Consider the following 859,056-nt stretch of genomic DNA (forward strand, 5'->3'; position numbering starts at 1 on the left):
TTTGCTCAATTGACCCTTCCTATGCTCTTCCTCAATTGCCTTGTTCTCGATATAGTCGAACGTGGGTGCCGCTTTCGTGATGTTTCCGTCTGGATCCCTTTCATTCACAAGATCCATTTGCCGAAAAATATGATCACGAAAGCTCTCATATTCAGGACCTAATGCATGCACGAAAAAGAAAGTTCGCTCAATCTCGGAAGTCACGCAGTCAGGGTCAAGCAGGAGTTTCTCAGCGTGAATCTTCCTTATCTCGGCTCCGAGGGCCTGGGCACTTCCACATTTTCTCTTGTAAGTGAAATATACCGTCTCTGGAGATTCACGTATGTCCCAGTGCCTTCTGGTTTGAAGTTGTCCTTTACTGCTTTGAGGAGTGGCTGAACTTGGGAGATCTCAAAAGCGTTGATTCTCTGTGCCGCATTGTGCGTCAGCTTCGCTGTGATCATCGCAGAGTAGAATTTTTGGCGACGAGTCCACTGCCGTGCGTCTTCTTCTTCTATCGGTGGCGTTGCTCCATCGTCGGCAACGGCAGATATCCGAATGAACTCATTAACCTTCTGGTTCCACTTAAACCAGTCGCTGGCATTATCCAGTGTCGGGATGCCATTGTAGAATGTATTCAATCCAAACTGCTCAAACTTCGCGATGTCAGTCATGTTGTAGACGGATGCTCCTCCGAGCTGAAGAATTCTGGGCTGGATATGTCGTCCTGTAGAGTGGAAGCAACCGAGTCACGATCTGATGAGTGGAGAGAACGCGCCTCTAAGCCAAAGAGTTCAAGGCTTGATGCGACACTGGGAAGGCTCGAGACGATGGAAAGGCTACGGTCTGATGAGTTTGGCGTAGGTGTTCGAGACGGTGGAGTATAGTCTCTGTCTGGAAACCGGCGCAGGTTCAGGGATCGTCTATACGATTTGGAGAAGTGAGGGAAACGACGCCAGTCAACTAGATATCGCGGCTCCTTTTGCGAGAAAGTTGATGGTCTGTTAGGCCGAAGCGTGTAGCGATTCGTATTATTGTTACTGGATATTAATGATTCGTCTCCAGCCGCAGGATTTGGCGAGGTCAAAATCGAGGCCCCAACGCCGTTTCTTGTCTGGGAGAAAGTGCCAGGAGTAGGAGTATTATAGTGACTTGGTCCTTTCTCAAGGCCGGGACGTGTGGATTGAGCTTTGGGGGTGCTTCGAGAGTCTTGTATAGTGCTGTGAGGGGTCGTAATTGGGACAGTGACCCTTGATGCTCGGCGTATGCGGTCTTCAGTGGATAAGCGCCAGTAGGCTCCCAAGAGTGCATTCGGTGAAAGTGTTGGAAAATATGACTTCTGGATTTGTTTGAAGGGCCAGCGATGAATGCATCGAAAATGCGAAAGAAGATTTAGCTCTTCATCTGTCCAAGAGTGTCTATTTTGCTGTTTTGCATTCTTCTTCGGAAGTTGAGCTGGCCTTCTCTGAGATCGAGATGGTGGCCCTGAGAAGGTAATTTCTGAGTTCGCTGTCGAAGGGGACATCTCTCAGCTATGGATTCAATTTTGTGTTATCCTGTGCCAATGTGATATCTGCAATGGCGACAAGGTGGTAGTGTGACAGTGTGACAGTGTGATAGTGATAGTGGGACAGTGACAGTGTGACAGTGATAGTGTGATAGTGTGACAGTGAAAGTCGCGGTGATAAAGTCCATCCGCTTCATTCCATCCAGATGGTTTGTACACTGGAGCTCGATATTTTCACCAAGTTACTGATGCAATGTGGTCAGATCCTTGGATTGATAAAGTTATCACTTGATAGGGAGGCTTAGCTGTAAATGGCAGGTAATAAATTGTCTGTTTAAATTTCTGCAAGCCTAAGGTTAGGCCACCCGGGCTCATAACCTGTTGAGATAGGTATGTTGTATTGGTTAAGTTGTCTATCTTGTTGGAAGTGGGGCTCCTCATCTATTTATCTGTCTCTTGATGATCCCCACTACATGCTTTGACCACCGTGATACTCAACAATTCGCGCGAATAAAAAATTCATATATTCATATTCGCGGAATGCGAATATGAATATGTCGTTTATTCGCATTCCTTTATTCCTTTCGGAGCCCTACCGCCTTCCGACCCCCCGGGTTTTGATGCCAACTAGTTACCAATCGCATTTCTACTTCCCAAATCTGCCTGCTGATTACTAGTCAAAGATAATATGCGACGAATAATAATCATAATAATGGTAATAATATATCTTCGGTTGCATATTGGGTTGAGATTAAGTGGTGACAGAAAGCCTGTTACTGGTAGCATGTGTTGGCCACGATGGAGGGTGATGTCAATCGTACGGGGCCTTCGGTCCAGGTAGAAAAGCGGGACAACTACGGCGCTACAGGGCTCCATAGTGGCAACCTTCAAACCGGCTCCAGTAGGCCTGCCAAGGTAATTTCGGCCGAAAAGGGGGCCGCCTATATCACGAGTGTCCCAAAATTACTAGGATTCCCCACACCCTAAGTCTCCCCTGCTGTATTCTATACACTGCCTACGCCGCCGCCGCCTCCTCTCTGCTCACCTTTGTTCTCAATGTTTGCTCTCTCTGATTACCCTCTTTAAATATACTGTTGCTTAGCTACTATTTACCATTGCCCCCCTTTTTCTTTGGATCCTATACTAAGCAAGTTCAGCCAGGACTGGGGAATGAATACTTAATCAGGACCCATGTGTCGGTGTAGATGGCCAATAATGGTAGGAGTAGATGGCAGTGTAGGATTCACAAATACTAGTAGCTACGAGCTCGACATACTGAATTGTTGAGATTGAGCAATTTATATGGGCAAAATAGTTTTAACAAGGGCAGTGTAACCGCCATCCAGATTTGTATGGGGAACGCTGTTAAATTTGGACACTGGTGATACGAGTGGCTGCTAGGGCGGTTGCCGTTTGGAGCGCCGTACATCCGGTTGCTGAGAGGCGCGAAGTTATCCCGATTTTAAGCTATCCCTCTTTCATCCCCACCCTAGGAATGCCACTGATGGGCGCCGGCAGCTCCCCGTACAAGCCGATCTCACTGTCCACGCTGTAATTGCTAATTGCCCCGTCTTGGTCTGTCCGTGCACTTGCTAGTTAGGCCGAAATCGTTCCGTTTCTTGGCAAAGGCAGGTTTAAAGTGCGGCGTCTTCTTCTCTCATGCAGTATGGCTTCCCCCGCCAAAGAGCAAGAATTCGAATATGGTAGCACCTAAATTCTTTGTCGTGGCGCGCGTTGTTGGACGAGACGGAGCGCTCCCACTGGTATGTGCGAACTTGGATTCCACCCAAAGTCATGCCATCCACTGCGCGTAAGCTAAAGGAACAATTGCATGGATATTAGTGGAAAGAGCGCCTTGTTCATCTGTGCAACGTCTCTGCCACTGAAACTTTGGGCGATTCCTACTATTGGGGACAAGATCTTGATGGCGAGCCCGACACCCTGTGGGGCCTAGAAGGGTACACTCACCCAGTCGGCTTTTTCCTTGGACATGTCTCAACAGGTATTTTCAAGCGGGAAATGGCTCTGGTAGATTCCGATAAGCTGCTACGAAATGAGCAGGGCTTGGCCAGTCGAGACTACGATCTACACCACTACGATTGGGCAGGTGGTTGGTTGAAGCGAACGGACGACCCCGAACGTGATGGAAAAACAAGCCACATTGCGATATATCATTTTTGGGCCACGGATAAGACTCGTCGAGCAGACCTTATAATGACATTTTTGGATGCTTCCAAGAACCTTGATGGAGCATTGCAGAGCTTTGGGATACTCAAAGAAGTAAGAGATGAGAAAATGCTCACCCTGTGGGTGCGGTAAGTGAACCATAATAATTTTTTTCGCTCACAACACGCATGCTGAAGATTAGGACCTGCAGCTGCAGAACCCCGGAAGAGTTTGACAGCTTGAAGTCGTCTCGGAAATTTCAAGATTTACTGTGTGATGCTAAAGCAAGGTCGGAGAAGACCGAGATTCACCTGTCTAGAGCATTTAATGGTCACCTCGACTTGAAGTCGAGTACGATCAGATAATGATATAGTGGAATCTACCACAATTAGTTATTGCAACTAGTTGGCTTGTAAGAAAGTCTTCTTCATAAATAATAGTCAATTACGTACAAAGACAACAAAACTTCCCTAAGAGTCTGTCCACACTTACTTTCCTCCGCGAATCTCAAGCAAATATGGAACTTTGCAAATCTAAAGTACCATTCTAATACATCTATAACTAAATGTACACACACACACACACACACACACACACAATTTATTAACGCCCGGCGGCTGAACCTAAAGGGCAACTATCACAGATCTAAATATACACGTCTTTGCTAATGCTATGTTTCCTTGCAGCCTATACAAGATTCCTTTCAGTGTATGTTATCTCAGATGTCAATATCTTAGCGGGTCCTTGTGGGTTAGTGTTTAGTAAGTAGACTTGCTTGAAGGCGATTCTCTAAGTGTTTAACATCCTATCCTTGGCAATTAAAGTGCGTCTACCGTCTCTGGTATAAGGTAGTTAGTAGGGGTTGGGTTGGGGTAGGGTTAATCTGTGTTAGTCGATACGGCTAAGCAGCGTCGAGTCGGCCTATAGTGATTGCAAACTGTATTGTGGTTTATACTGCTTCTAAATTCGGCTTCTAGTTCTGGTTATCTAAAGGCGATTTCCCGCCTAGGAAAAATAATATATTGCCTCGGTAAGTATAAGTATATTGTAGTATTTCTGTCCGGTGTATAGTCTACCTCTGACATTGAAAGAGAAAGTACTTTACGGTCTCTCTTGATTACCTATATATATACTAATCTAACTCTGTAACGTTGATTCGATAGAGGTATCTATTAAGTCTTGCTATACTAGTCCGGAGCTAGGCTAGTATACTTACTTATTTCTACGATAATTAATTATATATTACCGGGTATATTTTCCTAGGAGTGCTATATCTACTTATTTAGAATATTTCCCTATATTCTCTGGTAGGTAATCTTTAGGGACTGTTTAGGATCTTAAGATATTTAGTATAGTTAACTTTACCCGGGGGACCTATACTTATAGGGTAGAATTCTCTTAGGTTGTAGTCTGAGTCTGCTCTTTTGCTAGGCCTAGTAGTTGATTATCTTTGCTAGTCGGGACCTAATAGTTGTTAATATAGTTCTTATACTTCTGTAGTCTCTTAATTAGCTTATATACTTAGTAGATGTATTTCTGTCCTAAATACTGTTGAGGGTTCTTTAGCGTAAGAGCCGCTACTTTATTACTTGTAAGCAGTATAACCCTGTACTGTTTTAGTCCCTATAGCATACCTAGTGTATATACTATTGCTGCTAATTTACTAGAGTATAGGTTCTGCTTGGTTCTTATACCTAGCGTAACGGAGAAGGTTTTCAGCCTTAGTTTTCGATATTGAGGTAGTTGTTTCTTAATTACTACGCTAAATCCTACTATCTTATTCTGTACCGAACTGCTAACCGTAATTCATATTATTCTGTCTGTTTCGGTCTGTATCTCTAGTATATTCTGACTATTATCCTGTATATATTTCTCCTATAGTACTAATATAAATAGATTAATAGTTTCAAGTATTTCTATATTAATACTCTTCAGTACGTCTATAATCTGATATAATGGTAAGCGATAGTATCTTCTGAATTTCTTAATCTGAGTAGTACTCCTACAGAGGGAATTAGTTGCTGGTAGGGTATAGATATCTGTCTATATCTTTATAGCTTATCTCTAGAGCTGGTATTGTACTGTAGAGATATAAGCCTCTGCTTCTGCTATACTGGTTGTAACTGTAAGGAATATCCCGATTGTAACGAACTGGGGTTGTTACCATTCGCGGATGCCTGACGTAGATGGCATCCACTTAGGCATCCACGCCTACATGTACTTAGTTCTATCTCAGCTTCCTCCTTCTTCTCCTCAAGCTATTACTTTCGTCGAACAGCTACTGTTTCCTTTGCTTCGTATGCTACGCCGTACGTTGATCTCTGTGAGCATCTGAGCATCCTCACACCGATAATCGCTTATACTTCTACTCTCTGTACTTAGTTAATCAGCCCGATATTCTTATTCTTAAATATATATATCTAGATATTAGAGGTATAGTCTACTACCGGGGCTATAGTCAATGTAAATAACTGCTGTACTGTTGCTAGGATAGACCCTAAAGCTGCTGAAGCTCTATCGCTGCCTTAAGTCCCTTAGATGCTGTCCTTACGATATATTCCTTATATTTAAGTCTTATATCTATAATAACGCTAAGAACCTTAATATAGTCTTTAGATTCAACGGTCTCTTTCTTAATAGTAAATAGCTCTAAGTCTAACTTACTGACCTTAGGGGCGAAGTATATAAAAGTAGTTTTCTCTGCTTTAAAAGTTGCTCTGCTTCTTTTTTTCCTAGTTAAGTACTTTATTAACGATTATTTTAATACCTTATCGGTTGCTTTGTACAGTCGGTCTGGTTACCTATACTGTAAAGTTATCTATAAAAGTAATTATACCTCTCTAGCCGTTGATCTGTTACTGTATAAGGTCTGCGTTAAAAAAAGAGAAATAGGATAAGGGATAGTAGAGAACCCTAAGGTAGACTAGTCTATGGAAGGCTTTAGGCCTCAGATACTTATCTATTGATTTAGATAGTTGCTGTTCGGGGTTTTCTTCCTCTGTTGAGAGCGTGTCTTTCTCTGCACATTAGTGATCTCTTGCTCCCGAGCGTAACTATTTAGTGGTCTGGTAGTGCGTCGCGGTCTCGATAATCGTGGCGGTGAATCTTTGTGTTCGCGGTCGGGCGGTTCAGGGGTCCGCATCGCGGTCCGTCCCGCCATTATTGAAAATCAATTCCGTCGCCACGTGGCACGCTCAAGGATCGTAAACTGTACCTCACAGTGTACAGAACCTCCGTATAGTTCAATAAGCTTCCTGGTCGGATCTTTTCGCTCGAAGTCGGTTTTCTCCTACCTGTTCAGAGTACCATTTGATCCGCTTTGGATACAGGGCCGCTCCTTTTCGAGTTTGATATACCGGTTCACTGTACAGACGCACTAAATGTACAGTGCCGCTCGAAATCAGCTCCCTCACTCTCTTCTGTTTGAGATTCTTTCAGGTCTTGGCCCGCCGACCCACCTATCCCTGAAGAGGGTCTAGCTCAGTCAATCTTGTCTATTGTGATCTATTCAAATTTGGTCTCACTTATTGTTGAAATATTCGGAAACCCTCTGTTGCTTTTGCAGATGTAAATATATTAAATGAGAAAGAATCAAAATAGACGTATGGGGAAAATGTACTAATTCATATAATCTACATCATGAAGGTAGGAGGAAGGTCAGGCCCTAAATTTAAATAAGTTTCCCGAGCCTAGTTTATCAAGCAAGAATACCACTTACCCCAAACATGCAAGTTGCTAGGTGAGGCAAGCTCTCGGCCCGTAAGGTTGGTATCATTGACCAGGTCACCGTCGACGTAGTGTTCAACAATGAAACGAGAAGTGTCAAACCTGTGATAAGAGATCAGTCTAGTACTTATCAAGGAGAGGATTATGGTCACACACCAATAATCAAAGATTTGACTGCCCATAATGTGTCTTCCTACCCCCCAGCAGTTCTCATACCCTTTGTGGCGGAGCCAGTCGTGACCCAAAAGCTGCGTGTCAAAGTCATGGGTCTCGAATGACGAGTGATGTACATGGGGCTTCGGCCCCTCAAAAAAGAAGAAACAGTGGTGGTCCACGAACTCAGATCCTCGGTCCAGATGAAGAAAAGTAGTTATGTCCCTTCCGCTATCGTCGTAAACCAGCTATCAGGCATCAGCAAATGTTCAGTAAATGGAAAGCAAATCACGTATTTCCGAAACTGAAAGCGATGAGCCTATACTTACATTGCTTGCCTTGAAATTGAAGTGTACTGTATAGAAGTCGTATGCTTTCGTGAAATCGGTAACGCACATCCCGAAATGCCCCAGCTTGTGCACTGGTGCAGGACCTGCGGTATTATTAGAAACAATGGTTTCCTGCGTGGAGATTATTTCTGCGGACCTTTCTGAAATTGCTGGGTCTTATTGCCCGGGCGATGCTTTACCTCGGGCTATGGAATGGTTAAAGCGCGGCTGTTGAATAAACGCTGGTATAACTCACAAAATTGAAATCTAACAGAGGTAGTGTCTTCACATCCGCCAGCGTGGTCTGACCGTGAACAAGGTGGAAGGGGAATTTATCGACGGGGTCGGAAAATGTAACGCATTTTCCTCCCCCCGGCGCATCAGTTAAGTCATATATCTTGGTCGCACCGGGTAAAGCCTGAGCGGTTTCAAGATCTGTCTCAGATTCCACAACAAATGCGGCCCCGCCAAAAGCATCTTCTTGACCCTTTCTCGCACAGTAAACAAATGGTTCAGAGCCGGTGCCGCGATAATAGAAATCGTCCCCCACGCGCTTTGTTTCGTGCATTCCAAAATCCTCCAGAAACATGCGCGCCTTATCGATGTCTTTGTGGGTGTAAAAGACATGTGCGATGCGCACCAGTTGAATTTTCCGAGACATTCTGGTCGTTACAAATGTGAAGGTCGGTCTGAAAATCTTTGATCTGAGGGCGTCTAAGCTTAAAGGTTGTTGAGATAACGGATCCAGCCGAAAGGCCGACGAGTCTAACGGATAGTTTTTTAATCCATATTTCCGAAAACCCATGATTTTCTTGACTTATCGGACTGTTTTCCAAAGCACGGCCTAATTAATCGGTTCAAGAGCTCGGCAAGTCCGGTGTAACTGGTAGCAAGTTGGGGCTGGCATGCTCGGGTTGTCTTCGGACGATCTCTTTTGGAGCTTTCACAGCACCAGGGGATCAAGCTCATCGAAAATTTACATGATGACTTCGTCATTTTATTGCTACTCAATTTTGAATATTTTGGAAAACGAAAATTCGGCATTAGGTTTACGTGGCAGAGTGAACCCTCGGCTGCAAAGACAAGTATATGTTCCATCCTGCCTGTCTTCCGCTCCTCACCACACTCAGTTTAAATCTTTCTCGGTTCTTTCAGCCAAAAAGTCTGTCATGTCTCCTTCAATTGATATTGGCATGCTTCCAAACGTCACCAGTGAGACTAACGACAGCAAAATTCCAATTCCTGGGATTTGTGAAGCGAGGGCTATGAACGTGCACCGCTCGGACTCACCCCAACAGAAACACGGCGAGGTAGAGACTGAGTTTTTGATCGTTGGTGCTGGGCCCGCCGGAGCCTCTCTGGCTTGCTTCCTGACGAGCTATGGTGAGCAGCATGACATAGCAAGGCTCTCTCGCATATTGACTCGTTGAAGGTCTCGAGGGTGTCATGATCAGTGCCGCACCCGCAACGGCAAATACGCCGCGAGCGCATATCACCAACATGGCAGCCTTAGGTTAGATATACTCACCCCGTACGAGAATATGGTAGCTAATACCAGTAAAGAATGCCTTCGTGACATTGGCCTCGATGAACAACTTCGTGAACTGTCCTCCAAAGGACACTGTATGATCCATACTAGATGGTGTCATAGTATGGCTGGTGAAGAATATGCTAGAATCCACTCATGGGGTCATGCGCCACGGCGCAAGGTAAGATAATATGCCGCAAGCAAACAGTACTTCCGTTGACTTGGTGTCAGGGTGATTACGAAATGGCCAGTCCCTGTTCTCCGGTTGATTTGCCTCAAACTCTCTTGGAGCCAGTTCTCGTTCGATACGCTGCACAGAATGGATTTAACACGCGATTCAACACGGCATTATTATCATTTGAAGACAACAAGGATGGACTGATAACCGCCACTGTCCACGATGAGGTTTCGAATATCCAGTACAAGATACGTACCAAGTATCTTTTCGGTGCTGATGGTGCACGCAGCCAAGTAGTCAAACAGTTGGACCTCCCCCCCTCTCCATTAAACCTGGTCAAGGCCTCGCAATCAATGTTCTTGTTAAAACCGATCTCTCTCATCTCGTTGACCACCGGAAAGGAAATCTTCATTGGGTCATGCAGCCTGATAAGGAGCACCCTGAGTTTGGCTGGCAGGGCATCGTTCGTATGGTGAAACCGTGGAACGAATGGATGTTTATCTTGTTCCCTAACCGCGATTGTGATCTCAGTACTGAACCTTCGAAAGAGGCGTATCTTCAGCGGGTGAGGGATTTTATTGGCGATGATACCCCTGCAGAGATTGTTGATGTCTCCAAGTGGTATATAAATGAAACTGTGGCAGAAAAATACTCAAAGGGGAATATGTGAGATTTAATCACTACCATTCCCTCATGCGTGACGCACTTGAATGCCTAATCAGTGTTGACTTTTCCTTTTCACCAACAGCTTTTGCATGGGAGACGCCGTTCACAGACATCCACCCATGAACGGCCTTGGCTCAAACACATGTATCCAGGATGCTTTCAATCTGGCCTGGAAGGTCGCATATGTCCACAAGGGCCACGCTCCGCCCTCGCTTCTAGATACATATAGTATCGAGCGCCAGCCGGTCGGGCGTTCAATCATCACCCGCGCCAACCAAGCATTCCGCGATCATTCCACGGTTTGGGATGCGCTAGGAACTCTGCCAAAGGAAGTCGAAGTTCGTCGAAAGGCGCTGTCAGAGCTACAAGAGGCAACCCCGGAAGGGCGCAAGCGTCGCCTTGCGTTGCAGAAAGCAATTACGCAAACCTCGCATGAATTTCATGGCCTTGGTGTTGAAATGGGTCAAGTATATCATGGTCCGGGGATCTACGATGCCGACGAGCCCCTGCCATATGAACGGCATGGTCTTGCAGCAGAAGATGATGTGTTATACTATGAGCCAAGTACGCACCCCGGATGTCGTCTCCCCCACGTGTGGCTCAATAAGGCGGTTCCCACAGAACCCGTCTCGACAATCGACCTCGCTGGACATGGAGCCTTTACACTTTTCACTGGTATTGGAGGAGATGCTTGGAAGGTCGCGGGTGACAAAGTTTCCGAGGAGCTGGGTGTCCCCATCAATGTGCATTCCATTGGCTTTCGACAGGATTGGGAAGACGTCTACTTTGACTGGGAGAGACTAAGGGGTGTAGATGAGGATGGCGCGATTCTTGTCAGGCCCGACCGAGTAGTTGGCTGGAGGGCACAGGCAGTTCTCACAGCCAAAGAAAGCTCTTGCGAGAGTAGATTGTCGCAAGCAATGCGTGCCATTCTTGGGCGAAATTCGGATGTCAGTCCTGCGACTTTTTGATGGCATATTCATTATTTATTCGCTCGCCTGATATTTCATATTTTTGTAGCTAGTCTAGATAAGAAAACATTAAATCGTTTTCATGTGGATCTAATGAAGGGCATGCACATTCGTACGACTAGTGTTGTAGGCCGCTCGTCGGTATGGGCCAGCCGCCCAGCGTTCCCTCAGCGGCCATCCGTATAGGCTCTCATCATGGGCCAGAGGAAAATGAGGGGATTGTTGATATTTCAAATTAGGGTATAGGTGAGGATCCAGAACTGTACGACGACATGATCAAGTTAATTAGAACTTGAAATCGGCTTGGTTCTTTCTATCAACACCTCGATGAGTATTTTCGATGCTGCGGCTTCCTTCCCGATCCGCACCAGGCTCGTATCACTCCACATAGCTTCAATAACATCACAATCCGAATCCGAAGTCCAGCAACATAAATTCTGTGCAAATTTCTCCTGGAATTCTTCCCTTGTCTCGCAAATTCGAGTTTCGCCGAAATCAATCCGTCCGTAATTGCTTTCCGTTGCCGCTCGAGCGGGGAAACGGGAATCGAAGAAGCTGACCTCACGAGAAGAGTAACTTTACTCCGAATAAAAAATCGGATTACACCGCATACTCACAGAGAATCATTTCTGAAGACTAGCAATATTTACCGTTGCGATATCACACCCAACATGAAAGGTCGGTTCTATGCTGTGACCGGAGCGGCCTCCGGAATTGGTCAGGCTGTAGTGGTTCGGCTGGCGGAGCTCGGCGCAGCTGGAATTGCCATCAGCGATGTCAACACTGTGGGACTAGAGGCTACGAAGGCACTATGTGAGTCTCAATCTAGAGCCAAGAAATTTAAACACTGAACAGCCCACAGGTACCGGTTTCAAGACCCGCACCATCGCTCAGAAGGTGGATGTAAGCAAATACGACCAAGTTCAACAATGGATCCAGTATACAATTGATGAATTTGGTCGCTTGGATGGTGCAGCGAATGTGGCCGGTATTGCCGGTGGCACTGGCAACACGACCTGTGCAACGATGGTACTCGAACTCTTCAGTTCCCAACAATTCGAATTTCTCGGCTAACAATAATATACAGAAAGATAGTGACTGGGACGCAATGATAAGCATCAACCTAACTGGTGTCATGCATTGTATGCGGGCTCAAATACCTCATCTGCCTACCCCGGGCGGTGCAATCGTCAATGTTTCCAGTACATCCGGACTGCGAGGTCTTCCTCACAACGCGGCATATTCCTCCAGCAAGTTTGGTGTCATTGGATTGACAGAATCGGCGGCTGGAGAGTTTGGAAGCAAGGGTATTCGAATAAACGCTATTCTTCCGTAAGACTCCCTGTGCTAGGCATAAAACAAGGTTTAATTTTCATTCTGACGAAACTAACTCTAAATAGGGGGCCGATTGATACTGCCATTTTCAGGGACGGCGAGAAAAAAGGCCTCTTTGATTCCGGGGCTATCAGCGCTACTACGCTGTTAGGGCGCATGGGGAAAGCAGATGAAGTGGCAAAGGTACTTTGCTTTCTACTGAGTGACGATGCTTCATACGTAACAGGAGGTATGCTTGTCTATCATATTTTGATCTATCCAAAAACACTGCGAATCAATCACTAAATCTGAGTAGCACAGTGGGTCGTGGATGGTGGTTACAGTGCTTGTTAATAGCGTATCTGGTAGTGTCGTTTAATCGTAGTACTGTAGCTAAATATTAAGAATGGATAAAATTTCCGACAGAAAAGAATAATCTGCGTCGCAAAGAACAAAAGGCGATGATTCCTGCTTTGAATAACCACAAATCCGGCATCTCAGGCCATTCAACGCTGAGTCCCATTCTCTATTGTAGCTGCAAAATACAAAGGTTCGGGGAAGCCAGATAATCTATTCGTACGCATCATACCCCATATCTTGGGTTGTATAATTCTGGCTAAATCTAAGTTACCAGCCCCCTGTGATGCAAGAGAGCCCAGCCCGGCTATACCGGACCAACTCGGCCGATATTAAACTGACCGAAATTGCTCCGCGTCTACATCCCTCTGTCTGTGCGTTATAATAACGTTCGTCTAATGTCTCGGTCGGATAACAGCCAGCATGTAAACGATATCAATTACATGACTTCTGCCTCTTTCTTTCCTGGCTCTAAATTCCTTGCAGCGCCTAGCCGTTGTTTAACCAAGACTGCAACACCCGCAAGATGTCATCCTCTTGGACCCATCTGATCCGCTTCATTGCCGAAGAGGATGGCCTGATTCATATTGGTCAAGTCGATTCCGAAAAGTTTCCCGACGTTGGCTTATCAACATTTCGAGGCGACAAAATCTCCGCCAAGCTTATCAACGGAACCATTTTTGATGGTATTGTCACGGATAAAACCTTCCATGTTGCAAAGGTATTTTTTGATCAGCAAATTTAATCGAAATCTAAGTAATTGGTATTTGAATAGCTCTTGTCACCGCTCAGTATGGATGAAATTCCTATCATCCGCTGCATGGGACTCAACTACCGCGACCATGCACGAGAGGCCAATATGCCCATTCCGGATGTACCAGTTCTCTTTATAAAGCCTCGAACAGCCCTGAACGGACCTTTCCCAGCCAAAATTCCCATCCCGGCTATTGCTCAAGATGGAACCAGTGACTATGAGGCTGAGCTTTCGTTCGTCATCTCGAAGACAGGGAGGGACATTCCGGAGGAGGAGGCCTTGAACTATGTCTTGGGATACACCGCTAGCAATGATGTGAGCGCTAGAGGACAGCAATTCAAAAACAGCCAGTGGTGTTTTTCAAAAGGTTTACCTTCTCAATTTTTCGTACCTTTTCATTATGTTCTTCTAACAGCCTGTTCGCAGGTCTTGATGCATCTTGTCCTCTAGGGCCGGTCCTGGTCTCCCCCGCAGCTATCAGTGACCCGCATATCCTCCGAATTAAGGCTATGTACAACGGAAAAACAGTGCAAGACTCGAATACGAGGTTCGTTTCTGCTTCATAACACCTGAGGTCCTAATAACATGCTAATATGCAAATTTGCAATCAGAGAAATGATATTTACTATCCCTCAGATCGTCTCGTTCCTCTCACGTGGTACCACCCTTGAGCGGGGAACCATCGTGATGACTGGCACAGGGCCGGGTATTGGGGCTATGTGCAATCCCAAGGTGGTGTTGAACCATGGCGATGATATTCGAGTTGGGGTCGAGAAGATTGGAACCTTGATCAACGAAGTCTTCTATGAATGAATGCCTCTCGGATTGGTGCAGTATTTCCAATGCAGCCACCAATTCGCCTTTTAAAATTAATATTTGAAATCGGATCCTGTCAGTCAGATTTCCGTATTTCAATGACGCAATAGTTTCTGAACTAGACGGTCTAACAGAATAACGTACCATGTAGCTATCTCAAGCATTCTCCGGGCCTCGAATGTATCTTAAGTAGAAGATTTGTCACTCGCAGCCTCTGGTGTCAGATTGACTCTTTGAGATTATTTTCAAGCTGACATGAAACCAAAGCTTCCGTAAGCAACTGACAGCATGGGGCTTTAAACGGAGAGGGAGAGGGTAGTGAGAGGAGCCCCAAGAGTCGCTCCGAAGATGATCCGAGCTGACCGATCAGTCTAGGCCCTGCAGAGCTCCGTTCAATGCGAGTGGACTATCCATACAAGGAGATGGCATTTTGAAAGGGAAGCAGAGCGGCCCCAAAGTGCTAAATCGTGCGCACGTATACTCCCGCACAAAAGCATACTTCAAACCCTCTTCGCCTCTCTTTCCGTCTCGGTGAACTTTAATTAAACAATTGGATCCGAGTGCACAAGAATTCTTTGCAACAATCATGTCCTCAAAGAAAGTGCTCTGCGCATTACACCCTTCACGCGCTCTCTTGGCCAATTCTGGTACCACACGAAAACAGTGCCTGTATGTTTGATACGACCCTGGTGGTAACAGGCGTTCCTTTTTCTTGACCAGACCCCCTAGACCAAAAGCAACGAAAAACAATTCAATGTGATCGTTGTGGTTGCTCGAGCCTTACCACGGTATTCGTTGCGGCAAACCCCAGACTCGAGGTGTGGTGTTGGAAAAGACGAGATACTTTGGCGGCACAATATCTTTCTCTGGAGGCGGAGCTTGGATTCCCCATAACAAACATCAACCATCCATCGGAATCAAGGACGACATGGCTAAAGCCGATGAATACCTTCACAATGTTCTAGGTCCCCTCCATGAGTAGAAAGGATTACAGTTTTCCTGAAATTGGGGCCCGAAATGGTAGAATGGGTATAAGCCAACTCAAAGTCCATTTCAAGCCGGTGTCTCTGGAGCTTCAATCAGACCAACACTGCTCACAAAGGAGTTCAATGGTCGCGAACTTGGTTATCTTATAAAAGATATTTCATATCCCATTCATGGATACTCGGCCTTTGGGACAATTCAAGTCGACCCTGCAACCCGATCGCCGCCCACCAATCCCTTTGGCAGCCAGAAACATCTTACGTATGCTGTACGAGTCATGTCAAGATATATACTTTTTCTTAAAATATGGGGGAAATGAACGGCTATTGCAAATGGAAATGCTCTTGTGGGCCGACGTCTTGCTTCATTACAAATTGAAGGGGCTAAGTTGATTATGATTAAGATGGTTAAACAAAGATAAGAAGAAACGGAGCCACAATTTCTTCGCTTACTGAGCTTTGGCCCTGGCCTCAATGGCCCTTCAGGGTAACTGCAATCCTGGGATGTATCCATACAGACTAAACATTGGGGCCATTGACGATCGCTGGAATATTGAATCAGACTGCGGGCATATTCATCAACCAAAAGAAACCCTTACCATTTCACTTTGCATCTACTTCTCACCACATGTCAATTCCACATCGCCTTCAACATCATACAGTTTTTAGATATGTGAGCTTTCAACGTACCGGCGGCACACTTCAAGCAATATCTGATTTTCACCAGTTATCTCTGTCGGTATTCTCGTTGGACCACATACTCGAGGCAGTAAATTTGATTCTGTAAAAGCGATTACCGGCTAAACTTGCAAATAACTTCGCGAATATGACTTAGTGTTACTGGGAGCTGTTTGAATTTAATAATACACAGCAACCAATCCCACCAAGGGACACTCTTTCCTCGTAATTCGCTTCCCCCTCCCCGACTGACAACCCCGCTTGCGGGACCCTGGTGATATGTATGAGCAGTGAAAGTTTAGAATTGCTTCCAAATTGGTCCGGCTGTTCCAATATTGTAGTGTTGTAGTATTACTGTAGCCGCAGTAATCCGTACAGCGAGCCTTGTTTGCCAAAGCCAAATTAGAACAGAATAGTAGCCAGAATTTCCAAACTTCTATTCAGTTCTACTGTGCCAACGGTTATCATAACCGAGGAAGAGCACAAATATCTTCTTTCCCTGTTGGAAAATTTTTAATGGTGCCACACTTGAATTGTAAATTGAAGCTCTGGTAGTACAAGTAAACTTGAATAGACAGGAAGATAAATGAGCATGTCCGTGGTAAAACTACCTTCGGCGAGACTTCCCCAACGATGTATATCTTTTGAGCAACGAGGCCCAGAGCGCATATCTCCGAGGCTTCTAGTCAAAACAGGCAAGACCATATCATTTATTCCCATTTCTTCAGGAAGTCCAATGCCCCAACCAACTCTTTCTTTATCGTCGCGGCATGATTCTCACTTCGGACCTTGATTCTAACATTGAATTGCAGCGGTGCCTGCAAAATCCCCGGATTGTATGCATTCACATCCAGGGGAATGGCCTTCCCGGTAACACTGTCAATGGGTTCGGAGAATTCATACGCCCATAGCAGCTTGGCTGCGATGCGCCACATGTTGCGCTCAGCAAAGTGCACCCCTGGGCAGAGACGACGGCCTGCACCATAGCCATAATGATGTAAATAATCAGAGCCTAATTAGTCAGATCCAGAAACAAGGGGGCGACAGAACCTATCTCGATTGCTCCATTCTGGGCTTCCAGCGTAGTCATTTGCAAGCTTTGGATGATTCGCGTAACGCTCGGGGTCAAACGTGTCGTGGTCAGGGAACAGCTCTTCTGTATGATGAATAGCCCAAGTGGCTACAAAAAGCGTAGAGTCTTTTGGAATCAACATGCCTTCATACCAGTCGTCTATACATGGTGATTAGCAACAATAGAAGCAAAACGTAATGCCAATCTCACCCTCGCGGACACGATGGGGCAATCCAGTAACGGCGCTGAATTGAACGTCAGATTATAGCCATCCTTGGGAATCATGTCATGATACTTACACTGGCCGCCACCTCATCCCTTCTTTCACAATTTGGTTGATGTACGTAATGCTCTTAAAGTCACTGAATGTCGGTGGTCGATCAGCAGGGCAGACTTTGTCGATTTCGTGTCGTGCTTTTTCCTGGACCTGGGGATATTTGGCAAATGCCAGAATCAATGTGAGAATCTGAGCAGCAGTGGTATCAGCTGCGCCTTCAACGACCTCACCCACCAAGTTGTTGAATGCATGTTGGGACATCGGCCAGCCTTTCTGATCATACTCATCAAGCAAGTTGTCGATGATGCATTCCCGTTTGATACCCTTGGCTCGACGCTCATCAACAATGCCACGCGCTTTCCCCCACATTGAGTCAAACACCTCACCTGCCGCGATCGCGCGTCGTTTCCAATAGGCGAATCGCTTTGGAATAAGCTTGAGTATGGGATATTCGTCCACGGGTGGATTGGCGCCAGCTTCCATCACTTCGGTCCATCGGTCCATGACGTCGTAAACGACCTGTGACTTTGTTAACATCTACAGTCGACGTATTCCGATTTACGCTTCACATGACAGAATACATACATGGCCCCAAAATGAATCAAAGGTAGGACCACGGTGACCGAAAGCAAGCACTGAAGCGGATGAAGCAGTGTATCTCCGTACATGATTGAAGAAGCCGTCCGGAGTATTCATCAGGTCATTTAGTAGAACAGTCGCTCTATCGCGGGGTTTGGATTCCAAGTTAGAACATGTTTGTGATCCAAGGGAGATCCAACCGGTATTATATGACACATACTCTGCTTCTTGAACCAAAAAGTGTTTCTCGTCCAAGTTTTTTGGAGAGAAGTTATGAGAAATGACCTTCCGCTTCTCGCGCCAAACCGGGTCCATTTGTTCCAAAGCAATGTGGTCGCCTTGCGTCAAAAGACGGCCTACATAGCTAGGAGGACGATCGGAGTAAATAGCTCCTTTCTTATCCAGCAGTGCATGGATGGCCTTTCGATCACATAGGACAATGATATTGGTTGGTCCGAATTTTAGCGAAAACACCGGGCCGTACTCCTTTGACCAGTCGCGGAATCTGAAGGGAAGACATGGTTTAGTCATATAAGATGATATCTTTGGTTCTCATCACGCACTTCGCATATAGGCCACTTGACGGAATCTGGTGGAAGTTCCCGAGGATAGGCACTGTCGGGGGTCCCTTGGGCATACGGGGATCACGTCGGCCAATTTGAAGAAGACGGTAAATGGCAAAGGCGATTAAAAGTGCCACTACTCCCCAAGCAGGAGTTGTTTGTCCTGCCATTTTCAAGAGGGTGTCGGGACTTTTCATTTCCCTGATTCTATAATGTGAGCCAAAAGTGTCTGAGGACAAACGGTGCTGACAAGCGTTCACTTCTCTAGTCTACGTTTTTTCTTTGAAATTTAGTGAGGACTCATATGTCTTGGTATTATTGATCATTACGATAGCGAAATGTTCCACACTGACTTGAATACCGGACGGACTATCATCGGGCTATCTCCACGCTTCTACCTCGTACCCCGCACGGGTAAGCTGCCCGGGACTGTAGTTAGTTCGGCACACCAGTTCGTTAAACAAAGCCCACCAATGACTATTAACGCTGCCAGGGCCTGGTCTGAAAAATGGCGCCGGTCGGACTAACCTGCCAGAGATCTATCGAATCCCCCCCGAAGCAGGAAAGGACAAGTTTGCCACCTTCATGTGGATGTATCGTCATATGGTTTGCGCTTGGCAGCAGTCAAAAAGTGAAATTTACTCCCTTTTGTTTTTCAACCTCACCCGTTGCTGCCATCTGAAATACTTTACCATGTCTCAGAATCGCCTTGAAGGAAAGGTCGCACTTGTGACCGGTGCCTCCTCTGGCATGGGGCGAGCGACAGCGCTCTCCCTGGCAAGAGAGGGGGCAATATTGGTCTGCTGTGATCTCAAAGCCGAAGCCAATCCCAATGGATACGAAAAGGATCTTGCAGAGACCACCGTGGATGTAATCACAAAGAATGGGGGCAACGCGATATTTCAGAAGGTTGACATCTCCAATTTCGAACAAGTGGAAGCAGCATTTGAAAAAACAGCACAGGTACAGCTTCCTGTTATCTAATGATTCATGTTTGCCCCAATGTTCTATAACCTTTTTTGTCATTGACAGAGACATATATAGTTGTAGCTAATCTCCTGAAATGTTTGACAGATGTTTGGACGCCTCGATATCCTTGTGAACTGCGCTGGCTTCTGGGCACCGTTCAGGAAGTTCGCCGACGAAGACGATGATCTTTGGGCGAAGATGCTGCAGATTAACACAGCTGGTACCTCTAAAATGTCACGACTTGCCATCCGTCAGTTTCTAACGCAAGATGTGGACGAGTCCTGGGGAAGCCGTGGCCGAATTGTAAATGTTTCCTCTTGTGCAGCGAACATTGCATATGCAGGGGAAGTGGCCTATTCCGCTACAAAAGCCTCTATCAACCACATGACACGATCGGGTGCAATTGATCATGCTAGGGATTCAATCAACATCAACTGCATTGCTCCCGGTGTCGTTGCCACTGGGATGGCGCGAGTCAACCTGGAAAACAAGGATGTTTTGCAGACCATGAAAGGTGCTACGCCGTGGTCAAGACTGGGGGTTCCTGATGACATTGCTCAAGCTATTCTGTTTTTCTGTCTGCCGGAGTCACAATGGATTACAGGACAGGTTCTTGCGGTTGACGGCGGAATGACTCTCGGTGTCCCTGCCGAATAACTGTATTCAGCCATCGGTATATCTATAATGACACTAGTAAGCTTGTATCAGTCAAAGAGTTAAATCAACATCACAAAAGTTTCGACTACCTGAGGGTTATGTTCATTCCTGGGGCATGGGGTGCCGTGCGATTGTTGAATCGAAATTGAGAATATTCATGAGATCCTATTCCCTTAATAAAATTTTAGATTTAGGATTTTTTTCAGGGGTAATACATGATGTTCTCAATTAAATTACTGAGAGCAAAAATTTGGGAATAGACAAAACGCCAATCCCGAAAGGCCAAATCGGAAATTAGGGTTTTAGGGTTTTAGTTGTTCTATGTTCCGCAAAAATTGAAAAAATTGAAAATTGAAAAATAAAAAATAAAAAATAAAATAAAATAAAATAAATCATGTGAATTCTCGAAGCCTAGGTGGTGATGCTGCATCCTTTAGGGAAGGATGTACAATTTATCCAACAAATCTGCTGGGTAGGGCTGTTGACGATATTGCCGATACGATATGGGCGAACTTCAAATTTGACGATATTGTCAGTAACGGTATCGTTATACGGCGTCGACATCGGCAAACTTGTCTTTAGAAATCTCCTAGAGAACAAGCAGGTTATAAAGTAATTTTGTCTGACAGTTATTCAATACATAGACCGGACTATCACGAAGACGTATTTAGGCCAACCTCGGCCCTTTGTCACTACCACTTGAACCCATCACGAATCAAATCAGCATCCTTATGGTATTCTCCTTCAAAGAACATCTCCTTATGCCTAAGACATCCCTCGCTGTGCTTAAAACTCTCTTAACAGCAACTTCAGAAGCAGGAATCGCTAGATAGCCTCTGCCTGCTGCTGCCATCTGCGGATACTTACCCTTGTGCATCGTCCACCAATTCCAGAGTCAATTTTCGCCAGTGGATCTGTAAGGCTGGCTGGAGGGGTGTCGAAGTACTTGTCAATATCCGAGACCGGTGAATCTCGGACCTGCAATTTGTTCAGAATTTTAGATTCCATCAGCATGCTTCGTGGAAGACTGTTGTGATACACTGACATAATGTTCCAGATTGCTAATTGCATATATTTGATGGAGGTTCATGCGGGTAGTTTCCAGAACCATAGAGCCTGCATTGCCATCTTGTAATTCCCGGAAGATCAGTTTACCTTTGACTTTGGGATCCAAGACGAGGGCAGTGTAGTAGGTGTCGTAGTCGTCGATAATGTAATAGTACTTTTCATATTTCTTTATCCCTTCTTTCACTGCAGTTATAATATCTCGATCCAGTTTCGCAAAGCCACCATTGCCCTCACTCATATCATCAAGCAATTTGTGCAGCTCGTAGTAAGTCGGGACCACAAGACTGATTTGTGGATTCCGTTTCAAAACGAATAACATCAACTCATTGAACTTATTAAGCACCACGCGATTCTGCTCGAGCCACGATCAATCCTCTGTAAAATTAGTATATATAATATAAAGTAAAGATTTAGAGTTTACACACTATATAATTAGAATCTTGGTTAACACATCTTGTGAATATCCTCGACGAATGAGGTTTGGCTTATAGGCTCTGTAGAATGCTTTCAATCTCTAGCCAGTGAAGTGCCAACTATAGCTAGAATCGAAAAATCATCAACTCATCATTTCCACACTTTAGTTTGCATTGGCATCCGCAGACAACACATCAATAGAAGTCTGATCCGGCGACGATTTAATATAAGTGAATTTCGACCCAATAATAGGAGCATTGTCCTCATTTCGAACATACCGGGCCAAATCCGCATCAGGCGTCATCTCAATCTTCGTCATTCCATTCCCGAAATAATCAAAGCGATTGCCGAAATACCGGACTTTGAAATCCTCATATCGCACATTCTCCAAGGCTTTGACATAGTGAATTGTACCACCTGGCCACAATGCCACGATCTTACCATCGGCTGTATTACCTTTATACCAGGATCGCCAGTCTTGTTGCCAGACTGTTTGTTTCATGTACTGGTCTTTGAAATCGATAAAGTCGTCCACTACCTCTTCGGTCACTTCCATTGATTTGATGCCTTGTTGTTGAATTCTGGTGATGTGTTTGCAGATGTAGTCGGCTTGTGCTGCATATTGTTTAATATTAGTCTGATCATCTCGTCAATTGTAGCATTTCTTTACCTTCAATTCCAATTAAAACTGGCCCATTTCCAATAGGACTATTTGGTCCAAGGAACATGTAGTAATTTGGATAACCGGGAGCGGCGACTCCTAGGTAGCTACGCGGCTCATCTTTCCAATCGTCTGCAAGCTGTCGGCCATGGGGACCAACCAAGGGGAATCGCGGTTTGAAGGTAGTATCAAATCCAGTCTGTAATCGGTTAGAAATATGTGCCTGTCTGACTTTCCAAGGATATAGGTGCCTTACCGCGCACACTAGAATGTCCACTGAATAATCTTCCCCATTTTCCATGATACAACCATCGGGCGAGACCTTTGAAATTTCACCATGAACAACTTTGGTTTTTTCATGCTTTAGAGATTCTAGATATCCCACTCCAGGCGTAAGCCGTCGACACCCCACAGCCCACTTCGGAATAAGTTTATCCTCAAGCACAGGGTCCTTCAAAATTCCCTGCATGGAAGTTTCAAAGTGTTCACGCGACTGCTCCTGAGTCGTGGAGTTGGCCAGGAAGAGCGGGTATATTTTATTCATATTCTGCTCGATCCATCGACGCAACTTGAGCAATGTGCCGGGGTATCTGGTAAATTCCTCCTTTTCTGTATCTTTGAATTCGCGGGGCTCGAATCCTGCAATGCCAGTTACAGCAACCCATGCAGGCTCCCGAATGGATGTGGTGCATTTAGAGACCTGTGGAAGAATGGCAGGTAAAATCTGGATACGTGTAAGAAAAGAGAACCCTGAATAGTCCCTCCCTAATAATTCGCGATATGTACTGCTACAGTAGTTCCTCGAGCAAAAATTTGTCGTTGAGAGCGGAAATGACGCGGCAGGCTGAAGCGAGGTCGACGATCGAAAAAGCACACTACTTGCCAGACGTCACGTAAATTACAGCTTGATGACAAATTTACTTTAGCCACAATAAATTACCACCAGCCACAACCCTTCGAGAATTGCCGTAATAATATTAAATACAGGATAAGTAAGATACAGTAATTAAAAGTTTTGCTTGACAGGATATAATATTAGAAATTGCAGAGTACATGCTAATGAATCCCTGAGAAGAAAAAGTCCCTTTTTTGATTATGTAAATCAACAGTAGAGTAATGTTCAAGTAGTACGCGGGAAAAGGCCTATAGGAGTTTGAGTTTTGCTCTGACGAAATTCTCACGAATTAAGTATCTGTTTAGGATGATTATTGCGGTACTGTAGTAAACACTTTTCAATGGCCCTTGTTGAGCTAAATTTAGAGCTTAATTAGCATGGCTTAGTGTATAAGCTAAAAGAACATAACGAGTTCTTTATGCCTGAAGTTAACTGTATAAATCAGAGTTACTATAGAAGTAATAGAGTAATAGATAAAAGAAGCAACTTATAAGCTACAGGGTTTATCCCTTCAAGATACACGACTCGCTGAGCCATAAGGAAGGGGCTGGATTAGGTTGGATTGATGCTCCACCTGAACTGAGGTCTCTTGAAATGCAGTAGTATAATATGAGAACAAATTCCAGCGAAACAAGGAAAACTAAATTGTTCAAGCTTCCGAAGACAGTCGAGTCAACGATGATGGCAATATTCGCTCAGTGGCTTCTCTTAAAACAGCCAGCTACCGATCATTAGTGCGTTCAAAGTTCGTGTAAAACCCTTGTTATATTACGAACGATCAATCTCCCAGGATCAATGTATCACGTATCTGTTGGTGAGGAGCGTGTCTTTCCGATGAATAATCAATATCAACGAAAGCTATAGTCGACTCTAGACACAAGACGTAGTGCGAGGAAGCAAAAGAAAGATAGCTCCCTCGCGTTCAGGGGAACCCAGATGCACCATGTGGGTCCGTTCCTCCACCTAGCGTGTATGCCTCATGTATATCTTCCCAGGAGGGCGAGGAATGATTCTTACACAGGATCATAATCTAAGCTCCCAGGAGCCCCTGAAGAACATGTATTACACGCTGGGACCGTAGAAAATTTCTCCCATTTAAACCTGTTCTGTGCGCTTTTCTCCCTCACACCGCTCTAATACTTCCTGGGAACATTTTTCATGTATCGTTTCTTCCGGGGAAATCCTGCGCATCTCTATCCTCATTTAAGGAGACCTCATTCCTACTCAATTTATCGTGGCTTTTCTTTCCACATGGCCGAGCCTTACTATACATGAGTATTTCGCAATTAAACTTGGTACATTGGCGCTAGATGAGATTAGGGATGGCGTTCCACAAATTACCTGTTGAAATACATAATCTAGTAGGGGCCAATATCAATGATTCAAAAGATATTCTTTCAGTGGCATGTATAAGTCATCAGCTCTGTCCAATTTATCTACGTTTGCTTGATAACTTGAACGTGGATGTTCAACATAGTTCAGCCCTTTTATGGGCCATCGAGCATAGCATTTCAAATCTCATCCAGCGACCGTTGCTGCATCCTCGGATGAAGGTCAACTTACCTGATGAGAGTAATCAAACACCGGTATTCTATGCCATCAGACATGGCCATATTCGATCTCTCCGCGCACTTTTAACGGATTACAGAGTGGATGTCAATTGGCGTGATAGGACAGATATAAGCCTAATCAGCCTAGCAGCAGCCCTCGGTTTTGCGAACAAGGTCGGGGTTCTTTGCATATCCGGGCCAGATATCGGTATCCAAGATCAAGAGGAGCGAACCCCTTTACACTATGCAGCACGATTTGGGCACCACCTAGTCCTCAGAGTTTTACTATCATACGGTATTGATATCATAAACTCTAAGGACTATTTCGGGGATACACCACTGCATTATGCTGCTCGAAACGGACGTATTTTAGTCACTCGGGAGCTGCTTAAGAGGCCAACGCTATATTTATATAGTGTGAATAAGAAAGGCGAAACTCCTTTACATCTTGCCGCTCGATTTGGCCAACATCTAATTATATCGGTGCTGCTATTACACGACAGAATATTGATTAATGTAAAGGATCATAATGAAGATACTGCACTGCACGAAGCTGTAAGTTTAGGTTACACTTCAGCGGTCTGTGAACTACTCCGGTATGATACTACCTCTATCAATGAAGAAAATAGCGCTGGAGCTAAACCTCTACACCTTGCAATTCTTCATCACTATTTAGGTATTGTACAGCTACTTCTGAACAAAAGATCTGGATACAATCTGCATCGAGTTCCATCTCGAGGATGGAAACTTCTCGGGCATCTTTTCCTGGTGAGTAAAGTTCAATCGAGGTATATAACTGATACTAATCAATAATATAGATTACTTATGTGATTTGGGAGTTCTTGGCTTCGCCATTAATATGTGTCACTTTCATCATAATAGTATTGTGGTTTCACCTGGTATTAATAAGCGTCGCTTTGATCATACTAGTGTTGCGGTTTCTATATTTTCACGTACTATCTAGCCTTGTACAGTGAATTTCACAAACTTAATTCCATTAGAAGCTGTATTTTATATGAAACTCTTCGTGTAAGTTACTTGAAACTGCAATACACAGGTACATATTGAACTAACTAGACTAGACTAGACTACCTCCAGTTAACCCAAATTTGTCTGTTTGATAGGCCGGAGGATAAGTAGATAAGATGGATGTCCTTTCGATGATTGGATAAAACTCCAGTGTACCCATGTAGGAGATAGAAGGGGTCCGTGATCCGAGTCTGAGGATAAACTACTACTAGTACAGAGAGCTGGTGAACTACATAGCTCTCCTCCGCTTGCAAGAGATAGGAAATAAATGAAAACCCTCGTAAATGGCATTGCATTGCTTGAGCGTGGATATATAGACCTGGGTTGACACAGTCGAACAGAGAGGGTAGGGTACCCAAGGCGCCCGAAGAAATCATATCATGATAAGAGATCAGTTCACTCGAGTCGCAGGGAGTCGAGTCGACTTGATCATAACTGAAACCACCGTGGGGTGGTCCATACCCTGGATCTAATCCCAACCGCTGCATATAATATACACGTGACGTGATCGAATAAAGTAACACGAGACCCTCCGCACCAAAAGCGCCAAACAAGTAATGAAATGGACAAGAGACCGAAAGCCAAATATATGATCCGAAACGCTGGACAGATGAGCACAGACTGGCGTGCAGTGCAAATGTGCGGATTGATGGAGAAAATTGAATGGATCGTGATGAGTGGGTGTGGGTGTGGGTGTGGGTGTGAATGAGGTGAGGCGAGGCGAGGCGGAGCCAGCGAGTGAACGAACGAGCGAGCGAGCGAGCTAAGCTGGGAAACTTTTGTTCCTGCACCGCACAGCAGAACAGGATTTAGCGACCGGGCGACCGGGCGACCGAGCAAGTAAAGAAGCACTAGCTGCCCTCAATTCAGCTCGGAGTCCCGAATTCGCAGAATAAAGTTGACGACGACGGCGGCGAGAAGCGCAATGGCGAGGATGGTCGGACCAAAGCGGTCGTCAAAGCCGCTCTGTCCTCGGCGCCGGATACTCTGTGCTCGCCAGTGGAATGTGACGACTGCGTAGATCATGGCGCCCATGGCGATGATGGTGAAGAGAGCTGCGGAGATACGACCGATACGGTCGCCGAAGTTCAGCAGGCCGACGGCGAGACCGCCGAGGATGACGGTGAAGTTCAGCCACGAGAGAAAGGTGCGCTCGTTGGCGAAGAAGACCTTTGGCTCGACGCGGGTGGGGAGGGCGATACGCTTGCCTGGGGGTTTGTTGTTAGTTTATGTCGGGGGTTGGGTGCGTATAGATGCGTAAGGGAATTGTTTGCAGGGTCTATTTTCCGTGGTATTGGAGAGATCGCTATTGGGTCACTTACCCGGGGCAGTCTGGAGGAGAGGCTGGCTAGACATGACGGAGGCGAGACGGGGGGGGTGATGCGGGGTGATGGAGGGGTGGGAGAAGGGGTGAATTGGAAGAGGCTCGATTGAGTGGAATGTGCGATCTTGAGAATGAAGACAGAAGAAGGGGAAGAGGGAAAAAAAGGATGAAGCCGAAGTGAAGGAGAAGCGATGCAACGCAGCTCTGCCAATCCCCGCTGATGACGAGAGATACCAAGCTAGCCGGAATGGGACTAGTGCAGTGTAGCTCTGCCGTTCAGCGGCCGCACGTGCGTCGCCCATTGGCTTTGCTTGGGCCAGTCTGTTCAATTTAGCCTAGTTGAGATTAGACAAGCATGACTGAGTTTATTACGGAGTGCCTAGTACCCAGGGTATCGCCTAGTCGCTTCTCTTTTTCTTCTGTCTCATCGAGGTTTCAATTGACCGTTGATTGTCATTCCAGCAGTATTGCTATATTCCTATGAATGCCAAGGACTACCCCCTCTACCACCGCAACCAGGCTCACCCATTATGTCTATCCATTGCTGTAAAAGTGCCTCGAACAAACCTTCTTATCGCCTCTGCTGCGCCACGGATGGATCAACTAAGAATTAGACTCGTCCCTAGTTCGCCAATGGGAGAAACCACGGTTAAACGTCGTACCTCGATACGATCACTAGCCAGTAGCCTCGTTTCAACCATGCACCCGACTCGCTCTCGCATGCGATCTCCTAGCCCTATTCTGGCCCTATCCTAACCCCATTGACCTAAATCCTCGTAACCATTGGAATCACCATCGTGCCATACTTTTTTAAAGTTACTCTTGGACCTCCTTCCCTGCATTAACTTGGCATTGCTTATTGTCCATGCTGGGCCAAGCTGGGCCAAACTGGGGAGAATGGCCAGACCCTCACCGGAACCGACCTGACTCACCCCCGAACTGTAGACCCGCTGGGCCCCGATTAAATTAGTCGGCCCCATCCATGTGGGCTCGGCTGGATTTCCTTTGTGTTCAAGTTAGGCAGTTGACTTGGCTGAATAAGCTTGCTAGCGAAGGATTTCTGAGACAAGTTGGAATTTATTCCGTAGATTGCCAATGCCTTGGGGTTGATTACCTATACCACCGTGACCGATTAGTATGCTTTTCTTATATTCAGCCAACCCTATACTAGTATAACCCGGGATAACCCCCAACTGCCGATGTCAGTCTCAAACCGCTGTGGAGAGCCCCGGAATCCACCTACTTATCATCCTAGCCCACTAATCCACCTGGTCACCACCATGTGAAACTTGCGATTGGTATTTTCAATTGCCGCGGGAAACTCACCTAAGGACCTTGGGCGATGGGGTATGTGATATTATCATTAGTAGTCCATAGTCTTACTATTATATAAAAAAGGAATAGGGCATACCGGGCATTCAATCAACCAATAACTTGAACTATAGAATAAACTAACTTGTATCCACAAGTATACAATTTCATACTAAGAAACACTCATAACCACATACACCCGCGCAAATCATGCACTACACTCCCAATTACGCCACAGCCTACTTCAACGGCGCAAAGTCCCAATCCTCCTTAATCAAATCCGCACACTTCTCCGCAATACTATAAACAGAACTAACAATATTTCCACTAACATTATTCGGAAACACCGACGCATCCGCAACCCTCAACCCTTCCACCCCCTTCACCCGCAATCGCGAGTCCAGCGCATCACCCAGCGCAACAGAACCGCAGACATGATACTCGCCCAGGACCGCTTCGTGTACTTGTTCCTTGCACTGCGATAGATCGGTCAGGTCGACATCCGGTGCGGGGAATGTACGTGCTGCGAGCGAGTTTGCTACGTGCGATGATTGGCGGACTTTGTTGACCCAGCGGAAGGCGGCGCCTAGGATGGTGATGTCGGCTTCGTGGCCGCCGTAGTTGGGGTTGATTTTGGGGGGTTTGGTTGGATCTGGGGTGGGTGAGTTAGCGGGATTGGATTGGGATGCGTAGGTGAGAGAAGAAATATCCAAAACAAAACAAGTAACAAAAGAACAAGAAAAGGAACAAGAAAAAGAGCAAGAGAAAAGAACATACCGGCACTTTCAATATGCACATAGCCACGCGCTACGGGATATTGAAGACAAAGCGCGAAAGTCACCCCAGCTGGTCTATTCGGATTAGCAGGCGGGAAAAGGTTACGTTGGTGCTCGATTCCGTCAATTTGCGCCGTAACAGGAACGAGAACCATTTGCAAATTCGCAGAAATATCACTCTGGAGATGAGCGATGACCTGCTCCAATTGTTTCTGATGAAACGCACTGGTAGGCTTCACGTCGCGAATACTCTGCACCACTTCTTCAAGCTCAGCCTCGGACAAGATACTCTTCGCCGAGAAAAAGCCCTGCATAGTCGAAGCACAACTGAGGACTCCGCTCTGAGTTTCCGCATACTGCTTCTGCGCGGCGGCCATCAGTTCGGGATTCTGGTACAGCGAGTCCAGCGTCATGATGTCGGGCTGGGTTTCGTATCCCGCGAATGTGATCGGGTGGTCTTGGAGGTTATTTCCGATGGCCGGGTTAGCGACCTTGCACTCGACGCCTGCCGCTTTGAGGACGTCTGGATCGCCGATTCCTGAGAGTTCGAGGATTTGTGGTGATTTGAGAGTGCCACCGGAGACGATGATTTCGCGGTTCGTGGTGATGGTGTGTTCTTGGTCGTTGTGGGTGAAGTTGACACCGACTGCTTTGTTGCCTTCGAGAACGACCTTGTTTACGAGTGCTGAGCAGAGGACTTTTAGGTTGGGACGGGTGGCTCGGTTGTTTTCGTAGTATCCTCGTGCTGCGTAGCTGCGTTTGCCCTTATTTGGGCCAGTGCGTGCAATCAAGCCGAGCGTGTTGTAGAATCCGATGTGATCGCCGCTCCAGGGGTCGAGGGGCTTTTTGCTGTAGCCGGTTACCTCGTCGCAGGCTTTGATGATGTCGGTTTCCACTGGGATGAGACTGTCGTTGAAACTTGTTCGAACGGGCCCGCTAGTGCCGTGGAATTCGCCGACAAAAGGCATCGTGGATGTGTCTTTGATTGAGGGGTCAATGGGCTCAAGGGTCTATAAATAGGGTTTAGACGAGTTTCTTTATGCTTGGGGGATTGTTGCTCAGTATCAGAAACAAACCTGGTGCTTGCGCATGTATCTCTGCATGATCTCCGCCGACCAGCCCTCATCTTCGGCGAGCTCAGCCCAGTCATTGTAATCTTGTGTCGAGCCACGTACGTACATCATATAATTGATGCCGGAGGAGCCTCCAAGGAGCTTTCCTCGTGGGATATGATGGCGTCGACCCTTGTTACCTTCCTGCTCTCGAGAGATGAGTTGAAAGCTGACCAAACGGGAAAGGATTTGCGAATCCGAATCTACTGACCTGCGGCTCCGAGTACAAACACCAATCGTACTCTGGGTCCTCAAACATTCCAAGGAAAGCAGCCGGACAATCAACCAGGGGATCGCCGATGCGATACTTTCCTGCCTCAATTACGCCAACTGTGACATCGGGATTCTCACTTAGTCGCGCCGCAACAGCGAGACCAGCAGTTCCACCACCACAGATAATATAGTCGAACTTCGTCTGAACAAATTCCTCAATAGAGGTCGTCGGCGCACTATTGTCAGCCATGATGAAGTTCAAGATCCCAGCAATGCGGGGTAGTAGAGCGTGGTTGCGAGAAAGAAAAAGAGAGAAGACAATCTCAGTATGCAGCGGCGACGCTGCGGGGGAAATCACATTCTTTTTCTACCTTCGTTATAGCCGCTGTGGCTTAGAATGAAATTTGAGAACGGGTGAAATATACCGAAGGGAACTAAGGCGTGCAGTAGCTTGCTGTGAGGTTAGTTCCATTTTGTCTGAGCTGTTACTTTTGCCACTGCTTGACCTTTCCCCGCACCGCGGGCCTCGGCGTCCAGCCTCTTTCTACTGGAAAAGAAGCTAAAACGGCGATAATCTGCGTAGCACAGTCAGATTGGGGGCCTGATTGTAAGTCTAGCGTTTACGTGGTCGTATGCGGGGCTTGCACTGATGAGGCTTGGCTGTTCGATAAGTTCGGAGTAGTACTAGGCTCTGTTTTCAACTGCGAGTCTCACAGTGGGGCTTAGTAGCATGCAGGCTGCAAGTAATAATTCCGCTATGTTGTGCTACCGCAACAGACTCGGTTAAATCGTTTGCTCGTGGTGGATATACACGGTTGTCTCTTCCATGGGTTCTCGATTGACTTGTCCTCACGGATGGGCGCATGACTCGTAACTCTGCGGCAGTATATGTACATGGCAATCAAATTTAATCGAATTTATAGATAGCACATACCTTGGTAGCACCAAGACCAAGTCTCATTAGCGCCTCAAGATATGCAGCCCACGGGGGGGTGACAGCATTACAGCTCTCATTCCTGATAGGCTTATCTAGGTTGATCTTCCGAACGGGGGCTAACATGATGGATCTCCTCCAATACCAAGATAGTATTCGTCTCTATACAGTGGCGCTGCAAAAGTCTGAAATCCCTTGTTTACTGTTCTCGTCCTCGCCTACTAACTGCAGACTAGTAGCTACCTAGGACCCCAAGATGATAGGCCAGTCTATTCCATCTTAGGTAGCTACTAGTTTCCCATTGGTGAATAAAGGTCACATATTGTATTTGCCGATAGCCAGATGCTAGTAAGGTACGTAAAGCATACTTGTCCTCAAGCATCAAAAAATAATCGACTCATTAAAGCTATGAACACCACTAGAAAATTAGACAAGAACTTTAACGGGCCCTCTCCGCTCATTATCCCATAATCCTCCAACAATCAATGGATTCACCAGCAAACATTTTGCTTCAACAGCACCTTGAAAACCTAGATATCCTTTAAAAAACTCCCATACTGTGTATAGAAGATTTTTCCAGCCCCCTCCAGAGATAATTGTACGCTCATAGGCAGCTTGTAGGCGACTGAAAGAAATCCACTCAAGTCCTGCGCCCTCATGTATATGTCCAAATACATGTGGCCTTGGCTTAACCCTCCATAGTGTTTGGAATAGATGGGGACATCCTAATTTTTGTAGGTCAAGATGAGCAAGAGGTGGTCCGTGGGTAATTAGAATATCAGTTCCTTCTGGGACTAAGTTTGCCCATATATCTTGACTCTGGGGGTATTGAAAGGCCCAATTTTCATGACATGGAGTATAAGGGCTTTCGTAAACCCTGAGTTGTTGACCATTTGGGCAGCGGATTATAACTTCATTATTTTCCAGGTAGATTATATTACCCCAATCTAGATTCAATCGATCTAATGATGTTTGGGTAGATTGGTTACTCAACTTAGCATCGAGTAATAACTCATGATTACCAGCGATAACAATTCTGGTCGGATGAGGTAGGGTATGGATCCAGTGAAGTGCTTCTTAAAGCTCCTTAAGCGGTCCAGATTGTGTCAAGTCACCAGCATGTATTAAAATATCACCGTCTGGATCGATAATCTGGGCGTTATGGGTGTCGGAGATACAGACAATTGTAATTGGGTTCGTGGGTATAGCCGAGATAGACTCCCGTCAACGGTAAAGCTTATGGGCCAGGAAGACGCAAGGCTGTGCCCAGAACTTTTGCCATGGCCCAGGTCTCTGTCGGTTGAGGAGCGCATTGAGGCTTGACATGATTGAAATGGTAGCTTGAGAAGTGGCTCGTGAGGAGGATAGAGTAGGAAGCAAGGTTCAAATGTTTGTGTTGATCTGACTTGGAGAGATGGGGCGGTCCGTAACCATAGTGCGGCCCGGAACCTTTACCGATCGGGCAACCTCTTGTCATCACCATGTGATTATAAATTACCAATAACTATCAACTTAGATTGCTTTAATTGGCACGCCTGGCGCCAGAGTTCGTCCCTATACGAATATATACACATATTTCCCGATAGCCATGTACATTGTACAATTCTCCCTTTGCTTAAGTGGGTCGCCTGGTTGGCAAGTGGATTTGCGGGGTCACAAATTGCGAAAAGTCTTGGAGAAATTTATTTTAGGCTCGCCCAGAGCATATGCTGTGGCCTCGATTTATTGCCGGAGAATTGGGTATTCGTAATGCTTGTTTAAAAGTTTGACTTCTTCGCCGCGCATCACAAGTTAAGCGTCAGACCGAGACTCTGCTTGTTCTGAGTTTCATTTTCATAAGGAGATTTAGGTTATAATCTACCGAGTATTATGAGTAGAGAACCTAAGGAGCTAGATCTACCTGGGCATACATATAATATTGATTATTTGTGTCTCAGGGGCGTTCTTTACATGAATCGAACTTAACGCCGAATATGATAAACACGAACCAAGCATCTAGGGATAATCCCTTGCCCGGTCGATCGGCAACCAGACAAATAGGATTAATTGATTGGACAATGAAGACATGCCGAAGCAAAGGAGAAACCGCGATACATAATTATTAACAATCAGCCGATCATCAGTCACTAGCTCCAATAATTCAATCAAAGAAGGTGAAGATCTCCGATGTCGGGTTCACCAAGCTGAAAAATTAAGAGATCTCGGAGAATCGCCCCTGACTCCGAAAGTGGGTACGCCCCAGAAAAACAAGCTCAGTGAGGTCAGTGAGTCAGGAACGGATCTGTGAACCTAGCACGTATCACTTTTTGTTGATTTTTAATTTTTCACACTGACAAAACCCTGCATTCTACCCCAGATCAACCATCCCCGGATTTATACTCTGTTGGATCGTGGTTGGGCACGTTGATGCATACTTCGGCCACGAGTCAATTATAATTGTTGCTTAAATCTCCCCACGGGGCATAGGGACTCAGTCATGGGCCTTCGCAATGCACAAGGCGAAAGCCTTCAACGCATGATTGCCGTTTTGGGAGCGGTGGCTTTCCTTGTTCAAGGTTATAACCAAGCTATGATGAACGGCTTCATGACCTTGCCAAGCTTCTTGGAAACGGTTCCTGAAGTTGATACTACCCATACCACGGGCTCACAGAAGTCACATAACTCTACCATTCAAGGTTGGTCTAACTAGTGACTGGTTGCGATCCAAGCGTTGAAATTGATCGACTGACTTATTCCCAGGCCTTGTGATTGCTATTTTCGAGATTGGATCTGCGGCCGGTGCTCTTTCATGTCTGTTTATTGGTGACAAGCTTGGTCGACGTAAGACAATGATTCTGGCTGGCACTATTGCTACTGCCGGGATCATTATTCAAGCGACTACATACTCGCTTGCTCAGATTTTGGTCGGACGAACGGTAACCGGTGAGTATGGGGCTTTTTCAAACTTCTCTTGTATATACTCGATCTAATTGCGCCTAGGTGTTGGAATTGGTATGTACACCGGCACTGTTCCCATGTACGTGAGTGAGACAGCCAGCGCCGAGAAGCGCGGTCGTCTAGTCCTGATCGAAGGCGTCTTCGCTTTGAGTGGATTTTTCATCGCATCATGGGTCAATTTCGGCATGTACCATACAACCGGATCAGTGAGCTGGAGATTTACCATTGCTCTACCACTACTCTTCATCATCATCCTTCTATCTCTGACCCCATTTCTGCCCGAATCTCCACGCTGGCTGGTCAAGCAAGATAAGCTAGACGAAGCAACCCATATCATGTCTCGACTTCTCGCAGCCCCCGCAGATGATCCCGAAGTCATCAGAGAAGTAACCATCATCCACGCCGCGATCCAAAGAAGTACCAGCAACGGCGCCAAAAAGTCAGGCAGTATTTTCTCCATGAATAAGAATCGCCATCTTCACAGATTGCTTATCGCCATGAGCGTTACCATGTTCACCCAGTTGAGCGGTATCAACGCAATCACATTCTACTCGACCTCCATCTTCGAAGAAACCCTCGGCTACTCGGGAACCGACGCGAGAATCCTCGCCGCATGTCTTCAAATGGCTCTAGCTTTGGGCGGTCTGACTGCCGTTTTCGTGGTCGATCGATTCGGCCGTCGTCCGCTGATGATGTTTTCCCCTAGGCGCGATGGTCATTGAACAAGCCGCCGTCGCGGGTCTCACGTCCAATCTCGGCAATACAGCTGCCAGTCGTGCGGCGGTTTTCTTCTATTTCATGGCAGACTATACGCTTACGATTGGCATGTTTATTATCCCATTCATGTATGGTGCTGAGATTGCGCCGCTGGATATTCGTCACCAGGTTACCGCGATGGGAGCGATGTCTTCTTGGCTGTTCAATTTTATGGTTGCGGAGGTTAGCCCGATTGCTTTTTCGAGTATTAAGTGGAAGTATAATATTGTTTATGCGGTTACTAGTGCCGTGGGCGTTGTTGTTATTTTCCTGTTTTACCCTGAGACTCGGGGTAGGTCACTTGAGGAGATCGATCAGATTTTTATTCAGTCGAAGTCAATCTTTGATCCTGTTAGGGTGGCGAAGAAGTTGCCTATGGGGATGGATTTGATGGAGGAGATGGATCGCAAGGATGAGTCTGAGGGTGCGGATGCGGCTTGAATTGGACTTGATGATGGATGGACGAGTCCATCTTGGATATTTCCAGATAATTAGAATTATACTAATCTATTACGAACATTGATTTATGCTCTTCATTTCATTGTATGCCTCGGTAATTATGCCAAATTGTAGATTCTCGTTGCAAATGTAGTCAACACAAAGCACAGGCAACGTTATAGATAATCAACATCGTCTTATAGAGGCAGAGCACCACCTGGCATGGAAGTCCAGTGGATCCGGCCCTTGAACTTTCAAGATAGTAATTTGCGAGAAAGATAATGGGTATTGATTGAATAAAGAGTGGCTGGCAATGTGGCATGAACATGAAAGCAGAAGGAGATAGCCAAAAACAAAAAGAGATGGGACGTCCGCTCGCCAGTTTGAGAAAGTCAAGAGAATTCCGCTAGTTGGTGTAGCCGCGGGAATTTTCCCCTAGTTCCAAGGGTTTTGCAGTTTGCATTTATAGCTTAACGATTCCCACCCCATCCCATCCGCAGACGATAATCCTGAGACATCTCCGAAACACCACGAGCCAAACCAATAATCCCATCAACAAACCCACCCTCACCACGATCAACACGAGCCCGCCGCTCACACTCGGACTCAGAAGGACTATCTCTTAAGCCAAGAAGCTGATCGGTAGTCATACCCTGCAAACGTTCCGCATCGATCCTCGTAAGGAGACCATTATCACCCTTCCGTCTAGTCCACGCTGCATGTTTGACAGCAGGGGCCCAGAACTGCGCTAGCTGGGACTCATCTCGGCCCTGGGCGTAGCATTTTGCCAGGCCGGTCGTGGCGTCTGCTTCCAGGGAGGCATTCCAGTGAGTTTGGGCGACTTCGTATCGTTTTTCCATTAGCCAGATTATTGGCCAGGTGATTATCCATAATTGGAGAATGACGATTGTCCACCAGATGTAGCGGTTGAGGCGGAATCTGTTGATCCAGTGTGGGGAGTAGATTGTTACGGTTCCGTGTGCTGAGTGTTGCTTGAAGGAGATTGAGCCTTGGTAGTTTAGGTCTCGGATGTGGGTGTCGAGGGCGTTGCGGATGGTTTTGGTGCTGAAGGCTTGAAGATGGCGATGCAGGGAAAATCTATACGTTTACAGGAATTAGCAAAGGATCCGGTAATTGCAAGATTGTCAACGTACGATTTGACCGGGGCTGGATCAGCACAGTATCGTTCACACCACATTTTCAAATCGTTATCAATGTGTTTTAGAATATAATGATCTCGGTCGCGGGGGTCGAGTTCCTCGATCGTGTCGGTCTCGGCGTCAGGTCCAATAAGACGAGCATCACTTTCATCATCCAATGCAATTGCACCATGTTTCTTGGGCTGCGGAGCCTTGTAGACCTTCGAGCGAAGTCTACCACCCCGATGGGCAAGGATGTCGTCGTCGTCCTTATTCACGTAGGCGCTGAACCAATTTACATAACCATCTGCTGAAATTCCCTCCCATCCGGTGAGCATTGTCTCAGCCAAGTCTAGTTGAAATTCAAAGTCCGTCACGCTGTTGGTGGTCTTCTTGTTATTGCTGTCTTTGCTCGACTCGGTGTGGCTGCCGGTGATGGAGAGGATCGGTCGCGGGGGCAGTTTCATCTGGCGTCGAATAGCACGATAGAGGACGCCGGCATCTTGCGAGAGGATTGCCGAGGTGGTTGCAGCGCGCTTGTCTTCTGCTTTGCTCTCGGTCGCGCCGGGGAGGACATAGGCGCTGTCGACCAGGACGAGTGGACGACTGAAGCGGCCATTCTGGGATGGGGCTTGGAAGGAGGTGCTCTGTGACGGGGCAAGATCGGGGTCGTCGGTATAAGGAGGGGGTTGCTCGTCGTCGTTGATGTCGTTGATCTCGTCAGGGTCGAGAGTGTGTAAAGAATGCGAAGATGAGGCGGGCAGATCGGGGCGGTCGTTAAAGCGGCCCATTCTTAACCAGGCAAACAAGGGCAATCAAGGAATTCAATATGAGAGAGTGTGTTTGTATACTGAGATATATTGAGAGATGAGAAAAAGAAAGGAGAAACGAAAAAGAAAAAGGCGATTCAGTTTCAGTTTTGCACGCCACTGGAATAAAAAGGGCGATTGGGGCCGAACAGTCTAAGAGCAGTCTAGTCATTACTCCGGACAGTCGAATGAGGCTCGCAACTACCGAGTGGACCCTAGTCGGAGTCCTCGTATCGCCCCAATCTGAGACATTCTGCCTAGTCGAGGTGTACTGCCTAGGGAGGGGTAAAGTGTACGGAGTACGGAGTACTTGGAATATATTGATTCAAGTTTAATGTTTATCTAGGGTTTCATATACTGCACTGACTACCAAGATCCCACACTTGGAGTGGAATAAGAACCAGTGGCCGAGCTGCCCTGGCACTGCGTCGGCACTTGATTGGCACCAGATGCCCCCCCAACTCGCAGGAACAGTTCCACTACGACGGTCAGAAGCTGTCAAGAATGCCGCATAAGACCAAGTCAGATCGCGCGCAGAGATTGCAGTGCCATCATCCCGGGTGAATTGCTCTGCCAGTGATCCATTGCTGGGAGTATATTGCTGAACAACAGAGAAAAATCCATCCGCATATGTCTGAACGGCTCCGGTGAGGGAGGAATAGGTTGACGAGGAGCTGGAGTAGTTGCCCACGCGAGCAGTGGAGTCCAGATCCTGGAAGAAGGGCAGACTGGTCTGTGTGATGGCTAGCGATCCCTGTTTCTTCCACTGGTAGAGAGCGTCGTAGAGTTGTTCGGCGGCGGCTAATGTTGCAAGGTACCTAGAATTGATATACTCGTAAGCAAGCTGCAGAAGCGTAGATCAAATCGGAGAATTAATAAGCTTACCAGGGGTTGCCTCCTTGGTAAGTATCTTCAGGATAGCGACCAATAGCCACGGCCTTGCCGGCCTCTTTACCACTGTTGATCTTATAGATGGATCGGAAAGAATCGACTACCGCCTTGTGAGCGAGGAGCGCCCGAGCAGAGCATGGCTGGAAAGTACTATCATCACAAGTAGCACTGGGATCGAAGGTCTGAATCGAGCTGAGGATGGAGTTGACATCCAACCCGGAGCGACCATTATTGGCGAGGTTAGAGATAACAGCCGTTCCGTTCCAGAAATCCTGGAGGAAGCAAAAGGACCTGCGGGGCTTGAGAGTCACAACCATCGCAAGACTCTCCGAGAGATTTAGCGAATGCACTTCCCTCAACCAAAGCACGGTGTTGTGCGGCGATGGTGAAGAAGGATGATCCCTGAACTTCCTCCCACAGATCGAATCCAGTCTGATTCCAGTATTGGGCCACGTAGTTGAGGTCGTTTTGCACGATGGGCCAGATGTTCGACTTGACGACTGATTGTTTTCCGGAAGAGAGGAGGTGGTTTCCGTATGCGATGAGTGCTGTTGCGCGGAGGGCTGGTCCGTCGCGTTGTGGTCGGCCCCAGTCTCCTGTGAAGGCTGTCACATTGGTCTCAAACTTGGGTTCTCCAAGGCCTGCTCCGTTGGACAGATCTCCCGATGGGTTCGAAACGGCTTGCAGTTTGGCTTGGGCGGAAATGTACTGCTGGATGACCGTTTCGAGGGAACTATCTCCTGCTATGAATTGGTCAATCAATACCTTGAGTGTCAAGGCGGCATCACGACTCCATGTATAAAAGTCTGTAATAGCTGTTAGCTGGGTCTTTTCTCCTTCGTGGCCTTGGAAATACAAGATCACTGACAATTAGGGTTGGTTTTCGAGGGTGAAGCGACAACAACCCCAGCAGATGCCCCGGAAACAGCAGAGCCACTGGGACCGATATTGTTCAGAATGCCTTGAAGTGAAATTGAAGACTCGGATTTGACAAATCCATCAAGTCCTGACTGACGGCGATGTGCCCCGGGATGAATAGCAGACGAGACTGCTGCGGGAACCAGCAGGGCGAGAGTCAGGAGATTGGCGCCGACCATTTTGGATCGTCTCGAGTCACAGTGAGAGAAGGCTTTCTTTCTGTCCTATTCAACCCAACCGCGAGAAATTCTCCCAGTTTATATCCTCCTGTAGTACACCATTTCATCATCGCCGTCTCCATCAGCCCCACGGGGAATGGAGACTGGAAACTTTATCCAAGAAGGATGTCTTAAACCACAGCTTCCAGTGGATCAACGAGTTGAGATCGTCAGGGCACAGAGTCGATCAGTCGGAAATGAAATCACATCTTGCAGGAGTTCAACACGGTCTCCGGCGTCGACCGTATACCGATTTAAATTGCAGACATGTGATGAGATCGTGGAAGAATCATCTTGAGAAAGCTATTGGTTGCTTGAACGTGTTTCATAACAAAGCAGTGTTACATTCGTTAAACTTTTGGCTGGGGTGTCAGCGCCCAATGAGGGTTGTTTGTCGGGGTTTTAGCTGCACATTCCGGGGGCGCAAATGTAGATGATCGGCATGCCCGATCCCGGACCGAGTAACGCAAATCCGATAAATGGCCGCCCGAGGGCAGGTCGGTCGGTCTGTGGGAGTATTTGTCCGACGCTTGCTAGAAATTATAGACAAAATGATGCAATTGTACGAATGATTCGCCGAAGAATCAAGTTTAGAATGGAACATAGCTCTCTTTGACGCATCCGACGGGAATCCCGAATTTCGGGACACTGCCCAGGTGCGCCATCACCAGAATAAAAGCCCGAAAACAAGGTCACAATGTTCCGCGTGTCTTGCTAGTTGATCTTTGATCTCTGGTAATTCAATTTTAATCCTATGGAAAATGTCTCCAGGGCTCTAAGCCAGCCCTGGAAGTCGGAATTAGAACAGATGATGGAAACATAACATCCAATTCCACAGTATCAGTTCTAAAAAATAAAATCAATACGGAAAGTTGGCCTCTACGCTTTTGATTTTCCCCCGTTCCTTCTGCAGGTTGTCTTGTTCGTCGAGATATGGCAGTAAAATCTTGTCCCAATGTGATTTTCCCTTATAAAAGGAGACAGTGTCGTCCCAGCTTCGAATTGCCTCCGCCAAACGGCCAGGGACATGTGGTTCTTGGGCAATTTTAGTCACCGGCTCAAAATATGTGCGAATCGTAAAAACAATGGCGTTTGAACGAGGTAGCCGACGTAATGTTTGTCGCTCACTGCGAAAGTGGATTTCATCCACGGCAAGCCCTCTGCTGTTGGCTGTAGCCCATGCTGGAAGATCTGTTAGAGATGACCGAGACATTTGAATGTATCGAGGAGAACGAACAAGCGACTTTGGTGCCCTGCTGGTCTCCCATGCGATGAGACCAATGCAATCCATCGTCAAGCTGAATGAAAAACTAAGTGAAAAGGTCAGTGAGTTCGTAACCATAATATAACAGCGATATATATTTAATTACATTATTTCTTTCCACTGGTTTGTCTGGAGTCAACTTGTGGAAAAATTTGTTCATGGCCTTTTGCAATTTCGCTTCGTAGTGAGGGACGCCGGCCTCAAAGTGAAGTGTATCAAGCGACATGCGGAACTTTTCTTTCAACCGCCAGAATCCAGGAAGGCAAACTGCTGCAGCGTCGAGGTGATACTGTCCATCTATCAAAGGTCAGCATTATATTCCGCACTTGAGATGTAGGTCCTTACCATCATTTTTCATCATGATCACTAAGTCATCTTGCACAAGCAAAGCCGAGGTGGCCAAAGCTTCATCGGGGGTTGCTAAATAGAAATAAGTGGGTGCAATTGAACGGGGTACAGATGTCGATCATACCCGCGGGAAACGCAAAACTCTCGCTAGTCAGGCTATTGTGCACTTTTCCCCCCTCCAGTCGATACACTTTTGGGTAGCGATGTGTCAAATACCGCACCAACTCTTCGTTCAATTCAAAACAAGCATCTCGTGTCGCCTCGTTGTCGACGTATTTGACATGTTCGTTGAACTCCTTCTTCAGCTCCGCGGCCTTCATATCGTGATATCGAAGAAAGTATGAGTCCATTTCGATCCAGTTATCCCAGCCCAACTTCCTGATCCCCATCGTGATGAAATTCGGGCCATGTCGAAATGGCCTGTACAGCTTTGGCGAGGTAGAAATTGGATCATCGAGATTTGCTGTTGGAAGTGGCGTGACAAATGCTTCCTTCTCTTCTAATTTCTGATGTTGTAGATCGATCTTGGAGGTTTTCACCGCGAAAGTCTTGACAAAAAGCCAGGCTAGTAGGGAAGCGAGTATTCCTAAAAGTGGAAATGGACTGGCTGGTAATGATATGGTTGTCGGTGAAATCATATCGAAGAGTTCCGTATTTCGATTAAATGGAATGTATAGCAATGGGAGTGGTATTAGAAAAGCAGGCTGAGAAAGCAACTGTTTTATAGATCCGAGTCATGCAGAAGGCTGCATATCAGATCGGTAGGTTCGCTACCCCAGATACTTATCTCACGCCTAGACCATTCAAGGTAAGTATTTTGGCCATGACAAGCCGCTAACCGAAGGTGGAAAGTCTAATGGCCTGAAATCCCAAAAGTTCGGCAGTTTTGTTATCTCAGATGCCTCGGGTATACCCATATCAGTTGTAGGATCCGAGCCTCGCACCAACCCCCGCTTTTGATTCCGCGCCAAGAAACTTACTTGTCCTCGTCATTAGAAATGCTTATCAGTCCTTTATGATGCTCTGCAGCTCAGGTCCTACTTTATCAAAAGACCATGTGACCTTCTTAATTCGGGGAATCGGCAGAGAAGTGCCACTTCACTCACAGAGACGATCACCCAACGCCGACAATTTATCCTCCTTCAACGGTCTCAAATCCCGTACCACACTATTCACTCTAGACCCATTGCGACCGTACACAGTATGACGCCCAAGCGCCAGCGGACAGTTCAAGGCTCATGCTGGCCATGTAAGCAGCGGCGGGTCAAATGCGACCTGGTACAGCCCCGTTGTCGTCGATGTATCCTCTCGGGCGCGAAGTGCAGCTTCGACAAACTTCTGGTACGCTGGAATTCTCGCCCTACGAAGTCCGCCCCCTTGGCTTACCAGGCTGCCTGCACATCACCCAAGGCAACTTTATTTGGCCAATTACATGATGCTCAACTGGCCTCGGGCGAGCTCAAATCACTCGACTACTTCCAAGCTGCCCTTTGGCCCTTGCTCACTACCGCCACCCACCCTTGTCCTCCCCCTATATCACTTGCACTGGAGTTCGAGCCTGTCCTGCTTGCAATGTGCGAATTGGCAGAGGCGCATCGTGTGCTTCAGCATGATAACAGTCCCAAGCAGTTGAAGTCCATAAGCGAAAAAAGACTGAGCTGCTTAACGTCCGTCCGACAACAATTACATCAAAATATTTCCAACAATGAGTCTTTATCTAGACTACTAGTTGCTGTATTATTGCTATATTTTCTCGACGGTTTCATAGACTGTGGAGAACAGTCTGCATCAACGGCTAGCCACCAGGCTGGTGTACAGGCGATCGTGGAACAACTTGGAGGGCTTGATGCACTTATGGGTGAGGGCAAAAAGGAGACCCCTCTTATGTTACTATCCGAGTTCGCCTCAACGGATCTCACTCGAGCTCTACTTGACGACCGAGCACCATGCTTCCCGGGTAAAATCTGGCAACAAATCGAGCGTGGACCCGTTTGGTGGGAGAAGCAGCCCTATGGCGTCAATCTATCAGTCATATTTCAAACAATGGCAGAGATGGCATTTTATCGACAATCTATCCAAGCTAACGAGGAAAAACTACACATTGATCAAGTTCGAGACTTCGAACGACGTCTCCAACCCAGCTTTTCCGTCCTGAGCCTAGATCACTTCGGCTGCCCAGAAGAAGAAACGCTTTCAAAATCCGAACTGGAGAAAGCCAACCAAACTTCTGCATTTACTAGGGCATTCCAACACAGCGCTTTGATTTATCTCTATCGCGCGGTCTGCGGGTTACCTCCTCGCCATCGCCTCGTACAACAACATGTCAGCTTCTGCATGGGTGTATTCAAGCTATTAGCCCCGACTCGAAAGCACATAACTGTATCGTCTTTCCACTTTATGTGGTTGGGGCACACTCATTTACCAGCGACCACCAAAGTCATATTCTGGGCAAGTTGGACTCGATCTTTCGCACGATAAGGTTCAACTCATTACTAAGTATCCGGGCTGCTCTGGAAGAGCTTTGGTCTTCTGATCGGCAGGAGGGCGATTGGAAGGTTTTATTCTCTTCGTTGGGAAGGGATGTATTGGTTCTTTGATGTAATCTACTCTAAAGTAAATGCGAGTGAATAGTATTATCCCGAATTTGACGAATTGTCAGAGATATGCTTCAATTTCCTTTATTGGAGTGTTGTACCATCGATCTCTTCCACGGGCCCTTTGAAATCTAAGGAGAATCGAGTTAGTAAATCTTCGAGAGAGAAAAAGTAGTAAATAGAAGATTTTCTCACATTTTCTTCCATACAAAAGATACCATAACATACTTAAACCAACACAGCCGACAAAAACGATCGAAGCGTAAGTCATGGTTTCACTGTTCACGGGCAAAGTCACCGGCATACAGAATAGAACGACCTGAAATGCGATCCAAAGCAGCGCAACACCATTCGCAATTTTCCCGATCGTTGGCTTCAACTTCCAACAAGATTGGCTGACTTCGACGCGCTTGTCAACAAAAAGACTGATTGCAATAGGAATAGCATAGGCCACTGCAAGGGCAATAACCCCCACTGACGCAAAAGCAGTAAATGCACTCGTGCTGCCAAGATAAATGAGACCAAGGAGCATTTCAATTGCAGTCACGAGGCATAAAGCCGATAGCGGACTATCTTTCACGGTCGCAGACCATAAATGCGACAATGGCAGGGCGTTATCCCGGGAAAATGCCCAAGTACATCTCCCGGCTGTGGTAGTGATGCTGATTGAACAAAATATTGCGACCAATAGGACAAGTACCATGAGCACAATTGATGCCGCCGGTGATCCCGTTACAACGTGGATGATGTATGGCAATGCCTGGCCATACGGCGCATTGATAATATCGGCGAGTGGCGGCAGAGTGAAGCATATCGGCAAGGTGAAAATCACTGCGGCGATCCCAGCGACAACAGGTACCAAACTGATCGCAGTAGGTATTTGCGTAGAAGGATCTGTGCATTCCTCTGCCATGGATACTGTCATCCCAAGAGCAGAGAGAATGCATAAGCCGGGGAAGGAGTCCAATAAAAAACGTGAAATGCTCCTCCCATCCAGAATAACTTGGATCATACCCAACAAGACCTGTTTGAGCATCATGTCGACCTGCTTTTGCCAGAACAGCCATGGTTATGGCAAATGCGATACAAGTCACCACAGAACACGCGGCGGAGAGGGTATCAATTAGCGGCAGTAGGTGGTCACCGAAGAAACAGATGACAAATGTGACGAGACATATGGCGTAAAATATGAGTAGAAGTTGCCATGATGAGGCTGTCCAGTCAGGGTAAAAGATCGATACAGTGGCGACAATAAGGGATGCGATGCCGAAATTGACGGAAAGAGATATAGTCCAGTTCCCAATAAGCCATATCCAGCCGGTAACGAACGAAACGAAAGCGCGATTTTTGTTCGACTTTAGTAGGCGGAATGACCAGTGGTAAACACCAGACGAAGTTGGATATCGGGATGCTAATTCCGAGAGCGAGACGACAACACAGGAGTCCAATACCAAAACGACAAGCAATCCAATGAACAATGATAGTTGACCCCCGCCATAGACAGCGTTCATCAACGAACTACCGACTCCATACGGGATTGACGCAATTGATAGAGACATGAATACCATAGTGGATAGCTTTCGTGTGCGCTTCAACTGGGGTGTATACCCCAATTGGTAAAGCTGTTCATCTTGGTAATCTCCAATTTCTGGGTTAACTCTCTTTTCGAGCGATTTGAGGCTGGGGCTCGAATTCTCCATTCTTTACCCTTAAATGGAATCAATGATGTTCTCTAGTATTCTGGATATTGCTTCTGAGAATAGTAGATTCCTTTTATACAGCCGTTATGTCTCTCTCTTGCCCAAGATAAGCTTCACCCTATGCTGAAGAAGGCAATATTTCGGACCAACCGCGGCCGAGTACTGAAAGTCAAACCTAAACTACAAACAGGATCCTTTTACGTCGGCATCTTTTACTGTCATCATATTCAAGTTTTCCGGTAGCGATATACCATTTCGCTATCAGAGGGGTAATTGCGGGGTTGGGCGATTTCATTAGTGATTTTAAGAGACCTGGCTCGGTTATCTTTTCGCCTACGGTCAGTGTACCAGGGGCAAATACAAAAATGCCCAAAAACCTTCCAGAAACAGTTAGTCGGGAATTGCGTGCGGCTAACCCCCGCATTTACTTTTTGCTGGCATATCCTACGGGCCATTTTGCCGGTTCAGCCGGGTCTATACGCGGAACACTTCTTTTTCTACATTTCTTTATTCTAACAAATATCATGGGAAGTGATCCCGAGGATTTTAGGAAAACTTCGCAAGCTCAAATCCATAAAAATAGTTCACACATATAGTTCATTTTCAGCAACGATAAATCCACTGATGAGTAGGATAATAGAGAAGCTTTCCTAAGTTCAATAGGGAAAATGCGCTTCAACTTCGATCTCAATAGCCATTCCTTCGATTCCAAGTTTGCCAATTTCCACACAGGTCCAAACGGGTCTATGCCCGGGGATTATCTTTTTGAAGTTTTTTGTGACTATATCAAATGTTTCCTCCACATTGATATGATAGCTGCGCACTGCGTAGACATTTTCCCAAGACAAACGCTTGTCCACGCTTTTCAAAGCCTTTTCGATATTTGAGAACGCGATGGCGACTTGTTGATTCACGTCGGTGGTAATATTTCCCTTCTCGTCCCAGCCACCTTGACCAGATGTCTTGATAATATTCCCGATTCGAACGGCTTGCGAGTAATGAAATGCCTCCGAGTTACTCTCGGTTCCGGGATAGTTGAAGAATTGCATTTTGAGGTGGCTTCGTCGTCAAGTAGGCAGAGTTCGTTTTGGAGGAAGGTTTGAAAAGGGAATTGGCAAGAACTTTCACAGCTAATTAAGAAATGTGTCTCGCCTTGCTTATATAGAGTCCTGGTATGAATTGTAACGATCCCTGCCGTACTCCGCACTTGGGCTACCCGAGGTGGGGTGGTATGAAAACCGCTTGGATAAAGCGATAATGCTTGGAAATGCAGGATTGATTGGAAATGGAGCATTGATTGGCTTTCTTCTTAGGAAGTCGATCATTCGTGATCCCCACATCAACTAGAAGATAGTATTCCCTTGCTTTCTCTCTTATCCGAAGATCGCAGGAATCTTCGGATGTGGCAAATATTTTGACACAGGGTCAGTAAACTACCGCAATAGGAAAGAATTCTGACCATTGAATGATAAGACGCCAAGAAATTCCACCACTTTCATGGTCAAATAGCTAATGAGACGGGGAAAATAGGTTATCAAATTAAATGAGACATTCATCAAGAAGTGGATACGCGTGAATATTCGCTCGTCGTCAAGCTTATGTTGCAATTTCAAATAATAGCCAAATTCCATAACACTAAATGTAGAGCAGACACAAGAGAGCCTCCGTCACAATTTGTGAGAGCATTTCAACCCGCCAAGCGTTTTGGGTGCATCATTATCCACAGCATGGCACTTGGTATAAATACCAGAATCATACCCCCCAAGCTTGCCGTTGCTTTGGCAGTCCTCCGTATCATAAATGTTGCATGAACCAGATGTGATATAAATTGAGCCTATTTCCAATTTGTCTCCGGAATCACAGTCTGTGGAGTTGAATCCTCCATCAAAGTACCACTTGCACCAAGTGTTTTCTCCAGTGCTAATGCTGGATAGCCCACTATGTATTCCAAGGCATTTATCGTTAGTGCCAAGGATGGGACCTTCCACTACATACTAATCGCCTGAGCATTCCCGTGAACTATATATTGCAATGGAAAATAAGCCACCAGTCTTCTCAGGTCCTTTGCTGGTTGTGGTTTTCGATTTAGTCGTTGTCGTTTTGGCCTTTGTCGTAGTTGTAGTTGTAGATTCCTTGCTTGTATCCGCAGTGATGCGTATGGTTGTGTATGAAGTAGATACTGACTTTGTTGTGGTGGCAGCAGCCGTGGTCGATGTGGTAGAACTGACTGCAGGGCCGACTGCAGCACCGCAGGAATTTGCTCCAGGTTGACACTGTCCTTGGTCACACTAAAAATCGTTAAAATCATCCGCGAAGCTCATAATGTAGGGAAACATAGACATTGCCCAGCAGGACATGGGTTTAGAGAACCGAGATTCGCCCACCCTTGGGGTCTGTTGGACGTGCAGTTCCTGGGACTTGTGGTCCGCAGACAGCATTTGGTAATGCTGCTGGCATCGGGGGTGCCCCAGAGCTAATACATATGAAGTCACCTTGCCTCAATTTATCACAGCCATTTCATGCGTATGTCTTGCTGTTATACTTTTCGATATCTGTCTCCATAAGACTATGAGCTTTAGCAACGCTAGCACATGAATCTTGTCCTTGGATGAGATATACGTCGCAGGGCGGGTTTTGGCGAGGCCTAAATAATTATTAAAGATGTATGCACGTGATCCCAGTCCCGTGATAATCTCAGTGACCGGATCTTCAACAGGTTCACCAAAGTCAAAACCCAACCCAAGCTTGCTAGTGTAAGAAATTATGCACAGGCATTGTTTCCGGTGTCATCGGACTAATTCACCATATTGGTGTTGGCCCATGCCGGTACGGTGGTAACCAATCTTGTATTTGGCCACATTTTCCCATGGTTTTATTCCCCCGCTGCGTCATACATTTTACTTGTTTGTCATCCTACAATTAGTGCCTAGCTACGAGGATCCCCCCCCAAGATACTGTCTTTCAGAATTAATGCTATATAATAGCATAATCAACATCAATATGGACAATATCATGGCAGCAACTTGTCGGCTTTCCGAAGACGATCGCAACAATTCTATACTGAATCCAGAGCTGACATCTCGACCAAGCAACAATCAAGATGAGAGCCGCAACAGTGGAGCTAATGCTGAATCAAAAAATGGCGAAAAGAAGGAATTGACGGAAGCAGCAGCTTATGATAATCTGGGCTATAGTTTTCCCACGTGGAGAAAATGGCAGATTTTATGCGTGATGTTTTGCATTCAGATCTCGATGAATCTGAATGCGAGTCTCTATGCCAACGGTGTTCAAGCGATCTCCCAGAAGCATAATGTCAGTGAGCAGGTTGCAAGGATCCCACAGTTGACTTTCCTCTGCGCTTATGCCTTCGGCTGTGAGCTTTGGGCTCCATGGAGTGAAGAGCTTGGACGATGGCCAACCCAACAGCTTAGTCTCCTCCTTGTGAACATATGGCAATTTCCCTGTGCTTTCGCCCCCAATTTCGGTACCTACATAGTGGTGCGCTTTCTTGGGGGACTGAGTACAGCTGGAGGCTCAGTGACATTGGGAGTTATTGCAGATATGTGGGAGCCCGATGATCAAGAATATGCCGTTGCATTTCTTGTGCTGTCTTCTGTTGGTGGATCTGTTGTTGGTGCGGTGGTAGGCGGCTTCGTGGAAGTGCGACAGCCCTTGATCTGGATCTTTTGGGTTCAACTCATTGCTGGAGGTGCTGTTCAAATAATGCACTTCTTTCTCGTTCCGGAAACCCGAGCTACCATCATACTTGACAGAGTTGCAAAGAAGAGACGAAAGGCTGGCCCGGGAGCAATCAACATTTGGGGACCCCATGAGATTTACGGCTATGCCCTATCGCCGCGCGACATTTGGGCTGTGTGGAAACGACCATTCAAAATGCTACTCACCGAGCCGATCGTGATGTGGCTTTCTTTGCTAAGCGGCTTTAGTGACTCCTTGATTTTCACATTTCTTCAAGGATTCCAGCCAATCTATAAGCAATGGGGGTTCGGGACAATTCAAATTAGCCTTGCTTTCATTCCGTGAGTTCTTCTATTGCATTTGGCACAAAGCGACCCTGAAATGGAGATTTCTATTCTGACAGAATTTTATGACCTAGTCTTCTTATAGGATACTTTATTGCTTATCTTTCCTTCCTACCATCTATTCACATGTTTAGGCAAAGGCGGCGAAAGTATGGCTCTGAATCCGTCTCTCCAGAAGCTCGCCTGTGGTGGCTTCTCTATGGTCAGTTAAATTCTTTCTAATTGATATTCGTCGCACTGAGCAGAAGCTAAATCACATGGATGGGAGCGATAGTTATTCCGTGTCTGCCTATCGGTCTGTTTGGATTCGCATGGACAAGTCTTGGTCCGCCGCAGGTCCACTGGATTGCCCCAATGATTTTCACAGTGGTCATCGGCATTGCCAACGTGAGTCCGTGTGCCTTTTTGAAGACATAACTGACCTTTCAAAGTATTCCATCTATCAATCTTCTATTGATTATACCGTTGCTGCTTATGGTGCATACGCAGCGTCTGCCACAGCCGGAAATGACTTTGCTCGTGACTTCTTGGCTGGAATTGCGGCTATGTACTCTACACCAATGTTTGAGAATATCGGCGATACGCACTCATATGAATACGCTTCGACGATTCTCGCTTGCGTCTCTATACTCGTCACGGTACCCATATACTACTTTTATCGCCATGGCCCAGCAATTCGTGAACGATCCCCATTTGCAAAAGAAATGATGGAATTGACAAAGAAACGACAATCATCTCATATCGCTGGCGACGAGAAACAAATAGGTCAAGACCATCAAGTAGAGAATGTATGCGAATCGAGCGTGTAAGGGATTTCTTAAGGATATGTGCCCACCCAGGCTCTGTCTGCGTTGAACCAGTTACACACACACAAACACACACGCACAATTCATTAATGCCCGGCGGCGAAACCGAAAGGGTAACTATCCCTGATCTAAATATACACGCCTTGGCTAATGCTGTGCCTCCTTGGAGCCCATACAAGATTCGTTTCAGTATGTCGTCTCGGATGTCAATATCTTAGCGGGTCCTTGTGGGTTAGTGTTTAGTTAGTAGACTTGCTTGAAGGCGCTTCTTCAAGTGTTCAACATCCTATCCTCGGCAATTGAAGCTCGTCTATCGTCTCTGGCACGAGGTGGTTGGTGGGGTTTAGATTGGGGTTGGGGCGGGGTAGGTTTAATTTGTGTTGGTCGACACGTTTAAGCGGCGTCGAGTCGGCCCGTGGCGATTACAAACCGTATTGAGGCTCGCACTGCTTCCAAATTCGGGTTCCAGTTCCGGCCATTCGGAGGCGTTTTTCCGCCCAGGAAAAAATATGTTGCCTCGGTGGGTTTGGGGATCATGCAGCATTTCCGTCCGGTGAGTCGTCCACTTCCGACATCGAAAGAGGAAGTGCTCCACAGTCCCTCCTGCTTGTCCACATGTATATTGATCCGTCTCTGCGACGTTGATACGATGGTGTTGTGATATAAGGCTTGCGCAGGCCAGGAACAAAGTTGCAACATCGGAAATCATCCCGGGATGCATATACGAAGAATCAAGTTGATTGCAAATCAACTTGACCTTCTCGTTGTATATATAGCCTCCTGTATCACCTCAGGAATAAATAACTCAATCAATTCCTCTGAACTACAACAGGAAGCAGACAGGATAAAAAATGGTTCTCTAGGGAGAAGAAAACGTGCAAAGATCACAAGGGGTTCATTGCGACCAATTTCCTTTCAGCATGTACGATTTTTATTGGGTCGTTGCAACACCTTCTCAGTACAGCGCAAGTGCATTCACCGTCGAGCCAGAGAACCTGCCGCTTTAGCTGGAATGTAACTTTGGCGAGAGTGTCATTTCGACTTCTTTTAAAAGGAGTTGTATTTGACTCGGAGGCAGTGACCATATAAGTATGAATCGAAATTCCGCCTAAAGCAAGAAGCAATTTTGCAAAGCTTCCCATTCTGGCTATGTCTCAGCGCTGCTATGGAAAAAAGAAAACTCGATGCGATCGGTTCTTTGGTGTCGCGCAGTCTTCGAAGAAATTTTAAATATCAAACTTGAACCACCGCACGTTGTCAAGTATGAACGGATCTGCTGGCTTCGGGGAGCACCATGATTGAATGAAAACAGCGGGTCACGTCAGATAGTACTACAGGAGTTGAACTTCAATGAATATTCATTGATCTTCTGGTTGTTTCAGAATACCCGCATGAAAGAACCGAAACGTGAACATTAAGCGACTTTCCTTTCTCATTGAAGGACTTGAATAGCATTGGGAGTGGCGAATGTTTCTCTTTGATTCTTAGTATGTTCTGGTCGAGATATTAATGCGATGTATTTTATTAAAAAAATGGATTTTATTCACGTTCGAAATGCCAGGCCGAGACCATAGCTTCAAAGGGTCCATTTGCGGCGAAGGTGCGTTGTGGAGATCCGGTCGCATCGAAGCAGGATCTTAGACTCAAAGCAGATAGATGAAACGAATTATTTATAAAGAACCTATAAATACAACTTGCTTTATTACCATGGCACGGTACCCGCAGATGCCGGCGCGCCAATCATAGTGACACATGGGTGGCTTATGAGATCCAGTAGCTATAGTTGATTTCAAATTTCCCAAGCAAAGCCTGCAAAATATCAAGCTTCATTCCCACGCCTTGCTATGGCTTAATTTTTGTCGGATTTTTAGTGCTCCTAGCAGACGACTAGGGAATCTCGGAAGAGCGGAGTGGAGGATTGATATCTTTAGTTAGCGCATGGCACGTTCAAGTTCTGATATGGCGTGCTATGTGACAATCGAACGGTTGGTTTGCGACCACCGTAACAAATAAAACCATCCGAGACCATGTCATCTTCTTCATAAACTCGTAGAAGCCCTCCGTTTCCTTTGAACACGTTACCACACAGAGGCAAGATGGTCGGGCAAACTCTCACCTCTGTGGCTATTATTGGCGGTGGCCCTGGGGGGGCTAGGAACCGCTATCGCACTTTCTGAGTTACCGTTTCTTGATGTGACCCTTTACGAGAAGCATTCTGAGTCTCGAGAGGCCGGTGCTGGCTTAAGTCTAAGCTCCAACGCTTGGAGGATCTTGGACTTGCTTGGGGCAAGTAGTGGTGTCAAGGGCGGCTCCAAATCCAACACTCATCAAAGGTCAGTAACCTTTCTAGCAGGTTTAATCAACAAGAAGTAGTCTTACACCTCTCACTTCTTGGGAATTCAGAAATGCATATACCGGTAAGGTCTTGAGTGTAGTCGAACACCCGGAAAATTCTGCGGTTGATCAGCGTGGAGCTATTCGCGCTCGTAGGACCCGACTGCAGCAAGCGCTTTTAGCCCAGGTTCCTAAGGGCATCATTAAGTACAGCAAAAAGCTTGTCCATCTTGATGACCTGCCAAATGAAGGTGTACGGTTGACCTTCGCGGATGGAACCGAGGTTCGCGCTGATATAGTGGTGGGAGCTGATGGAATTCACTCGGTTAGTTGGAGATCGAGGTTCTCAAATGTGCTTCTTCGGGCTGAATCTTTTTTTTAAAAAAAAACCAGGCTGTTAGAAAATGCCTGTTTCCCGACCACAAGCTTCGGTTCACAGGTAACACGGCATTTCGGGTTCTTGTTCCCAAATCACGTCTAGTTAGCCTCCCTGAGATCACATCCACAACCGCCTGGTGGTGGGGCAAGGCTGGCCATGTTTACTTCTCCGATGTGGATGATGAGACTGAAAATGCCGATCCATTATTTGAAATAACCGTACGGTCTTACCATGAGCCCGAGATTCCCGGGAAGACCGTGGGTTGGGCATTCCGGCAGCCAACGAAAAAAGTCGCGTCCCGCGTCAAGGTATGGTTCTTGGGTATTCATACGTCAAAGATGGGCATTATTCCTAATTGGGGTTCAGGAATTCGATCAAAGAGTCCGAGATGCAGTTGATGCAGTTGAAGAGGGTGAATGGTGGGAATTCGCTGGATTTGCTGGCCCGCGTCTCGATCACATCACTGGATGGGGCAAAGTTGCACTCATTGGAGATGCGAGTCATCCGCTCTCGGGTGAGTATTCCCTGTTGTTACCGAGAATTATTATTCATCTATGTTTTAGGGGCCTTTGGTTCCGGGGCAACTTTCGCAATGGAAGATGGATGGATTCTAGCAAGAGCACTCGAGCTCACACAATTCACCGGTCGCCCTCTGTCGGGTTCTCTGGAGATATTTTCTCAGATCCGGTCACCGTATTACAATAGGATGTGAGTGCTATAAATATTGGTTCCAGGGTCATTTGGTTCTTTTCCCGTTTCTAATTATTCTTCTTTTTCTGGTTGGCAGGTATAGACATTTAGACGAGGTCCAAGAAAAGCTGCAGCAAGTGCAAGCTGAAAGCACTGATTTCGATGGATTTTTGAAGAGTAAGATCGATAGTTTTCTCTACGGTGACAAGGATTTTATCTACAAGAACGACATATCCAAAGTGTGGGATGCCTACCTTGAGGGTAACGAGGCTCAGGAATAGACTCTTTACAATACTCCGACTGAATTTTTCAATCAAATCTGTCGGTTATTTTTTAGATCTGACGTGTTAGAATCACTCTTGATCGAAATCCTCAATTACAGTGTTGCCGATGGTTTCTAAATCTCAAATTCACGGTAAACAAAAGCTTAAATTTTCCCAGATGCTATAGATAGTAGTTTCCTCTACCCATGAAATTTGCTGAATCGGTTCAACTATGAATTGACGAAATCTTTCTCCCGATCTGCTTTGGTGATTGCGCAGGTTCCAAGCCATACCAGTCGCATCACAAATTTGCTTTTCTCTTTCACGAGGATAATCTCATCCTGCGCGAGATTTTGCGACGGAATGGACTTGATAGTATTCGCAGCCGACATGAGAAGCTCTAAATCGAGTTGTGCTTGGGGCCCAAGTGGATGAATGACTATGTCAAGAAATATCGCCAGTGCGGCGGTAGTGAAATAGGACGTGAAAAATCTTTATGCCGAGATTTAGTATCATACGTCTCTTATTGAAACGGCCAAAAGGCAAATTGAAAAATCGTGCTTACGGAAAGGATTGCTCTGCAATTATGCTGAGGAGGAATCTCAGGCACAAAATGGTTGACCGACTCGCCTCGAGTGATAAATCGAAGCTTGAATGGACAACGGCATGAAGGCCTTCGGACTCATTCGCATCACCGGGGGTGCATTTTCTGACTGTCGTGTGAACAACGGTCATAAGATGGTGATATTCCAGTTGTAGAGACATTCGTCGAGCAATTAATTGTATATCACCTTCAGCTGAATGCGGTAAAGAATTATGTGAGACAGAAAGTGCAGGGCGGACATCACTTGGAAGCGATATTCGCCAGCGTTCAATCTCATCGTCCAGTTGCCTTATGTTAAGAAGAAGTTGATCATCATTGTATCTCATGGCCTGGGCAGAAAATAATTGACGGCACACCTTCTCCTTCATGTGACTGAGACAAGTATCGCCCGAAAGATTAGAAGCGAGGGGAGCGAGAGGTCTAGAGGCTGGACTGGTGAGCTCAGGAGATAGATCTGTTGTCGGAAAGTAGGCACAATCTTCTGTACCAACTGGTGCAGTAAGATCGCAATAAGTCTCGGTGAGGAGTGGTGGATTTCCAGTGCGAAGTGAAACGTCCTTGTCGAGCATATAACATAGCCAGAACAATGTTCGAGTATGATTTCTTTCGCGTTCAGAAAAAGTACTTTCACGATCTGATTTTGGCGAGGTGTAGATATGGCCCCTTAAAGAGCAGATCATGCGACACGAAATAGAATTGAAGAAAGCAGCTCCTTTCCAGCGGCCCTTGAAACTTTTTTGCAGTTGCTTGAGCAAGGCGTGAGAGGAGATCTTATCAAGGTCGAGAAAAAGGCGCAGTAGATTCGACTTACTAGCAGAATTATTGCTTGGAGGGTGTCTAAACTGATATTCTCTGCCAGATTTACCAGGATGATTTGGGCCTTTGCAGCACACATTTCTCTGTCTAGAATTTGGGTACTCTGATGTGACGCAGTTGACCAAGTTGTGATAGAAAGAACAGCCAAAACGCACGCCCTGGCAGCGAGCTGTGTGGCAGATGCCATATTTTTATCCACAGGGTCGTAAGCAATTTGCATAGTTCTTTCAAATAAAGATTCGTCTATGACTGGGAATGTCAGTCTAAATGGAGACTCGAAAAGGGCATTCAATATTCGTCGGGTTTCATCTTGGTCTGGCAAATGGCATATTTCTCCAGGTGACTCAATAAGAGAAAGCGCGCTTGGGTCAGTTATGGGAATCAAAAATTCTTCCGATTTGACATTTTGGTCTGTTCTTGCCGAAAGCCACTTAATTCCTTCTTCAGAGAAGATCGGTATACCATTGAAAAACCAGTTTGGTCCCAATTGATAAGCTGAAACATCGACTCCGGCGCTATCATCCGCAGTGACCGGACTGCAGGTATTGGTCACTGTACTTGATGATAGAAATGAGCATGGGGACCTTGTGGAAAGGACTACTCCATTCCGACCACGTGTTAAGGAGCTAGCTGCCAATGAAGCGGCTGTTCCTGGCTCTTTGGGGCTGGCAATATGGCAACGTGACTCCCCCGGTCTCGGATCGGCTTGGTTGATAGCCAGAGCATTCTCAAGCTGTCTGACTCGTTGAGCTAATGCCTGCGACTCGCTTGATGCATTGCTAGAGGAATTCCTAGAGTCGAGTGTTAAACGTAAGAATATGTACGCTTTCAACCCGGAAAAGGTTGGGTGGCATCACACACCTAATCCGCCGCTTCTTCGAGGGCTTCTCTCGATCGAATGTGCACTCAAGGTTACGGTAAACACATCTCTCGCAGGGGCCTTCTGGTGTAGGTAACAGACACACAGTCTGGATGGGGATAGCAATAGTCAGTAAAGAGGTCAATGTCGCGGATATACTGGAGACGGCAACGTACCTTCTTGGCGTAACAGATATCACAGGCCCTCTTTGGATTAAAAGCCTTTTTCGGAGGCATGATGATCGGCCTTGGTCGATGAGGAGAGTGCGGAGGGAGGTTTTCGGGGACTTCGGAGGTTCCGGCGGTTTCGGAGGCCACGCCTCAGATTGCCTCGCGGATCATTTTTATGACTGCCCCACAAATATACAGTCTGGAGGTCTTCCGGAGCCTTCAGAATCTCCAGAAGCTCCGGTAGATCTGTCAATCCAACGAAGCCAATGCTTTATTTATAGAAGAGGGATTCCCTGACGCTGGTGTATTTTGTCATTCGCTTTCATCACGGAAATCTACTTAGCGCCCATCTTTACAATGTCGAGAATCGTTGCTAACTGCCACAAGCTTCTGGAAGAGGAAATCCTTCGTCGCTCCTCACAAATTGTCTCCGTTGTTGGCGATAAAGCTTATATTTTCGGTGGAGAGCTGCGACCGCGTGAGCCTCGCGACAATGATGTCCACGTCGTTTCATTGAACAGTGGTAAGTTGAAAGGTGTTGCTAAAAGGTAAATGCCAGAAATTCGACCATGGTACTAAACCCCACTTTCGAAGATCCAGAAAATGCCACCATTGCCTCTAAACCGGCGACATCCCAATCTCCATCTCCTCGTGTCGGTACTGCCTCGTGTACTCTCAATGAGAAGATCTACGTTTTCTCTGGTCGAGGAGGTGTCGGGATGGCTCCTATCGAAGAGGAGGGTGCGATTTGGGAATTCGATCCGTCCGCAGCAATCTGGTCGCGCATTTCCCCATCGAACCTAATCTCACGTACGCCTCCCACAGCTCGGAGCTATCACTGCATGGCTAGCGACGGGAAGGATACACTTTATCTCCATGCAGGTTGCCCAGAAACAGGGAGATTAGCCGACCTTTGGGCATTTAGTCTTTCCCAAAGAGTTTGGACTGAGCTTGCTCCAGCATTCGATCCTCCCCGTGGAGGTACTTCGATCGCATTTTCCGATGCCAAGTTGTATCGAATGAACGGATTCGACGGTAATTCGGAACAGGGGGGCAGTGTCGATATTTACTCACCTGAAACAAATACCTGGACTTCGCACTCGTATCAGCCCGATGGTAATTCGGGTCCGACCCCGCGAAGTGTGGCTTCTTTGCTTCCGATTCGTCTGGGAGGGAGGTCTTTCTTGGTCACATTATTTGGCGAACGTGACCCCAGCTCATTGGGTCATCAAGGAGCGGGGAAGATGCTGCGGGACATGTGGGCGTTTGACATTAAAAGCCAGAAATGGGAAGAGATTATTGTTCACGGTTCCGAGATTCCTTTCGCACGGGGCTGGTTTGATGCCGATGTTGCCGGTGAAAACACTATTGTGGTTCATGGTGGGCTAGGAGAGTCGAATGAACGATTGGGAGACGTGTGGACTATCAATCTCCGCTAATGCGAGAATGAATGGTGTCACTCAACGGTGATCTTTTTTTTGCTTATTTGCCCGGTTGCTTTTTTAGACGTGCTACTTATTGATTCGCTCGACATACTTGAGCAATTATTGAATTATGGAAACTAGCTATCAAACTCCTCCCTTCGATGCAGTGTTCATATCAACGTAAAATCACAATTTGGTATGAGAAACAGGTCTTAAGTCCCACCCTCTGGGGTCGGAGAAAAACGCCAAATAAATCCCAGAAGATATGCACCCAGGCCGAGCCTATGAAAGTGACACTTTCCAAGTCACTTGGCGAAGACTGTTGAACGATTAATAATTGCTCCAAGGGAAGGGAGGGCTATCTAGATAGATAATATAGATACTCACAGAGCCTTCTCTCTAGAAGTAGATTCCTTGACATTTGCAGATCTCTTGGACGGTGGCTTCCAATTCGGTGGCTTCAGCATAACGAAATTGCAAAGAAGCTCTTTTGAAACGGACATGATGGCCCCGCAGTTGTCGAATTCACCACAGTACTTTTGAAAAAGACGATGTCAGCCTATACGTCATCATAACAATCTCCACGGAAGAGAACACTCACATTCGGTGCGGAAAAAATCGTAACAAGGCCTTTATTGCCAAAAAATTCATATCCCTCTTCCACAACAGCATGCGATCGGCAGACTAGGTCCAAATTGTTGCGCTTGAGGAATTTCGCAACAACCGGTTTCCCAAAGCACCAGCTAACGCCACGGTCGGGATTGGGTCCCCAGTCTTTGATATTTGCGGGGTCACTCCATAAAAGATCGGTTAGAAGACCGTGTTCGGGCACTTCGATGGGACGTGTGAGTTTGCGAATTTCGTTCATGTCGAAAAGATTAGGTGAAAGACCGCCATGGACACAGAAAATTTTCTCTGCGACTATCGCAGCGATCGGGAGGCAGTTGAAGACATCGGTGAATGTCTTCCAGATCTTGATGTTGCATCTTCGCTTGCATTCGTCATGGAATCCATAGACACGGGAGACGCTGGCGCATTCATGATTACCTCGTAACAGGAAGAAATTGCCCGGGTATTTAAGCTTGTAGCATAGAAGCAGAAGCATAGTCTCAAGACTCTGTTTGCCGCGGTCGACATAGTCTCCTAGGAAAAGGTAGTTGGATAGAGGAGGGCGTCCACATTGCTCGAATAGTCGAATGAGATCCGGGTATTGACCATGGATATCACCGACGATTTTGATGGGGGCGTCCAGTTCTAGCAGGATCGGCTGTGACAGAAGAAGGTTGCGTGCAGCCGCGCAAACTGCAATAATCTCGGCGTTTTCGATGCAGACCCTCTTTGTAGGCTTAGAGTGTCCGACCTGCAAGAGCCTGGCGATAATGTTGTCAAGGTCGACGGGGGTTTGATAGTTCTTGCGATTTCCAGAGGATTCGTCCCAGATAATGGAGTCTAGGTCGAACGCATTGCTCTTTTTCAAAATCGGCACGCTCGAAATCTCTGGATTTAAATCCGACGGATCTCTCTCAGGCTGCACCTCTGGTTTAGGCGAGGGCGCTTCGACTGGAGTGGGCGATGAGGCTGGCTTGGGTGATTGAGGTTGAGTGTTTTCTGGCCTACTCAAGCGGCGCATGTGATGCCCCCCTCTCTTCCACAGACTGGTGAGAGAAAACGCATTTTGCTTTGGGGAGCCAACATTGGGCTCATTTCCTTGCGATGCGAAATTTTTATTGCTATGCTCGGCATGAACATCCTCAAGCACTTTTGGGTGCTTGGTGGGAGGCTTGGTTGCGAGAAAGGGTTCATTCCGCCCCGTCATTGCTGCAGCTTTCCGCTCCCGCTGGCCGTCAACTTGCATGGGCGGGATATCTGCAGGGGTCTCAGAGGAGGCTCTGAGATATAAGGAATACTAGTAGTGTTGCAACAGAGCTCGTCAAGATTGGTGAGGGAATAGTCGTACTGGGAAGGTCGCGTCAGTTGCTGATCCGCGGGATTGTTTTGTAAAGTTCCCTGGTTGAGATGGGATTTCAGTTCAGGAGAGAGCTCAGCCTTCGTAGGCAACGCCATTTTCCGCCCTCTTTCTGACATCAGGCTTTCAGAGCGGGGGCGGCGAGAGCTAACAATCAGGCAGGGTTCATTGGTGGTTTCCGCCACTCTTTCGCGGGGATTACGAGGGGGATCCTTGGCAGACCCTTGGCGGAGTGGACAAGGATCTACAAATGGACAGGTTAATTCCCTCTTATTCTGCATGTGACGCTTATATAAAGTTTTTTTGAACATAGCCTCGCAGTCTAGCCCCAAAAAGTGGTTGTACAGATTGAGAATAGTGCCTTGGCATGCTTGATTAGAATCACTTGGCTTGACTCATTATCACGCAGGCTGGAAATGAGATGGCTTTGATTTTTTGGCCGAGGCTGCCTAGGGTCGTTGTGGATAGCTTATCTATATCTTATCGATTGCTATGATTTTCTAAGGTAGGGTTTGGTTTTCCCATATCTTGAGATTTTTTTTGTTGACTCGATGACGCATATCGGGGGCAATGTAACCCTACCTTAGAAGCATAATCATGATTCATTAAACATTTACGTACACAGCGTATACTAGTAATCAAGCACTGTTATAGTGCTGCCCCAAGCCGACACTATAAAGATGTCTCAGCAAGCGATTATGGAGCTTCTTCGCGTGTCCATCACTTGCTCGCGGATATGTTTGCGGATAGCATGTCTGTTCGACGTCTGACGGATCCACATGCTTTGCAGATCTTTCTTTGATCGGCGAAGTCAATTCAATTCGGCTAGCAAAACATATTAGCAATAATTCCTAGCTATATTTTGGAAATATTTTCTTCTTCATACCACACTGGACAGTTCGAACCCCGGGACAACCAATCTTGAATGCATTTCATATGGTATTGATGTTCACATGGCAAAATGCGCAGCATTTGATTTTCAATAAAGTCATCCGTACAGATCGGACAGGCTGTATTCCTTTGCTTTTCGATTTTCTCATCCATGGAATCATCGGAGCCGATGCTTGATGCCCGCATGCTTGGACAGTGCCCATTGCCATTGTTGTATTGGACTATGGGGAGGGTTTTCAGAAGAGATTGTGTCATCTTCTGGGATTGATTTCGACATTCATTCAGATGGCGTGTACGCAAGATGTAAATCACACCCCCCATAATAGCAAATAGTCCACCAACTGCCGCGACAACGTATAGAGTTATTTTCTCTGGTTGCGAAAGACCACCGTCAGAGGCCGTGGTGTCTGATCTCGCGGTCAAGGTCGGCAATGCAGCGACCATCTGAATCTGTTGCGACACTATCAATAAGACAGCATAAAATGTCACTGGGACGCGCGGCTGGAAAGCTGCCATTTTGAATGGTGACACGGCGAGGCCACTTCTGGATGAATGCGTGTGTCGTGTTGGGCAAGGATCCGATGTCGATTCGATATCACTTCGTCTCAGCTAGCATATCCAAATAAAATATCGATTTTTTAATTGCTCTTCACGTTCTGAAGACGAGTCAACAATGATCATGAAATTTTCAAGCTCCTTTTTATTGCATATGCGGGTGAGTCTAGCACTCGCCCGCACGGCAGCATGAAAAACTCACCCGCTCCAAAACTCCAAAACCCCGCAGTATTTTGGTCAATTAATACTAAGAGAGAGCTTATTATTCGAGGCCTAAGCTGGCAATAGGTATTTCATTTACTTTATATGTTTAAAATGGCATGCCTATCCGAATGTAGCATACTCGGATTTTCGGACGGTGCGAGCAACCGGAAACCGAGCGGCCGAGTCAGGAGACCCACCCTTGCTTGGAGCTTTTTTAGGCTTAATTTGACTAACTGGAGATTCCATCGGTCTTCGGACTCGGTTGTCGTGATATTGAACTGGCTGACGTACACCACTAGCCTATTCCAGCCATCGTGGAGTCTTTCGAGGAGGCAATGTCGCTTCCCATGCACTCATCACTTTCACCAACAGAGCATCTTGACCTCTCCGTGCCACAGCTGACATTCCAAAGGCTCGTCCATTGTAATCCAAGTACCCAAGAGGCATTCCGCAGACGGGGTACCCTAATCATTCAGGTTAGTAGTGTAGCTATGGAGTGATTGATATAAATTCTTACCTCCAGCTGCGGCCAAGGATCTCAAGCCACTGTCGGTCGGACCGATTACAACATCGACTCCGTGTGTTTTGAAGACTTTCTCGAATCCGCGATCTCTTGCCACTTCCCTGAGATGCGCCAGGTGTCGCTCGTACTCGGCTGGGGAGGTTCTTTGGTCTTCTGACTCGATGAAAAAGTCCTGTCTTGGGTGGGCTAAATAAATTCAGTTTAGCAACTTCGCATTTGATCAATTAAAAATAGACGTCTCGCTCTTACTTGGGGGTAGCTCGACATCCGCATGCTTGTTGTTGTACTCGATCACTTCGGCAAGAGATCGGACTTCACTCTCTTCGAGGTCTTCCAGATACTCATTGAGACTTCGTTTCATATCCGCCACTGTCTCTCTAAATCAGAAAAGCTTGCTCAATAGGTTGATTATCTTCGGACTATACTCACACCAGATCAAAAGCTCGCTATTTTCTCCTTCGAATTCAAACTCTTCAGGCGAGATCAAATCGACATTCTCCACAAATTTCTTTGCTCTTGGTCGGATGAGTTCATACGCTCTGTGAATCTCTCGAATCTATTGTCTTATTAGACATGGCCTTCCGAGTCAATGAATACACTCACGATTTGGGCTTCTGCAGCATCAGCAGGCTTCGTGAGGGTATTCGGATACTTCCATATCGAAGGGTCCAAAACTGCAACCGAAATATCAGACCACGACCCCGTCAAGCTGGCGGTAAAAGAGTCCGTTGAGCCTTTCGAAGCTAAGACATCAAAAAGAGTCGCTAGGTCATGCGTCGTCTTGGTCATCGGTCCGGCTGAATCGAAATGGTTTGATATGGGGATTATTCCCTCTTGGGAAACGAGACCGATAGTTGGCTTTATCGTGTAGAGAGCTGCTCGGCCAGAGGGGCATACAAGCGATCCATCTGTCTCTGTACCGATGGAAAGAGGAGCATACCCAGCGGCCACGGAAACTGCTGAGCCACCGGACGACCCTGAGGGATTCTAAATTGATTAGTTGTCAGCGCTGAGGTTTGCGTACGCCTAGAATGTGAGTTCTCACGGAGTGTCCTTCGGTAGAATCTTGTGGATTGACGCCAGTAGGGACGTAGGCAGGCTGGCACTGGCCACCAACGGCAGACCATCCACTCGGCATGTTGGTACCTCTGATATTTTGTTCAGCAAAGGATGTCGGGAAGATAATATTTCGGTAGTTGATCCTTCTTACCGGGCATTCGCAAATTCCTAGTACACTATTAGAACCACCATCTTGTATGCATCGATTGTCCCAAGAGGTTACTCACGCTTAGATTCGCCTTTCCCATTATGATAAGCCCCGCCTCAACCAGCTAAACAATCATCAGCGTCTCCGCCCGTTCATCAGTCCGATATTTCTCGTACTTGGTCGATAATTTTGGCATTTCTGCGAGGCTTCGAACTCAAGAGCGCAAAGCTCCCAGCACTAGTCGGAAGTCCAAAGCTTGGATGAGTGGCAATGTTGTCCTAGAAAAAGGGGAATCAACAACGTGGCCTAGGCCCCGGTCGCAAGTGGATCCTCACTCACCTTGATCGTGATGGGTATACCATGAAGTGGCCCCCGGATCTTGCCATCTGCTCGCTCCTGGTCGAGTGATCTAGCTGTCTGTTCGAGTAAGTCGATAGATGTTGTTTGGATCATGGCGTGAAGCTTGCTGTCGTGACGCTGGATCTGGGTGACATATTGTCTGACGAGGTCGAGACTTGTCACCCTGCCACTTTCCAAAAGACCTTGGAGGTGCCTGGCATCAATTTTCAGGACGTCAATTCCGTGCTGGATCGCCATTGTTTGGTTTTCTGACGCGCCTGTTGGGGGTGATAGACGAGCTCCGGTTATGGCTGAGTCTCGGTTGAGCTGGAGTACAGATTTGCGGGAGAAATCAGGGCAGGGTCCGACCGGCCAAAACGGGCCGCTACCGGGACTTTAGACAAAGCGAGCAGTTTTCTTTTTGAGATCGGGGTCTTCTCGTCGTTAGTAACTAGTAACTAGTAACTAGTAGCAACTTCCGATGGCGGGGTACGTGGAGCAAAGCACGGAAACCTCGCGATGGACCGAAGTTGCCTGATTTGGGCAAAATGTACGGCCAGTAAGTTGGACCGAGGTTGGATGTATCAACTACACATACATATACAACTTTGAGGTTGGAGCTACTAGGCACATCTACGGCCCTCCATAAGCACAGGGTGGTCAGTAGTTGTATAGAGGGTTATTTTACAGTGGCGTAGCAAAAGTTTCTAAGCCCTTGTTGACCGGCCTGGTCTCCGCCTACCTAAGTGGACTATAGTAGCTACCTGAGATGGAGTAGATCAGCCAATCTATTCCGTCTTTGTAGCTACTGGTCTAACGTGAGAATGCGGTCGATAATGGTAGGCAACAGGAGCTTTCAAACTTTTGCAACGTCGCTGTAAAATATCCCTCTATACAACTACTGTCTACCCTATGGAGCGCCGTCGTACATCCCCAGATATTACTGCCCGGGAATTGACCGGGATATAAGAAAAGACGCATGAGCTGTAGCGACTTTTGAAAGAATGAAGTCGGAGGCAAAGGTTGCATCTTTACCTCGATAAGGAAACAAGATCGATATCAAAATAACTGACAGATTCATGAATAGTAGCCGCCAGGATTTCAGTTGCGAAAGGGATACTAGCAGTTAGCATTATACAGCTACTGACCACCTTGCGCTTATCAATTGCCGTGAGAAGAGGGCTTATATGGCTTCTCGCCGCATTTACACGCATTCCCACACCCTACAGAGTGGGCACTGGTGTTTGCACTAGCTGAAACTTCAGGCGGCCCCAGGTGTTGTCCGTACGAACAGATTTTACCGCTCAGGTGTTAATCCACACTATGGCATTTGGACATCAAGAAGCAGGCATCAATGCAATCTTCGAATGTATCTTGTGTGTCCTGTAGAGATATTTGAGTTCTATGGCGCTTGCCACAATTCATTAGAAAGAGCTAGAACGATTGTGAGATTTCCGTATTTTTTTTTCTTTTCTGCAGAGGTAGAAATGGCACTTACTCGGGAATTTGATCTATGCACACCTCCATCAGCACCTGGACACTTAGTGGAACACATAGCAGTCAGTTGGTTAGGCGAGTTGACGGGTAGTGGGTTGCTGATATAGGCATAGTCCAAAGAGCCATCTGATGGCTCTCCGGTAGCGAATCCTCCAGTGCCGTAAAGTCTGCATGTTCCTGTGGGATCTGTTCTCGTGATTTTTCCTACAGTGCGCACAACGCTATGAAGGTCGTGGTTATGAAAATTTCATACATCGATATTGTAAACATCATAAAAGGTTCAATGACATACCTCTGGCAAACCAGATGTCACAGAGCATCTTTCAGCGCATTCCTTGAAAGACGATGCTATAAAACGTGCGGATGTGGTCTCAGCTTGGCTTCCATCTTTGTTCTTGGAACAACAGATGAAAGTAAACTGAGTACCGTCTGCAAACTTTATCACCTTTCCATTGTCTACTCAATTGATGGTCGTGTAAGCAGATATAAGATAAGAAGAGGAATTCCTATCGGGAAAATGTACCATCGGGACATTGGGGCTTGCCGATCTCATCAGGGTTGGAGAGCTCGCTTGTGAGGCGTTGGGATGGGCAGGAGTGATCTGGCCGCGCTGCAATTGGCTTCCACTGGTACCATATCATACCTCCCTGGCCGGGAAAGTGGGTATCTTTCTAATGGCAGACCTTTGTGTTTGGATTCCAGTCTGCACCTTGACAAACAGGAGATTCCTGGGCCGCACAAGCATCGGCACATTCCTTTAGAGTAGCCGTCGTGGGAGGGTTGGGAAGGTCTTGAACTCCAGCGCCATAAAAGCAACTAAGCTGGAATGTGATGCCCCCTGCTGTTAAAACAATAAGTGAACAAGGTAATTTCAAATTTGGAGGACATGATGCAGTACGCACGTTGTATAATATGCACCATGGTTTCCAGAACAGTCATAACATGGGAGGTTGGGAGGTATGATAGCAGGCTGATGTCCATGGGTAGACTTTGCAAAGAGCAAAGCCAACCATAGGAGCGAAGAAGCCCCACGCGTTGGCAAATTCGGAGAGGACGAATACATTTTCATGTATGGGCCATGGGAAGGATAAGGTGTTGTCAAGAAAGAATAGTTAACGGGGGGGGCAGTGATGGGAGGCTCGACGTACGGTCCCAATACGGAGTGTAAGGCGGCTTTCAGGCCCCTCTGGTAGATACACCTACCTTTTAACTTCTCACTGGCCCACCACAATTAATAAAATATTCTATGCGCCCTTTTTTTTCCAGATTAAGGATTTCATATCAAAGTTCGGTTAAGCAATTGTTTTTTTCCCTCTATCACACGCAATTTTTATCCCTTTCTTTTTTCACTTTCCATTACACTTAGCCTGTTATCTGGTTCAATTAAACGGTATCCATGTATCCGATAGTTGAATTGCATCTTATAAAACCCAACCAACTGCGCGGAGAAGAAAAAAAAAGAACGAAAAGAAACGAGAGCTCGATCTGCGGGTTGAAAAATTGACCACCCCATTCCTGGACGGGCGATAATGATAACGTGGACAGGTATTTGCTTGCTTTCAAAAAATGCAGCTTCGATACGGGACCCGGGGAAGCCATGGCAGTAGACTATTGTGGGTATTTCGGGGATAGTTGGGGCCAGTAGGTTGGAAAAGCTTCCTAGATGATTCTACTATGTTACTACGAAACGGAACACATTGCCTAGAATGGACCAACCACTAACTATATAAACCTAATGACTAATAACAAAAAGCCGGGGTTGAACCACTTACTCGATCCCAATTAAGCTTCCTAGTGACACCCTCAACCCCGTATTTGGCTCTACCCAAGTGACTTCAGTGTTGATGTCATCGCCAGGCCCGAACGTTTAAAATCACCACGATTCGCCTATTCGGCAATAATTTCGTTATGAATGCTAGCAAAGCCCTCCAAGGCTTACTCGGACATTCTTAATGATCGGTCGGCATTCCCTCTCGCGATTTTTGCAAGGGGTATGAGCTTGTTTCCCCACCTCCATGGCGTCCGATCAGCAACAAGATACTTATTCCATCGTTAGCATCGCGGCCCATTCACACAGCAGTTGCGGAGGCTGAGCCTTCTCGAATATCAATCCCACCGACTACTCAAGGATGTATAGTTTCCCCACAGCTCGGATGTTGACGAGAGAGTCTTACCCTTCGTCGACAGTTTCAAATTCCCGTGCCTCAGGGATCCGTCGTCACCACTTCGCAAGAAGCCAAGGATGTTGTTTCTAGCATCAGTCAGTCTATGCTTACTGCCGGCGTATTTGAGGCATTTTACCGGCTAACACTCCCCAATAGACGCACCCTCGGTGGTGAAAGCGCAAGTCCTCGCCGGAGGCCGCGGCAAAGGCAAATTCAACAGCGATGGCAAAGGCGGGGTGCGCATCGTATCCTCGTTAGTTCACCTCTATGCAGAAACTTGAATACACCAAGATCTAACATCTTTCAGACCAAAGGAAGCGTTCGAAAGTGCCTCCAATATGCTCGGCTATAACCTAACCACAAAGCAAACACCTCCCGAAGGCCTCCTAGTGAACAAGCTCTACATCTACAAGTCCGTCGACATCGCAGACGAATTCTACGTAGCCATCACATTCGACCGCGACCGATACATGCCCGTACTCCTAATATCCGACGACGGAGGCGTCAATATCGAATCCAACGCAAGCAGACTCCAACGATTCTGGTTCAATTTGTACCACGGCATAACTCCCGAAATAACCTCCTACATCCAAGCCCAATTCGGGTTCTCGGATAAGGAAATGGCGCCAATCACGCACATCTTGCACCAGATGGTGAAATTATTCCGAGAAAAAGATGCTACTTTGCTAGAACTGAATCCACTCGTGCGCACCCCAGATCACGAATTCTTCTGCCTCGATGCAAAGTTCAACTTTGACAATTCGGCCAAGTTTCGACAGCGGGAGCTTTTTGCTTTGGAGGAGCTGGAGCCCGGTGAGGAGGATGAGTACCAGGCGGCTCAGCTGGGTCTTTCTTATGTGAGACTCGAGGGGAATATTGGGAATGTTGTTAATGGGGCTGGTCTTGCGATGGCGACTAATGATCTCGTTACCCTTTGTGGTGGGAAGTGTGCTAATTTTTTGGATGTTGGTGGTGGAGCGACGAAGGAGACTTTGTCCAAGGCTTTTGATATACTTCAACGGGATACGCGGATAAAGGGAATACTTGTCAATATTTATGGTGGTAAGTCTATGCACATGTGTGAGGCGGTGGATCTTCTGCTGATCTGCTTCAGGAATCGTTCGCTGCGATATGATTGCCGAATCTATAGTTTCTGCGGCCAGTGCTATTGGAGGCTTCAAGGTGCCGGTGGTTGTCCGGCTTCAGGGAACAAATAGCGAGAAGGGATTGAAATTGGTATGGTTCCCGGAAATACGGAATGATCCTAAGGCGACCCGTGGCTAACTTTTCTAGATTCAAGACTCCGGCTTGGATAATCTTGTTGTGGAGGCGGACTTTGATCAAGCAGCTGAAAAGATTGTCAAACTCACCGAAACTTCATGATCTAAGAAATGCATGCTCTACTATTCTTGCCTTCCTTTCAAAATTGGCGGTAGTTGAAAGGCTCGACATACCATGGACACCGCTTTGCGCTCTCTTGTTTTTTTTTCTATGATTGGATATCCTATCTTTCCCTCTATGTACATTTGAGTAATAAATCTCTCAAGGTAAGTTGGGCACACGTTTCAAATTGCCAGACACGAAGAGGTCAGTATTGATGATGCCGAGACCCGTTCTCCCTCCTAGGGCTGAGAGGCTTCCTGGATAACTCTCGACCCAAGGTCAGCGTGATTGGTCCATTGGTGGTGGACTTGACAGTACATCCAGCTGAAACAGGCCCAAGCAAACGGGGATACCCGTTTTACCTATAAATCTCACCAGTTTCAACCAACCGGGAGAAGGGGTGGGTCACACAATAAGCATAGTAGATCTTCCGCGCACGCACCACGTCCCAGGGGAATAGAGAGTCCCAGCCTTCCTCTCCCCTTCGGATTTGACTTTTTCCAATCTCTCTTTCTTCCTCTCTCTCGTTCATAATTTACATTTTTTATCTTCGTATCAAAATGCCCAGAAACGAAAGCAGTATTGAGATTGCCGCCCCGCCATCCAGGGTGCGGGAAGTGGTTCGTGATCCCTGGGACATATCTCGAATGGAAAACAAGGGGTGACGACGCTGACCAAATGACCATCATTCCAGCTTCTCAACTTCTCCGGCCTTTCAGAGTGGCACAAGGGGTTTATCCGAAGCTTAGCAGTGCACGATGACTCGTCCAAGGCCCCGGATTCTCTTGTGCCCGGCGACAAGGTTGATGCCAACATCGAGGGGCAGAAGTTCACCGCAGAGGTTAAGGTAGGAATACTGATCAACGGTTCTCGGAATACAGTGCAAGGCAATTGATTGCTAACTTCGATCGATAGGAAAACTCTGAGAATCTTTTCGCCTGGCAGGGCCCGCCGGTATTTACAGTTGCCGGGCGCCATGAGTTTAAGATGGAGCCCGCAAAGGACGGGGCGGCCACGATTTTCACGCAGTCGGAGGATCTACGCGGGCCCTTGTCTTTTCTTATGGCCCCGTCGCTGTTGGGGCGATTCATGAAGGCGGATTTTGTGAAGTTTAATGAGGACCTCAAGAGTCGGGCCGAGTCGCGAGAGGCTAGTGGCATTAGTTTGTAGTAGTGTGTGTGATCTGAGCGAGCAGGGGGTCGATGCTTGCCCGTTGGTGGCGCATGGTATGGATCGGCCGGTCGCATTTATTCTTATGTTTTTTGTTTTGTATTTTGAGAGATTACCCATTGTGTTATATTTTGAGAGAGTTGGACTGCATTGAAAGTGTACCATTTTTGAGATTGGACAGAGTTTAACTACAAAGCTTAATGATGCCAACAAAAAGGGCGTGGCACGTGGAAGGAGGTGGGCGAGATAAGAATAGATAAAGGGGGTGCCAGGGTACCCTGCCCCGGGGAAAAAAAAGAAGATGAAGTGGTTGTCACACCAAACAGCCAGCGTCCTGGTAACAGGACGGTGTGTTCTGGCGACGCCATCCCAGGGTGGAGATGTCTCTGCAGAATTTCTTCCCTCAAGGGTCATTTCCAAGCTTAAAGCCATCTAGCGTCGGGGATTACTCGCCCGAGTAGAAAGACTTCCCCAGGATTCGTACCAGGCACCTTTGACCTGCTGACATTGCTGCCGCAGCTAGGTTGCCGACTTAGCGGTGCGCCTTCCACTAGGTTATCCATGACAGATTATCATTATCCTCTTTTTTGGCCCTCATGACCTCTGGAATTTTAACACTATTTGGGAACATCGTCTTTTTACACTCATCGTAAACTGTTTTGATCTTTGGTTTCTTAGTACTGATACCTGGTGCTAGATAATGCTCTTTCAGCCCGATCGCTAACTCTAAGGCATTGATTAACTAAGCAATCCTTGATCACCTAAGGTTGGTAGCGTGTCTTTGAATCATGAAATGGTTTGGATATATATTGCTATCTCACAACTACTTGAAGGGAGGTTACCTAGGTACTAGTAGTCTCTGCCAACCCCTGTCCAAGATTTTTGATATTGCACCTGAGTGCCTACCTAGGTAGGTAATTCCAACAGCTAATAACAACGCACCTCCTCCACCTAGTACCATAATATATTCCTACTAGTACTAGAGCAGTAGCACAAACATGATAAGCTACTAGTAGCGAATCCAGAAGGCCCTGACCTCAGAGCCCTGGAGTGGCGTGGCCAGGATGACCAGCTCCAGACGACAATCCTTTCAAGGCCCCTTCCCTTCTCACAATCCCGATTGTTCACTGAGGTCCTCGGTCACCCGCGATCTCCGAGCTCACAAGTGTACGCAGCACTACCCCCGAAAATAACACCGTGATCTTTCTCCCTCACTGGAGCAAGGCCTAGCACTAATACCACTAGTGACACTAGTAGAAGACATAGTATCCGGCAAAATACACAATGTTGTCTGGGCCATTTGGTCCCAAGAACAGAAATTTGGCCATTCACAGTCTTTATCCGTGTTGCAATCCTTCGGCGATGGGTATTCCAAAGGGCTATTGCTTCTTGCAGAGATGTGCGAGGATGTATCGCTATCCCACGTAGCGATCAGATCTTCCAGAAGCTCGGAACTGACCGCTGGAATACTTATCGGCAGTGGCACTGTGACAAAAGGTTGGGCTCTTCTGATTAGTAGATCACCTCTTTCGACCAGGTCTCGCTTTCTTTTCCAGGTCAGGACCGAGAACAAAATATCCCAAAAACTTGAGCCTTCAGTAGAGCCCGTGCCGGGGTAGTTCTTTTGTGTATGGCCGCTGGCGATGTGTTCGTAGAACCTGGCTTGTTAGTTTTTGATTTCACTTTACTGGGACGATTGTGGGAGAAGTTGAGACACACCATTTTCGTTTTACAGGGCCCCATAATGCTCTCCAACCGTCCGGAACAGCGGGCGGTACCCAGTCAGGGTGCGCATATTGCACGTACCCGGTGGCAAGGTTTTTGTAGTACCTTGTTTTGTGAGCTTTTGCTTTTGCTTTTTTTTTCGTAGGATAGGGGAGAAAAACTGAGATATACCAGAGTTTGTTTTCAAAGTCCCACAGTGCTTCCCAGCCATCTGGCACAGCGGGGGGGTATCCATTCCGGGTGCGCATATTGCTCTTTCCCGGTAGCGAGGTTTTTGTAGTACCTGGTTTGTTAGCTTTCACATTCACCTCTCTCGGAGCGCCAGGGGGGAAGCTAAGTCATACCAGACTTTGTTTTTAACGTCCCATTGTATTTCCCAACCATCTGGCACAGCGGGTGTTTTCTTTTTTGGGTTGTACCATTGATCTTTTCCGGCGGCGGGATTGACATAGTTCCTGGTTTGTTGGTTTTTGCTTTTCATTTTCTGGGAGGATTGGCCGGGGAGGAGTTAAGACATACCAGGCCTTGAATCCCATGTCATAATGTGCTTCCCAACCGTCTGGGACGGAGGGGGGGCCTATTATGTTTAGTTTTGACAACGATAATAGGGACCCCAATCACCACGAAAAGTAGTACAATAATAGTGAGAAGAGTAAGATATGGCTTGGAGCAGATACAGGAACAGATGGCTCCCAGGCAATCCATAACTCCACAGAAGCATGACCCGAGAAATTTCCAGAATCCCAACCATGCTCGCAAGATGAATCTTCCTGCTGCTTGCAGGAAAGTTCCAGTCCCATGAACTGATTTGTGGACACCACTACTGAATTTCTTCCAGCAACCTCTTGTCTCGGAAGGGGGAATTTCTGTAACATTAGGATTTTCCGTCGAAGAGAGAATGGAACTTGCGTGATCATCTACAAGCCCGGAAGACTTATATGAGGGGGGGTCTGGAGTAGCAGGGGAGCATTGCACCTCCATGACCAGCTGTTTCACTTGAGAAGGCCTTATATGGGGGCAATTCAATCCAGGCGTCGCCTAGAAATATTACTTGTCAACGAAAAAACTGCTTTGTAGCGATAGCCGGAGTCTATTTGTACCTTCTTGACTCATGGTTGCTTTGTATCGTAGTATCAGAGAAAAGGGTGTAGATAGAAACAGATAAAATATTCGAGGAAAGGCAAGGGAATATCTTCGTGGAGAAACAGGAATAAAAAAAAAGTTACATGCGAATGAAATTTTACCCTTTGTAGAGCCGACAATGATGACATCCATGGATCGGCTCCGTCACCTAATGTAGAAAGTATATTGCTCTAGAAGTCTGGCTTGTACATGACACTGTGGACCCTTGAAAGTAAAATTTCTCAAAATTGCCCAAGTATGACAGCAATGATAGTTGCTTGGTCATACACACTCTTTTACTGGACATTCATGGCACATGTCTAGATTTGTTTCGGGCTAGCGCTGGAACCTGGCAAGAGCGTTTCTGTTCCGATCTAAACAGCTGATTAATTAACTAGCTCCAAATTAATTAAGTGTCTTGTATCTTGAATCAAATTTGTTAAATACCATATATTGCTATCTCACATGGTGGGGGGTTATCTGTTATCCACTCTTCAAGGTTCCTGATGCTAAGTATGCAATAAGTTCCCCAAGATAATCAAGCCAAGAGCCATTTTACAACAACTTGAGTAGATCTCCACAACCTAATATAACAAATTCCCATACTCGTCGCAAAAAAATGATAGCCCAGTAAATCCAGCAAGCCTCAGTAAGCCCCGGCGAGGTCTCATCTCATTTTTTCGCCCTTGAGCAAGAGCCAAAACACTATATCATCAGAACCCAGTCCGAAGTCATCTGAGCAATTTGAATTGTTCACGCAAACAATAAGAGGGACGCCGATGCACAGGAAAACCAGTACAAGAATAACAGCGATAGTAATAAATACCCTAGAATAGATACAGGCACGGAAGGTTCCAAGGCAATTTTTTGCTTTAGAGGGAGGAATTTCTGTGACACTGCGAGTTACGGTCGAAGGTGAGATGCTTGCGCGATCAATTGTAGACCCGTCAGTCTCGTGTGACCAAGGTTTCGAATAGCAAGGGAGGATCGAGTCCCCATGATTAGCCGTTTTGCTTGGATAAGCCACATATGGGGGTAGTTCAATAGGCCTGCCTGTAAAGGGGTTTTCTAGGAATATTAGTCCTTGTTAAAAGAAAATAGAGAATGGTTTTTAGCGAAGACTGGGAAGTTGTACCTCCCCGGCTCATGGCTATTCTGCACCCAGGTATCAACTATGAAAAGAGGGTGTTGATAGAAACATAGATTTCTTTTGAGAAAAAACAAGGAGATGTTTTGCTGTGGAAAAAAGTTGCATGCAAAAGAATTTTAACGTTATGATGCCCTCTTCCCTTTCAGAGCCACAAAGAATAAATCCACGGATCGGTGTACGAGCACATTATGGGGACCCCTCAAAGTATAATTTCGAGAAATGAATCAAGTTTGGCTATATTGATCTCGTTATTTTCTTGGTCAGCATGTATTGTATATGGTCTCCTTAAAGTATGAGTGCTGCATACTCTACTCTACCCGGGACTCAACCTTGGAAGTATCACGACTAGCATTCACAGGGAAGCATAAGTATGTGATGGCTAGGATTTATGAGCACATATATTCTAGACTGGGGTCTTGATTTAATTCAAAATTTGCCTTGTTCTCAATCTAGAGGCACTTGGAGAAGGTGAATAGATTGTATTTCTAACGCTCTGGGCTATCGAGGTGATTGTAGAGGAACCCTGGGGATGTGGTAGACCGATAGCCCTATAAATTCGACACCTGCGCTGTCTAGTATATGGTATACGACTGGTAGTATAGTGCTTGTAAAATGAGGCATGCATCGCGCCTGCCTAGGCAGTCGCCATTCACTCAACTGTGCCTTCCATATTCACTAAAAACCCTGCTTTCAGCTAGCTATGCAATCCGCTGCTTCTCTCCCTACCTCTACATCTACATCCTACATATCTGCATTCGATTCCGTCCATCTCCTCGTCTTTCCATCCTCCAAATCTCCGACTCTCCATTTCCACCCTCAACAAACATTTCATTCCATCCTCATCTACTCCTCGACACACGAGGCACTTCCACCAGGATGTCTCACGTTAGTTGATGCCCCAAAAATGTCACGTACATAAACTGACTTTCCGCAGTACCTCTCCATGCAGGCGTACAAGTCACAGTACGACGCCCTCCTCAAGCGTGAGGACAGAAGCAAAGTCCAGACTCTCTGGCTTAACCTGCTCGCTCTCTACTTCCCCACGAAAAGGGATTCGGCCTCCTGTTCCAGGACTGGCCCTGCGAAGGAACCCTCGACCTCTCCATTGCGTACCTCGCACCCTGCAAGTCCGACACCCGGGACCTGCGACAGCAGCCGAAGAATATGTTCTTCCTCATCTCCGAGAACCGCGAGCATGAAGATAGCCCCGAGAGCATTGGCCGCATCCTCAAGAAGTTCGCCAAGAAGATGAAGAAGCTGACCACCAAGGAACAGGAGGAGAAAGTCTTGTGCGCGGCTGTTGCCGCTGGTACCCATGTTCGTTTCTTCTGGCTCGAGGTCGGAGATGAGGAGCTGACGGAGGGCGACTTTGGCGCATACCTAGAACTTGCCGAACATGAGAAGGAGATCAACATTATGCTGGAATTGTTCAACAATCAGCTGGTTGGAGAATGGGGGCTGGTTTAAGTTACCTAACATGCCCAGTGTGTCTCATATTCGTTTGAGAGCACCTGGTTCAGTGCCATGGGCCGGAAGGAGGATGTGATGTGAGAAGAGGGTCCAGCAGTACCCCATGGTGGTCTGCAAGCCAGCGGCTCCTCCGTGGGCTCTTAAGTTACTGCTACCATTTACATTTTCAATTAAATGAACAGATTTCAACAATTATCCTGAGTGTTCCTCGTTCGTCGAACCTCAGATATAGCCCTTTTTGCCTCTCTTCGGCTATATCTGGTATTTTTACTATTCCCAAACCCAATAAGCCACTAAAACGTTAAGCCTCCTGCAAAGGAAAAGCCCCAGTCCAGCATATCAGTACACTTCCAGCAGGGCAACGTGGCAGTGTAATTTGATTGGTTGATTGCCCGGTACATTTCTTAGTTCGAGTATACTAGTACTCGTACACTCGTGCACTTGTGCCCTTGTACATGCAAGGCCATCTCGCACTGTCGCACAGTCCCCTTCACGACTACACAGCCCCAAAGATACCGGTATATACAGTAACTTTGGTGGCCCAGGAACCAGGCCAATAACCAAACAGCGATCAAAGACCAGCCATGGATATAGGGCGTTACAATACCATACAACATACAATGACCTGAACCATGTGTGACGTAGTCCTGGGACGAGGTGGAGCAACCCCATTTTCCATTTCCATTTCCATCTCTCCAATTAATGTGATCTCCCGATCTCCCCATTCCTTCAACTTCAACTTCAACTTCCCACTCCTCCTCCACCGCGCTATCACCATGCCTCCCTTTCGCAATTTACTCGGTCGCAAGCCCCAACCCAATGGGACTCCCGTCGACGGATTCGACGAGAACCACCTTTCACCCCATCCACGTCCCGGCCCTCTCCCCATACGCCGGAGTTGCGACGACGAGCCCAATGAATACCAATTAAGCGGTGAGTCCACCGTGGAACTCGACAGTCAGACAATGAACTATGAGACCGAATACTAATTTCTTCCAGTGGTCAACGATAGCGGCGTCTACCTTCCTGTAAGACTGCCACTCACCCCTCCACATTACTTGCGTCTGATCGACCCTCGACTAACCAACGCCTTCCACAGCCCTCGCCACCAGAGAAACAAAGCTTCTGGCACCGATACCCAGGCTCTTCGCGATCTGCCAATAATCACCGAGATCTCGTTGACGAGAACGAGCCCTTCTCCATATCCCGCGAATCATTCGACTCCTACCGCCGCTCATTTGTACGTGCCCGCCTCCGCGCTTCCCCGCCAAACCCAAACCCCATTCAATAGGGCATCCCTCACTAACGCATCGCAGGATATCTCCGCCCGCTCCCCAATCCACCACCCAGACGCAACCCCATCACGCACATCCCTCGATTCCCGCTTCTCCCGCATAAACTCCTGCTCCATGCGCTCGGCCAGCTTCGACAAACCCCCTCCAACAGAAGAGGAGAAATTCGAAGACGTAGGTCTAGCGGACGAAACGGAAGCGAAACCCAAGAAGAAAGGCATTTTCTCCCGATTCGGCGATTCTGATAATAATTCCCAACATTCTCCTTCTGCCAAATCTTCCACGCCCTTTGGTTTCCACATGCCCGGCCGGAAGCGCGGGCAGAGTGGGGTTGGGTCGGAACTCGGGGCTATGAAGGGTGGTCCTGGGCCGAAGTTGATGGTTGAGAGTGCTGAATGAAGTGCTGAATGATCACGAGTTTTGCATTGATGTCTCTCTTATGATGGTTGGCGTTTGGTTTATACCTAGTGGTTGATCCACTTCTTTGTGTGATATGTTGTGGTGGCGGGCTGCTGCTGCCTTTGGCGATGTGTATCGCTGTTTGATGAAAGGCTGGAGAAGGCCTTGCTGTATTTCTTTCGTGGTGTACATTTTTTTTTGGTTTCATTATTTTTCGACTCTTATGCTCATTGTGCATGGATTGATCATAATCACGAGGGATCGTCCATTTGTTATAGATCATGATGTCCTACTAGTATATCTTCATTTTAATCTGCACGACTTATTTTATGACCTGATGCATTGGATTTGGACCATTGTTACTTGAGTAGATGGTACCCATTGCAATTTTGTTACAATTCTAAATAATAACCTTGGATCCTTTATGAGTCCACCTCTTGTTGGGGCTGCTGCGCTCCGCTGCTTATCAGTGCAAACAGTGCAAACCCGAACTTTGGACGGCAAAAAAACTTCCTCCGCCCGCAACCAAAAAAATTATCGTTCGGCACGAGCATCACCAGCTCGCACCTCTACCACTACCCCATTTATTTTCAGTGAAAAGACACCGGTCTAGTCGCTGAACCATACATTCACAATGGCTGGAGTAAAACGCTCCGTCGATGCCGCAGAGGACCGCAATGGAAAGCGGAGCAAGACCAAGGGCTCCGCCGAGAAAAAGTCCAAGTCCGCCGGAGTCAAGAAGTCCAGCTCTTCCAAGAAGGATGTGAAGTCCTCCAAGAGTGACAAGAAGAAGGCTCCCAAGAAGAAGGTTGAGGAGTCCGAGTCCGAGGACGAGGATGACTTCGACATTGACAACGTTTCGGATGATGGTGACGACCTCGATGCGCTGGATGAGTCTCCGGCTGAGGATGTTGAGATGAATGATGCGGAGGATGTTGACAGTGAGGAGGAGGAGAAGGAGGAGGAGAAGCCCAAGTCCGAGAAGAAGTCCGAGGCTGAATTGGCGGCGAAGAGTACGTTGACGCCCATCCACTGACTGATTCTTATTTTCTCCAAAAACTAATCTAACCACCTTTTCCCTATAGGCAATGCCTCTCGCGAGTCTCACGCTAAGCAAAAAGCCCTCCAACTGGAGCGCAAGGCCGCCAAACCCAACGCCGACACGATCGCCCGCTCAAAGAAGCTGTGGGAGCAGCTGCGCCGCAAGTCTCACGTCCCCCTCGAGCAGCGCAAGAAACTCATCAAGGAACTGTTCGACATCATCACCGGCCGAGTTAAGGACTTTGTCTTCAAGCACGACTCCGTCCGTGTTGTCCAGACTGCCCTTAAGTACGGCAATCTCGAGCAGCGCAAGATGATTGCGCAGGAGTTGAAGGGTAGCTACAAGGAGCTGGCGCAGAGCCGCTACGCTAAGTTCCTGGTTGGAAAGTTGATTGTGCACGGTGATTCGGAGACCCGCGATCTGATCATCCCCGAATTCTACGGCAATGTCAAGCGTCTGATCCGTCACCCTGAGGGATCGTGGATTCTCGATGATATCTACCGCAGTGTTGCGACCAAGGAGCAGAAGGCTCGTCTCCTGCGTGAGTGGTATGGTCCCGAGTTTGTCCTTTTCCAAGATGACGAGGATCTCGGCGCCGACCTTCCTAAGATTCTGGCCGCTCACCCCGAGAAACGGTCGCCCATCATGAACTTCCTGCGCGAGTTGATCAACGGGTTGGTTCAGAAGAAGACGACTGGATTCACGATGCTCCACGATGCCATGTTGCAATATTTCCTTAGCACAAAGCCCGGCAGTAGCGAGGCGAACGAGTTCCTTGAGTTGTTGAAGGGCGATGAGGAGGGCGATCTGGTCAAGAACCTGGCCTTCACCCACTCTGGTTCCCGTCTGATGTCTCTGGCCTTTGCCTACGCCAATGCCAAGGACCGCAAGTTGCTGCTCCGATTCTACAGGGATACCGTTAAGACGATGGCCGGTGATCTGCACGGCCACATCGTGCTGCTCGCCGCCTACGAGGTCATCGATGACACCAAGCTGAGCGGCAAGTCTATTTTCTCCGAACTGCTGAACCAGAACGATTCCGAGGACGCCCGCAATGACGAGCTCGTCTTCCAAGTGAACGACCTCACTGCCCGTATCCCCGTGCTGTACCCCTTCGCCGGCGACCGCACAAAGTGGCTCCTTCCCGAACTCGACCAACAGATCCTGCAAGAGGTGCGCGAGGTGCGTAAAGAGACGTCGAAGAAGGAACCGGCCGTGCGTCAACAGGAACTGGCCAAGGCCGCCTCCCCCACCCTCCTTGCATTCATTGCGGCTCGCGCCGAGGCCCTCCTCAACAGCACTTTCGGCTGCCAGTTGATCTCGGAGGTCCTCTTCCAAGCCGAGGGCGATAAGACCGAGGCCCTGAAGGCCGTGGCCGCGGCCGCGAAGAGCAAGTCTGAGACCCGTGACTCGGCGTCGGTGGGTCGCACGCTCAAGTCGCTTGTGCAGGGTGGGCGGTTCAACCCGGCCACCAAGTCTGTGGAGAAGGTCGAGCCCGCGCTGAACTTCCACGATTTGCTGTATGAGCAGATCTGTGATGAGGTGATGGAGTGGGCGACTGGGTCAAACACATTTGTGATTGTTGCGCTGGCGGAGTCGGATGACTTTGAGAAGAAGAGCGAGCTGCTCAAGACGCTGAAGAAGAACAAGAAGGCGCTGGAGCAGGCCTCTGCGTCGGGCAAGGATGGGAAGGGACCTACCGCCAGTGGAGCGAAGCTGTTGTTGCAGAAGCTGTGAAGAAGGTGAAGGTGAAGGTGAAGCCGAGGCTGTTACTGTTACTGGTCATGTATCTTTCTGGTGTTAATATGTAAAGGGTAAAAGCATTCATATAGTCATTCATCATTCAATCATCGTTACTCTATTGTCCTCCGTACTCCGTACACTCCCAATGAATGCATTGTCCTGAAATTGGGCTCTGATGAGGACTCCACCAGGTGGAGTCCAACACTGCGCGGATCTCAGGGGTTCGTTCCATTCAACCATTCAGCCTGAGTCCTCCACCGGGCCCTTGCTTGATCCTGCTCCTTGCGATCGAGTCTGCAGTGCTAGTTACTGCCCAGGTGCCCAGTTGCCCCTCCTGCCTGACCGTGTACCCTGCACCTGCACACCCGTGCTCCGTAGGGAGATAGATCTGTACTATGCCCTAAGTCTCTGCTGTAAGCACCTGCAAGTACCGAAGTGGAGCCAGGCAGACCGTCATTTAACCTGGCGAGCTAAAAAACTCTAAGAGCTTCTCGGAAGAGTCCTAGTACTTGTATCACGTCTATGTACGGAGTACTTGTAGACTACTACTAGTCCTGGCCATATCCCTACTGTATAAGGTTGTGGGTATACCTGGACTGCCAATAGACTCATCACAAACACAACACCAACGACCACTGCTTTTTCACTCATCTCAATTCATCTCAATTCATTTCCATTCAATCCCGATCAATTTAATTCGCCAGAACCAACCGAATCAAAACAATTGGCCCAGCTTCATACCGATCGGGCAATGATCACACGCTAAACCGCATCGCCATTAGGGGCAGCTTTTTCAGGGACGTTTGATTCCAACGGCTCCTTTCTCTTCTGCCCAGCTGTTCTGTCTCTGTCTCTATTTCTGGCTTTTCTCTCCTCTGTACGACCTCTCTTAATCACCCACTCCCCTCCCGCTCCCCCACCCCCAGGGCAAACCGTCCGCATGCCCTCTCTCACCTTAACCGACCCGGATATGATCCTGCCTTACGACGGCAGCGAACGACAGTCCCAAACGCCCTCCCCACCCTCCCAACTCGTCTACCTGTCCAACCTGAACGCCCGCTATAACTCCGCTTCCGACCCCCATGCCGTCACTTCGGGCAGCAGCAGCGGTGGTCGGCCGAAGAAGAATTTTTCGCGCTCCGCGTGGAATCATGAGGATTTGAGCACGAGCGCAAGTCGCAGGCTCTCGGATATTGGGGAGGAGTTGTCGCCGGCGCGGTCGGTGGGATTTGATGAGCAGGAGGATGAAGTGCAGGGCCAGTACCAGAGCCAGTACCAGGGACAGTACCAGGGACAGTACCAGGGACAGTTCCAGGGCCAATATGCAGGTGCACCACAACATGGTCTGACGAGTTGGCCTGGTTTGCCGGACTCGGACTCGAATGAGAATGAGACAAACGATAATGCGAGTAGCTCCAGTTCGACGGTTAGTGCGGGGAGCACGCGCGCGAGGGATGTGTCCAAGTCGCACGAGTCAATTTCGAGTCAAGGCCAAGGTCAGAGTCAAGATCAAGCCCAGGTTCCGGTCCAGGATCAGGAACAGGAACAGGAACCAGATCTGGTTCAGGGCGCATCGAATGAACTTAAAGGTCTTCCCGACAAAAATACCATCGCGTCGGCCGTAAAGGGCAAGGGTCCTGGCGACGAGTTCTCATCGGCCATCTTGAGCAGCGAAGCCGAGAGGATTTTGGATAATGCAAAGAAACGATTAACGGTACGTGGAACTCAAAATAAACCTATATCTATTGATTCCAGGAATGCTGACTTGTACACAAATAGCTAATGGAAGGTAACCTGAACCGTGCACGTTCAACGGTGCGCGCCACACCTTCACCCTCACCCTCGGCGCAAGGAAATACCTCGCCAATGGGAATGCCAGCGGGAGGATTATATCGGTCCATCTCCAAGACGGACCGGCGAAGCTCGACGCTCCGCCGACAATCATACGTCCCTCCACAAGATGGCTCGACGAATCGCCATTCGCGCGTGCACAGCGAGACGAATTTCCCGCCAGAATCGAGTCTGTCAACAGATACCAAAAAAGTATCTCGCTCGGTCAGCGCAATGGGATCCAGCAGCTCGAGTCTTCACAATGATGACCGGTCATTCCAATATGCGCCGACGAGAGCGTATCTCACGCATCGCGCGTCTATATCTTCCATTCGACCCCCACACCTCGAAGCACTCTCCCAGTCTCAATCAACCTCGTACGAAAATTCACCACAGTCTCCGCAGTCGGCGAGATCACGACAATCAGGATACTCGCCCGTGGCCAGCCAGTCACCCGTCTCAATTTCACACGAGGGTAGTTCCCAAGAGTCACCGCAGGGACTGGGAATATCCGCCGAAGATGAATCCAGATCGACGAATGGGGGTGATTTCAGTCCCGTATATAGCTCTTATGGACCGCCCAGCCGCGCACAGTCTCAACTTCAGGTTCGCGATCTTCAGTACCAGATGAAGGGCCTCCATATCAAGATCTCCTCTCTGAAGGTCCGGACCCAGGAGGATAATCTGCGCCGGCGCAGTCTGCAAAGTCTGCGTACGCCGAGTCCGCTTACCGCTGCGGATCCTTGGTACCAGAATGGTCTCGAGATTCGAGATGGTACGAGTAGTCGTGGCTCCAATGCGCACGAGTCTCGTCCTCACAGCCAGAATCTGAAGGAGAATGATGCCCCTCGAGAAACTGACGAGAGTCATGCGCATCAGTCACAGTCCCAGGCACACTCCCAGCCCCAATCGCAGTCACTGTCTAAACGTGCCAGCTCTACATGGCAAGACCAACCATCCTACCACGACAGCAGAAACCAATCCACAGCCCAAAGCATGTACGAAGACGCCGAAGAAGGCTACTACGACGACGAAATCGACCGCGAAGCACTAGATGAGATCCTCCGCGAACCTCTCGACGAAGACCTGGAGAGTCAACTCGACTACCCGCAGAATGGGGAGGGCGTACCGCACGAAGAGCGCGAGGACGCATTCGACTATGAACATTTCATTTTGCATAGTGCGCTGGGCAACTATTCTCGCCAACTTCGTCGGGCGAGTGGTGCTTCTCGGGAATCTGCTGAGACTACACGACCGGCTCATACTCATCGGCCGGTCCAGCATTCTCGTACTAATAGTAATATGTCTGATTCTACTGTGGCAACTTTTGCTACTGCTACCGAGGGGGATATTCCCGAGGAAGAGGATGAGGTCAATAGTGTTATGTACTGGGATCGTCGATTTAATCATGGTATGTACTTGATTTCACCCCATCTAATAAATGTAAATTATTCTAACAAAAATGACAGAACTACGCCATCGCCACGTCGACGAACCCGTCCCCGAAACAGATCGATCCGAAACCCCCCCGCGGTCCACGAAGCGGAGAGAGCGACGGCGATACCACCCCCGTCGAGACCCAATTCCACGACGCAAATGGCCGATCATCATCAGCGACAGCCGGCTCTGCTACGCCCACTTCTCTCGTCTCTTCGCTTGTATCTACTGTTCGTGCGGCGTCGGCTTCGAGCCCGCACCCTGGCTCTGCGACTCCGACTCAGTCGGGTGGTGGTGGTATCAATGATGATGATACACAGATGCTGGAGCAATTATTTTCTAGTTTGGGGAATGTCTGTATGGATCTTCAGGCTATTACGACTTCTCCGGAGCCGGATCTTAAGTCTGCGAAGATTCTTCGGAGACGGCTGGATGCGGCGAGGAGGGTTTTGGATGGTGAGCTTGATACTTGAGATGGCCCGGCCCATTCGTGTATATTTTTGGATATTGTCTGCTTCTTTTCTTTCCCTTTTCTTCCTTCCCTTCTTTCCTTCTTCTACTATGATACCCACTTTTTCTTTTTCATTCCTTTTGAGATGTACTTTTTCATTGACAACCTGAGGTGCCATGGTTGAGCCGTGGGATATCTAATTCTCTTCGTATTTACATCCATACCTATATCTATACCTCCAGATCCAGCTACATTTATTATTCTATAATTTAAACTTTATATTTACCTCCCCCTTTCTCCCCCAAATAAGTCTAACCTACATGTACCCCAGATGTTCAGCATCGAATCAGCAGTCTTCGAAAATTCCACGCCGATCTCCTCTGTCCCCTCCGAATCCCCCCACATCCAATCGACATCCACAACGCCAATGCCAATGCCAATTCCAACGCCAACGCCTCCTCCACTCTGCAATATTTCAAAGCCGGAAGGCTAAATTTTAAATCTCAATCTCGAGTCGCATCCGACTGTGTTCGCTTCATATCGCGACTCCCTCTGTCGCGGGCCCTCTAGCAAAAACCACCGACCTTGTGTTCCCTCCCCCTTTCTGCCCCGCGCTTGACGCGATAAGCCGAACGTGTCGCGTCGCGAAAATCTTCACATCACCACAGTGCGCAAATCACTCCAAGCCACGAGGAACCTATACTCACACAGAATGCGAAACAGAAAAACTCCCCGTCAGCTATTGCCGTACAATCAGATCCAAATCAACCACCCCGCGCCCGCGCCTGCGCCTAGCTAGGCAGTGACCGAATCCACCGTCAACAAAACACCCAGGCCTAGCTATACTCTACAATACACCACACCACACCACTACCGCAAAGGAACCAGAAATGGACACATCACTAGACTCAACCCGCACCCAACACCCCCAACACCCCCACAAATCCAGCCTAGCAATGAGCACAGGCACAAGCAACATGACCCGACCAACCCAACCCTCACGCCGATTATTAATCTTCCAAGAAGCGCGCAATCCAGCAAACACGGCGGAAATCGCCTATTTACCCGTCAACAAGCTCGGTCTCCCAATTTGTGGGGAGGGCCCGGTTTTGCCGGATATTTTGGAATTGCCTTTGCGTATTGTTAAGGCTTTTACGGAGATTTTTAATCAGCCTAAGTATAAGGGGTGGTATGTAACGTGAAAATGTGTCTTGTGTTTTTCTTTTTTCCACTCTTGGAGCTATGGTTTTGAAGACCCTGGATAGATGGCTGATTTGATTCGTACTTGCAGGTCTGTTCGCTCGGCGGGTCCATATCATGATACTTCTGAAGAAGGGAAATTTTATGCGGTTGTTTTGGAGCAGATTCAGGGTCATCAGGAGATGAGTGCGGGGAGTGCGGGATCGCCGTAGTCGTTTATGACCGGCTTGATATCTTTTATTTTCTGTTCTTTCAATTTTCTATCTCTCTTGTTTTTATTTGGGTCCGTCTCGGACTTGTACAGTGTGACTCGAGTGATATCTACCCTATGTACGGAGTAGATTGTGCGAAATAGATGGATGGGTCTGTGGTAGATGGTTAATAATGGCTTTCCTTTTCAGCAATACGCGGTTGTATTTCGCTTGTTTAGTTTCTAGCTAGCTCATCGTTGTATGATCCTAGTCGTGATGATCCTTTATGGAATCGGCAAGGCGTTCGGGAATTTGAATGGGAGTCTAGCTGCTTGAAATCGCCTTGGATTATTTGATAGTACCGAAGGTGATGAATTATTGGGGAAATAGGGTGAAATGATACTCCCCATGAGATATTAATAATAGGACCCGGGGAAATCCCGTGATTATCATCATCCACGGATTGGGGTCTCGGTCCGACCCGTTGATCCAAGCACATGGGACCGACATGAAGCTTTCATGTTTTGCGATAGTTGACGATGATAATCATTAACTCATAGCCCTGATGACCGCGATGTTAATCTATTGGCTGGGGCAGCACGATCGAGTCACCTGATGATGCTAGACTTACCCCTCATGCAGCATTGCGGCTGAGTGACCAGCCCCCATTTTAGCAACACAACTGCGACCCCCCTTGACTGTGTCTGTGTCTGTGTCACCTTGATCATGGCAAGAAATACTAATTTCGGTGAGAATCACCAAGGACTTCAAGTCGAAAATAACCAAGGGTCAATTACATTCAACCAGTGTAAGACTAAGCTCCCAAAATCAACAGCGCTGTGCGCAACTGACCGACGCTTAGCCCAAAGTTGCGAAGAAATCGATCGATTGTGTCTTCGAAACCTCCGCTGCCCAGACCCACGGCTTGCGAAGAACAGACTGAAGGAGAGCAAGGACAAATTGCTTGCTGAATCCTTTGAATGGATTCTCCAGGACCAGAAGTACCAAAGTTGGCGGGACGGCGATGAAGTCTGCCTACTTTGGATTAAGGGCGGTGCTGGCAAGGGAAAGACGATGATATCCATTGGTCTTATCGAGGAGCTTTTGCGATTCTGCAGCGACAAGTCGAGTGCGATAACATACTTCTTCTGCCAAAATTCGGATAACGAATTCAATACTCTCGAAGGCATGATGAAAGGTTTGATTTTGCAGTTACTTCGCCAGCAACCAGCCCTTATGGAGTGTCTGCGATCCCGATGGGATGCTGCAAAAAGTTCTTTCGATCAGGATCTCACCTCGTGGAGAACTTTGTGGCACATCCTTCTTGAGATGATAGACCAGTGTGACTGCGCAAAACTCTACTTAGTTTTGGATGCTCTTGATGAGTGCCAGGATGGTGATATGGATGAATTCCTGAAGGCCCTAGTGCGAAATGGGCTCCACTCTACTATGAGAATCAAATGGCTTCTTACAAGCAGACCCCTGGACAGTGCAGAAAGAGCATTGCTAGCAGGGCATGAACAGATTCAATTGAGTCTCGAGCTAGAGTCAGATCGTCTCTCTAGTGCGGTAAAAGCCTACGTAACTCACAAAGTGAATGAACTTGGTCGTCAACATGGGTACGAAAGAGCTTTGAAGAAGACGCTAGAATTTCAGCTCCTCGAAAGATCCGGCGGAACCTTTTTATGGGTGAGTTTGGTGTGCAAGAGGCTTGAAGGTATCTGTCCAGAAGAGGCCCTGGCTGCGATTCAAAACACACCACACGGCCTAGAACCTCTATATAGGCAAGTATTCAAACAATTGAGCTGCGGTAGGACGAGAGAAGTACAAATGTGCATGCGACTACTCAAAGCGATGATGGTAGCATACCGGCCACTGAAAATGGGAGAATTTGCGGCCATTTCTGGCTTAGAAGATGACGATGACGTGAGTCTTATGTCACTAATTATTCGGTGTGCTTCGTTTCTCAAGCTCCGAGGGGAGAGTCTTGAGTTCGTTCACCAGTCGGCCAGAGATTATCTAGCCGGAAAAGACACACAGCTTGCTTTTAACTCCCACGGAACATTCGGACACTATGAATTTGTTCTGAACTGCCTATCCTGCCTATCTCAGTCTCTGAAGGTCAACCTTCTTGACCTACAACCCGACTCGAATATCGATACGGTAAGAGCACTGAGGGAAAATAATGAAAGCACCGCATTGGATACTGTGGAGTACGCGGCTACCTTCTGGGGACAGCATTTCCGGGATAGTTATCATGTCAATCCACGGAGCGACGCGATTTGCAGGGACACAATCATTGACTTCCTCCACACAAAGCTGTTAGAGTGGCTAGAATGCTTAAGCCTATTAGATATACTCCCAGTTGCCATGACAACTCTCCAACATTTGGAAAACATATTCAAGGTCGGTTTTGAAGCTACTGCTGGATTTAACATGTTCCCCACTGACAATATTGGCAAAGGACGAACCTCCATCACTTGCCTTTGTTAGCGATTCCATTCGCTTTGTCTCCTCGCACTATGCTACCCTGGAAAAATGGCCAATACAGGTTTATGCCTCTGCTTTAATTTGGAGTCCTGAATCAAGTGTCGTGAGAAAACGAAATTTGGACCGACTCCCATGGCTAAGGAGTGTTGCTGGTCTAGAAGCTACATGGGGATCTCGGGTACGGACATTCAAAATCAATTGTTGGATACAATGGGCTGTTTCTTCAGACGGTAAGCAGCTCGCTACTTCCTCCATGTCAATCGCAAACTATTCGAGGGGTACTCCTACTACCCAACACATCTGTATATGGAATATCGCAACGGGAATTCTGCAGCAAGATTTTTCTTTGAAATCCAACAACGTCATCAGCCAAATGTGCTTTTCAGAGGACAACAAAAAAATATTTTGGTTTTCATGTTGTAGAAGAAATTATCTTCACTCATGGGAAATCACGAGTGGAGACGTTCAAAGCATACCAGTCGAACATCCAGGATTCGGTAAAACCGTGGTCCTCTCACCGATGAGCATGCAGGTCGCATCTATAGTCTCTGGACATGGAATCCTTATTTGGGACATCGCAACTGGTAAACTTCGGACCCATGTTTTGTTGAGACACTCAATTTATGACCAGAGACTTTTCTTCTCACTCGATGGCAATCGGGTAGTATGCGATGTTTCTGATCGAGAATTTCGCATTTGGGATACCGCAACCGGTCGACTCCAGAAGAAATTGGTAAAGCCCCCAGGCTTTCTCCATTGCTCAGCTCATTCACCAGATGGATCTCAGATGGCTTATCATTTCGAAAAGGGTGACACCAGAGAGTATGATATTCTGATTTGGAATACTATATCAGGCCGTACTAGCCTGATAGAAGCTGTAAATCGTGGCGCTCGTAATGAAGAATGTCTGGCATTCTCACCAGACGGCAAAAAGATCGCATACGGATCCAAATGCCATGACTTTATCTATGTTTGGGATCTTTCGACAAATAGGCCCCACGTGATATTCTCGGAGAAGGCCCTCTCGGTTGTTCAAGCGTTGGCCTTTTGTTCAAGTGACAAGATTATATCTTTCACAGCAGAGTGTCAAATTGATCTGTGGAATATGGAAACACTGTTGGAAAAACGGAGAGAATCATCACTTACAGACCCCAAAGAGGTGTCTTTTTCACACGATGGCAAAAGTATTGTGTGCTGTCATTGGGATAACTTCATGGTTGTGGATACCGGGACTGGTGTTACTCAGAAGACAATACCGGTGCCGTTTAACAAAGGAGGCATCCAAACAGCAAGATTCTTACCCGGCGACGAGAAAATTGTTGTTGGGCTCCTAGACGGTGTATTTATTTGGGAGGCCGCAACCAGTACTTTTCAATGGCAAAGAGACGGTTTTGTCTACGGAATAGCCGCATCCCCAAATGGCAAGTATCCCGCGGGTATCTTCGACGCGGACACGATTCAAATATGGAAAATCCGGACGGGAGCTCTTAAAATGACACTCAAATCCAACCAGGGCAATTTTAGTTGTCTTGCCTTTTCTCCAGACAGCAAGAAAATCGCATCTTATACATCCATTACTTGGGGCACAGGTGTTTATAGAAATCCGTTTGATTTGAGAATTTGGGACGTTTCTCGATCTTTGAGGGCTTCCAAATTCCTGGGAGACACTATCAGCAGTCACATCCCGTGTCATAAACCCAAAAAGATGAAATTCCAATTACAGACGCCCCGAAAAGTCCTGAAATTTTCATCGGAAGGCCAACACGTTTTGTCGAGCAATGGTGCTTTTATTGTGAACGACATCCATGAAAAAAGCGAAGAAAAGGAGGCTACTGATGATTTGCTACCCTATCTCTATCTCAGTATATATGGGTGGATATGCTACGGAAGGCAAGCCTTTATCAAGCTTCCACAGTCGACAAAATCATCTTGCCAAGATCTGGGAGACGAAAAGAATAGTCGTCGGGTTTGAAAATCGAGGATTGTTGGCCTTGGATATTGATACAACAATTCTATCTGAGAAGTTGGGCTCAGCAATCTCGACATATAGGAGTACTAGTACTATTGCTTCTTCTTACTACATGTACAATGATGAGGATTGGCGTTTCGAGTCTTGAAATCCATGGCGAGAGTACAATAGTGATCCTAGACAATGGGCAGAATTTGATTACTCACACTTTCCCTTTCGATGATTGAAGGGAGACATACGTTATGCCTGAAAGTATGCTACGAATGAACCATTTCAAATATTCTTCAACGGCGACAATCGTAACCGTCGTGAAATTGGATCCCTACCTAAAATTCTGCACCAGACATGAAAGTAAATCCGGAATCAAGAGGTTTAAAACTTTTGCAGATGACAGCATCCTCTGACGCATGTTTTACTATCTCTTTTCCATTCCCTCATAGCCTTCTCCATTTGCAAACATAGTCCCCCTTGGCATAGTTGGCACACTGTACCTGGGCTTACCAGAACATAGATGAATGTCCATGGTTCGATGGAGGGTAAGGCCAGTAAAGACTGTCTTCGGTAGACGTATGAGACCATCTGCGAGGCATGACGGAAGCAGCCCAGTCGCGGAGGGAAGCGTTATTTCCGGCCAAAAGAGCACGAGCTTGTGTATCCTCAGATGCTTGATTGCGGAGAGCGGCAGACCGCGAGCGAATCTGAGACATTTCATCCATTGCCTGGTGCATCAGTTCCCCTTGGGGAGATAGGTGCCCATAAAGGTCGGTGATATCGTCGAAGAGGTGTGTGACCTTGTTATTGGTGCGATTCAGTTGCACAGCCATGCGGTTCAGCTGTTCGGTTGTGTGGCCCAGCTGCTCCGTTATGCGATTCACTTTCTCGGTCGTGCAATGGACCTGGAAGGTAGTGTGATTTAGCTTCTCGGACATCAGGTCAATAGCCCGGCCTTGGCGAGATAGTTCAGCTCTGAGCTGGCATAGCTCCGACTCTTGCTTAAGGATCATGTTCTGTAGGTGTCGGGTCTGCTGGTCCATCGAGGAGCTTGCCTCCACGGGCGTGGACCAGGCATGGTTAGGAGAAGGTCGGATGGTGCGTTTGCGAAGGAGCTCACACCTGGTAGAGAGTTGGTTGCGCTGGTTGGAGGAGAGCATGCCCCGACGCTGGTTTCGGCAGTACTCGACTGGAGAGTGATCGTGCCCAACTCGCTTTCGTCGGAGCTTCCGTTGTCGTTCGTGAGGGCGGATTGCATTGACAGCGTGCTTCTTGGTAGCACGCTGCCTTGGAATGCTCTTGTTCTGTGGTAGATCTAAGCTCAAGTGTCTGACCTTTCGCGAATGTAGCCGGACTGGGTGTAGACTGGTCGAGAGTCAACAAGGGTAGGGAAGGCTGGAGGACGGAGGATGCTGTAGATGGATGAAGAGATGGGTTTTTGGAAGCCAATGGCATGTTTGAAGTTATTCCAAGGTTTGTAAGGTTTGTTTCCATTTGCAGTGAATGTCTGGTCAAAGTGGAAGTGGGAGTTGCAGTCAATGTCTGTGAATTTCTGCGCCTTCCCGGGACCTCCCAATATTTTCTATGCTTCAAGTTTCTTCCTCCTCTACAAATCTATATTATTTTGACAAAGCCCTCATAGGCCTACCTCTAGTGCGGGGGCTTAATCACTTCAACCTTATGCCCTAGTTTATCTATTAGTGGCACAATTAAATCTTGGAATATTCAAGCGAGCTTCTCAACCCGTACCCAATAAATGCTACTATTTCTCTTGCCAATGAAGGTACCTTCTCTCACTAGTTTGTCGTTCATGTCTTTCTTCTTATGATCGATGCTGCGGCTAACATGGACTATCAAGCTTTCAAGTTGTCATCGCGGGCGTTATCTAAGAATTGTTACCCTCAATGAACCACAGGAGGAACGAGTCCAAAGGCGCGACATTCCCACCAGAAGAGTTTGAAACACAGGTCAAAGAGCCAGAAGAGCAAAAGCATTCATATTGAAGAATGCAAAAATATCTTAAAATCGTAAACAAGCAAACAGAATCGGGAAGTGGAGAGAAAGTAGAAAAATCTTGAATCGGCCGCTTCGGGCCATCTGGGTATCGTCCCTCATTTGGAATCCAGGCGAAGGCCTATGGCCTGGCTCAAGGGTTGAGCTTTTTATTCTCGGAACCCTAATTGCCATACTTCGGCAATAAGGGCCCAGTGCACTTCCATAGAACGGTCTGTCCCCTCAATTGGGATGAAACCTATCCCGTTGCCAATGATGGCACTGGATAGCGCATGTTAGCCATAATCATGGTGAAGGAAGGTAATCAAGACGAACAAAGGAGTTATAATAAATCTGCTGCCCTTGACGGCGCGGATTGAGGCATCGGACAGCGAAACGCTAACAAGGCTTCCGACGCACTGGATGAAAACGTCGTATTCGAATGTGCCTGGGTAAAGAACCACGCCGAGTCTCTCGAGCAGCACGAGCAGGGAGCCCTGGCGGACGACTTCGAACGCCATAAGGCGTGGGAACTCCATTTTCTAGGCGACGCCGTTGATTTGTGAGTAATAATGGAAAATGGAAGACCGAGATGAGAGATGATGGATAGTAATATCCTTACGTTGGAGGTAGATGAGGTTGAGCGATGACTCGCAGAATTCAAGCTGCAAAGGAGGAGAGCGATGCGTGGAGGTGTGGAGGTGTGAAGGTGGAAAGGTGAGATGGAAGGAACTTGGAGAAGCCTGCTACTTTTAGGAATGGCCGGCCATTGCTCTCGCCGAAGGTTTGCTAATGATTTTTTTGACGGTTTCAGGGTTTCTCTTCAGAGCTTCATAATAAATATAGCACGACCCCTAACATAACAGCGCATGTTAGCCAGATACAAAGATAAAATGCGAAGATAAAAAGCAAAGAAAGAAAGAAAGAAGACAAAAAGCAAAACAGCAATAAAGATAGGAATAAAGATAATAAGCAGGACAGCAACAAGGAAAGCAACAATGACAGCAAGCAAGACACCAGCAAGGACAGTAGAGCTAGTCAACAGAAGACCCGAGGAAAGTAAGTTTCCTCTATGGGCATAGAAAGGTACCGAGTACTATCTGCCTCGAACAATTTTCGTCCATTAAGGCTTCGACTTGTCCTTCGGCTTTTCCTTCAGATTTTCCTCCGAGTTGTCCTCAGATTTATCGTTCGAGTCGTCAATAATGAACCAGTACACTGGAATGTTCTATCCGTCGGTGATGATGCCGCTTAAGAGTAGACGTTAGCTAGATAATTCCCCAAGTAACAAGAACAAGAGCAGCGAACCAGGATGGTGATTTTGGGTCCCTGCTAGTCGTCTGCAGAGCTACCTCGATAAATTTGCAGGTTAACTTGCTGGTCTGGTTCTGGACGAGAGCCTTGAATCTCGGATCGTCCAGGTAGATTCGTAGGTACGTCCTTGTTTGGAGTGGTATCGGTAGTTCACCGTCATACGCCATGAACGTATACCAGGCCAGGCTTTTGGGCATCGTGAAGAGTATGGGTAAAGATTGTGTGTCGGAATTCAAGTTGCTGAAGGTGTAAAAGAGGAGGTGAAGGTGGGAAGGAAGGAACTTGGCGAGACCTCTCTGCCTGGTACTACTAGTAGGAGTAGTTTTAGAAGGTGAAAGGTGGGAATGGCCGGCCATTGCTCCTTCCGCTTTCTACTAGTAGTGAATGTTTCAACGGTTTCAGGGTCTGTCTTCAGGGCTTCATAATAAATACAGCACTACCCCTAATTTGACAGTACATGTTAGCTGGATTCTTGATCGCGAAAGACAAAACAACGAACTATAGAGAAACTTGATTTTCGTGGTTTGAAGTAGGAAAAAAGATTCTAGGACCTCTGGTCTAGTCATATTAGCAGGCCCTTCTATCCGAAATATCAAAGAAACATGTTGCGGTTGGTACATATGGATTATCCCGGAACAATCTCTGTAGCGAAACAAAACCAATTTGACAAAAGCAAACTTCCGCCTCATGAGTGCAAATGTACGTCGCCAACCGACCTTGTACGCGCGAGTGCAAATTTTCCAATTACTGAGTCCCATCACCATATTTCATCTCATCCTTCCGTCTCGCCACTAGCGGGTGATGACAATAGAAGTCGGAGGTGATGTAAGGTGTAGATTAATATGACAATGGAGGGATAATATAGACGGACCTGGGCAGGCTGAGGTATCACAGTCTCAACACCCCCCTGCAGGTCGCCTACTAGCCAAAAGATCTTCAACAGGACACTAACATACAGAAAACAGAGGGAAAATATCTGTGACAAGTCTTAAAAAATCCTGATTTGACAATTGAAAGATAAGCGGACAAATAAACCAAAAAAATAAAACATCAAATCAAACAACAAGTCAGACAAGTAAAAAGACAAGTAGAACGACAGTCCTCATCCCCCCAATCAACATTCTAGTCCGCCTTATGCAGGTTTATTGCCTTTTCAGAACCCCAGTAAGCCTCGACAGCAGGCACCTCCTTCTCCAAGATAGCCCAGTAGAGTTGCACCGTCCCCCACATGGGTACTTTACGCATACTCAAGCATTATCCAGTAGATATTACCCATTCGAGGGCTCTGCCATCCATCGGCGACAATGCCGCTTAAGAGTAGAGGTTTGCTAATATAATTCCTCAAATGGCAAGAACAGGAACAACAAACCAGGATGGGCGTCTTGAGCATTTGACGAGTGCAATCAGGGCGGCCGAGATCCACTTAAATTTTGGCGAGGGGCTTTGAGGCTCTGGTAGAGCTTGTTACCTAGGTGAGCCTTGATGAATCTCAGAATGAGGTCAATTAATTAAGAGCTGAGTCGCTTGCTTCAGCTCATTTCCACGAATATGCCGTACCTGATCAGTAGCGAGGGGTCTCTCAAGCATCTGGTACAGTAATACTGCCAGTTCCTCATATATGACTTCAGAAAATAGGAGGTTTTATTGAAGATCCTGTAACGCGTTTTGATTTTAAATCAAAATGGCAACAATAATATATAAAGTGAAAGATAGTGAAGTATAGACACTAAGCTTTATAGGATTTCTCAGCTGCACAAAGATCAAGATGCAAATTAGACAACGTTTAGTAGCTGCTTGACAAAACTGATAAGCCTAGAAGAAGAAGGAGAAGGAGAAAAATAAGAGGAGGAAGATATTAATAAAAATGAGCATAGTAATAAGGATAATGTCAAAATATTTTCTCAAAGTACAAGGATAAAGAACAAAGAAAGTAAAAAAGAACAAAAAAAAGCAAAAACAGAAGCAGTAACTTCCTCCCTTATTCCTCCAAGGAAGGTTCTATCAGAGAGTTGCAATTTGAAACAGGCTGGATTGCTTCAGCTCTAATCGTAGGTCTTCCTTCTTGAAGGAGAAGATCCACTCTGCCTGTGTCCGAAGTAATCACCCATCATCTGTAGATCGGTACACATCATGAGGCACCTCTTAATCCAGGATAATCCAGTACATTGAACCGTCCAAGCCATCCGCGACCACACCGCTTAAGTGTAGACGTTAGCTAATATAATTCCTCAAATGACAAGAACAGGAACAACAAACCAGGATGGGCGTTGTGGGTTTTTGCCCATTGCAATGAGGGCGGCCTCAATCATTTTGCAATTTGGTTTCTCGCTCTTGTTCGCGATGAGAACCTTGTACTTCGCATCACCCCGGTTGATATTCAGGCGAGTATTTAGGAGGAGTCGGTCGTAAATTCCGCTTTCAAGGACCTGGAAAGTGAGCCACTCAAGCTGCTTCATGATGATGGTCAGGTTGGGTTGAGATTTTAGTAAACGCAGATCAGTAAGTGGTGGTGGATAAAATCGAAATCGTCTAGGTTGTAGAAGAGGTGAAGATGAGAATAGGAGAACAGGAGAAGAAGATTAGATGGAAGGAAACAAGACAAACTTCCCAGTGAATGTAATTCCATAATGGCAGGCGCGAGGGTCCGGCCATTGCTCCTGCCGTTTTGTGATCGAGATCTAAGGTTCTTTCTTTATAATTCATATAGCACACTGCCAGCAGTATTTCGCAAGGTAATTTGAAACCCCGGATAACTGCTCCCGGCGCGTGAGCGAGGTCCTCTCCTGCTATTTAGGTGGTACCACAGACAGAGTCCATGGAATCACACATGAGGGAATGTGCGTACAAGCAACCTGATGTGAAAAGGAACTGAAGACCTGGCATTAAACGAAAAGTAATAGAGCAAGAGAGGAGAGAAGAGAAAGGAAACTATTCCTCGCATGGGTACAAGAGTACGCAGACGGATTTCAAAGTCACTCAATATCAGAATTTCCCTCAATGCTTTATATATAAAATCCCATAAGAGTTGAGGGCTCTTTGATCTCCAGAATAAGCCGGTAGGTACCGTATTAAGGTCCAGTAGTCCGTAACAACGTAGTTTGAAAGTAGGCATTAGCTGAAACTTTTCTGAGAAGACAAGAGGGCAAGCCAAAGGGGGGGGGTTGATGTGAGCTAGTCCGGTGGATATAAGGTATAAGGGTAGCCTCCATCAATCTGACATTGAGGAAATGTCTCTTCTCCATAATGAGAGGGTATATGGCCGACTCAGGTGCGATGCCGATATTGACCTCGGGAGTCTGAGGCGTAGTCGATCTATTTGGCCCGTATTGCGGACCTCGAAGGCGAGTAGCCTGGGGCACCGCCACGGGTAATATAACAGAAGATCAGGGTAGATCCCCGGTGTGGAGATGAATACCCGCCAAGATAATTAATTACTGGATATGGCATATCGTGAAGTAGGGCTGGCAGGGATGAGAAGCCACACCAGAACCCCTATGATCATAGAAAGGGCTGACCATTGATCTCCAGGTACCGGCAGTATAAGAGGATCTACGTCAATACTATATTTAGAATAGATATCAACCGCACTTGGGTACTAGTAGAAATAGTAAATAATTCAAGTTGGTTGCAGCGCTGTCAGTGTGACTTGGAGAAAAGGGAAATAGCATGGCCGAGCTTTCCAGATTGCTTAAATATTAGTTTTAATGAAAGAAGGATTCCCTTTTGCTCAATTAACATCACTGCCTGAATTGAAATAAGTACGTTTGGCCTTTCTTTCCGCAAAGAACGATGCAAACACACATGAAAACCTTCAAATCTAGATAGAAAAAGGCATCCATTAGTATAGTGCACTTAAGTCTCAATCACAGGAATGCTCTTCAAGGACGCGGAGAATCAAACAATCCACAAAGGTTTTTAGTAATATGTGCCTATCAATCATCCAAATCTTGTCCCTGTCGAGAAGTGGCAACTGGTGTCCAGATATGGGATGATTTGCGATGGGTCAATACACCTACACTTTTATCTCTACAGCGTGAGAGGAAAGGCAATATCTGAGTAGATCAATGGGCTTATCTGTCTTATCTGAATTGTTTAGTATTGCCCCTGTGCTAGCAACAAATAAAAGGCAAACTGGAAATCCACTACGGTAAGTCCAAAGACAAGACGTGTCATGGGAAATCCTCGGCTGATTGCCCGAAAGGCGAAACATAAAATGGAAGTAGAACTCTGTGTGAGAACTCTGTGTGGTTTTTTGGAGGTATAAAACTCAATGTTGAAAGCCGGAAATAAAGCAGAAAGCCACAGATGAACATGTCCTCTTTCACATTATGCTTGCCCCCGCTGGCAATCCCACGTCTCCACAATAAGCATCAGCAGATCCCCTTGATAAGATCCCTTCCCTCGATCATGACGAAATCCAATCCGTTGCCAATGGTGGCACTGGAAACCGCATATTAGCCAGAGTGTTGATCATGAAAGACAACTCTGGATCCATCAAACTCGTTAGGCATGTATTTGGTATCCTCATTTCCATACACCCGAACACCCTCACTCTCCATCGGCAGACCTTCCATAACCATCACTCCAAGGTTCTATTAGAAACCCTTGTCCGAGCCCAGTATTGAAGACAGAAAGGGTTCTGTCGGCCACTGAAGTTGTATTGACCCATAAATTCTCACTTGGGGGCCTGCTCGTTCTCGGAACTTGCATCGGAAGGCTTAAAGTCGTGGCAAACCCAGGGATCTTTGTCGTTGGGGGCCAGCTGGTTCTCGGAAGTTACGCTAGAAGGCTTGGTTGTAGGGAGATATTCGTCAAATTCCAGGATAATCAGTAGATTTTGGAAAAGAGATCCCAGCTATTTGAATGAATAGTGCTTGAGAGTTGACGTTAGCTATAATTCCTGCCAATGGGGGGAAGAACGAACCAGGGGGGATCAATGGGATTTAGTCCGATAGAGATCAGAGCAGCCCTGACCAGTTTGCAGCCGTGGAAATTGGCTTGTTTCATTCTGCGGTTGTAGGATTTGGCGAACTCAGGTGTGATCTTGATATGGGTGTTCTGTCGTAGCTGAAATTTCGCGTTCTCGCCATGGATCGGGTGGACCTCCTGAAGGACCTCCTGGTGGACCTCAAATTCGATCAGCCTGAGTACAGCCACGGAGAATGTGACAGTTTCAGCTCCGAACTTGGCTTATATCATGTAGGAATTTATATTTTCCGTATACGACGGTGTCAGCGGACTCGTTTCTCAGCCTCACCGGGGTATGAAACATTCCGGGGGACAAGGCTTGCGTTACGGAATTAGGAAAGGCATTGCAGGTGCTATTTCTAAACAGAAAGCAGGTTCGTACATTGTTTCATATTCTCTCGAACATCACCGGCAGCAGAAGCTAATAAGAAGTATGCTAAGACTATGACAGGGGTGTTTGGGTTGGCGGCAACCCATTGACTGGTCTGCACAAGTACCTCCAACAGTCTTTATCCGAGCGTAACCAATCATATATCAAGAGCGCAAGAATTTCCCAGGGAATCAGCGAGTTCTAGTGCTCCTCGCCTGAAGAGCGGGGGAATGTTATCAGGAAATGGCAAGCTCTTAATCGGGCCGATTTTGGCTGCAAACGCTCAGAAACGCGTTTCTCGTGATTTGTGGCCGATGCGCGATATTAAAACAACTGAAAGAAGCCTAATATGCCCAGTCTCAGTCTTTTCCTGAAGAATCTGTTTATTAAGTTATCGAATCACTGCTAGAGTATCAGATTCACAAGCAGTAGCATAGAAAATGAAACTCGTAGTCGTCGGCTTCGCATTATATTGTCGGATATTGATACGGGGGTAAAGGAATGCTTAAGTGGGTCTGCTGATCACGGTGGTTTTTCAATTTTTATTTATGGTTTCCGCGAGCTGGTTCCAGACCTTTCACCAAGCCAGCTTTAGTGAATGTCTCTGTATGCGATTAAAAGAGCGGAGGAAAGAATATATTTCAATTCAATGGCAAAGTCTCTCTCAGACTTTTTGCGGCTTCAACCAATTCAGCCCTCGTACCGCACGCGGCATAGACACAGCGATCATGCCTAACAATCACAAATCGCTTTCCCCGCATAACATTCCAGATTTGAGTGTCGTTGTAGCCTTGGGGTTTTGGCCGTCCAACGCACAAGTCGGACTCCTCAAATTCCTTTGCAGTCGCAGTTCGGAACAGGGAGAGACTATCAAAACTAATGCTATCATCATTAGGATGATAGGTCTTAGCCTGGACCAGCAGGGTGGCCTCTTTGGCAGATAAGTGGCCATCGCTAAAGGCATCAATACCACCCATCTCTTGAATTGTCGCTATCGCCTGGCATGGCTTATCAAGCAAAACAACAATCTGGAAGAGCTTGGTTTTCTTTTTGGAAAATATCACATCATCGGTAAAGCGAACCAGATTATCGGGATCGACTAGTTCTGTGCAATATGTTTGTGGAAAGGCGATTCCCCCGTGGAGGTGGGACAAAAACGGCATACCTTTTGAGTGGGTGTACCTGACTGGGCCCTCACTTCGGGGTCCGAGTTCCAGTTGATGCTTGATTGGGGGAATCAGTTGCATGATCCAGAGCGACCAGTCCCGGATGAAGTTCTGCACTGTATTGGTGCTGCTGACCAATTGTCCATTTCGCAAAGTTGTGTTAAGTGACTTTTGGAATTGTTGACCGCGTTCAGAGTACCACCCCGCGAGTACTTGCTCGTAGTCTAGTCGAGTAGAACGGGACCGAGTGAGAATGGCAAGTCGCCAGGCAAGGGCGATAGCATCCCGAAAGCCGGAAGCAATTCCCTGACCGCCAACTATAGAAAGGAAATCCAGAGTTAGCCGTGGATCCCATACAGGCGAGAAAGGTTCAAATTACATGGAGGAAAGACGTGAGCGGCATCGCCGCACAAGATGACCCGTCCCATGGCCCATTTATTGCACTTTCTTGCGGCAAAGTGAAATGGACGAGATCGAAGGACCTTGATGCAATCGGTTGGAAATTCGACGGCTGTGTCTAGGCTGCGACGTGTTGTCAAATGAGAACTCTCATTGATCCTAGTCATTCCCTTCATGGGTCATAGACTTACTCATAGCGGGACCCTTCATGACGAAGGTAGGGGAATACAATTTCCCGAATCTTGTGTGGCTCAGACATTTCTTGCGGATCTTCACCAGCCTGAACCACAAATTCAAACCTCCAGAGGCGGTCCTTGGTCTGGCCGAAACGGCCGCAAACTGCTGGTCGACGAGGATTACAGAGGAATCGAAAATCCTTCGGGAAGAACTGGTTGTACACATCTTCAGGCGAATACCCCAGCCTCCATAGCGGGAAGTCTGGGTGCGTTTCTGCTGTTGGCATGCTGATTTCCCAATTCAAAGCTACCCAGGTTTCTTCGTAGCGACACCTATATCCGCGCATTAGTCCAAAGAGCTCTGGAGGGGTTTCCTATGCAGGGCGCGATGAGTATTAGAGCACGCACTGTTCAGCCCACTCCAATTTAATCCCCCGTGGTTCGAGATATTGCTTGCGCACGTAGCCTGTCTTGCCGTCCGCACCAACCAGGAAACGGGCGCGAATGCGTCGTTTATTACCTTCAGGTTCCACATAGCTCGCATGTACCCAATCCTTATCTTCCTCGATTGACTCAAGGGTGCATCCGGCTCTCAACTGCGAGTGCTGAGACCCCTTAATGCGGGAACGAAGATGCTTTTCAAGCGCAGGTTGTTTGTGACTTATGACGCCGACATGTCCCGTAAATCCTTCGGACTGAATCGCATCTAGTTAGAGTTGGGAAATTTTCATATCACGAGATTTGTAGGGGGAGAAGAAGGCTTACAGAAGCAGTATTAAAACTGAATATGGGTTTTGTGCCCAAGCTTTGCTGCTCTCCTGGCAAAAATAATACCTTCTCGATACCTATCAATCATTAGTAAATGCTGTCACTCTAATATATTGCACTACGCACAAGAACCGATGTCCGTATAGACATGCTCATACAAACCTAGACCCTGCAAATAACGGATGCCTTCGTCGTCAAGAACGATTCCCCTTGGGTCTGTCGTGATATCGGCCTCTCTCTCCAGGACGATATTCCGGACCGCCATACCATCAAGATAGCCAGACAGCATGGCTCCTGTTGGCCCACAACCACAGATGAGTACATCTGTAGTCTCCAAAACGTGCTCAGACGACATATTGGTTGCGTATGACCACAAATTTCTTTGAAACTTCTGATCTCACGTCCCAATGCCCGCTCAACCGCAGCTTATGTATAACTTCGGTTTTGTCTATTGCAGACGCCTCCCGGGTCTTATTTAAAGAAGGGTGGGGCAGCTGTGGCACCATTATAGACCATGGAAAATTGTTGCCACAGAGGTCGTCTCAACAGATAGGTCCCATATAGGTTCCACAAATAGGGGCCACCATAGTAAGGAAGGAAGTTGGAAGAACAAAGGACGCCTAGAAGTACCAAGGGGGTATGAGGCCACTGGTGGGAACGGAACACTGACGAGAATGAGTTTCCTTCTCTGGTCCTTAGGTCGAATCAAATCTTGTAGGGAACACAGTAATCAAAGAACGGGGCCCATGAATCTGCAGCGAGTGGGCTTAGTCTCTCCATCTGATCTGGAACCATGCAACGTGACAACCTCTCCCATACACGTGCTCCTAAAGCCAAACACAGAGCGTATAGATAGATCAAAAAAACATCGACAAGGGCCTTCCATCAATATATTTCCCACTACGCTACAAGATATACCTACTGTTCCTGAAGAGCACATGGTAAAGCTTGGCGAGAGTTTTCGTGGATGAGGATTTATACACAAATATATAGTTGATCAATGTCCGCATAGATACCACCAAGTTGTTTATTGACCATATTCGACAATAGTCCGACTCAACTAAATAAAGCATCTAGACAACCCTTCCTAAAAGTACCAATTACCATAGAACTCCACACGAGAACACTACTGCAAGAACGCTAGCGGGACCTCGGGTCCCCAAATGGCCAACGACTCATGGCCTGCCGGCAAAATTCCGATTGGAGTGTCTTCATTGACCAGATCACCATCAGTGTAGTGTTCAACCATATTTCCTGCTGGGTCCCACCAATAGTCAAAAATTTGGGATCCAAGGATATGCCGGCCAACGCCCCAGACAGATCGATAACCCTTACTGGCTAGCCATTGATGTCCTAGATGCTGAGTATCATAGTCGAAAACCTCAAACGAGCAATGGTGAACGTGAGACCCAATTGGGCTGGCGCCGAGGAAGAAAGAGTGATGGTCCGTATGGTTTTGACCTAGGTCCAGGTGCATAAATGTCGTCACATCCATTCTGTGGCCGTCATGTTCCATATAAAGCAGATCTGTTGGAACTATGTTGAAATGGGAGGTGTAAAATGAGAGGAGCTCTTCGAAGCGTTCCGTGGAGTAGCCAAAGTGGCCCACCTAATAGTTACGCGAGGATTCGTTAGTATGGATAGAAGAGCACGTCAAACAGAGCACTGAAAGTCCACTAACTTTGTGCACGGCTGCTGGACCACGTTCGAAGCGGTTGAACTCACGAAGCCTCTGCTTCTCGTGTGGATAGTTGGCCCTCAGCTTCGTGGTAGCAGGTGTAGAGGCATCTTCACCTGTTTCTTGGCCAAAGATCACGTTAAAGGGAAACCCATCTGGATCCACGATAGTTACCATCTGACCTCCTCCTGGATCTTCAGATAATTTTTGGACTGGCAATGCTCCTGGCACCTTCAAGGCCCTATAAGTGGATTAGTCACATATGATCAGCATGGCAAGAATCCCTCTTACTTCTCGAACTCCTCCTTCGAGTCAATTGCGAATACTCCTCCTAAGAACTTCTTCGGTCCCTTAGTCGCATAGTAAACATACTGATCGACTCCATAGCCTCGAAACCAGACTTCACTCTCGGTTCTTTTTGCCACCGTCATTCCGAAATCTAAAAGGTTAAGTCTGCATTCAACATAAAAGAAAACCAGGTGACACAAACTTAGCATGAAATCTGACAATACGTCCAAATCCGGATGCTGATATCGCATATGAGAGAGCCTGGTCAACTGAACACGCTCTTCGGCTTTGATGCCCCTGGACTGAAGCCAATGCGCTTGAGAGATTTGCTCTCGAGAGGCGCTCGTGTCGGGCACAGAGGCTCCGTGGTTTGCCTTGACCGAAGATTCAGTGACTTCCATTGTGAGGATAGCTATGACGGTGAGATGCCAAATTGAAAAATTCGAGAGAGCCTAAAAGTGATGTGCACCCTTGCATGAAACTAATAGGGGCCGATTTGTAGATGTGGTTGAACACTAATATACTATACCCAGCCAAAGGCCCCACATCCCCTTCACCATGCCGAAGTGGTGGGACCTATGTTGCGGAGGCTTGAATTTCCTCGGCCTGGATATAAATTCATACTCGCGTAATGACATCCGTTTTGCTTTTTTTTTCAGAAGAAGTCCTCCCACGCATTTTCATTCTCTAACATCAAACTGTGTTTCTTACACTCCGTGTATCCATACTAAAAATGGCCTTCAAGCGACTAGTCCGTTTCGCCATAGGAGAGCGTATCTTATTCGGCGATCTGCTCAGCTTTGATGGCGGCACATACAAAGTCAGACGATTGAATGGTGACCCTTTCACTGAGCTGCTGACAACTGACGAGATCGTGCAAGTCGATGAGGTGGGTCTTGCATTGGAAAGGTTCCATTTTTTCCCCTTTAACAACTTGCCAGCTACTTTGTCCCATTGATCGTACTCCGCTCATCATCCTTGTTGGCTTGAATTACCAAAGCCACGTAAACGAAGCCAAGGTGCGTACTCCATAAATCGCTGATCATTCGTACATGGCTTGCTGACAGATATTATCAGCTGAATGTCCCGAAATACCCCCCCATCTTTGTTAAGCCCGCCGATGCGCTAGCTGGCCCTTTTGATACCATTGAAATCCACCCCGACGCCCGTGAAATGCTCGACTACGAAGGCGAGTTGACCGTCGTTGTGGGCCGAGATGCTAAAAATATTTCCGAAGATGAGGCATTGGACTATGTCTTGGGCTATACGGCCGGAAATGACCTCTCTGCGCGGAATTTCCAGCTCCCCGAGGCTTCTGGGATGCAATTTGGCTATTCTAAATCTTTTGACCACTTTGGACCTATTGGACATACCATTGTTGCGGCCAGCGAGGTTCCCGATCCCCAGGATCTCCGTCTGGTGACCCGGGTCAACGGCCAGGTCAAGCAGCAGAGTAGTACAAATGACATGATCTGGAGTGTCCGGCAGATTGTCAGCCACCTCTCGCGGGGAATGACTCTCCGTAAGGGAACCGTAATCATGACCGGCACACCAGCCGGCGTGGGATTTTTCAAGCGGGAATTTCTGAAGGCTGGGGACGTGGTGGAGGTGGAAATAGAAGGCGTGGCGTCCGTCAAAAATGACATCCGGTATCCTTGATATCGCTGAGGGGTTAATGTTACATACTATCTAGTTTCTAATATTGAGAGAAGAACATTATCCTCCAAGTGAATAGAAAAGGAGATAAGCAAGAAATCAATTGCACTTGCATTAATGTATCAATCTCGGCGGGCGGATAGGTGCCACAACCCGTAGTCCGCATCTTACCGCCACCATGACGCATCCATCATCTTCTGCCTAACATCACGATTAGCATCACCATAATCTTTCAGCCATCAAACAAGAGGCTCAGACTGACGTACTTTTGTGGTAATAATGCAATCTGGCGTGCTCTCTCGACCAGTGGGCCGTCGGCGACCCAAGACGTCCAAGCAGGAACGCGTGTGTCCGGTATGTTCCAAGGAGTTCACCAAGGCAGAACATTTGGCCAGGCATTATAGATCCCACACGAAGGAAAAGCCATTTCTTTGCCCGGACTGCGGAAGAGGCTATAGCAGACAGTGAGTGAACACATAGCACTCCACCGAGTGGACCAACTGAAAGAAAAAGAAATTGATTATCATATTCATCTTTTCATTTAGAGACACATTGCTTCGCCATACACGGTCCCACTACCGCAGGGATAGATCGGGAGACTTTCTGGATTTGCAGGATGGAATGAGCGTCCCTCATATCACTCCTCCCACGACTGAGTCTGGTTTGGAAGTGCTCCCGCGGCAACATGCCATCCTTTGTCACCGTCTCATTCGTCACCATCGACGAATAATATCACAACGATAAGGACGCCTTCAAATGGCACAGTAGAACGTCTGGAAACGGCAAGTGTGTCTGGGCACGCTGATGCAAACGACTTGTTGGCCTCAGATTTCCCCATCTCATTTTCGCAAGATCCAGGTGGAAATCTCCAGCTGAACGAAACACTGAATTTATCGGATATACTCAGTGTCGAGCTAGATTCAGGGTGGAATTCCTGGCTGATGGACGACAACTTCGACTTGGATGCCCTGAACTCGTCCTTATTGCATGCCACTACTGCAGACTTCTTGACTGTTGATCGGATGGCGGGTGAGAACCCGACTGCCACTGGATCATTTGGCGTTGATCAACAGGCAACGGACGCGGCATTGGTGCCGAGTGGAGATGCAATAACAGAGAAATGGCATACCCACTGTGGGCAGGCCACGTCGGGCGTCATATCCCCAGACCCTACGAATGACTCGACTCAAATAGACGAGACCTATCGCCACGAGCTCGCTAATCGTCTTCAGCAACGTGTGCAAACCGGTATTGTTCCTTCAACCAATTTTCTAGTAAGCTCTACTGCCTTTATTTTTGTGTGCCACCACCCACTCTTCGAAAGAGGCACAAAGAGCGCAAGGAGGGAAAATCAAGGAATGAAGTGCTGACTGATACATAGCATCTCTGTTTGCGAGCGTACTTCTCCCATTTCCATCCCGTATTTCCTGTCATCCATGAGTCATCCTTCTTGCCCTCTAGGCAGAATGCCGTTCTTCTTCTGTCCGTTTGCTCTGTAGGGAGTCTATTTCTCAGCTCCCAGCGAGTAATCGAGCACGGGATTAGCATATTTGAAAGACTCCAAAAAGCAGTTTTATCTTCCGTAAGTCAGCCGTCCGATTCGCAGAGTCAATCGGTCTTGAGCCGTAACTTTAATGGATTGCCTGACAATGTAGTGGGATACTATGATCACTCAACGTCCAGATTCAAAAATCGTGGCCATCCAGTCAGCCTTGCTAGGGCAGACATTTGGTCTTCTTATGGGAGTACGTCCTTTGCCAGCCACAGGATTCTTACACTGCCCTCTGTGTGCAAAGACTAACAGATTACCTCTGCTTTTTTTCTACAGAGGCCCAAAGATCTGGTTGGAATTGAGGCCTTTCATGGAAGCATAATTGCTGTGAGTTTTGGCAAACCGTCTTGTCTCAACAAGAGACGCTTGGAAATGCTGACTATAGCCAAGTTGGCGCGCAGGGTCCGACTATTTAGGCATACGGTATCACCAGAACTACCCACAAATCTTCCAGGTCTTCCGAATGACAAATTGCAATCCTCATGGAAACATTGGATCTCCCTAGAGGAGAGAAAACGGTGAGCCTACCATTTTTTCGGGTGGATATAACCTCACTAATATCCCACAGCGCTGTGCTCGGAATATTTATACTTGATGCTGAGTTAGCGAAGATCCATCATCATGAGCCATGCCTACGTCCTGCGATCGAGCGTCTACCGATCATCTCCTCAGATGAGATGTTTGCTGCAAGCAACGCAAATGCGTGGCGAGAGCTGGCTCTACAACAGGACCAGCAGTCTGGGAACAGGTCGATGAAGGAGCGAAGTCTTCGAAGGATGAGCAACTTCCAACTCTGTGCCACTCTTGATTCCATCAGTGCTATGGCCTGTGAATGCCAAGAACCTTTCTCAACTACACCCCATACAGCCCAGAAATGCCAGGAAATCCTCCTCTCTTGGTACGAGACGCATCTATCTGCTGCTTCTCCTGTGGAGTCCTGGGCATATCCGTTAAAGATTCTCTGGCATTCCACTTTCATCCTCTTATACTCGAATATCGACGCTCTTGAGCGAGCCTGCGGCAGAGACGGCCCTGAGGCAGCTCGAGAAGCCATTGGATACGCTCGGCAGTGGGCAAACTCCGAGGAGGCGACCAGATCTCTAATACACGCTGTTTGCATCAGAAAACACTTCGAGTCAATGTCCATTGGGTCTGAGTGTCCGCTACATATTCCCACCTGCCTTTACCACTGTGGGATCATCTGGTTTTCTTTTGGAAATTTCGGGAATAGCTGCAACGGAACTATCATCGAACGAAGCTTTCCAGAATTAGAACTGGCTGGAGTGCATCTTGGCGAAATCGATGCGGCAGAATTGAGGAACATTCAACTCGAGCAGAAGGCTGCGAACCAGGTCTTCGGGATCATCGGCCTCCTGAAGAGCATACGCCATTGGAAGCTATCTTTGAGCCTTGCTTCAACCTTGCTTGCGCTTATCGAGGGGCAGGATAATGTTTTCTAGATTTAGGACTCTTATGTATCAAGTCACTACAGTGTGAATCCTCGTCTCGGGTTTCAAGCATCTCACTGTAAGGTATTTTACACTATTCGACCTGCAAAAATCCGGTATTACGAGGAAGTGAACCCCGATACGAAAGATGATCCAATGGGGTTTCGTAAATTTAGGCATTGTAACTAATAAAGAGCAAGATAGGCAGCAATCTTATAAGTCAGTACGTCTTATGTCGACTGACGGGATATTACTAGAAAACAGAGGAATATTCACCCAGAACTTATTATTGGAAAATCAGAGTTATCCAAGATGGTGAGATTTCGATGCGTCCCGTTCGTTGGATTAAACTTCATCCACACCTTCCAATTCTCCTGTGAAGTCTACTGTCCAGTTCCTCATGATCCATGTCCAAGGGCCCACGAACCCTTAACCCCAGCATGAATGTAAGACTCAAAGAGATGTAGGCAGAGGCACGCTGAGTTGCTCCTCAGCTTCTGGCTTGTGGGGCAGCTAATCGTCGCCACGACCAGGCTCCGCCGGGGTAGAGGCAGACAGCATGCGGGACTCCAGGAGAATCCACCAGACATCGGGAACATCACTCCAGCCATGGTCCCATCCCTCGGCGACAACGTAGCTGACAGAAGAAGTGAGCAGAGATTTCGACCAAAAGGGCGGGGCGGACGAACTAATACGGAGAATTGATTGTTTGACCCAGGAAGGCAAAAGCCAGCTGGATCATTGTGAGGCTTGGAAAATGGCATCGGGTGACCATAAGTTCACGATACTTAGGCGAGTCTTGTCTGATCTCTGAATCGAGTCTCAGGGCCAGTCGCGGAGTGCGGTCACGACCTTCGTAGTGGACATCGAATGAGAGGAATCTTAGGGTGAACATGTTGATAGTATGCTGCCTTAGCCAGAGTCACCGCAAAATTGAAAGGGTGCCTATCGTGATCGTCGTCTGTGGAATGGTGGTAAAGGAGCTCTTTTGCTGTACGGAACCTCTCGTTTGTCAGGACTCTTGAATGAAGTATCGTGTTGTATTGAACGAAAGTGAAAATCCTTGCGGGAAACTTAGTCTTCGTGGATGAGGGAAATGTTAGCTCCAGGCGAATGACAATGGGATTTCGGTTGATCGCCTTCAGAGCTGCCTCAATAAATTGACAGTTTGGCAGTCCAGTGTAATGTTTTCGTTTGCACAGCCCAGGAAATATGAAAGAATTCAAACCCCGAATGTGCAGCGTTCAAGATACTAAAAAGGTATGGAGAATAACCTTGCCTTGTTGTATTCGGAGTCTGAAACAACGACAGGTCCTTTTGCACCGAGAGGGGGTGGTTCTTGGTATTCCACAGATTCCTCGCAAGGCACAGAAACTGAGAAAGTGAAAAAGTAGCGAAAGCCGGGGACTGGCCCTTGCCTTTTTGTCTCCGCAGTCTGCAGGAATGACAGGAATTCGCGTACCCTGTAAATGGTTTGAGGTGGATAATCCCCAAGGTAAGCGTATTCAGACAATCGGCGAAAGGTATGTGGTCAACGGTACGTTCTCTTCTGACTAGATTGTAGCGAGCGAAATAGAATTGACCGTCGAGATGATTGATGAATGTATCAACCCATCCCTCGAATCCCACTCTCAGTCGACCAGTGTATCAGTACTCAAGGATTATCCAGTACAGAGGACCTTCCAAAATCCCAGTCGCGGAGCTCGGGATATGTCGCAGAGAGAGGCGAACTTCGACAATAAGGACCCAGTAGAGTTCTCTGTGGAAATCCAGGTCACCGATTCGGTTAACCACCTTGCCCGAATGAAGTTCAATTGTATTGAACCCTTGCAGCTTCAGCTGACAGCTGAACGATTGAATCGGATTCGTGATGGAGCTGCTTGAACGGAGGTGACACAGCTTCTCCAGAGACCCTATGCTTTTGGATAGATCTACCCCGAGATGAAAACAGAATAATAGATGAAATTGAGAACTTGAACTGGAGCAGCTTGCTAGTATGGGCAGGTCGTCGGTCGATTCTGAAAGGCTTGAAAGTGGCGATGGTGAAGTTGTAAAGGTGACGAGGTTTGAAACTCAAGTCGATCCTGTGTGGTTCGACGTCGAAGTTGACAATCATGGAAGCACCAACAGAACGGTATCTGGAAGTCTAACCAGAAGGTTATCTGGTCGAAATGCAGAGCGAGGTGAGTGGAAAGGTAAAGTGAATGGAAGACGCTTAATAGTACTACCAGGATATCTGGTCGAAGATCGATATCTGACGGCACGAATCAGCATACACCGAGCGAGAGCAAGAATAGTTCGTGGTAAGAATCAGCTTGGAGATGGGCAAAAGGAAAAGATGGGAATGGTGTGTGGATGTGTTGAGGTGAAAGAGTAGAAAGGAACTCGAAGGACCTTAAATAAGTAAACAAAGTAAGGAAACGTTCACTCCCCATCGGGAGGGAACAAACAGAAACAATTTGATACCCAATTGAGACTCCAGAATAACCCTGAATCACCGGATACTCTACTTCCCGTTCCTATTCTGGCCTGGCAGGCAACGACTATTATTGTTCTGAATAGTAATTGAGGGTGAATTGTTCATTGCTACAATTTCAACGAGGCTAGTCTCCAGGACAATAGTGATATTAGGCGGATTGATACTTCTTCCTCCGGTCCTGGACTATATCAAGCCCTGTGCTGGGGCCTATCTATTCGGTGATGGCAACTGAATGTAACATGTACTAGGTACCCCAATAAATTCATTCACTGTATAATATTGAGACAGATACTCCATGGCCCGATGATTTGAAGTTCTACGGTCTTGGAAGTCTCAAAGATTTTATACTCGGTGTAGGTCTAAGTCATCATATGTCTAGCCCGAAGTCCGAGTAAACATATCAGACATATTAGACAGAGACCATTAAGGTACTCGGGAAATTAGCACTTTTTCGAAACCGTCTATCATAGAAATGTATACTAGTACTAAGGATTTGCAGTGAATGCAACACTCGAACTCGAAGTATACCCAGCACCTTCCCTTCTATTCACCCTCTCCTCTCCTCCACCTCTCTCATTCCATCAAAATCAAAACCAACACCACCACCAACCTTATCCTCACTTCACAACTGACACCTCAAACAAAAATGGCCCGCGGCTCCCGAAACCACAGCACAGAAGTACATCCTCACCTCTCCCACAACCCAAACCAACCAAGATCTAACCTCTAACACCTCCCACCCCACAGCCCCGAAGCAGCGACCCAACTCTATCCCTTTACCTCCTAATCTACGAAACCACCCCCAACGACGAATTCACCCTAACCCTAACAAACCCAGGCCTCCCCATCGTCCCAAGTTCCCCCTTCTACCGAACCCTCCAAGACCTCTGGTCTCAGCATGGAAATCGTGACGCTACGCCTAGTGTGGGATTGATTCGGGCTGTTGCGGGGGATATTCAGCGACAGCCGAGATTGTGGAATTTGTATGTTGACACCACAGGACAAAATGAAATGAAATAAAAGTACCGTGGAGAATATTTACTGACATGTGCTTTGGCTCTGGCGTGACTAGTGCCATCTACCGCAGCTGGATAGATTACGATTCGAGTCTTCACTATGTTCTTTTACAGTCTGCGCTGAATTCGAATGGGAGTAGGGGCGATGGATCCGTGGTGGGATATTTGGGGTTGACTCCTACGTCTACGTCTACGAGACGTGGGTCGCCGAGACGGAGGAATCGATTTGTTAGGGCTCTTGAGCAGGGGTATTTGGCTGAGGGGAGTAGTGAGGAGAATTGATTGAGTTGACTGGGAGTTGGGGGGGGGCTTTGGATTGCTGTGGTGTGGTTGGTTTGACTTCGTTCCTTCTTTCAAGATTCTTATGGTGTGTGCTTCGGTTGATGTTGGCGTTCTTTCGTTCAAGTTGGGATAAAGTACTCTACTCAAATGGATGGGATCGGATGAGAGGAGAGGAGAGAGGATGTCATCCTTTTGAAGAGGTGGAATTGAATTGAATCGAGCGAAGTGAATTGACCTAGATTGACATCATCCATCAAGGACAGACATTCCTAGTACGCATACGCAGCGAGCGGATATTTCAAGGCATTATTATGATTTGACACGAGGGCCTATAGAGATATCAAGAGTAAACGATATCAAGCAAGCAAAGAATTGGAAGTCGAAAACGAAGTCCAAGGCCCGAGCGAAGAAGTAGAGAATCCAACCCCCACCCCACAGCACTAACACTCTTTCCTTTGCAGCGAAGAGAAGAGAAGAGACGAGAAGAGGACAGAAGAGGAAGAAAAAACGACAGATACAACATAGGGAGAGGGTGGTGGTGAAAGGGAAGAAGTATCCTCGCGAAAAGCATGAGGAACTGCTTTTCATCTCTCGCTGCCTCTCTCTCACACACACCGTGCATGCAATTCACAGATCTGCTTTTTTTCTCTTTTTTTTCATCTCCCTATTTTGTTGAATCATCAAGCACCATTGATGCACCCGGGAAAGGTTTTTTCTTCTTCCTTGATTCTGAATTTTTCAGCAACGTTTCAATTTCTTCCTAACATACAATAAACGCTGGCTTTGAAAAAGAAGAAAGAATCATTTGAGCTAGGCGTTACTCGGCTGAAGGAGACCAGAGACATGGTGGAGGTCCAACGAGCGAGAGTCAGTGGGGTCAAACATCGCGTGGGCACGTTCTTCGACGTAGAAGGCTACAGAGAGACAAAGTTAGCATGTTATTTGATTCCATTAACGAAAGGCAGGCAGGGGCTTGCATACGGGAAATTTGAATCATGTCGAACCAGCGCATGGCGTTCTCGTCGCTTCCGTCGACGGCCTTGAGCGTGCCGTCTGGACGGACGGTAGTCTTGGGTGGGAGACTCCGCATACGGAGGAGCATGTGCAGGATATCGGCGAAACGCTCGGACTGGTTATAGTAGTAAGGGGGCGCTTGTCAAGGGGCCACTGGAGTGGGCTGAGTTAGCGACTTCATCAATTTTGATGGAACCACGGGTGGGTGGCAGGGCACTACTTACGCGCTGGGCAAAGTTTTCGTTATCCCATGAGCGGAAGAGCCAGCAGGTACGCTCGACGCAGTTCAGAAGGACGACGGAGACCAGGAATGTCTCGAACCAGCCGGTCTTTTGGCGCTGGAGCAGTCGACGCTCGAGGTCTGTGATGACGGATTTGCTCAATTGCATGGCACGCTTCTCCATGCCAGCTCGCAGCTGACTGCATAGTAGGGCGTAGGACTCGTGGTCTGAGACTTCTTCTATAGGGAGACGGCCCTCGTCGGAAGGCTGGGAGAGGGAGTGCATAGAGGTGGGAGGGAGGGTAGGGTTGCAGAAGGTCTTCCAGCTGAGTTCGGTGTCTACCAAGACATGGGTGGCGACCCACAACTCCACTGCGCGCTCCAGTAGAGTATCCTGGACACTGTTAGTAAATGGTTTTTCTTTTGCTCACTCAAGTCCATGTATGCATACCTTCTTGGATTGGCTCAACTCAGAAGCCAGCAGGAGAGTGGACTTCATGAAGACAGAAGCTTCGCGCTCGATGAAGAATGGAGCGGTCTTCTTGATGTACATCTCGAGTTTGCTCGGAATATCATCAGAATCACTGTCCAGAAGATAGATCTCTTGTGGGGGTCCGGAAAATTGATCTTCGCCCAGACCCTGAAGCTGAGGGTCAAGTGCGGAAACAGATGCACGGTGGCCTTGAACTCCGCTGAAGGTCACATAGACCATGCTTTCCTCAAGGTGAGTCACTTCAAGGCGGCCAGCGTAGTGCTCAAACTTGACCTGGTTCCTGATGGCACTGGTGTCGTGATATGCGAGAGTGGCATGCAAGTCTAGATGGGTCAGTCTCAACCTGTGGTAACACTAAAGACACGGGGTAAGCGCAACTTACTCGCATTATAAAGTTCGAACTCCTCGGAGAGACGAGTTCGAATGCAAGGGTGCTTCCAGAGACGGGCGCTTTCCACGCTAGCGCAAGTTGTGCAGGGAGTATCACCGGAGCACTAAGAAGTCATATTAGTCGCTTGATGGGCATCGAGTAACAGATCGATCGCTCTTACAGGTTTCTTCAGCATACGGCAACGAATGCATGCGCCTCGCTTTCGCACTTCTTGAACTTCCTTCCGTCGTTCGGTACTGAAGCGGCCGCGCACCTTGGGTTTGGCTGGTTTTGTGGAATTGCCAAACTCGTTAACAAATCCCTTTGCCTGAGTGTTGGGGTTCATCGCAATCGGACGCGGGTAGGAGGCAGCACGCTGAGTAGCCGCGGTCAATGAGGGATCGTGTTCCTGAAGACTGTCGAACAAGAGTTGTTCCTGCGTCGATAATTGCTGGTTCCACTGGCCTAGCTTCAGACCATCTGAGCCCAGACCATCCGTATCCATTGTCAAGCCTTGCGGCACCATCTCGTTGGCTGAAGCCGCGATCATGGACAGCTGTGATTGACGCGCATTGGATGCGGACTCTGGGCTGAGTGAATGATCAAGCGGTGGGGACATGGAAGTTGGATGGTCCGAGGTATGACTAGGCAGGGCAGGAATGGTGGGAGTTCCAGATGGTTGAGAAGTTCCTGTGAGGTGGTTTGTTAGCTTAGATGACCTTTGCGCAGTCGACTTCTGGGGTATTTCCCACTTACCAGTCATGGTACTATCCTCTTGCTTAACGTCCCCTTGCTGAGAAGCAGATGCCTGAAAGTCGGCCTCCAGCGCTGGGTCAACTACTACTGTCTTGCCCCCCACGGTGACGGACTGGGTGTATTGAGGGCCACGCTTTGTCGGTTCCGACGCACCCACCTGACGAGAAGCTTCCGCCAGCACGTTCAAGCCGTCGAAGTTGGGACGAGTGAAAGAACCGTCGGCGGATTTCCCTTTACCTCCTGGGGTACTCGGGTCCTTATTGGCGTCGCCTTCGGTGAGGTCGGGAAGTTCGTGGAGTCGAAGAAGAACGCGTTGGCGGTCCCGGAGAGGAATGGCCTGGCATTTCTTGACCAAGTGGTTGGTCAAGCTATCGATGCGCCCTTTGGGAAATTTCTCGCCACAGGCCTTGCAGGTATGTTGGTAGCGATTACTAGAATCCTCGAGCTTGGGACCTCGAATAAAGAACTCGAGGATCAGTTGGTTGGGTTTGCGTCCCATTGTGGTTGGCGGATGGGTTTAGGGGGAAGGAAGAGAGGGAAGAGGGAAAGGGGAAGATGTCAACGTGTCAATGCCCAAGGTCAACAGTGATCCCGATGTTAATTGCCAGAATGTCACGTCCGGACAGCACCAAGTTGAGTTTCGGGGACAAAACACGGGTTTTGGCCACAACACGCGCGGTCCAAAGCGCGAAGGGAAAATTCGGATGGAGGAAGGGAGGGGGAGGGAGAGGCGGATGGAGGTGGGAGGAAGGTGAGGTCGGCCTTAGACCAGCGTGGCAGTCAGCACCACGACTGGAAAAGTATCGCAAGAAAAAGAGGCCGAAGCTCTTATGATGCGACAAAGCGATCGCGATATGCGGCAAAACTGGGGGGGCAGTAGGAGGCGGTCTAGGCGGTTTGGGGGAGAGTCACGAAGACGGGAGCTTCACCGCACACAAGGCGGTGATGAGAGGGGGGGAAAGGCGGTGATGAATGACAAAGGCGGTGTTGGCGGTGATGGTGGGAGTATCTGAGATGAAGAGATGGGATATGGAGTGGAATAGCAGTGGGAAGGTAGAAAGGAAGAGGAGAACTTGAAGAGGGGATGACGATGACAAGGGGAGGTTGCAAAGTCTGCCGAAATATGCAGCTTTTGTTCTCATTTGACTTTGGGCCCTTTCAGCGTCACCCTGCGCATTCCATCATCGCATCGATACATCCAAATATCAGAATTGTCAGAATTGTCATAATTTGGGAATTTTGATACCACCACTTTTTTAAATATAGCCATAATAATAATCATCATCGTAATATCATTTAATTCCCCATTTCCCTCTACTCCCCCCTAGCAAATCCGTTCCTCGGGTTTTCGCCACGGCACCCCCAGCAACGCGAATATCCGCCGTTCATCCAGTGCCTCCAACAACCGACCCGGATTGGTTTTCACCTGCACAGTCCGAAGAACATCCCCAAATAATCCATGCTGATTTAAACACATTTGCTTCTTCCGTGCTAGTAACCGCATGCTCCGATTGAAGATATCATTCCCCGTAAAATATAGCAAAGCCGCTCCCAATTCAGGCCCGGGCACAAAGAGTAGATCGATTCGTCGCCAGACCTTACTCCCCGGTAGGCAGGATGCCCCATGCCACTTCGATCCATCGTTATGACGGTGAGAAGTGGCCAGTCCGACCTGAAGAAACCCCTCTTCAAATAACTTCGGTACGATCACGGTCATGACGAGGGTCCGGACCTGGTCCAACAGAGCGCCCGGTTTGGTGATGAGACAGTCGATGTCCCCCGAATCCCGTGCCCCGCGGCGGTAAGAGCCCGAGACAATCACCTGCATATCCTTGTCCGCCGTCTGGACCACACGGCGTACGATCGCCCCGTGGGCCTCAACCTCCTTGCGTGGGATGCGCTGCGAAAAGTCGTGGTAGTGCTCCACTCCAATGCGCTGGTTCGGGGTAAGAGTGGCTTTGTTGCGAAGATCCTCCAGTGACCGATAACCCTGGGCCGCCCATTTGGTAGCTTGGGCGAGTCCAGCGCCATAAACTCCAAGAAATTCTTGAATAACAAGGTCTTCAGGGGAAGAATTAGCATGGTCAAGTCGGCGGAGGTGATTGGTGCACACGATCTCCTCGATCTTGTCTGCCAATCGTGTTCCAATACCAGGAAGAGCCAACGCTTGCTTTCGCGTCGCAATCTTATCCTTTTGATTGCGTAAGGTACTGACGGCCCTGCGATAAGCCATCGTCCGCCATTGATCCGCATTCCGTGTATAGTAATCCAACATCTCTTTCAAAACTTCGATTGTCCTCGCATTCGGATTATCTCGTGATGCGTTTGGGTCGAATTTTCGCATGCAAGAGAATCCTCTCGTCCAGGAGGGACCCGCTTGGCCTTCACCGTATGCTGCAGTTCGTGATTTCTTCTTGGCTGGTCCGGATTCTGACGAGTCAGATTCCGCGTCAGATATCTCGGCTAGAGACTCCTCGTCCGAGTCAAGTGGCTAGCGTAGAAGTTAGTAACAACCTCAGTCTTAAATGCTTATTAGAAGAAATGGTCCTTACCAGATGGCTCGTGGCCTTGCTTTCATTGATTATATCGTCCAGTGCATCCCTTTCACGAGGTTCTGTTTCGATCTCCGCATCTTGTGGGGGTTCGCTACCAACAGTTTCCGAGATTGGAGGTCCAGCAGAAGTGTACTCTTTTGGGGGACTTTGTGGTCGCTCCGGTGACATCTCTTTTTCCCGCCTCAGCCGTTTCAATGGCAATGTGTCGGCTGTCTTCTGCTCAACCGCCAGAACCGGCTCTACCTTTGCAGCAGGCACCGGTGTGCCAACAACCTGGAATCGAGGGTATGATGGGTCCAGGAGCGACCGGTATGTGATGCATTCAGGAGGATAATTTTCGTTGACAAGAGCTATATTTTTCTGTGGCGCGATTATTAGCAGCACGTCGGCAAATCTTGGGAAATATCCAACGAACAGGGAAACACCCAAGCTTGAGGTAATCGATCAGATTTTGGTAGGTCAGCCTTTTCTCAGCAACGACATGCGTAATATGGGTTCCCCATTGTCGAGTCCACTGTGCACCGTATTCGCGGGCCCGTTGGATACGAAGTCGTCTGGCGGGGGCAATGTCGTCGTTCGGTATGAAGACTGGGGTGGATGTTAGCCTCGGGTTAGACGAAACAAAGGCATAGTTTTCATACAGAAGACAAGGCCTTTGAAAACTTGTTGCTCGTCTGGGACAGACTTGAGCGCATCTGCTTTCCTCTTCTTCGTAGAAGGGCCCTTGCCAGTGATTCCTGGCATTGTACCTGTCGTATTTGAGCGCTTGACTGCTCTCACTTTTGGCTCGGATGATTTGGTGGATATAGGAAGCTTATTCCGCTTGGTTTCAGTGAGATGTTGAGACCTTTGTTCGGAAGAAGACTGAGGTTCCGTATTTGCTCGGATCAAAGAAGGCGGATTGGGAGAAGCAACCTCGACCGCGGCAGCCTGGTTTGAAATATCGTGGAAGGGACGAGAGGCAGCAAGTATATTTTGAAAGGAAAGGCCTGCATCAGGCTGCTCATTATCTGAATCATCCAAATCCTCGAGAGCGGCAAAGAAGCTGGCCTTGCTCATCGCCCGTGAGCGTCCCATGGCACCGGCCATTTTTCACGAATGATCCCATCCACGGATACCAAACCGTGGGACATGGCTGAGAAACAATATATTATAGAAAGAACAGTATACCATGGTTATAGGTGCTTGTATAAGGTAGGCAGTCATGACGAGAATTAGCCAGCAGAGTCCAGAACGCGGAAGGCAGCCGCGTGGACCGTCGCGAAGTCACGGGATTCCATTTAACCCTTCAAGTTTTGGTCCGAAGAGCATTGACGACAGTCAGTAGACTCACTAGTACAATAGGGTATGGACTTTGCAATTCACGTTCGGAATTCAAGCAGATCGAATGAAATGATTTTGAATTGAGGCTAGCCTCCCCCGGTGTCCTTGGAAAAGTCACTAAGTAGTAAAGCGATCAATAAGTGTCACATATATTTCCTGCTACTAGGTGTGTTTGAGTTGGCGTAGAAGCCCATCCTTTGAGGAGGAGAAGAAGGAAGAAAAAAGAGAATGTAAGCTTCAGGGCTTGAATTCGAGCTCACGCGGTTTTCCACTGTATAGTATACCTCGAGTATAGAGCGCTCAAAACTCGGCGACATCTAGAACGCAGATCACTTCCTTACTAGTAGATACAAGTCCCTGAGCATGCACGACATCCAGGAGCGACCAGTCCACCGGTGAATATGTTACATCCGCCGTGTATTACAGATTACTTTATTTTATTTTATCTATTGTGAATGAAAAGGGAAAATAAAAGAACTCTTGTCTAAATTACGCTCCTAATCACTCTAGTCTACCGGGAACTTTCAACCGGCCGATGTCATGTGACCTCTATCAGAAACGACTCCGGAACGCGTTGGACGAATCTCCCACCGACCAAACACCCCAACCCTAGCCCAATATGTGGAGGAATTCATTGACCAACACCTTGAGATCGGATCTCCCCCTTCTCCCGACAATTCGTTGTCTGAGGTGCCAATTCCACGGCACCGCGGCCCTCGCACATCTCCGCGCGAATGCCTCTCTCCGCAACTATGCAACGAAGAACAGCACCCCGAAACCAAAGGACGCCGAGGCAAGCCAATTATCCAAATCAACGACAAAGACATCCGCTCTCGGAAACCCCGCGCGCTCCTCCGTCCAATTCCAACAAAACCAACCCATAAGACAAACCCCCCATCCAAGCGATGAGAACTTCATACCTCCAACCCTGGACCGCCCAATCGGTACCGCCGCACCACCAGAGGCAGGCGAGAATACCGGCGTCGATAGCCGCAGCTACCGCCAGCGTCGAGACGACTTCGTCGACTATGATACGCACATCAAGCGCCGAAAGGAACTGTACGTACCCTGTCCGGTGACGAATTTCCTGAATTCCGTTCTACCTCGAATCCAGAAAAGACTAGCTGGTAAACTAACAATATAACCATTTTCCAGAACCCGACAAGTCGCCAAACCCTACTTCCGCGAATGGTCCAATCTCCGCTTCGCAGAAGGAAAAACCTTCAAGTCGAACCCACGCCTCTTCCGCTCCGACAAAGCCCTCTACTTCCCCAACATGCGCGGCACAACCCTCTCCTCACCAAAGGATCCGCAAGACACCACCCCGGTTCTCGAAGGCAAAATCACCATCGTGAACCTATTCTCCAGCGTCTGGGCCGAGGGCCAAGTCGCAACCTTCACCGGCGCACCGCTGAACCCTAAGCTCTCTGAAATTATTGCGGCCGGTGGTCCGCTCGTGCAGAGGGTGGATATTAATCTTGAAGAAAATCGCATGAAGGCTTGGCTTGTGAAATCGTTTATGTGGCGTATGCGACAGAAGTTGCCGGAGGCGCAGCATTCGAGGTATTTCCTTGTGCAGAAGGGGTTTACGGAGCTTTTGAAGGAGGCGGTTGGGATGATGAATTCCAAGGTGGGTTATGTTTATCTTGTTGATGATGCTTGTCGGATTCGTTGGGCTGGAAGTGGTCCTGCTGAGCCGGTTGAGTTGGAGACTCTCAATAATGGGTTGCAGAAGTTGATTGCGGAGAAGAAGGCTGCTCTGCAGGCGGAGAGGAGGTGATCTCGCCAGATGACCGGGGATGTTTGGTACGTTTGGGAAGAAAGGAACTACTTAGGTCTACCGTCTGGTAGGGTGAGATTTCCTGGGTACGATATTTGCTGCGATGCGGCTCCCCCCCTCTCCATTGCCTTTGTACATAAAATAGAGAATGTATAATAGAACATAGACGGACGCCTTTTACAGGTCAGACCAGGTGTGCAAAAACAACGACAAAATAACAAAAGAACGGACTTATCGCCATTACTATCAAGCAGCGACAAAGGTTCCATAGGCAATATAATATCCCGACCCCGAAACGCCAAGTGTATGAGACAAACCAAACCAAGAAGTAAAGAAACAAGAAGATGAACCTCGAGAAACGCTAGCTGCAGCAGAGAGCAAGTAGAGGCAAGATGGAAAACGCATTGCAAACCATTTAAAACGACAGGAGGAAAGAGAAAGAAAAGGAACCCCCCAAAATGAATAGGAAAAGAGGCCCAGCCCATTCCCATCCTATTCCATCTAGTGGAAGTATAACAGCATCAAGAAACAAAGACCGATAAAAACACCAAGGATGATAGAATCGCGTCTTTTCTTCGTCCCAATCTTGCCGATCAGATAGTTTATACCAGGCACCTGGCCCGCTGCGCCGACAATTCGCCGATTAACGCTGGCCAGAGTTTCACGCTGTATGCCGAAACTCTCGTTGATGGAGTATGCCTGGCTGAGCACGCCGTCGATCATGTTGTGGCTGTTTTCCACATGGCCCCGCTCCTCCAGCATGTAATCTGCCTCTTCGGCATTGGGGTTTGAGGCGCGGTATGCGTCGATGTCGGAGCGGACGTTTGATAGGAGGTTGGCGCGGGTGCGGGAGTCGGCGATGGCGTTTTGGAGACGGCGGAGTTCGCGGCGGTGGTCTTGGAGGATTTCACGGTGGCGGGAGAGGTAGTTTTGTTTTAGGGCTGATGATGTGAGGGTTGCTTCAGAGTCGAGGAGACGGGTGAGTTGGGCGACCAGGGAATCTCGCTGGAGAGGGTGTTAGCTTGCTGCGGTGCTGTTCGTGGGTGATAGGGAGTGGGAGGTTGGCGGCGTACCTGTTCGAGGAAGTCTTTTAATTGAGACTCTAAGCGGAGTTCTTCTTCTGTTGGGTTTGGTGGGGGTTTATTGAGTGCGGCAAATTGTGCGTATGTGTGAAAGAGGTTCTCGGTCTGTTTGAAGCTGTTAGTCCTGTTGTCGGATAGGATATAGGATGGGATCAGGTAGAGTTGAGTTGAGTGTGATAGGGAATGATCGTACCTGGGTCTCGAGCGACCGAGTCTGTTGGCGCAGCTGCGTCCATCCGGAACCGGTGGACGTCATGGTGTAGGGGGGACAAACGGGAAATCGAAGATTAAATCACAGAGTAAACGACGAGTCGGCGCTGGATGACCCCGGACAGCCAACGTCAAGGTGAGTGCGGAGCTAACCGTGTTGGGAGGGTGAGTGCCTTGGTGCCTAGGTGCCTGAATTGTTGACTGCCTGAGTGCCTGAGTGCCTTACCCCACCGCCCTGAGTTCTGCCATTTCCCACACTTCCGCACTTCCCACATCACGTGCACGCTTAGTGTTGCAACTCGCTTAGCCCTAGTCCCACAACCACAATTTGATCCGGCCCGTATTGAAGACCGATTTCTCAACGCCAAACAACCGCACATACAACAACGCCACGATGGTATGTCCGCCTACCACGATCAAATAAGTGCTCTCGAACTGATTCATGTCGTTTTTATAGTCGTCCAAGGTCAAGGCTGGTCAGCTCTGGGGCAAGAACAAGGAGGAGCTCTCCCAGCAGCTCGAGGAGTTGAAGACCGAGCTTAACCAGCTCCGCGTCCAGAAGATCGCCAACGGTGCTTCGGCCAAGACTCTGCGCATGTGCGTATTCGATTCCGATCCATTCCCATTCCCACATACTCGATTTTGAAGAAAAAGGGGATCATTCTGCGAAGACCGGGGATTGTGCAAGTGCAAGTGCGATTGGGCGGCAACCACGAAAATTTCATCAGAACGCAAAAACACCACGAAAGCGACAACGGAGAATATACAACAGATATCACATCCATCACCACTACGCTCTGCACATGCACAATCCCATCGAATCGCAAATTCCCCATAAATCTCAATCTCGAAAACCCATATCCCATCCACCCACACTCACCCACACATATACACCCCAATACAATCACTCCAGGTCCAGTCATACTAACATCTCGCCCACAGCCACGATGTCCGCAAGTCCATCGCCCGCGTCCTGACCGTCATCAACGCCAACCAGCGCGCCCAGCTGCGTCTGTTCTACAAGAACAAGAAGTACCTGCCCCTCGACCTCCGCGTCAAGCAGACCCGCGAGATCCGCCGCCGTCTTACCAAGCACGAGGCTACCCGCACCACCGACCGCCAGCGCAAGCGCGCCATCCACTTCCCCCAGCGGAAGTACGCCGTCAAGGCCTAAATGTCGTCTTGTTCGTGTGTGGCTTGCATTATGTGTGTGTGTGTGAAGGATGATGGGAGTTTGCCCTTGGACTACATAAAATTTTTCTAAAAAGAAATCCGAGTGGCCGGGGTCGTTTTTATCTCTTTTTTTGTGACACTCCAAAAAATGGAAATTTGATTGTGTATCTTAGAAGGATGCAAATCGACTCTTATGACATGAATTATTAGAAATTTCCCCCTTTACTCTGCCAATGCCTTGCCTTCGATGTGACTGCAGCTGTTGGTCTGGTTTAGTTGGTTGAGCTATGGAGTAATACTAGTAGTAGATTCACTATGGTCATGCAGAATATTGCCCCTGCGCCCCTCTCTTGCTCATGGCCCGGTCTGGGCGTTGTCGTTCAAGTACTAGTAGTCGCACCGTCAACATTGAACCTTCAACCTTCAAAAGGCACTTGGGCATGTCTCCGAGGTCCATGTACTAGTATTCTTGACTCGTTTTCGGAACCGTGATTGGGAAGAACACTTAAATCTTGCCTTTCAGAAAGAACCATATTCTAGTACTATACACCCTAGCAAATACTAGTGCAGAAGGCATCGAAAGAACGAACATACATGAAACTATAGACGCTAAGACACCCAAAGCCCACACCAACGCTCAACCTCGAACCTCAACTAGCCCGATCCCATGACAGCAGGTGTCCTCGCCCCCTGCAACGACGAACCACCCCCAACAGAAGCCCCTGGAACCGCAGCACCAGCCTCAGTTTCCAACATCCACATCCCCCCACAAGGACAAGCCCGAAGAAGATTCAACTTAACAAGCATCTTAAAATAAGGCAACGACCTCGGCAACGACGTATCCCCCGAAACCTCACAACACCTCACACACCTCCTCCTCTTCTGCGCCTGAAGAATCTTCCCATCCCTCCCCACCGCGAGCGGCGGTCTGAGAGGAACTTTCTTAAGAATATCCACATCACGCTGGCGTCGATACAGCGCTGTCCGCGCATCGGTCCCAAATCCAATCCAGCTGTAATCGTTCAGCAGGATGTCTTTGCGATTGATTTCTGCTTTGAGCGTTGGAACGGTTTGGCGGAGGAGTGTTGCTACGGCACTGATTAGGACTGGTGGGATTCGCGCGCTGACGAGAAGTTCTTTTTCTGGGCCTGGGCGTTCGGCGTCGCCGAAGCCGGCGCCTTGGTAGGCGTGTTTCACGGCGGAGTCTACGCCTGCGAGGAACTTTTCGTAAACGTCTATCCTCACGGGTGAGTTTTCGAGGACTTGGCAGATCTCTGTGTAGTAGATTCTTGAATCGTTGGATAGGGTTGCTGGGTTTGTGTTTGCGAAGCCGGCGTGTACACCTCGGAGGCCGCGGCATATGAAGCGTAGGAAGGCACGGGACATGCTAGAGAGGAGGGTGAGGAGGGGGATAGAGGTTGTTGATTTAACTGGAGCTGTGTTAGTATATAGCTGGGCGTGGTAGATGTAGGATGGGTGGGACTTACGCTTCTGAGTAAATGCTTCCTGGTCATTGAAGACATCCTCGAAGTCAGCGGCTAAATCCAAGATCTCGCTCAGGACGAAGTGGGAGAAATCGAGTGTCCACTTTGCGTTGCCTAGAATCATGCGGAGAATTTCTGAGAGAATGGCGTTAGTTGGCAAGTGATGTTGACGGGAAATTTGCAGGCCAACGTACCTGGATCGTAGGCTTCATTTGGTGATCCTTTGGTGTGTTGGAAGAAGAATGCGAAGAGAACCGAGGCGTGGCGGAGTTGAATGACTGCCCAGGGCACAGAGGATGCGAGTGTGCGTCGTTTTAATCTCCCATTGTATCCCAGAGCAGCCTGTAGGCTCAAGCACTTGGGTATATAAGGATGGGTCATGAGTTTTTCTTGATCAACGGTGAAGTTGCAGTTGACCGGCAATGCGCGAAACGTTTCGGTGATCAGTGTCGCTTGGCCGTCTGTGGTTTATGTCAGTCATGGTTTAGGCTGTTAAAATATACTGTGACAGGGAAACTGACCTGCTGAGAGCTGCCTCAGGGCGACCATGAGAATATCATCCGTATTGACGTCTGCTCCACAGCCGCGGCTGAAGGCGAGTGTAAGGGCCGCAATGGCAGAGGAGAATTTACCTGTGGTAATCAGTTAGTCCTGTAGATAACAAATATCACGAGTGGCGCCATTTAAAACATACTCTCATCGTATAAACCCCCAGCAGACCCAAAGGAGTGCTCCATTAATCGTAGTTGTGGTTGTCCCTCGGAGTTCAGAGAAACTGCTGCGCAGGAATTCGGCGAAAAGCTGATAGCAATTCCTATCAAGAAGCGAATGGCATGTCAGTGAAATTGTTAAGTGGACAGCTTTTACTGAGGAAATTTACCTGGCGTCTCCATGGGATACTGATACCCAGCCTGGGCCAGACAGGTCACGGTACTCCCGTCATCCAACCCATTAAATATCGTCATACCCCTTGTGTCGTAGAAAGAGATTGAACTGTCATCGTGTGTGACGGCAAGAGCGGTACCGTGTTCTACCATATCCACAGAGATGATATATCGATCACAATGGATGTCTTCCAATCGACGGAGCTCCATTTTGGACTAGATAGCATGTCAGCCAGAATCAAACTTTCCGCATAAAATGTATGCCTACCTTAGGTTGAAAATTGCTTTTCTTCGACGGAACTTCGTCAAATTTGGGATGGAAGGCTTGCGGTGCTGATTCGAGGTGCCACCGGACAATCACACTTGGCGGCCCTTGTTGATCCGGGTAATCAGGTGTGGCATGAAGAGGTTTAGAGAAGACAGCCAGGATCCACGGGCTGGAAGTGGATCCTTGTTGACCGTCGACTTGACCCGACATGATCTCCAATCTTGTTAATGAGTATACAGTGTTTGGAAATGGCAGTGACTGGGCCATTTGCTCATCGACTCCTCTGTCGATGTTCAGGAAGGGACTAGGCATGTCCACTTTGCACTGAAGGATACGAAAGGAAGGTAGAGGGAATTGATTTGGATGTTTGGCCTGCGTTGGGTCCCATTGTGGTGGGTTCCAGTTAACTTGTACTCGGTATAAGCAAAGCTTTTGGCAGACTGAGTATGTAGCGACCAGAATTCCAGCTAGAGAAGAAGTTGTTAGCTGTGTGCTACAGCCCGATGAGCTTGGGGATTAATATACCCTGAGTTGCGACCATGGACGCGTGCGTTAGCAGTCTATCTGAGTAGCCGGTGTTCTTCAACTCGGCCGGCAGTTCTGCCCATTTGCTGTCTGGGTTCTGATAGATGAGCCGCATCTGGCCCGCTCGGGTCACACAGATCAATGCGCCTTTGTTGGCGGGGTGAAAGGGACCAATTGGACGCCGGCGGAACGGCGAATATGTCCATCGACCACTGACTTTGGTAGCCTGATGGAAGGCATGGACCTGGATGAAGTGTTAGGTGGTGGCGGGGCTAATTGTGGTAGGTGGTATAAGTTGGCAACATTGAGGTTTGACTTACAGAGCGGGTTGTATTGAGCCACATCATACCAACAACCTGGTTGCTGTCGTCACTGGAGTCAAGCATTGCTTGCCGCAGTCCAGTGATACTGTTCAGAGCCATCGAGATGGAGTAGATGGAGACCCGGCCGAGACAGTCGACGACAGCGAGCTCGGAGCCGGTCTCGTTGCAAGAGAGATGGACAAGCCGGTTACCATTATGGGCTTCTGTGACGGTAGCCAAAAATGACTCCCCGCCAAGCACCCACTTGCCATCCGAAGGACGGCACTGAAGATGGCGGACACTGACCCGAGTGCCATCTGGGGAGATGTAAGCGACACAACCAAGGCGAGACCAGGTAATCTTCCTAGGGTGGGTCAGTCTGAGGACCAGAAAGAGCAAGGACGGGCAAAGGCAATATGTATCTGTTGAATATCTGCCAGAATAAAGAGTATCACTTACTGGCGAGATCCTAGGAGACGCATCTCATCGAGGCACTGGGCGAGGCCTTTGGCGGGCATCGGCATGGACATGGGCACGGACACGGGGGGTGGCAGCCCCAAGCCCAGGGAGCTGGATTCGCCAAAGAGATCATCAACATCGATGCCCCCCTCCATGATCAATGGCATAGTGTGGAGGTGGGACTGGAGGGAAAGTTATGACATGCGCAGGAGAGGAGTCAGCCCCGCATGGCTCTTGAATGCTTCGCCGATCGACGGAGTACCGGCGGTTGTTGATACGGGGAGGGATCCGCCGAGTATCAACCGGGGTTCAACTTCAATGGAGAGAAAAAAAAACCAAAAAAATGTCGTAGTGATGATAACAGTCTGGGGATTATTGGGGCAGAGAATATGTGCAATGTAATGCAGTCCAAGGGTCTAGAATAAGAATAAGAATACGAGGAAGAATGGGCCTGGAACTATCGATATTCGAGGGCGTACCTTCATCGCTGGATGTCTTGTGTCACATGATGCTGCAAAGAGAGTGTGCACGTGATGCGTAGTCCTGCCAACGACTCCCAGCCAATCACAGCAGAATATTTTCCCCACATCAGAACCCACCAATCAGCATCGAGTACTCAGCATCGAACTGTCAGGGCCCCAAAGAGAAACTCGAAACACAACAATATTGATTCACACGCGAGAAAATAACAAAATCGAAAGTGTTCAAAGGATCGTTTTTGAAAATGAATGAAAATGCTATATATAGATATCGATTGATATACAACACATATCCTTGTAGATATAACATCAATATTCTTCTCGTCCCCCCTTCCCGTAGGCATTTCCCCCTAAGATTCCATTTCCCCCAATGCTACTTCGCATCGACGCGCATCATCGAGTGAGCCGACCTGGCTGTCCCGGGGGCATACCACCGTTTCCCTTCCCGTTTCTCTCTCTCTTTTTTCCCGCAACAACCACATTCCACTCTCCCCGTTTAATTCCCGTGGGTCACAACACCGAGCCTCTTTCTGCAATATCAAAGGCCCTTTTCTTCGGCTGACCTCATCGCATCTCCTCCCACACTTCCCATCTCTTTCCACTTCCCACACCTTTTCAATCCCCAATCTCCTTCCTCCCTCCCCCTCCTTCTCCCTATTTCCTCCATTATTCAACCTGGGGTAATTCGGTTCCTACATGATTTAATTATTCGTCTGGTCATTTGTCTGTGTGATTTTCCAGGGAGAATAATCCCCTGCTTCCCGCAGTTCTCCGACCTGTTCAACCCCTGGGCCCTTGGTCAACCTCTATCATCCCTCCCCTCTGGCCAGGTGTTACTCCTCCACCATCCATTTTCGCCATGTCTGCAGATATTTCCGATGTCTCGAGCGTCTCCGATTTGAGCTCCTTAGCATCATCTCGACTGTCAACGCCCGAGCCAGAGTTGCGGTACCCGACCCCGTCCTCCTCGCAAGATGCGGAGGATTTGCCCTCGACGCGCCAAGACTGCCCGCCCGCGAAGAAGAAACGCCGCCGCAACCCTCTCCCCAAGGAGCGCACCACCCAACACCTTTCTTTCTCCAGGTCCTCAGAAGATCAGTCAGATCAGGTCCGATTGCTCTTTGACACTCTTCGCTACCAAAAAGACATCGTCGTCATTGCTGGCGCCGGTATCTCCACCTCTGCGGGTAGTAAGTTTTTCATGTGCCGCCTTCCCACTTTGGGATCCCCTCTCCAATCATACTCAACATACTGTAAATCTTGGACCAACTAACCACCACATGTATAGTTCCGGACTTTCGTTCCGAAGGTGGTCTTTTCAAGTCTCTACAGCAAAAGCACAAATTGAAAGCTTCCGGCAAGCTCCTCTTTGATGCTGCCGTCTACCAAGATGACGCTTTGACCGCCCCCTTCCATGAACTGGTTCGGTCGCTGTCAGAGGAAATCAAACATTGCAAGCCCACCAAATTCCACGAAATGCTGGCAAGTCTCGGTTCAGGAAATCGGCTCAAGCGTCTGTATACTCAAAATATCGATGGCCTCGAAACCTCGATGCAGCCCTTGAAATCCGAAATCCCCCTTGGTGGCACCAAGGGTCGATGGCCCGTCACCATTCAACTACACGGCAGCATCGAGAAGATGGTCTGCCAAAAGTGTCGCCATCTGCAAGATTTGGAGCCGAGTCAGTTCTGTGAGGCCGATCCGCCCGATTGTGAAGCCTGCTGTGACAACGATACAGCCCGTCAGGCCACCGGTCAACGAAGCCACGGCATCGGGCGCATGCGACCGCGCATGGTTCTGTATAACGAACATAACCCCGACGAAGAGGCCATCACCTCTGTCATGAATGCGGACGTCAAATCTCGCCCCCGTGTCCTGATCGTCGCTGGTACGAGTCTGAAAATTCCTGGCGTCCGTCGCCTTGTCAAGAGTCTGTGTACTGTCATCCGGAGCCGTAAAGACGGCGTCACCATGTTTATTAACAATGAACCACCTCCCGGCAAGGAATTCGATGATTGCTTTGACCTGATCGTCCAAGGAAACACAGACCAGATCGCCGATCTTGCTCACCTTCCACCGCACACAGAGGTTCAAGACGAGAATTGGGAATTCCCAGAGCCGGCCTGGCCTTCCACATCCGAAGAGGAATCATCAGCATCCGATTCTGAGCGAGAGAATAAGACAGCCAATATCTCTGTTGTCATCAGTACTCCGAAGAAGCGCCCTCGCAGTGATACCGGCTTAATGACCCCTTCATCCAGCCAGGACGAACAACCAAATCTACCCGCCGCCAAGGCTGTCAAGACAGCCAAGGGATCAACTGCCAACCCGGCGAGTCGTGGCCTCAGCCTCAACGAAGTTCTCAAGGCAGGGGGTACAAATACTGCTCCAGCCAAGGGTCGCAAGAAGCCCGCCGCTTCAACAGCACCCAAGAAACGTGGCCCCAAGCCCACCCCGGCCAAGAATGCTCCCATTACGAACTTCAGCAAGGTCTCCAAGCCGAAGGCTGCTCCAGCTGCTACTGCTGGCAAAAAGAATCCTCTCGGCACCGCACGCGGCAATGGTCTCCCCAAACAAGGTGCCATGTTCCCAGGCCTCGTCAAGAAAGCTGGTGTGCAGGACGCCGCTACCATTCCCGAGGTTGTCTCATAATACCCTTTTTGCATGACACCGGTCTGATTACACTTCATGTTCCGTGTGACCCTTTTCATGAGCTTCTCTGTTCTTTTCACTTCTCTCTCCGTATGATGGTGCATGATTTCAAGATGGCGCCGGGTTCTCTTCTTTTTTATCTTCTTGTTCTATGATTCCCCATGCTGATTTCATGGATGTTCTTCTTCATGGCCATTTTCTACTGGATTTGCCAGTCTTCCTCTTTTTCTGTCCCTGCTTCTTTTCGACCTCTTGCACTGTTTCTTTCGAGACTCTTCGAGCTCGATCGTTCAGCCTTTTTCGATGCATCTGTCCTTGAGAAAGATACCAACGATAGATTATGGTTTCGTTGCATGGGTGGCGTTGGCTTCGGCTTCGGCGTTTGTGGGCCCTGGGTGGCCTGTTCGAATAACCATTATCTGGTTTTATGTTTTTTGTTTCTCCTTCTATCTCCTGCTGGAGTTACTGTGCCGACATGCGATGGGTGGATGATGTCCGGTTACAGATGAGTTTACTACATGTGGCGGTTAGTCCTGTCGGAAACAGTGATAATAATCCTACTTATTTACGACCATCAACTTTTCATCCGTTCAAGACCAATGCCTATATGCCTGCGTACTAATACTAGTAGCCCCTACTATTGCCCTTTAACCACGAAGCCATTTATTGCAACCCCATCAGGAATCCCGCCTAAACCGGGTACGCAATGGAAGCATCAAACCTGAAGCAACTAGATGAAAAACCTCAAGACCCATTTCATGATTATATATAGTACAGCAAAGAAAAAACTCTCACTCTAGCGGCCAGTGCCCGGTCGCTACTGTTTAGCCCAATCCCAAATCATTATGCAACTGACTCCCAGGACCATCATCATCCTCCGACTCCTCATCATCAGGATCAACATGACGACGCTCCCCATCCAAATCCTCAACCCGATCAATATCCTCCTCATGCCCCTTCTCCTCCTCCCCATCCTCCTCATCCTCATCCTCCTCTTCCTCTTCCTCCTCCTCATCTTCATGCTCATGCTCCTCCTCATCCTGTGTCTCATCCCCATCAACATCTCCCCCATTCTTCCCCTCAGAATCCCTCTTCACCCTCTTCGCAGGGTTATCAGTCATCTCAACATCATCATCCTCGTCCCGCGCCGCCGCCGAAGAACCAGTACCGGCAGCAGCTCCAGCTCCGGCACCGGCAGAGGCAGTGTCCCCTTCTTCGGGTTTCTTCGCCTTGCGCTTTCCGGCCTTGATATCCGTGTACGCTTCGAGCTCGGCTTCTAGGCGGGTGCGGAAGGAGTCGAATTCGAGTTCTGAGAGGGCGGCGAAGACGTCTGCGGGTGCGACGGTGCGTTTTAGGGTTGATTCGTTGGCGCTGGGTGGTTGTTAGTTTAATTTTTTTTTCTTTTCGTTTTCGTTGGAATGGTCCGGGGTGGGGTTTTGAGGAGAGAGTAGCATAGAATGCAATGAAACGTACTGTGAGGAGAGATATGACACGAATACAGTGGCGGCTTTTTGGATCGCGAGAACAGCGTCTTTTTGGATGGTTGTGTTGGGTGGGAGGACGGATTTCGCCAGTCGAATTGTTAGGGAGCGGGGGAGGAGATAGTCCTGTATAGTTGGAAACGCGGTCATTAGTTTCGACTCTTCTTGTTGCCTCTTGCAGGATAGATTGGTCCTGGTCCAGTTCCAGTTTCCATCTACCTGTTCGCGGAGCGGAGTGCTTACTTCAACGCTAACGCCAGCCTCTGCCCGCGCCTTCAACTGCTGCTCTGTTGCGGTGATGGGCTTGTCAGAGCTTGTCTGCGCTTGCGGCGAGAGCTGGATTGATTCATCTGGGTCTGCGGGCGTCACGGAGGACGTAGATTTGCGCGGAGGCATTTTTGATTCGGTTGAGCCTTATCCCCTTGGGACTGGCTGGCCTTGTCGCTTTAGTTTAGTTGGGTTTTGGCGGGCAATTCGTCGGTAGTGGGCTTTATGTCGATGCTGAGTCTGCTTTTGAGATGACCTCCTGTGTTGGAGTCGATGTTGTGGGGGGATTTTTTGGTCTTGGTGGTTGGTTGGGAGGGGAGGGTGAGAACGCGAAATTCGCGACGCGGTGGGCGTGGCGGATGTGGGGACGATGGAAAAGGTGTCGCTATACACCGCATATCTGGGTCTCTGTCGGTTTGATGGCATTTACAGGTTGCCTAGTAGTGGTATTATGATATAAGTTTTATGATTCGTCTTTTTACGTCTCTAGTTCCATACAGTACGCAACTACTAGTACTCATCCGAGTCCACGCCCGCGGATATAGAATGCTGAATTGCAAGGATATATACTACCACTAGTATGGAGTCAATATGCACAATCGTTTCTATAAAAAAGGATCTTGAAATTCAGCCTGAAGTTTAAAACAGCCTTCGAAGGTTGATTTTGTACTCAAAAATCAGCAGATAATCAAAATACCTACATTGAAAACAATCCTCGTCAAGAGAAAGACCTGGATATAGCTAGGAGTGAGCGAATTTGCAAGAGATGGCCGAAATAAGGGACAGATAGATAGTACAAGGTGCCTCAAGACGATTCGCGTTGTTTCGTGTAAACAGAAGCCAGGTTACGTAGCACTTTGTCATTATTTGGACCATACCTTCTTTCTGATTCTTCCAAATATTCCATTTGCAGGGCCTCCGCTTCCTTCGAAAGATTTTGCTTGTGACAAACCCAAATCAAATCCGTCAAAGTTTCCAGGTCAAGAAACTGACCATTTTTCATTCTATCATAAGCTTCCATGGTATGGAATGCAAGGGCTTTGGCTTCTGATCCGCGAGCTTGTAGTGTATAGACCACAGCTAGCTCTTTCATCATCACCACCGCCGCCTCAGGATGATTTCTTCCGTGATCCTCCTGAAATATCTCGAGCCATTTCTTTTGGAATATTTCGGCTTCTTGAAGATGGCCCGATTGCCAATAAACTTGCGCGAGGCTGGTTATGTTGTAAGTAGTCACAGAGTCATTCAGCCCAAAGACTTCCAAGCAAATTTTCAAAGCCTGCTGAAAGAGACTCTCCGCTTCTGACCATCTTTTTTGAAATTTGTATATCTCTCCGAGGTTTTTCATGATAAGCAATCTTAAAGATTTTGCTTGCCCCATCACCTTCTTGGTGTCCTCTAAAGCTTCAAGATTCATTTCTTCTGCTTCCGCCCATCGAGACTGACACTGGTACATCGAAGCAAGCGAGAACTTGGCCTTCAAATTGTAAGGGTGAACTTCCGGGAGGACCTTCTTGTCGATTTCTAGTGACATTATCTGTAGTTTTTCCGCCTCTTGATATTTGCCCTGTTGGAGAAGCGCCCATGAAAGAATGGCGAGAATTATACTCGTGCGAAGGCTTCCAACCCCCATAGATAGCTTATTATCAATCTCTAATGAGCTTCGAAGAAGTGCTTCCGCCTCGAAAAATCGATTGTTCTCCACCAATATCCTGCCCAAAATTACCATGTCGGCGAGCGTTTCGGCGTGCCCCGGCCCATGGAGCTTAGCAAAAGCGCAGTAAACTTCCTTGGAAATAGTTTGAAACTCATTCTTCAAGCCAAATATTCCATATATCAAACCCATATAGCCTTTACTCATGAGTGTATGATCGTGGTTCGAGCCGAGTATGGCTTCCCTCGCGGTGATAACGGCTTGCAAAATTTCCAATGAGTCACGATATCTTTCTTTTTCGGCCGCATAATTTGCCGCGTTGTCAAGTAAAGTAGCCCAGGTAGATAATGTACCCTCCGTTACAGGCCGGTGCCTCAAAGCCGATTTTGTGTGCGGGAATAGCACTTGACATCGTTCCCAGTCTTCATAAATCTCAGTTGGGAACTCGACCGCGAGAATCTTGATAAAGTGTTCTTTCCACCTTTCCAGATCCCCGTGTTTTTCCAGCCAACTTCTTGTGGCCAGCTGTACTAGACTGTGCATTTGGAAGGTTCTCCCATCTGCATTTGGAGAAATGAATAAAAAATCCGTCAGTATCTGGAGATCATCTTCAAATTCATCACCCGCAACTGAATCAGTATCGTTTTCGGACTCTGGGTCGATTCGAAGCAAGATGTCCGGAATTTCCTGTCGGTCACAAAAGCTCGCCAGAGATAAGATGTCTGCTGCTGAGGATCTAATCCGCTGGACATGGTTGAAAGAAATTTGCCAGGTATCCATGATCAGGTTGGCTGCTTCGTGATCTCGAAGTGGATTATTTGGCTCTGTTTTCAGGAGTCTAACTCTCTTTCGGTCGTTTCGTTCAAACTCCTCCAAGTACTGCGTCACGGAACAGCGCGCTCCCCTTTTGTTGAGGTACGCCACTGCCTGTGCAATAGCCAAAGGCATATAATCTAGCTTATCAATCAATTGACATATATCGCCGGGCTCTGCGGGGACCAAGAGTTTCTTCTCAACGAGTGCCAAAGCGTGAGATTGCTCCATCGGCTCGACGAGGATGATATCTCTCTCATAACCCAACTTCAAAGCAACCTCCTTGCTCCTTGTAGTAATTATGATGGAACCACTTTGAGATCGAGGCAAAAACGACAAGAAAGAATCAAGTCTGGTTCTCTCATCACCCCGAGAGCCGTCTGTGTGTGAAGGAACTTGAACGGGTTGGTCAAGGAAATAGTCATCCAGATTGTCAATCACCAGAATCCATTTCCCTTTCCTTTCATCCTGAAGCCAGTTGCAAACTAATTGAAATATGTTCGATTTTGGATTATGGCGACCGGGAATCTTCAGTGTCTCTGCCAGTGATAGATAGTCTGCCTCAAATCGAGAAGGATTGCTCGCGTGTATCCAAAAGACCCATGTTCCTGGGTCTATTTCTCGGACTTGATAGGAGTATTCGACGAGTAATTGACTTTTTCCGACACCACCTAGCCCGACAAGAGCTATTCGGGCCGATTGTGAGCTTTTCTCGCGTATTTGGGATAGGAGGGTACCCCTATTGACGAATTCTGGGTCGCGGTTGAACGGGACGGTGGAGCAGGGACCTGGAGGAGTTTCTGGCCGTTCTGGGGGTTACACGAATGCATTCTTAGCTGCTGCTACAAACGCCTTGTATCAGCTAGGGCATGTTATAACTTACGTGGAGCTAGATATATTTCGGCGTTGACTGAACCGTTGTTAATTCCAAACTGAAATCCCTCGTTTAGGCCACCAAATGAGGTTTCAACCAGTCGGTCCATAGCTAGGATAATATTTCGTCTAGGATTCAAGTCTCCAGTCCTCGATGGACAAGCTCTTTCGGGTATATCTGAGCTCAAAGAGCAAGGCAGAAATGCAAAGATTCAATCTGTCGAGCTGATCAATATCAGGTGACTGCATCGCCCCGCGCTAACAGCGAGTCAGAAGAAGCTTGCAGGGGCCATAAACCCTTCACTGCTTACCATTCTACGGATGGCAAACTATAAGAAAGAAAATGTAGAACAGAAGAAAAATGTAGTAGGTATGCTTATTTAAACTCGCTGCCTCTTCGAACTAGAAACATGTAAACGCCCACTTTTTGGTATCCAAATCCAAAACAAGAACCGATGACTTCGTAACTGGAGCTTAGAGAGACGGATGGAGGAGGAATTCCTTTTTTTACTCAGCCATCGCATCATCGTCACCCTCGCCATTACCCCAAAGACCCTCGATCTGGAACTCCTTAGCCCACTCCGTAACAACCTGGGCCGTAACGACTCCCTCGCCCGGAGCGGTCTCGGCTGCAGCTGCAGCAGGAACAACGGACAGAGCAGGGGCATTGGCCCAGCCTTGGATCCGACCATCTCTCCAGTCGTTGACGACGGTCATAGCAGCACTCTCGATGTTGGGGATACCGCCCTTTCCGAGACGTCCACGCTTGCGAGCAACCTGGACCAGGAAGTCGGTGGTCTTGTCACCGTTGGTGGGGAAGAGGGAAGTGATGCCGTAGACTTCGAGCATCTTGGCGATCATGCTCTCAGAGGATGATAGACGCTTGATAAGAAGGTTCACTGCCGGAATGGGGTCCTCGATTTGCTTGGGCGGGATGGCGTTGAGCAGGATCAGGCGGGCTTGCTCGTTCTCCTTGGACTTCTTGCCGGTCTTGCCGTTTGAGCTGGGGAAGACGATTCCGGGGGAGTCGATCAGCTTCAGCTTGTTGTCCAACTTGACGGAGCGCATGTTGGTAGTGACACCAGCCTCGGCGCCGGTAGGGCAGGCATTGCTGGAGCCCTTGCTCAGGCGGGCTGTCAGGGCGTTGATAACGGATGACTTGCCGACGTTGGGGTATCCGATGACACCGACGGAAATGGAGCGCTTCAACTGCTTGCTGTGGGCGTAGGCCTTGAGAGCACGGAAGAGGGTCTCGGAAGTACCCTTGACGGTCAATTGCTTGTGGTCGAAGGAGTGGGCGTTGCCACTGCCGTTGGAGGCCTTCAGAGGCAGAGTAGGGAAGGATCGGCGCAGGTGGAGGAGCCAAGCCTTGAGAACGGGGGGAGGGACAAGATCGATCTTGTTGAGGATAAGAATGAGACGCTTGTTTCCAGAGTCTGCGGCCATGATCTCGCGTTCAATCTCCTTCGAGCGGGTGCCTTCGGGGTCACGGGCGTCGAGTACGTACAGCACCACGTCGGCGGCCTCAGTCACAGACTTGAAGACCTTGTCGAATTGGCGCCGTGAGCTCTCCTTGGAGGGGTTCTGTGCGTCAACGAGGTCGGGGGCAGAGTCGAAAGTGATTCCACCCTCCTCATCATCCTCATCCATCTCATCCTCCTCGTCGTCCTCCTCCATCTCGTCATCATCGTCGTCGTATTCGGTAGCGCGGGCACGTGCAGAGGCAAGGAGGGCTGCCATTGGGTTTGAGTCGTCTCCGTCTGCGTCCATGGTATCATCCAACATGTCATCACCGTCTAGGTCTACCTCGATCTCCGCCTGATCGACATCGACACCCTGGGCCTTCTTGGCCTCGATCTTGCGGGCCCGAGCCTCCTCACGAATGCGCTGTTGCTCCTCGGCCTTCAAACGCTTCTTCTCTTCGATCTCATGGAGAAGCTTGTCCTTGAAGGGGAAAAGGCTAGGAATGCCGGGGTCCTTCTTCATCTTAGACCGCCATTCGGGGTTCTATAGAAGAAAAAAAATGTGTAAGCATTGGGGACCGGACAAATGCGAGAAAATGCCCAATTAAATGAGCATATGAATATCAGGATCACACACCTGCTTCGCAAGCTTTCTGTTCTTCTTTTGTTTGGCAACAGCGGCCTTTTCAATTTTGTGCCGCAGGCGAACTGGGACCCGCTTGGAGCTTTTGCCTGTTGCATGTTAGAGGTACTGTGGAAAAAGACAAAAAAAACATGAAGGTATTCTTGGGGCCATGGGTGACATACCGAACTTTGACTTAGTGACCATCTTGCCGGTATATGTGGTGACTGGCAGAGATGAAAGACAAAGTGCCGTATCGCAATTGCGGTACAGTCTTTCCTCGAAAAAGTTGAGCGCGGTCGGCGATCGGCGTTTCTAGTTTTTCCGCTTATCGAAATTCAATCCCGGAAAATAAGATTGGCCGATCGCCGAGTGCGTGATGGCGGATACCTTCCAAATCAGGCAAGCCAGCCGCCGGACATTGCGACTTCCTTTTGGCAGACTGTTTCTCTGCTCTTTTCTGTTCTGTTCTTTATAGACTCTTGCATATCTCTACTTTCCCACGTCCTGACGACTTTCTTTCCTTTCTAGACTCTATTAGACTCTTGTCTTTTTTCTTCTTCACTTCAACAACCTTCCGACCAACACCAAATACTTCCCCCACATCACCCCTCCCCCACTATGTCTCCCTCTCTCTCCGCAATCGAATCTTTCTCTGCGCCTGCGCAAAACTTCACATTCGATGGCATTCTTTCAGACTTTGATGGAACGATTGTGGACTCTACAGCTGGTATGTCGGTCTTGGACTACTATGGGCAACTATGGGGGCATGCAGTGCGATCAGCAACTGACTATATATCTTCAAACCAGCCATTGTCAAGCACTGGTACAAGTAGGTGCAATCGCAAATACAACGACACGTCTAGAACTATATCGACTAACCCGGTCTTCTCGCAGAATTGCAGCCGAGCTAGGCGTTGACCCCGAGGTTATCCTGGCCACCTCCCATGGCCGGAGAAGCATCGATACAATGGCACTCTACGACGAGTCAAAGGCCAATTGGGAATGTACGCCAGACCCTGACACTCCCCTCCTTCTACAGTCTATACTAACCACCACTACCTCCACAGACGTGAACTACATCGAAGGCCGCATCCCCAAAGAATACGGCTCCGACGCCAAAGAGATCCCTGGAGGCCGTGACCTCCTCCGCGCCCTCGAAACCTCCGGCGCAAAATGGGGCGTCGTGACTTCCGGCACACGCGCCCTTATCGACGGCTGGCTCGAAGTCCTCGGCCTCACACACCCAGAGAAACTCGTTGTCGCCGAGGACGTGCCCCTCGGCAAGCCGGATCCGCGTTGCTACCTCCTTGGTCGCAAGCAGATTGAGCTGGAAGATCCAGAGTCGACCTCCGTTTTGGTGCTCGAGGATGCGCCGTCAGGTATTAAGGCTGGAAAGGCTGCTGGGTTCAAGGTTCTTGCTCTGGCGACGACACATTCGTTGGAGCAATTGCGTGCGGCGGGTGCGGATTGGATTGTTGAGGATTTGAGGAGTTTGATTGTGACGGGTGTTGTTGATGGGAAGGTAAATGTTGAGATTCGGAATGCCTTGCAATAAGTTTTGCATTTGGTTTGAGTCTAATAATGTTGCCATTCTTTTTCTTCTCTGGACGACTTGTTTCGTTTCATCTCTTTTCGCTTCGCTTTGCCTGGAATTGCCTGGCCTGGCCAATGCCGGGTAGTATCTACTGCCAGTACTCTGTACAGACCTGCTAAATGTACATACGTATGTACCTGGTCTCCTTTTTTTGCTAGTATGTCTGTGCATACAGTATGGTTGGGACGTCTTGGCTGCAGGGGCCAGAGGCGGAGACTACGCTTTTGATGATCTGGTTACACAGCATAGACAGGGTTGCAAGAAACTGAGATAAACGTGCGCACAGGTTGTACAATCTGCGGCTTTTTTGTTTTGCTCCCTTTCGCTTGGGCTTTCGGGACTCGGGAGTTCGGCCTATTGGTGCGGTGTGCTTCATTTTGAATTCTGTACTTTTGCCCGGCCTTACTTCATCCGTGGCACCTTGGTACCTTTTTGTACTATCTTATGCTACGTAATAACATGCATGACTCCTGAAGGGAGAAAAGATATTCCACAATGATGTGGGCGTGGGTGTGCCAGTGGGAGATCGTCTCTGATTGCTGAAGACACTTGGGCATATAGCGGCGGTAGCTATGGGCGGAGGGCATGAAAAGCACCTAATTCATTTATCCACCTGGCCACTAATAGTGCCGGAAATTCAAGTTCGGATTTTAGTTCCACCTGCGCATCCGATTACGTTGGGGTTGCAGGTTGCACAATGTTGCCTCCGGGGATCGTGACTGGACTAAACTACTAGTAGAAATGCCGAGATCCCAACACCATTTATGAAACACGATCGACACATCATCAGCCTGTTGATCAGTGCGTGATATACTTAGAGCCAGTCACGAGCTTGTATCCAAGTTTACATTGCTAGGATTGCGGCGTGAATGGTGCGAATAGGAGACTCGGAGGTTTACGTTACATACGATTGTACTATCTCCTTTCCAGGAAAGAAACTTGAAGCCTCGATGTAACTTTATGCGTGTGATGGATGTATGTATGTCTGTATATACAAACAGAACAGGAACAGGGCGTGATGAAGCAGGCTTGTGGCCGTTTCATAAACAAGGATAGAATGCCAAAGGATGTGGAGTGCGTATAAAGTAGGGCCGGCCGGGCCAATCCAAAGCCCGTGAGGCTCGGAATTCCTAAACTCTTTTCTTTTTCTGGAGGGTCACATCTCGCAAACCGGCCTGCATTTCATTCCCGACCCAGAAACCACCGTCGTGGGGCATTGTGGCGGTTTCGTTTCGTTTCGTTTCGCTCTTTGACACCAGCAGGATTTCGGAGAAGTCCTTCGAGCTGATCCTAGAAAACATCCTTGCACATCCGAGTCCTTGCAGAGAGGGCCGGGCCAGACCTACATACATATACCATGCACATAACGACAAAGCTGACCTTGACAAGGCCAGTCAACGAGCTTATGGGAATGTTCGAAGTTTGGCTTGAGCCTTGGCTTGGACCTAGGTGGCTTACTACTGCAAGCAACTGCAGCGGTCTCCGTGATGCAGAGATCAGGGACACCCCGGTAACTAGCTGCGAACGACAGTTCATGCAGGGTTGGTTTTGTTTGATTTGGCCACCCCGATGAACGGGGCGAATATTAGGACGAGATCGTCCCGAATTCGACGTCACTCTGCTCCCTTTCCCTCCGAGTTCGAGTTGAGATCGAGATTGCCCAGCAACCAGTAACCACCAACTAGGGCCGTGTCTGTATGTGTGTGCGTGCGTGTTCACCTGAGTAGCTGCGGTTAGTGCACATGTGCTAGTGGCGAGAGAGCACTGGTAGCTACGAGTACATACATACAAACATACATACAGCAGTAGGTTATGTACTGTAGTACAGAGTACTTACGTAGTGAGTACTCGGTGTATGTAAGTAGAGGAAATAAAATACATCGGGTCCGACTGGAGCTGCAGACATCTGCAAGCCGATCCAAGAGCCGTTCACGAGGGTATTTTATGCCCCGGCAACGAAGGCCTTAACTGTACGAGTAGCTGTGATTTGTGCAGCTACAATACGTACGGTACTTATGTACGGTATACAGAAGTTACAGTCTGTACTCACAACAAGACAGGACAGACAGGACAGACAGGACAGGACAAGTCCAGCCGACAGGGCGTGCGAAGTGAAGCGAAGCAGTGCCGTGCGGAGCATTGGGACGAGACGGGAAACACGAAGGAAGACTTCCTATAGGATAAAACTGCCTGCAACGGGCGGAGAGCTGGAGCTGGAGCTTCCCCAATCGTCCAGTTGCAGAGCTTCTCGGTGAGAAGGACATGCAAGGGGGACGGGCGGGGAGATTATGATGAAGAAGAAAGGAAGGAAGGAAGGGTTGCATCTGCGCACAGCGCGGTGCGGTGCGGCGCACGGGTCGGAAAATGCTTCTCTCTCTACATACGGAGTAGGTAAAACGCAGACTGCTGAATGTCAGAATCGATCGGGTTGTCAAGGAAGTACGGATACTGTGCAGACTGTAAAAAGCGGGAGAGATCTCCACCACCTGCTGTCCAGATCTACCTACGGTAGCCAAAAGAAGGCGTCTTTGGTGATCACTTGGTGATCATTTTAGCGTACATGTCAACGCCTGCCAGCCGACTCGTTCGTTCATTACCTTTACCTCTCATGGCATGCGTGATGGCGGTGGTGGCGGATGCACCTTCATCACATACATGAACAGAGTTTCTGTTTCTGTTTCTGTTAATCCTTTTGCTACAGTACCTTGTTTGTTTGTTTTTTCTTCTTCTTTCCTTTTGCTCGGATTCCGATCTGGACCACAGCATCGGGTCAGCTCTGATTTGAACGGCAGTGGCAGTGGCAGCAGTGGCTCGAAAGGAATCCCTGCAGGTAGAGTAGCGTATGAAACTCCCGGAATTAGGTAGGATTGTGGCGCTGAGACCTCGATCTCCTTCCCAGATCATCGTGTTGCATGTGTAGCGTTTACCCGGTACTTAGCAAAGAAGAACCCTCGCGCAGATCTAGTCTACCCAGGTTGAGTCTTGACAAATAGTTGGTCGCGGGACAATGGCCTGGGACCCTGACAAGCCCCTAGCAGTGCATTAGTTTGATACGTATGGAGCACAGTAGCTGCATGATGATATCTGCGCGGGACATTGCGCACCGCCACAGGCAGATTCCGAATCCGATTCAGCTGAGCCACAGCCACAGCCAAGGGAAGGGAAGGGGTTGTGTTCTGTTCTGTTGTGGGCTGTGGGTTTAATTTAGGAAGAGGGGTGGTGGATGGTGGTGGATGGTGGATCGATCACATTTCAAGTTTGCGCTCGAGATCTCAGCCACCGCGCGCACTATTGTCACCGAAATACTCCGAACCCGCTGCAGAAAGGGAGGGAAAATGACGAGTCAAGTGGGTGGGCTATGTATGTACTGTAGACGGGCCAGATGGGTCTGACCAGACAAGAGTCCGAGTCCTATTCTTCCTTTTTTTCGCTCGTTCTCGCTGGCTCGTTCTGATCCAGGGGTGACCAGGCACCAAGGTACGGATATACAAAACTGTATGTATTTATGGAGTATGGACGGGGTATCTTCTTTACGGAGTACCGCCACGGCCCATCGCGGGCGGCGCTTGAGTACTTGGCGCAAATCGGTGTCGATTGCTGCGGACGGGGAAGAGGAGTCGGGTTGAGTCGATCTGAGTCGATCTGAGGATCCCCCAGGCTATGCTCTGCCATGCCAAGCCGTGACGTGATATTTCTTTAGGCATCGACAGGACAGGCCAGAGCAGTACAGTACAAGACCCGCGAGAGAGGGGGCAAAGCAACGACGGGCGCAAATAAGTTTCTTGTCGTCACACTTGTTCATCGATCATGCTGGTGCGGAAAAGTCGGGGAATTTTCTGGCGATCATTTTGGGGCCTTGGGCCTTAGTCTTGGTTCTATTTCCCTTTTCTCCCCTTCCTCTGGGTGTTCCGTATCTGCACCGTGCGTTTTTGGGAGGACAGGGAGGAGGGAGGGGACTTGCTTTAGCCGACGAAAGCATGAATACACACTCAGAGTCTCCGATATTTGAGATACTAGGATCCGCCGCAACGGTTCACGCCAGATCCAATCAATAGTCGGATGGGGGCGAAGGGATCCGAGCGGGCGCGTTGCAGATCAATCCAGGGGGACGTCAAGTGCAGATCCTCCCTGGGTGACGGAGTTGGCGGAGATCACATAACGAACGGAATACGGTATAGTGGGGGGATGGAGGGATGGAGTGACCATGCACGCCATGGGATCCGCAGGGATTTCCATAGCACCGACCAGGTGGGGGTTTCCATGAAAATGTATGGAGGTGATGGAGTGATGAAGGTGGTGGAGGGGGGTCATTCTCGATTTGGCGGGGACTATCTGTCTACATCGAGAGAACTACTGGTCTTTGAGGCTTGGCTATACTCGAGCTAAGGAGTTGAAATTCTGGCACCTCGGGTGACCATGTGCGCAGTGGATCCGGCTGCTCGCTGAGCCATGGTCCCAAACTCGTGTGGAATGGTGATGAGTGGTGGGTGATAAGTGAAGGTTGACAATTGTCCACTAGCACTCGAGTGACCGAATGAGTTAGATGTGATTTGCAACATGATAGCCGCCCTACTGCACGTGAAGAAGGAATAGGACTGACGGCGATCATCAGTCAAGTCGATCACGGCATCGTCACTCACTCCACGGCTTCCGGCCGTGACTGCCATGGAGTTTGGATGGTGCGATGTGGTACGGTGCATCCAGGACGTGCGCTGTTTAGAGTTCGCAGCTCTGGAATTCGAGGGCACGGAGCCCCGTAGCCACGTTGTCTGCTCCATCGGATTGACGTGGATCTACTCTTACCTAAATAGGATCCTTCTCGAGATGGCTTCCTCCATTTTCTCCGGGGAGAGAGAGAACTCCCCCCACTCCAGGTCCCCGGACGGACTATGAGTGGTGCATCGACTCGATCAAACGGAGCCTAATGGTGCATCGGATGTGCTTCGGGTAGCAAAACAGCAGATCGCCCTGAGGATCACCAAGAGGGGGGTAGTAGAGAGAAGGTAGGTGTGTGCTTTTTGCCTTGAACAAAGGTTCTCTTGGACCGGGACTTCTCCCCCAATCCCAATTTTATCCGTACAATGCCGGACTATATGGAGCTCGAAGCACCAAAACTTGGGACAGGGTACGAAGTATCGGGTGGCACGGCACATACATACTAGTACATACTTACCATTTTATCCGGATTGTGAATGATCAGAGCGGAACATGGCCGACTCCGTTCTTTAAGGTTTCTAAACAGGGGGTGCTGTGCAACGTTTTCCTGTCACGAAGTAGATCACGAAGCCGGTGAAGGTAGGTAAGTTCGTGGAATCGACGTCAAGGATACGTATGCCTGCCCGGAGAGCGGCATGAAAGGAAGATCCAAGCGACCGTTGAGAGAAAGCTGGGATGATGCAGCGAGGCTAAGGCTCGAGCGTTTTTGACGTTCGATCGAGAATACACCGCAGGGTCAGGAAGGCCAGTCTTGAGGTCATTTCCTGCAGGCCCGTAGGTCTAAAGGACGACCTCGAGTGGGTTGCATGTGCGTCTTGCTGCATGAGGGGCAAGGAAGACAGGGCAAGACAGGGCAAGGCGAGCCAGATATTGTGGCGTAACCCCTCGTGACTTGAAGTGCAGGGAGCCTCTTGATCCAGGGCGTTTAGCGCCGAGTTGACCAGGGCCAACCAGACTGCTGGGCCGGCAGAGTCACGATTTGTGTTACGCTGCGGGTCAAACAATGGAGCCTAGGAAAATCGGGAGAGTGTCACTGAGGGGAAGGGAACCGGCCGGAGGGGAGGAGGATCAGGGGGGAAAAAGCACGAAAAGGTAAAAAGGGCCAAGGGCAAAGAAGAAAAGGGAAAAAACGCCAAACAAAGCTCGTAGATCCTCTGGAGAGATCAGCAACTATTGATGTTTAGCTCGGCTTGGCGGGCTGCCAATCCACTCCCAAGGCTGGAATTTTGCAGGGTGATGGTGTCGGGTGGGCACGCTGACAGATAGCTGACAGACAGGTTGCTTCAGGTCTCAATAGTGCGTTCGGGTCGACATCATCGATGCTCCGCATGGTGATCGGCCCTCATCGTCGAGCCGGGGAGCGCATCCGATCTCGTCAGACCCAGTCGGTCGGAATTGTGGCAGGGTGTTTGGATGTTTCGAAAGGGGGAGCTCGTACTCGACGGGAGAAGGGCGCCTTTGCACCCAATGGGCGTGAATCATGCAGGCCCAATCACCGTGACGACGTACCGCAGTGCATGGTTGCAGGCTGTGGCTCGAGGCTCTGGTTCGAGGTTTGGCATAACGCTGGACTGACTCGTGGAAGGTCAGAGCCAAGGACATACTGGGGCATACTAAAAAGGAAAAGGCAAAAAATAGAAGAAAAAGAAAAAGAAGAAGAAACAAAATGATCCACGACCATGACCCACTAAGCCTGGAGAGCCGAAAGTCTTCAAGTGAGATGGAGAATGGACTCGAGAGGACGTGAACTGACGCTAATGCAGGAACTGGAAAGGGAAAGGGAAGGGAGACAAACCGCGTGACGGTAAGATTACCACGGTACCATACGCGGGAACTGTACCCGGGCGCCATATCCTGGGTACCTGAACCATGGATCACTTGTTGACTTACTATAGTATACCCCGAGTACGAGTATATAATACTTGTACTCTTTAGTTTCACCGTAAGCATAGAGTAGTACTCTTATACTGATCTGCGGATTATATCCTGCTGATGAGTATGTATGTACTAGACTTTGTGCGTATCTCCGTGACTGGAGCAGGAGCAGGTGGACCGGCATTCTCAAACAGCGGTTGGATCTAGCGTTGATTAGCATCCCCCATGTGCTCCGGCGAGATCGGAATGTGTGCAGGCAGGCCAGATCCCAATCGCTCAGCTATCTCAGCTGAAAGCTAGGATACTACGGAGTACATACTGACATGGCTCTGTCAACCGTACACTATACACTACACTTACACTGTAGGCATACTCCGTACTCGGCACTCACCTCAGCCATGTATGCACGTCTGCACTTTCTCTACGCCACCCCCTAGAACCGCGCGGGCGGTAGCGCACTCCACGGGCCCCGAGTGGGGATGAAGTCTGTGTAGACTAACCAGAAATGGAGACGATCAGATCTCACACATCTCCGAACTGTCCATCGTGTCCATCTTGTCCATCGTGTACAGTACCAGTACCAATTACCATTACCGTACCCCTGGACCTGGACCGCAGCAACCACCAGCACACCCCATTCTCTTTCCCCCCCCCCCCCGACTTTCTCTCTTCCTCTTTCATCACTTCGCGATATTTCCTTTCTTTTTTCTTTTCTTTTTTTACGCCATACACTCCTTTTTGATTCGATCTGATCTACCCCCGTCTTTCCTTAACTACCGGGTTTCTTATACTGCTGTTCCTGTTTGATTTTCCAACTGCTCCGACTTATTCCACCATTCATCGCCTCATATAATCACAATACACCACAACAACCACCCTCGTCAAACACCCACCGCATGTCTCTATCCCTCTGATATAGCCTCCTGCCTTCCTCGCTGCCCTCTCCTTCTACAGCGATCTCCCTTCCTCCCACTTATACACTCCTTTGTATCTATTCAACACTCCTTCCCGCCGCCATGAGTTATATCCACCCCTCATGGAACTATCCCGCCCACTCGGGGATCCCAATGGACCACAACATGGCCTACGACCCTTCTATGATGCCCCCGCCGATGATGCATCCCATCGATGGCTACCTCTACCCTCATCCGCCTATGGAGATGATCGATTACTATCACCAGCCCATCATGGACTATGACGAATACACAGAGAATCTCTCACGCCCGCGTTTGACCAAGGAGCAGGTCGAGACCCTTGAGGCTCAATTCCAGGCTCACCCCAAACCGAGCAGCAATGTGAAGCGTCAATTGGCTGCTCAAACTAATCTGAGCCTGCCACGCGTGGCTGTACGTCACCACCCCTGCCGCCCACCACATTCCCCGTCAAGAATCCGTGCTAATCATCCCATCATAGAATTGGTTCCAAAATCGACGCGCCAAGGCCAAGCAGCAGAAGCGCCAGGAGGAATTCGAGAAGATGCAAAAGGCCAAGGCCGAGGCCGAGGAGGCCGCCCGCCGAAAGTCCGAGACCTTGGATCAACATCTGTCTGAGTCGCGACAGTCGTCCTCCGCCCCGAAGGAAGAGTCCGAGCAGCCTCCCACCCCAAAACAATCCTCTGCTACCCCCACCCCTACCCCCGAGAACGTCACACACTCCGATTCCCCGTCCAAGGGGAAGCACCACAAGACGAAGAGCGAGTCAGCTCGCGAGGCGACGTTCGCATCCCTGCAGCGGGCCCTCAATGCAGCCTGTGCGGCGCGCACCCGTTTCTCCCGTAAAGGCTCCCGCAAGCCGGATTCCGTGCCAGAGGAAGAGCCCATCTCACCCACCACCATGGCCCCGCCTGCCGCGGCCCCTCAGTCACACGAAAGCAAGAGGCAACCGATCTACAACTCGGGGTACGCCGACTGGGCTGGCGTCAAGGATGAACCTTCCTGGGAACAGTCCCAGCCTCAGCCCGAGACATCCTCATTCCACCCCGCCAACCAATCCATTCCTGAGGTGCCCACCTCTTCTCACTCTATACAGCAAAATGCAAACGCCTACTCGGGAGCCCAATACCAGACCGAGGAGTGGACGGAAGCCCATAAGGAGCACATGTCCCCTCAAAACATGGGAGCGGATGCCGGCATGGGCTACAACATGCAATACCCCATGCAGGCACCCGATATCTCCGTTTCTCGACGGGAGTCGTCCGATGCTTTGTCCACCACCCTGAACGGCATTGGAATCTGTACGTCTGAGTCGGGTATGCCAGCGTTGAACAGAGCCGGTGGATCGTCTTGGGAGAAGTCCGGTAAAGAACTCGATCTCGCCGCGAGACGTAAACGCCCCCGCCCTGCTGCAATTGGCACTTCCAACACCCGTTCGTTGGCCGCGTCGACTTCCATGTCTTCCCTGTCGCCTACCAACCGGGTTCCAAGCTCCGGTGCCGGAAACTCGATGAGACACTCCAAGTCGGCCCAGAGCCTCAACAACCGGTATGCCGGTGTGCGGAAGGCCTCTGCTGCTCAGCGCTCCCCGTTGAATTTCACTTTCGCCGAGTCCGGCTCCATGAAGTCCAGCAAGGCCGAGATGCTGCGGCCATCCGTCTCATCCACAAATCTGGCTCCGCCAACCCCCTTGACACCTCAGGACTTCCAACACTTCATGCCCGCCTCGCCGACTGAGAGTAACTACTGCCTTTCGGCTCACTCCACAACTCAATTCTTCCCGACCTCTCAGCCCATGCAAGTCAACATCGCCTCTCCTCCTACTACCCCGCTGGACATCTATTCTCCTTTCACATATCAGAACGTTGCCCCGCCGATGTCTGCCCCGGCCCAGGTCTCGACCTTCCCGGAGTACGTCAGCTGCGATCCGGTCCCCATGTCGGCTCGAAGCTGGGCAGACACGGGCTCGCTCTCTTCGCCGGAATTCCAGAGCGGTCTGCAAGTACCACACTCCGCCACCGTGTCCCCCATTGGTTACGATGCGGCTGTTGAACACACTGGCCAGGCCTTTGGGATGGAGCCTGTGTCCGGGTCACCGTCACTCATCTATTCGGTTGAAGACGTTAACCAGGCAGGGTCGATGGATGAGAGGAAACAAGCTGAGTTCAGGATGCATGACTTTGCCGAGCAGCAGCATGATGGCTACTCTGCGCATCTGGCTTCGGTCCACAGGCCGAAGGCATACACGTTTGCCAACAACACGACTCCGATCAACTATCCCTCCTAATGGTCTTCCTCGTCTAGATGGATATGAATGAGAAATGTGCCGCGATAAATACGCTTTTTGTCTGGGACGAACCGCCACGCATCGTCTCGCCCCTGCGATTGTTTATTTTTTGATTTATTTCTGTGATATTTTGCCCTTGGTATTTTTTTGTGGATTCCAACCCTCCGTACGCGGAGAAAACACTGTCACTTTTACCCATTTTTCCTTCACTCTTTCCTACATATGCTTTCTCTTCTTCTGTCTGTTTATTGGGTGTGGTTCCACCGGGGTTCTTACATATTCGGAGCAATCTTTGCATTTGTGCTTATTGGCCTGGGAATTTATATTTGGTGTCCGATACGACCTTTTAATTCTGTTGAGTTCGCACTTGTCGACTCAAGATTACATTTTTTTTTCACAAAACTATTCACTTCTCACACAAACACCTCTTATTCTTCATTGCTCTTGGTTATCTCCCACTTTTTTGGAACGGACTTTGTATTGGGATTTGGATCTTGCATATCAGCACTTGGCTCTTTGATACATACTGTCACGTCTATAACTTTCTTCTCTTTCTCTTGTTTCTTTTTGATCTCTTGTTTTCCCTGTGTCATAATCCAAGAAAGGGGGGGGGTGATGTCTGTCAAATAAAGTCGTTTCAGCAAAATATGTCCTGTTTCCACCAATGCCCTCTCCTCTGCTCTACTACTAGTAAACCAATCCTAGATAGTATCTTAATCTCCGAAATTCATCCAGCCGACCTGGGGGTGGTGAGCACGTGTTCTACTCGACTGGACTGCCGGTCTCCCTCAACTTCAACTTCCCGACTCCACTGCGGGGCTCTTCGTCATCACCTGTCATCCTCGTTTATTTACTATACCCGTGGACTACCTAAAGAACAGAACCTGCAAGCTAAGAGCCGTTTCTTTTTCTCTTGCTATAAAGAGCCGATGCCGATCTCTAAACTCAAAACTACTTTTCCTGCTCGAAGGCATCCTCCACCTTCATCCCTTCGGCAACCACTTTCACTATCACTATCGCTACCGTTTAACGGAAGCTCAAGTGTATACTTCTTAGCCAAATGAAGTTCACAACACTTACCCCGGCCCTATTGGGTCTCACTGCCTCGGTGGCTGCCTACACTGTGGAGTACTCGACAGAGACGGGATACTTTTTGCAGGATGAGAGCTCAACTGATGCATCGACCTTTGATTATGTATGACCTTCCCAAATAACTACTACTTACTACATCCAACTTTCGACTATGTCGGGCTTGTTTCAAGCTATTTGGACATTGGCCTCATCTGATCATATCTAATCTCTTTTCTCTCTCTTCTCTGTCTAGGCGGCTGTTAATTTCGGTCTGATCAATCGCACATACCCCGCAGACAGCCATTTAAAGAAACACCGCGACTACTCCCAGTGGGAACGCTTCTACCACCAGGTCCAGAAGCTCAACCAAGACTCACACAAGGATATCGAGTACAAGGTCCTCTTCCTTGGTCGGCACGGCGAGGGCTATCACAATGCCGCGGAGACTTTCTACGGCACACCGGCATGGAATGTAAGTACCGCCTCCATTTCCCCCTTTATTTGCCCGCGATCTCCCCGCGTATGTGGGGATTGAGAGGAGGGGAACGTAGTATCGATCTACAACAAACCTCCTCCATCTCCGCGAAAATAAACCCACCTATCAAATTCCACACAGAGCCAATAATTGAATTGAATTGACCTAACACATTTTCTCAGTGCTACTGGGCCGAACTAGACGGAAACAGCACAACCACCTGGAAAGACGCCTCCCTAACAGAAAACGGCATAACCCAAGCCCTAAAAGCACACAATCTATGGCAAAAGCTCATAAACGAACAAAACATCCACACACCAGATAACTACTTCGTCAGCCCACTCACCCGAACCCTCCAAACAGCAAACTACACCTTCACAGATCTATCCCTGCCCCGCTCCGCAGCCCCCTTCAACCCCCTCGTCAAAGAACTTTTCCGCGAAGGTATCAGCATTCATACCTGCGATCACCGCTCTAGTCGAAGCTATATTCACAACTTGTTTCCCAAGTGGGCAATTGAGGCCGGTTTCACCGAGGACGATGAACTTTGGAACGGGGTAACGGGTGAAACGAGTGCTGCGCAGGATGTGCGAAGCACGACAGCGCTGAATGAGGTGTTTTTTACATCTGCATCGGAGAAGGATGAGGCGGTTGTTTCGGTGACGGCGCATTCGGGGGGAAATTTCTTCGATCCTCAGGGTTTTGGGGCATAGGACTTTCTCGCTTAGTACTGGTGCTGTCATTCCTGTTCTTGTTAAGGCGGAGAAGAAGGGGGGTGGTCGGGGTCCTGTGACGAGTTCGAGTGTTGCTTGGACGGATAGTCCTCATTGTACGGTGCCGCCGGTTACGTCTGTTACTGCTTGTGTTTGTCCTTCGAGTGCGGTGCCGGTTACGACGCCTTTGGTTACGGATCTTTAGGGGAGGTTGGAAAAAGGGTTTGGGTTTGTTTTTTTTGCTGTTGTAGATATGAGATATGCTGGTTTTCTTTTGCTAGGGAGATCTTTTTATCTTCTTTTCTTTTCGTTTCTTCTGGGAAGTCCCGTCTTTGGATAGATCGTTTTATAGACGCAGCCTCTATGGTTCTATTGGGAGTTAGCTAGTTCAAGCTTCGCAATGCGGAGACGGCCGGGAGGCTCAATTATTGTATAGTCTACTGATCAACACTACTAGCATGCAGATAGCATGAGAATTTTCATGCAGCTATATACCCAGGTGGTGCTATATACCCAGGTGGTGTTGTCTGGGTAATTCATGGGGCCTCTGCTTGACCTTCCACATTATAACCAAGGTACAGATTACATTGGTGCTACTACCAGTAGATAAGAATCCACATTGCGCAGACAGTTAAGTCAGAGAGTTATGTCCCCCGCGGCTAATTCAACCATATCAAAAAAGTTCATCTCCATCACCCCACCCACCAACAAACAACCCGACCGCCGCACCCTTTTGGTCGGGATAATGGCAAAACAAAAGCAAAAAGTAAGCGTCCCCGGGAAGGCTCGAACTTCCAACCTCTCGATTAACAGTCGAACGCGCTAGCCAATTGCGCCACGGAGACTTGCTTGTTGAAGAGTGGCGGTATCTTTAGATTAATGAGGGGAAGGCCTTAAATTGATCAATTGCGGATAAATCATGGGCCAGTTCCTACAAAATCTTCTTATGGTTTCTGTATGCTAGGAATGATAATTATCGCGCATTCTACGGATAGTGGTGACCCACATCGGAAATTCTAAAGATCAATCTATAGAAGGCGGTCTGTGGTGATGAATTGATATTGGGTAAATTTTTTTTTTTAAAAAGGGCCTTTTTCATTATGGGGCAGAATCGCGGGTTTAGCCTTGAAGTACAAATCCATGCTTAACTCGTTGGTAAATTCGCAATGGGGTATAAGAACTAGATCATCTGAAATGCATGTATATTGGATTTATCTACAAGTACCAGCCGTCAACTTGGATGTGATCGCGTGATAGATTTAGTCAAAAGTGTCCCCCTAGGTGGGCCGAATATATATTCAGAAGTTCTACTAGTATACTAACTAGTCCTGGTACTGCTATTAAGTACCTAGGTAGTGTCCCTTCCAAGTTCAAGTTCTAATCCCTGGAACTTGCCAACTTGAATCACGATAATCCTTTCAAGGTCACTTCTAAGGTTCCTTCTTGCATCAGAGATTCAATGGGTAGACTGTCGACTCGATGTTCTCCGGATATACTAGCCCCCCTTGTTTCCGAACTTCATCCATTACCTTCATAATCGCGATACTCTCATCCCAAGGAAGGGTGTCACTCTCAAGCTTCCCGTCACGTAAACAACGAGCGACCTCATCAGCCTCCCAAAACATGCCGCGCGCACCACCGGGAATAGGCATATGGACATCCTGGATTGTTGCCGGGTCTCCTGACCCACTACTCGGCACCACGCGGTATCGCTCTGGACCGTAAGCAGGGCCGAAGATCAGGATATGGCCCTTAGTTCCCTGAATCTGAATGGAGGGACCCGCAGAGCCACGGTTGTCTGGATCTGTGGCCACGCGGAAGGCCGTCATTGCCACAGCCTCGGAGGTTCGGTTGGAAAGAGCCGATGGCGTTGTTGTAGGAAATGTTATGAGCATGGTTGTCGATTCGTCCGCTCCAGTCTGAGGATACTTGGACATATGCGACACGATTTGGGATGGCTCTTTCCGCTGAGAGCGAGGTAAAGTGTGGTAAAGAATTTGGAATACCCAGGTAAGAGCATAAACACCCACTGTAAGAAGGTTAGCTAACTATACATGAAGCCCCACGAACTGGGAAATACATCAAACTTACAGTCAAGCAAGGCACCACCAGCCAGGTCCTTGTTAACCATGCGATGCGAAGAGTCCCAAGAAGTCTCAGGTTCTTCCCCGATACTCAAGTCCGAGACCACACGCAAAACCTCGCCAATTGCTCCGGACTGCACCAGGTGTCGCACTTGGATGCTAAGCGGAAAGTATCGGGTCCACACAGCTTCCATGAGAAAAAGACCTTTCTCCTTGGCAGTTTCGCAGAGAATCTTGGCCTGGGCTGCGTTCACGGTGAAGGCCTTCTCACAAAGAACATGTTTTCCGGCTTCGAGTGCTAGCATTGCATGCTGAAAGTGGTGTGAGTGTGGGCTAGCCACATAAATTGCTTGCACATTACTATCATTAACAGCTTCTTTGTAAGATCCGTAGGTTGCACATGGTGCGGGAACTTGGAGCCTTTCGACGAATGAATCCGCCGACGATTTGGAGGAAGATGAGGCCACGGCGACTACTGTATGGGTGACGTCTGTAACTCCTCTTTTTGTCGGATCCAGCAACAAATCTTTCACAAAGGCTAAAATTCAACGAAGTTAGCTTTTCCTTATTCGCGAGGAGTTTTGATCGAGTTTATTTATCTCACTTTCTGCAATTCCGCCCGTGGCTAAGGCACGTCAAACTGGAAGTCAGCACTAGTAAGAGCAATTCAATGCCGGTAATTCGAACAAGATTATCGGACATACCAAGAATGCCCCATCGAAGATTAAAAGGCATGGTTGAACTAGAAGATTGATCTGAGGTTGAGTGAATCTGTGCTAATTTGATACACCACGACTGAAAGATTATTGATGGCAATAGAGAGGGGGCAAGCTAATGTATTTATAGTGGACTGCAAACCTTGGAGCTTTGACTTCAACTATGGTTCGAACGCTCATCTCCAATCGGCCTGTCTGGTATCTGTTCCGCTTTCTCCAGAAACATTTGAAGCCTAGTTTACTACGGAGTACTCACTCCGTAGAGGAATCGATGCATTCATGGATTACAACCAATTATAACCCGGTGGTTTGCCCCGCTTTGAACTTTGCCATCGCCTCGACCTGCCACACTCCAGATTGCTGACATCAGTCTTGACAGGCGGGTTCTACCGACCAGCCCGAGTCAGGTCAATTCAACCATCCACTTTGAATGTTTCTTCTCCATAAAATGCGTGTACCAACTCCATGAATGATATGGAAAAATTGCCCCTCCTTCTCTCTCGTCCAATCGGAGAGCCTGAGGCAGAGCACTTCTTCCAACAATCGGATGATCCGGCTAAATTCCTCGACTGAGTAATCAAGCGCAAAGCACTAAATTGACCAGGGGAAGGCCTGGGCATGAAATTCATGAACTATCAACCAAGACTCCCGTTGGCCGTATACGCGGAATAGGCAAAGATGGAACAACAACAAAGAAAAAGCGACCGCAAGACATCTCCCCGTTCTCAACATGGGTGCACAAATTGCCGCCGAAGCAAGGTCAAATGCGATGAGCACAAGCCAATTTGCACCCGGTGCTGGCAGAAAGATCTGCAGTGCTCGAGCAACTTTCAACTGAAATGGGAATCGAGCTACCGTGATCGTGGGGTCGCCTTTGGCAGGTCTGGGCTCTGGGGCAAAAATGCACCCAAGAATCGACAGTCTCCAACGCGCTCGACAGAATCAGACCCAGCCGTCCAGGAAGAGACTACATGGCTTGCGACTCCGACTATTCAATCCTGGACATTCCTTAACAACGATGTGTCCTTAATCCGACGACTTTATGATGAAGAGCAAGGCCACACCAAACGACAGCTTTTGCCAGCGTTCGATGTCAAATTGGCAATTGGTGAGCAAGGGCCTCGTGAGCCAAGTCTATCAACCTCGAGGTCAAGTTCTCCTTCCGGTCTGTTAAAGGGTGTAGACAGGGCGTCAGTGCAGACCCTTCCATCATCTCTATCGATTTTCCCATCACTGGATGAGATAGGAAACCGCTCGTTGTTCGACTACTATATCAATCATATGTGCCCTAGGACAGTGCATAGCCCTCTTTCACAATCGCCATTTGCATCAGTTATACTTCCCTATTGCGCATCAGCTACGCCCACAGTTCTACGCGCAATCCAGGCCCTGGCCGCCTGCCATTGGGCCCAGTACGACCCTCAATATACCAACATCAGTCTACAATTAAAGTCGCGAGTTCTTAGAGAATTCCGAAAACAAATCAGTGTTGACCGAGGCGCTTTGTTAGCATCAGACCCTGAAATCTTGGTAATCGTGATGTTTTTATGTATGTTCGATATTGTGGATTACTGTAACCCTCAATGGATTGTTCATCTCCAAGGAGCGAAAGATATTATTCGACTTCGAAGACGACAACTGCAGATTTCAACCCGCGGAAATGGAGACCTGCAGCAAGATGAAGTGTCTTCATTTGTGGAGCTTTTCTTTGCCTTTCAAGACGTGATGGGGCGAACAGCTTGTGCGAAAGCAGACCTTTTCGGCCCAAGATACTGGGATGAAACAGATACAACGATCAATCCATGGATGGGGTGCAGTCCTGCGCTTGTCTCAATATTATTCTCGGTGATGGATCTCAGTCGGTCACGACAGTCCATGCTCTTGAGTGATGACCTGATGACATTTGAGACTAGAGCTGCCACGTTGAAAAACAGGCTCGAAAGGCTCGAGCAACAACCCCGTACCAATGAAAAAGACCAGTCAATCACTAGAATTGCCGAAGTAAAGAAACTCTCTTGTATCGTTTTTCTGAAATGCGCGCTATATGGCGGGCGACCATCGGACCCGGAGATCAAGATTTTGGTAAGAAAGATAATGACGGAGATTCAAGAGTTACTAGCATTGGAAGCAGTATGCCAACTTATCTGGCCTCTTTTCGTTGCTGCTGTGGAGTCGGATCCGCTTGACGTTGAGCCTTTGTCTAATCCAGAATCTGCTTCATTTACCAATGGGAGAAGGCTTGTGTTGGAATTACTCGAATCAATGGCCATGAGTAGTGTCTCGAGTGTTCATCGGACACGTGTGGTTATTGAGCAGGTTTGGAATTCCCGAGACTTCAGCATATCAAAGTCCTCGGAGCCTGTACGAACGTCTACCTCGGATTTAAATGACTGGGAGCAGTATGTTGTACCAGTGAGTGATGCTTTGAGTCTGGTCTAGATTCGGATATCGGAGCTTTCCAAGGCGGCTTCTGAGGTTCCAATCAACAATATTTAACGCGAAATGAAAGTTAAACCTTGGAAATGACCAAATATTTCCAAGTACCATCCTCTACCCGGATTCTTGACCACAATATTCGTTATATCATCCACCCCGAAAAGAGCTTAGTCCCGGTCGCGCGAGATCGGGACGTAACGTATATCGCATTCTGCTATCAGTTCATACCGTGCCCAGAAACTGGCTTCAGTGAAGATAGGAGACTGCTCTTGGGTAAGCCCAACTCCAGAAAGTCATCGACCTCCTGGTCAAGCCTGTTTAGAAACGACTCCCCCGTCCAAACGGGCTTCCATCCAATAACTTTCCCTTTCTCACATAGTACTTTCGGGCTTGAATCCCATTAGTAAAACCATTTAGCTAAAGCAATGATTGAGCTAGTTAACTCGCCTTGAGTTCCACATGCTGTGGGCAAATCTAGTCGGTACTCCAACTGACTCGGCCGCCATTTCGTCAGACGGCCATACCTTAGTGGATGCCGTTGTGACCAAGCCCCGTGCGTGGAGGTTTGCAGCAAGTCGATCCATAATGTCCCACCAAGAGACGACGTGCGAAACAAGGAAATAATGGCCATTTTCACCGACTGGAAGCTCCTTACCCAAGAAAATAGCCTCAATAAGCTGACCATAAAATTTCGCAACATCTGAAACATGTGCCAGAGTAGCGTCCTTCTCACCGGTTAGGCTATTCATCTTATGTAGGGAAGATTACTTTGTAGGAAGTACTCACTCGGCTTTTACCAAATTTGTATACTTGCTTGTACTTGATACTAGCCTGGATAAGAGCTGGTATCTGAGGCGAGAGCTGGTTCCATGTGCCAGAGCCACGGCCATCTCGTATTCGGTCAGCGTACTCTCATAATGTGAAGTTGACGATATAGGAGAAAGTGTAGCTTACGAAGCGTTGGGGGGGTAGATTAGGAAGCCGGTGACGCCGGCCTTTTTCGTCTGTTCGATGACAAACGTATCAACCTCCCGCACGACATAGGTATCCCTGGACTGCCTCTCAAGGTCGAAGACGTTGTCAGTGTCTTTCACCTCTCCGAATGGCCAGTTTGTATTTTCATCGAAGGCCGAAAGACCTGTCGTCTGTATGAAAAAGACCTCCTTCCCTGTTGCTTCACGTTGATTCTTTAGCCCTGAAATAAGACTCGACGCAATCTGCGAGTCAATGGAAGTTGCGTTGTTGATGACCAGATCAACTGCGTAGGCAATAAAACAGATATGGTCAGAACAAAGAAAGTGTTTTAGAATTTACATAAAGCAGTGCTTACTATCATTGGAGAGCAAGTAATCTGTTACAGCAGTTTCATCGCTGAGATTCAACTGGACAACACTGACATCCAGCTTTGTCAAGCTGTGGGCCTGTTCCAGCGAACGCACGGCTGCATGGATGCTCAAGGTCTCAAGAGAGCCGCCTCTTTTGAGACTCAAAATTTCAGCGACAATAGAGCCCCCGCTATGTTGAAGTCAATGCATTTCAAAAGTAAGGATAGGATAAAAAGATGCTGGAAACTTACATGTAACCAGATGCGCCTGTAACCAGAACGTTAAGAGGCATTATGATATCCTGTGAGCTAGGACCTGGCGAATGAAAGACAGAGAAAAGTACTAGGAGTTTTACGAGGCTCTGCTGTGTAGCCCCTTTAAATAAAGGCAAGATTCAAAAATTTGACGGGTCTTTTCCAAGTCGTCGAGTCCCAAGTTAAACTTATAGCTACTCCCCAGAAGATTGCGGGGATGACGTATTGTCGTTGCATGACTCGCGGGGATCAGCGGACTCAATGAATCGATGTTACTCACTCTTCCAAGTACTCAGTCAGTGTCGAACTGGCTCCCTTGTGTGCTGGCTTGGATAACGGAGATAAGATATTTGGCGATTCATTGTCACTCTTCAATTGGTATTCACGGCGGAGATAGGCGGACTTTACTGGGAAGGACCCATCGAGTGCGAGCCTTGTTTTTATGGGTCCTCGCCACCTTGGGGGGGCCTTACAGGCATGCCCATAGGTGTCACATAAGTGAAATCTATAGTAGAATTGGGAATATTTTCATATTAAATATGGCCCTTGAGACTTTCAAAAATTTCTGATTCATGGAGACACGATAAAAGTCAATTGAGGCAATTATAAAAAGAGATACAGTAGATAGCAAAGGAACATGGTCTCTAAAACACATCCAGGCTCAAAAATTGTTAGCTCTCCGAAGGAGGCTTCGGCTGATGTTTATTTCTCACGAGTTTTCTGGATCCACTCAATTGCATCCAGTAAATAAGGAACCTACAAGGTGGGTCAGCCATTGGTTATAAATTAAGGAAATTTCAAACTCAGGGTAAACTCACAAACCTAGAGGGGCTTTCAGTCGCTGGGAAATGGCCCAGGCCTTCCATGGCTTTGAAATTTGCGCCGTTGATCTTCTTGGCCGTCGCCTGGCTCATTTCAGGAGTAGTGCTCCAGTCGAATTCACCAGTCAGAAAATAGATAGGGCATTTCTTGACATTAATGCTCGCAACCCGGTCTCGAGCATCAAAGCCACCAAAATAGAAGTCAAGATCACCATGGAAAATCCCATATGCCTGAGCACTATAGAGGTGCCAGATGAGCTGCTTGTTTACCAGGGGCGCATTTGGAGCCATCATGCCGTAAATCCAATCAGGGTTGAAGAGGGACTGATTGACTAGCGGGGACTTATCATCGAATTGTCGCTTCATGGTCAAAAAGTCACATCCTTGCAAGGGAATAGTGCCACCTGCACCTACTTCCTCTGCTCTAATTGCTACCGCAATACATACCTGCCCGGCCATTGAGGCACCGCAGACGATGGGCTTGTTGAGCTTAAGAACCTTGATCATTTCACGAATACAACCGACATATGCTTCTTCAGTATTGGTATGATTCCCAGGTATGTGATTCTTACCTGGGAAGCTGCGACCATGGGCAGGTAGGTCAAAGGCGATCATCTTGCATTTTGCTCTCATGGACGGATCATTCATAACGTCGTGATATTGTCGGCTATCGCTTCCTGCAGTATGGAGAAACACGATCTCCTGAGGACCGGTACCACTGCTTTCATAAAAGACCTTAGTCTTACCCCAAACCGGGGGTTCAATGAAAACATATTTGCCAATAATGTGGTCTTCATAAACTTCGTGTTGCTGGTCAGCGGCAATTGGGCCATGTAAGCCCTTACGTATCAATTCCAGTAAACGTGTCGTTAGGTGGGCGAACTGGCTGTATTTGAGGCGGTCCCCATGGATGCCGGCACCGTCCTGCACGATGTTCATTCCCTGAGAATAGCATTAGCAAAGAAGTCTACCTCCAAAATAACACCCATTTTATCACTTGCCTGGATGCCAACAAAACTAGTATATGGCGCTTGTGGGCTTGCAGAAAAGTACTTCTCCCAGTGACTCGGCTGCGCCAGTAATACAAAGTCGGCAGAGGCTGAGGAGCCACGAGAGACAATGGTTCGGAGGCCCGGCTCAACAACGACGAGGATGGCCTGGTCCGAGCCAGTGGATTGGATGCCCATAGTCACCGGATCGTGGATTGCCTCAGTATCGATAAAAGCTTGCCATTGTTTGTCATGATTTAAAGTGTTGTTCAGAGTGGTGAAAGATGCGCCGAGTGCATCTGGTAGGGAGGCCCATGCATGGAGCTGATTGTTGGATGAGAAAGACATGTCGATGACCTTGATTAATCAGGTGAGATGAAGCTAATTGCTAAAGCGCCTTAATATTTCAGCATGGATGAAATATGTGTAATGCACGATTTAAGAGCAGTTGGGGAAAGGCTGATTTATAGCCATGCGGTCGGTCGGTTAGCAGTATACCTGGGTATACTTCAAGTTGTTGTACTCTTGTGCGGGTTCTCCAAAAGCCTCCCCAGCCCGGCCGAATACTATCAAGGGGAGAGGCCCAATATTTCCTTAGTTGCCGACTTGGTACCCTTAGCATTCTAGATTGTTACGCAGTTGCTTACAAAACTTGATCGAGCGAGTCCATGTAACCGAGTTTCCCGAATCAGAGAGAAAGTTGAAAGTATATCCCCAAGTTTCCCCAAAACCCCACATTCGGATGTCATGGAGCAAACCCCGAGTCACCAACCAGAGCTGCCAGCTGCAAGAAGCGGTGCTCGGATCGGAGCATACACGGTCATTGGGTCGTTCTTCCCCTCACAAATTCCCCTCCAGACATTATCGAACTGGAGTGGAAAACGAGCTGAGATTAATATCATTAGGTTGCAAGATCCTCCTGTGCTTGAAGTGTAAGGCATGAGCAGGTCTGCCCTCCTTCCAGTAAGCTGTCTGAGAGTTACCGACTACGCCATGTCAAACAGGATGCGGCATTCGGGTGTCGGCGACAGAATTTGTCGGTAATAGACGACAGATGCAACATTTAGGATAGAGGAGGCCTCGAAGGGGCTTTCGTTGAAGACCGGTACCAAATCTGCTGTATTCCAAAAAGAATAATTTCGACCTCCGAACCCCCTTACAGCCTAGATAGTTTCTCATTGACGACCATACCTCGTATATCTCAGAATAAACCAGTTTATAGGCACTATTGACTTCTACAATCCGTATTCTACTTCAAGACGGGATTTGAAGTCATACACCGTCAGCCATTCGCCACCAACGTACAGCATAGACCGATGCTCTAGGCTGCGAACATGTCTCTGGGTGAGACTCAAGTTCCCCAGGTAGGCTCGTCGATCCACTATCTAAAAGATCTTTGCTAAACGCTGTTCCTGAGCGAGTGGATTCTTCGTTGGTAAATTTTGGAAGATCTGCTGTAGTCATTCCATCTTGGCGATTGACGGAAAATATAGAAGCAAATTGGATGCGCAAGGATCTCTCAAGCCAGATCCAACCTTTTCCATCTAAGCTTCTCCATTTGAGGATGCTTTCTAGTTCTTTCAGGGTGAGTGGTCTTTGGGTAGATAGAACCCACGCCAGTAACTCATTCAATTCGTCCGCATGCTGAGGGTCATATTGGAAGGCTTCGGAAAAACCCCTCAGAATACGATTTACCATGTTTGAAAGGCCCCTCGGCGCTGTATGCAGGACCTTTTGTATACCCGAAACACTTCTCAGGCGAGTCAGCTCTTGGATTACCAACTCAACCCAAAGGAACTACAATTCATTAGCTCTCGGGACAAGACTGGAAAGAAGGGCGTCATTTCACAAACCATTCCCTGTGAATTAGCGGAGAGCTTCTCTGCAATCTCACTCTTGAAAGAAGTTGGAAGCTTCTTTAGATACATCGACCTTGAAACTCGCGTGTTGATGTATTGCACGATATCTTGCAGATTGTTTGCTTCAGAGACGTGGAGGGTAAGTACTTGAAGAAGCTCGATGAGGTCATTCATCTCCTCTGCGATTTGTGGTCGACCAAGCATCAGCAATTGAATGTGCCCAGTGGAAAGTAAATCCCTTGCCAGCTCGAAAAACTTTAATCGGTCCTCCACAAAGGACTCATCGAGCGCATCCAATAAGATATAGAAGATTTGATTCCTATTTTGCAATAAGCCAAAGAAATCAATGAAAAGTCTCTGCCACAAGGTGGATAGCGAAAGAGACGATGAGTTATCAGATTCATCGATGCAAGACTCGAGATATTCGGCGTACACGGGGTTGTTTTGTCCGATCTGAAATGCGATATCGCACAGTGCCTGGTGTACTTATCGTGTCTTTGGATTGTCATCTTTGAAGAAAAGAAGCCAATGGAGACCGCGTATAACGGGTCAATGTTTTCAAATGAATCTTTCAAATGATTCACTATGCTGCAAGCAATGTAGGATTTACCTGCTCCAGGGTTTCCGGATATCCACAAGACTGGGAGGGTGCGGTTGATCCAAGAAACGAATTCCTTTTGGTGTTTAACCCATTCACCGGTGTCGGGAATGCGACTTCGATCCATCGAGTTCAACCGGTCTTCTGCACTGGAGCTGGGTTGTAAGATCCGTTTAATCCCACTCGCTGCGCATGCTGTTGTTTTCCCTCTCACTTCCAGGTTCTCCAGTTGCTGGCTGATCTTGATCACGTTTTGATCCATTCGGGCAAGGGTTGAGCTCGTTTCCTTTGCTTGTGTAAGAGTTTCTGCTCCGACTAGGGCTGTCTCACTCTGTACAAGCTTGACAAACTTCGCCATTGCGACACTGGCGGCATCATTCCCTGACAGTATGTTTTTTCCGAACGAAACGAGCCATCCATGTTTGATTTCCTGCCGTGCAAATGCGACCACCTCGATCAAAGAGGCCAGGATCTCGGCAAGCTTTTGTCTCAAGTGCTGTGAAATCTCGTACTTGGCATAAATCTCCAGGCGATTCGTGAAATCCTGTATGTAATCCATAAGTCACCAGGTAAAATGTAAAATGAAGGAATAATGAGGTGAGTAAATACTTTCAAGGAAGACATGAGCTCAATGATGGCATCGTATTTGGATGAGACGCCCTTTGCCGCCTCAAGAAGAAGCTTGACGCCACCGAAGACAAGTGCACAAGGCCAGAAAACCGGTCCAGCTCCACTGGCCACCACTTTCCCAACCAACTCAACGGGTATCATGGCATAAGATTCCGGCACAACGTTCCGACAATCAGAATGGAGTTCTGCGGTATTTGGTTAGTTGTCAGTGCGCGCTCCCCACCTAGCCGATATGTTCCAGGGAGACCGCCAATCAACTCTTGAGATTTCGTGTTTTTATTCCAATATGATCTTGCCTGATGTCTCGCGTGTCAATTTCAGCCTTCGTATCTAGTACCCTGTGCTATACAATAAGGCAGCATATACAGAAATAAGGAAAATGGTGGCGAAGTATAGTGCCATCTTGATGATAGAGCATTAGCGCGTACTATGTATGCTCGTGAGTAGTGAATGAATAGATAATAAAGACAAGCAGTAGAGAATTAGTGGCGCAGGCTGGAAGTATCACAGTGCAAATACTATTATTGGGATGCAAAGTAAGTTCACATCACTGACACATAGGAAAGGTTGGAAATAATTCCAGCATTCCAGAGCCTAGACGCATGCCAACCCCTATATGAATACATTCCATGATGGCCGTCCGTGTAGAAAAAGTTTGAAGCTATTAACATACCGGAAAACATTTTCAAGCGTTTTTTCAGGAACAACAAACCTAGATATTGAATTAATGACTATGATCACACAATATATGTGTAATGCCCTCCCCGCGAGCCAGGACAGATTTTTCCAGCACACCGAGCAGCATAACAACACCGGTCAGCATAACAACACCGGTCAGCATAACAACACCGGTCAGCACAACAACACCGGCCAGCACAACAACACCGGCCAGCACAACAACACCGGCCAGCACAACAACACCGGTCAGCACAACAGGATTAAATCAACATCCTTCTGAAAATATATTTATTTCTATCTTGAGCAATCATCACTGCAAAAATGCGCTTCGCTCTTACCCTTTTGTGCTGCGCTCTTGTCACTGCGCTCTCCAGTGAAGATGCTCTGAAAATGTGGGGTAAACCAAGAGGTGGCAGCGAGGTTTCCCATGGCGGTAACAATATTGGGAATGGCGACGGTGGTGGGCTTACCATTAACACTGAGGGTGGTGATATTGGGCAAATTGGGATCGGGATTGGTTGCCTCCTCGGGTCTTGTCAGGTAGGATACGTTGATTTCAAACAGGTCGTATTAATACCAACATACTAACTAATTACTGCTCGATAGTGTGCGTCGGGCCTGACGTTTTGCAATGGAGCCTGCACCAACACCCAGAACTCTGCTAGTAACTGTGGTACTTGTGGGAATGCTGTGAGTTAGGCCATATTTTTATACCATATTTCAAGATTGACTTTTGGGTCGATGTGCTCATTGCTAACGTCTCTATAGTGCCCAGCTGGATCGACTTGTTCATCAGGCTCCTGCCAATGTACTGGATCAGGGAGCTTTAAGGCCCAGGCCACCTATGCTGTGGGGGCCTTACCTGAAGCTATTGCAGTGGGTGATTTTAACAGAGATGGCTATCTCGATATAGTGACTGCGAGTGGTTCTGACAATACAGTGAGCGTCTTGCTTGGGACTGGATCAGGGAGCTTCAAACCGCAGGTCACCTATGCTGTGGGGGGGAAGTACACTAGGCGTTGCAGTAGGCGACTTTAACGGAGATGGCCATCTCGACATCGTGGCTGCAAATTCGGGCGATGATACAGTGAGTCTGTTACTCGGCACTGGATCAGGAACTTTCCTAGCGCAGACTATCATTCCTGTAGGGTCCATCCCATTTGGTATTGCAGTGGGCGACTTCGATAGAGATGGCAATCTCGATTTTGTGACTGCAAATGCCGGTGACCATACAGTGAGTGTGTTACTCGGCACTGGATCAGGAACTTTCTCAGCGCAGACTACCTATGCTGTAGGAGCTTTTCCGGCTAGTGTTGCAGTAGGCGACTTCAACGGAGACAATCATCTCGATATTGTGACTGCAAATATTGCCGAAAATAACGTGGGCGTGTTATTTGGGACTGGATCAGGAACCTTTCAAGCACAGACTACCTTTGGGGTCGGGCAGTCTCCATTTGGTGTCGCAGTAGGCGACTTTAATGGAGATACCTTGATCGATATTGTGACCTCAAATGAGGATGGTACAGTGAGCATCTTGCTTGCGACTGGATCAGAGAGTTTCAAACCGCAGACCAGCTTTCCTGTGGGGCCGGCGCCATTAGCTGTTGCAGTAGGCGACTTTAACGGAGATGGCCATCTTGATATTGTGGCTGCAAATACGGGCGGCAATACAGTGAGTGTGTTACTTGGAACTGGATCAGGAAGTTTCTCAGCGCAGACTCCCTTCACTGTGGGGTTGGCCCCGCGTAGTGTTGCAGTGGGCGACTTCAACAGAGATGGCGCTCTCGACATCGCGACTGGGAATCTGGACGACGACACTGTGAGCGTTTTGCTTGGGATCTGCGCCAGTTAATTAGAGCCGAGGGGTCTTGAGGGTAGTTTGGATGAGGGCTTAAATGAGAGGAGATGTATGCAAATACAGCGATAGCAGGGGGTGGGCAATGAAGGGAGAGGTCACATCCATGACCGTGTATTGGAGAGCTATGCAAGGGCAAAATCAACCACATGTAGTAAATCTCGGGTCCCTATATTACGTGATAAAAATATTGGTTGGGGACGAATGGAATGTTTCTTAAAATATCTTAACTGGGTGAGTCGACCGAATGACACTATATGAGCTGCTAGATCATTGAAAGTAGAGATTCGAGCTGGCTCTCAGCTTCTGAAAAGGCCCTTGAGACTTGACTAATGGCAATAGATTATAGTAAAGAAGAAAAGCTTTTCAGTACCGCTTATATCTTCTGTTGGTCTCTTTATTGATCTCTATTTCCGAGCTCAACTCTTTCAACTGCCTCTTTAGGCTGGAAATGATTTCTTTCAAATTTTGTATTTCATTATAGCTTTCGGCCAATTGTTGCATACCATCCTGGATATTTTCATTCCGAATGTTTTGCTAGAGGAACTGATCTTCGACGGCCCTGGATTATATCATTAGCATGGCCCACCGGATACTGAAATAGTGCACAAGTCACCAACTTGACTCTTAAATGTAATCTAGATCAGATGGTGTAAGAACTTTTTGTACAATATGTCACCGATTGTTATCATAGACTTACCTTATGAGATCACTTTCGAGATGATCACCTATAATTTCCTCAGCCGGGATATTTCGGTCACGGTCAAAAACTTGTTGGCAAGACTCAAATCTGAATTGCGCTTCGTCTGCCATATGATTGATGTCATTGTAATCTATGTCATACTCTTCGTCGATGCTTAGCTTGCCACTCGCATACTGCGAGATATTGTCTTTGGTCGCTTCCGTGATGGAGGATTCCGCTGGTGTACAAGAATCAGGGTCGATAGAGAAAGGTTGTGAGAAGTACCCAGGCTACTCTTCGTATATTTCTTCCGGCATTGAATTTTTATATCTTCAGTACCGTCAGGTATCTTAGCTTAAGTTCTGGAGAAAATAGGTTGCTTCCCTAAATTTCGCTCTTTCAGCAACTAGACAACGGGAATCCATGTGCTATAAGGATTTATAACAATGAAACCGTTCGCCATGAAATTGGTTGCATTTTTCAAGACTCCGATCTTAATTTAGCATCAACAACATATTTATTACAGAAATTTCGATGATTATCTATTTGATAGTTCTCTCTAGATCTACCTAGAAAATAATTGACCATGATCATGCTGAAACACTTCAATAAGGTACAATGAGATGATCTACATTGAAATTTTCAGCCCTTCGAAATAATAGCCGAATCAACCCATAGATATTTCAAAAAGCCATTAGCGTAATCCGGACTTTATGCTCAGGTACTGATTAATTTCAAGGTTAACCCTTGACACGAATTCTTCCACTTACTAAAGAAGTTCAAAGCATTCTAAATCAAACCCAGTCGTATCAATTTTACAGCTCAAGTAGCATTACAATGATTTCTAGGATCGATATCGGGTCTTTAAAACACAGAAAGCATCTAATTTAGGTTTTCCGTCAACTACGACCCGAAAGTCCCCAATTCAACACCCACCAGGTCCACGTCCAGATCATAGAACACTGAACATAGTCTCGACCGGCTTTCCAGAGACTCTTCCAGGCAATTTCTCATAATAGTGTACCAAATATTCCTGACGAAATGAATATCGAATTTAGTCTCTTTTCACGCGCATCAGGTTTTCTCAAGTTCCTCATCTCGTAAAAATAGAACGATGGACATAATCAACTTAGATGTGGCAACTCTACCGCAAGTTTATATCTTCAAGGATATCACTACAGACCTGTATGTTACAGGCGAGGAAAGTCCATCACGCTGAAGAGTGTATAACTATGCGACCGATGATAGATCAGCCACGGTGCTCATTTAACGGCTGGAGTTGACTCAATGCAACATCAGACTAGTGAAGATGAAAGAAAGGATTGATGTTATGTCGGCCAGGCTCCCGGCTTTCCATGCGGCAGGGCAAGGAAAACCTTTTTCTATACTGGCTCTTTCACTCCTTTACAGTAATGTTCGAAATCAGATTTACCTTCAATCTCTCTTTCTTTATCTCCGGGCCCCCACCTCCCGCACACTAGTCCATATTAGGATATAGATCCGTCGGCTTTGCATTGTCTAGGTGCCTGCGGTAAATCATCGTAAATTACAGTATTCTCAAGATTTTGCCAAGGAGCCATTAGTCGTTCTAAATTATGTATTTCTCTCTAGTACTAACTCAAGACTACATAATGTTCTGGAGAGCAACGACGGCCTCAGAGTCTTTGGATAAAGATCCCCGAGCCACAGAGCTACAATAGTTTTCGAAATTAATTATACCTTTACGGAGCCTGAGGCCCAACTCACGAAGCTGATACCAGTATAAATTCATCTCTTTGAATACTAGGAACCCCGAAGATAGATTCATTTATAAAACTAGAGCATTTCAATAGCTGTAATGCTGTCACCCTTCGAAAAGTATACCCTATTGCATAACAATTTTCACCTCCTGTTGTTCATCTAAGCATACTCCGTCAATCTCCTAAACATCAAAATAGGCAAAACAATTTCGCGAATGATCACACATACCTCTCATCAGATCCGCAAGCAAAAGTCCATCAGGAGCAATCAACGGTGCACCTTAAGAATAATTAGTATACAGTTTGGTCAACTATAAGATATTTTCACCTCTTACCAGCAAACTCCAACACATACGACTCCCCATCAGGAACAGCTCGAGTCTTCTGGATCAAGCCCAGATCCGAATGCTGCTCATCGAACCAAAAAACCTTTTTCGGGAGCAGACTTCGATCCTCAACCAAGGCTCTCCCCAAGATCCAACCACTGGATTTCAAATAACCCTCTACCAGTGTGAAGACCGCAGGGGAAGTTGGGCCGAGCGACGCGTGGACGCGAGGTTCATCGTTGTTTTCGGGCAAAGCAACGGATTGGTTATTAATCTTAATGATGAATTCCCTTTCAATGCTTTCCATGTTGGCGATGGCTCTTTTTCGATGTGAGAGTAGTGGTAGATGGGAAAGGATACTTCATGATTTTGGATTGAGAATATGTGACGTGGGTCAGGCACTCGAAGCCTCAGGCATCATTTTGTAATCCATAGAATAAAAAGGAACAAGTAGCCATGCCATAGCGAAATCTCCCATTTTCGTGGAAAGACTAGTCAACTGCCATATGGTTCCTTCAACCCACGAGTTGACGGGACCGAATCAATAGATACTCGTGGCCTGTCGATTGTTATTTTCGTCTGGGAAGCTCTACTTGTGAAACAATTTTACACGGTGTATTCTTCTATCTATTCTCATACATAGTCCCCAGAGTCTACCGAGAGATACCAATAACTCTCTGAACAGCCTCATCATTCTCCATAGTAGTATCAATAACACCAGCAACCTTGAGAATATCAACAACATTCTCAATAACCTTGCGGTCCACACCACGCGTAGCATCCGTGAACTTGACATCCTTAAGCCACTCAGTAGCATCTTCCTCAATATAATTGCAACCAAGCTCGCCGGTACCAAGCAGCCTAATAACCTTATTGGTATCAGCCTCAAAGTCCTTAATTCCCTGATCAAAGGCCTGGAAAAGCGCCGCAAGACGCTCATCCTGCTCCGGGTTTGGGAACAGTGCTGTAGACGCAACAATCATCCACGATGGCCAGGGGGTGAAGATCTCGCCGATGTTCTTCAAAGGCGGGGTGGGAGTTTCGATCGTTGGGTGGAAGTATGGCTTCGTGGTGAAGTGCTCCCACATGAAGAACTCGGCTGATGGGTTCGGTGCTTGATCGGGGTTTTCCTTGTCGATACCGGTGACTCCGGCTCGTAGGGGTCCGAAGGGACCAAGGGGGACGGTTTCCAGTGAGTCTGATTTCCACTTTTGCTGTTGTGCGAGGACGAAGGACATGATGTGGGAACCGCTGTGAATACAAGGTTAGTTAGCTTCTGTCTGATTCGGGGAATCGAGTGTGTGAGTCCTTCCCTACCTTCCCAGTCGACTAACGCCGACTCTCTTGTTCTGCAAATCTGCTACTCCGTTGATTTCATCACGGTTGCGGCCCGTGACAATTGCCCAGCGCAGCGGGTTGTCGACCCAGTGGCCGATGACCTTGTATCCGCCCTCTGCTGGGTTCTGAGGCTGGGTCTTGCCAGTTAGACCAGCAACCCAGCCTTCGGTGAGGCCGATACAGAGATCTATTTCATTGCTGCGCAGCGATGTGATCATATGTCCCGTGCCGGCAGGAAATGGGGTCAAGACGAGCTTGAATGGGAGAGAGGCGACAGCAGGAGAGCGGAGCGCCAGGTGAAGGGGTGTGAGATAGTGCTCTGTATTATAATAACTCCAATGTTAGCTTATTGGTCTGCATGAAATCTTTTGACAGGCGAAGCTGCTGGTATCCATTCTCAGCAGGCTTCTCTTGGGGTTCTCTCCCATGATGTCGCAATCACGGTCGAACGGTTCACGGAGGGGTAGTTACCGGGCACATAGCCGATCCGAATAGTTGGCACAGTAGCCATTGTGAGTGCTTAGACTGTACAATTTGGTCAATGGGTAACCGCGGAAGAAATCACGGAGGGAAAAGAAGGAAAGTTTCTAGGATGGGACTGGGACTGGGCGTGGGGAAGGGACCGGCGATAAGCCGAAAGATCGGAGTGCATCGCGGGGCAGTTCCAGCTCTTCCCGAAACGGCGACCATTTTATTCCAGGGAGTATTTATCCACGTTATTAGTGGTACGTCTTGGGTTTTGATTGCTGGGTCATGTCTAGAATATATTATTAATGTCATTTCATTCAGTATTACAAGTCTATAAGTCGCTATGTTTCCATGAAATCCCGTCTATCTACAAGTCATGCAGAACGTGCTCACAACCGTGAGCTTTGAAAATTTAGCCGATGCGGTTGAGTCGGATCTCCTTCTCCTCTTCGTCATCATCTTGGGGGTTGCCCGAAGCCTTGACATAGCCCCGGGTGAACATGAAGTACTGGACGCCCAAGTAGCCATCACAGATGCACTGGAAGATACCACACAGCTTGAAAGCCCAGGGAATAGGGTCCGAGCTCATGAAGAAGTAGCCCATCTTGCAGCTATCACCGATAATCCAGGCGGCCAAGACGGAGAGTCGGAAGCCCTTGCAAGAGCCCGATCGGTGGTTGGCGAGGATCTGGGGCACGGGGAGGGTGGCCTCGACGGCAAGACCAATGCAGCCCAGCAGGCTGATATAGGCGCTGAAGTCGGAGATCGGGGTAAGGTGGATGACAAAGAGGGCGGCAATGAAGTAGCCTAAGAAGACCCAATACCTGCAGAAATGGGAGGTCAGCACAAAATTGATATCGGGCAGGAATTGATCTCCAGGCGCCGGGGGTAGGGTAAGGCTTACGGCTTGGTGCTCCGCCACTGCCAAAAGTTATATGGTCGTGAAAATCCGCCCTTGGCACCGCTGAAAGGGGTGTGCTCCACCGTCTCTCTTGGTCGGTTGTCCAAAGCGACCTTCAAGAGGATCCCCTGCGTAAAGATCATCACCACCGCCTGCGCTAGCAGCGCGGCGGAGTAGTACTCTCCAAACCAATAGAAGACCCTGAGGCAATGTTATTATGCTGTTCAACTCTAGCGACTTGCTCCGAGGGGTCTTACTTCAAGATCGACGCGACTAGCATGATCAGAGGAATGTCCAGGGAGAAGCCGGCCGAACTCCTATTCCGATGAATGCTGAGAATCTGGTCTAGGTAGGAGGTGAGGGGCGAAGTGACAAGACTATTCAGCGAGAATGCAATTAGCTCCGATATCCAGGCAAACATATCGATAGTGGAATCCCGGACGTACAAAATGGGCGCGCCATAGTCAATGACCGCCTGGACGATATCCCCGAAGGTCATGGTGATGAGGATGTTCCGCGACTTCCGGAGGGGAGTGTGATGGAAGTCAAAGGGACAGTTCGTCGATCGCGTGAACAAGGAGGAGGGGACAATTGTCGACGAGGCAGTGCACGGGGAAATGGATCACCAGGAACAACGGAACAAGGGACCAAGACAAAAATCGGAGATCAACCAGGGGAGAAAGTAACGCGCAATTCGACGCTCGCGGCTTTTTTCGCAGCTGAGTCAGCCAGCCCCACTCAAACAAACCAGGGAAGCTTGTTTCTCACCAGTTGGCACTTTGCCATTGGTTAGGTGGGAGTATTGACTATTGACTGTTTACTTGAAACTATATAGGTACATAGGAATCGTTTGTTCTATTTATGTGACATGTCATGGTATCGTGACTTCCTGCCTAAAGTAGACAATATATTACAGTACGAGATCTCCATGTATTGCTATTACTTCCATCTTCCTGCATTCCATACAATCGAACTAGAATTATAGAAAGTACTAATTTCTTCAAGTTAACAAATTGGCATGACAAATTTAGTTCAGTATGAGGTGGACAAAAAATTATATTTGCAAAATGGTAACTCATTTATGGAGCTATAACCGGGGTATAGGTCTCAATACGGAGTAGTACTAGTCGATTGTTTCTACACGGTGGCTTCGGTTGCAGTGGGGCTCCAACGCCTTTGCCGCTCTTTAGCCTCAGGTAAGTCAATTAGCCGATGCCATCAATCTTCTTTGTCTTTATAACTGCTATTCCGGTTCAATTTCTTTGCGTAGTATATCACAGGCATGGAAGATCTTCTATATCCACTTTTAGTCCTCGACTATTCTTGCTGTATTTCTGCAACTCAAAGTCTATCAGGCCTATAATGTTTGGAATTAGATTATACTACGAATGTTACTAGAGTCCATTCACTTCGACTGCTTTAAAAGTATGGACAACCTATGATAATATTGCCCTATAGGTAAATTCATACCACGACGTCACTTCCCTGATTTATTCACTGTTCCCCGGTCCTGTATTAGGCTAACCTCCAACATATTCGCATCTAAAAGTTGATCTCTACCTTTCAACTCAACTCCAAAATTTTACAAGCAGTTTTTGATTCTATCACTCAAAAAACTTGTGAGTTCCCGCTTACTTGATGAGTCCCAAAGCCTCAAACAATATTTAACAAGTTCAAAAAACAGCCATACAAACCTGCATTCCAACCCTCACAATGAGATACCTAAGAAACGACTATCCACGCCCCCTCCTCGAACAACTCAACGATGTCTACGATGACATGCCCCCAGTACCGCCAGCACACGTCTACATCGTCACGACAAAAAACTTCGAAGACCAAGAAAACCCAGATTTCAGCATAATTGCGACCCATCACTCACTCATAGTCGCCCACCGACAAGCCACAAACCTTTTCAAGAGCAAGTACCTAATGTGGTTCATGCAATCACTCAATTTCGAAAACTGGGCTCGCGCGGGCGAGAACCGTGATATTGAAGTCTGGGCTCGGGGGCAGGGCGATCTCAAAGCCTTCGATCATATTGTGAAATGGGAGGTTCATGATCAAGGTGGTCTTGATCTTGAGGCTTGGAGGAGATCTAAGGATGATCCTAATAATATCGAGTTTGTGGGCTCTGTTGAGGTGGAGTATCATCTTATTAATGGGATTTGATGGGTAACTGCGAGTGTTTGTGAGATTCAGAGGTCGGTTTGATCTGCGCGGGTCTATCTATGGTAGTTAGCTTGTCGGAGACTGACTGTCCAGTCTCGGGATTTCTTGACTAGACACTCTGTGGAAGGAGTGGAATTTGAACTTCGGCAATTTACTATCGCGTTCAACATTGCGCTGTACGGAGCACTCGGAATCAAGATCAAATGACTGAATTGTATACTTTAACGTATGCTGGATCTAAATTCTCACATATATGCCATGTTCCACGATGGGAAACACATCGTTTAGAACTCTATCCGCCATGTCTTCCCGATGCCAACGTTCGGACTCTTCACAACGGCATACGATGCCTTACCACTCTCCTGCTCATAGTATTCAAGGACAGCAGTTGAGCCTGTCTTGGCTCCGTCTTCAACGATAACAACAGTGCTCTTGTCCTTCCACTCCTTAGGTGGGTCGATGATGACAACGCGCTCAACGGTGACGCCAGCCATTGTCTTGAGGTACTCGGCAGTCTTAGCGCCCTTGGTACCGAGATTCTCGGAGGACAGAACTGAGTCACTGTACTGGAATTGGCGGTGGATGTAGGCACCACGCTCGTAGTCGAAGGTCTCTCCATCATCCACGTAAAGAGAACCCTCGGCTTCACCCTTCTTGTTTAGGGTAAGGATGAGAGTGTAGGGATCCCAACGCATGAGAGCGCTGCTGCGACGAGGGCGGTCCCGACGAGGTACAATGTGACCACCTTGGATCAGGAGAGGAATCTTGTCCTCGGGGGCTGGGACGGTGTGTCGCTTGCCTGCGCCCTGGTAAACTGTAAAGTCAAAGTAATCGTAGTATTTCTCGTCATCGGCGATGTAGATGGTAGTCGTGAATGTGTCCTCCGTCACGACAGGCTTGGCAAGGAGGCCGGTGGCACCCAGGTACAACTGGTCATCGATGGCGAATCCTGCTTCATTATCGGGGAAGACGTAGTACTGGGGACGCACAATAGGGGTACCATTGACAGATGCCTCGTGGAAAGCGGTGTACCAAGCAGGCAAAAGCTGGTATCTCAGGCGGATTGCCTGGGAAATGATAGTGCGGTGCGGTTCGCTGATCAGATAAGGCTCACGACGGCGGGTATCGATGTGAGCATGGGCGCGGAAGAAAGGATACCAAATACCAGCTTGGTACCATCTAGTGAGAAGATCTTTGTCCGGGTTGTGGAAGAAACCACCAACATCAGCACCGGCAAAGGGGAAACCTGCGATGCCGTTGGTCAGGACCATTGGCAAAGAAGCACCGAGATGCTCCCAAGTAGCCTGGTTATCACCGGTCCACATGGCCGACATGCGCTGGGCACCGGCATAATAAGAACGGGTCAGGATGAACGGCCGGCGCACTTCGCCCTTCTTGCGCTCCAACATGGCTTGGTAGGTAGCATTGACAAGAGTGATACCGTTCACATTGTGAACGTCACGGTGCTCCCAGTTACCAAAGTGGAGGTTATCCTTGGGCATAGTTGTCTCTGGACCATTGAAGACCGAGGGCTCATTCATGTCGTTCCAAATGAAAAGATTGGAAAGCGATCCCTTGAATTTATCGAATTTGTGGAGACTACTCCACCATGGGAATGAAGCCGGGTTAAAGCAGTCAACCCAGTTCGAGGAACCAGGCCAGCACCACCCATCGTATATCTCGCCGTCTTTGTTGAGAACAGCAAGATTTTTGCTCTTCAGCTCCTGCGAGACGAAATAATCATCCTTATTTTTGATGTGGGGATCGATGAGAACCACAAGCTTACGCTCGGATTCGTCCAGCTTTTCCTGCATCCCCTTAGGGTTGGGGAACGTGAGAGGATCCCAAGTGAAGTATTTCCGGTCGTCAGTATACTCCAGATCCAGCCAGATAACATCGTAGGGGATCTGGTATTTATCGAATTTGGCATCGACCTCCTTCACGTCCTCATCAGTGACATAGTTCCAGCGGCACTGGTGATAAGCGATGGCGAAGTGCTGAGGCAGCTGGGTGTAACCGGTCAGCTGACCGTAAGTCTTGCTGATATCTTGTGGCGTGGGTCCCAAAAAGACAAAAAGATCGATTCTACCCGCCTCGGAGAACCAGTGGGTCTTTGTGTTGGTTTTAGAGTGAGCGCTCATCGAAAGCGGGTTCGAGTTCGCTGCCTCCTTGACAATATCGATCCAAGTCTCCGCTGCGTTGAGCCAAAACACACCGACGGTAGAATCCTTACGGTGCGCCTGCATGAATGGAATAGCTCCATACAGGGTCATGGGGCTGTTGAGCTCATACTCGAAAACATCAGAGTTATACAAGCGGTATGGCTGTTCGTGGTTGCCCGGTCCTCCTCTTTTGTCATGGTTAGCCACGATATAAGCATATTGGGGGGTGGGGTGGATCTATACCTAGTCTCACGCAGTGACAGAGAGTCGGCGTGCTCGGGGATACCAAACACATGATTGTACCCGGGGAAAGTGACATCAAGACCGACACTCTCGGGGCCGCGGGGCTTCGAGTCGGTGTTGCCGCCGAAGGATTCCTCCCACCAGGTGCCCTCCTCCTCGGGAGACTCGCCCTCCTGGTGCTCGACCTTGGGCCGCCAGTGCTCCATGTTCAGCAAACCCTGGTGGTTGATCTGCACATGAGTCTCGCCGTCTCTCTGGAACTCAACCTCGAAAGGTGCATGGCGAATAATCGCCTGGAATTTGTCCTCAGGTCCGTACAAAATATTGGTGAAACCAGTCTCGGTCTGGGCATTCAATGTGGCGGACTTGCTCACTTCCAAGCCACCCACGATAACCCATTTCTCGGTCTCGTCGTACCTCTTCTTGTTTGCTTTGCTATCATGTCGGATTTCGATATCGCCCTTGAGGCGCTTCTCCTCGTCAACAATGATACGCGCCGCACCGGATTCGAGGAAGGAGACCGTGACAGGCAGGCGAAGTTTTTCATGTGTAGATGTAGTCTTGATGAGGATACCATTCAATTGGCCATCCTTGAAGTGAATTGTAGCGGGGTCAAGCTCGTAGGGTGAGCTCCATGAGGCACCTTGGGCGGAGGCGTTGTCGGCGAGAGCTCGGTTGCGCTTACAGAAACCGGACTGCTGGCATGTCTTGAAGTTTTCATGTTTGACCGTTACTATACACCAAAACACCAAAGTCATTAGCGATTGAAGCGATGTCACGCGGCGGAGTAGGGATCTCACCTCCGGGTACAACAATGCATGCGATAAGAACCACGAAGGACAGAAAGAGTGTCCAACGGGACATGGGCCGGCTCCGGGCCATGGTGAAGAATGTAGAGCAATCAGAGACCCTCCCCTCTCTGACTAGTAGGTGGGTTGGCGTGTAAGATGTTGACCTGCAACGGAGGGCGGATAACCTGTCAAGATCAACAGGGAAGCTCCAGGCTGGCCTGACGGTGGAGATTGGAGCTGGGGTAAGACACCTGAGGGATGAGGCAGTAAGGCAGCAAGATCATGTGGTGTCAGGCAGTAAGGCAGTCAGGCACAAAGGCACCAAGGCATCCATGCATAACTACCAATCACCAATCAAGCCCCACCAACGGAGCAGCAGCGGGCAAAAAAGGCTCAGGTATTTATTAATAAATCTCCTCCCCTCCTCCTTCTACTCCTCCTCATCCCTTGCTGATTATCATATCTTCAATCATCAATCCTTCACCATGTCCGACGAGCAGACGTAAGCTATCCTCCTCTCTTTCAATTGCCTTCTTCCTTTCCCTTACCCCACTCCTACTCTCTTTCCCCTCCCTACCTTACGGTCTACCCCTCCTTCTCTAGCGGTCAAGCTAATCAATTGCCTTAGCTTCATTGCCATCAAGCCCGATGGTGTCCAGGTATGAGCATAGAATCCTGCAGGCCGACGCAGTCCCGGACCAACGGCCCAATCATCAATTGAGAACCCTGAAATCTAATGCGAACTACAGCGTGGACTCATTGGCCCCATCATCTCTCGCTTCGAGAACCGTGGCTTCAAGCTCGTTGCCATGAAGCTGGCCTCCCCCAGCCAGGAGCACCTCGAGAAGCACTACGCTGACCTCGCTGGCAAGCCCTTCTTCAAGGGTCTCGTCGCCTGTGAGTTTCCTCTCCGAAGCTTCCGCTAGCTGCGCTTCTAGCTCCCAAGTGCGATGCGACCTTAGCTAACCCCACCCCCCCTTCAGACATGCTGAGCGGCCCCATCTGCGCCATGGTCTGGGAGGGCAAGGACGCCGTCAAGACCGGCCGCACCATCCTGGGCGCCACCAACCCCCTGGCCTCCGCTCCCGGCACCATCCGTGGCGACTACGCCCTGGACGTCGGCCGCAACGTCTGCCACGGTTCCGACTCCGTCGAGAACGCCAAGAAGGAGATTGCCCTCTGGTTCACTCCCACCGAGCTGATCAAGTGGAAGCACTCCCAGGCCAACTGGGTCTTCGAGTAAGAAGTTTCTCGTTTCCCATAGAGCCTTTAGCCTGATGGGTTGTTCGCCCTCGGCTGCTTGCAGTATAAAGTTGCGATAGCTGAAGATAAAACGCCTGGACGGCTGCCAAAATCAAATACACAAGCTTCATATGATTTATGAACATACAAATGTTTCCCTTTCTTTTGCTTTATGCTTTATGCTTTATAGTACAGTGGTATTCGCAACTATGCAAACGAACTTCAGTTCCGACTGAACAACCGCTTTGCCATGCGAGTTGTCGGGCTGAGGATCGACCTTGCAAACCACGGCGTAGCCCAGACACTCGCAACTATTCGTAAAGGCAAGAGAGCTTTGGTGATTGCGTAGGCTGTTGCGAATTCCAGAACTAAGCGTACACCAGCTTGTTGTTGTCCACTCCGGTGTTCTGCTACTGTAGTCTCATGTTCCTTCACGGCACTCACGTCCGATTCCTCTACCCAGCCCTTCTTCTTTAACCATCGCCCGAATCGGGCCGCTCCCTCGTCGAACGCATTGCCCTCACCCTCCCCTGAGCTAGAGCCAAGGTCGGGCATCCAACTCCCGTAGTGAAATGCGCCCACCAGACCAAACAGTGGTAATACAGCAGAGATTTCGTGCAGGATGAGGAAGGATGTAACATGGGTCATCGGAGCTCCCAGTAATGGGGTCGTAACGGTTCGAAGGAAGCGAGGGAGACGATCATTGAACTGGCGCAAGCGTGAGCGAACATCTTTTGGGGAAGAAGCTGGTGGTCGCCCGGGCTGTGGTGATGGAGGAGGAGGAGAAGGCGTGGAGAGACCTCGTCGTGGCTGTGGTCGAGACCATTGGGCAGCCCGAAGGCGCATTGAACGACTGAAGCTTGCCAGGCTACTCGTATGGTTTGCCATGGTCAAGGGAGAAAGGACTCAGGGGAAGATATCGGGGAGGAACGGCTCAGCAGAAAGCGGATAGCATGACTCGCTTTGGCAATGGAAACCCGAGACCCCCGTTGAAGGAAGGAAATGAAATGTCGTGCTTCCAAGTCTCCGTTTAATCGCGCGTCTTGTATCGCGCTGAGGTAATCCTTTCCCGGTCGATCTTTTTTTCTTCCTTTTCTTAATTCTTAATTCTACGAATTGTTATTTTTCAGTCAGAATGCCACGAAGCTAGGGAAAAATCAAATAGAATATAAAGTCAAATAATACCAAATACATCCCACATATCCCACATTTGTCCCCGGAAAACCCCCCCCTCAATGTCCGATCTAAAATCGTGCGGGCGGCCGGCAGACGTCGACATCATCTTTCCCGATGCGATCAGGTGTGACTTTTAGAAAGTCCACGACGGTCCACTTCAAACCCACTTCTTCTTCTCTCTTCTTTCTTCCACCCCCTCCTATTGCCCTCCAACACCCTTCGCAATGGAGAAGAAAATCACAGAGAAGATTGCGGCCCTGCCGCCAGATGCAAATTACTTCTCCCTGGAGTTCTTCCCTCCAAAGACCCGGATGGTGGGGTAACCCCGCGGCGACTCTTTTGCCCCCAGGTACAAGGATTACATTGCTAACGATTGATCTTGTTGTATAGGGTTTCGCGAACCTGTCTGCGCGTCTGGAGCGGATGGCACAGGCCCTACGTCCGTTATTCGTTACAGTCACTTGGGGTGCAGGCGGAAGCACGGCGGCCCGTTCCCTTGAGCTGGCCGAAGTTTGCCAGCGCCAACTGCAGTTGACCACTGTACTACACTTGACATGTACCAACATGAGTCGCGCCTTGGTGGACATGGCCCTGGAGGAGGCCAAGGTCCTTGGTATTCGCAATATCCTCGCCCTCCGCGGAGACCCACCTCGCAGTGAAGAATACAATATGCATGGGGAGGACGATAGCAACAAGGATTTCACCTTTGCGGTTGATCTGGTCAAATACATTCGCAAGCAGCATGGTGATTACTTCTGTCTTGGTGTTGCTGGATACCCCGAAGGTCACCCGGCCGATTCGTTCCAGGATGTCCAGGACCCTGCCCGTGATATTCCTTATTTGGTTGAGAAGACCAAGGCTGGCGCGGACTTCATCATGACCCAGCTTACATACGATCTGGAGGCGTACCAGAAGTATGAGACCATGCTTCGCAACCACGAGTCTGGCGTTTTCAAGACCATTCCCATTATCCCGGGCTTGATGCCCGTCCACAGTTACAAGATTCTTACCCGAGTAACAAAGCTCAGTCACGTCAAGATTCCCCCACCTATCGCGAAGCGCATGGAGGATCTGAAGCATGACGATGATGCCGTCAAGCGGGCCGGTGTTGACATCGTGAGCAATATTGTCGGAGGCATTCAAGAGCTTCCATCCCCAGGCCCACGCGGTTTCCACTTCTACACCCTGAACTTGGAGAAGACGGTCTCTTTCATCCTGGAGCGATGTGATCTAATCCCACCATTTTCCAAAATCGACGACGACCTAGCCATTGAGGAATTCGATGGCCCTCCTCTCGACTCCCAGGTTCGCTCATTATCTCAGACGTTGGGCGTCATCCACCAACTCTCAGCCTTACAACCGAGTTATCGTCGACAAGATGTCTGCGCATGAATCTTCCAAGGACTCCGTGCATGAGGCTCTGGCAACTGGCGCTGGTTTACCAGCCATGCCTCCGGGTCGTGGAACGACTCTTCAAATTTCCGAGGGTCTGGGTGCGCTTGGTAGAGAAGCTACCTGGGATGATTTCCCCAACGGTCGATGGGGTGATGCCCGCTCTCCTGCTTTCGGTGAAATCGATGGCTACGGTCCTTCTCTCCACGTTACCTCTGCAGTTGCCCGTCGACTGTGGGGTCACCCTGTTGATCAAAAGGATATCAACACACTCTTCCGTCGGCACGTGTCCGGAGAACTGCACATGGTACCCTGGTCAGAGGGTGGTGCCGAAGAGGATGGCCCTGGTCTAAATGCCGAGACTGAGCTGATTCGACCAGAGCTCCTCAAGCTCATTGATGGCCGCGGCTGGTGGACCCTGGCCTCGCAGCCCGCCGTGAACGGCGTCCGCAGCGACCACCATATCTTCGGCTGGGGCCCCCAGCGCGAGGGCTTTGTCTTCCAAAAGCCCTTCGTCGAATTCTTCTGCTCTAACAACGACTACATGAATATCCTCAAGCCACTATTTGAAAAGCACGGCCACGACAAGCTATGCTGGTTCGCTACAAATACCACCGGAGCCTTCGAGTCCTCACTCCCCAGCCAACCCGCTGACGTCGAACTCGACGACCTCGGTTCAAACCCCGAAAGCGTGAACGCTGTTACCTGGGGTGTCTTCCGCGGCAAGGAAATCGTGACACCCACCATCATCGAAGAAGTCAGTTTCCGCGCTTGGGGCGAGGAGGCTTTCCGTATCTGGGACGAGTGGCGTCGCATCTACCCCCGTGGTTCGCCTACCGAGCGCTTCCTCGACACCACCAAGAACGACGCCTGGCTCGTCTGTGTGGTCGGTCAGCAGTTTGGCGCCGGTGTCCCGACCGGCTCGAAGGAGGAAGAGGATGAGGTGAAATGGATGTGGCGAGTTCTGGCGGGCGAGACTCAGGATTGAAGAGTTATACATCCCGCATATACTCGATATACCCCCCCACTAGAGATATGACAGCGTGACGCACCTAGTTTGATTATGAGAAAGGATGATGCCATCACGAGATCTTGGGCTCCTGTACAGTACTCTTGAGCTTGGAAACCGATGGGATGAATTTTATGAAATTTTTAGTAGTAACGTGGTTTCGGATCTTCTTATGCAATGCATTTCTCGACGAACTTTGAAAGTTCCCATATATACACACGCTTTCAAGATGACTCGCAATGACGCCAATTCATAAAATGCAACAAAGAAAAGCATAGACCAAGCAAGGAAATTGGAATAAAATATGCTAATTGCTTGAAGAAAGAAAGGTCATTCATTACCTACACCTTCTTAGCAAATCCGTGGTGCTCAAGTCCACTGGCATCGGTATCCGGCGTCGCAACAGAAGACTGTGACTCGGCGAATTTCTGTGAAACATCATCCAACCGGCCGTAAACACGCGGTCCGCGCTTGTGAGGACCGGCCTGAAGTTGATAGCCGCGCAACCTATTTATTTCCGAATTAGTCAAGAAGGAACAATATAATATCAAGAGGAAATCAACATACCTAGGACCTTCACCAGTGCGCTGAGGCAACTCAGACACATACACATGGTTGAAAGACAGCACATCCTCCTCAAACGTCCCACGCTGAATACTCTCCCGCACACCCGCGAAGAAAACATCCATAACATGATAATTGTGCATTTGAAGAAGAGCCCACGCAGCCATTTCCTTCGCATTAAGGAGATGATTGAAGTAAGCACGGTGATGTTTCCGACAAGCGTAGCATTGACACCCCTCACTCAGAGCAGATACATCCTTCGCCGTATCTGCAGACCACAAGTCAATGCCCAGGGCCTTGGGCTGCGAAGCTGACCCATTCGCTTTAGCATTCACATCCGATGCAACGGGGAATGTGAAATCTAACGCAATTCCCGCATCCGAGCACTCGCCAACAAAAGGAAGAGTCAACAAATCTCCACCAAGAGAAACATCTCTAAGTAAATCGTGCGGACCACCCGGTTGGCTAAGTAATAGACGAGGCAAAGCACCCAGCGATTCAGGAATCTGTGCCAAAGAAGAAGATTCGTATAACGCGAGACCGGAAACGTGACTCTTCAATTCATCCTGTAAATCATCCAGGTAAAGCGACTGCTGCGCATTATCCAACGGTAGCACAGGGGCGAAGTACGCAGTCGTTGTTGACTTTTGCCCGTCCGCCACGGATCGGCCATATAATCTTTCCAACGCATCTTGCGTAAATGCGTGTGTGCGATCGACCATTTTCGCCCGTCGCTTGACGCCTGGTTCGCGGCCGTAGACGATATCCGCAAGTCCAATGGCGATATCTGGTTTCAGGCTCCGGATTGAGTCTAGGTATTGATGTGCGGGGAGTTGGCGGAATCCTACTGAGGTTAGGATTGCGATTGAGGTGTCGGTGTTATTGGGTGGGCAGGGGATTGCGGGGAAGCGGCGTGGGGCGAGGATTATGGGTATGTCGTCGGTTGCGCAGATGAATTTTCGCAAGGGGGGATTCGTCTTCGGTTACGGGGATGTTGTAGACTGGTGAGGGGTTTCTTTTGGTTATGACTGGATTTGGGGTTAGTCGCGTGCTCGGTTTAGATGAGGGTTGGGGGATGTGGATTGGGATAGGGGTGGGAGTGGTGGTATATTTTAATACGTACAGTCTTCTAATCCGATGTAGAGACTGTTCAAGGCCGTTTCTTTGCGCAGCATGTCGTGCGCAATGTGTGGCACTGTGCCCCGCGATGTGAGAGGGATATAATGCGGCGTTGAGAGTGTTTTGCGGCCGGTGAGTGCCAATTTACCCAGCCGGGGTGCCATAATGGGCGCAGAAGATGTCAAGACACTGAAGGTCATCTTTTCTGACTGGGACTGCGAGGGATCCATGGTGGTTTTGGTCATTGTAACGGAGACATGCCGGGGTTGAAGTTGGCGACCTTATCGGGCGGCAGAAAAAAAGATGGGAAATCCCCAGGAACCGACAGGAACCCGTTCTGGCCGGGCCCGCGTTCCAAGGTTGCAACTTGAGACATTCCTTCTTCACCTCTGTCGATTGCCACCTTTATCAAGTCATTCTTTTCTTGGGCGCTTTTTCTTGTGATACTTGAAATCACATAATCCCTTGAGTCACACCCAAATATCGATAATCAACATCTAGAATGGCCGGCCGGGCTGGACACGACTCGACGCGTCGTGGGGCACTCATCGTCGTCGAAGGACTCGACCGCGCGGGCAAATCGAGCCAATGTGAAAAGCTACAAGACTATTTGTCCGAACAAGGACATACCGTGAAATACATTCGATTCCCAGGTACTTTGATGAATGTGCTCAATCGCAATGTGAATGCTCTCTAATTCGTGCGCAGACAGGACAACACCTATCGGGAAGCTCATAGATAGTTATCTGCGTGGCTCAACCGATCAAGAAGATCACTCCATCCACCTGCTTTTCTCCGCCAATCGCTGGGAGGTCGCCAAGTCGATTCAAGAAGATATCGCCAACGGTATCACGATCATTGTGGACCGCTATTCATACTCCGGCGCCGTGTATTCAGCCGCCAAAGCCAACCCCACATTGTCTCTCGAGTGGGCATGGCAACCGGAGATCGGTCTTCCTCGCCCGGATATTTGCCTTTTCCTTAGCATATCCGCCGAGGAAGCTGCGAAACGGGGAGGTTTCGGTGCTGAGCGTTACGAGAATGAGGCGATGCAAACCCGCGTTCGTGAACTCTTCCGTACTCTGTTTGAACGCCAGGAAGATGTTTCCATTATCGATGCGGGGGAAGTCTCTGGAAGATGTTTCCAAGGATATTCAAGTTGTTGTTTCGGAGTGTGTCGGGCGTCTGGGCGTGATTGGACCGTTGAGGACATTGGGACCCCTGGTCAATTAGTTCCAGCAGCTAATTACAATATCATAATAATATAAATACATCAACACATCATTCCACGATTTCAGCATCGTCCCATTCACTGTCTTCGATGACAATTTCCAGTCTGGAAGGTGGGGAGGAGTCGGTATTCGTTGTCGGCCATCGTAATCCGAGTCTGAATCCACGTCTCCTCCATCAAACCAGTCGTCATCCAGTTGTGGATCATCTTGGGTCAATATCAACTCACTCGCCAAACCACCTGCTTGCTGTGATGAGGGTTCAACGAAAGTTTGCCGAGTACTGACATCTTTAGTTTTATTCTTGCGGTCACGTTTATCCTTTTTCCGCAGGATTGCTTGAGCTTCCTTTTCGGCCCGATTGCGAAGGCTCAATTCTTGCATCATCAATGGCCACGGCACAGTTTCCTTGCATGCAGGACATGTGCCTTTTGTCGGTATGAGACTATCCGGATCACCTTCTGCTTCGAGGAATTTCGTAGATAGGCATAAAAGATGGGTTGTACCGCGGCATGGTTCCCGTGGACAAACCACGATCTGCTTGGCGAGCGGAAGAACAGCGGCTTTGCAAATGTGACACTTCAGTCCCTCCGCATCATCTAAAAGAAACATGGACTTTTCCAAATATGTCTCTAGTTTCGAATAGTCCACCGTAAGCTTATCGATGCTACCCACGGCTTCGCCTTCGGTCGCGGTCGCTTTTCCAGAGCAATCTCCGTCCAGAATCAATTTCTGTTCGGGCAGAGGTACATTGACGCGGTCATTCCAGACGCGCCATACCCGGTGGACATCTGCACAGAAAAAGCGAACACGCAAGGGCCAGCTGGAAAAGTAGGTGGAGCAAAGAAGGGTATGAAGATCTTCCAAGTGAGCGGTCAATGATCTACGCGAGCGCGAATTACGCGGCTTTGTCTTGCCGGTTTTGGAATTGATGATGACCTTTGAGCGGGAGACTTCATCGTCGGATTCGATGTGCCGGGTTCTTTCGGGGTGTTGCCAGGCCCATCTAGGTCATGATACATTAGGTATGTGTAGTACGGCATAAGCGAGGATGTACTAGCGCGTTCCAAGTGCATGATGAAAACCGGGAAACCCGAGTCGAATCGAAACTTGAATTTGAACTTGAACTTACTCGAATTGTAGGGCCCCGACGCGACTCATAAAGCCTTCCACGACAAGAACCATTTCCCATGGTCGTAGATTATCGCGAGATGTTCGTTTTGCTCCACCTTTGGCGGTTCCATTATGTTGGGCTAGGCGTCTGATTGGATTTGGCGTTGAGCCGATATATAATGAGGGGTGTCGAACAGTGGACCGGAGAAGATAGCAGCCGTAGTAAGCTGGGATGGGTCGAAGCTCCTCTTGAATATCCATGACAGTGGAATTTTGGTATAAATTATGGTTTCAACTTGAAATTTTCACTTTCTTCAAGTGTATGTGGCGCGTGGCAGCCTCGGTCATTGCCAATGGCCCCCAATTGTTGTGTCTAAGCAGGTTAGTCTATTTTGGTGCTGCATGGGCCGACCGCGGTAAACAAGGGATCACATGACTTGATATACACCGTATGATCGATGAAGCCCTAATAGTGCCAGTGCCTTTGGGTCTATTCAATTCTCTCTAATCATATTGGAGGGGATGGCTAGAGTTATTTGGCATGAATAGGGGTGGTAGTTGTTATGTTTTCTTCATAGAAACCTTGGAAGGTTGATTAGAGGCGTTCTCAATTCTACTCAGTCAAAGCGGCGAGAGTCAATCTAATCTTGATATCCGGTATATACGCAGGAGTATAGAAAATGAGGAACATAATACTACTACTAATAGTTATGAAATATGATGGATCAAATGTATTTTGACGAGAGGAAAATTAATTGATGTATAAGATTTGTGGACCACCTTTTTATTCCCCAGGGTGCTTACTGACGGGGCTCAGCGGTCGGCAGATCTCGCCGATCTACCTTGTCGGGACGTCGACACATCGGAAACTGCACTTTGCCAGGTCCACCCGGGGTCAATGTGTTCGACCCTGGTCCAATTTTCGAGATTTTCATTCTACTGTTTCCTTGTTCTTTCGTTTTGAAATCTTACCTGCCCAGATATTAGTAGCTACCAGTTACTACACTACAGAGAGCAATACATACTACCAGGTAGTCACTATTCATACTGGACAACGCTTGAACATACTACTATTATGAGAGATGAATATCCATGGATATTCAATGGTTTAATCCCCATAACTTCAGACAATAGCCATTGAATGATATTGTGTGGGCCGATGTATCACAAACCGTATGATGTGTCCCGTTTGCGGTCAACTTATAGTACTGGGCATTACTAGATAAACCTGCAGATGTGTGATATGGACACCACTCTGCCTTTCTATCGCCCATGTTACATGAGATCAAAGTATCCACATTGTAAAAACGGTGTCCACATAGTAGCCCTCGAGCGCTGACGGTATTATTACCGCATTTTTGTAGGCTGTACCTCGGGAGCAGCCCAAGGTGGCCCAAAATGACCCCAAATACCCGCAAAATATTTTCAAATACGATACCATCCGGTAACAATCGGTAACAACCATCAAAATTACCACAGCCGCGCCTTGGCCGAGTCACCCGCTGGTCTCTCGCTCACTGGCTGCGCCGCCCAGAGTGACTTCTGTTGTACCTGCAATCTTCCTCTATCAACCTTCTTCTAATTTTCCCTCTTCCTTGATTATTGCCTTTTCGTCGGATCTATTCGAACTATCCCGATCTCTTCTAATTTCGACCCCCTCCTTCGAATTCGCTTCTCCCTCACCTCGCTTTCTCCCACTCTCTCCCACCCCCCAAACTCGCTACCCACACGCCCTTGCTCTCTCCCGCTTCATCTTTCCGATGAACCCCGTCGCGCACCAGTAACACTTGGCTCGGTTTTCGATAACGCGCGCGCAACCCGCATGACAACCTATCAACTCCCTTGAATACCCTCGATATCCACGAGAATGGTGGCTCCGGCCTCAACAGGAGCAAACGCCATGGCTGGACAAACTTCTATGGGTCGCCTGCCCACCCGGTCTGCCAGCACGCACCCGTCGCATTCGCATAATGTTCCTTTGAGCGCTCGTAGGTCCGCGCCTCTGGATCTCTCAACAGTGGAGCGCCGCGGTCAGCCCAACAATCCCCGCGAACCGTCGAAGCGAGTGCGTCCCCATGGCATCCCCGAAGCCCCGACCTTTCGCCCAACAGAGGAGGAATTCAAAGACCCCGTGGCATACATCCAGAAGATTGCGCCAGAAGGCAAGAAGTACGGAATATGCAGAGTTATCCCGCCGGATAACTGGCAGCCGACATTCGCGATCGATACAGAGGTATACTACCCACATTCTCTTATCCGTCTTCTGTGCTCCGCTCCCTGGCTAGGCACATGAATTGGCTCGTCCTAAATGGCCTCGCCAATTTTTGACATCCTCTACTTGACTACGGTTCTGGCTTTTGTCGAACAAAATATAGATCCTTGCTAACCGGAATCGATTTGTCATAGCGTTTTCATTTCAAGACCCGTCGACAAGAATTGAACTCGGTCGAAGGAGGTATGGCCCCGCGCTCAGCTGAGGATGCTGCCGGTGGAACCACTCCCCAGGACGGTTCTAACCAGAACTTTCAATCAGGAAACCGCGCCAACATGAACTACGTTGACGGACTCGCCATGTTTCACAAACAGCACGGAACAAACTACAGTCGTCTACCCAGTGTAGACAAACGCCCGTTGGACTTATACAAGCTGAAGAAGGCCGTGGAGGTTCGCGGTGGATTTGAGTCCGTTTGCAAAACAAAGAAATGGGCTGAGATCGGCCGAGACCTCGGCTACAGCGGCAAGATCATGTCCTCACTCTCCACGTCGCTCAAAAATTCATACCAGCGCTACTTGCAGCCCTACGAGGAATATCTTCTTCGGGCGAAGCCTGGTGTTCAGCAACAGCTTGAACTGGAACATGGTGGTCCTTTCACCCCATCCCCACGCAATTCCCCAATGACGAAGAAACCATTCATAGAGGAGAATGGCACCCCATCTAGGACCCGAGAACCAACCCCTACCATGCGTATGCCGACTGGCTCGAATACCCCAATGGAGAAACCAGCTGATCAACCAACCCCATCTGTCGAACCCACCCCCCCCTCCGCTTCGTCCCACTCCGTCTGGATTTACCTCTGTCAACTCAGGCGCCGGTGGCTTTACTGCCGTCAACCACTCCCCTTTCACTCCTGTCAACAGTGCCCCTCCCATCAAACATGAGGGAGAGAATGGAGCGTCGACGCCTCAAAGTGTTGCGGAACATCCATCCCACTCGACTCCGGTGCCGAATGGCCAATCCGACCAACACATGAAGCGGGCTATCAGTTATGAAAGCGGTTCCCAGGCTGAGAATGGCGATGACGGTGGAAGTGGGCGACGTAGCAAGCGTCTCAAGAAAGGTATCGCATTTGAGCTGATTGATAGATTTTTGTTTTCTGACTCCAGTTTTCTCTTTCAGATGTGCCCAATGTGGCTGGATCACACATGTCTCTCCTACGCCCTGCGCCACCTAAAGTTCGAAAGGAAGGTCTACAAAGGATCGGCGATGTAAGTCAACTTTTACTCTTTGAGTGCTGAATGTAGTCCACAGATATTAAATTGTGTTATCTTTTTTTAGAAGTGCGAGTCTTGTGGCAGGTCAGACAACCCCTCTACGATTCTCGTCTGCGATGCCTGCGACCTCGGATATCACACGGCTTGCCTTGACCCCTCTACTACGGCTTCCTCGGATCATGACTGGCATTGTCCCAAGTGTCTAGTTGGAACCGGCGAATTTGGATTTGAAGATGGCGGCGTTTACTCTTTGAAGCAATTCCAAGAAAAAGCCAACGAGTTCAAGAAAGGTTACTTCGCTTCTAAGATGCCATTCGATCCTGTTTTGAATACTCACCGCCGAGAGACCGAGGATGATGTGGAAGCTGAATTCTGGAAACTGGTTGTCGACTTGCATGAGACTGTTGAGGTCGAGTATGGTGCAGACATTCACTCGACTACTCACGGCAGTGGCTTCCCGACCATCGAGCGCAACCCGCTCGATCAGTATTCTTCTGACCCTTGGAACCTCAATGTGCTCCCCTTCTATGGCGATTCTCTCTTCCGTCACATCAAGTCCGATATCTCAGGGATGACCGTTCCCTGGGTCTATGTCGGCATGTGCTTCTCTACTTTCTGCTGGCATAATGAAGACCACTACGCTTATTCCGCCAACTACCAACATTTTGGTGCGACAAAAACTTGGTACGGTATTCCTGGAGCTGATGCAGAGGCTTTCGAGTCTGCCATGCGGGCAGCAGTTCCGGAGCTTTTCGAAGGGCAACCAGATCTTCTGTTCCAGCTTGTTACTTTGATGCCGCCCGACAAACTTCGAAAGGCGGGCGTGAATGTTTACGCTGTAGACCAACGCGCAGGTCAATTTGTTCTCACTTTCCCTCAGGCGTATCATGCAGGGTTCAACCATGGCTTCAATTTCAATGAGGCAGTCAACTTTGCACCTGCTGACTGGGAGCCTTGGGGCGCTGCTGGCGTCGATCGTCTTCAATCCTTCCGCAGGCACCCATGCTTTTCGCATGATGAATTGCTTTTCACCGCAGCTGCACGAGACACATCCATAAAGACTGCCAAATGGCTCGCACCCGCATTGGAGAGAACTGTTAACCGTGAACTTAGCGAAAGAGCCAACTTTTTGGCTAACCACAGGAAGTTAGCTAGCCCCAAGACCACTACAGCTCACGCCTGTGCGGTGGGGACCGCTGACTCATCAACTAGTCAATGTCCGCTCAAGCTTGTTGTCGAGGAGGAGGACATCCCGGAAGATGATTATCAGTGCCAGCACTGCAAGGCTTTCACTTACCTCACCCAGTTCCGCTGTCAAAAGTCAGGCAAGACTGTCTGTCTTTCACATGTCTATGATTACGACTGCTGTGGTGATCTTTATCACCAAAAATTGTTTGGACAAGATCACTTCCTACGCTACCGCGTGAGTGATGAGGAGCTTAAGTCAACGGTACAAAGAGTCCAAGAGCGAGCGAATATCCCGAAGGCATGGGGGAGAAGCTCGACAAGACCTTGGAGGATGAGCCAAAGCCTCAGCTGAAAGCTCTCCACAATTTGCTCAGTGAAGGTGAGAAAATCCCATACCACCTACCTGGCCTCCAAGATCTTGCGGCCTTCGTCCAGCGTTGCGATAAATGGGTTGAAGAAGCGAACAACTACATTACCCGGAAGCAACAAAACCGGAGAAAAAACGAGAAAGCGTGGCGCCGCGCCAGTACCAAGGCCGCGCAGCTGGACGATCGCGCCCCTGAAGTTCGCAGAGTGGAGAACATCTACGCCCTTCTGGCAGAGGCTGATAAACTTTCCTTCGACTGTCCACAGATGGCGGCCCTGGAAGAGAAGACTCGCGAAATCGAGAGATTCCGCCAAGACGTTAACGTTGCCCTGATGAACCCGCGTGCCCGATCGACCCAGGAAATCGAGGAACTTGTTGAAGCTGGCCGAACCTTCAACGTGGAAATCCCGGAAGTGGAACACCTGGAACAAAATCTCCGCCAACTGAAATGGACCGAGGAATCTTTACGCAAACGGGACCAACGCCTTACCCTCCAGGATTGCCAGGATATCGTCGCCGAAGGCGTAAAACTTGGCATTCGAGATTCTAATGAGCACTTGATCCACTTCAAAGAACTCAGTCGACATGGCGAAGCTTGGGAGGCCAAGGCCAAAGAGCTCATGTCGGTAGAAGCTGTACATTTCCCGCAGTTGGAAGCACTCTCCGCCCAGGCAACCCGTGTTCCTGTTAACCCAGAAACTCTGGCATCCATCGATGCCATTCTGACAAAGCAGCGAGATCTCCAGAAACGGATCCAAACTCTATGCGATAAGAGCAAAGATCCCAATCTGAGAGAGCGCCCTAAGTACAAGGAAGTTCGCGAGCTCAGCGAATCTCTGGAGCAGGATCTCAGTCGACCAATTGGTGCAATCGATCTTGAACGCGAGCAGAGACGCCATGAAGATTGGATGAGAAGAGGCAAGAAGCTGTTTGGCAAAGCCAATGCTCCTCTGCATATCTTGAAATCCCATATGGAGTATGTGGACAAGCGCAACTCCTACTGCTTTGACCTGGAAGACAGCTACCGGCCGCCGGTGGAGCCCTCTTCGCGGGACAACACCCCGGAAGGTTTGCTTGAGAATCCTAACCCCAACCCATGGGGTCCGAAGTCACAAAAACGCGATGTCTTTTGTATCTGTCGGCATCCCGAAGCGGGAATGATGATTGAATGTGAAGTCTGTCACGAATGGTAAGCTAAGACCGAAGTTCCTTTTTGACCCCATTTGAAACTTGTTCCACTAACAATATCTTCAGGTATCATGGTAAATGTCTCAAAATTGCCAGGGGCAAAGTCAAGGAGTTCGACAAGTACACATGTCCTATCTGCGACTGGCGACAAAAGATTCCTCGTGATGCTGCCCGTCCGAAGCTGGAGGATCTGCAAGATTGGCAGGCTGAGATCGCCAATCTGCCTTTCCAACCAGATGAAGAGGAGGTATTGGATAGTATCGTCGGCAAGGCGACTGCATTCCGAGATTTCCTACATGGTTTCTCAAATGCTGCCTGCACTACCACCGAGGAGGTCCCGACGTTGATTTTCTATTTGCGAAAGATTGAAGGTGCGGAAGTTCTCCTGGCCTATGAAACGAACTTCTTCCGCCAGGAGATCCACAAATGGGCACCCGTTGCTCCAGAGGCGCCGCCAATCCTAGAACAATCGCTGTCGACGCGGAAACCTCGCCCAACCAAGCAACAGAAGATTCTGGCCCAGTTTGGCGTTGACCGCCCCGAAGATCTTCCCGAACACCTTCGTGCCAAGCACATGGCTGCAGCCAAACGGAAGTCGGTCGATATTCAGGGAAGTCGTCCTGCTTCTCTACAGCCCGCGCCGCCCACGCCAAATAACAACCCCCCCTACTACCACTGGGCCAACCTTGACACCCATGTCCGACTCCGCCTCTGCGACGTACCCATTCTCCGCCAACTACTCCTTGCCTGCTAGTGACTCGACCCCGGCTTTTGCACCTACCTCATCCGCATTCCTCCCCCATGCCGCAGCCGCTTCTCAATCACCCTCCTTCCTCCCTCGATCACCAAGTCCGCAACAAAATATCGAACCTTCGCTCTTTAGCCCGCCCCGGTTCGGGCCCGAGCCCCAGTTCGCTAGTAGCAGTCCTCGTCAAAATATGGATGATGTTTTCGCCGATCTCACGAACGAAGACCCCGAAGCGGAGCCAATTGAAAATCTTCATGCCAGCGAGGCGCTAGAAGCTCTTGATGCCAGCAACGGAAGCAGCCGAGAACCATCCCCGGATGATGAAACTCTTTCTGCTCCTGCTGCCGCCCCCGATGCTGCTCCCGATGCTGCTCCTGCTGCTGCTTCTGATACTGCTCCTGATGCTGCTCCCGCTGCCGCCTCAGCTGAAGAGAATGCAGCAGATGCGCCAGAAGCCAAATCCCAGGCGGCAGAAACGACCGAGAATTCCGAGTCGGAGCTTTAATTCCTCAACCCCTCGATAAAAAAAAACTCTTCTGTTCCTTCTGTTCCTTTTGTTCGTTTCGCTCAATATCCTTACTGGCTATTTTTTATACGGGATGTCCCTTATTGTTAAACCCCCTATCCTCTCTCCCCTCTCGACTACTCCGGGTTTGACTTGATTTGATTTGAATCAATTTTCCTTCACAAAGAGAATACTACATGACCATGGCACGGCGAATTGTCCGTTGGGTTTATTTTCCAGCGTTGCCCCCCTTTTGTTTTTTTTGCACCCTTTTCGTGCTTTTTGTTCTCTAATGCTGTTCTATTTCCAAGCCTCCAAGGGAGGCTATGTTTTGATGACCGAGGCAGTCTGCTTTTTCTTTCGACTTTGCTTTTATCAGTCGCCTTGTAATACTAGTTGAATGCAGCCATATTTTAAAGGCCAGTTTTTTCTTATTTTTTCATCTGTAATTCTGGACGGTAAATCTGTGGCCGTTTCCTGCGTCCTGCTTCCAAGGTTGAAGATCTCCGCTCGCTCACGCCTCGTCTTCAGTATGGTCCATAGCATATTTCCTGGTCCATTCCTCTGCCTTCTCATCAAAACCCACACAGTCGGTCATATAGAGATCTGTAGCCTCTTGAAAATAAGAATCCCCTGGGTCTGCGTCGGCCAGCAGTTTGTGAATTTCCATAAGAGCTGAAATATCTGTCAGTCTGATCAAACTTTTACTATAAAAAGTGGCTTTATAAATACCGAATGCTATAGTCTTATCCGGTGACCAATTTCTTGACCGGTCGCACGAGGCAATGCCGCCTTTTTTAATGAAGCCCCCTTGCGGTTCAACGTTAGGATGGAATATAGGCGTTTTAAAAAGCACATGCGGCATCCTTGATGGATAGTTCGGGGGGAACCTAATATCAAGATTGAATCTCCCACCAGCATAAGGGCCATTGACCTGTATCTGGTGTTAGTACAACAACTGGGGCGTTTAGGATCAATACGTACGGGTCCAAACAGCACTGCTTTCCAATGGTACTAGATTTAAGCATTAGAGATCAAGTTTGTTCCTGATAGAGGCTGTCGATTTACTCACTATATCGCCATCTATGAAGGGTTCTACTTCGAAATGTTTGTTATCGACTTCCCTTTTCGTCAAAAGAGAATATTCATTCTTAATCCTAGTTTCGGTGGCAGAGTCTGACATTTTCCGGCAAGTTGAGTCAAGCAATTTCTGACAGAATGGGAGCCTGAGTGTAAGTGAAACCTTGGAATTGAAAATTCGATCGATGTTGGGGAGCGATATCTTTCTAAGATCCGACTTGTCTCAAGGTGCTTCCAAGCGCCGTATACGTGTTTCCTGGTGATTGGATTATGTGACAGAGATCAGGGTATCTACGGCCCAGTTCGTAATATTTGTTGATGTCAACCTTGGAATCCGGTGTTCTTCAATTTTCTAGAGGAGAAGCACTTTCTTTGATAAACCCTTAATAAAAATGAGTACTAGTAGTTAACAAATTCTCTCAAAACCACCAACGGTGATACTATAATTCGATACAGCTGGCTACTTAATCCCTAGTTTTCTATCGTTTGTTCACGAGTAAATCAACTTCAATGACCTACTCCCTATATACAAACCCATCTCCAAGTCACATAATCGACTTGATTCTCTCATATCCACAGACATCTTCATCTTCGGCATCATCATTCAACTCAAATTTCCTCTAAGGCACCCAGATAACACCTCCAGTCACCACGAGACTCCCATCCTAGTTTTAAATTTGAATGTATTGATGACACGTCATATTTCATTTCATGTTTGCTTCAATTCACATCTGCGTATGCACCTAGTGCAGCCTGACCCCCGGTATGAATGAACAGTACATTGACCTTGTCCAAAGAATGCAACCGGGCAAACTGTCGAATCTCTTCCTCTTGAATCCACTGTAGCATCCCCCGAGCAACTTTAGCAGTGTAGACAGGATCAAGCACAACAGCCTCCATCGTCGCCATCCGTTCCGCCGCCTCTTTCGTCTCGACATCCAAAACCCCGTACGCAGACCCAACAAACCGATCTTCCAACTTAACATCATCAGCACTGATAAACCGCTGCGAATCAAGTCCGATAAGCGCACTAGCCCGCTGCGCAAACCGCAGAACCCGCTCTTCATGGTAAGACCGCGGCTTCGTCGGCGAATTAAGCACGCCAATAACACTTCTCCGCGGTCGAATTCGACGATCGGCCTCTTGGCGCCTTGCCTCCAACAATCGGAATCCGGCAATCAGTCCACCAACCGTACTCCCACTCCCACACGCGACGAAAATAAAATCAAATCGGCCCGTTCCACCGAGTCGCATTTCGGTCTCTTGTTCTGCGATCTCAAATGCTGCACGCGCGTAGCCTAGTCCACCATACGGATGGATACTTGCCCCACCGGGAATCCAGTATGGACGCTCACCTTGCGCGCGTAGGTCTTCCAGGATAGGAAATGCGTCTGAGGCGAGGGGGTCATTTTCATCCAAAATGCGCACTTCTGCGCCTAGAAGTCGGTTGATTTGCACATTGCCTGTTCGAAGGAATGTCTCTGGATCTTGACTGGCGCGTAGACCCCCGCCTGTACCGCGGGAGAGGAGGACAAGGGCTTTTAGCCGAGTTTGCGGGCCAAGGCGGCGACTTGGACGGTGTGGTTGCTTTGAATTGCGCCTTCGGTTACTAGGATTGTGGCGGGGCCAGTGGGAGTGGTTGTGTTTGTGTTGGGGTGCTTTTCATGACTGTGATGTAGTGGAGTTGCGGAGAGGATGTCTGGCACGATGTATTCGAGTTTGCGGTATTTGTTGCCTGCGCAGGCGAGGGGTGCGCTTTGGTCTTCGCGTTTCGCGAAGATGGAGATTTGGGGATGTGGGGGGACTCCGCGGGGTGAGTGTTGGGAGTGAGTGGATTGGTGATGGGTTTGGGTAGAGAATTTGGTGTCGTGGGATTTGGCTGAAGATTTCTGGAAGGACGATGGGTTTGGACATGATGATGTTCTTGTGGATTTGTTCACAGAGGTGAGATGAGGTGAGGTGAGGTTGGAGTTGATGGTAGTTGGGAGGTGCGGGTGACGTCTTTAGATGAAGTCGATCATCAACTTAGAGTGACCTCCACTTCAAGCTGAAATGTATCGAATAACATGAGTGAGGTCAGGATTCTGTCTTACCACTTCTATTTTATTTTATTGAAAGATGAGAGTGTCCAGCGTACTCTTGAGTTGGAGCAACAGCTTCAATTTATACTGGTGCCTGCTTTTTAAGGCGTCAATCACGCAACCAGCGCAGAATTCACTAGGGGCATTTCACAGCGAGGAGCTTCATTGTCAATAGAATTCAATTAGACCCCGACATGGCTCCATTATTAATAGGGTCAAATTTTGGTAGTATATTCAATTTGAGCAGTTGGAATAAAGTTAGCTACCCAGGAACCGATTCAATGGATTCAACTTTAGTTCGCACCCAGTCACAACATCATACTACTGACTCTGATAAAGTATCCGCTTTGGAACGCGTAAGTAATTCATCGATGCTCTTTCCTGACTCCTTTGCCTCCCTCCGAAGCTTTCTGAATCGGTAGCGCCATACTGTGTGGCTGATGTAGATGCCCATCTCGAGGACAACACTGTTTCGGCTTGTTAGCAGACTATTTGCAGATATAAAAGGGACTTAGGGTGGAGCTTGAAGGCAATAGATCTTACACGATGATATACATTATTCCACCTAGGATGTCAAATGACCCCTCTGCCGCTGATATAAGTAAGCCTCATGTCGAGTGAAATATTGTAGATTGGATGTCATACCGAGCGCAAACAGCGAGAATAGCCCTCCAAGAGTGTCTATGCATAGAAAGACCCAATCTATAACTCATAAGTATTTTGATATACTTAATCGGAGTCGATATATACCTACTGAACCCGATGACTCTTCCATCTCGTTTCCAAAGCTCGAAATAAACCGGGACTAAGCCGGCTCCAAGCATGATGGCTGCAACAACGCCAACAACTAGGTCGGGCCAAGTTATTCCTTTCTCATAGGGAATCTGTGCAGTTTATTTTAGTAAAAAAATATGGGAAATTGTCTCTGCTCCTCCTACCCTTAATGTGAGAATCAATAGGGCCTCTGAGTCCCCCTAACAGGGCGAGCATGCCACAGCAGACCAATGTTGCTTTGATTACACTGTAGTTACTATTTTGAGAGTCAATTAAATTGTATGAGCACCTCCAGGGAAAGAACTCACTGATCGTAATATAATATCTGCGCCCAGATGATTGTCGAAAAAAATCCAAAGATTTGTGGCTGGATTTGTAATGACAGATTGACTTTCTGTTTGGCCTAGTCAGTTTTTCCCACATACGAAGTCTTCTTGTTAAATACTATACCTGTAGAATGAGATAAACTCCCATTGGAACTGCACCTATTACAAATATTTCCGTCAGCCTAAAGCCCTTGCGTAGTTTAAGTGTATCGCGACATACATCCTGCCCACAAAAATCCCATCATCACAGGCAATCCTTCGGTTCGTTTGCGTTTCCAGTTGTACCATATCTGAGGAACTAGCTGAACACACCAGAAGACGGTTCCAATTGTACCTAGAATCGTTGCCGTTCGATTATCCTCTCCGGACTCCATGGCTAAGTGTCGACACGAAATTGAAATCTACACTGGCAAGGTACTTGAGGAAAATCAATCAGTGCTAGGCGATGACTTGAGATACTGTGGGAAATCTCGTCTAATGCATTAGGACCCTTGAAATAAACCGTATTCGCTAAAAATTCATCTGGGCATATTCCGTACAAAGTTCTGTAAAGCGGGTCTACCTTGGTTATCTTGGAGGAGTGGGGCCGGGCATAATGAGCTTAGCCCAAAGATGGCAGGTCGGGTGAGAGGGGTCTGTGAGCCGCCTGAAAAATATCAAATTTCGCCATACTACAGACTAAATGTAGGACTGTCACTGTAACAAAGTTGGAGTCCGCCCCAAATTTGTACCGGCTTGGGTATCGCTCCTACGCCTTCGTCAACTACTAAGACATTCAACTTGCGAGTCTGAGCCCGCATTGTGATCAATTAGACTGGGAGACCGTGTTCCAAAATGTATTTACTTGTAATATTTATTTTCATAGAATTAACATGCTATTTTCGGGTATAAAATCTCTCATGAACTGTATCCATGTGACGCCACTTGCCAAATCAGCCGACCAGTAGTGTTGTAAAAATGACAACACCTTTTTTCGATCAAGAGCGCCACTGATCTTCATAACGGCGTCCATTTCCATAGAGACCACATTCTGTATCCTTTCATCCCCTCGACTTTCCGTACCCAGGATGAACAAAGGCCAGACAAGATCATGTGCAAAATTTCTCTTGTCTGACAGGTGATCCAGATGTACTAAAATTGAATCCCTGGAGACTTGAATATGACGATCGGCCAATAAATCATCAGAAATGGCACGGTATGTATAGACCTGAATGGCATAGTAAAACACGAATACCAGATGCTGGAAGTCTTGCTGAGCCCGGTCACTCCAAAAATAGAATTGCTGGCCAAACGAGATCATAGAATCCTTTGCCATTTCTACTGCCTGGAGTATATCTTGAAATTGGCAGTGACTGATGGCAATGTTTTGATCATATTTCGATCTTTCAAGTTTGGTCACCAGTTGAATGACGCGAACGAAGTCGCCGAAGACAGCAACATCGCCCATACTTTGTAGGCTGTCTTTGGGTGGCTCGTTCGTCGTGTCAAATGTTGTGAGATCTGCGAAAACGCTAGAATAGTAGTGCTCATAGAGTAAGAACTTGTCAATTTCGCCGATTGAGGCAACTTGAGAGAAAGACTGCTCGAGCCACTGATTTATGACGCGAGCACCCTTCAAATGCATTCTCCATTTCGCACCCTCCGCGCCAAGAAGCTCAACATTGTAGAGAATGAGTGTTGATGCTAAAGCAGAACGTGCTTCAGATATGCATTCATTCCCAGTGGCCAAAGCAGATTTCTCCCTTATGGAGCCTATATGCCTCGCAAGCATGGACAAAGCTTGGTTTCAAAAACGAAGTGAGGTGCATTGTAGGTCAAGCCGTCGTTGGTGATCATCTCCATATCTGAGGGCGAGATCTTCTGATGACAAAGATAGTACAGCATGGAAGACAGTTGGACATGTCCATGCTAAAGGGATGATGACTTGACGCCAAGGATTCCCGGGGCCATCCACCCAGGCAAGCTTCCCTGCAACATTTTGCTGATAATGGTAGATCAATTCCAAAGCCACGGGGTCGATGTGTGGATCAAATTGGCTGATTTGAGTGGGAATGATCGTGTGATTTAATCCATCGTGTGGTAGATCTCCCCGACTATCAAGACTGGGATCCCCAGATGTCCGGAGAGGTAGTTGTTGCCCGGTTAGTCTGCCTCGGCTAGCAACACCCTGATCCCATCGAAGAATCAGCCCGTAACCCGGACATTGAAACCCACGAGAAGTACATTTCCTGCATTCTGGCAAAGTTCTATCACATTTTATGCGTCTGGATCTGCATTTTGGGCAGTCTTGGCTTGGTAAGCAACGATCACCAGTGCAAACATTCAAGGGTCTGCGTACATACCTTTTTCAGCACTCACACCGCTGGGGTGGTTTGTGGGCATATGAACAACTTTGACACTAGAGACCTGAAGGTTTTAACCAGGAACCCTCGACATTGATACAGTGAGGGGTAGTTCGGCGGACGGGCATGCGAGTCGGCCCTAGGATGCGGGGGTTACTGAAATTGGAACCGCAGCGCGAGACAAATCATGAGTATGCAATATGTGAGTGCACTAAGACCGTGCGGAGACTCAAAATGTGGGTTTCGGCTCTGTATTCGGGTTGATCTGAGAAAAAGAGTCCTTCGTTCTCGCAAATCTTGGAGACGTCCGATCACGTGACTGGAACCGATGAGGTCTAATACGATTGGCTCAGCATTTTACACTTAATCGTTCTATAAAAAAAATTGAAAATTGAATTTAAATTCCGTTGTAGCTATTCGAATGTGATTGGATATTTGCGACATTGAAGCAAGATCTGTCGGGGTCAAAGGAGAGTACATATGGACATGCCCCGCCACCAACTGGGTGCAAGGCCATAGAGACACGAGATATGATGATTTGGCTTCTGATTTTGCCACAATCCCTTTTAATTTTAACTTAGCCAATGGGGCAGCCTTGCTCTTCCCAAGCTTGTAGCATCACAGTGTATAATCCTTTTTGGTAATCAGGCGTCGGCCTTGAGTCATACTTACCCCGTCGTTGACGGGATTCCATAGTTTCTTGGATTGAAGCATTATCGTTATTTTCCGGATCTTCTTTCTGCGGCACGAATTCATAGGTTCGGAGCTCAGTATTTGCCCACCCAGTTCCTTAAAATATCAGGTCAGCCTGAAAATCGCGAACTTCTGCAGATGATGAGTTTGAAGGATACCTTCAAATTTATTTCCGTCTTCCCAATCGTCTGTCAGGAAATGTAGGAAGCCACCATGACTGACGACAACAATTTCCGACTCCGGTCGTTCTTTCAACCAGCATCTTGCTTCGCGAGCACGATCCCGGATTCTTTCAGAGGTTGGTTCATATTTCCCGGACTATTTTTCTTACTATCAGCACATGTTTCTCTCAATAATGCCGCGTGACTCTACTTTTCCCGACCAATTCTCTTCCACAAAGCCTAAGTCCACCGGGAGGTCTTTTTGTTCGATTTCGACAAGCAGATCCTTCAATTCACTCCCTGTGTCGCAGGGGAGATCACTCACTTCCTGCAGGATCGGAAGCGCGATGATGTTCTTCTTCGGGTTGCCTTCTAAAATCGAACCAAATGCCTCTATGCCAGTGTATATAGCACGTCGCATGGGTGAAGTAACAATCAAATCAATCGTTGCTTTAGTAGGAAATTTATGGCTTAATTCCGAACATTGCTTTTTCCCTTCGTCGGTGAGCAGAGGATCGATGAGATTCCAATACTCCGGACCGAGGTTATGGTAGCCCTATGTATTGTTAACCCCCATTTAGAACCTGACTCGGAGGGAAAATACCTGGGCATGTCGGATAAGGTGAAGCTTAGGTGCCATTGCTCGGGTACTTCCGATTCTCTGTTCAAAGGCAAGGAGCGGATGAGGCCGATGGAGCCCGAGAAAATTGGGCACAGACTTAAAAGGAAAATATTTAGTCGAAAGAACAGGTTAGAATGCTTACGACACTTAGTGCGCGCAATTTGAACTGTTGAATAATGTAGCAAGTACAGTGACTATTTTTACACTAGAAAACGCAATTTACAGCCGAGAACCGGCGAATTCTCTCTCGACCCTTTGACTATAAGGAGAACTCGGTAAGTATCTACTCGGTAGATACTGCGTGTCAGACCAGTACTCCTCGGAGTATTATTGATGATATCGTCTTGCCGAGCCGGCCCCACCTCAAACTCTAATTAAGCACCTTGGCTTCCAATTTCGGACTAGCGAAAGGAGTGGACCTTATATCCCCTCATGATGTATGGATCTTTGACCATCTCGAGTATTTTTGACTGGAATATACGCAACATACGAACAATCATCAATCACGTCCATCCGCCATGAGCTTGATTCCTGCTAATATATCACACCTTCCGACTCTAAAGAGCCATCACAGCTATGGAAACTGTGCACCTGGGATTGGAATTTCCCTCAAGCCATGATCTCTACACAAATTTCAAAGGAGACAGTCTTTCTCAGCCCATCCTCGCCTCCGCCATCATTTCAAGACCGAAAAAAACAGCTCTGAGTCGGCCGTGCCACATCAGAGTTTGTCTTATCCAAAGATTGTCGAGTAGGGTCAGCGATAGCGCTGATGGTAGCGATGATATCTTGAGCCGCGTTTACAGCCATCTCTTGTCAAAACACCAGTCAAACAAATCCTATATCACTCGATCCTGCTCCATCATTGAGGAGCTGTCTCTGCGGCTACCTGCTCTACCAGAGGGCTGCCATGTCGAAAATATCCAGAAAATCCCTTTCTATATGCCAATTCTCGCCAACATTCCAGGGACGACAATCACAGGGATTGGAAGAATATCATATTTTCTTATTGCTACGATGGTAACAGAAAAAAAATGATCTCATCGGAACAAGCAAGGAAATTTTTCTCCGACGCCGGACGTTGCTTGAGCAAGACTCCATCCAACATACTCGAATCTATCCGAACTCAAGCTGGATCACCAAGATTCTTCTCTCGCAAAATGGCACTGGAATGACAGACTCTACATTCTCTATCACTGCAAAGATATTTCTCCGTTGGACTGCCACGCCGGCCGGGCGTTCTACGGAATTCAAATGTGTGGCTATACGCGGTCTCAGATGGCGTATAGAGGAAGTGGCAACGCTAGAAAGCCGACCAGGGGGCGAGAATTATCCAGAGAACGAATCAGTCGAAGAAACATCATCCGTCCGCGAGTTATCAAACGGTATCCAAAAAGGGTATTGGGGGACACTACACAATCCGATCCTGGCCAACAACCCAACGCACCAGCAGAAGGATTCCGCAGTCGACATTGCATTTGAAGTGAATATCCCCAGTGTGGTCAATCCTGCACCGGGGATTGAGCCATCAACTTCCGAATTTCAATCTTTGTCACCGGATTCTCTACCGCAATCACTGCAAGAAAAGTTCACCTTTCCGAGAAAAGATAGAACAGTCCTTACCACGGAGCATCGATTGAAGCTTGATGTTTTGATAAGCGAGGACACATTTGACGCGTCTAGTCGAAAATTGGTGGATCGGAAACCTATGCGCACCGCACTCAACGCGTCGTTTCCTTTGAGGATTGTTGATAAAGCCGAGGCTCATATTGATGAGATGATCTTCACGGGAAATCTGCCACGCTACCAGGAAGTTTCTGATTCTCCTCCAAATTACGAAATCTTCTGACAATCCCTATGGAAGACCAAAATCATAAAGACATAGAGAGCAAAAGGACCTTTTCCAGACTTTGATAGGCAAAAACTTCCCATCCACTCAGATTAGTCAGATCGGATTCCCAAATAGATGAATGTTAGATGTTTGCATGACGAAACTCAAAGCCATATCAGAATATTAGCGATTTTAATCAGTTAGTAACTGGCCCGGACCTAGCTTCCTAAGTAGTAACCACTCATTTCGTGAGACAAATCCTACCGAAATCTTGATTTTACAATACATATACGCCCCTCACAATAGGTGGGTCTCTGCGGAGTTAATCAATCCTCTTGTTCATGCTGCCCCAGAACAGTATTTTATTACCAAAATTCGCGCAAAGATTCGGAGAAAATTTCGTGTACCAAAGGCAAGTTAATACCGAGGCGTATGCTCCAAAACTTAGCGAGTTAATCATTATCCGGCCATCCCTATTTTCAACAAAACTTAACAGAAGCAACAATCTTCGCTAGCTTACTTTTCCTTTTCGATCAGGAACCATGTCGACAGCAGAAAAGATACGAAAAGGCTCATTGTCAGACAAGCCAACTGCTGATTCAAACTTGGAAGCGCTCGGATACACTGCAGAACTATCACGGAATCGATCAACATGGCAGGTGGTATTCATGTGCTTTATTCTTGCTTCAGTACCATACGGACTCTCGACAACCATGTCATACTCAATAATTGGGGGTGGCTCAGCGAACATGGTTTGGGGTTGGGTTCTTGTCTCCCTCATCATGCTGTGTGTAGCTAGCTCTCTAGCAGAGATAACATCTGTTTACCCTACTGCTGGTGGAGTCTACTATCAGACTTTCGCACTCTCCCCTAAATGGTGTCGCCGGGTCACAGCTTGGATTTGCGGTTGGTCTTACGTTGCTGGTAATATCACGATTACACTTGCGGTCAACTTTGCGACCGCGCTCTTCTTCGTGGAGAGTCTTAATGTTTTCAAAACTTCATCCGGCGCTGGCATTGCAGAAGACTTCCAGGCTTACCAGTCGTTCCTCATCTTCGTTGCTATTACCCTTATCTGCCATGCGTTCCCGGCTTTTGGTAATAAGTGGCTCACCCAACTTGAGGTGTGCTTCACTCTCCGGAATTTTTAATAGCTTTCTTTCTTTTGTGACTAACTTCTGTATTGCCCTTCTTGATTAGACCTTCGCTATCTTCTGGACCCTCGTTGGAGTCAGCGCTATCCTCATCACGATCCTCGTTGTCGCGCATAACGGTAGAAGGTCCGCAAAATGGGTTTTCACTTCCTTCGAGCCTCAGTCGCAATGGCCAGATGGCTGGTCCTTCTGTATTGGTCTTCTTCAAGCCGCCTATGGTCTTTCAGCTTCAGGAATGGTGACATCGTAAGTATTCCCTCTCGCCGTTAGTGTTTGATTCAATGTCCGAATCGTTGAGCTAATGCAATTCCCCAGCATGTGTGAGGAGGTCCGCCAGCCGGCAATTCAGGTCCCTCGAGCAATCGTCGGAGGAGTATTGCTTAACATGTTCGCTGGTCTTGCCTTTCTTTTACCGATTGCATTCGTCCTTCCTGATATCCCCATGCTGGCCAACATTCCATCCGGACAACCGGTTCCAACTATCATGCTGTCCGCCACCGGAAACTCGGTCGGCGCCTTTTGTCTTCTCATTCCACTCCTGGTTCTGGGTTTGATTTGTGGGATTGGTTGTGTAACGGCGACATCGCGGTGCACCTGGGCCTTCGCACGAGACGGCGCGATTCCTGGCTCTGGATGGTGGAAAAAGGTCGATGAACGTCTCGGCATTCCTCTCAATGCCATGATTCTGGGAATGGTGATTGAAATTCTTCTTGGACTGATATACTTTGGCTCGAGTGCGGCATTCAACGCCTTCTCTGGTGTCGGGGTGATCTTTCTGACGCTGAGTTATGCTTGTCCGGTCACTGTATCTTTGCTTCTTCGGAAGCGCCGCGATGTCATGCAAGGCCGTTTCAATCTTGGTCCTCTCGGGGTCTTCTGCAACATCGTTTGTATATGTAAGAAAATGCATATCCCTCCGTCCAAAGTACCATCTTTCTAATCATTTTCTCCCTAGGCTGGTCCCTTCTCGCTCTCCCGCTTTTTTCAATGCCAACATCAGCCGTGGTGACAAAAGATACCATGAATTATGCCTCAGTGGTTTTCGTGGGATTTGTTTCTGTTTCAGCCATTTGGTATCTAGTATGGGGTCAAAAGAACTATATCGGACCTGTTCTCGACAGGTCTGAGGATCCGGCTGATTCTATTTACAACACCCAGGGGACTGATGAAGCTCAACCAGATGTACTAAATTCCTCCCAAGGTGAACATAAGCCCATTGGCGCATGATTATTAGTTGCAGCTAGACTATATTTACTCCGTATAAGATGTCCTTTCAAGCCTTTAGTGCCAATTCCATGTTCTCTTTCAAAACGTTCCGGTACTTCGATATGAATAGTTAGCAACTTAGAAGGAAATTATTCAAAGGGGATAATAATAGATAAATAAAAGCAAGGGTTGGAAATGTATGAGTGGTATACTAATAGTAACTATCGATCGGGTTGGAAACTGGCCAGTTGACGCAATGACGTAGAACAGCTCAGCCGAGGCAATCAACTCAACTTCAACTGCACCTCCACCATCCTAACTTGCTCTTCTCCTCTTCTCTCCTCACCTCCTTCTCCAATTCCCCCTCGCCATGACTCTTCTCCAATTCCTCCGCAATGCCCGTCAATTACATCTCGCATTTCTCGCAGGCAGCCTGCCCGAACCCCCAATTTACGTACTAGGCAACCCCTCCGCCGACCTCGACTCGATAATCTCCAGCATCATCTATTCCTACTGCGCCAACAACCGCTGCCCAACCACAACCTCACGACCCCACATCCCTCTCATTAACCTCCCAAATGTCCCCGCCGGCTCAGAGCTTTACCGATTACGCCCAGAATTCGTCACCGCATTATGGCTATCGACGAATTTCCCCGCGCTGAACAGCGACGAGCGATTTGAAAACGCGTCCGAATCTGCTGGGAAGATCTTGCGCGAACACCTTGTGACGGTGGCGGATTTTGCGCAAGGCATAAACGGGCGATCGGGCGTGGATAAAATTATCGCGGACGCGACTATGGTCGATTGGAATGCTATGCCGATTCGCGGTGGGGAGAAGAAGGGCACAGGGTCGGTGGCGGGGTTGGAAGAGGTTTCTTTCCGCACGGTGGGGTGTATTGATCACCACGTTGATGAAGATTTTGTTCCGCCGCGTGATGCCTTGCCGCAAGGCCAGCCGATGATCATTAAGCCGGGTCCGGGATCATGCTCTTCCTTGATCACGGATGAGTTGAAGTCGAGTGGATTCTGGACTGCATGCTTGGAGACCTCGTCTGCGGAGGAAATGGTGCAGATTTCAAAGCTTTCTTTGGCTGCCATACTTATTGATACCTCAAACTTGACTGCTGAGGGCAAGGTTACGGATGTCGATGTTCGATCTGTAGAATTCCTGCGAACGTTTGTGGATTCTGTCCATGGCAATTGGGAGATGGAGAGCTTCTATGAACAGATCCTGGCCGCGAAGAAAAATAGTCTTGAACTTTTGACATTTGAGGAGATCTTGGACCGTGATTACAAGGATTGGACTGAGACAACACGGTCATCGAAGACGAGTCTCAAACTGGGCTTTTGCTCTTCGGTGAAACCAATCTCCTGGCTTATCCAAAAAGCCGGCGGCTCTCAAGAATTCTTGGAAAGAACAAAGAAATTTGCCACTGCAGATAACAAGCAACTCGATATTGTGGTTGTGATGTCCTCTTTTACATCCGCAAATGACCAATTTTCCCGTGAACTGTTCATTGGCGCCGCCGGACATGAAAGCATCGCCATTGATAGCATCAATGCTTTTATTGAACAGGCCTCATCGGAACTAGGCCTTGAAAATTGGAAATCAGTGAATGAGGAGATAACCGAGCTCCATGACGAGGAGATTACATCCAGTCTAGACGGAGAGGCTGATCTCTGGAGTCGACTCTGGCTACAGACAAATTCCACCGCCAGCAGGAAACAGGTGGCTCCTATGCTTCGTTCGACAGTGGCAAAGCTTTGAAAAATGAGCTTTTACGAAAATACGAATATAGAATATGAGATTGTAAGAGATTACGAATACGGACGATAGGCACTCTGAGACATTGAGGAAATTCGATATGTTTTCAGTGTAATGTAGTTTGATTTTTTCATGAAATTTCCGATTAATCCGAACACCAAACACCAACAGGCGAGGCAAATATGTTTGCAAATAGAACACAAAATGGAAATGCAATATATGCAACGCTCCAAGCCGACCTGATGCGAATGCCAGTATGGAAGGAGAAAAGGAAAAGAGATAGGAAACGCAAATGATCGCCTAAGAATATAACGCAGAAGATGCAAAACTTTCAAAAGGAAAAAAAAAGATCAAACAACCGCTCCACTTGTTATATCATAGTTGATGCTTGAATTTCATCTCCAAGCTATGATATCAAACGCATTCCCACTCGCAGAACACGCACCAACGAGCAACCCGGTCAGCAAGGACCAGGCCACGCCAGGTACCGCGCTCGCCAATCTTAATTACTGTCTCCCAAACACTGCCTTCGGCCACAGCGTCGGTAACCGAGTTGCCGGTATTTTCAGTACTGATCATGTGGTCGGCCTTCCGGGTGAGACGAAGAATCTTGCCGGATGGGGACTGGATGGCCAACTTCGCTGGTTTTTCACGCCCAGAAGCAGATCTTGAAGATGAGATGGCCGATGTGGAGGCGGAGAACTCGTTGGAGTTACTCGAAATGGTGGACGGGGCCGTGCTAGATACCATGCTGAGGGCACTAGAGGGACGGTTGAACAACGACGGGGAAGCACGGCCTTGGGCATAATAATCTTCCTTTGGTGGCGTCGACGGCGAGGCCGAGTGTTGGCGGACAGCGAAGACAAAGGTGTTATTCACAGCGAGACGTGAGCACTGCGGCTGCATGATGTAAAGATCATGGCGCTGCGCATGGGGCGTGGGATGGCGGAGGACGAAGTCATATGGTGGGTTTTCTCCTGTGTGCATGATCGGAATGGCCAATGCCAAGGGATGGGGAATATCTTTGCTCGAGTGCATAAGGCCCTTCTTGCCGGCATATAGCTTCAAGACACCTTGGCCCTCGTCACCGGGGAGAACGGCCTTGACGGTAATTCGCTTTTGTCCACCAAACCAGTCAGGCTGGACAAGTGCTCGCTTGCGCAAAATGTCTCCACTTTCAAAGAAGTCACCATCGGCATCGCAAGCGAAAGCAGGTGCCTCAACTTCAGCTGCGCATTCGACATCAGGGGGGGACAATCAGGCATATATGCATGCACTCCAGTCCTTCAATTCGCATCAAGCTTGTATCATAGTCCGGGAATTGGGTCCCCAGCTTGAAATATTGCGGACAGACAGCAGGAAGTGCTAGCAAAACATCAGGCGAAACCGGAGGAACAATGTGCTGCTCTTCGGGGTAGAGTGGGACGTGGGTATAACAGAATTGCAGCGGCCGGGCCAAGAAATACCAGCTTTCCGCAATGGAAGAGTTGGTGGTGACGAAGCGGCTCCTTTGGGGGTTCGTTGGGTTTGCTAGCGCACAGTCCATCATACGCCACTCCTCATCGACCAGGACCGCGTTCCACCAGTGATTTGGACGAGATAGACTTTCCAAGTCGAGCACGTCACCTGGGTTCTTGAGATAGCCGTGAATTATTTCAGAATGCAGACCAACAGCACCACACATTTCGTGTACCAACAGCGCGATTTCTTCAGGGGTTCCTCGTTTGGCTTGCAAGACCCGTTTGATATCAACCTCCAGGCCATCCAAAGGCTCTTCCCAGGCAATCTTCTCGCTTACCCAAGTAAATATAGCGCGAAGTCGTTGAACATCGCTTTTATAGGGACGACAGATATAACCCTGCGCAAGGCTCATGGAGTTTGTCATAGGGGGAAGACTGCTGATAAAACGAGCACTTTTGTCGACAAGATTCATGTTAGCCGCATGGAAATTCGTCGGTTCGTGGACAGGTAAGCCATCAATGTTCTCGTCGCCCTCGGCCGTATCTTGCAACTCCTCGACTGAATAGATCACCGGATGATCCATCATTTGGCATCGCTCTGCGCGTTCAACTCTCTCATTTCGACTGGGGGATGATGCTCGGTTGACATCACGTCGAACCTGAACCCAATCGATAGGACTAGCCCCAGGCCCCATATCACGAGCGGTCTCACGAGTAGAATGAGGGGTGAGGGGCGACACTACATCTGCCGCCCTGTTGCCTTTGGTTGGGGATGGGGTCCCCCCGCCATGACCAACTGAGATGCTACTTCTTGCACTCGCGGCACCCGTCTTGGCAGATTCGAAAATCTTTTTGAAGAACCCCTGTTTTTTGGTTTTTGGGGTTGAAAGGCCACCGAATACACCGCCGGAATCCCCTGTATCATGATCAACGGAGGACCACGGAATAGCAGAGGATGCTCCTTGGCGGGACGTGTTGTGACTCGAATGATAAGACACACCGGTCATGGGGGTTTCTGGCCTTTCTGGGTTGCCAGCATCACTAAATCCTCGAGAGCGAAAGCTGTCCATGGCAGTGTTCGGTCGGTCATATCCACCATTTCGTCGTGCGTAGCTACCGGCACTGGTCGCACTAAAGCCCCCGGCAGATGCACCACTCATCAGACTTTGGCTTGTTTTGTCTGTGCTGGTAGTCACATTGGTTCCAATACTTTGAATACCACTGGAGCTTGTAGCACTAGACTTAGTAGTGAAAGTACGATTGAGGGCATCGCTCCTCATATCTTGTCCAGAACAGCGGCCACGCAGGTGGGGATATTGCGCCGGGATTGAGTTGTTGCGTGGATGATAAGTCGCGTGCTTGGGGGGAGGCGGAGGAGGCACATCATCATCCACAGTATGGCCATCTTCATCTTCAGGCGACCGGTTCTGGTCTTCCAACTGGCGCAAGCGGCTTTCCATTCGTTGAACGTAATTGTTGAGTTGCGGAGGCCCATCCATGTAATGATCGTGAGAATATACACTATTGCGATGTACTGGCACACTTTGTACAGGCTCTCCATCAAATCCAAGGGAAGTTAGTGGTCGGCGTCTGGTTGCTGGGGGCGTTCGATCATTCATTTCATTATAAGGATCTCCTGACCAAGGGTTGTTAAAAGCCGGCGGTGGTGATGGCGAGGGTGCCTGGCGTGGGGAAGGCGAAGGAGCTTGGCGAGGCAGTCCCATATCTTGCAGGGAAGTCATTACATCCTCCATGGCATCTCTCAACGGAGAGGGCGTATTTCCATTTGCATCTGATTGTGCCGAAACAGCAGAATGGGCCGAGTGCGTTGAGCGTGCCCCGGGGGAGGGTGTACGTGCAAATATCACATATCGATCGTTCATGTTCAAAGGCGTGGGCGAGCGAGAGGGCTGCCGAGGTCTGGACGGAGGAGGTTGTGGGGAATGCATTCGTCGGTGTGGTTGATGCATAGGTGGTTGTGGAGATCGGGGTGCATGATAATGTGCAGGCGGTTGCGGGGAGCGGGGCGGCTGATAGTGCACAGGTGGTTGTGGAGAATGAGGTGGTTGATAATTCATATATGGCTGTGGAGAATGGGGCTGTTGGTAATATACAGCTGGCTGAGGAGAGTGATTTGGCTGAGGAGAGTGCGACGGGCCACGCTGCAGTGCGATTCGATGCGGAGGAGGGGGCGGCGGCGGGGGGGGAGTCTTCACGTTCGGGCTCAGGCTCGGGCTCTGGTTCTTGCAATACCATTGGGGAAACTTCTCGAGAAACGGGCCGCGATGATGGCCGTGACGACGATATACTTCCACGGGCTATCAGAGCGGAAGGCGACCTCTCTGGCTCTACTGATGCACGGGGGGAGACAATGGGAGAGACCCCACGAGATGAGGGTCGCGAAGATACAGAGGACGGCCGGGACACTGAACCTTGATTCTTGACGGCAGATGCATGTGTGCGCAAAGGCTTGACACTCCGAGGGGTACTTCCATCTCGAGGTGGTGTCTGAGGAATTGAGCTCTTAACGGGTGTGTTCGATCCACTTCGCGCCAAGTTCGAGGCTGGCGATAATGCTTCCCTATGAGCCTGAAAGGGCTTGCGAAACACGGTTTTCGTCTTCTTCGGGGCCGATGTGGGATTGTTGATGGGAGAAGATCCGGAGAGCACCATGGGACTGGTATCTCGACTGATAGGCACAAAATCTTCACTCATGAGCTCGACAAAGTTGGAGGGGAACAGCCCAACAGCTCGTCTGTCACGACGTAGTCGACCCATCCACCATTGCCCATCCCCGGCGTTCAGACATTCGATCAGATCGCCTTCCACAAACCCCAGATCTTTTGTTGTCTCTCCTCCCCATGAGTATACTGCTCGACACCAACACGGAAACCGCGGCGGCAACTGACCGCTGTTGGATGCCATCCCGATAGGTTCGATGCTGACTTAACAGGGAATAATGGACGGCGCAAGTCGATTACAGAGAATTGGCGGTCAGGATAGGGCTCCGCGAGGGAATTGTTCGTGGCAGGCCGGTCAATTGTTGGCAGGTTGGGGTAAGGCTGTCGCAGGTGTAGCTGGAGCTGGAGAGTGGGAGTCAGATGGGGTAAGGTAACGCACGGCCGCTGAAGGAAGTTCGACTCAGGCAACCATGATTGACGGTGTAGCGCACAGAAGAAAGAAAGACGAGGCTCCGACCCACCAACCGAGCCGAAAAAGACGAAGAGGGCGAATGCGACTGGGGAGGAGGGGAGGAAGAAGGGAACTCCAGAGGTTCGGTGAGGCCCGAGGGTCTTCTTGTTTACGTGGTGGCCCGATCGGGTCTAGCGGTGGAGGGCTTCTTATCGCGATAAGCTTAAGTTTCCAGCGCAACCGGGGCAGCTTACCAGTATACATAGGACCAATATATTATAATAGACTGATTTTGAGCAGTGACTCGAACAATTCTATATTATTTGAGAACTGTAGGTCGCTGGAATGAATTATCACGCCTCTCACTACTTTGACACTATTCTGTAAGAGCAATGTGGAAGCCCAAACCCAATGCCTCCCAATCCCCCCTGCGCGGCTCAACGTCGGATCCATGGTTCACGTTCGTCGCAAACCAAGCCCCCCCAGCCCGCTTCCACTAGTTCACCCCGCTAGTATCAAACATCATAGTATTGGTGCCCAATGATTGTTATGATTTTGATGCAAAAAACCGACCACATCCACCCAGAATTCATTGGTAACATTCTGCTTGTCGATCTCACTGGAACATCACCACTCATTGTGAACCTTAAAACTAACAAAACACCTGCATAGGGCTATCCAGAAAGGATCTGCTAACGACACTTTTCAGTCCTACCTTGGTCGAACATAGCGCGGCAGGCCATACTGCCTCTCTCGCCAACTTCTCTTTCAAAATCCTCCGCTTCTAGAAGCTACTTTTCTCCTAGCACAGCTAACTCAATCGCTTTCCAAGCCGCTTTCATGACCGCTGCCACGCTTGACTATGTGTGTTGCGCCAATTTGATTGAATTTTTTCCAGTCCAGACCTCACGGCCCATGAAATGCTTGCACGTATAGCAGATCCTTTCCCAAGCCGGGATTTGTTTTGCTGCACGGCCCTACAATGCCGGATCAGGCATGGCGAACATTCCAGGACGGTGGCCGAGGAATCCCCAGCCACTTCCGAACAATACACGATCGGATAGGGCAGCCTGTGGCCTTGCAAAGAAAAAGCCATGCCATGGAGTTGATCGGCGGGTATCGCTCAGAAAAGCCTAGTCAGGGACAGCTTCTCTGGATCTCCCGGAGGATCTCCAAGTTGGCCTTTGGGCTAGTTTCTTCTGGCAATTCTCAATCGGCCACCTCTACATTCCACCCTGGGGCAGGGGACCATTATCGGCTCTTATCTCTCTGCTTTGCAATTTAACCAAACAGTACAGGCCGGAGTCGGTTTTCTGTCAATTTTTCCAAAAAATGCAAACTCGATTCTAGGGGCTCAGGAATTAATGTCGTGGCGGATAAATATCCTCCGTTCTTTCTCCAACATGCCTCAAAGCGATCATCATAATCCCCACAACTTCGAAAACTTTCTGGGTGCCCCAGTTACCAAGTGGTACTAATAATTCAACGGCTAAACGCTAGCTGATCAAACTCAGCCTTGTCGCCTACCTCCTCAAAGTATCCAGCTCTCTGTTCACTCACTCAGTGGGCATTGATACTACCTGCAATTGCAGACTGTTTCTTTGCCATGGCACCAATGAGGACTTTGTTGGCTCTAGCCAGCACTGGCCTGGCCCCTCTGGCGTTGGCCAAGCAAGTCCACTTTGATCTTGACTTGACTTGGCAAAAGGGTGCCCCAGATGGCAATGTTCGAGAGATGGTGTTTATGAATGACCAATTCCCTGGTCCAGAGCTACGATTAGAACAAGGTGACGATGTTGAAGTGGTTGTTCACAACAATCTTCCTTACAATACCTCACTTCACTTCCATGGAATTGAGCAGCGAGGTACACCGTGGTCTGATGGTGTCCTTGGACTTACCCAGAAGCCAATTCAGCCGGGTCATAGCTGGACATATAGGTGGAAGGCAACTCAATATGGAACCTACTGGTATCATGCTCACGCTCAGGCCGAGCTCATGGACGGGCTATACGGACCCATCTGGATCAGGTCAGAAGCTCCATTATGCAAACAGTGCGCCTATCGAATGTCAAGCTAATTTTATTTTTTTAGTCCGGCTGCCGGAACACCCGATCCTTTCCATTTTATCTCAAGCAACCCTGCCGATATCAATGCAATGAAAGCCGCAGAGAAGAACCCACAACTTGTTATGCTGTCTGATTGGGATCACCTTACCGCAGCTGAGTATCAGAAGGCTCAAGAAGATACTAGTGTCAACATAATGTGAGTTTAGCGCATCATATCAGTGTCTAGATTCATCCACAACTAACGATTCCCAGATGCTCTGACAGTATCCTTGTCAACGGTCGCGGGTCTGTGTATTGTCCTGGCACTGCAAATATTTCCAGCGTTGAGCTACCGTACCTAAGCACTGCAATCAACAACCAGCCTTTGACAGATAAAGGGTAAGTTTCACGGACTAAAATACTGTCGCCGATTCATTTGCTAATTAGTGCCTTCCAATCACAGCTGCCTCCCTCCCATATATGAAACTCAAGGCAACTTTCCTACTCACCCAGAGTTAATTCCAGGGGGGTTTGAACTCTGCCTGTACCCCTACTGTTGGCCTCCATGAAATCATTGAAGTTGATCCTCAAGCTGGATGGGTTAGTCTCAAGCTTATTAGTGCGGCTGCACTGAAGGCATTGATGTTCTCCATCGATGAGCACCCAATGTACATCTATGAGGTTGATGGCGCATACATTGAGCCGCAACTTGCAGAGACGTTTTCTATTTTCAGTGGAGAGCGCTACGCTGCAATGATCAAGCTGGACAAGCCCCCAAAAGACTACACCATCCGCATTCCCGACACACAGGGTGACCAAGTCATCTCCGGTTTTGCCACTATGCGATACAAAGGCTCCGATAATACCAGCCCCTCCGCTCCCTATGTGGACTATGGTGGCAGAAACACATCTGCCTCGGTTGTGCCTCTGAATAACAGAGCTATTCAACCGTATCCTCCTGTGTCGGTCCCTCGCCACGCTGATCAACTGGTCAACTTAACCCTTGGTCGTTGGGGCTCATCTTACACTTGGACCGCCTCTGGAGGTCCTCTCTACGACATGATGGCTAATTGGGATGACCCTATTCTCTATGATCTGAATGCCAAGAAAAACCTTGCCAGCCAAGTCACCATCCAGACTAAGAATGGCACCTGGGTGGATTTACTTCTTCAGCTAGGTAACATGCCAAATACGCCAGCCACTCAAGCGCCGCATGTCATGCATAAGCACTCCAACAAAGCTTTCATTCTCGGCGTTGGTCCTGGTACCTTCAACTGGGCAACCACTGACGAGGCGATCGCTCAACACCCCGAATTCTTCCAGCTGGATAATCCTCAAATGAGGGATACTTTTGTCACTCAGGGTGCCAACGGTCCGACTTGGATGATCATCCGATACCAGGTTGTGAACCCTGGTCCTTTCCTCTTTCACTGTCACATTGAGACGCACATGTCCAATGGCATGGCGGTCGCGTTGCTCGATGGTGTTGATGCGTGGCCACGGGTTCCAGCCGGCGAAGATCAAAGTCCAGATGCTGGCCAAGGTTCTGGTCAGGGTGCCAGTCAAAGTCAAGGCGGGGGTCAAGGTCAGGCTTCCGGTCAAGACCAGACTTCCGGTCAGGGCCAGGCCTCTGGTCAAGACCAGGCAGGGGATCAAGAAGAGAGTGCGAGTATGAGTTCGTTCTGGTCGAGCCACGCCCAGACACCCACACCGGGCAGTGGAACAGCAGCTTCAACTCCCCTCGCGACCCCAAGTGCCCCGCAGACGCCTCAGCAGTCGTTTACAACCTCTCCCAAACCTCCTCCTCAGAACCCTCAGTCAACTAAAAGCCCCCTGCCATCTCCGGCTCAAGCCACCCCTCCCACACCACCGGAAGCCACATCCGAGATTGAGGACTATGGCGAGTGGCACCAGGTTCGCCACGGACTCATGAAGCTTATTGGTCAAAAGATTTCTGAGCGAGTTGAAGAGTCTGATCGCGACATCTAAATCATTTGAGATATGACAAGATCTCAAACTTCTGACAAAACCATTCAAAAACATAATACCTATACTAATATTTTTTTCTCCTCAAGCCCAGCTACATTGCCAAATCTGCACTAGAACAATATCATAAATAAATTATCGTCAGTATTTTAGTCCGCGTGTGGTATCTCTCTGGTTACATTTCGTAGCATCTACTATTTTAGTTGAAATCTCGGTCCGCAGCCCCGGACCCACCCAACCCCCACCCACGTCGATCGATGTCGATCCGCTGTAGCGTCTAACGGAAGATTCCTTGACGTGCTTGATTCCTGTTCTTTATCGCACCTAGCGCTAGAACTTTGACTTTCAGTCTAAAGATCACTTTAGCTTCTACAACCCAAAGAGCTAGCGCTCCTAAGCACCTGGATTTCGCTTTAAATCGGCGATTTCCTTGGAATAAGCCTCTTGTCCCCGCTTATATCCCTTCTTACAACTTTCTCTCTCTGTATTTTCCCATGTTCTAAGTATTCAGAAAATATCTGCATTGTTTTTGCTCTTTTTGGTGGAAAAGAAAACGTGCCGAATCTAAATTAGATGAAATCCGGGCTTCGCCCAACCACTCAAGTCTCAAGCCACGATAAAATTTTAAATGATGACGTATTCAATATTATAATAGAGCTATCTCCATAGCTTATGGTTTAGAAGATCTACATCTGATATACTACATCAGTTCATCGTTGCATTCATTCCAGTCTAGACCCTGTATTAGCCATATGTATATTTTTATCCGTAGACTATCCTTGATGAACTTGAACGCCTGAAAATAAAAATTGTGATTTTCTCCCAAGTGTAGAAGAGTTATTAATTCAATTAAAGTGAAATTATTTATTATCCTGGCTTCTATCCAGTAATTTCATTTTCTGCGAGGTACACAGGGGAAAAGTTGTAGGTACAAGTGAAGGGCTTGTCGATCACGTGACATACAAGGAAGCCTGCGGGTGCAACCTTCTGAAACCAGCGACGCCGACGAGAAGTTGTAACTGACTCCTGTCTAAGGTACCCATACCCATTTTAATTAGCTCATACACTATGGGTACTGTATCCCGGATTCCCCTTTCCAATCATCCTTCCTTGGGCCGGTGGTAGCTATATCCGCAAACAGCAGTTTGACAGCGGGAGCACTCGTACCTCTGTCGACCTGAAGAGATAGATCAAGGTTTCGACACGATTCCAAGGAAATGAGATGCCTCGGCTCATATTTCCGCCGTTCGGGCCCAGTTTAACAGGAAAAACATCGCAGCTTCCCATCTGACATACCCTTGACCATGGTAACCGTTCCATTGGTCAAGTTCTAGCAGACATGGCAGAGTCAAATCCCGCTTGAACGGAGTACTACCCGAGCCGAAGCTAACCCACCAGGCCGTAGAGAAGCTCCACCTCTGAAGAGCATCTGTTCCACGTTACCCTCATTCTCGAGTACAAGCAAGTTATTGAAAATTTTCAGTACTTTGATTCCATGTGCCACTGGAGAGGACCCATAGGCCGTCTAGATTCATTCTGATCGAACCAAGCTCCTGGGAAAACATAACCAGACGATCATGTATAAAGTATGAGGCCCATCCATTCGCGCGGGCTCTGAAACTTTTTTTTGATACTCATTCTTTGTGAAGTTTTACACCCCTGGCTAGCATCGGGTTTGAAGATGGCGGGTCCCAGTCGCGTGTATCTCTTTGGAGATCAGACTGCTAATTTCGACTCGGGCCTTCGCCGGTTGTTGCAAGCCAAGAATGACTCGCTGTTGAGTTCATTTTTTCAAAAGTGCTATTATGCATTGCGGAAAGAGATCAGTCAACTGCCGCCATCGCAGCGGCAGATGTTCCCTCGGTTTACAAGTGTCGTCGATCTCTTGGCCAGGTATCGTGAGTCTGGACCAAGCGCTGCTTTAGAGAGCGCTTTGACGACCATTTACCAGTTGGGATGCTTCATCCAGTAAGATTATCTGAAGCTCATGATTCAATGAAATTTAGACTAACTTCAATAGCTACTACGGAGACCTTGGCCATGCCTATCCATCAGGATCTGAGAGCTTCATCGTTGGTCTCTGCACTGGACAACTTGCCGCGGCGGCTGTCAGTTCCTCTAGCACCGTTGGAGAACTGATTACTGCCGGTATTGAAACTGTCGTTCTGGCCCTCCGATTGGGAATGTGCGTGACCAAGGTACGAGGACTTGTCGAAGCAGCCAAATCCCCATCGCCAAGTTGGTCGGTGCTGGTCTCTGGAATCCGAGAGCAAGAAGGCCAAAAGTTGATTGAAGTATTTGGCCAAGCCAAGGTGAGTTGACTCCAGCACGTTGATGAGAACGATCTGATACTAACAATCCGAAGGCTCTTCCCCGGGTTTCCCAGCCCTATATCAGTGCTGTCAGCCCCAATGGATTGACAATTAGTGGTCCACCAAGCACTTTGCAGGTTTTCGTCGACACTTGTCTCTCTAAGGACCAAAAGCCTGTTCGGGTACCGATTCATGGCCCCTATCACGCAGCTCACCTTTATGATTCGAGGGATGTCAACCGTATCCTGGAATCATGGCCCAGAGAGAAGTTTGAAAGCTATGTGCCGCAAATTCCAATTTTCTCTAGTGAGACTGGCAAGAAAATTGAGGCAGAAAATCTCGAGGAGGTCTTGAAGATTGCTCTTAGAGAGATTTTGCTACGTCAACTATGCTGGGACAAGATCATCGATGCCTGTTCTTCGGCACTGAAGATAACTCCTGCCAAATGCACTCTCCTTCCGATCTCCAGCACCGCAACCCAAAGCTTATACACTGCTTTGAAAAAAGAGTGGAATCTCGGATCTTGAGATTGACACTGAAATCGGCAATGTGCAGAATGATTCGACTGGAGACAATCGCAGCGGTCGTACAGAGCAGTCAAAGATTGCCATTATCGGTCTCTCTGGTCGCTTTCCAGAGGCACAGGATACCGAAGCTTTTTGGGATCTCCTCTACAAAGGATTGGATGTTCACCGTGAAGTGCCTGCCTCGCGTTGGGATGTGAAGGCTCACGTCGACATGGAAGGAAAGACTCGAAACACCAGCCAGGTTCAATACGGATGCTGGATCAATGAGCCTGGTCATTTCGACCCTCGTTTCTTCAACATGTCTCCTCGCGAGGCACTGCAGGCTGATCCTGCCCAGCGACTTGCCCTTCTCACTGCATACGAAGCATTTGAGATGGCAGGCTTCATCCCTGATAGCACACCATCTACGCAGAAAAACAGAGTTGGTGTGTTCTACGGAATGACTAGTGATGACTATCGTGAGATCAACAGTGGCCAGGATATTGATACTTATTTCATTCCTGGTGGCAACCGTGCATTCACACCTGGACGCATCAACTATTATTTCAAGTTCAGCGGCCCAAGTGTCAGTGTCGATACAGCCTGTTCTTCGAGTCTCGCAGCTATTCACGTTGCATGCAATTCTATTTGGAGAAATGACTGCGACTCTGCCGTTGCAGGTGGAGTCAATGTTCTGACAAACCCGGACAATCATGCTGGCTTGGACCGTGGCCACTTCTTGTCAAGAACTGGAAACTGCAATACTTTCGACGATGGTGCCGATGGCTACTGTCGTGCCGATGGCATTGGCTCAGTTGTTCTGAAGCGTCTCGAAGATGCTTATGCAGACAATGATCCCATCTATGGTATCATCTCCGGCGCCTATACAAACCACTCAGCCGAGGCCGTGTCTATTACCCGCCCTCATGTCGGCGCACAGTCTTTCATCTTTGACAAACTCCTCAACGAGGCCAACATTGAGCCTAAGGATGTTAGCTATATCGAGATGCACGGCACTGGAACCCAAGCAGGTGATGCTGTCGAAATGCAGTCAGTTTTGGATGTCTTCGCGCCCGATTATCGCCGTGGACCAGCTCAATCACTCCACCTTGGCTCTGCCAAGGCAAACATTGGCCACGGTGAATCTGCTTCTGGTGTCTGTGCATTGCTCAAAGTGCTTATGATGATGAGAAAGAACATGATCCCTCCTCATTGCGGCATTAAGACCAAGATCAACCACAACTTCCCAACGGACCTGGCTCAACGAAACGTCCACATTGCTTTGGAACCGACCCCTTGGAATCGGCCAGTTGGTGGATCTCGAAAGACATTCGTCAACAACTTCTCAGCGGCAGGTGGAAACACTGCGTTGTTGGTTGAGGATGCCCCCATCCGGGAGCGCGAGGGTAAAGACCCGCGCGGCATTCACTCCGTGCTCGTTTCCGCGCGTTCCCAATCCGCCCTGAAGAACAACGTTGCGGCCATGGCTCAATACATTGAAACTAACAAGAACTCTTTCAATGTAAATGAAGTTGATCTCCTCGCCAGCCTGTCTTACACTACTACGGCGCGACGCATCCATCACCCTTTCCGAGCCTTTGCTGTCGGTTCTACTCTGGATGAGATCAAGAACGGCCTCAACACAAGCGTCGGGCGTGAGAGTGTCACTCCCGTGCCTGCGACCGCGCCTGGAGTTGGATTCATCTTTACTGGCCAGGGAGCTCAGTACACAGGCATGGGCAGCCAGCTGTTCGAGAACAACTCCGAATTCCGGGCTCACATCGAGCACCTTGATCGCATCGCCAAGAGCCAGGGCCTTCCTTCAATTGTCCCTCTTGTTGATGGCAGTGTTCCTGTTGAGGAACTCGGTCCTGTCGTTACTCAGCTGGGTACCACCTGTATACAGATGGCACTCACAAGGTACTGGATTTCCCTCGGAGTCAACCCGACGTTCGTCATCGGCCACAGCCTTGGAGAATATGCAGCATTGAATGCCGCTGGCGTGTTGACCACCAGTGATACAATTTTCTTGGCTGGTCGTCGTGCTCAGCTACTCACTAAGAAATGCCAGATGGGAACCCATGCAATGCTTGCCGTGAAGTCCTCGTTCGCACAAGTAAAACAATATCTTGAGGACGATTCTGCCGAGATTGCTTGCATTAATGCGCCCAGCGAGACTGTCATCAGCGGACCTAATGGCAAAATCGACCAGCTTGCAGACAAGCTTGCCAACGAGGGATTCAAGGCCACGAAGCTCAAGGTGCCTTTTGCGTTCCATTCTGCCCAGGTTGACCCAATTCTGGAAGATCTGGCAGATATTTCCAAGGGTATTGTTTTCCAAGAGCCATCGATTCCATTTGTGTCGGCTCTGCTTGGAGATGTCATCAAGGAAGCCAACCCTGATGTGCTCTCCCCTAGCTACCTGACCAGACACTGTCGCGAGACAGTGAACTTCCTTGCTGCCTTGGAGGCCACTCGTCATGCCAATCTGATGAATGATAAGACTGTCTGGGTTGAGATTGGATCGCACCCCATCTGCTCGGGAATGGTCAAGTCAACCTTCGGTCCTCAAACCACAACAGTTTCATCTCTTCGCCGCCAGGAGGATACTTGGAAGGTGTTGTCTAACAGTCTTTCTTCTCTCTATATGGCTGGTATTGATCTCCGCTGGAAGGAGTATCACCAAGAGTTCAGCTCTGTTCACGAAGTGATTCCTCTGCCTGCTTACAAGTGGGATTTGAAGAATTATTGGATCCCGTACACCAACAACTTCTGTCTGCTGAAGGGCGCTCCTGCGAAACCTGTGACTGAGTCTGAGTCTGCACCTGTTACGACTTACTTGACGACTTCAGCCCAAAAGGTCCTGGAGACTAGCGGTGATGATAAGACTGCCACCGTGGTTATTGAGAACGATATTGCGGACCCCGAGCTAAACCGCGTCATTCAAGGCCACAAGGTCAACGGAGCGGCTCTTTGCCCATCGGTAAGTTTATAACACCTGTCACCCCATATCTTCACCCATTACTAACAAGTAGCAGTCTCTCTACGCGGATATTGCACAGACTCTTGGCGAGTTCCTGGTCGAAAAGTACAAGCCCGACTGGAAAGAACGAGGCTTCGATGTTTGCAATGTCGTTGTCCCCAAGCCCATGATTGCGAAGGGCGGCAAGCAGCTCTTCCGTGTTTCAGCCACAGCCAATTGGGCTGACGAGAGTGCCCATTGTCAGGTCTGGTCTGTCACTCCCGAAGGAAAGAAGATAATCGACCATGCCACTTGTACTGTCAAGTTCTTCAACACAAGCGTCGCAGAGATGGAGTGGAAACGCAGCAGTTACCTTATCAAGAGAAGCATTGAGCATCTCAAGGAGAGCACCGAGACCGGTGACGCCCACCGTATGAAGCGAGGCATGGTGTACAAGCTTTTTGCCAGCCTTGTTGATTACGATGAGAACTACAAGTCGATTCAAGAAGTCATTCTGGACAGTGATCAACACGAAGCCACTGCTCTGGTTAAGTTCCAAGCTCCTCCTGGAAACTTCCACCGCAATCCATTCTGGATTGACAGCATTGGCCATCTGTCTGGTTTCATCATGAATGCTAGCGACGCGACTGATTCAAAAAACCAGGTCTTTGTCAACCACGGTTGGGACTCGATGCGTTGCTTGAAGAAGTTTGATCCTAGTGTCACCTATCGCACCTACGTGCGTATGCAGCCATGGAAAGACTCTATCTGGGCTGGTGATGTCTATCTCTTCGAGGGCGACGATATTGTTGCTGTTTACGGTGGAGTTAAGTTCCAGGCACTGGCCCGGAAGATTCTCGACACCGTCTTGCCTCCCGCTGGTGCTTCTGCTGCTAAGCCTGCCGCTAAGGCCAAGCCTGCACCAATTGATGTCCAGAAGGCAAAGCCAACGCCAACCAAGAAAGCTCCTCGCGCGGCGTCTACTCCTAAGTCTGCAGGCCCGAGTATTGTCACTCGTGCCCTTGCAATTCTGGCTGAAGAGGTTGGAATGTCTACCGGTGAGATGACAGACGACTTGAACTTTGCAGACTACGGCGTTGATTCTCTTCTCTCATTGACTGTCACCGGTCGTTACCGGGAGGAGATGAGCATTGACCTGGAGTCTTCCGTCTTTGTGGACCAGCCTACCATCAAGGACTTCAAGCAGCTTCTGTTCACTATGTGCCCCAGTGAAAGCAGCAGCGATAGCTCTAGCAGTGAGCATGATATCTCGTCCGCGGCATCCTCCACCGACATCTCATCGCCCAACTCGAGTGGTCTTCCCTCTCCCGCTAATGAGAAGACAATGACCCTCGAGCAAAACGATAGCATGAAGCAAATAGGCGCGATTCTGGCCGAGGAGATTGGCGTTGAGCCCCATGAGCTTGAGGGCGATGCCAACCTTGCCGAGATGGGCCTCGACTCTTTGATGTCGCTGACAGTTCTGGGTAAGATTCGCGAGGATCTCGATTTCGACCTACCAGGAGAATTCTTCATCGAGAACCAAACCCTCGATGAAATCGAAACTGCTCTGGATCTGAAGCCGAAGGCCATTCCTTCTGCGCCAATCCAACTTCCCGAGCAGATTCCGGCCGAAGCTCCCAAGGTCATATCCAAGACTGCCATCCAGCACCCCCCTGCGAGTTCCATCCTGCTACAAGGAAACCCCAAGACAGCCACCCAGAAGCTCTTCCTGTTCCCTGATGGCTCCGGATCTGCCACCTCGTACGCCACGATTCCCGGAATCTCTCCCGATGTCTGCGTGTATGGACTCAACTGCCCATACATGCGAACTCCCGAGAAGTTGAATTTCAGTCTGGACGAGCTCACCTACCCCTATGTTGCTGAAATTCGTCGCCGCCAACCACAGGGCCCGTACAACTTCGGCGGCTGGTCTGCGGGTGGTATCTGTGCCTACGATGCAGCCCGCCACCTCATCTTCGACGAGGGCGAGCGTGTCGAGCGGCTACTCCTCCTCGACTCGCCGTTCCCGGTTGGTCTTGAGAAACTTCCTCGTCGTCTGTACGGGTTCTTTGATACCATCGGTCTCTTCGGAGAGGGCAAGGCTCCCCCGCCAAGCTGGCTACTACCGCATTTCCTAGCCTTCATCAATTCCCTTGATGCTTACAAGGCCTCTCCGTTCCCCTTCAACGACAGAGAACACGCCGATAAGATCCCCAAGACTTTCATGGTGTGGGCTAAGGACGGCGTTTGCAACAAACCCGATGACCCCCGTCCTGCTCCTGCGGAGGATGGAAGTCCCGATCCTCGCGAGATGCTGTGGCTGCTAAACAACCGCGAGAATCTCGGTCCTAATGGATGGGATACCCTTGTTGGAGAGAAGAATGTGGGCGGCATCACCGTCATGGAGGGAGCTAATCATTTCACCATGACGCGCGGCGAGAAGGCGCAGGAGCTTGCGGCTTTCATTGCTGGTGCTATGAAAACTGTCTAAACACGAGGCATATTTTTCATTTACCTGAGTTTACTGGCGTTTATAATACTTTGGGAATGTGTTTGGTTTATTTTCTTTTTCTTGTCTTTTCTATATTGTCTTCTACTATCATGTACACATAATTTTGTAATTTAGCCCATCTAGGACTTAATGTCAGAACACGATCGTTGAACTTGAACCTCACATTGCGAAATCTGTAAACGCGTTGAAAGTAAAAGTACCATATTGTAGGGTTTCATTCAAATGTATACGTCATCGATAAGACTGAAATGTTACAGTGGGTAGGCAGGGTTACTTATGGTGGGAAAGTACTTTTGAAAGACTTTGAATAGCAATGTAGACAAGTCATGCACTTGCGCCTCCCATAGGAATTGGGGGGGGGGGGGATTAGAAAAAGAACATAGGAGAAAAAAAACTGGAAATCAGTTGAGAAAGTATTGGATGGTTGAAAATGGCTAGCACCTTCTAGGAAGCTGTTCGGGAAATAGACGCTAAAATGCAAACCATGAGAAGATGGTGGCGACCGCTAACTAGATTTGGGCTTCCAACTCAAAATATCAAAATTGCATCTCCGAAAATCTGAGAGCACTTGTACCACGACCTGCTAAGCCATTACCATTGCCATTACCATTTCCATTGTAACCGACACCGGGGCTAGTAGGACGGCTGCTGGCTGTGATCTTAGGGCTTCGAGGTTGGGTGCTGGTCGAGCGAGTGGATGGCCGATTCTTCCGAATATCTCGCAGTTCCTCCTCTTTTCTGTGCAGAAATTCATCCCTAGCAGCTAGAGTCAACTCCAACTCGCTGATTCTAGCAAGATGAATCGCAGAGTCGTTTTTCAAATTAAGCTCACGGAGCTGTGCAGCATTTGCGTTAACTTTGCGCGTCAAGTTCTCGTTTTCGGTTTGCAGTTGTCGTAACTCGTTTCCAGACTGGGCTGCTGCTGTAGATGCGTTTTGATACTGCTCTCGGGTGTACTCAGCTTGATTGCGTTCGTAATCAGCCTTGCGCTCGAGATTGACTGCTTCTTTGGTTAAACGACGAATCTCTTCCCGCGCTGTTTCGAGCTCGGCTAAGGTGCCACCACCCGATTTGAGTTCCTGGCGAGACTCCTCCAATTCGCGCCTCAGATTCGTACGATCTTCTTTGAGCTTTGAAATGTCTTCCTTTTGTCTCTCGATGCGCTGTTCAAGAGAGGCCTTGCCCTCGGCCCCATTATCCCGCTCCTGGCGAACCTTATGCAGCTCATTGGTTCGATTCTCGTAGCGATGTTGCAAACGGCTCAGGGCCTTCTCAAGCATCTGGGCTTGTTCGGACACCCGTGAGAGGTCGGACAGTATTTGCTCTTTCTCTGAGGTATGCGCACTTTGCATTTGAATGATATGTTTCTCCAAGGACTGGAGGTCTCGACCCAAAGTTTGCGTTGGGGGTTTGGTCGATTCGGTCAGTTGGCTCACTTCATCGAATCGCGTTCGTTTTGAGGAATAATCCTCGCTTTCTTCGTCCTATAGCAATAAGTCAATATCAAGCAGGACTGGAAACAGTTAAAGGGAAGATAAAAGATCCTACCAGTGAACGCTTTTGGGCAGTTGGCGCTTGGTCGTCGGTTGATGGGGTTGAAGACTCCAGGTCCTCGGGAGATATAACCGGTAAAGGGTCGATGATAGGTAAAGGCCAGCTAGTCAAAGTATCTCGCAGATAAACGAGAACTTCATCCACATCTTCGTACACGCCCAATGCATTGTCTTGAAGATCGCCGACATCATCATGGAGATGGGCTGTGTATTGTAAAAGCCACCGTAGACGATCAGGCTCAGACAAATCCGGAAGACAACGTTCAATGTGCTCGCAAGTGTTTGATACAAGGAGCCAGATGACTGGTAGGAGGTCATTGTTGCGTGTGTATGTTGTCCGTAGATGTTGCACGTTAGGACTCTTTGGTTCAAATGCCGTGTCTAGAACGATAATAGCGGACGGTGACTTGATGAGGTCTCGCACACCATCGTGGGAATGGATTCCGAAACTCAGCGAATCCTTCATCAGAAAAACTTCGACGTTACCACCCATTTCCTCGCGGGGCCGAGTGTAGGTGAATCCTTTGCCGAGCAAGTATCGCTCGACTAGCTTTTGCTTCATCTCGCTGCGAACTTCTAGGATTATATGAAGATCATCTTGGCTTGCCACCTCCACCAAGTGACCGAGGAAATAAAACTTTGAGCTCGAATACTCAGCCCAAGAGGCCTCGTTTTCAATCTTCGAGTCATTGAAGGTCAAGTGATGGGATATGTTGAGATCTGGGTGAATAGTGACGTTGTTTAATCGAGTAGTAACTTCATGCATCCGCGTAATCAAGTATTCCCGCTATGGGCGACGTTAGCCAGGGCATAAGTTGCCTTGAGAAATATTATTTCTTACATCAGTATCAGAGATCTGCGAAGCCGGGTTGGACATCACAAGAAACTGGCGCATTTCTTCGGACGCGCCTCCCAATACTCTGTCATACTCATCTTTCAAACGCGAATCCAGGGGAAGCGTAATGGCAAACTCGGATGGCCCAAGGCGGACCGATCCGGGTGGATCTTCCTCGGCGTTCCCAACGCTCAGAGCGCTAGGGTGAATAGTCTGCATGGGGCCCTGGAGGTCGTAGTGAGATGCATGCAGTAATGAGTCGGAATGGGTGTGATGAATAGAGGTGTGAGCATGCGCGATTGACTCCGTGTCGGGCCTAACACTGAGTGGTATTGTTCGCTCGGGTACTTGGGACACTGAAGGTTCAATGTCGCTCACAGAGGATGGAGTGTCGACGAAAGGTTTGTTTTGTTTGTCATCCATGGCGTCGACTGGATGAGAAAGAACTAAGCCCTGGCCGTATGATGGATACTTTGCTTGGTGTCAAATATTTTCGAACTAACTGGGCTGGAGTAGGTATTCCAGTCGAATCCAGGAGGCGCTTCCCAGCCTGGATGCTCGAGAAATCGACAGGAAATGCCAGTTTGTGGAATACCACTGAATAATTGTCAAATGCTCGATCCAGCAGGGCGGCCCGGTCAGCTATAGATCAAGCGGCTGGATGAAAGAAAACAGCGCAGTCACTGCCAGGTGTAGAGTTCCTGTGGACTCGGCTTGGATTTGTTCAAGTTACCAAGGCACCAATCCCAAGCCTTGGTCAATGAAGAGCCAGCTGAAAATAAATGGAGCTGAATTTAGAGGCCTGTTATTTTATGTTATTATCTAAACTCTTGAAACGGAACATAAAATATAGGGGAAAGCGGAGCGGCCATGGTTATCGGGAGTATGCATCAGGACAACGGGATGGCATGACAGGAGCATTTGCACGATGCTCGATCAAGGGATGATCATACCTTTGGATAGTGAATCCAAAACTTCAGTGGATTCTTCTTTCGTTTCACTGGCGAAAGAGTCGAAGCATGGACGAGTGTGGGTGGTGGAGGAAAGAGAGGATTATCGCCGCGGCGACGTGCGGCCAAGCGCATCATGTACGCCCCTTCACGTGATCTGGATCTGCAGTCAATGGGCGATCGCGCGCTCGGAATTAACTCGGCTTCTTCAATGAAGATGCTTAATGCCTGAAATTGGGGGAAAAGAAAACTATATGTTCTATTTTTCCTTATATCTATTCAATCCATATCCACAAATCTATCAAATCAGTTGCGCCTCCTGCTCCTCTTGCTCGCGTTTCCATTGGTCAAAGTCGAATCCAACCTCTGCCAAAGTCTTAATTTCACTTCGCTGAGCACCTTTTTGAACAAAAGCTCTTCTAATGTCAGGGAAATGCGCTCGCATCCACCTCTCCCGCTCACCCCAATATGTTCCAACTTTTCCTCGCCCATCACGATCTAGTCGTGGACGTTGTTCTGCCTCGGCCGCCCAGTTGTAGAGGAAGTTGAGGTAATCCGCATCCATCGGAAACGGCAGCAAGTGGAATGTTTTCCCATCTCCTTTGGTCTTCACCTCCAAATCCTCCGCTGTATGCATATCGGCTTTCGACGGAAGCTGCAGCCTTGCTGACCAGACACGAGCAAAAACAGCCGCCTGGTTTTCGGCTATCGGGAAGGGGATCACTCTTTGTGCGAGAACAGGGAAGGCCAATGTGGGGTGATCTATATAAAATAGTTGCTGATAAACGTTTCTGGTTCGCCAGCCATGGGTAACGACCGGGGGGGTTGAGGGACGAAAGAAATGGGTATGAGTAGAAATAGCCTGTACAAAACACCACGGCATCGACTTCATCTTCCACTCGGCCATCGGCGAATCTGATGGCTCGGTTGTGAGTACCTGGAGATAGAAACTCGACAATCTCCGGGCATATAATCTTGTCCCCTGGGGCAGAAGCTGCCATGTATGATTCCGAGCGCTGAGAGACAAATATGCTGCCTTTACTAACTTCGTTGATTTGAGCACCGATGTCAAGTCCCGAGGCAGAATTTCCAACCACGACCACCTTTTTGCCCCGGAAAGTCTCGGGCGTGTCATAAAACTTGGAGTGGGAAATAATTCCTGGGTATGCTTTATCCCAAGGGTCAATCCCTTGGATATCCGGGAGGTATGGGACTGTGAAATGTCCACTGGCCACCACAATTGCGTCATATGTGCGAGTGGTTTCAATATTGGTGTGAAGATTCGCTGTTGTTAAATCCCACGTACTCAATTTTGGATCTCTCAACTTCACATCGACGACCTGGGTTTCGAACTGAATAAGGCTCTTGACTTCCTCGGCATACTCCTCCAAGTATTGTTTGACCGACTTGTGCTTGGGGAAAAGCTGAGCTTCAGCTGGGAATGGTTTGTCCGCAAAGCGCATGAGTTCCTTCGGGATATTGGTCTCGAGTCTATCATATAGTGGAGACACGAACACAGCCTCTGGGTTGCGTCCCGGTTGTTGAGTCCATGTTGGCTTCTCGACCGGCTCATGAGGATTGAGATGTGGAACGGTTGTTGTCAATCCAACTTTGGTTGAACTGGGACTATAGTTCCAGGCACCACCCACAGAGCTTCTCTGTTCGAAAACATCGATTTGTTCAAAATGTTTTTCCTCGAGGAGATACCTATTACAGATGTTAGCGCAGCGCCATGTACCCGAGGTATCAATCATCTCATGCAAAACGGGGATCTAGCATGTGAGCATACTTTACAGCCGCAAGACCTGAAGGTCCAGCTCCAATGACCGCCACTCGACGCACAGAATTCGCAAGAGCCATGGCTAATTTCTCAGACTCAGGCTCAAGCTCAGACACGAGGGGTTGTTGGAGAGAAGAGGGGGAGCCAAGCGCATTCGCCATAGTGGACCGGTGCCTGAACTTATCGGAGCATGAAATGAGACAACACCTTGACTGAGCTTCACAAAACTGCTGTAAATCTAGGCCAGGAAATGCGCTGAGCTATCTGTCTAAATATAATTCTTTAACTTTGCTCGAAGAGTCAGTTCTAGTTCTGTCAAACCCAGTAGATCGACCTGCGCAAGTTATGTAACTGCAGTACCTATGTTACACCGCTATATCCGTTCTTTACCAGTATTAATACCTCTTAAATACCACACAAAGCTCCAAAACCGCGGCGTTTGCTCAGCCTGCTGCTCGCAACCTTTCTCGCCCTCAGCTGTCAACTCGCGTCTCCTCTGATATTATTTCTATCCCTCAACCGTACTATCACCATTTCGCGCACATACCACTACGGCATGATTATGTTTATCACAGTCACCAAAACGCGGGCGCAATGATGGACGCGACCGACGAATCTCCGGCGCCGAATACGCGGCCGCCTTGCACGAAAGTTCCGATCGCACAGCTGTCACCGACTCTCGAACAACCGGAGGAGAAATGCATACATGCGACCGTTACCCTAGTATGGCCATACTCGTCTTCAACCAAATCCCTTGCCTTGCTTCTCGCCGAACCGGACTTCCGTCTACGCCGGCTAAATGGACAAGTGAAAGCGGTCTTCCATGGGCGCATCGCAGAGAAAGTCGCCGGGTCGCTAGTTGGGATCGGTGATACTGTTCGCCTTGCGCTGAAAGGCTGTAACTATGCGGAAAATGGCCCCGCGGGCCAGACGCCTGGGAGATCTATTGCGTGGGATATACATTTCGATAATAACGTGTCACTTGAGGTATGTCCGGCCGGTTGTGCAAGTTGTCAATTGGCCATGCGCTAAGCTGATGGATGTAATTACAGATCGAATCCTCGAAGGGCCAGTCGAAAGTTCACATAGACGAAACCCCCCTTGCGACGCATGAGGCCGAATTGCTGCCACCCTCGACTCCGCGTATGGTCTCGATAGACCCGGACAATGCTTTCGTCGCAAATGGAACAGGTGCTTGGGGATCGCCCGCTTTCTTACGCTCATCGCGATCCTCGTATGGCGAGACACTCGATTCTGCTTACGACCCTTTTACCGAGGAAGATGGTTTTGTTCGTGGGAAAGGGAGGAAGCGCCCGAGGTACAGCTTGCGCCGAGAGGAATGGCGGGTTTTAGATGAACCTGAAAGTCCGCGTGAACGTGAAGACACTGTTGATTGGGATCAGGCTCTTGATGACGACATGGATTTGGAACAAGATACAACCTCAGTCGCCGATGTTGAACCGAGCGAGAAACCCTCGGATCATGTGGTTTCAATGCCCGAGAAAATGGTCACTGATGAGGACCCATTTATTGAAAGTTCGGATGGTTTTGTCAAGCCTCCTCTCGAGCTTGCCGGCGGACTATTTGGCAGAAGAGCACCACCTTCAAATAATGTATTCGAAAATACCTCTACCTCTCCTACGCCAGCCGCCCACTTGCCTACTGATACACCCCAACTACGACCCATCCCATCTCCCGGATTGCCGATTCCGTCTCCTATCGTTTCCGATCAAAATAGCAGCCAGGGGTATTTCTCTCCTATTCACGCCGTCCCGCAAGCCGAAGACGCTCAATCCTTATCTGTCGATGTCAACATTGACGCTACCAACCAGGGTGTGCCCCACGACTTGGCAATTCCCATGGTAATGGAGAATGCAGAGAATAATGAATTGCCTTTCAGTCAAGGCGAATTCACAATTAATCAAACTGTCACCAGTCTGCAAGAGCAAGACCAACACTTGCAGAACAACACCGATATATCGATATCGACCAACCCGGTGGAGTTACTTGACTCTCTCGCTCCACAGTTTGCCGATATCTCGGAGAGGGCCATTTTCGATGTCGATGCGGGGAATATTGAGGAATTCGATGAAACGGCTGTTACGGGAGAACTGCAGGGCCATGCCATGCGCCACCCGAAGGTGGAAGAGGACATTGGGGCAGCTCCCACATATGAAAAAGAAGACAACGGTCCCAGATCGGTGCCAATGGCTGATGCAGTGTTCAAAGGCATTGGCTCACGAGATGAGGTCGGTATTGAATTGACGCGTGAACGAGGGGTGCATACCCTTCTCGGTTTTGAAACCCCAGATCAAATCTCCAGTGTAACATCCCCCGAGCGTTCGGAGCGGTATGAGCCACAGCTCGACGTCGATGGGGAAAGCAGCGAGATGCAATCAGATGCAGAATCAGATGCAGAGGATGGAAGTCTTGCCGAGGATGCGGACGACGACGATGATGATAATGACGGGTCACGCGACGCTTATTATGAAGACGAATACGAAGATTTCTCTGAGGGGGAGCACTATGACGAGGAGGAGGATGAAGAAGAAGAAGAAGAAGAAGAGGAAGATTTCGAGACGGACAACCTTCCGCCTCGACCGCAGCCCCCTCATGAAGTAATAGTGTTAGATAGTGACAGCGATGACGAACTTGCTTCTGATCAAGTCCATGCACCGCCACCGCCGTCACGTCCAGTGGATCAAGGACGAAGACCTGACATGTCATCACCAGCAGAACGAACCCTCTCATCGTTGGCCGGGCTGGATAACGAAGAAGAATGGTCTGGGATTGAAGAGGAGGCAGGCTATGATGAGATGGAAAGCGCAGAATTGGAAGGCGACGAAGACCAAAATTTTGATGAGGATGATCGAGTTCATGACAGCGATCTGAATGACGAGTCGTCGGTGGACGTATTGGCCAGAAAAGACTCCGTGTTTCACTCTACAGCCGAACCTTCTGTTGAGTCAGAACATGATTACCAGGAAGTCGATGAGGAAGACTCGGAGGTAGAGGCGGCAGAAGAAATGGAGGATTACTCGGAAGCTGAGGCGGAAAATGAACCCGAAAACGGTTTTGAAAGGGTCGAACGACCACAGCAGATCATCGATCTTGATTTGAGTTCGGACGAGGATGAAGAGGCCGAGGAGCAAGTCGAGGAGCAAGTCGAGGAGCAAGTCGAGGAGCAAGTCGAGGAGCAAGTCAAAAAGCAAGTCGAAGAGCAAGTCGAAGAGCAAGTCGAAGAGATTGAAGAGGAGGCCGAGGAGGAGGCCGAGCGATTCTCCATCGACCCTGAAGCTCTCTCTCAACCCAACCATGGAGAACCCCGTTACGGCATTGATGGGACAGATGATAAACACGCGCCGCCATCCTTGGAAATTCAGGCTGGGGAGTTTCAGCGAGAATTGGAGAATAAGGATTCAATTGATGGAAATCTTGAATCAGTCTTAAATACAACAAGCCAACAGCTCCCAACCCCAGAACCTACCCAGGAATCACTGTCAGCGCCGCCGGGAACCCACGATACAGGCATTCCACCCAATGCTATACTAGATTCCTCCGAGCACCAGATCACATTACCACCGTCTACTCCACGTCGCTCTTTGCGGTCTAGGCAGCTTAGAGAGGATGAACAAGTCGCACCCGATACCCACGAGGCTGATACGGAAAGGGATGGCTTAGAAATTAAGCCACAGACACCCGAACCCCCAAAGGTCCTCGTTACAACACCTCGGGCACCTGACCGCCACCGCCTTGGATTGCGCAGCAAACTCTCCTACTTCGCTCCCCTGGCTACACTCATCGATCATTACAATTCTCTCGTGGATACAATCTCAATTGTCCACGAGACGACTCCAATCGCCAAAGCCGCCTCCGCCTCAAAAGACTTCTTCATAACCATCCAGCTCACCGACCCATCCATGGCCGGAACAACTCTCCAAGCTCAAATATTCCGTCGCCGAAAGTCCGTCATGCCCTCAATCGTCCCAGGGAACGCGATCCTATTACGCGATTTCAAAGTTCGTACTTACGATCACTCCATCATGCTTGTCAGCGTCGAGTCTAGTTCCTGGGCTGTATTCGATGGCACTGGCCCTCATGCACAGATGAATGGGCCACCCGTTGAATACGGCGCTGAGGAAAGAGCTTGCGCATCTGACTTGCGGACATGGTATAGTGATATCGGCATAGACATGCTAGCAGACAGTGAGCTGCAGGCGGCAATCGAGAGGGACAGCATGGGGCGGGAGCTAAGTCCTGGCAGCGCGGTGCCCAGTGAAACAGGGAGCTTTGAATCGGGCTCTCGTGGCCTGCGTCGGTCACGGAATAGTCACCGGCGAGTAACTATCCATGAACTTCGAGACGGTACTCGCTACACCGAAGTGGGTTCTCCCAGCACTAGGGATAGTATTCATGAACTGCGTGACGGGACCGTTTATGCTACTCGGTGAGGTAAACTGATTCAATCAGGCTTACCTTGTGATGTACAAGAATCATAAACATAAGAAAAATGAACATTTCTCTTTGATATGTACCTCTAGGTCCCTATACTCTGTATTCCGGCCTCGGCAAATCTCCCCTCTATTCTATCTCCACCTATGTCCAACATTGATGATATGTACTTGAAGCAAATGGAACGAACCAACCCTCCCACCCACCCATCCATCCATCAAGATCTAGTCTAATCTAAAGCGAACACTTCTCACCACGGAAATACTCCGCATCAACCGCAGACCGAATCAACTGATTAGCAATAGCAGTAGGAGGCGGCAACTTCAAGCCACCCTTATACTCCGCCCCAGCCTCAGCACTCAAATCACTAGTCCCAATCCTGAGCGCCTCCTCAACCTCCTCAACATCAAACCACCTCGCATCTTCCAACTCGGGATCATGCTCCAGATTAATCGTCTCATGAGCAGGCTCACTAACCTGCGCAATAGCCCCAATCATCAAATTCGCCGGATAAGGCCAAGGCTGCGAAGAATGAATAACGACTCGAGAAAGCGTCACGCCTGCTTCCTCCCACACCTCGCGACGAACAGCGTCCTCGATTGACTCGGCCGGCTCAATGAAGCCCGCTAGCGTGGAGTACCATTTTGGCGGGAATCGCTTCGATCGGCCGAGGAGGATGCGTTTGCCGTCGTGAGAGACTACGGCTACGATTATCGTTGGGTCGGTGCGCGGGAAGGAGAGGTTCGAGATTGTTGTGCGGGTGCTGCAAGGTGGTCGCGAGGTTGGGTTTCCTTCTTCTGTGGTGATGGCTGCGTCGGTGGGTGGACAGGCGCGCTTTGTTCCGGCGTTCACGGATAAGGTGGGATTGCCGCAGGTGCCGCAGAAGGTGTTTCTGTTGTTCCAGTCCATTAGGGCGCGGGATTGGGCGTATATGGCAGCTGATATGGAGAATAGTGTTAGCCTTGGTTGATCTCTACGTTCTTGAGGAGTCACCAAAAGCAATTGTTGGGGTTACATACCTTCCTCCGGGGTGAAGGTTGAGATAACCCTAGTCTGGAAGAAAGACAAACCCTGCTCTTCCAAAGCACTGACGACATCCTTTGCGGCGGATTGTTGCGCCTCGGAGCCGCGGGGCGTAACATCTAATGCGAAGAATGGTGTACCGGTGTAGGTCTTCCATGCCATGCCATTTTCCTTGTTACTTTCGTCCAGACCGAGGAAGATTAGATTGGGGTTTGTCTTGCGCGAGTCAAAGTTCTTGATCATGTCTTCCTCGGAGCGGTCGAAGAAATCGGGGGCGACGAGTCGGCGCACTTCATCGTATCTGGCAGTGTACAGTTCGGCAGGGGAGCGGGTTAGCGGGGCGAGGTTGTTCAGTAGCACGAATTTGGTGGAGGGGTGCTTGAGGGCCGAGGAAAGGAATGAGTGCTCGGTTCGTAGGAAGGATAGTCGATTGATGGGCGAGCCTGGAATGGATGATTAGTTATTCTGTTTTCCGGTGCTTCTTTTCCTTCTGTCTTTATTTGCCGGGTCAATCATACTGGAGAAATAGTTCACAGTCTCTTTGCCGAAGCGCCGCGACAACATGGAATCGGCGAGCGTGTGGGCCGGAGTAGGTAGTTGGGAGGAAGTGCTCATGCTGGTCGAGTCAATCTGTACCGTCCACGACTTGGGCGAATCTACTATGCAGGAAGAATGCAGGAGTGATGCAGGAGGGATGCAAGGGAGATAAAGGCGATTTCGGATTGCCGGTTCTCCGTAACCCTCAATGCTTGCGACATCGCGGGGATTAATCAGCTCGGCATTTGCGATTTCCTGTATGTGAATAACCAATCTTTCGTCGGACTTAAGCCGATAATGCGTGTGGAACGGTAAGATAGTGGTTGAATTACGGTATTACAATAACCAGGGCGGGGAAACCTTGGGAACCCCCACACATGTGACCCAGGGCATCGATGTAGGATTATTCTATCAAAAGACCGTGACCGTGACTAGAACTTGAAGTATACTATTATTTAGAAACTTCAGGTTGAATAATGAGTATCTCACCATGGATTTCAACTGCGGCCCGGATCGAAGCACAATTTTGGAATCTCTCCAACTAGAAGGAAGTAACTTGAACTTGAAGTTCATGTCAGCGGAAAATTGACTGCACCCCGGGGCCCGGGCCAGATATATAGTATGCCTAACTACCTACCTAGGTAGATATCATCTACTCCCACCACTCAAGTTCAGGTTCAAGTTACTACTCTCAACCATGACCTGAAGTCGGATAATTCATCTGAAGCTATAATATCCCATAGTCCTTCTTTATAGTTACTGCAGTGGTTTGATGTCCAACAATTGAAAGGTTCTACAGCGGCACCTCTCAAACTTGAACCATCCAGAGTGGTAACCTTCCTTACCCAACAAGTTTTTGATAACAATAAAACAGAAGCCGGCCCGAAAACCTTTCCCTTCAACCACCCATTAAAAAATGCAAAAAGAGAGGTCCTGCCCGGAATCGAACCGGGATCGGCGGAATCAGAATCCGCAGTGATAACCAATTACACTACAGAACCAATTGATGGAGAAGGGGTGAGATATTTGGCTTCATGAATCTAATTACCTCAATACCGCCACAGATAGGTACGTCGATTAGTTGCACCAATGTTCTGAGTTTCTGAGTTGAACGGGAAGCTTCTGAAATTGGATTTCTGAGAGCAGAGGTCATCCCGTTCCCAAAAGTTTTCTAATTGGTAACCATTAGAGCAATCCAATGCAGTGTGGCATTGCATGCAAGACTTTGGTTCTCCGGAGTAGTTATATTGTCAAGAAAAAGAGTAGATTTGTTGAAATAGAGATCGAATCACGAATCGAAGAAGAGAAAGTAATATATGAGGTGATATGTAAAGGCAGTGTGTGAAGTTGGAAGGATCGTACTTGTAGTTTCGAAATTCTTGCAGGCTCAAGAGCCTTGCAATATGTCTCGCTTAGTGATGACGAGTCTCGCGAGGATTGAAATTTGTCCATCGAATGTTCGCTCTAGTTGGCATTACCGCCGAGCCGAGAGACAACGTGCTCAAAAGCTGAGCTTTGTACCGTTTCAGTGAGTCCGTAAGAGAGATGGCCAGCGGGCAGCTGACAGGGACACGCGGGATTGTATGAGCACACCCCATCACCCTACACAAGGGACAAAGCCCAATATTAGCTTTAGTTTCAATAAAGGTCGAAGATAGATATCTGACAAAACTCACAGCGAGACAATAGTCCAGTACTTTTCCACTTTTATCCAACTGATCAGAAAGCTGTGGAATGATGTTGCTCGCGCTGCTATTCTGACGACTGGCGGCAGCAGTGAACATACCAACCGATTGGCTGTGATCTTTAAGGCCTTTTTCATTCACATTTGACATTTTTCCAGGGAGACGATAAGGATTTCCGACAAGAATCACGGATTTCACCATCTTGATAGCGTCCCTATCAAGACGATTGAGTACCTTGAGCATGAGGGTAGCTCCTTGAGAGTAGCCGAAAAGAGCATACTTTTGACCAGGGCAACGATGAAGTCCTTCATGGATGACTTTCGACACAAAATTCTCACCATTTGTCGTGTTTTGATCTGGACCTGCTGGGTATTGAACAGGCAGGCTGACTCCACCGGTTGTATTTGCAAGGATGTTGCTAATCATGATGTGGAACATGGTTGAGATACCCTGCGGCTCTGCGGTGCCGCGTGCATCGATCAATTCTATCATGTGTTTTATGTTTTAGGACAACGTCATATCCAAAAGAAAAAAAAATTGAGAGGAAAGGAATCGATGCAGGCGCATAGGGTAGTACTAACTGTACTCAGAGCACTTCAACGCCTCTTCCGAGGTGGTGATATTGGCATGGGGTAGAGTTAGAAACTCCGAAGCGCCGCACCGACATTCAAAAACATCGAGTTGCTTCTCTAAAATAGTTTCATTGGCCTGATGGCTCGCGGTATATGTCGCAGTTCCAAGAGACAAAATCCCGAGCAGTAAAGGGACGTGGGGACTGAGACGCATGTTGAGCTTTTGTGAAAAATGAAAAAGAAAAGTTGAAAGGAATGTAACTGTTAGTACACACATATCCTAAAAGAACCTTGGCTTTTATAGTCATTGATTCTGCTAGATTTAGAGGGTTTCGTGATACCTTGAATGCGAGCCTTCGTAAACGTCTCCCAATGTGTACGATGCGTAGGCAGACGGGCCCCACCAATGCCGATCTTCATATTTCTCGTATCCAATGCCAAAAGAGAGAAACGTTACGAGGTCTGAGTAAAAGCGGGTAGGGGCTGCGCACTGGAACGGAAAGAGAAGGCCAAGTTGCCAAACATTATCCGGTATGTACCCTGGGTATATGAAAACTTGTCTACTCACTATTTTTACTTTCAGGGAAGAAAAACTCTAATTGGATGGCAAGTGCAGTCATAAATGAACTTGAAAGTAGTTGAATTGCAATAGATACAACAAGTAGATGCATAGTAGATAGAGGTCATGACAGCAAGAGCCCAAACGGCAACGCCAAATAATACCAAAAAGAAATAAAAAGGAGAAAAATTTCGCTGATGAGCTGCTAAAAGTCGTGGTTCAAATCATTTGCCAGGTCGGCTCAATTTAGATGTTTCGTGCATCATAAAACTATAGGGGAAACGAAGACAAAGACGAAGACTTCTTAGTCCTTCCAGAACCAGCCACCTTTTGACTGATTGCCGGGCCCGCCAGAACCCTCAACATTCGAGCGTGGATGAGTAACCTCAACCGATTCGTCTGTTTCTTCACGGCCATCGGCATAGCGCTTGGTCTTCACAATCTTAGTTTCAACAGAGCCATCGGCCAGGCGCGTTCGTTCGGTCCGAGACATGGTCGATATAACACGAGACGGAGTAGGTTCTTGCGAAAGATCCGCCTGCTTCCTCTCAGTCAAGTCGGGCGGACTTTCGGGGACGGATTTTCGATTTCCGCCAGATACAAGATCCAGCCAGCTTTCAGTGTCCTCAGTGCCCTGGTCGTCATCGTATAGTTGTCGGCGCTCCTGTTCCTGCTCTCGACGGCGCTCTTCGAGTAGGAAGCGAACAAGGGGACTTCCAACTTCTCCCGTAAGAGTTGTTGCTCCCGTTCCTCGATGTCGTGTAAGAAACGTTCGTACATATCCAATTCCGTGTCGGCCTGTTGATTTTCCGACTCGAGCTGCTTTTTGTTTTCGGTCTCGGTCTTGGTCTCGGAGCGTGATTCAGGCAAGACACGGTTATCATCACTGTGGCTCGTACCCGTGAAAGTGATACCAGACCAAGGAGAGCTAACCGAGCCTCCGGATGAGTATTTCCAACGATCACCCAGACTACCGCGTTTCACGAGGCCATGCAGCCATTCTGATCCATTTTCGGTCTTGCCGGCTTGCAGCGTATCGTTGTCAAGCATCGGCTTGCCGTTTTCTAAGCGGAGCAGATCCTCGAATGCCTCACGCCATTGCGGCTCATTTGGATCGCGATCCGATTCTGGTTGGAAAGAAGACATTATAGACGAGAAGACGCCCTGGTCCCGTTGTGCGCGATAATGGGCTTGGTGTTCGAGGTGGAGAGGCGAGTAGGGGCTAAACGCGATGTATGTGAGGGGCCAGGTCGGGGAGCTGCTGTCTTCAAACATGTCGGGAAAGAAGTATCGATTGCTGGGGTGGAGGAATGATGGAGAGAAGGGGAAGAATCGATCCTCGAATCGGTCGACGACGGACTCGATGCCGAAGAAGTCGGAGTGCGCGTTGCGGGGACTGTGGTTTCTTTCTTGATGAGGGTTTCGGGGGTGTCTATCGTTCGTATTTCCAGGTTGCGATGGCCCGGATGTGTTGCCTCCGTTGTTGTTGTTGTTGTCCTGGCCACTTGAGGAAGATCCTTCTGCGCCTTGGTCACGCGCGTAATTGCCATGTCCAGCATTGTCGCCACCGGTGCGTTCCCGGTATTTTCTTTCCTCGTAGCCATTGTCCTCGTTAAATATAGTCCATCTGTCTGATTGAGGGCGCGATATATTCGATGGGAGTCCAGTGACGGACTGGAGTAGTGAAGAGACCTGCTCATCGGCGAAGCGCCGGAACACGACGAATGGGTTGCTCTCGTCGTGCCAGTCCTGATCACGAGGCATGTTTGAATTATTATCTCGGTTGTTGGTGTTATTATTGTCTTTGGAGTTGTCTTGTTTCTCTGTGTCTTGATCGTTCGGCATAATGATGATGAAATGGAGAAGAAGGTAAGAAAGTTCAAGTTGGGTTGACGAGAGAAGCTGTTGGGGAGGCCCCACTCACGTGGCGAGGTGAGCCCCACTGCGTTTTGCTTTTCTTAGAAGGTTCCTATTCTTTTTCGCTGCTTTTTCGTCCTGCAGTGGAAGAATATCTTATGATCCTTTTGCCTGTTATTTACTTACTTTAATGCTAATAGTACTTTTGTATCCTCCTCCTTTTAATGATTTATTCTCACCAAATCCTCCTTTTTAAGTGCCCCTTGTTTGGTTGAGATCGCCTGCGTCATAGTTCGACCCACTGCAGCTCTTAGGGCGAAATCCCATACTTCCAAGCGGGCCCGATCCAACAGTTGCGGGCCTCGGCCGAAACGAGATATTGAATGGCCGACGAGTGTCTTTGAATTGACAATTTGAATCTACTGACGAAAATGAAGATATTTGGACTCATTACTTCAGGTCACTCGCTTTCGACCAACTAATCAATCGATTGGTTACACTCAAATGATAGAATGGCATTCTCTGAGGTATTCAGTACACAACTTGAAGATGAACTAAATAATTACAACCCCCAAAAAGTAATGTTCAATTTACCAAAAGGCATATTTTACTTCTCACAGACGAGATCTTCCAGACAGATTCGTCCACGCCTCATCGAACCCAGTTGACCGGATCCACATCGCCCCCTGATCAAGTCCATCAACAGTGGAGTCAATAGCTGCAACAAGTAAAGTTAGCAACAGGGGACATGACATTTCACACGTCAAGAAAATAAAGTTACTAGAAAACTTGAACTCACCCATATTACCAATTCTCAGCCACATATCCCCAGAGACAGGCATTTGCGAGTCTTTATCCGCTACCCGACAAACCTCCTCCCCATGCGCCAGCGCTCTGACAAGTTTGACCAGATGTCCATCATCACCGGGATGTTTGACAGCCCGTGAAAATAAAGTCGGCCAATCGTTCGTCACGGGGTACTGTGTGACCTCGTTTCGGCGTAGCTCAGGCGAGCCGCGTGAAACATACATCACGAGATCCATACGACCCTTCCATTCCAGTAGACGGAGCTTGGCCTGTGTGTCTAGGAAGGGAAGCTGGGCAATTTTGGAGAAGAATATCGACGAGTTGACGCAGTGGATGAAGAAGAAGTCTATCTTGACTTTCTTGTCGGGTCTTTGGGCGGCACTCGTGTAGTACACTATGTAGTCACGTCGGATTTCTTGTCAGTCACGGCTTCAAAGATGCGAAATTGCAATTGCACGTGCAAAAAGGCAACAGCAAAAGTACTCAAAACAAAGCAAAGCACAGCAAGGGAAACTCACCAACGGTATTAATCATATCAGCAATCCGCTCCTGAATCTGATCCTCAGAAACGGTATACTGAGCCGCATATTTCAACATCTCATCACCAGCCCGACTCAACGGCCCCTCACGAATCTTATTCCCATCAGTGAATTTGGTGCTGTGCGCCAATTTCTCGTCGGCCCGAATCTCGTTCAGAAGCTGTAGTAGTGACTTTTCTCCCCGCTTCCCGATCCCACCTGCTAGTTTCTCCGCCGGCAGGAAATACTCACGACCTATCCAGTCATCATGAACGGCAGCTTGCGCGAGTGCCTGGGCCACGATGGCTGGTTGGTTGAATTCCAGTCCGAATCCGAGATGGATTAGAGGGTGGACGAGGCCTAGGGTGGTTCTTGGTGAGTTTCAATTTCAATGGGCGGCAAAAGTGGGGGTTGGACTCCTCGTATGTCTATACAAGTCCCCCCTCACTAGATTGCATCAGACTCGGGTAAACGCACCTCCAAATAATCTCGACAGCATACTCTCCGCTCGCTGGTCACCAGCAAAAACGTATTCGTTCAGCACAGCACCCACACCCTTCGCATCAATCTCCTCCTGGAAGAAGACTAAGTAATTAGAATAATTCTCCTCCTTATGAAAGGCCTCTTGGAATTTGATCGGGTCATGGAAACCCTCAACGACATTCCTATCAACAGGCCGAGCCGGTCTCTGATAGCTTCTATTCCGAACATAATTCTTTCGAATATCATCCGGTGATGCTCCGAGAGAAAAAATGCTCAGAACCCCGTGTGGTATGTGGTCTTTATTTCACCATTAGCATTATACGCGTGAGCCCAATCCAAAAAAAGAGAGACAAGATGAATAGAAATTTGAATTCAAATTCACGTACTATGAAATCCTTCATCGTTGAAGAAGACATGGTGATTTTCCATATCCTCTTGCAAGACTTCGCTCGCTGCGCGCGCGGCTTCTTCCGTGGTCCCGGCCGTGAAAACCCCCGAGTCCGTAGCGGGCGATAAATGGATCTCAGTCGCAGTCGCCATATTTGAAAAGTAGCCGCGATGGTCCCAAGAGGTGTATGAAACGGGCCGAAATCGAGGTGTTGAATAGCCGGCTAGAAGCGGCAAAGATGGTGGGATCGAGAAACTTGAAAGACTAGTAGTCTGGGAGCTAGCACGCCTTCGGAGTAATATTGAGAGAGAAGATCGCGAACAGATCATTCCTCCACGTCTGATTTTCAGATCCCCAGGATGGGACTTCGGGAGGAGGATAAGGGGGGACTTTATAGCGAAATGATGGCAGCATGACACATTACGAGAGTCGGGGGTAAAATGCCTAAAGCCCGTTCTGGACAGAGATTCTGGGGTAAGCTCTTCAGACCCCCATTCTCGCAGACCTATCAGCAGGCGGGGATTAGTGGGAATATACTGGACCCTTTCGGACCTCGTACCCTTCCGGGGAGCGCGTCGGTGTTTGGGCGCTCCGACATGACGAACTACACGTCATCGGAACAACAAAAGCTAAAGCTAGACCGGCCTTGCTGACTGATGGGGTTGCAGAGCTCGTATTCAAAACATACTTATTAGCAAACTCCAGGATTGGTTCTGGGCTAGGTTTGGCTTGATTGGAAATAGCCATACGGTAGGAATTTGAAATTAGGAATATTGAATTTTGGGTATATTCTCATTCTGGGGAACTAAAAAGGACAAAGCGTGCATGATATGATCCACGTAGCAGAATGGCAAAATAAGCATCGCTCAGCTCAGCTCAGCTCAGCGCAGCCCAGTCCAGTCCAGTCCAGCCCTCTTCCCTGACTAGTATTAACAATTTGAGTCAAAATCTAGACCAATATCTCAGTAATCAACTTCTAGAATGCCTGCATCTCTAACTATCTTATGCCTGCTCTCGTGCTTTCCGCGCCCGCTCGCGGTCTCGTTGCATCTTCTTGAACAATGGATGATGAGTACCCTTGTCCTTGAGCTGCTTATTTCTGCTCTTGTTGTATTCGATATACGCCATATCATCACCGCCGGCCAGACCACTAAGGGTAGCTGCGCTGCGCTTGGCCGTCGACTTCTTGCCCGGGCGACCCTTAGCAGAGCGCATTGAGAATAGATCATCCGTGACCTGTTCCACGTCTGCTGATGATTCGTTCTGCAGCATGACTTCCTGGAGTAATTCTCGACGCTCGGCGGGAGTGGCGTACGATAACCCTTCGTAGTTGTCAATACCCTGTAGATGGGTGATGACTTTGAATGCGTAACCCTGGTCAATCAGGAATGCCTGTCTCTTGGCCGAGTAAACCATCTCATGAGTATCTTTGGACACGAGTGAGTAGAAGAAGGCATTGAAGCCCTCGTCATTACGACGCTTGGCTCGGAGAATACGACCCAGACGCTGTGCCTCTTGACGGCGAGAACCGTAGTGAGAGGAGATCTGGATCAAGCAGGTGGCCTCTGGCAAATCGAGAGATGTGTCTCCAATCTTTGACAAGAAGATGGTATTCACCTGCTCGTTGTGCTGGAAGTTCTCCAGAATACGCATTCGCTCGTTCTGCGGGGTTCCACCGTAAATGTATGCCTTGTTCAACTTCAGTGCATATCGCTCCAAGGCGTAGACGTTATCCGAGAACACGATAATTTTGTCGCCTCGCTTCTCGTGGAAGTCGATCAAGAATTGACACGCTTGGAACTTGCGAGGGTTCATGATGTAGAGCAAAGCCTGCTTTCTAGAACTCTCGCGTAGGTATTCGGAGTAAAACTCCGTTGTCATTGGGCACCACACTTCGGCACACTGGACCTTTGCAATGTGACCCTGTGCGGCTAGTTCCATCCAGTTCGCCTCGTAAAGCTTTGGACCGATGAGGAAATTCAGATCCTTAATCTTGTCATCCTCACGCAGAAGAGTGGCTGTGAGACCAAGCTTGCTCTGAGCAGCGATCGCAGATGTGACCTTTCGGAACATGGAGGCTGGCACAACGTGCACCTCGTCAAGAATCATCATACCCCATTCCCGAGACTGAAGCCAGTCCATCATTTTCTGGGCATCGTAGGAACGCGCTCGCGTTTGCGACACCATGGAGTAGGTGGAAACGATGATACCGGTTGACCGCTTGAATTTCTCTTTGTGGTCCGAAGTGAAAATGGCGATGTCACTTGGGTCGATCGTTGTCCAGCGTAAGAACTCATTTCGCCACTGAACGACCGACATGGAACTGGTGCAGAGCACGATCGTGCCTTTTTTGATTGTCGCTGCCGCAGTAATGCCGACTAGGGTCTTGCCAGCACCACATGGAAGAACAATGATACCACTCTTTGCTCGTCCATTACCAAACATCTTACTCAGACTCTTCTCCTGGTATGAACGAATTCGAGCAGCGGGCTTCAGGTCCATATCAAGATTAGGATTGACCGTATCTCCTTGGAAATCGTATTCTTCCAAGGCAGGACATCCAATTGCTTGACAACGAGCCTTGACCACTTCGACACCAGTTGCAGGAATCTCAAAGCTGTATGTGGTGGCTTCTTCATTGTCATCCTCACCAACGTCATCAATTCCATAGTCCATTGCAACCTCTGCATTCTCCTCCCTAGGGGCGGCAGCGGCTTCTTGTTGAGTGCCAGTTTCTCTCACACCAGCTGCATCCTTTGTTCCGGGAATGACAAGGCCTCCCATTTTCGGAGCGGCTCGCTCGATAATTCCTTCCGTGCTTTCAATTCGCTGGGGTCCAATCACTTCATCCTTGAGCAACCGCTGCAGCATTTCCGGATCCGTTGTTTCCACGTAATAATGATTGTGTCGAAGAACCATCTTAATCTTCCCGTACGATTTGGTGAATTCGATAATGAAAGTCCGGATAGTTTCCGGCAACGGCGTTTTCGAGAGACGGTCCAAGAAAGCAACAATATCCTGCGGTTTCAATCCAACGGACACCGCCGCATACAAACTATGACCCGTCAAGCGGTATTCGTGCAGGTGGGTCGGACGCGATAAGGGTTCCGCGATGGTTGTGAGGAAATCCTGGGCCTGGGGTGCCAGCGGGGAGAAACTTTCGAGAGTGATCGTGCCTTTTACCGGCTCGATCCATAACGGGCGGTTGTAGTGGTCGCGCTTGAGAGGGAGGGCAGACAGGTCCTTGTAGCCAAATCTAGGATCGGTCCTGTTGTTGACTTGCGATCGCTTGCTGAATGACTCCAAGGAAAACTTGCTGACGACCTCTTTATCATCCTTTTAGCATTCCGGGTTCACTCGGCGTGGGCGGATTGCCACACTGTACCTTTCAAGTTATCCTTCCCTTCTGACACGTCTTCCGGATCCGAGTATTCATCGCTGCTGGATATTTCTTCAAGGTCTGGAACTGGCGTGGGGCGTTTCGAGGTGCTGCTAGACCGACCGCCTATTCAAAGTGAGTCATTGGTTGTTTGCCGTGGGTGTTGGAGACACCTACTGTCAGTCGCCTTGCGCTTGGGAGGCATCGTGCGGGATGTTTTGCGGAGTCGAAGGGCCGGGTTTGAGTTCCAGGGTAAGAATATCGGTGGGAGGTGCTATAGGATGAGGCAGGAGCTGCCTCTTAGCAAAAGGTTCAAGCCTGCATGCCACGAGAGTGCTGGGTCGCGGAAGACAGGCGGCGTCTGCCGACTGAAGATGCGACCAAACAGGGACTTGTAGGTGGGCCTAATAGCGGGCTTGATGAGATTTGGAAGGAGCTAGAGATCGGAGAGATGGTGGTAGAGAATGAGGGTGTCGGTAGTGGGATGTGAAAGAAGTTCAAACCAAAAGGTGATGATGACCAGTCTTCAATCTTGACGGGTTGATAGCCGCCTTAGGCAGAAACTGCCGATTAGAGCCGCCTGGAGACATCCCATACCTGGTAGATTTCCTGAGCAAATCGTGACTTACGCCGTTGGATAACATAACTGTTCGAATTTATTTTGATATATCTTGGGTGCATTCTAAAGATATACACCTTCAAATAAGCAAATTAGTCAAGACTTTTGCTATAAGATGCTGTTATTGCCCAAATCCCCATAGACAGCGATCTCCACACCGCCTTGCGCAGCCGAGTTTCGGCCGCGGAGCCTTGACTGACGTAGAAGAACAGCACTTCTATTCTCCTCCCCGTCTAACTCGACCACTTTGCAACAATGAATACAGTATGTCTGACACCCTTCGGAAGAAAACAGCCTAATCTAATCGCAATTCATCCTTAGATCCGTTCTACTTGGTGAGAACCCCACCGTCCAGCCATGAATTGAAGCTGTCGGAACCCCGGCTGGATATTGCCATACTGATAGAGGATGTTTCTGGAACAGGGTTGGCTGGGGCACCCTTTGTGTCGGTAGGTACTTGGAGCTTGGAGAAGCTCGCCTCGAATTCAAAGACCCCGCCAATTCTAACTTTCCCCCCTTCACAGCTGGCGGCGGTGCCTACTACTTTGCCAAACAGTCCGTCAATGCCGATCGACAAGCTCGGTTTGAAGCCGATATGAAGCGCAAGGCGCAACTGAAAGCGATGGAAAACGATCACAAGCGGCAAGCCGCCATGACTGCACCCGCACCGGATCCGACCGACGACGCCAGCTTGAAACGAGCCAATATGACACGATTCCAAAATGCGGCGGACGATGTCGCCTCGCCGAGTGCCGAAGCTTCGCACGACCCGGCCCCGACACGTCATGAACCTATGACGGAGAACGATCGAGTGCTGGAGAAGGGAAAATATGAAGCGGCCCAGCCGTACCGTCCTCCTAGCGGGAACCGGTTTAGTTGAGGATATGGCTTTGGCTCTCCTTGTACATTTCTTGGTTGTGTAAATTATTTATCCCTGCGGGCACATTAGAGATGATTTCTATTTTATTGGATGGCCCGAGATGGCCCGTGTTCTTGTCATATGAAGCTTTGTTCTGGGATCGAGGGTACTGCCGTGTCGATCAATCTCGATCTACTAGTAGATGGCGGATGGTTGCTCCTTATATGCCCCTGTCATTTACTCGTACCCAGCTGGATGAATATGCGTGTGGATTGAGAGAACTGTCTAGCTAGACACAATATCTAAGTCTCGACAAGCTTTGCCCGGATCTGCTATCTGACAACGACGCCACAACTCATCTCATCACTGATGATTAAAGATGATACCCAGTGGACGCGATCTGTCTCGTCCAGAAGAGAACGACAAAAAGTAGTTAAAAAAAAATAAGACATAGAATAATAATATATAAAAAAACGCCGTTCCCAAACACCCCCGACCTCATGCATCATATCAAAAGTCCCATGTTGGCGCCCGCACCGAACAGCGGAACCCGTTTAGGCGGAAATAAAAGCAAAAAAAAAAGAACATCGTGGCTGCACTCGATGACGATCGGTCTAGCGTGCATGGAAGCAGAGCGGGGGGTGGGGCCTATCGAGCCCGTCAGTCAGTACAGTCTTACTCCACGCATGCATACATCGTGTGGCATGCAGGACTCTTGCTGGTGGATAATTTAACTCACTTATTGCCTTCCGGGAACCCGGAGCTTTTCTGACGCGAGCTTTCCAGAGCTGGTGGAATAAAAGGCAGCGCCACAGCGGCGGCCAGACAGGAAGTAGTCACGGCGCGAGCTGCGCGGCTATCGGGACGTGGACGGTGGGCAGAAAAGTGTCGGATAGTAGGGCGAGCGAGTTGTGCGGCGACGACAGCGGCCATTGTGGGCAGGAAGAAAATGGTTGATGAGGGAGAGAGAGAAGAAGAAGAAGAAGAAGAAGAAGAAGGGTGTGGAGTGGTTGTGGAGTGTTATTGTTGGGTGGGTGGCGTGATGTCGAGTATTTATACTACTAGCAAGTAGTACTGTAGTATGTAGGAGTATGTAGCCGGGAACCTCAGGCTCAGTTGGATCACGCGAGTACCAGTAACTTGAATGTAATAGGGCTTGTAAGGTTTTGGGGGAAGAACGACAGGGGGCCAAGGCTTTTTATAGATTGCGCGATCTCCGAGAAGCATCCCATCACACAACACACAGAGGCAGTCAGGCCATGCGAGTGCGCAAGTGACCCGTATGTGGGGGGAGCTGCGGGGACTGCAGCTGCAAAACAAATGGGCTGATTCTTCCAGGGGAGCCTGAGGGGACCCAGCTGGAAGCCTTCATCCGGGGTGATCAGACAGATCTGCGACAACTGCGTCGGGCGGTCGGCAAGCAATGCGCGCAAATCGCGGCCAACTCACGCCATCGCGGGGTCCCAAATAGAAATCACATTAAAGACGCAGTGGGCTGTGAGAGTGGGCAGTGAGCAGTGGGGCCGGAATTTGCCCCTCTCAAGGGCTAATGGCACAAGGCAGAAGAGACAAAAGAGGGGCGTCAGGCGTCACCGCGTGGAGGATCGTCAAGGCAGAAAGGAGCTCCCCCCTCGATGAGTATTGTGTATGATGTACGAGTACGAGTAGACTGAGGGCGGAGCACGAATAGCCGGTCTGCTTTACCGGTGGGTAAATCTTATCATCTGGGTCCAGCAACAGTAGATCGTCGGATAGACGCCAGACAGATTTGCCGGGGAGGGGGAGAGGGCAAAGTAATAGTATGGATGAATCATGGATGTAACATGATTTCTCAATATGAACGCCCTTAACCTTGGAACCATCTGACCATTTACAGGGTGACGACCAGAACTAGTCAGCCACTAGGTACTAACTAACTATACGAAGGTCCTCGGGACCCTTCAACTGGAAAAGCACTCATGGTTCGGGTTTCAATTTCCGTTTACCTGATATTCCCGAGGTCTGGTGGCACTTCAAGTTCAAAGGCTAGACTCGTCATAGTCTGAGGATGTCTTTCACATTTCTCAGTGTTCAAAGTTTACTACTTGGTATTAGTTCGCTAAGTTTTTGTAGTACTACTAGTTATCATGCTATCGACTATGGTAGCAGTGTGGGGAATGTGTACTACTACCACTATGTAACTGGATGTATACGTACCATATTCGAGAGACATCAGGGACTTCAGTCCACTTTGCATTAAACTACTAGTAGCGAGTCTGCTTGACTTAAATAGATCCACAGATATGATCCATTAATCCAGAGACTCCGTTTTCTATACTTTTCATATTTAAAAAAAGCTAATCGTAGGTATGGACTGATACTCTCACGTGACCAACAAGGAGGAGCTCCGCCCAAACTTGAACGCGAAGGTCACGTGTGATAACCGTATTGTCTTTGGGTCCAGCGCAGGGCAATTCGAGCTCTCCCCCAAGCTTGGAGCTTAATTCGCCTTGACGTACCTCTCTGGCGATGGCGTCCCATCAGCTCGCCATCGCAAAGGCATCCTTCTCAGCTGGCCTTTTGCGCCCCGATCCCACCAGTGTGCCGCGTGACGACATCGCCGCCTTTCACTCTGCCCTCGACCGGGCGCTGTCGCGTTGTTCCTCAGCAAACATCCAGGTCTGATCCGTTGCAACTTCTTGCTATCCCTCCGTTACTAAACCCATCCGACAAATTCAGACCTGCAAAGAATGGCTCCTCCAATATGTAGCCTCGTCGGCCAACCGGCTGGCAGGCCTGGCCAAATATCTGGTGACACTGGCTGGCTCCTTCGCTGAAGACCCAACAGGCCCTCTGCCAAAACCTTCGCCGAAGCGCCGGAGACTCCACATCCTATACCTCCTCAACGATCTGTTCCACCACAGCAAGTACCACCTGGATACCACGGCTATCTTCTCCACGGTGAGCGGGTCCCTGCAGCCACATGTCGTGGACCTGCTTGGGCATGCGGCAGCCTATGATCGACAGAAATATCCCCGACACCATCGGCGGCTAGATGATCTACTAGATATCTGGTCCGAGCACGGATACTTCAGTCCCGACCTGATCCACAAGTTACGAGAGGTGGTGAAGAACTCGGCCTTGACAGGGGCCGCCCCACCCTCATCGACTGATGTCTTGGCTGTCGAGGGAGATACCACGAAAAAGTTGCCCGGGAAAGACACACCTTTTGTCATGCCATTGACACATGGTGACCCCTCGACTCCGTACTATGACCTTCCGGCAGGTAACATGATTCCGCATATCATTCCCAATTCGACCATTCCCCTGCGCGCCGAGAGCATCAAGCCACTACAATTCATGGCAGGTCCTGCCGACGAAACACTGGTTCAGGCACTCAAAGGCTTTTTGAAGGATGTCGATCAGATATATGGCATAGAGGAGCTTGTCAAAGACGATGGAAACACAGATGTAGATGAAATGGGTCAAAGGGTCGTTCGAGACGAGATAACGGGCGATATCATCGACGGTGAAACATACTACGGCTGGTCCCGTGCGTTTTGCCAGCAGATGAAGAAAAGGCCAGATGACTCCCGCAGCCGCAGCCGAAGCCGAAGTGGGACTCGGCATGATACCAAGCGACGACGTTACAGCGACAGCTCTATGAGTGATGACAGCCGACGGTCTCGGAGTCGATCTCGGTCTCGTGGAGATAGGCGTGAGCCTAATTGCTACGGGTCTAAGTCACGATCTCAAAGCCCATACTCGCCAAGAGGACCATCGCCGCCCAGATTCCCGCCTCCTCATCAACCCTCTCACCCTCTTCCTCATCCTCCAGCACAACATGCCAACCACCCTCCCCAGCCGTCACATCAAAACCACCCTTACAATGCACAATATGGTCATTACAATGCCAACTTCCCTCCCCCACCTCCACCTTCCTACCCTGGCGCCTGGCCACCTGCCCCACCCCCACATATGCCGGGAATGCCCTTCCCCCCACCGGGGCCGGGTATCAACCATAACCCCCCAGCATTCCCTCCAGCTTTCTCTGGCTACCCTTCTCATATGCCTGTACCGCCTGAACAACCTCTTCCTCCTGGGCAGTATCACTTCCCTCCTCCACACTCTGGTGGTCAGCATGGGGGATCCTGGGGTCCTCCAGGTGGAAAAAACTGGCGATGAGAGCTCTATGTACCAGTACAACGATGATATGATTTCCAAAATGCTAAAAAATATTGCAAAATTTACCTCATGCTTATTACTAGAAGTGCTACTGACAAATTTCTCCACTGTCTCATTTACATACTAGGCGCTATAACTGGTAACACTGGAGAGCAGTGCAACACCACGCATACATGCTTGTCTAGCCCCGAAGTCATGGGGTTTCAAGATTATTCTCTCTGTAGCCACACTTGGTGACCTTACAGATATCTACTAATAGTCTTGGAACGCATGTATAGCGACATCAAACCAACCAGACTGGAACACTGCCAGGAGCCCCCATGGAAGTTTTATCATCGTGAGATATACTAGGGTACCCTCCTGGGGTATCCGATAAGCTAAAAGCCGATCAGATGACGAAGATTTCCGTAATCGGCAGGAGCGACTGTCATGGCTGCTCTCCCAGGGAAAGGGCGGATATAGCCGCCCACCGCGCGCTTCACGAGTTCATTCTTTCCTTCAGTGCTCTCGATCTTCTTCCTCCTTTCCATCTCCAGATCCATCCGTCTCTCATCTCTCATCTCTCACCTATCACCAGTTCATTGTTGTGATAGTCAGTTCAACATTTGTATCTCTTTGTTGGCTGCACCAACACCCAGGCCCATCCTGTGATGGGATTCATCTTATCCGCACCAGATTCGTGAGTAAAGGGTGATTGTTGTTGTTGTGAAGACCCTCTGAGTTGACATGCAGTGATCCAGCAATGACCCCCGTTCTCTCAAAGATGGACTCACCCAGCTCGTTCAGGCTGAGTCCCGTGCAAAAGGCGGAGATGATGACCTGCATACATACGGCTATTGAAGAACTGCGAATGGAAGTGATTCCTTCAAAGGCCAGCCAAAAGAAGAATGCGAGATTGATTCCGCAGATCAATGTTATTCCTCCCTCTGAGACTGCTACTCCTTCCGTTCCATCGACCGCCCCAATCTTCGACATTGCGAAGGCAAACAATTGGGTCACATCTGAGGTTGGATATTTCCTTCCTGACCCCACTCGTGACGAGCAGGTACGAATGAAGGAAGACACCATTTACTTCAGCAATGCCCATGCGTTTGTCGGCCATATCCGGGCCCTGTCCGCCTTCAAGAACGAGAACACTATCCGTCTGAACATCCACTCTTGCCTGCGAGGTGAGGCCCTGGAATGGTTTATCTCCGAGCTCTCGCACTACGAGAGAGAGAAGCTCCGAAGCTTTTCTCTGGAGGAAGGATGGATCGAAACTCTAACCAGGCGCTTCAAGAACCCCCCTTCTCACGCCTTGAAGACTCTGAAACGGTCTAAGTACAATTGGGCAGACGTTCGATCCCAGCGCTCTCTGGTCATGTGGGCTCATAACATGTTGCGGTTGGCCCAGGAATCGAACGAATACCCAGTTGTCTGGCACCAGATACACGCAGTATGGGACCAGATTGAGATCCCGATCCGAGGAAACGTCAGCGAACCATCGTCGGGGACTACTGTTGCAAGCTTCATGGAAGAATTAGACAGATGGTACAATCTGTGGCGCTAGGCAGCACCCAGTCTTGTCGCCATCGAGACGGATAATCTTGATGGCGATTTAGAAAACGGTGACCCGGGAAATGTGTTTCAGCGTTGGAGTCAAGGGAAATTCTCATGAGAATCAGTGTGTCTGATTTTCTGCCTTTGCAATCCTATTTTTTTTTTATCATTTTTTTTCGTGTCTTTATTATTCAGTGACACCGCAACCTCCCATTATCTGAACCGGTGGTTTCTCCGAGACCAAGTACAGTTACATATCGTTGTCCTGACATCTTTACTCATTGATATGCACTTGGAAGGCAGCCAAGGTCGGAAATTCACGGATGTAGTGGTTGTTTTACTTTTCCTTGTTCTTTCATTTCAACATCTGATTCAGTTACGATACTCTACTCAGTCATCCATACTCTAGCTTTCAAATGTACATGGAAGCATCAAACTTCTGCATCTATCCGGCATTATTCATTCACATCTCTGGCTTCATGCCGGTACAATGATTCTAGGACGGCCAAAGGTAGCACCCTTAAACTACATAAGCAGATGTTACTGTCGAAATGCCCAAGGCAAGATATAAGGGGAACTAAAGTTGGACCGGAAAGGCTAACAGAAGGAAATTGTTGCTTGAAGTGATAGTGACGTTACCGTCATGAATACTAGTATTCGACAGAAAAAAAAATACAACGATATCTAAGGCCATATACCAATGTCGTGACAAGTGAAGTAGAAAAAAAATAGAAACCCAGAGATGCATCCACGCTTTCCCCCACAGATTCATCCTCAACATAAGACTTCCAAATTCGATCTGATAGGTTCATGGCCGCCAGTGCCGCATATACGGCCCCTTTATGTGAGAACGTCATTGATCAACTCGACCTGGTCCTCTTCCCCAAATCCGAAGGAGCGGTAGTAGTCTTCCTTTGCTTTCTCGAACAGTTTGCACGAATTGACGGCTCCCTTTCAGATAAATATAGTGTTAGCTTTCACTCCTCTTCTGACATTGAAAGTAGTTATTCGTTGGCATACCGTGTTCTCAGCAGAGCAGCACATGGGCCTGTATTCGGGTTCATCGCACTCTTCCGGCGGCTCGTTTGGTCGCATATTCCGGCCTATACAGTAAAAATGATATGATTAATGATCCATCTCAATCTGGACACTCCGCTTGCATCAAAGTGCCGAGAACGTTGACATACATTGGAATGACACTGCCGAACTTATCTGGATGCCTCCAAGAATAGGCACAAGTTCACCCAATGGTTTGATGATATCGTGCGAGGTCTGCGCCAGGGACTGGCAGCACTGTTTGTACTGTTTCTGTGGGCAGGAGTAAGGGCCGACGGGAACCACTGGCGCAGAAATCGATGCTGAAGGGGATGAATAGGCTGCCGAAGAGGATGCGATAACAGGCTTAGTGGGCGTAGGCATTGGGACTGCAGGATATTCCTGCAAGACAGGCACGGCGGAGGCGACAGCTAGGCTTGCGAAGGTAAGGAAGATGGCCTCGAGACGCATTTTGAGGTATTGAACGTTCGTTATTCTTGTTTTATTCCTTGTATGCGTCTTCAGGTGCGTTGGCGTTGGCGCGAGGTGAAAGAGTAGGTGGTTCGAAAGGTTCAACTTGGCGTGTATAGTTCTGTGGCTCTCTATCCGAAAGGCCGCTGGGCACGTTCTATCAATGTAAAAGAGTGAAAAATAGTCGGTTTATCGAGGAAAAGAAAGGAAAGACAGGAGCTGGGCGATATTAGGCCGTCATGAGTGTTGACGGTGTTGCGTAGTGTCGGCGGGATTGAAGTGTGAGAGAAGAAGGGAAGAGAGCCCTTTGTTGACACGACACGATGCGTTAGCTGAAGGGAGATTGCGTTGTAGCAAATCCGACAGCGTTCGCCTAAGGCTTCCAGGTGGTCTCGCGTTCCTGCGTCCTTTTCTCCTCCCTTGTCTTGCCATTGGGCCTTGTTTACATCGTTTGGCTGGCCTAGGATTCCAGGGGTTTCACCTCAGTCGAGAGGGGCAACAGTACCTGTATTGACCAGTCGTTGGACTTTCTGAGCCACTTGGAATGCGGAAGGCTGGGAGACCGGGCTATTTTTCCGTTCATCTCGTTTGCTCGACATACCGATATGGTCCTTTTCTCTTCGGCGAAGTTTGTGGGTACATGCCCAGATGTTTCATGAAATCTGATTCTCTCAGCCAAATTGGTTCACGTATTCATATAGCAGCTTTGCTGTTCATAATATATTGAATAGTTATCTATGCTATTCTATTTCTCAAGCCATTCCTATGAGGTAAAAGCCTGCGAGATAGGAAACACCACGATTCTGGCTATGCAAGGGGGCAAGTTAAATGTTCGAGGAATGCTCAGCCCTTCGATCGATTGGCCTACGTAATAAAGGGATAAAATCTCGTACCCATGATTCATGTAGAACACAGGTACCCTCTCCACCTCGGGCTTTGTTGAGCTTCCAACACCGATTGACTTCCGTGGTAGTTAGGTTGGTAGTTAAGATTTCGGGACCGACATCGAAGACAAAGATTTTAGACAACTAAATTAATTAATTACGACTAGAATATAAGGACCTATTCAATTGACGCCGAAAATGGCCGCTTTTCTATTCTGCACCCACCCAGCGCCCCAAGTCAACCCTCTGGCAACGAAATTGGTGCTCGTTCGACTGTTATCCAGTCCCTCCTATTTCCTGTGTTAAGCCACGGCTTTCGTACCCAGCAAGAATCAAAAGTCTAGATGGTCACTCAAACTCCGTTTCCTAGAGTGAGTCATGGTCCTCAAACTTAGCGACGATCCCTACGATGTAGACCGTCGCCTGAGGACATTTTTTCTCGATGAAGAAAACGACCTTATTACGTCTAGCCATCACCCTACATCAACCAGTATACTTGACAATAGTTTCTCTCCTCGAATAATCAGGTTTATCCTAGAACGCATCATTTGTTTTATCTCATCAGGCTGCCCTGAGCAATAATAGAAAGTTCAAGTTGTAAAGGAGGTCTTCCTCAGTATTTCCTGTATCTGATCACTGTATTCCAACTAACTCAAAATCTTCGAACCAGCTGTCTCAGGTTGTTCATATGTCACGATGACAAACACGCACCACTGTAGAGTCACAATTTTTCGTGGAAGGCTCTCCTGTATATTCATCATCACTGCTGCAGGGCAGACTGAAATTGTCGCACTCAATGGTGTCACTGTCACTGTCATACTTGCAGTCCTCGAAATCCCCACCATCAATGTCAAGATCCGGTGGACTGTTTCCAAAACTGTTATCCGACCCAATAGTTTCAAGATCACAAATATAGGGGTCGTAATATTCACTGCTGGTAACAGCATAACCAGGCGGTCCACTTGACGCAGCGTCAAAACCGATGTTTGATATCTCGGAAATGAAAACAAAGCTACTCGGGGTAGCTGCAGCGGCTGATGCCGCCGACGCTGATGCTGCCGACGCCGCTGAAGCACTCGACGCACTCGCTTTCGAAGCACTGACACTGGATCTCGATTCGGATGCTTCCGATTCCAGGGAGGCAGTGTATGCCGTATATATGGAGGTAATCTGAGTAATAGATTCCATCGAGGTCACACAGGACTTGGCGTTTCCGGCATTATTGTCAAGGTAGCCAGAGTCGCCACAGGAGTAGACGATGCCATCTTCGGCTGTCGTAGTAAAGGAGCCCTTATTTTCTGGATTCCATGACAGACTCGGGTCAGGAGGTCGAGAGTAGGGACACAATTGATAGTCCTCCTGACCGGATGTGGAACTGGCAGTCATCCAGGTACCGCTATAGTCTGAGCAGTCGAAAACACAATACTCCTCGTCGGCCTTCCGATTAACAATATGATTCATTCTGCATTCAGGTCCTGTGGTGGTAGTGGAGCTGTCAGAAGTTGTTGTTTTGGTTGATGATCCTGGAGGAGATGTCATAGGCGCCGTTGAAGTTGAAGCTGTAGATCCACCAGCGCCAGGTGTCGCGGTATCACTGTCATCAGTGGCTGCGGTTGAGAGTTTAGATGAACTTCTAGCACGACGAGTACATGCTTTCAACGTGGATGTTGTTTCAAATGTGGTCGGGGTAGCTTCACAGGCGGTTCTTGTGGTACATGACTCAGTACTGGTAATTATACTAATTGTAGTAGTGTCTGAGTGAGGCACTTGACTGACAACTGTATCCCAGGTACAATCAGAGTATGTAGTACTTGACGTACAAGTAGCTGTTGTTGATTCAGATGTTGAGGAATCAGATTGAGATTCAGAAGTTGAGGAATCAGATTGAGATTCTGATGTATGTCGGTCGTTTTTCTTTTCCTCCATATTCTCCACGATATTACTGATTTCATCAAGATACTCGGTTCCTTTCTTGATCTGATCCTCGATCTCAGGTTCTATACCGTCGGCATCGTCAGGAATCACATCTTTTATGTCTTTAATAATCGGTGCCACACAGCTGAGCGCAGAATTAGCGATGTCCGCAGCAGTATCCACAGTAGCGCCGACAGCTTCTTTCGCGATACTGGTAACAGCATCAAAAAGACCTCTCTTTGTCAACGATCTTTTCTTGGAGCCTGAGCAGGGGGTTTTGCTTGTGTCGAAATTTGTTTTGGAGAGATATTCAGAAGTTTTATCGTCAATCTCTTCAATGTGGTCTTTATATTTTTTCGGGTCCTTCTTGAGATCCTCGATATTGTTATAAGGATTGCTCAGAATAATGGCAATAGGAGTATCAGAGCTAGTGGTAGCTGCGCTTCCAGTCTCGGTGGTAGTCGGAATGGTTGCCCATTCTTCCTGAGACGGCGATGCTGTCGGTGCAAAAACGGCAATAGCAGTATCGCTACCCGTGGCCTCTGTTATAGCGGATTCGGATGCCAAATTCACCGAGGAAACCTGATCAGATGGTTTCACAGACGGTATTGAACTGGGACGGCCCGTCGTGGTGGAATATAGGTCTCCACTTGAAGGAGTCTGCCCAGAGGTGGTTGTCTGCTGACTAGAGGATGTTCCATCGGTTGTTGACGTGTCATCTGAAAGAGGTGTTGAAGTTGTTGATGCTGAGTTACTTGCAGAGTTTTCCGGGGTAGAGCTTGAGGTTCCAGCTGCAGAACCTGATGGCGTAGATCCACTAGGGATGAGTGGCTTGGTACTTGACGCATTAGAGCCAGTTGAATCCGGGCCATTAGGTCGAGAACTGGATGACTCGTCTGAGGAGTCTGAAGTTGAGCTTTCGCCAGAAGGTCCAGGATGAGTGGAGCTTGAGGCAGTTGAACCTGAAGCAGTCGAGCCTACACCATCTGGCTTTGTACTTGTAGGCCTATTTGGGGAGTCTGATGTCGTAGAGCCATGTGGTATCAATGGCTTGGAGCTTGTGTGTCCATTAGGAGGGGAGTTTGCTGTATTTGATCCGGTTGAGCCTGGGATTATTGGTCCGGAGATTGACTTTTCACCTGTAGGGCCTCGTGTCGTAGATTCACTAGGGATGAGTGGCTTAGAGCTTGTGTGTCCATTAGGAGAGGAGTTTGCTGTATTTGATCCGGCTGAGGCTGGGATTATTGGTCCAGAGCTTGACGTTCCACCTGCAGAGCCTAGTGTTGTAGATCCACCAGGGATGAGTGGCTCGGAGCTTGTGTAACTAGCAGGGGAGGTGCCTGGGGCATTTGGTCCAGTTGGATTTGTAGGGGCAGGTGTTGGGGCTGAAGATGTGGCCCCGGAAGATTCCTCGGTCTCTGAGCCCCCGCCTGCCTCGGCGGGTGGAGTCGATGAAGTGACGGATGGATCAACGGCCCCAGACGAGGTGATGAGACTGAAATGAACAGTGGGGATTTGGCCGTCCGGCACAGTGACGACAGAGGTAAGCTTCAGCTTATGGCTCTTTTCATGGTCAAACGTAAATGACAATGGAGTTCGAGTTGACGATGAGGGCGTTGATATTGCCAGCGGAGGTGTCACAAAGTCAACGACAGGAGTAACGGTGTTGGGGACAACAAGCGTGGTAGTTACTGTCGTGGTCCAATCCGCACTAGCTCCATACAAGAAGGGAAGCACCAACAAGAGACTGTTCTTGATAGCCATGTTCGGGAAAATTGGGTCGCTGATGGAGCTTCATTGATTGAGGAGCCCGGAGGACCAAGTGCAACTAATTTATACAAAATGTCTCGGTTGGGGCCAATTCATGACATATGATGAATAATTCTATGAAACAGTGCCTCAAGACAGATTGGGGCCACTGGATAAGAATAACTACATCTAAAAAGTACGAAGGATTGTTTCCGCAGCGCAGTTCTCTTCGCCAAGTGCCGAGTGATACTGCCAAGGGATGACAAGATTGAAGGGCCTTCGCTAGTTATTATATTGAAGAGAGGCAAAGTTATTGTGAAGGATTAAGCTATACTCCGTAAAACAAGTCCAGCTCCCTGTCATGGCCCCAAAATCTGCAATAGTGGCGGCCCCAGCCTGGCCCCAAGCCCCAAGCCCCAAGCCCCAGGCCCCTAAGGGGTCAATTCCCAGGGGTTTCTTTAGAATAGGTGACGAATCAATGCAGGATCCATCCTGAATCGTCTCGTGGTGTAGATATTAAGTCGTATCATGAGCTAGAATACCAACTGTCCTGAGTGATAAGTGCCCACAGCGTACCCACAGCACCGGAGCGGTTGGTTAATATGGCTACGGATATCACAGGGTCTCAAATCTTCCGAGAAGTGACTGTCTAAGGTGTCTCTGTTGACCTTATTCTCAAGGAGGAATCTATAGTCCATAAGCATGTAACAGTTGATTGGTATACATAGCTACTCCGTAGTGCGGATGTTATTCCTGGGGCCAAGACTTGGGGCTTGGGGCCAAATAGTAAATGTGTCGATCCTTCACTTGAAGGTAGGATTGATGCAAATGGCCCCCATCGAATCGTCCCGAAGATGAAACTGGCTAAGGAAAAATCTGGAGGATTTATCATACGAGTAGTCTCAATGCGCAATTATAAGAGAATCAGCTATTTTTGGCCAGGGTAATAGAACAGATGAAGTATTTTACTTCTCTCTTCGAGAGAGATTTGTCGTCCCTCCCAAGCTTATATCACAAAATAAAGCTTTCCATGCTAGACCTGCTTCTAGTAAGCACGAGCTGCCAGGCGTTCATTATCCACGAATCTTACAAGACAGACTCAGAAAGCCTCGAACTACATTAAAAAAATTCCGCAAGAGAAGTGAAGTTGGATTTTACAAACACAGCTAAAGTCAATTCGATTATAAGCAGGAAGAGGTTCACAAACAGCTTTCATCAGCTACGAAGCAATAGTATAGTAATAATAGTGATATTAAACGACAGAAAGGAAGTAACAGCCTAGTTGTAAAATTTCTCGGGGAAGAATCAACGCATTTATATAACCTTGGAACAAAATCTATTCTAATCTTCTTCAGACCCACTTCACTCATTTCTGACTAGCCAGCTAACAGTTCCTCGCGGCCACAAGCAAAACAAAAGATATTACTGCTAGCTCTACCAATCAGTCCAACAATAAAAAAATCTATTATGGCGACTCGTCTTTCATTAGAGGGGCCGGTCAATAGCAGGACAAAAACGATAAATACAGAAATTCAGATACATAGGTACCAAATATTGTATTTACTAGAAAGAAAGCTCACTTAATTTTTCCTAATTATTGCTTTGGCGATTTAGGCTGGATGAGCGTTCATATCCAATAGACGTATGGAGAGATCCAAATTTGAACCAAATAATGAAAGCCTTCCCCCAATAGCCCTGTACCCGACTTGTTTCAAATGGATGAGAACAATACGATCGAGATCACCTTGAGAAGGGACATCGATAAAAATGTAAAAGACAAAAATAAAAATAAAAAACAAGGATACATACGTAGCTGTTGGATTTGGGTCTGACTCGCTCTTCTGGGTCATAAAAAGACGATTAACCCTCAATTTTGCAGTCAAGCTGGGTATCCTACCTGTTAGATGGCTTCTATTATCAATCTGAATATACCCCAATGAGTGGCTACAAAAGTGAGAGAATCATACTCCCAACTGTAAGTTTCATTTCCCTCTTGCTAGCATACTCCACCACCACCAACTTGAACATGCTCTAATATGCATCGGTCATAGAATATCGGGGTTGCCGAATTCAATATCTGGGATCTTTCTGGGTCAAATAGTACAACTCAAGATAGGGCTAAATGGATGGAAAATTGCGATGCTGCTATTATCATGATTGATCTAGCAGACCAGGCGAGTATAAAAAATGCAGTCTCTTGGTATAGTAAGTTTTTTCAGTTCTTTTTATCATCAGACCTTTTCAGTCAACTAATGTCTGATTATATAGAAGAGATTATGTCTTCCCGGCAGCATTTCCAGCACTCAGCTTCGCTACCGGTCGTAATATATTCCTGGAAGGCCTACGAAAAGACTGATAAGCGGGCAATGGACCCGACAAAGATCTCTTGGTCTGATTGACTGGGCGACACGCCGTTTTTCCACACTACGCATCTAGATCTCAGTGAAAAATCAAATAGAATAATTGCGGGTCAATCTAACAGAAAGCCTTTTGCATGGATCTTGGAACAAATGACGGGTCAGGTCGATGTGGTATGTTTTTTGAATCTCTTTACTCCCCACTACTGCCCCTTCGTCGCAACATGCATTTACCTTTTTTTTTCAGGAATTTTCCATCGTTTACTCCCCAAATTGCACCTGAAACATTCTCGATGATTCTCGACGACGACGACGGCACGGACTTGTGATTAAAATGTCACACCTAGAGGTACAGCGAGCCAATGATGCCGTTACTGACTCTGGATTGGGGTTTCAGATACTTGAATGCACCTGCAAGCACATGCATCACATAGCTACTGTATGGTCTCGCCCTGTTGGTGTTCTAAGTCTCACGGCTTCTTTTTTTTGGTCCCATGTCTCCCAAAATAATATCGCAACGAACGGTTGGTTATACACTTATGTACCATATCGTGCAAGAAAATGCAAACTTGCGGAAATACTTGAAGCGGTAGGTGGTGTTTGAAGACCGCTCTGGTAAGCTTGTTTGTTTTGTATTTTGCTTTCTCTATGCCTTCCTAATATCCTCCTTCGTAATAACCTCTATTTTCTTATCTAATATTGCGCTATAGTTTACTTTGATCCCAAGCGTTGCATCATTGCTCGGCATAATAGTCCCCGCTGGGCTGGCAGCGCGGGTATATGGCCTTAGTTCTGGAATTATTTTTCGGTCCTGGAACTCTTGAGCTGAAGCCCCAGAAGTAGATAACCGGCGTTCGAGAACTAATTCTGTTCCAGAACTTGTATTAAATACCGCAAGAAACTCTAACGACAGTTTTCTTGGGATGAAAATTGTCACATGAACGAACCCAGCAAAAGCAAAGTTTCTTGGGAAGGACTTAACGCTAGGAGATTCTCAAGAGTATTTTGTTCCCAAGAAGAAACTCCTGTAAATTGACACCCAATAGGCCCTTTATGGTAAGCCCTTCTTGATAATTTTTTCCAGGCCCAACATCGTGTGGGGCTGGTAACTAGTAACTATCGTAGTAGATAACCCGTATCGGTGTAGAATCGACGTGAAGCTGAAGCCACAGCGTCATCACAATGATGGCTAGAGAACGTTGCCTTGTTTGCAACTCAACTCCAATTACACTATTCGACAGATACGAGGATGCAGTCATCATAATTTCCCTAGAATGGGTGGAATACTAGTATTAAACAAACTTGAATCAAAGGGAGGAGAGCACCGTGACGGCTGAGTTCTTGGGGACTTGGAACATCCCCGCCCGGCGATATATACTATCCAAGAAGAAGCTTGAACTTAAGAATCTGCTACCTAGTAGGTACTTTCCAGAGTCGATCATGATGTACTAGCACTCGTGCCAGTGGACTCGTAGTATAAATCGAATCGAACCTTGGAAGCCTTAGAATATCATCCCAAAGTTGCATCCCAAGACTTTGAATGTAGTACTATCTACCGCTTCCAAGGTTCAAGTTCCTCCAGAAGTCACATATCATCACTTCAAGTTTTCTTATCACCTCCCAGCGCAACTCACTAGTACTAATCACTACTAGTACTACCGGTTGTATTAGGAGAACTTGAGAATGGCATAGGGAAGATCGAGAAAAACCACGTCTTAGTCTAGAAAACAACAAAGTTCTAACACAATTCTACAATATTCTCAAAGATCAAACAGAAGCGGAAATGAAATTTCCTACGAGGCTATGTAATCTATCAAAACTACAGCAGTTCTACGCGCAAGATTCTAACCGGAAAAATAGAAAAACTTTGTATACTCCCATATCATCATATTCGTAATTGTACAATTCGTGAGCTCGTACCAACCAGGGCCCGATTTGTTGTTTGAGGTGGGTGACATCGTATCGTAAAGGATTTCGCGGAAGTGGTCAAGGTAATTCCCACGTTGGTAAGGAAGGGCTGGTAGAGTCACAGGGAGCAGGCATGATGCCGAGAAAAAGCAGAAAGAAAATCCAATCGCGCTCGCTTCGCTTGAACAAATAAAAAGGATGCAAAAAATCACAAAGATTGCACAGGTCGTCAGACCTCGCGGAGTGTATGGCAAAAAAGGGCATAGTAGTTAATACAAGGGGCGACTGGGCCCCGAAGAAAGCGTAGACCGTGTGAAAGTGAATGGAACATCGTTTGTAGACTGCATATGCCTTGACGAACAACACTGGACCAGCCAGAACAGCAGAACTAATGTGCAGGGTGACGATAGCAATTCTTAAGAAGCGAAGGGGAATGTAGGGTATGAAGTGGGGCAGGGGTCAAGATCCAATCTGGACCTCACTTTTTTTTGGTGATGTTTTTGGGTAATGCGTCGGTGAGGGGGAGAGGTGCATTGAAACGATAGTTCCCTGTCAACACGTCCGAATACCGGTGAAGCCCGACAGTTTTGTAATCAGGCCGGCTGGTAATATAGATTGGACGACGAATCTTTGGGAGAACCTAACTGTTTCCTGCGAAAGGGGTCAAGTATAAGATGTTCACAAACAGGGTGGGCAGTAGGGGGTATGTGGATGGATGTCGAGTCAGTGTGTAAAAAAGGAGTGACCAGTTTCACAGTGAATCGACTCTCGTCTGGAACACAGAAAAACTCATCGCTTGGAAATGCTGCGCGGGCTGGGAAAGCAAAAATGAACAAGCACCGCGGAAACAAATCTCGTTGAACTCCATGAAAACTCCGCCTCCGGGCGACATCATCGATATTGAATTTAGTAGCTGCCAATATCGACGACGCACCATCGAACTCCGATAAAAGAGGATCGAATCGAGGCCAGATGCGATCGATAAGAATTTAGGACCGCTACAGCGAGAGGAGTATTAGCATAACGATTTAGCAGAGATCTGGAGAGCCGAGAGACAGTTACCTGAAAGCTACTAGACCCTAGTAGCGGGACGGCTTGGCCTCGTTCGGACTGGCAGGAATCTGTCCAGTGCGATGCATAGCAGAGCGCTGCGCACTTGCGGATGTAGGAGGAGGGCCGTTGGCTTGACGTGCGAGTACGCCATTGCCGGAACGGCTGTTACCACTGTTGCCACTACTTTGGCTACTGCGGCTGCTGGTGCCGCTGCTGTTACCGTCGTCGAGGTCAACAAAAGACGTCATCTGCTTCTGTGTATACTCGAGCATGGTACGGTTGTAGTCCTCGAGAGAGGTATGCGGATCGATCGCTCGTTGGGATTCAACGTGGCTCTCAGCGGGAGGACCAGATCCGTGGTCAGCAGTGAACATGCCCTCGATGCTCGATGCGGGCTGCTCCATGTTTGAGTGTGCATTCATGGTTGCAAGTGTCTAGGAAGATGGGAGGTGAATGTTAGCAGGGTTGGAGGCGTTGGTGCTACTCAAAAGCGCTTCGTGGGGTCTTTTGGGTGTACATGATCCCACACACAAGAGGTCAGACAGGCGCAGCCCCTTGGGCTAGGGAGCAACTGAAATAACGGCGGCAGTTCACAAGTGGGGAAGGAGAGCGCGCTTACCTTTGTAATAGTGAACTAGGTATATCAAGGTAGGGGCCCGAGGGATGATAGAACCAGGGAAGGAATATTATCAAGCGATCTCTGGGGATAATAAATTTTTGTTTCTGGCTTGTGGGAGGTCCCGCAAGATGGCTAAGAATGGGATGGGGCGTCTGGGCTGAAAAGGGTACTGGGTATGGGGCAGGGGAAAGACAGGGTTAGGGCAATTACGGGACTTAAATGAATCAGAGGAGCGTTTCCGATTTGATTTATATTGTCGTAGAGCATCGAACATGGCTGGTTCTCCACTTCTCAGCGTATGAAATCATTGTGTTCGCGGAAGGGAAAGGCACTGCGGGGCGCGGCTGACGGTTGATAGGCTCACGCACAGAGGCTGTTCTTTTCCTGAGAGGGGCCGAATGGGTCATCGATGGAACCCATAGACGACAGAAAAGTGCAGTGACATCATTGGCTGAGAGAGGGGCTGGGGGCGCGCAGCTGGGCGACATCATAAAAACGAGGGGAATCCACCGGCTGGCTGCTCGAGGGGGTGTACATAATCGCAGTCGCTGCTGCTCATGGATGGTGGGAAGGTTAAATCATCATGAAATAACTAATCTCCACATCTTCGACGAGACTGGTGCAACTGGGGAGCCGGTAGCATCAATTGGTCCACTCCCTATCACGGCGGATTGGGCTGGGGGGAGTCCCGATGAGGTCACTGGGGAATGCGTGAGTGGACCACACTCGCTGGCGCGGTGAGATCGGCAGTGCCTTTGACCGGTCCCCTGCAGATCTTTGACTGACGTCTGGCGAACGAATCATCCTGTCGATGAAGGGTCTGCGAACGTCGAGGCCCATTTAGCCCTCTGTATCGAGCCGGGATAGGGTGACCATAAAGACAGCGGAATGCGAAAAGTGGATATCCCCGGTGGAGAAATTGCAGTTTTCGGTGGAGCCTGGGTGATTGTGATGGAGCCTGGGGTAGACCAGTCGACTCGATGAGAGACAGAACTAACCTCGGACGATCCTGAAGGGGGACGATCGTGGCTTTTTTTCAATTTTTTTTTCTTTCCCCCCCTATCCCCATGCATTTTAAAGTAGTGGAATTGGCATTCATGTGAACTGGGATCTCTTGTAGAAGAGTGGTTGTTGATGGAGGTGATATGTGGTGGAGTCGAAGAGAAAAGGCGCTGAGGCTCTCGGGAGTGGAGTCAGCCATGTCGTCATCGTTTTGGGAATCGGGGCGATCCGAGCTTCCTTTTGGATTGATTCGGCATCAAACCACTACGAGTGTCCCCACCGGACTTTTAGGGACTTTTGTGGCTGAAGCTATTGTGGGTGAAGGATCGGCTGGCGTACGGAGTACAGGCGCTATGTGCATTCTTTTTTGTATCTCTGTATACAATATGTCAACTAGTGTCTCCGTACAAAGAGTCGACTAAAACAAACCCATAACCCTACAGTAGCATCAGGTCCGACCCCTCTCACGAGACGAAGGCCTGTCCCAACGCCATGGGAATTAAACCAATGGCCGTAGTGGATCTGTTTGAGAAGTGTGAGCCAGCCAGCGTTGTGCAAACGGAGAAGACCCAAAAGACAGTTTATAGTTATGGGCCTCAGGCAGCAAGGGCACCTGACGTCAGGGAGCCCTCAACGGGAAGAAAGGCCATTACGAATGGATCTCTCGAGTACATATCACTCGCAAATCTATATGTTATTGCAGACTAATAATTTGAGGTTGATTGCTTTAGATTACTCCTAGACAGTGCATATCCCCGAAATGGAATGGGGGGCAAAGTTTAGACGCAGAAGGATCCAAGCACGTATATCGGATATGAAATGAAAGGCACAACATGTGGCGAAAGTACCATCACTGACACCCCCTGGGAAATGGGGGCGACGAAACAATGGGGTCCCAAGGCTTCGCTGAAGAACACCCCCGTCACGGTCCAGCACAGACAACGTCCGGGGTGGAGATAGATATTAGATGGAAATCTCGGAACCACTGACAAGCACGATCACGGGTCAAGCGGAGCATAGCACCAAGGGTCGGGAGATCGTTCATTTGCCATCGCAGCGGGGGAGGCGAATGAATCTCGTGTCCACACGGAGTACAGTAGGCCACCCGCCTTAACAATGTACTGTACTGTAGATACGTCGTTAATGATAGGACCATTAAAGGATCTTGACCGAGTTCTCCACTGAAAATGGCTCGAAGGACGATGGTTATTCCCAAGTGGCCCCAACTGCTGTGTACGAGATGTACACTACTAACACTAGCGTACTTAGTCCCCGTCGAATGTAGACCAAACAGATATCTCATGACATTGGGGCCCCATATGTACAGACGTCAGAGATGATCAGTGATTACACAGATTGGCCATCAGCGCAGCAATTCACACGATGTGGAACTTCTACGGAACCACGAAAACAAACCCGAGAGTCAAAGCCCAGGATCCGCAAAATTCATGCATTAACCACTCGTGATCGAGGGATACTATCAATTTCCCACATTATATTGGGGGAAATGGATCAAAAAGAAGCAACCATTATCGTGTCGGGTGAGTCAGGAAAAAGAAAAGAGGGCCAGCCAGCTGTCCTCCAACCGATCAACCGATGATGTATGATATCAATGCAGACACATGCCCTGCGCGATGTCATCAATTCAAAGAAACCTTGCGGAGACAATCCTCCCGAGCCTTTGATCTAGTCCAGCCCATCGCGGAACCCAGCAGCATGGACATACGCACGTATCGTACATACTCCGGAGGGTCTGATCGCTGCACAGCGCATACTCCCCAAACTGCGTCATGCAGGGAGGAAAAAACCGAGTAGCGCTAGAAGATCCTTTCGAGGACAGCAATGCTGCCGCGAACCTTAGATCCACACCTGGAGATATGATATCTCGGAAAAATTGATCATCTCAATTTGACAATCTCAACCTCGTGTTACGATGGCAACACAATCTAAGGTTCAAAGAATTAGTTTCCTATGTACGCCAGTATGTTCTCGGATGAAGCCCAAAAATGAGCGAATTCAAGAATTGAAAGTACCTAGCACAGAATTATTCATGAGAAAGTCTTGTCGATCTGCCAAAATCCATCCCCATCTGGTACTGTACTCGTAGACCACGGCAGTCCGTCACTGCCGTATTGCGATGATATCACTTTCCTCTTCCCAGCCTCAACGGCGACATTCCGACTGGGTTTTCAAGAAGTACGCACCACCGAGGCAACCAACTAGCCGATGAAGGCGCTGAATGCATTAATCGGCCACTCACTTCAGAGTAGCCACTCTCCCGATTCTGAAAAATGAATTACCTGCCCGCTACGCTGGAAATGGCCATTGCCGTCATCATCCAACGTCATGCGATGGGCTTGCCTGGTCTGACTCTTACCGAGGCCCCCTGTTGCATCATAGGCCTGGTAACGCGTCTCTGCGGCAATCTCTTGGAAACACACCCTATGGATTCCTCAAGTGCTGTTTCTTGCCCTGAGATTTCCTGTGGTCTGATGGAACGTATATTGGACCCTGAACCATTGAATCTCAGACTGTCGTTGGTCAACCGCTACAGTACCTCAGGTGAGTGAACCTAAATGAAGAGAAGTTCTAGAACGCAGAAAGTGCAGCAAACCTGTTTTGATCCATCGAGCCGGATCTAATCGCAGAGCTTCGGAGTCTTACTCCGTACGAGACTCACCGGACCTGATGTCCGAGACAATACTAGTGATGTACATATTCGATGTCTCGACCTACCTTTCCTTCGAAACGCCGTATTCCCATCGCGAAGCCGGTTTCTCTAGACAACTAGCGGGGGAACTGCATACTGTAGTGTATGCATCTCTGGTTGAGAATTCTTATGACGAAGAAGAGAAGTAATGTGTTCTAAGAGGGAATAACAGGGTAGCGGTGGCGCGAAGACTTGATCTCGACTCGATATTGTGCACAGTATCCCGACAACGGACCTGTTTTCGAAGCCGTCGGCGTTAGGGATGGACATGTTTTTGCACACTTGATCGGCCTGGCTTTGACTTCGTTATGACGACGAAGAGTAAAGACAGCGCGTCACAGGATGGGTGTGATGTACCCGGTGCAGACGGCACTATTTCTCGACCTCGAAGCAGGTTTCAATGTCTCTAGCAAATGTCTCCGGAATCCCTGATCGGTCTCGACTCTTGTCATGTCGGTGAAGAGCAAAGACAGGATGTGATGTGATGTACCGTGCTGGTCGGTGCAGACGCGCCATTTCTCATCCTCGAAGCCGGTTTCGATGTCGCTAGCAAATGTCTCCGGAATCCCTGATCGGTCTCGCTCGACTTTGTCCTGTCGACAAGAAGGTAATAGGATGGAACGATCCCCCGGCCTCAGCTGAAGCCGGACTGAAGCCACCGGCGCTAGCGATGGACTCTCGTACGAGATCCCTGCTTTGTATTGACTTCATCTCGGCCTTGAAGCCGGTTTCGATGTCGCAGTAAATGTCTCCAGAACCCCTGATCGGTCTCGACTTTGTCCCGTCTCGACTTTGTTCTATCGATAAGGTGATAGGATGGGACAACCCCCCGACCCGGGCTGAAGTTACCAGCTCTAGCAATGGACTTTCGTGTGGGTTCCCTGCTTTGTCTTGACTTCGCCATGACGAGGCAATGTGTGACCTGAGACCAAGGACCAGCAGACGCCAATTAGAAAGGGCCTGGGTCTCTCTCGCTCGGACATCTCGATAGTACTATACTCGCGCATCAGGGTGTGCAATTCATTTCTACGAAGGCGTTAGTACCATCGCCATCGCCATCTAGACCGCATCCACAACTTCGTCCCCGCGCAGAAAAAAACCTGCTACAGCACTAGTACAGTACGCACCTTCGTTGCCCGTGCCAATTGACGCAAAGAAAGCGCTGGTTGTGGGGTGTATGCCTGAAAGTATAAAATGGAGTAGTGACTTCCCTAAATTAAGGTAGTAGTAGTGAAAAGAGAGAGATGTCATCAAGAGACATGAAACCTGTTTTCGAACCAATGGGCATGCGATTTCTAGCCTATGGCAAACAAAGCTGATACTGATTGAACTGATACAGTACATTGGAACGGAACGACGCCAAAGATTTTGGGATTTGGGAAAAATTAAAAATGAAATATGCATCGTATAGACTTCATACTCGTGCTCGTGCTTATGCTCATCACACGTAACCTATTGGAAGGGATTTGTTAGCGAGGTCGTTCACTGGAAAGGAGAAGGGGAAAGAAGAAGAAGAGAAAATGAGGAGGAGAAGGAGAAGGAGGAAAAAGCCAATGCTACCCATTGCCAAAATCCCCCCCTTCCACCCCCCTCCCTCCCTCATTTCCTCCTCCTATCCATTTCTGAAGGTAGAGTAGACAAGGTAACATACCCTTCCTCGCGCCCTGGAAAAAGAACCGCACAACAAAGACCTGCAACGCGGCCATAGACACCATCATCAGACCCTCGATGACACTAAAGTTGAAGATCCGGCGCTCGGTACTGCGCACGGTGCTGAAGTTTCGATTCTCGCGCGTGCGAAAGTACTTTTGGTTTCGGGAGATGGTGGATACTTGTGCGGAGAGTTTGTAGATGGATTCTTCTAGGTTGGAGGTTTGTTCTGGGGTTGCGCCTTGGCGGGAGGGGAGTTGGGCGCGGGATTCGTTTTCGACCTAGAGAGAGAGTACAATATGTGAGTAGATTGTTGGAAAGTTGGAGAAGGGGGAGATAATTGATGTGGAGGCGTGTTTGTTTTGGGGTGTTGCGTTTCGCGGGGAAAAGGGCCAGGAGCTGGAGCAGGACCACATACAGCGATTTCAAAATCAACCATCTTCTCAGCAAAAGTCGACATCTCATTGTTAAAGCAGAAGGAGTATTCGCCGTGACTCTGGGCAGTGAAGACATGATCACCCTGTCTCTCCTTCGTTCCATCCAGAACGATCTTGCCGCCCGGCGCAGTCACGGAGTAATCGACATCGAAGGAGCCGCCAGATTGAACCTAATGAGGAGCGAGAATTAGATCGAATCAATTAATCAATCAATTGCAGTGTCGAATTGACTAGCAATAAACAATAGGCCACGAGGAGAAGCTAAGACGAACCGCAAAGTAGAATGCCACCTTGGCATTGGCCTGCTCAATGTTGGTGTAGAAGCATGCCTTCTCGTTCGCCTCAAGCCGGTATGTCAAAGCAGTTGCGGAAACGGAGGAGGCCAGGGAGGCCAGACCGGCTAGGAGAGCGAACCGCATATTGGCAGTGGGGATGTGATGTGATGTTGGGGGTGGTCGAGGCTACGGAGATGGAGACAATCGCGTGTTGTCAGGAGTTGTTCCCATCGGGCCAGTTGGTGTTTGTATTGTTTGCACTCAAACAACTTAACTCAGCTGTGTTTGCATTTGCATTTTGCATTTGTATCCACTCTACTCCAACTATGGAAAATAACTAAAATACCAATTCGTTCTTAAAACGGGTTTGGGATAAAAGGTGGAAAGGAAGAGAGACAGAGGAAAAAAGGACACAAAATGGGACGATTGAAGAAGTGAAGGGAAAAGGAAAGGAAAAAAGGAAAGGAAAGAAAAGGAAAACATAAACATCGCATCGGGCTGTCACTGCTCATGTACCGAATTTGCAGCATCAAGCCCTCCCACAGAAACCCCACTGCGCCGCTAATCACTTTATCGAATGGAGAAACTCTCGCTCTTGGACCAGAAGCTTCGAGATTTGTTGCTGACATGGTCGAGCCCAAGGTAGTCATCAGAACCCGCCATGTCGGAGAGGATGTCGTCTGGTAATGTTGGTTAGTTTTCTTTCCTCCGTGGCACTAGTAGTCCGTAAAAGGGGGGACAAGTTCTTACCAGCTTCAAGATATTTAGGGGTCGAGAAGGAAGCGCGCGGCACAACTGCAAACTTGATCTTCTCGAAAGGCTTGCCCTTGATGCCGGTCCGCTTAGACAAGCGTTCCTTGGTCTCCTTGAAAATTTCACCCTGTTTCATCATGTTAGCAACAAGTTAAATCGAAGCATAAGTAAGGGGATGGGATTACGAACCTGCTTGATAACAAATTTGAAAGGGACGCCGTGAGTACGAGTAGGCTCCTTGTCAAAGTTGAAGGCTCCAATAACCCGGTCATCGGCCTCCAGGTTGAGTTCTTCGGCAGGGATCCTTTCGGCGTAAAGTGTGGAGTACTCATTGATAGCTGCGACATTGGCGTCGTCACGCAGCACCTTATAGATTTTCCCGCTGTGCACTTCGAGAATTCTCAGTTCGCGAGTGGTTTCATCGTCGATATTGGCCTTCTTCTGGAGCGATTCCAGAAGCTCGGCGACGGTTCCATTGCGAGAAACCAAGACCTCGACAATTTCCTCCTTCGTGATTCCCTCGGGAAGTAATGTCACCTTTAAGCTCTTCTTACTCTCGTAGTCGCTGAGGCTCATGTCCAAAACCTCGTAGTAGAGAGCATCGTTCCGATGCATGGAGTAGCCGTAGGCCCCATATTGGCCGCTGAGGATTTGGTTGAGGGTTGAGGTGCTGGATCGCTTCAAGAACGCCTTGGGTTTACCACTAGTAGCCATCACAGGCGCGAACCGCAGATGAGTCGGTTCCACTTGCAGATACTCGCCAACCTTCTTTGACACCTGATCGTAATTCATCTTCCGGTTCAGCGTCAGAGAGAATTCACCGCCTTCGCCATTCCTAATGGGGGCGAATGAAACATCCATGCGGTTGAGAAGATGGTCGTAGAATTGTCGGGCATCCGTGTAAAGCGCCGTGGCGGGAATCTCGGACTCCTTCAATGCGCGCTGGAAGGTGATAATGTCACCGTCTTGAATCTCGGACTGTAGGAAGGTCTGCTTGGGCTTCATCAGGTCGATCATGTTGTGCTTGATCTCCTCATACAATGTGAAGTCTGTACCCGCCGGCCACTTCATTCTCTCGAGAATAGGGGATGCCAGCTCTGACACCTTTTGGTTCTTGCGGACGTAGACAGCGCCGACGCCAGACAAAGTCTGGGTGACAACATCGAAATTCTTCAGGAAAACTAGGACTGTGTCTTCTTCCCAAGGGGCCAGTTGGCCATCGGGTCCAGGCGCTGCAACCTCCATCCAGAGTCTGAAAAAGTGTCCCTTTGTACCGTATTTGGTGTAGGCTTCCTCCACGGTAAGATCCGAATCGCGAATGACTTGATCGGGGCGAGCTGTCTTGTTTTGGCGATTGACCATTGCCCAGAATCGGATCGATTCTTCCTTGAGACCGCGCTCCTCGGCGATATCCTTTGCGAATTCGCCAATCTTCTTGGTCCGCAGGACACGGTATTGCGCAGGCAAGGCTGGGTCGTCATCTTGCGAGTCTGGACTGAACAAGTCGAATCCGTGGTGTGACTGGAAAGTCTGCTCATTTATGACGCCAACATTCATATAGAGGTGAGCCTCGTCTCTCTCCTTTTCTTGCGAAGCATCTCCGCTTTGTCCTCGGCCATGCGGGAAGCTATGAAATGTTAGTGAGCTCGTGGGAAAAAGGAAAGGGAAGGATTTGGAGTTCATTATAGACCATACCAATGTGAGAAGGTACGTCGTCCTTTTCAATGGGAAGAAGGACGTCGTCTGATCTCGTCTTTCGGACGTAAACCAACATGTAGGCGTTCATTGAACGCTTGGTCGAATACGTGCGTGTGTAAGGTTGACGCACTCCGCCATTCGCATTCTCGTATTCGCCACCGTAGTTTTCTTCCAACACTTCCTTCTCCGTAACGCGGTTCACACGGTCATCGTCGAATCGATACCAGTCACCATCCTTGGTGGGTTTCAAGAAAGCGTAGTAGTGACCAGCGTCCAAACCACCGCTGTGAACAAGTACACCGTGCAACTCATAAGTCCAGGGCTCGGACTTGTCGGCATTTTCAGACAGGTAAGGGGCAGCATCAAATTCCATAGGGAAAACATGTCGGTCGTTGACTTTCATCATGGTCAGGAGGTTGAGGTCGTATTCGAATCGTTTGAGGTGAAGGTGCAGAACAGGGGGGGAAGCTTTCAAAAATGACACCCTTCTTGGCGTCTTGCAGGCCATAGGGGGAACCAGCATCGTACTTGTTCTCGCCCTCGAGTGTTTCCACCTGAATGTAATCTCGGAAACTGTCATCCAGGGTCTTGTTACCGCGGACATTCAGTTGGATATCCCAAAAGTCTTCCACGCGGGAGGATTCGTAGTCAACGTTGATGCAAGAGATATAGGTCTTTGTTTTTCCAACAAACAGTTGAGGTAGGGCCTTTTCGGAAACAGTGCCTTTCATCCTCTCTTCCAAACGTTCCATGAGCTTTCGGGACAGCTCCTGGACATCCTGTTGCTCGAAAGCTTGACGCGAGTCCCAGCCAAACGACGTGGTCAGTTCTGTCGTGGAGACGGCGTAATCACTAGTCTGCAGGTTATAAAAGAGTCTCTGAAGAGTCCAGGCGCTGTTCTCCCGCGAGGCCTCCTCGTCAGTGGGGATTTGGTATACAGCTTTGCGGAAAGCGTTGGTGAAATAGAGCGACTGGATGAGTGAGTTCAGGTAGCAAGTAGCACCCTGGTTCTTCAGTCCAACCATGCCAGTCTCTTTCTTGGAATCGTAACTGCGAGTAAAATTAGAATCAAGCTATTGCCTATGTGTTTGAAATAATAAGTTAAGATCATTAGCTTACTTCTGGAAGTTATGCCAGAGGACACCGGTCGGGTCCTTGACAACGCGAACGTAGGCGGTGATATTCGCCTCATCGTCCTGGACCAGCGGGACGCCCTTGTTTTCCCACGCCTCATTGAAGAGACTTCGAAGATCATAGAAGCGGGTAAACCCCCAGTCTCCCTCCTCGGCGGTGAATCGGTGAGTCGCAACTAAAGGTAGAAGAAAGAGGAAGATTAGCAACGGGTCTAAATCCGCTGGTGCAAGTAGTTTCTCAGAGCATATTTACCATGGGACACGTAGATTGACGGGTCTTTCACGTTCGACAGGACCAGAGCGAACTGCGCACAGGCATACCAATTCTCGGGGGGGCTCGCCATCCCAGGCGTGCTCCAGATAGAAGGAAGCGTGTTCGGCGTTGTTACCGTAGGGGTAAAAGAGAATGCGCCTGGTCTCTCGGTCAGCACATGCATGGCATGGTTCAGTGGCGTACCGCACAGGCAAAGACAAAGATATCAATATTACTCACCAAGGGGTCTCGCCGCACTTGAAGACGGGGCCATGGATCTTTTTCTCTAGCTTCCTCCAATCCTGGATATGCCATGTGTTGTGAATTTCCTCTACCGTCTCATGATCGGGGTTCTTGGGGAGCACTCGAGCCATCATGGCTTCATCTGAAGGTCCGGACGAAGATGGGTCAGCTACATTCTCTGGGATCTGCGCGGGGTCATAACCAGCAGGTTGGTCATGAAGGGGAGAAGAGGGACGGCTGGAAAGACCAGCGATCGCATCCAGGCATGATTCCACTGGCCGGGGTAGGGGTAGGGATTGGGATTGGGATTCTCGCTCGCTCGTGGTCTACACGGAGGGGGAGGGGGAGTTGAATAGGAACGTACGGTCGGCGGCGGAGGGAGGAGTAGGCTCGTCGGAGCCGGGACTCGAGACAACGACATCGGTAGTCTTCTCATTGGGGTATTGGTCGTACTCATCGACGAGCATATCGTTCTCCGCGAGCTGGACGACGGTTAGATCTGCAATGACGACACACAGAGGGGCACGGTCGGCAACGCACGTTTTCCATAGCGAAAAGGGCCCTCCCGTCCAGCCGGAAGGCACCTGTTCGAAATGGGGAGGAGAGAGGTGAAGAAATGGGTGGGGAGGAGGAGGAGGCTCAAGGAAGGCCCGGGGGGTTGTCGGAACTTGAAATTCTTCTGAACCCGCAGAACGACGAGGACCGGAGCTAGCGGTGGCGGAGCCCTCGAGTGCTCGGCACAAAGAGGTACAGAGGTACAGTAAACAGGGAACAGGGTAAACAGGGTTGGCGAAATAAAAATAAAAATAAAATAGTGCCCAGGTGGACTCGATCTAATCGTCTGAAAATAGTCCCAAATGAATATGTTCAAGTTCTTTGATGAGGGTGACTTCCTTGATTCGTGGGTTGGTTCATTGATGGGCATGTGCTTGGTCAGTGGCAGAGTGGCAGTGGTCAGCCTGGAGGGAGTAGTCGGTTATGGTGGGAGGTTATACTATGGATTTGATATCTGCCTTAAGCTTAAACTAATTTACTTTATTTATTTATTTTACTTTTACATTTTTACACCTCTTAATTGTAATCTTAGTCCCCTTACAAGTCATTAATACTTCCTAAGATACTTCCTAAGGCGAAGTCAACATCAGATCAGATTCTTCAAGTCTCCCGAAGTATACGACCACCATAGTAGTCCAGTAAGTACTACTCAAGTGCTTGCTTATAGAACTAGCCATGCCATATTTTATTGACTTACTTCTATACACTTATATTCATGAGAATACACTTACCCTCATATTCAAAACTAAAATTAAACTAAAACTAAATACTCTTCACTACATAGCCATCACTGCTGCTCCCCCCTCACCGCCCACATGCTTGAAAACGGTCACCGGCACCACCACCACCACCACCACCACCACACCACCAACAGCCAACCTTATCTCATGATTCTCACCTCCTCTCATTCTCACTACATGGAGCACAATGCTGCTAAGTCGCTCAGCTGAAAGGCTTTCACGATGTGCTCCTAAGCCGCGCTTCTATTCCGGCGGTCCCCCACCCTGGCGACCCGTCTCCGCCTTGGACCAGTATGATGACTCGGAGAGCTCTGATCTGATCGTGTGCCCAAAGCTGACCTTGCCGCGTCTGAACCAGATGGGTTGAACGCCAGATCCGCCCCATAAGTCTTCGCCAGTTGACTTTTTTTGGCCGTACCTTGACCGAACCGCGTCTCATCAGCTCCGCAAATTATGTGCGGACCGAGCTGCCCACCCGGTATGTTACGATCCAGCAGCAGCGGGAGCAGCAGCAGCAGCAGCGGGAGCAGCAGCAGCAGCAGCAGCATCAGCACAGCACGCAGCTTGCCCCACCCCGTCCTGCACGCTGTACCAGAATTTCGGCGAGGAGGCCAGTAGCTAATGTAAACCCCTTTCCGAAAATTATAGCCTTGCGCATCGGCTGCGTGATATTCAGCAGCTCCCCTACGTGATCGTTTCCAACCCGCACCTGTCCCCAGTCTACGAATTGTACTATAAAGCCTTTGAGCGATTCCGAGTCGTGCCCGAAATATGCAGCCTCGACGACAATGACCGTTTCTGTGATATTCTCCGCCAAACGCTCAAAGAGCACCTGGTCATCATCCCCAATCTCGCCATGGGGGTGTTGGAATGCCAAGAACTGATGCCACCGGACGATATGGACCGTTTTATGAACACTTTGCTACGAGCGGTAGGCCTCCCTTCCCCTCTTCGGAACGAAAAATAAGGACCTCTCTTTCTAACTAACACCGACCTCCAACAGAGAATCTCTCGCCGAGTCATTGCCGAGCAACACCTCGCCCTTACCGATACCTTCAACTCACCATGGCACTTCCCAGACTCGCACGAGCGAACCGACATGAACGCAGATTTCGTCGGTGAAGTATTCCTCAAATGCAAAGCAAAGGAAGTAGTAGAGCGATGCGGCAAAGTCGCGCAAGAACTGATGCGACAAACCTCCCAATCGGCCCAGATTCCCGCCATAAACGTCAGGGGCCATGTGGACGCCACCTTCCCATATATACTGAGCCACCTGGAATATATCATCGGCGAGCTCCTGCGAAACTCGGTACAAGCGGTCGTCGAGAAATACCACGACTCGTCATCACCGCCGCCGCCCATCGAGGTTCTTGTCTGCGAAACCCCACAACACGTGATCATGCGCATATCGGACCAGGGCGGCGGCATCCCGCGGGAAATTCTTCCATATTTGTGGTCTTTCAGTAAGGGGCCGCGTACGCAGACAAGACTGGAGAATCCAGGTAAGGTGCCCGCCATGGCTGCGACTATGCAGGAGCTCAAGGTATCGGAACGAGAGCGAAAGCATGATCGTGAGACCTGGCATGAGGGGTCGCTGGATACTTTGACATCGCGACATCCTAATCTTCGGTTGGGGATGGGGTTGCCTATGAGTAGGGTCTATGCTGAGTATTGGGCGGGCAGTCTTGAGCTTCATAGCTTGGAGGGTTATGGGGTGGATGCATTTCTGCAGATCTCCAAGCTAGGCAACAAGAACGAGCAGGTGACCACTCGGGCGGCGATTGATGCTGTGTGAGGGTGGTCTTTTTTTGTGAAAACCTGCACATTCCAGCCAAGCCACGAGGTATACGTGAGTGTACTTGGTACTCCCTGTCCATTTTTGTGGTGTAAAGTGGGAGTTTACTTGGTGGCTCCCCCCACTGATCCGAATGACGTCAGGCCCAGCCCTACCGGCGGGTTCTCCCTCGTTGAGATTGGATACTTCCTCAAGGTTGCGGATACTCTGCCAATCAACCCAATCAACCTACTCCAGAGTTCATGATTCGGTGCTGACGTCTATTGCCGATCATGAAACGACTTAATTCTGCCAAGGACGACTACATCCCTATTTATATCTTTCTTCTCCTCTTCACCATCCTCTTCCTCAGCTTCCTGGCCACCACCGACTTCAGTTCCAACAACAAACGGACTCGCAAACCCGACCTCTCTCACTAGCTACTGCTACCGCTAGTACCAGCATATCAGTATATCAACAACCATCCCACCCCACCCCACTATTTCCACCTTCCACCATGGCTGGTGCCTGTTCGATGCTGTGTTTGATTATCATCACTATCTTCAGTACGTCTCTCTTCCACTCTCCAGAACTTCATGAGACACCGTCCCCATTTCTCAGCGCGGGCAAGAGCAACCCGGGGACAATCCGCCAAGATCTGATCTCATACTCTCATCAGAGGTCCCTCCGGGGCTACCTCGGTCGAGACCCATATCTTAATCTTCCAGCGCTAACACACCATCCAGTCCCTCCTCTTGGCGTTTTCCTCATCTCCGGCTGTGGCGCTGACTTCTGGATCAACGTCCTCCTCACCATTCTTGGGTAAGTTCCAAACAAAGCACCATCCTAACCCGGCGATCCGCGACCGTGAATCTAACCATCTTTACTTTCTCTCTCTCTAGGTACTTCCCAGGCCACATCCATGCATTCTACCTCGAATACGTCTACTACCAGCGTCGCGACCGGGATCCCTTGACCCGCGCCTCGCAGCGTCCGGCTCCCGGCGTCTACTCGGATCGCATCCAGAATGGAGGCCACGGTCACAATCACGCTCAGCCGTACCATCACGGTCCCCCTCAGCCGTACGCTCAGCAGAACTATGGAACCATTTAAAGCTACCTCAGTCCAGCCCCGAGCTCGTCGGCGAATGAATTCCTGATATACCCCCCGGCCGTGGCGCGTCTGTTCTGTTCTGTTCTATTCTCAGCGACCGTGTTTATGTGAATGTCTTTGATTAGTCTTTTTGGTTCCGCTCATATGCTAGTGTCATACGGTGTTCTACGGTACGGCGCGGCGCAGCGCCCCGATGGAATGAGAGGACATGGGCTGACTTTGGCCAAGCGATCGCATCATCACTACTGAAATTAAATGAACCCGAACCTTAATATCATTGTCCCAAGAATAAACTTGAACTTGAGCTTGAACGGGAGAGTTTTCGTACACCGAGTCTTGATCGACTTCCAAAAGATCAAAACAAAAGGCATTGAATACACAAGTACAGCCAATGCCGTCCCAACCAAGTAAAAAACAAAGAGATAACTTCAATTCAGGTAAATGTACCACATATCACCACCCCATCACGCCGCACCCGCACCCGCACCCGCCTTAGCACTACCCTCCTTCCCAGCCTCACTCTTCTTAACCTTCAGCGCAGGAAACTCAAAAGCCTCACTCCTCCCAACATTCCCCTCCGTCCTCGGCACCGCCCCAGTAGCAGGAGCCCACCAAAGCGCCCCAACCCAAGGCTGAACATTCCACCCAACAGCAAGCGTAACATTCTGACGCCCCGCAAGACGACCCGTAATATCACTAATCTGATACTTAGCCTTTTGACCACGTAGTCGTAGAACGCCTGCCTGCTCCTCTTCAGCCTTCTTGTTCTTGTTCTTGTTCTGATTCTTCTTCGCCGCGCTGGCGCTGCGCTTAGCTTTCTTCCCAGCGGCACCGGTAATCGAAGCCGGTAAATTCAGTAGAGCCTTTTCCTTCAATGCGTCGAAGGAGTATGGGGATTGTGGTGCGGAGATGATAGTGTCCCAGATTACGGCTTCGGATTGGCGGAGGTTGCTGTTCTCGGTGCTGGGGTTGTCGGAGGAGGAGTAGCTTGCGTACACGTAGACGAAGAGTTGTTTTGTGTTCCAGTTGTAGAGGGGGGAGAGGTCTGCGTCTAGGTCGAAGCGAATTTGGGCGTATTCTTCGCGTTTGGTGGAGTAGTAGTGTGGTCGGCCTTTGACTCTGTTGTTTTGGGATGTGTTAGCTTCAGCGTTTTGTCTGACGGAGTATAATAACTCCGATCTCTCTTTCTCTTTCTTCCTGCTTCGTTTCTCGACCCTTTGTTTTGATCTTCGACTCGGGTTTGCTGGCTGGGGCTGCACTTACACTTGGACGTTCTTCAGCTGTACGGAAGCTGTTGTGGCGTCTGTGGGGAAAAGGAGGGTTGATAGTGCGGCCAGTCCGGCGACCACCAGGGCTACGGTGGTGAAGAAGCCGAAGACGGCCTGCGCGCGGTTGAGGGAGGAATGCATTGCGCGTGGAGACTCGGAGGTGTTGAGTCCAAGTTGTCGGGGTGGTGGCAGGGCGATGAAGCCAGCTGGGCGTGTTTGGCTTATCGATAAGCGATCTATGGAGCCGCGCCGGCCTCGGGCCCCGAACTGCAGTTGGGGCTGGATCTGAGCATGGGACTTCGCGATTACGTAGAAAATGAATTTGGTTTATTATTCATACAATAGCAAGATTCTTTGATGGCCTGGGCTTCGTTCAATTGAGCAGCTAGGTTATGATTTGCACCCGTTCTAAGGCATATATCATCCGGAATTTGGGCTTCCATCTGGCAGGTCCGGGATATATACTTCTAGTAACATCTACACTCTTAGGGAAACTTCAAATTTTTTTGGTTAGATAGTGATCAAAAAGTCTTGCAAGGTTGACTCAAGAATTACTGTAACGAAGTATTACAATAGAGCCAGTACCGCTGGAGTTTATACAGGTAACTAGTACCCCGTGTCACTATAGATACCCTAGTGTGCCTAGGTGGCTATACAAACCTTGGAACCAACACATTGGAAGGCACGAAGGACTAGGCAGAAGCACAACAACAAACAAAACGAAAGGGAAGGAACCAAGATGAATTGAAAGAATGTCTTGTCCTGGTTTTGACCCTTCGACCTGGAAGCACCAAAAAAGCAAAAAGACAAGGTAGGCACGCACCGGTCCCATTGCGTCTCTTCAAAGCCTCCTCACTCTTCCCCCCCGAATGACCAAGGCCAATAACATTAGACCATTCGGAGGCTTATTAACACACTGATACTTGTTTAACATTCTTAATAATGCCTGTGCCCACCACTAGTATGGGGGTTTATCCACAGTCTACTCACATGGGTTACCAGCAGATCAAAGTATAAATTCGCTGTAACAGATATTCAGATGAGACGTAACGCCGAAGATCTAGAGCTCCACTTTCTATCAATACCAATTCATAATGCCAAAAGTCTCGCTTATAATATAATGTTTCATAATATCCATGGATATCCCGCCGTTTACTAGCACCCTTTTGGTGTGATCTTAACCATGACCATAAGGCACGCTGTTCATCTCATAACCAGAAGAAGCAATCGAGACTTTAGTTGAAGCCGCTTCCACAGGCGCAGACTTAGCCCTGAGACTACCCCATCGCCGACCCATGACGAGCGCCGGGTGCGCAGCCGTCATACAAAAGCACGCAATAGTAATCATAGCACTCTCCAAAACCATCAAAGTAATCTCATCATTCGCCAAATGACTATCAAATCCACCTTGCAACTCAGCAACACGGAAGCAGGACCGGATGAAAATCGTGAGAACGGCAGCGGCAATACCTGCATCGTGTTAGCAGGAATGAATGGGATAACTATTTCCCAGAACATGACATAAACTCACTAAAAAGGAATGCCTTCCACTTCCAACCACGCCGGATAGAGGCAGTAAATGCGTTCCTCATTTCTTCCGGAGTTTTGCGTACGCGCAGAGCAAATTCCGAGGCCATAGCGATAAACAGCGTCAAAGATGCAACCTGGAATGCCAATCCTGCAATCATGATATTGACGCCCATATCTCTTTAGGTCTTTTTGGTCGGAGTCGGCTATGGACGTGATGGCACCGCCGGCGGCTTGGAGGATTAATGCGATTACGTCACAGGTTATGAAGATGATTGTGTATGTGCGCGGGCGAATTCTGGAAATGTTCTCGCCGTAGATAATGACGATTCTTCCTAGGCAGATGTAGATGGCTGCGGTGAAGAAGGCTGGGGCAATCGTTAGACAGATGAGGTATCTAGGAAGGTGATGATTTGGTTAGCTGACTTTTGATTTTTTTTTGAAAGGTAGACAAGAACCCCAAGGGCTGGAGTCGAGGCCACTGGTACTGGCACTGGAACGTACAGAAGGAATGCATTGAATTCGAATGGGTTGCTATGCATCATGACTCGTCCGATGTAGCCTATTACTTCCAGGATAAGTCCTGCTGACATGGCGACCATGTAAGTCCATGTTCGATACCATGATCCGATGGCAAGTTGTCCGATGAGAAATAAACCGAAAATAGCGAGGAATAGGATATTTGCCGCTAAGTTAGGTTGGTAATTGATATAGGCCAGATCAATTGGGCAAGTGGCCAGCGTGCAGTCGTCGGGGTTGATTTCTGACATTTTGAGCGCAGATTCGTCTTTTTTTTTAGTCAGGACAATGAGATAAAAAAGAAAAGAAAATGTGAATAGAAATGTAGATCTAGATCAGTCTATATCTTAATATCCTACACCTTTACGGCAACCCTCAATCTCTTTATACAATCTGACTACAGCCTGACTCTAAAGAAAAACAAAAATCGTGCCTAAATTCAATCAATGAGGCTATGTCATCTCCGACCTACCTAGATGAAAAGCTCGAGTTGTCATTTTAAGGCTGAGCTATCTCCGAGCCTACAAGTTTCAGGAATCCAATTGAATACAGAACTACGATTGGCTTGTTTATACTTCTGGCTTACGATTACGGCTTGGCGGGAGCCTTGCCAAGATACGGAGATACGGACTTTGCGACCAATTCCGACTCCGCGGACCGACGAGTCATTTAATCTTACTCCGACTCCGACGGACACTTAAAGTCCACGCCGTATCCGCTGCCCTCCGACTCTTGCATTTCCAATTACTCACGATGTCAGTATCGGAATCGGATAGTTTAGGGCGGGTCAGGACCTGCGAGAACTGTGTTCGAGCTAAAATTAGGTGCTCGCGAGCGCCTCCTGCCCAAAGTTGCGATCGGTAAGAAGATTCCGACGTCCGCTTCTACTTCTACTTCTACTACTACTACTGTACAAGACGAATCTAATTATTTCATATTTGAAAGGTGTCTACGTTTGCATAAAGATTGTTATTTCCGTCCAACAAAGGCTCGTAATCCCAGGAAGCGGGCAACGTAAGCACACACTCCTGTTCAGGCAGATATGATGAATGATTAGCCAAGCTGACCAGACCGCGCATCTAAATCCAGTCGAATAGGCGTGCTTGAAGACAAGGTGGATCAAATTCTGGGTCAAATAAATCATGGACCTCTTCCGAGCCCGCAAAAGACGTCGCCGTCTCCACAAAGCCAGAGCTCCGACCCGAATAGTAGTCTACATCCGTGCGATGTGATCGGGAAGGGATTAATCACCCACGATGAAGCAAATCGCCTGCTAGACAGATTTCACGATACAACGCCCTATTTTCCTTATGTGCAGTTTCCAAGAGAAACCACAAGCCAGGATCTCAGATCGGAGAAACCGTTCCTTCTGCTTTCTATCCTATTAGTATCCTCGTTTCAGGATGTCCCACTCCATCTGGCCCTCGAGGAAGTTTCCGCCGCTTACCTTGGGGGTCCGGTTTTACGGGGAGAGCACCCACTGCCTCTCGATTTATTACAAGGGCTGCTGGTAACGATAGCCGGGTATGTTGATGTTCCACACAAGGTGTCTGTATTTAGAATACGATTTGCAAAAGCTGACCAACAGACAGAACCAAGAAAAAGCTTCATCTAATGCGATTTTCTGTGTACCTGCACCTGGCGAATAGTATAATTAAGGATTTTCGAATGGATCAACCGACTAAATTGCGAGCGCTAAGAGAAAGAATCGATGTCATGGAATGTGCAGAACCACCAGCGAAATCGATTTCTACGCAAAACCAAGAAATGAGAGCGTTAATTGGATATTATTTCCTCGATTCCACGTGAGCTTTTTCCTTTCCCTATTGCGCACTCGATTTCAAGACTTGGAAAGCCGTGTCTTACTCATTTCCATACGATTCCAGTCACACCGTCATAAGCCAGCGAACCGGTACAATGCCTTGGTCGCAGTTCATAGAGTCCTGTGCCGAAAAATTGTCGCAAGCATGCGAATTCCCCGCCGATCGATATTTGTTAGGCCAGGTTCGGCTTCAACATATGCTTGAGCGAATTGATTCACTCGTCAGGCGAGGGTTCAGTGAAAGCCAAGCCAGGCCTGCAGATATAGAAGCCATAGTCCGTTCTCTTCAAAGCGATGCGCAAGAGTGCAAAGCTCGTCTTCCTGTTGACCGTGACTGTAAGTTGACCCTTCAATGTATCATTATCATTTCCACGGGAAATCTGAATCCTAACACTCGAGCAGTGACCACCGGCATACAGTCACACACATTCGAGATCCATCTCCACCAAACCGTCGTTTTCGACGTATTCCCAGCATCAACCATATCCATTGATCAATCCGCAGCCCTACTACGAGTTGATGCACTTTGCCACGGTCTCGCAGCCGCAAAGCAATGTATAGACGACTATTACGAACTACCAGTCGGCATTGAGAAGAAATTCAGTTACTCCCAATGGACAAGTATTGGATTCTGCGTCGCAGCTTCATGCAAACTAGTCCTAGCATCATTGGAGCCATCCGTTCGACATCACGATCAAGTCAAAGGATTGCGAGAAGCATTGGACATGCCTGGCGAAGTTCAAAGGCTTTCTCAACGCATGAACACAATTGATCAAGAATGTAAAGGGGAAAAATGGGATCAGCATGAAATTTTCTTTTATCGTGATTGGTTGCAGCATCTTAGTGAGTGGTTTGAGGCGCAGTATCGACTGGCGCACTCGGATAGTGCTGGGGAGAACAATGGGGTTGCGTTTGCAGGTGGGATTTCTGATAATACTGGTAATATTTATGATTCGGAAGAGACTGATGCTAGTGCTGGATTTCCTTGGTTGAATCTTCAAGATGTTACCATTGAGGAGATGTTGAATGCTTGGCTTGGGCCGGCGGCGATGTACTAAAAAATAGTAATTAGATGATGTGGATCATTAAAGGAATTGATCTTTTCTTTTTTACTAAGAGCCCTGAGGATCTTTTGAGAATCGATCTTTGAAAGATTGTTAGAATTGAAGTTTCAAAAAAAGGAAATCTAGTAGATCTAATATGTTCTCCTATACAAAAAGATGTCCTGAGCAAGCCGTTCAGAAAAAATGACAAAGAGAGCCATTCTCCTGCTGCGCGAAAGGCTCACTTCCGACACAGTGGTGACACCACAGCAGACTATCTGGGTCATACTTCTGCTTGATCGACAGGATCCGGGGGTAGTTGGGGCCCCAAAATGCCCATTGCCAATTGGGCTCATAGGTATTGGCCTGGGCCGGAGTTAGCGTTTTATTATACAGATACAAGACGTAGAAAGATCAGGCATACCTCATTATAGTATGCTCCGGAGTCTGGAGCGAGTTGTCGCAGAGCATAGCCAGTCTCATTGGTCACGGTAGAAATTGCCTTCTCGGCATCAGAGTCAGAAAGCTGGTCATCCCATGATACACTGCTGATCAAATGAACAGCAGCTTCTCGCCAGGCCGGATTCAGGGAGCTGTCGACCTTCTTGTGACTGATCGTCATAGTCCCCGAGAGAGAAGGGTTAGTGACCCCATGCTTTGAGCCAATGTTAGTGGTGTCATCGTATATTGGGCACAGTAAAGGGAAAGCCTTACCGGCAAGCTTTCGCTTCGGTCTCCAATAAGCCTAAGTAGTTTCGCCAACATGTCTGTATCTTCGACGACCTTGCGCGGCAGAAGACGAGTCGCCCTGACTCCACGACTTGTACCAGCATCATTTCCTGTCGGATACAGCTTCTCGATAGAAACCCATTCAGGTATCCAATTAGTAAACGAGGAGGACTTCACGCTTTCATTATGCGCCTCAAGATGCTTCTTGAGGGGAGCAATCAGGCGATCGATCGAGCTCGTGTTGGTCGTATTGGGCTGGAACATGGTATACTGGAAACTGTAAGGTGATCCACTTGCAGTATAATAGCCCATAACACCAGCATCCTGGAGCTTGACCATTTCTTGATGGATGCTGGCAATAATCTTCCACCATGTAATGGAAGACGTCCCATTTCGAGCGTTCATCTGTACGTTAGCTACCGATAGAGAAGGCATAGGGTAGGTCTTGAGAGTGAGAGTCAGGACAACGCCAAAGCTGCCACCTCCACCTCCGCGAATGGCCCAAAATAGGTCACTGTGTTGACATTCGTTGGCAATGACGAGATCGCCCTGAGGGGTGACAATGCTGGCCTCGATGATATTATCAGCGCCCATGCCGTAGAATCCGCTCATAACGCCATGGCCACCTCCCATAGACCACCCAGCAACACCGACATCCTAGACCTGGTTAGTGAAACTGGGACATAGTGATATTTTGTGATAAAATCTGTACCTGGCTTGATCCAACGACAGTTGTCAGGTTATGCTTTGCTAGAAAATCAAGGATCTCACCACCCTGGGCCCCAGCACCAACAGTCGCAGCCTGGTGACTTTCAGCAAGACCGCATTTCGAGGGCTTAAAAGAATGGTGGAGACTAATGCTCTTCATGTGATGTGTCCATATCCTAGATTTCTCGGTCAAACATCGTATCTTTCGTGCGTGGTGGTGGTACATACGACAAACTTCCATAAGCCGAACTAGACGATGGACATTTAGTACTTATTATTCCGGAATATGGCCGCGGCAGCATACCTCTTTTCTGGGTTATGGCCGGTGTTTTTGACATTTAGCCTCAAATTGTGTTTCTTTGCGAAGCGCAAAGCCCCCTGCACATGCTCTGTGGCAGTCGCATTCACAACGTATGGGGACAGATACCCCAAAGAGCACCCTTTTTCTCCGGCAAGAGGATCACCAGATAGACTAGTGCCATTGGGGTATATCGGGGTGCAGCTACTGTTAGACCAAAATGGATCCGAAACTGTAACCGGGTTGGAGGAGTGATATTTCGAGTTAACCCATTCCTTGCGCAGAGTCTCGCAGGCAAATTCATTGTAGTTGGGCTCATTTGAATAGCAGACAGAGCCAGGCGGTGTGGTCTTCATCAAATTACCGGAAACTGTGTCGTTGAGGGAGGTCCACTCGGCATCAGACGGCCAGCAGGGCTCAGAGGGTACCTATTCTTTAGTGAGTATTCAGGCATTGTTGTCAAGAGTGAGGTAAAAGTCCTACGCATTTGCATTGTGGGCTAGAGGCAATCACTCCATGTGACAGCAGCCACAAGAGTGAGAAAGAAAGACCGCGCATTCTGAAAAAGATCGAGTCGTTCGTGGGTTGTCAATTGAATGGGTTGAGCCCTGGAGGATGAAGATTCAACGACCCTTTATATGACTGCGCCTACATGTGGATCCCAATGGGCGTATTCGTTTTTACTTTTGAAATGTATTTATTTTCTTTTGCTTGGCATGACCCCGGGAGCACAGTGCATAGATGGTCTCTGGAACTGAGAACTGGCTGGAACGATGCTGGGGCTCAAGGGTCCACATTCGTCAGAAGACCCCGCCACACTAAATCAAGTGAAACTTTCTAAGTTATCCTAGAATTTAGATCCTAGGCTGCCGGATATATTTGATATATACGGAGCCCCTTGAACTTTGTACTGAGGTGCCTGTCGGCACATTTCTTAGAGCGAAGAACCAAGAGACAGCGTAATAAATGATAATTTCTAATATGAAACTAAGATGAAGTGCCCAGAGCTATCATGTTTTATATATGCAAATTTTTTAAATGGGAAGCTTTTACGAGTTTTTCGTAAGTAATAGTTCAATTCAGTATCGTATTTCAGTTAAAAGTAGATCCTGATGGAAAGAATCCGAACCTAAACCTGCGAAAGGGATTTCATTCAATCTTAGAGATGCCCCTTTTTCATGGTAATTCCATGGTTTCAATCGGATCTAAAGCAGGATTTTTCTAAATATACTACCAATGAATGTATTATCTTCGATTAAAAGTGAAATGTTCAACTTTTACTCCTTCCGCTTACCAAGTCGACTTAATTCGCAGATCAATCCCTGAATGCAAACAAGACTAACCCACCTGGGAAATTCTGGCGTATTCGTGTATGTTCAGCCAATAGCTACGCATCAACCGAGAAACAGGCAAACCGATTCTTTACCTATTGTTTGCCGATATTGGCGTGCTATAACGCATTGGGTTCAAAGGTTGCCAACAGTCCAAGTTGCCAATTAATTCACAAATCTATGTTGCTCGACTTGAGCCCCGAGTAACCGAATGTACCCCACAACTTAACGTCATAATCGATGTGTCCAATCCAGAAAATAAAAGCCAAAAAACAGAACGCGTCCGATAAGATAACGACGCGTCAGTAATGGGATCCCATACCTTACGAGTGCCCGATCGCATTATATCATTCAGAGTTTGGAAGTCTCAGGGGCTATAACTACTTCTCGTACCATTGATTTGCGCGCAGTATTTTACCACCACCACTACCATCACCATGCCACCCAAAAGAAAGTCCACAGACGCAGTGCAGTCTGCGGAAGCCCAGAAACGAGCCAGATCTGGCCAGGACACCGCTCCCTCTAAGCTTGAACTTCCCCGTAACCTACGCCTGACTCCGGGGTCTACGACTTCAGATGCGGATATCGCATGGACCAAACTTTGGAAAGACCCTGCCAAGGCCTTCGAATACGTATCTATAGCTCCATTGCACTACGGAAACAAAAGCACCCCCGGGGATGACGGTGAGGACTTCGAAGACGAGGATGAAGAAGACGAAGACGAAGGCGAAGATGAGGTGTGTTTTTTTTAGCCCCCTCTCCCACTAAACAATGACAACGAAAAGATACAGCCCATCTAATTGAGAATCCAAGGAGGGTACTTTCCTTGGCGCGAAGCCCCTGGACAAAAGTTCAGATAATTCCTGGATTATCACCCACGCTGGATTTGAAAAGTGTGCGTCGGCTCAACGTCTTTGTATAACCCGCGACCCGGACGGGCTCGCAATGTACACATTTAACGATCACTACGGGTACGGTACCCTCGAGCTTGTTGAGAATTTCATGCTGGACTTCGACCTGGCGAAGAGCAATTGGAAAGAGCAGTGGACACTCTGCGAAGCACTGGGTCTATTTATCCGTCATGGTTCGGCCGATGCAATGATGCAGTAAGTTTATAAAACTTTGCCACTATACCTTCCTACACATTGTCTAATGCAAAGGACCTCCATCAATAGAATCGACGACAGTGAAGGCGCGGAAACAATTTCTCGACTTATCAAGACTATGTTCCTGACCATGCTCGCTACACTGGAGCGTAACTCAGTTCTGAAACCGGATTCAGAGATCAAGAATCTCGGCCATATGATGGCGCTCTGGCTACGACTCTCCGAAGACCCCAGCTCCATATTTGGTGTCTTGCAGGAATCTGCTGGAACTCGCCGATTGGGGAGTATTATCCTGGCTTATGCCACGAAATACGATATTCCCTCCCGAATCCAGGAGACCTGGACCCCCTCAAGAAAGTTGTGTTAGTGAAGGCTAATAAGGTTAAGCTCCCTGCACCTGACGCTAAGAAGAATGACCCTTGGAACTGGGCCAAGGCCTTGAGGGATTATGAACGCAACTACACCATATCGATTCTTGGATTCGCGTCACGTCAGGTTGGTGGTGATCAGCTAGATGTGTCAGCATGGACCTCTAAGAGGCGTGCAATGTGCGCTTTCGATGAGAAGGATCCTATTACTGAGGAAGTTAGGAACTCTCTAAAGCCTCCTGGTGGGGGCCCACAATAAACAGGCACAGTGTTTATAAACTTGCTTTCGGTGGGACTATGGTTTTAAATTTACCAGTAAATAGAAATGCATATATTTCGAAAATGAGATTGAATGATTTAACAACTAGTACTAATAGTAGGCTTCTCACCGCTATCATTCTAGAATTAGTAGTACTAGTAGCACGAACAGACTCGGACATATTAAAGTACCCGGCGATCCTTGGAAACAACCCCGCAATCCAACGACAACTGATAAACTTCAAGTGGAACAACAATCAATGCCAACATCTACACCTCGCCCCAAGTCAACTTAAACTTGTCCATCTCCTTGAAAACTCAGACATCCAATACCCCTCTCACATCCCAAGATGGGCGACCACGTATGTTTCTTCTACGGTAAGTCCACCCCAACCCACCACACCCCAGCACCCTCCACAAAACCTCACTGAAACTTGAACCCTCACTGAAAAAAACCAGGAACCCTAATGGCCCCCCAAATCCTATACCGCGTCATCCACGGCCGTCCCGACCCAGAACCCTGGCAAAAAGGGCTCCTGAAATTCCAACCCGCAATCTTACACGGGTTCAAGCGTCATCGCGTTCGGAATCATAGTTATCCCGCGATCGTGGCTGTGAACTCTGAACCTGTAATCCAAGATGGCGATGCCAATGCCAATGCCGACGCTGGCGCTTCTGTGCTAGGCACCCTAGTCTCCGGCCTCACAGACGGAGATATCTATCGCCTAGATCTTTTCGAGGGCGATCCGTATATCAAGAAGGAAGTTACTGTTCGGGCGTTACGGAGTGATGGGGATGAGGATGGTCAGGGGAGTTTGCAGGATGTATTGAAGGGTGTGGTTGGGACTGCGGAGAGTGGTGGTGGTGCTCAATCTGACCTTGAAGCGGGGAAGGAAGTTGCTGCTGTTACTTATGTCTGGATTGCTGGTGTGGATAAACTTGATGAGGTGGAGTGGGATCTTGAGACGTTTAAGAAGGAGAAGATGGCGAAGTGGATTGCGGATGAGAGTATGTGGTAGAATGGATAGAATAGCCTGAGAATAATTGGTAGAATAATGTGAAGGGTTGAGCTTGGAAGGAATAAGTTAAACTTGAACCGGCCCCTGAAGTGATGGATAAAGGTCTAGATAGGTGCATAGAAATAAACAAATGGTATTGTGCTGAAGATGCTGGTATCTTATCTCATGCATCCCAAAAAACAGCGGGAACAAAAAAAAAGAAAACACGTTAGGTCGTCGCTCGCCAACGCCTCTATCCAGAAAGAACCGAATTGATATTCGGCGATGCATGTGAAATAAATGAAGAGGAAATAAAAGAATGCAAAAAAAGACATCGAACGTGGACCGAGGAACCGGACAAGAAAGAAGAGAGAAGAGAGAAGAGGGGGGGGGGGGGGGATCAATCGGACGAAATCAATGTTTCTCTTTTTCCCCACGAGGACTCTTTCTCACTTTTCCCGGACTTGAGGGCATAGGAGGGGGTGTTGCCCGGATCTGGATTTCTACAGTGGGGGTCTGGTTCTTTCTCATGGAATCAGATTTCTTGCTTTTCGAAGGCTGGTCCGTTTTCCCTTTCTTCTTCTCGGGTTTGGAAGGTTGGACTTCGGAGGAGTTGGGAGAAGGGTCCAGTTCCCGATTCGCTTCTTGACTATCCGGTACCTCGACGACATCTTCATCTTTCTTTTGACGGGAGTCGTTTTTCGAACGATCTTTGCCAGAAGAGAGCGCTGACGATGTAGTCTTCGACACAGTCGGGGCCATACCTGTAGGTACCAATTGAAGCTGGTCGACCGTTGAACTGTCCTCCGAGTCACTCTCCGAATCACTGCGACGAGACTTCTCGGGAAGATTTTCGCTCGGTTCCTTTTTCTCAGAACCATCATCACCAGTCTTAGTTTTCTCTGGCGTATGATCAACCATTTTCTCAACGTCCGCTTCACTGGAATCCGACGGGCCAAGTAGATGCGAAATCGGTTGTTGATCTGCGAGAAATTCCTGCTTCGGACCAGCACCCGCACCACCCTCACCCGCCTTAACCCGTTCTTGCTCACGATACAACTGATCAAGGAAATCGCGAAGACGTTGTCGAAGCAAACCCGAGCCCAAAGGAGGCCAGTCATCCTTTTCATCCATTTCGCGCTGCAGAAGCTTCCTGATAAATTGATCCGGGTCTTGCACGAATTTCTCCAAGTAGGCCAGGAGGTAGAGGCCGCAGTCGGAGAAGTTGGGTTGGAGTGGGATTTGACGGGCTCGCATGCCTTTGACGTCTTTTGGATCTACGCCTTTGCCTCGTTTGGAGGAGGATTCTTCGCAGATGTAATCGCGCAGTATTCGGACTGTGGGTGAGCGGGCTAGGTCGAGGGAGTCGAATGTGATGATTGTCGTTTGGTCCGGGTCGTATTTTTGGCCGCCTTTTCCTTTCTTTTTGGTTGTTGGGCTTTGGGATGCGGGGATAGGATCTGGTTTCGGGCCGGTGGGTTTCGAACTGAGAGATGTTGTGGAAGGCTTGGGGGGTGGGGGGTGGTGGTCGTCTTCTACAGGCCATTCGTCGGCAGAACTGGGTTCCTTTAGATCTGTAGACTTGTCGGTCTCGTTGGCTTGCTTCTCTTCTTGTGGAAGTTCTTTAGCCGGTTCTCCCGACGAGTCTTCGGTTGTTCCAGGCCCACTCTCGTTTTCAAGTGAGAGAGAGGCAAGGCGAGTACGTGCGCTTTGCGAAGGTGGAGACTCCGTTGATCTTCCTGCCTGGTTCATGCCATGTCCAGCCTCGGGCTCCGGCGACTCGAGGATTTCGTGAACTTCGCTCTCTGTCTGGTTGGGGGGGACTCTTGCCGTTGGAAGATGCAGACTCTTCCACGTCGGGCTTGGATTTAATTGCCTCGGTTTCACCCAGTAGCTTCGGCAGGTTACAAATGATAGCAACATACCAATGAGCATTCTGGTTAATCGGAACCACGACGAAATTATACTCAAACAGATTGACGTTTCGTGTCCACTTCGCGACGCCGCTATAGTTGATTCCACGTTGACCCCGGGGTGTCTTCGTGAGCGTATCATAGAAATAGGAATTGAAGAAGTAGACCTGCTTCGCGGCCTCGGGATTCGTTCGTTCCATATGATCTTGCAAGAAGCGCATGTAGAATGCGATCAGGTTGTCGTTAAGGAATTCGTCATCACGGAGTCGATCACGGTCTTCGACCGTGACTTCGGCTTTCTTCTTTCCATTTGGAGGATATACCAAGGATTGCTTCCATTCCTTTCGAAAAGGGTCTTCTTTGAGAGGATATTTGCTGAACAAGTCGGTGCTGTCGTCATCGTCGTCGTGGTTTTTGAACAAGTCGGAAAGTCGAGTCGAGCGTCGGCCCGTCGAACGTGTCTGTCTCTCTGTTTCAGGCTTTGGCTGGAACTTTTTAACCGGAATTTCCACTCCTGTTTCGTTTTCGTCTAGCTGGGTTTTCGAAGCATCGTCCTCAACGTCACGCTTTGCGAGAGGTTCAGCCGGTTTGTACCTAGTTATTTTGTCAGCTTATTCCAACAATTTCAGATTGAACCGAATGTACCTGTTGTCGTGATCCGTCTTCTCTGGGAGATCTTCGCTATCACCCTGCAGGGCAGATGAAATCTTTTGACGGGTAGACGGTTGTCGGATGCGTTCGCGTTCAGAGGGAACATCTTCAATAAAAGACATTTTGGGTTCTCTGCTGAGTTCCGCCATTCTGATCCCATAAATATCAAAAGCTCGATCCATAAACACCGAGGGTTTAGTTTGTACCCTGTTGGTTTTTTCTCGAACCAAAGCTGAGAATTTATCTTTCTCTGGCATTGTCTTGAATTCGATATCCACCGTGTCATGCGGGAGCTCAGACCTCACAGCGAGCTTCAATCGGATTTTATGACTGTCACTATCCCCCAGCAATACCGCAATGATGCGGCGCAGTTCGATACTGGCATTTTCATGCTCATCAGTGTCGCAAACTAATTTACCCAGCTGAATCTTCTCCCGATTCTGGTCAACATGAATGACCAGCGGTCCCTCTGCATGGGGCTGCTTTTTGAAAGGGCCGAATCGAAGGTACTTAACCTCAAACCCAGTGGAAGATGTGTGACTGCGCTTGGCCCTCTTAGAGCCTTGAATGGGGGAACTGGTGAAATCGGTAGGTTGGATATCACTCGGCGAGCGTTTTCGAGAAGGGGACGGAGACGGCTCATTATTTGGATTCTGGCGACCCGATGTTTGTTTGGTGGTCGTAGGTTTCGGTAATGTTGGAATCGTGACATCGCCTTGTAAAATATCGGGACTTTCTCGTGAATGTGCAAGTGCGCGTCTTTGGGGTGACTTTGATCTGACATTCGGATTCGGCCCGTGCTCCCAGTTAGAAAAGTCCGCTGCAAGTTCCACCGCGGCACGTCTCTCTTTCGCAGCCTGTGAGGTGAAGATTTCGTCTGGACTTTCAGGCTGGATGGGTCTGCGTCGATTTTGCCGACTCCGAGGATGGGGTCTGGGCATTTTCATGCATTCCTCCACTTGACGGTACTCTTCCTGTTGGCGTGGTATAACGTTTCGTTCTATTTTGCTTGAAGTCTCACTTGATACAGGCGAGACTCGACGTTGGGGAGAAGTTTGAAGAGGCAGCTGAGTGGCCCTCTTCCCAATCGCAACAGGAGGTCTGGCGTGTTCATTATTGCGTGGCCGTTTGTTCGGACGGGTTGCCTGTTCAAAATCGAAAGGCTCATCTAGACGAGGGCGATTCTTTTCGTGTAATGTATTTGTCTGGGCCTTCCCTTGGGCCCGAACTGGGCCGCTTTCCCGTGCATTTCGGATGTCAAAGTTGTTTTTCGGTTTGAATGCGGCCGAACTCTGTTGTTGTTCACGAATCAGAAACATGCTCATGCTTGTTCCAGCGTAGAGGAGATATAAAACATACCCGGGAATAACCCTCTTCCTCCCTTCACCAGGACGAATTCGTACAGCATTGCTATCGCTATATCGAAAAAGAGACACATTTGTTAGTAAAATAATTTTCATTCAAAGCTGACACCTCCCCCAATACCGAACCGAACTGATTGTCCAACATACCGATATTTTCCACCTCCAAGTAATCGATCCTCCTCTCGCTGCTCTTCACGAGGCTTCCGGCTCTGATCTTTACCTAACATCTGCGAGGCGTCACCCGAGCTAGCGCGGCGCGAAATCGAAATCAGCTTTGGCTCGCTGGCGGGGCCGTGGTGAGAGGGCATATCTACCGGTCACCGGAATCAACGACAGACTGCGAATCCCGTGGCAATTGTAATTGTCCACGGGTGAGTGTAGATGTAGATCCAGGATGGGAGGAAAAAATATTCGCATAACTCTGAGGGCTCTGAGTGAGGACGGGAAATCAGATCAGCCCGGATCCAGCTAGAAGGGAAGCTGCGAAAAAAAAGCAAAAAAAGCGGCCCTGTCGGCGATAAGAACAGTAATCGACACAGGGATATTAGAGTACCCTAGGGTATCGTTTGGGTCTCCAAGGTAGGATGGGGCGAAGAGGGTTCCAGAAATGCCAAGGGTTGTACAGCTTGCAAAGCAAAGCAAAGCAAAGCAAAGCAAAGCAAGGCAAAGTCGAAGCTGGGGGAGCTTGCTAGGCTAACACACCTGCGGGAGCGCAGCAGTATCGCGCGGAGATTCGTCAAGGTCGTCCTCGTCCTCCTCGTCTTCGGATAGTAAAGAGAACTGATTCTGTCGATTTGGTATTCCCTTGGACGGGGATGGGGAAGTAGAAAGCTCGCGACTCTGGGCGAGAGAGCGATCGTGTCGTGAGGGTAGATTGCGGCGCTGGGTCTGAGTTCGTTGGCGATCGTCGGCCTGAAGGTCTGGGTCACGGTGACGCGGGCGATGCGGAGACAGACTGGCGAAGATTTTGGAAAAACTGTCAAAGAGAGGCATTCAGATGGTGACCTCCGCTATGACAGGACCAAGACCATGCGCAGCATTGGTCCCATCCTGAATAGGGATTTTATAGAAATTTCTTTGTTTGCGGGGATTGTCCAGGTGGATTTGGCGGATTTGGAGAGTCGCCGTGTTGGTTTATCGTGGGCGGTCAGTGATAAGCTCTTTTTGCCGCATTGAGAGTGGGAGTACCCTAGGTTATGATATTCATGATATTCATGATATTCATGATATTCTATTTATTGTTTTAGTCACTTAAGACTAGCAGAATAGAGATCATCAAGTACATTCACATGCGACTCGGGGGATGGTTAATTAGGAGCCATCCCCTACATGTACTAGCAACTGGGCTAACTTGCTAGCAACTAACTATCATGGACACTAACACTAACATCTGCGCCATCTGCAGATGCGGGCATTTTTCGAATAGATAGAACAAAAAAAAGAAGAAAGAGAAGAGGAAATAAACATCACGCGTGAGCTTGAAGGCACATAAAAAAAGAAAACTGGAAGAAAAAAACGGAACCAGACATGAATAAGTTCAAGACATAAAAATCCCAAATCAAATCAAACCGCTGAGTTCAAGTTCAAGTTCGCCTCGATGCCCACCCACCAGTCCAGTAGTCCCCCAGACCCAAACGCGTCCCAATGAGTAATTGTGAATGGTTTCTTTTTTCTTTTTTCCTTTCCCTTTCTTTTTTTGGAATGGCTTTACTGTACAGGGCCCAAGGGCCAAGGTCGGGGATATGTAAGAAAGAGAGAGTTCATGACAGAGTGACGCCCTTGACTTTGTCCGAGTCGTCGTGGCCGGTGTTGCGTCGTCGTTCGGTTCCTAGGTGCCCGGTAGGGGTGGATCCGGTTGCAGTTGACTTTTCATGGCGTGCCTGGTCAATGGCGGAGCGTTGGGCGATACTATCGTCGTGGCTCTTCCAGAATATGTTGGTGTCCAGAGGGAATGCAAGCAGTCGCTTGATGGTTTCTCTGGAGACAAAAAAGAAAAGAATTAGCTCTGCGAAAAAAAAAAGAAAAAAGCGATTAAGAATGAAAGGAAATAACCCTGCATACCTAATCTTGATGTTCCGCCCACCGTCATTTCGTGTCCAGACACTCAAGACGTCCTCGCCACCGCGAACACTCAGCACAGCACCGCAGACTTCATCTCCGGCTTCTGCAAACTGATCACCAACCATCGCCATTAGCAAATCCTCCCAATACCGATCAGCGACACCCTTCTTCAATCGAACAATCCACTTGCCACCCCGCTTGTTAGCCTCATCTTCCCACACCGGACGAATGCCCTTCTTGAAGATGTGGTAATCCGACACCGTCGGAAGAAGAGAAGGCCGCTTAAGATGCGAATAAGTGCCCCAAAAACTCTCCACCGACGATATCGACGCGAGTGGTACCGTAGATTTCTCGTAGTCGGAGTACTTGGGTGTAGGAGGTCGATACCAGACGATCCAGGTCGACTTGAGCGGGTGTTCGCCAGGACCACCACCACCGGACACGGCCCCGGATACTGCGGCAGCAACCAGTTCCCTAGCCCGAAAAACCTCTTCATGATCGCCGGAAAACTCTCGTTTCTCTCCTCCGGGGTCTTCACATCTGCAGTACTCCCGCCGGGGGTCTTGGGAGCGCCGAAGGAGGCAAAGGCGCCAGATCCCAGACCAAAGGCGTTGGTGGCGTTTGTGGACGGGGAGGAAACACCCGCGGACATGGGAGATATGGCGTTGAAGGGATTCGAGCGGCCGTGGGAGCTGTCAGGGCCGAAACGTTTGGATGAGCGGGGCAGGTCGACACGGGCACCGTCCTTGCCGTCTGTCCCGGACATGGAGAGGGACAATTTGGAAGAGCTGAAGGGGAAGATGTTAGCTTCTTTTGTTGTTTTTGGGGTAGATTCTGGTTAGGCGATCGGTTCAATGAGAACTTACTTTGCTCGACGAGTCCACAGGTTGGCATTATCCATGGCGGCGGGTTAGACGGCCCGGGACACGAGCGGTCATCCGGGAGAAAGGAAAGAGGGGGAAAGACGAAATGAACGACAGGGCACAAGTTGATATGCGCAGAACAAATAACCTTGGGTGATCAACGAGGTATGAGAGTAGTGTCGTGCGACAGGTGGGCGCAGAAAAAGAGGCAGATCGGGATGGAGAGGGCGGAGGTGGTGGAATGAGGTGGCGGGAGGGGTATCTTTTGAAGGAGGGATGAAAGAGTAAGGCGTAAGAATATGTTGAATAGAGAGAGGAGGAAATTCGTGTAGTAGAGACGTAGAGGGGAAGAGTGGGAGTCGGAGTGGAAGTGGGAGTAGTGAATAGAGGGGAGTGCAGTGCAAGTGAAGATGGAGTGGAATTGGAGACTCGAGAAAGAAGCTCCATCTTTGCTTGCTCAGCCAATCACATCAACTCTCGCCTGACTGCCCGCACCGTCTTTTTTCCCGACGACCGCTGAAAAGCCCCCGTTTTCTTTTTTTCTTCTTCTTTTTCTTTTCTTCTTTACGCAAGACCACCAACTCAAATCAACACCGGTGTTTCGCCTACTCTCCTGCTCCGGTGTTTCCGATGTGTGTGTCGAGATTAACAATCGCATCTAAAACCATCATCACGAGGGCTCTACAGCTTCCCATGATACGTTGATGACCTGATTGACGAGACACAAAGCTTACTCTAAGCTTGCCACGCTTAATCGCTGTTTTTATTATCCTTTAGTCGTAGGGTACGTCCTGAATAGCTTCAATCCAATATCCATATCCATTTCACTTCAGCTCCCACTTCTTCCACTCCCACTCCCTATAAATGATGATACCCTTTGAGCTCTCTGGTAATCCGAGGCCCCAACCGCCTTCATTTCTACTGGCTGGTCGGGCGTGAGGTCGATTGGCAAAGTCTGATATGAACATCTCCCGAGCGCATTGCATTGCAGAAAACATGGGCATTTTGCGATAAGAGACCCTGCTAACCTGTGTTCACAGTTACTACCTAGTTGTACCTAGCTCTAGCTCTGATACCCCTGCAGCGGTAACTATCTCCACGTCCCTATCCCCGATTTCCTTGACACTTGACACCCTCTGCTCCTTCATACGAACTTGAAAACTCTTCCTACCCACAAATACACTGCCATATCCGAGTCCCGTACACGACTTCTTTTCATTGAATTATTACAAAGATATTTTCTTCCATAAATTGGTGGGCAATATGTCACAATAAATAGGCCCTGATATCTCCCGTACGATAGTAAGCCATACCCGCCCTCCCCCCTTCCCAGGAACCCTGAGGTGAATGCAATCCTCCCCCCTACCCAATGCCCCATGCTATAAGCGAAGAATAATCAAAATGCACATCATGCCCACTGCTCTGCTGGTCCGCACTAAGTCTCCCGGACGCGTTTGGAATCTCGATCACTCGACGTCACCGATGCATCGGCCTTGCGTTTTTCACGATCCTTTTGACTTTGATACTCGGCTGCGCGCCGGGCTTCTTTTCGTAGAGCCTTGGATTCGAATTCGTGCCAATCCCCTTCAATGTGCTCCAGCCTAAGTAGCTCGTTAGTATTGATCCGTGACTTGTTTTGAGGTGTGGGTGTGTAATAGACTTACTCGAAAGCTTGTTGCGGAGCGGGTTCTTCAGACGTGAAGTAGGGATGCTGAAGGACTTCTTCCGCACTCGGTCGCTTTGTTGGATCATATCGGAAGATCTGAGAGATGAGGTCCAGGGCAGCGGGAGATAAAATTTCCCGATACACATCCTCGAAGACTCGCTTCTTCCGTTCGGTGGGACGCATCAGCTGGAACCATGGCATTTCGACAAGGTCCGGCCAGTCGGCGCGGGTCGGAGTACCCAAGCAATTGTAAAGTTTCTCGAGCTGGCTGAGCTCGCCTCCTTCGCCGGGGAACACGGCCTTCTTCGTGAACATTTCAATAAAGACACACGCGGCACTCCATACATCGACTGCGGGGCCATAGCGAGTTTCACCGAGTAGAAGCTCAGGTGGACGGTACCAGATAGTGATCACCCGGTTAGTGTAATCCAGTGGCCGACTCTTTGAAAAGAATCGAGCTAGACCGAAGTCTGCATATTTTAGGAGACCTTGGTTGCTGATGAGGATATTGGCGGCTTTAATGTCACGGTGAAGGACACCTCGGTGGTGGAGATAGTCCAGGCCTCCGAACAATTGTTTCGCCAGGTCCTTCTTATGGGCAACAGTGAGTGCGAAGGTGGGATGATTGATAAGGCCAGTGAGGTCGTGTGAGAGATATTCGAATACCATAAAGCATTCGTTTTTCTCAACCATAACTTCTAAAAGATTCACGACGTTGTGGTTGCGGAGATGTTGGAGGAGCTTGATTTCGCGCACAGCTGTCACGGGGAATCCATCCTTTTCACCTTCCATTCGGATCTTTTTCAATGCAACCTTGCGTTGGGTATACACGTGTATTCCCTTGAAGACCTTTCCGTACGTGCCTGCGCCAATAACGGATTCGTTGCCCGGCTTGCGATAATAGACGGAATCGGCTTTAGCAAACTCTTCGGATAGCTTGGGACGTGGCTTAGGGCGTAGAACAATCTTCGTTTGTTTCGGTGGTAGTTCCTTTGGTGGGAGTTCCCTCGGTGGCTCTGGAGTAAAGTCTCTACGACGCTCTTGTCGGAAGTCTGGGCGTCGGTCTCCCCTTCCGCGATCACGACGCTGGTCAAATCGACGATCATCTCTTCGGCCGTGCGGGTCTTGGGGGTCTCTGTGATCTCTGGGATCTCGGTGATCTCTGTGATCTCGTCGGTCAAAATCTCGTTCTCTGTCTCGTCCACGATCTCGTCCGCGGTCTCGACCACGATCCCGTCCCCGATCCCGCCCGCGATCTCGATCAAAGCGATCAAAACGTGGTTCGGGTTTGAATTTGGGCAATGGACCATTCGTCAAACGGTTGCGAGGGGAAGGGACTTCAGATAGAGGAGGAGCACGGGGTGGCGGTTCGCGAACTTGCATACGCTGTGCGAGGTCAGGCACTGGCTTGGGGGCAGGCGCCGGGGTGCTCTTGGCTTTGAAGGTGAAGCTGATTTTTCCACGGTTTTCTGCTGGGGTTGTGGGCGGCGCATCACGGGTAGGCGGGGGCATGTTTCGTGCGCCATCGCCTTCGGGCCCTTGCGGGGCATAATCCTCTTCTCTTGAGAATGCCTTGGGAGCAGGTCGGTGATGAATACCACTATCCACTGCCCTTGGAGATTGTGGATCGCTGGCAGACGGGGGCCGTGTGGAAGGGGTTTGGGATCGGTAGTTGTGTCCCGTTCTTGGGCTGTCTTGCCCAGCACGGCCACGGGGCCCCGGGGCTGTCCATTGTGAATTGTTGAAATGGCTATTGTCGTCCATATGTGAAGTTCGATTGTTGTTGTGGCTCGAAGAGGGACCCGAGCCCGAGAAACGACGGTCGGGGCCCTGATGGGCGTGGTTCCCGCGAGAGCTAGAGTAGTTTCCACGGAAGGATGGTGTGCCCTGGGCATGTTGAGAGGAGGGCTTCGGTGGGTTATCAAAGGCACCATGGCTGTGATCATATGGTTCCCCTTGGTCACCATTTTTCGAATAGTAATTGTCTTGTCGGTAAGGAGACGTGTGACTAAACATGCATATGAGGTTAGTTGAGTTCAGTTCTAAGAGAATGTGATAGGCTGGGTAAGATCTAACTGACCCATGACCTGAATATCCAGACTGTTCACCACTCCGACCCCCTCGTCCACTGCGATATGGGGAACCGGGTGGAGGTGAGCCCCGATGAGAGGTTGTTGGTGTTGCGTATTGTGGTGACTTTGAGTATTGCCGTGTATCCAGATGCTGTCGAGATGACCGTGGATACTGTTTGTGGACATCTGACCCTCGCACTCCATGCAGAGGAAGTGCATCGCGCACGTTAGATGGTCCATCGCCAGGGCCACTTAAATTGCCAGAGGAAATAGGGCGTGAGGGCGAGGGAGAACGGGCCGTATCATTATGGCCGGGTTTGATGAATCGGGTTGAATTCATTGGTTCTTCAGGACGTGGATTAAAAGGAGATACAGAGCCCCGCGACCCAGAAGAGCGAACGGAGTTCCTTGATAAAGATCGAGAACGATATCGAGAGTCTCGATCACTGTAATCATCACTGTGTGAGCGAGAACGTCTGTTGGGTGATGGGTGAGAGCCTCTATCGCGCACGGGGGACTTTGATTGGCCGTGTCTTGGGATGTCCGAACGACGACGGTCAGCTCCTCGGCGATCGCGACCTCGACGTGGAGACCGTCCTCTAGGGGCACCGCGACCTGAGAAGCCCCGACCTCGTCCTCGAAACGGAGGGCTTCGATCGCGTCTGTCACTATGCTTGCTGTATGAAGATCGGCGGTTGGCAAATGGCGCACGCGGACCACGGGGCGATGGACTGCGTGTTCTTTGGCGTTTTGATGGTGGTCCGAACGGGGAGTCTGCTCGTCGAGGCCCCTGGTTGTCTCGATCTAGAGATCCGGATGAATGGGCGTTCCGGTCGGTAGAGGATGGCGGTCGTGTATTACTTGAACGTTGAGGTCCATGGAATCCAGGGGAAGCGCCAGGTGAGCCACGCGGTGGAGAGCGTTGGGAGGCAAACCCGGTCGAATCGTGAGACGAATCGGGCCCAAAGCGGGAGGCGCGTGGAGGAGGCGACCTTCCGTGATAGTCATAGCGACGGTCATTGCCACGCGAGTGACGCCCTCTGTCGCGAAAGCGAGCGCGACCTCGGTTTTGGTTTGGTCCTCGACCTCTACGCCTGTCCCGATCACGATCACGATGATCGCGGTCTGGGTCGGCGTTCCACTGGTCTTTCAGTGACGGACTCCTACGGGACCCAGCCATAGGAAAGTCGCCAGCAGCATCTGGCTTTCGCTCGTAGAAAGACAGAGTGTTGAGAGCGCAAGTTGATAAAGGACGTAGGTAGTAGTCGCAAAGTGAGTGGAGCCGATTCTCGTGTCCGCGCTTCTTCTGGGAAGTTCTTTTGGGGAGGGAGAGGGGAGGTCGGAGGAGCTTTTTTCCGGGTTCTGTTCAATGTGAGTAAGGGACTTGGGATGGACGCACCATTTCTTGCTTTCTTGCATTCTTGCAGTAGGAAAGGCTCAAGTCCAAATTATACCTGACTACAGGTTCTCCAGCTCAAGTGAATAGGGATTTCAATGAGCTGGCTTTGTTCACCGTAAGAAAATGGCGTGTGGACTGGTGGCGGGTGCGCGGATGCGGCTCTACAACGGAGTTCTGAACGACAGTCCCAACTGCTCTATTTGGACCTGGTTCAGTTCAGTTCAGTTCAGTTCAGCTCAGTTCAGCTCAGTTCAGCTCAGCTTTTGCTTGCGCTGAATCTCCGAGTAGGTCTTTCGAGCCACGAGCTCGAGCACAAGGACAGCCATGTTAGTCGCCCTGGCGAAGCCTCATTCCTATGGCCAAGTTGGGCCAAGGTTTTGGTATCGGACATGCCGGTTCTCCGACTGAAAGTCCGAATGGGGTCACTGGATAGCCCATAGACTCATCTATCTACGTATTGAATAAGACCCAAGCAGTGCCTTTTCTTCCAAGCAACGGCCTTGGCTTGGAAAACACAAGCTCCATCCAATCATTTGCCGCCTCTGGTCACAAGCAGGATATTCCTTGCATCACCGTGTGGGGAGCGTGTGCAGTAGTCGATGAAATGGCACCATGGTCCAGGGGCTATCCCCCCATTTTCATTGCCTTGTGAGTGATGTTTTGCTCTTTGTGACAGGTGTCTGGGCCACTTTGATCGCCGAGGATTGCGATTTTCACAGCTCCGGTTTCCATAACCGTGTTTTTGCTGGATCGGAATCCGAAGTCAGATGCACTGCTTCGCCAGATTGGCTGATGATTTTACAGTATATGGACATTGCTTCGTGCAAATCCATCAAAACAAGAGAGGACAAGTACCGCACCACGGCTAAATAAGGCGAGGAAGATGGGCAGTAATCTTGTCTCAATCTTTCAGAACCAAGCCATGCTTGTAGCTGATCTCTCCGAATCCAAACTTAACCAATATGTTCCTTTCGGACTCTAGGCCAGTGAGTACCGGCTATCAGTCCAGGCTTTCCGCAGTGCAGCGATGGCCAACGGTGTCAGGGAAGTGTTAGGGGCAAATCAGTGTTCTTTCAGTAAGCAAAGGTCAGAATCCGAGCTCTAGAATTGCCTTCGTTATGGTTTTGAGTTTCATGTTTTGGCGATTCGATGTCGATGGGCCTCTATCCACCCCGCTTTGGGCCAGTCAGTAGCGACCAGGGACCTCCGGGTGAGAATCACATGGATAGATTTTCCCAGTCTCGGAGAGGAATATACAATAGGGGATGCAGCTTCCAATATTCTGTGTAGTCAAATCGAAATCCCGGCGTCAACTTGCGACCGAGCACAACGAACAGTCACGATGGTCCCACCATCGGGCGCGTCAACATGGGATGCCAGAGGAGATCGTGACGGGTAAGGAAGAAAAAGTAGAGAATATTCTGTTGCCGGCTTCAAAGTTTCTGGATATCAAGTTAGGCAGTACGAAATAGTATATACCCAGCCCGGGGGGCGGATGAAGGAGTTGAGTTGCTGCTGGATGTCACGTCAGGCTGAGGTTCGGGAGGAAGGGGTTTCCACGTGATGAGACGCCCATCTGCAAGCTTACCCTTGGAGATAGTTTATCCGATCCGAGGAACTATAGACCAGCACCTTGTGCATCAATTACTAGTAGCATCGCATGAAAGCTCGAATCATTACTTGTGTGTGATGCCAGTGATGGAATAAATTCTGCAGTACGAAGAGTATATAGCTATTTGAGATTTGAGATCCCATTTCACATAAGAAGGCCTCATCCTAGCCAAAGAACTTCCCGCCAACATCTTCCGTCACCCATTTAGTTCTTGACATTACTATAAACGCCCTGGCTAAAATTATTAGGCGCGACATGATTGCATGGGATACCCGAGCTACCCTCCCCGATGATATTCGTGCACTGGAAAACTTCATGTTGCAAAGTTGTTCCATACGCCGGTAGTCCCTTTGTCTGGTTGACACTTCGAAGGTCCACATTTTCAAAAGAAATATTCGGACAAGGGTGTGCGTCGGAACAATAAATCGAAGCAGCAATGTTATATCTCGAGGTACCATGAATATTAGCCCAGGTGACATCCTCGATCTGCATCTTCGACGTATTGCAGTACTTGTTACTTTCCTCGGTGTAAATGCATTGAGAAATTTGAATCGGAAGACCGACATTCTCCATCTCAAAGTTTCGGAAGGTGATATTCTTGATCAATCCTCGGCCTCCGCCTCCGACATCGCCATTTGAATCATGGTCGGCGGAGACACCTTGCCACGTCTTGATATAGGCGCCGTCCATGCAGTTGACGCACTTGACATCTTCGAAGGTGATATTGACGTCGTAATCGGGCATATCCGGATATTGGCCCACAGAGCCAATAGTTATACCATTACCACCGTGACAAGTAACATTTCTGACAAGCAGATTAGTAGTGTTCCCCTTGGCAGCGATACAGTCGTCTCCATTAGTGATAAATGCGTTCTCAACGAGCAGAGTATCACTATTCCAGGAGTCATAGCCATCGGTATTGGTGGTATCCCACTGATTATCACTCGTAGCATTGACAAAAAAGTTTGTTATCGAGACATTCTTGCTTTGCCAGACAAATGTCGCCCAGAACTGTGGCTGGATGATCGTCAAATGGTCTGCCAAGAGATTCGTCGAATTGAAGAAAGTGATACTGATTGGACGTCCCGGCTGATTGGCACCATTCCGGTTTTCTGTGTACCACGCCTGTCCGTTTCCGTTGTACCAGCCTCCCTCACCGCGCAGAGTGACGTTGGTACCGCCGAAAAGCCACGCTGTCGATTGATTTTGCAGAACAACCGAGTAGGAGTGGGAGCGCCAGTAGGATATATCGTCAGAGAAGCGAAGCTCGCCGCGGAGCAGGACTTCGCAGTTGACGAGGTTGGTGGTGTTTAGGATGGAATTGATGTTGAATGTGTGGTTGGAAAAGATTACTGTCCCGTCGTTACCGCAAATGTCGAATGCCTGGTGAATGGATGGTGCATCATCGACATCCTCTCCATTGTGGGTGAGGGATTCGGGATATAGTGTACAAGTATTGTTGTTGTTGACAACGTAGGAGGCCACGGCCGTGGCCCAGGTAAGGAGGTACCAGGGCTTCATGGTACAATGATAACTTTGTTTGAACTGCAAGCTTTGATTATCTCGAAGGACAAAACTTTTCTTGCCCCGGCAGATTTCAGTATTACTCCAGACTAAGAGCGAGGTAAGGTTATAGTTGTGCTCTAAATACTTAGCGGTCTCCCCACGGGGTAGTATTCAGAGTAAGGTTCGACCTCAATAGCAGCATGTCTGTGCTCTGAAAGCTGTGTTACATCGCTCTTGATAAGTTTCAAATTGCAATTGCCGACATGGGGTCTTCATATATCAATAAAGAGCGGTTATTGAGCCAACCCTTCGTCAGAAGCCGATATCTCGCTCAGACTCAAGTATCAGCTTTTATCTGGGGGAATGGCTTGGGATCGACATGTTTTCCCCGCGGGAAGGCGCATCAAGAGTAAGATCAACCTCTGCATTTCCTCCCGCGGAACGGGTATTTGGAGGACTTTATTCCGAATGGAGAGCTTGGCGAGAAAGCTTGGTGGCTATCGCTATTTTTTTTGAGGTCCAAGCGGCTCTCGAGGTATCTAACCACATACCCCGCTTTCGAATCACTCATCAGAGCAGCTTTCGTCATGAAATAAAGTCATATTGGTTTCGTGTCAATATTTGAGGTGGAGTGGACACTACTGGACACTTGATCCAAGGAGCCTACAACACTATGAATATCTTCTCTGTATGAGACTTTGAGTGAATGCCATTTTTTGTAACTTGTTATTGGCTAAATCCGACCACGATCATCGGTTAACTGACATGGTACCATTAGGAGGCCTGGGCTATCGGACATAGCTCATGACTATCCGTCATGCCTAATGTACCAGCATCCGTAAAATCAAGTAATCATCCACAATCCATTCCGTCGTCCTCAAAAAGTGAACCCAGGTCATCGGATGTGTCGATATCCCCCATCTCAATATCATTGTCTTTCTCGGCCCCGTTGAGATCATTAGTGATGGTGAGATTGTCGATGTCGTGGAGGTTCGCGATGCTGTTGAGATCCTCGATGTCGTTGAGATCCCCAGGCCCGTTGAGTTTCTCAACCCCGTTAAGCCCATCAGCCTCGCCAAGATCCTCAATACTATGAAAATCCTCAGTCCTATCGCAATCCTCCGTCTCGAAGTCTTCATTGACATCGACTCCCTTCAGACCACTTAACCCATCTCCCTCCTCTAGCGGCTTAATCCCAGAAAGATTCCGAAAACTCTCATAATAAAACCTGACCAACCTCATCCGCTCCAAATACATCCGCCGAGGCCCCGTCAAAATGCTCGCAAGAACACGATCAGAAAGATGCGGCGGAGCTCCTTCATATCTCGGACGACCAGGATAACGGGGACTAGCGATAGTGATATCAGGTTTACCTTCCTCAACTATCATTTCCCTGCACCGGTAGTGATTCGCATTCGCATTCGACGACGTTTCTGAAAACATAGGCTCGACTTTATCGGGGGGGAATTCCTGCAACGAGTTGTTGTTGAATCATGAATGTTTGTAGTGGAAAGGCTGTATCTTCCATGTTGCGGACGGTGGTCTCGAGGGAATCGAGGAATCGAGGGACTGCGTCCATGTATTCGGTGTGGGGTTCTGATTCTAGGAGCCTTCTGTCCAAGAAGATGAAGTCGAATTGGTTTGGGATTAGACATCCGGTTGAGTTCGTTGGGTCTGGAGATTCGGGTGTGGGGATAGTTTTCATGATATTGCATTTTTCTCGCGGAACTCGGGTTTGGGTCTTGGGAGCAGGGTCGAGAGTGGAAGCTGAAGTTTCCGGTGTATGGATAGCAGAGTCAGGGAATTCTGCGGGCATGGGAGATGTCAGTTTGACCATTGGGACCCTAGACGAATTCCCGAAAAGCTGTTTGGCATTTTGAGGGGATGTTCTGGTATTCCAGTTACCCGGTGTATGATGAGTGGACTTGGGACTGATGGATGTAATGTCAGCTCTGGGGGTCTGCAGCTCATCATTGAGGATTTGCATCATTTTCAGATCAACCCTTGCAGCGTTAAAGGTCCACTTCATATGAGCTGGGTGATTCGAACTCCCGGAAGCTATTCCAGCGCTCGAGAGGCTCGAGAAATGGTCATTCAGGGCGCCATGCCCGATGGTCTCGAGGGAGCTGCTCATTTTGTAAAAGTTTTTGGCGTCAAATGAGTTTCATCGACGTCTCTAAGGCGGGTGAAATCCAGGAATCTGGGGCCTCGAAGACAGTTTCAAGTGAATTTGAACTAAAGGAAGCAGTTAGTACATTTTCTCTTCCGCGTTGATCAATCTTGAAGTAGTACTTGGGAGTGCGCTTCATGGAAATCCTGACTTCACGGCGTAGCTCTTGGATCTGCTTGCGCTCTGTAAATGCCAGTGGGATCTGTCAATGCTTTGGATATCCCCGGTATCGTTCTTCGACGTTGTTATTTCGGTCGAGGGGATACTGGAGATTCTCTTCAGTCACTGATCGCTGCAAGCACCGAATTGCAGCAGAAATCACTCACATAAGGAACATCCCAAGGGCAAAACGTGTGCAGGACTTGACGAGATTCGGCAGGCTCCGTTTCAGTAAGCCTGGACTAGACTTGCGATATATGGAGGTCACGGATGAGATCAGAAACAAGGATGGGTCTTTTGAAGCGATGCAATTTGGAGGGAGACTTTCTACTGACTACGGTGCAAGAATAATTCAACAGTTAGCGTCCCTGGTCGATTGCGCCATGGCAGGCCCCAGGGACTGCCTGACCTATTGATACCCATGATAGGCAGGACTTGGAGTGAATGGTCGATCCTTCAGTCACTTTGTTTTGGTTCAAGGTAGGGTTAGGGTAAGTACCACTCCGCTGGGATCAATGATAGTCGGGGTACTTCTTATATCTAATGCCTAGAGTTGATCCTTATTGGGTTTATTTTATTGCATGAAGATAATTGGACACATTTTGTTTAGAAAAGATTTGATCTTTACATGTGTTCGGTATATTGGGTTGAGACATATACATAGCAGGCAAGATTAGCCTATCGTCAGGGTGTTGAGAGTACAAAGAATGTGAAACATCATGTGTTGAAATAGCCTCGCCGGCGCGCCAAGAGGTTTTGAGTCTCCAAAAATCAAACTCCAACAAATTCCACGGGTTGAAAAAGGGTCCCGCGTAGGGGTGTTAGTCTAAAGGTCATGAAATGAAAGAGGGTTCAAACTCCGGAACAAGGGAGGAACACGGAGGACTTTTGTCCTAGCCCTCCAGATAGAGCGATCGGAAAAGGTGCAAGAGGTCAGTTCAAGTTGACACCAGGGCCAGAGAATGGGTCTTGAACAGAAACAGCCAAGGTATATGCAAGAGAATCTGAAAGGTTAAAAGCGCATGAAGGTCCATAAATGCTAGATCACGGATATCTTCAAGAAAGAACCAAGATTAGAAAAGAAGAAAAAGAAAAACCTGTTGAAAGGTCACCGCCAAAACTCCGAATGCGTAACTTTAAATCGAGCTTTGGGCTCGGTACTGAATGGTATGACAGAAGGTGAAGAAGATAGCCTATCTCCTGTTGAGGAGAGTTAGGAATTCTTCTCTGGTCTTGGCGCTCGAGCGCATGCATCCCAGCATGCAGCTAGTGGTCGTAGTGCTGCTGGTCTTCTGCACGCCGCGCATAACCATGCACAGATGGGATGATTCCATAACGACACCGACACCGCGGGGCTTCAGAACCTCGGAAATGGCAAGGGCTACCTGCTTCGTCAAGCGCTCTTGAACTTGCAGTCGGCGAGAGAACATCTCAGCCAAACGAGCCAGCTTGGAGAGGCCGAGGACGCGGCGATCCGGGATGTATCCGATATGCATCTGTTCAAGCGATCAGCACCATGCGGGCGAGGGAAGGGGAGAGAAGCAGAGGAGATACTGCGCAACTTACCTTTCCAGTAAAGGGAACCATGTGGTGTTCACACAGAGAGAAAACTTCGATATCCTTCACAATGACCAACTCGTCATGGTCCTCGTGGAAAACGGCACCATTGACCAGATCCCGGACATTCTCTTCGTAGCCCTTGGTGAAGTAGAGCATAGCCTTGGCATAACGCTCCGGGGTTTCACGAAGACCCTCACGCTCTGGGTCTTCACCAACACACTCCAGAATTGTTCGCACGGCACCGGCAAGCTTCTTAACTCGGGCTTCGTTCTCCTCCGGGGTCGACTCCAATCGCTGCCGTGTTCCGGGGCCTGGTTCGGAAAATGATTAGTAGGATGTTCACTTCTAATCAATTGATTGAGGTCACTCACAAGGCCAGCTCAGTCCGTCAAAGTCAATTGGAGGAGCCAGTGTATAGGGGCTAGCTGGGCGACTCGCTGTCGCAGGAGGGGTCAATGGACCACCTTCATCCCGAGGGTCACGGGGAGGGTCATTTAGACTGGGTCGGCCGCTGATATTTTGTGAGCAGAGGGTACAGAAGAAACAACATCAATGTGGAGCCGCTTTCCATACCGAACCGACAAGGCACCGTGATGAGCAGGAGTAGGAGTATTTTGGCTGGTACTGGCGGGAGCATCAACCGCGGGGGCGGGGCCCGCCTGGGTTGACTCAGGGTCCTGCTTCTCCTCTTCAGCCTCAAAACCAACCGGTACGCGAGGAGCAAATGAAGATTGAATGGAAGTATTCAGACTCTCTCGTTCACGAGCATCGCGAGCACGAGTTCCGCCACCTGGGGACGAGGACGATTGTAATGGGGAGCTGCCGTTGATCATGTGGGACGGGATTGCCGAAGGCTTCGATGGGGGGGAACCGGAACCCATGATGGTTGGGCAGAGGATTCAGACACAAAGATGATATGAATTGGTCAAGCAGGATGATTGAGGGGATAAGACTCCTTGTAGAATCAAATCAGTCACCATCTGACGACTTGCTACTTTTTTTTTGGCGCAATTGCAATCCGATCACGGGACGCTAAGCCTCTTTCGCCCGGTCACCCCTCATTTTTATTGCCACCGCCTGCCCAGAACGGTTGTCGCCCGCGGAGGGCCGGTGCCACCGCCGGCGATCGACAACGTTCAACGTTCTTCCTGCAGGATGATTCGGAAATTTCAGGAGAAGTGAGAATGAGTTGATTCGATTTCAGATTGGCGGTTTTTTGGTTTAGGAGAATTGTAGGCACCGTTTTAGGTGAAATTAACCACGATAACCCCGACCCAGGGATAAACCTGCCGTTTTTGTTGAACATTCCCATCAGCCCGACTACCACGGCATATATATAGCTCCAATCTAGTAATTACTACCTAGGTAGCTGCAACCTGAACTCCAGGGCTCTCCAACCTTTAAGCTGAAACCGAGCTCGATGAGCGATGAGGATGATGGGAAAGCCCAAATGCTTAGAGTGAATGTTGTCCTAGCGCTTCTACCGCGTTTCGCCCGCAGAGCCTGAGCTTTGCCAAGGGCCTTCAAGTTGCCTATATATCGATCATTGGAACTTCCAAGATAAAATCTTGAACGGGCTAGTTCACTACCGGCCGAACCTTTACGTCCTCTATATTGGTTGACAGGTCGCACTTTGGATGTTCTCCGATCCACAGGCGACAACCTCTACTTTGAGAATGCCCACGAGGACTTCGTGAGCGTTTTTGTGGCAAAGGAGAAGTAGTTTCCGCGTATCGACCACACTCATTCTTATAAGACAGATGATATGAAGAGAGGTTGGCAAACTGGCAACTTGTATTTCCATGCCCTGGATATTCCTAAAGGGCTGTTCAATATTTCTCATCAACATTTCCACCCATCTTTTGTATCAACTCATGGGGTAATTCGGAATTATCGGGAGTTTTGTGCCACCAACAAGCTGTTGATAACGAGAAAGTGAGAGCTGCCAACTCCGAGATAAAGAAGAAGATGAAAATGCACTACGCAACTCTTCTGAGAACGTGAGTTATGGTGACCAAACTAAATACTAAACCCCGAAAGAGCAAAAAAAAGGAAAAACATGCAACAGCAAGGATTCGCATATTGTTACCCACTATACTACTAACCTGCCGGCATGTGGCTTATGGCGGGTGCGGCTAATATTTCAGTGGCTGGTACTCGGGTGAGAATACCGCCCTATGGAGTGTGCAGTAGACAGAATGAGAGACAGGGTGAGACTCATCAGAGTCGTACAAACACCCCACGGACCCTCTCAGCTGAAAAATGGCGTAGAATCATTGGTTCGCATCATTACACTTGAAGTGCACGTTCTCGGCAACTTGGACCCTTGCTGTGACGAAAGCTGTATTAGATCCCTGGCCATCTATGCAGGTACCTCCATCGAGCCCATCCCAGCCTTACTACGTAACTATACAGTAGATATGGCCTGTGAAATGGATACGCTTCTGAATCACTGACTTGCATGGGCTATACAAATTCCAACCCTTGAGCTACCAACCGAAAAGGGGGTAAAATAGAAACATAAAAATACAACATATTCAACTACCGCGTTCTGAATGGGAATGGGCGTCTCCATGTCAGCTCGTTTTCTGTTGAGGTGATAGCCAGAAACTCACCATCCGAGCACTTCAGACCCGCTCTCCTGCATTTCTCAAGCCACCAGACATTGGGGCTCGTATTTGTGCATGCCTTTTGAGTTTGGCTCTGACATGGTTATTTAGCCGACCGATAATCTTAAATAGACATAAGAAGTACATCATTCTGCCTTATATATAGTCTTTTCACCAATCACTGCAATTCTTTCCTGTATTTCAAGTACCGATGGGGGCATGAATTAGAGCCCTCAAACCCTCCGTATATCCAGGAAGATATGCCAGTTTCAATTCAGCCAATAGGCCCAGTGGACCTGGGGTGGATGTAAGCGTTATAGGTACAATCACTGACATAGATCTGGCAACCCGTTACTCTTTACGCCACTCTCTGTAGAACGGGATCTAGGTGTGGATTTAGGTGCCCAGACTCGTATTGGGCTTCTATTGTGTGATTGATCCCACGAACTCTCTGCAGACAACAAAATTGAAAACTTTCGGTGATAGGCAAGCTGAAACCCCGCATTGAAAACAATGTAGTAACCCTTGCCAGCCTATGAGGAAACAGATACGGATGCACCGTCTCCCCATATCACAAGCGATCTGTTCTGTAAGAATATTGGGGTTTATGCGACAGAAGAAGCACATATAAGACGATTCATACTCCCATTTTATCTGACTTCTACCCTGAGCTTACTCTACTCACTTGCAGCTTATAACGAGGACACAAGTGTGCCAATTTCAGCGATGGATGGCATGGACGAAGTTACCTGGCACGACGATCCGGAAGAGCACGACAATGACGATGACGAGGCTGAGAATCTTCATTCAATCATAGAAGATGTTAACAACAGAGAAGTTGATCCTGAAGAGATCAAGACCGAGATTTCGTAATTCTCACCTTTCCGTTTTCCGTGTGTTGATTCTCTGACATTTTGAGCAGAGTCATGCGGCAGCGGCTCGAGCGAGATGTCAGTGCTTCTGAGGCCTTCGAGGTCGAAGTGGTAGTTGACCGCCAACAACAAGACAATTCAAACGAGGTCATACATGGAAATATACAGGAACTCACTGATGCCGTCAATCGTCTGCTCGAAGTGATCCAGGCGCAGCCCGAGGGTCCGCTGGGTATCTCAGCTCGTAATTGGCAAAGAGTCAAGTATCTGGCTGCTGGGGGATTGGCAGTCTATGCATTCACGTCGGACACTTTCCAAATAATAAGCTTCCTACAAGCTGCTGCGACAGGCTCGGTGTTTCTGCAAACCATCGAAGCTCTCTATGACACAGACGATCCGGCGACGAAGAATCGGCAGGCGATAATTAAATGGGTGAACCAAGACGAAGATTCGTTTTGGAAATCGTGGGTGTCCTTGATTTTATAAATTATGTGCTTGCTGCTGATGAATTTTGACCGCTTTAGACAAGCCGCTTACTACGTGCCGAAGACCAAGTATTCGTTAATTGCGCAGATCAACAATGCCCAAATGATGATGTACGTCGCTGGTGGCAGCTCCAAGTTGAATCCTGTAATTCGATGGGACGCGGCTGAGAAGCTGGCCGTCGTGCAAGGTCTGTCGAAGACGTATCTCAACAAGGTTTGTACGCTCGTTATTCGTTCGTTATGGAGAGCGTATCGGCTGAAGCTGGGACGACTCTAGGGATCGCGAGCGATGTATCTTTCAGTGACCTCATACAAGATTGAGGGTAAACCACTGCCTCGAGTTGTTGCTCTTGGGTGTGTTTCACTTGCACTTGCGCTGGTTATCGAACACCTGCAGGTTAAAAGCGGAACTGCACTTCTTCTGCGTTCTGATGTAGACGGGACCATTCGCGAGGCTACTGATCGCCCAGCCAAGCACTTCGAGCCTATTTTTGTGTTCCAGAAAATTCGTGATCCTTATTTAGACTTGCGGGATTACGCACGACTCATCACCAAGGCTTGGAACGCTACGATGCACATCTCGCAGAAGGATGACCCTACGCGCGATCTGTTCCTCCACAATCCACCAAAACAGCTGATCAATGACGAGCTCAAAATGGAGAAGTCCAGTAAGGTCTTGGCAACAATCCCTGACACCACTGTCAGAAAAAAACTGCAGCAGATCATTGATCGATTCTTGGCGATGTGTTCAACCACGTATCCTCTACTTCCTGGAGAAACTATCACTGAACATCACCTTGCAATGCTTACGGCATCATACCGTTACGCCGTCCCAGGAGCTATTGCGTACGTACGCACAACGAATTATGCGGACACAGTTTTTATTGCCCACCAAGTGCGGTTTGACGTGTCTACTGGCCATCCTGCCCTTGTGTATCGACAGACCACGCAGGTGAGCGTTGCTTCTTGATGTACTTGGGTAATATCTTCGAATACTGATAGGAATTTCTAGGTCTCTCAACCGCTAATCACCAAAACGGTGCGGTTTGATAAGCTTTACATGAACGAAGCCGATTTCTTCAAGACATATATAGGCCCTGTTGCGCAGACGCTAGCGTTCGGTATGCCTCCGCCTTGGGGTGTCATCGGTGCTGCAGGGTTTCAGATCCTCGATGAGATCTTTGGTGCTTTCGGAAGCGGTCCTAATCTTGCCTTGGTTATTAAAAATCTTCTCGAGGAAACCGTCCAAGCTATGAAGAATCTCTTATTAGATGACGCCGTTCGCCAGGCCACAAATTCTATCAACGCATTCATTGAGTGGGTGTCCATTGCCACAACTGGGCTTGACAACCTGACCTCCGACAACGAAATCTGGATTGTAAGTCGATGCATATTACGAGACCACGCCGAGCCACAGCGCAGAAGCTAATTTGTACCATTTTCGCCATAGAACCAAACACTCGACACCCTTGGTGACGTGAATAACCCTAGTTTCACCGGTAACATACTAAACGATCTAATCGCCCTCACGAGCCCGGAGCTATGCACTATTCAGAGAGACGAGGTCATAAGCTTAGCCTTCATGGCGGCAAGCTCGCTTTTCTTCTCTTACCGTCTTCGTTGTCAGCTTTATTCATTGTTAGCATCATTTGCGCAAAGCAAGAATAAGATCGATGAATATGACCTCAACGCCGGCGAGTTTTACATACTCACGACCGAATTTCAGGTAACCCTTGAAACATGGATCGGCACACTGAATCAAAAGCTCGATGAGCTGGTCAAATCTCGCAAAGATTGTGTGACACAAGTTCATTATTATGACAACAGGAGCACCCAATGCAACAGTCAAGGTGGGCCCGCTGGTGGAACTAGCTGCCATGTAACGGGCCAGGACGGTTATGAATGTGAAGATACTTTCCTTGGCACAATCGCTGCTATGATGTTAGCCACTTGAAGTTCCTGCGTGGGCATAAAATCGATAGGCTAATCTTGAATCTACTTTTACAGACCAAACAACCGTTGGTCAAGCGGATGTTGCCACCAAAATGACCATTGTGGTAAGTCCGGACTTTGGTAATATTATTATATACAACTACTGTAATACTTACCGCAACTTCTACACACAGAAACATTCGTCGACCAGGTCAATGCAACTCGCAACAATTATCTGTCGGACCTCGATAAGGCTCTCCTAGTCAAATACGCAGATCACAGGAAGACAATTGACGAGTGGAACGCAAGCTTAGGCAAAGTGAAAGCGATGATGCCTCCAAAGCAGCCAGCCGCCCCCACCATCTCTGTATGCTTTATCCTTGCCCTCCACCACAACCATCTCTCTCTCTCGCTTGGAAGCTATATTGGACTAATGTATCACTGCATCTAGACATGGCTCAAGCAGACCCCGGATCCAGACCTTCAGGGCAAACAGGTGCAATATCTCGTCGAGTTCGTCAACATCAACGGCCCATCGACTATTAGCCCCGGGAGTGGGTTCGCGGCCATTCTGGCGGGGAAGGCGCCGCAAGTCTTCATCCCCACAGATCCTGATGGAGCGGCGACTAAGCGCAATATCTATCGCCAGCTGATTGACTCTTCTGGAACAACACAAAACAGGGAGAAAGTCGACATCTTGAACAATAATACCACGCAAGTGTGGGTAGATGGCGCAAATTTGCTCAAGCGTGGGTTCCTCAAGCATCCGCAGCCTCGTGTGCCAAGGTCGCCGCACCGTCACTCCCGTCTCTGAATAGCCTCGCTCTCTTTGTTTCCTCTCTCGCCTGATGACCACTTTCTTTCCTCTATTACTTCGTGTACCCTTTGACAGAAACATATGTGCTTTTTATGACTACGCGCCAGACCCTCGTCCGGCCATTGACTTCACTGTACTTCAGCTCCGTGAACTCTCCCCTTTACATCTTCGTTTTAGCTTCTCAGTTCGTACGCTGTACTTAGGTTCTAACTATGAAGAAATCAAGCCCCCTCTCATCAGGCTAATTTTCGTGAATGTATTGGTGTTAACCTGCTCTGCCTAATCTTAAAAGTTTCACGCAGTAGGAGTTGATAAAAGTTTTCTTCCTGGCACAAAAGTCCTTTTGATTTCACTTCATGACCGACGAGGTGTCAAAAACTTCTACACTCATTGCTGATACTGCTCTATAATGTCTATTCCTTTCAGTTCAGCTAGTTGCCAGTATCTAATAGACTATGCAGAGCTTAGAAACAGAAACTGTAGTTTCATCTACTACTTCCAAGTAAGTGACAAGGCTAGTAGACAAAAGTACTGATTCAGTAATTGTTCCCTAATCTTTAATCTGGGGATGAAGATTTCGAGGGAGTCTGTTGGGTACCTAGGGGAGAGTTCGTGATTGGAAGACATCTATTCTGCTCCAAAGCACCTGGTCGCCTTGTATCCCAGCATGCACATGGGCACGAGCTGTGGCATATAAAGCCGATAGGCAGACTGGAAAGGCACTGGTTGTTTGAGCATGTGGTTAGGGTGCAAGAAATATTATGGCTTAAGAACACCCCTCTCAGCTCGTATCACAGAATGCACATAGTTGTGGCATATGGAGCCGAGCTGGGGAACGCCACGTTCTCCTAAAATTCGCCCTATTATCAGTATCGTAACAAAAATTTAAACTTTATTAGACCGAGCGCCAGTTATTCACTCGCGCTGAGGTCCTCAATAATGAAATGGCTTTTTTGTTCCATTGCTTGTTGATCGGCTTTTATTCCCTTCGGTGACTCCGTAGTGCTCTGATGCCTATAAGGTGTATAGCGCGGGTCATGTTAGCTAGATCTCAGCTAGCACATTGGTCGAAATGACTTGCGAACAGGCCCCTGATGTCGCTGGCTCAGCTGAGAGAGTGTCAAGCCTAGGATTGGGTTGATGGCTTGCGTTTTTGCATCAAATAACTTACCCATTTTCCAGGTCAAGTCCGTAGATTCCTGGGCCAGGTGTCTCAATGCTGGGAACGCAGAGGGCTCGGTTACAAGCTTCTATCATCCTACATTAACTCCTTTTCAAGAGGAAAGATATACTACAGATTATTCTCGCCTACTCCGTTTATGTTTATTGAATATCATGGTTAGCCGCAATTGGTGAATGCAGTCTACCTTAAGCCGCTCACCCAGTCGCAATTTGCGTCTGTCACCACAAGGCTGGATATAAAATTCATAAGGCTGACTGGCTTATGTTGGCCAAAGTCTAGAACTAGGCTCTTACTCTCGACGCCGGGCTTTGTAAGGTGCATCGCCTAAAATATACCAAAAGACGGAAAGCGAGCTGTATACGGGTGAAAAGTTAGATAAAGCTTGATAATAATACTCTTCAGCTCAGTGCTTACACTTCACAATTGAAGAGAGCTGCACGTATTTCAGCTCTCAGCGACAAATTTACTTTCGCCGTGTGTAACCTGACTTGCCTCAAGGCTTTGGACTGAAACTTGCAGAATCCAAGCTACTTTCCCCGCATCCTACCACAGAAGATAGCTATAAATACCTCACGTAGGCCAGTCGATTCTTTTATCAGGCTCAAGCATCAGACAAAAAACCAACGGACCTGCCCACTATCTAGAATTCTAGGATAATTTGCTTGAGTAATTGAAATACCCCCAAGATCCAATCATAATGGGCTTCCTTGGCCTCATCCCAGCATCCAAGCTCGCCGCTTTCTACGACCCAAAGACCCAACAACTGACTTTGTCAGCTGAGGGCCCCGTGGATCAATACACAGGCAACTTCCGGTTCAGACAAGCCCCCTGGATGGGAGGTTTCAAATTCTATCTCGAAGCTTGGACTGGCCCATTGACTGGCCACATTCAGCCTTACACCTTTGATCAGAGCTTCAAGGTCTCTATGGTTCCATTCCCTAAGGATGTCATCATTGTTGATGCAAATCATCCCAATGGAGTTCCAGTTGAGATCCATTTCGGAGGCCTTAAAGATGCTTCAAGCAAGCCTGCTTCTGCCGCACCGTCAAGCAGTGATGGGAAGGCCTTCCAAGAACTTCCGGCGCCATCGCAGAACACCCTTAATGTCTTGTACAAGGAACCTTTCGAGGTTCAGCACGCATCTGAGGTCCCCAAAATGGGTTTGATAAATATCGATTTCGACAAGCGCTTCCTCGAACTCGAAGCTGCTGGAATTGACAATGGGCAAATCGTCTGGAAATTCAACTCCCTCGAAACCGGCAACACTCAAATCATCATCAGTGTCAATGGCGGAATTGCTCAATACACTTATCGGATCGTCAAAGATGTCCGCATCTTTGTGCTCCCCGAGATTCTCGAACCCGGCCCGGTGATCACACAGGGCAAGTGTGAAGCTGAGGCTGAATCAGCTATCCTCGGTTTCCTCGGTCGCGTCAATATTGCCCGGCGCGATGTGCTGCAACATTATCCGGACGCTGTTCTGTACAATGTTGAGGCTAGTACGACAGAGCGCGAGGGCGTAACTTCCCCTGGCGGCCTAGGACATATGCGCGTTATGTTCCGTGTGCAGAAGGGTACAGTCACTGTCAAGTCTACTGGATTTGGCACCTTTGGCGCAGCGCAGTTCAAACCAGGCGTTATTGTGGGTAATGCAAACGTTGACTGGCCTGTCAGTATGGACGCAGATGAGGCGGATAAGATCCTGAAACAGGAGGGATTCAAAGGTCCTTATACGGCTTTGACGCTGCTAAAGCCTTTGTACCCAGGTTTTACCGACAATAACTATGTCTTCAGAATGGTGGATGGTATTGACAAGTGGGTGAATACTAAGACTAAGAAGCTGGTCACCGAGTGAGGTAGTTCTAGCAGGGTGTTGGGTTCCAGACACCCACTCACATTGTGATTATGATTATTATTTATTCCTCATCTTTTTCACGGCGCTTGATCGTATATATTCTTCTAAATCTGCTACCCTCCTGGTGGCTGCTCTGCCTTTGTCCGGCCCCACTGCCAAGGCCTTGGCACAGATCATCTTTAGTGCTAAGTTGGGGGCCAGTGCGCCATGTCTGTGTGCGCTCCATAATATTACACCTCCTGCTCCGAGTTCTAGATTGGTAAACACTGATCGTTATGGTACTAGGGAAGGAGTATTTTAAGGTGGCTCTTGAGTTATTGCGGTCTGGCCACGACGACAATAATTGCGCTAAGGCCTTGGCAGTGTGGGCCGGTTGACTCTCGGAATAAAATGATGATCATATCATATCACGGCCAAGTTTGCCTCGGCTTCCCGAGTGCCACGACTTTTAGAAACGGTTTGCTGATTTTTCAGCTCTTCCTATTTTCTCACAATTCCTATGCAAACAACGATAGATTTTCTTTGACATCGGCTTTCTGGCCAAACGAATTGCCATTGCCCGCAAATCCCGCATACATTTCACTCCATCCGCTTCACGACCAATTGATGCCTGAATCTCTCAATTTCACTCACTGTGTTCAGAACGATGATATTCGCCAAGCTAGTTGACTGGCTTTGGAATTGGATTCTGCCTATCAATCCTTGGAAATTCCTGCTCACTATCTTCCTTGCGGTCAACCTCAAGAGTTTACCATTAGTATTCCATGTAAGTGTTGGCTCAACCGCGACCGAAATACATATGATTCCAACGCCCTCACCTCAAAACTGCCACAAGTGCGAAATTTGACTTTTCAAAGTATCGAATATTCCAACCAATCGTCCGTAGCTTCTTCAGGACGGAGTCAAGCTACCGTGTCATATCAGCTCGTGATAAAGAGAACGACTTGCCACTGGTTTTCCTCCCGTGTATAACAACAACATACACACCACTTCTTGAAGCCGACTACAACCTTCACAAGTCGAATAGTACATATTTTACGGATCTTGATGCAAGCCGTTCTCATCTTCTGTCATATCTTTTTGGCCATGGAATTTTTATTGTGGATAAAGAGCTTGTCGCTCATGGAAAACGGGGGATGATGGCTGCTATAATCGGATCGGTTACTACAAGCTTCAAGAAAGAGATCCGAATATTCCAACAGTATGAAGTGTGGTCACGGATTCTTACATGGGATCAGAAATGGCTCTATATTGTGACACATTTTGTTCAGAAAGGAAGTGTAAAGCATGGTGATTTGGACCATCATACCTCACCGCCGAAAAAGACTTCGAAAAAGTTCTCAGGAGCTGGGGGCGATATTGGCAAGGAAAAATCAGCTCGACCCGTGATATTTGCAACTTCGGTCTCAAAATATGTGTTTAAAAAGGGAAGATTGACTGTGGCGCCGGAACGACTACTGAGAGCTTCGGGTTTGTTAGAAGAAAGGGTCGTGACTGGAGGCGTTCACGAGAAATCCCAAGGCGTTGGGCCCAAAACCACAAAGGATACTTTGAGCGAGGAATGCGACAACTTGGTGAGCTCAAGAAACAGCCAAGTCATCGAAAAACAAAGGCTCAGAGGGATGAAATATGCCAATGCTTGGGCAGAATTGGATTCCCTACACGAACAGCTGGTCAGCGAAAGCGAGCGGAGTGACTGTGTTCCTGTTATTGGACACTTTAGTGATATCACAGGTTATGGCATATCTTACCGCTAGAATTATCCCCTCTACCTCCTCGGGTTGGACTTCATGATGGGGGTTGCAAATACAATACCAAGTAATTTACTGTTGGTTTCAACTTCGAGCTACCTTTAACTACGCATTACGACTAAACCCAAAGAGACGGGTTGGAAATTTGCGGAAATATTCCTCAAATCGTAAGTCACCACATTTCAGTTAAAACTTCAAGCCGCCTTGGTGTCAATGAAGAAAGACTCCAGGGGGAAAAAAAACATACAACAGCAGGGATTCGCATGTGGTCACCCACCATACTACTAACCTGCCGGCGTGTGGCTAAAATACAGTTAGTAGTCGGGTGGGTACCGCCCGGGCGAGAATGGGGTGAGACTGGATAAGAATCATACCCTGTAGAGCGACCACTGCATTAACCCCTTCAAGCTGAGCTAGCTCTGAATATTGTTGGGCCAAAGCTTCCCCTTAAAACGGTCGGTCTCTTAACATCTGCATATAGCCTCAGTATATTTATAGATATAGTAAAGCGAATACAGATCTAGCACATACAGCGAGTCTTTTCCTAAGAGACAGAAACTCAAAGGACATATTTCTGGTTATCGCTCTAAAGCTATTTCAATATTGCAACTTTCTTCATCGCCTTATATAGAGAAGGTAGGCTAAATAAGGTGATAGTTGCTCTCTATGGAATTTAGCCTACCGAAAAAGACTTTAATGTAAGTTAGGAGCTCTGTTTTTACTGTAGTTAACTTATTAGGCGCCAAAGTTTACCTAATCTCTCGCTGTATAAAGGAGATTTAATAAACTATCTCTACTTCTTTAAACTATTCAGCAGACTTTTCTTATTAATACCGAGTAGCCCCTAGTAAGGTCTGTCATACCTCAGACAGTTATACCCCTCTAACTTATAGTAATCACTGAATTTATCTAATAGCAGCTTTATTATACGTTCACTATACAGAGTAAACTCTATATTAATTAATCTAAACTCGCTATAGTATACCTAGTAAGTTTTAAACTAAAATTAATTTAGATATACCTTAGTAAATCTAATTTTAAATTTACCAGGTAGGTTATAAGGTTATATAATATAGAGCTACCTAGGCTATTTCTCTTTATTCTAAACACTAAGTAATAAGCTAGGTAACTTCTTTTTCTTCTAAAAGCCTAATTAACAATATTATTTAAGTAGAGAGGTTTAAAATAATAGAAACCCCTCATAAGGAGTATAAAAGTTATTAATAAGTATATCGATAGGTTGTAGCTTAGGACAAATATTTATAGTCCTAGAATACTTAGTTAACGTTATATTAAATACGTCCCCCTTAAGCTATATTCTTCAAGAGACAGAACTCACCGGTTTATACGTAATGCAGGGAGGTAATTAGGTCTAAAATATCTATATAAACAACTATGTACTGTAGTAGGGATTCCTGCTCTCAACATCGGTATCTCGGAGTCATGTGATTAGGGCCTTAGCAACAAGGCTGCTGTTTAGTTCAAGGAGGATAAATAGTTTCCTTCTAGATTATCAATTCAACAGGCATGTTCCCCCTTATGAAATGTTCTACTGAGGTTACTGAGGTTGCGGTATCGGTATACTGCTTATGAAAGGTTCTGTTATTCGCTCTGGTGTTCGTTCTGTTGATTCTCTATAGCGTCACGCTTGCCTATCGTCTCCTTGCACTCTGCGAGTGTGGTGGTGTTGTCTCTTCGCGATCGACCCGTCTGCCAACGCAGACTGTCTACGAGCATTCCCATCTTACAGTACGTATTTAGAAAAGAGGTAGGTAGGTTATAAAGTCAGGGTTCGCAAGAACGCTAAGTTGCCGGTTAGTTAATCAAAGACTTACTAAGACAGCCCTTGTACGTTAGATTAAGTAATAAGGGAGGCGCATATATTAGTTTAGTATCTAGATATAGGTTCTCAGCCGCTATAGTAAAGGTACGTTTTAATTATTTTAGGGGCTAAGCTATACTTAGGAGTTAAGTTCTATTTGCCCGACATTATTTTAGAAGACGGAATAAAGTAATTCAAAAGCTATTCTAGTCCTAGCAAAAGTTATCCTATTTCAGGGTTAGACGGCCTTATAGGAACTATAGGAATTACTAAACAGATTCGGAATTAGGCTTCTTTAGCTGTATATTATTCTGCTAAGTCTTCAAAGTACTAGACTATATCTATAACTTATTGTTTATTACAGTTATCTAGGATATCAATAAGCAGGTAAAAAAGCACTGTCCGAGGGCAGAAACTGCATTATAAAAGAGATCCTTAAGAATACTTAAGTAAGGGCAGCTATTTTAACTCTGCGAAACTAGGTCAGAATCATCCAAAACTATTTAGAGATTATAATATCCTTTAAGTAGCTAAAGTAGCAATAATCAGTTAAGGGTTCTGTATATAAGTACGTACAGTCCCTAGCCTCTAACCCAAGTATATATAGGAGTCTATAACTGTAGTCTGGCCCTAACCTTATCACGGCTACATTATAAGACCCTCGATCCTTAGGATAAATACTCAAAATTCTGGTATGTTTAATTACCTATATAGCCTATACTACTCTTTACAGTAATAACCCGTAAGAACAAATATTTTTGCTTCTAAAAAACTTAGAAATCTAGGTAGAACCTATTATAACCTGGTCCTAATAGTGGTTTCCTAACCTTTCTAAATACTGAAGGAAGAAAACTAAATATAATAGGCGATTATATTAAGTAACTTACTCAACAGATACCTTGATCTACTTATAAACAACTTTATGAGATCTAATGCCCGGAACACCATACCCTTATAATTAATTTAAAAACGTCGTGAACAGAGGCTATCTCTAGAGTAATAGAAGCTTTAGATCGGGCAGCTTAGCAGAGGTATTACAGGCTAATCACTCTTTATTTTGCCGTCCGGCTGAAGTAGCCCGAACAGCAGTCGTACGACCGAGGGTGATAATTCCTACCCAGGTTCTCATTTTCTTGTCAAGCACTCAGCCTATTCACCACAGGTCGCGCGACAGAAAAGCGGCGATCAGCTGTTTCCCCACTAGGCTAGGCCGATAGATTGGCGAGCCTGGCCATTTGCTCCACATAGCTTTTATTAAGATTAACAGTCGGTAAATAAACGTTAAAGACCATGGAATTACATTTTTGTTCCGACGATCGCTCGCCCATTTCTCTTTGAAAAAATTCCACTAATGCATTCTATAAAATGAACTCTATAATTGAAATCCGTCCCGATTCATGTCCGAGAACAAGCGTTTTGTCTTGAACCGCCGAACAGGTGGGCCGAAAATCAGGAGGAAGCCAAAGTGCCTTTATGCCGTGGAGCGTTATCCACTGATGTCCCTTTATGAATATCTGGGCATTTGAGGGAAGCGGCTTGGATATTTCATCCACGCATCTGGATTCGACTCCAATATATCCGAGATTGCTTGTTAGGTGTGTTCCATCATCTGAAAATTGCAGCTCAACCACTGTTTCCTGCGCACTAATGGTCTGCTGAAGGACGCCTGTGACGATATCCCAGAGCCTGACTGTCTTATCTTCCGAGCCGGACGCAAGGGTATGATTGTTGGCGGAGAATGCAACAGATCGAACCCAGCCTGAATGACCCTTAAGTGTCTGTCGTATGGCTCCAGTTGCAGCATCCCATAGCCGAACTGTGTTATCATCTGAGCCGGAGGCTATTATATGACCGTTGGCAGAGAAGGCAATAGCCCAAACCCAACCAGAATGGCCTTCGAGAGTCTGTCTCAGAGTGCCCGCTACAACATCCCAGACTCGAACCATCTTATCACAAGAACCAGAAGCCAGGGCTTGACTGTCTGCAGAGAACGCTATACTCCGAAATTCGCCTGGTTGGCTCTTGAGAGTTTGGAACAGATTGCCCGTTACTACATCCCAGACCCTAATTATTTCTTTAGAGCAGGATGCAAGAAGACAGCCATCAGCTGAGAATACCACCGACCAAATCCAATTTGAATGGCCCCGAAGAGTTTGTAGGGGGGTGTTTGTGGACATATCCCAAAGTCTGACTGTTGTATCGTCTGAACCGAGTGCCAGAAGACGGCTATTAGGGGAGAGTGACATAGATCGAATCCGATCTGACGGGTTTTGAAGTGCCTCGTGTGGAGTCTCCGTGACTATATCCCAAAGTTTAACAGTCCCATCTTGGGAACCGGATGCTAAGAGATGGCTATTGGGTGAGAATGCCACAGACCGAACGCCGACTGTATGGCCCTTTAGAACCCGTTGCAAGGTGCCTGTGGCGGTATCCCAAAGTTGAAGACTTTTATCCAGGGAACCAGATACCAATGTACGGTTGTCAGATAAAAAAACCACAGATTGAAATCCATCTTGACCCTTCAAAGTTTGCTGTCGAATCCCTGTGGTGGTTTCCCAGAGCATAATTGTTCTATCGTTGGAGCCAGATGCCAGGCATCGACCATCGGCGGAGAATGCTAGAGAGAAAACCCAACCTGAATGGCCTTCTAGAGTCTGCTGCAGAGCGCCTGTAGTAGGATCCCATATTTTTATTGTCTCATCCTCGGACCCAGACGCCAGAAATTGGCCGTCGGGGGAGAATTTCACCGAGAAGACCGCACTACGATGCCCGTGAAGGCACATCTGTAAGGCTGCTGTGGTTGAATCCCAGATCCTAACCGTTTTATCCTCGGATCCTGATACTAAAACCCGGCCATCAGGCGAGAATGCGACAGACTTACATGAATCTGAGTGTCCCTCAAAAGTCTTCCTTAGAGCACTAGTGGCGGTATCCCAGAGTCTGATTGTCTTATCGCAGGAGCCAGATGCCAGCTGACGGCCGTCAGGTGAAAAAACGACCGACCTGCATGAATCTAAGTGGCCCTCAAGTGTCTGCTGTAAAGCTCCAGTGGTGGCATCCCACAATTTGATGGTCTTATCCCAGGAGGCGGAGGCTATAAAACGGCCGTCGAGTGAAAATGCCACGCAGTAAACTGCGCCCATATGACTTTCAAGAGTCTGCAATTCCGCACTCCAAGTATTTTCGACATCTGGGAACTTACAGAGCCAATCAGGAAGCTCTCTGTCAAAATTCTTCCGAATTATTGCATTTTTAGGTGCAAACACAAGCCCAGTGCAATATAATTGGAGAGGTATCTCATCAGCTATCTGCCAATTTTTCAGAAAAAAACGTTTTGCGTCGTATAAAAAGTCCGAAATCTCATGAGACTTCATCTCCTATATAAATCAGTATAGGCGATGTTTCATAAGGTTCGTCCTAGCTCACATGTAGGGTTGATTGCAGCAAATTGATTGCTACCAAAACTTCGGAGATAAGACCTAATATGCTCATTGCTTCCACCCAGTGCAGAAAATGGACTTGGAGAAAGGCATAGGCTTCGTCTAAGCTGGCACCTAGGTCTTTGCTTTTCACTAGGTGATGTGCCCAATAACGACAGGAGTATTGTAACTCTAGAGGCAGGTAACGGTCAACTGCCTGAAGATCGATCTCTGTACGCGGGATTCCGTCATTTTGCAATCCACATATATTCCTTCTCAGACTGTAACATAGAAAGAGGCATCGTGTGGTCAATAATTGTTGTGTCTCTTTTGTATTTATCCAGAAAGATGTTTTGCTGCTAGTTTCGGGATCCAGAAGAAAATCTCGAAATGATAGATGAAATAGCCGCACTGGTAATGCCTTATTTTCTGGCACACTCAAAACTGAGTGTAATGGGCTCAGCCGTAAATAGATCAGCCGCTCAGGGAAGCCGATAAGTCTTGAAAGGACGTTGACTGAGAGTGGGCTCTCGAGCATCATGATTGTACCAACCACTGTTCTGAACTCTTGAACTAGCCGTTTCCCCTGCTTTTTACTTTGCTTGTAAAGGATTCGGTTAAGTATAGGAACGTACATTCCTTCGAGCTTAGTTCCCTCATTTCGATATGCAAGAATATCAGCCAGACTATCCACTGGATCCCAATGAGGGTCCTGAAACAAACGGCATGCAGTAGCAGCAAAAATAAACAATGGGACTGATAATGTCACAAGATTATTTAAATCCGTGCTTGTTGGCCAGTCGACAGGTAAAGAGCGCTCCGCCTTAATCTCTGAAATCCGGTGCTGTACAAATAATGATATGTCGTTCTGGATCTCACCGGTAGGTATCTCATGGAGAACAAAAAATTCATAATCATTGTTCGCAATGCTTGAAAACCCCCGTCGTATTGGTAGATCTGGTCTACTGGTCACAAGAAGCCGCAGATGTATCATGCTTGATTTCTGTAGAAGCGGAAGCAGTTGCAGAATGAGCGGCACATCATTTTCTACTTCACACTCGTCCAATGCGTCAATCACGATCACCGCAGTTGGAATTGGGACGGTGGATACCTTCAAACTGAGCAATGGTTTGAGGAGCAATTTATCAAATTGCTCTTTCAACCCCTTTTTTGAGATTTCAGAGTCGTCCTGAATTGCCTTTTGGATACCAGGTATCAGTTGAGGAATGTTCCTCGCCAACTGTCTTGCAATTGTTGGGAAAAGCTTCGCCGCATGGCCGCGGTCCGCTTCGCCCCGCTTGAAAAAGAAGCTTGCACCGAGTAAATTTGCTTTGCTGAAAGACTTTGCCACCGTTCGTGCGATAGTGGACTTCCCGGTCCCAGCTCTACCGTTCAACCAAAAAATGCATTTCCCTTGCGGCAGCGTAGCCCATTCCTCAACTTGGCGAAGCACGTGTCCTCTTGTGCCTGGAAGACAATCATCTTCATACTGGTTCACATTTGAGTCGAATAAAGCATCGTGTGCAACTGACAACTGTCTTAGGTTCATGTTGCAATGTAAGCGTTCGGTGGTGTCACTTATATTGGCGAGGAGAACCCTGACTAGACATAAGCTAACCGTCAATATATAAGCAATCATTGGAAGACGAACGTTTGATCTATGTTCAAGGCCAAAATGAAAGACAACTTGTATCTTTCGAGATCCTCGATAATCTTTTTCGCCTCTATGCGATCAAGTGGCCACTTCCACGCCCGAAATCCCAATTTCCTCATCGCTCTCTTCCCTTTACCCGGATCAACCGTCATTTCCAAGGATTTGAGGGTTGAATGACATTTATTAATAGGATCATTCAGGGTGTTAGAGCTGGAGAGCTTCGCGCCATTGGGACCTTGAAGGAGTACTTTCATTTCCTGAAGAACTCCTGCAAGACCTGCAACTGTTTGCTGTAGCTCGACTATCTCGTCTCGAGCATCCTTAACTTCCTGAATGTAGCCCCCACAAAATTTCACAATACTGCCCGCGAGTTGAATGATCGCGATCACGCTAGCTGCAGACGACAGTCCATCCATTTAGCGAGAAGATTAGGAGATCCCGTGGAGAAATATTTTGTCTTGTGATGATTTTGTTGCACTAGTCAATAATTTTGCAGGGCCGAAGTCTCTTTAAAGGCCAACTCGAGAGGGGAAGGCGAAGAGTGTGATAAAGATGCAGCTTTAGTGGCGCTAATAGGACCAATCATTCCTCGCCCTCTTATTGCGCAACGAAGATCTGAAGACAGGCTCGTCCCAAAATTCAAGAGGCGATCATGGAACCAAATCCTCCAACAATTCTTGGCTCGGCGACCCTTGTGTCAGGCTGCAGCAAGCAGGCGAGGGTTAAGGTCTAGGAGGAGGTGGAACAATGAGGTGGCGCGTCTCTAGTACATTCTTTGAGATTACTGGGCTCCCTATCAAACAGCATTGTGATATAATAGTCGACAGCCAAGAAAGGACAAAAGTTTTTTAAGAACTCCCCCCAAAGAATGTACTTGGGCCGTCCCACGAAGATGCATGCCCTTGTCATCAGACTTAATTTAAGAAAGTGGGAATGTGAGCTGCAAAAGTGGCCCGAAAACTAACTGGCCCTTCATCCCAGACTGTTTGGTTTATAAGGCATTAGTTTCTAGAACAAATGGTAATACCATGCAAGATAATAAGAACGCTATTCTTATACGGTTTTTTTGCAGCAGTGTAGGAAATGATGGTGGGGTCAAGCACTGTCCAGCTCTCGCAAATATTCAAGAAAGACCGGTGTAAAAAGTCATTCTTTAGCCGCTCTAAGCTTCGAGGCTCTGGAGCGGGCAAGAAGCCTCTCCCTCTGCCAAGTGTCCTCTGCCTCTTGATCCTTGAACCCCCACCATTCCATTCGTTCACTGTCAGAGCGCTGTAATTGCATGGACAAGTGTTGATTGGCTTTACCCCACTTGAAATGGGCCGAAATGACGTGTACTACCAACAACACCGAAGTTGCAATGGCCTGGCTTCCTGTTTTGCCTGTCAACCTAGAAAATTTCCAGCGCGCACCTCCCAAGAGATACAGCAACTACACAAGGAAGATTTCTTATGGAAGGTCATCTACAGTGAGGTAAACAATACCTCGAACTTGCTGATACATTCGTAACATTCCCCCTCTCAACCCACGGACCCCCGCCGCCTGGGGCCTGTCAATTAACTCCAAACCACCATCTTCCTTCGGGATGCAAACCACTCGAAAAACCAAGCACCGACTCCAGCACATAGAAGGAAGGGTGCCACGAATCCTTGGTGTCCAAATAAGGATCCCTGGACGCGTAACGGTTGGACACCAATCCCCAATGTGAGGGCGGTGTACCAGCGTTTCAATCAAGCACGTGAAATTTTGGCCCCCATCGGCCCCAGATCTTGCTCAAGAAGGGCCTTGTCCTATGTTTACCTGGTTTGCACCCATGAACAGTCTCGCGCATATGGTTCAGGATGTTTATGAATCATGAATCAGTTTCCTGGTCGAATTTGACGCAAAATATAGGCAAATCTGCTAATACCAACGGCAGGTTGGCGTATTTTCACTACGGCTTATCGCTCTTGGAGCCATTTCCCATTTTCCAGGTGCATTGTATCTGCGGTAGATTGTCATATTGAAATTCTCAACGAAGTAAGGTACCATCGAACTTCAGTATCACCGTACCCAGCGGCCACCATGATTCAAGGGTGAACAGTCTTGATTACATATTATCTTCTAATATCGATACTCGCTAGTAACGTCTCCTGTGATGGCTTTATCATTAAAGCAGTCGTTCCCTCGACTTGCGTGTATTCCCAGTGTTCCTCAGGAAGCCTATCTTTAGTTCCTGAGACTTTGATAATTATTCGAGTTGGAGAGGTGAGGCCACATACTACCTGACTTTTGTCATAGATCTCGTGCGATCCAGCTCGAATGCGACTATTTTGCGTCTTACGGTCTCCGTAGCGCACAAATTCTGAGATTTGTGTACTTTATTGATTGCTTGTCTCCTTGCTATTAAGTAGTCTATTTGGGTCAGATTTTGTGTGTTTCTGATAACCGAGAAGAATAAGGTTATGCTTATATTTACTGGCTCAGTGTATTATACCAATAGCTTTCGTTAATCCCGTAAATCGGGTTTCAGCGGGACAGGGGGGCTTCGGTATATTTGATAACACTAACGCTGCACCGGAAAACATCCACTTGGTACCAAGATCAGCATGAATTTCAAAATCCCACCATTCGCTAGCCTATTCGAACTTTCCACATATATGACTGCCAGTCTCAGTGGGACTACTTGGTTTGTTTATGCACGTGATTCAATCCAATCAGGACTAGTGCATCGCGGGTTTATATCATACGTTTTCGACGTTTTCCTTCTCATTGTTCCTTTCCTCTCTTGTTTGGGGCTTTTGGAAATGCAAGAAAAATTGATCCCCTTCCATATAATTTGGTGACACTCGCCATGGTATTCACTTGTCCCACGCTGCACCCAAGACGAAAAAAATCCATTGACTGGTGTCGGACTTCTCATGAGACCTTCGTCACATTTGATGTGTTCGGTACCGAATATGGACCTTGCGCGCAACTTGGATGCGATGAACTCGCTGTCAAGCGGGGCGAACCATGCAAGAAGTGTGGCTTAGTTCGGTCCGTTGGTGACTTTTTTCCCCTCGAGCGTGATTACTTCTTTGTCTGTTCAAGGACAGCTTGTTCAGTGCAATCGCGACAAGAAGGACCACCCGAGTGAGGTTGCGAAGTCCGAAATTGACAAGAGCACACTTGGCGACAACTCGATCAAGCTCAGGCTGAGAAGCAAAAACTTAACTTCAACTGACTCAATATCGCATCCCATCGAATATTACTCCCTCTTCAGCTTATGAGGTCTTCGAAGTCTTACAACCCGAATGGGAAAGAAGGTGGAACCTGAAATATACTTTCTGGTGCTCTGGCACGACCACTTTCAGAACAGACAGCACAGACTGTATGAACAAACAATCTCACCTTATTTGACCGTCAGGAAGACACATATGCAAATCCATGAGATCTAATCCCTATTCGTTAGCTTGGTAGAGGTGTTACGAGCCAATAACTTTTCATTCTGTCGTACAGCAGGAGTGAGACGCACAGCAGTCGCGCGACCGAGGGCGATTCTCATCAAGCTTCTCACTTTTTTCTCACCCGGGTCGCGCGATGGAAAAGCGGCGATCAGCTACTTCCCCACTAGGCTAGTCCTGGCGATTGGCTAGCCCGGCCATTAGGCGTATGGCTAAAACACAGTCAGTAGTGCGGTGGGTGCCGCCTGGTGAGAATGGGGTGACCGCCGCTTTAGCGTCGCGCGACTCGGGTGTGTTGGAATATCCCGGTTGCTGAGATAATAATGAGGCTGGGATCACGTGCATTCATGTATACCAATCTCTCGGCTCACTTGTATCTTAGACAAGACATACAACACAACATACAATCAACTCCCCTCAATAACATGAAAATTGAAGCATCACTTAATAAAACATCAGGGTGATTAGGGTGAGTGCGCAATAGACAGGGTGAGAATGGGGTGAGCCGGGTGAGAACCACACTCTGTCGAGCGACCGCTGCACTGACCCTTCCAACTGAGCTGGCTTTAACTATCATTGGGCAGAAGCCTCCTCTTGAAACGATCGGTCTCTTGGCATCTGCACATAGCCCCCATTTGTTTATGGATACAGTAAAGCGATTGCAGATCTAGCACACGCAGCGAGCCTTTCTCCTAGAGACAGAAATTCGAAGTCCCATTAACTACTAGTTCTCGCTCGAAAGCTCTTTCAAGATTGCAAGTTTTCTACATCGCCGAGGTTGAACTGAGCAAGGTAATTGTAAGTTAGTAGTATGGTGGGTGACCACATGCGAATCCTAGCTGTTATATGTCCGTCTTCACCCGGTTTTTTTTTGATTCGTTATCCACCCTATTCAGCCGCTTCCCTTCATCTCTCTTCATCTTAGTCTAGCGCCGCAGTCATCCCTGCCAAGCATTACCGTATACAAAAAAGAAAAATATCGGGCGTACAGCTCACAAATTTGTGCAGCTACTAAAAGTGCAGCTTGCAAGACTGCCTCAACCTTTTTGCCCCCACCACGCTAATTGTTCACGTGGTTGGCCCCTACAGGACGATATCTTTGGTTATCCCGCCAAAGGCAACGGCTTTTTTTTACTCGAATTTTCAGCCTACTTCAGGAAGAGCTAGAACAATCTTGGATACCATCGTTCGTACTCCTCTCTAAGCTAGTTTTCGGATTTTTGATCAATTTCAAGGTTTGTTTACTCAACCCACCTGAGAGAGCTTGAATTCCTTTCAGTACAAAGCTGACGTACATGAGAGCTCTCCATTCAATCTACGAACTAGTTCCACTACGAGTGGAGTATCACCTAGGCCGTGCTCTCATGACGACTATACCGTGGGATGGGTATGCGCACTCCCCAAGGAATTAACTGCAGCCACATCGATGCTTGATGAGATCCATCCAGACCTTCCAAAATAGCCTAACGATCACAATGCCTATACTGTCGGAAAGGTTGGTGTGCACAATGTGGTTATCGCCTGCCTGCCGAAAGGAGAGATCGGCAATAATTCTGCAGCAACAGTTGTAACTCGAATGATTTCTTCCTTTCCAAACATGAAATTCGTTTTAATGGTGGGGATAGGTGGTGGTGTTCCAAAGTATGCCCGGCTAGGTAACGTTGTTATCAGCACTCCAATAGATGAGTATGGTGGAGTCGTACAGTGGGATTTTGGGAAGGCCGAACATGGCGGATCCTTTAAAAGAACGGGTTCACTGAACCGCCCACCTACAGAGCTTCTGACTGCATTAACCAAAGTCGAGAAGGAGCACGAAATCAAAGGTTCTAAGATATCAATCTACCTGGAAGAAGTGGAGAAGAAGTGGCCCAAGTTAGCGCCGCGATATACGAGATCAGAACATCTAAAGGATGTACTCTAAAACCGATTTCAATCACGTGGAAAAGGCTCTTCATGCGGCTTGCGACGATAAGACCGGTAGGCTTTGGAAATCTGCAACGGGCGTTCTTTCTTCTGCAATCGAAAGACACTCAGAGGGTCATTCGAAGGTAATTATGTCAGTAGTATTCTCACCAGATAGGCTATTACTGGCCTTAGCGTCCCTAGATAAGACTATTAAGATCTAGAAGATAGGTAAAGGTGCGCTACTTCAGACCCTCTAAGAACATTCTGGCCAAATCTATTCTGTGAAATTTTCTTATAATAGTCGATTGCTAGCTTCCGCTTTAAATAATAAGACCGTTAAAGTATAGGACGTTGTGACTGGCACTCTACAGCAGACGCTAAGAGCCTACTCTTCCTCGGTTAATTCGGTGGTATTCTACCCCGATAGGCATATACTAGCCTCGGCTTCCCGCGATCTTACTATTAAGCTTTGGGAGACGGATATACCTGCTCAGCAGACAGCGATAGTGGCGACTCAACAGAAGATAGTAGACTATTCCCTACCTGTCAGTTTATTGGTCCTATCTCCAGATAGACGACTACTAGCCTCGGCTTCCTGGGATAAGACAGTAAATATATGAGAGACTGCAACTGGCGGGCTGCAGGGAACACTTCAAGAGGATTTTGAGTAGGTATGTACAATAAGACTCTCTCGCAGGTTTAACACATCTCTGAGGGAAGAAAACCAAGAAAGCTCGGGACCCCAAGAACTCAAAATGCATTATAGCATGCTTTTTATAGTGGCCTTTTCTCCTAGTGGTCAGACATTGGCTTCAGCCTTAGAAAAGACAGTCAAACTGTGGGATACAACGACGGCAGCTTTGAAGAAAACACTAGACTGTCATTCCTGTGGAATTAATTCTGTGGCCTTCTCATTCAATGGAGTCTTTCTAGCCTCTGGTTCCACTGACCACACTATCCGCATCTCGAAAACAGAGACAGGTGAAATGTTACACAAAATCGAAGGGTATTCTGGCCAGATCTATTTTGTCACCTTCTCGCTTTACGGACCTAGCGAACAACTACTAGCCTCAGTCTCTGCTGATCAGACCGTCAAGCTATGGAATATTACCACAGGGGCCCTATGCCAGACCTTAGAAGGTCATTCCTTTAACATTTGTTCTGCAATATTTTCTCCCGATAGTCAAATCCTAGACTCTGTTTCTTACAAGACTATTAAGCTATGGGGAATGCCGACAGGTGTTTTGATGAGAACACTTCAGGGACATTCAGACTGGATTGATTTCACGGCCTTCTCCCCGATGGGCAATTGATAGCCTCGGCTTCCACCGACCAGACAATCAAGCTCTGGGATACCGAAACCGGTGCCATACTTCAATCATTGGATGTTTCAGCTACAGTTGATTCTTTGCAGTTCTCTAGTAACAGCTCGTATCTCGAGACAAATGTGGGGCAATTCAATATCTCACGCTTCTATCGTTGCAGAAGTTCTGTGGAGATGGCCAATACTCTTGAGGTGCGGATCTTGCAAGACAAATGGATCGCCCTTTCTAAGAAAGGCATTCTGTGGCTCCCTCCTGATTATCGTCCAACCTGCTCAGCAGTGAGAGATGGTGTAGTTATCGTTGGTCATTTGTCAGGGAGGGTATCATTCCTCGGTTTTCACTTGTAGCGGAAAATGAAGTCTTCTCTAAAAGGACTTTCTTCTGTTACTTTTGTCGTATAATATACGTTAGTTCAAAATATAATCCAACATCCCGAGGGACAGGCCAAGTTAACTATTTCATAGGGAAAATATTTACAGAAACTTTGAAAAGGGTATCAAGATAACAATAGCCAAAAAGTTGCTTCCTCCTGTAATTGTATACTAGCCTTTCACTCCAATACTTCCAAAGGCTGATGCTAACTCGTGAGACCACGGTTTGGAGTGGTCGTGCATGGTACTCTGACTAATTATCTTGGCTTAGAAAGAACGAACTCCGACGCTATTAAGGAAACTAAGGGAGATAATTATTTCATATTGGGGTAGTACTTTACTACCCGTACACGTATCTCGCGGTTTGAAGAGGGTATAGGAATAACAATGCAAACATGCCAAGATTCAATAGCTATTTCTAAAGCAAAAAGGGCGGATAGGCCAACGCCAGCTGCCAAATTAGTGATAATTATGGAGATCAGGCCTTGAGGTATGCCTCTCTCAAGTAATTACAGGACTTGATTGTGTAGTTCTAGTATTGACTAATAGTTCTAGACGACGAAACCAATGTGGTCGCCCTGGAGGCGGCCCTTCACGGTATTCAAAATGACGGTTTTGTTTTGCGAGCGTCGAAAGTCATGCCTATTGCTTTCAGTATTAAAAAAAGTTCAGATGAACCTCGTAGTGGAAAATGACAAGACATAAACCATCGACCTGCAAGAAGAGATTGAAGACTTCGATGATTATGTCCAATTTTCGGATATGATAGGTCGTTCTGCACCTCGGAACTTTAATTTTCTCGAATTTGGAAGAGAGAAGCTAATTGCTATCTTAGATTGTTATGAAAATTGTGATTTTGGGATAAGTTTGCAATTTCCCCACGAGCCGGAGGATCAAATAACTAAAGCGGGGAAGCGGGGTGGCGGCGATTCATCGGGCTCGCCAAGACCTCGTTTATGAATAACTCCTTGTTATTTCTTCACCTCCCACCGGCAATTATTTTGAGGCGTTTTTTTACAAGAATCGGAACGATATTATAGCCTAGCAAGGCCCAAAATGTGACCTTCCATGTGAATGTAGAGCGTGATCAGGAGTGCCCTGACGGAAATTTGTCGGCAAACAATCTCCTTAAAACGAATCACTTGATGTCTACCCCGGAACCAAGAAATGCCAAGGTCTTGGAAGGAAACTTGGATACTCTTCCGTTTTTCTTCAGGAATAGTGTACTCAATTGCCATACTGATCGGCTTCGATATTTAATGAGATGGCATCCTTTCATGATATGTTCCCGCAAGGATTCAGGTTATCAAATTGTTCAATACTACTGATTACTGCCTAGAGCCAGTATTGATATCTATTAGAGGTCATGAAGCTACAAGCTCTCATTTCTTTTGCTAGTCTCGTGACCTGGGTGGATGCCCATGGATATCTCACGATCCCATCTAGCCGGACCCGTCTTGGCTTCGAGGTACATAATCCACCACTTCCCGCCGAGAAAATATCTCAACTTTATGCGCTCCAATTAACACACCCTAGGCTGGGATCGACACCTGCCCTGAATGTTCCATTCTCGAGCCCGTAACCGCCTGGCCAGACCTGGAAGAAGCCCAAGTGGGACGAAGTGGACCATGCGGGTACAACGCCCGAGTCAGTGTCGACTACAACCAGCCCAGTGATTACTGGGGTAACGAAGTCGTCGCAACGTATACCGCAGGTGACACTGTCGAAGTCCAGTGGTGTGTCGATAACAATGGTGACCACGGCGGAATGTTCACTTACGGAATTTGTCAAAATCAAACTCTCGTTGATCTGTTCCTGACACCCGGATATCTTCCCACGACAGAAGAGAAACAAGCCGCAGAAGATTGCTTTTTGGACGGGGAGCTCAAATGTACGGACGTGACCGGTCAAACTTGCGGATATAACCCTGATTGTTCATCTGGCGAAGCATGTTATCGCAATGACTGGTTTACTTGTAATGCATTCTCGGCATCGAGTAATCGCGCGTGCCAAGGCGTTGATGGGGCTGCGCTTGGGTCTTGCAAGACGACGATTGCAGGCGGTTATACAGTTACCAAGAAGATCAAGATCCCAAACTATAGATCCGATCATACCTTGCTCCGCTTCCGATGGAATTCGTTCCAAACGGCGCAGGTGTATCTTCATTGTGCGGATATTGCGATCGGAGGATCCGGTTCGGGGTCTTCTTCGTCGTCTTCTTCATCGTCAACAAGCAGCACTACTAGCAAGACCGTTACAACCAGTGCCACCACTACGACCACGTGCACAGCAGCTACAAGTATCGCAGTGGTTTTCAATGAACTTGTGACAACAACTTATGGACAAAACATCTACCTTGCTGGGTCGATCAGTCAGCTGGGCTCCTGGGATACGTCATCGGCCATTGCCTTGTCAGCCAGCTCATATACAACATCCAATCCACTGTGGACAGCAACGATCAATCTTCCTGTTGGCACAAGTTTCGAGTACAAGTTTATCAAGAAGGGCACAGATGGCAGTTTCACTTGGGAGAGCGATCCCAACAGAAGCTATACTGTGCCCACTGGGTGTTCCGGGGCAACAGCAACTGTTACAGCCACCTGGCGATGAAGGTTTTCCTTCTGTTCTGCTTCTGTCTCTTTCTTGTCAGATTAGCAATTTGAGACGTTCAATTGGCACCTGCGCAGTATTGTAACTTCCAAGATTTACTCAGCCTATGCAGCAGATTTTAGGTGTTGCTAGGGTAGTACGGATGGAAGGGGATGGAAGAACCCTTCAAAGTTTAGATCCTAGATATATAAACAACCTGGAAGGTAGTATTAAATACTAACTACTAGTACTTGGCATCCTACCCGATATCCTACCCAGTCTCATACTAGTCTCATACTTCCTGCCCTGGAGTATTAGGATCAAAGAATTTATGAAGGGATGATAGCTTCACTGAGGGATGGTAGAACCTTATTAATTTTGCGGCGTTGCCATTCTCACAGGAAGACTTGGTCGATTCCCGCTATGGCGCGCCGGAGACAACGAATCAAATTCCATTGGGCGGGGGCCATACCTTGGGGCTCCCACGGAGCAGGTAGGCGGAGTGTACGAAATACCGTACGAAAAAAGTAGTCGATTAGTAATTTGTTTGTTAGTGCCCTTATAAATTGCGTGTTATGGGCAAAACATCAATTCAGACTTGTTCTAGATCTTCTGTTGGTTGGTACATTACGGCCCACTGAGCTCTCCGACAGTAACTTATTCAATCACCGAGCGACGCAACCGAAAATATATAGTAAATGCGATAAAATACAATACAAGTGATCAATAACCACAACTTATTGTTGCTCTATGCTTGATTCGCTAGTTTTTTCTAGTATTACAGATATCATTAATCGATACGAAGTTTATTGGATTATCATTTTAATGATGTTCTTAAAAATTACGCTACGTGAGAGAGCTCAGTGGGCCGTAATGTACCAACCAATAGTTAGGAGATCTAGAACAAGTCTGAATTGATGTTTTAGGAGAAAACATTAGGTAAGGAATTTCTTGCATCCTGGTCTAGAAGCGGATAGTTGTTGCATTCATCATATATCATAGCTATCAATATTACCTTTTACTAAAATTGGGATAGTATATTTGGTAATTATTGTTCCTCATGGATCTTCTCACTACCTCCAAACTTTTCCCGGTCATCTGAGATCATACTTACATCCGAAAATCCAGATCCATGGCGAGCTCGTTTGTTGTTCCCGGTTTCAGAAGAAAACGACTCTCTGAAATAAGACTGTCGACCGCTGACAACATTGTCAATGGATATGGAGGGTACCGTTGAAACAGTGGATGGGCTTCGATGAGGGCCTGGAGTGGAGCTAGAGCCCGACTGCGGTGAAACTGGGAAAGGAAAACGACTCGCACTCAGCTCTGGAGATGTGTCGGGCGTATTGGTCCAGTTGTATGAGGTAGGTAGTTCAGCGGGTGATGAATCTAGATTAACACCAAGTATCAGCAATTAAGAAGTCACAGAATGAAGTTGAAACTGGGCTGGGAATGATATACCATGCATCTCATACACCTCGTCTCCCCGGACTCTACCGTGCGAGGGGATATAGACGTGCTGAGTGAATCAGGAATTGTGGAAGGGTCGGTCTCTGTTGTCGCCTCCGCCGTGGATTTGGACATTGGTCCTGGCACCGGGGCAGTCGGTCCGCTCCCATACATAAATTGAGCTGACTGGGAGGTATCAGCGTCCCTTTCAGCCTTGGCTGCCGATGCAGTCTCGGCCTCTCTTTTTTGACGCTGACGCCGACGTCGGAGATAAAACCAGACCCCAGCAAGAATGAGAGCCACGCCGAACAGTCCGACCAGTACACCTATAACTGCTGAAGCCCAATGAGGCAATCCACCGCCGGAGGTACCACCTCCGTCTTCAGCGCTGCTTGAGGCATAAGGATAGTAGGTTGTCATAGACTTCGTGTATTTTTGGTCGAAGATACTAGACAAGGAGTCGTTCGTCCATGATGATGGAGCAGTTTTGGTTGCACCACCAGATGATCTAGAAAAAGATCTGTCAGTCAAGCTCGAGATCTTCCAGGCAAGTAATTACTTACGTCCCGCCGATTTGTGCTGTTACTAGATCTGGAACCTTATATTCGCCCCACTGGCTAGGATCATAACCGTTCTGGAAGATAAGATCGTTCAGGTCGAAATTGACAACAATGCCTCCTTCCACACAGCTAGTTGAGGAGCCATTTATTCCTCCAACAGCAAGCATCTGGTTTGGATATGGTTTGAAGCATTTATGCGAGCTGCGGCCATGACTGCTGGTGCCGTGATATGCTTTGATCCATTTGAAGGAAGGCAGTGAAAGGATGTAAACGTCGTCCGATGGAGTTTGTGAATAGTCAAGACCATCAACGCCACCATAAATGTATATGTTATGGGACGAATTATCCGGCGCACTGGCGAGCACAGAGCAAAACTGGGTTAACTGTCCTGGTATATCACCCGTTGTGTTCTGAAGATACCATTTCTGGCTATCCACGTCGTAGACCGAGACAGTCTCCATGAAAGTTGGACTAATTCTCTTGCTCTCCGCTGTCTGAGAATCGTTCAGCTTTGACGTTCGCCATAGCTCCACTGGATTAATCACCCCCCCCAACCGCCACTAGGACACCAGACTTAGACACCGGTACCCAGACTAATTCGGCATTCGCACGACCGGGGATATAATCCGGGAGTGTGGCGTTGGACCAAGTTTCATCTCGCATCGAGGACATATCCACCGTGATGAGCGTATCTGCAGTCTCTCTGGCTTCCTTTCCGTTCCATGTAAAGGAGCCCCAGCCTGGCGCATGCATTCCGCTGAAATAAAACGCCAATTCCTCGCTCGGTGCCGATGTGCCCGCGCCATTCGTGATATATGATGTAACATTATCCGTAAGATCCTCCTGCCGCCAGTTGGGTGACCAGGTTGATCGATAGGCCCCATACTGATAGGCTTCGTACTTCAGGACGGTATTATCAGCCGGGGTACTGGAGCTGTCGGAGTTATCTGCATTCTTGGTGGATCCTCTGGAGTGGAAAAAACAGTTCAAAAGCGTCAGCCACTACCGCATCTAGGGAGGCTAAGGGATGGAGGAATGCATCACGAACCCATAGAGAAAGAATTCATCGTCATTAGCAAGCATGGCACCGTCCAAGTAATTCGGAGCAAAGTTACTGGAGCTTCCTCCGATCACGGACGTATTTCGGAGGACCGTCATGAAATCCGAGCGTGTGGTGAACGAGGTTGATAAGTTCAGGGTATAGGAACGCGCATCCGCAGAAGCTGGTTTTGGTTAGATCTTAACTTGATTGAATGTTGACTCGACATTTTCCTCATTACCATCAGTATAGTTTTTACAGCCGTCATCAAACATTCTGAGATGAATAGTCAGCTCGGCTACTACATCCATCGTCGGTAATCCAAGATCTATCGTCGATCTTCGTTTATTACATACTGTTGAAGCCATATCTGCCCGCCATCCATATAGATCGTATCGCGAACGATATTTGCTATCCCAGTCAGCCGTGTGAATGATATCGGAGACACTGCAAACCTACCCCGTACTCCTTGCCAAGTACATATTGTCTCGTTCACTTGGGTCATCGACGACGAACATTGTTGTCCCACTACAGAGCCGACCCCAGCGACCAGCGTCCAGGCTGCTGCTAAACGAAACCTCATAATTTATTCGATCGATTCGATGGTATGCATTCTGGAAATGGGCTCTCTTGAGTGTTCGCAAACAAACAACTTCTTGGAAGCGGAATCATCGCGCTCGGATGACTATTAGGTGAGCACAGAGCAGCCTCGCAGTGAGGGGAGGGGTTCAATGGGCGGGGCGGAGCTACTCGAATTGACAATTAACATGCTGTCTTTGTTGAACCAGCAAATGGTCAAAAAACATGCCACAAGGCTAGAAGGTCCGAGCGTACAGTTTTAGCCCTATGCGCTCTGTGCTTCCACATCTGGACCACAGCCCGGCCCTGCCTCGCACTACGGAGTACGTAGTATTGCATTGGTGACCTTGTCCATACTGCCCCATCTCCACTTTAGCGTGGCCGCGTGGCGGTCAGAGCCACCAACGACAAGCCATCCTCGCACTAGTTTCTTTGATTCTTTCCTAAAGGAGATAGTGCCGCAGGGCAAACTGCCGATCGCTTTGAGGGGTTGGGCAGTTCGTCCCGCGTGCGGCTGAATGCACTTTGGTCGGCCCACTGGCAACGCCGGAATATCGGGCAGATAGTTCGAAGTTGCTGCAACATGGGGTGCAAGGCTCCAGGATAACTGCTCGATTCGACAGATTTCTCGTGTTCATGGTGGAATACATGCATCCCAGCCGGCTGGAGGCCCAAGTTGCCATGGAACCAGGCTGTGGTGCTGACGGGGTAAGACTTAGAGCCTCGCAGCCTGAGCTGCATTCAGTGCATCATAAGCTCTGGCCAGATCAAAGCTATCGACTCTTTTCTCTAACTTTGTCCTATGTTTACTTTCACCCACTGCCTTTCACCAAGCTGCGCATTGGTTTATCCAGTGAGGTAGACAATGAAAGTCCCCGTCGCTTGGTTGTCCTTGTTCGCGACCTCTGTTGTGAGCCTGTCAGCAACACAGAGCATCAATGAGCTCGGGGTCCTCACGCTCGTTCCAACGGCCGCGCCAGTGCCTCGAAACCTCGATGTTGATCTCGGGGTCGGGATTGACCTTTGCGCCATAGTGACGGCCTGGGTCACAGTGAGAATCTCGATTGGACTCGGGGACGAGCCGGTCACTGAGACCATCACTGATGAGACGACGGACACTATTACTATATCCGCATCGACAGTCACGGATACCATTACGCAAGTCATCACTGATGCCGGCCCAGGCGCGACATCAACAGTGACAGTTACTGATAGTGCAGCCCCGGGCGCGACATCAACAGTGACAGTTACTGATGCCGGCCCAGGCGCGACGTCAACAGTGACAGTTACTGGTAGTGCTGCCCCAGGCGCGACGTCAACAGTGACAGTTACTGATAGTGCAGCCCCGGGCGCGACATCGACAGTGACAGTTACTGATAGTGCAGCCCCGGGCGCGACATCAACAGTGACAGTTACTGATGCCGGCCCAGGCGCGACGTCAACAGTGACAGTTACTGATAGTGCAGCCCCGGGCGCGACATCAACAGTGACAGTTACTGATAGTGCAGCCCCGGGCGCGACATCAACAGTGACAGTTACTGATGCCGGCCCAGGCGCGACGTCAACAGTGACAGTTACTGATAGTGCAGCCCCGGGCGCGACATCAACAGTGACAGTTACTGATAGTGCAGCCCCGGGCGCGACATCGACAGTGACAGTTACCGGTAGTGCTGCCCCAGGCGCGACATTAACAGTGACAGTTACTGATAGTGCTGCCCCAGGCGCGACATCAACAGTTACGACGACCATCAGTGGTACAACTGTGACCGAGCCTGGGTCCACAGTGACAACCACAGTTGGGCGATCGACGATCACAGATACTTCGACCTTGACGACGACTGTCGGTGAATCGACGAAGACCGACTTTTTAACCATCACAATCTCCATCGGTGGATCAGATGTCACGCATACATCTACTATCACGGAAACGTCTACTATCGCGCATACATCTATTTCCACGCAAACTGTTGGCGACAGCACCGTGACCAGAACATCAACTGTCACAGAAACATCGACATTTACTAATACCGTCAGTGGATCCACGGTGACTTTATCAGCCTCCACTGTTATTAGTACAGTTCCAGCATCGACCATCACAAGCGTCATCACCGAACCTGCAAGTACGATCACTTCTGCTGGAAGTACAACTACAGTCGCAGGTTCAACAACCACTGTGACCATCACAAGCCCGACCAGTACTGTTACTGTTGTGGACACCGTTTCTGCGCCTGGGGAGACAAAGACACAGAGCAGCACTCTTACTGCCACTGTCACTGTGTCAACCTGTGCCAGCTTAATCGCAAATCCCACATATACGTCTCCCTCTCAGCTTCCATCGGATTATACGTGGGGTTGCCCCCCCTGGATTTCTCTGTCGGCCTCCCCGCACAGGCGACCGCTCTGGCTGTAATGTTGAAGCCGGCCTTCCAGCCAATGGCTATATCTGCGCCCCCGAGGATTGCATCCCAGCTCCTGCTTTGACCTACAACCAATCCAGCGAGACTGATAAGTTTGGCAAGCATTTCAATGTCTCCGAGGATTATTTCAACCTTGATCCGGAAATATTTGGTCTCAACTATTCCATCTTCCAGCTTGAAGACGGTGGGGTTGCAGCGTACAACAAGCGCAGCACTTTCTCACCACAGGTCAAAGCTAGATCACTCTGGGATCGATTTGTAGATCGAAGGGCCGAAAAAAGGGATATCGGCTCAGACGTTCCAGGAGTGTGCTATAATGATTGTAATGATGCAGCACAAGTTCCCCAAAGCGTCGGGAAAAAGCCATCTATTTGCACAAGTGGTTCGCCATTCCGGGTGAACCTGGGCAACTGCGAGGAGTGCGTCAGCAACTACGCAACTGGAAACTTGGATAAATATTCATCGACCCTTCTGCCTTCATTTGAACAGTGGTTGACTTACTGTGATGGCCAAACCACGGCTTCAGAAAGTACGACCTCCGATACGAGCGCCACGACTACTAAGAGACCCAGCACCAGCACAAGCACCAGCACGAAGGCCTCTGTGGATACGACAGCTACCACCACTCAGAGTGGTGGAACAGGCACTGCTACTAGGACTGAACCTCCAACTGCAACCGATTCAACGGGTGCACAGACTAGTACACAGACTGGAACGGGTACTTCAACTGCTAGGCCACATGGCACGACACTACTATATGGCTCGACACGAATTGTTTCTGGTTCAACTGTAATTGAATCAGGCTCAGCCGTTATAGAGTCCGGATCAACAATCGCCGAAACTAGCTCAGAGGTGACAGTGTCGCGAACCACGAATGGGACAACCCCCAAACACACAGCTTCAACGCCTGAGAGCTCCAGTATCACCTCAAGTGTAAGTTCTGAGAACCATACGGTGACAGCAACCGTAACTGCCACCGTCGCCGGTGCGGCGCCACCAAAGAATCTTCCTCCTCGATTATTCCTCCTAACACTCCTCTTCGCCATTACGGTGCCATTCCTTTAAGATGATTAATGTTTAAACGATCTGCCTGGTTTATCAATACGGTAATACCTTTTGCGACAAAATTTACGGTCTTTACGGTCTTTACGGTCTCCACGGTTTTGATGGTTATTATGGTTTATTCTGCATCTCATTACCATACGAGTTTCCCATGGTTTCAATATATTGCAAATTCATCCCTGGCACTTAGTAGACAAAACCATTGTCTCGTCACTTTTATTATCAAAGGTTTCGAGCGTGGATAATTATTTTTGCACTTTCACAATCACATCTGTCACACAACATTTAAAGACCGCATACTATCTCGCTTACCTCGAGATTTACACATTGATCGCCCAGCCTGCCTTTTGTGCTTTGACCAGCCCATCCCTCTGTGACTCGTACTTGATTGGTGAACCACCAAAGTGATCCACTCCCCAGCGGCAGACGTGGTCTCTGCGACCTTTCCAAGCATACTTAATAGCCCGAGTTGCCAATGAGTTTTTCTTTCACTCTGCGATTCCTTAGCCCCAAAATCCCCCCCTGGCGCGGAACTAGTACAATCTGTGAACGCAGTATAAATTTGTTCTGTTGATGTAAGATTTTGTTCCCTGAAGCCCCACAGACTCGATAGGCGAACGTGATCCGGTAGCTCCGCCACAATGACTAGCTCACTGCGAGAGAATAAGGCGTCCAAGATTAAACTCCCGATAATGCGGCTCGTATAGCCAAGAATGCGGCATTTTGCTGGTTGGTCCATTTCCAGTTCTTCATGGGATCGCTGTCTAAGGTTGTCGAAGGGGACAGTTCGCCATCAGCTCACCACCGCCTTATACCGCCTTCAAAAAGCAATTTTCTATAATCAATAGAATACAGCTTTGTTTGGGAGGCGGGTTACCTGACACCCTTATTGGATATCTGGACAGCGTCCTAGCCTATTTAGTGATAGCGTCGAATAGAGAATATGTAGTTTTAAGGTATTGCGGGTATATTAATGTTCTGATTGGCTGTCCTTTAGTTATCGACCGCCGTGAGTGCCTTAGGAATCTGGGTTCAGTCAGTTCATTTGTAATAGACGAATTGCCTCGGGTATTACAAACACTTAAATGGAAAATTCCTGTTCTGAACAGATATTTCAATCTGTTTGAGCAGTGCAAATGGCCCAGGCTGTCTACTAGTTAGTATATAAGCTATCTCTCAATTTCTTTCATGTTCCTTCTTTCGTTTCTCCTACAAGGCTTCTTGGTACTCTTTTCTTTACATCATGCGACTTTACAGCCGTGACAACTTTTGAGTATATGAAAAGTCGAACCAAAGTCAAATAGGTACCGTTATATTATTGATAATTATTGACTTTTGCTTAATTATATTTTTCCGATTTGAATCCAACTTGGAACTTCCAAGATTCCTAGTCGAATTCGAACAGCATGTGCTGCTTGAAGTATCCCAACACCTCCTCTCAATCCTCCAGAACTGCCTTGTCGACGCGTTCCTGCATCGAAGAGGTGCGTCGATGACCGCGAGAAACAGCATCATCATCGGCGACGGGCTCTCGGTAGAAATCGTATCTCTTGTCCTCCCCTCCCCAGTGGCAATTGCCACAAGCAGATGGCTGACCTCCGAACAGTGGGAAGGTCAGAAATTTTGCCCAGGGCCCATTGCCCTTTCTGCAAGATGAGCATGGGGCCAACGGGGGACGCCCGACAATCTGCATCAATGCAGATTCCACATTGGCCGACTTTCGGTTTCACTGGTGGTCCAGTTTAGCGCCTGTCCACTGGTTCTTGATGTGAAGCTTGGGGCCCTGGACTTGGGGGATGTGGTGCAAGAGCTCGATAAGTGGTGTCTTGTAGTTTTCGTTCTCCAATGCGGTCTTGTATTGGAGCTTAAGGATATGAAACGCAACGGGCCCGGGGGCATCATCAGCGCTACCGAACACGCTGGCTGGGATCATCATTTCCGCGCCGTATGTTTGATGCGCGGGCTAGGCAGGGTTACCGTTGACAGTGTAAGTATGCATCCTTGACTTCAGAGGAAATATCACTTACAAAGCATCAGTATGGATATTGGGAGGTACGTATTGCTGAGCAGGCTGGCACGCCTGCTCATCTCCAGCTCCAGCGGCGAAGCCATAACCCACTCCAGGACCAGCCTCATGACCACCGCCATGACCAGCTGCTGCTTCTGCACCAGCTCCTGCTCCTGCTCCGGCTCCAGGACCGACTCCAACTGCTGCTTTATTGTCGTCTCGATCCCCGAGGGGAAAGGTACGTGGCGGCGTATCCTCCATTTCGGGAAAGAGTTGGGAAAAGTAAAGGCATGAGTCGGCAACAAATGATTTAGAGCGGCCCACGATGGGCACACTCTTGGCCTTTGGTAATGTTGGAATGTAGTAGGATAGAGGATGAAAAAGTGATAGCTGGGGGGTGGTGGAAGAGAAAAGAAAAGGAATGGAAGAGGGAATAGGAAAAGGGAAAGTAAGTAGAAGGGCAGACTCACTCTCAAGTATGTGGTGACTGTGCTGTAGGCAGCATTTGTTATTCATCATTGGGCTATTGTGTATGATGCGTCTTTGGCAGGCACGCACATATCTAGTATACGGTGAATGTCGTCCTTGCCTAAATTGTTATTTGTGTCAACTACAATGGAAGCTACCTCCGTGAAGTTATGCCTTGGATATAGTATGCTGTTAATTTGTTATTCATAGTAGTCTCAATCTGCGGTAGCCTTTGTTATTCTTGCTGTTTAGACCAAATTGGACAAGTATGGGCATGGCAAGGAAATACACAACTTGTTCCTGATCATGACTATTTGTGTGAGCTATGATCTGCCCGTAAGGAGTTCGGAGAAAGGATGACATAATCATACTCATTCAGCCCTAATTCAGGCACACCTTCCTTTGCCCCAAACTACGAGTACTTTTTTCAATTTACAAATCATCACAATTTGCTGTAGTGTCGTGAGAAGAGATCAGCCAAACATATTTGAATTGAGGAGGCGCCTATCGAACTTTCGAAAAACTAGATTAAATCAACACTTCGAAACAGCAGGATGCATGGAGCAAAGATTCTATATTCACTATCGTAGCTGCCCTCCCGCTCAAGAAGGTCAACGTTGCTCCTGCCATGTGGAAACACTTTCCCGTTATATCACGCAGTACTAGTTAGCAGTACACCCTGGGCAGTGAAACCTACCAATCTCTTCCAACCCCTCATCTCAGCGAACGACTATCCACGTCTGTTCCTTGGCTTACCTCCTCGACCTCGCCTTGTTGACAGCATGGAAATCGATGATCACAACATCCTTTGTGAATTCAACGATTCTGTCTGAAAGGAAATAATCAGACGGCTGATTGAGCAGGATCGCAGCCGAGAGAATCTACCTCGAGCGTCGTTCTTCCCGTTGTGGTTTTCCGACATGTCTAGACTCGAGTCCATCTCCAACGCCAGGAGCCCTGATTCTGGTAGCGTTATTTTTCGATCGGTCCTGCTCTCGTCATTCCAAGTCCTGGACCACCCAGGCATTTTCGCCGGGGTCAAGTTCCCGCCCAAACATCCTAAAGTTAACAACCGAAAGAGAGCCCGAGACTCCTGCGAGTCTCGCCCAGCTGACGATGAACATCCGAGTGAGGAACGTCGGAGCGAGTTAGCGAACGAGGGTGCTCTAAACCGTGACAATGGAAGATGTGTGCTTACGAAGCATGGCCGCCCAACACTTCATGTCGCCCATATTGTCCCGTTCAAGCTGCATTCGAAGCCCAGGGAATCGAGTTGGAACTGGTTGAAATACTTTTGGGGCGAGACCAAGGTTGACGAGTGGCGGTCTGAAATTCTAGGGGAAAACAATGTCATAGACACCGAGAGGATCCACAACTTGCTGTGTCTTGCCCCATCCGTCGATCAGGCGATCTGTGGATTCCGCCCAATTTCCGTGAACGAAGGGAAAACATGCATGGAAGTTGCATTGCACTGGCTCCCGTTGCGCCACAAAGCAATCCTGCAACGTGATATGCTGGCAATTGAGGAACACCCGTACCCTGAACATACCATGGGCTTCACTGACAGCCCGGGAGAGAATCTCTTTCTTTTTGACTTGAATACGAAGCAGGTTCTCCCTTCGGGGCACATCTTCCAGATCCAAACTGATGATCCGGAAAAGAGACCGTTGCCGTCATTCAGCCTCTTAGAGATGCAATGGCACCTCACTCGAATCGTTGCTATGCAAGGAGCCAGCGAGAGTGATGATAGCGACACACAGTCTGACAATGATATTCTCACGGTTTCGTCTCGGTCCGGCTCCCGGTCCCGCTCCCCGGGCAAGGACGGCAGCAAGATGCAAGAGAATCTACGCCCTCCCCGCTCCCGTACTCAGTCGGTATCTCCATCCCCTTCTCTGAAGCCCAAGGCACTGCCGATTATCATTGAAAATGATGATTTTCTTCCTCAAGCTTCCTAGTCCTCCTCCTTGCTCCTGTCGCTTGATTGCCTGAATTCCTTATTTTTAGCCTCTCACCAGCGTTAGCTGATAATGTATCTTCTTTAAACTGTGAATTAGATCCTACCTCCCAGTGTAGCACGCAAGGTTTTCAATCATCCCGGAAATATCCTATTAAAAACATTAGAATTGCTCGTATCTAAAAATTCGCTCACGTCATTCAAAATTGAGATTAAAGGCCGTTCAGTTTGATTTTTAACTACGAATAGAAACGCACAGGTCGGAATGAACAGAGACGAGACAGTAATTCAATCACCTAGCCCCGAAGGGCACCAATATAGATATCAAAGTCACGAAGAAGGTTCGTTGACGAACATAAAACGAAGCAAATAAGGAAGGAGGACAGTAATTGGGGGATGGAACAGGTCTTATTGAAGAAAGAAGCAGATTCTAAAGCTAAGGTAGAGTGTCATCCTGATGGCAACAGCCAAATAACTCCATAAACGAATAAATGAATAAAAAACATGAATCATGCCAGTCTTTTCTCATCCCGATCAGAAATTCCTAATACGAAAATACTCCACCTCATCCACGAGGGTTGGAAGACCCGTCGTTCGCACTAAGCAAGGAGGCCGCAGATGCTAAACCATGGGGCCTTTGTCACACTGGCAGGTATAGGCTAAACCCGGTCCCACTTGCAACGTCCACCGAAACCGTTCGCATGACGCATGGCGCAGTGGAGGACGTCCGGAAAACCCTCGATGACGCCACAATCGACGAATTGCTCGTGGCCTCGAAGGCAATGATGGGACGGGGTCGGCGCAATCGTTCTTGAAATCTGCATTCGAGCAGATTCGATAGAGGGAAAAGATACGCCGATGCGTTGGTGAAGGGGAACGCCATATTGGACGAGGACACGGGCATACGGGGACGGAAGGCTGGCTCCCGAATAAGCGGCAAAGCGTCCAAAAACGTGAGGAATTCACTTCGGAGGTATGTCCCTTCGCGGGCGTTTTCCCAGTCGAGCTGAGCGATGCGGTGTGCCCATCCGTCTGGGTGGACTTGAGGATGATCGCAGGGGTTCATGGTGGCCTCGCTCTTGGAACGTGCTATGGTTTCCGATACCATCCACGCCAGTTCTGTGTGCAATACGTGTCAGCATCAAGAGCGAACAAGTACTAAATCAAGTCCACAGGAGAGGTCACTGGGCCATATTTGTTAGGATTTGGGGGCTTGTCTTTGTGGGAATTGATAATCACCACCCGCAGGGGTGGTGTCAGGCCTGTGATCGTCCGAAGCCATCAAGGCTGTAACCCGTGTATGTGTGGGTGGAGAGAAATTGACTGAAATAAATGGCGATTTCGAGGAAGGTCCAGCTTCGTCCAAGAGGGTGTCTGATCAAGAAATGTCGTATTTACTGGGCTGTGGCATAGGCAAAAGGGGCCACCTAATACCTGTCCCATCCCATCAGTATTGTGGAAATATATTAGTAAATATGGTGAATACAGTAAATACGGTGAATGTCATCCTTGTCCTAAATTGTTGTTTGTCTCCATGGAAGGCACCCGCGTATCTGCCTGAAAACAGGCATTGGGAGTATCGCACCTTCCCTTTGTGGTATACATGGGGGAAATGGGTGCGGTTCCTCTCCCGCCTTTTCCTATTCGAAAGGGTGCTTTTGTTGGCACTTGGTGATATCCGCTTGAGAGTTTAGTAGATATCATTCTAGATAGTATACTTTAGCCCCTAATGGCTATTCATTATTCCTACTTGAAACAAAGCCTTCAAACACACCTTTTTCGTAGAAAATCAGATTCACGCGAAATATGGAATCAAAATCACTAACTAATACTCTCTACGGCCTGTCATCAGGTCCATTGTCGATCCACGCACGCGCTTTGTCCTTTTCCAGAATTTCCACCCAAAAATATTAAGGATAAACAAAAGTATCCCGAGGTAGCTCAAAATAAAAATGTCTATCTTGAAGTGAGGGATGAATGCATTATACCCTTGGTCTTCGTTAGCAGAAAGATTCCTTGTCTGGAATTAGAGCACTAACCGTTGAAAAAAAGGACAGTTACCGTAACAGTCAGCGCATAGTAGCTTGCATATGGCTGCAAAAATCCGACATATGGAAGCTCGGACACTGCGATATTTTGTCGAGCAAGTCCTCGGCGAAAGCCTATATGGGATACCAAGATCGCCAGCCAGTTCAAGGCAGCAAAAACTGTGACTAAAGATACAAGGTCATCGAAGACTGAAGAGGATGACTTGCTTGCATTCATGAAGCCAAGTGCAATGAAGGCAGCTGAAATGGAGGTTGCAAATATCGGGATTCCCTTTCCAACTGTTTTTGAAAGAATCGCGGGGGCTTGTCGGTCGCGAGCAAGTCCGTAAAGTGATCGGGATGCGCAGTAAATGTCTTACCCTCCATCAGTATTATTATATGGGCTTTGACGAGCCAATGTGGACACACCTGAACTTGCTGCGCTCAATGTGAAAACCAAAAGAGACGCGTTGGTAAAATCGGGCAAAACCTTGATACCTGCATTTCGGATAGCAACGACGAAGGGACTTGCGTCTGCTGAGATATTAGAAAAAGGACAAGTTTTTTTTTGGATCGAGAAAGCCTCCTTACCAGCATTGGTTGAACTGTTGGTTGCACTGAGGAGATCACTGCTGTCGTAAGGAAGCGCCATTCCAAGCACGAGAATCCCAAGAATGTAGAAGGAAAATATTCTCCAAAAGGTCTGCTTGACAGCTCGAGGGACGTTTTTGCGAGGATCCGGCATCTCTCCAAATGTCATACCGACGACTTCAGTCCCTGTGAATGCAAAGCACGCTTGACGCATACACGCCCACCACCCCAAAAGTCGACCTTTGGGGCCGGTCAGAAGATATTCAGCGAATGCACCTGGACTGTTCCAATATCCAAATCCGGATGCATGGTGATTTGGCCCTCCACCAACAGCAACAATAAAGCAGGTCAAGATAAGGATAATCATGATACAGACCTTGATGCCACCAGCCCAGAACTCAACCTCTCCGAAAACCCGGACGTTGAAGAGCTAAATTTCCGACGTTAATGAAATACATTTCTCATCTCAAAAGCCGCTGTGCTCACTTACATTGACGGTGACTACAATAACACCAAACACTGCAATCCAGATCGCCACGTTCAAGTCGGGTCTCCAGTACTCAATGACAAGCCCAGCAGCGGTGAGATTCGTGGGGGCTGCGATGATGTATTTGAAAAAATAGTTCCAGCCGGTCGCAAAACTGTATTTGGAATTAGCTCTCTTGTATCGACGAGCGGAAATAACTTGAAATTTCAAGTTCCAGTTCAACTTACCCTAGAGCTGGATCAACCATTCGAGTGGCATATCCACCAAATCCCTTGTTCATCGGAAGAAAAGCCGCCATTTCGCCAAGGGCCGTCATCACTGAAAAGACCACAGAGCCAATGGTAACATATCCGAGCAGAGCACTTCCAGGGCCGCCCCTGGCTAATGCTTGTCCGGACCCGATGACAAGGCCTGTTCCGATGGAGCATGCGATGGAGAACATAAAAACGTGACTAGGTCGCAAATCGCGGCGAAGCTCGTTGACCTCCTGAGCATCGCCCATCTCATAAGTTTCGGCATTCTCAGAGCCCGGTTCCAGTTGCAGTTCGATCTTGTCCTCGGTCATGTCGCTTCAAGTGAATAGAGAATGTGAAACTGACAGAAGACACTGTCGTGGGGGCATGGACCGACATTTTTAATTGTGGTTATCTCCCTTAATCTACAGTACCCGCTAGCAGGCCTTGAAGCTTCGGCGTGAAGGCCCCGAAACCTTCTGCCAACCCCAGAGCTTACCCCGCATTCTGGCTGATAGGGCCGGAGAAGATAGGGGCGAGATAGCCGCAAGATAGCTTCGGGGAGTACCCTCCGATGGCAGCTTGAGATAACCGAAACGTCACCGAGAGGTCTTGGCAGGCCTAGAGTTTTGAAAGTCTCCCTCATTCTGGCGCATTGATTTTCGCGCATAGTTAACACTTTGTCCCATGCTCAATATTTGACCAGTTCAAAAAGGAAATGCCAACATGGGAAAAGTTCCCGGTATATACTAGTCAAATCAACAGAGCGAGGATACTCCAAGGTTCATGATTATTTGTAAACTTGAAAGTATAAGTCCTCCAGGCCCTTTCATTGATCTATGGTAATTTGTGCCATTAATAGAGAACTAGTCTTGGATATCTTAATACCAATTAGGATATATTCCAAAGCAATAAAATTTTGATATTTTACTCAGGATTACGATGAGTCTACTTGCCCTGGATATTTCGGGTTTCCACCACGTTAAGCTTGAGATTATATTGCTCTATTCATTTCATGGGTTGTCATGAACAACTTCGCTGATAGACCGCGCTACATACTCTATGTTGCTATTGCAAAGACCGGACAACGTAATCCGTCCATTGGGCACGATATAGATGTGGTGCCTTTCCTGCAAAACTTTGCATTGTCCAGGGGACAACGGCAAAAGGCTAGTTTTATATTATTATGGCATTCTGGAATCGACAGAGTGATACTTCACTCACCAAAATAGACCGTTCCCTTGCATAATAATCCCCCAATTACCCGGAACCTGCAATCAATTGTCAGAGATTCCCTTCCTAATTAAATATCGATGCGTCCCTTACCTTAAGGACATCGTTCAAAAGATGGAAAAATGATTTTCGAATAGAAACAAGACGGTTCCTAATAGTGTGTAGTTCGGAATTCCTGATTGCTTCAATTTAGATGTCTTCGAGTCAAAGAATATGAAGATATTCAGAGATAGATAGGAGACCACATACCACTCTGCTTGTTTTGAAGAATCGGAAAGCACTAGATCGACTAAACGCGAGCCGTATGCTGGCGAGGAAGAGAATTCCCATCGTATCAAACAGCGGAGCTGATCATGAACCGGCTGCACATGTGTTTCCGAAGCGCAAATAACATGACACGCGCCAGCACGCTCACCATAAAGGCCGAAGTTTTTGGAAAAGGACTGACAAACAATCATTTCAAAACCCATTTGCGCAAAATGACGAACTCCATAGGAATCTTCTTCGATTCCGTGTCCCAGACCTTGGTATGCAATGTCAAGGAGTGGTAGCAAATGTCGGTTCTTCATTTCCGCGGCAAGAGCTTGCCACTGCTCCTTGCTAAAGTCCGCTGCGGTCGGATTGTGGCAGCAGCCTTGCAGGATGAAAATGCTCCCCTCGTCGGCTGTGCGCACGGCGTCGATAACGGATTCAAAGTCCACGCCCCCTGTCAATGGATTATAATGGGTATATGTCTTGGTGTCAAGTCCGGCCAATCTGCACATCGGTACGTAGTTTCCCCATGTTGGAGTTCCAATATATACCTGCCGACTATTCTCCTTAGAGGAACGAGCCAAGAGCATAAGTGCAACATGAACTGCCCCAGTGCCGGAAATGGTTTGAACTGATGCAATCTTTTCCATCTAGTAAGTATGGGCTTTGGGCTTACAGATCACGGATTTCATACCTTTTCTCTATCAAAGACACTAGAGTCGCCGCCGAATGCGACCTTGGCAGCGTTGGCCAAATACCGAGAGTTTCCAGTAGTGACTTCGTACTGCATTTCTGTGGTGTCAGAAAATGTAATTTCCATTCCTTGCGCCATGCTGGTGTTCTCACATCATGGCCTGGGTTAAGTGCGTGTAGCTCGTCCTTTGCCTGAAACATTGAACAGTTAGAACGATATCTTGTTTCTTTTCCGTTTCAAAATAATATTATTCCCCCAGGTTTACCTTTCTAAGAACACTCATTTCATTGTAGTTTCCAAGCTCATTTCGATAGACACCAACCCCCAGGTCTACTTTCAATGGGCTCTTGTCTTCATCGGCTGCAATTTTGAGCCCATACATGACGTCCACTGGGCCGGGTTCCACGGTGTCGAAAAACATTTTTGGTGAAGTCGATTTCAACAAGTGAAAACGGAATTCAAGATTCTCCCATCCAAAGGAACCGCTGCTAATTTATGTCCTGGGCCTCTGCAATTGGATTGGTGAGCGGCTGATTACTTCGCAAATGAACCCACTCGCCTACTTCAAAGGTACCCGAATTCGGCGAGGGCCTCCGTAACGCTAAACTTTCCAAGGGCAGGGCGTTTCTTATGTGGATACATCAGAGCTCCTACCTAGACGAATATTCAATGCCAATTGGGAAGAATGTAAGGCATGATAACGAAATATCTCGCCCTTCTTTTACCGAAAGTACTACTAGTTGAATGACAATCGGTCTCAGTCGATCATGCCGAAGCTGGTCCCACTTCGGCGGATGGGCCCCGAGACCCCTCGGCATTGCGATTATCTCGGACACAAACAACCGAAATCGCCCCCACTCTGCCGCGACTAAAGTACATAACCCTATTTAACTATTTTGAAAGATAAGCCAGGCCTCAATTTGGAATTATTGCAGGTTTCCTCTCTTTTTTCTTTCTTCTCAACGATAGCCATGGATCACGCGAGCCCAAATACGCTTCATATTCAGACCGGCGGAAACCAAGTCTGTAAAGCATTCGGGATCAAAATCTCGGCAAATGGACAAGTGGTGACAACGGCCAAGAATGCCGGTTTTGATTCGCTGTTCATTGATATGGAGCACGGCTGGCTCTCTCTTGAACAAGTGAGTAACCTTTGCCACATTGGACTTTTGTCTGGAATAACGCCCTTTGTTCGGGTGCCTCATCAATGTGGCAATGGGTTTGTTCAGCGTGCTCTTGATGGTGGCGCGATGGGGATTATTTTCCCTCATATCCATTCGGAAGGTACGTGCCAAATGCCAGATCGGTGTTCTCAAAGCCGATTCCTTCTTTCTTTCTCGCTATTCCTGTCATAATGTGATATTTACTGATTCTCGATGAACTCAGATGATGCCAAGAATGCAGTGCGCATATGCAAATATCCACCCAAAGGTTGTCGGTCAATGACAGGCCAGCTTCCCCAGTTCGGTCTTCGGGGAATGCCCATAGACACCATTATTCAGGTCGCAAATCAATCCATGTCAACCGTATTTGTTATGATCGAAAGTGCAGATGCCGTCGAGAACGTCCTGGAAATTGCAGCCGTGGACGGAGTTGATGTTGTTTTGGTTGGGTCCACAGATCTGTCTATTGATCTCGGAGTGGGAGGCCAATTCGACCATCCAAAATACAGAAATGCAATCATAAACGTTAGTGAGGCCTGTCAGGCGAAAGGAAAGGTCATGGGCTTGGCTGGAGTATACGACTCTCCGGAAATTCATTCATGGGCAATAAATGATCTGGGTGTAAGGTTTATGCTGGTCCAGCAGGATACATCACTGTTATCCCAGGGCGCTGCCCGAGCTGTGAATGCAGTACCTACAGTGACTAGCCAGTGTGTGTAAATATCTCAGATGCAGATTCAATTGAGTAGTATGTTACTTGCGCGGGAAAGCTTTTCTTGCTGGCGCTTGATCGAACGTCTAGATTGTACGCTAAGCAAAACCCAAAAGACAAGCAGTGGCCCGATTAATAAGATGAATAGAACCCCTCATTCTCCAAAGCCCGGAAGGTAAGTCGCTAATTCAGCAAAGTCAATGGAATCCTGTCCAGTTAGTGCCCACTCTTGACTTCCCAAAATCGTATTGTACTGTTCATTGGTATCCTGAACGAGCCAATCTCCAATAGGGAACTCATGAAAGCCATCATTATGCGGCGGTCCTTGGTGGTGTGAAGCTTTGAAACCACCACCGGTCGAGTGGTGGCCTGAATTGCGACGGCTTGCGAGATATGCCTGGTTATAACCCACAGCCGACTCTTGATCGGGTCTCATGTCCGAGGACTGCAGTTGCGGTCCATTCGATCTTTCAAGAGTTCTCTGTGATGGCACAGAGCTAGATTCCTGGGGGTTCGACTCGTGGGTGTTCGGGAAGTCACCGGCCCAACTGGATCCTGCCAATGGCCCATTGTTTAGATTGTTGTCGACATGTAATTGTGCCCAAATGTGCTCAACCTCTCGCAGCTTTTCACCCGCAAATGGATTTCCACGATCTGAAAGATGGCGCAAGACCTGAATGGCTTCATCAAGCCCCGGAGATGGAATAATAGCCTGGTCGTCCTTGCATATAATGTTGAATATTGCTGTTAGAATCATGATGAAGGCGCTCGAAAAGGTCGCATCTAGGTCGAAGAATCCGAATATGGCTGGGAAGGAAGTTTAGCAATCTTGATCCTCTTATCTCCGGGCCGATATCGAGTTAATCTACCAATGATATTTTCCTTCTTCAGCATTAGGACCATCGAAAGCATCCTGCGTGCTGCTTCTGCACATGTTCGAGATAGGCGACCCAGGGAAGAGCTGTAAATAGTGGAGCGACTTGTTTCATCTCCTGTCAGGATTATGCGTGCGACGTAGAGCATTATTGGCCGGATGGTGAGTAGGATAGCCTGTTTACAGCGACAAGTCAATTGATTGAACGGGGAGCATTGACGTCAACCATTTAGAAGTGTCATACCTGATAAAGCATCATATGAATAGAAGCAAAGACTCTGATGTTTTGCTTAGGGGTCTGATTGTGATTTCCATCTGAAAAGTCCAATGGGAGCTCCGCGGAGATCTCATGCAGTTCTTGAATAATAGACTGAACACTATGTATCAAATTTCCATCCTTTTCGGGTTTCTGTACATACAGTGCTATTTCAGTCAGAGGAGAGCGAAGAAAGGAGAGTGATAGGCATATTTACTCTGGAGAACGCGCCCTGTAATATGTGCAATTCTAATATTGAGACAGATTGGAAACGGCGACGGAAAGCCAAGTGCATTTGCAGGCATCTCCAGCTCGATTGTATCGCGGTCGACGCTGGATGGATTGCCAGTTGCTGCGGCCAAACGCCTAGTGGAAAATATCTCAGTTTATTGGCTTTGGTGGGGAAAATGTGAACCTACTTTTCTTGCATGTATATTGTCCACAAGAGGCGGTTGAGGTGGGTTTTCTCCGATTTTAAATATTGATTCAACCGACTATGAGCGTGGAATCCGTGAGCAATGGCGATCCGCAGCGCTGAATTGACCTGTAAACGGGATGTTAGAACTTAGTAATTATGCACCTAGGAAGAGGAAGGGAACTGACATATAAGTAGGCTTCTTCACTTCTGTTGACATTCTGGAGATACAGTGCTACCAGACCGAGGACCTCTACGCCGTGTCTTTTTGACACATGGAGTTCACTCAGATTCGGAAGGAGAGCCTGGGCATACTTGAAGTAACAATCTCCCGGTAGTGGATCGTCATCGAATCTGCCCTCGACAACCTTCCCAACAGCAAAGATCAAGACCAACTTAATGTACCAAAGTTTTGGGATGGGGGAAGATGACAGACGACCGTCGAAGAAAAGCGCTAGATGATCAGAGACCTCCCGGACATCGAAGTGGTGCTGAGTCTGGCCGATGTAAAAGTTAACACAATTCAAAAGGTGATCAGCATCGCCTTTGCCAGGAAGGCTTGGGACTTCCAGAAAAGTGTCTTGTAGGTTGGACCAGCTTTCGATAATATCCCGTGTCGTAGACGGTAGAAAGCTGTTATCCGACCCGGTAATTGAATCACTGGGATTGACCGGTGTCCTCTTCCACAGAAAATCCCGGACCCGTGATGTAGGGATATGGCTAGAGTTTATGTATGTGTCCGCCCTCATGGCTAAAGCGACAATTCAGCTCACAGTAAATTTTGGAATTTAGTAGACTGGTGATACGTACTGGAAGGGCTCGATGATTGCGGGTTGCAATTGGACATTGCCACGCTTGGATTTGACATCGGACTGAGACACGCTGGGTGACTGGTAACCCCGTTGCGGTTAGGTGATGAATCCCCTGAACGTGCGCGTGATGACGAGTCGTCATGGTTAATGTTATCGGATGCCGCTGTTCCTATTCTTAATCAGTGTCTGTCGAGCCTGCGCGATAGACGAAACTTTGAACCGCATTACCTGAGCGAATAGAAGCCGGAAGCTGTCCGGCATTTTCGCATATTGCAAGGCGACGTTCGAGCTTCTCGACATATCTGTAAGAAGCATGTGTGAGAATTGGCGAGTAAATGATGGTAAATCCAGATCGAGAACGCCAGCTTACTCAACCGAATATAGTCTCTTCTGGGTTTTCCTAGCGGAGCGGCATTCCAATCGCCGATCCTCGCAGTAGTCGCAGGGAATTGTACCCGAGCATTTCACTTTCTTTGAACGGCATGTCACACATCTGTGGATTGTTAGTCAATACCTTTTTGTGCGATTAGAAAAATATCATTATGTCGACATACGCGGTAGGCGTTTTGTCCTGTGTGGCCATTGCCCGCTTTAGCCCGGCGAGCTGCTGCATCGGACCCGTGTATGCTCCTGATCTGGGAACCAGTCACAAAGGGTAAGAGGAGATGAAAGCCGCGGCACTCAATATTAGTCCATATATATGAGTTGCTGAAATCGGGTCGGGGCAAGTTGGGAGCTGCAATTTGTGGGGGTTGAAGGTTTAACCTCGGGGAATCGCGCCGAGATTACCTAACCTGCTATGAATAACCGCATCCATTCTGGGGTACCCACGCCGCTGCAAAGTTTCAAACTTACATTAGACACGAGGGTATCTAATCAAAAGCCCATTGATTAAACGTAGATATTGAAGATAGATAAAACGACGACAGAGGCAAAATCATGAGTGCTTGTGTTTAGTGACCGCATGAAGTGACGAAGACCGAGAAGCCTGAACAGGCTGGTAGCGGGCCAGATTGCACGGGTCGTTTGATCTCTTTCCGTATGTCCTGTTCCAGTGGCAGTTACCACAGCCATAAACCGTTCCTGTCATGTCGTAGAACATGACACACTTCGCCCATGGGCCACGGCCTTGGGGACAGCCACTACATCCTGGGATTCGACGATCCCAACAATTTGCATCAAGGCCGATTCCGAGTTGCAGCGCTTTCCCCGGATCAGTTCATCCAGTTGGGCACCTGACAGCGATTTGCTATTCCTTAGCAGAGGCTCTCGTAATGGTGGGGCGGCAATCAGGGCACCGACAGCGGATTTGGCGTAGCTGGTCTGCATTTTCACGGATATATGGGAGGGGATGTCTTTGATGTGGGCTGCCCATTCGGCTGGTGCGATATTTTGCCAGCCCACCTTCACAAAAGGGATGATTCTTGGGCTTGTGGCATTGGGCAGACCGGGTAGTACCTTTTGGCGTTTGATCGTGATGGATCCATACTCCTCATACGGAGGACCGACTGGGTTTCTTTCGGACTTATTAGCATGAGCGTGAACGAACCGACAAGGGGAGCTTACATGATCTCTGGGTCGGGGTCGAGAGCAAAGAGGGAAGTCATCGGGTGTTGTTGCTGATGATTTTGGCTAGACCTCTGTCCTGCGGTTTACGATCCGTATTATGGAGAAATTCCATGTCGGAATAGTGGGGTGAGCAAATCAAAGGATGAAAAGCAGTATCCAAATGTGAAGTGAGGAGTAACGAGGTGTAAGGTCTAGAAGGGATTGAAGAAGAGGATTAGAATATTATGCAAGGGAATGGGGAAATTCCAAGCCTAAACATGAGGAACCAAGGGCAGTGAATGTCATAAATTTCCTTGAGCCGGAGGCGAGAGTTCTCCGTGGTCTCTGTCGGATTTTCTTCTAACCCCCCCCTCGCGGCTCCATATGAGAACTCATTTTGACTTCTGCTTCCATTCATGTAGATTCCTGGTATTCAATTACATAGGAAATATAGTGGACTTCGTAGTAGGGGGGACACTGATGTGAGTGAAGATATGTGTGAGTGTAAAATCCGAAGCGATCTGAAAAGACATGTAAGCCTGAAGAAAGCGAAGAGATATGATTCAAATAACGTCAATATTCTCTTTCTATTCAAGGTGTCACATATCAAGTTCTAGCAGGACATGAGAGAAATAATGACAGTGTGTGATAGTTTTCTGTGGACAAAGGAGACAATGACTGTGATATGGATCGATATTTGTGCCTGAGCCACCCGCCGCTTCAACATCAACCCCATATCCGAGCTCCACGTCAATGTCAAGTGGCAACGATGCGAGTGAAATGGTGCTCAACAGAGACCGCGTTGTTTACTCCTCCAGGATCATCCCGGCGCTCATCTCGCGGAGCCATCCAAACTTTCCAGCACTTCCATTTTCAATAATGAAATCGTTCCTCAGGCCCTAGCCGGTATACATCACAGATATCCTTGATATCTTTCTTCTGCCCGCTGTGAAATATCACGGAGCTGAGGCCAATAGCACGTGTTCGGCCGTCGACATACGGAGCAAAAGTCTCCGCATCAGCCTCGACGACGTTACCTGTTTTCTCGGATTCGGGAATCGTCGGAACTTGTCGCACTTCGAGTCCTGCCTCCCGAAGGGCCATCCAGCCATGTGCATGATTGGGGTGTTCGGAGTCCAAAATCGCCACGTTATCTCCCGGTGTGAATTCGATGCCACGGATAAAACTGTTCAGGCCTTCAGTCGTGTCGCGCATAGATGCAACGGACGTAGGATCGGCATTGATATACCGGGCGATCAGTTGCCGGACCTTTTCGGTGTTCTGCTGCCACTGGGGCTTTGGATGGGGGGAAAGCAAAGCTTGGGAGTAGAACTCGTTGATGGTGGCATGAATGATAACATTAGAGGGTGGCTGGAAAGAGGCATTGCGTTAGGTAAGGTTTTCGCGAGCGGCGAGAGGAACCAGTTGGCGAAAAACGTCGAAATTCCACACGTTTGACTTATGACGGGAAAGTAAATCCTTGGTCGTCAGGCTAGTTTCGTTGATCAACGAATTAACTGCGGAGGGTGCCATTTTGGGGGGAGAGTATGGTCAATCTAGCAAGTTGTCATTTAATTCTTCGCCCATAATTCACATCTCCTTCCACCATTTCTCTACTTTATATCCCCACAAAAGCCGTAGAATACAACATCTAACTCACTCTCCAACTCACTCAGTTCCCTATCGCTCATGTTCTTGCTCATCAACGCGGAGGCCGAAGTCCGTCGCTAGTGACCAATGAGAATTTGTTGTGGCAACGGACTTCCACCTCCTTTCCCCACATCGTGCCGCATCCGCTGACGAGCGTGGCGCGTCGAGCTCGAGGGGTCGCCTGATGATTTTCATGCCCCTATTGTTGCAATGAATCGATGGCCACCAAGAAATCAGAGAATTTGAAAGAACGCCATCGAACCCACAATTCAAAGAAGGGAATGGCGCAAAACAACAGGGGTGAGGTCGATTCTGACAGCGCGCCGATCATCTGTTTACATCACGTGAAATGCAGGGACCAAGAGCGACTAGGACGAAAATGGATACAGTACTTATCCGACATCTGAGAGGCGTACACTGATCTCCGGGATTTTAAGTTGTGCCAAGGTTTGATGGGAGAAATGACAGGAAGATTGCATTGGTACCAGTAAATCTTCCGTGATTGCCTGGAGTAGTATTTATACTATTTTATTAACGAGTTCTCGGTTCTCTAATCTACTACTGGTACTAATGCCCAGGTGCTTAAACCTTCAAGTTGGAAGTGATAGTAATTACACCTCCGCATATATACTCTTACAAATCGAATGGAAATTTTCAACATCATCAAAGTTGGAAAGCCTTGGCATTCCAAGGTGCTAACTTGAAGGTGGCTAGAAGCCCAGGATGATTTTCATAATCGGAGTTATGCCATCAATAGATCGGAAGAACGGAAGTACGCTTTAAAAATAGACAGAGGAGCAACTCGGCGAACGGCTCAAGGTACGCATTTCATCCGATCGGAATTCCGCTGATCATGAGAAATTCCTCTCGAAGTCGTGGAGACGGGATGCAACGCAGTGGGCCGACTCACGCCCGGGGCACCGTTCCGCCACACCGCTCGTGTTGATCGGGCCCAGCCCTGGGAGTTTGCCATTTACATAGTACGAGTATGGTTACTTCAAGCACATGGCGTATAGTGATTTTTGTCATGGAACAGGCTTTGGGTGAGAAATATTTGCCAGAGTTTCGCAACTAAACAATCCGGTCTCAATTGAAGGTAATATGTCTTTATTTTGGCGAAAACCAAACTGAAGAAAATATGGCGGACAAAGATCACTGCACGATGCAGATCTCGAGGGGCATTTACCGGAGGCACCGGGGTTGTTATGAGCCCCCGCTCGGTTGTCAATGGACAGGAAAAAGGGCTAAGAAAGCTAGTGGGGACTAGTATCAAGGTTCAACATCCCGGGCCGTCTCGCTACACCCACATCTGGAGCTTCAATCCATTGGGGCAAGATATGGGTCTAACGGTCGAACCAAAAAACTATCTCGGTCACTTCAGCTGATTCGGCCAAGGGGAATTTGGAATACCAAGTCTCCCTTGTGGAAGATCGTATATCATGAGAACCATGGAGCCTACGCCGCGCATGACACGATTAGATTGACAACCCATTCAAGTAAAAAGCGTTTGTTAAAACTAGGCACAGGCTGCAAGCTTAATGATCCTCTACATACTCGCAGATGCTCGTACGAGGAGAAGATGAAGAAAGAACCATCATGCTAGCCCCTGAAACAACTTAGCTCACACTGCCTTGGCAGACGGATACGAACGGACCTTGTTAGTCTCGATTATTCTGGAAAGGATAAACCGCCGATGCATTGTGTGGAACATTTTGATGATCAGCAGGGATGGCAGGTGAAATAAGTGGAGTCGGCATTAAACTATCGCCGATCGTTCGGGCAGTGTTGCTGTAAACGTGTTCGGCTAAACTATGAATGGGTGGATAACCCACGAGCTAGTTACCCCACTGCCGCGGCATGACAGCCTTCAACGGCGTTGGGCCAGAAGGTACGGAGTAGAGGGTACATGGAAATTATGCGAACTGGGTTGTTTCAGGGGAAAACCTTCGACCCCGGTATAAAAGCAAGGATTGGTACCTTTTTCAACAAACCAGTCGCTCTTTCAGTCAGTCCTTACCAACATTATGTTTCTTTCCCGTTTCGTCGGCCTGCTGGCGGCCACAGCCAGTGTGGCTAAAGCGGTCAACATCACAAATTATGAATATGTCGTCGTCGGTTCTGGTGCTGGTGGGGGTCCCCTAGCTGCGCGTCTTGCGCTGGCTGGTCACAAGACTCTTCTTCTCGAGGCTGGTGATGACCAGGGTGAAAACTACAACTACACCATCCCGGCCTACTCTGCCCGATCCTCCGAGGATGAGAAGCTTGCGTGGAATTTCTTCGTCAACCACTATTCCGATGAAGAGCGTCAAGCTCGTGACTGGAAGACCAGTTATGATACCCCCGATGGCGGACTTTACACTGGCCTCAGCCCTCCTGACGGCTCGAAGATGAAGGGAACTCTCTACCCTCGTACCGGTACCCTGGGAGGATGCACTGCTCACAACGCCCTGATCGCCGTCTACCCTCACCAATCCGACTTCGAATACATCTCTACCCTCACTGGTGACAGCTCTTGGACCCCGGATAATATGCGCAAATACTTCACCAAGCTCGAGAACAACAACTACTTGCTCCCAGGACAGGAGGGTCACGGTTATGACGGCTGGCTGTCTACCGAGACTGCCCCCCCTCAGCATTGTTTTGGAGGACCCCCAACTTCTGAGCATGCTTACCGGTGGTGCTTTTGCCCTCGGAAACCTCACTGACAACGTTATGAACATTGGTACTCTCCTGGCTGGCGATGCTAATGCCGACTCTAAGTCTCGCGACACCGACCCGGGCTACTACCAAATCCCCATTTCGACCGACGATGCCCACCGCAACGGTGCTCGTGAATTTATTATTGCTGTTCGTGATGCCAAGTTTGACAATGGCACTCAAAAGTACCCTCTCGATGTTCGCATGAACACCCACGTTACCAAGGTTGTCTTCGATGAGACCGTCACCCCTCCTCGCGCCACTGGTGTTGAGTTCCTGGATGGCCGTCACCTGTACCGCGCCAGCCCACTGTCCAAGTACGCCCTTGATGGTATCCCTGGCTCTGCCAGCGCCTCTCGCGAGGTTATTGTCTCCGGTGGTGTCTACAACTCTCCCCAGCTCTTGAAGCTGAGCGGAATCGGACCTGAGAAGGAACTCAAGAAGTTCGGCATCAAGGTGATCAGTGATCTTCCTGGTGTCGGTACCAACCTCCAGGATCACTACGAGATCTCTGTACAGGGAAAGATTGAGAAGGACTTTTCTTGCCTGGACAAGTGCACTTTCAGCATCCGCGACCAGGAAGACCCTTGTATCAACGAGTGGGAGTCTCCTATTCTGGGTGACCGTGGTATCTACTCATCCCCCGGTCTTGCCGCTACTATGCTCTACAAGAGCTCTACCACCGATGACAACTTCGACATCTTCTGCTTCGGAGGTCCTGTCAACTTCCGTGGATACTTCCCCGATTACAGCATCAACGCCACCGACGAGCACAACTGGTTCACCTGGGCAATTCTCAAGGCCCACCCCCGCAACACCGCCGGTACCGTTACTCTGCAATCCGCCGATCCCCTTGATATGCCTGAGATTACCTTCAACTACTTCGACACTGGTGTCGGCGACTACGACGCTGATCTCACCGCGCTGTACGAAGCCATTGAGCTTGCCCGTGACGCTTTCGATCGCCAACTTGTCAACATCACTGAGGTTCTCCCTGGTGCCGCCGTCCAGTCCAAGAAGGATGTCGAGCAATATGTCAAGGACGGAGCCTGGGGCCACCACGCCTCCTGCACCTGCCCCATTGGTGCCGACGACGACCCAATGGCTGTCCTGGATTCCAAGTTCCGCGTCCGTGGTGTCTCTGGACTTCGTGTCGTGGACGCTTCCGTCTACCCCAAGATTCCCGGTACCTTCACTGCTGTTTCCACCTACATGGTTGCAGAGAAGGCCGCCGATGAGATTCTGAGTGAGCTCAAGGCCGACTCCTAAGGGATATCAACCATTTTTTCTCTCATATGAAACAGAGTCAAGGTGTTATGTTACGGTTTCCGATGTGAACATTCATACTGTGATTTAATTGATTTCTACCCGAACATGTATATTTTAAAGATAATTCAAACCAACCCTTCAACATATTTTAACTTTCCTCGATTGCATACCATTTGTTTTAAATTTTAAGTAATTGAATCTAGCCTAGTCGAACCTCAAAGATACCAGTTAGTAAAAAGTAGGAGCGAAGGGTCGAAGTCAGTTCAATTTTTCTCAATTCCTCTCAACAACCTCGTCTTTCAGGCGCCCAAATCGCGTAGTGAAAGTTTATATCTATCATGAAAAGATAAAGGTCACGGAATTTTTCATCCATGAAAGCTACACCTGCATTGCGAATTTTAGTGACTTGATTAGCACCGTCAATTCTACTCGGTGGATGTTTCACGCGTTTCATGCGCCAAGGCGCGGTTGGAGAAGATGGAGCCATTTTCAGAAGCGAGGATATCTGGTCCATTTTTGAGATCTCAAATAGGAAACAAGGGGTTATCGATGGGAGAGGGGGAAGGGGCGAAATTGAGTCTTGGAGGACGGATACTTCCCCACGTGGGGGTTCTAGAGCCCCGATTATTTTCTCGGGCGTTTTGACCCCTCTATTCAAAAGCTTCAGCCTTCAATCGGGGAATCTCCGAATGCCGTTCGATTCAATTGTCATTTCCCGATCGAAGATACGGGCACCTGGGCAGGCGAACTTGAATGGGTTATGTCGTCACTCAAAATTAGATATGCACTGGCAATGTATTTTGCATTGTTGCCCAGGTGATGGCATTCAAGCTGCTATCATCATGATGATATATGGATGTTTAATATGGATCTGAAAATTCACCTACTACTGACACCTGTTCTTCCCTCCAATATATACTAGTACTATCCGCTCACGACTGATTTATGTGCCCAGGTGGAAGCTCCGTTCAGGGTCGAACAGAGAACAAGCACGGATAGGAGCCAAATTCAAAAAGAATTGATTTAAAATGGCATTAAAAGGGTAGGAGATGTTAAGGCGAGCTCCCAAACTAGTAAACATACTCAAAGTTCGGGTTCTCCTTATCGGTCAAATCAGCAAAAGCTGTGGCGTTCAAAGTCAACTCCGCCTCCCTTCCTTGCTCTCGCAATGTCTGTCGCCATTGTTCCTTCCGCTTGTTTTCCCAGATGAAGGCGTAGCGGATTACAAAAAACAAAATAAGCTCAAGACAATTTGAGACCAACAGAGATCCAATACCCAGGCGATATGTTGGTGCTTGCTCCGACTTGTAAAAGAAAGGACCAGCAATATTACCAACACAAACACCGAACCATATCATGCCGGAAACAATCATTTTCTTTGACTGACCACCAATGTTTGATGTGATGATTGAAAGGGATATCACGAAAGAGGCCTGGTATGAGCCGGTGAGGTAGCTATAGAATGAAAGAGAAATGGTCAGTAATCTGAGAAGGGAAATATTCTCGCAAAATGTATCGAAACTTACAAGCAAATTAACCGGGCAACGTAGGCATCGTCCGGGGCAAGAAGAAATCCAAGGCCACCTGCAATAGTTGGGAGCATGAACAGAGCCGAAACCCAAGTGCGACTGTTCTTCGGAAGGTATTGATTGATCACCGCCCCCAGAACGATCCAGATCACGACTATGACACCCTGGGGTATTCCGAGCAAGGCAGTATTAAGTGTATCAAACCCCAGACCTTTGATAACCAGTGTCGAAAAATTGGATATGCCGCCGTTCGGGATGTTGGCAACAAATCCAAGTAGAAAGAATAGCCACATTTTATAATCCAGATATGCCTCTTTTATTTGAGACCACTTAATCCTTCGCTGTTCTGCACCAGTCTGGTTTTTCCGCAGACGAGCAATCATTATGAGTTTCTCTTCATGTGTGAAGCCCTTGTAGGTGGTTGGCGAGTTGGGGAGTAGGAAAGCGAGAACAATGCCCCAAGCTGAGCACACTGCCCCAACAATGATAAATTCATAGCGCCAGGAGTCAAAGGCACCTTTGATGTTACCGATTCCGTAGCCTAGTTTAGAAATTATGTCAGAAAATCCACCTCGGAAGTAAATTGAACGGAAAGTCAGGCTACAAGTAGAATGTTGAATCCATACCGATCAGACCACCCCCAGCCACACCAATACCATTCCAAAGATAGTAGCCCGCTATTCTCCATGGTTGTTCCTCTCTGGTATAATATGTCGAGATATAAAGCATAAAAGCTGGGTCTGCGATGGCCTCAAAGGCACCCGAGAGTACTCGAAGAGCGGCAAGGGCCTCGAAGTTCTTGGAAGCGGCTTGGCACATCAATAATGCACCCCACATGAAGATATTGAAACTCAGATAATATGCGGGAGGTGACCTTTGCATGAGCAAGTTGGAGGGGATAGCCCAGGCAAGCCAACCAAAGTAGAAGATGCTTGACAGCCAAGAGTATTCTGCACCTTGAAGATGCAGAGAGTCCTTGATTCCGAAAATCGCTGCATATGAAAGGGTTGTTTTATCAACATACTTCAGAACTTATGGATCAGCATTGCAAAGGCCAATAATAGTATATAGCCAAGGGGGTACTCACGTAGAAGAAGTAGCATATGCCTAGGACAGGGATAATGCGCATGTCTAGCTTCCGGACAAGACGCCTTTCCGCATCCGGGTCAATAGAATCATTTTCAGGATATCTTTCGAGCGCTTCCAGGTAAATCTCGTCGTTTTCCTGGTCAATCACGGCTTTGACTTTCAAGTCGCCTTGTGCTGCATTGAGGTCTCGTACGTCTTCAATTGCCACGGAATCTGTGAAGTCATCTCGTTTAGAATCCATAGTTTGAGGGGTGGGACATTCATGTGTCAGAAATGATGATCGTTGAGAATCAGTCCACGCGAGGACTTGGGGTTTCCCGTTCATATACCGCGCTAGGAATCCTGGGCACGGGATGGCTTGATCAGCTATCACCCCCACGGCAGCCCGGGAGGTTGAAGGAAAGAAATTAGATGTTCATTTGTGGAAAATTTATGACTGAGGAAACTCAAAGCATACCCCAGACCGCTTCGGAGGACTTCCGCGATAATGATTGCGGGGAGAGTGTGCGGGGAAGTCATCCATTACCCGATCGGTAACCCCTTGCCCGGTGCCCCCACGCCCTCCGTCCAATCCCATTCCGCCAGACTGAAATAATGTATGATGGAATGGCTGGTATTTAGTTCCCTAGAGATCGTGGGGGTGGATTAAAGCAGACAGCAGAATTTGATACGCTTACTCTGTACAGCTCTGATATGAATAATTATGGAATTTTCTGTCTGTGGAAGATTCGACACCTGCCTCCATAGCGATGTTTGGTCCATGGCTGTTGTTGGATCTGGAATTGGGCCAGTGCTAGACATATATCATCTAATGTGGTAATGAATGGAATTTGAAAGAATGTATGGGGCGTTCCATCTAAGATAGACAAGGAAGTATCTACTGCAAGCATTTTTTTCAAGATTGCCATTTCTCATGAAGTCTAACATCATTTGGAGAAGACACGAATTTTCCAAGCCACTGGACCTCACTAGCCAAGCTCTCACTTTCTCATATCAGAGAAATTTGTGGAGAGCATCTCGAGTCGTTTGGCCTCGCTATCTGCAAGATCCTCATGGGCTTGCATGGACCCTATCGGATGGTATGGAAATGGCCTAACCGAATGTTAGAATTCTAGCGCTCATAGGTACGATCTTTTGATCTTACCCGTATTCAGGAACCCATGTAATGCAGGATCCAGAGCTTTTATACTGCTTGTATTCAATGACATCAAGCCAAAATCTCTCGAAAAATTCCCTTTCGGCGGCGAAAGCTGGATTCGCAGGCTCTGGGCACTGCGAGGACTGTGTGGTTCCGATACGAGCATGTATATGATTGACCTTATTCGATGTTAATGCCTGGAAATGGATGAAAACTGGGCGGCGTACATGGGGAATAATAGAGGCCAAGAGCCTGATGTCATTGTTCCCTTGATTTAGAAGGCGCTCGCCAACAACCACCCAATGGGAAATATCTGCAGTGATTTTTAATCTGCCTTTCGTTAGTGATAGCCAAAGTCATTTCACAAACAGTGGTATTGACTCTGGCACCTGCTGTAGTATGTCGGCCGCAACCCGGATATTGAATAGAGATCGCCTCCGATGGGTCTCATGACATATCTTCCCTTGAAGTCCAAACTCTTTATCAATCTGCAGTGTTCTTTTATAGAACTGAACAGACTCTTCAAGCGTCCAACAATCCCTATGAAATCAAGTCAGTTTAAAATCATCAATTTTGATAGCGCGGGTGCTCCCACGATCCAGATTGCGCGGTGATCACAACTGGTCTCAAATTAGAAGCAATTTCAAGCTGCGCCTTGTAGAAATCTATATGTGCTTCGACTGATAGCCCCGGTGTAGACCCTGCATCCTTTGGCCAAGATGAAAACATGCTACCAATGATTAGTCCCGCGGGAGAGAAGACCTGACCAGCACATCGAATGACTTGTTACTTACACCACAGCAATTTCAAGGCCTTCAAAGTCACAAAACTGGCGGGTATTTTCCAGATTCACGATTGGGTTGCCATCGAAGCTGAGATTCAGTTCAATCCCAGCTGTATTACATCAAGCAGAATGTCAGAACGGCCCGTCCGTCCAATAAGGGAGCGATTAGCTTACAGTATCCATGGAGTTTCCACTCTCTCAAACGACACTTCCAGTTATTTTGTTCTGGTCCTGGTGGGATACCCCAAGTTGACCTATATCGTGAGAGAAGCACCATTATGACTTGACTCCAGTGCGAATTGAAGGTATTTGGTGAGACTATGAAGTAGTTGGATAGGAAGGAACAGGGGGATGGAGGATGAAATAACAAAAAAGGCGCGGGTGCGGTTATAGATGGCTATAGCTGTAAGATGATGTGGCCACTTACTAGGAAGACTGACCCTTTGCCGTTAGTTGACATTTCACGATCCACATGCACCCAGGCAAGAAATACATCACCGCCCCCAGACCCATCTGCAAAGTTTCCCTGGTTTCCCTAGGCAAATGCCAGTCCCAAACGTCAGAGATGATCCTCTTTCTTCTTCTTTTTTTTGCGATAGTGAGAGTTGGCTCTTACGAACCGGATCATGAAAGATAAACGGTTCTCAGCTCAACCAAGTTTAAAATTATTATTATTTTATCATTTTCTTTTTTTTTCGAAACTGCTGCCCGGAGGCGGGAGTATCCAGGGGCTTGGCACGTCTTACTGGTTCGGAAAAGATACGAGGCTCCCTGCGAGCAGAGAAAAAATCCCCGCATTACATTTAACAAGTTCTCCAAGGAGACTCAGAATCATGAAAGTGGTGATGTATGTTCTGACTATCACTGCCTGGGAGTGAGAGGCCAGAATGCGCAAGAATTCGATATGAATTGCTGCCTGAGGAACCAACACCTCAACAGGAAGCAGCGGTCAAATGCGGAGTAGACTGGTGTTGCCAGTGGGTCTTCCTGGGGAAATCGAGTGGCGTTCAAATCTCGGGAGGTTTGCCCGACAAGTTGGAGAGTCACGATTCAAGGGGCCCGATCGGAGGGGTTGGTACGAGGAAATCACGTGAAGTGACGGTACTGAGAATGTGGAGAGAGCCTCCCTACCTACAGAAAGTCCACTCGTATATATGCTCAGTCTCACTGATCCTGTCCAGTGCTGTCCCGAGATATCTCCGGTATGGACCCAGGCGAACCTGGCCAAGACCTTGGCATCACATTCCAGCCGTCACAGCCACCGGTGCCATTGCAACCTCGACCAAATCCAAGTCGCCAAAGAGATAAGCCACAGCTCTCCTGCAATCCCTGTCGGCGCCGCAAGTAAGAGTCTTGGCAATCTCAACTAGTTAGGGCTGAAGAGTTGATACGATTTTAGATCACGATGTGACCGTCAGCAGCCATGTTCCTGCTGCTCTTCGCGTGGCCAAATATGCACCTATGTGGACGGCCAGGGCCTGCCGGTTTCTTCAAACCTTTCGGAACCACGTGCAGTTCATGACCGTTTGGTACAACTGGAGCGATTAGTAGTCTCACTGATGGCCGACTCTGGAAGCAAAGCTCCTGCTAACTCGGTTCCTGAAGTAGCTACCCAGTCCCAGACAAAGTATGCTCCCTCTGATGGTACGATCATAGAAGCGGGGATGGGAGTACCGAGTGTGGCAGTATGCGTATCAGTGAGTCGGAGGTTAGCTACGTGGGACGTGATCACTGGGCGATTCTCCGTGATGGGATTGCAGATCTCAAGATTCACCTTGACCGTGAGGAGCAGCTTCGACTCGCGAATACACCACCAAATCATGCCACTGATGAGCATGGGAGCACCTTTGCACAGCCTAAATCTGGATATGCGATGCTTCTGTATGGAGGTCGTCGATTACTTTCTCGAGAAGAGATTCTTTCAAAGTTACCCCCAAAAGCGGTGGTCGATCGCTATGTATCTCGATATTTTAACTACCTGGACCTTGTTTCGTCATGTGAGTTTGCTATCCTACTTCAATTGGAGATGTCCTAACTTCGATTCCGATATAGCCGCTGTCCATGGTCCAAGCTTTCTACGCGAGGTAAGGTCATATGGCCAGTTCTTCGAGAATATGCACTAACTGCAGCAGTATGAGATATTTTGGAACGATCCGTCAACAGTACCGATCATGTGGATTGGGCTCCTGTTCAGCATTATCTGCCTTGGGTGCCTAGTATCCGGCAAAACGTCCGAGCAGAATACGGAAGATTTCTCACTTCAGGTCGACCTTTACCGGGAAAGAATTGTCCAGTGTCTGATTCTGGGGGAATATACAAGATCCGGTCCATGCGTTTTGGAAACAGTAATTAACTACACATACGCCGAGTTCTACATTCGAACCGATGCCGACAAGGATATCTGGTTTCTGTTGGCCTTGGAGGTTAACTTAGCCATGCGAATGGGCTATCACCGTGACCCTAATCACTTCCCCGGTATTTCACCATATCAAGGGGAGATGCGTCGTCGATTATGGGTCATAATATTGATGTCCGACATAACTATCTCGAGCCAAATGGGCATGCCACGGATGATTTCGGACTCCAAATGGGATACTATGGAGCCACGAAATCTGAACGACACGGATTTCGATGAGCGAACGACCGATTTGCCTCCATCCCGCCCACTCACCGAGTACACCAGTTCACTTGGAATAATTGCGATGAGGCGTGTTATGACCGCACTGGGGGCTGTGGTCGAGCTGGCAGACGGAGTAAAACCTTGCAGCTATCCAGATGTGATGCGCATCGACGCCGCCCTCCAACAGGCAGCAGCAAGTATCCCCCCGCCGCTGAGGCCAAAGCCCATGGCGGCGAGCCTGACCGACCCTCCGCAGATAATCATGTCTCGGTTGTTCCTATCCCATCAGATCTATCAGGGACAGATTGCGCTGCATCGCCGCTTTATCTGCTCAAAGTATCGTGATGCGGAAGGCAACCCAGCTTCACACTCGCACAAAGTTTGTTTTGAAGCTTGTCTCGGTACCTTGGATATTCAACACTTGGTTGATGAAGAGACCGGGCCAGGGGGGCAACTTTCTACAATGGGATTGCGAGCAGACGCACTAATGCATCATCAATTTCTCACCGCAACGATGATTCTCTGCACAATGCTCCATGTCGCACATCCAGTGCAACGGGGCTCAGATATCCGCGGGGCACTCCAAAGATGCCGAAACGTTTGGATGAAAAGGAGCGATACCTCGACAGATGCACGAAAGGCGGCCGATACCGTCACCTTCGTCCTGGACAGGTCAACTGATAGTCAAAATTATGGGACTCCATCGAGTCAAGCTGTTAAAAAGCATGGTGGTAGTGATCCCCAGACCAACGATGGTCACTTGGATGATGAAGACAACATCAGATCGGTGCTGTCTGAAGAAGTGATGTGGCCAGTCGATATTGGTTCTTTTAATCGTGGGTCTCGGTCTCCCCATCCCTGCTAATTGCTACTAAATTTCGATCTAATCATACTCTAGCTGAGAATTTTGTTATGCCTAATTCTTTTGGCAATTTTCCCCTACCGGGACAGCAAACACAGGACTTCCAGCAATTTCAAAATTTTGATGCCGACGCCGATCTTATGGAAAGGCGAAATTATGAATGGATGTCAATGAATTGGTCTCATAGATAGCGGGCCTTATGCGTCGAGATATTGGATCCTCAAACCAAAAAAGCAAAACAAAATCATGGCCTATTCACATTCAAGGGAATGTATATCGCTGTTGCCTGTTATATTTTCCAAAGGGTATTCTGATGTTACTTGAGAACTGAATGGCCGACATACGCCGTATAATATGGAACTTAATTATTTAAAGCACTCTGGGCTCTTTTTGATCAGGAAAAATAACTCAGGATTCATCGTATCCATGGATTTAGATCCCGCCAGATTCCGGGCACCTTTGCTGCTGTCGTCCTTTGGTGTAGACCCTGACAAAGAGCCTTTTCGCTTTGACATAAGAGACGCCCGGTCGAGAAGGCAAAAAGGCGACCGCATGATGGATGTCCTGGCTAACATCCGAACACATAAATTCCGATAATTCCGATAATTCTGATGAAAAGGATGTAAAAGGTTGTTTTTGAAATCTAGGTTTGATTTGTAGTCATTCTGATTCTAAAGGGATTCGCAAAACATTCTCTCAACTCAAAACCCGTCACTGAAAAAAGGAACCAGAGTAAATCTAAACTCCCTCTCTTCACAAGCGACGAGATACTTGTCCAGAGTAGTCGGCCCACAAGCACCAGTACCCACTCCGCTACATTCAGCGTCAAGTCGCACATGAACCGTTTTTCCAGGAGCAAGATCGCACGGGTGCCTTGCTGATTCAATCTGCTTTGCACTGTAACGAGACGCGGCCCAGTGAAAATGGACTGTAGGGTCCTTGTCTGTATGCACAGAGTCTCTGAAAATCTTGATACCCCAGCCGCGATTATCGCTCAGCTGCAACCAACGGGTCTCGGATCGGTTTCCACCCTCCTGGGGAACTTCATATGGCGTGTGAAGCTGTTCAGTGCTCGCCTTGTATATTCCAAGCTTTTGAGATCGTTTCTTGTCTGGATAAGACTCCCCGGGTCCTAAACCAAACCATTTGGCGTTGTCCAATTTGTCGGTGAGACGCAAGTCCAAACCCAGTCGTGGCAGATCCAAAGGAATGGATCCTTGAGGCTTCACATGCGAGGCCACAGAAAGTTTGCCATCTCCAGTAACAGTATAGGTGGTTGTCACTTGGAAACCCCATGCAAGAACAGGTGGACCAACCCAGGCTTCCGTCAATATTTTCACAGAGTCGCCCTCAACTTGAGAAGCCTTGGTGCTTCGGAGCTGGACTCTCATGTCGTTCAGTCCATATCTTTTCCTTTCTTCGAGATCTGATGACATGGTATCATTGTCGGTTGGAGGTCGCCAAAATCCCGGGGTTAATGCAGTGGCTGTTTTGAGATCAGGATCCAGAAGCTGGTGCCCCTTAGAGGTCCAGCTTGTCAAGCCACCAGTGGAGCGTGAAAGGCAGATCTCAAAATCTGGCCCTGTCACACTGTAGCTTGAACGGTTGGAGCTAAGCTGAATAGGGAACCGAGGAGAAAGAGAAGGGCCGATCGAAGATATTTTGAAAGGGTGTTGAAACCAAGCAACCTCGTGGCCACTCGGGGCCCAGGTAGTAGATTGGATGTTCTGAAAGCTGACAGTGAGCCAAATTTCACCCTCGGGAAGACTCGGTAGATCCTGAGCAAACTCGATATTTGCACTCTGTCCAGCCTTCACGGAAGGAACCTTGAGACTACCGGTGGATATAATGGTTGTCCTGCGTTTTCTGTTAGCTTGGTTTCAAAAACCTCAATGTGGATTCTTACTCTTCCCCGAGCGATTCAATGCGATATAAGGCCTGAAGATGCTCTAGCTCCGTGAAGTCGTATCTATTCTCAATGGAGATCGACCCGTTGGCGTAAGAGGCGTGCACCGGCGAGTAGGCCTTCTGTAGCTCAATGAGGCCAGGGGTCGGAGTATGGTTGCTAAAACATAGCCCATCCATAACAAAAATACCATCATTGGGGAAATCGTCAAAGTCACCACCATAGCCGTAGAAACCTCGCTCTTCATCCCAGAGACCGTGGTTTGCCCATTCCCAGATCCATCCGCCTTGCAGTCGTCGATGGGTTCGGAAAGCTTCCATATACTCTTCCAATGCACCTGGTGCATTTCCCATTGCGTGGCCATACTCGCAGAGTACGATTGGTTTTTTGAATTCATCACCCTCTGCGACAGCCAATTTTTCAATCCGTTTGACAGAGGGGTACATGTAAGAGAACATGTCGGCGGACTGTGCCTCCGGGTCGCCCTCGTAGTGAATCGGTCTGCTCGGATCGGTAGACTTGATATAGTCATGCATCGCTTGATGATTCTGGCCGTAGAATGCCTCGTTTCCGAGAGACCAAATCACGATACAAGGATGGTTTTTGTCGCGCTGGACCATTTGAATAGCACGATCCAAGTACGCATCCTTCCACTCGGGGTTGTTGCTAGTGTATTGAGCGGCCTTCTCAAAAGTCAGCTTCTTGCGTTCCTCGTAGTCCATTGATTCTGGAATATCGAGAGGCCGTGCGACCGCATCATAAAATCCGTGACATTCCAAATCCGCTTCATCCATTACCCATAACCCAAGCTCGTCACAAAGCTCGTATAACCGAGGGTGCGATGGATAATGACAGCATCGCAGAGAATTGAGGTTATGACGTTTCATGATAAGGAGATCCTCACGCAGGAATGACAGGGGCACAGCACGACCGAACTGAGGGTGGTGGTCATGGCGGTTGGCACCGCGGAAGAGGATTGCCTTGCCGTTGACGGTGATATTTCCTTTCTTTATTTCAACCTGGCGGAATCCAACACGATGATGTATCTTCTGGACAGTTGTCCTATCCGACGAAGTGTGTAGACTGATAGTGAGATCGTAAAGATACGGTGTCTCTGCGGTCCATTTCTCGGGGCGCTTCACCGGAATTTCCAATATCGCATCCCCATCGTCGACCTGTGACACACTTGCAGAACCGATGACACCATGTGACCCTTTTCGATCGCTAAGTGTCGCTTCCAAGACCACGGGCTCGGTAGTTGTAAGGCGGACTGTGATTTTAAGAACAGCGTCCTCGTAGGATTCATCGAATTCGGTTTTCGCGAAGAAGTCTTCAATCCGCGCAGCGGAAGGAAATGCAAGTAGGTTTACATCGCGAAAGATTCCTGGGATATAGTTAGCTTCCAGCAAGTGTGTCTGAATTCTGTGAAGAAAACATACCCGAAAGCCACCACTGATCTTGATCCTCGATGTACGATCCATCTGACCACTGGTAAACACGCACGACAAGATCGTTTTTCCCCTTCCGATCAACGAACTGTGAGATGTCAAACTCGGCTGGATTGCGGCTACCCTGTGCATATCCGACTTCATGTCCGTTCACCCAGAGATGGTAGGCGCAGTCTACCCCATCGAATCGGAGCCGCAGTTGCGCAGATGGGTCCCAATCAGGCGGCACGTCGAAAGACCTCCGATATGTACCTGTCGGGTTTTGGCTAGGGACACGAGGTGGGTCACAAGGAAATGGAAAGATGGTGTTTGTATAGTTCGGTCTTCCATGGCCTTGTAGCTGCCAGTGACCAGGAACCGAAATAGTTGTCCATTGCACCGATTCAGACGGCGTGTCGCTCTTCTTGTCATTAGAAACTTCAGGGGCCAATAATGGCGACAACGCGTAATTAAAGTCCCATCGGCCGTTCAGCGACAGTGATGTTTGTGGAAGAAAGTATGCGCGAGGGGGGAGTTTGTTTCGCTGGAAGATGCGCGGGTTCTCCCAGTCGCAGGTGCTGCTATCAGCCTCGGACATGGTGTGATCGACAATTCAAGAAAGAAAAGGCTGAAATCACAACTCTCCCTTTGTGAGATAAATTCCCGCAAATAATTTCTCTCTGCTCTTTTGTGTCAGCGGCAGTCGGGTTCTTAAATGGTATCCGTCCAACTACCAAGACAAGGACCCGCAAATTGAAGGGGAAGAAAAAAAAAAAAAAACACAGATCATCAGTCGTGCGGGGATCGTGGAACACGTTGTGATTACCCCTCCCTGCTACTAGTACGATGCATCGTGGACTGTCACGGCATATTGGGCTCATCTGGACACGATGCTTGCATTTGGTGCTCATGCGATCCGTGATTCGCGGACAATCGTCTTGTGCACATGTTGAGATGCTAGCTGCTTTGCCGAGAGCCTGTGACCATAACAGCCCCCAAACTATTTCTTCCGGTAAGTGAAGCGATTCCAAGTGTTGCTGCACCTCCTCTGTATGTACGAGTACAGGATACTCGCAATCCATCCCTTGACCCGATCTGCGTGTTCGGTTCCGATATCCCCGGCGGACCTACTGATGGACCCACTTCAAATCATGCTCCGCCAATTCGATGATATTCACCTGTCCAGCTGCGCGTTTCTCTAAAAAATAGCAAAAATCTTGATTGTGCAAGCTCAGCTTTGAATTCCTTGGATAGGGCCTTCTCCGTGGTTTGATTAGAGATGGGAAAAATCTAGTAATATGACCAGCTTAGCATGTTATTACTACTAGGTAGTCGCGATCTTTCATCCTAAAAAGCTGGTGACTCCTCGGACACCCAGGATATATCTTTGCGTGTCAAAATTGAAAACTTGCCGGGCATGAAAATCAGGTGGTGGTTCTACAAGGTAATTCATATATGGTGTTTCGAATCCCATAAGATATATTCCAACTTGAAGGTTGCTGGTATCAAATTAGATCTGACGAACACTTGATGCTTCGCACTTGCTCGTCCGGTAAATTCTCGGCTAGAGCCGAGGCGACCGGTTAAATCAAAACAGGCTAAACCCGACCTAGACTCGGGGGCGTCTCGGCCCTCCAAGTCAGCCCCTGCATTACTCGCTCGGGGGTAGCGGAGCCGATGATGCGGGGTGATCACTTGAAAGAATTTCGCTAAACCACGTTAGACCATCCACACACACTGTTCGGGATAGCTAGTGCATAGCTTTGAATCCAGGAATGGGGATAGGTCCTTCGGTTCATGCCCCAAAACTGCAGCATCCGCATTGTCGAGCCAGTCACAAGCCAGTCGGGGAAACGCGACCCGAAAGCGCGTGCCACCGCGAAAGCCCTCAATTTGGCGTCGTTCCTAGAGTTTAACTTTGGTTAACCCCGGATTTTCAATCTACCAACATGCTGGCCATCATGCAACCCAAATGTTTTAAATACCCACATATACCGCTGATCCTTGGGCTCTATGCAGCTCTCCAATTCATCGCGCCATTTACGACCACAACTTTCGATTGAAGTTCGCAACAAGTCTTGCGTCCTCCAGCATACAAACCTGCGATGACGGCCATGGACCCCTCTAAGCCATCCCTTGAACATGTCGAGGTTGGCAAGGATGGCGTGGAATCCAAAGAAATGGCCCTGCAAGAGACCAGCGAGGCGATTCAACTGGCTGAAGCGGTGGAGTCTATGAAATGTAGCCCATGGACTGCCAATATGTTTCGCCTTTACGGCTGCTTGATGGTCGCATATCTTTGTGGTTGTCTCAATGGGTATGATGGGTCGCTGATGGGAGGAGTGAACGCGATGACTTCGTATCAGCAATATTTCCATATGTGAGTGCCTTTCTTCCTACCCTAACCTTGGAAGTCCCTAAATCTAACTCTACTTGACAGGAAAACCGCGTCCTCGGGAACTGGTCTGGTTTTTGCCATCTACAATATCGGATCTATACCCGCTGTCCTTCTCTCCGGCCCCGCAAATGATATATTGGGACGTCGGATGGGCATGTTTATCGGAGCTGCGATTATCATTGTCGGAACTTGCGTCCAAGCACCAGCTATAAATCACGGAATGTTCCTTGCTGGACGATTTATTCTTGGGTTCGGGGTCAGCTTTTGCTGCGTGAGCGCGCCATGCTATGTCTCTGAGATGGCACACCCAGTCTGGCGTGGTACGCTGACGGGTCTCTATAATTGCACCTGGTATATCGGATCGATCGTTGCTAGTTGGGTCGTATACGGATGCCAGAGTATCGCCTCTGCAAATGGATTTCGCATCCCAATCTGGTGTCAGTTGGTTTCATCCGTCATCGTGGCCTGCACCACGTGGTTCCTACCAGAGTCCCCGCGTTGGCTTATGGCACAAGATCGCGTTGATGAGGCCATCCAGGTTCTCGCGACGTACCACGGCGAAGGTGATTCTAGTCACCCCATTGTGACACTCCAAGTCAAGGAGATGCAACATCAGATTTCTGTCACGGTGGATGATTCCAGTAAGAAGTGGTGGGAGTACCGTGAGCTCTTCAACACACACTCAGCTCGCCGTCGCTTCATCTGCGTGGCCGGCATGGCTTGCTTTGGCCAATTGTCTGGAAACAGTCTCACTGGGTACTATCTTCCAGTGATGGTGGAGAATGCGGGTATAGGTTCGGTCAAAACGCAGTTGATGCTGAATGGAATTTATCCCGTCATTTGTTTCTTTGCCGCCATCTCTGGTGCAGGTCTCACAGATCGTATCGGACGACGACCGCTGATGATCTACTCGCTTCTTTTCTGTTCCGCCGCCTTTGCAGTGATTCTCGGGACTTCGAAAATGTCAGTCGACAACCCGGACAACTCCAGTGCAGCGAATACTTCCGTTGCATTCATTTACCTCTTCGGTATCGTGTTTTCCTTTGGCTGGACACCGCTGCAGAGCATGTATATTGCCGAGACGCTGTCGACCAACACACGAGCAAAGGGCACGGCAGTTGGAAATTTGCTATCCAACATCAGCAGCGCCATTATCTCCTACAGCTCGGGACCTGCATTCGCGAAGCTGAAGTATTACTTCTATGCGGTATTCATCGTTTGGGATCTCATTGAAATGGTCGTGATTTACTTCTGGTTCCCGGAGACCAAAGAGCGCACCCTGGAGGAGCTCGAAGAAGTTTTCTCCGCGCCAAATCCCGTGAAGAAGAGTTTGGAAAAACGCGATATCACCACTGTTTTGCGGACTTTGGAGGTCACAGATGACCATAATACACGGAATGGCGTCTGAGTGTCTTTGCGCAGTAATAATGTTATCTTTGATCAAGCGGCCCAGAAGTGAAGCGACCGGTGAACTCGAATCGATAGGGGTTAGCTAGCAGCACATTTACTATCTGGGAGCAATCGGAATAATTGATTATGAATTTTGAAATATTTTAAAATATATGCCTCAAAGCACTTTTTCTTACATATTCGATGTTTGATTCTTGTTCATTGTTGGTCTGGAACTCAAATTTCAGAAAATCAACCGATGCCGCGTATTCAAAATGACTTTTCGTCGGCTAAACTAAGCCACCTTAATGCGGGGCCCCAGACCTCTTCCGATCTCTCAGATTTGCTGCTCTGTCTTTCTCCTTTGACAAACTTCATGATTCAACAATATGATGTCCCCAGACAGAGAAACGGAGAGTCATAAGCGAAAACGAACGTGTCTGGCGGTACGTCCTTTGCCTCCTCTCTCATTTTACATGCGCGTGGCGTTAACTGTCAGGTCTCAGTGCGACCCCTGTCGCTATCGGAAAGTGAGGTCAATATGCATGGTCCCGCCCTGTTGAGATCGAAATATGCGCTAACATATTCCTCCTAGATGCGATGGACGTCGGCCCTCTTGTACAACTTGTACCCAAGGGGGAACGGACTGTGTGTATGGAGCTGAAGCTATCAAGTATGCTGGTCTAGTTTACCACCAACCTGTCTCTTTCGAACGACTTCTGATATGCAAGACAGCAGGAGCAAAAGTGACATGATTCTGGACGTCGCTATCCGGTCGGAAAGTCTCCTGCAGCAGTTATCCGCACAGCTCGTTCGTCCTATCCTACCCGAGGCCTCTTTGCTTGACTAACATTCTTTTCTAGGCCCAAGCATCCCACCGAAGTCCAGCTAATATCTCGTCTGTGGCATCTCCTGGTAATGCAATCTCCCCCAGCACGGTTAGTAATTTTGGTCGCGGGGAGGGGCCTTCTGATCATATTTCCAACGCCATTCTATCACCATTCCATGCGTCAACGACGGAATCTATTTTATCGTGGCCGCATTTCGGTGAATTCAGAAGTTTGATCAAGGAGAGTAAATTTTCAGTTTTCCAACTCGAAAATGCGCGCAGGCCACTGTCTCACAGGCCGTCACCCCCCTCAGCCATATATGACGAAGGGCGACATAGAAAAAACGATTCGAAGCTTCGAGCGGGGAATCAACTTCTGGTATCCCACCATGGCGAGATCTACTGCAAAAAGTTTGAAGGAATATTTATCGTCAGGCGCGATAGAAAAGAGTACACGCTCATGCCTAGCTTTGTTAGTGATGGCTCTGGGGTGTTCCTCCGAGCTGGTGGGATTATTCACGACCAAGGAAACACCAGATACTCATTCGGTTGAAATGGAAAGTCAACAGCGCTTCCTGGGCTCGATGTATTTCGAGTGTGCATTTAAGAAGATTCCCTTGGCACAAGCGGAATTCACAGCGGATGCCGTCCAGTGCTTATTCTTCACGGGGTACGTTATTTTCTCGCGACGAGCCTCCACATCATAAGCGTCTAACAACAGTCTCTAGCCTGTATTTCTCTTTTCTACAAAGGCCGCTGCAGGCCTGGTCGTTCATAAGCGCAGCTGCAACCAAGTGTAGGCTGCTTTTATCCTATACCCCCTCCGACCAACCTCCGGAGCGATTAGAGTGCCTTCGCAGGATATTCTGGTCTTGTTATATACTCGAGAGGTGGGCACTTATCCCTGCCTGTATAGTACAACAACGCTGATTTAATTTTCCAGTGACTTTCTGGCTGAATTATCCGCCCTTCCACAAACAGGCATTGCGGAGATCGAATCCCTTATTCCTCTGCCGGGCGAATACTCCACCCAGGAGTCACAGAGCGACCAGGAACAATCTTCTCTTTACTTTCTCGCTTGCATCTCAATGCGTCGACTGCTCAACCGTGTACATGATCTTCTATATGCTCGCAATGATGGAGTGGGTTTTGACAATAATCAATTCCCCTCCGTCGTTTCGGAGCTCGGTCACCAACTAGAAGAGTGGAAAGACCTTCTACCATTTCACTTTCAGTTTTCCGTTGACCTCGACTCGACAAAATCTCCGGAAGGTGCCTTTCTTCGTCAGCGGTATTTGACCTGCAAGAGTGTCATTTATCGGCCTTATCTTACCTGGGCGCTGTCAAATAGGGAAGAGGTAGTCGAATGCCCCCCCCATTGTATTTGAGGGATCGCGCCTTTGTCTGGAGGCATGCTGGATGCATGCGCAGAATCTACGGAATATTCATCATACGGTCATGGTGGATACTTGGATATGTTTCCCTCTCGTAAGTATTCTATCCTCCCAAACGTTGTTGATTTTTCCCCCCCAGATTACTAACCCTTGTAAGTATGGCATCCGTTGTACTCATAACACTAGCTGCATCTCGCGTTCATTTCCTGAGACAGCTCATAACACAGAAAGTTATCGAGATAGGTCCACACATCAACGGACTGATTACGCGTTGGATGTACATACCCGGCGATGAGGTCTCGCCCAGTGTTCTGGAAAGCACAAAGCTAATTGCGAACGTGTCGGCTTTATTGAAACTCAGTTGGAATAAAGATTGATCAAGGAGTCATTAATTCTTAAACTCAGAGGATTGAGGAAATCTGACAAATGAACAAGTACACAAGTGCTAAGTGAGGTATTGCAAGATCTTCCATGAAGCCCTCGCTTACAATTTCATAACCGGCCTTGACACATCAGACAAGGTTATTTCCCCTAGTCTTCCTTTTAACTCGATTCCGGAGTGCGATAACAGCATTTTCTACTCGCATTTTCCGATTTTAGAGAATGCTGCCGATGCCAATGCCTTCTCCAGAGCTAACACCGACGGGCTCGGCAGGAGTTGACACTTGTTTCTCAAATTCGACTCCGGCGGTATCAAGACCAAGATTATCGTCTGGCATGGGTTGTGCGACTGCCATAGCCACGAACATCGTGGTCAAAATGGTGATAAGAGTGGATCACATTTTGGGAATGTCTGGACTTCTTAGCCTCCATCAATCACATATTTTTACAATCTTTGGATGATCAACATACTGTCGCTCGGCTTTTGAATCGGTAGAGACCGGAAATGAGGATTCAATTATCGAAAAAAGGGGTTTCATGAATTTCACTTATAAAGTAGCAGCGGTGCTTTGGAATAGAAGCGGAGCGATAAGAAGCGGGCTCCGATGTCATAGACTCGGCGCAACAGCAGGCGTTCCAAATACTTTCGGCATTCTGACCCACAATTATCATATTCGACTACTACGCTGGATGACACGACGCAGTGAGAACTTTCATGGCTATTCTGTAGAGTCCAAGAATTGATTAGTCAGGCAAAGAAATAGGAAACATATACGCCCCAACAAAAATTTTGTTCGTTGCTAGAGGTTTACTGGGATTTTTCGACAGGGTCATTTTCTCCGTTCCCTTCCCCTCGTAGGAATATCTAAGGTATCAAGGTAGGAACAGAGTTTCTCAAAACAAGCAATAGGTCGGTTTTGTTGTTGAGACAAACTGGTTTTTTCTTCATGACTGGAACTTTCCCCTTGAATCGGGAGTCGTGGATTTTTGAGCTAGGTAAAATCACATATTTACGATGTTCTAGCAAGATGCGCGGCTTCTAACTATTCTACACCATCTTGGTTCCGGAAATGCAACAACTTAGATTATATCGAAGCAATGAGGATAATTGGAAAAGGTAACATGATAAACATGGCCTTCCGAGGCTCCAATCATGCTTTTTTCTTGAGTACCCCCCAGATTCTTGGCAAGCAACTATACGGCTCCTCAGCCATCTCAATATCACCCGGGTTCTCCCACTCCCCCGCACCAAGGATTTCCGCCTTGATATCCCGATTCAAAGAACACCCAAGGAATGTGCTCCAAGCAGGATTCAAGCATGCTATTATCGATTAGTATGCTCATCCATATAATCAAAATCACGAGCATGATGTCCAATACTTACCCTGCGCTATTGCCGTTCCAGCATCCTTATTCCTCTCATGCTCCCAAAAGATAAAACAGCCTCCTGGTTTCAACAGTTTCCACACCGCCCTCATTACACTCTTCACATCTCCGACCGCACACAATACTTGAATGCTTAGCACAGTGTCCATACTCCCCTCAGTGATACCCTCATTTAAAAGGATATCACTATCTTCAACGCCACAAGCTAGAAGCTTGTATTTATTCTGTAGCTCAAGCTTCTTGACTCTTGCCGCTATTTCATCTTTATAGCACGGATTGGGGTCAATGGCATATATAAAATCTACCTGAGATGGATCGAAGCGGTGAATTTGATTTCCTGGCCCGGGCCGAGCTCGAGAATTTTACCACGGGCGGAGTGGACAAGGGAGGGGACAACAGTCGTGTTTTCATATGCGATAAAACCGTGCGCTAGGGGGGGAGATTTAGTGTGTGTTTACTTGAGTTATGGGCTGAAAAACTCACAATGGGTGATAAAAAGCTTTGACGTAGCATCATCTCGGATCCGTTGCAGATTCGTAAGCGAGCGAAGGCCATCTTTGTGAAAGGCTTCTTTGAAGGCGTTGTAGTGTACTTTTTTTTACGATGTTGGTTTATTGGTCTGGGTCGCCGTGAGGAGAAAGAGGGGGGCATACACTGTATGGATAACCAAATCATCTGGATTGGCCTGATGATAGCATTTAGGCGGTCTTTGAATACCATGATGCTGCTTCGTCGCATTACTTGTTAGCATTGAATACTAGTGCGTCATATAGAGCGAGAGTTGATATATAGGCTTACCCGATTTCACCGAGAATTTCAAACTTTGGGGAAAAAATTTGGTGTTTGCAAAAGTCACACTACATCAGGTGGTGGGCAGAGGAGTAAATAAGAGAAACAGCCTAAGCGACGTATTTATATGGGGGCGAATGTTCAGTGTAGTATGGATGAGTAAGCCAAAGCTAGATATCTCTCATCTGAGGCATATCTACACTATAGAGTGATGTTACGCTGAAAACATCCTCGAAAAGAGCGCTAGTACCAATTTGTAGTAGAGCTGCCTGCAGCTTACACGCCATGAGTAGGACAGGGAGCGCCATTTTCACAGCCTATCACTGGCCAGTAACCCCGTCGAATGTGTCCAATCAGCAACAGCTATGGATATTGTTACTGTTCATTTTCAACGCAGCGCGAAAATTGAAAAGTTCAGCCTGGCTCGAGACTAGGTTTTGTTGAAAATAGGGACTCGATATGTTTGTCTTCTGGTAAATGTTTGAATTGGGGACGAGACTAACGTGAGCCACCCGGCCGGGAATTACGTTAGCGATTTTGGACAAAGAAGCTAAAATACAACGAAGCAAAAGAGCCTGGAAGAGCGGAATGGCAAGAGATGAAAGCTTTTTGGAGCGGGCTATGTATGCTGCCAAGCGACTCAAGCAATTTGGACACTGTCGGGTTGATTATAGCGTTTTCTTTGCGAGACTTTGTGATAAATTTATCGCGTCCAAGAAGGAGATGCCCGAGGCAGTGCTAAAGGAGAGACATGAGAGAGAGAAAGAACAATACCAATAGGCTCCCTGGTGGTCAGCGGATAGCTACTGGTAGAAGAAGGCAAGAGCGAAGTTATCTGCTTTAGAAAGGGAAGGAATGACTACATGCCTGAGTGTTTAGGGCAGGCACCGTAATGAGGCAGGTGCACTGGATCTTACCGGTACCTACTAGGAAGGAGTAATCATAGTATCCAGGGAAGTTTGTTATATCTGGGCAGGTGGCTTTAGGGTTGCTACCTAATGCGCGAACTTACTAATAGCCCGGATTGAGGCAGTTCGATAAAAGCTTGAATATTTTGGAAACATAAATGGTATACGGGCCTACATACAGGTTTAAGTATCATTTGTTTAAATTGTAACGAGTACAGCAATCAATGGCAAAAGGAAAGGAAATGATTATATGCCCACCGTACGACCAAAATGATATGAAACTGCATGATGATGGTGATGATGGAGGGAAAATTCCCCAGAGAAATAGCTAGCAGTAAATACTACTACTATCAAAGGACAAACGCAATATGAAAGGCACAAAGCAGTGTGGCCTCAGTAGCAAGCACTGCGTACCCGGCGGGAATCTTGCGGGGCAGTGCATATGCCAAGAATTGACCCCTTTCGATTCACTCTCAAGCCAAACAAGCCACGTGAGTAAAATGCCCCAAAATTACTGAGTCAATGATCAGATCTTGCATATCTTATCATATGATATTATAGTCCGGATGTTGGCCAGGTCCGATGCGGGACATTCCGCTATCGGACAACTGAACAGCCCCCCCGACGCGAGACCATCAACCTTGGCCAGCCAAGAATTTATCCCTTGGCAAACGCCTACCAAGACTCTTAAGCCTCCCAAACATCACTCGGCGGCACCGCACGTGCAGAGGAAGCGTTGCTTCGATTTGCTGTGCAGAATGAGCTCGTTAACAATCGATGCAACGCCCACGATACCGACCTGGGCTGTTCTGGAGCTCCTCTTCCAGTCGGAACCCAGGAACTTCCACAGCCAAGATATACCGGAGATTTGACCTCCCAAATCCCTAAGAGAACTCCTTGGCATGCAATGGATTACTGGGAGCTCACCACGGAGATGCTCGTGTCGTACCTCGATCGCTTGGCTTCTTGAATCTACTTAAGAAAGCTGTTTTCTTTTCGTTTTGGACTTCGAGCTTGCATTATCCATCTCAATCGACCTGCCGATCATTATGCGGGGCCTGTCAATCTTAGCAGCCGCATGCACCTTGTCGTGTGCAGCTGCCCAGACCTTCCAACGGCTGGGTGGTTGTCCTGATCTGGGCTGCGTGTTTCCACCGGATCAGTATGTCTTTCAATAACTCCGAGAAATAGACTCAACCGACTCACAAATCACACTCTACCAGGGCGGACTTTCTTCCAGGCCAATTCTTTGATATCCGCCTCGAAGTCCACTCTCCTGTCAATGGCTCCGAGGCACGTGTTGGCGTCCCAGACTCGGACTTCAAATTCACCATCACCAAGAAGGGCAGCCACTCCATCTCTGCTGCCAAATACTTCAAGATCAAGGAGCCAGAGCTAGAAAGGTGGAACTTCACCTGGTATGAGGGTATGTATCCGCTCCACTCTTGGCTCAACTACCAGAAAACTAATGTTCACCCCGTATAGACCTTTTCGCCCAGGATGCAAACCAACCTTCCCTTGTCAATGTCACTGCCAAGGCCTACCGAAGAGTCGCTCTTTACGAGCCAGGAGAGTACGAGGCAACGCTGACATACTACGGTCACGAAAAGACCGTGGCTAACTGGCACGTCCGCGATCTTCCCACGAAGCGACGCGCCAAGAATGTCGTTCTATTCGTCGGTGACGGAATGACAACCAACATGATCACCGCAGCTCGCCTCATGGCCCACCGCAGTATCAACGGCAAATACATGACCAAGATGGCCTTGGACAAGTTCCCGATTCTGGGCCACCAGATGACACACTCTATGGACTCATTTATCACTGATTCCGCCAACTCTGCAACGGCTCTTTACTCGGGCCACAAGACAACCGTCAATGCATTGAACGTGTATGTCGACTCTTCCGAAGATCCCTTCGACGATCCCAAGTTCGAAAATATTGCAGAGGTCTTCCGCCGCCGGTATCCTGATGGTGGTGTTGGCATTGTATCCACTGCTTTCCTGGCCGATGCGACTCCCGCAGGCCTGGCGGCGCATACCAGCGACCGTGGCGAATATGATCATGTTATCAGCGCTTATTATGAGGGTCTAAAGGACTACAAGTGGACGAAGTGGAATGGACCGGATGTTCTGCTCGGTGCCGGTGCTGAGAATTTCCTCACTAGTGAAGACAGCCCTCGCGATTACTACAACCTCTTCTCCGAGAAGGGATACAATGTCGCATGGAACAACACCGCTTTGCACAATGCCCCGAATGACGAGAAACTTCTCGGTGTCTTCCAGACGTCAAATCTGGAAACCTGGCTGGACCGCAACGTTTACCAGGGTAACCTGGTCAATCAGAGCAACTACCCCGACGGTTCGGGTCGGGATGCCGATGACCTGCCCGGACTCAAGGACATGACTCTGAAGGCTATTGATGTGCTGCACGAGCGTCACGGTGATGATGGATTCTTCCTTATGTCCGAAGCTGCCAGCATCGATAAGCAAATGCACACCCTTGACTACGACCGATCGCTTGGTGAGCTTCTGGAGCTTGACGATACTGTCCGTGCCACAATTGAGAAGCTCAAGAGTCTCGGTGAACTCGAGGATACACTGATCATCGTCACCGCCGACCACGGACACGGTTTCGACGTCACCGGCTCTGTTGATACCGACTACATGGATGCGCAGGAGGATGATCGCAGCAAGCGTAACGCCGTGGGTTACTACCACAATTCAGGCCTGTCGCAGTATACCGTTGGCGGTCCTAAGTCTCTGCGATACTCCGAGGGCGTCCACTTCCCTGCTCGATGGGATCCTCGGTATACACTACACGCTGGTGTTGTTGCTTTCCCTGATCACCGGGAGAACTACCAGGTGCACAGCGAGGGCCCACGCACTCCTGCCATCGCAGCCAAGGACAAGAAGAACGGCTACTACGTCAACTACAAGGATGCTGTCACCGGGTTCTTGATTAACGGCACTCTTCCTGTGAGTGCGGACCAGGGTGTCCACTCCTTGACAGACGTACCGGTCTTTGCACAGGGTCCTTGTCAGGAACTCTTCGGAGGCGTGTATAACTCGATTGATATTTTCTTCAATATGGCCGAATGCTTGGGTCTGGCAGAGACTAAGGGCAAGGGGCACAGTGGACACTAGTGTGGAGCAGGAGGTCCCGGGTATTTCCACGCTTCTAGAATGAATAATTTTGTGTTATAGAACAAGTAAATTCTGAATAAATGTGGCGCGAGGCCATGGCTAAAATTTTAATAAACACGGATATAACAATGGAAAAAAAAATCGAATTCATTCTATTAAAATTCACGAACTCAGACCACCATCAAGGTAATAATAAGCCTCCACCAGAACGAAGACCTTTCTTTGTTCTATCGTCAGTTAAATAATACTGAAGAAACCCCACATCGCACTTTTTGGCAGTCTCTAAGCATTTCCGAAAAGCCACATTATAGAAAATGATAGACGGGGCACCCTCAAGAAGAACCTGACACTTCTCTCCAGCGCATTCACGAGCAATCCTCCAAAGAATCCGACGCTGCCCGTCAGTAAGCATACCATTTCGAAATCGCGTCTCAATCTTGCGTTTTTGCGCGTCTGAGCTGGTTATCAATCGGTTTATATTTTCTATAATGGCGTTTGTATCATTCGATAAATGCTCGTAGGTATTGTGTGTATAGACACATCTTAGAATAGCAACACAATGCACATTCAAAGCCTCGATTGCGTTATCTAGTGGCGAGGGTATAAGTTGTCCTGGAGAATCCCCCTTCAAGACGATCTCATGCGGGCGCAATTCTTGAAGAAACCATTCCACAGCTTGCAGTTTCCCACGTCGGATCGCGTACACTAGAGGTGTTCTACCCTGATCATCGAGATCACTGATCCCCGAGCGATAAACCTGATTCAACCATGTCAAGAATACAGTATTCTGATGAACTGCCGCAGCATGCCATATTCCCTCTCCCTGCGGTCCCGAAGCAGTCTGAGACAAATCGACCGCGAAAGTCTTCAATAGATTCGCAACTCGAACTGAGCCTAATTGACTAATTTTGTATTGGTCCAATGGGTCTAGCTCGGCCTTAACTCGGGAGTCGTCTTCTTCCATAAAAGAATCACACCACTCCAGCAGTGCCCAGAAACAATTATCATGACCAAGATTAGGATAGTGCGCCGACACGGCATATTTCAATATTGAGGATGCTTCCCTCCCATCGGACCATATTCTATACGGTTGAATAGGCCCAGGCTCATCGCCGGAATGATTTATCAATACTTCAATCACCTTCCTCGCATCGGCTTTAACAGCCACGCCCAGAAGCGACCATCCATGCTCATTATAACCCACGTGTCCAGACTTGATAATACTTAATTCATAAAGCCAAGTCACGCAGTACTCACAATCGGCAATAATAGCGCCGGTAACTAGATCTGGCTCGGTTACCGTGGCCTCGGGGTCATTGTCTTTGTTCGACTTGGAGTTTTTGTCATTGTTGTACTCGACATCACTGTTCAGGGTACTAGCTCTTTGAAGCACGGTCGCGTGGTCTGGGAAAGATCCTGCGGCGCGACATAGGTAGTCTTTGGAAAGCGGATTCTTCAGGTAATATTGGACTTTTTGGAAAAGTCCCGGATAATCTTCGTCTAGATCTGCGGCTGCTGCCAAGATCGGATTCCGTATTAGAGCTCCGCGGAATGCGCAGAATTCGCCATGTGTGAGTCGGTGGGTTTCTGGTTTGAGGCGCTGGTGTAATTCTGTCCAGAGTGCTGCTAAATCTAGTGAATTTAGATTTGTGAGGTCTTCGTCGGTGTATATCTCCGTTTCTGCCATTATGTGACTACCAGCCTTAGTTGGATCACTGTGGTGAGAGAATTCAGATAGAACTTGGACTGACTCAGATTCCTGCTAAATGAATTCACATTTAAAGGTGGCTCTTTTATCGAGGAAGAACAGTTTAATTAAATATCTCAATCCGCTAGCCTCGACAAAGAAAGTACTAAACAAAAATAGAAAAAAGAAATAGAAAAACAAAGACTCTATATCGTGGCCAAGTGCTCGACACTCGACGCACCATCCTTTGGTGCTTTGTTCGTCGAGTGGCGCACTGCAAAGGCCACCTCCGCGTACCGATTTTGCCAACTCCGTTCTCAGCGTAGAAAATTCATTGTCATCCATGAGTTATCGCATAAAATCCATCGTACTGTATTTTACAACTTCTCATCTTCCGTCTCCAGGTTCTACACAACTTGAAGCCGAGAATGGGATAGATGGGAAAGTTTTCACATCAGGGGTCGAGATAACCAGATCCCAAGTGCCGCTAAAGCAGCCTACTGGGGCAGCTTCGACTTGCCGGCCTTGCGGCTGGCGGCAAGGGCACCCTCCAGGCTGTACTGGGAAGCAATGCCGTTGACACGGTGGGTCGAGTTCAGGTTCTTCACAACGACCATCTGGTAGCAGGTGGCCATACCCTCGCGAGAGGCGATGACGGACCAGGCAAGGAAAAGCTCCCAGATCTATTCATTGTTAGAATGTGGGATGTAAATCAAGGGGTTCGGGAATAGACTCACTCTGTACCATCTGGCTCCGTACTTGGCATTGATGGCCTCGACGTTGCCGACCCAGTTACGGTACCATCTCCAGAGAGTACCGGAGTAGTGAACACCGACAGTGTCAATTCTATGGCTATGTTAGCGACCGGGTAATTTCTTGATTTCATTGAATCGGGACTCGACTCACCCCTTCAGTTCGAATCCAGCTTGCTCGAGGCACTTGACGTAATACCAGAGAGGAGTGGAGGCATCAGCACCGCGGAAAATGTACTTGTTCAGGTACAGACCCCAGATGAAATCCTCGTACTGCCAGGCCTGACGCAGACCAGAGAGCTGGACGTACATGGCACCGTCATCGTTGAGCATATCATAGCATTGGCGGAAGAAAGTAGTGAGTTTACGGATACCGACGTGCTCACCCATCTCGAGCTGGGTGATCTTGTCGTACTTGGTGCGGGGAATATCACGGTAATCCATACAGACGATGCGGCTCTGCTCCTCAGTGACACCGGCCTGACGAAGAGCATCGTTACCCCAAGCAGTTTGGTTCTCAGCGATGGTCAGTCCAGTAACCTTGGCGCCGTAGTTCAGACTGGCGAAGCGGGCCAGGGTACCCCAGCCACAGCCGATGTCCAGCATAGTCTCGCCTTCCTTAAGCTCGATCTTCTCACAGACGATGGCCATCTTGTTATCCTGCAGCTCCTCGAGGGTCTCCTCCTTCTCGGTGTCGGAGATGATTCCGGAAGTGTAGATCATGCGAGGGCCGAGGAACCAGGCGTAGTGGTCGTTACCGCTGTCGTAGTTGGGACGGATCTGCGCATCGTCCTGGGCCTTGGTGTGGAAGAGGACGTCAATGAAGAAAGTGAAGACGATGAACTTGAACAGCTCCGGGGTGAAGGAGAAGTTTGCCCAATCGTGGCGGTATTCCAGGATCTCGAGGATGTCACCGTTGAAGGTGACGTGACCGTCGAGATACATCTCGGCAAAGGTGACCAGGGGAACCTTGTTCTTTCCACTCCATTTGGCCTTGTCCTCCTCACGCTTGAAGGTAATGTAGTGCTCAACGGGACGGCCGGGGAGCTTGACTTTGCTGTTGGTGCGGGGGCTGTAGGTAGAGTGGTAGGTCCAGAAGGCGACCAGGAGAGGGAGAACCAGAACGATAGCGAAGAAGGTCCAGGTCTTCCACCCTTGGCCGATCAGGTAGGTCAGGAAGGCAGGGACACCGATCAAGACGGCAGCGAGGAGGTAGTTGGAGAAGCCCTCATTTCCAGGGCCATCGGCCGGGAGAGGTGCATTGTGAATAGCTGCGGACTTTATGGAAGGGTTAGCAAGCTTGAAATTAGAGAGCTTGAAGGTCAATGGCAAGAAGAAGTGAACTGACGTTGGTCAAGGGAATTCCGCAGTCCTCGCCGGTTGCGAACTCGGCAGGTTTAGCAGCAGGAGTCTTGATGAAATCAATGTCGCTGGTGAGCTCAGCACCTTTAGCACCCATTTTCAATTGATCCCTCGTCCGGAGGAGGGTTCTTGGTACTTGAGGGTTGAGGGTGGTGAGGGAAAGGACGGTGAAGCGAGGGAGCTCCTTTTAAGACGGGAATGTTTGTGGAGGGGTCTGAAACATACTGCCAATGTTCACGCACTTGAGGTTATAGCCACGCATTTGATATCCACTCTCACCACTCTCACCACCCAATTCCTCTGATCTACATTGTTCCGGCCGTGTGTATATTATACCCCCTAGTGGCACCAAGCTAATTCTGTAAATTCTGGTAATTCACCGGCCATCTGTCGATCATAGCTTCACGTGTCTGCTCGGGCCTGTGAGTGGCCCGCGAGTCCCGACTTAACACTGTGGCCAGACCAGAACTTAAGTGGAGTCTCTCAGCTGCCACTTGAATCCAGTTGATAAAGTTCCAGTGTCACTGATGCCTAGCACTGATGCCACTGGGCTTATATGTCCAGCTGCTTTGTCAACAAACAAACAAATCAGAACTCCAAAAATAATAAAAAATACTGACATTGATTCATAAATGAGACTAGGGAAATTACTATATTCAAGAATTATTCAAGTTCTAACCTCGAAAGATATATCACCGCTCTGCACAGTCAAAGACACAAACCGTGCCCTGATCCGTGGATCGTTTCATTTTTAATCTTACGAGCTCATCACCGGCACCCAAATTTGTGGCCACGCGTCCATTTAACTGGATTCTTCAGTCTTGAATTTCGACCAAAAATATTTATATTCACACACTTCAACTTCAAACATCATAGTGTAAATAGAGCTTGACATCCAAGGCTCATTTATAGCAATAGGCCACCTACTAGGCACCTAGGCAGTTGGCAGGTCTTTCAGGTCAACACTCAACATACACAAACCATCATTATAGTGCACCTGGGCAATAAACAACAGTAGAATGCCCATGAAAAATCGCGAACAAAAAAAAAACTAGTATCCCCTCAGGCGGTGCAAAGAAAAAGATTAACCCCAGAAATAGAATAAATCAGTGAACCCAACATTCTCTGCCTCGTTCATTCCCACCTAAATTTACTCCTTAACCTCATCCTCAGGCCAATAATCTCCTTTCCAACCCTTAGGACGATGCTCAAATTTTCCCGGTGGAACACACACATTCAACTCCCCCCTTCGTTGACAAGACCCAGTACAACAGTCACCACTCTCCTCGCAGGATTTATAGTTCTCGGTGCAGGGTAGCTGATACTCCGGTTCGCGGCTGCAAATCCGCCAGTTACTCGTATCGTTGAGCAGGCAAGTATGTCCGGTATAGCAAGTATCCCATTTGGTCTTGCACCAAGGAACACATTTGCGTCTATAACAAAGATGACCTGTGTAGCACTGGGGCTTCTTGGACCGCATACTGCACTCAGGCTTTTCGCCCGGTAACAAGCCGCCTGGTACATCTTCTGCTGTGATTTCATCATCATAATCGCCCCATAATGGCAAAATGACTTTGGGAATATCGCGCCTTGTCACAATCAGATTGGTGTCGTTGGTCCCGTTCCCCTGAGTAGTGTTCTGACCAGGCTCGTGCTTATTGGGCTTCTCTTGATGGAACTCGTCCCATGTGAAATAGCCGGTCGCTGCAACTCCCCCGAAGACAATGAGCATCATAATCCAGTTCCACGCTGATTGTTTGGTGCATACTCGTCCCGGGTCTTTCTTTTTTTTGTCGTTGCTTTTGCCGTTGGGAGGCGGGATCGAGGTATCAGCCAAATCAACATTCACGAAAGCATCCCCGGGCGCGTTTGTGCTACTGGATTCCTGGTGGCTCGGTGATGTATCCTGACCACTAGGGCCTGCCTCAGTAGAGGGACCAGGAATCACGTAACTATCTAGAGTTTTGGTTAGAATGCTATTTTGAATGCGGACTCTGAAAGAAAGAGGAACATACTAGCTGGTGACTTCCAGTGAGGATGCAGTTTCGATGTATCGATAATTTCCATTTTGTCGGCCTGGGAGTTATAGTATAGCTTCAAGTACCTGATCGTTTGAAAGAACGGAGAGATTGTTGGGAAAAAGTAGGAAGGATTTTGGAGAGGATTCGGAGAAGATCTAGACATTTGTAAATTCGAATCTCCGATACAAAACAGGCCCCGATAGAGCTATTATTCTCATTCTGATTTTGTCCAGTACGACCCGTGGAACGGTGATAGTATTCGCGGTAGAAATATTGCCTATTCTGTAAACCACGTCTCTATTAGGAACGGAGCCGATCACACTACTGACACAAGGCCGTCAACTACATAGTTATTTCTTGGCCCTAAATATGGATAATCTTAAGTCATTTAAACCATAAAATACTCTGTATCCAAATTTGTTTAGGGAAGGCTAGTAAGTTCGGGACGCTGTCGCCCTCGGTAGGAACACTGGGTCGATTGCGGCTATGGAGGACCGTTGCCAGGGTAAAAATCTAGATACAAGTTGGAGACGCTGGCCCCTACTGCTTCCAATAAAAGCGCCCGCAAAGATCGCGACCGGATAAATAAAAATCATTTGCTCATAAGTGAAATGAACGTGCTTATTCTTTGACCGCTTGCTTCCTCCATGTCAAAAAGACGACGTAGAACTCCTCCGTTTCCGGGTCCGAGGGCAAATTGCCGCCAGTGGTAGTTCCACTTTGAGCCGTGGAGTGTGATTGCGGATCAAATGGTTTCAGAGTTGGTGCAATATGGACTTGCTCTGGCTCTGGCTCTGGCTCTGGTTGAGGCACTGGGGGAGGGTAAAGCTCTGCCCCGGGAAACAACGGCGGGATGCGCATAGCAGGTCTTTGTCTCTTCAGATCTCCCTCTTTCGCACCTATCCAGGTATATGCGCTCAGTGATGTTGGTTCTGCGACCAAATACATCGACTTTTCTGCGTCGAGGGGAAACTTCCACTGCAGCGCTTGGTGAATGATGGCATCGAGCTGATCTCTCTTTCGCATGATGGTCTCGAATTCAATCACGAGCTCTTCCAGACTAGGGATCGAGTTGAACTGGGTACCCCAGGGTCGTCTGGAGGGATTATTCTGCCAGTGGTGGACGGGCTTGCCCATCTCGTTCGCGCGGGTTCTGCCGGGTCGAAACGGGTCGATGCCGAGGGGGTCGTTATTCTCCCAGTACCACCAGTCCGTGTGGCGAAGAGTGATGGTCAGCTTCTTAGGCGCAATTCTACATGCGCCTCGCAAGCTGCGACCCTCATTACCCATCTGTAGTCCATTCCACATGTCCGACCACCGATCATCTTCCAAGAAAAACTGCTGCGTGAAGAGGTGGATGTGATTCGCCTGCGCTCGTTGTTTCGGCGTCATCTTGCGGAAGTAATCCAGCGGAGATGAGGCATCTCTAACATGTGGTGGAGGTCGATAGAACCAGAAAGTATGCTCATTGATTCCTGGTGGGAGCAGCGATGCCTCGGCGTATATTTGCTGGCATGTCTGGAGGAGACCACTCTCGATACGCTTTGGCTGCTTGTACCCGGGTCGATAGTAGAATGCATTTCGCTGGTAGAGTGACCGCGGGCTGTTATCCAAGGCAATATCCTCGGATTCGAGCGAGAGGGCGTAAATGCGATTGCGGATTTCAGCGGGGATGACGTTAAAGAGAGGGCATGATAGCTGTGGGGCTGCAGGGAGACGCGGGACAAGGTCCGGAATATTCACCGAGCTTCCCCGACGGTGCTTTCTTGAATGTCGACTTGGAGGCATATTGATGGAACTCTCTGACTATTTGATGAATTTAACGCGAGACACGGGAGTTTATGTACCCATGGAAGGTTGAGGGGAACATAGCTGGAGACGATTGATTTGGCCCCCTGGAGCCTAGTTGCCCCACTGTAGCAGCCTGAACTAGAAGGGGTATCCAGTGAGATGGATGAAAGGACGGATACTTGCTTAAGAGCCGCAAGTCCTTGCGAGACGCTTATTGGATATGATTCTGGCCCCGGGAAATAAAATAATTCATATGGTGCATGAAAGACCCGAGAAGAAGAATCAAATTTGCTTTACTGCTCACGAGTAGATTCTATGATTGGTAAATTCGTAAAAGTCCGAAGGTTCGCGCAACACCCTTTTAGCCCTTAGATAAACGCTCAGTTGTCAAAAGCCTCGAGAGTCCTCTTGAACTCTGCATCCACATCGTCAATCGACGGCTCCAGCATCTGGGTGTGGTTCCTAGACAATTGCCCGCGCATCACTTGCTCAAATTGACCCTTCTCCAAATACAAGCTATGCATCATACCGCGAGAAATATAACCAAATCCAGATTTCTTGATCTGAGGAGCCTGTTGAAACATCAAGAATCAGCTTCATGATCATTCCACGGGGCAATATAGTACTCGTATCTTCACGTACCTTATCCTGTCCAGCTTGTAGAGTAGCCATTAGTACCGGGTACATTTCATTGTATGCGCCCATTGTTTGCTCGCCATCGGGGCCCGAGAATGGGTCTGAGGACCCTATGTGATTTCGTGCAGTTTCCGAGGCTTTATGGGCTTGAAAGACGGCATTGGCGATTCTTAACGCGCTCGGGACGCCGCCGTTGAAATGCTGGATAGCACGCTTGGCGACCCTTAGCTTATGGGTAATTTCGTGGATGTTGGAAACGGTCTGGTCGATGTTCGCGATAGCAGCGACATTGGTAACTGTGATAGCTACAATGGCGATGATTTTGGTGATGAGCATGATGAGGGAATCGTAAAGGAAGGAGGGAAAGAGCTAGAGCGATGAAGCTAGAGCGATGAAGCTAGAGCGATGAAGCTAGAGCGATGAGGCTGGAAGGGTCGATGCAGAGGATTAGCCTTGATCGCGATAAACCAGCCGGTCTTAACTCGTTGAATAGGTCAGGACTTCAAGCATTCCTACCGGAATGCAGGGGTGAATAAACACCAGGGCAGCGAGAGGCATGTTAGGTTGATCTGCTTAGGCGCGGGCCGATCCATCCGGGCTCACAGTAATCGATATTCGATCTGTTAATTGGTGTATTTACTTGATCTATTTTTAATATGGGTATCCGAAGCTCGATCTTGATAAATACTGAGGTTTCCCTGCGACCAGTTCGTTATCATATTTATTTACTCATTAACAGTCGTCCTGCCCATAGCAAGCGGAGAATTATTCCGGGTTTATTCACTTCGTATAGCGCATTGAATATACTATACTGGGGATCCCGCTATTATTAGAGTGTATTGAACAAAATTAATTATTGTTTTTTTGTGTATCTCAAGCCAAAGCAGAAAAGGAAAGAAAAAAAGACAGAAACTATCGAGATCGTCAGTGGAGCAATCATCAAGCCCTTGCTTCGTCGCATCACCTTGCATATGAGCCAGCAACATATTCGTTCTCCCAAAACCCCCTTCCGTGGTTCTGGGATTATTTTTCTTGCATCCCCTTTTCTTCGAACTTTTGAACTTGTGCTCGATGGTCGGCGACTCCCATCCCTTTCCAAAGAAAAGTTGCTAGAACAAATTTCGATGATGTCGTCACTGCTTTTGAATCAACTAGAAGACAGTGTTACGCTTGATGAAGCCATGGAAATGTCCAGAACCGCCACGACAGAGCCACGAAATGGACAGGAATTTGTTGAGGTGGTAAAGGAAACCTCGCTTTGCAAGGAGGCAGATGCTAGTAATCTCGGTTTAAACGTGGCGGAGGCGGGCACAGACAACCAATCCCAGATGGTTTCACCTATAGCGATCTGTGGGATGGCTCTTCGACTACCTGGTGGTGTCAGTTTCCCCGAGGAATTCTGGAAGTTTTTAATTGAAAAACGAGACGGCCTATGCGAAGTACCCGAGACCCGTTATGATATAGACTCCTTCTACAATGAATCGAAGCCCCATTCGATCAAGACAAGAAAGGGATATTTCCTGCAGGAAGACCCAGCATGCTTCGATGCGGATTTCTTCTCTATATCTTCACGTGAAGCTGGGCGCATGGACCCTCAACAGCGACAGCTGCTCGAAGTGGTATGGGAGTGTCTTGAGAGCGCTGGGGAGGTAAAATGGCGAGGGAAAGAAGTCGGTTGTTTTGTTGGGGTCTATGGGGAAGATTGGCTAGAACTTGCTAGCAAAGATCCCCAAGGTATCGATCGCTATCATGTCTTGGGAACTGGGCAGTTTGCGCTGTCTAACCGTATATCTTACGAGTTTGATTTTCAAGGACCAAGGTATGTCTTGGGAATCCCTCTTCATATCATCAGGAACTGATTCTTATTCGTTGCTCAAAGCATGACACTTCAAACTGGCTGTTCTTCCTCTATGGTCGGTCTCCATGAAGCTTGTCAAGCTATCTATTCAGGCGAATGTTCTTCAGCTATCGTTGCTGGAACGAATCTAATTTTTGCTCCCACGATGACAACAACTATGTCAGAGAATATGGTCTTATCTCCGAGTGGAATGTGCAGAACCTTTGACGAGAAGGCTGATGGGTACGGCAGAGGAGAGGCAATCAATGCAATTCTGATAAAGCCCCTGGACGAGGCTATTCGAAACAATGATCCAATCAGAGCCGTGATTCGAGCTACGTCTACAAATTGTGATGGGAAAACATCCAGCATTACCACGCCGGGATCACTGTCCCAGGAACGTCTCATTAGGAAAGCATACAAAAAGGCACATATCGATAACATCTCCCAAACCGCATTTTTCGAGTGTCATGGAACCGGAACAACGATAGGCGATACAGCAGAGGCATCCGTAGTTGCTAAGCTATTTGGAACGGACGGGACACTTCTGGGTTCTGTATGTGGCCATGTGTGACTTCCCTTTTGCAGAACCGCTAACACGCCTAGGTGAAACCCAACGTCGGTCATTCAGAGGGAGCTTCTGGAATAACAAGCGTCATAAAAGCTGTTCTTTCTTTGGAAAACAGAACGATACCACCCAACATCTTTTTCGACTCTCCAAACCCGAACATCCCATTCAAGGAGGCTAATCTTCATGTTCCAACTTCTGCTCTCTCCTGGCCAAAGGAGCGCAAGGAGCGCGCGAGTGTTAACTGCTTTGGGATTGGTGGAGCAAATGCACATGCTGTCCTGGATTCTCGAAGGTCTTTTTTTTCAGGACCAAGTTTAATTGGTGAGCCGATAAGACGGCACCCCGACGGATCGCGTTTGTTAGTGATCTCGGCCAAGAGCGCCGATTCTCTCCAGCAACGTATACGAGGAATCACCAACTACGCGAGTGAGAACCCGGAATCTCTTCATGACCTGGCATTCACGCTGTCTTCACGTCGGGAACATTTGAAGCATCGCGCCTTCGCCGTGGCAGTACCGAATAAGCCACTCGACGAGTCGAAATTCCAAACAGGTCGGACGAGAAGCTCCAAGCTCATCTTTGTATTCACCGGCCAAGGTGCCCAATGGGCTGGGATGGGAAGGGATCTAATCCAGCAATTTGATACCTTCAGAGACGACATTGTGGAGTTCGAACGGGAACTACAATGCCTTCAAAACCCCCCTTCGTGGAGTCTCCAAGGTGAGTGTTCCGTCCAGACCGAAACCGAAGTGAAATAATTCTGACGACTATTTAGACGAGCTATCGAATTCAAATAGCCTTGTCAACAGATCGGAACTTTCGCAGCCTCTTTGCACTGTCATTCAGATTGGTTTGGTAAATCTCCTTCGCCGCATGGGGGTTCGACCGTCATCCGTGGTCGGACATTCTAGCGGAGAAATCGCAGCAGCCTATGCATCGGGAGCGATAACTGCCAAGTCTGCGCTGATGATTGCTTATTACCGTGGAAAGGCGACCACGTTGTGTGAGGGAAAAGGTGCCATGATCGCAGTTGGTGTTGGACGACGGGATGTTTCAGCGTATCTTGAAGAGAATATCGTTCTAGCGTGCGACAACAGCCCTCAAAGTGTGACACTATCTGGGGACATCGATTCTATTCGTCAAATGAGCGAAAAGATCAAGAACAAATTACCAGATGTTCTGTGCCGGCAATTGAAGGTCAATACTGCATATCACTCTCGTGAGTCCTCATTCCATTAACCTCTAGCTGTTGAATTACTGACATCGAGCTAGATCATATGGTGCAACCAGGCAGGATCTATGAAGAGCAGATCCTTCCACACATTGAGTCAAACACTACCATGCTCCCTCTTTTTTTCAACGGTTACGTCGCAAGCAGTGCAAGATCCGAAGGAGCTAGATGCCGCGTATTGGCGACGCAATTTGCAGTCACCGGTCCTGTTTAACGATGCAGTCAAATCGATTCTGGCCGATCCGGAAAATGGACAATCATTCATTGAAGTCGGTCCGCACTCTGCTCTCTCCGGTCCTCTGCGTCAAATATTCAACGCATCGTCACTCAAGACAGACCCCGTTTATATTCCGACATTAACGCGCCATGCCGACGATGCACGATCGCAATTGCTTTATACGGTCGGATCTGCCTATCTGTTGGGAGAAACCGTCAATTTCCAAGAGACGAATGGCGATGGTGACACGTTGACGAACCTACCTTCATATCCCTGGCAGCATACCGGACGCCATTGGCATCAAAGTCGATTGGCCACTCAGTGGAGAAAGAGGGAATTTCCTCATCATGAGATCCTTGGTGCACGTGTTGTGGAGTCTTCAAATTTGGAGCCCTCTTGGAGAAATTTGCTGCACCTGGAAGATGTTCCTTGGATTTGGGACCATGTTTTGCAAGGAAATGTGGTGTTTCCAGCCGCAGGTTATGTCGCCATGGCAGGCGAGGCGGTTCTACAGCTTCACCCGGATGTGGAAGATTATTCGATCAAAGATTTGGTGCTGAAGTCACCTCTTCTGTTGAAAGATGAACAGGTCACTGAAATAATCACAACACTCAGACCTGTCAAAATCAACGACCTTGTGGACTCGGAGTGGTTTACCTTCACCATAGTAGCCCGTGATGGCGTCGATTGGACAAAGCATTGCCAAGGACAAGTGCGACCGCATTTTGACTTCCCACCAGCCACAAAAGACCTCAAACGTCGTCTCCGACCCGTGGACTCTGATCAGTGGTATCGAGCTCTGGATAGGCATGGTTTGAGCTACGGTAAAACATTTCAAGGGCTGGAGGATATCGCAGCGGATCCAGTTGAACTTGAAGCAGATGCGACCGTGAACAATCGAGTTGAATCTTGCCCAAGCAGATATACCCTTCATCCCACTCTCATTGATCAATGTTTGCAACTTATGAGTGTGGCGCTCACGAATGGACTTTCCCGCCGGATTGATCGACTTGCTATTCCTGCTGCTATTGGCGATGTCTATATTGGTGGCAATTCCTCAGTAATGCGCGCTGAGTCTCAACTAGGCAAAAGTCAAATCGGCTCCATGACTGGAAACTCAATCTTGTTGTCAGATGATGGCAAAATTCTCCTCGCATTAAATAGGGCTGCTTTCTTTACTGTACCGGATAATGACCTGAATGATGCAAAAATCCCCTTGACGGCGGATCTTAGATGGACACCCAATATTGGCTTGACACCGCCTGATATGTGGCTCCCAACCCCGGTCGCATCTGGGCCACAGGTTGAAGCTTTCAAGGACTTTGCGAACATCAGCTTTTTGTATATCCTGGAAACAGCGGACATTATAAGCGAGTTGTCCCCTTGGGATTCGCACATGAGCCGTTACAAAGACTGGATACTGTCCGAAGCTTCGAAGATACGACATGGACATTATGCCTTTTTCGATCAAAGCAAGATATGGGCTCGAGCAGAATCCAAGGAAAGACGAAAGATCATTAAAGATCTTTCCTCACGATGGGACATTGATGGGGAATACACTGGCTGGCCTTCATGTGCCAGTGCGATCTTTGAAAATTGCGTTGAGCTGATGAATGGAACCCAAAGCCCGTTGGATCTACTGATGGATGAAAAAAGGCTCGAAAGGCTTTATAAATCAGCCAGTACCCCGGGTTGCTGGAGCGAACCAATTAGGCTCATGGGTCTTGAAAATCCCAAAATGCGCATTTTGGAGATTGGCGGTGGAACTGGGTCTTACACTCGAAAGGTTCTTGAAGACCTTGAATCTTCGGATGGCGTGCATCTCTATTCAAAATACGTCTTTACGGATATATCACCAGGTTTCACAATCGCAGGACAAGAAGAGTTCGGGTGCAAGAAGAACATGGAATTCAAGGTTCTAGATATTTCGCAAAAAGTCGAAAAGCAAGGGTTCGAACCTCACTCTTTTGACCTTGTGATTGCTTCAAATGTTGGTATTTTCCAGTTATGCTTTCTTATATCTCTCGCTTACATGGATTATAGGTTCTCCATGCCACGCCATCACTCAGAGAGTCGTTACAGAACGTGCATCAGCTTTTGGCAGCAACTGGAAAATTGATTTTACATGAGTTGTCTCCCGAAACCCGGGCTATTAACTATGCCATGGTGAGCATTGCGGCTTGAATTGCAAGATATATTTTCATTGGTACTAATGAATATTAAGGGTATTCTACCGGGTTGGTGGATTGGTGCCAATGACAATCGGATTGATATGCCATATGTTTCCCCCGATCGGTGGGACTTTGAGCTTCGTGCTGCTGGGCTTACGGGCAACGAAACATACGGCTACGACATGGAACCGCCCTTTCATCTCAACCACACAATCATATCTGGGATTGCCAGTGAGCAGCAGAACAAAGTGGTAACCCTGGTGACAAGCAGCCTTCCTTCTCCGTGGATCGCAGAAGTTACCTCTCGCTTTCGTGAGAATGGATACCTCGTCAACATGAGCACATTGAATGAAATACCACCGGATGGCGAGGACCTTGTCTTCATGCTGGATCTCGATGAGTCTTTCGTGTATAACCTGGATGAGCCTACATTTCTTCTACTCCAGGAGTTCATGCTCAACATGACCGGGCGGGGCCTCTGGGTAACACGTTCGACACAACTGAGCTGTCAAGATCCACGTTATGGTCTCGTACATGGATTTGCCCGTACTCTCAGAATTGAACGCGAGCTGGATCTCTCTACATTCGAGACTGATGTTTGTGATGATGAGTCTGCTCACGCACTATATCGTGTCTTTGACAAGATCAAATGCTCACGTGGTGTCGAGGAGCTAGATCCGGACTATGAGTTTTCCTATCAGGATCGAGTAACTCATGTCGGTCGATGCCACTGGTCTCCTCCGCGCGAAAATGAAGGTTCTGTATCCAGCACAGACAGTGAAACATTTATCAAGCTGGATGTAGGCACGCATGGCCTGCTTGACACACTACACTGGTCCCGCGTAGAGGAGACAGAGCTCGCAGACGATGAAGTCGAGATTGAAGTCCGATATGTCGGCTTAAACTTTCGGGTATTAAATCACATATCCTTTGGTCATTCTATAAGTACTAACTATCCCACAGGATATTTTGGTGGCTTTAGGCCTCGTCGGCGACAAAAAAGAGCTCGGTTTAGAGGGGAGCGGCATCATTCGGCGAATTGGATCCAAAGTGCACGAATTTACGCCTGGAGACAGAATCGTTACATTTTACCCAGGGATGTTTCAATCACGGATCGTCACAGCTCCTGCGTGGTGTTTTAAAATACCAGACAGCATTTCCCTTGACCAGGCGGCGACCATGCCTAGTGTATATGCTACTGCAATTCATTCATTGATAGAGCTCTGTGCCTTGAAGAAGGGAAATGTGAGGTTTCCTTCTGACAATTGACTTAGCCCTGACTGACGTTTCTATGAAGACCGTTTTGATTCATTCCGCTTGTGGAGGTGTTGGCCTTGCATCCATACAGATTTGCCAACTCATTGGTGCAGAGGTACTTGATTGTTTTGCATGCTTGAAGACATAGAGCTAATCGCGCTGTAGGTTTTTGCAACAGTGGGAAATGATGAAAAGGTGGATTATCTGGTAAATCGCTTCGCCATACCACGCAATCGAATTTTCTCTTCTAGGTCGAAAGAATTCCAGCCACAGATCCTGTGTGAGACGGATGGGCGTGGTGTTGACATCGTCCTCAACTCCCTGGCGGGAGAACTTCTTCACGCATCGTGGGGATGTGTTGCCAAGCGTGGGAAAATGATTGAGCTGGGGAAGAGGGATTTCCTTACGAATGGCAGGCTGAGCATGGGAGCATTCAGTGACAACCGGACTTTCTTCGGCGTTGATATTCTTTCACTTTGTAAAGAAGACCCAGAATACATCAAGGACCTCTGCTCAAAAACTATGGACTGGATTAATGACGGTAAAGTTGAGCCCATCCAACCTGTGAAGACTTTTGTCGCAACCGAGATAAAGGAGGCATTCCGATATATGCAGCAGGGCGTTCACATGGGCAAGATTCTGGTCGAGCTTCCGTCCAGCTCCGACAATATAGATTTTGCGAGAAATCTGCAGCATTCTAGTTTTTCGCGACAGAACTCATACCTCTTGGTCGGTGGTTTGGGAGGCCTAGGCCGTTCTATTTCATCATGGATGGTTGAAAATGGTGCACGCTATCTGGTTTACTTATCGCGTACCGCAGGGGAATCAAAGGAAGACCAATACTTCCTCGAGGAGCTCAGAATTCAGGGCGTCAAGCCTATCTGTGTTGCAGGGATGTGTCACGTCGCGCCGACGTTGAGTATGCCGTGTCGAAGTGCCTGAAGCCACTTGCAGGGGTACTTCAAATGTCAATGGCCCTTAGTGTAAGCGATGTTACCCCTAGCACTCGCAAGCTGAAATCTAATCATATCGTCTCTCTTATAGGATCGGACTTTCAGCAAAATGACTTTTGATGAATGGAGAATTTCCCTCGCCCCAAAGGTTGAAGGGTCATTTAACCTGCACAATGCGACATTAAACCAACACCTAGACTTCTTTGTCGTCTTCAGTTCTACTGGCGGAATATGCGGGAACAAGGGTCAAGCCAATTATGCCGCTGCAAACACCTTTTTGGACAGCTTTGCCCTGTATCGCCGGAATTTGGGCTTGCCATGCTCATCGCTTGTACTGGGCCCTGTAGAGGATATCGGGTTTGTCAGTCGCAATACGAATATTTTAAGTCTGGCACGCTCGTATGGGATGCATCTTTTGAATGAATCAGAAGTGATAAGAGGGCTCGAAATTGCTATTGATCGTTCTCGATCGAACTTGACGAGCCCTACCATCCTCGGGCTGAAGAAAGCCAAGCCGACTTCCGATCCTCATGTTCGCCCTCTCGGGAATCGAGATATACGTTTTTCCCTCTATTACAACATGGAAAAAGTAGCATCGGCGCAGGTGGAAGGATCTAGTGACCGACTGCGAGGACTGTTGGTCAAGCTTGAACAAGATCCAGGTCTTCTTGACGAGCACGAAACCCAGACTATTATCTGTGGAGAGCTAGCGAACTTGGTCACACAGCACATGCCAAATACGCAAAATCTCGACGACGATGAGGTTTCCAAGATTGCCATTGACTCGCTCATGTCCATCGAGATCCGGGGTTGGGTACGTCGCAATCTAAGCCTGGAGATTAGCTTGGCTGAAATAACAAAAGTGGGCACTATCGGACATCTCGGAAGTGTAGTTATAGAACATCTTCGAGTGAAGTACTGTCCTCAGGCTGACTAAGAACTTCATGTTTCATCTGAGCAATTTTGATGTTGAATTTCACTGTTGAAAATGAGCGTGAATTATATTACTGCCCACCATCTGCACCGGTTCCAAAGATTGTAAACTCTGTACTAGAAGCAAAAAAACGGCACCCGAACAGACAACTTCCAGGGCTCAAAGGATTGCCAATGTGTGATTACCTAGGTACTAGTAATATATAGTAGCGGGCTGCTAGGCAGCAAGTACCTTTGCAGCAGGCCAATACTACCTAGGTACAGGGAGCTCCAAGGATATTCATGGAGGAAGCCCCTGAACTTGTGAAGAGATCAATTTAGATGGCAGGGAACCGTTGTCCATCGCAAAGGAGCAACTTGAAGGAGTTAGCAGAGCCATGAATATGTTTGGGTATAGGAATAGCGCGGTACGGCGTAGTAGATGCAATGGCCAGATTTCTTGGGACAACATATTCAATAGTTCAATACAGTTAAACTCATGTTAATCCTTATCGAAATTATCTATCCACGATTCGAGGCTTCGCGCCTGTCTTGTAATTCGTCTCCGAACAAACGACTCGAAGTCATGGCCAGCCAAAGACAGCCCAATGGGGCCATCCGTATGCTTGAGGTCATTTGTTCGCGTGCAATCAATCTCCCAACCCCGAGAAACATGGTGAATGATATCATTTGCATGATTCGCAAAATGAACGTTCCTCTTCACCCTAACATGAGCCGCTTTCTCGACCAACTTCCGAGGCGCGTATTTCCGCAGCTGCGCGATGAATTGCCCAAAAGTGGTCGGTACATACAGCTGGGCACCCGCTTGTACAATTCCTGTCGACCCGATGGCCAGATGAAACAGGCAGGCATTAGCAGCAATATCCACTGGGATCTCGTCGACGATTAGATCTTGTGGCAGTGAATCCAGATCACCAAGTTTCCGACGCTCGCCTCCTTCGAAGAGAAGCTGGAAGAATGTGTGGACTGGAATAGCCCCTTCTGGTCCGTAACATGAATAGGGATGTTGAATAGCTGGCCCTATATTTGTCGGTCGGACGATGAGAATAGGGAACTTGAAGGTAGTCTCCATGCCGAGAAGGATCTGCTCGGCCAGATATTTCGACTGCGAGTACGGCGCAAGAAAATTCTCGGCATGTGGAGAATGGCCAGTAGACAGTATATCTTCAAGTTGTTTCTCAGCTGGCTCTTCATCGGGTGAAGATTTATTTGCATTTTCAAGTACAACTCCTCCGGGTAAAAAGCTTTGGGTCGAAACAGTAGAAATATGCAGAAAGGCTTTAATCCTGTTGAAGGAACTCAGGAGACGTGCAAGCTCCACAACGGGCACACAATTGACTCGAACTGACTCGGCGAGGTTTTGGAAGAAAGAAAGCTTCGCGGCCGAATGCATCACCACTGTAACCTCTTTCTGTAAAATCTCCAGCTCGTCCGAGGTAAGCCCCAGTTTAGGCTGAGTGATATCTCCAGTTAAACATTGGACTTTGCCCGTATCGAGAATATCTTCGATTTGTTCTGGCATGGACGCTTCCCATTTTGTCATTGCATCGCGCATCGAGCCTCGACATAGCACATATATTTTACTCGTCGGTAGTTGAACGGCAAGCTTGTATAGCAAGCAGCCGCCCAGGTTACCAGTGGCTCCTGTAAGAAAGACCACCTGGTCTCGATACCAGTCGGAGGGCTCCGGTAGAACAGTCATGGTTGTGTTTGATCATACGAAATTTGTCCGCGAGAAAATTTTGATTCTGAGGGTGCCGCGGGTGGAAGGAATGGATGTGTCGGAAGATCGTCCACCCCTTGCGTCAGATGCATCCATCTAATGAAAGATTTCCAAGGTCACTGCATGGAACTGCAGCGATATTTTGGTTCCCACCGGGATAAAGCAGATGATAACATGCAACTGGCGCAGGCTACAAAAATAATTCAGCCCTTCAACGTGCTAATTTGGATTTCATTTCACGTTAACGTTATATCAGAAAAGGAAAGACACCAACATCGTAACCAAAAACAATAAACTAAGCAGCCCGCCTCTCCCTCCCACTAATCAAATAAAGCGCAGCACGCACATCAATAAGCGGATCATCCGAAGACTCAACACCCTGCACTCGAGGCACAGGATCAAAAATGACCCTCTTTTGCTCCGCAGCATTATCATCCTTCACCGATTCAAGACTAATCGTACCCAGGGTAACAATCTTCCTACTCTCCGGCCAACGAACAGTACAATTATCCGTAACATCCCCCTCCTCCGCAATCTGCGCCACAAGATCAAAAGCTGGTGCTAGAGGAAGTGCATCCCGAATCTGCTCATAAAGATAACCCGCTCCTAAACCCTCCACCTGTCCGCTCTCGAGATGTGCCGCACCACCCGGGGCACGATTCGATACCGAATGAACGTAACCGTCCCATCGGCAGCGATGAGTTTGAAGGCATTCACGCCGTAGTAATTCTCCGTCGCAAAACTGACTGGAAATGGTTTGGGCGCTTCGACGAATGCTTTCGCTGAGGGGAAGGCCGCTAAATGCTCTACTATCGAGCCATTTGCCAAGGCCTTGAAAAAGGCCAGGGCATCGGGTCCGTCTTTTGCGGGAAAAAAGGGTGTCGAGTGGGTGATTATATCGGTGTGGACACGTCGAGGTGATTCGGCGAGAACAAATCTTATTGCCAGGCCTCGCGGGTTCCCGTTCGGATCGGTGTCTGGTAATTCTGGGAGACCTGTTGAGCTTGAGAAGCGGGCTAAGATGGGCGTCTTGCGTTGGAAGTGTGGGGCTGATGATAGGGCTGATGCTCTGGGGTTGGGGTGAATGATCCTTCTAGGAGGATGCCCTTTGCATGCGCTAATTTCTTGTTAGATTGAATTGTGTACAGGTGTATTTGGGCTATATCCCATACCTGGTCTGAAACCTGGGTGAGGACCAAAGAATTTATGAAGTGTGTCGACGAGTTGGGCGCCGACGTCAACGGTTACGGGATCAGATGGAAGGGGCATGTTTATTTTGATAGACCTCAATAGAGAATTATTCACAGCTAATGCAATTCAGGTATTGAATACGAGATGGGAGTTGACTTTATATTTACAGCGATGGTTCATAGACATCGAATTGCGACATTCAAACGACATACATGCTAGCTTGACCGACAAAGAGTCTGACCATGCAGGTAAGCAGCCATACACTGTAGACTCGATTGAGGCTTACTATAAGAGGACATTGATTGGCCAAAGAAATTATATGGCATTAATTATCCTGAGAACTCGGAGCTCGCAAAAATGAGGGGCAGCGAAAGGTTAAACGCTACAGCATTTACGAGTTAATTGCATTTCAAGAGGCTCGTTCTCCAACTCCACTGGAGGAAACACAAGAGCACAGAGAGATAAAACTTCTCTAAATGCGCTCATAAGTAAGGAAAATGTCAGTTTTCCGGTGTGTCAAAATAGATTGCATCACCGGATCCAAACTGGTCGAATGTGCATCCCCGCGATATCGACGAATGGAGCTCATTGGCGATAAAATGGAAGCCAAGGCGCGAAGCTGGAATTACTGCAGAGACAAATGCTATTTTTGAACGAGAACAAGGCCTTGGTCAGTCGGGTGAAACTAAGCGAGCAAATGAACGAACAAAGAACGGCTATTCTGCTAGTGAAAATGACGACTTGACTAAATCGCCATGTCTTATATCACTTGCCCAGAAATAGCTCGGAGTAAAGTCCTAGTTTCCTATATGTAAAAGTTGTCAAACTAAGGCTTCTCTATGAACTATCTCTAAGCGATGCCTCGGTGTTGAGATAATGTATACTTCGATTAGGAAGTCGAAGAGACTTCAAATGAATGACACGAAGATATTTGTAACAAAACTCATAGCCATCACTTTTGAAAGGTTCACAAAATTACCATAAGGGAGCCGATCAGAATTGCAGCAGCCAAAGAGCCCAGACCAAGCCAGCCACCAACAATGACAGCAGCCGGGTTCACCATATGGGCAGCGGCACCTTTGGAGGTAGATGTTGCGCCAGTCCCTCCAGCACTGACAGTTGCAGTGCCCCCCACCTGTCCGATGAGGGAGTTGCAGTCCTTCGGAGTGCCAAACGGTTCGTGGATCTGTGCCTGACCATCGAAGTTGCAAGCGTTCTCTGTCTTGTTCTGGCTCAGATAATAGTTGTTTATGACCAAGGAAAGCTGTTCCTTGGGGCTGCAAGCGCTAGAGGCGCCATAATGACCGGTCGTAGCGTTATGAGCTATGTCATCGCAAATACCATTCCCGAAGCCACAGACCAGGCCGAAAAGCGTGTGATAATCCTTAAGGTCCACGGCATCTTTGACGACACATTCGAAGGTTCCCATCAAGCAGTCACAAAAGTCACCGTTGGGAGACGGAGGTAGCGGACTCGATTGCGCCAGCCAATTGACGTTGGCGGTCGGGCATTCCTGCGCGGAATTGGAGGGACTGTAGCTAGCCTTGTTGACGCCAGTTGCGGTCGCGCTTTGGATTTGCTTTGAAAGTGACGCGAAGTCGATTCCGGGGGTTGCGGAGCTGCCCGATGCAGAGACGAGGCCATAACCTTCACCTCCACTAACATCAAAGTACATGTAGACAATTCCGCCGCTCCAAACATCGTTCATTTTGTCACTGTACAAGACAGGGATATCTTGGAAGCTTCGGGGACCGCTGGTGACACATCCGTACTCAGAGAAAAATATCGGGATGGAGTAGTTCCTGTACTGATCGGTTCGCTCTTCGTAACCAGACGAGGAGAAAGTCTTGTCACCGCACCATTCGTAGATGTTGTAACCGTAGAAGTCAATGGCACTGTCCTGGTCTCCACAATTCAGGTAGGCCGACATGTCCTGGCGGATATCCTGCCGATCTGTTGCCGCGTAGCCGATTCCCAGAGATTTGCGGTAATTCTTCTTCTTGATGTATGCCTTCATGTCTCGCGCTGCGGCTTTGACAAAGGCAACCGAGGCTGTCTGGTTAGGCTGGTTGACAACCTCGTTTCCAGCAAAGAACCCTATAACATTGTCGTAATTGTGCAGAGAATCTATGACAGATGTGTACCGGATGTATTGATCGAAATTCCACGAGGGTTCATCCGCTTTAATCGACTCGTCCGGAGAGGAGAGGTCACTGATGACATAGATTCCAGCATCGGCAAGCTTCTGCATGCAATCATCATGGTTCTTGGATGGGTCGATGGCATAGGTACGGATGAGGTTAGTGCGCAATTGCTGGAGGTAGACGATATCGCGCTGACATTGATCGCCGTTCGCCAAGGGGTCGATGTAGATTTCTTTGCTGGTCTCGCCGGTTCCCTTGGCGCCCCCACCGCTGTAGTTCTCTATCCACTCGGGATTAGAATTGACTCCAAAAGGTGAGAGGGTGATACGACTCTCACTCACCCTGATAGGCAATGCCTCGAATGAAGCTGGTGAAAAGTGCTTGAGCAAAGAGTCAGGAATTCGAGGGACGCGGAGCTCACAATTGAGTGTCGTTGTTGGAATAAAAGAACTTCGAGCCCTATGAGGGATCAGATGCCAATGTCAGAATCTAACATATCCAACGATCCAATGTAATATAAAGCAAAGGAATAACATGCCTTGATTTCGACGTTGGGGACAGAGGCAGCCGCGCATCCTGCCAAAAGGGAAAGTCCCACGATACGGGAAATCGAGATTCGCATGTTGAGAGGAAACAGAATGAAATTGAGATGTAAGATAAACAGATGCAGAGATGTGTAGAAGGGAACTTGGAATGGAGGAGAGGAGTTGTCGAAGAGAAGTCGAAGAGAAGACTCCGCGAGGTCGAGGGGAAGAAGCCTGAAGGGCAGGCACAACCGCGAAGGTACTTCCTCCAGTATGCACCTTCCCATACTAAACAAAGTACCGCAGTACTACTAACTAGTATATACTAGTATAACCATACCATACAACCCATCACATAACTACTACTAGCATGGAAATGTTTTGAATCATTGATCGAACTTCGAATTCTTAATTGATACTGAAGCTGGGCTCTACCGTGACTAGAGTAGGTTGATCTATAGATAATCCGCTGGCATGGGATGAACAAACTATACCATCTCTCCTTGTAGAAGCGTAAACCTGATTCACTGCTAGTAGTAGTTAGCGATTTTGTCGACAGTGCCATGGTTCCAAGGTTCAAGTTTCTCCCGCAAATTTTCTGTTAGAGCTGGATGTAATTCCAATCATTGTGGTTATCTGAATTGAACTTGAATAAGCATTCCGTTAGTGAGAATCCCCACGAAGGGTATATTATTCCTTTAACCAGGCATTGTGACGGATCACAATTCTCTCGGGATTTACTTCTGAGTACGAGGCCTGCATCCAGGGTCAGCAACTCAAGGGCGCGCGAAAGCCAGGCAATATTATACTGCCAATAGTAGGGCCAATATCGAATTTGACGCCTTGGCTGTAAGTACGAGAGCGACATGTTTTGTTTGTTTCCTGACAAAGCTTGCCGGATGTGTAAATTCATTGTTACCCACCAGCCGATGGGTATTCCCTCTTGGCTATTCCAAGCCCAAGCCCTCGAAACGAAGGATATGAAGTTTCCCCGACCTTCCCATAAACCTGTGCCAAACTCGCATGTAAGAGGAGATTTATCTTGGCACTGGTAGTCCAATTTCCCAATCTTCGAGCAGTCGCAATACTTCCTTAAACGGAACAGGTTTGGTAAGGAATATGTTCACCCCTGAGTCCAATGCTTGAGACTCGTCGCGCGAGCTACTGAGTCCAGTAAAAGCGATAATCTTGGCTGGAATGCAGCCATCCCGCTCTTTTTCAATCGCACGTATGGCGCGAGTTGCTTCGAACCCGTTCATCACGGGCATAGACATGTCCATGAAAACGAGATCATACCCCAGCAACATCTGTTCAAATAGGATGACGGCTTCTCTGCCATTCTGTGCTGTATCTACAGCCGTGATATCACATTTTTTCATGAAAGCCCTTATAAGCCGAAGGTTAATGTCATTGTCATCAACCAGCAGTACCCGAGGATTGCTTTGGGCTCTAGATGAGGCGTCCATATGACCCGAGTCCCTGGGCAAGGAGGTGGAGGAGGTGGAGGAAATGGAAGAAGGTGCTTCAGGGCTGGAAGAGTCGCTTCCAGATGCGAGGTGAAGGGAACCTTCTGTATCTGGAGATTGGCCAGAAGTATTACGATTCGCAGGATCCAGGCCGTAGTTGGAACATGGCATGGGATCAGATGATCGAGTACCCTGTGTGTCAAGCCTTTCAGACGACGTCGTCGCGGAGCTCCCAGTTGAGGGAGTCGTATCTGAGGGTCGTTTTCGTTCAAGGTGCACAAGCTTTTGTTCAGAAGGATTCGAACACGGGGCAGGTGATGTCGAGTGTGCTGGCTTTGGATAAAGGCAATTTAAGATTCCCTGGCAAGATTCTGTGGGCCACATGGTCGCCGAATGACCACCATAGAATCAGCAATGTGCGGCCATTGTGTTCTAATATCGCTCGAGCTGCCTATGCAGTTTCGAAATATAAGCATTCGTGGAAATGCGGAGTGCAAATGCGGAAATCCTTCTGCAGACAGATCACTTTCGTTTGCAAGTAAAAGATCGATAGGCTCATTGGCGGACCAGGGCACTAGCCTCAAGCCATACCAGTCTGTAATATAGTGGGCAATTGAAGACCAGAAAGAATACTCGCGAAGATGGGAAAGATCTATCCCCCATATGGCCGCACTCTTCTCGGTCAAGTCCAGCTGACGCAGTTGAGAGGGCGCTGTAATTGGCTCCTGTTCCGGCTTCTCCACACCAGGCGTCGATGACCGGCTTTTTTCCCCTACTGGACGCTCGAGGGGGAATTGTCACCTTGACAGTGGTGCCTTCGCCGACTCGACTTCTTATTCTGATGTTTCCATTGAGCGTTCTCACAATTTCGCGAACAATGGATAGACCGAGGCCAGTGCCTACTGAAAGTGTGTCTTCCTGCGCGAATGGGGTGTATAGACGTGTCTGAAGAAACTCATTTGAGATGCCCTTACCTGTATCTGAAACGGTCAACGTCACTACGTCCTCAAGGCCTTGGCGCCGAGAGCGGCCCTTTGAGTTATCGGTCGCCTGGATTGAAACAGATATCTGGCCCCTTTTGGTATATTTCAGTGAGTTTCCGAGGAGATTCATGATTAAACGCCTCATTGAGCCGGGCTGGACATTGTAAAACCAGTCATTATCACTAATATTGACAATGACCTCCACACCTGAATTGGTGCAAGCTTGGATGTTCTTTGTGGGTGATGTAGATGAGGTGAATGATGCAGTATGTGACTCGCCAATGGGATGGTTTGTTGTCGTTGTTGATTTTTGGATGTTGGAATGCCCCAAGCACACACTATCCACAACTTCCTCTGTCAAAATCGCAACGTTGGTTGAAATAAATGGATCCATCCGCGCTGGCAGCCGATCTGGGGCTTTTAGCCTCCAGGGATCCTTTCTGCGTTTGTGCCTCTTCTTCTGCCTTTCCAAGGACAATATTTTGCTGAAATCCAAAACCTGGTTCATCGTATCCAAGAGAGTCCGACCACATGCATTCACTGTCTCGAGAAGAGAGTCTTGAAATTCGTCCAATTGAGTAGACCCCAAGAATTCGACGGCTGCTAAAACGCCATGTAATGGGCTGCGCAGTTCATGGGATATGCTGCTTATAAAATCACCCTTTTGGCGGTCTGCGACCGCTGATTCCATACGGCTGTATTCGGTCATCACGGAAGAAGCGAAGCCAAACATTGAGCTCAGATCAACGGCCCGACTGAAAACTCGTGTCGACTGGGGGGGTCCAGGAGAAACAGCCTGCAAGCCACCGCAGATTGGTAGCATTCCACAATGGAACAAACATGACTTGACTGGCGTCGGGGAAGTAACCCTTCAGTTTGTTGGCTTCTAAGGTCCTAGATGCTTCATTATATTTCCGAGTGGCCCCGACTGATTGCTCTTCATCTGAAGTAGACAGAGTCCCGTCACGATGAAATGACCAGAGTCGACCTTTGGGATAGCGGCGAGATAATTGATTTAGAAAAGCATTGTCGAGTTTGACAGCTGGATGCGATATCTCAGAGTCCGTCCGATATGAGAACGGATCCTCTCTAGTCGACAGAGCAAGAACCGGCCCAGGGGTATTCTTATCAGCGAAAGAGGAATGGCTATGGGGGCTGCCGTCGGGCGAGCCATCGTCAGTCTCCAAGAGCATCACACCGCCGGCACCGTCAAGGTCCAAACCTTGTCGTAAGAGGTTCGCAGCCCGCTGAAAAAGCCAATCGGCGTTGCTCGACACCATCGATCCGTTGTCGCCTTGTCTCGAGCTTTGCGATGATGGAGCTGGGCTAGCCGATATGCCAGTGTCCGACTCCTCAGCCGAAAGTCGACTCGAAGATCGTAGGTCGCCATCTTTAAGAGGCGCATTATCGCTGTCAAACTCTGTTGCGTGGGGATTAGATCCCCTGGTTAGAGAGCTCGTAGATCGACTGGTGGTACGATACGGCGATGCATCCGAGCTGTAGCTTGAGCTGTTCGAGCGCGAGACGGGAACATTCTGGGCGAAACTGGAATTTCCGTCCACAAAAAGACGGAGGCCCTGCGATAATCGCAAGGCGCGCCGTCCTTCGACGGCCTGGCGACTCATCTGCAAATATTCCATGACAGTCGCTGCCACGGTCCCAAGAATATCCTTTTCGGCATCATCCAGCCCTTCACGGGGTTCAGGATCCAGTATAAACAAGCATCCCAGATTGATGTTGCTATCGCTCGTCAGAGGCGTGCCGGCATAAAAACGGGAGTGTGGCTGGTCTTGTACGAAGGGCAGTTTCCGGAAGCGCTCCTCACGTTCAAGGTCATTGACGATCAGAAAAGAATATGTTCCATCATGTTGTTCATCCGACCGCAGATTGACTGTTTCCTATTTGAAATAGATCGGGATCAGGAGAGTGTTTGGTAAATGACAACGTCCATAGGTCTAGTCTAACCTGACAAATATTCCAAGTACTTGATAGTGTGGATGTTCCAGCAAAGAGGTTGTCTCCCGTGTCACCAAATAATGTCGAGCTTCCCACGTTGGTCGTTCTCGTGGCTTCAGCTAATACGAACTGAGAGTCGCGGTTCAAGATTCTGAGAGACATAAGTCAGACCAAGGTTCTATTTGGATAAGGAATAAAATTACGTGATTATAGCACGTTGCGCATTCAGGCGCAGAGCTGCTAGCTGTGCAAGAGATGTCAAAGTCGTATTTGGGCTGTACAGAGGGCTGTCATCAATCGAGGTCGTCCCAGGAACCTCCTCTTCATCCACAACTGAATCAACAAAATTTGTAGAATTTGCTATTGAAGATATGTCGATTGAAGTTGCCGAATGTTCCACAGGGGGCCAAGTTGCATTTAGCGCTGCTGGATTTGCTGGCTGGAAGTAACGATAAACCTCGCGAGTTTGACGGTCTGCTTCATGGTCGCAGAGGGTCTGTTCTGTGAAATCATCCATTAGAAGCCCACGCGATCGTAAATCATAAAAAACGTGTTGTGGGCCGCCTTTTTAAATTTCACAAAAAAAAGACGAAGCGTGAATAATTTGGGCGGGAATGAGGGGGGGGGGATGCATTTCAACACAGCCTGGAGGTCACTGGACCTGGAGTTCCCACTGACGTAGACGGCTTTTGTTGAGACCTGAGGGCTCAGGCTCCGGTGCTGAGTCATCCCGTCACCATAACGTTACATGTATTTAGTAGATAGCCATCTAGTTCCTCTTCCAGAGCACACATCACATTCATCATTCTATCCAGTCCCTCTGTATCCAGCAGCTTTAGTCCAGACCGAATGGCCATCATGGAGAAGGGTTCTTCAAACGCAGGGGAAATCGGAGGGTACAAAGCAGAAAGTATGCGAAAGTTGTCGAAGTACTAAGCATAGAGTAAGATAACCATTGAAAGTACTAGTATCCTTCGAGTAAGATTAGACTACGGCAAAACCGTGGGCTTCCAATCTGTTATTTTGATATTTCTAGGCTTGACAAGGGCGCTTTGAATTCGTGGGAGGAAAGTCGTAGCTCTGCCGGCTAGAGCTCATCGAAAAATGAGACGGGAAGACTCCCCAAAGCCTGATATGCTGCAAATGGCGTCCGTCTTTCATGACAGTCTCGATTCGATTCGTCCTTCCACTTTGCACCATAATGACCGATCGGTCGAATTCATCTACGCCAGTCTCGAGCTCGATTTACCTTGTTGATGCATCTGGTCTTGGTTTGAAACAAGGTTGGAACCTGAAATCATTCGCTCAAGAGATAAGCTGGCTTCTCTCGACATGTTACCCGGAAACAATTTTGAAAGTTTTTGTAAGTCTTGAGAAAGAGTATTTACTTCGGAATGGAGCATATTCTGACCAGTAATAGGTTTGCAATGCGCCTTCATATTTCGCGACGGTCTGGAAGTACCTCAAGAAATGGATCGATCCCAACACCGCTGAGAAAATCGAGGTATTGGGTAGTCATGAGGTTTTTGACGCTCTGAAGGAGAATATTGATGCTGCCGATATTCCCACTTCTTTTGGAGGAGACTTTGATTTTGATCACGGATCGCTTCCAGTGCTGGACGAAAATATTCGCGATCGTCTGTCATGGAACTCACCACAAGAGTCTTTGCCTTCTGGTCCTCTTAAGTTTTCTGAATATGCGGATGGAAAACTTACGGCAATGGCCGTTGGAGGCTTGCGAGGATTGAAACGTAATGAGGTCATAGCAACGATAGACCTAGACGGAGGTGAATAATCCTAGAGAGAAAAAGAGTGCAGAAAATGTTACTGCGACCTTAAATGCAACTCCATCTCCCTAAAATGGACACCTCACCGTCCCTGGCATCTCAATAACCGTGATATGTACAATTAGTGTATATAAGATTCGACATCTTGGGTGGTGGTGATATTTTACGTCCGGCGGGCGCGCGGTGGCCCTAAACCTCGTCAGGGGCCTCCCCGGGGGTAGGCTAAACTAAGGTCTTACTTGTCTCAATACATTCAAAGCATTTTAAAGCGCAATTCGTTCGGTATGTTGGGGGAAATGTGTACAGAAGTAGCATACTACCTGTATCATGCGTGTTCAATAGTACCCATCACCCGCTCGATTCGTGAATTGAAGATCACCAATCAGAGCAACCAGTACGACGTGGAGATATTTCCATTGCTCCCGAGTTCGACTACTACAAGTAAAGTGACAACTTGAACCTTGGAATAGATATCTCGTTCACTCTTGCTCTAGCGAAATATTGCAGTGTTATATGTATCTCAGACGTCGCTTCCAAGGTTGAAGAATGAAAAAGGAGTATTTTTTGCTGGATTTTCTAGAAATAAATCGAGCGACAGTGCCTGCTTGGACCTCTGTAATTAAGAAGCTCAAATTCATCCTGCTGTTAAGGCCACCCGCCGCAGTCTCCGAGTGGTCTGAACGCTGGCACGTAGCGAGTGCCATGACCTGTCAACAAGCGGCGATCACCCCTGGGCCCTTACGCCTTATGCAGTCTGCCAATTTTCAAGCGGTCAATGCTAAGGTCTCGGGGCGCCGATAACCCTAGCGATGCCTCGTCTGGTAGGACAGACTGAATCGTGAATCACATCACGAAAAATGATCACCGTCCGAACTTGAGTTATCAAGTCTTCTAATTTCCGCCAGCGATTCGAACATGGCCACCAATTTGCTAGTATATTTGACTGTTGAGAGGATGACCACATGTAAGGCCACTTATTCGAGGATTCAAACCGCCCCCAATCGCCCCCCACGGAGTGTAATAGACGCAGAACGAAACTTCGCGGCTGAAAGTTAAATGACCTCGCTATTTCCCCGAAAAGGCCACATCCAATCTCTACACATGGCGCGCCCAACCAGCACAGCAAAGAAAAGCCCCCAATCATTTCTCCCACTCTTCCCCAAAGACACCGCGACGCTTTTCAGCCGCCCGATTATTTTCCCTTTCCGTTATAGCGCACACCCGCACACATGGTAAGCTTATGCGCAAAGCGTTAAAGGCTCCACTCGGCGCTTCTCATTGGATTTGCCGTTGGGTAAAATGGATTACTAAGAGACTTACAGTCCGCGCGTTTTACAGCGCTGGTGGAGACTTTTGCGGTTTCGGGAAAGTGCACATGGAAGTTAAATGAGGCTGAGTACAGAGTTTCAAAGGATGGAGCGTATGCTGATCGAAAGACCATGGCCACGTTGTTTTGCTTTCAAATCAGCCTTACGCGGGTCGGAATACAAAAGGGGAGCTTAAGCGCTCAACTCATCGGACCCTGGGAGCACGTCAGAGCTATCCGCAGATCATTCCATACTATTTTTCGTACCTAGTTGCAGGGTAGCATAAAGTCTACTACTTTATTATATTATACGATACGAAACAATACGACTCTCCGAGCTCCAATCTATCGAAATAAACATGTCCCGTAACGTGGATAAATTGCCCATGCCGGCAGAGGTGAAGAAAATGAAAGTTGTCGTCGCAAGTGCAAGCCGGTAAGTATCTCTTCTCTTGGGCGAATTGAGAATGCAATGCAATTTTGGGGGAAACCCAAGATGCTAATTGGGAACTTTCGAAATCAGAACCGGTACCCTCGGCCTCTACCGCGCAATGAAAATTCTCGGATACAACCCGTACCACATGTACGAATGCTGTGTCGTACAAGGAACACCGCACATGAAGACTCTACAAGATGCCGTCACTGCGCAGCACAACCGCTTCTCGGGGAAGCGGAAATTCGAGAAACCAGATTTCGATCGGTGGTTGGGAGACTATGATGTAAGTGGACACAGGTGCCTTTTCAATTTTATTCCCTCTTTCTTTCTTTCCACAAAGCACATTCAAAGGATCCAACCATAATAAAATCACTTCACTAACAAAACCGGGTCTATGAAAAGTGTATCGTCGAGGTAGCAAGCTTCATCGGCAAAGATGCCATCAAGGCGTACGCGGCCGACCCAGACGTCAAATTTATTCTGACAGAACGAAGCCCAGCGAAATGGGCGAAGTCCGTAAACAATACCGCGGGGGTAATGGTCCAAATGGCGCACTCGCTCCCCATGGGTGTTCTGAAGCACTTCAATGAATTTCTGAGCATCTTTTTCTCGCTCAATGTTACAGTTTATGGTGCTTGGTCGGGTAGTACGCTTCCCGGAGAAGCGGATAACGAGCGACTGCTGAGAGAATATTATGTGGACTAGTAAGTTGACGCGGATATTCATGACGTGAGATTGAGAAGACTTAGTGCTAACTCTAAGATTAATCAGTATCAATATGGTCAAGGAGACTGTTCCAGCCGACCAACTCTGCGTGATTCGACTCGAAGACGGACTAGATTGGTCCAAGATATGCCCCTTCCTGGGAGTTCCTGTTCCCAAAGAGGAGTATCCGGATCGCAATGAGCCGGAGAAATTCCAGGCTATGGTTCAGGAAAAGCTGCAGCCGCATGTTACTGCCGCCTTTTTGAAGCTGGGTGCCTTTGTGGTGCCAGTGCTTGGCGTTGTGGGTTGGATGGGGATGAAGTATGGACCTTTTGTTTTTAAAGCTATTTCTTCGGCATTTGCTTGATTTGTTTGTCACTGGTAAACTGAATAATTTATGTAATTCCGGTGGGGCGAAAAGTGTATCCTGGGTCTTTTTATTTCATAAAAATGTATTCTAGAGTTGTTTGCCAGAATGGTACAGTCTCAAACGTGATTAATTCCAAATTGATTGTCAGCTAATATTAATATACGAATCCTATATAATGCGTTAAATACTCCTGACGCACTGATCCTTGGCGCACTAAATCTCTCAATTTTCTTTGCGTTTTCTAACAATTTCGGTAGTAGTAAAGGTTCAAGTTACACAACGTGGTATTGGTATTATTTAACGTCCGGCGGGCGGGGGCCCTAGGGTATGTGGACGCTATCTTCAACTAAATATAGTTAAAGTGCTTATTAGTAGGAAGCAACTCAAGCAAAATTCACGGCCCCATTGGCCAGTTGGCAGAAGCGTCACCGACCTGTGAGTGATTTTCGCTGTACAAAGTGTATAAGTGCATAGGGATCGCCAGTTGGTGGCATGGTACAACGTTCTTTCCTCGAAAGAACAAATCGCACTTGCCTTCTTTTTAGTCTCTCCGAGTCACCTGCCTCAGACAACAAGAACAACTTTGACTTAAAAATGCCTCATATTTTCACTTCCATTCGATTTCGAGAGAAACTACAATCCTCCTTGTTTGCTTGACTCGCAGTCACATGCAGTGCCGCTTAAAATCTCACCTCTGGAACACCAAGACGACAGTTCCAGTGAAGCTGGTCCTGGATGGCTGGCCTGGCGACATGTGCAACACGCTCTGGTGGTGTTGCGCGACGACAGCTGGATTCTGGAAAGACTATGCGACGTCGAGAAATGCCATCCTACATCATTTTCCGGGGCCAAAGCCACACCTGCTCCGAGAAAGACACCCCCGAACCTGACTCTCAAGATTGTCGACTGGAGGACGGCACCATGTCAGCCTTACCGGGTCGAAGCACACGACCACGTGAGACTCTGTGATTTTCCCTTACTCGACAAATTTTTGATCAGGAAAGTACCCAACCTTCATATGCGAAGTATTGCCGAATAGCTAGAGTGAGAGCACGCAGGAATCTGACTTTAAAGGCCTTTAAAACCTGTGACCTGCTTCAAAATAGGCCACTGCGGAGAGTTTCCCCAAGTACGAGCAGCCCCGTTGACTATGGGGTACTAGTCATTGCGGAAGGGACTCGCTACCTAGGCCGCAAGAGAAAACCTCGGCAATACTTATAGGTTCGCTGGGCAACTCTGGGCCAGAACATGATAAATGTGTTCCTCAAAGCATACTCGGCGCGGAAGGGAAGATAGCGGAGGTCTCGCATAGATGCCAGTATTCAAGTCTACGGCCGACCATTCGTGGCACAACACCCTCATATACCCTTTCCCTGTCCAAGAAATCTTCCTCGCGGAAGGGAGGCTTATATTGACCCTCGCTCCCAAAGACGATCAAACATAAACATTCCTGTGCTAATTGGCGGTTCTCCGATCAAATTCATCAGCTTGGGCTATAAAAGTCTGTTTGTAACACAGCGGTTACTAGATTTGTTGCGCTTTGGATGCGTTCGGTTTCCATGTCTGAAAGGCTTTCGGATCGTACGATAAAGGGGAAAGACGACAATTTGTCCTCAACGTCAGCACCTGTCCACAAGGCACCGTCAAAGGGTTACCGGAGATCTCGAGCAGGGTACCGCGATAACAGATGGATCACGCTGAGAACGCTTGTCTGTTTGTCTGCCCGATGATCTTTTGGCAGCAGTGTTGTACGACTAAGCAGAGGTTGGAGGAAATGGTTCAAATCCCCGAAGACTAATTGCTTCAATTTTTTTCAATGGAGTTGAAAAAGAAGATCACACAATATCAGAAAGTTGCCGCCAATCCGAAAGGATTCGGTTCATCACTCAATATCATAAAACAACAACCGAGATGGTTTCAAAACTCGAGATCCAAGCCAACAAATTTCGACAGGAGTTCAAGTCAAGTCAGGATGCAATGAAATTCCTTTTTTTCAAAACGCTCATCCGGTTATTCAGCACAGGCCGGCCAACCAGGTTCAGGACCAAAAGGCTGCATTAGGGCAAAGTATGCCCTCAGCGATCTTCTGAAAACTAACCGCAGAACTCACCTTCGAGATCCGTTGTCGGAATATTCTCAAATTTGTGTGCAGGGCAAGATGAAAGTTTAACCCGAATTCCCGCAATCAAGGTACTGTCGAGCGACATTGATTGCTAGTACATAATACACACACCCAGTGCTTCAATTCAGGTAAATTCACTTCAAAATTCTGTATACCTTGGAACGATGGTAGATAGTGATTTTCGAATGCTGGGACAGGAACCCCCCCCCCCCTCTCTCCCGTCTCTCCTTCTTCTCAGTATGTTTCTGTGCTTCTAGTTCTCCAAATCCAGCCCGTTGATGATTATTAGTACCACATAGGGCTCCATAAGAGTTCTCACCCACCGGGACATGGTACTATTAAGCAACTGGAAATTCAATCAATCAGGAACAGCCCTCTGGTTTCAAAGCGGAGCTTCCAGCGTTTTCTCAGATTGTTTATTAATTTGAGTATTACTGGGAATGAGTGGCGTTTGCTGGCGCTTTATGTTCCTTTGCAATGCATGCAAAACGTGAATTTGAAGATGTTTGCCAAAATTATGTAGTGACGTGATTCTTTGAACTCGGTTTCTTGGTAGTAAAATGTTTCATGGGTCGGAGGGCCACCCGTGCTAGAGGGCCACCCATCCCCACCACCACTATATTTTATACAAATAAATCAACCAACGCCAATTGAATTACAAAAGCTAGGTGATATTATTAAGCAGGCACCTATTGTACTTATGCTCTTCTATATGATAATTACCACAACACTGTAGCGCCCTCTCATTAGCCAGTCTTGCTATACGTGAAGGTACCAATAGTTAGACCTGTGCAATGGGCCGCCCATGGGCCGAAATTTTGCAACCCGCCCATGGGCTGGGTACCCATGGGTATTTGGGGCATGCCTATGGGCATGCCCAAAGGTGCTTATTTAGCTAAGACATTACATAATTTTTATAATTTTTTTATATATTACTAGCTTATTACGATGATTATTTTAAAATAACTACCTTAATTATAGCTAAATACTAAATGGCTTATATATTGATTAATAATCTCTAAATATATTTTATATATATTTATATAATACTACTATTTGCCCTACTTATAGGCGGGTTATGGGCAGTTAGGGCATGTCTATAAAAATGTGGGTTTGCCAATGGGCATGCCTATGGGTTTGTACAGATCTAGCCTTCCTTGTCGGGGAACAGAGCGATATTGAACTCTAGTCATACGATGGGCTAAACTTAGGTTGAGATTGCACAAATTACGACTTTTGAATACATATAATAATGGTACCTGGTTTTGTAACCCACTTTTATCGATGCAAGTCTCTGGGGGCATGGACTAGAAGTAGGGATGATGTAATTTCGAAATTGGCCAACCCTTTTCGAAATGGTTTCAAGATATCGATTTCAATTTCAGTTTTGATCTGCAAATCCTATTCCATATTAAGTTAGATTTGCCTAATCAGACTAGTGTGAATTTCAATTTCAAAAATCTCATTTCAATTTCAGCCAATATTTGTGAGATTTCAAGTGTATGAAATTTCATTTTGCCATCCCTAACTAGAAGACTCCATGCAACCCATGCAAACCAGCGACTGTTGGCAGCTCACTCAAAGGAGCCCAGAGCAACGGTCCTACCTTGGGAATATTAGCAAATCGCCTAAAGAAATTCTTGAGTTCCTCGAGAGAACTCACAGCGAACCCTAAAACAAAAAGTGAGACACCCAACGTGGTAACTTCGCTGCCGATGCCAAACTGCTCTTCAATTTCCTCGATGCCCCCAGTATAGCCCGAGGAAACGAACGCAACAACCAGCGTGGCAATAGCAACCAAATTGTGAGTAATATTCGAAACCAAATTTACCTCCACACTCTTGTGTTTCCTTTCCTGGACTCTAGTAATACATACGACCATAGGGTGTGGAGAACAGGGCTTCCCGTCCGCTCAGCCGTACTTAAGCCACACGCCGGCAGGTTAGTAGTATGGTGGGTGACCACATGCGAATCCCTGCTGTTGTATGTTTTTGCTCACCCATTATTTTTGATTCGTTGGGTTTAGTCAGTCCTTGCCGCTTTACCCCTTCAGCCCTTCGCCTGAATGAAACTCATGAACACCCTGAACAGATGACGTGGCCCCTCGGCTAAGCCTGTTGTGCTTCATAATGTCATTGCAAACCACCACCCCCTCTTCACTCGTTTGCCATCTTTTGGGGTCCTAACCTGGTTATTGCTGACGCTGTAACGTTGTCGCAATCACCACTGTTTGGTCTGGTCTTGGACCTTCTTTCGAGGGACGCAGTGAAAACTTTATCGGCGAAGGAGGCGCAGAAGCGAATACGACAAACTAAGGGAAGTGGCATTCCTTGAACCAATGCCCTGCTAAACAATGTCGGGGCCATAGGCTAAATACAGTACATACTACGGGTGGGACATACCGTGGTGATCTTCTATCGTGGTCCTATCACGGTGGATCTACCGCTTATCACGTTTTCCTTCACCAATCATCAGGGCTTAGTAACCGCTCACCTTCGGCGCGAAAAGGACAAAGTAAAATCTTGACTGGATACCTTGCTGGCGGTACGAGAAGAAGTTGGCTGGACGGAGCTGTGGGAAATGCCTTATCATGCATTAAAGGCTTTTCGTGATTGAAAAATTTCATTCGCCTAGATTATATTTAGAAAGCTCCTGTAATCCCCTTTGCTTTGAAAAGCTTCATGTTACAGCATTCGAACTACGTCGGAAAGGACTCGGACGAAAAGTGGTGTCTTTACTTTTGGAAAAGGCCTAAAAGTTTCTCCAACATGAAAAACCAGATAGCAAAGACGCAGATCTTATATATGGTTCCGAGGCGGCTTTCGAGCGAGCATGGACTCTACATGCTCTAGTCAGTCCTGGATATCTAACAGCTGATACCGAGCCGCAGTTAGTGGACGAATCCGCAGAAGAACGCTTAATGACAAAAGGTCGAAATGGATCCGGTGCTATTGACTTTTGGCGATTGTGCGGGTTTCGTCGGATTGGAGCATCTCGCTGTTTTGCGTTATCGTTCGATCTCCAACATCAGTCTCGCGCATTCGCGGTGGCGTGTGATTTTAACCCACGAAGAAGTAATGCAGAAGATCTCGAAAATGAGGAGCTTGAAGTTTTCTATGAAGCAGATTGTTGGACTAATGTAAAGGAACTGAAAATGGAACGACTTCGTGATGTGTTGCCACTGTATCATGCATGTCTACACTGACAGATGAAGAACTCAGGGCTTTTTTCGTCACTCATGCCGATGATAAGATTAGCTGGGATCGAGTTACGAACTCTGAAGCCACGCTTCTATATCTAACAGCTTGCGAGATCAAACCCCTAAGTAAGAAATGGCTACTTGAGAATGTCCTCCACGCCAACTCCTGGAAGGCTGCTCGTGAAATCGACGGGTACACCCCGCTCGAAGCATTAAAAGAGAAGTTAGAGAAAGGGATAACACAAAAGCAATGTAGTCTTTTCAAGATACTGAATATATCGGATCGCTTTGAAGGAAACCCCGAAGCCGTAGTGTCCTATCTTTCATTACTGTTTGGACGGGATACTTTGGGGCTTAATAAAGCATGCCTTTGATACGGGTGAACATACGGCGATTACGTGGGAGGCTTTATATCCGCCCGAATGAAGAGCTCTTTAACCTTTCAGGGCGAGATTATGTATGACCTTCTGCAGGAAGGAATTGATGATGGCAGCTTTTCGATAGAAGACAACGACTACATCATTGTGCACCTTGATTCCAATGTGCGACAGAACCTCAAAAGTAATTAGTTACTACGAAGAGGCTTTGTGAATAATTTTCGAATTGCCGTGGAGTGTCTTGAGGAAAGAAGGGTTCCAAGTGCAGGTAATTTTGAATGGTGTTGTACCCATCGGAGCGAGTGGCCACCAGAGTCCAAGAACTATCAGCGGTGTGCTGGGATGCCGGGCAGTGTTTCGGTATATTTTCGACACTGCTAAGGAATGGGACGAGAAAGCAGGTAATGGAGAGTGTCAACTCACTTTGGAAGAAAGGTGGTCGGAACTTCCAACGTGTAGAAACGATCATGAGTTTGAATTCGTTGCCGGGTTTTTTTTAGTAATAGTGGGTGATTGCCTTTCGTTGCCATGCTGATAAATGTAGATCAAATAAACCATTATCCCCTTTGAAGAATTGGTGAAAAACGACCATCAAGTCTGCGTAGCTTGAGGCACTAGTGATGGTATAGCTACCTGTTCCCAGTCGTTGCCCGGCTTTGCCCGGCTGAGCCATGAGTATCAGGAATGCATAAGATAGCTAGAAAAGAGGTAAACCCGTGGTCTATCGTACGAAGGAGGAAACGTGGACTATCTCAGGAAACAGGACATCGGAGGATCGTCTACATCGTGGGTATTTTCGGGTATTTTCGCTAGTGCGAGAACCGTGGCACATCCTAGGACGTAGGAGTTCGGGAGACCATGTGTAACGTGGGGTATCCACGTACGAAAACCGTGGCATCCTGTGTACCCTTGTTTTGCGCCTCTTGCCTCGGCGAAACGCTGACGATCAACCGAGACGCCAACGAGCGCCCCACCTAGTGAATATTCTACCAACAGAATATTCAGTCGCGCGAAGGTTCTGATAGTTATAATTTTTTCACTTCTGAATATTATAGAATCATATTTTTGTGTGCTACAGAAAAATAGAACCGATGAAAATTTTGTTCTGGTAAAATTAAACTAGGGTTAAAAATACATGTTCTAAAATTCTCAGTCAAAAATATTCTTTCGTGAGAAAATTATTATCTCAAAATATTAACCCTGGTAAAACTGTTCCTTTTTCTGTGCAAGAGATCACATGGTATATGACACACCCAGGACCTATCCGAAACAGTATGAAATCTGTCAAGGAAAGCAAGCAGACACCCAGGTTAATAATAGGATCGTTTATTACTCTGTACTGCGTACTGGAAAAAGATACTAAGGTACAATGCGAATCAGAAGAGCCTGATCATTGCGGATTCGAGTTCTCCGGTTTAGCCCGATCGCTCGGGATGTAGCGGAGGTGGTCAGGGGTGAAATGATTTCTCACAGAGACCCGGGGCATACGAGGGTATTACTATCTTATTTGGTCATCTTTGAAGATTGTTTTAACTACATCTTCCTGTCAGATTTACTGATACAGTATCTGGAACATATCCTCCTACGCTTTTTCGGATATAGAGGGATACATATGCTCCTATAATGACCGAGATGAGATCCAATCAAGTCTCTCCAACCAGCGAGCTCCGTGGGCAACACGTTGGAAAATGGCAACGCAATTTCGACATTTCGAGTCCGGTCGGAGAGTTTTGAAAGATATATCCAGTAGAGATGGTCCTCTCTTAAGTAGGTGAAGTTGATGAGTATATTTATAAACAGAAATGGATCTGATGCTACCTAGGTGTCTACGAAAAAGCCGATCAAACAATTGCTTCGTACCGAACGAAGTTGACTATGAATATGACAACGGCTGCATGGGATTCCAACACAGCACGAAATGTTCGGCACCGTACGCTAGTGACAGCGAGTGCATCTTAGATAAGGCTGATGAAGCTCTTTAAATAAAAGGGAGGCTTGGTATGCTTTTCCTCCTAAGAGATTGCGTAAGGGACCCGCGAAAGGCTAACGGGTTGAATATCTTGGAGAAAGTGGCTCAAGAGGGCTGTATATATGATTTGACGTACGATATTGATCCTATTATAGATCGACACGCTAACATGGACTTAAAAAATCAATTTACCTCGGCGTCAACAACTACATACGCATGCAGACAAGATAAGTGATGACTCAGGTAATGTAGCGAGATGGAACGATAGGTGAGGTGATAACTGTGTGTCTTCTGGTGTAGGTGCTAATGGGGGAAGTAACTATTACTATCTAGCAAACGGTGGTGCGGCACCCCGGATGCTGAGGCCCGGAGAGCCTCAACAATATGGGGACTTGAGATTACGATGGGTTGGCAGTCTGAGCTCATAGCCTCCACATTGCCTCGCTTTATTACGTGGACATAGTTCTGTCTAGCTATGATCTGGTCTGTTGTGATAATATGGGGAGGCGAAACAAAGGATTGGAGAGGTGCCATGGCATTTGGACAACTTCTAGCGGCATGTTTATCAATAATTGCACTTCACGCAAATAAATGAGATCGTCAATTTTCAATCGAACAACTTTTTCAATTCATTACCCAAAATATAACCAATTATAGACTTTCTATAACATGCCTAAACGGGCAAGATTTAGTTCTTTCTCAGTGGCCTGGATGACTGTCACTTAGCTAGGACAGTAAGCTTAAACTCGTTTTCGATTTGCGTCGCTATTGTAACGGGCTCATGCCCGAAGGGATGTCACGTGATGAAACGTAACCTTAACTGGGGTAAACAAGACGAACGACACACAGATAGCTTCCTTCCCTCGCGATTGTTGTAAACAGCATGCAGGCCTAGTAACAATTGAGCGGTTGTCGCTACAGCCTTTCACAGCTATTACTTCTTTCGCCTCGGCTAGCTTAAGAGGTCTCTTATACAAGGAACTGTAAGAGGCGTATTGCGTCATTCTTTAGCTCTGTCGGTATGCTATCAAGTATACGCCTGTATGTCCCATTGAGACTCAGCGGTAATGATGTGGCAGAAATGCATATACTTCGTACTAACAGAAAGTGAAGAAAGACCCGTCGCAAAGAGCGTTCGCGGAGTGGGGTTGAAATGGTAACATATCTTCCAAGCTACGACAAGGTCTTGGACCAATAATACCTTCAGATTGGAGACTGTGGACTGTAGTCGCTTGCATACGATAGCTGGCTGGACGAAATGATTAGGAGCCGTCAACGCTAAGTGCTTTTATTTCACGACCACGATAGGCCGCTAGTTGTCATTTCATAATGGGATTGCAGCTTGCATGTAAGTCTGGTCTATTCCATAATAGGGGCAAAAAGCTATTTAACAAAGGCTACTGCTTTGGTAAGCAGGCTAATTACTAACATTGCCAAGTAATGGGCAATGTATCCGACTAGTAACAGTGACTTTGTCGCGACATGTTAGGACCAGGTGCTTGTCCTAGAAAAGGAGCCTTGGGACGAAAACCAGCCAGACTGGCAAGAAGAATCATCTTCACGACCTTCACTGTCTACCAGCTCCTTGGCATTCCTGGATTGCACTTTATCACATGAAGTAAATGCACGGACCTCTGCTTACGGTGGAGAAGGTTTTTCAGATGTCCAATCTCTTCCTACCATACATACACTGATTTTGCGCAATCTTCCTACAAACGAACAACCGTTGAATGTTCTGTGAAAGTGTCACCACGGTCATCTTTTTTGCCCGCGTTGAGTATTAGCTGAACTCCCCGGACTTGTCTTCTGTTATAATTTGGCAACAGTGCTACACTCAAGTAATTCGTGCATTGAATTATTAGTGCATTGAGTGATTCGTGCATTGATCGATGGTCGCTTAATCAAGGCACAGGAGATATGATGAAGATGCACGTCGAACACGAAAGGCATTAAATGCGCACTCTATAGATACATATTCAGTGGGGTGTGATGGGCTGAGGGCGGTTAGTGCTTCAGATACGATTGATTATTTTAGCTTTTGCCCATCCTACTTGATCTCCAAGTAGTCAACTACAACTCCCTAAATATGCTAATTACCACAGAGAGTACTCTCGAGACCTGTTAGATTTTTTGCTTTGTTTTCCTCTTTTATGCATATAGAATTGAGTCTCATATCTTAGTCCTTGTCTTGTTTTCCTGAAGGAACCCGTAGCATTTCTGTTGACTTATGCAATTACGACTTTTATATGAAAAGTACAGTATGAGTGAGGACAGTCTAGAAAGCTTAATCAAATTTCTGCGAGTCACTGCTCGGCTCTCCCTCGATCGCAATCATAAACCAGAAGCCAAGGTGGCGGTATAATCTAAATGTGGTGATCACCTGCGGAATGTTTGGTTACATCACTTAGAGGTGACGGCTAGTCCTTTATTGACCCTATCCAAATCTTAGACAGTTATACAAGTTGGTTTGGGGTAGTAGGCGTACATAAAAAAATTAGCTGCCGCTCTTCTGTGGATAGCGGAGCTCGTGGCATACCAATTGAGGCAAGGAAAGCCCAAAATCCCGAATCATCTACTTTCAAAATATGTATCTGACCTATCTCTCACAAACAAATGCCTACGCATACACCTGCGTCGCACATCTTGCTGTATTCGGGCGCCTTTTTCATCAGAGTTGTTTTGCGACGGCATTTGTTGTCTCTTCGATCTCCTGGGGCTCATAGAGGAGACGGGCTTAACAGCGGCCATTGCGAACTGGAGCCTTGCTCTTTGGGTGGCTAGGGGTCAGAATTCATATTGATTAAACTGAGATCGGTATTGTTCTTATAAATATTGATATCTCAATTATAAAATGCTTGAAAAAATGGTATTGCTGAAAATATTAGGTGGAAAATTGGCATTTGTACATGGTCTGTTTATCATTGAAAGAAAGACGATAGTGATCATTTGCAGGCAAAGGTGAAACTTACAGCAGATTTGCAAATCCTGCTCAAATGCGCTATAAGATTAGGTCGGGAATCAACGTAAAGATTATATATTTGCGGGTTGTAAAATTTAAACGTTGACTCTCAATACAAGAGGCTGTTAATTGCCGATATTAGATAAGGTAAGCACTATTATGACTCCTTCACCTAGCTAGAGATACGTGTTTCCCAATAGCTCCTTACTCTAGGAGCAGCTAATTACCCCTGAAAGCAAGCACGTTCATATTATTACCTGCTGTGTTCAGAAACGAGATGTTATATAAATTGTTGAGGTACGTGCAAAGCCACCTCAATAAAGAGACCGCGATGAATCTGCGACCGCTATAAGTCAATCCTTTTTTGCACCCGTTCAAGACCTGTCCTGAATGTTCAAACACAGGCCTGAAATCTACAAAAGAAAATATTGCTACGGGTCTTAGCGAACTGGTGTTGAATAATATATTATTTTCGTACTCATTTTTAGCCAGATTACACGCCTATCTCTTCTTGAGTTGATGGCCTGTCGTTCCAACGTGGAGGCGGTAGATTATGTAGTTTCTTCGGAATAAAGTTCACCTGGTCTCGACAGGGACTTGCCAACACCGGTGAAAGTAAACACCTCATTAAATCTCATACTTCGCCGCAGCACTTTTCTGTGTATTTTTTCTTTTGCTACATACTAACTAATTACTGCTGTATATACTGATGCTCTGATCGATGTGGTGGATCTGCATACTATCACCTGTAAAATGGACCTATTATTTCTCCGGCTTAGCTTTACCCTATCACCAAGTTGAAGCGATGTTCATTCTTCTGAATACAATGAGTATGGAAAATGTGGTGAATCAAACTGATTCCTTAGAAACGTGTGCCTGGTGAAAGACGAGTTCAACGTGCTCGAGGGGTGGAGATCGTCTCCACGAGCCTTCCTCACGTGCGCTTCCTATCAGTCCGGAGCCACCAGGCTGTAGCCTTGATTTTTTTTCGACCTAGAATGGTGCCTTGGCTTCTATGCAAGACTAATCGGATCCTTGTCCTTGTTGGGCCAAAATAATCGCAACATTCCGCTGTCTCCACTATTTTCGTGGTCTATAATAGGCCACTAACCGTTATTTGGTACTGGTATGGAAATCGCAATAAGTCTGCATTTCTAAAATACTGGATGAAAACTATTTAGTTAACGTGCAATTACCGCTTTGTAAGCAGTTTACCTAATAATGCCAAGCAATTTGGAAGTGTATCCGACTAGTAATGGTATACATTTCGCGACAGTATTGGGGGCCGTTCAAGCCGTCCTGCCTGAATAAATGTGCATTAAAGGGGCGCGGCCCGCGCCTGAAGGGTAAAGCTTCTTACCCCAAATATTTAAATAGGGTGTGTTCGTAGATAAAACTTTCTCTCCGAACTGTTCTTCCCCAAACATCACTTTACGCTATTTAGCGACACCTAGCCATGAGACCATGGCTCTCCGCAGTTCTCGGGGCACTGGCCTTGTCCCGTCAAGCATCATGCTCAGCAGGTGATATTTGCTACATCTCTGGGCCTAGAAGTATGACAGCTTACTCGCTCGAATTCGGTTTTGGAGTTGTTGATGCTTATTCGCTACAGTTAGCCTCATGGACGATCGATTGTATTTCATGGGCGGGAATTACAGCACAGTTTCCTATGATGGACAAGTGATCGAACCTAGTAGGCTCTCCCCATAGGAGCGATGAATCATGATACTAAGAAGGCAGGCTCGACGCTATATTATATAGACCTCGACAGTCAATTCCCCGTTGAAAGCACGATTCCCAAGTCCGCACTTCATACCGATACTATAAACTCCGACATAAGTGTCGCACATCAAATGGCCGAATACCCAGGATCTAACGGCGCAATGTGGAGAACGAATGACAGTATGTACTTTTTTGGCGGTGGATTTGATACCGCCATTGACACAGTTTCATTCTATAATGTTTCGTCTGGCGTATGGAAAGAGGTCGAGGTGAGCGGTGGAAAATTCAACTTCGGGAATCGGTCGACTGCGCAAACTGCCAGTGTTCCAGAATTGGGTCTTGGGTTCATCTTTGGTGGAAGTGGTCCTTACATGGAAGGCATGATACGATTCAATTCATCCGATCCGAACAACCTGACATGGACGAATGAGACTCTCAACCAGGGATCTCATGGCGTCAATGTGCCAAATCTAAACGCTGGAACTCTCCTCTATATTCCAGCCAGTACGGATGGCATGCTCATTAGCTTTGGAGGTGGAAATGTTAGCTATCCCTCTACCGCGCACCAAACCATGCTTCTGAATAACCCTTCGCTCTTATCTTGCTAACTTACGGATCAGGTCACTGAGGGAATGAGCCCTGATTCAGGTTGGCCCTATCCTGCTGATTGGAATACCGTCTATGTATACGACATCGCTTCTCATACATGGTGGATGCAAGAGACGTCTGGTAGCAACCTACGCCTTGACCTAGATTCATTCTGTGCTGTGGCTGCGGTGTCACCCGACCGCAGCGCATTCCATATATCAGTCTACGGTGGATGGAGCTTGACAGATCAGCGCGCGTACGAAGATGTTCGTATTCTTTCGATTCCATCTTTCCAATGGATAAATGCAACCGAACTATCGAACAAGACCAATACAGAACAGCAAGTTAATAAGACTATTGGTCGCACTTCCATCGGCGAATGCCAATTGTTTCATGGTACACAGATGATCGTCCTTGGAGGCGATGTACACGCTGGGGCATATTCACTCACAGACGGAGCATGCAGTAACGCGTTTGAGCCAGTGCGTGTTTTGGATCTCTCGACATATGAGTGGCAAAAAAGCCTCAATACCACTGCTAGCTATGAGGTCCCATCAATCATCTACAACAAGATCGGCGGAGGGTATGTTTTGAAAACAACCACTTATGCATCCCAAATTAATGATTATATAGACCTACTGGAGGAGCCACAGTTACAGTGCCCGCTGCGGGTTTTGCAGATGCTACGCTGGCCTCCTTGATACAGAAACGTGTTCCCGGATTTGAAATAAAAACATCGTCTCAGTCAACTACGTCGCAAACAACCGCGTCTCAAGCATCAGCCGAGAAGTCGCATGGCAATAATCCCGGTGCAATTGCCGGTGGAGTGGTGGGTGGAGTGGCTGGACTAGCGGTGGTTATTGCTTTAGTTTGGTACGCAATGCTTCGGCGTAAGAAGCGGCTCCAACCCGAAGAGAGTCAAAAATCGACGTACTCCGAGCACGCTGCGGGTCCTTCTGAACTATCAGCAGAGGCACGTGCTGAACTGGCCTCGAAATCGGATATGCATGCTGAAATGCCGGGTTCTAACAAACCAGTTGCTGAGCTGGCTTAATCGGGGCCTTCTTCATGAATACTTGAATGCCCAGAAACCTTGAAATTAACTACTAAGATAATCTTAATTATAGTATATTCAAGGATCCTAATAGAACTTGAAGTCAAATAAGGTCCTCCGACTCGGAGTCGCGGTTTTCGTAATGTTTTAGTATTGTTTTAATTAAACCTTTTATCTTGTTGTCGATCTTAACAAGATCGATCAAGAGATAACCACTTTTTTTGTTCCTCATAGTGGAGATCAGAGAGAAGGCGACCGAGTGAGAGATCTATAGCAGCAGCTGTGAAGATGGCCCGGTGAACAAGAGCAAAAACCATTCATTTTATCCCTCATCTGCGTTCTAGCACCTCGTTAAATCTTTCCCTGTCGGAATTTACAAAGGCGACTTTTGTATGTCAATTCCGGCCCTTCAGGTGAAGGGCTGGAGCGGCGCCCCGCTAGGGCGGCGAGCCGGCTAGGACAAACTCGTGGGCGCTAGGTGACTACCGACATACAATATCTGTTGTATGTTTTTTTGTATTTTTACCAATTGCTAGTTTTTCCTGGAATTGGTGTCTTGCCGCTGTACTCTCAGTCCTGCACAGATGACGTGGCCAATCGGCTAAACCTGCCTTGCTTTTTGCCATCACACATTCCCCCTGTCAAGTTGCCTTGCTCCGGTTTACCGCTCACGGTGGACCAGGTACATAATTACTAAAGCCCTGCAAGCGCTAGAGTCGACCTGCTGCCCTGCGGCGTTGTATCCCTCCCAGCTCCACTCATAGATAGACATAGTAGTGTTTCTGGGATTTCATGAATCAAATAAGCTACACTTAAGAGTCTGTGAAGTGATAAGAGTCATGGCGCTTTCAGCACACTCTTGGCATGCGCAGGCGATCGACATTGTGTCCAGCTTTCGTAGTACCCATCTGGAAATATCCGGGGGCATAAGTAACATCTCGTGATTTAGCCTGCCAGCAGCTTCACAGCTGGTGCATGCCCAGTCACGCCCACACCGATAATTGCACTAGGTTTTGCATGTCAAACAACCGTTCTTTTATTTCCAGTCGAATTAAAGAATAGCTTAGCAGTGGCGCTAATGCTTCGTGAAAGTCTCAGATATCTTGATCACTGTCGCTCAGGGATTCCCCGTCGATCGAACATGCTCATCAACGCCAGGAGATCGGTCGCCGCGGGTCACTCCTGGCGGATCCGCTCGAACGATATCTGCCACATTGTGATAACCGCATACCGAATTCTGGGATCGCGCCAGAGATCCGTGGAATCTTCCTTCTGAAGGAACTATGTCCGCTTCGACTCACTTTCATGAAAAATTTGAAGGTAAGCCTAGGCAGTGAGAAAGGGCAAACGGTTGGTACTGTAGGACCCCGCTTGAGTGATCGCCAGGGCAATGTATTCAGGTCCATGGATCAGCGCCCTCTCGCCCTCTGTAGAGTCGCCAAATTGGGGGACCGGAATTCTTCACCGTAAGGGTGATGGACTCTTCGTTATTCATTCGCTGAACCGCGCTCACATGGCTATCGCTCCCAACCAGCCTTGCTGCCAGACCATAGGATAGACCCATGCGCGGCTGGGGATGGGAACCTCACCAGTAGCCCTCGTTAATTGGTTTCATTGCCACTGAAAGACACCGTCTTCATCCGCATCATCTAACACCATCAGTCAGCGCCCATTGCCTGCATAACACAACCACTGGGACACAAGCTGGAGGAGGTTTATCTTCGGATCGGCCCGTCCCGGAATCGTAACTGCAGCAATATTCTCGTTGCCCTGTTGCAACCGCGCCGCATTGCTAGCGTGGATCCAGAAAACCCATGTGTCTGGTGTTGATTCTCGCATGCGATAACAATAACTTACGCCGCGGCTTTGACTTCCATTGGATAGTATCGCTTATTGGTCAACGTCTTTACAAATCTCCTTTCAGTAGGCCACACTCATCGGAAGATTGCATTGCGTTAGAGTGCATACGCAGGTCACATGGTTCACAAGTAGGGTAGTTGGTGTCCGACAGCTGGTGTGGCGAAGTTCACCAGCACTGCCTGCTCGTGCTTGCGCTTACCTTCAGCTTGCTCATCCTCCGCCCCACTCCAGCAAAGAGGAGACAGCATGATCAACACAACCGTCTTCTAACTTTTCGCACCGTACGCCAAATCGTGTTTCCTCGCAGACTAAAGTTCAGTCTGTAGGGATGTATACTAGCTAGAGAAATGAGCCAAAGGCCGCGACCTCCAGTCGACCCCCCTTTGGCGGGCGTGTTGGCCAGCCGTGGGAGACTCCACGCACATCGATATCTCCAAACCAGGGACGGTCACGATCTTGAAGATGCGATCTCAACCATGCGCACAGCGGTCGTCTTGGCCAAACAAACCCATTTAGCCATACTAGGACCAGCGTTGAGCAATTTGGCTGCGCTATTGCTGGAACAATTCAAGTCAACGGGGAGAGATACCAGGTTGAATGAGGCTCTGCAATTGGCAACATGGGCTCGGGATTGTTTGTCAGATTGCGACACAGCCCGTGCCCCTGTTCTAGCTACCCTCGGTAATATTCTGGCTAGTCAGTATGAACGTTCGAGGAAACCTCAGGATCTGGAAGAGGCCATCTTCAGTCTGCAGGTTGCGACTCAGGCTCCGAGTCTCCCAGACGATGGTGCATTTCCAGTCGTTGTGTCGAACAACCTCGCCTGTGTCCTAGGAAAGCGTTATGAAAACACGGGGAGAAGGACAGATCTTAACGATGCCATTAATGTTGCTCTGGAAGCGACTGAGACTGGATTGTCAAAGTACCCGCCCCTGATGGCCAGGGTGGGCTCGAACCTTGCAAGTTTATTGGCGAGGCAGTATGAATCCACGGGGGATTTGGAAAGTCTGGCCAGTGCATTATTTGAGCTCCGCATAGTCACCGAGGTCGCACCGAAATTTCCGGAGCTCAACGCTCGCCTTGGTCAGTTACGTGATTTGGCAAAGGGACAACATGCGCTGAGGGCCCAGCCAACGGCTGAGAGGATAAAGGTGTCGCAGTCAAGAAAATCAAAGTTGTTGACGCTCTTTACTATCCTATCCCTGTCACCTGTGCTCTCTGTCTTTTATGCCGGAGCATTTTTCCCGCTTATTGTGTTCTTGGCCGGCATTGTGTCCAGCTGGACCCTTCAGAAATACAACGACCCAATGACCAGTGGTGATAGGCCCAGTTATCTGTTTCAACTCGTTCCAACTTGGATCCAGACGATATTCTCCTCACCCTATAATCCGTTACGTTTCGCGCCAACGCTTTTTCCTACCCCGTGGATTGATACCCCTTCGGTCCCTACCTTGACAGAGTCGGAAGGGGAACCGTACAATGGGGAAAGATTGCGCAGACAAAAGCCAATCCATATTACGCGCGTTGAGTCTGGATATGACCAAGGATGGAAAACTGGGGCCAGAAATCGATCTCTGCATGCCTTGCAATGTGGAGTCAATCAATTACCTTGCGCTCCGCTGTTCCACCCCAACCTAGATTTTCCAGTATCTTCAAAAACTCAATGCTACGAGGACGGATTCGAGAGCCAGAAGCAAGTCCCCTACGATCATGTTGCGAATTCAATTTCTCGGGATGATTTTGTTGACTCTACAAGCGACAGTGAACGCTTAGTAACTGCACTCGACTCTGGGGAAGAGGAAGGCGTCGATCAGAATGAAAAAACAAAAGAATGTGTACCGAATGTTCCTAAAATTCTAATATCTGCGACTGGGAACGTTGAGAAGACCGTCAGGGTACCTTTTCTAAATATTTCAAGTCTTGGCTAACAGATAACAGGACATCACTTACCCCACTGAGACCACGGAAGCTTGGGAGAAACGAGACAAGATTTCAGATAAATTGCCCGTTTCTGTTGAGTGTTTATCCAAGCAAACAGTGGCAGAGGCTTCAATCTTAGCTAGTGATAGAGAAGTTAACATACCAAATTCCACAAAACAAGGTAAGTAATTCATGAACTCTCCATATGAAAGGTTGAGCTTGTTCATAACCAGAATTTTACATTGCTCAGTCCTAAATGACGCATCAGAACAACAGGATAGCCCACACTCCACTGCACTCAGCCAGCTCAAGGCCAAAAGAGGAGCCCACACAACACCAAACCAGACCCAGTCATCTCACCAAGATGTACAATCCACCAAGGATGCACATAGTACCTCCGGAAAAGATTTCATTGGCCGGAAGGTTCACAGTCGTATGATCCCTACAAATATTGACAAAGACCCCTCCGCGTTTGACCCCATGGCCCATGGCAATACTTCAAACGACATAAACAGAAACGAGGGTAATGCCATGGGGAACATCTACAGTGAGGAAGCACACGTTGTCGGTGAGTCTTATAGCTCCAGTGAAAAATGACGTAAGTACATAGCTAACGTGCTCCTATAGGCCATTTAAGTCGTCACTATGGTGATAGATATGGTGCACATATCTCTAGTTACTGTCTCCGGGTATATTACTGACACTCAGTTGTAGAAACGAAGAATATTTCTGCGGTTCTCCGCGGGTACCAAAAACCCGATGCCGATCAGAATCCGCCTGGCACCACACTTGAAGAATTGCATACGAACTCGGATATGCCGCAAGAGGCTATAGATAAATATATACGCGGTCTGGAAAAGCGACCAGCTGAAGAAAGATCAGAAGATCACCGATCAGTGCCCCCAGGGAAACTGACGAATGCCAACTATGCCACTGCCTATGGGCGTTTCCCCGGGCCAGAAACCAAGCGAGAAAGCAAGCGACCTGTCGGATTCAATGCTATCTCGGACGTTAAAGCAGTAGATGGGTCTCAGACGAGAAAGTCTACGAGAGGACGAGCATATTTCCCTGACTGGGGGGACGACTGGCCCGATGAGACATCGTCAGAACGTGAGGTGGAAGAATCTTACGGACATCGTAATTGGCTGATGGAACCACCACCACCAAGAGATAAGGGGAGTCTATCATCGACAAGGGCGGTAAAGGCAGTAAGAGACGTGGATAGTACTTCCATGCCCCCTTCAGCGCCTGATCTCAATTTTGCCGCTTCCTACGCAAAAGTTCGAGCGCTCTCGTCATACTTCGAGAGTACCCTATTGCCGCTTTGTAACAACTATATTGCCAATGTCCCAGCCAACCACAAGGATCGCAAATTGGAGCATAAGAAATTAAGCGAGACTATGCTGACTCAAGTGCTTCTGCGCGCCGATGGCATTGAAGTGAATGATGAGGCTACTCGTGTTGCGCGCCGCAAACTGGTAAAAGATGCCCAATCGGCGCTAAATAAACTTGATGATGCATTGAGGGACTATGAATAATTTATTTTTTACGATGTGTACTGCGTTCCTTGAAGTTGGCTTGACCAATACACACTGAGCAACTCTTCACGGGATCCGCCGCCAGAGCTTTAGCGCAGATTATCCATTGAGCAGCCAGCTTGGAATTGAGGCCCGCCGAAAAATGCATATTCTTGGTAGATTTTCCATTACACATCAAATTACATCATGAAACTCTGCCTCTTGAATGGAGAATTTTGTTGTTAACCACATGGCTCTTGATAGTAACGAAATATCCTTGTGGAAACACGACAGCTTACCTAGGGTAATGGAAGCCAAACCGTTCTGATTTCAATAGGTACCCATCTAGTCAGGTGCCAATGAATGGTCTACGCTAGTGTATGGGCAGTGTGTATTGGTCTACTTGACTCGAGTAGTAAGTGCTTGTATTCGCGTCAAGGCTGGTATATCATGCACGGGCTCATGGGCGATGCCTTAGATTCTACAAAACCAAGTCAGCCGGGCTGATCGTAGAAAGAACTCATACATACCATCATTGACGATCCCACAATGTTCACTCCATCCCCCTCAGTAGAAATCACGTTCCCCATAATCACCCCATTATTACTACCGACCGATCCAATGCTCACATCTCCCTGATGCACTGTGTAGCGCTACGTCATCAACCACTCCATTAGCAGCCAATTCACGACATGTAGACGAGAAGAGTAAGGAAGAAAATATCAATCATACCTGCTTCAACCGCCCCTGCCCCTCCATTGCAACAGCACTCCCTTGTTCCTTCTGCTGCAACGGAATAACGCTTAACAACTCCTTTGCATACGCGGCAGCAGTAGCAGCGGCATACGCCTGCCAACGTTTACTCTTATGCGAATCCGCATAATCACAAATTCCCCTCACAACCAAGCAAGGAAACTGATCCATCAGGCCCGCAGCCTCCATTTCAAAACATAGCACACCCTTCAGCTGACGCGCAATACTATCCCTCGCCACCGCATCACGCATAACCTGGTTTCCCGACGCAATCAGTCCATAATGCACCCGTGGAGCGGGAGAACGCCGTCGTGAGCGGAGAACAAGATGACTACTCTCGCACGTGGGATGATGATGACATTCATTCAAGCTGCCCTCGACATGCGGATACGAGGAGTCAAAGAGGAAATCATACTGCGGACCGGGAGATATAAAAGCCGGGAGCCGCGCTTGTATTTGAGCTAAATGCACAGGGACAGTCGACTGGTCGAGGAGATGATCGCATTCTAGCGTCGCCAGTGCGGCTAATAGTTCCGCTGGGGGGTTTATTAAGAGATCCTGTGCGATGAAAACGACCGCTCGTCAGGGTTTTGCCGTAGTCGTACTGAATGACGCCGCCGGTTGTGCCGGTGGGTTTACTGACCACTATATCTCCGAGACGGATATCGGTGGTTCTGGGGGGGGGGACGCCGCCGGCGATGCCGACCATTAGGCTGTAGCGGAGATCTGGGAAGGTGAAGGTGAGATGGGTGATGACAATAGCGGCAGAGGTGGTGCCGTAGTTGCCATAGGGGAGGCAGGCGATGGCGATGTTGTGGCCGTGAATGGCGCCGAGGGTGTAGATGTTGTGGTCGCCGGCACTTGCGGGGAGTTGGGGGTGCAGCTTGTCGAGGGCTGCTTTGGCGGCGGCCATCTCCAGAGGGAGGGCGCAGATCCAGCCGATGGTGTAGTCAGAGTAGGTGAAGGTCATGTGGTTGACTTGAATAGAGGTGATGGTAGTGGTAAACGGGCAGGATGTGAGATAATGGGGAGGGGGGAGGCATATGTAGTACTGGTGGGGTCCGAGTAATTAGTTAATTAGTGCTTCGTATTTATGTCTCAATAGTTACAGGGTGGAACTCTCCAGATACTCCCTCGCCAACCGGTCCACCAGGTCTATGTCGGAATCCTCTTGCTCAACAAACACAGGACTCTCATCTTCTACTTCTACAACCCGTGGAACCTGACTATGCACCAGGTCCTCAACAATAGATGTTAGGGGTGCTTGTACATGTACTTCAACATCATAAACGGAGCCACCCGCAGAAACAGAATCCTCCAAGTTGGTTACTTCTGGCACAGCAACAATCTGAGCCTCTTCCTCTTGTAAGACGGTCTCACTCTGGACATTGTCGGGTCCAGCTGTCAATGGCATCTCTTTGTGATAGGAATGATGACGCCGAGGCTGACTTTCCCAGGAATTTACATATCCTGGACAACCCTGATTAGCATATCAACCTGACCCTCAGTCACGAAAGTACTGACCAACAACTTTCGGTTGCGCGCTAGTAACATTGCCCATGGCGAGTCCACTGTTTGTACTCAATCTGAGTTTTGTGTGTCCTTGAGAAATGACACAGACCTGCTCCTTTTCCGCTTCATCCAGGGAATACTCCTGTTTTTCCCATATCTTTTGTTCGGAGTATTCACTCTCTGGCTGGACCCAGAGCTTCTGTGACGGAACGAGAGGAAATGGAATGTGTTCAACAGGTCTGGTGTCTTGGGGATCCGCGGGTCGAGAGTAGCTATTAGGCGAGGTATTTGATTGAGTATGTTCCTCATCAGTCGAAATGGCACTCTGATGTTCTGTTCTAGTATAAGCCTTGTGTTACGTCTCTCGTCCATATCACCTACTGTTGTTACACTCTATATCCATACCTTCGTCACGACTAGGTTGAAATGAACCAGGCCGAGAATGACCTCCAACGGATCGCTGCATGCTGCTATCATTTGGCAATACAGGAGTCTTATCGGTTAATGTTGACACCTTCTACCACTAGGGATAGGAACCTACCACATGAGTTTCTCGCTGTCTGCGGCTGGAGCCCATCTCATTCCGCGAAAGATCCTCCTCAACCTGCGGTATTGCGTTCTGCATGACTGGGTGGAAACACTTCGGGTAGTCGCTTTTCACACAAACATATGGTGTCGTGGCAGCAATCGTCGGTATTCCATGACCCGCACGAGGAGGAGACATTAGGCGGTGGCCACGATACCTGCCCTTATGTACCTTGACATCGCCGTCTCTGCGATGACCGGTAGAAGGCCGGTTTTCAACTAAATGCTCGGACTTCACTGAGTGTATTGATTGACGTCGCCCATTGTATGATAAAGACGAGTATGTGGAGAAATCTGAAGTCTGAATTCCCCGGAGTGACGAAGCAAATGGTACCTTTATTAACGGCACTGCCAATAGCTTGGGGTTGTATTCATTCGACTTGCCAAGCGAGGCGAGATGTTCTCTCATCGACGATATCGACGCAAAATTATCTTTCAAAGAGATCCTCTGTTTTGCAGTCGGTCTCCGACTGATCATCCAATGGCAGATAATCCCACACGGGAAAGCGACCATGGAGAACAAAATTTCCGTCCTGAGTTGATAGGCATACATTGCGACGATGAATATAAAAACAGCCAACAATATCAGGGGGTTCCCCGACTCGATGTTCGCATTCCAGTGTGTTTTAGGCCAGTGCACTGGGGATTTAGGCTCGTGACGGCGGTCGAGGAAACGGTCTAGACGTTTCAGCAAAGTGGTTAAATCTCCATTCTGCGGATCCAGATGCATAGCCTCCTGAGCAGTCTGCAAGGCGCAGCTCAAATCCTCCAGTTGCCTGGTGTGGTGGTATCGCTGGGCGAGGACGTGGCCGGAATTGATCAGACAAGTCACCCGATCGACGGTGTTGTCTGTCAGACACTCGAGAGCCTTGACGAACGTGACAACGGACTCGTCCAAATCTTCTCTCCGACCGGTGAGACAATATTGCGTCCACAGGTATGCGCCAAGGTTGTTGAACAGGATCACGGAAGCGGTATCTGCCCATCGTGTCGCGGTATCGATCGACCTGCGCGTAATGGATATGGCCTCTTGCAAGTCTTGAAAATCGCCCCGACAATCGTATAGACTACCGCGTATGGCTCCCAAAGCGCCCGACACAGCCGCTCGGTCTGAATCTTCTACCCGGAAAAGTGTTTCCGAAGCCTGGAGACCATAAAACAGTGCCTGGTGCAAGTCATCCTCATGGCCGGTGGATCGGTAGCGTCGCCAGAGCCCGTTGGCGAGATTGTTCAGGAGGGTGGTGGTGATGGGATGATCGGCGGAGGAGATCCTGAGGGCAAGTCGTGTTGCCCAAACCGCCTCGTCGAGGTCGGCCTTTCGCTTCGTTTTCTGATGTCGCTCGGCGTGGATGTCACCGAGACAGGCGAATATCATCATCAGGCTGGGCTTGTAACCCGGTCGGAGCGACTCCATTCTCGCGAGTAGCTTTCCCCACGGTGATGAATGTGTGGGAAGAACCGATGGCGCCTCATCTTTGAGAAGTTCTTATGGAAGACTCAGCCCCCAGTAGTACTTTCGCGCGACGCTGCCTGAGATAAGCGCCCTCTACACCCCTCGCATATCGCCCCTCTCCCCGCACATAATACGATGGCCTGCGCGCGAATACTTAGACCATGCAGGGCCACGTTTACCATGCATCTTTCATCCTCACCAGCCTCTCCTTGTGTCTACCTTCCTCAGACTGTAGGAATCATGGCCCGACTGCGGGTGATTGAAGATGACCAGCGTGCGCTGAGTGCCAACCCCTGGGAAGAAGAACTGCGGGAGCGAGAAGCGGAAGACGAAGAAAACGAAAAAGTCGACGAAGAAGTCGACGACTACAGAGAAAAAGAAGAAGAAGAAGAAGAAGAAGAAGGAGAAGAACAAAAACAACAACAAGCGAACCAACCGATCTTACCGCCGAAACGCAACATTCCCGGCACTCCTACCATGCCTAAGACTCAGTCCCAGAAAGGCTTGGAGCCAATATTCGTCAAAGTCGACCACCAGATTGCACTTCTGGACAATCAGATCAGTCATATACGAATCGAACTGTTGCAGACACGACGCCTAGTAACGGCCGTCAAATCTACCGTAAGCAAGGTCAACCAGCCCGAGGTCAGTAAGCGCCTCGAAGAGGATGCCTTCTCGAATTATCTACGTATCGGTGACAAACTCAAACGTTTGGCCAAAGATATTGTCATGATTGTTCCTGATCAGCCCCGCCAGGCGAACGTGGCCGATAAGGTCTATAAAGAACCTGTACACACCGATTTGAGTGAGAAGAGTGCGTCTGGGGCTACTGTTTTGGACTCCAGAGTTTGCGAGCCCTCTATTTCTATACATCGTCGTGATGAGTCCGTCTCGGCTATTGATGTCTCTGCCCTTTACACCGGAAGCCATGATTATCGGAATCCCTACGATGAATGGGCGAGATTACCATTCCCGGACGAACTAAAACCGTCCGGCTCGGTCTCCTGGCCTAGAACCTCTCCCCAGCCCCGAAGCAGCAAGCCAACTAATGGCTCATCTCCAGGCCGTCGCCATTCAACGAAGATCCATAATATCATTCCAAACAGAGAAAGATTCCCTTCACCAAGGCGTTGGAGTGTCTACAACACAAATGAGTTTTATCCACGGCTCCCTCGCCAACGACGGTTTTCTAAAAGGTCGAAATATAGATCTCCACCGACTGGCCGAGGAAGTGAAGAACCAATTGCTCGAAGCATTCACCGCACACATTATGACCCGATATCCGACGGTGGTAGCAGCACATATCCCGGCAGCATTATCTGTAACAGTCTGACTGACTCATCTGACTTCGAGGACTTCCCTTATGGACCATACCGGATTAAGAAAAAGAATGTCACCTCGCGACGAAATTCAGTTGGCTACACGCAGAGGAATAGAGACCTCCGGGCATCGACGACATTGGCATCAAGAAGGACAGGAAAAAGGGAGTCATATAGTGGCCAGAGATTCATTGTCCCAGAACAACGGAGCAGTCCGGTAACAGAGCAAAGGGAGATGCCACCTGATGGGCCGCGAATTGTGGAGAGACTGCCGAATTCTGTGCAAGGACTAGAAATTAGGAATTTTCTTCTGGAAGAACCCCACGACTTACAAGAGCGGATACAAGCTTTACAAAGTGGGCAGACGGGCAAGAATCTAGAAGAGAATGGAAACAGGACTGAGAGCAGCATCAGCAGCATCAAGGGGAATTTCTGGAGCCGATTGAAATCCAAGTTCATACACCAAAATGGACATACGGAGAAGAAGCGACATTGGCGGGATACAGCAAAATAGTAACGTAATATGTTGGCCAAAGAACATACCAGTCTTCAATGTGTCACACTTTGGTACGCAATTGAGGCAGCTCCTTCGTTAAAAGGCAAATTGTCTGCTGGTTACCGCAATTGGAGGACGACAGGGTGACCTGGAGAGAATATGATTGTGTCGAATAGTCGAGCCCACATGCGTAAGGACTTGCTTGCTTCGGATATTGCTAGCAGCTCGGCTTCAGCTGTACTAGTGGTCACTGTCTCCTGTTTATTGACTCTCCGGTCTACTGGTTTACCAAATATCATACAGATGTATCTCGAAGAGCCTCTCCAACCAGAGTTATCTCCAAATGATGCGTCGCCGAGTAACTGAACAGCTTGTGGATTCGAGTTGAAGGGGCCGGTGGCAGATTGCTCTCGTTCTGGTATAGCATAGGTAAATAACCACTTTTTTGATTGCATTAATGTGCTCTGGCGAAGGATCTGATAGTGATTGCGCCAAGTGAGGCGTTGCTTTCGCTGCGCCCGGCCGGGTAATCATCGTTGTATATTGAGGTGGTCCGACTTTCGCAGTGAGTTCATGCTTCTGCTCATCAGCCGCCGTTCCATTGTACGGCTTCATATAAATCTTTCCCTGCCGCAATTCAATAAGGCGACTTTTGTATGTCAATTCCAGCCCTTCACCGGAAGGGCCGAAGGGCGGCCTAGGACAGACTCGTGGGCGCTAGGTGACCACCACCATACAATATCTGTTGTATGTTTTTGCTTTGTATTTTTTGATTTTGTTTGTCTGTATCGTGAATTGTTTTGAATTCTTTTTGCTAATATACTTATTGATACAGCTGGAGCTTGGGCGTTAATTCCAAGCACGCTAATCTTAATTCTATTTCTCTTCTGGTATTTTCTGCTGACTTTTATCTTATTGTATTTGGGACCAGTGAGTCATTATTACAATACCGCATTAGTCAATATAAATCTATCGAGTCAAACTAACTAATAGTGCTTTCCATGCGAATGGCCTAAGCAGACTCTTAGTCATAGTATTGTCACACCACGCACATTATGCATTTTGATCCGAGCGTGAGACGGCAATCATCGGTACGCACAACAGTGAAAAAGTTAGTAGCAGGTCTTGATGTGGCATAGATCTGCCCAAGGACGCAGGACATGGATTTCTCAGTCTACTTGGTTATGGCGCTTGACGTTCTTGCCAGCTGCAGCAGACTGCTAAAGATTTCATTTGTTGGTTTGTCGCCGCGAGTACCTATTGCCATCCTACCCTCCGTAGGTATATAGGAGGCTATGGAGACCTCGGATATTGCAAGTCATATTGCGTCCATAGTTTTATGTAAATCTTAAGAGAATTAAACCTCAAGACCACTTTGAATTCTCCATCGTGGGTGTTAACTCCACATTACTCCGTTTTCAGGGAGTTGCGCTTTGTGTACCACCGACTTCTGCATTCTCGTTGCGCCTAGGGTCCCCTGGAAGTTCCCTATTGGGAATGAAGTAGCAACTGAGAAGACATAAACCTACCGATGGGACCAGCAGGATGAATACGGCTCGAATACCTTTCATTTTGGCATCCAATATATGGTGGTCCCATTTCCCCGTGCCTGGTTGTCCTCGTTCCCAGCTACCACTGTTAACTTGCTCACGAATCGATGAAGGCAGATCAGCAGGCAAGGCTGATTTAATTACTGTATTTTGAACCGCGGTCGACAAGGCCATGCCCACAACGGACCCGAGCATTCGCATCAAGTTTCGCGTGGAGGTGGCTACGGCACGGTCTTCGGGTTTGGACAAGGCTTGTAATGCAACAAGGGCTTTCTATCACTTATTATCGAGCATATTATTTGCAGCATGAATGGCACACTTACCAGGTTGAAGAACGAAACCGATGCCAGCCCCTTCGATTATTAGTACAATCACGTATACCGCTGTGGATGTGGTCCGAGAAAACAGAAGCTTTAGACCAGCACCCAACGTCCACAGCATCATTCCACCGTACAGTACTGGAGCGTATCTTTGTGCAATCTTAAGCAAACTAGCTTCACATGTCCGAAAAGGAGACTTACCGGTCCAGCTTCGTCATCACGGGTCCAGATATTACACCGGCGATGCTCTGCAGAAGCAATAATGGGAGAATGAGGACTGCACTCTGAAGTGGACTGTAGCCTCGCACATCTTGGAAGTAAATGGGGAGAAAAATACATGTCAACTTGCCACACGGAGTTATACAGGGCACTTTGGAAGTATATGACAGCCGTAGGTGCCTGGCCAAAGAGACGGAGCGGAATTATTGGGATCTTCGCAAAGCGCTTCTCGACAATGGCGAACAGAATAAAGAAGAAGCCCCCTACGACAAGCATGGAGACTACTAGTGCGCTACGCCACGGCCAGATACTCCCTCCAGAATTCAATGGGATCTGTGAGTTCAAATGAGATACCAAAGTCCTTTATCAGAAAAAGCGGTTTACGTACCAGTAGGAAAACCACACATGCAATGGCCACGGCTAGTCCAAGCCAATCGATCTTTTGCAGTTTTTCTCGCCAGCTACCCGACACCGGTTTCAGTGGAAGACATAACCACATAGTGGCCATACATCCTGCTGCAAGAATCGGGGGAATCCAAAAGATCCACCGCCAACGCTCGCGATTGCTGGTATTCAACATGGCCGCCGCGATGAAAGGACCAGTACCAGCCCCGAGTCCTATAGCGGCGCTCAACATGCCCTGATATTTGCCACGGTCCTTCAGACTCACCAAATCACTCACGGTGATTTGCACGAGGGAGCTGATGCCGCCTCCGCCGATGCCACTGAGCGCGCGGCATGCATACAGCCAGGTGACGGTCTGCGCAAATCCGCATAGTACGTCGCCCAGCACAAGAAAACCCACGCTCAGTAAAAGCACGGGCTTCCGACCGAAGATATCGGAAAGCCGACCATACAAGGGTTGAAATGCAGTTTGACCCATTAAATAGGCTGTGCCAGTCCAAGTGATGCTGTTCCCGGCGTCAAGCGATCGAGAAATGGCGGGCAGAGCAGTCGCCACAGAATTAATGTCTCAGGGTAGAGATGAAATAGATCGCTGCCAGACACATATAGGCGGATATCAGACGCCGGAACGGCAAGCATGAGGTTTGGTCCTCAATCATGCAAGTTGTCCACTCATGGCTCTGTCCCAATGGTTGTAGCTCATGTGACCGGTCCTCTTGATTTCTGGGGATCTTTTGCTTATGAAATATGTTTCGCTGTGGTGGTCGCGGTAATTGCCTTGGGCAGCCGTCCATTGTATAGATATAAGTCTGCAAAGGAGGAAAGGAGAGCGGCGGGTAAGACACCTCTTGGTGATAAGTAACGTGAAGCTATGGCCGGCTGGCCGAGCACGGTACGATATAAAAATGTACTCGGACTGGATGCGCCTTTCGAAGAATAGGGTTAGTCATATTTATTACCAGTCAAAATGTGAGGCTGCGTGGACGATTTGAGGGTAGGTCTAGGGAGATTGAGAGACAGGGTAACGCACTTGACCGAGGCTAGGATATGCTCCCGAGGACCCTTCTTAGCGCTCAGTGAGTGATCTGTATCTAAGCAGTCTCTGAATATAGTCCACCGTTTGCAGTGTTGATAGCAATATACGTGAAATTGGGTGCTGTCGAGGACCTGGAATACACGATCGGGAAGGAGGTGGGAAGGGATGGCACAGAGATAGCCCCTTGTAGGAGTTTCTTGTAAAATATAGCGCTTTCTTCGCGTAATGTAAAATGCAAGATCTATTCTGGGAAAGTGGGGAATATGCAGTCTGTCCATACTGAGAGTGGAGGTAAATCTGATTTCGAATATTACTGTAACCATTTCTTAATCTTACTGAATTACATAGGGTTTCGTGGGTCGCCAGGAACCCATGTCATGGCGTATAGGACTTCTTCGGTGCTGGAGCCGGTGTATGTATTATTGATAACTTCCTCAGTCGCGAAGCCCTGATCAAAAACCATACGGAAGTAGACCTGTGCAATGGGCCGCCCATGGGCTGGGTACCCATGGGTATTTGGGGCATGCCTCTAATCTGCGCCGGGCCTGGACATACCAATCATGCCCAGGGGGTCTTTACAAAACATAAAATCCTCGAGTGTGAGCTTCCAGCGTGTTGTGGAGGACAAGTTGCAGTTTGGAAACAGCAGTCTTGTCGCTATCATGGCACTAAGACTTCGACAGTTCTGTTCGGATTGTATATTAGCATTATCCCACTTCTCTACCTATCGTTATATTTATCGCAATTCGAGAAAGTCAAATCATTTATTTCCGATCTATCGAATTGTATTTGTTTTAATTTATTTTCCTACGAGTACCCAATCACCGCATAACGCTTGAATTTTAAGCGCTAATTAGACCGAAATAGCCGACGACTACGAGCTACATAAGGTACAATTACTAACTAAAAGCTACCGGATCGCTCGATCGAGTCCATATGTACTCGCATAGCGAACCCAATCTCAATCTCGAAAGAAAGCAGGCAAAAGCCATACCCGCGCGAACCACGGCGTGAATGGCCTCCCCTTCTGCCCTAGTCCAATCCAGTCCAGTCAGTCCAGTCCAATGCTATACAATCCCTGCAAGTGGTGACGTGTAACCCTGCTGATCCCGCCAAGGTGCATGCACCGATGTACCTATACATAGCCCACTGATTAAGTCAGCCAGTCGAGTAGCGGAGCACACTAGTTAGTGCGAAATGGTTGGTGGCTGTAGCTGTAGCTGTATGTACTGTACTAGCTGCACGGGTAAGCAGACCCAACCCGCCTGAGCAATCAGGCCACACGAGACAAGACCTAAACGAGTCTAAGCCCGATTTTGGTGCGATCGGAGGTCGGGAGTCGAAACCGGGGCGGGGACAGCTGCTGCACTGCACTGCGCCCGGATGATCTTTCCCCCTCCCCTCTTTTGTCTCGTCTGCCCGGGTGAGTTTGAGTTTGAGTTTCTCGCACCTTCGATGAGCACTTCTCGAGTGCGAGACCGCGGACCGAGATTACTCGTCGACAAGGCTGTAGGATAACTCGTACTGTACTCTGTAGATAAGTTGAGGTGATTGATTCGAGTGGACTCCAACTCGATGTAACGTCCCCCGGACAATGCGGGAGGTCGGAGCTGTGGGGAAGTGACCCACTTGGTTCGTCATGGCGATCATCGACCCCATTCTTGAGTCGAGGTGGGTTGGGATGGATGGAGGGCACTGGGAGATCGATGGGATTGTAGTGGTTGAATAGCTACAGCTGTCAGGTGGAAGGGGTCTGGGAATGTGTCAAGAAGGAGTCGGTGTAGACATGAAAGTGAAACGAGTGGAATGATACGAGAGTTGGGGGATGTGGAATGATGGTGGTCTGATGGATCAGGTGACCCGGGCCGGGATGACGGGGAGACGGGATGGCCGGGGTGGATGGGAGGAATTGCTGATAATTGAGAGGAATTGAAATCAATTTGATGTTGTTGCATTATCGTAGCAGTGCAGAGTGTTCCGGATGTGTGTGTCCATGTTGTTGGGAATGACAGTGTTGATGTTGATGTTGGCTAATGGCCGATCTCAAATAAAGCCGGGTGGAGCAAATGCGGGGGTGCGTCCAAAGTGGCCGCTGATGTCAATGTCGCGTGATGGAGTGGTAGCATAGGGATAGTAATGGTGATGGTGATGTGAATTGATGAGGATGATAATAGTAATGGGTGTATAAAGGGAGGGACTGAAATAGAGAGATGAAGCAGATAGATGTAGAAGTGAAGTAGGTAGAAGTAGGGAAGGTGCTGGGTACAGTGTGTATCGAGTACCAAGTATACTGCCAGTGGTTGACTGGTCTGGCATGACTCCATGACTTACTTTGGTGTGGTCACCTGCTCTCTCCTTCCCCTCTTCTACTCCTTCTTCCTCTCATCTTCCCTTTTCCTTCTCCTTCTTCTCTTCTCCAGATTCCCCTGATCTTCTATCTTCCATCTTTTCCCACACTCCACACTCAATCCACCACTCCAACCATGTCAGTCCCTTTAACCAAAGTTGATTCCGCCATCGCCGGCCTGTCCTTAGATGACAAACCTCCCGTTCCCTCAGAAAAGGAGGTCAAGAAAGGCCACAAGCGTCTTTCCTCTCAAGGCGCCAATGTCTGGAACATCAAGGACCTAGGTATGTATCTATCTCACTCTGACCACCCCATCACTGGCAACCACTCACCATTCCTTCAGAGGCACAAAAGATTGAACTCGAGCTACCTATCGAAACACAAAAGACCGGATGGTATGTTCACTCTATCCCCCTCCCCCTCTCATCCAATCACCCCACTAACCCCCTCCAGGAGGTTAAATACCTCACCAAACACTGTTGAAGACAAGGACATCCTGGGGATGTACCTCGTGACACCCCCCGTCAAGAAAATCGAACTCCACTTCCCACTGGGCCTAGAAGTCTCCGCCCGGAATCTCAAGGGCGTAACAATAAAGGACGCCATGGATGCCATCTACAAGCAATACAAGAAGAAGGCAAGTCTGAACTCATCTCCGCAGAATTCACCTCCGCTGCCCCATAGTATAGTGCTAACTCACCACCGCAGAAGGACGACGAACTCGAGGAGCCCTTCCTGAAAGGCTTCGAGTGGGACAAAGAGGAGTGCTGGACACGACTCATTGTTCACCAGTCAAGCACTGGCCCACCCAAAGAGTCTGGCAGCAAGAAGTCCAAGAAGAAGAACAAGGATGCATAGATGGGATCTGATCTGATCTGAGCTCACTATCGTCGGGTCCATCTCACCCAGACCACTCCCTCTGTTTCCGCTCTACTTCTGCGTCTGATTCTCCTTCTATGAAACGATCGAAACGACAAGGGTTGACCCCCTCTCCAGTACTGCAAGTATGCTGCTACCTACGCACCCCTGTATCCATTCTCTTCTCTTCTCGCCAGCAGGCAAGCAATACCAACCATCACCGGATTGATGCGTTCGGTCCCTGCGCTGCTGCTCTACTCTACTCTGTGCTCCTTTCATGTTCTCTTCTGCTCTACTGCGCTAGAAAGATCAATGGGCTAGCGAAGAGGTTCTGTTCTGTTTCTGCGTCTCCGTCTGTTCTGTTCTGTATTTCGCTTCTTATCTTTCTGCTGGATCTCCGTTACTTTACCCTGTATCCCGGACTATCTTCTTTTCTCTTCTTCTCTTTTCCCCCTTACATCCGAGTGAACCATTTTCCTTCCCACCCGCCCGCTTAATGGCAGGGTGAGGATGCGGGTGCGGGTGTTCCGTATGGTACCCCGACATTCCGTCTCGTTCTTTAGTTACTCGGTTTTATCAATCAGATCCACCTAATTCGAGGACTTTCCTCTGAACACTATCCTTCCTTACATTATCCTGGTTCAATGTTCATTGTGCATGGCTGCACTGTGGCAGTTCTGTAGTACATACAAGCTCCACTCTGCTCCGGATGGAGGCGGGTCGACACTAACGGCGGATCTCCACAGGCCCACTTAGGGTCCGCTAGCTCTCCCTAGCACTGCGAGTGGCATGCGCATGTGCATGGCAATTCCAATTCCAATTGCAATTGCAATTGCAATTCCAGTAGATATCTAGAAAAATTGTAAATCCACTGACCATGGAGGAATAGTTATTTCGCAATAAATTCATACACAGCATTATGATTATATACAAAATATTCGCTGCTCGTAAGAAAAGAGGTGCGCAAATAATAACTAAACACCCCAAAATGTAAAGGGCGTATCTGTCATCCGTAACAAGCATCGGATCATCCCAAGCATCAAAATAAGAAAAAGTCAGAAAGAAAAAGGAAAAATGGGACACGGGGACCGAGGCAAGGGGGTGGTGGTGGTAGATCTCCATCCCACCACAACCCACCACCTCACCTCCCCCTACCCCCACCTCCACCAAAAAGCACCAAAACAACCTCATCCAACACCTCAAAAGCCAAATGAGCATTAAGATGCCTATTATTAAGCGTCGCAAAAATCCTTCTGGCCGCAGCCTGCGCATTAGCCCTACCAACCACATTCCCCGCCAAATCCGGCACAAGCGTAGCAAGCACAACAGTAGCCTCAGCACGACTTTTCAACTTTTCCGCAGCCATTCGAGGCTGGAATTTGCGTAAGACTCCATCTGGCCAAAGCGCGTCCCTTGCTATCGAGATATATCTGAGCAGATTTTCATTTTGGCCTAGCGAGCGGGCGCCGTCGCGGACTTTGCGCTCTATTGTTCCGCCGAGGAGTTGGTGGAGAACGACGACTACGGCACGCCCGCGCAGCCAGTTGTTGCCGCGATTTAGTTCGAAGGTTTCTAGGAATAGGTCGCAGATTGGTTTTATGAAGGGTTCTAGATCTCTGTCTTCGAAGGCGTTTAGTTCGGCTTCGGCTTCGGCGCTTGTTACGGCGTCTTCGGTTAAAGGGTCGATTGAGCCGCTTGAGCCTAGTGGGCCTGCCGCTGACGCTGACGCTGACGCTGATGCTAGTCCTTGTGTTGCTGTAGCGGCGGAAATGAGATTCTGGCCTGCTGTTGATAATTGGTCCAGGACGCCGAAGTTGCCGAGGAAATCGTCCATTCCGTCTGCGACGGAGCTATATATGCGCGAGACGAGGTCTTTAGTTTCCGCTTCGGCGTGGGCGGTGTTGTCTGTGCGGGGGAGAATGGCGCTTTGTGAGAGGAATGCGCGCAGGTCTCGGCTGCGGCAGACTTCTGGGAGGAGGAGGAGTTGTTGGAGGTAGGATTCTAGGGCTTGGCGGCGTTTGCGGAGGAATTCTTTCTGGAGTTTCATGACCATGCGGCGGCGAGGAAATTCGAGGTGTCGCACGGATGCGTAGCTATTGCGGAGTTTTTGATGGAGTTCGTGGAATTCGCTGTAGCGGCGCGGAACGGCCCATGAGGCGGCGGGCATTTGTTCACCTGCGTTGCGTTGGACTTCGACGACATCTTCAGAGTGTTAGTTGGAATGGATGTATATGCCGCTTAGCCAAGAATGAACTCACACATAACGAACTCCCGGCCATCAGTCGGCTCGTTGCCTACCATGATTGATTTGATTCGCACAGTCGATCGACCATATAAGCTGTTGTCGCCTTCTTGGATGATATACTGCTGCCGTTGCATCTCCTTGCGGTGGACTTCTCGCTGGATGCTCGCCTTGGATTTGCGTAGGATGCGCAATTCGGCAGTGTTGTTTGTTAGCTCGGCCTTGCGGGTCAATGCTTCCACGACCGAGTCTTGAGATGTAAGTTTATCAATGTCGACTGTCAACGCTTCGATTGCCTCGGTCAAGCCCAAATCACCGGGTGCCGCTTCATGGACTTCGTCTGCAGAATCTTTATCCGCGTCGCCAACTGGCTCATCGTACTCGTCCTCGATGAACTTCTCCTGGTCTGGGAAAAGGTCGTCGTCAAAAACACCGAAGCGCCCATTGCCGACAAGACCGAGTGATGCGATGCTCTTCTTGCCTTTCTCGGTCTTCTCAAAGAGAGCATTGTCACTTAGGGGAGCCTCCGATGAATTACGAGGTGAAATTTCAGGACGATCTGGTCCAAATAGAGAGGATGAAGAAGCAACATCGGTGCTTCCTTTCAAATCGTCCACACGGGCATTCTTTGGCTCATTCGTGATGATGTCGTTTAGAGCTGCTTCCATCGTTTCAAGGACATGGCTCTGGGATGCTTCAGCCTCCCCGTTCTGCGAGTCTTTACTCAAGCTATTCGTAGACATGGCCATGTTGTCGGTGTCGTAGTCATCGTCAAACAATGGTACTGATCGGTCGGAATCAATTGACCGTCGCGGTGAATCGTCGTCGTCGAAAAGCTTGCCCATACCACGCACGTCGCTCGACGAGACGGCCGCCCGTCGAAGGTCCCTTGACGGTCGACTGCCTGGCTGCGAGCTTGTTCGTACAATGAGAGGTGGTAAAGGTCGACGCTCGGGAGGTTCGAATGTAACGGTCGGTGTTGGAGGTTTAGCCGCGGCGTTTGAGCCAGAGGCCTCATCCGACGCAAGGAATTTCCAATAAAGATCCGATTCTTTGAATTTCGGGTAGAAATTCACCTCCAGCTCTTCCAGTACGGCGGATTGCGTTGATAACACGACTCTGCGGGCCTTGCGGTACTGCTCCGCGGTCGCACGTTTCCCAGCGCTGAGAAAGGTCTTGACTGCTTTGCGAGACTCGTCGGTCACTTTCAGCTCCGGCTTGTTGAGATAAGTTTCGCTAAGAAGGGCGATGTCATTTCGATCGGAAGTACTCCATGATGTAGATGAGGGCGATGCTTCGTCCCCAAAGTCGTCCTCCAGCGGGTTGCGAAACCCGTCAACAACGATCCAGTATTGGACCAGAGACATCAATTTCTGGCGATCCATGAACTCCATAAAGTAGGAGAGGCCTGATGCCTGATGGAGCACATCCGCAAGGGCTGTCTCCTTTGCTTTGGGGGGATTGGTATGATGCGCATTCACTGCGACCTGTGGGATGGGTGGGACGGAGGGGATGCCCCCAGGGACAGCGAGATTTGCAACCTTCTGATCGAGGACTCGTTTGCCTGTTTCTAGACGTTTGAGATAGACCGGATCTTGTCCCGCGACCATACTTTCCCGCTTCAATTGACTGACAACTGCCGCGCGGAAGCGACGAGCATCTGACAGATTGTTACATCTTCTGATAGCTCGGACGAATCGTTCAAAGACACGCTCCGAATCATTGGCAGCTAGTCGCGGAAATGGCTGACCGCGCTTGGATTTCGGAGCTGGAGATGCGTGCTCATCCAGCGCAGCGCGCAGCTTGCGAACGGTCTTTCGGTCCTGCAAAGCGGTCCGTCCATATGCCTCCACCAGCTGATTCCACGTATCTGGATCAGATAACGCTGTCATGATGGGTATGAGCACCGCGCAGGATATGATTTCATGGATCAATACCGAAACGATCCTACTATTGAGGACGCTTTCTGGAAACAGCTGCGGGGAGAGGGACACGGCTATCTTTCGAAGATACTCCTGCTGCACAAGCTTGGGATCAGAGGCCGAAAGAGCCGCTGCAGGATGGAGACGACCTTCGCGGAACTTGTTGGCGATGGCCCGATCGAGCTCTTCGGATTCCGTCACATTTCGATCCAGATTGCGCCCACGGACTAAGCGCTCCGCCACGTCGAACTCCTTGAGGTGAGTGGTCAATATCGGAACGATACGCGATATGATCAAAGAGATCAAATCTTCTGCCAGCAGTCGATCTCGCAGGTTTTCGAGGGCCACGCGGATCACTCGATCGATTTCATTTGGGAAGGTCGGGTTGGGACTAATATTATGATACCACGAGGATACAAAGTCTCGCGTTATGAATGAAAACAGTTCGTCGAGTCCTTCTGACACGACAAAGGATTCGGGGTATAATGGTTTTCTTTGGTATCGGGCCGTCTTCCGCGCATTGAAGACTTCTTTGCGCCAGTTCTTGGGTGTGATGAACGCCACTGAGACATTTTTCGAACTGCGGGCATTCCCGGTAGTATTTCGGACGGTCAAGACGACGAGAGCGAGGAAACCAGCGGAGGAGAGGGCGGCGCCCAGCGCCACGGCCCATCCTAGATATCGAAGGAATGGCAGCCAACGAACCACCAGGCCCCATGCGATAAACCCACCGACGCCTGCTAGAATCAGATCGCGACGGTAAAGGGCCATTCTCCCCGGACACCTATGAAAGCTCCACGTCTCATGACGGACTCGGCGCAAGTTAGGAGTGGGAAGCTCGACTCGGCATTGGCGCGATCGACAGAGCTTGGGAAGGGAACGGCGGTGAGGAAATGTGGAGCGACTTGGAGAGATGGGGGATTCTGTAAGAAATCCAAAATCACCAGTACCGACAGGAAAAAAAGAAAACAAAGCTTCGGAATAAATACTGCAGCACGTCTAGAGTGCAAGATAAGTTTGGGGTTGGGCGTGAATCGCAGGAGTTGTTTACTTGTGGCAGGCGGTGTATAGCAGCAGATCAACGTCATTTGTTTACTTAAGCCACGATCGTCCTCAACTTGCCAGTTCCCCTCCTCTTCTGCACCTTTCTTTACTCCTCTCTTCGCTCTCCCTCTCGCTGTTGTCACTCGCCATCGCCATCCATCATGGCCAATCTTTCTGATATTGTCGATCTCTCTGCCCCGTCTCTGGCCGGTAAAACCCCCCTCGCTACCCCGGTCCATCTCCGCATTTCACATGTGACTGACCTAAACAGTATCTGCCGCGACAATTGCCTTCAATCCGATCTTCTGGAAGTAAGTCTATGCTCTATGCTTTTAATGATATTCAGTGCAGCTCATAACTAACAAATTTTCTCAGCATTGTTGCTCGCGCTGGTTAGTCGACTCCTCCCTGCCTCGACGACCTCTACTCCACTTCGTACTTTTGCGACTCGGCTAACAACGGCACCCCATATAGAGTACAACAGCCACATCCTCACTCGCATCTTCGGAGGTCCCTACAGAGGATGCTACTTCCTGGCTTTCACCATCTTCACCCTCGGAATTTTCCGTGACCATGTCTACCAAGTCGCCCTGGCAGATCAGCCCTTTTATGCTCCCGTGCACCAGCCCATCATCGGCGGTGTTCTTTTCGCTTTTGGCTCCGTCCTCGTCTTGTCGAGCATGTGGGCCCTTGGTGTGACCGGTACCTACCTCGGTGACTACTTCGGTATCCTCATGGACGCCCCCGTCACCGGTTTCCCGTTCAACGTGACCGGATCGCCCATGTACTGGGGAAGCACTCTGAACTTCCTCGGCGTTGCTCTATACCACGGCAAGGTTGCGGGTATCCTCCTGACCGCTTTTGTCTTTGTGCTGTACTGGTTTGCCCTTAAGTGGGAGGAGTGAGTTTTCCCATGCTTCACCACACACACCCTCGAGAATCCACGCTAATTGTCATGTCCCGCTTAGCCCATTCACTGCCGAGATCTACGCCAAGCGCGAGCGCGAACGCGCGAAGAAGCAGGGCGGCAAGAAGCTGTAAATTGGACATGTATCCCGGGTTGACCAGGACCTTCAACATCCACAATCCGCAGATGGCAATCTTTTTCGGTTAGACCGAGTCCGAATCCCATGACAAGCAAACACCACCCAGACCCGAACTTTCAAGTGAATTTCTCGGGGCGGGACACGGTGTTTCCCAGCACACGGATACGCTGCGCTGCGCATCCGAATCTTCAACGATGCTGGAAAAGTAGAACGATAGACCTTCCTTGTCTTGCTTTCGGTCCCCACGGTGGGCACCGAGTAAAGCTGCAGGATGGACATGCGAGCTCGCATACCCCATCCTTTTGTTATTTCCCTTACGCGACCAAAAAGAATTCTTCCTCCCAGAGCGACAAGACAACACCAGACTCTCCATTGCAACCATGACAGGCCAGGTCAGGCCAAGCCCATCGATAGTGTAACCACTCTTGCTAGTTTTGATATCCACGACACTCCTGTTCAACTGAATTTGATTGTACATATTGCTCTCGAGTATGCAAGGACTGAAGTCCTTATTTAATAATAGACCAAAATCTTGTTCAAAGGATAGTTGGCACTATAGCGTAATAGTGTATTCGAGTCATTCCTCTATGAGAACGTTGAGTACATCCAATACGTCAAGTTGAATACTGCTAGGGCAGGAGCGAGGCTAAGAGGGTAAACAGTTCCCTGTCTACTAACGCCTCGCTAGTGGTGCAGTTGGGTAGCTCCCAACTGCCGGCCTAATCCGGAGGGCGCTCTGGATGGGTACTGGTGAGTGCATGGCTATCCTTGGGCTATGCAAAAGAGGTCACAGGGGAGCGGCAGGATTCGAGCGAGGCTCCCCGACCAAGCGAGCCGGACCCGGGTTGATGTCTTTTTTTCTTTGTTTTTGTGATTTTTGGTTTAACAGATTTCTTCAATCAATGAGTCTCTTCCTTTTCATCTTTCAAAATGAAATAATTCAATACTAAGTTGCTGGTAATTGGAATATCAAGTTGTGATACTGGTGTGAAGTCTGTACTTTTCTGTGATGTTGAACCCGGGCGAGCATAGCCCCACTTATTCCCTGTTACGTCGAGGTCAACCGTTCGAAACCGGGTGCTGTAACTGACAATTACTCCCAAAAACTGATCCAATCCATATGCTTTCTGACCAACCCTCAAACACGATTCCTAAACTGCAAAAAGTGAGCCCTAGCAGTGAATACGGAAGATCGGCGCAGATATTTCCCCGTGGCGCTCTTCACGGCGCTATTTTTAGGCCTGGGGCCAGGAACACGAGGTGCCAAGCATTTGTATAGATCCAGTGCAACACCACCACTTCGGAATATTCCTCGTGCTAGTAGTAGACTTTAGCCAAATTGCGTGCATACGAGACTGAGGCTATTTTTGAAGATCATACCTTGGGGCCAAAAGGGACCAAAAGGGACTTCGTTTCATTCCGACAGTGACGCCAAACCGATCGAATCGAGCGAATTTAGATCCTCATTTCCCGGATACGATGGCAAAAAATAGCATCACTTACTTTCAAGTTCCCTCTTGCGATGATTCTATACGGGATTCACGAGGATCGGCGGTCGTTTGACTGGATTTGAATAGAGTCAAGGTAGAAAATTTGAGAACATGGTCGTAGACCTCATGGTCCTCGACTCTATAAATTGATCCTCAATTCCTCTGGTCCTGGATATCTTCATCAGCAACAGCCACTCAATCAAACCAGTAAAAGCCTCCTCGACTCCGAGTCCAAGTCTCTTTTTTCCAATTCTTTATATACATATTTACAGCCAAAACAACTTGCACTCCACATCAACCATGCCTTCTGCCAAGTTGATCCCCGTCCTCGCCCTCTCCCTCCTCACCGCACCTCTCGCCAGCGCCTACCCCATCACCGGCGATGTCGTGAACTGTCGCTCCGGCCCGGGCACCAGCTACGACGTAGTCAAGTCCTACAAATTAGACGCCGACGTCTCAATTACATGCCAAGCACCCGGCACCGACGTCAAGGGTGACTCGGTCTGGGACAAGACCTCTGACGGCTGCTATGTTGCGGATTACTACGTGAAGACTGGTAGCAGCACCTACGTTACCACCAAGTGTGACGGTGACGACAACGGGGATGGCGGTGATGGCGGTAGCTCTGGCGGAAACCTTCCCGGCCTTACCTCGACTCAGTCTAAGCATGCGAAGGATATTATTGCCGAGGCGAAGAGTGAGGATCTCGGACGTCAGGGATGTACGGCTGGTATTGCCACTGCTATTGTTGAGGTATGATGGACCCTTCTTTAACTTGTCCTTACTAGATATTTCAAGGACCAGTTTCTAACACATTCTAGTCAAACATCCTCATCTACGCTAACAGCGGCGTCCCCGAGTCTCTGAAGTACCCCCACGATGCAGTGGGCTCTGATCACGACAGTGTCGGTATCTTCCAGCAGCGCGCTATGTTCTATAAGGATATTGCGGCTGATATGGATGCGGGTAAGTCTGCTGGGCAATTCTTTAAGAAGATGAAGGGTATTAGTGGGTGGAAGAGTATGGATGTTGGGACTTTGTGTCAGAAGGTGCAGGGTTCTGCTTATCCTGATCGGTATGCTAAGCAGGTTTCGAAGGCTGAGAAGATTTGTAAGGCTGGTGGACTTTGAGTGAGGCTTTGAGTCTCAAGTTTGTTTTTATTCTTTGCTTTTTTTGGGATTTTTGGGATTTTCTGTTCCTCTGGGGGCTGCAGATTGGGAGTACAAGCTATGTAGTAACTAGACAGCGAGCAAATGCAGTTCAAGTTATTGTGAATATCACATCCTTCTACAGTATGTGGAGGCTCAGGAGAGAACTGCGTACACGAAATCACATTCGTCAGATAGTAGACTACGATGAGTGGGATAGACGTGCCCCTAGTAGGGGCTTTAGGTCGTACTAACATTGTGCCCTGAAGTGACTCTCCTATATAACTAGCAGGTCTGATTCAGTCTAATATTTACCAGGGTGTAGTATATTGCCACAGTGCATTCAGCACTGAATTTCAATTGGAAATCTCAAGACTAATTGCTGAGAGGGTCGCTCCCAGTCCTTCCAGTCTTCCTCGCCATTGAGGATTTTGGCAACGACATCTGGCAATTTGAGGTTGAGATCTGGTAGTTGGGGTATATTGAGGTCACGGTGGGGGGCTCGCCTGTTACGCTGACGTAGGTATAGTATTACCTGACCTTGGGAAAAAGTGGTGTCGCTAAGAAATGGTGTCCTTAGGGCCACTCTGTTATGCTCCTGGTATTATATAATATTAGCTCCGCTCGACATAGTTGTCGTTTTGCCGCTCCCGGTTGACGTGAAGTAGAGTAGTGAAAGTTATTTATCAAGTACTTCTAGGCTCATCAATCCAAGGACATTTTAATTAACGCATTAAGATCCCTTTATACTAAGAACTTTCTCTACCAGTTTCCAAAAGTGGAGTCGAAATTGAAGTTGAAAATAAATGGTGAATTGAGTGCGCGGGACTGCTTTGAAAAGTCAGCGTCTCGTTCGTGGGAGGATATGCGCTCTTGCAATATTCCCTATTGCGAAGATGGGGTATAAAGAGGTTATGCAGCAATATCATCGTCTGAAAAAGATTTAGTATCTGCCAGTAAGCAACTTGAAGCAGAACTAAACTCGAAAACTCGCTAGGCAAAAGTTCGCGGTCAAAATATTGGGTATTGCAATGGTTGAAATTAGAAAATCCTATAGAAGACATCGAGAATCCCAATTTAAATGTCGTTCATATGCCTAAAAACTCTCTACCGGAAACACCTGGGCAGAAATGGCCTTGGGTAGCTTGGATCTACTTTCTCTCACTGCTCTGTACATTACTATCTATTAGCAATAATCCCTACAATTAAGAAAGAGAAGTACAGAGCGAGCAGTCCAGTACATAATATAAAAACGATGAGATTGGTACATTCACTATTTCATCTCCAAAAAAGGGTATATCGACACCGCGGGTTTCCTGGGTACCTGAGATGCACCGCCATAGATCGATCAAACACCAACACCACCAACACCACGCTATGAGACACGAAGAGAAGCTAAACAAGGGAGTAGAGACGGGACACGGGACAGGGACAGGTAGAGACAGAGACAGAGAACCAAAGAAAATAAGAACCAGGAACGGGTCCCTAGGGTAGAAACAAGGGGCCGAGATAGGACCAGGCTGACAAAAAAGGCGCGAAGAGAGAGAAAGAGAGAGTTGACAGAGCCTATAGCTACTGCCTTCTCCCCCTCCCCCTCTTCACAGTCGTCCTTGCCTCATCAACAGTCTCAGCCTCATCCTCATCAGTCCCCTTCTTAAGATCCTCATTCTCCGCCAACCCCCATTTCTCCCGATCATACCAGTCCTCGCCATCACTCATTTCCCCCACATGACCCTCAGCCTTACACCACTCCAACACATCAGACTTCATGCGGAAAGCGCGCAACAGCAAGTCGAGCATATGCTCGAAGCCACGCACCGTCTCTTCTTGTTTCTGGATATAAGACCACAGCAGACGGCGCGTTTCTTCGGCTTCGGCGGGGGGCAGGCCGAAATTCGCGTCCGGTCGAACGTCTTCGGGCATTAGGAAGAGTGGGTGTGGATTGGGTAGTCCGCCGAGTGTGTCTGTGGATGACATAGGTGATCCTCCCGGGTTGTCTGCATTGTTGGCTTGGGCGCGTGTCGTCATGCGGCGGGGTGGTTCTGGGGAAGAACCATCATGCATTTCCTCATCTTGCTCCTCGGTCTCATTATCTTGTACGTTGTTTGCATCAGTTCTCTTGCTTCCGTTGGTTTCCACTTCCCGCTTCCCGCTGGCTTCTAGACCCGATTCCTCGGCGCCTGTTGGGTGTTGTAGGAGGTCTGAAACTGTGGCATCGGCCTCTTCGGATTTCAGGACCTTCAGAGGCTCATTCGTATCAGCGTTGAGGGACGTTTCCGCCGATGCTAGAGGGATTTCCGCCATCTCGACATCTTCATTGTTCGCGCTGGCTTCGTGGTTCGTCTCGTTTTGTGCTTGTTGGGCGTTGAGATCACCGTTCGCATACGGCTCGGTTCCATTTTGTCTTTTTTGCTTGGCGGACGCGCTTTGCCTGTCATCACGCGGCTCAAAGATGAAGCGATCTTCCCCGGTTTCAACAATACCGCAGGGAATCCATCCGCCATCACCTAAGAATTGGCGATGCAGATTTCGTGCCCGCCACAGTAGAGCCCTTTCCTGTCGCAGCTTCTCTTCGACGGCTAGGGTCATTTGCTCGAGGGCTTCGGATGTATAGGGCTGAGACATGGAGGGATGAGACGGGAGTTCGGAGGGGTGTTTCAAAGGGCAGAGGAGTGCTGCGCAAGAGAATGGTCAGTCTTTTTTTCTCTCTTTCTTTTTAAGTGAAGTTATCCCTCTGGGTATTTCAAGATATAACGAACTTTCCAACGTGATCCCCGAAAACGGATTCTCTTCAGCGGCCGCAGCGTCGGCCTCAGAATCTTCATCCTCCTCTTCAAGTTCATCGCCTTCGGAGTCATACCGAATTGGATTGCGGTGCAGGATGTAACGTGTATATCCGGCGTGATCGATTTTCTATTCATATCCAGTATTGTCAGCGTCTTTTCTTTTGCAAGACAGCTCGGCAAGACGTTCTTCTCTCCCGCTCGCGCTGTCAAGAAGTCTTCAAAGAAACCACCACGCACCTCTTTATAAAACTCTTCCGCATTGATATATCCCATCGCGCCTTCACTGACGAATTTCGCATTCGCATGCATTTTGTTGCCGCGGTTGGTCGGTTGCGTGATAGGGTCATCTGGACCCGAATCTAGCCGGGGAGAGAAGATCTTAGCGATGCCAATACAATGTGGTTTTGCGGTGAGTATGAGAGAAAGTCTTACCATCGCGCTCGCGGCGCAGGGCTCGCTTCATGCCGATAATTGTATCGGCGATCAAGGCTGCTTGTGTCGCCATGGTTGCGAGATTGTTGCCCACGAGGTGGATCAGATCAGATCAGACACGGTCAGCGCGTGGAGGGGGGAGGGGGGAGGCGGTGAATGCAGGAATTCTTTGGAGATGCCACTGATGTGGTTCCAAAGAGGTGGGTCACTTCCAAGTAAAGAGTGGGGGAATGAGAGGCAGGTAGAGTAGGAAAAGAAGGAAGTTGATGAGAAGGTCGTACTGGGAGAGAAGCGGCAGAACAATCCTCCACGGGGAAGTGACGAAGCTCCGGAGCTGCGATAAGGGGCACGTGACTGGGCCTTCAGTATGGATAGTTCGTTAGTACACTAGCAGTTACATTATTACATTATTGTAGAAAAAGGGATTAATTGCCAATAAGTAAATTTCTCATGATATTCAACAAGAAGGTGGGCACTGGGGAAAAGAAAAATCTATCTAGTCATCTGCATCGACCCAAACCAAAACCCCCTTCTTATCAGCCCGCATCTCACCAGTGGGCAGTACCCGCAGTGTCTTATTGAAGTATGTATCAACAACCACCAATTGTGGTTGAATCCAAAGTCCACGTTTCGCTGCCAGTATATTATACCGCACAGTGTGTCTGCTTAGCGGGACCAGTTGGATGACAGTTGTCTTCGGACCACTAAAGGCGAAGTATTCACTCGCTTCCATCATCAAGTTAAAAGTCAGGAAGTGGGTGGATGGATTCTCGAGTGTATATTCCAGATGAATCAAGCCGGGCAGCTTAGTCGAAGGCGACGATGAGGCCAGGACTCTTGGTTCGCCCATCGGAACGACGAATCGAGGTATCTCAAGCACACTAGTTGTGGTGGTGGTGTTGGCAGACTCCTCTACGCCTTCGGGAGAGATACGGCGCCAGGTGACCTCCAAGGCAAAGCTGAGAGCTGTGGGTCGGCGGTCACCGAGGAGTTGTTTCTGAATATCGAGGAAGAAATTGGACTCGCGGAGCTCTTCAGGTGAAAGATGGGGCGCCTCTGCACTGACGAGAACTTCCGACTCGATGTCGCAAACGGCTCCAATGCTTAGGTCCAGGAGTTTCAGGGCCATGTTTTCAATCACGAGAGGTTCCAGGGCGAAAGATACCACTTTAGAGTTGAGGCACCATTTCTGTATCAAGCCACCTGGCTTTGAGCCAGTCTCGCCAACCAATTCGTCACTGACGGAGAAGAAGTCCGGCCAGGGGAGAGTGTGAATGTGTGGGAGGAAGTCGTAATTAGCTTCGAAGGGTCGGACGAACGATAGCTCCACCGTGATTGTCTTTATGATGGGTGTTTGCACATCAGAAACAAGGTGATAGATGGTGGAAACTTCTAGAGAAAACTTTGCGGCGTCCTGGGTATCGGCCAGCACAACGGAAAGCTCTTTGTCCATTCCACGATCTAGTAAACCAACGGTTCGACTGATAAAGTGAGAAACACCTTCGGTAGGGGTACTTGTGCCTGACTCTATTGGTTCTGAGTTGCTGTCCGCATCGGACCATTCAAGCTTCGCTGTAGATTCGGGGGCACCGAAGAGTCTGATCTCGGTCGATACCTCGGCACCCTCATCTTCCTCATTGTGAATGCCGATATTCAATAGCACCCGCTCGTTGGTATAATATGTGGTTCGGAGGTTCGGGGTCGAGATACGAATCTTGGGTGGCTTAGGCATGATTTTACAGCGTCCTGTGTCTCGGTCTTTGCCTATCCTTCTGCGAGATGCTCCCTTCTTGGTTTCTTGCCACCAATAGGATTGACGCTCAGTATTATCCGTGATCACGTATGCGAGATCAAACTTCTCCTCCTCAATGTGTATCGCTATGGAAGCCACTTGGGCATCTCCAGCCTCGCGTGGGATGCAAGTCAGATTGAAGACCTTGGTCTGTGACGGCCCAATAGTCAGATCTGCTATTCCAATGAGAGTAGCCAGGCCGCCTGTTGGAGATTGAAGAGATGAGCTGCCCGGATTGCTGGGCTCTCGGAGGGATAACGATGAGATACAGCACTGGGTCGCTGTGTCGGAGTCTTCATTATTGTCGGACTGAATCTTCACCGGTCGGAGACATCCTTCAAAGACAAGTTTGACCTCGGAAAGCTTGATTGGTGCTGAGTTTGGCTGGGCGCAGGATGAAATAATTAGCTGGGCTTGTAAAGGCTCGCCAACATTGCCTTCTGATTTCTCGAAGACGAGAGACGAGGTAACTGGATGAAGTCAGCAGGTGCATTTTCCATGTGCAAAATTTGCTTGTACTCACGGCTAGTCATGACATCTTCGGCCCGAAGAACGACGGAGGGCTTGGGTTTCTCCAAGGGAAAGCTCTCAAGGCTCTTATGGATATCATAATGCCATGCAGGTCTCGATGGGAATGCTTGAAATTCTCAAGTTAGTATGTGTGTGTCAAGGTAAATCCCTACTCGTCACTCACCCTTGTTTAGAAGTTCCCAGTCCACCTTCAAGACAGTCTCTTGGTCTTGAGTTTTCAAAGCGCTTTCTCTCAGAGCCCAACCAAAGGCTTCCATCAACTGCCACCAGCCAGATCGACGCCAAGTGAGCGTCGCCCAGTGCGGATATAGAGCCTTGTAGGCCTCGGCCCATGAGCCGATTCGAATGTATTCCTGTGCAATCTCGAGGCTCAAACTCTCCACTTTGCGATTTTGGTGCCGTTTGGCGAATTCCTCAAGCGCCGCTTTCAACGTACTTAGTATTAAACTTGAGTGGTCGAATCCAATCTCTCCAGGTTGAGGGTATTCTTGGTTCGGAGCCGGCGCGAGGTATGTATCGTACATATAAGATTTGCTCCCAATTTGAGAGGCGGGGGATTGACCCGGGGGCAGTCGATCGTCGTCAGGAATCTGACCAGCAAGCGTTCGCCGAATCATGGTATGCTTTGCTGAGCGGTACAGCCAATAGCCCTCGTGGTGTAGTTGTTCCCAGGGGTTGACCCGTTCAGGATTGGGAATGGACTTTTCGGGTACACTGAATATCGATGGCGCCTGCGCCGGGTCGATGACAGATTCTGGGATGTGGAGAGATGAACCCGCTCGGCGGATAAGCTGGGCCATCACCATTGACCATCGTGCTTCCCAAGCCTCCCATCCATAATTCTTGCTACCCTTCCCCCTTCGGTTGACGATGCCTTTGGTCTGTATTCTGTGGTCGGCCCAAAAGCGAGTTGCAGCAGTAGTCTGACCCGTCCAGAGTAGACAGCGGATGATGCGGATGGCAAGCGCATCCCCCAACAGGCGCGCATCGTTGAAACGAGCATCCCAGCCCGCAATGTTCTCAAACACCTCTTGGCCGAATAATGTTTCATATGCACTTTCGTAATTTCGACAGGCTGCATCCATCTCTTGCCGAAACTCGGCCAATATACCAAGCTTGAATTCATAACGAACATTCCATCCTTGTAGCGAGAGAGTCTGAGAAGTGCCGGTGGTTGGAGGTGCAGTCGGGGGTGGAATCGTACTCCTATTACGCTTCCGCCGAGCATGCTTTGACAGGTCCCGGTAGTACTCCACAACGGTTGGTTGTAGCAGAGAGAATAATGAGCTCACAAAGTCCGTCAACTCCGACGTCGTGGCATCCGGTGGGATAACAAAAATGGACTTTTGGTCCAAATTTGTTGCTCGCCGAATCCCGGCCACTCGGTCATCGATTTCGCCGTCATAGCCTCCGTCACCCTCTTCGGATATCAGAACAGCCACAAATCGCGTCTTGTATTCAGAAGCTGCCCATTCCTTCTTCAAGCTATTAATTTCGATCTTCAGTTGGTTATCGCGCAGCGAGTTCATATTCGGGTCCAACGAGAAAGGGAAGAAGTTAAGCACCGCTGCAGGGACAAGATCCTGGTGCTTCGTCACCCACAACGGGGTGAGCAGGCCATCGGGAAAGGTAGGCGATCCGGGGGACAGCGGTGAGATGGGTGAGTGAAGCACATAAGGTGTTCCTGATCCGTGGGCATTGGTCTCCGAGTCGACCGTGGGGCTAGCGGGGGAGGAAGTTTGCGGGGGGTCGGCTTTGCGCGGTGGAAGTTTATAGGACTACAGGAGTGACATGATGTTAGCAGAGTCCGCGTCTCCAAGGGCTCCCCGAGACAAAACCTACCCGACCAGTGCTTTTAATTTTATATCCAATGCGTGGGGCAGATTGATTTCCATTGGGACTCGGACTCTGACCCGCCTTCCAGGGCATCTGTGAGCCATCCTCGGCCAGCAGAACTCGCCGCAGCTCCTCCGCAACAGCCCCGCTCAGCGGAGGGAAGTCGGAGAAGATATGGTGACCCCGCTCGGCGAGCAAGGGGTATTCGAGGAGGGATTCATTGGCCTCCTCTGGTCCTGCTTCGAGTCCTGAAAGCAGGACCAAAGGGAGGTTGTGATTGACGTAGTCGTCTGGGTAGGCGTCCATTGCGGACGATGGGATTGGGTTGGAGAGCTGAATCACCGCATTTCTTTTGGAATGACCAGTGGAGTGTGGTATATGGCTGATGGCTGGTCTGGTCTGGTCTCAGCTGGATTGAGCTGCCTGTGATCTGAAGGAGCTTGAACTTGCAACCAAGGAGTGTAGTAAATAGAGAGGGGAAGGTGGTTGAGTGTACGAGTACGGAGCAATGCGGTGCCAAGCTGCCACGAGCATCGAGGACATTCTGCCGGGCGGTCACGGGCGGGCGCGGTCGCGTGGTGTAAACAGTGGGATTATATGGGAGATATGGAATATAGAATAGATGGAATGGGGGGAGAATAATGAGAATTAGACATACTGGTATAATTAGACTGTCTAGATTATGTATATAGATGAGTTCTGGGATAATGTGGCTTGTAAGTAGATATATTACGAGAATTCAAGTCTGATACACTTGGTGGTGGGAAGTATGGACCACCTTAGCAGTAGAAATATATAGTTCAAGTATGTTCTGGGAGTACTCTGCCCAACTGCCGAGGTGCATACCTAGGTAGGTATTACTTTTTATTTTGACTGTAGACATTCCCGGCAGATCAATTTGAATGCCATGAATATTTAGTAGTATTCAATCTGTATATACTATTCTGTAGTACTCAATATCAAGGCTATCTGCTCATCTCCGAGATCGCCGATCGCCAGCCTCAGGCTTTCCAACTGGAGGTTGTCATTCTGCATTCTGCAGTCCACGTGGATTGCTGACACCACAGTACTATGTACTAGTATAGCATACTAGTATTACTGTACTAACTATAGCAGGTATAGTAAATCCCTTTATTCCGTGACCCAACTAAACACGAGTAGTACCCATACCCATATCTCACGAACGCGATCGCTATCCGGCCTTCCCTTTTCGGAGAATCACAAACGAGTGGGAATTAGGAAATGGGAAATTGGGATCCATTCGAGTGGAGCTGAAGGCGCAAACGCTAAAATGCCCCCCCAGATCGTATGAAAAACTTGGGATGAGATCTCCTGAATAACTCCGAGTCCCAGGGCCCTACTAGCATTACACTCTTTACTGTTCACTCTTTACTCCTTCACTCCTTTACTCCTCCTGTTCCAAATATACCTTATACCCTTACCCTCCAGGGGCCCTCCTTATCACCACCACCACCATCACCCCACCGCAAGGGGCCTCAATCCTCATCTCATCTTACAGATCATGCGCCTGACCTACCCACCATCCTGCATATCTGGTTGATCCCGATTCTGGAAACAAACCCTACGTGCTATCATATTCCGAGTCATATCCCTAGACCCTAAACTATTGAACGCCATGCATCTAAACGAAGGCGCGCCCGCGCCTAAACCCGCCGAATCCGCCCTCCTCAACCGTCGTCGCCGTCGCAAATCTCTCCCTGGCCGCGCAAAGGGCTCCAGTGCCGATCCAACCTCGCCAGAAGTCATCTCGTCGCTCATCTCCTCCCTGTCAACCATCTCCGTACCGCTCAACTCGCATTTCGACAACGTGCCGCGCATTGACTCCAAGGACTCCAAAGATTCCGATCCTGGCTTGCCCGAAGTGCCTCATACTGCGCCGTGTTTCTCCGTTCCTCCTTCCAAACAGTATGGCCATGGTTATGGCCTCGGCATGAACTTGGGCTCCTTTGCTCCGCTGGAGGAATCCCCCCACGACAACAACAACAACAACCCGTTCTTGCACCCGGATGATGCTGCTTCAGCCCCTGTCATCCGTATGGCCAGAGCGCCGCCCTCGCCCAAATCTCCCAAATCCCCGCGCTCGCCGAGATTTAAACCTTTCAAACGGGACGAATCTGCCAATCGTCCGGCCTCACGAGACTCCTACACCTCCGTCCGAACAACAAACGAAGACACTGCCTTTGGCACCATCAGCACCGAACCAGGTCCCCGCCTGTCCACGGCCGTTAGCATTGCATCGAACAGCTCCGCGGGGCGTAAAAGTTTAAAGGGGTCGTTTGGTCAGTTTGGACTGTTGAAGAAGGCCTCGCGGGAGTTCGGGAGTGATAAGGACTCATCGAGCGACCGCTTGCGCAAGACGAATAGTCTGAACGATACCGTGCGCCACAACATTCCTCGGAGCAGAGCTAGTTTGAGATCCATGCATTCCATGGCGGATGTGGCCGAGGAGGCGGGTCTGAACGGACTCAAGGAAGAGCCGAGTGATGGCATGGCAGCAAGCACTCCTCCTCGGGACCTACAGTCGATTCCAAGCACCCCTGATAATCACAACCCCGGTGGTATTGGCAGTGGTCGGATTATCCCCACACGCGATTCTTCTCTGCGACATCGACACAGTCAATCCTCAGGCTCGAAGCAACGGAGGTCCGCCCGCCACAGTCGATATCCATCCAATGCCAGCAAAGAATCATCCAGTGCGGAAAATGGGCTACCGGGTTCAAGCAATGATGCGGAGCAGGTGACCAGGAGGATACAGCAGCTGAAGGATCAGCAACAGAGGATCAAGACGGAGTTGGAGTCCGACGACACTCCTGGCAAATCTGTACGGGCAGCGACGGCAACACCCACACCCACAAAGCCAGTCGAGGTCTCTCGCAGCACTAGCCACCTCGATCAGGGACGTACAGTTCAAAATGGAGTCAAAGCCGACCGACCAGTGAATGACAGCGCGCCATCTCCCTCGATTATGACAGGGAAGAACCGCACAAGTAGAACTGGGGCCCCACTGGCATCGAAACCCACCAATTTCTCTCCACAAATGTCCAAGATTCCATCCGAAAAGTCCGAGCACGAGAATCGATATAGGCGATCAGCGGAGCCTGTTAACCCCACCAAAGGTCATCGCCGCACGCCATCGGGTCCGACGTCCACCCATCGCCCTTCATTCAATAACGAACGGCCTTCCAGTGCCGACTCCATCGATCTGGCCGTTGACGATTATATCTTTTCTCCGAAGTTGACGCAGCGAGTGCCTCACCCGACTACTGGCCGTTCTATCGCATTCTCTGAGGTTGGCAATCCCAAAGGTCACGTTGTGCTATGTTGTCTTGGAATGGGTCTCACCCGGTACCTGATGGCCTTTTACGACGAGTTGGCCCGGACTTTGAACCTGCGTCTAGTTACTCTCGATCGCCCGGGCGTTGGTGAAAGTGAACCACATCGAGTTGATGAGCCAAGTACTCCCCTCAGCTGGCCTGGTGAGTTGTTTTCCCGAGAGGGGAGAAATCCGTGATGTTCAATTGCTAACCTAGTACTAGATGATGTTGCCATTGTGTGTAATTATCTCCGAGTAACCAAGTTCTCCATCCTCGCCCACTCAGCCGGTGCAATCTATGCCCTTGCCACAGCACTTCGAATCCCTCAACATATCCGCGGCCGCATCCACCTTCTAGCGCCATGGATTCCTCCATCCCAATTATCTACCATCGGATCTCAGAAGGAACCCGCACCCACCAATGCAGTTCCTTACTCCCAACGAATCCTCCGAGCCCTCCCAACCTCCCTCCTAAAGGTCGCCAACACAAGCTTCATGAGTGCGACTAGTGCCAGCATCACGACAAGTCTACCCAAATCGCCCAAGCGATCAAAGCGCAAGGCAGCGAAAGAAGCCAAAGAAGCCAAAGAGGCAGCGGCCAATGCAGAAATCCCACCCGTACCCATGATACCCAATATCGAAACCGTCTCTCGGAATAACTCAGAGAATCCCGCACCACTCGGGGGAGCTGGAGCTGGAGCAGGAGCTATGAGGTCATACTCAACACCCACCCACCACGCCTCGTCCAGGAAGAGCGACGCCACGCTTGGCTCGCGTGCCAAATCCCCGGAAGAGGAACTTGAACGCCAACAAGACTACGATACACGTCTTACACACCGGATCTGGGAACTCGCTACTACCAATGCGAACCCGGCTGTTGATTTGTTGATTTGTCTGGAACGTCGTCAGACGATTGGGTTCCGATACGTGGATATTACTCGGTCTGTCGTGATTCAACACGGTAGTAAAGATACCCGCGTACCTGTGGATAATGTCCAATGGCTGGGTAAGACTATGCGTCGGTGTGAGGTGCGCATTCTTGAAGGCGAGGGACATGGTTTGATGGCTTCTGCTTCGGTTATGGGTAGTGTCTTGACTGAGATTGCTAAGGAGTGGGAAGATTGGACGACTATTGTTCAAGGTCGGCGCAGAGCGACTGCCAGTCATGCTGCGCGACCAGGTCTTTCTATCCAGACCTGATTCTTGCAATAATGGCCATTAATTGGCTATGGTTATCCATCGACCGTTGACATTTACCCGGTATTGCGAACAACGCAATACAAAACAAAAGCAACTCTTATAGAGTAGCGCGAGTGATGCACCCACTCGACCCTGCTTGACCCTGGCGGTCCCGTCCCCTAATCATCTTACCTTCCTTTTGACATCCTATCCCATCCCATCCCATCCCATCAGCCATGACTGGATTATGGCTGAAAACTTGACCCTGTTTTTCTTTCCCATTCGCTTTATTTACCCTGACCCTGACCCTGAACTACCCTACCCTACCCACATACAAACAAACAACCAGACACACACCCCTGCATAAACCTAATATTGACCGATGTACGCCCCGTCTATGGATGTTCTGATTCATTCAAGTTATCATGTGGAGAGAGACTCGGACAAGTATACTTGTACTGTTATTTAGCATAATACCCAATGTCAGCATCTAATTTAATGATATTTAATAATTTTTGCGGATTTCATTAGTAGATGGTTGGTCTGTAGTAGGTGGAACTACTAATACTTACTCCCTACTCTTACTAGTAGTAGTTTGGACCTCCACTGGCAGTATATATTTCTGAGACATCGAGGGTCAACTTGCTACTACCACCTCCACCCTTTCAGACTGACAGGTTCCCACTGGCACTCTGAGCAGATTCGAGAAATACGTAGTAAATACTAGCTGATTCATACCACCACTAGGTAGTACTATATAGTAACTTGAAAATCATTCATAACTTTATAATAACTGCCAGTGGGCAACCCAATGCCAAGCCACCAGGGATACCACCAGAGCCGAATGGATAAAACCCCTGGAGGGGGCCGGGACTGCCCCCACTTCTCCTGAGAACTGCCAGTGGCACTAGGACGGATTTAAAACAGAACAGGGTCACGGTCTCACTTATGCACCCTCGTATGAATACCTATTCTTGGATTGGACAGAACTTGAACATTATTCATTATTCTCTCGCTTAATTACTGCTAGTATACGATACTAGCCAAGCCGCATTAAGCTTGAGCGGATTTCTTGGCGTCACGTTTCGCCTTTCGCATTGGCGCGTCGCTACGGACCTCGGGAGTTTCCATTTATCATCCTGCCAGTGCCAGTCTTGGAAGGCTGGACAGTCCAAGCAACACCATCACCACAGCTACAATTACCACCTGCCAGTGCCGCTGGCCACCGTTTTAGCCGGCAAACTTCCAAGAACTCACAGCCAACCCCTCCGCGATGCCATCCCAACGGCGCGTCCGCGTAGCGCTGATCGCCGTCGTGGCGATCGTCTTTTTATTCTTTTACTACTCAGTACAGTCGCCCTTCCCTGCCTAGCCCAGCCCAGCCCAGCCCTGTTCTCTCGTCCAGATACCGGTACTACTGTACCCGGGCGGACAGGAGACTCAATCCCCTCGCCTCGCATCACATCACACCGCATAGTACTAACATTATCTCTCTCACCAGGGCGAAGCAAGCAAGATCCAAAACCAAGATTTCTACAAGACAACCCTAAACGCCATGCGCGCGAAGGAAGATGCCAAGAATGCGAAACCCCAACAACCCATAATTCGGCCCGGTGATGCAGACGCGGATACAGAGCGGCCCGCTGTGCCGGTGGCGAAGGGTGGGAAGGGCACTGGTAGTGAGCAGGTGAAGGCGAAGGTGCAGGAGGACGAGATGGAGGAGATTCCTATTGCTGGACGGACGAAGATGACTGTGCCTAAGATGAAGGATCAGGGTGCTGTGCAGGGTGCTGTGCAGGGATCTGAGAAGAACGATGAAGAGGTTGTGGTTGATCATACGGAGGCGAAGAGTGAACTTAATGATATTTTGAAGAGGTCTCCCAGTATGTTCTTTCCCACTGTCTACTGCTGTGTGAGTGACTGACTAACCCGGCTCTACTTTCTAGTAATCATCTTCTCCAAATCATACTGTCCCTACAGCAAAAAGGCCAAGCACATTCTGCTAGAGCGATACGCTATTTCGCCGAAGCCGTTTGTCGTCGAATTGGATCAGCACCCGATCGGTCAGAAACTGCAGGATCTTTTGGCGCAGAATACTGGGAGAAGGACGGTGCCGAATGTTTTGGTTAATGGGAAGAGTATTGGGGGTGGTGATGATATTGCTGCTTTGGATCATAATGACGAGCTGGTCTCGGCGCTCAGATCGATGGGTGGGAAGTGGGTTACTGATGTGAGGCATTTGCCACCTCCGGCGGCAGCGGAGGATCAGCTGTGAGCAACGAGCAGCGAAGTGAGCATCATCTTCATCTAGCGTTCTGTGTACATACCGTCCAGTATAGTTAATAGCGTATGTATGCAAACAAACCACGTGACAGAATACCCGAACAAATATGCCAAGCCAACTTATGTCATCTCGTGGATGCCCCATGTCACCTGATGATAACGATAAGAACCCTATACGCGCTAACCAGATCTGGCCGTAAGCGACCCGGCGCACAATCCCGTGACTTTGGTGCAAATTCGCAGATGGTCCACTAACTCCTCCAGCCCGATTTTATCCTCCCGACATCGACAATTCAACCCCCTCGGCCAACAACACCCACGCAGTCAAGATGCGGTACATTCACTCCGAGGAACGGCTGCCCATTCCGGACAATGGTGAGCTACGACTTTTTTCCCTTTCGATCGCCGACGAGAGACGGTATATGCGTGGTCGCACTGGATAGAGACAATTGTGAATTTGTGGATTTCGATATTGGACATGGAAGAGGAGGCACCAGGTCGACTACACAAATACCGTTTCTGCAAGAGGGGGAATCAGACGAGAACAGCGAAGAGCAGAGTGCTATTCAACTTCTCGTCTGGAGGCATTGGGGCAATTTTTCTTTTTATCTTACTATGCTCTTCTGAGAGATGATCTAATTTTTGTTTCTCCCCACAGTCAAGGTGAACATTCGTTCGCGTGTTGTCACTGTCGAGGGCCCCCGCGGCAAGCTCGTCAAGGACCTCTCCCACATCGCCGTCACCTTCGGCCGCCCCGAGGAGAAGGTCATCTCCATCGAGCTGCACCACGGTGCCCGCAAGGGTGTCGCTACCCTCCGTACCGTCCGCACCATCATCAACAACCTGATCATCGGTGTCACCCGCGGCTTCCTGTACAAGATGCGTTACGTCTACGCCCATTTCCCCATCAACGTCAACGTCGAGAAGAACCCCGAGACCGACCGCGCTGAGGTTGAGATCCGTAACTTCCTCGGTGAGAAGTACGTCCGCCGCATCACTGCCCAGCCCGGTGTTGAGATCTTCCCCTCTCCCAACGTTAAGGATGAGCTCCAGCTCTCCGGTAACTCCCTGGAGGGTGTCTCCCAGAGTGCTGCCGACATCCAGCAGATCTGCCGTGTTCGCAACAAGGATATCCGTAAGGTGAGTAACAGATTTGTTTCGCTTGGTTTCAGTGGTTGTCATTGCGCTTGCGCTTGCGATTGCAAATACAAATACAAATGCAAATGCAATCGCAATCAGCAATTCGCTGAATGCCCACCTCACCCCAGTCATTTCCCATCCGTGCAATATACTAACTCTCCCTCTCCAGTTCCTTGACGGTCTGTACGTGTCGGAGCGGGGCAACATCATTGAGGAGTAAAGAATGACGCTTGGGTTCGGGTGTCCGGGAGAGTTCCTTTTTAATTTCGCCTACTTGCATATAGGGAAGCAAAGCGGAATGACAAAAAACAAACGACTTGCAAATTCAAAATTTCCCTTTGATACGTGTACGAAGCAATGTAGCGATGCAAGTACGAATCCATTTCTAGTATTGTGCCTGAGTAGTGTGTTCTCTGTAATACTTGTAATTCCTACTAGTATCTGCATGATGCTCTGATGTGGTGAGAGCGGCCAGTGCGACCCGTTCGGTTCTGCCAGCCTTGGTAGCTCAGCTCAGCTCGCCCAACATTTACTACTTCACTTCAACATTTCCCCTCACCTGCAGCTCCAACTTCCAGCACTAGCGTTGTGTTATCTTTGGGTGATGCCCATACTGACACATCCGATTAGAGCGCCCCTCTCTTGACCTTTCCAGAAGTGCGCGTGACGCCATAGCATGTGAAAGCGCCGGGCTTCTCCCGGCCGCTATTTTCGACCTGGAATCGCATTTCTATTTCTCAATCGTGCACTATGGCTTGGTGGCTCGGTCTGTATAGCATGCTGGCCTCAATGTTCAGCATGTTACTGGACGTCGCGCAGTTTTGGCGAGAGGTGAGTGAGATTTGGACCTCGGGCCAGAAGTGGGCTGCCTAGCTGGCTGCCGGGCTGCGACTGCTCAATCTAAGATGAATCGCATGCTGACAATCTATAGAAATTGTTTTCATGGTGGAAGTCCAAGTCGCCGCGCAGTCGATTGTTCCATACTCTTGCGACAGCACAGACGTACGAGGAGTGGGAGGAGGCCGCCTTTGAACTGGACGAGCTTCTAAGTAAGGACCTGTGGTATGTGTTGACAGACGTTATTGTTGGGAATCGCAATAAGAGGCCGAAAGAACCAATGAACCGCTGGCTGATACTCTCACACACAGGCGTCAGAATCCTGTCAGTCGACACTATGACTATCGACTTATCCTCGGCCGCTTAGAGGCCTTGATGGGCGCACGCGAGAGCGAGGATATCTTAACTCTGGTCAACCTGCTTCGCTCTGGACTCGTTCGCAATCTAGGCAACATCACCTCAACAAAGCTTTTCACTCATGCCTATGCCGGTACCAAGCTTCTCATTGATGACTATATCACGCAGGTTGCGCTTTCCATTCAGTATGTGACCTCGCTGCAACCTGCGCCCGTGCACGCGAGCAGCTTCACCTCGCAGGCCAAGCTCGAGCTCCTCCACGATACACGCCAGGCTTTTGGACGAACGACCCTGCTTTTGCAGGGCGGGTCAGCTTTTGGTCTCTGCCATCTTGGAGTTGTGAAAGCGTTGCATCTCCAAGGACTTCTACCTCGGATTATCACTGGCACGGCAACTGGGGCCATGATTGCCGCTCTCGTTGGGATTCATCCGGAAAATGAACTGTTGCCCCTCTTGAACGGAGATACCATTGACCTTTCGGCCTTTGATCACTGGCAAAAGGACCATCCTGCCTCCGAGGGTTGGATACGAGTTTTCTTCCGACGCATGATGCGATTTGTTCGAACTGGTCATCTCTTCGACATGGGACTACTGGAGGAATGCGTTCGCGCTAATGTGGGCGACCTGACCTTCGAAGAAGCCTACACCCGATCAAAGCGCATTCTAAACATCACCGTTGCCACGGCAGGAAAGACAGGCTCGCCCAATCTCCTGAACTACCTCACAGCACCGAACGTGCTGATCTGGTCTGCAGCCGCAGCCTCCAATGCCTCCGCCTCTTCACTCATCACCTCCCCAGTAACCATCTACTGTAAAGACGAAACAGGTTCAATCGTCCCCTGGCCTCACACCGAAGACATCGTCTTCCGGCCCTGGAGACATGTGAACTACAACGACGGCGAATCACCACTCTCACGAATATCAGAACTCTTCAACGTAAACCACTTCATCGTCTCCCAAGCCCGTCCATACCTAATCCCTTTCCTCCGATCCGAACTCAACCTCCTCGACCGCCACCAAACAGGTTGGAACAATCTTTCCCGCTCCCTAATGCGTCTCGTTCTCGCTGAACTCCGCCACCGCGTCCGCCAACTGGACTACATCGGCCTCCTCCCCGGCTCAATCAGCCGCCTCCTAATCGACGAGACAATCCCCGCCCCAAATCTAACTCTGGTGCCTGACCTCGCTGTCCAAGATCTATACAATCTCTTCCAGCGCCCGTCGAAAGAACGCGTTGCGGACTGGACCTTGAAAGGTGAACGGGGCGTTTGGCCTGCTATCAGCGCACTGAAGGTTCGCGAGGCGGTTGAAATCGAACTTGATAGGGGGTATCAGCTTGTTCGGAGGCGTCGACCTAGTGATGCTTCTATCCCTCCGGCACGTCATTCTCCGAATGAGGGATTGCCTCGTCGGAGGAAGAAGGGGATGCGAGTGGCGAGGAGAGTGCGCAGCTGGCTGTTACGGATGGTAATGAATGAATTGAAGTGAAGTGAATCGAATAGATTGAGGATGTCATTCACGTCCCTGTTTCTCTACATTTTAGGGCCCTGGTTCCCCCTTTTTATACATTGTTATGGTGTTGAGTGATGGTATTTATAGATTCTTTGCTTACTTGATTCAATCGAGAATATTTAGGTTGCTTTATCTCGTTGATACGAGCTCTACTAGAGTATGGAACGTGATATTATTTTACAAGTTTCGTCTGCTAGATTGTAAATAAGAAAGGAAAAACCATAGATTGATGTCGTAGAAGGAATATTAAAGCCCTCACTCTACATCCAACGCATCCGACTCAGGAGGACCCTTGTAGTCTGTAAAACAATTAGCAAATGCATATACGAACGGAACAGTAAGGAAAGCACTGAAATACTCACGTTTCCTCGCATAAACGAGATACCAAACGGCAGAAATAGCCATAAACCCAACAAAAACGACAGAGGCATAATTCATCGACACCCTAGTAACCGGCAACGCAGTCGGCATACTAAAAAGCACCAATTCAAACGCAATCCAAGCCAACGCAAGTACATTAACGATTGTCCCCACGATATGTCCACAATTCCATTTAGCATGCTTAACCTCCGCACGACCGTGGAAAAGACTCAACGAGATCGGAATCGCATAAGCCACCGCCAACGCAATAACGCCCACAGAAACAAATGCCGTAAACGCACTCGTGCTACCGAGATTGATTAGACCCAGCAACATCTGGATAATTGTCAATAGGACTAGAGACCAGACTGGAACGTTGAGAGTTGGGTGGACGGTTGCCCAGATTTTCGCTAGGGGTAGTGCGTCGTCACGGGCGACGGCCCAGGTTGAGCGCGACGCTGCGACGGTTATACTTATCGAGCAGAAGAGGGTTATTATTAAGACTAGGAAGACGAGACCCAGTCCGCCGCCCGGTGATCCCATTACTCTGTGCAGAATGTAAGGGAGGGCTTGGCCACCGGGTGCGTTTATGATATCTTCCAGTGGTGGGAGGGTTACGCAGATGGGTATGATGAAGAATAGGCCTGCGATGAAACCGACTGGTACGGCGAGTGCGATTGCTCGGGGTACTTTCACGGCTGGTTGGGGACATTCTTCTGCCATTGATGAGACCATTCCGATTGCGGAGAATGTATATGCTGCTGGTAGGAGGCCGATGAATAGGGTGAACCCTCCCCAGCCTGCGAAGGACTTGTCATAATGGGCCAGTGCGTATGAAGCGGAGTGGCGGCCAGCGCCTGCTTTTATAGATGCTGCGATGAGAATCACGACGATTGTTACGGCTGTCCATGCCGCGCAGGCTGTATCAACTTGTGGCAGGTAGCGATTTGCAAAAGTGCAAATGACTAGCGAACCGAGACAGACGGCGTAGAAGATTAGCAGGAGTTGCCAGCTATTCGCGCTCCAGTCCGGGTGATACATTGATATGGCGGCGGAAAGCATGGAGGCGAAGCCAAAGTTGACGGATAATGTGATGGTCCAGTTTCCAATGACCCATATCCAGGCGTTGATGAATGAGACGGTTGTCTTGTTGGACTTTGCTAGTTGGAAGGACCAGTAGTAGGGTCCGGCGGAGGTGGGATATCGGGATGCGAGCTCGGCGAGTGACATTGCGATGCATTGGTCTAGGAAGCAGACTATTATCCAACCGACGAAGATTGATAGAGGGCCACCGCCGTAGACTGCGCTGAGAAGGGCGCTGCCTTCGCCGTAGGGAATTGCGGCTATGGCGAGGGATTGGAAGAGGAGGGTTGCGACGGAGCGGTTGCGACGGAGTTCTTGTTTGTAACCTAGTCCCTCAAGTTCGCCTTCTTCGTGCAGGCTTTTTAGTGAGCCTGCTTCGTGGTCATGGTCGATGGGGGCATCGCCAGGTGCATCGCCAGGTGCGATGGGCTTATCGGTTTCTGTTTCGAGGGCCATGGTAGGCTTGACTCCAGTGAAGGAGGTAGGTCTTCTAGATTATAGTAGTGAGAGAGGCAAATCTCGCCGTTTCCCATGATATGGAATCCCAGACCTGGAGGTTAGGATTACAGACAGCTTATTTATCAAAAACCAGGGACTTTCAGCCACTGTAGTACGACAGGGTCATGTATACCTTACTGAACCCAGCCCCCCTCCCCCTTGTTCATTTTCTCCAACTATAAACAGACCTATGGTATGCTATCTCGGTATCTATACCTAGGATAAGACCTCTCATCATTGGAGAACCGAAACCGAAAACTTCTACTGGTGGGCACAGGGCAGCTGGAAACTGCGGGGTTGCAAGCTCTCTTTATCTATGGATCGCATTCCCATCTGCAGAGTTGTGGCGCAGATCGCGTATATTCTTTCCTAATCAGGACAGGTCTATTTTCCTGCCTAATCAAGCCAAGGCTTGTTTGGGTTTGGTTTAGATGATATCTTGTGAGGTGTTGGATTGGTTGGTTGTTTTAGTCGCGCGGGATAGGGAAAAGGGGGAATGAGAGCTAGTGGCGGGGGCTTGCTTGTGAATATTTATTAGATTTTGTTCAGCGTTGATTCGAGCTATCGTTTCGGATTTTGCGTGATAAGCTACTTACTCCTTGCAGGCGAGAGGTCATGTGTCGCGCTGGATAACCTTGTAAACGGGATCTGACAAAAGTCCACTGGCAAAAAGTCTCATTTAAAGTTTACCGAATTAAGTATGATTTCAGTCAATACCACTTGAATTGCGGTTTCGAGCTCTTACTACACTGATGCACAAATTCCTTTGGATATTCATGTAAGCACCTGGGCGGGAATAAAGCGAGATGTACATACCACGGCCATTTTCTTACAGCATAGATTGGATATAGCTCGGCTTGGCAGGCGGAACAGTCCTTGCATATTACGCCGCGGTTAATATACGCAAAGAAAGTACAAGGAGATGATTATGGAGGCGCAGAGAGAGTAATTGGTAAAATAGAATAGATTCAGATAAAACATTAAACTATAAGGTACGTTTTTCTCGCGAAAAGATTAGAATATACTCAAGCCAATTCAATACTCACTTAACTATAAGGTACGTTTTTCTCGCGAAAATATTAGAATATACTCAAGCCAATTCAATACTCACTTAAAAAGATCCAAAGACATAATCTCTTCTCTCCTCGCCTGAATCTTATGACCAGCCTCTCCCAGCCCGGGCAAGACGCCTTCAAGCCAAGTCTCCGCCTTACCAAAAACGAGTTCCCAAACACTCTTCTCCTCAGCATGTTGATGCTTCAGATAACCCATCGCCATGAGCGTAGCGAGGACCTCAAGACTGGACTCGGTGGTAGCGGAAGGAGAAGAGGAAGATCCTAACAGGTCAACGAAGCGTTGGCGAACTGTATCCTCCTCACAACCTAGAAGATTGCAGAGTTCTTGACTGAGAAGCCAGTTGCCTTGGAAGTTTTGAAGGGCGATTAGTGAGTGGACTTTTGACTTGTTAGTCTTTTCCGAGCTTGTGGGTGCCGGGTTTGTTGGATTGGATGGTCTTCCGAAGAAAGGTCCTGGATTTGGCGCTGTGTTGGTTTGAGATATTCCAGCTCCGAATGCAGAAGATGATTGCGCGTTTGATGGCGCAGAGCCAAATAAGGACGCTTGACCCTGTGAAGGAGCATTTCCAAACGGTCCTCCAGTTGCAGGAGTACTCTGGCGATAGGGGGCTCTGCCGAATAAAGACGAGGAACTGGTGCTAGGGGCAGCACCAAACAGTCCTCCAGTCGCAGGAGTACTCTGGCTATTGGGGGCTCTGCCGAATAAGGCTGGTTGATTGGGGGTAGGGGCAGCGCCGCCGAATAGTGCCCCAGCCGCAGGTTGGGTTTGTTGATGATTACTCGCACCAAAGCCAGAAGCGAAAGTTCCACGTTCTTGAGGAATCGATGGATGTCCAAAGGCGGGAGAAGAGGATTGAGCCTGTTGGCCTCCGAAAAGTGATCCGGCTGATGGGTGTTGTTGACCACCACCGAATAAAGCTGATGCAGATTGAGTACTTCCGAATCCGGATGGAGGTTGTTGGCCTGGAGAAGAGGCTGCGCCAAATATTTGCGGAGGGCCAAAACTACCCATAGAACTAGGAGTAGACCGAGAGGAGCTACCGAACAGTACCGAGCCCGTCGCTCTCTTGGGTCCCATTGCCGCACATTGTGGCGGACCACCAAACAAACTTCTAGACCCACGCACGATTGGGCGTGTTTGTACGATGTTGAAGGTTGATGCTTTGACTGGGGACTTTTTGTCGCTAATTTTGGAGACCCTTTCTTGCTCCTGGTCCTGACCCTGGTCCTTTTTCTGTTCCTTCTCCTTATCGGTTGATTCTTCCTCCAACGCAACAAATGAGCAGTGTTTCCCCGTGACTTGATACTTGAGTCCTAGAAGCTGGCATTCGAGTTTCGCGAGCTGACTCTTCGTATCCGCATGAAAGCGGGAAAAGGGGTTTCCGTCGACATCTTTGCTATGTTCGAGCCAGCTGTGCTGTTCCTCTAACTCGATCATTGCTTTGCGTGAAGCGAGTTGGTGGATTGTTTCGCCTTGAACGGTGTCTTTGATTGGGATAAAAAGTTGAAGTGGTCTCCCGTTGGATGTGGCGCTGAGTGTGAGTGACTTTGGGACCCTGTCCGATGACTTCGGGTCTAGGAGCAGGTATGCATAGCTCCGGACAAGGGGATGGAAGGGAGGGATCTGGTAGGGAGCTTGGAGGACATCTGGGGGTGATAGCTCTGGCAAGGTATTGCTATTGCTCTCGTTGTCTTTGTCTCGGGGTGTTCCAAGCTCGGCATCGGATTCTTGGAATGATTCGTCGAAGAGGGAGATCGAAATTCGAGCCATTTTCTTCTCGAGGGATTCAACAAGTTCTTCATTTCGATCTCCATCTCCACTTTCGGTGATTGTATCCGTGGACGAATCGACTGCGTCGACGACTTCAAACTCTTGCTCAGGTTGATGGTAGTCAACTTGGAGTTTAAAGTCGCCGATATGAGGAGTAAGCGCACCCTTCAACATGCGAACAACCTTCCTGTCTAGCTCCTCGTACTCTAAAACCGATTGTGAGATGCCATTTCCTGACCTGGCAATACCTTCGATCAGAGAATGCGACACCTGGTTTCCAATACCAAGCGAGAAGAAGCGAGCCGACTGGCTCTGGTCCGACTTGGTTGATGTGACAGTCTCCCGAATAAAATCAAACAAATCCTGCTGATTGTGGATTTGGCCATCAGTCAGGATAAGAACTTCGAGTTCTTTATCATTAAGACGACTTGCAACGGTGGCTTTAACCGCTGACGTCAAATTCGTGCCTCCCATATCTGCGTTTATCGTTTCGACGTACGCCAAAGCCTCGTCTAGACTCGACTTATCATATACTTTACTCTGTGGCCACAAAAATTGATGGTTGTTCCCGAAGGAACAGATATTAAAGCAAATACCCACAGGCAGTGATTTCAAGAAGATTTGCAAGGCTGATCGCAATGTTGGGATCTTTTCCCTCATACTACCACTTCGATCGATGACGAAGATCACCTCCGGTTTGATGGGTGGCAGATTGAACTTTGGCACAAGCGTCACCATCAATGCGCGCTGGTCGGGAATGCTTGAATGTGTTTCGAGTAAAGCTGTGGGGTTATCAAGGCCGTCGGCTTTGACAACGAGCACGAAATCGCGCTCGAGCAGGAGTTCATTTTCTTTGGCTAGGCGGATTGAGGCAGAGGCCTGGGATGGGTCGTATGTTGATCCTGAACTACTGCCACTACGAGTAGTCGATGTACATCCTAGGGAAACCTTCACTGAATGGCTCGGTGACTGAAGTTCTCGAATAATGGAAGTTTTCTCCATCTGAACGTCGACGGTGATATCGATACCAGACGTCTTTACCAGGCCCCACTGGGGCATTTGGATTATCTCCTGTTCTAGGGTCTCCAAATGGCTTGCCAGAGCGAGGAAGGTCTCTCGGGTCAGGATATCTCGGTGCGATGGAATTGGGGAGAGTATATCGGATCCCATTGGACTGGGCGTCCTGCTTCAATTCTCCGATGAATGTGATTTCTGTCGTGATGGTTTCGTTTGCAGGAACATTGCCTAATGTAGTTACGAAGACGTCGTTTTCACTGGAGCTATGCACCATAAGCGCTGCCGTTTGATTATTCGTGACCGCATCGTTGAAGTCTATAATCGCCTGCTCTTTCGTATCCACTTTACTGTGCAGGTATCGCGTTCCAACGCGACACTTGAACCCGACAACGCTGACGCCATCATAGAGGGGAAATTTGTAGGAGACCTTCTCAAGAGGGAGATCTGTGGAATTTGTGAATGTTTGTGTGAGAGTTGTGCGAGATGTGGATGAGAGGATTGTTGCGTGGGCCTTCAGGGAGATTTGTGGTAGATAATGCCAGCCGTTGCCCTGGTGGAAACAACATCCGCTAAAATTTGTCAGGTCCTTAGTCCGGGAGGTCATTGTTGTTACTGATGATGATAATGGATATTGTAAACAAAATTTTGCTTAGAGAAATGGTGGATGTGGGCGCGATAATTTATAGCGCCGATTCGCTAGGCAGCACACAGCGGGGCAAACAGCTCCGAGTACTAGCACTAGCCTAAGAGCCTCAGCCCCATCGGCTAAATATTTAAGCTCTACCTGTGGACTCGGATTCTGTAAGCGACGGTGGCTCACTACTAGTCAGGTAAATATCCGTGTGTATGACAAAGGAAACCAGGTATGAAAGTGTGAGAAATACCACACACCGTGACCTGGGAAAGCCGTCTCTAGTTACGGAAAGCATCCAAATTTAGTCTTTAGATCATCTGAAACTCACAAGATGAGTTGTGGAGGATGCCAGAAGAATCAAAGCGATGCGGCGATTCAATATTCAATATTCAAAATGTTGATGTTTTGGCTCAAGTGCTGTCTTATTGGTCCATTGGTTATTGGTGTAAACGGAATATCAAAGATCCGGCAATTCGCCGGACACAAGTAACTCACCTCTCCTTAGAATCTTCTCCCACAGAGCCCCAAGTCTCATTTTCGTGTCACTATTATGGAACGAAGAATATCACCCTCGGAGCTAACCGACTCCAAGCGTCTGGTCCCGGACAGTATGATCAATGTTTTCTGGGTGGACGAGAAAACGGTAGTCAAGATATGCGACCCAACCCGCCTTGCGGAGGCAGAAGCTTTGAGGTTTATCCGCTCCAAAACCTCACTTCCAGTTCCAGCAACGAAAAACCGATAAAGAAGCAAAAAAGAAGGAATAAAGAATAATAACACTCGAAGAGAGCAGACTTTGAGTATCGTTAATTGGAAGTGAAGCTTGGATAATGGATGCCATTGATGCGGCATAACACCGTCTACTTATAATATCGCCTCTAGGAGGGTAGTGTCTTTTGAGTCAAGGAGGGGCGCTTACTGTTGCTTTTTACTGGCTGAAGATGGCGCAAACTAGTTGAGCAGCGATTCGCTTTTGATCCAAAAAATAAGAGATAGAATCAACAAGCCCAAGCAGCCACATAGTGGTGAAGGAAACGGGGATAATGTTTCACTTGTCGCCTCCAGAAGCCGTTAGAAACTCGGATACGGCCAAAAATAGGTAGTCTTGCTGCTATTAGTAGACCGTAGTAGTCGAAACAGCAGATCGCGCGCGCCTAATGAAGTCAATTTCAGGTTTCAAGTAACTATGGGGAAGGTTCCTGACAAGCCCCATTTCAATGGCTTTCCGGGAAAATGGTATTCTGAAATCTATTTTTATTATTTTTTTTATTAGTAATTTTTTTTCCTAAAAAAAGAAGAAAACTACTGGCGGATAGCTAAATTAGGGATCTCCAGCAGAACTTGAATGAGAGCGGGGAAGCCCCGTGGGGCGTTCAATAACGAGATTGAGAAGGCAAGCAGTAACTAACGTAATTCACCACCGAGTAGGCCACACCACTGAGTGGGCCACCCAACTAATTTTTCGCGTTTAACCGCGTTCATCTATCTTCTATCCACTAATATGCCTCTAATTCGCGTCGGATCAAGCCAAGACTCTATCCAATAAGAAGGCTGTCTCTTACTTACTATTCAGGCTATAAAATCCAAAGAAATTAGCTCTATTCGGCAAGCTGCAGATCAGTTTTAAGTTCTCCGGAATACACTTACACATCGACTACGTAGGACTACAAATCACGCTAACACTTACGCAAATATCCATAATTTATCCTAAATTAAGGAGGACCTACTTATTCAGTAGATAATATCTATAGATACTCATAGTAGAGCACCTAGACACGCAATAGTACGAGAAATAGCTAATCTGTTAATCTAAAAGCGTAGCATAAAGGATTTTAAGCTAACAGGCTTAAATTAGGTTACAAAATTTATTAAATACTATCCAGAGATTAAATCTCGCTTTTTACAACAATATAACTACTAAAGAATACTTTAAGAGAATCTAAAGATTATTAAAGAATGGTTTAACCTCGTTCAAACTATAATTTAGCAATACGGTATCCTTACAGACGATATCTATAACTTTAATAAGACTAGCTTTGTAATAGGCCTTTGTACAACTTATAGAGTAATTACCTAATCAGAATACTATAGACAGAGATCAGTTTTACAGCTAGGAAACTGTAAGTAGGTAACTATAATTAAGTTAATTAGTACTTTAGGATAGGCTCTTCTACTAACACTGATCTTTAAGGGTAAGCAATATAACTAAGTATAGTTTTAAGAGCTCCCTTACGACTAGCGTTTTAAGGTTAGCATAAATAGGTAGATAACCGATAAGATAGGTCTTTATTAGCTTTAAAAGTAGTTTATTCTATTAATAAATAGCCGTATATGTAGACAATATTGATTATTAGTCCTTAATAGATATAGAAGCTATCTTATACTAGAATTTAACTAAACTTATACAGATTATAATATTATACTAATCTGTATACCCGTATATTCTTTGTATCTTTTATAATCTCTTGATATTAGGTATTTTGCTGTTCTAAAGTATATATATAGTAGCTTAGTTAACTAAAAAATACGGCTTAGAGTTAGTTATATTGATAAATTTGATTTTCTTATAGCTTATCTATAAGCTTATATCGATATATTTAAATTAGATACTATTTAAAATAGGTTCTGAGTAGCTAGATTAGTATCTTTTAATCCTAAACTAGTACTATTACAGCTTAATATTTAACTCTGTACGTCTACATCTTCTAGAAGCAGTAGTAGTTAAGTAAGTATATTTTGCCTATATACACCTATAAACGTCGATAAGCTTTATAAGCAAGTATCCTTAATTAAAGCTTTCTTAAGACAACGCTTAAGAAGCCCTCTATTACCTTTACAGGCTGCGCTAAACTAGCTTATTAAAGGCTGTTAAATCACAATACAAAAGGGTATCTTTCTCGAGGCAGAAAATACAAGACTATATGCAGAAAACCTAAAACAGAGAAAAAGCGTGCTTATACGAATAGATAGATATCTTACGATAATGGTCTATCCGTATAAGAAGTACTAGAGCTTGAGGAAGCTTATGATACGTTCTTTTAGGCAATACTAGGTCTAAGAGTGCTACCAGCGCAGGGAACGTAAATACTAAAGACGCAGGCCCTACCTAAATGTGGTAAATGCAGTAAAATAGGGCATAAAAAGAATGCTTGTCTAAATAGAGAATAGGGAATATAAAGGCGTTGTGGTTGATATATAAATATAAATGTGCAGAAATAGCGGTTGGGTGGCCCACTCGGTGGTGTGGCCCACTCGGTGGTGAATTACGTTAATTAATCTTTGCCCGAGTACCTAGGCGCCCACCTTGTGCCTATTAATTGTGATCGAAAATAGAGCACAGAGATACCCAGGTCGCGGAAGAGAAAAGGGAGGAATAACCCTGGCTGCAAGCTCTTTCTCCCCTATTTCTTTTTCTTTTATTCAACCTACCTTGGCCTGTTCGTCCCCATCTCTCAAATTCCGACACGGTTAAAATGCCACGAAAGCCATACCCCACACCGCTGGTCATTCAACCACTGAGCAAAGACCATACTCATACGATCATCTCACTTCATGGACGAGGAAGTAATTCAGAGCGATATGGCCGTGAATTACTTGAATCTGCCAGCCTCCAGTCGCGACTGCCCACCGTCAAATTCGTTTTTCCGACCGCGTCTAAGCTGCGCTCAACAGTACTTAAGAAGATTCCCATAAACCAGTGGTACGATAACTACTCCCTCGAGGATCCTGGCCAAAGAACAGACCTTCAAATCGAGGGGTTATGTGAAACAGCCGAGTTTATTCGCGGCTTAATCGACCAAGAGGCCTGGGCTTTGGGAGAAGGGGGATACAAAAAAGACATTTTGTGGGGGCTCAGCCAGGGTTGCGCTGCGGGTATTTTCACTCTTTTGGGTGGCTGGCCGGATATGAACGAAGAGAAGTCTCTTGGTGCATTTATCGGATTGAGTGGGTGGCTGCCATTCGAACAGCAGTTATACGAAATCCTCGGAAATGATGATAAAACGACACCGGTGGGGGATAGCCATCATGAAGAATACTTAAATGATGGCTACATGGAAGACGAAGATTCAACCAACGACGATTCAAGTAGTGACGAGGAGTCTGATTTTAGTGAAGCTCATGAGTCAGACTTGGGAGAAGATTCATTCCAGCAGCCCATACCGCCCCAGGACGACTTTGATCCTTTTTTAAATGAAGATGAAGATGGAGTACCCTACCCATTCAAGCCATTGAGCATGTCCGCGATATTCTTGATCTACCAGTGGCCTCAACAGACAAACGATTCTCAGAGGGTGGTCAACTCATTTCAAATCCATGTCAGCTACAAACGCCCGTGTTTCTTGGCCATGGGGCAGAAGATCCCAAGGTTTCCGTTCACTTGGGCGAGAAAAATATATCGATTTCTTTCGAATGGCTTTGGGATGAATGTGACCTGGAAGGCGTATGAGGGACTTGGTCATTGGTATCGTGTGAATGATGAAATTGAGGACATTTTGATATTTCTTGAAAGCCATGTCAAGGTACCGTTGGAAGAAGCTCCGCTTGTGCGTGGCATCTGATACAAATTACAAGTCCTATGTTTTAAGATTTATTATTCAGACGAGATTTCGAAGAATATCTAAACTCTGTACGAGACTATGGAGGTCCATAAGGTGCCCATAAACTCTTACCCAAATGATTACTTAGTATATATTCCTTTTTTCTGCAATAGCTAATACATACGACCATAGGGTGTGGAGAACAGGGCTTCCCGTCCGCTCAGCCGTACTTAAGCCACACGCCGGCAGGTTAGTAGTATGGTGGGTGACCACATGCGAATCCCTGCTGTTGTATGTCCGTGTTCACGCATTTGTTTTTGATTCGTCGGGCAAGTGCCCTTGCCGCTTTACTCTTCAGTCCCTTCAGCCCCGCACCTAAACCCCCTAAATGGCCCAACCTGCCGTACTTCCTAAGGCTATTGCAAACCACCCTACCCTTTCTGTTTGCCATCGTTTAGGGGCCTAAAACCTAGCTCTTACTGACGTTATATAAACCAGATATATTATCGCAACTACTACTGTTTAGTCTGGTCTTAGCTACCTTCTTTCGAGGGATACAGTAAAAGTTTTGTCGGCGAAGGAGATGCAGAAGAGAATATAATAAATAAACTAAGAAAAATAGTAATCCTCGAATCAATACCCTCTAAATAAGATCTAGGTCAAAAGCTAACTCTAGTATATACTACGGGCAGGACATACCGTAATGATCTTTTATTGTAGTCCTATTGTATAGATCTACTACTTATTGTGTTTTCCTTTACTAATCATCAGGGCTTAGTAAACGCTCAGCTTTAGTATAAAGAGCTTTCTAAAGTACAGAAATATAAAAAGGACAAAGTAAGGTCTTAACTGTATACCTCACTGGCGGTACGAGAAGAAGTTAGCTGTATAGAATAGTAGAAAGTTATCTAGATTTATATATTTAAATAAGCCTATAATCTCTAGCGCTAGTCCTATATTAATTCTTATTTAGTTATAATTCGAATATTATTTTAAGTATATCTTCCGGTTATATTTACTAGTCTAGTATTTTAAATATATTCTCTAACACTTATTCGGACATAGAGAGAAACAAATACCTTAATATCAACTAAGATAAGAGTCAGTTAAGTCTCTCCTAGCGAGTACCTTAGGCAATAAGTTAGAAAATAGCATTGTATTTTCTATAATTTAAGTCCGGTCCGAGAATTTTAAAAGATATCTCTAAAAGAGATAGTCCTCTTTTAGGTATATACAGCTTATAACTATCTTTATAAACAGAAATATAGCTAATACTACTTAGGTATTTATAAAAGAACAGTATAATATATTTTTCTTTGTCTGAGAAGTAACAAAGACTTCTATACCATTTAAAATTCTATATATATAACCGGAGAAACGTTAGATTATACGCAGTAAATTAGAAGAAAATATTAGAGTTTATCAATTTAAATACAGTAGAGAATTATATTCACTACTAATTATTAAAAAATACAGATTTAAAGACAACTGTACTATCTAGACTAGAATAAAGTATACGTATTTTAACAAGGCTAGTTTATAGAATTAATAGCTCCTATTCTATAGACTATGTAATGGTTACTAAGTTGTCAGGCTAGAGACCTGTGACTAGGCAAGGATATCGGATAGTAGAGATCAGATTGGACAGTTGATACACAGACTGATTCTTAAAGAGATCAAGAATCCTGAATACTTGTGGGATCTTTAAATACATTAGGGTTCGGGTGGGCCTCGATATGCAGGCGACTCGAAAGGGATTCGACCCTGAATCGACCTCGAAAGTCCGGGTATCGTATACTCAGATCCCGTGACAGTTCGTCATGCTATAGTCCCCAATAAACCTTTGCTCGCAAAACAGTCGACACCACAAGCCCAAAAGCTTTCTGCCAGAGTCCTCGGTCCGAGTCAGCGAATTGGATGAGGCGATCGAACACATAGCAGCCGGACTGGGTGTCATCGAGAATATGCGAATACGACTCCCGAATATTATCTCCGTATTGGTGAAAAAAGGTCTCTGCTTCCGCATGCCCACCAAACCGAAATTCCTCGTAACCTCCGGAGGCAACTACTCGGCTGGGATCGAATTGCGTCCCAGCGAAAATTGTACCGATTCGAGAGCGTTCTATGGGAACAACACGGTTTCTTGTGTACTTCGGGCAAATAGAGAGGCAGTATGATGCATGTGTTGCCCATCGTTCTTCGAAGTCTGAGCATTCGGACTTTGCCTGAACCACAACCACAACGCAGATCTCATCGGCATTTTTGCTCTCTATGTTATGGATCTGACCAAGCTGTTCGGTCAAGAAGATCATTTGGGGATTTGCAAAGCGATGTTTGCCGGCAGAGTTGCGATAGCCCTCAGTTAGAAAGGAGCCTTGCATCACCACTAAGGCTGGCCATGTCAACTGAGCGAAGGACTGGCAGTCCTTTCCTTCCTTGAGGGGTAGATTGGACAGCGATTTCTGGCCGACTAGTGGCAGAGCCAGCCCTTGAACATATTTTAGGATGATGCCGAGGTTGGTCGCAACATCTTTCGTTTGGTTGGCATGCACTTCGCGGAATTCATGTTTGAATTGTTCGCTAGTGAGTTCGGGCAATTTTTCCGACAGAATTGTTAATTTGATCATCCTTGATAAAGGATATAAAATTATTAGGGGAAAAACGTAGCGTGTGAAGGGAAGCCAACTTCTACAAATCTTCATAGAAATGGGTAGGTGGCTGGCTTTTCGGGATGTGGTCACTTTCCAAGCGTTCATCCCGATCAAGGTACTGTGAAGGGAAGTCAACTTCTACAAATCTTCATAGAAATGGGTAGGTGGCTGGCTTTTCGGGATGTGGTCACTTTCCAAGCATTCATCCAGATCAAGGTACTGTGAAGTCCCTTCGAGAGCTTTAACAATATTAGTCATACATCCAAATCCTAGAGAAAATCGAAGATAGAAAGAATAGTATAGATATACCCGTACACAGAAGTCGGACCCCCAACGGCTTTCATGTTGAAGAATCTGGCATTTCATAAATCAAAAATTCTGATAGGAAATTATAGAAAGCAGTGCATAATGAAGAGTATATTTGGTTCTATGACTCGCAAAGTCCAGGTTGGATATTTCTAATCGTTCCACCACGTCTTTATTACATATCATGACATCTATATATTTAGGAAACCTCCAACGGAAACTCTCAGTCTACCTAAAAATGCTCTGTGTTGAAAATATTGAAATAAACTCGTTTTCGTCGTATGTCAGTGTCAGTATGTCAGTCCGTGCCCGAAACGGAAAAGAGGGTCCGCGGTATCATATGGCACGTCTGATCTCGACTGCTGTACGGCCTCCATGGACGACGGGATATCGAATGGCAGCCTGCCTTCTGGCTGATAAACATTGAAAATGATGTCCAGAAAAGCATCGGGCGAACTTCCGTAGCTGACTAAGACTGCGGTGGCCTGGTCGACAATTTCCGGTATGATCGCCGGTCGGTCCATGTAGATATCGACGATGGTCACCGGTACCGTCTGGTAAATCTTGGCTTGGCGCGATTTTTCCTCCTGGCTAAATTCTAACGAACCGGCGTGGAACAAGGCCTCGAAAGTACCGGCTCGTTGGTCGTACGGCGCCTTCAGTCGCAGAAGAGCAACATCTGCTTCACCCGGGTCTATAACAACGTTCATGCCGCGCTCTGCAGCAGCTTCCCGAGATATTCCTTCGATATAGAATTTCAAATCCTGAGGAGTTGCCAGAGGAAGGCATTGCTCCCTATTTGTGAGCAGCGTGTAGCAGCGTCTCTGTGTGATGTTTCCAAGTTTACAAAACTCCGAGTTTCCCACATTGTGCTCTGCCTGGTCTTCATCAATGAATGGCTGGTCAAACAACCCCAGGATGAATTTTTCTCGTAACAGGCGCCGAACAGACTGATCTAGACGCAGCTCGGACACGTCACCTTGAGCAACAAGATCTTGAAGTAGCTCAGGACAAGACTCTCCACCTAGCTGATCACAGCCAGCCTCTAGAAGTCGTTGAATTCGTTGCGGCCGAGTGAGGTGCTCTACTCCCCACGCTCGAGCTGGCATGAATTGACCTAGGATCTTCTTATCCGTGACGAGGCCCCAGTCTGTGCAGATAATGCCCTCAAACCCGAGCTCTTCGCGTAGCAATTGAGTCATTATGGCTTTGTTATATGCAAAGCCAACTTCTTCGTACTGAGTACCGACAGGCATGCCGTAATAGGGCATTATCTGTGCTGTCCCGGCTGCAATGGCTGCTTTGAACGGCTCTAGGTGGTACTCGAAGTGATCTCCAGGGTATACCTGCTCCCGCCCATATTCAAAATGTGGGTCTTCGCCATCTTTCTGGGGACCTCCTCCAGGGAAATGTTTGGTCATGGTGGAAACAGAATTCGGTCCCAGTTCTACTCCCTGGAAGCCCCGAATATACGCCGCGACCAACTCGGACGTCAAATGGGCGTCTTCGCCAAACGCAGCATTGATCCGAGCCCAGCGTGGCTCGGTGGCTAGATCTACCTGCGGGTGGAGTGACACGCGTAGACCAACGGCTAGGTACTCTTGGCGAGCGATGTCAGCAAACCTCTCGACCAATGAGGTCTCACGGAGAGCTGCAAACCCCAGGGACTCTGGCCACTGCGAGAAGATGCCGGCGCTGAAACTGGTACCGACATTGTCCGTGAAATGGTTGCGGGGATCACTAGACAGAGTGATGGGTATTCCCAACCGTGTGTTAAGTGCTTCACGCTGGATATTGTTGTACCATTGAGCTGCGCGGCGCGCATCTTCAATGGGACCCAAAACATTGAAGTGCGAGATCATCTTTTTGGTCACCAAGTCCATGTTGCTGAGCATGTCGAATGAAGGCACGGCATCGGCGAGCTCGCCGTCCTTTCCCATAAAGATTATGTCGTGAAACAATAAGGCGGCTTTCTCTTCCACAGTCATGCGCCCGAGAAGGTCATCCACCCGCGCATCAACTGGAAGTTCACGATTCCAGTAAGGAAACTTCGCCCTTTCTTGATCCATTGTTGCTATTTGAAGAAATTTTTCGCAGAAGAGTCCGTTCTTCACGATAGAATTCATGCAGTAACTGATGGCAGTCTCTTCTTAAATTGCCCGTCTCGCCGAGATAATCGGGATGTGGACGCCAATCGAAATTCTGTTGTGGGTCTATCATTGCAATAATCTACACACTTTATTTAATGTCAGGCTGCGATGAAAGGGAAAAAAAGGCAAAAAGAATAAGGATGTCTGAATCCAAAGTCAGAAACAAAACTCACATGTCTAATACGCCCTAGAACAGATGGTTGAAGATATGTATAGCTGTCAGGCGCAGGTTCAATATGTGCCTTTGATTGGCGGACTGGGTATGCCAGCTCTGCTCCATGGATTTCCAAGGGCCCGGTCGATTGGTTGCAAGCTCGTGCAAAAACTCCTCTTTCAAGACCCCTTCCAAGACTATCAGACGATCACTTTCCTTAGTCCCTGCTTCGTACTAGGTCTAGTATTCTTCATGGCGCCGATGACAATCCCAATTAATGTAAATGGATATCTTCCAGGCAATATTTCAACAAGCCAAATAAATAAGTAGAAGTTGTTCTATCTGGCGATATAGAAAATTTGTTGAAGGAAAATAATATGAGTAACAATTAGCTGTGTGGTAACGAAATGGATCAGCTGCTATATCGAACCCAAGAATAGTACATCTATACCTATCTATACCTAGGTGAAGTGAGACATATTGAATCGCAGTGTGCTGAAATACATGCACGCTGAGTTGATATGTAGTCTGGCGCGGCTTTAGCAAGCGTGTACATCCTGACGTTCAAGGTTCTGGTAAAAATATTTCCTGGTCTTGTGGCCGACAGAATTTGTCCAAGCTCCCCCAGGTTCCAAGCGATGCACCTTTGGGGGGAAGGAATCAAGGAGTGGCCGGAAACTCTAAAGAGTGGATTTACTTCCGAAATGTAAGGCCACAGTCGGGATGTGGACATCTTTTTCCCTCCCACATTTTATACAGTAACATCGGCTGCAGGTGATGGGTAATATTTAGGGACATAAGAAAACATAGCATTCTTTCAAGGGTTTCAAATCTGCCCCAGCTGCGAAGCCACAGCACAGATGTCTTCAGAAAAGCCCACGAACGAGCATATATCCAGAATCGACCAGAATCAGGATCAAAGTCCAGATTCGGTACGGTCTCATGGCTTGACTGTGAGCGGCTTTGCAGTCTACTCGGTATCCATTCGGCGCCAACCATGTTCTTCAGGGCTTATGCTGATTTATGGATACATAGGCTGTCGTTCTGATCGCATTTTCAGGTCTCATGAACGTTATTGGTGCTGGAGCGGTGCGAGATTACTTCCCCTGAAATTTGCTCTGATAATACTGATAGTAAGCTACGCAGTTTGGTAAATATATTGCGATTAGTGTTGGTGGTTCATCGGAGAGCACTTGGCTGTCCCAGGTGACAGCAATTGTCGTCACGCTTCTGGGACCGCCGATTGCTCAAGCGGCAGACTACTGGGGGAGAAAATGGTTTGTCGTTTTAACGACTATACTGGGCTTTGTTGGATGCATTGTTGTTTCCAGGTCTACGTCCATGGGAATGGCCATTACTGGAGAAGTCTTGGCCGCTCTAGGTTACAGCTCCCAGGCCTTGCTGAATGCGATTGCGTCAGAGATCGTCCCCCGAAGATGGCGTCCCGCCGCACAGGGGATAATGTCATTGACATCTGGTCTTGGGGCTGCGTTTTCCCTTTTATTCGGATTTGCTATGGTCTCTGACTCATCAGAGGGCTGGCGTGTGTTCTGGTATGTGGATTCCGGACTGATTCTGAGTGGCGCAATCTTGTTCGCATTCTTTTACAATCCCCCTCCGAGAGAATCCCAGCAAGCCTTAACTACGAAGGCAAAACTGAGAAAACTTGACTGGATGGCGTTTGTCTTACTTGCTTCTGGAATTATTCTCTTGAACCTGAGCTTGACATGGTACGACAACCCCTATCCATGGAGTAACGCCAGAGTTGCTTCAACGTTCGCGCTAGGGGCCGCATTTCTTATTGCGCTTGCCGGCCATCAAGTTTTTTTGAAGAAAGATGGACTGTTCAACCACAACATTTTCAAAAACAATCGCAACTGTGCTCTGGCGCTCTTCTGTATCTTCGTGGAGGGCCTTTTCTTCTTTTCTTTCAACAATTTTTTCCCTATCGAAATGGCCATCCTGTATGAGAGTGGAGACTTCAAGTTGGGACTTCGAATGAGCATCACATACTTCGCAGCAATCTTTTCCGCCATTGCAGTATCGATATACTCTTCTTGGACGAAGGACATTCGAAACCCAACCATCCTAGCATATGTTTTGCTCGTTATCTACAGTGGTGAGTTAGGCCTTCCCACTCTTTTTTTCTCGGACTTATTTAACATGATATTTGCTAGTATTAATGGCAACTGCGACACTTGGCAGCTCAAAGGCAGTTTTTGCTTACCCTGCGTTTGCTGGACTGGGGCTGGGGATCGCCGTCGCCAACATCACAACTGCTGCACAGCTTTGTGCGCCACCCTCGCTAATTGCCATAACTAGTGGACTAGTTGCCGGAATCCGTTCATTTGGTGGCTCTATTGCTCTTCCAATCTTTAACAGTATCTTTAACAGCACTATAACCAAACAAATCCCCGCTGAAATTGCGGCTGCGGTTCTCCCTCTAGGGCTTTCACCCGATGACCTCGGGCGATTCATTGTTGCGCTCACATCTCAAGACCAGCAAGCACTAGAAATAATTCCTGGTGTGACAACTAGTATGATTGATGCTGGTCATCAGGGGCTCGCTACAGCGTACCTTCTGGGCTTCCGCTATGTCTGGATCGCCGCAGGGGCATTCGCGTTTGTGGCCGCCGTGGGCTCATGTTTCTTCGTCAACACTCGAGACGATCTTAACATGCAGATTGACGCTCCACTTCAACCTCAGCATGGAGATGATGAGAGCATGAAGGCTATTGAGACGTGATTGGCTGAGCGCGTAAGGTCGAACCTGAACGCAATTGATGGAGAGAGCCGTGTTACTAATCTCTCCTGGAAATCTCAGAATCAACTGACATATCCATGAAGGCATCAGGCCGGGGCCCGCGGGTATACATGAATGCATGGTCTCTGCACCTTTCCTTTCTTCCCATTTTGTACGCTCATTGACCCATGAGTCAATATAGTCTAATATGACATACTCCTGTATTCCTAGTTGAGCTGGTGCGTAGCACTTTTGAAACAAGGAAGATATTCTAGAGGCTATCAGTCTTGAATTACAATCAAAGACACTTGTGTTAGGATACCCGCCCCCTTTTGAGGGCTGGTACGTGGGTGACACTGTTTGGGGCTGAGCTTGTAAATTGCCAACAGCATGATTGATGAGCTACTACTTTGCTAAGAGATTTTCATTGTTATATAAATCTAGCCATGCAAACAAAAGTATTACATAGTGTATCCTGAAGAACATGTATGATAAGTAAGTCGTTTTCGCCGTGGGTAGACATCTAGATATATGCAGAATTAGACGGCGACGGGCTATATATCAAATGGACCTTATGAGAATGCAGAAATAGAAGCAAATACCGTGGTACAATATCCTCAACTCAATCAATTTAGTTATAACGAGGACCACTTTTGACGTTCCGACATCTTTCATTGTCTATGTAATCCAAACATGCCCAGGACTGATATATATGGTACAACACACAACTAGCCTCTACTGTATAGAGCAAAGGAAGGTTGTTGTGGTCTCTCATTCGAAACGACAAAATGCTCTATCAAACAGACCAACAAAATATGCATTTTAGACGATTCGCGAATGGAAGAAGTCAACAAAGTCAAACATCGATCGCTTGTATGCTCTCTCCAAGACTGGACTTGAGCGATCGATATGCTGCATTCCATATTGTTGTTCGTAGCTGCCGAACTCATTGTCGTCCATAATGGACCATGCAAATGCAGCGATAACGTTGACACCATCCAAATGTATTGCTTTGAGCATTTCTTCAAGAAAGCTCTCGATATAGAGGGTCCTCTCTATATCATACCGCTGATTATTGACATCACGTGCGGATTCCATGAAAGGATTGAATCCGAACTCAGTTATTGCAATGGAAGAGGGCCGGAACGTTTTCCAAAGGTATCCCAGGGCTTGGCGAAAATATTGTGGATTGAGATAGGTGTAATCACCGCTTGCATCGCCGCTTAACCAATTATTGGCCTGCAACTCTGTCGTGACAACGCACATAGGAAAGTTTGGATCTGATGAGTTTCTCGCACACTGCTCAATGCCGTTTGGAGGAGGCAAGGCGAATTGGGCCGTGTAAGGGTCGATTGCCAAGAAATCACTTGTGTCCTTGAAAAATGCCAAGTCTTCTTCCGATAATATTGTTAAGTTTGTCCCGGCTGTATTAAAGACAGATTTCGGGTAGGTTTTCCCAAGGAATATCGGGTTGGCTAGGGTGCCAAGGCTGAACTCTTGATAGCGTAACGCAGCTTGAACATGTGTTTCGTTCGTGGGATCTTGTGGAATGGCAATGTTGTTGGCAAATTTCACAGTAACTTTTCCATCTCCTCGAAGACTATCTTTGTACCAGTGATAAACCTTTGCGTGAGCCTTAAGAAGATTGTAGTTTGCGCCATATCCAGCTCTCTCCACCAGCAAATTGGGCTCATTCAAAGTAACCCATATCGGGACCCGATGGGCGAAGCGGGTCATGACCTGTTTTGCATAATACAAAAATGCATCCGGAAAATCCGGATCGTCGAAAGAAAGGTTCAAAGGAGCATCACCATGAAATAATGTGACCATCGGAGTGACACCGTACGAAAGGCACGTTTCGATCACATCTTCGTAGTGTCGGAGTCCAAGCTCGTTGATTGGCGAATTTTCTTCACCAAAGGGCACAATGCGAGTCCACGAGATTGAAAAAGAGAAATGTGGAACTCCAAGAGCAGCCAGCCGAGCAATATCTTGTTTGTACAGAAGATAGTGCATTGCGGAAATGACAGAGTCATTTGCATAACCAGTTTCTGGCTGCGGCAGAGCCCCAATAATGTCAAGGCTTGATGGACCTCGCCCTTCTAGCATCAATCCCCCCCTCAATCTGCCATGCACTGCTAGCAACTCCCCAGATAAAGTTTTTAGGGAGCTTACGTGTCGTGAGAGAAGAGCCAGACGTGGGACGGGCTTGATAGAGTGAAGGGGAAATACGAGATCACTCTTAGGGACAGGAGTTGGTGATACTGTCGTGCTAAAAGGTAGGGTTGAGTTCCGATACTTGATAGGTGCCCATAATTCAGCAAAGGCCGATTGACCATAACGACCAGGCTGCGTAGCGGAAGGGTCTAAGTTGTATGTTGTATAAGTAACATCCCGTGGGAGCAATGACTCCAAAGTGGCAAATTTTGGTGCAAAACTCAACGACAACCCCGTGGGTAGGGCAGTCGCATAGAAATTGCTAGTCTCCTGTGTGTATGAGAAAGGTGCTCCGTATTTGTAGGCTAGATCTTCGTAGCTCTCGATGGTAGAGGTCACGGGGCCTCTATCTAAGACAGCAGTTGAGAGACCAAGCGTCATGCAAAGCGTAAGGACGGAGGTGACTAAGTATATCATGGTTTCGGCGGACTAGGAACAATCTTGAAACCAACAGAATCAATGCTCATAATACTCAGCTATCTCTATAGATACGTGTTGATATTTGTACATATTCTCCTAGCGAAGTTTTCGATGAAATCATGGCCACATACCGAATGGCATGAACCCCGCAGTTTCTACAAAGGACTGAAACCAAAGCGGCAGACTACCCTTTCCCTTTCCAATTTGCAAGACCGAAGGCTGCATATATCGGGACCACATCGTATCTCAGATCGAGAATTCTAGGGGTAATGGTGTAGAAATGTGCCATTTAGCGGTCCAAATCCAAAGGATAGTACTTCGGGGACAACTGATCTAGATGTATTGAAAGCTACGTCGCTGGTTTTCAGAAAAAAGTAACCTTAGCTACCAGCTACGAACCGTTCCTACGATAGAGGTCAAAAACAAAAAGGTCAAGTTTTGCCCACAAGCCGAGCACCCGGCGTGGCTATCCCCACACTCCGACCAGGGGACATGCCCCCCCACACGCCTCAAACTGCTCTCCTTGAGCGAAACTTTACCTGCATTGTGCCTCTTTTAGACCCTTTGTATATTATGCCTATTTAATAAAAATGTCCCGGGTCAGATCCTCTTGTTCAATTCAGTTTTCCACCAAGGATGTTTTTGCTATATGCTTCATAAAGAGTACGAGTATTCAACTTGAACCTCTCAGTAGGTTTCATCTTCGATCCGCTTAGTACACCCTCTAATCCTCATATAGAAATGATTTGGCCATCGCATGCTATCATTACTGCTGTGTGGCTGCTAAGCTACGGCTTTGCTTCCCCAGCCCGCGCCCATGATGTCTGTGAAGTAAAAGAACACAAGGAATCAACAGACGTAATTGCGATCGAGAACCTGCAAGGCCGATATCTCTTTGCTATGAACTCAAACAGACTCGATTTCGTCCCCGGACTTTTCGCTCAAAATGATCCAGACATCACCGTGGACCTTCCTGACAACCAGGGTGGCCTGCCTTTAAAAGGTCTGGCTAATGTCACTGCGGCATATAGCAAGCTGCAACAGATGGTAACAGCTGAGGGTGGCTTTATGGGAACCCATCTGGCCACTACGCCCGTCGTGAAAGTTTCCGAAGGAGTTACGGCCCAAGGAACTTGGATGTCGTTTGGCTTCACCGTCGAAGGACCTGCGTTCAACCACACTGACCCGCCTTACCCGACGCTACCAGTCGTTGGAAGATACGCGCATGATTTTGTCAAAGAGGACGGTGTTTGGAAGTTCAAGCATTTCAAATGGAGCATCTTTGTCAGCTTGCCGCCTTTTGATTTTAATCCCGCTACAGCTGGCCCAGGTTGGGCGAACACGCCTATGGTGCCTGGAAGCAAGTCTACTTCATGGCCCTTGGATCCATTTGATGTGTAACTTAGAAGATGGTAATTTCGAATATAACGCACCATGCCACGAGGAGTGACTAAAATTCAAGTGGGGGTTGATTATAAGGCCGCCTCCTAACCGTCACAATGGTTTATCAAGTAATCCAATCGAATAGCGCGCCGGGACCCTATACACTAGGAAACTTTCACGTATCCTATCAATTGTATCAGTGGGGTATGTATTATAGAAATCCTCACCAAGTAAAATCTGCAAGATCCTAACTCAGCCCGAGCGCAGAAATACTGTACCACTAGACCAAAAGCACTATAGGCTCTTGACTAGCTAATACAGTCATTTGCATGTTCGACAGATAACTCTAAGACGCCGGCTATGGTAGGTTTAATTTTAGGGGTGCTAAGTGTAGCCATAAACGATAACCCCTGTAAGAGGACTCCCGAAAAGCTTACCTTGGAGCTGGTGGTCGAGGAGCGCTATAGAAAGTTTGAGATGGGCGTAGTCGAGGTCGTAACTATAGTTACGCATGGTCGTCTTGGTGTGCTCAGACATTATTAGAACCACTAGCTTAACCATACGAAAATCCTATCCTAAGGGATCTGGTGCAGTCTACCTGACTACACGGTAGTAAGAGACCCTTAACTATGGGCAGAATTTACCCTACAGGGTAGACTGCAACCACTTTTTCTAGGGTAGACTGCAAGGACTTTATATGCTACGATTATCTTCAAACTCTCAGAAGTTCAAAGTTTATATATATTCTATCTCTACTTCAAATTATAGGCTCTACAGTCTTCTACAGTATTCGTAAGATCTAACCCTAAATTACCTAAAACCGTAGATAATTTTTGATAGGGTGCGAGCGGGAGGGCCTACTTTTTGATTTTAGACCTACTTTTCTTGACTTTATTGAAGACAGCAATATATATAAATATATTTTTTATGGCTCTAGGCTTTAAACTTTTTTATCTTTTTTTGGGTTTGCGCCTTTTATCAGCGAGACGCCAACGATTAAGCCAAACGCTGACGATCAAGTTGTTATGCGTAGCTAACTGGTCACGGTAAGTAGTTAGATCGTAGGTTAACAACTTACTAGTTATTCTTTGTATCGTTGGTCGTGCGTGCTATCTATCACTCGTACTCCCTAAGTATCGACTTATAATCGTACTGTTGCTATACTAAGCCTTATACAGACTCAGATTCTGTAGAGTAACTTCAAAGGAGGCACTAGGTAGTACGCTAAGTAGGTCAGTCTAAAGAGCTCCCCTACTTATAGTATAGTTATTATAAGAGATAAAACTAAATAAAGTATAATCTAAAGGTATACTATAGTAACTTAGATTAATTAATTACAAAGAACTAAATATATATATATAAAGGAGTATCCTTATATATCTAATCCTCTGTAGTATAGTATATTAGAAGGTATATCTAGTAGTATACTAGATTATACCCTTCTATCTACCTGCTAGTATACCCTCTAGTATACTCTATAGTTATATACAGTTTTAGAGGTTCCTATATTCTAGATATAATTCTAGAACGTATAAAAGTATAGCTATTTTCTATACTAGGTTAGTTACGTAGGTCTTTTACTAAATACTTATACTTATAGTATAGTATTAGTAACAGTAGAAAGAATACCTATTCTTATATTATACTAGCTATCTTATAGTTTAGTATAGTATTATTTAATACAGCGAATCAGAGGCTAATTCTAGCTGTTATTTATATAATCTGGTTCTATATTCCTTTCCTAGGAATAGTTAGCTCTTAGTAGCCTATCTGTAGGTTATAGCCCCTATAGCCCCTTATATTATATAGTCTATAATATTATCTCTTCCTCTCTTTAGTTCTTATCCTTAAGAATCCCTTATAACCGCTTACCTTCCTTAGGTAAGTATTAGTCTCTCTAATTTTTAATTTTTCTCTATTATAGTTTAATATACCTAAGCCTACTATCTAAAAACCGAAATATAATAAGTACGCTAATAATAATCGTCTTACCCTTAGAATTAAATAGTCTGGTTGCCCTATATTATTTCCTTATAATTATTACCGTATTTATAGTAAGTATTATATTATAAGCCCTTATATAAATAGTAAGAAGTATTCTACCTATATCTAATAAGGCTAAGTATACAAACAGAGCTTCTATACTGATAAGGAGTAGAATAATTTATAGCAGAAGAAATAAAAGGTTTTAGCTAATCTTATAGAGGTCTAAAAATAATTTCTTTAATATTCTTAAAAGATAAACAAGGTAATAGTAAAAATTCTTTACCTCTAAAAATATTAATAATTTCTTAAGGATTATAGTAGTCAGATATTAGATTATAACTCAGTAGTAACAGATTATCTTAATACAGATAATTCTCCTTCTCTTACTAAGCTTTCTAAGTTTAATTATTTAGCTAAGCAGTAAGAGATTTATTAATTAGCTACTATATCAGACTTAAGTCTGATAAGGATAGTAGTATTAATAGACTAGATACCGGATACTTTCTAGGCTATTCTGGATATTTCTTTCCTTAATAGTACCTTTAGTTAGTTCTCTAGTAGAACTGTTAAACTAGCTAACAGTAGTCTGTTAGATTCTTAGTAGGTTCCTATATATTCTCTAAGGTACTGTACCCCTTCTATTTTACTAAGTAGTAGGGTTTTCTGTTAATATATTTTATATCTAGGATATTTTTAACTTTATATTTATTTTTAGTCTTTTTCTCTATTTCTATATTTATAGTAAGTTTAGTATTTTCTAGTATAGTTTTAAGTAATAAGATATAAAATATTATATATACATATTGTATACTATCTAGTAGTTTTAAGCAATAATTAATTAGTCTGGTTTTTTCTTTAATTTTAAATAGTCCTAGTTTTAGGTAGTTAAGCTTTAAGCTTAGTTACTTAGTTTTAATATTCTAATATAGAAGATATACTTTCTCTCTCTTTTTAAAGTCTGGTCTCTTCTAGTAATCCTAATTATAGTAGTATTTTATCTGTAGATTAAAAAACTTAATATCTCTGGCTAACTAGAGGTATAGTTACTTAAGTTCTGAAGCTAGAAGCTATAATACTTCTACCTCTGTTTATCTTCTGATAGTTTCTCTAATAATTAAGGGATTATATCTATAATTTATAAAGAATAGAGTCTCTTTTATTATTATATATATAGTATTATTATATATAAATTATACTAATAGTAATAGTTCTGCCTAGTTATCTTGCTAGTAGTTTATATAGTATCTTAGGTACTGTTCTAAGGTCTAGTTTATTTATTCTATCTAACTATTTATTTATAGATAATAGGTAGTAGAGAGTCTATACTTAATACCTACTAGATCTGTAAATAATTACTATATCTTACTTATAAAGAGCTTATCTCTGTCTAATATTATTTTCTAAGGTATCCTATAGTTAGTAAATATATATTTAAACAATAAGAATACTATAGTATTAGTGTTAATTATTTCTATTATTAGTATTATATAAGAGTACTTTATTAATCAGTCTATAACTACTATAATTATATTATATCTGTCTAACTTAGGTAGTTTAGTAATAAAGTTAATTATAATCTATTTCTATAGTTATAATAGTACTTCTAAGTTTTATAATTTACTATATAGGGTATATTATAATAGTTTATTTTATTAATAGGTATTATATTACTTAATATATTTTCTAACCTTCTAATATATACTTAGGATATAGTAGTTCCTTACTAGGTATTCTACTGTTTTCTTAACTCCTATATACCTATATACTAGGTTATTATAGTTTTATTATATTACTTTATTCTAAAGTTATTATAGAATATAGATTAACCTATAGATATAGATTAATCTATTATTATTCTTAATATAGTCCCTATCTATTTTTTTTCTTATAATTAGGTTATTAATAAGGCTTTTTTTTAGCCTATTAATCTAATTATTATCTTAGATTTTGCTAGTAGCAGCTAGGATCTAATAATTATATACTAGATAGCTGTTTTTGTTTATCTTAAGTATAGCTAGGATAGCTTCCTTAACCCTTATTATATAGTTAGGTTTCCTACTAAGTATATCTGTCTGGCTATTAGCTATACCTAGATAATATTTAATCCTATAATTATATCTTACTAAGGTCTCTGCCTATTATACTTATTATCTTATTAATTCTTTAGTACTAATAAAGAATATAAGGTTCTTATAATCTGATTTTATAAGAACTTAGTAGCTTACTTCTTCTAGATATACCCTCTAGATTTTAAGTACTAATACTATAGCTAGTAATTCCTTATTATAGATATTATAGTTAATTTCTATAGGTATTATTTTTCTAGACTAAAAGGTAACTAGTTAGGGTTTTCTGTTATCCCTAGGTTAGGTAAGTTATACTCTTAATATATAATCTAATATATTAGTTTCTACTGTATATAGTTTTGTTAGATCTACTAGTATAAGTATTATTTATTTAATAAATAACTTCTTAAGGGTATTAAACAAATTCTCTAATTACTTATCCTAGACCTACTTTTAGTCTTTCTTTATTAGTTTATTAAGGTTAACCGTAACTTTTCTAAACCTATTAATTAGACATTAGTAGTAGTTATATAACCCTAAGAACTATTAAACTTTCTTTACGTTTTTAGATATTAGCTAATCTAGAATACTTCTAATTTTGTCTTCTTATATACTAAATCCTTTATTGCTAATTATATATCCTAGAAAATCTGTTTCCTTAACGTAGAATTTATACTTTTTAAGTTTAAGTATAACTTTTGCTTCTCTAAGTTTCTATAGTACTTTCTTATTATATTGTATATAGTCTTCTATAGTTTTAGAAAATACTAGACTATTGTTAAGATATACTATTATAAAGATATTAAGATATTCTTCTAGTATACTAAAAATAAAATATTAAAATACTATAGATACGTTTATAAGTCTGAACGGTATAACTATATACTTATAGTATCCGTACTTTATTCTAAATACTATTTTCTATTTATTACCTAGCTTAATTCTAAGGTAGTTATATACATTAGTAATATTATATTTAGTAAAGTAAATACTTCCCTAAATATAATCCTATATCTCCTAGATAAGAGACAATAGATATTAATCTTTAATATTAATCCTATTTAAGTACTAATAGTCTATATAAAGTTAAAGACTTCTATTCTTCTTATCTATAAAGATAATTAGATACCCAGCTAATAATAATAATTTCTAAATATATCCTTTCTTAAGGTTTTCTTTAATATATTCCTTTAAGGTTTCTAATTCTAACAGTAAGAGTATATAGATTAGTCTAAAGGTTAGTTCTTTACTTTTCTTAATCCTAATCTTATAGTTAAACAGACTATACTCTAGGAGTATACTATCTACTAGTACCTTAAATATATCCTAATACTCTTAGTACTCTATAGATATCTATATTTCTTCTTCTATTATACAGAGAACTTATTATAATTTATAGTATATTATAATATATTCTCTAAGTTTATTGTCCGATATATCCGGTCCTTATTCTATTATTATAAGAATATTAATATCTATAATTCTTCCTGATACCCTACCTTTAGGCTGCTAACTCTATTTAAGTTTACCTTTATACAGATTATAATAGATACCTACTGTCCTAGAGCTAGGTTCTTTAATATTCAGTAGTTCTTTTTCTGTCTATATATCCGCTGTTTTTAGATATTTATAGTAGTTAAAGTAGATTTTATCCCTTTACTAGTTAATTCTTAGACTATACTTTTATAGCTATAGTATACTAATAATTATATTATATTATTCTAACTTAGTAATATTAAAATATATAGATTCTAAGTAGTTACCGATAACTATATTAATCTATTAGATATAGTATATAATTCCTATACTTAGTAGCTTATTATTAAGTTCTACTAACAGTATAACTTTATCTTTCTTAATAGTTAGTACTTTATAGGCTAAGCTAAATTATAGGTTTATAAAGTTCTCTATAGCTCCGGAGTCTATTATAACTTATACTTTAATAAAAGTACCGTTAGATAGTTTTATTAAAGCTTCTACCTTTATATATTTACTCTATACTGATACTATAAGTTATTATCTTTACTCTAAGTATTATAGTCGCTATAATAATTTAGGTTTAATTTCTCTATAGTCTAGTTTACCTTATATATATATTCTATAGTTATAGTTATAGTATCTAATTATAGCTCTAAGGTTATAATTTAGGTATTATATATATCTGATACAGGTATAATCTTCTCTGTAGTACAGGTATATTTCTTCTGTATTAGTAGCGTACAGTACTAACTTATTGTTGTCTAATTTATTAAAGAGGATCCTTTAAGAGTCTCTAGAGGCTATACTACCTATTTTATAAACCTATTATAATTCTTATTCCTCTTAGTAACTCATTTAGTAGCCTTCTAGTAGGGTTTCTAGGATTTTCTATATTTTCTGCTTAGTAAGAGTTATCTATTCTTAGAGAAACTCTTAGACTATCTAAGAAAGTTTATTATATCTTAGGGACTCTTAAGATATTCCTAGGAACTTATAAGGCGTTCTAGAGAGCTAGGATAGAGTTTCTAGGATCTCTAGTGTTCTTAGAAGTTTATTTATAGCTTCTAGGATCTGTATACCCTGCTTCTAGGGTCGGCCTATTAGTTCTTAGGAGTTAATAGGTTCCTAGGTGTATCAGATCTATCCTTAACTTTCTACTGTATCTAGGTTAATCTATAGATACTATTCCTATTTATTATACTCTTTAAGCTTAGAGTTAACTAAGATATTAAGCCTCTATATCTTAGATTCTAGCTCTATCTTTTATTTATTAGTATATAGTAGTAGCTATCCTACTGCCTACTAGTCTTAGAGAATTATACTCTTCCTAACCTACTTTTCTTAGGTTAGTATATTCCTTATTATATTGTTCTTAGGTATCTCTCTTTAGGTAGCCTCTTCTGTTATCCTAGACCCTATAGGTCTGACTCTTTACTCTTATTATTATTAATAAAGTCTATTGAGGATATTAATAATCTTATTAATCCTTTTCTCTTAATTTTTCTAGATCTAACTAACCCCTCTAAGGACTTTCTATATCTTATTAATATTATATTAGGATAATTCTTCCTTAGTTTATCTTTCTACTAGTATCTAGTTAACTATCTAGTTATCTTAGGCTAAGGTTTCTTCTAAGAGATTATTCTTAGGTTAGCTGTTCTCTTATATTATATAAAGCTGTTATACTTATTCTCTGGTAGTGTATAGTTACTATAGCTTTTTATTATCTTATTTACTGCAGTATTCTTATACTATATAGCCTAGTTTACTATAATTAAAACAGAGTTAGTTATCCTTATAATATTTCTGTTCTTCTACTAGTAGTCTTACTATGTTAAGCTCTATAGACTAAGGTCTATAGGGGTCGTTATATAATTCTCTAGATCTTATAGGATTTCCTTATTATTATCTCTGGTAGCAGAATCCTTAGCTCTATAGTCCTTAACCTAGCCCTTATTATACTTTTTGTTATTAAAGCTTTTATTTATAGAGTTAGTTATTAAACTTAACTATAATTTTAATTATTCTGGCTAACTTAGTAGGCTGATTAATTTATATAAGTTTATCCTAAACGTCTTTCTTAAGACTATACTTAAATAACCAGATATAAGTATTATTATTATAGTTAAGGTATAAGATAATTTACTAAAATTCTGCTATATAGATACTAGCTGAACTAGTTTATTTAATTTATTCGAGGTATCTCTTAGTAGTATATTGTATATCGATATCTCTAAAGGTCTGTTTAAGTTTCTTTTTAAAGATTATATATAAAGTAAAGATAGCTATAGTAGTATCTCTCTAGTCTTCTGTTGCTTTCTTATTAAATTTACAGATATAGGGTTTAAACTAGTTAAAGACTTATCTACATAAGTAAGTAGATATATAGATAACCTTATTAGCTTCTCTGTTATAGTTAATAATACAGAGTTATATATCTATCTATATAAGGAAACTACAAAGTTTAGTTTGTGCTTCTTTAAAGAACTTTAGTTTAGGAGATTTAACCCCTATATTATACCTTTCTGCTACCTATAGTTGTTCCTAGAGTTAACTAATTATCTCTATTAGCTAAGTATTAGTAGGTAGTACAGAGATATAATTACCTTCTGTCTGTAAAGTACTAGAACTATTATTTAGTACTATAATAATTATACTTTATAGTTTTGTAGTTAACAGGGTAATTAATATATTATATATAGCTAACTAGTTACAGTAAGTAGTTAGATTATAGATTAATAACTTACTAGTTGTTCTTTATATCGTTAGTTATACGTACTATCTATTACTTATACTCCCTAAGTATTAACTTATAATTATACTGTTACTATACTAAGCCTTATATAGACTTAGATTCTGTAGAGTAACTTTGAAGAAGGTACTAGGTAGTATACTAAGTATATTAGTCTAAAGAGCTTCCCTACTTATAGTATAGTTATTATAAGAGATAAAACTAAATAAAGTATAATCTAAAGATATACTGTAGTAACTTAGATTAATTAATTATAAAGAACTAAATATATATATATAAAGGAGTATCCTTATATATCTAATCCTCTGTAGTATAGTATATTAGAAGGTATATCTGGTAGTATACTAGATTATACCCTTCTATCTACCTGCTAGTATACCCTCTAGTATACCCTATAGTTACGTATAGTTTTATAGGTTCCTATATTCTAGGTATAATTCTAGAATATATAAAAGTATAGCCGTTTCCTATACTAGATTAGTTATATAGGTCTTTTACTGAATACTTATACTTATAGTATAGTGTTAGTAACGGTAGAAAGAATACCTATTCTTACGTTGTACTAGCCGTCTTATAGTTTAGTACAGTATTGTTTGATACAGTAAATCAGAGGCTGATTCCGGCCGTTGTTTACGTAATCTGGTTCTGCATTCCTTTCCTAGGAACGGTTAGCTCTTAGTGGCCCATCTGTAGGTTGCGGCCCCTGCGGCCCCTTATGTCGCATAGTCCGTAACACTTAGGAGCCCTTGCTTTAGCTATATCTGCCTGTTCTAAGGTAATCTGTTTAGGGCTTCTTAGGAGAGTAGTAGTTATAGAGTAACTATCCGAAATATGTATAGTTTCCTATTCTGTATACTAATATATATCAGATTTTTCTTTGTTATAATCTTCTGAAGTAAGACTTAAGAAAGGATCTTCTTTTAAGGTCTTAGCTGCAGAGGAAATTAATCAAAAAGAGGGCGAGGTTTCTGTAGAGTATCTACAGACAGAATTAGATATATTAGATAAGACGTACTTATTAATTATACTTAGTAAGCTAAAAAGAAACGTCTCTTCTCTCTATTATATAACTTCCCCTTTAGTTAATTAGTTTATATTGCTAATTAAATTTTCAGAGTCTGGCCGGACTATAGGATAAGTCTCGATAAGGGGCAGATTATTAGCACTAGTATAAACAGGTAATAAAATTTTAGAGAGGTATATATAACCTAGCTTACAGATACGATCTGCTATCGTTAAAAATAGTACTATATAACAAACTATTAGTAAGTAGGAAAGCTCTGGTTATAGTTAATACTTACGATTAAGGGATAAGTCTCTTTTAAGATTCCCTTAGTAAGTTAAATTAAACGTCAGCAATAAGTCGCAAGAGGCGCCTTCGAGAGCATCGTCATTAGCCAAAGGCGGAACGTCTTCCTCTAAACTCTTTCTTAATTCTATATCAAACTCATTTAGTAAAGCGACAGTCTGCTGATACTTCTGATAATTTGCGTGAGAAGCAGGTAAGCGACTTGTCATTGAGCGATACGTTGTTTGGCAGGAAATAGGTCTCTCAGACGACGAAAATACGCCACAATGTCTGATCTTGAAGGATTTTACGGTTTTGGGTTAAGATACCTGCTCTTCTGCCACTGCGGTTGCCCGCAGCTCCTCTTCTCCGTCTACTGTTGTATAAATCGGCCGCTATACAGTAAAAGTGGCTTTCCGAGACCCGCGATAATCAATATCGAGAGCAATCACAACGTTAACACTTCTATCTGTGTTCAAGATATACTCATCGGCCAAGTGGGAGACACGTTGGCTCTTTTGTGAGTAACAGACCTCGATGATAACACCTGGATAACGGGCCCGTCTATGTTTGAAAGATGCGTCAGGTTCTCGTTGGGAATATGTCGGCTTTCCATCCCTTATGATGTCGGGTATGAGAATTCGCGAAGTGGTAAGATGCGTAACCTCGTTTACAAATTCAGAGGAAGCTCCGTCGCGCTGCTGGAAGTGTTGTAATTGCCGTAAGATCTCCTCGACTATCTTTGCGCAGAAAACGTCATGGACGGGGCTTGGCATTCGGATAGATAAACTGGAAGAATATGGATCATAGTCGTATCTGCAATGGCTGAGCAACTACCTCTTTAATATAGCGGAACTTGTTTGTACTTACCTCACTTTGTCTCTAACGTATTCTCGTAGAGACTGGTCACTATCAAGCACACGTAAAGTCTCTGTATAATCTGCCAATTTGAGGCGATGTTGCCACCAGTATTGTGGCCTGTAACCTGCACGATGGAGTTTAAAATAGTTCAGCGCGCGTTGAGTACTTCGCGACGACGTTTTCTCTTCCGTGGGCGGAGGAGTAAGAGGAGCTTCAAGAAAACTCCCGGGCGGAGTAATCTCAGTTGCCATGAAGGTATGCGAGCAATCCGAATGGCCTTTGCGGGATTGTTATTCTCAAGACAGGGGGGGCTCGAAGGTCGGAGATAAGTCATGTGTCGATAAGCTAGCACGACGTTATGTGATGTCTCAAAGGCACCAATTCTCAGTCATCTGCACGTGCACGGCACCACTACTACCAGTAGACGATAGCCAATAATTGAAAACGCTACCTTTCCACCGTCTTTGGGAGAAGTATTTCTAATATAGCTTTGTTGGCATTGGAAAGATCCGGTCTTTTCCAAAGAACTATGTAACCCAGAATATTCTCTCATGCTTAGCTGAAAAGACCGGTGCGCAGGTATCGCTGGATGGAGGCTGATCATCATCTTACGTATTGCGCTCCCACATTTGTTCTATGACATGAGGACTAACGCCTCTCTTCTCCTTTTTTAGTTGTCCCACTGCCATCGTCATATATATGGCAGACCTTCCTGCCATTCTCGCCAGAGATTTCTGCGCTGATAACCCATTCCTTGTCATCTCGGTTGAAATGGGATTGGTGCACAGCATTGTCATCTCGATACCTGATTTCGAGTTAGCGCAATGTAACAAGCAAAGCTATTTCCAAGCTAAGCGTACTTGATTTCCACTCTCTTTAACTTGCCAAGTCTCTGTAATGTCAGCTGTATAGCAGGACGGGAAATCCAATAATTTCACCCAGTCAGGACTGCATCTAAGTCAAACGTAGCAGGGATACGTATGAATGGAACTTGCGATACGCGAAGAGGACTGGCTTGAAGCACGAAAGGCAACAGACATAGAAGAGCTGATCGGAATGACCAAGGGTATTAGACTCAGCCAAAAAATGATAATGAACGGTCTTCCAGTTTCTCGCATGGCAAGGTACAATTCTTACCCGGTGTCACCCCGTTCTCACTCTGTCTATTGCGCACTCACCCTAATCACCCGGGTCGCGCGACGCTAAAGCGGCGCGCACCCCTTCCTGCTCGGGCGGCACCCACCCGACTATTAACTGTTTTTTTAGCCCAGTATTCTGCACAGTCAATAGTCAATGCGTCCTTAGCACCTAAGCGGCACTCTAGGGTGAGTGCAGGTGATATAGGTGAGAAGTCTCGATACTGGGGTGAGAGAGATGAGAACGGGGTGATAATCCTCACCTTTGGGGTGATAGGGGCCAACTCACTCTGATCCTATGCCCGTCCCAATAAAAAAGACATAAATATAAGCCCCGAGGCCCTTCTCTTGCTTTGCTACGATTCTTATGGAATTTCTTTGTCATCCAAAAATATGTTCTCCGAAAAGAATCTCCAGAAAGCATAAAGTTAGAAGTGTACTAGTATCGCACGTGCCTCACGGACTAGATTTATGTTGCGATGAGACTGACATATATCTCGACCCCTTTCCGGTGATATTAAGCAGGACATTCTTAACTTGAACGTAAGAGGTAGTAATTATCCTTCTCTAAAGCTTGCTGCTAATAGGGGAAAAAAAAGCATATTATAACTACCGTATTAGTGAAATATAAGCTCCCTGTAAAGCCTAGAGAGCGGTTCCTACAGCGGAAAGGACATAGACAGTCGAGACCCGCTATTGTATCGTCGACCTCGCTCCGCACACCACTGCCCCACATTCAATTTATTCGACTCAATCCGATGCCGCAATAGCTCCACATGAGCCCGACGTTGAGCATGTGTTGGGATAGTGATAAACCTCTGCGAGTCAATATTCCTAATAAAAGTCGCCCGATCGCCGCACTGACCCAGAAGCCTCTAATCCATGATTTCTCAAATCCGCGGCGCGTCTCCCGCTAATTTGCCCTAGCTCGCCCCATGCCATACCACACGCTAAGGCCCAGCAAGCAGATTCCAACTCTCGCCGCCCCGAAGCGGTCCAACTTGCCGATGATGGCATGCGCGACGCACCCTCCTTACACGGTCAAGTATCCTTCCATTCTCATGAGAATCGACATACCCAGACCAGCATACTAGAACAAAATTTACGTTATCTCACCTCGATCCCTCTTTTCGTTCCTCGACTTGCTGTGTTCCTATCTACCAGCATGTGAGATTGTGGATACGTGTATAAACTAAGACAACGCGTTGTTTCTAAACAGATAGAGGGCATCCAATCAAATAATATTATAATAATTAGTGGTATACAGCGACAACTAGTAGGCGCCCTTAATACAAAATTCCCCTACAGCCCCACAGGCTCACAGCTTTGGTTCAAAGGCTCAGAGCGTGAACTACCCATAGATGCTACTAGAGCCGGCTCGAAACATTATGGTGAGATCGAGATCCAATTACTCGAACCTTGCACAAATTTATTTTATGCTTGAGCAGGGGGCGTCTTTCTCATGGCAGGCATACATCACCATTAAGTTTCTTGCTGCTTGGGCAGCACCAAATTACTAGTATGTGCCTAGTGGTAAAGAAGCCACTATATTATGTACTATTTTGGGGGCTAGGTTTCCTGTCGATCTTTCACTCTATCAGCGTCTACCTAGGTAGCTCTGCGCATTGACAGTGCCATTGTATTCCGCCAACCCGTAGATAGATCGGCCCCCAGGAACCGGGCCCGACCCGTACCAACCAAAGTGGAGAATTGTAGAAGCCTATCCAGCTGCATAGTTCATTTCGCAGTTGCTGCGTGAGTGCCGTGTCTGTTTTGGAAATGGGACTGGAGAAGGCTGGCAATTAAAAGAGAGAAAATCGGCCAAACCTACAGGGATTCCCAAAATGTACTTTTGTCACGCGCCAATCAAATTGATGTATAATCGAAAAAGGTGCGAAGAGGTGGGGCGCCAAACATTGCATTATGGGAATGTGTGCGCGCACATGATCGCGGAATTTTTCGCGAAAGCTATTTGGTATTTTGTCCGTCCTTCGTTGGAATTTTTCAAGGCACTATTTTCACTGTGATCCTGGATCAAGGCTCTATTTCAACATGGTATGAATATTAGACTGCGTTTAGCAGGCTTCTCCTGGTTCTCATTTAGCTGACAAATGTAGTCCCTCCGTGAGTTGGCGCCAGGCACAGGGCGAAATGGTACACTGAAGCCAGAACTTGAGTACAATTACCAATCTGAATTCTTTCAAGTTGCCTGTTTTGACCAAGATTTAGCATCATCGCTGTCCATGGTCTGAACCCCTTGGGATCTGCTAATCATGCCTTCAACACTTGGCGGAAACCGGAAGATGATAGCGGTAACCTCTGGTTGAAACACGATTTTCCGAAAGCTCAACCTAACGCGAGGATTTTCATCTATGAATACAACTCAAGCCCCGTATTTGGATCAGGAAAAGATAGCTTCGTACGCGAGGCAAATCAATTCTTAGATGAGATTCATGGAGCAAGATGGGAACTTGTGAGTTGCACGTTGACAATTTTCCTGAATGAATTCACTGAACGCAAATCTAGGGTGAAAATATCCCCTTAATTCTTATCGGACACAGTCTGGGTGGGATTCTCATCAAGCAGGTAAGATCAATGACATTCTCATAGACGGTGTGTTCTAACCAAGATGGTAGGCACTGGTGAACGCGTGGGCAAATCCAAAGTACAGGGGCATCAAAGAGTCAACGTAAGTTTAATTCTATACTCACCTTTCACCGTAAGTTATCGGCTAAAACATGCCTGATAAGTCACTCGCTTGTATTCTTTGGAACCCCTCATAGTGGGCCGTCAAAGAATCTCCAAGTCGGCCTCGGCATGGCATGTGCTAAGATTGCTCGATCTATGCCATTCGGGGCTCATTCATCCTTGATAGAGGTTCTAGAACAAGGAACACTCTTTTCCGACATTTTGAGTGAGAGCTTTCGCCATCAGCTCGAAACGTACAACATACTATCCTGCTACGAGGGGATAGGCGATGTATCTTCCCAGCATCCCGATTTTCTCTGACAGATGCTAATTTTCGTATTCTAGATTGTTCCGTTCAATTCAGCTGTTTTGAACCTTCCAGGAAATCGTGAAACACAATTGCGCATAGATGCCGACCATAGCAATATGTGTCGTTTCAACCTGGATGTCCAATCTGATGTGGATAATTATAGAAAAGTGCAGCGAAATTTGCAAATGATGTGTGCAGATGCGCTTGTGGGTTCACTGAAGCTTAAGCAAGGTCAGGGTAAGCATAGATCCGCTGGACAACGAGGATTGGTGGGCTCTGATTTACATTCAACCACCCTCCCAGATGAGAATTTCTGTTACCTTCAGAACCATAACTAGTTTTCTAATCTATTTGGGCTTTTCTGATCATCTTTCTAGTTTAGCTGGCCAGAATATCGCGAATGGTGGTATCGACATATCAAGTATTCTTCTAAAACCAATACGCTATACACAAGACAGGTCCAGGCCGCCTGTAAAGATGTGTATGACAATCAACTTTATGAAACCAAGAGCTCAAGGACTAACATATCCATTGCCCGCAGACCTTGCTCAGCTTCCCGATCTGGCTTGGACAATCTATCGCTCATGTCAGCGCACCTCTTTACCAGCCTTTCTTCAAGTCGCGCAAGATGTTCTTCAGTTGCATGTCGAACTTCGTATATTCAATGAAAAACTAAAGAGCGACACTTACTCGACAGATCGTCGACCAGAAATTGAAGATCAACTTTTTGATTGCTGCCAGAGTTTAGAAGGGTTGGTGAAAATGATTGAAGCCCATGGAAGGGTTTCTCAGATAGGAAGGAAACATTTCATGCAACAAATGCCGGAATCTTCCGGGTTTGAGAGTTGCAAGTCACAAATTAGATGCACCACCTCAAAAATCAATGGGTTAAATCAGCACTTGGCAAGGTATGTGACTGACTAGCAAGGAATTGTCAACTATGAACGGCTTACTGACTCTGATCAAAGTCGGTCCATGAACGACTTGGTTGAGAGATTGGACGGACTTATAGAGTTCATCAATGAGGGAGAAGGGGATGATCGGTCTTTGTCAAGTCGACTTTCTAGGTCCACGATCTCAAGCTTGAAGAAAGATGGTGCCGAATGGCACGATTTGGAAAGAGAGCTGGTCAACTCCGGAATATCGCCTCAAATCCTCGGCGAGCAGCATCACTTCATTGCTCACTGGCTTGAAAATGCATCCTTATCGGGAAGATTGATCCTTCCAGATGAAGTGCAAGACATGCGTCTTTGCCCAGACAATGTCTCTCTTTACACGTATAGCACAGACTTGCAGCAAGTCAACGAAGGCTCTCCTAACTGCATACCCCCAGCAACCTTCGTTCCTAGCGTGGGCCAGGTTCACGATAGCCCAAATACGAATGGCTCTACCCGATCAAGCACAAAACAAAAGAATTGGCGGTATTCTTTAGTGCAAAAACTCCGATATGGCTCTGCTGATCCATTCATTGCTCTATATAAAGCCGTATCTCGAGATGACTATTCGGCTGTCGCTAAATTGGTACAAGAGGCCACGGTATCAGATCAAATTCAGAGTAAAGGCTCTATTCTCATCAGCTGTGCTGTTGAAAAAGGCAATTCAGAAATGCTAAGGATATTAGTAGAGCAGACTTCCTCTGTTGACTGGTCCAAAATGCTTGGGGAACAACTACGCCTCACGCTTCATACTGGGTCTGGACGAGAGCTGCTAGATATCTTTATCAACAATGGTGCATCTTTCGGGTCCCTTGAGCTTGCAACAACTATGAGTTGGGCTTCGGAGTCCATCTCTTCTCGGATGATGCAACTGGGAAATGACTCTATCGAATATGAAGGGTGGGCTCAAACATTTCTCTATATTGCTGCGAAGCTGGGGTACATTGATCTTTTTGGAGCTTTCGTGAACCAATACGGTGGAATAAACTCTCTTGTGGAAGGCACAACTCCATTTCATATCGCTTGCGGCTCGGGAAATATCGATGTTGTTCAGAGTGCCTTTGAGATGGGTGGAAACTTCATGACATGGGATGCTCAGGGTGAAACACCATTGCATGCTGTTGTATGGGGGGAGGTTCATGACAGTTGGAACATCCGTGCAGCTCTGAGTTATCTCATTGGAAAAGGAGCGTCTCACCTAACAAAGACAATATCCGGAAAGTCACTGCTCCACCTAGCAGCGGAAGTGTCGAATCTCCATGCAATAGAGTCGCTTGTTGGTATTGAGATGCACTGCAATATTCTTGACACTTTTGGAAACACCCCATTACATGCTGCTTCATACACCAAAGAGCTGAAGGGCCCATTGGGACACGAACATCGTCTCGACCCTATGCCATTTTATCACCCGACACTTCGGCATCGAGTAACCCAAGTTAACTTCAGTGATTTGTTGAAGAGGTCGAGAGTTAATCTGAAAGGTTATTGTACAGAAATTGATGGTTTCAAATTCTTTAATCGTCAACCTAAACCGGATGAACGGGGCAGCCATGAAGCAGTGCGATTGTTATTGCAATATGGAGCTGCAGTGAATGCGAAGAATAACGATGGTGTGACACCATTACACCTAGCGTCTAGGGGTGGAAATTTGCCTCGAATGGCGGCGCTTTTAAGCAAAGGAGCAGATCCTAATATCAAAGACAATGCAGGGTGGACCGCTATCCGATATGCCATCAGCGCTAATTCGGGTCCTGCGGTGAAGCTCTGTCTAGAACATGGTGCGGACACAAGCGGAAGTGTACCGGTTTCCTTGGGCCAAAACATTGAGGAAGAATTGACAATTCTGGAACACATCAAGTTCATGCGTGCTACTGAACTGTTGTACATTTTGCGAAAACATGAAAACCCTGATTGTCCGGATGAAACCATTGAAGGGCTTGAAATTTTGAAACATTCAAGCGAATATAAGTGGTTACCTGGAAGAGGCAGGGAAAGGGAGAAAGAGGAGAGAAGAGATCGTCAAGGAGAATGAGAAACGCAACAGATAGCAAATAATATACGAGAGCGGTCAAGTCCAGTGGGCAATATAGCAATAACAGAGACAGGTAGCCGCCTTGAGGCGGGCAACCTGCTTACTTTTATTTCTCTATATTATTTTGCTAGGTATCAAACTTTACCCCGATCGGTCGTCGATCGAAAGGGCGAAAACAAAATGTTCTTGCGGCAGATTCCTTGAGAGAATGAACCGTCTCTTCAGATATGGTGACTGGCAGGGCTCATCGAATGACACTAGTATTTCAGCTAGTTTGCAGCAAGTGAATGTTCAGAAAAGTGATATTGTTAACTGACAACTGATTTCGCAGCAGAGCGTATGCTGAAGAGTGTTTTCCAATTTTCTCAATCTACGCAAAGTAATAAGCTAAAAGAGATCGCCGATCTAGATTCCGATGTTGATAAGCTAGTCTATCTACTCTCCTTCGGTTACTAGTATTCCATACATAGGTAGTATTAATCGAGCAAAGAAAGGATGACAGGACGTTAAGGGTATCTAAAGTGTTTAGCAGTGTAGTTTCAGTGTCGTCTCGGCCTACACCATTCTCAATTAGATATATCATAACGAACTTATTGTCGATGGTACTTGGGTTATACATATGATGATTTTTTAGACAGACAGCTGCCTTGTGCCAGTTGTGTGTTCGGCGCGTCCCACGCGTACAGCAAGAGATGAAGCAGAACTGCGGTCGGCGCACTGCGCCTTGGTGAGAATCGTCTGTCGACCTACTAGTACGACGGCATCATCATACCGGTTCAGTCTATTTGTTATTGCCAAACATTTCGTTAGGTTACCGGATTCAAACTATCATCGGGTAGACTACTTTCCTTCATATTCACCGTTGATCATGCGGACTTTGATTCCGTTTCACTACTCTAGTGTTGTCATGCTGTCAACGTCTAATCTTATAGGGTTCACGGCGTGGGGCAGAGATACCTACGCTTCGGTCACCGAAGAATCGAGGACTCTTGCGCTATGTAATGGGTATCTTTGGTTTTGTTTCTTGTGCGTGAATAGTAATATTTATTTGTTTATTTTCTTTTACGCTTCTCAGTCCGCAGCTAAGGTTGGCCGGTAGACCGGTGTCTTAGCTTAGTAGAATAGTGCACCTGTAATAATAAAGATATACGGCCAGGAAAATATACTGTAATTTCGTCCTATACCAGCTTCTCTCGCTCCTTTAATTTTACAAGCAAGTAGTCCTTATTAGGTAAGTAAGGTCGACGTTTATACTTTGCCTGGCTGCAGCAAGATTTAGTCACTGACTGTTTCTGTTTCCTGCTTAGCGCTATAGCTTTATAGGTATAATTAGTAGAGGAATAAGTAGGCGAAGGAATATCTTTGTGTCACGGGATTCTGAGTATACAACACCTCAGACACTCGACGCCGATCCGAAGCCGAATCCCCTTCGAGTCACCCGTATATCGAGGCCCACCCGAACCCTAATATATTTAAGATCCTATAAGTATTCAGAATTCTTGCTCTCTTTAAGAATCAGTCTGTATATTAACTGTCTAATCTAATCTCTACTATCCGATATCCTTACCTAGTTACAGATCTCTAGCCTAATAACTTAGTAACTATTATAATTCTGATTCTTCTTTATTGACTACCTAAGGATTAAAGATAGTACCCTCTACGCATCAAAACCCTGTATCCTCTTACGATAGTGCTTATTCTAAATCTGCTATACCTCCTCTAGCTATTCAACAGCCTAAAGTTAAATTAATCCTAGATTAACCTAGAACCCCTATTGAACCTAAACCAGACCAGATATCTATCTATAAGACTGCTAAACGTATTATTAATATATTATTATCCCCTCTCCTATACAGAATATAGATCTAAGGAATTATAAGCGAACCTATAACTAGAAGTATTACAGAACTTAATTAAGAGGGCCTAAAGGAAAAGAAGCATAAAATTAAGTATCTTAAGGAGTTTCTAGTAGTTTATATATATTTTAAGGAACTTACTGCTTAAGTCTCTGAAATTTATACAGGAGACTTCTTAAATAGCCTGCCTATAAATTATAGGTAAATTAAAGCTAAGAAATATAAGAAAGTAGAGGGTTTTAAGGTTAATAAGTTTAAGAGATTATTTAGTATTTAAGAGTAAGGAAATTAGCTCTTCTAACTTAGTTATATCTTCTGAGGTAATTCTAGGGTTTATAAAGATAAAGAGATAAAGATCCTTATAGGAGTTAAATACCTTAATTCTAATTATAAAAATAATTAGACTATAGAAGAGAGATACTTTAAGGATAATAATAATAAATATCTTAGTAACTAGGAGTACTTTAAAGAATAGACTCTTACTCTAATATATAATAAAAATATCTTTACTAGAGAAGTTAGTAATAAGATAGAGTACTGTTACTAATAAATTAATAAAGAACTAAAGACTTTTTATTATTATCTTATAGATCTAGAGCGTTATCTATTCTAGGTATTCTAAGATAAATAAGCTTACTGTTATATATTAAAGCTATGATAGTAGTTAACCCTATATATCTAATAATATATAAAGAATATACCTACTACTTATATAGAATAGGTAGAAGAAGTACAGAGTATATAGGAATTTAATAAAGTAAAGGTATAAAAGTATAATCTATTTAATAATAATTTAAATTTAAGCTTAAAATACCTATAACTTAATAACTTATTTCTAAACTAGTCTAATAGTAAAGAATAAGATTAAAAGGATCCTAAGTATTTATATCTAAGAAGCTTTTATAATCCTAGATTAAACCTAAATTAAAATAACTTTAATTTAAATCTAAATCTCTTTTGTTTTAGAAATAAACCTTATCTATTTCCTTCTTAAAATAAAGATAATTCTAATTATACTTCTGTTACTAGAACTAGTCTATTTAGTTCCTTTAATAAAATATTCTCTAGCTCTTATTTTAACTATAGTAAGCTAGGTTACTAGATAAGTAAATATTATTTACTACCGAAAGCTTTAGAAGCTAGGATCTAGAAAATCTGCTTAAGGCTCTAGTACTATTATAATAATACTTAGTTAAGAAGCTTAGGAAAAGTATTAGAGTTAAACTAACTTCTAAAAGTTCTAACTTCTAGCCTTACGTACGAATAGTTATCTATCTCTATATTCTAATTTATATCTAAAATAATATTAAAAAATATATAGATATTAATATCTATATAGAGGTAGATCTTATTAGCTATAAATTTATCTAGAAATATTACTTTAATTAAGTAAAGTATAATACTTCTCTTTTAGAAGTAGTAGGCTAATAAGATATCCCTACCTATAGTATATAGACTATTCTAATTATTATATATAACTCTTAAGGAACTAAATAAGAGTTCTTATATCTTTATATTATAGTTAATAAAGATCCCTATCTATCTAGGTTCTCTGTACTATTATTAAATATAACTATTTAGAAAATATAAATTATATTAGTCCTATAGTAAAAATAGTAGTAGTTTAAATATAAGAAGAAGATAATAGAGTAGTTAGAACCTTATTAGTTTATAAAAGTATATAGAAACTAAGCTTATATATTTATAGTTATTAAAATACCTAAAGAAGTCTAGCTTTCTCTAGAAGAAGAAAAAGAATTAACTATAAATTAGGATTAAATTTCCCCTAAGTTATTAGTGTTTTAGGATATATTTAAGGTATAAAACTCTAAGATTATACTACTATAGAAAGAAACTAATTATTTAATTAACTTTAAAGAAGATATATTACCTCTGTACGGCCTAATCTATCTTCTTTTATAAGTAGAACTTATAGAGTTATAGAAGTATCTTAATAAAAATCTAGAGAATAGTTAAATCTGACTCTCTAAGAGCCTTATAGGTATACCTATCATATTTATACCTAAGAAGAATAGAGAACTATACCTCTATATTAATTATTAAGGGTTAAATAAAATTTCTGTTAAAAATTAGTACTCTCTACTCCTTATCTTAGAGATTCTTAACTATCTTTCTAGGGTTAGATTTCTTAGTAAAATAGATATATAGAATATATACTATTAGATTTATATTTAAGAAGAAGAAGAATAGAAGATAGCTTTCTGTATAAAATATAGCTATTTTAAATATATAGTTATATCCTTTAGCCTTACTAATATACCTATAATATTTTAAAGTTATATCTATACTATACTCTATAGTCTCCTTAATACTATTTATATTATATATCTTAATAATATTCTTATCTTCTTAAAGATATATAAAGAGTATATAAAATACCTAAGTCTTATACTTAAAAGACTATAGAAGATATAACTATTTATTAAAGTATTAAAATATAGCTTCTATAAGCTATAAGTTAAATTCCTTAGCTTTATTATTAGTTAAAATAGTATCTTAATAGACCTAGAATAAGTTTAAGCTATTTAAGAATAAGAATAGCTAACGTCCTATAGGAATATTTAGGTCTTTCTTAGATTCTATAACTTCTATTAAAGATTTATTAAAAAATACTTATTAATTATATTACTGCTTATAGAACTTCTTAAAGAAAGTAAAGATAAAAAAAAAACTAGAAAGTATTAAACTAAATAACAGAGAATTAAAGGTATTTTAAGATCTTCTCTATATCTTCTTAACTATACTTCTTTTTTATTACTTTAATCTAGAAAAGCCTATTTAACTTAAAACTAATATATTAGGTTTTAGAATAACTAGAATTCTCTTATAACTAAATAACTAAGGAATATAGTACCCTATTATATTCTGGTCTAAGAAGTTCTTATCTATAGAATAAAATTATATAATACTACTAATATGAATGAGACGGTGAATGAGAGGCCAGAAACGGCCGCTTCGGGCGCCGTTTTAGGCCTCTCGCTCACCGATGGTCACGTGAAATAAAGCCCACGGCCGAAGCCCTACTGCCACCCGCTCTGCATGTCCGCTGTGTCTGGTGCCTGGATCCACCGTTCCAGACCTTCTTCATTCGCACCGTGGCGGCCGCAGGGCCCTATCCTCGCTCCTCCGCCGTCCCTCCTGGCGGACTGGATTGCCAACCATGGCTCCTTTGATGGGAATTGTCCATTTCCTGCATTATCTCGCCTATAAATATCGACTGCCATGGCCCTCAATCGATCTTTTCTCCCCAGCAGTCTCACAACTCTTGGGGCGGTCTCGGGACTCGGGAGACTTCAATGAGATAAGTGACAGCTTTGTCCCTTCAACTCTGTAATTTTACCTCTATCTTCATTCCCTGGCCCAGTCCACTGGATCGCCATGCCTCACCCCAGTCGCACTCTGTCCGACAATGAGAGCGATGTTAGCTCCGACGACATTCCCGCGATCTTCTCGACCAACGCTTCCGACGTCGACACCGACACCGACAGCGCGCTAAGTGATCCCGATTCCGACAGCGAAGCAGAATATGGATCTGAGGATGGGTCTGAAGTCGAAGTGGAACTCTCACCAGAATATTTTCTCAAGGAGGCGGAGTCCCTGGACGTTTCTCAGCTTCGGCAGAAACGATATAGTCCGAAAACTGAAGAGAGATTGAGTGAAACTCGAGATTACTGGGAAAAGTAAGAAATTGTCTACCTGCTTACAGCTCTCAAATTCTAATCGATCTAGATTCTGCAAGGGCGCGAAACTTGACCCGGTGGAATGTTTGTTTCGACTCTCTGATACAGAAGAGACGGTGCGCTTCCTGAAGGCGCTCTTCTCCTGGCGTTGCAGACAGCGACGAGGGAAAAAAGGACGCTATGTCTCAGGGCTGAAAACCAAAAGCTCCTTAGACGCATTCTGGAAGTGGTGGCATCTCATTTACAAGGCCAAGGTTGGACATGGCCTTAGCGGAGATATCCAGGTCAAAATCCGCGATGTGAGATTTCGAATTGACTATTGACGTCCATGCGAATTGTGCCCGGCTAACTTTCTGTAGGTTCTGGCAATAGTCGCGAAGGAGGAGAAACTTTCTCTAAAGCCTCGCCCGAAAGCGACAATGTATATCGAAGACGTGGCTGAGTTCGCCCGAGTGATCCTATGCACGACAGAGATGACTTTCCCTTGTGGGTGGTATCGGATACAACTGCTTCTTTTCTGTCAGCTGGCAGCTATCACTGGTAGTCGTCCCGGGGCGCTACTGAGACTACGCTTTAGAGACCTGATGTTAACACTGATTCGAGATCCAAATGGAAACCGCCCTCGACTTTTCATTTATCTTACACCTGAGTTCACAAAATCATTCCTGGGAGAGAAAGAGTCGTAAGTGATTCCTATCCTAGTCTACCTTTATGCTTCTCTGCCCTGTTTCCCCTCCTTCTTTCTCCTCAGCGGCCTCCTGCCTCCGTCGCATCATCAGTTCCAATTTGCATACGAGGCCAGCTCCTATGAGTTATCCTCACGCCAATCTGCTTATGATCATTAATAGAAACACGTTCCCACTCCCGGAGATTATATTCGATCCTACTTTGGTCCTGAGTCCACATATCTTTTTGTTGGGTATGCTCCTGAAGATCAAGGCATTCAAAACTCTTTCTACAAATGGGCCCACGTTGGACTCCGCCGAGAAATTGTACAGTCTTGGTGTTTTGGATGGACTTGGCCAGCAGGAGTTAAAGCTGAAAGACGAAATTCTTGATAGCTATGTGTTCTGCCAAGCATTGCGGGAACCCGATGGGATTAGAATCGCACTTGACCAGCAGCTAACGCGGGGCTGGCTGAGCTACCGCATGAAACGGGGTGGTGAGATAACGGGATTCGCTGAAGTCGCAAAGCCGTACTGCCTCCGATACGGTGCAGCAAAAGCGTTTAACGATAGTCGTGAGTGATACACCAAATATTATGATTCTTTTTGCTAATCCGACATTCAGCGGATGTAACGAATGAGCTGCAAAACGTGATGCTGCAACACGCTAGCATCGATACTTTTGTTCGGCATTACAGCGTGGGTATTCACGTAGACACCCAGGCAATTGTGCGAGGCATGCCCGCTCAGAAGCAACTGATGCGGTTTGCCTCGTCTATGAGTCGGTCTATTGATCCCCGCAGACCCTGGCGACTGGACGACTCGAGCTGTATCAATGATATTCCTTGTGTACGTGTCCTGGAAAGCAAGAAAGAAGAGAAAATGCGGAATCGTGATGAGAAAAAGTGCACCTACGAAGAAGCTCAAGTTGCACTGGAGCGGGAGTTTGGCGATGGACCACCACAGAAGGGCCCTTACCTTCGAGCGATCTGTAAGCGGTGGAAAGCTCAAAAGAAGAATGCGGAGACGCTTCAAAAGAAATATCTTCACGCCGAGAAGCTGTATGACCGCTCAGTGAAGCAAGTACGCAATGAGAAAAGTCGACAACGTCATCGCTTGATTCGTGAGAACCTGGAGCGTTACAAAAATGAACAGCCGGTGATTGATAGCGAACGGCAGCTGTCAGGGAAAATGGTTGACACAGAGGTCAAGGTTGCGCTAGAAAGTACTGGCTATATGACACCACAACATATGACGCTTATCGACACAGTCCTGACCATGCCCGGTGCAACTACTGAGGAAGAGTATGAGCGAAGAATAGCTGCGATCAACGCAGTGATTGCCGTTTGTGATGTAGAAGAGGGCGCACCTTCCCGGGTCCATACGATACAAAAACGCTCTTCCGATGCTGTCGCCATTTCAGATCATGTGCCAAAAAAGCAGAGGTCGGCTGTTTCAAATGCAGAGCACGACGCCTTTTCTCAAGCCATCACTCTGGTCTGCGTCAAATCCCCAGAAAAGAGATCGACAATTTGCTTTATCTGCCTTGGGAATCCACTGCTGCCGGATATTGAACGACTGCGCATGTTCAAGAACGCAGGTTCTCTCAGCCGACACTTCGTGAACAAACATATCAAACCGTACTCAAACGATACGCAACACGAGTGCACGATTTGTGAAGAGCAGCTGGAGTCTAAATCAGCGCTACTGAATCATGCGCAAGGTGCACATGGAATTGTTTCTCGCTTACCTTTACCAGCTCTTGGACTGCCCTTGCCCTAAGTAGCAAGCTTGTATTACTTTGAAGTAAAGGCAGGCCTTTGAAAGCCTATGGCCGATTTTTCTTTTGTGATTCGAGATTGATTCTGCTTCTCATTGTGAAATTTTCAACAAGCTTTGATATAAAATTCGAGTGATTTTCTTTCTTTTTGTCTATTTTCTATGCATATTCAATATTTTCGTATCAAGCAAGGGTTTATGACCCATTAGAAATTCCATGCTGAATCGAGTGCTCCTCAAGTCACGTTGAAATTTGAAGAAGCATACAACGAGGTTGCAGAATATCAAACTCGATGGCGGCAAGTAAGCAGCCGGCTGAAAAAGGTGGCAGGGCGTTTCTGAGTCGCCCATTGCCAAATTTCCCGCCACTCACTCTGACTATACACCACATTCACTCGCCGTCATGTTGTGGAGTACGCGAAGCGCAGCGGCGCCGTAGTAGCCTCTCATTCGCTCCGTCGGATCCACTCTGGCGCCCCCATCCTTCTATATTCGGAATACCTTCAGGCCCCTGGCTTCGGTACCATTCGTTTTCTTGAAAATTTCTGCAAGAATATCAGGTAGGATTTTCTCGTCTGTTCTTAACATGGGCTAATTTCCTGTCCCAAAACTCTCGCTCGTCCAAGGTCTACTACTGCTCTACGCTTCAAACGTTCACCTCGGTCGCATCTGCAAACTTACGTTCTTGCGTACTGAGGAGCAAGATTATCAAATGATGAGCCATCCCAGTCGTAAATGAGCGTCGCCAAGTGTGTTTGACTACTCTGGAACGGAAAGTGACGTTGATAGAGTATCTGAAATAGATCTTGCCTAGCTCGAGGGAAATGCGTCACAAAACATATCCGGTGTAAGCATCTCAAGAAAATAGTGCCAAGCACCTCGACGAGGAGTTTGCAGGGATCACACATCTCCAGCGACATGCTGATGATTTTCACTCCACTGTCAGTTCATGTACATATGGTTTCCAATTTTATTGAACCAAGTCCAAGCTGAGGTGTATTTTCCTGGGTGGATATCTTCTGGGATCGTGAAAGGAAGTATCAGATCATTGTCTGTGTTCGACAAACCATTGAAGTTCTATGATACATCCGAAGGACAGCCACCTGCAAACAACTTAATCAAGTTCCACTCCGAGCTTTCACTTGGCTCGAGATCGGATGTGAGACAGATTGGACAAGATCTACCGCCGTGTGTTGCACTCCCTGAAAGGCGGATTGTCTGGCTTTTCCTATATGATTGACATTTTCATACGGAGGAGTTTGAAAACTGCCTTGGCGAAGCTTGCAGGGAAGTCACTATCATCAGCAGCTATTGGCAGATTATTCAGGGTACTATTGTCATATAGTTCAGTTTAGATGACGTCATGGTGAGGTGGGAACGAACCAAGTCGCCTTCTGTATGCCGCCTAAGGTGATTTTAGCCAACTTTGGGTCCCAAATAGCAGAAATATTCCACGGAGAAAGCTTCAAAGCAGCAACCAGAAGAAGATTGCATTCAAGGAGAGATTTTCTGTTTTGAAATTATGTATGGGAACTAAACGAAACATTTCAATATGCAGAAAGCATCGCCAGCTGAACGAGACCCATCACTGAATCTCGAATATACAATTGCGAGTGTTTTGCTTGGTGCATTTGCTCCTAGGTGCGATTGATTTTCTTATATCACACAGGCCGCCTTGCCGCCTTGGTCGAATATGAGATCGTCAACTGGTTATGGCGTGCTTGGGGTAGTCTGGAATACGGCTCAGTCTCTTCAGACTGGCACTTGGGTACATCATGCAAGAATTGATGCTATGTCGAAGAAGTAATAATCAGAAAAGCAAGACGTGAGTACTGCATTATGATTGTAATTTAATCACACACGAGCTCTGCCGGATGTTTTCAATGAATGAAAATAAAATCGTTGATGCCGAAAATAAAATCGTTGATGCCGGTTTGTTGCTAAAACGTTGAAGTTTCACAGAAGCTGATGCCGCCCGTTAAACCGTGAAAACCGGTCGCTCCATTGATAGAACATTCTTTTTTGATTGAGATTAATGTTCTTTAGGGACAGCACCGCAGTTATATAGTAGGACGTGCCTGATCTCAGATTTTATTTGACTACTTCGACTGATTCAAGTCCAAAATCTGCGCCACAATGGATAATTCTCCGCGCCCATTAGCCAAATCCAGACGTCCATCCAATCAAAAAGCTCGAAGAAGAAGGGAAACACTTTTCAAGAAGCTGTCTGAATACAGTTCTGAATGTGCTGCTGATATTTATCTGAGCATTCGGATGAAAGGTTCTGGCCAAATTTACACACTGGTGACGACTTTGGAAGGTTGGCCACTTTCACAAGATCAACTGGTAAGTCTTATGCTCCACTGTTTGCCAGAAATTGAATCTATTGCTATGTGCTCACTGTCTATCTTCAAGAAATTACAATACCCCAAGCCAATCCATAAGATTTTGCCAGACTCCGTGAGGTGAAACGATCAAGGGTGGCATAAAATTGGCAGAGAGGATGAATCCCAGGGCGTATAAATGAATCTCGTCGGCTGGGCTGTATAACAGGAATATATGCTCAAACATGATGCCCAGGGCTGGAGTGGGCGGTATTTATTCATAGGAGCAGAATCATTTCTCATTAGAATGCTATCGGGACTGCTTGTTCGTATGAGAGCGACAGAGTCATGACCTAAATTCCACCAGGGATGCTGTCTATATTTCTTCTCAGAAGCACTGTTGGATGTAGAGTAAAATAGCACAAAAGAAATATTGATTATGCTGCCTCTACATCAATCATTGAATCTAGCAAAAATTATGTCTGGGAAGAAGGAACATTTAGCTTGAGAGTATTCTCTGATCTCCTAGCAATGACAATGAGGTTTTTGTCTTATGGTGGTGCTCTATAGTGAAGGTTCTTTTTATTTGAATTACCGAAAAAAGGGTTTTATACTGTAAAAAGCTTCGTTTCCTGTATTTTGCTGGAAGGTTAAATAGTAACAAATAGATAACCTGCTCAACCATACTTCTTGAAACTTCTCGTTTCACTTGTATCAAGGCCGCACAGCATCAAAAGATAAGAGACAAATTCAAAGGAATGATTCCAACACCGTCTCTTGCCCATGTTTTATGATAGTAATTTGTTTCGAGATTTTATGCGTCGGCAGGACTGTCATTCCATTCAAACTCTGTCATCTAGTCTGATCTTTGGGCTCGGGGCGTTGCTCATCTGTGGTACTCGTATGATGGCATGCGGCGTCTTCATGATTTTTGAATTCATTCATCACACCGACAGATACAGTTTGTTGCGCGCAATCATCTTTCTTGGACCGAGAAATGATATCTTCAAGGGCCAAAAGACCCTGTTCTGCGAGGTTGGAGAGTTTCTTATCGCCCGTAACCGCTGATTGAGCTTTTATGATGCCGTTCTTTGGGCCTTTATAATGACGAGGTGACATTTTGAGTGGCTGATGCTGAGAAATGAAATCTTATGATAAATGCATGCGGGATACAACCAGGACTCTTTATATTCTTCCTAAAAGCAATTGATCTATGCTTTGAATCATGATTATACATAAACCATACATCAGAAAACTTTTCAGCTATGCATGGGTGCTCATCAAAATAGAGATTCCAACATTCCTTGGGCTTTATGCAAGCACTTGCCTCCGAAATAAAATAGATCGAATCTCAACTGTGAATTTTATATCATCAAGTACATTTTCTGCGCACCTTGATCTTAAGATGAGGCCCTCCCCACGGAGGGTGGCTGATACCAATTTAAGATTAGTAGTATAATAGAGTTTAAAGTCCGAGAAAAAAACATTCAACCTTCAGAAACTGACTGAAAGCATAGTTTGGGTTAGAGTCTCAATTCAGTGAAATAGTAGCAAGGGGGGACAGGCTTATATATCGGCGCTCTATACGTGTTTCACTCAGCAACTATCTATCAGCAGCTTCACAGATTGAAAAACAGAGCACAGATTGGAAAACAGAGATGAAATTGTGATTCAGCCAGTTGTTATATCTATAGCAGCGGCCTAGGTAGTACAGTCAGTTTGGGCCGAACTCCGAATGTTTGTAGCGAGAGACTGTGTCGTCATCAAATAGGCGTACAACATACAGTATAAAGGGCGGGGAGGGAGGCGATGAGTTTTTGTGAAATTCGTTGATATTTGGATCCGAAGAGATTGATATACAAGTAGCATGCCCTCTTCGTAGTACATAAATAATGACAGCCATGTCATATCTTTCCTTCGCGAGCAAGCGTATGAGTACAATCTGATGTGAGATCGTAGATAATCAGTTAAGAAATGGCCTTAAGCTACCCTGCCAGACAATTACAATAGACAAGCCTGGTTTCTACAATGCTGCTATGCTTATATGGTCCAAAAACTCTGCAATATTAATTCAAATTTCTTTACTGCCGAGAGGATAAGTCAAATCCATATCTGATTCGGGACAAAACGCATGACGAGGGCCCGGAAAAATCCACAAATTCTCGTTTGTTTTGGTTTCCAACATACATCCTCATAGCTCCCTGGCCGTATGAATCTCAAAAAGCACCCGCAGTAAGAGAACAGTTCACTCTTCAGGTTTTGTTATTACCCGCTGCAGATGTTTCGAAATCTCCCATGCGTGGGTGTGCGGGATTTTGGAGACCAATTCTTTGTCCGTTGAATGGTGGTAGTTTATAGAGCTTGTAAACTAGCAAAACAGCCAAAAAGATGATAAATATTGCCCCAGTGACAACAGCTGTCACTATAGCCATCACCGACCAAATTCCTCCATTTGATGCGAAGACATTGATCAAGGTGGTAAGCAGTCCCGCACCGGCATTCAAAGTCACTGGCCTGGCATATTAGTTAGTTGCGGTTTCAACTTTCTGGCCATTACAGTACCCAAGTCCCACTTACATGAAAATCTTGTTCGTCAGCCACACGTAGTTGCCCCTTAGGTGTGGGAAGTGGAGTAGCCACAGCATTGCTGCTATGCCGCTCACGAGGAACAAACAGGCAATTCCGAGCAATGGTGGATTCTGAATGGTGTGGAATATAACGCGGCCCGTTTTGTTGGACGTCAAAACATGTTCGATTTCTTTTGATGTCTGGAGTGATGCGAAGGTACCAGGAATGACGAGGTATCCGGCTAGAAGCGACCAGTTGGCCGCACTTGCTGTGATATTGAAGGTTACGTCCATTTGGTCCTCTTCCTTGAGCATTCTTAAATATTGGTCTTCTTTGGTGTCGCTGGGACTGTGAAGGGTCTCTCTAGCCAAGGTAACATTCTCCCTTGGATAAATTCGTGCTGGAGACGAAATCAGCGTTTCTTGGGAATTAGTAGGCATGCTTCCTGGATCTTGTAAAGAAAAAGATCTCTATCTGTCGAAATCCAATACTATGTGGCATATTTATATGAATTTCAGCTAACATTAAGAGGTGTTATCGGGTTCGAAGCTTAGTAGTTGGGAATCAAGCAATACGAAATCGACGGAGGTAGTATTTGTAATGGCTTCATCACAATTATGATCATGAGCCTATAATATGTGTTCCTGGGCGTAAATATTAGGGAGCTTTTGAGAGACGCACAACTGAAACCACTTTTATGCTGCTGATTTCTGGATCAAGAAATGAATATGAGGCCACACAATCGGCGTTTAGAACGAACTTTCAGATATAAGAGCCTACCAGCCTTATAACTTGCCTTCCTAACCCAGAGGCTGCTAGCACTCGTGATGGCGGCTTGGCTAGATATTATCAGAGAAGGAGAGGATTGGACTGTCGTTGATACGGACCGTCTAGGAGAGCTTGTGAAGGGGATGCCGTTTCCTGAACGCCAATATCCGGATTTAATTTACTTTGCGGGTCATAAAAGCCGAATCAGAGCCCTGCGATCTTTCCTTCCACAAAATAATGTCACCCGCAAGGGTGCTAATGGGCTGATCCGCCTACATATTGACCATAAGGCTATCAATACGGATACCCCTCTCATGATTGCTGAGAGCAGTCTATGCTTACAGCACAATACTGGCGATACCAAATGGCTCAGACACGCGACCACCAAGCATCGAAAATACGCACTCTCGAAGGCGGGAGGCTTGTCTTTCGCTGAATCAATACAGGAAGAAACAAAAAGACAGCTCGTCCTACCATGGACTCGGGTCTTGTGCTTGTTTGTCGAATCCGAATCCGATCTCAAAGCCACGCAAAGTTTGCTCCAGCAACCACATAGGCAGCTGCAAGTCGGGAGTCAAGTTATTCGAACTTCACCCGAGGTGATCATTATATTCAATAAGAACATTCACGGGCCAGCGATTGCCTCACCAAGATATGAAAAACTGCGTCAGATAGTCGAGGGAGGAAGGATCACATTCCTAGATCTGAGTTCAAGATCCAGTCTTTCTGACACGATCGCTTTTGAGCCGTTGTGGGCCCTTATATCCGAGAAACTGCAGTCAGTCCACGCCGAAGATGAAATAGTCTGTGGTCGGTTTTCTGCATTTCATCTGAGCGCACTCTGGAATGCAAGTGTTCCAGTCAATGGTCAGCTCTGGAAAGCATCGCCATTAGATCTGCTGGCTCAAGCTCGCATAGGGTTCCCCCAAACCGAGAAGAAAGATGAATTCCTGCACGAGTTTTTGCAGAGCGCGATGTCCTCTATCAAAAACAGCACTGTATCAGAAGTATTGGTCGAAGTTGTCGCTTCGGCTTTTCTGATGAATGCTTATCCACCGGGCATGCACGGTAGGGCTGACAGTCCCCAACTAAATATCAACGTTAACGATTTTAGGATTCCCTCCCTCAGTAGTTTTTACCGTCCTATACGAGGCTCATTGTAAAGGTATCTCGAACTGTTATCCTTCTGGGAGACTCACCGAACGTATTCGATCGCGCTTTGTGGAACGGTTCGCGGAATTGAGCGTCAACCGAACTTCCTCATCCATTCGCAAAGATGCACTTGGTCAATTTCATCGTCAGGGAGGAAACCTATATTCCACTACCACCTGCTTTGTTTGCTTGTTTCGGCCTCCAGAGCATATGTTACCATGTACGCACGCATTGTGTGACACCTGTGTGGCGATATTTGGGAAATTTGAACCCTCCAGGGCGTATCAAGTCGAAATTGTCCAATGTCCGATATGTGAACGCAAGTGCAAGATGACCATCCGTCAACTTCCTCCGACAAAGCGCCCTATTATCCTCAGCCTAGACGGAGGAGGCGTCCGGGGCCTCATCCAGTTGGGACTTCTCTGCGCCTTGGAAAAACGCATTGGTCTACCAATAGCATTGCTGCCAGACTTGTGCGCTGGAACGAGTGTAGGCAAGTATAACCCCGGTGGGAGAATCAGTTTCTATGCTTAAACACTGACAATAACTCACCCCTAGGTGCATTATCGGAAATTGATATCTTCATCAATGGTACTTCGACTACCAATTGTTTCCTCAAGTTTCCCAGTCTAGCACGAAAGATATTCCGTCGTGATTGCAGGAACCCGATTCTTCGCTACACCCATTGGCTAGCCTCCGCATTCAATCTAACCACCCACGGGCTCTACGATTCGAGAAAATTATCAAAAACTTTACAAGAAGCCATCAATCCCGCACGTCGAATTTTTGACGTTCCCACAGTGAACCCGTCAGGTTGTCGAGTGGCTGTTGTGGCAAGTCGTACCTCCGATGGAAAGGCATGTGCGATGGCAAACTATCGAGGAGTGGGTCGGAATGCAGCTCCTGCTGCCTATGACTTTGTGGCTCCCAACGACAACCAAGAGGAATTGCATCTGTTAGAAGCGTAAGTCCACTCCCGTGTGGGATGTGCGCACCTCAAACTTGTGATGATATGCGTTGCTAATACTGTTTATAACATGGCAGAGCAATCTCTAGTGTTGCAGCACCGTTGTAAGTTACTTTCCCCGTGCTCCCTTGAATAGATGAAGCTGACATTCTGAAGTTACTTTTCCACAAGAGTGTTGCCTGGTCTAGGTCCCTTTCAGGACGGAGGAGTGCGTGCAAACAACCCATTGTCCATTGCTCTGCGTGAGTCAAGTGTAGTTTGGCCTGCGGCAGAAAGACATGATCTTCTTCTCTCGGTCGGAACCGGGTGGTCGTCTGTTATTCACGAGTCCTCCTCAGCCTGGCGCAGCAGAATCCGGGAGGGCGCTTTACCACGTCTTCTCCGGGCCTTGATGTTTTCTCCCTCGATGGACGGCAAACAAAGCTATTTCGAGGCACTAAATTATCTTCCACGCCTTTCGAAGCCGGATATCTTCCGACTTGACCATGAGATCCACGGTCCAATACCCGAATTAGACGATATCAACTCATTGGAAAAGATCTTAAAGATGAATTTCGCCGTTTCAGATTCGCTCGTCCGGGCAGTTCTCGCGACGGCGATGTTTTTCTTTGAGCTGGATGAAAACCCCGTCAGAAGTCATGACAGCTTTCAATGCCGAGGCTCGATTCTTTGTGCGAGACCCGGTGCTTTTTCCATTCTCCAGCGAGTATTAGTCGAATTTCCCGCTGCTCGATTTCAGACTAGCCACGGATGTGATCTAGGAAATGTAAGCGCGCTCAATTGTTGCACTCATTGCGGGTACTTTCGAAAACCCGTCGCCTTCCCGGTAGCCAGCCTCGGGGAGAGGGTGTCCATAGAAATAATAAGTGGCAGCCACTGCGACAGGATTGGAGGCTTTCCAACATCTATACAGAAGCTACTTGATAGTCAACAGGCTTTTGCTCCTTTTGGGCGCGCGGACCATTTGGTCTTAGAGTGGCCTCGACACAGGCAATGCTCCTGTCATAATGGAAAAAGGCGTCAGGTTCAATTCTCCGACCGAACAAGCCTGTCCAAAAAAAGACGACTATAGAGATTTTTCTTTGGTGACGCATCTTATCGGAAGGCAGAATTTCATTTCGGTGATCCCCATGGTCTTTTCTGATCGTCACATTCTTACTTTGCTACAACGTCCTCGGGGACGAATGCGTGATCAATTCAATTTCGAGCGCAAATTATATCGTCTTGAAAAGGATTTATCTTTGAAGTACTGGCCATCTATCGTTTAATATCTAGTGTTGAAGCCAGAGATCGCTGGTCATAATATTTTACCGCTGTGAAAAATTAAAAACTGTTAATTAATCAACGTTTTCAACCATGAATTTAGCCATTAGTACATACTCCGCCCCCTTCAGTTATTAGGTCGTGTTTATTTCAATTCTACTCCTATCGAATTGGCTACAAGCTTTTATTTCCGCGTGGATCAAGATCCCGCAATATGCCGATCGATTTTTCCGACAATAGCTCGAGCATCTACAGCAGGCCTCTTGATGCGGCAAAACATGAGACTTCAGCAAACACTCTTCCTAATATTCCCTCGATTGGCTTATCGGTCCCTGAAATCAACATTCTAGATCACCAAATTTCCATGGCAAGAGGGTCTACAATGGCCTTGGAAATGACACGGTCGCGTCTACAGCTTTGCAAGGGGCAGATCAACATACCACATGCCGATTTGAGGAGACAAAAGCTGCGACAAAAAGCTCAACAGGAGCGCGAGAACGAATTCTATCGAGATTGTTTTCGAATGTTTCGCCAGCTTATCATCACAATCATGGAATCCACACAGAATTTGGTATTGCAGTATCATTTCCATCCCGGGAAAGGGCCGGTGAAAGATCCACGCTTGATCCGAACAATCATACTCTTGAGGGTAGCACTGGACAAATCACGAGCCGAAGAAACTGAAGCCGAGAAACAATTGAAACAACAATGGGGCGTTCCCTCCCCCCTTTCATCGGCCTCTGGGTGGCTATGACAGTGAGTATATAGCCCTGCTTTGTATAGCTGAAGGGGCCAAAGTCTTTCTTGCAATCATGGCCTCATCAGTATTTTTGAATACAGGAAGCGACGAACTGTTTAGAGGCTTCAGTCCAGGAAATACATTGTTAAGTGCCCTTGAGTTAGCTCTTCGGCATGCTTAATCAATTTCAACTTCACTCTCCGCGATTTCGAACCTCTACGTAGGTTTCACACAGCTTAGGAGTTTTAAGTCAATCTATGAGGATTCAAACTCGGTGCCTATGTAATTACTGACTTCAGCGATGAATATGTCTTCATGAGATTGCTGGAGCCTGTTTGCAGCCTCGGGTAGCAGTTTCAAGCGTTTTTCGTGGTCCTTTGGACAGGTATCGCATAGCAATAATTGCTGGTCGAGATTTCTCCGCAGCCGAGTGTTCAACTGGTCCAAAATTGAGATTTTCTTGTGTAGAACTTTCTGAAGACCACGGAGGCTGTGCGACATTTCAAATCCAGCAATGCATCTGACTAGCTTGATCGCAATATGATTCATTCGCAGCAGAGTATCGTCCCTTCTCAATTGAACTGCGGCATGACGAATGTTTGTAATAACGCAGCGCCACCGCTGGATTGCTTTCCATGCCAAGTGGAAGCGACGATCTTGAATGTTGCCCTGGTATTTTGCTAGGAAGTTGAAAACCCTATGCAACTCCACTGACTCGGCACATTTCCATCCAACTTTAACTGACTCCGATGGTAGCCATCGGACGATGAAATGGAAGAATTGAGTTTCCAGGTGCCGCTGTATACATCGTAGAATGATATGCTGGGCTCGAAATGGTAGATAGTTTGAAGAGAATCCTGGCATGGAAGCTATTTTGTCTCGAATCTCTGTTTGGAACGGTGGGCAAAATCTCTGTCTCTCTGTGTAATTGAAGATCCCCATCCTGTCTTCCAGTAATCTTGCTGTAACATTCATGGGTTGCATAAAGTGAGACAACAAGACGAGCTCGAGAACAAGATAAAACTTGGCTAGTTCCTCTCAAAGCCCCCTCAAACCAGGATTATATTTATACTATTGTACTTTACATCGATTTTGTGAGTCATTCAAAATAGCAATTAAAAGAAGATGTATGATTGTCATCATATTCTTGGTGCCTTCGATCTGTGTATATTGTGCGATGATAAATACACCACCATTCTTCTTCCAAACACGAAGTCTACAGTATCGATAAATTTTACCTTTGACAGGAGTTATGATCATTTGGGGTTTTTTCTTGATAGTAACTCTGGCTTTTGCAATCCCCATGGTAATTGTTTCCAATTCTCCCGTCTGGTCTTCTAGCTATTTATCATTGACTAGGTTATTCGTCCAATGCCCCCAGAACTTTCCGCGGCGCTGAAGGTAGGTCATGTCATCTATAGCTTCCTAGTTTCATCATAATCATGCATCTCACTAATTCGTTCTTCTGCAGCTAGAGCCGCTACATCGCTCTCCGAGTAACAAAGATCAATCCATATGACAGTACGCCTAGCTGATGACATTTTATTCCAGGTAATCATCAGCAGTCCTCAAATCATGTCCTTGTCCACTGGCATGGAAAGCATCACTCGAAGCACAAGCATAAACGTTTGGCGGGATACATGGAAGGAAACCAAAGTCGATCAAGGGGCTTTATGTAAACAACGATTCTCTTCCTGAGGTCTGTGTCGGCCATAATAAGGAGCATACATGGCTTGATAATTTGATATTCTGCGCGAAATGAGAAATTGGAGTACTATAGCTAGTTTGAATATTTTTCGATGATTCGCTGTCTTAGAAGTACAGCACAGCAGATAGCTATAATGGAAAACATCACATTCAAATGTCTCATACATCTGGCTTGTCTGCAGTGTCTTGAAAAAGGGTTGAATGAGGCCGATTTTGTTCGATCATACTATTGCACGACGATATTCGTCCAGGTAGTGTGCCAGATCCTCCCATATGCCTCTTTCTCGGATTGGAGTATCGACACAGTGGGGCATGCTATGCGTTGGCTGACCAAGGTTTGTTGTCTCATAGTCGCGAGATGTTTTGACAATTGGGGGCTTGTCGCGGTTTCTCTTCTATGCATTAGCACTTCATGGGAAAATCACTATAGCATGTTGAACCTTCTTCTTGCCCTTACCATGTCTTCCGCTGATGGTGGAGTGATGTTTGGGTGAGAATGGTACGTAACGACTTGACCGTCTGGGAGCTCCATTACAAGCCAGCTTTTGATCCCATACAGAAGCCAAAATTCATTGTGACGGCGAAGCAGGTTGTTACGGCGTTTTCGAAGTTGTTCTTTTTTGACTCGAGTCAAAACGGGAGCCATTTTTAGAATGTATGTATGGAGAAATCATCAAAAGTCTAAATAACAATTATATATGTTTTCTGCACTAGGTCAATTTTGTCGAGATTTGTCCCGGCACAGAAAAAATTTTCAGAAGCAATCAACGGTTATAAACTCCAAATTAGGCGTAGGCAGTTTTCCAAAGCGAGCCAAATAATGAGGATCAACTTTGATAGCACAGAATGTTTCTGCGGCCGCAGATTATAAAGCAATTGTCATCTTAACAAAGTAGCCTCTGGAGATGGAAGTTTGGAAATTTGGTTGCATCCTAACTTATAGAATGAACTATAGCTCGCGAGGCTTGGAAGGGCATTTGACGCTTTTTCCTTTAGACTTCAGGAATTCATATCATAACTGTCCTTCAGGTCAGTATGTCTCTAAATGGGCCATCCAAAACTTCTCTGGAGTAGGTGAGCAATGGAAAATAGAACATGGCAGAACGCTCACTGATTTTTACGTAGGAAACTCAAGTCTCCAGCTTGGATTCCCTGCAAGTCTCAGTTCGCTCCCCATGATGTCGCTACGACTCGCGCAATCTTGCTTCCAAACATACCCAGCAAGGAGAGAACGACTCTGTCGGAACATTATCTCGTGATAACTGCTCCTATTCCAGCTATTTCCGAGGTTTCTTCATCTGACTCTGAGCACACTTCTAAAGTTGACTTGGTGTCCAATTTGACGCAACCGAGATACTCTACGACCGCCACTTCATCATATGAGAGCCAAGCACCCACCACTGCAGATGTACACGGTTTCACGCATTCAGCTCATGGCCTCAAGCACTATATCCCTGAGAACGATGGGAGACACGTATCCTCATTGACTTCCCACAACAACCAGGAGCAACAAGCTTTGGATACTCTTGTAAAATCTACTTTGGAATTTTGGTCGGAACCTGAGCCGGACTCGCTTTCTTTTCCAACGCCCATACTGTACAGTAAGATGACTGGGGATCCTGGAGACGTAGTGTTTTGGGATAAAGAAAGCTTGAAAGGCAGCTTATCAGATACGGGGCTACCTCATACAGCTGGGTTGAATGATGGAGTCTGGGGAAGCGTATCTATATCCAAACAGCATGGAGGCCACTCCGCTCAGTCTTCAACATCGATAGAAACAGCCACGCTAGGACAAACGAGCACGAAAGCCAGCACCTCTACATCTGCCATCATGACTTCAGCCCGATGGATGTACGATCCAACATTCAGTCGTATCAATTGGTTAATGCGAGTCTCCAAACAGGGTGTGGAACTGATTGTCATGAGCGTAGTTGGAGGAAGCCTGGTATTTGTAGGTCTAGTGCTTCTACACCGTCTCGTCTCTCGCTTTGTCCAAAGGAAACATGAGCGATCCAGATACCTTTCTCCCATGTCGCTGGCGAATAGCTTTTCTAGAGAGGAGTCTAGCACACGTATTTCAGATTTAGCGGAAGTTTCGCATTTCTCAATTGAATCTTAAACGCATATTGATTGATTTTATGTAAAAGGTCATGTAAAATCTATGTATGGGCAAGATGAGTATCTCGCAACAAGGGCCCTATAGAATATGTCGATACAGTTTTTTGGAAACACGAGTTGATGGCTTCGGGAAAACGGATATACAGTATGGCAATTAAAAACAGCGCCACCGGGAAATAAATCGTGATGCAATTGAAATACCGGTAATGTATGTACCGTTACTGGGAAAGATACCGACAACGTCGGGAAGTTGCCTATTCCGGCGAATTGAAGTGGTGAGATATGAACCGGTGAGATGTGAACGGTGAAAAGTTGGTCATTTAAATCTGGATTATTAGGAAGCACTAGTGAAATTCGGACTGGTAAAGAGTGGCTGGTAAGAGCTGGCAGGTGAGAAGCAAACGGGTGGAGAAAAAACGGGTGAAGAGTAACTGGTGAAGAATGACTGGTGAAGAGTGACTGGTGAAGAGTGACTGGTGAAGAGTGACTGGTGAAGAATGACTGGTGAAGAGTGACTGGTGAAGAGTGACTGGTGAAGAGTGACTGGTGATGAGTGACTGGTGGAGAGTGACCGGTGAACTATAGGCTGGTGACAAGTAAACTGGTGAACCGTTGAAACTTGAATTGTTGAGACCGAGGATCAACTGGTGAGGTTTAAACTGGTGAAAAGTCAAACGGTGAGAAGTAACAGGTGAACAGTAATTGGTGAGGAGTAAACGGGGAAAATAAAACGGTGAATTGGAACTGATGAAGCTAAGATGTTCAAATGTAGGCGAGTGAAGTCGACTGTTGAAAAGTAAACCGGTGAGATGTGAACCGCGAAAGATTAAACCGATGGAGGATAGATGGTGAGAGAGGTGATCAAATAGATCAAAAGTTGAATTGAGAATGCGTTGATACAGAAAACAAGAGAATTTTAGAGTAATCCCTGTAGCTGTTTTACCGAAGGTGATCAACGACCTGAAAATCCGATGGTGAAGGCGGGAATGGCATCGAAAGTGGTGAGAGTGGTGACTCAACACCCTCATTTTGCCAGCCCGCCCCTCAATTCCAAAAATCTACCATCCTAGTCATGTGACTGATGACTCATCTCGATTCTCACCTCAATTAAAACTATCATGGTCGTTTCAAACGTGAGTCCCTCCCTAGAAGACACAAGCCAATATTATTTATAATGTCTAGGCCCGATCCGTGAGAGAAAGTACATCAAATTGAAATTCGGGCTACCAAATCTCATGGCATACTCATCAGCTACAACCAGCGCAGTTTCCAAGGAAAATAATGTGATTCAAAAGCCTTCCAGTGATAATTCATTCGATGCTACTCAAAGCCTCAACCTCGATTTGAGTGAATCATATGTCAGGTTTATTGTTATGTTTTTGTGGATGCTGTCGCACGTATCTACGCCACAACTCCAACCCCTGGAGCGAAGAGAACAGCCCGTAATCTTACACCGCCTGCCTTCGCCTCGCCAGGAATCTTCACGAGTGGCCGACCCGGCGGTCTCGCATCATACTATATTGAAGAGTACTTCAAGACCTACAGATCCGCCTGGGCCAAATGTTCCGCTTTATGTAGATATCCACTCAGTCCTGATCGCGTGCCGCGGCCTTGGAATAAGGGGTGGGCCCAAAATGCAGCGACTGGGCCAGGCGATTACCCGTCGCTCACAACGCATCTCCCGGTCACTTCGCCTTTCATACCCCCGGAGATCACGGCCCGGGTCAGACAGCTGGTACCGTGCCCTAAAAGTCTTAGCCAGCGCAGTAAATTGTCAGCAAGACGTTTTATTATCGCAACCGCTACCAAGCCAGGTCTACCTCTTTGGATCTTTCATACTGAGATACCTAGCCGGGGGTCCTGCGAAGGACACGGTGGACGGAGAGACAAATTTCTTAGATTTACTTACTCTAGCTGTCAACAAATACGCTCCAAAATAACATTTCGTATATTTTGTCATCTCAGATTTATCTGGTGTCTCCTTGTGATACTCTACCTGCCAGGTTTTCAAAGCGAGAATAGACCAATAGCTATATTTCAAACTTAGACTCGGATATGGCAACTAGAAGATAGTGTAATCAACTGAATTTGATGCAGTCATTCCTAGAACAGATACTGTTGCCAGGCTGCTCGAAGCACTAGGAATTGATTTCTCTGCTCAAAAATTTTGTCATTCCAATATGCTTCACATTCAATTTCACTTCGTTTGTGCACACGGACTGTTACAGTGGACATGCCATGATCATTTAGCGAAATGACCCAGGATTAAAGTTCCAGCCGCTCAGAAAGCAATCTGCACATACTCATAACACAATGCTGTATACCATCAAATGGAGGGATCCGGATATGGGAATGAAGCCGTGCTCATCGAAATTGAAGGAGGAGGAAACGGGGCAGACTCGAAGCTGCTTTCAGAATCATCCGGTAAATCCATGTAGGGTATGCTATGATACACATGAGATTCCGATCTATGGACTCCAGAACTGGCATTGGTCCAGTTCGAACTATCCAATCCCGGGGTATAGAGAGTCGGCGTGTCCTCATCGTTATTCTCGCTAGTATGCGGAGTGCTGTCTTCCAGAAGCTCGGGCCATAGCAGCTGGCCACTCATGGCATCATGGTCCATTAAATAACCGAAGAATTTCTTGAACACCGATATACGGAGAAATCTCGACGTGACACGGGTTTCTATCCTTCTTTCCTTCAGCGACATCACTGATAGAGCGTATCGGTCGGCTTCCACAGTATCTATTGAGGGTTTACCACTCCTTTTCTTGACATCCACTTCGTCTGATGCATCTTCAGGGTAGTCGCAAGGTATCTCGGTTGGTAATACGACTGGCGAGGCAGAAAGGTCGACAGCGTTGGGTGTTCGAAGACCCATGGTCATCATTTTCATGTGAAAATGGTTCCAGATATCTGTACGGTTGGGCAGATTCAAGTGCTGCTGGCTAGACGCTGTTCTGAATGCCAAACTACTTGATGATTTGAGCCGCCTCCAATCGGTCATTTCGAATCCGTACTGGAAGCTGAAGCGCCAGAGCTCCAGAATGTAAATTCGAAACCTGGCCTTTCGGGCTGCCGGGTCGAGCGTTGATCCGATTTCCCATAATCCATGAACGCCATTGTCGATTGTCACTTTATCATCGGTACTATTTGGTTGGAGAAATAGCTGCTTCATGACACTCTGTGGTACTTCCAGATAGAGACGGTCTCTGAAAAATGTCTTTAACGACGGAATTGGAGAGTCAATCTCTTTCAATCGGTTCCAGATCTCCCGTCGATCATTTTCCGAAAAACTGGGGAAAAGCACGCCTTCGTCAAACTTCTTCTGCAAGAATTCTTTGTCCTTTTTGGAGACTTTCGGGACTGGGACTCGATGAGGTTGACAGTAACACCGTCAATTAATTGTAAGCTCTGGATGTGGCCTCCAACAATGGCTAGGAATGTGGTCAAAATACTTCTCCAATAGCACGAAATTGCCTGGTATGCCAGTTGTATCAGCCTCTGATCCACCGAAATCTGGCACCGGAAGTCTAACGTACCTCGTCACAGTGCATAGCGGTAACTTTGTGCAGGTTTCCAATCTGCATTCCATCCCAAAGCCCTGGAATGGCAAGTAGCGAGTTCAATTGACGGGTCAGGAACTGGTTCTTGAAGAATAATCTCAAATACTGTCCTTTCTTGCTTCCTGCAACTGACTCTAGGGCCGCCCACCAGCTTTCCGCTGCCCGTTGATTCTCGGGCCCGTCAAGACGGCCCTCATAGTAATTGATACGCTCATATATCAACCCATCTGATGGCCGATGCTCGTTTGAAAATCGTTCTCGTAATGATTGGAGGAGTCTTCCCTGGAGCTCATGGGCAGTTGCATTGAGGTTATCTGAGAAAAAGTAGTCATTAGTCAGAGGAGATCAAGCTTTGAGACAAGCAAAAGTCTTCATACCCGATTCTTCATCAGTCACATAGACATCCACTATCCACCACTGGTTGTTGAATGCTAGTGTATTTCTAGCGGCAACAATTAGATCCTCGTGGTCTAGCGCTCGTAATCCGTAATCCCAATCCACATCCAAGCGAGGAAGAATCCCGTTGTCCGACCGCGGATGCACCCGATGTTGCCAGTCTGCCTGGGATACTATGACGGACACATGATTTTCCTTCATCAAACGATTGCAACCTTGTATTTTCAAGATTCGTTCGAGACGGCGAACATTCCGACGCTGATCCATACGTCGCTTAAATCCCGTTTCAAAGACGAGATGGGACATATGCACCCTAGCCGATAGCTTGAAGCGACTCTTAGCATAAGCATAGAGTCTACACTCCAGGTCATCCGTTTCTGACTGGTCAGGAGACGCCATGTAGAGTACTTTCAGAGAACAGAACTGGAAGAGAGACGCTTCGGGAAGGCCGAAGTTGTAGACCTACTTCTAGCTACTTGGTTGGTGTTCTTTTGATGTTTTATATCGCGTGATATATTGGGCATGTAGTGAAACTTTCGACCTCATAGATTTGGCACAAAGTTGGCACATACCTTCAAGTATAAACTGACATAATGATTTTCTGATGCTGACCACCTCCTTATCGCTTGAAGTACAATATTGTGCTGTAGACAGCCAATACTGCGACACTAGACTCATAAAATGTCGACAAAGAGACATTCAGAAATTTACCTCACATTAAATCCGCCCATGATAGGAAATTTGAGAGGCTTTGAGATCTTCTGAATATATATATATATATATATTTTTCTCCAAATTGTCAGATACACGTTCTCTCGACCGCCTCTGGTATATGAAATATATTCTAGAGCAATGAAGCTCCGAACGATACCAAGGCTAGATTGGCTTGTCTCAGCTGCTGCCTTGTCGCTTTCGATCGCAGTCTTCCCCTGTCTGATCTTGATATTTGTCAGCTGCTCCTCACCCTCCACATACATCCCGCGAGCTTTATTTTCTTAAGGTAGGACGGTTTTCAAGCATTCTTCCGACCAAAGGTTAATTTATAGTATAGGTAGATCTAACGGACTTTCCTAAGATCGACCATTTATTGTCCCGCGGGTCTATTGGGATTGAGGATGTGGGTTCCTCGGCTATTGTTCATGACGGAGCAAATGCGGTCAACAATGTACCCTCGACTGCCCGTGAGGGTGCAGATGAAGCATCTTCAAAAACATCGTCGGCGATTCATCATACCATTCAATCGGAAGCTGATAAGCTGAAATCCCACATTCCACAACACTATTCAGTGGGTCTTTGGAGCTATTGCACATCTGGACATAACTCTGAGTCCGCCTGTTCGGACCCTAGCTTGACATTTGCTTTTAATCTGTCTTCCACGCTTAGTTCCACTGTAGCAAAAATGGAAAAGGTGCTCCAGCCGGTAGGCGAGTCGACAATATCGGCTTATCGCCAGATCTCTCACGCCATTATCTATCTATACATATCTAGCCTCGTTGGAAATACGCTAGTAGCCGCCCTTGGCATTCAAAAGACTTTCTTTGACAGAGGGGACAGGCTTTGTCCATCCTCAGCCCGGTATGTGGGACTCCAAGTGAATCTGACGAATAGATGTGGCTGACCATGCTAGCTGTCTGCGCTTTTTATCACGACCGCGACGGTTGGGGTGACAGTGATGTACGGACTATTTGTCACCGAAGTAAAAGCTAAATTAAGTGATATAGGTGTCAAGGCAATCCTTGGCTCACGACTTTTTGGGGCCGCATGGCTGGCAGTTTTCCTATCTATCGGATCATCGATCATTTGGTTGATACAGCTCTTTTGTTGCTGTATTTGATGCCACACCCATGCGAAGATGACTAGGTCATTTGCGTTTGAAGTGGAAGATTCGAGAAAAATCGGCTTTTTAGTTGAATGGACATGGGTGCCATAGCCTATCTGAATGTACTATGCACACCACAAGATTATAAATATTGTTTGATTTAAAGTATGCTAGATGAGGTGTCTCCCAATGTTTCGAACTGAGTCGATTTTTTTCTGTCTCGTCTGGCCCGTGTGTGTCCTTAAAGTCTTACACTTCATGTAGTTTCTCGCAGGAGACTTGGTTGAGTATTTTATTCAGAAACCGCGAGAATTATCTCCCGACCACTTGACATATTTCCATTATTTCCGAGATCGCCAAGGCTTGAGGCCGATATCCTTTGTTGGTTGGTTTACCCCATAAGATGCCTCTGCACCAACATACCTGATCCTGATTGGGTCCAAAGTAACTCGGGCTGAGTAGGATTGGTCGATGCGACAGAGAACGTTCCATCTTTTTTCGGACTCGCATGCTTTTTCAATCATACTAAATATGGTATTTTGCAGGGACCACAGGATTTCGTGGCCAGAACTGCGCGGATCATTTGGTGAGTCGGAGTTGTAAAGACGTTGCAGATCATGAGATGCGTTTTCTGCGAGATCTTGCAACAGCTTAAAAAGTGCGTAGCAGTCGCGGTAATAGGCATTCTCGACTCGCTGCTGGCCTAACTCGCGCTCAAGTTGCGCAATTTCATCAATTGTCGCCATGACGTGACATACGAAGGGTTTGTGTCTCGGTCCATCGGTCCTATCTACTTATCTCGCAAAACCCTCTTCTAGCGTTGACGGTGAGGTGAAAGCTGATCAGAAAACCTTCAAAATGATCAGACCGTTGATCTTCGATTTTCGTATAAAGTTGCGGTGACCACCGTGCCGCAGTCTACGGCTGCCACCATTTTTCGAGATTCTCTGAGAAAAAGCCGGATGCTAGCGTCAGCACCTCACTGGAATATAAAACTGCCAGCTCCCCCACGCTTTATCAATTCATTACACAGAAAACATCTCCTCCACGAAAACATGTTTTCCAATGGCCAGAATGTCCGCGACTGTGCCCTGGGGGCCTCGATAGGGATCTTCGGCTTCTCATACTTTTTAATCTATGCGTTGCAATTTTTCATTTTCCACTTCCCTTCGACCCCCGGGGAAATCATTGTCGCCTTGTCCGTGACGGGATTTGGGATTGGGACTGCCTTTTGGTATTTGAGTCTCATCTATCACCACGTGATTCGTGTGTTCGAGTATGAGGATACCAAAGATGAGCATGATTCACCCCAGCTCGGTCGTCTTTTTCTTCTCTGGGTTGTCACACTTCCGACGATTCCATTCTTATTCTCAGGCCAGCCATTGCTACAAATTTGGTATATCTCGTCTTTGACGGGTATCACAGTGGGAAACTTACCTCGCTACCTGTTTCATGGGCAGACTGATGACGATGACGCCCCTTTGACTCATTGCTCGCTCCATTTGGCATCTGTCAGCCTGGTTGCATTAATGCCGACTATCCATGCACTCGCGAAACCTATCTTCACACAAGACCAATTGCAACTGGCGAATTCTTTTGGCGAATTGATGATTGGGGGTCTTCTTGGAAGAATTTTGTATCTTCTTCGGCCTCTGGAAAGAATGGGAGTTGCCCAGAACTGGCACCCGAGCCTGCATGGAATGTATCTGATTTGGACTTATACTCTCGTGTCATTCTCCAACGCGGTGCTGCAAGCAGCGATCCGCCATTGACACTGATGCTTGTTTACGGTGGATATCTGGCTATCTTCTGGTCCGAGCTCACTCGAACACTGGAGCAACCTCCTGTGAGACTACTCTGGGGCCACCATAGGGGAGTGTAATGCAATTCGTTTGATATTCAAGTTTGGTAGTCTTTCTAGGGTTGCCTTTCCAACAGAGCAAGGTCTTTTCATATTCAAATATGAAATTAAACAGACATCCCAACATCGCTTTTCATCTTCGTTCTGAGTAATTTTATACATTTCATTGTCAGCAATTATCGAAGAGATACTGCCAAAAAACAATGAAACAAATTGATAGGTTGAGGCTCATTTATTCAAGCCTACAAAGTTTATTTCTCTACCACTTCGGTGCCACAGGCCCAGGCATAATGTTAGATGGAAGACTTGTTGGTGGCATGAAGACTTGAACCTAGTCTTGACCAGTGGACCCCATACGGAGACACATAAAATTAGACAATTTAATCATTTTGGTTCCTTTTATTTGAGACGAATGAAAGGCAAGGCCAGAGGATATCAATAAGTTTCAACTTAGCCTAAGACAGGCTCGGCCAAATTCTTCTTGCCGGGCCGCTTTAACCGCGCATGTATAGTAAGCAGCTCTCTAGCCCTTGACACGTGGCTTCTTATATAACCAAGGTGTTGAGTACTTATTGATCAGCTCAGGCGAGCTCGCGAAATGGCTCTTTGAAACCTCATTATCATTACATCTCAAATTGGTCTCCACTTGTGTGTACATATTGGAAAGTATACCTCAATTCAGCTGTTTGAGCAAGAGACAAGATCAAGTCGCCATTCTTATTATGCCTTCCCGCAAAAGGTTTCAATATGCAGTCTACTGAGGATCGTCTATGATAGACAATTTCTGATACGTACTTTTAAATTGCGATTATGTGGTAAGAAAATTCAAGGAAACCCAAGTGCTAGATACAATAGCCAAGATTTTAGTGGTAGAAATTTCTGCCTGTGGGCTCTATCATCTAGCAGGTTCTGCACTGACGAAGGAACCATCGAGCCGTGCGCAAAGCTTCTCCTGTATTGTATGATCACACTTCAGTGGCTTTATTCTTTTTCTCATTCTGACCCACAATTGATATAGCATCTCACAAAACAACTCCAATAAACAAGCCTGTCCTCTGATGCCACCCTCTACTTCTGGCACTAATTCTGAGACTTCAACAGTTCAGCTTTTCGGTGGGGCGTAGGGCGAAGTCGTTGCAACCAAATGAGCCGATCGGTGCGGCTCTCTACGGAGCCTCTTTTTCTCTTAGTCTTTTTACCCGGGCAGCTTGAGCTGTTGGGGTTGACTAAGCTGGTCGCTAGCGACACGCTTGGTTCATGAGCGCTCTTCCGGAGCCTGATCCGTAGAATTGTCTTCGGCTGCTCGACGAATTTGAAGCCGACGACACTCCCATCACTTTTGCTGGCAGTAAAAGGTGATTTCTCCATTGAATTAAATGTCCGCGGAGACATCAAATGAGCACGTTTTGAAAGAGCTGTGTCTGACTTGATTCTGCCTCCAGTGTGGCGAGACTGGCGAGTATAAGGAGCCATTGTTGTGGAATAATGGAAATAATGGATGCGTAATGAGTCAAGTAAACCCCAAGGATTTCAAAACTTACTTATACTCCTTTGGCAGTGTCATTAGGCTAATGGAGTGCCAAACAGCTGAAACGTGAGGTGCAGATTTTCTCATATTGCGCTTCTTCCCTGCTTCATGACATAATTGCATCTAACCTCAGAAATTTTGAATTAAAATGATCTTAATATATATGAGTCAATTCTTGCTTGGCCTGGGTTGGCCGTAGATTTCCGGATGTGTTATTTCTGATGGCGGCTCTTTCCAAGTTTCCATACCTTGTTAGCAGTTTTTGTTCACGAGTGAATCTCAGGTCATTCTTTTTAGCAATTCCAGCATAAATACAACCTGCGATGTTCATCAATCGTGTTGGCAAAATGCTGTATAAGGGGGGCGCCTTTGGGGTTGCCTCACGATGCCCGTACTCACGTGATGTCTAGAACGACATTGGCAATTGCTAAGGGCGTCTTCTATGCTTTACAAGAGTTAGCTACTTGCCTCTGTAAGTAAGCTTATCACTCCCTACTTTCTGCCCCTCTCATTTTTCATCTATATATACGTCGAAACTACTACCGCACAAGATAGACACTACCTCCCTACAAGGGAGCACGAACGGGCTCTATCTGATGCCACGATCTACACCGCCGTAATAGGTGAGCCATTACTACCATACCACGCTCAAAAAGGCCTGAAGATGAGACGCTTGCGTCGCTTTCTTGACTGAAGACCAAGTTGGCGGTTGTAGCCGCTGGAATTTAAGTATGCAACTAAATCTATCTCAATATGATGAAAGTTGGAAATTCGCTGCTATTTCTGCAGTCTTAAATCTATCTCCTTTAACAACTGAAGCTCTCTTTATTCCGACCTTCTCCCCTTACTCTCAATTTTGATTTGACCGCAGATTTGGACTGGCGGCTCGAAAAACTCATACATCAGACTTTGCCGAAATTTGCGACAACGATAGCTCGAGCACGCTCGAAGATCCCGACCGGCCACGGGGCGTTTGTTCTGAGTTGTCCTCTGAGAGACTTGGTCGTGGTGAAATGACATTCACTGACTGGTGGTCATCACTCCGTGTTTCATGCAGAGACCCTTCATACTCTAGGTGTGCCTGAGCCACGCTCGATCTTCGAGACATTTGTCGCACCTCACCCGACCCGGCATTTGAACGGTTCAATCTCACGGTGGATGAACTTGTATCATCTTGGTGAGGCTTCTTGTCAATCTCTGAAGCGCCAAGGTAGATCGAATTGGAAAAAAAGGAGCGGACTTCATTCAACACAGAGAACTCCAGTTTCAGCTTGATACTGTAAGCCACCGTCTTGAAACTGACTTGGATGTAGTGGAGTTTGAATTCCGTGACGAGGAGCAAAATATTCATGAGCACAACCAGGATGTTGACACAGAGTAAATTGACGAGCACTTTGCGGCTCCCAGTTCTGTGCAAGTTACGACTGTCTTTCAACAACAAAACTGTGTGATAGATGTAGATACTGCAGATGACGAGATCTTGAATGCAGAAACCAATCAACTGGATTCGATCAAATATTGCAGCAGGACGAGCAAACCCCGCCACTCCGCTGCTGAGGCCGAAGAACAACACTGTCATTGGGACATGAAGAATGAAAGCGTTCATGACAATCATCCACAACATCCATCGTGTTTTGCATTCCCTGGGGGCGAGCAAATGGACCCGTGAATACAACACAACAGCTTGGCCGGTCACCATGGCATACCATCCAAGTATGAATGGAATTGACGTCGGCAGATTGGATGATTGAGAAATGAATCGGGCCATGGCTGGAAGGGCATGTACAATGATACCCCAGGAGGCGGCTTGCATACTCCAAAATAGCAAGCCACAATATTTTTTGAAGAAAAAGAAAGTGAAAAAGCCGGTTTCCAGTGCACTGTAAGCACCAATGGAATACATCGACACTATCTGTATGATGCCGATGTTCTTCATGAGCAGATCTCCCACTGCTGGGGGTAGGCTAGCAACGGTTGTGTCCATGGTGTAATAGGGTTGTGACTCTGTGGGAAGAAGATGTTCATGATGAGGCGTGGCAGGACGCCGGCTTTAAATAAAAAGATATGTTAAACGCCAAGGTAGGGGCGGCTAGTTATATCGTGATATCATAGTGTCGGAAGTTCCAGCGTCAAGACTGCTCTAGAACGATATGGACTCTACGGGTCCCGAGCAATGGATTTGTTTCCTGGGAGACAATGGGTCGACCGACTGTTGCATAGTATGTGAGCGAGCAAATACTGTGAATTCGCGATTTCTACCCTATGATAGGTATCCAGGAGCCAAGAAAGAAAGTTTTCGATACCCAGCTGAAGCATGTTTCATATTGAGTCGATTGGCTAAAGTAAACATTGGGAGACAGAATGAGAGCAAGCGCAGACCTTCTATTGTTTTCTGCCATCTATGGCCTAAAATAATCTCCGTAGGTTGATATACACGTTTCATAAGTTTATTGATCACCTACAAGCGAGGGTTTTTTTTCTATTAGTCCTTGAGAGCTGATTTCTATTAGCGAATATTCTTGGATATGAATACAGTATTCCTCAAGTCCCAGCATCCATCATACTTAAAAATTCATTCCTCTGCACTCTTTCAACAACGCCCTGTGCTAAAATCTACGCGGTCAAAATACTGCAGAATAAAGCCTGGGATGAGCAAGGGTCCGGGAACCATGGTTCCAGCCGAAGACAGAGCCCGGATATCAAACCTTGGCTTTCGTCAGGCTCCTCAAAGCTATACGCTGAAAACAGCGAGTGGTGAGTTATTTTTGCAGGTATGGCCACTAGGTCTGGCGGTACTATGTTTACCTTGTTACGTAAAGGGGGCCAAACAGTGGTCTAGGGCGTTGACTCAGTTGCGTGTCGATTTCCATCCAGTCACTGAATCAGCCCTCTAGTTAGGCACTGGCAGAAGAACAGAGTCAACCAAGGCGGCTAGTGATGAGTACTATATATATGCGGAAAAATTTTACGTAGCATGCCAACAGCATAGCCTACCCTGGAATTTCGATCGGCGTATATTCACTTTCACCGAGAGCTTGGTATTCCTTGAATCTTGTCAGACAGATCTACCCACTGTTAAATGTTAACATTTGTCAAGACTGATCATCTAGACTTCAGGTTCCATTTCCACACATTACCAATATTTCACGTTGTAGTCATCTGGATGTTACCCTGCGCATCAGCCTCTGTGAATGGATCGTACCAAGGCCACTATGGATCCTGCTTCATCCAGCTTAAAGTACTGACAAGGGCTTATTGGTTGTGTCAAACAAGCTAACCCTAGAATTCACACCGCGGTGCTTCAAAAATCAATGGGTGACCGCCCCTGTCGTTCCACTGTGTTCAGTGGCAAAGCCATTGTAGGGTTCTGGGCCTCTATGGACTAGATCTCCTTGACGGAGAACCTATTGTATCGTTGCTGAGGAAATCAGCCCTCTTTGTGCCCTCATTTCGCTTCTTCGGCCGGTCAATATGTCGGCGACGTTTCCATGGTAACTAGAGATATTCAGTCACGCTGTTTTGAATCTTCATGATCTAGTTTAAAAACCGTCTCGAAACAGACTCTTCATTGGCAAAGGTTGCGAGTGGGATGTTAGAGATAAATTTTCAATCTCTGAATGCGGTTCCTTAGTTGAGAACAATAAAGACAGATAATTGAGTGGAAACTGGGTAGTCAATCACAGATCTAAAATGTGGGGGTCTGGCGATCATGTCAAAACCCCACAGCTAAGGCAATTATTTCCCTTTCCTACGTCTCCACTTATGTACAGCCCGCAGATCCTGGTGTGTATTAAATACTCATGATACTGTTTTGAGTGCCATCAAAATCATCTCAAAGGGCAATATTCTGCGTTTCGCACTATTTTGCGCCGACTTTCCTAGGCTCCACCCAGACCTTTATAACATGACATCCCACAAAATCTAAGATTCTCCTCCTTTCTATTCTCAATCACTTTCCAACGAACAAAGATATACTCGCAATGGCAAATGTTCCCAGACTTTCCCGAAGTCGCACTGAGCAACATGCGAGTCGGCCGAAATCGCGCGCCTGCAGATCCGGAAACTCGTCGAATCGCTCGATCCGGTCGAAAGTCTCGGGATCTGACACTGACTCTGGCTCGTTAAGCCCAGCGACAAGCAATATGTCCGACGTAAGCTAAACTGTCATTACAGTTCCCGTTCCTGCCATAAATATGGCAATCCCTACTATCATATGCTCTTTGCAACCATGATTGGCCGTAAACTAACACAGTTCTAGAGACATTCCATGAAACGCTCTGCGAGGCGACATCGGAAGTCTTCCCATCGGGAGTGTTTTAAAGTTCTAGACGATTATGAGGAGCAGGTTGAAAGAATTCTCGCCGAGAGAGAGGATGACAGAACTGCTACTGCTCAGCTCATTCAAGAGCTCAACGCTGAAAAAGCTCGAGAGATTTCCAGCGTACACAAATTCATTGCCGAAAAGGACACTGCAGTCGCCGAAATTGATCGGCTCAAGAAGGAGACTGCGCAACTGCAACTGCAGCTGGAGTCTACAAACACCACGTTGCAGGACCAGGTGGCATGGGACGATATACAGCCCGTCTTGCACCAGACACACGGAGAACTGATCTCCGCTGCGACTCGTTTTGGGAGTTTGATCGATAGTCTTCAGAACAAACGATTGGCATCCTTCTTGCCTAGCACCGAGGTGTTCCATGGCAATTGGGCCACCACCGCTGATCCTTCGGGGCCGACCGACCCTAGCGCGCTTCCCGGGTTTTCCGGATCAAGCAACCCGCCGCTGTTTGACCCACAAGCCCTAGCCTCGACCAATGAATATGGGCCATTTGCTCAGGCTCGATGAGACCGACGATCTCCCGGGGTAGGATATCGTATCTATGCAACGAAGTCTCCCCATGTCCTTTCAAATGATGCATTCATTTGCTCCGACCTCATCTCTACCATAGTTTGAACAATAAAATTAGGTTTCATTCTGTAATAAATTCAAACTGCGCCTGTTGTCCACGGCCGAATAGCGCCGATTGGAGGGCACTCTGAGTGGTACTTCTGTCCTACCTCAGTTCCATGGCTCCAAACTTCATACCGTTCGGGCGTACCCTTTCGTTTCCCGGGGAACCGTCGTCGCTGCTTCCCCGCCTTAAGTTATTTTTGCATAACATTATGAAGCATTCACTTGAACCGCGGGAAAGTAGTAGTTAGACCGCAATTTGAGGATCCACTTCAGTGTTATGGGAACGATCTAATCGTGGAACCAACATCTTCTTCTCTTTGAATCTCGCGTTCCACCCGAAAGTTAATAGTGTTTTGGAACAGGTCGCATTGTCAAGGATACAATTGTATGGGCTTGTGCGTGTTTCGATTCTAGAACATTCCACTGCGAGACCTAGAAAAATTTTAATTCAACCAATGCTCCATAGCCAATCACGATGCTACTGGGGACGGATAATGATCGAAAGGATAGGAAATGACATCACGCCCGAGATCGGAGCAATTACACTTTATCGATTGCGAAAACATATCTAGACTCTGGCAAGCAGTAATTTGGGAATAGAGAGAACAATCACGCTCCATTTAAATTCGTCTAATAGACATCGGGAGTAAAAGAAGTCTTCTTCCTAGTATCCAGCCGAAAATGACGTCTTCCTCTTTGATGGCATGGTCGGCCACAGAAGATGAGTATCCCGAAATCAAAGCGCCACAACCATTATACACATTCTGAAGACTTGGGACTTGATGGTTGCTCGAAAGGTATTATCTCACTATTAGCTGACCTGTTCTCGACACTGCAGACTTTTCTGGACCATCGAATCTTTCATTCGAGTCTCCATGGTGGCGAGCCGGCTCAGGGCATCTTCCAGATCATGCCGGATCGTCTCATTCCAAGCAACCTGTCGGTTAACAGAATCTGCTACAGATCTGTAGAGTAAAAATCAGCATTGTTTCCACCCTCTTTATCGTATAATGTACTACTGACTTCATTCGGCTATCCAGACTTTATCAACATATTAGTAAAAAAACAACTATTTTCAGTCTCAGTGCTCACTCTGATACACATTTTAGTGCAATAATGCTATTTTGTGTGGACTGTTCGGGCTCGCCCTCGAATGCAGTCTGGGGCCGACTTGTCTCGTTCTCAGATTTCATCTCCCACGGACGCCAATGGTAACCATCCTGATTATCAGCTTTAATTCCGACTTTTCAGCGTCTGACAGCTCCATTTTTGTCGGAAGACATCGCATGCCCGGCGGTACGATTTATTTCAGGTCTTTGGTTCCTGGCTTCGTTGCTCGATTCGGAGAATGACAGAGACAGTGCACGTTTCAGTCTGCTTCGAAAGGTGTGCCGTCCATCGACAAGTGACAATCTTCGACGAGAGGGCATATTTGGAGACGTCAACCTCAGGACAGCGAATTCCAGCTTATTCGTGTCTCTTTCGTTCAATCGAAATATTTCAAAGAGGGAAAACCGAAAAGTTAGGGAAACGCTAAATAAACGACTGAGCCCGGAGCGGACGGACGATCTGAGGTGGCGGAGAGATCCTGCCCCACTGGTCTCCATATCCGGAGATCTGATCGAATTAGCCTCCACCATTTTAGCCCCTAGCTGGCAACCCGTTTCGACTTATTCAATTGAAATTAATACAGTGTATCTGCAACAATAATGTCACGTAGACTTGACCAGTCTACCATTCACTACTATTGACGAACAGATACTATAGGGATATTGGCTGACATTGATCAAGGAAGGAGCTAATTACCATGGCATGATAGCCGAATCCCAATGTTTAGTCGTGACGCCAGGTGGCGTTATGAGCGAGGTATGGCTTTGTGTGATTCAAAGACATTTTTCCAAGCTCTCAGCTGTTGCATTCGCTGTTTCGGTGAACTTTTCGGGAAATAAATAATTGCCTTCTAGTTGAGCATCGTTGGATAACATTAGAAACGCCGTAATTATTTGAGGACTGGAAGTTGCAAGACAGTACCACGGATCAGCTCAGTCAGACCATGTTACTCAATGGTTACATTGGCTTATCACTTCACCGGCAATTTCCAGGCATAACCAGTGATTCCCAGGAATCAGTCAACTAATTTTCGTAGGCTTACCTCTAAAATCTGTCGCTTTGACAATCATTTCAGCCAAAAGTTTAAAGCTCACCACGCCCACTTTCCGTACGTTTCAAATTTCTGCAGAAATCTCACAAGCCTTATTTTTATTCACCACCGCTCCTTTCTCCCTAAGATGTCTCAACACAACTCACTTGGCTGGTCGGAATGGGAGGAAGATAATCTTCTCCCTTGGCTAGATGCAAACCGAGCTCTGTCTTGGGAAGCTCGTGCTGCCGCTTATAATGAGCAATATGAGACTAACCGAACAGTCGAATCACTACGGGGAAAGAAATATCACATTCTTCGAAAACGCCGTCTCAATCGTGCCAAGGTATCTAGTCGGCGCTCAGTTCCAAAGCGCCAAAGACGTATTCGACGGCTTGGGGGTGCCAGGAAGAAATTCCCACCGTTCACAGATACCAAGGCTCAAAATATCGACCAGTGGCTTCAAAGAATACCTTCAGCAGAATCCACTGCTTCAGAGAGTAGTTCTGCCACAGAAAAGTCACATTCCGGTACGCGGACATCTCTTCGTCGGTTACTCATGCTAATTTGTTCTGTCATTTAGTTTATATCACACCGGATCCGCATCATCCTCAGCCACGAGAATTCCAGTCCAGGTCCTGGCTTTGGGATTATGTACACCGTATCTGTGGAACCAAAGAGCTATCTCCTCATTGGGAGTAGCAATTTGGGGGGTGAATGGATAGAAAACCACAGGATACTTGATAAAGATATGCATTAGAGCAGCTTCGTTCTGCCAACCCAAAACTGTGACTGCGATTGTGCGGTTTCAGGATCTATCTAGTATTGGGATCTTGGGTTTTCGCATGGGTACAATGCCTGTTAAAAATTGTCTTTCAAATTTAAATTACCACATGTGAGCTTGGGGCTCTTTTTCCATTTTTACCCGGCAGATTGCGACCCGGAATAGGTGATTTAGTAATTCAATTGCTACATGGGAGTTGACAGTCATTTTTTTATTCACCCAGGGCTTTCCAGGAAACAATTTTTAGTCTCTCGATCGTGTGTTGCTATTGAGCTGGATATCCGCGAGCATAAACACGATTCCGAAAATATGCTTCGTTTAAATCGGAGAAATGAGAGGAATAAACAGAAGCCACTTCGGCAGAATGCGCAACTAAGTTCTTCAAAGATTGAAGGATTTTCTCAAATACTGTAATTTCAAAAGTCATTTGAACACAGGATTCCCTCGCCATAATTCTCTTCTTTGAAGGTGGTTTCAAGGGCATTGCTTTTCCCAGTCTAATCAAAGCACTTCCAGATTCTAACATGGAAACACCCTGTAAGAGTCTGAAAAGGGATAATGACCACCCCTGTCGATCATTGGTCTCGATCCCCGGACTCTCCAGCGGAGAGACTTTTTTGCTAAGCATATATTGACACCCTTAAGTGCTGATCCTTTTCCAGATTTGTGACGTTACATGTGCCATTGAATAGTGGATGCGACCCCTATCGGATAGAACATACCAGCAGCGCAAGCAATCCTTCCGCAGTCATGCGGAAACCATGGTTCATGAGGGTTCTCTTTCATCGGCCTTCCGGCCAAGGAACTTTCACAGCCAAGCCTGCTGACACAAAGTCGAAGCTCCCCTTGAATGGTACTGTATACGAGAGACATGTTCATTTTCCATCTCTACATCTTTCGCGGTCCTGTGGTTGCTATCCAAAGGTTTTCTTTTCCCTCTCGGATAAACCTTCCACCACCTATAGATATCTACATCATGAGTGATCAAAGCAATCACGTACCAAATTCTTTGAATGACAGAGTTCATGCACATCTTGCCCAGGTGGCAAACATGCAGAGTACGGATCGAGGGGAGAAAAACGGAATCCCTCGTCCAGCAAAAACTGCATCTAGTCCAAGATCTCATTTCTCCTTCCGTACTAGAAACAGCAGCCAGAATAGTAGCAAGAGTCGTCAGCTTGAAGTGAAACGCCCCCGAAAAGTCCGATCCGAAGGAATCCCAGAAGATGAGCCCGTTGAAGGCTCTGTATCGTCTCAGTCTGATGGGCAGCAATCTTCCAACAGTCGGTAAGCAAACATCTGCAAAGAATTGTCTATCTTGTCTTGCATCTTTCTAATCAACACATCCAGTATGAGTAAGAAAGAAAGGTCAGTTCTTCCACTTAATCGGATGTTCTGTGAAGTTTCTTGGTTCCTAGCCACTCCCACCGTCAAGGCGCCGCAAGATGGAGACTAATTTTTGATCAGAATGTCAAAGGACAAATCCAAAATGCTTGCTCAGAGAAATCTTGCAAGGGATGTGAAGAGGCTCGAAAGAGAATTCAAAATCGTCAAAACCGAGATCAAGAAGATTAAGGAAATGCTAGTGAATAGACAATAAAATGTACATGGGAGGTCCTAAGGTTACAGAACGTTTTGTCAATTCGAGAAAATCTTACTCGATGAATGAAATTCGTTCATGGCAAATTGATGGCATAGGATAGGAAATTTCCACCAACAACAGATATACTCGCTTAGGCAATTTGGCTGAGAATATCAGAGCGTGAATGAGATAGAGCCAACCATTTCCGCAAAGATAGCTGCGGAGAATTTGAATGGCGAGGCCGGCCCTTTGATTGCTGCTTCAGTGTATATTTTCAAATCACCGGCGTAAAAACAGTTTCTCATTTGTCAACAACGTTGAGGCATTTTATTTGTCAGGCCTAGACCCCGGAGTGCCAAGGGTCCAGGTGGGGCGTGCCACTCCACCCGCTCTCCGCTCCAAACTCTTGAAATTTCTTATTTCAACGTTGATAAACCGCCTCAACACCCACGAAATTAGGGTCGCCCAGTGCGAATTTGAAGTCAAAATCTCTGAACTCGGCAAAATGTACGCAAGTGGTCGCTGCTGGAGACCCTACTCAGAATGGCAAAAAAGACTCTTTTCTCGTCAAGAAAAGCAGGACTTTCCTCCTCACACTCCCGAGCCACTCGGGTGTTCTTTGCCGGACAAGCTAGATTCTAAATTGAAATTTGGATATTCTTCTTGACACTCGCAAGGGAGTAAAAAATTAACAATGGCGCGACAGGGAGGGGAAGCCTCTGGATATCGCTGCAGCAAACTTTGGAGAGAGTGCAGAAAATTGCGCGATGATCTGGAGGGAGAGACTCGACCTTCAGACCATACGGACTCCTCAAAATCTCTGGGCGTGTCTAGTACGAATACCTCGACAGAACACGTTCCCGCCCGGCCATTGGCTGAAAATCCTGGGGGCAAACGCAAACGAAGGGTCTGTTTTGAGCTCACTGAAAGGAAGCAGTCCCCAGAGTCAATCGAATTTGGGGTGAATGACCAGGCTCAATCTATCAGCTCGAGGTGAGTGGCTTTTCGAGCTTTGCACTCCAGCACTAGGTTCTCGGAAATCCATATCTCTAATTCAAAGAACAGACAGAGCATAGGGAAGCACAAAGAAAAAAGACGGCCCACTAGACGACAGAGGTGAGTTTCTGAAGCCTTTCTCATTACTTTGGGCTCGTACAAACCAGGACGACCTTGTAGCTGAAACAAAACATAGATCGATGCCAAGAAAGCGCAAGGGGGACCGTCGGCAAAACCTTTGTGATAGTTCTAATTCAACACGCCACGCAAGTCCTGCATGATGCCGAAAGCCTCCTAGGAGGGACCTTGATGACCAGTTTTAGACGGGTCTAGCAATTTTCCAAACCTTTGGAGCTACCTCAGCCCTTGCGGAGATCTATTCCCGTTTTTCGGTGTGATACGATCCTCGGGCAATCCACCAACACTAAAATACTTCGTCGTCGGCGGATATTGGGTCGCGACTTTTGATTTACGCTCCCTGTACTGATTTTTAAAACTCACGATCGTGATTCTTGTAAAATCTCTACCAGATTTGAATTATACTGTCAGGATGTACGAGATCGCCCGACACAATGTCCTGCACTTGATTGGGTTTGAATAAGAACATCATGAAGTATCACCGATTCGCTTCATCAGTCCAAATATGGATTCGAGTCTCATTGTCTTCCATTGCAGCAAAATCCGTGTTTGTATATCTCATCTTGTTGTTCGAATTCAAATTAGCAGGCCTTCTGGGGCTCAGCCTACCGGCCCGTAGATACCAAGATCAAAGAAGCTTGCAGCCGGAACTCGGCACTGTAGCATACAGTATTCAGGCCTATTCTTCCTCATCGAGAAGCTTGGGGGAGATGGTTCAATAAGACGATAGTCCATCGCAATTGTTGCACGAAGCATGGAAAGCTCCTTAGTACATCCGGAGACTCAATCAATCGGTCATTCTAACATGCGCATATGGGAAAATTGGGCAAAGGGCGTGGGACAGGATAGTAGACTGTGTCTCCTGTGTCCATATTTCACCATGCTAAACTTCAGGGGCTGGAGCAGACTTACCCTGTCTTGGGCCAATACTTGAATAATGCGGCGAGGCGCTCGTACTTGAATGATGCAGGCTCTGGGCAAGACTGTGATTTTTCCAGTCTTTCCCAGATGAAATTTTGGATAGATTTTGAGCACTAAAATACACTTTTTGAGAGGTTTCAGGGTCTCTGGGCACGCTCAGCATACGGCCAAAGGCTGCGGTAGAAGCCGTCCTGGGACAAAATGAAAGGTGCAATACCCGAGCGGACGTCTCATAGAGTAGTTTGAAGGATCCGATACGGTGCTTGAAAGGGAATTTAGGTCGTCGAAGATCGAAGCATGGGTACAGGATTTCCATGAATTCTATCAAGAGGCACTCCAGTCCCGATTTGGATCTACTCGTGACATTATTCCCCTAGTACTGAGCCAGGCGGCGTTCGAAAGCCCTGGAACAAATGGATTCTAGAAAAGGTTGATTCTAAGGGCCATCGTTTGCCGAGAACTCACTGATTGCAGAGATCTCAGATTCTGGCGGCAACGGGGCCTTGATCGGGCCTCGACGAAACCATATTCTGATATGTAACAGATTCGGCTTCAAAGTCTCTTCATCGATGGAGCCGTCTCGACTCGTTTCTGGGTGCCAGCGCATGTGGCAGTCCGATCATCGTCCACTCGTTGTTGTAATAGAGATCCGGGTGACAAATCGTCTCGCAGTGGTTGTAACTCGCAACGGAATAGACAACAGTGAGGCTAACAGGGTGAATAGAGGCAGAGAGCAATATTCCGGCTTGAGGTAAAATCTTGCGGACAGGAATTTAGCGGGCAGGCAAGCGATTTGCCAAAGCGAGTTATTGATAAATCACCAGTTCAACCTACACCTTACGCCAACTGCGTTGAAGGCCGTTGAACCTAGGCCAATGAACGTTGAGGAGGCAAATAATTTGCCAGGCGGGCCCGGTCCCATCCAGTGGAACGAGCCACATCCTCGTCTGCTACCCCAAATCGCTTTACTATGCTTATTTCAATGTTGAAAAGAACGCCTCATCGCCTAGCAAAGACGTGCTCACGCGGCACAAACGCCGAATGTCAAACACTGATTCTGGCGATATGCGCGCAATTGGTGCCTCCACAATATCCGATGCAAACTTCGACCACCTTCACTCGCTCACTATCTAAAAAGCCATGTCTCGACGGCGTTGATGAGGGGTATGATTTGTCACGCATCGCATCATGCCAACCACGGCTCCAGTTGGATCCATCCACTCCACCCGCTCTCCACTCTAAACTCTTGAAATTTCTTATTTCAACGTTGATCAACCGCCTCAACACCCAGCGAAATTAGGGTCGCCCGGTGCGAATTTGAAGTGGAAATTTCTGGGTCCGGCAAAATGTACGCAAGTGGTCGTTGCCGAAAACCCTACTCAGAATAGCATAAAAGACGCTCTTTTCCCGTCGAAAAGAAAAGCAGGACTTTCCTCCTCAGACTCCCGAACACTCGGGTGTTCTTCGCAGGATGAGATCTGCGTTACCAAAAAGTCTTCGCGGAAAAGGCCCCGCGTGACCAAGTCTGCCTCGCAGGACGGGCTCTGCGTCAACAAGTGTGCCTCGCAGGACGGGCGCTGCGTTACCAATAGAACTCCGCAGGAGGGTGCTGCGACACCAAGTTCTCCCTCACAGCCAATGAGCCCTGTGTTGTATAAATGTGCTCCGCGGGGACCTCCGCGACATCAAGAGCCTCCGCAGGGACATCTGCGACATCAAGAGCCTCCGCAGGGACATCTGCGACATCAAGGGCCTCCGCAGGGACATCTGCGACATCACGAGTCTCCGCAGGGACATCTGCGACATCAAGGGCCTCCGCAGGGACATCTGCGACATCAAGAGCCTCCGCAGGGACATCTGCGATATCACGAGTCTCCGCAGGGACATCTGCGACATCAAGGGCCTCCGCAGGGACATCTGCGACATCAAGAGCCTCCGCAGGGACATCTGCGATATCACGAGCCTCCGCAGGGACATCTGCGATATCAAGAGCCTCCGCAGGAGACCGCTGCGTCAACAAGTTCTCTGCAGGAGACCGCTGCGTCACCAAGTTCTCCGCAGGAGACCGCTGCGTCAAAAAGTTCTCCCTCACAGCCCATGAGCCCTGTGACTGTAAAAATGTGCTCCCTCGCAGCAATGAGCCCTGCGTTGTAAACATGTGCTCCGCAGGGACGCCTGCGTTACCAAGAACCTCCGCAGGGGAGACCGCTGCGACACCAAGTTCTCCCTCACAGCCCTGAGCCCTGTGATTGTATAATTTTGAGCTTCCATGCAGCCCTGAGCCCTGCGTTATCAAATTTGCGCTCATTAGGCGACCCGTGGCGCCGCGGTCCTCGTCCTGATCCTCTGGCGATTGCAGGCACCTCTTCGTGGTGTCAGAGACTAGTATTCGGGGGAGTCCTCGAAGAAGCCAAGACCTGCTCCAAAGAATCAATAGAATCAAGAATCCAATATGGTGTAAAATGACTTCATTATTGTATGTAGTTGCCACCGTACATGGCTCTGGTTCGAACAATGCGCTTTGTAGCGCTCAACCATGCCCTGAGCTTCAAGAAGAGATATACTCCTCCGCATAGTGTGAATTGGAGCATCGAGTCATGGCTGATAGTGAGATGGCCAATCTGGGTGGCGGTTGAAATCCAAAGATATCCATTGGTGAACACTTGTGCCTGCTGGCTGGCAGTGGCACCAGGTTTGGTCCGGATGTAGGGAGATGCGGAAAGTCGATGGTGAGTGGTTGGTTTGTCGGTGTGTGATGGTGTTGACGGGTTTATGGTGAGAGTATGTTGGCGGTGATGGACGGTGATGGACGGTGAGGGCCAAAGGTGAGTGAGGGTTGAGAGTGAGAGCTGGTGATAACGGGGCCAGACCCACTGGTCTCCCTGTTGATGTACAGTGCGGGTGACTCCCGGGCGGTGAAGTGGCGGTGAAGTGGCGGCGAACGGTAAACACCGGTCCCGCCATAGTGAGGTTTTTGTTCCTTATGTAAAAGTCGATAAACAGTGCGAAATGATGATTTCTAGAAATTAAAATCGACATGGTCACATATACACCAGTCAGTCTTCTTTATGACATTCTCTCTGCTTAAGATTCGTCGTGTGCTCTGTGACGATATTCTGTACCTGAGGGTTATGTCGCTGTATCTCAGCTTGATATCAGATATATATACTTAGACCAACGCTATTATGTACATCATCGACGGTAGAATCGGCAAAGAACCATTAGGGTACTGGCTATAGCAAGTTCCATACCTCTAATCATATTTCAGTTATCATTTTGTGTCTACCCGATCAAATGAAAGACACTCCAGGAGCTCGAAACGCTGATCTTAGTGCCTGGAAGAACGGCGGGTGTGATTATTTGGAAAGTAGTGGGTATGATGAAGCAAAACCACTGCGGGCGACCCTTCTGTTCGCGTGGTCTAGTGGGATTCCTCATCTACTATCAGTATATCAGTAGCGGCGCGGGTTCGATTTCCGCAGGGTACATCAGATGAACCTGATTCAGAACCCACCCATGCGGTCCGCCCGAGCTCACAGCCCGCTTTGTGTGTTCCGAATCATTTCCCGAGTATTCGCTCTGCGGATTAATTTTACCGCTTGCCCGTCTCAAATGAATGGCGAAGCCACTTTCACGGCGTCGATCAACCTTCTTGCCAAAGTCAGCAACCGGCGGTATTGAAATTGATGGCCATCGAGGACGCCGCACCAGACGCATGCTACGGGAATCAAAGGCTGGCGCGTTGCGTAGAACACGCGTGCCACACCCACACTGAGAGTACCATCAGCGGCCACGTTCGACTACGTCTTTTCCATATACATAACAAACCAATCCGACCTGCATCTTTCAAATAACAAATGACAACTGTGCCATTGTGGCCGTCTCGGCAATCGACTGGCCGGTCCGGCGAGGCTACTTCTGCCGGCGGGTACGTGCGATTCGGTGGTGAAAGCGAGGAGGCATTCGGTCGGCGGGCGGCTGCATCGAGCATAGCATCGGGGGAAAATACCTAATTTCATTACAGTGACTTGACTATGTTTAGTTGCCTTCCGAATTATCCTGGAGATGGAAATGTACTAACCAGGATCAATTATGAATAAGCCATGGTAGCAGCTTTAATGACCGACTGCACCAGGCCACAGCCAAGGCAATTTGCCGTTGGATATACCTAATCTAGCACCGATTATCAGCAGCTGGCGCAAGATAGTTGTTCGCAACTTACCTTGTTCGCGGCCTAGATGAGGTCCCCTTAAACCAGCTATAATGCACATTCTCGATCGGACTCACCAGACCAGCTGAATTTGGGCTGTCTCACTGTCTCTCTATGTTAATATGATTTCTGGTGACCGAGGGTGGGATAGACTTACCGTGAGCAGCCTGGAATCAGCCTAGAGAAACCAGGAACTAGGTAGTGGGATCAGATCCGAGATCACTTTGTACCACTGGGAATGGACTTAGCCATACCTGCCAATATACGGCTCTGGGCTAATATTCAACCATGCCAGGAAGTATCACTGGGCAAGAGATTCATGGTTCTTTTTTTGCGACAAACTTTGCCCCGACCTAAAAATGACTGCTCTCGCGGCGAGGCATCAAGGGTAGATCTAAGCCATGGGCTGTCTCAACGCTTGATCAACTGAAATCAAGGATTGAAATAACTGGCCTTAAGACTATTGCCAATAGCTCTTTTCAATTTGCTGATTGATGCCACCTGGGAAAGAGTTGGTTGTCTTTTTCCATGGCGGTGGATTCTCGGCCTCTCTTCGTTGTCGCGGATGCTCCGATGGCTCGCTCGGCAAGAGGCTCATGGCCGTCAGAATATGGTGAGTTGCTAATACATTGGCTGTCAATTTCTGTTCGGACAGGATAATGTAGAAGAGAGGAATGGAGAGACTTTGGAAGTTTACCGTATGGCTAAGCAAAAGGCATCAAGCCTTCTTGAAATGGGCTTGCTTAATGCGCCAGGCGAAGTGCCCGTGTCAATCATTTCTTCTGAAACAACAAAGACGCAAGTGTAGTGAGATTAAATGGCTTGGCCCGTCAGGTTGTTGCAGCTGGTCTAGTCTCGAAGACGAGGGGGAACATAGCTCTGTCAGGTCTAGTGTAAAGAATCATCAGCGATATTTTCTGAACGATGGAGAGCCCCGAACAGCCAGCGTTCATTTTGAGATCGAAGTGCAGTACCGGGCGTTGGGAAAGAGAAGGGAAAAGCCCAAGCGTGACTTACAAGACATCGAGTGACTTGCGATAGAAAGTTTGCCATCCTACAGAGCCGTCAGCACATGATATCTGCTATCAATTTTGCCGTAGTTTTTGGACTCACGTTGTCGGTAAATGCTGTTCCCAGTAGGGAATTTTGTAAAGTATGACATCTATTTATCATCAATCATTAGTAGGTACCCTGTGAAGGCAGCTTGGAACTTACTGTGCCCCCAGCTTGGACCACTCCAGATCCTTGAAACGTTTGTTCAATAAATTCTCAGTGTTGAGCGGAGGATGGGCTAATATTGAGTATCCTCCACGTTAGCATGGTTTCAAATGATTGGGCACCTACACTCACTTCTTGAAGGATTGACTATTGAGAAAAGTTAGGCTTCAATGATGTAAGAGGTCAGCTCATTTTATTGCATGATTTGGAGGTCAATCCATACCAAAGAGTAGCCGTGGAGACGAATCATACTTGACACTTTTTGTTCCAGAATCACAAAGGAATTATTGTGAACGATGGTACTGCTGGCCAAGGACCGGGTATTTATAGTTATTCAGCAAGTCATTCACTCTGCGTCAATAAGATCATCATGTTTAATTGCGAGGGCTCAAACACGAACTTCTCTTCAATGATGACTGACTCAACATTTCATCATTGGTTTAATGCAACTCTCAGAGGAATCAAATTTTGCGCATGGTGATCCAGACAGAAAATAGAAACGTTTCTGGCTGTTGGCATTGTTTAAACAGCCATGATACCGTAGATAAAAACCGATAACAGTTATCAACATTCATCACCGTCAGTCCGCCCTTTACTGCGACGGGCAAGGTGACAAGATCGTGTGATTTCATCCCACTCACCGGCGATGAGCCCGTGACTCCACGCAACAGCAACTCACCAAAGGCAGGCAGACCGCAGGGTTCTTCGTTGCCTACCTCCCATATCGGGGAAAATCCATCACCTACACAATATCAAGTAGATACAAGCTATGGGTCGGCGCGCGGCTGATTCGCACAGCCCCATCTCACAACAGAGTTTCTTGTAGGGTGAGCCAGTCACTAGTTCGATTACGTTTTTGAATAACAAACCTCTGCGGTCAGCCGCGTCTTTGCAAAGGCATTACCCGCATCAATCTCCTGGGAACGAAGCGGATGCGGGTGGGTACTACTACTCGGAAACATAAGCCAATTAGTGCCATCAATGGCCCACATGCTCACAAGTCGTCTTTGAGATTATTGGTTAATAACTGGTCTTGGCTCCCAGGAGCCTGTGGGTCGTAAATATTGATGCGATCATTGGATACCATAGAGCGGAGGAATAATGAGCCAATCGGTGCCATGAATAATCCATATGTGCCACAAAGCCTCCGTAGAAATGATAGGTCCAAATTTGGCTATGAGTTCCTGGGAGCCAAAGCCAAAACTACACCTACCCTAGTTGAACAGCCCGTCATCAGTGTAATCGTTGGTCACTATTTTTAGAATGACATTTACTGAGGAATAATCAGCCAATCGATGTCATGGAAGATCCACATGTACTACAAAGCCCCAGTGGAAATGGTTGGTCCAAATTTTGCTAAGAGCTCCTGGGAGCCCAAGCCCACCATTACACCTACCATAACTGGATAGCCTACCAGCAATACCTGCATCAAATTCCCGGGAACTAAGTCGATATATGAAATTGGGTACCGCTGCAAAGAGATCTAAGCCAATTAGAGCCATGAATGCCTGGGGACGCCTAAGGCCAGAAGCCTGTGATCGTCGATATACACGCTGTCGTTGGATGCCAATGATACTACTGATATAGTCCAAGAGATGATGGGACACTCGGTGCCGTGAATGACTCGAATGCATCAACACTTTTACTCTGTCACGCGGAGAAGACTGTCGCGTGAGCAATTTGACCCAGTGGAATAGATTTTTGTTGTTTAGAGGTATGAATCGTATTATTAGTTCTTGAAGAAATATGAGGCTATATATACAATTTGGAGCCAAGTTGATATTAAATCAACTCGATTGTATATGTAGACATCTCGTAGCTATTTCCGATGGTGCGGCTTGCTTCCTGATCTGTAAATCCTCATCCCACGATGTATTCCCTTGTCGCCCAGACTGATCATAATGTACCAATGTTCTCTCTCTTACCCTGAATTTCTTCGATTGACAAATAGCTTCAGCGCCAGAGCTGTAGACTTACTGCTGTGCTCGGCTGTGTCATTGTGATCATCTAAAGTTATATCCATCTTCTGTGTCAATCCTAAGACAGAAAATGGAGTTAAGCGGGCTGGCATTGTAGGATCGCAGCTCTCTACGGACTGTCTTTTACCAGGCCCCTTAGTATACAATCATTTTATGTAGTGTAAATCTAGCCTAACCCCCATCCCGGTGAAATGAAATGCCCTATGTGATGAAACAGCCGCGAGGTACCTGCACAGTCCAGCATCCTCATTCTCTAGCCACAATTTGATTGTTATCTGAAAATGGTGAATACAACAGCTAGGCGACCTTTCATATCACTGCTCTCTAGAAACAGAAAAAAATACTTTGTCCCAATGCTGAAGTACAAGACCTCATGTACTACTAGGAAATCTGCCGTTGACGACAGGAACGCCAAGATCATCCACCATGACATCAGAAATGAGTGTGAAGGATAATTCGGCGTAAGTGTAATTTTGCAATCGCGGTCATCATCTTTTCAGGCCATTAAAATGATGTGACTTACGACAAGGTTGAGTTGAGCGAAACTCTTGGCAGCGGCGAGGTACCAATATTACAAATTTATGAAGTTGAATACATGGGAAAATAACGTTAGTGTAAATTTGAGTATGAAATATACTACAGCGGCTTAATATGGAAGTACCCCCTCAGCAAGTATGTAATTATTACGGAAGATTACCTCGCTAGGCTCGGGCCGTCGATCAGGTGACGACCGCGGCCGCCCAGGAGAAACCACTGTGCGTGGCAAGACCAAACCTGCGTGCGATTGTCCGTTACTTCCGGCTATTGACCATGGCCGTGAACCGTTCAGTCAGCATCCCCCGGCGCGAATCCGAAGATCAAGACACGACCAGACAGGCAACCAAGTACCACGGCTAGTCCAGACCGTCCTACAGCCGAGCAGGCTGGGCGATATGTAGGAGGCAGCCATAGCCAGTTTTGGGAATGCCGTGTGATCCAGGACCGATGAGAACAGATACCGTAGCCTTGGTACTCAGGGGCTTGCGACTGGTGAGTGGCCGGAAGTGATTGGGTTTCTAAAGGGAGAACCTCTGTCGAAAAGGTACGGGTAGGTGTCGGCGAGTCGCGAAGGGCGACAATTCCGACGGTAGTGTGAAGAGATGAGCCGGTGGCGTCGAAAGAAAGATTGCTCACAGCAGAGGCACCGCTGAGGATCTGCAGGCAGGCGCCGGTGTGCGCATCCCAGATCTTGATCGTCTCGTCCCAAGACCCAGACGCGACGCGGCTGCTGTCGTGGGAGAACACCACTGAGGTGACGTCGTTATTATGGCCCTCCAGCGTGTGCATACAAGCGCCAGTCTGCGCATCCCAGATCTTGATCTTCTTGTCTCTCGACCCGGACGCGACGCGCCTGCTATCGTGGGAGAACACCACTGAATTGACGCTGTTATCATGGCCCTCCAGCGTCTGCAGGCAGGCGCCGGTGTGCGCATCCCAGATCTTGATCGTCCTGTCGTACGACCCGGACGCGATGCGGCTGCTATCGTGGGAGAACACCACTGAAGTGACGCTGTTATCATGGCCCTCCAGCGTCTGCAGGCAGGCGCCGGTCTGCGCATCCCAGATCTTGATCGTCCTGTCGTACGACCCGGACGCGATGCGGCTGCTATCGTGGGAGAACACCACTGAATTGACGCTGTTATCATGGCCCTCCAGCGTCTGCAGGCAGGCGCCGGTCTGCGCATCCCAGATCTTAAGCGTCCAGTCGCCCGACCCGGACGCGACGCGGCTGCTGTCATGAGAGAACACCACTGAATTGACCTCCCAATCATGGACCTCCAGCGTCTGCAGGCAGACGCCGGTGTGCGCATCCCAGATCTTGATCGTCTCATCCTCCGACCCGGACGCGACGCGGCTGCTGTCGTGGGAGAACACTACAGAGTTGACTTCCCAATCATGGTCTTCCAGCGTCTGCAGGCAGGCGCCGGTGTGCGCATCCCAGATCTTGATCTTCTTGTCTCTCGACCCGGACGCGACGCGGCTGCTGTCGTGGGAGAACACCACTGACTTGACTGGTCCATAATGACCCTCCAGCGTCTGCAGGCAGGCGCCGGTCTGCGCATCCCAGATTTTAATCGTCCAGTCGCCCGACCCGGACGCGACGCGGCTGCTGTCATGAGAGAACACCACTGATTTGACGCTGTTATCATGGCCCTCCAGCGTCTGCAGGCAGGCGCCGGTGTGCGCATCCCAGATCTTGATCGTCCTGTCGCCCGACCCGGACGCGACGCGGCTGCTGTCGTGGGAGAACACCACTGATTTGACGCTGTTATCATGGCCCTCCAGCGTCTGCAGGCAGGCGCCGGTGTGCGCATCCCAGATCTTGATCGTCCTGTCGTACGACCCGGACGCGATGCGGCTGCTATCGTGGGAGAACACCACTGAAGTGACGCTGTTATCATGGCCCTCCAGCGTCTGCAGGCAGGCGCCGGTGTGCGCATCCCAGATCTTGATCGTCCTGTCGCGCGAACCGGACGCAACGCGGCTGCTGTCGTGGGAGAACACCACTGAATTAACCCAGTGATAATGGTCCTTCAGCGTCTGCAGGCAGGCGCCGGTCTGCGCATCCCAGATCTTGATCGTGTTGCCCCAACACCCGGACGCAACGCGGCTGCTGTCGTGAGAGAACACCACTGATCCGACCTCGCAGTTATGTCCCTCTAGCGTCTGCAGGCAGGCACCGCTGTGCGCATCCCAGTCATCCCCCATAAGCGGCGCGATCGCGATATTCGTAGGCCTCTCGTGCCGGAACAGCTGCTTGATCATACTCTGCAGTGGGCTGAATACCAGCGCCGAACCGTACGCCTGGAGGGGGCTGTTTTCGATTGCGCACCGATGGTAGCGTATAAATCGGTAGATATCCTGGACCACATTCTTCAATCCGGATGCTGCTGATTGTTCCTATGGCGGTATTAGAACAGTATGAAGCGCTAGAAACGAACCCATACCTGTAGCAGAACCCCGAGTTTCTGTATCGACATTACCCCATCCGTTACGCTTCGAAGAAGACTCAGTGCCTCGAGCCAGTAGAGACATCGAGTTCGGAGGAATGTGTCGACGGTTCCAGTGTCCTGAAGTTCTTCGTATGATCCAGCTTGTTCGAGATGGTCCACCCAGTAGACACATGAATAACGCCCTGCTGCGAGCGGATCTGGCTCAGGCTGCTTGACCTCGTTGATAGGAGTACCTAGAGCGCCCATATTATACATATCGCGCCGTAATGTACTCTTCAAGATACACAGTGACTGTGTAAACATTCGGTGGTGGGCAGCCGCAGGACCAGAGGGGAATATGCTCAGGCCACCCTTCTCCATCAGATAGTCCTTGGCAGATTGATGCACAAAATAGACTGTCTTGTCGCGGACCGTGAGGAAGGAGCCGCTCTTCTTGACAATCTTCTCCATATTCTTAGCGTTGCCGGCGATCACGTCTGGGAGTCCGGACACTGCTCCTAGCTCCAGTAGCTGAAGCGGCCGGTAGGCCAGTGTGGTCGCCGAGAGAACCAGCTGACAGTACTCTCCGCTTCGCGCGGCGGGATCATTGATATGATCTATCATTCGCGCATACAGATCATCCAGCCCTTTTGGTATATCGTCGACCACCTGCCTCACCTCCCAGCTGTCGACGTCCTCGAGTTCCTGGACGACGAGAGCCACCCAGAGAAACGTTCCCTCGGCTTTCTTCTCAAGGGCCCGTTGAACATATTCCCGGTCCGGATTATCCTGTAGAGATTCAAGCTTCGATATCCTGTCGGAAATGTAAACACCGATAGCCTCAGATACAGAATCTGTGTTCTCCTGCAGTTCCAGGCTCAGTATTGATTGCGAGTCCACTAGCCTTATGCGCTGTTCGACATGGTTCCGGCTGGAGATGATCCATTTGATATGCGGTAGTTCTTTTGTCTCTTGAAGAATGAACTGGAGGAGCTTGTCTTGGTCCTGTACGCATTCGTCGAGAGCATCAACCATGATGAAGATCTTATCCAGGTTCCAGTCGCGCAAGATCTCCAAGAACATATTGCATAATGCAGCCCATGCTTCCGTATCCCCAAATCGCGGCTCCCCTGTATCCTTGAATCTCTCCTGCACGTGTGAGAGAAACAATGGCTGCTGCTTCACGAGCATATAGATCAATCCGCGCAGAACGGCATGAGCGTTACTCAGCTTGCGGACGGTGGCTTGGCAGAAAAAGAAAGATAAGAATGTCTTGGCTTGGGGATCTGCTAGTTTCGTGGCAGGGCAGAGCTCATCGGTGATACCACAGAGCAGCATAGTCTTGCCTTTACCGGGATCGCCTTTGATCCAAAGAACCTGGCTATCGTTGCTGTCGCGCCAACGCTGGAACTGGCGATGGCGGAGGATCCAGTCATAGGATTTCTTGAGGGCGGCCCCCCTTGTCTGGTGGATGGTCCTCTTGACGTCGCGCGGATCGGTCACCGCGAAGTAGTCGACGCAGCGATCCCTGCTTTGTTTGTCTTGATCTTGGGCTGGCATATAAGATTCGGGACTGCTAAGAAGGAAAGTTGATATTCAGACGTACCTCCGACATTCTGAATGAAGGTGCTTGGAGGATACTATGTCAGCACTGTTCGTCACAGTCATACAATCGTCAATATTGACTTACGGATTGGTCGCGGTCCCTTGGAACTGGACATATCCCTTATTGTTATCCCACTGTTGACTCCTCATCGCGCTGCAATACGGTGCATTGAGCAGAAAATCTCGGTAGGTGACACATAATCTAAGTCGTCATCACAAGACCGATCAGACAACTTCTTCCTTCGGCCTTGTATTTGACTAAAAGCGGGGTAGTCAAGCTGAAAACGAGTTGGAACAGGGTTTGCCATCTGGCTCCGAAGTTGTAAGTTAGCTGCTTCAGCGGCAAGCCATGCAGATATCGGGCCTTTACCTACACATCGCCCACCAATCACTGCACTGCCAGCTGCCGCCACCTTGGGGCAATCGGGTGAGGACAGCATTTATGCAGTGTGACAGATCGCACTGCGCCGCATCGTATTGCCACGTCGCGTCCCCGCTGTTGCAGATCATTCGCTCCCGTGGGGCAGCCATTCAACGTGAGATTGGCCCATTTTCTGGCGGTATGAGCACGAACCGCTTTCCAGCCGCAGGTAATGCATCATTCCTGCCACGTCCGGCGACTCCAGCTTCAACACCCATCGATCGCTTGTCGGGCGTAATGCGCCCGGCATAAACCGCAAGGTATATTTTTGGACCATTTTTGACGTGGGGATGATCAATAGGATCGGATTGGTCGTTTTGCCGTCGCAGGATGCAAAACCTGCATTTCTAGTGGCTCTGGCGACCTAGGCGCCTACAACCATCTGGCATCTACAGAGTGTCTGAACTCTTGGCCGATCTCTTTGATACAAATTCGACCACATTGCTCAAGAAGTGTGCGCAAGAATCCATCCCGAGCTCCCCCAAGTCCATTATCATCAGCCACCCAATACATTCACACACAGACACGCGCACCCTCACTAAGATGACGGGCGCGGAAGTAATTGGTGCGGCATCTGGGCTAGCAGGTCTTTTTACCACGGCCATTACCTGGTTTGATTATATCTACGTTGCCAGAAAGGCGGCCCCGCGACTACAGTCTCTGATCGTGAAGCTTGGCAGTGCGCAGCTGAGACTAACACGCTGGGGCCAAGCTGTCGGTCTGACAGGCTCAGATATTGAAGACGAGGAGTCGCTGAAAAGCTCAGGCTCGTTCCAGCTCGATGAGGAGGAGGAGAATCAGGCTATTCGGACATTTCAGATCTTAGCGAATCTCTTCGAGGAATCCAGCAAAATCTGTCACCGCGAACGCAATGGAAAGTCCGAGGATGACCCTGAAGTGAAAGCGAACGAAATAAAGCCGTTCGGCCAGGATGGTTTTAAGTGGAGCGTCATGCACCGTTACCTTCATGAGACAATGCAAAAAATCGTCCACGAGCGCAGAAACAAGATGTCAGTTCCTCGACTCTTCAAGTTCGCTATTTATGACGAGAAGCATCTCGAGAAGCTGGTTAAGGACATCAATGACCACATTGACGCACTGTACCAAATTTACACTCCGTCTGCGGCCGATGAAGAAGAGGCGGGCGAGGAGGAAATGGATAAGCTTCTCAAAGTCATGAAGGAATTGCGCTCTGTATCGGAGCGGGATCCAGTGATTAACACGGCTGTCAAGAATATACTGGAGCAAAGTGTAAGTGGAGATCGATCTTATTCTCCTATCCTCGATCTCGTATCGTGTTGCTGATACAAGCAGAATGAAAATATGACCTTCAATACGACGGACTCTACTGTCCAGAAAATAGGGCAGGATCAGCAAGGTCACTATGAAATGACGGTCGGATCTGATGCAAGCAAAAGAAGATAACGCTACGTTGGCCAGCTGGCTGTAGTTCGAAGCAGTCTAGAGGTTTCAAATATTGAAGACAATACGACGTTTACGCCTGCGAATTGCTTTACTTTCTTTCAGTAATACTAGGAAACTTAGCGTTTGGGTTACGCTATCTCCACTTGGGCCTAAACTTAGCCTTACTGGATTGGAAATAAGTATGGGCCTAAAATGATGGCGCCTCGAAATTTCTCGAGTCAAAATCATGACCATACAGAAAGCTTCATTACTTAAATTAGTCAGCGGTTTGGTAGCCAATCACTACATAACATAACAGCCCAGGTTCAAGGGAAGGCGGGAACGCCACGCTGGCCAACCGGCCTCAGGCAAGATATCTTTACAGACAGCCTAATGTCGACGTGACTTTTGTGGAACAACCTGCAGGAAATCACGAAAGTCCTATGTATCTATAGCTAGTATACTTACATTTGAGGCATTATTAGGAAATAGTGTGGCGAGAGGAGGAAGAGATATATAGATTCAAGTCTCCGGCTGTTCAAAGTACCGAGGCACTATTGCGCGGTCACCTGATGGAGATGCAGAATAACTAAAGATTGTTCTAAACTGTCAAATCAGTCTGTAAATCTAAGACCGAACAATAGTCATTCATATCCCATGCTTGAATCTCCTGCTCAGCCTTACGCTTTTCCTCCGATTTCGAGAGCTGTTTATCCTTGGCTTTTGACGTCTTTTTCTGGGTAGACCTTTGTTTCGCCACGGCCATGTCACGTTTCATTTGCGCCACAACAATATCATCATAGCTCATTACTTTTGCGTGTCCTATGACTGTTTGGCCACTGGATTGTCGAGAAGTCTTTTCATTGTTCTGCTCAAAGAGGACCCGGTTCTCCTCTAGCAACAAAGCGCGCTCCGCGAAGACCTTTTCGGCCGCGCGGCTCAATGTCTGAAGACGGCGTTTGCACACACTGTCCAGACTCTGGACGTCCTGATCGACCTCCCTCCAAAGCAAGGAAAAATGATCAGAGGTGTTTGGAGTGCGACAGAGATTAGAGGGTACAGTCGCATGGTCCACAGGGACTGCGGTCTGTACCTCAGGCCGGGACACTGGGAAATCCCGGAGGACGCGAGACGGATCGAAAGGAAAGAGGCCACTTCTCGACCAGGCCTATCGTATATTGCGAGGTGTGAATGCTTCTTTTCGGGCGCGATCATAAAGATAGGTGAAGTGTGGCTTACCGATATTACTCGCCCCAGTCCGACAGGCCTGCTCAACCTGTGCCCCGTACGCCGTTTTCAGAGGACTGAAGACACCCACATCGCACGGCTGCAGTTTATGAGATGTATGAGAAGGGAGACGACATAGGAGAATGCGGTTAGCAAAGCAGAATTTCATGACCTCCAGAGACTCATGGGTGCCGAAACCGTCGCAGATCAAGAGTCGTGGCCGACCGCCCGCTCGGTCTCGAGTCTGCGGATCGAACACATGTTCCGTCCAGTACAGACTGATTTCCATGTTGGTATAGCCTGTTTTAGAGCAGGCATAATGCCACCCGGGGGTGGCATGAGTGGTCCACGAACTGCGGTGCGTAACAGCCGGCCAGATAATGAGAGTATGCAGGAATCGACCATCGGCAGAGATGCATTCGATCGCCGTGACTAGCGTCCTTTTCATCGTGGTCCCTCGGTGTTTTCTCAAATCGTCCTTGCTAACGAGCACCTTGAGGGAGTTGAGAACGCTGAGTAGAACTCCTGTCTCGTCCATATTATACACATTCTCCGGGAGAATGGTCGGATCGGCCAGCTCTCGGCCGATGATGGCAAACCAGTGTTGGATTTTGTCTTCAATCTGCTGGTCATCTCGTTTCCAATCGATCGCTCGCAGCCGTCGCGCTTTTAACTGTGGATGTCGTCGATAGAAGCCCTGCGGCCAATTCTTTCCCGGAGGCCGGACCTTAAGGCTGGGGTCTGTAATCTGGAAAATCGAAGACCTCTGGCGCACGATGATCAGGGCGAGCGGTCTTAAAAACTTAACTGGAAGAGGGTACCCGTTGTCTGCCAGCCGCAATGCATATTCAACGAGGGCTTGCTCCTCTTGCGGGGTGAGATATTGCTGATTGGCGGCTTTGTCGGCGATAGAAGGCTTGTCATTGGCCCGCCGCCACAGGGTGGCCGCGGGGATCCCGGTCGATCTCGACCGAGATGTGTAGGATGTGCGCATCAGACGTTGATGGGCTGGAGACATTGCGGTCCTTTTTAGTCCATTTTCTGACTAGCATATCCTACTTGAAAGAAAAGCCGCGAAGGGTGAATGAGTATGAAAACTGTAGAATACTGTTCGTGAATAGCGCGCTGTGAGTTCCAAATATACAGTAATATTCGAAATCAGATTTACCTCTAAACTCTTAGACTTTCATTCCCGAGGCCTCGCTTGAAACACGCCAGTCTAATTTTAGCATTTTCCGCAGGAACCCCTGTCAGACTGTATTGTATTCCCTGGTAACAAAAATTGGCCTTCGTTATAATACCGTAATTTGCCTTTAGAAATTGATCGAATCTTTCAATGCTAAGAGACCCTTATATCCTTACGTCCCTCAATTTTGTTCTCGAGGTCTACAATTTGGCCCATTTCATTTTTAGGAGCTCTTGCGAAAACAAAGCAACCCTAGCACAATTAATTATAATTATTCCGCCAGCATCTTTAATTGCTCCCTGTTGGGCAAAAGGTGTGTCAGTGCACAATCAACCACCTTGACCATGGCCACCACCTGTACCACCACTGCTTCCTCCACTAGGTTCAGTGCAAACGTTGAGAATATCAATTAAAAACTATTAAGGTCAGCTTCACCTCATCGACGTCATGTTTAAGTCTCACATTCTCGGTATTGCAGCATAGTGTTTGACCCTTGCACGAACTGCCCACTGTAGAACCGGTCAGCGTCGCTTAAATCAAAGATCGTGAGAGAATAATCTACGGATATTTCGTACGGTCCACACATCCCACTCCGATGTCAACGGTTTCCCCTAATACCTTGACTGGAACCAGGATGTGACAGCATTTTGGCGTCTGGTTGCCACTGGAACACGTAATGGAGCTATCTCGCTGGGTGAGCGAGGACGCGAGGGCAGCGACTGTAGTTGCAAGAACAATAATTTCCAATCTCATCTTAATATGTAGATGGATGGTGGTGAATATGATGAGTAATTGCTGCAGTTATATTTTACATCTTCTGAGGTAGCCTTCGTGGCATTTCGCCCACTAAATATTCCAGGATGCTTGAGATAGTCTGGTCTAGACTGGTCATGCTGTAATCCAGGATAATATTGAACCTGGGTTGAGCTGATTCATTTTCTTATAATAACTGTGTGGTTAGATATGAGCAGAGACGTACAACTGATGACATCATGAAGCTCTTCCGCTTTAGGATATTTCCAGCGGAGCCGGGGCAGGACCAGACCAATAAACAAGAGGCCGTATGATTTTTACAAAGACCATTGGATGACAAAAGTACCTCTCTTACTTAGATTGTACTAGTCTGTGATTACTCATCCAATGTCACAAGGCTGAAGAGTAGATCGCTGGTTCACTAGCTAAGAACCAGCGCCATGAACAGTGCTCCAATAGTATAGCGAACCTTACTCAAAGACCCAGACTGGGCCATTCTAATTTTCCCAGATATAAGAGAATCATTCTCTGCTGGTCAGGGAGGATATATTATATGAGGATCAACCATCGTATATTTTTACCACAAGTCGGACAAAATGCTTCTCTCTCACTTCATAATTGCTACCGCAGCCAGCAGCGTCATTGCATCCCCCGCTCACCGAGAGACAAAATTCCATAACATGCTCTAGTAGCAAACAGACGCCAAAATGCTGCCAGATTCTGGTACCTGTAAAAATTCTAGGCAAAACCGTTGACATCGGAGTTGGATGTGCAAGCTGTACGCTGCCTTCTCACGTTCCTATCAAACGCATTTTTACTCCAGGTTACGCTGACCGGTCTATAGTGGGTAGCTCTTGCAAGGGTCAAACCCTTTGCTGCAACACTGAAAATGTGAGACGCGAACATCGTGTCGATGAATTGATGCTAACCTGACCAGTTTCTGATTGATATTCTGAACGTTTGCGCTGAACCTAGTGGAGGAGGTAGTGACGGCAATAGTGGTGGCCATGGAGGAGGTACTGGTTGATCATTGTCTATTAACGGTCTGGACAATAGGTGCCCAATAGGGCAATAAGTAGCTCTCAGCTATGCCACCACAAATTGGATTAAAAGTTTCGCAAACTTCTACCTTCAAGCCTGAGTGTCGAAAGTGACCTCTAGCACTCTCTGGCTTTGCACCGACCATGTCAATACACCATGTAAGAAAAACATCAAAACCATGATCGGGATCCACTTCGTAGTAACTCCAGTTACTTTTGATAAAGCTTTTCAATTCAGCAAAAAACTCCTCGATGGGATTTAAGTTCGGCGAGTAGGGCGGCAGATAAACAAGTTTCACCCCCGCGTCCGCGCACATCTGCGAAACCCGCTCTGAATGATAGAATGATGCATTATCCATAACCACAACAAATTTAGGCTCGGGCCAGCGTCCATAGTGCTGAAGAAGCTGAGCTAAAAAGTCTTCGAAGACAGCGCCGTCGGTTGCACCGCGAAATACACGCGAGAGGACGATCCCGTCCTGCGTATATACAGGTAGAATCTGATATCACCGATCGCGATGGAACTGTGATACCTGCAAAGGAGCCACTCCAAGTGGTGAGCAGCCTGTCCGTCTAAACTCAGCCCTCTTATCACATCCCGATTCATCCACATAAACTAGATGATACGACTGAAAATCCGACAAATTATGGAGATAAAGTTCTCGCAAATCTGCATTACGCCCCTTTTGCATGCTGTCGGGCCGTCTTTTTAGACCAACCTTTGTGCCACCGGGGCTCTCCTGATGCTAGAGGTTGTGATCATCGTACAAAACTCATCCCAGAGGAAGACAGCCATCTCATCGAGGTACCGGCCCGATTTTTCCGACAAATTGTCGCAGAGCGCGTCGATCATTTGTGGTGTTACGGTTGGTTTCTGACCTATGCGAGTTGGGGGTGCATTGGACGCTGCCGAACTGCCGCAAGTTTCTGCGAATATTTATGATTGTGACCTTGCTGCACTCAGCCTCTTCTGCCATTTGAGTAGTGGTTAGTGACTGGCTCTCTATCATGTCTCGGATGAGATGCAGCTTGGAGGAGGGAAATCTCGGGGCCATATTGAAAGCCTAGTGTAAGATGTCACTCAACAGTCATTTCCAGATGAAGAATCCTGTACCGTGGGGGGAGAAGAGGGTAGAGTGGTATCGATGTATGGCAGTTTCCTGTAATTTACGAAGGACAAGGTTCCACCCGCGTCATGTAAAATACAGGTTCTATTCTAGGGACCCGGGGATCGACGGCTTTACCCTATCTGGGTTAGCGTGTTTCAAATTAGAGTTTGGGAGTTAATGTCGAAGAGTGTGGAGGTAAATCTGATATCGAATATTACTGTATTACATATGCTTAATTAATTGCATTTGAATTTGAGGTTCTTTGAAATCAAATTCCACCAGCTAGACGCAACGATTCCACCACAATTTTGAGGATACCAAACACCATTGAATGTCTATGCGAAGCTTCGCCGTAAAGCCAACGCGGTCGAAAATATGCTGCAATGTCGGCCCGTAGACGTGATGACTGTTGGTGTTTTTGCCAGCATCAAATTATTGCTGCAGGTGTAACAGTCATGCTTGATCTTGCGGGGCTTTGGCAATGTGAATTTCACTGATTAGCTCAGAAAGACCGTTGAGCTGCCAGAAAGGAGTTGAACCATTCGATTTGAACATAATTTTTACGTATGTGCATCTGTTCGTACATGTACTGTTCAATTATCATAAAAATAAAACTATGAATTTTAAATCCAATACTTTAGCCTTTCAATGACAGCCCGGTTAACGCCAGAGTAAATTAACTTAGTCACACAGCGAGTTCTTTGACCGTTGAACACCAAAAACATTTGAACACGAAGGGCTGAGCAGAAGTAAATAATGCTGAGCAAAGTTGATAGGGCGGTTTTGTTGTGAAAAAGAGCTCAATTTTGATCTTCAACCACATTTGAATTACACTATAGAGCGTGCAATCTTCTACCGTTTGGCAGTTCTCACCAGGTTCAAGTTAAACGGTTGACTTTGGTAGAACCCCGCATTCTGTCTTGGTGTGAGTCAATGGTCACGTGGAGTTCAGGGTCTACGCGATCCCCCGAGGAACAGAAAGTTTTTCGTTTCGCCCTCAATGGAAGATCACGTGATTCGGTTTCTGGAATGGAACTAAGCTTGAAAAGGCTAGCCTATGGATAGGCTATAGATGGTTAGTCGGGCTTATAGCGCCGGTGTTGATGCCGAACCACTGACTTACTTACGCTAGTTACGTGTCTTATAGTAACTTATTGATAATAGCATAATGACTGAAATTCATAAAGAAGGCATTGTTTGTGTCCGAAGCCGCGACGCTCACATCTAACATACACACCAGGTTGTTCAGTGCTCCTAAATACCTAAGACTCGAGTGGCGCTTTCACCTCTCGGAGCGCGCTGTGATTCGTACATATAAATTAAGATCAAAAAGGCCAGGGTTTGCGATGAAGACTTGAGGTATAACCGAAAGTATACTGGAAGCAGGAGCATAACCTTCCAGCATAACGGTGGACTTGCTAAGGACTCGGCATATAGGAAATTTGTCCCTTTTATTCAATGATTCTAAACATGGCGCAGGGGAAGATACAGGACAATAGGTAACGAGGTATTCGAGGCTGCCCTATCAGATTCTTGAGCCGGAGTGGCAGATCATGTGATATTTAAAAAGGACATTAGCTCAAATGAGTATCAGCTTGGATCACCAATTACGTTCATATAATCTTTGAATACCTGTGGCAGCCTATGAGTATTCAATAGGGAAGTTTCGCCGCACAGATTGCCTGAGAGAGTAACGTGAAACCGGAGATTCATCTTGGGGTGGGATCCAAGTAAGCTCCGTGTCTCTCGTGCTATCTGTGATAGTTAAGATGTCTGGAAGCGCAAGAGCGAAAGGGACTTCAGCCGCAGCTGGAAAGCGGCCCGTGCTCTCTCCGCCATAAAATGGATCAGCCTCACGTCGAAAGACCGCCCCACAGGAAGCGATCTGCAGCTATGGGGGACGCGATGTGGAAATACAATGCAGCGAAGTGCAATTCATCACACTGCACGAGCGCTGTCCCACGCGATTGCCCCAGGGAAGGAGCGGGCAGCAGTGATTGGCAGGCAACATGCAGACGCCAGCCCGACATCTGCAGGGCTTGCCGCGGGAGCAGCTGCAACTCGGGACCAGATTGCAATACCTGCTCCAACAGCATGCAAGAGCGATGGTGTCCGCTGTCAGCCCTGCTACCCACAGGGGTTTTCGGCTTGATGACCTAAGTTAGCCTTTTCATCCTGTGCAAGGCGGAAACATTTCTGATTGATCTTGTAACGACGGCTCAAATCCTGTCACCTACCGAATTTCTCTGCTGGTAGTGGCGCACTACCATGCGACTGCTAGATACGCTCAACTCACTTCAGAGCGGACCTATTCGGTGTCTGTTGACTTGTCATCTCGATGGGGAATCAACAGTGGGATAGTAAGAGGGGAAATGTCCAGTTCCAGGGGACTGCGACTAATTCGTACGTCAAGATTGATAATTGTAAAGCTTCGGCGAATGTGACTGACATAGCGCTATTGAAGCACCTTCATTCAAAATATCGGGGGTAAGTTTGACCATCATGCTTCCACCTGGCGGGTCTCAGTCTAACATGAAAGCTCGCAAGACCAAGACAGACAAAGCAGGGACCGCTGCCTCGAATACTTCGCAGTGACGGATCCGCGCGACGTCAAGACGAACATCCACCAGACAAGGGGGCCAGCACTCAAGGGGTCCTATGACTGGATCCTCCACCATCCCCAGTTCCAGCATTGGCGCGACAGCAACAATAGCCAGATCCTTTGGATCAAAGGCGACCCCGGTAAAGGCAAGACGATGCTACTCTGTGGCATCATCGACGAGCTTCGATCTAGTACGAAGCTGGAAGATCCCCAAGCCAAGACCCACCTATCGTTCTTTTTCTGCCAAGCCACCGATTCCAAGCTGAGTAACGCTCATGCTGTCCTGCGTGGTTTGATTTATATGCTCGTGAAGCAGCAGCCACTATTTCTCTCACACGTGCAGGAGAGATTCAGGGACACTGGAGAGCCACTATTTGACGACGGGGATGCGTGGGCTGCACTATGCAATATGTTAATGGATATCCTACGTGATCCTTGCCTGGATATGATGTATATTGTGGTTGATGCCCTGGACGAATGCGTGGAGGACCGAGATAAACTCCTACAGCTTATTTTACTAGAGATAAGGGGATTACCGCACGTCAAATGCATCATATCCAGCCGGAACCACGTTGATCAGCGCAAAAGGCTTGACGACTCGCAGTCAATACTGAGCCTGGAATTACAGGAAAACGCAGAATCCGTGTCTCTGGCTATCAGAGCTTACATCTCCAACAGGATAGCAGAACTTGAGTCTCTGGAGGATGATGATACTTTGCTAAAATATGTTCAGCAGACCCTCGAGAAGAAAGCCGAAGGAACGTTTCTCTGGGTGGCGCTCGTGGTCCAGGAACTCCAGGGTGTTGATAGCTGGGATGTGAAACAGGTGGTGGATGATGTACCGACAAGGTTGGATGATATGTATGCGCGAATGATAGACCAGATCGAACAAGAAGCGCCCCGAACCCGAAAGTTCTGTCAGCTTCTCCTCTCAGCTGCCACCCTGGCTTATCGGCCGCTTCAGCTACTGGAGTTAGGGGTGGTTTCGGGACTCCCAGACGAGATCGTCGGAAAGGCGAAAAATCTTGTGACGATAATTAAGAGGAGCGGCTCGTTCCTCACGGTCCGCGACGAAAGAATCTACTTTGTGCATCAATCTGCCAAGGACTTTCTGATCGGAAAGGGCGGACAGAGTATCTTTTCGTCTAGCCCTGCGGTTGCCCATCGCCGAATGTTCACGCAGTCCCTCGAAGTCATGAGGAAGACGTTACGGCGGGATGTGTACAGCCTAGGAGCTCTCGGTACTCATATTAGACAGGCGCAGCCCCCCGACTCCGGTCCGCTCGCACCCGCGCGGTACTCATGTGTCTACTGGGTCGACCATCTACAAGAAAGCGGATCATACGAAGATCTTAATGATAGTGGCACCGTCGACACCTTTCTTCGAACGCAGTGTCTCTACTGGCTTGAAGCACTGAGCCTCCTGCGAAGTATATCGGATGGAATTATGTCGATACGGAGACTGAAGGATCTCGTGTCGGTATGTATTTATTTTTGAGGATTAAAACTGCTCTAACACCGGGATAGGAACGACCAATAGCAGCCAAACTGATCGTCCTCGTTCAAGATACGTATCGATTCATTCTGTACCACCGAAGGGCGATCGAGAATAATCCCCTTCAGGCGTACGGGTGTGGGCTTGTATTTAGTCCATCGCGGAGTTTGATTAAGGAGTTGTTCTGGCACGAGCGGCCCAGAAATATTACGATGATACCGATAATGGGAAATGACTGGGATGCGCACACTGGGGCCTGCCTGCAGACGTTGGAGGGCCATAATGGCGATGTCAACTCAGTGGTGTTCTCCCACGACAACAGTCGCGTCGCGTCCGGGTCAGATGACAAGACGATCAAGATCTGGGATGCGCACACCGGGGCCTGCCTGCAGACGCTGGAGGGCCATAATTATCCTGTCATCTCAGTGGTGTTCTCCCCCGACAGCAGCCGGGTCACGTCCGGATCTTGGGACAAGACGATCAAGATCTGGGATGCGCACACCGGTGCCTGCCTGCAGACGCTGGAGGGCCATGACGACTGGGTCAACTCAGTGGTGTTCTCTCCTGACAGAAGCCGCGTCGCGTCCGGGTCGCGGGTGGACGACAGGACGATCAAGATCTGGGATGCGCACACCGGGGCCTGCCTGCAGACGCTGGAGGGCCATGATAGTAGGGTCAACTCAGTGGTGTTCTCCCCCGCTAGCAGTCGCGCCGCGTCCGGGTCGGACGACAGGACGATCAAGATCTGGGATGCGCACACTGGGGCCTGCCTGCAGACGCTGGAGGGCCATAATGACGATGTCAACTCAGTGGTGTTCTCCCACGACAACAGTCGCGTCGCGTCCGGGTCGGACGACAGGACGATCAAGATCTGGGATGCGCACACCGGGGCCTGTCTGGAAACCCTGGAGGGCCATAATGACATTGTCAACTCAGTGGTGTTCTCCCACGACAACAGTCGCGTCGCGTCCGGGTCAGATGACAAGACGATCAAGATCTGGGATGCACACACCGGGGCCTGCCTGCAGACGCTGAAGGGCCATGACAGTGTCATCAACTCAGTGGTGTTCTCCCACGACGGCAGCCGGGTCGCGTCGGGGTCTTATGATGATGCGATCAAGATATGGGATGCGCACACTGGGGCCTCTCTGCAGACGCTGGAGGGCCATGGCGACTGTGTTAGATCAGTGGTGTTCTCCCCCGACAGGAGCCGGGTCGCGTCCCGGTCGGACGACAAGACGATCAAGATCTGGGATGCGCACACCGGGGCCTGCCTGCAGACGCTGGAGGGCCATGATAGCGAGGTCACCTCAGTGGTATTCTCCTCCGATAGCAGCCGTGTCGCGTCCGGGTCGGACGACAAGACGATCAAGATCTGGGATGCGCACACCGGGGCCTGCTTGCAGACGCTGGAGGGCCATGATCACTTTGTCAAATCCGTGGTGTTCTCCCACGACAGCAGCCGCGTCGCATCCGGGTCTTTCGACAAGACGATCAAGATCTGGGATGCGTACACCGGGGCCTGCCTGCATACGCTGGAGGGCCATAGCGACTGGGCCATATCCATGGCGTTCTCCACCGACAGAAGCCGCGTGGCGTCCGGGTCTTTCGACCAGACGATCAAGATCTGGGATGCGTACACCGGGGCCTGCCTGCAGACGCTGGAGGGCCATGACAGTTTCATCAACTCAGTGGTTTTCTCCCACGACGGCAGCCGGGTCGCGTCTGGGTCTCATGATGATGCGATTAAGATCTGGGATGCGCACACCGGGGCCTGTCTGGAAACCCTGGAGGGCCATAATGACAATGTCAACTCAGTGGCGTTCTCTCACGACAGCAGCCGCGTTGCGTCCGGGTCAGATGACAATACGATCAAGATCTGGGATGCGCACACCGGGGCCTGCTTGGAAACCCTAAACGTCGGCTCCGTTGGGGACTTTCTTTCCTTTGACACCACCAACTCCTCTCTTCACACTAATGTTGGAATCGTTGCCCTTCGCGGCTCAGCAACACCTGACCCTACGACTCCGACTAAAGTGTCCGCGTCAGAACGCCAATCACCTAGCGCAAGTCAACTGCCGCAATCCCCTAAATATCACGGTTACGGTATCAGTCCCGATGGATTCTGGATCACGCGGCGTTCACAGAACTGGCTCTGGCTGCCTCCCACCTATCGCCCGACCTGTTCGGCTATAGGAAAGTCTGGAATAGCGGTGGTGCTTGGCTGCCCGTCTGGACGTGTCTTGATCTTCAAATTCGCCCCTGGGGATGCCGACTGAACGATTTACGGCCATGGTCAATGACCAGCCAAGACCGCAAGTGACCGACCACCTCACCCAAGTCTCGTCTTGCCACGCACAGGGGGTCTGGTGGACGGCCCGAGCCTAGCGAGGTAATCATCCGTAATAATTACATACCTCCTGTGGGGCCGTTTCCATATTAAGCTGCCGTAGTATATTTCATACACAAATTTACACCGTCGTTATTTTCCCGTGAATTCAACTTCATGAATTAGCAGATTTTGTACCTCTCCGCTGCCAAGAGTTTCGCTCACCTCAAGATTGTCGTAACTCACATTATTTTCATGGCTTTAAAGATAAATGGCTGCGATCGTAAAATTACACTCATGCAGAATTATTCTTCACACTCATCTTTGATGACATGGTGGGTGGTCTTGGCGTCCTCGTCGTCCAGGGCAGATTTCCTGGTAATACATTACGTCTTGTACTTCAGCATTGGGACATGGTATTTACTTTCTTTTGCAAAAGCAGTGATACTAAGAATCATCTAATTGAGGTATCCTCTATCCAGAAATAACGAGTGCCTGGTTGTTAGAGGATGAATATGCTGGGCTTGTCAGGTACCTCGCGGATGTTTCACCACGTGGGGCATTTCATGTCACCGGGACGGGGGTTTACCTTCTTTTGCTTGCATCAGATCCGATCGTCATTTCATAGTGGCCTTGCTGATCCTGCCCAATTTTCTGGACAGTAGACTCCGTGGTGTTGAAGGTCATGTTTTCATTCTGCTTGTATTAACAACACGATAATAGATTGAAGATAGGAGAATAATATCGACCTCCACTTACACTTTGCTCCAATAGATTCTTGACAGCCGTGTTCATCACTGGATCCCGCTCCGATGCAGAGCGCAGTTCCTTCATGACTTTGAGAAGCTTATCCATTTCCTCCCCGCCCGCCTCTTCCTCATCGGTCGCAGACGGAGCGTAAATTTGGTACAGTGCGTCAATATGGTCATTGATGTCCTTGACCAGCTTCTCGAGATGCTTCTCGTCGTAAATAGCGAACTTGAAGAGTCGAGGAACTGACATCTTGTTTCTGCGCTCGTGGACAATTTTTTGCATTGTTTCGTGAAGGTAGCGGTGCATAGCGCTCCACTTAAAGCCATCCTGGCCGAACGGCTTTATTTCGTTCGCTTTCACTTCAGGGTCATCCTCGGACTTTCCCTTGCGTTCGCGGTGACAGATCTTCCTGGATTCTTCGAAGAGAGTCGCTAAGATCTGAAATGTCCGAATCGCCTGATTCTCCTGCTCCTCATCGAGCTGGAAGGAGCCCGAGCTTTTCAGCGATTCCTCCTCTTCGATATCTGAGCCTGTGAGTCCGACAGCCTGGCCCCAGCGCGTTAGTCTCAGTTGCGCACTGCCAAGCTTCACGATCAGGGACTGTAGTCGCGGGGCCGCCTTTCTGGCAACGTAGATATAGTCAAACCAGGTAATGGCCGTGGTAAAAAGACCGGCTAGCCCAGATGCCGCACCAATTACTTCCGCACCCGTCATCTTGGTAGGGGTGCGCGTGTCTCTGTCGGAGTGTATAGAGTGGTTGATGATGATAGGCTTGGGTGAGCTCAAGGTGGATTCTTGCGTATAATGCTTGGGGCAATATAGCCTTACTTGTCTCCAAGAACCTATCGGGAGTACTTGCCATCTATAAATACTAGATTGTTGTAGGCGCCGAGGGCGCCAGAGAGCCGAAGCTTGCGGCTGAAACGCGGTCCGTGCTATCCCCGTCAGAAAAAGGTCAATCTCACGTCGAGAAGCTGCCCTATGGAAGAGAACGATCTGCAACTGTGGGGACGCAACGTGGCAATACGATGCAGCGCAGTGCCATCTGTCACGCTGCATGAGCGCTGTCCCCCACCTGGTTGCCCGAAGGTAGAGTTGGGCGCAGTGATTGGTGGGCATCGTGCAGGCAATGTCCTGATGTCTGCATGGTTTACCGCCGGAGCAGCTACAATTTCGGAGCCAGTGACAGATCCAATGCCCGTACCATGCAAGACTGCCTGAGTCAGCCCCGCCATCTGTAGTGACTTTTAGCTTGACGACCCTCCTTTTTAATCAAGTACAAGGCAGGAAGAATCAGTCGTCTAATCGGTTTTCTAATGACGATTCTAATTCTGTCAACTACCGAATTTCTCTGCTGGGGGTGGCACACTACAAAGGAGAACTAGCTAGTATCGCCTAACTAGTCGTCTCCAATGAAGAGTCAACAGTGGGATAACAATGGGGGGAATGTCCAATTCCAAGGGACCGCGACAAATCCGTAAGCCAATAAGGACGATTGTATGACTTTGACGAACAGTACTGACATAGTGCCATCCTAGCACCTTCCATATGTACGTCGAACGTATGTCTAAACTCAAGTTTTCCACCTGGCGGTTCCCAGTCTAACAGGATAACTCACAAGACCCAGACAGACAAAGCAGGGATCGCTGCCTCGAATATTTCGCAGTGACAGATCCGCGCGATACCAAGACAAACATCCACCAGACAAGGGGGGCGACACTCAAAGATTCCTATGAATGGATTTTCCGCCATCCTCAGTTCCAGTGTTGGCGCGACAGTAACGACAGTCAGGTCCTTTGGGTTAAGGGAGACCCTGGCAAAGGCAAGACCATGCTACTCTGTGGTATTATCGACGAGCTTCGATCTACTACGATGCTAGAAGATCCCAAAGCTAAGACTTCCCTATCGTTCTTTTTCTGCCAAGCCACCGACCCCAAGCTGAGTAACGCTCATGCTGTCCTGCGCGGGTTGATCTATATGCTCGTGGACATGTACCCGCCATTGCTCTCCTGTGCACGGAAAAGGTTCAAGGACACTGGAGAGCCGCTATTTGGGGATGCAGAGGCATGGGCTGTACTGTGCAACATCTTCTCAGATATCTTACATGATTCCAGTTTGGATATGATCTACATCGTGGTCGATGCTCTCGACGAATGCGTGCAGGACCGAGATAAACTCTTACAGCTGATTCTACTAGAGACAAGGGAATTACCGCACGTCAAATGGATCATATCCAGCCGGAACCATGTTATGAAGCATATTCGACTGGACGACTCGCAATCTATATTGAGCCTGGAATTACAGGAAAACGCCGAAGCTGTGTCTCTGGCTATCGGAGCTTACATTTCGAACCGGATAGCGGAATTTGAGTCCCTGGAGGATGATGATACTTTGCGGGAATATGTACAGCAGACCCTCCAGATGAAAGCCGAAGGAACGTTTCTCTGGGTGGCGCTCGTCGTTCAGGAGCTCCAGGGCGTTGATAGCTGGGATGTGAAGCAGGTGGTGGATAACGTACCGACAGGTTTGGATGATATGTATGCGCGAATGATACACCAGATCGAACAAGAAGCACCTCGAACCCGAGAGTTCTGTCAACTAGTCCTCTCAACTGCTACCCTGGCCTATCGGCCGCTCCAGCTACTAGAGCTGGGGGTGGTGTCGGGACTCCCAGGCGAGATCGCCGGAAAGGTAAAAAGTCTGGTGACGATAATCAAGAGGAGCGGATCGTTTCTTACAGTCCGCGACGAAAGCATCTACTTTGTGCATCAGTCTGCCAAGGACTATCTGATGGGAAAGGGCGGGCAGAGCATCTTCTCGAGTGGCCCTACGGTTGCTCATCGCCGAATATTCACGCAGTCCCTCCAAATCATGAGGAAGACGTTACGGCGGGATATGTACAGTCTGCACGCCCTCGGTACTCATATTAAACAGGCGCAGCCCCCCCGACTCCGATCCGCTCGCAGTCACACGGTACTCATGTGTCTACTGGGTCGACCATCTACGAGACAGCGGATCATACGAAGATGTCCAGGATAGTGGCACCGTCGACACGTTTCTTCGAACGCAGTGTCTCTACTGGTTTGAGGCACTAAGTCTCCTGCGAAGCATCTCAGATGGAATCATGTCGATACAGGGACTGAGGGATCTCCTGTCGGTATGTGTTCATTTTCAGGGATTGGAACTGCTCTAATACCGCTATAGGAACGATCGGCAGCAGCCAAACTGAGCAGCCTCGCTCAAGATGCATATCGGTTCATTCTATACCACCGAGGCGCGATCGAGAACCACCCCCTTCAGGTGTACGGATGTGGGCTTGTGTTCAGTCCATCGCGGAGTATGATCAAGGAATTGTTCTGGCACGAGCGGCCTAAAGATATCATGATGATGCCGTGGCTGGGAAATGACTGGGATGCGCATACCGGGGCCTGTCTGCAGACGCTGGAGGGCCATGACTTCTATGTTAATTCAGTGGCGTTCTCGCACGACAGCAGCCGCGTCGCGTCCGGGTCGGACGACAAGACGATCAAGATCTGGGATGCGCACACCGGGGCCTGTCTGCAGACGCTAGAGGGCCACGGTCTGCCAGTCGACTCAGTGGTGTTCTCCCCCGACAGCAGCCGCGTCGCGTCCGGGTCGGGGGACAAGACGATCAAGATCTGGGATGCGCACACCGGCGCTTGTCTGCAGACGCTGGAGGGCCATGGCGACTGGGTCAGATCAGTGGTGTTCTCCCATGACAGTAGCCGCGTCGCGTCCGGGTCTAATGACAAGACAATCAAGATCTGGGATGCGCACACCGGCGCTTGCCTGAAGACGCTGGAGGGCCATGACCTCTATGTTAATTCAGTAGTGTTCTCGCACGACAGCAGCCGCGTCGCGTCCGGGTCTTTGGACAAGACGATCAAGATCTGGGATGCGCACACCGGCGCTTGCCTGAAGACGCTGGAGGGCCATGGTCTGCCAGTCAACTCAGTGGTGTTCTCCCCGACAGCAGCCACGTCGCGTCCGGGTCTTTGGACAAGACAATTAAGATCTGGGATGCGCACACCGGCGCTTGTCTGCAGACCCTGGAGGGCCATTATGGAACAGTCAACTCAGTGGTGTTCTCCCACGACAGCAGCCGCGTCGCGTCCGGGTCTAATGACAAGACAATCAAGATCTGGGATGCGCACAGCGGTGCCTGTCTGCAGACGCTGGAGGGCCATGGTCTGCCAGTCAACTCAGTGGTGTTCTCCCCCAACAGCAGCCGCGTCGCGTCCGGGTCGGGGGACAAGACGATCAAGATCTGGGATGCGCACACCGGCGCCTGTCTGCAGACGCTGGAGGGCCATGGCGACTGGATCAGATCAGTGGTGTTCTCCCATGACAGTAGCCGCGTCGCGTCCGGGTCTTGGGACGAGACGATCAAGATCTGGGATGCGCACACCGGTGCCTGTCTGCAGACGCTGGAGGGCCATGATAGGGATGTCAGATTAGTGGTGTTCTCGCACGACAGCAGCTGCGTCGCGTCCGGCTCTTGGGACAGGACGATCAAGATCTGGGATGCGCACACCGGCGCTTGTCTGCAGACGCTGCAGGGCCATGATCGGGATGTCAACTCAGTGGTGTTCTCGCACGACAGCAGCCGCGTCGCGTCCGGGTCTAATGACAAGACAATCAAGATCTGGGATGCGCACACCGGCGCCTGTCTGCAGACCCTGGAGGGCCATGATGGCTATGTCACCTCCGTGGTGTTCTCCTCCGACAGCAGCCACGTCGCGTCCGGGTCTTTGGACAAGACAATCAAGATCTGGGATGCGCACACCGGCGCTTGTCTGCAGACGCTGCAGGGCCATGATAGGGATGTCAACTCAGCGGTGTTCTCGCACGACAGTAGCCGCGTCGCGTCCGGGTCTAGGGACAAGACGATCAAGATCTGGGATGCACACACAGGCACCTGCTTGCAAACCCTCAACGTTGGCTCTGGCGTTAATATTCTTTCCTTTGGCACCACCAATTCGTCTCTTCACACCGACCTTGGAATTGTCGCCCTTCGCGACTCACTCACCCCAACCACTTCGACTCCGACTGAAGTTGCCGCTCTAGAACTCCAATCACCTAGCAAAAGCCAACCGCTGCAAAAACCCGCTTATCAAGGTTACGGTATCAGTTCCGATGGGTTCTGGATCACACGGCGTTCACAGAAATGGCTCTGGCTGCCTCCCACATATCGCCCAGCCTGTTCTGCTGTAGGACGGTCTGGGTTAACCGTGGTGCTTGGCTGCCAGTCTGGGCGTGTCCTGATCTTCAGATTCGCGCCTAAAGGTTCCAACTAAGCGCTTTACAGCCATTAGCCAACAGCCAAGATCGCAAGTGATAGACAACCTCACCAAAGTCTTGTCTTGCCACGCATAATTATTTCTCGCGGACGGCCGTGGTCGTCACCTGATCGACGGCCGGAGCCTGGCGAGGTAATCTTCCGTAATAATTACAGACGGGCTGTGGGGTGACTTCTATATTAAGCGGCAGTAGTATATTTCATACACGACTTTACAACATTGTTATTTTCCCGTGCATTCGACTTCATAAGTTTGCGGGTTTTGTACCTCTCCGCTGCCAAGAATTTGGCTCAATTCAACATTGTCGTAACTTACATCATTTTAATGGCCTGAAAAGATGATGACCGCAATCAAAAAGGTTCAATCACGCATAATTGCCCTTCATATTTATATTTGACGTCTTGGTGGGTGATCTTGGCGTCCCAGTAGTCGACGGCAGACTTTCTGGTAGTACATGACGTCTTGTACTCCAGCATTGTGACATAGTATTTTCTTTGTTTTTCAAGAGCAGTGATACTAATAGTCATCTAATTGAGGCATTCCCTATTCACAAATAACAATTGGCTAGTTGTTAGGGGATAAACATGCTGGACTTTGTAGGTACCTCGCGGGTGTTTCAGCACATAGGGCATTTCATATCACCGGGATGGGGGTTACATGAAAAAGTCACAACCGAAATTTACAGCCATTTCACCCCCTTCTCCACTTAAGACCCCTTTTCATTGGCAATATGTATTTTCTGATCCTTCGGAATGACCTAATCTGGTTCAGCCAATGAACATAAAGCCATTCATTACACTTTACGTAATAGCCTGGCTGTATATCGCCCGCATAGTACATATGATGAGCTGGATCTAATCTATGTCAGCTCTCCCATAATGTAAGCTTAGATGATGCAAAATCACCTCAAGTGCAATGTCCCATTTTCTTGAAATCGCGCCAAAGATAGCGACTCCTAGCAATATAGCACCCATGTTTGATAAATGGGTCAAGATAAAATGTAGCTTCTTTCGGCCCTGCGTGGCGCATTTTACTAACCACAGGCACCAAGCCATTTCACTGAGATGATCCAGGAAAAGCAGGAAGGGAGTGGTGAAATGAATATCACCCAGCATGAATATTCCAATAAATGTGAATACTATCTTCAAGACCGTTGATGTCAAAGCATAGATTCTGAATACGACACGTGTCGATCGATTTATGAATGGATTATTGAGCTGCTGGAGGTCGATGCGGAGAAACTAGGCCAGAATTAGCGTAGAACTGGCTTTCTCAAGCTATAACGAACATTTTGCATAGAAGGAATTGTTGAAAGAATTCCAAGGAGAATTTGAATCCATATCGATTTCTTCTCGCTCCAGAAAAGCCCTGTCAATACAGCGGACAGGAGAAAGGATAAGACGTATAGGGCCAAGTCCGTCTTATGAAATGGCCAATCATCTCCGAAGACCCATAAGAGGAGCAGCCTGGCTATCAAAGCAAATAGAAGCATTGTAATTAGCAGTGCTTGGAAATATATTTCGGAAGTCATGACAAAAGACATTGAAACAACGTGTCACGGTGAGAAGAGGGTCCCGATTGCGAAATAAAGATCGTTAAATACGGCGACGCTTAGTTCAAAGCCAGGGGAGCCTTAGTGTATCCAAGGAGGAGGAGAGTCGTCATTCTTTGCGTTAAGAATATCTGCCTTGCCACCGGGTTTGAGCTCGCGCAATGAACTATTCACACCAAGTTCCTGGGAACTCTGCTAAAAATGTGTCGAGGACTGGCATTCAGTATACACGATTTGTGCAGGGCACGGTCCCACATAGCTCATCTCTGCTACTCTCAACAAGAAGAAGCTAAATATCTTTCTGTTGTCTCGCGCTAAGTCTTGAGTCTATGATCAGCTTGTGGTTTCCTACTTTTGGGAATTGATGCTTTGCAAAACACCATCCGCATCTGCGAATACATTAGGCCATGACAGCTTCATTCCTGGGAGCCAATTGCTTGCTCCGCGGAATCGATCTCTTCTGGGAACTACAGCGATCCATATTATAATTGGATGAGCTTCAAGTAAAGCTGAAAATCGGAGCAGACCAACTATGGGAGCTCATACATGAAAATATGTGAATGCAGATCAAATATTCTCAAGGTCAAAGATGCTCGGAATAAAATCTCACTATAAATATCGCCTTGAATGTCTTTGTGCTTAATCAATTGTCGCATGATACAGCAAAGAGATCTCCTTTATTGAGATACAAATCATCTAGCGAAAAATTAGCGCGATAATCTCATCCTTTTCTAAAACATGGCGCGCCCCCCACATTTCGTTCGTGAGTCACCTCGACTTATTCAAGCATAAGTAAGACCAAAGGCAGCTAATCCGTCTGATGAGATCAGCGCTTCCAAAACCCTCTTGTCTTGTTGGTCTATTGCCATGCGGCAAGCCTCTAGATGTCTCTTACCCCAAACAATGGGCACAAGCCGCCCTGTCCTTTGCTCTCATGCAAGGAGAACTACCAACCGTCCGAAAGCTACTTCGTCGATATGATACAAATATCAATGGTCGAAGTCCAAAATCTCAGCCTCCACTCCTGATAGTCCTCGAATATCAACAACATGAGATCTTGAGGATGCTTCTGAAAGACCCGCAACTCAATATCAACATTCAAAATGACCGAGGGTACACCGCACTCCATCTGGCTGTCATATACGACGACCCCGTTGCAATAAAAATTCTCTTAATTCATGAGCACATTGACGTCAACCATCTGGACTCCATGGGGAATAGTGCACTTCTCCTAGCCACCATGTCATACGACGGCCTGAGCCCCAAGAGAGACGAGATCATAGATCTTTTACTCTCAAGTATGAAGTCTCTTATAAATGAGCGAGACCAGAAGGGCCGCTCGGTACTGTGGCACGCAGCAAACACTGGCAACAAAAGACTGGTCCTTCAACTGGCGCAACTGACGGATCTGGAGCCTGAGATTCCAGATAATGATGGTGTATCTCCCCTGGACCAAGCTAGAAAAAGGGGGAGCATCGAGATAGTTTCGCTTCTGCAGAGCCTTGCTGCACGTGCTGGCTCATGGAGGTAATCCAAGCATGGCATACGATAGCCTAGTAATCGCAAATTTGAAATGTATTGATAAAAAGCTAGGTCTTTCAAGCCAAAATTTTTTTTTAGCATTCCTTGTCTAGGAATATACTTGAGTAGGTTTTGCAAACAAAGGGTGTGTTTCTTGAGGGTGATCTATTTTTGAGATTTTTATAAGTAAGTGGAACGTATACATACTGAATCTCGTATACCTTGACGTCTTACCGCCGAAAGCCCCAATCGAGTGGTAGGTCAGAGGAAGCCATAGGCTGTGTCGCGAACCTAGATCGTACAGTTGGCATTGAATGTTTGGATTGACCCTCCCAGCGATATGGTCCCGTATTCTCGTGGCCCATTCGTTCCATAAAGCCGATACATCAGAATGCAGCCATTGGACTCGGTCTTTGGAAAGATTAGTCAGCGACGGCAACTAGAATTCCGCTAAAGAATAGTGCCAAGGCTAATTCTCTGGATGGAATATACAGTACTGCTCGCCGCTTGAATGGTTGATCTATACTGGTAGTGCTCAATCCAAGGGTCTCCAAGCCACCAGATTATACCTCAAAGAGAACGGGGCCACTACGAAGGGTGCAAAACGCGCATGGATACTTGACTCCTCTGAGGACGAGAATGGGGCTATGCTTGTAGTATATCAAAAACTTATATTGATTCTGGAAGAAGATTGAGTCGAGAGAAGAACTGGAATTCGTCTTGCCAGTGCCTCATGGCCATCAAATAGAGCATTATTCACGACGCAATGAATAGTCTCTTAATATCCGTGCCCAGATCACTGGTGCATCTTGTACTGCTCCAGCTCTCCCATTGCCTTATTGTACTCATGATACAAGGTCCATGAATAATTGCGCAGACCTGCTCCTCGGTTTCGCAATACAATATAAAAGATAGAAGCGTGTTTTTGCTTAGTGTGGTCTTGGATTTTCAAGAAAAGCTATTCAGAATTAGTAGGAATATTTCTATTGTGCATAGTAGACTTACGGTAGCACCTGGAACAGCAATCAGCGGCGAGGGCCGTGGATGACACATATCTGTCGGGGGTCATTTCGCAGGCTAACTTTGCGGGTGTATGCCAATCGAGAGTCCGATGGGATATTATGGTAGTAGATATTACTGCACGTTGAATACTTATACCCTGGCTGAGGAGCAATGCCGTGATTCGGCATGCCTCCGATCCTATTCCCAGGATCTAAGTCGCGCTTCCTCGAGTCACGAGCCCGTTCCTAGAGCTGTGAAGAATCAAAAAGACGTATTTTCAAGATGAATGATGTGGAAGAAGCAGGGAAAATATAACTTTCTATTTATGTGCTATCATGATATTGTCCCCATCAGTATTGAGCAATGAGTGGCCCTCTTACGAAGTTAGACTGGGTGAAAACTACACTTTTGTATATGCCGAGACTAGAAATGCAGAAGCAGACTGCACTTATTCGGCCTATAGACATGCAACACATGTTCAAGTGTCAACCTAGCCAGTGAGAGGTATTAAATACGGTTATGAAGCAAGGGGTGTGGATTCCGCCACTCAACTCGCACGTTCAAGAATGCCAAGCCGAGCCCCAGCCTCCGCTTGAGCACACACAATGCGGACTCTCTTCGAACGTCCGTTGAACTTACTGCACTCACCCTTCCAATTCACCGCTCTATTTATACTGCTTGTTATGGGCCTCCGTATTTAAGTGAATGTTTCCATGCAGCACCCTTCAATGCTAGCTATGCATGTACTTGTCATTGTGGGAGATACAGTCGTGCGCTCAGAATCGCTGAGAATAGCCAAGAGGCTTACAATATATCGAACAGAAGGAAAGAAAATCCTCATTTCTATGGCATTTCCATTTCATTATCGGCTCTTGAAGATCCTGATTGGTTGATTCAGAGTTCGAAGGAATATATTTGTGAGTTTTGAATAGCCTTCATTATCTGACGCACTCTCTTCCTAGCACTCTCAACGGCAGCTCATTCATTTTGATGTCTGCAGTAGCTGGAAAATTGTGACACTGAAACACGTAGTCGAGGCTCTCTGAAGTGTTCTGCTTCATGTTCCTGATGCTTTCATTTTGCTGCAAGGTATCGCTGATAGGGACATGACGATGCCGTGGCTAATGGCTTTCATTTAAAAACGTCCACTCTCCCCTCATCTGCCGATCTTCCAGGTCCATCGTGATTGAAGACCCCGCTGAGGATGAATGTGTCATCCATTTATGCGATCGCCGTTGGAGGTTGCTTTTTAGCTCTCTTCTTAATCCAGACCCGAACCACTATGATTGGCTGGATCGAGTCCTGCTCTGTTCTGATCTCTCGGCACCTCACACTTCCTGCTCTCATCCACAGGCATCGTATTTGGGGCCCCTGGTCCCGGATGAATGTTTTCATATACTCTGCCTACACTCTGGTCAATATCACTCTAGTTTTCTTCCATACACACTCCGTCGCCCAAGCTGGCCGCCGAGCTGGAGAGCTGGCTCTTATCAACCTTATTTTTCCCCTCTCGGCCACTCACCTCGGTTACCTTGCTGACCTTCTGGGTATTACCTGGCGTACTTGCTGCAAGATTCATCAGGTAACAGGTTGGATGTCTGTCGCTCTGCTGTGTTTTCACGTGGTTGCAGAATGCCAGAGCCGGGGATTCAGTTTTCCTCTTGGGCCATTACGTAACATATCTACCCTAATTGTAAGTTTCCTTCTCGCTGTCATGAATTCAGGGCTAACGCTGATAGGGATCAATCTCTTTAGCCGCTCTTGCCCTCCTTTCTCTCCCCTGGCTTCGCCGACGGTGTTATGAAGTATTTCTCCGAAGCCACCAAGCCCTGACAGCTCTCTTTGTGTATGGCACGTGGCAACATCTCCCAGATCAGAGTCGCTTGCCAAGATTGTACCTTTACGTGCCGCTGGTAATTCTGGCCCTGACTACTCTGCTGGAGATTCTCAACTTCTGTTACACGAACGGGCTATTTTCGGGCCACGGCGCTCCTCGGGCCTTTGTATCTTTCACTCCAGAAGGATCTCTTACACATCCTAAGCTCAGAAAAGCGGCCCACATTCGTATCGTTCTGCCCCGATCTATCAAGATCGATGCGGGCCAGTATATCAACCTGTGGATGCCGTCAGTTGGATTTTGGTCGTGGCTTCAAACGCACCCTTTCATAGTCACATCGTGGTCGCGCGGAAGACATGACACGATTGAGTTGTTTGTGCAGCCACGCAGTGGCATGACATCAGACCTGCTCAGTCTTGCCGCTAGCGCTCCTGGCTGTCCTGTACCATTCCTGGCCATGTTCACGGGACCACACGGTACCAGTGAGATTGTTGACGGGTATGAAACTGTGCTACTGGTTGCGAGTGGTTTCGGGATCGCCGCAACAATTCCGTATCTGAAGAAGATGATACGTGGTCATAATACCTGTACACTTCATGTCCGTCGGGTGCATTTGGTATGGCAGATAGAATCAATTGGTGAGAAGACCCTTCCGTTTCCAGTCAGCCAGCAGCAGCACTAACAAATTAGAAATGGTCAGCGCAGCCGAGGACCTGCTCAACCCCTCCTGGAGGACGATATCATAGATAAAGGCTATGTAAGTGTCTGGCTTCAAAATGGAAACTTTGTTGATTATTGACGGTAAAACGTCTACAGATTCTCAGCATTTCAATCTACGTCGAAAAAGGGCTTGCTCATGATAAGACGCCAATAGGAAAACATGAAAGAGCCTGCTTTTTCCAGGGAGTACCCGATTATGACAGCATAGTCTCGCTCGAGGCATCGGGAGACCAGATCGAGAGATTACCGAACATCCGCGATGAACAAGGCCGAACCTTAATTATGGGTAAGTGACTCTACCACAGCCTGGCTCTATTCTATCGTATACTAATTTCTTTCTAGTATCAGCAGCAGGAAGTCTCAGAGACCAGATCCGAAAGACAGTCAAGGGCTTTTTGCATCGTGGCGTGAGACTTTCGGAGCTGGAATATCAGCCGGAGTAATTAAATGATAGGGAGATCGCGTGCAGCAAATGCAATGAGTCGACGCGAGCATATAATGCCAGTTGGAGTCTCTTTCTATGCACTTGCAAAGTAGTAAGAATGTGATATTGGGTGATCGAAATACAATCTACAATGGAAACATTGCCTATCTGATGGCTAGATCTCCCTGATCAGCCAATCTATGTGAACTACTTTGTCAATCATAAACTGATTACGGCCAGGCATTACACGGAAAAACAGCGGCTAGACCTTGATCTACAATGCAATCAATTTAGAATTTTTCTATCAAAACCAAAACGGGTATTATTTAACAGCAGACGGAACAAAAGCTTGAACCATGGGAACGGGAAGATCAGTCAGCTACCGTACCGTGCATGAATTTTTTTTTTCGGTCGAATTATTGCTGCTGTGGCCAACAAAGCAGAGGGTGGTTGTATGGAAATTTTATTTCTGCTTTAATCTTTCTTCATGGGCCTTGGCGTGTACGAGTAGAATGTGCGAGCAGAGATCAACGCGAACCACGCAATTCCGATGAGATTCCCTGGGCAGCATGAGATTTCCGTCAACAGTCGTTGCTAGATACCATTAGGACCGTTTGAAAGAATATTTTGGAAAAGAACCGAGGGAAACAAACCTCTTTCAGTTCCTCAAAAGAGCCTGCCGAGGTTGTGGCGCAGAGAAACTCGATCGCAGCCGGGCAGGTTCTCCAGCGGTCGAGATTATCGATGCCTACAGCCCCATCTTCTTTGATATATTTTTGCATCAATTCCATCATAATTTTCGAGACTGGTACCAGGTCACTGGCATCGACTCTACCTCTTTGCCGGAACACACAGCAATCGATCCTTGCTACCGTGCCTGATTAGGTGAGATTGAGTGGGAAGGTAGAAGTGGAATAAACTTACCGATTTTGACCTGCCCATTGAGATTCACAATGACGCTAGAACAGTCCAGAGATGTGTGATGGAAGTTGTTCGCCACGAGATATAACAGCCCGTCAACGAGCTGTACATAATCAGCCATTTGGCCGCCTGGCAGGTAGGTGAGAGGAAATGAGGAACAAACCTGAGACATTATGGCTGCCAGCTCCTGCTCGTCTGGGAAGGCTTTACAAGCGACGATATGATCCAGAACGAGAGGGTCAAAATCCCCCAGTGTGTACAGAAGCTCGGGAGTGCGAAAACACTCCCGAATGGAGGCCAGGTTCTCATGGCGCATAGAGCGGAGGATCCGCAGTATCTTGTCAGCGTCCTCAATCGGATACTGGCGCACCGCCCAGACACCGCGGTCTCCAGATGATCGAACGCATACCGCGACGGGGCCAGCTAGGTCACAATCGTAGTACTTTCTGAAAGTATCCCAAGGAGATTCGTCTCGGACTGTCAGGCCCGAACCGATAATGCTCCGCCACTGCATAGTCTCCTGGCGAGGCGGGCTTTGTGGCATCGATCGATTTTTCTTTCCGGTGTGCTCCGAAGTTGAGGAAGTGATGGACCTCTTTCCAGGCGCGGGTCCTAGATGGAGAGGTTGTGGGCCGGGTATGCGGTCCGTTACCGGTGATACTTCTATTTGGGTTTGCGGCTGGGGGAGTAATGCAACCTGAGCGGCCTGGATTCTTGTCACTCTCTTTTCGCCGAGTTTTCGCATAATGCAAGGATTTCGGCCAAAGAGTCGAAAGCAGGAAGAGGAGCGTGAAACGCAAAAGAAAATCTGATCAGTTTAAATGTGTATTTCGTACGTGTGGAACACTAGGGTGTTGGATCACATCTTCACCGGCAAAGGCAACGTAGTGTCAACGTTGAACCACCTCAGTAATGGAAGCCATAAGTATAGATATATATCCAAGGCCACACTCAGCTCAGCCCAGACTCAGCGCAGCCAAGTCATTCTGAACCACAACTCCATATTTATCCCCATGGCTCGACACGTTTTTACCGAACAAGAAATGCGGCTCGCAGCAGAACGACGAATGAAATACATTGGTGCAGCTAAAATCAGCATCTGCCAGATTCAATTCGAACCTCCCTTACCACGGGACCTGGACCCTAAGAATTTGGACCGGCTACGAAACATCTTCCGAAAGAATCGTTGTCGCCGCCTAGATGTCCAAAACCATGTTCCATCAACTGTGTCTCGACATAATCTCGCAGAAGCATTGCAGAAGGCGAATGTTCCCCAAGAAGCCTTGCTGACAACCGAAGGCCGGCAAATTCCTCGACTGGAATTTAGAGCGGGGCAACTTCGGGGTCTCCATGGCCGTCATCGTGTACAAGCGGGTGTTGAGGTACTTCCTCCGGCGGATCGCTGGTGGACGGTTGATCTCTACACAGACGGTACGTGATATACCCGGGCGCTCCCATAGATTGATCCTGACTGTTCCAAAAGATATCGACCGAGAATTGAGAGCGGCGTTGGTGGATGAATATTCCAATCAGAAGAAGCCGACCGATGGGGAAGTCTATCGCAAGATCAGACAGTATCAGGGCGAGGGCAATGAAGCTTTTCGCGAGCGATGGTTCGTGAGACTATCGCCCAACAATCAAGAGCGCTTGGATCAACTTGACAATAAGAAGAATCGTCGTCTCCGGCATGCATTTGACCGATTGTTGGCCATTCCCGGGCTTTGGCCGGGTGGGATGAGAATCAGCCTCCTTCATCGATTGATCGCTTCCGGCTGCGTTGAGGTGAGCTTCAGCCCAAGTTGCTACATTTTTTCTAGCTAATGACGACTCTTCGTCTCTCAGGAGATAGGAACCTATTTCGATCACATCTTGGACTTCTGGTCTTCTCTGGTGGGATCGGATCGGCGTCTGATGAAGAAAATCGATCAGGATACGGTTCACACGCTGCAGTTACTGGCACCAGGTAAATCACGCACTGATGAGAGGAAGGCATGCGGGCTGGTTCTCAGTGGACATGTGTTTGCCGAATTCAGTGCGGATGAGCGAAATGCTATATGGGCCAAAATGAAAGAGTTTGATGGTCTCATCCCATCCCTATACACTTTCTTTGAGGATTTCAAGTACCTGGAGAGTTGCGTTCACTGTCTGAAACGGCTCTCGGGCCCATCACCCTTGTCTGTGAGGGAAGCTATGAGCTCGATGTTTGACCCAGACTCGGAGTCTGGGGAAGGTCACCGAGAGAAAAGGAAATGTATCATTCAGACCTCGGAGTCTACCTTCCGACACCTTCATGCATCCGAGACAGAATGCCTCGAGACAGGATACCAGCAATTATGGCTGTATGCTATGCGACATTATCCACTGATGCCCCCGGACCCCAAGAACTCTGATGATCTGTTGGCCAACCCCGCTCGCGCTAAGCCGGACCCGCGCGCGATCTACGACATGGCTCATCTTGCTCATCAGCTCGGATTTCGGTCCCCAGAAATTGATGGGCTGCTGAACAGTTCTCCGGATCACCAAATTGCACGATCGGCCCTTCTCCAGGCCCGGAAGCCAGGCCGGTATAGATACGATGACCAGCACTTTGATATTCTGGTGCGCCGGATTGTAGCTTGTTTTACTGAAGCTGTGCCCGATCGGCCCGGTCCCCCGCGAGATCTTTTGGCAGACAGCACCGTCAAGACGCACGCTCGCTCTGGGGTTCCGCAAACCCGCACCCATGTTCAAGATGCCCCTTTGTTATTCTTAGATCGACTGCATGCTGATGTCGATGCCGCCGATACAATCACTAGCTTTTTTGTTCGGCGTTGTGTCTTTTTCGCCTTTTTGGGGAAGTCATCAAGGGTGGGGCCAAGCTCCACCACAGAGAATGGTGGTATGAATGCAGACACAGAGGCGGAGGGGATGCTACAGTCGCCATTGTTTATCGAATACCACGACCCAATGGATGGATCTGCACACCACATGGATACATCAGGCAGGTCATCCCTTCTTCCAAAAAGCAATTTCCCTACACACTAACTGGTTTCCTGTGAGACGGAAGGCTCAGAAGTTGCACCTGAGCCGGTGGACTTTAGATCGGATAAGTCCTTCAGGTGGAGATCACACCACTCTCAGACGAACACATGACGAATCGGTGCTGGGAACGGATCTTTCTCGCTGCTCACCCAGAGCTGAGCTAGCCCTTGAAGATGCTGGAAGCGAATGTACTCAGATCTCGTTGGAGACAGTCTCGCTTCAATGGGATCAGGACGAAAGAGCGACAGAAGAGGAGCTCAACCCACACACTGCGTCTGTGCCCGAAAGCGCTGCTCAGTCATTCACCAATCCTACGTCACAGCGACGGTCTTCATCAGAGACGGTAATCCTGTCAGAAGAAAGCCGTCCCCCCTATGTCAGAAGAGCTGGAGGCTTTCCTTCATGGTCTCAGAAGGGCCCAATCAGAGCAGGAGGAGCTAGAAGAAAGGATGGAGAGTGACCGGCTCAACGAAGAGCTCAGTCTACTCCATCATAAGCAAACTGAGCCTGAAGACCCAATTGTGCCAGATAATACCCACAACTCTCTGGCAACCTCGGGTGATCGCCTGGCGGAGGTAATACACAGAGACACCGAACACATTACAGCACAAGATACTGATCCCAAAGGCCACGCATCTACACAAGAGCTGATTGAGATCAAGTTCTGGTCGCTCGAACGAAGTCAGTGGAATCAATCAGACTGTCTCCTCGTAGACCCGTCCGACCCCTCACCCATGGAGCGGCTCGCACGAAAGTATTCCTGCAAAGGATTTACACTCTACGATGTGAGCCTCAAAAGCCTTCGTCCAGCCCATTGTTACCACGCAGCAACAGCGGATGATACCAATGCGATATTCTTGATTTCCGCACATGAAGAGAAAGCCATTGTGGCCGCGGAAGGATTAAGGATGGAGGAAAAGCTGATTTCAATGGCCGCTCGCGCTGTGGGACGTGCAGGAGAGTGATGAAGCAGCTTACCCGGCAGTGCGCAGTACAATCAGGATCTTCATGTGAATCCTTGACTCCTAAGAGGTTCTTCTTGGGGAGCAGATGAGCACGAGAATTTTCTTCTGAGAGAGCTCTGTTTCTAGGACAAGTCTCCTAGAAGGCACTTGTTCTTGTGAAGCGCTGCCAACTAAGAGAACAGCGACTGAGCATACAAATCTACTTGTATCTCGCAGTGCGGACAAGTTTGTAAAGAAGACTACTTCTGGAATATAATGTTTTATACAAACCAACAGCTTCACAATAGCAACCTTCACAATAGCAAACAGAAGAATGCCAGACAGGAATTGATGCTAGTGGAAGCAGAAAAAACAAACATCTCAACAACATGATATGAATGTATATTGGTGGACAATTGCACATACCGATTTATCTTTACGATGTTGGGTGTCAGATAATCATCACCGAATTGATCAATTATCATCGTTGATAACAAGGTTTTCTGGTGACACAGTATATGAAAAGCTTTTGCCACAGTTGGCACCATCTGAGCAGTCGTGCGAATGCCGCAGAAAAGCTTCGATCACGCGTTTCAACGTTCACCGCCAACCTTAAACTAGGTACCATTCCTCTGAGACAAAATCTTGCTCAATTTCGTACAGGTAACTGTTGATCTTTGAATGTTGAAATAAAGCTGTTGATCTACACGAAAAGATTCAGTCATGTTGGAAAAACACTAAATATGGTTCATCAGCAAGGGAAGACTGGTGTGGCCATGAGCAGCAGCAAGAATTTGACTGTGTAGTATGCAACAGGTCAAATTGGAGATTTAATTTCCTCGGATTTCTCTCCAGTCACCGGTAATTGCTGTAACTGTGTAGGTTATGACGCAGTTCACGGCTTTTCCGATAAAATAAAAGTCTCGTCACCAAGAGAGCTGCTATCGTGACACCCTCTCATCGTCTCATCGACCTGGACCCCGAAAAATTCCAGCCTTTATCATCCTTGACGACTCCTTCTGTGAACACGATTGAAAGCGCAATATCGATATCAGCTACTGATTTCTTCTAGAAATAACGCAACCTACATATCAATACATTAGCCTAGCTCTTAACCTCTGCCAACATACTTTGTTTCCGGTATGGAATGAAGCTAGACTCGTCTTTGTGATCGAATGCAAAAAGAAGCACTAGCTCACCTTGGCTTGGTTGCGAAGAGTGCTCCTATTAGGTATGTTAGCTCATGCCTACCTACTCCAAATCATGCTGACGGAGAAGATGCCCTGGGTAGAGGTTCTACATCCACTGTCCCTCAAAATTCAGGCGAAGAGCCCATCTCTCTTTCTCGCTATCCCTAGATTTGATTCTCATGGTTCAACCTTTGAGCGAGAACAAAGGAATCAGACGGCTTGTCTCTATCGAAGAGTTCATTGGTAAGTCATCTAATAACAAGAATATTCATGATGCTCATACTTGCATCGTTAGATTTCTCGGAAAGATTTCTTATTATCCTCTGGTCTCCTCTAGCGAAGAACAGCCCCAAAAATTCGACGGGGTTTCGGGTTTATCTGAAAAATATCCTTCGAAGATCTCATACGACATATCATACACTCATCGCGGCGTTCTACTATCTAGCTCTCTTGCGGTTCACGATTAAGCAAAAGTTTCCCATTGAGCCGTTTGAAGTACCCCAGGAGCTTCAGCCTCTACAGTGTCAGCGGCGGATGTTCCTTGCAGCTCTCATGCTGGGTTGGAAGTTCACTCAGGATTATGGGCACTCGACGCGACGCTGGGCATCCTTCTCTGGTCTAAGAGAAAAGGAGCTCAACAAAAACGAAGGATTGTTTCTTGCAGTGATCGATTGGCGCCTCTTTATATCGCACGCAACGTTCTCTCACTGGAGGTCAGAGGTACTGTACTATGTTCAAAATCCAGATGTTGCTTTAGCCGTATTTACCTCTTTCCAGTGAGAGCGCAGGATAATAATTATATCTATGTGGATGGAAACCAAGCAATGTCGGCGTATGGTACTTTCTTTTATTGCTGAATGTGATATATTTGGAGCTAAAAACTGATATTACATTTCCGTAGAACCCTGTTTTTTACTGACCACTTACCACTATTCTGTGTCCTTAGAGGTAATTTCAACATGTCAAATTAAGTATGGGCAATTTTTACGACAATTACAATTCTTGGAGTTTGAACATAATACTGTGTTTCGCACAGCTTCTTCAATATCGTGCTTCAACGGCTAGAACGTGCGTGAGCTGTCTTTAGCTGTCTTTAAATCCGGTCCTTCTGAAGCACGGCTCAGACTGATTGCAGGGCAAGTTTCTTTTACCCAAGATAATGTCTCTCATCCAAGGTATATGTACATGATGAGTAAAGCTAATGACTTTATCAATTGTTCTAAAACGGAAAATAAAGGGCGGTGTGATGTTCTCTTTATATCCTCCCAACTTGCTCTCGCACACAGTTTACAACGGCGCTCCTACACGACTGCGCTCTTATGTACACGATGCTTTTAATTAGCTTCATTATGCTCTTACGGTGGCGCTCACACACCAATTGGCTTGTATAAAATGGTTCTCAGTCAAATTAACCGTACCTAACAATGCCTGTATTTTTATCTGACTTCACTAATTAGGATCTGTCCCTTCTCCCTATTCGTTAATTCAAAGAGCTTCTGGACACAATACTGTAACTTCCACAATCCTTTGCATCAGGCATCTTTCCTTATGGAATCGTGGCCGGTATGACCCTTTCTGGTATTATCGACTAACCAGTGTCAATACTTCCTCAACGGGGTCTGTCCACCCAAGTTGCGGTGAAAGGTCTGCAGTCCTCTCAAGCCACATGCATTTGGCTCATATCCCCATTATATGAGCTCCGGTATGCCCAAAATTGGTGATTTACTCTCTCTGGTGGTGTGAAGGAGCGCAAATACTGCGACAATGACTACGGCTAGTCAGGTCTGAATTGGTAAAATGCCAATGCATGCATGTGGGCCCAATATCTGGAAGCCCGACTCAACAATGCTTTGTTTGATTGTCAAGCTTTTGAACCCACGAGAAACTAGACAGTTCTTCCACGTCCACTAAGCCTACTTAATGTCGGTGAAGAAAACTGGCAAAGCTATAAAGTGGTTATATTTTCACCACTGTTGTGTCTTCGCAACCCTGTGAAGAGCATCAGTCCCTTTTTACTGCTACCAAGGAATCCAAAATGCGTGCGATTTCGATCGATAAAGTCCGTATTCTTCTTGAAATTCCGGAAATGCCGACGGACCTCATCCAGGAAGCTTTGACTGTGGCCGGGGAAGACCAAAAATACCCAGATGGTTTCAAAGCCCTGGCTCAGCTTGGCACGACCTGCATCAATACTTGCTTTCTGGAAATGGGATATAAAGGCTCACTGAGGAGGGGTCAGTTGAATACCCCTAGAAAGCATGTACGATGTTGATACCTTATAATAGAGATCAATTCCGATATCAGCACCAAATACAACTCAAGCGTGTATCGGGCATCTGTGGCGAAGAGGAATGGCATCGACCACCTGATTGAATATGGTAAAAATGGCAAAGAAACCGAAAACAATCTTGCTTTTGCCATCAGCGCACTTATTGCCACCGCGTATCTCACACGCGGCTCAGAGGGTGTAAGGATGTGTGTGATAAAACTAGGGTGGGTCAATAATCAAGAAAAAAGCACAGAGATGCAAATACTCACGCTTCAGGTCAGATTTCTTGAGGAGGGATCCGGACTTCATTTGTTACAATCATACGAATCAGAGATGGCAAAGAGCTCGTTTGGACCAGTCACAAATTATTCGTCTGTAGCTGAAGCCAGGAGCCGACGCGATGCCGCAATCAGTAGGCCGAGTCCACAACTTCAAGATTCGCCAGGCACTCAGAACGGGATTACCTTGAGTGATAAAAGTGGCACCCATGCTGCTACACATATAGCTTCCTCTACAAGCGAATGTGCTGATACCGTCCTTCCAATTCTCTCTACAGGACTTGATGGTTTGGGGCTGGTAGATTGCAGTCAGGGTCGTTGCGAGAATACTCAAAAACCAACCGAGGTACTTGATACTGACCACCAATTTATCGGCTTTCCAGACGCAGAATCTCATTTGGCTTGCCTTCAATTTTCGAATATGATGCCAAATATACTATGTGATTCTATGTTTCCAGTCCGAGATGCATCACAAAATGGATCAACTTATAATCCGAGGTCGATTGAAACGGATGGTGATGGTGTGATGGCTCTCACAGAACAGCGGGCTAATACTCAATTCTCGAGAGAAAAGCCAAGGAAAAGAAAAGCTTCTAGCGATTATGGAGTTCGGAAAGGCAAACATGCAATGACAGGTGACAGACCAAAATGGAAAGCACTTTTGTTAAAAGAAAATGAAAGGTGCCAGTCTAGAGGAACTAAGCTCCCATCAGAGACCTATTTCAACGAAGACATTCAGGCGCAGTGCTTGGAATTGCAGTCGTCCGAGACCTTAGTCTTACTGCTCTTTCAAATTGCAGATGCAAATGCCTTCACGTTCCTACAAGAGGCCATATTTGCATCCAAGACAACGGAGATTGACAAGCCACGAAAAGTCTCGATGGAAATGTCGACTGGGGATCGCTTTAACATCATGGACAAATTGGACGGAGATATTACCTTTAACGCTCTTTTGAAGCGCTATCATCTTATGGAGCTTTTCAGGAATTCTGGAGGCCGCGAGAGCGGAGGAAGTATGGTGATCATTCCTGTCTATGCAGACAGTAGTTTTCAAAGGCCCGGGAGAAAGGGAAACCCTATTAGCAATGCTTGCGCGGATGTAACTCAAAGAATGATGACCGAGACATTTCCTTCCCTAAGACCTGGCACAAGGGAATACGATTCCAAAAAAGTGATAATGAAACGATACCGAGTGTTGGCAAGCCGTTTTCAGGTCTTTGTGGACAAGTTTGGCCTCGCGATACTTTGCTTCATTCAACCTTTCCAGGGAACAAGGGGACCCAGCTGGGGAATATCGGATAACAAGTAGGTGATGGAGCTGCTTTGTGAGATTTCTCATGCTAATAGGGATCAGGATCCGCGAAATTAACGACACCAACCTGAAGGCTTTTATTGACATTCTGGATCAGTCTCAGGGTGATTATTTACGCTCAGTTTGCAAGGCCGCCGAGCCGTTGTTGAGCTCCTTGATCTATACAAGCTCATCCAAGGCAGCCGAATTTCCTCTGGAGCGCATTGAGACGGCGGACATTCTCCAATTGCCGAAGGGCTCTGATGATTTATTGTTTCTACTACGAGATGTTTCAAGAGATGGCTCCACATTTTGATACTTCCAGGAGGCAGGGAGGAAGTACCACAGAAGATGTTATCTGAGAATAAAAGGAACTGTTTCGAAAATCGTTTCAATTCAATTGCCGAGGAGGAAATGCAAGAGAAAAGAGGAATTGACAGTACTAGCAATTAATCCGATACAATCCCAGGAGCCAAGTCATATCTTTTCACTAGGAAGAATTTTTAAAGCTATGTGATACGGAGCTACTGGAAGGGCGAACTATTGTTGCACATTCTAATTTCTCTTAGGAGAAAACTTCTTACCATATCATACTCATAATCTAGCCTAGATAGATATCTCCGTCAAAAAATTCCTGACTTCTCCCTTACACGCATTCAATATTGCATCACTATATTTTATTTCGTTCTCTCCTAGCATATACGTATGAGCTATTGTCTCCTCTGCTTGCTAGAATAGAATGCATTTCGCATATGGTACTATGCATGAAATATCGATGTGTAACCGGAATAAAGGCTAACCATCCATGTTATAACCCCAGATTAGGATAATTGATGGTATTCTAAGGCGTCTCAAATCCTGTGAATGTTTGGTTGAGCGGCCACTTTGAAAGATCAAAGAAGCCACTTCCTTTCTAATAGAGGGCAGGTTGCGAAAACATGTCGGGAATAGGAACGTTCTTTAATTTAGTTTAAAGCTCTGATCTCCGCATTCAGCAAGGGGTAAGTGAATGAGAGATTCTCGGCAATAGTAAGTGGTTGTTGGCTCTCTCTATCTATCAAACAAATCGCTGGTTGTCAGTGTATGGATTACGAGTTAAAAGCGGACCTCAATGTGACTAGTCAAATTGTAACATAAATCTCATGATATGACATAAGTCCTGAGCTGAAGGTCTGTCGGGCCATTAATACCAGATTGCAGTAGTCAATCGTTATCCAAAAAGATTTTCCGAATTAAGGGTTATCCACCGGCCCATGTTATTATATCCGAGAAGGGATAATTGTTGCCCTGAAGATTATTCACGGCTATTGTATTGTAACTCACTATATTTTATGTGTTACTGATCGAAAAACCTTGTTCAAGGAGAGAAAGAGATACCTGTCGCATTCGCAATTGTCGTTCCTCTCCATATGGAAGCAATTTTCTTTTCCCTGGTTTGGCGTTAAATGCACCAGATCGAGGTCCCAAATGAAATTGCGAGAGCAACCGCAAGCTTATATATCTTTCCTGCTTCGCATTAAAATCAACTGCAGAGATTTTCTTCAAGGATTCCTTACATCCTTAATCATGTCTGAACGCTCTAATTGTCTGAATTGCCCCAATGGTACGTTGTCATCATTACTCATTATGTTTCTTTTCAAAATAAAGCTAAATTCTCTCGGCAAAGATCGTGACCTGGCATATCACCTTGGTCTCCTGAAATTTGGAAGCGAAGAAGAAAAGTTTGAGGAAATATCACTTGCGCCAGTTTTTACCCAGCGCATGTGCAGCTGCCACGAATCATCTCCGTCGAGGCCCACCGGAGAGGTTTCACAGTATGGACTACTGGCAGGAATAACAAAAGCCAATGGGTCGTATTTTTCTGCTTCGAACGAGACGAGTACTTGGGGAGAAGACCCTAGGCTTTTTTTCAACGTTTCATCGCCATCCAGTACATTTATCTGTGGGTCTCAAGGCTCTGGGAAAAGCCATACCTTGTCATGCATTCTGGAAAACTGTTTGATCCCTTCCCGGGCTGCGAAGCTGCCAAACCCGCTCACAGCTGTTGTGTTTCACTATGACACTTTTATCTGTGATAATGGAGGATCACCATGCGAGGCGGCATTTCTTGCTTCCCACCCCGATATCAAAGTGAGGGTTTTATGTGCCCCGACCAATATTCGAACGATTCAGGTACCTTGATTGCAACTATCAAATGACGGTGTTTTGCTAATATTCTCAAGGGGACGTACTCGAGATTTAATATCACTGTCGAAGCACTGCAGATTGATCAGAAAGATCTCAATACCAAGCGTATGTTAGACCTGATGGCAGTGGGGCAAACCAATGGCCCACTCCCACTATACATGCACACTGTTCAGCGGATTCTTCGAGAAATGCGAATCGTACAGCAAAACATGGGAACCAGATTTGATTATGCAGAGTTCAAGATGAGGGTTCTTGACTCTGAGCTCACATCAGGCCAGCTCGAGCCATTGAAGCAACGCCTTGATGCTTTAGAGAGCTTCATGCCTGCGCAGCAGGCTTACAAAACCGGTCAAAAGAAGGGGTCTCAAGGATGGGGCTCTGATTGGACTCCACGGGTACGTAATCCGGGCCGTGAACTCTATGTACATTCAGCACATCCAAGCTAATCGGATCAGTCTGGCCAACTGACAATTGTTGACCTTTCCTGCCCGTGCATCTCTTCTGATACGGCCTGCTCCCTTTTCAACATCTGTTTTGGGATATTTCTTGAGCAAAGCACAGAAATCGGTCGGATAGTGGCACTTGACGAGGCCCATAAAGTTAGTCACTCCTTGCATTTGGTGCCGATTCCCTCTGACATCACCTAGTATATGGACAGTTCTGTTGAAGCTAAGTCTTTTACCGAAACTCTTCTCTCTACCGTACGCCTCCAGCGACATCTCGGAATCCGCATTGTGATCTCAACACAAGAGCCCACGATATCAACCGCGCTGCTAAGTCTCTGTTCGTTGACCATTGTTCATCGGTTCTCATCACCAGAGTGGCTTCGGGCTCTGAAAAGCAATATAGCTGCTGTTGCTCTAGGTGAAGATCCCCTTCGAGGGAATCATGAGAACAGAGAGAATAATGATGTGGACAAGTCATCTTTGTTTGACAGAATAGTTCGTCTTCGCGTGGGTGAAGCTTTGCTCTTTTGTCCAAGCGCGGCAATCAAACCGCCTTCTGGAAGTGATGAAATTGAAGAAATCAAAAAGCTAGGATCTGGATACCTGCAAGTCAAGGTTAGAAGCAGACTTACTGAAGATGGCGGAAGGAGCGTTTTGTCTTGACGTATTGTCGGATCGTTTTTCGGCTTACACTTTTAGCCTCTGTTTAACTCATTTCCTGCATACAAATTTCTGATTTATACTGTAACGGCCACACTACTATCTTTTTTACGGGTCAAGTATTGGTATTGAAAGAGTGTGCTTAATTATTGAAGTTAGCCGTCGGTAGAACCAAGGCCCAGGATTCAAATAGCAGAAATTGTATTCAATTCCATGAGACTCTGTTATCACAACCCCGAGATATTCTCTCATATAAATTGTTCCCAGCAATCAATATAGTAATCTATTTTCTTGGATCACGAGTTCTGCTATCATTGGGCCATGGAAAAGGCTGTGTCTGGTTATTTGTACAGTACAGTATTGTAGTGCTGGAGTCTTGAGGCAAGACCAACGGTAGCTTCAATCAAGATATATCTTGCCTCCATTGGGCCAGAAGCCACTTCGTACAGTACCGTACGTAAGCCCCAGTCTCTTCTTCAGAGAAGTCGCAATTTATTAAGCATCCATGCGCGTTTTGCACCCTTCGTAGTTGCGCCATTCTTTTTGAGGTACAATCTGGTAGCTTCAAGACCTTTGTATGTGGGACTCCCGGCATGTTTCAGCCATGTGAGGGGTGAATTGTACATATCATCAAGAGAATTAATTTTGGCTCCGTTCTTCAGCAGAATTTTGGTGGCATTGAGAGAACCATACTCTGCGGCCCAAGAGAGAGGTGTTCGTTTATTTTGATCAAGATCTTCAACGGGAGCACCGGCATCCAGCAGGCTTTGAAGAAGCGCGGTGCAATCTCCCATCGCGGCGAAATGAATGAGTGACCCCTTATACGGTCCTCTGGGGTTACATATGCCCCTAAGCTGGATCTCGTCATGTTTTTTATCGAGGTAACTCATGATGTCACTGTTCCATTTGTTCTCATCGATCTCCTTCAGGTCCTCAAATTCCTTATAAATGACTTTGATGGTAGAGTGCGAAGCCATGTGAACTTGATTGCAATGTAAGGTGTCCATATTGATAATAAAAACAGTAGTCTACGAGACACCCGGGCTGGGATCGATCAATTATAGGTTTCAGTAAATAGCTTCCAGGATTGGAATGTTACAGTAGCATTCAGAATCACTATCTTGCTTTTCTGTCCCCATCACAATTCTGCTTCTCCGGGTGTACGTCGCCGGTAGGCCGTTGTCAATCTTCCGTAAATGGCCGCCTTCGTGCTTGATTTCCATTCTCGTTCCCACTGAGCTTGGATTTCCCTGCGGATATGCGCATTCTCCCTCGTTAGTAGCGGGCAGAAGGTGTGGCTCTTGCCTGGGCGCGCAGCCTCCCGAGCTAGTCGGTCAGCTGCGTCGTTACCAGGCTCTTCACAATGTCCAGGTATCCATTGAAGACGAAGCGCGGTGCCCTCTGCCTGGACCTCCGCGGCCGTTGAGAGAATCGCGTGGACGATTCGTTGTCCTGATTTATTCCTGGTGTTCTGGATTGATTGCAGGGCTGACTTGCTATCACAGAGAATCGTCGCCGCTATTGGGCGTCCGTACGCGTAGTTGGAGCGCTGGTGAGCCTGTCTGAACACCATGTCGATGGCGTAAAAGATGCCTATAAGCTCAGCTACGTGAACCGACCAGCGGCCCATTGGCCCCACTTGAAATTGTTCATACTGTGTGATCTCCTGGTTTTTGTCGAGCGCGACCACGGCCGCGCCTAGATGATTTTCTCGATCTGAGGCGTCTGAATACACAGCAATGTCGGAAGTGGTCCGCACAGTGTCTGCTCGTTCCCTTGCAGTTTCTCTATTCGTTTCAATCTCAATCTCTATGAAGGCATCAGCACGCCATGGTGGCAGCGGCCGTGGGTCGATCGTTTCCAATTCATTCAGCCTGTTCAGGTCCATGGTTTTCAGTGCTTCTGCTAGCGGGAAGCGCGCAGACGTGCCAATGTTGTTTCTTCGTTTCTGGGCTCGGAGAAGTGCCGTCCTATACGGAAGCCTGCCCAGAGGGCGGGCGTACCTGTTGACTCAGCTACGCACGGGCCATAACTGGTTGTCTACCTACGCCAAGACCTTTGGATTCCACGAGGATGATCAGTGCGTCTGCGGCGCACGAGAAACTGTCACTCATGTCCTTGTGGACTGCCCCGAACTGGCAGAATTGCGGAGGAGACTAAGAAAGGAAGTGGGAGACACGTTCAATAGCGTCTCGAGTCTGCTGGGAGGCTCAAACGAAGGTGAGAAAAGTAAACCAGACACCGTCTCGCGAGCCAAAACGGTCAACGCCGTGCTGGACTTCGCCGAGGCGTCACAGCGGTTCCGCAGTCGCGCGCCTTGAGGGCAGCCTAACAATGAGAGCGGCAATTGGGCCACGAGAGGCCTTGACGAGGCTCTAAGTTCGTTTACAGGAAGTGGATCACTTTACATGTGCATATTTGGATATATATAGTTGAGGTAGCCTGCATATCGCTTTCGATGCGAGAGGTCAGGGTAAATGATATCAACCAACCAACCAACCGAGTGTAATGGCTGTTGCTCATTCTTAAAACTTTGCATTTTGTGCCTCACCCGTCATCACATAGTTCAACCCAAGCTACCGAGTATTATCGCACACCCATGATTCTATAAATTGAGATGATCTCTGCCTTGCTCGAATTATCCAAATCTATTCTGGCACATCGTGTTAAAAATGCCAGAGAATACAGAGGAAAGTGACAACGAGCTCTTCGAGATTCTATCCAGTTACGAAGACCTCAATATTGAAGGAACGGACGACGATTCCACTACAGAGGAAGACCTTTCGGAAACCAGCGAGGATCGCAAATTTTTGGCATCCGAGAGCGATGATGCCACGTATTCAGAAGAAGATTCGCTAGGATCTAGTCTCCCCTGCATTCACCGCACCATGGATGGTCACGAGACATCGAGCACCGTAGGTGTGTCCATTTGATTTGTTTGGACTGTCGAGCTAACCGCAGCAACTAGGTCGGCAAAAAGATACCGATTGGCGCCATTGCCTCTAGCTTGATCTCCGAAGATGGAATTTCAGTGATACAGTATTTGGTCTTGTGGCAATCGTGGGAGCGAGAGATGCCGCATGAGTATGATGTGAGCGAGGATCTGTCTTCTTCGCCAAGGTCATGTATATAATACGAGAAAGTTTTGGATGCTTTCTCATTATTCAACATCAAATTCTCACCACCAAACTTCTATGCAATATAGAGCTGATATCGAGCTGAACACGCAAATTGAGTAAGCTTGATCTCAGTGGATGGCAAGTCGGTCAGTCTCGCGTTTTCTTCGGAGCAGAATACCGATAGATAAAGTGCCCTCTGAAGATTTCAAAGATCAGATATATTTGCTTCGGAGCTCAACTTCTTTCCTTCTGAAATATATCGTCTTAGTGCTGCAATAACAACCAGAATAAGGCAGCAGTTCTGTCCAGGAACTTTAGAACCCATCGAACACATTATAAATATTGCGTATACGGAATTCATACGTGCACGAGTGTTGTGAATCCCGTTAAAGTCATACGAGGGAATCTCCTTACGTGCGGTTCATGATTATGAACTTGAAAGTCCGCCTGTCTGGATTTGTCACACAACTAAGAACTTTTAAATTAAGGACGTCTTCATCGAAAGTTTTCTAAAATGTTAATTACAGAAAAAAGTAAATTTTGTTGGACAGGAGATGGCCCTCACTAGACACAGTAGCGTATCGTATCTCCTGATCATCTGAGTATCTAAATATGACATAATTCCGTCTGTCTAGGATAGACTAATGATCATCTATGCAAGATGATTGATGTGAAATGGTACTGTTACCAACGAGGAAAAACGAGCTACAGGTGCCATTTCTTTCAAGCAAGCCTGAGCAGTTAATTGCCAGACTTTGGTCACTGTCAAGATTGAAATTGCGAGCCTATCAATGTAAAAAGTAAGGTGTAACCCAGAGTTCCAGCCAAAATAGATCCCATTATGGCGTATAAGCCCCATGATGTCTTCGGCCTGAATGTTCCTTGGCTCGCAGCCGCTGGTGTAGCAGCCGTTTCTATGCCTGGTGGCAGCTTCGTAGGAGACGTTGCCAGGGATTCCTGAGTGGAGAATGAGGCGCTCAGTACGCCCGGGGAATTTGATATCGTTGTCATAACTGGTATTGTCATCCAGTTGAGGTCTTTGGGGGCTAGTGTGGCGTGAACCGAAATCTTGTTGGTAGCATAGCAGAACGCATACGTTGTTCCAGTAATATGACACGAAAGGGACGTGGTGCTGCAATAATTAATTAATATCAAAAGTTCTTTGAGTGCGTACGGGGTACCAACCTATTCTTTTTGTTGACATCCACCAGCTCTACGGAGTCCTTCTTAAGGATAGCCGTCATTCCTGCTTCGGAAACGCCGCAGTCAGATGCAGCGACGGTTTGAGGGCAAGTCACAAGGAATGTGGTCGCTTCATCATCCTAGAATGTGATAAGAAGTTAATTCAGATTCTGGAAGTCTAATATCTCGGCATTTCCTCACATACGGTAGATAATATGCTCGCTTCTAATTCACGCCCTTGAAATCCGGGCAATAGGAGGCTGACTGTTTGTCCGAGAATTATTGTAGCTGCACCTAAAAAGAAAATGCAGTAAGTGAGTAACATATCCACTCAGAATTTGGCCGTTTCAAGCCTCGAAGGATGACTGTTTCAAGTTCGGACACTCAATCTGTCGAATCAGAGGCTTGGTATACTGCCGAAAGCTGGGATGACGGACTATTGTATTATGACTGTGGAATCCTTGTTTTTCAAGGAGGGGCCAAGCGAAATCCTAAACGCTTCTCTTAATAGATGAGGAAGCTAGAATTTAACAGTACGGCATTGTGGGAAACGTTTGTGTTTATGTGGGAAGGTTCAGTTAAGTGACCTCAAACGACCGGTGATTAAAAGCTTTTATAACTGGTGGAACAGATTTTGGGGTCTGAGAGTCCTTTTTTCTTTCGAATAGATTTTTTGAAATTCTTGGGATACTCTCTGGCAACTTGGGTACCCTTTGAGTGGCCGCAAAATTGTGAAGTGAGTGGTACGACCGTAGTCAAGGGGCGCATACAGTACAACTTCTACTGATGATTGTAATTTCTTTAAGAAGATAGCCAAATTATTGTATCAATTTTATGGGAACAATAAATGCTTGCGGCCTGTTATCAATTTCATAAGTGAATAGATTCTCATTTATAATTCCACGACAACTCATAACAAAAATTTCTTTACAGATACGTTCGGCATGAGTTCTTTGGCCAAGTCAAGATTTTGATGACTATGTAAATCTTATCGGAGATAGAGCATGCTCGAAAGTTCGTGTAGCTTTGTTCGGAATGGAACTATAAGTAGTCTCGCGCGTGTCACAAAATGCCTGGTTCAAAGAGCAAGATAGATCCCGGTTTGCTGAAGACACCCCATCTCCAGAAGGGAAAGAAACATGCGTCGTTTGTTTATTTATTCTACATTCATCTCGGCGGTCTTTGGCGGAACGCTTCAGATCATTGACCATAATAACCAATGTTTTGTGTATTCCACGGCGAACTTCAACTGCACCGGGATCTCGGAGCCGTTTGCGCCTCTTGACGGAATATCATGTTCCCGTAAGTAATGCAATCTACTGACGAAAGAACAATTTTTCTGACATCTTTGAGACCTGAGCCCAGAAACTAAAGGCACACACTCCAATTCGTCGTCATTCAAAGCCATGTTATGTGGCTCCAGTCAGAATTCTGCGTGGGTTGAGGTGCATCGAAGCGGCTTGATCAACTTCCATAATGAAGAAGGAAATGCGGCAAGCTGCAAGATAGCGGGGGCCCTGGTTAAGGGAAGCTTGTGCACCGCCAGCAATAAAGCAAGGACTTCGACGAAAGGCATTGAATCCCAACTGACTTCTTCGTCTACCACAACCATCCATGTGTCAGTGACAGCGCCATCGGCGGTCCCGACTACTCCCTCGGGCCCGAACAGCTCTTCGAATATGACAGATTGCTAAACACAAATATTTGCTTGATTTTTTACTGTAAGCTTGTGCTAGGCTATGCTGCTTCTGTTCTATCAATTAAGTCTACAATTTTACTATGGAGCCTCAGCCCGACATGGGATGTTCTTCTTTTCCTGCACCTCGCTGCCCAGGTTTCCAATTTACAATTTGCAAGCAGTCTACCTTTTTAGCACTAGAATAAAATAAGAAAACAATTCTTTGTATGCCTGAAGTTTATATGAGAGTCCTGCATCTATTGAAATAACATGAATAATCAAACCAGTGGATCTGACAAAAGGGAGCCAGAGTTTCAAAGCACAAATTGGGTATTTGGTATCTAATCTAATGCAGTTGTCTACTTTTAGTATAATCTCCGGACAATAGATCGATCATTTAATCATTGCCGCTAAAATGGGCAACCTCTATTTGGGTTTCTGATTCCAGAAAATGGTTCTAGAAACCGCTGAATTGATAGCAAAGCTAGTGTATCAATATTATCCGCATGCATCACACGCGAATAACATCAAAATCTGGCTATACATTATTTATTTGCAACCGGCGGCAGGTGAGGAAAATTCTTTGGAGGCAAAAGCATTTTCATGTCACATCTTGGGGGAAATATTTCATACTTTAAGGCAGCCGAGATCTCAGACGCAAGCCATGAAATGGAAGGGCTGGTCATTGCGGAACATAAACATTATCTTCTAGGTCAAAGACTTGAGTCTTCTCGATACTACAAAGCTGGCCAGCCCTCCAATGTCAATCGACCGCGAAACTTAGGGTTGTAGGCAGGACTCGTATTGTCCAGGGTTGCCACATAGCGGTTGCGACCTCCCATTTTCGCATGAGTCAGGTAGTGAGCCTTCAGATTGTCCGAGCGTTTGAAGCTGCGATGACATTCTGGCACCCAGCACGCGTACGGTCTTTCATTTGAGTGGCATGTCAGATGTCGCTCGAGGGCCTTTCGGCGCCTGAACTGGCGGTGGCAGCCCGGGTATGTGCATTCGAACTGCCGCTGGGGTATTTTGTGTGGCAATTTCTGGAAGCTCCAATCCGGAGGTACCTGAGAAGAAGAAAGAGGCGCGGCGTTCGCAGGCTCTTGAGAAACTGGGCTCGTTGCAAGCGCTTCATTGCTGTCAAGTCGCATAAAACAGGAGTTGCAGGTAGGGGCCACCTTTGCCTCAAGGGCATGAGGCTTGGGGGATGACTCTAATGGGCTGAAAGGATTTGAATTGGGCATATTTTCCAGCCAACAAATGACAGGGATCGGCTTGCAATGGATGAAGCTAGGATCGGAAAAGTGTCCTGGTCGTTGAAAGCCGCAACCGACGACACCATTTCGATGAATCTGTCGCAGCGCTTCTTCAGGATTAAGCACCCCAAACGACTGTTGTGGAAAGACCGTACAGATGCGACGTGTGATGAAGCAATTTTCGGAAATTAAGGGCCGGTGATTGTTCGGCTCGCTCATGATTAATCTTTGACTCAGAGAATGCGAAGTCATTTGGAAATAATCGTTCGGAAATTGCACGCAAGGGATATGGCTCTGTGACAGTTGGCTGCTTTTTACAGAGTAGAAAAAAGCGAGATGCCACATTGGCGATCGCATAATCCAAACGCCAATCTGCGACGGGAGAGGTTTGGGCGGCAAGATTCTGAGCGTGCGATAGACTGAGACCGCCAGTAGTTTGATACAAACGGCGAGCAGATATTTATGGAAAAGAAAATGGCGATATACAAACTGGTGGAAGTATGGAAAATTTCCTCAATCCTTTCATGGAATACTTTTCACAACGTCCAGTTGGTTCATTTTACAAGTATAGGAAAAATGCGTTTGAGTGATATCTCATTTATCACTGTTTCAACGGCTGAAGTGATGACTCCACGCTGAGACAACCAAAGCTTACTCCGACTGTGCCACTTTTAAACTTTTCTCTTGTCCGAATTTCTTCATCTTTTGTCAGTAATTACCAAGTTAATGTTGCTCCACTTGTTTCAAACTGAGTTATTTGTTGACCACATATTCCTTGCTAATAAACAATTGGTTATAACAACATCATCAAGCGTTGAGCATTATGGAGAACCAATTTGCCGACTTTATCGGTCTTCGTGGCTATAAATTAGATGAAATAAAGCTTAAGCTGTTCATACTACATATATCCAGATTCTCAAATATATTACTTTGAACAGAGAAATGGATCCTTTTGCTGTGTGCCATGAGCTACAAGGGGACAAAAAGACTGATTCCGATCCAACGTCAGGCCCAGATGAGCGACTGAACCCGGAATTGACAGCTGAAGAGACTCCTACTCAGGTAAGAACTATTTTAACTTCTAATGTCTTGCATGATGCTAATCAACGCAGCCGGTCTCCCAGCGGCCAGCCGACAAAGAACAAACTTCAGCAGCAGAACCCTTCCAGCCGATACTACAGTTTCTTGCAGAGCTTGAACGGGATGACCCAAAGCTCGCCTTTCAAGCAGCTCGAATCTTAGGGCTCTACCGACGACTATGGGATTCATGCATGTCGAAACATACTGGCAGCGAGAAGCTCTGTCAGACCAACCAGGAGTTGAGAAGGGAGAATACACGACTGGAAAATGAAAAGGGGATGCTTCTAGCTCATCATGAAGAGCAGCTATCTCAGTTCGATTATCTAAATCAAGCATTGGAAGCGTCTCGGGGGCGATTGCTCAGCATTCTCAATGATTGGGAGCAGTGCTCGGAAGGCCAACTGGCAGGGCTGATGAATTGCGAGCGAGGTCAGTGATAGAATCCCGGTCAATTCATCTTCCACTGTACCTACGAGATAGTCAAGTAAATTATGGTGTTTGTCCAGTTTTATGTTTTGCCCTTTGATATTCAAAGTCGGATCCATTCGCCCTCACACGTCACAGTATATCATATAATGACATCCGGAGATAGCCGAAACGATAGGATGGGCGGTTAATTCATAAGAGCTGCAAGGATTGCCTAAGCCTATCTTTGAGCTGTAAGAAGAAAACCAAGCTGTTCATGTTTGGCGATGGAAGACCTTCTAGACAAAAAGGGAACCATAAGATGATAGAAAATCACATTGTTTACAGTACAAGATATAAGTAGCTCGTAGGTGGCTGGGAATTGAGGTCATGGAAGCTATTTGACAAATAGCACAAGACAGCGATTGATGGGGTCGTAGGTCTTCGCTTTGCTTCACATACATGGCAAATCACATTTCCATGGTAGTTCCAGCTGAAGTGGTACTATCGAAAAGAATGAATATTTCTAAACGGACAAAGGACGTATGGCTCTGTGCATGGATCAAGGCCTATCAATGCGATAGTAAGGGAGATCGATGGTTTGCAAGGCCGATATGACATTCACATGGAATGCCTTCACTGTCCGTTTTCGACTCTCTAACTCCACTCCCTGTCGGTTGCAGCATTGGAGGAGACTACCGGTCTCTTCTTCCAGCAATTCGTTTAACTCGCATATCTGACGCCGCTCATCTTCAAGCCGGATGCTCTCCGCCGATTTCACAACATAACTTTCCCATAGACATAGATACAAATCCAAGAGTCTTAGGGCCGGTAGGGCAAGGTCGCTATTGCGGCGCAGGATTTGGTCAAGTTGCGTCGTAGGAAGGTTGCTCACTGCGGTAGAGCCTGAGGCGGTTGAAATATCCTCTGCGTTTGGGTCGTCGCAAGTGTCCTCGGAGACGGAGAGTCTTCGCTGTCTCTTGGCTGGCCGGTCGGCTGGTGAAGAGGATGCCGCGAGTGGATTCATTAGGGAAGAATGGGAGAAGATTGAGCGTGCACAACAGAGCGGGTTTCCATAGATTTTAAATATAGCATATTAATCTGAGAGGTAGTATCCCTGCCATCAAGTATCCTGGGCCGTTCGTCACCCGTGTTGCGTTGACAGACAGTCCACGCACGTTCTAACCTTTGATGCACGACGTTGAAAAACCCGTGGCAAGAGCAACGCAGTTTCTGCAGCTTCTCAAGGGATTCTGGTTACCATCACGTATTGTGAGATCAATTTTTATCTTCCTTTCATGCTCACTATACGCTGCAGTGCACGTTGCGCATCGTGTATCAATGCTGGTCGGCACTTTTCTGTAGCCCACATTCAGTACCTCAAGCAGCACTACCTCAGCACCCGTCCACGCAGACTACCCGCGTCCACTATGGCAGGGACCAGTGTGCCTTAATCCAGCCACAGCGGGCTCTGCGATCATCCATCTCATACTGAATGGCCCTTCGGATACCCTCGTGTGTCGCGATTGCTCGTGCGACTCGCAAACTGTACGTATCCACCCTTGGATCCGCCAGCAGAGCGTCGACGACAGGGACATGGGCGCCTTTGACTGCCAACACCAACGGAGATTCCAGCCATCGGTTCTCCAGGTTGGGGTCAATCCTTTTGTGTCTTAACAGAGTACGGACTATTTCCAGGTCACCCGCACGGGCGGCAATTCCCAGAGCCGTGTCATGCATCGTCAAGGTACCTTGGTTGATTCTGAGTCGCTGTCCTTGCTGCACTAACAGCCTCACAGCCTCCAAGTGGCCTCCTACCGCCGCTTGGCATAGAGGAGGATCCATTAAAATTCCACCCGTATTGATTTCGATGCCCTTCTGATTCATAAGGATTCTCATTGCGCTCACTCTGCCTACAGCAGCGGCGGCAGAAAAAGGGGTCTGTCTTGCAGCGCAGATATTCAGATCAATACCTGGAGCTGCCAACAGCTGCTTCAAAATCGTGGTATCCAACCGAGTCGCGGCATGGTGTAGTGGTGCCGAGGGTGTGTCTAGCCGACCGGAGCCGCCGATCAAGTTGGCATCAATGTTCTTTACAGCGAGTAGCCTTTCCGTGATCTCGTCATATGACAGAAATGTCGACCACCAAAGCGGGGTCTTTCCAGCATTATCCACACAGTTCACGTCAGAATGAGGATGCTGGAGAAGGAGGTCAACCACTTCCAAGCGTCGACTGTGGACAGCAAGATGGAGTGCTGTCGCACCATGACTATCGATCGTCGCCACCCCAGGACGTTTTTGTCTCAAGAGCACATTCACAGCATCCACCGATCCATGAAGAATCGCCTGATGCAGCGCTGGCTCATCGAAATTATCTTGCACTAAGTGAAAACAGTCTTGCCTCTTTAGAAAAACGGCCCTCATAGACGGCCGGTTATATCGGGCGGCCCATGCCCAGGGCGAACTGCCAATTTCGTCGGGTGAGTAGGGGTCACTGCCTTTGGACAGCAACAGCTCCGCCAACCCAATTTTGCCCCACCAGACGGCGAGGTGGAGTGCGGTTTGGCCTCTCTGATGCCGAAGATCGACTGCACAGTCCGTTAGTTCCAATATGGGCCGCAGCGTCGAGCATGAGCCATATTTGACCGCACACCACAAGGCGCTTTCGTGCTCACGGTTTTGGACATTGATATCTAGCCCACTACTTTTCAGGAGGAGCTTGAGCACGGCGGATGAAGAATAGTTGAGGGCCCTCATAACCGGGGTCCTCCTACGAAAGAAGGCATTGACGTTTGCTCCCTGATGAAGCAACATGAGCGTAAGATCAACATTGTCATCTTTGGCGGCTAGGCCAAGAAGATTGCTGTTCTGATGTTCGATGTTGAATTGGAGAATTCCCGTTCGTAGAAGGTGGTTCGGCGACCTGCAGGATCTTGCAAGAGCGAATTTTGCGCTACCATGTAGGTATGCGGCAATCATCAACACTATTTCTGGAGGCAAGTCTCCGATTTGAGACTATTCATCTGTTTAGTTTTCCATGGGTAATATGTCGTGAGAATACTTAACGAACCATGATGTAAAAGAAGTGTGAGATGGTGTGAAATTGAGAGAAACCTGGCAGAGGGCCAAGAGACACAAGGGCAGCTTTATGGAGGGCTCCAATCCTTGGCCCAGTCCATCCGACTAGAGCGTCCAGCTATGGGTCGCAACATGCTCCTGGGATCTCTTCGGTGGATCCAGGGGTTTGCTTTCTGATGGCAAAATCAGCATTGAGGACCCAAGGCGCTTTGTCACTCCTGGGAACGCGGAAGGTGTTCCCCGAGTCACTACAATTCTCTCAGCATGTCACAATTGATGTGACTCCAGACCACAGGCTATTTCTGTCCAGAGAATAAGGGGTAAAAGTGTCAAGGCATGCTGAGTGCCGCGACGGTCCAGATAACACCATGTATTTTCAGGCAGCATCGGATCCAGTATGCTGAAAGGGCTCACTACGTACCGCTTTAGGAGCCGTACAGCTCGCCACCAAAGCCTTGAAGAATGTTAAAGAAAACGCCGTTTGAAGAATACCATGGCCACGGTTGTTGGTGTATTTAAAGTAGACTCAGTGTCGCTTCGATTGCATCTCACTTTTATCAAAGTTTCATCCAAATCAGATATCCCCAAGCCACGGACTATCTCGACCGCTCTTATTACCAATTGTTTCGCTATTTTGATAGAGGCAAGAGAATACATCTGCGATCAATCCAGTTTTGATTATTTATTTCCAAAGCCATGACAAAGTCTCATGGATTGGCAGCCTCATGCTCTAGAAAATTACGGCGGCCCTGCATCCCCTGTCGCGATTCCAAAAAAGGATGCAATAGAGATATACCCGCCTGTCAGTCTTGCTGTGACCGTGGGCAACCGGATCTATGTTTGTATGAAGAACGGGTCCCTTTGGCCTTGGGGCAGAAGACCTTGGGGCAGAAGACAATGCCGCCAACCCAGCCAGAAAGTTCGAAGCGGCAAAAGGCTGTCTTCGAGGCCGAGCAGACGCATTATAATGAGCAAAATGAGAAGACCATCGATGCACAAAGAGAGACCTGTGAGACCGGACAAGTTGCCAATCAAACGGGGTATGAATGCCAATCTCCATCTACCGACGTCTTATCTTCAAGAGACTTCCAAGCCAGCAACGGCCTGATAGAAGATTGGAAAAACGAAGGCGAAGTGGTGACATCGCAGAAGTCACCTCCCAGTCCCGTCGGCCGCTTTCCGCTCAGTACAGGCGATCCTGAGGAGCGCCCGAGCTCTTTCGGCTCTTGTACAACGCAGTCATACTTTGATATGGCACTTCCGGTAAGTTCTGCAGTCTCGTTGTATATTAGCATTCACGGCTCACGCTATTCCAGGTTTCCTTGCCACCTCGGCTCCAACCCCAAATTCCAGCAACTGGCACTCCTTCAGTCGAGAGCCGCCACACCTTTCATCAGCTCTTACTGGTTCTAAACTACTTATTCATTACTGCAATGCTCCCTGGAAATGAAGGCTCCGTGTGGGCCCTAATATACCGGAATGACCTTGACTGGGAGAAGAGTTTCGTCTTGCAGTACTGTCACTTGCAGTCCTGGCTCACTGATATCCGCCACGCTTTATGCGAATCTCAGGGCTTGCATACTATGTCCTGCGAAGAGTTGGAAATGCAGATCCGATATATTCTGTTCCTTCTCGGACAATATTCATTGCAAGAGTCTAGCTTTGTTCGAACGTGTTTCGAACAACCCTGTTTTCCTTACAGACCATTTGGTGTGGGAGCCAGTATCGCTCTGATATGCTACGCTTTCATGGGTATTGATGCTCTGCATATACGGGGCTACGAATCGAAAGAGATCTGGTTACGTGACGAGCTCTTCTGTTCTGCCATGCTGGAGCATCTGAGAATGTCACCAATATTCACCTCTGACCTCTCGATGGGGCAGCTGCAGTCCATCCTCACAAGCCTTCAAAAGGCGTTCCAGAACGAAGAAGTCAGGGTTGCGGCGGTACTGCCTCAAAGAATTGATGTCAAAAACAGAGCGGAGGTGGTAGACTATTACACGCATGCATTCTTATCATTAGATCCGCTCTCTTCTTCCCAGAATCTCTCTGGTTTGGGGGATTAAGCCATTTGCTAACTGCACCATTCGTGATTTGGCCACCGCCTCTGCAATTTTGTTCTACAGCAAAAGTCTGATCCGAGATCTAGAAAAAGATATCAAAATGATCCCTGAAATTATGCAATCAAAGCCCGATCGCATCGTGGTCACGGAAATGTTTCATGTCAAAGCGTGGCAGGAGATTTGTCGGGGTGGCCGCCGAGAAGAACTGTACATTAATGTATTTTATGTTTCTGTCGGACCTATGGCACAACGGATGACCTAGAAGGGGCTGGTATATTGACTGGATGATCAGATACGAGAAAGAAACCTAATTTCTTAATTCGAATAGAAAGGTCCATTTGAAGATTTTTGATCGTATGTATCATAACCGAGAGAGTAGGCTGCGGTAAAGCTATAGGAAAGCATCATGCATGCCCGCCGTGGTAAAAAGTACTGTACTGTACCGAAATTCAATTGATGGCATAGCTGGCCCCATAGCTATAATCAGCCCTTTGCAGCCTAGACGGTGCCCAAAAAGGCTGTTCCGTGGCGAGGCTGAGGACGTGCTTCCACAGTCACCAACGTTGCGAATTTTGGACTCCCGGCCGGGGTTGAGAAAGGCAGAGACTTTTGCTTGTGTATCACCACTTGCTGCACGGATGGAATCAGTTCAAGTCTGGATGGCATAGTGTTATGTGAATCATCACTGAATGATCTAAATTACAGTCCATCACCATCCAATTTCAGAAACTGTTTTGGAAAACCTGCCGCTATTACTGCATAGCTGTTTATCTCGACGTGATCGCTTTTCTCTCGTCATCATCTTGCATATAAGTGTCTTGGTCTATTTTTTTTACACTACATCACCCTCCTTATACAAGCCTTTGGATCGCCAATTTGTCTATCCCAGCTTCGCCGCATTGCTTTCAGGCCCGTTCTGTATTCACGACTACGAAAAAATGGATCTCGATGGCAAACCATTGTACAGACACTCAAAGCTTGACTTCAATCGCTTCCGTAAAAAGCCCGTTGGTATGTGATATCTGATCCCGGCTATGGAAAACATGAAAGCTAATCCTGATCAAGACAAGCCTCCATCTCCAGTGCATCGCTCCTCTGAAGCTTTTGTGAACCGGCTCCCTTTTCTATATTCGAAAACCGAGGAGATTGTCTGGAAATGGGAGCAGTCCAAGCTCTGTGGCCAGAGCATCAACACTACCTTGCAATCCACCATCATGCCACAGGATCACCCTTCCAACAGACCGGACAGGGCAGACAAATTCGTTTGTATGCTGAATGGAAGTGTCGTCGTGAAACCTCCGGCCTACCTGACGAATCTGAAGCCGGAGGATTATCAGGTGGGATTTCTGCATACAGAAAACCTGACAGATATGAAGATCATTCTCCTTGGGCTACCCGAATGGAAAAGACCTTCCAAAGTCCGGGAAAGCATGCTTCGTTTGGAGAATTTGCTGGCCGGGAAAAGTTTTCCACTCTTCTACAATTGGTCAACCGAGTACTGGATCTCAGATTCGGTCATTCTCGATCCACGGTCAACCGATGAAACTGAGATAATCAGTAAGGGAAAACGAACGGCAAGTAGCCAAGATTTGAGGTACATTTGCGCTGGCCTTCCATCAACCACGATAGGGCCTCTTTTCAACACGCTTGTGACCTCGGGGGAATGCAGACCCAGCCTGCTTTGAGTATTCGATGGGGTTCATTTGGATTCATGCGTCGATAGATGGGAGGAACTTCGAGATAGAGCTTGACACTTCTATCGATCCGTCTTGCGATCGCGTTGATTACATGCTACAACAGATGAGAGAGAGGTCGTGGTTGGTTCAGGCAAAGCTAGCGATCAAGCTCGAGAGGTCCAGCAGGGTGAAAGCCGCTATCTCGGTTCAGGTTTTGGGCGTTTCTCAAATTCGCGTCACTTCTACTCATAAACCAATTACTCATCAGTAGGATGTGTTTTAGAGCCAGGTGCCATACCTTTCGCCTGGGCCATGCTATTTGTGTCAAACTATCTGCTCAAATTCCACCGTCTTCCAATACTTACGTCATTCGCGTCCCGTTGCGCCGTACCGGAAAGGCTCACCGAAGGGACGAATTGGTATCTAGACTCGGCCACTGAGCAAAGATTCACCGCCGTGTAATACGTAACAACGATTGACTCGGTGGGTAGGTAGATTGATAAAAGGTCCATTTGCAAGGCCTTTGCTGTCGCAGAAGACAAATTAATTGCCTATCCCCAATTGAAAACACAACAGGAGTCCTGGTCCGAACATTGTATAATTGGTAATCGTAAGAATGGCAAGTGTGTATTCAACGCAAGAGAATCTATTGTACGCGTGCTCCGCGAATTTCTGCACCATGAACGTCCTCAGAGGACCCCAAGCCCGTCGAATTTCATCCCCGCTGCGACCGCCGGGTCCGCTCCGTCTTCTGCTCCGGCCCAACTGGCGCATCAGTCATATCACTTTTGATCCGCTCCTCTGCTTCCGCCTCGACAGCCTCCAGCCGGTGGAGAAGGTCTGCTAGGTCCCTGCGGAGATCCTCGATACACTTATCTTGATCCGTCAATTTACAATCTAGGGATCTGGCCTTAGGTTAGCCCTTTGTTCATTGCTTGGAGGGAATGTAAAATTCACTTCACCCGCACGTCTAGTCTTGAAGTATCCTCTGTTAGTAAACACTTTGCTATCACGATAAGGGATGACTCGGACTAACTCTGCGAGGCATGTGAGGGTAAGTACGTTGCTATCTCTGGGCTGAGATAAGTGTCCGCCGTATTGAGGACTCGGAAGCACCCCGTGATCGTGGGGACTGGGAGGGTCGCCCAGTTGCGGAACAGCTTTGTCGTTCTCGTTCGAGGGCATCGATGGCTCGTCCTCGGTGGTGTCTCCAGACAGAGATTGAGATGGGCTTCGGCTGTATTCGGACTCCGAGGATGACAAGGACAGTGCGCGCTGCAATCGACGTCGGAAGTCTGGCATCTTCCGGGTGCGTGGAATTTTTCGAATGGCTCCCATAGTCGCGTATCGAATCAAGCGGGGTGTTGCCGACAAATAGACCTGTTTGAAATTATGACGGGAGTGGCTCTCATATGATTCGTGACGGGTGTGGCACTCTATATGTGTGAAAATAGATCCGGCGATCAAATGGTCGCAGTGGAAGAGGCCATCGGCCTGAGCCTAGGCCAGCCATTTCTGGTCTCACATTGTGAAAATTCAAAGAAGCGGAGCGCAATAAGCATTTGGGAACACTTCAACAGATTTTCAACGGGACAAACGTTGAATAACAAGCTATCTGCACGAATTGAACGTCCCAATCCGCGGCTCGCAGAAAGTTGGCTTCGCGGTTGGACTTACAAGTCAGCGCCCAGCGATCGGTGCAGCTAAGCTGTCACTTTCAATGTGTCCTGCTAGAAAAGATTCATCTCCGTACACATTGCGCAGGCTAAGCTCGGACCATTCTGGCAAGGGTCAATTAAGCTGATGATTTAATTGAGAATCCGTTCATCAGTGCCTATATCAGATAAATTTAGTGAGGAAGGCTAGATGCGTCCAAAATTGGGAGCATGCATCGAGGCAGCTACGATGACAAAGTCTACAAACACAAGTTCGAGGCTATGAGCAGTCGATTTTCCAGAGCTAGCCCATTTTCGAAATTAACAGCGAAGTTGAAAATCGTTTGACCTTTGTCAACAACGTTGAGGCATTTTATTTGTCAGGCCTAGACCCCGGAGAGCCAAGGGTCCAGGTGGGGCGTGCCACTCCACCCGCTCTCCGCTCCAAACTCTTGAAATTTCTTATTTCAACGTTGATAAACCGCCTCAACACCCACGAAATTAGGGTCGCCCGGTGCGAACACCGAGCGGAAATCTCTGGGCCCGGCAAAATGTACGCAAGTGGTCGCTGCCGAAACCCCTACTCAGAATGGCATAAAAGACGCTCTTTTCTGGTCGAAAAGAAAAGCAGGACTTTCCTCCTCACACTCCCGAGCCACTCGGGTGTGCTTCGCAGGATAAGATCTGCGTTACCCAAAAAGTCTTCGCGGGAAAGGCCCCGCGTAATCAAGTTTGCCTCGCAGGAGACCGCTGCGATACCAAGTTCTCCGCAGGAGAGTGCTGCGTCAACAAGTTCTCCCTCGCAGCAATGAGCCCTGCGATTGTAAGAGTGTGCTCCCTCACAGCCAATGAGCCCTGTGTTGTATAAGTGTGCTCCCTCACAGCCAATGAGCCCTGTGTTGTATAAGTGTGCTCCCTCATAGCCAATGAGCCCTGTGTTGTATAAGTGTGCTCCCTCACAGCCAATGAGCCCTGTGTTGTACAAATGCGCTCCCTCACAGCCAATGAGCCCTGTGTTGTAAAAATGTGCTCCCTCACAGCCAATGAGCCCTGTCGTTGTAAACCTGTGCTCCGCAGGGACGCCTGCGTTACCAAGAACCTCCGCAGGAGACCGCTGCGACACCAAGTTCTCCCTCACAGCCCTGAGCCCTGTGATTGTATAATTTTGAGCTTCCATGCAGCCCTGAGCCCTGCGTTATCAAATTTGCGCTCATTAGGCGACCCGTGGCGCCGCGGTCCTCGTCCTGATCCTCTGGCCATTGCAGGCACCTCTTCGTGGTGTCAGAGACTAGTATTCGGGGGAGTCCTCGAAGAAGCCAAGACCTGCTCCAAAGAATCAATAGAATCAAGAATCATCCAGTATACTTTGTGTCATGCCTTTCAGCCTGTTTGTAGAGTTCAATAGCAATGTTTCTGTTTCGCCTAAAGTTGTATGGAGCCTTGAATCACGCCCTGGCTTTCGACAATGGGCATTTCTTCAACGTAGTGCGAAGTAGGGCACTGACTCATCGGGCCAGTGGGGATCTCAGTGTATGATAGCTTAGTGGCCGACCTGGGCGACGCGTGCGATCCAAAGTAGTCTCCATTTGTGTGAATGCGTGTCTTGAGGCAGAATTTGTCTCGACGTGGTGAAATGCGGGCTTTCGACGGTGAGTAGGTAGTGTTGGCGTGCTGATGAAGGCGTGTTGATGTTGAGGACGCGCTGATTGCGAGGGCTGGCGATGAGGGCCGGAGGTAAGTGACAGTTGAGAGTTGGTGATGATCATGATTGATGGGAACCAGTGTGGTCAACAAATTGATTTGCGGCGCGGCGTGACTGCCGAGCGGTGAAGTGGCTGCCAACGGTGACTACCCATCGCCGTTACCGTGGGATCTTCGTTGGCTCACCAATTATGTAAAAGATGATAGGCGGTGAAACATGATGCAGTTCGTCAGCTAGAATCTGTCATTACAGCAGATCGTAATGTAGTTATCTGCGAATAGTCTTTTCTGAAAAATGGGCTTGGAGTTGCGTGATGGTGCAATCAACATTGGTTACCAATTCAAAAATATGTTAAAGGGTACATTATGTACATCTATTGATGATAGACTGTATTTTCACTCGGGTCGCTCTTCTACGCGGTTCGAGCTTCGTCGCGTACTCTTTGGCGATACAAAGCTCTTAGGTAATGTCGACAAATGATCATTATGTGCGTAATATATATCCTCAGGCGCGTACGTTCATGGTAGCAGTAGAATTGGAAAAACCATCAGAATGTCAGCGATTCAGGTCCGTTCTTCTGGCCCTCTTTTCGAATATCATATTCCATTGTATTGCCAAATGAGAGACTCTTGTGGAGCTCAAAGGGGTAATATAGCTGAGTACTGGTCGAGACTATCGGTGGCTATGATATTCTAAGAAGATGCTGGATATAGTGAGGCAAATATCGCGCCGCCAGCGCATCTGCTCGCGTGGTCCAGTCGAATATACCACGTTTGCTTCCCTAACGAACCGGGTTCGATTCCCGCAGGGTGCATCTGAATGACCATTCATCAGACAGACGGTTTTCGCTCATACATCGTGTTCACGACCGGCTTGTTTCCGATTCGTCTCGCGTGTTTTTTTTCTCGTGGGCTTCGTGTTTTCTGTCATCCCTTGACACCGGCCTAAGGCAGCACCCGGCGGTATACTACGGGCGACAAGGCCATGCACTCACGCGTCGCCGCGTCGCAGCGTCTCGCGTCGGGCACAAGTGACAGGCCCACAATGGCAGAACATCACAGCTACGTCCGAGGTCAATAAGTACGACTTTTCTACCAGTTATCACAACCCCACCTGGCATCCTTCGAGTAATAATTGAGCAATTGCAACCGCTGCGGCAATCGACCGGCCGTAATTCGCGAGGCTGCGTCCGCTGGTGAATTCGTGCCGTTCGGTGGTGACCCGGGGCACAAGAATGCCAAAATTGCGGTTTATTGCCAGAAAGGAATCAACCCCGAGTATGGCAGAGTGACTCCCTTGGCTCGCATCCGTCGGCCCTACAATGCACTCCCGCCCAGCTCCAGGTCGATTCCTGTTTTCGGCCATGCAACAACCTTCTATCGGCAGCAACTTTGCAGCGAACTCGGTCATGATGCGTGATATAAGGATTGCCAGACTTCACCTTTGGAGCATTCGATTGGCTTGCGACCACGTTTGGAAGGGAAAAGCTATCTTCATATCAGCGGTTTGGCAAAAAGGTCAATTGATTACCCCAAGCGTGCAGTTATGAGAACGTGTTGCCAGCTTCGTTCGCAAAGCGGGCCATGGCCACAGCCTGAGGTATCGCTTTCTGCATTGAGACACAGCAAGAGCAGTTTGCTGACTGAGGGATATACTCAATCTAGCACACATTGTTCGCTGCTGGCGCAAGAGAAGTCTTCACAACTCACTATGCTCGTTGTATAGATAAGCTTCCCTATTACCAGCCCACAAATAGAACCCCGATTGGACCCGTGGGAGCGGCCGAACCACGGCGGTTTCTCACTGCCTCTCCATATTAGCATGCTCCCAAGCGATGAGAGTGGTGCAAACCTACTGCAGTGAAGCCTGGCACCAGCATAGGCAGACTAGACACGAGGTAGCTGTCTCGCCTCATTTACACGTCAAAGGGCCCGGCATTGCTCCGTACAACAGGAATGAATGGGCTATAACTGCCAATGCGTATCCCTAGGCAAACTTCCAGCTGTGTCAGTGAAGGACATGACTGGAGGAGATAGTCATGGTATGCTGTTCCGAGGAGGCTAGGAACTGACCTTAAGATTACCGCGCTCGTGGCGAGAGATCCGGGGTGGATTCAATGCCGTGGCCTACAATGTCGCTTGCTCAGCTGCAACCAGGCTCTAACAGAGCTGATCCTCATACTGTGGCTAAGAAGCTCAACCCGTTCCGGATTGGCGCTTTTATTGGAGAAACCGTGGTCCTCCTCGGTGGTCGTTAATGCTCGGCTCTTCTTCGCTGTCGCCGGATGCTGCGATAGCTCAGTCGATCTATCATGGGCCAAGATCAAGCCTGTCGATATACGGAAGATATTTCATGCTGTGACGGTTAACCATTAGTTGGAAGGAGGGGGAATGTGGGAGATGAAAGCATGTTGGAACTCTACCATATGCAAACCGAAGAGGACTCAGGTTCCCAGGGGTTTTTCCGTCAACACCAGCGAAATGTCCCTGAAACAACAAAGGCGAAACACACTGATTGTCAGTGGCCCGGCCAGTCGTGCATCCTCAATTTTGAGGGCGATGGGAAAGTGTGGACCGGTCTTGATGATTAGCTTCTTGGTGAAAGCTCTATGGCTAGAGAGAGGTATTAGCATTGTTTCTGATAATCAGAGAGCAAGACAAGATAAAGAATGAAGAAAGTCACATTCGCACGAAATTCAAAATGCGGCCCCGGCCATGGGAATAGGTAGAGGCGACGCACCAGGGTGAGTTAGAAGACGTTCGGGGGCTTGCAATCGACTATTTGCCTTCCTATGAAGCGTCAGCACGGAACAAGTAGTCTTAAAACTGCCGCAATGATAAAAACTTACGCTGTCAGCTATAGTTGTCTGCTACATTCTGGCACGATCAAAGCAGTTGCATAAAGCATGCCATCGATCTCTGAATAATAGTAAGTAAGTTGGTCGCTTATGAAGGCACTTTATAACTCACTTCCCCGCAGATTCGACTGTATTTGAAGTTGTCCAAGGTCTGTCTAAAATGGGTGGGTCGGTACTGATGTTAGACATCTCGTCGTGAGATGCTGCTATAGCTCGCTCGGTCTGGCATGGGGCCGGATCATGGCTGCTGACGAGGCCTCAGATTGGACGTGGGATAAGAGGTACGGAGCCATCGGAACACGGAAACCTCCTATTACAGTGATTGTTAGCCTTGATCAGACAGGGTAACACAGAGGAGTTTAAAACGCTTTGGAATGGTACCGTATGGCTAACCGGAGGTCCACAAGCCTTCTCCTGAATTGTTCCAATTGACAACTCCAGGTGAAGTGGCCATGGCGACCACGTCTTCAGAAAACCAAAGGTGCAAGCATACTGGGAGTCAGTAGCTTGACTCATCAGCCTGGACACCTTGCTTATTTCCAAGGACAATGGGGAATAGGGTTCGACCACATCGACTGCGATCTTGGCATTCGCCCTATGAGGAGAAAAAGACGTCAGCGAAATTTCTGAAGAACAGAGAGCTACAAATAGATGGATTCCACAGTGAGCAATCCCGGCTTTGGGAGTAGACAGTGGCAACATATGGGGTAACTTACAAGGCATCGGTTGGCTCATGGCAAAACAATTGGCTCCTTTATATAGAGCCGTCAGCACAGATAAACAATTCTAGAAGCTGCCAAAGTGATCGGAACTTACTTTGCCTGCTACTGCTGCATGCGGCATTCGAGTTCAGTTGAGCTGGCTTGTTAGTGGATGGTTTCGATCTATGATAAATCATCAGTAGGTAGCTTACGGGGCTCTTATAACTCACTGACTTCGCAGCCTGAGTTTATCGTTGCGACCATTCCAGTTCCTCGAATTGAACTTCCAGAGAAGCAGAGACGGAGCTGGTGTGAAACTTCCTCCACGTTAGCATGATGTCAAAATATCGGGTAGCTAAGCTTACCTGCCGTTTACGGATTTCGATGTCGAGCATAGGCAGACTAGGAACGATACAACATGTCAGTTCGATCACACGTGCATCACTGTTTCAGGTCGGGTCAGTCCATACCGAAGGCAGCTGGCGAAGTCGAGAAGTGCTCGAAGTTTTTTGCAGGATGATGTGCAGAGAAATATTTGAGAACGATCATTCTACTGGCGGAAGCCCAGGTACTTATAGGCATTGTACCCAGACCTGACCTTTGCGCTGATGTCATGAATGCTGCCAATTGTGAGGGTCTCAACACCGCTGGCCCTCAAATTGCAGTTGGTCTAACAATTAACCTTTGATTGAGGCAGTATTCGGCGACATCGCGACTTCTTGTCCATTGTATTGATGAATGAGTATAATCAAAGGCCCACCTCACTGTTGTTCTTGTTTCAACATGTACGGTGATACCGCAGAAAAGCGCCGATGACACGTTTCAACATTCATCAACATGGGTATACACGTTATCGTGATAGGAGGGGCGGCAAGTGGTTGTTCGACCATTCTGTGTCGGCATGTGCTAGGTGTCTCTGTGTACTGCTTCCGCAGGCTGGTAACCAGGGGTTGGCAGTATCCACTCCCCGAGCGAAGGCGAAGACTGATGATGAAGCAGGTTGAGCTCTCCGTCGAGCCGCTCAACGCCATCCTTTCTTCAAGCTATTCTCCCTCCTCCTGGGCCCGCCTCAGACCATCAAGTGAGGTATTTAGTGCTTCCAGCCTAAAGCACCTGGCTGTTTCAGACGCACTGCCTCAGTCGGATAAAGGTGGCCGCTGTGCCTGAACGTCGACCTCGAGTTCAGATGCAGTACATACCTGGCTCTCGCTCCTGGCCCCCTTCCGTTGTCAGTTCGTCCAGGCTCCATCCGAGCTGTACTATTTCCAACAATATTGAGTACCTTCACTCAGGGCATTCCCGCTTTTCGGGACCGTGGGGGGTGAATGGCAACACGATACATTTTCCCAGCATTGTTTAACGTTGTGATGCTTCGGCTGGGCCATGTGAATGACTTCTTTGATTTAAGCTAATAGCATGAAATACTCAATTCGTGGGTCCTAATGGCCCATTTTATACGCTCATTTCAACATCTGAACTGTTTGGCTGATGGGAAATGCGTTCGCTCGCTAGCGTGAGACCTCCGGGCAGCGGCAGGGGCTCAGGCGAATGGACTCGCGCTCCGCCTGCAATGGCTACCGGGACACTGTGGTACAGTAATGCAGGAAACGACGCAGCAAGATGGCTGAGTAGGGACGCCGCGGGGCTCAGGCAGACCACACCCCTTTCTGCCTCGTACTCGCAAGGAAAACAGGCATTGATCTGAAGCAAGATTGTTGTTATCCAGTGGAGGCAAGCATAGATATCCACCAACAAAGGTAGTCACCCGCGAAGAGTTGACAACACACGGCCGGCCAACTACATGAGAAGGTTTTACATCATCGTACAAAATGATCGTACAAACAAAAGCCAAGAGAAAGTCGTTGCGGACGTCAGGTCCGAAGCAGGGGAGAACCACTTAGGCCGCGACTTGTCTCCGTTCTCTCGAGCTCAAGTCACGTTTCATTTCCCCGTTGGTAGCATAGCCGCCGTGCCAAAGAGCCTGTTTGACAGTGATGGAGCTGGGGAGATTCTTGAGATCAGGCCTGAGGTATTTCATTCTTGCGGCACGCCACCGACGCGCTTGTCGTCCTATTTGGCCTTTGCGGGGTTTGACTAGCTTCGTTTCACTAGAATATTCATCAGAAACATCTTCTGGCTCGGCTCTCGTGCCCTTGGATCTTGATCTTGCATTATTGATGGGTTGTTGCACCGAGGGTAGGGTAGGGTTTACAGGCGGCGGCCCGGCGGGCAGCGGCGGGGGAGCGGAATGCACTCCGCTATCATGATAAAGTTCTGACGGCGGCGGTGGAGGCACTCTGTGCCCAGCGAATCTGCTTTCTGTCATGAAGACCCGACGAAGTTGATTGTGCTGTTCAGTGTATTTTTCGAAGTTCGCTGCAATGATCGGCCCCAGAATGCTCTTGTTCGGGCCTCGGACGAGTGCGAGGTGTTCCATACGATTTTTCAGGGTGGTATGAGCACTAGCGAAGGTGCGAAGAATCAGGTCGATCGCCCTTGTGCCGCCAGAGATATCGTTGTCCGTATTGTTAGGATCTTCAATAGTGAGACGATCGGGGGTTCCAAATGATTTCTGTTGTGTTTCATGAGTCAGATAGTGCATAAGTGGACCATTTGAACCTATCCCACCTTGCTGAAATATCCCGGAGGATCCAAACAGATTGCCGCTTGATTGTATTGAAACTTGTTTCCGTAGAAATTAAAAAATTCCATGAGAATGCTGCCAGGGTTGAGCTGCATATGTCCTTTGGGCAGATGCTGGAGTAGACTTGTGACCAAGCAAGTGACGGAGAAGCCTCCCAGTCCACCAGTCCGGACTTCGTTGAGGCCACGGATCAGCAAAAACTGCTTGACTACTGACAGAATAACGGGCATTATGGGGAACTGCTCCTTCCATGTTTGAAATGTCTCGTTGGCCATCAACCCACTGTTGTTGTCAAAGGACATATCAACACGCAGCCCAGTCAGCCGGTCCACGAACTTCAGGATCGGGACCCGAGCATGGGTAACGCACTCGATCGAATCAGGAACAACAATATTGGTACTTTCCAGGAAGCCCGAAATGGCGTTTATTTTTTCTTTCCTCTCAACAAATGAACGCACTCCTGTGCGTCTGAAATTGTCGGACAATAGTACCAGATCAATATCCGCGGTAGGCAGGTAGATACCAGAGGCAGAAGAGCCAAAAGCATGAATTTCAGTGCCAGCGTATCGACTTTGAAATGCAATCTTCAATCGCTCGACGAGATCTCTACGGACAACGTTTCCAAATTCCTGTGGCTTGGCCCAGTCATAAAAGCTTAGAATCTCGCGATCTAACCTAGTGCGGGTTAAGAAAAGGAAAGACTCAATAGCGATCGAGAGGACAGGGGAAGTACAGACTGAGATTCTATGTGCAAGGAAGACGGAGTGGACTCAAACCAAGGCGTACCCGTCTCTTGAGACGGTGGTCTCCACTCCTTGATAACTGAACCGTCGCAGTTGTACTTGCTTGTAGGCTTGCCGGTCTTCCTAACGTGGCGTTTGATCGCACCCCTCCGGGTTCGCTTTCGACTCGGGTCGGCAGAGTACACATTTTCCTGGCCTGTTGGCCCTTTGAAAGCGATATCGGAGGCGTTCTCGGGAGCGTTGCTCTGATGCTCTGATTCTGGTATCATGCTGAGGGAAACGAAATCCAAGTTCTCCCTGAGTTCATCTGTCTCAGCTGCCTTCGCTTTATCGCCAAGTCTTGGTTTTTGAATCAGCTTGACAACATCGAGCCTTTGATTCGTTTGTTTGCTTCGTAAGGGTATCGCAGTGTAAGGATCCGGGTTGGACCATCTCGGAACAGAGGGGCAAGGGTTTGAAATTGGTGTAGGGTCTTGGGATTCACCAACACTCATTGTGCGCTTCTTGTGTGGTCGCTCAGTGTCGGAGGCATCATCGGACGTGTCCCTTTTGGTCTCTTCGCTATTGCTCGAAGCAAGCAAGGAGGCGAACTTGCGTGGAGGTTTGGTCTTGGTTTCACCTTGGAGTTTTTCCGGTGTGCTATCACTCTTTCTAGATAGCAGCGGTCGGTCTGCAGTGGGAGTTGATGGATTCGGACGCGATCCACGGTAGTTTGGATTCCCTCTGAACTGTAAGGCTGACATTCTGGAGGGTGGCAATCAAGCAAGAGATGATCAGTGAACGCAAATTAGACGCGTGCAGTATTGCTTATGAAGGCGGTGGGGGAACTAAATCAAATTGGATGGGCGGGTCGGAAGCAAAGTGATCTCTAGTGTCGAGGCTGAGGCTTGCGATTGATTTTCGATGCACGCGCTACAAATCTTTGGCGTGATGCACAATTATTTCCCTACCAAACAAGAATGGCAGGACCCTTTGACTCAAGTCATGGGGATCAATTAGCTTCACAAATACCGGGGAACCATTTCTCACAAGTACCGTCGATCAGGAGTCAACCTCCAAACATTTTCGACAAATGAGTTTTCGATGAGCCATGGAACCGCCTGCTCGGTGAAAGATGATATGTTCTATTCGGGATTGTTGCGAAGAGGCCCCCCCTTGCGTCGGGTCCACGATATTCCGTGCTTGTAATCGCACACAGATATTGCTCGTATATCCTCTCCTTCGAAAGGAACATCGCCGTTTCGAAGGAGAGTTGGGCTCTTTTCGCAGCGGTTTCTTCCCGTCCACCGCAGAACCCCTCATGTATGTACTAAGTATGCTTCCGCATAGCTTTGCTTCCTCCTTAAATATACGGAGTGCTACGGGCCCGCCTGCAGCCCTCGCGGCGCTGTAGTCTTCTATCAAGGAGACCTTCATCACCATGTTCAGACTGCAGGTGCCCCGTACGGGCCAAAAATATCTCACGCGTCTCCATTTGTAGCAGTGTAGCAATGGTTGGAATAGAACCAGGTTTTACTGTACTATTCAGGCTTGGCATTAGGGTTGGAGAATGAATCGAAAGCATTACTGGCTTGCTCTTTTTTCCCCTTACTAGAAAAAGGAAATAAATGAAAAAAATTTCCAAGTCTCTGCATTTGCATAATATTACAGTGAAACCTAACTTAATAGGGAAAACCTATACCAAGACAAAAAGGGGCTCACAGTCACAGAAATTTAGACACGTAGCACGTCTTGACAGAGCAGACTGGGAATAATAGATATTAGTAATGAGCAGGGTGGGCGCTGGGCTCGCTGCGGCTATTGGCAGTGGCTGGCTGACCCACATATCTATGCAATATTGCCAGAACTTCCAACTGAGTGTATGTCCATCCTTGGTGGCCTGAGGTTTTTGTACTGCGGGACCCACAGGCTAATGTCGGACTGATCAGAACACTGCTTCCAACTTCCGTGTGGCCCAGGTTTCGATGAGAGCTGACGGACATTTAATATGATATAACTGAACCGGACCAGCTACGCTGATGATATCGCTATAATAAATTCGAGATTTTGTTGAACGAATATTGGATTATACCACCACAGGGCGAGTGCCAAGATCGGTTTTCGGACGAACGTACCGATCTGACGGTATGAAAATTCAAAGAACAGCGCATCTTTATGGCTACCCTTTGCATATAAAAAATGATATGACACCAAGGTTCAATGTACTTATGTCACGTGATGTAAAGAGTTAAGATATTGGTCAGCCCATTGCTGCCGATTCCCCTATTCCTCCTTAGGTGCTGGGTGAACGTCCGTTGCAGATGGTCCCTTGAGGCCGTTCTGAAGTTGATAGCAGACATGTTGGCCTTCTCCAAGTACTTTGAAGCCATCCTCCTGGTTTAACGATTCTTAGTATGTAGACAATAGAATTTCTCTTGAGTTGCCGCGTCGTACCTTCACTCCCGAATAATGGACAAAAACATCATTCCCGTCGTTATCAGGTGTAATGAAACCAAATCCTTTCTCTGAATTGTACCACTTAACAGTTCCACATGTCTCTTCTGTTGCCAATGCCAATGTCGACCGGAGACAAATGGCAATGCAGCCGAGTGTGGAAAGGAGTTTCATTTTGATAGGAAATGACCCAAAAATATGACGCACAATTTGTTTGGTAAAGAGAGAGAAAGAGAAAGGGAGGATAAAAGCAAAGATTGGAAAATCACCATTCAAATATATCGCAATATATTTTTGCACACTCTCGGCTGAGCGACGATCGGTCTTTGCAAGACGCATGAACACACGATCGACACTGGTTATGATCGGCGCACCGCTATGAACGACTCGGCAGCTCTAAAAGCCTTGGAAGCAAGGGTATTTACATCATCCGACAGGAATGTTCGGGTAACTCGGTAAAAAAGGTGACGGTAAAACTGCCGCCTTAGAAAGCGATCGGCTCCTAGAGCCTAGCCTGAGTTAGTTCCCCGGCCGCCCTGAGCTGCTCCCTAAGCGACCCTGAGCGATCCTGGAGCTGCCTAGGCCTGCCGCATGAGCTTGTCACCCACTGCCCCATTTTGACTGTAGTGGTAAGATATAACACTTTCGAACAAAATTATTGTAGTACTATGATCTAGGAATTGAGGCTTAAGGTTTCAATACAGTACGTTACACTAATGTGAATAGTGGGTCACGGATTCATGCGGATTCATGCGGCACCCACCCATACACACGGCTTTGTCCAGGTCTAATACAGGTAATTGAGATTTGTTCCGTCGTATAAGCCGATAGCATCGACCCGAGTCAAAAAGAGAGCGATAGCAGAATACACGCGTTTTGCTCCTAATTATTCCTAATTGCCTGGCCATTGCACCTGTGGACAGATAATGTGCCGTATAAACGATAGCTGTGCAGATCTCAGTGTGTATGTCTCAGAAATAGCCCGGTCCTGCTCAGGGTGGGTCTTTTCTTGAAATGATCTGCGCATTCTTATCCGTAAAATGATCGTCGATGGAGCATGCTTCTCGATCGAGAATGCATGATCAGCTATGGAGTACATTTGTATTGAGTCCTCATGATCCAATGGTTGTGCAGCATGAAGAGGGGCAGGAGAGTGAAGTATTTAAGTAAGCAAGGCTTGCAGATTTCTTTTTCTTACAAAGCAATTTTCATTCATTCCTCTTCAACATGAAACTCTCTCTATTCGCGCTTCTGACCGCTTCTGTTTCGGCTCAATTCGAGAAGAGAATCGTCGGCGGATCGACCGCCGCCACTGGACAATTCCCCTATCAAGTTTCCATTCAAACCTCTTCGCATGCATGTGGAGGAAGTATTATCGATTCCCAGAACATTCTCACTGCTGCCCAGTGTGTGAATGATCGGGAGGCGAGTCATTTAAGGGTCAGAGTTGGCTCAGCGCAGCACGCCTCCGGTGGGAAGTTATTTCAAGTGGCAAAGATCACCCAGCATAGTGATTACAATGCCAACACTCTTGAAAACGACATTGCCGTCCTTCGATTACAGGACAATCTCGAATTTGGATCCAACATCGCTGCTGTAGAGCTTCCCTCTTCTGAGCTAGACACTTCAGCGACAGGAGCCAAGTGCTCGGTCACCGGCTGGGGAACTACTAGTCATGGTGGAGAGCGTCTTCCCGCCAATCTTCTATTCGCCTACCTCAATATTATTGACCATGAGAGCTGCGTCAAAGCCTACGACTCATATCATCCCAAGGTTAATGACATGATGGTTTGTGCCGGTGTGCCCGGTGGAGGGAAGGGCGCTTGTCAGGAGGATACTGGTGGCCCGCTTGTTGATCAAAGCTCCAAAAAGCAGGTCGGAATTGTTTCTTGGAGTCGTGGGTGTGGACAACATGCATACCCTGGCGTTTATACTAGTACTGCAGCTTACGCGGCCTGGATCCAGGAAACTATTCTGCTTGAGATTCTTTAAAAAGGTATATATGTGGCCGGGTCATCAAGAAATTATCTTGTCTGTCCATATCATAGCTAATGTAATGGGGGTTTTGTCAAATAGCGGTATAATATAAGGCCTGGCCTATGCGAGAAAGCAATTCAAGCACCTATTTCTCCTCAAATAACAACCTCCAGGCGTTCTCTCTCTATTTACTTACTACCCATAGTGGCCATGGCTGGTTCGCAGATTCGCACTGGTCGGGTTCTCCTTAGACATCCCCTCTTTCACTACCGGATTGATAAATAAGGACTATGATAACTAACTTTGTATAAATAACTCTTTATTCTTCAAGTTTCTTCAAGAGTAAAGGGGCATTCACGCAAAGTCATTTATCCTAGTAATCATGCGTGAATCGAGTAGGTGGCGTAGCTGAAACGAGGTCAATGCGTCAAAGGATCTCGATCGTAGGAGTGGGGTAATTGCTTTATCAATTTACCGTCACTTGTTTTGGGGGTGGGGGGGGGGGTAGTACTGTATCTTTTTACACCACGGAGTACAGAGTAACAAACGATCGTATTATGTAACGGTTTGTAGGATTTCCGTACATGCTAGTACTCAGGGAACCAATTGAATGAGTTGATTGAAGAACTATTCAGGAGATCGCTGTTGAAAGCATTTCATACTCTCAGAAGCTAATATTAGCGTGTTACAACGCTGGTATTCCGAGTTGACCCGGTTTACCATACAAAAACATATGGAGGAGTGGGTAGTCGCTGAATCAGCTAGTTCTTAGTGGTAAAATACCACCTCTCAGCTTGACACTATGAACTTGGGTGTCTGCTTGCTTTCCTTGACAGATTTCATACTGTTTTGGATAGGTCCTGGGTGCATCATCCACCATGTGATCCCTTGCACTGTTCCCAGGCACGAACAAAACCACTCCAGGAGACACAACAATACTGTACAATATAGAGAAATAATTTGGGAAGTGCTGCCCTCGAGACTCGGAGCAGAGTCAAGATAAACGCTAACCACTTTAGGTAATTAACTAGTCAATATTGTGCCTGAAATGTAAGGCGGAGAATAGAATAACTAGTTAAACATCGAGCCAATCATTATCCGAAGAGTCGATCTTCCTCTGCTCCCTTGAAGCCCTCGCGACAAAGGCGAAAAAAAACAACACATCCCTATTCATATTTAAAGAATTCTCGGGCTCATCTTTCGCAACCCGTGACACACGCATACCACTCGACGATGGAAATAGGAGGCAATATCTACCATCGCAGCTCCCCGCAATTGCGACTCGGCCGCCCTACCACTACCACGTCGCTGCCTGGTCGTAGCGTCCTCATCTCCACGTCCTCCCTTGTGCCAGGCAGCAGCTACCCAAAAGCCGGTTATGACGACGTGATCGGTCTGTAACACGATGCGTCTCACACTCCCTTTGAGCAGGATTTGGCCTACACCAAGGTGCCACGAATGAGCAGCTTCGCGCCATCCAGCTGTGGCCCGGTCAGCTACGCCTCAACTCACCCGTCTCAGTCACAGGACGCTCGCCGCACTTTGCGTTCGTGAGTACCAGCGTCACAATCAAAGCACCCGTGAAGAACCACAATTCTGACCCCCAGTTCCAGAGACACTCGCGTCGGCTCCTCCCTACCAGCCAAGCTCACTGCAACCTTCAGTGAAGAGCTCGATGCCAGCCGCGGCCTGGTGGCGCTCAGCCAGGATATGACTCCCCGAAACATCTACGGCCCCTGCGGCGCGCGAAAATCGGCCGATCTCTACAACCCCTCTGTAGGCAACATCGAATCCTCCGTGAAAGACTTTTAACTTCACAACATTCGAGTTCTATGTTTCTCCCAGCCTAATAGCCTCTTGCCCCTTGCTGGTAAAGGGCCGTCAATACCCCAGTGCATGATGAACCGGTTTAGCTTCAAGACGCCCTTTAAGACGCCCTTCAAGACACCCTTCAAATTGGAAAAGAACCACAAGTGTAGGGTCTGCCACAAGGATTTTCGGCGTCCGTCTTCACTGCAGATGCACTCTTACAGCCACACCGGCGAGAAGCGTGAGTAAAGCGCTAAATCAGGCAGTGGAAAATTCAAGGTTGACGCAATTCCAGCATTTATGTGTGACGTGGATGGTTGCGGGCGACGCTTTTCCGTGCACTCAAACTTTCGCCGACACAAGAACATCCACCAGGGTGACACCTCATAAAGTGCTTTTTTCGATATAGAACCGGACGAATACACAGACTTTGTCTGACTAGTCCTGCGTGCTGTGCACTTTGACGGACCTCGTGAAATAGATCACTAAGAGGGGTTATACTGCCTTCTCGCTCTGATGGGAAAAAGAGCACTCCTGCCTTTTGTATCTTCCATAAAGCTTCAGCGAAGCTCATTCGTCATCTATATCACCACGTGCACTGCATATACGAAGGCGCCATCTACGTCAAGTCTGACGCCACTAAATGTGTTACCCAATAATTTCACATCAATCTCATCCCCTTTATTCTTATTGAGGATGACAAAGGGCTTCCAGCATCATAGGTGTTTAGGCTTGGTCACGGACTAGGAGGAATTGTTGGAGAAGTGGGATTGCCAAACATCTGTTCTTAAGTACGTCAGTGATAGAACGCTCGCTACACTTTGCTAGCTTAGGTATTTGTGATACAGTCAGTCATTTCTTGCTGATTATAATGCATACGATCATCTTACGCTACTAGGAGATCAGGTTTCTTGCCATTTCGCAAACGATACCAGTATTTCACCAGGTACATTTTTCTGAGGACTCACTTTTACACAGTGCTTCACCACCTTCACCATGTCAAGCTGAGGAAATCAATTTCAACAGATGGGCGGGCGCATCAGTATGTACAACGGGAATTAATCAATGACAAGAAAAAAGTACGATGGTTTTCTGAAAGCATTGTTGCGGGCTATCTATTGAGACTTTAATCCTCGAGATAGACCGGTAAATATACTCTGGTTGTAATGATCTCAGCTTTCTGTCTGCTTCATTGCTTTTGACGCTTTTGAACCCTTCTTTGGGCGCTTGGCCCTGATTTGCTTTACATGAGTCTTCTTCAGTACACATGAGACTGTTAAATTGTACAAACCAACGTAAATATGCCACGTGTAATTGCTGATTGCAACAATTTACCTTCTAGTCAACGAATTAGCTCTTCAATAAGACTTAAGGACGGAACAAATGTAGAATATAGCGGATCTGTGTGTATTAGTCTCAAGAATCATATCTCTAACCCGACTTCTCCGTTCATCTGACAGGGTGACGGCCTTTTTCGGTGGGTATAAGATAAATTTTGTTCAAAGAGCTTGACGATGCACCACGAACATAGTACTAGACAGCTAGCCCTGAACCTGTGATGGACCGGAGTATTGTTTTTTATCTCTTAGCCAAAATCGAGACGGTTAATTATTCTCATTTTTGCCCCCATTGAAGAACATTGAAGAAATATTTGAACTAATATGGATCAAACCCGATGTTGAAATCACCACCCGGTATCGTTGTTATGACACCATTCCACAATTTACTAGCTGGCCGCCTCGTTTGAACTCATGACGAGCTTAAGAGGTCGCTTTCGTGACGTTGAATATACCGGGCGCGTCATCTCTGCCACCCTTGGAGGTCGCACAGGCATTCTTAATGAATTCAACAGCTCCGTCGTGGGCACCATTTTGCGAGACATAAGGACAGGATACATAATGAGTGTCACCATCATACAGGCCGAGATCCCTGCATTGGCCATTATAGGCCAGATAATTCTTAGTAATTTCATCTCGAGCTGTTGATGTGATCCCATAGCAACCGATGGTATATTCATTGCGTTGGCTAGTGTAGAAAATTGCCACAAATCTTCCTGGTAAAGCCGGCCGTGGGGTATTGTTGTTCTCGTGGTAGCAGCCCCTCCCAAAAGTTTGTTGGGGCGCTTCTTTGCCGGCGGCGTAGCAGCTCACGCTGTTTCCTTTAAGCCATTTCTTGCTTGCAGGATCGTATGTGCTTTGCTGGAAACACCAGGATTTCAGGGCCTGGTAATCCTTATCAGGACCATTTCCACCCCATTTCCATTGACAGTAGTCACAGTTGGTCCCGACAAAGTTGCAATTCGTGGCACACCAGGCGTCACTGTCCAATATGTCACAGACTTGTTGAATGCCTGAGAGTTTGATCGAGATTCCTGAGCTATCCTGATGCTCACACTGGCAAAAGTTACTCGCGAGGACCGTCGCGCTGAGCGCCAACGGAAGAAGCACCTTGGTTGTAAGAAGCATGTTGATCGAGTCTCTAAAAATAAAGCAATATTTGAAATCAGAGTAGGTTCAAGCCTTCGAATTGACCAGGCAGGTGCATATACCAGAAAGTGTACAGTATTTCGTATCGGATTTCAGTGATGTCTTCGTAGCGCCCGAGACAGGATGGAGAGGAACTTTATACCCTAAACCCAGGCCACTATGGTGTAACCAGAGCACACAGGCATTCCCAATAATGACTCGGAACACATGCATGTGTGCAGGCCCTGAGGGTGCCAGTATGTGATTGTCCGAGCCACTGCACTTGCGTTGGGGATCCTTCCCTAGGTAGGCATGCACGAGAAAAGAGAAAATGAAGTAATAAAAACCAACGCAAAAAGCAAAGCAAAGAAAGAAAGAGAACTACTAGTAGACAAGAACGTTTGAAAAGGAGCCAGGTACTGGCGCATAACACCGATCAGTTGGAATCTGCTGTACTAGTAGCCCCTAAACGGACAGTGGCGAGCCAACATTGGACCAAGTCGCCCGTTGAAATATGAAACTCCACGTGGGACATATCAATTAATCTTGGAAGTGATGTTGAATTATTCAGATCTCCCGCTCATCTCCCAGAGGACTTGAAAACTCAAATCATGAACCTGCTCACTCATTGGTCGACTCCCTGGTCTATCTTCTGCTGATCTTGAGCTGAAATGACCTCTGGAAGTGAGTGACATATCATATGATGGCCCACAAATTACTTTTTCTCAGCTTTCAGAGTCGGGGCCAGATCAAAATGCCATGCAACGTTGCACCGCAAAGGTACCATAAACATTTGAACTATTGAAAAAGCTATTACTTCTCATCCAAGCGTACTGCAGATGGGAACTTTGGATGATCATTCTGCAGATTTCTGGACGGTCCAAGATTGTGCGAGACCTCTTGAAAAAGCATTTATTCCGTAGGGATAACATTGCTGGAATAGGAAATGAAGGCGCTGGATATCAGTACCTAAATCAATCGCTTTGGATTTGAGAATTGATGAAAAACTGGATAAACCGAAGGAATAGGAAACACTGTTGTCCGACGCTCTTTACAGGGTCCGCGCGACTTTATGTATGAGCCGGGGAATGCTGGAAGGTAATAGAGCAGCAAGATGTTCAATCAAAAATGCATGAAGTAGCATTAGTACTCAGACATAGCAAGGCAGCCAAACGCGGATCAATAATCTTCTTTTGCTTTTTTTATATCCAGGCTCAGCTCTCCACATTATTCGAAGCATACATTGCATACGGCTTCTGACTAGGTGGATGTTTGGCACGACCTACCGAATCACCTCTTTGCTTTTTTTAGCATTTCCCACTGCAGATCAAACAGTGGCTTTTTGTGTAACTGCATTTATCATTATTTATCGAAAAGGCTATATCCATTTCGCGGACTGAAAAAGCAATGATCTAAATAGTTCTGAGGAGCATATCCACTTTAGATACTCTAGGTCAAGTGCAGACAACTTTGGAGGCTCTTTCTGCGGGTGGGCCGCTTAAGCACTTCTCCTAAGTTATGTCAAAAAAGCAAATTGCGAGCTTTTAAGAGCTAATGCCATATAGTAGACCACGTAAAAATCGCACTCTATTAAGCCGGTGCTTTTGCGTCTCCGTAAAGCGCTCAATGTTATTGGGCCAGGGAAAGAGAATCCAGCGGCAGATTAATGAGGTGCCTCCCAGGAGCAATGAAGCATGGAGAAGTTTACGCAGCATTTATGTCTCCTAGGGGCTAGTGATAGCATTCCGAGGAACAATGTACAACACTCCTAGGGACAAACGGGCCCTAGGAACTAATGCGAGGGGCCCTGGGAACGAAGGCGAACGGCCCCAGGAGCTCCAACTATAGCTGTGAGGGTGTCACGTATCTGTTGATGAGGAGCGTGTCTTTCCGATGGATGATCAATATTAACGAAAGCTATAGTCGACTCTCAGATACAAGACGTAGCGCGAGGAAGCAAAAGAAGATAGCTTCCTCGCGTTCAGGGGAACCCAGATGTACCATGTGGGTCCCTATCCGCAATTTTGCCCGTCCGCATGAAGGTAGTCTACCGCGTATAGCCGGTCGACTGCAGCTTGTTGATAATCTTCCATGTCATGAAGACGCTAAAGGTGCTCTGCAAGTCGCTCTGGCTTCTTTTTGTCATTGTACAACCTACGCATCTCAGGGATGACTCTAGCAGCTTTTCAGGTGGGGCGTTCAGTTGACCTGTCCTTTGAAACCCACCGTCCGGTAACTTCTTGCCCAGGTCATGCTGTATCACACCACCGAATCCATCTCTTGGCTGACTCACAACAACATCGCCTAGTCGGATATCAATTCGAGCAGTTGGTGCTTCAACAGGATATTAGTGGGTGGTTCTGGATAAACGTCATAGATTAGGAGCCATTTTGGTGAAATAATGGAAATAATGGATGCGTGATGAGTCAAGTAAACTCCAAGGATTTCAAAATGTACTTATACTCCTTTGGCAATGTCATTAGGCTAATGAAGTGCCAAACAGCTGAAACTTGAGGTAGAGATTTTCTCATTATCACGCTTCTTCTTTGCTTCATGTAATACTGGCACCTAACCTCAGAAATCTTGAATTTTATTGATCTTAATATAAATGAGTCAGTTCTTGCTTGGCCTGGATTGACCGTAGATTTCCGGATGTATTATTTCTGATGGCGGCTCTTTCCAACGTCATACCTTCTTAGTAGTTTTTGTTCACGAGTGACTCTCAGTTCATTCTTCAAGAACTTCAGCAAAAATGCAACCGGGAATCTTCATCAATCGTGTTGGCAAATTGCTTGTTTCAGGGGGGCGGCTTTACTGGGGTTGCCTCACAATGTCCGTGGCCTCACGTGATGTCAAGAACGACATTGCTGAGGGCGTCTTCTACCTACGAGAGTCAGTTGCTTGCCTCTGTGAGTGTCGGTATATATCCTCCCGTCAGAATAAGCAAAGACATGCTGTACGTAATCTTGCTAAGCTGCGGCTCCCACCGCATGGATTCAGGGGTATTTGGCCTTGACCGGACACATCTATCATATACACGAATCAATCAACCTTTGCTTTAGAAGCATAAACTGTTCACTTAACTGTGTACACAGGACCTAGCTGGTGATACCAACACTGATCAGTGGTTGATTACAACCACAGAACAGCTCGGTTTACACGACCTGGAAGAGGCATTGACCGCAAGGGAACGGGGAAACGGTTGCAGTACCCTCATTGCGGAAGGTGTGCTAAAGGATATCAAAGTATCTCACTGGGAAACGGATGCAGTATCTTTGAGACACGGAGGATTTCCAAAAGATCTACAGTTGAAACCGCAACGAAGATCTGCGTCCAATCACGCGAACAAGGCGTTAACGGGAAACACTTGCAGTACCGTCACGACACGCAACCTAACACTCAATTCGTTGATCCATTCCACCCACTGTTACCCTCGCCTGAACAGCCATGCTGCCAATCCCGGACAACCTCCCGTATCCCATCGAGGAGAAGACATGGGGGAAATCCGTCGATACACTGGATGAAAAGAACCAAACGGAAGGAATACTAAACGGCCATATAACTTGTGTACTACGGGCATGGAACATGATGCGCATTACCGACCGTGCCCTATGGAACGATTTTCGCGAAGAATTCGATGGATGGACTCAGGACACATTGAAGGTGGCAAGCAAAACCGCATTAAAGATGCTTCGACTTCATTTGACAACCAATGGAGTATGGATCAAGATAGCTATAGGGGTATCATACGCGAAGGGATTGTATGACTGTCTCCAGGAGGACACTCAACACGAATGGACTAAAGAAGACATCGAGGCCCATCTGAAAGAGCACCCAGATAACTTCAACTCCAGATGGAACCCTGCACGCGGCCAATCATCGACTATCCACCTAAATGCCCCAGCAGCACGAGCTATTTCGGTAAACCCACCAGATCTCCAAACCCCACAACCTAGTATTGCGAAACCACACGTCGAGCGAACCGACCATGGATGGGAAGAAGCCAGATCCACAACGCTTGACACAGCCTATACGGGTAGCCACATACAGCAACAACCTAGTCACGACAGAGCCCAACAAAATACCCAAGATATGCCGCTACCGAGAATGGTCGAAGCAATCACGAGGCAATATAGTAATACGGACGACAAGTACGGTGGAGGACTGTATGACGACCTCAACACGAAATTGGTCAGGTTCTACGACATCTGTGAAAAGATCGGCCTACGGGAACATCAATTCCATATTGCGTTCTCGCTTATGCTCAAAGGGAAAGCAGAGAAGTTTTATTTCACAAGGATCAAGGGGAAGGCAAAAGATTTTCCGACAATGGTAGAGATGATGAGGGCCCACTTTGACACAGAAGAAAACCGTCAAAGATCTATCACTGAATGGAGAGAGGCCACCTTTCCGAGAATAATTGCACAGAATCCGGAGAAGTCGCGCTCGGAATGCCTCGAGATACTGTTCGAAACACTCGAGAAGATCCAGCCAGGATTGCCCCCAGAACACCGGTCGGAGACGACCCTACGGGAACAAACTATAAATGCCTGCAGAGGTGTCGAGGAATGCAAATTCTCTATATATAGGCCGGCGAGCACCTTGGAAGGAGTACAAGCTGAACTGCGATCAGCAGTTGCCAATGCGACTCTTTCATCACAGTCGGGGCAATTTCAAGCTCATGAGGAGTACGACGTATATGATCAACATTGGACTGACCGCACATACGGAGGGAGAGGTCGCGGGTACAGCCGTGGAGGTTACAACCAGCGCAGAGGAAGCTATGGATACGGGAGCAACCGTGAACTCACTCCCTTTCGTGGATCAGGACCGCGAGGAGGCTACCGCGGAAGTCCACGGGGCAATCAAGGATCCCGCCAAGGGAGATGCTATATCTGTGGACGACCAGGATGCTGGTCGAAGTATCATACCGGAGAAGAACGAAAACGATCCCTCGACAATTTCCGCCAGCAACACTACTTTACGACGGGCCAGACAGCCACCCCACAGGCCTTCCAAATGTTCATCAGCGACTTTGAAGGCACGGAGAAGATCGAAGGGCTAGACGACAGCGATAGTCATGACCCTACCCAGATGCTTGCAACTATAACTATTGAGGATGATAAGCACGAGGGGTTCGTGACTGAACTCGGAGAAGTCGATGGAACAAGAATGATATCCATCCTGAACGATCAGGCAGTATACCACTTCTTCACCAAGGACGACATTTTTCAGCAGCGACAAGCCGACGGGCAGGCTATGGAAGTGTTCACACTCGATAACCGATATTCATCCGACACGTTCCAAGGCATCATGCCAGACACTGGAGCCTCTGGGGTTTCGTCCGCTGGAGAACCTCAATTCAGGGCATTATGCAAGCTTGACCCCAAAGTCAAGCTTAATACATTTCGGGCTGCGGAACAGAAGATCAAATTCGGAGACGGGGATCCAAAACCCTCTTTAGGGACTGCTGATGTCGATACCCCGATTGGCACCATTACGTTTCATATCCTACCCACGAACACACCATTCCTCTTCTGCCTCAAGGACATGGATGCTATGGGGGTGGAGCTCCGAAACAAGAAAAACGTGCTCGAGAGAGGAGACAAGAGAGTACCCATCGTACGTAAATGGGGACACCCATGGATGTTGCTGCACAATCTAGAGGAGATAGCAGCATGGAGCCACCTTACCGAAACGGAACTACGACAACTCCACCGACGTTTCGGACACCCATCAGTGCGGAGATTAACTCGAATCCTTCAACGCGCTGGGCACGACGTAAATTCACAGTGCGTGGACTATCTCACGAAATTCTGCCACCATTGCCAGATGAAAGGTAAATCCCCAGGACGATTCAAGTTTACCCTGAAAGATGACTATGAATTCAACTACTCAGTTATCGTCGACGTCTTATACCTCGAAGGAAAACCCGTTTTACAAGTCATCGATGCAGCCACATCGTTTGGCGCTGCGAGATTTCTGAGAGATATGTCTGCACGCAATTCTTGGGACACACTTCGTGCATGCTGGATCGATACCTACCAGGGACCACCGGACTATGTTGTACACGACGCGGGGAAGAACTTCATATCTACAGAGTTCAAGCAGCTTGCATCTTCAATGTCGATCAAGATCAAGGAGGTCCCCGTGGAAGCCCACAACAGCGTAGGGAAAGTGGAACGATACCATGCACCACTGCGCCGCGCCTACGAAATTCTCAGGGAAGAGCTCAAGGACGAGAATATTGACAGGGAAATGATTCTGCAGATGGCTGTGAAAGCTATCAACGACTCAGCCGGACCGGATGGAATTATTCCAACATTGCTTGTCTTTGGGGCATACCCGAGAATGACCGAAATGGATCCACCATCACCCTCGGTAGTCAAGAGAGCTGAGGCTATCCGTGCTGCAACCAAAGAGGTCCGTCGCCTACATGCGGAACGCCAGGTGAATGATGCTCTTGCCATCCGCAACGGGCCCAATATCATCACTACGTTGAACCTACCATTACAATCAGATGTTCGAGTCTGGCGCGAGAAAGGTGGATGGAAGGGCCCATACAAGCTCTTAGCGGTGAATGGAGAGACTTGCACCGTTGATATGCCACACGGTCCTACGAATTTCCGGTCAACCATTGTCAAGCCCTACTACAGGGAAGAGTGCTCAGAGGCGGAAAGAGGACAACGACATGTGAGGGAAGACGGTGACCAAGAGGATAAAACCGTTGATGCGAAAAACACGGAAGAGCCCGACAAACCGACTGAGACCCAACGGCGAGGCCGAGGACGACCGCCAGGATCGAAGAACAAGCCGAAGCCGCAGGTAACCGTGCGGCGGAGCACTCGACAGAATGCTGCTAATCCTCAAGATCTCGAGGATCAGTTCATCAATACTATCCTGGAAGAACAGGATGTCTCAATGGCGCTCATGACAAACAAGGAACGAGCCGATATGGAACTGTCTATCAAGTTGAGGAGCGAAGGGGTCATCACAACCCCAGGATTACCATTCGATCAATCTCGGAAAGAGGAGATTGATGGACTGATAGCGAGAGGCGTGTTCGACTTCGTACAATACGACCCAATCAAGCACGCTGGCATACGCATCTTCAATTCGCGCCTAGTCAACGAGATCAAGGGCAAGGCTACGGGTGCGCCCTTCGAGAAGTCACGACTTGTTATCCAGGCCTACAATGATGAAGGAAAGGGGATGATTCTCACGCAATCCCCAACCATCCAGCGAGCCAGCCAACGAGTTATCGTTGCACTGGCCCCGTCACTGAGAGAGAAGGGCATCAGTCTGTCGATCCGGGACATTACACAGGCATATGTCCAGTCAACGACCTCATTGAACCGACTGATTCTGGCACATCTCCCTAAGGAGACCAAGAGCGAGTTCCCGACAGGCACAATCATGGTAGTGCGGAAGCCGTTATATGGAATCCCTGAAGCCGGAACCCATTGGTGGGCAACGTACCACAAGCACCACCGGGAAAGGCTCGGGATGGTCACATCTACTTACGACCCATGCTTGTTGATCTCAACAGCGAAAGGAGCTTTCGGTGTTGTCGGAATGCAAACCGATGACACTCTGATTTTAGGGTCCGACGAGTTTGCCAAGCTTGAAGAAAAGGAATTAGTGGAGGCAAAGTTCAGCGCTAAGCCCAAGGATACACTATCTCCAGAGGGCCCGCTGATATTCAATGGCTGCGTCCTGACACAAAATGATGGAGACGTTGCCGTTGAGTTACGCCAGAAGGAGCAGGGTAAGAGACTCAAGCCCATCGACCACAAATCTACGGATTTCAAGCACGTATACATGGAACAACGTGCTCGCGGGGCGTACATTGCAACGATCTGCCAGCCGGAAGCTGCATTCGACCTATCCGTTGCCGCCCAACACCAGGATCCTACGGAAGCCGACGTCAACGCGTTGAACAAACGCATCATGTGGCAAATGAAGAACCTGGACAGGGGCATCAAATACATCGCGATAGACCTATCAACTGCGAAGCTCTTCGTATTCGTCGATGGATCATTCGCAAACAACAAAGATTTCAGCTCCCAGATCGGATATGAGATCATCCTCGCAAACGAGTCCACAAAGAATGAGGAATTTGAGATCACCGGAAACTTAATCCATTGGAGCTCAACCAAGAGCAAACGCGTCACCAGGAGCGTCCTGGCATCGGAGATCTATGGGATGGTGGGAGGTGTCGACATGGCAATTGCAATCGGCACAACAATCAAGATGATCATGGACCAACTTGGTTTTGAGAAGATCCCTACCATTGTATGTACGGATTCATACTCTCTCTACGAATGCCTCGTCAAACTCGGAACCACCAAGGAGAAGCGCCTCATGATCGACATCATGGCACTTCGCCAGTCATACGAGCGAAGAGAGATAATGGAAATAAGGTGGATCAACGGGAGCGACAACCCAGCGGATGCAATGACCAAAGCAGACCCCAACAAGGCCTTGGAGAAGTTCATCAGCACAAACACCTTACGAGTGCGAGTTGAGGGGTGGGTGGAGAGACAATAGGATGGTATCGTGAGACCTACAGATGCAAGGAAGGTACAGTATGATCGAAGTCGTTTTTGTTCGTTCGCTTTTGCTCGTTCGCTTTATTCGTTTTGTTCGTTCGTTTTGTTCGTTCGTTTTGTTCGTTCGTTTTGTTCGTTCGTTCATTTCCTACTTCGTCCATTTCCTACTTCGTCCATTTCCTACTTCGTCCATTTCCTACTTCGCCCATTTCCTACTTGGGGACACTGGGCCTTTGCACAAAAGAAAAGTTGCCAGTGTCGGTATATATCCTCCCGTCAGAATAAGCAAAGACATGCTGTACGTAATCTTGCTAAGCTGCGGCTCCCACCGCATGGATTCAGGGGTATTTGGCCTTGACCGGACACATCTATCATATACACGAATCAATCAACCTTTGCTTTAGAAGCATAAACTGTTCACTTAACTGTGTACACAGGACCTAGCTGGTGATACCAACAGTGAGTAATCTCATCACCTATCTCGCAGTCAAGTCTCATTTTTGCCCCTCTCACCTTCCATCTATATATAGAAACTACTACAGTACAAATATGAGAAAAGTGTAAAATTTGTTGCTACTTCAGTTCTTCGCTTTCAACATCACATGAAGGGTCCCGGTGTAATTTGATCTTCGGTGATATTGCTTGCAGATATATTCGCACTCTCCGCATAATCTATTTTCTTTCACAATTGAGGCTCTCTTTATTCCGACTTTTCGCCCTTTTTCTAATGTTGTTATGTTGTTCTACATAACCGCAAACTTGAAATGGCGGCTGAGAAACTCATATATCAGACTTTGCCGAAATTTGGGTTAATGACAGCTCGAGGTCGCCCGAAAACCCCGGCCAGTCATCGAATTTTTGCTCCGAGTTATCGTCTGAGAGACTGGGCGGGGGTGAAATGACATCCACTGACTGGTGGCTATTATCTCGTGTCTCATGCAGCGAATCATTATACTGTAGCTGTGCCTGAGCCCCGCTCGATATTTGAGGCATGTGTCGTACCTCACCCGACGTGGCATTTGAATGATTTAATCTCACGTTGGATGAACTCGTATCATCTTGGTGAAACTGAATTTTCATCTCTGAAGTGTCAAGGTAGATTGACTTGGAAAAAAAAAGAACGGAAATCATTCAACACAGAGAACTCCAGTTTCAGCTTGATACTGTAATCCACCGTCTTGAAGCTGACTTGGATGTAGTGGAGCTTGAATTCCGTGACGAGGAGCAAAATGTTCATGAGCACAACAATGATGTTGACACAAATTAAATTGACAAGCACTTTGCGGCCCCCAGATCTGTGTAGCTCACGGCTGCTTTTCAACAACAAAACTGTGTGATATATGTAAATACTGCTGATGACGATATCTTGAATGCAGAAACCAGTCAACTGGATCCGATCAAAAATTGCAGCAGGACGAGCGAAATCTGTCACTCCGTTGCTGAGGCCGAAGAACAACACTGTCATTGGGACATGAAGAATGAAAGCGTTCGCGATAATCATCCACAAGATCCATCGGGCTTTGCATGTGGTGGACGAAAAATAATGTAGTCGTGAGTAGAGAACAACAGCTTGGCCAGTCACCATGGCATACCATCCAAGTACAAATGGGATTGATGTCGGCATGTTGAAAGACTGGGAGATGAATCGAGCCATGGCCGGAAGAGCATGCACAAGGATTCCCCAGGAGGCGGCTTGCATACTCCAAAAATATAAACCACGATATTTTCTGAAGAAGTGGAATGTGAACAAGCCGGTTTCCAGTGCACCGTAGGCCCCGATGGAATACATTGACACTATTTGAATGATGCCAATGTTATCCATGAGCAGAGCTCCCACTGCGGGAGGTAGGCTAGCAACGATTGCATCCATAGTGTAATAGGGTTGCGATTCTGTGGGAAGAAGATGGTCGTTCTGAGGCGTGGCAGGGTTCTGGCTTTAAGTGAATGGATATCCAGAAAGCCAAGATAGGAGCAGGGGGTTATATCGTGATATCATAATGCCGGAAGTTCCAGCGTCAAGACAGCTCTAGAACGATATTAGACTCTACTAGTCCCGAACAATGGATTGGTTTCCTGGGAGACAATGGGTCGACCGACCTTTCTATGATATTTAAGTAAAAATATACTGGGAATTCGCGATTTCTGCCCTATTATAGGTATCCAGGAGCCAAGAAAGAAAGTTTTTGATACCCACCTGAGGCATGTTTCATACTCGGTCAATTGGCTAAAGTAAAAATTGGGAGACAGAATGAGAGCAAGCGCAGAAAACCTTTATTGCTTTCTGAAATTTATGGCCAAAAATAATTTCTGTAGATTTAATTTACATGTTTCATATGTTTATTGATCATCTACAAGTGAGGTTCTTTTCCTATTAGTCCTTAAGAGCTGGTTTTTATTAGTGAATATTCTCGGATATTCTCTAGGTATCAAATACAGTATGTCTCAAGTCCCAGTATCCCTCATACTATTCTGAGAGAAAATTCTTTCCTCTGCTCTCTTTCAACGCCCCCCCATGTGCTAAGATCTACGCGTTCAAAATACTGTAGAATAAAGCTTGGGGTGAGCAAGGGTCCGGGAACCTCCAGCCGAAGACAGAGCCCGGATATCAAATCTTGGCTTTCTTCAGGCTCCTAGAAACTATACGCTGAAAACAGCGAGTGGTGAGTTATTTTTGCAAATATGGACAGTGATTCTGACGATACCATATTTACCTTCTTACGTAAAGAGAGCCAGACAGTGGTCTTGGGCCGTGACTCAATTGCGTGTCCATTTCCATTCAGTCACTGAATCAGTCTTCTAGTGAGCCACTGACAGTAGACTAGACTCAGTAAGGGCCACCAGCGATGAATACTGAATATACGGCACAATTTTACGAAGCATGTCTTTAGCATAATCTACCCTGGAATATCGATCGACGTATATCCACTTTCCGAGAACTTAGTAGTCCTTGAATCTTGTCAGACAGATCTACCCACTGTTAAATTTTAGTATTTGTCATGGCTGATTATTTAGACTTCAGGTTCTTTTTCCACACATTTCCAATATTTAACGTTGTATTCATCTGGATGTCACCCTGCGCATCAGTCTCGATGATTGGATCGTACCAAGACCATATGGATCCTGTTTGATCCAGTTGACTGTACCAACAAGGGCTTATTGGTTGTGTCAAACAATTGTGTCCCAGACTTCACACCGCAGTGATTCAAAGTTCAATGGGTGACTGCCCCTGTCGTTCCATTGTGCTTAGTGGGAAAGCCATTGTGAGGTTCTGGACCCCTGCGGAGTAAATACCCATGGGCGGAGAACCCTTGTATGGTTTCTGAGGAAACTAGCCCTCTTTATACTCTCATTTCAATTTCCTCAGCCTGCGAAAATGTCGGCGACGCTTCCCTGGTAATTTGAGATATTTAGTCACGCTATTTTGGATCTTCGTGATCTGGTTCAAGGACCGTCTCGAAATAGACACTTAATTAGCAAAGATTGCGAAATGGATGTTAGAGATGAATTCTCAACCTTTGAATACGGTTGTTTAATTGAGAACAATAAAGACAAATAGCTGAGTGGGAAATGGGTAGTCAAGCACAGATCTAAGATGTGCGGGTCTGGCGCATGTAAATACCCCACAGCTAAGACAATCATTTCCCTTTCCTACGACTCCACTTACAGCCCGCAGATCCTGGTGCGTATACTCATGATCCTGATTCGAGTGCCATCAAAATCATCTCAAGGGGCAATATTCTGCGTTTCGCGCTATTTCGCGCCTGCTTTCCTAGGCCCCACCCAGACCTTTATAACATGGCATCCCACAAAGTCTGCAATCATTGAGATTCTCTTCTTGTCTACTCTCAATAACTTTCCAACGAGCAACGATATACTCGCGATGGCAAACGATCCTAGACTTTCTCGAAGTCGCACCGAGAAACATGCCGGTAGGCCGAAATCGCGCGCTAGCAGATCCAGAAACTCGTCGAATCGCTCGATCCGGTCGAAAGTCTCGGGATTTGACACTGACTCTGGCTCGTTAAGCCCAGCAACGAGCAAAATGTCCGATATAAGTTAAATTATATCATCTCACTCCCCGTTCCTGCCATATGCCATGGCAATCCCTATCGTCATATGCTGTTTGGCACCCATGATTGGCCTTGGAATAACACAATTTTAAGACACATTCCTTGAAACATTCTGTGAGGCGACGTCGGAAGTCTTCCCATCGGGAGTGTTTTAAAAATTCTAGACGATTATGAAGAGCAGGTTGAAGAAATGATCGCCGAGAGAGAAGATGACAGAACAGCTACTTCCCGGCTCATTCAAGATTTTCACACTCTGAAGGCTCGAGAGATATCCAGCCTACACAAAGTCCTTGCCGAAAAGGACACTGCAGTCGCTGAAGTTGATCGGCTTCAGAAGGAGACTTCGCAGCTGCGGCAGCAGCTGGAGTCTACAAACACCACGTTGCAGGACCAGGTGGCATGGGACGATATACAGCCGATCTTACACCAGACACACGGAGAACTGATCTCCGCTGCGTCTCATTTCGCGAATTTGATCGATAGTCTTCAGAACAAACGACTGGCATCCTTCTTGCCTAGCACCGAGGTGTTCCATGGCAATTGGGCCACCACTGCTGGTCCTTCGGAACCCACCGACCCTAGCGCGCTTCCCGGGTTTTCCGGATCAAGCAACCCGCCGCTGTTTGACCCACAAGCCCTAACCTCGACCAATGAGTATGGGTCATTTATTTAAGATCGATCGACGATCTCCCGGGGGAGGATATCGTAAACATATAAGGAAGTCTTCGCATGTCCTTTCAGATTATCCATTCATTTGCTGCGGCCTCATTTCTACCATAGTATGAACGATAGCTTCAGGTTCATTTTGTCAATAAACTCAAAGTGCGTCTTTTTTCACTACCGAATAGTGCCGATTGGAGGGCATTCTAAGTAGTACTTTTGTCCTACCTCAGATCCATGGCTCCAAACTTCATACCGTTCGGGCGTACCCTTTCATTTCCCGGGAACCGTCTCCGTCCATCTCTCAGCTTCCCTGCCTTAAGGTCTTTTCGCATGATACTATGAAGCATTCAGTTGAACTACACAAAGCTAGTAGACCGCAATTTTAGTACCCACTTCAATTTTATTAGGACGATCTAACCGTGGAACTAAAACCTTTTTCTCTTCGAATTTCGCATTCCACCCCGAAAATAAATATTGTTCTAAGAACGGGTCGCATTGTCAAAGACACATTTGAATGGGTTGGTTCGTGTTTTCGATTCTAGAACATTCCACGGTGAGACCTATAAAATCTTTATTTAACCAAAGCCCCATAACCAATCAAGATGCTACAGAGGACGGTCCAATAATCGGAGGGATAAGGAATGATATCACGTCCGAGATCGGAGCAATTACACTTTATCGAATGCGAACATATCTGGACTCTGGCAAGCAGTAATTGGAGATAGGGAGAACCATCACGCTACATTTCAAATTCGTCTAATAGTCATCGGGAATGAAGAAGTCTTCCCCTAGTAGCCAGCCGAAAATGACTTCTTCCTCTTTGATGGCATGGTCGGCCACGGAAGATGAGTATCCCGAAATCAAAGCGCCACAGCCATTATACACATTCTGAAGACTTGGGACTTGATGGTTGCTCGAAAGGTATTATCTCACTATTGGCTGATCTCTTCTCGACCCTGCAGACTTTTTCTGGACCATCGTATCTTTCATTCGAGTCTCCATGGTGGCGAGCCGGCTCAGGACATCTTGCAGATCATGCCGGATCGTCTCATTCCAAGCAACCTGTCGGTTAACAGAATCTGCTAAAGATCTGTAGAGTAAAAATCAGCCTTGTTTCCACCCTCTTTATCGTATAATGTACTACTGACTTCATTCGGCTATCCAGACTTGATCAACATATTAGTTAAAGAACAACTATTTTCAGTCTTCGTACTCACTCTGATACACATCTCAGTGCAATAATGCTATGTTGTGTGGACTCTTCGGGCCCGCCCTCTGATGTAGTCTTGGGGCGACTCATCTCATTGTCAGACTTTATCTCCCACGGTCGCCAATGGTAACCCTCCTGATTATCAGCTTCAATTCCGACTTTTCTGCGTCTGACAGCTCCATTGTTGTCGGAAGACATCGCATGCCCGGCGGTACGATTTATTTCAGGTCTTGGGTTCCTGGCTTCGTTGCTCGATTCGGAGGATGACAGAGATAGTGCACGTTTCAGTCTGCTTCGGAAGGTGTGCCGTCCATCGACAAGTGACAGTCTTCGACGAGAAGGCATATTTGGAATTTGGATATCAGGGCAGATAATTCCACCTTTTTCTTATCTTTTTCGTTAGATTGGAATTTATAATGGAGGGAAGAAGTTGAAAAGTCAGGGGCATACTAAATACACGGCCGAGCCCGGAGCGGACGCAAGATCTGAGGTGGCGGAGAAATCCCGCCCCACTGATCACCATATCCGGAGATCTGATCGAACTAGTCTTCACCCATCTTAGCGTCTAGCTGGCAACCAACTTCCATTTATTCTCTTGAAATCAATACACCTGCAACAATGGCGTCACGTAGACTTGACCAGTCTACCATTCACTACTATTGACGAACAGATACTATAGGGATATTGGCTGACATTGATCAAGGAAGGAGCTAATCACCATGGCATGATAGCCGAATCCCAATGTTTAGTCGTGACGCCAGGTGGCGTTATGAGCGAGGTATGGCTTTGTGTGATTCAAAGACATTTTTCCAAGCTCTCAGCTGTTGCATTCGCTGTTTCGGTGAACTGTTCGGGAAATAAATAATTGCCTTCTAGTTGAGCATCGTTGGATAACATTAGAAACGCCGTAATTATTTGAGGACTGGAAGTTGCAAGACAGTACCACGGATCAGCTTAGTCAGACCATGTTACTTAATGGTTACATTGGCTTATCACTTCACCGGCAATTTCTAGGCATAACCAGTGATTCCTAGGAATCAGTCAACTAATTTTCGTAGGCTTACCTCTAGAATCTGTCGCTTCGACAATCATTTCAGCCAAAAGTTTAAAGCTTACCACGCCCACTTTTCGTACGTTTCAAATTTCTGCAGAAATCTCACAAGCCTTATTTTTATTCACCACCGCTCCTTTCTCCCTAAGATGTCTCAACACAACTCACTTGGCTGGTCGGAATGGGAGGAAGATAATCTTCTCCCCTGGCTGCATGCACACCGAGCTCTGTCTTGGGAAGCTCGTGCTGCCGCTTATAATGAGCAATATGAGACTAACCGAACAGTCGAATCACTACGGGGGAAAAAATATCACATTCTTCGAAAACGCCGTCTCAATCGTGCCAAGGTGTCTAGGCAGCGCTCAGTTCCAAAACGTCAGAAACGTATTCGACGACTTGGGGGTGCCAGGAAGAGATTTCCAGCGTTCACAGACACCAAGGCTCAAAAGATCGACCAATGGCTTCTGCGAGTTCCTTCACCAGAGTCCACCACTTCGGAGAACAGTTTCGCCATGGAAAAGTCACATTCCGGTAAGCAGGCATTTCTTCGTCGGCTACTCATGCTAATTTGTTCTGTCATTCAGTTTATACCACACCGGCTCCGCATGATCCTCAGCCGCAAGAATTTCAGTCCAGGTCTTGGCTTTGGGACTATGTACACCGTGTCTGTGGAACCAATGGGCTACGTCTTCACCGAGAGTAACAATCGGGGGGGGGAATTGCGGCTCAATTTCGAAGTGACAGAATTACATGTACGCAAAGATGCCTATCAGAGCAGCTTCGATGTGCCAGTTACTTGAGGCACAGCATTTATTGGTGTGTTCTTGCAGAATCTACTTGGTATGCGAGTTTATGAAACTCCTGCAAAGTTTTCTGGTAGATATGTATTATTGTTCGAATACACATTAGAGTACTATCCTAGCTCATTGTTTCTCTTCCATACCTATGGGGGGATTTGAATCCGGACCAAGTGATTTAGTACTTCAATATTCACATGAGGCTTTTTAAGAAGCTAGGAATAGCCCCTCGAAAGCGTGTCGATTCTGAGTGAAACCCTAAAACCCTAAGAAAGGCGTGATACCTCGAGATTTTTTCATTCATTCAAGCCAGAATACCTATAAGGTAGGGGTTGAAAATGAGTAACCTTGTCAGAATTCAGAGAGGCATTACCATTCGAAGACTGGAGAATTCCCCCAGGTCCAATTAGTAACAGAATGCCATTTTGACCCAGATAGCAACCGTGTTGGGATACCAACCCTGATGAAGTTCTTCATACATAGAAGAAGATGTTTCTTAACAAGCAACAAAAAATCTTTGGCCTTGTGTTTGAGTCCCTGAGTTAACCTCTGGGCTGTTTTAGAGATAGAGTTCTGTTTTTCTGGACATGTGTTGACTTCTTTGAGGGCCTAGACTATTTCCAGAGTTGTTATGTTACATGTACCTTAGAATGGAAACGGAATTCCTTCCTTTACCATAGTCCATTGGGCTTTGTTCCATGGATCCTGAGGCCAAGAAATACACACGGCAGATAATGCTGACACATAAAATCTGAGCTCCCTTTAAATGGCATGATCTTAGACATATTCAATGTTTCCCGTTTCTGCATCTCTGACAACACTTTGCTGTTGCTTCCCAAGATCGTTCTTTTGCTTCCTTACGTGTCTCCCACTGCTATTCTATTATGAGTGACCAAGCCAATCCCGTATCTAGTTACTGGATGAACAAATTACACGCACATGTCGCTCGTGTGAACACGATTCACAACGAGGGCCGAGCAGAGAAGGGAGGAAACGGAGAGATTCCCTCTGGACAAAGGCTGCAAAACACCTTTCGCGCTCGAGACAGCGATATGGAGAGAATTAAGGAGCGTCGTCATGACGCAAAGCGCGACCGCAAGGTCCGATTCGAAGGGGTTCCGGAAAATGGATCTGTCGACGGCTCTTTACCCTGTCAGTCTGATGATTCTCATTCTTCGACTAATAGGTAAGTCACTACGTCTCAGAATGTTGTGAAAATTTTGTGTTTAGTGTCCCATAAAGGATCTAACCAGTGTCTCTACAGTAATGTGAGCAAAGCAACAAAGTAAGTACTCGTGGCCAGCCTCAGCTCATAAATCGTGAAAGTAGAAAGACGCTAATGGTTGACTCGACAGTTTGGATAGAAAATCCAACATGGGTGGTCCGGAAACCCTTGCTGGTGATGTGAGAATTCTAGCTCGACGGATTGGAACCCTAAAAAGGGAGATGGAGAAGATGAAGCAAATGCTGGAGAATATGCAGTGAACTCTACGTGGGAAGTCAAAAGGTCATACCTCTTTTCAAGTAATCTTATTCGGTGCATAGAAATTTTGATCGTTCCAAAGTTTCCGAAACATATACAACGCTTTTTGAACAAGTATTTTGATGGCGTTGCTGGGCTCCCTCGATGTCAGAATTACCAGCCTCTTGAGAGATGCAACGGTCTGGCAGATGTCAATGTACACGCGATTCTAATCACAGTGGAAGAATAAATACGTATACATATTGTAGATACAGGTACGCCAGATGTTGAGAAAAGAACAGATCAGCTTAGCACATATGTAGCGAAAGCGCTCTGGTCTTTTATTTTAGCTTACCCTGGCTTTCAGTCCCTGGGTGCAGTCCCTGATTTTGTTTTATGTTCCGACGACAGACTCGGCGTCGACATCTCTTCATCGATGGTACCTCGGCCGGCTTGAGGGTGTGGGTACACGAGGTACTCTGGTCATCCTGTGCTGGCAAGTGAAATAAATATCTGGACGGCATGACGCGTTGCAGTGATTGCGAATCGGGGCGGAAAATGTGTCGGCTAGGCTGAGGGAAATCATTTTTCTCTCACGGGGCGAGAACAAAACTTTTGCAGGCGAAAAATTCTGCGGATGGGCAAGCGACTTGCCAAGGCGAGTCTTCCATGGAACGACTCTACATATTAACAGCGTGAAAATCGTTTCACATCGTTGAGCAATGCTAAGACCCATGATTTGCGAATTGATTGGCTACGGGGCGAGCGAATATTGGCAGACTTCTGGAGCCACAAGAAATTAAGCTGCTACGGCGAGTAGCCCATGGCATGCCACTTCGGTCTACACCTCATAAAAAACTGCGCTAAAGGCCGTTTCATCATTGTCAACAACGTTGACGAGGCAAATGATTTGTCACGCATCGCATCATGCCAACCACGGCTCCAGGTGGATCCAGCCACTCCACCCGCTCTCCAACCCGAACTCTAAATTTCTTATTTCAACGTTGATTCAACGTTGATAAACCGCCTCAACACCCACGAAATAAGGGTCGCCCGCTGCAAATTTGAAGTCAAAATCTCTGGACTCGGCAAAATGTACGCAAGTGGTCGCTGCCGAAACCCCTACTCAGAACAGCATAAAAGACGCTCTTTTCCCGTCGAAAAGAAAAGCAGGACTTTCCTCCTCACACTCCGGGCCTCGCAGCCTCGGGTGTCTTTTGCAGGTAAGATCTGCGTTACCAAGTACTCTTCGCAGGACGGGCTCTGCGTGATCAAATGTGCCTCGCGGGACGGGCTCCGCGTCATTAAGTATGCCTCGCAGGAGACCGCTGCGTCACCAAGTTCTCCGCAGGAGAGTGCTGCGTCAACAAGTTCTCCCTCGCAGCAATGAGCCCTGCGACTGTAAGAGTGCGCTTCCTCACAGCCAATGAGCCCTGTGTTGTATAAGTGTGCTCCCTCACAGCCAATGAGCCCTGTGTTGTATAAGTGCGCTTCCTCACAGCCAATGAGCCTGTGTTGTATAAGTGTGCTCCCTCACAGCCAATGAGCCCTGTGTTGTATAAATGCGCTCCCTCACAGCCAATGAGCCCTGTGTTGTACAAATGCGCTCCCTCACAGCCAATGAGCCCTGTCGTTGTAAACCTGTGCTCCGCAGGGACGCCTGCGTTACCAATTACCTCCGCAGGAGACCGCTGCGACACCAAGTTCTCCCTCACAGCCCTGAGCCCTGTGATTGTATAATCTTGAGCTTCCATGCAGCCCTGAGCCCTGCGTTATCAAATTTGCGCTCATTAGGCGACCCGTGGCGCCGCGGTCCTCGTCCTGATCCTCTGGCGATTGCAGGCACCTCTTCGTGGTGTCAGAGACTAGTATTCGGGGGAGTCCTCGAAGAAGCCAAGACCTGCTCCAAAATCAATAGAATCAAGAATCATCCAGTATACTTTGTGTCCTGCCTTTCAGCCTGTTTGTAGATTTCAATAGCCATGTTACTGGTTCGCGTCAAGTTGTTCTGGAGCCTTGAATCACGCCCTGTCTTTCGACAATGGGCCTTTCTTCAACGTAGTGCGAAGTAGAGCACTGAGTCATCGGGCCAGTGGGGATCTCAGTGTATGATAGCTTAGTGGCCGATCTGGGCGACGCGCGCAATCCAAAGTAGTCTCCATTTGTGCGAATGCTTGTCTTTGCTGGCTACCAGTGGTAGCAAAGGTTGTCTCGACGTGGTGAGATGCGGGTTGTCGACACTGAGTGGGAAGTGTTGGCGTGCTGATAAAGGCGTGTTGATGTTGAGGACGGTGAGGACGCGTTGATGGCGAGGGCTGGAGATGAGGGCCGGAGATGAGTGACGGTTGAGGATTGGTGATGATCATGATCGATGGGAACCAGTGAGTCAACATGTTGATTTGCGGCGCGGCGTAACTGCCGAGCGGTGAGGTGGCTGCCAACGGTGACTACCCATCGCCCTTACAGTTGGATCTTCGTTGGCTCACCAATGATGTACATAATAGATGATAGACGGTGAAACATGATGCAGTTCATTAACTGGAATCTGTCATTACACCAGATCGCAATGTAATTATCTGCGGATAGCTTTTCAGAAAAAATCGACTATGGGCTTGGAGGCGCGTGGTGCAATCAACATTGGTGACCACTTCAAAAATATGTTAAAGGGTACATTATGTACATCTATTGACGATAGACTGAATCATTATTTCACTCGGGTCGCTCTTCTACGTGGCTTGATCTTCGTCGCATACTCTTTGGCGATACACTAATATTCGAAAACAAGTTCCCCTGCGGAGACTCGGGCTTTCTCTCACAGAAAGTAATTGAAACGATTTTTACAATGGAATGATCTAGCCATAAATTATCCTAGCAATGATTGGCTATCATCTCGAAGGTATATCCTATTCCGGTTTAGCTTCGTAACAGGTAAAACCCGAGAAACAACATGTGTGTGTCCAGAGGGGAAACTGTTTTTCGAATTTCTCTGTACACAGCTCTTGGGTAATGTCGATAAATAGTCATCCAATATTGCGCAATATATATCCTCAGCCGCGCACGTACATGGTAGCAGTAGAATTGGAAAAACCAGGAGACTGTCAGCGATTCAGGGGTGTTCTGGCCCTCTTTTCGAATATCATATTCCATTATATGGCCAAATGAGAGACTGCTGTGGAGCTCGAAGGGGTAATGTAGCTGAGTACTGGTCGAGACTAATGGTGGCTATGATATTCTAAGAAGTTGCTGGATATAGTGAGGCAAACCTCGCGACGCCAGCACATCTGCTCGCGTGGTCTAGTCGAATATGCCACGTTAGCTTCCTTAACGAACCGGGTTCGATTCCCGCAGGGCGCATCTGGATGACAATTCATCAGAAAGACGATTCTCGCTCATGCATCGTGTATACAACCCGCTGGTTTCCGGTTCGTCTCGCGTGTTTTTTCTTTTTTCTCTTGGGACTCGTGATATGAAACGCTCTCTGGAATACCGACCTAAGGCAGCACCCGGCGGTGGCGACAAGGCCGTGCACTGACGCGTCGCAGCGTCTCGCGTCGGGCACAAGTGACAGACCCACAATGGCAGAACATCACAGCTACGTCAGCTACGTCCGAGGTCAATAAGTACGACTTTTCTACCAGTTATCTCAAACCCACCTGGCATCCTTCGAGTAATAATTGAGCAATTGCAACCGCTGCGGCAATCGAACGGCCGTAATTCACGACCGTAATTCACGACGCTCGTCCGCTGGTGAATTCGTGCCGTTCGGGATGACATCATGGGGAGAGCATTCGACTGGCTTGCAGCCACCTTTGGGAGGGAAAAATTGTCTTCATATCAGCGGTTTGGCAAAAAGGTCAGTTATCCCCAACCTCCAGCCTTGAAAACGTACTCTTTCCCTTATTCAAGATATAGGCCACGGGGGATGCTTTGAATACCATCTGCATTGGCCACGGGCAAACAGACTGCCGTTGGAGATACTCGATCTAGCACCAATAGTCAGCAACTGGCGCAAGATGGGTGTTCGCTACTGACCGTGCTCGCGGCCTATATGAGAATCTCAATACCAGCCGCAATACGCTATCCCGATCGGACTTGAAGGAACAGCCGAAGCAGTACTGCATTTCACTACTTCTCCATATCAGCAAGACTTCTGGTGGCTAAGGGTGGTACAGACTTGCCATTAATGTAGTTTGGGATCAGCGAAAGCCGACCAGAGATGTAGCGGGCTCAGCTCGATTACATCTGGAGGGCCCAGTGTCGTTTCGTATCGCTGCAAATGAATGTTGGCACTATCTGCGAATGCATAGCTGTTTCGTCTCTGCTTTTCGTGTGAGAGGTCAATCTTCAAACATGTTAGGACAAAGTTCCACTGAAAGAGATTCATGTCTGTCTGGGGCGAAGTAGTAGCTCATCTGAAAGCGACTGTTCTCATGGTGAGGGACATGGGATAGATAAAGTGCTGCGACCTGGCCTGTCGCATGCTGGGCTGCAATCAGGGCTTGGCAGAGCTGGCCTCAGGCTCGATTCATTGCTGGTTAATTTTACACCCGGAGAAAAGAAACCATGGTCTTTCTTGGTGGCCGTCGATGCTAGACTTCTCTTTGATGTCGGCGAATGCTGCAATGGCTCACTCGGTCTAGTATGGGAATAGCCATGGCTGCCGACGAGGCTTCGGATCGGAGGTAGGCAAGAGGCTCAGAGCCGTCGAAATCTGGAAATTTCTTAGTAAACTGACACCTAACCTTCAATCGGAAGGGTAATGCTGAAGAGACGAAAACACCTTGGAGACTTACCGTATGGCTTAGCAGATGGCATTAAGCCTTTCTGTATTGGGCTCGCTAAATGCGCCAGGGGAATTGGCCATTTCTACCACATGTTCAGAAACAATAAAGGCGCAAGCGTAGTAATATTTCATGGCTTGGCCCATCAGGTTGTTAAAGCTGGTTTGGTTTCGAAGACGAGGGGGACGAGGGGACATATCTCTGTCTGGTCGAAGCAATATTGACGCGCGGCCCTATGTCGAGAAAAATTCATCAGCGATATTTGTTTAGCACAGAGAGCCACGAACGGATAGCATTCGTACGGAGATTGAAATGTAGTACTGGGTGTTGGGAATGGACAGGGGCAAAGCACAATCGTGACTTACAAGACATTGAGCGACTCGCGATAGAAAGATTGCCATCCTACATAGAGGGTCGTCAGCGCATGATATCTGCCTTGAAAATGTTTTGAAACTTACGTTCTCAGATATTGCTGTCCGCTGCAGGGGACTGTATCTAAGATGACATCTATCTATCGTCAATCATCAGTAGGCAGTTCATGAAGACAACTTGTAACTCACTGTGCTCGCAGCTTGGGCTATTTGGGATCCAGAAAGGTTCGCTCAATGGGATATTTGAGGAGCGGAAATGGGGCTGATATCGAGCATCTTCCGAGTTAGCATGGCTCTAAATGACTGGGAAACGACACACACTTGCTGTCTGAAGACTTTGTTTTTGAAAAAGGCTAGGCCATTGCGATAATAAAGGTCAGCTTATGTCAATGCATGATTTGGAGGTCAATCCATACCAAAGAGTAGCCGCGGAGACGAATCATGATCCACAATCTTTGATCCAAAATCACAAAGGCATGCTTGCGAAAGTCTCTTCAGCGGGCGAAGGATCGGGTATTTATAGCTGCCCAGCCAGGCATTCAGTCTGCGTCAATGATATTATCATTGTGAATTGTGAGGGCTTAAACACAAACTACTTTTGAATTGCAGCCGGTTCAACATTTGGTTATTCATCTAGGCACAACATTCAAACACAACATTCGGAGACATCGCATTTTTCCTGGCGACTCGGTATATGCACTTCCTTTTATCACTGTTCGCACCGTTTAAACAGTGGTGAGCATGCTACAGAAAGCATCGATGATCCATTTCAACATTCACCACCATGGGCTCGTAAGTTATTGCGATAGGTGAGACGGTTACATATCACACCATTTGATCTCACCCACTAATGATGAGCACGATACCCTACCCAATAAACACCTCATCAAAGACAGGCAAGCACCATGCCAGATTGCGACCCTAGATCTCTACCATCCAAACGGCATATTTTTTCAGTGCCTATCGTCTATCGGAGAAAAGGAAGCACACCTACACAGCATCAAGTAGATACAGGCTATAGTACAGCGCGGGACTGATTCACACAGCCCCATCTCATAAAAGAGTCCCTTGTATAGTGGGTCCGATATTAGGTCGATTACGTTTTCGTAGAACAAACCTCTGCGATCAGCCGCATCTTTGCAAAGGCATTACCCAGATCAATCTCCTGGGAACAAAGTGGATGGGGGAAAGTGGGTACTACAACAAGGAAATATAAGCCAATTAGTGCCATCAATGGCTCACATGGACGTAAGTCGCCTATGAAATGATTGGTCGATATTTGGCCATGGCTCCCAGGAGCCTGTGGGTCGTTAATATTGATGCGATCATTGGATACTAATAATAGATCGGAGAGAATGAGCCAATTGGTGCTATGAATGATTCACGTCTGCCACAAAGCCCCCGTAGAAATGATTGGCCCAAATTTGGCTGTGAGCTCCTGGGAGCCTGAGCCTACCATAACCTCCCATAATTGGATAAGGCTGATACAATTATGTCCACAATGTACCCAGTCTTCTCTCCTTTGAACCCGAGATAGAGACGACATTAAAAATTGGCCGTTGAAATTCAGGTGTAGTCCTTGCGGATTTGTTCAAAATACAAGAATTTTGAGTAGACCAGGTCACAGTATATCGTAAAATTCATGGAAGATTCAATCGGAGTATAAGACACACAGCCGGACCGGGTTTCTTACGAGAACCATAATAGGGGTCGTGGTCCAAAAAAATGTACTTTATTGTATCAATTACGAATGAAATTGAAATGAGATAGATCTGGAGTTTCTGCTGACAGTGCCTCATGGCCATCAAATAACTAGAGCATTGTTTACGGCGCAATGAATAGTCCCTTGTCATCCAAGTTCAGATCACTGGTGCATTTTGGCCCGTTCTAGCTCTCCCATTGCCTTATTGTACTCATTGTACGGGGTCCGTAATAATTGCGCAGACGTTCGAGCTCAGAAATGAGATTCTGTTGCTGATTTTCGAGTAGCAATACCTGCTCCTCGATTTGGTAAAATAAATGATAGGAACGTGTTCTCGCTTGGTGTCGTCTTGGACATTCAAGGAAAGCTATTCAGAGTTAGTAGGAATATTTCGATTGTACATAACAGACTCACGATAGCGCCTGGAGCGGGAATCTTAGGCGAGGGCCGTGGATGGCATCTACCTGTCGGGGGTCATTTCGCAGGTTTCCTTTGCGGGTTCACGCCAGCCGGGGTTCCAATGGGTTACGATGGTTACATATTCGACTGTACGTTGGATACTTATGCCCTGGCTGAGGAATCACAGGATACCTTATTTCTGCATACTTCCCATCCTACTCCCAGGATTCAAGTCACGCCTCCTCGAGCCCCGATCCCGTTACAGTACTATGGCAAAAGAATCGCAAAGAGTTTCTTCAAGAGAAATGACGGAAAAGAGCAAGAGAAATTTATCTTTCTGTTTGTGTGCTATCATATTATTGTCTCCCATCAATACTGAGCTATGAGCGGTTCTCCTATGAAGTTAGACGCGAAATCCACACTCTTGTCTACGCCGAGACCAGAAACGTAGATGCAGACTGCAACTTTTCAGTCTAGAGCCATGCAATACATTCACAAGTGTTAATGTAGCCAGTAAAATGCATCAAATATGATTATGAAGTAAGGGGTATGGATTTTGCCGCTCAACTCGCACGTTTAGAAGTGCTAAGCCGAACCCCTATCTCCCTTGAGCACACGCAATGCGGAGTCTCTTCGTACATTCGTTGATTAACTGCACTCACCCTTTTAATTTATCGCTCTATTCAGGCTGCTTGTTACATATAGGTCTCTCAATGCTTCCGTGCAGCACCTTCGGTGCTAGCTAGGAATGGACCTGTCCTTATGGGAGATAAATTGCGCGCTCAGAATCGCCGAGAATCGCCAAAAACCCCACAATATATCGAATGGGAGGAAGGAATAACCTCATTTTTATGGCTGTTTCACTCCATTATTCTCTTGACGATTCTGATTTGTTGATTCAGAGCAAGAAGGGATGCATTTGTGAGTCTCGAAAAGCCTTCATTATCTGACACAGTCTCTTCCCAGTACACTCAACGGCAGCTCGTTCATTCTGATGTCTGCAGAAGCTGGGAAAACACTTAGTCGAGGCTCTCTGAAGTATTCTTCTTCTTGTTCCTGATGCTTCTGGCTCCACTGCAAGATGTCGCTAATAGGGATATGACGATGTCGTGGTTAATAGCTTTCATTTAAAAAGGTCCACTCTCCCCTCATATGCCGATCTCCCAGGTCCATCGTGATTGAAGGCCCCGCTGAGGATGAATGTGTCATCCATTTATGCGATCGCCGTTGGAGGCTGCTTTTTAGCTCTCTTCTTAATCCAGACCCGAACCACTATGATTGGCTGGATCGAGTCCTGCTCTGTTCTGATCTCTCGGCACCTCACACTTCCTGCTCTCATCCACAGGCATCGTATTTGGGGCCCCTGGTCCCGGATGAATGTTTTCATATACTCTGCCTACATTCTGGTCAATATCACTCTGGTTTTCTTCCATACACACTCCGTCGCCCAAGCTGGCCGCCGAGCTGGAGAGCTGGCTCTTATCAACCTTATTTTTCCCCTCTCGGCCACTCACCTCGGTTACCTTGCTGACCTTCTGGGTATCACCTGGCGTACTTGCTGCAAGATTCATCAGGTAACAGGTTGGATGCCTGTCGCTCTGCTGTGTTTTCACGTGGTTGCAGAATGCCAGAGCCGGGGATTCAGTTTTCCTCTTGGGCCATTACGTAACATATCTACCCTAATTGTAAGTTTCCTTCTCGCTGTCATGAATTCAGGGCTAACGCTGATAGGGATCAATCTCTTTAGCCGCTCTTGCCCTCCTTTCTCTCCCCTGGCTTCGCCGACGGTGTTATGAAGTATTTCTCCGAAGCCACCAAGCCCTGACAGCTCTCTTTGTGTATGGCACGTGGCAACATCTCCCAGATCAGAGTCGCTTGCCAAGATTGTACCTTTACGTGCCGCTGGTAATTCTGGCCCTGACTACTCTGCTGGAGATTCTCAACTTCTGTTACACGAACGGGCTATTTTCGGGCCACGGCGCTCCTCGGGCCTTTGTATCTTTCACTCCAGAAGGATCTCTTACACATCCTAAGCTCAGAAAAGCGGCCCACATTCGTATCGTTCTGCCCGATCTATCAAGATCGATGCGGGCCAGTATATCAACCTGTGGATGCCGTCAGTTGGATTTTGGTCGTGGCTTCAAACGCACCCTTTCATAGTCACATCGTGGTCGCGCGGAAGACATGACACGATTGAGTTGTTTGTGCAGCCACGCAGTGGCATGACATCAGACCTGCTCAGTCTTGCCGCTAGCGCTCCTGGCTGTCCTGTACCATTCCTGGCCATGTTCACGGGACCACACGGTACCAGTGAGATTGTTGACGGGTATGAAACTGTGCTACTGGTTGCGAGTGGTTTCGGGATCGCCGCAACAATTCCGTATCTGAAGAAGATGATACGTGGTCATAATACCTGTACACTTCATGTCCGTCGGGTGCATTTGGTATGGCAGATAGAATCAATTGGTGAGAAGACCCTTCCGTTTCCAGTCAGCCAGCAGCAGCACTAACAAATTAGAAATGGTCAGCGCAGCCGAGGACCTGCTCAACCCCTCCTGGAGGACGATATCATAGATAAAGGCTATGTAAGTGTCTGGCTTCAAAATGGAAACTTTGTTGATTATTGACGGTAAAACGTCTACAGATTCTCAGCATTTCAATCTACGTCGAAAAAGGGCTTGCTCATGATAAGACGCCAATAGGAAAACATGAAAGAGCCTGCTTTTTCCAGGGAGTACCCGATTATGACAGCATAGTCTCGCTCGAGGCATCGGGAGACCAAATCGAGAGGCTACCGAACATTCGCGATGAGCAAGGCCGGACCTTGGTGATGGGTGAGTGACCCAACCGCAGCCTGTCTCTATTCTATCGTATACTAAATTATCTCTAGTTTCAGCGGCAGGCAGGTATAGAGACCAGATCCGAAAAACCGTCAAGGGCTTTTTGCATCATGGTGTGAGGCTTTCGGAGCTGGAATACCAGCCGGAGTAATTCAATGATAGGGAGTTCGCATGGAGCAAACGCAATGAGTAGTCCCGAGCATATGATGCTAGTTGGAGTTGCCTTCTGCGCACTTAAAGTAGTAAAAATGTGATATTTGGGCAATTGAAATGCAATTTACGACGGACAAACTTGCCGGTTTGAACTCCGAATCTCCCTGATCAGCCAAACTAAATGAACTAATTGGTCAATTATGAATGACCGGGGCCAGGAAGTGCACTGAAAAACAGCGGCTAGACCTTTATTGGTGATGCAAATAATTTAACTCTTTTCTATCAAAATCAAAACGCGTGTTATCTAATAGCAGACAGAGCAAAAGCTTGAACAACGAGGAACAGGAAGATCGTCGCTTACCGTACTGTGCATGAATTTTTTTTCATCGGTCAAATTACTGCTGCTATGGCTAACAAAGCAGGGGGTCAGGGGGTACCAGTATGGAAATTTGACTTCTTCTTTTCATCGTTCTTCATGGGCCTGGCATATACGAATAGAATGTGCGAGCAGAGATCAACGCGAACCATGCAAGTCCGATGAGATTCCCTGGGCGGCATGGAACTTCCGTGAACAGTCGTTGCTAGATATAATTAGTACCGTTCAAAAGCACCGTTGTGGAAAAGCCTGAGAGAAACAAACCTCTTTCAGTTCGTCAAAAGAGCCTGCCGAAGTCGTCGCGCAGAGAAATTCGATCGCAGCCGGGCAGCTTCTCCAGCGGTCGAGATTATCAATTCCTACTGCCCCATCTTCTTTGACATACTTCTGCATCAATTCCATCATGATTCTGGAGACTGGTGCCAAGTCACTGGCTTGAATTGCGCCCGGTTGCCGGATAACACAGCAATCGATCCGTGCTGCCGTGCCTCGTTAGATAGGGTTGTCTTTGGAGGTATCATTGAAATTAACACACCGATTTTAACATGCCCATTGAGATTCACGAGGACGCTAGAGCAATCCAGAGATGTGTGGTAGAAACTGTTGGCCATGAGATATAACAGCCCGTCAACGAACTGTACGGAATCAGCCATTTGGCCATCTGGCAGATAGGTGAGGGGAATGAGGAATGAACCTGAGACATTATGGCTGCCAGCTCCTGCTCGTCTGGGAAGGCTTTACAAGCGACGATATGATCCAGAACGAGAGGGTCGAAATCCCCCCAGTGTGTACAGAAGATCGGGAGTGCGGAAACACTCCCGAATGGAGGCCAGGTTCTCATGGCGCATGGAGCGGAGGATCCGCAGTATCTTGTCAGCGTCCTCAATCGGATACTGGCGCACCGCCCAGACACCGCGGTCTCCAGATGATCGAACGCATACCGCGACGGGGCCAGCTAGATCACAATCGTAGTACTTTCTGAAAGTGCCCCAAGGAGATTCGTCTCGGACTATCAGGCCCGAACCGATAATGCTCTGCCACTGCATAGTCTCCTGGCGAGGCGTGCTTTGTGGCATCAATCGATTTTTCTTGCCGGTGTGCTCCGAAGTTGAGGAAGTGATGGACCTCTTTCCAGGCGCGGGTGCTAGATGGAGAGGTTGTGGGCCGGGTATGAGGTCCGTTACTGGTGATACTTCTGTTCGGGTTTGCGGCTGGGGGAGTAATGCAACCTGAGCGGCCTGGATTCTTGTCACTCTCTTTTCGCCGAGTTTTCGCATCATGGAAGCAGGATAGAATTTGGCTAATAGTTGAAAGCCGAAAAAGGAGCACGAAACAGAAAGGAAATCTTGCTCGATTTAAATGGGTATTTCGTGGAACACTAGGGTGTTGGATCTTCACCGGCAAAGAAACGCAGTGCCAACGTTGAGCCACCACAACGAGGGCGTCCAGATGCATTTATAAAGGCATTCACGCCCAATAAAACCAAGCCAATCCTGAGCCCCATATTTATCCTGACACCATGACTCGACACGTCTTTACCGAACAAGAAGTGCGGCTCGCAGCAGAACGACGAACGAAATACATAGGTGCAGCTAAAGTCAGTATCTGCCAGATTCAATTCGAACCTCCCTTACCACGGGACCTGGACCCTAAGAATTTGGATCGGCTACGAAATATTTTTCGTAAGAATCATTGCCGCCGCCTCGATGTCCACAACCATGTGCCTGCGACCGTGTCTCGACATGACCTCGCGGATGCATTGCAGAAGGCGAATGTTCCACAGGAATCATTGCTAAAATCCGAAGGCCGCCATATCCCCCGGCTGGAATTTCGGACGGGCCAACTTCGCGGTCTTCATGGCCGTCATCGCGTACAAGCTGGCGTTGAGGTGCTCCCCCAGCGGATCGCTGGTGGACGGTTGATCTCTACACAGACGGTACGTGACGTACTTTGGCGTTTTGGAAGATCGATACTGACTGTCAGTCAAGACATCGACCGAGAATTGAGAGCGGCGTTGGTGGATGAATATTCCAATCAGAAGAAGCCGACCGATGGGGAAGTCTATCGCAAGATCAGACAGTATGAGGGCGAGGGCAATGAAGCTTTTCGAGAGCGATGGTTCGTGAGACTATCGCCCAGCAATCAAGAGCGCTTGGATCAACTTGACGATAAGAAGAACCGTCGCCTCCGGCATGCATTTGACCGATTGTTGGTGATTCCCGGGCTTTGGCCGGGTGGGATGAGAATCAGCCTCCTTCATCGATTGATCGCTTCGGGCTGCGTTGAGGTGAGCTTCAGCCCAAGTTGCTACATTTTTTCTAGCTAATGACGACTCTTCGTCTCTCAGGAGATAGGAACCTATTTCGGTCACATCTTGGACTTCTGGTCTTCTCTGGTAGGGTCGGATCTGCGTCTGATGAAGAAAATCGATCAAGACACGATTCAAACGCTGCATTTACTGGCACCAGGTAAATCACGCACTGATGAGAGGAAGGCATGTGGGCTGGTTCTCAGTGGACATGTGTTTGCCGAATTCAGTGCCGATGAGCGAAATGCTATATGCGCCAAAATGAAAGATTTTGATGGTCTCATCCCGTCCTTATACACTTTCTTTGAGGATTTCAAGTATCTAGAGAGTTGCGCTCACTGTCTGAAGCGGCTCTTAGGTCCATCACCCCGATCTGTGAGGGAGGCCATGAGCTCGATCTTTGATCCAGACTCGGAGTCTGGGGAAGGTCACCGAGAGAAAAGGAAATGTATCATTCAGACCTCGGAGTCTACCTTCCGACACCTTCATGCATCCGAGACAGAATGCCTCGAGACAGGATACCAGCAATTATGGCTGTATGCTATGCGACATTATCCACTGATGCCCCCGGACCCCAAGAACTCTGATGATCTGTTGGCCAACCCCACTCGCGCTAAGCCGGACCCGCGCGCGATCTACGACATGGCCCATCTAGCTCATCGGCTCGGCTTTAGGTCCCCAGAAATTGATGGGCTGCTGAACAGTTCTCCGGATCACCAAATTGCACGATCGGCCCTTCTCCAGGCCCGGAAGCCAGGCCGGTATAGATACGATGACCAGCACTTTGATATTCTGGTGCGCCGGATTGTAGCTTGTTTTACTGAAGCTGTGCCCGATCGGCCCGGTCCCCCGCGAGATCTTTTGGCAGACAGCACCGTCAAGGCGCACGCTCGCTCTGGGGTTCCGCAAACCCGCACCCATGTTCAAGATGCCCCTTTGTTATTCTTAGATCGACTGCATGCTGATATCGATGCCGCCGATACAATCACTAGCTTTTTTGTTCGGCGTTGTGTCTTTTTCGCCTTTTTGGGGAAGTCATCAAGGGTGGGGCCAAGCTCCACCACAGAGAATGGTGGTATGAATGCAGACACAGAGGCGGAGGGGATGCTACAGTCGCCATTGTTTATCGAATGCCACGACCCAATGGATGGATCTGCACACCACATGGATACATCAGGCAGGTCATCCCTTCTTCGAAAAAGCAATTTCCCTACACACCAACTGGTTTCCTGTGAGACGGAAGGCTCAGAAGTTGCACCTGAGCCGATGGACTTAGATCGGATAAGTCCTTCAGGTGGAGATCACACCACTCTCAGACGGACACATGACGAATCGGTGCTGGGAACGGATCTTTCACGCTGCTCACCCAGAGCTGAGCTAGCCCTTGAAGATGCTGGAAGCGAATGTACTCAGATCTCGTTGGAGACAGTCTCGCTTCAATGGGATCAGGACGAAAGAGCGACAGAAGAGGAGCTCAACCGACACACTGCGTCTGTGCCCGAAAGCGCTGCTCAGTCATTCACCAATCCTACGTCACAGCGACGGTCTTCATCAGAGACGGTAATCCTGTCAGAAGAAAGCCGTCCCCCCTATGTCAGAAGAGCTGGAGGCTTTCCTTCATGGTCTCAGAAGGGCCCAATCAGAGCAGGAGGAGCTAGAAGAAAGGATGGAGAGTGACCGGCTCAACGAAGAGCTCAGTCTACTCCATCATAAGCAAAGTGAGCCTGAAGACCTAATTGTGCCAGATAATACCCACAACTCTCTGGCAACCTCGGGTGATCGCCTGGCGGAGGTAATACACAGAGACACCGAACACATTGCAGCACAAAATGTTAGTCCCAAAGATCAGGCGTCTACACAGAACCTAATTGAGATCAAGTTCTGGTCGCTCGAACGAGGTCAGTGGAATCAATCAGACTGTCTCCTCGTAGACCCATCCGACCCCTCACCCATGGAGCGGCTCGCCCGAAAGTACTCATGTAAAGGTTATACCCTCTACGATGTGAGCCTCAAGAGCATTCTTCCAGCCCATTGTTACCGCGCAGCAACAGTGGATGGTACCAATGCGATATTACTGATTTCCGCACATGAGGAGAAAGCCATTGTGGCCGCGGAAGGACTAAGGAAGGAGGAAAAGCTGATTTCAATGGCCGCTCGCGTTGCGGGACGTGCAGGAGAGCGATGAAGCAGCTTGTCCGGCAATGCGCAGTACAATCAGGATCTTCATGTAAATCTTTGACTCCTAAGAGTTTCTTCTTTGGGAGCAGATAAGCACAAGAACTTTCTTCTGAGAGGTCTCTGCTTCTAGGACAAGTCTCCTAGAAGACACTTATTTTTGTGAAGCGCTGCCAACTAAGAGAACATCGACTGAGCATACAAATGTACTTGTATCTCGCAATGCGGACAAGTTTGTAGAGAAATCTGCCTTTGGAATATAATGTTTTATACAAACCAACAGCTTCACAATAGCAACCTTCACAATAGCAACCTTCACAATAGCAACCTTCACAATAGCAACCTTCACAATAGTAACCTTCACAATATCAAACAGAAGAATACCAGACAGGAGTTGATGCTAGTAGAAGCAGAAAATAAAACATCTCAACAATATAATATAAAAATTTATTGGTGGACAAGTGCACATACCGATTTATCTTTATGATGTTGAGTGTCACATATTCACCACCGAATTGATCAATGATCATCGTTGACAACAAGGTTTTCTGTTGACACAGTATATAATAAAGCTTTTACCACCGTTGGCACCATCTGAGTAGTCACGCGAATGCCGCAGAGAAGCTTCGATCACACGTTTCAACGTTCACCGCTAACCTTTAGCTAGATACGATTTCTTTGAGACAAATCCTGGCCTATTCCGTACAGGTGGTTGTTAAGATTTTGAATATCGCAACACAACTGTTGATCAGCACAAAAAGATATAACCGCATCGGAAAAACAACCAATATAGTTCATCACCGGAAAGACCAGTGTAGCCATAAGCAGCAGCACGAATTTGACTGTACAGTATACAACAGGTCAAATTTGGGAGTTAATTTCCTTGGCTTTTCCCTCAGTCACCGACGATTGCTACGACTGTGCAAGTTTTGAGGCAAATCACGGTTCTATAGATAAAGTAAAACTTTCGTCACCAAAGGAGCTGCTATCATAACATCCTCTAATTAGACATGGACCGCAAAAGAGCCAGCCCTTCTCATCGTTAAGGACTTTTTCTGTGAACACAATTGAAAGGACAGCATCAATATCAGCTATTGATTTCTTCTAGAAGTAACACAATCTACATATCAATACATCAGCCTCGGTCTTAGCCTCAGCCAAAATACTTTGTTTTCTTGTATAGAATGAAGCTCAAATCATCTTTGTGATTGAATACAAAAAGGACACACCAGGCCATCTCAACTTAATTCGAAGAGTGCTCCTAGTAGGTGTACTGTACCATGGTCAGCCCAAGCAAAAGAAACCTCTATGTACTCTAAACATTCAACTTCCCATTCAATTTTACTTTCTTGACCTCGTTACCCGTAGTCTCTGAAATGTGTATCGAAATGTGCGTCGAAAAGTGGGTTACTCCGTCTGAACTCAGCATTTTAGGAATATAACCCGCATTTGGACGTACGCTTGAACAAAAGATCAGATCTACGTCACATTACTCGACGATGCTATATAATGCAAAGACAATGCTTTGAAAGTGGGCAGGAGGTACCAGCAGCGGCTGAGCGACGGCATACTATAAGCAGCCCCGAGGAAGTGCGATCTATCTTCACGATGAAGCCCCATTGATGTCGCGAGATCAGAGCAGCAGATACTCCCAGAACAGCATATCGGCAGTCATAATATCTGGAGCGTGGTGTGTATAGGATCATTCAACAGTGCCATTGATGTTTCAACGTTGATTTCAGTGCTTCTTCATCAGCAAACCGATCTAATCGGGCTGCCAACGTTGGGATTATGGCTTCGGCATAGCCATGTCAAATAGACTGGCCTGTGATTTCCTATGCTTTTCAGAGCCGGTTATCTTTCGTGACCACAGATTCATGGGCTATAAATGCCTTATTCATCATCGATTTCTGAGAAAATAATTTTTTTTCTCCACCCCATACCCACCACATCTTCTCTGGTCCAACAAGGTAGGCAACGAATCTCGATGTAAAACACCAACACCTGCTGATCTCAATGACTTTCCAGAAGAATATCACGGTCATCACGAGCCTACAGCCAACCGCCACGATTTAGACTCCACCAGTCGCAAGACTGAATCTATGTTCTCCGAAAAAAAATCAAAGCCTAAATCACCGCCAAGGAGGCAATCTCCTGGAGCTAAGAGAATGTCTCCTGGAGCAGTTCCAACCGCTGCAAGAAAGACTTTGCCTCGCCCTAGGAGAATCCCAGGACATATTGGATCAATTCAAAAAAAATGCGTGCCTAGCGGTCATTTACAACGCCCCATCGATCAGTGTCAATCTCAGTCGTCACACTCAGAAACAGAAGACTTGTTCTCCAACTCGCCTTGCCCCCGAAGTTTTTATTGCGACTTTGCGAGTTTTGATTCAAAAAATTACGATGTATTGAAAGCTATTTGTAATTATTTGGTATCTTTACACCCCCAAGAACCTAATTGTGGAGCTTCGATGATCCTTGCGCTAGTGAAGCGAGCCAAAGGACCCTATCGGGAAGTAGACCTACCAATCAGCATATCCATGGAAACCGACCCACTACGCTAATCTGCTTGTTTAGACCTGGCGACTACGAGCACCAACCTTGACCCAACAGAAGTGCTCATGGCATTGTTGGGATTGTAATCGAGGCTGACTGTATCCATTCAGGGGCTTTGCGCCACCCAATTTCGGTTGACAAGTACAGGCGCATAGAGCAGTGACCATGCACACTTCCATGAACCGTGTTATGGCTTAATGTAAAACGTCCTGCCATTTAATTCCATGTCAACTTCCTTAGCTTCTAAGAACAGTTTGACTGCCCAGCATAATTGCTCTATATTATGGTTCACTCTACTTCTGACTCGTCGAGAGCAAAGAGTGGCATGCGTCCACCCCTCGCTTCAGCAAATGCCCCATCCATGGCCGACTCGCTGCCCAGAATCAACTCTGAATTCGAGGATCTGCGCAATCGTATGGCCCAATTCACAACAAAGTTTGACGCAGCCATCGAGCGTAGACGTAAACAGGTCCGAGAAGATCGTGACCAGTTTCATGTCAAGCTCACTGAACTGCAAGGTATGAAAATGAGTCATTTTGTTTTGCCTTTGATTTACCTCGCTTTGATTCTGACGATTGGTAAATTGGGCTGTAGAAGATGAACGAATGATACAACGGGATATCGAAATCATCAATCTCAAATCCCAATCTCACGAAGAGACCATACAAAACGAAGCCGCAGAGGCTACTGAAATGCATGCTGCAGTCTCGTCTATCACCAGTGAGCGTGACTCCCGACTTGCGAAACGCGACCATCTCAAACAGAAAATTGCGGAGATACGGAATTCTATTGCCCAGAGGGTTGAAGCGCAAAACGCTCATGCGAAATACCTAGAGGTGCAATCCCGCCTGAATGATCCCGAGCTGGCTTTTTGGCAAAATAATCTTTCTCTACGGATAGAGGGGGCTGGGAGGGAAGATCGGTTGAAATTCATTTACACTCATATCTCGGAGAAGGATTGGGAGAATGAGGCTTGGTTTGAGCTGGGGATTGCTAGTCGTAACTATGAAATTTTCCAGACCGAGCCAAAGTTGGATCGTGATGCTTTGGAGAGAGAGGTGAATCTTGTGAATGAGAATCGGAATTTAGGGGCTTTCCTCAAGCGGGTGCGGACGCTTTTCGCAGATACAATGAATTAGGGAGATTTTGGGCTTTGGAGGGATCGATTGCATTTTCAAGCTTTCTTTTTGCAACCGACAATTATATTAGGTGCCTAGATAGCAATTACCATGTTAGTTCCGTATTTCTTAATAAACCTGTCGCACTAATGTACTAATCATGCGTCCATCACAGAAGAGAAGATTTCACCACCAGTTCGGCAAATGAGGCTTGTTCATCAATCGCACAGCGCGGCCTCACTTTAACGAGGGGCCAGTGTGGCAAAATGGCCTAGGCAGAACAAATGCCCTTCGGCTGAATATTGGTCGACGTGCCGATCAAAAATTAATTTGCAGATTAATGATGCGGCCACCTTTTCGAAAATTGACTAGTCTGTAAATCGATACCTGGATGGAGAGTATCGGGCAGCTAACCTAACCTACGTGGACGCTTTCCACAGTTTCAGTGTCTTGTGCGGGTAATCTTCTGAAGGGTCGGTAACGTACGCTGTCGTTGCCAACTGGAATCATCCGGTACACGCAACGAGTCCCGGGATAAGAGACACGAGAAATTGAGTATATGCGGGGAAGCAGAGTTCAAGGTTTGTTATTAAGGGAGTCATGTAGTATTAGAAAGAAGAAGAAAAGAAGAGGACCAATTGAGTAAAGAGATTCGGTAATGGATACGGCTGTCTCAACCGCATTTTGAGTGAAGAATTAACAAGAACTGCGACGTTGACATCGAATATTTCTTGGCTGTTCACAAGTCGCGTCCTCAACCCGACAGGCTTTGACCCATTTATAATTCGGGTTTTGAAGCCCTGGTCGCCTGGTCCACACCCGCTTTTGGCTCCTGTAAGCCCTGGCCCTAGCGACCCGCGATCTAAGTAACTGAAGATCATGCTTGGAGCGTTCTCCCTGCAATTCATGCCTTCCACGGCCAGACGCACAGTCTCTGTTATCCGGGGTCTTCTGGTCCGAGATGCTTGGCTTCTGCGCTTCATCGCATGTGCAGTTGTTGTCTTCATCACCATCAGTCTCTTCAGAGTCATCCTCATCTTCATTTTCATCCTCCATATGGGCCATCGCATTTCTGTTCACAACCTTAAATCAGCAATCATTTCACGGGTCTTTAGCATGGAGTTCCGCACGGAGTTCCTACAACTGAAATACATACCCTTCGGGTAGAGCAGATCGTTTCATCATTCTGGGCTGACGGCCGGAAAGCGCTTTTCGCAGGCAGGTCATGCTAGCTCGCTCCTGCGTCGACGATGGTCTGGGCTCTTGGTCCACATTTCTCATAGCATATTTGTGAGAAAGCGTGTGCCCGACTGGAAAACCCGGCATTGTTGCAACGCTCGCATAGTGCCCCTGGCCATTGAGAAATGGGGATATACGAAGGTCAACCAAATCACCCATCGGGGTTCTCGGGTAGGCTTTGGGAGTCCAGGGCCTTTGCATCAGTATGACTGTCATTGCAATAGCATCATCGTTATGCTCACGAGTATCACGGCCATTGACAAACCTTCTGTGTTCTTTCGCATAGGCACAACTCCACTCCCCAGAGGGGTCTTGATGCCGTCGATCATGAATCAGCTGATTAACATGGGCACGCCGCTCATCCGACAGAGCCTGATACTGGCTTGCCGCGGAAATCTCGAAAGCTCGATCGTAGATCATACCATAGAATTCAGGTTGGGTAAAATCCATCCGAGTGCGCTCTACCCGAGCCCATGTCGCACTCTGTTGCGGGAGAGGATCGGCTCTGAAAAACAGATACCCGTCATAGACGTTGCGAAGTTGGGGTGGGTTCATGGCTGTGGTGGGTAGATGCAGAGTAAAATGCAATTCGCAAGGTATGTGAGGGTTAATAGGAAATTTCTTAAAGGTCAGAAAAAACTTTCCTCTGTCGATCTTTACTTATACTTTTCTGACCCCAAAGGATGGGGCATTTTCAGGAGTGCCACCGGATGAAATGACGCTAGCTCTAACATCAGCCAATGATTGGAAGGGATAGATTGATGAGGCTGAGCTGCTGAGACAAGCCAGATAGGCGCCAGAAATGATTGAGGGACGCAGCCCATTACCCAGGCGAAGGCCATGGAGCCACTAGTATCAATGATGCAATGATGTAGGACACCGAAATGAGCAGAAGCCTAGTATAGCTAAAGAGACGGTACGTTGACGAATCATCCGTATACAACTTTGGTGGGTGGGGGCGTACGGGTTGAATTTTATTCATCCAAGCCCTTTCACTAAAGAAGCAGCCTTGGCAACTTCTTTAGCCCGACGATATTTGTACCATTGATATTATCGATACTGCGGGTGGCACTTTCATCGGGCAATACTCTGAGCTGTGGAATTCAGCTATATAATCAGTGGGCGGGAAGAAGAGTGTAGGTCTACGCAGTTCGTGATAGACCGGGGTTCTAGCCGAAAGATTTCTCCTCTCTCTTCCGTGCATCCTCACCCGGGCTATTCATACCGTACCGAAGCTCAATCAAGTACACTACTTGTCGATTTCAGGTTGGAAGGCTGGCACCGAGTATGAATTGTTTGTCTGATTCTGCATACGATTGCAGGTCGCATCATGTTTACATATGATCAAATGGTGGTGGCATTGAAAAGTACTACGATTCACCAGGACACAGTGCACATTATCCTTTTACCCGGTCTAGCTATTAAGGAATGCTACTTGGCTGAAATTAAGCCAACATCTGTATACCTAGGTCGTGGATATCTATTAAGAAGGATCGATCGAGGCCGAGACCCAACAAGGTAGGCTGCGAATACGAGGAAATGACAGCGTGTGGATAACTGTTAGGATGCAAGAATGGGACAAGGGAACAGTTCATCTCTGAGGTGGAAGGTTACTCTGCCCTTGCCACCACTGAGCTTCTTCGGCAACAGAGATCAATGTCTGTATCTCAGCTTTGGGACGTTGGGAGCAGCGTTAAGAGCTAGTTGGTTGCAAATAAATTCGGGAAATGTCCATGAGCCTAGAACAGAATGCAATGTGATGGATCCACCAGACTTGCAGGGATCGTTCAAGGCTCCGCTCTCAGGGAAATCAGCGCTGACCCTTGGCCTCCGTCGGACAAGTACCGGAGCTCAATATTCGAAGCGGGTTAGACAGACACCGATCTGTCACCAGAAGGAATTGGCGAAAGTAGTCGAGTCAGTGCCCCAAGTGGCGAATCATCTCGAGCCAAAAGTAGTCTACATACAGTGCCGATAGAGATACGCTCGCTCAGTGGCAAAGGAATGTTGTGTGATCAACCAGAAGAGTGAAACTACCTCCACCTGGGCGAGACAAGCGGGCCGATCTATCCTGTATTGAGGTGAGCTCGGTCTTCGTGCTTAACATTCATTCCAGCGGCATTGCCATTTAAAGACTATGGATCAGCATCAGGGGGCACCGGGGTCCCAGGAATACCTCCACCTGTTCACGGATACTCGGAAAATTACGAAACAGCTCTTAGGTAGGAGACCACATTCTCACATGTGTTCCAAACATCGCGGGCCATGGTATTCGTGTTCCGGCCTTGTGATAGACTCCTGCCATGATCAATGATCACGCCCCCCTAGACTAGTGTGAGTACACTCCTCCCGATCTCATGTACCGGGGCTCTCTGTATACCAGATGACAGAAACGAAAGCGTGTTGACCGAGTATTTTCTTTTGGCACAGTCGTGCAACTTTCAAATTAGGTGATGCTCCAGCCTTTGACGATGATTTTCGATAGATACGGACACCTTCCTGCATAGGATCCGAGGTGAGCATAGGATATTGACATTCTACGCCCTCAATTGGCCAGTACAAAACCCGTTTTATCGTGGGAAGTTTCGCCAGGGGACCAATCGGCGTGCTTTTATTAGAAAATTGGGGCAGGTTCTAAGCTACTTGATCATAAGTCGAATCTGTGTCAGCCGGCGGGACTAGACTTGAAAACAAGACCTTTTCATTTCCGCAATTGAGCTGGCGCTCTAATTCGATAGCCGTTGGGATAGAGCCCAGACCTAATTTCGGATCGTCAGACGAGGTTCATCGAGAACCAGACAGGCAGCTCCTCTAAGACTTACACATAGTGCGGTTCCTAAGATCCGGGCCCCAATCACATTACTCACTCTGATTCTTGAACTACGAGGGAAATTGTTCGAAGGACTCAATACTTGATCATAAAATCGAAACTGAAAAATGATATTTTGAGCGAATTTGTGATGGTCTATTCTGGTCTAGAACCACTAAATCGCCCCTATTGCATTGAACGAGGAGTTTAAGGTGAGAAGTCTTACCCCAATCTGGCCTTTCAGGGACCAGCGAGCCCACATACACAAAGTCAGAACCCATCTTCCTAGACTTACTGATTACTCGCCGCGATTTTCCGGTTTCCAATTGCTTGTTACCCCGAGAATAAAGCCGCGCGATGAAGGATCTGCGAAGGTAAGTCGCATTGCCTGGTCCCGTTGGAATACCCCACTGAAATTTGCAGTCGTGGTGCCTATGATACGACAGGCGTTAAGAAGCCAGGTGCTCCCCCTCCACCACCGAAATGATATCAGTCTGCCGGTGCTGGAACATAAAAAAATGGGCTGCAAGCTGGTTAAAACCTTGAGAGGAATGCAGCAGGGAAGTAGAAGATGTTTGATCCTTGTGGTGGATTTTTTGCCCCATTTTGCCGCGTGGGCGTGTCAATAAAGGTCCATGCATTCCGTTGGTGCGTATTCAAATGTGCTGTGAGATATTGCACCACTACTTCCAAGTCGCACTTCAGGCTTCACTTCCCAACGATGATAATGCTCGTGGCCTGGAGGTGGAATTGATGGAATATCCACAACCCAATGGAATCACATCCGGGTAATTTTTTTCACATAAGTACACAGGACATTGATGATTGGTGTTGGAGTTTTTTTTTTTTAATTCTCCACGCATATCTGAACAATAGAAGTGTTATCTGACAGCGCCCAAATCATTGGCCCTTAAAGAAAAGAATTAACGCTGCTATCTAGTATTATTTATTTGCTATCAACTACCATCCTCCGAAAGCCCCGATCTCATGACCCTACGACCCGATCTCATATCAACACCATCGTGAAGAATGGCCAGAGAAATACCATCAAGGGTTTATATGTTTTCTGAGCTAGTTATTTGTGGAGAGAAATACTGCAATAGCATTACTTGGCTATGGGTGGGCTTCAGATCTATATGCTTGCGAAGTGAACTCGCAAGATCACCGCGAATCCCATCGACGACAGATACGCGGTGGCTCGAGATGGCCTAACGGATTCATTGAAGACGCTCCCGAATTTGGTACAGAAAGTTGAGCTCATGGGAAGAGAGGCTATCGAGGTGTCCCTGGAAATATTGCAATGCAAGCTCCGCAGCCTGGTGTGCCTCGTCTTTTGTGGGAATATTAGGCCGCATGGAAAGCTGCGTTTCCATGTCGATGACAGCATAACTGCAACCTGCAACGCTGTTCAACTGATCAGATCGTGCTGCCACTCGGTTGGCATGATGTGGGGTCTTTCTGAGTATGTTGGTGGCCTGGCTATCATTGCTGGATAGAGAGTTATCGCTTTGGCATAGAGACTGTGACACCGGCCTAACATGGCACATCAGCAAGAGAGGGAAGGATGAAATGACAGAAGAAATACATACCACCTTCTCGAGTCGCTAGATGGCACCACGTTCATGTTCATCAATGACGTCCCTGATTTCGGATTAGGAATGGCTTCCTGGGATACTGGGCGTGCAGGTGTTGATCAAGTTAAAAACGTTCTTCGAATGTTTCTCCCCAAATCATCGGAAAATCGGTGATGAATGTAGAAGTTATTACTTCGATACATTGATATGTTGATTTTTTTCAACGATTTTGTGCGGGAGTACTGCCAGCTTAGGAGAATAGTTGTAATTCAGTCGTCACACCTAGAAAAGAGATCACCAATTTCCCGCTTCGCCCGGTCCCCGGACTTTTCATTGCGTCTCTAGAGTAGGTTTGATTCAAAGAATTACGATGTATTGAAAGCCATCCGTAATCAGCTGGTATCTTTACATTCCCAGAAACCGCATGGTGGGGCCCGATGATCCTTGCGCAATCAGAATGCAGCCGAATAAACCCATCAATCCAATCCCAGCCAGCCTAAAGATCTAGACCTCCGACGATGAGTGCCATCCTTATATCGGAAAAAGTAACTACAATATTCCTGGGGGCTGCACTAGATGCCCAGGGGCTCAGACGACTGGTGATTGGCCCACCACTCCGGTCGCACAGGGCCAGCGATCATGCAAATGATGGACAGCGTCTGCAGGTTGGTATATCTATGACCCCGTCGCCTGGCACTGGCTACTGGCTCATGATGGATTCCCAATTTCCTTTGATCAAGATGGACGGCATATCGCAGGCTAGCGATGGCAGCCAGAAAGGTTTATTCCATTCCCATCACCACACTCACAAGCTGTTATGCCTTTACTAACTGAGATGATACTACAGCCATGCACAAAGCACCTTCTTCGTCCTTTAGCACTGCGTCTACAGAGCACGAGGTCTCCATGGATAATCCAAGTGATGAAGCCGACCGAGAGGTAGAAGAATTTCAAGCCAAAAAGAGAGATTGGCGCAAGAACGAATTCCAACAACTTCTCAGCCGTGAGACTGACAAACATCGATTGCACTGTTTTGATCTCGCTACTAGTGGTGTCTCTGCGTCCGGAGTACAGAGCACTTCTCCTAGAGCGGAAGCCCCTATTCCACGCGAAAAGCTTTGGGAAATAGGGCTGGATGAAATCTTAAACAAAGGCCCTTCTAAGGTCGCTTGTGACCTCTCCCAAAGAAGCCTCGAGAAATTGCTGCAGATCCCTTACGGCAACTTCGTTCGGAGAGCTTTGGATCTACCCTCTGACCAGATCAAGACATCCCTCTGGACATATGAAGTTCTTGATGCCAAGCTTTATTTTGATTTGATCAAGTCCCCGCAGCATCTGAACCAATTGCAGGATCTCAAACAGGTAACTCACGTTTACAGTCTGCGCCGCCTATCAATGAATTTTCTAACCATGGATAGAGCCTGGCAAAGCTTAAAAGCGACCCTCTAATCTATGCCACTATTGACTACACTTGGCAAGAGGCCAGCCGAGCAGTACTCCAATGCCCGGCATATGAGGGCCTGAACGGAGCCGGAGTAGGCGGATTAGCCTTCAGGTTAGAAGCAACTCTTGACAAATTTATAACCCGACCCCTCCAGGAGGTTCTTGAGAGAGCAGACTCGGCGGAAAGGTTATTGCAGGACTTGCAGGTTTTGGGCATCCGTTTGCACAATTCTTTGAGGCCACTTGAGGCAGACTGGAGCACGCCACTCAACAACAGAAACGATTTTCTGGAGCAATTGCGATGGAACGACGTTCCAGCTCTTGCGAGCCTCATATCACGCAAAGACATGGCTCTCTTCAGAGATTATGTGCCGATCGCCTTCACCAAAGATGGAGCCCAAGCGCGTTCCATCTTGAGCTCCCGGTGGAACCAACTGATGGTGGATGTGAAAGAGTGCATGGCTGCTGGGATTGGGCTGGAATCTAAAATTGATGGTCTTGCTCAGGTATGCTGGAACCGTCTCAATTTCAATATCAATTCTGACAGACCTTTTCAGGCCCTCCACACTACTTGCAACTACTATTCCTTGACAGCTGTAGTGCAAGGTATACAAGCGAGCGGCTTACAAACAGAATGCTCGCGCAAGTACGGCAAGCTGATCGACCCCACTGGTGGCTATCAAGCTTATCGCAGCGGCATGGGCGGGAGCCATGCGTTGCATTTTCTTTTACCTGCATTGTCCGCATTTGCGCGGAAAGATTTGACTTACTTAGAAGTGGTTACAAGGGATCTTTCACTTTACATCGAAAGTCATCGCGGTCCAGAGGATTCGCCCGTTAGATTTAATTTCTTGGCTATTTTTACTTCCTGCTTCAGATGCTAGAATAGCGCAATCACACATCCATGCATTAGCAGGCACAACTGCGTTTGTTTCACTGACACACAAATTACGACCCATCTCGGTTAAATAATTGCCTGCTCCTCGGCAGCTGTAATTTCCGGTGCAACAAACCTAGGTCGTGTGTGATTAGTGTTGAGCTTGCATCTTTCTTCCTTGTGGTAATACCTTTTCTTTGTTTTGAACACATAGTCAGTCTTCAAATATCGTCTATTGGTCCAGCGTCCCGGTTTACCGCTTCCAGGGGGCAACTCTTCGATCTGGGAGAGCCCCATTGCTTTGAGGTAGGCAGAAAGGAAGTCTGCCGGGGTCTTTGATGATAGACCCATGTGTGTTTGATCGTTCATTTCCCAACAATGAATATCGAAATCGGCCATCTTATTGAAATACCCCAAATCATGGTCAACACATTCGGGACACACGTGCGCCATTCCGGAGGACAGAGCAATTCGCAGATATATCTGGATCTTAGATTGCAAAATGTCTTTTGTCTGTGAGGCGATTTTCTCAACGATGACGTCTCTTGTAAAAGCAGCGTATCGTTCGCGTGGCAGCTCGAGTTCTAGCTCCTCATCTGTTGGTTTCCACCCAATGGTTCTACCGTAGCTGCGTCGGAATTCAGATTCCTCTCTCTCCGAAAGACCTTTATGATCTTCCGTGCCCTTTAATTGTTTGAGGTGGTTGCTCAAGTCGCTCATTCGGGAGTATGACTTGAAACATGCGGGGCAGACGTAGCTTTTGTCCGCCTTTTTCAACATGCCTTCCAATATGAAAGCCCTTTTTTCGTTGTTCGACATGGGGGAAAGACAAGAAAAGAATGACTAGGCAATCTTAGCATAAACATTTAGTTGATGCAGAAGGTATTTATTGGAGATCTAGGGACATATAGCCAAGTTCAAGAACACGTTCTCTATCGGGCTTGTAACAATACTTGGCCTCCATTTAGCTGTTTGATACAATACGTTTACATCGAGTTTTCATGTTCCTGACAAGGGCACTGAAAAAGGTCTCAAATTGTCACAGCCAAAAACCACGAGTACCATTACACCATTGTCATTCTCCTCTGAGCCCGACCATTTCATCTCCATCACCCTTCACTCGGCTAAGGGTCTTCTCCGCCACGACTGCATAATACTTTCCAAAGCCTCCGAAAAACCATCCAAAAGCCTTGCAGTGCTGACCATTAGTCCAAGAGCGACATATTCTCTGGATGACTTTTGCACTTTCAACGCATCTGGCTGCGTAACACCGAATATGTGGCGCGGTGTCTCCGTGAAGATACTTCTCAAGGAATGATATATAAACACAGAGAAGGAGATAGTGGAGCGTATATTGCAGGATGTCCAGTTTCACAACCCGAACTCCAAATTGTGGATCAGAAGCATTGAGCTCACTAGAGAACTCGGCGAAAGATGATTCGATGTAAGACAGCTGACCAACAAGGCCGAGTAGGTTCCATGCTGAGAAGAGGCCGCACCGTGTATTGTACATAATGTTGTCTGACACTTCGAGTAGCTTGAAATGAAACATGGTAAATTGATCTTCCAATGGCGAAGGTTTCTATGAGTGCATTGTCAGCCTAAAAATTCCAATAGAATTATGGCAGTGGGCACTGACTAAATGCCCTCTACTTTGAAAGAATTCCTGCTCAAAGGTACTGCCATGTACCTGCTGGCTCATGGAGAACAGCATTTTGAACCTAAACCAGATATTCCGACATTCCTCGTAAGTTTGGGACCGATCGCAGCACGGCTTCCGGTCTAAGACGTCCGCCATATTACAAGCCATCTCAAGATCCACCGACACGTCATTACCGCGATGAAGTCGACCGTAAATGATGAGTATCATCGCCTTCAGCGCTGTCTTCGATGGTTGGAAAGGAGGATTGTCTACCAATAAAGAATCCCAAGCCGCGTTTTCATATCGCTTTGATAAGACGCTAGAAGCGGAAATTCTGTCTGGGTGTTCCTCCGCTTGGCATGCGAGTGCCAGGACAGCGAAAAGTAGGGATAGCCAGGAGAGAGGTGCGACATCGGGATGTTGATGGAAAATCAGATATTCCTTCTCAAAATCTGCATGAGACAAAATGCAAAATAGCTGGTTATCTGTTAGCAGAAGAAATCATCGTCGGTCAGGAATACGAAACTGGAGAAACCAATGCAAAATATCGCCTTTTCAAGTTCTCGGTCATTTCCCAGCAGGGCAAAGCCTTGAGCGGCTGCGCGAATATGACATCTTCGCGATCTAGACTGGTATCGAAATCATCGTCGGTGCCGCTGAAGTCTAAACTGGGAGTCGAGCTCAGATTCGAGAGGGTGCTCGTGTTATCTCCGGGCGAAAGCCGGTCAGTCGCATCACACGGTTCCTCTTCGGCAGGCGACTGTCCCGTGCTTTCCCAATTGTCTTCAGCTACTGGTGACACCGCTTCCACGAAACTCCCTGCTTCCTGACATGGATATTCACATGCGTCTCCAATCTTGCGAGACGTACATGTTCCACAAGGAGGCCCGTTACCCCGGCAACGAATTTTCCGTCGTCGACACGGCAGGCACGCAACTTTCCTCGCTCTGAAAAGCAGACGCCTGGCTCTTTTGCCAGATTGGCGCTGTGTGCGGCCGTGCATTTCTTCCAGTCACGAGTAGCAGCGAATAAACAGTCACCCGGGAATAATCTTTCAATTCTGGACCTGGGCCACTGGAGCTTTATAATATAGCGAACTTAGTGTACCTCTAGTCTTGTTGCCGAGTCGAAATAGGGTAAAGGATCTTGTCTTTTATGAGATCCGATTCTTCCATGTACTTTTGTTTTCTATTTTCAGCCGTGGGGGGGGGCCGAGTATCGTTCATTGCTGGTTTAGCATAAAAAACTCCAGCTAGCTCAGCTAAGCTTCCCTGTTTAGTCACACAACCAAGGGCAAACAGCCGCAACGCAGTGACCCTCCAAATTCCAGGAAACACTAGCTGAATGTCTAGCAGCCGCACCTCGACCCGGGACAGGACTGGCGAAGCCTCATACTTATCATCCGCGCGTGACATCATGCGATAATTCTCTCCAAAGCCCATAGCAAGTTGAGTAAAATGTCCTTCATCTGTACCACCGACTTCGGGTCTGCTCAGCCTTGTATGCATGATATCTAAGAGGTACCTCAGGTCCTCACCGCAATGGACATTGTGATTTGGCATTTTCATGATCACGAGAAAAACCTGTGCCGGTGAGAAGTCGGTCCACTGGATATCCAACGTACATTGACATTGGGTATGAAAGCCCAATGTAGGCCATACAGAGAATCTACCACTGGTTTTAATCACATCGAAGCAAAAGCTACTCCATTAATAACTGTATTGGCCATTTGACTCAGAATTGGCATACCTGCTATATGTACACCGTGCAGGTGGATAGACTTTAACTTCCGACGCGCGTTGCATGGCTTTAGTGACTGGGCCAAAAAAATATTGGTTGCAGTGAATTTTTTAGATGGGGAATCGGTTGCTTTATACTCGAGACATTTCCGTGTAGATATTCGTCTTCGCGGCTGCTGATCAATGCCCTGCCACGACGAGAGAATATGGGCTACGGAATTGGCTCAATAAATTATCCTTCCTGAATCCCACGTGCGTCATTGACTAGAACTTGATCCTATTCAAAGCTTTGTAGAAATTTCCTTCCCAGATTCCGCGTGATTATTTGCTATGCTAAATCTACCAGAAAATAAACGAGAGTATTGGTGGTATGTAGCTAGCCGGAAACTGAGGCCCATAGATTCAATCCTTCATGTTATCTCTGCTCCTCATACTCTGCAGGCCGACCTCTTCGGTCGATTAATGCAATGTGGTCACGAGACATGTATATAAACAGAAACCGAAATTGACACGACAGTTCAAACAGTTACCAACTGTATCCAGCGGGTACGTCGAATCAGATGCTATCTCTGATCGCTCTGCAGTGGCAGCTCGGGCAGAGGGTACTCCATGCAAGCACCATCGTCCTTCAGCCACGAGAAAAAGTCCAGAAGAACATCTTTGTTGCTTTGGATCATGACAATTCCTGCTTTGTTCGTATCGCTCGGGTCGTAAAACATGCAGTTTTGAACTTGTTCTTCTGTAGCCCAAACGTAGTCGAGATGTTCGTCGTCCCTCAGCTGGATTGGTTTTTCATCCGAGCCACGAGGCCCGTCATGTTCGTCAGACCACAATCGTTGAATATTCATTTTCTCGCTAGTCTTCGCTATGGCCAAATATTTCGCCATCCAATTTCCTCTGTGAAGGAAAGTGACACGGTAGACCCGGCTCGAAGCGGCCCAGAGTACCAATTCAGTTTCCTCAGCAGTCTCGCGCACCATGGTCCCCAAAATCGTCCCGTCTTCCGACAGTGCCCCACCACCTGGGGTCTCCCAGGTCCAAGGAAAGGAATTCTTTTTCAGCTCTCCATCGTCATCTATACCATTGGGAGAGCGCTGGCAGAGTAAGATGTGGGGCGTAGACGGATTATCTGGACGAAAGCCAAGTATTATGGCACTACCACTGACTCTCTCGATGCCATTGCTTTGGGCGAGGAGCGCGGAAAGAGGAATATCGATATCTTCGATAGATAGGGTTGTGTATGATATGATGGGGTGAAAGTCTATGGACTACATTTCAAAACCGCCTTGGAGATATTTATATTCTCAGAACCATTGAAATAAAGTGTGATCCGATAGCGGAGGGCTTATCGGTCTGCAAATGTATGTTTTAGGACTTCTACGGCCTCTGCATAAAGGGAGTGGCGAACACGACGATCCATGGACCAATCTGTCTATGCGCCTTGACGAAGTGACCGGTCGACCTGTCATAGTTGAGTGCCGCAGAGAATGGCCTGGTGGGAAGAGCGAGAGTCGCCGCACTTGTTACATCGGACCTCTTCCTACGTCGGAAGAAGCGGTCAAAGGAGACACAAATATCTCATGGAGTGACCTCGACCCGGTCGAAACTATCGCCGAAATATTTACCGAGTACCCCAACCAACGGTTATGTCATTCTTATCATACCGAGTTCAACCACGCCTGCGATCAACACTCCCGACGGGAATTCACTACCGCGCGCACCAAGTTCCACACTTACCATCTATCGGCGGCAACATTTTTAGATCTCGTAAACGACCCTATAACGGAAGAAGAATTCCAATCTCGAGACTTTTTCCGCATACGAGCAGTATCCAGAAAACCCAGGGGCACAATCGATGATGAAAATGGAGCAGGTTTGTTGTTTAAAACACAAACTGGCGTCGACGGTCGGCCCATTCATGGCTCGGAAGAGCGATTTACTAGTCGAGGTGTTCGTCTTTGGCCATCGAAAGATTCACGCTCCAGTGTTATCACACTTCTTTATCCAGGCACACCAACAGGCACCGTGAGCACCGTTTCGGATGAGCGATCCATGATATATTCGATGTCTTCCCCGGTCTCCTATCAGGCCATAAATATCTGGTACTCATTAGCTTTGATCCGAAGATAAATTTCATCAATGCACTTACTCGGCGTACCTCAGAGTCTCCTGACTCCCTCAGTGATGATCCTCGGGAAAAGTCTTTAAGCGGCTCGCTTATCAGCGTGGAAAGGCCTCTCTACGAGGCTATACGGAAGGGATATTGGCTTCGATGAGCACTTTTCAATTTTCTGCATCATATCATGGCGTGAATTCGACCGAAGTAGATACCAGATATAATATGCTGTGGGATGACCAAGTTAGCCGTCTGATTTCTGATGGTTATTGATTTGGGGGATCTGAAATGGTCGAAGCGGACTCGCCCTTTTGAACCTACGTCTGGCAACACACGGCATGGTCTGAATTTACATTGGGAAGGTGCATTTTTTTCTCCATTTTTCATATTAGTAAAAGACTGTATTTCTGATATCATTACTTGTCACATCTCCTCTGATACTGCCTCATTGTATGAGTCCACGGCACCGGTCAGTCTCTATGATTGTAACTCATGCTTCTCGCAAATTCGAGAAACTCAAGGATATCCTATCTCTAACCAATTTGAAATGACAAACAAGAAAAAGTCAAAGCGGCCTTAGAATAGACGAAGTTCTCACGAAATTTAGACTCCGGCTTCGGAAATATACCTGATATATGGTCTACCACCGCTGGTTGTTTGCAAGGCCGATGATACAGTAAAAAGAACGAGTAAAAGTTCTCAGCAGAGAAAATATAGAATTGATTGAAATTTCAATTCTCAATCAGCAGGATCGAGTTACCAACATTCAATGGGTGAACACGGGAGAAAAACACAAAATCCAGGTCAAGCAACCTTCTCAACAACTTGCAGAAGTTCATATGCCGACCCAATCTTGGGAATCTTGTCCAGCCCGTGACAATAAATCGACACTTCCATTTGCCACCAGTCATTCTCACCACCACCATTTGCCGGAAAAGGGGTCACCGTCTCCATTGTTGCGAGCTTTTTCTTCGCGCCCTTAGTATGAGATTCGACGAGCTCTCCATTCAATATCCAGACAGAAACATCTCTCCAGAGTAACTCTAATAATTTCATAAAGTAACCATTCTGGTTGGCAGTAAGTCCCGGGGTACTGAGCTCAATTTTCAACTCTTTATTTATGTCTGGCCTGATCTCCTTTTTGAGTCTAAGAAGGCCTGGGCCTGACAGAGCTAAACATATCTCCGCCAGAGTATACTCGTTGTACGAGGCAGGGAAGATTTTGGTGCATTCGATGGCAAGATCGCGTTGAATCGGAATAAACCTTATTCCTCTAGATGTATTCTTTTTGATAATAACGGTATCTTGGAGAGTGAGCAGGTGCCAGCATAGCAATATTATTCAATGACCTACCATCAGGAACATTTTGTATTTTTAGCATGATGTGTATTGGAAGAAGATATTTCTCCGGGTGGCTGCCAGTGAATTAGTACTGAATGTATTCATGGAGAATCGAAATAAGGACACACCAAACAGCAGACTTCTCCAATCCTAGCTTGATAAGTTCAGAATGTGCACTTTAGTTCCTAGTTATATAGGCTCCTTATGAAAAAAAAAAATGAGTTATCAAAGGTTGCAGAATCGCTACATCAATATGTACAAAAATCACTTGAGACATCCCAACTTGGTGTAATTATCAAAGCAAGTCTTTATGTTCTGACTTTTTGACCAAAGTTTCTGCTGCTTTCCATCTTATCCTAAGCACTATGCCGACTCTTTGCAACATAGAAATAATATAAATTCTAAAATGAAAAGGTTTTTCATTTCTCACAGGCTGTTTGCATTCGTTTGAGAAATTTATGATAGCACTTGATCTAGGTACTTAAAATGAAAACATCATCTTTTTTGTAGATCAGATCAATTTATTCTAGCATATTATTTTCCCAGGGCAATGCCACGTAACGCTTGAGGCTCATACCTCAGAGGAAGGTATAATACCTCTAAGTTTCCCAGCACAGAATCAAAATTTCATATTTGAAATTGTTTTCGTCTTTTTCGAATAATTTTTTAGTGGGGATTTAATCAAGCGAAAGAGATATAACGAACCGAATTCTCCGTTTTCGTATTTCAGCTCAGTTTCCCTGATAGACAGCATATGTTCAAGCTCTTCATGCTCCGATTCTTCAAATGTTTTTTCAGCGCGCTCCAATGCACGACGAAAATATTCAAAGGGCTCTTTGCGCAATTTTTTGACAAGCGTACTTATCTCGTCACGCCCGGTTTCAGTCATTGCTTCCTGCTCTTTAAGAAAACCCATTAGCTCCCTCCTGTATCATACGCGATAAGTCTTACCGGCTCCAATTCCGATAAACTCCGGTCGCTTTAGTTGATTTAAAAGCGTACGTATAGCTTTTTGAGAAAGTTTTGAAAATACAGATCTATAATATCGATCTAGCTCGTCGGTTTTGCTGTACCGGATGGTCTTGGCTGAGGGGGCCATTTGGAATTCAACGGCGAGCGGTGGATTGCATGCGATCAATCTAGAGTAACTTGCAGCCCCTTTTATAAGACTTGAAAAGTGATAGCGGTAATTGGAATGATGGCTTCTTCGAGTATCTATGTGGTCTGTCCAGGGAAGACCAGGTGAGCGACATGGTTCCCAGTAGTTCCAAAAGTACATTTATTGAAGTGTAAATTAAATACGAGCCTATTATTATTGACAGAAAAGAGGTTCTTATTTTTTACCGAACAAACGATCTACCTCGAAAATTCTCTCCTGAAGCTCTGCTAAATGCCAATGTTGATCATCTTTCCTTTCGGGGTAGCTAAAGTAGCAGCCTTCCAGGAGGCTTTGGCGTCTGCGCACTTCCTGTGCTTCTTCCTTGGCGAGTACCGACAGTCTTCTTATATTTTTCTCGAGTACCTCCTTTTCTCTAGATTGATCAAAAAATATCTTGGCGGCCAGAGAAATTCCAAGCTCTGACATGAACATCTCTAGCATGCGTTGACGCAAGCCGAATGGTGGAAATTTTGCGTCAATCAACCCACTTGCAAGGACAGCGAAGTATGCCAGGTCTTTGTCTTGGTTTAATTTCAAGCTCTCATTGAGGATCGTATATGTAGATTCATCTGCCACCTCATCGATATAGCTCGCAAATGCTCGTGGTCGAAGGGGATCAATGCTACTCATTCTTGTGTTGTAGTTTATGGAAATATCCCAGGAATACGAAAGATTGCACGTTCTTTAGAGAAAGAGTAAGGTAATTTTTCTTCTTTGGAAATGGGGTGGAAGAAGCTTTTAAGCAACATGATTAGAACTAGCTTGTGTACACTGTAACAATCTTGTATCAAATCGCAATAGTTGTTAGACTTGCACAGAAAGAATGCTTGGAAGAGATTCTTATCAGAGCTCATCATGGTTCTCGGAAGAGAATTGAACGTCAAGGCCTGTTCCTTCGAAAGATGCAAGATGCAATTTACTGCCATGATACTTGATGACTAGCTTTCGGAAAACCTGATCCGATGTAACCTTGCTTCATGCTCTTTCAATGTTCGTAGTTCAGCATAAATCCTTCCATTGCAATCTCCTTTCCAGCATCGTGGCGAATCTTGAAATTGTGGGTGCAATCTTCCATGTTCCAGCTCATGGTTGGCTAATCAAAGCATGGTCTTAAATTCCTTGCCACATTCCTGACAGAGAAATTTATTTTCCAAGTTGATAAAAGATCCAGATCCGTTTTCGTATTTATCTGGGTATTCGAGCGAAGCAGAACTATATATCGCGTTATAAAAAGTTGGAGTCCGAGGTCGCAGTCAGCTTCACTCACTTTGAGGACCTCTCTGAGAAGTATATAGCGACATTCAGACAGATTCTGTCGGCTTCTGCCCTGCGTTGCTCGTATGACACTAAAATGTCAAGTTGAGGATTCACTGGCATGTCGGGTACATGGCAGCAACTTTGGAAAAGTGAGGCGATGTAGTATATCGATCCTATGATTTTCGGGGTTTCGTAAGAGTCCAAGCAAAATTGTGCCTCCCACTCTTTGGTATCGAGCTGCTCTAAGCTATTAAACAGCGCAAGTACCCTGCTCTGTGTTCCTAGGACGGGCAAAATCCTCATTCCATCATATCCAATCCACGCCCGTTGCTTTATCGCAATTGATAGCCAGTTAAATGCACCGTCTTCTGTAGATAGGTATTCCTGGTTGAACACACGAGCCCACATAGCATTGTAAAGCCACCTGCGATCTTGGTGTTCATGAAAAAGTACCGGAGATATTTCGAACATAGTCATGTACACGCTAGCCAGGTTTGCTCCTGCCTCGATACCGTATCTAGCCTTGAGTGTCTCCGTGATAGAACTTTGATAGCTGAAAACATTTCTGTTCGTTTCATCCAAAGACAACACAGCTGGTAAATATTCAGCCGATTTTTTAGTATTTCGATTTAGTAAGACCCACCGGATTGGCTTTGTGCAAAAAATGGACGAAGGTCAAATGAGTCCATTTTTCTAGGCCACCTCTTGTCTGTAATACTTCTTCCTCGTCTTGCTAGCCTATGAAACTGAAGAATAGTCAGCAACAAATATACATTCGGCTAGTATTGGGCAAGTTGACTTGATGGAATAACTTAAAGGTGGACAATTGTGGGAATTACACTCTTCATATAGCTTCTTAGCTAGCACGACTATTCTCGGCACATCTTCCGCTGGTTTTCCGTGAATGCTACAAACGCGTCGGCATAACCATCCATATCTTCACATTGCTCCTGATCCATCCATTTTCCTTCAACTTGCATCGTATTATTTTTCCTGAGTTCGACTCTTACTTGTAACCCATAAAGCGATGTCTTGGAGGACTTGATGCGCAAGACTCTAGCAATTTGCCAATTCTCGGGGCTATCCGACCTTCGAAGGCTGCCCGTATGAAGGTCAGAAACATTACAGCTTTTGTCGTTTGGTAGCTTAAAAGTATCGGGATATGTCATAGTCTCTTGCTCCCTCACTGAAAGCTGATGCTGTAGATATGTGGGACTATTCGGAGTGGATGGATTCGCGTTTTTGGATTCCTAGAAACGGTCAGCTCTATCCATTCGTGGTACTGTAGGACCTACCTGTGGCGAGCCAAAACAACTGCTTAAAAACTCGAAATTGCGGAAGTACTTCAAGAGATGAAACATAGCGGAGGTTCGATCTCAATCAATGTATACAGGTAGACTGAGCTGATTGGAATTTTTTTATAGAAGTCCATTGGGGGTATTTCCAGCTGTTATTAAATTACAGAAGTTCACAAATAATTTTCGTACTTAATCTTTTAATGATTAATCTTTTAGACCATAAAGTTTTGTCTGTTTACTCTTACAGGAATCAATGTAGCGAAAATTCGCAGACGCAATATTTTCTTTCCTTGTCACCCCTTCTCCACCACAAGTAGCATCTTATTCGCCAGTTGCTCTCATAGGTTAGAGCTGGGGCAAGGTCAAGATACCGTAGTGTTGGACGCATTGAATGGTAGGTAGAAGATGTCGCGAATCAGCCAGAGAATGTAAACCATTGCCAATACCCATAATGAGGCCATGATTCTGTATGTCGATGAGCGCCAGGTCATATGCCGGATCAAGCGTCGGCCATTAGGACCTCGGATAGGCCCTTGAAGCGGGGTCGAAGAGTAGGTTTTTAACATCGAGGTAGATTGGTAACAAAGACGGTGGAATATTCAAACTCGAAGCAAGAGTCACAACATCATTTAAATAGATTTTTTTGAGGGAGCATAAATTTTATAGAATCAAACTCATACATTGAACACTAAAAAAACAGATATACCTCCAGTGAAAACTCAACTGACGGTAACAGAAAGAAAAAAAAACTTCACAGTCCAACAGTCACTATCTGCTTCGCCCCCAGTCCCCGCTCCATATCATGGACTGAAAGGATAACTCATCTAGATAAGCCTCAACTAAATTCTCTGCTCTGGAATAATATTCCATTGTCTCTTCAACTTCGGGGAGGCGCCCTCTGCTGATATTGCTGTAAGGCGCTATAGACTTCAAAACTTCCTTAGTATGGTCGAGAAGGCGTAAATCCTCATTGACTGTCGAACTGGCAAGACTCAAGGCACAATCAGCGGCTTCGAGGCTCCCGATTCCAGATCGATACCAGGTAGCCTGCTGGAATGATTGCAGGACATTCCTTGCGAAGTGGACATGTTCTGACGAAGCCAAATGGGTATAGCGGAAGATGTAATAGAGTAGATAATTGACGCGGGCTTCTAATATTGAGAGGCTGCTCATTGTGGAATCTGTGTTTTGTTGATGCTGTTGAACCCCCAAATAACACTTTGCGTCTTTCAACCTCTCCACAAATCCAATTAGTTGTTGTTCTGAATCGATGTGACTAACTCTCGGGGATGATATACGCAAATAAATTAAATCAAGCTCGGGGTGAGTTGTAGTTGATGCGGAGGATATCTTTATCTGGAGCCCTATATCCTCAGGGATCCATTCCTGCTTAGGTGTCTGCGAGAGCTGTACATTCAGCGAAAAAAATGGTCACCACTCCATTGAAGACATCTTTCTCGTTTGTCGCAGTAATCTCTAGTTTCTTGGCGGCTCTCCATACCATTCGCGCGAGGGCAGAGATAGAGCCTCCCCGATATGCTCTGATATATGAAAGTAATAACAGAGCTTTCAATCCGGTTATCGATAAATTTTTATCGATTTCAGCTTTGGTAAAACATTCCCACGCTTGCTGTTCATACTGAACAGAGATTGTATGGAGTAATTGGTCGTATTCATCTGGGACTAGACACCCCAGTGAAAGTATCGTAAAGAGAAGAGCCTGCCAAGCACTTGAAAAAGTCTTGGGGTCTCTCTAAATTGGCGCCATTCGCCCTCAAATTGCTCTTCATCAACCACGCAGAACACCTTTAAAGCTCGTTAGCTTTCTGACAATAATCATCTAAGTTGAGTTACTGACATGATGGATTTGATTGAAAAAAGAAGCCTTGTACTTCTTAATGTCAGAATTTTTCGGAAGACCGTAACGTTTCAAGCTCGCTTTATTCGCGTCATACGCCATTCTGACCGCAGGTCTCCTTTGAGAGAATGAGTAAAAACTCCTTGGAGGAATGAGATAAATAATTTCAACTAACATGGACCGTACGCAAACCCGATTGAGTTTGAAGCAGCGCACGCAGGTATCTCCCTTGGTGCAACGAGTCTTGCTCTTCTTGCAATTATCGCAAGCAAGAAACAACCGTTGCGATATAGTGGATCTTCTTGCTGTCATGATGTGTCTCGAACTGATATCAGGAAGCTTCTGAGTCAAGATAATTTGTCCCCAGGTATGCGGGTGCCACTGTCCGTCCTAGATACTTGACAACAGGGTGGATACAATCTTTATATGTCTGTATTTCAGATTGCCCCTATACCTGTGGATCTTGATTGACTGCAGAGTTCTGAGTGTGCATAGTATTGGCTAAACCGAACCAACCGAGCCTCGAGTCCGGTCCATGCTTCTTGGAGTGTTTCAGCTGGCAGGATGGTGGATAAAATCTTACATACTTGATGATTAAATCCTGACACAGGATTTTCATGGGACGGATATCAATTTGTTTATGGCGAAACTCCTGTCGCAGGCACCACTTTGACTAAAGTGGTACCCCTGTCAGTGTGCGTCAGCGACAGGGGTGCCGTTTATGTGCCTTCCATTTTGCCGAAGAAACCATATAGTTTAGAGAATTTCAGCTGCCCGGGTGGTTTAATAATGTCTTCAATCCAACCTACATACATTATGGCTTAGTCAGCTAAGAGAACATCGGATTGTCAGTGATCGAGGAATCAATATTCCGTTTTAGGGTTCATGATTCAACCTGAATCGAAAAATTGACTAGACACTTTACGAGATTTTCGGATTTTCGGACTTCACTGGATAAGATCTAATAATTTGGATTACGTTATCTTGGTGGGGCCGGAATTGATCGGAAAGAGGATGATCCGCAACTTCTGTTTGGAGAATCTGGACGACTCCGCAATCTTCTACTCGATATCATCCTCTGAAGGCTGGCTCCCGGCAGTATTTGCCGCATGTAAGTCGCGATATTCACAAAATATTCCTTGTTGCTAGTTTATCGAACCTCGTAAAGTCGCAGAGGTCGGCCGACAACTTTGTCGAATCCTTTGAGGCCAGATTTTACTAGGACGAGAGATTCCATCCATCTCATTAACTAAGCCCTCCTGCTTTCTTCGCTCAATTTCAAGTTGTCGTCTCCCCAAGGATAAATATTGTCCGTAATTTCGCGAACTGTACGTTTGAAATTTTCAAACCACTGGTTCTGGCGATAACGAAAAATTAACCTATACAGCAAAGTTAGTGAGAAGTAACGTAGCGTGTCTATATGGGATTTTTCGCACAGCTCAGTTCCTTCACGCCGGACACGAAAGAACTCGTGAGGAAAGTCGTGGCTCAGATTCCCAGAATGTTGCTTAACCTCCATGTCAATGATAACATGGAGTTTTGGGTCGGCTTGTGGGATATGGGGGGTTGGGGGGTTGAATATGAATAAAGTGACGATTGGATTCTATCTCACTTGAAGAGTGCCCATGCTTTTCAAGGTATAATCGAGCAGGCTCATAGAGATCACGATCATTCATGTCAGCTTCACGAAGACGTAGAACCACTCGCTTCGCCTGCGCCATGTCGAAATGAGATGGAGAGAAGTTAGTCGGGCAGATTTATCAAAGGACAAAGCTATTTATGCTTTTGGTACGAAGGCGGTGACCAGATCTTCCAATCAAGTACAACGTTAGGGGGGAATCCTTAAAGCTGGTAGATTACTTCAATGGTACAAATAGTTCAAAGTAGTACTGAAAACTTAGGTTTATCGTTTGATAAGATAAAAATCCGGATCGCAGGATCACAGATATCGCGAAAATAGCCAATAGTGAACCTAGCCCAAGCTCAATTCTTCATGGCCCATCTTCCTCACTATAAGAAATTAGCTGTGGGAATTCAATTCCTAATGAAATGACTAACGTTAAACAATCTCGAGAATTTCAGAGCCTTCGGAACTTGGAGGTGTTTCGCCTCTGCAAACAGCGCACAGCCCTTCCTCGTGTCGGTCCAGTGCATCTGACGCCCGCGGCAAATCACGCATTCTGCCGGTGGGGGGGATACATGGATGTCTGTCAGGTCGCTGAAAAGCATTTTGACAACGTTGGTATCCATACGCAATTGCATGGCCGCAGCCACCACGACCGTCGTGTAATTAGACAAGGAGTTCGCACATTGAGGATCGCTGAAGTAAAGAAGTAAAGATAATCTAAAGCTCTCTCCGGACACTGGTACGGAAAGGACGGGCAGCAACTATCATTTTATAGATTGGACAAGCGATGCTCGCTCTCCCATCTCAGAACTATGTCTCACTACGCGTGCAGCGCTGCGGGGTGCTGGTGTTGTATCACTATCGACCCCCTGTCTACTTGCAAGACTACCATCGATCTTTTCTCATTTCAATATATACTGTGCAGTATAGTCATTCAAGCCGAAGATCCGACTGAACGGAATATGGCGACACCACTATAATCAGAATAGCCAATGATAGATCAAAGCAAAACCCCCTGGGGATTTTGCTCCCAACTGTGATTCATCAGATCTTTCTCCACTCCACCATCAGCAGGGGAACGCCACTATGGCTAAGGCAGCCAATGATAGATCAAAGCAAAACCCCCTGGGGATTTTGCTCTCAGCTGTGATTCATCAGATCTTTCTCCACTCCACCACCAACAGGGAACGCCACTATGGCTAAGGCAGCCAATGATAGATCAAAGCAAAACCCCCTGGGGATTTTGCTCTCAACTCTAATTGGTTGCTCCGGCTATTTGATGCTCATTCTCGATAGAATGCCTGACGATGAATATTTCCACCAAGTCGACCACGCATGAATCACCTGTATGTGGTCAACGGTGAGAAGAAGATTCGAAGCCTCATATTATCTTCAATATCCTAACAAATATTGGAGAGGGGGATACAAACACGGTGACCAAAATACCACAGACTATTTGAGCAGACCATGAATACCAATGGCACATAAAAAGAGTCGAGGGAAGAGTCCCTATTTATGAGGTGGAGTTCATGCAGCGACCTTTTCCTGGTAGGGAATATGCTGGTTTTAAAGAGCTAAAGCAGTATACTGAGATCAGAATGCGTGAAGGCCTGGCCCCAATCCTTCTGTCACTATCCGACTCTGTGTGACATGAGGTGCAGGTAACCCCGCTTCAAACTACCAATAGTACAGAGCAGTGAAAGGTCCAAGCACTCTAATGGGCATGGACTGATATTGGCTGAAAATCATCCCTCCGGCAAGCCTCCCCTTAACCCCAATGTCTGGTCTCTTTTCGATCCTGTCTCTCCTCCCTGTACCCTAGGTCAACGACCTTATCTATTAAATGGATAACTCCACTGCTTTAGCAACTTTGCGTGAAGCATCAGATGACTTTCTTTACTCCCACCACGACGAGGCGGCCCTTGTGATAAGAGAACTAGGAGATAGATTAACCAAGATGGTCTCTTCTCGTGGATTGGACCCTTTAGAAATTCCTCGATGCATCTTCTGCCAAGGCAGAGCCCAGAGTTTGATCCAGGCCCCCGTTAGTGATTCAAGCAAAACCACTGACAATGGCCATCCCGCACAAGACCAGGAGCAACCCGAACTCAATAATGCCTCTGAGGACACCGCAATGACCGACAGGGATGCTGGGCAGGAAGATTTGCCGGCTTTTGAGCTTTACACAGCATTGCTGGGTGAAATCCCAGGGCTGTGGGATCTCATCCCAAAGCACCTGGATGAATGGATCAAAGACATATACCAAAGTTCTGGTCGCTGGATGATTTTTATCGAAAGGCTAGAGCGTATTCAAAAACCAACCACCGAAGACAAGCTCTGTCGAGCGCTTGCGCTACGTGGTCTAGCGCTTCAATTCTCAATTTTCGAGAGTCACTGCATTCCAAGAAGGAACAAGAAAAGAGATGGAAAAATCCCTAAATTTGTGAGGGATCACCTTTGTGCCCCTGAAAAGGAAATTAAAAGGATATCTCATTATATTCAAGCCGGTCAAAAACATCTCAAGATTGAAGAGGCTTTCCGGCACGAACTGAAACAAAGACAGAGTATCTACGCCGGGGAAGCCTATTCTGGAAGAGGTATATCTGCTCTAACCGCCTTGGCCATTACACCGTTCAGAAACTTGCAGTTGGGTGAAATCCCGAGATTCGTGGAGAAATTCTTCGCCAATGGCGCGAAAATAAAACTGCGCCTCCCTTTCCCGTTGATAGGGCCATCAAAGTCCATCGAAAAGGAATTCTGCCTCTTGGAGGTTGTGGAACGGGCATCCAGATGGTTCACCGAATTACAATCTTGTTTTCTCAACGTGACGATTCCTGGAGATCGTTGTAAAAGAAGACGACTCTCGTCTTACAGAGCTGATACACCTTACACTATGTCAGCGATGTGTGGCTCAGTCTCTACGAGTGAAGTATTAGGAAGCTTGTCTGGACCTCAGAATGTTCAGCCTGGGGAAGTACTTCATATCAGTGACCCAAATCTCAATGATATCGAGATGTCACATTTCCAACCACCGGCAATCGATGCGCCATTTCAATTTGGCAGTTCCGACCATTCAACGTCATACTTTGCAAGAGACGAGTTATTTGGCCTTGCTTCAAATAGCATCGTGAGCCAGACCGGCGAAACCAATGAGGCCAATGCGACTATGGAAGAGACAACAGGCTTTGACCCGTTATCAAGTGTTGCGCTGTTCACATTCCCTCTTGACAGCACTCTGGACCAAACTGGCGAGATGAATGGGGCGAATGCGGCTATGCAAGAGACAACAGGTCTTGACCCATTATCAAGTGATGCGCTTTTTATCTCTCAGATCGACAACATTCTGGACCAGACCGGCGAAATAGATGAGACCAATGCGACTATGGAAGAGACAACAGGCTTTGACCCGTTATCAAGTGTTGCGCTGTTCACATTCCCTCTTGACAGCACTCTGGACCAAACTGGCGAGATGAATGGGACGAATGCGGCTATGCAAGAGAAAACAGGCCTTGACCCATTATCAAGTGATGCGATTTTTATCTCTCAGATCGACAGCACTCTGGACCAGACCGGCGAAATAAATGAGACCAATGTGGCTACGCAGGAGACAAAACCATTAATAAGTGACAACAGAACCGGTCAGTCTGTCCAGGCCGAGCAGGAGACGGCGAAGAATATTTTGTCTGCTCTATTCCCCGATTTTCAAAACGACAGTATCTCAAGTGAGGCCGGACAAATGCCTTTGACCCCTCACACCACATCTTCCGATAGTGTCATCGTACAGGCTGGCCACAATGTTATAACCGTATAATTATTGGGATATTTTAGTCCGTGGATCCTTACGGAATATATGTTCAATGTCAAATATTATAGAGTGATGCGAGCTAATCATGACATAAAAGTTTTGCGATTCATATACAAAAGCGAGGCAGATACAGAAATGATCCCGCAAGGCAGGTTAAGGTAGAATGATGATCATACAATCTAATCGCGTGTCAAGGTCCAGGTTTTTAGTAAGTTGAATAAAACTCCCTGGTTTGAGTATCTCGCCCTCAACCTGGACGTCGCTGGATAGAGGGAAGAATAATAAGGTTCGGCCATCGGGCTTCGTAATCGATGCCTTTCCACATATTCGCAATAATAGAACAGAATGGCCCTGTACCTGATCAGACTCGTTTTCCCATTTGAATAGGTTGGATCTCAGTACCGTGATATATCCTAATTTCTCTAACAATGGCCGCGCTTTCACTTCCCGGGCTTTATCCACGCATCCGAGGAGATTGATTTTACCTTTCTCCTCCTTCATTTCGGCGCTAGAAACCCATTTTGCTAGCGATTCAAGTTCTGGAAATGCATCGGCTTGTATGTTGGTCGGCATGGCTCTGGTATATTTGACGTGGGTGTGCTAGAGGAGGCGGACCGTCAGTATTGTACTTTGAATAGCCAGCGAGCAGAATGGAGGAAAATACCAACAGTGAATATAAGTCCCGTCCGGTGGTCGCTTTGGAAGAAGTGATTCAATAACTTCCCGGGCGGCGGGGAAAAGGATGGTGGGTTGGTTTGATGCCCGAGGCTTTGGGTTCGGGTATGGAAAAACTAATATCCGCTAGTGCGACCCTAAGGTATGACTAGCATATGCAGCGCTATAGAGAAAGCAGGTTTATAATCAGGTCTTATCTTCCAAAAAAAAGGCATCGTAGATTCTTGAGCTCGTTGAAGCATCCGATAACCATAGCTTCACTCTGAAATTCTTGCCATAGAAAGCCGGAGATCCCCTTCCTGGGTCGGATATAGCCAAAACCTGCATAATAGTTTTAAAGACACACTTGAGGTTTTATATTGACCAAGGTGTGGATAGTGACTCAACTTTTGATTCAGCTGACAGGATTAATTAAAGTAACAGAGGACAGTCCGTTACCACCAGGACGCTGATCTAAGTGCCCAGTAAGCATCGTTGGGTGAAAAATCACTGTTGATACTGGCAAGAGTGATCGGCGTGTCGGGCTATGGTTTCGCTTTGAGTCTCATCCTGGAGATATCACCTGTCTGGAATCTTGGTCATTAGAAGACTCGCGCGTATAAAATGGAGTTAGTGGGTGCACAAGTAGCTCGTGGCTGTGAGCACGTAATCACATGTATCACTTACTTTGGGGGCCTCAACTTTTGAGGGGATTCTAAACCATTCATCGCCAAGCGGGTGGAAAGTCTTCCTCACTGGTTGGCACATGAGACACAGTGCATCCTGTGGCACGGGCCGCAACAAGCGGCTACCTCAGAGTTATCTACGGTCACGGAGGGGTAGGAAACCGTTTTAATTGGTCTATATGAGATGGAATGTGCATTAATAGGCCAGCAGAGAAGTAAGAGGCAGAGCGGGGTATACAGCCCCCACTGACGGTCGACACCGGCCAAAATGGAAGAAATATGCGTAAGGGCTTCTCCCACCAAAGCTCGCATATTCTTCCTACAACCTCGACAAATACTACATGCTCCCTTGCCATTTCGTGCCAATATAATCGTCCGGTCAGACCCTATTGTGCCAGCGGTAAGATACTATCGAGGCCCTCCTAACTCTGCAAACAAATTACTCACTGTGATGCTTCTAGATGGCGGGTCGAATATCAGATTCAAGTTATGATGGCAAAGTCGAAGAAGCGAGTGTCGCTATGAAAATGGATGCAAAATCTATGAACCAGCTCTCTTCTTCCGGAAAGGCCGCGCAGCAAAAGAGAGGTGGAAAGGCAATAGCAAGTCTCCAGGCCGCAGCAGAGCAATTGAAGAAGGACGAAAACAACAGCCAGGGACAAAGTCTAAACCAACCAAGATAATTGCAGATATGCAGGAAGCAGTGATCTAGCATCGGAATGCTTCTTGTAGAGAAACGTCATATCTCTCTTTGTCTTTAACCTTTTGCTGAATCAAGGCGGCTGTATCTAAGGAAAAATATGGCATCGTGATGCTCCAAAACTCGGTTATACCATGACCATTTGTAAACTTAGGCTGAAGATGGTCATAAAAAATTGTGGAAAAGGCTGAAGGACTCGTAAGAGCAAGAGAATACCAGAACGTGCCATTCTCGAGTCCTTTCTTCATTGTCGGATACAGTTGGAAAGGGTCGGAACTCCTCTGTTCCTCCGCAAATATGTCCATGAATTCGGTGTGGAGGGCCTCATATTCACTTGAGTCGATCAAGTCGATGGCTTGGTTTGTTAACCAGTATGGAGGATGTATCATCTCAGCAGGTTGAGAACAAGCCCATTCAAGGTCTATTAGCCGTACAATATTCCAATCATTGTCAACAAAGATATTGCTTTGGTTGAGATCTGTGAGGTTGAAAAGAAAAGGCCCCCGAAAAAGCTCCCGGCTAAAGAGACAAGGCCAGATGCTTCTCATGACCATTAGTGCAGACGCTTGATAGAGTCCGTCTTCACGACTGTTGAGTGCGTTTGGCTGATAGCGAAGACGACTTTCGTGTAGAGAAAGAGCGTCGTGAATAAAAGATTCTATACCAAGATGTGTCGTGCCCCGGTGTATATTCACTGGAATTCTTTCGTTTTCCAATTGTTGGATTTCCATGGTAAGAGGCCGGTTGTTCAATTTTAAATAGCCGTCATCATCAATAGAGAAAGATCCAATCTTAGGTAGTGGAACTCGTGCCATAGTGAGAATAATGCGAGAAAGGCCTCGGAACAGGTTGGAGCGCAGAGTCGGGTTGAAGCGCCCTTCCTCCCATGTTGCTGAAAGCATGTTGCTGCTTGATTGACTGACATATTCGATGATAATGTAAGGTTGGCCGAGGATATTATAAGATTCGCTGGGATTCTCAGCGTAGAAGGATGGAACTCGATATCCTAGAGTCTGTAAAATCACTCGGCGCAGACGCTGGATGTTGCGAGAGAGGAAAGGCAGGCTGCTGAATTCGATGAACTAGGTAAAATATAAGCGAGGGTTCAGATTGGGGGTAGAATAAATGAGAGTGATACAGTTTTGCCGCTCGAAAGCCCATATCCATAGAGACGGGGGATGGGGACAGTCGGGCAATTTTCTTTAAGCCATGTATAAGTTCCAACTTCACAACGAACTTTCTCATCCGCATTTCCAGGGCAAAAATACTCCCCAATTCGATACGGCAGAGGGAAACGAATCATCACCTGCCTCCCGACCGCTCCTGTCGAGTCGAAGACATCAGCCCGAATGCAAACATTAAAGCTTCCATGTATCCAGTCTTCCACATCCACAAGATGACACGAATTTTGAGATGCCAGACCAAGATGTGTGGTAATAAGCGACTTGATCAGCTCTCGGTTTCGGTACAGATAGGTAAAGAATCGGATCTTCTGATCTCTGTAGCCTAACTCGTGGAGAATATTAGCGTCACTGTCCTTTGCAACATCATATGTTATATCTCCTCGTAGAAGTGAACGGGGCTTCAACATAGCGACGATCTCAGGGTCCTGAGCCCAATAAATTGTAGGGTACAGCTCTCTTCATTGCCTCTAAAAGGGGCCCCGAATAAGCCCTCATTAACGGGAACGTTTCGCTCAAAGAAAGGAGTTAACGGTATCGGGGAAACGCTTTTCCACTTGCCGCGATTCCTACACTTCGGCCTGAGGCAGACACCAAGACCGCCAGCTTAAACCAGTAGACATCGAAATGCAGCCAGTCTTGCTGAGTAAATCGTGAGAGGTATGAAAAATACTGGAAGAAACAAATGAAAGTCTGAGATGGTAATTATTTGGAAACTCGAGCGATCACATATAAGGATTCTTCCGTATCGTCTTTCCCAGAGTTCGATGCAAGAGCAGTTCACGTGCCTTGTGCCACTCAGCGAAACTATTCGGCCAAATTTAATCACGTGATCGTATACGATCCGGTAGTACTAAAGGAGGGGCATATGACGCCTTGTGTAATACGTGGTTAGCGCCCCCACCCCCAACCTGCCAGTGGTAAGGGAAGTGGTTCCTGGTCACGACGGACCGTGCCGTTTTTTTGGTAGCCGCTTGGCATGAAAGTTTTGAAGAGCCTCTAATGATCTGTTTGTGAAGTAGATTTACGAAAATGGCTCGACTGATATTTCAGACTGACTAGTTTCGCTGAACCTGATCGTTCAAATCTTTAGCCCCCACACGGGACCGACAGAAGGCCCCTGCGGCCAATCTATTACCCTGTCTTAGCGCCGTGGAGGTGCGACCTGTCTGCGAAACTTGGCTGCACTCCCTCCCCTGCCAAACTCGTTGCAGATCTCGACACTTCTCGACGCTGGTTCGTCCGCTTTCCTGCCAAGAATTTCTCTCATCAACACATTGAGGCTATGTGCAGATGCCAAGAGACCGAGCGTTTCAGGGGGAAGCTTTGGCCCAATGATATTTAGAGCCAGCTCAGCTTGAGGGGTCAGTGCAGTGGTCGCTCTACAGGGTATGATTCTCACCCAGTCTCACCCCATTCTCACCCTGTCTATTGCGCACTCACCCTAATCACCCGAGTCGCGCGACGCTAAAGCGGCGCTCACCCCATTCTCACCCGGGCGGCACCCACCGCACTACCTGCTGTGTTTTAGCCACACGCCAGTCAGTAAGTAGTATGGTGGGTGAGAGCATTTCACGTTTATTTGCCAATCTTTATTTCTCTTTTCATTCGTTCGGAAATCCCACCATTATTTTGCATTTAAACCAAACATCATGCACGTGCCTGAACGCTAACATAGTCCGGCATTCTCCGTGCTGATTTCTACCCCGAGATGAGTTGTAAGGGTCACGGTGTCACATTGTGATGCGTGTTTCGATTCGATATCTCAGTTATTTGAGTATCACATAAATGTGGATCAAGAGCATTGTCGCTCAAGAAAATTAGGCGGACAGGTCAATTCCCTGGCAATAGTTGGCCCTGACTACCGCCAAGTTATCAACGTCGCGCTCTCTATGACGGTTGGCAATCTTACCAATCCAAAGGAGATGATGGACCAATCGGTCCCATCAATAGCCCACTCATGCCGCTTAGCCTCGATAGCGATGATTGGTCAAGCTTGGCTATCGGCTCCTGGGGTGCCACTATACCTGCTAACATTAGCCAGTGGCGATACAATAATGTCCATAGCGTACCCATGTCTCCATTTTAGTGAGCCCGGAATGGAGAGGATGTCATATGCTAACAGTTCAGATTCAGATATAGCTATGATGGATATTCAAACTCAATGTACAGGGTGTAGACCGGATCAAAACCTGCCGAAGGCACAGGCTGAATCACCACTAGAGAAGCGTGGAAGCTCATCGACAATCTCAAGAATATTGTCCACCGTCAAACTACGCCCCTCGGAGCCACTAAGGCCGAGCTACTAGGAGTGAAACACGACCAAGAACAGAATGAAAAGTTCCAAGAAGAAGTGCGAGCTCTGCAAATGCAAACCGAAGCAGGCCACTCACTGGCCCTGCGGGCCCGAACATGGGCCGCAATAGCGACCAATAGCGCCAGCTCACCAGGAGCTCATAGCCAAGTTTGGACCAATCATTTCTACGGAGGCTTTGCGAATGATTTGGATTAATCATAGCCTCGTAAATTTCACTCTATCAGTGGTAACCAACGATCACATCAATAATCACGACCCAAAGACTCCTGGGAGCCAAGGCCAATTATTGGCCAAGTATTAACCGATAATCAAGACGGCTTGTGAGCATGTGGGCCATTGGTGGCACGAACTGGCTCATATTCCGAGTAGTTCCCATCCGCATCCGCTTCATTCCCAGGAGATTCATGTGGGGAATGCCTTTGCAAAGACGCGGCTGGCCGTGGATGTTTGTTCTTCGAGAACGTAATTGAACTAATGACTGGCTTGCTGAACAACAGACTGTTGTGAGATGGGGCTGTGCGAATCGGTCTCGTGCCGCACCATAGCTTGTATCCACTTGATATTGGGTAGGTGTGATGACATATCTCCGATATACGAAGTAGAAAACGAATAATCTGCGGTCTGCCTGCTGTTGGTGATTTGCTGTTGCGGGGACTAACGGGCTCGTCACCGGTGAGTGAAATGAATGACATGATCTCGTCATTTCGCCCGTCGCAATCAAGGGCGGACTGACGGTGGTGAATGTTGATGACTGTCATCAATTCTTTTATGTGGCGTTCTCACGACTGTTTGTACGATGCAAATAACCAGAAAACGTTTCTCATATTTCGCATCACCAGGCGCAAAGTGCAATGCGTCTGAGAGCTGCTTTGAACCAGTGATGACAGTTGAGCCAGTTATGATTGAAGAGTAATTTGAGCTTGAGCACTCACAATTCACAATCATTATCTCATTGACGTAGACTAAACACCTAGCTGGAATGCAATAAATATGTACCCGGTCCCTCTCCAGCAGGACAGTCGCTCGTAGGCATTCATTTGTGATTCTGGGTGACAAAGTATCGAATGTAATTTCTCTCCGCGGCTACTCTTTGGTATGGATTGACCTCCAAATCATGCAATGAACTGGACTGACCTATTAGGTCGCAATAGTCTAACATTTCACGATAGTAAAGTCTTCAGACAGCAAGTGAGTGTCGCTTCCGATTCATTTAGAATCATGCTGACTCGGAAGATGCTCGATATCAGCCCTGGTTCCGCTATTCCTCAACGAAATCATTGAACGAATCTTTCAGGGCCTGGAGTGGTTCAAACTGCGAGCAATGTGAGTTACAAATTGCCTTCATAAGCTACCCGCCCATGATTGAAGATAATCAGGTGCCATCCTTTAGAAAGTACCCTGCAGTGGACAGCACTTCAATCGCCATAGTAAAAAAGGGGTATTCGGTTACTATTACCTATATAGCCTTAGTGGCATATACAATATTATATTATTATATTGTGGCTTTGATTATCTGAGAACGTAAGTTTCAAATTTTGCAGGGATTTACAAGGCAGATCTCATATGCTGACGACCATCTATATAGGATGGCAAATTTTCTATCGCGAGTCACTCAATGTCTTGTAAGTCACGCTTGTGCTTTGCCCCTATCCCATTCCCAACACCCGGTACTACATTTCAATCTACGTACGAATGCTTTCCGTTGGTGGCTCTCTGTTCTTCGGAAAATATCGCTGATAGTTCTTATCCTTCATAGGGCGCGTGTCAATATTACCCTCGACCTTACAGAGATATGTCCCCCCTCTTCGTCTTCGAAACTAAACCAGCTTCATCAACCTGATGGGCCAAGCCACTGAATATTCCTATGCACCTTTGTTGTTCCTGAAGATGTGGTTAAAATGGCCAATTCACCTGGCGCATTGAGCGAGCCTAATTCAGAAAGGCTTGATGCCCTGTGCTTAGCCATACGGTAAGTCTCGAAAGAGTTTTCGTCTCTTCAGCATTACCTTTCCCGATCGAAGGCCATTAATCAGGTTATTAAGAACTTGCCATATTCCGACAGCTATGATCTCTTGCCGACCTCCGATCCGGAGCCTCGTCGGCAGCCATGGCCGGTCCCATACTAGGCCGAGTGAGTCATTGCAGCATTCGACGACATCGAAGAGGAGTCTAGCATCGACGGTCACCAAGAAAGGCCATGGTCTCTCCAGGTATAATATAATCCAGCAATGAACCGAGCTCTAGGCCACGGGCTGAGGGTCGGCTCTGCCAAGCCCTGATTGCAGCTCAACTAGCGACAAGCCAGGTCGCAGCACAGGATCTACTCCATATCTCTACCCATGAGAGCAGTCGCTTTCAGGTCAGCTACTACTTCATTCCAGACCGAAAACCATGATCCTCTCCTTCAGTGTAACCTTGTCCTGACATGTATGAAGATTTTCCTCTCTCACGCGAAAAGCAAAGACGAAACAGCTATGCATTGGCAGATATTGCCAACATTTATTTGCAGCGGTACGGAGTGATCCCGGGCCCTCGCCCACGTGTAATCGAGCTGAGCCCGCTACATCTCTGGTTGGCCTTCACTGATACCAATCCACATTGACGGCAAGTCTGTACCATCCTTAGTCACCAGAAGTCTTGCTGATATGGAGAAGTAGGGAAACGGAACACTGCTTCGGCATAAGTCCGATCGGGATAGTGTATTGTGGCTGGTATTGGGATTCTCATCTAGGCCGCGAGCATGGTCAGTGGCGAACACCCATCTTGCGCCAGTCGCTGATAATTGGTGCTAGATCGAGTATATCCAACGGCATACTGTTTTGCCTGTGGCCAATGCATATGGCGATTTAAAGCTTCCCCCGTGGCCTATATCATGAAAAAGGTGAAAGAGTACGTTCTCAAGGCTGGAAGTCTGGGATAACCAACTGACCTTTTGCCAAACCGCTGATATGAAGATTACTTTTCCCTCCCAAACGTGGCCGGACGTCATCACAGAACGGCACGAATTCAAGAGCGGAAGCAGCCTCGCGAATTATGGCCGTTCGGTTGCCGCAGTGGTTGCAACTGCTCAATTATTACTTGAAGGATGCCATGTGGGTTTGTGATAACTGGTAGAAAAGTCGTTTTTGTTGATCTCGAACGTAGCTGTGATGTATTGTCATTGTGGGCCTGTCACTTGTGCTCGACGCGAGACGCGAGACGCGTCAGTGCACGGCCTTGTCGCCCGTAGTATACCGCGGGGTGCTGCCTTCGGTGACTACAGAAAAAGTTACATAATCACGAGGCCTAAGAGATAAGAACGTACGCGAGACAAGCCGGAAAAACAAGCGGGATGTGAATACGACGATGAAATGCATGCGAGAACCGTCTTTCTGATGAATGGCCATTCAAATGCACCCTACGGGAATCGAACCCGGTTCGTTATTAGGAAGCAAAAGCGGCATATTCGACTAGACCATGCGAGTAGATGCGCTGGCGACGGGGAATTTGCCTCACTATATCCAGCATCTTAATAGAATATCATAGCCGTTAGTCTCGACCAGTACCCAGCTACAATACCCCTTTGAGCTCCACAAATGTCTCTCATTTGGTCATGCCAATGGAATATGATATTCAAAAAGAGGGCCAGAATAACGGGCTTTTATCGCTGATGATCTGATGGTTTTAGCAGTTCTGCTATAATATATATGCCGTGCGAGTTTGGGAATATATATCTGGCACACATTGGATGATCATTTGTCGATATCACCATACCTATGCATCGTGTGACATACACAGAGTATCGCCGAAGAGTATGCGACGAAGCTAGAGCCGCGTAGTAGAGCGACTGGAGTCAAAATAAGGATACACTCTATCATCGAAAATACAGCCTTTAGCATTATTTTTGAAATGGTAAACTATGTTGACTGCACCGTCACGCGACTTCAAGCCCATAGTTGAGTATTCAGAAAGGACTTCGAACAGCGTATTAGAGGCATTGCAGTTACTGCACTACCAGATTCAAGTTAATGAGCAGCATAATTTTTCACCGTCTATCATCTTTTACATCATTGGTGAGCCAACGAAGATCCCACTATAACGGAGATGGGTCGTCATCGTTGGCAGCCACTTCACCGCTCGGCAGTTACGCCGCGCCGCGCATCAACATGTTGCTTCACTGGTCTCGTCCCCATTGATCATCATCCTCACCAACCCTCAACCCTCACCACCAACCCGCCATTAACCGAACATCAATCACCATCAAATCTCACCTTCGATCCTCACCCTCAACGCGCGTCACCTCACCTTCAATAATACACGCGTCTCACATTATCCGGATAACTTCTACCGCCACTGCTGGCCCGCATTCACACCAAAGGAGACTACTTTGAATTACAGACGTCACCCAAATTGGCCCACGCAATCATGCAGCAATATCTTCACCGCTACGATGACTTAAAGCTCTTCTTCCCATTATGTGGAAGGAATGTCCATAATCGAAACCCAGAGTGTGATTTAAGGCTACAAAACACCCTACGTGAAGAAGGAACATGAATAGTGAACTCTACAAACAGGCTGAATGGCATAACACACAAAGTATCCCGGAGGATTCTTGATTCTATCGATTATTTGGAGCAGGTCTTGGCTTCTTCGAGTACCCTCGAATACTAGTCTCTGACACCACGAAGAGGTGCCTGCAATCGCCAGAGGATCAGGACGAGGGCCGCGGCGCCACGGGTCGCCTAACAAGCGCAAATTTGATAACGCAGGGCTCAAGGCTGCATGGAAGCTCAAAATTATACAATCACAGGGCTCAGGGCTGTGAGGGAGAACTTGGTATCGCAGCGGTCTCCTGCGGGTCTCCCTTGATTTCGCAGCGTCCCCCTGCGGAGGCTCTTGATGTCGCGGAAGTCCCCGCGGAGCACACTTATACAACACAGGGCTCATTGGCTGTGAGGGAGCGCATTTATACAACACAGGGCTCATTGGCTATGAGGGAGCGCACTCTTACAATGGCAGGGCTCATTGCTGCGAGGGAGAACTTGTTGACGCAGCACTCTCCTGCGGGTCTCCCTTGGTAACGCAGCGTCCCCTGCGAGGCACACCCGAGTGGCTCGGGAGTGTGAGGAGGAAAGTCCTACTTTTCTTTTCGACAGGAAAAGAGCGTCTTTTATGCCATTCTGAGTAGGCTTTCCGGCAGCGACCACTTGCGTACATTTTGCCGAGCCCAGAGATTTCCACTCGACATTCGCACCGGGCGGCCGCATTTCGCTGGCCGTTGAGGCTGTTTATCAACGTTGAAATAAGAAATTTCAAGAGTTAGGGGTGGAGAGCGGGTGGAGTGGCACGCCCCACCTGAACTCTTGGCTCTCCTGCGTATAGGCCTGACAAATAAAATGCCTCAACGTTGTTGACAAAGGTCAAACGACTTTCAACTTGGTTGGTAAGTTCGAAAGAATGGGCTGGCTCTGGCAAATCGACTGACCATAGCCTTGAACTTGTGTTTGTAGAATTTGCCATGGTAGCTGCCTCGATGCGTGCTCAAAATTTGGGAATGGATTCTCAATTAAATCATCAGCTCGATTGATCCCTGCTAGAATGGCCCGAGCTTAGCCAGCCCGATGTGCACGCAGATGAATCTTTTTAGCAGGGCACATTGAAAGTGACAGCTTAGCTGCACCGATCGCTGGGCGCTGACTTGCAAGTCCAACCGCGAAGCCAACTTTCTGCGAGCCGCGGATTGAGACGTTCACTTCGTGCAGATCGCTTGTTAGTCAACGTTTGTCCCGTTGAAACTCCGTTGAAGTGTGGCCAAATGCTTATTGGGCCCCGCTTTGAATTTTCACGATGTGAGGCCAGATATGGCTGGCCGGGGCTTAGGGGGATGGCCTCTTCCACTGCGGCCATTTGCTCGCCGGATCTATTTTCACATATATAGAGTGCCACCCGTCACGAATCATATAAGAGCCACTCCCGTCATAATTTCAAGCAGGTCTATTTGTCGGCAAGACCCCGCTTGATTCCATACGCGACTATGGGAGCCATTCGAAAAATTCCACGCACCCGGCAGATGCCAGACTTCCGACGTCGATTGCAGCGCGCACTGTCCTTGTCATCCTCGGAGTCCGAATACAGCCGAAGCCCATCTCAATCTCTGTCTGGAGACACCACCGAGGAAGAGCCATCGACCCCCTCGAACAAGAACGACAAAGCTGTTCCGCAACTGGGCGATCCTCCCAGTACCCACGATCACGGGGTGCTTCCGAGTCCTCAATACGGCGGACACTTATCTCAGCCCAGAGATAGCAACGTACTTACCCTCACATGCCTCGCAGAGTTAGTCCGAGTCATCCCTTACTGTGAAAGCAAAGTCTTTACTAACAGATGATACTTGAAGACTAGACGTGCGGGTGAAGTGAGTTTTACATTCCCTCCAAGCAATGCACAAAGGGCTAACCTAAGGCCAGATCCCTGAGATTGTAAATTGACGGACCAAAATAAGTGTATCGAGGATCTCCGCAGGGACCTGGCAGACCTTCTCCACCGGCTGGAGGCTGTCGAGGCGGAAGCAGAGGAGCGGATCAAAAGTGATATGACTGATGCGCCAGTTGGGCCGGAGCAGAAGACGGAGCAGACCCGGCGGTCGCAGCGGGGATGAAATTCGACGGGCTCGGGGGCCTCTGAGGACATTATCTATGCATAGATTCATCAAGAATTCGTCATATGGGCTCTCTCACGCTGACTACACTCTTGCCTTTCTTACGATTAGCAGCTGTTGAACTTTTGGACTAGGACCACTCTGGTGCTTTCTCTACGTGTTATACACTACATCTGTCTTCTGCGAATACAGCAAAGGCTTTTCAAATGTACCTTTTATGAATTTACCTACCCACCGAGTCAGTCGATGTTACGTATTACTGGCGGTGAATCTTTGCTCAGTGGCCGAGTCTAAATACCAATTCGTCCCTTCGGTGAGCCTTTCCGGTACGGCGCAACGGGACGTGAATGACGTAAGTATTGGAAGACGGTGGAATTTGAGGAGATATTTGACACAAATAGCATGGCCCAGGCGAAAGGTATGGCATCTGGCTCTGAAAGCGAAACACATCCTACTGATGAGTAATTGGTTTATGAGTAGAAGTGACGCGAATTTGAGAAACGCCCAAAACCTGAACCGAGATAGCGGCTTTCACCCTGCTGGACCTCTCGAGCTTGATCGCTAGCTTTGCCTGAACCAACCACGACCTCTCTCTCATCTGTTGTAGCATGTAATCAACGTGATCGCAAGACGGTTCGATAGAAGCGTCAAGCTCTATCTCGAAGTTCCTCCCATCTATCGACGCATGAATCCAAATGAACCCCATCGAATACTCAAAGCAGGCTGGGTCTGCATTCCCCGAGGTCACAAGCGTGTTGAAAAGAGGTCCTATCGTGGTTGACGGAAGGCCGGCGCAAAGGTACCTCAAATCTTGACTACTTGCCGTCCGTTTCCCCTTACTGATCATCTCCACCTCATCAGTTGACCGTGGATCGAGAATGACCGAATCTGAGATCCAGTACTCGGTTGACCAATTATAGAAGAGTGGAAAATTTTTCCCGGCCAGCAAATTCTCAAAACGAAGCATGCTTTCCCGGACTTTGGAAGGCCTTTTCCATTCGGGTAGTCCAAGGAGAATGATCTTCATATCTGTCAGGTTTTCTGTATGCAGAAATCCCACCTGGTAATCCTCCGGCTTCAGATTCGTCAGGTAGGCCGAAGGCTTCACGACGACACTTCCATTCAGCATAGAAACGAATTTGTCTGCCCTGTCAGGTCTGTTGGAAGGGTGATCCTGTGGCATGATGGAGGATTGCAAGGTAGTGTTGATGCTCTGGCCACAGAGCTTCGATTGTTCCCATTTCCAGACAATTTCCTCGGTTTTCGAATACAGAAAAGGAAGCCGGTTCACCAAAGCTTCAGATGAGCGATGCATCGGAGATGGAGGCTTGTCTTGATCGGGATTAGCATTGATGTTTGCCATAGCCGGAATCAGATATCACATACCGACGGGCTTTTTACGGAAGCGATTAAAGTCGAGCTTTGAGTGTCTGTACAATGGTTTGTCATTGAGATCCATTTTTTCGTAGTCGTGAATACAGAACGGGCCTGAAAGCAATGCGGCGAAGCTGGGATGGACAAGTTGGCCATCCAAAGTCTTGTATAGGGGGGGTGATGTAGTGTGAAAAAATCAGCCAAGACACTTCTATGCAAGATGATGTCGAGAGAAAAGCAATCACGCCGAGCTATGCAGCTATGCAGTTGTCCAAAACAGATTTTGAAATGGGATGGTGATGGATCATAATTTAGATCATTCAGTGATGATTCACCTAGCCCTATGCCGTTGAGACTTGAACTGATTCCACCCGTGCAGCAACTAATGATACACAAACACACATCTCGCCCCTCTCAGCCTCCGCAGGGAGGCCAAAGTTGGAAAGGTTGTGATTGTGAAAAGAGGTTCTCAGTCTCGCCACAGAGAAGTCTTTTTGAGTACTGTCTCCGCTGCATAGGAAATTATAGCCATCGGGCTAGCTATGCCATCAAACCGAGTTCGGTAACTTCAGTTCTTTCTACCACGGCAGGGCATGCATGATTCTTTCCCATAACTTTACCGCAGCCTACTCTGTCGGTTATGATATATACGATCAAAAATCTTCAAAATAGACCTTTCTATTCGAATTTAGCAAATAGATTTCTTTCTCGTATCTGATCATCCAGTCAACATACCAGCTCCTTCTAGGTCATCCGCTGTGCCATAGGTCCGACAGAAACATGAAAGACATTAATATACAATTCTTTTCGGCCGCCACCCCGATGGATTTCCTGCCACGCTTTGACATGAAACATTTCCGTGACCACGATGCGATCGGGCTTTGATTGCATAATTTCAGGGATCATCTTGATATCTTTTTCTAGATCTCGGATCAGACTTTTGCTGTAGAACAAAATTGCAGAGGCGGTGGCCAAATCACGAATGGTGCAGTTAGCAAATGGCTTAATCCCCCAAACTAGAGAGATTCTGGGAAGAAGGAGCGGATCTAACGATAAGAATGCATGTGTGTAATAGTCTATCACCTCCACTCTGTTTTTGACATCAATTCTTTGGGCAGTACCGCCGCAACCCTGACTTCTTCGTTCTGGAACGCCTTTTGAAGGCTTGTGAGGATGGACTGCAGCTGTCCCATCGAGAGGTCAGAGGAGAATATTGGTGACACTCTCAGATGCTCCAGCATGGTAGAACAGAATAGCTCGTCACGTAACCAGATCTCTTTTGATTCGTAGCCCCGTATATGCAGAGCATCAATGCCCATGAAAGCGTAGCATATCAGAGCGATACTGGCTCCCACGCCAAATGGTCTGTAAGGAAAATAAGGTCGTTCGAAGCACGTTTGAACAAAGCTAGACTCTTGCCATGAATATTGTCCGAGAAGGAATAGAATATACCGGATCTGCATTTCCAAGTCTTCGTAGGACATGGTATGCAAGCCCTGAGATTCGCTTAAAGCGTCGCGGATATCAGTGAGCCAGGACTGCAACTGACTGTACTGCAAGACGAAACTCTTCTCCCAGTCATAGTCACTCCGGTATATTATGGCCCACAAGGAGCCTTCATTTCCAGGGAGCATTGCAGTAATGAATAAGTAGTTTAGAACCAGTAAGAGCTGATGAAAGGTGTGGCGGCTCTCAGCTGGAGGAGTGCCAGGTGCTGGAATTTGGGGTTGGAGCCGAGGTGGCAAGGAAACCTGGAATAGTTTGAGCCGTGAATGCTAATGTACAAAGAGACCGCCGAATTTACCGGAAGTGCCATATCAAAGTATGACTGCGTTTCACAAGGGCCGAAAGAGCTCGAGCGCTCAGGATCGCCTGCACTGAGCGGAAAGCGGCCGACAAGACTGGGAGGTGGCTTCTGCGATGTCACCACTTCGCTGTCGATTTTCCAATCTTCCATCAGGCCGTTGCTGGCTTGGAAGTCTCTTGAAGATAAAATGTCGGTAGATGGAGATGGGCATTCATACCCCGTTTGATTGGCAACTTGCCAGGTCTCACAAGAGTCTCTTTGTGTATCGATGGTCTTCTCATTTCGCTCATTATAATGCGTCTGCTCGGCCTCGAAGACAGCCTTTTGCCGCTTCGAGCTTTCTGGTTGGGCTGCCGGCATTGTCTTGTGCCCCAACACCAAAGGGACCCGTTCTTCATACAAACATAGATCCGGTTGCCCACGGTCACAGCAAGACTGACAGGCGGGTATATCTCTATTGCATCCTTTTTTGGCAACGCGACAGGGGATGCAGGGCCGTCGTAATTTGCTAGAGCATGGGGCTGCCAATCCATGAGATTTTGTCATGGCTTTGGAAATAAATAGTCAAAATTGGATCAATCGCAGATGTATTCTCTTGCTTCTATCAAAATAGCGAAGCAATTTGTAATAAGAAGAGCGGTCGAGATAGTTCGTGGCTTAGGGATATCTGATTTGGATGAAACTTTGATAAAAGTGAGATGCAATCGAAGCGACACTGAGTCTACTTTAAATACACCAACAACCGTGGCCATGGCATTCTTCAGACGGCGTTTTCTTTAACATTCTTCAAGGCTTTGGTGGCGAGCTGTACGGCTCCTAAAGTGGTAAGTAGTGAGCCCTTTCGGCATACTGGATCCGATGCTGCCTGAAAATATATGGTGCTATCTGGACCTTCGCGGCATTCAGCATACCTTGACACTTTACCCTTTATTCTCTGGACAGAAATAGCCTGTGATCTGGAGTCACATCAATTGTGACATGCTGGGAGAATTGTAGTGACCCGGGAATAGCTTCGGCGTTCCCAGGAGTAACAAAGCGCCTTGGGTCCTCAATGCTGATTTTGCCATCAGAAAGTAAACCCCTGGATCCACCGAAGAGATCCCAGGAGCATAATGCGACCTATAGCTGGACGCTCTAGTCGGATGGACTAGGCCAAGGATTGGAGCCCTTCATAAAGCTGCGCTCGTCTCTTGGCTTTCTACAAGCTTCTCTCAATTTCACACCCTCTCACACTTCTTTTACATCATGGTTCGTTAAGTATTCTCACGACATATTGCCCATGGGAAACTAAACAGCTTAGTAGTCTCAAATCGGAGACTTGCCGCCAGAAATAGTGTTGATGATTGCCACATACCTACATGGTAGCGCAAAGTTCGCTCTTGCAAGATCCTGCAGATCGCTGAACCACCTTCTACGAACGGGAATTCTCCAATTCAACATCGAATATCAGAACAGCAATCTTCTTGGCCTAGCCGCCAAAGATGACAATGTTGATCTTACGCTCATGTTGCTTCATCAGGGAGCAAACGTCAATGCCTTCTTTCGTGGGAGAACCCCGGTTATGAGGGCCCTCAACTATTCTTCATCCGCCGTGCTCAAGCTCCTCCTGAAAAGTAGTGGGCTAGATATCAATGTCCAAAACCGTGAGCACGAAAGCGCCTTGTGGTGTGCGGTCAAATATGGCTCATGCTCGACGCTGCGGGCCATATTGGAACTAACGGACTGTGCAGTCGATCTTCGGCATCAGAGGCCAAACCGCACTCCACCTCGCCGTCTGGTGGGGCAAAATTGGATTGGCGGAGCTGTTGCTGTCCAAAGGCAGTGACCCCTACTTGCCCGACGAAACTGGCAGTTCGCCCTGGGCATGGGCCGCCCGATATAACCGGCCGTCTATGAGGGCCGTATTTCTCAAGGGGCAAGACTATTTTCACCTAGTGCAAAATAATTTCGATGAGCCAGCGCTGCATCAGGCGATTCTTCATGGATCGGTGGCTGCTGTGAATGTGCTCTTGAGACAAAAACGTCCTGGTGTGGCGATGATCGATAGCCATGGTGCGACAGCACTCCATCTTGCTGTCCGCGGTCAACGCTTGGAAATGGTTGACCTCCTTCTCTAGCATCCTCATTCTGACGTGAACTGTGTGGATAATGCTGGAAAGACCCCGCTCTGGTGGTCTCCGTGTCTGTCATATGACGAGATAACGGAAAGGCTACTCGCTGTAAAGAGCATTGATGCCAACTTCATCGGCGGCTCCGGTCGGCTAGGCACACCCTCGGCACCACTACACCATGCCGCGACTCGGTTGGATACCACGATTTTGGAGCAGCTGCTGGCGGCTCCAGGTATCGATCTGAATATCTACGCTGCAAGACAGACCCCTTTTTCTGCCGCCGCTGCTGCCGGCCGAGTGAGCGCAATGAGAATCCTTATGAGTCAGAGGGGCGTCGAAATCAACACGGGTGGAATTTTAATGAATTCTCCTCTATGCCAAGCGGCGGTAGGAGGCCACTTGGAGGCGGTGAGACTGTTAGTGCAGCAAGGACAGCGACTCAGAATCAACCAAGGAACCTTGACGGCGCATGACACGGCTCTGGGGATTGCCGCCCGTGCGGGTGACCTGGAAATAGTCCAGACTCTGTTAAGACACAAAAGGATTGACCCCAACCTGGAGAACCGATGGCTGGAGTCTCCGTTGGTGTTGGCAGTCAAAGGCGCCCATGTCCCTGTCGTCGACGCTCTGCTGGCAGATCCAAGGGTGGATACGTTCAGTTTGCGAGTCGCACGAGCAATCGCGACACACGAGGGTATCCGAAGGGCCATTCAGTATGAAATGGATGATCGCAGAGCCCGCTGTGAATGGATTAAGGCACACTGATCCCTGGCATAGTGGACGCGGGTAGTCTGCGTGGACGGGTGCTGAGGTAGTGCTGCTTGAGGTGCTGAATATGGGCTACAGAAAAGTGCCAACCAGCATTGATACACGATGCGCAACGTGCACTGCAGCGTATCGCGAGCATGAAAGGAAGATAACCATTGATCTCACAATACGTGGTGGTAACCAGATTGCCTTGAGAAGCTGCAGAAAATGCGTTGCTCTTGCCACGGGGTTTTCAACGTCGTGCATCAAAGGTTAGAACGTGCGTGGACTGTCTGTCAACGCAACACGGGTGACGAAGGGCCCAGGATATTTGATGGCAGGGATTTTCTCTCCCAGATTAATATGCTCCTTCCAGATTAATATGCTCTATTTAAAATCTATGGAAACCCGCTCTGTTGTGCACGCTCAATTTTCTCCCATTCTTCCCTAATGAATCCACTCGCGGCATCATCTTCACCAGCCGACCGGCCAGCCAAGAGACAGCGAAGACTCTCCGAGGACACTTGCGACGACCCGAACGCAGAGGATATTTCACCCGCCTCAGGCTCTACCGCAGTGAGCAACCTCCCTACGACGCAACTTGAGCAAATCCTGCGCCGCAATAGCGACCTCGCCCTACCGGCCCTAAGACTCTTGGATTTGTATCTATGTCTATGGGAAAGTTATGTTGTGAAATCGGCGGAGAGCATCCGGCTCGAAGATGAGCGGCGTCAGATGTGCGAGTTAAACGAATTGCTGGAAGAAGAGACCGATAGTCTCCTCCAATGCTGCAACCGGCAGGGAGTGGAGTTAGAGAGTCGAAAACGGACAGTGAAAGCATTCCATGTGAATGTCATATCGGTCTTGCAAACCATCGACCTTCCTTACTATCATATTGATAGGCCTTGATTCATGCACAGAGCCATACGTCCTTTGTCCGTTTAGAGATATATATTCTTTTCGATAGTACAACTTCAGCTGGAACTTCCATGGAAATGTGATTTACTGTACCATGTATGTGAAGCAAAGCGAAGCTCTACGACCCCATCATTCGCTGTCTTGTGATGTTTCTTAAATAGCTTCCATGGCCTCAATTCTCAGCCACCTATAAGCTACTTATATCTTGTACTGTAACAATGTGATTTCTTATCAATGTATGGTTCCCTTTCACATAGGGATCTTCCATCGGCAAACATGAACAGTCTGGTTTTCTTCTTACAGCTATTATCGAATCAACCGCCCAACCTATCTTTTCGGCTATCTCCAAAAATGTCATCATTTATGATACAGTGTGACGTGAGATCGAATGGATCCGACTTTGAATATCAATGGGCAAAACATAAAATTGGACAAACACCACAACTTACTTGACTATCTCGTAGGTACAGTGAAAGATCAATTGACCAGGATTCTATCACTGACCTCGCTCACAATTCATTAGCCCTGCCACTTGGCCTTCCGAGCACTGCTCCCAATCATTGAGAATGCTGATCAATCGCTCCCGAGACGCCTCCAATGCTTGGTTCAGATGATCGAACTGAGATAGCTGCTCATCATGATGAGCCAGAAGCAGCCCCTTTTCATTTTCCAATCGTGTATTCTCCCTTTTCAACTCCTGGTTGGTTTGACGGAGTTTCTCACTGCCGGTATGTTTCGACATGCATGAATCCCAAAGTCCCACTACTCTAAGCGACGACCTTTTTTACTAACACAAGTTCAATCATTCCTTGACGAGATTCTGCGGTCGAATAGCCCACGTTCAGAATTCCAGTGCTTGATCACATCAACACGTCAACTCGATTCCAGCCTTTCGCCACTCAGAAATCGCATACCCCAGGATGCCCAAAAAAATCATCTTCAAAGCATCATCCGGAATTGCGTCAAACTATCCCGCATTGGAGAACCAGTTCTGCTGGAAGGTCATCTTATACAGCTGCAGCTCGCCCCTCGGCTTCGAAAACGGAACGATATACGTCAGATCGATAAGCTTGCACGGTACTACTACGTCTGTAGAGATTTCATCAGGCTTGCTAGGTATTCGGAATACCGCCAATTGTTTTCAAACATTTGCGTTGAGCCACTTGAGTCTTTTCCAGGTATGAAGCCGGCAGGTGCTTCTTGTCTATGCTTCGTTCATGCCGAATGCAGCAAATTATTCACTATACGCATCATCCTCACTTCCCCAACCCGCGTTCCATTGGTTGCAGTAAATCTGCGTGCTATCTTTGCGATATGTTTATACAAAAGCAAGGCTTGTATCAAGTTTCTCATGCACACCGACGACTCTATGAGAAATGGACTTTACCAGATCTGGACTGCTCGATCTCCCTTCAGGCACAGTTTTTCCCTGAAATCCTGAGGCACATGGCAGCGGAATTGACCAATACGAACCGCCGTCTTTGTCTTCAACGCTACAAACCTCCTAAACAGTACCAGACTGAAAGCAGAGCATTTCTTCCTCTTTCAAGCGGATCGACGCCGAGCAATGTCTCCGGAATTCGAACTGAGCATCTAACACCGGCCTTGCAGCCTGAAGTCCCTACTCAATCATCTGGCAGCGGCAGACCTTTATCTTTGAATTTGAAATACCCGGGTCTGTTACTATTAGATGTATTTCAGATGAGTTACGGTCTACGGATTCCATTGATATTGGACAAATCTCTTGGAGGAAAACCAGAATAAGACGGCGAACGATCTCCGAAAATTTGGAGGTTCACTTGCATCGCTCCCGGAACTTGTCTTTGGTAATGGGCTTTACCTGGAAAACAGTATGATGTTGATTCTGTCGTGAGCTTAGAGCTTCGAGAACTCTTTTTCTAGATGTTGGTATCACCAGCTAGGTCCTGTGTACACAGTTAAGTGAACAGTTTATGCTTCTAAAGCAAAGGTTGATTGATTCGTGTATATGATAGATGTGTCCGGTCAAGGCCAAATACCCCTGAATCCATGCGGTGGGAGCCGCAGCTTAGCAAGATTACGTACAGCATGTCTTTGCTTATTCTGACGGGAGGATATATACCGACACTGGCAACTTTTCTTTTGTGCAAAGGCCCAGTGTCCCCAAGTAGGAAATGGGCGAAGTAGGAAATGGACGAAGTAGGAAATGGACGAAGTAGGAAATGGACGAAGTAGGAAATGAACGAACGAACAAAACGAACGAACAAAACGAACGAACAAAACGAACGAACAAAACGAATAAAGCGAACGAGCAAAAGCGAACGAACAAAAACGACTTCGATCATACTGTACCTTCCTTGCATCTGTAGGTCTCACGATACCATCCTATTGTCTCTCCACCCACCCCTCAACTCGCACTCGTAAGGTGTTTGTGCTGATGAACTTCTCCAAGGCCTTGTTGGGGTCTGCTTTGGTCATTGCATCCGCTGGGTTGTCGCTCCCGTTGATCCACCTTATTTCCATTATCTCTCTTCGCTCGTATGACTGGCGAAGTGCCATGATGTCGATCATGAGGCGCTTCTCCTTGGTGGTTCCGAGTTTGACGAGGCATTCGTAGAGAGAGTATGAATCCGTACATACAATGGTAGGGATCTTCTCAAAACCAAGTTGGTCCATGATCATCTTGATTGTTGTGCCGATTGCAATTGCCATGTCGACACCTCCCACCATCCCATAGATCTCCGATGCCAGGACGCTCCTGGTGACGCGTTTGCTCTTGGTTGAGCTCCAATGGATTAAGTTTCCGGTGATCTCAAATTCCTCATTCTTTGTGGACTCGTTTGCGAGGATGATCTCATATCCGATCTGGGAGCTGAAATCTTTGTTGTTTGCGAATGATCCATCGACGAATACGAAGAGCTTCGCAGTTGATAGGTCTATCGCGATGTATTTGATGCCCCTGTCCAGGTTCTTCATTTGCCACATGATGCGTTTGTTCAACGCGTTGACGTCGGCTTCCGTAGGATCCTGGTGTTGGGCGGCAACGGATAGGTCGAATGCAGCTTCCGGCTGGCAGATCGTTGCAATGTACGCCCCGCGAGCACGTTGTTCCATGTATACGTGCTTGAAATCCGTAGATTTGTGGTCGATGGGCTTGAGTCTCTTACCCTGCTCCTTCTGGCGTAACTCAACGGCAACGTCTCCATCATTTTGTGTCAGGACGCAGCCATTGAATATCAGCGGGCCCTCTGGAGATAGTGTATCCTTGGGCTTAGCGCTGAACTTTGCCTCCACTAATTCCTTTTCTTCAAGCTTGGCAAACTCGTCGGACCCTAAAATCAGAGTGTCATCGGTTTGCATTCCGACAACACCGAAAGCTCCTTTCGCTGTTGAGATCAACAAGCATGGGTCGTAAGTAGATGTGACCATCCCGAGCCTTTCCCGGTGGTGCTTGTGGTACGTTGCCCACCAATGGGTTCCGGCTTCAGGGATTCCATATAACGGCTTCCGCACTACCATGATTGTGCCTGTCGGGAACTCGCTCTTGGTCTCCTTAGGGAGATGTGCCAGAATCAGTCGGTTCAATGAGGTCGTTGACTGGACATATGCCTGTGTAATGTCCCGGATCGACAGACTGATGCCCTTCTCTCTCAGTGACGGGGCCAGTGCAACGATAACTCGTTGGCTGGCTCGCTGGATGGTTGGGGATTGCGTGAGAATCATCCCCTTTCCTTCATCATTGTAGGCCTGGATAACAAGTCGTGACTTCTCGAAGGGCGCACCCGTAGCCTTGCCCTTGATCTCGTTGACTAGGCGCGAATTGAAGATGCGTATGCCAGCGTGCTTGATTGGGTCGTATTGTACGAAGTCGAACACGCCTCTCGCTATCAGTCCATCAATCTCCTCTTTCCGAGATTGATCGAATGGTAATCCTGGGGTTGTGATGACCCCTTCGCTCCTCAACTTGATAGACAGTTCCATATCGGCTCGTTCCTTGTTTGTCATGAGCGCCATTGAGACATCCTGTTCTTCCAGGATAGTATTGATGAACTGATCCTCGAGATCTTGAGGATTAGCAGCATTCTGTCGAGTGCTCCGCCGCACGGTTACCTGCGGCTTCGGCTTGTTCTTCGATCCTGGCGGTCGTCCTCGGCCTCGCCGTTGGGTCTCAGTCGGTTTGTCGGGCTCTTCCGTGTTTTTCGCATCAACGGTTTTATCCTCTTGGTCACCGTCTTCCCTCACATGTCGTTGTCCTCTTTCCGCCTCTGAGCACTCTTCCCTGTAGTAGGGCTTGACAATGGTTGACCGGAAATTCGTAGGACCGTGTGGCATATCAACGGTGCAAGTCTCTCCATTCACCGCTAAGAGCTTGTATGGGCCCTTCCATCCACCTTTCTCGCGCCAGACTCGAACATCTGATTGTAATGGTAGGTTCAACGTAGTGATGATATTGGGCCCGTTGCGGATGGCAAGAGCATCATTCACCTGGCGTTCCGCATGTAGGCGACGGACCTCTTTGGTTGCAGCACGGATAGCCTCAGCTCTCTTGACTACCGAGGGTGATGGTGGATCCATTTCGGTCATTCTCGGGTATGCCCAAAGACAAGCAATGTTGGAATAATTCCATCCGGTCCGGCTGAGTCGTTGATAGCTTTCACAGCCATCTGCAGAATCATTTCCCTGTCAATATTCTCGTCCTTGAGCTCTTCCTGAGAATTTCGTAGGCGCGGCGCAGTGGTGCATGGTATCGTTCCACTTTCCCTACGCTGTTGTGGGCTTCCACGGGGACCTCCTTGATCTTGATCGACATTGAAGATGCAAGCTGCTTGAACTCTGTAGATATGAAGTTCTTCCCCGCGTCGTGTACAACATAGTCCGGTGGTCCCTGGTAGGTATCGATCCAGCATGCACGAAGTGTGTCCCAAGAATTGCGTGCAGACATATCTCTCAGAAATCTCGCAGCGCCAAACGATGTGGCTGCATCGATGACTTGTAAAACGGGTTTTCCTTCGAGGTATAAGACGTCGACGATAACTGAGTAGTTGAATTCATAGTCATCTTTCAGGGTAAACTTGAATCGTCCTGGGGATTTACCTTTCATCTGGCAATGGTGGCAGAATTTCGTGAGATAGTCCACGCACTGTGAATTTACGTCGTGCCCAGCGCGTTGAAGGATTCGAGTTAATCTCCGCACTGATGGGTGTCCGAAACGTCGGTGGAGTTGTCGTAGTTCCGTTTCGGTAAGGTGGCTCCATGCTGCTATCTCCTCTAGATTGTGCAGCAACATCCATGGGTGTCCCCATTTACGTACGATGGGTACTCTCTTGTCTCCTCTCTCGAGCACGTTTTTCTTGTTTCGGAGCTCCACCCCCATAGCATCCATGTCCTTGAGGCAGAAGAGGAATGGTGTGTTCGTGGGTAGGATATGAAACGTAATGGTGCCAATCGGGGTATCGACATCAGCAGTCCCTAAAGAGGGTTTTGGATCCCCGTCTCCGAATTTGATCTTCTGTTCCGCAGCCCGAAATGTATTAAGCTTGACTTTGGGGTCAAGCTTGCATAATGCCCTGAATTGAGGTTCTCCAGCGGACGAAACCCCAGAGGCTCCAGTGTCTGGCATGATGCCTTGGAACGTGTCGGATGAATATCGGTTATCGAGTGTGAACACTTCCATAGCCTGCCCGTCGGCTTGTCGCTGCTGAAAAATGTCGTCCTTGGTGAAGAAGTGGTATACTGCCTGATCGTTCAGGATGGATATCATTCTTGTTCCATCGACTTCTCCGAGTTCAGTCACGAACCCCTCGTGCTTATCATCCTCAATAGTTATAGTTGCAAGCATCTGGGTAGGGTCATGACTATCGCTGTCGTCTAGCCCTTCGATCTTCTCCGTGCCTTCAAAGTCGCTGATGAACATTTGGAAGGCCTGTGGGGTGGCTGTCTGGCCCGTCGTAAAGTAGTGTTGCTGGCGGAAATTGTCGAGGGATCGTTTTCGTTCTTCTCCGGTATGATACTTCGACCAGCATCCTGGTCGTCCACAGATATAGCATCTCCCTTGGCGGGATCCTTGATTGCCCCGTGGACTTCCGCGGTAGCCTCCTCGCGGTCCTGATCCACGAAAGGGAGTGAGTTCACGGTTGCTCCCGTATCCATAGCTTCCTCTGCGCTGGTTGTAACCTCCACGGCTGTACCCGCGACCTCTCCCTCCGTATGTGCGGTCAGTCCAATGTTGATCATATACGTCGTACTCCTCATGAGCTTGAAATTGCCCCGACTGTGATGAAAGAGTCGCATTGGCAACTGCTGATCGCAGTTCAGCTTGTACTCCTTCCAAGGTGCTCGCCGGCCTATATATAGAGAATTTGCATTCCTCGACACCTCTGCAGGCATTTATAGTTTGTTCCCGTAGGGTCGTCTCCGACCGGTGTTCTGGGGGCAATCCTGGCTGGATCTTCTCGAGTGTTTCGAACAGTATCTCGAGGCATTCCGAGCGCGACTTCTCCGGATTCTGTGCAATTATTCTCGGAAAGGTGGCCTCTCTCCATTCAGTGATAGATCTTTGACGGTTTTCTTCTGTGTCAAAGTGGGCCCTCATCATCTCTACCATTGTCGGAAAATCTTTTGCCTTCCCCTTGATCCTTGTGAAATAAAACTTCTCTGCTTTCCCTTTGAGCATAAGCGAGAACGCAATATGGAATTGATGTTCCCGTAGGCCGATCTTTTCACAGATGTCGTAGAACCTGACCAATTTCGTGTTGAGGTCGTCATACAGTCCTCCACCGTACTTGTCGTCCGTATTACTATATTGCCTCGTGATTGCTTCGACCATTCTCGGTAGCGGCATATCTTGGGTATTTTGTTGGGCTCTGTCGTGACTAGGTTGTTGCTGTATGTGGCTACCCGTATAGGCTGTGTCAAGCGTTGTGGATCTGGCTTCTTCCCATCCATGGTCGGTTCGCTCGACGTGTGGTTTCGCAATACTAGGTTGTGGGGTTTGGAGATCTGGTGGGTTTACCGAAATAGCTCGTGCTGCTGGGGCATTTAGGTGGATAGTCGATGATTGGCCGCGTGCAGGGTTCCATCTGGAGTTGAAGTTATCTGGGTGCTCTTTCAGATGGGCCTCGATGTCTTCTTTAGTCCATTCGTGTTGAGTGTCCTCCTGGAGACAGTCATACAATCCCTTCGCGTATGATACCCCTATAGCTATCTTGATCCATACTCCATTGGTTGTCAAATGAAGTCGAAGCATCTTTAATGCGGTTTTGCTTGCCACCTTCAATGTGTCCTGAGTCCATCCATCGAATTCTTCGCGAAAATCGTTCCATAGGGCACGGTCGGTAATGCGCATCATGTTCCATGCCCGTAGTACACAAGTTATATGGCCGTTTAGTATTCCTTCCGTTTGGTTCTTTTCATCCAGTGTATCGACGGATTTCCCCCATGTCTTCTCCTCGATGGGATACGGGAGGTTGTCCGGGATTGGCAGCATGGCTGTTCAGGCGAGGGTAACAGTGGGTGGAATGGATCAACGAATTGAGTGTTAGGTTGCGTGTCGTGACGGTACTGCAAGTGTTTCCCGTTAACGCCTTGTTCGCGTGATTGGACGCAGATCTTCGTTGCGGTTTCAACTGTAGATCTTTTGGAAATCCTCCGTGTCTCAAAGATACTGCATCCGTTTCCCAGTGAGATACTTTGATATCCTTTAGCACACCTTCCGCAATGAGGGTACTGCAACCGTTTCCCCGTTCCCTTGCGGTCAATGCCTCTTCCAGGTCGTGTAAACCGAGCTGTTCTGTGGTTGTAATCAACCACTGATCAGTGTTGGTATCACCAGCTAGGTCCTGTGTACACAGTTAAGTGAACAGTTTATGCTTCTAAAGCAAAGGTTGATTGATTCGTGTATATGATAGATGTGTCCGGTCAAGGCCAAATACCCCTGAATCCATGCGGTGGGAGCCGCAGCTTAGCAAGATTACGTACAGCATGTCTTTGCTTATTCTGACGGGAGGATATATACCGACACTAGAAATTCTATCAAGGTTGCCCAATTTATCACATAAGCCTATCAAATCTGTTGTCATAGATTATTTAGACAATTTGGTGGGTCGTCCAATATATTTCAGCTACATGGAGAGAAGTAGATCTTTACTTCGAGAGTGTACAGAAGCCCCCAGGTAAATATCAGAGAAGGAGAAAGAGAGACAAGACAAAAATTTATCTGAAAAACCTGTCAAATGGGGCAGATACATACGTCACTATGCAAAGTCACTCACATACATGCGACTCGGGACTCCATCTCATGCGAAACCCTGAAAAAAGATGAAGTGAAGAATTTGAATGTGATCCGGCCGAGCCCGCTGCCTCGTCTCTGGTTTGCCTGCGTCGATGCCAGACCTATGCCAACGCCAGACTACATTGACGGCAAGTCTCTACCACCCTCAGTCATCAGAGAACAAACTTACACGGAGAGACAATGAAACACAGCCCCTGATTCGACGGTTCCCACGAGCCCGGCCGGGGTACTATTCGCGGCTAGTATCAGGGGATTTCATTTAGGCCACGAGCACGGTGAGTTGCGAGCCACCACCTTGCGCCAGCTGCTGAGAACGGGTGCTAGATCAAATGTATCTTACAGTAAATTGCTTTGGCTGTGTCCCAGTGCAGACGGCGATTCAAAGCTGGTCAGTACGTTCTCATCAGCGAAAGAGATTTAGATGACTAACCGACCATTTTGCCCAGTCGCTGATATGAAGATGGCTATTTCTTCCCATATGTGGCCGAAAACCGATCGAATGCTCCCTCCTCGGTATCATTACCGAACGCCACGAACTCATCAGTAGAAGCAGCCCCTTAAACTACGGCCAGTCGATTGCCGCGACGTAATTTGCTCAATCATTACTCGAAAGATGCCAGGTCGGTTTATCATAACTTGTGGATAAGACGTAGTTATTGGCTCACAAATAGCCGTCATGTTTTCGTAAATGTCAAATATCACGTGCTCTCGGCCCGAGACGCTGCGACGCACGGCCTGGTCGCCTCTGGCACATGCCCGAATACCGCCGGATACTGCCTTGATCCGGCATGCTCAAGAAATGTGATTTCATTGTCATCACGAAGTAGCCAAGAGGTAAAAATCATCCGTAGAAAACACGAGATCACCCGGAAAACCAAGCAGGTTTTAATCAGTCTTTCTGATGAAGGGTCATTTGAATGTATCCCGCAGGAATCGACTCTGGGCCGTTATTAGAAAGCCAATGTTGCAAATTCCATTAGACCACAAAATGAGACGTGCTGGCGCGCGAATTTTGCTTAAATATACGCGCGATTTTCCAAGTAATCATACTGTCCCCGCCGTTCTTCCGCGCATACATCCAGCCGGATCAGCGTTACGAGCTCCACAAGTTCCTCTCATTCGATCAGGCCGACACAAAATGATATCTGAAATATGCTCGGAAGAGTCAAACTTTCTATCCCTGTTAGTCTGGTGGTGTGTTCCCGATTTCACCGCCGATAATGTACATAATATCGCTGATCTAGCGATATATATTTATGAGCTATTAAGCTGCACGTACATAGCGATCCTGCATCAGAAATAGAATACCGCTAAAGGCTACGAGATGAAGTTTGAGCTGAGAGGAATTCGTATAGAAAACCGATCGGCGTATGTACTACAATATCGAATTCCATCTGAAGAAATCATCATTTCGCACTTTTTATCAACTTTTGCATTCGCGAGGGAACGAAGATCCTCACGATGACGGCACTTCACCGCCCGGGAGTCACCCGCACTGCAACGATTCACATGTTCGGTCCCTTCACCATCATAACCAATTCTCAACCGTGACTCACCTCCAGGTTTTTTCCCAGTCATTTCCCGAATATTCGCTCAGCGGCTTAATCTTTATTTGCTCATCTCAAATGAGAATGGTGAATCCACTTTTGCGGAGTCGATTGGACATGTTGGCCGAAGTCAGCAACCGGCGGTATTGAAATTGATGGTTATCGCGGGCCTGCCGCACCAGACGCATGCTCCGAAGGGCACAAGGCAGTGGGTGCACTGACGCGTCGCAGCGCGTCGCGTAGAAAACATGTGCCACGCCCACTCCGAGAGTAACATCAGCGGCTACGTTTGAAGTCGACAAGCACGTCTTCTCCACCAGGTATCACGGACCGACCTGGCATCTTTCGAATAACAATTGGGCCATTGTGACCGTCGCGCAATCGACTGGCCGTACTTGCGAGGCTGCCTCTGCCGGCGAGTCCGTGCCACTTGGTGGTGATATCGAGGAGGCATTCGGTCGGGTTGCGGCTGCCTTGAGCATAGCACCGGGAGAAAATAGCCAACTACATTATAGCGATTTGGCAATATGGTCAGTTGGTTACCAAAAATTCTCAGTGATGGGATCGTACTCGCCACCTTCGTTCGCTAAACAGGTCATGGTGGCAGCTTTGATCGCCGTCTACGTTCGGACACGGCCAAGGCAATTTGCCGTTGGATACACTCGATCTAGCACCCATTATCAGCAGCTGGCGCAAGATGGGTGTTCGCAACCCACCGTGCTCATGGCCTAAATGAGATTCCCTTATACCAGCCACAATGCACTCTCATGATCGGAAACTTGGGAACAGCCGAACTAGGGTTATGTTTCACTGCCTATGTCAGCATGATTTCTGATGACTGGGGTTGGTACAGACTTGTCGTCAATGTAGTCTGGCATCAGCATAGACAAACCAGAGACGAGGTAGCGGGCTCAGCCCAATCACACGTGCAGAGGGCCCGGGATCACTCCGTACCGCCGGGAATGTATGTGGGCCATATCTTCCGATGCATAGCCGTTTCGTATTTGCCGTTTCTGCGCCAGGCAAATTTTCAAGCGTGTTAGAAGAAAGTTACACTGGAGGAGAGATCATGGTATTTGGCGTAGGGAATGAAAGACTGCTCTCACGGCGAGAGATCTGGGTAGATCAAGTGCTGTCAAGCCTGGTTGTAGCTGAGCAACTTGACAGCGCTGGTCCTCTGCTCGTGATAGGTAATTTGATGCATCATTGACTGATTCTGCTTTTATAAAAAACGTGGCCTCTCTCAGTGGTCGTCGATGTTAGCTTTCTCTTTGTTGTCATCGGATGCTGCGATGGCTCCCTCAGTTTAGCATGGGACCGGATCATGCCGTCGTCGAGGCTTCGAATAGGATATGGGACAAGAGGTGCAGAGCCGTCTGAGCATGGGGACCTTCCTAGATTTCTTCCTTCAACGTGAGCGAAATGGACGTTTCAAGCAGGTGTCTTGGAACAGTGAAATAGAAACGTACTGGGATTTATTGGTCCGGTCCGACGTGCAACCTAAGTTTTGGGGAGAATGGGGAAGTATGGCTCGGTGTGGCGAGTGCCATCTTGAAATTTGCCCTTTCACTAGAAAGATGCATCAGATAGTTTCCGATAGACAGAGAGCACGACAAGATCAAACCTCAAGAAATAACATCTGCACTGAGATCCAATATGCAGCCCCGGTCGTGGGAAGAGGCAGAGGCAACGCACCAGTATGACTTAAAGGAGATCGAGCGGCTCGTGATCGAGAGTTTGCCCTCCAATATAGGGAGTCGCCAGCACAGGATGAATACTCTCCAAATTGCCGCTGATAAAACCTTACATTGTTGGCTATTGCTGTTCGCTGCATTCTGGCAAGACCGAAGCGACTGCGTAAGGGATGAATTTGGTCTATCATTAATATTAGTAGTGAGCTTATGAAGGCAACTCATAACTCACCGTGCTCGCAGCTGTGATGATTTTTGAGGTCATCCAAGCTCCGTCAAATGGTTTCCTTGAAGAGTAGCGGCGGAAGAGTGATCTTAAGCATATTCCATGTCAGCATGAAGTCAAATGACGGGGCAGCTACATTCACTTGCTGTTTGAAGATTTCAGCATGGACAAGACATCTAGCATAGTATCAGAGGTCAGTTAAATTACAAGTGCAAGTCTTAGATGTCAGTCCATACGAAAGAGTATTTCATCATTGATTTAACGCATCATTCGGAGGCATTGTGTTTTTTCCCTGAAGATCCAGCATATGAATTGCTTCTCTCACTGTTGGTCTCGTTTAAATAGTCGCGAAAATGGCGCGGAGACGCACCGATGCCGCGTATTAACATTCACCACCATGTGTCCGTACGTTATTGCGATGGGTGGGGCGGCAACCTTCACTAACCGATGATGAGCGCATTATTTCACTCGAAAATTGCCCCACCAATAATAAAAACCACCAAGCGATAATTCACTCCGGGCTACCTACTAGCCCAAACGCAGAATGTTCTATATTCAGCAGATACAAGCTACTGTATGATGTAGCTTGGGATTGATTCGCACAGCCCACTTCTCGCCAAAGAGTTCCTTGAATAGTGAGTGAGTTACGAGATCGATCACGTTTTCGTAGAACAACTGTCTCTGCCATCAGCCTCATCTTTGCGTATTACAATATCCACACCGATCTCCTAGGAACTAACTAAGTGGACAAGGGAAGGTGGGTACTGCTATAAGGGAATATGAGCCAATTAGTGCCATCTCGCACGATGGGATCTCAGTCCGTACGCAAGCTCTGGGTGTCCTTCTTTCTAGAGCAAGATTACTTCCACTGATAAAGCAAGGCCAGCTTCAGGGCCCGAGAGTGAGTCTGGTAGAAAAATATCGGATGGTTTTCATAACTTATTATCCCCTAATTTTGGGGTGGTTGTGCGACCGTGCCCCACACCAACCGCACCGGCCGAACCGCACAACCGCCACGGATTCATTTTGGTCTCCCTGAGGGGAATTAACACAGGACACCACAACTCGGAGGTACAATATAAATCCATCCCAACATACTGGCGAGAACTGTTGCCCAGTGTGAGCTCACCTCACTGAGGCGAGTCACGCAAAAAGCTAACCAGACCGAAATTCGTTGCGCCCAACCGCCCCCACATGCCCGGATGAATCACATATTTCATCTACCCGTCGAGATTCTCATCGGGATATACCAATCTTTAAGCGACATTGACGACGTCTTACATTTCGCGCGCACCTGTAGATACCTCAACTCTATTTTTGACCCAGTGGAGGCACGCTTGAGGATATTCAGATCTGTTATTGTAGGTACTGCCTTGACTTCACACTTTTGAGTGCTAAATCCCATAGAATTAGAGGAACGCCCCTCAACATGCATATGAGACCGAGCTCTATGAGCGAGTTCAGCTATTCGGGCTGTTCTCAGAGAAGTTCTATTCAGCATCGCCCGTCCAACAAGTGGCCGCATCTCGCGCACGGTTCCTTGCCGGCCATGCAAATCATCCAGAGATGGTGAGATCAAGCAATACAATACCTGCTGCGGCGGTTTGGGAAATACTTTGTCGATGGCAGGGGATGCGCCTTTTGTTCGATTTGTTTTGCGACTCCTGCGTGCAAGAATCTTATTCTGTCTCCGGGTTTCCCTGCCTGCCGCTAGACGAAGAGGATTGGGTAGCGCTGGCCGGTGAAGACACCCTACCGGCTCCATCAAGGAGTAGTCATGCGATACTTGACGAGGTGGATGCTGAACAGAAGCAGCGTTCCTATCAAAGGTTCTACAAGGCCCTGACGGCTCATTGGACTGCAGTCGAAGCATTATGGCTCGGAAGAGCGCAAGTGTATACAACTTCCAAGCAATGCGACAAGTCCTTTGGACTTGTCTGGACGAAGTGGACAAATAACCCAGACCGGCCCCTAGAGGAAAAGATCGACCTTGTTGAAGTGGTCGACTTCGTCTGGGGCTTTCTTGGACGCAAGTGTTTTCCGGTCTCTAGCGTGCCAGCCTGGCTGGAGGGCGAGAGGGAAGAAACTATGCAGGAATACCTCGACGACAATGGCACCGTGGCCTCCAACTGGCCTTTCTTCGTGCAGCGTGTCATACAGTATCTACGGCCGCCTCAAGTTATAGAATTGCTTCTCTCGATGTGGAAGCTTCATGACGACCAGAATCTTGATCGGCCCACCTATTTGCAGCGATTGGGATTTTCTGATGTGTTTGAGGGGATAATAGAAGGCGAAGATCGTTGGGTGAGTACCGATACTTGGTTTCCGATTACAGTGGTGGAATCAGATGTGGAGAATGGATTGTATTACATGGAGGATGGTCCTTCCCTGGTAGCGAAATGGGACTACTACAGACGAGTGATGTGGCCGTCAGATGCAAGAACTAAGGTTTTGTTTCGAAATGAATCCGGACAAGAGCTAGTTGAACGTATTACGGCTAAAGTTTGATAATGAGGCTAGGCAACAATTGAATGATGGTGCTACCGTTTTAGTTTTGTTCCCCTACGGGAATCACCAGGTCTCTTACCCTCCAACTACTAGCTACAAGAAAGATCAGGACCGGCACTAACTCATCGCTTTCTCCAACCCACGTTGGCTCATAAGGTTGAACCTGATGACGTATTCGGGGGTCTCAATTTAGGAGGGATCTCAATAACCTCACAAACATGTGTCACCACAGGCAATTAACCAACTCACATAGGCGAAGAGGTTGAATGGAGAAGCCTTTATATATTCTTTACTGACCTGGCCTTTGAACATTAAGACCGTCGTATGATCGCATTCACCAAGAAGGCCATTTTTCCTCTCACCCACCCTCATCGACTTAGACCGAGTTCGCTGCTCTTACACGAACAGATCCTCATGCCTCTCGCGGTTTCGATCTCTTGTCACCTCTGTGCATCATATAAAACCTCTTCGGTACTGTATCTAGAGGAGTATACAGGGCGCACAAGCGAAGAGCAAGAGATTACACACTATAGTCATTAGTAAAAATCAGAATACCTGCTTGCCCGGTAACCATGGCCGTTCTAACATGAGCCTACTGAACAGATCAACACGGGTGTTAAACGGACTAAGGAATACGCGTTAGACGGCAGCCGCGAAGGAGGGGACGGGATCCTGTAGGAAGCCTGCCACATCGTCAAGACCTTCAAGACGCTGCAAGTGACGCAGTGGCACAGTTGTCTCAGGGGTGGACACCACCTCCTTTGATGGAACATGTCAGCGAGCGGGAGTGTTGATTAACCCGGCCGCTTTGCCATTCACAACTCCCTATGTTACGGCCAGGACCGGATGGTTGGACCCGTACGCTGGACATCTTAGCCAGTACAGTCAATATAAAGCAAAGCATTTTAATCAAATACGCCTCTGCACTGTCAAAGAATGGATAATCGCTCCCAAGGAGTCGTTGACTTTTGAGAAAAGGCATAATTTAATGTTGACGTTACATGCGTGCACTTTAGCAGCGGAGGCAGTAAATTCCGTAGTTTCTGTGAGCTTTGGGACATTGCGGTAAGCTGCACAGGTGCTGGGAATCGACGAGGTGGCGAAGGAGAGAATGTTTCGCTTAGTCGGAAATGTGTGGAGGATTAAGCGAACAAGAGCGGGTTACACCGCAATAGCGATATAGTAGGCGCTACCCGACCGTGACTTAAGAGCTGAGATCGAAGGAAAATCACGTTCAGTAGCTAAAGAAGTCGCTCAGCGCATTGCAGCCAGGATTATGATCATATGCGTCAGTCCCATCTGGATTCTGGTTCACGGCATAGTACGCATTGCCATTGGGGGCGGTTTCGCTGGCTGACGGAGTTGGTGTGGTTCGTAGTTCCGAGGTGCTCTATTCTTAAAGTGGCCGTTAACAACAACAACAACCGAACTCTGGAAGTAATCAGCTGAGACAGCATAGCCTAAACCTTACAATCCAGTGAAAAAAGAGTTTATAGTGACCCAATCATGCGAGAAGTACAATGCTTCATAAGACCCAATACTTGTTGCCCAGTCTCCAACCCCAGGGGAGCAATGCCACACGACTAAAGCTTCCAGAGATAGGGCGGAAGCAGGAGACTAAAGTTTCCGATTGCTAGGGAATATCTTATCAGGATGCTTCCGGTCCAGTTCAGGAGAGGGAATTTCCGAGTCATTCACATCCGTCTTGACATGTTCCTTTGAATCCCGGGGGCGCTTGTAAGAGTTATCACAGACATGGCATTTGTGAGGCTTGAAGGGCACATGGATTCGAACATGGGAGGTAATGTGGTACCGCTTGGCAGCAATGGCATTGCAGCTGCGCCATTGGCATGCTAAAATGAGGTTGTTAGCAGTCTTGCGGCCAATATGCCACTCGCAGATGTGCTCCTGTGTCGCAACAACTGTCAGAAAATTGGTGGACCACTGATCTGTCAACGAGCTTACATATAGGGCCTCTGCAGTGAAAAAGGTTTCATTGCATCCAACCCATTGGCAGGGTAGTTCACGAAACCTATCTGTGGACGTGCCATTAACAGCCGCAGTGGCGGCCCCAGTACAAACGGCGGTCGAGGGGATAGAGATTGTAGTTGTCTGGATACATGTGGCTTGCTCAGTGTCCACGACAGAGGCGGAAGCCATCGAAGTCTGTCGCGTGTTACTAGAAAAGCTGATATTGCTTTCCGTCATGGTGCCAAATAGAGCGATGCTGACAGAAAGCCTCAGCACGAGTTCAGATGAGCAAAAACTTTGGGACGAACCAACCAACCTCTAACAGAGTGGAAATAGGACTAATCGAGGTCACTCATTCTTGACAGTGCGGTAGGATAGGAAATAAACTATCCAGCATACGTGGTCCTGAGGCGAGCGAGGGAAGTAAGGTGAGAAACTTGGGAGAAGCGAGAAAGGGAGTATGTCAGGCGAAGTTAGCATCCGGGGGAGCTACTCCGCCGAGCGCGTGCCGCAGGGAGGACAAGGCGGTGAATTCACGGGCGCAACGCGTTGTTCTCTAAGCAGCGTGGAACGCATCGGCGGCTACGTTCGAAGTCAACAAACACGTCTGCTCCATCTGGTATCAAAACAACCTTGTACCTTTCGGACTATCGATGGGCATTTGTGACCGTCGCGACAACCGGCTGGCCGTTAGCCTCGCGAGGCTGCTTCTGCTGGAAATACTGTACTTCACGCTTTCTACGCTATGATAGGTTTCCAGGATCCAAGGAAGAAGGTCTTTAATACCCAGCTGAAGCATGATTAATATTGAGTCAATTGGCTAAGGTAAACATTGCGGAGACAGAATGAGAGCAAGCGCAGATTTTTTATTGCTTTCTGACATTTATGGCCTGAAATAATCTCCGTAGGTTTGATTCACACGTTTCATATGTTTATTTATTTATCTATAAGCGAAATTCTTTTTCTATTAGTCCATCAGAGCTGGTTTTTATTAGTGAATATTCTTGGATATTCTCTAGGTACCAAATACAGTATTTCTCAAGCCCCAGCATCCCTCATGCTATTCTGGAAAAATCCTTTCCTCTGCAGTCTTTCAGCAACCCCCGTGTGCTAAGATCTACGCGGTCAAAATACTGAAGAACAAAGCTTGGGATGAGCAAGGGTCCGGGAACCATGGTTCGAGCCGAAGACAGAGCACGGATATCAAATCTTGGCTTTCGTCAGACTCCTCAAAACTTGTTGGAGCACCTGTATTTATGGTATTGTCCTGTCACCCTGATACGCACTACTCATGCATTAGGGTTAGACCTGTATCTATCATACTGGGTCGTGACCCACACAGTCTTCAGATAATACAACTACTTTACACATGCTACAACAAAACTATACGCTGAAAACAGCGAGTAACTAGGTACTTTTGCAAATATGGATAATAGGTCTGACGATACTATATTTACCTTTTCACGTAAACAGAGCTATCTGGGGATTTGAGTATATTTTACCCTTGCTGCCGTCGACGTTGGGTTTGAAATTAGAGATGAAGTACCCCGGAGGCCTAAATTTGCATTACCCGAAAAGCCGATCTCAGCTATCTCCTAGTCACACGTGTCACCAACACCGAGAAAGTGACGCTAGACTATGAAGGGCGTAACCAGGTTGAACCTAGATATGGATGAATTGCAGGTATTCATATTGCAAACATTCTTGGTCTAAGTTACACGATACGCAGATTTGCCCGAGAGACTATTCGGAGCCCCAGTCAGTGTACAGATCGTCGGCCGGCGTCTGAATGGAGAATATCTCTTGGGAATTACGTGGGCCTTTGAAGATCCTCCCATGTGTGCCAAGAACATTCCCAATGGCTGTGGAATGTAAGTTCCATACCATGTTGGGCGGCAAAAACAAAAACAAAAACAAATGACAGGATTACTACAACCCCTTCTCCCCAATCTCACAAACAGCAATTCCCAGCATCCATTCGGAGCTCAGAATCTCTTCTGCTGTAATCCTCAGGCCCGGGTCAGGATGCAACATTGCATAAATAACATTCCGACAATTCTGTTGTGTTATGAAGTATTAGATATTATGTTCATGTTGAATGTGTGGAATCTGGCACCATCGGATCTGTAACTTACATTTTCCAGAGCCTGTATAGGGCCATATCCATCTTGCTTCAAACGGCAATGAAGATATTCAGTATAGGATTTGTCCGGATCCACTGTCCGGGTGGTGCGCCAGGGAAGTTGGCCAGACTGTAGGATCATGTAGATCATGCCGCATGCCCATATGTCACCCGCCCCAACATCATAAATATCTTGGTGGGTATAGCCTTGACGGACAGAGTCACGGCGACTGGAAAACCTCTCTGGAGGAAGATAAGGAGTACTCAACTCCGACACACTTCTTCGTACACACAGGAGCAACTTCGAGCTAGATTCTCGTGATTTGCCTGGTCTGAGTCCAGACTGAGGATAAGCTTCTTCAAAACGTGAGAATGCGACCAATTCCCGCACTGCATCTTCATCTTCCCCAAAGCCACCCACCTTCACCGCACCTCGGGCAGTGAGGAGTACATGGTCTGGCCTCAAATCCCCATAGGCAATCCTGTGGTCGTGTAGGAAGCCGATTGCACGCAATATCTGGACAATCAAGCAGTTTATTTCCTCAAGTGACAGGCCATCTTTGGCCCTCGCTACTTGTTGCAGAAAAGCGTGCAAGCTCCCACCAGTACAGTAGGGCATGGCAAGACAAATATTTCCTTGCTTATTATAAAGAATATCGATGAGGGAGACAATATTTGGATGAGATAGTGGTGGTCTTCTACTTCCATCTCGCGGGAGGTTGGGCACCCGGCCCAAGTTGGCTTTGGTATGGTGAAATACTCTGACTGCGTAGAGTTCCCTGATTGTTGGCTTCGGCATAGAAGCATGCTTTAATTTCGTCAGCATGGACCCTTTCCGGGTTTGTGTCGGCGACAATATTGGCCGGGAAACTGGTGATTTCTTTTCGAAAAGTTGCACAGTGCTGGTATTATTGTAATAGAGGACTGTTTTGAATACCCCATATTCCGTGAATGATGCCTGCTCCGATTGGGTATTCGCTGTGGGGATCCTCTGAGCCTGGGCCGATTCATCTCGATCAGAAAGCTTATCAGTTGATTTTGAAGCAGTTGTCTGCCTTGTAAGCCCTTGATTTGAGATGTTTGCTCCCGACTGAGAACGACTTCTACAATCCTGCGACGTTGACCAACCCCACTCGGAAAATACATCCGTCAGGTCGTCAATAATAGGAAGGTTTCGGGAATCATGCTTGTCTCTAACATCGTCCCTTATCGTGTGATGATAATGGGTCGACACAGAGCGATCTGGCGATGGGACATGCTCGAAGGGAGAATGTAGATGAGGACTTTGAGAGTTCCCTGTCTCTTGCATAGTCTGTTCTAGGAAGAGACAAATAATTATCGCCAGAGAGTCGAATTACCGCGTCTTCGGGCCAGGCCAATATGAATTTTTCACAGTAGCGTAAACGCACAAAGTAATGTATTCCGGACAACCATTGTGGTGTGAGGTTTGGGAAGAGCTTGTCGTGGCATGATATATGACGTCATCATAAATCAGACCATGTGACACAATTTGGGAGGTGACCGAAAGGTTAAATAGGCAGAGTGAGAAAGATTTAAAATTATAATGAAAACACAGGAAATTTTATAAAGAGTGATATCACTACTAAGGGGTCGGCACGAAGAACGAATATTCGTATCCGCTGTTGATTATTGTTGATTATCACGGCAGTCAAAGCGTAGGGCGGGGACTAGCAATAGACGTTTATGTTGTAGTTCAGAGGTATGAATTGAGTTATTGTTCAGAGGGAAACATTAAGCTGTATATATACAACGAGAAGAACCAAGTTGATTTCCAATCAACTTGGTTCTTCGTATAGATACCTCGGGATTAATTCCGATGGTTCGGCTTGGTTCCTGATCTGCACCAGCCTCATATCACAACAGGGCACAGGCTCTCATCGTTGACGCGTTGGTAGCGGATCAGAGGGTGGATGCATATAGCTTGCGAGAGGCACGAGTCATCGCAACGCATGAGAACATCCGAATGGCCATCTAGAACGAGATCGATGGTCGCAGAACTTGCCGCGGACGGATCGCAGCTTCACGGACTGAAGGCACATTGATTGGCCCTCGGCTTAGTGACGCGGGTCGCCAACATAGACCACAGAGAAGACGTTAAGATGGTACTGCTTGAGATATCTGCCGTGGGCCGCAGAAAAGTTGTCGACTAGCTATAAGCCAAGATGCACGGCGTGCACTGGAATGTGAAACCGTGAAAAATCAACTTGTCATCAGTCTCATGGTACATGGTAACAACCAAATTGCCTCTAGGAATTGAACTTTTTAGCACAGGTTTTTCAACATCGTGCATCAACGGCTAGAACGTGCGTGAACTGTCTCTCAACCCGGCCAATTTGAAGCACGGCCCAGACTGATTAGAGGGAAAATTTCTCATATCCAAAGGAATGTCTCGTATTTAAGGCCTAGGAGGAATCCGCTATGTAGTGCACGCTCACTCCTCTCCCACTCTTCACCAATGAGCCCACCCGCTGCATCCCCTTCGCCAGCCGACAGACCGGCTAAACGACACTCCGAGGACGCTGGAAATAACTCGGACGCAAAGGAAAGCCTCCTGCTCTACCGCCGTAAGACCAAAGGTAAGTATCCTCCGAACATACCGCAAACAAAACTCAACAGCGTGCTACAGATCTCTACCGCCGCGAACAGCCTCCCCACGACGCAACTCAAGCAAATCCTAGGCTGTAATGCCGATCTCGCAATACCTGCTCTGAGACACCTAGACTTGTATCTGTGTCCCATGGGAAAGTTATGTTCTGAAATCTGCGGAATATATCCGGCTTGAAGATGAGCGATGCCAAATATGCGAGTTAAACGAATTGCTGGAAGACGAGAATGATATTTTCCTTTAGTGCTGCAACCGGCAGGCGCTGGAGTTGGAGAATCGGAAACGGGCATTGAACGCATTTTATGGCAGTGTCATATCGGCGTTGCAAATCATTGATCTACCTTACTGTCACATCGAGAGACCCTGATGCATAGAACGATGTACCTCTTTTCATTTTAGACATGCCTACAGTTGATGGTGGACGGCTTGATTCAGTCATTCCACGCACGATCAGCCAGAAATTACTGTGAATCATGACGAGGGTCTACGGCCCAAGCAATTACCGCCCGTGAGGTGCTTTGTATGAACTTCATTGATCCCAATTGTTAGACATCCATATCTAGCCAGGATAAGACTTCCTACCGATCTATGCTTCCCCTTCTCAATCTAGCTACGTCTTCCAGCGGTAACACAAAACCAGCTCTGGCTCCATCTAACAGCTCACAAGATATGTTGAATACGATCTATGCAGCATTTATCGACTCAAAAGTCCATACGATCCTCTTGATTGTCTCCAAATTAGACTAATTTATATTTTGAAGTTGTGACGTCGGATGGACCCAGTTATAAAGGAGCCTACTAAGGTATATCACAATCGTTGGAAGACAACCACAAGTCTTTTCCTCTCACTGGGTCTATCTCGCAAGAAAAATGGAATATCATTTGGCAAAGAACTAATCAATGTTCTCTCTCGCAATTCATCAGCCCTCTCACTTGGCTTTGGGAGCACTGCTCCCAATCATTGAGAATGCTGACCAGTCGCTCCCTAGACGAGTCCAGTGCTTGGTTCAAATGATCAAACTGAGATAACTGCTCATCATGATGAGCCAGCAGTAGCCCCTTTTCATTCTCCAATCGTTTATTCTCCTGTCTCAACTCCTGGTTGGTCTGCTCTAGCCTCTCACTGCCAACCCGTTTCGACATACACGACTCCCACAACCGTCGGTAGAGCCCCAAGATCCGGGCTGCCTGAAAGGCAAGTTTCGGATCATCCTGTTCAAGATCTGCTAGTAGCTGTAGTATCGGCTGGAATGGTTCGGCTGCTGAATGTTCTTCTTCGGCTTGCGACTGGGAGTCCGCTTGGAATGATCAGAAGTGTACGCAACTTGAGGACAAATTGATTCTTACCGGCGGGGGAGCTTTTTCAGTTGTCATTTCCGGATCGCACCGTTCAGTTTGAGAAGGAATTGCATTAGCCTCAGTGTTTTCGTCCCCTTCTGGATCGCAGCAGAAAGTCGGAGCATCCATTTTTCTTAGCAAAATAATGGAGGGTCAAATTGAGAATAATGTGTCGTGTTCTTGACTGCCGATCTAGTTAATCTAATATAGTCACGAAAACCGACCGAGCTAACAAATTCAGCTCTCTTCACGCAGTAATTTAAAGGTTGAAGATGTTAATGAAGGCAATTTGGTTATTAACAAGAGATAGTCAACAAGCACTTCAATTCAAACGGAGTAGAGCAACAACTGATCAATCACCATTGACAAGAAATGAAAAGAATTCGTGCAAGAGAGAAATTTTTGAATGAGATAGACCGGATGGACTATCGCGTGTCTCATCATGGAGTCATCACCGTCATTTCAAGCGTTTAAACGGTGATAAATAAAATGTCGGTCGAACTCAGCTAATGCCATACGTGTGAAAAGCACCAACTCGGTGCTGTCAAAATTACTCCGAGGAAAATTGAGGGAAGATCTCTCACTTCCACTGATTGTGATATATTGCTAGTTTCTTTTCCATCATTGCTTGCTGTTTGTACCGGTTACCAGAAGAGTCGGTCTATCGCGCGCACAGTATTTCGCCGTCCGAACTTCCGGTGTCGCATTGCTGGTGTTTTGGATTATGCGATCCACTTTGTGGTACTACCTTTCTTCTACTCGGTACAAGGCAGCCAACAGCCATACTGCGATACTGCTTGTGTGCAATTCCCGAACAATCGCTTGCAAATGGATTCGCATTGTCTGAGAGAGCCCTGTCCGGAGGAGTATTCGCAGACCCGACCCCATTTGAGTCAAGCACCAATGCTGAACGAAGCGAAAGCCAAATGGCTCTCGATTATCGACCCTTGCTACATTCCATATCCTATCAGCATGGCCCTTCCATAACAAACGCTTAGGCTGTTTCATCCAGAAGACAATATCTTGCAGATTCATCAGAATGGCCACCTCGGCCGCGTTTTTCGACGACCAGGATACTTTTCCGGCTCCGGCTTCGATCATTGGGTATCGATCCCGATCATTTTCTGTCTGGGAAATATGCCGAGATCGTATCCTTCTAGATTGTTATATTCATCTAAAAGGCCCCATGCCTCCGAGGAAAAAGTTATTCCTACCTGCCATTCCTGTTCTACGTGGCTTGGCAGTGATACGGAGGCTGTAACCCGACCAGGTTCTCTCGCGCCTGCCAATGTCACCTCTCTATTGATTCTCCTCAAGATCCTCTGGACTGGAGCTTCGAGAAATTGCTACATAAAGTACCCCAGCGGCAGTTTAAAAGCATACACTCGGGGTGTGACAGCCAATTAAGGCGCCGAAAGGCCCTCGAGCGACACCTGACATGCCACTCAGATGAAAGGCCGTACACCTGCTGGGTGCCAGAATGTCACCGCACCTTCAAACGCGCGGACAATCTTAAGGCCCATTATACTACCCATGGCAAAACGGGCAGGCGCAATCACTACGTGGCAACCTTGGACAATATGAGTTCCGTCTACAGCCCGGAGTTTCGCGGTCAATTGACATTGGAGGGGTGGCTCATATATAAATAGACCAGAAATGAAATGCCCTGTCATTTAGGAGTAGTTGTTGATCTATTGCCTGGCAAATTTAGTGATTGACAGGAGAGTTACACTAAATATCAAAATACCCATCACTTTACTCTAAACTTCCCTCCCGGTTCTACCGGATCTCTTAGATCAACTGTCCATTTTTTCCTAAATTATGCGGTATCACCTAAAATTCAGGCATAACAACGTGATTTTGTTTCAGAACTTGCGGGACAAGCCTCACGTCGAAAGTCCTGCGCCACTTAACTCTGGTGTTCGTTGACCATGACCGCCGCCTGCGGTTCCAGGGAATCCGCATGATCATGGATGGCTTGCCCCCTCGTCATTTCGACTCACTGGTGGGGTCTGTGGCACTGAAGTTGAAAATTTCTTATCAATTTACTTAGCAGGAGTCAAACAAATACGTGATGGCCATTTGAAGAGACTAATAGCGAGAAAAGTCTTTGTTGATGGTGTGATGCCTACACCTACGACTGGCTCTGTTTCGTCCCACTACCGCAAATTAAAGGTGTCCGCTCAGATGCAGGCGCAGATGTCGAATATTCATCTGTAAGGCCACTGACCGTCGGGCCTTCAATCGTTGTGGGCAGCGTAGAAGGATATGGGAGTTGTGAGCTGCCGCGGGACTGGAAGAAAACTTCGGGGTGCTTGTGTATTATATGCCTCAGTCGCCCTCCGCGGATCTTCTTCATGAACGACGGCTGGTCGCGGATTCCCTCCAGTGCGAGATCCCACCCGTAATGGCGCTCCTCCCCAGGGACATCCAGCTCAGGACCCTTTGCGCGGTTCCATATATATATTATAACCCTGGAGATGACTTTATCCGGGATCAGACGAAGCATTACCCCTATCGGTACCGTAAGAGCCCCAAGCAACACGCTGACTGCCCACTGGGAGGGCTGGTCAAGACAGTGCACGGAAAAGGCTTGGCCACCGAGGAAAATGATCATGATCTGGCCACCGATGATGATGACCTGAATGAGAATGAACCATCTGTTGCTTAGGATGCCCTCCATAATATTTAGACGGTTGTCAATCCGACGACAGCTGTAGGTATCAGTCAGTAAGTGATGCTACGGGGAAGGAACCGCACTACTTGCTTGTACTGGTTGAATATCTGCATGAATACAAAAGTACTGAACACCACTGTCTGCATATACCTGCTATCCCACCTTGGGAAGAGGGATTGGCCTTTAAAGTGCAGGACGAGTGTCACAGCCAGTTGATAGATGGCCTGTCCAACGATCATCTTCCACATTGTCAAGGTGATTAGTGGCGCAGATTTGGGATCAGGTTTGCGATCGAGAACGTATGCTGAAGGTGGATCCGTCGCTATAGAAAGATTAGGAACCTTGGAAAAGTCCAAAATATGGGAAAAGAATACCAAGTGCAAGAGCGGCGAAAGTGTCCATGATGAGATTGACCCACAAAAGCTGCACTGCGCTGAGGACAGAAACTTCATCATTACTGGCAACAGCCGAAACAAAGGTGAGAACGACAGCAGTGATGTTAACGGTGATTTGGAACTAAATGGTAGTCAGTTTCTGGTCTTGGAGCGGGTTATGGTAATGTTACCTGAAGGAACTTTTTGACGGCGTCATTAACCGTACGTCCCCATGCTATCGCCTTGACAATTGATGCAAAATTGTCGTCCATTATGATAATATCTGACGCCTCCTTCGCAACTTCAGTGCCTGTTACGCCCATTGCGAAGCCAACATCAGCAGTCTTAAGTGCCTGCGCGTCATTTGTCCCATCCCCAGTCACGGCGACGGTCTCGCCAAGCTCCTTGAGCTGGCTGACCAATATGTTCTTGTCGTCTGGACTTGACCGAGCGATAATCTGCAGATTTGGGATGAGCTCGTTTATCCGATCATGGTTCAACTGGCGGAATTCAGGCCCTTCGATGATGATACCACCAGGCGTGTAGATGCCGCATTGCTGGGCGATGGCTTTCGCTGTGTTAATATTGTCGCCAGTCACCATCCTGACAAAAACTCCGGCGCGCTGACACTGGCGGACTGCGTCGGGGACTCCTTCGCGGACGGGATCCTGGATGCCGAAGATGCCTATCATCGTCATATCCTTGAATATTGGCTCAAAGTGTGCCATTTCGCCGTCATTTTCGTGCGTCGGTGTCCCATGTGGCGGCCAGTTTTCAAAGTCCCGGTGCACAAGCGCAATACACCTCAGAGAGCGAGACGCGTAGTTCGTGATAATGGTATCTAGCGCGAGTCTATTGACCTCGGAGAGCGGTGTCTCCGCCAGACCCTTGGTTGCATCTTGCACGATCTGTGTCGATTGACGGAGTAAGATCTCTGCAGCACCTTTAACCAACATCCGATACTTTCTATTATTCATCGAAACAACCACCGCCATGCATTTGCGACTTGAGGCGAACGGGAACATCTGCACGATCTTCGCTTTTGCTCTCTCCTCGCCCACTGGTCCAAGCCCGAGTTGCTCTCGCGCGAATGACAGCAACGCCGTCTCCGTCTTCGATCCAATAAATGTCGTCACTCCGTCACGCTCACCTTCGAATGAAGTTGAGTTGAGAACGATTGATTGGAGCAAATGCTTTTTGAACGATGGTGCAAGCGAGGATATAAAACTAGAGGCTGAAAGAGGCCCTGAGCCTGCCACGCTGGCCGCATCGCTCGAAGACGGTTGCTCTCCAAATTGTGACGTGGTACTTAGAGTCGCAGCCACGACACTCATCTTGTTCTCGGTGAGTGTGCCGGTTTTGTCGGAGCAAATGGTTGTGGCATTTCCCATGGTCTCACATGCCCGGAGCAAGCGCACGAGGTTGTTGTCCTTGATCATCCTTGTTGTTGCAAAGGCGAGAGCGAGGGTGACCGCCAATGGCAGCCCCTCTGGCACTGCTACAACGACGACGGTGACGGCCACAATAAAAATCCGCAGAAAATCCTGGCCTTTGGCCTCTGCACCGCCTTGAATGTCCTTGAGGCGGACTAGAAACTTGATGAACAGCACTATGAACAGTGTCAGGCCTGAGGCAAGGCCGACCTTGGCAATATAATCTGCCAGCACGTTTAGCTTGACTTGTAGCGGGGTCGTCTCGCCCTCATCCTGGAGAGACATCATGGTTCGGCCGTAGGTCGAGTGGATACCGGTCGCAGTGACCAGAAACGTCCCCATACCCTCTTCAACCTTAGAACCCGACATGATGAATGGATCTATCTTCTTCAGGTCGTCGTTCTGTTGAACTGCCCTGTAGGCTTTGTCGCCAGGGGTTTTTCGAAGGAGGTCTGACTCGCCCGTTACCGATGACTCGTCACATTTGACACCCTGTCCGTCAATCAGGATCCCATCTGCTGGGATTATATCTCCTGGTTCCAGGCACATCACGTCCCCGGCCATAATATCATAGGTCGACACCTCCGCCCTCTTGCCCGATCGAATCACTTTGACATACCGATCCTCTTTCTTCTGGTTAAGCTTCGCGAATTGCCGTTCTTTCTGGCAATCATTCGCCGCGCCGACGGTAACGACAACAACGATGGCAACAATGATCGCTGCTCCTTCCACCCATTCCACGCCCGTGCCTCGCACAGATTGCGGAATACCAACGGCAAGGGACACAGCAGCGGCAATTGATAGAAGAATGAGCACCCTGTCATTGTACGCGATCCAGATGAGCTCCCAAATAGATTTGAGCTTCTTCTCGGGAAGCTTGTTGATTCCAAACACACGCCGCCGATCCGCAAATCGGTCCTGTGGCCACTTAATTGCTGATTCTTCCAGGCTAGCATCATGCGGTGGCAGGAAGGTTCGTACACCCACCCGGTCAAGACTCCCCGTGTCGTCCAACACGGCCTCGTCAATGCTCAAGCCGCTCAGCACGTCAGTTCGCAGACCTTCTTCAAGCCCACTCATGCCACCTAGAGCGCTAAATGCGCTGAAACTCTTGGGGTTTAGGAGCTTTTTCAGCTGGTCCAGCGAGAAGGCGAACTTCTTGTTCGCCGCTTCGAAATTGGACTCCCTGCTGAGTCCTGGTTGGAGCGTACCACCATCATTGCCGGAATTCCCTCTACCCAACGATATGTGAGATGATGCAGGAGTATATGTGTCTCTGCCTTGGCTAATAAGGTTTTGAGGAATGATCTCTGACTCTACTGACTTGGCACGAGACTGCGTAAAGGGTACGGGCACTAGATGGGTATTCGAGTCGGTCATGCCGGCTTGGTGCGAGAATGCATAAGTGCCCTAAACGATTTGATAGCTGTTATTTTTGTATAGAGGCAGTATGGTAAAAATGAAAAGGTTCGAATTTTAATATTTGGAATGGCATCGAGCTCGATAGTGGGGTAACAACGACGGTATCGGATTTGTCATCTGCCTCTTTGGAAAACAATACGGAGTATTGACCTCATAATGACCAACAGTCACCTAACCGCCAATCAGTTGATCAGAAGATTTCCGCTCCATTCCAATTAATCTGTTCTCGGAATCGAGACGACTAGCTTTCAGGATTGACAGTACATCATTGAAATTAGCCACGTTCTTCACGTCAGTCACAACACTCAACAACCCAAGCCTGTGGCTACTACCATGCGATCCCCATCAGCCAGACCTTGTTCACTTCTGCGGGTCGGTCAGGTTTTTAGGGCTTGCCATCACGAACTATGCCAATCCAGCACTACAAAGAGAACTACTCCAACTTCTGTTGCTACCAGGTTTCATGATGATTTTGGATCAGTCCCTTTGGACACGGACCTGTCAGGAAAGACAAAAACTGGGCATAGATGGGAAGAAGCCCTGGCTACATTGAGCGAGGCTGCGGTAAGCTTCCACAGTTTGAATTATCCTGGATACAAGAACCTTCCACTGACAGGTCATTGTCTCTAGATTAGGGCAGATCAAGAAGACGTTAATCTCAACCTTCAGCCTCGAGTGAAGAAGGCCCAGACCCCATCGACGGAAAATAAAGCGCCGAAATTAGATAAAACGTGACTACGCGTTGGGATAAACCGAGCGGATGATCTGGTAAGATGTCTTATTCGCAGACAACTGATAATAATGGACTATTGCTCTACAATTCATACAAGTGTGACCTGCAAAATACAAAGTCAGCAGCTCATGCGGTGGTTCTTCTGGGGGAGTTAAGGACTCTAGTATCATCTGTGGAGGGTACAGTAGGCCATGAACCACACTCCACCATGTATCCCTGAGGTTAGAGATTGGTATTATGGAGCCGCGATTAAAGAGCCTCGTTTTGAGTACGAAGATAATGGGTAATAAGATAAGGCTTAAGACCCATAATAAGATGCCCCGGAGTTAGACCATTATTTCTGTCCTGATACCTCGGGGCACACCTGGAGATACCATGATCAATAATTATAATCATCGGAAGGTAATAAAGAGAGAATGTCTCACTTTTTTTGAGAGGAGGCTTTACAACAGACTGTCATTCGTTTTTGATGTTGTGCTCTGAATCTTGCGCGCGGGTTGAAGAGTACTTCAGGAAGAAGACAATCATCACTTGGTAAAAGGATACCGTCAGCCATGAAATTTCAGATCATATTGGAGACACATTAAAGAAGTACAAGCGCAAGATGCAATAGTCAGGGCAGCGCGACGTGTCAACATCCATCTGATACTATCGACTGCGGTCTTCCCATCGCTGTTTAGTGACACACTAATTTTGTAATCGAGCTCTTGTAGCAAGGTGTCGATGTTCCGTTGGTCCTCTCGGGTGGCAATGCTGTAGTCAGTTAACATACCCTTGATATTATCCTTCATGTCAGCAATTTCCTTGGTGAGACGCTGCGAGAGAGTATCATATTCTTGCTCCAATTGTATCCGTGAAGCATGTTGTCTTTTAGTTTCCAAATTATAAGCTGTTTGTAAGGACCATCACAATTCTGAGCAGGCTGCCTTGAATTGGTAGGGCTCGTTGTCGACAGTGGATTTGGAAATCAGACATTGTTTTGCGATATCGATGTTCTTTTGTAGGATATGTTGGATAGCTTTCGTGATTGTCACCGATTGCTCATTTGTAAAGCCGCCGTTTGTGAGATCACGAACTACGAAATAAGTATCGGGTTGATACTCGCTACGAATTGGTATCGGTCGTGGGGGTTTGTTGTGTGGTATTATTAGTCCAGGGGGGGTCAGATAGGCTGAGGGGGTGGGCATGTGGATTGCATCGTCAAACGCGCCCTGGTTCGGGCAAGGAGATATATGTGGCTTTTTGCTTTCCGTCCGTACAAGACGAGCGGAAGAGGTAGAGGTATCTTGGGCCCCATCATTGCCCATTGCATGCTCCTCTTGCTGCTCTGAATTTAACAACGAGTTGCCTTGCTTCGAATCTAGAAAAGCTTGCTTATCGAATGATGTTGAAAAGAATGTAATTGTAGTCACCCTTTTGGCATCTTCAAGCTGCTGGTCTGGCAAAATGTTGTTCCTCTCACTGCTGCTTTGATCGCCTTCTCCGGACAATGTGACTTCGTCGAGCTGGCTGGATGAACCGTCCTTCGATCGCCTGCATGGATGGAGGCTTGGCTTGGCATATGAGCAGTTGTACTGTGGATGCACTTGTTGATTGTATTGTAGACTAGTATAGAAACCGGCGTGAAGGCTAGAGCCACCGCTGAAAGGAAATCGAATGGTGCGGCCGGAAGATCTTTATATGACTGCGCGACGCGTATGAAATTTGGATGGAGAAATGGAAGCCTCGGGGTCACCATAATACGATAAGCAAAAGCTCAGATAGAGTATTGCGCTACAGAGAAAACGAAGTGTAAGGTCCACCACAATGCAGTTACCTCGTACTCCGGAATGGTAGTCAAGCAGTCGGGTGTCAATAATAACAAGAAAATATACGGCTAGACAAAGATATTGCCAGGGTGCGCATTTCTGACTCATAAAGCAATTATATATCCACCACTGGACGACAACTTCATTTGACATTCCAGGTAATTTATTTCACTTTATTCTACCAAGGCTCACGTGCAACTAGAAACATTGTTGGTAGGTGAACTATAATGCAGACCGTACTCATTAGACACCAGCTCTGGGGTGTCTTCGTAATGATGTAACATCGTGTGGCGCACAAGGCAATATTACTGGACAAAGGCTTACCTCACTCCTGTATATTTGCCAATCTCAGGGAGAATACCGAGTCATATATGTGAGAACCCCAACGTGAGCATAATCATTTAGGATGTCACACACTATCTTCACCACCCACCTACCTGTAGGAAACTAAAAAGCAGAGCCTTCGTATATTATAAATTGACTCTTATTAACTGGCAGTTGACGAATAAGATCCAAGGATACAGAGGAAAAGCAGCGAAGTATCAATGTGGAGCTTACAAACGTACGCAGATGACAGTGGCGTAGTAGATGTGACGTCATGGACTGTCCGAAAATCAACAGCAGAACAATGGATCAAAAGATACCATTTTTAATTAATAGGAGACAGTAATACAAGGATAGCCCTCGGGTATAAAGGGATTAAGCGTTCCCGAAATTCAAAAGTCCCAGGGAAGAATACCCCTTAACAATGTTTCTTAAAACAAATAGTTCAATCAACTGACTAGTCAATTTGGTTACTTAACCTAAGTAGCATTGGTCATCATGAATACCTGGCAGAGTGAGTTAACTAGTTATACGACCTGACTTATCCCCCCGAAACCTCTAACATTAACTGTAGGTCTTTTGGAATAAAGGTACAACATTCTCCGTATATTAATCAGCAAATCTTGCTAATGGCCTCGTTGCTGGCTCTAGCCTGATTTCTAATGGGGCGGTGACATATGCTGCTCTCTTTGATGCCGAGAATGGGGGAGTTTGGGCGATCTCACCTGGATACAGCGTATGTCGTTCTGATCAACCATATCGCTCCTATTTATGTGCGCTGCAGCTGATGAGATAGATAGGTCCACCAAGAACAACTCCATGGTCCGATCGATCTCTTCAAGAACCCTAGATCTGCGTTCGCACAAGGCATTGTTGTGAATGGCAAAAATTACACGTGTATCAAAGCTTATGATAATTTTATATATGGAAGGACGGTAATTCAGAATTTTTGTCTTTTTTTTAGTACGGTGTACTAATCAGATAGTGAGTGAGGCAGGTGTTGCTTGTGCTAAAACAGACAATTTGATCATTTTTAGCTTACTACGATGAGAGAAACCAGCCCGGAGAAGCTACCCTGGCTGTTGAGAAAACAGCAGACAAGTTTAGAGAGCTAAGATACTAGATGCTGATTTATACATTTACCTTATCGAAGGAAAGACAATCAGGTTCAGAACGGGATTTAGTGGGCGGAAGGACACAACATATTTTTAAACTAAGTAAAGTGGCGTCGAATGTTATTTGATATAAATCTCAGAGTATCTCAGAGGACTTCATACCCCAGGCTCATTCCTACAAAGGTTTGGTGACAATTTGAGGCGGAAGAACAGGAGTTAGTTAACCCGATGCTACGCCGTTTCACGTGTAAATATCGTAAATGGAAATGTGCGTGGAACCAAAGCTCTAATGAAATATGATGCGAGGAGGTTTACGCACCGGAAACAACTGCCTGCGAGAAAGTTTTGTTGAAGTCGATGATGACTTCCTTGACCTGAGCTTCCAGGCCATTGCTAAGTTTGCCTTCATCTTGGATCCTGGAGAGTATCTCTGGCTTATTGTTTTTCAAGTGGGCAAGGAGCTCAGCTTCCCAGCGCATAATCCTGTTAACAGGTATATAGTCAAGAAGGCCATTAATACCAGCGTAGATCAAGGGTACCATCTCATTGACAGCCATTGGAGCGTACTGCTTCTGTTTCAAAAGCTCTGTTAGACGCTCACCACGTCTAAGCGTTTGCTTGGTGGCGGCATCCAAATCTGAACCTAGCTGAGAAAAGGCAGCAACTTCACGATATTGGGCCAAGAAGAGCTTGAGGGAACCGGCGACCTGCTTCATAGATTGAAGCTGTGCGGCGGAGCCAACACGAGACACAGATAGTCCAACATTGACCGCAGGACGGATGCCCTTGTAGAAGAGTTCAGATTCCAAAAATATCTGACCATCTGTGATGGAGATCACGTTGGTGGGGATGTATGCAGAAACGTCACCACCCTGCGTCTCAACGATAGGAAGGGCAGTCAGAGAGCCCCCACCTTGCTTATTATTCAATTTTGCGGCACGCTCCAAGAGACGAGAATGGAGGTAGAAGATATCTCCAGGGAAAGCCTCGCGTCCAGGAGGCCGACGAAGCAACAGCGACATCTGGCGATAGGCAACTGCATGCTTTGACAAATCATCATAGATGATGATGGCATGTCTGCCGTTGTCTCGGAACCACTCCCCAATAGCACAGCCAGCGAAGGGCGCAAGGTATTGAAGAGGAGCAGCTTCTGAAGCTGTAGCTGCGACAACGATCGAATATTTCATGGCATCATTCACCTCCAGGGTCTTGACAAGCTGGACCACCGTTGAGCGCTTCTGGCCGATAGCAACGTAAATACAGTACAGCTTGTCAGTCTCGGCGTCGGAGCCATTCCATCTTCTCTGGTTTAGTATAGTGTCCAGAGCGATGGCCGTCTTCCCAGTTTGACGATCCCCGATTATCAGCTCACGCTGACCGCGGCCAATGGGTACCATGGCGTCAATTGCTTTTAGGCCAGTCTGGATGGGCTGGTTGACGGAATGGCGAGGTAGAATACCAGGGGCCTTGAGCTGAGCCCGGCTCTTCTCGGTGGTTTTGATGGCCCCTTTTCCATCGATGGGATTTCCGAGTGCGTTCACCACTCGACCCAGCATCTCACGGCCAACAGGAATATCGACAATCTCGCCAGTTCGCTTGACAATCTCGCCCTGTTTGACGAGGCGATCCGAACCAAAAAGGACGATACCGACACGAGAAGCTTCTAGGTTCATGCACATACCCTTCACACCGGAGGCAAATTCGACAAGCTCTTCAGCTTGAATGTTAGTCAATCCATGTGCACGAACTATACCGTCACTGACAGACAAAACTCGGCCTTCCTCTGGAAGGTCAGATGTCTCCTTAATGTCGTGTATCCTCTGCTGAAGCATCGAAGAGACTTCAGTGGATGGTTTGGCGTTAGTAGCGTACGAACAAAGCTGCTTGTGAGAAGATATTAAACCTGCTGTTGGGCGGTCGAAGCATCTGTTAACCCTAGCGGTGCAAGCATCATTGATGGAGCGACTAAATAGCCGCCATGTGTGTTTAAACATGCCTAGATAGATTTCCCAACATAAGGATTCAGATCGTCAGGAAAAGCTAGAAGATAGTGTCAAGGTACTGTAACGACTACAGTCATGATGATGTAACTAGCCTCCCACAATGAGTGCGTGGGAGCAGTGTGGGTGGGTGGCACAGCCGCACAGGTAATTAATGATTTCGCGCAACACCAATATTTGAAACCTTCAGTATAAATGGCAGCGCCTGATCGCAGTCAATTTGCAATAGTCAACTTCACGATTCTTAATTTGGTCCCGTTCTGTACCTGGTATATAAGCAAGCCACAGCCAACGAAATACCCTCAAGTCGCCGCCAAGTTGATGTATTGATATTCTCCGACACATCTTCGACCTGATTTTTACAAAATTTCACAAAATACCTTACGTACCACAACTTCCGGTACTTACGAAAACATATGCGATGGCGTTGAGGGTTAAACAGGTATACAAGGAAAATGGCCAAACCGGCTCAGTATTCTCTATTTCAGGACCTATTATTATTGCAGAGAATATGCGAGGCAGCTGTATGTACGAGCTTGTAAGTGATTATGAGTCCAACATGCTAAGAATTTTTTGACTAACTTTTCTACAGTGTCAGGTAGGGTACGACTTATTAGTGGGGGAAAGTCATTAAAATAGAGCACGATAAAGTTACCATATAGATCTACGAGGAAACAAGTACGGTTTTATCCGTTCGTTACTCACTTTCCGCTGCTGACGTCATATGACCGGACCGGCAGGTGGTGTAGCAGTTGGTGACCCTGTCATCGGCACAGGAGAGCCTCTGACTGTCGAACTTGGGCCTGGACTGATGGGAACTATTTACGACGGAACCCAAAGGCCTCTGGGGGCTATTTCATGCCTGACAAAAAGTATTTATATCCCACGTGGGATTGACGTTCCTACACTTAACCGCGAAAAGACTTGGGACTTCAAGCCGGAAACATTCAAAGTTGGGGATCACATCACTGGCGGTGATATCTGGGGAAGTGTATTCGAGAATATTCTACTTGATGACCACAAGATTATGCTTCCTCCGCGTGCAAGGGGAAGGATCACGCGAATAGCGGAGGCGGGTAGCTACACGGTTATCGAGAAGCTTTTGGCAATCGAATTCGATGGCAACGAAACAGAGTATAGCATGATGCATGTTTGGCCGGTACGCGTTCCTCGACCCGTCACGGAAAGGTTGGACTGCAATTCCCCTTTTTTCACCGGGCAGAGAGTCCTCGATGCTCTCTTCCCATGCGCACAGGGCGGCACGGTATGTATCCCTGGTGCGTTCGGAAGCGGCAAGACAGTCATCAGCCAAAGCATTTCCAAATTCTCAAACAGCGATATCATTGTCTATGTTGGATGTGGTGAGCGTGGTAACGAAATGACAGAGGTTTTGGTGGAGTTTCCTCGGGTATGTTAAGAATACCGTACCGGACCTCGAGAATTGCTATTCTAATTCGAGGCATAGCTGTCCATAAACAAGGATGGAAAGATGGAGTCTATAATGAGCCGAATTTGCCTGGTAGCTAACACCTCCAACATGCCTGTCGCCGCCCGCGAGGCTTCAATATATACCGGTATTACTATCTCGGAGTATTTCCGGGATCAAGGCAAAAATGTAACGCTAATGGCGGATTCTATCTCTCGCTGGGCCGAAGCTTTACGTGAGATTTCTGGTCGACTTGGAGAAATGCCTGCAGACCAAGGGTTCCCTGCCTACCTAGCTTCCAAGCTGGCTTCATTCTATGACCGTGCAGGGCGAGCTCTGGTTATCGGCAGTGCGAGAAGGACGGGTAGCATCAGTATTATTGGTTCAGTGAGCCCTCCCGGTGGGGATTTTTCAGACCCCGTCACTAGCTGCACCCTTGGTATTGTTCAGGTATTTTGGGGTCTGGATAAAAAGCTCGCGCAGAGGAATCATTTTCCTTCCATCAACATCTCCTTATCTTACAGTAAATACTCGGCAGTCTTAGAACCGCACTATGAGAAGCACCACCCTGGGTTCCCACAGCTAAGGGACAAGATGAAAAAGCTTCTATCAAGCTCAGAAGCTTTGAAACAGCTCGTGCAACTGGTCGGCAAGGCTGCACTTAATGACCACGACAAAATTACACTTGATGTGGCTTCAATGGTTGAAGAAGATTTCCTACAGCAGAACGGCTATAGTGATTATGACCAATTTTGCCCTCTCTGGAAAACCGAGTATATGATGAAGGCTTTTATGCGTTTTCATGATGAGAGCCAATGGATCATTTCTCAGGACCATAATTGGGCAAAAGTCAAAGAATACACCGCCACTACCTGGACGGCACTTCGGAACATGAAGTTTAAAATACCCGATGAGGAAGCTGCGGTGATAACAAAGGTGAGAAATTAGGCCCAGTACGGTCTTTAATCCAATTTGACCCTTGAACAGTATGAAAATATTCTGCGCATAATTTCTGAAATATTTGCCTCTTTCCTAACTAGTGAAGTTGACCCTGAGGAACGAGCACAGTCTTCGATATGCTAAGATGTCAAATATGTTACATGCCAGCCAAGTCTTTATCTTTCTCACTTCTGTTTGTCGGTCATTGTCGGGTAAATTTGTCAAACCAAAGCCTGCTGTTTCCAAAGAAACAACGGCTCCTGAGACCCACACCAGCTTAATTTCACTACTTCGGAAGGTTGGGGGAGAATGTGTTGATTATTGACTACTAGGATGAAGCACTGATGCACCCTCATCAGTGATTATGTAGATAAGTTTACAATTTCATTCGATACTATGGTCATTAGGATAATCAATCTCAGATCCATGTTCTCAAAATGTGCGAAGATAAAATTATGCTGCTGGCGGGGTTATTGAATGGGTCGTAATAAAGTGCGAATAACAGTCTCGATGATAAGAGGAGGATAAGGGGCCACACAATGATCTGTCTTCACCTGAACTCTAATGAACGCCTCGTGATCCTTGTGATTCGTTCCTAACTCCTTGTCGTTCAGAGGCCTGCATGTAGTAGGATGGTTAGAACTACTCTCAAAGAAAATGGCTTTGTGTTGAGATCCTATGTAATATGGGATAATGACTGGATCTGACAGGGCTACTGAAGAGATCAGGCGAGGAGAAAAATTGTTACGCACGGTACCCTCCTGAAGTTCGCCTTTGTCCAAGATATGGCAGATGACCTCCCGATCATTGGATGTCCCAAACTCATGCGCAAGAGTAGCCCTGCTGGCTTCATTATGCATCCCTTGAGATCCATGTCTAGTAAAATTGCAAGGTATCGTTAGCAGGTAGCTTTGCGCCTATAGGGATTTTTTGCCGACAAGGCCAAATTTTATTGACTGCCCAATATATATTCTTTGACATCGAGCAATATACGAGGATTCAGGAGCGGGTACCTACTGATGCGAAGAGTATATCTTCCACACATCCATCACCTGCTCAAGCGGGATTGAATGATCTGTCTTCCATTTCTGCGCGGTGACTATGTCTGCAACGAATATGACGAAGTCCTCGGTCTGGCCCTGATAGAAAACCTTGGACTGTCTTGTATTCGCTCCGACCATTGTGGCTGAATGTTTGTATCTCTTGATACAAATAGAGCCTGTGAAAGTGAGTGAAAATAAGTAAAACAGATGGCAGAACCCTTATATACGGGCGCTAAAGATTAATAAATATTTTGAGGGGAGGAGGGGGTGGATTATCAAGTATTGAAAAATTCTGTTTACTCCCCCGTCATGATGATGCGACCACTTCCCATTCATAATATGCAGGATTTCAATAACGACGAAGCTATATCGAACTGCAAGCGGAATCTATTTCCAGGCTTGACAATGGCGTGACCCCCCCCCCCGTGCATAATTTGGTGCTGGGACATGCCATAGATAAAAAAATTGGTTACAAAGAACGAAACAACAGCTGGCTAATCTGTAGACACCAAGTTCAGCTATGTACGGAATTTTGCGAAACTCTAATAACTCCGCGTCAAATCCTTTTCCACTCTTCTCGAATATTTCCCCTATCTCCCGTTGTCTTCCAAACATCGAGTGGGCGCACTTTCACCCCATTTCAAGCAAGTAAGATAAAGTCTATATAGATTGACTGGGCTTTTATGTGGCATTACTTAAAGAGTAACTCTATGGCCTACCCATGACGGGCAGTCTGCTGAATAGCGGCGACAGAGGGTTCAGCGATTGGCTGTACCCTGGCTGTGATACTTTCTCTGAAATCTTATCTTTACCCGAGACGTCATATGGTTAGCTCACCCAAAGATACAAGACCTCAGTTTTGCCACCGCCATGCTACCATCATTTCAAAGACAAAGAACTCGCTGGTTCCAAATTTATGCTGAATTCTTATTTTGCACATTGCCAGAATGCAGATCCTAAACCAAATGAGACTCACACGAGGAGCGCCAACAAGCCTGTTGGTAAGTCGCTGCAGCCAATACAATATGGCCCGCACTACAAGATCAGCTATCTCCATTCAACACAAGTCTAAAGGTCTGGCAACCAACACAAAAGATCATGAACATGATACCAAAATGTCGTCGAAAGCCGATACAAACCAGGAAGATTCGAACAGCAAAGGTAAATATAGTGAGCATAGCTCTGCTTTCTTGTTATTATGAACCTTACGCATTTCGGATTCATAGCTGACAGATATATAATTATTTAGAATTGCCCAAGTCGTTGTCCGTAGCTGATGAAACCAAAAGCAATGATGAATACTACAGCCTCAAAATGCACCGTGAAGGACCTAATACTGAGAGTGGCGAATTGGACTCTAAATCACAATCTAAAGAAGTCAAGGACCATAATAAAGCCATGGGTAACCGGTATGATAAACGCCGAATTGTCTGATTCACCAGCATGGCTCTCTTGGTTTTACTTATATTTTCAGTCCTTGTTCCATGAACAAAGCTTGCTTTCCGGGAACACCACGACGGAGGGCGTCCGCATTCCTAAGATTAGGTCATTTAGACTGTGTCAACTGGCTCGGTGGCTTCGACGATGCTTCTTGCTCCGTGGCCAGTGGGTTTGATTATTGCACCTAGACCCCAAGACTGATAGTCGTTCGTATGAGTTTGCGATACCATGACTTGCTACCCATGCTGAGAAATGAGGGCTCATAACCTCTGGTAAAATGTGCGAGTTGGATGTGTTGTCTGGAAGTTCTGTGGCTCACGACCGGTATTACGGGTGCAGACCTGACCCTAATTCATGAGTAGTGCATATCAGGGTGACAGAATAATATGTAAACTCGGGCTCCTGAGAATTGAAGCTTTTGCCTCCGCAGGCGGTGATGTCTCCGCAGGCGGTGATGTCATAGCTATCAACCACCATGCTCAGGCGGCTGTCCTGGGTCTCATTCATTCTTGCTATCCCACACCTCGGACATGGTGAAAACTTTTCCAGCACAATTGAGGTCCACTGATATTGGCATCTTTGCCATGAGAGCAGCCCAGATCGAGAAGGCCAAGCCCGTGATTGCCTACTGGTGTGAGTCTCAACCCACTGGAAGTTGCAGTAGATATTGGACCTTACTGAGAATCGCCAATATCGCAGGCAAATTTCACATAGTAAATCAGATCATCGGGCGGGGTCTTCATAATTCCAACGATGAAATTAGAATCTACATCATGAATCTGGTGGATAAGCTTGAGCAGGTTCGCCGAATCCCCCAACTCGACCCCTTACCTGCTCTTTACATGACTTACAACGACGCTGTGGAATAGTTCAAAAGCGAGCATTCTAGCGATGAATTGGTGGTGGATAGCGTCGCGGCGAGTGCACTGGTCAAGCGCTTTGGGTTAGAAATCTTTGCTCGCGCTGAAGCTGCTCTGAACGCTAGAAAGGCCACGAAATGAGACCTCAACTGTTGCCCGGGGCTACCAAGTTGCCTCTTGTCTAATTTTACTAGGCAAACCGCAGATAAGTTCCAGGCGGCGACTCTATTTCTCGAACTACGTCAAATCTGGGGGGCTCTGGACCCGGAGATTGCCGGATGGATCAAGTTCAGAAAGTATCATGCAGTTTGAATTGTGAAGGCAATCAAGAATGGTAAAGATCTCAATGCGACGAATCCTGTTCCAGAAGTGGAAGAACAAGAATCAATCGCCAGTCCGGAGGGTCGAACATTCGATGGATCGGTAGCGGAAGAGTCCTCACCATCCAGAGAGCCACCAATCGAGGATATCTCAGAAGAATCCGACCATCTAACAGGGCGGGAGCTGACCCAGCAATTGTCTCTTGATGAATCGCTTCACACTTCCAGGGCTTCATCACTTCAGTGGCCGCCTGCAACGTCGAATTATGATAATTCTTTCGTGCTCGGCGATATCCCTGGTTCTCCTGCGCGAACAAAGGACATCAGCAACCCACAACTAGAAGACTTAGAACTCTCCTCATTCCTAGGGACAATTGGGAACTCTTCTTCAGTGCCGAACCTACCAGGTATTCCCGGGGCCTCAACCCTCAGCGGAGCCGATGCCTTGCGTATCCTGCACCCCTTTCCACCACCAGCCATTTGTTCTTCAGTCGCCGTACCGGCCCCAGCTTCCTTCGATGAGCCATCGGGCACTAGCTCTCTTATTCTGTATCCTGCAATTGTGCCATCCGGACCACCTACAGTTCTACGTGTATCTCTGGCTCATCTGCTCACTGGACCACCAAGTCAACCATCACAGTCGGTCGACGAGCAGTCTACCTTTCTAGCACAGAAACATGCTCACTGGGCGTTCCCTGTGTTAACATTCGATCAGGTCGACACGATTATAAAGGATATCAAGAATTCTCTGAGACACCTGGGTGCAGCGTGTTAATATTGCTCTTTTTAAGTCATAAAAGCTAAGACAACTAGATAAAACTACCCCCATTATACATTGTGATCGCAGTAATACCTTAAGGATCCCCGTATTACCTGAGATTGAACTACTCGCGTGGAATGGGATCATTATTCCTCGGGAGATTCACCACCCATCCGAATCAGTTCCTCGTATGCCTTCTTCTTGTCCATTTTGGTTACACCAGGGCTATTCTGAGCACTTAAGTAAATTAGCGTTGTTAGCCATGTCGCATCACTGTAGCCATTTTCTTTGATTTCAGCACTGACACTTCAGGTCCAGCAGGGACTTGGCTCAAGTCTTTGTTTTGACCACCTCTAGTTTTGTATAGCCTTTGGCAGGACTGGTCACGGCCAACCTCTTGATCAAGCTGTACTTGATCGGGTCCCTTTACCTCATCTGAGACATTTGGGTTATTTAGTCCTCTGCATTGCAAATTCTGTAATTAGCGTTGCCCATAGACCCTCAGCGTTAGTTGCCAGGTAGTCCACTAACGACTTGTAACCTTTCATAGCATCCAGGTACTCTTCAGTATTGGGCATGTCGTGGTTCCTAGCTCATCAATTGACTGCTGTATATATTCATTGATTGATAATAGTGAACAATGCGTGAATAAAATATGCAACGTCTTTACACCCTCTGATCTGTATTATAAAACTAGCGTGTCGTGTTCGTCACGCATCCGTCATCTTCCGCCTTTGGGCATATGACGTAATTCATCACGGATAGAAGGGAATTAATACAATCACCAACTTTTGTTACTGTACTAATCGCACTAATTTTTTGGACTGGGGGAATGACTGTATGATTTGGGGCCAATGTGATTTTAGATAGGCAAAAAATCGGGACTTTGAAATTACTTTTTTGGTCCAGGGGGAAATTGCCTAGCTCAAGCTACGGCACGTGTTCGATTCCGGCACCGGGCATTCGGTTTGTACGTCGTCGGAACGACAGATCTCGCTCATCTAGTCTGCCCTTGAGTCAGGACCACAACCACAACCACAACCACAGCCACAACCAGCATGATTTTCCGAGTCATTACCTGAGTATCCATTTTCTCTACACGAGATGTTACAATAGTACTGGCTCACTTGGGGATGGTGATACTATTTTCCCCTAATCTGTTGGGCATGGGCGAAGTCAGCACCCGGCGGTCATGAAATTGAGAGTCATCGGCGAGTTGCTTCACCGAACGCGTGCCGCGGGAGCGACAGGGCGGTCAGTGAATTCACGCTGCGCAGCATGTCGTTCCCAGACTCACCTGGGATGTATCAGCGGCTATATTCAAGCCAACAAGCATGCCTTCTCCATCGGGTGTCAAAAACCGACCTTGCATGTTCCGGATTATCAATCAGTAATCATGACCGCCGCGGAGACTGGCTCGCCGTGAGCTTCGCGAGGCTGCTTCTGCTGGCGAGTCCGTGTCACTCGGTGGTAAGAAGTATTCGGTTGGCTTACGGCTACATTGAGCATAGCATAGTTTGGGTAAACGGTCATCTTTATATCAGCACTTAGCAACATGGTTAGTTGCCTCCAAACAATCTTAGTGATGAGAGCGTACTTTGCCAGCTTTGGCTCATGAAGCAGGTCAATGGCAGCGAATAAGCTCACATGCTTTAGCTTTTCTTTTTTGGCATTGAACGCACGCCGTAGTAGCTTTTTTAGTCGCATCGAGGCAAGTTCCAGTGGCCTTGTAGAGATTTGCGAACTCGAATTTAGCATTTATTTTCAGATGAAGTAGCTAATCATCAGACTCATGTTCCCTTTCAAGCGGCAATCTCTCCTCCGGTCGGCTGGTGAAATTTCAAGTTGAGAATGTGCCGCCTCCTTGTTTTGATTACCAATGACGTCATAAATTAAGTATGAGGAGTTAGTGCCTAGTTCGGTCATTTCCTGTCATGACGACTCTTTGGTGTTGTCCATGAATCACGCAGACTGACGCAGCTATTAGCTGCCTTCAAACAGAAATTCGGCTATCATTTCAAACCACCAAGCTCGCATTTCAGACACTCTGGAATGTGGGGCCATCGAATTTCGGCAAAGAATCAAATCAAGGGGATATGGAGCGGGGCTCGCACCTAGACATACAGGCGTTAGACCTCCCCCCTACACCAGAGAGTATGCAAATGATGTGGATCGAGGAAGAAACGCCGTTGACAGTGGAACCTGATTCCATGCCACAAACATTACGTTCGTCAAATCATACTTTCCAAAATCTAGACTGACATGAACAGCACTCTGCATTTACTTTCGCCGCTATAGAGAGGAAGGGTATTCTGGGGACGACGATATCTTCCGTGCCGTGTACCTCCAAGAACGAACCGCGGAAAAGTTTGTCCGAGAAATCAGCAAAAAGTCCTCAGTTGATGTTACGCGCGTGAAAGAGATAGTGTTTTTGAATGATGCGGGAATCATAAACAGGATGAACGATGAGGTCTTGCGGGAAATGCCGAACGAACAATCTTTGGGAATTGTGTTTGTACCAGTGTTAGTGGGTCCAATAAGTACTTCTGGTGCTCTTGAGGACGTGAAAATGCGAGTTCATCTTTAACAACTGAAATTGGCCACTCATGTGCTGTCTTTTCAAAATGAAAAAGCGGAGTTTGACAGAAAAGTCCTGCATCCGAATATAGGCATAGTGCGTGGTCCATGCGCAAATTGCGAGCTTCATGCTCATTTCCACAACGGGGGCGTTTCTAGGGCCAAAATTATGTAAGTAAGAATAAAAATACTAACTAGTAACTATTCGCATGTTATTCGGAATTGTGTTGTCATTACACACTACAATACGATTATATAGAGCCCTGAGATCGCTCAACCAAGAAGACACAGTCAACGATGAGCCAGATATTGATGCCTTACGTCTCACACCTAATGATTGGAGACAGCTCTCAGATATCACAGAAATCTTGGCTCCCTTCAACAAACATACTGAGCACGTCTCTCGGGATAGCCCTTCAATTCATAGGGCGGCGCAGATGTTTGAAGAGCTCCGTTCTATACTCTTAGCTATCAAGGAACGGTGAGGCGATTGGCAGAATCTCTCGCCAGCTCTAACTGTTCGTATATCTGTTTGACTTACACTTCTGGAGTAATACCACGACTGCGTCAAAGGCAACGACATATATTAGCATAGCAAGTGTTCTGGACTCTCGAATCAAGACCCAGTGGCTCAAAACGCTACCAGGCGGAGAGGGAACCATCAACCGAATCAGAGCGTTCCTAAAAAAAGCATATCCCATCTTGAAACAGTCTATATCGACTGCTCTAAACACCAGTTACAAGAGCTTCGAATATCGATTTCTGGAAGCCTTTCCGCCCACACTGTATAACATCGCTGAGTCTGATATCGATCAATATTTCGATACCCCAACAATCAGCACTGGTTTTGATCTAAGTCAGAGTCAGTCTGAGTCTATACGAAACTGGTGGAAGATCAGCAGGCATGAATTTACCTGTATGGCACAGGTAGCACAAGATCACCGTGCTATACCAGCGGCAGAGGTAGGTATCGAGAGGTTATTCAATAGTGGGAGAGATGTGCTTGGGATTCGCCGCTTCTCCATGAAAGGAAAGACGCTTGGGACCTTGTTAAGGCTGAAAGATGCTGAACGTTGGAAGTTTGAATAGTTACATATTTATAGTTTTTATAGCGTAGAATAAATAATTTATAAACCGTATCTAGAGCACCCTTCTATGTGAGAATCCAATAGATGCAGTGGTCAGGGTTGTTGAGGTTATGGCTGTCTGCATGAGCAAACTCCTGCTTGAATACTAGATATTAGTTCGCGAACCTGTTCGAAAATTCGTGCGGAGCGGTAGTCAAGGAAGACCTTGATGACGCTGAAGACGGAGCTGAAGCCCCAGGGGGCGTTAACAGGATAGAGCTTGCCCAGTCGCTCGGGGTAGTAGTTCTGAGAGACCTCGGAGGCTTGGCGCATGTAGCCGTAGACGGAGGGGATGCTGGTGACACCGATGCCTTTCAGTTTCATAATGGTGCAACAGGTCTCGAGAAGCTTGCTAGCCTTGCAAGAGCAGGAAGGCAGGCGGGGGCCGGCCAGTTTCTGTCACTCAGTGACAAGGTTCTGCAGCATGGCTCTACTCCCAGCGGGTCACAGAGCGAATCAGTGTTGGAAATGGTCCCTTCTCGCTACTCGCCTGGGGCCGATCCAGAGCTTGGGGATGCTAGAAGTGAGTGCACCCAGATCTCGTTGGAGACAGTCTCGCTTGAATGGAGTCAGGGCGGGCGAGCAACAGGAGAGGAAACCAACTCCGACACTGGATCTGTTCTTGGAATTGCTGCTGAGACACCTATAGATCCTGCAGCACAGCGAAGATCTTCGTCAGAGACGGTAATATTGTCAGAAGAAAGCCGCCCCTCTAGATCTGAAGAACTAGAAGCTTTTGTCGACGGCCTGAGGAGGGCCCAAGTGGAGCAGGAGGAACTGGAAAAAAGGATGGAGAACGACCGGCTCAACGAAGAGCTCAATCTGCTCTATTATAATCAAGCTTCACCTGGAGATTTGCTTGAATCAGGCCACACGCAGACTGTGTCACTGCCAACCTCTGCTGATCAGCAAGCGGAAGCGATGTACAAGGAGACCGAGTATATTGCATCGAAAAATGCTGACCCCAGCAACAGAGCATCCACACAACAGCTTATCGATATCAGATTCTGGTCACTCGAACGAGGTCGGTGGAATCAATCAGACTGTCTCCTCGTAGACCCATCCGACCCCTCACCCATGGAGCGGCTCGCACGAAAGTACTCATGCAAAGGATATACACTCTACGATGTTAACCTCAAGAGCCTTCGTCCAGCCCATTGTTACCGCGCAGCAACAGCGGATAATACCAATGTGATCTTCTTGATTTCCGCCCACGAAGAGAAAGCCATTGCGGTTACAGAAGGAATAGGAAAGGAGGAGAAACTGATTTCAATGGCCGCTTGCGTTTTGGGACGTGCAGGAGAGCGATGAATCAATTTGCCCGGCAGCGCGCGGTACAACCAATATCTTCATGTGAAGCATTGGTTCCTAGGAATTTCTACTTGGGGAGCCGATGAGGACAAGAATCTTCTTTTGAGAGGACACTGTTTCTAGGTCAAGTCTCCTAGAAGGCCCTTGCTCTTGTGAAGCGCTGCCAATTAAGAGGGCCTCAAAAGAGCATGAAAATCTAGATTTACCTTCGCAATGCAGCCACCTTTGGCACACCTTAATTGCTGGCCTGGCAGGTGGAGACGAACCGGCAAAAGGGATCAACGGGAAAAGATTGCACCATAAGTGCTTGCGTGTTCTTTCAGAGATCCGTGATATTTTTTAAAATTTCTATTAGTAGATTCGACCGGCACTCAAAAATGCAGAATCTCTCCATGCTATCCTGCCTGCTGAGTGAAAACTAGCGTTATTTGCAGGGCCTCTAGAACATGATGTTTTATACAAAATAATACTTCACAATAACATTTTAGACAGAAATTGATGATAGTGGAAGCAGGAAAATAAAACATCTCAACAACATGATATCAAATCAGGTTGGTGGAAAAGTGCACATAACGTTTTATCCATAAGATGTTGGGTGTCAGGTATTCATTACCGAAATGATCAATTATCATCGTTGATCACAAGTTTTTCTGGTGACAAAGTATATGAAAAAGTTTTTGCCACTGTTGGCACCGTTTAATCAGTCGTGGGAATGCCGCAGAAAAGCTTCGATCACGCGATTCAACGTTCACCACCAACCTTTAGCTGGGTACCATTCCTCTGCGATAGGTCTGGCTAAGTTTTTCAAAGGTAGGTGTTGATGTTTGAATGTTGGGACAGAGCTGTTGAGCAACATGAAAAGAATGCGGCCGCATTGAGAAACACCCAATATGATTCATTACCGAGGAGAAACTGGTGTAGCCATGGGCAGCAGCACGATTTTGACTGTGCAATATGCAACAGGTCAGAATTTGAGGGTCAATTTCCTTGGCTTTACCCTCAGTCACTGATGATTGCTGCAACTATGCAAGTTATGAGGCAGTTCGCGCCTCTATAGATAAACCAAAACTATTGTCACTGAGGGAGCTGCCATCGTGATATACTCTAATCAGACATGGACCGCAAAAAAGCCAGCCCTTCTCATCCTTAATGACTCTTTCTGCGAGCACGATCAAAAGCACAATATCATACTCAGCTACATATTTCCCCTAGAGAAGACGCGATCTATAAATCAATACGTCAACCTATCTCTTAGCCTCTGCCAACATACTTTCGTTTCCGGTATCGAATGAAGCTGAACTCGTCTTTGAGATTGAAGCAAAAAGACGCACCGGCTCACTTGGCTTGGATGCGAAGAGTGCTACTGATAGGTCAGTATATTGATGCCCAGCAACTTCAAGCTATGCTTACAAACGCCCTAGATAGAAATTCTGCATTTCCTGTCCCCCAAAATTCAGGCGAAAAGCCTATCTCTCTTTCTCGCTATCCCTGAATTTGATTGTCATGGCTCAATTTTTGAGCGAGCACAAAGGAATCAGACGGCTTGTCTCAATGGAAAATCTCATTGGTAAGTAATCTAGTACCAAGAAACTCGTGATCCTAATCTAATTGCGTTGTTAGATTTCTCGGAAAGATTTCTCGTTACCCTCTGGTCTCCTCTAGCGAAGGACAGCCCCAAAACTTCAACGGGGTTTCGGGTTTATCTGAAAAATATCCTTCGGAGATCTCATACAACATATCATACACTCATCGCGACGTTTTACTATCTAGCTCTCTTGCGGTTCACGATTAAGCAAAAGTTTCCCACTGAGCCGTTTCAAGTGCCCCAGGAGCTTCAGCCTCTACAGTGTCAGTGGCGGATGTTTCTCGCAGCTCTTATGCTGGGTTGGAAGTTCACTCAGGATTATGTGTACTCGACGCGACGCTGGGCATCCTTCTCAGGTCTAAGTGATAAGGAGCTCAATAGGAACGAAGGATTGTTTCTTTCCGTGATTGATTGGCGCCTCTTTATATCGCATGCAATGTTTTGTCACTGGAAGTCAGAGGTTCTGTACTATGTTCAGAATCCAGGCGTTGCTTTAGCCAAGTTTACTTTTGCTCAGTGAAAAAACTGTAAACTAATTATAACTACGTGGATGGAAATTTTAGAATGTTGGCGTATGGGACTTTCTTTTATCACTGAAGTGAAAGATTTGGATCTGAACACTGATATCGTCTTTGCGTAAAACCCTGCCTACTATCTACTGAACTTGTTTTCCGCGTACCACTATTCTATATCCCAATAAGTAATTTCAACATGCCAAATCAAGTACAGTATAGGCGATGATTTTTACGGCACACTACAGTCGGGGGAGTTTGTACATAATAGTGTTCTATTTCAAGGCGTCTTCCAGCCCAATGGGGCCATGGTCCGTCTTGATTGAATCTGCAGTGAACATTGCTTGCCAGTGCTTCATAACTATAATATAGAATTTTATTGACACTTCCATTTGCTTTAAATACCATGGGCTTTATCAATGGCATGCGAAAACATAAACCAGATAGGAAATGGCCACTAGAGTGCCGAAGATAGCTTTGCTTGTAGCGCCATAATACATGACCTCGTAGTACGGAGTATGGTCCTGGCTTGTGATGAATTTGAAAGAGGACTGAAAGCCGCGGACTTGACTGGCAAGGTAACCTTCGATGCATACAAGATAAGAAAGCTCAACAAAAGTTGGATGCAGCCGTAAAAATACCGAGCCTGACTGTCCTTGCTCGGCAATCTCGGCTGAAAAAGAAGAGCGATTCCAAAAATTGAAAAAAAGCTGAAAGAATTGCCACTGTGAGTGCTCCACCAAAGACTTTGTTCATGAGGCGTTTGAATTCTATGTCCAGAATCCAGCCGCTGCCACTAGCTAGATCATGCGTTGCGCGGTCAAGAAGAAGACTTGCACAATACGCAATTATGGAGCTGAGGCTAGCAACAGCTAGCCAAGTGGTGGCAAGAAAGAATGTGGTAAGACGCGAGTTTATTTGTACGGCGTTTGAATTATTGCATAACATGTCAGATCTGCGAGAAGAATCGTTTTGCAAAATCAGAGTCTTGTGATGAAAAGAGAAATGAGTTGGTGAGGTTCAGGGATATGAGGAAGGTCAAAAATCTTTCGTGAGATCTAGATAAGTAAAACGGTAACGAAAAGTCACCTTTCTGTACGTCATGTAGCAACAGCGGACAGACCAAAGTTGGGAAACGTTAGATCTTCAGCCTTTCCCTGTGGTATCGCGGGGTGTTGAGATGATCCCAACAGTGACTGATAATCCATTGATACACTTGATGGTCAAGAAAAACCAGAAGGGGCTCAAATACGCGTTGAATCAACGATGAGACACTGAACCAGCCGCAATTGGAGGGCCATCTGCGTTTGTGCCCTCATAATTCAGAATTATCAATGCATCGGCTCAAGCAGAATGACTGGCTGCAATGCCCACAATCTTCTGGGACCCAAATTCTCATTATCAACCAATCATTGCATTGAAATTTTTTCGCATGTGGGCCATTGATGGCACTAATTGGCTTATATTTCTGAGTAGTAGTACCCACCCGCATCCGCTTCGTTCCCAGGAGATTTATGTGGGTAATACCTTTGTAAAGACGCGGCTTACCTCAGAGGTTTGCTCTACAAACCCGTAATCAAACTAATGACTGGCTCGCTGTACAATAAACACTGTTTTGAAATGGGGCTGTGCGAATCAGTCCCGTGCCATATCATAGCTTGTATCTACTTGATATTGTGTTGGTGTGATGGATCTTCTCCGCTATGCGAGGTAGGCAACGGAGAGCCTTGCGGTCTGCCTGTCTTTGATAATTTGATGTTACGTGGAGTAATGGGCTCATCGCCGGTGAGTGAAATGAAATGACATGACCTCGTCACCTCGCCCGTCGCAATAAAGGGCGGACTGACGGTGGTGAATGTTGACAACTGTCATCAATTCTTTTCTGTGGCATTCTCACGACTGTTTATACGATGCGAACAGTCAGAAAATGTTTCTCATGTTTCGGATCACCAGGCGCAAAATGCAATGCCTCTGAGAACTGCATTAAACCAATGTTGAAATGTTGAGCCAGTTATTATTGAGTTTTTATTTGAGCCCTCACAATTCAGAATGATGATCCTATTGGTGCAGAGTGAATACCTGGCTGAATTGCTATAAAACCCGGTCCTTTGCCGGCTGAAAAGTCGTTCACGAAGATTCCTTTGTGATTCAGGAACAAAGAGCGTCAAACATAATCCGTCTCCACGGCTACTATCTGGTACAGTATGGATTGACCTCCAAATCATGCAATGGAATGAGCTGACCTCTTACATCACAATAGCCTAACTTTTCTCAATAGTCAAGTCTTCGAACAGTGAGTGTAGCTGCCCAATCATTTGAAAACATGCTAATGCAGAAGATACTCAATAGCAGCCCCGCCTCCACTATTCCTCCGAGAACCCATTGAGCGAACCTTGCCGGTCCTGAATGATCCAAGCTGTGAGCAGGGTGAGTTACACGTTGTCTTCATGAGATACCTACTGATGATCGATGATAAATAGACGTCATCTTTTATACAGTCCCCTGTAGCGGACAGCAATATCTGAGAACGTAAGTTGCAAATTTCAATTTTCAAGGCAGATATCATGTGCTGACGAAACTCTATATAGGATGGCAAACTTTCTATCGCGAGTCACTCAATGTCTTGTAAGTTACGCTTGGGCTTTGCCCCTGCCCATTCCCAACGCCCGGTACTGCATCTCAATCTCCGTACGATTGCTATCCGTTCGTGGCCCTCTGTTCTTCAGAAAAGATCGCTGATGATTCTTTTTTTCATAGGGCGAATGTCAATATTACCCTCGACGTGATCAAGCTATGCTCCCTCATCCCCCTCCGGCCCGAAGCTAGACCAGCTTCAACAACCTGATCAGCCAAGCCACTGAATATCACTCCGCTTGCGCCCTTATTGTCTCTGAAGACGTGGTTGACACGACCACTTCAGCTGGCTTATTAGCAGGCCCAGTTCAGAAAGTCTTGATGCCCCCTGCTTAGCCATGCGGTAAAATTCCAAAGTGCTTTCATTCGTCTCTTCGGCATTACCCTGTCCTCACAAAGGCTAACAATCAATGTATTAGCAAGTTGCCATATTCTGACGGCTATGAATCTCCTGCCCCACGTCCGATCCGAAGGCTTGTCGGTAGCCATGAGCCGGCCTCGCTGTTGACCGAGCGAGCCGTCGGAGCATCCGCGACAACGAAGAGAAGCCGAGAATCGACGGCCACAGAAAAAGACAACTATTTCCCCGGGGAGCATCAATCAGCGAATTGAAACGAGCTATTAGCGATAGTCTAAAGGCCAGTTATTTCAACCCCTGATTTGAGCTGAGCAAGCGATAAGATAAGCCGTGGCTTATAGCTATCACAGATCCCTCGCCGCGAGAGCAGTCATTTTCAGGTCTGGTCGAATTTGTCGCAAACAAAATACCATGAATCTCTTTTCTAGTGGTACTTTGCCCTGGCATGGATGAATATTTGCCCAGAATCGTGCATTGGCAGGTACGCCTACATCCATTCCCCGTGAAATGATGTGATCCCAGGCCCTCCACACGTGGTCGAATTGAGCCCGCTACCTCGTCCCTGGAATGCCTATACTGATTCCAGGCTGAATCACGGCAAGTCTATCCCACCCTCGGTCACCAGAAATCATATCAACATAGAGAGGCAGTGAAAGACAGCCCTAGTTCAGCCGTTCTGACGAGTCCGATCGAGAAAGTGCACTATAGCCAGCTGGGGACCTCATCTAGGCCGCGAACGAGGTAAGTTGCGAGCGACATCCTGCGCCAGATGCTGATAATCAGTGCTAGATTGAAAAATCCAGCGGCAAATTGCCTTGCCTGTGATCTGATGCAGACGGTCATTGAAAGCTGCCACCATGGCTTCTTTCATGATTGATCCTGGTAAGTACCTTCTCATCAGAATAATTCGGTAGTCAACTAACCATAGTAAAGTCGCTAGAGGCTAATGCTATGCTCAATGCAGCCGCAAGCCAACCGAATGCCCCCTTCATGCCACCGCCGAGGGGCACGGACTCGCCAGCAGAAGCTGTCTTGCAAGTACAGCCAGTCGATTGCCGAGACGGCCACAATGGCCCAATTGTTATTTGAAAGAAGCCGGTCGGTTTGTGATATATGGTGAAGAGAACATACTCACTGACATCAAACGCAGCCGCTGATGTTACTCTCCGTGTGGGCGGGGCACGTGTGTTCTACGCGACGCGCCAGCCTTTGCCCCCCGTAGCATGAGTCTGGTACGGCAGGTCCTCGATGACCATCAATTTCAACGCCGCTTGCTGACTCTGGCGGAAATGTTCAATCGACTCCGCAAAGGTGGTTTTGCCATTCTCATTTGAGATGGGCAAAAGTTAAAAATTAATCCGCAGGGCGGATACTGGAAAATGATTCGTAAAACATGAAGCGGGCTGTGAGTTCAAGCGGACCGCATGGGCGGGTTCCGTCGACCTGGCTAAAGTTCAACTGATGTACCCTCCGTGAATCGAGCCCGTGCCGTTAGTGAAAGCAAATGAGAAATTCCACTAGACCACGCAGGCAGAAAAGCTAATAGCGGTATATTTGCTAAATTATATCCATCACCTGGTCAGAATAGCATACATCTGGCAAGATCAGCGTTTCGAGCTCCAGAAGTGTCTTTCAATCGATCAGGTCGACACAAAACGAAAATGAAATATGCTTAGAAGAATGAGGCTTTCTATCGGTGCTACTCAAATGGTTCTTTGCCGATTTGACCGACAGTAATGTACGTGATAGCACCCGTCTAGGGATACATATATTGCAGACATCGAATCAGAATACAGAGACACTACCTCAGAGATTGTACAGAATATGGCCAAAGAGCACGCGACGATGCCCAAGCCGAGAAAATGTCATACAGAAGAGCTCCTGGAGTACGTACTACAGTACCATATAGAATCTCATTTCTAGAAATCATCATTTCGCACTGTTTATCCACTTTTGCATTCGTGAGGGAACGAAGATCCCCACTATGACGGGACCGGTGTTTACCGTTGGCGACCACTTCACCGCCCGGGAGTCACCCGCACTGCACATCAACAAAGGGACTGGTCCGGCCCCGTTATCACCAGCTCTCACTCTCAATTTTCCCTCACCTTTGGCCCTCACCATCCACCACCGTCCATCTCCGTCAACATGCCCTCACTGTCAAAATGCTCTCACCATAAAAACGTCAACACCATCGACACAACGACACACCACCCACCCACCGCCGAAAATTCGCATCTCCCTTCACTCGGACGAATTCTGCTGCCACTCTAGCTAGCAGGGACAAATACCCAAACCAATAGAGACCACTCGAATTTCAGCCGCCATCCCGACTGGTCATCCTCACTATCAGCCATGACTCGATGCTCTAATTCACACTACGCGGAAGAGAATGTTCATTCTCGAAGCTAAGGGTGTGGTTGAGCGCTACAAATTACATTGGGCGAACTAGAGTCATGTACGGCGGCATCTACATACAATATTGAAGTCATTTTACACCATGTCTTGTTGGATTCTTGATTCTATTGATTCTTTGGAGCAGGTCTTGGCTTCTTCGAGGACTCCCTCGAATACTAGTCTCTGACACCACGAAGAGGTGCCTGCAATCGCCAGAGGATCAGGACGAGGGCCGCGGCGCCACGGGTCGCCTAATGAGCGCAAATTTGATAACGCAGGGCTCAAGGCTGCATGGAAGCTCAAGATTATACAATCACAGGGCTCAAGGCTGTGAGGGAGCACATTTATACAACACAGGGCTCATTGGCTGTGAGGGAGCACATTTATACAACACAGGGCTCATTGGCTGTGAGGGAGCACATTTATACAACACAGGGCTCATTGGCTGTGAGGGAGCACATTTATACAACACAGGGCTCATTGGCTGTGAGGGAGCACATTTATACAACACAGGGCTCATTGGCTGTGAGGGAGCACATTTATACAACACAGGGCTCATTGGCTGTGAGGGAGCACATTTATACAACACAGGGCTCATTGGCTGTGAGGGAGCACACTTATACAACACAGGGCTCATTGGCTGTGAGGGAGCACACTTATACAACACAGGGCTCATTGGCTGTGAGGGAGCACACTTATACAACACAGGGCTCATTGGCTGTGAGGGAGCGCACTTATACAACACAGGGCTCATTGGCTGTGAGGGAGCACACTTATACAACACAGGGCTCATTGGCTGTGAGGGAGCGCACTTATACAACACAGGGCTCATTGGCTGTGAGGGAGCGCACTTATACAACACAGGGCTCATTGGCTGTGAGGAAGCGCACTCTTACAATCGCAGGGCTCATTGCTGCGAGGGAGAACTTGTTGACGCAGCACTCTCCTGCGGAGAACTTGGTGACGCAGCGGTCTCCTGCGGAGAACTTGGTATCGCAGCGGTCTCCTGCGAGGCAAACTTGATGACGCGGAGCCCGTCCCGCGAGGCACACTTGATCACGCAGAGCCCGTCCTGCGAAGAGTACTTGGTAACGCAGATCTTACCTGCAAAAGACACCCCAAGGCTGCGAGGCCCGGAGTGCGAGGAGGAAAGTCCTACTTTCCTTTTCGGCAGGAAAAGAGCGTCTTTTATGCTATTCTGAGTAGGGGTTTCGGCAGCGACCACTTGCGTACATTTTGCCGAGTCCAGAGATTTGACTTCAAATTCGCACCGGGCGACCCTAATTTTGTGGGTGTTGAGGCGGTTTGTCAACGTTGAAATAAGAAATTTCAAGAGTTTGGAGTGGAGAGCGGGTGGAGTGGCTGGATCCACCTGGAGCCGTGGTCGGCATGATGCGATGCGTGACAAATCATTTGCCTCATCAACATTGATTCACCCAGCTTAAACGGCCTGCAACGCACTTGGTATGAGGTTTAGACTGAAGTGGCATGCCATGGGCTAGTCGCCGTGGCGGCTTAATCTCTCGTGGCAGCAGAAGTCTGCCAATATTCGCTGGGACCGTAGCCAATCAATTTGCAAATCATTGGTCTCAACATTGCTCAACGATGTGAAACGGTCTTCACGCAGCTAATATGTAGAGTCGTTCCATGGAAGACTCGCCTTGGCAGATCGCTTGCCTGCCCGCGGAATTTTTCGCCTGTAAAACTTTTGCTCTCGCCCCGTGAGAGAGAAAAATGATTTCCCTCAGCCTAGCCGATTTATTTTCCGTCGCAAGTCGCAGTCACTGCAACTCGTCATGCCGCCCAAATCTTTATTTCACTTGCCAGCACAGGATGACCAGGGTACTTCGTGTACCCACGTCCACAAGCCGGCCGAGGTACCATCGATGAAGAGATGTCGACGCCGAGTCCGTCGTCGGAAAATGATTTCGTCGTGCTCCAATAGAGACTCCACCGCTGTCCATCATTGGTCTCCACAGTCAATCAGCTACCGGTAAATGACCTCGCGGTCCTCTCAAAATTGAAAAATTCCACAATTGACTGTCGAAGGTCCTTGAAATCGTTTTTGAAACAGAGCCGGGGACTGAAAGCTAAGGGTAAGCTAAAACAAGAGACTAGAGTGCCTTCGCTAATTACGATCGGTAGAGTTTATAGAGATCTTGTTTCCCATCCTAGGACTTCATGTGACGTCTATCCCTTTTCGAGCACAACATTTGATCCTCCAAACGCTGCAACGCCACCTCGAGCATTCCGCTTTCCAATTTGTTCAAAAATGGCTTCAACCACAGTCTTTGGCCGTTGGATGGACATGCCCCGAGGCACTGGAGCTGCATAAGTTCTTCAAATTCTTAGCTAGAAACCGATCGAAGATCTCGTCTGAGCAACATGGTGAAAATATCACCACTGTTCAGAACTTGCGCCATTCGATCGCCGGCATTCGCCACGCCGCTGTTCATCGCTTGGCCCAAAACAGAGATAGTCTGCTTGAGAAGAATTGTGCTGCCATTGAATTCTGCCTTCGCATCGACGAAAACCATAGCGCAGAGAGTCTCTGTCGTCTCTTTGAGTTCCTACAGAAAACCCTGCCGAAGTCAAGCAGGGTGCAAGTGCAGCCACAGCAGGCTGTTCCCTCTCATCCTCGTTTACCCGAGCTCTCTCTTCGCACACAACTACAAGAACGATCGATACCCACTGACGTGATCAAGCGACTCGTTGGAGGTATCGAGCAGGACTTGATCTCCGAGGTGATGCATTTCTTGCAGATTGAGTTTCCGTGAGGCGTGGTGTATGGCTCGATCCGATTTATGTTCGGGACCTTAGTGAATTGCGGCATGCACCTGAACATGGTCAGCCCAAGCAAAAGAAACTTCTATGTACTCTGAATCTTCAACTTCCCATTCAATTTTACTTTATTGACCTCGTTACCTGTAGTATCTGAAATGTGTGTCGAAAAGTGGGTCACTCCGTCTGAACTCAGCATTTCAGGAATATCTCCCGCATTTGGACGTACGCTTGAACAAAAGATCAGATCTCCATCACATTACTCGACGATGCTATATAATGCAAAGACAATGCTTTCAAAGTGCGACAGGAGATGCTAGCAGCGGCTGAGTGACTGCATACTATAAGCAGCCCCGAGGAAGTGTGATCTATCTTCACAATGAGGCCCCATTGATGTCACGAGCCCAAGGCAGCAGATACTCCCGGAACAGCATATCGGCAGTCACAAATCTGGAGCGTGATGTGCATAGGGAATCTCAGCAGAGTCATTGATGTGTCAACGTTGATTTCAGTGATGCTTCATCATCAGTAAAGTGATCTAACGTGCTGCCAACGTTGTCTTCGGCATAGCCATGTCAAATAGACTGGCCTGTGATTTCCTATGCTTTTCAGAGCCGGTTATCTTCCATGACCAGAGATTCATGGGCTATAAATTTCCCACTCATCATCGACTTCTGAGAAAATAACTTTTTTTTCTCCGCCTCATACCCACCACATCTTCTCTGGTCCCACAAGGTAGGCAACGAATCTCGATGTAAGGAACCAGCACCTGCTGATCTCTATGACTTTCCAGAAGAATATCACAGTCATCACGAGCCTACAGCCAACCGCCACGATTAAGACTCCACCAGTCGCAAGACTGAATCTATGTTCTCCGAAGAAAATCAAAGCCTAAATCATCGCCAAGGAGGCAATTTTCTGGAGTTAAGAGAAAGTCTCCTGGAGCAGTTCCAACCGCTGCAAGAAAGACTTTGCCTCGCCCTAGAAGAATCCCAGGAGATATTGGATCAATTTAACAAAAATGCGAGCCTCGCGGTCGTTTACAATGCCTCGATGATCAGTGTCAATCTTATGAAAGGGATAGATGCTATCTTTGGTTCTCCAAGCCCGAAAATCATCCAGCTCGAAGATGGTACGATGCAGAGGACCATCACTTGGCTGGATGTTATGAATGCAGACAGATCCAAAATCGAATTCAAGGAAGCCGAAGTCTATCATTATTATCTGCATGACTTCAACGCTACTGCGGAGTTGTCAGATTTCCAGCATAATATGATGATTTCCGGCCTACCACATAAATTGATTCAACCTTGGTACTACAAGAGAGATGTCCAAACAGAGTTATATACACTGTCGTTCACTGCCGAGATGGTTGCAATTTCGAACCAACTTGCATCAAAAGGTGAGTTACGTTACGCCTGATCCGGTATAAAAATTATTGTGCCTTCACTGACCGGCAAATCCCTGAGCCACAGTGATTGAAGTCAACAATAAGGTAATCGGAAAGGCTAACCAGAGAACTCGAGCGCTTCAAGATATTTTGAACAAATGGAAAGAATCAACACATTCGAATATGTATCCATCAAGCCTAGTTTTGGAGCAGGCCCAGCATGATCAAGGCTTAGGTTACGCGGCAGTTCCCAATAAAAAGACTCTAGTCGAGAAAGCATGGTCATCCCTGAAGGAGCTCAAAAGAGCGCATCGCATGTGGCGCAGGAGGAAATTCCGAAGTAGCCTTCCCGGCAAGCTTACTAGACGGAGTTTCCAGGGTAGGAAAACAATGCCAGCTTCTAGGATGATGGCGAATAAACTGCTCGGACGAGCCCCCTTGAGAATGGGCCAGAGGAAAAGGCTACATAGCCGAAATGGTCGGCGAGTCACCCTTCCAGATGCACCGTTGTGGATGCCCGCGAAAGATTCTGAAAAACGACAGAGTCTTAGTTGCCAACCGGGGCCCCTGATGGAGCATTGCTATCCACAAACAGAGAATTTCAACCATACCTGTCTGCATCAAAATCCTAGCGAGGAGAGCGGAAACCGCAGACAATCCCTTGAGGAAGCGAGAAATGAATGTGGCAAGACCTGTTATGATCGGCAAAATAGCCTCCCAGAACTACGGCCAAGTATCGTGAGCCCATCCAACGACAGGGAGAAGCTGGCTGAACATGACTTATTGGTCAGGAGGCCCACGCCTCTGGATCCAGAAGCTGAAGCCATGGAAGGCCAGAGCAATACTGGCATAGGACGCTACGGTACAGGAGGAAGTACCGATCTACGGGACGGAAATGATGAACGCGTGTCAGTGCTGACAGACCCAGTCAACAACACAGGTCTCACCTTTCATGGTAACACTGTGACCGAAAATTGTCAACCACAAACAGTATCTCGAGATTTCCCAAAGACGTTTTCGAGCCCTTACCCCACAGAGACTTTGAAACATAGCGAAGCTGCCGTTTGCCAGGCGCCAGGCGGGTCCAATCTGCCGGATGGAGTCCCATATTCTGCGACACGTCAATTGAATGCTTCGCGCACTTCTACACATGGCGGGAGAAAAGGCGCACCAATTCCTGAATCACATATAGAGGTCCAGATTATAAATAGACCTCAAGCAGGTAAGTGACGCAATAAATACCATACAAAAGGCTAGAGCTGATAGAGAAAAAGCCAGATCCCGCAATCGTCGATGGGCAACCCAGGACCTGGAGCGCTTACCATTCTGGTTTATGCAAAGAAGACATTTGAATAAGGAAGAGATCCAAGCTGAGTTCCTGGCAGATTTTCAACATGAGAAGAGCTTTGGAGCAATTCATACTGCTTTCAAACGACAAATGAGGATGTACCACGAGACAAGCCACGCAAACAGGATGCCACATTTTGTTCGAGATATTGGTCAACCAGGCGACATTGTCGCAGCCGATAACTTCATGCATCCAGCGTCACAACTCGGAGATGGACAACTTTAGGATTATCGTGGTTTGCCCCCAGAAGGTAGGTACTGCACATAAGACCCATTGTTCCAGGCTCACAATAGCTAACTTTGGGTATCTTTCCTTTTAACTAGCCCCCACATCTGAAATTCTCACAGCCATCTCTAGGTATCCGGATGGCATAGAGGGCTTCCCAGAGAGGGCATACCTGAGTGAAAGCCCCTCCACGATTGCATACCGAGCGACCACTTCAGAAAATACTCCCTTCTCTCCTTCCTTTTACGACTAAGGAAAATGAGCTGCTGTCTCCGGCTAGAGTACAGATATGTTTTGTTGCCATTTGGAATTTGCCATTCAAATTCCGAGTGTGTGTTCATGTGAAAATTTGTCTTATGCCTCATGTGCTGCTATACTCATCTGCTGAAAAATCTAGGCCCGTTCTACCGTTAACCCCATAACCATTGCCCTTCCACAGGATAGTGACACCCCAAGCACCTTTTCCCCCTTCGTCTTCTTTTTAGTAGTCTGTTTGTTTCAAGGCCGTCAAACCCAGCATGCGAAATACAGGTTTTTGAGCCTTACATGATACCTACGAATTCGGGGACACCATCTGTCAAAAACTGCAGACTTTTTGGTGGGCTACTACATGTATAGCTCGACGAGGACAAGATCCCTTTCGAAATAAATGCTCACTCTACGTGCAACTTTCCTGACTGCGGTCTTTCCAATGTCTCAATTTGCTCCAAAAGATTACTCTTGATGACCTCCGCTTTTCTCCTGGTCCTGATCTCATGGTAGAAATAGAAACATCCACTTACATCGTTTTAAGGGCCGACACGCTTGCAACTTGGGCTTCACCGATTTGACTAGGTCCCACAACGCCAATTTTTATACTGCCACGTCCTCCACATCGAAGACCATTTATGCCACGTCGTTTGAGGGCTTACAACGTGCGGCAGCACGCGTCCCCAGTGGAGAGACCGTCGCGGTGTAAACGTGTCGAAGCACACCGCGTCCCCATTGGCCTATCTACCCCTACGGTTGGGGCGCTAATACCAAAAGAGGCAGGGTCCTCTAACACAAGCATAGTTGAAAGTCTTTGCATGAATATCCATAGATACTACTCTTATGCTCATTTCGAATTATCCTTCTGTTCTAAAAGGGCAAGAAGTTTCATTTGCAGTTCCTTCTGTTCTGCTTCTCGCTTCTCTTCCCGTGTCTTCTGTTCTGCTTCCCGTGCCTTCTGTTCTGCTTCTCGCTTCTCTTCTCGGAGCTTTTGCTGTTCTAGTTGAGCGAGAAGTTTCTCTTCCCGTGCCTTCTGTTCTGCTTCTCGCTTCTCTTCCCGTGATTTCTGCTCCGCTTCTCGCTTCTCTCCGTGTGCCTTCTGTTCCATTTCTCGTTGCTCTTCCTGGAGCTTTTGCTGCTCTAGTTGGGCGAGAAGTTTCTTTTCCCGTGCCTTCTGTTCTGCTTCTCGCTTCTCTTCCCGTGCTTTCTGCTCCGCTTCTCGTTTCTCCTCTCGATCCTTCTGTTCAGCCAATTGTTCTTGTAATGTTTGAACCATCATGCGTAGCTCCGGTTGCAAACCACGATTCTGCGAGGATGCAACTCTGCGATACCCCAGACGTTCCTGCGATCCACCCACGGACAGCTGTGAGTCAGGACCGTCGACAACGACACTTAAAGAACCCTCGTCTGGGTCCGGAACTCCTTCAAGTATCCGCAATAGCCGGTGAGTATGGATAGGCAGAAATTCGCGATCCACGTTTTCCACGAACCGATAACATGTCCACCGATCCTCTTTGGTCCAGATGTTGAGTTGCGCCACCGGCCAGCGGTAAAATGACACTTTGCCACCATCGACCTCAGGATAGTAGCCGTACAAACGAACGCCTTCGAGCTCATGAGAGACCGAAAACCCCAAAATCCGTCGATGCACCTCTTCTGTGCAGCCCGCCGCTTGGCACAGAGAGACCACAGCCCGCAGGCAATGCACATACTGTGCATATTCTGCCGGTCGGCAAGCTCCAGCGCTTGGTTCCCGCATTTGATTTCTGCCGTCAAGTAAGGGAAGTACATATCCTCTCGCGCCGTATACGGTGATTTCTCGTCCGGCTTGATCCCCAGTTTGCGCCGCTGGCTCTCGGAAAAGGTCGACCACTTCAATCCGCGCGCGTGGTCGGGCTGCGGTTTCGGACCGTATATTGGCTCGGTCTTCAGCCACGGATCATTGTATCCATCAATCACGTCTTTCAAGGATTCATTCCCCTGGATGTACTGATTTTCCGCGGATGGCATAATGAGGGGGTGTAGGTCCACCAGGAGACGCGCTTCAGATCGATTCCGCAATGCATTATGGAAGTCTGTGAGGTACAAGTCGTCGAAAAGTGTACCGGTAGGAGGCTCGACCGGCTGAGCGAGAAGGCGCTCACAAAGCGCAATATCGTCGGGTACCGGGCCGGCGGGGGACGGTCGCATGAAGCAGCCCTTGGTTTCCAAAATAGTGACATAGTTGACGGCTCTGTAGGCATATGATCTGGTGTCCCGGGCCGAGCTGCTCTCGCTGTTCTCCGACGAAACCGACCGAGCACGCCCCCGATCCGTTGAGATCGAACGTGATCGCGACCTTTTCGATGATGGTTGACTCATTGTCTCAAGCGCGTCGACCTCCGATGGGGCAGGTATCCACTGATATATTCCGTCCGTGAGCTCGGTGGGCGCATGCGTGAGAGACGGAGGTGGTATTCGATGCTCTAGGGTATTGGGATCCTATGCAGTCAGTCAAATGGCTATTGAGAGACGAGATTGAAAACTGACTTCGCTATTACAATCAGGCGAGAGTGGAGAGAGTGGCTGCTGTACTCTGCCGAGGTCTTGCCCGAGCTTCAAGGGCCCTGGATTCGTGCTTGAGCTTCCTCGCCGGGGCACTTTTGCTGGTCGCTCATCACTCTCACTATTGCAGCCTCGCGATTCAGACGCGGCTTCACGTTTCATATTTGTCGATGTGACCAATCGAAGGAGATCATTTTCGTGGCTAGAGATCACACATGCACAAGAGTGAAAAACCGACTCCGTTTCATCAGTCAGAGGGAGTCGGACATCGAGTGGTGACAGGAGGTCGTTGACCAGGATTAGCGCGGCGTTGTTCCTTGGCATGGCTTGGGCGCGAAGATATCCAATCAACTTCATCATGGACCCACTCGTTGTTGGAACCGGGGTGCGATCTCGTCACAACATTGCACGGAATTGAATATATGCAACTCCTAAACTTCAAAATAATGACTCGATGCTTTAACCAGATATATCCGTGTTTGTACATTAAGTCATGCTCCACTTGCTGAAACGATCTTAGAGCTTGATCAAAGCCTGCCGTGGCCTAATTGCCGCTCCTATCGTTAGACTGCCGTTGGGACGCGCGGCTGCGATAGTTGTGCCCCGGCGAAGTGTCGGGATGAGGAAATGATGTACTGGCTAATACTGAACATGTCAAATAGAATCAGGTGATTGATTGGTTGATTGATTGATTGGAGGTCCAAAGATCGGTTGTTGAGCGATCTCTGAGACTATACTGTCCGTGCTCTAATGTGTTGCGATATAATATCCAGACTCAGTCTGAATACCATACCATTACTTGGGGAAATGGAGTGAAACAGGAACCAGCCTATCCTCAAAGGCCATAGCAGTAATTGGCCGCTTTTCCAGTTTGTCAGAGACTGGCGATGTTCATAAGGTACAGGTTGAACATAGTGCTGGCTCCGAGCCGGTGAAGAATTGCCACCTCCGAAAAGTGATATTGAAACATATCTCAAGGTACTAGAAGCTCGCGAATGGTGTATAGAACCTAAGCATTACAAGTCTGTTTGTACCATCCTGCCGTATCCGGTCCCTCGAAATAACCCATTTACTATCCACCAATGCCCAGTGCACCCATAATACAGCAGAAGAAGGAGTAGTACATAATTGGCATGAAGCTGTATGTGCAAACAGTGAGTAGCAAAATGATCTATTCGTTCCGGGCATTTCCATTTCAGAAAGAACTCCTGAAAGTTATGTCCGATTCCTGGGAGCAATAAGGATTCTGAGCAATTTTAAACCTTTCTATTTTGCCGATCATCCCAGCAGCTGGGGCTGAATGGCATTCCTTGTCTGCTCCTAGGATAGTATGGTTATGAGGTATGCATTGACGAGCTGGAGCTAGAAAGGAATTGTAGGCAACCAACTTTTGTCATGTGAGGGCTCGCAGGGATGATGCATTCGCATATGCCTTGAAATATGGAAAGTATTTATATGCTGGTGCCCAAATGATCGCCTTATTGTCCCCTCTATTTTACTGTACCTACTCATCCTCAGTCTGAATGATCCTGAAATGTTGCAGCTCAACCTTCTGGCTAGATTCATCTCGATTTCCTCGTTTTAAACTCCACCATGTCTCAATATACCGATACATCCCGTATCTTTGTTCGTCTCGGTGTCTTTTCTCTCACCACTATTTGGCTGCTAGTCGCTGCTTTTAATTCTGTCACTGCTCGTTTCGCAGATACTTTGCGAGACCAGATAACAGCTGGCCTCAATGAATTCGACAGCCCCATCCTGTACGACGCATTGCGAGAGCTCATGAGGGACTTTCGCAAGGCAATGGTTATTGTCGCACTTTCCTCGGTTCTCTTCTCCTTGTTTGGTTTCACACTTCTCGCTTACCCAAGTTGGGTACGAGATGGCACGACTGCATTTGACAGCTTTTTTATTACCCAACTAATCCTCGGGGTGGTTGTACTCGCTGTGGGTGGGTATATTATGGACCAAATGCATGGATTTCTCGACATTTTTGCAGCAATCGATGATCGAGGCTCCCTGCCTCGTTGCAGCATTGTATACCACGGGGCTATTGGTCAGATTGTACTTGGTATCCTCGTGATTTTGACCAGCCTCATCAGCCTCTGGTATCTTTTTCGTACCCGTTAGCAGAATGTTGCGGAGGTTATGCAGGCAGAATACAGGCAAGAGGCAGGCAAAAAATAGATGCTCAAATACGACTAGATTCTTGCTCTTATGATGAAATAAAGGAATGAGTAATCAAGGAGTTTTCGATAACGATAAACGGAAAGGCGAAATCAGGCTTATAAGAAAAAAAAATAAACAGAGTTATCTTTCATTCAAGCCCCAAATGCGGATCTCTCGAGACAGTTTTCCTTTAGAATAGAGCACAGAGCACATGAATTAATTGCCGGGGCATTCCTTTTTAGCACAGTTTGGTCTTACCTTGAGTCTTAAAATCAAAATGAAATTCATTTGAAGGGATGAGTAGCCCAGATTACCATCTGTGCTCGTGTACACTCGTTGTATTTCTGATTATGTATCGTCAGTTCAACTGCCATTTCTATCTGAAATTTCCGCAGAGGTTATGGACGAAGAACCCCGGATCAAGGCATGGCAACGTAGGCAGGGTGGAGTACGGCGACATCATGAAGTGCTGGGTGAAAGGAAGGGGTTCCAAGCGGGGCCACATCGACAGTCGGAAGCGGGCTGTCTGCGCCGCAGAGCATACTTGGGAGATGATGTCGAGAATCTGCTTGCGCACCCGAGAAAGATTCCCCATCGCTGTCTCGAATCGTGGCAAGAAAAAAAGGTGCTCACCCATCAACTCCTCACTGAGAGAGTCAAATCTTGAAAGACGAAACTCCACCCAGTAGACTTTCTCCGGTAGCAAGAAAGCGGAAAAGTGCACAAAAATATCCTCCGCCTTGGTAGACGGAGACAGAGGATCCGGACCTGTCCACAGAAAGCTTTGTTGGGTTTCATGATTCGGATAAAAAACACAGTCGACCAAAGATAGCCCGTAAACCTCAGAGCTGGAGACCCCTGATAAGTTGAATGAAGTTCGCTTCAATCCACGGCGGTCGGTAGCAAGGCAGGGGGGTACAGCGGGTACGTTAGAGGACTCCTGCCAGGCTGCGTGGATGTCATCATCGGAAACAAAGTCTGCTTGATGGTAAGTATACGTTTTGGGAGATGTGAAATGGACTTTACCAACCCATTTGGGCCAAATGATTCATTTCCTCGGACGTCGGTAGTTCAAGGAGCTGGAGAGAACAGAACTGGATCATTGGTATTGGATCGACAAACTTGCGAGTTAGAAAGGGAGCGAGCAATAGGCCAATTTAACCTTCATATCAGAGCCAGACATCGTATTTATCAAAGGTCCATAGATAATTCTATTTGAGCAAGGTATAGATAGTCACAATTTCAACGGGGATTAACTCTCGGCTGCATCGACGTCTCAACGGTCATGCCCGTTCATCGTAAGAGAAGACCATCCAACGTCCTCGCTTTGATACATATTCACCAATGTTTGTTGATCACTCAGAGATAATTTTTCTAGTCAAAATTCCGGTCACACGTCCGTAGTATCGACACGATTCCATTCTGAACAGCGTGGGCTGCACGCCCACGGTCCCAGAGTACCAGGGCCTGCTCATTACAACGCTGCTGTAGAAGACCATTTTCGGCTTTTAGTTCGTCATTGGACAGCGAAAGTTGGCGTCGTTCGCTCTCGAGTCGGATTTTCTCAGCAGATTTGACAACATAACATTGCCAGAGACATAGGAATAGGTCGAGTAGGTCGAGAGCTGGCCTCGAGATGGAAGAGCCCATCCGGAAAATCTGCTTGGCCTCGGTTGGCAAAAGGCTGGCAGCGCCAGTGGTGTTCTATTACATGTCAACTAGGCTCCCATTTTGCTACTGGGAAGATTCTGACCTTGAACTCGATACTTTCATGCCCCGAAGGTTCTCGGAATATGCCATGCAGGTTGGCGGTAGTGTCATCCCCAGAGTGTTTGGGGCGCTGCCGCTGTCTTTTAATTGGTCGCTCGGTCGATGAAGAGCGATCTGGTGCGTCCATTTTCTTTATGTACGAAGTGAGCTGCATGGGCTGGGAGAAGAGAATCTTCAGAGGTTTCTTATATGCTATCATGACAGAAGGCACGCGAAGCCCAACATGTTCTCCACACCCGCAATTATCAGCTTCTTACCCGGCATGGAGCTCTATAACGACGCATGTTTCAATCTAAGCCCGTTTACCATATCGCATAGATGAGGATCAGCAACAGGGTCGCTCATGAATTGATGCAGAGAGAAACATTCTGTGGCAGTATCTATACTTGATTACTGTCGAGCTATCAACGCCGCGTCCTATGACGGTTGGCATTATTCTCAATCCATCAAGTTCCTGGCCTTCCACCATCCCATTCCACACCTCCGCCGGCCTTTCAATGCAGTTTGTATCGCCCTGCTATACAAGTCTTTTGCTGATTTTTGAGGAATCCACCGATTCTCCATTTTAATGATGAGATTGTACTTGTACTTCGACGGCTGCGGAGATCATTGACCCGCTTCTGGATTGCCTGCCGAATTGGACCCTCCTCGACAAAATAAAGCGATGCCCACAAACTGGTAAGCCTCATTCTCGGGTCCTGCAGCAGCATTTCAACGACCACCAAGTGTCCGCCTTTAACTGCAAGCAACAAAGGATCCTCGAACCAACGATTCTGGTGGTTGGGATCAAACTTTGGGATGGCGCAGTAAAACTCGCACCATCTCCGAGTCGCCCGCCCGGGCGGCGAGACACACAGGCGGTGTCTTGGACGGTAACAGTGCTCTGGTTAATTGCCAGAGCCTCGCCCTGCCGGACCAAGAGCTTTACCGCTTCCAAGCGGCCGTTTTCCACCGCTCGACAGAGGGGCGGATCTGCCAACTCGGTCGCATTGATCTCTAAGCCTCCCTTGTTCAAGAGCATCGCCATCGCATGAGTGCTGCCTTTCGCGGCCGCCGCGGAGAAAGGAGAGACGCCTGCCACACAGAGGTTTGGGTCGATGCCAGGTATCTCGAGAAGCCCCCGCAGAGCGACAGTGTCACTCCTTGCGACCGCGTGGTGCAGCGAAGTGGAAGGCGATTGGGTCTGACCACGACCACCTACAAAGTTGATATCAATGCCACCCGCCTTTAGCAACCTCTCGGTCATTTCGTCGCGCGATAAGAATGTCGACAACCAGAGCGGAGTGTTGCCGTCTTTGTCTCGACAATTGATACTGGCACACGGGTGGCTCAGCAGCAATTCCACCACTGCCAGACGCCGACATCGAACAGCGAGGTGGAGTGGAGTATCCCCGTTGTGATCCTGAGCATCCAAAGCCAACTCCTTCTGCGTCAGAAGTAGCTTGACAGCGTCTGCGGATCCATGGGCTACTGCTTGGTGGAGCGGCAGCTCGCTGTTATCAGTTGTCTGATAACCAGCGGATGGCCTGTAGAAAGAGAGCGAGTGCCTAGCTTCCTGTGGGCCTACAAAGATCCACTTCATGGACGGCCGGCCGATGCGCCATGCCCATGCGCGGGGTGACTTGCCAAAGTCATCTGTAGTGAGAGGATCGCCGCCGCTGGAGAGGAGCAGACGCGCCAGGCCTGTTTTGCCCCACCAGACCGCGAGATGGAGGGCCGTTCGTCCTCGCCTGTGCGGGAGGTCAACTTGTAACTTTGGGACCTGCAACAAGTTTTGTAGCACAGAGCATGTTCCGTATGTGACGGCATACCACAGCGCGCTTTCTTGCGCCTGGTTTTGGAGGTTGATATCCAGCGTGGGGCTTTCCAGCAGGAGCTGCAATACGTCATAGGATGAGTACTTGAGAGCCCTCATCACCGGGGTCTTCCCTCGAAAGAACGCGTTCACGTCTGCCCTCCGATATAGAAGTCTTTCGGCGAGGTCAATATCGTTGTTCATGGCAGCGAGGCCGAGCAAATTGCTGTTTTGACATTCGACGTTGATTGCAAGTATGGCCGGCTGTAGCCTGGCTTGGAGATTTCGACATGATCTCGCAAGAGCAAATTTTTCGCTGCTCTCGAGATATGCTGCAACTCTGTATAAGATTGGATTTGGTAGACCTCGCAAATGGGGCTGCTTCTAGTTTAGTATGTAGTTGCCAACGTAAAGTACATCCGTTACGAACCATAATGAATATTGGGATGGCGAGCAAGGATAGGGCAATAGAATCGCGCGTAGAGTTATAATGGCCTCGTGAAAAGAGCGGCCAGGTGAGTTATATCGTTCGTCGTGCCGCTACACGGCAATCATCGTGCCTGAATCCATCAGGGCAGCTCCTACTACAAGAATGCGTCGCGAAGAATGGAAATTCCTTGAGGCGGATTGTAATAGCAGCACTGCTAATGCCCCCAGGATTGCTTTCATAGTTCCTAGGAGAGCCAGATATTCCTAGGCACTACCTTCAACCCACCATGGGGCTGGTGCTTGAAGCAATGCACTCTAGATGCAATGAGACTACAGTGGAGCGTTCAATGTGAATCTTGGTTCTGATTTCTACCTTCAGTCTTGTTTGAGTGGCCGTGAGGGTTCATCATCGCTCCGTATCGAAAGCAACTCGTCGAGGTTCTGTCCAATAGACCAAGCCGACTATACATCCCGTTCGTCCTCTATACGAAACACCCTCACCCATATGGGCCCTATCATTTGACCTAACAGCATTTTGTTCCGTTTGGCTTTTCTACCCTTCTCTAAGGCCAAGAATCCTTGCATGCGTGACTTCTGTTAGGTGGGCGAAATTCAGTCAATCAGTCATTTTGACTCGTCTGAATGACCGATTCTCTGTGACCTCGCCAATGTCTACTCGAGCGCCAGGAGATACCGGAAACTTACGTCAGTGACTCCCATCATGCTCGCGTAAGGCTACCGAGAGAGGATATTGACCAGGGCACAGAGCTCAGTGAACAATATGCAGCCTGTCATGGACCATCCACTCCGTGTGAAAGTGAGCTACAACTCTCATTAATTGTCGTGCTGTTACGAGGGCAGCGAAACGCCATAGCAATGTGAGGGTGATTTGAGACACGACTTGCTCAGTCCATATACTTCCGTCTTTTGCTTCTCGGCTCTTGGGCAGATGAAGCTGTTTTTCTCTCGATCCGCGGCGGACCCGAATGATCGATTGGCCCGTGCCTGTGTTGGACATCAACGAGAAGCTGATCGCCAACGACGACGGAATGCCCGGTCTCCGCCACTGCTAGGGGATACACAGGCTCCGGTATTAGACCGTACAATGCCGACCTTTCGTTGAGTGAAACCATCGCGTAGTACTTTTTGAATTCATCCAAGTCTGCGAACAGGCATTGTTTGGTCCACTGCGGAACGAACTGCTGACGACACCCGCAGACTGCAAGGTTCGACGAGTCCGGAACTATATGGCAAGTATCAGAATTCATAGCTATATCTAAGCGAGGATCAATCGAGGCTTACCTGGGTTCGGATGCAGAAGCTCCCGCTTCATGCTGATACAGTTTTCCTCGTGTAGTATGACATGATACGCCGCCCCATCCAGGCCATGCTTCCGAAACAGCTCTGTCTCGCTGTCTTCCCAAGCAACCGCCAAGCCGCCCTTCGAGGGCGTCAACGTGATCTGGTGTGGCATGTACCGGAGTAGACGTCAGATATGGCGCATATACCTCATCTCGGTGGTCCGAGGGGTCTGAGAGCCCCCAAACACCGACGAGATGGAAAGAGATAAGAGCTCCTCAATGACGTGGCCGCAAAAGAAGAGTTCGCGCTTTCCACTTTCCTTCTTCGCACTACGAAGAATCCAGTTCCGACACGACGTTCGCTGATGTGTATCGTCAAAGTCCAGCCATCGGCGGTGGACCTTCAGTGTCCTTTGCTGAGGGTTATACACAACATCCGCCCTACTATCGAATCCTTCGACATAAGCCACTTGAATCCCCTGCATCGAATCCAATAAGGCAAAGCATACTCTCAGTCCCTTCCGCACAGTTCTCGAGAAGGTGGTACTCGGGGGGCTACAGACCTCGGCATTATGGAAAAGCATTGAAAGTTCTTCCGCAGCACTGCGGATAGGCGTAGTCGACCGCAGTAGGCGCCACAATTCTCGCGACAGCTTCATGGGCTTTTTTCCAATGGTCTCTCGTATCATGTTGACATCCTAGATTTGCGTTAGCCTGTGACAAGGGATATGGATATTGGACTTCCGACAAACCTGGGCTCCGGATGCTTCGCAATAGAAAAAGTCCTTGCCCTTGGACTCGTGTAGCAAATACGTCCAGATGCGGGATATCGTCGAGGTTAAGAGCAAATCAGCAGCCAGACTAACGTCCATCAGCGCTGGTGTCTTTCGGAGGAGGCTCACGTATATCGGAAGAAGGACGGCCTCGTGCGTTTGAAGGGCGGACTCCCAGATCCGGCACACTCGCTCTGCCAGTCCATGCCGGTCCATGAGCCATCGCCGATCGCGATTGAATTTCCCCTCGGTAAAGTTATAACCAACTTTGAACGGGTAAATCGAGTTTGTTCCAGAGATTAGCACGCCGTGGGCATAAATCCTACCTAGGAGATTTTGGTCAAAAAGCAGGTCCCCGTGGCTTGTCTCGACAACCGAGGACGGGTAGGAGAGGCCACGAATATCCAGAGATATTTGCAGCCACTCAAGAACTTCTTCAGGTGCCACCGGCCGACCCTGGGTGGTGCGTCCGGGGCCGATGAGCACGGCAACATCTCGCTCGGTCTGGAAGCGCAGTCCCGCAATATCCTCGGCCCAGTCCGTCCGGGTGGACCCAGATTGGCGCGATGGGGTGATGGTACAATGGAGGCGAGACTTGCATGGCTCCCGCAAATGAAAATTCCAGGAGCATCGGCTTGCTGCCACCTGCAGCCTGTACCCATCCCGGGACAGCGCCACGGCTGCCAGCTTGAGTCCGTCGCCATGGGAACCCGCCAGTTGGTTCTGGTCGCCCTTGGTAGTGAAGCCTAACTAGACAGCCTCGAAGGGAAATTGCAGGCAGGCGTTCGCCAAAGTGACCCGACTGGACTTTTTGTCATACTTGATGAATCCCAGGGATCGGCGGCCCTTGGGGTCCACGGGGTCTGGTACCAAGACGGCGTAATGATCGCAGGCGTCGACGAAGTACGGCCGGAAGGCGATTCGATCGATCTGGAACCGTTCCAATATGGCGTCCTTCCTGTTTTAGGATTTAGCCTCATGATCCGACAAGATGACAGACACGTACCAATTCTGATATAGTTCCCGAAAGGCATCGGCAGAGATCCAGTGACTCACGTAATGAGGAGAAACCCCAAGCGAGACAATTCGCCGCGAATGCACAGCAGCTGGAGATGATCCTTGCTGGCACTGAAGGAGTTCGCGTTCAAGTTGCTGATTCGCGTCAGTCATCTCGCGGCTATCGTCTCTGGAGTCAATTTCCATTCGGTCGGCCATCCTTTTGCAGGGAGGTGTCCCCGAGAACCTAGGCTCTTGGTCGACTATTTAAGTCCCGTCCGTTTGTAAATCTAGTGCATAGCTCTGGTACTATTTTCCATGGCCAGCGGGCAAACGGTAACCAACGTCATGATATCAAGATAAAATCAAGCACAGGGTCTTGATGGGAGAACGATGATCAACCACCACCAATCGTGCGGCCGATTGCGCCATCCCTTCCACCTAGGTGTGTGTATCATCATGGGCCGTGCCACAGATTTTCCATCGCCGCCTGGCTTCGAGATGGTATGAGGATTTTGATCATATATTGATGTCTTCAGTCATGGCCTTGCGACGATTCTGCATCGTCGACAGTTGGTGCTCAACATTACGCAACAGTTACACCCAAGTTGTCGACAAGAATCAATATCTTTACAGAATTGGGGTGTGCATCAATTAATTCAAGTCATCTTGTTGAGATGAGTCCACGACACGCTGTTTCTGGCCGACTCGCAGACTGACCGCGGTGGTACTCGTTTCACCCGCGTCACCAACGTTGACGAGCCAAATGATTTGTCACGAGTCATCTGGGCCAACCAGGGGCCTCTGGTGGGTCAGCGCTTTCCGTGATTCAACCATCTTAATGCCCAGTGATGGTCCCTGCCAACACATCGCAAAATTATTTTTGCTTATCCTTAGAACTTAGCATATGTTCCTCACCCGTCATCATCCGTCATCACATATCTTCAATTTTAAGCTACCGAGTACTACCGCACGCCCATGATTCTATAAATTGAGATGATCTCTGCCTTGCTTGAAATATCCGAGTCAATTGTGGCACTTCATTTTGAAAATGCCAGAGAAAATAGAGGAAAGTGACAATGAGATCCTCGAGGTCCTATCCAGTTACGGAGACCTTGATATTGAAGAGACGGATGACGATTCTACTTCTACGGAAGGTGAGATGTCGGAAACCAGCGAGGATCGCAGATTTGTGGCATCAGAGAGCGATGATGCCACATATTCCGACGAAGAGTCGCTAGGATCCAGTTTTCCCTGCATCCCTGAAGAACTCAAAGATCAATTGCATTTGCTTCGAAGCTCAACTGCAAAACCTATCCTCTTAGCGCTATAATGACAACCAGAATAACGCAGCAGTTCTGTCCAGGGTCTTTGAAACCCATCAAACACATTTGAAATATTGCGTATGCGGAATTCATATTTGCACGAGTGTTGTGAGTCCCGGAAAAGCCATACTTTGGAGAACTCTTTACGTCCGGTCCATAATTATGAACTTGGAAATACGCCTATCTGGCTCTGTTACACCACTTAAAAATTTTCAAATCAAGGACGTCTGCATCGAAAGTTTTCTAAAATCTTATCTTTCGGCAACATTAAGCAGAAAAAGTGACTTCTTTTTTGGACAGGAAATGGCCCTCACTAGACACAGTAGCGTATCGTGTCTTCCTGATCATCCGAGTATCTATATGTGACACGATTTCCTTCTGTATAATCTAGGCTGATCATCATTTATACAAGATGACTGATATGAAATGGTACTGGTATCAACAAAGGAAAACGAGCTGCAGGTGCCGTTTCTTTCAAGCGAGCCTGAGCAGTTAATTCCCAGACTTTGATCACAGTAAAGATTGAAGTTGCCAGCCCATCAATGGAAAAAGCAAGATGTACCCCAGAGTACCAGCCATAATCGATCCCATTGTGGCGTATAAGCCCCATGATGTCTTGAGCCAGAATGTTCCTTGGCTCTCAGCTGCCGGTGTAGCAGCCGTTTCTGTTCCTGATGGCAGCTTCACGGGAGATGTGATCATAACTTGCTGGGTGGAGATTGAGGAGCTTAGTGCACCTGTTGTAGATGATGTCGCGGACATAACTGGTAGTGCCATCCAGTTGAGGTCTTTCGGAGCGAGTGTGGCGTGAACCGAAATTATGTTGGTAGCATAGCAGGATGCGTAAGTTGTTCCGGTAATATGACACGACAGGGACGCGGTGCTGCAATGGTTCATTAATATCAAAAATTCTTTGAGTTTATCAGAGTACCAACCTATTCTTTTTGTTGACATCCACCAGCTGTACGAAGTCCTTCTTAAGGATAGCCGTCATTCCTGCTTCGGAAACGCCGCAGTTAGGCGCAATGACGGTTTGAGGGCAAGTTACAAGTAGTGTTGTCGCTTCATTGTCCTAGGATGTAGATAAGAAGTTAATTCGGATTCTTGTAGTCTAATATCTCGGCATTTCCTCACATGCGGTAGATAAACATACCATAGATAATATGCTCGCTTCCAATTCACGCCCTTGAAATCCCGGCAATAGAAGGCTGACTGTTTGTCCGAGAATTGTTGCAGCTGCACCAAAAAAGAATATGCAGTAAGTGAGTAACATTTCATTCAAATTTTGGCCGTCTCAAGCTTCGGAGGATGACTGTTTCAAGTTCGGACACTCAATCTGTCAAATCAGAGGCTTGATATACTGCCGATAGTTGGGATGGCGGACTATAGTATTATGACTGTGAAATCTTGATTTTCTTCAGCAGGAGCCACGCGAAATCCTAAAGATGTCTCTTGATAAACGAGAAAGCCAGACTCTATCAGCAAGGTACTGTGGGAAACGTTTGCGGTTACCTGGGAAGATCCTGTTGAGTGACCTCACACGGCCGGTAAATTTTGGAGTCTGAGAGTTTTTTTTTCTTTCAAGGATCCTTTGATAGGTTTCTTAGGGGTTTTGAGGTTCTATCTGGTAACTTGTACACCCCTTTAGCGGCCGCAAAATTGTAAAGGGAGCGGTACGACCGTAGTCAAAGGGCGCATTAAAACTTGTACCGATGATTGTCTCTTGAAGTAGATAGCCAAAATTATTGTATTAATTTTATGGGAACAATAAAAGCTTGCGGCATGTTAGCTACTGATAAATGAATAGAGCCCGATTCAAATTTCCACGACAACTCATCACAAAAAAGTCTTGATACATACATTTGGCATGAGTTCTTGAGCCAAGTCAAGATTTTGATGACTTTGTAAAACGTATCTGAAATAGAATATGCTCCAAATTCCCTTTAGCTTTGTTCGAAACGTAAGTATAAGTAGTTTCGGGCGTGTCGCAAAATTCCTGCTTGGAAGAGCAAGACAGATCCCGTTTTGCTGAAGACACCCCATCTCGAAAAAGACATGTATCGTTTGTTTATTTATTCTTCGCTTATCTCGATTGTCTTTGGTGGAATGTTTCAGATCATTGACCATAATAACCAATGTTTTGTGTATTCCACGGGGAACTTCGACTGCACCAGGATCTCCGAGTCGTTTGCGCCTCTTGACGGCATATCATGTTCCAGTAAGTAACGCAATCTATTCACTAGGAGAAATTTTTCTGACATCTTTGAGACCTCAACCCAGAAACCAAAGGCACACACGCCAATTCGTCGTCTTTTAAAGCCATACTATGTGACTCTGAACAGGGTACCGCCTGGGTTGAGGTACATCAAAGCGGTTTGATCAACTTCCACAATGAAGAAGGGGATGCGAAAAGTTGCAAGGTCGTGGAGCCTCTGGTTAAGGGAAGCTTGTGTACCGCCAGCAATAAAGCAAGGACTTCGACGAAAGGCATTGAGTCCGAACCGACTTCTTCGTCTGCCACAACCATCCATGTGTCAGTGACAGCACTATCGGCGGCCCCGACTACTCCCTCGGGCCCGAACAGCTCTTCGAACATGACAGATTGCTGAACACAAAAACGTGATTGATTTTTAAAGCTTTTGCTACGCTATGCTACTTCTGTTCTATCAATCAAGACTACCATTTGACTATGGAGCCCTAAGCCCAGCACGGGTCTTTTCTTGCACCTCGCTGCCCAGGTCTCCGATTCACAATTTACAAGCAGTCTACCTTTTTAGCACAGAAATTAGATGAAATGGAATAAAATAAAATAAAAATTCGTTGTATGCCTGAAGCTTATATGAGAGTCCTGCTCCTATTGAGATAACACGAATATTCAACCCAATGGATTTGACAAAAGGGAGCCAAAGTTTCAAAGCACAAATGGTTGATTCGTGTCTAATCTAATGCTGCTTCTTACTTTTAGTATAATTTCCTGACAATAGGTCGATCATCTAATCATTGTCACTACATTTATCGGGATGGGCAACCTCTTTTGGGGTTTATGGTTCCAGAGAATGGTTCTAGAAACCGCTGAATTGATAGCATGGCTAGTATATCAATATTAACTGTATGCATCACACGCGAATTACATTAAAATCTGGCTATACATTATTTATTTGCAACCGGCGGCAGGCGAGGAAAATCCTTTTGGAGGCAAAAGCAAATTCATCTCACGTCTTGGGGGAAATATTTCATACTTTAAGGCGGCCGGGACCTCAGACGCAAGCCATGAAATGGAAGGGGTGGTCATTGCGGAACATAAGCATCGTGTTCTAGGTAAAATCTTGAATCTTCTCGATATTAGAAAGCTGGCCAGCCCTCCAATGTCAATCGACCGCGAAACTTAGGGTTGTAGGCAGGACTCGTATTGTCCAAGGTTGCTACATAGCGGTTGCGACCGCCCATTTTGGCATGAGTCGGGTAATGAGCTTTCAAATTGTCCGAGCGTTTGAAGCTACGATGACATTCTGGCACCCAGCATACGTACGGTCTTTCATCTGAGTGGCATATCAGATGTCTCTCGAGGGCCGTTCGGCGCCTGAATTGGCGGTCACAGCCCGGGTATGTGCATTCGAACTGCCGCTGGGGTATTTTGTGTGGCAATTTCCGGAAGCTCCAGTCCGGAGGTACCTCAGAGGAAGACAGAGACGTGGCGTTTGTAGGCCCTAGAGAAACTGGGCTCATTGCAAGCACTTCATTGCTGTCAAGTCGCATAGAACAGGGGTTGCAGGTAGGGGCCACCTTTGCCTCACAGGCATTAGGCTTGGAGAATGGCTGCGAGGGGCCGAAAGGATACTGTTGTGATATGAGGCTGGTGCAGATCAGGAATCAAGACAGACCATCGGAATTAATCCCGAATTATGTATACGAAGAACCAAGTTGATTGGAAATCAACTTGATCTTCTCGTTGTATATATAGCCTCATGTTTCCCTCTGAATAAATAACACAATTCATACCTCTGAACTACAACATGGACGTATCCACCCTTGGATCCGCCAGCAGAGCATCGACGACAAGGACATGGGCGCCTTTGACTGCCAACACCAACGGAGACTCCAGCCAACGGTTCTCCAGGCTGGGGTCAATCCGTTTGTGTCTTAACAGAGTCCGGACTATTTCCAGGTCACCCGCACGGGCGGCAATCCCCAGAGCCGTGTCATGCGTCGTCAAGGTACCTTGGTTGATTCTGAGTCGCTGTCCTTGCTGCACTGACAGTCTCACCGCCTCCAAGTGGCCTCCTACCGCCGCTTGGCATAGAGGAGGATTCATTAAAATTCCACCCGTATTGATTTCGACGCCCCTCTGACTCATAAGGATTCTCATTGCGCTCACTCGGCCGGCAGCAGCGGCGGCAGAAAAAGGGGTCTGTCTTGCAGCGTAGATATTCAGATCGATACCTGGAGCCGCCAGCAGCTGCTTCAAAATCGTGGTATCCAACCGAGTTGCGGCATGGTGTAGTGGTGCCGAGGGTGTGTCTAGCCGACCGGAGCCGCCGATCAAGTTGGCATCAAGGTTCTTTACAGCGAGTAGCCTTTCCGTTATCTCGTCATATGACAGAAACGTCGACCACCAAAGCGGGGTCTTTCCAGCATTATCCACTCAGTTCACGTCAGAATGAGGATGCTGGAGAAGGAGGTCAACCACTTCCAAGCGTCGACTGCGGACAGCAAGATGGAGTGCTGTCGCACCATGGCTATCGATCGTCGCCACACCAGGACGTTTTTGTCTCAAGAGCACTTTCACAGCATCCACCGATCCATGAAGAATCGCCTGATGCAGCGCTGGCTCATCGAAGTTATCTTGCACTAGGTGAAGATAGTCTTGCCCCTTTAGAAATACGGCCCTCATAGACGGCCGGTTATATCGGGCGGCCCATGCCCAGGGCGAACTGCCAGTTTCGTCGGGTAAGTAGGGGTCACTGCCTTTGGACAGCAACAGCTCCGCCAATCCAATTTTGCCCCACCAGACGGCGAGGTGGAGTGCGATTTGGCCTCTCTGATGCCGAAGATCGACTGCACAGTCCGTTAGTTCCAATATGGGCCGCAGCGTCGAGCATGAGCCATATTTGACCGCACACCACAAGGCGCTTTCGTGCTCACGGTTTTGGAAATTGATAGCTAGCCTACTACTTTTCAGTAGCAGCTTGAGCACGGCGGATGAAGAGTATTTCAGGGCCCGCATGATCGGGGTCCTCCCACGAAAGAAGGCATTGACGTTTGCTCCGTGATGAAGCAACATGAGCGTAAGATCAACATTGTCATCTTTGGCGGCTAGACCAAGAAGGTTGCTGTTCTGATATTCGATATTGAACTGAAGAATTGACGTTCGTAGAAGGTGGTACAGGTATCTGCAGGATCTTGCAAGAGCGAATTTTGCGCTACCATGTAGGTATGCGGCAATCATCAACACTATTTCTGGAGGCAAGTCTCCGATTTGAGACTATTCATCTGTTTAGTTTTCCATGGGTAATATGTCGTGAGAATACTTAACGAACCATGATGTAAAAGAAGTGTGAGATGGTGTGAAATTGAGAGAAACCTGGCAGAGGGCCAAGAGACACAAGGGCAGCTTTATGAAGGGCTCCAATCCTTGGCCCAGTCCATCCGACTAGAGCGTCCAGCTATAGGTCGCCTCATGCTCCTGGGATCTCTTCGGTGGATCCAGGGGCTTACTTTCTGATGGAAAAATCAGCATTGAGGACCCAATGCGCTTTGTTACTCCTGGGAACGCGGAAGGTATTTCCCGGGTTACTACAATTCTCTCGGCATGTCACAATTGATGTGAGTCCAGACCACAGGCTATTTCAGTCCAGAGAATAAGGGGTGAAAGTGTCAAGGCATGCTGAGTGTCGCGACGCTCCAGAGAATACCATGTATTTTCAGGCAGCATCGGATCCAGTATGCCGAAAGGGCTCACTACTTACCACTTTAGGAGCCGTACAGCTCGCCACCAAAGCCTTGAAGAATGTGTAAGAAAATGCCGTCTGAAGAACATCATGACCACGGTTGTTGGTGTATTTAAAGTAGACATAGTGTCGCTTCGATTGCATCTCACTTTTATCAAAGTTTCATCCAAATCAGATATCCCCAAGCCACGGACTATCTCGACCGCTCTTATTACAAATTGTTTCGCTATTTTGAAAGAGGCAAGAGAATACATCTGCGATCAATCCAGTTTGATTATTTATCTCCAAAGCCATGACAAAGTCTCATGGATTGGCAGCCTCATGCTCTAGAAAATTACGGCGGCCCTGCATCCCCTGTCGCGTTTCCAAAAAAGGATGCAATAGAGATATACCCGCCTGTCAGTCTTGCTATGATCGTGGGCAACCGGATCTATGTTTGTATGAAGAACGGGTCCCTTTGGCCTTGGGGCAGAAGACCTCGGGGCAGAGGACAATGCCGCCAACCCAGCCAGAAAGTTCGAAGCGGCGAAAGGCTGTCTTCGAGGCCGAGCGGACGCATTACCATGAGCGGAATGAGAAGGCCATCGATGCACAAAGAGAGACCTGTGAGACCGGACAAGTTGCCAATCAAACGGGGTATGAATGCCAATCTCCATCTACCGACGCCTTTTCTACAAGATATTTCCAAGCCAGCAACGGCCTGATAAAAGATTGGAAAAACGAAGGCGAAGTGGCGACCTCGCAGAAGTCACCTTTCAATCCCGTCGGTCGCTTTCCGCTCAGTACAGGCGATCCTGAGGAACGCCCGAGCTCTTTCGGCTCTTGTACAACGCAGTCATACTTTGATATGGCTCTTCCGGTAAATTCTGCAGTCTCGTTGTACATAAGCATTCACGATTAACGATATTCAGGTTTCCTTGCCACCTCGACTCCAACCCCAAATTCCAGCACCTGGCATTCTGTTAGCCGAGAAATCCCACACCTTCCATCAGCTCTTACTGGTTCTAAACTACTTATTCATTACTGCAATGCTCCACGGAAATGAAGGCTCCTTGTGGGCCGTAATATACTGGAGTGACTATGACTGGGAGAAGAGTTTCGTCTTGCAGTACAGTCAGTTGCAGTCCTGGCTCAGTGATATCCGCGACGCTTTATGCGAATCTCAGGGCTTGCATACTATGTCCTACGAAGACTTGGAAATGCAGATCCGATATATTATGTTCCTTCTTGGACAATTTTCATCGCAAGAGTCTAGCTTTGCTCAAACGTGCTTCGAATAACCTTGTTTTCCTTACAGACCATTTGGTGTGGGAGCTAGTATCGCTCTAATATGCTACGCTTTCATGGGTATTGACGCTCTGCACATACGGGGCTACGAGTCGAAAGAGATCTGGTTACGTGACGAGCTGTTCTGTTCTGCCATGCTGGAGCATCTGAGAATGTCACCAATATTCCCATCTGACCTCTCGATGGGGCAGCTGCAGTCCATCCTCTTAAGCCTTCAAAGGGCGTTCCAGAACGAAGAAGTCAGGGTTGCGGCGGTACTTCCCCAAAGAATTGATGTCAAAAACAGAGCAGAGGTGATAGACTATTACACGCATGCATTCTTATCGTTAGATCCGCTCCTTCTTTCCAGAATCTGTCTGGTTTGGGGGATTAAGCCATTTGCTAACTGCACCATTCGTGATTTGGCCACCACCTCTGCACTTTTGTTCTACAGCAAAGATCTGAACCGAGATCTAGAAGAAGATATCAAAATGATCCCTGAAATCATGCAATCAAAGTCCGATCGCATCGTGGTCACGGAAATGTTTCATGTCAAAGCGTGGCAGGAAATTCGTCGGGGTGGCGGCCGCGAAGAATTGTATATTAATGTCTTTTATGTTTCTGTCGGACCCACGGCACAGCGGATGACCTAGAAGGAGTTGATATATTGACTTGATGATCAGATACGAGAAAAAAAATCTAGTCTCTTCATTCGAATAAGAAGGACCTCTTCAAAGATCTTTTCTCGGATCATGACCAAAATAGTAGGCTGCGGTAAAGCTACCGGAAAAGAATCATGCATGCCCGCCGTGGTAAATAAAAAGTACTGTACCGAAATCGAATTGATAGCATAGCTGGCTCCATGGCTATAATTAGCCCTATGCAGCCTAGACATTTCCCAAAAAGGTTGTTCTGTGGCGAGGCTGAGGACGTGCTTCCACAATCATCAACGTTGCGAATTTTCGCCTCTCTGCTGGAGTTGAGAAAGGCTGAGACTTTTGCTTGTGTATCATGAGTTGTTTCACAGGTAGAATCAGTTCAAATCTCAACGACATAGTGTTAGGCGAATCATCACTGAATGATCTGAACTATGATCCACCATCATCCGATTTCGAAATCTAATTGGAAAACTTGCGACCGTTATTGTATACTGGATAGCTCGGTGTGAATGTTTTTGTCTCGCCATCACCTTGCATATAAGTGTCTTGGTTTATTTTTTACACTACATCACCCCCTGTACAAGCCTGTGGATTGCCAACTTGTCTATCCAAGCTTCGCCGCATTGCTCTACGAAAAAATGGATCTCGATGGCAAACCATCGTACAGAAACTCAAAGCTCGACTTCAGTCGCTTCCGTAAAAAGCCCATTGGTATGTGATATACCTTATTCCGGCTATGGCAAACCAAAAAGCTAATCCTGTTAAAGACAAGCCTCAACCTCCGGCGCATAGCTCCTCTGAAGTTTTTGTGAACAGGTTTCCTTTCCTGTATTCGAAAACCGAGGAGCTAGTCTGGAAATGGGAGCAGTCGAAGCTCTGTGGCCAGAGCATCAACACTAGCTTGCAGTCCACCTTCATGCCACAGAATCACCCTTCCAACAGACCTGACAGGGCAGGCAAATTTGTTTCCATGCAGAATGGAGATTTTGTCGTGAAGCCTCCGGCCTACCTGACGAATCTGAAGCCGGAGGATTATCAGGTGGGATTTCTGCATACAGAAAACCTGACAGATATGAAGATCATTCTCCTTGGGCTACCCAAATGGAAAAGACCTTCCAAATTCCGGGAAAGCATGCTTCGTTTTGAGAATTTGCTGGCCGGGAAAGGTTTTCCACTCTTCTACAATTGGTCAACCGAGTACTGGATCTCAGATTCGGTCATTCTCGATCCACGGTCAACCGATGAAACTGAGATGATCAGTAAGGGAAACCGGACGGCAAGTAATCAATATTTGAGATACCTTTGCGCTGGCCTTCCGTCAACCACGATGGGACCTCTTTTCAACACGCTTGTGACCTCGGGGAATGCAGACCCAGCCTGCTTTGAGTATTCGATGGGGTTCATTTGGATTCATGCGTCGATAGATCCGAAGAACTTCGAGATAGAGCTTGACACCTCTATCGATCCGTCTTGTGATCGCATCGATTACATGCTACAACAGATGAGAGAGAGATCGTGGTTGGTTCAGGCAAAGCTAGCGATGAAGCTCGAGAGGTCCAGCAGGGTGAAAGCCGCTATCTCGGTTCAGGTTTTGGGCGTTTCTCAAATTCGCGTCACTTCTACTCATAAACCAATTACTCATCAGTAGGATGTGTTTCGCTTTCAGAGCCAGAGGCCATACCTTTCGCCTGGGCCACGCTATTTGTATCAAATATCTCCTCAAATTCCACCGTCTTCCAATACTTACGTCATTCACGTCCCGTTGCGCCGTACCGGGAAGGCTCACCGAAGGGACGAATTGGTATTTAGACTCGGCCACTGAGCAAAGATTCACCGCCGTGTAATACGTAACATCGACTGACTCGGTGGGTAGGTAAATTCATGAAAGGTACATTTGAAAAGCCTTTGCTGTATTCGCAGAAGACAGATGTAGTGTATAACACGTAGAGAAAGCACCAGAGTGGTCCTAGTTCAAAAATACAACAGCTGCTAGTCGTAAGGCAAGAGTGTAGTCAGCGTGAGAGAGCCCATATGACGAATTCTTGATGAATCTATGCATAGATAGTGTCCACAGAGGCCCCCGAGCCGGTCGAATTTCATCCCCGCTGCGACCGCCGGGTCCGCTCCGTCTTCTGCTCCGGCCCAACTGGCGCATCAGTCATATCACTTTTGATCCGCTCCTCTGCTTCCGCCTCGACAGCCTCCAGCCGGTGGAGAAGGTCTGCCAGGTCCCTGCGGAGATCCTCGATACACTTATTTTGGTCCGTCAATTTACAATCTAGGGATCTGGCCTTAGGTTAGCCCTTTGTCCATTGCTTGGAGGGAATGTAAAACTCACTTCACCCGCACGTCTAGTCTTGAAGTATCATCGGTTAGTAAACACTTTGCTTTCACGATAAGGGATGACTCGGACTAACTCTGCGAGGCATGTGAGGGTAAGCATGTTGCTATCTCTGGGCTGAGATAAGTGTCCGCCGTATTGAGGACTCGGTAGCACCCCGTGATCGTGGGTACTGGGAGGATCGCCCTGCTGCGGAACAGCTTTGTCGTTCTTGTTCGAGGGGGTCGATCGCTCTTCCTCGGTGGTGTCTCCAGACAGAGATTGAGATGGGTTTCGGCTGTATTCGGACTCCGAGGATGACAAGGACAGTGCGCGCTGCAATCGACGTCGGAAGTCTGGCATCTGCCGAGTGTGTGGAATTTTTCGAATGGCTCCCATAGTTGTGTATCGAATCAAGCGGGGTGTTGCCGACAAATAGACCTGTTTGAAAGTTATGACGGGAGTGGCTCTTATATGATTCGTGACGGGTGTGACACTCTATGTGTGAAAAAAAGATCCGGCGAGCAAATGCCCGCAGTGGAAGAGGCCATCGCCCTGAGTCTAGGCCAGCCATATCTGGTCTCACATTGTGAAAATTCAATGAAGCGGGGCGCAATAAGCATTTGGCAAGTCTTCAACGGATTTTCAACGGGACAAATGTTGACTAACAAGCTACCTGCACGAATTGAACGTCCCAATTCACGGCTCGCAGAAAGTTGACTTCGCGGTTGGACTTGCAAGTCAGCGCCTAGCGATCGGTGCAGCTAAGCTCGGACCATTATAGCAGGAGTCAATCGAGCTAATAATTTAATTGCAGATTCGTTCATCCAGTGCCTATATCAGATAATAAGTGAGGAAGGGTAGTCGCAGGTCCAAAATTGGGAGCACGCATCGAGGCAGCTACGATGGCAAAGTCTACAAACACAAGTTCGAGGGTATGGTCAGTCCATTTGCCAGAGCCAGCCCATTCTTTCGAACTTGTCAGCCAAGTTGAGGTTGTTTCACCTTTGTCAACAACGTTGAGGCATTTTATTTGTCAGGCCTAGACCCAGGGGAGCCAAGGGTGCCAGGTGGGGCGTGCCACTCCACCCGCTCTCTCCGCCCTGAACTCCTGAAATTTCTTATTTCAACGTTGATAAACCGCCTCAGCACCCACGAAATTAGGGTCGCCCAGTGCGAATTTGAAGTCAAAATCTCTGGACTCGGCAAAATGTACGCAAGTGGTCGCTGCCGAAACCCATACTCAGAATGGCATAAAAGACGCTCTTTTCTGGTCGAAAAGAAAAGCAGGACTTTCCTCCTCACACTCCGGGCCTCGCAGCCTTCGATTGTCTTTTTGCAGGTAAGATCTGCGTTACCAAGTACTCTTCGCAGGACGGGCTCTGCGTGATCAAGTGTGCCTCGCGGGACGGGCTCTGCGTCAACAAGTGTGCCTCGCGGGACGGGCTCCGCGTCAACAAGTGTGCCTCGCAGGACGGGCTCTGCGTTATCAAGTGTGCCTCGCGGGACGGGCTCCGCGTTATCAAGTGTGCCTCGCAGGGGGACGCTGCGTTACCAAGGGAGACCCGCAGGAGAGTGCTGCGTCAACAAGTTCTCCCTGGCAGTGATGAACCCTGTGTTGTATAAATGCGCTCCCTCACAGCCAATGAGCCCTGTGTTGTATAAATGTGCTCCGCGGGGACCTCCGCGACATCAAGAGCCTCCGCAGGGGGACGCTGCGAAACCAAGGGAGACCCGCAGGAGACCGCTGCGACACCAAGTTCTCCGCAGGAGAGTGCTGCGTCAACAAGTTCTCCCTCGCAGCAATGAGCCCTGCGATTGTAAGAGTGTGCTCCCTCACAGACGATGAGCCCTGTGACTGTAAAAACGTGCTCCCTCGCAGCCAATGAGCCCTGCGATTGTAAGAGTGTGCTCCCTCACAGACGATGAGCCCTGTGACTGTAAAAACGTGCTCCCTCGCAGCAATGAGCCCTGCGTTGTAAACATGTGCTCCGCAGGGACGCCTGCGTTACCAAGAACCTCCGCAGGAGACCGCTGCGACACCAAGTTCTCCCTCACAGCCCTGAGCCCTGTGATTGTATAATCTTGAGCTTCCATGCAGCGTTGAGCCCTGCGTTATCAAATTTGCGCTCATTAGGCGACCCGTGGCGCCGCGGTCCTCGTCCTGATCCTCTGGCGATTGCAGGCACCTCTTCGTGGTGTCAGAGACTAGTATTCGAATCCTCCATGGGTACTCGAAGAAGCCAAGACCTGCTCCAAACAACCAATTGAAATCAAAAATCCAACAAGACATGGCGTAAAATGACTTCAGTATTGTATGTAGACGCTACCGTGCATAGCCCTGGTTCGCGCAATGTAATTTGTACCCTTCAACCATGCCCTGGCCATCGAGAATGGACATTCACTTCCACGTAGTGTGAATTAGAGCATCGAGTCATGGCTGATAGCGGGGTGGCCAATCTGGGTGGTGGCTGAAATCCAAGTAGTCTCCATCGGTGTGAATGCTTGTCTCTTCTGGCTAGCAGTGGCAGCAGGGTTTGTCGGGATGTAGGGAAATGCGGAGTTTAGACGGTGAGTGGGTGGTGTGTCGGTGTGTGATGGTGTTGATTTGTTGATGGTGAGGGCATATTGATGGTGAGGGCTGGAGGTGAGTGACGGTTGAGAGTTGGTGATAATGGTGATGGGGACCGGACCAGTGAATCGTGAATCAACATGATGTGCAGTGCGGGTGACTCCCGGGCCGTGAAGTGACGGCCAACGGTAAACACCCATCCCCGTCATAGTGGGGATCTTTGTTCCCTCACGAATGCAAAAGTTGATAAACAGTGCGCAAAGATGATTTTCACATATTAGATTCGATATGGTAGTATATACTCCGGTCGCTCTTCTGTATGACATTCTCTCAGCTCGAGCTTCGTCGCGTGCTCTTTGGCGGTATTCTGTTTCTGAGGTAGTGTCGCCGTATGCTGAATTAAAACCTGCAATATATATATCCCCAGACCAGTGCTATATATACATTACCGGCAGCAAAAGCGGCAAAGAACCAGTAGGGCACCAGCGACAGAAAGCCTAATTCTTCTAAACATATTTCAGTTATCATTTTGTGTCGGCCTGATCGAATGAAAGACACTTCTGGAGCTCGAAACGCTGATCTTGCCGGATGTGTGCCCGGAAGAACGGCGGGTATGATTATTTGGAAATCGGCTATAATCGCGCAAGATTCGCGCGCCAGCACCTCTCCTTGCGTGGCCTAATGGAATTTGCTGCATTTACTAATAACGGCTCGGGTTCGATTCCTGCAGGATACGTTCAGATGACCTTTTCATCAGAAAGACGGGTCAAAACCCGCTTGATTTTTCCGGGTGATTTCGTGTTTTCTACGGTTGATTTTTACCTCTTGGCCACTTCGTGATTATGATGAACCCACTTTCTATAGCCACTTGAGCATGCCGACCCATGGCAGCATCCGGGGGTATTCAGACGTCTGCCACAGGCGACGAGGCCGTGCACTGACGCGTCGCAGCGTCTCGCGTCGGGCACACGTGACATTCCCACTGACAGAAATATGACTGCTACTTTCGAAGTCAACAATTACGTCTTATCCACGAGTTATCACAAACTGACCTGGCATCTTTCGAGTCATAATTGAGCAATTGTAACCGTTGCGGCAATCGAGTGGCCCTACTTTACGAGGCTGCTTCTGCTGATGAGTTCATGGCGTTCGTGTTGTAAGTCAGAGGTATAAAATTGTGTTTTTTTTTTTTTGGTTATATGTATGTTCAGAGGGAACATGAGGCTATATATACAACAAGAAGATCAAGTTGATTTCCAATCAACTTAGTTCTTCGTATACATACTTCGGGATTAATTCCGATGGTTCGGCTTGGTTCCTGATCTGCACCAGCCTCATATCACAACAGTTCGGTGATGACATCGAGGAGGGAGCATTCGATCTAGCACCGATTATCAGCAGCTGGCGCAAGGTGGTCGTTCGCCACTCACCGTGCTCATGCCCCAGATGAGATCCCCTGTTACCAGCCGCGAACAGCACCCCGGCCGGACTCGTGGGAAAGGCCGAACCAGGGTTGTGTTTCACTGCCATCCGAGGTCAGCATGGTGTCTGGTGGCTGAGGAGTGGTAGAAACTTGCCCTAAATATAGTCTGGCATCGGCATAGGCAAGCCAGAGATGAGCTAGTAGGCGTCAGCTCGATCCCACGTGCACGAGGGCCTGGGATCACTCTGTACTACGGGGAATGGATGTAGCCATACCTGCCAATGCACGACTCTGGGCAGATCTTCAACCGTGTCAGGGCAAGGTACTACTGGACGAGAGATTCATGGTATTTTGTTTGCGACAAACTTCGCCCCGACCTGAAAATGACTGCTCTCGCGGCGAGGGATTCTAGGGTAGATCTAAGCCACGGCCTGTCTAATCGCTTGCTCAACTGCAATCAGGGGTTGAAATATCTGGCCTTTAGACTATTGCCAGTAGCTCGTTTCAATTTGCTGATTGATGCTCCTGGGGAAATAGTTGTTTTTTCTGTGGCCGTCGATTCTCGGCTTCTCTTCGTTATTCCGGATGCTCTGATGGCTCGCTCGGTCAACAGTGAGGCTGGCTCATGGCTACCGACAAGCCTTCGGATCGGACGTGGGGCAGGAGGTTCATAGCCGTCAGAATATTGCGAGTTACTAATACATTGACTGTCAACCTTAGCCTGGACAGGGTAATGCCGGAGAGACGAATGAAAACACTTTGGAATTTTACCGTATGGCTAATCAGAGGGCATCAGGCCTTCCTGAATTGGGCTTGCTTACTGCGCCAGGCGAAGTGACCGTGTCAACCACGTCTTCAGAAACAACAAAGACAAGCGTAGTGAGATTCAGTGGCTTGGCCCATCAGGTTGTTGCAGCTGGTTTAGTTTCGAGGACGAGGGGGGAACATAGCTCGGTCAGGTCGAGTGTAAAATTGAAGGTCGCCCTATGACGAAAAAGAATCATAAGCGATATTTTCTAAGGAACGGAGAGCTACGAACGGAAAGCGTTCGTTTTGAGATTGAAAATGCAGTACCGGGCGTTGGGAATGGGCAGGGCAAAGCACTAGCGTGACTTACAAGACATTGAGCGACTCGCGACAGAAAGTTCGCTATCCTATATAGAGGGTCGTCAGCACATGATGTCTGCCTTGAAAATTGCTGCAGTCTTTGAACTTACATTGTCGGTTCTTGCTGTCCACTGCAGGGGACTATATAAAGGATGGCACCTCATTATCTTCAATCATTAGCAGGTAGCTTATGAAGGCAACTTGTAACTCACTGTGCTCGCAGCTTGGACCATTCCAGATCCTGATCCTGAAGGTTCGTCCAATGGCTTCTCAGGGATATAGCGGAGACGGGGCTGATATCAAGCATTTTCCATGTTAGCATGATTCCAAATGACTGGGCAGCTACACTCACTTGCTGTTCGAAGACCTCTTGTGTCGAGAAAAGCCAGGCTAATGCGATGCAACAAGTCAGTCAATTTCGTTGCACGATTTCGAAGTCAACATACCAAATAGTAGCCACGGAAACGAGAATTGATCGATATTCTTTTACCCGGAGTGACAAAGGAATGCTTGCGAACGACGGTTCTGCTGGCGACGGATTAGGTTATTTATAGCATTGCAGGCAGTCGTTCTGCCTATGTCGATGCGATGATCATTGTGATTAGTGAGGGCTCAAACACAAACTACTCTTCAAGAATGACTGGCTCAACATTTCATCATTGATTCAAAGCAGCTCTCAGACACATTGCATTTTGTTCCTGGTGATCAAGAACAAGAAAAATATTTTCTGGCTGTTGGCATTGTTTCAACAGTCATGAGGATGCCACAGAAAAGAACTGACGACGGTTATCACCATTCACCACCGTGAGTCCGCCCTTCAATGCGATGGGTGAGGCGACGAGGTCATGTCGTTTCACTCACCAGTGATGAGCCCGTCACTCCACGCAACGAACACCTCATCAAAGACAGGCAGACACCATCCCATATTGCGACCCTAGATCTCAACCAGCCCAACTGTAGGGTTCTTCATTGCCTTCCTCAGATATCGGAGAAAATGCGTCAAACCTACACAATATCAAGTAGATCTAAGCTATGGTACGGCGCGGCACTGATTCGCGCAGCTCCATTTCACGAAAGAGCTCCTTGCATAGTGAGTGAGTCACTAGATCGATTATGTTTTCACAGAACAATTTTTTCTGCTATCGACCTCGTCTTTGCGTAGAGCAATACTTGCATCGATCTCCTGGGAACTAAGTGGACACTGGAAGATGGTTACTACTACAAGGAAACATCAGCCAATTAGTGTCACGCCCACATGCGCATAAGTCTTCAATGAAATTATTGGTTGATAATTGGCCTTGGCTCTCAGGAGCCTGTGGGTCATTAATATTGATGCAATCATTGGACACCACTAATAGAGTGATATTTATGGAGGAATAATGAGCCAATCGGTGCCACGAACGATCCACATGTGCCCCAAAGCCTCAGTAGAAATGATTGGTCCAAATTTGGCTATGAGCACCTTGGAGCCTGAACCTACCATTATACACCTACCATAATTGGATAGCCCGTCAGCATTACCCACATCGAATTCCCGGGAACTAAGTGGATATGTGAATTTGGGTACTGCTGCATAATATAAGCTAGTCAGAGCCATGAATGCCTATAGACGCACAAGACCTAGGTGAAATAATGGCTAATATCTCACCCTGACTTCCGGGAGCCTGTGGTCGTCGATATACATGCTGTCGTTGGATGCTATGGATACTAATGATATATGCCAAGAAATGATGGGCCAATCGGTGCCGTGAATGACTCGAATGCACCAAAACCTTTAGTCTGCTACGTGGAGAAGACTGCTCGGATGAGCAATTCGACTAAATAGAATAGATTTCTGTTGTTTAGGGGTATGAGTCGTCTTATTAGTTCTCGAGGGAAATATGAGCCTATATATACAACATGGAGCCAAGTTGATTGTAAATCAAATTGATTGTCTGTATAGACATCTCGGAGCTAATTCCGATGGTGCGGCTTGCTTTCTGATCTGCACCGGCCTCATATCACAACAAGTCACATTGCAACCCTGTTTATCAACCAGCCCAACCATAGAATTAGTCATGTTCATTCGAGTTTTCGTATCTACCTCAGAATATCATAGTAAGTATAACGGACCTATCTAAAAGAAGTCAGGCTGATACAGACTATGATACAGCGTTGTATGTAATGATCTGTACAGCCTCATCACACAATATATTCCCTTGTTCTCCCGCCTGATCTTACTGTACCGATCTTCCTTTCTTACGCTTCTTGAAATTTTGTCGATTAACAGATGGTTTCAGCACAAGAGCTATAGAATTACTGCTGTGCTCGACCGTGACATTGTAATCATCTGAAGTTATAAACATCCCCTGTGTCAAGCTAAAGACAGGGAATGGAGCTAAGCGGGCTGGCATTGTAGGATCGCACTCTGCACGGATTCTTTTTCACCAGGCCCCTTAATATACAATAATTCTTTTGTGGACTCATTTCTTGGGTTATCCGCACGCCGATTTTGGCCCAGTCTGCACAGTTATAAAAAATTTCACTTTCGTGGTGGGCTTTGCCCACGCTTGTAGGTCTCATTCGGAGTACGTCGCCCGGTAGCCAGACCCATAGCTTTCGTGATATAAGTGGTATTTGATGAGCAGGTCCGGGGTATCAGGAACTCCCTCGGCAGGCCCTAGTAACCCTCCGCTCCCGAACTCTTCATCCGGGATATTTGTAGGGTGTATTGTCCTGTAGGCAGATCAAAATAATATTGCAAGTACAAAAGATATCACGTTTTGCAACTGGTAGATCCATGCAGGATGAATAAGCCACTCCAAATCAGTAGAGCTAATGGTCGCCATTTCGATCGGCCACGGATTTGTTATGTTTTTTGACTTCCTTCGATTCGGATTTAGGATCCAATTCGCCACTTTCGGTGTTGGGTCCTTCCCGGTATATTTTGAGACTGTCGTATTTATGGCTTTCTCCTTTCGCTTTGGGGGTTGCAGGAACCGACTTTGGGATTTCTAAAACAGACACGTCGTTGTCAGTTTTACTAATCTACTATACAGGTATATCCAGAGTGACGTCACACCCACTTTCTTTGTAGTCTGCGTTCTTTCTGCTCACGTAAATGTATGCCTGAGAAGGCTTTTGCCTTCCCATCTTCGGGGTATAACAGGAGCCCTTAACTGCGGATAGCGTAACCTTGTTTCGAGCTAACGCCATGATGCGTAGATGGTAAAGTTGATGATGGAACATGCCTGCGTACGTTTCTTGATAGCAACTCGTCGAATATTCTGTACCATAGAAATATGGAATAAATATTTAAGAGCCAGCTGCTGAAAATGCACGGGCACTACCCATTAAAAGATATTGTCAGGATGGGGAAACCTCGTTGCTTATTGCCCCCACCACGTAGCTAGCTAACCATGTTTTCGGGCCCTTGTCAATCTGGATAGCGACTCATACTCCAAGAAGAAGTTGCCATCAATGGAACACAATCTTTAAGGTTTCGATTTACGCCACGTGATCCTGACGCTCTTGCCCCCATTTTCAACGAAATGAGTCACGGGCGGTGGCATGACATCATGCCGGGCAAAGTATTAGGTGAGAAAGCACCTTTCTATAAACAAAACAATATGCCACCCGTAAGTAATCCCTTCCCTACAACTCTTTCTGCAATATGCTAGGCGAAAATGAAGCGCACACAGATTTTAAAGTAAGCTTTCTGACAAATTTGTGAATTACAGGCTTCAGTTAATTATCGAAGCCACCCTTCGACAGAAACGCCCTGGCAGTTCGACGCTACGGCGTTGTTCCTCTCCGAGAGAAGCTATTTTCCGAAGGATCAAAGGTTGAGTTCGGAGTCTAAACAGCTTTCTCGAGTTGGAAGGCTAATATTTCGCAGCACCGTACCTAGTTCGACTCTGCTGAATTTGTTCTAAAATCTGCACATAACCCATCCGAGATCTCCGAAAAGAACACTGGAACTGAGCGCCCGCAACACGCTAGCATCTCTCGGCCATTTTGCGCCGTGCCTGGCACCAGTAATGTTTGTAAGTCCGCGAATAATGGATTTCAGACTACCAGTCACGAATATCAAAACTACCAGAGTCCTCTTCATGAAAAAGAGGAGGCCGACTGCAAAAAGACGAATGAGGATTGGCTGTAAAATGATAACTCACTTAACATCTGAGAAATAAGATCTTAATGCCGACTCGAGCAAGATACCATAGGAATGGACATGTTGAGATACGAACGTCAAAAGTCTCCGGATGTCTCCGTCGGGAGACAAACTCTAAATGTATAATCATAATAAGAAAACAAAGGCGTAATCAGTACTCAAGGCCCACATCCACGTCCGTGCCGAGAGTATCGCTGGCGATCTCTTCATAATCCTTTTCCAGAGCAGCCAAGTCTTCGCGAGCCTCGGAGAACTCTCCTTCCTCCATGCCCTCACCTAGGTACCAGTGGACAAAAGCACGTTTGGAAAACATGAGGTCAAATTTGTAGTCAAGGCGATGCCATGCCGCGGCGATGGCGGTGGAGTTGGAGAGCATGGTAACCGAGCGGTCGACAGAAGCAAGCTCGCTCTCAGGGACGTTCATGGGCTTTTGGTTGTTAATTCCCAGTTTGAAACCGGTTGGACACCACTCAACCAAGTTGAAAGTGCCCTTGGCCTTAATGTGGGCCATAGCCTGGGTACAATCGTGAGGCACGACATCACCCCGGTACAGAAGGGCAACAGCCATGTACTTGCCATTCTGTGGGTCGCAAACAACCATTTGGTTTTTAGATTCAAAGCCTGTCAAGTAGTTAGTACGAAGCATAGTTGAATTAAATGGAGTGAAGGCACGTACACTGTAAGGTTAAGTCCTTGACCTTGAAGCTCTCGTGACCACTGTTGGTGCTAGATATGACAGGAGCATATGAAATGAGGGGGTAGTGAATTCGCGGAAACGGCACAAGATTTGTCTGAAACTCATTTAAGTCGACATTCAAGGCACCATTGAAACGCAAGCTGGAGGTAACAGAGCTAACGACCTGGGCGACAAGACGGTTGAGATGGTCATATCCAGGGCGAGGGATGTCGAGGTTGCGCTTACAGATATCGTACACAGCTTCATTGTCAACGAGGAATGTGCAATCAGAGTTCTCAATAGTATCATGTGCGGAGAGGACGGCATTGTAGGGTTCCACCACTGCAGTTGCCACCCGCGGGGACGGGTAAACCACAAATTCCAGTTTGGTCTTCTTGGAATACTCGGCAGAAAGGTGCTCGAGCAAGAGTGCACCAAGACCAGAACCTGTTCCGCCGCCAAAGGAATGGAAGAGCAAAAATCCCTGAAGAGAGGTGCAATTATCTGGAAGGAAATTAGTCTACATATCAAAGCCACGACAGGAAGGAGTCCCATATACACACCAGCCACGCGGCGAATCCGGTCTACAACGCCCTCCATGAGCAGTTTGCCAACAGTATAATGACCTCGAGCATCTAATATGCATTAGTTTTTTTTGGCATGCGTCTTCAAGATCTCGGGGGGTTGTACAATTATTAGCCGCATCCTCCTTTCCGCTTATTAGCTGATCAGGGTGGAACAGATGGCGGTAGGTACCAGTGCGTATCTCGTCAATGGGCTATAGCGCCGCCATTTCATCAGTCTGAATTTCATTTAAACTTCGTTGCCACTCTTTACGCACCGAAGGGTCAAGGTCGATAAAGATGGAGCGTGGGACGTATTTGCCATTGCCAGTCTCGGTGAAAAATGTCTCATAAGAGCCGCTCTGGTCAATTTCTTGGACATAATCAGGATTGATGTGACCATCGGCCAGAAGATTATGCTCGAGCAGGTAACTACATCATCAAATCAATGGTGAGTCATTGCAGAATGAATCACAAGAGAATAAAGACTTACAGCTCCCAGGCAGCATTGCCCAGTTGGGTACCAGCCTGGCCTAGATGAAGATGGCAGATCTAATGAGTCAGTATATGAGTTTCCATTATTTACTGTAGGGGTTTGCGTGGCCTTAGATACAATAATGGTATTGAGAGCCACACCGGAATTCTGGGCTGTCCGTATTTTGCGGTTCAAGGCTGGAAAAGAAACAGAAGAGGGCAGCACCATTTACATGGAGAACCCTGAGCAGCAAGAGGATGGCACGTACTTCGCCGCGCATTCTGTATGGTCAAAATCCAAAAGGCTGTCGCGTACAGACAGGCAGATGTGAAGTGAAAGAGAGTAGACGTTCAACATTTTAAGAAACTGAAGTCCAGAATAGGTTAAAGTGGGTCCAATTTGTTATGTTTCTCTATTTCAGGTTTAGCGCCACGGCGTAGTCAGCTGCTGTTGGATCCCCTGTACTGATAGTATTGTCCTGTCACCCTGATACACACTACTCGTGTATTAGGGTTAGTGTCGATTTGTAGGATATCCGTATACGCTAGTACTGAGGGAACCAATTGTCATGATTTCTAGGTTGATTGAACTTATCTTAAAGACTGCTGTTGAAGTGTCTCTAGACCTCAGGGGCTAAGGTTTTTCTGAAACGTGAGTATTTCCGAGTTGATCCGGTATACCATAAAACATGCGGGGAATTGGGTGGCCGCTGAATCATCCAATCTCTAGTGGTAAAGTACCACCTCTCAGATCGACAGTTCGCCCTCGAAATCACAATCCACTTGAATTTTTCCGAGGTGTTTTCCGAGAATTCGCTCTACGGTCAATTTTGGCTTTTCGGCCGCTTCAACTGAGGATGGTGAAACCAATTCTTCGTAGTCAGTTGGGCATGACCGAAGTCAGCAACTGGCGGTATTGAAATTGAGGGTTATCGGAGACCTGCTTCAACGGACGCATGCCACGGGAGAGACAAAGCAGTGGGTGCAATGACGCGTCGCAGCGCGTCGCGTAGGGCACACGTGACATGTCGATGCCCACACTGAAAGAAACATTAGCGGCTACGTTCGAAGTCAACAAGCAGGCTTTCTCCATCTGGGATTAAAAACTAGCCTTGTATCTCTTGAATCGTCAATGGAAAATTGTGACAGCCGAAGCAACCGGCTGGCCGTGCTTTGCGAGGCTGCTTCTGCCGGCGAGTACGTGCCTCTCGGGTGCCCCTCCGTGGTGACATCAAGGAGGCATTCGGTCGGCTTGCGGCTGCATTGAGCATAGCATCGGGGAAAAATAGCCACCTTCATTATAGCGACTTGACAACATGGTTAGTTGACCTCCAAAATATCTTAGTGATGAGAACGCACTTGCCAGCTTCGTTTATCAAGTAGGCCATGATGGCAGCTTAGGATCACCGCCTGCATTGGGACACGGCCAAAGTAATTTGCCGTTGGATACACTCGATCTAGCACCAACTATCAGCAGCTGGCGCAAGATGGGTGTTCGCCACTCACCGTGCTCGTGGCCTAGATGAGATCCCCCAATACCAGCCACAATACAGTATCCCAATCGGACTTGTGGGAACGGCCGAACCAGTGTTGTGTTTCACTGCCTCTCCATATCAGCATGACTTCTGGTGACTGAGGGTGGTACAGACTTGCCGTCAATGTAGTCTGGTATCAGGGAAGGTCAACCAGAGATGTAGCGGACTCAGCTCGATCACACGTGCAGAGTGCCCGGGATTACTCCGTACTGCGGGGAATGGATGTGGGCCATAACTTCCAATGTAAAGCTGTTTCGTCTTTGCTGTTCGTGCGACAGGCTGATCTTCAACAGTGTCAGGACAAAGTGCCACTTCTGGAGAAATCCATGATATTTGGTCTAGGTTTCACCAGGAACTGACCTGAAACGACTGTTCTCGCGACGAGAGACCTGGTAGATCTAGTGCTGCAGCCTGGCTTGTCGCTTGCTCAGCTGCAACCAGGCTTGACAGCGCTGGCCCTCAGCTCGTGGTCGGTAATTTGATGCATTATTGGCTGATCCTGCTTTCATAAAGACCGTGGTATTTCTCGGTGGTTGTCGGTGCTAGGCTTCTCTTTGTTGTCATCGGATGCTGCTATGGCTCGCTCGGTCAACCGTGGGGCCGGCTCGTGGCTGTCGACGAGGCTTCGGATCAGATGTGGGACAAGAGGTTCATAGCCGTCGGAATACATAGCCGTCGGAATACGGCAAGTTCCTAATACATTGACAGTTAACCTTTGATCAGACAGGGTAATGCCGGAGAGATGAAAACACTTGGAATGTTACCGTATGGCTAATCGGAGGGCATCGAGCCCTCCTGGGCCGGGTCCACTAAATACGTCGAGCGAAGGGCCGTTTCAACCAAGTGTTTCGAAGAAACGAAGGCGCAAGCATACTGGGAGTCTGTGGCTTGGCCCATCAGACTGGTATACCTGGCTGGTGCACCTGGCTTAGTTTCAAGGACGATGGGGAATACGGCTAGTCGTATCGAGGGCAATATTGAGATTCGCCCTATGATGAGAAAGAGACATCAGCGATATTTTCCGAAAAACAGAGAACCACAAACAGATAGACTCCGCACTGAGGCTCAAAATGCAGTCTCGGGCATTGGGGATAGGCAGTGGCAACGCATGGGGCAACTTACAAGACATGGACTGGCTCATGTTAAAACAATCGGCCTCATATACGGAAAGCTGTCAGCACAGGCTAACTACTCTCGAAACTGCCATAGTGACCGAAACTTACCTTGCCAGCTACCGCTGCGCGTGGAATCCTAGTGTGGTCTAGTCTGCTTGGCAGTGGATGGTTTCGATCTATGATAAACTATTATTAGGTAGCTTATAGGAGCCCTTCATAACTCACTACCTTCGCAACCTGGATTTATTATTGAGACCATTCCAGTTCCTTTGATTGAATTCCCAGAGGAGCAGCCGAGACGGAACTGATATTAAACATCTTCCACGTTAGCATGGTCTCAAATGATCGGGCAACTAAACTTACCTGCCGTTTAAAGATTTCAGTGTCGAGCATAGAAAGACTAGGAGCGATACAACAGGTCAATTCGATCACAACCGCATGGCAGTCCGAGGTCGGGTCAGTCCGTACTGGAGAATAGTAGCTGGCGAGGTCGAGAAATGTTCGATATTCTTTGTTCAAGGATGACAAGGGAATGCTTGAGAACGACCGTTCTGCTGGCGAGAGTTCGGGTACTTATAGCATTGCATCCAACCCTTACTCTCGAGTCGATGTAATAATCCTTGCGAAATGTGAGGGTCTCAACACCGCTGACCCTCAGATTTCAGCTGGTTCAACATTTACCCATTGATCTGATGCAGTATTCGGAGGCATCGCGGCTTTTTCTTGATGAATGAGTATATGAAAAACCCTTCCTCACTGTTGGCACCGTTTCAACACTCCCAGCGGTCCGCAGAAAAGCGACCACGACGTGTTTCAACATTCATCAACATGGGTTTGTACTTTATCGCTACCAGAGGTGGCACAACAGCGGTCACCTCATTTAAATCTATTCACTGATCATGGGCAGTGTGTTTTCGCAGATCAAACGTTGAATGATGTTTACGTCGTCGTCGTCATCGTCTTCTTTTTTTTTACTTTTTCTTTTGTTAGGGTTCCACGCGAGATCGAGGTCTGAGTTGCATGTATGTGAGTGCCTATACGCAGTGACGGATCTGCCCATTTTGACAGCTCTTTTTTTCCAGGTTGTTTTCTGCTATCGCTACGGAGCAGAACTGTGGTACATGCATTGCTTTTTGATATCGCTATTGTTTCTTCAAGACCACAAAGTACCTTCTTCGCTCAGTTTCATTCCTGAGCGATAGGCGAAGTTCCAAATTTTATTATTGTCCGAATATGATGTTCTAGTGCCCTTTGCCAGCCCGGTCAAGCCATTGTCGGAGGAAATATCCGATCCGGAAACTGTTTTCGGGGCTACTTTGGACGCGAAGATGTGCTCATATCCCGAGAGATAATCATACGGGGATCTCGGCTCCAGTTTGGAGTGTTGACTAGTGCTGACTAGTGCTCAATGGAAACATTGAGTTCAGTAGTTGAGACAAGACCTATTGCAAAGTGCTAACCGATAATATTCTAGACAAAGCGCCTCTCCATTGTCGAAGAAATATGGGTAATCTGTCATGGTATTATGTGGGCCTTATTATTACCGGGGCTTCTCAAGATTAAGAGGATCTCAGGACGGTCATCTCAGAACGAGAACCCTCTCAAAACAGGTCTCTCATTCCAGTCCTTCTCCCAGGTACGAATCATTCATATGAAGACTGATCAGTTCCACACCCACGACTGTCAAGGTTGCTTCATCTTGTCACTGCCCCAGCTACAACTCGTGAAGCCATCGAAATCAGCTGTTTCTCCTTGCCAAATCTTCCGTCGGCCGCGAGCTGGTTCTTTTCGTGCGCGGAAATCAAGAAAATGGCATTGCTGCCATCGGCTGTGGCTGCACGGTAACATTGGACTGGACGTAGGCTGTGTAGGTTCACATCGTAGAGTGCATTATTTTTGCATGAGTACAGTACTTCCGTGCGACTCGTTCGACGGGTGACAGATCTGACCAGTCTATGAGGAGACAGTCTGATAGATTCTACTCACCTCGTTCGAGTGACCAGAACTTGATTTCAACGTGCTGTTCAAGTAGTTGGTCTGGCACATCCTGCATCGGAGGCTGGGGAGGGGAATGTTAGACCGACCACTCTGTGCTGGTATGTGCTTGGTGTCTGTGTATTGCTTCCTCTGGCTGGTTATCAAAGGTTTGCAGTGATAAAGTTTGTATAGTTTCTGGTCGATGATACTCTCCAGGCGGGGGGAGGAGACCGATTATGATGAAGCAGATTGAGCTCTTCGTTGCGCTCGCTCTCCATCCGTTTTCCCAACCACTCTTACTCCTCCTGGGCCCTCCTCAGGTCATCAAGAAAGGTCACTATTTCTTCCAACTCAAAGAAACTGCAGGTCTTTGACAGACTGCCCGTCTCTGATGAAGATAGCCGCTGTGCTGCAGAATCGACCTGTGTCTGAACATCGACCCTGAGTGTAGATGCAGTGTCTGACTCTCGGTCCTCTCCTGTTGTTCTTTCGTTTCTTTCGTCCTGGATCCATTCAAGCGGGATTGTTTCCAACGAAATTTGGGTGCATTCGCTCATATCATCGCCAATTTCGGGCGGGCTCCGGTCGAACAGCAAGAGGATACCGTTTCCAGCACTGATTTGCTCTGTAGCTCTCTGGGAGTAGGGTGATCTCCACCCGACAGACTACATTGACCTAAGCTGGGTAGGATGAAATAATCATTTTACAGGTCCAGGTGTTCCAGCTCCATAGATTCAAGTTCATTTTCTAAATTGTTTGTTTGGCGAGAAACATGTTGGCGCGCTGCGACTTCGTATCTTTCTCTGTAGGGAGATGGTGCACTTCGTGAAGCCGTTTGTTGTTCAGGACCGTGAGAGCCAGATGGGCCGTCCCCCTCCACAAACAGCGGGGTCGATAGCATTTCCTCCATCCCTTTGTCTGTATGCTCGTCACAAGGCTCTCGCGTGTTGGCACCTGCAGACTTGGCGACTTTCCAAAAAAGGCAAAATAGACACACTGTAGAACAAAAAGCTAGTAATTGTATCGGCAACCTGAAAATCATCGTTCAGACGATCTAGGAATAACATGGGGGCATTTTTTGTATGGGTGCGGGTCTGTGAAACTCCAGAACGAGCGTGCCTCTTGGCGGTGCTGTCTGCCAAAAGACCTTGCGTTAGGTCAGGCTGATCAGGAACACCTTCGGCAAAACAAGCCACAATCCGATGAACTTATCAATGTCGACCCGGCTTTCGGGCCTGGAGAAGGGCTGATTGTGCGATCTGGTCATCCGGAGAACTGCTAAGTAGTTCGTCAATTTATTGGTTTTCCTGATGTGATAGAATAGCCCGTTACGCTGGCGTTTCAGCCAGAAGACTTTGTGGCGAGGAAAGCAAAAGTATGATTTGATTTTTGAATATAAAAGAAAATAGAATCTCCCAGCAGACCAAATATTTTACCGAAAAAGCAAGTTCTTCTCCGGTTTAGTGACGTGTTTCGCCACGAGGTAGCTCTAAACACTAATTGCTCGCACTGCGTGGAAGATTCTGTGTGTCTGGCGTACGCGCTGGTTTCAGAGTGAAGCCTTGCCCATATCGTTCCTTGAATTCGGCAGTTGTCTCACCTTCCTCCATATCGCCTGGGTTTGGCGTGAAACCATGGTTTGAGATGGATACTTTATCCCTTAACTGACTACTATGAACAGCCGCGAGGTCTTTCGATAACTGCTGGATTGACTCATTGCTCATATAGCCTCCCACTTGCCTGTTCCTCCAACCCAGGCCGCGGTTCTTTCCGTGAAGAATCTTTCCATTCGCGGAGACCATAAACTGTAGAGAATCACCAGTGCCGTGATTTTCGATGATGCTGACGTTCTCCTTTAAGTGACTATCCGCCCGTGAGCATATATCCAAGCATTGCCGAGCAGTTTCCCACTCATCGCGCAGCCTCGACAGATCTTGGGCATCTTCATCAGAGGAGGTCGCAGTCCTTGATTTGGCGAGTAGCCGATCCATAACATCTCGCATATGCTTTTCCAACTTGGTAGCCGTCGCAGCCAAGCTATTTTTGCATTCTTGTAGGCCTTCATTTGTGACTGATTCGGGTGACGCTTCAGCTCCACCTGGTCCCCGAGATGAACCCGCCTCGTCTGACATCAGCTGAATCTGATCAATGTGGCTCGACAACTGGGCGCAGATCTGAAGGCATTTCTCTGTACTCAAGCGCTCTTCTCTCAGCGAGCGAAGCTCAGTTGCATCTGCTCCAGATGGAGCCACATCCTTCTGAGCCAGTTCTTCCAACTTCCTATCAATGCTTTCGAGTCGAGCTCCCAGGTCTTCTTTCGCATCTTGGATAAGACTCTCGTAGTCCCCGATATTTTCAACAGCAACCGCTGATAGACGCCTTGTGAGGAATCAGCAACCAGCAAAACAAAGAGGCCCGCTCAAGTAAGGCCATGCTGTCGCAGCCAAGAATGACTTACAAGTTTGCATCGGTTAAGGCAATATTGATCGTGGCTTTATATCCTGCCAGCAAGTCACGAAAATCGTCAATATTATCACCCATATACGTCAGTCTGGCCCAATCACGGAAGCTTGTTCGGCTACTGTTTGACCGCGATGCACATTGGAGAACCTCCTGCTGGAATTCTTTGCAAACGTTCCCGCACCGCAACAGTGGTAGGTCCAAAAATGAGAGATCGACGCCCGAATTCGACTTCACCAGGTCGACGAGGGGGGGCTAGCACTGCGCTTAAGGCTTCCAACTCGTCGAGAAGGTCGCGCACACGTTTCGGATGCGAACGGAAGCTGTCCACCGTTTCGTAAAGGGAGATACTGCATTGAAACGCAAACGTCGCCAAAGTAAGGATTCCAGAGGCTAGGCCGATTGATTCAGCCATATTTCATGTTCGTATAATTATGAGGAAGAGAATATTAACCCGCTTTTCCGGATACAAGGAAAGATATTTATATGTCAAGGATGAGCAAAAAGAGGCAGTTGTTAGCGCCAGGCTTATGTGGCAATGGTTGTGCTGGGAGGGGTAAAAATTCCAAGGCGGTCGCGTGGGGCGGCGGCTACTCGAACAGTGTGGCGGCGGGAGGTAACTAAGTGTGGGCGCGTATTTTCCTGGAAGAGGACAGCCCTATCTCTGGACCAACCTCCATGCGTATCCCTAAAGCGATGACAGCCTGTCTCATATATAGCTTTTTTTTAGTAGCAGCTCGGTATCTGAGGATATTTCATACCGTCGAGGACCCAATTTAAAGGCCATTATCAGATCAACGGCTTGGAGCTAAAATTAGGGGCCAACTCGAACTTGTTGTGATATGAGGCTGGTGCGGATCAGGAATCAAGCCGCACCATCGGAATTAATTCCCGCAATGTCTATTTGAAGAACCAAGTTTATTTTCAATCAACTTCATCTTCTCCCTATATCTATAGTCTCAATTAATCCCTCTGGTACAAAACAATCAATTCATACCTCTGACTTACAACAAGTTATGAGCCCGGGAGCAATTCCTCGGGCGCCGTCTCTACTCATATGAGAACCACCTCATTCATCCTGGATATATATCTACCCCGTTTTCTAACATATCATCATCATGTCGGGCTTTGTCCACGACTCGCCCGACCGTGCCGTTGCGGCCATCGAGCCTTTGACAGGAAGCGACAACTTCGCGACCTGGAAACGTCTCATGACCTCATTTCACAAAGCTAGGTAGGTCTTGGATGTCGTGTCGGGCGACCTTCAGCGTCCTGACTGTCTATTCAAGTATGTACGCCAAAACTATTACGGCGCACCTCCACCCCTTGGCGGAGCCCCTTCAATGGGGCGGTGAGACAGCGAGCCATCGAAGCGCGTGTGGAGTCCAGGCGTTCGAGCGCCACTGTGAATGGTCGCGCCGCGAAGCCGAGGCCTACCACACCATCTTCGGGTACTTGTCCCCCCACATCAGCATTCATGTCGCGGGACTCGAGACGTCCTGTGATATCTGGAATCAAATCGAAGAACGATACCGGTGGATGGAGATCGCCACATTCTGCGAGCTGTTCGCCCAGCTGCGCGAGACCACTGGCAAGCGTTGCGGCAGTGGTCGTGAATTTGTTGATCATGTAGGTTTGCTTCTGCATCGATTGAATGCGATCGCCCCTGGATTTATCGGCGACAAAGTACATTGCGATCCTACTGACACAGATCGGACTGGAGATTGTGTATGCGATCCAGAATGACAAGGATCCCGTCAACCCGGCCACGATTGGAAACCGTCTGGCTAACGCCGAACAGACGGTGCAACGAAAGGACGCCGCGACGTTCCCGTCGGGAGCCCCCGGGGACCGAGCCACCCCTCGATCAATACGGCGCAGAAGAACACCAAGAAATGCAACTACTGCAAGAAGCGCGTCGCGCAGTGCTGGAAGAAATAGCGAGAAGAACAGTCGTTCAGGGACCCCCGAAGGCTGAACGGAGTGTTACCGGCTCACCAAGAAGCAATTTGCATAGGATACCTTCAGGCCAGATGGAAGATCGGCAGGCCCACCGGCTTCCAAGACCGCGGATCAATATCGTGAGGGCGAGGGTGACGACCCTTTATACCCCCGAACCATCACCTGGTGGGTCCTGGACTCGGCCGCCACTAGCCACATCTGCTGGGACCGGAACGGAACTGCTTCAGCAATCTTCGGCCCCATCGCGAGATGTTGGACACGGCAGGCGACCCAGTGGAAGCCAAGGGAATTGGGACGGTGAAGCTCACACTCCGGGGGAAGTTCAACCAACCCCTGGTGTTGAAGAATGTTTACTTCGTGCCACGCGTCGGGATGAACCTGATCAGCGTGCCGAAGCTAGTCGAGATTGCCACTCGGTGGTGGTGCACCCGCAGAACTTCTTTGTGCAACGCCGCGGACGGACCGTGGAGACCACCTACCATGCGGAGGAGAATCTACTGATCCTGCGGTGCCATGTGAGCAAGAGATCTCGAGAGCAACCCCAACCGGCAAGGGCGCCGGCGACCCATGACCCCCCCCATGTTTCCTGGAACCGTAGGCGGTGGTAATAGACGTCGACGACCCTCAGAAGTCAAATGACGTAAATTTTACAGCGTCAACCTCTGAAACTAGTGGTGAAGGGATACTCGAAGCAGATGCGGGCAGAGGAGCGGACCAGGCTGAGGAGCGTTGTGGCACGCTCGGATGGGACATCTGATCCGGTGTGACTTGAGGTGCCTCCGGCAGACCGGCACTCCGTACCGACCGCTGACGCAGGAGCAACTGCAGGCAACGCCGTCCGGCGTGCATATTGGGTAAGCCGCATCTGAAGAGGAACACTGAGCAAGGCGGCCACGTTTGCACCAATCGAGAATCTTTGAAATGACCCATTCGGATATTATGAACTGCCGTTAGCTATAGATGGTTCTAATTACGTGAGCTAAGGGTGCATACAAATAATCCCGTTGCGAGTATTTGTTCCTAAGCGGGGTGGGGCTATGAGATGGCACTAAGGCCGGAACGAAAACCGGATCTTCGTGCGAGTAACCCTCCCGTGGTTGAAAGCTCCGACCAATCAGCCGCTATGTACTTTCCAAGTTTCAAACATTTTTGCTGTCACACTTACATATGTCTGCGTTCACGATTGCAGCCTTTTGTTAGAAAAACAAAAGGGGCGTTCCTTTCATTCAGCTTCACATGCTCGCTCTATATTATGGATCGACCTAAAAGAGACTCCCGAACGCGTCAAGTGGTGGAGCGGTGGCGTGAGCAAGAGCATGAAAACAATTACTTTGGCTTTGATCCTGTTACTCCATTGACGGACAAAAGATACAAGCCGCACCAGGAAACGGGAAATCCTTCAAGACATCAAAAGCAGGATATCGCGTGGCATTCGTCCACAAGCTTATATCCCGAGGAACCGGAATCCCGTGACTTACCAATGAGACTCAACCCGGAGTTCTACCGTCCTGATAGCGCTTTTCATTGCCAAACTGAAGAGAAAGACTGCAACACACCGGACCTTTGGGGATTCGATCCCGCCATTCCTTCCAAACAAGCACCTATCTACTCGGAGAAGAATTGGGCTCAATCTGGGTTTAACGAAGAAAAGCCTGCTGGGAAGACAACGGACAATATGGTAAAAAGATCTCAGATCCCGAGAAAATCTGAAACATTTAAAACGAATCGTGGACATCCGCCTGTGTCGCGCAGCAAACTCAATCACTCACTCTCACCAAATAGGCAGCTTTAACGAAAGCGGGGTTTCAGACATTTGCAATTCGAACGACGCCTTCACAGCATACGTTACCGGATGTTTTCTTTAAAGCCAGCTTGATTTCGCGGCGACGATGTCTCGATGAATAGGAAGAAAGGCACAACAGCAACAACTAAAGTTTTCGTGAAGCATGTGGATAACAGTTTAATGAAATTTGCAAAAAGTTATGTCAAACTCAGCAACGAGAAGCATTTCTGAGGCCTCCATATCGAGACATCCATTTCATGCGATCTACATAGCGAAAATCAAGCTCTAGCTGAAGCGTTGTACTACGATCTGCCATGTCTTTCCACGTAATGTCATCAATTATGCACTAAAACTAGCCGCCGACCACAATAGATCTCCAATAAACCGAGGATTTACTGCAAGGCACGGCAACAGATTTTTGAACCAGTGAAGATGCGTGGATAATGGACGATACACAAAGGTGGTATGATGAAAGGTCAACAACTTGATGCATTGAGAAGAGGGCGAGCCTACATAAAATGGCGGCGTTGATAGCTTGACGCGCACCAGGACCCAACTGTTGCCGAAGAATTTTTCTCTCTGCCTTAATTTTCTTTTCTACAACACCCTGCTTTTGCTCCCCATCTATGCGATATGTCAAATGTGCATTAATCGAAACATACATCGAAATGTAACGCCATTTCGGGTAAAAGGTTGATACTTGCGGGCGTCCGAACTTCATTGGGCCTCACATACCACCCCCCCTTATGATAGCAGATAAACACCTCTGCCGACAGTCCTTCGGCCCATACAACTCGCTTCGTGAACACAATGGATGCACCAGATTGTCCTCCATCGGCGGAGAGACCTACTAAAAGACCGCGTCAGCTCTCCAAATAGCCGGGGGAATGACGCTACCGCCGACCTGCATGGCCTGTTCCGAGAACCTTCGAAGCGTGAAAGTATCGAATTCAAGGTCAGGCTCATTCTAGTGAGAAAGATATAATCTCCTTAACATGTAATAGAATCCTACTGGCGCTGCCGGCCTTCTGACGACTGAGTTCAAGCAGATCTTACGCCTGGGCTCATCTGTCGTGAAGTCAGCTCTCGACCTGCTCGACTTGTTCCTATGTCTTTTGCAATGTTATGTTGTCAAATCTGCCGGGAAAGTCCGACTCGAGAACGAGCGACACCAACTTTGGCTGTCAAACGAGGAACTAGAAGCTGAAAATGGTCTTCTCCTGCAGCGTTGTAATGAGCAGGCGCTGGTACTGTGGGACCGTGGGCGGGCAGCCCACACTGTTCAGGCTGGAGTCATCTCAGCGTTACGGACGTATGACCGGAATTCTGACCAGATGAATTGACCTTGAAGCATCAACAAACATTGATGAATATGCATGAAGGCGACGGTGCTGGATGATCTTCCCTTACGATCAACGGGGATGACCGGTGAGACGTCGATGCAGCCGAGATTTAATTCCCGTTGAGTTTGTGACTATTCATACTTTGCTAAAATAAGATCATTTTGAAGTATCAATCGACCCTTTGAGTAATACAATGTCTGGCTTTGATAAGACGATTAAATTGGCCTATTCGCTCGCTTCTTTTCCAACCCACAAGTTTGTCGATCTAATACCAATGATCCGGTTCTGTTCTCTCCAGCTCCTAGAACTACCGACGTCCGAGAAAATGAATAATTTGGCCCAAATTGGTTCGTAAAGTGCAGTTCACATCACCCATAAACTCATACTTACCGTCATATAGACTGTGTCTCCGATATCGACATCCACGCAGCCTGGCAGGAGTCTTCCAACGTACCCGCTGTACCCCCCTGCCTTGCTACCAACCACAGCCATGCGAGGCAGGCTTCTATAAACTTATCAGATGCCTCCAGCTCTGTTATTTACGGACTATCTTTGGTGGACTGTGTATTTTATCCGAACCACGAAAACCAGCAAAGCTTTCCGTGGACAGGTCCGGATCCTCTGTCTCCGTCTACCAAGGCGGAGGATCTTTTTGTGTGCTTTTCCGCCTTCTTGCTATCAGAGGAAGTCTACTGGGTGGAATTTTGTCTTTCAAGATTTGACTCGCTCAGCGATGAGTTGATCGGCGAGCACATCTTTTTCCTGCCACGAATCAAGACAGCGATGTGGGATCTATCTCGGGTGCGTAAGCAGATTCTCGACATTATCTCCCAAGTATGCTCAGTAGCGCAGACTGCCCGCTTCCAACTGTCCATGTGGCCCCGCTTGGAACCCCTTCCCTACGCTCAGCACTTCATGATGTCACCACAGTCCACTCTGCCTACATTGCCGTGTCTCGATCCGGGGTTTTTCGTCAATAACCTCCTTGGGAATTTCAGGTAGACTTGGGGGCTGCTTATACCAAAAACGAAGTGGAGACTCAGCATTGGAAATACCACGAGTATTCTCAGGCAAGTAGTACGTTGCAGCTACTAGTGCCGAGCTACTCATCTTGCAAAATAACCTCTTTGAATTCTAATACTAAGGTGAAGCCAAATAGTGCCCAGAAAGACCGCCGTGAGCAAATTAGTTGATGGGCTCTATTCTTCAGGACCCTTGTCACTGGGACTCCACATTTCGTGCATCAATGAAACAAAATTCCATTGATTGTCTCTTATGTGGCTGATTTTGGCTTTCCATTTATCAAATACTTCTTTATTTCTCATTCCTTATTTCATTAAATGGGCAGAGAAGTAAATTGGCATCTGATCACCTGTTTATTGCATGCCACTTGTCTGCGTACTGCCTGCGTAGGCTCCACAATATTCCTTGCTAATTGACACAAAAGAGATATCCGAATTCGATGATGAAGCTTGTCACAACCACAAGGCTACCAAGAAGGATATGTCCCATAGCTCTCTGGTACATAATACTGCAATGGGGAAACACGCTTGCGCCATCCAATGTTGCGAAAACGTCCCGAAATACATGGATTTGGTCCCTAATATACCAATCCAAAGACCACGATTATACCAGCTAGGCTACTGTGCTTTACACCTTGCATTTCACCGAAAACAGTGGCCTGGAACTATTAAGACAAAACATTGGAGTTTAGAGTATGTTCGCGCAACACACGCCATTACAAGATGCTCAAACCTTTCCAAAGGAACACGGCTGGCCCTCGAAGTACTCCGTCGCGAATTTGAAAAGAGAATGACCACATGTTTACCAATGCTGATTTGCAGAGTGATTTACTTTTGGAAATTCGAATGCGCTAGGTACCCTTTATCCTCAATGGCGATGGCATATACTCGATTGTTGAACAAACTACACTAAAGACTTGGTGAGGAAGCATTGCGGGCTTTTGTTTCAATTGATTTCCATGATAATTGCAGACCAAGCTGACTAATTAAAAGAAAATATAAACTGCATCCATCAAATAGGGTTGTGGCCTGATGATTCGAGCGTAAAAATCAAAAAATGGGTCTGGATTTGAAGTTTCCTTACAGCAATAATCCACTTGATTATTTGCTTGTCCTTTTCATCAATCTTAACAAATCTTAATGCGTCATTAAGACGCCGGAAAAATATAAACTGCTGGTTACCATAATCCTTTATGACTATATTCAACAGTTGGGACCCAAAGTCTACTTGGAGTTAGCGAATCCACCTGGGTGGGTACTGGCCTAACCTGCCGTAATATCCGTAATTTGGAGCTCTGGTGCTATAGATCTGAGTCTATTGGAGGAGAACGCTGAAGGAGGTTTCAGGTTTCAGCGTGCCGAATGCGTATCCATATAGCACCATTATGTCTGGAACAGGGAAATCAGGTGGCTGATATACCAGCTTCGATAGAATACCTTTGGCGGTATTAAGAAGTGTGTTGTATTTGTTTGCGTAACCTATTCATGCGAAAACTGTCAGACCTGAATTTCTAAGCGCTTTCTTGGTCCGTACACTGCTAATGAATTGTCATACTTTCTTTGCTTGGCCGCTCTGGCTCCTTGGTAGTTGCGGCAGCGTCGTAGCCGGTTTGTGCAGAGCCAATAACTGAAGGTTTTAGTAGCTGTTGCCTACTTTGATGTACAGCCTGTCGACAGTTTTCACCGTGGAGAGTACAGGTGTAGAAGTAGCTTGCTGGCGGGGCTTGATTTACAGCGAGTTGCTCGGATTCGGGGTGATAGAACGATTGTCCTACAACTTCGCGTTAGATTCATGTACCATTCGCAATATACAGTGCTGAGATTTGTAGCTCGTTGCGTCTGACCATTTGCGGAGCCGCTAAAGCAGACACTCCGGCTGTAGGATAATCTGGGAACTGGGCAGACAGGTCCTGAAATATCGATATTAGAGCCATTGACTGTAGGCGGCATAACGAATTGGCTCATGATGACAGATGGGATTCGTGGTATCTTGCCCGGTCTACGAGGAATAACCAGGGGCATTATTTATAATTGGGCCTCTGCAAGTGGAGGGAAGCTAGTCAAGTCAGCAGGACTGCGGGTCAACAGCCCTTGCAGATGGTCTAGCACACAGGCGACAGCCCGAAAATTGTTGTATGAATGGGAATCCATCAAATGTACTGTATGGGTTCGGTCACAGTACGAAACCCCATCGATTGCTGTAAGAATGCTCAGGATCCCCAATGCGCCCTTGGCAATCCTGTGTAGACCAGGAAGACGGACCAACTCAGGACACTAGGCATGTAACATCGTAATACTTTTCAAAACGACCTATAATGGCGCACGGGGCTCACTGTTTTTGGAACACAGCAGATGTAGAGCACTGTTGATGTAGCAAAAATTGGGAAATGGTTACTTTGCATCAGTATAAAATCATTGAATGCGTTCGAATATGCATGTGGCGCTAGCACAAGCGTCGATGGGGATATTGTGGGGCTGAGGGGTGGATCCATCTTTTTGTTAGTACTCCCACTCCTCAGTCAGAAACGAGATCGTACATTTCTGCGCCTCTCCCCGTTCCCCGGCTTCAAAGTGCGCTTTTCAATCAGGTTTGATTCGAGAAATCACGATGTATTGAAATCTCTCTGTAATAATTTGGTACATCTACTCTCTCATGAATCGAATTGCGGGGCTCCGATGATCCTTGCGCTAGTAACGCGTGCCGAATGACCCATCGTGAAGTGAACCTGCCCAATCAGGACGTTTATAGAAATCAACCCTCCCCAACATCTATCGGTCTAGACCTGCAGTTACGAGCACCGCCACCAAGTCGATGAGAGCGTCCATAGTATTCCTGGGAGCTGTTTCAGATGCTGGAAAGTGTTCCGTCGGGGACTCAGCGCACTTAATGTCGGTCGACGTCTACGAGTGCATAGAGCAACTACCCATGCAGATCACGATGACGATCCATGCACATAATGGGTAGTCTCAGTACAAAGATAGATCTATGGCTAGTCCCTTGGCTCATTATTAGGATCGATTGTCAACCTTTCCCAACTTAATATCTATAGCATTGTACGTTTGGACGGGCACAAAGTCACATGCCGTAGCGACAGTAGGCTTGGGGATTATTGTTATTCCGTAATTCATATGCGGTTAGATCAGAGTTTGTATTTTCTTTAATAATTCCCATAGATCCTGTCGGTGGTGTAGGAGTGGGTGGATCGGAACTTGATTACGTACGTAATGTTTAATGTTTGCCAAGCGTTTGGGGAATTTTGTAACGTTGTACTGATCTGTTATTCCTTATATTTGTATGGTACCAGCTAGTTTTGCAATTCAGATTTTCCTTCTCTACCATTCGTCGCATAAGGCTAAGACCCACCGCTCTCCGTGTCCATCGTATTATATTCGGACAATAAGTTTGGCACTGATCAAAAGTTCTAGCTGGCTGTTCGTTGCTTTGCAAGGGCCTAGAACAATTCGGCCTCTGACATGCCCTACCCATAGGACGGACCGACTAATGGCGCGCAAACGTTGTCCCGCCCACTGGAAGTTCTGTAGGACGCACCCCTCAACTGTTGATCTTGCAAACTGATTTGCAACCATCCTGAAGCTCCTCATCTCACCCCGACGAGCCTCCTGTACACCATCTTAATGTAGAGTCGTCTTGTATGTGCTGATCATCTTTTCATTGTATATCTTTACGTTATCTATATTATCCATAACCCTTTTCACTTGAATTAAGCGTGATTGTCTCGCCAATGCAGTCTTCGAATTTAATTCGTCTCCTACTAAGAATTTCATTGTCGTATCTCTCTTAACAAAGAAAAACGTTGGCAAGCCTCGGATTTCTGGGGAATATGATTACGATCTAGTGTATTTCAACCGTGGTCGGAACCGGCATACGCATGGTTCACCCCACGAAACCGTCGAACTACATCATAGGCTTCAGCCGAATTGGGCCCTCTGCTATTCATAAGTGAAGGCCTTCGCTAGACAGGAGATGGCAAAATCGGATCAGAAGATGCTGAGGTACAGTGGAAATATACACATCTCCCCGTGGGAGAACGGAACTTTGCAGAGTAATAGGCAATTGACTAACACTGGTTGTCTTTCTCGACAGGGTTCCTGGTTATTGCGGTATCATCATGACCCGCTTCCTTCCAATACCGTATCTGTAGCTGATAAACGAGTTTCTAGGGAGCCTTACGTGCTATAGCACTCATGTTCAATACCTGCGGGCTAGTACACAGCTGGCAACAACTAATACAACCTGAAGGACGAGTTTCTGCGCTTCCTAAACCAAGTTGGTACTGTGATTTTGTCGTCTTTCAATGCTATATACGCTAATTATTGAATGAATACAGGATCACGGGACTCCAAGCGACTTCACTAGTTCTATTTGCCGGCGCTGATGCTGTGTACCTACTCTTCATGGTCCTTCACTCCGACTCACTCAATGGATACATGGTGACAGCATGTGGTTGGCTCGTCTCGGCAGTAATTTTATTTGTCTTAATAGGTATCGAAGCTCAGAAACATCGGCAAGCTCAAGGTAACGCCCAGCAACACGTAATATATACAGAGAGCTTTTACGCTTGCATCATAGCCGCCGGATTGTACACTCTGACAGCGATTCTGCTCGCAATTTACATAGCTAGCGTGAAAGCCAAGACATTCACTTCGGCAGACAAGCGACTAATTGAATGCACAAGCATCGTCTTCCGCGTCAATGTTTTTATCATTCTTCTTCTCGGTGGAGCCGCTATAGACAGTAGCATTGAAGGCTGGTCATTGATTGACGCTCTGCACTCTACTGACTATACCCTTCTCACCATCGGTGTCGGTGACCTATCTCCCCAAACTCATCTCGGCCGAAGTCTACTAATTCCTTATGCCACTGGCGGGATCATCAGTTTAGGTCTTGTTATAACGTCCATCACTTCTTTCATAAGTCAGATGAGGCACATGAAACTTAGGCACAGAATTAAGAAAGCTCGACAAGAGCTCTTCAGTGCAAGAGCTTCAGGAAACGACCCAGTCGAATTTCATTCCCGAAATGGAAAGAGATTCTAAAGTTGCATACTGTCACGCCCGACTTTTATCGAAGACGAAGGTGGGCGGAACTAGGGCTTTTTCTGGTTGCATGGTTCCGTCTATGGTTTCTTAGCGCCGCCGTTCTTCGTCAACCCGAAAACCAAGACGGTTGGACGTACTTTGTGGCGTTATATTTTACCTTCACCTCCCTCAAGACTATTGGTTACGGAGATTACTACCCTTCGAGCAATTCCAGCTACAGCTTTCTGAGGAGATTCAAAATCTTGCTTCTATGATGAGGGACGAGTCTCTTGAGCATGAAGAAAATATTTGTTGCACTTGGTCGAGGATTATCCCCCTGTTTCATGCAGGAGAGCACGATGCTGCCTGTTCGTCTGAGCGCAAGCCACCTTTTGCCCCTGTGAAGTCCGAACATGAGATGATGACGAAGTTCATGGATCCCCTGAAAGAACTGGAAGACACAAATGCCGAGATTTCGGGGATGCTGATGTTGCTAGTGGAGAAGCTTTGTTTGGATATACGTAATGAGCTGTCTGGGATGATGTGAATGTATGTTTTACTCCGACCAAGAAAGGAAACGAACAGGCGAATTTTAATATTGTTTGATTAAACACTCCAACAATCTGTCCATGGTCTTGTTTTAGCTAATGCCTGGAGAGCGGTCCGTCTGAGGCTACCAGATTCAATAGCGTTCAAGTTTGCCCCTTTTCAAGGCGTTCATAGCTCCTGGTGCGTCGGTCCTACTCGGCGGCCTAGAGACTAATTCGTCCAATATCGAATTGTGAGAAGATCTAGATCTAGGGCCAGTCGCTTAGGTTTGACGAGTGGCCGAAGAGTCTGGGCGTAGCGAAATAACCATCAAAATACTCGCAAAGCGCTACTTTATTCCGGATCTTAAATTAGCATACTGAAGGGGCATCCAGAAAATAACGCAAAGCTCGAGGAGTATGTCTTTGAGATTAACGCTCCAGAACTCGCTAGATACTAGTACTCAGGGTGTACTTAAGGATAGGGGCTGTTGGTGACCACGGGGGATACAGTAGCACGGACTGAATATTGCGTCCCTTCAACTACATGATTTCGGTCAAAATAACGCTTAAAATAGTGTTGAAATAGAAAAATTCACGTGGATAATCTACCGGCACTTAGAGATGTGGTGTAGATCAATTACAGTGGGCATGACTCGAATGCTAGAAACCAGTGCACGCCGCAAAATCATAATATTCTTTTTAATGTGAAAGTGCATAAAATTTCAAGATTTGTTAACATCGCTGCCGGTTTTAAGTGGTGATAAAAACACTAGAAAGTATGCCTTTCGACAATAACCAGAGGTAGCATCATCCAAGGTTAATCAAAAAAAAGGTTGGATACATGAAGGAAATACGGAGGCGGCCACAGCGAATATACATATACACTTATCCTGAGAGTGAAAACACCAGCGCGAGATAGACAGCCATTCCCGGAAACCGACCGTGAGTGAGCAGAACCCGTCACACTTCATTGCTGCTGAATTATATTTGCGATAGTTTGTAGGCAGGATAGTAGTTCCCCGGATCAGTGCTATTCTTCGTGCCATTCCAGCAATATCGCTGGAAACACATCGTGCACCTCTCTGGGACGGCTGTGTCGGTGCGCTCCAGACTTCGACTCAAGATCGCGCAGCCTAGGCAGGTCGGCCAGTCGGGGTCGGCTGTTGCGTTACCCAGCGTGGCGACCTCATATCCGTTCTCAATTATGGCGTCGCGCTCTGTGGTATTATACTGCAGGTCGAACGTTGACACATTTGACTGATAGCTGTATGGCGCGTTTGGGATATAGACAACCAGCGGCACCGAGCCACTGACGTTAGAGCTGTTGCAGCCGAAGAAAGTAGGGTGATTGTTAAGGCCCAGGTTAATGAAAGTGTTCTGGTCCGGCACGGATGGGAATGCGATACCACTGCTGTGGCCCAGGGAGCTCAGACTGCGCTGATACGTGGCGACCATGGCGGTGCCGTTCGGCCACTGCGAACTCGTATCAGCAGACGAATCTAGCGCCAGAATCACATCTATTTTGCGCTGCGGCCGCAGAAGTGGCTCCAGGGGTATATTTTGAAGGTCCTCTCCACCGTCCACTAGGGTTAAGACGGTAGAACTGGAGTATTGGGACTGGCTTGTGTATAGATAAAAGGGGTTCGGTTCGTAAACGGCCACATCTTGGTTGGCCTCTCCAATCGAGCTCAGGATCCGATTGACGGAATTCTTCATTGCTTTCGATGCCTCAGTATTGTTGACCATTAAGAATGCTTGGTTGAAGAGCGATGACGACGTCCCCATGATGAACCCGGCGTTGTCGAATCCGCGAACGCACTGTTGGTCTGTGGGAAGCGCCCCGGCAGAGAAGTTTGACGCGAGAAACTCCAAGGGCACGAATGCCTCTAGGGGAGGATTGAAGGAGCCGAATTCCCACGGATTGAACTCGAACAATGTCGTATTTGCAGGAACGAGGATTTGTCCAGGAGCTCTACCGTCCGCTACGACAACAGGCATGGGCATACCTCCGCTCTGGAAATCTCTACTCAGAGCAATGGATGACCAGGTATAACCGACACCGCCTTTGGTGGCATTGATAAGTTGGTATGCGAGCGCCCGACCCCTAATGGCCCCATTAGCACTATCGTCCGAAGTTTAGGCGTTGCAAAGTGCCCGGGCTTACCAGTAATCCGTTATGGAAGAATTATAGCTAGCGCTGTATTTTCCGGTCACCGCATCCTGTATCTGTGAGAAGTACTCGGACGTCCTGACGGCGAAGAGCTCACTCTGCGTTGGGCCGACAAAAATGGAATCTTGGAACAGCCACACCGTTCCACTGTCACGCAGGGACGTTACGTCCGTAAAATTGTTTAAATAGATGCTCCCTACCAGCCAACTGCCGCCGCTGAGCCCAGTGAGGTAAGTCGCCGACTGTAGGACACCTCCTAGATGGCCCGGAAGACTGGAGTTAACCGTTCGAGAGTCAAAGGCCTGTAGGGCGCCTCCGCCATTCATCAATGCTCGGTAACCACCGCCTGATGCGGCAAGGCCAATATTTGGGAGCCCAGATGTATTGGCCGCATGCTTCTTAATGTATGAAGTCGCGTTAAAGGAGCCCAAGTCCAGTCGGCCCAGGAACTGCATCATCGCATCCACAGTAACATTTCGTCGTTGTTCCAGCCATGCAGTTTCGTCCTTCGACAACGTCGACCCATTGCGAATAGATGGTCTCATCTACAGAACAAGCTTCGCTCTGGGGGGTGTATCCATCAGGCGCATTGGGAATTGCTCGCCTGCAAAACAATGAAGAACTCGTGGCTAGCGAGTCTCGTTGCGGGTTTGCAATTCTTCCTCGCAAGATACTCCGTTCGTTGGGATAAACTTGGGCGGGTGGGTGGCTGTACACCCCTAACCATGTAATAACTATAGGGAGCAGCTTGAATGCCTTTAGAAGATTCATTCCAATTAATTAATGACAAATTGCAAGCTTTGGTTTTGAACTGTGCGGAATAAAAAAAAAAAAAAGGAGAAAAGTACTGACAGCTACGTAATTAAAGTGACCCACTGCCACAAGGTTTGTACGTGTCGGACCCGACGGATAGCCGATTCAATAGGTTCTATGATGGGCAAATGCAAGGTGTGGTAATGATGAGAACCTGGACCGGGCCATGGACCAACGTCCCAAGGTTTGACACTGCACGGTACTGCGAGTCATCCCACACCACCTGATCGAGCCCGGTCTCCTAATGCATCAAAAGGCGTGGATGCTGGGTACCCGTAATTTCCGCCGTCTCTGCAGTCACAATATCCCATCCTAAGCCATATCTACTATTACAGTCCCACTGGCACAGATATAATCCGCTCCTTCTAAGAAGCATCTAGCTATCGCAAGCCCTTGGATCTTCGCAGACACCTTACCAAGATGGTATTCCGATTACCTCCTATCTGCAAGCTCAGAGTGTGAAATTCGAACATAATATTAAGGTCCTTGATGTGATGATGAATTCTGAGAGTGACCCGATGCTGGCATCCGGCCTTAAGATCTTGCAGAGTGGCGCGGAAATCGTTGTCAATATCTGCCCCAAAGATATCCTGATCATCACACTCGGATCTATCTTCGCGGGCTCCACATTGGGCGCGAATTGCTCTCCTCCGGCACCGGTTCCCGATGTCGAGGAGTTGAAGCTCGACGACTCGTGGGGCCTATGGTGTAAGCTCTCGCAGGAACATCCGGAATTCGTAGATTTGTCACCCTTTTGCGCGCGCATCGCTGAGTCGACCAATGAGTGCTTCCTTGTGATGCTGAATGGCTGGGAATTCTTTGAGCGTTTTGCATGCCTGGTGCACTCTCTACCTAGCACGGGTACGCTAGTGAGTTTCAAGGACAACAACTGGCGGTTGAGCCTAAATGTACCACGGCAGCAGCATTTCGACGACCAACCGAAAGTGCCCCACCGATATGGGGCTATGCGCTGTCCCCATCGCGGGAGGGAAACTTCATCCGCAAACCTATGAGCAATTGTACCGGAGAAGAGGTTCTGATGGAAGTGCTCCAGCAGATGCAGTTCCCTCTTGGGCTCGATACTTGAGCACTCCGTCACAGTGACTAGCTTGATGCCACTCGCGACAGCGCAGTACCTAAAGCGAGACGAAGGCGACCGCCCAAGTACGATTCCCGACAACGTGCAAAATATGGCGCTCATCGTCCAATTTGTGGGCCTCCCTGACGATACCGTGTTTTCTATGGAGTACAACGTCCGCGGCGCACAAACGGCTGCATATCACTTGATGGGCCTGGATAAGAAGCCGAAAGCACACAAAGGCTACTGGGACAGCTTTTGGACGATTTTACTCTGATTTAAATTCAAGTATTCTGATTGGCTTGTTCTTTTGATCTACCCTAAGCTTGGAGATAGCGTGCTCCGTACTGAGATGCGCGAGTTTCTCAGCACGCAGAACGACAGAGGATAATATGGTTTTTCTCGAGAAGAGAGACTGAAATCCACTTCGGTTCCTTTGGTGGTTTCGAATTACAGAAAAAACGGGCAATGTGCAGGTTGGACATCACTGATCCTCTCTGGTCCTCATCGCTACTTTGTAAAGTCGAATATTAATTTATTCCGAAAGGCACACCAAAGGCACACCAAAATATGCACTTTCCGGAGAATATATAGGAGATTGGTAGCCAGAATTGCGACCGCAGTCTACTATTTGCAGTATGAGATCGACAAATGCAGAACCAGAGAACCATGAACCATTGCTCTTCAGGACAAGGATTTCGAGAACATATCGATAATCAGGCTATTGGAGCTTAACGACTAGAGATACAACCTTTTTCCCAAACCCACGTTTGCCGAGCTCTAGCAGTGCCTAGTTAGCCCCCCCCCCCCCCCACCTTGTGACGAGGGTGCGCCGCCCCAGTAGAACAATTTTCACCGGTAGAACTGTTGTGATATGAGGCTGGTGCAGATCAGGAACCAAGCCGAACCATCGGAATTAATGCCGAAATATCTATATTCCAATCAACTTGTTCTTCTCGTGTATATGTATAGCCTAATGTTTCCCTCTGAACAAGAATATAATCCATACCTGTGAACTACAACAGGTTGAACATACTGTAGCGCCTTACGGCTGTGGTACCATGCTAACAGATGAAGCTTATCACCAAAGAGCACGCGACGACTTGAGTCACGTAGAAGAGTCTTTGGTGATATGCTGTATCTGTTGGCACGGTACACAGCCAAAAGGTAATGCCGCTCTGGTATCCTCAACTGATATGTGTATTATATATACGTATCCCCAGACCCACACTGTTGCGTACAGTGTTGGCGGTAAAATAGGAAACATTCTATCGGAGTATCAGCGATAAAAAGCCTGGCTCTTCTGATCCTTTTCCTGTATCATTTTGTGTCGGCATGATCAGATAAAAGACACTTGTCGAGCAGAAAATGCTGATCTAGCTGGGTACTTGCCCGGAAGAACGGTGGATATGATATTCTGACAAGACGGTGGCTATAGTGGAGCAAAAACCGCCCAGCGGCAAGCCCCCCCTGCGTGGTCTAGTGGAACTTTCGCATTCTCTTTTCAATAACGCCCGGGTTCGATTCCGGCAGGGTACATTCAGTTGAACTTTCATGCGGTCCGCCCGAAATCACGGCCCGCTTTGGTTTTTCCGATTCATTTCCCGAGTATTCGCTCTGCGGATTAATTGTGCTCATCTCAAACGAGAATCGTGAAACCTCTTTCCCGGAGTCGATTGGGTATGTCGGCCAAAGTCAGTAGCCGTATTGGAAATTGATGGTGATCGCGGACCTGCCGCACCAGACGCATGCAACGGAGGGCACAACGCAGTGATTGCACTGACGCGTCACAGCGCGTCGTGTACATTGACACGCCCACAAAAAGAAACTTGAGCGGCTACGTCAATAAGCAGGCCTTCTCCGTCTTGCATCAAAAACTGGTCATATACCTCTTGAATCGGTAATAAAAATTTGTGGCCGCCGAAACAACCGGCTGGCCGTGTGCTTTGCGAGGCTGCTTCTGCCGGCGAGTCCGTGGCGTTCGGTGGTAACACCGAGAAGGGGGAGCATCCGATCGGCTCGCGGCCGCATTTGGGAGGAAACAGTCATCTTCATCATAGCGGCCTGACAACATGGTTAGTTGGCCTACAAACTATCTTAATGATGACAACGTCCATACTAGCTTCGTTCATAAAGCAGGCTATGGTGGCAGCTTTGAATCGCCGTCTGCATTGGGACAGGGCCGAAGCAATTTGCCGTTGGATACATTCGATCTAGCACCAATTATCAACAGCTGGCGCAAGATGGGTGTTCGCAACTTACCTTGCTCGCAGCCTAGATGAGATTTCCATTACAAGCTACAAACAGCATCTCGATCGGACTCTTGGGAACGGCCGAACCAGGGCTATGCTTCACTGCCTATGTCAGCATGATTTCCGGTGAATGAGGGTGGTACAGACTTGCCGGCAATATAGTCTGGCATCAGCATAGGCAAACTAGAGACGATCTAGCAGGCGTCAGCTCGATCACACGTCAGAGGGCCCGGGATCACTCTGTACTGCGGGGAATGGATGTGGGCAATATCTGCCAATGAATAGCTGTTTCGTCTTTGCTGTTCGTGTGACAGGTAAGTCTTCAACCGTATCAGGACAAAGTACCACTGTAGGAGAGATTCATGGTATTTGGTCTAGGGTAAACTAGTAGCTGACCTGAAAGCGACTGCTCTCACGGCGAGAGATCTGGGGTAGATCCAGTGCTGCAGCCTGGCTTGTCGCTTGCTCAGCTACAACCAGGCTTGACAGAGCTATCCCTCAGACTGTGGCCAGAAGCTCAATTCCTTACTGGTTGATACTATCCTCGGAGAGACCATGGTCTTACTCGGTGGCCGTCGATGCTAGGCTTCTCTTTGTTGTCGCCGAGACTGCGATAGCTCAGTCGGGCTAGCATGGGACCGGATCACGCCGTCGTCGAGGCTTCGAATCAGATATGGGACAAGAGGTGCAGGGCTGTCGGGATATGGAAGCTAATATAGTGACAGTTTAACCTTTGGTCAGACAGGATAAAGCTGGGAGAGATAAAAAACATGTTGAAACTCTACCATATGGCTAATCAAAGGGCAGTGAACCTTCCTAGATTTGTTCCGTCAACGTGAGCGAAATGGACGTTTCAAGCAGGTGTCCTGGAACAGCGAAATAGAAACGCACTGGGATTCATTGGTTCGGCCCGACGTGCATCCTTAGTTTTGAGGACAATTGGGAAGTACGGCTCGGTCGTGGCGAGTGCCATCTTGAAATTTGTCCTATGACTAGAAAGATGCATCAGCGATCGTTTCCGATGGACAGAGAGCACGACAACATCAAACCTCAAGTAAATAACATCTGCACTGAGATCCAAAATGCAGCACCGGCCGTGGGAATAGGCAGAGGCAACGCACCAGGGTGACTTAAAGGAGATCGAGCGGCTCGTGGTCGAATGTTGCCTTCTTATACGGGGAGTCGTTAGCACAGGACGAATACTCTCCATATTGCCGCTCATAAAAAACTTACGTTGTTGGCTATTGTTGTTCGCTGCATTTTGGCAAGGTCGAAGCGGCTGTGTAAGGGACGACTTCGATCTATCATTAATCATCAGTAGGCAGCTTATGAAGGCAATTCATAACTCACCGTGCGTGCAGCTTCGATCATTTTGAGGTCATCCAAGGTACGTCAAATGGTTTCCTAGAGGGATAGTAGAGGAGGACTGATCTTGAACATATTCCATGTCAGCATGATTTCAAATGACGGGGCAGCTACACTCACTTGCTGTTTGAAGACTTCAGCATCGAACAATGAGAGGCTAGTGCGATGCAAAAGGCCACTTTAATTATAAGTGCATGACTTTGAGGTCAGTCCATACCGAAGTGTTGCTGGCCAAGACGAAAAGCGATCGATATTTCTGACCCAGAGTGACAAAGGAATGCTTGCGAATGACTGTTCTGCTGTTCTGCTGGCAAGAGATCGGGTATTTATAGCATTGCAGCGAGTCATTCTGCTTGTGTCGACGCAACGATCGCTGTGAATTGTGAGGGCACAAACACAGACGACCCTTCAATTGCAGCTGGTTCAACATTTCATCATTGATTTAATGCAGCACTCGGAGGCATTGTATTTTTCTTTCTGGTGATCCAGTTTATAAAAAACCTTTTCTCACTGTTGGCACTGTTTACACAGTCGTGGGGATGCCACAGAAAAGCATCGATGACGTGTTTAATCATTAACCATTATGAACCGGTACCTTATTGCGACTGACAGGGCGGCAACAGATCATGCCATTTGATTCCACTCACCGATGATGAGAGCATTCTTTTACTCAAAGAATACCCCATCAAAATTAGAGAAACATCAAGCCATGTTGCGCTGCCTGATCCTATTTTATGCACAAGAAAAGATAGACGTTGTACAACTTACAGTGCGGCGGGCTCCTGATCTGTGCGGCCCCCGTATGTATCACAACAGAGTCCCTTGTTCTCCCGTCTGCTCTTGCCAGCTCTCCTTTTCTTACATTTTCAGAAGACCTGGATGTTTGAAAATGACACCAGCACAGCGCCTATGGAATTGCAGCTTGAATCGGTCGTGGCATTGTAATAATCTGAAGTCACATCCCATGGCTCCGTGTCAGGCTTTCGACGGAGATCGAAGTAGGCGGGCTGATCTTATAGGATCGCAGATCTCCACGGTATGTCTTCGGATTGCCCCCCCTGAATATACAATTATCATTTGGTAAATGCAAATTTCGCTCACACGGGAGAGTTATAACCAAGATTTAAAGCCAATTCACCCTCCTTCTCCACTTCCAGGCCCTCGCCATTAGGACCAACGGTATGATTAATTCAGCGATGACAATTCGGATTGGCTGATATTTTGGAATTATAACCCAGCTTGATTCAAAGGGTGTATATAGAACCCTTCATTGCACATCACGAAACGGACTGATTGTACACTGCCCACATGGTGCAAACGATAAGCTGGACTTTGATATCGTTAGCTCTCCCATCACGTAGGCTCAAAGCTTCGAAAAAATACCCCAAGGGCAATCACCCATAGCCTCGAAATTGCGTCAAGAATAGCAGCCCCTAGCAATAGAAGGCTCACGCTTGATAGATGATGCAGCCTTTTCCGGCCCTGTGTGGCGCCTTTGGTTAACCACAAGTACCATGCGATCTCACAAAGGTAATACAAAAAAAGCAGGAAGAGAGTGATGCAGTGAATTATCTGTAGCATAAATGCCCCCAAAATGTCACTAATATCTTTGAGACCGCAGAGGCCAAAGCATAAACTCGGAGTGTGATACGTGTTGATCGTTTTGTGAATGGATTTTTGAGCTGCTGAAAACCGATGCGGAGAAACTGAGCCAGTATTAGCTTAGAACTAGCCTTTTTACTAATCTGAGGCGCACAGTTTGTGTGTACGGAATTATTGAAAGAATCCCAAGAAAGATTTGGATCCACATCGATGGCTTCTTGCTCCTGAAAAGCCCTGTCAAAACGGCGGGCAAAAAAAGATAAGACGTACATTGCCAAGTCCATCTTAGGAAATGGCCAATCACCTTGGACGACCCACAGAAAGAATAACCTGGTAATCAAAGCAAAGAAGAGTAATGTGAAAAGCATTGGCAGTTCGAAAGCAACGACAAAAGCCATAGATGTGCTACGGTGGTAAAAAGCCGCAGATGGCAAAATTTAGGTTATTAAATACGGTGGCGCTACATTTAATGCAGGAAGGTTTGTATCACTTGAAAAAATGATAATAGACGCACAGCCAGCGCTGTCATCTTCATGATATCCCTGGCTACTGTAGATATGATTCTGATGTATGCAATTGTTCCAGAGACTCAAGGCTGCCGGAACTCGCGGTCCAGGATGCATTAGAGCCCGCCATGGAAATCAGCAAATCGTCAATGCTGGTATCGGAATTTGAGATGAGCTCCGACATATCTGTGTCAGCGTCGAGCACTGCTGAGGTACTTGGTATTATACTCAGAGAAGACGGAGTTTCTTCTGAATCCTGAGTTCGTGTGTCGTCGTGTATATTGCCATACCTAGACAAATTGGGTGAATCCATCCACTTGCAAAACTCCCGATCATTCAAGGCTTGCACTTCTTGCTGAGGCGCCATTGCATTCTCTTCGGGAGAGTCTCGAAGCCATGGAAAATTCGGATCGCGGGAGGTTTGAAATGATCCAAACGTCGCAGGGATGCCGCTCAGGTCGAGGTCATTAGCTGGAGCTATGCGACCAATACAGCTGCTGAAGAACTGAAATGCCCGTCGAGCGGCCTCTGAAGTCCTTCCCAGACAATGCAGCCAAGAAAGACCTTTCTTCGTCCTCGTCCAAACCAGGTCTGACGATTCAACAGAAACTGTCCTTTCACCTGACCTCGTCGGTATTGGACCAATTGAAATATCGAGAAGTAATATTACAGTCGCCTGAGTAAGAACATGTAATAGATCCCACCACTGCAGGATTTCATAACACCAAACCAGGTCTGGCTGATCTGGTAGAAGTGCCATGATAGCCAGGGACGCACGGAGACAGATGAGAGCAGCTGTATTGGCAAACTGGGAACGAGAAGGCTGTGAGCCGCTTTTATTTCCAAATGCATGGCTGTTGAGGCAAGGTCGATTAAGCACGATGCGGGCGCTGTAGTAATTCAAGGCGAGGGAAATTTGAAAGGGGGAGCTGATTCTCAGTTGTGGATTACCTTGATTGTCTTGGAAACTGAACGAAGGATGTAAAGTCGATTTCCAGTAATCCACCTTTTTGCTATAAAATTCTATACGGCCTTCGACTCGCGCTCGGCCTGCCCGGGAACTGTCGATCGCATATACTTCACTAGCGATGGTATGGGCGATCAATGACAGGTCTACCATATAGAAAAAATAGAGGGATGTGCTGGGAGTTAGCGACTGCAAAAGATCTCTCTGAGAATCCATCTGCTTCTTTCCCAACTCTATGGTCCATCGGTGTGCGTTGGGTGGTGGGTGGATGTCCGGTCCTGCAGATCCCAGACCTGGCCCGAGAAGTGGCGGAGGTGTGGAGCAGAAAGCACTTCCGAGGCAGGAAACTCTCCCGGTCATGACAAAAAGAACATTCTCCAGGCGAAAAATCGACCACCACAGTAGCTTGCGAGCTTCGTCTGATTTCAAATCGTGCTCGCTTGGCTTTTGCTGAAGATTGATCCCTAGCGCGATAGCCGAGCGTACCGCAATGCCAATTATTTTCCATGATCTGAGATAGTGTTAAAAGCCAGAGCAATATAGAAGGGATCCGTCAATTGGAAGGGCACTCTTGAGGAACCCACATCATACCTGTTTATCTGCGATACTACCAGGAAGTAGAACGCGAGCAGGGCTTCGGCCTGTACTTGCTGTAGATCATCATGATCATAGAGAACGCTCTCTGAAAGGCTCAGAGATTTAGCCCTTGCCAAAAAGAGATTCTCATCTGCCTCCTGCTGTAGGTTCTGTTCAGAAAGTCGACCAATAGCGCACCCGATGGCGAAGATCATATTGAAAATGGCCAACCATTTTCTGCCAGGATTTATAAGGCCCCCGGAGTAGCAGCGGTCGTACTGAGCAATAAAGAGGTCTCGTCGAATGAATGGGAAAGAAATGTCAACCTTCGTCAGATAAATTTGGAATAATTGATCCGCTAGCGATTTTGGTGGCAAGATGAAAGCATTGATTACATTCAAATTTGAGATATTTTGATAATCGAGGTTGTAGTTCATTGATGCAATTGAATCGTCAATTGGAAGCTGGTGCCGTGGGATCATATTTGGAGGGGCTTCTCTGTCACTCTGCTTCGTAGCTTCTGAGTCCAGGCGCTGCATCCACGTAACTTCAGAATTCTTCCCCATATGCCCAGTCGCCCTGCTTTTTTCGCTCCGATTAAGGTCCTCCTTCACAACATCAATTGCGTCCAAATAGCCGATCGAGGATGAGGACGAGGCACTAGACGGCCTGTTCTGATGCCCTTCCGAGTTTGCACCACACGGGCTCTGTAGATGCTTTCGTTAGTTTCTTCAAGATTCCAACATCGCCGATTCAAGGAAAATACATACTTTGAGCGCCTTCGCAACTTGGTCAGCGGTAGATACCTCGAGTTCTCCTAAAATATTTCGAAACATCTCCTCGTAGTTCTCAATCTTTCTTTTCATCAATTCTAAGTCTTTTTGCTGTCGAACAGCTTTGGCATCCGAATAAAAACAGTTGTTTAAGCCATGGGCATGACAAAAAGAGCAGGTAGGCCGGTTGCCATCACATTTGATTTTTCGTTGTCGACAAGAGTCGCAAGCCTGGCTGGTTCGTCGCCCACTGCTTTCCCGTCTTTCGCGTCGTAACCGTGGAATAGGAAGCTTATACGGCATCTCCACACGGTAATTCATATTTAAAGTCGTCAATCTCAGATACAGATGTAGATTTGGTCGAGAATATGAAACCACAGGTACTGCAAAAGACAATGAAAGCATGACTTGCGCCGCTGTATTTGAAGGTGCGGTTACTCTTGCCCCCATTACGTCATGGTACCTAATACAGTACGATTACATCAGCAGATCTATCCACCGAGCCAATGAGGGCCACCATTTATCAGGATCTCTCAGTATGTGTGTCATCATATGCCCGCAGAGTGAGGGGTGACTCTACAGGTTGCGACAATGCGAAGCCTGGGTGTATCAACAGTGCTGTTCACTGATGATAATATACCTCACTAACACTGGGAGCGAATTGATGAGATACGAGTGCAGATCAGGAACAAAGCCGCACCCCGGAAATAATTCCTAAAGCGCCTTTACGAAGAAATAGTTGTTACTCTAAGTACAGTATGGATAAAATGGTTTCATTTACGCTGACCCCTTGCTTTGAGTTGAAACCCTAGATTGAGGTACAGTACTGTACAAATGTGATAATTATTCAAGCTATGAAGGTACCAGCGATTTGTACCTGCAGTAGCTCACCATGCTACTGCCTAGTGAAGTGGCTGCCTAACAAGTGGCTGCCACTTCTACAGACCGATATACACCACATGACCTAAGATACAACTCAAAGCGAGGGGTCAGCGTAAATGAAACCCATTTATCCATCCATCCAACTGTATACCTCATGAGTAGTTCCCCCACTATAATACGTATAAAGGGAGGTTCTCTTTGGGGTGGATACAAAGCGGAAGTCATCCTTCTCTAACGTTCTGGATCTAGCAAAATGTCTATCGAATTGAAGCAAGAAGTTCGGACGTTAACCGCGCCTCGTCAAACGGCCGATGCAGTGCAGCATAAATAATGCTTCTCCTACAAATTTCGAGCCAGTTTAGACTGCCTACATGGATATTGCAAGTCCGAACGAACAACTATTATAATGACTCCGTCGCGATTACAAACTCGTATCATGGAGCATCATCAAACAAATTGCCACAGCGACTGACCTAGTAAAAGCTTGAGAACCAAATTGACCCAAAAAAGACTAGTGTGTTTGCTTACAGATGGGAGCATGTACGTTTGAATGGAGTAATTGGTTAATTCTGTCTGAAACAATCAACAATCGCGCAAACAGGAAAACCGTTAAGATGGAAAGGGGCTGCTCTAGAGTTGGAAAGGTGCTCTGAAAGTGCTTTAGTCTCAGGCCCCTTTAATTGTACCCTGATGTCTGGGATATTAATTGAGAATTCAAATGAGCATATTGCATATGATGCAGCCGGGAGCTGTACAACAAAACGGTGTTATTACTTTCTACCTTGTGACCAGTATCATATTTAGTATATTAAATATACTTAATATCCAATAGATACTTAGCCTAATTTTGAATATCTAATGTTTCTCCTCTATTCCACCCAAATACCATGTCTCCAAGAAGGAAAGTATCTTTAATCATACCAAGTGGTAGTCTTTCTTTCATTATTCGGAGCGGTTTCCGAATAACTTTAAACAAAGGACCATCATCAAAAATGAAATACTTCAGCTTCTGAGCCATTCCAATTTGCAACATTTGTGACAGGTACTGTTCCTGGCCGACAAGGATCCACTCTGTGGAACCTCTGCTTAAGGTGATATAGAGCAGTTGGATATTGGGAAATTTCAGTACTGTTTGGATAGCATGCACCTAAGGAGCGATCAGCAAAGTCTGAAAAGGGGTTTATCATAAACAGTTTCTTACTGAAATAGCTTCAAATATTCCAAATCGCAATTCCTCCATTTTAGGAAAGTGTTTCGAAAGTTGATTCAGCGATGCATCGTCCAATAGGTGATTGACAAGTGCTCCCTTTGGATCGATTGAGAGGACTTTGAGCGTTGCCGAATGTAGTTTCACTAAAGCATCTAGGAGAAGATCTAGACTCTCTGGCACACATGCAGTATTCGGTGATGTGATACTGAAGGCTTCTAAACCACTAAATGATTGTATGAAGCCCTCTAGCCCATTTATGACGAGGTTTGTAGATAATGTTTTTGGTCGAAGCTCAGCGGCAACTGAAGTATCCCAGAATGATGAAAAATCGAGAGAATCGACATTCAAACTGGTATTCAAGGACAAAGTTTTCAAATCAACCGGCGAAAGCAGGCTCCAGATCGCACATGACGGCCGTCCCAAGTCCACAAATCCCCTGAGGTCTAGAGATGTTAGCTTGAATGGTACTTGGCCACACCAAGAGCTAGAGACTTGACTGAAACGTAGCATGTAATCTCCATCAGCCCACATGGTCAATTCTCTCAGGCGAGTGGCAGTTCGAAGAACCGACCCTATGGATCGCAGGACCGACTCATCGTCGATCTGGATGAGGACCAATACCCTGACATTGATCGGAGGCCAAAACTTTATCGGTGGGTGGAAGTAAGGTGAGGGCGTGCTGTCAGTACCTAGCCGCAGCTGCAAGCTCTGGAGCGTCGACGTGAAAATCAGGATGGTGACGAGATGTTGAGTCGGGGAAACTGCTAGGTCCCAGCTGTTCAATATAGTTAGTAGTATTCACGCTGTAGGATAATTATGGATCGTGCGATGGGTACAAAATTATAATGAAGGGTCTTGTACATAAATTCCTTTATATTCGTCATTCGTATAACGCATGAAGCGATGATATTGCTTAACATTCTCGCGGCTGGTGAAAGTAGACTTTGGGAGCCCAGATTCGAGTCGATCTCATGGTAGATATCGTACCAGGACCCTGTGACTAATACCCGCTGAGTATACTGAAGGTTGGTACAGCGTGGATCTCCGAAGGTATCCAGTTTCAGCTGAAGTCGGTCATTTCCCCCAAAGCATCCTGGGCTATGAAACTGGATAGTGTCATATAGATGTGGGATGACTAAATTTTTCCATTCACGGCACGTCCGAGCCAGTACGGTAAGGTCATTAAGGTCCAGCTATTGGTATGGTCAGCCCTGCAAAGTAACATCCTAAGGTCAAACGTGGAGAGCTGACATAGTCTCTGAGAAGCTCGAAGAATAGAGGGAGATTGTGCAGTATCTCCGCCATCATGGTGGTATCCCGAGGCAGATGAGGTACGTTATGTAACTAATCGAATAACGCCTACAGCTCCTGACCGGCAACAAAATCCTTTATATAGGAAGGGGGTTCTTTAATCCTGAAATATAGTTCCATTACCTCATCAAAATCTCGTTGGGTGGAATCATGATTAATTGATGAAGAAGCTGGGAAAACTAAAATTCAATCCAGACAGACCATGAGCTTGAATTTTATAAAGGCTCCATGGCTGATGAGCCACCCCGAGACGCTGAGAACATCGGATGCGAACAATACGTAGCCTAGGTTAGAAAGTGTTTTATCATAATTTGCATTATCCCGCGAAAGTTAGGGACATTCACAAGAGGCTTCAACTGGTTGAGATATGCAGACAAATGATAGCCATTTGTGTGCTTAGCAGATCCAGGTAGCACATGTGGATCACTCTCGGATTGGTTGGGGCCAGATCCGAACCTATCAGTCAAGGTTGACGGTACCAGTTAGGTGCGGACCCCGGATTTAGGCTCTATCACACAACGGATGAAAAGACGCCGGTATTACATATCCACATCTTGGTGGCACATTTTTAACGATGAGAATTGAAAGAAATGACGTAGTCGGGCTTGGCGGGGTCAATGTAGCTTCTTCCAAGATCAGCAGCAGGTTAAGCGTTCCTGTTCAGATATTTTCAGCAGAAAAAGGAAACACGTTGCATTGAAATAACCGAGAACAATCTCAAAGCACGGGCTTCAGTAGCGCTGAAGTATTTTGCTCTGAAATAGAGGAAATCATTTGATGCTCGACTGTGCCTCAAGCAAATGACACTGATTTTACCTGCCCAGCCGGCTACAACTATCTAATAGCTTCTTTAGTTCGGGATTTTAAGAATCAATTCAAAC

The 859,056-nt window shown here is 47.7% G+C and overlaps 259 protein-coding genes across 259 annotated transcripts; 115 read left to right on the plus strand and 144 right to left on the minus strand.

Annotated features, from left to right (window-relative positions):
* Nucleotides 1-3,186: 3,186 nt before the first annotated feature.
* N7509_012507 (uncharacterized protein) lies at nucleotides 3,187-3,805 on the plus strand (the record flags this gene model as incomplete). The annotated part of the gene is made up of 2 exons (XM_056637144.1): nucleotides 3,187-3,249; nucleotides 3,338-3,805. The coding sequence occupies 2 exons, from the start codon at nucleotides 3,187-3,189 to the stop codon at nucleotides 3,803-3,805; spliced, it is 531 nt and encodes a 176-aa protein (XP_056483174.1).
* Nucleotides 3,806-7,284: 3,479 nt separating this feature from the next.
* N7509_012508 (2,4,5-trihydroxytoluene oxygenase) lies at nucleotides 7,285-8,521 on the minus strand (the record flags this gene model as incomplete). The annotated part of the gene is made up of 6 exons (XM_056637145.1): nucleotides 7,285-7,316; nucleotides 7,371-7,480; nucleotides 7,535-7,779; nucleotides 7,861-7,964; nucleotides 8,018-8,066; nucleotides 8,117-8,521. The coding sequence occupies 6 exons, from the start codon at nucleotides 8,519-8,521 to the stop codon at nucleotides 7,285-7,287; spliced, it is 945 nt and encodes a 314-aa protein (XP_056483175.1).
* A 508-nt stretch (nucleotides 8,522-9,029) lies between these two features.
* N7509_012509 (uncharacterized protein) lies at nucleotides 9,030-11,203 on the plus strand (the record flags this gene model as incomplete). The annotated part of the gene is made up of 6 exons (XM_056637146.1): nucleotides 9,030-9,243; nucleotides 9,293-9,373; nucleotides 9,424-9,569; nucleotides 9,620-9,845; nucleotides 9,872-10,232; nucleotides 10,315-11,203. 6 exons carry the CDS (start codon nucleotides 9,030-9,032, stop codon nucleotides 11,201-11,203), a joined length of 1,917 nt encoding a protein of 638 aa, XP_056483176.1.
* Nucleotides 11,204-11,874: 671 nt separating this feature from the next.
* On the plus strand, nucleotides 11,875-12,823 carry N7509_012510 (SDR family NAD(P)-dependent oxidoreductase; the record flags this gene model as incomplete). Its single annotated transcript, XM_056637147.1, has 4 exons — nucleotides 11,875-12,016; nucleotides 12,066-12,232; nucleotides 12,291-12,535; nucleotides 12,604-12,823. 4 exons carry the CDS (start codon nucleotides 11,875-11,877, stop codon nucleotides 12,821-12,823), a joined length of 774 nt encoding a protein of 257 aa, XP_056483177.1.
* A 577-nt stretch (nucleotides 12,824-13,400) lies between these two features.
* N7509_012511 (fumarylacetoacetate hydrolase family protein) lies at nucleotides 13,401-14,441 on the plus strand (the record flags this gene model as incomplete). The annotated part of the gene is made up of 4 exons (XM_056637148.1): nucleotides 13,401-13,595; nucleotides 13,650-13,995; nucleotides 14,055-14,175; nucleotides 14,240-14,441. The coding sequence occupies 4 exons, from the start codon at nucleotides 13,401-13,403 to the stop codon at nucleotides 14,439-14,441; spliced, it is 864 nt and encodes a 287-aa protein (XP_056483178.1).
* Nucleotides 14,442-16,815: 2,374 nt separating this feature from the next.
* N7509_012512 (cytochrome P450) lies at nucleotides 16,816-18,793 on the minus strand (the record flags this gene model as incomplete). The annotated part of the gene is made up of 7 exons (XM_056637149.1): nucleotides 16,816-17,081; nucleotides 17,151-17,336; nucleotides 17,388-17,422; nucleotides 17,477-17,973; nucleotides 18,040-18,175; nucleotides 18,254-18,538; nucleotides 18,597-18,793. 7 exons carry the CDS (start codon nucleotides 18,791-18,793, stop codon nucleotides 16,816-16,818), a joined length of 1,602 nt encoding a protein of 533 aa, XP_056483179.1.
* Nucleotides 18,794-18,934: 141 nt separating this feature from the next.
* Nucleotides 18,935-20,222, plus strand: N7509_012513 (SDR family NAD(P)-dependent oxidoreductase; the record flags this gene model as incomplete). The annotated part of the gene is made up of 3 exons (XM_056637150.1): nucleotides 18,935-19,010; nucleotides 19,090-19,559; nucleotides 19,671-20,222. 3 exons carry the CDS (start codon nucleotides 18,935-18,937, stop codon nucleotides 20,220-20,222), a joined length of 1,098 nt encoding a protein of 365 aa, XP_056483180.1.
* A 692-nt stretch (nucleotides 20,223-20,914) lies between these two features.
* On the minus strand, nucleotides 20,915-21,609 carry N7509_012514 (uncharacterized protein; the record flags this gene model as incomplete). Its single annotated transcript, XM_056637151.1, has 3 exons — nucleotides 20,915-21,016; nucleotides 21,090-21,200; nucleotides 21,268-21,609. The coding sequence occupies 3 exons, from the start codon at nucleotides 21,607-21,609 to the stop codon at nucleotides 20,915-20,917; spliced, it is 555 nt and encodes a 184-aa protein (XP_056483181.1).
* A 258-nt stretch (nucleotides 21,610-21,867) lies between these two features.
* On the minus strand, nucleotides 21,868-23,128 carry N7509_012515 (uncharacterized protein; the record flags this gene model as incomplete). The annotated part of the gene is made up of 3 exons (XM_056637152.1): nucleotides 21,868-22,319; nucleotides 22,375-22,564; nucleotides 22,622-23,128. Coding segments are annotated over 3 exons (1,149 nt in total), but the record flags the coding sequence as incomplete, so codon positions are not given.
* A 3,572-nt stretch (nucleotides 23,129-26,700) lies between these two features.
* Nucleotides 26,701-27,195, minus strand: N7509_012516 (putative vacuolar transporter chaperon Vtc1; the record flags this gene model as incomplete). The annotated part of the gene is made up of 2 exons (XM_056637153.1): nucleotides 26,701-27,047; nucleotides 27,162-27,195. The coding sequence occupies 2 exons, from the start codon at nucleotides 27,193-27,195 to the stop codon at nucleotides 26,701-26,703; spliced, it is 381 nt and encodes a 126-aa protein (XP_056483183.1).
* A 1,518-nt stretch (nucleotides 27,196-28,713) lies between these two features.
* N7509_012517 (GMC family oxidoreductase) lies at nucleotides 28,714-30,825 on the minus strand (the record flags this gene model as incomplete). Its single annotated transcript, XM_056637154.1, has 4 exons — nucleotides 28,714-29,126; nucleotides 29,252-30,260; nucleotides 30,327-30,506; nucleotides 30,574-30,825. The coding sequence occupies 4 exons, from the start codon at nucleotides 30,823-30,825 to the stop codon at nucleotides 28,714-28,716; spliced, it is 1,854 nt and encodes a 617-aa protein (XP_056483184.1).
* Nucleotides 30,826-33,985: 3,160 nt separating this feature from the next.
* Nucleotides 33,986-35,643, plus strand: N7509_012518 (uncharacterized protein; the record flags this gene model as incomplete). Its single annotated transcript, XM_056637155.1, has 4 exons — nucleotides 33,986-34,184; nucleotides 34,249-34,431; nucleotides 34,489-35,127; nucleotides 35,153-35,643. 4 exons carry the CDS (start codon nucleotides 33,986-33,988, stop codon nucleotides 35,641-35,643), a joined length of 1,512 nt encoding a protein of 503 aa, XP_056483185.1.
* A 467-nt stretch (nucleotides 35,644-36,110) lies between these two features.
* Nucleotides 36,111-37,570, minus strand: N7509_012519 (uncharacterized protein; the record flags this gene model as incomplete). The annotated part of the gene is made up of 2 exons (XM_056637156.1): nucleotides 36,111-36,738; nucleotides 36,795-37,570. The coding sequence occupies 2 exons, from the start codon at nucleotides 37,568-37,570 to the stop codon at nucleotides 36,111-36,113; spliced, it is 1,404 nt and encodes a 467-aa protein (XP_056483186.1).
* A 349-nt stretch (nucleotides 37,571-37,919) lies between these two features.
* N7509_012520 (glycoside hydrolase family 15 protein) lies at nucleotides 37,920-39,576 on the minus strand (the record flags this gene model as incomplete). Its single annotated transcript, XM_056637157.1, is given in 4 exon segments — nucleotides 37,920-38,406; nucleotides 38,474-38,751; nucleotides 38,771-39,285; nucleotides 39,348-39,576. The coding sequence occupies 4 exon segments, from the start codon at nucleotides 39,574-39,576 to the stop codon at nucleotides 37,920-37,922; spliced, it is 1,509 nt and encodes a 502-aa protein (XP_056483187.1).
* Nucleotides 39,577-40,474: 898 nt separating this feature from the next.
* On the minus strand, nucleotides 40,475-41,865 carry N7509_012521 (heme-dependent oxidative N-demethylase family protein; the record flags this gene model as incomplete). The annotated part of the gene is made up of 5 exons (XM_056637158.1): nucleotides 40,475-40,797; nucleotides 40,853-40,925; nucleotides 40,986-41,176; nucleotides 41,225-41,299; nucleotides 41,352-41,865. The coding sequence occupies 5 exons, from the start codon at nucleotides 41,863-41,865 to the stop codon at nucleotides 40,475-40,477; spliced, it is 1,176 nt and encodes a 391-aa protein (XP_056483188.1).
* Nucleotides 41,866-42,430: 565 nt separating this feature from the next.
* On the plus strand, nucleotides 42,431-43,705 carry N7509_012522 (Zn(II)2Cys6 transcription factor; the record flags this gene model as incomplete). Its single annotated transcript, XM_056637159.1, has 1 exon — nucleotides 42,431-43,705. One exon carries the CDS (start codon nucleotides 42,431-42,433, stop codon nucleotides 43,703-43,705), a length of 1,275 nt encoding a protein of 424 aa, XP_056483189.1.
* Nucleotides 43,706-43,905: 200 nt separating this feature from the next.
* Nucleotides 43,906-45,521, minus strand: N7509_012523 (Amino acid/polyamine transporter I; the record flags this gene model as incomplete). Its single annotated transcript, XM_056637160.1, has 3 exons — nucleotides 43,906-43,952; nucleotides 44,050-44,684; nucleotides 44,836-45,521. The coding sequence occupies 3 exons, from the start codon at nucleotides 45,519-45,521 to the stop codon at nucleotides 43,906-43,908; spliced, it is 1,368 nt and encodes a 455-aa protein (XP_056483190.1).
* A 656-nt stretch (nucleotides 45,522-46,177) lies between these two features.
* On the minus strand, nucleotides 46,178-46,570 carry N7509_012524 (uncharacterized protein; the record flags this gene model as incomplete). The annotated part of the gene is made up of 1 exon (XM_056637161.1): nucleotides 46,178-46,570. The coding sequence occupies one exon, from the start codon at nucleotides 46,568-46,570 to the stop codon at nucleotides 46,178-46,180; it is 393 nt and encodes a 130-aa protein (XP_056483191.1).
* A 618-nt stretch (nucleotides 46,571-47,188) lies between these two features.
* Nucleotides 47,189-47,959, minus strand: N7509_012525 (uncharacterized protein; the record flags this gene model as incomplete). Its single annotated transcript, XM_056637162.1, has 3 exons — nucleotides 47,189-47,459; nucleotides 47,517-47,744; nucleotides 47,811-47,959. The coding sequence occupies 3 exons, from the start codon at nucleotides 47,957-47,959 to the stop codon at nucleotides 47,189-47,191; spliced, it is 648 nt and encodes a 215-aa protein (XP_056483192.1).
* A 562-nt stretch (nucleotides 47,960-48,521) lies between these two features.
* N7509_012526 (uncharacterized protein) lies at nucleotides 48,522-50,373 on the plus strand (the record flags this gene model as incomplete). The annotated part of the gene is made up of 4 exons (XM_056637163.1): nucleotides 48,522-49,561; nucleotides 49,639-49,766; nucleotides 49,839-49,951; nucleotides 49,996-50,373. 4 exons carry the CDS (start codon nucleotides 48,522-48,524, stop codon nucleotides 50,371-50,373), a joined length of 1,659 nt encoding a protein of 552 aa, XP_056483193.1.
* A 2,088-nt stretch (nucleotides 50,374-52,461) lies between these two features.
* Nucleotides 52,462-54,054, plus strand: N7509_012527 (FAD-binding monooxygenase; the record flags this gene model as incomplete). Its single annotated transcript, XM_056637164.1, has 6 exons — nucleotides 52,462-52,703; nucleotides 52,774-53,029; nucleotides 53,098-53,391; nucleotides 53,450-53,597; nucleotides 53,647-53,791; nucleotides 53,871-54,054. Coding segments are annotated over 6 exons (1,269 nt in total), but the record flags the coding sequence as incomplete, so codon positions are not given.
* A 212-nt stretch (nucleotides 54,055-54,266) lies between these two features.
* N7509_012528 (Zn(II)2Cys6 transcription factor) lies at nucleotides 54,267-56,551 on the minus strand (the record flags this gene model as incomplete). Its single annotated transcript, XM_056637165.1, has 5 exons — nucleotides 54,267-54,528; nucleotides 54,602-55,386; nucleotides 55,452-56,247; nucleotides 56,318-56,424; nucleotides 56,492-56,551. 5 exons carry the CDS (start codon nucleotides 56,549-56,551, stop codon nucleotides 54,267-54,269), a joined length of 2,010 nt encoding a protein of 669 aa, XP_056483195.1.
* Nucleotides 56,552-56,842: 291 nt separating this feature from the next.
* Nucleotides 56,843-57,924, plus strand: N7509_012529 (Kelch repeat protein; the record flags this gene model as incomplete). The annotated part of the gene is made up of 2 exons (XM_056637166.1): nucleotides 56,843-57,008; nucleotides 57,080-57,924. The coding sequence occupies 2 exons, from the start codon at nucleotides 56,843-56,845 to the stop codon at nucleotides 57,922-57,924; spliced, it is 1,011 nt and encodes a 336-aa protein (XP_056483196.1).
* A 368-nt stretch (nucleotides 57,925-58,292) lies between these two features.
* Nucleotides 58,293-59,764, minus strand: N7509_012530 (Serine/threonine-protein phosphatase PP-Z; the record flags this gene model as incomplete). Its single annotated transcript, XM_056637167.1, has 2 exons — nucleotides 58,293-58,445; nucleotides 58,511-59,764. The coding sequence occupies 2 exons, from the start codon at nucleotides 59,762-59,764 to the stop codon at nucleotides 58,293-58,295; spliced, it is 1,407 nt and encodes a 468-aa protein (XP_056483197.1).
* Nucleotides 59,765-60,513: 749 nt separating this feature from the next.
* Nucleotides 60,514-61,282, minus strand: N7509_012531 (DNA damage-inducible protein 1; the record flags this gene model as incomplete). The annotated part of the gene is made up of 2 exons (XM_056637168.1): nucleotides 60,514-60,700; nucleotides 60,762-61,282. 2 exons carry the CDS (start codon nucleotides 61,280-61,282, stop codon nucleotides 60,514-60,516), a joined length of 708 nt encoding a protein of 235 aa, XP_056483198.1.
* Nucleotides 61,283-61,825: 543 nt separating this feature from the next.
* On the minus strand, nucleotides 61,826-63,852 carry N7509_012532 (uncharacterized protein; the record flags this gene model as incomplete). Its single annotated transcript, XM_056637169.1, has 10 exons — nucleotides 61,826-61,989; nucleotides 62,043-62,234; nucleotides 62,298-62,417; nucleotides 62,478-62,604; nucleotides 62,652-63,035; nucleotides 63,094-63,196; nucleotides 63,259-63,275; nucleotides 63,335-63,379; nucleotides 63,432-63,533; nucleotides 63,595-63,852. The coding sequence occupies 10 exons, from the start codon at nucleotides 63,850-63,852 to the stop codon at nucleotides 61,826-61,828; spliced, it is 1,512 nt and encodes a 503-aa protein (XP_056483199.1).
* Nucleotides 63,853-64,905: 1,053 nt separating this feature from the next.
* Nucleotides 64,906-65,411, minus strand: N7509_012533 (uncharacterized protein; the record flags this gene model as incomplete). The annotated part of the gene is made up of 3 exons (XM_056637170.1): nucleotides 64,906-64,977; nucleotides 65,093-65,268; nucleotides 65,384-65,411. 3 exons carry the CDS (start codon nucleotides 65,409-65,411, stop codon nucleotides 64,906-64,908), a joined length of 276 nt encoding a protein of 91 aa, XP_056483200.1.
* Nucleotides 65,412-67,003: 1,592 nt separating this feature from the next.
* On the plus strand, nucleotides 67,004-68,639 carry N7509_012534 (succinate--CoA ligase subunit beta; the record flags this gene model as incomplete). The annotated part of the gene is made up of 5 exons (XM_056637171.1): nucleotides 67,004-67,082; nucleotides 67,413-67,509; nucleotides 67,564-68,318; nucleotides 68,371-68,492; nucleotides 68,550-68,639. The coding sequence occupies 5 exons, from the start codon at nucleotides 67,004-67,006 to the stop codon at nucleotides 68,637-68,639; spliced, it is 1,143 nt and encodes a 380-aa protein (XP_056483201.1).
* Nucleotides 68,640-69,199: 560 nt separating this feature from the next.
* Nucleotides 69,200-69,809, plus strand: N7509_012535 (SRPBCC domain-containing protein; the record flags this gene model as incomplete). Its single annotated transcript, XM_056637172.1, has 3 exons — nucleotides 69,200-69,259; nucleotides 69,334-69,486; nucleotides 69,555-69,809. The coding sequence occupies 3 exons, from the start codon at nucleotides 69,200-69,202 to the stop codon at nucleotides 69,807-69,809; spliced, it is 468 nt and encodes a 155-aa protein (XP_056483202.1).
* Nucleotides 69,810-74,682: 4,873 nt separating this feature from the next.
* Nucleotides 74,683-75,357, plus strand: N7509_012536 (uncharacterized protein; the record flags this gene model as incomplete). The annotated part of the gene is made up of 4 exons (XM_056637173.1): nucleotides 74,683-74,691; nucleotides 74,741-74,806; nucleotides 74,857-75,249; nucleotides 75,292-75,357. The coding sequence occupies 4 exons, from the start codon at nucleotides 74,683-74,685 to the stop codon at nucleotides 75,355-75,357; spliced, it is 534 nt and encodes a 177-aa protein (XP_056483203.1).
* Nucleotides 75,358-76,052: 695 nt separating this feature from the next.
* Nucleotides 76,053-76,967, plus strand: N7509_012537 (uncharacterized protein; the record flags this gene model as incomplete). Its single annotated transcript, XM_056637174.1, has 4 exons — nucleotides 76,053-76,209; nucleotides 76,276-76,304; nucleotides 76,376-76,516; nucleotides 76,593-76,967. The coding sequence occupies 4 exons, from the start codon at nucleotides 76,053-76,055 to the stop codon at nucleotides 76,965-76,967; spliced, it is 702 nt and encodes a 233-aa protein (XP_056483204.1).
* A 634-nt stretch (nucleotides 76,968-77,601) lies between these two features.
* N7509_012538 (uncharacterized protein) lies at nucleotides 77,602-79,746 on the plus strand (the record flags this gene model as incomplete). Its single annotated transcript, XM_056637175.1, has 2 exons — nucleotides 77,602-77,980; nucleotides 78,053-79,746. The coding sequence occupies 2 exons, from the start codon at nucleotides 77,602-77,604 to the stop codon at nucleotides 79,744-79,746; spliced, it is 2,073 nt and encodes a 690-aa protein (XP_056483205.1).
* Nucleotides 79,747-80,692: 946 nt separating this feature from the next.
* N7509_012539 (uncharacterized protein) lies at nucleotides 80,693-83,492 on the plus strand (the record flags this gene model as incomplete). Its single annotated transcript, XM_056637176.1, has 3 exons — nucleotides 80,693-81,466; nucleotides 81,532-83,025; nucleotides 83,052-83,492. The coding sequence occupies 3 exons, from the start codon at nucleotides 80,693-80,695 to the stop codon at nucleotides 83,490-83,492; spliced, it is 2,709 nt and encodes a 902-aa protein (XP_056483206.1).
* A 955-nt stretch (nucleotides 83,493-84,447) lies between these two features.
* N7509_012540 (uncharacterized protein) lies at nucleotides 84,448-84,882 on the plus strand (the record flags this gene model as incomplete). The annotated part of the gene is made up of 2 exons (XM_056637177.1): nucleotides 84,448-84,659; nucleotides 84,762-84,882. The coding sequence occupies 2 exons, from the start codon at nucleotides 84,448-84,450 to the stop codon at nucleotides 84,880-84,882; spliced, it is 333 nt and encodes a 110-aa protein (XP_056483207.1).
* A 705-nt stretch (nucleotides 84,883-85,587) lies between these two features.
* Nucleotides 85,588-89,323, plus strand: N7509_012541 (WD40 repeat domain-containing protein; the record flags this gene model as incomplete). The annotated part of the gene is made up of 2 exons (XM_056637178.1): nucleotides 85,588-87,267; nucleotides 87,326-89,323. The coding sequence occupies 2 exons, from the start codon at nucleotides 85,588-85,590 to the stop codon at nucleotides 89,321-89,323; spliced, it is 3,678 nt and encodes a 1,225-aa protein (XP_056483208.1).
* A 494-nt stretch (nucleotides 89,324-89,817) lies between these two features.
* N7509_012542 (uncharacterized protein) lies at nucleotides 89,818-91,842 on the minus strand (the record flags this gene model as incomplete). The annotated part of the gene is made up of 2 exons (XM_056637179.1): nucleotides 89,818-90,640; nucleotides 91,640-91,842. The coding sequence occupies 2 exons, from the start codon at nucleotides 91,840-91,842 to the stop codon at nucleotides 89,818-89,820; spliced, it is 1,026 nt and encodes a 341-aa protein (XP_056483209.1).
* A 584-nt stretch (nucleotides 91,843-92,426) lies between these two features.
* N7509_012543 (uncharacterized protein) lies at nucleotides 92,427-92,814 on the minus strand (the record flags this gene model as incomplete). Its single annotated transcript, XM_056637180.1, has 2 exons — nucleotides 92,427-92,531; nucleotides 92,593-92,814. 2 exons carry the CDS (start codon nucleotides 92,812-92,814, stop codon nucleotides 92,427-92,429), a joined length of 327 nt encoding a protein of 108 aa, XP_056483210.1.
* Nucleotides 92,815-94,759: 1,945 nt separating this feature from the next.
* On the minus strand, nucleotides 94,760-95,073 carry N7509_012544 (uncharacterized protein; the record flags this gene model as incomplete). The annotated part of the gene is made up of 2 exons (XM_056637181.1): nucleotides 94,760-94,814; nucleotides 94,874-95,073. The coding sequence occupies 2 exons, from the start codon at nucleotides 95,071-95,073 to the stop codon at nucleotides 94,760-94,762; spliced, it is 255 nt and encodes an 84-aa protein (XP_056483211.1).
* A 2,219-nt stretch (nucleotides 95,074-97,292) lies between these two features.
* On the minus strand, nucleotides 97,293-97,889 carry N7509_012545 (uncharacterized protein; the record flags this gene model as incomplete). Its single annotated transcript, XM_056637182.1, has 3 exons — nucleotides 97,293-97,398; nucleotides 97,542-97,801; nucleotides 97,875-97,889. The coding sequence occupies 3 exons, from the start codon at nucleotides 97,887-97,889 to the stop codon at nucleotides 97,293-97,295; spliced, it is 381 nt and encodes a 126-aa protein (XP_056483212.1).
* Nucleotides 97,890-98,596: 707 nt separating this feature from the next.
* N7509_012546 (uncharacterized protein) lies at nucleotides 98,597-100,819 on the minus strand (the record flags this gene model as incomplete). The annotated part of the gene is made up of 6 exons (XM_056637183.1): nucleotides 98,597-99,438; nucleotides 99,501-99,643; nucleotides 99,712-100,029; nucleotides 100,105-100,402; nucleotides 100,531-100,541; nucleotides 100,587-100,819. 6 exons carry the CDS (start codon nucleotides 100,817-100,819, stop codon nucleotides 98,597-98,599), a joined length of 1,845 nt encoding a protein of 614 aa, XP_056483213.1.
* Nucleotides 100,820-101,590: 771 nt separating this feature from the next.
* Nucleotides 101,591-102,831, minus strand: N7509_012547 (uncharacterized protein; the record flags this gene model as incomplete). Its single annotated transcript, XM_056637184.1, has 4 exons — nucleotides 101,591-102,073; nucleotides 102,146-102,383; nucleotides 102,434-102,581; nucleotides 102,633-102,831. The coding sequence occupies 4 exons, from the start codon at nucleotides 102,829-102,831 to the stop codon at nucleotides 101,591-101,593; spliced, it is 1,068 nt and encodes a 355-aa protein (XP_056483214.1).
* A 332-nt stretch (nucleotides 102,832-103,163) lies between these two features.
* N7509_012548 (fumarylacetoacetate hydrolase family protein) lies at nucleotides 103,164-104,089 on the plus strand (the record flags this gene model as incomplete). Its single annotated transcript, XM_056637185.1, has 2 exons — nucleotides 103,164-103,319; nucleotides 103,508-104,089. The coding sequence occupies 2 exons, from the start codon at nucleotides 103,164-103,166 to the stop codon at nucleotides 104,087-104,089; spliced, it is 738 nt and encodes a 245-aa protein (XP_056483215.1).
* Nucleotides 104,090-106,010: 1,921 nt separating this feature from the next.
* On the plus strand, nucleotides 106,011-107,098 carry N7509_012549 (uncharacterized protein; the record flags this gene model as incomplete). Its single annotated transcript, XM_056637186.1, has 2 exons — nucleotides 106,011-106,156; nucleotides 106,207-107,098. The coding sequence occupies 2 exons, from the start codon at nucleotides 106,011-106,013 to the stop codon at nucleotides 107,096-107,098; spliced, it is 1,038 nt and encodes a 345-aa protein (XP_056483216.1).
* A 501-nt stretch (nucleotides 107,099-107,599) lies between these two features.
* N7509_012550 (uncharacterized protein) lies at nucleotides 107,600-107,981 on the minus strand (the record flags this gene model as incomplete). The annotated part of the gene is made up of 2 exons (XM_056637187.1): nucleotides 107,600-107,723; nucleotides 107,776-107,981. The coding sequence occupies 2 exons, from the start codon at nucleotides 107,979-107,981 to the stop codon at nucleotides 107,600-107,602; spliced, it is 330 nt and encodes a 109-aa protein (XP_056483217.1).
* A 548-nt stretch (nucleotides 107,982-108,529) lies between these two features.
* On the plus strand, nucleotides 108,530-108,970 carry N7509_012551 (uncharacterized protein; the record flags this gene model as incomplete). The annotated part of the gene is made up of 2 exons (XM_056637188.1): nucleotides 108,530-108,581; nucleotides 108,651-108,970. The coding sequence occupies 2 exons, from the start codon at nucleotides 108,530-108,532 to the stop codon at nucleotides 108,968-108,970; spliced, it is 372 nt and encodes a 123-aa protein (XP_056483218.1).
* A 1,241-nt stretch (nucleotides 108,971-110,211) lies between these two features.
* N7509_012552 (uncharacterized protein) lies at nucleotides 110,212-110,585 on the plus strand (the record flags this gene model as incomplete). Its single annotated transcript, XM_056637189.1, has 2 exons — nucleotides 110,212-110,244; nucleotides 110,313-110,585. 2 exons carry the CDS (start codon nucleotides 110,212-110,214, stop codon nucleotides 110,583-110,585), a joined length of 306 nt encoding a protein of 101 aa, XP_056483219.1.
* Nucleotides 110,586-111,673: 1,088 nt separating this feature from the next.
* Nucleotides 111,674-114,215, minus strand: N7509_012553 (uncharacterized protein; the record flags this gene model as incomplete). Its single annotated transcript, XM_056637190.1, has 7 exons — nucleotides 111,674-111,777; nucleotides 111,845-111,992; nucleotides 112,102-112,491; nucleotides 112,549-112,913; nucleotides 112,973-113,084; nucleotides 113,142-113,650; nucleotides 113,717-114,215. 7 exons carry the CDS (start codon nucleotides 114,213-114,215, stop codon nucleotides 111,674-111,676), a joined length of 2,127 nt encoding a protein of 708 aa, XP_056483220.1.
* Nucleotides 114,216-115,040: 825 nt separating this feature from the next.
* On the minus strand, nucleotides 115,041-117,360 carry N7509_012554 (DNA-directed DNA polymerase IV; the record flags this gene model as incomplete). The annotated part of the gene is made up of 4 exons (XM_056637191.1): nucleotides 115,041-116,207; nucleotides 116,269-116,631; nucleotides 116,687-116,859; nucleotides 116,913-117,360. The coding sequence occupies 4 exons, from the start codon at nucleotides 117,358-117,360 to the stop codon at nucleotides 115,041-115,043; spliced, it is 2,151 nt and encodes a 716-aa protein (XP_056483221.1).
* Nucleotides 117,361-118,213: 853 nt separating this feature from the next.
* Nucleotides 118,214-119,374, plus strand: N7509_012555 (mitochondrial ATPase complex subunit ATP10; the record flags this gene model as incomplete). Its single annotated transcript, XM_056637192.1, has 2 exons — nucleotides 118,214-118,653; nucleotides 118,750-119,374. 2 exons carry the CDS (start codon nucleotides 118,214-118,216, stop codon nucleotides 119,372-119,374), a joined length of 1,065 nt encoding a protein of 354 aa, XP_056483222.1.
* A 501-nt stretch (nucleotides 119,375-119,875) lies between these two features.
* On the minus strand, nucleotides 119,876-120,712 carry N7509_012556 (putative vesicle transport v-SNARE protein Gos1; the record flags this gene model as incomplete). Its single annotated transcript, XM_056637193.1, has 3 exons — nucleotides 119,876-120,379; nucleotides 120,448-120,561; nucleotides 120,650-120,712. The coding sequence occupies 3 exons, from the start codon at nucleotides 120,710-120,712 to the stop codon at nucleotides 119,876-119,878; spliced, it is 681 nt and encodes a 226-aa protein (XP_056483223.1).
* A 348-nt stretch (nucleotides 120,713-121,060) lies between these two features.
* N7509_012557 (60S ribosomal protein uL29) lies at nucleotides 121,061-121,840 on the plus strand (the record flags this gene model as incomplete). The annotated part of the gene is made up of 3 exons (XM_056637194.1): nucleotides 121,061-121,063; nucleotides 121,124-121,263; nucleotides 121,609-121,840. The coding sequence occupies 3 exons, from the start codon at nucleotides 121,061-121,063 to the stop codon at nucleotides 121,838-121,840; spliced, it is 375 nt and encodes a 124-aa protein (XP_056483224.1).
* A 653-nt stretch (nucleotides 121,841-122,493) lies between these two features.
* N7509_012558 (mediator of RNA polymerase II transcription subunit 16) lies at nucleotides 122,494-125,928 on the minus strand (the record flags this gene model as incomplete). Its single annotated transcript, XM_056637195.1, has 10 exons — nucleotides 122,494-123,269; nucleotides 123,327-123,458; nucleotides 123,518-123,784; nucleotides 123,845-123,955; nucleotides 124,018-124,137; nucleotides 124,204-124,423; nucleotides 124,476-124,942; nucleotides 125,001-125,244; nucleotides 125,321-125,666; nucleotides 125,762-125,928. 10 exons carry the CDS (start codon nucleotides 125,926-125,928, stop codon nucleotides 122,494-122,496), a joined length of 2,850 nt encoding a protein of 949 aa, XP_056483225.1.
* Nucleotides 125,929-127,099: 1,171 nt separating this feature from the next.
* Nucleotides 127,100-128,892, plus strand: N7509_012559 (putative SIR2 family histone deacetylase (Hst4); the record flags this gene model as incomplete). Its single annotated transcript, XM_056637196.1, has 2 exons — nucleotides 127,100-127,430; nucleotides 127,529-128,892. 2 exons carry the CDS (start codon nucleotides 127,100-127,102, stop codon nucleotides 128,890-128,892), a joined length of 1,695 nt encoding a protein of 564 aa, XP_056483226.1.
* An 824-nt stretch (nucleotides 128,893-129,716) lies between these two features.
* Nucleotides 129,717-130,769, minus strand: cbfA (uncharacterized protein; the record flags this gene model as incomplete). The annotated part of the gene is made up of 3 exons (XM_056637197.1): nucleotides 129,717-130,263; nucleotides 130,366-130,499; nucleotides 130,617-130,769. 3 exons carry the CDS (start codon nucleotides 130,767-130,769, stop codon nucleotides 129,717-129,719), a joined length of 834 nt encoding a protein of 277 aa, XP_056483227.1.
* A 751-nt stretch (nucleotides 130,770-131,520) lies between these two features.
* Nucleotides 131,521-134,090, minus strand: N7509_012561 (uncharacterized protein; the record flags this gene model as incomplete). Its single annotated transcript, XM_056637198.1, has 2 exons — nucleotides 131,521-133,916; nucleotides 133,991-134,090. Coding segments are annotated over 2 exons (2,496 nt in total), but the record flags the coding sequence as incomplete, so codon positions are not given.
* Nucleotides 134,091-134,487: 397 nt separating this feature from the next.
* Nucleotides 134,488-136,272, minus strand: N7509_012562 (GNL3/Grn1 family GTP-binding protein; the record flags this gene model as incomplete). Its single annotated transcript, XM_056637199.1, has 3 exons — nucleotides 134,488-135,987; nucleotides 136,081-136,175; nucleotides 136,251-136,272. The coding sequence occupies 3 exons, from the start codon at nucleotides 136,270-136,272 to the stop codon at nucleotides 134,488-134,490; spliced, it is 1,617 nt and encodes a 538-aa protein (XP_056483229.1).
* A 414-nt stretch (nucleotides 136,273-136,686) lies between these two features.
* N7509_012563 (HAD family hydrolase) lies at nucleotides 136,687-137,623 on the plus strand (the record flags this gene model as incomplete). The annotated part of the gene is made up of 3 exons (XM_056637200.1): nucleotides 136,687-136,795; nucleotides 136,876-136,897; nucleotides 136,963-137,623. 3 exons carry the CDS (start codon nucleotides 136,687-136,689, stop codon nucleotides 137,621-137,623), a joined length of 792 nt encoding a protein of 263 aa, XP_056483230.1.
* A 4,421-nt stretch (nucleotides 137,624-142,044) lies between these two features.
* Nucleotides 142,045-142,329, minus strand: N7509_012564 (uncharacterized protein; the record flags this gene model as incomplete). The annotated part of the gene is made up of 1 exon (XM_056637201.1): nucleotides 142,045-142,329. One exon carries the CDS (start codon nucleotides 142,327-142,329, stop codon nucleotides 142,045-142,047), a length of 285 nt encoding a protein of 94 aa, XP_056483231.1.
* Nucleotides 142,330-145,269: 2,940 nt separating this feature from the next.
* Nucleotides 145,270-147,472, plus strand: N7509_012565 (homeobox domain-containing protein; the record flags this gene model as incomplete). The annotated part of the gene is made up of 2 exons (XM_056637202.1): nucleotides 145,270-145,599; nucleotides 145,667-147,472. The coding sequence occupies 2 exons, from the start codon at nucleotides 145,270-145,272 to the stop codon at nucleotides 147,470-147,472; spliced, it is 2,136 nt and encodes a 711-aa protein (XP_056483232.1).
* A 1,060-nt stretch (nucleotides 147,473-148,532) lies between these two features.
* Nucleotides 148,533-149,936, plus strand: N7509_012566 (phosphoglycerate mutase; the record flags this gene model as incomplete). The annotated part of the gene is made up of 4 exons (XM_056637203.1): nucleotides 148,533-148,667; nucleotides 148,797-149,015; nucleotides 149,201-149,677; nucleotides 149,778-149,936. 4 exons carry the CDS (start codon nucleotides 148,533-148,535, stop codon nucleotides 149,934-149,936), a joined length of 990 nt encoding a protein of 329 aa, XP_056483233.1.
* A 1,243-nt stretch (nucleotides 149,937-151,179) lies between these two features.
* Nucleotides 151,180-152,550, minus strand: N7509_012567 (Gfo/Idh/MocA family protein; the record flags this gene model as incomplete). The annotated part of the gene is made up of 4 exons (XM_056637204.1): nucleotides 151,180-151,760; nucleotides 151,823-152,353; nucleotides 152,420-152,440; nucleotides 152,520-152,550. 4 exons carry the CDS (start codon nucleotides 152,548-152,550, stop codon nucleotides 151,180-151,182), a joined length of 1,164 nt encoding a protein of 387 aa, XP_056483234.1.
* Nucleotides 152,551-153,209: 659 nt separating this feature from the next.
* N7509_012568 (Zn(II)2Cys6 transcription factor) lies at nucleotides 153,210-154,970 on the plus strand (the record flags this gene model as incomplete). The annotated part of the gene is made up of 1 exon (XM_056637205.1): nucleotides 153,210-154,970. One exon carries the CDS (start codon nucleotides 153,210-153,212, stop codon nucleotides 154,968-154,970), a length of 1,761 nt encoding a protein of 586 aa, XP_056483235.1.
* Nucleotides 154,971-155,405: 435 nt separating this feature from the next.
* On the minus strand, nucleotides 155,406-156,584 carry N7509_012569 (uncharacterized protein; the record flags this gene model as incomplete). The annotated part of the gene is made up of 5 exons (XM_056637206.1): nucleotides 155,406-155,429; nucleotides 155,492-155,708; nucleotides 155,922-156,225; nucleotides 156,298-156,482; nucleotides 156,544-156,584. The coding sequence occupies 5 exons, from the start codon at nucleotides 156,582-156,584 to the stop codon at nucleotides 155,406-155,408; spliced, it is 771 nt and encodes a 256-aa protein (XP_056483236.1).
* Nucleotides 156,585-157,349: 765 nt separating this feature from the next.
* On the minus strand, nucleotides 157,350-158,704 carry N7509_012570 (alpha/beta fold hydrolase; the record flags this gene model as incomplete). The annotated part of the gene is made up of 2 exons (XM_056637207.1): nucleotides 157,350-158,309; nucleotides 158,381-158,704. 2 exons carry the CDS (start codon nucleotides 158,702-158,704, stop codon nucleotides 157,350-157,352), a joined length of 1,284 nt encoding a protein of 427 aa, XP_056483237.1.
* Nucleotides 158,705-159,591: 887 nt separating this feature from the next.
* Nucleotides 159,592-161,372, minus strand: N7509_012571 (Tetratricopeptide-like helical; the record flags this gene model as incomplete). Its single annotated transcript, XM_056637208.1, has 4 exons — nucleotides 159,592-159,682; nucleotides 159,972-160,153; nucleotides 160,210-160,700; nucleotides 160,826-161,372. The coding sequence occupies 4 exons, from the start codon at nucleotides 161,370-161,372 to the stop codon at nucleotides 159,592-159,594; spliced, it is 1,311 nt and encodes a 436-aa protein (XP_056483238.1).
* A 1,740-nt stretch (nucleotides 161,373-163,112) lies between these two features.
* Nucleotides 163,113-163,973, plus strand: N7509_012572 (FG-GAP repeat domain-containing protein; the record flags this gene model as incomplete). The annotated part of the gene is made up of 1 exon (XM_056637209.1): nucleotides 163,113-163,973. The coding sequence occupies one exon, from the start codon at nucleotides 163,113-163,115 to the stop codon at nucleotides 163,971-163,973; it is 861 nt and encodes a 286-aa protein (XP_056483239.1).
* Nucleotides 163,974-166,465: 2,492 nt separating this feature from the next.
* Nucleotides 166,466-167,030, minus strand: N7509_012573 (uncharacterized protein; the record flags this gene model as incomplete). Its single annotated transcript, XM_056637210.1, has 3 exons — nucleotides 166,466-166,473; nucleotides 166,627-166,677; nucleotides 166,733-167,030. The coding sequence occupies 3 exons, from the start codon at nucleotides 167,028-167,030 to the stop codon at nucleotides 166,466-166,468; spliced, it is 357 nt and encodes a 118-aa protein (XP_056483240.1).
* Nucleotides 167,031-167,376: 346 nt separating this feature from the next.
* On the minus strand, nucleotides 167,377-168,572 carry N7509_012574 (uncharacterized protein; the record flags this gene model as incomplete). The annotated part of the gene is made up of 3 exons (XM_056637211.1): nucleotides 167,377-167,974; nucleotides 168,041-168,380; nucleotides 168,533-168,572. 3 exons carry the CDS (start codon nucleotides 168,570-168,572, stop codon nucleotides 167,377-167,379), a joined length of 978 nt encoding a protein of 325 aa, XP_056483241.1.
* Nucleotides 168,573-168,941: 369 nt separating this feature from the next.
* On the minus strand, nucleotides 168,942-169,929 carry N7509_012575 (PQ-loop repeat-containing protein; the record flags this gene model as incomplete). The annotated part of the gene is made up of 3 exons (XM_056637212.1): nucleotides 168,942-169,353; nucleotides 169,434-169,631; nucleotides 169,688-169,929. The coding sequence occupies 3 exons, from the start codon at nucleotides 169,927-169,929 to the stop codon at nucleotides 168,942-168,944; spliced, it is 852 nt and encodes a 283-aa protein (XP_056483242.1).
* A 1,214-nt stretch (nucleotides 169,930-171,143) lies between these two features.
* N7509_012576 (uncharacterized protein) lies at nucleotides 171,144-171,599 on the plus strand (the record flags this gene model as incomplete). Its single annotated transcript, XM_056637213.1, has 1 exon — nucleotides 171,144-171,599. One exon carries the CDS (start codon nucleotides 171,144-171,146, stop codon nucleotides 171,597-171,599), a length of 456 nt encoding a protein of 151 aa, XP_056483243.1.
* A 284-nt stretch (nucleotides 171,600-171,883) lies between these two features.
* Nucleotides 171,884-174,886, minus strand: N7509_012577 (glucan 1,3-alpha-glucosidase ROT2; the record flags this gene model as incomplete). The annotated part of the gene is made up of 3 exons (XM_056637214.1): nucleotides 171,884-173,948; nucleotides 174,005-174,737; nucleotides 174,805-174,886. 3 exons carry the CDS (start codon nucleotides 174,884-174,886, stop codon nucleotides 171,884-171,886), a joined length of 2,880 nt encoding a protein of 959 aa, XP_056483244.1.
* A 394-nt stretch (nucleotides 174,887-175,280) lies between these two features.
* On the plus strand, nucleotides 175,281-176,038 carry N7509_012578 (nucleoside diphosphate kinase; the record flags this gene model as incomplete). Its single annotated transcript, XM_056637215.1, has 4 exons — nucleotides 175,281-175,297; nucleotides 175,424-175,454; nucleotides 175,545-175,692; nucleotides 175,779-176,038. The coding sequence occupies 4 exons, from the start codon at nucleotides 175,281-175,283 to the stop codon at nucleotides 176,036-176,038; spliced, it is 456 nt and encodes a 151-aa protein (XP_056483245.1).
* Nucleotides 176,039-176,259: 221 nt separating this feature from the next.
* N7509_012579 (uncharacterized protein) lies at nucleotides 176,260-176,925 on the minus strand (the record flags this gene model as incomplete). Its single annotated transcript, XM_056637216.1, has 1 exon — nucleotides 176,260-176,925. The coding sequence occupies one exon, from the start codon at nucleotides 176,923-176,925 to the stop codon at nucleotides 176,260-176,262; it is 666 nt and encodes a 221-aa protein (XP_056483246.1).
* Nucleotides 176,926-177,437: 512 nt separating this feature from the next.
* On the plus strand, nucleotides 177,438-179,593 carry N7509_012580 (methylenetetrahydrofolate reductase (NAD(P)H) MET12; the record flags this gene model as incomplete). The annotated part of the gene is made up of 3 exons (XM_056637217.1): nucleotides 177,438-177,527; nucleotides 177,604-178,518; nucleotides 178,565-179,593. The coding sequence occupies 3 exons, from the start codon at nucleotides 177,438-177,440 to the stop codon at nucleotides 179,591-179,593; spliced, it is 2,034 nt and encodes a 677-aa protein (XP_056483247.1).
* A 362-nt stretch (nucleotides 179,594-179,955) lies between these two features.
* Nucleotides 179,956-181,542, minus strand: N7509_012581 (uncharacterized protein; the record flags this gene model as incomplete). The annotated part of the gene is made up of 3 exons (XM_056637218.1): nucleotides 179,956-180,121; nucleotides 180,182-181,025; nucleotides 181,302-181,542. 3 exons carry the CDS (start codon nucleotides 181,540-181,542, stop codon nucleotides 179,956-179,958), a joined length of 1,251 nt encoding a protein of 416 aa, XP_056483248.1.
* A 257-nt stretch (nucleotides 181,543-181,799) lies between these two features.
* N7509_012582 (bifunctional thymidylate/uridylate kinase) lies at nucleotides 181,800-182,565 on the plus strand (the record flags this gene model as incomplete). Its single annotated transcript, XM_056637219.1, has 2 exons — nucleotides 181,800-181,950; nucleotides 182,006-182,565. The coding sequence occupies 2 exons, from the start codon at nucleotides 181,800-181,802 to the stop codon at nucleotides 182,563-182,565; spliced, it is 711 nt and encodes a 236-aa protein (XP_056483249.1).
* N7509_012583 (structure-specific endonuclease subunit SLX1) lies at nucleotides 182,527-183,900 on the minus strand (the record flags this gene model as incomplete). Its single annotated transcript, XM_056637220.1, has 2 exons — nucleotides 182,527-183,532; nucleotides 183,659-183,900. 2 exons carry the CDS (start codon nucleotides 183,898-183,900, stop codon nucleotides 182,527-182,529), a joined length of 1,248 nt encoding a protein of 415 aa, XP_056483250.1.
* A 1,639-nt stretch (nucleotides 183,901-185,539) lies between these two features.
* On the plus strand, nucleotides 185,540-191,127 carry N7509_012584 (uncharacterized protein; the record flags this gene model as incomplete). Its single annotated transcript, XM_056637221.1, has 8 exons — nucleotides 185,540-185,872; nucleotides 186,046-186,604; nucleotides 186,726-186,977; nucleotides 187,037-187,125; nucleotides 187,196-188,558; nucleotides 188,618-189,875; nucleotides 189,941-190,468; nucleotides 190,509-191,127. 8 exons carry the CDS (start codon nucleotides 185,540-185,542, stop codon nucleotides 191,125-191,127), a joined length of 5,001 nt encoding a protein of 1,666 aa, XP_056483251.1.
* Nucleotides 191,128-191,641: 514 nt separating this feature from the next.
* On the minus strand, nucleotides 191,642-192,310 carry N7509_012585 (E2 ubiquitin-conjugating protein; the record flags this gene model as incomplete). Its single annotated transcript, XM_056637222.1, has 4 exons — nucleotides 191,642-191,802; nucleotides 191,860-192,061; nucleotides 192,112-192,141; nucleotides 192,200-192,310. The coding sequence occupies 4 exons, from the start codon at nucleotides 192,308-192,310 to the stop codon at nucleotides 191,642-191,644; spliced, it is 504 nt and encodes a 167-aa protein (XP_056483252.1).
* A 617-nt stretch (nucleotides 192,311-192,927) lies between these two features.
* On the minus strand, nucleotides 192,928-194,121 carry N7509_012586 (1-aminocyclopropane-1-carboxylate deaminase/D-cysteine desulfhydrase; the record flags this gene model as incomplete). The annotated part of the gene is given in 3 exon segments (XM_056637223.1): nucleotides 192,928-193,794; nucleotides 193,818-194,096; nucleotides 194,107-194,121. 3 exon segments carry the CDS (start codon nucleotides 194,119-194,121, stop codon nucleotides 192,928-192,930), a joined length of 1,161 nt encoding a protein of 386 aa, XP_056483253.1.
* A 2,126-nt stretch (nucleotides 194,122-196,247) lies between these two features.
* N7509_012587 (uncharacterized protein) lies at nucleotides 196,248-197,159 on the minus strand (the record flags this gene model as incomplete). Its single annotated transcript, XM_056637224.1, has 1 exon — nucleotides 196,248-197,159. The coding sequence occupies one exon, from the start codon at nucleotides 197,157-197,159 to the stop codon at nucleotides 196,248-196,250; it is 912 nt and encodes a 303-aa protein (XP_056483254.1).
* A 1,148-nt stretch (nucleotides 197,160-198,307) lies between these two features.
* N7509_012588 (phosphoglycerate mutase-like protein) lies at nucleotides 198,308-199,224 on the minus strand (the record flags this gene model as incomplete). The annotated part of the gene is made up of 4 exons (XM_056637225.1): nucleotides 198,308-198,519; nucleotides 198,582-198,741; nucleotides 198,796-199,140; nucleotides 199,189-199,224. The coding sequence occupies 4 exons, from the start codon at nucleotides 199,222-199,224 to the stop codon at nucleotides 198,308-198,310; spliced, it is 753 nt and encodes a 250-aa protein (XP_056483255.1).
* A 1,153-nt stretch (nucleotides 199,225-200,377) lies between these two features.
* Nucleotides 200,378-201,055, plus strand: N7509_012589 (uncharacterized protein; the record flags this gene model as incomplete). The annotated part of the gene is made up of 1 exon (XM_056637226.1): nucleotides 200,378-201,055. The coding sequence occupies one exon, from the start codon at nucleotides 200,378-200,380 to the stop codon at nucleotides 201,053-201,055; it is 678 nt and encodes a 225-aa protein (XP_056483256.1).
* A 497-nt stretch (nucleotides 201,056-201,552) lies between these two features.
* Nucleotides 201,553-203,418, plus strand: N7509_012590 (uncharacterized protein; the record flags this gene model as incomplete). Its single annotated transcript, XM_056637227.1, has 4 exons — nucleotides 201,553-202,161; nucleotides 202,238-202,437; nucleotides 202,507-203,087; nucleotides 203,147-203,418. Coding segments are annotated over 4 exons (1,662 nt in total), but the record flags the coding sequence as incomplete, so codon positions are not given.
* A 349-nt stretch (nucleotides 203,419-203,767) lies between these two features.
* Nucleotides 203,768-205,165, plus strand: N7509_012591 (putative exopolyphosphatase; the record flags this gene model as incomplete). Its single annotated transcript, XM_056637228.1, has 1 exon — nucleotides 203,768-205,165. One exon carries the CDS (start codon nucleotides 203,768-203,770, stop codon nucleotides 205,163-205,165), a length of 1,398 nt encoding a protein of 465 aa, XP_056483258.1.
* A 411-nt stretch (nucleotides 205,166-205,576) lies between these two features.
* Nucleotides 205,577-209,775, minus strand: N7509_012592 (putative SH3 domain protein (Cyk3); the record flags this gene model as incomplete). The annotated part of the gene is made up of 5 exons (XM_056637229.1): nucleotides 205,577-206,391; nucleotides 206,513-208,414; nucleotides 208,491-209,472; nucleotides 209,532-209,705; nucleotides 209,773-209,775. 5 exons carry the CDS (start codon nucleotides 209,773-209,775, stop codon nucleotides 205,577-205,579), a joined length of 3,876 nt encoding a protein of 1,291 aa, XP_056483259.1.
* Nucleotides 209,776-211,369: 1,594 nt separating this feature from the next.
* On the plus strand, nucleotides 211,370-213,788 carry N7509_012593 (Multicopper oxidase type 2; the record flags this gene model as incomplete). The annotated part of the gene is made up of 4 exons (XM_056637230.1): nucleotides 211,370-211,782; nucleotides 211,846-212,016; nucleotides 212,073-212,198; nucleotides 212,405-213,788. 4 exons carry the CDS (start codon nucleotides 211,370-211,372, stop codon nucleotides 213,786-213,788), a joined length of 2,094 nt encoding a protein of 697 aa, XP_056483260.1.
* Nucleotides 213,789-215,466: 1,678 nt separating this feature from the next.
* Nucleotides 215,467-222,059, plus strand: pksP (polyketide synthase alb1; the record flags this gene model as incomplete). The annotated part of the gene is made up of 5 exons (XM_056637231.1): nucleotides 215,467-215,753; nucleotides 215,806-216,097; nucleotides 216,151-216,507; nucleotides 216,605-219,586; nucleotides 219,642-222,059. The coding sequence occupies 5 exons, from the start codon at nucleotides 215,467-215,469 to the stop codon at nucleotides 222,057-222,059; spliced, it is 6,336 nt and encodes a 2,111-aa protein (XP_056483261.1).
* Nucleotides 222,060-222,616: 557 nt separating this feature from the next.
* N7509_012595 (uncharacterized protein) lies at nucleotides 222,617-224,891 on the minus strand (the record flags this gene model as incomplete). The annotated part of the gene is made up of 3 exons (XM_056637232.1): nucleotides 222,617-223,564; nucleotides 223,629-224,420; nucleotides 224,475-224,891. 3 exons carry the CDS (start codon nucleotides 224,889-224,891, stop codon nucleotides 222,617-222,619), a joined length of 2,157 nt encoding a protein of 718 aa, XP_056483262.1.
* Nucleotides 224,892-225,719: 828 nt separating this feature from the next.
* N7509_012596 (putative flavin dependent monooxygenase) lies at nucleotides 225,720-227,359 on the minus strand (the record flags this gene model as incomplete). Its single annotated transcript, XM_056637233.1, has 3 exons — nucleotides 225,720-226,180; nucleotides 226,233-227,125; nucleotides 227,208-227,359. The coding sequence occupies 3 exons, from the start codon at nucleotides 227,357-227,359 to the stop codon at nucleotides 225,720-225,722; spliced, it is 1,506 nt and encodes a 501-aa protein (XP_056483263.1).
* A 433-nt stretch (nucleotides 227,360-227,792) lies between these two features.
* Nucleotides 227,793-231,649, plus strand: N7509_012597 (uncharacterized protein; the record flags this gene model as incomplete). Its single annotated transcript, XM_056637234.1, has 2 exons — nucleotides 227,793-228,185; nucleotides 228,251-231,649. The coding sequence occupies 2 exons, from the start codon at nucleotides 227,793-227,795 to the stop codon at nucleotides 231,647-231,649; spliced, it is 3,792 nt and encodes a 1,263-aa protein (XP_056483264.1).
* A 235-nt stretch (nucleotides 231,650-231,884) lies between these two features.
* On the minus strand, nucleotides 231,885-233,288 carry N7509_012598 (NAD(+) diphosphatase; the record flags this gene model as incomplete). Its single annotated transcript, XM_056637235.1, has 3 exons — nucleotides 231,885-232,588; nucleotides 232,670-233,116; nucleotides 233,192-233,288. 3 exons carry the CDS (start codon nucleotides 233,286-233,288, stop codon nucleotides 231,885-231,887), a joined length of 1,248 nt encoding a protein of 415 aa, XP_056483265.1.
* A 1,386-nt stretch (nucleotides 233,289-234,674) lies between these two features.
* N7509_012599 (cutinase-domain-containing protein) lies at nucleotides 234,675-235,681 on the minus strand (the record flags this gene model as incomplete). Its single annotated transcript, XM_056637236.1, has 3 exons — nucleotides 234,675-234,812; nucleotides 234,887-235,380; nucleotides 235,477-235,681. 3 exons carry the CDS (start codon nucleotides 235,679-235,681, stop codon nucleotides 234,675-234,677), a joined length of 837 nt encoding a protein of 278 aa, XP_056483266.1.
* Nucleotides 235,682-236,330: 649 nt separating this feature from the next.
* N7509_012600 (uncharacterized protein) lies at nucleotides 236,331-237,871 on the minus strand (the record flags this gene model as incomplete). The annotated part of the gene is made up of 2 exons (XM_056637237.1): nucleotides 236,331-236,660; nucleotides 236,708-237,871. The coding sequence occupies 2 exons, from the start codon at nucleotides 237,869-237,871 to the stop codon at nucleotides 236,331-236,333; spliced, it is 1,494 nt and encodes a 497-aa protein (XP_056483267.1).
* Nucleotides 237,872-238,497: 626 nt separating this feature from the next.
* Nucleotides 238,498-240,231, minus strand: N7509_012601 (questin oxidase family protein; the record flags this gene model as incomplete). Its single annotated transcript, XM_056637238.1, has 5 exons — nucleotides 238,498-238,601; nucleotides 238,683-239,084; nucleotides 239,209-239,568; nucleotides 239,686-239,988; nucleotides 240,078-240,231. 5 exons carry the CDS (start codon nucleotides 240,229-240,231, stop codon nucleotides 238,498-238,500), a joined length of 1,323 nt encoding a protein of 440 aa, XP_056483268.1.
* An 850-nt stretch (nucleotides 240,232-241,081) lies between these two features.
* Nucleotides 241,082-243,663, minus strand: N7509_012602 (TFIIH/NER complex ATPase/helicase subunit SSL2; the record flags this gene model as incomplete). Its single annotated transcript, XM_056637239.1, has 3 exons — nucleotides 241,082-243,405; nucleotides 243,465-243,584; nucleotides 243,636-243,663. 3 exons carry the CDS (start codon nucleotides 243,661-243,663, stop codon nucleotides 241,082-241,084), a joined length of 2,472 nt encoding a protein of 823 aa, XP_056483269.1.
* Nucleotides 243,664-244,332: 669 nt separating this feature from the next.
* On the plus strand, nucleotides 244,333-244,957 carry N7509_012603 (uncharacterized protein; the record flags this gene model as incomplete). Its single annotated transcript, XM_056637240.1, has 3 exons — nucleotides 244,333-244,341; nucleotides 244,399-244,412; nucleotides 244,501-244,957. 3 exons carry the CDS (start codon nucleotides 244,333-244,335, stop codon nucleotides 244,955-244,957), a joined length of 480 nt encoding a protein of 159 aa, XP_056483270.1.
* Nucleotides 244,958-245,550: 593 nt separating this feature from the next.
* N7509_012604 (uncharacterized protein) lies at nucleotides 245,551-245,869 on the minus strand (the record flags this gene model as incomplete). Its single annotated transcript, XM_056637241.1, has 2 exons — nucleotides 245,551-245,584; nucleotides 245,676-245,869. The coding sequence occupies 2 exons, from the start codon at nucleotides 245,867-245,869 to the stop codon at nucleotides 245,551-245,553; spliced, it is 228 nt and encodes a 75-aa protein (XP_056483271.1).
* A 1,575-nt stretch (nucleotides 245,870-247,444) lies between these two features.
* N7509_012605 (RNA polymerase II-binding domain-containing protein) lies at nucleotides 247,445-249,100 on the plus strand (the record flags this gene model as incomplete). The annotated part of the gene is made up of 2 exons (XM_056637242.1): nucleotides 247,445-247,594; nucleotides 247,655-249,100. The coding sequence occupies 2 exons, from the start codon at nucleotides 247,445-247,447 to the stop codon at nucleotides 249,098-249,100; spliced, it is 1,596 nt and encodes a 531-aa protein (XP_056483272.1).
* Nucleotides 249,101-249,863: 763 nt separating this feature from the next.
* N7509_012606 (uncharacterized protein) lies at nucleotides 249,864-250,649 on the plus strand (the record flags this gene model as incomplete). Its single annotated transcript, XM_056637243.1, has 1 exon — nucleotides 249,864-250,649. The coding sequence occupies one exon, from the start codon at nucleotides 249,864-249,866 to the stop codon at nucleotides 250,647-250,649; it is 786 nt and encodes a 261-aa protein (XP_056483273.1).
* Nucleotides 250,650-251,479: 830 nt separating this feature from the next.
* Nucleotides 251,480-252,145, minus strand: N7509_012607 (uncharacterized protein; the record flags this gene model as incomplete). Its single annotated transcript, XM_056637244.1, has 3 exons — nucleotides 251,480-251,590; nucleotides 251,660-251,742; nucleotides 251,827-252,145. 3 exons carry the CDS (start codon nucleotides 252,143-252,145, stop codon nucleotides 251,480-251,482), a joined length of 513 nt encoding a protein of 170 aa, XP_056483274.1.
* Nucleotides 252,146-253,713: 1,568 nt separating this feature from the next.
* Nucleotides 253,714-256,707, minus strand: N7509_012608 (uncharacterized protein; the record flags this gene model as incomplete). The annotated part of the gene is made up of 1 exon (XM_056637245.1): nucleotides 253,714-256,707. One exon carries the CDS (start codon nucleotides 256,705-256,707, stop codon nucleotides 253,714-253,716), a length of 2,994 nt encoding a protein of 997 aa, XP_056483275.1.
* A 5,329-nt stretch (nucleotides 256,708-262,036) lies between these two features.
* N7509_012609 (uncharacterized protein) lies at nucleotides 262,037-262,414 on the minus strand (the record flags this gene model as incomplete). The annotated part of the gene is made up of 1 exon (XM_056637246.1): nucleotides 262,037-262,414. The coding sequence occupies one exon, from the start codon at nucleotides 262,412-262,414 to the stop codon at nucleotides 262,037-262,039; it is 378 nt and encodes a 125-aa protein (XP_056483276.1).
* Nucleotides 262,415-265,922: 3,508 nt separating this feature from the next.
* Nucleotides 265,923-266,201, plus strand: N7509_012610 (uncharacterized protein; the record flags this gene model as incomplete). The annotated part of the gene is made up of 1 exon (XM_056637247.1): nucleotides 265,923-266,201. The coding sequence occupies one exon, from the start codon at nucleotides 265,923-265,925 to the stop codon at nucleotides 266,199-266,201; it is 279 nt and encodes a 92-aa protein (XP_056483277.1).
* A 1,581-nt stretch (nucleotides 266,202-267,782) lies between these two features.
* Nucleotides 267,783-268,847, minus strand: N7509_012611 (p24 family protein; the record flags this gene model as incomplete). The annotated part of the gene is made up of 4 exons (XM_056637248.1): nucleotides 267,783-267,793; nucleotides 267,993-268,272; nucleotides 268,410-268,598; nucleotides 268,701-268,847. The coding sequence occupies 4 exons, from the start codon at nucleotides 268,845-268,847 to the stop codon at nucleotides 267,783-267,785; spliced, it is 627 nt and encodes a 208-aa protein (XP_056483278.1).
* Nucleotides 268,848-269,273: 426 nt separating this feature from the next.
* Nucleotides 269,274-273,332, minus strand: N7509_012612 (ubiquitin-specific protease UBP15; the record flags this gene model as incomplete). Its single annotated transcript, XM_056637249.1, is given in 11 exon segments — nucleotides 269,274-269,383; nucleotides 269,454-269,583; nucleotides 269,646-271,066; nucleotides 271,152-271,622; nucleotides 271,639-272,204; nucleotides 272,274-272,463; nucleotides 272,541-272,592; nucleotides 272,609-272,699; nucleotides 272,781-273,057; nucleotides 273,148-273,265; nucleotides 273,324-273,332. 11 exon segments carry the CDS (start codon nucleotides 273,330-273,332, stop codon nucleotides 269,274-269,276), a joined length of 3,435 nt encoding a protein of 1,144 aa, XP_056483279.1.
* A 933-nt stretch (nucleotides 273,333-274,265) lies between these two features.
* On the plus strand, nucleotides 274,266-275,873 carry N7509_012613 (protein kinase PKP2; the record flags this gene model as incomplete). The annotated part of the gene is made up of 4 exons (XM_056637250.1): nucleotides 274,266-274,400; nucleotides 274,453-274,556; nucleotides 274,727-275,009; nucleotides 275,082-275,873. The coding sequence occupies 4 exons, from the start codon at nucleotides 274,266-274,268 to the stop codon at nucleotides 275,871-275,873; spliced, it is 1,314 nt and encodes a 437-aa protein (XP_056483280.1).
* A 496-nt stretch (nucleotides 275,874-276,369) lies between these two features.
* On the plus strand, nucleotides 276,370-276,965 carry N7509_012614 (YqaE/Pmp3 family membrane protein; the record flags this gene model as incomplete). Its single annotated transcript, XM_056637251.1, has 2 exons — nucleotides 276,370-276,674; nucleotides 276,755-276,965. 2 exons carry the CDS (start codon nucleotides 276,370-276,372, stop codon nucleotides 276,963-276,965), a joined length of 516 nt encoding a protein of 171 aa, XP_056483281.1.
* A 464-nt stretch (nucleotides 276,966-277,429) lies between these two features.
* N7509_012615 (signal peptidase complex subunit SPC3) lies at nucleotides 277,430-278,374 on the minus strand (the record flags this gene model as incomplete). The annotated part of the gene is made up of 2 exons (XM_056637252.1): nucleotides 277,430-278,084; nucleotides 278,229-278,374. The coding sequence occupies 2 exons, from the start codon at nucleotides 278,372-278,374 to the stop codon at nucleotides 277,430-277,432; spliced, it is 801 nt and encodes a 266-aa protein (XP_056483282.1).
* A 1,036-nt stretch (nucleotides 278,375-279,410) lies between these two features.
* Nucleotides 279,411-280,530, minus strand: N7509_012616 (RTA1 domain-containing protein; the record flags this gene model as incomplete). Its single annotated transcript, XM_056637253.1, is given in 4 exon segments — nucleotides 279,411-279,703; nucleotides 279,765-279,911; nucleotides 279,931-280,157; nucleotides 280,265-280,530. 4 exon segments carry the CDS (start codon nucleotides 280,528-280,530, stop codon nucleotides 279,411-279,413), a joined length of 933 nt encoding a protein of 310 aa, XP_056483283.1.
* Nucleotides 280,531-281,032: 502 nt separating this feature from the next.
* N7509_012617 (uncharacterized protein) lies at nucleotides 281,033-283,159 on the plus strand (the record flags this gene model as incomplete). The annotated part of the gene is made up of 5 exons (XM_056637254.1): nucleotides 281,033-281,139; nucleotides 281,225-281,293; nucleotides 281,369-281,803; nucleotides 281,872-282,084; nucleotides 282,166-283,159. The coding sequence occupies 5 exons, from the start codon at nucleotides 281,033-281,035 to the stop codon at nucleotides 283,157-283,159; spliced, it is 1,818 nt and encodes a 605-aa protein (XP_056483284.1).
* Nucleotides 283,160-283,339: 180 nt separating this feature from the next.
* On the minus strand, nucleotides 283,340-285,437 carry N7509_012618 (FAD-dependent oxidoreductase; the record flags this gene model as incomplete). The annotated part of the gene is made up of 6 exons (XM_056637255.1): nucleotides 283,340-283,510; nucleotides 283,569-283,799; nucleotides 283,859-284,530; nucleotides 284,586-284,757; nucleotides 284,853-285,307; nucleotides 285,363-285,437. 6 exons carry the CDS (start codon nucleotides 285,435-285,437, stop codon nucleotides 283,340-283,342), a joined length of 1,776 nt encoding a protein of 591 aa, XP_056483285.1.
* A 1,210-nt stretch (nucleotides 285,438-286,647) lies between these two features.
* On the plus strand, nucleotides 286,648-287,943 carry N7509_012619 (uncharacterized protein; the record flags this gene model as incomplete). The annotated part of the gene is made up of 4 exons (XM_056637256.1): nucleotides 286,648-286,947; nucleotides 287,024-287,316; nucleotides 287,386-287,600; nucleotides 287,651-287,943. 4 exons carry the CDS (start codon nucleotides 286,648-286,650, stop codon nucleotides 287,941-287,943), a joined length of 1,101 nt encoding a protein of 366 aa, XP_056483286.1.
* Nucleotides 287,944-288,292: 349 nt separating this feature from the next.
* Nucleotides 288,293-288,961, plus strand: N7509_012620 (gamma-glutamylcyclotransferase family protein; the record flags this gene model as incomplete). Its single annotated transcript, XM_056637257.1, has 2 exons — nucleotides 288,293-288,320; nucleotides 288,402-288,961. 2 exons carry the CDS (start codon nucleotides 288,293-288,295, stop codon nucleotides 288,959-288,961), a joined length of 588 nt encoding a protein of 195 aa, XP_056483287.1.
* Nucleotides 288,962-289,354: 393 nt separating this feature from the next.
* Nucleotides 289,355-293,861, minus strand: N7509_012621 (uncharacterized protein; the record flags this gene model as incomplete). The annotated part of the gene is made up of 5 exons (XM_056637258.1): nucleotides 289,355-290,801; nucleotides 290,866-291,447; nucleotides 291,499-292,920; nucleotides 293,016-293,178; nucleotides 293,567-293,861. The coding sequence occupies 5 exons, from the start codon at nucleotides 293,859-293,861 to the stop codon at nucleotides 289,355-289,357; spliced, it is 3,909 nt and encodes a 1,302-aa protein (XP_056483288.1).
* A 767-nt stretch (nucleotides 293,862-294,628) lies between these two features.
* N7509_012622 (eukaryotic translation initiation factor 4E) lies at nucleotides 294,629-295,830 on the minus strand (the record flags this gene model as incomplete). The annotated part of the gene is made up of 4 exons (XM_056637259.1): nucleotides 294,629-294,845; nucleotides 294,930-295,383; nucleotides 295,440-295,717; nucleotides 295,796-295,830. 4 exons carry the CDS (start codon nucleotides 295,828-295,830, stop codon nucleotides 294,629-294,631), a joined length of 984 nt encoding a protein of 327 aa, XP_056483289.1.
* Nucleotides 295,831-297,227: 1,397 nt separating this feature from the next.
* Nucleotides 297,228-299,749, minus strand: N7509_012623 (putative protein kinase; the record flags this gene model as incomplete). Its single annotated transcript, XM_056637260.1, has 3 exons — nucleotides 297,228-297,393; nucleotides 297,457-299,500; nucleotides 299,539-299,749. The coding sequence occupies 3 exons, from the start codon at nucleotides 299,747-299,749 to the stop codon at nucleotides 297,228-297,230; spliced, it is 2,421 nt and encodes an 806-aa protein (XP_056483290.1).
* A 117-nt stretch (nucleotides 299,750-299,866) lies between these two features.
* Nucleotides 299,867-300,949, minus strand: N7509_012624 (uncharacterized protein; the record flags this gene model as incomplete). Its single annotated transcript, XM_056637261.1, has 3 exons — nucleotides 299,867-300,334; nucleotides 300,392-300,655; nucleotides 300,698-300,949. 3 exons carry the CDS (start codon nucleotides 300,947-300,949, stop codon nucleotides 299,867-299,869), a joined length of 984 nt encoding a protein of 327 aa, XP_056483291.1.
* A 1,796-nt stretch (nucleotides 300,950-302,745) lies between these two features.
* Nucleotides 302,746-304,062, minus strand: N7509_012625 (exo-polygalacturonase; the record flags this gene model as incomplete). The annotated part of the gene is made up of 1 exon (XM_056637262.1): nucleotides 302,746-304,062. The coding sequence occupies one exon, from the start codon at nucleotides 304,060-304,062 to the stop codon at nucleotides 302,746-302,748; it is 1,317 nt and encodes a 438-aa protein (XP_056483292.1).
* Nucleotides 304,063-304,899: 837 nt separating this feature from the next.
* Nucleotides 304,900-305,436, minus strand: N7509_012626 (uncharacterized protein; the record flags this gene model as incomplete). The annotated part of the gene is made up of 1 exon (XM_056637263.1): nucleotides 304,900-305,436. One exon carries the CDS (start codon nucleotides 305,434-305,436, stop codon nucleotides 304,900-304,902), a length of 537 nt encoding a protein of 178 aa, XP_056483293.1.
* Nucleotides 305,437-305,500: 64 nt separating this feature from the next.
* N7509_012627 (uncharacterized protein) lies at nucleotides 305,501-306,181 on the minus strand (the record flags this gene model as incomplete). Its single annotated transcript, XM_056637264.1, has 1 exon — nucleotides 305,501-306,181. The coding sequence occupies one exon, from the start codon at nucleotides 306,179-306,181 to the stop codon at nucleotides 305,501-305,503; it is 681 nt and encodes a 226-aa protein (XP_056483294.1).
* Nucleotides 306,182-307,569: 1,388 nt separating this feature from the next.
* N7509_012628 (GTP cyclohydrolase I) lies at nucleotides 307,570-308,817 on the minus strand (the record flags this gene model as incomplete). The annotated part of the gene is made up of 4 exons (XM_056637265.1): nucleotides 307,570-307,872; nucleotides 307,943-308,247; nucleotides 308,308-308,447; nucleotides 308,510-308,817. 4 exons carry the CDS (start codon nucleotides 308,815-308,817, stop codon nucleotides 307,570-307,572), a joined length of 1,056 nt encoding a protein of 351 aa, XP_056483295.1.
* A 2,454-nt stretch (nucleotides 308,818-311,271) lies between these two features.
* Nucleotides 311,272-311,903, plus strand: N7509_012629 (uncharacterized protein; the record flags this gene model as incomplete). Its single annotated transcript, XM_056637266.1, has 2 exons — nucleotides 311,272-311,414; nucleotides 311,468-311,903. 2 exons carry the CDS (start codon nucleotides 311,272-311,274, stop codon nucleotides 311,901-311,903), a joined length of 579 nt encoding a protein of 192 aa, XP_056483296.1.
* Nucleotides 311,904-312,191: 288 nt separating this feature from the next.
* N7509_012630 (uncharacterized protein) lies at nucleotides 312,192-312,872 on the plus strand (the record flags this gene model as incomplete). The annotated part of the gene is made up of 1 exon (XM_056637267.1): nucleotides 312,192-312,872. One exon carries the CDS (start codon nucleotides 312,192-312,194, stop codon nucleotides 312,870-312,872), a length of 681 nt encoding a protein of 226 aa, XP_056483297.1.
* A 90-nt stretch (nucleotides 312,873-312,962) lies between these two features.
* On the plus strand, nucleotides 312,963-313,856 carry N7509_012631 (uncharacterized protein; the record flags this gene model as incomplete). Its single annotated transcript, XM_056637268.1, has 2 exons — nucleotides 312,963-313,280; nucleotides 313,353-313,856. 2 exons carry the CDS (start codon nucleotides 312,963-312,965, stop codon nucleotides 313,854-313,856), a joined length of 822 nt encoding a protein of 273 aa, XP_056483298.1.
* A 309-nt stretch (nucleotides 313,857-314,165) lies between these two features.
* N7509_012632 (uncharacterized protein) lies at nucleotides 314,166-314,648 on the plus strand (the record flags this gene model as incomplete). Its single annotated transcript, XM_056637269.1, has 2 exons — nucleotides 314,166-314,201; nucleotides 314,286-314,648. The coding sequence occupies 2 exons, from the start codon at nucleotides 314,166-314,168 to the stop codon at nucleotides 314,646-314,648; spliced, it is 399 nt and encodes a 132-aa protein (XP_056483299.1).
* A 1,883-nt stretch (nucleotides 314,649-316,531) lies between these two features.
* Nucleotides 316,532-317,689, plus strand: N7509_012633 (uncharacterized protein; the record flags this gene model as incomplete). Its single annotated transcript, XM_056637270.1, has 1 exon — nucleotides 316,532-317,689. The coding sequence occupies one exon, from the start codon at nucleotides 316,532-316,534 to the stop codon at nucleotides 317,687-317,689; it is 1,158 nt and encodes a 385-aa protein (XP_056483300.1).
* Nucleotides 317,690-318,828: 1,139 nt separating this feature from the next.
* On the plus strand, nucleotides 318,829-319,446 carry N7509_012634 (uncharacterized protein; the record flags this gene model as incomplete). Its single annotated transcript, XM_056637271.1, has 1 exon — nucleotides 318,829-319,446. One exon carries the CDS (start codon nucleotides 318,829-318,831, stop codon nucleotides 319,444-319,446), a length of 618 nt encoding a protein of 205 aa, XP_056483301.1.
* Nucleotides 319,447-322,620: 3,174 nt separating this feature from the next.
* N7509_012635 (NACHT and WD40 domain protein) lies at nucleotides 322,621-326,751 on the minus strand (the record flags this gene model as incomplete). The annotated part of the gene is made up of 3 exons (XM_056637272.1): nucleotides 322,621-324,639; nucleotides 324,689-326,279; nucleotides 326,333-326,751. The coding sequence occupies 3 exons, from the start codon at nucleotides 326,749-326,751 to the stop codon at nucleotides 322,621-322,623; spliced, it is 4,029 nt and encodes a 1,342-aa protein (XP_056483302.1).
* Nucleotides 326,752-334,724: 7,973 nt separating this feature from the next.
* Nucleotides 334,725-335,968, plus strand: N7509_012636 (uncharacterized protein; the record flags this gene model as incomplete). Its single annotated transcript, XM_056637273.1, has 2 exons — nucleotides 334,725-334,826; nucleotides 334,895-335,968. 2 exons carry the CDS (start codon nucleotides 334,725-334,727, stop codon nucleotides 335,966-335,968), a joined length of 1,176 nt encoding a protein of 391 aa, XP_056483303.1.
* A 1,027-nt stretch (nucleotides 335,969-336,995) lies between these two features.
* Nucleotides 336,996-339,513, minus strand: N7509_012637 (Kelch repeat-containing protein; the record flags this gene model as incomplete). Its single annotated transcript, XM_056637274.1, has 8 exons — nucleotides 336,996-337,336; nucleotides 337,423-337,904; nucleotides 337,960-338,450; nucleotides 338,512-338,923; nucleotides 339,005-339,179; nucleotides 339,237-339,271; nucleotides 339,352-339,406; nucleotides 339,462-339,513. 8 exons carry the CDS (start codon nucleotides 339,511-339,513, stop codon nucleotides 336,996-336,998), a joined length of 2,043 nt encoding a protein of 680 aa, XP_056483304.1.
* A 926-nt stretch (nucleotides 339,514-340,439) lies between these two features.
* On the plus strand, nucleotides 340,440-343,056 carry N7509_012638 (uncharacterized protein; the record flags this gene model as incomplete). Its single annotated transcript, XM_056637275.1, has 2 exons — nucleotides 340,440-341,925; nucleotides 341,993-343,056. 2 exons carry the CDS (start codon nucleotides 340,440-340,442, stop codon nucleotides 343,054-343,056), a joined length of 2,550 nt encoding a protein of 849 aa, XP_056483305.1.
* Nucleotides 343,057-344,491: 1,435 nt separating this feature from the next.
* On the minus strand, nucleotides 344,492-344,746 carry N7509_012639 (DUF3716 domain-containing protein; the record flags this gene model as incomplete). The annotated part of the gene is made up of 1 exon (XM_056637276.1): nucleotides 344,492-344,746. One exon carries the CDS (start codon nucleotides 344,744-344,746, stop codon nucleotides 344,492-344,494), a length of 255 nt encoding a protein of 84 aa, XP_056483306.1.
* Nucleotides 344,747-344,779: 33 nt separating this feature from the next.
* N7509_012640 (uncharacterized protein) lies at nucleotides 344,780-344,989 on the minus strand (the record flags this gene model as incomplete). Its single annotated transcript, XM_056637277.1, has 1 exon — nucleotides 344,780-344,989. One exon carries the CDS (start codon nucleotides 344,987-344,989, stop codon nucleotides 344,780-344,782), a length of 210 nt encoding a protein of 69 aa, XP_056483307.1.
* An 87-nt stretch (nucleotides 344,990-345,076) lies between these two features.
* Nucleotides 345,077-345,322, minus strand: N7509_012641 (uncharacterized protein; the record flags this gene model as incomplete). The annotated part of the gene is made up of 1 exon (XM_056637278.1): nucleotides 345,077-345,322. One exon carries the CDS (start codon nucleotides 345,320-345,322, stop codon nucleotides 345,077-345,079), a length of 246 nt encoding a protein of 81 aa, XP_056483308.1.
* A 1,127-nt stretch (nucleotides 345,323-346,449) lies between these two features.
* N7509_012642 (uncharacterized protein) lies at nucleotides 346,450-347,487 on the plus strand (the record flags this gene model as incomplete). The annotated part of the gene is made up of 1 exon (XM_056637279.1): nucleotides 346,450-347,487. The coding sequence occupies one exon, from the start codon at nucleotides 346,450-346,452 to the stop codon at nucleotides 347,485-347,487; it is 1,038 nt and encodes a 345-aa protein (XP_056483309.1).
* A 639-nt stretch (nucleotides 347,488-348,126) lies between these two features.
* On the minus strand, nucleotides 348,127-348,552 carry N7509_012643 (uncharacterized protein; the record flags this gene model as incomplete). The annotated part of the gene is made up of 1 exon (XM_056637280.1): nucleotides 348,127-348,552. One exon carries the CDS (start codon nucleotides 348,550-348,552, stop codon nucleotides 348,127-348,129), a length of 426 nt encoding a protein of 141 aa, XP_056483310.1.
* Nucleotides 348,553-349,311: 759 nt separating this feature from the next.
* Nucleotides 349,312-351,156, minus strand: N7509_012644 (uncharacterized protein; the record flags this gene model as incomplete). Its single annotated transcript, XM_056637281.1, has 6 exons — nucleotides 349,312-349,506; nucleotides 349,548-349,888; nucleotides 349,943-350,047; nucleotides 350,105-350,534; nucleotides 350,595-350,745; nucleotides 350,819-351,156. 6 exons carry the CDS (start codon nucleotides 351,154-351,156, stop codon nucleotides 349,312-349,314), a joined length of 1,560 nt encoding a protein of 519 aa, XP_056483311.1.
* Nucleotides 351,157-352,164: 1,008 nt separating this feature from the next.
* Nucleotides 352,165-353,424, minus strand: N7509_012645 (aspartate aminotransferase; the record flags this gene model as incomplete). Its single annotated transcript, XM_056637282.1, has 4 exons — nucleotides 352,165-352,950; nucleotides 353,004-353,093; nucleotides 353,156-353,194; nucleotides 353,269-353,424. 4 exons carry the CDS (start codon nucleotides 353,422-353,424, stop codon nucleotides 352,165-352,167), a joined length of 1,071 nt encoding a protein of 356 aa, XP_056483312.1.
* Nucleotides 353,425-353,974: 550 nt separating this feature from the next.
* N7509_012646 (HpcH/HpaI aldolase family protein) lies at nucleotides 353,975-354,886 on the plus strand (the record flags this gene model as incomplete). Its single annotated transcript, XM_056637283.1, has 2 exons — nucleotides 353,975-354,287; nucleotides 354,390-354,886. 2 exons carry the CDS (start codon nucleotides 353,975-353,977, stop codon nucleotides 354,884-354,886), a joined length of 810 nt encoding a protein of 269 aa, XP_056483313.1.
* Nucleotides 354,887-355,032: 146 nt separating this feature from the next.
* N7509_012647 (Zn(II)2Cys6 transcription factor) lies at nucleotides 355,033-358,842 on the minus strand (the record flags this gene model as incomplete). Its single annotated transcript, XM_056637284.1, has 12 exons — nucleotides 355,033-355,685; nucleotides 355,748-355,928; nucleotides 355,997-356,175; nucleotides 356,226-356,374; nucleotides 356,428-356,552; nucleotides 356,612-357,174; nucleotides 357,234-357,404; nucleotides 357,464-357,537; nucleotides 357,606-357,728; nucleotides 357,790-357,865; nucleotides 358,345-358,751; nucleotides 358,802-358,842. The coding sequence occupies 12 exons, from the start codon at nucleotides 358,840-358,842 to the stop codon at nucleotides 355,033-355,035; spliced, it is 2,742 nt and encodes a 913-aa protein (XP_056483314.1).
* Nucleotides 358,843-359,656: 814 nt separating this feature from the next.
* On the minus strand, nucleotides 359,657-359,998 carry N7509_012648 (pyridoxal phosphate-dependent transferase; the record flags this gene model as incomplete). Its single annotated transcript, XM_056637285.1, has 1 exon — nucleotides 359,657-359,998. One exon carries the CDS (start codon nucleotides 359,996-359,998, stop codon nucleotides 359,657-359,659), a length of 342 nt encoding a protein of 113 aa, XP_056483315.1.
* A 2,459-nt stretch (nucleotides 359,999-362,457) lies between these two features.
* On the plus strand, nucleotides 362,458-364,399 carry N7509_012649 (GMC family oxidoreductase; the record flags this gene model as incomplete). Its single annotated transcript, XM_056637286.1, has 2 exons — nucleotides 362,458-363,041; nucleotides 363,067-364,399. 2 exons carry the CDS (start codon nucleotides 362,458-362,460, stop codon nucleotides 364,397-364,399), a joined length of 1,917 nt encoding a protein of 638 aa, XP_056483316.1.
* A 1,070-nt stretch (nucleotides 364,400-365,469) lies between these two features.
* Nucleotides 365,470-367,258, minus strand: N7509_012650 (major facilitator superfamily domain-containing protein; the record flags this gene model as incomplete). The annotated part of the gene is made up of 4 exons (XM_056637287.1): nucleotides 365,470-365,854; nucleotides 365,926-366,469; nucleotides 366,555-366,951; nucleotides 367,016-367,258. The coding sequence occupies 4 exons, from the start codon at nucleotides 367,256-367,258 to the stop codon at nucleotides 365,470-365,472; spliced, it is 1,569 nt and encodes a 522-aa protein (XP_056483317.1).
* A 739-nt stretch (nucleotides 367,259-367,997) lies between these two features.
* On the minus strand, nucleotides 367,998-369,216 carry N7509_012651 (sugar phosphate isomerase/epimerase family protein; the record flags this gene model as incomplete). Its single annotated transcript, XM_056637288.1, has 6 exons — nucleotides 367,998-368,109; nucleotides 368,162-368,485; nucleotides 368,525-368,695; nucleotides 368,751-368,885; nucleotides 368,950-369,049; nucleotides 369,114-369,216. 6 exons carry the CDS (start codon nucleotides 369,214-369,216, stop codon nucleotides 367,998-368,000), a joined length of 945 nt encoding a protein of 314 aa, XP_056483318.1.
* A 927-nt stretch (nucleotides 369,217-370,143) lies between these two features.
* N7509_012652 (transcription factor) lies at nucleotides 370,144-372,424 on the plus strand (the record flags this gene model as incomplete). The annotated part of the gene is made up of 5 exons (XM_056637289.1): nucleotides 370,144-370,283; nucleotides 370,339-370,566; nucleotides 370,596-370,936; nucleotides 370,992-371,023; nucleotides 371,072-372,424. 5 exons carry the CDS (start codon nucleotides 370,144-370,146, stop codon nucleotides 372,422-372,424), a joined length of 2,094 nt encoding a protein of 697 aa, XP_056483319.1.
* Nucleotides 372,425-373,122: 698 nt separating this feature from the next.
* On the minus strand, nucleotides 373,123-376,352 carry N7509_012653 (putative beta-galactosidase; the record flags this gene model as incomplete). The annotated part of the gene is made up of 3 exons (XM_056637290.1): nucleotides 373,123-374,278; nucleotides 374,328-375,711; nucleotides 375,767-376,352. 3 exons carry the CDS (start codon nucleotides 376,350-376,352, stop codon nucleotides 373,123-373,125), a joined length of 3,126 nt encoding a protein of 1,041 aa, XP_056483320.1.
* A 1,507-nt stretch (nucleotides 376,353-377,859) lies between these two features.
* Nucleotides 377,860-379,560, plus strand: N7509_012654 (sugar porter family MFS transporter; the record flags this gene model as incomplete). Its single annotated transcript, XM_056637291.1, has 2 exons — nucleotides 377,860-378,134; nucleotides 378,195-379,560. 2 exons carry the CDS (start codon nucleotides 377,860-377,862, stop codon nucleotides 379,558-379,560), a joined length of 1,641 nt encoding a protein of 546 aa, XP_056483321.1.
* A 655-nt stretch (nucleotides 379,561-380,215) lies between these two features.
* N7509_012655 (uncharacterized protein) lies at nucleotides 380,216-380,923 on the plus strand (the record flags this gene model as incomplete). The annotated part of the gene is made up of 2 exons (XM_056637292.1): nucleotides 380,216-380,352; nucleotides 380,405-380,923. The coding sequence occupies exons 1-2, from the start codon at nucleotides 380,266-380,268 to the stop codon at nucleotides 380,921-380,923; spliced, it is 606 nt and encodes a 201-aa protein (XP_056483322.1). The 5' UTR covers nucleotides 380,216-380,265.
* Nucleotide 380,924: 1 nt separating this feature from the next.
* Nucleotides 380,925-382,141, plus strand: N7509_012656 (fungal specific transcription factor domain-containing protein; the record flags this gene model as incomplete). The annotated part of the gene is made up of 4 exons (XM_056637293.1): nucleotides 380,925-381,040; nucleotides 381,099-381,260; nucleotides 381,314-381,661; nucleotides 381,904-382,141. 4 exons carry the CDS (start codon nucleotides 380,925-380,927, stop codon nucleotides 382,139-382,141), a joined length of 864 nt encoding a protein of 287 aa, XP_056483323.1.
* A 4,136-nt stretch (nucleotides 382,142-386,277) lies between these two features.
* N7509_012657 (alkaline phosphatase) lies at nucleotides 386,278-388,374 on the plus strand (the record flags this gene model as incomplete). Its single annotated transcript, XM_056637294.1, has 3 exons — nucleotides 386,278-386,390; nucleotides 386,452-386,654; nucleotides 386,714-388,374. The coding sequence occupies 3 exons, from the start codon at nucleotides 386,278-386,280 to the stop codon at nucleotides 388,372-388,374; spliced, it is 1,977 nt and encodes a 658-aa protein (XP_056483324.1).
* Nucleotides 388,375-388,555: 181 nt separating this feature from the next.
* On the minus strand, nucleotides 388,556-390,061 carry N7509_012658 (uncharacterized protein; the record flags this gene model as incomplete). Its single annotated transcript, XM_056637295.1, has 1 exon — nucleotides 388,556-390,061. One exon carries the CDS (start codon nucleotides 390,059-390,061, stop codon nucleotides 388,556-388,558), a length of 1,506 nt encoding a protein of 501 aa, XP_056483325.1.
* A 497-nt stretch (nucleotides 390,062-390,558) lies between these two features.
* Nucleotides 390,559-392,272, minus strand: N7509_012659 (Sphingolipid C9-methyltransferase 1; the record flags this gene model as incomplete). Its single annotated transcript, XM_056637296.1, has 4 exons — nucleotides 390,559-390,744; nucleotides 390,799-390,907; nucleotides 390,968-392,091; nucleotides 392,162-392,272. 4 exons carry the CDS (start codon nucleotides 392,270-392,272, stop codon nucleotides 390,559-390,561), a joined length of 1,530 nt encoding a protein of 509 aa, XP_056483326.1.
* A 1,053-nt stretch (nucleotides 392,273-393,325) lies between these two features.
* On the minus strand, nucleotides 393,326-393,910 carry N7509_012660 (uncharacterized protein; the record flags this gene model as incomplete). Its single annotated transcript, XM_056637297.1, has 1 exon — nucleotides 393,326-393,910. One exon carries the CDS (start codon nucleotides 393,908-393,910, stop codon nucleotides 393,326-393,328), a length of 585 nt encoding a protein of 194 aa, XP_056483327.1.
* A 907-nt stretch (nucleotides 393,911-394,817) lies between these two features.
* N7509_012661 (uncharacterized protein) lies at nucleotides 394,818-395,984 on the minus strand (the record flags this gene model as incomplete). Its single annotated transcript, XM_056637298.1, has 1 exon — nucleotides 394,818-395,984. The coding sequence occupies one exon, from the start codon at nucleotides 395,982-395,984 to the stop codon at nucleotides 394,818-394,820; it is 1,167 nt and encodes a 388-aa protein (XP_056483328.1).
* A 383-nt stretch (nucleotides 395,985-396,367) lies between these two features.
* Nucleotides 396,368-396,959, minus strand: N7509_012662 (cell wall mannoprotein 1 family protein; the record flags this gene model as incomplete). Its single annotated transcript, XM_056637299.1, has 2 exons — nucleotides 396,368-396,559; nucleotides 396,630-396,959. 2 exons carry the CDS (start codon nucleotides 396,957-396,959, stop codon nucleotides 396,368-396,370), a joined length of 522 nt encoding a protein of 173 aa, XP_056483329.1.
* A 791-nt stretch (nucleotides 396,960-397,750) lies between these two features.
* On the plus strand, nucleotides 397,751-405,753 carry N7509_012663 (Fum1p; the record flags this gene model as incomplete). The annotated part of the gene is made up of 13 exons (XM_056637300.1): nucleotides 397,751-398,442; nucleotides 398,503-399,016; nucleotides 399,067-399,751; nucleotides 399,807-400,250; nucleotides 400,326-402,469; nucleotides 402,523-402,645; nucleotides 402,704-403,561; nucleotides 403,614-403,895; nucleotides 403,948-404,022; nucleotides 404,073-404,826; nucleotides 404,862-404,890; nucleotides 404,952-405,674; nucleotides 405,724-405,753. 13 exons carry the CDS (start codon nucleotides 397,751-397,753, stop codon nucleotides 405,751-405,753), a joined length of 7,353 nt encoding a protein of 2,450 aa, XP_056483330.1.
* A 521-nt stretch (nucleotides 405,754-406,274) lies between these two features.
* Nucleotides 406,275-407,495, minus strand: N7509_012664 (male sterility protein-domain-containing protein; the record flags this gene model as incomplete). Its single annotated transcript, XM_056637301.1, has 1 exon — nucleotides 406,275-407,495. The coding sequence occupies one exon, from the start codon at nucleotides 407,493-407,495 to the stop codon at nucleotides 406,275-406,277; it is 1,221 nt and encodes a 406-aa protein (XP_056483331.1).
* A 316-nt stretch (nucleotides 407,496-407,811) lies between these two features.
* N7509_012665 (heme-dependent catalase) lies at nucleotides 407,812-408,785 on the minus strand (the record flags this gene model as incomplete). The annotated part of the gene is made up of 3 exons (XM_056637302.1): nucleotides 407,812-408,099; nucleotides 408,162-408,532; nucleotides 408,689-408,785. 3 exons carry the CDS (start codon nucleotides 408,783-408,785, stop codon nucleotides 407,812-407,814), a joined length of 756 nt encoding a protein of 251 aa, XP_056483332.1.
* Nucleotides 408,786-409,674: 889 nt separating this feature from the next.
* On the minus strand, nucleotides 409,675-411,473 carry N7509_012666 (glycoside hydrolase family 72 protein; the record flags this gene model as incomplete). Its single annotated transcript, XM_056637303.1, has 4 exons — nucleotides 409,675-411,131; nucleotides 411,193-411,218; nucleotides 411,273-411,310; nucleotides 411,450-411,473. The coding sequence occupies 4 exons, from the start codon at nucleotides 411,471-411,473 to the stop codon at nucleotides 409,675-409,677; spliced, it is 1,545 nt and encodes a 514-aa protein (XP_056483333.1).
* A 939-nt stretch (nucleotides 411,474-412,412) lies between these two features.
* On the minus strand, nucleotides 412,413-413,225 carry N7509_012667 (response regulator; the record flags this gene model as incomplete). Its single annotated transcript, XM_056637304.1, has 1 exon — nucleotides 412,413-413,225. The coding sequence occupies one exon, from the start codon at nucleotides 413,223-413,225 to the stop codon at nucleotides 412,413-412,415; it is 813 nt and encodes a 270-aa protein (XP_056483334.1).
* A 171-nt stretch (nucleotides 413,226-413,396) lies between these two features.
* N7509_012668 (GAF domain-containing sensor histidine kinase) lies at nucleotides 413,397-416,297 on the minus strand (the record flags this gene model as incomplete). Its single annotated transcript, XM_056637305.1, has 4 exons — nucleotides 413,397-414,620; nucleotides 414,670-415,722; nucleotides 415,790-415,931; nucleotides 415,984-416,297. The coding sequence occupies 4 exons, from the start codon at nucleotides 416,295-416,297 to the stop codon at nucleotides 413,397-413,399; spliced, it is 2,733 nt and encodes a 910-aa protein (XP_056483335.1).
* Nucleotides 416,298-416,939: 642 nt separating this feature from the next.
* Nucleotides 416,940-417,575, plus strand: N7509_012669 (SEC14 family lipid-binding protein; the record flags this gene model as incomplete). The annotated part of the gene is made up of 2 exons (XM_056637306.1): nucleotides 416,940-417,143; nucleotides 417,201-417,575. 2 exons carry the CDS (start codon nucleotides 416,940-416,942, stop codon nucleotides 417,573-417,575), a joined length of 579 nt encoding a protein of 192 aa, XP_056483336.1.
* A 1,657-nt stretch (nucleotides 417,576-419,232) lies between these two features.
* On the plus strand, nucleotides 419,233-420,381 carry N7509_012670 (sulfotransferase family protein; the record flags this gene model as incomplete). The annotated part of the gene is made up of 4 exons (XM_056637307.1): nucleotides 419,233-419,309; nucleotides 419,397-419,592; nucleotides 419,712-420,013; nucleotides 420,081-420,381. The coding sequence occupies 4 exons, from the start codon at nucleotides 419,233-419,235 to the stop codon at nucleotides 420,379-420,381; spliced, it is 876 nt and encodes a 291-aa protein (XP_056483337.1).
* Nucleotides 420,382-421,119: 738 nt separating this feature from the next.
* Nucleotides 421,120-421,353, plus strand: N7509_012671 (uncharacterized protein; the record flags this gene model as incomplete). The annotated part of the gene is made up of 1 exon (XM_056637308.1): nucleotides 421,120-421,353. The coding sequence occupies one exon, from the start codon at nucleotides 421,120-421,122 to the stop codon at nucleotides 421,351-421,353; it is 234 nt and encodes a 77-aa protein (XP_056483338.1).
* An 11,372-nt stretch (nucleotides 421,354-432,725) lies between these two features.
* N7509_012672 (uncharacterized protein) lies at nucleotides 432,726-434,374 on the plus strand (the record flags this gene model as incomplete). Its single annotated transcript, XM_056637309.1, has 3 exons — nucleotides 432,726-433,274; nucleotides 433,353-433,903; nucleotides 433,954-434,374. The coding sequence occupies 3 exons, from the start codon at nucleotides 432,726-432,728 to the stop codon at nucleotides 434,372-434,374; spliced, it is 1,521 nt and encodes a 506-aa protein (XP_056483339.1).
* Nucleotides 434,375-436,036: 1,662 nt separating this feature from the next.
* On the minus strand, nucleotides 436,037-436,482 carry N7509_012673 (uncharacterized protein; the record flags this gene model as incomplete). The annotated part of the gene is made up of 2 exons (XM_056637310.1): nucleotides 436,037-436,194; nucleotides 436,434-436,482. 2 exons carry the CDS (start codon nucleotides 436,480-436,482, stop codon nucleotides 436,037-436,039), a joined length of 207 nt encoding a protein of 68 aa, XP_056483340.1.
* A 228-nt stretch (nucleotides 436,483-436,710) lies between these two features.
* On the plus strand, nucleotides 436,711-438,162 carry N7509_012674 (uncharacterized protein; the record flags this gene model as incomplete). The annotated part of the gene is made up of 1 exon (XM_056637311.1): nucleotides 436,711-438,162. One exon carries the CDS (start codon nucleotides 436,711-436,713, stop codon nucleotides 438,160-438,162), a length of 1,452 nt encoding a protein of 483 aa, XP_056483341.1.
* Nucleotides 438,163-438,969: 807 nt separating this feature from the next.
* N7509_012675 (BAG family molecular chaperone regulator) lies at nucleotides 438,970-440,625 on the plus strand (the record flags this gene model as incomplete). The annotated part of the gene is made up of 2 exons (XM_056637312.1): nucleotides 438,970-439,632; nucleotides 440,599-440,625. 2 exons carry the CDS (start codon nucleotides 438,970-438,972, stop codon nucleotides 440,623-440,625), a joined length of 690 nt encoding a protein of 229 aa, XP_056483342.1.
* A 904-nt stretch (nucleotides 440,626-441,529) lies between these two features.
* Nucleotides 441,530-441,838, minus strand: N7509_012676 (uncharacterized protein; the record flags this gene model as incomplete). The annotated part of the gene is made up of 1 exon (XM_056637313.1): nucleotides 441,530-441,838. One exon carries the CDS (start codon nucleotides 441,836-441,838, stop codon nucleotides 441,530-441,532), a length of 309 nt encoding a protein of 102 aa, XP_056483343.1.
* Nucleotides 441,839-442,459: 621 nt separating this feature from the next.
* On the minus strand, nucleotides 442,460-443,935 carry N7509_012677 (uncharacterized protein; the record flags this gene model as incomplete). The annotated part of the gene is made up of 1 exon (XM_056637314.1): nucleotides 442,460-443,935. One exon carries the CDS (start codon nucleotides 443,933-443,935, stop codon nucleotides 442,460-442,462), a length of 1,476 nt encoding a protein of 491 aa, XP_056483344.1.
* A 279-nt stretch (nucleotides 443,936-444,214) lies between these two features.
* On the plus strand, nucleotides 444,215-445,807 carry N7509_012678 (uncharacterized protein; the record flags this gene model as incomplete). The annotated part of the gene is made up of 1 exon (XM_056637315.1): nucleotides 444,215-445,807. One exon carries the CDS (start codon nucleotides 444,215-444,217, stop codon nucleotides 445,805-445,807), a length of 1,593 nt encoding a protein of 530 aa, XP_056483345.1.
* A 1,400-nt stretch (nucleotides 445,808-447,207) lies between these two features.
* On the minus strand, nucleotides 447,208-448,761 carry N7509_012679 (uncharacterized protein; the record flags this gene model as incomplete). The annotated part of the gene is made up of 5 exons (XM_056637316.1): nucleotides 447,208-447,612; nucleotides 447,663-447,692; nucleotides 447,861-447,936; nucleotides 447,997-448,211; nucleotides 448,267-448,761. The coding sequence occupies 5 exons, from the start codon at nucleotides 448,759-448,761 to the stop codon at nucleotides 447,208-447,210; spliced, it is 1,221 nt and encodes a 406-aa protein (XP_056483346.1).
* Nucleotides 448,762-451,802: 3,041 nt separating this feature from the next.
* Nucleotides 451,803-452,524, plus strand: N7509_012680 (uncharacterized protein; the record flags this gene model as incomplete). The annotated part of the gene is made up of 4 exons (XM_056637317.1): nucleotides 451,803-451,950; nucleotides 452,010-452,061; nucleotides 452,120-452,354; nucleotides 452,375-452,524. The coding sequence occupies 4 exons, from the start codon at nucleotides 451,803-451,805 to the stop codon at nucleotides 452,522-452,524; spliced, it is 585 nt and encodes a 194-aa protein (XP_056483347.1).
* A 1,141-nt stretch (nucleotides 452,525-453,665) lies between these two features.
* rgsC (putative intermediate filament protein (Mdm1)) lies at nucleotides 453,666-457,459 on the minus strand (the record flags this gene model as incomplete). Its single annotated transcript, XM_056637318.1, has 2 exons — nucleotides 453,666-454,726; nucleotides 454,783-457,459. 2 exons carry the CDS (start codon nucleotides 457,457-457,459, stop codon nucleotides 453,666-453,668), a joined length of 3,738 nt encoding a protein of 1,245 aa, XP_056483348.1.
* A 434-nt stretch (nucleotides 457,460-457,893) lies between these two features.
* N7509_012682 (bifunctional phosphatidyl-N-methylethanolamine N-methyltransferase/phosphatidyl-N-dimethylethanolamine N-methyltransferase) lies at nucleotides 457,894-458,773 on the plus strand (the record flags this gene model as incomplete). The annotated part of the gene is made up of 5 exons (XM_056637319.1): nucleotides 457,894-457,942; nucleotides 458,004-458,043; nucleotides 458,108-458,124; nucleotides 458,207-458,633; nucleotides 458,701-458,773. 5 exons carry the CDS (start codon nucleotides 457,894-457,896, stop codon nucleotides 458,771-458,773), a joined length of 606 nt encoding a protein of 201 aa, XP_056483349.1.
* A 69-nt stretch (nucleotides 458,774-458,842) lies between these two features.
* N7509_012683 (uncharacterized protein) lies at nucleotides 458,843-459,256 on the minus strand (the record flags this gene model as incomplete). The annotated part of the gene is made up of 1 exon (XM_056637320.1): nucleotides 458,843-459,256. The coding sequence occupies one exon, from the start codon at nucleotides 459,254-459,256 to the stop codon at nucleotides 458,843-458,845; it is 414 nt and encodes a 137-aa protein (XP_056483350.1).
* Nucleotides 459,257-460,568: 1,312 nt separating this feature from the next.
* On the plus strand, nucleotides 460,569-461,398 carry N7509_012684 (uncharacterized protein; the record flags this gene model as incomplete). The annotated part of the gene is made up of 2 exons (XM_056637321.1): nucleotides 460,569-461,021; nucleotides 461,090-461,398. 2 exons carry the CDS (start codon nucleotides 460,569-460,571, stop codon nucleotides 461,396-461,398), a joined length of 762 nt encoding a protein of 253 aa, XP_056483351.1.
* Nucleotides 461,399-462,988: 1,590 nt separating this feature from the next.
* Nucleotides 462,989-464,707, minus strand: N7509_012685 (RXT2 domain-containing protein; the record flags this gene model as incomplete). The annotated part of the gene is made up of 4 exons (XM_056637322.1): nucleotides 462,989-464,091; nucleotides 464,176-464,329; nucleotides 464,440-464,561; nucleotides 464,635-464,707. The coding sequence occupies 4 exons, from the start codon at nucleotides 464,705-464,707 to the stop codon at nucleotides 462,989-462,991; spliced, it is 1,452 nt and encodes a 483-aa protein (XP_056483352.1).
* A 423-nt stretch (nucleotides 464,708-465,130) lies between these two features.
* N7509_012686 (uncharacterized protein) lies at nucleotides 465,131-469,099 on the minus strand (the record flags this gene model as incomplete). Its single annotated transcript, XM_056637323.1, has 4 exons — nucleotides 465,131-466,896; nucleotides 466,950-467,063; nucleotides 467,121-468,735; nucleotides 468,800-469,099. 4 exons carry the CDS (start codon nucleotides 469,097-469,099, stop codon nucleotides 465,131-465,133), a joined length of 3,795 nt encoding a protein of 1,264 aa, XP_056483353.1.
* A 1,330-nt stretch (nucleotides 469,100-470,429) lies between these two features.
* Nucleotides 470,430-473,327, plus strand: N7509_012687 (alpha/beta fold hydrolase; the record flags this gene model as incomplete). The annotated part of the gene is made up of 2 exons (XM_056637324.1): nucleotides 470,430-472,290; nucleotides 472,351-473,327. 2 exons carry the CDS (start codon nucleotides 470,430-470,432, stop codon nucleotides 473,325-473,327), a joined length of 2,838 nt encoding a protein of 945 aa, XP_056483354.1.
* Nucleotides 473,328-474,861: 1,534 nt separating this feature from the next.
* N7509_012688 (glutaredoxin) lies at nucleotides 474,862-475,581 on the plus strand (the record flags this gene model as incomplete). The annotated part of the gene is made up of 2 exons (XM_056637325.1): nucleotides 474,862-475,189; nucleotides 475,253-475,581. The coding sequence occupies 2 exons, from the start codon at nucleotides 474,862-474,864 to the stop codon at nucleotides 475,579-475,581; spliced, it is 657 nt and encodes a 218-aa protein (XP_056483355.1).
* A 337-nt stretch (nucleotides 475,582-475,918) lies between these two features.
* On the plus strand, nucleotides 475,919-476,949 carry N7509_012689 (60S ribosomal protein uL6; the record flags this gene model as incomplete). Its single annotated transcript, XM_056637326.1, has 3 exons — nucleotides 475,919-475,964; nucleotides 476,248-476,729; nucleotides 476,899-476,949. The coding sequence occupies 3 exons, from the start codon at nucleotides 475,919-475,921 to the stop codon at nucleotides 476,947-476,949; spliced, it is 579 nt and encodes a 192-aa protein (XP_056483356.1).
* Nucleotides 476,950-477,479: 530 nt separating this feature from the next.
* N7509_012690 (triacylglycerol lipase family protein) lies at nucleotides 477,480-479,411 on the plus strand (the record flags this gene model as incomplete). The annotated part of the gene is made up of 3 exons (XM_056637327.1): nucleotides 477,480-477,560; nucleotides 477,661-477,791; nucleotides 477,878-479,411. The coding sequence occupies 3 exons, from the start codon at nucleotides 477,480-477,482 to the stop codon at nucleotides 479,409-479,411; spliced, it is 1,746 nt and encodes a 581-aa protein (XP_056483357.1).
* A 279-nt stretch (nucleotides 479,412-479,690) lies between these two features.
* N7509_012691 (putative amino acid permease) lies at nucleotides 479,691-481,334 on the minus strand (the record flags this gene model as incomplete). Its single annotated transcript, XM_056637328.1, has 2 exons — nucleotides 479,691-479,734; nucleotides 479,798-481,334. 2 exons carry the CDS (start codon nucleotides 481,332-481,334, stop codon nucleotides 479,691-479,693), a joined length of 1,581 nt encoding a protein of 526 aa, XP_056483358.1.
* Nucleotides 481,335-482,483: 1,149 nt separating this feature from the next.
* On the minus strand, nucleotides 482,484-485,844 carry N7509_012692 (uncharacterized protein; the record flags this gene model as incomplete). The annotated part of the gene is made up of 2 exons (XM_056637329.1): nucleotides 482,484-485,273; nucleotides 485,464-485,844. 2 exons carry the CDS (start codon nucleotides 485,842-485,844, stop codon nucleotides 482,484-482,486), a joined length of 3,171 nt encoding a protein of 1,056 aa, XP_056483359.1.
* Nucleotides 485,845-489,347: 3,503 nt separating this feature from the next.
* Nucleotides 489,348-490,433, plus strand: N7509_012693 (Phospholipase/carboxylesterase/thioesterase; the record flags this gene model as incomplete). Its single annotated transcript, XM_056637330.1, has 1 exon — nucleotides 489,348-490,433. The coding sequence occupies one exon, from the start codon at nucleotides 489,348-489,350 to the stop codon at nucleotides 490,431-490,433; it is 1,086 nt and encodes a 361-aa protein (XP_056483360.1).
* A 2,044-nt stretch (nucleotides 490,434-492,477) lies between these two features.
* N7509_012694 (uncharacterized protein) lies at nucleotides 492,478-493,039 on the minus strand (the record flags this gene model as incomplete). The annotated part of the gene is given in 2 exon segments (XM_056637331.1): nucleotides 492,478-492,534; nucleotides 492,548-493,039. The coding sequence occupies 2 exon segments, from the start codon at nucleotides 493,037-493,039 to the stop codon at nucleotides 492,478-492,480; spliced, it is 549 nt and encodes a 182-aa protein (XP_056483361.1).
* Nucleotides 493,040-493,659: 620 nt separating this feature from the next.
* N7509_012695 (glycoside hydrolase family 3 protein) lies at nucleotides 493,660-495,438 on the minus strand (the record flags this gene model as incomplete). The annotated part of the gene is made up of 1 exon (XM_056637332.1): nucleotides 493,660-495,438. The coding sequence occupies one exon, from the start codon at nucleotides 495,436-495,438 to the stop codon at nucleotides 493,660-493,662; it is 1,779 nt and encodes a 592-aa protein (XP_056483362.1).
* A 1,095-nt stretch (nucleotides 495,439-496,533) lies between these two features.
* N7509_012696 (uncharacterized protein) lies at nucleotides 496,534-498,419 on the plus strand (the record flags this gene model as incomplete). Its single annotated transcript, XM_056637333.1, has 4 exons — nucleotides 496,534-496,650; nucleotides 496,709-496,762; nucleotides 496,820-497,792; nucleotides 497,851-498,419. The coding sequence occupies 4 exons, from the start codon at nucleotides 496,534-496,536 to the stop codon at nucleotides 498,417-498,419; spliced, it is 1,713 nt and encodes a 570-aa protein (XP_056483363.1).
* Nucleotides 498,420-499,238: 819 nt separating this feature from the next.
* Nucleotides 499,239-501,050, minus strand: N7509_012697 (glycoside hydrolase family 1 protein; the record flags this gene model as incomplete). Its single annotated transcript, XM_056637334.1, has 1 exon — nucleotides 499,239-501,050. One exon carries the CDS (start codon nucleotides 501,048-501,050, stop codon nucleotides 499,239-499,241), a length of 1,812 nt encoding a protein of 603 aa, XP_056483364.1.
* A 744-nt stretch (nucleotides 501,051-501,794) lies between these two features.
* On the plus strand, nucleotides 501,795-502,454 carry N7509_012698 (nuclear transport factor 2 family protein; the record flags this gene model as incomplete). Its single annotated transcript, XM_056637335.1, has 1 exon — nucleotides 501,795-502,454. The coding sequence occupies one exon, from the start codon at nucleotides 501,795-501,797 to the stop codon at nucleotides 502,452-502,454; it is 660 nt and encodes a 219-aa protein (XP_056483365.1).
* Nucleotides 502,455-512,402: 9,948 nt separating this feature from the next.
* Nucleotides 512,403-513,119, minus strand: N7509_012699 (uncharacterized protein; the record flags this gene model as incomplete). The annotated part of the gene is made up of 2 exons (XM_056637336.1): nucleotides 512,403-512,823; nucleotides 512,878-513,119. 2 exons carry the CDS (start codon nucleotides 513,117-513,119, stop codon nucleotides 512,403-512,405), a joined length of 663 nt encoding a protein of 220 aa, XP_056483366.1.
* A 4,858-nt stretch (nucleotides 513,120-517,977) lies between these two features.
* On the plus strand, nucleotides 517,978-519,969 carry N7509_012700 (ankyrin repeat domain-containing protein; the record flags this gene model as incomplete). Its single annotated transcript, XM_056637337.1, has 1 exon — nucleotides 517,978-519,969. One exon carries the CDS (start codon nucleotides 517,978-517,980, stop codon nucleotides 519,967-519,969), a length of 1,992 nt encoding a protein of 663 aa, XP_056483367.1.
* Nucleotides 519,970-525,224: 5,255 nt separating this feature from the next.
* Nucleotides 525,225-527,973, plus strand: N7509_012701 (DUF3435 domain-containing protein; the record flags this gene model as incomplete). The annotated part of the gene is made up of 5 exons (XM_056637338.1): nucleotides 525,225-525,526; nucleotides 525,576-525,825; nucleotides 525,886-526,208; nucleotides 526,375-526,766; nucleotides 526,817-527,973. The coding sequence occupies 5 exons, from the start codon at nucleotides 525,225-525,227 to the stop codon at nucleotides 527,971-527,973; spliced, it is 2,424 nt and encodes an 807-aa protein (XP_056483368.1).
* Nucleotides 527,974-529,522: 1,549 nt separating this feature from the next.
* On the plus strand, nucleotides 529,523-529,758 carry N7509_012702 (uncharacterized protein; the record flags this gene model as incomplete). Its single annotated transcript, XM_056637339.1, has 2 exons — nucleotides 529,523-529,595; nucleotides 529,640-529,758. 2 exons carry the CDS (start codon nucleotides 529,523-529,525, stop codon nucleotides 529,756-529,758), a joined length of 192 nt encoding a protein of 63 aa, XP_056483369.1.
* A 1,388-nt stretch (nucleotides 529,759-531,146) lies between these two features.
* Nucleotides 531,147-531,413, minus strand: N7509_012703 (uncharacterized protein; the record flags this gene model as incomplete). Its single annotated transcript, XM_056637340.1, has 1 exon — nucleotides 531,147-531,413. One exon carries the CDS (start codon nucleotides 531,411-531,413, stop codon nucleotides 531,147-531,149), a length of 267 nt encoding a protein of 88 aa, XP_056483370.1.
* A 1,133-nt stretch (nucleotides 531,414-532,546) lies between these two features.
* N7509_012704 (uncharacterized protein) lies at nucleotides 532,547-533,176 on the minus strand (the record flags this gene model as incomplete). Its single annotated transcript, XM_056637341.1, has 2 exons — nucleotides 532,547-532,808; nucleotides 532,872-533,176. 2 exons carry the CDS (start codon nucleotides 533,174-533,176, stop codon nucleotides 532,547-532,549), a joined length of 567 nt encoding a protein of 188 aa, XP_056483371.1.
* A 513-nt stretch (nucleotides 533,177-533,689) lies between these two features.
* N7509_012705 (patatin-like phospholipase family protein) lies at nucleotides 533,690-536,821 on the plus strand (the record flags this gene model as incomplete). The annotated part of the gene is made up of 4 exons (XM_056637342.1): nucleotides 533,690-534,698; nucleotides 534,745-535,290; nucleotides 535,341-535,746; nucleotides 535,921-536,821. 4 exons carry the CDS (start codon nucleotides 533,690-533,692, stop codon nucleotides 536,819-536,821), a joined length of 2,862 nt encoding a protein of 953 aa, XP_056483372.1.
* A 405-nt stretch (nucleotides 536,822-537,226) lies between these two features.
* Nucleotides 537,227-537,766, plus strand: N7509_012706 (uncharacterized protein; the record flags this gene model as incomplete). Its single annotated transcript, XM_056637343.1, has 1 exon — nucleotides 537,227-537,766. The coding sequence occupies one exon, from the start codon at nucleotides 537,227-537,229 to the stop codon at nucleotides 537,764-537,766; it is 540 nt and encodes a 179-aa protein (XP_056483373.1).
* A 240-nt stretch (nucleotides 537,767-538,006) lies between these two features.
* N7509_012707 (uncharacterized protein) lies at nucleotides 538,007-538,615 on the minus strand (the record flags this gene model as incomplete). The annotated part of the gene is made up of 1 exon (XM_056637344.1): nucleotides 538,007-538,615. One exon carries the CDS (start codon nucleotides 538,613-538,615, stop codon nucleotides 538,007-538,009), a length of 609 nt encoding a protein of 202 aa, XP_056483374.1.
* Nucleotides 538,616-539,679: 1,064 nt separating this feature from the next.
* N7509_012708 (uncharacterized protein) lies at nucleotides 539,680-540,104 on the minus strand (the record flags this gene model as incomplete). The annotated part of the gene is made up of 2 exons (XM_056637345.1): nucleotides 539,680-539,853; nucleotides 539,916-540,104. The coding sequence occupies 2 exons, from the start codon at nucleotides 540,102-540,104 to the stop codon at nucleotides 539,680-539,682; spliced, it is 363 nt and encodes a 120-aa protein (XP_056483375.1).
* A 20,799-nt stretch (nucleotides 540,105-560,903) lies between these two features.
* Nucleotides 560,904-561,285, plus strand: N7509_012709 (uncharacterized protein; the record flags this gene model as incomplete). The annotated part of the gene is made up of 2 exons (XM_056637346.1): nucleotides 560,904-561,202; nucleotides 561,279-561,285. 2 exons carry the CDS (start codon nucleotides 560,904-560,906, stop codon nucleotides 561,283-561,285), a joined length of 306 nt encoding a protein of 101 aa, XP_056483376.1.
* Nucleotides 561,286-570,496: 9,211 nt separating this feature from the next.
* N7509_012710 (WD40 repeat domain-containing protein) lies at nucleotides 570,497-572,476 on the minus strand (the record flags this gene model as incomplete). Its single annotated transcript, XM_056637347.1, has 1 exon — nucleotides 570,497-572,476. One exon carries the CDS (start codon nucleotides 572,474-572,476, stop codon nucleotides 570,497-570,499), a length of 1,980 nt encoding a protein of 659 aa, XP_056483377.1.
* A 164-nt stretch (nucleotides 572,477-572,640) lies between these two features.
* Nucleotides 572,641-574,203, minus strand: N7509_012711 (Vegetative incompatibility protein HET-E-1; the record flags this gene model as incomplete). The annotated part of the gene is made up of 1 exon (XM_056637348.1): nucleotides 572,641-574,203. One exon carries the CDS (start codon nucleotides 574,201-574,203, stop codon nucleotides 572,641-572,643), a length of 1,563 nt encoding a protein of 520 aa, XP_056483378.1.
* A 1,009-nt stretch (nucleotides 574,204-575,212) lies between these two features.
* Nucleotides 575,213-575,974, plus strand: N7509_012712 (uncharacterized protein; the record flags this gene model as incomplete). The annotated part of the gene is made up of 1 exon (XM_056637349.1): nucleotides 575,213-575,974. One exon carries the CDS (start codon nucleotides 575,213-575,215, stop codon nucleotides 575,972-575,974), a length of 762 nt encoding a protein of 253 aa, XP_056483379.1.
* A 700-nt stretch (nucleotides 575,975-576,674) lies between these two features.
* N7509_012713 (uncharacterized protein) lies at nucleotides 576,675-578,318 on the minus strand (the record flags this gene model as incomplete). Its single annotated transcript, XM_056637350.1, has 2 exons — nucleotides 576,675-577,180; nucleotides 577,313-578,318. 2 exons carry the CDS (start codon nucleotides 578,316-578,318, stop codon nucleotides 576,675-576,677), a joined length of 1,512 nt encoding a protein of 503 aa, XP_056483380.1.
* A 5,826-nt stretch (nucleotides 578,319-584,144) lies between these two features.
* Nucleotides 584,145-585,488, plus strand: N7509_012714 (Vegetative incompatibility protein HET-E-1; the record flags this gene model as incomplete). Its single annotated transcript, XM_056637351.1, has 1 exon — nucleotides 584,145-585,488. One exon carries the CDS (start codon nucleotides 584,145-584,147, stop codon nucleotides 585,486-585,488), a length of 1,344 nt encoding a protein of 447 aa, XP_056483381.1.
* Nucleotides 585,489-585,709: 221 nt separating this feature from the next.
* On the plus strand, nucleotides 585,710-587,764 carry N7509_012715 (WD40 repeat domain-containing protein; the record flags this gene model as incomplete). The annotated part of the gene is made up of 1 exon (XM_056637352.1): nucleotides 585,710-587,764. The coding sequence occupies one exon, from the start codon at nucleotides 585,710-585,712 to the stop codon at nucleotides 587,762-587,764; it is 2,055 nt and encodes a 684-aa protein (XP_056483382.1).
* Nucleotides 587,765-588,519: 755 nt separating this feature from the next.
* N7509_012716 (uncharacterized protein) lies at nucleotides 588,520-589,281 on the minus strand (the record flags this gene model as incomplete). The annotated part of the gene is made up of 1 exon (XM_056637353.1): nucleotides 588,520-589,281. The coding sequence occupies one exon, from the start codon at nucleotides 589,279-589,281 to the stop codon at nucleotides 588,520-588,522; it is 762 nt and encodes a 253-aa protein (XP_056483383.1).
* A 698-nt stretch (nucleotides 589,282-589,979) lies between these two features.
* On the plus strand, nucleotides 589,980-593,885 carry N7509_012717 (Vegetative incompatibility protein HET-E-1; the record flags this gene model as incomplete). The annotated part of the gene is made up of 6 exons (XM_056637354.1): nucleotides 589,980-590,044; nucleotides 590,106-590,128; nucleotides 590,195-591,484; nucleotides 591,534-591,724; nucleotides 591,772-592,545; nucleotides 592,602-593,885. The coding sequence occupies 6 exons, from the start codon at nucleotides 589,980-589,982 to the stop codon at nucleotides 593,883-593,885; spliced, it is 3,627 nt and encodes a 1,208-aa protein (XP_056483384.1).
* Nucleotides 593,886-609,055: 15,170 nt separating this feature from the next.
* N7509_012718 (uncharacterized protein) lies at nucleotides 609,056-609,869 on the plus strand (the record flags this gene model as incomplete). The annotated part of the gene is made up of 3 exons (XM_056637355.1): nucleotides 609,056-609,254; nucleotides 609,306-609,487; nucleotides 609,795-609,869. The coding sequence occupies 3 exons, from the start codon at nucleotides 609,056-609,058 to the stop codon at nucleotides 609,867-609,869; spliced, it is 456 nt and encodes a 151-aa protein (XP_056483385.1).
* Nucleotides 609,870-610,195: 326 nt separating this feature from the next.
* N7509_012719 (uncharacterized protein) lies at nucleotides 610,196-611,174 on the plus strand (the record flags this gene model as incomplete). The annotated part of the gene is made up of 2 exons (XM_056637356.1): nucleotides 610,196-610,872; nucleotides 610,922-611,174. 2 exons carry the CDS (start codon nucleotides 610,196-610,198, stop codon nucleotides 611,172-611,174), a joined length of 930 nt encoding a protein of 309 aa, XP_056483386.1.
* A 1,250-nt stretch (nucleotides 611,175-612,424) lies between these two features.
* Nucleotides 612,425-614,154, plus strand: N7509_012720 (uncharacterized protein; the record flags this gene model as incomplete). The annotated part of the gene is made up of 5 exons (XM_056637357.1): nucleotides 612,425-612,461; nucleotides 612,525-613,030; nucleotides 613,081-613,440; nucleotides 613,501-613,644; nucleotides 613,693-614,154. 5 exons carry the CDS (start codon nucleotides 612,425-612,427, stop codon nucleotides 614,152-614,154), a joined length of 1,509 nt encoding a protein of 502 aa, XP_056483387.1.
* Nucleotides 614,155-614,627: 473 nt separating this feature from the next.
* N7509_012721 (ankyrin repeat domain-containing protein) lies at nucleotides 614,628-615,128 on the minus strand (the record flags this gene model as incomplete). The annotated part of the gene is made up of 1 exon (XM_056637358.1): nucleotides 614,628-615,128. One exon carries the CDS (start codon nucleotides 615,126-615,128, stop codon nucleotides 614,628-614,630), a length of 501 nt encoding a protein of 166 aa, XP_056483388.1.
* Nucleotides 615,129-638,500: 23,372 nt separating this feature from the next.
* N7509_012722 (uncharacterized protein) lies at nucleotides 638,501-640,733 on the minus strand (the record flags this gene model as incomplete). Its single annotated transcript, XM_056637359.1, has 3 exons — nucleotides 638,501-639,175; nucleotides 639,232-639,983; nucleotides 640,034-640,733. The coding sequence occupies 3 exons, from the start codon at nucleotides 640,731-640,733 to the stop codon at nucleotides 638,501-638,503; spliced, it is 2,127 nt and encodes a 708-aa protein (XP_056483389.1).
* Nucleotides 640,734-642,252: 1,519 nt separating this feature from the next.
* On the minus strand, nucleotides 642,253-642,597 carry N7509_012723 (cold-shock protein; the record flags this gene model as incomplete). Its single annotated transcript, XM_056637360.1, has 2 exons — nucleotides 642,253-642,363; nucleotides 642,424-642,597. 2 exons carry the CDS (start codon nucleotides 642,595-642,597, stop codon nucleotides 642,253-642,255), a joined length of 285 nt encoding a protein of 94 aa, XP_056483390.1.
* Nucleotides 642,598-643,650: 1,053 nt separating this feature from the next.
* On the plus strand, nucleotides 643,651-644,415 carry N7509_012724 (S1 family serine peptidase; the record flags this gene model as incomplete). Its single annotated transcript, XM_056637361.1, has 1 exon — nucleotides 643,651-644,415. One exon carries the CDS (start codon nucleotides 643,651-643,653, stop codon nucleotides 644,413-644,415), a length of 765 nt encoding a protein of 254 aa, XP_056483391.1.
* Nucleotides 644,416-645,633: 1,218 nt separating this feature from the next.
* N7509_012725 (C2H2 conidiation transcription factor FlbC) lies at nucleotides 645,634-646,212 on the plus strand (the record flags this gene model as incomplete). The annotated part of the gene is made up of 3 exons (XM_056637362.1): nucleotides 645,634-645,793; nucleotides 645,832-645,946; nucleotides 646,014-646,212. The coding sequence occupies 3 exons, from the start codon at nucleotides 645,634-645,636 to the stop codon at nucleotides 646,210-646,212; spliced, it is 474 nt and encodes a 157-aa protein (XP_056483392.1).
* Nucleotides 646,213-647,969: 1,757 nt separating this feature from the next.
* On the minus strand, nucleotides 647,970-648,674 carry N7509_012726 (uncharacterized protein; the record flags this gene model as incomplete). Its single annotated transcript, XM_056637363.1, has 1 exon — nucleotides 647,970-648,674. One exon carries the CDS (start codon nucleotides 648,672-648,674, stop codon nucleotides 647,970-647,972), a length of 705 nt encoding a protein of 234 aa, XP_056483393.1.
* Nucleotides 648,675-652,121: 3,447 nt separating this feature from the next.
* Nucleotides 652,122-657,224, plus strand: N7509_012727 (uncharacterized protein; the record flags this gene model as incomplete). The annotated part of the gene is made up of 1 exon (XM_056637364.1): nucleotides 652,122-657,224. The coding sequence occupies one exon, from the start codon at nucleotides 652,122-652,124 to the stop codon at nucleotides 657,222-657,224; it is 5,103 nt and encodes a 1,700-aa protein (XP_056483394.1).
* A 27,199-nt stretch (nucleotides 657,225-684,423) lies between these two features.
* Nucleotides 684,424-685,279, plus strand: N7509_012728 (kinetochore Spc25 family protein; the record flags this gene model as incomplete). The annotated part of the gene is made up of 2 exons (XM_056637365.1): nucleotides 684,424-684,658; nucleotides 684,735-685,279. 2 exons carry the CDS (start codon nucleotides 684,424-684,426, stop codon nucleotides 685,277-685,279), a joined length of 780 nt encoding a protein of 259 aa, XP_056483395.1.
* A 1,116-nt stretch (nucleotides 685,280-686,395) lies between these two features.
* N7509_012729 (uncharacterized protein) lies at nucleotides 686,396-687,052 on the minus strand (the record flags this gene model as incomplete). Its single annotated transcript, XM_056637366.1, has 1 exon — nucleotides 686,396-687,052. One exon carries the CDS (start codon nucleotides 687,050-687,052, stop codon nucleotides 686,396-686,398), a length of 657 nt encoding a protein of 218 aa, XP_056483396.1.
* A 3,471-nt stretch (nucleotides 687,053-690,523) lies between these two features.
* N7509_012730 (uncharacterized protein) lies at nucleotides 690,524-690,930 on the minus strand (the record flags this gene model as incomplete). The annotated part of the gene is made up of 2 exons (XM_056637367.1): nucleotides 690,524-690,794; nucleotides 690,896-690,930. The coding sequence occupies 2 exons, from the start codon at nucleotides 690,928-690,930 to the stop codon at nucleotides 690,524-690,526; spliced, it is 306 nt and encodes a 101-aa protein (XP_056483397.1).
* Nucleotides 690,931-691,729: 799 nt separating this feature from the next.
* N7509_012731 (uncharacterized protein) lies at nucleotides 691,730-693,207 on the plus strand (the record flags this gene model as incomplete). Its single annotated transcript, XM_056637368.1, has 2 exons — nucleotides 691,730-692,242; nucleotides 692,299-693,207. The coding sequence occupies 2 exons, from the start codon at nucleotides 691,730-691,732 to the stop codon at nucleotides 693,205-693,207; spliced, it is 1,422 nt and encodes a 473-aa protein (XP_056483398.1).
* An 80-nt stretch (nucleotides 693,208-693,287) lies between these two features.
* On the minus strand, nucleotides 693,288-693,920 carry N7509_012732 (uncharacterized protein; the record flags this gene model as incomplete). The annotated part of the gene is made up of 2 exons (XM_056637369.1): nucleotides 693,288-693,336; nucleotides 693,391-693,920. 2 exons carry the CDS (start codon nucleotides 693,918-693,920, stop codon nucleotides 693,288-693,290), a joined length of 579 nt encoding a protein of 192 aa, XP_056483399.1.
* A 355-nt stretch (nucleotides 693,921-694,275) lies between these two features.
* On the minus strand, nucleotides 694,276-696,404 carry N7509_012733 (fungal specific transcription factor domain-containing protein; the record flags this gene model as incomplete). Its single annotated transcript, XM_056637370.1, has 5 exons — nucleotides 694,276-694,782; nucleotides 694,840-695,319; nucleotides 695,378-695,668; nucleotides 695,713-695,847; nucleotides 696,204-696,404. 5 exons carry the CDS (start codon nucleotides 696,402-696,404, stop codon nucleotides 694,276-694,278), a joined length of 1,614 nt encoding a protein of 537 aa, XP_056483400.1.
* A 740-nt stretch (nucleotides 696,405-697,144) lies between these two features.
* Nucleotides 697,145-697,561, minus strand: N7509_012734 (uncharacterized protein; the record flags this gene model as incomplete). Its single annotated transcript, XM_056637371.1, has 1 exon — nucleotides 697,145-697,561. One exon carries the CDS (start codon nucleotides 697,559-697,561, stop codon nucleotides 697,145-697,147), a length of 417 nt encoding a protein of 138 aa, XP_056483401.1.
* A 379-nt stretch (nucleotides 697,562-697,940) lies between these two features.
* Nucleotides 697,941-698,711, plus strand: N7509_012735 (uncharacterized protein; the record flags this gene model as incomplete). The annotated part of the gene is made up of 1 exon (XM_056637372.1): nucleotides 697,941-698,711. The coding sequence occupies one exon, from the start codon at nucleotides 697,941-697,943 to the stop codon at nucleotides 698,709-698,711; it is 771 nt and encodes a 256-aa protein (XP_056483402.1).
* Nucleotides 698,712-701,371: 2,660 nt separating this feature from the next.
* On the minus strand, nucleotides 701,372-701,827 carry N7509_012736 (uncharacterized protein; the record flags this gene model as incomplete). Its single annotated transcript, XM_056637373.1, has 1 exon — nucleotides 701,372-701,827. The coding sequence occupies one exon, from the start codon at nucleotides 701,825-701,827 to the stop codon at nucleotides 701,372-701,374; it is 456 nt and encodes a 151-aa protein (XP_056483403.1).
* A 7,367-nt stretch (nucleotides 701,828-709,194) lies between these two features.
* On the plus strand, nucleotides 709,195-711,048 carry N7509_012737 (uncharacterized protein; the record flags this gene model as incomplete). Its single annotated transcript, XM_056637374.1, has 1 exon — nucleotides 709,195-711,048. The coding sequence occupies one exon, from the start codon at nucleotides 709,195-709,197 to the stop codon at nucleotides 711,046-711,048; it is 1,854 nt and encodes a 617-aa protein (XP_056483404.1).
* Nucleotides 711,049-712,650: 1,602 nt separating this feature from the next.
* Nucleotides 712,651-713,065, plus strand: N7509_012738 (uncharacterized protein; the record flags this gene model as incomplete). Its single annotated transcript, XM_056637375.1, has 2 exons — nucleotides 712,651-712,665; nucleotides 712,844-713,065. The coding sequence occupies 2 exons, from the start codon at nucleotides 712,651-712,653 to the stop codon at nucleotides 713,063-713,065; spliced, it is 237 nt and encodes a 78-aa protein (XP_056483405.1).
* A 25-nt stretch (nucleotides 713,066-713,090) lies between these two features.
* N7509_012739 (uncharacterized protein) lies at nucleotides 713,091-713,984 on the minus strand (the record flags this gene model as incomplete). Its single annotated transcript, XM_056637376.1, has 1 exon — nucleotides 713,091-713,984. The coding sequence occupies one exon, from the start codon at nucleotides 713,982-713,984 to the stop codon at nucleotides 713,091-713,093; it is 894 nt and encodes a 297-aa protein (XP_056483406.1).
* A 203-nt stretch (nucleotides 713,985-714,187) lies between these two features.
* Nucleotides 714,188-714,673, minus strand: N7509_012740 (uncharacterized protein; the record flags this gene model as incomplete). Its single annotated transcript, XM_056637377.1, has 1 exon — nucleotides 714,188-714,673. The coding sequence occupies one exon, from the start codon at nucleotides 714,671-714,673 to the stop codon at nucleotides 714,188-714,190; it is 486 nt and encodes a 161-aa protein (XP_056483407.1).
* A 1,550-nt stretch (nucleotides 714,674-716,223) lies between these two features.
* Nucleotides 716,224-716,775, plus strand: N7509_012741 (uncharacterized protein; the record flags this gene model as incomplete). Its single annotated transcript, XM_056637378.1, has 3 exons — nucleotides 716,224-716,339; nucleotides 716,400-716,429; nucleotides 716,487-716,775. The coding sequence occupies 3 exons, from the start codon at nucleotides 716,224-716,226 to the stop codon at nucleotides 716,773-716,775; spliced, it is 435 nt and encodes a 144-aa protein (XP_056483408.1).
* Nucleotides 716,776-732,538: 15,763 nt separating this feature from the next.
* N7509_012742 (Ty1/Copia family ribonuclease HI) lies at nucleotides 732,539-734,737 on the minus strand (the record flags this gene model as incomplete). The annotated part of the gene is made up of 1 exon (XM_056637379.1): nucleotides 732,539-734,737. One exon carries the CDS (start codon nucleotides 734,735-734,737, stop codon nucleotides 732,539-732,541), a length of 2,199 nt encoding a protein of 732 aa, XP_056483409.1.
* Nucleotides 734,738-734,825: 88 nt separating this feature from the next.
* On the minus strand, nucleotides 734,826-737,639 carry N7509_012743 (GAG-pre-integrase domain-containing protein; the record flags this gene model as incomplete). The annotated part of the gene is made up of 1 exon (XM_056637380.1): nucleotides 734,826-737,639. The coding sequence occupies one exon, from the start codon at nucleotides 737,637-737,639 to the stop codon at nucleotides 734,826-734,828; it is 2,814 nt and encodes a 937-aa protein (XP_056483410.1).
* Nucleotides 737,640-743,109: 5,470 nt separating this feature from the next.
* On the plus strand, nucleotides 743,110-744,415 carry N7509_012744 (F-box protein; the record flags this gene model as incomplete). Its single annotated transcript, XM_056637381.1, has 2 exons — nucleotides 743,110-743,268; nucleotides 743,321-744,415. The coding sequence occupies 2 exons, from the start codon at nucleotides 743,110-743,112 to the stop codon at nucleotides 744,413-744,415; spliced, it is 1,254 nt and encodes a 417-aa protein (XP_056483411.1).
* A 1,617-nt stretch (nucleotides 744,416-746,032) lies between these two features.
* Nucleotides 746,033-746,623, minus strand: N7509_012745 (C2H2-type zinc finger protein; the record flags this gene model as incomplete). The annotated part of the gene is made up of 1 exon (XM_056637382.1): nucleotides 746,033-746,623. One exon carries the CDS (start codon nucleotides 746,621-746,623, stop codon nucleotides 746,033-746,035), a length of 591 nt encoding a protein of 196 aa, XP_056483412.1.
* A 1,692-nt stretch (nucleotides 746,624-748,315) lies between these two features.
* N7509_012746 (kinase-like domain-containing protein) lies at nucleotides 748,316-749,562 on the minus strand (the record flags this gene model as incomplete). The annotated part of the gene is made up of 2 exons (XM_056637383.1): nucleotides 748,316-748,444; nucleotides 748,522-749,562. Coding segments are annotated over 2 exons (1,170 nt in total), but the record flags the coding sequence as incomplete, so codon positions are not given.
* Nucleotides 749,563-754,606: 5,044 nt separating this feature from the next.
* On the minus strand, nucleotides 754,607-758,336 carry N7509_012747 (cation-translocating P-type ATPase; the record flags this gene model as incomplete). Its single annotated transcript, XM_056637384.1, has 4 exons — nucleotides 754,607-755,186; nucleotides 755,300-755,471; nucleotides 755,524-755,665; nucleotides 755,715-758,336. 4 exons carry the CDS (start codon nucleotides 758,334-758,336, stop codon nucleotides 754,607-754,609), a joined length of 3,516 nt encoding a protein of 1,171 aa, XP_056483414.1.
* Nucleotides 758,337-759,567: 1,231 nt separating this feature from the next.
* On the minus strand, nucleotides 759,568-760,849 carry N7509_012748 (CCDC90 family protein; the record flags this gene model as incomplete). Its single annotated transcript, XM_056637385.1, is given in 4 exon segments — nucleotides 759,568-759,641; nucleotides 759,707-759,978; nucleotides 760,021-760,616; nucleotides 760,631-760,849. The coding sequence occupies 4 exon segments, from the start codon at nucleotides 760,847-760,849 to the stop codon at nucleotides 759,568-759,570; spliced, it is 1,161 nt and encodes a 386-aa protein (XP_056483415.1).
* Nucleotides 760,850-762,669: 1,820 nt separating this feature from the next.
* N7509_012749 (F0F1 ATP synthase subunit alpha) lies at nucleotides 762,670-764,190 on the minus strand (the record flags this gene model as incomplete). Its single annotated transcript, XM_056637386.1, has 1 exon — nucleotides 762,670-764,190. The coding sequence occupies one exon, from the start codon at nucleotides 764,188-764,190 to the stop codon at nucleotides 762,670-762,672; it is 1,521 nt and encodes a 506-aa protein (XP_056483416.1).
* Nucleotides 764,191-765,082: 892 nt separating this feature from the next.
* Nucleotides 765,083-766,867, plus strand: N7509_012750 (ATP synthase alpha subunit vacuolar; the record flags this gene model as incomplete). The annotated part of the gene is made up of 3 exons (XM_056637387.1): nucleotides 765,083-765,766; nucleotides 765,824-766,720; nucleotides 766,772-766,867. 3 exons carry the CDS (start codon nucleotides 765,083-765,085, stop codon nucleotides 766,865-766,867), a joined length of 1,677 nt encoding a protein of 558 aa, XP_056483417.1.
* A 1,924-nt stretch (nucleotides 766,868-768,791) lies between these two features.
* On the plus strand, nucleotides 768,792-769,200 carry N7509_012751 (uncharacterized protein; the record flags this gene model as incomplete). Its single annotated transcript, XM_056637388.1, has 2 exons — nucleotides 768,792-768,927; nucleotides 769,016-769,200. The coding sequence occupies 2 exons, from the start codon at nucleotides 768,792-768,794 to the stop codon at nucleotides 769,198-769,200; spliced, it is 321 nt and encodes a 106-aa protein (XP_056483418.1).
* A 590-nt stretch (nucleotides 769,201-769,790) lies between these two features.
* N7509_012752 (Vta1 family protein) lies at nucleotides 769,791-771,161 on the plus strand (the record flags this gene model as incomplete). The annotated part of the gene is made up of 5 exons (XM_056637389.1): nucleotides 769,791-769,839; nucleotides 769,906-770,006; nucleotides 770,076-770,149; nucleotides 770,261-770,372; nucleotides 770,397-771,161. The coding sequence occupies 5 exons, from the start codon at nucleotides 769,791-769,793 to the stop codon at nucleotides 771,159-771,161; spliced, it is 1,101 nt and encodes a 366-aa protein (XP_056483419.1).
* A 131-nt stretch (nucleotides 771,162-771,292) lies between these two features.
* Nucleotides 771,293-771,724, minus strand: N7509_012753 (Con-6 family protein; the record flags this gene model as incomplete). Its single annotated transcript, XM_056637390.1, has 3 exons — nucleotides 771,293-771,383; nucleotides 771,452-771,607; nucleotides 771,678-771,724. 3 exons carry the CDS (start codon nucleotides 771,722-771,724, stop codon nucleotides 771,293-771,295), a joined length of 294 nt encoding a protein of 97 aa, XP_056483420.1.
* Nucleotides 771,725-774,919: 3,195 nt separating this feature from the next.
* N7509_012754 (uncharacterized protein) lies at nucleotides 774,920-775,174 on the minus strand (the record flags this gene model as incomplete). Its single annotated transcript, XM_056637391.1, has 1 exon — nucleotides 774,920-775,174. One exon carries the CDS (start codon nucleotides 775,172-775,174, stop codon nucleotides 774,920-774,922), a length of 255 nt encoding a protein of 84 aa, XP_056483421.1.
* A 3,500-nt stretch (nucleotides 775,175-778,674) lies between these two features.
* N7509_012755 (uncharacterized protein) lies at nucleotides 778,675-779,213 on the minus strand (the record flags this gene model as incomplete). The annotated part of the gene is made up of 2 exons (XM_056637392.1): nucleotides 779,129-779,213; nucleotides 778,675-779,004 (listed from the first exon to the last, which is right to left on the minus strand). Exons 1-2 carry the CDS (start codon nucleotides 779,204-779,206, stop codon nucleotides 778,675-778,677), a joined length of 408 nt encoding a protein of 135 aa, XP_056483422.1. The 5' UTR covers nucleotides 779,207-779,213.
* A 6,230-nt stretch (nucleotides 779,214-785,443) lies between these two features.
* On the plus strand, nucleotides 785,444-786,424 carry N7509_012756 (uncharacterized protein; the record flags this gene model as incomplete). The annotated part of the gene is made up of 3 exons (XM_056637393.1): nucleotides 785,444-785,640; nucleotides 785,697-785,743; nucleotides 785,793-786,424. 3 exons carry the CDS (start codon nucleotides 785,444-785,446, stop codon nucleotides 786,422-786,424), a joined length of 876 nt encoding a protein of 291 aa, XP_056483423.1.
* Nucleotides 786,425-787,295: 871 nt separating this feature from the next.
* On the plus strand, nucleotides 787,296-789,391 carry N7509_012757 (uncharacterized protein; the record flags this gene model as incomplete). Its single annotated transcript, XM_056637394.1, has 3 exons — nucleotides 787,296-787,830; nucleotides 788,021-789,040; nucleotides 789,078-789,391. 3 exons carry the CDS (start codon nucleotides 787,296-787,298, stop codon nucleotides 789,389-789,391), a joined length of 1,869 nt encoding a protein of 622 aa, XP_056483424.1.
* A 1,096-nt stretch (nucleotides 789,392-790,487) lies between these two features.
* Nucleotides 790,488-792,508, minus strand: N7509_012758 (uncharacterized protein; the record flags this gene model as incomplete). Its single annotated transcript, XM_056637395.1, has 3 exons — nucleotides 790,488-791,296; nucleotides 791,353-792,121; nucleotides 792,170-792,508. 3 exons carry the CDS (start codon nucleotides 792,506-792,508, stop codon nucleotides 790,488-790,490), a joined length of 1,917 nt encoding a protein of 638 aa, XP_056483425.1.
* Nucleotides 792,509-799,836: 7,328 nt separating this feature from the next.
* Nucleotides 799,837-801,636, minus strand: N7509_012759 (uncharacterized protein; the record flags this gene model as incomplete). Its single annotated transcript, XM_056637396.1, has 4 exons — nucleotides 799,837-800,346; nucleotides 800,401-801,153; nucleotides 801,220-801,379; nucleotides 801,428-801,636. 4 exons carry the CDS (start codon nucleotides 801,634-801,636, stop codon nucleotides 799,837-799,839), a joined length of 1,632 nt encoding a protein of 543 aa, XP_056483426.1.
* A 20,705-nt stretch (nucleotides 801,637-822,341) lies between these two features.
* Nucleotides 822,342-824,184, minus strand: N7509_012760 (tubulin alpha chain; the record flags this gene model as incomplete). Its single annotated transcript, XM_056637397.1, has 7 exons — nucleotides 822,342-822,811; nucleotides 822,867-823,370; nucleotides 823,430-823,501; nucleotides 823,557-823,644; nucleotides 823,708-823,861; nucleotides 823,923-823,981; nucleotides 824,173-824,184. The coding sequence occupies 7 exons, from the start codon at nucleotides 824,182-824,184 to the stop codon at nucleotides 822,342-822,344; spliced, it is 1,359 nt and encodes a 452-aa protein (XP_056483427.1).
* Nucleotides 824,185-830,026: 5,842 nt separating this feature from the next.
* N7509_012761 (uncharacterized protein) lies at nucleotides 830,027-831,405 on the minus strand (the record flags this gene model as incomplete). Its single annotated transcript, XM_056637398.1, is given in 3 exon segments — nucleotides 830,027-830,909; nucleotides 830,989-831,154; nucleotides 831,165-831,405. The coding sequence occupies 3 exon segments, from the start codon at nucleotides 831,403-831,405 to the stop codon at nucleotides 830,027-830,029; spliced, it is 1,290 nt and encodes a 429-aa protein (XP_056483428.1).
* Nucleotides 831,406-834,204: 2,799 nt separating this feature from the next.
* On the plus strand, nucleotides 834,205-834,857 carry N7509_012762 (uncharacterized protein; the record flags this gene model as incomplete). The annotated part of the gene is made up of 2 exons (XM_056637399.1): nucleotides 834,205-834,630; nucleotides 834,735-834,857. 2 exons carry the CDS (start codon nucleotides 834,205-834,207, stop codon nucleotides 834,855-834,857), a joined length of 549 nt encoding a protein of 182 aa, XP_056483429.1.
* Nucleotides 834,858-843,651: 8,794 nt separating this feature from the next.
* On the minus strand, nucleotides 843,652-845,385 carry plb2 (lysophospholipase Plb2; the record flags this gene model as incomplete). The annotated part of the gene is made up of 2 exons (XM_056637400.1): nucleotides 843,652-844,774; nucleotides 844,835-845,385. 2 exons carry the CDS (start codon nucleotides 845,383-845,385, stop codon nucleotides 843,652-843,654), a joined length of 1,674 nt encoding a protein of 557 aa, XP_056483430.1.
* Nucleotides 845,386-846,150: 765 nt separating this feature from the next.
* On the plus strand, nucleotides 846,151-846,666 carry N7509_012764 (uncharacterized protein; the record flags this gene model as incomplete). The annotated part of the gene is made up of 1 exon (XM_056637401.1): nucleotides 846,151-846,666. One exon carries the CDS (start codon nucleotides 846,151-846,153, stop codon nucleotides 846,664-846,666), a length of 516 nt encoding a protein of 171 aa, XP_056483431.1.
* A 99-nt stretch (nucleotides 846,667-846,765) lies between these two features.
* Nucleotides 846,766-847,008, plus strand: N7509_012765 (67 kDa myosin-cross-reactive antigen family protein; the record flags this gene model as incomplete). The annotated part of the gene is made up of 1 exon (XM_056637402.1): nucleotides 846,766-847,008. The coding sequence occupies one exon, from the start codon at nucleotides 846,766-846,768 to the stop codon at nucleotides 847,006-847,008; it is 243 nt and encodes an 80-aa protein (XP_056483432.1).
* Between the last annotated feature and the right edge of the window lie 12,048 nt (nucleotides 847,009-859,056).

The sequence above is a fragment of the Penicillium cosmopolitanum genome, assembly GCF_028827165.1.
Source record: "Penicillium cosmopolitanum strain IBT 29677 chromosome Unknown utg000011l:1.0-3548175.0:1.0-3550911.0, whole genome shotgun sequence".
Taxonomy (NCBI): Eukaryota; Fungi; Ascomycota; class Eurotiomycetes; order Eurotiales; family Aspergillaceae; genus Penicillium; species Penicillium cosmopolitanum.